A 1,116,772-nucleotide genomic window follows, 5' to 3' on the forward strand; every position below is an offset into this window, starting at 1 on the left:
GGGCAACAATCAGGTCCACTGCAGATGAACTTGTTTTTTGGTATTGTTTCGTATTTCTTTAACCAAGTTTAAAAAGTAGACATTTATTTCCTCAAGACCAAGCAGAGCTGCTTGTGTGCATTTTGATGTGTCCCCATGTTTTGTTGTTTGCCATACTGCCTTACATTTATTAGCAACTCTTTCTACTACTATTTTTTGCTGATAACCTCGACGTTGAGCGCCCTTAAACCAAATACACACAGCATGCTAGTTTTCTTCTTCTTCTTTTTTTGCCGGAAGGCGCTTAGCTTTGTGGAATTTTTTGCATTTAAGATGTGACCTATAAATGTTCTCTCTCTGCTCTGCTCCTTTTGGTACAGCCATGGTTATGCATCTGGTTCAATATGAGCATGGTTTCTTTAATTTCCGCAAGTTCTTCAGAAAGCCAGTGACATGACGTGACGAGCAGCGAGCAGTGAGAATTGGCCTTACTAGCAATCTTGTATTCAGGTCATCGTAGGAAGTGATGTTTCTAAATCCAGAGCATGCAGATGAATGATTTTGACTTAGTCCACATAGATTTCTTTTTTTTTATAATTACAGTTCCCCTGTATGTCATAGGATCAACTGCTCTTGTTGTCTCTGTTAAATAATTGCAAGCAGCTGTCTTATTATCTCGATCGCTGTAATCCTTGGTCTTAACTGTCCACAAACGTGGATGACTCCTACATACTTCAAAAAATTCAGCAATGAATTTCCTAAAACACTGAAGCATATCAACTATAGAATTAACTGTGTACGCAAAATCGAAACACACTATCTGGAATCTGAACAAACAGCTGACTGAAACACTTCTCGCTCGCCAGATTTGCAGTGTTTGGCTGCCCATACACTACGATTTGTCTATGCCGATGCGAGTTGCACCCACAGATGTACGCAGTTTTGCTCAAACCTTCAATTTCCAGGTTTGCGCCCATCCGAATTCTGCCATAATATGTCAACACGCAATGCTCTTCTGCGCAGACGTAAAGCAGCGTAACATTTCGTTGTTGTTACTACTACTACTACTACCACCTCCACCACCACCGAATTTGTGTTATGTTGGCAGTCTCTAAAATACCTAAATATTATAGGTGGTTCCATTCTTGTCATTTGCCTTGAAGACAAAACCGCGAGAATATTAAGTTGGCAACTCCCTATATCAACAAGAGTTAGTGGCAATTTTTTGAAATTGTACTTCGCCCTGAGCGAAAAACAACAGCTTCGTTATCTCTATGAGAATGTCACGTTGAGCTAAAGAGATTATGTAAACGTCTGAGCTTCTTGTAGTACAGTAGCATATCGTCAAAATGTGTTCTGCAATTCTGAATAAAGTGATTCGTAGTTTTATTCGTAAACAGTTTTTTCAAGCTGAACAAGTAAGATGTATCCTTTGTAAATTCAAATGAAGTTCTACGATCGTTAGTTGAAAATTCATGCCAGTAATTCTGCGTTGCGTACTGTTAAGTGTTCGGATTTGAGTACCTTGTAAGTAATCGAAACGTCACGTGCAGAAATCTGTACATCGTTAACATTAACGATGTACAGATTTTCGTTCAATCCTGTGTGTGATCTGGTACTAACCAGGTCGTATCTAATCAATGAATTTGTTCATTTTCTAGATTATGGATTTTCTTCTGTTCTTAATCATATAGCTAGAGTAACAGTTGTAACTGCGTAAGCCAAATTATTATAGCCTGTTTCATTTCGTGCAGTTTAACCGTAATTATCAGTACCCATATGTAATGAGTTGCCCATACAGTAAACAAACGCGGACATACTGGTTGTGTTGGGGTTGAAAGCATCATCACTAAGACCATTGAAGTTATCTTCCACGAACACTAATTAGTGCAATAAAATGAAACCAGGAAACTATCATTCAGTTGTTGCTGATTCTCAAACAATGTGCTTTTGATGTTTTGTTATATTGCGGGTAGATTCAATGTTGAAAATGCAGTAACATTAGTTTTGTGTGTGCCACATGGCAGTAGTGCTCTTCCCGATTCCAGATGCCATTCATGAAATTGTTTTAATCCACCATCAATGTTTTGTACAGTTTTATGCCTATAGGGTAACTTAATGATGTTTGGTAATGGTTAAGGCATTGGACTCATAATGCAGGAATAGTGCTTAACTTCCCTGCTGACCATTCAGATTTAAGTTTTGTATAATTTACCTAAATCACTTAAGGTGAATACCAAAACTGTTCTGTGGACAAATCGAGGGGAGGGGGTTCCATATCATTCTTTCCCAATTTATCACATAATCTGTGTCTAGTTATCTCGGCATTTAAAAGGTGTTAAACAATGTTCCTTCATAATTCCCATGTAATTCGATTTATCCATCTCAAAGATAAACTGACGTTATCAAAATATATCTAAATATTTTCCTTCATTATTTGAAACTTTTATGAATCTATTTTTATATGCAGTGTATTTATATCCATCTTACTCTTATATCAACCACATATTTCCCTTTTCCCCACTTCTCTAAAAATTTTACCTCGCATAGTTCAACACTCCACTGGAGACATAAAATTAGTGCATTGTCTGCAGCAGACATTTTCGTTGGAACAGCCTGATTGCAGATTACATTTATAAAAAGTAAAGCTTTTGACTAAACCAACAGACTGCAAGGAATTCATTTATTCATAATAAACATGATCGAGGTCGCCATTTCAAAGACTGGATTGATTCAGTAGTCTCATCATGTGCAAGCCCCTTGACTTCTGGGTAACTATCACAACCAACCTCAATTGGAACCTACTTACTGTATTCAAGCCTTGGTCTCCTGTAAAATTTTTACTCCCCACACCTCCATCATTGAATTATTACTTGATTACTGAGGGTCTCTCTTATCAACCCGATCCCTTCTTTTAATCAAGTTGTACCATAAACTTCTTTCTTACCCTGATTAGATTTAGATTAAGCACCCCATCATTAGTTATTAGACATACCCGTCTAGTCTTTGCTATTGTTCTATAGCACCACATTTCAAAAGTTTCTATTTTCTTCTTCTTTGAACTGCTTATTGTTGGGGCTTCACATCTATATTATATTACTCTCTACTCTACAGGAACGCCTCCAGAAAAGACATTCTAACATCTAAATTTATATTATATTTTAACAAATTCCTATTTTTTAGATATGCTTTTCTTGCTGTTGCCAGTCCGCATTTTATATCTTCACTACTTCAGCCAGCCTCAGTTAGTTTGCTGCTCAAACAGCTAAACTCATCTATTACTGTTAGTGTCTCATTTCCTATTCCGATTTCTTCAGCACTGCTGCATATACTTCGACTACATTCCATTAGCTTGTTTTAATAATTGTTGATGTTCATCGTATAATTTATTTTCAACGCACTGTCCTTTCCACTCAACTAAGTCCTTAGCCATCCGACAATTGCTATGTCATCAGCAAATGTCAGTTTTTATTTTTAATCCCTGAACTTTTTAAATTCCTTTTCCAAATTTCTCCTTGGTTTCCTTCACAGCTTTCTCAATGTACAGATTGAACAACATTGGGGATACACTACAGGTCAGCTTCCCTTTCATGCCCTTCATCTCTTATAACTGCAGCCTCATTTATGTAGATCACCTTTTGGTGCCTGTATTTCATCTCTGCTACCTTATCAAAAACTTCCTCTAAATCTACGAGTGCAATAAATGTAGGCTTGCCTTTCTTCTGCCTACGCGGTAAGCCAAGCTGCAGGGGCAGTTTTGCCTCACATGTTCCTACATTTCTCTGGAATCCAAACTGATCATCCCCAAAGTTAACCTTTAACAGATTTTCAATTCTTCAATAAGTAATTTTTGTCAACATTTTGGATCTTGCATTTATTAAACTGAGGGTTCAATGGCATACACACCTGTCAGCACCTGCCTTCTTGGGAATTGGAATTATCACAGTTTTCTTGAAGATGTGGTACTTCTGCTGCCTCATGTCTTTTGCACACCAGGTGGAATAGTTTTGTCACGGCTGGCTCTCCCAAGCATCTTAGTAACTCTGAGCGAATGTTGTCCGCTCCACATATTTCAGTGCTCCACAGTATTGTATTTCCCATTTCATCTTCACTTATTTCCACCTTTCAGTTTTCCCTTCTTTGCTTGGTATTGGCCTGCCATGTAAGGTAGCTGTATACCTGCTTCTCTTTTCTCCCATGGTCTCTTTAATTTTCCTATAGGCACCAACTGTCTTTCCCCCAGTAATTCATGTTTCTACAACCTTGCATTTGTCTTATACCCGCTCCTGCTTAACCATTTTGTATTTTTTTGTCAAGCTCATATTTTAGACACCTGTATTTCCTTTCATCTGCTTGCCAATTAAATTCAGTATCTCCTGTAGTATGCAGAAATTTCTACTAGGCTTCTCTCTTTACCTGTGTGACCTGCTGCTGTCTTCATTCCTTCAACTCTAAAAGATTCTTATTTGTCTTCTGTTATATTCTTTTTCCCTGCTTCAGTCAGACATTGCCTCATGCACTCTCTGAAACTCTCAAGAACCTTTGGTTCTTTAAATTTATCCAGATGTCCTCCCCTGAATTTCCTACCTTTTTACAATTAGTTCAGTTATAATAATAAAAATGTGAGTTGCAAATGTTGACAGGTAACTTTAAAAATATATCATAACTTAAATGGCAGCACTTATCAATAAGCATTGCTAGCTGTTGGGCAGTTTAACGGGCCATTACCATTTTCCCTTACTGTAAAATTAGCATCTTGTGTGGTAAATGTGGATGTTACCATAAATGATTCAGTTTGGCAATAATACACTAAGACTGTGAGTCACTTTTCACTCTGGTGACTAGAGGGGCGAGGCTAGTAGAGTGTTTGGTAAGGTTCTCCCACGGATCAGGAGGTTATGGAGGTGTGACAGGATTATTGTGAGACAGGGAAGAAATCTTTATATCCTTAAGGCAGAATTAGAAATTGAATATTTTGAATTAGATAGGTTGATTGGAAAAGATATGGTGTAAACTGACAAAGGGCAGCAAGTAAAAACTGTTAGAAAAATGCAAAATTCACATTTGAAACTTCTGTTAGGAAAAAGCTTCTCCTGTTACATGAAGTAGAAGGGAATTAATATCAGCCACCTTGATAGCAATGTAGGATGCAGCAGATTTATAGGAATGACACTGATGCTTTGGAAGCAAGATAAGGTAATAAGAGAGTCTTGCACTAGGTGAGCAGTTATGGGTGGGGTGTAAGACGGCTGATGCAAGATAAGTTGTTTGGAGAATATGAGGTCACAAATGCTGTGAAAGCTAGTATCAAAGTTAGACAGGTCACAAAGAACCTGGGAATCTTTTGTATGATTTGGATTACAGCTTTTAAGATTAACTGGCTGGAATAGGTGTAGCAACAATATACATAGAGTGAGTTTTGTGAATGTATGACAGTGCTATAACTGGCCTTTAGTAAACACTGCAGTCAGTTGTGTATTGAAAGAGCTGAGTTGGTTGGTGTTGATAACAACAATGTTGCATATCTATGCTATATCTTTTGCCACAGTTGAGAAATGGCGAAGTACTAACCAAGAGAGACAGGGTAGATTACTAGCTAACAAGCAGCAATACAGGAATGCCTGTGATTACTTGAGTCAGAGAAAGATATATTTTTTAGGTTACAGTCAGATTTGTTTGTTTATTTTGTTCATGGCATATACTGTATAATGAAATTAGATAAATCATGTTTACACAGTTAAAAAACTGTTACTTGTTTAGAGGTTCACCATTGATACAGTAAAACACAGAAAAAATATTTCTTTTATTCTTAAAATGACTGTAAACATACAGATAAGCACTCATAATAAGCATCAACAAAACCCAAATCTTGAAGACATTGCCAAGTATATAAAAATCATACAGATATGCTTTACTAAAGAATGTACATAGAAGCACCATTTAAATATACTGAAGCCACTGTGTTAAGGAATTAGCTTTAAATGCCCTGCACCAGAAACACAATTTCCAGCTCAAACTACAAATTCTCTTCTTTTACATTTTCATCGCCACTCTTCTTTTCTATCCAGCTCAGAATGTTGGTTTTTATAAGTGCATGAATCATAAAATACAGAAAAATCCTAAAGAAACAATCTCATACAGAAACAGAAAAACAAGATAGTTGTTCACAGTTAATCACAGGGATTGAAAAGCTAAGTATCAATGTTTTTTTTTCAACTATCATTTTCATGTAAAGCTAATATGGAAAAAGGAGTAGTTTAGAAATATGCAAAAGTTGAAAATAAAGCTGAAATTTTGAATCAGAAATCTTTTGTTTTGATCAGAACCTAGATGTCTTACAATCTGGATGTCTGTGGTTCTGAGTTGATGATGTAAAATATGTTTCTCATGGTGTCAGTATTCTGTAAGCAATTCTGCCACTGTCACTTGCCTCCTGTGACCCATGATATCATCAAAATATGAGCCATAAACCACTCATCAAAATCCAGTTTATGTAAAATATGTAGCACAAAAAAAAATATTATTATTATTGTCATGAGACTGCATTTGTTGGATTTGCCAGCCTGCAAGCAAACTGTCATCTTTCAACCTAACCTTAACATCAGGCTCTGCTACAGATCAACATGTCACCGCAATTAGAATTCTGTATTCATATTAGTCATCTTTGCCAATTCACCCCCAAACGTTTACTTTCCAACATAACTTAGATTTTGGGCTGCACTTGAGAGTAGTCTGTCACCATTACCTACATTCCAAAATATAATGTAGAAGCAAAATAAATGTTGTCAGTATTCTCTTCTGTGTCTGCTTATACATATAGGACATAACATGCCACGTCATCATCACATTACAAATCAATGCCAATGGATTCAATCTACCTGTCCACAGATCCCAACTGGGAAACACCGAGCGAAGTGGCACAGTGGCTAGCTCACTGAACTCGCATTTGGGAAGCTGATGGCTCAAAACCCTGTCCAACCATCCAGATTTAGGTTTTCTGTGATTTCCCTAAGTCATTCCAGGCAAATGCGGGGATGGTTTCTTTGATAAGGAAATGGCTGATCTCTTTCCCCATCATTTCATAATCTGAGCCTGTGCTGCATCTCTAATGACTGCACTGCCAATGGGACATTAAACTCTTATTAATCTCCATTCCTTCCTTTCCCACTGGGAAACTTTCATCTGTGAATTTTAAATTTGTTGTTGAGCTTTCTGTCTCCTCATGGGGCTCACATCTCTTTTGTGAGTGCTTGCTTGGCCCCACGAGGCCCCGCCCCTACAGACCTACTTCCCTTTCTGTGCTGCAAGGGTGTCCTTCTATATTCTTCTTTCCTCTCTGCCTTTCCATTGGATGGTCTTCTTGGTACCAATTGTGGTAGAATCTGGCTTGTGATTTTGGATAGAATACTCGTTTTGTTCCCTTATCACATTCTATAACTTTTCATTCTTACCTATATGGTCCCCTTTCTGGGTTTGACTTGCTAATTCTTTTCCAAATTTTACAGAAGTGTGGTGCAAATTATGCAGGCAAGGTTGCTCAGCACAGCATATATTCCACCTGTTGTGTCATTCTCTCTTTGAACCCTTCCTTTCTTGCAAAGGTACTGCACCCAAAACCCAGCATGGTAGCCATTCTGTTGTGGGGAGAGACATTCTGTTTTGGGGAGTTGTCAAGTACCTGCATGGTGGTAGCTACCTGACCATGGAGGGATCACACTGTTGATGCCTTAGCTGGGAACTCCTGATGCAAACCAAGGAGTTTGTGTCCATCATGGCTGTGGCATGGGGACTCTGGGCAACAGTCTATTGGCCAGGTGGCCATTGCTGTGGCTGTGTGACACATATGAGGTGAGCCCCCAGTTGGGGTGGGTGGTACCAAGACAGAAGATTCACACATGAAGGAAACTAAACTTTCTTATGCTCGTGGCCCGAAGGCCCCAGCAGTCTCTTCAGGTGGGAAAGATTATTATAATGCAGAGAGATATGACCTCATGATGTTTTGCCTGTATACAGACTGATGGGGTACTTTTACTGCAATGAAAGAATTATTTTTTGTCAGAAATGCAAGACAAATTTGGGGAAGTTGAGTCTCTGGGGAAAATGTGGAATAGTTCGTTATTAATTAAAACTTCCTCTGCTGCCTAATCTACAGCTCTTCAGGCATGTGATCGTATAGGTGGCATGTGTGGCCACTGCTGCATACAAAACATTGAACATGGTCCAAGGAATCATTTTCCACAGAGATTTTACAATCCAGACAGATGAGAAACACTGGACTAATGTCCAGTGTCGAGGTGTACATCTTACCAGACATGTTAAAAAAAGGACTCAAGGATAATCTTACAAATACAGATGCCTTCAAGCCTTTGAAGGGAATGCCCTACAAGAGAAGGTTAAGATCATGATGTACAGGTGTGATGTGTAACTGTTTGGCCCACCACCTGTGGGATGCTTCAGATGGTTATCGTCTGGTATACATAATCCTGTTGTACAGCAGACCCATAATGTGGCAACTGTGGCCAATCACTCCACAAAGATAGTCTCTGTGAACATTCACCTTTGTGTGTCAGCTGCACAGAAAATCACCTTTTAAGTTTGCTAGTTTGCCCAGTTTTCAAGAAAGAATAGAAGATCCCAGAATACAAATATATTGACCATCTGTCATATACTGAGGCACAGAAAAAATATGCCTGTCTACATACTGCGGCTATGATGATCAGTTATACTAATACTATGACTATACCCCATCTCAGCCTTCACCAAACCAGATCTCCCGCCACTCTTCTTTCCCATGGTTGCCACATTACCTTCTTTAGGAACCACTTCCACACTTGGCAGAGAAGTATTCTTGTTCTTGGGCATTTACCAGTGACAGGACTCCCTCATGGGATCCCTCTCCTCAGCAACCCCCTGACCTGAGCCCTGACGCCAAACAAGGATACTGTGGATCCCAGGGCTGTTCACTCTTTCTCTGTCCCTGTTCTCAATGTGGATAGTCCCTTGAATGAAGCTTGCCCACCAAAGGTTACAGAGGAAAAGAAAAATAAGAATCAGGATAAGGCTCCTTTGGTCCCTCTGGAGATGCCAAATCCCCTCCCCCCACAGTCCAATTCTGAGCCGGGGCTTATGGATGTAATTCCATCCCACTGGTGACAGGCAGTGACACTGCAGCATGACTGGCCCTCCTGGCCGCTTCATGTGTAACCTGGCCACCAGTCACATGATCAGTCAGTGGAGTTTTTATGGGTACTACTGTCACCTGCCAGAACTGCAACACTTTATTTCCTCTTCTCTTCAAGAAACATATTTCCCTGGTGACCATTCTCCTATGCCCTGTGGTTATTGTGTGTTCTGTCAGAACCATGTTGGTACCAAGAGGTCATCTGGAGGGGTCTGTACTTTGACTTATTCAGATGTTGTTGGTGAATGGCTACCCCTTTGTATCTCGCTGGAGGCAATAGTGGTGCAAGTACAAACAACCTCAGCAATTACCATTTCCAATGTTTACCTACCTCCAGGTAGGCTGCTTTCATATGTTGAACTGACTGCATTAATACAACAATGCACATGACTCCCTGTGGGCCACTTCATCTGGTAGGGCCTTCAAATTGACCAGCTTCTTACAGACCATGGTCTGTGCCTCCTCAGTGATGGTTCTCCTACCCACTTCAGTGCTGCTCGTGACACCATTTTAGCTATCGATCTAATGATTTCTTTTCTTAATGTTGTGACTTTTCTTCTTTGGTGACTGCAGGACAACCTTTGTGACAATGACCACTTTCGGTGATCTGTCATTTCCTTGCCACTGGCTGACAGACCGACTATTACATTGGGCACTTCGCATAGCCAACCAGCCTTTATATGCCTCTGGTGTTATATCCACTGCCTGTCTGTCAGATTGTATTGATGAGGTTGTGCAAGGTGTCTTGGAGTGATCAACCACACCGCTGGACATGCTGCTTCCCTTTCTAAAAGTGTCCCCCCAGCCCCTACCGTCGGCAGGTGGAGTGGGGGACCAAAGGCATTGCAATAGCAATTCAGGACTACTGATGAACCCTGCAATGATTCAAACAACATCCTCCATAGTTGAAGCTCGCCAGCATTGAATGGCTGTTCCAGGTCTTGCCCTACAGGGTGGTCTCTCTAGCGATTCATCAGTTCTCACAGAATACCTTGCAGCCCACTTTGTGACAGCATCAGTGTCGCCTTACTATCTGGCTATCTTTTTACTGCAGAAGCTACAAGTGGAAGAAATATTCTTTATGTTTCACTCCCTACCAAGCTAAATACTATATATGAACCCTTCACTGACTGGGAACTACTTCAGGCTCTTGCCTCAGCCCGTGACTTGAATTTTTCAGCGATTTCTGGCTAACATGTAGGACCTGTTCAAGAACATTTTTCCACACAAGTGACTTGCTGTTTGGTTCCTGCACCCTCCCACCTTTTGCTTCTATGCTTTCAATCATGTCAGTTTTTGCTACTAATTGTGATACCCATTATGTTCAAATCTTGTACCTGTGTGCCCTTAGCTTCGAAGCTTAGTACCCAAGTGGCTGCCACTAATTGCGATATGTCCTTTGTAGATATCTTACAGTTGAGGTGCCTCTGGCACCCATTTCAGCTTGACACCCTATGCAGCGGCTTGGGTCACTTGGTCCTTAAACCAGCGCTGCTAACATGCATAGTTCTTATGTAGCTTCTAGCTATCACCTTGGGTCTGGATGATTCACTGATCTGACATTGTAACTTTAGCTGACATGACCAATGCTGCACTAGTACTGCCAATGGCTGAAAACAAGGGCAAATTACAGCTATTTCTTTTTTTCCCCCCATGGGTATGCAGCACTAAGATATGGTTTAATGATGATGGCATCCTGTTTGGCGAAATATTCGGATGGTAAAATAGAACCCTATTCGGATATTCATGTGGGGATGACTCAGGAGGATGTCGTCATTAGCAAAAACAACACTGGCTATCTATGTACTGGAGTGTTGAATGTTAGGTTCCTTAACCACATGTCAGAGAATTTAAAAAGAGAAATGGGTAGATGGAAGTCACATACGGTGGAAATTAGTGAAGTGTGATGGCAGGAAGAACAGGATTTTTGGTCAGGTCAGTCCAGGCTTAGCAACAAAATTAGAGAGGGGTAATGCAGTAGTAGGACTAATAAAGAGTAAGATAATAGTAACATGGATACTCTACTATGAGCAGCATAGTGAATGTGTTGTTGTAGCCCGGATAGACATGAAGCCAACAGGTGACTCAGTAGTGCAACTTTCTATGCCAACAAGTTCCATGGATGATAAAGATACTGAAGGAATGTATGATGAGGTAAAATTAAAGGAGGAGAAAATTCAATTGTGGTGGGTGATTAGATAGTAGAAAAGGAAGAGAAAGAAAAATAGTTGGAAAATAGGGACTAGGGTAAAGGAATTAAAAAGGAAACTATCTGGTAGAATTTTGCACAGAGAATAATTTATCATTGTCAACACTTGGTTTAAGAATGATATAAGCGGATTGTATATGTGGAAGAGAGTTGGAAACACAGAAAGGTTTCAGAGTGATTTTTATGATGGTAAGAGAGAGAGATTTCGAAATGAGATTTTAAACTGTAAGACATTTCCAGGAGCAGCTAGAGTCTGTGACTATAGTTTATTGGTCGTGAACTGCAGACTAAATCTGAAGAAATATAAAAAAGGTAGAAAATGAAGAAGATGAGGCCTGGATAAATTTAAGGAATCGGAGCCTGTTGAAAGTGTCAGAGGGAGCATTTAACATTATTGTACTGAAATAGGGGAAAGGAATATAGTGGAAAACAGATGGGTAGCTTTGAGAGATCAAATACTGAAGGCAGCACAGGATTACATTGGTAAAAAGACAAGGCCTAGTAGAAATTCTTGGATAACTTGGGAGATATTGAATTTAACTGACAAAAGGAGAAAATATAAAAATGCAACAAATGAATTGGGCAAAAGGAGGAAGTGCAGGCATCTAAAAAATCAGATTGACAGGAAATGCAAAATGACTAAACAAGAATGGCTAGAGGACAAATATAAGGCTGCAGAAACATACTTGACTAAAGGAAAAATTGATGTTACTTATGGAAAAATTAAGAGAGACCTTTGGAGAAAAGAAAAGCAGGTTTATGAATTTTGAGCTCAGGAGGCAAGCCAGTCCAAGCAAATAAGGGAAAGGTGGATGGAATATATAGAGGGTCTATATAAGGAAAACAAGTCTTGAGAACAAGAGAAAGAAAAGAGAACAGGAAGTAGATGAAGATGAGATGGGAGATGTGATACTACAAGAAGAATTTGACAGAGCTCCGAAAGATCTAAGAGGAAATGTGGTCCCCGGAATAGACAACATATGCTCGTAACTATTGAGGCCCTTGGGAAATGATTCCACCTGGTATAGGCCGGCCGGAGTGGCCGAGCAGTTCTAGGCGCTACAGTCTGGAACCGCGTGACCGCTATGGTCGCAGGTTCAAATCCTGCCTCAGGTGTGGCTGTGTGTGATGTCCTTAGGTTAGTTAGGTTTAAGTAGTTCTAAGTTCTAGGGGACTGATGACCTCAGAAGTTAAGTCCCATAGTGCTCAGAGCCATTTGAACGACCTGGTATACAAGATAGATGGGACAGGTAAAATACCCACAGACCTCAAGAAGAATGTAATAATTCTAATTCCAAAGAAGGCAGGCTTTGGTAATTTGGTACTGTGTTGCAATATTTCATATAACATACCCGACACATTACCTATTCCATGTGAGGAAGTACTGTAGCAGTTTCTTAAACTTGAAAAATCGGGATAATTGGTTTGTGTTTCCTGTCAAACCTTCATCTTCACTCTTGGAAGGCTGTTAATACTCAATAAAAATGCCATACAATGAATGATTCATTTTGTCATGTGTTTGGGTTACACTTAAAACCTTCTTTTTAATTTTATATTTAAAGTTACAAATAACAGCTTTAATCACATGCATCACATGACAGAATTTATCCAGGTTTTGTGTGGGTTAATGATAGAAATTTCAGTTGATTTTTTGACCTTATATAATTATATAAGTTTAAAATTATGTGCTGCACATAGTGCTTTCTTCTGCGACACTTTTTTCAGCATCTGTCAGGGAACAGTCCTGTAGAGTATTATTCAAACATACTAGGTTATGGCAAATAGAACTCGTATGTTATGTCCATGAAATTTGTTTTGTTTTTGTAGGTGCTGTTATAAAAGAGAATGTAAATGATGTCCGGTAAGCATTTCCCAAGAACTGATTTTCTAACGTTAAATGTATCTAGTGTGATATTATTTATTCTTATATGACTTTATTTTTCCTTAAGACAAAATTTATTCTGTATCATCAGTCCTCTCATCTGAACGAAGCCAAACTAAAGGTAATGACAAACTTATAATATTTGCTTCTCACAGTGTAACAGTTCTCCAATTTCCTCAATGTACCCCCACATACAGGTCTTGTAGATTTCATATTCATTATATTCAAAAATAAATTATCCATCTGGTATCTAGATGAAGGAGATGAAATTGTTATGGCTGTGTTAAGGTTTACACTTGCAAACACTCTTTATTCTGTATTCACTCGATAGACACATGGTGAGTAAGAAGTACAGAATCACACAGTCCAAGAGTACAGGTAGTCCGGTTATGAGGCAGTAGTTGTCACCACAAGACGACTGGCATAAAATGCATATCTTACATAGCAACAGTGGAAACTGGCATTCCTGGCAGAGCGCCCGCTTATGCCAAGCAGGTCAGCCACTGGATCCTGCCAGGTGATGCAACAGTTGCCTCAAGGCTTCTTTCCAGTGTTCATCTTGTGGCAACCGCTCACAGCAGCATTGGCAATGCAGGCGGCAGGCATCAAGTATGGATTGATTTCAGACAGTTCTGATAACTACATCTCACTGTCCGAGTCGGTTACATCACCCTCTCCCCCCATCCCAAAGGTGGCACATAGGACACAGTGGCAGAAGCGGCCCCTTCAGTGCCAACTGTGATAAGTTGGTGGCAGGGCAATTATTGGTACGGGGGGTGTGAGGGCCCCTTGTGGGGCTGAGTCCGAGGTAGGCTGCATGTCTATGTTGACAATCCCAGGACTGTCAATAGCAGTGGTAGTGCATGGAGCAGCCTGTGGAGATAGACCCATCTCTGCTGGAACTGGAACGGAGACAGACTGTAGTGCCTGAGTGCAGTCTATGAGCGCTTGGGCACTGAGGGGCTAGCTGGTGCAAGGCAGACCTGGTGGATGAAGAAGAGTCAGGAGAAGGTGAGGCGACATGACGTCCATGGCTGAAGACGCCAACTGTGGCAATATGGAGCGTAGTTGATTCTGTTGGCACTGCCAGAGAAGGAACCCAGAATGAACAGCGAACAATCACGCCCAAACCGAGATGCCAAGCTGGAACCGGCGACAGGCGTGAGGCACAGGAGCCAAGATCCTAGAGGAGACAGCAGTGTAAGGAGAGTCCACAGCAGCTGACTATGCAGTAACTTAGCAGGGTTCTTAGGGCCTCATCTGTAGAAGCAAAGTGTACCATGGCCGACATCTTCTCCTTGAAACCTGTACCCTCTGTTCCATCTCACTGTTGGATTGCAGGTTGAATGGGGCAGTGAGCAAGTGTGTGATCCCTTGGTGCTCACAAAAACAGTGAACTATGTAGAGGCAAACTGGGGACCGTTGTCTGGGTCAGTGGTTGATAGGAGACTCTCAGTTGCGAAGATGTGAAACAGGGCCCGAATGACATTTGCTGACGTAGTAGAGGGGATACAAGGAAACTTGGAGAATGAGTTGAGCACAATGGGGCACATCCATCATAAAAGAGCTGGCAAAGTCAATGTGAAGACAATCCCAAGAGCGGAGCCAGGGCAGAAAAACCTTGAAAAAGGGGGGGGGGGGGAGTGAACTAGCTGCTTGCAGGCATACGTGGTACAGGATCAAACTGATATTGGTTTTGGTGGCCATCCACTAGGCATGCCAAAGGGCCAGCTACTTCATACAGGAAACAGCCCAGTGACTGGCACGTAGGAGATCCAGGACCTTTGAGTGCAGGGCTGGCCGAATAATGACTTTAGAGACCAGTCTTGTTCTGTCTGGAGGAGGAGAACACCATTACAGAAGGAGAGCTAGGATGGAGGGCGAAGTATGTCTCCAGCATGCCATGGGTGTCATTGGGCAATCTTTCAGGTCAACCATGCCAGTTCCACTAGACAACAGAGTGTTGGGTTCACCCATGTCTGAGCCGCACATTGAGGGGAACTCCTGAAAGGTCAACAAAGTCTAGTTGAAAAATAATGAACAATGGCTTCCTGAATGTCAAACTCGGGATCCGGGCCATCCGGCAAATGAGGCAGACCCTTGGTATTTGCATGGCAACCAGAAGGTTTGTCGAGAAAGTTGTACGTGGTGGAAACATTGCCCATTACTTAAGCCTTTGTGCAAGTTTGTCCAGGAGTTTCGACTGAGTACCAAACAACCTGAATAATAGCTTGTGGTCCATGATAAATTGAAACTTCACACTGTACAGACAGTTATAAACATTTCACTGTGTAGAAAATATCCATAAGAAGTTGCACTTAGCTTGGCTTAGAGATTTAAAAAGGAAAGCAGTGGGATGTTCAGAGCCATTGGGGTCTGGGCGTGAGAGCACCACGCCAAGTCTATGCTGTGGGGCATCAGTGTCAAAGAGAAGGGCTTTCCCGATGAGTATGGGATGAGGCATGGTGCAAATTGCAGAGCCTGTTTTAGTGCAAGAAATGCTGCCTCACACACAGGTGACCACATAAAGTGAGCGACCATAATAGCAAATCCTCCCCAGAAAGCAGTGTAGTTCTTCCAGAGTTGGGGGTGGGGCATGTTATCGATGGCTGCACATGGTCTCTGGTCATACAGATGTTTTGTTTGCAGAGGAGGAAGCCAAAGTACTCCACTGAGGGCTGGAAAAGCTTACACTTACTGAGGTTACATTTCAGGCCTTTGGACTATAAGTGAGAAAATGAGGAGTGCAAATTCTGGAGGTGCTTGGTGCCTGTCACATTGGTGTCATCTAAATAACTGCCACATGGGGGAATGCTCTGAATCAGTTGTTCCAAATAGCACTGAAAAAGAGCTTGGGCACTAGTGATTTCAAATGGAGGCCAGTTATACCTGTAAAAGTCAATGGTCACAGGAATCTGTACGTAACAGCAGCCGTAAATGTGTGCCTGACAGATCAGTCTTTTTGTTACAGTCTCTGTTCTGTAGTTTGGAGAACAGATCCTCTGGACATGGAATTGGAAAACAATCTAATATCATCTAGTTGTCCATAGCCTTAAAATCACCACACAAACTGAGACAGTCATCTGGTTTTTTGACAATGAAGGGGGGTGAAGCCCACTGACTGGAAGAAACTTTGACAGCCACATCAAGGGTGATCAACCTGTCCAGTTCCATCTTCACTGTGTCCTGGAGGATGTGAGGAATCGGGGGCATCAGTGCGGAACATGGGGCCGAACATGGCTTCAGTTGAAGGCGTACCTCAACAGATACTGCCCGACCCAAACATGGAGCGAACAGTTTCGAAAATGAGGTCATCAAATATTGAATTCCTTAAAACAGAATATCCAGGGAGACTAAACACACATTCTCAGAAATGGAAAACCCAGATTACTTGAAGGCATTAACCCAAAAACGTTTTCCGCTGTGCCAAAACAAACCATCAAAAATGAAAGCATGCTGGACACATTTTTATATGAGACTTCTGTTGAAAACCCACAGCCACAGGCCATGACCTTACTCTGAAATGGTTACAGATGTGCCAGCATCCACCTGGAAAGGTACCACCTGACCCATCACATGCTGCATGAGTAGGAGCTTGAAGGGTTTCCCTGATGCCAGGCTAAGACAGTGCCAATGGTGTTAATGGAGTCAGCTGGAAAAGATGATACTGTGTGCGTGGCCACGTCACTAATCCACTGTGCAGGCATGACATGGCACATGGAAGCAATGTCACCATGAATGACATGGCAAAACTGATAGCCAACTGGTGTAGGCAGCACACGTGCAAATGCCAGTAGAAATACTGAGGGCATGAGCGAAGATGGCACTGCCCCATGTGCCTGCCAGGCATGGAAGGAGACACAACCTCCAAAAAAGAACTATTAGTGGGAACAATTGATGTGTCATTGTGCAACTCAGAATGACTGTGAGGTACAAGTTGTTTACTCAGAATTCCAGGGTGCGCTCCAGTTTTCCTGGTGCGTGCTTACGACATGTGTACTGCTGGCCTGGCCGTCACAGCCAGTGTAGTAAAAAGAGATTCCCCTGTACAGTCCACTCACTACTCCAGTTCGAAAGCTCTATAGCGATTTTAAGAATTTTGTCCAAGGAAGGATCTGCATGGTGCATAGTTTGTGTGCACACTTATAAATATCCAGTTTAAATTGAAATAGAGGCTCCCTAATCATAGAATCAGCATACAATCTTTGACAAGCATTTGCTGAGCAGGTGAAAACATGATGACAATTAAGGCTGTGAAGCTTAATGACCCAATATTGCACGTGCCATTCAAGACTGACTTCCGTAGTGGTCTGACAACAAAGTGCAAATATTGGGAAGTGACAAAGTATCAGGGTTTGCTGTAGGAGACAACTTGTGGAGCAAAGCTAACACAGCTTGGAAGGATCATGGAAGAAAAATAAACTTATCACTTTCGACTGGTGTTGATCATCATTTACACCACAAAATGGTGGTTGAGGTGCTGTAAATATGTGTCCCACAGCTCAACGCCATCCACAAAGGAAGGAAATGGAGGAACAGCTGCAGGTGAGGCATCTCGTGACAGACAACGCTGACAACTGTTGTTGTAAAACCAACTGCTGATGCTGTTGCTCCACTAATTGCTTGTCCAACTGTCGCTGAACCTGTTGTTGTGCCAGTCACTGGTGTAGCAATTTTGGGTCCATATGTTAGTGTAATTGAAGCTCAACAGGTCCGGAAAATACTAGTTGCCACTGTTGAGGTTTACACTCACTAACACTCTATTCCATATTCACTGGACAGACAAGTGGTAAAGAAGTATTACATAATCACATAGTCCATGAGTAGTCTGGGTGTGAGGTGGTAATTGTCATCACACAGCGGCTGGCGTAATAGGCGGATCATATAGCGCCAATGGGAAGTGCGGTACCCAGTGGAGCATCTGCTTATATCAGGCAGGTCAGCCACAGGACTCCACCAGGTGATCCGATGATTGCCCTGAGAGCATGGCTTCTTTCTGCCAGTTGTATTGTGGTGGCCACTCACAGCTCGCAGTGCCATCTCACTGTCCAAGTTGGTTATGACAAGGTGCATGCATGAAAGCTATTTTGATCAGCTGGCGATTAAAATTACAAAACCATGAAAACAGCCTGCGACAAACAACAGATTGGCATGAAATTTACTACTTTCTTGAATACACAAATAATGAGCATATTGGCACAGACACATAAAGTAGGTAGCAAATTAAATATTATACAGCAGTTTTCTCATTGGGAAATCACAGTTTCATGTTTGTTATTTGTAAGAATACTTTGTTAGGACATGTGTAAGGAGAAATGTCTTCCAGAATGTGTCAGATTTCAATAGTGGAACTATTGTGGCCTATGAAGACTGTGGTTCATGGTTCCTCGGTATTGTCACATAATCAGAATTGAGTCCAAATTCAAAAGCAGGACTGCCAATGAAGTGCAACACTCAGCACTGAATGCACGTTTATTACAGACACCAAATTAAATATTTATCAAATGACTTGCCGGCAGCACATACACAAAAATTGTCATTACAATGCAAAGGAATATACATACAGATATATTTAAAATAATGAACTAGTGAATAAAATATTTCTTATACATGCAAGTGGTCAATGTGATATGATACACAGAAATATGACATGTATTATGTGAGACTAGAAGCTATTGGTTACACATCGATGTCCAGGTCTTGGATCCACTTCATAGCTCGAGGTGGGGCTTCTATGAAGTCCTCTTCTGATCCACTGAATTTCCTGGTAGGGCATGTTGTGACAGTGCCACGAGATTTAAAAGTGCCCCTACGTCAGTACGCGAACACGGCGATAGAGGCGCTCCGCAGCTCGGCTGAGTGCGGGAGCACCACCTAGCTATGAACGGCGCCGGCCGCATGTCACGGCACAGCAGTTGAGTGATAGATACGGAGTTGGTAGCATGAAACTCACTATTGTTTCTACGTTTGTATATCCACGCAAATTATTAGTGAATTAAAGGTTATAACACTTTTTGGCGATGAGGATAGGATATTTTTTTTCCTGCGTTGGGGAATTGTGCGTTCGTGTCTGGGCAGACATGGAACAGCTTCTGCAAGCGCTCATTGAACAACAAACACAGCTGACGGCTGCTATTCAGGCGTTGTCAACGTCGCTTACTCATTGTCTGTATTCCTCTTCTCCGCCTCCGTTCCCTCCTTCCGACGAGGCCGCTGAAGACTGGGAGGATTATGAGAAGCGTTTGCGGCAACACTTCTTGGCGTTCGGCGTTGTCGATGCTCCTATGTGTAAGTCGTTATTTCTATCTTGGATTTCCCCACGGATCTATCAGCTGCTATCTCAGTTAGCCCCTCTGCGGGAACCTGCCTCTCTGTCCTTCCAAGAAATGTGTGACTTATTGTCTAACTATTACCGAACAAACACCCACGTCGTTGCCGCCCGCGTGGCGTTCTACCGGTGTCGTAAACAGCCCCATCAATCTTACCGGGCTTGGGCGGTGGAACTACACGGTCTGAGTAGGAAATGTCAGTTTGTCGCGGACACTCATCATGAGTCTTATGCTGATTCAATGGTTAGGGATGCTATTCTACGGCTTGCTCCTGATAAAGAAGTTCGGCAATGTGCCTTACAACTGCCAAACCCATCGTTGTCGGAAGTTCTAAGCATCGCTCAATCTTTTGAAGTGTCTCACGCTGTTGGTGCGCAAATAGACGCGTGGTGTGATGTAGGCGCTATACAGACCACTTTCGACACGGACAATTTGCCTGTTTCCCAGGGGACCGACGATGTGGCGGCGGTTCACTCACGTCAACAATGTAGCGGTGGGCCGCCACGCTTGCAGCGAAAACAGCAGCCACAGAAGCAGGTTCGTTCTGCACTTCCTGCTTGTCCACATTGTTTCGTACAGCATGACAGGGCCGCGTGTCCAAAACGTTGGGTCACGTGTAATTCATGTAGGAAAAAAGGCCACATTGCTTCTGTGTGTCAGTCCCCTCAAGTTCCTGTCGACGAGGATGAGGCTTCGGACATGGATGTTAACTGTGTGCTTTCTCAAACAAATAAGTTGTTTGTTACTGTTCGTGTTCTGGATAAAGACACTCGCATGCAAGTGGACACTGGCTCTGCAGTAACTCTCATTAATTCTCACACGTATTTGGAGTTGGGCTCCCCTCCCTTGTCTCCAGTTACACGATATCTGAGAACTTATAATAAACAGAAAATTCCTATCGTTGGCCAGTTTGATGCTTCCACTGCCTACAAGTCTGTTGTTCGGCCCCTCACGTTTTATGTGGTGGATCATGCGGGCACTGAAAATCTGTTTGGTTATGATGCTTTCCAGTTGTTTGGGTTCTCCATTGATGATGATGTGCACCTCATATCTGAGGATATTCCGTATCAACAGCTGGATGGATTGTGTTCTGAATTCTCATCCGTTATCTATGCTGGTCTGGGTCGTGCCGAGGATTTTGAAGCCCACATTACTCTTAAACCTACAGCTCGCCCTAAGTTTTTTCGGGCACGCCCTATTCCGATGGCGTTGCGTGCACCTGTCAAGGCTGAGATAGACAGGTTAACAGCTTCAGGGATTCTCCTTCCTGTTGCCTCCAGCGAATGGGCATCGCCAATCGTGGTGGTTTCTGAACCAAACGGGAGTCTGCGATTGTGTGGCGATTTTAAAGCCACTGTCAACGCTCAGAGCCTCATTGACACTTATCCTCTTCCCCGTCCTGAGAAGTTATTTACCAAGCCCGCTGGGGGCCAGTTCTTTTCCAAACTTGACTTATCGGAGGTGTACCATCAGTTGCCGTTGGATGCGTCTTCCAAGGAATTTCTCGTCATCAACACTCCTTGTGGGTTGTATCAGTACCAGCGGTTACCATTTGGTGTCGCTAGCGCGCCAGCCATTTTTCAGCGGTTTTTGGAACAGCTCACGGCTGCCGTTCCTGGCTGCATCAACTACCTGGATGACATTGTTGTCAGGGGGGCCTCCACTGAGGAGCACCTTCGCAATTTGCATTCGTTATTTCGGGTTCTGCATTCGGCCAGGTTGAAGTGCAATCTGGACAAGTCACAGTTCTTCCAACCCTCGATTGTGTATCTTGGTTTCCACTTGTCCCGTAAGGGTATACGTCCTCTACGTCAGCACGTTGCGGCCATTACCGCTCTACCCCGGCCGTCTATGGTCAAAGAACTTCAAGCGTTTCTAGGCAAGATTGCTTATTATCACAAATTCATTCCATTCGCGGCGGCGGTGGCTCATCCTCTGCATCAGCTATTACGCAAAAACATTCCTTTCTGTTGGTCCGACGAGTGTGAACAGGCTTTTGTCCGCCTGAAGGCTCATTTGCAGTCGGCGCCTTGTCTTGCCACATTCCGTCCGGGTCAGCACTTGGTTCTGGCGACTGACGTGTCACAGTATGGCCTAGGGGCTGTTCTTGCCCATCGGTATGAGGATGGGTCGGAACGACCCATCGCCTATGCTTCCAAGACCCTCAATGATGCGCAACGGCGTTACTCTCAAATCGAAAAGGAGGCGCTCGCTATCATTTATGCTCTAAAAAAGTTCAGCATTTTTTTGTATGGTTCTAAGTTTCACCTCATCACCGACCACAAACCGCTGGTCTCTCTGTTCAGCCCATCGGCGTCGCTTCCGGATAAGGCAGCTCACCGCCTGCAACGTTGGGCCTTATACTTGTCTCGTTTTCACTATGAGATTCACTATCGCCCCACGGCTCAGCACGCCAACACTGACGCGTTGTCGCGTTTGCCGATGGGCCCCGACCTGGTTTTCGATCGAGATGAACTACTCTGTTTCCATGTTGATGAGGAAGAACGTCTTGCGGTCGAGGGTTTTCCGCTTACAGGTTCGCAGGTCGCGTCGGCTACTGCGCGGGACCCGGTCCTACGTCAGGTGATCGGTTTTGTTCAACGGGGTTGGCCGGACAGGACCAAGGGCCAGGCATCGGATCCCCTTCGCAACTACCATGCCTTGCGCCTTCGTCTGTCTGTTCGTGATTGTGTTGTTGTTCTGGCCACGGATGGCGCATCTCCACAGGTCGTGGTGCCAGTTTCTCTTCGCAAAGATGTTCTCAAACTATTGCATGAAGGCCATTGGGGGATTTCTCGGACTAAGTCCCTGGCCCGCAGGCATGTTTATTGGCCCGGTATCGATTCGGACATCACCCACATGGTCGCTGCGTGTGGTCAGTGTGCTCAACAACTGGCTGCACCCCATACAATGCCCTTTCCGTGGCCTGATCCGGCGCAGCTATGGGAACGGGTGCACGCTGACTTTGCCGGCCCCTTCCTCGGCACTTATTGGCTACTGTTGATTGACGCCTTCTCGAAGTTCCCGTTTGTTGTTCAATGTCCGTCGCCCACCACTGCGGCGATGACGCTGGCTTTGTCTAAAATCTTTGTGCTAGAAGGTCTTCCATCCACGATTGTCACGGACAATGGCCCTCAGTTCTCTTCGCAGGCCTTCCGTGATTTTTGTACTGGACAAGGGATTCATCATGTTACGGCACCGCCCTTCCATCTCCAATCGAATGGGGAGGTTGAGCGCCTTGTCCGCACTTTCAAAAGCCAGATGAAAAAATTCCTTACTGATCTTTCTACCGACAATGCTCTGTTGCAATTTATGAGTTCTTATCGCTTCACGCCTCTGGGTAATCGCAGCCCTGTTGAACTCTTGCATGGCCGCCAACCGCGCACTCTACTGCACTTGCTTCACCCTGTCAGGCCTAGTACTGTGTCCCCTAGTGCGGGAAAATACTCGGTGGGCGCCGACGTGTGGGCACGAGGGTATGGATCTCACCCTAAATGGATTCCAGGGGTGGTCAAGGCTCTTCGCGGCTGCCGGCTTTGTGAAATACGTACGGACGACGGCATGGTTGTTCGCCATTACGACCAGATGCGCCCACGAGTGGTGGTCACGCCGGTGCCACTGCCCCTTCTTTCGCCTCCACCAGCCCGAGAAGCCAGTCCTGTCGCTGCTGTCGATCTCCCGTGCGTGTTGCTGCCGCCAACGTCGCTGCTGCTTCCGAGTACGCCGGAACCGGCCCCAGTCGCGACGCTGCCTTCTCCGGGACCCATCTCGCTGGAGCACAACCCCAGGTCCACGACATCTATGGATGCTGCTCTGGAGTTTTCACCCATCATCTCGTCCAGGAGGCACGTTCCACGCACAAGCTTCCGTCCTGAACATTTTCGACCATATTCTCGTGTTTCTCCGCGGGACCTTCTCGGGGTCTCCCAAGAGGCCATGGATGTCTCCGCACTGTCCGTGTCTCCAAGAAAATGAGTGTCTTTTTTTTTCAAGGGGGGGGGGGGGAAAGTGTTGTGACTGTGCCACAAGATTTAAAAGTGCCGCTACGTCAGTACGCGAACACGGCGATAGAGGCGCTCCGCAGCTCGGCTGAGCGCGGGAGCGCCACCTAGCTATGAACTGCGCCGGCCGCATGTCACGGCACGGCAGTTGAGTGATAGATACGGAGTTGGTAGCATGAAACTCACTATTGTTTCTATGTTTGTATATCCACGCAAATTATTAGTGAATTAAAGGTTATAACAGGGCACACTTTTGTGATGTGGTCCAGAGATTGCTCAGGTGCTCCACAGTCACAGCTTGGGTTATCTACAAATCCCCGTTTATAGAGCGTGGCCTTGCATCTAGTGTAGCCATTTCAGGTACAGTTGAGGTTAAACCATTCTTTCCTAGTAAAGTTGATCCCTTTTAGTGCTTTTGAGGGGTCTGTTATAAGGTAATAATTACTGAATGAGTTCTCCTATTCCTTTTTCCAAGTGTCTGCAAGGTTAAAGCTTTCCTCTCCTCTTATGTTGCTGTTATTGCATATCGGGTTTCATGACTTCAATCGGTGATTTGGTAGATTTCTAATGATGTCTTGAATAGGTAGGCATTTTTCGTCATCTGTTTGTGTCATTTTTTCGCATTCCTTAACAGATGTTTTTTGCCACCTTACTTTTTGCAGCGCTATGTTGGCGATGACGGAGAGCCATTGTATTGGGGTAGATTTTAATGTCACAGCGATAAGATGCATGGTATGGTGTAGCTACACAACTACCATTTTGGTATGGTGACTTCTCTGTCAGACAGGAGCACAGTATTTTGCAGTGGTGTAGACTATTGATGTTGCTGTTGTTCGAAGAATTGATGCATCTGCACCCCAGGAAGTACACGCCAATTTCATAATAATATTATTCTATGTTTTGAGCTTCTGACTGACACTTTTAAGGAGTTCTTTGTAATTTAGGGCCCTGCCCAGTGTTACACCCAAATATTTAGGATGGAAGTTGTGTTTCACCCTCTGCTGGTCAAATAACGTGGTCAGCCTTTCATTGGCGGCTTTATTGTTGAGGTGAAAAGTTCAGACTTCTGTCTTATAAGGGATTGGGCGCAGACACCATCTTCTGTAGTATTTGTTAAGACCTTCAAGGTCATCCGGTAAAGTCTTTGCCCCCTTGTTTGAGAGATTTTCTTTGAACTGATATGGCCAGGTCGTCAGCATATCCGAATTTTTTGCTCACTGTGTCAGGCGTATCGCTGGTGTAGAGGTTGAATAGTAGTGGTGCTAAGACTGAGCCCTGGGGTAGTCCATTCATGACCTTAAAAGAGTTACTGACGCCCATTCCACTTGTCACTTTAAAGTTGCAATTGGTGAGCATGTTCTTCAGGACAGTTGTGAGCCGAAGCCATGGGATCGCTTTCCTCAGTTTCAGCATGAGACCATCCTGCCAAACAGTATCGTAGGCAGCTGTTAAGTCCATGAATGCCACTGATGTTTTCAGTCCTCTGTGGAAGCCAGCTTCTATGTATGATGTCAAAGCCAGTACTTGCTTGCAGCAGCTATGATTATTGCGGAAGTCTGCCTGGAATGGTGGTATTACTTCATCTATAGCCTTATATATATATATATATATATATATATGGTTGTGTATGAGTTTTTCCAGCAATTTGTAGCTTGTGCTCAGTAATGCTATTGGGCAATAGCTTGTTGGATCTTTGGGTGACTTACCTCGTTTGAGTATTGCTATAGTGTGAGCTATTTTAAACAGTTGTGGGATCTTCCTAATGTTAAGAATGTAGTTGTAGAAATTTCTTAGCCAACGTGTGCCGTTCTTTCGTAGGTGTTTGATGAATTTCCAATTTTTGAGGCTCCTAATGGCTTCTTTTATTTCTAGCTCTGTGAAGGTGTTCAAGTAATAGGGGTGAGGTTGCAGATTTTTGGCCATTTCGTCCAACTCTTTCTTTGCTTCAACTGCAGCTGTTCAGTCCAGAGGAACATTTTCAGCTTGTTGTTTAATGTGTTGTGCTATCTGTGAGGCGTGTAAGGTTGGTTCACTAATAGTTTTAGAAGAAGCAGAGCCCAATTACCTTAGTAGGGACCATGCCTTTCTGCTGGAATGGGTAAAGTTAAACTCAGATGTTAATGTTTTCCATCTGTTTCTCCATTTTTGGTTTAATGATTCTAGTATTTGTTTTCCCTTTTTGTTATCAATGCTCTTGCTGTGCTCTTTGTATAGCTCTTCAGTGACTTCGTCCCAGTAAGGTATATATCCCTTACGACAGCCTCGGGGTATGTTTCTCTTAGCAGCACTGATCATCATCCCAATAAATCATTTGTAGTTTTCTACTTTAGGTTTGATCCATTGAATATTGTCTTTGATTTCCTTGGTATACTGTGGCCGATTTGCTTTGTTAAAGTTCCATCATAGTTTCCTGATGGAGGTTACTAGGGGGAATTATATACCCACGGTGATTAGCATAGGCCTGTGTTGACTGTTTGGGAAGTTCTTTAATGTTTTCTTTGTATGGGGTAGAGGGATGTTATTAGTGTTCTTGCTAAGTGTACACAAGTCTGGGTTGGTGTTTGTGTTCCATCTTGCTGATTGGAAAGTTTTCAGGTCCTTGGCATCATAGCTCACATGGAGATCTTCTTTTTCTATCCACTGGGCTAGTTTTTCACCATTTTCATCGGTGTTGCTGTAGCACCAATTAGTATGCCAGCTGTTAAAGTGAGAGCAAAGGTGGGAAGTACAGAATTTACCCAAGTTGTTTTGGATGGTTTGTAAGTAGTAATGATAGTTACACGGTTAACGTCGATGGCAATTGTTTCAACGTCATGTTGCTGTTTTTCTTTAATTATTCTGTAGTGACTGAGAGTGTTCCTGATGTATACAGCTGACCCATGGTTAATAGGTGGTATGTGTGCTATCAGCTTATATCCTGCAATATTAATTCTTACTTCAGGAACTTCTGGTGGCTGGTGAGTTTCTTGAAGAGCTATTATGTCACTGGTATTATCAGTTGCCAATCTGCTTAGGTATTCACATTTGTCTTTGGAGATTCCTTTTACGTTGATTTGCAAATTATTTAATTTGGAGCCAAAGTGCCTTGTCAGTTGGTGTTTAAAAATGCCATTTTTGTTTTGTGGGCACCATTAGAGATCGCTGTGGTCCAGTACGGTCTTTGTTTGTGTAGACTTTTCGATGTCCTTTTCATGAAGGACGTTGCCTGGAGTGCACCATCTTGGATGTCGTCTGCATGTTGCACCCCAGCATGCAGCAAGAATAGAGCAGAGCTGACCTCCTGGATGGCCAATGCTTCTGCATATACAAACATAGAATATTCCAGAATGTACAAACATAAGACATATCTAGAACCTTTCAGAAATGATAAGTACTTTACCTGGTGGTCTTGTTTGAACTGGCAACCCACATGATGTCAGTTAGCTGTTTCAGAAATTCTCACTAGGCCCCTTGCATTCTGGTCATGTTCTCACATCTTCTTCACTGTGGTGACCATTAAAGGTAGCTACTTCCATTGAAGCTTTGTGATCATCAAGTAGGCCTTAAATTTCCTCAAATGGGAAGCCAACAATGTCGATCTGTGCCTCAGGAGCATAAGAGGGCTTTATAAGGAGAAAACAGAAAATTTCTCTGTGCTTTTGTCTTCTTGATGAAGAGACATAATCCTTAACTTTGTATGTGATGTCAGACAAGCAGCGAAGGATGTGGTACAGCCTGAAGTAGCACTTCAGTAACTTTTCCAATAGCCTTGCTTACTGCACAGGCATAAAAATCTATACCAAGTCTCTGGGGCTGTATCTCACTGGGCAGTTCTTGGCATTGCAGCACTCTTGATCTTTCTCCAGGACATCCATTGTTCTTTTCAGCCTTGTGAACATGGAGCAGAAAGAACAGTGTGAAGCCTGCAGTGTCCTGCTCTGCTGAGTTGTATGCAAATGTCACAACAGTCAGTATTGTATCTAGTGTTTGACATCAATTTACGTTGATAGCATATCTGATATACTTCTTATTAAAGCCTTCTGTGAGGCCATTTGCATGTGGATGGTAGGTAATTTTGACCTGTGAATGATGTCTCTATGTGAAATTACCTCCGATACTACTCTTGACTGGAAAACGTTTCCACATTCAGAAATCTTCAGCAAGGGTGCTCTGTGCCTCAAAATGATGTCTTCTACAAAGAATCTAGCAATTTCCAGAGATTTGGCAGTCAGCTTTGGTGACAACATAGCAGGTGAAGTAGTTAGTGCAGACTGTAATCCATTGATTTCTATTTGTTGACTTCAGGAACATCCCCAAGAGGTCAATTCCAGGTTCGTGGAATGTTGCTACTGTGGTGGATTTGGCACAAGATGCCCCAGAGGCAACTGCAGCATATTCTTCTGTTGCTGGTGTTCCTTACAGTAGCTCACATAGTGTCAAATGGATCAGTGGACACCTGGCAAATGATACCTGTGTTGGATTCTGTCTAGATTCTTCACGAACCCTAGATTGGCGCTTTGTGTAATAGCTTCAGGATAACTGTCAACATAGCAGGGATGATAAGCAGCCATTTCCACCCAGTTGGATCATAGTCCCTCTTATACAAGGTTCTGTTTATTAACTGGAATTCTCCTTTGGTCAGTTCTTCAATCTTTAAAACTTCTATGGTTTTCAGCAATGCTGACTCTCTCCACTGTTCAGCAGCTATGCCATTTAATGCAGCAATTACTGAGATTTTGTCCATACTGCTGTGTTCTGCCATGGGATTCCTTGAAAGGAAGTCTGCGTCCTTGTGTTTGCATCCACTTTTGTATACCACTGTGGTGATGTACTCCTGAAGCTACTCAGTGCCCATCTTGCTAGTCGACCCGACAGAGCCTTCAGCCTAGTGAGTTAGCACTGGTCTGTCACAACTGAATGGTTTGTCAAGAATATGCCCAGCACTGAGGAAATATGTGACTGCCCTTATTTTCTCTGGATCAGGATGGACTCCAGTGTCATTAACTAGGTGTCCAAAGATTTGTATTTTTTGTGTGGTGAAGAGGAACATTTTCAGATTCGAGTGGAGGCCTGGAGTCTGAACACATTTCAACACGGTTGTCAGCCATCTTATATGGTCTTCAAATGCCTTTGAAAAAACGACAGTGTCATCCATGTAGCAAAGACACACTGTCCATTTAAGGTGTCAGAGCAGGTTGTGACCATCATATGTTTGCAGGTGGCTGGAACGTTACTCAGTCCAAACGGTATAACTTTCAACTCATAGTGGTCAATGGGAATTATGAATGCATATTTTTCCCGTCAGCTTTGTCTACCATGATTAACCAGTACCATGTCCGCATGTCCATAGTTGAGAAATACTTTGCTCCTTTCAACTACTCTGGGGTGTCATCCATCCATAGCAGTGACTAGACATTTTTTTCTGTGATTTTGTTCAGTCAGTGATAGTTGTCATAGAAACATCCTGTGCCATCCTTCTTTTTAACAAGGATTACAGCAGAGAACAAAGAACTCTGAAGGCTGTATGATGTTATTATGCAGCATCATCTCCGCTTCCTCCAGAATTATGTGCTGTTAAGCTGGCAACAAGCATTAGCTAATTGGTGGATGATCCCCAAGTGCTCACACAGTGTTTAAGCATGGGCTGCTTGACCTGTCTCTTCTCCAGTCCAGATTTAAAAGCATCCAATAATTGGCACAGAACGTCTAACACTCACTCACATTGTTGGTCAGGTGAGATCCTATTGGCGGGTCTACTGTGCTTCCTCCCCTACATTATCAGTAGTGACAGCAGAGCACAATTCTTGGTTGATGGCCCTGAGCTGCACTTCCTGGAGTGGTTTGGCTGTCCCTACACACATCCCTTTTCATTTACACGACTATTCTGCAATTCACAATTAAGTGCCTGGCATGGGATTCAATGAACCACCTTTAGACTATTTTTCTACTGTTCCACTCCTGAACAGCGCATGGGGAAAACAAACAATTAAATCTCTCCGTATGTACTCTGATTTCTCTTAGTATATTTTGATGATAATTTATTCCTGTGTAGGTGTGTGACAAAAAAATATTTTTGCCTTTGGATGAGAAAGTTAGTGATGGTATTTCACGAAACGATCTTGCCTCAACAAAAACACCTTTGTTTTAATGTTTGCCACACAACTTGCATATCATATATGATAATCTCTCCCCTATTTCAAAGTAATACAAAATGAGGTGCCCTTCTTTGAACTGTTTTGCTGTATATTCCACAAGAGGACAGACAAGTGGTGTGCAGGCTCTCTCTTTAGTAGAGCTGTTAAACCACATCTGGTCTACTCTTGTAGTTAGTTTGGAAGGAGTGAATACTGTTTCTTAGGAAGGCACAATTTCTTGGGCTCATGCAGTCCAATCTCGAAGCAGTGATACCACCAAACAAGTTTCCAAGTTTGAACATCTGGCAGCAAGAGAACAACAGCCATAAGAAGAGCAAGCATGAACCATAATCAACCTCATGGGGAAATAGATTAACAGTGTGCAAAATCAGTTCTGAAAAAGGAAATCAACTTCGCACCATCATCAACTACTATACTTGCAGATTTTGTGAGTGTAATTACCACCCTACTTAATGACAATGCGGAAGAGATACACCACGAAATGTGCCATTCCGCCCCCTCCCTCCCCCTCCGGGACAAACATCATGAGAATGGAAAGAGCTGGCATTCGAGAATTATGGAATGATCCTGAAATACTCATTCTATCTGCAGACAAAGGAAATGCCACTGTACTACTACTGCTGTCAGGGTACAGTCGCAAAATGTGTGTCCTACTCAGGGATCCAGCATACAGAAAATTGGAGGGAGACATGACTGGAGAAGGAGAAGAAGAAGAAGAAGAAGAAGACTATTGAGCTTCTGCCCCAGTTCCTGCTGAAGGAAATCGTCAAGAAGCTTCGACCATGAGCTACTGCACCACCAAGGCTTTATGGCTTACCAAAGGTTAACAAATGAGGTGTCACTCTGTGTCCTATTGTAAACAACATAGGCACACCAGTGCACCTGCTGGTCAAACATCTAACAGTAGTATTAAGCTCCTATGTCAATAAATGTCAGCACCACATCAGGAACTCTGTACATTTCATTCAACAAGCACAAGAATTATACTTCAGGGGCCAGGACCTTATGGTGAATATTGGTATGGTATCCCTCTTTCCCAGAGTGCTGATTCCCTCGAGTTGAATAGGGAGAAATTCAACCCGAAAATGACTAACCTCTTTAAATTTGTTCTCACATCAACATTCTGCCTCTTTAGTGGAGACTATTATGAAGAAACGGGTGGTGTCACCCTGGCATGCCCTCTGTCACCAGTTGTGGCAAACTTGTATATGAAGGACTTCAAAGAGAAAGCTCTGGAAACAGCTGTACTGAGGCCTATGTGGTTTTTCAGATATGTTGCTGACATGTTTGTGGTGTGGCCACATATGAGTGAAAGACTTCAGAAGGTTCTCCAACATCTGGACTATCTGACTGAAATTCACCATGGAGATGGAAAAGAATGACGAACTCTCCTGTCTGGGCATCTTAGTCAAGCGCAAAATGGATGGCACTATAGGACACAGTGTGTACAGGGAAGCCACCCACACTGATTTATATCTCCACACTGCCAGCTGCTATCATCCTTCACAGTGTGAGGTTGTGCTACTTACACGGTTACAGAGGACCCATGCAATATCAGACATAGAAAGCCTACCAAGGGAGCTTAACCACCTTAAATGTATTTTCAAGAAGAACAGATATGATGAGAGACAAACCCAACATGCTTTCAGGCAGAAAGTACAAGCGCCGCAGACACAAAATGACAAGGAGGAGAAGACAGTGCCATATCTGCCATATGTCAGCAAAGTATCAAACAAAATTGGCGGAATCCTGGCTCGATGTAAAATTAAATGCATTTTCTGTCCCCTTCCTAAAATACGTGCTCTATTAGGTATGCTTAAAGATGACTTGGAGCTCCACAAACCAGGTGTTTAACACATTTCATGTAAATGCACTAAGGCATGAATCTGGGAGACTGTACGGACAATCAAAGAAAATTGCAAGGAACGCAGAAGACACACTGAAGTTAAGCAACCAACAAAATCTGTGGCTGCAGACTCCTTGAAGTATGAAGTAACAGAAGTACTAAGACAGATCTCATCATGCTTTGATTGCATTCTGAAGGAGGCTATTGAAACACGAGTGGCTGACAGGCTGATCAACTTTGACACTGGATTCACTCTCAGCATAGCTTGGGACACAGCACTCAGCTAACTAAAATCACAGCATCGGCTGAGAGCAACTTCTGCACCCATCGCAAGCCACAGGAGTACTTAAGGACCAGTGTTCATTCCCAGCATTTGACGGTGCCACCCCCCCCCCCCCCCTCCCCTCCACACACACCACCACCACCATCACCACCACCACCACCACCACTCCCAGCCTGCAACCAGCGGTGGAGGAAGGGGTGGGGGTGACAAGATTACAAATGGGGCAGGATGTAGCAAAGACACTTGTACTACTGGTATTGTTTGAAGATGGTGGCAAGGTACACTGTCGAAATATCATGTTACCAGACTGATTGCACCTGGCTTGTCACCTGACAACAGTACAAACTATTGAGGGTAGTTAGAAGTCACCGCCAACTATAAGTGTGTAAGTGGGGTACCTATTTGAAATGAGACAGAAGTTTTCTTTGAACCTTTCAGTAACTGTATCACCTGAGTTGAGGGGTTGTAAAAGGAACCAATTATTAATTTATTTTAGTTGTCAAGCATAACCTCCACCCATCCTATCACACAAAAACTATCTACTTCAGTTTCACTGCAATGTGGACTATGTCTAACAGCAACGAACACTCCACCGGCAACTGTCTGGGGGTGAGGGTTGAGTTATGGCTGCTTGTGGCAGTGATACAAAGTTCTCCTCATCCATTTACAATGCTTATGATCGACATTAGCATGTAGATTTCTTTTGTGAACCTGAGTGGCTTTTTACAATCAGCAAAAGCTTCACAGTTTAACTAAGCATCTAGATTGATGACTGGAACTCATCCTGGTGATGACAGTGGGAATACATCGTCTTCAATGGCGAACAGTCACCCAGAGCAATCTCTGTTGCGTGTGCTTGTTCAAACAGCTTAATCATTCTGGAGTGATGATCTTCCACAGTCTATCATGTTTGTGATGCCTGCAGGAAGTCCCATCTAAGAATAACATTGACAACATTCTCATAAAACAAAAAATTCAAAGTGCTATATTCTGTCATTGATAGTTATTTTTGGAATACGTGTTCCTATTGACTGGACATATTTCCCATTTGCGACTTTCAACACAATTGCTTTTGAGTGACTAAATAGAATTCATTAGCTGGTGATGATAAGCATTTGACATTACAGGCAATAAAGCCCCTGAGTGAACTAGTCCCCAGACTAAGTGGCTGTTGATGCGGCAGCCTCACCTCCATAGGTCACCTTGTTTAGTTTTCCTGAATTTGGCAGCTAGACGAGTGGCCGGTACCTCTGTATTGTGATGGGTCTGGCTATTGCACATTGGGGACTGACCTCATTCTGGGTACAGTGACGGGCATCATCATACAGGTCAACTATGATTATCTGTGGTTGACTGGTTTGAATAGAATTGTTGTGATCATAGAAATCTGGCAGTGTAGTAGTCATCGAAAAATCTTCTTCTTTCTCTCCAGTAGTGTACAATGTGTCCAGGGCATCCATAGTAGAAATACACTGGTGTATTGTCCTCCGTCTTCCAAATGTTTGTTCTTTTGCAGGGTATTTTACTTGGCAGAGGAGTTGGTTGTACCTGGGTGATCCAGGTGCTGCATCATCGTTTGATGGCTGCGGCTTAAGTCTGAGTTGCCAAGTCCATTCTTCCTGGTGCATTCGACTGATGACTGGAATTGGGGCTTATGATTGAAGTGTCTCTTCTTCAACATTCTCTATTACCTCCAGATGTGTGGAGTCAACTTTAATGGCTGCTATGTGTCACTTGGTTTGACAATTCTGGTTTCCATAAAATGCTGAATGTCTTTTCTTACAACCTGACATATGAGAGAGATGAGGTCATGGTGGTATTCCAGAACTCCCCTAAGGAGCACTTTCAGGAGTCAACCTTACCTCTTTCATCTGACTCTTTTCTGTTGGGTTTCCTTAATACACTGGCACTATTTGATGAATTCCTATGTTGATGTGACATCATTTACCAGAAGGGCTTTGTACATGTCTTCTACGACTCCTTTTATCAAGCATGAGATTTTGTTAGCTTCAGATTCACATTGTGGTTACAGAGCCAAAACATAATGTGTGTGGGACTGTCATTTGCTCGTGACACTGTACCCTGTTCTTCAGTTATCCTTCTGCTGCGTTGACTTGCTGCAGATTGTTGCCAAATGATTTCAACAGTTTGGCTTGGAGCTTGTTCCAGTTATTGAGCTTGTGTTTATTGTTTTCAAACCACTGATGGGCTGTGCAATCCAATTAAAAGTAGACATTTGCCAAACTCATCATGTCATCCCTCCGTTTTTGTTTGGTGACTTGGTTGAATCCTTTTGGCCATTTTGTTGGGTTCTAACCAGTGTGTCATGAAAACACCATTGGATATCTGAAGTATTGCTGACTTATTGGTGTTTAGGAATCCATTGGGCACCTGAATAAATGGAGGGAACAATGTACTGCTTGTATTTTGGTTTCTGTCCATGTGGGCGATGGTTGACTGAAACAACATGAACTGATGTAATCATATCTATCATCCATCTCAGTTCGATTCCATGCCAATTTTGTTTAGTGTCATTTGCAGTGAGAGTGGCAGTTCTGAGTACCAAATTTCATACCCTGTACACCTCCAAATCGCTTACCAATTTTATCATGTGTTGTTCCTATTCTACTTTATAAGCACAATAAGTAAAATTTTGTTATTTGCTATATGATAATGTGTTGCAATTTCAATGGCAAAGTGAAAGAGCTATCATCTTCCACTAGTGGAATTTGGTTTCCAGAGTATTTTTTTAAGTAATTAAAACGTTTATAGCCAGAACAGCTAACTTTTTCAATTGAATCAATAATGTGTCTGACCTAGAACAGTTCATTGTTATGTAACTTGTGTTTTCTGTAAATAAAAAGTATGAACTACACTCCTGGAAATGGAAAAAAGAACACATTTACACCGGTGTGTCAGACCCACCATACTTGCTCCGGACACTGCGAGAGGGCTGTACAAGCAATGATCACACGCACGGCACAGCGGACACACCAGGAACCGCGGTGTTGGCCGTCGAATGGCGCTAGCTGCGCAGCATTTGTGCACCGCCGCCGTCAGTGTCAGCCAGTTTGCTGTGGCATACGGAGCTCCATCGCAGTCTTTAACACTGGTAGCATGCCGCGACAGCGTGGACGTGAACCGTATGTGCAGTTGACGGACTTTGAGCGAGGGCGTATAGTGGGCATGCGGGAGGCCGGGTGGACGTACCGCCGAATTGCTCAACACGTGGGGCGTGAGGTCTCCACAGTACATCGATGTTGTCGCCAGTGGTCGGCGGAAGGTGCACATGCCCGTCGACCTGGGACCGGACCGCAGCGATGCACGGATGTACGCCAAGACTGTAGGATCCTACGCAGTGCCGTAGGGGACCGCACCGCCACTTCCCAGCAAATTAGGGACACTGTTGCTCCTGGGGTATCGGCGAGGACCATTCGCAACCGTCTCCATGAAGCTGGGCTACGGTCCCGCACACCGTTAGGCCGTCTTCCGCTCACGCCCCAACATCGTGCAGCCCGCCTCCAGTGGTGTCGCGACAGGCGTGAATGGAGGGACGAATGGAGACGTGTCGTCTTCAGCGATGAGAGTCGCTTCTGCCTTGGTGCCAATGATGGTCGTATGCGTGTTTGGCGCCGTGCAGGTGAGCGCCACAATCAGGACTGCATACGACCGAGGCACACAGGGCCAACACCCGGCATCATGGTGTGGGGAGCGATCTCCTACACTGGCCGTACACCACTGGTGATCGTCGAGGGGACACTGAATAGTGCACGGTACATCCAAACCGTCATCGAACCCATCGTTCTACCATTCCTAGACCGGCAAGGGAACTTGCTGTTCCAACAGGACAATGCACGTCCGCATGTATCCCGTGCCACCCAACGTGCTCTAGAAGGTGTAAGTCAACTACCCTGGCCAGCAAGATCTCCGGATCTGTACCCCACTGAGCATGTTTGGGACTGGATGAAGCGTCGTCTCACGCGGTCTGCACGTCCAGCACGAACGCTGGTCCAACTGAGGCGCCAGGTGGAAATGGCATGGCAAGCCGTTCCACAGGACTACATCCAGCATCTCTACGATCGTCTCCATGGGAGAATAGCAGCCTGCATTGCTGCGAAAGGTGGATATACACTGTACTAGTGCCGACATTGTGCATGCTCTGTTGCCTGTGTCTATGTGCCTGTGGTTCTGTCAGTGTGATCATGTGATGTATCTGACCCCAGGAATGTGTCAATAAAGTTTCCCCTTCCTGGGACAATGAATTCACGGTGTTCTTATTTCAATTTCCAGGAGTGTATTTGTCAGCAGGATGTTTGACAGCTACTCTATATTATCATCCATTTGTAGCAGCAAACTAACTTGCCTAAATATTTATAGATAGTAAGTCCATGATTGTTACAGTATCACCTCAAGTTAAAAATGAACTTTTCCTTGCAATGAATTTCTTCATTATGACTAAAACTGTGTTTAAGATACTGAACTCCTATTCAAAAGGCACACAACACAAATCGCTGTTGCTATCCGGATTTGGATTATCCATGTTATTCCTAAATCTGTCCAGGATTGGGGTAATGCCTTCCAGATGTCTGTTACTGATTTCCTTGTTACTAATAAACTAACTTCTCAACCTTATTTTTCATAAATCACATGGCTCACCACTCATTTCTTCAGCAAACAGATCATGCTAATTATAATATTTTGAATGAATGGTTGTCATATTTTGTATTACTTTTTGGTTTCCTTTTCATGACCACAGCAATTTGTGACCCCTGTAGGGTACACTTGCAACTAACAATAATTACTGAAATGTGTATTATGTCATATATCAAGACATTAACCTTACTATATTTATACGTAAAGAACTTTCAAATATGTGTCTTACATAATTGACACCAAAGCTCCTCTATCTAGATTCTTCAGCTACTGTACACCTAGTAATTATATGGATATACTGACAGCTGTCACAGGATAATGGTGGATTGGCCGTGAAGGGCCAGTCACATGGTGGCCTCGCTCCCCAGACTTGGCACCACTGGGTTTCCTTCTCTGGGACTGAGCAAGGTGGCACAGTGGTTAGCACACTGGACTCGCATTTGGGAGAACGACGTTTCAAACATGTCTCTGGCCATCCTGATTTAGGTTTTGCATGATTTCTCTAAATTGCTTCAGACAAATGGTTTCTTTGAAGGGGTACATCTGATTTCCTTCCCCATTCTTACCTAATCCGAGCTTGTGCTCAATCTCTAATGACCTTGTTGTTGACAGGACATTAAACACTAATCTTCTCCTCTTTCTCTTTCTCTGTGCTTCCATTAACAACCATGTGTATGTTCCTCCCGTACCAGACAACTTAGCCAACCTGAAGAATTGAGTCTACACTGCCATTGGAGAAGCTACACATGATTTTCTGCAACAGATGTGGGAAGGAATTTATTACTGGTGGGATGTTTGTTGCATCACAAATGGTAGTCACATCAAATGAAAATGACACTTGATGCTTTTATGTGAGACTTGAGGTCATTTGCTACAAAGTGACATATCTGCTGATTCTGTAAGTTATCCCAATAATTTTCTATACGATTCCAAAGTTGTGAAATCCTTTTCGACTCATCCTGTATAGACCATCAGTCAGTGTATGTTCCTCAGAGACAGAGAGTCTGTTGACACTTCCAGTGGAACAAATATAATTATCTTATGTTATTAGTATCTGAATATGTGCATGTCTGACAGGTATGCACTCAATTATTCGTTCCAAGAGATAAGAAACCTTCTCAGATAGTTATTCTGAAATTGGAAGTTGTCGTAAGCAAATTGAGTGTCTTGACAAGCATATAAATAATTTCCCCTCTTAAGACATAAAATTAGCTTTAAGGCAAAATGAGGAAATGTATATATTCAGGATTGTGCAGCTTGATGTGATATTGAATACTTATGGTAGGCTCCATCTGAAACACTGTGAACAGGAACAACTACTCGGTGCTTCTACATTAGAATTTATCTCCATGGCTGCTCTTGTTGTAGCATGGTTGGAGTCCACTGGGGATGTTGGAGAAATGTTAGTGAGCTTATCTTACATTACCTAGACATGCTGGTTGAGTTGGTACACCTTCTGGTCATTTTTGCTTGATGACTGCCAAGCTTCTATGTAACAATTGTGAACCATGCCAATAGAGCCAGTTCTGCATAAACTACTGTTTAGTGTCTCTGCTTACAGATACACTGCTATAGATTATGGATTGCTTGTTGTGTAGGGTTTCCAATTAGATTGCTTACTGGCTGTGAAACCATGCTTGCTATCGATGGATTGATCACAAGACAAGCTTGAATTCTTCATGTTTGTAATTGTTTTCCTTGTGCCACGACTACCTAATTATAAACAGACTTTGTGTAGTTAACTTGCATTTAATAAGTGGCATTTGCCACATCTATTACTTGCAGTTTTTTAATCACTGTCTCTAGGTCTTCCATCAGAATTAACCCTTAGTTTTTAAATTAGTTATGGTACTAAGTAATACACAGTAGTGAGTATTTATGACAACAGGGAAGTGCTTTGTGTTTGTGTGCATTCAGCTTTGGATGTTGTGCAACACAAGGGTTGGTGACATTCAAGCAGTCAACAGTCAAAGCAGTTCAGAATTAATTCAATACATCATCAGCAGATAGACTGAAAGTGAAATTAGAATTGGTAACTGATTCATATAGAACTGCAGGTGGTGCACTATTTAACGCGATAGTCAGTTTTGATAAGCTTACTTCAATAATTCTCGTGTGAAACAATAAGGAACTAAGGGAATATTATGTGTCATCTGCAAAACACTGGAAAAAAAGTCAAGTCCAGCTTGTTAAACCCCCTGTTCTTAACCTGAACTTCATTTCTAGTAGTTGTAATTCAGCTCCTTACTGTAGGTGTAGAAATGGGAATAAAACCCAGTGTGATATCCTATTAGTTATTTTTTTCTGTATCCTCACCTCAGTGCTTGGCCATGGCGTCTTCTTTCAGCTGCCAGCTTGGCAATGTGCTCTTTTCAGACCAACACAAGGACCTGACCAGCTATGTAAATGCATTCTTTTTGCTGCTAGTGCAGTTAAGATTTTGCAAAATTGATGGAGACTGTTGAAACCTGTTTGATTGTTCAGCTAATAAGGACCCCCTTCTTATGAGCAGTACTTGAGAATTCAACCTCTAGGACTGTTGTAACTTGCCATTGTCAATGCTCACTTGGTAGTAGTGATGTCGGATGCAAACAATGATTTTAAGAGACAGACAGTTTGTGCAAGTGACTTTTTAGCAGTTTATTTTGGGAAGTGCTCTTCTGCAAATATGAATTAACAAGCATCGCTCCAGTTGCTAAAAAGTCATTTTACTCCACAACCGGGTTTGGCTTTTGTATTGAAACCATTTTCTTGTGGAAACTGAAACTGACATTTTGACTGTATGATATAATGAATATTTAAATATGTTTCATAACAGGAATGTAAAAGTTTCAACATGAAAAAAATGATCTTTGGCAAGTTTATGAATGTACAATGTAAGTACAGAAAAAGAAAAATTAACTTACATTGTCCTATGGTGAAACAAAATCAAATGATTATGAAAGTTAGATAGATTTAAAAGGTGATGTGCCCAATAATATTGTAGGAAAATGTGTGTGTCATGATTATAAGAACTGGACAGTTTGATGCCTTAAAGCTATTGTCATGCTTTAGCATTAAAAGGAATTATATTTGTACATGTTTAAAATTTTAAATTGCTTGCTGTACTAGTTTAAAGCTAAAGGTGGTAGTTTAGATGTACTGAGGTTTTATAGTTTTTGACTCCAAGGATTTTACCTACTGCAGAAGTAAAATTTCATCAACTGAAGATGGTCATGTGATTTGGTTTCAACATATAAAGTAGACAATACAACAATAGATTTTGGTGGTATACAAAAACATTTTGAAAATGTGTTGAAGCTGTGGTATACTGCTCATGCAAAATACTTGAGAATCAGTAGAAGAATGTTATTTTAAACTATGTACTTAGTGGTGAATTGTATGCTGTCCAGTCACATTAATGCACTCTCGTCAGAAGCCTGTTTAACCGCCTTTTGCAGTGCAGACATGCAGGAAGAGTGTCAGTGAGGTTCTGGAAGGTACCAAGAGTCATGTGAAGCCATGCTTACTCCAGTGCCATTGCCATCTGTGCTAGGTTCTTCGGTTGAGGACCCATTGTGTGAACAGCCTGATCGAGATGGTCCCACCGATTGTCAGTTGGGTTTTAACTTTGGGGGTTGGTGGCCAGGGGCATATGGTAAACTCATCCTGATACTTATTGAACCATGCAGATATACAGCAAGCTGTGTGACACATTGCATTGCCATGCTGTGTAGGGGTGGACATGGTCCCCAAGGAGACATGCATACTTGTCGTCGTAACTGCCGTCTGCTTCACATCTGCTGTGCAGCGAGCTACATTAATTTAAGTATTAACTGTATTTTTCTTACTTGTCACTTCTTCTTCCATGTGTTTTTGCTTTTAGGAAGCTTTAATTTTTGAGTACTAGTAATAGTGTTCCATAGATTTTGTGTTTGTTTTGAATACAGTCCAGAGACAGGTAGTGCTTATTTTCATTGTTTTCAACAAGAAGTGTCTAGTAACCACAGTTTAGTCAGCCATTAGCCGCCTTTAGTGAATTAGCAGTCTAGTTAAAAGTTGATTAACTCACTACAGTAAATAGTTGATTCCTCAGGATGGATAGGATGTGTGACTGCTGTGTACGGATGCAGGAGGAGCTGACCACTGTTCGTGAACAGCTGAACATGTTGATGGCCACGGTCAGCCGTCTGCAGGCTGCTGCCTCGGAGTGTAGCGGCAATGAGGAGTCTGGTGGGTCGCATGGTATGCCCCAGGTGTTACATGCTTCACCCACGGACCCTGCTGTCGAGACATCTTCGTGGGTACCGGGCGGTTGGGCCACCCTCTCCCCAAGGGGAGTGGCGGGTTCAGCGTCGTTCGCGGCGCACAAGGCGGAGGGTCAATGTGAAGGCTGGCCATGTGGCATCGCCTGCTCTGCCTGTGAGTGGACATGGGGCTGCTCCTTCAGCAAGGTCCGAGAAGGGGGGAGGGGTTTATTAGTGATTGGGAGCTCCAACGTTAGGTGGGTGATGGAGCCCCTTAGGGAAATAGCGGAAAGGTCGGGGAAGAAGACCAGTGTTCTCTCTGTCTGCTTGCCGGAGTGGTCTCATCCGAGATGTGGAGGTGGCCTTGCCGGTGGCGATAGATAGCACTGGGTGTACCCGACTGCAAATTGTTGCTCATGTTGGCACCAATGACTCCTGCCGTCTGGGTTCAGAGGTCATCCTCAGTTCACACAGGCAGTTGGCGGAGTTGGTGAAGGCGCAAGCCTCGCTCGTGTGGTGGAATCTGAGCTAACTATTTGTAGTATCGTTCCCAGAACCGATTGCGGTCCTCTGGTTTGGAGCCAAGTGGAAGGCTTAAACCAGAGGCTCAGACGATTCTGCGGAGATATGGGGTGATATCAGGTGGAGAAATGTAGGGCCCCCTGAATAGGTCAGGCATGCACTACACGCAGGAAGCGGCTACAAGGGTAGCGGAGTACGTGTGGAGTGCACATGTGGGTTTTTTAGGTTAGAGAATTCCCTCCCTAGGCCCGACAAGATGCCTCCTGAGACGCAACAAGGCAAAAGGGAATAACAATATTAATATGCTAATAGTAAACTGTAGGAGCGTCTATAGAAAGGTCCCAAAACTGCTCTCATTAATAAATGGTCACAATGCCCACATAGTATTAGGTACAGAAAGTTGGCTGAAACCAGATGTAAACAGTAATGAAATTCTAAACTCAGATTGGAATGTATACCGCAGAGACAGGCTGGACAGTGAAGGGAGAGACGTGTTTATAGCGATAAAAAGTGCAATAGTATCGAAGGAAATTGACAGAGATCCGAAATGTGAAATAATTTGGGTGAAGGTCACGTTTAAAGCAGGTTCAAACGTGGTAATTGGATGTCTGTAGGCCCCCTGGCTCAGCAGCTGTTGCGGCAGAGCACCTGAAGGAAAATTTGGAAAATATTTTGTGATTTCCCGACCATGTTATAGTTCTGGGTGGAGATCTTAATTTGCCGGATATAGACTGGGAGACTCAAATGTTATAACAGGTGGCAGGGACAAAGAATCCAGCAAAATTTTTTTAAAGTGCATTATCTGAAAACTACCTTGAGCAGTTAAACAGAGAACCGACTCGTGGTGATAACATATTAGACCTTCTGGTGATAAGCAGACCCAAACTATTTGAAACAGTTCACGCAGAACAGGGAATCAGTGATCATAAAACGGTTACTGCATCGATGATTTCAGCCGTAAATAGAAATATTAAAAAAGGTAGGAAGATTTTTCTGTTTAGCAAAAGTGACAAAAAGCAGATTTCAGAGTACTTGATGGCTCAACACAAAAGTTTTGTCTCAAGTACAGATAGTGTTGAGGATCAGTGGACAAAGTTCGAAACCATCGTGCAATATGCGTTAGATGAGTATGTGCCAAGTAAGATCGTAAGAGATGGAAAAGAGCCACCATGGTACAACAATCAAGTTAGAAAACTGCTGCAGAATCAAAGGGAGCTTCACAGCTAACATATACATAGCCAAAGCCTTGCAGACAAACAAAAATTACGCAAAGCGAAATGTAGTGTGAGGAGGGCTATGTGTGAGGCGTTCAATGAACTCGAAAGTAAAGTTCTATGTACTGACTTGGCAGAAAATCCTAAGAAATTTTCATCTTATGTCAAAGTGGTACGTGGATCAAAACAAAATGTCCAGACACTCTGTGACCAAAATGGTACTGAAACAGAGGATGACAGACTTAAGGCTGAAATACTAAATGTCTTTTTTTCCAAAGCTGTTTCACAGAGGAAGACTGCAATGTAGTTCCTTCTCTAGATTGTCGCACAGATGACAAAATGGTAGATATCGAAATAGCTGACAGAGGGATAGAAAAAAAATTAAAATTGCTCAAAAGAGGAAAGGCCACTGGACCTGATGGGATACCAGTTCGATTTTACACAGAGTACGCGACGGAACTTGCTCCCCTTCTTGCAGCAGTGTAACGTAGGTCTCTAGAAGAGTGTAGCATTCCAAAGGATTGGAAAAGGGCACAGGTCATCTCCGTTTTCAAGAAGGGACGTCGAACAGATGTGCAGAACTATAGACCTATATCTCTAACGTCGATCAGTTGTAGAATTTTGGAACACGTATTATGTTCGAGTATAATGACTTTTGTGGAGACTAGAAATGTACTCTGTAGGAATCAGCATGGGTTTCAAAAAAGACTATTATGTGAAACCCAGCTCGCGCTATTCGTCCACGAGACTTAGAGAGCCATAGGCACAAGTTCCCAGGTAGATGCTGTGTTTCTTGACTTCCGCAAAGCGTTCGATACAGTTCCCCACAGTCGTTTAATGAACAAAGTAAGAGCATATGGACTATCAGACCAATTGTGTGATTGGATTGAAGAGTTCCTAGATAACAGAACGCAGCATGTCATTCTCAATGGAGAGAAGTCTTCTGAAGTAAGAGTGATTTCAGGTGTGCCACAGGGGAGTTTTGTAGTACCGTTGCTATTCAAAATATACATAAATGACCTTGTGGATGACATCGGAAGTTCACTGAAGCTTTTTGCGGATGATGCTGTAGTATATCTAGAGGTTGTAACAATGGAAAATTGTACTGAAATGCAGGAGGATCTGCAACGAATTGACGCATGGTGCAGGAAATGGCAATTGAATCTCAATGTAGACAAGTGTAATGTGCTGCAAATACCTAGAAAGATAGGTCCCTTATCATTTAGCTACAATATAGCAGGTCAGCAACTGGAAGCAGTTACTCCCATAAATTATCTGGGAGTACGCATTAGGAGTGATTTAAAATGGGATGATCATATAAAGTTGATCGTTGGTAAAGCAGATGCCAGACCGAGATTCATTGGAAGAATCCTAAGGAAATGCAATCCGAAAACAAAGGATGTAGGTTACAGTACACTTGTTCGCCCACTGCTTGAATATTGGTCACTATTGTGGAATCTGTACCAGATAGGGTTGAGATGATCCAACAGCGCGCTTCATTACAGGATCATTTAGTAATAGCGAAAGTGTTATGGAGAAGGTAGATAAACTGCAGTGGAAGACTCTGCAGGAGAGACGCTCAGTAGCTTGGTACGGGCTTTTGTTGAAGTTTCGAGAACATACTTTCACTGAGGAGTCAAGCAGTATATTGCTCCCTCCTACGTATATCTTGTGAAGAGACCATGAGGATAAAATCAGAGAGATTAGAGCCCACACAGAGGCATACCGACAATCTATCTTTCCACGAACAATACGAGACTGGAATAGAAGGAAGAACCGATAGAGGTATTCAAAGTAACCCCTGCCACACACCGTGAAGTGGCTTGCGGCGTATGAATGTAGATGTAGATGTAGATGTAGAAGAAGAAGTTTCATATTATTGAAAATATTATTGTAAAGTTTGACAGTATTAACAGCTTAGCATTAATTGTGAAAAGACCACACACAGATTTTCATCAACTGAATAATTAAAGATAGCTAAATTGTGGATGCCATAATAAATGTTAAAAAGTTGGTCTGTGGCAAGTCAATTCAAGAAATTTCCTTGTCAGAATTTTTGCTCAGGTCTGAACTAGTCCACTTGATATGCATGTACTGACTCCGAGACTGCTAACATTATAGTGGCTTTTGACTGTTATAAACTCTTAATTCTTACATAATTGTATTTAAAAGCATTTTTGCATTTGAATTCCTTTCATTGTTGTTGTTCTGGCCCCATTTTTAAACTAACTGGTAATTGAAAAATTACTTTAATCGATATTATTTAATTCAGCTTTCATGTATTGTAATACCAATATTAAGGAAATTAAATTTGCATGTATTTTTGCCTGATAGCAACTGAAAAAAAACAGTCCTCAAAGCAAACACAGAATGACAGATCCCACCACCCACCAGACCTCCCCATTTGGTATAACGACTCCTTCTGCCACTTATTCTCGACCACCGTCCACTCTAGAAGTTATTATTCCCCCTCCAATTTATAGTATTGCCCTCATTTTCCAGAGGGAAGGCTGATATAACTGTTAGTTCAAATACTGTTGAGAAACAGGTAACTTTGTCACTTTAACACACTATGATTGACTACTGTATTCCATAATATGTATTGAATACTTTGTTAATTGGGAGTCAATAGATGCATAATCTCACAACTGTATTTCCGTATTTTCATAATATTCCAAAATACTGCTTATGTGATATACAAGAATGCAGGTAGAAAATCTGTTTTGAGGCCAAAAGTGAGGTGGTACAGGGCTTAGCTCAATGGACTCACATTTGGGAGGACGATGGTTCAAATCTACATCCAACCATCCGAATTTAAGTTTTCTGTGATTTACGTAAATCACTCCATGACTCCAGGTAAAATCTGGGATGGTTCCTTTAAAAAATCATGGGCAATTTCCTTCCCCATCCTTGACACAATCTGAGCTTGTGCTCTGTCTCTAATGACCTCATTGTCAATGAGACGTTAAACACCAATACTCCTTCCTTTGAAGTCAAAAGTGAATAATATCATAGAACATTGTAACATTTTGGGCAGTTGCTTTTTCTTTTATTAAAATCAATTTTCTTCATAAGCTAATAAAGATATGTTTGCAATTAATTTGTTTTCCTCCTTCAGGGTGTTCATGACTCTTTCATGAGCATCTGTGTGCGAGTGCAAGGCCCCAAGCTATTGCAGCACCTGCTTCCTTTCTTGTGCTGCAGTCTCTCATGTCAGACTATCCTTCCTTCTCTTACTTACTTTCTGATGATTGGGGCCTTTGATGTTGACCCAGCTATCTTCTAGGTTTTGCCTTCCCTTCTCGACATTTAATTCATTTACTTTACAAAACCTTTTGGTTAAAGTAATTTTTGGTGCAAGGGTGACATTCATGCTCAAAATAGTGTGTTCTGGCTTGGGAAGAACATCTTAAATAGCATGTACTGCGTGCATTGTACAAGATCACATGCACACCATACCTGTGTAGTCTCATTATGGGCTTAAAAGCCAATGTGGTAGCCAATCCGATGTAGGGGATTCATTATGTACTCTTTCAGTACTGCTCCCTCACACCATAGGGATCATATTGCTGATGCCTGAGCTGTTAGCTCCCCACGCATGCGAAGGAGTAGATGCCTGTCTTCCTGGGGCATCAGGACTCCCAGCAATGGCTGTCACGTGAGAGGACCTCTGCTGCAGGTGGATGGCCCCCATGGCTAGAGCCCTGGATCAGAGTCAGTGGCATCAAGGCAGATGTTTTGCACATGAAACGTATCAAATTAAACTAAAGCAATGATCATTCTGATCTGGTCGATTCATCAGATGGCTATAGAAATTTCAATACGTGCAGTTATAATCCTGTGGCTTTTCCTACGCAGGCTACTCCATGGGAAGAGGAACAGTCCAGATGATTGGCAGGGAAACACTTTATCCAATACTTAGTATGTGCTTGAACAGATGGAGGTACTTTTACTGTGATAAAGCATGTTATTTTTTGTGGAATATATTCAAGATAAATTGGGAGAAGAAGAGTCATTGGAAAAATTGTGCTGTGGTTCATTACTGATTAAAGTCTTCTGTGCTGCACGATCTAGTGCTCTTCAGGTGTGTAAATGACTGGGTGACATATCAGTGACCATTTTTCCACATGAAAGTTTGAATATGGCCCAAGTAGTCATCTTCCAGAGACCTCGCACTCCAAACAGACAAGTAGCCAAGTGCTAATATCGAAAAGTGAGGCATACTTTTGCGCTGGCCCCAAGGATAATCGAACAGATACTGGTGCTTTCATTGTAGTCTTTAAAGAAAGTTCCCCCACCCCTCAGAAATATTTAAGGTCATAGTGTACAGTTGTGATGTGGAACTTCATGTCCTGCTACCCATGAGCTGTTACATATGATTACACTTGGGTCGTATGTCATTTCATTATGCAGCAGACCCATAGTACGGAAACTGCGGACGATCACTCCACAAAGGTAGTCCTTGCAAACAACTGCCTTTCTGTGTCAGTTGTATAGCACACCATACTCCTCATTCACTGATTTGCTTAGTCTGTAAGAAAGAAATTTTTGCAAACCAGATATCCCACCACCCTCCTCTCTTGTTCACATGGCACCAACTTTGGGATCTACATCCCGGACCCACCCAGAAAAGATGAAGGGCCAGTGTTAGGGCTCCCTCTTGGGACTCCTCTCTCTTGAAACCTGCAGATGACAGGCCAGACAGAAGCCAGTGGCTGAAGAAGCCACAGCCAGTGGGTCCCAGTGCTGCCTGCTGTTCATCTGGTCCCATGGTCACTGAGGATAGGCCGTGCAAGAATCTTGGCCACTGAAGGCTGTGAAGGAGAAGAAGAAAAATCAGAACAAGGGTACTCTGGTGACCCCTGAGGGGCCGGATCCCCCACACAGTTGCATTCTGAACCAATGCTGATTGAAGTGGTTCCATCCCCACCAGTGTAAGGCTGTGATCCTGGGGTGTGACTAACCTTCCTGGCCTCTTCACACCTAACCTGGATACCTGTCATGTTATCATTCAGTGGCACTGTAATGGTTATTACCGTCACATGCTTTTATGTATCCTGCAAGTCAGGAACACAATTTGTTGCTGGGTACCTCTAGTGTTTATATGGAAAAGCTGATATTAATTAACAGAGTCTTCCATTTTATTAACAGGCCTTTCTTTACCATGTTTTAATATGTAGTGACTCAATGAGCATTCTTCAGGCAACTAACCAATGTTACTCTTGTCACCCTGTGGTCTCTGCTATTCATGACCTTCTCACTGAACTTAGCTGTACTGCATGCTCAGTTGTCTTTCTCTGGGTCCCAAGTCATGAGGGTACCCCAGGGAGTGAACTGGCTAACCCTTTGGCTAAAGGAGCAATTAACCATTCAAAATTTGCTTTGATGACCCCAAGTGCAGATTTGCAGATGCAAATAAGACCTCACCTCACTCAGAGATGGAACTACATCTGGCGGGCTGCTGCCCCCTCCAATAAATTCTGCACAGTCAAGGAGACTACTGCTGCATGGCCCTCTTCCTCAAGTTCCTTCCCGATGAATCCACCATCTTTTGTCGCCTTCACATCGATCATACCGGGCTAACCTGTAGTTTTATTTTGTGTAAAGAACCATACCGACATTGTGGTTGTGGAGCCTAACAGATATTAGCCCATATCCCGGTGGAATGCCCTGTCCTTCTGGCCCTCCATACTGAGCATGGTTTTCTGAACTCCTTGCCTCTAATATTGGTGAACAATTCATGGATGGTTGAACTAGTTGTCCATTTTCTCCATGAAAGTGGTTTTTATTCTCAGATATCAGATTTAAGCTACAGTCAGAGTAGTGCCGAAGTGGTTGGGTTGGGGCATCTCCCATTGCATGCTAGGTCTGGGGTCCCAACCCTACCTCCTTGACCAGCTCATACTTCCATTTGTGTGTGTGTGTGTGTGTGTGTGTGTGTGTGTGTGTGTCTTGTTTATTGAACTGGGGACGTAGAAACAATGGAGAGGCTTTGTCCCGTCGTAGCCGGCAGTGGTCCACAACCCTACAACAGGCCATAGCAGTCCACCCACCCCACCACCACCCCACACTGAACCAAGGGTTATTGTGCAGTTTGGCCCCTGGTGGACCCCCCAGGAATGTCCCATACCAGACAAGTGTACTGCAAATGTGTACGTGGTAGAGTAATTATGATGTGCGTGTACGTGGAGACTGTTTGCACAGCAATCGCCGACATTGTGTAACTGTGATGGAATAAGGGGAACCAGCCCACATACTCCGAGGCAGATGGAAAACCACATTAAAAACCATCCACAGGCTGGCCGGCACACTGGACCTCGACACAAATTTGTGCCGGGAACTGGTATGCCTCCCCACTTGCGAAGCAGCGCATTAGACCGTGCAGATAGCCAGGCGGGTCTACTTTTATTTACTTTGTTTTAATTGCTTTTAGATGTAGTTTGCCTCCTTTCCTGTCACACCGTATTTTTTGTTTTCGGGGTAGCACTGTTTTGAATCTGGAGTACTCTTTAACGTCTTGACTGTAATGGATCAGGCCTCAATTTTACAGCTCGTACATACTTTAATCAACAGAGCATATTCTGGGTGGATGTTGCTAACTCTAGATGAACTACAACTGGATCAAGGAACTGATAACCTTGTTGTTTAGACCTTTTAACCCTCAATCAACCAACTAACCAACTATTTGTGTATAGAGTAACAGTACACTTTGCTCTTTAATATTCCTCACATGGTACACTCTGGTAGCAGTTGTAGCATGACTGTTTACCATTCGTGTGTAGAAATTTTCTGTCACTGCCAGTAGCAGCCTGTACAAATTGGTTAAAAGACAGTGAAACTACAAGTAGGTGACAAGTTGCTGAACGTCCGCAACTTATCACAGGATGTGGAGGTCGGAGGCTTGCGTGCTCCGTAAAGCAGGGTCTGTGGCAGATATGATGACAAAGTGCAGTTCTGGTAAAGATACAAGTGTTCCGAAACACACCATTCAGTGTGTTTAGTTGAATGTTTGACACCACACCAGATAACCCCTTCCTGTTCCTATGTTGACCCAACAGCATCATCAGTTGTGATTGCAGTGGGCATGGGGTCATTGAGATTGGACTGTAATTCAATGGAAACATTGCGCTTAGTTGGATGGACCACATTTCTTGTTAAACTAGCTCAATGATCAATTCTGGATACTCTTTCATCTAGGCAAATTGCTGCAGGAAATGTGCACCACACCATGAGAGGTTGTTAAACAATGCTCTTGTAACCCCTCCATCCTTAAATCAGCTTATAGGGGCAGAACCATCCTGGCAGGTGCACGAAGGATGAGGCAAGCATGGTATGCTGCATAGGTTGGGGTGTGGCTCCTGATGCTGGTGGTGGTAAAGGAGCCACTCCTGAGTCCAGCACCATAGATGGAGGAGGCAACAGTGGATCAGACCCACAGCTTGCTGCTGGTTCCTGTGTGGGCTGTGGGTCAGACATCAAACCGAGCACGAACTGGAGATCCGTCTGTATATCATGTGGGTCCAGATCTATAAGGGTGGTGGACAACAGCTACAGAAGTGGGAATTCCAAGCATCCACCGGCTGGGATGTTGGCTTGGAACCAGACCCTATGTCTGCTCTTGCCAGTCCTTGGAATGGGCGAGCCAGGCTGACTCCACTGATGTGACAGATCCAGAGGCACAGCTTGTTCTAGACTGTGAAAACAGAGCTGGTTCTGCCGAAGTATGCATATAGGTGTAGCCACCAGGACCAGCTGGCAGACTTACTGGGTGGAGGAGGAGACGTGTACCCAGGCAGAACAAGTGTGAACACGTGTGAGCAGATGTTGAACCCACCTTAGCTGCTTCTTCTTCTTCTTCTTCTTGTGCTAATGGAGAGTGGAAGAAATCTAGAAAGAAATGAAGAGATTGTCCATGCAATGGATCTGCCTTGTTTTACTCATACAACAGTGTTACCCGGTACAAGGATAAAAGGGAGATCAGGTTAGAATCGATAGGAGTAGTTGTCAAGATTTTTTCACAAACTGCTCAGCCATGTCATTAGGTGCAAGGTGAAACGGAGGTGGTGTAACATGCCTAATTCCATTCCAATTGCAAAAAACTGTTGAAAACCTTAGTGTTATTTTCTGTCATGGTCTCTTCCATTTTTATTATGTGTGGGAAATGAGAATACACATCTATCAAAATAAAACACATGGCCCCATGGAATGGACCCACAGAATTCCCTTGCACTTGAATGTGATACCAAATACTGGGTGCAGAAGAGGAAACGTGTTCTCAAACCACTAGTACTCAGTGGGGGCTTGGGATATAGTCCTTAGTGACTTCTTGCGGGCAGCTTAGTCAACACTGTTTCAGTCGCTGTGGAACCTGGAGCATTCTGTGTTTGCTGCTGAGCAGTTTTTTAGGAACAATGATTCTGTTGTCATGATTTAGCATCTTTTCTATCAAAATTTTAATGTTGTAGATCAAAGTGCAATCCCATATTGAAACACACTATTTCAATGAGTTCAGAGATTTAGAAATACTGCACCTGCAATGAAGGAAAAAAGCATCTGGTCTTCCCACTCAGTCAAAGCTCCAGAAGACAGACTGCAGACAGACTGAAAAGGGCAGTTCTTGCTAGTCTGGAAGAATCCATTAGGCAACAGGCCATAGTGCTGGGTATGTTACATCATTCGCTTCATCACATCTTAGATGATGAGCTGAGATTTCTTCCGTGAAAAATAATGATCACCTAGCAGATAATTGAAAGAGATTTTGTGTAACACACAGAATTTTGTAGCATAATATACACTATTTATACAGAAAATGCTGATTTCCTAATAATGATGATGAGTGATGAAGCCCATTTCCATCTATGTCAGTGTACAGAACTGTTGGTACAGGGCCGCGTGGGATTAGCCGAGCGGTCTAAGGTGCTGCAGTCATGTACTCTGCGGCTGATCCCGGCGGAGGTTCGAGTCCTCCCTTGGGCATGGGTGTGTGTGTTTGTCCTTATGATAATTTAGGTTAAATAGTGTGTAAGCTTAGGGACTGATGATCTTAGCAGTTAAGTCCCATAAGATTTCACACACATTTGAACATTTTTTGTTGGTACAGGGCATAAGAGAAGCCACTTGAAGGCTCAAAAGTAACAGTGTGGTGTGGTGTCTCCAAGACAGGGATTGTTGGTTCGTACTTTTTTGAAGAGGGAGAAACTGTAGTTACTGTGTCCTCAGTGCACTACATCATGATGTTAAACAACTTTCTGCATCCAGAACTGGAAAGGCATTGGGTGAACATGAGAGAAATGGGGTTCCAACAGCATGGTGCCATAGCTCACATAGCAAGAGAATCTGTGGAAGTGGTTAGCTAAATGTTTCATCAACACGTCACTTAACAATTTGGAGATTTTTCTTGGCCTGTACACTGTATCATTTATGACTGCTTTTTGTGTGGCTACCTGAAATCCATATTTTACGTGAACAAGCCTTGCACAATTGATGACCTGAAAATTTCCATTCATTGAGAAACTGAAGCTGTATTGAATGAAATATTGGAAGAAGCTGTGCAGAACTTTGAGGAGAGGCTCTGAATCTGCATCCAACAGGAAGGATATCATCTTAATCATGTTATTTTCTGATTCTGATTAATGTATGTAGATTTGAAAACTGCAATAAAAGTGTTATTATTTAATGTAATTTTTTTTTCTATAAATAAAACACTAGAAGTCATTCGCTAGTGAAAAATCTGCATTTCTTCTGCTTCACCCTGGATAATTGCTAATGTTTCTGTCTCTAACTGTGAATAATTTTCTTTTGCCGAGATCAATATGTTCAAGGCAAATACTGAGATAGTACCTTTGAAAGGGTATTGCCATCTTCATTCCCCATCCTTTAAACATTCTGAGTTTCTGCTGCATCTCCAAAGTGCACGTCATTTATGACAACGGCCGAGTTTAGGTTCGTTCTGCGCATCTGACGTCACAAAACACAGTTAGCCAATGAACAGAGAACGATGTTGTGAGAGCTTGACTGCAGTGCAGAGCACGGATGAGTGTCTTCAGTTTTAGAAACGTTCAGTCATAAATAAAGTAATTGAACAAAAGCAGTGTCTCGATAGCATAATTTTTTTTATAGAAAGTTTGGAAAAAGCATTCTTTATACCAATTGCTTCATATTTTATTAATTAATTAAACCAAACAAGCAATAAGCCTCCTAATTCAGGCGATAGCAAGGAAAGGTGTTTGTATCATTCTCACTAACTGCTTTTTCGCAATAAAGAACAGCGGTAATTGTTTATTTCCTATTGTACTTCGACGAAACGTGAGTAATTCATAATCATATCAACAGTGTTTCTTGGTATTTTGCGTGATATATTTAAGTCCTTCGGGATGTATATTTAATGACAAGCTGCGTTAGTGTAATGGTTCAAGTGTGTGGCTGCTATCCGAAAGGTTCCGAGTTCAAACCTTCATTGGTGCTTAATATTTTCTTTATTTTAAAAACAATATTGAAGTGTCTTACTTCATGAATTTTATTCGTTTGAATGTAATTTTTTGAAATTTCTAGTGGCAACTAAAATCAACCATACGGAAAGTATACGCTATGGACTTTTACCTCTGCAAACTCTTCAAAATTCTGTGCAATTTGTTTACTACATCTAATGCTGCACAATAACTGCGTTGAACAGTGAAACAAAATTAAGTCATTTATGGGGGGAAGGTATCAGTCAAGAAGATGTGTAAAAATCAAATTTTTGGGCCAAATAGTTTTTGTGAAATCGAATGGTGAAGTGTGTCAAAGCAGTCGAAACACCATGTGTCTGCACAGGCAAGCAGTGCAATGATGACAAAATCGTGCACAGCGCGAAATGCGGGGAGCATGTCTCTGTAGCAGCGAAAGGGTTAATGAGGCCGTGGTGGCTTTACTTCATAAACTACGCGCTGCCTCCTAAACATAAGTTTGCGAACTATACTATGGCACTGCTTCTCTTGGCGAGTACAACTAGCAACGCAGATCTCCCATGTCTGGGCGGGCATGCGTGAACCGCCAAGATAAAAGAATTGAACTATAACAATCTCAGTTTCAACTGGACATTACACCCTGATTGCCCTTCCTTCCTTCCTTCCTTTCTTCCTTTGAATGCGACAGGCCATTCCGAACCATACAAGTACTTATGCCATAGAATGACCCGATGACGTATGGTAACATGTACGTAGTAACACAGGTGGTAAATGAGGCTGATACAAAGTTAGACATGGAGCAGTTTGGAAACATTGCTTCATTTTGTTTGTACTGTGACAGACACTATCCAGATAATTGATGCACTGTGAAATATTGGTAGTAGTTTGTTCTAGAAATTTCTGAAACATCACAAGCAGTAATGAAAGGTAACCATAAGGAGTATTTATCAGCAGAAGCCTTTAGAAGCCTCATCCAAAGGAGGCTGAAAATAAGTTTCCAAAAGATCAGTATTACAGAAATATTGATCCTCTGCCATTTTTGAAAATAATTCATCAGGACACAGATGTGAGTTCCCTATCAACTGAGCATTTATCATATTTTTTAAGTCCTCACAAAGGTGTAATGCACCAACTGGTTTGTGAACAATGATGAGAGGTGATGCCCATCTGCTATAAGGAATCTGGTACATCACTTGTAACAGTTCTAACCCCTCTAAGTGGTTTAGTTCTACTTAAACTTCAACCTGCAAAGCTAAAGGTATCTGTTGGGCTTCGAAAATTTTGGAACAACGTAGCCTTTTAATGCAATGTCACCAAAAGAAAAGAAAAGAAAAAAAAATAAAATAAATAAGACGACCTCCTCAAATCTTCAGAAAAAAAAAAAAAAAAACGGAGCATATTGGAGACACAAAGAATCTGCACATGGGCTGGTGTTATGAACTTTTTGTACTAAGAGATGGATAGAAATCCAAAATGCTGCATATGCACTGAGGCTGAAAATATTCTTCTTTGAGGGATCTGCCTGTAAAAGGAGAGGAAGGAATTAACTGGCCTAGTATCAGAATTTTTAGGGGTAGAGACCTCAATTGGAGATACAGAGGTTGATTAATAATTAAGACTGAAGCCCCTGTATCAAAAAGGAATAAAATTAGAATACCATGAAACATGAATAATAGTATAGAGTTACATCGTGCTACCCTCGAATCTGTGATGTCATTTATTGGAATTGGCATGCTTGACTGCGATTGGCTTGGTTGGCTGTGACAAATGTCAGCTATATGACCCTGGCAAAAACAATATTCTCAGAGATCATCATAATGTGGGCAACTATGTCTAGTATTTAAAGAGAGAGAATCCAGGCAACTGGGCAGTCTATGAAAATTTCATTGAGACTGAGATGACAATCTGTGATGATGCGGGGTTTTGATGCCATGCAGGTCGGGCAAGCACCACTCCATTTCCATTTGAACTGTGAAATGTTTTTGCAATTTTACCATCAAACAGACTTGGCTGTACCACATTTGCCAGTTGAGGTAACAGTTGGGTGCCTGAGGTGCTTGTAAAATTTCAAAAGCCCTGGCAGTACATAAAACTTCAACTGGATCTGACTGTCTTAATGCTTCAGCACACACTTCACTGTCTGGTGCTAATCTGGTCACTACATCACATGTTAATGATTCTGCATATAATTTTCCATGAGAACATACGAACTTACATTTTCTACTCATGCCCTGCAATATTATGATCCACAGTGCACAATTTTCTGATGTTTCTTTACAGTGTTAAAGGAACTCTAAATGAACGGCCAACACATGTATGTTTGGTGGAAAATGTTCGTTTAAAGCAAGTTAATGGTTCTTGATGCTGGAGTCCATTGGGAACTATGTGCTCAACAACCACAATATTAGTATTGTAATCGAGAAAAATGGCTGCCTCGGTTATAAGAGATATGAAATCAGTTTCAGCCTCTTATGACTGAACATGCCATTTTTATTGTTTACAAGTTAATAGTTGTTAGGGGCAATGCTGATGGTTCAGAAAAAGGAGCCAATTTTTGCACAAGACACTAGAGCTATGGGTTTGCAGATAATAAAAAAGCGACTGTCTCACAGGGCACTTTGTCAATTGCAGGAAATGAAGTGCTTAATGTTTTTAGTCCATTTTTCAGTCCTCTTGAGCTTCATTAAATGGTTCAAAAGCTGCGACTGCAGGAATAAACTATAAACATGCCAGATCCATCAGCTCCTGTATGGGCTTTTGCTGCTGATTGAGCCGTTGTTTCCAGAGCTCAGAAAATTGCTTGCCATCTTGGTTGCAACACTCAGCAAAGTGACCTGGTAAGTCCTATTCTGGCATGGGATGGGTTGTAGTTCCAAACAATCTTTATCATCTCTGTTATAAGTCTGCTTCTTCAACAACATATTTTGTGCCCATACGTGTTTTTGGTCGTTTACGGAAGGCACAACATGCGGTCGAATGGAGAATGGAGACAACACCACATTAGGGAAATTTATATGTTAATGTGCAAGCCACACATCAAAGACAAGGAATAACACAGCTCAAATCAATGTTCAGAAAATAGCTAGGTATCACAAGGCTGTTGTAAATAAATCCACTGGAGAGCACACAGTACATATTAGCGAGCCAAGACAAGTGGGGCTGAGTCCTTAAATCTGCCACTACAGTTCACCCACATGACGTGGGGCCAATGGATGGAATGGATGTATCACTTTGCCCCATGCCTACTGACCCATGGAGGTATAATAAGGTGAGATAGTGCTACAGACTTACACTATACGTAGCTTTGAAAGTAGCGCTGCCATGTTAGATGCCCCAAATCAGTAGCAGGCTATTGTTGATGATTGTTTCTTATTCTTTAGTTCTGTCATGTGCACACAACAGTTTTATTAAATATAAAATGTTATAGTGCTTTCATGAATAAAACACCACCAGAAAGAAATTTCCAAACTTTTTCTGGTCTGAAATGCATATTTGATCCAGCGATACAACGCATTTCACCTCTTGAAAGTAACCTCCTTTTTGTTGTTTGTTTTGAAGATCCAAGAAGAGAAGTACATGATATGAAAAGGCTATTTCTGAATCCACAGTTTTCCTTAATACAGACAGATAAAACTGACATTCAGTGTGTGTTCTGTTCCCAAAACCACCGAGAACACATTTTGTTATGTTTGGTCAGTTTCCAGTCTTTCCTTCTCACAGCATCCATTCTGTGATGTTACCTAATGGATATTATGCCCTGTGTAGATGGTTTTGTAACCAGCATCCTATATGAGCAAATCAGTTGTGACTTTACCTGTGGTTACTCATACCTAAGGTTATTTGGCTATACACAGCTCTGTTTAAAAAGAATAGTTCAATGATATCGTAGGGTCGCGCCACACATCTGCTTTAATGCCCAGCAGCTATAACTTGTAGATGTGATCCTACAGTTGAATAGTCTGTGCATTGGATAGAATTGCAAATTAATGAAACAGAAGTAATAAATTAAAGATAAATGAATAATTAAGAAAAAGGGTTCTGTTCTAATGTATGTAATTGATGTAGTTCGACATCAGAGAATTAGGTGCATAATGTTTATTCAAGAAGGTAAATCTCAAATAAATAGAAATGGTCCTTTAATAACAAAGTACAATAAAGACATAAAATAACCTTATTAAATGCAGTACATTTTTGCGAGCTAAATAGTCATCCAAGACATGAAAACCTAATTCCAGTTTGTGATCACAGTGCACAAAATATTCACCAGCTCAAAATAATTCTAAGTTCAGCATAATTATCTACACATTAATATATGAGGGATAACAAGTAGGAACTCACACTCTGTCTGTTTATTCTCAGCTCCAAAATGCAAGCAGAAAAGTTGAAAGTTCTACACTGGAGTACATTCAGACCTTGTGAAAGTTAGAGTTGCTGCTGAAGTTAGTCTTGTAGTGGCTGTTCACCACCCGCAATCAATCACCAATACAACCGAATATCGCAGTGTACCACAGGCATGTCCGCCTTATTCAAGAACTCACATAAAAGTGTCCTAAATCGCTCCCTTGAGTGCACTACTCAGAAAATGTCTATTCCCACTTGACTCTAGTTGTCTTCTCAACTGTCTTCTTCTCTATTGCCTGAAGGCCATCTCCACCAAGAATAAATCTTTCTTATGTTATACAGACATGATTTTGACTCACCTTGACTACTTTCCACGCTAAACTAATATGTTATAACAATTTTTAAAGAAAGAAATAGTATAAACATTTTGTCGCACATAGACCATTTACAACAAAAATATAAATAAAGGTGGGGAAATAGGAATCATTTCCTGAAACTCATCATGTACAAAAATATAAATAAAGAAAAATCATGACTGGTAGCAGAAAAGCTTTTTATAAACAAACCCAAATAAGGTTTGTTCATAAATAAAGAAGCTAGCATTGTACTCGTGCTAAACACCATAATGATGAATTATACTAACAAAGTTGAAACTTTATGATAAAATATTGTGTGTTGAGTAATACCAATCATATGCAACATTTATTCTATTCTTGTTGTCATTTAAAATTATTGAATATGTTAAATTCATATAATCACCCAAATGTAGTTATTTCAGACTCTGGAGTAACAGATTTATCCTCCAGTGGGACACATTATATAATAATTAGCAAATATGATGAAGATAGTATTAAGTTCAGTAACCTATAATTCCACTACTCTGATCATTACTATCAGAAAGTTGATTACTTAAATATGGAGGCTCCAGGAATTGCAAAAATGCTTCAACAGAAACGAAGCCTAACCACTATGAACATAATCACACTAAAACATATACTAGCTTGATAGAACTGGGACATTGTCTATCAGTTAGAAGGATCAAATAATAAATAAAATGAATTCTGTTCAGTTCTGTTGAGATATTTTAATTCTTGTTGTCGAATTAAAACAAAAACAATTCATAATCAGTGTGAAAAAAGAGAGAGGTTGAAACTACCAAGCAGATTATTCAAGCTCATACAGAATATCCATGACCTCTGTGTACTGTAAAAGTCATCTAGGGCATACATTTTCAAATAAAAATATATGACTGCAAAGGAGAGTTTCAATTCGGAAGTCCTAAACCGTAGGAAACAAGTCCACAGTGAATCTATAGCAAACTACCAAATGTAAGCTGTACTTCCTGGAACCTCATTAACAAATGCCACAAAACACATACTATCACAAATGGGAAGGCAATAAATATCAGACATGAAGGTAAGGCCAAAGCACCGTAAAATTCATAGAAAACATTTTATTTCCACAACTGACACTAAAATTCCAGACACAGACCCACTTACCAACTCAGTACATTGCTACACAGATAAGCGCTTTGAATCTGAGGAAGTAAAAGAACAATATATAAGCAAAATAATACGTCAGGTTAAAACCACTTGAGTGGTTGGAATGACCTTCCCAGCACAGTACGTAAAAATGCAAAAAAGCTTATGGTTAAACAAATTATGTATCATATCGTACCAATTGTAGTATCAAAAACAGTATGTTTCCCATCCCACTGAAAGGAGCATTTTCAGACCACTGCAAAAAAAAGTATCAAAGGAGGAAACATCAAATTAGATACTAGAGTCACTGACACTCAAATTTACAGTGGGAACACACCTGCTCATCACCACCAATTTTATCCAGATTTGTGGTATATCTAGTGCTTGGTCAGATATGAAAGTGACAGAAGCAGAGCCTCCAGGTGGCCAAGCATTTTGGGGGAGGGAGGGAGCGGTTGGGGGGGTGGGCATTTTTGGCACTGGTCAGGCGAGACATGAGCCATTTATGGTAAGGTAGCTTACAGGCAGTGGTTGGCACAGTGGAAATAGTACAGAATGGTGATTTGAGGATTGTGGGGTTGAGTCTCTATTAGAAAACACACACACACACACACACACACACACACACACACACACACACACACACACACAGACACACACACACACAAACAAACAAAAGTTGTTATTAAGTATTATTGATGATCCTGCACCTCTATTCAGTATATGATTCTGGTATCAATATGACATAGTTTGGTGTAACTTCTGGGTTATTCATACCATCAGCACCACTGTGGCTATCAAAAAGCTATCACTTTCATGGTGAGAAACTTGAATGATAACTGGGCATTGCTCCCCCAAGCAAGAGACCAATGAGTACATTAATACTGATGAGCCAGTTACACATAAATTATTTATCTGTGTTTTCCGTATACAGGAGGGCTAGTATGATGTGTCTTACCATTTCATATTCTGACATGGACAGTGGAGCACATTATTGGTTCAGGAACAATGAAGATAAGCTCAAGAGCTGGGAGAAATTTGAAGTTAAATTTAAGAATTCTTTTGATGCAAGTCAGCAGGAAGTCTGCTTGACAGAAAAACATCTGGACCATTGGGAGCATTATCTTCAAATGAATGTACAATTGTATGCAAAAAGTATTTTGGAGCTATTCCACACAATGAATCTGAATATGATGGAAGAAGATTAAGTGTCTTATCTGATGAAAGATAAAGCAGGATGTGAGAGTTAATCACTCCTTGTGGAGGATATTGCCAGAACAGAAAGCTTGATCATTTGGTACCAACATATCGAAGCAAAGCACCAGAAAAGAGTAGGTTGAGAGAAGTTTGACAGATTTATGAATGATGTAGCTGTACCAGTCATGGAAAAACACCACAACCTTGCATCCTTAATACAGCAGATAGTAAACAGAAGCTATGCAAAAGCTCCTGTTTGCTATGAATGTTGAAACCATGAGACAAGAGGCAGCAGTTGTTGAAGAAGAGCTGCAGCATTCTTTAACGTCTGTCTCTGCCATGAGGAAAATCCTCCTTGAATAACCATACTGATCATCTCAGACTTAATAGCCATAAGACAACAGCAAAGATCTTGTTTAGCACGTGAATAAAAAAGGTGCTGAAAAACCAATGCTTCGTGATTAGTCAGTTTTCTGTGAAATTTCCTGCAAGTGTCTCAGGCACTATATACTAAATTTTTTTTATCAAGCATCTTAATTACAGTTAAGTTTCTACACTTTATACTTGTGCACACACTTAAACTTTATCATATACTTAGGTTGCCATTAATAACCAAACACATGCCCCAGAAAGAAACTAGAGAGATTGCAAGACCCAAACAAACTTGCAATGAATATATGTATGCTACATCAGCTTTAAAAGAATTTTTACTAGCCACAGCAGTCAAATGGGTACTCAAGAAGAAGCAATTGTGGCTCAAAATGCATGACTATTGGTGCCCATGGATTCAGTCTTTCTACTTTTGACATTTTGGGAGAATTTCAGAAATGGCATTCAACAATGAGTTTTGGAGTGATAAAATGGAAATAACAGGGAGTTATAAAACATCAATCTTGGTGACTTGGAACTTTTGGTCGGAGAGTAATGCCAGTACCCTTAGCAATTGTCAAGAGATTTTAGGGGTTGCATTCATGAGAAAGCTATGGCACCTAATTCCGGGATCACAATACTGGAAGTTCACTAGCATTTACAGAAGTGCAAAATTTGTGGCAGGATACTATACAACATTGGAAGAGCATCTTTTGGAATGATGAATCACAGTTTGTCTGTGCCATGTACATGTCACGTGAACATTAGTGTGGTAGTGCAATTTTCCCACTGTTAGATTTGATGTAGGAGCAGTTTTGCTAATAACTGGTTTGTCCCTGAGACACACACAAACTAGGAAAACTCTTCTACAGCTACACTTAATTTCTGTAGTCAGAACTAGATTCAGGGATGAAGCCTTATTATCAAGTGCCTCTAGCATATGTAGGAGTCAAATGACATTTAAAATTAAAGTGAATGAATTGAAAAGCATTCCAAAGCACCACTCTCAACCTGGCTAAGCATCTCCTGAGTTACAATGTGATGATGTTTGGTTTGTGGGGCGCTCAACTATGCTGTCATCAGTGCCTGTACAAAGTCCCAATTTTTACACAGTCCAATGTAGCCACTGTCACAAATGATGATGATGAAATGATGATGACAACACAAACACCCAATCCCTAGGTAGAGAAAATCCCCAACCCGCCTGGGAATTGAACCCAGTACCTCATGATCCAGAAGCAGCAATGCTACCCAATAGACCACGAGCTGCGGGTGAGTTACAATATGACTTGGTACGGCGATCAGACCATTCTGAAACAGTTAAAAAAAACTGTTCTTTGTGCTATAGGAAGAATCATAAGAGAATACTGTAGGTGTAGATATATGCAGCAACTTAATGGGAAGTGCAATCTTATGTCCACTAAAGCAAGTCTAGTTCCTAAAAGCCAAGGTGGCTGGCAGAATAATCTTGCGTCTACATCTCTTTGGTGAAAGCAGAAAGTACTGCCTGATGAGAGCACTCTCAGTGATGACTGATATCACTAACAGCAGATGGACCTGATGCTTTGAAGGACCTGTAGTAGAAGTATAAATTAGTTCCAATATGTGAGTGTCAGCTAGGTGGTGACTGCTTGCTGCTTTTGAGGCTCCTGACATGAAATGTGTGTGCTTGGTAGCACCTTTTTGTGATATTGCTATCTGCTGTATGGCTATATACACAGTATCCTTCCCCTTGGGGGGGGGGGGGGGGGGAGTGAGGGGTGAGGAATGATTGATGTGGGGGAGGGGGGAGGAGCTGATGAAGCTGGCTTCATAAGCTTGATGCTTCCTCACTTCCTGACATGTGAATATGGTGGGTGCACAAATGTTGCTCCTGTTCCCATTTTTCTGCAGTACCGGGAAAAACCATACCTGAAACCTCGGTGAGGGGTTGGTCAGCAAAGCTATCCTACCATGTCCATTTCCATACGTTTGTCTGTGAGTTGAAGCAAGATGTCCACATTCAGGGATATGTCATGGGTTAGCTGCAGCTGGCCCCACTGCTGGAGACAAAGCTGGAGGCAGCTGTTGGCTGTATCTGCAAGTCTTCCACATGGCTGGCTGCATGGAAATCATCAGATCCTTAAAAAGAGACCAGCCAAGGAGTTCTTCCTGTACGTATTTGAGCAAATTGTGGTCTTATGTGGTTTTTAAAGCACAATGCAACACCATGCTGACATGAAATTACAACATCAAAGTAATAACAGATAAAATAAAGTACATACAAACCCAAAAAAGAACAAGACATAAGTTTAAGTAAATGCAGTCAACAATATAACATAGGAATCAGCTTAATTTTTCAAGGAACTCCTCGACAGAATAGAAGGAGTGACACATGAGGAAGCTCTTCAGTGTCAATTTGAAAGTGTGTGGATTACTGCTAAGATGTTTGAACTCTTGTGGTAGCTAATTGAAAATGGATGGAGCAGTATACTGCACACCTTTTATGCACAAGTGTCAAGGAAGTTTGATCCAAATGCAGATTGGATTTCTGTCTAGTATTAACTGAGTGAAAGCTTCTAATTCTTGGGAGTAAGGTGATATTGTTAACAAGAAATGACAGTAAAGAATATATATATTGAGAGGCCAATGTCAGAATACCCAGACTAGTGAACAGGGGTCGACAAGGGGTTCATGAATGTACACCACTTATTGACTGAACTGCCCATTTCCGAGCCAAAAATATCCTTTGAGAATGGGAAGAGTTACCCCAAAATGTAATACCATATGACACAAGCGAATGAAAATAAGCAAAGTAGACTACTTTTTGTGTTGAACGATCACTTACTTCAGATACCGTTTGAGTAGTAAAAATGGCAGCATTGACCATTTGTTATGGATTCTATGATACCATTTTGTTCCAGGTGGTCAAGTTCCTTTTTAACTTTATTCTTTTACAAAGGGAAAATTGCGTGCTTTGCAAAATTTGGACACTGTTTGGCTTCAACATGGTGTGTGCCTTGTAATTTTTAATGCTACTTGTTGCTTCTGAAAAAAATATAATGATATTTCTGCAATAGTTTTTGTAACTTTTTTGTCGAAATGTCAGTATAAATGTGATTCACTCTTTCATGAATTGTGAAGCCTAGTGTATTGAAGAGATGAAAGCCCAGCAAATTTGTAGCATTAAGCGAACTGACAACTATGAATCTTGCCTGTTTGGTAAATTGCTTATTTGCAATGTACATTGTAAATTGACCTTTGACCGGGATGTGCTGGTTGCTGTAACTAAACAATGAAGTCCAAAATTTTGTTAATTTTGATGACCCTAATTTCTGGTACACCTGTGCCTTAATTATTGAAATTGATCAGCCTGTCTCAATTTGAAATTTTAGCAGCACTTAATTAACGCTAAGTGTTACAGTTAAAACCTCATCATTCATCATCATCATCATCATCATCATCATCATCATCATCATTTATTGCCCATAAACAGGCCATTTAAGCCCATGGAAGAAGACAAAAATTTACAAATTCATAAACATAAAACATAACGAGATGATCAAAATTTCCAGTTCATGAATCATGACTAAACAGATTTGTGGCAACACAAAAATTGATTGCATGTGTTTGCCCACTTACTTCTGTCTCAGGCATTTTCAGTGCTGGCTCTTCGATTTGCTTCTTGCAGGGTCACTAAAGTTTTGTCTTCCTACCTCACTGGCAGACGACTTCTTGGACACTGATATACTAAGCCATACGGGTTCAGCTGCCAGAGACTGCAGTCTTGTGTGTGTGTGTGTGTGTGTGTGTGTGTGTGTGTGTGTGTGTGTGTGGCGCACAGTAGCAACTATCCTTTCCATAATATTGTTAAATTCCTTTCTGCATTTTCCAGTGTTTGATTAGCAAATCTCTAATTCGAGAATCTGTATAAGGCTTTCCACACATTTTTTTGTAACTTTCAAACTGAAATTTACAATCTCTGGTTAAACCATGTAGTTGTGCTATCGACTTTTTATAGTCTTGATTCAGTTTGTTAAAAATAAAAACACAAATTATACCTGGCTGCAGTAACAAGGAATTGTGACTTGAAATGTGATCCTAATTTATTCTTAATTTCAGAATAGGAAAGAGTGTGGTTCAAGTTCTGGACACCTCTGGATTGATTTAAATATCTCTGGCCCTACATTAGTGTTGAGGAAAGCTTTGCACCCAGCATCACCCGATACTTGATGTGAGCTGAAATGTTGTTCCAGTCTTGCTATAGCTGGACCATGACTAATTTTTGGTCAGACACTGGAAAGGGTAGTGGCAGTATCTTAAATATTTCGTGGTCATTTTCCTTGAGTCGCACATTTCATCACTACCTTATGTGATACATACATAATTATAGATTTCTCTTTTATTTGCAATATGTTGAATAGTCATTTAAAAATGGAAGCATTTCAACATGAAATTGGAGGTGACATGTAGCTGCAATTAACATTTGTAAAACAGTTTATTTAGGCTGTATATTTTTAATTTACAGGTAATTTTTCCTGGGAAGATCCACTGAACCTTGAGTCACAGCTTACAAAAGATGAAATCAGCATACGAGACACTGTCCGAGCTTACTGCAGTGAGAAGCTGGCACCTCGTATTACTCTTGCTCATAGAAATGAAGGTATACTCTCACTTCTTTGATCAAATGTTCATAATAAGTTGTACTCTCTCCTGGGAATTTCCTTTTAAGATGGGACTGTTCATGTGGACAGAGAGGTTAGTATGGTTATGTAAATTGGAAAGCCATGCCAGCACTAGCCATTGCACTGTTTACCAAGCTGAATAGGATACAGGAGATAAACCAGACCAAATGTTGCCCACAAAAATGTCTCTCCCATCTGTTCCTTTCTTTACTCTTCCATATTATATATCCATAGAGTGTTACTCTGAGCTTAAGTCCAGATCTCTTACATGGCAGTGGCAGAAACAGGATCATTTCAAGAACTCTTATGCAATTTCTTATTGATAAACTGTATTCAGGACATGACTAATATGCATTAAGAATATTATAAAATATTTGTAGTAGTAGTAGTAGTAATGCTTGTGGTATTTATTAGACATTTCAGAGTAGACTGGAAGAATACCAAACCCCAGGTGTCTGTTTCATAAATGAAAATTGTGAACTTGGCTTGAGCAACACTGAAAATTGGAAAATACTTGCAAAATATTTTGATGAGCTTCTTAACTGTCTGAAAGCAATCCATAAGCTGGAATTCTCAAACACTCAGAAAAGTCTACATGATTTTCCTCTGAGTATCAAAGAAAATGAAAAATTAATTAGGACCTTAGAAAGCAATAAAACTAGTGGCGAAGACGCTATTACAGATGAATTTTTCAAATTGTCTGTACCAAAAATAAAAAAAATGAGCTGCAATTAATCTTTGAAGAAATCTGAAAAACAAAAAAGGCCAAGATAGTGAAAGATAGCCTCGATAAATTGACAACATAAGAAAGGCAGTAAACAAGATGTTAACAATAGCAGAGGTCCTTTGCTGCTGGTTGATATAAAATATTTTTCAAGATCGTACTAAACAGTTTAGAAATGACACAGGCTAGACTTTTAGTTGAATATCAAGGTGGTTTTAGGAAGGGCAGATCATATTCTGAACGAATATTTAATCTGAAGTCAAGTCATTTGTCACAGATTATGCAATACAAAAAATATTGTGGTAATGCTTCTTGATTTCAGGAAGGCTTTTGATTCTGTTGACAGAGAAGCTATGAATAAAATTATCCAATAATTAGGTGTAAAGTCTAAATTAGCAAATGTAATTTGTGTAACACTTAAAGGCTCAATATCTAAAGTGAAGTTTTGGGAGACATACATAGTTCTGTTAAAATAAACAGAAGTATATAGCTAGATGATGGCCTGTACCCAGTTCTTTTTAATTGTTTTTTAGAAGAAAACAGTGAGAGTTGGAATGAAAAGTTGAATGAAAAGTTGAATTGAATGATTTCACCAGTAAGATTGGGAGACAAAAGAAAAATATTGGAATAAACTGTCTTCCATTTGCAGAAGACTTTGCTATACTCTCTGGTAATGTGACATATGCTGTAAAACAAATTAATCTTTTTGAATAAATAGCCAGTAGAACCAGCTTAAGTTTTTCTGCAGAAAAATCAAATTTATAACAAACATAAAAAATGCAACAAAATTTCTGAAAACAGGTATTGATTAGGAAATGAGACACTTAAAGTAGTAAAGGAGTTTTGCTATTTGGGGAGCAATATAACTGATGATAGTTGAAGTAGAGAGGATATAAAATATAGACTGGCAATGGCAAGGAAAGCGTTTCTGAAGAAGAGAAATTTGTGAACATTGAGTATTGATTTAAGTGTCAGGAAGTCATTTCTGAAAGTATTTGTATGGAGTGTAGCCATGTATGGAAGTGAAACGTAGACAATAAATAGTTTAGACAAGAAGAGAATAGAAGCTTTCGAAATGTAGTGCTACAGAAGAATGCTGAAGATTAGATGGTTAGATCACACAACTAATGAGGAGGTATTGAATATGATTGGGGAGAAGAGGAGTTTGTGGCACAACTTGGCTAGAAGAAGGGATCGGTTGGTAGGACATGTTCTGAGGCATCAAGGGATCACCAATTTGGTACTGGAGGGCAGAGTGGAAGGTAAAAATCGTAGAGGGAGACCAAGAGATGAATACACTAAGCAGATTCAGAAGGATGTAGGCTGCAGTAGGTACTGGGAGATGAAGAATCTTGCACAGGATAGAGTAGCATGGAGAGCTGCATCAAACCAGTCTCAGGACTGAAGACCACAACAACAACATGGAGAATTTCTAGATGCCCTATATACCTACAGAGAAAGTGAATATAAAGCTAGTCTAATAACATGACACAACCACCATCAACGAATGGAACAAGAAATGACCCTAATATATGGGTCAATAAAAAGTACTTTTTCAAATACAATTAATTGTTATTCTCAGAGTATAGGTACAGACGTACAGTGATGCAATTATATTGGACGCAGGACCCCTAATATATGGGTCAATAAAAAGTACTTTTTCAAATACAATTAATTGTTATTCTCAGAGTATAGGTACAGACGTACAGTGATGCAATTATATTGGACGCAGGACCACTTCCATACCAAATCTAATGTCATTCTATTAACAACATAGCTGCAGCATAAAGTGAGAAACACCAGACATTTAATTATTTTACATTTGATTTGGTTGCCTGAGGTATGAATCTTTTCCACTGCAAATGTTGTGCTGTAGAAAAGTACCAAAAGTATTAGATGTGTAGAAGTACAGGAAATACAGGTTTTGTAAAAGTGAAAGAATTTGTGAGTAGGTAAGTACTAGATTAATTTGATTAACTGTATAAATTTATTTAGTTTACAGAAACTGATCCACCTTGTAATGAAAGTCACTACAACAATTTGATCATAATTTCATTCCAGTATTTGACAGAGAGATTATGAAAGAATTTGGTGAACTAGGAATTCTGGGTGCTACCATTCAGGGGTATGGATGTGCTGGTATTTCCAATGTAGCTAGTGGACTGATGTGCCGTGAGGTGGAACGGATTGATAGTGGTTATCGATCTGCCATGAGTGTGCAGTCTTCCCTAGTTATGGGTCCAATTCATGATTTTGGCACACAACAACAAAAGGACAAGTTTCTTCCAAAGTTGGGTAAGCTGTGTTTTGTTTGTTCATTAAGTGTAAATTTTATGTGAGAAAAACATAGTAGAATTGTTGCCAACAGCTTTAAATATGTTTGATCACTTTCCTTATAACTTAAACATTATTAACAGTAAATAGATAGACGAGCACAAAATGCATATTATCAGATTTGCAAGTATATTTATTTATCTACAATATTTATTTGTTTGAATATGTGACAGGAATGCTTATTACATCAATGTTGTGCTTGTACATGATAGTTTACTGAATATTTATCACTTTGCAAAAAAAAAAAAAAAAAAAAAAAAAAAAAAAAAAAAAAAAAAAAAAAAAAAAAAAAAAAAAAAACAGAAATTACACACATTCTTTTAAAATATAAGTCAATAGACAGTAATTATGTGAAAAAGCTGATTTGCAGATAATAGGTCAATGATAAATTCTGAAACGATATAAAACCCATATGTATTAAATTCTATTCATACAGTAATCATTTACTTTCATCTTATAATGTACCCCACATATGGGTCGATTATATTTGCAACTCGTACAGAATGATGTTTGCATGCAACAGGTTTGAGTGCTTCCTGTATCTATCCCAGAATAATTCTCCTCTTTGGTCTTTATATGATGTGATGTGTCATGAATGTGAGTGTGTGTGTGTGTGTGTGTGTGTGTGTGTGTGTGTGTGTGTGTGGGGGGGGGGGTGCTTGAACACACTTGACTCAGTACGTTTCCTTTTATTTTGAATAAGTTGTTCTCTGTCCACCCCCAGTAGCTTAGTGGTCAGTGTGACAGAATGTCAATCCTAAGGGCCCGGGTTCGATTCCTGGCTGGGTCGGAGATTTTCTCCAGTCAGGTACTGGGTGTTGTGTTGTCCTAATCATCACCATTTCATGCCCATCGACAAGCAAGTCGCCGAAGTGGCGTCAAATCGAAAGACTTGCACCCAGCGAACGGTCTACCCGACGGGAGGCCCTAGTAACACGCATTTACATTAACGTGTACCTTTAGAATTCTTCTGACACACTTAACACCCAAGACTGACCATTTAGCTGTAGTGCCAAAGAAGTCTAATATTGACATTAGCCAGAGATGTATTCTTCCAATTCAGTCAAATAACATGGCCAGTTACATATTGTTAATAGTGCAAAACACACCAAAATGTGTTTATATCTGCTGTAAGAGTGTACAGTCATGCACACTTTTGTTACAAAATTCATTAATTCCAAGTCAATTATTGAGTAATGCACATTTATTTTTATATTGTTGTGTTGAAGTTGCCTGTATTATATGTTGCAGTAGTCTATTTATAATTAAGTTATTGTTTGCTATTGCTAGAGTATTCTATGAATGTTGTTAAGGTTGTTGTATATGTCAATGTTGAAGGGTATTTTATTGTCACATGTTATTAGTAATAATAGTATTTATGTAATGAAATGTAGTGGTCACTGATTTAAGATGGACAGTAGACATGTTGTCTTTGAACAGTCAGAGAGTTGGTTTTGTGTGCCAGTTTTTGGCAACATGTGTTTGTTGGGGAGATCAAAGGCATATGTGTTTGGTGGTGAGATCAAAGGCAATAAGTGGACAAATCTGAGAATTATGAATAGAATAGTAGTGTAAAGCACACTTCAGTATTGTGATGCATGTATTAAAGAAATCTTGGCATAGTGCTGTGGGCTTCATTACTTAAAGAGCAGCAAAAAAATTTGATGTTAGAAGTTTTTGCTGGTGGCATTGTAGATCTGTGAATGTTGTGAGATTTTGCCTACTATGGTTACATGTGGTAGCATAACTTTAATAAGGTAATGATGAAATGGGAAGTCTTCAGAAGTGACCTAAAAACTGAGGAGTGGATGCACCAGCCATTTGATGGATGTAGTCATAATATGATCCACTCAGTGGGTCTTTTCTTTAGTGTTCAATCCTGAGGTTAGTTTGCAGCAGTATGCCATACCCCCGTCTGTTTCATTGCCTCTTCATTTCTGCATATGTAGCACATCCCGTCATTCATAATGTGCTGCATTTGTGATGTCCTTGGTCATTCCCAGCAATCCCTCCCCTCAACATCTCCTTCTGTTATTATTTAAATGATGTTATTGTGTCTTGAAATGTGGCCTATGAGTTTGTTTCTTCTTGTTTGCATGCACCTCTAGAGGGATCTGGTTTCCTGTGCTCTTCTCAGCATCCCTTCATTAGTATTTATACCTCTACAGCTGATCTTCATTATCCTTCTGTAGCACTAAGTCTCCTGGTCTTGTAGCCATCTTTTTTCTTGTTTTCCTAGTGTCCAAGTTTCACACCTGTATAGGGCTGCATTCCAAACAAATTGTTCATGATCCATTTATTTGTTTTCAGACTGATGTTCTTTTTCAAATTTAATGCAGTTTTGGCCTGCTGCATTCTGCTCCCAGTTTCTTTCCAGCTTCTACCATCACTGGTGATCCTGCTGCACACCATCACTTTAGTCTTTCTCTTGTTTATTCTCATACTATACAGATTACAGAAAATTATTTCCCTAGTTCAGAGGAACTTGTCTATATATTCTTTCATTTCTGTGAGTACGGCACTGTAATCTGTGTAACATAGCATGTTTATCTTTCTATCTTCTGCCCATTATCTTTGATCCCCACCACAGTAGTTTCATGAACTTGTCTATAGCTTCCTGAATGTAAGTATTGAATATAAGAGGTATTGTGAGTATAAGAATTAGTGTGAGTTTAATGGCACTGCATTATTAGACAAACCTTCTCGAAGTCATATTTGGGTATTACCTGTGGCTTGTGAGAAAACACCTGCTTATTATGATAACCACTACACTATGATGTGACATCTCACAATGCTTTGGACCAGATGAGATGTGTGTTAGCTATAAAATTACTATGATTTCCTCAGTACACTGCAAGCCGTTCAGTGCCGGTACACAGCAGAGAAACCAGTGCAGAATATGCAGAGTGTCCTCGTTTCTTCACAACATCTAGGGGAAGAGATGATATTCTTCCCAGGTACTAGTGAACAGGAGGCAATGAAGTAGTGTGCGCTACATCCAAGGATGCCTGCTTAACATCTGCTGAGACACAATGTAACATTCCCCTATAACCATTGATATTACTGTTGAGTCATAGGAAGAAAAAGTGACTGGACGTGAGGGACAACAAGCTGCAACCTGGCCATTGCGTAAGTCCTCGCAGCCACTGAGGTGGAATAAAATCCTTTTGATGTGCATCTAGATTCAGTACTGTCTCCTAACACATGTATTCCTCCTGTAATGCATGGTGCCTGTGGTGTACAGATTGTAATATGTCACATTTTAACTGGTTGTTTTTTATACATACGCAAAAGGGCAAAACCTAGTTTACCAGTTGATCTGTCATCTACTTTAGCATTTGAGAAAGTGAATGTGGTATGACTTTCAAGATTCATAAAAGGACACAATGTAATTCCATTCTTACAGTCATTTGCTGTACTCTCATGTGGTCTGCATGATGTATGATGTCCCTGTATCATTATTTGTTATTGTTACATTATGGTATTAACTACATAGTCATTTCTGATGCTCTGTGCTGAGCCAACTATCCATCTTCAAAAAATTTGTAATTGTTCAGACATGTGTACCTGCTCCAGTTTCATGATGCAACAGCAATGAGGAGTCCAGTTTTCATGTCCATATTGCAGGAATGAAACAATAAATACTTGCTACTCTATCAGTTTATTGCTTATTCCTAGATCATTATTGAGAAGACCCAATGGCAGATGTGTCCAAAGGCTGCATGGGTAGTACAGATTCTGTTTTCCATGTCCTTTACAGAGGTGCATTGTTCCAAGAGGATTCATCTGACATTGATGTCTCTTGAGAAATTAAAGCCACACTGAGATTCCAGGACTGTTTTCTTCAAGACAGTCTCAAGTGTGTTCAATAATATTGAGCAAAGGTTTTACCTGTGATGAAGACCAGATATGTTGCCTCAATAATTGAGCCAGATGCTGTGATTATCTTTCGTAAACATGGTGACTATCATAGGCCTCTCGCATCAGATAACTCTTGTAGCCCCTTTGCTGCAACATGTATTTTACATCTATTTGAAATGTATCTTTTTAACTTTAATGAGTAGAACCAGGGCTTGAGATAGATTTCTCTTTTGGCATTGAGATTTAAACTTTCAAGTTGTTCTAGTCTTTTTCTTTTCTAGAAACCAGTGGTCTTTTCTTCTAATAATACACAGGCGTTTTAAGTGTTGTCCATCCCAACTCTAATTCTTTTCTGGTGACTGGAGATGATGAGTCAGCTGGTCTAAAATAGTGTGTTGGTAGTTTGTGTTGACAGTTCATTTTAGATATTTTAATGTATCAAATCCTCTCCAAGAGCGGCACGGAGTGAGGTGGTACAGTGTTTAGCATGCTGTACTCAAATTTTGGACAATGACAGTTAAAATCCATGCCCATGCCTCCAAATTTAGGTTTTCTGTGATTCCTCTAAATGACTTCAGGCAAATGCTGAGATGGTTCCTATGAAAAAGGGCGTGGCTGATTTCCTCCCCATCCTTTTGTGATCTGAGCTTGTGCTCAATCTCTACTGACCACACTGTCGATGGGATATTAAACTCTAATCTCTCTTCCTTTCTTCCAAGAGGGTTTGGTGAAATGGCTGTGAGGCTTTCAGTGAGTAGAAAATCTAAGATAATTTAGGTAATCCAATTGTTGAGGATGTTTACTGCCAGTTGATATGTCAGTTATTCACCATGATCTTAGCACTGTAAATCAACGTACTGAACAAGTTTGTTCTGGAAATTGCACAAGTAAGTGGCTGTTGTGCTTTGACTAATACCTTTTTTCAGAGACTGAAACTACCTTTCTTCACCATAGATTTGTTATCCCCATGGAGCTGCACTTGTTACTGCACTATTCAAAGTGTACCAACACATAGCTTTTTGCCCAACCTGTGGTGATGGCAGGATTTCATCTCTTCTGGGATTATCTCTAAGGTCACAAAGAAATTTGTAGACAGTGTATATGACTCTTCATTTGATACTGTGTGTCTTGAAACAAAATGATAAAGCCATGACAACATGAACCAGGAACAGTATGTTTACACAAACCGATGACGGATATCTGTTCAGTATCCTTTGCTTCTTATGATGCTACCTAGCTGGAGATTGTGGTAGAAATGTCATTGTGACAACAGTGTGCATTTAGAATCACATACTATGTGAAATGCTCCCCATTGGCACCTACTGAACAAAAGAAACATGAAGGGTGGGAGAACTAGCTTTGCCTTCCCAGCCACCACTTTGGGTGTTTCCTTGTACAGTAGCCAGAGGACAGCAGCACATCCATTTTTGGACAAGGAATAAAGAACTGAGAGTAAGATGAGCACTGATTCCACTACTGTTCTTCTGGAAGCACTGAAGAAGGTGAGACAGTGGTTAAGAGACTGGAGTAACACTAAGGAGGTTGGGTATAAAATCTCCTCCTAGCCATTCAGATTTTTGGTTTTCATGGTATTTGTAAAGTACTTAAGGCAAATGCCAGATGGTTTGTTTGAAAAAGTTGCAGGCAATTTCCCATCCCATCTTTCTCCTAACTGATCTTGTGCACCATCTCAAAAGACCTTGCAGCTTCTGATGCATTAACCTGTACCTTCATTTTCTTACACTGAAACTGTTTTAATTCAGTCTGACATGTCTGTACTGTGTCCTGTGCCCACCTCCATGCTGTACCCAGTAACGAATGTCAGCTCCAGTTGAGTTTATTGTCACAAGTTTGAATTTATTATGCTTCTTTCTGTTATGGAGATCTAGGCTGAAGTTGTGTTGGCTAGGATCTTGATTTCTCTGAGTTTGAATTGTGATCTGTTCCTGCAGAAGTGTCCATGTACATCTTTTGTATGTCATGTACATTTTCCACTCCATGTTTAACCGTACTTGTGGCAGTCTAATCAATATAGAATCTGAGAAACTGTATGCAACAGCATACCAGCCAGACTATCTAAACAGTTCCATACATGGAATATGTATGCCACTTATAATTAAAAGAAATTTTGTGTGTAGATCAACATGGAAAATGGGCACAAATAAAGATTTTTTTGAACCAAAATTCTGTGTCACAATGTTTTATGCTGGAACTCTGTAGCAGAAGAATTGCCAGAAATTCAAACTTAAAACAGTAACTTCAACTGAAACCCAGGTTATTTGCTTAACACAGTGTGGAAGTGGATACTGCACATTGAGAGGCATGCTGGACTGTGTGAAAACAGTTTTAAAAGATATGGCATATGGACTGGTGCCCAGGTAAGTTTCATTCTTGCATGTTTGGTTTGAGTGGAGATTGATGGTTGGGTGTTACCCCATCTTTCAGCTGTTAGCATTATTTCCATGGACATTCAAACTGCTTGCCTCGTCTTCTGCGTTTCAAAAGCTTTGTATCCTCCACCTTGTTGTAGATGGTGTAATCCGTAAACCTTAACAGTCCATTTTCCTCATGACATTCATTGTTTAGATGGTTGTGAAAAGCTTAGATGCTAGATTTTAGTGACACAACTTGGCTAACAAGAAGACTTTTTCATGACTGTGTCTATTACAGTTAACAACACATGGAGTGAAAAAAAACTAAAAACAAAATATTCAGAATTAATTTACACATTCTAACATACGTGAGTAACTGCCTGTACAAGTCTGTTTCTCCATTCTTTAGCAAAAGGTGAGCTTATTGGTTGCTTTGGCCTGACTGAACCAGACCATGGAAGTGATATAGCTGGATTACAAACGAGAGCAAAGTACTCAGCGGCTACTAAATCATATTTCCTTACTGGAAGCAAGACATGGTAGGTTGGTCACTGCTGTGGGAATTTTTCAGTAATTTGTATTAGTAATTTGAAACGTGTGTTACTAGGTATGTAGCATAGTATTGCTGGTGGTGTTCGTGTTTCTAATGCAAGTTTGTCATTGCATATTGTGTGTGAAATTATCAAAAAATTGCCCTGATTTAACATTTCATTGTCTACCTATTTACGTTGATGTAAAATTTGTTCATGCTTTGCAGAAACCCATACATATTATGAGACCTATATTTTATCTTCTCTGTGAATAAAATGATGTAGCTACTGCAGAGACAGAGAGAGAGAGAGAGAGAGAGTGGGTGGGCACATGTGCAATATACTAGCGAGAATGTACTCTGTTTCAGCCTTTTAATTTTTGCTGTGCTTCATGGCATTTATTACCAGAAGACAATCTACAGCAAATGCAAAAGTTTAATTATCCAGTGGTGAACATCATTGCAGACACAAATAGCTCATCTGATGTTTAATAATCACAAAACAGTGCAACACTACTTATATCACTGAAATATGCATAGTATTATTTCTCAGTGAAGAGAAAGTGTGACAAGTTGAATGATTTACAAGTACAAAACCTCACAAGAAAGGCAAATTTGGACTGTAAAAAGGCACTTGTATTTATGTTAATACATGATTCATTGTTAGTTTTGCACAGCAATATTTGCATGCCTATTTTGATCTGTCACAGGCAACAAATTTCAGGCTTTCATCTACAAGTATCCACTAGATATTCTGACAGTCATCAAGCATAGAATTTACAGTTTGTGCCAAAGAAAAGGAGATTCTGGAATTGAAGATGAATATATGTATGTAATATGCAGAGGTCAAGAAGTCATTGAAGTCCAAGGAATCACCAATTCAGCTTTTTTTTCATATTATCTGTGTGAGGTATTTGACTCTGCGAATCTCTGCTTTTGTGGGGAAAATATGAAATTTTGTATACTTAAAGGTACCGTGCAATAAGCGAATGCTTTACTAAAATATTTTGTTCATCATCTGGCAATCCACAAGGAAAAAAGTTCTCAGAATAAATAACATCATAATATTTATGTTACCAAACAAATAGAAGCATAGAAGTAATACTTCAATTGAATGTCATTCTCTTCACCCCCCCTCACCCCCCTCCCCCGATTCTCTCTCTCTCCCTCTCCCTCCCTACCTACCTCCCTCCCTCCCCCTCCCCCCCCCCCCCTCTCTCTCTCTCTCTCTCTCTCTCTCTCTCTCTCTCTCTCTCACACACACACACACACACACACACACACACACACACACACACAGACACAGACAAATGGTTCAAATGGCTCTGAGCACTATGGGACTTAACAGCTGAGATCATCAGTCCCCTAGAACTTAGAACTACTTAAACCTAACTAACCTAAGAACATCATACACTTCCATGCCCGAGGCAAGATTCGAACCTGCGACTGTTGCGGTTGCGCAGTTCCAGACTGCAGTGCCTAGAAGCGCTCGGCCACCACGGCCAGCCACACACAGACACACACACACTTGTGGTAAGTAGGAGGAGTCATGGGGCAGACAGAACTTCCGGACATTCATCTAAGTGGCCAGCATGTAGCCATACATGAAAGTTATAACAATCTAATTCCCACCAAATTTACATTGACTTTCAGTAACAATCTCAAGGAAAGTATTTATAAAATTAACTTCCCAATGCAGAGACATTTCATTTCATTTTTTATTGGTCATTTTAATCATTTGTTTTACAAAGTATACAATATGATATTGGACAAGTCATTGTGATTTGCAATACACCTTTTTAAATCATACAAGTATATTTACATTGATTTAGACTTAATATTATCACAGCTGAAAATTCGGCTTTCATACGTGATATTTAACACAGGTAATTCAATCAGGTTTTTTTACATAAATATTTTGATTAACATTTCAGTCATTCTTTTTTTAATATTTGGCAACAGATTTTTATGTTTCAAGATATTCATCTATACTATAACAACACTTTTGCAATAAATATTTATGGACAGCAGTTTTAAATTTTGAAGTGTCTTTTATTGTTTTAATATTATTAATTAGCTTATTGTAGAGTCTGTTTTGTGTTTGTTGTGGTCCATTCTGTTTCAGTGTTGTGTATGCATGTTGAACATGTATATCCTACTTTCTCCTTGAGTTATGCAGATGGATAGTCTGGTTAATTGATACAAGGTTGTTGCTGTTTTCTAAGAATTGCCTAACAAATAGTATCACTTTTAAGATATACAGAAACAATAGCGGAAGGGTGTTAAGTTTCCTAAATGAGGGCTTACGTGAGCTTCTTGAAGCAGCATTTTCTGTGGCTCTTACAATTCTCTTTTGGAATATAAAACAACTTCTGCTTGCAGATGTATTTCTCCAAAAGATTATGCTATATCACAATAAGGATTCTGCCTGGGCAAAATGTACATTTTTAGTGTCTCTTTTGATGTGCAACCAGAAAGAATTTTGATAGTATAACAAATCTTATTCAATTTATTTGTAATGTATTTTGCATGTTGAACCCATCTTAGGTCTTCTTGTTCCATATTCGAAGAAATTTTGTAGAGCTTACATTTTCAAGAGTCCTGGTAAACAACTCTATGTCTGGTGTTGGTGGACATTTATTTTGCACTGTGTGTAAGTGTATAGTAACTGTTTTTTTCTGTATTTATTACTAAACTGTTTCAAGAAAACCAGTCTGTATTGTGGGTGGTACACTTTTTAATCTCGTGCAGTAATTCTTCTCTGGTCCTTCCTTTTACACTCCTGGAAATTGAAATAAGAACACCGTGAATTCATTGTCCCAGGAAGGGGAAACTTTATTGACACATTCCTGGGGTCAGATACATCACATGATCACACTGACAGAACCACAGGCACATAGACACAGGCAACAGAGCATGCACAATGTCGGCACTAGTACAGTGTATATCCACCTTTCGCAGCAATTCAGGCTGCTATTCTCCCATGGAGACGATCGTAGAGATGCTGGATGTAGTCCTGTGGAACGGCTTGCCATGCCATTTCCACCTGGCGCCTCAGTTGGACCCGCGTTCGTGCTGGACGTGCAGACCGCGTGAGACGACGCTTCATCCAGTCCCAAACATGCTCAATGGGGGACAGATCCCAGATCCGGAGATCTTGCTGGCCAGGGTAGTTGACTTACACCTTCTAGAGCACGTTGGGTGGCACGGGATACATGCGGACGTGCATTGTCCTGTTGGAACAGCAAGTTCCCTTGCCGGTCTAGGAATGGTAGAACGATGGGTTCGATGACGGTTTGGATGTACCGTGCACTATTCAGTGTCCCCTCGACGATCACCAGTGGTGTACGGCCAGTGTAGGAGATCGCTCCCCACACCATGATGCCGGGTGTTGGCCCTGTGTGCCTCGGTCGTATGCAGTCCTGATTGTGGCGCTCACCTGCACGGCACCAAACACGCATACGACCATCATTGGCACCAAGGCAGAAGCGACTCTCATCGCTGAAGACGACACGTCTCCATTCGTCCCTCCATTCACGCCTGTCGCGACACCACTGGAGGCGGGCTGCACGATGTTGGGGCGTGAGCGGAAGACGGCCTAACGGTGTGCGGGACCGTAGCCCAGCTTCATGGAGACGGTTGCGAATGGTTCTCGCCGATACCCCAGGAGCAACAGTGTCCCTAATTTGCTGGGAAGTGGCGGTGCGGTCCCCTACGGCACTGCGTAGGATCCTACGGTCTTGGCGTCCATCCGTGCATCGCTGCGGTCCGGTCCCAGGTCGACGGGCACGTGCACCTTCCGCCGACCACTGGCGACAACATCGATGTACTGTGGAGACCTCACGCCCCACGTGTTGAGCAATTCGGCGGTACGTCCACCCGGCCTCCCGCATGCCCACTATACGCCCTCGCTCAAAGTCCGTCAACTGCACATACGGTTCACATCCACGCTGTCGCGGCATGCTACCAGTGTTAAAGACTGCGATGGAGCTCCGTATGCCACGGCAAACTGGCTGACACTGACGGCGGTGGTGCACAAATGCTGCGCAGCTAGCGCCATTCGACGGCCAACACCGTGGTTCCTGGTGTGTCCGCTGTGCCGTGCGTGTGATCATTGCTTGTACAGCCCTCTCGCAGTGTCCGGAGCAAGTATGGTGGGTCTGACACACCGGTGTCAATGTGTTCTTTTTTCCATTGCCAGGAGTGTATTATCAAATTTCTGTCATCTGTGAATTTTATGTAGTTATGGCATGGATTGGTTGGTTCCAAGTCATTCACAAAGAGTAGAAACAGAGTTGGTCCTAGAATGGAGCCTTGTGGTACACCGTACCTAATGCTCTGCTTTTCTGAGCAGTCGGACTTTATCTTGTTCCCTTCTTGGATAGCAAGCTCAACTAATTGCTCTCTGTTTTGGAGACATGGTTTTGTCCATTCATAGGCTGGGCCACTAGTACTGACAGATTCACGTTTCTTAAGCAACATGTTGTGATTGATGACATCAAATGATTTAGAGGGGTCTAAAAATATGCTGAAATATGTTCTTTGCTGTCTATTGCGCTTAAGGCTTCATTTAGGAATGCAAAAATAGCCGTCTCAGTAGATTTAGATTTTTGGAATCCATGTTGTGTATTAAGGAATTTCTTCTATGAAATTTATTAGTCTTTTTTCTTTTTCACTTCAAATCACCCATCTTTGGGGTGCATCAGATCAGTCACTTCTTTGATGCTTGTGCTCTCTTTGTCTAACAATAGTTCTTCATTCTATCTGATCTCTTCTTTCTTTCCTCCTCTGATATCTGAATCGGTTTCCTGGTGTTGATCTTAACTTGGAACCTCTTAGTTTTGACTTTGGTCACGGTCTTGGCTGTACCATTCTTTAACATGTCTTCGGTAATCTGGAGTTCTCTCAAATCCTTTTCCACTTCCTTAAACCAATTGAGTTTAATACTCTTTTTTTGTAAAAGAAGTCAAAGATTTGTTTAGTTAGTCTGTTGGGATTCATTCAGAGTATGTGTCCATAGAAATCAATCCTCCTTTTCCTCATTGTTTTTGAGAGTCTATCCGACTTTGCATACAGGGCTTTGTTTCTATAGAAAACTTGTTTGTTATTTCAGAATTTGGGACCCATGGTCTTTCTCAAAATTTTCCTCTCCTTGATTTCCAATTTCTCCATTTGCCCTTTCCTCCCTATGACTAGTCTCTCATGCATAGAGTGCTTCCAGCTTAATTATTGTGCTATAATGCCTTATTTTGATTTTCCAAGAGAGGGCTTTCTTATTGTATGTGTTTTTGGTTTTCGAGAAAGCTAGTTGCATTTTATTCCTTCTTGCTTCTATTGCTTTCCCTTCAAGGTTGTTCCATTTAGTCCATTCCCCTAGGTACTTGAAACTCCTAATCAACTCTATTTTTTGAGCCCCTACTTTAATTCTCTTAGGAGTAACCATTATATTCATCATAATCTTCATTTTTTCGTAAGACATCTTAAGTCCTATCTTCCCTGCCTGCTCTTGTAACTTGGCGATTTGTTCTTTACCTTCCTCCCATGTTTCCGCAAGCAGCGCCATGTCGTCAACAGATGCCAAACACTTAATCGTGATTCGTTTGTTTTTTGTTCCAAGTCTTATTCCCCTCTCATTCTTGCATTCCATTGCCTCACAACCTTTTCGAGTGCACAGTTAAACAACACTGGTGAGAGACCATCCCCTTGTCGGACCTATGTTCACATCTCAAAAGGTTCTGACAGTTCACAGGCAACTGCGCAGAGAACTAAAATGTAATGAAGATATTGCTTTCATGAAATATGTTAGACTCTATAAAACTATATTTAAAAGAGTTGTCAAGGCAGCAAAACAACTGGCAAATAACAGGCTAAGTTTAAATCATAAAAATTATACAAAGGCTGTGTGGTCTGTCATTAAATCTGTGTTAGGTGTTAACGCATGTAACCAAGAAATTTCAAAAGTTGACATTGAAGGAAATACTATTGTAAATCAGAGTACTTTAATGAATTTTTTTATAAATGTAGCAAAGTCTAATGTAGATGTAAGAGATTATCACAACAAAGTAAATCCCTTTGGCCTAGGGAAAAACTCTGAAAACTTTATGAAATTCTCAAAAGTTTCTGTGGAGGATGTAGAAAATGCTATTCTAACATTAAGAAACAAAAAATCTGCAGGTTGGGATGGAATACCCACCAAAGTTATTAAAGTGGTACACAATAGAATTGCAAACCCACTAGCTCAGACAATAAATCAGTGTTTTGAAGAGGGCTGTTTCCCAGAGGTACTGAAATATGCTGAAGTCAAACCACTCTTCAAGAAGGGATCAAGAGAGATCATGGGAAATTATCATCCTATCTCCATTCTCCCAGTCCTATCTAAAATATTTGAAAAACTTGCTGTTGCACAAATCCAAAACTTCATTGCAAAATATTCTGTTATTCTAAAGAATAAATTTGGTTTTCAGCAGGGTAAAAACACCATCAATGCAGTAAACGGTTTCATTGAGAAAATAAGCACATCGTTAGACAAGAGAAATAAGGTGGCAGGAATTTTCTGTGACCTCACAAAGGCATTTGATTCCGTAAACCATGCATTGCTTGTTTACAAACTTGAAAAGTATGGCATTAGCGGCAGTGCCCTACAATGGCTTAACTCCTACTTATCTAACAGAAAGCAAAGAGTTAGCGTTTCTTCAAATGGCACATATTATTTTTCTGACTGGAAAAAAATATCTCAGGGTGTTCCACAAGGATCCATATTAGGCCCAGTCCTATTTCTCTTTTACGTTAATGACTTACCATTAAATATCAGTTCCCCATCAGTTCTGTTTGCAGATGATACTTCTGTCTTAGTTAAAGATCAGGACTCCGAAAAAATTCCCAAATCTGTGATCAGTACCCTCAGTACCTTAGAAACTTGGTTTCAGCTAAATGGGTTGAATCTAAACATATCTAAGACTCACATGATAAAGTTCAGAACCAAACAGTCAAAATGTGAGCAGATTAAGGTTGTACACAACAACCAAGGTATGCAAGAAGTTGACTCAGTCAAATTCTTAGGTTTAAATGTAGATAAAAATTTGAGCTGGCAGGCACACATTGAATACCTGGCAAATAAACTGAGCAGCTTTGCATTATTCAATGCAGCTGACATGGACACACGAAAAGTAGCATATACAAGCTACTTCAAAAACGATTAATAGTTATGGTAATGTTTTTTGGGGTAACTCGACAAACATAGTGTGGATACTAAAAATACAGAAAAAAAATCATACGAAATATGTGCACTGCAAATCACAAAGAATCATGTTGACCATTATTTAGAAAACTTAAAATATTAACTCTGCCATCCTTATACATATATGAGATTATTATATTTTTGTACACCAGGCATGAATTATTTGAGGGAAACCATTTTGTCCATTCACATGATACCAGAAACAAAGAACATTTTATGCTCCCCATCCACCGCCTCAGACTGTATGCCCAGGGACCTCAATACATGGGATTGAAAATTTGTAATAAATTAAAAGGGAACAAGTTGATGCAGGTGAATTTAGGTTCACTTAAAAGAAAACTATATGAGGTACTGACACTGAAGTGTTATTACTCAGTGGATGAATTCATGCAGGACAAATGGGAAATTTGAGCTGGGTACAATGTGTTATCCTTATAGTGCTGTTATTTATTATAGTGCTATTACTTATTAATGTAAAAATCATTGTAATTGTTTTATAAATTTTTGACATGTCTCCTGTACGCAAACCAAATGGATTGCAGATGTACGTCATGAGATGATTAAAACACAATTCACAAAAATTCACAATTCGCCCATGAATCTGACTTTAGAGGACGTATTCGTTAGTGTCTCCTTGATGATATTTAGAGTTTTGTCATCCAAGCTAAACTCCTCCAAAATATTGAACGACGACTCTCTGTCTATGGAATCACAAGCTTTTTGGAAGACTACAAAAGTCAATATATATGGTTTTGCCCTCTGCTTCTGATATGCTAAAATGTTTCTGAGATCTGTTCAGGGCAAGATTTTCCTTTCCTAAACCCTGCTTGATACTCCCCAATCTGGCAATCCAGCTAGGATTCTACTCTTTTAAGTAGAGCTCTGGACAATATCTTGTAGGTCACATCCACCAGGAAAATCCCTCTGTAGTTATTGGGGTCACATATAGGACCTTTTTTGTGAAGAGGGTGTATCAGGGCCATTTTCCATTCCTCTGGAATGATTCCTTTCTTCCATATCTCTTCAAAAAGTTTCTGGAGTAAGACAATTTCATTTTTGCTTGCATATTTCCATAATTGGGCTGTTATCTGATTTTCACCTGATGCCTTGAAATTTTCCATATGATTTAGTATTGCTTGGATCTCACTTACAGGTGGGGGTTTAGAGCCTGGGTTGGGGGATGATTTCGGTCCACCATTGAACACCATCTTTTGGTGTAGTTCCTCACAGTTTAGAAGTTCCTTGAAGTACACTCCTGGAAATTGAAATAAAAACACCGTGAATTCATTGTCCCAGGAAGGGGAAACTTTATTGACACATTCCTGGGGTCAGATACATCACATGATCACACTGACAGAACCACAGGCACATAGACACAGGCAACAGAGCATGCACAATGTCGGCACTAGTACAGTGTATATCCACCTTTCGCAGCATGCAGGCTGCTATTCTCCCATGGAGACGATCGTAGAGATGCTGGATGTAGTCCTGTGGAACGGCTTGCCATGCCATTTCCACCTGGCGCCTCAGTTGGACCAGCGTTCGTGCTGGACGTGCAGACCGTGTGAGACGACGCTTCATCCAGTCCCAAACATGCTCAATGGGGGACAGATCCGGAGATCTTGCTGGCCAGGGTAGTTGACTTACACCTTCTAGAGCACGTTGGGTGGCGCGGGATACATGCGGACGTGCATTGTCCTGTTGGAACAGCAAGTTCCCTTGCCGGTCTAGGAATGGTAGAACGATGGGTTCGATGACGGTTTGGATGTACCGTGCACTATTCAGTGTCCCCTGGACGATCACCAGTGGTGTACGGCCAGTGTAGGAGATCGCTCCCCACACCATGATGCCGGGTGTTGGCCCTGTGTGCCTCGGTCGTATGCAGTCCTGATTGTGGCGCTCACCTGCACGGCGCCAAACACGCATACGACCATCATTGGCACCAAGGCAGAAGCGACTCTCATCGCTGAAGACGACACGTCTCCATTCGTCCCTCCATTCACGCCTGTCGCGACACCACTCGAGGCGGGCTGCACGATGTTGGGGCGTGAGCGGAAGACAGCCTAACGGTGTGCGGGACCGTAGCCCAGCTTCATGGAGACGGTTGCGAATGGTCCTCGCCGATACCCCAGGAGCAACAGTGTCCCTAATTTGCTGGGAAGTGGCGGTGCGGTCCCCTACGGCACTGCGTAGGATCCTACGGTCTTGGCGTGCATCCGTGCGTCGCTGCGGTCCGGTCCCAGGTCGACGGGTACGTGCACCTTCCGCCGACCACTGGCGACAACATCGATGTACTGTGGAGACCTCACGCCCCACGTGTTGAGCAATTCGGCGGTACATCCACCCGGCCTCCCGCATGCCCACTATACGCCCTCGCTCAAAGTCCGTCAACTGCACACTCGGTTCACGTCCACGCTGTCGCGGCATGCTACCAGTGTTAAAGACTGCGATGGAGCTCCGTATGCCACGGCAAACTGGCTGACACTGACGACGGCGGTGGTGCACAAATGCTGCGCAGCTAGCGCCATTCGACGGCCAACACCGCGGTTCCTGGTGTGTCCGCTGTGCCGTGCGTGTGATCATTGCTTGTACAGCCCTCTCGCAGTGTCCGGAGCAAGTATGGTGGGTCTGACACACCGGTGTCAATGTGTTCTTTTTTCCATTTCCAGGAGTGTATTTTGCTAGTATATTACAGTTGACCCTATTACTAGCCTATGTTCCCTTTTTTGTCCTGAGGTGGGGGGTCATATCTGTTTAGCTTCTCCCTGAAGATCCAATAATAGTTTCTCATGTTGTTCTTAGCAAATTCGTCATTTATCTTCCTGAGCAGTTGGTCTTCTTGCTCCTTCTTAACTTTCTTGACCTCCTTGGACACCATCTTTCTAGTTTCCACAAAGTGCTGCCAGGCACTCTCATCCTTTTTGGTTTGCCAGATGTGCCACGTCTTCTTCCTCAGATCAAGTAGTCTATCACACTCATCATTCCACCACCTGTGCTTCTTCATCCTGGTAACATGACCAAGCTGCTCTGCCTTGGTTATAAGACTCTTCTCCATCTGTTTCCAGTCCTGGCCTTCTAGGTCACTGGTTAACTTGCCCCATTCCTCCTTCTTCACCTTTATTTTCTCTGGATCATATCTCCTTCATGCAAGTTTTTTCCTATGAAAGTTATTCTTGGGGATGATCTTCAGTTTCACTTTAGATAGACAGTGGTCAGAATCGAGGTTGGCCCCTTTGAGAACCCTAACATTTTGGATTTCCTTACGAAATTTCTGCTTTATTGCAACATGATCTAACTGGAATTCTCCCAGGAGATGGTTAGGTGAAACCCATGTCTTCTGCTTTCTTGGTAATTTCTTAAAGCTAGTTGGTTTCAGGACCAAATTGTGTGCCTGGCATAATTCGATGAGCCTGATACCATTTTGATTCATCCTGTTATGTGCCAGGTATCTCCCCACTATATTCCTCAACCTTTTCTCTCTCCACATTTGGGCGTTAAAATCCCCTAGAAAGATGATGATATGTTTTTTGGGGATCCTTTTGGATCATGTCATCTAGTTTGTTCCAGAATAGTTCCACCTTCTCCTTATTCTTTTTGTTGTCAATGTTTATAGGGGCGTGAACATTTACAACGGTATATACTTTGTCAGTTGACTTAAACGTGAGTGTGGATAGCCTTTCAGAGGCAGACTCAAAGCTTATAATGGAGCCTATACTTTCTTGTTAATTACGAAACCTGTCCCAAGGTGGGGAACATTTTTCATAACTCTTGTCCCTGTCTTCTCCTTAAGTATCCTGAATCCTCCTGATTCAAAGCTGTCCTCGTCCAAGAACCTGGTCCATTGCCCAGCCATAATGAATATTCTATGTTCATTTAATGTGTACATTAGAGTCTTACGTTTCCCCACATTCAAAAGTGAATTTGCATTAAAAGTTGGTAAGTAGTTTGCTTTCCTGTATTTTATTTTGTTTGAGGTTCCAAGACGTTCCGATTCATCTTTGTGTGACATTGCAGAATCATCAGAATCAAAATGTCTGCTTGTGCACTAATGTGTGGTGGATTGACCACATGGGCTAATTAGTTTCACATCACACTTTTCCATGATTGATAATTCTTTGAGTCCTGATGGTGACTTCTAGAGCCACCATTTTTTACAACCAAGGTTGTTAACCCTGGAGGATTATTCACAGCTGCCCCTTACATGGAGACAGACACTGACCAAAAGGTGCCCAATTTGAGAACAGACGCTTTTGGATTTTGATTTGATTTTTAATTCATGGTTAACTCCACTAGGCTCTTCTGCTCTCTCCGCCATTGGGAATCGGATTCCTCTTCCACCTTCGAGAGCGTTGACCAGGTTTCACCGAGGAACCTTAGGCAGGGGCACTTACAGGGTTCTACCATCTGGAGCCAGATGGACACAGGTTTTTTTTAATGAGGTGTTACTCCTCCCCCTCCTCCTTCCTCATCACTTGCAACATGAGGCCCCCGGGCTTGGGACTGCCAGTGGCATATGGCTTTCATCTTATTGGTGGAATTTTTTATGTATTTGTCATTTGCCATTATTTTTGCTTGTTTGACAACCATTTTGAAGATATTTTTATAGGTTTTGCAATAAGTATCAAATTCTGGTGACGTGAGTTGTTGGGACAACCTGTGTAGTAATATTTTTTGAGGATACCAGAATTCCAGAAGTGATCCATTTATTTTTTGTTTTCTTTGTGTATATTTTGCTCTGTGTTGGACGGAAGCACAATTAAAAATAGTAGGAAAAATTTCTGATTAAGTTTTATATTAAATTTTCCATCCGTGTGTTTGCAGTTGTAAATCTTTTTCCAGTTTTCTTTGCTGAAGTAATGGAGAAAGTGATTTATATTTTCATTACTGTAGTTTCTACTGGTGGTTCTTAGGCAGTGTTTAAATTGCAGCTCAGTTTCCATTCTCAGAAAGAGTTTTTGAGCTGTGTGTGTTAATATATTGGTGAGATTTGACTTCCTAGGAAATCCATTAGCTTTAAATTGGTTCTACTGATTGATTAAGTGACTGATTATTTTTAATTTGGTCTCATTCATGTGGAAATGTTAACTCAGCATATACACATCAATGAATAAAATGACTACTCAGTTTGTAACGGTTCTACCTACTTTATTTCTTTGTTTGTTGTCCTTGGTGTCGACATACTGTGTTGCTACACTGGCTGAAAAATGACGTTTGTAATTTGGACACTGACTATGGTAAATAATGTAGCCGACAGATGCATAGTTACTTTTCACAGTCTTGTACTTTTGCTGTTCACAACCCCCCCCCCTCCCCCCCCAATAAAACACAGTGATATGGCCAGTGCACTATTGTTTAACCTTCGATAAGCCTCATTAATAGGTTGCAGGCAAACATTCACATACTGCTACAATAGTTTCCTGTTGAACATCTACAAGCAGTAAAACCTAACCACAAAGTCCACAGTTCTTGAAGAATAATCAGGTACGTATGGAGCAGACACTGTCATTGGTTTAACACATGGCCTATTGGTGTAGCACTTATTTCATTGTTAAGTTGAAGCATTGTTGTTGTTCTAACCAACATAGGTTTCACGTCTGAAGCTTGGCTGTGGACTGACTGCCTCATGACCAAAAATCGGGTCCTTATCAATAATAGGTACTGAAACTACACATTGTTTGAAGTTAAATTTACAGAGATTACAATTAAAACCTAACACATTAAATTAACTGAATAAATTGAAAAATTCTGTCCTTTTAACAGTTTCTTCTACTACAATGTTTAGGTCGAATTATTTGGTTAAATGATGAAATTAACATATGTAGTTATGTAAACAATACGTTTGACAAAACTGTTAATTACTTTGGAATTAATGAAGGGCAGGTTTTGCCAAATAAATACTTTAAGAATACTAGCAGTTCATCTTCAAAATTATTACAATTATTACAGAATTTATATTTGTTAATATGTCAACAGTAGAATTTAAGTTATGAAACAATTACGGATTTTACCCTATAACAAAAGAACTAACTAGGAATAGTCAAAATAAATGAGAAAATCAATTACATACCTAAAGCTAAGCCCAGAATTAGATCTGGTGTTAAATTCTTTAAAACTGAGGGCCAACTGTTCTCTTATATGAAAATACAGATTATACTCGTGTATGTTAATGGTAATTAGTTTAAGGAGGCAGATGGCAAAACAAGAGGGGAATTGAAACCAGCTTGCTTCCTCACAAGTTAATTTAGTTTATTACACCATCTTAATAGTATAAGGTTATTTCTGCATTAAATAATTTCTAGTGTCTTTGAGATAATCTCCTAATGTTTGATGTCTTATACACTCTTCGGTAGAATGTGAAACAACTAGATTCCTGGGTCCCATCTCTCTTTCTTAAGCATTTTCATTCTGAGCAATTTGAGTCTTGGTTTTTCCATTGGGAACATTTGTATTTATTTCCAATTTATATTCATGGATAAATCAATGTATGACAGTTATCGAAACAGTTTCTACATGAATCTGTCTTCCATTTTCTTACAGTCATCAAAACTAAATCTTGCTCTTTCATATCAAAGTAAAAGCTTTTTTTGTGGTATGAATGTTACAGTTTCCCACCACTGTTATTACATCTCTATATATAGTTTAAAAAATCTGTGGTATCCAGTACACAGCAGTTGTTCATCTGTGTAGGCCTATTGTGAAAGGTGCTTAATTGTAAATATAAATAAGCATAATTTATATGTCATTAGATCACCTGTACATCATCTCTACATAAACTGCAATCTAAATCCTTTCACCCTGCTCACTGTAGTCAAGCATTGGTCTCTTAAAATTTTACACGCCGTGCTTCCCTCCATTACCGAATTGACAATTCCGTGATACTTCAGGATATAATGTATCATCTGATCCCCTCTTTTTGTCAAGTTGTCAAGTTGTGCTACAGATTTCTCCCCCGACTCCCAGTTTGATTCAGTAACTCTTCATTTGTTATTCAGTCTATCCATCTAATTTTCAGTATACTTCTGTTCAGTGCTTGATTTGTGATGGTATGTACCGGTACTCTGTACTGGTACATGCGGCAAAAAGAAAAAAAAAAAAAAAAGGTCAGAACCACAGATTTTGAGACTGCTATGACAGAACTTTTATTGCAGCTGTAGCAAAACTTGTATTCGCACTTTTAAAATGCTCAGAAAAATGTTAAAATAACAATTTTTTTTTTTTTACAAATTAAATATTGCTTCTTTTGCATCACATTTCATAAGCTTCTGTTCTCTTCTTCTGTACAAGGCTACCCTCCAGACAAATATACTTAAAAACGATTTTTGAACATTTATTTATATCTGTTGTTAATAAATTTCTCTTTTCCAGAAACATGTTTCTTGCTTTTCCCAGTCTGCATTTTATATTCTTTCTCTTTCTGCCACTGTCAGTTGCTGATTTTCAGGTTTCAAGACTGTAACTAAAAGTCTAAGAAGCCAACCTTGCCTACGATATTGGACAGGTCACAGGTGGCGGATAGTGAACGTTCCATCAGATATGGTAGACAGCTGTGAATGCAGAATAAGCAGTCCTGGACCAAGGCAAAATAAAACTAAGTCCACTTTGTGTTTGTCCTGTAGCAAGCACAAAGTGGTCAGTGTCTGCTCACCAGTGGTGTGGCTGAAATTTATATTCTGGAACTAACCCTTCCAGTCTTAACACTTTGAGTTCACTCAGTGAGTCTACTCAACCCCATCTGATTCCAGGTTCAGTCATCATGGAGCAGTTTGATAATCACAATATTACACCAGGTCGTCAATCCACTGCCAGTATTTCTAGCATGACTGGTCTTTCAGATTCTGGGGTAGCCAGGTTAAAATGCAGTGTGATTCAACAGAGGAAGTCAGAGTCCTCTCACCAACTTAAAACCAACACAAATACATTTTTTGCAACCAAGTAAACTTCATAAATTGGGAGATACATTAAAAGAACAGAAGATTCAAATTTTGGCACTTCAAGAAACATGAGTGAGAGACAATAACACCATGGATTTTCGCAATTATTGTCTCTTTAAAAGTAAAACTGATAAAAGAATACACCACATCTGGGAGTCACTTTTGCAGTCTCCAAAAATATTTTAATCTCAATGACGGAAGTAAAACCTATTAATAATAGACTAATAACAATTTCTCTTAAGTGTGCAAATAAAGCGTACACTTTAATTAATGGCCATATGCCAGTCAACGGAGATAACTGTAAAAAACGTAAATAAGTTAATGATGCTTGGGAAATGTTAGAAAGCATCATCTCGAAAATTCCCTCAAACCATGCTGAAATTTTAATGGGTGCTTTTAATGCTCAATTAGGTAAAGAGAAGGACATATAAGAAAATGGTGGATGGATTTCCTGCTCATAAGTAGACAAACCAAAATGGTCAAAGACTTGTTGAAACATGCAAAAATTTTAACCTTAAAATCACATCAGCACATTTTAAAAAGAACCCGTCTAAACAAAAGCTTGACAGGAGCTCAATACATTTATTGGGGAATTTAATATCGATCATGTAGCAATTTCATACCCTAACGACAAAGAAATTTTAAATTTCCAAGTTAGGAAAGGGGCTAATCTTGATTCTGACCCTTATTTAACATGAAGAAAAGTAAAACTTCATCCTCAAAAACTCTTCAAAACAAAAAATGTTATCCCAAAATTTGACACTGCTAAAATAACCTCAAACCTAACAAGTGAGCTTAAAAAAAAAAAAAATATCCAACAATTGGCAAAGCCTAAAAGAAAAGTTCATCAAACCAGCACAAAATTTAATTATGCTTCGAAAGAAACAAAAACACCCTTGGTGGGAGGCATTAAAAATTGGAATAGTAACAAAACTGAAAATACGTGCAACACCTTTCTAGCTGTAATAAAAGGAACATCTAAATTAATCCGACAGACTAAAAGAAACTGTGAAAATACCCAACTTTTAGAAATCAAAAAGACTTCCAAAAGAACAATACAAGAAACTTTTATAAGACATTCAAAACAATACTAACTGGTTACCAACCTCAAAGTCTTTGCTTCAAAAATGAAAATGGCAGTTTGCCTCTTAACAACCAGGAAAATTGTAAGGCACTTGCTAATTATTTTTAAAACTTTTAAGCTGTCTAGAACCACCGAATAAATTCCAACCACAACAAAATAACACCAACGCTAATTCTAAAGAACCTGATGAAACTGAAATAATTAAACAAATTAACAGACTTAGAACAATAAAGCTTACAGAAAAGATGGTATAATTGCAGAACTACTAAAAATCAGCTGGCCCTAACACTATAAAATAGATCACTCAACTAATAGGACATATCTGACAATCTGAGGAAATACCTGAGGACTGGAAAATTGCCCTGATTCATCAATTGCATAAAAAAGGGGATAGAGCCAATGTTAATAATTACTGAGGAATCTCTCTGCTTCTGGTCACACACAAAATTCTCTTGCAATGTTTACTTGATTGAGCCCAAGGACAGTTAGAACCTAAAACTGGTGAATACTAATAGACTATAGACCAAACAGATCCTGTCCAGAACAAATTCCTAATTTAAAACTAATCATTAGGCACCAAAGAATTTCTGGTAACAATATTGTAAGTACATTTGTGGATTTTAAAAAGACCTACAACTCAGTTGATCGTGAATCTCTTTTTCCACATTTTATAGGAAGAAGGGCTAGATAATAAAACTCTCACACTTAATGAGGAAACATTAACTGACACTAGCTCTAAAGTTAAATTCATGTGAGAAATTTCTGAAACATTTGATATAACAACTGGTGTTAGACAGGAAGCTGGACTCTCCCAATTACTGTTTAACTGGTAATTACAGAATGGCGATAGCAAACATCAAGTAAAAATATAGATCAATCAAGTTAGGTAGAAGTAATATTAGAGTAGATTTCCTCGCCTTTGCAGATGATCTGGCAATTTTAACTACTGATATTACCACAGGTCAAAAACAAATTTAAATTCTTAACGAAGTTGTAGAAAAAAGTAAGACTACAAATATCATTTGAAGAAACAGAATATATGACATGCAAGAAACTAGCACCAAAATTTGTGACCACAAAAGATGGAAAATTAAAAAGGATTTCTCAGTTCAAATACTTGGGGGGAAACCATAGAAGAAATCAATCTGAAAAAAGCGGCAAATGAAGATCGCTGTCAAAAAATGGCAACTGCATTCAGATTAACAAAAAATATTTATAACAAAAAAATCACTTTCTAAATTCAGTAAACTTAGGCATTACAGCACTGTGTCAAACCTGAATGTTTTTATGGGGCAGAAATGTTAATTTTAAATGGAAAGAGGGACATTGAAGAAATTCAAAAGAAAGAAAGATTATTAGGAAAATATTAGGGCCCAAAATTACTGCTGGAGATATTTATAGGCTGAGAAGTAATAAGGAAATAGAAGAATACACAGACATACATGGTGACATGAGAAAACAAAGACTTAAATTTTATGGACACATTTAAAGAATGGCACCCACTAGGTTGACAAAACAAATAGTAGAACTCTACAAAAACAGAAATAAGGCCATAACTGACCAAATTAAATGGATTTCTGCAATGAAGGAGGATCTTAAAGTAGCTGGTATAACTCAGGCAGACATTACATGTAGAGAAACATTCAGGCAAAAGATATTTGATTGGAAAGTTGGTCAGAGGGAAATTAGAAAATGGACTGCAACATCGTGATCTGCTGAAAGAAAGAGACGTCATTCTGAAAGGATGAAACAAATTTACACACAAAGGGGAGGCCAACCATCAAAAGTGACATTGATGGATTGTACCTTGCATGGTCCTATTGGGCCCATACATGAATAATAATAGTAATAATAATAATAATAATAATAATAATAATAATAATAATAAAACCCGTGGAGGCCCGGGGAAAGAATAGGCCTATGGTATGTTCTGGCAGTCGTAAAAGGCGACGAAAAGAACAAACCACTAATCGGGCTAACCCCCCTTTTAGTGTGATTAGTTGGTTCAGGACAGAACTAATGAAGCCTCAAACAAGGGCTGTCATGGTCAGGGACGACGCTTGAACCCTATACCCGTCCACAATGGTAACGACACTGCTAGCCACACGGAAAATGATTTAAATCCAAATAGAGGTGTTTTGCAGGATATGCTTCCTCCAACCACTCTAGAAGGAAAACAAAGACAGAGGATGAGATGGTCAGTTGAAGTTAACCGACACCTCATGTTCTGTTATTACCAAGCAACAAACTTAGGAACCAACACAACTGGATACAGATCACAAGTATATGCAACATTTATTACCAGATACCCAGAATTAAAATTTTTAACAGAACAATGACTAGCTGATCAGATCCGTGTAATAATGAAAAATAACAGGATACCGCAGTCAGAATTAGAAAACATCAAACAACAAGTACAACAAATACTAGAACAAAATAATGTGGAATCAGAAGAAGAAGAAAATACAGTAATGGACTCAAACATCCCAGAGCAAATAAACAAAGAACAACATGTATCAATTAAACAATCAGAGGAAAACGAAATCTTTAGACAACCACCAGAACAAGCACAAATAGAACACGAAGTGACACACATGTTAGATATAGAAGAAAAATTTCAGCTTAATGCAATTTTGTCATATGATGACATATTGGAGACAGTGGCTGTTGTTTGAAGACAAATGTTGATGGTGTTAGGACAGCAACCAGCCACAAATTTACTTTGAGTTCCTTTATTCAAAGGAAACTGTTACCGGTTTCGAATCGTTGTGACTCATCATCAGACGGTTCACACGATTTCTTTCTGACATTTGGTGTGTTTTTATAGATTAATTGTCCTAAAATATAAATAAAACATAATTATAAACACGCCACACACAGATGGTTGTGTTACAGATTTTTCGTTGCATGTGACTTACGTGAAACGTTGGTTTCGAGTGTTTGTTTTCATAATGTTCGTCCAATCGATGTAAATGCATTCCCACTTATACAGCCTTTTTGTTCTTCATTTATAATTTTGTTCTGTGTTGTATGTGTTATTAATTTCTGTGTAATGACTGAAGTTAATTATAAATGAAGACCAAAAAGGCTGTTGCAAAGGAGCACGAGGATGTAAAGAGCAACTGATAATAGATGCAGAGGTGACATATCAAGCTAAAACTAAACAAAGGTCACTACACTACGCATACATTGATTACCAAAAGCTTTTGATAGTGTACCCCACTCATGGTTACTACAAATACTGGAAATATACAAAGTAGATCCTAAATTGATACAGTTCCTAAACATAGTAATGAAAAATTGGAAAACCACACTTAATATCCAAACAAATTCAAATAATATCACATCACAGCCAATACAGATTAAGCGTGGAATATACCAAGGAGACTCATTAAGTCCTTTCTGGTTCTGCCTTGCTCTGAACCCACTATCCAACATGCTAAATAATACAAATTATGGATACAATATTACTGGAACATACCAACACAAAATCACACATTTGCTATACATGGATGATCTAAAACTACTGGCAGCAACAAATCAACAACTCAACCAATTACTAAAGATAACAGAAGTATTCAGCAATGATATAAATATGGCTTTTGGAACAGACAAATCTAAGAAAAATAGCATAGTCAAGGGAAAACACGCTAAACAAGAAGATTACATATTGGATGACCATAGCGACTGCATAGAAGCGATGGATAAAACAGATGCCTATAAATATCTAGGAATAGATAATACAAATATTAAAGAAGAACTAAAAGAAAAATATAGACAAAGACTAACAAAAATACTGAAAACAGAACTGACAGCAAGAAACAAGATAAAAGCTGTAAATACGTATGCTATACCAATATTGACCTACTCATTTGGAGTATTGAAATGGAGTAACACAGACATAGAAGCACTCAATACACTTACATGATCACAATGCCACAAATATAGAATGCATCACATACATTCAACTACAGAAAGATTCACATTAAGCAGAAAGGAAGGAGGAAGGGGATTTATCGACATAAAAAACCTGCATTATGGACAGGTAGACAATTTAAGAAAATTCTTTCCAGAACGAGCAGAAACTAGCAAAATACACAAAGCAATCACTCATATAAATACATCGGCTACACCACTGCAATTTCATAACAACTTCTGCAACCCTTTAGATCACATAACATCAACAGATACGAAGAAAGTACATTGGAAAAAGAAAACACTACATGGCAAGCACCCGTATCATCTAACACAACCACACATCGGTCAAGACGTATCCAACACATGGCTAAGAAAAGGCAATATATACAGTGAGATGGAAGGGTTCATGATTGCAATTCAGGATCAAACAATAAACACCAGATATTACAGCAAGCATATTATAAGGATCCCAATACCACAACAGATAAATGCAGACTTTGCAAACAACAAATAGAAACAGTAGATCACATCACAAGTGGATGTACAATACTAGCAAATACAGAATACCCCAGAAGACATGACAATGTAGCAAAAATAATACATCAACAACTTGCCATACAACATAAACTAATAAAACAACACGTTCCCACATACAAGTATGCACCACAAAATGTACTGGAGAATGATGAATGCAAATTATACTGGAACAGGACCATTATAACAGATAAAACAACACCACATAACAAACCTGACATCATAATCACCAATAAAAAGAAGAAATTAACACAACTAATCGAAATATCCATACCCAATACAACAAATATACAGAAGAAAAAAAGGAGAAAAAATTGAAAAATACATCCAACTGGCTGAGGAAGTCAAGGACATGTGGCATCAGGATGAAGTTGACATTATAACAATTATACTATCAACTACAGGAGTCATACCACACAATATCCACCAGTACATCGATGCAATACTGCTACATTCAAATGTATATATACAACTACAGAAATCTGTAATTATTGATACATGTTCAATTACCCAAAAGTTCCTAAATGCAATGTAACATATACCGTACAGTTAAAAGGAAGTCACACTTGATCAAGGTCCGCGTCACTTTCCATTTTTAACCAGACAATGTCTGAGAAAGGAAAGAAATAATAATAATAATAATAATAATAATAATAATAATCTGATAGTTCAGTAATATTCACACCTGTCAGCACCGGCCTTTTTTGGAATTGGAATTATTACATTTTTCTTGAAATAAGTTTATATTTCATTTTTCTTACAAATCTTGTACTCAAGGTGGACTAGTTTTTTTCATATCTGGCTCTCCCAAGGCTCTTTGTAATTCTGAGGGATTGTCATCCACCCTATGTGCCTTGTTTCGGCTTAGATCTTTCAGCTGTCTACCAAATTCTTATTGCAGAATCACATGTGTTATCTCATATTCATCTACTTCCTGTTCCCTTTCTATAATATTGTCTTCAACTTTATTTCCCTTCCACATATTCCTTCCAACTTCCAGCCTTCCTTTCTTAACTTGGTAGTAGCTTGCCAACTGGGCTCTTGACATCCATACAGCTGCTTCTGTTTTCTGCAAAGGTCTCTATGAGTTTTCTTTAGGCAGCATATGTCTTTCCCGTAGTCATGCATGCTTTTACAGCTTCATATTCCTCCCCTAGTCATTCCTGCTTTACCATGTTGCAATTCTATTCAGTCAGATGTTTTACACATCTGCATTCCCTTTTGACACCATCATTTACTGCATTTTTGTATTTTCTCTTTTTGGTCAGTTACATTCCATATCTCATGTGTTATCCAAGGATTTCTACTGGGCCTTTCTTCTTGCCTTTATAATTCTATGCTGCTTTCATTATGCTACCCTTTCATTTTTTACTGTATTCCTTCTGTCTGTTTCAGTTAATTCATAATGCTCCAAGTGCAATTCTCAACCACCCCTGGTTCCTTTAACTTAGGCAGCCCCATCTCCTTAATTTCCTGCTTTTCTGCAATTTCTTTAGTTTTAATCTGCAGTCTATAACCACTATATTATGGTCTGAGTCCACATCTGTCCCTTGAAATATTTTTCACTTTGAAACCTGCTTTTGAAATCTCTGCCTTACTATTATATAATCTGTCTGAAACCTTCTTGTGTCTTAAGGTCTTTTCTTTGCATACAAATTTCTTTTCATGATTCTTAAATCAAGTGTGGAAATGATGAAACTATACTCTGTGCAAAATTCTGCCAGGCTGCTTCCCCTTCCATTCCTTTCCTCTAGTCCATATTTTCCCACTATTTTTCCCATTTCCCATTTATTGCTGTCAAATTACTGGCCCTCTAAACAAGGGGATACCAGCACCGTTAAACCATGCAATAGAACTGTGTGTCCTCAGCAAATCTAATAGCTGTAGTTTCCTCTTGATTTCAGCCAGTGGAGTACCAACATAGAAAGGCCATATTGGTTAATATTACAATACCAGATCAATCAATCATCCCAACAACTACTGAACAACCTGCTATCTCTCTTCAGGAGGCCTATGTTAATCTGAGTCAGACACCCCTCACATGTGGTTACACCTATCGTGCAGGTAACTGTATCTTGGAGGCACACAAGCCATCCCACTGCACCAAGGTCCATGGTTGGCTTCATAACTTGTAGCACACCCTGATCCAGGTGAGAAAATCATAGCAAATTAATGGCAGAGGTTTCCGAATACTTAGAAGGGAATTGCATTGGACACTGACTTAACAGCATCCCTAATTATGGGGTCAAATGAAATGAAGTTTCCAAATGGAACATAGTTTTGTGTTTGCAATAATCATTAAAGCTGACTAAGTGACTGCGTTATGTCCACACTGGCTGAGATCACAAATAGCTGAGGATTTTTAAATTTATGTGGCCTACAGATGTCTTCAAGTTAGATTGTCACATCCTATGTACATAAGTGACAAACCAGTTTTGCTGTGTTGTCACTCTGTTGCTTTCTTTGGGAGTAGCCTCTTTTGCTATGGATGATCAACCCACATGGCTTGCCAATGAGGTGTGTACTGTTATAGGCTGTTGATGGTATTGAACGTGAGGGAAGTGATGCAGTTTGAGCTGTACGGCACTTCTACTTTCAAATCTCCTGGCATTGCAATTTTCTGTGTGTGACACTTCCAAATCTGTATGATTGTCTTCTACTGTGTGATCATCTAGTTTTAATTACTCACAACAGAGTTCCTAAAATGGACAGTACCACTGTGCATTAGGAAGTTTGTATAGGACTGTTCAAATTCAGAATTTAAACATATAGAATCTGGTGTTTTTAGTCTTTTTGCTGCTTGAAATTATAGTAAAACATTTTGGTTTTAATGATTACATCCATCAGCTGGTTGCTGTTAGGTACTGTTGATGAAGTCGATTGATATAATCATCAAAATTTTTAGTTTTTACTCTGATTTCACATGGCAAGATAACTGAAAACATTTTATACAAAGATCTTCATTTGTTTCATGCAAATGGCATTTACAGGTCAAACCACAAATATAGTACCTCATAAAGTTGCCCTTGATGCTTCTGGCACTGATATACAACAAAATGGCTTTCTTTGTTGACATATGACTGGAATAGGCCATAGGTAACAAGACTGGGTTCATTAATGGCGTATATTTGTGTCTCTATCCATGACAAGAAATTGTAACGATTCTGTTATATTTTGACCTAATTTTTGTCTCAAAAGTTATCAAATGTGGCAAAATATTGATGAAGAGTATGAAGATGGAAGGGTTTGTGTTACAACCTTTAATCACCAATAATTGCGTGGATATTCAAACACACTCACTTAGAAGCAATAGCTGGTTACATGATAACAACTCAGTATCTCTTATTCGACTGCCGTGCCGTGACATGCGGCTGGCGCCGTTTGTAGCTAGGTGGCGCTCCCGCGCTCAGCCGAGTTGCAGAGCGCCTCTATCGCCGTTTGCGCGTACTTTCGTGGCGGCACTGTTAAATGTCGTGGCACTGTCACAACACTTTTCCCCTCTTGAAAAAAAAAAAAAAAAAAAAAAAAAAAAAAAAAAAAAAAAAACCACTCACTTCCTTGCAGACATGGACAGTGCGGAGACATCCATGGCCTCTTGTGAGGCCCCGAGAAGATCCTGCAGAGAGACACGAGAGTATGGTCGAAAATGTCCAGGACGGAAGCTCGTGCGTGGAACGTGCCTCCTGGATGAGATGATGGGTGAAAACTCCGTAGCAGCATCCATAGGTGTCGTGGACCTGGGGCTGTGCTCCAGCGAGATGGGTCCCGGAGAAGGCGGCGTCGCAACTGGGGCCAGTTCCGGCGTACTCGGCAACGGTAGCGACGGCGGCTGCATCAACACGTACGGTAGATCAGCAGCAGCGACAGGACTGGCTTCTCGGGCTGGTGGAGGCGAAGGAAGGGGCGGTGGCACCGGCGTGGCCACCACTTGTGGGCGCATCTAGTTGTAATGACGAACAACCATTCCATCGTCTGTACGTATTTCACAAAGCCGGCGGCCGCGAAGAGCCTTGACCACCCCTGGAATCCATTTAGGGTGAGATCCATACTCTCGTGCCCACATGTCGGCACCCACCGAGTATTTTCCTGCACTAGGGGACACAGCACAAGGCCTGACAGGGTGAAGCAGGTGCAGTAGAGTGCGCGGTTGGCGGCCATGCAAGAGTTCAGCAGGGCTGCGATCACCCAGAGGCGTGAAGCGATAAGAACTCAGAAATTGCAGCAGAGCGTCATCTGTGGATAAATCACTACGGAATTTTTTCATCTGGCTTTTGAAACCGTGACAAGGTGCTCGACCTCCCCATTCGATTGCGGATGGAAGGGCAGTGCTGTAACATGATGAATCCCTTGTCCAGTGCAAAACTCACGGAAGGCCTGCGAAGAGAACTGAGGGCCATTGTCCGTGACGATCATGGATGGAAGACCTTCTAGCGCAAAGATTTTGGACAAAGCCAGCGTCGTCGCCGCAGTGGTGGACGACGAACATTGAACAACAAACGGAAACTTCGAGAAGGCGTCAATCAACAGTAGCCAATAAGTACCGAGGAAGGGGCTGGGAATATCAGCGTCCACCCGTTCCCATGGCTGCGCCGGATCAGGCCACGGAGAAGGCATTGTACGAGGTGCAGCCAGTTGTTGAGCACACTGACCACACGCAGCAACCATGTGGGCGATGTCCGAATCAAAACCGGGCCAATAAACGTGCCTGCGGGCCAGAGACTTAGTCCGAGAAATACCCCAATGGCCTTCATGCAACAGTTTGAGAACATCTTTGAGAAGAGAGGCTGGCACCACGACCCATGGAGATGCACCATCCGTGGCCAGAAGAACAACACCATCACGAACAGACAGACGAAGGCGCAAGGCATGGTAGTTGCGAAGGGGATCCGATGCCCGGCCCTGGGTCCTGTCCGGCCAACCCCGTTGAACAAAACCGATCACCTGACGCAGGACCGGGTCCCGTGCAGTACCCGACGTGACCTGCGAACCTGTAAGTGGAAAACCCTCTACCGCGCGATGTTCTTCCTCATCAATGTGGAAACAGAGTAGTTCACCACGATCGAAAACTGGGTCGGGGCCCATCGGCAATCGCGACAATGCGTCGGCGTTGGCGTGCTGGGCTGTGGGGCGATAGTGAATCTCATAGGGAAAACGAGACAAGTATAAGGCCCAACGTTGCAGGCGGTGAGCTGCCTTATCCAGAAGCGGCGCTGATGGGCTGAACAGAGAGACCAGCGGCTTGTGGTCAGTGATGAGGTGAGACTTAGAACCATACAAAAAAATGCTTAACTTTTTTAGAGCATAAATGATAGCGAGCGCCTCCTTTTCGATTTGAGAGTAACGCCATTGCACATCGTTGAGGGTCTTGGAAGCATAGGCAATGGGTCGTTCCGACCCATCCTCATACCGATGGGCGAGAACAGCCCCTAGGCTATACTGTGACGCGTCAGTCGCCAGAACCAAGTGCTGATCCGGACGGAATGTGGCAAGACAAGGCGCCGACTGCAAATGAGCCTTCAGGCGGACAAAAGCCTGCTCACACTCGTCGGACCAACAGAAAGGGACGTTTTTTCATAACAACTGATGCAGAGGATGAGCGACCGCCGCCGCGGATGGAATGAATTTGTGATAACAAGCAATCTTGCCTAGAAACGCCTGAAGTTCTTTGACCGTAGACGGCCGGGGTAGAGCGTTAATGGCCGCAACGTGCTGACGTAGAGGACGTATACCCTCACGGGACAAGTGGAAACCAAGACACACAATGGAGGGTTGGAAGAACTGTGACTTGTCCAGATTGCACCTCAACCCAGCCGAATGCAGAACCCGAAACAGTGAACGCAAATTGCGAAGGTGCTCCTCAGTGGAGGCCCCCGTGACGACAATGTCATCCAGATAGTTTATGCAGCCAGGAACGGAAGCCGTGAGCTGTTCCAAAAACTGCTGAAAAATGGCCGGCGCGCTAGTGACGCCAAATGGTAACCGCTGGTACTGATACAACCCACAAGGAGTGTTGATGACGAGAAATTCCTTAGAAGAAGCATCCAATGGCAACTGATGGTACGCCTCAGATAAGTCAAGTTTGGAAAAGAACTGGCCCCCAGTGAGCTTGGTAAATAACTCGTCAGGACGGGGAAGAGGATAAGTGTCAATGAGGCTCTGAGCGTTGACAGTGGCTTTAAAATCACCACACAATCGCAGACTCCCGTTTGGTTTAGAAACCGCCACGATTGGCGATGCCCATTCACTGGAGGTAACAGGAAGGAGAATCTCTGAAGCTGTTAACCTGTCTATCTCAGCCTTGACAGGTGCACGCAATGCTACCGGAATAGGGCGTGCCAGGAAAAACTTAGGGCGAACTGTAGGTTTAAGAGTAATGTGGGTTTCTAAATCCTTGGCACGACCCAGACCAGCAGAGAACACGGACGAAAATTCAGAACACAATCCATCCAGCTGTTGATATGGAATATCCTCAGATATGAGGTGCACATCATCATCAACGGAGAACCCGAACAACTGGAAAGCATCATAACCGAACAGGTTTTCAGTGCCCGCATGATCCACTACATAAAACGTGAGGGGCCTAACAACAGACTTGTAGGGAGTGGAAGCATCAAACTGGCCAATGATAGCAATTTTCTGTTTATTATAAGTTCTCAGATTTCGTGTAACTGGAGACAAGGGAGGGGAGCCCAACTCCAAATACGTGCGAGAATTAATGAGAGTTACTGCAGAGCCAGTGCCCACTTGCATGCGAATGACTTTATCCAGAACACGAACAGTAACAAACAACTTATTTGTTTGAGAAAGCACACAGTTAACATCCATGTCCGATGCCTCGTCCTCGTCGACAGGAACTTGAGGGGACTGACACACAGAAGCAATGTGGCCTTTTTTCCTACATGAATTACACGTGGCCCAACGTTTTGGACACACGGCCCTGTCATGCTGTACGAAACAATGTGGACAAGAAGGAAGTGCGGAACGAACCTTTCTCCGTGGTTGCTGTTGTCGCTGCGAGCGTTGCGGCCCAACGTGACGTTGCTTACGCGAGTGAACCGCCGCCACATCTTCGTTCTCCTGTGAAACAGGCAAATTGTCCGGGTCGAAAGTTGACTGTACAGCGCCTACATCACACCACGCATCTATTTGCGCGCCAGCAGTGTGAGACACTTCAAAGGATTGAGCGATGCTTAGAACTTCCGACAACGACGGGTTTGGCAGTTGTAGGGCACGTTGCCGAACTTCTTTATCAGGAGCAAGCCATAGAATAGCATCCCTAACCATTGAATCAGCATAAGACTCATGATGAGTGTCCGCGACAAACTGACATTTCCTACTCAGACCGTGTAGTTCCGCCGCCCAAGCCCGGTAAGATTGATGGGGCTGTTTATGACACTGGTAGAACGCCACGCGGGTGGCAACAACGTGGGTGTTTTTTCAGTAATAGTTCGACAATAAGTCGCACATTTCTTGGAAGGACAGAGAAGCAGGTTCCCGCAGAGGGGCTAACTGAGATAGCAGCTGATAGATCCGTGGGGAAATCCAAGATAGAAGTAACGACTTACACATAGGAGCATCGACAACGCCGAAAGCCAAGAAGTGTTGCCGCAAACGCTTCTCATAATCCTCCCAGTCTTCAGCGGCCTCGTCGTAAGGAGGGAATGGAGGCGGAGAAGAGGAAGCCAGACGATGAGTAAGCGATGTTGACAACGCCTGAATAGCAGCCGTCAACTGTGTTTGTTGTTCAATGAGCGCTTGCATAAGCTGTTCCATGTCTGCCCCGTCACGAACACACAAATCCGCAACACAGTGAAAATATCCGACCTCGTCGCCAAAAAGAGTTATAACCTTTAATCCCCAATAATTGCGTGGATATTCAAACACACTCACTTAGAAGCAATAGCTGGTTACATGATAACAACTCAGTATCTCTTATTCGACTGCTGTGCCGTGACATGCGGCCGGTGCCGTTCGTAGCTAGGTGGCGCTCCCGCGCTCAGCCGAGTTGCGGAGTGCCTCTATCGTTGTTTGCGCGTACTGTCGTGGCGGCACTGTTAAATGTCGTGGCACTGTCACAACAGTTTGAGTCTTTTACACAGCAGACAAAGAGATAATTAAGATAATATTTACTACAAAATAAGATTGTATGTTTTGTTTTAGACAGAAAATTAGTAGTTATTTTTTTATTATCCTGAGCTGTATGAGAAAAGTTATTAACAATAGAAATGCTAGTTCTACATAGACATGTGCTATACTGTGTTCCCACTACACTGGGTTCATAAATGCCCATACAAAAACCTCTCTGCCCCTGGCAACAGGCTGGCCTCAACCTCCATCACTTTCACTCTCTACAACCTCCCTTGCTCTTCTCACATTTGGTCATAGTAGTTATGAAATTGTTTTCCTGCAAAGGAAAACTTGATACATTCATATCTCTGCTCCACAGTAACCTGAGTTCTGTGGCCAACAGTGCTGACAGGTGACACTCAACTTCATGGAAAAAGTTGAGTCCAAACATATACACGAATAAGATGAAAAATACAAGTTTCTTACCAGTTTTGCTTCTGAGATAGTATTGAGAAAAAATAAGAGTTCAGTATACAGTCCAGTAAAAAGTTAATAGTGAGAGTTAATCAAGTGAAAGGTAAATGAAACAGTAAACTCTATTTTTTTTAAATTATTGTGGTTACAGTTCTATGTAGTTGGAAAGTTCAGTTAGTTGTGATGTCTTCATAGCACTTTTGGCAAGATGATGCCACTAAACTCCATAGCTGCTGTGATATCTTTCCATACTATATTTTTTAGAAGAAATTTTGCAAAAGGGGTTGAGTCACTAATTTACGGTGACTTGGGAGATGATAACTCACAGGTTCAAATATCTTGTGACTTATGTATTCTCAGCAAACATGGTAGCTTACATAAATGAATTTCTGAACCACTGCTACAGCATTAAGTTCAGTTAATAAAATGTCCTTACAGCAAGTCTTTGAAGCAACTGGGATCATTTTACAAAATGGTAGTTGATGCTTCCTTTGTGTAGCATAGCAAATGACAACCATTTTGGCCTTTTGAGACTATTACCCATGTAATCTTGGAGACTAGAGCATAACTTAATCATAGCTAACACTTGGTTCAAGAATCATTAAAGAAGGCTGTATACATGGAAGAATCCTGGAGATACAAGAAGGTATCAGATAGATTATATAATGGCAAGACAGACATTTAGGAACCAGGTTTTAAATTGTAAGACATTTCCAGGGGTAGATGTCGACTCTGACCACAATCTACTGGTTATGAACTGTAGATTAAAACTGATGAAACTGCAAAAAGGTGGGAATTTAAGGAGACGGGACCTGGATAAACTGACTAAACCAGAGGTTGTACAGAGTTTCAGGGAGAGCATAATGGAACAACTGACAGGAATGGGGGAAAGAAATACAGTAGAAGAAGAATGGGTAGCTCTGATGAATGAAGTAGTGAAGGCAGCAGAGGATCAAGTAGGTAAAAAGACGAGTGCTAGTAGAAATCCTTGGGTAACAGAAGAAATACTGAATTTAATTGATGAAAGGAGAAAATATAAAAATGCAGTAAATGAAGCAGGCAAAAAGGAATACAAACGTCTCAAAAATGAGATCAACAGGAAGTGCAAAATGGCTAAGCAGGGATGGCTAGAGGACAAATGTAAGGATGTAGAGGCTTATCTCACTAGGGGTAAGATAGATACTGCCTACAGGAAAATTAAAGAGACCTTTGGAGAAAAGAGAGCCACTTGTATGAATATCAAGAGCTCAGATGGAAACCCAGTTCTAAGCAAAGAAGGGAAAACAGAAAGGTGGAAGGAGAATATAGAGGGTCTATACAAGGGCGATGTACTTGAGGACAATATTATGGAAATGGAAGAGGATGTAGATGAAGATGAAATGGGAGATACAATACTGTGTGAAGAGTTTGACAGAGCACTGAAAGACCTGAGTCGAAACAAGGCCCCGGGAGTAGACAACATTCCATTGGAACTACTGATGGGCTTGGGAGAGCCAGTCCTGACAAAACTCTACCATCTGGTGAGCAAGATGTATGAGACAGGCGAAATACCCTCAGACTTAAAGAAGAATATAATAATTCCAATCCCAAAGAAAGCAGATGTTGACAGATGTGAAAATTACCGAACAATCAGTTTAATAAGTCACAGCTGCAAAATACTAACGTGAATTCTTTACAGACGAATGGAAAAACTGGTAGAAGCCGACCTCGGCGAAGATCAGTTTGGATTCCGCAGAAATGTTGGAACACGTCAGGCAATACTGACCCTACTACTTATCTTAGAAAATAGATTAAGGAAAGGCAAACCTACATTGCTAGCATTTGTAGACTTAGAGAAAGCTTTTGACAATGTTGACTGGAATACTCTCTTTCAAATTCTAAAGGTGGTAGGGGTAAAATACAGGGAGCGAAAGGCTATTTACAATTTGTACAGAAAGTAGATGGCAGTTATAAGAGTCGAGGGGCATGAAAGGGAAGCAGTGGTTGGGAAGGGAGTGAGACGGGGTTGTAGCCCATGTTGAGGTTCGCCGATGACATTGTAATTCTGTCAGAGACAGCAAAGGGCTTGGAAGAGTAGTTGAACGGAATGGACAGTGTCTTGAAAGGAGGATATAAGATGAACATCAACAAAAGCTAAACGAGGATAATGGAATGTAGTCGAATTAAGTCGGGTGATGCTGAGGGAATTAGATTAGAAAATGAGACACTTAAAGTAGTAAAGTAATTTTGCTATTTGGGGAGCAAAATAACTGATGATGGTCGAAGTAGAGAGGATATAAAATGTAGAATGGCAATGGCAAGGAAAGCGTTTCTGAAGAAGAGAAATTTGTTAACATCGAGTATAGATTTAAGTGTCAGGAAGTCGTTTCTGAAAGTATTTGTATGGAGTGTAGCCGTGTATGGAAGTGAAACATGGACGGTAAATAGTTTGGACAAGAAGAGAATAGAAGCTTTCGAAATGTGGTGCTACAGAAGAATGCTGAAGATTAGATGGGTAGATCACATAACTAATGAGGAGGTATTGAATATGATTGGGGAGAAGAGGAGTTTGTGTCACAACTTGACTAGAAGAAGGGATCGGTTGGTAGGACATGTTCTGAGGCATCAAGGGATCACAAATTTAGCATTGGAGGGCAGCGTGGAGTGTAAAAATCGTAGAGGGAGACCAAGAGATGAATACACTAAGCAAATGCAGAAGGATGTAGGTTGCAGTAAGTACTGGGAGATGAAGCAGCTTGCACAGGATAGAGTAGCATGGAGAGCTGCATCAAACCAGTCTCAGGACTGAAGACAACAACAACAACAACAACAACAGGAAACTTGAAACATATACCAGAATAATTGTCAGTTTGTCAGGACATTACAAGAATAATGTAGACCTGAGTTCAAAATTTTTTGAACCTCAATTATTTGCATAGAACAGATGATAGAAATGTACTGAACTTCATTTCAGGTAAGGGAACCTTTAATAGACCACCAATCGTTGAAATACCTGTTTCAATGTGCATGTAGAAGAACATTGCATTGACATAAATAAAGATATTATGTTTTGTGGCTTGGGTACCAAGGAGAATTTTCAGGGCTGTAGAACTAGTCAATAATGTGTTGCTCAATTGAAATTTTGGTATCCCCACCAGCAGACAAATGTATGGACACAAATGAACTGCAGTTGGTTCTGTGGTAGAGTAGAGAAAGCCATCATAGACGTCATGTGTGGAGTGTCATATGGGCAGAACTGCTGACTCAGGTGTTTACTTGCCAGGGACGATAGGTTGGGCCAGTGAGTTCCTATGGAGTGATCGACTAACACTGACCTGACTTCCACATTGCAGCATGCTCTTGTTTCCACATGTTACTTGTTTGGTAATTCATGCTGGTTGCATTTTGTGCTTTTCTCCCTGTGCCTCTACATGGTGTTTGGACTCCCTGTTCCCCCATAGATCAACTTGCACATTGAGTTTATCCTCTTCTGCGGTCCAGCTTCCAGGCTCCCGGGTTGAGTGCCCACAGTTGGCTAGATTAGTGACATTTGTGCTGATGGCTAGGTTTTGCAACATTGTCATGCCTGTGCAGATACAAAAGAAACAATTATGTTGAAGTATGGTTTTTCACTGTATTAAGTGTTGCAAGTATTAATTCTAGATTTGCATAAGGCATTTGGTTCTATAAATTATACAGTACTTTTATCCAAATTAGCGGTATAATAGCAGTATCACTAAAATTCATAAGTTATCTCTGAGATGGGAGACAGTATGCTAAACTATCTTATAAGAATGGAAGTAAGAATGCCCCACAGTAAAATCAGTATACAAGACTCTCAACTTTGGAGTTCCCAGGGAAGTATTCTTAGATCATAAAACTTAAAGCTAGTGAACTATGCTGCTGATACAGCATTTATTATCCTCAGCCGCAATGAGCAGATAGCATTCCAAAACAATAAAGACAACTTTGAACTAATCATGGAACATCTGATCATGAATAAACTTATACTGAATAAGGCCAAGACTGTTGTGATAAAGTTGGTGCTCAATTGCAACCAGTCTCAAGTGTATATAAATATTGAATCACTGTCTACAGTTGAAACATCCAATAAACATACATTTTTAGACATTGTTATTGATGAGTGTCTTACATGAAAAGAGTCTGTCAGCTACATCTGTAAAGAGACTAGCTGAAATATTTGGTTACTAAAACACCTGAAAAATATATTACTCCTCCTATTATTAAACAAATGCTCTATGGATTAATCCCTTCTCATTTACAACACGAGACTGAAATTTTGGGTGGAGCACCCACAGGGTACATGGATAAAATATTCAGGCTTCAGAAGACACTAGTTATGGTTATTACTACTGTAAGCAAACACTAGTAATGTTGGGACTATATTAAGTATAATTTATTGACTATATAATAAAGGTATATGCTTATGACAATTATATTTGTAAAAGAGAATGATGCAATAAGCATAATGAATAGAGATTTTATTAATGCAATACATGAACAAAGTGTATTCAAATAACTTAGGGGAATGCAGCTGGGTGACGACATTCTATACACTGGGAGAAACTAAGGACTCATAAGGTGTTGTTATTATGATACTGAGTAACAAAAGTGCTACAAATGAAAGTCCACTTGCATTTTGTAATAGGTTGCCAAATAATGTAAAGCAGCTCTGTGGAAATTTCTTTAAGAGCAAGTTGAAACAGCTGTTAATTAAATGACTTTTATATCCACTCAGACATTTCTGAACTCTATTATCAGTAGTATTACTTTTGAATGTTGCAGTGTATTAGTGGCATTGAATGTTTATGTAATGGCATCTAATGTGCTTCTATTTTAGCTTATGTATTCCTTATATGTATGACATGATATCATCATTGTAAGTGTGCAGTAATTACAATGTTCAAGGCTGTAAAGGTATCATAGACAAATAAAGGTTAATAATAATAATAATAATAATAATAATAATATCATTTCTTATGTTATAAAAATCCTACACTGGTGCTTTTCTATGTTAATAATCATGCATAATAATGTTGTATTGTATGGAACTGAGGACCTAGAAATGATGGAGAGGCTTCGTCCCTGCCATAGCCCACAGTGGTACACAATCCCACAACAGGTTACAGCAGTCCACTCACCCCACCACCGCCCCACACCGAACCCAGGGTTATTGTGCGGTTCAGCCCCCAGTGGACACCTCCCCTCCCCCAGGAACGTATCACACCAGACGAGTGTAACCCCAATGTTTGCATGGTAGAATAATGATGGTGTATGCGTACGTGGAGAAAGTGTTTGCGAAGCAATCGCTGACATAGTGTAACTAAGGCAGAATAAGTGGAACCAGCCCACATTCGCCAAGGCAGATGGAAAACCGCCTTAAAAACCATCCACAGACTTGCTGGCACACCGGACCTCGACACTAATCCATCGCATGGATTTGTGCCGGGGACCGGCGTGCCTCCTACCTGGAAAGCAGTGCGTTAGACCGCACAGCTAACCGAGTGGGCATGCATAATAGTACATACCTGTAGCTATATTTGGGTATTTCAGACACATCATATTGTCATATGCTTGTTCCTTAATACTATCTATGATGAGTTTCCATTGTGTAGATTTCTTTTGATTTGAAAAGTGTACTTGTAATACTGCATCTATGTTTATGTAACTTATTGTCTGTTCAGGATAAGCAATGCCCCAGTTGCAGATATTTTAATTATTTGGGCAAAATGTGAAGACGGCAAGTTACGAGGATTCATTGTGGAAAGGAATGGAGCTAAAGGATTGGCAACACCCAAAATAGAAGGCAAATTCTCACTTCGGGCATCTGCTACAGGAATGATTTTCTTAGATGAAGTTGAAGTTCCAGAGGAAAACGTTCTTCCTGGTGTGACCAGTTTCAAAGTAAGCTTGACTTTTGTTTTTGTCATGTGTCACCATAACTCACTACCATGATCCCTAATCTTATACCAGAACATACTGAATATGGGCAGAGTAATTCAGTCAAGAATTGCAATGTGTGAGACTGACAACTACGTTGCGACACCAACCAAGAGCAGTATTTAATTCTTTGTTAAATGAGAATTGTGTGTTGGTAGGAACAAGTGACGGCAAAGTGTCACGTTTTGTGTATGTATTAACTCAGAACAGCAAGAAAAATTTCTTTATTCTAGTAGAAGCATCTTTAGGCAACAGATGCAAAAGTTACTTTATTTTCTACAATTTTCTTCTTTATTATGCCTGTAATGTCTAGAACTTCCTTTAGATTCCATAGATGAGTGTATTTTAATTCCCTTAGCTGAAGTTTTACCCAGCAAAGCAATCCAATTATCTGGCCAGGGTGCCGGTGCCCCTGTGTTCATGCCCTATAAGCAAGGAGGGGAGGTAGTAATGGTGTACTTTCCAGTACTGTTACAAGAGGAGTGCTGTCACATGCTAAATGTCTATACTCACATCTAAATGAAATACCCATTTAGAATAAGACCGGAATTGGGACACATAGTATATCTCACCTTGGCTGCTCACAGTGGGCAGCAGTAAGAAGGGCAATATCTGGAAAACTATCTTCCCCAGTGACATCGCTATTTTCTACGTGTGTATCTGTTGATTCTTTGTCTGCTGTTTCACTGAAGGATGACAATGCTGACTTTTTGTTTGAATCTGTGCTGAGTGATTTTATTTATATTTTCAGTTCCTTGGCCATCAAAGTGTGTCTCCTCCACTCATCATCACACACTTTTTTGGCATGATACGTATACTTTCAAGTCTTCTAAGGACACAGCAGTAAAAGATAATGTCACAGCCACATAAGCAAAGTGACATTGTGGTCTAGTGGTTAGCATTTGTGGCTAGTAATGCCAAGGTCCTGTGTTTGATTCCCAGTGACCATCTCAAATTTTTCGTAGGTGGAAAGGTTTGGAAGGAAATCCACTTAGCCTTGTAATGCCAACTATAACCAGAAAAATTGATGCATAAATCACCAAAGTAGTGTTACATCAAAAGGTATGCACCAAGCTAGATGACAAACAACATTCATTTATTAGCAGCAGAAGCATGAGCTGTTAAGTTTTTCAGGTTAGAGAGTAAGATGTGTGATGTATCATGATTATCTTTGCAAGATTTCATAATAGTTCTGTAGGATTTAGGTCTAGATGGCATGACAGCAGTAAGAAGGGACATTTTTTGCAAGAGTTTACCAATTGAATAAAGAGAGAGTGTTTGTTGCTCCGTAATTAATGTGAAAGTTTGGTTTTCTTTGTGTCTACAGATTTGTAGTTTTTTTGCCATTTCTACATGATAGCCTGAAGTTTTCCTGTTGTAGTCACAGAGGAAATGTGAACAAGAAATAAAACTCTGCAGTCACAACAATGAAACACTCTCTGGCACTGTTGTCCGATGACACTGTTCACACATTGCCACTTTGCAATATTTTTCACAGTGTAGTGTGTATGGATCCATGGCTCATCTAAGTAAACCATTGGTCACTTTATGCTAATGCTTCATTTTATAATTTTTTTTAAAAGTCTGATATCATAGGCTTTTTTGCCAGTATGTTCATGACTCATTCATTCTAGCAACTTCTAAAATCAAATCCCATAGATGGAACAGTTTTTCTTAGAGTTTCTTTTCTGGTAGGGAAGGCTAATTCAGTGAAACAACAGCTGTGAAATTTCTGCAAAGATTGTATTTCCTTCCATGGCCATAATATTGCAGCAATTTATTTAGATCACCAATGAAATATTTATTGTATGCATTTCTCTAATTCTGTTTTGGGGCACATACTTGATGTCCTACTCCACTTGGCATCATATCCCTCCTTCTGTAATTTGCATACCATTGCACTGAATGCATCTTTTATCACCTACTGTGTCAGCACTATCACACTTTACTTGTTTTCATTGCCTGTAATATTAACGATGTTAATAGCAAGTAGTCATGGCTTTCCACAAAGGTATTTTCTGCAGTCCCTTTTTGTGCTCACACTCTGAGTTGGACTGGAACGTTACTGTAACGAGTCACATCGCCAAGTAGTTCCCATTACAGCCAGGTAACTGATTCACCTTGCCGAGTAATACAGAGTGCTTATTGTAATTGTTGAATTCATCAGTCTGAAGACTGACTTGTTTTCCTGTATAAGCTTTTTACTACCTGCATAACTACTGCACCCTACATCGATTTAAACCTGCCTACTGTATTTAACATTGATTTCCTCCTGCAATTTTTACCGCTGACACGTTCCTGTAGGCCAAATTAAACTATTCTTTGATGCCTCAGGATGTGTCTAATCAATCTCTTTCTTCTGTTAGGCAAGTTTTGATGTTAAGCTCTTTGATGTCTAATTCCATTCAGTACCTCCTTGTTACTTATCCAATCTATACATTTAATCTTCAGGATTTTTCTGTAGCACCAAATAAGCTTATATTCTCTTTACCATTTATTTTCTTCATTTCACTTCTACATGACGCCACACTCCAAATGAATACATTCATAAAAGGCTCCCTAACACTTAAATTTGTATTTGTTGTTAACATCATCTTGCTTTTCAGGAAAGTTTTTCTTGCTATTGCCAGTCTATGTTTCATGTCATTTGTACGTCTGCTGTCATCAGCTATTTTGCTACCCAAATAGTATGATTTCTCTACTTTCAGCATTTAATTTCATAATCATCACCTGATATAATTCAACTACACTCCATTACTCCTGTTTCACTTTCTTAGATGTTAATTTTATATCCTGTTTTCAAGACAATGTTTACCCCATTCAGCTGATCTTGCAAATACTTTGCGATGCGTTGTATAATTTCAGTGTCATCATCAAACCTTAAAGTTTCTTGTCTGGGAACTTAAATTCTTTTTTCCATGTTTCTCCTTGGTTTCCTTTGATGCTTGCTCAATTTACAGATAAAGTTACTTAGGGTATATGCTACAATCCTGTCTCACTCTTTTCTCAATTATTGCCTTTCTTTCATGTCCTTTGACTCTGGCCTGTACTTGTTTTAGGTAACCTTTCACTCCTTGTGTTTCATCATTGATAAATTTATAATTTTGAGGAGAGTATTCCCGTCAACACTGTCAAATGCTTTTCCTCCGTCTACAGATAGTATAAATGTCTATTTATTAAATACATCAAACTGAGATCAGTGCATATGTTTTTGTCATCCTTTTTAGTTATCATGGAATCACTTCTTTCTTGGGATCTGACATTTTCTTCATACACTGCTGAACATTGCTTCTACAAAGGGTGAACCATAATTCCACCAGTACACTTTCAGAGGTAGTAGCATGAACAAAACAAGAAAGAAATGTCTAGTAAACATAGGCTCTAAAATGCATACCTTAAGAGCTATGAGCACTTGTTCAGTACAAGTGATGTGTTTCACAGTAGCAAAGATGACCATGTGCTCGTAGCTCTTAAGGTACCAGTTTTGGAGCCCATGCTTGCTAGACTTTTTTTCTTGTTTTGATCCATACTACCGCCTGTGAATGTTTTTCTGTGGAGTTGGTTCACCCTGTATAATGCGGCCTCTACATATGAAATAACCTTGACAATTGTTAATTTGAAACCCTTTGGATATGAACCCTAATTTTTTCCTTCTCATATAGAAATACTACTGTACTCACCTGTGTGTGTTCAATATTCACTCTGTATGTTCTAAATATTCATGTCAGTTTTATATTTTCTTTTGAAATATGATGTAACAACTGAACTCTAAAACATACACTATAATCTAATCATCAGATGAACATGTTAACTGTTGCAGAGGATTGGTTTTCATGATCTCGCTAATATCCAAAAGCCACTCATTGTGAGAATGCAATTGCAGCAGTGCTAGACAGGGAGCAGTGCTGTAGGTTTTGTGCCATTTTATTTTGAGACTACAGCTTGCTGTAGTTTGACAGAAAGCATGGCAAATACAGGGTGTTTCAAAAATGACCGGTATATTTGAAACGGCAATAAAAACTAAACGAGCAGCGATAGAAATACACCGTTTGTTGCAATATGCTTGGGACAACAGTACATTTTCAGGCAGACAAACTTTCGAAATTACAGTAGTTACAATTTTCAACAACAGATGGCGCTGCGGTCTGGGAAACTCTATAGTACGATATTTTCCACATACCCACCATGCGTAGCAATAATATGGCGTAGTCTCTGAATGAAATTACCCGAAACCTTTGACAACGTGTCTGGCGGAATGGCTTCACATGCAGATGAGATGTACTGCTTCAGCTCTTCAATTGTTTCTGGATTCTGGCGGTACACCTGGTCTTTCAAGTGTCCCCACAGAAAGAAGTCACAGGGGTTCATGTCTGGTGAATAGGGAGGCCAATCCACACTGCCTCCTGTATGTTTCGGATAGCCCAAAGCAATCACACGATCATCGAAATATTCATTCAGGAAATTAAAGACGTCAGCCGTGCGATGTGGCTGGGCACCATCTTGCATAAACCACGAGGTGTTCGCAGTGTCGTCTAAGGCAGTTTGTACCACCACAAATTCACGAAGAATGTCCAGATAACGTGATGCAGTAATCGTTTCGGATCTGAAAAATGGGCCAATGATTCCTTTGGAAGAAATGGCGGCCCAGACCAGTACTTTTTGAGGATGCAGGGACGATGGGACTGCAACATGGGGCTTTTCGGTTCCCCATATGCGCCAGTTCTGTTTATTGACGAAGCCGTCCAGGTAAAAATAAGCTTCGTCAGTAAACCAAATGCTGCCCACATGCATATCGCCGTCATCAATCCTGTGCACTGTATCGTTAGCGAATGTCTCTCGTGCAGCAATGGTAGTGGCGCTGAGGGGTTGCCGCGTTTGAATTTTGTATGGATAGAGGTGTAAACTCTGGCGCATGAGACGATACGTGGACGTTGGTGTCATTTGGACCGCAGCTGCAACACGGCGAACGGAAACCTGAGGCCGCTGTTGGATCACCTGCTGCACTAGCTGCGCATTGCCCTCTGTGGTTGCCATTTCCAGCACGTTCATCCGTCATGATCCCAGTCCGTTGAAATTTTTCAAACAGATCCTTTATTGTATCGCTTTTTGGTCCTTTGGTTACATTAAACCACTGTTGAAAACTTCGTCTTGTTGCAACAACACTGTGTTCTAGGCGGTGGAATTCCAACACCAGAAAAATCCTCTGTTCTAAGGAATAAACCATGTTGTCTACAGCACACTTGCACGTTGTGAACAGCACACGCTTACAGCAGAAAGACGACGTACAGAATGGCGCACCCACAGACTGCGTTGTCTTCTATATCTTTCACATTACTTGCAGCGCCATCTGTTGTTGAAAATTGTAACTACTGTAATTTCGAAAGTTTGTCCACCTGAAAATGTACTGTTGTCCCAAGCATATTGCAACAAACGGTGTATTTCTATCACTGCTCGCTTAGTTTTTATTGCCATTTCAAATATACCTGTCATTTTTGAAACACCCTGTAGATGGATCAGGCTGAATGCCTTCTGTTTTTGTCCAAAGTTTTTTGTACATTTGGGTACAAAAATCTTCAGTAATTATCAAATTTGTGTGTGCTTCAGAGGAATTAGAAATTCAGAGAAGAAGAAAGTTGCTTAAAATCTACTGCTGTCTTTTGAATGCATGGAAATAAAATATCCAAATTCATAATAGTGATTATGTATACAACTATTTTTGTGTTTAGCAGGATATAAGCAGTGTTTAGTTTCTGAGAGGATGAAACTGGTACAAGGGTATACTCTGCAATGGTTTTAAGATAACGACTGAATCTGATGTACCATAAACTGGGTTAAATTATGCAACCTGGGTTACTTTACACACTTCCCATTAAGTTCTGTGGGGTGCCGCCCATGGCCTGTTTTGGAAATTCTGAGTAAAATGGCTGCCTAGATAAGACATAGTGAACTTTACTGGATTGAAAAATCATGACAGTGTTGTTCATACATCATGATGCAGGATGATAAATGCAGTTAATTGGATGCGAGTATCTTTACGTATTTTTACATTGCTTAGAAACTGTCATTGCCATGTCATAGTTATGTGGAACAGTAGGTGAAACACTCTTTTAGTGGAGACATTTTACTAGCAAGCTGAAAACAAGCAAAGGTGTGTGACTTTTGCTTGGGTGGGGGTAACTTTACGATGACTGCAAACAAAAGCAGAAAATAAGGATACTGAGTAAATTATTGGACAAGTGCTGTCTTATGATGAGATTCAAGTTAAGTTCGTGAAGATGACAGGTGACTCAACATAGACATTTGTATGGCCTGATGTTGGAGATATCTCCAAAATCAATAACTAGGGGCTACTTGATGAACCTGTGGTATTACAAAGATGATCTTTGTAGTTCAAAGAACACCTGCAATCTTTTATGTACATATCCAGTCTTTATTGAAGTGAAATCAAGGTTAGTAGTGCCTCATCGTGCTATAGAAATACTATAAAAGTGAAGGTGAGAAACTCGTGCTCCAGACACAGCAGAAACATTTTCAATTTACATAATAAAAACTTAAAATTTAAATGACTTGCCATATTCCATTTATCCTTGTAATAGGTTCCAACAAGTCAATAAAGCTATGAAAAGTGTCATGTCACTTCAGATTTCTGTTTTCTTTCCATTTAAAATTTCCAGACATGTGTAAAATTATCCATTATAAGGCAATACTGCCAAATATCTTGCAAAGTACACTGAAGAGCCAAAAAACTGATACACCTGCCTAATATTGTGTAGGGCCCCCGCAAGCATGCAGAAGTGCCACAACATGATGTGGCATGAACTCGACTAATGTCAGAAGTAGTGCTGGAGGGAACTGACACCATGAATGCTTCAGGGCTGTCCATAAATCCATAAGAGTATGAGAGGGTGGAATATCTTCTGCACAGCACGTTGCAATGCATCCCAGATATGCTCAATAATGTTCATGTCTGGGGAGTTTGATGGCCAGTGGAAGTGTTTAAAGTCAAAAGAATGTTCCTGGAGCCACTCTATAGCAATTCTGGATGTATGGGGTGTCGAGTTGTCCTGCTGGAATTGCCCTAGTCTGTTGGAATGCACAGTGGACATGAATAATGGATACAGGTGATCAGACAGGATGCTTACGTATGTGTCACCTATCACAGTCATCTCTAGACATATCAAGGGCCCCATAGCACTCCCAACTGCACACGTGCCACACTATTACAGAGCCTCCACCAGCTTGAACAGTCCTCAGCTGACATGAAGGGTCCATGAATTAATGAGGTTGTCTCCATACCCTTACACATCCATCCGCTTGTTTCCAGTCATCAACATTCCAATATCGGTGTTGATGATCACAGGTGAGGTGTAAAGCTTCATGTTGTGCAGTCATTAATGGTACACGAGTGGGCCTTTGGCTCCAAAAGACTATGTTGATGATGTTTCATTGAATGGTTCACACACTGACACTTATTGATGGCCCAGCATTGAAATCTGCAGCAATTTGTGGAAGGGTTGCACTTCTGTCACGCTGCACTATTCTCTTCAGTTGTCGTTGGTCCCGTTCTTGCAGGTCTTTTTCCAGCTGCTGCAATGTCAGAGATTTGAAGTTTTAGTGGATTCCTGATATTCACCGTACACTCGTGAAATGGTCATATGGGAAAATCCCCACTTCATTGCTGCCTCAGAGATGCTGTGTCCCATCCCTTGTGCACCGACTATAACACCACGTGCAAACTCACTTAAATATTGATAACCTGCCATTGTAGCAGCAGTAACTGATCTAACAACTGCACCAGACACTTGTTGTCCTATATAGGCATTGCCGACTGCAGCGCCATATTCTGCCTGTTTACATATCTCTGCATTTGAATATGCATGTACTCTTTGAATGGAGTAACTTTACACACAATGTTGTTAAAACATGTCATAAACATGATTTCCATTCATTTTGAGGCTACAATTGTCCTTAAGAACCTGAATGATACACAGAAACCCATTTATATCAATTATATAACTAACCACCTCCCCCTTTAAACCATAGTCCTTGCCATTGGTGGGGAGGCTTGCGTGCCTCAGCGATACAGATAGCCGTACCGTAGGTGCAACCACAACGGAGGGGTATCTGTTGAGAGGCCAGACAAATGTATGGTTCCTGAAGAAAGGCAGCAGCCTTTTCAGTAGTTGCAGGGGCAACAGTCTGGATGATTGACTGATCTGGCCTTGTAACACTAACCAAAACAGCCTCGCTGTGCTGGTACTGCGAACGGTTGAAAGCAAGGGGAAACTACAGCCACAATTTTTCCTGAGGGCATGCAGCTTTACTGTATGGTTAATGATGATGGCATCCTCTTGGGTAAAATATTCCGGAGGTAAAATAGTCCCCCATTCGGATCTCCGGGCGGGGACTAATCAGGAGGACATTGTTATGAGGAGAAACAAAACTGGCGTTCTACAGATCGGAGTGTGGAATGTCAGATCCCTTAATCAGGCTGGTAGATTAGAAAATTTAAAAAGGGAAATGGATAGGTTAAAGTTAGATATAGCTGGAATTAGTGAAGTTCGGTGGCAGGAGGAACAAGACTTTTGGTGAGGTGAGCAAGCAGTAAAGGAAACAAAAGAAAAATTTGGAATAGGTATTAAAATCCATGGAGAAGAAATAAAAACTTTAAGGTTTCTCTGATGACATTGTGATTCTGTCAGAGACAGCAAAGGACTTGGAAGAGCAGTGGAACGGAATGGACAGTGTCTTGAAGGGAGGATATAAAATGAACATCAACAAAAGAAAAACGAGGATAATGGAATGTCGTCGAATTAAGTCGGGTGATGCTGAGGGTATTAGATTAGGAAATGAGACACTTAAAGTAGTAAAGGAGTTCCGCTATTTGGGGAGCAAAATAACTAATGATGGTCGAAGGACAGAGGATATAAAATGTACACCGTCAATGGCAAGGAAAGCGTTTCTGAAGAAAAGAAATTTGTTAACATCGAGTATAGATTTAAGTGTCAGGAAGTCGTTTCTGAAAGTATTTGTATGGAGTGTAGCCATGTATGGAAGTGAAACATGGACAATAAATAGTTTAGACAAGAAGAGAATAGAAGCTTTCGAAATGTGGTGCTACAGAAGAATGCTGAAGATTAGATGGTTAGATCACACAACTAATGAGGAGGTATTGAATATGATTGGGGAGAAGAGGAGTTTGTGTCACAACTTGACTAGAAGAAGGGATCGGTTGGTAGGACATGTTCTGAGGCATCGAGGGATAACCAATTTAGTATTGGAGGGCAGCGTGGAGGGTAAAAATCGTAGAGGGAGACCAAGAGATGAATACACTAAGCGGATTCAGAAGGACGTAGCCTGCAGTAGGTATTGGGAGATGAAGAATCTTGCACAGGATAGAGTAGCATGGAGAGCTGAATCAAAGCAGTCTCAGGACTGAAGACCACAACAACAACAACATAACTGACCACACTTTATAAAATCAAGAAAACACAAAAAATGTGTTTATAGTATCTCCAGTTGACAGTAACAGGAATATTCTTAGTTTTGATGTGAAACGGAGAAAAATAGATGGAGGAGAATGAAATACTTTTTTTGTGCAATAAGAAAAACTATTGGCTCTGGCCAGTTGTATTAAGACAATACATGTTACTGATATTAAGCTTGCAGTGACTCATAAATGATCATCATTGTGTTGTGTTGTATTGTATTGTATTGTATTGTATTGTATTGTATTGTATGTTAACCGGGGGCCTAGAAACGATGGAGAGGCTCCATCCCCGCCACAGCCAGAGTGGTCCACAACCCTACGATGACTACCGCGGTCCATGTCACCCCTCTACCGCCCCACACCAAACCACTCCTTCAGGGTTATTGTGCGTTTTGACCACAGCTCTGTGGTCTAATGATTTTATCAACCAGACTGACCATCTTCATCTTAATGAGGGTGACAGTATGGTCTTCAGGAACAACGGTTACAACATTCATCAAATAAATGGAGTGCTTTCAAGTGAGAATCACAATAAGACCACCAACAAAAAGTAGGATAAGAAACATGTCTTCTTGCCATGCTGTGGGTCCATGTTGAGCAAGACAAGCCACCTAGTGAAAAGACACAAAATCAAATTGATCTTCAGGTCTCTGGTAAATATTCGGAAGTCCTGAGACCAGTTAGAGATGGAGTAGGTCGCAAAATACCTCGGGTCTACAAGATGGCTTGGGAGTGCGGCCAGTCATATGTTGGAAATCAGTATGAATGGTAGAACAATGCAGACAGAAGAACAAGAGGCTTTATCGCATACACTACCTTGAGAAATCGACTTAAGCTGAACATGCTTTAGAAAACGGTCGCCAGATCAAATTCGATGAAACCACTGTTGTGGCTCACACTAATGGCTTTTGGGACTGTGTAATTAAATAAGCCACTGAAATAAAAATCACCAATAACTCCCTTAATGGAGATGGCCTCCTGCAGCTCAGAATGATGTGGAATCCAGGGATCACATGGTTGAAGTGGGCATATTGAATGCGAAGTCAAATTATGCCCATATATGGCAAGGCTGTGAGCACCAGTGATATCAGCTGGCAGCTAGCATATATAAGGGTGTACCAGCAGCCCACTGGCAGTCATACCTCTTGAAAAAGGCCAATGAGCACTTGGCTGAAAGCTTGTGACGTTCACCTGCTTTGTTTCTTCATTGGTCCTTGGTGTCGACGTACTGCATTGTTATACTGGCAGAAAAATAGGGGAGGGGGGGGGGGGGTGGAGGGTGGAAGTTCAACACTGACTACTGTAATTAATGTAGCTAACAGTTGCACAGTTGTGTTTTACAGTTCTTTAATGTCACTGTCCACAACCCCCAACATTACATAGCTCACTATTGGTAAATTTTGACCTCATTAATAGGTTGCAGGCAAACATCAGCATACTGCTATGATAGTTTGCTGTTGAACATCTATGAGCAGTATAAACCTAACCACACAGTTCACAGTTCTTGCAGAAGAATAAGGTATGTGTGACACTATTTCTCAAATAACTTGAACAGACATTGTCATTGTCTTAACACATGGCCTATTTGTGTTACACTAATTCCACTGTTAAATTTGATGCATTGTTGTTACTTGAAGCAGTACATAATTTCCCTCTGAAAATTGGCCGTGGACGGACTGTCTCAGGACCAAAAATAGGGCCTTTATAAATCCTCACAGTAATAGGCACTGAGACTATACTTTTTTGATGTTTTAAGTTACAGAAATTACAATTAAAACATAACTCATTCAATTATATGAATAGATCGAAAAATTCCTCCTTTTTAACAGTTCTCTCTACCACAAAGATTAGGCCAAATTATTTGTTTAAATAATGAAATTAGCAGATCTAGTTATGCAAACAATTCTTTTGACCAATCTGGCAATTATTTTGGAATTAAATAAGGGCTGGCTTTGCTAACATGTTTTCGAATAGAGCCAAGTAAATACTTAAAGGATTCTAGTAGTTCTTCTTCCAAATGTTTATAATTATTACAGATTTTATTTTTGTTTATAAGTAAACAATAGAATTTAAGTCCTGAAACAATTACTGATTTCACTCTATAACAAAAGATATTAACTAGGAATGGTCAAAATAAATTAGGAAATTAATTACATACACAAAGCTACGCACCAAATTAGACCTGGTGCAGGGAATAGCCTTGATAGGGACAGGGAATGTGATGTAGGTGGTGACCTGATAAAGATAGCTACTCAAACTGATGGCATCAATCTGCATTTCATGCAACTGTTTCAGCATCATGATCAGCCTCATCTTAATGCAGCTGTTAAGCACGTTAACATTGGGCTGGAGAGGGCACTGATGGCAGAGGGCATGGGTCACATTGCAGTGGTGCCAGTTGAGATTATCAGTAGATCCGGTTTCACTAGGCATGGCCTGCACTTCAGCAGGTATGGGAAGGGGAGACTGGCAAAGCTTATAGGTGACAGTGTAGTGGGTGGTGGTAGGACACTCTTGGAAAAATTCCTGTAGTAGTTGGTGTTAGAGCTGCACCGTTTTTGAATGAAGTCAGCTGATGGATATACCTGCTTAAAGGAAGTCCCTCTAAGGGCTCACCTTCAGAGGATGTCATGTTTCCAAGTAGAGAAGGAGTTAGCATATTTCATCAGAATATTAAAGCTATTAGAGATAAAGTTAGTGAACTGGTTATAGATGTTGACTATGAAATTATTCGTATATCGGAGCACCACTTAAATAATTTGACGATTCAGAGGCTTCCTTTACCAGGATACAGGTTAGCTGGCTGTTTTTCAAGGATTTCATTGTGGGGTGGGAGAATGGCCATGTATGTAAAAAACAGTATTCCTTTTCAGTCCATAGAGGTATGTATCGTGGCACTGCACTGAACAGATATTTGAATTTTGTGCAGTTGCAGTTGAATTTAGTGAAACTAAACTTTTAATTGTTTTTGTTTATAGGTCCCCTAATTTTGACTTCAGTGCATTTCTGCCCAAGCTAGAGGGGGTTCTTGTTCACTTTATAGGAAGTATGAGAAATTAGTTGTATGTGGTGACTTCAGTATAAATTTTGTACATGATAGTGCAAGAAAAATGATGTTGGTAGATCTCCTAAATTCATATGATCTGATGCAGACTGTGTTTTTCCAACTAGGGTGCAGGGGAACAGTAGCACAGCCATAAACAACATTTTTATTCATTCTTCATTACTAGATGGGCATTCTGTTAGTAAAAGGGTCAATGCCCTTTCAGACCATGATGCACCAATTTTAACACTAAAAGGATTTTGTACTCAAACAAATGTCACGTATAATTACAAACTATGCAGGAAAGTTAATCCAAAAGCCAGCCGGAGTGGCCGAGCAGTTCTAGGCGCTACAGTCTGGAACCGTGCGACCGCTACGGCCACAGATTCGAATCCTGCCTCGGGGATGGATGTGTGTGTTGTCCTTAGGTTAGTTAGGTTTAAGTAGTTCTACATTCTAGGGGATTGATGACCTCTGAAGTTAAGTCCCATAGTGCTCAGAGCCATTTGAACCATTTAATCCAAAAGCAATTGAGAATTTTTTAAATCTTGTCAAGGAACAAGAGTGGCAGGATGTTTATAGTGCTGGTAACATAGATGACAAATATAGTGCTTTCCTTAACACATTTCTGATGCTCTTTGAGAGCTGCTTTCCATTAGAATGTCCTAAATAGGGTTGTTGTGGTCTTCAGTCCTGAGACTAGTTTGATGCAGCTCTCCATGCTACTCTATCCTGTGCAAGCTTCTTCACCTTCCAGTACCTACTGCAGCCTACATCCTTCTGAATCTGCTTAGTGTATTCATCTCTTGGTCTCCCTCTACGATTTTTACCCTCCACGCTGCCCTCCAATACTAAATTGGTTATCCCTCGATGTCTCAGAACATGTACTACCAACCGATCCCTTCTTCTAGTCAAGTTGTGCCCCAAGTTCCTCTTCTCCCCAATTCTATTCAATACCTCCTCATTAGTTATGTGATCTACCCATCTAATCTTCAGCATTCTTCTGTAGCACCACATTTTGAAATCTTCTATTCTCTTCTTGTCTAAACTATTTATTGTCCACGTTTCACTTCCATACATGGCTACACTCCATACAAATGCTTTCAGAAATGACATCCTGACATTTAAATCTATACTCGATGTTAACAAATCTTTCTTCTTCAGAAACAATTTCCTTGCCATTGCCATTCAACATTTTATATCCTCTCTACTTCCACCATCATCAGTTATTTTGCTCCCCAAATAGCAAAACTCCTTTACTACTTTAAGTGTCTCATTTCCTAATCTAATTCCCTCAACATCACCCAACTTAATTCGACTACATTCCATTATCCTCGTTTTGCTTTTGTTGATCTTCATCTTATACCCTCCTTTCAAGACACTGTCCATTCCGTTCAACTGCCCTTCCAAGTCCTTTGCTGTCTCTGACAGAATTACAATGTCATCGGCAAACCTCAAAGTTTTTATTTCTTCTCCATGGATTTTAATACCTACTCCGAACTTTTCTTTTGTTTCCTTTATTGCTTGCTCAATATACAGATTGAATAACATCGGGGATAAGCTACAACCCTGTCTCACTCCCTTCCCAACCACTGCTTCCCTTTCATACCACTCGACTCTTATAACTGCCATCTGCTTTCCGTACAAATTGTAAATAGCCTTTCGCTCCCTGTATTTTACCCCTGACACCTTCAGAATTTGAAAGAGAGTATTCCAGTCAACATTGTCAAAAGCTTTCTCTAAGTCTACAAATGCTAGAAACGTAGGTTTGCCTTTCCTTAATCTAGCTTCTAAGATAAGTCGTAGGGTCAGTATATCCTCACGTGTTCCAACATTTCTACGGAATCCAAACTTATCTTCACCGAGGTCGGCTTCTATCAGTTTTTCCATTCGTCTGTAAAGAATGCGCGTTAGTATTTTGCAGCTGTGACTTATCAAACTGATAGTTCGGTAATTTTCACATCTGTCAACACCTGCTTTCTTTGGGATTGGAATTGTTATATTCTTCTTGAAGTCTGAGGGTATTTCGCCTGTCTCATATATCTTGCTCACCAGATGGTAGAATTTTGTCAGGGCTGGCTCTCCCAAGGCTGTCAGTAGTTCTAATGGAATGTTGTCGACTCCCGGGGCCTTGCTTCGAATTACGTCTTTCAGTGCTCTGTCAAACACTTCACACAGTATCATATCTCCCATTTCATCTTCATCTACCTCCTCTTCCACTTCCATAAAACTGTCCTCAAGAACATCGCCCCTGTATAGACCCTCTAAATATTCCTTCCACATTTCTGCTTTCCCTTCTTTGCTTAGAACTGGGTTTCCATCTGAGCTCTTGATATTCATGCAAGTGGTTCTCTTTTCTCCAAAGGTCTCTTTAATTTTCTTGTAGGCAGTATCTATCTTATCTCTCATGAGATAAGCCTCTACATCCTTACATTTGTCCTCTAGCCATCCGTGCTTAGCCATTTTGCATTTCCTGTCGATCTCATTTTTGAGACGTTTGTATTCCTTTTCGCCTGCTTCACTTACTGCATTTTTGTATTTTCTGCTTTCATCAATTAAATTCAGTGTCTCCTCTGTTACCCAAGGATTTCTGCAAGCCCTCATCTTTTTACCTACTTGATCCTCTGCTGCCTTCACTATTTCATTCCTCAAAGCCACCCATTCTTCTTCTACTGTATTTCTTTCCCCCATTCCTGTCAGTTGTTCCCTTATGCTCTCCCTGAAACTCTCTACAACCTCTGGTTCTTTCAGTTTTAATCTACAGTTCATAACCAATAGATTGTGGTCAGAGTCCACATCTGCCCCTGGAAATGTCTTAAAATTTAAAACCTGGTTCCTAAATCTCTGTCTTACCATTATATAATCTATCTGAAACCTATGAGTATCTCCAGGCTGCTTACATGTATACAACCTTCTTTTATGGATCTTGAACCAAGTATTAGCTATGGTTAAGTTGTGCTCTGTGCAAAATTCTACCAGGCGGCTTCCACGTTCATTTCTTACCCCCAATCCATATTCTCCTACTACGTTTCCTTCTCTTCCTTTCCCTACTATCGAATTCCAGTCACCCATGACTATTAAATTTTCGTCTCCCTTCACTATCTGAATAATTTCTTTTATCTCATCATACATTTCTTCAATTTCTTCGTCATCTGCAGAGCTAGTTGGCATATAGACTTGTAGTACTGTCGTAGGCACGGGCTTCGTGTCTATCTTGGTCACAATAATGCGTTCACTATGTTGTCTGTAGCAGCTTACCCGAACTCCTATTTTTTTATTCATTATTAAACCTACTCCTGCATTTCCCCTATTTGATTTTGTATTTATAACCCTTTATTCACCTGACCGAGAGTCTTGTTCCTCCTGCCACCACTTCACTAATTGCCACTATATCTAACTTTAACCTATCAATTTCCCTTTTTAAATTTTCTAACCTACCTGCCCGATTAAGGGATCTGTCATTCCACACTTCGATCCATAGAATGCCAGTATTCTTTCTCCTGATAATGACGTCCTCTTCAGTAGTCCCCGCCCGGAGATCCGAATGGGGGACTATTTTACCTCCGGAATATTTTACCCAAGAGGACGCCTTCATCATTTAATCATACAGTAAAGCTGCATACCCTTGGGAAAAATTACGGCTGTAGTTTCCCCTTGCTTTCAGCCGTTCACAGTGCCAGAACAGCAAGGCCATTTTGGTTAGTGTTACAAGGCCAGATCAGTCAATCATCCAGACTGTTGCCCCTGCAACTACTGAAAAGGCTGCTACCCCTCTTCAGGAACCACAGATTTGTCTGGCCTCTCGACAGATACCCCTCCGTTGTGGTTGCACCTATGGTACGGCTATCTGTATCGCTGAGGCACGCAAGCCTCCCCACTTGGGAGGTCCATGGTTCATGGGGGGGGCTAAATAGGGTACTAGCAGTAAAAGGCAGCCTGGGTGGCTAACTAGTGGGGTAAGGATATTATGTAGAACAAAGCGGGAATTATATCAAAACGTTAGAAGTGGTCACAATCAAGCTACAGTAGTGCATTGCAAACAGTACTTCAAGGTGCTTAAAAATGTTATTAGGAAGACAAAGAGTACATGGCATGCAAATAGAATAGCTCATTCACAGGATAAAATTAAAACCATATGGTCAGTTGTGAAGTAAGTGTCCGGTCAGCAGCACAAGGTTGGCAATATAAAGTCAGTTTCTGTTACTTGTATATCAGATATATGTACAGTATTTAACAATCATTTTCTGAGCATTGCTGGTGAATTAAATAAAAATTTAGTTTCTACAGGAAATCATATAACAATCTTAGCAAATGCCTTTCCGAGATTGATGTCTGAAATATTTCTCAGTGATACAGACAAGGGGGAGATTGAGTGAATAATTAAATCACTGAAGACTACGGACTCTCATGGATATGATGGAGTGCCTAGCAGAATATTAAAGTACTTTGCTGCACATGTTAGCCCTGTATTTAGCCATATTTCTAATTTTTCGTTTAGGAATGGTCAGTTTCCTGAATGATTAAAGTACTCAGTAGGAAAGCCGCTTTATAAAAAGGAAGAAAGGGATAATGTAGACAATTTTTGACCTATTTCTATGCCATCAATGTTTACTAAAGTCATTGAAAATGCTCTGTATGTAAGGATAATTGATAATTTTATATCACACATTTTGCTGTCAAATGTACAGTTCGGCTTTAGAAGTCATTTAACAACTCAAAATGCTATATTCTCTTTTCTCTGTGAGGTACTTGATGTGTTAAACAAAAGGTTTCGAGTACTAGGCATATTTTTGATTTAACTAAGGTGTTTGACTGTGTTGGTCACAAAATGTTGCTGCAGAAATTGGACCATTATGGAATGTGGGTAATAGCTCACAATTGGTTCACTTCTTACTTTAGCAACAGACAGCAGAAGGTCATTATTCACAGTGTTGAGAATAGTGGTGATGTGGAGTCTGAGTGGGGTACGGTCAAATGGGAGGTGCCACAGGGATCAGTGTTGGGGCCACTCCTATTCCTTATTTATATAAATGCAATGCCCTCTAGTATTTCAGGTAACTCTAAAACATTTCTGTTTGCTGATGACACTAGCTTGGTAGTAAAGGATGTTATGTGCAACATTGGCTCAGTTTCAAATAGTGCAGTTCATGACATAAGTTCATGGCTTGTAGAAAATAAACTAATGCTGAATCACAGTAAGATGCAGCTTTTATAGTTTCTAACACACAATTCAACAAAACCTGACGTTTTAATTTCACAGAATGGGCGTATGATTAATGAAACTGAACAGTTCAAATTTCTAGGTGTTCAGATAGATAGTAAACTTTCATGGAAAGCCCACATTCAGGATTTTGTCCAAAGACTTAATGATGCCATTTTTACTGTTCGAACGGTATCTGAAGTAAGTGATCGTTCAACATGAAAGTTAGTCTACTTTGCTTATTTTCATTCACTTCTGACATAAGTCTTATGTCATATGGTATTATATTTTGGGGTAACTCTTATCATTCTCAAAAGATATCTGTGCTTCAGGAATGCACTGTTTGGGCAATAAGTTCGCAAACCTCTTGTTGACCCCTGTTCACTAGTCTGGGTATTGACATTGGCCACTCAGTATATTTATTTTTTACTGTCATTTCTTATTAACAATATCAGCTTATCCCCAAGAGTTAGCAGCTTTCACTCAGTTAATACTAGACAGAAATCCAATCTGCATTTGGATTGCACTTCCTTAACCCTTGTGCAGAAAGGTGTGCAGTATACTGCTGCAACCATTTTCAATGAGCTACCACAGGAGTTCAAAAATCTTAGCAGTCATCTAAGCACGCAATTTTCCCTTTGTAAAAGAATAAAGTTAAAAAGGAACTTGACCACCTGGAACAAAATGGTATCATAGAATCCATAACAAATGGTCAATGCTGCCATTTTTACTACTCAAACGGTATCTGAAGTAAGTGATCGTTCAACACAAAAAGTAGTCTACTTTGCTTATTTTCATTCGCTTGTGTCATATGGTATTACATTTTGGGGTAACTCTTCCCATTCTCAAAGGATATTTTTGGCTCGGAAATGGGCAGTTCAGTCAATAAGTGGTGTACATTCATGAACCCCTTGTCGACCCCTGTTCACTAGTCTGGGTATTCTGACATTGGCCTCTCAATATATATATTCTTTACTGTCATTTCTTGTTAACAATATCACCTTACTCCCAAGAATTAGAAGCTTTCACTCAGTTAATACTAGACAGAAATCCAATCTGCATTTGGATCAAACTTCCTTGACACTTGTGCATAAAAGGTGTGCAGTATACTGCTCCATCCATTTTCAATTAGCTACCACAAGAGTTCAAACATCTTAGCAGTAATCCACACGCTTTCAAATTGAAACTGCAGAGTGTTCTCATGTGTTACTCCTTCTATTCTGTTGAGGAGTTCCTTGAAAAATTAAGCTCATTCCTATGTTATATTGTTGATTGTGCTTACTCAAACTTATGGCTTGTCTTTTTTGGGTTCATATACATTTTATTTTATCTGTTATTACTTGTATGTTGTAATTTCATCTTCTTGACATGTTGCATGACCTTGGAGATTTGCTACTCAATTTGGTCCTACGGAACTTGATGTGTAAATAAAAAGAAAAAAAGAGCTGTGTATTTCATAGTCTTGTCATGCAAAGCTAGTACATTGTGATTGTAAATTTTTGAAATGGATTCATTTGTGGGTTTGTAGCTATTTATTGTATTTACAGCACCTTTACTTCAAAGTCAGCCAACCAGGCGTATTTCTTTTCCTTTCTTATGTCTTCTCAGAAACTGGTACATAATTGTATATTTAGCATTATTTAATTCTGGTACATCCACCTTTGGCGAGTCCTTTTCTACCCATCTTTTTGCAATGTGTGTTGGCTTTTTCATGTTTGCCATGTGTATGAGAGAGACAAGCCTATTACAATTGTGGAACTTCCCTCTTCTGTTTAACTATAGCCTATGAAATGTAAATTCTTTTCATTAGTGCAGATGATAGAAATACACAAAGAATATAACAGAATCACTTGTCTGTCATACTGTCAGAAAATAATTTTTGGAGCAAACTTTGTTGCTTCAGTTAGTTATCAATAAGCTACCAATTTAATTGTCTGTTTGGCTACATAGGAACCTTACATGTTGTATGTTCTGAATTTCCAGCACATTTATCTCATTTCAATGACTTACAGTGTCATTCACTATTATAAAATAGTATTAACAAATTTGACATTTTTGTGGCTTGTGTTGTGTAGTAGTAATACTTGATCTGTACAACTATTTTATTGGCAACCATTGCTGCCTGATTATTTACCATAATTGAAAGCCATTAATGAAAAATCACGATAAGAATAGGTCGAGGGTAAAACACTGAAAGAGTCTATACTATCTGATTTCCCATGCTGTATTAATTTTCTAAGTCTAACCTGGAAGAGGTCCTAAAATTCAAAAAGATACTCAGAGGATACTGTTAACAAAGTATTTTATTCCTGTAAATGATTATAGCATCCTCTGTGAAGTATCTTATATGGAAACCAAATTGGGAAGGAATCAGAAAGGAATTGCAACATGCCAATAAATCTGATCATAAATAGTCTTCCAAAATATTTTGAAAAGTAAGTGGCAGGAGATAGGCAGGTTTAAAGTTGAAAGATACAAACTTATGTCTGCTTTTACAGGCTGATATCAAAACAGCATAATTTCATCTGTAGGAAATAATACTAATTATTTTCTATAATTGTATTGCCAGTTAAAGATTTGCAATATGTATGACCATTTCTACTAATTTTAAGAAAATACAATTAGTTTGAGACACTACTCTTTCATCTAAAGTGAGAAAATTTGTACAATTATGTTGCTACTCTTTTTCAAATTATCTTCTTCTTCCCCATTATGAGGCAAATCATCCTGCAGCTGAGCACTGATTTCATGAAGTACTGTAAGCAAATTGTTGACACAATCACTTTGGATGTTCTAAGTTCAATCATGGAATAATCTAGATTCTCATCTCCAGATATGTACATAATTCCCAAATCAACAATCAGATTGTCGCATAGATTAAAGTTGTATCCATTACACTCATGTCTGATGGCTGATCCGATTTATTCTTTAAAAAAAAAAAAAAAAAAAAAAAAAACTCTCATCCCTACGATCTGTTATCTTGTGGATGAATCTTGGTAAACATGGCAAATGTATTCTTAGTTGAGGCACATTGGATTGTATAATCAATACTCATTTGGTTCATACAGTTTACACAATGTGGATATAATGAACTCGAAGAATACTGAGGAATTGATGCATACTGTAACAGGCAAAACTAAAAAAGGCCTGATGTTTGAAGTGAAGATGATAAAATTTTTCTGTGTGTTCTATTTATATTCAAAATAAACTCTTCCATATTTCACATTTTTATTGTAAGTGTTGGATCTGTTGTAACTTAAGGTTCTTTTTTTGTGCCCTTTTTCCCCAGGGACCTTTTACCTGTCTTAGTAATGCTCGTTATGGTATTGGTTGGGGAGCCCTGGGTGCAGCAGAGTTTTGCTTAGCAGAAGCACGTCGATATACCCTAGAGCGTCACCAGTTTGGACGGCCTTTAGCAGCCACCCAGCTCATTCAGAAGAAATTAGCAGATATGCTTACAGAAATATCAATAGGTCTTCAAGCATGTCTTCATGTGGGTCGCCTGAAGGATAAGAATTTGTAAGTGTACTAATTTTTGAGGAATAAGAATTTGTAATATTGCTGATTTTAATCACAAAGAGAAAACAACATATTCAATCAAATCAAAACTTAATTTGAAATATGTTGAAAAAAACTTAGATAATCCAAACTTGTTCATTACTGAAAATAAATTTTTTTAAATAAGTGTAAAATATAAGGTATATAAAAGAAAAATAACATTTTTCACCCTAGAATTCTGTCCTGTGGTATTAACTGCCTCTATAAAGACACATTGACTTGTAACTACTTTTATGTCATAATTTTCAAAGTTACACAAGAAATGCTATGTAATTCATTTGGGAATGAAGATGTTCACTTTCAACTCAGAAATTCCTGGTAACAAAACTCACTCAGGCTTAGTGTGATGCAGAAAGCAATGGGTTATGCAGTCCCAAAAATAATTCACCCCTTATCCAAGTATGTGAAAAATCTAATATACAATATAATTAACTTCAAACGCAAACTGAAATCATGTCTGCTTGACATCTCCATCTCCATAGGAAAAGGATGGAATATTAGAGCTTAACATTGTCAATGATGAGGTCATTAGAAATAGGTTGGAGAGGAAATCAGCTGTGCCCTTTTAAAAGTACCTTTCCAAGGTACTTTCCCAGCAATCGCCTTAAACTGTTTAAACAAATCAGGGAAAACCTAAATCAGGATGTCCAGGTGGGGATTTGAACCGAATGAGTTGAGTGTCTTACACTGTGCTATTTTGCTTGTATACAATTGAAAAATTTCTGAATGTACAAGACTGTAAAGTGTATGTGACATTGCACATATAGTTAAGTATAAATCAATGTATGTTGAAAAATGGAGATTAAAGATAGCTTAATATTAATTAAAGGACGATTATATAAATGGCTAGCATGTTACTATATTTTTCACTGAGTAAGTCCTTTGTAAACTAAATGACTCATTTGATTAGAGTACTGTGAAATCATGTACTTAGTTGCAGTATATTCTGAGGTTCATTATTACGCTGCAAAGTTCCCAAGGAAGAGTACTAATTACAGGAACTGGACACAAATTTGATGGAGGAGAGTTCAGATCCTCTCAAAGTTATTTATGTTTTACTTTACTTCCATAAATTGATGTAGACATCTACATCTACATACATACTCCACAAGCCACTTTATGGTGCTTGGCAGAGGTTACCTTGCACAGCAGCAAGTCATTCTCTTCCTTGTTCCACTCGCAAATGGAGTGAGGGGGAAAAGACTGTCTAATTGCTTGTGTATGAACCCAAATTTACCTTATGTTTACTTCATATTCCTTACACAAGATGTACATTGGGCGCCGTAAAATTCTTCAGCAGACAATTGTAAATGCTGGTTTTCTAAACTTTCTCAATAGTGTTTCACTAAAAATATGTCATCTTTCCTCCAGGGACTCCTATTCAAGTTCTCAGAGGATTTCCATAATACTCATATAATGATTGAACCTATCAATAACAAATCTAACAACATGCCTCTGAATTGCTTCGATGTACTCTAATCCTACCTGGTAGAGTCTCAAAGACTCTAGTGGTATTCAAGAAGTATTCTGTATGTGGCCTCCTTTAGAGATGAGCCATACTAAAAAGACTTCTTGCAATAAAACAAATTTGACCACTTGCCTTCCCTGCAACTGATGTCATGTGCTTGTTACATTTGATATTGCTTTGCAACTTTACACCTAGATATTTAATTGATGTAACTGCGTATTTGGTTCACATGGGGTACCACAGCCATACTTGCACGTCATGTGCTGGCTTTCAGATCGGCTGTATGCACTGTTTAATAACAGGGTAACTGCACAACACATCAACACCTACAATGCTTGAAAATGGCCTGCAAGGCCAAAAATTGGGCAATCATGCAAGATATAATATAGGATGATTCTAATTAAAATTAAACTTTCAAACCACTGTAGAAGTAACACCACTAGTCAGAATGACGTGAAATTGTAACGGAATGTTATTGGAGAAGGGGGAAAACATATGGCAGACGGAAAATAAATAGTTACAAAATGTAGCAATAGATGGCACTGTAAGCATTATAATTTAATAGTGGTCGACTACAAATGACAAATGAATCATACAACAATGCCTAAGGTGTACGTTTGACGTTAAACAAACTTAACTACTCAGTTTGCATGCGTGTACAGGTGTGATACTGTTAGTTACGTAAGCCCATCCACCACGGCAAGTTCATATCACATTGGATGGGAAAAATTGGTTTTTAATTGTCTTGAGGCCAAAAATCACATAAAAAGCATCACTTACATCAGTTTTTAATTGTCCTGAGACCAAAAACCGTACAAAAAGCATAAATCAAAATCAGATCACATTATTAATTTCTGTGTGACTGGTCCAAAAAATGTTCAGTATGCTGTCCACCATTTTCTGCAACAAGTTGAAATTGAGGAACAGAATGTTACACAACTGATGGAAGTGTTTCCGGAGTCACGTTCAGAATGTGTTGCACAGTGCGTGCCTTCAATGCAGCGAAGTTTGCAGTCGGAACACTGAACACATCATCTTTCAGGCTGCCGGACAGCCAGAAGTCATACGGTTATGGTCAGGTGATCAGGATGGCCAGGATGTAAGAAAATGGCGGCTGATAATTCTAGCAATTCTGAAATGGCATTTCAGCAGCTGCTCAACTGGATTTGCAATGTTCAGAGGTGTGCCATCTTGCATAAAAATGATCCCATCCACACATCCAGGCTTTTGGAGAGCTAGAATAACTAGGTTGCGCAAGAGACACTCATAGCACTTACCAGTGATGGTACAGGCAACAGGACCAGAAGCACCTGTCTCTTCGAAAAAATATGGGCCTATGATAAATGATGCCGTAAACCCACACCACTCAGTGACCTTTTCAGGATGAAGTGGAACCGGTTGATTTGCGTGTGGATTTTCTCTTGCCCACATTCGAAAACTCTGTGTATTGACATACCCTGTCAGATGGAAGTGGGCTTCATCTTTCCACAAAATCTTCCCTGGCCAATCATTGTCCACTTCCATGCAAGCAAAGGTCTCTCTTGCTGGCAGGTCAACAGGAAGCAACTCGTGCACATGGGTAATTTTGAATGTGTAGCAAAGAAGAGTGTTTTGTAGGATTTTACGCACAATGTTCATGGGTATGTCCAATGTTCAGGCAATTGTCCATGCACTACACGTTTGCACACCACCACTTGTCTCCTCCTGCACTGCTGTGGCCACTGCTTCCACTGACGTCGAATCAATTTGTTTCCTCTGTCTATCAGGTTGCTCACCAAAAGAACATGTCTTTTCGAATTTATGAATAATTTTCTCCAGATCCACGGCAGTCATTGGACCAACGCCTTTTTTAAAAACCTACAGTGTCCAGTACTTCCACAGAATGATGTGTGCACAGTCATCGTTCTTGTAATACAGCTTTACAAGCAGAGCGTGATTCTGCATTGAGACAGTCATTGCGAACATTGCAGATGCGAAAGGAGGAAAAGCCGTGTACCTGGAGCGTTTATACCAACTTCAATGTGTCGTGCGCATGACAGGTGTTTTCATTTACCTATTCTGTCACATGCAGCACCATCTGTTGATCAATTTTCATACTATATTTTTCATCTGCCATACATTTTTCCCCTTCTCCAATAATTTTCCATTGCAATTTGACATCATTCTGACTAGTGGTGTTATTTCTACAGTGTTTTGAAAGTTTAACTTTAATTATAATCACCCTGTGAAATGAATACTCGTGAAAATCATCTGAGGTTGAAAACTTCAAAATGTCCTTTAATGTGATTGCTGATAAAAAAAAACATGACTTTCGTGTGTCATGTGACACATTTGCAGATGAATAACATGCCCAGAACTTCTAAAATGGATCCTAAAAGTGTGCTTGTCATACTTACTGATAAGAGTAAGAATTTTCCAGAGTTGTATCATGAAACACTTAAAGTTTAATTATTTATCAACAAGAATAATGTGTGGTAGCTTACCCATGATCACCTTGTAGACATTTGTTTAAGGAGTTGGGTGTCCTCACTTCTGCTTCACAGTATATTTATTACCTCATGAAGTTTGTTGTAAATAATCCATTACAGTTCATTACAGTGCATTATGATGTACATAATTACAATACCACAAAGAAAAATGACATCCATTACTCCCCATAAAGGTTGTCTTTAGCAAAAGAAAGGGTGGTGTAATACTGCAACAAAAATTGTTGATCACTTAATGAGGCATATAAAATGTCTGGCAGACAGCAAAGCAGAATTTGAGAACAAACTGAGAAAGTTTCTCCTTGACACCTCCTTCTGTTCTATAGAAGAATTTATGTAATTCTAATGTGTTAAAGGTGATGGGTAAGAATTACCAAATCAGATCCGCATTTTTTTTTTTTTTTAAAAAAACCCTTATAAATTTTGATGCCATAACAATATTCACAAAATAATTTGTGATGGAATGTAAAATGACTCATTCCTACACGATATTGATTTATGTACAACAAACTCAATTTAAATTGTGCAATTTTTACTATTAAAATAAAATTGTTTTAAACATGAGATAAGTTAGTACATTTCACACAGTGACTGTCTCGGAGTATTTCAACAAATTTAAACGGATGACGGGTGGGTATTGGGAAAAACTGAAGACCAAGCTTAAGAAAATTCCTCACACACCGATTGCCTATAATATTAATATTATGAACATCCTTCTGTCAAGATTGAGCTCACCTAGTAACCCAGGGGGGAAGTCATAATACCAGAGGTATTATGGAGTAATGAGGAATATAACCTAATAGCATCTAGCAAAACGTTTTGGCCTTATGACAGCAGTGACATGTCATTGCTCAGGCTGTGTGAAACAGTAGGTGTAGATAGCCACCCTGATCCGTAACTACTCAACTGTTGACCACAACACACAGAAATTGGCCAGAAATGGATCCAAGAAACATACATATGGTGTCCTATATGTGCTCAATATGATTAAGGTCAGGTGACCTGGAGGACCAGAAAACTTTCTAATTTCATGCAGTGTTCCAATTTGAGAGCAACTGGATAAGGGAATGTCTTTCTAAAGGTACAAGTCACCTGGAGAGGGAGGTGAGAGATTTAGTGTGCACCTGATTGGGCTGAAGGTTGTTGTATCATTCACCGGTGAGGAACAATGTTAGTCATACCAGGAACCACATTTCATTCCATGTACATGTCCACCATATGGTTATACCACTGCTACTGGCCTGAATGGTGTTCTTTTGGAAAAACAGCTCACCTGGTTTTTGGTGTAATCGTACCCCGCCATAAGAGTGTACCAGTGTGTTCTGCAGCTCGTCAGTTCAGGTAACTTTCTTTACTGTCAGTGTCCAGTGATGATATGAATATCCATGCTCTTTGATGTTCAATAAGCATGTGAGAGTGGTGACTTCTACACATTATAGTGAGAGGATTATTGTGGGTGCTGACCAATCATCATTGTTGTTCATGGAGGTATGTTCCATCTATGCAACTAAATGAAAGGCAGTGTGTTTATCTCCATATGCCTTTTGCTTCTTTTGTCTGTGAAGCATCTTCAGTGGCATGTTATACATATTTCTTTTTTATACATATAATAAATGTGTGTTCGCCCTGATGGCTGAGAAGTCGGCGTGGCGGTCTGTCATGTCATGGGGCCCGGTTTCAATTCCTGGCTGGGTTGGAGATTTTCTCCGCCCAGGGACTGGGTGTTTTGTTGTCCTCATTATCATTTCATCATCATCTGTGGAAGGCAACAGGAAACCACCACTGGAATCACTTCCCTAGACGCTCATGGGGTGGACCTCTCTGATGAGGCTTCCTCCATGACAAGACCTGCCATAAGGCAGAACACAAAGTTTTAGTTTTTATAAATGTGTTATTTAGTAGTTGCAGAATGTTAGTATGTTACATTTTGTCATGTTTTTCTCTTGTTTTTTAGATTAGAAGCAACGTTTGTATCACAAATTTTGTGATGTTAAATTATCATTTGGTGTTATGATTTCCAGTGTTGTTAGTCCATATGTGGTTCTGGAGATGTATTCATTCAGTCCCCATACTCCAGCTGGCCGATTTCTGGTGTTTGTTCACCCACATTTATCATTTTTCATTTATTGTGTGTGTGTGTGTGTGTGTGTGTGTTTTGTGAATATTGTGTGTGTGTGTGTGTGTGTGTGTGTGTGTGTGTAGAGAGAGAGAGAGAGAGAGAGAGAGAGAGAGAGAGAGAGAGATCCATCAATTATTTACTCTTGTCATGTTTCAGATTTCTGTTTGTTATTGTTTTAGTGGCTAACATGATCAGAGAGTTATTGCTTGTGTTGATTTGGTCATTAATTACTTTCCTTTTCATTGCAAGGGCTCTTTGCATGTGGAAGTTTTCTTGTAATATGAGGAGTTTTGTTGTGATTGTTCACTCTAATAATTTTATGTGAGAAGAGTGAACAGTCACAACAAAAAACTCCTGACATTACGAGAAAACTTTCACATACAAAGAGCCCATGCAATGAAAAAGAAAGTAATTAATGACCTAATTAATGTAATCAATAACTCTCTGATCATGTTAGCCACTAAAACAATAATAAACAGAAATTGGAAACATTAACCAGAGTAAATAATTGATGACTCTTTCTCCTCCCCCCTCCCCATCTCTCTCTCTCTCTCTCTCTCTCTCTCTCTCTCTCTCTCTCTCACACACACACACACACACACACACACACACACTCACTTATTCACTTAAAGGAAAAAAAAGACTGCTCTTACAAATAATGTAACATTTACACATAACAAAATACACACACACAAAACAAATGAAAAATATGAAACCACACATAAAAGACAAAAGATAAACCACATGGTGATAGTTGGCAATACCACATACTGTAAACAAGCACATATTGATCACAAAATGAAAAGTGCAAGTAATGTGTTGTAATAAATGTGGGTGAAAAAACTGCCAGAAATCGGCCAGCTGGAACATGGGGACCGAACGAACACAGCTACAGGACCACACATATGGACTAACAATACTGAAAATTGGAAGTAACATCAAATGATAATTTAACCTCACAAGATCTGTGTAATAAAAGTTGTTTGTAATCGAAAAAACAAGAGAAAAACATGATGAAATGTAACATAGTAACATATTGTAACTATTACATAATACATTTATTTTATGTATAAAAAGAAAAATGTATTACAGGCCACTGAAGATGCTTCATGAATAAAAGAAGTGAAACGTATATGGCATAAACAATCTAACTTTCATTGACTTACATTTTCGAAACGTACCTCCATGAAATTTGAAGCTGCTAAGGAATGACGGAGGAAAAAATGACATTGTTGTTGTTCTGCATTGAACTGGCTGTGGCCCACCACTTAAATCTTACAACCTGCACTAACTAATGGAGCTAGTGGCAATCTCTTTCATCACTGTGTTATTTCTCATGACATATGACATTGGTGGTAGTGATTTTCCCTATAAGCAAGTCCTCAGGAACACCCTTGAAAGAGTGGCATATGAAAAGCCCATCAATTGCATAGCCTCAAATGGAGTGTCTCACGTGCCATATACACATGATCTGATCTTGATGAAATATGCTAATATTGCATATCTTTAACATCCTGCTCTCAACTGTTATGCCAATGACCAGTACAAAATTTGATGACTGCCAGTCATGTGGCATGCCGAAGTGTTCACTATGAAAACAGGACCACTCTCTTTCCTACACAGCAACTATCTCAAATTTATGTACTCGTGGCATGACAGGTGCCAAGAGTGCAATTAAGTCATTCAGTGTACTCCGTATTCTGAGATTACAGAAAACTGCTGATTAACTTCAACAAAGTTCACATTTTGATAATTTAGAAGCTAGAAATGATTACTGCAAAAGCAGCATAGGTTATTGGATGTTCATATTCTGATATCACTAATATTTATCAAAAGCAAACTAATTATATTGTAACCTAGTAGAGATTAGAGTTTGAAATATGATCAGTGAATTTCCTAGTAGCAGAGTGGCAACTCAGATGAAGGTTCGGAAAGGGTGACATGGACCTTGTTGGGACCTGCGGTTGTTATAGAAGGCATTATGAAAGCTGTGGAATATGCCAGTATTTTTATTAGTCACATGTGCTCCTTCATAGTTTATGGTCTCCCTACCAGATGTGGCGTTCCCAGGAAAACACAATCCATACCAACAGGTCAAAATCACGCTACAGTGGTTTGAGGGATATTTGATGTCCTGATTGCACATAATCCCAGTTGAATTGGTCTGGGGTGTCATTAACCATGCATTGGGGACATGGAGACTCCATGTTCTGATAATGTGCACCTGTCTTGTATGTCAAGATGAGGCAGCTATCTATTAGGTGACTAGGTGTAGTATCAGTTTCACCAACAAAAGTTGTCTTACATGAAAAGCCATTTGTTATTGCGTGTTTCACAATAATATAATAAAAATAGCTGTTCTCAAGATTTTACACAAATTCCTCACTTTCTCACTTACATATTAAACCATCTTCATTTTCTCCATATAAGTAAAGTTTCATTTTGTACATATTCTTTTAAGGTGTACTCCAGAAATGATATCAATACTGAAACGTAATTCCTGTGGAAAAGCTTTGGACATTGCACGCACTGCCCGTGACATGTTGGGTGGGAATGGCATTTCTGATGAATATCATATTATTAGACATGTTCTGAATCTGGAATCAGTCAATACATATGAAGGTAAGGTCATATACTTTTTCTGTCTTTTTCCTCTTTGTTTCCTGAATGCAAATAATGGACAACTGCACTTGATCAATCTGTTATAGGTACTCACGATATCCATGCTCTCATTCTTGGGAGAGCTATAACTGGAATACAAGCATTTAGCTAAAAACTGGACTAAATATTGTGTTGCTACTGAATATTTATGCATTGCTGTATTTTCTGAGGTATGTGTGACAATACTTATTCACTGTGATTCTAAAATATGTAAATAATACTGTACATATTTATTTATTTATTGCTGTATTCTGAATGAGAATATCCAGTGTGTTTTACTCAAAGTTTACCTGGAATAGAAAAAGTAAATCAGTCATCAATCCAAAGATTGCACTTTACCACCAAGCCACACTTACCTGCAATATGAAGTGTAAATTTTATGTCAACACTGTAAGTTCTAGTTTTCTGTCCATAAAATTTATTAATAATAACTGACACTGAACTGATGTTTGACTGTGTGTGGAAAATATAATGAGGAAAACAGAACATACAATTTCCTAACTCTGGCTATGATTCCTATACAATGAATAATGTTTGTAGAAGTATGAAGCCACAATTGTTTAGTTTATTGTTTATCCACAGATAAATCATATGTCTAACATCAGTTTGATACAAAGAGAAAACACAAGTAAAAGTTAACTGACAAGAATTAGGAAATAGATCTGCTGTTCACTTGCCCGATGGGTGATGCATCTGTTCATTTAAAAGATTGTAAGATCACACTAACTTTTATTACTGACTTTCAAGTACTACGTAAGAACATGTTATTTCTCATAAATACTTAACATTTACTGGAAACACTGACTTCTGTTTCTGAAATGTTCAATATACTGTCTTCTTTCATAAACAGCACTGCACCCTGTTGCTGATTTTTATAGACTTACTAGCTGACAAACCCAGCATTGTGTGGATATTAATTTTGCCAATTTTCTATTAGAAATGAAACCTTGTATGTATTTGAGCAGTATACTTGGTGTGAGATGTGCAGTTTTGTGAACATCACTATGGCAATGCCTCTCCATATCTCTGTAGGCAGCTATAGTTTTCGTCTAATGCCATTTGTGCTTCACAGTTCAAACATGCCAAAAGCACAAGCAGGTGTAAGGGATTACCTTAAGTTGACTTGACTAGGAGTGTTTTAGTACTTAAGAATAAGTTTATTTAAATGTCATGCATGATGCAAAAGTTTCTCCTGATCTGTATATCATACAATGATATAATTTTATAGTTACATTCAGCAGCTTTTGTGGATAGTGTCTGCAAAATGTGTTGTGAATAGAGTTAGTAGCAAAGGAGTAAAAAATGTAAATGTCATGCACAATGTAGCAGTTTTTCATGCATCTCAGTGTTAATGAAGTCATATGTCCTGAACTGTGGTGGGTAGGTGGTTCTTACCCCTCAGCAATTGTTGCTTGACAGTAATGGATACCGTATTTACTCGAATGTAAGCCGCACTCGAATCTAAGCCGCACCTGAAAAATGAGACTCGAAATAAAGGGAAAAAAAAATTCCCAAATCTATAAGCCGCACCTGAAATTTGAGACTCGAAATTCAAGGGGAGAGAAAAGTTTTAGGCCGCACCTCCAAATCGAAACAAAGTTGGTCCATTGTAATATGAGACACAATTTAGGTCGAATGAATGACGATAGAGCTACAGTAGTTTGGTTCGAGTCGAAAGCTTAGCAGTTAAGCTTTACCAGGTAGCCATTGCTATGCGTCAGGCGCTCCGTCCGTATTTATACGGATACCCCTTCTTTTTCACGTGCTTCGTCTGGTTTGAATCGATTGTTTATTTTGCTTTGATCTGATAAGTGTCGTTTTCTATGTTATAGGTGTTTACGTCAGTCACTCCAAGCTCAAAATGCATTAATATACTGTGTCATGCATTGTTTGTCGCATTCTGATAGTGCGTGTTTACGGCCTGTCGCTGTTCGCGGCATGGCTTGCTTTTGTGCGCGCTACCGCCGCCTACAATTAAAAAAAGAGAGGAATCGTCTCATTAGCGAAACAATGGCAAGAGACTGCTATTTGTTGTTACTTACACTGCTGCTTTCTTTGATAATGATCAACAAGAACCAAATAATAGACTGCGTATGATAGAACACGTTCTGAACGAGAGTTTGGCGAAAATTTTTCTCCGTTTGAAAATCTTTGCGGCCGCTTCTTTAGTACATCAAATTCTGCACAGAAATTAGTCATCTTAGATTTAAAAATCTAGTCAGTTGCCGTGCTTCATTTCTGACTGTATCACTATTAGGCATAAGAGTAATACGAATATAAACATGACACGATACGTATATTCTTCCGCGTTTGCGGTTGTCTCACTCTAGTTTCGTAGTTTATTTGGCAGACAGGATTTAAATGAGATGGAAGCAAACACGAAAGAATACATGGCAAAATGTTTATATTCGTATTATTCTTATGGTAAAGAGAATACTGCATCTGATTCACATTTCATCAGGTTCCTATTAGCAACCATCTCTTCTCACAGGTAGGGAAAAATTCAGAACGTAGAGTTGGCCATATTGACAAAAATCCCAGTATTACCAGTCGGATTTTCGTAGTACATTGAAATTCGAAGATGAACAATACGGAATTTGTATTTACTTCGTTGGATAATGTATGAAAATGCAGTGGTCGAAACTTGGGCGAAGAAAAAAAGCTCGTCTTCCAATTTTTTTTTTAAATTTTATTTACTGACGCAGAGGTTTTGTGCCTACAAAGGATGCTTGTGTAGCGCTACATATATTCGACGGCAGAAGTTAGTTGTGGCGGCTCCTATCAACATTTTTCAGAACTTCAGCTTGCTTTGCACTCGATTCTAAGCCGCAGGCGGTTTTTTGGATTACAAAAACCGGAAAAAAAGTGCGGCTTAGATTCGAGTAAATACGGTATGTATATCATGTTTGGTTGAAATTGGTCCACTGGTTTAGGAGAAGATGTGGAACATACAAAAAACACACACACACACACACACACACACACACACACACACACACACACCAGCAGCAGCAGCAGCAGATAGTTTTGAAAGCTAGGGTATTTTTGTATAATTTTATATGTTTTGGCCATACTAATAGTTTTGCCTCCAGAAAATAGGCACTGGGAAGAAATTCTGTCTCATAATTTTATTGTTTTATCAGGTGAAGTTTTCTTTTGACGCAACAACAACTTTCTCTGACAAAACTACTGCTAGATGCATGTAAACTAACCTGCTTGTAAAGGTGTGTTTACATCTGTGTAACTTTATGTGTGCACTATAGTTCAATTCTTTTATCTTGGCGGCTCGCGCATGCCCGCCCAGATGCGGGAGATTGCTGCGTTGCCAGTTGCACACGACGCACGTGCCAAGAGAAGCAGTGCCATAGTATAGTATAGTATAGTTCGCAAGCTTAGGGGGGAGCGCGCAGTTCATGAAGTAAAGCCACCACGGCCGTATTAACCCTTTCGCTGCTACAAAGACGTGCTCCCTGCATTCCGCGCTGTGCGCGTTTGTCACTGCACTGCTCGCCTGTGCAGACACATGGTGTTCTGACTGCTTTGACACACTTATCATTCAATTTCACAAAAACTATTTGGCCCAAAAATTAGATTTTTACACATCTTCTTGACTGATACCTTCCTCCCCATAAATGATTTAATTTTGTTTTGATGTTCAACGCAGTTATTATGCAGCATTAAATATAGTAAACCATTGCACGAAATTTTTGAAGAGTTTGCAGAGGTAAAAGTCCATAGAGTATACTTTCCGTATGGTCGATTTTAGTTGCCACAATGTTGAGAATGATATGTGGACAAGGTACCCAAATTTCATATAAAATTTACTGTATAACAATATCTCATTTAATTTAAGTACCACATAGATGTCGTATGTAATATTGAGAAATATTCCATCTTTCGCGACTGTAACAAAAGTTTTATTTACACTGGGCACGTTTGGCTTTATTTAAAAGCACTTCAAGCGATCAAAAGGAAGTAGACAAAATACATTAAACAAAACTGTGGACTTACAAAAACATCAGGACTCCATCTATCAGTGAAGTGTTCTGAGCTATGTCAAATATAATTTTTGTGTGTGGCACACACAAACAGCATTTATTTGCTAAAACACTGATCAGCCGACACAAACGTTGAATATTGTGTTACCGCAGCACAAAACTATGAAAGGTGACTTGGCAATGGAGGAGACAAAATACTGTCCTCTGAAGATGCTTCAAAAGAGAGAAACACGTCTGGTCTAAATAAGTCGCTTATTACAGTTGCGGAAGAGGAATATATTTCAATACCATTGGTAAAACTGCAACTGTGGAACAAAAACAAGAAAGAGAACATCAGTACCATTGTGTATGTGCCATACCTTTCGTTGATTGAAGTGCTTTAAAATAAAGCCAAACATGCCCAGTGTAAATAAAACTTTTGTTACAGTCGCGAAAGATGGAATATTTCTCAATATTACATACGACACCTATGTGGTACTTAAATTAAATGAGATATTGTTATACAGTAAATTTTATATGAAATTTAGGTATCTTGTCCACATATCATTCTCAACATTGTGGCAACTAAAATCGACCATACGGAAAGTATACTCTATGGACTTTTACCTCTGCAAACTCTTCAAAATTTCGTGCAATGGTTTACTACATTTAATGCTGCACAATAACTGTGTTGAACATCAAAACAAAATTAAGTCATTTATGGGGGGAAGATATCAGTCAATAAGATGTGTAAAAATCTAATTTTTGGGCCAAATAGTTTTTGTGAAATCGAATGATAAGTGTGTCAAAGCAGTGGGAACACCATGTGTCTGCACAGGCGAGCAGTGCAGTGATGACAAAATAGTGCACAGCGTGGAATGCGGGTTGCACGTGTCTGCAGCAGCGAAAGGGTTAATGCAGAGACAAAGCACTAGAAATTTCAAAAAATTGCATTCAAACGAATAAAATTTTTGAAGTAAGACACTGTGATCTTGTTTTTAAATAAAGAAAATATTAAGCACCGCGCAAGGTTTGAACTCATAATCTTTTGCTTAGTAGCCCAACACCTTAACCGTTACGCTAACGCAGCTCATCTTAATATGTAACTACATGAGGAGTCTAACACGTCATGCAAAATACTGACAAACACTGTTGGTATGACTATGAATCACTGACGCTTCGTCGAAGTACAGTAGGAAATAAACACTTACCGCTGTTCTTTATTGCGAAAAAGCGGTTAGTGAGATTGATACAAACACCTTTCCTTGCTATCGCCTGAACTAGGAGTCTTATTACTTGTTAGGTTTAATTAATTAATAGAATATGAAGCAATTGGTATAAAGAATGCTTTTTCCAAACTTTTTATAAAAGAAAGTCTGCTATCAAGACATTGATTTTGTTCTATTACTTTATTTATGACTGAACGTTTCTAAAACTGAAAACACTCGTCCGTGCTCTGCACTGCAGTCGAGATCTGGCAACGTCGTTCTCTGTTCACTGGCTGACTGTGTTTTGTGACGTCAGATGCACAGAACGAACCTAAACTCGGCCACCAACATAAATGACGCGCACTATAGGTGCATGTAGCCATTGAACGGAGAGGTGAGGCCGTGAATGCAACTTCGCAGAGTCACACGGGCTTCTGATTTGTGCACACAGGCTGCCCCATGTAGGCACAGGAATCTCCCCACTCCAGACAGGGAGACAAATGCAGCAGTCATGTACGTCTATGTAATTTGAAGAATATTATCATGCATTTCTTGTTTGTGGCTGGTATATTCTGCAGATTATAAAGACAGTGTGAAATGAAATGATTGTCTACAGTTTTTCACAACAAAAACAATCTAGAAACAATAAAGACACACCTGAACACAGTAAAGCCATTGTTTGTACTTCTGACAAGTACGTATTGATGAGGAGTGATTCTGGGACTCTTGATGTGCCAGCACTGACCCGTTTCCTTTACATGTCACTTCAGTTCATAGATAGTTTGCGTATAAAAATAGTAGTAGTAGTAGTAGTAGTAGTAGTAGTAGTAATAATAATAATAATAATAATAATAATAATAATAATAATAATAATAATAATAAAGTCCACCTTACTAAGGTACCAATCTGGCAGTGTCACTGCAAGTCCTCAGTGGTGCATGAATAAATTAGTCTCAGATCCTGAAATTGTATTAGTTGGTGTTCTCACAGTTCAGGGACGGATGTAACACCATTGATTTAATTTTGATACTCTTCCTTATTTATTCAGATTAAGTTGCACGCAACTGATGACCAGTTCTCACACTTTTTCGTAGTATCAGCAGTTTATAAAAATAATTTCATTAGTAATACTCATCTAATCAGTCCACTTTCTCTCCAGATAATAACACTAGTTTGCCAAGTTAGTTACCGAATATAATGGACTTTTGACAGTGGCAGGATAACTCATCGATAGCGCTCTAACAGGTTCAGGAATCATGTCTCCCTTATCCATATTTACACCTATCACTGACTGACTACACAAGGAAGTTCATACACGTTTATTTTCACAGCTGAGCACAGATCTTTTCACTGATGTGTTGACAAAATAATTGCTGATTGTGGGACTGATTAAGGTACAGTGCTCGTGGTGCAGGGTGCGGTGGCTAGAAGCCAGGATGCTGCAAACGGGTGGTGGAGCTGAGGTCGAGCCCAGATGGCAGAGGACAGCAGCTGCAAATGTAACAAGTTCTTTTATTGACACATCTGCACTGCTTGATGCATAGGGTCAGTGTCCAGCTGGCTGCCGAATTCTGCTTGGCTGTCTGCCCGCACAACCCTTGTTGCCGGTGCGGTACTACATCGTGCCAGTGACCTTGTTACATAAGCAGGTTGCATGGACCCTGCACCATCATTGTGCAAATTTTATGCTGCTATGGCTTCTGTGGCCCCAAGTACCATCTGCTGACATCACAGCAGGGGTGCCCACCACACTAGGCCCCCTGCCTGGCAGTGGCTGGTGTGCATGGGAAGAAACCTCCTGCCCCCTGGGCAGGAGTTGGCTGTGCTACCGGGGATGTACATGAGTGGCCAGTGGTGTCATGCCTCTATAAGTCTGTGGAGAGATGTAGTGTGCAAAACTGCTGTCCTGCAGTGGCCTCGACTAATAACCTCTGTTGACAAGCCCATGTGGTGTCCTCATTTGGCACAGCTGCATCATCTCGGTTGGGCTGCGAGACTAAGAATAATTCTATTAAAAAAATGACTAGTGCTTGTGGCTGGCAGCAAGATGTGTATGCACCACTACCAGTAACAGATGGCATCTATTCAAGTGTGTGCCAGTTTAAGGTTTTCAGCATTCCTGTGAGTCAAACAAACCTGTGACCATTCATACTGCTTTTACTTGTTTACATTCAATATACATGTCAGTACTAATTGTTATGGGCCCCATACACTTGAAATGGAATGCGGAAGTGTTTTTAAGCAGTTTCCTGTGTAGATTGACTGCATTATCCTACTATGCTACCAATGAACAATGAACAATGTTTTTTTTTTAGTCCTACTGCCCCAACAGTTATCATTCCAGTGGGAGACAGCACCTTAAACGTGTTGGTAAAAGTGATAAGTGTAGAACTTTGAAGTTCTTCCCAGTCCTGGCCTTCCTCTGGACCAACCATTGACTCACCACTCAAAGTCTAGTTGTCGACATCTTGTATTTCCTGGAGAAGGAACAGTACCCTTGGGAGAGGATAGTAGTTCACGCTCCTTTGACAGAAGTCTACCCAACCATCCATTCACACCAGCTTTTAAACGCTTGATAGCAGTCTGGACAATTTCCAATTACTTGCAAACACCAAGTAGTTCACCCAGTGCCTGAGAGCAGCATTCACAGTGGGGCTGCATGTGGGTGGTGCAATGTTTATCTGAACAACAAACAGTAATTTAATTGGCTAGATAAAACATCTACTCACCAAGCAGTGGCAGAACACACACATAAAAGAATGTTGTAATTAGGCAAGCTTTCAGAGTCAGTGGCTCCTTCTTCAGGCAGAAGGGTTGAAGGGGAAGGAAGAGGGGTGAGTGAAAAGGACTGGAGAGGTCTAGGAAAAGGGGTAGACTTTGGGAAAGTCACCCAGAACCGCGGGTTGGGGGAGACTTACCACACAGGACGAGAAGGATAGACTGATTATTGAGGACTGCATTGGATGAGATTTGAAAACCTGAGAGCACACAGAGCGTAGTTACTGTGAAGAGATGCTGAGGTGGAAGAAGTTAACATAAATTAAGGCCAGGTGGGTGGTGAGAACCAAGGACATGTTGTAGTGCTACTTCCCACCTGCGGAGTTCTGAGAAATTAGTGTCCGAGGAAGAATCCAGATGGCATGTTTGGTGAAACAGACACCGAGGTTGTGATAGTCATGTTGTAGAGTGTGCATGTTGCATGTTGCCAGTATACACCCTCTGCCTTTGTCCATTCATCCTAATTGATAATTTGGTGGTCGTCAAGCTGATGTAAAAGGTCAAACAGTGTTTACATAACAGCTGGTACATGATGTGTTGTTTCACAGGTGGCTCTCCCTTTGATAGTATATGTTTGCCAGTTACAAGGCTGCTATAGTTGGTGGTAGGAGGGTGCTTAGGGCAAGTCTTGCAGCAGGGATGGTCACAGGGGTAAGAGCCATTGGGTAGGGAGATGGGTGCAGAAGGAGCATAGGGTCTGACAAGAATATTGTGGAGATTTGCGGTGGGGGGTGGGGAGGGGGGGGGGAGGGGAGGGGGGAGGGTGACGAAAAGCTGTTCTAGACGTGGTGGGAAAAATTTCAGACAGAATGCATCTCATTTCAGGGCATGATTTTAGGAAGTCATTGACCTGTCGAAGTAGCTGATTTATGCATTCCAGTCCAGGACAATACTGAGTCACCAGTGTTGTTTTCTGAAGCTGTTTTTTTGGAGGGATCAGCAGTACCAGGATTGGATTTGATGGCCCGGGAAATCTGCTTTTGAACTAGGCTGGTGAACTAATTACGTGCAGTGAAGGCTGAGGTGAGACTGGTGGTGTATTGCTGTAAAGAGTCTGCATCTGAACAAATACGTTTGCCTTGACATGTCAAATGTTCCCTCCCATACAGCTTTGGCATTTGAGACAAACGTATTTGTTCAGATGCAAACTCTTTAGAGCAATACACCAAGAATTTCACCTCAGCCTTCACTGCACATAATTACCCCACCAGCCAAGTTGAAAAGCAGATTTCCCGGGCCATCCCATCCAATCCTGGTATTGCTGATCACTGTAAAAACAGCTTTGAAGCACACCACTGGTGACTCAGTATTATCCTGGTCTTTAATGTGTAATCAGCTACTTCAACAGGGCCATGACTTCCTAAAAACATACCATGAAATTAGATTCATTCTGTCTGAAATTGTACCCATCACATCTAGAACAGCTTTTCGTTGCCCTCCCAATCTCTGCAATATTCTTGTTGGGTCCTGTGCTCCGTCTGCACCCATCTCCCTACCCTATGGCTCCTAGCCCGGTGACCGTCCTCACTGCAAGACTTGCCATATGCACCCTCCTACCACCACCTATAGCAGCCCTGTAACTGGCAAAAGATATACTATCAAAGGGAGAGCAACCTGTGAAATGACATGTCTTGTACCAGCTGGTATGTAAACACCGTTTGGCCTTTTATATCTGCATGACAACCACCAGATTATCAATTAGGATGAATGGGCATAGGCAGAGGGTGTATATTGGGAGCATGCAATATCCTGTTGCAGAGCATGCTCTACAACATGATAACCATGACCTCGGAGTCTGTTTCACCACACATGCCATCTGTACTCTTTCCCCAGACACCAGTTTCTCAGAACTCTGCAAGTGGGAACTAGCACTACAACATGTCCTTGGTTCTCGCGAACCATCTGGCCTTAATATATGTTAACTTCTTCCATCCCAGCATTTCTTCACAGTAACTACTCTTCTCTTCACTCCACTTTAGTTTTCTACATCTTTCATTGTCTTACCTATCTATTTTTCACCACCCCCTCCCATCTCTGTTACATACAATGTACTTATCTTTTTGCTCTTATTAACTCATGCATGATGTGTAAGCAGTAATCTCTGTCTTGCATATTACCCTGTGTTCCACCTTTAAGCTCTCAGGTTTTCAAATATCATCTGATGCAGTCCCCAACAATCAGTCTTTCCTTCTCATCTTGTGCGGTACGTCTCCCCTGATCTGCGGTTCTGGGTGACTTTCCCAAAATCTACGCCTTTTCCTAGACCTCTCCAGTCCTTTTCCTTCACCCCTCTTTCTTCCCCTTCAATCCTTCTGCTTGAAGAAGGAGCCACTGGTTCTAAAAGCTTGCTTAATTACAATTTTCTTTTATGTGTGTGTTCTGCCACCACTTGGTGAGTAGATTTTTTTTTATTTATCCAATTAAATTTAAATTATTTTTCAAAAACTGATTGTTTTTGTTGAACAATAAACAAGTAACTTTAAACTAATCTTGGATTTTTTAGTTTCGTGATTTATTACCCTACAAGGCCTCCAAGTTCCTTTCTAAGATATGAAGTTTCAACACCCAAGAAAGTGGCTTTTGTTAAATTTCAGTGAATTGTTGAAGATTACTTTGTCTCAAACTTCTGTTGAAATCATCTTCATTAACAGATTCACGTGGAGAAATGATTTTCCAAAAATATATTGCTGCTAAAGTTTGCAGAGTACGCAACTATAGCTCACAGCCATTGATTTATTGTGAAATATGTTACACACAGCACTCAGAGCTTCCAAAAATTCTCAAAAATGTATCATTTAGCACACGTGTACCAACTGAAATCAGGAGGCAGTGGTTGTCTAAATTATGGGTTCTGCTGCCAAAATGTAGTTTGCAATTGACATCGTAGTACAGATCTTTTGCAGCACTCACAGATGTTTGAAGATACACAATATACACTCCTGGAAATTGAAATAAGAACACCGTGAATTCATTGTCCCAGGAAGGGGAAACTTTATTGACACATTCCTGGGGTCAGATACATCACATGATCACACTGACAGAACCACAGGCACATAGACACAGGCAACAGAGCATGCACAATGTCGGCACTAGTACAGTGTATATCCACCTTTCGCAGCAATGCAGGCTGCTATTCTCCCATGGAGACGATCGTACAGATGCTGGATGTAGTCCTGTGGAACGGCTTGCCATGCCATTTCCACCTGGCGCCTCAGTTGGACCAGCGTTCATGCTGGACGTGCAGACCGCGTGAGACGACGCTTCATCCAGTCCCAAACATGCTCAATGGGGGACAGATCCGGAGATCTTGCTGGCCAGGGTAGTTGACTTACACCTTCTAGAGCACGTTGGGTGGCACGGGATACATGCGGACGTGCATTGTCCTGTTGGAACAGCAAGTTCCCTTGCCGGTCTAGGAATGGTAGGACGATGGGTTCGATGACGGTTTGGATGTACCGTGCACTATTCAGTGTCCCCTCGACAATCACCAGTGGTGTACGGCCAGTGTAGGAGATCGCTCCCCACACCATGATGCCGGGTGTTGGCCCTGTGTGCCTCGGTCGTATGCAGTCCTGATTGTGGCGCTCACCTGCACGGCGCCAAACACGCATACGACCATCATTGGCACCAAGGCAGAAGCGACTCTCATCGCTGAAGACGACACGTCTCCATTCGTCCCTCCATTCACGCCTGTCGCGACACCACTGGAGGCGGGCTGCACGATGTTGGGGCGTGAGCGGAAGACGGCCTAACGGTGTGCGGGACCGTAGCCCAGCTTCATGGAGACGGTTGCGAATGGTCCTCGCCAATACCCCAGGAGCAACAGTGTCCCTAATTTGCTGGGAAGTGGCGGTGCGGTCCCCTACGGCACTGCGTAGGATCCTACGGTCTTGGCATGCATCCGTGCGTCGCTGCGGTCCGGTCCCAGGTCGACGGGCACGTGCACCTTCTGCCGACCACTGGCGACAACATCGATGTACTGTGGAGACCTCATGCCCCACGTGTTGAGCAATTCGGCGGTACGTCCACCCGGCCTCCCGCATGCCCACTATACGCCCTCGCTCAAAGTCCGTCAACTGCACATACGGTTCACGTCCACGCTGTCGTGGCATGCTACCAGTGTTAAAGACTGCGATGGAGCTCCGTATGCCACGGCAAACTGGCTGACACTGACGGCGGCGGTGCACAAATGCTGCGCAGCTAGCGCCATTCGACGGCCAACACCGCGGTTCCTGGTATGTCCGCTGTGCCGTGCATGTGATCATTGCTTGTACAGCCCTCTCGCAGTGTCCGGAGCAAGTATGGTGGGTCTGACACACCGGTGTCAATGTGTTCTTTTTTCCATTTCCAGGAGTGTATTATGATACACACAAACCTTAATACAAACAATAAAATATTTCTAGAATTCTGCATCAGTTTTACCTGACACATGACGTGGTCTCACACCATGGAAAAACTGAAAGTTAGTTTACATATTTAAATAAACATGTGCAATGTTTGGGTCTTTTTACTTACCTGAATTTGTCACATATTCTACACTAGCATGCCACAGATGAATACTGTAACATCAATTTAGGTCGTTTATAAGAGTGAAAATTGTGGAATACCAACCATTTAGGGCAGCTAACAGCAGAATGATTAATGTTTCATGTTGTCTGCTCAGATAATCTGAAATCTGTTTCTTGTCACATTTATTAATGAGAAATATCTATCTGCCTTTCTTAACATATCTAATAACACTCATGCTGGTGATGCTATAACTGCTATATCAGCTTTGATTCTCTGCTTTATGTTAACTAAATTAAAATGTTATGACCAATTTGTAACTAGATTTAAGACATTTCCCCTTATAAGTCACTTCCCTTACTAATTGTTCAAGGTAAATTTTAGATAAGGATTCATAACAATATCACACAAATCCCTGTTGTTATTGCTTGCCATAATCATTATAGAGTTTTCCAGCCTATAGTTAGTAAGTTGAAATCTTCCCATACCATAACGTAATAAGGTAACTCACAGTTTATGAATTTCCATTATTGTTCATACTGTATTTGAACAGTAGCTGAGAGGGTGTGGTGCCATGTTTCTCAGTGATAACGATGATGAAAAACTTTGACAATACATACTGTTTAGAGTGACCTGCAATAAACTTAGCTGCATCAGGCCAACACACAACAAATGGAAAATAATATGGATGGACATAAATGTCATGCATGGGACTGATGACTTCACTGTTTGTTCCCTCCCCCAAATCAATCAACCAATCAAACAAATGTCATGCAGGCAGATGAGATACACTTTTCAAGTAATTGAAATGTGTATACATATAGCTTGATTAATTGTGGAAATACCTTTGTATTAGCAGTGAAAAGGTGTGGTGCACATTCAGAGAACGTTTCATTATTGGTTCCTTTTCCTTTTAAGATATATGCAGTGGTAAATTTTAAACAGTTGTTTTTTCTGCAAGTGAGTATTTACTGTGGTTTTAAGAAACACCATTATTTTCTGTGCACAAGAGAGGTAAGTATCCATAGTATAACAGTCACCTAGAGTGCAGCACATTCAGTGACTGCAGCTCCTGCCCCAACAATTGCTAAAATAAAAGTGTCATGGAGTAACATTGTGGATATGCTACAACCCTGTCTCACTCCTTTCTCAATGTCTCACTCCTTTCTCAACCACTGCTTCCCTTTCATGCCCTTGGTCTATTATAACTGATATATCTGTATAAGTTCCATATAATCCTTCACTCCCTTTATTTACTCCTGTCACCTTCAGAATGTCAAAGAGTGTGTTCCAGTCAAAATTGTCAAAAGCCTTCTCTGAATTTACACAAGCTGTAAACATGGGTTTCCGTTTCCTCAACCTATTTACAAGACCTAAGATAGGTTGTTGGGTCAATATTGCCTCACATGTTCCAATGTTTTCCAAAACCCAAACCTATCTTCTCCGAGGTCAGCTTCTACCAGTTTTTTTCATTCTTATGTGAATAATTCATGTTAGTATTTTGCAACCATGACTTATTAAACTGATAGTTCAGTAATATTCACACCTGTCTGCACCTGCTTTCTGTGGAATTAGATTTATTATTTGAAGTCTGAGGGTATTTTGCCTGTCTCATACATCTTGCAAACCAGATGGAAGAGTTTTGTAATGGCTGGTTCTCCCAATGCTATCAGTAGTTATGACAGAATGTTGTCAACTCCTTAGGTCTTTTGGTGCTCTGTCAAATTCTTCTGACAGTGTCATATCTTCCATCTCATCTTCGTCCACGTCTTCTTTGATATCTATAACATTGCCCTCAAGTACATCTCTCGTGGACAGACCCTCTATATACTACTTCTACCTTTCTGTTCTTTGCTTGGTACTGGATTGCTATCTGATCTCTTGATAGCCATACAGCTAGTTTTCTTTTCTCCACATGCCTCTTTAATTTTTCTGTAGGTGGTACCTATCTTCCCCCTAGTTGTACATGCTTCTATAGACTTACGTTTTTCCTCTATCATTCTGCTTAGCCATTTTGCACTTTTGTGAATTGCATGTTTTAGACATTTGTATTCTCTTTTGGCACTTCATTTACTGAATTTTTATATTTTCTTCTTTCATGAGTTAAATTTAGTATCTCCTGTGATGTCCAAGGATTTCTGCAGGCCTGGTCTTTTTACCTATTAGATCCTCTGCTGCCTTCACTATTTCATCTCCCAAGCTATCAATTTGTCTTCTACCGTGTTCATTTCCATCATTCTTGCAATCTATTCTTCTGTTTTATCCACAGTTCATGACCGATAAGTTATGGTCAGAGTCCACAGCTGCTCCGCAAATGTCTTACAGTTTAAAATCTGGTTCCAAAAATCTCTGTCTTGCTGTTATGTAATCATCTGAAACTTCCCATTATCTCAGGTGTCTTCCATGATTGTTGATTCTTGATTAAAATATGCTCTGAGCAAAATTTTACCACACAGATTACTTTTTTGTTCCTTTCCCCCAGTCCATATTTTCCTACTATTTTCCCTTCTCTTCCTCTTCCTACTGCTGAATTCCAGACACCCATCACAATTAAATTTTTCTCTCCCATAAGTGTCTGAATAATTTCTTCTGTCTGATCATACATTGTTTCACCCTCCTCATTATCGGCAGAGCTAGTTCGCATATAAACTTGTACTATTGTTGTGGGTGTTGGCTTTATGCCTATCCTGTGTATAATAATGTGTTCACTGAGCTGCGCATAGTAGCTTACCCACAATGCTATGAGGGTCGCCCAGAAAGTAAAGCACCATTTTTTTTTTGTCAGCCAAAAACAATGCTACAAATGCAGAATATTCCATATGTATTATTTGAAGTCTCCCGAGAGAGAGAGCGCGTCAAGATTCTGTCACTTCTGACAGATAGTATAGCCACAGGACAGTTTCAAAATGGCATCTGTAGGAAATGCATGTTACAACAACATGCCATCATTGAATTTCTCACTGCAGAGAAAGAAACTGTGGTGAATATTCACAAATGCTTGTGCGCAGTCTATGGAGCATATGCTGTCAACAGAAGTACAGTTAGTTGCTGGGCATGGAGGGTGAGGTCGTCAGAAGGCGATTTGGTGGAGCTCCATTATTTGCAGCAGTGTCTGTCACACCTGACACACCTAGCCTAGCCCCCTTGGACTTCCACTTGTTTGGGCCATTAAAGAATGCCATTCGTGAAGACATTTTGCTGATGAGGAGGTGATTCACACAGTGAAGCATTGGCTCCACCACCAGGACCCGGATTGGTACTGACAGAGCATACACGCCCTTGTTTCGCACTTGAGGAAGGCCATAGGATGGGATGGAGATTACGTGGAAAAATAGGGTATGTAGATGAAATACCATTCTTTCATGTGTGTAATTCTTATTATCTTCAATAAAGAATTGTTGAAGAAAAAAATGTGGTGCACTACTTTCTGGGCAACCCTCATATTTTCTTATTCATTATTAGACCTACACCTGCATTATCCCTATTTGATTTTTTATTGATGACCGTGTACTCACCTGACCAGAAGTTCTCTTTATCCTGCTACCAAACTTCACTAATCCCCATCCCATCTAACTTCAACCTAAGCATTTCCTTTTTTTTAAATTTTATAATCTACCTACCCAGTTGAGGGATCTAACACTGCATGCTCCAATCCGTAGAATGCGTTTTGTTTTTCGTAATGATGACATTCTCCTGAGTAGTCCCCACCTGGAGATCCAAATGGGAAATTGTTTTGCCTCCGGAATATTTTACCCAAGAGGATCCCAACATCATTTAACTATATGGTAGAGTTGCATGTCCTTGGGAGAAGTAATGGCTATAGTTTCCCCCTTGCTTTTAGCTATTCACAGTACCAGCACAGCAAGGCCATATTGTCTGACATTATTGTAACAGATCAGTCAATCATGCAGCCTGTTTCCCCTGCAACTACTAAAGAGGCTGCTGCCCCTCTTCTGGAACCACATTTTTCTGGCCTCTCCACAGTATTAATAATATAATATTGTTTCTTATATGGCAGTTACATTGTCTGGAAGAAAGTTTATTATTTGAAAGTCATATTTCTGTTAGAGACACAACTAGGAGGATCAAACTCAATGAAATATCTAATATTTTGAACAAAATTTATTAGTGTCAGTGTACTGCATATAAATGTAAGCAGTTTGGAAACACTCTTGATAAATACTCTTTTATTTTAGGTTGTACCAAAAGTGCCAATTTGTGTCATGAATGGTGAAAGTTTGTGATCGTCCTCCAACATGGAAAAAACTCCAGTGAGAATCCATACTGTCTCAAAATCAGTGTACAGGTATGCAATACACATGGAGCATAGTATCAGAAGATGCAACACAGACATTTGTGCACAAGTTTTGGAATAATGAGTGTCCTGTAGCTTTAAGTAATGAACATCTAGTCTGTAACTATGAATCTAATACTGAAGACTGCAGATTATGATATTTTCTGTACACCAAAGTTGCTGCGGTAATGTATAAACTAAAAATGCTTTCATGATGTATTTGTTAATAAATAATTTTTATTTTTACTCAATAAAGTGCAATACCAAAAACATCATATTAAAAATTTTATTCTATATTATTATATGACTCTGTTGAAATGAAAGTCTGAATATTGTCAAAAAGATGCCACATTTCTGCCAGAGAGCTGGGACCTAGCTTTGTTTTATATTTATCAACATGACACACACACAGTTAATTACATCAATAAGAAATGAAAAGTAACACCAGTTATTACTTTGTGATTGGTGTAAGAGGTAACAGTCAAAATGCTCACACATGCATGTTGACAATATGGTAATATTGCAATAGTTGCCTGAAAGATATGAAGAGGAGAAAAGGAGTGATTTCTAAATATTTACCTCAGTATTATATGCAATAATAGTGTACGCCTGTTTTGCTTTCTAGAGAAACAGTCACAGAGAAAAACTGTTCTGGTAAAATGACTATGATACTAAGAGACTTATATTAACATTGAAAGATCACAGGTTCACGTAAGTGTGAGATAAGCCATTGCAAATGTGAAGTGCTGGTAACCAGTATAACAGCCAGAATGTTGCATGCAAACATGCATGCATTGTGTTGTACAGGTGCCGGATGTCAGTTTGTGGGGTGGTGTTACACGCCTGTTGCACTTGGTTGGTCAATACAGGGATGGTTAATGCTGTTTGTGGATGATGCTGTAAATGATGGTTAATGCTGTTTGTGGATGCTGCTGGAGTTCTCATCCGATCATGTCCTATGTGTGCTCAATTGGAGACAGACCTGGTCATTAAGCAGGCCAAGGCAACATTTTGACACTCTGTAGAACATGTTGTGTAATGACAAGGTATGTAGTTGAGTGTTATCCTTTCAGAAAACACCCCCTGCAATGCTGTTCATGAATGGCAGCACAACAGGTCAAATCACCAGACTGATAAACAAATTTGCAGTCAGGATGCATAATATAACAATGAGAGTGCTCCTGCTGTCATACAAAATTGCACCCCAGGCCCTAACTTCAGGTGTAGGTCCAGTATGTCTAGCACACAGGCAGGTTGGCAGCAGACCCTCAACTGACCACCTCCTAACCAACACATGGCCATCACTGGCACCAAGGCAGAACCAGATCTCCACCATGCCCTCCAATGACCTCTTGCTTAACGGAACTGAAGTCAAAAATGACAGTGATTGGGGTCAGTGGAATGCACGTTACAGGGCGTCTCGCGTGAAGCTGTCCTTGAAGTAAACAATACGTAACAGTTCGTTGTGTCACTGTGGTGCCAACTGCTGCTCAAATTGCAGCTGCAGATGCAGTAAGATGTGCGAAACATGTTCCCTCTTGGAGGGTGACGTGACCGTCTAGAACCCGGTCTTCATGCAACCTTACATTCTTGTGAGCATCACTACCAACAGTCATGCAAAGTGGCTACATTCCTGCCAAGTCTTTCTGCAATATTGCAGAAAGAACATCCAGCTTCTCCTAGCTGTATTACAACTCACGGAGTCTCTGTCACCTTCTACATCTACATCTTTCATCCATACTCCGCAAGCCACCTGACGGTGTGTGGCAGAGGGTACCTTGAGTACCTCTATCGGTTCTCCCTTCTATTCCAGTCTCATATTGTTCGTGGAAAGAAGGATTGTCGGTATGCTTCTGTGTGGGCTCTAATCTCTCTGATTTTATCCTCATGGTCTCTTTGCGAGATATACGTAGGAGGGAGCAATATACTGCTTGACTCTTTGCTGAAGGTATGTTCTCGAAACTTCAACAAAAGCCCATACCGAGCTACTGAGCGTCTCTCCTGCAGCGTCTTCCACTGGAGTTTATCTATCATCTCCATAACGCTTTCGCGATTACTAAATGATCCTGTAACGAAGTGCGCTGCTCTCCGTTGGATCTTCTCTATCTCTTCTATCAACCCTATCTGGTACGGATCCCACACTGCTGAGCAGTATTCAAGCAGTGGGCAAACAAGCGTACTGTAACCTACTTCCTTTGTTTTCAGATTGCATTTCCTTAGGATTCTTCCAATGAATCTCAGTCTGGCATCTGCTTTACCAACGATCAACTTTATATGATCATTCCATTTTAAATCATTCCTAATGCGTACTCCCAGATAATTTATGGAATTAACTGCTTCCAGTTGCTGACCTGCTATTTTGTAGTTAAATGATAAGGGATCTATCTTTCAATATATTCACAGCACATTACACTTGTCTACATTGATATTCAATTGCCATTCCCTGCACCATGCGTCAATTCGCTGCAGATCGTCCTGCATTTCAGTACAATTTTCCATTGTTACAACCTCTCGATATACCACAGCATCATCCGCAAACAGCCCCAGTGAACTTCCGATGTCACCCACAAGGTCATTTATGTATATTGTGAATAGCAACGGTCCTACGACACTCCCCTGCGGCACACCTGAAATCACTCTTACTTCGGAAGACTTCTCTCCATTGAGAATGACATGCTGCGTTCTGTTATCTAGGAACTCTTCAAACCAATCACACAATTGGTCTGATAGTCCATATGCTCTTACTTTGTTCATTAAACGACTGTGGGGGAACTGGATAGAACGCCTTGCGGAAGTCAAGAAACACGGCATCTACCTGTGAACCCGTGTCTATGGCCCTCTGAGTCTCATGGACAAATAGTGTGAGCTGGGTTTCACATGACCGTCTTTTTCGAAACCCATGCTGATTCCTACAGAGTAGATTTCTAGTCTCCAGAAAAGTCATTATACTCGAACACAATACGTGTTCCAAAATTCTACAACTGATCGACATTAGAGATATAGGTCTATAGTTCTGCACATCTGTTCGACATCCCTTCTTGAAAATGGGGATGACCTGTGCCCTTTTCCAATCCTTTGGAACGCTACGCTCTTCTAGAGACCTACGGTACACCGCTGCAATAAGGGGGGCTAGTTCCTTCGCGTACTCTGTCTAAAATCAAACTGGTATTCCATCAGGTCCAGCGGCCTTTCCTCTTTTGAGTGATTTTAATTGTTTCTCTATCCCTCTGTCGTCTATTTCGATATCTACCATTTTGTCATCTTTGCGACAATCTAGAGAAAGAACTTAAAGGCACTCTCGACCAACATCAATTCACCACATACACTGTCGAAGGTAACTAACACTCATGACCATTGGATCCTCATAGTGGCACTCCACACATTATATCTAACGTAAACAAACTTGGGGGTTTCAACAAACAGAATCAGTATTTGAGTGAACTGATTACAATTGTTCCAGTTCAGCAGTGGTGCAACAGAAAGTATGATGCAGTGGCAAGTGATTTTGTGTCTTATTGTTATCAGGCATGTGCACATGTTTATGGTAGTGATATATTGCCAGATGTAACCATTTGCCACAAAGCCTTCTTAGTCTTACACGGTTTTATAAGTTGCCATGTAGAGACTTTAAAGAAACACTTCCCCGAAATCTGTGACTCTCAGATAGATGGTTGAAGTAAATATAAAACCAACTAAAATCAACTGTCTGAGTAAACTAAATCCATTTTTTTTTCCTTCATGAAATCTATGAGAGGAAGGCAATGTCACTATTCTTTAAAGGATACATCAAGAGTGTGCTTACTTGAAGGGCTAGATGAAGCCAAACTACATGTAATAAATACTGAGTCTAACAAAGAGCATACTGGTGGTTCAACAACTTTCCAAGAAATTTTTGATGGAAACTTTAATATTTATTTTTGGATACCCTGAAAAAGACATATACAGTTGTAATTGATTGAAATCATAGGTATCAGTGTCATTACTGATACTACTGACAAAGGATCTGAAGCCTCATTAGCCCAGGACCTACCTTACTTACAAAGATGACTTCCTCTCATAGATTTCATGAAGGAAAAAAAATGGATTTAGTTTATTCACACAGTTGATTTTATTTAGTTTTATATTTACTTCAACCATCTATCTGAGAGCCACAGATTTCAGAGTGTTTCTTTAAAGTCTCTACATGGCAATTTATAATACCGTTTAAGGTTAAGAAGGCTTTGTGGCAAAGGAAAGACAAGATCATATGGTGAGAAGTGCGAAGTTTTATTCAGTCAAAAGAAACTGCGATAAAGAATCCAGAAAACATGAAGAAATTGAGGCAATTATTGTTGATTAAAAAAAGAATCTGCCTACTCTTAATGTAACCACACCTGATGTATACAGTCATCGTCAACTGAATTTCATATCTTTTAATATACACGTATCATCAGACTAAACTTCAGTATTTTGCATGTATGATGAAAGTGCCACCTGGAAGAGGACAGATGATGAGAATAATCTCAGCCCAATAGTAAAACACATCATTCTTTTTTCCCAACTCATATGGAAGTCAGAACAAGAATTTCATGGTTATGCATTTTCTGCACTACACAGCTCATGCACAGAAACAACGTACATCTGTAAAAGTAGTTTTCGCTATAAGAGGCCACTGTTATATGAAAGGTCTTGTCAATGCGAAATCTTACACTGAGACATCCGATGACTGGAGGGATGTCATCAGAAATACCAGAATCAAACCATGACCTTTCACTAACATCATTTGTGCCATAGACATAAAATTTGAAACTTAGACAGACTTTTTATGTGTGTTTTATGTTAAAAAGTGCCTTGTGGCAACACCACCAATTAGAAATTAAAAGTTGACCAAAAGGAGGCAAGATTGGTGCTTCACAAGACAAACTACTTTTAAAACTATTTGAAAGCTGTTTTTGCTGAGAGCATTACGGGCAGGGCCCTCTAACCACTTTGGATTGTGACATTCTAATGCACCAATTGGACACAATTTGACACGATATTCTTCAGGAGGACATCCTTCGGCCCTGTCAATCGATGCCAAGCTGAATAACTGCTTGCATAAGTTCCAGAGGTAGACCAATGCATTATTGACTTGCTCAATTTGTGAAGTTCTTGCCGTTGAATAAATCATCTAGTTTATCTAAAATTGCAATAATTTATTTGTCTGTATCATGTCTACAAATTTCTGTCCCATTCAGATAATTCTTCAGGGTGGGTCTTTTTTTGTTTTATTGTAGAGTGTATTATTATTATTATTATTATTATTACTTTAAAGACATTACTATATTTTATTGTTATTAAAATCACAGACATATGTGGCACATTAAAAGTGGCTTATGCAAGATGAGTTTCGGAAGGGAATGGGGGGGGGGAGTGTCTGCAGAGACAGCAAGCCACGCACTTTGCACTTTTTACCCGCCCCCCCCCCCCCACCAACCCCCCCCCCCCCCCCCCTCCAAGATCAAACCTCAATCTGTGCTTGTGCAGAATTGGCAATTGTAAGAGCAGCAGGCTGTATTTCTCTGGGAGTATCAGTGATTGCACAGTACAGCTTGAAGATATTACCAAAGAACTTTCTTACCATAAAAACCTCTTCGTGGAAACAGCTCTGACTAAAAGCAAGACCAGCCGCCACGATGGCCGCATGAGTCAATTGGTAACTGTCTGAAGCGATAAGGCCGGTAGGCCACTTTGTGCTGCCCATGCGGGGTTGTGCACCATGTACCTCAAGGTGACCCCTGGTTCTTTTGTCAGTAGGAGGAAAATATTTTCCACATAAACATGATTTTTGACATTTTGAGTACATTGTTATCTGCTCGGGTCGTCACAACGCCGTTTTAGTACCTCGTCAATGCTATAAACACAGATAAACTAACAATATAATTACTTCACAGTAAAACCAGTTTTTACATTTCCAGATTTTGCATTTTCCCGTTATGTTCAGTTGGTCCTATCATAGGCCCTATTCTCTCAATTAATAATTTTTTCCTGCAATTAAGAATTTCATATGGATAAATTTCCCTCACTTTACAATTCTGAATCACTACCCCAAACTTCAACATCAGTTTTCAAATTGATTTATGGTGAAACTAAATCGTGTTTGCTCTGACCCACAACAATACCTAAAACTTGCACCACAAATATTGTTGAAATGGAAAGTGCTATTGACGCGCGGTTTTCACAGAATAGGTTGGTAATCAGGGGCTCGTATTGTTAGCCAATGAACAGATTGTAATAATTCTTAGAGATTGTATTTTTTGTGCAAACATACATTTTTAAATGGAACAGTGCCTATTGAGATTAAGGATCTAAAAGAAGGGTAAATTAGAATGTCAGTGGTGTTTCTTTTGCAGGATTCTAGTGAGTCGTTTATGAGATATCGTATTTCGAAAAGTTCCAACTCTGACTCTTGTACAATGCCAGTGGTAGCACACACTAAAGAACAACACAAGTGCATACATTAGGCATGTGGATTATGACCAGTAATGAGACAACTGGCCATCACAGGCTGTGTTCAAAATGACCACTGGCAGCGGCAATACACACTTCCAGTCTGGTATGTAACTACTTCTGCACACATGCTAGCATTTCAGCGGAGATGTCCAAGCAGGCTGTAGTAATATGTTGTTGCATATCATTGTGTGTAACTGGTATGTCCTTTTAGATAGCGTCTTTCAGCTTTCCCCACGGAAAAAAGTCTACAGGCATCAAATCCGGAGAATGGGCCGGCCAAGGCACAAGTCCTCTACGTCCAACCCAGTGACCTGGAAACAATTTGTGAAGACATGCTGTAGTACTTCGTGCACTATGGGCTGGACTGTCATCACATGGTACCACAGGTTCCTTCTAGTCTGCAGTGGAATATCTTCTATCATCCGTGGGACATGGTCTGTTAGGAGGCTGCAATACTTATGTGCTTTCAGTGTTCCATCTATGAAAATCGAGCCAATGTGCTCATGGTTCATTATCCCACACCACACGTTTACGTTCCACCTGACGAAGCTAGTGGGGATTGTCAATAGACCAGTAGTGCAAGTTTCGTCAGTTTACCTTTCCATGATTGGTAACTCTGGGTTCATCACTAAACAAGATACTGATACATCTGGAGTATCCTGTCTTAATGCCCCTTCTCATCATCGTTTCCGCGCACCTCTTGATAGAGAGAACCTATATCAAGGGAGAGTGCGAAGGACACTTGCCTGACTCTTGCCACTTCCTCGCACGATTGAGTGGTAGCTAACGTGAGGATCAACTGCAACAGCAGCAAGAACATTAATTTCCCCCTCTTCTGTCATCACCTGTTTCTTTCTGTTACATTGTCTAGTGGTTATACTACACTACTGGCCATTAAAATTGCTACACCAAGAAGAAATGCAGATGATAAACGGGTATTCATTGGGCAAATATATTATACTAGAACTAACATGTGATTATATTTTCACTCAATTTGGGTGCATAGATCCTGAGAAATCAGTACCCAAAACAACCGCCTCTGGCCGTAATAACGGCCGTGATGCGCCTGGGCATTGAGTGAAACAGAGCTTGAATGGCGTGTACAGGTACAGCTGCCCATGCAGCTTCAACACGATACCACAGTTCATCAAGAGTAGTGACTGGCATATTGTGATGAGCCATTTGCTCGGCCACCATTGACCAGACGTTTTCAATTGGTGAGAGATCTGGAAAATGCGCTGGCCAGGGCAGCAGTCGAACATTTTCTGTATCCAGAAAGGCCCGTACAGGACCTGCAACATGCGGTCGTGCATTATCCTACTGAAATGTAGGGTTTCGCAGGGATCGAATGACGGGTAGAGCCACGGGTCGTAACACATCTGAAATGTAACATCCACTGTTCAAAGTGCCGTCAATGTGAACAACAAGTGACCGAGACGTGTAACCAATGACACCCCATACCGTTACGCCGGGTCATACGCCAGTATGGCGATGACGAATACACGCTTCCAACGTGCGTTCACTGCGATGTCGCCAAACACGGATGCGACCATCATGATGCTGTAAACAGAACCTGGATTCATCTGAAAAAATGACGTTTTACCATTCGTGTACCCAGGTTCGTCGTTGAGTACACCATCGCAGGCACTCCTGTCTGTGATGCAGCGTCAAGGGTAACCGCAGCCATGGTCTCCGATCTGGTAGTCCATGCTGCTGCAAACGTCGTCGAACTGTTCGTGCAGATGGTTGTTGCCTAGCAAACGTCCCCATCTGTTGATTCAGGGATCGAGATGTGGCTGCACGATCCGTTACAGCCATGCGGATAAGATGCCTGTCATTTCGACTGCTAGTGATATGAGGCCATTAGGATCCAGCACGGCGTTCCATAATACCCTCCTGAACCCACCGATTCCAAATTCTGCTAACGGTCATCGGATCTGGACCAACGCGAGCAGCAATGTCGCGATACGATAAACCACAGTCTACAATCCGACCTCTATCAAAGTTGGAAACGTGATGGTAAGCATTTCTCCTCCTTACACAAGGCATCACAACAGCTTTTCACCAGACAACGCCGCTCATCTGCTGTTTGTGTTTGAGAAATCGGTTGAAAACGTTCTTCATGTCAACACGTTGTACGTGTCGCCACCGGCGCCAACCTTGTGTAAATGCTCTGAAAAGCTAATCATTTGCATGTCACAGCATCTTCTTCCTGTCGGTTAAATTTCGCGTCTGTGGCACGTCATCTTCGTGGTGTAGCAATTTTAATGGCCAGTAGTGTACAACTTCCACGTAACTGGTTGAAGAGGTTGATAAATAATTCCAGAGATGATTCTTGCCGCATACACTGTACAAGAACGAACTGCATTCATCCCACACTCCCCATACACCATGAGCATGGCGGCTTTTTCTGCATTGGTAAATACCATCGTCCACTCACACTTGGATTGACACACACTGACTGACTAGCAAGTCGCAGTGCATTCAAGGAACGCACAAATACACTGTAAGGAAACATAACAACATCATACCTAGCAACTATGCAAGCTGAATGGCACAACCAAGTATCAGTGTGGGAATTTTTCAAAATACGATATCTCGTTAAGCGACTCGCACTAGAATCTTGCAACAAACACCACTGACATCCTAGTTTACCCTACTTTTAATATGTTAATGTCCACAGGCATTGTCCCACTTAAAAAAGCCTATGCTTGCACAAAAAATACTCTTTCGAATTATTATTAAGACCTGTTTATTGGCTAACAATACGAACCTCCTATTACCAATCCATTCTGTGAGAACAGCGCATCAGTAGCACTTTCCATTTCCGCAATATTTGCGTTACAGGTTTTAGGTGATCACCCTTTATGCGAGTAGCCCAGTTGCAAAAGCATCGAAAATTGAGTTAGAGGCACTTTCTTGTACAGGTTTTCACGGACTATGTAATAATGTATCGATCAGGCTTCAAAAACGGTCCTAAGTATTTTAAAATGTGCGAAAATCGCGTACGGGTGCAAAGGCGGCTATGTTTTCTACACGTTAGGTTGCAAAAGCGGCCAAATCCTATTCGGTTACATAAGAGGCAGTCTTAATGGGATAATGGCCGCCGACAAAGGGTGCGGTTGGTGACCCGGGTATATTATCTTGTCACACGTAAAATTTTTAAAAAGTTCCGATTTTTAGCTACATGTGACTAAAATGTTTGCCGGCCGGAGTGGCCGAGCGGTTCTAGGCGCTTCAGTCAGGCACCGCGCGACCGCTACGGCCGCAGGTTCGAATACTGCCTCAGGCATGGATGTGTGTGATGTCCTTAGGTTAGTAAGGTTTAAGTAGTTCTAAGTTCTAGGGGACTGATGACCTTAGAAGTTAAGTCCCATAGTGCTGAGAGCCATTTGAACCATTTGTGACTAAAACGTTTGGGTTGGCAGTACTGGGTAGATTCTCATATGTTTTTGCTTCCATTGCTATAAGTGCGAAAAGGCATTGTTATATACGATAAAAATACCTACCAGCACACTCGGTCCACTGTGTATTTTAAAACGACTTTGTAGGCAGTTTCATTGTAGCACAGTTCGAAATGGACAGGGATAATGAAGAGGAAATTTCTACTATTGTAGTACATTTCGACGAACCCAACGACAATAGAGCTGATATTAGCGTTAATGACGAGTGAGGAGATGTCACGAGAAACTCTACTTCTAGAAAGAGAAGACGGAATGTAAACCAATGGAAACGAATCGTCGAGAAAAGAAAGAGGTAAGAAAGACCACTGCTTAGAGTAATATTCAAATATTCCTTACAATTTTAATGCTGTTGAAATTAATGCCCTGGCAACATTACCTAACCTTTTCTGGAACACATTTCTTGTAAATTCAACGTACTTGGAAATAGAAACACCGAACTTCTGATTGCATTGAAATAAAACTACTATCAGTTGGTTTTCAGTTTCATTTTTCATTTATCTGTAGGTACAAACCGAAAGGGTTTCCACAGATGTCAAACTGTAAACATCCTGCTGGAAAGCTGAAATGTAAAGAACTCACTACGCAGGACGTAAGACGGACCTATCAAAACTTTTACGAACAAAATAACCAAGAATGGCAGAACAATTACATTCGACAGCATGTCACTGTGTCATCTCCTCGAACATCTAAGATTCTAAGCCTACAGCAGACAAAGTATCAAGAAAGCAACTAATTACGGAGTTTGTGCTCCCAAAAAAGTGAAGGAGTTTCTATAAACATCAGGGTTTGCAGAGCGGCTTTCATGGGATTTTGCAGATAAAAAAATGAGACTCAACAAAATTTGTCAGAGTATAATGAACACTTCCTCACCTGCAACCGCTGAAAGAAAAGGACGTGACAGAAGAACGAAGCTGTGCGAAGATAGGAAAAATGTAGTTGTCAGATACATTGAACAATTCAAGCCGATCGAAAGTCACTATTCTAGAGGGAAAATGCTACATCGCCAATGTTTGTCCAGTGAATTAAATGTAAAAATAATGTTGGAAATGTTCTGTGACAAATATCCTGGTCTGGACGTAAAGTATGACTACTACCGGACAATATTCTACAATAATTTAAATATTGGCTTCGGAGCACTTTCTATTGATACATGCTCTACATGCTCGTCCTTACAAAGCATGATTTACTTGGAAAATCGGCCAGTGGAAAAGAAAAATTTGGAACATCAGCTTACAGCTCACAAAGTTCGGAGCGATGTTTTTTTATGAAAGGCTGAAGGACGACATCGAAGGTCAACTAATTTTAAGTTACGACTACTAGAAAAATTTAGTCCTTCCAAAAGTCCCAGTTCAGGCGGCTTATTATTCCAGACAGATGTACTTATATAATTTCACGGTTTGCCGAGGTTCCTCTACGAGCAGTCAGACGAAAGACAATGTGACCTCGTATGTTTGGCTGGGGAACTAATTTGTAAAGGGTCGAATCAGATTGCTTCACCTCTTCATCATTAATTGCTTAGCTCCAATTTGCATGGTGTCACCAAATTACACCTCTTTTCGGATGGATGGGGCGGGCAAAACAAGAATACAACAGTGATTGGGATGTTGATGTACTGGTTCCTGTACGCTGCTCCAGTACACGTAGAGAGCGTTAAGTTTGGTTCACGATCGTCGGTTATTATTTTATACACCCTGATAGAGTTTTTGGAAACATGGAGAGAAAATTTTCAAATTTGAGCGTAATCGAAAACCTTGCAGTATACGTCGGCATAATGGAAAAATTCGGCACAGTGGTGCATTTGGGGTTGGACGAGTGCAAAGTGAGAGACTGTAGGAAGATCGCCACTGACGTCATCAAAGCTCCTGAATCCTGGCACTTCCAGTTTCAAAAGTCGAAGAGAATTATCATCACGAAGGCAACAAACAGAAAATTATGTCTTGTGCAAGGAGAAGCATTCTTCAATTCTTAAAAGAGGCAAACGTATCACGAAAGAAATTCTTCCTGAGATTCCAAAAGGCGTCCCATTGAAAAAAGCTAAAATTACAGACGTCGAGCGGCTCTTAAAACTACACTGGGGAGAGACATGGCCCGAGGAGGAAAAGTTAAAATTCTACACTGATGTTTTTGAGCAGCAGCAGATCATGGAAACAGACGAATGTCAAAACGACGAGGACGAATGACTTAATTTTAAGCTCTTACATGACGATTCCCCGAACTTAGCTTAAGCGCTGTATACTTCATTCTACCTTGTGATCGTTTCTTTGCAGTATTTCATTTTTCCAAGATTTGTTTCCAAAGATTTCTCATTTTCATGACAGGTGTTAAGACTGAATTCAGTGATTAAATCTGTGTGATGTTAATATTGTACCTTGTAGTAGTTCGTGTTTAGTTCTTCTTTTTTTTGTAAAGGTTTCAATCTTTTTAAATATCTAAAATAAAACAGTATTTCAGCACTTTGTTCGTTTAATTTTCTTCCTTTCGCATTATTTTAGTAAACTACTGTAGTCTACCATTCTTACCGGCATAGCCAGATAAACACCGGAATTAATATTTTGGCCGGTCTTGCAACCGACTGCATTCCATCATGGCCGCCGATGCAGTTGCAGAAGCGGGCCGGTCTTGCAACCGACTGCATTCCATCATGGCCGCCGATGGTGTTGCAGAAGCAGCTAACTGGCTCATTCCGTTGCAAAAGGGGGTAAGTACAAATTTTTACATAAAAATACTAATAAGGGGTTAATGTAGGAATATAGAGACATTTATGATGTGGTCGCTATGATTCTCTCTTTTTTTTTATTTAGATATTAACCACCGTTGTAGTAGTGCTGTGAGAGCAGGGCTACGTTTTTTTTTTTTTTTTTTTTTTTGCTTTTCCCAAAAATCTTTTAAAGCTGACTTAGCCGCTTTTGCATCTGGGATACTCATATATGTATTATCCGTTCATCATAAGAATAAAACTGATGAAACATAGCACTATGTTTTCTTTCGCGTTTGCTGGAATCTCTTTGGACTTCCGTTTCACGTGGAACTGCAGCCAAGCTGTCTCGAGTACTGTCAAGTGCGATAATGAGGGTACTTTTGTGCTGTACATTACGAGCACATCGACTTACCGGTCAGGTGGTACAGTTAACCTGCAGTGACGTGCTCGGGTGCAGTTCACACGTAAAAAGGGACGAGCAGAGAAGCAATACAGCTTCGAATGTCATTTAATTTTAAGCAGAATGAAATAATATACTGCAAATCTCACACTATACGTTCCTTAGATGACTAGACGGAAACCGCAACAAGTTATCCTTTTTCAGCTAACGTACTGTTGTAATTAAAAACAAGAATGATGAAAATTCCTGACTTAGCCACAGGGCAATTTTTCTGCATAAGTTGTGTGTAACGTCAGAGAGTATTGAAGGATTTCACCGTATAGTTAAATATTGAAGCCACTGAAGGTATTACTTACAGTCAGTCGTCTGGTAATCTCTTAGCATTTCAGTTCTGGAAGTGTCACCTGCTGCGTTGACAACGAGCCTATCGACAACAGAATCCACGAAGCCAACCAGGCGCAGCATTTTCTCTACTTTTATGACGAGCCCTTCTATATCCCGCAAGCGTTCGGCAGTGACGCGAAAAAGCTGCGTGCGTTAGTTCCAGTACGTCTGACAGCTTAGTCTTGTTACTTATCGGGCCAAATCCCGCAACTTGGCCCCAGATCAGTCCTGTTGGGTTCTTATTGTAATGGTACAGTAGCAAATGTAAAAATTCAGCATCTGTATGATTTGCTCGATGCTGTGAAAATAATTGTCTTTTATGTTTCTACGATACTTATTTACCTGCAATACGTGTAACGACATTCCTCTCAACACGGCGGGGTCAGGGATTTTCTCTGCCTCGTGATGACTGGGTGTTGTGTGATGTCCTTAGGTTAGTTAGGTTTAAGTAGTTCTAAGTTCTAGGGGACTGATGACCGTAGATGTAAAGTCCCATAGTGCTCAGAGCCATTTGAACCATTCCTCTCAACAGCGAGTAGTTCGCCTTCCGTAATGTTCGCACATGCATTGACAATGCGCTGACGCATGTTGTCAAGCGTTGTCGGCGGATCACGACAGCAAATATCCTGCAACTTTCTCCACATAAAGAAATCCGGGGACGTCATATCCGGTGAACGTGCAGGCCATGGTATGGTGCTTCGACGCCCAATCCACCTGTCATGAAATATGCTATTCAATACCGCTTCAACCGCACGCGAGCTGTGTGCCGGACATCCATCATATTGGAAGTACATCGCCATTCTGTCATGCAGTGAAACATCTTGTAGTAACATCCTTAGAACATTACGTAGGAAATCAGCATACATTGCACCATTTAGATTGCCATCGAGAAAATGGGGGCCAATTATCCTTCCTCGCATAATGCCGCACTATACATTAACCCGCCAAGGTCGCTGATGTTCCACTTATCGCAGCCATTGTGGATTTTCCGTTGCCCAATAGTGCATATTATGTCGGTTTACGTTATCGCTGTTAGTGAATGACGCTTCGCTAAATAGAACGCGTGCGAAAAATCTGTCATCGTCCCGTAATTTCTCTTGTGCCCAGTGGGAGAACTGTACACGACGTTCAAAGTCGTAACCATGGAATTCCTGGTGCGTAGAAATATGGTACGGGTGCAGTCGATGTTGATGTAGCATTCTCAACACCGACGTTTTTGAGATTCCCGATTCTCGCGCCATTTGTCTGCTACTGATGTGCGGATTAGCCGCGACAGCAGCTAAAACACCTACTTTGGCATCATCATTTGTTGCAGGTCGTGGTTGACGTTTCACATGTGGCTGAACACTTCCTGTTTCCTCAAATAACGTAACTATCCGGCGAACGGTCCGGACACTTGGATGATGTCGTCCAGGATACCGAGCAGCTTACATAGCACACGCCCGTTGGTCATTTTGATCACAATAGCCAGCCATACATACATCAACACGATATCGACCTTTTCCGCAATTGGTAAACGGTCCATTTTAACACGGGTAATGTAACCCGAAGCAAATACCGACCGTACTGGCGGAATATTACGTGATACCACGTACTTATACGTTTGTGACTATTACAGCGCCATCTATCACAAAGCGAAAATAGTGGTCCAACTAAAACATTCGTATTTATTTACGTGCTACACGAATATGTAATAAAAATGGGGGTTCCTATTAAAAAAAAACGCAGTTGATATCCGTTTGGCGTATGACAGCGGCATCTAGCGGGCCAACCATAGCGCCATCTGGTTTCCCCCTTCAAGCTAGACGAGTTTCGTTCTTTGTAGTTTTTTCGTTTGATGCTTATTTCGTGAGATATTTGGCCCGGTCACTATCAATGCACCACCCTGTATATATTTCTGAACTAAACTGGCAAAAATGTAATTGTGAACATATCAAAAATTATAAATTTAAAAGTATTTCATTCTAATCTGAATTTCGTATCTTTTAATTGGCTTAGCAGCTCTTAATCGACAAAATAGGTTTTCATGTTAACAATGATATATATGTGTAGAAGTAAGAAGAAGGATGTGAATGCTACACATTCCAAGGAATTAAAAACCTGTTGGTCTACGACAAAGCACATTTTAGAATTTCTTCGATGTTGTTAATAATAAAAACTGCTTAAAATAGCAGTTTTTGAAGTTTTTTCCATACGCTTTCAGGGGAAGGAACCCTGGATTTTCTTTCTCTTCTAGGAAACCGCTCTCACCAACGAAATTTCATTAATCTGCCACTGCCTGACTTAACTGTAAACTGCAATAAATCTTTAGAAACAGAATTTGAATTTTATTTTCCCTCTTAAAGACAAATCATGTAATGCACAGAATAGTATGCAAGAAACAATTGATTTAATGCTAGCACAATTAGTCTGTACTAATTTTGTAACATTCTCTTTCGTGATTTCTTCTGCACCCTTAGTTTTGTTTGACATGACGTTAACAATTTTTTTTTGAGTTTTCAGCTGCACGTTTATGCCATTTGGAACTGATATGCACTTTTTGCAGATGCGTGAAACCTTTTGATAACTGCCATGCGTTATACGTGGCCGGAAGGACACAACTTTAACTGAGCTAGAATAAACCAACCATGGGTATAATGACAGGCAACCGTACCGAAAAAATCTAGTTATGCTGTCTACATCATTCCTGAAATTATAATTTCGTCAGGTGACAATGGATTCAATATAACGTTATACTTCAGGGAATCATCAACCTTTTCTTTCAACATTATTTCTGACGTCGGAAATATTGACCAGGAGACTACTATCCTGTCCATCAAAGCACCTGAAGCCAGTAGAAGTACTGGCTATGTCTGTATTTCCTTCATAAGTGCAATAACTGGAATTTTTAATAGATATATCTGAGTCTGGCTCGCCCTTGTCTTGTGATATTTCGTCGCAGGTAATATAATTTTCGATTCCCTCACGCTCATTTTCGGCTTTTATTCGTTTATGAGGTACAAAAACTTACGAATATTGGTCATTTTTTCACTGTATTCACTATGCTTTTACGCCTCATAATATTCTAAATAAACCACATTCATGCATCACTGCTCACTTTCAACTATGGTAAACGTTGAGTAATAACGCTGCTGACAACACTCTTGCGCCGTTCCAATCAGCTGAGTTCCCCCCATCCACTTCAGCAATCCCATTAAGTGATATGTTCACCGAATACACAACGGGGATAGGGAACGACAGCAGTTATAGAGAGCTATGATTCTTTCAGTGATCAGTACATCAAAACAAACACACTAAAGGAGGGGTCATATATTATTTTTATTTCTAGGTGAAATGGCATGTAAATCTGAAATATTGCGGAGGAGGAGGAGGAGATTAATGTTTGATGTCCCGTCGACAGCGAGGTCATTAGAGATTAGATTAGATTAGATTAGTTTTTCGTTCCATAGATCCATGCTGAGGAGATCCTCGTGGATGTGGAACATGTCAATTTTTTTTTTGCTGAAATAACAATACTAATAGTATGAATATACACAATACATCATTTGTTTCTATTAAAAAATTCGTCAATGGAGTAGACGGAGTTGGCCACTAGTAAGTCTTTCAGGCTCCTTTTAAATTGATCTTTATTTGTAACTAAATTTTTTATGTTTGCTGGCAAATTATTGAAGATGAGTGTTCCTGAGTAGTGGACCCCTTTTTGAACTAAAGTAAGTGCTTTTAAGTCTTTGTGAAGACGGAGCACGAACTCGTGTTACGGCAAGATGGGGAAGGAAATCGGCCTTGACCTTCCAAAGGAACCATCCCGGCATTTACTTGAAGTGATTTAAGAAAGGGCGGAAAATCTAAATCAGGATGGCCGGACGCAGGCTTGAACCGTCATCCACCTGAATGCAAATCCAGTGTGTTAACCACTGCGCCACCTCGCTCGGTGTGAAATATTGCGTGCGTGACTTTTGTTCAAATGGCTCTGAGCACTATGGGACTTAACTTCTGAGTGACTTTTGTGACCTACTGATACCTAAGTATCTAAGTTTAGTATGTGCTTACTGAAAGATATTCGCTAAAGAAAATAGCACTTCCTTCTTTCGATTCATATTTTTTTATTAGATGTATTTACACTGGTAGCATCTAATTTGGACGAAAAAACGACGAGCGAAGCATTCAACTATTACCACCGTTATACCTTAGCAAAAGATCTTCCTGAGAATCAGAGAAAATTCCGAACCTACGAAAAACCGCGAAGCAGACCGAATCCTTCCATACAGTCACTTATTGAGCAGTCTCGTAGGGCAATAGAAGACAGCAAAAAGAAAGCTCAAGTTTTAAAATTCTCGTTTAAGAAATCAGTCACGAAGGAAGCTCGTACAAACATACCGTCTTTTGACCGTCGCACATACTCCAATATGGAGGGTATAGAAATAGGCATCCCTGGCGTTGAGAAGCAGCTGGAAGTGTTGAAAACCAATAACCACCAGGTCCGATGGAGCCCCAATTCGATTTTACAAAGAGTACTCGACGGCAATTTCCCCTTACTTAGCTTGCATTTATCGCTAATGTGTCGCCCAGCGCAAAGTCCCAAACGACTGGAAGAAACCACAGATGCTTCCTGTATATAAGGAGGGTAAAAGAACAGACCTGCAAAAATTACAGACCAATATCCTTAACCTCGGTCTGCTGCAGAACTATTGAACATAGTCTCAATTCGAATATAATAAATTTTCTTGAGACGGAAAAGCTTCTGGCCACAAACCAGCACGGATTTAGAAAGTATCACTTGTGGGAAACTCAGTTCATGATATCCTGCGAAGCATGAATGAAGGGCAACAGGCAGATTCCATATTCCCAGATTTCCGGAAAGCGTTTGACACGATGCCCCATAGCAGACGGTTGACGAAGGTACGGGCTTACAGAATAGGTTCCCATATACGTGGGTGGCTCGAAGACTTCTTAACTAACAGAATCCAGTACATTGTCCTCGACGGCGAGTGTTCATCAGAGACAACTGTATCAACAAGAGTCTCCCAGGGAAGTGTGATAATACGACCTGGGTGGCCGAGCGGTTCTAGGCGCTACAGTCTGGAACCGCGCGACCGCTACGGTCGCAGGTTCGAATCCTGCATCGGGCATGGGTGTTTGTGATGTCCTTAGGTTAGTTAGATTTAAGTAGTTCTAAGTTCTAGGGGACTGTTGACCTTAGAAGTTAAGTCCCATAGTGCTCAGAGCCATTTTTTATTTTTATTTTTTATTTTTATTCTTATTTTTATTTTTTAAAGTGTGATAGGATCGCTCTTATTCTCTATATACGTAAATGATATGGCGGACAGTGTGAGTAGTAATCTGCGGCTGTTTGTTGATGAGGCTGTGATGTGCGGGAAGGTTGAGTGACTGTAGGAGGGAAAAAGATGATTTAGACAAAATTTCTAGTTGGTGTTATGAATGGCATTTTGCGCTAAATGTAGAAAATTGTAAGCTAATGCAGATGAGTAGGAAAAACAATCCCTTAATGTCCGAATACAGTGTTAGTTGTGTGCTGTCTGACACAGTCGCGTCGATTAAATATCTAGGCGTAACGTTGCAAAGCGACATTGAATGGCACTAGAACGTCATGAGGTAGTAGGGAAGGCGAATGGTCGACTTCGGTTTACTGGGAGAATTTTAAGAATATGTGGTTCACTTGTAAGGGAGACTGCGTATAGAGCTGTACTGTGACCCATAGTTAAGAACTGCTCGAGTGTTCGGGATTTCCACCAGTTCTGATTGAAGGAAGACATCGAAGCAATTCAGGGGTGGGCTGCTAGATTTGTTACTGGTAGGATGGATCAACACGCGAGTCTTACGCAGATGCTTAGTGAACTCAAATGGGAATCCTAGGAGGGAAGATTACGTTCTTTTCGGGAAACACTACTGATAAATATCCAGAACTACATTATGCAATACACAGCTGTACCAAATGCATACAGAGGTTTACAGATCATCACATTTTTTACTAAACCTCCAGACTGCCAATGTATGTCAGCTGTCTTTGTGACATTAACATAATGTCCGCCTGCTTACCTGGGTGGTAACGTGCTCGCATCCCATACAAGCGGGCCCGGGTTCGATTCCCGGCCGAGTTGGAGATTTTCTCCGCCCGGGGACTGGGCATTTCATCCTCATCAACGGCGTGTAAGCCGCCCAATGCGGCGTCGATTGAAATAAGACTTGCACTTGGCGGCCGAACTTCCCCGATTGGGGCCTCCTGGCCAACGATGCCATACGTTCATTTCCATTTCCATTTTCTTAATAGTCTACGTGTTGTTTCTGTATTATATATCATTGTGATTTATAAATAATGACATGTTAATATAGATATAGTTGATACTATGAGCATAAAAGAAAGAATTGGTCAGGGCACCACGTGTTCTCACAATTTTTGTAATGTAGATATCTATGACTATTGGTTACCTCTAACGGGCGCACTGACTGTGTTATTTACGAATCATCCATAGTTACATAACTTTTCATGACAAAGATCAGGAAACAGTAAATGGTATGGTAGCACATAAACGTCCTTTTCTGTAATATACTATACAACTATAAATAAGTATTATGTTAAACAGACAAGGTACCAGAACTGTCAAAACTAATTATTATAATCACTTATAATAAATATTTAACTATGTACCAAATGTTGATACGCATCCACGTGGGAATAAAAAAATAATTTAGATTTTAATTGACACTGCATGTCATGATTATGTTATCTGTAAGATCACTACCTAATAACTTTCAGAGTTGGTTAGACTGAAGTGTGTCTGTCTGTGTTTCCATTAACGTTATACAGTAATCATAAAATGCGACCTGTATCTAATTGAATTATTAATGTTGCATAATGGATGCATCTTGTGTTCGTCGTTATGTGAAATGTTAATATGTAAGTAGTATTAACAAACTAGCTCATCAGTAGTTGGTGTATGTTTGCAATGCCTTAAATGCTTGCCGGCCGGTGTGCCCGTGCGGTTCTAGGCGCTTCAGTCTGGAGCCGCGTGACCGGTACGGTCGCAGATTCGAATCCTGCCTCGGGCATGGATGTGTGTGATGTCCTTAGGTTAGTTAGGTTTAAGTAGTTCTAAGTTCTAGGGGACTGATGACCACAGATGTTAAGTCACATAGTGCTCAGAGCCATTTGAACCATTTTGAACCTTAAATGCTTCATTGAATACTCTTCGACCTACTCTCTTCAGTGCATGAGTATACCACACACAAATCTCTATGAGGTTAAATAAACATAACGTTACGTACACTGAGCTGACAAAAGTCACGGGATACCTCCTAATATCGTGTCGGACCTCCTTTTTCCAGGCATAGTGCAGCAACTCGACGTCACATGGACTGAAGGAGTCGTTGGAAGTCCCTGCAGAAAAATTGAGCCACGCTGTCTCTATATCCGTCCATAATTGCGAAAGTGTTTCCGATGCAGGATTTTGTGCACGAACTGACCTCTTGATTATGTCCCACAAATGTTCGATGGGATTCATGTCGGGTCATCTGGGTGACCAAATCATTCGCTCAAATTGCCCAGAAGTTTCTTCAGACCAATCGTGAACAACTGTGGCCTGGTGACATAGCACGCTGTCATCATAAGAATTCCTTCATTGTTAGGGAACATGAAGTTCCATGAATGGTTGCAAATGGTCTTCAAGTAGCCGAACATAGCCTTTCCAGTCAATGAGCGATTCATTTCAACCTGAGAAACCAGTCCATTCCATGTAAACACACCCCACACCTTTTTGGAACTACCACCAGCTTTCACAGCGCTTGTTGGCCGCTTGGGTCTATGGCTTCGAGGTGTCTTCGCTACTCCCGAACCTTGCCACCAGCTCTTACCAACTGAAATCGGGACTCATCTAACCAGGCCATGGTTTTGCAGTTGTCTAGAGTCCAACAGATGTGATCACGAAGAGGCGCTTGCTTCCGTGTCATTGCCATTTTCTACTACAACCTGCAATCATTATACATTAAGGTGACAAAAATCATGGGATACCTCCTAATATCGTGTCAGAGCTCCTTTTAAGTCGTTGGAAGTCCTCTGCAGAAATACTGTGCCGAGCTGCCACTATAGCCATCCATATTTGCGAAAGTGTTGCCGGCGCTGGATTTTCTGCTCGAACTGACCTCTCACTTATGTCCCATAAATTTTCGATGGGATTCATGTCAGGTGATCTGGGTGGCCAAATCATTCGCTCGAATTGTCCAGAACGTTCTTCAAACCAGTCGCGATCAACTGCGGCCTGGTGGCACGGCGTATTGTCGTTAATAAAGATTCCCTCGCTGTTTAGGAACATGAAGTTCATGAATGGCTGTAAATGGTTGGTTGGTTGTTTTGGGAGAGGGGACCAAACAGTGAGGTCATCGGTCCCATCAGATTAGGGAAGGAAGTCGGCCATGCTCTTTCAAAGGAACCACACCGACATCTGCCTGAAGCGATTTATGGAAATCACGGAAAACCTTAATGAGGATGGCTGGATGCAGGCTGTAAATGGTCTCCCAGTAGCAGAATATAACAATAATCAGTCAATGATCGGTTCAGTTGGACCAGAGGACCCAGTCCATTCCATGAGAACACAGCCCACACCAATATGGGGCCACCACCAGCTTGCACAAAATTTTGCTGCACTGTCATAACGCAGAAGATCGTCGTACTTCCCGCCTGAAATTTTGTATTTTCGCCACACTCTTGACACTGTGGATCTCGGAATATTGAATTCCTTAACGGTTTCCGAAATGGAGTGTCCCATGCGTCTAGCTCCATTTACCATTCCGCGTTGAAAGTCCGTTAATTTATGACATCTGGGCCAATGCACTGCCCTTGTGTACGCTATTCTACCACCATCTGTATATGTACATACCGTATATGTACATACCGTTTTCCCATAACCGTTGTCATCTCAATATTATATGCAGCTCCTATCAGTGATGAAACAATATATATCCGATAACTATTATTACAATTACGCAAACGCTAAGCTGAGATGGTTTTGTAAGTATTTTTTTACAGTGATGTAAGATATGATGTACTTAATGTCGTTTCACGTAACAGCTGCATACTTTAATGTTACACAATTTGGTAAATGTGGTTTTGTTCTTCTCTGGTACAGTGAACCCCATGATGGTCCTATCCTAGACAGACATCTTTCATGTCTAATAAAATATACTGTTACAGCTGTGTATTCATAACGCAGTTCTCAACATTCATGAAAGCTCTACAGCTCCACTCCCATAAAATATTATCAACGAGAAAATTTTGAGACCCGGCCTTTGAAGTTGACTGCAGAAGTAATATACTGGTCACCATATGTACATGTCACGTAAGTACAACGAAGATAAGAGAAATTAAGGCGAGTAGGAGGTATATAGACAGTCGCTTCTCCCTCGCTCTATTTGCGAGTGGAACAGGAAAGGAAATGACTAGTAGTGGAACAAGTTATCCTCTGCCATTCACCACACGGTTGCTTGTGGAGTATGTACTTAGGCGAATGTGTACGTTTGGTTCTTAGTTTTGTATTGATTAGACACGGTATTTCATTTAAATTTCACATACTGGTTTCAGTAATTGGGTCACACAAAAAGATTCAAAGTTTTGTGCTTTAGCGATTTGTTGTTTGTCTAGTTCTACATCTGGGATAATTATTTAGCTTGGTTTGAATCAGATTTTAAGTGATTTTGATGTATGGTGGTATGCCCTCCACATATTTTCGTATTTGCCTTTATTTGTGCCTTTGTGTGTAGTGTGATAAATATTTCAAGAGATAATATATAAGTAAGTCAATTTAATTTTGTTTATTATTGCGTTTTTCGACTCTTGAACAGTTCTACGATTTTATATTCCATTTAACTTTAGATATAAGATATTTTTTGAGTTTTCTCATTTTTATTAATTCGTTAGTAATGTTTTTGGCCATCGAAGCAACAGTACAGTAGAAATGATTTGCAACTGGTTTTCCTTTACTTTTAGAGATGACGCTTTTTATGAGTCATTTTGAATCTAATTTTTCATGTCTCTCATCATTTTTCATTTTTATTGTTTCTCATAAATTGTTAATAATGACATGGTAATTGAATACAGGATTGTCTATCGATAGTAACTGGGCCAAATATCCCACGAAATAACCAACAAACGAAAAAACTACAAAGAACAAACCTCGTCTAGCTTGAAGGGGGAAACCACATGGCGCTATGATTGGCCCACTAGATGGCGCTGCCATAGGTCAAACGAATATCGACTGCGTTTTTTTAAAATAGGAACCCTCATTTTTTATTGTATATTCGTGTAGTACGTAAGGAAATATGAAGGTTTTAGTTGGACCACTTTTTTCGCTTTGTGATAGATGGCGCTGTAATAGTCACAAAAGTGGTATCACGTAACATTCCGCCAGTGCGGACGGTATTTCCTTCGTGATACATTACCCGTGTTAAAATGGACCGTTTACCAGTTGCGGAAAAGGTCGATATTGTGTTAATGTATGGCTATTGTGATCAAAAATCCCAACGGGCGTGTGCTATGTATGTTGCTCGGTATCCTGGACGACATCATCCAAGTGTCTGGACCGTTCGCCGGATAGTTACGTTATTTGAGGAAACAGGAAGTGTTCAGCCACATGTGAAACGTCAACCACGACCTGCAACAAATGATGATGCCCAAGTAGGTGTTTTAGCTGCTTTCGCGGCTAATCCGCACATCAGTAGCAGACAAATTGCGCGAGAATCGGGAATCTCAAAAACGTCGGTGTTGAGAATGCTACATCAACATCGATTGCACCCGTACCATGTTTCTATGCACCAGGAATTGCATGGCGGCGACTTTGAACGTCGTGTACAGTTCTCCCACTGGACACTAGAGAAATTACGGGACGATGACAGATTTTTCGCACTCGTTCTATTTAGTGACGAAGCGTCATTCACCAACAGCGGTAACGTAAACCGGCATAATATGCACTATTGGGCAACGGAAAATCCACGATGGCCTCGACAAGTGGAACATCAGCGACCTTGGCAGGTTAATGTATGGTGCGGCATTATGGGAGGAAGGATAATTGGCCCCCATTTTTTCGATGGCAATCTAAATGGTGCAATGTATGCTGATTTCCTACGTAATGTTCTAAGGATGTTACTACGAGATGTTTCACTGCATGACAGAATGGCGATGTACTTCCAACATGATGGATGTCGGGCACATAGCTCGCGTGCGGTTGAAGCCGTATTGAATAGCGTATTTCATGACAGGTGGATTGGTCGTCGAAGCACCATACCATGGCCCGCACGTTCACCGGATCTGACGTCCCCGGATTTTTTTCTGTGGAGAAAGTTGCAGGATAATTGCTGTCGTGATCCACCGACATCGTCTGACAACGTGCATCAGCTCATTGTCAATGCATGGGCGACCATTACGGAAGGCGAACTACTCGTTGTTGAGAGGAATGTCGTTACACGTATTGCCAAATGCATTGAGGTTGACGGACAACATTTTGAGCATTTATTGCATTAATGTGGTATTTACAGGTAATCACGCTGTAACAGCATGCGTTCTCAGAAATGATAGGTTCACAAAGGTACATGTATCACATTGGAAAAACCGAAATTAAATGTTCAAACGTCCTGTGTTCTGTATTTTAATGTAAAAAACCTACCTGTTACCAACTATTTGTTTAAAATTGTGAGCCGTATGTTTGTGACTATTACAGCGCCATCTATCACGAAGCGAAAAAAGTGGTCCAACTAAAACATTCACATTTCTTTACGTACTACGCGAATATGTAATAAAAATGGGGGTTCCTATTTAAAAAAAAAAAAACGCAGTCGATAACCGTTTGACCTATGGCAGCGCCATCTAGCGGGCCAACCTTAGTGCCATCTGGTTTCCCCCTTTAAGCTAGACAAGTTTCGTTCTTTGTAGTTTTTTCGTTCGTTGGTTATTTCGTGAGATATTTGGCCCGGTCACGATCAATGGACCACCCTGTATATGTATGTGTGATGAATACATGAACTCCAAGTGTTTATTGTCGAACAGTAATTGCGGGAGTTATATGTGACCTCTATAAACATTAACCATCTTTTTCTCAAGCATGTTACATAATTTTTCAGCATCAGTATTTTGATTATCCTCGGAGAATAACTTTATCCATCACCGAAAAATAGGGGCTGTTGAACATATGATTTCCTGGCTGCCAATGCACAGTTTGCTACTGCAGTCATCTCGACCACTTTCGGCCTGCAGGAGGAAGGAGATTTTGTTCAGTTGAAGGTGTTTGGCCGGTTTTTCCTAAGCTTCCTAAGTGGGTCGTGGTTAGAGCTGACTAGTCTGATTTTAAGAGAGACTATTTTCGCTATGATGGACGATATTTCCATCACCTGTGGCAGAGAAAGTTCTGTAAGTCTTGCCAGGAAGCAGCAACCTACAGAAGCGTGAACTGTATCAGGGGTGGGCAAGGTTCCTTTAGTAAAGAAGACGATCTATATCTTTTGATATACTGGAGGATACAGTTTTTCTACATACAAAGCGATACATATGATCACATAAATGTAATATTTGGATTCATTGTGGATTGCAAGTAATAAAAACATTCCATTTGCTGTTTGGTCAAGTACAATACGTAAGTATTATGTATTCCAAAAAGTGTTCGTCATCGTATTGATCATTTTGAAATAAAGAATGATAAACGGAGGTATACGCTTGAAACGACTATTTGCTTATTACTGCACTTTTGTATTACGCTATTCATTGCATTTGCAACGAGCAACAGGAAGAAATGTAAAATTTTAAGAATTTTATTGGGATAGTTTGAATTCAGATTTTTTTACTCAATATGTAGATGCCCGGTACGTGATCAAGAAAATGTAATTAGTTTTATGCAAATCAAATACTTCACTAGATTCCCTCTCCCAGCTAACAGGAACGACTCGATAAACACCCACCCTAGGTAAGTTAAAGTCGACTCCAACTAACAGTGAATGAGCAGGTTACTTCCGCGCTGCTGAAAGTTGACCTTTGAATGATTCTACAACTGTCACAGGGTTATCGGGTGGCTGGTAAAAAATTCGATGACTGAGTTTACCTAGGCTGGTTACCTGCGTCCAGATAACTTAGCAGACACAATTTGATTTGGAGAGACAGAATATTTTTAGCGATTACAGGAAACACTTCTTCTCTCTATCTTTTCGATATACGTTTCATGATACAAAAATCACAAAAAATCGTGACTCACTATTGTGCATCTTTTGATTTCAGACCATTCTCTGAGGGTCTGCTGATGTTGTTACTGATTATGATTTCGCTACTTATCTTCTTGGTCTCAGTCACTTTCTCCGTGTTTTTGCTGATGCTGGTGCTGGTGCTGCTGTTAAATTTGTTTTAGATCTTTTTGACCTTAGTTTGCACTTCTGTGGGTGATGATGGTGATTCTGGATGGATCACGTAGTGATTAGTTGGTAGGTCTTTTTCGCTGTCCTTACTTTATTGCTGGATTCGTGCTTGGGTGGGCCTGCGTTTGGTGTTTATCTCAGAAGGAAAGTATCCTCTTGATAGTGTTGTCATTAGCTGCTTGTTGTAGTTTGCAATGATGGTTTCAGTACGCAGTGTATTGGCTTTCGTAAATGTTTTCGTCGCACTTTTCTTTGTTAATCAGTTTGTAATCAGCAACTACTGAGAAGTTGTTTTAGGAGTGCCTGTAATTTCCAGGCGTCCTAAAACAGAATTTTCGCTGCCAAAAGCTGTTTTCCTTTTTATTTATGGTGTAGTCCATGATTCGCATGAATTCTGAGTCTCAAGTAACTTATATACATAATTCCAGTATTCTTAAAATTCCTGCAAAACAAATATTTATGCTCAGATTCATTGTTGACACACGACTATGACGGTAAGTCATAACGTAGTGGAGTGTTTATGATTATTACATTAGTGTGTGTTAGAGCCGGCCGAAGTGGCCGTGCGGTTGTAGGCGCTGCAGTCTGGAACCGCGAGACAGCTACGGTCGCAGGTTCGAATCCTGCCTCGGGCATGGATGTGTGTGATGTCCTTAGGTTAATTAGGTTTAACTAGTTCTAAGTTCTAGGGGACTAATGACCTCAGAAATTGAGTCCCATAGCGCTCAGAGCCATTTGAACCATTTGTGTGTTAGATTTTCTATACAGTCTTGTAGAGCTTTATCAGTAATTTGCTACTCGTTTCTCTGTATTTGAATGTGCTATCAATAACGGTTGGCTATTTCTAACGCTGACACGGTCCCAGTCTTAATCAAGGTAGAGATTTTTTCTTATGATTTCGTTCGTGCCACTTCCATGACTGGCCCCACAGTTATCACTGTTCCTTCCTTCTCTGTTTTCTCTGTACTGAGCACTGCTGTGCCTTTCGTTTGTGCGTTTCCTACGTTACTGGAAACGTTTGGTTTAGATAACTAAGGCTAAATTCAGTTAACTTCATTTACAGCATTCCTGTTTTGTTCTTTAATTACGGCTTTGTTTCTCAAGGTGTCATTGTTAGTGACAATTTCTTGATCTTCATACATGGCCAGGACATCGAATTTATTTCTCACTGGCGTAGTTTTCTCAGATTTACGTAAAACGCCGTTCTGATTCTTAGAAGCTTGCCGGCCTCTGTGCACGAGCGGTTTTAGGCGCTTCAGTCCGGAACCGCACGACTGCTACGGTCGCAGGTTCGAATCCTGCCTCGAGCATGGATGTGTGTGATGTCCTTAGGTTAGTTAGGTTTAAGTAGTTCGAAGTTCTAGGGGACTGATGGCCTCAGATGTTAAGTCCCATAGTGCTCAGAGCCATTTGAATTTTCTTAGAAGCTTGCTCTGTACACATTAACGATTGTTCCAGTTCACTGCCGGATTTGTTACCCTTCATCAAGGGCTGTTATGCTCATTCAGGTAAATACTCATAAGACCGATCTCATTACATTGTTAATACACTGAAAAACCAAAGAAACTAGTACACTTGGTTAATATCGTGTAGGGCCCCCGCGAGCATGCAGATGTGCCACAACACGACGTGGCATAGACTCGAGTAATGTCTGCAGTACTGCTGGAGGGAACTGACACCATGAATCCTGCGGGGCTGTCCATAAATCCGAAGGGCACAAAGATGTGCAACAGCACGTTGCAACGCATCCTGGATATGCTCAATGATGTTCATGTCTGGGGAGTTTGATGGCCAGCGGAAGTGTTTAAACTCAGAAGAGTGTTCCTGGAGCCGCTCTGTAGCAATTCAAGATGTGTGGGGTGTCGCATAGTCCTGCTGGAATTGCCCAAGTCCTTCGGAATGCACAGTGGATAAGAATGGATGCTGGTGGTCAGGCAGGATGCTTACTTACGTGTTACCTGCCAGAGTCGTATCTAGACGTATCAGGGGTCCCATATCACTCCAACTGCACATGACCCACACCATTACAGAGCCTCCACCAGCTTGAACAGTTCCCTGGCAACGTGCAGGGTCCATGGATTCATGAGGTTGTCTCCATACAAACGTTCATCCGCTCGATACAATTTGAAACGAGACTCGTCCGACCAGGCAACATGTTTACAATCATCAACAGTCCAATGTCGGTGTTCACGGGCACAGGCGAGACGTAAACCTTTGTATCGTGCAATCGTCAAGGGTACACGAGTGGGCCTTCGGCTCCGTAAGCCCATATCGATGATGTTTCGTTGAATGGTTCGCAGGCTGACACCTGTTGATCGCCCAGCATTGAAATTTGCAGCAATTTGCGGAAGGTTTGTTCTTCTGTCACGTTGAACGATTCTCGTAAGTCGTTGCTGGTCCCGTTCTTGCAGGATCTTTCTCCGTCCGCAACGATGTCGTATATTTCATGTTTTACCGGATTCTTGATATTCACAGTATACTGGTGAACTGGTAGCACGGGGAAATCCCCACTTCATCGCTACCTCGGAGGTGCTGTGTCCCATCGCTCGTGCGCCGGCTGTAACACCACGTTCATACTCACTTAAATCTTAATAACCTGCCATTGTAGCAGCGGTAACTGATCTAACAACTGCACCAGATACTTGTTGTCTTATATAGGCGTTGCCGACCGCAGCGCCGTATTCTGTCTGTTTGCATATCTCCGTATTTGAACACGCATGCCTAAACCAGTTTTTTGGCGCTACAGTATAGATGAACTCATTTACTTGAAAAAAAAAAAGAAGATAATGCTGATTTTAAGAGTGACGATCTTGATTCGTTAAAAGAATTCCTTACATAGAGAACACGGCAGGCGCCTCAACCTGATTTCATAGAAACTTCACTCAGTGGAACAGGGGTCAAAATAAGCGAACATTTGTCTCGGCTGATCCGTAGATACTCGACCGTATTTCAGAAACGACGGTCAAATTTTTCGACACAGTTTATGTGCCGTTTAGTGCGTTACAACGTAAACCGAAACGGTGTCATAGCAACTAGCGTCGTGGCTTCTCACTTTTGAGCCGCGTGTTCCAAACATGATCATTGTTTTTTTTTTTTTTCATTGATCTACCCATGTTCGCAGAAGATTGCTACAAGAATCTTTCTTATCCGGTTAGGGAACGTAAGGGCGTTATATTAAATCTAAAATGCAACTGGGTTTTACAATACGCGTCATATATTTATTATATAATATATGTTTGAATCGTTTTTTCAGGGTTTAAAATCTTTTTAAATTCTCCTAGTCTTATAATTCAGTCTCATATCAGTTATTATTTTCATTCTTATATTAATTTTTATATTAATTCTTACATTCATTCTTATATTTTATTGTTACGCTATTCTTCAGGAACATTTCATGCATTCACTTGAATGACACCGATCGTAGAAACATTTGGAACATAGAAATTACGAACACCATGAGCATCGCCTGAAGAAGGTTTGCCACAGTCACAGTTCCTGGTTTGAGTCTCATTCGAGAAAGAAACGTCGTTAACATTGATAAATATTTCGCGTGTTGGCAACAATTTTGCTTCAAACCATGCATGATAGATCACTTTTCCAAAAGTGTAAGTACGCAACATCACCAATATTCCTGGCAAGACACACTAAAGGAATTTCACCGAAAACAATTTCAAATAATTTTCTCATCCATTTATTTTGTGTAATTAGTTGAACGGACAAATAGTTTGTGGACGAATAAGGGCAATATTATTTCAATATACGTAGGAAAAATCACTCGTGTAGTAATATTCTGCAGACAAGGGTAGATAAATGAAAAAAAATCGGCTTTCGAATACAGGGTGGAAAAGCTTGAAGCCACGACAGTAGCGTGTGTGCCACCACTACTGTTGAACTTGACGCGGCTAAATGACATCTAAATTACGTCGAAAACTTTGACCGTCGTTTTCTCATAAACGGACGAGTATCTACAGACAAGCCGAGGCATGTGTTCGCTTATTTTGACTCCTCCTCCACTTAGCAAAGTTTCTAGGAAAACAGGTTATGGCGCTTGTCGTGTTCTCCTCGTAAGTCATTCTTTTAATGAATCCAAGCCGACACTCTAAAAATCAACACTGTTGTGTTTCAAGTAGATCAGTTCATCTGTTCACACTGTGATGAGATCTTCTTCATGAGTTTTTGGCTTAAATAAACATAACGTTCCTTTGTATACAGCCATATTTTCTGTTTTTGTTCAGCATTCACTCAACTATTGTGTTACTTTGTATTTAAAACGCACTATTCCCTCCGTTGCTCGTTTTACACACCAACGAACATTTTCTTCTAGAGCACGGTGAATTTGTGACAAGACGTGGTTGCTGTACACTCGAACTCATCGACGTGTTTGTCTGTTTTCGCTGTGCTTATTTAGATCACTTTTGTCATTATATAACACGAGATGCACATATTTTCACAGTGAATGTTAAGGTTTTTGCAAAATCGCTGTTTCCCATTATATTTCTTACAGAGTTCCGGAATTTGCGATATTCTGTATTCTCGGCACCATTATACCACCTCGAGATACTGGAAACTAACTACCTTTGGTGTCGCACCATTAAGAACGACAAACTTAGTTCTGTCTGCTAGGAAGTATCTATTAACCTAAAGAAAAGTTTCATACAAACCTTTTAAGTTAACCTCGCATAATAATACAGCACACGACCACAGTCGCTTTGATGATGAAACAATGCCTCGCAGGTGGCTTCGCGCTCAAGACAAGCTACAACGTCTCCAGCCATGAGTCAAGGCTGGTCTTCGCAAGAGGGAGGGACATTCAAGGAAATGTGATTCACAATGCAGCTAGACTGAGCACTATAACTACTGCGCGTTCTATTTAACAGGCATTCGCGTGGTACACCTGCGTCTCGCTTCTTGCTTTAAAGGCGTCTTCCTTTCTGCGTCTGCAGTAATGGAATACTGTACTGAAGCTTTTGACGCTTTAATAAAAGGCTTCATCGTGCTAAATTCCAACGGCTGGGTGCTCGAGAAGCAGTCTGCCGACGGTGCCACTGTTCACAGCAAGACACTCGACGGCGGGGACAAAGTGTTCAAGTTGACGGTGAGTCGTGCACGCAGCGCTCGGCACACAAGCGGTGTAGAAACACGGTGTACTAAGGACGAAAATGTCACCGAATACTAGACTTTAAACTTTCCTGCAATGATAGCTACATGACTCAACTTTGTGTTATTTCCTAGTTTTAGTCATTCACATTTGTGGGTCTTTGCCTACATTAATACTCATACATCAGCCAGTCGCAACATTAACCTATTCTAAAGAAATAGTAAGAATGAAGAAGTCCAGTAATCGTGAAAATACCGTGCGCAGAATCACGGTTTGGGGGTGGGGGTGGGAATAGTCTTGGTGCTCGGTTCCTATTTGAGCTAAGAACATGAGGTAAAAAAGTGTTTGGTTTAGCCTGGACCAGCGGCCTTTTGATAGCCATTCGAAAATCTGTCTTACTGTAGCTATGTTACAGTATATTAAGCAAGGTTTGAACGATGAACCGGAACTGGAGCCTAGGCAAATTGTACGAATCGCCTAATTTATTTTTGCAAGAGATATTAATTGGCATGAATTTAACGCTCATCTAAGGTCACCATTTGTATGTGCATCGTTCGGATTTGACGCGCAAAAACATTCTTAAATAACTCCGGACTGGAGCGAGACTCATGGTTCAATTTTGGTCCACCGGCGTATCGGGCGTTTAATATAAGTTTTAACCGTTTGAAAAATCTTGCTTCGTTTGGATTTTACGTGCAAAATACACGTTTTCCTGGAAGATTTTTCAAGCGCACCACGTACATACATTAAACATGTACGAATGGGTTAAAACTCTGCACGAAGGCAGATATATGGATAAAGTAAAAACGATTTTTTCTTTACCCAATAATCTTTATCCGTTGGCGAGATACGATGGTTTAAAGTCGAGCTAAACGCAACACTTGGAACTTGTTCTTGCGTGAACTGAATGCGCAGAAACGGTTTAAAGTGAATCATATAAATAAAAAATGCATCATTACGACAGAATTTAAAGCTCACTTTCAAAAATCTAGCTCCATTCTGCTTTTACGTGACAAAAACAAGTTTTTTGTAAGTTTTTTTACACGCTCCACTTCTATGTCTCAGACTTATGGGAATTGGTCCAGATTTTGTATGAAGGTAGACAAATACATTTAACTAATGGTTTTCCTGTTGTTTTATGAAAGCTTTTGCCCTTCTTAAGATATAAGCAACATGGTTCGAAAGACAGTAAAGAAACCTATACCGGAGCAGTTGTCTTGTGACAGCCAGAGCGAGAGCACCAGCAGCAGCGAGTACTGTTTGTATAAAGCGTTTATTTTGCATTTTGTTTACGACCTTCCACTAAGGAAGGGATTCTATTTGTGTTTATCTGCTCTGCATAGTAACTAACAGTTCTTGATAAAACTTTACGTAGTTTTCGTGTTAGATTTCTTAGTGTTTTCTTGATCGTTTAGAACAGAAAGCGCCCTAAAACCGTCTTTTGTTTGTTTCGCGGCCGTTAGCCACTAGTCACTTGAATCAGCAGTTGTCTTGTGACAGCCAGAGCGAGAGCACCAGCAGCAGCGAGTACTGTTTGTATAAAGCGTTTTTGTACTTATTTGCTGCGCTTAGCTTTTAAATAGTTTTTCTGGGAAAACCTAGCGTAGTTTTCGCGTCTCGTATTTCAGTGAGTGTTTCTTGATTATCAGAGTAGCTCATCAGAAGATTATCTTGGGAATTTGTCACCGTATAGGGTAGGGTAAACATAGTCATGTGTAGGGACTGTGGTTGTTGTGAGAGGACGCAAGGAGAATTGGCCACTCTTCGGGGGCAGGTGGAGGCTTTGTCTGTTAGGCTCATCGAGCTCGAGGCGCAGGCGTCGGCTCGTAGTGGCGTTGGGGCAACTGTGGTGAGACCTATGCCTACTTCGGTGGCCTTGGAATCACATGGAGCCCCTGATGTCGCTGCGTCTTCCGGCAGTGAGCATCTTACCGGTCAGCCATCACTCCAGGGTGAATGGCGGACAGTGGTGGGCTCGCGCGTGCCTGGCCGAAAGGCGAAGGTGGGATCTGGCCGCGTGGCAGCTGCCTTACCCCTTTCCAACAGGTACGGGGTGCTTCCTAGTGGTGATGACATCGTTTCCGAGCCACCACAGGATGCCTCGCCTGTTGGGCCAGTGGCCGATTCTCCGGCAAGGTCCCGACAGTCACAGAGGGCGGGCCTATTAGTTATAGGGAGCTCCAACGTTAGGCGGGTTATGGAGCCCCTCAGGAAAATAGCGGGTAGGTCGGGGAAGAATGCCAGTGTGCACTCGGTGTGCTTGCCGGGGGGTCTCGTCCGTAATGTGGAGGAGGCCCTTCCGGCAGCTATTGAACGCACTGGGTGTGACCGGCTGCAGATAGTAGCACATGTCGGAGCGAATGACGCCTGCCGCTTGGGTTCTGAGGCCATCCTTGGTTCCTTCCGGCGGCTGGCTGATTTGGTGAAGACAACCAGCATCGCACGCGGAGTGCAAGCTGAGCTTAATATCTGCAGCATAGTGCCCAGAGTCGATCGCGGTCCTCTGGTTTGGAGCCGTGTGGAGGGTCTAAACCAGAGGCTCAGACGACTCTGCGACTATAATGGTTGCAAATTCATCGACCTCCGTTATTGGGTGGAGAACTGTAGGGCTCCCCTAGACAGGTCAGGCGTGCACTACACACCGGAAGCAGCTACTAGGGTAGCAGAGTACGTGTGGCGTGCACACGGGGGTTTTTTTAGGTTAGAGGGACCCCCCCTTGGGCGAAACGATAAAATACCTGACGGCTTACCAGAGAGGACATTATCATCGTTGATAAAGAACGTCCGTCCTCAGAGACCAAAAACAGGAAAAGTTAACGTAATATTGGTAAACTGCAGGAGTATCCAGGGCAAGGTTCCTGAATTAGTATCTCTTATTGAAGGAAATAGTGCGCATATAGTATTAGGAACGGAAAGTTGGTTAAAACCGGAAGTGAACAGTAACGAAATCCTAGACACAGAATGGAATATATACCGCAAGGATAGGATAAACGCCAAAGGTGGAGGAGTATTTATAGCAGTAAAGAATTCAATAATATCCAGTGAAGTTATTAGCGAATGCGAATGTGAAATAATCTGGGTTAAGCTAAGTATCAAAGGTGGGTCAGATATGATAGTCGGATGCTTCTATAGACCACCTGCATCAGCAACCGTAGTAGTTGAGCGCCTCAGAGAGAACCTGCAGAACGTCGTGAAGAAGTTTCGTGATCATACTATTGTAATAGGGGGAGACTTCAATCTACCAGGTATAGAATGGGATAGTCACACAATCAGAACTGGAGCCAGGGACAGAGACTCTTGTGACATTATCCTGACTGCCTTGTCCGAGAATTACTTCGAGCAGATAGTTAGAGAACCAACTCGTGAAGCTAACGTTTTAGACCTCATAGCAACAAATAGACCGGAACTTTTCGACTCCGTGAATGTAGAAGAGGGTATCAGTGATCATAAGTCAGTGGTTGCATCAATGACTACAAGTGTAATAAGAAATGCCAAGAAAGGAAGGAAAATATATTTGCTCAACAAGAGTGATAGGGCACAAATCGCAGAATATCTGAGTGACCACCATCAAACGTTCATTTCTGAGGAAGAGGATGTGGAACAAAAATGGAAAAAATTCAGAAACATCGTCCAGTACGCCTTAGATAAGTTCGTACCGACCAAGGTCCAAAGCGAGGGGAAAGATCCACCGTGGTATAACAATCATGTACGAAAGGTACTACGGAAACAAAGAAAGCTTCATCATAAGTTTAAGAGTAGTCGAATCATAGCTGATAAGGAAAAGCTGAACGAAGCGAAAAAGAGCGTAAAGAGAGCAATGAGAGAAGCATTCAACGAATTCGAACATAAAACATTGGCAAACAATCTAAACAAGAACCCTAAAAAGTTTTGGTCATATGTAAAATCGGTAAGCGGATCTAAATCCCCTATTCAGTCACTCGTTGACCACGATGGCACCGAAACAGAGGACGACCGAAGAAAGGCAGAAATACTGAATTCAGTGTTCCGAAACTGTTTCACTGCGGAAAATCGTAACACGGTCCCTGACTTCAGCCGTCGCACGGACGCCAAAATGGAAAATATTGAAATAAACGATATCGGAATTGAAAAACAACTGCTATCACTTAGTAGCGGAAAAGCATCCGGACCAGACGAGATACCCTTAAGATTCTACAGTGATTATGCTAAAGAACTTGCCCCCTTTCTATCAGCAATTTATCGTAGATCGCTGGAAGAACGTAAAGTACCTAGCGACTGGAAGAAAGCGCAGGTCGTTCCCATTTTCAAGAAGGGTCATAAATCAGATGCGAATAATTATAGGCCTATTTCGCTTACGTCAATCTGTTGTAGAATAATGGAACATGTTTTGTGTTCTCGTATTATGACGTTCTTAGATAATACAAATCTCCTTCATCATAACCAACATGGATTCCGCAAACAGAGATCATGTGAAACTCAGCTCGCCCTATTTGCCCAAGAAATTCACAGTGCCGTAGACACTGGCGAGCAGATTGATGCCGTATTCCTGGACTTCAGGAAGGCATTTGATACGGTTCCGCACTTACGTTTAGTGAAAAAAATACGAGCTTACGGAATATCGGACCAGGTTTGTGATTGGATTCAGGATTTCCTAGAAGAAAGAACACAACATGTCATTCTTAACGGTTCAAAATCTGCAGATGTAGAGGTAATTTCGGGAGTACCGCAAGGAAGCGTGATAGGACCTTTATTGTTTACAATATACATAAATGACTTAGTTGACAACATCGGTAGCTCCGTGAGGCTATTTGCAGATGACACGGTTGTCTACAAGAAAGTAGCAACATCAGAAGACTCGTACGTACTCCAGGAAGACCTGCAGAGGATTAATGCATGGTGCGACAGCTGGCAGCTTTCCCTAAACGTAGATAAATGTAATATAATGCGCATACATAGGGGCAGAAATCCATCCCAGTACGATTATGCCATAGGTGGTAAATCATTGGAAGCGGTAACGACCGTAAAATACTTAGGAGTTACTATCCGGAGCGATCTGAAGTGGAATGATCACATAAAACAAATAGTGGGAAAAGCAGGCGCCAGGTTGAGATTCATAGGAAGAATTCTAAGAAAATGTGACTCATCGACGAAAGAAGTAGCTTACAAAACGCTTGTTCGTCCGATTCTTGAGTATTGCTCATCAGTATGGGACCCTTACCAGGTTGGATTAATAGAAGAGATAGACATGATCCAGCGAAAAGCAGCGCGATTCGTCTTGGGGACATTTAGTCAGCGCGAGAGCGTTACGGAGATGCTGAACAAGCTCCAGTGGCGGACACTTCAAGAAAGGCGTTACGCAATACGGAGAGGTTTATTATCGAAATTACGAGAGAGCACATTCCGGGAAGAGATGGGCAACATATTACTACCGCCCACATATATCTCGCGTAATGATCACAACGAAAAGATCCGAGAAATTAGAGCAAATACGGAGACTTACAAGCAGTCGTTCTTCCCACGCACAATTCGTGAATGGAACAGGGAAGGGGGGATCAGATAGTGGTACAATAAGTACCCTCCGCCACACACCGTAAGGTGGCTCGCGGAGTATAGATGTAGATGTAGATACATTTAACTAATGGTTTTCCTGTTGTTTTATGAAAGCTTTTGCCCTTCTTAAGATATAAGCAACATGGTTCGAAAGACAGTAAAGAAACCTATACCGGATCAGTCATCTCCTGAGTCAACAAAATTCTACATCAGTCTAATGTCAAAATTATGTTAGAGTAAAAGTTGGGAAACAGAACGAAAAATGTTCCTGTCAGAGCACAAAAATGGCGAATATGTCCTGGACAGAGTTAGGGAGGTAAAAGGTGAGAACTAGTTTTTCGGCTTGCGTGACAGTTTCAAAGACATTTAAATCAAAATATCTTGACGTATTCGCTCTTTTTTCCGAGTTAACCCTACTTCCCAGCGCAGTGAACTCTCTTAGCTGCAAGGTGGTAGCACATCTCTATCTTGCAATTTATAGGCTAAAGTCCTTGATCCCGTGCCCAAAATCCAGGAGATTCGCTAGCCATAGTAAACGATATACTGTATAATATAATATGGCTGAAGAGCATATATGCAACAGTTAAACATGTTTTCATGGGGGAGGGATGGAATAAAATTTCTAGGGGTGGATTTGTTCCTGTGGGGACTCTAAAACAATTCTTTTATTTGTGCATGTCGGCAGGTTGAAGTTTTTTTCCCGAGGGGACCATTTCTCCCCCAAATTCTCCATCTGTTACATGTATGGTGAGGGGTGTAAGAATATACAGACACAAATGTCTATGCTTCTAGAGAATAGGATGAATCTACAATAGAAAGTATCCGAGAGTAGGGGACATCTATACTAGGAATTATCTCAGAGTGGGGACACATGCATCCTAAACTTTAATGACACATTGTGTCATATTGCACGACGTAACAAATGCCATGTTGAATGACATGATGTTATGTGTCATGTTATGCGACATGATGTGGTATCGATAGCAACGATCCACGGCGTATTAAAGTTATTAGGTTGGCACTACGACAGACACCGACGACAGCGCCCTCTAGTCGGTGCTGTCCAGATCTACGAGCTCCGCTCCAGATTCTGCCCATTTGATCAAGAGCAGACGGTCGGGACACTTCACTTCAGCTTCACTTCATATATTTTGCTCTGCTTACGACGGGTTTAAGGCTTGCTCATCATTACAAAGTTATGTATGCCCTGTATATATTTATGCACCAGTAAACTACTTTTACTTTCTTGCAGTACCGACGTGTATTACCGTTTCCTGCTCCTACCCACGCGCCGCCTTCCAGGCGGGATACAAAACATGGCATCATGTTACTTTACTTGACACGACGCATTACACTACCATGACATGAGTAGTAATACTAATAAGTAAAAGAACGGCCAATATTTCAAGTTATTTTGATTTAAATGTCTTTGAAGCTGGCAGATAAGTCGAAAAGCTAGTTCCCTAACAGTGCCCAGGACATATTCGCCTTTTTTGTGCGATGATGCGAGCACATTTCAGTCTGGTTATCTAAATAAATAATACTCTATGTTTTCTATCCTACTCAGCACACTTAAAACACAGTTTATCATCATTCGCAATGGCGGTGACTCGGAGACCGGTCGAACGAAGAGGCGATTCCTGTGGTCGATGACAACAGAGTTCACAATGTGCACAGCCAGCCAGAAATGAAGACTAAAGAGTAGCGTACGCAATCAGTCGACGAAGCGACGCGAATCGAAAAACGTAAACACAGAAAAGATCAATCACTCTGCTATGAATGGTTGTATCGAAGGCTAGAGAGAATAGCGAGGGCTACCGGACTAATATGGGTCCGCTGTATTTGCGGGAACTGTCGCGTCAGTGGAAGGGGCCGCCGTGACATCTATGCAGCGACGGTGGCGGCCGTGGTATGAAGCCCGAATTTCTGACCTCCTCGGACTGGATAGGGAATCCGAATCACTGTCGAATACTAAACCCTTCCCCCTTTTGTCGGCACACAGAGTCGGAAATGGCTCTGCAGTGGCGACTTCGTTGAGGGAGAGGAGAGAAAGATGTTAGAATACTCGCAAAAGCTTAATCGTACCTGCAGGGGAGTGGGTGACGGCTGTAGTCCAGGTGGGCAAAACAGCTCAGCCTTCATGGGCACCTCAATCCGAGAATGGTCAACCTTTGGCAATTACTTAGCGAGACGGTCTCAGGCGTTGGTAGGAGCTGGAAGTATCTTAGGGAGTTGCCTCACTGGTTATTGTCGATCCTTGCTGGTGCCTAACACGGGGACAGAGGTTGTAGCGTGGCAGGTAGCCTGTAAGGCAGGCTTTTCCCAGCCTGATTGCATGAACCGTGCCCAGTTGGCAGAGTGGGGGAACTGGGGTGTGCTATGTCTCGTTGCAACCGGAACTGATCGTGATGTCTCACTATGTGCTCCTGGAAGGCTGCAAGCTCAAAAATTTGCCACCTCATATAACCAACGACGACACCTTGGATCGACACGGTGTTCCGACCGAAAGTACGAGCCCACACGTGGGAGCCCAGGTGTTGATAAGGCTGTGTGTATGGGCAGTATGACGGCTGAGTCGAGCACTGTAGGTCGAAGAGAGTGCAGAGTCTGCACTCATGTAAAAGTTTTGCCAGACTACGTCCGTTTACAGCAACGAAGCAGTAGGTTGCGAGGAAGCTGGTGAGTGATTCCCCGGAATCGACTGCCATCATTATCTGGCGCATTTGTATTTTGAAGGTCCTAGCCATATACTCGGCTTTCGAATTGGATTCTGGATGGCGAGGGGCCCTGGTCAGTTTCTAATACCGTTGCATTTACAAAAATCCTGAAAAGTGGGTTCTCGGAAATCACAGTGGAATGTGCTCTTCCTATCGTAAATATGATGGAGAGGGCATAGATGGTAGCTGACATGACTGTGGTAGCTATCTGTGCCACATATGAAAATTTAGAGAGGGTGTAAGAAATTAGCAACAACAGTGCTCAAAATGGTCTGGCAAGATCAATATGTACACTTTGTCAGGGATGGTCAGGGCGTGGCCAGGGCTGAATCACTGGGCCAGGGCTGGCTGACTGTGGACAGAGGCCTAGTAGTTCTGGACTTGGCGAGTGCACTTGATTGCTGCGCTATTGCTTTCATTCTGCACATGCTCAACATGCAGTGTGGAGGAACGTCAGTATGCAGGGGTGGAGCATGGCCAGAATTATCACCCCACATACATAATACTAAGCCAGTGTCATAGCGAAAAATATGTGCCCCATGGTGAGTCTGCGCCCTTAGGTAGGCGTTCTGGTCAGGCCCGCTGTGCGACAGATAACACTTTGTGGAGCAGAGGACAAAGGCCTGTATTTGTTGGTATTCGCGTGCCATAATTGGGAATTTGTCGAGGGTGTGTCGCTCATCAGCATCTAACGCAAAATGTAGTGCTTCGTCCCTGTCATACTTTGCATCCGCGTTGTATGGCAAGTGAAAATATGCGTCCGCGTTTGAGTCTTTCGTGGTGAGCCGATAATGGATCTCGGAATTGTAATTACTAAGGAATAAGGCCCAATCTAGCAGCCACTGCGCCACCTTGTCGTGAAATTTTAAGTGGATACAGAATAGAAATAGGGGACTTGTGTTCAGTGACAGGTGAGACTCAGTGCGAGAGATATAGATGAAGCTTCTTGATGTCGTATGTGACAGCCAACGCCTCTTTTTCTATTTGCTAGTAATTTCATTGCAGGACATATAATGTTTTAGACAAAAAATGCAAGTAGCTGTTTTGTGCCATCGGCGTATTTGTGGGAAAGCTCTGCACCAGTGCTACAATCTCACTCATCAGTAGCTAGCATTAAGTTCTTGCCCTGATTGAACCTTGCTAAGCAAAGGGCCAACACAAGTCACTTTGTAAGTTGCAAGAAAGCTTTATGGCGCGCCTCCGATAACTCGAATTTAACTCCTTTTTTATGCAATTGATTAGGACAGAATCTGGCACGATATCTCTCAAGAGAACATTCAACAACTCTTTCAAGCAATGCCAAATCGAAAAACAGCTTGCATAAGGGCCAGACGTGGAGCAATGCATTGTTGACTTGCTCAATTTATGGAACTCTTTCACTTTAATAAATCATGCAAGTTTTCTGAAATTATTGTTTGTCTGTACAACTACATCACATCTACCGATTTCCGTCCCATTTGGATAATTTCTTCATGGTACATTGTTTTTTTTTCTTTTGTCTTAGAGAGTGTATATGTTCATGGTATTTCAGAATTGGCTCAAAGAAACTACATTCACGAAGGCGGCAATGGAGGCCATGGACTTGAAGCCGCTAAAACAAAATTTTAGATTCTGCAGGTTTTTTTCTCATACCTTGAATGAGTTGTGGGAACGCTCGCAACATCAAACGGCTATCTTTCAGGACGATACAAGGCGACTGGCGTATTAGTTATTAAAATTTTTGTCTGAACGGGGTCTGCCTTGGAAAAATAGTGGCTCCAAGCCAACTTTTTCAACAATTCCCCTTGTCTATGAATGGGTACGGATTTACATTAGTTTGAGCGTTAATCGTAGACCTAAAATCGACACACATTCCAAGTGATCCATTTGGCTTCGTAATTATAATCATGGGCGTTTCCCACAGGCTATACGAGACTCGGGATATTACTCTCGTACTTTGCAATCTATCTAGTTCCGCATTGTAACTTGGTAGTACATGGAAAACAGGCACTGGAAGTGCTTTAGAAATCTAAGGTACTGCTGATTACTTTAAGGGTTCATGGACTTTAAACTCTGTTGCTAAATCTAATGCAAACAGTTGCTTATATTGCGCACAGAATGTATCAGGTTCCTTGGAATCACGGTTGAAACTACCTTTACTTGATCTTGAATTTGGAAACCAAAACCCGTAAAAGTGTCTGGGCCAAACATGATGGTTGTCACCCAAGAGTTTCTACTACCAACGTTAGCTGCCAAGCCTTATTTTTATACTGATCTTGGACTACGATCTGATCCTGCAATGGGGTCGATTGTCCATTGTACGTCACAATTCTACGCCAAGAACACGACAGCTGTGAGGATTCAGTGCACTGTTACGTGTCAACATTAATCAGAAACATGGTCATGCTTATGATGATAAAATCTTCTCGGGTTGACAGCCGATTCAATGCGTTGTTCTCCAGCAACGTTTCAGCAAGTTTCTTACTTGCCATCTTCAGGCGAAGTGTCGGGTTCACTCACTCTCATTTGATACTTTTCCCTCTTTGGGGACGTGTTTAGTGGAGTTTGTAGCCTTTCGGCTTTTACTCCACTTGTTTACTTGTGTGTGTGATTATTTCTGTAGTTTTTGGGTGTCTGTGTAATGTGATGAATGTTCTGTGTGTGTCTGGTACTTGCCTGAGGTTGGCGAGATGAATGATATTATGGGGGAGGCAGGAGGATTAGGGATTGGATATAGGGATTTTCTCTTCGACTTAGACGTCGAAGATCGTCAATGGGCGTTTGTGCTTCTCGCGGGACATGTCATACCGACGTAGGGAGTGGATGAGGATGTTTCCTGATCTGGAAGAGCTTTCATGGAAGGCCCTTGCCAGATATTGGAAACGCTCTTTCAGGAGTGGGATTTCAGCTGCGGTGTGCAGATCGTCTGTGGGGAATCCCAGGGGTAGATGCAATGCTCTCCTGAGGGCGCAGTTCTGCAACCTCTGGAGCTTGTCCAGGTGCTGCTTCGCCGCATATCCCCAGACAGGGCATGCATACTCCGTTACTGGCCGTACAAGGGTCTGATAAACATTCACTCCTACAGAGCAGGGAAGGGAGCTGGTAGTGTTGAGGATTGGGTGTAGGATGGACATTCTGGCACAGACCTTCCTGTGGACCTCGTCTATGTGGGGTTTCCACGTAAGACGAGAGTCCAAGGTTACGCCAAGATACTTGGCGGATCTGCGCCAGGGGAGTTGGGTTCCGTTTAGGTGAAGGTGGAGGGGAGGGCGTTGAGAAAGTCCGCGCCTTCCTCGAGCCTCCGGGTGATGGAGTTGCGCCAGTGACAGGCCCAAGTTTCTGTGTCATCTAAAACCCTTTGTAGCCCACGGATGACCAGGTCCTTGTTCGCATTTTGAGTGCAGAAGGCTGTGTCATCTGCGTACTGTGCGGTGTGCACTAGGGGGGCCGTTGGTGTGTCCGCAGTGTACAGATTGTACAAAACGGGCCCCAGGACCGATCCCTGTGGCACCCCAGCACGAATACGCCTTTTGGTGGAGGTGGAAGTTTCTACTTTGAAAGAGAAAATTCTATCCGTGAGATAGCTTTTGATCTGCTTAACTATGCTCCCAGGGAACCCTTGAGTGTACAACTTGTAGAGTAGTGCTCTATGGCATACTGAGTCGAAGGCTTTGGCTACGTCTAGTAGCACTATACCGCAGTAGCCTCTGTGGTTGAAGCCTTCTGTGGCTGCTTCAACCACTCTCATGATCTGTTGTGGGGCAGAGTGGTTCTGCCGGAATCCGAATTGGAAATCCGGCAGAAGTTGCTCTCTGGTAATATGTTCCTGTATGGGCTTTTAGCAGGAGGCGCTCATAGATCTTGCTGAGAGTTGGCTAGACTGTAATCGGCCTGTAGTGCTGCTGGAATAGAGAGTCTTTCCCTGGTTTGTGTATCGCGACCACTTCCTCGTGTTTCCAGCAAGCTGGGAGCTCACAGGAACGAGTAATCTCGTTGAAGAAGTTCGCGAGGTGTTCGATAGCCGAGGGTGGGAGGTTTTTAACTAACTGATTGGTAACACTATCACATCCCAGCGCCTAATTACCTTTGCAGTGTCCTCTGGGTCCTCCTCAGCATTGAGGAAGACAGCCAGTTGACGACGGACTACCTCTTCATGTTCTTCATCCTTGGGTGCTGCTGCCTGGAACTGCTTCTCGAAGGAGTCGGCGAGGGCGTTGGCCATTTCAGCATGGCTGTAGGCTAGACCCCACTCGCCGTGCAGTGGCGGCTTCCTAGCGCGTCTTTTTTGTGAATTGTTTGGCTGCTTGCCATAGAGTGTGATCGTCTACTTTGAGAGCTGTGAGGCGGTTTTGCCATTGCTGGTTTCTATGCTCATTGAGCGCTATCTGCAGCTCTCTCTGCAGACGATTGAGCAGCCTCCTGGTAGCATGATTTCTGGTGATCTTCCACTATTCCGCCACTCTGTTCTTGTGACGGATTTGGGCTAGTAAGTGTTCCGGGAGTTGTACTTGCGGGGTCGGGCCATCCGTTTCTGGGGGAGTGGCATCTTCCGCTGCCTGCGGAATGTTGCCTGTTAGGTCTTGTAGCGCTCGTTCTACTGTTTCGGCAGTAGGTGGCGGAGCACGAACGATATCAGGGGCGACAGTTTCTCAGTATCTCTCCCAGTCTGTGCGTTTGTAAGAAGTCTGGTAACGTGGGAGTGCTACCCATTCTCCCACATCGACCTCTAGAATCACTGGGTTATGGTCGAAGGACATTCTGTTGATTGTCCTTGCGGCCACAAAACCCGCGATCCTCCTAGTGAGGGCTATGTCTAACACGTCGGGTTTACCCCCATTTTTTGTCGTCTATCTCGTCTTGTGGGGGTCGGTAGATTGCAACAATTGTTAGGGGTCCGGTGGCAGTGGTTACTTCCACAGCCACGGTTTCGATTTTATTGGTAGCTGGTAAGAATACTTGGTGGTGGAGGATCCCTCTTTTTATGTATATGGCCGTGCCTCCACCTTGGGTTGGCCTGCCTTTACGGTAGCTAACGCAGTTGGGGACTGTCGCTTTTATTCCCGGTTTTAGGTGGGTTTCTCCCATCATGCATATGTCGATGGAGAACTCCATCATGAGCTCTCTGAACTCGACCTCTTGATTAATAATGCCATCTGCGTTAAAGACGCACATTGTCAGGCCTTGGATGTATGGTCGTCTATCCATGATGGGATTTGAAACCACTGTGGAAGTCGCAGAGGGGAGCGACTGCTGGACTGCTGCCTGAAGGGCAACGAGGATCTGAGTGTTCTCCTTCTGGGCCTCCCTAAATTCCTTCATCATTTCCATTACGAGGTTCATGGTCTGCACCATAATGCCTAACAACTGATCCGAGAGGGTGAACTGAGTGTGGAGTTCCCTAGAGCTTCCTCTGTCTTGGTGGACCTGGTCGTTCTTGTTGTGTGTTTCCCAGTGTTGTTCTTGTGACTGTGTTTGGTGTTGTGGTGATAGGGCTACGTTTTCATGGTTTCTCGAGGGAGAAACCACTTCAGCGTATGTTGCCCTTGGTGTGTCTGGTCTTGGTTTTACCCAAGCCCTGTCTGTGTGTGTTTGTTTCTTTGTGTGTCCGGATGGGGTGGTAGTGTCTTGTTTTCGTGTGTGGGAGGTATCCTTTGCGTCCTTTGCCCGCTGTGAGTGTCTTTTGTGGACCTCACAACCTTGGTAACCCGCTGTGTGGTTTCTGCCACACAGCGCGCACCTTATTTGTGATTCCGAAGGTTTTAGTGTGCATGGCCTCGTGTCATGGGCCTCAGTGCACTTTCTGCACCTTATCGCCATGGTGCAGCGCGCGGCGATATGATTTAGGCCCTGACATCTGAAGCACTGCACCGTCTTGTTTATTCAGCGGAGTGGTTCGGTGTTGACAGGCGCAGCCAGGACCATCTTAATTTCCCTTTTGTTCTGTGGGATGTCTGGCAGTGTGACCTGGAAAAGTGGCCACTTGCTCTCCACTTTGCCCATCTTCTGCACGGCCACGACGACGTACCCCTGGGCAATCAAGTCTGTTCTGATTGCCTGGGGGCACAGTCGTCTTGGGAGGTCTCTGATGACGATATTCTTGTTTCGTGTTTTTTTTGTGGGGCATGTGTAGTGAGGTATGTTTTTATTCGTGAAAAGTGTTTTGACTGTATTGTAGTCATCTAGTGCGTGTAGTGATATTTTTATTTTGTCATCACCGGCAGGTTTCCCTTGAAACTGTCTCCCCCGATTTCTGTTTTTAGCAACTCGAAGAGTTCCTCGTAATTCTGAGAAAACTCTGCTACAATTGGAGGGAGTCGGTGGGTGACTTGGTTCTGTGTTTGTGTTTCTATCGTGTTGTTTTGTGTTGTCTCTGGCTCATCAGCCACCACCTGAAACCTGTTCGGGGTGGGTTCCACTCCCCGGGCCGCTGGAAGCCTCGGCTGGCGAAAGGTTTTCTTCGCCAACACGAAACCGTCCGAGACCTGCGTCAGCAGCGTCAGTACTCATACAAAAACACCAACTGGGAGCAATTCCGTCATGACTTGGCCACGGACATTGCTGACACCCCGCCTCCCACAGCAGAAACCACAGAACAGGCGCTCCACCACCTCACCAGAACGATCCTACATGCAGCTCAGGAAGCCACACCCAGGCCTCCAGAAAGCGACCTCCCCTCTAAACAGCTCCCACCGCACCTGCTTACTCAGCTTAGGAACAAAAATACGATCACGAAGGAATTGAAATTAACAAGAAACCCAGGCACCAGAAGACTGCTTAACAGGCTCCAGAGAGAGCTGAAAGCAGCCCTCATAGAACACAGGAACCAGGAATGGTCCGCACGTCTCTCCACTCTTAAAGTAGAAGACAACAGCCTTTGGCAGGCAACCAAAGAGCTTACCAAAAGACGCGAAAAAATGCCCCCTCTGCAAGGTGAGCGATGCCTCACGTTAAGTGCTGCTGACAAGGCTAACACGCTCGCGGACATCTTCGAAAAACAATTCCAACCGGCAGAGTCGCAGGATAGGGAACACGACACCAGCGGCAGGAGGCAGTTGGCCGCCTTCCTCGATGAAAACGATGAAAATGACGCTCTACCGCTCTTCACCGCAGAAGACGTAGTAGCAGTCATAAAATCGCTACCAACTAGCAAGGCGCCTGGCCACGACAAAGTCACAAACGAGCTGTTGAAACGACTCCCCCAGTAGCGAGTACTTACATCGCGAACATCTTCAATGAGATCACGCGATCACGCAAGTTCCCTAACGAATGGAAACATGCAGAAGTGATTGCAATCGCGAAACCAGGCAAAGATCCAATCTTTCCACAACATTACAGGCCAATAAGTTTGCTACTGTCACTAAGCAAACTATATGAACGTCTCCTGCTTCTCCCCATACAGCAGCACATAGCAGGCGAGCAGATACTCCCCAGGACGCAGTTTGGCTTTCAGAGAGACCATGCTGCCCCACAACAACTAATTAACTTCTGCGGAATGGTCCTAGTAGGCGTAGCCAAAGCTTTTGATACGGTCTGGCACGAGGGACTATTATATAAACTGTACACGCAGGGCTTCCCAGAGCACATAGTCAAACTCATAAAAAGCTACCTGTCAGGCAGAAGTTTCGCAGTAAAAGTTGACAACACACACTCAGCAAAAAGACGCATCCATGCAGGAGTACCACAAGGTCGCGCCATAGGACCCATCCTATACAACCTATACACAGTTGACACCCCACCGAACCGGCGGTAGAAAGAGAGCAGTACGCTGATGACACAGCCCTTTTTGCACAGAGCTCAAACAGGAACCTAGTCACTAGACGATTAAAAAACGTCCTTGACAAAACGGGCAGATGGGCCAAGAAATGGCGCATAACACCGAACAGTGGAAAAACACAAGCAATTATGCTTACGCATTAGAAAGGGAAGAGACCTTCACGCCGCCGCCCACACCCCACCCTCCGTCACCACAGGCGCAACATAGAGTGGCGGCCCGACAAAGTACCTCGGGGTGACTATGTGCCAACGCCTCATATAGCATAGACACATAGAAGCCCTGAGGGCAAAAGAAAGTCAAAGGCTCCACGTACTATACCCCATTCTAAACAGAGAGAGCAGCCAATGCAGACTAGTGCGCCCTATCCTCGAATACACCTGTCCTGTATGGGGCTACACTGCAAAATCCCATATCAAAAGATTGCAAGCAATAAAGAACAGAGCCTAGAAAAGAGCCATACACGTAGACTCCAGTTTCCCCACTGCAGACTTGCACACTGCCGTCAATATAGAACCTCTTCAAACAAGGTTTAAAAATTTCGCCCAAGCATTCTACCTACGATAGAGGTAGGCAATCCCTGAAAGCGCTGATAAGTTCCCTTGGTAACTACAACCCAAGAGAATTCAGAATCGAAAGCCCAGATCCCTATTAACATGAAAATTCATAAAATCCACTACCTAATCCCAGATAAACCCAGGATAATAAAACACTTCTCTCACAAACGACACGACCCACAAAAAATGCCATGACCATTACCCTTCCACTCCAAAAGGAGAAGTAAATGTCGCAAAGACAAAACACCTCACCAATTCAGCTTTCAAGTAAGGCTTATAGTTAGGCCGTGTCGTACGTGAGCGACAGAAGCGAGCGGCAGCATGTGACTTCTGGATATGCGACGCTCAAGAGGCAAGCAGCAGCATCGGGCGAAAAGCTTGGGTGTCCTGCGTGCGAGCGACCATGTCACGCTACAAGATGGCTGCTTAGAGCCAACCAGCTGTTTCTAAAAACGGCGTCCCTAACCTGTAAAATACTGCAGCTGGAGAGTAAGGCTGCAGAATTAGATTTACTTAAGAAAATAAAACGAAAAGGAATGCTGTGCATGAAATTTACGAAGAGAGGAATCTCCATGGAGAATTTCATAAATATCATCAACTACGAAGATCACCAGAAAAATTCTTCGAATACACGTGAATGAGCAGAGGAGCATTCGACTATCTCATCAATAAATTAAATACGAATATATTTTTTTACATGATCAAAAACTTTTAACAGCCAATAAATGCGGAGGAATGACTACTACACGACTAACTACGCTAAATACAAACGTAAGTAAACAAATTGACACCTGTGAACAAATGCTAGCTGTGGTGTAGGGGTAGTGTATATTGTTCGTGATTACGTGTCTGACAGAGGTCTAGGTCTGTCACGCCAGACGAACTCCTACACCCAGATACCACTTTCTTTCCCACTACAAGAACTAACGCCGTCAACTGGCTGAACGGCATGGTGCTGTATTACATTTTGCAAGCCGCTCCCGAAAACGCTCTGGACCTGTGGGTCCACCTGACAACGACTCATGAGGCATTCCGCCACCATGCATTGTACCGCACACGACTATCGAACTATTTATCCACATTATTCGAAGATCCTCTTGCCCATTGGGGCATTCCGAGTACTAGTAGGCTCACTTAAAAATGATTCACGGCATACGATTGATCCTTAGAGCAAACGGTTTAGAGGGAGTCCCCCTTACATTCATTACGCGAAGACGACTCGGAACCTTCTGGTGGCGGTAGTACGATCCCGTTAAGTATATAAAACTAAATAAATACATGGGAAATATATATAGATGTATACTTAGAAATAAGTGAATTTGATCCAATAAAGTTCTCTATATCCTATCGAAAGAAAAGGTTTCGATTCCGGACCGTTCTTATATTTTTACTGACTCAGTTACAATTATGTATACTAAGTTTTATGTATACTGTTTACACTGCATCGCTAAGTATGTTTTTAAGGTCTTGCCAAAGAACTTGATCTTCACACCTATCCCAGTATATCACACACATTTGATTCCTAATAAATTACAATGAATCATGAAATTTTACAGATATTTGATGTTGCGAACGTAATTCATCAGCAATGTTAAGGCCAAGCGTTTCACTTACTCTAAATAGTTTGTAAAAGTAAAGCTTACAATTTTTTGAAAAGAAAATCAAACATTTTGTGTAATGATTCCTCTAAAAGCATGAAATAAAAAGTATTAGGGAAACGTTTGGTGCACCTCATTTTCTGTTCATGGTTTTGAGCATCATTCAAAGGCACTTAGAACGTTTCTCTGATCTACTTATTTCTTTTACACAAATCATTTCATAAAATATTTGACTGATTTATTTCATTTTTTAATTTCAAGTTTTATTCAGAAAACATAATCTTACTGATTCCTCGTTTGTCGCCTTCTTAACGTACTTGATTCGAAGGAAGCCTTTTTGACATTTAAATACCGCACCAATGTATCTTTTCGTGTGCAAAATAATTAGGTCTTGAACAGATGACATTTTTGACACTTCATTTACAGTAGCTATTCGTGAAATATTTCAATTTTTCCTCAGCTTATTAATTAAGTTTTCGTTAATTACCCTGATTACTTTAAAGCAGTTAAATATTTTCATGCTAAACTAGACCTCATGCTGGTCACTTTGATACCCCGTTTACTCGTTTCTCACCCTTTGTTTGGCTGTGAAAATTTGGAGAAAACCTCATGGTGTAAGTTGTAGGGAGTCTTGTTTTCGCTCTACTCACACGTTTTCAAAAACGTATCGAGTGTTAATCATATGATAAAATAGTCCTTTCTGCGTGCTGTCATTTACAAAATTAGTCGTTTCGATATCTTGAATCTTTTATGAGATACGACGAGTTTTACGACCACTTGATTCCTGAACTGCAGGAAGGGTTCTGGTGCGCCGCGAGCGACCCGTCCGTGGATATAACAACCAATATCTCAAGAATGAAAAGAGATTTCATTCCGGTCTCAACTTTAAATACAATTTATATATATATTGTTTACATTTCATACGAAATAATGTATGGCCTTAAATGAACTATACGGAAAGTCTACACAATGTGATTTTACCTCCGGAAATTCTTAAAAAATTTGTGCAGCTATGTACTCAATTTCGTGCAGCACAGTAACTATGGCGAATAAGGAAAATTAATTCAGACCTTTATTGTTTAAAGATATCAAGCTATAGGTTGTGGAAGAATCAAATTTTTTCACCGAATAGTTTTCTTAAAATCAGATGTTAAGTAATTCATAGCTGCCGTCGCGTCCGCTCCACTGCTTTGCTGAGAAGACACGTGGCTGTCGCTGTCGCTCTCACTGTCGCGCGTGCTGCAGCGACAAGATTCAAACACGTCTGAATTCAAACGTCGCCAGTTGCAGTAAGAGAGAGAGAGAGAGAGAGAGAGAGAGAGAGAGAGACCACGCGACGCACACAGTCGCTCGCTTACGCCACTAGCCGTGGCCTAGGTATGACTGGACGCAAGAGAAGCAAGCTTGCAGCCGCGCTGGAGCTTCTCATCGACGCGATGGGGAGTAACCGCCGCGGCAAACGACAGCCGAAGCGTACACAGAAGGAGGTGCAGTGCTACAAGTGCCAGCAAGTAGGGCACACTGAGAGTGTATGCAAGAACGCCGTCGCGTGCATGAAATGCGCGGCAGCGCACGACACTCGTAATTGCCCCAAGACACGAGGGTTGGCTTGCAGATGCGCGAACTGCGGAGGCTCACACGCCGCAAACTCGCGTAGCTGCAGCTATCTCAAAGAGTTCCGCCGCCAGCACGCCGCGACGCGCTCTGCGGCGGTGTCTGGCGTCAAGACGCCCCCCCCCCCAACCGCACTGGCAAGGGGTGCAAGCCGCGCCGCCTCGAAGCCGCCACTGACGACGCCATGGCCGGCTTCCGAGCCGCCTTTGCGGCCGGAAGGGCCGCACTCGAGGATGAGATAGCAGCTGTCCATCGCCGGCTCTAGCAGCTGCGCGAGGAGCTTCAAATGGTTCAAATGGCTCTGAGCACTATGGGACTCAACTGCTGAGGTCGTTAGTCCCCTAGAACTTAGAACTAGTTAAACCTAACTAACCTAAGGACATCACACACATCCATGCCCGAGGCAGGATTCGAACCTGCGACCGTAGCGGTCTCGCGGTTCCAGACTGCAGCGCCTAGAACCGCACGGCCACTTCGGCCGGCGCGCGAGGAGCTGCGGGTTCTGAAGAAGAAGGCGCCTGTCCCCGCCCACGCCTCCCCTGTGAGGCGGCCGGTGGGGGTGGACGCCGCCACGCAGACGACCACCGCCTCACCCGCTGCCCAAAAGCAGGAGGCGGTGCACCTGGAGATGGACGTCGAGACGCCTGCTCTGCCTCCCGATGTGGAGACAGACACAAGAACTGGGGAAGAGACGCCGTCCGCTTCCTCACACGATGAGGAAGAGGCATCAGAAGAGTAAGAGCTGCCCCTGTACCTGCCGCTCCCAGATGAGCGCAGTGTGCAGCCATTTCTCAAGATTGCGGCGTCCATAAGGGATGGGTCGTACCCACACTGGGACAACCCTTATCCCTTTACGCTACCAGACATGCCCAAGCCTCCCCTTCCACACCACCCGGGCTAACTTCGCCACACCCGTGGCCTGTTGCACGAGGCAGTGTCTACATCTACATCTACATGATTACTCTGCAATTCACATTTAAGTGCTTGGCAGAGGGTTCATCGAACCACCATCATACTATCTCCCTACCATTCCACTCCCGAACGGCGGGCGGCAAAAACGAACACCTAAACCTTTCTGTTCGAGCTCTGATTTCTCTTATTTTATTTTGATGATCATTCCTACCTATGTAGGTTGGGCTCAACAAAATATTTTCGCATTCGGAAGAGAAAGTTGGTGACTGAAATTTCGTAAATAGATCTCGCCGCGACGAAAAACGTCTTTGCTTTAATGACTTCCATCCCAACTCGCGTATCATATTTGCCATACTCTCTCCCCTATTACGTGATAATACAAAACGAGCTGCCCTTTTTTGCACCCTTTCGATGTCCTCCGTCAATCCCACCTGGTAAGGATCCCACACCGCGCAGCAATATTGTAACAGAGCACGAACGAGTGTAATGTAAGCTGTCGCTTTAGTGGACTTGTTGCATCTTCTAAGTGTCCTGCCAATGAAACGCAACCTTTGGCTCGCCTTCCCCACAATATTATCTATGTGGTCTTTTCAACTGAAGTTGTTCGTAATTTTTACACCCAGGTACTTAGTTGTATTGACACCTTGAGAATTGTACTATTTATCGAGTAATCGAATTCCAACGGATTTCTTTTGGAACTCATGTGGATCACCTCACACTTTTCGTTATTTAGCGTAAACTGCCACCTGCCACACCATACAGCAATCTTTTCTAAATACTTTCCAACTGATACTGGTCTTCGGATGACCTTACTAGACGTTAAATTACAGCATCATCTGCGAACAACGTAAGAGAACTGCTCAGATTGTCACCCAGGTCATTTATATAGATCAGGAATAGCAGAGGTCCCAGGACGCTTCCCTGGAGAACACCTGATATCACTTCAGTTTTACTCGATGATTTGCCGTCTATTACTACGAACTGCGACCTTCCTGACACGAAATCACGAATCCAGTCGCACAACTGAGACGATACCCCATAGGCCCGCAGCTTGATTAGAAGTCGCTTATGAGGAACGGTGTCAAAAGCTTTCCGGAAATCTAGAAATACGGAATCAACTTGAGATCCCCAGTCGATAGCGGGCATTACTTCGTGCGAATAAAGAGAAGAAGTTACGTCTGCTTAATGTCCACCCTATTTTCAGCCCCTGCGACTGTCTACCGAGTCGCGGAGAAGTGGCTGAAGGAAGAGTGGCGCTCAGGCTGCCGGAAGCCTGCCCCTGAAGATTAAGCAGCAAAAGCCTACTTCAAAAACCTAAGGAAGTAGCCACATGCCGATTCCAACGAGAGGCCACCAATCAACCTGAGAGGTCGACGGAGGAACAGCCGGAGGAACAGCAGCCGTGCTGCTTACCCTCCCACACCACTGGACTCGAGGATAGTCTGTGAATAGAAACTTGCTGAAACGTTGCTGGAGTCCAATGCATTGACTCGGCTGTCAACCCGAGAAGATTTAATCATCGAGATTCGCCGAGAAAGCCTGCATTCTCGTATAATGTTCATGCCTCTGTGCAACTGGAATTCTGCCACTGCTTCATCAACTTTCAGCTGCGCCATGAGCTTCTCCTGCTGTTATTGGCACTGGCAAGATAGCATGCAGCGCACTGGTTGCTGCTGTTGTCTCCCGCCGGAAAAGGTAGACACTTGCTATATTCTCGGTTTGCAGCATGCAAAACAGCTGACGTCACGGACTGGGCAGCGACATCGTTCATTCCTTTGGTCGCAATCTGGATACGATTTGATTGCACAAACGTTTCTGGGACTCTTTGATAACGACGTGGAAAAAACTTTTGTATGAGCTTCTTCTGAATTTGGGGCACCCCGACAGCGAACAATTTGTGCACGTCTACCAACAATGAGGGCAGTGGACCGCTAACTACTGCTGTAAGTACTGAATCCTGCTTCGCCAGACTACCAGACGATCTAGTGCTCAGTAATAAGGATTATGATGATTGGTTGACATCCGCTGATCACAGAATACAACAGCGACTAACACTACTTGTGGTGTCCGTTCAAAATGGTTCAAATGGCTCTGAGCACTATGGGACTTAACATCTATGGTCATCAGTCCCCTACAACTTAGAACTACTTAAACCTAACTAACCTAAGGACAGCACACAACACCCAGTCATCACGAGGTAGAGAAAATCCCTGACCCCGCCGGGTATCGAACCCGGGAACCCGGGCGCGGGAAGCGAGAACGCTACCGCACGACCACGAGCTGCAGACGTGGTGTCCGTACTGTAAGACCTTCAGTACACACACCATCAGATTATTTGACTTGTCGCTCTAACGAAGTAGGCGAGTGTCAGCAATATGTCTCGTGGTCTTACGTGGCGTGTTTATCTTCTGCCGTTAGGTCAGACGATAGAAATGCCACTTGCACGCTTAGAGTAGCAGATTGACGGTGACCAACTTTAAACAGAACTTGATTAATTTTCACACACATTTATTTAAATAATAAAAATCATAGATATTACGTAACTTGATTCTGGATGCTGTTTACAATTGACAATCTGAAGTTCCTTTGGTCTTGGTACGTTAATCTTATTCTCACATATCTCTGATACTTGACAAAGTGTCTATACATTTATCTTCGTGGCTATGTACAGGAATATGATAATCTTATTAGGCGCAGACTGAAACTTGACTACAGACAAATGCAGACTGATGCAGACTGACTAATCGGAGGTCTGTGCACTCGTTATAATACCTCGAGCGTTCAGGTATCACTGCGCGAGTGTGATCCATGAGGAGAAAAGGTTCTACGTTAGCAGCAATCTCATTGGCTGCATTACATATTAATATGCGGATCGGCGGAAGCAGAATTTGGTCCGTCTCTAAGACAGCGCCATCTCGTAGTGCAGAGATGGACGAGCGCTGCGCGTGCTCTGTTGTGCTTAGCGGGGCGCGCTCTATTGGGAAAGTTGTGTACGCGCTGACTACGCGGAACCATGTACACAACACTACTACAACAACTACTACCGCTGCTTATAAGTCCGATAGCAGAAGTACTGTGAAACACAGCTCGCAGTGACGCTGTTACCTTGTGAGATTAGGTAGTTTTTAACACATCGCTCAGTGGTGGAACAGATGACTCTAAAGCTTTCTCTCTAACTTTTCTGTCACGAGCTAGACGTATAATAATATCAAGGATAAATGATACTGCATACGATGTGCCACACCGTTTATTGGAAGAATCACACTTGAGTGCTAAGCCTTGTATTTCAGCAGCCCATGCTGTGTATATTTGCTTGCACTGCTTAGCGTCAGGACTGGCTCTCCCAAGGCTGTCAGTAGTTCCAATGGAATGTTGTCTACTCCGGGGGCCATGTTTCGACTCAGACTTCAAGAAGAATATAATAATTCCAATCCCAAAGAAAGCAGGTGTTGACAGATGTGAAAATTACCGAACAATCAGTTTAATAAGCCACAGCTGCAAAATACTAACACGAATTCTTTATAGACGAATGGAAAAACTAGTAGAAGCCGACCTCGGGGAAGATCAGTTTGGATTCCGTAGAAATACTGGAATACGTGAGGCAATACTGACCTTACGACTTATCTTAGAAGAAAGATTAATGAAAGGCAAACCTACGTTTCTAGCATTTGTAGACTTAGAGAAAGTTTTTGACAATGTTGACTGGAATACTCTCTTTCAAATTCTAAAGTTGGCAGGGGTAAAATACAGGGAGTGAAAGGCTATTTACAATTTGTACAGAAACCAGATGGCAGTTATAAGAGTCGAGGGACATGAAAGGGAAGCAGCGGTTGGGAAGGGAGTAAGACAGGGTTGTAGCCTCTCCCCGATGTTATTCAATCTGTATATTGAGCAAGCAGTAAAGGAAACAAAAGAAAAATTCGGAGTAGGTATTAAAATCCATGGAGAAGAAATAAAAACTTTGAGGTTCGCCGATGACATTGTAATTCTGTCAGAGACAGCAAAGGACTTGGAAGAGCAGTTGAATGGAATGGATGGTATCTTGGAGGGAGGATATAAGATGAACATCAACAAAAGCAAAACGAGGATAATGGAACGTAGTCGAATTAAGTCGGGTGATGCTGAGGGAATTAGATTAGGAAATGAGACACTTAAAGTAGTAAAGGAGTTTTGCTATTTGGGGAGCAAAATAACTGATGATGGTCGAAGTTGACAGGATATAAAATGTAGACTGGCAATGGCAAGGAAAGCGTTTCTGACGAAGAGAAATTTGTTAACATCGAGTATAGATTTAAGTGTCAGGAAGTCATTTCTGAAAGTATTTGTATGGAGTGTAGCCATGTATGGAAGTGAAACATGGACGGTAAATAGTTTGGACAAGAAGAGAATAGAAGCTTTCGAAATGTGGTGCTACAGAAGAATGCTGAAGATTAGATGGGTAGATCACATAACTAATGAGGAAGTATTGAATAGGATTGGGGAGAAGAGAAGTTCGTGGCACAATTTGACCAGAAGAAAGGATCGGTTGGTAGGACATGTTCTGAGGCATCAAGGGATCACCAATTTAGTATTGGAGGGCAGCGTGGAGGGTAAAAATCGTAGGGGGAGACCAAGAGATGAATACACTAAGCAGATTCAGAAGGATGTAGGTTGCAGTAGGTACTGGGAGATGAAGAAGCTTGCACAGGATAGAGTAGCATGGAGAGCTGCATCAAACCAGTCTCAGGACTGAAGACCACAACAACAACAACTGCTTAGCGTATATATTAAATTTGAGCCTAGTTTCAACTACATAGGTTAGGCGAGCGCAGTAGTCAGTCAGCAATCCACAAGCATCAGAAAGATCAAAACATTGTTGTGTGTGTAATTTTTGCACCACTTTAAACAATTCGTCTGCCTCCGTAGCTGAGTGGTCAGTGTGTCTGGCTGCTATGTGGGGGCCCTGTTTCGATTTCCAGTACTTCCAGGGATTTTTCCTTTATGGGAGGACTGGGCCGGGAATAGCTGCCTTGTGAGGTCAACTGGGGAGCTACTTGAATAAGAAGTAACGGCTTCAAGATCAAGAAAGTCAATAACGGCCGAGAGAGTGGTGTACTGACCCCACATCCCTCATTGCTGCAACCGATGACGCCTTTGACAGGGGGTGACAAGGCGATCTGTCAGTCCCAATTGATCCCTCAGGACCAGAATCTATTTGGTTTTGCAGTAGTTGGAGTAGCAACTCCTGTTTTTCGTCTGTGCTGCTGTGGGAATTTCCACTGCTTTTTCCTATCGCTGCAGTTTTTATTCCATTTGCAGCTGCAACTCCGCGTCCACAACTTTAGAAGCTCAGGATCTATGCTTCACAGTGAATAGGTGCTCGGAGAGGAAGCCCACGTCATCACTTTTCTATCCTACTTGGCGCAGGTAGAACACAGTTTAAGAGCGATCACTCGCACTGACAGTGACGCAGAGACCGGTGGAATAAACAGATGGTTCCTGTGGTCAAAGACGATGGTGTTCATGACGTGTACTGCTATCTAGAAGGAAAGTTCAAAGTGTAGCGAAAGTCATAGTAGGAATGCACAGACAGTGCAGGATGCGAACCGAATCGAAAAACATAAACACAGCCAATAATCATTCTGTTGTCAATGGCACATATCGAAGGTTTCATGCAATAGCGAGAACTGCCGGACAAGTCCGGAGTCGCGGTATTTAGGAACACTGTCAAGTCTGGATGGGCCAACCAGGCCTGGGGCCCTATTCTGTATCTTTCCGCCATTTTGCCGTCAGTTCGGTACGCGAGGGGACCAAACGGTCTTGTTTTCGAAGGAGAACCCCAACATTATTCTGTAAGCATTTCGGAAGCGATGCCGAACGGTCCTAGCGAACCGAGACGCTGTTGTCAGTTCTCCTCGCACCAACCCTTCAAAAGCAATCTGCCTCAATTCGGCACATGCCCACTGCAGCGGCACAAACCGAAAGCGGCTAGCAGCCGACACAGGCTCGCTATAGGCTTTTTTTCTCTTTGTCAGAAGGCAAGTGCAGCTTATTGCCTTTGTGGCAAGTCTTATAATGATGTTCCAATGAATATTTTTCCAACGCACAAGAGTGCGATGGAGCATTAAGCACATTATGTGGCCTTCAAACTACAGAAAAATAAAACAGTTGCCACTGAACATTGAGTAATATGGCTTCTCCACTTTTGCTTTTTTGGGCAAGTGCGTGGGCGCCATGGTATTCCTAATGCAGAAAGTGAATCTAATTTAACACAATTTTAATTTTAGCAGACTGTGAGAAACCGACTGCGTCGTCTTAGGATGTGTCCTACGTGAGCGACAGAAGCGACCGACAGCGCGCGACAGCTTCAGGCGACACAAAAAACAACTGCAGGTATGGTTAAGGAAGTGTACGTGGGCGACACCCGTGGCGCTGCCAGTTCTCTGCTGCAACTAGCGACGTTTGAATTCAAGCGTGTTTGAATCTCGTCGTTGCAGGACGCGCGACCACGTGTCATACTCGACAAAGCAGTGGAACGGTCGCACGGCAGCTACGGAATACGCATCATCCGATTGTAAGAAAACTATTCGGTGAAAAAATTTGATTCTTCCGCATCTTATACCTTGATATCTTTGCTCGATCAAGATCTGAATTTATTTTCGTTATTCGTCATAGTTACTGTGCTGCACGTAACTGAATAATGGCTGCGCGAAATTTTTGAGAATTTGCAAAGGTAAAATCACATTGAGAAGACTTTCCGTATATTTCGTTTAAAGCCATGCATTATTGCGTATGAAATGTTACCAATATAACTTAATTATATTTAAAGTTGAGAACGGAATGATACTTCTTTTCATTCTTGAGGCATTGGTTGTTGTATCCGCGGACGGGTCACCCGCTGCGAGTCCGAATCCTTTCCTGCGCTTCGGGAATCAAGTTCAAATGTTCAAATGTGTGTGAATTCCTAAGGGACCAAACTGCTGAGGTTATCGGTCCCTAGACTTACACACTACTTCAACTAACTGAACGCTAAGGACAACACTCACACCCATGCCCGAGGGAGGACTCGAACCTCCGGCGGGAGGGGAATCAAGTGGTCGTAAAAATCGTCGTATCTCATAAACGGTTCAAGATATCGAAACGACGTTTTATGTACATGAAAACACGCGGAAAGGACTATTTTATCGTGTGATTAACACTCGACACCTTTTTTTTTTATAAAAGCGTGAGCAGAGCGAAAACAAGATTCCCTACAAATTACACCTTGAGGTTTTGTCCGAATTTTCGTAGGGAACAAAGAAACAGGCAAACGGGGTATCAAAGCTACCAGCGTGAGAGATATTTTTGCATGCAAATATTTAACTGCTTTAAAGTAATCAGGGTAATTAAGGAAAACTTAATTAATGAGTTAAGGAAAAACTGAAATATTTCACGAAAGGCAGCTGCCAAGCTGTGTAACTGAAGTTTCAAAAAGTTAATTGTTCAAGGCCTAGCTATCTTACACATAAAAAGTTACATTGGTGCGGTATTTAAATGTCAAAAAGGCTTCATTCGCATCAGGTACCATATTTAGGACTTTCGAGAAGTTTCGGAACGCAAACGAGGAGTCAGTAAGATCATGCTTTCTGAATAAAACTTGAAAATAGAAAACGAAAGAAATCGGTCAAATATTTTATGAAATGATTTGTGTAAAAGAAATAAATAGACCAGAGAAACGTTCTACGTGCCTTTGAATGATGCTCGAAATCATGAACAGAAAATGAGGTTCATCAAACGTTTCTCTAATATTTTTTATTTCATACTTTTAGACAAATCATTTCACAAGACGTTTGACTTTCTTTTCAAATATTTTGTATCCTTTACTTTTACAGACTATTAAGATTAACTGAAACACTTGGCCTTTACTTTTAGACAAATCATTTCACAAAATATTTGACCGATTTCTTTCGTTTTGACTTTCTTTTCAAATATTTTGTATCCTTTTGTATCCTTTACTATTAAGAATAACTAGAACGTTTGGCCTTAACACTGGCTGCTGATGAATTACGTTCGCAACATCAAATATCTGTAAAATTTCATGGTTGTTCATTGTAATTTATTAGGAATTTAATGTGTGTGATATATTGGAATAGGTGCGTATACACTTAAAGATCAAGTACTTTGGAACTTTAGGAATTTAATGTGTGTGATATATTGGAATAGGTGCGTATACACTTAAAGATCAAGTACTTTGGAACGACCTTAAAAATATACTTCGCGATGCAGTGTAAACAGTATAACGTATACAAAACTTAGTATACGGTATTGTAGCGCAGTTAGTTAAAATATAGGAAGCGGCAGGACTTTTTTTCTAATAGGCAATTTTCACTAAGTAATGCCTGTATCCTAAAAGAATATAGTACAAATAATGAAGTATACATGGATGCCAGGAAGTGAATGCTGTCTCTTAACAAACACGCGTTTAGAACACACTGGTGGTACTTTTGACTCTGATTTGGATGTGAGCATGACAGATGTTTAGTGGGGAGCACATTGTAGCACTGATTTCATTGAGAACAAACACTTTAGACTACTGCTTGACTATTTGAGACGGGAGGAGGAACACTTTATCTTTTCTGTTGCGGCCGCCCGTTGTGGCCGAGCGGTTCTAGGCCCTTCAGTCCGGAACCGCGCTGCTACTACGGTCGCAGGTTCGAATCCTGCCTCGGGCATGGATGTGTGTGATGTCCTTAGGTTAGTTAGGTTCAAATGGCTCTGAACACTATGGAACTTAACTGCTGAGGTCATCAGTCCCCTAGAACTTAGAACTACTTAAACCTAACTAACCTAAGGACATCACACACATCCATGCCCGAGGCAGGATTCGAACCTGCGACTGTAGCAGTTGCGCGGTTCCAGACTGTCGCGCCTAGAACCGCTCGGCCACTCCGACCGGCTAGGTTAGTTAGGTTTAAGTAGTTCTAAGTCTAGGAGACTGATGATCTCAGATATTAGGCCCCATAGTGCTCAGAGCCATTTGAACCATTTTTTTCTATTGCGTTTATTCACTTTCACTGCACACTTTTTTCTCGAGGTGGGCTGGCTTTTGGCGGTGCTGAGGGTCAACCCACAACCCTTCCACAGTTGTTTTCACAAAACGGGAACGCTACCGTTACACCACAGCTCAGTCTATTTTGTGTACGTTTATTCTTGATATTTAGCCTAGTCAGTCATTCTTCCACATTTATCGGCTGTTAAAAGTTCTTGATCATGTAAAAAACATTCGTGTTTAATTTATTTATGAGATAGTCAAATGCTCCTCTGCTCATTCATGTGTATTCGAAGAATTGTCTGGTGATCTTCGTAGTTGATGGTACAGGGTGTTTCAAAAATGACCGGTATATTTGAAACGGCAATAAATACTAAACGAGCAGCGATAGAAATACACCGTTTGTTGCAATATGCTTGGGACAACAGTACATTTTCAGGCAGACAAACTTTCGAAATTACAGTAGTTACAATTTTCAACAACAGATGGCGCTGCGGTCTGGGAAACTCTATAGTACGATATTTTCCACATATCCACCATGCGTAGCAATAATATGGCGTAGTCTCTGAATGAAATTACCCGAAACCTTTGACAACGTGTCTGGCGGAATGGCTTCACATGCAGATGAGATGTACTGCTTCAGCTGTTCAATTGTTTCTGGATTCTGGCGGTACACCTGGTCTTTCAAGTGTCCCCACAGAAAGAAGTCACAGGGGTTCATGTCTGGCGAATAGGGAGGCCAATCCACGCCGCCTCCTGTATGTTTCGGATAGCCCAAAGCAATCACACGATCATCGAAATATTCATTCAGGAAATTAAAGACGTCGGCCGTGCGATGTGGCCGGGCACCATCTCGCATAAACCACGAGGTGTTCGCAGTGTCGTCTAAGGCAGTTTGTACCGCCACAAATTCACGAAGAATGTCCAGATAGCGTGATGCAGTAATCGTTTCGGATCTGAAAAATGGGCCAATGATTCCTTTGGAAGAAATGGCGGCCCAGACCAGTACTTTTTGAGGATGCAGGGACGATGGGACTGCAACATGGGGCTTTTCGGTTCCCCATATGCGCCAGTTCTGTTTATTGACGAAGCCGTCCAGGTAAAAATAAGCTTCGTCAGTAAACCAAATGCTGCCCACATGCATATCGCCGTCATCAATCCTGTGCACTATATCGTTAGCGAATGTCTCTCGTGCAGCAATGGTAGCGGCGCTGAGGGGTTGCCGCGTTTGAATTTTGTATGGATAGAGGTGTAAACTCTGGCACATGAGACGATACGTGGACGTTGGCGTCATTTGGACCGCAGCTGCAACACGGCGAACGGAAACCCGAGGCCGCTGTTGGATCACCTGCTGTACTAGCTGCGCGTTGCCCTCTGTGGTTGCCGTACGCGGTCGCCCTACCTTTCCAGCACGTTCATCCGTCACGTTCCCAGTCCGTTGAAATTTTTCAAACAGATCCTTTATTGTATCGCTTTTCGGTCCTTTGGTTACATTAAACCTCCGTTGAAAACTTCGTCTTGTTGCAACAACACTGTGTTCTAGGCGGTGGAATTCCAACACCAGAAAAATCCTCTGTTCTAAGGAATAAACCATGTTGTCTACAGCACACTTGCACGTTGTGAACAGCACACGCTTACAGCAGAAAGACGACGTACAGAATGGCGCACCCACAGACTGCATTGTCTTCTATATCGTTCACATCACTTGCAGCGCCATCTGTTGTTGAAAATTGTAACTACTGTAATTTCGAAAGTTTGTCCGCCTGAAAATGTACTGTTGTCCCAAGCATATTGCAACAAACGGTGTATTTCTATCGCTGCTCGTTTAGTTTTTATTGCCGTTTCAAATATACCGGTCATTTTTGAAACACCCTGTATAAATCATGACGCTTCCTCCCTTAGTAAATTTCATGCACAGCATCCCTTTTCGGTTTATTTTCCTAAGCAAAGTTAAGTTTGTAGCTTCACTCTCCAGCTACAGTATTCTAAAGTTTAGGGGAACCGTTTTATAGAAACAGCTGGTCGGAAGCAGCAGTCTTGTAGCGCGACATGGTCGCTCGGACGCAGGACAGCCGACCTTTTGGGCCAATGCTGCTGCTTGTCGCTGGAGCGACGCGTAGCGTGACGTTGCGCGCTGTCGCTCGCTTCTGTCGTTCACGTAGGACAAGCCTTCGCGGGGTTGCAGCCTTTTCTTGCTCATACATCAGCCTCACTCGCCGCTGCGTTCGGATCGCCAGGCAAGAGAGCGGCTGGGGCGCTGTTTGACTACACCTGTATTAAATTATGCTAATCTAAAAACTGTTCGAGTCAGTCATGGTCTTCGACCATAGATACTAGTAGACTGGCCTTGCTGTGCAGAAGCTATAGAGCTGGTGTGGCTCAACATAAACCACGTGACTGTTGGCAAAACGCGGCGGGATTTCAAATCAGCTGTCTGCCATCCTATGTTTGTATCGTATTTTACCCACATTTCTCAATTGACTGCCAAACGCTTCCAACAAAAATTACTTTTTTATTTGCGAAAAATTATGTCAGAACTACATTTGACCTGGATTTGTTCACAGTACCATTTATAAAATCTAACAAATACAGCGGGCAGCGGGACGAAATTACTATAAACTATCAATTAAAGTAAAGTGTCGTTAAAATTCTTTTAAACAGTAAGAGTGGGTTCTTGTCAAAACTTTAAATATTCGATTCGCCGCGTTTTGAGCTGTAGTCACTTATAAAAGAAAATGGGATATGGGAATTATGTCAACTACAGATGCCAAAATTGTCGACTTTAGGAGCAGGTCCATTTTAGAGTATCAATTTTAGGTGCACTTCAAAGGTTCAGTTCCTACTATTTTTACAAAAGTTTAAACTATCAGTTTTAAAAAAAACGATATTTTACATGATAGGTGACCCTTTGAAGTTTCAGAAAATAATTTTGGAGCCGACATTTATTTAATAGTATTAGAAGGTGGAAAAAAAATTCTCTTCATTTGTCGACTATAGGTGCCCTTACCTTATTATAATCTCACTTGTATATACAAAAAGGCGCGTATGTGCAGATGGCTTAAATTTTTTCCGTTTCAGGGCCTGTATCCAAAGCTGCCTTCGGTTTTCATTCTTAGGGAACCTATGAGTAGGAACGAGGAACAGTTATACTTACTTCTGTAATCGAATTATCACAGATACTTTCCAAAATGTAATATGAGTCTGACTTTACAGGCATCACTTTCAACACTTTAATTTACGTGATATTCTATTTCAAGTGTAAAAAACATATAAATGTCACTTTAGCAGATTTCAATAAACTCATCTGCACTATCATAGAAACACACCTGAAATGTAATGCCAGTTCCCCCGACAAAACGCTGAGTACAGCCATAAGCGCAACACGAAACAACCATGTTTTGCCTACATTCACGTGACTTTAGCCCAGAGATGTTGGAGCCACGAAAATGACGTCAGGACCAGTCTATTATATTTACGGTCGAAGGTCATGGTAATATTTAGGATGCTTAGACTCCTAGGCTGAACTCATGCTATGGGCTACACCAGAGCAGATTTTACAGTAACTAACTGCAAAAACAGCACTGTAGAACCATTTTCGCACTGAAAGCCTATAACGCAGCGTTTACATTTCATTATTTGATTGTATAAAATTTTACTACCCGTTTTATGATTTAAATGGTTCAAATAGCTGTAATCATTACGGGACTTAATATCTGAGGTCATCAGTCCCCTAGACTTAGAACTATTTGAACCTAACTAACCTAAGGACATCACACACATCCATGCCCGAGGCAGGATTAGAACCTGCGACAGTAGCAGCAGCGCTGTTCCGGACAGAAGCGCCTAGAACCGCTCGGCCACAGCAGCCGGCTTTATGATTTAGTGAAATACCAAGCTTACAAAGAAATCATACGAATTTTCGTTTGGCACTTATGCTATTCCCTTTAGTTCTATTCGTTCGTCTTTTATGGTAGTCCTTAAAAATAGATTACATAGAAATCTAAAAAAAGTATTATTACAGAGATAGCTTTACTTCGCTAGTACATTTTTGTTATGCACCCACAGTGGCAGATACAGCCGCAACAGAAATTGTGTAGGTTGTTCTGCAATTATATGGGTAAATCCGTTATAGTGTTGTAATAGTGATGTTGAAAAATTTTTGGAATTTTTACAATTGGTGTAATTACTACACTAAAAATATTCAGTTTTTGTAAAAAACACACTATCTGATCAAAACTATCTGGAAATTCCGAAGTAATGCAGAATTGCAAATTACATGTCATGAGAGGCAGAACCAACTGTATAAAAGGAAGTAGACAGTATTGTGTTTTCAGTAGAGGAGCAGGAACAGCATAATGGGTCGCTCAGAGAGTTCAGTGACTTCGGCCATTGACTAGTCAAAATGGTTCAAATGGCTCTGAGCACTATGGGACTTAACATCTGAGGTCATCAGTCGCCGACTTAGAACTGCTTAAACCTAACTAACCTAAGCACAGCGGTGGTCTAGCGGTTCTAGGCGCTCAGTCCGGAACCGCGCGACTGCTACGGTCGCAGGTTCGAATCCTGCCTCGGGCATGGATGTGTGTGATGTCCTTAGGTTAGTTAGGTTTAAGTAGTTCTAAGTTCTAGGGGACTGATGACCACAGATGTTTAGTCCCATAGTGCTCAGAGCCATTTGAACCATTTTTAACCTAAGCACATCACACACATCTATGCCCGAAGCAGGATTCGAACCTGTGACCGCAGCAGCGGCGCGGTTCCGGACTGAAGCGCCTAGAACCGCTCGGCCACAGTGGGCGGCACTGACCAGTCACTGGAAGTAAAACAGTGACATTTCCACCTTTCTAAAACTGTCGAAGTCGACTGTTGATGAAGTGAATTGCGACGTGGAAATTCAGAGGAACTACCAAAGATAAACCAAGACCAGGCAGACCTAATGTACTGATGGACAGGGACCGTCGAGCATTGTGGAAGAAGGTTGTAAAAAAAGCGTATTAACCCAGCGGAAGGAATCACTCATGAGTCGGGAGCGCTACCAGCTAACACAGCAAGTGTGCATAGGGAGTTAAAAACAATGGGGAACAATGTCCGAGCAGATCCTTACGAGCCACAAATTTCTGTATTCGATGCTAAGCAACGCTTGGTATGGTGTAAAGAGCGATGTGAATGGACAGTGTGTGACTAGAAAAGAGTGATCTGGAGTGATTAATCACACTATACTCTATGACAATTCGAGTGAACGGGTGGGTGTGGCGAATGCCCAGAGAACGTCACCTGCGATCATGTGTAGTGCCAACAGTAAAGTTCGGAGGAGATGGTGTTATTGTATGGGCGTGTTTTCCGTGATTAGAATGTGGCCCCCTTATTGCGGTTAAGAAAACAATGAATGCGGGAGGATATGAATAGATTTTACCTGTCACCGCATTGTGTACTGCTTACAGCAGAGGAACAGTTCAGAAGAGATGACTGGTTTATGATAATGACGACGTAGCATCTGTCTAACAATGGTTTGTGGAGAATAACGTTTTTGAAATGTACAGACCTGCCCAGAATCCCGATCTGTAGCCGATGTAATATATTTGAGATGAGTTAGAACGTCGACTTCACTCCATACTCCAGTGTCCAACACAGCTACAGCATCTGATTTCGGCTCTTAAGGAAGAATGGGCTGTCATTCCTCCACAGGTATTCAGACGCCTCATTGAAAGTGTCTCAAGCAGAGTTCAAGCCATCAGGAAGTCCTAGGGTGGACACACCCCATATTAATGTCCATCAATAGATGTCCGGGCGCTTTTGATCAGATAGTGTACTTTTGTGCTTTTGTAACTCATTTTTTACATGACTTTCGAATTTCCCTCTAAAACACTCACAGTGGCCGCGTGACTTTTGCTATGCCGCCACGAGTCAATAAGCTGTCTGTCGGACGCCATGGGTTCCTAAATATCTTGCGCACTTCCTGCACTACGTTGTCTAAGAATGGTTTAGCCCAGCTTCAAGAGGTCAAAAATGTGAGCCTGATGACAAGAAAGGCAAAAAATTTATGGATCCTGATTTGGGTGAAATAAAGCGTTTAAGAAATAGGCCTTTCACGACATCGAATTCACTTCACGCTCACAGAATTCCTTTAACCAGTCTAACCAGTCATCCTGGACCGTACACTATGCTTCAAACAACATCTTCTTAACTTAGCTCAAAAGTTGAGGACTCGAAACAACATAAGCTATGCAGAACTACCTGGTGATCTTCAGCAACCACCCTGCGATCTTCAGCTCTGGGTTTGGTGTACTCAAGTGCTGAGTATTGTGCACCTGTTTGGATGAACAGTCATCATGCAACGCTTGTTGACACCCAGCTGAATACGACAATGCGCATAATATCTGGCGCAATCAGATCTACTCCTGTTTATTGGCTTCCACTGTTAACCGGTATAATGCCTCATGATCTACGCAGATGTACTGCTCTTGCGAGAGAATTTCACAAGATCTCCAGGAATTCTAACCTATCCGTGCATAGCGACCTGCCACTTTTAAATCGTAAGAGACTGAAATCACGCCATCCAACTCTGTGGGATGCTGCTGCCATGGTTGTTAAGGATGTCAAACCTCTTTAAGAATGGAAAGGTCGGTGAGAAGCAGTGACAGATGTGCGCCTGCTTAACATCTTCTCAGGTGCTTAACTTGAAAGTTTCTTGTGTGTTAATATGTACATATGTATACGTAATTTAATTTTATGATATGTCTGTATCAGCCATACGCTAAATAAAAAACCAGTCGTTTAAGTCTTGGCAATATTGACAACTGAAGAACCACGTGTTTGAGCGCTGGGAATTTGACACGAAGGAGCGCAGGGCTACATATTGACTTAGTTCGTGTCAGCTATCCACTGAAAAGTTAAGCAAAATAAACCTATATAAAATCTCGGTATTTTTCAATGCAAAGAGATGTATTGCAACTAGAAAAATTATTTTAAATTCTTGTGGCTCGGGTCCCTATGCTGTAATTGATAGCCTGTTGGTAAATGGAACACTGGTGGTCACTAACTGATGTAACTATACTTAAAAACCAGAATTGGAAATGGTTCAAACGGCTCTGAGCGCTATGGGACTTACTGCTGAGGTCATCAGTCCCCTAGAACTTGTGACTACTTAAACCTAACTAACCTAAGGACACCACACACATCCATGCCCGAGGCAGGATTCGAACCTGCGACCGTAGCGGTCGCGCGGTTCCAGACTGTAGCGCCTAGAACCGCTCGGCCACCCCGGCCGGCGCCACCACCAGAATTGGAGTTGCAGCATCGTTACACACAACCTAGGCTTTTCAGTCAACTCGCTGTTATGCTGCTGTTATTCTATGTTGAGACACATGAGGACACTCCAAGATAGAAAAAAAAAAATAAAATAAAATACCGACGCACCACGAAGGACTCATCTGAACGAGACGGAAATCGGTAAATGTCATGAACATGTAAATACAAGTAAATGCTCATGATTTCACAATATACATAAATGACCTTGTGGATAACATCGGAAGTCACTGAGGCTTTTTGCGGATGATGCTGTGGTATATCGGGAGGTTATAACGATGGAAAATTATACTGAAATGCAGGAGGATCTGCAACGAATTGACGCATGGTGCAGGAAATGGCAATTGAATCTCAATGTAGACAAGTGTAATGTGCTGCGAATACATAGAAAGATAGATCCCTTATCATTTAGCTACAATATAGCAGGTCAGCAACTGGAAGCAGTTACTTCCATAAATTATCTGGGAGTAGGCATTAGGAGTGATTTAAAATGGAATGATCATATAAACTTCATCGTCGGTAAAGCAGATGCCAGACTGAGATTCATTGGAAGAATCCTAAGGAAATGCAACCCGAAAACAAAGGAAGTAGGTTACAGTACTGTGCTGTAAGAGTGTCGCGGCTATCAATCAAAGGGGTCCTGCTATGAAATGAAGTGGCACCTCGGGCCATTACTCCTGTTTGCCGGGCTATATGGTGGGCGACAGTCAGGTTGATGTCCCACCACTGTCCGGGGCGTTTCCAGACACGTCTTCTCTGGTCGTCATAGCTCAGTTCGAAGTGAGACTCATCACTGAAGACAATTCTACGCCAGTCAATGAGATGCCAGGTCGAAGACGTGTCTTGAGACCACGTGGACATCAGTGGGACACAAACATGACCGTTGCCCGCCATACGGCCTGACAGCGGAATCCCTTTTGTCGGCATTGCAAGACCCCCCCCCCGCTCCTAAACTGATACTGTTATTACTCAGCTTAGCCGCGAGTCCGTAGAGGGTGGTATATGTGACGTACAGTATGACAGGTCAGCGTTTTCACCCGGAATTTGCGAGTGTAAGTCGGACCTCCCTTGATACGCCAAGGTGGGTCGTGTCGTCGGATTTCCTCCTACCTGTGCGCGGTGCAGCTCTCGTAAATGTCGTCCCGTGCAGATTCTTCAGTGGCGGTGGAAGCTAATTATCTGAAATTGCTATCGATCAACTTTGGGGTATCTATTTACTCGAAATTAACATTCAGAATGCCGTAATATCACTTTTATTCCTACCAGATCGATAATGAAACACTCTTGTCACAAACTACTCGTAACCGAGAGCATGGCTACCATCGAACAAGACAGGAAGAGCTCTTAACGCCGACTGCCGACTTTGGCGCGCAGTCCGCATCTCTTACTAGTCCCGTCACAGTTCGTGGATTTCCGATCAAGTTCGTACTTACTAAGATATGCATTTGTTAATGAACGGGTGTGAATTTTAACGAGGCAAAATTATGATAAATAGTTTTAAACATCCAGAGGCTCCTCCTAGTATTCATGTTGTCATAAATGACTTTAATTATTAAATATAAATAAACAAACTCGGTGACTTTGGCGCCAAGATGGCGGTACTTCCCGTCATGTATATTTCCCAGGCTGACGCTTGTTGCTACGGTCCAGCGCCGAGCCCCACCCCACTACGGGCGACATATGGTCGCTTCGTCACCTAGCCAGCCAGCGTGCGAAATGCTCTCCGACTCATGGCCGGCTACGGACTACAGCACTTCCTAACTATCGTGAATACATCAATAAGAGACAATAATTTATTAAAACTGGTAAAAATGTCTTCCTCGCGTAAAGACACCTTACAGCATCCATGGCACCCTTACAGCACTGCGGAACGTCGACGATGCTCTACGCCTCGTGTGTTGCCCTTCATCGCAAACCATCCTGGGCTTACATTTCAGCAAGATAATTCCAGCCTGTACACGACGAGAGTTCCTACTGCTTTTCTTCGCGCTTTCCAAACCCTATCTTGGCCAGCAACGTCGCCTGATCTCTCCCAAATATAGAACGTTTCGAGCATTAGGGGTAGGGCCCTCATATCAGCTCGGATTTCACGATGTAATGCGACAGTCGGACACAATTTGGCAAGATATCCCACAGAAGGAAATCCAACAACTCTCTCAATCAATGCCAAGCGAATAACTGCTTGCATAAGGGCCTGAGGTGGACCAACGCGTTATTGACTTGCTCAGTTTGTGAAGCTCTTTCACTTGAGTAAATCGTTCACTTTCTCTGAAATTATAACATCTGTACATGTGCATCACATCTACCGATTTCCGTCCCATTGGGATAATTCCTTCGCGGTGCATCGTTTTCTTTTCTCTTTTTTTCTTCTTTTTGTTCTAAATTGTATTACCATTTGAACATTAACACACTCTGAGGGTGACAACTATTGAGTGAGTCTTCAGCTGTCTCTGGCTTTCTCTGTGTTGGGCGGGCAAATTGGGACCACTGCTACTTTCCATCGCAAATTCTACCGCGGTATCGTTTGCAGAGCAGTGTGCTTGGATCCTGTAGATGCGTCGGTACCGATTTCCCAATGGGACGGAAATCGGTAGGTGTGATGCACATGTACTGTATTGCGAATACATAGAAAGAAGGATCATTTATTGTATGATTATATGATAGCGGAACAAACACTGATAGTAGTTACTTCTGTAAAATATCTGGGAGTATGCGTACGGAACGATTTGAAGTGGAATGATCATATAAAATTAATTGTTGGTAAGGCGGGTGCCAGGTTGAGATTCGTTGGGAGAGTCCTTAGAAAATGTGTCCATCAACAAAGGAGGTGGCTTATAAAACACTCGTTCGACCTATACTTGAGTACTGCTCATCAGTGTGGGATGCGTACCAGGTCGGGTTGACAGAGGAGATAGAAAAGGTCCAAAGAAGAGTGGCACGTTTCGTCACAGGGTTATTTGGTAAGCGTGATAGCGTTACGGAGATGTTTAGCAAACTCAAGTGGCAGACTCTGCAAGAGAGGCGCTCTGCATCGCGGTGTAGCTTGCTGTCCAGGTTTCGAGAGGGTGCGTTTGTGGATGAGGTATCGAACATGTTGCTTCCCCCTACTTATACCTCCCGAGCCGGCCGCTGTGGCCGAGCGGTTCTAGGCGCTTCAGTCTGGAACCGCGCTGCTGCTACGGTCGCAGGTTCGAATCCTGCCTCGGGCATGGATGTGTGTGATGTCCTTAGGTTAGTTAGGTTTAAGTAGTTCTAAGTTCTAGGGGACTGATGACCTCAGATGTTAAGTCCCATAGTGCTCAGAGCCATTTGAATCATATATCTCCCGAGGAGATCACGAATGTAAAATTAGAGAGATTCGAGCGCGCACGGAGGCTTTCCGGCAGTCGTTCTTCCCGCGAACCATACGCTACTGGAACAGGAAAGGGAGGTAATGACAGTGGCACGTAAAGTGCCCTCCGCCACACAACGTTGGGTGGCTTGCGGAGTATAAATGTAGATGTAGATATAGATGTAGGTCGGTGAGCAAGAGACGATATCGGTTTTTTGCCCAATTTACCTGCCCGCATCTCGTGGTCGTGCGGTAGCGTTCTCGCTTCCCACGCCCGGGTTCCCGGATTCGATTCCCGGCGGGGTCAGGGATTTTCTCTGCCTCGTGATGGCTGGGTGTTGTGTGCTGTCCTTAGGTTAGTTAGGTTTAAGTAGTTCTAAGTTCTAGGGGACTGATGACCATAGATGTTAAGTCCCATAGTGCTCAGAGCCATTTGAACCATTTTTTGAAAAGTCCTTGCAAAGTCCGAGAGGTGGCACCACAGACGCGTATCGAGGTCATGTTTAATTAGTAGCATCTTTGGAAAGAACGCACACCAAGTTTCAGCCATATTGGTCTATTTCTTTGTGGCTCGCATTCGTGTGAATCAAGGAACTCAAGTGACTGTCAAAACATGGACGAAAAAGAATTTCGTGTGGCTAAAGAGAAGCTTGATAAACATTACGGTGACTCTGCACCTTCAATTACAACAGTTTATAAGTGGTTTCAAAATTTTCGGAGTGACCATATGGGCACAAGTGATGCTGAACGTTCTGGACGCCCTGCGGAGGTTACGACTCCAGAAATCATTGATAATATTCATGATATGGTGATGGATGACAGAAGAGTTAAGGTGCTTGAGATTGCTAGCTCTGTGGGCATCTCGAATGAACGGGTACATAATATTTTGCATAAACATTTGGACATGAGAAAGCTTTCCGCAAGATGGGTTCCGCGATTGCTCACGCTTGACCAAAAATGGAATCGTGTGAAGTGTTGCAAGAATGGTTTGCAGCTGTTGAAGAAGAGTCCGCAGGACTTTAAGCATCGGTTCGTCACTGTGGATGAAACATGGATACATTACTATACTCCTGAGACCAAACAGCAATCCAAACAGTGGGTTACCAAGGGAGAATCTGCACCAAAAAAGGCGAAGACCATTCCTTCGGCCGGAAAGGTTATGGCGAGTGTCTTTTGGGATTCACAAGGGATAATCCTCATCGACTATCTGGAAAACGGTAAAACTAGTACAGGTGCATATTATTCATCGTTACTGAACCGTTTGAAAACTGAGCCGCAAGAAAAACGCCGGCGATTGGACCGCAAAAAAGTCCTTTTCCATCACCACAATGCACCAGCACACACCTCAGCAGTTGTGGTCGCTAAATGATTGGAAACAGTATTCCAACTCGTTTCACATCCCCCCTATTCTGTAGACTTGGCTCCCTCGGACTGCTATTTGTTCCCCAATTTGAAGAAATGGCTGGCGGGACAAAGATTTTATTCAGACGAGGAGGCAGCAACTAATTGTAGCAACTAATAGCTATTTTGCAGTCTTGGACAATTCCAATCGTTCGTAAGGGATCCACAAATTAAAACAGCGTTGGGCGAAGTGTATAAATCTAAAAGGAGACTTTGTCGAAAAATAAAAAAGGTTTACCCCAAACACGTTTTCAACAGCACTTACCCTAGTTGCTGGATTGGTCGTGGTAGTACAATTAACTGGCCACTAAGATCGCCAGACCTTACGCTATTTTGATTTTGAGGTTGGACGAAGTCTGAGATGAACAAGCAAAAGATGAATACGCGAGATGAACTGCGTGGACGCATCATGGACACTGCTGCCGTCATTAGCGAACATGCTGAGGCACTCAGACAGGCAACACAACGTGTTCTCCCAAGAGTGCACAAATGCATTGAAGTTTGCGCTGGGATACTCGAACATGGATGGTGCACCGTACATCATCTGTGATGTGACGTGTACAATACTTAGAGATGAATGTGCTAAAAATACATTTTTTAAACTGATACTTTGCTAAACGAATATTGTTATATTAACTAACTGTTGTACATGCGTACATGTGTGAAGCTGGCAATTTATTGGCTGCCGGAGTGGCCGAACGGTTCTAGGCGCTACAGTCTGGAACCGCGCGACCGCTACGGTCGCAGGTTCGAATCCTGCCTCGGGCGTGGATGTGTGTGATGTCCTTAGGTTAGTTTGGTTTAATTAGTTCTAAGTTCTAGGGGACTGATGACCTCAGAAGTTAAGTCCCATAGTGCTCGGAGCCATTTGAACCATTTGGCAATTTATTGAAGGATACAGAAAATATATAACGATGTTCATTAAATGTGTTCTGTCTCGACAATCATTCGGAATAGGGCATATGTCTGTATGAAGTTTTTTGCTTCAAACGATCGTTCCTGTAACATCCCTGAATATTGACCATTACTCCTGGGACACCCTGTGCCCCAGGAAAGTGTGATGTGGCCCTTGCTGTTCATGTTGAATATTAATGACAGTGCAGAAAATATTAACGGTAACCTCAGACTTTTCGTAGACAGTGTAGTTATTTACAATTAAGATCTGCCTGAAATACGGTTCACAGATATTCAGTCTAATTTTGATAGAATTTCAGAGTGATGCAACACCTGGACACTCTCTTCAAGTGCTGAGAATCCAAAATTACGCACTCCGCAATAAGGAAACAATGTAGCAATTTATGTCTACAATATCAACGAGTTTTAACTGCAATCAGTCAACATATACAAATACTTGGATGTAACAGGTTTTGAAGGTATGAAACGGGATGATCTCAGAATTTAAGAAAGGAGAGACACACGACAATCATTCGCGACCCATTAGTTTTACTACTCTTGCCTATCTAGATTTCGGCTCTAAATAGCCGTCTTCACCTATGCAAAAGTAATAAAACTAATGGAAATGCGACTGAAAGCTGTGCTTCTCTCCTTCCCTATAGTCTACGGTCGCTGCGCACAACAGTTCCTTGTGGAATCGAAGTTGATCGCAGAACTGGTACTTTTTGCAGATGATACTTGTGTTTTAACAAATGCCATTAAAGGGAAAGCAACAGAAGACATTGTTAATGATGTTTTTCAAAGGCTTATTAAATGGTTCTCTGAAATTGGACTTTCCCTAAATTTTTGGGAAAATGCACCATATTCAGTTCTGTACAATGAATAGAGTAATATCAACAATTGACGCGGCACAAGAACAGGAGTCAGTAAACAGGGTAGAGTACTCCAAATTTTTGGGTCTACATACTTATGAAAACTTGAACTAGAAGAAGCGTATTGCTGAGTTGCTCAAACAGTGAAGTTCAGCTACTTTTGTACTTCGTATAATTGCTAGTCTTGGAAACAACATACTAACATATTTTGCGTATTTACTCTGAATAATGACTCATGAAATAATTTTATTGGAAAGTTACCAGTTTGAAATAAGGTACTGATTGCCCAAAAGCGAGCAGTAAGAATAATATGTGGTGTTCACCCGCGGTCGCCATGTTGGTACCTCTTCAAGGAGCTGTGCATTTTAACTGTAGTGTCACAATACATATATCCGCTAGTAAAATTCGTCATAAATAATCCATCACAATTTGAGAAGAATAGTGATTTACACACCTACGAAACTATAGGAAAAAATGTACTTTATTACCCATTATTAAAGCAGTCAGTGGCTAACAAAGGAGTTCAATACCCTGCAAAAAAAATTTTGATCATTTGTACAATAACGTACTATGTCTGACAGGTAGCGCAGCAAGATTTAAATATAAATTAGAATCATTTTCCCTGGACAACCCAGTTCTACTACATGGGCGAACTTCGCTTTAAAAGCTGGTAGCCTGAGAAAGGAAATATTTTTAAATGTAGTTGAGTGAGTATGACAAAATAAATGTGTTCATTAATGTAAGCAGCCGTCATACACTCCTGGAAATGGAAAAAAGAACACATTGACACCGGTGTGTCAGACCCACCATACTTGCTCCGGACACTGCGAGAGGGCTGTACAAGCAATGATCACACGCACGGCACAGCGGACACACCAGGAACCGCGGTTTTGGCCGTCGAATGGCGCTAGCTGCGCAGCATTTGTGCACCGCCGCCGTCAGTGTCAGCCAGTTTGCCGTGGCATACGGAGCTCTATCGCAGTCTTTAACACTGGTAGCATGCCGCGACAGCGTGGACGTGAACCGTATGTGCAGTTGACGGACTTTGAGCGAGGGCGTATAGTGGGCATACGGGAGGCCGGGTGGACGTACCGCCGAATTGCTCAACACGTGGGGCGTGAGGTCTCCACAGTACATCGATGTTGTCGCCAGTGGTCGGCGGAAGGTGCACGTGCCCGTCGACCTGGGACCGGACCGCAGCGACGCACGGATGCACGCCAAGACCGTAGGATCCTACGCAGTGCCGTAGGGGACCGCACCGCCACTTCCCAGAAAATTAGGGACACTGTAGCTCCTGGGGTATCGGTGAGGACCATTCGCAACCGTCTCCATGAAGCTGGGCTACGGCCCCGCACACCGTTAGGCCGTCTTCCGCTCACGCCCCAACATCGTGCAGCCCGCCTCCAGTGGTGTCGCGACAGGCGTGAATGGAGGGACGAATGGAGACGTGTCGTCTTCAACGATGAGAGTCGCTTCTGCCTTGGTGCCAATGATGGTCGTATGCGTGTTTGGCGCCGTGCAGGTGAGCGCCACAATCAGGACTGCATACGACCGAGGCACACAGGGCCAACACCCGGCATCATGGTGTGGGGAGCGATCTCCTACACTGGCCGTACACCACTGGTGATCGTCGAGGGGACACTGAATAGTGCACGGTACATCCAAACCGTCATCGAACCCATCGTTCTACCATTCCTAGACCGGCAAGGGAACTTGCTGTTCCAACAGGACAATGCACGTCCGCATGTATCCCGTGCCACCCAACGTGCTCTAGAAGGTGTAAGTCAACTACCCTGGCCAGCAAGATCTCCGGATCTGTCCCCCATTGAGCATGTTTGGGACTGGATGAAGCGTCGTCTCACGCGGTCTGCACGTCCGGCACGAACGCTGGTCCAACTGAGGCGCCAGGTGGAAATGGCATGGCAAGCCGTTCCACAGGACTACATCCAGCATCTCTACGATCGTCTCCATGGGAGAATAGCAGCCTGCATTGCTGGGAAAGGTGGATATACACTGTACTAGTACCGACATTGTGCATGCTCTGTTGCCTGTGTCTATGTGCCTGTGGTTCTGTCAGTGTGATCATGTGATGTATCTGACCCCAGGAATGTGTCAATAAAGTTTCCCCTTCCGGGGACAATGAATTCACGGTGTTCTTATTTCAATTTCCAGGAGTGTATATACGTACCCTGCAAACTGAATAATTCCATATCATTTGCTGCGCTGTAGGTAAAGCAGATCGCAGAATTCGTTTCATTGGTAGAATACTAAGATGTACTCAGTCTTCAAAGGAGACTGCTTACACAACACTCATACAACCCTTCCTAGAATATTGCTCTAGTGCCACAGTTCGTAGTGATAGACGGTAAATCACCGAGTAAGAAGTGATACCTGGTGTTCCCCAAGGCAGTGCCATAGGCCCTCTGCTGTTCCTGATTTACATAAATGATGTAGGTGATAATCTGAGCAGCCCCCTTAGATTGTTTGCAGATGACGCTGTAATTTGGCATCTAGTAAAATCATCAGACGGTCAATTCTAATTACAAAATGATCAAGAGAGAATTTCTGCATGGCGCGAAAAGTAGCAGTTGGCACTGAACAGAGAAAAGTGCGAGGTCATCCACATGGGTACTAAAAGAAATACAATAAATTTTGGGTATACGATAAATCGCACAAATCTAAGGGCTGTCAATTCCACTAAATATTACAAGCAACTTAAATTGGAAAGACCACATAGATAATATTGTGGGGAAGGCGAAACAAAGACTGTGCTTTGTTGGCAGAACACGTAGAAGATGTGACAAACCCACTAAAGAGACAGCCTACATTACACTTGTCCGTCCTCTGCTGGAACATTGCTGCGTGGTGTGAGATCCTTACCAGGTGGGATTGACGGAGGACATCGAAAAAGTGCAAAGAAGGGCAGCTCGTCTCGTGTTATCGCGCAATAGCGGTGAGAGTGTAGCTGATACGATACGCGAGTTGGGGTGACAGTCACTGAAACAAAGGCGGTTTTCTTTGCGGCGAAATCTATTTATACGAAATTTCAATCACCAACTTTCTCTTCCGAACGCGAAAATCTCTTTTTTACACCCACCTACGTAGGGAGAAATGATCATTATAATAAAATAAGAGAAATTAGAGCTCGATCGGAAAGATTTAGGTAGTCCTTTTTCTCCGTGCCATTCGAGAGTGGAATGGTAGAGAAGTAGTATGAAAATTGTTCGATGAAACCTCTGCCAGGCACTTAAGTGTGAATTGCAGAGTAACCATGTAGGACAGGTCACGGAAATTCTGGATAAACTGGACTGGCAGACACCTACAGGAACCAGTTTTAGTAGACGAATTATGAAATATACCACAACGCCCCTACAGGAATCGAGAGGACAAGATTAAGTTAACTACAGAGAGTATAAAGGCGTATATACAGTCATTTTTCTTGAAACCTGTACGTGAATGGAAGGAGAAGAAACCCTAATTAGTTCAGTTGGAGCAACCAAATGGTTCAAATGGCTCTGAGCACTATGGGACTCAACTTCTGAGGTTATTAGTCCCCTAGAACTTAGAACTACTTAAACCTAACTAACCTAAGGACATCACACACATCAATGCCCGATGCAGGATTCGAACCTACGACCGTAGCGGTCGCGCGGCTCCAGACTGTAGCGCCTAGAACCTCTCGGCCACACAGGCCGGGTAGAAGTACACTCTATCATACATTTCATAGTGGTTTGCAGAGTATGGATGTAGATATACAGGGCTTCGACAATGGATATAGATATACGGGTGTTGGACAAAAACATGGAAGCACTGCGAGAAATACAAAGCATTCTTGAACGTAACTGCAGATACTACCCAAACCTGCTGGGTGCGCTGTTGTATTTTATCACGAACGGCACCTGTGCAATGCCCTCAATATGTTGCAAGTGTCAGTCGTGGTCAGACGAGTGTTCCGTGCAGCTGTAAGTGTGTTATGTCAGAGGTAAGTGAATTCATAAATGGCCAGATTGTTGGTGATTTTATGTATTTGCTTCTGTTACCAAGTAGCTGAAGTGCTTAGTGTTTCATGAGGCACCATATCAAAGGTTTATACCGAATACAAAGAGAGCGGAAACGAGCCTTCTTAGTCACAATGCGAACAAAAGTGTGTGTTGAGTAACCATCGCAAATGATCACTGAAGAGAACTGTGACGAAAAATAAGAGGACCAAGCTATAATAGTCACTGCAGAACTCAATGTCGCACTCGAGTACCCTGTCAGCACCAAAACAACAGGAAGGGGTCTTCATAAGCAGAGAACTGCAGGCCGATGTGGAATTTCAAACCAAGCATTAGCGACTGCAATGGGTGTAACAGGAAAATGTGGTACTGAAGCCATAAAAACTTAAATATGGAGCAATGGAAGAAAGTCATTTGGTTGGCTGAGCCTTGTTTTACACTGTTTTCAATTTCTGCCCGAGTTAATGTCTGGCATATGCATGTCCCAAGCCTACGATACAGACAGCTTACTGTCAAGAGCGAAATATGGCGAGGGTTCGGTGATGATTAGGTCAGCCATACTCTGGTATTCCTTGGACCCCATGGTTACTCTGCAAGGTCATATTACTGCCAAGGATTGTGTGTCAATTTTGTGTGATAAGATCCATTTCATGGTACAATATTTGTTCTCCAATAGCGACCTGCGGCATCGTCAATAGCACGCAATGTGGTCCTTTGGTGCAGAGCCGAGTGAGGGACTGAATCAGAGGCTCAGGCGGTTCTGTGACGGTGTAGGCTGCAGATTCCTTGGCTTGCGCCCTCGGGTGGTGGGTTTCCGGGTTCCGCTTAATAGGTCAGGAGTCCACTACACACAGGAAGCTCCTACACGGGTAGCGGGAGCTGTGGGGAAGGGACAGGGCGTTTTTTTTTAGATTAGTGGGACTCAGGGAACCTCAGAATGGGCGTCCGTCTAAAAGGGGGCAGGTAAAACACAGTAAGTTAGTTGTAGAAACGATCGGTATTGTGGTTGTAAATTGTCGTAGCTGTGTTGGGAAAGATTGAGAGGTCCAAGCCCTAACACAAACCACTGAAGCTCAAATAGTTAATAGGTACAGAAAGCTGGCTAAAGCTGGAAACAAGTTCAGCAGAATTTTTTTCTAACGATCTAACAGTTTTCAGGAAGAATAGGTTAAATACAATTGGTGGTGGAGTATTTATTGCTGTCAGAAGTAGTTTGCCTTGTAGTGAAATTGAAGTAGATAGTTCCTGCGAAGTAGTGTGGGTAGAGGTTATACTTGACAACTTGACTATACTATCAATTGGGGCCGGCCGCCGTGTCCGAGCGGTTCTAGCCACTTCTGTCTGGAGCCGCGCGACCGCTACGGTAGCAGGTTCGAACCCTGTCTCGGGCATGGATGTGTGTGATGTCCTTAGGTTAGTTAGGTTTAAGTAGTTCTAAGTTCTAGGGGACTGATGACCTCAGTTGTTAAGTGCCACAGTGCTCAGAGTCATTTGAACCATTTTTGACACGTAGTCAGCAGGGATTCAGAAAATATCATTGTTTTGAAACACACTAGCTCTTTATACTCCTGAAGTAATGAGAGCTATCGACTGGGGATGTAAAATTGATTCCATATTTTTAGATTTCCTGAAGGCTTTCGACACCATTCCTCACAATCGTCTTCTGACCTAACTGTGTGGCTATGGAATATCACATCAGTTGTGCAACTGGATTCGTGATTTCCTGTCAGAAAGGTCACAGTTCGTAGTAATAGACGGAAAGACATCAAGTAAAACAGAAACAATGTCCGGCGTTCCCCAAGGAAGTGTTATAGGCCCTCTAAATTTCGTGATCTGTATTAACGACATAGAAGACAATCTCAGTAGCCGTCTTAGATTGTTTTGCAGATGATGCTGTCATTTACCGTCTTGTAAAGTCATCAGATGACCAAAACGAACTACAAAATGATTTAGAAAAGGAAGTTGTATGGTGCGAAAAGTGGCAATTGACCCTGAATAAAGTAAAGTGTGATGTTATTCACATGAGTACTACAAGAAATCCACTGAATATCGTTCCGCGGCAAGTCACACAAATCTGAAGGGTGTAATTTTAACTAAATAATTAAGGATTGCAATTACAAAATCCTAAATTGGAATGATCACATAGATAATGTTGTGGATACAGCCAACGAAAGACTGATATTCAATGGCAGAACACTTACAAGATGTGACAGGTCTACTAAAGAGACTGCTTACACAACGGTTGTCCGCAATATTCTGGAGTATTTCTATGTGGTGTGGGATCCGCATCAGATGGGACTTGCCGATGACATCGAAAAAGTGCCAAGAAGGGTAGCTCGTTATGTATTACCGCGAAGTTGATGAGATAGTGCCACAGACATGATACGTGAATTGGAGTTGCAATCATTAAAACAAAGGCGTTTTTCGTTGCAACGGGATCTGCTCATGGAACTTCAATACCAGTTTTCTACTCCGATTGCGAAAAATTTCTCTTGGCACCCACCGACATAGGAAGAAATGGTCATCACGATAAAATAAGAGAAATCAGGGCTTGCACAGAAGAGTGTAAGGGCTCGGTTTTCCCGCGCACCGTTCGAGGGTGGCATGGTAGAGAGACAGCTTGAAGGTGGTTCATTGAACCCTCTGCCAGGCACTTTCTTGTGAACAGCAGAGTAATGATGTAGATGTAGATGCTGTGTTCCAAGAAGACATGGTTCCTGTTCGCACAGCTCACGTCGTCCAGGACTGGTTTGTGACCAAGAGATTGAGTTGTCGCATCTTCCCTGGCCACCACAGTGACAGATCTCACCATTATTCAGCCTTCATCGTCAATTTGAGAATGGCGTGTACGTGATCGCTACTCACTTCCATCTTCACTACCTGAAGTTCCCAATGTTTTTCAGGAACAATCGTACATGATTCCCCTGAAAACCGCACAGAACCTGTACTTCGCCATTCTGTGATGACCATAAACTGTAACGATTTTCCTTCACGCGTTGGGCGTGGTAAGATGTACTTTACGTTTTTCCATATTAGTGTCGACGCCCTGTAGATGTAGATATAGACTACTGTTGGAAATTACCAAATTACCAAGTTCCTCCTTCTTTCTCTGCTTCTCCAGAGATGGCTGTGTACTCTAAGGGTGTTCAAGCGAACGGGAACGGTAGTAAATCCGTTTTCTGGCTATCCGACACACGAGAAAGCGTCGTAACGTTCCTGGAGGTACGCCTTCGCGCATCCGCTACCGTTGCCCCAGCCCGCCTTCCACCGATCACATGACCACGAGCTCACAGTCACACACACACACACACACACACACACACACACACACAGACACGCGCGCATGCGCAATCGCTTCCACATTTCTGTGTAGGAGAATACTCCTTTCCTTAGACAAAAGCACAAACCCAGCGAGGTGGCGAAGTGGGAAGATCCAGGACTCACAGTCAGGAGGGCAGTGGTTCGAATCTCTGTCAATGCATTTACATGTAGGTTTCTTTCTCATCATTCTCCAGTCTAAGCTTATACTTAGAAGACTGCAGGAATCCTAAATGTGGATGTACTGACTGAGATACAAACCACTGATCTCCTAACTGTGACTTCTGGGTCATCCCACTTCGTCACCCCGCTGGGTTTTATTAATGAAATTTGGTGAATGCGATGGATGCCCTCTGTGTAGTTTATAAGGTTTAAATTTATCAAGACAGCCTTTGCATTGGCCGGTTCACGTGAGGTGTAGCCAACCCAACATGTTCGAGTACTTCAAAACTTGTTCTTTCAGCAAAATCCAACAACAGATAAAAAATAATTGCAGCACATCAGCATTCCACATTGTATTTTATGTAGGATGTGGTGCAGTCATGGAAACACTGGACTCTCGTTCAGCAAGATGAACAATTCCTTATGTTTCTCTAACTCATTTCATGCAAATGATATTACAGCTCCTTGAACAAGGTTATGACTAATTTTCTAAACTGTCCTTTCAAGTAAGATAGTGCCCCTTTGTAATAATTCTGATTCAAGGTTCGTTAAATTCTAACCTTCATTACCACAGAGCACAGAGCAAAAGATAATATTCACGAGTAAAAACATTATTATCAGTGTAACAATGAGCTGGCTAAAAATCCTATGAAATGTTTAAAATGCTCCAACTTTGATGTTCCTTACAATAATTGAATTAACTAGTGTTGACTGAAAACGATAGCATTAAGATTCGTGTAAAGTGCTATTTATCTTCATAACACCGGAGTGTTTTGAGCTGATTTTCTAAGAATTTGATGCCCTGAATTCAAAAAACATTAATATTTGCCAAGAAGTTAAAAATTCTAAAATACAAGATTTTGGTGAAATATATGTTATAGTGTTTAAATATAAGTCCATGGATAAAAAATGAAACAATAATTTTGTTATTGTATTATATAAATATTATTATATCCTAAATAAAGCAGTCATTGATGATAACATCCAGACCCTGAACATTTAGGAAGCTTCTTGTGCATGAAATTCTTGACTGTATTATGGAGCGGTCCATTTTTAAAATCGAGCAGTAAACTGCCATCACGTGCACGTTCATATCAAAAGCCTTTACAAACTGCTTCAAAAGGCCCTACTTGATATGCAGTGGACGACAAATGATTTTCTCTCGTCCAACTAAGGGGTCGTTAATGACATTCTTCCTCCCTCCGTACATGTTTTCTCTCTTTGGCCGTTCTTTTACAACACTGTGGTGTGTTTTGTCTCTGCTATTCCAGAGTCACAAGAAGCACTTTGCAAACCAAGGAGAAAGTTTACCATTCATAAGTCTAGACAAACCATCCATTGATGTTTATGAGACTTCATCTTCTCAAAGATCAAAACCTTGAGGGAGCAGCTGACATTGAACTCAATTTGTTACCGCTGTGAATTAGTAAAAATTTCAAACTTGCCTTGAGCTGTGCCCAAATACACGAAAATCAAGTAGAAAACATTCAGGAAGACAAATATCCTCAGGAGTCCACTAATTTCGTTCAAAACACGACAATAGTCTTCAGTGAATTCAAAAACCGCGGTTAACTTCACCAGAAAATTTCTGCTTGACATAATAATTTTTGTTATCAGCAATCAATTGGAAATGAGCTCCTTCTGTGTAAAAAGAGGTTTTAGTGATGAGACTACGTTTTTTTGTCTTGTCAATGGGTAAAAAGTTGACACTAAGAAAAAACAGTGTATTATGTTTTACTATGGGTGATAAACTAATTGTGAAATAAATCAAGAAGAAATATTAAGAAATAGTATCTTCACTAGCTAGTAAACAATATGAGACCTTATTCATACCCAAATTAGGTGAATGCTGTCGCTTCTCATTGAGACAAAATGAGTATTTAATTTTATTCTACAAATTGTTTAATCATATCTTGAAAGAGTCATTTTCTTGTGACGTTCTGTTGAACTAAAACTATTACATAATTACAGTAGAGATTTATTTCAATTGGAATGGCTCGTCTGGGATAGTTTGCCTCAGCTGAACGATTTCAAGAGCAAGAAGGGTAGCATACTTTTTCTGTTGTATGGTAAAAGGTAACTTTGGTTCCTTGATCCAGTACATTTTTGTTGGAAGCCAGTAATTCAGAAGCTTCTTTTGACAGCTTGAGATCCCTGGTAGGTTATTAATTCATCCCAGGTTAAACATTGAGGAATTAATGCCATACCCACTTAATCACTATCATCGTCATTAGCATCAGAGGGACAACACCAGTCCTCACAAACAACAGGTATTGGCGTCGCCATCGTTTCAGACGTTTTCGTTTCCGGTAGTCCACAATCGTAAATTTTCTGTACAAGTTTTACAGATTTATTGCAAAAGTGTTTACAAACTCAACAATACGTTTTTGGTTTCCTTTCAGCGTTTATTCTCTGCATATGTAGCAAAAACCATCAAAGCGATTTACGCAACTTCTTCTACTTTAACTTATATTATTTCTGTTCAACAGCACTAATGCAAAAAACTACAGCATAGACCAAGCGACGTCATTCTCGCTCAGCCCTGTACGGCCAGAGCTCGCACAGTAACCTCCAACTCCATCTGGTGGATATTCCTGAAACTAATTAGAAAGCAGACCGGCAATAGGGCAAACCTACAGGAACCAATCCTCGTACATGTGATTTAGAAGTGGACAAACCAGAGTTACAAATGCACATTTCATGTAGAAGTGCATGATCAAAAAAAGAAGAGCGGATAGAGGAAGACTGATTTCACTTCTTGATTCAACGCACCAACTGTGGCTAAAATCAATTCTAAAATCCTAGATATAAAAAACAGTTTGTTTTTGGCCTGTGTAATTATTTCATTGCTAATTTGCCTGATTATCTTAAAATGGCGTACCAGTTATTAACGTTGATAATAGGTGAACAAAGCGCCAATAGTGATTTGATTTCAACATTCTGATGCATTACATGAACAATAATTTATTTCTACTAAGATAGTAGATTTGCTTCCAATAGAAACAGAGTTCGAGTAAATGATCTGTCCACTCAGATTAAGGTTGTCTATGGTTCACTTGAATCGATGCAAGCCTTTTCCAGGTCGATTCTTTGAGTGAGACGCAGACGAATGTCTTCCCTATCCTTCTCCCACTGAGGAAGTATTCGGTACATAGTCATACCGTCGTCGTTGAAGATTTGAGCCCCAACGTTCCGTTTTGTCTCCATCGTCTTCGTTGTACGAAGACTAGTTTCGTTGTTTAGTTAATATCTTTGGTGACCACGCTGTGCAAAACAGAATGATGTACTATTGAACTTTCCTTCTTTCTTTCTACTGCTCTTCTCTCAACAAAAATTAGTTTCGTTGTATAATTTATATCTTTGCAAAACCAGAACGCTCCACTTCCACCAGCTAGGAAACAGCTGCAGTGCTAGATGACACGATACGTGCTGAAATGGTAATTCATGGGAAATCATTACTTGCTTCATACTTGCAACACCTGACAGATGTGGAGATATATGCGAACATTGTTTTGGAATAGAAATAAGAATCCGCCAGTGGTAACTGTTGATGACACCCTTGTAGCACATTGTAAGAACAATCGAAAATACATTGCTGGCCGTTGAAACTGCTCACCAGGAAGGATGGAAAATAATGACATTTTACTCATAGTGCTTATAAAGTGTAGTAGAAAGAATACGTGAATAAATCTGTAGGTGATTTGGAAGCATACTGGTTCCGAAATTTTGCACGGACCAGTAACATTAATGTGGCCACCGCCTATGTTCGACGTCAACATGCAATAACCACTCAAAGATTTGAGGTGACAGGTGACACCACTAGCAGTGTCGGGGGGATGCGGAAAACAATGCAGTCGTTATCGTAATGCGGAAATGAAGTGGTTTATATTATGCCTAAAAGGACATGATCATTGACTTTCGGATCAAGGAGGAAGTATTTCCGAACTGGCTATTTCTGTAAACTGTTCATGTGCCACTGTGGTTGCAGTATACTCTGCACTCAAAACCAGCACTGAGGCAACTGTGGTGCACCTCGGGCCATAGAAAGTAGAGGTGAATGACGGCTGCGGAGATGTGTATGGGAGAGTAGACGTGCAACTGTTAAGCAATTGATCACCTAGATGACCCAAGGAGGTATCAACAGTGTCTCCTCTACGATCTCTCAGCGAACTTCGCTGTGTATGAGCCCTGGAGCAGGTCTCTGGTTCATGCACCCATGCTGACTGCTATTCATCGGCGACAAAGGCTGTACTTTGCACGCCAATACTTCAACTGGCGGCCACTGAGTGTCTCGACAGCCCTCCTTTTCAGATGAATGACGTATTATGTTCCATAGTAATGTCTGATGGGAAACACCCTGCAACCAGGAGGGAGCGTTATGATCTAGGCAATGTTTTTAGTGGCATTCCCTGGATAATCTCATCATTCTTGAGGCAGAATATTTCAACAAAGTACTTATATCCATCTGTCCCCTACATGAATTTTGTTTTTCTTGGCATGATGCCACCTGCCGACAGGACAAAGCACTGTGTCAAATAGCTTGAAGTGTATGTGCGTGTTTCGAGTAGCACCGGGAAGAGTATAATGTTCTCCCCTGGTTGCCAAACTCCCTGCATTGAACCTAGTTGAGAATCTGTGATACTGGCTCGATCCCACCAGGGAGCCTCAACCGAGAAACTTAGCACAGCTGGCAATGGCCATGGAGTCGGCTCGACTCCACATCCCTCTCTGTACCCTTAGAACCTCACTGACTCCCCCTGCATATCTCACACTGCATAAGGTGGTTATTGAGGCTTTTGTCAGGTGGTTAGTTCTGGCAGCAACGATGCCTCCAGTTTGTCTGAGCATTGAGTTGAACTGAGCTTGTATGAGAGGTATGGGTGCAGCACACTATGCTGTTTCAGTTACATGACAATCGTAGTGTCAAGTGCAAGGATCCTAGTCTCTTGGCAACCCGTGACCGAATGTATTCAATGGGCGAGAGATCTGGAGAACGTGTTGGCGAGGACTACAGTTGTACACCCTCTGTATATAGATTGGTTTGCACAGTGTGGTTACATGCGGTCTTGCTTCGTGTTGGTGAAACATAACGTTTTGGAGACCTCAAATATATGGCAACATCTTTGGGCTTAAGGAGTCGGAAATGTACCGGCTGCTGACCAAGTTACCGGCTGTGAGAACCAGAAGTAGACATTTCCTGTTCGCATTGGCCCTGAATAGCGTCATGCCATGTATTGGAGCATGTATGATAATGATTGGAAAGCTGAAAAACCATGATGGTATATGCAAAAACAGTGTCACGGCGCCACTCCTGTGTCCAAGGTTGTCACAACATCTCCCTCTGCTGCAGTGTCAAGGGTTGCAGCAGCAATGGTTTCTGCACTCATAGACCGTAGTGCTCGAGACGTCACCTCACTCTCCGCGTGGATACTTGTCGTGTAGTAAGCAAACCCATTTCCTGGTTCTTGGCATGTAACTTTACTTTGTGATCCTGCACAGCTGAATGAATATGCATGTCCCACGGGCTCGGGACATATGTGATTGTTGTAATCCCTCATGTCGCTGAATAAAAATCTACTGAACACATTAATTCCATATCTGCGTGACAATCGTGGGATGCCAACCAACGCAAGTAGTGATATCAGGGAACGATAAACCACAGTTTCGAATGTTCACGATGCTGCCACTGTCGAATTCTGACATGGGCTGGTAGACGTTTCTGTTCGTACGCGAGGCGTAACACGATCATGTCACAAGCACACAACATTCTGAATGAGAAACCGATATATCCAAAATATAGGAGGTATTACTCCTACTACACTGCGTAGTGACACTACCCATAATCCTGGTAAAAGTAATAAATCTTTAATGTAAGCGCTGAAAGTAGGATGGAGGCCTCCACGGAGTATTATAGTGTCAGCGCTGGCTATTAGCCATGCTACGTCGACAAATAAGGCAGAATAATAGATGCGTAAGTGACTTGTGAAGCAAGTATTGCGTAGCGCAATGGTAATTTGCCCCACGCAGCAAAGAATCTACATCTACATCTATATCTACATCTACAAGGATACTCTGCAAATCACATTTAAGTCCCTGGCAGAGGGCTAATCCTACCACCATCACAATTCTCTAGTATTTCAAGCTCTTATAGTGCGCGGAAAATACAAACACCTATATCTGTCCGTACGAGCTCTGATTTCCCTTATTTTATCGTGATGATCGTTTCTGCCTGTGTAGGACGATGTCAACAAAATATTTTCGCATTCGGAGGATAAAGTTTGTGATTGTAATTTCGTGATAAGATTCCGTCGCTACGAAAAACGCTTTTGTTTTAATTATGTCCAGCCAAAATTCTGTATAATTTATGTGACACTCTCTCCAATATTTTGCGATAGTACAAAACGTGTTGCCCTTCTTTGAACTTTTTCGATGTACTCCGTCAGTCCTATCTGGTAAGGATCCCACACCGCGCAGCAGTATTGTAAGAGACGACGGACAAGCGTAGTATAGGCAGTCTCCTTAGTAATTCTGTTACGTTTTCGAAGTGTCCTGCCAATAAGGCGCAGTCTTTTGGTAGCCTTCCCCACAATATTTTCTATTGTTCCTTCCAGTTTAAGTTGTTCGTAATTGTAATACCTAGGCTTTTAGTTGAATTTACGGCTTTTAGATTAGACAGATTTATAGTGTAACCGAAGTTTAACGAATTCCTTTTAGCACTCGTGTGGATGACCTCACACTTTTCGTTATTTAGGGTTAACTGCCAATTTTCGCACCATTCAGATATTTTTTCTAAATCATTTTGCAATTTGTTTTGATCTTCTGACGGTGTCATCTGCAAAGAACTTAAGACGGCTGCTCAGGTTGTCTTCCAAATCGTTTATATAGATAAGGAACGTCAAAGGGCCTATAACACTACGTTGGGGAACGCGAGAAATCACATTTGTTTTACTCGATGACTTGCCGTCAATTACTACGAACTGTGACCTCTCTGACAGGAAGTCACAGATCCAGTCCATTTCACTGCAGGCTACTTGTGCGGAACAGTGTTTAAAACTTTCCTGTAAAACCAGAAGTATGGAATAGATCTGAAATCCCTTATCAGTAGCACTAAGCACTTCATGTGAATAAAGAGCCAGTTGTGTTTCACAGGAACGATGTTTTCTAAACCCATGTTGACTGTGTGTCAATAGACTGTTTTCTTCGAGGTAATTCATAATGATGTTGCCACTGCACTGAAGCAGGTCTCTCTGTTATGGGCAGTGTGACTAGACACCAGGTTTTAGAGCAAGAAATGAGCAGTAATGGAGTATAAACGAGGCTGAATTTGAGGATAGGACGTTATTCGAGTCAAGGACTTGGTAATTGCTGAGTAGGCGCACTACAATGATGGAGCACCACTGGCCAATCAGACGACTGGGCAGCGCCAGCAGCAGCCTATGGTTCGAGACCAGGCTGTGTCTGCCGCCACACTGGGTCCTTTGTGAGACTTGGCGTCATAGTCCTGCTGGCTTGCTGTTCCTGTCTGCTGCCGCAAATGATGAGACCCAGGGAGGGACTCGACGTCACAACGTCAGCCCCCGTCTGTCGCCTGTCTTAGGGGTATGGGTTCAGACCAACGCAAAACCGCCTCTGCAACCGCTGAACAAAGAGCAGCCAGGTCGCCTTCTGGCGTGTCACTCCCCCGGGGAAGCGCCGCTGTCGCAGCTGCCTGTGGCCTCGCCCTCGCTGGTTAGTTTTACCCATTCTACATACTACCTTTTCACAATCTTCATAATACCGACAATAGCATCGTAATTAAATTTGTCACTCGTTACATGACAATCGTCATCTGCTTCCATTAATACTTTTTGCTCATGTTGACACGTTTATATGGAACGTAATCAACAACACACTCAATAATTATCGGTGGCCGCAGGAAAATCTGCACGCTACAGTGGAACCCAATTTTCAAGTTCTTTTTATAATCACTGGTGTCACACGATCGGTAAAATGCTGATAGGTTCAGTCAGTTTAGAAGAGCGAATAACAAGACTGAATGATTTGCGTGTTGAAAGCTTGAGAGCGTTCTCTTGGCCTCAGGAACTGCAATGAACTTCCAGCATTATGGAGACCCCTTCATTTTACCAGTTGTACGAGAAAACTTCTCAGCCGCTCTTCCCTAGTCGCTGGTTTGGTCGTAGTAGTCCAATTAACTGGCCAAGAAGATCGCCAGGTATTACATCATTAGATTTTTGCCTTTTAAGTTGGGTGAAGTCTCAGATGTACAAGCGAATGATATGTACGAGAGATGAACCGCATGGTCGCATCATGGACACTGCTTCCCTCATTAGGGAACATGGGACTTAACATCTGAGGGCATCAGTCCTCTAGAGCTTAGAACTACTTAAACCTTACTAACCTAAGGACATCACACACATCCATGCCCGAGGCAGGATTCGAACCTGCGAACGTAGCAGTCGCGCGGTTCCGGATTGAAGCGTCTAAAACCGCTCGGCCACTGCGGCCGGCTCTTCGCATATGCAAGAGTAAGAAAAGAAATGTCTCCGGTCCTTGTGCACAACAGTTCCTTGTGGAATCAAAGCTGATCGCAAAACTGGTAGGTTTTTGCAGATGATGTTTGCGTTATAAGAAATGCCATTAAAGGGAAAGCATCTGAAGGCATTGTTAATGATGTTTTTCAAAGGGTTATTAACTCATTCTGGGAAACTAGACTCTCCCAAAATTTTTGGGAAAATACAGTATATTCAGTTCTGCACAATAAACAGAGTAATATCAACAATAGACATGGCACAAGAACAGGAGTCAGTAAACAGGGTAGAATGCTTCTGAATTTTGGGTCTACATACTGATGAAAACTTGAACCGGAAGAAGCGTGTTGCAGAGTTTCTCAAACAGTTAAGTTCAGCTAGTCTTGGAAACAATATACTAACATATTTTGCGTATTTACTCTGAATAATGACACATGTAGTAATTTTCTTGGGACATTACCAGTTAGAAATGAGGTACTGAATGCCCAAAAGCGAGCAGTAAGAATAATAAGTAATAATAAGTGATGTTCACACACGGTCGTCATGTAGGTACTTCTTCAAGGAGCTGTGCATTTTAACTGTGATGTTACAAATTCGTCATATATAATCCACCACAATTTGAGAAGAATAGTGATTCACACACCTATAAAACGATAGGAAAAAGTGTACTTTATTACCCATTATTAAAGCAGTCAGTGCGTTACAAAGGAGTTCAATGCGCTGCAAAAAATTTTTTCATCATTTGCACAATAACGTAATATATCTGACAGGTAGCGCAGGAAGATTTAAATAAAAATTATAATCATCTTCCCTATACAATCCAGTTCTACTTCATGGGCGAACTTCTCTTTAAAAGGCGGTAGCCTGAGAAAGGAAATACTTTTAAATGTAGTTGAATGAGTATGACAAAATAAATGTGTTCATTAATGTAAACAGTCGTCACATGTACGTACCCGGTAAACTGAATAATTCCATATCATTTGCTGCGCTGTAGGCAAAGCAAATCGCAGAATTCGTTTCATTGGTAGAATACTAGGAAGTACTCAGTCTTCAAATGAGACTGCTTATACAACACTCATACGACCCTTCCTCGAGTATTGCTCTAGTGTCACAGTTCGAAGTGATAGTTGGTAAATCATGGAGAACAACAGAAGTGATATCTGGCGTTCCCTAAGGCAGTGTCATAGGCCATCTGTTGTTCCTGATTTACATAAATTATCTGGGTGATAATCTGAGCAGCCCCCTTAGATTATTTGCAGATGACGCTGTAATTTGCCGTCTAGTAAAATCATCAGACGATCAATTCTAATTACAAAATGATGTAGAGAGAATTTCTGTATGGCGCGAAAAGTGGCAATTGGCACTAAACAGAGAAAAGTGCGAGGTCATCCACATGGGTACTAAAAGAAATCCAATAAATTTTGGGTATACGATAAATCGCACAAATCTAAGGGCTGTCAATTCCACTAAATATTACAAACTACTTAAATTGGAAAGACCACATAGATAATACTGTGGGGAAGGCGAAACAAAGACTGTGCTTTGTTGGCAGAACACTTAGAAGATGTGACAAACCCACCAAAGGAGACAGCCTACATTACACTTGTCCGTCCTCTGCTGGAATATTCCTGCGTGGTGTGAGATCCTTACCAGGTGGGATTGACGGAGGACATCGAAAAAGTGCAAAGAAGGGCAGCTCGTTTCGTGTTATCGCGCAATAGGGGTGAGAGTGTCACTGATACGATACGCGAGTTGGGGTGGCAGTCACTGAAACAAAGGCGGTTTTCTTTGCGGCGAAATCTATTTACGAAATTTCAATCACCAACTTTCTCTTCCGAACGCGAAAATCTTTTCTTGACACCCACCTACGTAGGGAGAAATGATCATTATAATAAAATAAGAGAAATTAGAGCTCGATCGGAAAGATTTAGGTATTCCTTTTTCTTCGTGCCATTCGAGAGTGGAATGGTAGAGAAGTAGTATGAAAATTGTTCGATGAAACCTCTGCCAGGCACTTAAGTGTGAATTGCAGAGTAACCATGTAGGACAGGTCACGGAAATTCTGGATAAACTGGACTGGCAGACACCTACAGGGACCAGTTTTAGTAGACGAATTATGAAATATACCACAACGCCCCTACAGGAATCGAGAGGACAAGATTAAGTTAACTACAGAGAGTATAAAGGCGTATATACAGTCATTTTTCTTGAAACCTGTACGTGAATGGAAGGAGAAGAAACCCTAATTAGTTCAGTTGGAACAACCAAATGGTTCAAATGGCTCTGAGCACTATGGGACTCAACTTCTGAGGTTATTAGTCCCCTAGAACTTAGAACTACTTAAACCTAACTAACCTAAGGACATCACACACATCAATGCCCGATGCAGGATTCGAACCTACGACCGTAGCGGTCGCGCGGTTCCAGACTGTAGCGCCTAGAACCTCTCGGCCACACAGGCCGGGTAGAAGTACACTCTATCATACATTTCATAGTGGTTTGCAGAGTATGGATGTAGATATACAGGGCTTCGACAATGGATATAGATATACGGGTGTTGGACAAAAACATGGAAGCACTGCGAGAAATACAAAGCATTCTTGAACATAACTGCAGATACTACCCAAACCTGCTGGGTGCGCTGTTGTATTTTATCACGAACGGCACCTGTGCAATCCCCTCAATATGTTGCAAGTGTCAGTCGTGGTCAGACGAGTGTTCCGTGTGTTATGTCAGAGGTAAGTGAATTCATAAATGGCCAGATTGTTGGTGATTTTATGTATTTGCTTCTGTTACCAAGTAGCTGAAGTGCTTAGTGTTTCATGAGGCACCATATCAAAGGTTTATACCGAATACAAAGAGAGCGGAAACGAGCCTTCTTAGTCACAATGCGAACAAAAGTGTGTGTTGAGTAACCATCGCAAATGATCACTGAAGAGAACTGTGACGAAAAATAAGAGGACCAAGCTATAATAGTCACTGCAGAACTCAATGTCGCACTCGAGTACCCTGTCAGCACCAAAACAACAGGAAGGGGTCTTCATAAGCAGAGAACTGCAGGCCGATGTGGAATTTCAAACCAAGCGTTAGCGACTGCAATGGGTGTAACAGGAAAATGTGGTACTGAAGCCATAAAAACTTAAATATGGAGCAATGGAAGAAAGTCATTTGGTTGGCTGAGCCTTGTTTTACACTGTTTTCAATTTCTGCCCGAGTTAATGTCTGGCATATGCATGTCCCAAGCCTACGATACAGACAGCTTACTGTCAAGAGCGAAATATGGCGAGGGTTCGGTGATGATTAGGTCAGCCATACTCTGGTATTCCTTGGACCCCATGGTTACTCTGCAAGGTCATATTACTGCCAAGGATTGTGTGTCAATGTAAATCCTTTCCAAATAGGACGAACAAGAGTACTGAACATATACAGTGAAAGACAAGAGCAATGATCACATGTTTGTTTGATCTGCAGGACAGTGTCACGAAAATTCTGGAGAAACTGGACTGGCAGACATCTACATACAAAGTGTCAGGAACCAGTTTTAGTAGTCGAATTTTGGAATATACTACAAATCCTCTACAGCAATCGAGAGGACTGGATTAGGTTAACTCCAGTGAGTATAAAGGCATACAAATGGCAACGTCTGAGGTCATCAGTCCCCTAGAACATAGAACTACTTAAACCTAACTAACCTAAGGACAACACACACATCCATGCCCGATGCAGGATTCGAACCTGCGACCGTACGGTCGCGCGGTTCCAGACTGTACCGCCTAGAAGCGCTCGGCCACACAGGCCGGGTGGAAGTACACTCTACCATACATTTCATAGTGGTTTGCAGAGTATGGATGTAGATATACAGGGGTTCGACAATGGATGTAGATATACGGGTGTTGGACAAAAACATGGAAGCACTGCGAGAAATACAAAGGATTCTTGAACATAAATGCAGATGCTGGCCAAACCTGCAGGGCGCGCTGTTGTATTTGATCACGAACGGCACTTGTGCAATGCCCTCAATACGTTGCAAGTGTCAGTCGTGGCCAGAAGACTGTTTTGTGTAGCTGTAAATGTGTTATGTCAGAGGTAAGTGAATTCATACAATGCCAGATTGTTGGTGATTTTATGTATTTGCTTCTGTTACCAAGTAGCTGAAGTGGTTCGTGTTTCATGAGGCACCGATCTAAGATTTATACCGAATACCGACAGAGCGGAAACGCGCCCTCTTAGTCAGCATTGCGAAGGAAAGTGTGTGTTGAGTAACCATCGCAGATCATCATTAAATAGGACTGTGACGACAAATAAGAGGACAAAAGCTATAATAATCACTGCAGAACTCAATATCGCACTCGAGTACCCTGTCAGCACCAAAAGCCAGGAATGGCTCTTCATAAGCAGAGAACTGCAGGCCGATGTGGAATTTCAAAACCAAGCATTAGCGACTACAGTGGGTGTAACAGGAAAATGTGGTACTGAAGCCATAGAACCTTAAATATGGAGCAATGGAAGAATGTAATTTGGTTGGCTAAGTCTTGTTTTACACTTTTTTCATTTTCTGCCCGAGTAAATATCTGGCATATGCATGTCCCAAGCCTACAATACAGATAGCTTGCTGCCAAGAGCGAAACATGGCGAGGGTTCGGTGATAATTCGGTCAGCCATACCCTGGTATTCCTTGGACCCCATGGTTACTCTGCAAGGTCATATTACTGCCAAGCATTGTGTGTCAATTTTGTCTGACCAGATCCATTTCATGGTACAATATATAATATTTGTTCTCCATTAGTGATCTGCAGCATCGTCGATGTACCGCACTGTGGTCCTTTGGTGCAGAGCCGAGTGGAGGGTCTCAATCAGAGGCTCAGGCGGTTATGTGACGGTGTAGGCTGCAGATTCCTTGACTTGCGCCATCGGGTGGTGGGTTTCCGGGTTCCGCTTAATAGGTCAGCAGTCCACTACACACAGCAAGCTGCTACACGGGTAGCGGGGGCTGTAAGGAAGGGACTGGCCGGTTTTTTTAGATTAGTGGGACTCAGGGAACCACAGAAAGGGCATCCGTCTAAAAGGGGGCAGGTAAAACACAGTAAGTTAGTTGTAGAAACGATCGGTATTGTGGTTGTAAATTGTCGTAGCTATGTTGGGAAAGAAACAGAGCTCCAAGCCCTAGTGTGCAGCTCGTGGTCGTGTGATAGCGTTCTCGCTTCCCACGCCCGGGTTCGATTCCCGGCAGGGTCAGGGATTTTCTCTGCCTCGTGATGACTGGGTGTTGCGTAATGTCCTTAGGTTAGTTAGGTTTAAGTAGTTCTAAGTTCTAGGGGAGTGATGACCATAGATGTTAAGTCCCATAGTGCTCAGAGCCATTAGAACCATTTATTAATTTGGTCGTTTTGCCGACCCACCGACTCAGAACATACAGTTGCTGAACAGTTCAAAGAAAACTTGAGCCTCATTTAAAATAGGTACCCCATTCATACAGTAATAGTCGGTGGTGACCTTAATCTACCCTCGATGTGCTGGAAAACATTATACGTTAAAACTGGCGGCAGGCATAAAACGTCATCCGAAATTGTACTGGGGCATTCTCAGAAAATTATTTTGAACAATTAGTTCATAAGCCCACTCGAAGCGTAAATGCTTGTGAAAGTATACTTGACCTCTTAGGATTAAATAATCCGGGACAAATAATAAGGCAGAAAACCCAAAGAAATTCGGTCATACATAAAGCACACCAATGGCAAGACGCAGTCAATACCTTCATTGCGCGATAGCAACGGTGAAGTCACTGATGACAGTGCCACTAAAGCACTGTTATTAAACACGATTTTCCGAAACTCCTTCAACAAAGAAGACAAAGTAAATATTCCGGAAATCCAATCAAGAACAACTGCCAAGATGAGAAACATAGAAACAGATATCCTCGCAGTCGCAAAGCAGCTAGAATCACTTAATAAAAGCAAGGCTTCCAGTCCAGATTGTACACCAGTCAGGTTCGTCTCAGAGTATGCTGATACAATAGCTCCATATTTAGCAATTATATACACCCGCTCACTCACAGAAAGATCCGTACCTAAAGACTGGAAAATTACTCAAGTGGCACCAATATCCAAATGAGGAAGCAGGAGTAATCCGTTCAATTACAGGCCCATATAACTAACGTCGATTTGCAGTTGGGTTTTGGAATATATACTGTATTCGAACATTATGAAGTACCGCGAAGAAAACGGTTTATTGACACGAAGACCCCTTCCACTGTGGCCAAGCAGTTCTAGGCCCTTCAGTCTGGAACTGCGCGGCCGCTCCGGACGCAGGTTCGAATCCTGCCTCGGGCTTGGATGTGTGTGATGTCCTTAGATTAGTTAGGTTTTACGAAGTTCTAAGATCTAAGGGACTGATGATCTCAGTGTTAAGTCCCATAGCGCTGAATGCCATTTGAACCATTTTTGACACGTAGTCAGCACGGATTCAGAAAACATCGTCCTTTTGAAACACACTAGCTCTTTATAGTCATGAAGTAATGGGAGCTATCGACAGGGGATTTCAAATTGATTCCATATTGTTAAGTTTCCAGATGGCTTTCGACACCGTTCCTCGCAATCGTCTTCTAACCTAACTGCATGGCTATGGAATATCGCATCTGTCAGAAAGGCCACAGTTCGTAGTAATAGACGAAAAGACATCAAGTAAAACAGAAATAATATCCGGCGTTCCCCAAGGCAGTGTTATAGGCCCTCTATTTATCCTGATCTGTATTAACGACATAGAAGACAATCTCAGTAGCCGTCTTAGATTGTTTGCAGATGATGCTGTCATTTACCGTGTTGTAAAGTCATCAGATGACCAAAACAAATTACAAAATGATTTAGTTAAGGAATCGGTATGGTGCGAAAAATAGCAATTGACCCTGAGCAAAGTAAAATGTGAAGTTATTCACATGAGTACTAAAAGAAATCCGCTGAATTTCGTTTCGCGGAAGTCACACAAATCTGAAGGGTGTAAATTCAACGAAATAATTAAGGATTGCAATTACAAATACCCTAAATTGGAACGATCACATAGATAATGTTGTGGGTAGAGCCAACCAAAGGCTGAGATTCAATGACAGAACACTTAGAAGGTGCGACAGGTCTTCTAAAGAGACTGCTTACACCACGCTTGTCCGCCCTGTTCTGGAATGTTTCTGTGCGGTGTGGGATCCGCATCAGATGGGACTGGCCGATGACATGGAAAAAGTACCAAGAAGGGCAGCTCGTTATGTATTACCGCGAAGTTGGGGAGATAGTGCCACAGACATGATACGTGAATTGGTGTGGCAATCATTAAAACAAAGGCGGTTTTTGTTGCGATGGGATCTTCTCATGATATTTCAATCACCAGTTTGCTACTCCGATCGCGAGAACCCACCTACATAGGGAGAAATGATCATCACGATAAAACCTGGGCTCGCACAGAAAAATTTAAGTGCTCGTTGTCCCGTGCACCGTTTGAGAGTGGAACGGTAGAGAGACAGCTTGAAGATGGTTCATTGAACCCTCTGCCAGGCACTTTCTTATGAACAGCAGAGTAATCATGTAGATGTAGATGCTGTGTTCCAAGAAGACATGGTTCCTGTTCGCACAGCTCACATAGTCCAGGACTGGTTTGTGACCAAGAGATTGAGTTGTCGCATCTCCCCTGACCACCACAGTGACAGATCTCAGCATTTTTGAGTCTTCATCGTCAAATTGGGAATGAAGTCTACGTGATCACTACTCACTTCCATCATCACTACCTGAAGTTACCAATATTTTTCAGGGACAATGGTATAAGATTCCCCTGAAAACCGCACAGTACATGTATTTCGCCGTTCTGTGATGACTAGAAACTGTTTTTCCTTCGCCACGTTAGGCGTGGTACGATGTTGTACTTTACGTTGGTCCATATTTGTGTCCACGCCCTGTAGATGTAGATATAGACTAGTGCTAGAAATAACCAAGTTACGAAGTTCCTCCTTCATTCTCTGCTTCTGCAGAAATGGCTGTGTACTATAAGATTGTTCAAGGGAACAGGAGCGGTAGTAAGTCCGTCATCTGGCTATCGGACACACGAGAAAGCGTCGTAACGTTCCTGGAGGTACGCCTTCGCGTGTCTGCTACCGTCGCCCCAGCCCGCCTTCCACCGAGCACATGACCACGAGCTCACAGTCACACACACACACACACACACACACACACACACACACGCACACACTCACACACAGACACGCGCGCATGCGCAATCACGTCCACATTTCTGTGTAGGAGAATATTCCTTTCCTTAGACAAAAGCACAAACCCAGCGAGGTGGCGAAGTGGGAAGACACAGGACTCACAGTCAGGAGGGCAGTGGTTCGAATCTCTGTCAGGCCATCCACAATTTAGGTTTCTTTCTCAGCAGTCTCCAGTCTAAGCTTATACTTAGAAGACTGCAGGAAACCTAAATGTGGATGGACTGATAGAGATATAAACCACTGATCTCCTAACTGTGACTTCTGAGTCCTCCCACTTCATCACCCCGCTGGGTTTTATTAATGAAATTTGGTGAATGCGATGGATGCCCTCTGTGTAGTTTATAAGGTTTTATTTTATCACAACAGCCTTCGCATTGGCCAGTTCACGTGAGGTAGCTATTTTTGGTGTAGCCAACCCAACATGTTCGAGTACTTCAAAACTTGTTCTTTCAGCAAAATCCAACAACAGTTAATAAAAAATAATTGCAGCACATCAGCAGTCCACATTGTATTTTATGTACGATGTGGTGCAGGCATGGAAACACTGGACTCTAGTTCAGGAAGATTAACGATTCCTCATGTTTCTCTAACTCATTTCACGCCAATGATATTACGGCTCCTTGAACAAGGTTGTGACCAATTTTCTAAATTGCCCTTTCAAGTAAGATAGTGCCCCTTTGTAATAATTCTGATTCAAGGTACATTACATTCTAACCTACATAACCACAGAGCACATAGCAAAAGATAATACGATCAAAAACATAGATTATTATTAGTGTAACAATGAGCTGGCTAAAAATTTTATGAAATGTTTAAAATGCATCAACTTTGATGTTTCTTACTATAATTGCATTAACTAGCCTTGACTGAAAACGATAGCATTAAGATTCGTGTAAAGTGCTATTTATTTGCATAACACCGGAGTGTTTTGCGCTGATTTTCTAAGAATTTCATGCCCCGATTCAAACAATTCATTAATATTTGCCAAGGAGCTCAAAATTCAAAAATACAAGATTTTGGTGAAATATATGTTATAGTGATTTAATATAAGTCCATGGATAAAAAAAGAAACAATAATTTTACTGTTGTATTATATAAATATTATTCTATACTAAATAAAAAGGTCATCCAGTCCCTGAACATTTAGGAAGCTTCTTTTCCATGACATTCTTGAATGTATTATGGAGCGGTCCATTTTTAAATTCGAGCAGTAAACTGCCATCACATGCATATCCGATCTTCCTTGGTAGCGTTCCTCGACAGTTTTCATATGCAGAGTTACCTTATTTGGGATAGTCAAATATTCCTGCTTGAATTTTTACTTCTCAGCTCAGACATTTTTCCCTGTATATGGCAAAGCATGACCCATTCTCATCAAAAGCCTTAGAAATTGCTTCAAAAGGCCCAACTTGATATGCAGTGGACGACAAATGATTTTCTCTTGTCCAACTAAGGGGTCGTTAATGACATTCTTCCACCCTCCATACATGTTTTCTCTCTTTGGCCATTCTTTTCCAACACTGTGATGTGTTTTGTCTCTACTATTCCAGAGTCACAAGAAACACATTGCAAACCAAGGAGAAAGTTTACCGTTAATAAGTCTAGACAAACCATCCATTGATGTTTATGAGACTTAATCTTCTCAAAGATCAAAACTACGGTTTATGTTCTTCTTTCATTTCCGTTGAGGGAGCAGCTGATATTGAACTAAATTTGGTACCATTGTGTATTAGTGCAAATTTCAAACTTGACTTTAGCTGTGCACAGAAACGAGAAAATCGACTAGAAAACATTAAGGACGACCCATTTCCTCAGGAGTCCACTCATTTCACGCAAAACACGAGATTGTCTTCTTGAGAGTAGAAAATATAAAAATGAATGGCTTCCTGGATCAACATGTCGTTACGACACCAGCCTGGGCAAAACCGAAAGATACGATTCCACATGCATTTGTTCAACATTTATTCCGATTTAGATCGTAAAGTATGAGATTTACGACTCTTATATAGGTACACGATACTTTGAAGTATTTACGAAATAGTATTCTTTTCCAAATTACCTCTTTAGCGTGGGTTAAACCATTAAGACATAAAATTATGAAAACTGGTCATCCTACAGATTTAACTTTACAGAAGTCTATATTTAAAAGGTATTGTTAAGCTTAAAGGTTTTTATTGGATTTCATTTCATATATACAGTTTTTCCCGTATATGACATATACTCAACAAAATTCCAAGTGTCATATGATCTGTAGAAAAACGTAATTGCTTGTTTATCAGACAATAGTCTTCAGTGAATTCAAAAACCGCAGTTAACTTCACCAGAAAATTTCTGCTTGACACAATAATTTAATACTGCAGTATGTAAACAAATTTTGGAATGTTGTGGATTTTTATATTTCTATATTTCTTACAGGAATATATAAAATTTCTTTTGCAAATCGCATTTTTGTAATCATAAAAAGGTATAATTTTTACATAAATGTCGTTACATAGATGTCGTTATAATAATTATTTTGACAACGGAAATTCTAGAACAATTTGGACAACAATTTTGTGTTATATAGAACTGTATGCATCCCAAATCAGATTGGGCATAGTTGTTAGCTGAGTTGACTTTTAGGATTTTGTATGTGACACATCGTGTGTAATGTTTTTTGTTATCAGCAATCATGTGAAAATGAGCTCCTTCTGTCTAAAAAGAGGTTTTGGTGATGAGTCTACTTTTTTTTGCCTTGTTGATCGGTAAAAAAGTTGACACTAAGAAAAAACTGTGTATTATGTTTTACTATGGGTGACGAACTGTTTGTGAAATAAATCAAGTAGAAATATTAAGAAATAGTATCTTCACAAGCTAGTTAACAATCTGAGAACCTATTCATACCCAAATTAGGCGAATGCTGCCGCTTCTCATTGAAGCAAGTTTAGTATTTACCTTTATTGTATAAATTGTTTAACCACATCTTGAAAGAGTCATTTTCTCATGGCGTTCTGTTGAACGAAAACTATTACGTAGTTACAGTAGAGATTTATTTCAATTGGAATGGCTCATCAGGGATAATTTGCCTCAGATGTACCATTTTAAGAGCAAGAAGAGTATCATACTTTTTACGTTGTATGATAAAAGGTAACTTTGGTTTCTTGATCCAGTACATTTTTGTTGGAAGGCAGTAATTCAGAAGCTTCTATTGACGGCTTGAGATCTGTGGTGAGTTATTAACTCATCCCAGTTTAAACCCTGAGGAATTAATGCCATACCCGCATAATCACTGTCATCGTCATTAGTATCAGAGGGGCAACACCAGTCCACACAAACAACAGGTATCGGAATGGTTTTCATTTCCCGGTAGTCCACAATTGAAAATGTTCTGTACAGGTTTTACAGATTTATTTTAATTTTGGTTTCCTTTCAGCATTTAATCTCTGAATAAGTAGCAAAAACCATCTACGTGATTTACTTATATTATTTCCGTTCAACTACACTAGTGCAAAAACTTCAGCATAGATGTTTCCTAACTGATTTATCATGCGATGTCATTCTCGCTCAGCCCTGTATGGGCAGAGCTCAAACAGTAACCTCCAACTCCATCTGGTGGATATTCCTGGAACTAATTGGAAAGCAGACCGGCAATAGGGCAAACCTACGGGAACCAATCCTCGTACATGTGATTTAGAAGTGCACAAAACAGAGTTACAAATGCACATTTCATGTAGAAGTGCATGTTAAACAACCACGATCAAAAAATAAGAGTGGACAGAGGAAGACTGATTTCACTTTTTGATTCAACTCCCCAATTTTGGCTAAAATCAGTTCCAAATTCCTAGATATAAGAAAACTGTTTGTTCTTGGCCTCTGGAATTACTTCGTTGCTAGTTTCCCTGAGTATGTTAAAATGGGGTAACGTTGCAGTAGGCTGATGTACGATTATTAATGTTGATAATAGGTGTGCAAAGCGCCAAAATAGATTTGACCTCTTCAGTCTGATGCATTAAATGAATAATAATTTATTTCTGCTAAGATAGTAGATTTGCTTCCAGTGGAAATAGATTTCGAGTGAATGATCTGGTCACAGAGATTAAGGTTGTCTATGGTTCACTTGAATCGATTGAAGCAATTTCCAGGACGATTCTTTGAACGAGATGCAGACGAATTTCTTCCCTATCCTTCTCCCACTGAGGAAGTATTCGGTACATAGTCATACCGTCGTCGTTGAAGATTTGAGCCCCAACGTTCCGTTTTGTCTCCATCGTCTTCGTTGTACGAAGACTAGTTTCGTTGTTTAGTTAATATCTTTGGTGATCACGCTGTGCAAAACAGCATGATGGGCTATTGAACTTTCCTCCTTTCTTTCTACTGCTCTTCTCTCAACGAAAATTAGTTTCGTTGTATAATTAACATCTCATCAAAACCAGAACGTTCCAGTTCCACTACCTAGGTAACAGCTGCAGTGCTAGATGCCACGTTACGTGCTGAAATGCTAATTAGTGGGAAAACATTACTAGCTTCATACTTGCAACACATGACAGCTGTGGAGATATATGCAAACATTGTTTTGGAATAGAAATCAGAATACGCCAGTGGTAATAGTTGATGACAGCCTTGTAGCACCTTGTAAGAACGATCGAAAATACATTGCTGGCCATGAAACTGCTCCCCAGGACGGATAGTACATAATAACACTTAACTTGTAGTGCTGATACAGTGTAGTAGAAAGAATACGTGAATAAAATTGTAAGTGATTTGGAAGCATAGATGTTCCGTATTTTGCACGGTCCAGTAACATTAATGTGGCCATCGCCTATGTTCGACGTCAACATGCAATAACCACTCAAAGATTTGAGGTGACATGTGACACCACCAGCGGTGTGGGGGGGATGCGGAAAACAGTGCAGTTATTATCGCTATATGGAAATGGAGTGATTTATATGATGCCGAAAAGGGTATGATCATTGGCTTTCGGGCTAAGGGAGGAAGTATTTCCGAAACAGCTATTTTTGTAGAGTGTTCATGTGTGACTGTGGTTAAAGTACGACCCAAGGTGGCAGCAAGAGTGTCTCCTCAACTACCGTTCAGCGAACTTCGTTGTGTATGAGCCCTGGAGCAGGTGTTTGGTTCATGCACCCATGCTGACTGCTATTCATCGGAGGCAAAGGCTGTAATTTGCACGCCAATACTTCAACTGACGGCCACTGAGTGTCTCGACAGCTGTCCTTTTCAGATGAATTACGTAGTATGTTCCATAGGAATGTCTGAAAGGAAATACCCTGCAACCAGGAGGGAGCTTTATGATCTGGGGAATGGTTTCAGTGGCATTCCCTGGGTAATCTCATCATTCTGGAAGCACAATATTTCGACAAATTACTTATATCCATCTATCCCCTACATGAATTTGGTTTTCCTTGACATGATGCCACTTACCGGCAGGACAAAGCATCGTGTCACATAGCTTGCAGTGTATGTGCGTGTTTCGAGGAGCACCAGGATGAGTATACTGTTCTCCCCTGGCTACCAACCTCCCTGGATTGAACTTAGTTGAGAATCTGCCGGAGTGTCTCGATCCCACCATGGAGCCACAACCGAGAAACGTAGCTCAGCTGGCAATGGTGTTGCAGTCGGCATGACTCCACATCCCTCTCTGAACCCCTAGAACCACACTGACTACTTCTCCACATCTCACACTGCAAAAGGTGATCTTTCAGACTTTTGTCAGGTGGTCACATTAATAAGAGTGGCCCGAGCAGTACACAGAATTGCCAGTTCTGGCAGCAACGATGGCTCCAATTTGGCTGAGCATTGAGTTGAACTGGGCTCGTATGAGTGGTATGGGTGCAGCACGCTATGCTGCTTCAGTTACATAACAATCGAAGTGTCAAGTGGAAGCATCGTAGTCTCTTGGCAACCCGTGACCAAACGTATTCAATGGGCGAGAAATCTGGAGAACGTGTTGGGGAGGACTACAGTTGTACACCCTCTGTGTAGAGATAGGTTAGGACAGGGTGGGTACATGCAGACTTGCATCGTCTTGGTGAAACATAACGTTTTGGAGACCTCAAATATAAGGCAATATCACTGGCCTTAAGGTGTCTGAAATGTAATGGCTGCTGACCAAGTTACCGGCTGTGAGAACCAGAAGTAGACATTTCCTGTACGCATTGGCCTTGAATAGCATGATACCACGTATTGGAGCATGTATGACAGCGATGGGAAAGCTGAAAAACCATTATGGTATACGCAGAAAGAGTCTACTGAACGCATTAATTCCGTATCACGTGACAATCGTGGGATGCCAACCAAGGCAATAGTGATATCGCGGAACGATAAACCAGTGTTTCGAATGTTCACGATGCTGCCACTGTCGAATTCTGACATGTGCTGGTAGACGTTTCTGTCCGTACATGAGGCGTAACACGATCATCTCACTAGCAAACAACATTCTGAATGAGAAACCCATATATGCAGAATGTAGGTGGTATTCCTCCTACTACACTGCGTAATGGCACTACCCAGAATTCTGGTAAAAGTAATAAATCTTTATTGTAAGCGCTGAAAGTAGCATGGAGGCCTCCATGGAGTATTATAGTGACAGCGCTGGCCATCAGCCATGCTACGTCGACAGATAGGGCAGAATAATAGATGCGTAAGTGAGTTTGAAGCAAGTATAGCCTACGCAATGGTATATTGCCCCACGCAGCAAAGAATCTACATCGACATCTACAAGGATACTCTGCAAATCACATTGAAGTGCCTGGCAGAGGGCTATTCGAACCACCATCACAATTCTCTATTATTCCAATCTCGTAAAGAGTGTGGAAAGAACAAACACCTAAATCTTTCCGTACGAGCTCTGATTTCCCTTATTTTATCGAGGTGATTGTTTCTCCCTATGTAGGTCGGTCTCAACAAAATATTTTCGCATTCGCAGGGGAATGTTGGAGACTGGAATTTCGTGAAAAGATTCCGCCGCTACGAAAAACGCCTTTCTTTTAATTTTGTCCAGCCAAAATTCTTATCATTTCTCATTTCTGTGACACTCTCTCCCATATTTTCCGATGATACAAAACGTGTTGCCCTTCCTTGAACTTTTTCGATGTACTCCGAAAGTCCTATCTGGTAAGGATCCCACACCGCGCAGCAGTATTGTTAACAGACGACGGACAAGCGTAGTATAGGCAGTCTCCTTAGTAGTTCTGTTACGTTTTCTAAGTGTCCTGCCAATAAAACGCAGTCTTTGGGTAGATTTCCCCCCAAAACATATTCCATGTTTTCCTTCCAGTTTAAGGTATTCGTATTTGTAAAACCTGGGCTTTTAGTTGAATTTATAGCTTTTAGACTAGACGGGTTTATTGTAAACCGAAGTTTGACGAATTCCTTTTAGCACTCATGTGGATGACCTCACACTTTTCGTTATTTAGGGTCTTCTGCCTCTTTTCGCACCATTCAAATACCTTTTCTAAGTCGTTTTGCAGTTAGTTTTGGTCTTCTGATGATTTTATTAGTCGTTAAACGACAGCGTCATCTGCAAATAACTTAAGACGGCTGCTCAGGTTGTCGTTATCATATAGATAACGAACAGCAAAGGGCCTATAATACTACCTTGGGGAACACGAGAAATCACATCTGTTTTATTCGACGACTTTAGGTAAATTACTACGAACTGTGACCTCTCGGACAGGAAAACACAAATCCAGTCACATAACTGAGACGATATTCTATAAGCACGCAATTTAACTACAAGTCACTTGTGCGGTACAGTGTCTAAAACTTTCCGGAAATCCAGAAATATGGCATCGATCTGAAGTCCCTTGTCAATAGCACTAAGCACTTCATGTGAATAATGAGCTAGTTGCGTTTCACAGGAAAAATCTTTTCTAAACCCATATTGACTGTGTGTCAATAAGTTTTCCTCGAGGTAATTCATAATGATGTAGCAATTGGGTCGTTGCCACTGCACTGAAGCAGTTATGGGCAGTGTGACTAGACATCAGGATTTATAGGACCAAATGGGCTGTAATTGATTATAAATGAGGCTGAATTGGAGAATAGGACGTTATTCGAGTCAGGGACTTGGTAATTGCTGAGTAGCCGCACTACAATGCTGGAGCACCACTGGCCAATCAGACGGCTGGGCAGCGCCAGGAGCAGCCTATGGTTCGAGTCCAGGCTGTGTCTGCCGCCACACTCGGTCCTTTGTGAGACTTGGCGTCATAGTCCTGCTGGCTTGCTGCTCCTGTCTGCTGCCGCAAATGATGAGACCCTGGAGGGACTCGACATCACACCGTCAGCCGCCGTCTGTCGTCTGTCTGAGGGGCATAGGTTCAGACCCACGCACAACCGCCTCCACAACCGCAGAGCAAAGAGTAGCCAGGTCGCCTTCTGGCGTGTCACTCTCCTGGGAAGCGCCGCTGTCGCAGCTGCCTGTGGCCTCGCCCTCGCTGGTTACTTTTACCCATTCTACATACTACCTTTTCACAATCTTCGTAATAGCGACAATAGCATCGTAATTAAATTTTGTCGCTGGTTACATGACAATCGTCATTTGCTTCCATTAATACTTTTTGCTCATGTAGACACGTTTATATGGAATGTAATCAACAACACATAATTATCCATGGCCGCACAAAAATTTACATACTACAGTGGAAACCAATTTACAAGTCCTTTTTACGATCACTGTTTGGTCTGACACGATCGGTAATATGCTGATAGGTTCACTAATTTTAGAAGAGCAAATAAGAAGGCAGAATGAGTTGCATGTTGAAAGCTTGACAGCATTCTCTTACACACACGGACTGCAATGTACTTCCAGCATTATGGAGACTCTCTACATTTTACCAGACGTAAGAGAAAACTTCTCAGCGGCACTTCCCTAGTCTCTGGTTTGGTCGTAGTACTCCAATTAACTGGCCACTAAGATCGCCAGGTATTACCTCATTAAATTTTTGACTTTGAGTTTTGATGAAGTTTCAGATGTACAAGCGGAAGATATGTACGAGAGATGAACCACATGGTCGCATCATGGACACTGCTGCCCTCATTAGGGAACGTGTTGAGGCACTCAGACAGGCAACACAACATGTTCTTCATGTGTGTACAAGTGCATTGAAGTTGGCACTGGGATACTCGAACACTGATTGTGCACCGTACATCAGCTCTGATGTGACGTGTACGATAATACTTGGAGATGAATGTGCTAAAAAAAATATTTTTGAGCTGATACTTTATTAACCTAATAATGTTATATTTACTAACTGTTGCGCATGAGTGAAGCTGGCAATTTATTGAAGAATACGGAAAATAAAGAACGATGTACATTAAATGTGTTCTGTGTCGAAAATCATTCGGAATAGGGCATATGCCTGTATGAAGTTTTTAGCTTCAAACGATCGTTCCTGTGACATCCCTGAATATTGACCATTTTTCCTGGCACGTCATGTTCCCCAGGAAAGTGTGTTCTGGCCCTTGCTGTTCATGTTGAATATTAATGACAGTGCCGAAAATATTAACGGTAACCTCAGACTTTTTGTAGATGGTATAGTTATTTACAATGAAGAGCTGCCTGAAATACGGTCCCCAGATATTCAGTCTAATCTTGATAGAATTTCAGCGTGATGAAACACCTGGACAATTGCTTCAAATCCTTAGAATGCAAAATTACATACTTCGCAAAAAGAAAACAATGCAGTATTTTATAACTACAATATCAACGAGTCTTAACTGGAATCTGTCAACACATACAAATACTTGGATGTAACAGGTTTTGAAGGTATGAAACGGGATGATCGCAGAATTTAAGGAAGAAATGACACATGGCAATCATTCGCACCCCAATAGTTTTACTACTGTTGCATATCTAGAATTCGGCTCTTAAGTAGTCGTCTTCACATATGGTTCAAATGGCTCTAAGCACTATGGGACTTAACAGCTGAGGTCATCAGTCCCCTAGAACGTAGGACTACGTAAACCTAACTAACCTAAGGACATCACACACATCAATGCCCAAGGCAGGATTCGAACCTGCGACCGTAGCAGTCGCGCGGTTCCGTATTGAAGAGCCTAGAACCGCTCGGTCACCTAGTCCGGCTCTTCGCATATGCAAGAGTAAGAAAAGTAATGGAAATGCGACTGAATGCTATGTTTCTCTCCTTTCTTGACGTCTACAGTCCCTGTAGACAACAGTTCCTTGTGGAATCAGAGTTGATCGCAAAACTTGTACGTTTTTGCAGATGATGCTTGTGTTTTAAGAAATGCCATTAAAGGGAAAGCAACAGAAGACATTGTTAATTACGTTTTTCAAAGGGTTATTAACTGGTTCTCTGAAAATGAACTCTTCTAAAATTGTTTGGAAAATACACTATATTCAGTTCTGTACAATAAACAGAGTAATATCATAAATAGATGTCGCACAAGAACAGGTGTGAGTTAACGGGGTAGAATGCTTCAGATTTTTGGGTCTCCATACTGATGAAAACTTGAACTGGAAGGAGCGTGTTGCTGAGATTTTCAAACAGTTAAGTTCAGCTCCTTTTGTTCTTCGTATAATTGCTAGTCTTGGAAACAACATACTAACATATTTTGCGTATTTACTCTGAATAATGACTCATGTGGTAATTTTCTTTGGACATTACCAGTAAGAAATAAGGTACTGATTGCCCAATGGCGATCAGTAAGAATAATAAGTAATAATAAGTGATGTTCACACGCGGTTGCCATGTAAGTACTTCTTCAAGGAGCTGTGCATTTTAACTGTGATGTCACAAATTCGTCCTAAATAATCCACCACAATTTGAGAAGAATAGTGATTTACTCACTTGTAACACTAGAGGAAAAAGTGAACTTTATTACCCATTATTAAAGTTTTCAGTGACTCACAAAGGAGTTCAATACGCTGCAAAGCATTTTTTGATTATTTGCACAATAACGTACTATGTCTGACAAATAGCGCAGAAAGATTTAAATATAAATTAGAATCATTTTCCCTGGACAACCCACATCTGCTTCATTGGCGAGCTTCTCTTTAAAACCCGGTAGCCTCAGATAGAAAATATTTTTAAATGTAGTTGGGTGAGTAGGACAAAAGATAATGTGTTCAGTAATGTAAACAGTCGTCATATGTACGTACCCTGTAAACTGAATAATTCCGTATCATTTGCTCAGCCATAGGCAAAGAAGATTTTAGAATTCGTTTCATTGGTAGAATACTAGGGAGTACTGCGCATTCAAAGGAGACTGCTTACACAACAATCATACGACACTTCCTAGAATATTGCAATAGTGTGTGTGATCCTTTCCAAATAGGATGAACAAGAGTACTGAACGTATAGAGAGAAATGACACAGCAATGATCACAGGTTCGTCTGATCTGCAGGACAGTTTTAGTAGACGAATTTTGGAATATATTACAAAGCCCCTACAGGAATCGAGAGGACAGGATTAGGTTAACTGCAGCGCGTATAAAGACGTACAAACAGTCATTTTTCACGAAATCCGTACGTGAATGGAAGGAGAAGAAGCGGTATTTAGTTCAGTTGGAAGTACCCTCTGCCGTACATTTCATAGTGGTTTGCAGATATACAGGGTTTGTACATATACAGGGCTTCGACAATGGATGAATTCATACAATTGATTAATATTTGCCAAGGAGCTACAAATTCTAAAATACATGATTTTAGTGAAATATATGTCATACTGTTTTAATATAAGTCCATGGATAAAAAATGAAACAATAGTTTTAGTACTGTATTATATAAATATAATTCTATTCTAAATAAAAAAGTCATTGATGATAACCTCCAGTCCCTGAACATTTAGGAAGCTTCTTTTCCATGACATTCTTGAATGTATAGTGAATCGGTCCATTTTTAATTTCGAGCAGTAAACTGCAATCACGTGCATATCTGATCTTCCTTGGTAGCGTTCCTCGACAGTTTTCATATGCAGAGTTGCCTTATTTGTGGATAGTCAAATATTCCTGCTTGAATTTTTCCGTTCTCAGCTCAGACATTTTTCCCTATATATGCAAAGCGTGACCCATTCTTATCAAAAGCCTTTACAAACTGCTTCAAAAGGCCCAACTTGATATGCAGTGGACGACAAATGATTTTCTCTCGTTCAACTAAGGTGTCGTTAATGACATTCTTCCTCCCTCCGTACATGTTTTCTCTCTTTGACCGTTCTTTTCCAACACTGTGCTGTGTTTTGTCTCTGCTATTCCAGAGTCACAAGAATCACACTGCAAACCAAGGAGAAAGTTTACCGTTCATAAGTCTAGACAAACCATACATTGATGTTTACGAGATTTAATCTTCTCAAAGATCAAAACTACGGTTTTATGTTCTCACTTCATTTCCCTTGAGGGAGCAGCTGACACTGAATTAAATTTGTTACCATTGTGTATTAGTACAAATTTCAGATTTGGCTTGAGCTGTGCACAAATACAAGAAAATCAACTAGAAAACATTCAGGAAGACCCATTGTACAGGTCTCCACTAATTTCGTGCAAAACACGAGATTGTCTTCTTGGGATTATAAAAAATAAAAATGAAGGGCTTCCTGGATCAACAGGTCGTTACGACACCAGCCTAGGCAAGACCGAAAGATACGATTCCACATCCATTTGTTCAACATTTATACCGATTTAATTCGTATAGTATGAGATTTACGATAGGTACACGACACTATGAAGTGTTTATGAAATAGTATTCTTTAAAAATTTACCTTTTTAGTGCGAGTTAAACCATGAAGACATAATATTATGAAAACTGGTCATCCTACAGATTTCACATTACGGAAGTCTATATTTAAAAAGCATTGTTAACCAAGAAGGTTCTTATTGGATTTCATTTCATATATATAGTTTTTCCCGTATATGACATGTACTCACCAAAATTCCAAATGTCAAATGCGCTGTAGAAAAACGTAATTGATTGTTTATCAGACAAGAGTCTTCAGTGTATTCAAAAACCGCAGTTATCTTCACGTGAAAATTTCCTCTTGACATAATAATTTAATACTACAATATGTAAACAAATCATGAGACGTGGTGTGTTTTTATATTTCTAAATTTTATTTCAGGAATATATAAAATTTCTTTTGCAAATCGCATTTCTGTAACCATAAAAAGGTATAATTATTGCATAAATCGCCACTGTTTGTAAAACCAGATGTCGTTATAATAATTATTTTGACAACGGAAATTCTAGAACATTTTGGACAACAGTTTTGTGTTATATGGAACTGTATGCATCCCAAATCAGATTGGACATAGTTGTTAGCTGAGTTGACTTTTAAGCTTTTGTATGTGACACATCGTGTGTAATGTTGTTGTTATCAGCAATCATGTGAAAATGAGCTGCTTCTGTCTAAAAAGAGGTTTTGCTGATGAGACTGCTTTTTTTTTGTCTTGTTGATGGGTAAAAAAGTTGACACTAAGAAAAAACTGTGTATTGTATTTTACTATGGGTGACAAACTAATTGTGAAATAAATCAAGAAGAAATAGTAAGAAATAGTATCTTCACAATCTAGTAACCAACCTAAGAACCTATTCATACCCAAATTAGGCGAATGCTGCCGCTTCTCATTGAAACAAGATGAGTATTTACCTTTAGTCTACAAATTGTTTAATCATATCTTGAAAGAGTCATTTTCTCATGACGTTCTGTTTAACTAAAACTATTACGTAGTTACAGAAGAGATTTATTTCAATTGGAATGGCTCATCAGGGATATTTTGCCTCTGATGTACCATTTCAAGAGCAAGAAGGGTAGCATACTTTTTCTGTTGTATAGCAAAAGGTAACGTTGGATCCTTGATTCAGTACATTTTTGTTGGAAGCCAGTAATTCAGAAGCTTCTATTGACGGCTTGACATCTGTGGTGAGTTATTAACTCATCCCAGTTTAAACCCTGAGGAATTAATGCCATACTCCCATAATCACTCTCATCGTCATTAGTATCAGAGGGAAAACACCAGCCCTCACAAACAACATGTATCGGAGTGGCTTTTGTTTCAGACGTTTTCGTTTCCCGGTAGTCCACACTCGTAAGTGGTCTGTACAGGTTTTACAGATTTATTTCAAAAGTCTGTATCATTTCTGTGACACTATCTCCCATATTTTGCGGTAATACACAACGTGTTGCCCTTCTTTGAACTTTTTAGATGTACTCTGTCAGTCCTATCTGGTAAAGATCCCACACCGCGCAGCAGTGTTCTAATACACAACGGACAAGCTTAGTATAGGCAGTCTCCTTAGTAGTTCTGTTACGTTTTCTAAGTGTCCTGCCAATAAAACGCAGTTTTTGGGTAGCCTCCCCCACAACATTTTCTATGTGTTCCATCCAGTTTAAGTTGTTCATAATTGTAATACCTAGGCTCTAAGTTCAATTTATGGCTTTCAAATTAGACAGATTTATTGTGTAACCGAAGTTTAACGATTTCCTTTTAGCACTCATGTGGATGATCTCACACTTTTCGTTATTTAGGGTCAACTGCCAATTTTCGCACCATTCAGATATATTTTCTAAATTGTTTTGCAATTTGTTTTGAACTTCTGATGACTTTAATAGTCGATAAACGACAGCGTCATCTTCAAACAACCTAAGACGACTGCTCGGGTAGTCTCCCAAATCGTTTATAAAGATAACGAACAGCGAAGGGCCTATAACACTACCTTGGGGAACACGTGAAATCATATCTGTTTTACTCGTTGACTTTCCGTCAATTACTACGAACTGAGACGATATTCCATCAGCACGCAATTTCACTACAAGCCCATTGTGCGGTACTATGTCTAAAATTTTCCAGAAATCCAGAAATATGGAATAGATCTGAAATCCCTTGTCAATAGCACTAAGCACATCATGTGAATAAAGAGCTAGTTGTGTTTCACAGGAACGATCTTTTCTAAAACCATGATGACTGTGTGTCAATAGACAGTTTTCTTTGAGGTAATTCATAATGAAGTAGCAATTGGGTCGTTTCCACTGCACTGATATAGGTCTCTCTGTTATGGGCAGTGTGACTAGACACCAGGTTTTAGAGGAACAAATGGGCAGTAATGGAGTATAAATGAGGCTGAATTTGAGGAAAGGACGTTATTCGTGTCAGGGACTTGGTAATTGCTGAGTAGGCGCACTACAATGATGGAGCACCACTGGCCAATCAGACGACTGGGCAGCGGCAGGAGCAGCCTATGGTTCGAGACCAGGCTGTGTCTGCCGCCACACTGGGTCCTTTGTGAGACTTGGCGTCATAGTCCTGCTGGCTTGCTGTTCCTGTCTGCTGCCGCAAATGATGAGACCCAGGGAGGGACTCGACGTCACAACGTCAGCCCTCGTCTGTCGCCTGTCTGAGGGGTATGGCTTCAGACCAACGCAAAACCGCCTCTGCAACCGCTGAACAAAGAGCAGCCAGGTCGCCTTCTGGCGTGTCACTCCCCTGGGAAGCGCCGCTGTCGCAGCTGCCTGTGGCCTCGCCCTCGCTGGTTATTTTTACCCATTCTACATACTACCTTTTCACAATCTTATCTTCATAATACCGACAATAGCATCGTAATTTAATTTGTCACTGGTTACATGACAATCGTCATTTGCTTCCATTAATACTTTTTGCTCATGTTGACACGTTTATATGGAACGTAATCAACAACACACTCAATAATTATCGGTGGCCGCAGGAAAATCTGCACGCTACAGTGGAACCCAATTTACAAGTTCTTTTTACAATCACTGGTGTGACACGATCGGTATAATGCTGATAGGTTGAATCAGTTTAGAAGAGCGAATAACAAGAGAGAATTATTTGCATCTTGAAAGCTTGAGAACGTTCTCTTGGCCTCAGGAACTGCAATGTACTTCCAGCATTATGGAAACCCTCTACATTTTACCAGACGTATGAGGAAACTTCTCAGCCGCACTTCCCTAGTCGCTGGTTTGGTCGTAGTACTCCAATTAACTAGCCACTAAAATCGCCAGGTATTACGTCATTAGATTTTTGACTTTGAGTTTGATGAAGTCTCAGATGTACTAGCGAAATACGTATATGTACGAGAGATGAACCGCATGGTCGCATCATGGACGCCGCTACCCTCATTAGGGAACTTGCTGAGGCACTGACAGGCAACACAATATGTACTCCAAGAGTGAACAAATGCATTGAAGTTGGCGCTGGGATACTCGAACACTGATTGTGCACCGTACATCAGCTGTGATGTGATGTGTACGATAATACTTGGAGATGACTGTGCTAAAAAACGTATTTTTGACCTGATACTTTGTTAAGCTAATAATGTTATATTTACTAACTGTTGCACATGAGTGAAGCTGGCAATTTATTGTAGAATACAGAAAATAAATAACGATGTACATTAAATGTGTTCTGTGTCGAAAATCATTCCGAATAGGGCATATGCCTGTATGAAGTTTTTTTGCTTCAAACGATCGTTCCTGTGACATTCATCAATATTAACCATTTCTCCTGGGACACCCTGTGCCCCACGGAAGTCCGTTGGGGATCTTGCTGTTCATGTTGAAAATTAATGACAGTGCAGAAAATATTAACGGTAACCTCAGACTTTTTGTAGAAATTATAGTTATTTACAATTATGAGCTGCCCGAAATACGGTCCACAGATATTCAGTCTAATCATGATAGAATTTCAGCGTGATGCAACACCTGGACACTTGCTTCAAGTCCTAAGAATGCAAAATTACATACTTCGCAAAAAGAAAACAATGCAGTATTTTATAACTACAATATCAATGAGTCTTAACTGGAATCTGTCAACACATACAAATACTTGGATGTAACAGGTTTCAAGGTATGAAACGGGATGATCGCAGAATTTAAGGAAGAAATGTCACATGGCAATCATTCGCGACCCAATAGTTTTACTACATTTGCATATCTAGAATTCGGTTCTAAGTAGCCGTCTTTACATATGGTTCAAGTGGCTCTAAGCACTATGGGACTTAACATCTGAGGTCATCAGTCCCCTAAAACTTAGAACTACTTAAACCTAACTAACCTAAGGACATCACACACATCATTGCCCGAGGCAGGATTCGAACCTGCGACCGTAGCAGTCGCGCGGTTCCTGATTGAAGCGCCTAGAACCGCTCCGTCACCTAGGCCAGTTCTTCGCATATGCAAGAGTAAGAAAAGTAATGGAAATGCGACTGAATGCTGTGGTTCTCTCCGTCCTTGTCGTCTACGGTCCCTGTGCACAACAGTTACTTGTGGAATCAAAGTTGATCGCAAAACTGGTACGTATTTGCAGATGATGCTTGTGTTTTAAGAAATGTCATTAAAGGGAAAGCATCAGAAGACATTCAAAGGGTTATTAACTGGTTCTCTGTACCTGGACCTCCTTAAATTTTTGGGAAAATGCACTATATTCAGTTCTGTACAATAAACGGAGTAATATCAACAATAGACGTGGCACAAGAACACGTGTCAGTTAACAGGGTAGAATGCTTGATTTTTGGGTCTACATATTGATGAAAAGTTGAACTGGAAGGAGCGTATTGCTGAGATTTTCAAACAGTTAAGTTCAGCTACTTTTGTAATTCGTATAATTGCTAGTCTTGGAAACAACATGCTAAATATATTGCGTATTTACTCTGAATAATGACTCATGAAATAATTTTATTGGAAAGTTACCAGTTTGAAATAAGGTAGCTGTACATTTTAACTGTAGAAACTCAATACATATATCCGCTAGTAAAATTCGTCATAAATAATCCATCACAATTTGAGAAGAATAGAGATTTACACACCTACAAAACTAAAGGAAAAAAATGTACTTTGTTACCCATTATTAAAGTAGTCGGTGGCTAACAAAGGTGTTCAATGCCCTGCAAAAAAATTTTTGATCATTTGTACAATAACGTACTAGTCTGACAGGTAGCGCAGCAAGTTTTAAATATAAATTAGAATCATTTTCCCTGGACAACCCACATCTGCTTCATTGGAGAGTTTCTCTTTAAAACCCGGTAGCCTCAGATAGAAAATATTTTTAAATGTAGTTGGGTGAGTAGGACTAAAGATAATGTGTTCATTAATGTAAACAGTACCCTGTAAACTGAATAATTCCGTATCATTTGCTCAGCCATAGGCAAAGAAGATTTCAGAATTCGTTTCATTGGTAGAATACTAGGAAGTACTGCGCCTTCAAAGGAGACTGCTTACACAACACTCATACGACACTTCCTAGAATATTGCAATAGTGTGTGTGATCCTTCCCAAATAGGATGAACTAGAGTACTGAACGTATAGAGAGAAATGACACAGCAATGATCACAGGTTCGTCTGATGTGCAGGACAGTTTTAGTAGACGAATTTTGCAATTTACTACAAAGCCCTTACAAGGATCGAGAGGACAGGATTAGGTTAACTGCATCGCATATAAAGGGGTACAAACAGTTATATTTCACGCAATCCGTACGTTTATGGAAGGAGAAGAAACGGTATTTAGCCCAGTTGGAAGTACCCTCTGCTGTACATTTCATAGTGGTTTGCAGATATACAGGGTTTGTAGATATACAGGGCTTCGACAATGGATGAATTCATACAATTGATTAATAAATTGCCAAGGATCTAAAAATTCTAAAATACATGATTTTAGTGAAATATATGTTATACTGTTTTAATATAAGTCCATGGATAAAAAATGAAACAATAGTTTTAGTACTGTATTATATAAATATAATTCTATTCTAAATAAAAAAGTCATTGATGATAACCTCCAGTCCCTGAACATTTAGGAAGCTTCTTTTCCATGACATTCTTGAATGTATAGTGAATCGGTCCATTTTTAATTTCGAGCAGTAAACTGCAATCACGTGCATATCTGATCTTCCTTGGTAGCGTTCCTCGACAGTTTTCATATGCAGAGTTGCCTTATTTGTGGATAGTCAAATATTCCTGCTTGAATTTTTCCGTTCTCAGCTCAGACATTTTTCCCTATATATGCAAAGCGTGACCCATTCTTATCAAAAGCCTTTACAAACTGCTTCAAAAGGCCCAACTTGATATGCAGTGGACGACAAATGATTTTCTCTCATTCAGTTAAGGGGTCGTTAATGACATTCTTCCTCCCTCCGTACATGTTTTCTCTCTTTGGCCGTTCTTTTTCAACACTGTGATGTTTTTTGTCTCTGCTATTCCAGAGTCACAAGAATCACATTGCAAACCAAGGAGAAAGTTTACCGTTCATAAGTCTAGACAAACCATACATTGATGTTTACGAGATTTAATCTTCTCAAAGATCAAAACTACGGTTTTATGTTCTCACTTCATTTCCCTTGAGGGAGCAGCTGATATTGAACTAAATTTGTTACCATTGTGTATTAGTACAAATTTCAAACTTGCCTTGAGCTGTGCACAGAAACAAGAAAATCAACTAGAAAACAATCAGGAAGACCCATTTCCCTAGGAGTCCACTAATTTCGCGCAAACCACGAGATTGACTTCTTGGCAGTATAAAAAATAAAAATGAAGGGCTTCCTGGATCAACATGTCGTTACAACACCAGCCTGGGCAAAACCGAAAGATACGATTCTACATCCATTTGTTTAACATTTATTCCGATTTAGATCGTAAAGTATGAGACTTACGACTCTTATATAGGTACACAATACTTTGAAGTATTTACGAAATAGTAGCCTGCTTTTTCCAAGTTTACCTCTTTAGTGTGGGTTACACCATGAAGACATAACATCATGAAAACTGGTCATCCTACAGATTTCGCTTTACAGAAATCTATGTTTAAAAGGTATTGTTAACCTTAAAGGTTTTTATTGGATTTCATTTCATATATACAGTTTTTCCTGTATATGACATATACTCAACAAAATTCGAAGTGTCATATGAGCTGTAGAAAAACGTAATTGATTGTTTATCAGACAATAGTCTTCAGTGTATTCAAAAACCGCAGTTAACTGCACCAGAAAATTTCTGCTTGACATAATAATTTAATACTGCATTATGTAAACAAATTTTGGAACGTTGTGGATTTTTATATTTCTAAATTTTATTACAGGAATATATAAAATTTCTTTTGCAAATCGCATTTTTGTAACCATAAAAGGGTATAATTATTGCATAAATCGGCACTGTTTGTAAAACCAGATGTCGTTCTAATAATTATTTTGACAAAGGAAATTCTAGAACATTTTGGACAACAATTTTGTGTTATATAGAACTGTATGCATCCCAAATCAGATTGGGCATAGTTGTTAGCTGAGTTGACTTTTAAGATTTTGTATGTGAGACACGTGTGTAACGTTTTTGTTATCAGCAATCAATTGAAAATGAGCTCCTTCTGTGTAAGAAGTGGTTTTGGTGATACGACAACGTTTTTTTTGTCTTGTTGATGGGTAAAAAAGTTGACACTAAGAAAAAATTGTGTGTTATGTTTTACTATGGGTGACAAACTAATTGTGAAACAAATCAAGAGGAAATATTAAGAAATAGTATCTTCACAAGCTAGTAAACAATATGAGAACCTATTCATGACCAAATTAGGTGAATGCTGCCGCTTCTCATTGAAACAAAATGAGTATTTACTTTTATTCTACAAATTGTTTGAATATATCTTGAAATAGTAATTTTCTCATTACGTTCTGTTGAATTAAAACTATTACGTAATTACAGTAGAGATTTATTTCAATTGGAATGGTTCATCTGGGATATTTTGCCTCAGATGAACCATTTCAAGAGCACGAAGGGTGGCATACCTTTTCTGATGTATGGGAAAAGGTAACTTTGGTTCCTTGATCCAGTACATTTTTGTTGGAAGCCAGTAATTCACAAGCTTCTTTTGACAGCTTGAGATCCCTGGTGGGTTATTAACTCATTCCAGGTGAACCTTGAGGAATTAATGCCATACCCGTATAATCACTGTCATCGTCATTAGTATCAGAGGGACAACACCAGTCCTCACAGACAACAGGTATTGGCGTCGCCATTGTTTCAGACGTTTTCGTTTCCCGGTATTCCCCATTCGTAAATTTTCTGGACAAGTTTTACAGATTTATTGTAAAAGCATTTACAAACTCAACAACAGGTTTTCGGTTTCCTTTCAGCGTTTATTCTCTGCATATGTAGCAAAAACCATCAAAGTGATTTACGCAACTTCTTCTACTTTAACTTATATTATTTCTGTTCAACAGCACTAGTGCAAAAAACTACAGCATAGATCATGCGACGCCATTCTCGCTCAGCCCTGTATGGCCAGAGCTCACACAGGAACCTCCAACTCCATCCGGTGGATATTCCTGAAAGTAATTAGAAAGCAGGCCGGCAATAGGGGAAACCTACAAGAACCAATCCTCGTAATTGTGATTTAGAAGTGCACAAACCAGAGTTACAAATGCACATTTCATGTAGAAGTGCATGTAAAACAACAATGATCAAAAAAATTAGAGCGGATAGAGGAAGACTGATTTCACTTTTTGATTCAACGCCCCAACTGTGGCTAGAATCAATTCTAAAATCCTAGATGTAAGAAACAGTTTGTTTTTGGCCTGTGTAAAATATTTCATTGCTAGTTTGCCTGATTATCTTAACATGGCGCAACATTTATTATTGTTGATAATAGGTGTGCAAAGCACCAATATACATTTGACTTCTTCAGTCTGATGCATTAAATGAACAATAATTTATTTCTGCTAAGATAATAGATTTGTTTCCAGTAGAAATAGGGTTCGAGTAAATGATCTGGCCATTCAGGGTAAGGTTGTCTATGGTTCACTTGAGTCGATGCAAGGAATTTCCAGGTCGATTCTTTGAATGAGACGCAGACGAATATCTTCCCCATCCTTCTCCCACTGCGGAAGTATTCGGTACATAATCATACCGCCGTCATTGAGGATTTGAGCCCCAAAGTTCCATTTTGTCTCCATCGTCTTCGTTGTACAAAGACTAGTTTCGTTGTTTAGTTAATATCTTTGTTGACCACGCTGTGCAAAACAGAATGATGGACTATTGAACTTCCCTTCTTTCTTTCTACTGCTCTTCTCTCAACGAAAATTAGTTTCGTTGTATAATTTATATCTTCGTAAAACCAGAATGCTCCAATTCCACTAGCTAGGAAACAGCTGCAGTGCTAGATGACACGTTACGTGCTGAAATGCTAATTCATGGGAAACCATTACTTGCTTCGTACTTGCAACACCTGACAGCTGTGGAGATGTATGCAAACTTTGTTTTGGAATAGAAATCAGAATCCGCCAGTGGTAATAGTTGATGACAGCCTTGTAGCACATTGTAAGAACGATCGAAAATACATTGCTGGCCGTTGAAACTGCTCACCAGGAAGGATAGAAAATAATGACGTTTTACTCATAGTGCTTATAAAGTGTAGTAGAAAGAACACGTGAATAAATCTGTAGGTGATTTGAAAGCATACAGGTTCCGAAATTTTACACGGTCCAGTAACATCAATGTGGCCTCCGAATATGTTCGACGTCAACATGCAATAACCACTCGAAGATTTGAGGTGACAGGTGACACCACCAGCAGTGTCGGGGGGGATGCGGAAAACAATGCAGTCGGTATCGTAATGCGGAAATGGAGTGATTTATATTATGCCCAAAAGGACATGATCATTGACTTTCGGACCAAGGGTGGACGTATTTCCGAAATGGCTATTTTTGTAAACTGATCATGTGCCACTGTGGTTGCAGTATACCGTGGACTCAAAACCTGCACTGAGGCAACTGTGGTGCACCTCGGGCCATAGATAACAGAGGTGAACGACGGCTGCAGAGATATGTATGGGGGAATAGACGTGCAGCTGTTAAGCAATTGAACACCTAGATGACCCAAGGAGGTATCAACAGTGTCTCCTCTACGATCGCTCAGCGAACTTCGCTGTGTATGAGCCATGCTGCAGGTCTATGGTTCATGCACCCATGCTGACTGCTATTCGTCGGCGACAAAGCCTGTAATTTGCACGGCAATACTTCAACTGGCGGCCACTGTGTGTCTCGACAGCTGTCCTATTCAGGTGAATCACGTATTATGTTCCATAGGAATGTCTGAAAGGAAACACCCTGCAACCAGGAGGGAGCGTTATAATCTAGGCAATGTTTTTAGTGACATTCCATGGATAATCTCATCATTCTGGAGGCAGAATGTTTCAACAAAGTACTTATATCCATCTGTCCCCTACACGAATTTTGTTATTCCTGACATGATGCCACCTACCAGGCGGACAAAGCATCATGTCAAATAGCTTGAAGTGTATGTGGTTGTTTCGAGTAGCACCAGGATGAGTATAATTTTCTCCCCTGGCTGCCAACCTCCCTGTATTGAAGCTAGTTGAGAATCTGTGAGACTAGCTCGATCCCACCAGGGAGCCTCAACCGAGAAACGTAGCTCAGCTGGCAATGGCCATGGAGTCGGCATGACTCCACATCCCTGTCTGAACCCCTAGAACCTCACTGACTCCTTCTGCACATCTCACACTGCAAAAGGAGGTCATTCAGGCTTTTGTCAGGTGGTCAGTTCTGGCAGCAACGATGGCTCCAATTTGTCTGAGCATTGAGTTGCACTGAGCTTGTGTGAAAGGTATTGGTGCAGCACGCTATGCTGTTTCAGTTACATGACAATCGTAGTGTCAAGTGCAAGAATCCTAGTCTCTTGGCAACCCGTGACCAAATGTATTCAATGGGCGAAAGATCTGGAGAACGTGTTGGCCAGGACTGCAGTTGTACACCCTCCGTATAGAGATTGGTTTGCACAGTGTGGTTACATGCGGTCTTGCATCGTGTTGCTGAAACATAACGTTTTGGAGACCTCAAATATAAGGCAACATCTTTGGGCTTAAGGAGTCTGAAATGTAACGGCTGCTGACCAAGTTACCGGCTGTAAGAACCAGAAGTGGACATTTCCTGTACGCATTGGCCCTGAAAAGCATGATGCCATGTATTGGAGCATGTATGACAATGATTGTAAAGCTGAAAAACCGTAATGATATACGCGGAAAGCGTGTCATGGCGCCACTCCTGTGTCCAAGGTTGTCACCACACCTCCCTCTGCTGCAGTGTCAAGGGTTGCAGCAGCAATGGTTTCTGCACTGATAGTACGTAGTGGTCGAGACGTCACCTCATTCTCCACGTGGATACTTGTCATGTAGTAAGCAAACTCATTTCCTGGTTCATGGCATGTAACTTTACTTTGTGATCCTGCACAGCTGAATGAATATGCATGTCCCTCGGGCCCCAGACATAGGTGACTGTTGCCATCCTTCAAGTCGCTGAATAGGAATCTACTAAACTCATTAATTCCATATCATGTGACAATCGTGGGATGCCAACCAACGTAAGTAGTGCTATCGCGGAACGATAAACCACAGTTTCGAATGTTCACGATGCTGCCACTGTTGAATTCTGACACGTGCTAGTAAACGTTTCTGTTCGTAAGTAAGGCGTAACACGATCATCTCGCAAGCAAACAACATTCTGAATGAGATACCCATAAATACAAAATGTAGGTCGTATTACTCCTACTATACTGCGTAGTGACACTACCCAGAATTCTGGTAAAAGTATTAAATTTTTATTGTAAGCGCTGAAAGTAGCATGGAGGCCACCACGGAGTATTGCAGTGACAGCGCTGGCCGTCAGCCATGCTACATCGACAAACAGGGCAGATAATAGATGCGTAAAGGAGTTGTGAAGCAAGTATAACTTAGCGCAATGGTAAATTGCCCCACGCAGCAAAGAATCTACATCTATATCTACAAGGATACTCTGCAAATCACATTTAAGTGCCTGGCAGAGGGCTAATCGAACGATCATCACAATTCTCTATTATTCCAATCTCGTATACCGTGCAGAAAAAACGAAAACCTATATCTTTCCGTACGAGCTATGATATATCTTATTTTATCGTGGTGATTGTTTCTCCCTATGTAGGTCGGTCTCAACAAAATATTTTCGCATTCGGAGGAAAAAGTTGGTGTTTGGAATTACGTGAGCAGATTCCGTCGCTACGAAAAACGCCTTTCTTTTAATTTTGTCCAGACAAAATTCTGTATCATTTCTGTTACACTCTCTCCCATATTTTGAGATAATACAAAACGTGCTGCGCTTCTTTGAACTTTTTCGATGTACTCCGTCAGTCCTGTCTGGTAAGGATCACACACCGTGCAGCAGTATTGTAAGAGAGGACGGACAAGCGTAGTATAGGCAGTCTCGTTAGTAGTTCTGTTACATTTTGTAAGTGTCCTGCCAATAAAACGCAGTATTTGGGTGTTCCTTCCAGTTTAAGTTGTTCGTAATTGTAATACCGAAGCTTTTATTCAAATTTATGGCTTTTAGATTAGACAGAAATATTGTGTAACCGAAGTTTAGCGATTTCCTTTTACCACTCATGTGGATGACCTCATACTTTACGTTATTTAGGGTCAACTGCCAATTTTCGCAACATTCAGATATTTTATCTAAATCGTTTTGCAATTTGTTTTGATCTTCTGATGGCTTTATTAGTCGATAAACCACAGCGTCATCTGCAACCAACGTAAGACGGCTACTCAGGTTGTCTGCCAAGGAAAGCAATGGGCCCATAACACTACCTTGGGGAACGCGAGAAATCACATCTGTTGGACTCGATGACTTTCCGTCAGTTACTACGAACTGTGACTTCTCTGACAGGAAATCACAAATTCAGTCACATATCTGAGACGATATTCGATAAGCACGCAATTTCACTTCAAGCCGCTTGTGCGTTACAGTTTCTAAAACTTTCCGGAAATCCAGAAATATGGAATCGATCTGAAATCCCTTGTCAATAGCACTAAGCACTTCATTTGAGTAAAGAGCTAGTTGCCTTTCACAGGAACGATCTTGTCTAAACCCATGTTGGCTGTGTGTCAATAGACATTTTTCTTCGAGGTAATTCATAATGATGTACAATTAGATCGTCGCCACTGCACTGAAGCAGGTCTCTCTGGTATGGGCAGTGTGACTAGATACCAGTTTTTAGAGGAACAAGTGGGCAGTACTGGTGTATAAATGAGGCTGAATTTGAGGAGATTACGTCATTCGAGTCAGGGACTTGGTAATTGCTGCGTAGCCGCACTACAATACTGGAGCACCACTGGCCAATCAGACGACTGGGCAGCGCCAGCAGCAGCCTATGGTCCGAGACCAGGCTGTGTCTGCCGCCACTGAGGGTCCTTTGTGAGACTTGGCGTCATACTCGAACATTGATTGTTCACCGTACATCAGCTGTGATGTGACCTGCACAATACTTAGAGATGAATGTGCTAAAAATACGTTTTTTTAAAACTGATACCTTGCTAAACGAATAGTGTTGTATTAACTAACTATTGTACATGCGTACATGTGCGAAGCTGGCAATTTATTCAAGGGTACAGAAAATAAATAACGATGTACATTAAATGTGTTCTGTGTCGAAAATCATTCGGAATAGGGCATATGCCTGTATGAAGTTTTTTGCTTCAAACGATCGTTCCTGTGATATCCCTTAATATTGACCATTCCTCCTGGGACACCATGTTCCCCAGGAAGTGTGTTGGGGCCCTTGCTGTTCATGTTGAATATTAATGATAGTGCAGAAAATATTAATGGTAACCTCAGATTTTTTGTAGATGCTGTAGTTATTTACAATAAGAGCTGCCTGAAATACGGTCCACAGATATTTAGTCTAATCTTTATAGAATTTCAGAGTGATGCAACACCTGGACACTTCCTTCAAGTGCTAAGAATGCAAAATTACGCACTTCGCAAAATGAAAACAATGTAGCATTTTATGTCTACAATATCAACGAGTCTTAATTGGAATCTGTCAACACATACAAATACTTGGATGTAACAGATTTGAAGGTATGAAACGGGGTGGTCGCAGAATTTAAGGAAGGTAACCATTCGCGACCCATTAGTTTTACTACTCTTGCCTATCTAGATTTCGGCTCTAAATAGCCGTCTTCAGAAATGCAAAAGTAATAAAACTAATGGAAATGCGACTGAATGTTGTGCTTCTCTCCTACCTTATAATCTACGGCCGCTGCACGCAACAGTTCCTGGTGGAATCGAAGTTGATCGCAGAACTGGTACTTTTTGCAGATGGTACTTGTGTTTTAACAAATGTTATTAGGGGGAAAGCAACAGAACACATTGTCAATGACGTTTTTCAAAGGCTTATTAACTGGTTCTCTGAAATGGACTTTCCCTAAATATTTGGGAAAATCCACTATATTCAGCTATGTTCAATGACTAGAGTAATATCAATAATTGACGTGGCACAAGAACAGGAGTCAGTAAACTGGGTAGAATACTCCAAATTTTTGGGTGTACATACTTATGAAAACTTGAAGTAGAAGAAGCGTATTGCTGAGTATCTCAAACAGTCAAGTTCAGCTACTTTTGTTCTTAGTATAATAGCTAGTCTTGGAAACAACATACTAACATATTTTGCGTATTTACTCTGAATAATGACTCATGCAGTAATTTTCTTGGGACGTTACCAGTGAGAAATAAGGTACTGATTGCCCAAAAGCGAGGAGTAAGAATAATAAGCAATAATAAGTGACGTTCACACGCGGTCGTCATGTTCATACTTCTTCAAGGAGCTGTGTATTTTAACCACGATGTCACAAATTCGTCATAAATTATCGAAAACAATTTGAGACGAGTAGTCATTTACTCACCTGCAACACTAGAGGAAAAAGTGAAGTTTATTACCCATTATTAAAGCTTTCAGTGACTCACAAATGAGTTCAATACGCTGCAAACCTTTTTTGATTATTTGCACCATAACGTACTATGTCTGAGAGGTAGCGTAGCAAGATTTATATATATATCTTAGAATCATTTTCCGTGGACAACCCAGTTCTACTTCATGGACGAACTTCTCTTTAAAAGCCGGTAGCCTGACAAAGAAAATATTTTTAAATGTAGTTGAGCGAATAGGACAAAAAAATGTGTTCATTAATGTAAACAGTCGTCATATATACGTACCCTGTAAACTGAATAATTGCATATCATTTGCTCATCCGTAGGCAAAGCAGATCGCAGAATTGGTTTCTTAAGTAGAATACTAGGATGTACTCAGTCTTCAAAGGAGACTGCTTACAAAACACTCATGCGACCCTTCCTAGAATATTGCACTAGTGTGTGTGATCCTTTCCAAATAGGACGAACAAGAGCACTGAACGTATACAGAGAAATGACTCAGCAACGATCACAGGTTTGTCTGATCTACAGGACAGTGTCACGGAAATTCTGGAGAAACTGGACTGGCAGACATCTACATACAAAGTGTCAGGAACCAGTTTTAATAGACGAATTTTAGAATATACTGCAACTCCTCTACAGCAATCGAGAGGACAGGATTAGGTTAACTCCAGCGACTATAAAGGCATACAAATGGCAATTTTTCATGAAATCCGTACGTGAATGAAAGGAGAAGAAACCCTAATTAGTTCAGTTGGATGTACCCTCTACCACACATTTCATAGTGGCTTGCAGAGTCGGTATGTAGATACACAGGGGTTCGACAATGGATGTAGATATACAGATGTTGGACAAAACTTGGAAGCACTGAGAGAAATACAAAGCATGCTTAATCATAAATGCGGATGCTATCCAAACCTGCTGGGTGCGCTGTTGTATTTGATCACGAACGCCACCTGTGCAATGCCCTCAATACGTTGCAAGTGTCAGTCGTGGTCAGAAGAGTGTTCTGTGCAGCTGTAAGTGTGTTATGTCAGAGGTAAGTGAATTCATAAATGGCCAGATTGTTGCTGATTTAATGGTATTTGCTTGTGTTACCAAGTAGCTGAAGTGGTTCGTGTTTCATGAGGCACCGTATCAAAGATTTATACCGAATACAATGAGAGCGGAAACGCGTACTCTGAGTCACAATGCGAACGAAAGTGTGTGTTGAGTAGCCACTGCAGATGATCATTGAAGAGGACTGTGACGAAAAATAAGAGGACAGCAGCTATGATAATCACTGTATAACTCAATTTCGCGCTCGAGTACACTGTCAGCACCAAAACAACAGTAAGGGATCTTCATAAGCAGAGAACTGCAGGCTGTAGTGGTATTTCGAAACCAAGTATTAGCGACTGCAATGGGTGTAACAGGAAAAGGTGGTACTGAAGCCATAAAAACTTAAATGTGGAACAATGGAAGAAAGTGATTTGGTTGTCTGAGTCTTGTTTTACACTGTTTCCAATTGCTGCCCAAGTTAATGTCCGGCATATGCATGTCCCATGCCTACGATACAGACAGTTTGCTGCCAACAGCGAAACATGGCGAGGGTTCGGTGATGATTTATTCAGCCATACCGTGGTATTCCTTGTACCCCATGGTTACTCTGCAAGGATGTAGTTGTTGAACAGTTCAAAGAAAACTTGATTCTCATTTCAAATAGGTATCCCACTCATACAATTATAGTCGGTGGTGACTTTGATCAATCCTCGATTTGCTGGAAAAATTATACGTTTTAAGCTGGGGACAGGCATATAACGTCATCCGAAATTGTACTAAACGCTTTCTCCGAAAATTATTTTGAACAGTTAGTTCATAAGCCAACTCGAAGCGTAAATGGTTGCGAAAGGATACTTGACCTCTTAGCAACAAATAATCGTGGACAAATAGTGACTATCGTGACGAATACAAGGATTAGCGACCACAAGGCAGTAGTTGCTAGTCTGAATACCATAACTCCTACAACTATCAAAAAGAAACGCAATATATCTATTTAAAAAACTGATAAAAATGCTCTTAACGCCTGTTTAAGAGACAGTCTGCACTCCTTCCGATTTGATCATGTAAGTGTAGAAAAGTTGTGGAATGATTTCCAAAAGATAATATCGACAGCAATTGAGAGATACATACCACATAAATTAATAAGTGATGGTACTGATACCCCATGGTACACAAAACGGATCAGATCACTGTTGTAAAAACAGCGAAAAATGCGTACCAAATTTAAAAGGACGCAAATTAACCAAGACTGGCAAAGTTTTGCCGAAGTTCGAAATATAGTGCGTACTTCAATGCGAGATGCTTTCAATAATTTCCACAACGAAACTCTGTCACGAAATCTGGCAGAAAACCCAAAGAGATTCTGGTGATACATAAAGCACAATAGTGGCAAGACGCAATTAATAGAGGAACTCAGGGCGGAACGGGATACTTAACGTTTAAGAATTTCTATAAAATAAGGGAACACAAGGAAACAAATCTTAAAGTGATAAATAACTCCTTGTAATGTAGCCTAATGTACCGTATTTTAAAATCACTTAAAACTGTACATTTTGCATATTTTACAATTTTTCGAAGAAAGCCTTGAATATTGCCCGTTCTGCCCCACCCACGGGGCAGAGTGGGATAAGGGTATTTTTTGTTAAATTATTGCATACACGTTGAATTTGAATTACGAATATCTTACTAAAGTATGACAAAATGTTGTATAACAGGCAATTCAGACTAAGGAATGTGTAATTTAAATAATTAAAAAGTCATTCTTCAAAATAAGAAAATATTTTAATGTCATTCTGAAAAATGTACAATGCTTAATAACCACCAAACCACTAGCCCTTTCGACAATAGTCACAAATCAGTATTTCCTCTTCATCTTCACTGTCTATGCCAGCTCATGAATTGTGTGCCCACTCTGGCATGCGACCCAGCCCTCATTAGAAACGGAGTAAAAGTCCCCACAGTAGAGACACTCAGCATCCTCTCTCTCTGATTCTCTCTTCTCCACCACTTCTTTCTTTTATTTTTCTTAAGGTATTTGATGTCTTCTGTTTCAGTATTTTGGGTGTACAGTCTGATATTTTTGCCCTAAGTTGCACTGCACCTGACGTCTCTGTCCTGACATTGTTTATGTTTGTCCACCCTCCTCCTTTCTGTTGGCCTAGTATACGTGCGACAGCATTCTGCAGTTCCTTCTTATAAGGCGAATCTGTTAATACGACGGTTTTTCCTTTTCGTCTTGTACTCCGCCGAGTATATTGACAGATTAGTGGGATTGGAATGACAGCCTCGGGCGATATCTGGAAAGCTGAGTTGATCGGCGAACGTAGCTGGTTGGGAGAGTCTGGCATCCATGAACATCCAGGCTGGGTTTGCTTTCTACTTGCATCAAAATATGACAGAGCACAATGGGACACTATCCCATTCTGCCCTGTCCCATTCAGTCCCAAGAGAACTTTTGAGGTTAACAACTTTTATGGAGTGTAATAACTAACGTATTTAAATGCATTAAATAACTAAAATATAACAAATACCATGCAATTTAAGGGAATGTGTCTTTTTAGGGTATACAATTAACAACTTACCTGGCGATGAAACTCACCAAATGTTAGAACAACGCAAGCGGTTACGTGACGGAGAACAATTCACTTAGATCTCGCACTTCAAACTAAATCAGAATGGCTGCCGTCACTTTTGCAGTTGCAACACTGTGCAGTCTAGAAAAGAGCAATTTCCCATTGTGCCCCGCTATCCCGTTCTGCCCCGAGCTCCCCTACCTTCACAGCGCGATAACAACGCTAAAGTCACTAATGACACTGCCACTAAAGAACAGATATTAAACATAATTTTCAGAAACTCCTTCAACAAAGAAGACGAAGTTAATATTCCTGAATTTTTATCAAGAACAACTGTCAAGATGTAAACATGGAAATAGATCTCCTTGCTGTCGCAAAGTAGCTAGAATCACTTAATAAAAGCAAGGCTTCCAGTCAAGACTGTATACCAGTAAGGTTCCTCTCAGAGTATGCTGATACAATAGCTCCATATTTAGCAATTTGATACAACCGGTCGTTCCCAGAAAGATCCGTACCTAAAGACTGGAAAATTACTCAAGTGACACCAATACCCAAAACGGGAAGTAGGAGTAATCCATTGAATAACAGACCCATATCACTAACGTCGATTTGCAATAGGATTCTGGAACATACACCGTATTCGGACTTTATGAAGTACCTCGAGGAAAACGATTTATTGACACGTAGTCAGCACGAATTCAGAAAATATCATTCTTTCGAAACACAACTAGCTCTTTATACTAATGAAGTAATGAGTGCTATCGACGGGGGATGTCAAACTGATTCCATATTTTTAGATTTCCAGAAGGATTGTGATACTGTTCCTCACAAGCATCTTCTAACCAACTGTGTGCCTATGGAATATCGCCTCAGTTATGTGGCTGGATTCATGATTCCCTGTCAGAAAGGTCACAGTTCGTAGTAATAGAGGGAAAGTCATCTAGTAAAACAGAAATAATATCCGGCGTTCCCCAAGGCAGTGTTATAGGCCCTCTATTTTTCCTGATCTGTATTAACGACATAAACGACAATATCAGTAGCCGTCTTAGATTGTTTGCAGATGATGCTGTCATTTACCGTGTTGTAAAGTCATCAGATGACCAAAACAAATTACAAAATGATTTAGATAAGGAATCGGTATGGTGCGAAAAGTAGCAATTGACCCTGAGTAAAGTAAAATGTGAAGTTATTCACATGAGTACTAAAAGAAATCCGCTGAATTTCGTTTCGCGGAGGTCACACAAATCTGAAGGATGTAAATTCAACGAAATAATTAAGGACTGCAATTACAAATACCCTAAATTGGAACGATCACATAGATAATGTGGTGGGTAGAGCCAACCAAAGCCTGAGATTCAATGGCAGAACACTTAGAAGGTGCGACAGGCCTTCTAAAGAGACTGCTTACACCACGCTTGTCCGCCCTGTTCTGGAATGTTTCTGTGCGGTGTGGGATCCGCATCAGATGGGACTGGCGGATGACATCGAAAAGGTATAAAGGGGGGCAGCTCGTTTTGCATTACCGCGAAGTTGGGGAGATAGTGCCGCAGACATGATACGTGAATTGGGGTTGCAATCATTAAAACAAAGGCGGTTTTTGTTGCGATGGGATCTTCTCATGATATTTCAATCACCAGTTTGCTACTCCGATCGCGAGAACCCACCTACATAGGGAGAAATGATCATCACGATAAAATATGAGAAACCTGGGCTCCCACACAGAAAAATTTAAGTGCTCGTTTTCCCGTGCACCGTTTGAGAGTGGAACGGTAGAGAGACAGATTGAAGATGGTTCATTGAACCCTCTGCCAGGCACTTTCTTATGAACAGCAGATTAATCATGTAGATGTAGATGCTGTGTTCCAAGAAGTCATGGTTCCTGTTCGCACAGCTCACATAGTCCAGGACTGGTTTGTGACCAAGAGATTGAGTTGTCGCATCTCCCCTGACCACCACAGTGACAGATCTCAGCATTTTTGAGCCTTCATCGTCAATTTGGGAATGAAGTGTACGTGATCACTACTCACTTCCATCATCACTACCTGAAATTCCCAATATTTTTCAGGGACAATGGTATAAGATTCCCCTGAAAACCGCACAGTACATGTATTTCGCAGTTCTGTGATTACTAGAAGCTGCTTTTTCCTTCACCACGTTAGGCGTGGTACGATGTTGTACTTTACGTTGTTCCATATTTGTGTCCACGCCCTGTAGATGTAGATATAGACTAGTGCTAGAAATAACCAAGTTACGAAGTTCCTCCTTCATTCTCTGCTTCTGCAGAAATGGCTGTGTACTATAAGATTGTTCAAGGGAACAGGAACGGTAGTAAATCCGTCATCTGGCTATCCGACACGCGGGAAAGCCTCGTAGCGTTCCTGGAGGTACGCCTTCGCGTGTCTGCTACCGTCGCCCCAGCCCGCCTTCAACCGAGCATATGACCACGAGCTCACAGTCACACTCACACACACACACACACACACACACACACACATACACGCACAAACTCACACACAGACACGCGCGCATGCGCAATCACGTCGACATTTCTGTGTAGGAGAATACTCCTTTCCTTAGACAAAAGCACAAACCCAGCGAGGTGGCGAAGTGGGAAGACACAGGACTCACAGTCAGGAGGGCAGTGGTTCGAATCTCTGTCAAGCCATCCACAATTTAGGTTTCTTTCTCAGCAGTCTCCAGTCTAAGCTTGTACTTAGAAGACTGCAGGAAACCTAAATGTGGATGGAATGATAGAGATACAAACCACTGATCTCCTAACTGTGACTTCTGGGTCATCCCACTTCATCACCCCGCTGGGTTTTATTAATGAAATTTGGTGAATGCGATGGATGACCTCTGTGTAGTTTATAAGGTTTTATTTTATCACGACAGCCTTCGCATTGGCCAGTTCACGTGAGGTAGCTATTTTTGGTGTAGCCAACCCAACATGTTCGAGTACTTCAAAACTTGTTCTTTAAGCAAAATCCAACAACAGTTAATAAAAAATAATTGCAGCACATCAGCAGTCCACATTGTATTTTATGTACGATGTGGTGCAGGCATGGAAACACTGGACTCTAGTTCAGGAAGATTAACAATTCCTCATGTTTCTCTAACTCATTTCACGCAAATGATATTACGGCTCCTTGAACAGGGTTGTGACCAATTTTCTAAATTGCCCTTTCAAGTAAGACAGTGCCCCTTTGTAATAATTCTGATTCAAGGTACGTTACATTCTAACCTACATTACCACAGAGCACATAGCGAAAGATAATACGAGCAAAAACATAGATTATTATTAGTGTAACAATGAGCTGGCTAAAAATCCTATGAAATGTTTAAAATGCTCCAACTTTGTTGTTTTTTACTATAATTGCATTAACAATTCTTGACTGAAAACGATAGCATTAAGATTCGTATAAAGTGCTATTTATTTGCATAACACTGGAGTGTTTTGAGCTGATTTTCTAAGAATTTAATACCCTGAATTCAAACAATTCATTAATATTTGCCAAGGAACTCAAAGTTCTAAAATACAAGATTTTGGTGAAATATATGTTATAGTGTTTTAATATAAGTCCGTGGATAAAAAATGAAACAATAATTTTACTGTTGTATTATATAAATATTATTCTATACTAAATAAAAAGGTCATCCATTCCCTGAACATTTAGGAAGCTTCTTTTCCATGACATTCTTGAATGTATTATGGAGCGGTCCATTTTTAAATTCGAGCAGTAAACTGCCATCACGTGCATATCCGATCTTCCTTGGTAGCGTTCCTCGACAGTTTTCATAGCAGACTTGCCTTATTTGTGGATAGTCAAATATTCCTGCTTGAATTTTTCCATTCTCAGCTCAGACATTTATATGGCAAAGCGTAACCCTTTCTTATCAAAAGCCTTAGAAACTGCTTCAAAAGGCCCAACTTGATATGCAGTGGACGACAAATGATTTTCTCTCGTCCAACTAAGGGGTCGTTAATGACATTCTTCCACCCTCCATACATGTTTTCTCTCTTTGGCCATTCTTTTCCAACACTGTGATGTGTTTTGTCTCTACTATTCCAGAGTCACAAGAAGCACATTGCAAACCAAGGCGAAAGTTTACCGTTAATAAGTCTAGACAAACCATCCATTGATGTTTACGAGACTTAATCTTCTCAAAGATCAAAACTACGGTTTTATGTTCTTCTTTCATTTCCCTTGACGGAGCAGCTGATATTGAACTAAATTTGGTACCATTGTGTATTAGTACAAATTTTAAACTTGAGTTTAGCTGTGCACAGAAACGAGATAATCGACTAGAAAACATTAAGGAAGACCCATTTCCTCAGGAGTCCATTCATTTCATGCAAAACACGATATTGTCTTCTTGAGAGTAGAAAATATAAAAATGAGTGGTTCAACATGTCGTTACGACACAAGCCTGGGCAAAACCGAAAGATACGATTCCACATCCATTTGTTTAACATTTATTCCGATTTAGATCGTAAAGTATGAGACTTACGACTCTTATATAGGTACACGATACTTTGAAGTATTTACGAAATAGTAGCCTGTTCTTTTCCAAATTTACCTCTTCAGTACGAGAAAAAAATAAAATTATGAAAACTGGTCATCCTACAGATTTCACTTTACAGAAGTATATATTTAAGAAGTATTGTTAACCTTAAAGGTTTTTATTGGATTTCATTTCATATATACAGTTTTTCCCGTATATGATAGTTACTCACCAAAATTCCAAATGTCATATGAGCTGTAGAAAAACGTAATTGATCGTTTATCAGACAATAGTTTTCAGTTTATTAAAAAACCGCAGTTAACTTCACAAGAAATTTTCTGCTTGACACAATAAATTTATACTGCAATATGTAAACAAATCTTGGGACATGCTGGATTTTTATATTTCTAAATTTTACTACAGGAATATATAAAATTTCTTTTACAAATCGCATTTTTGTAACCATAAGGAGGTATAATTTTTGCATGAGTCGCCACTGTTTTTAAAAACAAATGTTGTACTAATAATTATTTTGACAAAGGAAATTCTAGAACATTTTGGACAAAAATTTTGTGTTACATAGAACTGTATGCATCCCAAATCAAATTGGGCATAGTTGTTAGCTGAGTTGACTTTCAAGATTTTGTAAGTGACACATGGTGTGTAATGTTTTTGTTATCAGCAATCATCTGAAAATGAGCTCCTTCTGAGTGAAAAGAGGTTTTGGTGATGAGGCTACGTTTTTTATGTCTTGTTGATTGGTAAAAAAGTTGACACTAAGAAAAAACTGTGTATTATGGTTTACTATGGGTGACAAACTAATTGTGAAATAAATCAAGAAGTAATCTTAAGAAATAGTATCTTCACAATCTAGTAAACAATCTGAGAACCTATTCATACCCAAATTAGGCGAATACTGCCTCTTCTCATTGAAACAAGATGAGTATTTACCTTTAATCTACAAATTGTTTAATCATATCTTGAAAGAGTCATTTTTACATGACGTTCCATTGAACTAAACCTGTTACATAGTTACAGCAGAGATTTATTATAATTGGACTGGCTCATCGGGTATATTTTCCGTCAGATGATCTATTTCAATAGCAAGAAGGGTACCAGACTTTTTCTGTCGTATGGTAAAAGGTAACCTTGGTTGCTTGATCCGGTACATTTTTGTTGGAAGCCAGTAATTCAGAAGCTTCTTTTGACGGCTTGAGATCTCTGGTGGGTTATTAACTCATCCCACTTTAAAACCTGAGGAATTCATGCTGTACCCACATAATCACTGTCATTGTCATTAGTATCACAGGGACAAAACCATTCCTCACAAACAACAGGTTTTGGAGTGGTTTTTGTTTCAGACGTTTTCGTTTCCCGGTAGTCCACAATCGTAAATGTTCTGTACAAGTTTTACAGATTTATTGCAAAAGTCTTTACAAAGTCAATAATAGGTTTTTGGTTTCCTTTCATCGTTTATTCTTTGCATATGTAGCAAAAACCATCAAGGTGATTTACGCAACTATCAAGCGACGTCATTCTCGCTCAGCCCTTTATGGCCTAGTTCACACTGTAACCTGCAACTCCATCTGGTGGATATTCCTGGAACTAATTAGAAAGCAGACCGGCAATAGGGCAAACCTACAGGAACCAATCCTCGTACATGTGATTTAGATGTTCACAAACCAGAGTTACAAATGCACATTTCATATAGAAGTGCATGTTAAACAACAATGATCAAAAAAATAAGAGCGGATAGAGGAAGACTAATTTCACTTTTTGATTCAATGCCCCAACTGTGGCTAAAATCAATTCTAAAATCCTAGATATAAAAAAAAAAAAGTTTGTTCTTGGCCTGTGTAATTACTTCACTGCTAGTTTCCCTGAGTATCTTAAAATGTTGTAACAGTTATTATTGTTGATAATAGGTGTGCAAGGCGCCAATATAGATTTACCTCTTCAGACTGATGCATTAAATGAATAATAATTTATTTCTGCTAAGATAGTAGATTTGCTTCCAGTAGAAATAGATTCCGAGTACATGATCTGGCTACTGAGATTAAGGTTGTCTATGGTTCACTTGAATCGATGCAAGGCATTTCCAGGTCGACACGTTAAGTGCTGAAATGGTAATTCATGGGAAACCATTACTTGCTTCATACTTGCAATACCTGACAGCCGTGAAGATATATGTAAACATTGTTTTGGATTAGAAATCAGAATCCGCCAGTGGTAATAGTTGATGACACCCTTGTAGCTCATTGTAGGAACGATCGAAAATACATTGCTGGCCATTGAAACTGCTCACCAGGAAGGATAGAAAGTAATGACATTTTACTCATAGTCCTTATAAAGTTTAGTGGAAAGAATACGTGAATAAATCTGTAGGTGATTTGGAAGCATACAGGTTCCGAAATTTTACACGGTCCCGTAACATTAATGTGGCCACCGCCCATGTTCAACGTCAACATGCAATAATCACTCAAAGACTGGCAGCAGCAATGGTTTCTGCACTGATAGTCCGTAGTGCTCGAGACATCACCCCGCTCTCCGCGTGGATACTTGTCGTGTAGTAAGCAAACCCATTTCCTGGTTCTTGTCATGTAAGTTCACTTTATGATCCTGCACAGCTGAATGAATATGCATGTCCCACGGTCTCCAGACATATGTGATTGTTGCGATCCCTCATGTCGCTGAATAGGAATCTACTAAACGCATTAATTCCATATCACGCGACAATCGAGGGATGCCAGCCAACGCAAGTAGTGATATCGCGGAACGATAAACCACTGTTTCGAATGTTGACGGTGCTGCCACTGTCGAATTCTGGCATGTGCTGGAAGACGTTTCTGTTCGTACTGTGAGGCGTAACACGATCATCTCACAACCAAACAACATTCTGAATGAGAACCCATATATGCAGAATGTAGGTGGTATTACTCCTACTACACTGCGTAGTGATACTACCCAGAATTCTGGTAAAAGTAATAAATCTTTATTGTAAGCGCTGAAAGTAGCATGGAGGCTACCACGGAGTATTTTAGTGACACCGCTGGCCACCAGCCATGCTACGTCGACAAATAAGGCAGAATAATAGATGCGTAAGTGAGTTGTGAAGCAAGTATAGCCTACGCAATGGTAAATTGCCCCACGCAGCAAAGAATCTACATCTACATCTACATCTACATCTACAAGGATACTCTGCAAATCACATTTAAGTGCCTGGCAGAGGGCTAATCAAAACACCATCACAATTCTCTATTATTCCAGTCTCGTATAGCGTGTGTAAAGAACAAACACTTATATCTTTCCGTACGAGCTCGGATTTCCCTTACTTTATAGAGGTGATTGTTTCTTCCTATGTAGGTCGGTGTCAACAAAATATTTTCGCATTAGGAGGGGAAAGTTGGAGACTGGAATTTCGTGAATAGATTCCGCCGTTACGAAAAACGCCTTTCTGTTAATTTTGTCGAGTCAAAATTCTTATCATTTCTGTGACACTCTCTCCCATATTTTGCGATAATACAAAACGTGCTGCCCTTCTTTGAACTTTTTCGATGCACTCCGTCAGTCCTATCTGGTAAGGATCCCACACCGCGCAGCAGTATTCTAAAAGACGACGGACAGGCGTAGTATAGGCAGTCTCCTTAGTAGTTCTGTTACGTTTTCTAAGTGTCCAGCCAATAAAACGCCGTCTTTGCGTACCCTTCCCCACAACATTTTCTGTGTGTTCCTTCCAGTTTAAGTTGTTCGTAATTGTAATACCCATACCTATGCTTTTACGTCCCCCCATGAACCATGGACCTTGCCGTTGGTGGGGAGGCTTGCGTGCCTCAGTGATACAGATGGCCGTACCGTAGGTACAACCACAACGGAGGGGTATCTGTTGAGAGGCCAGACAAACATGTGGTTCCTGAAGAGGGGCAGCAGCCTTTTCAGTAGTTGCAGGGGCAACAGTCTGGATGATTGACTGATCTGGCCTTGTAACATTAACCAAAACGGCCTTGCTGTGCTGGTACTGCGAACGGCTGAAAGCAAGGGGAAACTACGGCCGTAATTTTTCCCGAGGACATGCAGCTCTACTGTATGATTAATGATGATGGCGTCCTCTTGGGTAAAATATTCCGGAGGTAAAATAGTCCCCCATTCGGATCTCCGGGCGGGGACTACTCAGGAGGACGTCGTTATCAGGAGAAAGAAAACTGGCGTTCTACGGATCGGAGCGTGGAATGTCAGATCCCTTAATCGGGCAGGTAGGTTAGAAAATTTAAAAAGGGAAATGGATAGGTTAAAGTTAGATATAGTGGGAATTAGTGAAGTTCGGTGGCAGGAGGAACAAGACTTTTGGTCAGGTGATTACAGGGTTATAAATACAAAATCAAATAGGGGTAATGCAGGAGTAGGTTTAATAATGAATAAAAAAAATAGGAGTGCGGGTTAGCTACTACAAACAGCATAGTGAACGCATTATTGTGGCCAAGATAGACACAAAGCCCATGCCTACTACAGTAGTACAAGTTTATATGCCAACTACCTCTGCAGATGATGAAGAAATAGATGAAATGTATGACGAGATAAAAGAAATTATTCAAGTAGTGAAGGGAGACGAAAATTTAATAGTCATGGGTGACTGGAATTCGTCAGTAGGAAAAGGGAGAGAAGGAAACATAGTAGGTGAATATGGATTGGGGGGAAGGAATGAAAGAGGAAGCCGCCTTGTAGAATTTTGCACAGAGCATAACTTAATCGTAGCCAATACTTGGTTCAAGAATCATAAAAGAAGGTTGTATACCTGGAAGAATCCTGGAGATACTAAAAGGTATCAGATAGATTATATAATGGTAAGACAGAGATTTAGGAACCAGGTTTTAAATTGTAAGACATTTCCTGGGGCAGATGTGGATTCTGACCACAATCTATTGGTTATGAACTGCAGATTGAAACTGAAGAAACTGCAAAAAGGTGGGAATTTAAGGAGATGGGACCTAGATAAACTGAAAGAACCAGAGGTTGTAGAGAGTTTCAGGGAGAGCATAAGGGAACAATTGACAGGAATGGGGGAAAGAAATACAGTAGAAGTAGAATGGGTAGCTCTGAGGGATGAAGTAGTGAAGGCAGCAGAGGATCAAGTAGGTAAAAAGACGAGGGCTAATAGAAATCCTTGGGTAACAGAAGAAATATTGAATTTAATTGATGAAAGGAGAAAATATAAAAATGCAGTAAATGAAGCAGGCAGAAAGAAATACAAACGTCTCAAAAATGATATCGACAGGAAGTGCAAAATGGCTAAGCAGGGATGGCTAGAGGACAAATGTAAGGATGTAGAGGCTTGTCTCACTAGGGGTAAGATAGATACTGCCTACAGGAAAATTAAAGAGACCTTTGGAGAGAAGAGAACCACTTGTATGAATATCAAGAGCTCAGATGGCAACCCAGTTCTAAGCAAAGAAGGGAAGGCAGAAAGGTGGAAGGAGTATATAGAGGGTTTATACAAGGGCGATGTACTTGAGGACAATATTATGGAAATGGAAGAGGATGTAGATGAAGACGAAATGGGAGATAAGATACTGCGTGAAGAGTTTGACAGAGCACTGAAAGACCTCAGTCGAAACAAGGCCCCGGGAGTAGACAACATTCCATTTGAACTACTGATGGCCTCGGGAGAGCCAGTCATGAAAAAACTCTACCATCTGGTGAGCACGATGTATGAGACAGGCGAAATACCCTCAGACTTCAAGAAGAATATAATAATTCCAATCCCAAAGAAAGCAGGTGTTGACAGATGTGAAAATTACCGAACTATCAGTTTAATAAGTCACAGCTGCAAAATACTAACGCGAATTCTTTACAGACGAATGGAAAAACTGGTAGAAGCCGACCTCGGGGAAGATCAGTTTGGATTCCGTAGAAATGTTGGAACACGTGAGGCAATACTGACCTTACGACTTATCTTAGAAGAAAGATTAAGAAAAGGCAAACCTACATTTCTAGCATTTGTAGACTTAGAGAAAGCTTTTGACAATGTTAACTGGAATACTCTCTTTCAAATTCTGAAGGTGGCAGGGGTAAAATACAGGGAGCGAAAGGCTATTTACAGTTTGTACAGAAACCAGATGGCAGTTATAAGAGTCGAGGGGCATGAAAGGGTAGCAGTGGTTGGGAAAGGTGTAAGACAGGGTTGTAGCCTCTCCCCGATGTTATTCAATCTGTATATTGAGCAAGCAGTAAAGGAAACAAAAGAAAAATTCGGAGTAGGTATTAAAATTCATGGAGAAGAAGTAAAAACTTTGAGGTTCGCCGATGACATTGTAATTCTGTCAGAGACAGCAAAGGACTTGGAAGAGCAGTTGAACGGAATGGACAGTGTCTTGAAAGGAGGATATAAGATGAACATCAACAAAAGCAAAACGAGGATAATGGAATGTAGTCAAATTAAGTCGGGTGATGCTGAGGGAATTAGATTAGGAAATGAGACACTTAAAGTAGTAAAGGAGTTTTGCTATTTAGGGAGTAAAATAACCGATGATGGTCGAAGTAGAGAGGATATAAAATGTAGACTGGCAATGGCAAGGAAAGCGTTTCTCAAGAAGAGGAATTTGTTAACATCGAGTATAGATTTAAGTGTCAGGAAGTCGTTTCTGAAAGTATTTGTATGGAGTGTAGCCATGTATGGAAGTGAAACATGGACGATAACTAGTTTGGACAAGAAGAGAATAGAAGCTTTCGAAATGTGGTGCTACAGAAGAATGCTGAAGATAAGGTGGGTAGATCACGTAACTAATGAGGAGGTATTGAATAGGATTGGGGAGAAGAGAAGTTTGTGGCACAACTTGACTAGAAGAAGGGATCGGTTGGTAGGACATGTTTTGAGGCATCAAGGGATCACAAATTTAGCATTGGAGGGCAGTGTGGAGGGTAAAAATCGTAGAGGGAGACCAAGAGATGAATACACTAAGCAGATTCAGAAGGATGTAGGTTGCAGTAGATACTGGGAGATGAAGAAGCTTGCACAGGATAGAGTAGCATGGAGAGCTGCATCAAACCAGTCTCAGGACTGAAGACCACAACAACAACATGCTTTTACGTAGTTCAATTTCCGGCTTGTAGATTAGATAGACTTATTGTAAACCGAAGTTAAACGGATTCCTTTTACCACTCATGTGGATGACCTCACATTTTCGTTATTTAGGGTTAACTGCCTGTTTTCGCACCATTCAGGTATTTTTTTAACATCGTTTTGCAATTTGTTTTGGTCTTCTGATGACTTTATTAGTCGATAAACGACAGCGTCATCTGCAAACAACTTAAGAAGGCTACTCAGGTTGTCTGCCAAATCGTTTATTTAGATAAGGAATGCAAAGGGCCTATAACACTACCTTGGGGAACGCGAGGAATCACATCTGTTTGACTCGATGACTTTCCGTCAGTTACTACGAACTGTGACCTATCTGACAGGAAATCACAAATCCGGTCACATATCTGAGACGATATTCCACAAGCACGCAATTTCACTAGAAGCCGCTTGTGCGGTACAGTGTCTAAAACTTTCCGGAAAACCAGAAATATGGGATCGATCTGAAATGCCTTGTCAGTAGCACTAAGCACTTCATTTGAATAAAGAGCTAGTTGTCTTTCACAGGAATGATCTTGTCTAAACCCATGTTGGCTGTGTGTCAATAGACAGTTTTCTTCGAGGTAATTCATAATGATGTAACAATTGGATCGTCGCCACTGCACTGAAGCAGGTCTCTCTGTTATGGGCAGTGTGACTAGATACCAGGTTTTAGAGGAACAAATGGGCAGTACTGGTGTATAAATGAGGCTGAATTTAAGGAGATTACGTCATTCGAGTCAGGGACTTGGTAATTGCTGCGTAGCCGCACTACAATACTGGAGCACCACTGGCCAATCAGACGACTGGGCAGCGCCAGCTGCAGCCTATGGTTCGAGACCAGGCTGTGTCTGCCGCCACACTCGGTCCTTCGTGAGACTTGGCGTCATAGCCCTGCTGGCTTGCTGTTCCTGTCTGCTGCCGCAAATGATGAGACCCAGGGAGGGACTCGACGTCACACCGTCAGCCGCCGTCTGTCGCCTGTCTGAGGGGCATGGGTTCAGACCAACGCACAACCTCTGAGCAAAGAGCAGCCAAGTCGCCTTCTGGCGTGTCACTCCCCTGGGAATCGCCACTGTCGCAACTGCCTGTGGCGTCGCCCTCGCTGGCTACTTTTACCCATTTTACATACTACCTTTTCACAATCTCGATAATAGCGACAACAGCATCGTATTACATTTTGTGACTGGTTACATGATAATCGTCATTTGCTTCTATTAATACTTTTTGCTCGTGTAGACGCGTTTATATGGAACGTAATCAACACCACACTCAATAATTATCGTTGGCCGCAGGAAAATCTGCACGCTACAGTGGAAACCAATTTCCAAGTTCGTTTTACGATCACTGTTTGGTGTGACACGAGCGGTAGCATGCTGATAGGTTTTGATGAGCGACTAACAAGACAGAATGATTTGCATGTTGAAAGCTTAAGAGCGTTCTCTTGACCTCACAGACTGCAATGTACTTCCAGCATTATGGAGACCCTCTACATTTTACCTGACGTATGAGAAAACTACTCAGCCGCGCTTCCCTAGTCGCTGGTTTGGTCGTGGTAGTGCAATTAACTGGGCACTAAGATAGCCAGACCTTTCGCCATTTTGATTTTGAGGTTGGATGAAGTCTGAGAAGTACAAGCAAAAGATGAATACGCGAGATGAACTGCGTGGACGCATCATGGACTCCGCTGCCCTCATTAGGAAACGTGCTGAGGCATTCAGACAGGCAACACATGTTCCCCCAAAAGAGTGCACAAATGCATTGAAGTTCGCTCTGGGTTACTCGAACATTGATTGTGTACCGTATATCGGCTGTGATGTGACGTGTACAATACTTAGAGATGGATTTTTAAACTGATACCTTGCTAAACGAATATTAACTAACTGTTGTACATGCGTACATGTGTGAAGCTGGCAATTTATTCAAGGATACAGAAAATAAATTACAATGTACATTAAATGTCTTGTGTCTCGAAAATCATTCGGAATAGGGCATATGCCTGTATGAAGTTTTTTGCTTCAAACGATAGTTCCTGTAACATCCCTGAATATTGACCATTACTCCTGGGACACACTGTTCCCCAGGAATGTGTGATGCCCTTGCTGTTAATGTCGAATATTAATGGCAGTGCAGAAAATATTAACGGTAACCTCATACTTTTTGCAGATGGTGTACTCATTTACAATTGAGATCTGCCTGAAATACGGTCCACAGATATTCAGCCTAATCTTGATAGAATTTCGGAGTGATGCAACACCTGGACACTTGCTTCAACTGGTAAAAATGCAAAATTACGCACTTCGCAAAAACAAAACACTGCAGTATTTTATAACTGCAATATCAGCGAGTCGTAATTGGAATCTGTAAACACATAAAAACACTTGGATGTAACAGGTTTTGAAGGTATGAAACGGGATGGTCGCAGAATTTAAGGAAGGCAATCATTCGCGACCCATTACTTTTACTACTCTTGCCTATCTAGATTTCGGCTCTAAGAAGGCATCTCCACATATGCAAGAGTAATAGAAGCAATTCAAATGTGGATGAGTGCTGTGTATCTCTCCTTCCTTGTAGTCTACGGTTCCTGTGCATATCAGTTCGCTTTGGAAACGATGTTAGTCGCAAAAGTGGTACGTTTTTGCAGATGATACTTGTGTTTTAAGAAATGCCATTAAAGGGAAAGCAATAGAAAACATTGTTAATTATGTTTTATAAGACTTATTAACTGGTTCTCTGAAATTGGACTTTCCCTAAATTTTTGGGAAAATGCACCATATTCAGTTCTGTACAATGAATAGAACAATATCAACAATTGACGCGGCACAAGAACAGGAGTCAGTAAACAGGGTAGAATACACCAAATTTTTGGGTCTACATACTTATGAAAACTTGAAGTAGAAGAAGCGTATTGCTGAGTTCCTCAAACAGTCAAGTTCAGCTACTTTTGTTCTTAGTATAATAGCTAGTCTTGGAAACAACATACTAACATATTTTGCGTATTTACTCTGAATAATGACTCATGTAGTAATTTTCTTGGGACATTACCAGTAAGAAATAAGGTACTGATTGCCCAAAAGCGAGCAGTAAGAATAATAAGCAATAATAAGTGACGTTCACACGCGGTCGTCATGTTCATACTTCTTCAAGGAGCTGTGCATTTTAACCACGATGTCACAAATTCGTCATAAATAATCGACAACAATTTGAGAAGAGTAGTCATTTACTCACCTGCAACACTAGAGGAAAAAGTGAAGTTTATTACCCATTATTAAAGCTTTCAGTGACTCACAAATGAGTTCAATACGCTGAAAAAATTTTTGATTATTTGCACCATAACGTACTATGTCTGACAGGTAGCGTAGCAAGATATATATATATATATATATATATATATATATATATATATATATATATATATTAGAATCATTTTTCGTGGACAACCCAGTTCTACTTCATGGACGAACTTCTCTTTAAAAGCCGGTAGCCTGACAAAGAAAATATTTTTAAATGTAGTTGAGCGATAATAGGACAAAAAATGTGTTCATTAACGCAAAGAGTCGTCATATATACGTACCCTGTAAACTGAATAATTGCATATCATTTGCTCATCCGTAGGCAAAGCAGATCACAGAATTCGTTTCATAAGTAGAATACTAGGATGTACTCAGTCTTCAAAGGAGACTGCTTACAAAACACTCATACGACCCTTCCTAGAATATTACACTAGTGTGTGTGATCCTTTCCAAATAGGACGAACAAGAGCACTGAACGTATACAGAGAAATGACTCAGCAACGATCACAGGTTTGTCTGATCTACAGGACAGTGTCACGGAAATTCTGGAGAAACTGGACTGGCAGACATCTACATACAAAGTGTCAGGAACCAGTTTTAATAGACGAATTTTAGAATATACTGCAACTCCTCTACAGCAATCGAGAGGACAGGATTAGGTTAACTCCAGCGACTATAAAGGCATACAAATGGCAATTTTTCATGAAATCCGTACGTGAATGAAAGGAGAAGAAACCCTAATTAGTTCAGTTGGATGTACCCTCTACCACACATTTCATAGTGGTTTGCAGAGTCGGTATGTAGATACACAGGGGTTCGACAATGGATGTAGATATACAGGTGTTGGACAAAAACTTGGAAGCACTGAGAGAAATGCAAAGCATGCTTGAAGATAACTGCAGATGCTATCAAACCTGCTGGGTGCGCTGTTGTATTTGATCACGAACGCCACCTGTGCAATGCCCTCAATACGTTGCAAGTGTCAGTCGTGGTCAGAAGAGCGTTGTGTGCAGCTGTAAGTGTGTTATGTCAGAGGTATGTGAATTCATAAACGGCCACATTGTTGGTGTTTTTATGGTATTTGCTTCTGTTACCAAGTAGCTGAAGTGGTTCGTGTTTCATGAGGCACCGTATCAAAGATTTATACCGAATACAAAGAGAGCAGAAACGCGCCCTCTTAGTCACAATGAGTACGAAAGTCTGTGTTGAGTAACTGTCGCAAATGATCACTGAAGAGGAGTGTGACGAAAAGGAAGCGGACCACAGCTATAATAATCACTGCAGAACTCAATGTCGCACTCGAGTAAACTGTCAGCACCAAAAGCCCGGAAGGGATCTTCATAAGCAGAGAACTGCAGTCCGATGTGGAATTTCAAAACCAAGCATTAGTGACTGCAATGGGTGTAAAAGGAAAATGTGGTGCTGAAGCCATAAAACCTTAAATATGGAGCAATGGAAGAAAGTCCTTTGGTTGGGTGTGTCTTGTTTTACACTGTTTCCAATTGCTGCCCGAGTTAATGTCTGGCATATGGATGTCCCAAGCCTATGTTACAGACTGCTTGCTGCAAAGAGCGAAACATGGCGAGGGTTCGGTGATAATTTGGTCAGCCATACTCTGGTATTCCTGGGACCCCATGGTTATTCTGCAAGGTCATATTACTGCCAAGCATTGTGTGTCAATTTTGTGTGATAAGATCCATTTCATGGTACAATATTTGTTCTCCAATAGTGACCTGCAGCATCGTCGATAGAATGGACTGTGGTCCTTTGGTGCAGAGCCGAGTGGAGGGTCTGAATCAATGGCTCAGGCGGTTCTGTGACGGTGTGGGTTGCAGATTTCTTGACTTGCGCCATCAGGTGCTGGGTTTCCATGTTCCGACTAATAGGTCAGGAGTCCACTACACACAGGAAGCTGCTACACAGGTAGTGGGGACTGTGTGGAAGGGACTGCGAGGTTTTTTAGGTTAGTGGGCCTCAAGGAACCACAGAAAGGGCGTCCGTCTAAAAGGGGGTAGGTAAAACACAGTCAGTTAATTGTAAAAACGATGGGTATTATACTCGTTAATTGGTGTAGCTGTGTTGGGAAAGAACCAGATCTCCAAGCCCAAATTGCCAGCACTGAATATAAAATAGCTGGCTAAAGCCGGAAACAACTTCAGCAGAAAGGAGACAATCTCAGTAGTCGTCTTAGATTGCTTGCAGAAGATGCTGTTATTTACCGTCTTGTAAAGTCATCATATGACCAAAACGAACTGCAAAAAAGTTAGATAAGGTATCTGTATGGTGCAAAAAGTGGCAATTGACCCTGACTAAAGTAAAGTGTGAAGTTATTCACATGAGTACTAAATAAAACCGCAAAATTTCGATTCACGGTAAGTCACACAAATCTGAAGGCTGTAAGTTCAACTAAATGCTTAGGGATTATAATTATAAATACCCTAAATTAGAACGATCACATAGATAATGTTGTTTGTACAGATAACCAAAGACTGAGATTCGATGGCAGAACACTTAGAATGTGTGACAAGTCTACTAAAGAGACTGCTTACACCACGCTTGTCCGCCCTATTCTGGAGTATTGCTGTGCGGCGCGTGATGCGCATCAGATGGGACTGGCGGATGAGATCGAAAAAGTACAATGGAGGGCAATTCGTTTTGCATTATCGCCAAGTAGGTAGGATAGTGCCACAGACATGATATGTGAATTGGAGTGGCAATCATTAAAACAAAGGTGTTCTTCGTTGCGACGGGATCTTCTCATGAAACTTTAATACCAGTTTTCTCCTTCGATTGTGAAGAAATTCTCTTGGCACCCACCTACATAGGTAGAAATGATCATCACGATAAAATAAGAGAAATTAGGGCTTGCACAGATAAAGTAAGTGCTCGTTTTATCCGTGCGCCGTTTGTGAGTGGAACGCTAGAGAGACAGCTTGAAATTGGTTCATTGAACCCACTGCCACGCACTTTATTGTGAATAGCAAAGTAATCATGAAGGTATAGATGCTGTGTTCCAGGAAGACATTGCTCCTGTTCGCAGCTCACATCGTCCAAGACTGGTTTGTGACCAAGAGATTGAGTTGTCGCATCTCCCCTGGCCACCACAGTGACAGATCTCAGCATTATGCAGCCTTCATCGTCAAATTGGGAATGAAGTGTACGTGATCACTACGCGCTTCCATCATCACTATCTGAAGTCCCCAATATTTTTCAGGAACAATGGTATAAGATTCCCCTGAAAACCGCACAGTACCTGTATTTCGCCAGTTTGTGACTACTAGAATCTGTTTAGAATGCCAACGATTTTCCTACACCGCCTTAGGCGTGGTAAGATGTTGTACTTTTGGTTTTTCCATATTTGTGTCCACGCCCAGTAGATGTCATTATAGACTATTGTTGGAGATGTCCAAGTTACGAAGTTCCTCGTTCATGGGGTTCGTCCTACAGGCCGCATGTTGTATTATGCTTCTGCAGAGATGGCTGTGTGCTATAACATTGTTCAAGGGAACAGGAACAGTAGTAAATCCGGCATCTGGCTATCCGACACACGACAAAGCGTCCTACCGTTCCTGGAGGTACGCCTTCGCGTAGTCCGCTACCTTCACCCCAGCCCGCCTTGCGCCGAGCACACACACACACACACACACACACGCGCGCGCGCGCGCGCGCGCGTGCGCACACAAACGGACACGCGCGCATGCGCAATCACTTCCATATTTCTGTGTAGGAGAAAACTCCTCTCCGTAGATAAAAGCTCAAACCCAGCGAGGTGGCGAAGTGGGAAGACTCAGGACTCACAGTCAGGAGGACAGTGGTTCGAATCTCAGTCAGGGCGTTTACATTTAGGTTTCTTTCTCATCATTCTCCAGTCTAAGCTTATGCTTGGAAGACTGCAGGAAACTTAAATGTGGATGGCCTGATTGAGATACAAACCACTGGGCTCCTAACTGTGACTTCTGGTTCATCCCACTTCGTCACCTCGCTGGGTTTTAGTGATGAAGTTTGGTGAAAGCGGTTGATGCCCTCTGTGTAGTTTATAACGTTTTATTTTATCACGAGGGCCTTTGCATTGGCATTTGTGATTCGTCAAATATTTCTGCTTTAATTTTTCCGCTTTCAGCTCAGACATTTTTCCCTATATATGGAAAGCGTGATCCGTTCTTATCAAAAACCTTTACACACTGCCTCAATAGGCCCAACTGGGATGTGTTTTTTCTCTGCTATTCCAGAGTCACAAGAAGCACTTTGCTAACCAAGGAGAAAGTTCATAAGTCTAGACAAACCATCCATTGATGTATGAGACGTAATCTTCTCAAAGATCAAAACTAGGTTTTTATGTTCTTCTTTCACTTCCCTTGAGGGAGCAGGTGATATTGAACTAAATTTGTTACCATCGTGTATTAGTACAAATTTCAAATTTGCCTTGAGCTGTACACAGAAACGAGAAAGTCAACTAGAAAACATTAAGGAAGACCCATTTCCTCAGGAGTCCACTAATTTCGTGCAGAACACGAGATTGTCTACTTGAGAGTATAAAAAATAAAAATGAAGGGCTTCCTGGAACAACAAGTCGTTACGACACCAGCCTAGGCAAAACCAAAAGATACGATACCACATCCATTCGTCTAACATTTATACCGATTTAGATCGTAAAGTATGAGATTTACGACTCTTATATAGGTACGCGATACTTTGAAGTATTTACGAAATAGTAGCCTGTTCTTTTCCAAATTAACCTCTTTAGTGCGAGTTAAACCATGAAAACATAAAATTATGAAAACTGGTCATCCTACAGATTTAATTTTACAGAAGTCTATATTTAAGAAGTATTGTTGACCTTAAAGGTTTTTATTGGATTTCATTTCCTATATATACAGTTTTTCCCATATATGATAGTTACTCACCAAAATTCCAAATGTCATATGAGCTGTAGAAAAATGTAATTGTTTGTTTATCAGACAATAGTCTTCAGTGTATTAAAAAACCGCAGTTAACTTCACAAGAAAATTTCTGCTTGACATAATAATTTAATACTGCAATATGTAAACTAATGTTGGGACATGGTGGATTTTTATATTTCTTAATTTTACTACAGGAATATATAAGATTTCTTTTACAAATCGCATTTTTGTAACCATAAAAAGGTATAATTTTTGCATAAATCGCCACTGTTTGTAAAAACAGATGTCGTACTAATAATTATTTTGACAAAGGAAATTCTAGAACATTTTGGACAAAAATTTTATGTTACATAGAAGTGTATGCATCCCAAATCAGATTTGGCATAGTTGTTAGCTGAGTTGACTTTCAAGATTTTGTATGTGACACATGGTGTGTAATGTTTCTGCTATCAGCAAACATCTAAAAATGATCTCCTTCTGAGTGAAAAGAGGTTTTGGTGATAAGACTACGTTTTTTTTTGTCTTGCTGATTGGTAAAAAAAGTTGACACTAAGAAAAAACTGTGTATAATGTTATACTATGAGTGACAAACAAATTCTGAAATAAATTCCGAAGAAATCTTAAGAAATAGTATCTTCACAAGCTAGTAAACAATCTGAGAACCTATTCATACCCAAATTAGGCGAATGCTGCCTCTTCACATTGAAACAGGATGAGTATTTACCTTTATTCTACAAATTGTTTAATCATGTCTTGTAAGGGTCATTTTCTCTTGACGTTCTATTGAACTAAACATATTACATAGTTACAGCAGAGATTTATTATAAATCAGGGATATTTTGCCTCAGATGGTCCATTTTAATAGCAAGAAGGGTACCAGAATTTTTCAGTTGTATGGTAAAAGGTAACCTTGGTTCCTTGATCCGGTACATTTCTGTTGGAAGCCAGTAATTCAGAAGCTTCTTTTGACGGCTTGAGACATCTGGTGGGTTATTAACTCATCCCAGTTTAAAACCTGAGGAATTAATGCTGTACCCACATAATCACTGTCATTGTCATTAGTATCAGAGGTACAACACCAGTCCTCACAAACAACAGGTTTCGGAGTGGCTTTTGTTTCAGACGTTTTCATTTCCCCATAGTCCACAATCGTAAATGTTCTGTACAAGTTTTACAGATTTATTGTAAAAGTCTTTACAAAGTCAATAATAGGTTTTCGGTTTCCTTTCAGCGTTTATTCTTTGCATATGTAGCAAAATCCATCAAAGTGATTTACGCAACTTCTTCCACTTTAACTTATATTATTTCTGTTCAGCAACACAAGTGCAAAAAACTACAACATAGATGTTTCCTAACTGAATTATCAAGGGACGTCATTCTCGCTCAGCCCTGTACAGCCTAGTTCACACAGTAACCTCCAACTCCATCTGGTGGATATTCCTGGAACTAATTAGAAAGCAGACCGGCAATAGTGCAAACCTACAGGAACCATTCTTCATACATGTGATTTAGAAGTGCACTAACGAGAGTTAAAAATGCATATTTCATGTTGAAGTGCATATTAAACAACAATGATCAAAAAAATAAGAGCGGATAGAGGAAGACTAATTTCACTTTTTGGTTCAATGCCCCAACTGTGGCTAAAAGCAATTGTAAAATACTAGATATAAAAAAAAACAGTTGGTTCTTGGCCTGTGTAACCCGTCCCAGTTTAAACCCTAAGGAATTAATACCATAACCGCATAATCACTGTCATCATCATTAGTATCAGTGGGACAACACCAGTCCTCACAAACGACAGGTTTCAGAGTGGCTTTCGTTTCAGAGGTCTTCGTTTCCCAGTAGTCCACAATCGTAAACGATTTTCTACAAGTTTTACAGATTTATTGCAAAAGTCTTTACAAAGTCAATAATAGGTTTTCGGTTTCTCTTCAGCGTTTATTCTCTGCATATGTAGCTAAAACCATCAAAGTGATTTTCACAACTTCTTCTACTTTAACTTATATTATTTCTGTTCAACAACACAACTGCAAAAAACTGCAACATAGATGTTTCCAAACAGAACAGTCATGTGACATCTTTCTCAGTCAGCCCTGTACGGCCAGACCTCACACAGTAACCTCCAACTCCATCTGGTGGATATTTCTGGAACTAATTAGAAAGCAGCCCGTCAGTAGGGCAAACCTACACGAACCAATATTCGTACGTGTGATTTAGAAGCGCACAGACCAGAGCTACAAATGCACATTTAATATACAAGTGCATGTTAAACAACAATGATCAAGAAAATAAGAGCGGATAGAGGAAGACTGATTTCACTTTTTGATTTAACGCCACTACTGTGGCTAAAATCAATTCTAAAATCCTAGATACGAAAAAACTGTTTGCTATTGGCCTTTGTAATTACTTCATTGCTAGTTTCCCTGGAGATATCTGGTGAGTTTTTAACTCATCCCAGTTCAGTCCCTGAGGAATTAATGCCGTAACTGCATAATCACTGTCATCATCATTAGTGTTAGTGGGACGACACCAGTCATCACAAACAACAGGTTTCGGAATGGCTTTTGTTTCAGACGTTTTCGTTTCCCAGTAGTCCACAATCGTAAAGTTTTACAGATTTATTGCAGAAGTCTTTACAATGTCAATAATAGGTTTTCGGTTTCCTTTCAGCTTTCATTTTCTGCATTCCCTGAGTATCTTAAAATGATGTTATTATTGTTGGTAATAGGTGTGCAAAGCGCCAATATAGATTTGACTTCCACAGTCTGATGCATTAAATGAATAATAATTTATTTCTGCTAAGATAGTAGATTTGCTTCCAGTAGAAATAGATTTCGAGTAAATGATTTGGCCACTGAGATTAAGGTTGTCTATGGTTCACATGAATCGATTGAAGCAATTTCCAGGTCGATTCTTTGAATGAGACGCAGACGAATTTATTCCCCATGCTTCCCCCACTCAGGAAGCATTCGGTACATAATCATACCATCGTCGTTGTGGATTTGAGCCCCAACGTTCCGTTATTCTTCCATCGTCTTCGTTGTACGAAGACTAGTTTCGTTGTTTAGTTAATATCTTTGGTGACCACGCTGTGCAAAATGGAATGATGGGATATTGAACTTTCCTTCCTTCAATCTACTACTCTTCTCTCAACGAAAATTAATTTCTTTGTATAATTAATATATGTGGAAACCCAGAACGCTCCACTTCCTCCAGCTAAGGAAACAGCTGCAGTGCTAGATGACACGTTACATGCTGAAATGCTAATTCGTGAGAAACCATTACTAGCTTCATACTTGCAACACCTGACAGATTTGGAGATATATGCAAACATTGTTTTGGAATAGAAATAAGAATCCGCCAGTGGTAACAGATGATGACACCCTTGTAGCATATTGTAAGAACGATCGAAAATACATTGCTGGCCGTTGAAACTGCTCACCAGGAAGGATAGGAAATAATGACATTTTAGTCATAGTGCGCATACAGTGGTAGTAGAATTTTACACAGTCCTTTAACATTAATGTGACCACCGCCTATACTCGACGTCAACATGAAATAACCACTCACAGACATTTGGTGACAGGTGGCACCACCAGCAGTGTCGTGGGGATGCGGAAAACAGTGCAGTTGTTATCGCAATATGGAAATGGAGTGACTTATGTGATGCCGAAAAGAGTATGATGATTGACTTTCGGGCCAAGGGCGGAAGTATTTCCGAAATCGCTATTTTTGTAAACTGTTCATTTGCCACTGTGGTTAAAGTATACTGCACATCCAGAACCGGCATTGAGGCAATTGTGGTGCTCCACGGGCCATAGACAACAGAGGTGAACGACGGCGGCGGAGATGTATATAGGGGAATAGACGTGCTACTGTTAAGCAATTGACCACCTAGATGACCCAAGGAGGTAGCAACAGTGTCTCCTCAACGACCGTTCAGCGAACTTCGCTGTGTATGAGCCCTGGAAGAGGTCTCTGGTTCATGCACCCATGCTGACTGATATTCATCGGCGGCAAAGGCTGTAATTTGAACGCCAATACTTCAACTGGCGGCCACTGAGTGTCTCGACAGCTGTCCTTTTCAGATGAATCACGTATCATGTTCCATAGGAATGTCTGAAGGGAAACACCCTGCAACCAGGAGAGAGCTTTATGATCTGGGGAATGTTTTCAGTGGCATTCCCTGGGTAATCTAATCATTCTGGAAGCACAATATTTCAACAAAATACTTATATCCATCTGACCCCCACATGAATTTTTTTTTTCTTTTACATGATGCCACTTACCGGCAGGAGAAAGCATCGTGTCACATAGCTTGCAGTGTATGTGCGTGTTTCGAGTAGTACCAGGATGAGTATACTGTTCTCCCCTGGCTACCAACCTCCCTGGATTGAACTTAGTTGAGAATCAGTGGGACTACCTCGATCCCACCATGGAGCCTCAACCGAGAAACCTAGCTCAGCTGGCTATGGTGCTGGAGTCGGCATGACCCCTAGAACCTCACTGACTCCTTCTGCACGTCTCACACTGCAAAAGGTGGTCATTCAGGCTTTTGACAAGTGGTCAGTTCTGGCAGCAACGATGGCTCCAATTTGTCTGAGCATTGAGTTGCACTGAGCTTGTGTGAAAGGTATTGGTGCAGCACGCTATGCTGTTTCAGTTACATGACAATCGTAGTGTCAAGTGCAAGAATCCTAGTCTCTTGGCAACCCGTGACCAAATGTATTCAATGGGCGAAAGATCTGGAGAACATGTTGGCCAGGACTACAGTTGTACACCCTCTGTATAGAGGTAGGTTTGGACAGTGTGGTTACATGCGTTCTTGCCTCGTCTTGCTGAAATATAACGTTTTGGAGACCTCAAATATAAGGCAATATCATTGGGCTAAATGAGTCGGAAATATAACGGCTGCTGACCAAGTTACCGGCTGTGAGAACCGGAAGTAGACATTTCCTGTACGCATTGGCCCTCAATAGCATAATGCCAGGTATTGGTGCATGTATGACAATGATGGGAAAGCTGAAAAACCGTGATGGTATACGCAGAAAGAGTGTCATGGCGCCAGTCCTGTGTCCAGGGTTGTCACCACACCTCCCTCTGCTGCTGTGTCAAGGGTTGCAGCAGCAATGGTTTCTGCACTGATAGTCCGTAGTGCTCGAGACGTCACCTCACTCTCCGCGTGGATACTTGTCGTGTAGTAAGCAATCCCATTTCCTGGTTCTTGTCATGTAAGTTCACTTTATGATCCTGCACAGCTGAATGAATATGCATGTCCCACGGTCTCCAGACATATGTGATTGTTGCGATCCCTCATGTCGCTGAATAGGAATCTACTAAACACATTAATTCCATATCACGTGACAATCGAGGGATGCCAACCAACTCAAGTAGTGATACCGCGGATCGATAAACCACTGTTTCGAATGTTGACGGTGCTGCCTCTGTCGAATTCTGGCATGTGCTGGTAGACGTTCCTGTTCGTACTGTGAGGCGTAACACGATCATCTCACAACCAAACAACATTCTGAATGAGAACCCATATATGCAGAATGTAGGTGGTATTACTCCTACTACACTGCGTAGTGATACTACCCAGAATTCTGGTAAAAGTAATAAATCTTTATTGTAAGCGCTGAATGTAGCATGGAGGCTACCACGGAGTATTTTAGTGACACCGCTGGCCACCAGCCATGCTACGTCGACAAATGAGGCAGAATAATAGATGCGTAAGTGAGTTGTGAAGCAAGTATAGCCTACGCAATGGTAAATTGCCCCACGCAGCAAAGAATCTACATCTACATCTACATCTACATCTACAAGGATACTCTGCAAATCACATTTAAGTGCCTGGCAGAGGGCTAATCAAAACACCATCTCAATTCTCTATTATTCCAATCTCGTATAGCGTGTATAAAGAACAAACACTTATATCTTTCCGTACGAGCTCGGATTTCCCTTACTTTAGAGAGGTGATTGTTTCTTCCTATGTAGGTCGGTGTCAACAAAATATTTTCGCATTAGGAGGGGAAAGTTGGAGACTGGAATTTCGTGAATAGGTTCCGCCGTTACGAAAAACGCCTTTCTGTTAATTTTGTCGAGTCAAAATTCTTATCATTTCTGTGACACTCTCTCCCATATTTTGCGATAATACAAAACGTGCTGCCCTTCTTTGAACTTTTTCGATGCACTCCGTCAGTCCTATCTGGTAAGTATCCCACACCGCGCAGCAGTATTCTAAAAGACGACGGACAGGCGTAGTATAGGCAGTCTCCTTAGTAGTTCTGTTACGTTTTCTAAGTGTCCTGCCAATAAAACGCCGTCTTTGCGTACCCTTCCCCACAACATTTTCTATGTGTTAATTCCAGTTTAAGTTGTTCGTAATTGTAATACCTATGCTTTTAGTTCAATTTCCGGCTTTTAGATTAGACAGATTTATTGTAAACCGAAGTTAAACGGATTCCTTTTACCACTCATGTGGATGACCTCACATTTTCGTTATTTAGGGTTAACTGCCTGTTTTCGCACCATTCAGGTATTTTTTCAACATCGTTGTGCAATTTGTTTTGGTCTTCTGATGACTTTATTAGTCGATAAACGACAGCGTCATCTGCAAACAACTTAAGACGGCTACTCAGGTTGTCTGCCAAATCGTTTATTTAGATAAGGAATGCAAAGGGCCTTTAACACTACCTTGGGGACGCGAGGAATCACATCTGTTTGACTCGATGACTTTCCTTCAGTTACTACGAACTGTGATCTCTCTGACAGGAAATCACAAATCCGGTCACATATCTGAGACGATATTCCACAAGCACGCAATTTCACTAGAAGCCGCTTGTGCGGTACAGTGTCTAAAACTTTCCGGAAAACCAGAAATAAGGGATCGATCTGAAAACCCTTGTCAATAGCACTAAGCACTTCATTTGAATAAAGAGCTAGTTGTCTTTCACAGGAATGATCTTGTCTAAACCCATGTTGGCTGTGCGTCAATAGACAGTTTTCTTCGAGGTAATTCATAATGATGTAACAATTGGATCGTCGCCACTGCACTGAAGCAGGTCTCTCTGTTATGGGCAGTGTGACTAGATACCAGGTTTTAGAGGAACAAATGGGCAGTACTGGTGTATAAATGAGGCTGAATTTGTGGAGATTACGTCATTCGAGTCAGGGACTTGGTAATTGCTGCGTAGCCGCACTACAATACTGGAGCACCACTGGCCAATCAGACGACTGGGCAGCGCCAGCTGCAGCCTATGGTTCGAGACCAGGCTGTGTCTGCCGCCACACTCGGTCCTTTGTGAGACTTGGCGTCACAGTCCTGCTGGCTTGCTGTTCCTGTCTGCTGCCGCAAATGATGAGACCCAGGGAGGGACTCGACGTCACACCGTCAGCCGCCGTCTGTCGCCTGTCTGAGGGGCATGGGTTCAGACCAACGCACAACCTCTGAGCAAAGAGCAGCCAAGTCGCCTTCTGGCGTGTCACTCCCCTGGGAATCGCCACTGTCGCAACTGCCTGTGGCGTCGCCCTCGCTGGCTACTTTTACCCATTTACATACTACCTTTTCACAATCTCGATAATAGTGACAATAGCATCGTATTAAATTTTGTGACTGGTTACATGATAATCGTCATTTGCTTCTATTAATACTTTTTGCTCGTGTAGACACGTTTATATGGAACGTAATCAACACCACACTCAATAATTATCGTTGGCCGCAGGAAAAACTCCACGCTACAGTGGAAACCAATTTCCAAGTTCGTTTTACGATCACTGTTTGGTGTGACACGAACGGTAACATGCTGATAGGTTTTGATGAGCGACTAACAAGACAGAATGATTTGCATGTTGAAAGCTTAAGAGGGTTCTCTTGACCTCACGGACTGCAATGTCCTTCCAGCATTATGGAGATCCTCTACATTTTACCAGACGTATGAGAAAACTACTCAGCCGCACTTCCCTAGTCGCTGGTTTGGTCGTGGTAGTGCAATTAACTGGGCACTAAGATTGCCAGACCTTACGCCATTTTGATTTTGTGGTTGGATGAAGTCTGAGAAGTACAAGCAAAAGATGAATACGCGAGATGAACTGCGTGGACGCATCATGGACACTGCTGCCCTCATTAGGAAACGTGCTGAGGCATTCAGACAGGCAACACATGTACCGTATATCGGCTGTGATGTGACGTGTACAATACTTAGAGATGGATTTTTAAACTGATACCTTGCTAAACGAATATTAACTAACTGTTGTACATGCGTACATGTGTAAAGCTGGCAAATTATTCAAGGATACAGAAATTAAATAACGATGTACATTAAATGTCTTGTGTCTCGAAAATCATTCGGAATAGGGCATATGCCTGTATGAAGTTTTTTGCTTCAAACGATCGTTCCTGTAACATCCCTGAATATTGACCATTACTCCTGGGACACACTGTTCCCCAGGAATGTGTGATGGGGCCCTTGCTGTTCATGTCGAATATTAATGGCAGTGCAGAAAATATTAACGGTAACCTCATACTTTTTGCAGATGGTGTACTCATTTACAATTGAGATCTGCCTGAAATACGGTCCACAGATATTCAGCCTAATCTTGATAGAATTTCGGAGTGATGCAACACCTGGACACTTGCTTCAACTGGTAAAAATGCAAAATTACGCACTTCGCAAAAACAAAACACTGCAGTATTTTATAACTGCAATATCAACGAGTCGTAATTGGAATCTGTAAACACACAAAAACACTTTGATGTAACAGGTTTTGAAGGTATGAAACGGGATGGTCACAGAATTTAAGGAAGGCAATCATTCGCGACCCATTACTTTTACTACTCTTGCCTATCTAGATTTCGGCTCTAAGAAGGCGTCTCCACATATGCAAGAGTAATAGAAGCAATTCAAATGTGGCTGAGTGCTGTGTATCTCTCCTTCCTTGTAGTCTACGGTTCCTGTGCATATCAGTTCGCTTTGGAAACGATGTTAGTCGCAAAAGTGGTACGTTTTTGCAGATGATACTTGTGTTTTAAGAAATGCCATTAAAGGGAAAGCAATAGAAGACATTGTTAATTATGTTTTTATAAGGCTTATTAACTGGTTCTCTGAAATTGGTTTTCCCTAAATTTTTGAGAAAATGCGCCATATTCAGTTCTGCACAATGAATAGAATAATATCAACAATTGACGCGGCACAAGAACAGGAGTCAGTAAACAGGGTAGAATACTCCAAATTTTTGGGTCTACATACTTATGAAAACTTGAACTAGAATAAGTGTATTGCTGAGTTGCTCAAACAGTCAAGTTCAGCTACTTTTGTTCTTAGTATAATAGCTAGTCTTGGAAACAACATACTAACATATTTTGCGTATTTACTCTGAATAATGACTCATGTAGTAATTTTCTTGGGACATTACCAGTAAGAAATAAGGTACTGATTGCCCAAAAGCGAGCAGTAAGAATAATAAGCAATAATAAGTGACGTTCACACGCGGTCGTCATGTTCATACTTCTTCAAGGAGCTGTGCATTTTAACCACGATGTCACAAATTCGTCATAAATAATAGGCAAAATTTACTCACCTGCAACACTAGAGGAAAAAGTGAAGTTTATTACCCATTATTAAAGCTTTCAGTGACTCACAAATGAGTTCAATACGCTGCAAAAAGTTTTTGATTATTTGCACCATAACGTACTATGTCTGACAGGTAGCGTAGCAAGATTTATATATATATATATATATATATATATATATATATATATATATATATATATATATATATATATATATATATATATATTAGAATCATTTTCCTTGGACAACCCAGTTCTACTTCATGGACGAACTTCTCTTTAAAAGCCGGTAGCCTGAGAAAGAAAATATGTTTAAATGTAGTTGAGCGAATAGGACAAAAAAATGTGTTCATTAATGTAAACAGTCGTCATATATACGTACCCTGTAAACTGAATAATTGCATATCATTTGCTCATCCGTAGGCAAAGCAGATCACAGAATTCGTTTCATAAGTAGAATACCAGGATGTACTCAGTCTTCAAAGGAGACTGCTTACAAAACACTCATGCGACCCTTCCTAGAATATTGCACTAGTGTGTGTGATCCTTTCCAAATAGGACGAACAAGAGCACTGAACGTATACAGAGAAATGACTCAGCAACGATCACAGGTTTGTCTGATCTACAGGACAGTGTCACGGAAATTCTGGAGAAACTGGACTGGCAGACATCTACATAAAAAGTCTCAGGAACCAGTTTTAGTAGACGAATTTTAGAATATACTGCAACTCCTCTGCAGCAATCGAGAGGACAGGATTAGGTTAACTCCAGCGACTATGAAGGCATACAAATGGCAATTTTTCATGAAATCCATACGTGAATGGAAGGAGAAGAAACCCTAATTAGTTCAGTGGATGTACCCTCTACCACACATTTCATAGTGCTTTGCAGAGTCGGTATGTAGATACACAGGGGTTCGACAATGGATGTAGATATGCAGGTGTTGGACAAAAACTTGGAAGCACTGAGAGAAATATAAAGCATGCTTAATCATAAATGCGGATGCTATCCAAACCTGCTGGGTGCGCTGTTGTATTTGATCACGAACGCCACCTGTGCAATGCCCTCAATACGTTGCAAGTGTCAGTCGTGGTCGGCAGAGTGTTCTGTGCAGCTGTAAGTGTGTTATGTCAGAGGTAAGTGAATTCATAAATGGCCAGATTGTTGGTGATTTAATGGTATTTGCTTGTGTTACCAAGTAGCTGAAGTGGTTCGTGTTTCATGAGGCACCGTATCAAAGATTTATACCGAATACAATGAGAGCGGAAACGCGTACTCTGAGTCACAGTGCGAACGGGAGTATGTGTTGAGTAACCACTGCAGATGATCATTGAAGAGGACTGTGACGAAAAATAAGAGGACAGCAGCTATGATAATCACTGTAGAACTCAATTTCGCACTCGAGTACACTGTCAGCACCAAAACAACAGGAACGGATCTTCATAAGCAGAGAACTGCAGGCTGAAGTGGGATTTCGAAACCAAGTATTAGCGACTGCAATGGGTGTAACAGGAAAAGGTGGTACTGAAGCCATAAAAACTTAAATGTGAAACAATGGAAGAAAGTGATTTGGTTGTCTGAGTCTTGTTTTACACTGTTTCCAATTGCTGCCCGAGTTAATGTCCGGCATATGCATGTCCCATGCCTACGATACAGACAGCTTGCTGCCAACAGCGAAACATGGCGAGGGTTCGGTGATAATTTATTCAGCCATACCGTGGTATTCCTTGTACCCCATGGTTACTCTGCAAGGATGTAGTTGTTGAACAGTTCAAAGAAAACTTGATTCTCACTTCAAATAGGTACCCCACTCATACAATTATAGTCGGTGGTGACTTTGATCAGTCCTCGATTTGCTGGAAAAATTATACGTTTAAAGCTGGGGACAGGCATATAACGTCATCTGAAATTGTACTAAACGCTTTCTCAGAAAATTATTTTGAAGAGTTAGTTTATAAGCCAACTCGAAGCGTAAATGGTTGCGAAAGCATACTTGACCTCTTAGCAACAAATAATCCTGGACAAATAGTGACTATCGTGACGAATACAAGGATTAGCGACCACAAGGCAGTAGTTGCTAGTCTGAATACCATAACTCCTACAACCATCAAAAAGAAACGCAAAGTATATCTATTTAAAAAACTGATAAAAATACTCTTAACGTCTTTTTAAGAGACAGTCTGCACTCCTTCCGATTTGATCATGTAAGTGTAGAAAAGTTGTGGAATGATTTCCAAAAGATAATATCGACAGCAATTGAGAGATACATACCACATAAATTAATAAGTGATGGTACTGATACCCCATGGTACACAAAACGGATCAGATCACTGTTGTAAAAACAGCGAAAAATGCGTACCAAATTTAAAAGGACGCAAAATAACCAAGACTGGTAAAGTTTTGCCGAAGTTCGAAATATAGTGCGTACTTCAATGCGAGATGCTTTCAATAATTTCCACAACGAAACTCTGTCACGAAATCTGGCAGAAAACCCAAAGAGATTCTGGTGATACATAAAGCACACTAGTGGCAAGACGCAATTAATAGAGGAACTCAGGGCGGAACGGGATATTTAACGTTTAAGAATTTCTATAAAATAAGGGAACACAAGGAAACAAATCTTAAAGTGATAAAAAACTCCTTGTAATGTAGCCTAATGTACCTTATTTTAAAATCACTTAAAACAGTACATTTTGCATTTTTTACAATTTTTCGAAGAAAGTCTTGCATATTGCCCGTTCTGCCCCACCCACGGGGCAGAGTGGGATAAGGGTATTTTTTGTTAAATTATTGCATACACGTTGAATTTGAATTACGAATATCTTATTAAAGTGAGACAAAATGTTGTATAACAGGCAATTCAGACTAAGGAATATGTAATTTAAATAATTAAAAAGTCATTCTTCAAAATAAGAAAATATTTTAATGTCATTCTGAAAAATGTACAATGCTTAATAACCACCAAACCACTAGCCCTTTCGACAATAGTCACAAATCAGTATTTCCTCTTCATCTTCACTGTCTATGCCAGCTCATGAATTGTGTGCCCACTCTGGCATGCGACCCAGCCCTCATTAGAAACGGAGTAAAAGTCCCCACAGTAGAGACACTCAGCATCCTCTCTCTCTGATTCTCTCTTCTCCACCACTTCTTTCTTTTATTTTTCTTAAGGTCTTTGATGTCCTCTGTTTCAGTATATTGGGTGTACAGTCTGATATTTTGCCTTAAGTTGCACTGCACCTGACGTCTCTGTCCTGACATTGTTTATGTTTGTGCACCCTCCTCCTTTCTGTAGGCCTAGTTTACGTGCGACAGCATTCTGCAGTTCCTTCTTATAAGGAGAATCTGTTAATACGACGGTTTTTCCTTTTCGTCTTGTACTCCGCCGAGTATACTGACAGATTAGTGGGATTGGAATGACAGCCTCGGGCGATATCTGGAAAGCTGAGTTGATCGGCGAACGTAGCTGGTTGGGAGAGTCTGGCATCCATGAACATCCAGGTTGGGTTTGCTTTCTACTTGCATCAAAATATGACAGAGCACAATGGGACACTATCCCATTCTGCCCTGTCCCATTCCGCCCCAAGAGCACTTTTGAGGTTAACAACTTAATGCATTAAATAACTAAAATATAACAAATACCATGCACTTTAAGGGAATGTGTCATTTTAGGGTATACAATTAACAACTTACCTGGCGATGAAACTCACCAAACGTTAGAACAACGCAAGCGGTTACGTGACGGAGAACAATTCACTTAGATCTCGCACTTCAAACTAAATCAGAATGGCTGCCCTCACTTCCCTTACAGGTTGTAACACTGTGCAGTCTAGAAAAGAGCAATTTCCCATTGTGCCCCGCTATCCCGTTCTGCCCCGAATTCCCCTACCTTCACAGCGCGATAACAACGCTGAAGTCACTAATGACACTGCCACTAAAGAACAGATTTTAAACATAATTTTCAGAAACTCCTTCAACAAAGAAGACGAAGTTAATATTCCTGAATTCCTATCAAGAACAACTGTCAAGATGAGAAACATAGAAATAATTATCCTTGCTGTCGCAAAGTAGCTAGAATCACTTAATAAAAGCAAGGCTTCCGGTCAAGACTGTATACCAGTAAGGTTCCTCTCAGAGTATGCTGATACAATAGCTCCATATTTAGCAATTTGATACAACCGGTCGTTCCCAGAAAGATCCGTACCTAAAGACTGGAAAATTACTCAAGTGACACCAATACCCAAAACGGGAAGTAAGAGTAATCCATTGAATAACAGACCCATATCACTAACGTCGATTTGCAATAGGATTCTGGAACATACACCGTATTCGGACTTTATAAAGTACCTCGAGGAAAACGATTTATTGACACGTAGTCAGCACGAATTCAGAAAATATCATTCTTTCGAAACACAACTAGCTCTTTATACTAATGAAGTAATGAGTGCTATCGACGGGGGATGTCAAACTGATTCCATATTTTTAGGTTTCCAGAAGGATTGTGATACTGTTCCTCACAAGCATCTTCTAACCAACTGTGTGCCTATAGAATATCGCCTCAGTTATGTGGCTGGATTCATGATTCCCTGTCAGAAAGGTAACACACACACACACACACATACACACGCACACACTCACACATATACACCCAGACCGCAGCGCCATCTGTTGTTGAAAATTGTAACTACTGTAATTTCGAAAGTTTGTCTGCCTGAAAATGTACTGTTGTCCCAAGCATATTGCAACAAACGGTGTATTTCTATCGCTGCTCGTTTAGTTTTTATTGCCGTTTCAAATATACCGGTCATTTTTGAAACACCCTGTATTTACGTTGATGTAAAATTTGTTCATGCTTTGCAGAAACCCATACATATTATGAGACCTATATTTTATCTTCTCTGTGAATAAAATGATGTAGCTACTGCAGAGAGAGAGAAAAGAGAGAGAGAGGAGAGAGAGAGAGAGAGAGAGAGAGAGTGGGTGGGCACATGTGCAATATACTAGCGAGAATGTACTCTGTTTCAGCTTTTTAATTTTTGCTGTGCTTCATGGCATTTATTACCAGAAGACAATCTACAGCAAATGCAAAAGTTTAATTATCCAGTGGTGAACATCATTGCAGACACAAATAGCTCATCTGATGTTTAATAATCACAAAACAGTGCAACACTACTTATATCACTGAAATATGCATAGTATTATTTCTCAGTGAAGAGAAAGTGTGACAAGTTGAATGATTTACAAGTACAAAACCTCACAAGAAAGGCAAATTTGGACTGTAAAAAGGCACTTGTATTTATGTTAATACATGATTCATTGTTAGTTTTGCACAGCAATATTTGCATGCCTATTTTGATCTGTCACAGGCAACAAATTTCAGGCTTTCATCTACAAGTATCCACTAGATATTCTGACAGTCATCAAGCATAGACTTTACAGTTTGTGCCAAAGAAAAGGAGTTTCAGGAATTGAAGATGAATATATGTATGTAATATGCAGAGGTCAAGAAGTCATTGAAGTCCAAGGAATTACCAATTCAGCTTTTTTTTCATATTATCTGTGTGAGGTATTTGACTCTGTGAATCTCTGCTTTTGTGGGGAAAATATGAAATTTTGTATACTTAAAGGTACCGTGCAATAAGCGAATGCTTTACTAAAATATTTTGTTCATCATCTGGCAATCCACAAGAAAAAAAGTTCTCAGAATAAATAACATCATAATATTTATGTTAGCAAACAAATAGAAGCATAGAAGTAATACTTCAATTGAATGTCATTCTCTTCACCCCCCCACCCCCTCCCCCGATTCTCTCTCTCTCCCTCTCCCTCCCTCCCTCCCTCCCTCCCTCCCCCTCCCCCCACACTCCCCCCTCTCTCTCTCTCTCTCTCTCTCTCTCTCTCTCTCTCATACACACACAGACACACACACACACACAGACAAATGGTTCAAATGGCTCTGAGCACTATGGGACTTAACAGCTGAGATCATCAGTCCCCTAGAACTTAGAACTACTTAAACCTAACTAACCTAAGAACATCATACACATCCATGCCCGAGGCAAGATTCGAACCTGCGACTGTAGCGGTCGCGCAGTTCCAGACTGCAGTGCCTAGAAGCGCTCGGTCACCATGGCCAGCCACACACAGACACACACACACACTTGTGGTAAGTAGGAGGAGTCATGGGGCAGACAGAACTCCCGGACATTCATCTAAGTGGCCAGCATGTAGCCATACATGAAAGTTATAACAATCTAATTCCCACCAAATTTACATTGACTTTCAGTAACAATCTCAAGGAAAGCATTTATAAAATTAACTTCCCAACGCAGAGACATTTCATTTCATTTTTTATTGGTCATTTTAATCATTTGTTGTACAAAGTATACAATATGATATTGGACAAGTCATTGTGATTTGCAATACACCTTTTTAAATCATACAAGTATATTTACATTGATTTAGACTTAATATTATCACAGCTGAAAATTCGGCTTTCATACGTGATATTTAACACAGGTAATTCAATCAGGTTTTTTTACATAAATCTTTTGATTAACATTTCAGTTATTCTTTTTTTAATATTTGGCAACAGATTTGTATGTTTCAAGATATTCATCTATACTATAACAACACTTTTGCAATAAATATTTATGGACAGCAGTTTTAAATTTTGAAGTGTCTTTTATTGTTTTAATATTATTAATTAGCTTATTGTAGAGTCTGTTTTGTGTTTGTTGTGGTCCATTCTGTTTCAGTGTTGTGTATGCATGTTGAACATGTATATCCTACTTTCTCCTTGAGTTATGCATATGGATAGTCTGGTTAATTGATACAAGATTGTTGCTGTTTTCTAAGAATTGCCCAACAAATAGTATCACTTTTAAGATATACAGAAACAATAGCGGAAGGGTGTTAAGTTTCCTAAATGAGGGCTTACGTGAGCTTCTTGAAGCAGCATTTTCTGTGGCTCTTACAATTCTCTTTTGGAATATAAAACAACTTCTGCTTGCAGATGTATTTCTCCAAAGGATTATGCTATAGCACAAGAAGGATTCTGCCTGGGCAAAATGTACATTTTTAGTGTCTCTTTTGATGTGCAACCAGAAAGAATTTTGATAGTATAACAAATCTTATTCAATTTATTTGTAATGTATTTTGCATGTTGAACCCATCTTAGATCTTCTTGTTCCATATTCGAAGAAATTTTGTAGAGCTTACATTTCCAAGAGTCCTGGTAAACAACTCTATGTCTGGTGTTGGTGGACATTTATTTTGCACTGTGTGTAAGTGTATAGTAACTGTTTTTTTTCTGTATTTATTGCTAAACTGTTTCAAGAAAACCAGTCTGTATTGTGGGTGGTACACTTTTTAATCTCGTGCAGTAATTCTACTCTGGTCCTTCCTTTTATTATCAAATTTCTGTCATCTGTGAATTTTATGTAATTATGGCATGGATTGGTTGGTTCCAAGTCATTCACAAAGAGTAGAAACAGAGTTGGTCCTAGAATGGAGCCTTGTGGTACACCGTACCTAATGCTCTGCTTTTCTGAGCAGTCGGACTTTATCTTGTTCCCTTCTTGGATAGCAAGCTCAACTAATTGCTCTCTGTTTTGGAGACATGGTTTTGTCCATTCATAGTCTGGGCCACTAGTACTGACAGATTCACGTTTCTTAAGCAACATGTTGTGATTGATGACATCAAATGATTTAGAGGGGTCTAAAAATATGCTGAAATATGTTCTTTGCTGTCTATTGCGCTTAAGGCTTTATTTAGGAATGCAAAAATAGCCGTCTCAGTAGAATTAGATTTTTGGAATCCATGTTGCATATTAAGGAATTTCTTCTATGAAAATTATTAGTCTTTTTTCTTTTTCACTTCAAATCACCCATCTTTGGGGTGCATCAGATCAATCACTTCTTTGATGCTTGTGCTCTGTTTTTCTCCCAATAGTTCTTCATTCTATCTGATCTCTTCTTTCTTTCCTCCTCTCATATCTGAATCGGTTTCCTAGTGTTGATCTTAACTTGGAACCTCTTAGTTTTGACTTTGGTCACGGTCTTGGCTGTACCATTCTTTAACATGTCTTCGGTAATCTGGAGTTCTCTCAAATCCTTTTCCACTTCCTTAAACCAATTGAGTTTAATACTCTTTTTTGTAAAAGAAGTCAAAGGTTTGTTTAGTTAGTCTGTTGGGATTCATTCAGAGTATGTGTCCATAGAAATCAATCCTCCTTTTCCTCATGGTTTTTGAGAGTCTATCCGACTTTGCATACAGGGCTTTGTTTCTATAGAAAACTTGTTTGTTATTTCAGAATTTGGGACCCATGGTCTTTCTCAAAATTTTCCTCTCCTTGATTTCCAATTTCTCCATTTGCCCTTTCCTCCCTATGACTAGTGTCTCTGCTGCATAGAGTGCTTCCAGCTTAATTACTGTGCTATAATGCCTTATTTTGATTTTCCAAGAGAGGGCTTTCTTATTGTATGTGTTTTTGGTTTTCGAGAAAGCTAGTTCCATTTTATTCCTTCTTGCTTCTATTGCTTTCCCTTCAAGGTTGTTCCATTTAGTCCATTCCCCTAGGTACTTGAAACTCCTAATCAACTCTATTTTTGAGCCCCTACTTTAATTCTCTTAGGAGTAACCATTATATTCGTCATAATCTTCATTTTTTCGTAAGACATCTTAAGTCCTATCTTCCCTGCCTGCTCTTATAACTTGGCGATTTGTTCTTTACCTTCCTCCCATGTTTCCGCAAGCAGCGCCATGTCGTCAACAGATGCCAAACACTTAATCGTGATTCCTTTGTTTTTTGTTCCAAGTCTTATTCCCATCTCATTCTTGCATTCCATTGCCTCACAACCTTTTCGAGTGCACAGTGAAACAACACTGGTGAGAGACCATCCCCTTGTCGGACCCCTGTTCTCATCTCAAAAGGTTCTGACAGTTCACAGGCAACTGCGCAGAGAACTTAAATGTAATGAAGATATTGCTTTCATGAAATATGTTAGACTCTATAAAACTATATTTAAAAGAGTTGTCAAGGCAGCAAAACAACTGGCAAATAACAGGCTAAGTTTAAATCATAAAAATTATACAAAGACTGTGTGGTCTGTCATTAAATCTGTGTTAGGTGTTAACGCATGTAACCAAGAAATTTCAAAAGTTGACACTGAAGGAAATACTATTGTAAATCAGAGTACTTTAATGAATTTTTTTATAAATGTAGCAAAGTCTAATGTAGATGTAAGAGATTATCACAACAAAGTAAATCCCTTTGGCCTAGGCAAAATCTCTGAAAACTTTATGAAATTCTCAAAAGTTTCTGTGGAAGATGTAGAAAATGCTGTTCTAACATTAAGAAACAAAAAATCTGCAGGTTGGGATGGAATACCCACCAAAGTTATTAAAGTGGTACACAATAGAATTGCAAACCCACTAGCTCAGACAATAAATCAGTGTTTTGAAGAGGGCTGTTTCCCAGAGGTACTGAAATATGCTGAAGTCAAACCACTCTTCAAGAAGGGATCAAGAGAGATCATGGGAAATTATCATCCTATCTCCATTCTCCCAGTCCTATCTAAAATATTTGAAAAACTTGCTGTTGCACAAATCCAAAACTTCATTGCAAAGTATTCTTTTATTCTAAACAATAAATTTGGTTTTCAGCAGGGTAAAAACACCATCAATGCAGTAAACAGTTTCATTGAGAAAATAAGCACATCGTAGACAAGAGAAATAAGGTGACAGGAATTTTCTGTGACCTCACAAAGGCATTTGATTCCGTAAACCATGCATTGCTTGTTTACAAACTTGAAAAGTATGGCATTAGCGGCAGTGCCCTACAATGGCTTAACTCCTAGTTAGCCAACAGAAAGCAAAGAGTTAGCATTTCTTCAAATGGCACATATTATTTTTCTGACTGGAAAAAAATATCTCAGGGTGTTCCACAAGGATCCATATTAGGCCCAGTCCTATTTCTCTTTTACGTTAATGACTGACCATTAAATATCAGTTCCCCATCAGTTCTGTTCGCAGATGATACTTCTGTCTTAGTTAAAGATCAGGACTCCGAAAAAATTCCCAAATCTGTGATCAGTACCCTCAGTACCTTAGAAACTTGGTTTTAGCTAAATGGGTTGAATCTAAACATATCTAAGACTCACATGATAAAGTCCAGAACCAAACAGTCAAAATGTGAGCAGATTAAGGTTGTACACAACAACCAAGGTATGCAAGAAGTTGACTCAGTCAAATTCTTAGGTTTAAATGTAGATAAAAATTTGAGCTGGCAGGCACACATTGAATACCTGGCAAATAAACTGAGCAGCTTTGCATTTGCAATGCAGCTGACATGGACACACGAAAAGTAGCATATACAAGCTACTTCAAAAACGATTAATAGTTATGGTAATGTTCTTTGGGGTAACTCGACAAACATAGTGTGGATACTAAAAATACAGAAAAAAAACATACGAAATATGTGCACTGCAAATCACAAAGAATCATGTTGACCATTATTTAGAAAACTTAAAATATTAACTCTGCCATCCTTATACGTATATGAGATTATTATATTTTTGTACACCAGACATGAATTATTTGAGGTAAACCATGTTGTCCATTCACATGATACCAGAAACAAAGAACATTTTATGCTCCCCATCCACCGCCTCAGACTGTATGCCCAGGGACCTCAATACATGGGAATGAAAATTTGTAATAAATTAAAAGGGAACAAGTTGATGCAGGTGTATTTAGGTTCACTTAAAAGAAAACTATATGAGGTACTGACACTGAAGTGTTATTACTCAGTGGATGAATTCATGCAGGACAAATGGGAAATTTGAGCTGGGTACAATGTGTTATCCTTATAGTGCTGTTATTTATTATAGTGCTATTACTTATTAATGTAAAAATCATTGTAATTGTTTTATAAATTTTTGACATGTCTCCTGTACGCAAACCAAAGGGATTGCAGATGTACGTCATGAGATGTTAAAACACAATTCACAAAAATTCACAATTCGCCCATGAATCTGACTTTAGAGGACGTATTCGTTAGTGTCTCCTTGATGAAATTTAGAGTTTTGTCATCCAAGCTAAACTCCACCAAAATATTGAACGACGACTCTCTGTCTATATAATCACAAGCTTTTTGGAAGACTACAAAAGTCAATATATATGGTTTTGCCCTCTGCTTCTGATATGCTAAAATGTTTCTGAGATCTGTTCAGGGCAAGATTTTCCTTTCCTAAACCCTGCATGATACTCCCCAATCTGGCAATCCAGCTAGGATTCTACTCTTTTAAGTAGAGCTCTGGACAATATCTTGTAGGTCACATCCACCAGGAAAATCCCTCTGTAGTTATTGGGGTCAGATATAGGCCCTTTTTTGTGAAGAGGGTGTATCAGGGCCATTTTCCATTCCTCTGGAATGATTCCTTTCTTCCATATCTCTTCAAAAAGTTTCTGGAGTAAGACAATTTCATTTTTGCTTGCATACTTCCATAATTGGGCTGTTATCTGATTTTCACCTGATGCCTTGAAATTTTCCGTATGATTTAGTATTGCTTGGATCTCACTTACAGGTGGGGGTTTAGAGCCTGGGTTGGGGGATGATTTCGGTCCACCATTGAACGCCATCTTTTGGTGTAGTTCCTCACAGTTTAGAAGTTCCTTGAAGTATTTTGCTAGTATCTTACAGTTGCCCCTATTACTATCCTATGTTCCCTTCTTTGTCCTGAGGTGGGGGGTCATATCTGTTTAGCTTCTCCCTGAAGATCCAATAATAGTTTCTCATGTTGTTCTTAGCAAATTCGTCATGCCCAGGGACCTCAATACTTGGGAATGAAAATTTGTAATAAATTAAAAGGGAACAAGTTGATGCAGGTGTATTTAGGTCCACTTAAAAGAAAACTATATGAGGTACTGACACTGAAGTGTTATTACTCAGTGGATGAATTCATGCAGGACATATCTAAGACTCACATGATAAAGTTCATAACCAAACAGTCAAAATGTGAGCAGATTAAGGTTGTACACAACAACCAAGGTATGCAAGAAGTTGACTCAGTCAAATTCTTAGGTTTAAATGTAGATAAAAATTTGAGCTGGCAGGCACACATTGAATACCTGGCAAATAAACTGAGCAGCTTTGCATTTGCAATGCAGCTGACATGGACACACGAAAAGTAGCCTATACAAGCTACTTCAAAAACGATTAATAGTTATGGTAATGTTTTTTGGGGTAACTCGACAAACATAATGTGGATACTAAAAATACAGAAAAAAAATCATACGAAATATGTGCACTGCAAATCACAAAGAATCATGTTGACCATTATTTAGAAAACTTAAAATATTAACTCTGCCATCCTTATACATATATGAGATTATTATATTTTTGTACACCAGGCATGAATTATTTGAGGGAAACCATTTTGTCAATTCACATGATACCAGAAACAAAGAACATTTTATGCTCCCCATCCACCGCCTCAGACTGTATGCCCAGGGACCTCAATACATGGGAATGAAAATTTGTAATAAATTAAAAGGGAACAAGTTGATGCAGGTGTATTTAGGTTCACTTAAAAGAAAACTATATGAGGTACTGACACTGAAGTGTTATTACTCAGTGGATGAATTCATGCAGGACAAATGGGAAATTTGAGCTGGGTACAATGTCTTATCCTTATAGTGCTGTTATTTATTATAGTGCTATTACTTATTAATGTAAAAATCATTGTAATTGTTTTATAAATTTTTGACATGTCTCCTGTACGCAAACCAAATGGATTGCAGATGTACGTCATGAGATGATTAAAACACAATTCACAAAAATTCACAATTCGCCCATGAATCTGACTTTAGAGGACGTATTCGGTAGTGTCTCCTTGATGATATTTAGAGTTTTGTCATCCAAGCTAAACTCTTCCAAAATATTGAACGACGACTCTCTGTCTATGGAATCACAAGCTTTTTGGAAGACTACAAAAGTCAATATATATGGTTTTGCCCTCTGCTTCTGATATGCTAAAATGTTTCTGAGATCTGTTCAGGGCAAGATTTTCCTTTCCTAAACCCTGCTTGATACTCCCCAATCTGGCAATCCAGCTAGGATTCTACTCTTTTAAGTAGAGCTCTGGATAATATCTTGTAGATCACATCCACCAGGAAAATCCCTCTGTAGTTATTGGGGTCAGATATAGGACCTTTTTTGTGAAGAGGGTGTATCAGGGCCATTTTCCATTCCTCTGGAATGATTCCTTTCTTCCATATCTCTTCAAAAAGTTTCTGGAGTAAGACAATTTCATTTTTGCTTGCATACTTCCATAATTGGGCTGTTATCTGATTTTCACCTGATGCCTTGAAATTTTCCATATGATTTAGTATTGCTTGGATCTCACTTGCAGGTGGGGGTTTAGAGCCTGGGTTGGGGAATGATTTCGGTCCACCATTGAACGCCATCTTTTGGTGTAGTTCCTCACAGATTAGAAGTTCCTTGAAGTATTTTGCTAGTATCTTACAGTTGCCCCTATTACTATCCTATGTTCCCTTTTTTGTCCTGAGGTGGGGGGTCATATCTGTTTAGCTTCTCCCTGAAGATCCAATAATAGTTTCTCATGTTGTTCTTAGCAAATTCGTCATTTATCTTCCTGAGCAGTTGGTCTTCTTGCTCCTTCTTAACTTTCTTGACCTCCTTGGACACCATCTTTCTAGTTTCCACAAAGTGCTGCCAGGCACTCTCATCCTTTTTGGTTTGCCAGATGTGCCATGTCTTCTTCCTCAGATCAAGTAGTCTATCACACTCATCATTCCACCACCTGTGCTTCTTCATCCTGGTAACAGGACCAATCTGCTCTGCCTTGGTTATAAGACTCTTCTCCATCTGTTTCCAGTCCTGGTCTTATAGGTCACTGGTTAACTTGCCCCATTCCTCCTTCTTCACCTTTATTTTCTCTGGATCATATCTCCTTGATGCAAGTTTTTTCCTATGAAAGTTATTCTTGGGGATGATCTTCAGTTTCACTTTAGATAGATAGTGGTCAGAATCGAGGTTGGCCCCTTTGAGAACTCTAACATTTTGGATTTCCTTACGAAATTAAACCAATTGAGTTTAATACTTTTTTTTGTAAAAGAAGTCAAAGATTTGTTTAGTTAGTCTGTTGGGATTCATTCAGAGTATGTGTCCATAGAAATCAATCCTCCTTTTCCTCATGGTTTTTGAGAGTCTATCCGACTTTGCATACAGGGCTTTGTTACTATAGAAAACTTGTTTGTTATTTCAGAATTTGGGACCCATGGTCTTTCTCAAAATTTTACTCTTCTTGATTTCCAATTTCTCCATTTGCCCTTTCCTCCCTATGACTAGTGTCTCTGCTGCATAGAGTGCTTCCAGCTTAATTACTGTGCTATAATGCCTTATTTTGATTTTCCAAGAGAGGGCTTTCTTATTGTATGTGTTTTTGGTTTTCGAGAAAGCTAGTTCCATTTTATTCCTTCTTGCTTCTATTGCTTTCCCTTCAAGGTTGTTCCATTTAGTCCATTCCCCTAGGTACTTGAAACTGCTAATCAACTCTATTTTTTGAGCCCCTACTTTAATTCTCTTAGGAGTAACCATTATATTCGTCATAATCTTCATTTTTTCGTAAGACATCTTAAGTCCTATCTTCCCTGCCTGCTCTTGTAACTTGGCGATTTGTTCTTTACCTTCCTCCCATGTTTCCGCAAGCAGCGCCATGTCGTCAACAGATGCCAAACACTTAATCGTGATTCCTTTGTTTTTTGTTCCAAGTCTTATTCCCCTCTCATTCTTGCATTCCATTGCCTCACAACCTTTTCGAGTGCACAGTTAAACAACACTGGTGAGAGACCATCCCCTTGTTGGACCCCTGTTCTCATCTCAAAAGGTTCTGACAGTTCACAGGCAACTGCGCAGAGAACTTAAATGTAATGAAGATATTGCTTTCATGAAATATGTTAGACTCTATAAAACTATATTTAAAAGAGTTGTCAAGGCAGCAAAACAACTGGCAAATAACAGGCTAAGTTTAAATCATAAAAATTATACAAAGGCTGTGTGGTCTGTCATTAAATCTGTGTTAGGTGTTAACGCATGTAACCAAGAAATTTCAAAAGTTGACATTGAAGGAAATACTATTGTAAATCAGAGTACTTTAATGAATTTTTTTATAAATGTAGCAAAGTCTAATGTAGATGTAAGAGATTATCACAACAAAGTAAATCCCCTTGGCCTAGGCAAAAACTCTGAAAACTTTATGAAATTCTCAAAAGTTTCTGTGGAGGATGTAGAAAATGCTGTTCTAACATTAAGAAACAAAAAATCTGCAGGTTGGGATGGAATACCCACCAAAGTTATTAAAGTGGTACACAATAGAATTGCAAACCCACTAGCTCAGACAATAAATCAGTGTTTTGAAGAGGGCTGTTTCCCAGAGGTACTGAAATATGCTGAAGTCAAACCACTCTTCAAGAAGGGATCAAGAGAGATCATGGGAAATTATCATCCTATCTCCATTCTCCCAGTCCTATCTAAAATATTTGAAAAACTTGCTGTTGCACAAATCCAAAACTTCATTGCAAAATATTCTGTTATTCTAAACAATAAATTTGGTTTTCAGCAGGGTAAAAACACCATCAATGCAGTAAACAGTTTCATTGAGAAAATAAGCACATCGTTAGACAAGAGAAATAAGGTGACAGGAATTTTCTGTGACCTCACAAAGGCATTTGATTCCGTAAACCATGCATTGCTTGTTTACAAACTTGAAAAGTATGGCATTAGCGGCAGTGCCCTACAATGGCTTAACTCCTACTTATCCAACAGAAAGCAAAGAGTTAGCATTTCTTCAAATGGCACATATTATTTTTCTGACTGGAAAAAAAAATATCTCAGGGTGTTCCACAAGGATCCATATTAGGCCCAGTCCTATTTCTCTTTTACGTTAATGACTTACCATTAAATATCAGTTCCCCATCAGTTCTGTTCGCAGATGATACTTCTGTCTTAGTTAAAGATCAGGACTCCGAAAAAATTCCCAAATCTGTGATCAGTACCCTCAGTACCTTAGAAACTTGGTTTCAGCTAAATGGGTTGAATCTAAACATATCTAAGACTCACATGATAAAGTCCAGAACCAAACAGTCAAAATGTGAGCAGATTAAGGTTGTACACAACAACCAAGGTATGCAAGAAGTTGACTCAGTCAAATTCTTAGGTTTAAATGTAGATAAAAATTTGAGCTGGCAGGCACACATTGAATACCTGGCAAATAAACTGAGCAGCTTTGCATTTGCAATGCAGCTGACATGGACACACGAAAAGTAGCATATACAAGCTACTTCAAAAACGATTAATAGTTATGGTAATGTTTTTTGGGGTAACTCGACAAACATAGTGTGGATACTAAAAATACAGAAAAAAAATCATACGAAATATGTGCACTGCAAATCACAAAGAATCATGTTGACCATTATTTAGAAAACTTAAAATATTAACTCTGCCATCCTTATACATATATGAGATTATTATATTTTTGTACACCAGACATGAATTATTTGAGGTAAACCATGTTGTCCATTCACATGATACCAGAAACAAAGAACATTTTATGCTCCCCATCCACCGCCTCAGACTGTATGCCCAGGGACCTCAATACATGGGAATGAAAATTTGTAATAAATTAAAAGGGAACAAGTTGATGCAGGTGTATTTAGGTTCACTTAAAAGAAAACTATATGAGGTACTGACACTGAAGTGTTATTACTCAGTGGATGAATTCATGCAGGACAAATGGGAAATTTGAGCTGGGTACAATGTGTTATCCTTATAGTGCTGTTATTTATTATAGTGCTATTACTTATTAATGTAAAAATCATTGTAATTGTTTTATAAATTTTTGACATGTCTCCTGTACGCAAACCAAATGGATTGCAGATGTACGTCATGAGATGATTAAAACACAATTCACAAAAATTCACAATTCGCCCATGAATCTGACTTTAGAGGACGTATTCGTTAGTGTCTCCTTGACGATATTTAGAGTTTTGTCATCCAAGCTAAACTCCTCCAAAATATTGAACGACGACTCTCTGTCTATGGAATCACAAGCTTTTTGGAAGACTACAAAAGTCAATATATATGGTTTTGCCCTCTGCTTCTGATATGCTAAAATGTTTCTGAGATCTGTTCAGGGCAAGATTTTCCTTTCCTAAACCCTGCTTGATACTCCCCAATCTGGCAATCCAGCTAGGATTCTACTCTTTTAAGTAGAGCTCTGGACAATATCTTGTAGGTCACATCCACCAGGAAAATCCCTCTGTAGTTATTGGGGTCAGATGTAGGACCTTTTTTGTGAAGAGGGTATATCAGGGCCATTTTCCATTCCTCTGGAATGATTCCTTTCTTCCATATCTCTTCAAAAAGTTTCTGGAGTAAGACAATTTCATTTTTGCTTGCATACTTCCATAATTGGGCTGTTATCTGATTTTCACCTGATGCCTTGAAATTTTCCATATGATTTAGTATTGCTTGGATCTCACTTACAGGTGGGGGTTTAGAGCCTGGGTTGGGGGATGATTTCGGTCCACCATTGAACGCCATCTTTTGGTGTAGTTCCTCACAGTTTAGAAGTTCCTTGAAGTATTTTGCTAGTATCTTACAGTTGCCCCTATTACTATCCTATGTTCCCTTTTTTGTCCTGAGGTGGGGGGTCATATCTGTTTAGCTTCTCCCTGAAGATCCAATAATAGTTTCTCATGTTGTTCTTAGCAAATTCGTCATTTATCTTCCTGAGCAGTTGGTCTTCTTGCTCCTTCTTAACTTTCTTGACCTCCTTGGACTCCATCTTTCTAGTTTCCACAAAGTGCTGCCAGGCACTCTCATCCTTTTTGGTTTGCCAGATGTGCCATGTCTTCTTCCTCAGATCAAGTAGTCTATCACACTCATCATTCCACCACCTGTGCTTCTTCATCCTGGTAACAGGACCAAGCTGCTCTGCCTTGGTTATAAGACTCTTCTCCATCTGTTTCCAGTCCTGGTCTTCTAGGTCACTGGTTAACTTGCCCCATTCCTCCTTCTTCACCTTTATTTTCTCTGGATCATATCTCCTTGATGCAAGTTTTTTCCTATGAAAGTTATTCTTGGGGATGATCTTCAGTTTCACTTTAGATAGATAGTGGTCAGAATTGAGGTTGGCCCCTTTGAGAACTCTAACATTTTGGATTTCCTTACGAAATTAAACCAATTGAGTTTAATACTCTTTTTTGTAAAAGAAGTCAAAGATTTGTTTAGTTAGTCTGTTGGGATTCATTCAGAGTATGTGTCCATAGAAATCAATCCTCCTTTTCCTCATGGTTTTTGAGAGTCTATCCGACTTTGCATACAGGGCTTTGTTTCTATAGAAAACTTGTTTGTTATTTCAGAATTTGGGACCCATGGTCTTTCTCAAAATTTTCCTCTCCTTGATTTCCAATTTCTCCATTTGCCCTTTCCTCCCTATGACTAGTGTCTCTGCTGCATAGAGTGCTTCCAGCTTAATTACTGTGCTATAATGCCTTATTTTGATTTTCCAAGAGAGGGCTTTCTTATTGTATGTGTTTTTGGTTTTCGAGAAAGCTAGTTCCATTTTATTCCTTCTTGCTTCTATTGCTTTCCCTTCAAGGTTGTTCCATTTAGTCCATTCCCCTAGGTACTTGAAACTGCTAATCAACTCTATTTTTTGAGCCCCTACTTTAATTCTCTTAGGAGTAACCATTATATTCGTCATAATCTTCATTTTTTCGTAAGACATCTTAAGTCCTATCTTCCCTGCCTGCTCTTGTAACTTGGCGATTTGTTCTTTACCTTCCTCCCACGTTTCCGCAAGCAGCGCCATGTCGTCAACAGATGCCAAACACTTAATCGTGATTCCTTTGTTTTTTGTTCCAAGTATTATTCCCCTCTCATTCTTGCATTCCATTGCCTCACAACCTTTTCGAGTGCACAGTTAAACAACACTGGTGAGAGACCATCCCCTTGTCGGAGCCCTGTTCTCATCTCAAAAGGTTTTGACAGTTCACAGGCAACTGCGCAGAGAACTAAAATGTAATGAAGATATTGCTTTCATGAAATATGTTAGACTCTATAAAACTATATTTAAAAGAGTTGTCAAGGCAGCAAAACAACTGGCAAATAACAGGCTAAGTTTAAATCATAAAAATTATACAAAGGCTGTGTGGTCTGTCATTAAATCTGTGTTAGGTGTTAACGCATGTAACCAAGAAATTTCAAAAGTTGACATTGAAGGAAATACTATTGTAAATCAGAGTACTTTAATGAATTTTTTTATAAATGTAGCAAAGTCTAATGTAGATGTAAGAGATTATCACAACAAAGTAAATCCCTTTGGCCTAGGCAAAAACTCTGAAAACTTTATGAAATTCTCAAAAGTTTCTGTGGAGGATGTAGAAAATGCTGTTCTAACATTAAGAAACAAAAAATCTGCAGGTTGGGATGGAATACCCACCAAAGTTATTAAAGTGGTACACAATAGAATTGCAAACCCACTAGCTCAGACAATAAATCAGTGTTTTGAAGAGGGCTGTTTCCCAGAGGTACTGAAATATGCTGAAGTCAAACCACTCTTCAAGAAGGGATCAAGAGAGATCATGGGAAATTATCATCCTATCTCCATTCTCCCAGTCCTATCTAAAATATTTGAAAAACTTGCTGTTGCACAAATCCAAAACTTCATTGCAAAATATTCTGTTATTCTAAACAATAAATTTGGTTTTCAGCAGGGTAAAAACACCATCAATGCAGTAAACAGTTTCATTGAGAAAATAAGCACATCGTTAGACAAGAGAAATAAGGTGACAGGAATTTTCTGTGACCTCACAAAGGCATTTGATTCCGTAAACCATGCATTGCTTGTTTACAAACTTGAAAAGTATGGCATTAGCGGCAGTGCCCTACAATGGCTTAACTCCTACTTATCCAACAGAAAGCAAAGAGTTAGCATTTCTTCAAATGGCACATATTATTTTTCTGACTGGAAAAAAATATCTCAGGGTGTTCCACAAGGATCCATATTAGGCCCAGTCCTATTTCTCTTTTACGTTAATGACTTACCATTAAATATCAGTTCCCCATCAGTTCTGTTCGCAGATGATACTTCTGTCTTAGTTAAAGATCAGGACTCCGAAAAAATTCCCAAATCTGTGATCAGTACCCTCAGTACCTTAGAAACTTGGTTTCAGCTAAATGGGTTGAATCTAAACATATCTAAGACTCACATGATAAAGTTCAGAACCAAACAGTCAAAATGTGAGCAGATTAAGGTTGTACACAACAACCAAGGTATGCAAGAAGTTGACTCAGTCAAATTCTTAGGTTTAAATGTAGATAAAAATTTGAGCTGGCAGGCACACATTGAATACCTGGCAAATAAACTGAGCAGCTTTGCATTTGCAATGCAGCTGACATGGACACACGAAAAGTAGCATATACAAGCTACTTCAAAAACGATTAATAGTTATGGTAATGTTTTTTGGGGTAACTCGACAAACATAGTGTGGATACTAAAAATACAGAAAAAAAATCATACGAAATATGTGCACTGCAAATCACAAAGAATCATGTTGACCATTATTTAGAAAACTTAAAATATTAACTCTGCCATCCTTATACATATATGAGATTATTATATTTTTGTACACCAGACATGAATTATTTGAGGTAAACCATGTTGTCCATTCACATGATACCAGAAACAAAGAACATTTTATGCTCCCCATCCACCGCCTCAGACTGTATGCCCAGGGACCTCAATACATGGGAATGAAAATTTGTAATAAATTAAAAGGGAACAAGTTGATTCAGGTGTATTTAGGTTCACTTAAAAGAAAACTATATGAGGTACTGACACTGAAGTGTTATTACTCAGTGGATGAATTCATGCAGGACATATCTAAGACTCACATGATAAAGTTCAGAACCAAACAGTCAAAATGTGAGCAGATTAAGGTTGTACACAACAACCAAGGTATGCAAGAAGTTGACTCAGTCAAATTCTTAGGTTTAAATGTAGATAAAAATTTGAGCTGGCAGGCACACATTGAATACCTGGCAAATAAACTGAGCAGCTTTGCATTTGCAATGCAGCTGACATGGACACACGAAAAGTAGCATATACAAGCTACTTCAAAAACGATTAATAGTTATGGTAATGTTTTTTGGGGTAACTCGACAAACATAGTGTGGATACTAAAAATACAGAAAAAAATCATACGAAATATGTGCACTGCAAATCACAAAGAATCATGTTGACCATTATTTAGAAAACTTAAAATATTAACTCTGCCATCCTTATACATATATGAGATTATTATATTTTTGTACACCAGACATGAATTATTTGAGGTAAACCATGTTGTCCATTCACATGATACCAGAAACAAAGAACATTTTATGCTCCCCATCCACCGCCTCAGACTGTATGCCCAGGGACCTCAATACATGGGAATGAAAATTTGTAATAAATTAAAAGGGAACAAGTTGATGCAGGTGTATTTAGGTTCACTTAAAAGAAAACTATATGAGGTACTGACACTGAAGTGTTATTACTCAGTGGATGAATTCATGCAGGACAAATGGGAAATTTGAGCTGGGTACAATGTGTTATCCTTATAGTGCTGTTATTTATTATAGTGCTATTACTTATTAATGAAAAAATCATTGTAATTGTTTTATAAATTTTTGACATGTCTCCTGTACGCAAACCAAAGGGATTGCAGATGTACGTCATGAGATGATTAAAACACAATTCACAAAAATTCACAATTCGCCCATGAATCTGACTTTAGAGGACGTATTCGTTAGTGTCTCCTTGATGATATTTAGAGTTTTGTCATCCAAGCTAAACTCATCCAAAATATTGAACGGCGACTCTCTGTCTATGGAATCACAAGCTTTTTGGAAGACTACAAAAGTCAATATATATGGTTTTGCCCTCTGCTTCTGATATGCTAAAATGTTTCTGAGATCTGTTCAGGGCAAGATTTTCCTTTCCTAAACCCTGCTTGATACTCCCCAATCTGGCAATCCAGCTAGGATTCTACTCTTTTAAGTAGAGCTCTGGACAATATCTTGTAGGTCACATCCACCAGGAAAATCCCTCTGTAGTTATTGGGGTCAGATGTAGGACCTTTTTTGTGAAGAGGATGTATCAGGGCCATTTTCCATTCCTCTGGAATGATTCCTTTCTTCCATATCTCTTCAAAAAGTTTCTGGAGTAAGACAATTTCATTTTTGCTTGCATACTTCCATAATTGGGCTGTTATCTGATTTTCACCTGATGCCTTGAAATTTTCCATATGATTTAGTATTGCTTGGATCTCACTTACAGGTGGGGGTTTAGAGCCTGGGTTGGGGGATGATTTCGGTCCACCATTGAACGCCATCTTTTGGTGTAGTTCCTCACAGTTTAGAAGTTCCTTGAAGTATTTTGCTAGTATCTTACAGTTGCCCCTATTACTATCCTATGTTCCCTTTTTTGTCCTGAGGAGGGGGGTCATATCTGTTTAGCTTCTCCCTGAAGATCCAATAATAGTTTCTCATGTTGTTCTTAGCAAATTCGTCATTTATCTTCCTGAGCAGTTGGTCTTCTTGCTCCTTCTTAACTTTCTTGACCTCCTTGGACACCATCTTTCTAGTTTCCACAAAGTGCTGCCAGGCACTCTCATCCTTTTTGGTTTGCCAGATGTGCCATGTCTACTTCCTCAGATCAAGTAGTCTATCACACTCATCATTCCACCACCTGTGCTTCTTCATCCTGGTAACAGGACCAAGCTGCTCTGCCTTGGTTATAAGACTCTCCTCCATCTGTTTCCAGTCCTGGTCTTCTAGGTCACTGGTTAACTTGCCCCATTCCTCCTTCTTCACCTTTATTTTCTCTGGATCATATCTCCTTGATGCAAGTTTTTTCCTATGAAAGTTATTCTTGGGGATGATCTTCAGTTTCACTTTAGATAGATAGTGGTCAGAATTGAGGTTGGCCCCTTTGAGAACTCTAACATTTTGGATTTCCTTACGAAATTAAACCAATTGAGTTTAATACTCTTTTTTGTAAAAGAAGTCAAAGATTTGTTTAGTTAGTCTGTTGGGATTCATTCAGAGTATGTGTCCATAGAAATCAATCCTCCTTTTCCTCATGGTTTTTGAGAGTCTATCCGACTTTGCATACAGGGCTTTGTTTCTATAGAAAACTTGTTTGTTATTTCAGAATTTGGGACCCATGGTCTTTCTCAAAATTTTCCTCTCCTTGATTTCCAATTTCTCCATTTGCCCTTTCCTCCCTATGACTAGTGTCTCTGCTGCATAGAGTGCTTCCAGCTTAATTACTGTGCTATAATGCCTTATTTTGATTTTCCAAGAGAGGGCTTTCTTATTGTATGTGTTTTTGGTTTTCGAGAAAGCTAGTTCCATTTTATTCCTTCTTGCTTCTATTGCTTTCCCTTCAAGGTTGTTCCATTTAGTCCATTCCCCTAGGTACTTGAAACTGCTAATCAACTCTATTTTTTGAGCCCCTACTTTAATTCTCTTAGGAGTAACCATTATATTCGTCATAATCTTCATTTTTTCGTAAGACATCTTAAGTCCTATCTTCCCTGCCTGCTCTTGTAACTTGGCGATTTGTTCTTTACCTTCCTCCCACGTTTCCGCAAGCAGCGCCATGTCGTCAACAGATGCCAAACACTTAATCGTGATTCCTTTGTTTTTTGTTCCAAGTCTTATTCCCCTCTCATTCTTGCATTCCATTGCCTCACAACCTTTTCGAGTGCACAGTTAAACAACACTGGTGAGAGACCATCCCCTTGTCGGAGCCCTGTTCTCATCTCAAAAGGTTTTGACAGTTCACAGGCAACTGCGCAGAGAACTAAAATGTAATGAAGATATTGCTTTCATGAAATATGTTAGACTCTATAAAACTATATTTAAAAGAGTTGTCAAGGCAGCAAAACAACTGCCAAATAACAGGCTAAGTTTAAATCATAAAAATTATACAAAGGCTGTGTGGTCTGTCATTAAATCTGTGTTAGGTGTTAACGCATGTAACCAAGAAATTTCAAAAGTTGACATTGAAGGAAATACTATTGTAAATCAGAGTACGTTAATGAATTTTTTTATAAATGTAGCAAAGTCTAATGTAGATGTAAGAGATTATCACAACAAAGTAAATTCCTTTGGCCTAGGCAAAAACTCTGAAAACTTTATGAAATTCTCAAAAGTTTCTGTGGAGGATGTAGAAAATGCTGTTCTAACATTAAGAAACAAAAAATCTGCAGGTTGGGATGGAATACCCACCAAAGTTATTAAAGTGGTACACAATAGAATTGCAAACCCACTAGCTCAGACAATAAATCAGTGTTTTGAAGAGGGCTGTTTCCCAGAGGTACTGAAATATGCTGAAGTCAAACCACTCTTCAAGAAGGGATCAAGAGAGATCATGGGAAATTATCATCCTATCTCCATTCTCCCAGTCCTATCTAAAATATTTGAAAAACTTGCTGTTGCACAAATCCAAAACTTCATTGCGAAATATTCTGTTATTCTAAACAATAAATTTGGTTTTCAGCAGGGTAAAAATACCATCAATGCAGTAAACAGTTTCATTGAGAAAATAAGCACATCGTTAGACAAGAGAAATAAGGTGACAGGAATTTTCTGTGACCTCACAAAGGCATTTGATTCCGTAAACCATGCATTGCTTGTTTACAAACTTGAAAAGTATGGCATTAGCGGCAGTGCCCTACAATGGCTTAACTCCTACTTATCCAACAGAAAGCAAAGAGTTAGCATTTCTTCAAATGGCACATATTATTTTTCTGACTGGAAAAAAATATCTCAGGGTGTTCCACAAGGATCCATATTAGGCCCAGTCCTATTTCTCTTTTACGTTAATGACTTACCATTAAATATCAGTTCCCCATCAGTTCTGTTCGCAGATGATACGTCTGTCTTAGTTAAAGATCAGGACTCCGAAAAAATTCCCAAATCTGTGATCAGTACCCTCAGTACCTTAGAAACTTGGTTTCAGCTAAATGGGTTGAATCTAAACATATCTAAGACTCACATGATAAAGTTCAGAACCAAACAGTCAAAATGTGAGCAGATTAAGGTTGTACACAACAACCAAGGTATGCAAGAAGTTGACTCAGTCAAATTCTTAGGTTTAAATGTAGATAAAAATTTGAGCTGGCAGGCACACATTGAATACCTGGCAAATAAACTGAGCAGCTTTGCATTTGCAATGCAGCTGACATGGACACACGAAAAGTAGCATATACAAGCTACTTCAAAAACGATTAATAGTTATGGTAATGTTTTTTGGGGTAACTCGACAAACATAGTGTGGATACTAAAAATACAGAAAAAAAATCATACGAAATATGTGCACTGCAAATCACAAAGAATCATGTTGACCATTATTTAGAAAACTTAAAATATTAACTCTGCCATCCTTATACATATATGAGATTATTATATTTTTGTACACCAGACATGAATTATTTGAGGGAAACCATTTTGTCCTTCACATGATACCAGAAACAAAGAACATTTTATGCTCCCCATCCACCGCCTCAGACTGTATGCCCAGGGACCTCAATACATGGGAATGAAAATTTGTAATAAATTAAAAGGGAACAAGTTGATGCAGGTGTATTTAGGTTCACTTAAAAGAAAACTATATGAGGTACTGACACTGAAGTGTTATTACTCAGTGGATGAATTCATGCAGGACAAATGGGAAATTTGAGCTGGGTACAATGTGTTATCCTTATAGTGCTGTTATTTATTATAGTGCTATTACTTATTAATGTAAAAATCATTGTAATTGTTTTATAAATTTTTGACATGTCTCCTGTACGCAAACCAAAGGGATTGCAGATGTACATCATGAGATGATTAAAACACAATTCACAAAAATTCACAATTCGCCCATGAATCTGACTTTAGAGGACGTATTCGTTAGTGTCTCCTTGATGATATTTAGAGTTTTGTCATCCAAGCTAAAATCATCCAAAATATTGAACGACGACTCTCTGTCTATGGAATCACAAGCTTTTTGGAAGACTACAAAAGTCAATATATATGGTTTTGCCCTCTGCTTCTGATATGCTAAAATGTTTCTGAGATCTGTTCAGGGCAAGATTTTCCTTTCCTAAACCCTGCTTGATACTCCCCAATCTGGCAATCCAGCTAGGATTCTACTCTTTTAAGTAGAGCTCTGGACAATATCTTGTAGGTCACATCCACCAGGAAAATCCCTCTGTAGTTATTGGGGTCAGATGTAGGACCTTTTTTGTGAAGAGGATGTATCAGGGCCATTTTCCATTCCTCTGGAATGATTCCTTTCTTCCATATCTCTTCAAAAAGTTTCTGGAGTAAGACAATTTCATTTTTGCTTGCATACTTCCATAATTGGGCTGTTATCTGATTTTCAACTGATGCCTTGAAATTTTCCATATGATTTAGTATTGCTTGGATCTCACTTACAGGTGGGGGTTTAGAGCCTGGGTTGGGGGATGATTTCGGTCCACCATTGAACGCCATCTTTTGGTGTAGTTCCTCACAGTTTAGAAGTTCCTTGAAGTATTTTGCTAGTATCTTACAGTTGCCCCTATTACTATCCTATGTTCCCTTTTTTGTCCTGAGGTGGGGGGTTATATCTGTTTAGCTTCTCCCTGAAGATCCAATAATAGTTTCTCATGTTGTTCTTAGCAAATTCGTCATTTATCTTCCTGAGCAGTTGGTCTTCTTGCTCCTTCTTAACTTTCTTGACCTCCTTGGACACCATCTTTCTAGTTTCCACAAAGTGCTGCCAGGCACTCTCATCCTTTTTGGTTTGCCAGATGTGCCATGTCTACTTCCTCAGATCAAGTAGTCTATCACACTCATCATTCCACCACCTGTGCTTCTTCATCCTGGTAACAGGACCAAGCTGCTCTGCCTTGGTTATAAGACTCTCCTCCATCTGTTTCCAGTCCTGGTCTTCTAGGTCACTGGTTAACTTGCCCCATTCCTCCTTCTTCACCTTTATTTTCTCTGGATCATATCTCCTTGATGCAAGTTTTTTCCTATGAAAGTTATTCTTGGGGATGATCTTCAGTTTCACTTTAGATAGATAGTGGTCAGAATTGAGGTTGGCCCCTTTGAGAACTCTAACATTTTGGATTTCCTTACGAAATTAAACCAATTGAGTTTAATACTCTTTTTTGTAAAAGAAGTCAAAGATTTGTTTAGTTAGTCTGTTGGGATTCATTCAGAGTATGTGTCCATAGAAATCAATCCTCCTTTTCCTCATGGTTTTTGAGAGTCTATCCGACTTTGCATACAGGGCTTTGTTTCTATAGAAAACTTGTTTGTTATTTCAGAATTTGGGACCCATGGTCTTTCTCAAAATTTTCCTCTCCTTGATTTCCAATTTCTCCATTTGCCCTTTCCTCCCTATGACTAGTGTCTCTGCTGCATAGAGTGCTTCCAGCTTAATTACTGTGCTATAATGCCTTATTTTGATTTTCCAAGAGAGGGCTTTCTTATTGTATGTGTTTTTGGTTTTCGAGAAAGCTAGTTCCATTTTATTCCTTCTTGCTTCTATTGCTTTCCCTTCAAGGTTGTTCCATTTAGTCCATTCCCCTAGGTACTTGAAACTGCTAATCAACTCTATTTTTTGAGCCCCTACTTTAATTCTCTTAGGAGTAACCATTATATTCGTCATAATCTTCATTTTTTCGTAAGACATCTTAAGTCCTATCTTCCCTGCCTGCTCTTGTAACTTGGCGATTTGTTCTTTACCTTCCTCCCACGTTTCCGCAAGCAGCGCCATGTCGTCAACAGATGCCAAACACTTAATCGTGATTCCTTTGTTTTTTGTTCCAAGTCTTATTCCCCTCTCATTCTTGCATTCCATTGCCTCACAACCTTTTCGAGTGCACAGTTAAACAACACTGGTGAGAGACCATCCCCTTGTCGGAGCCCTGTTCTCATCTCAAAAGGTTTTGACAGTTCACAGGCAACTGCGCAGAGAACTAAAATGTAATGAAGATATTGCTTTCATGAAATATGTTAGACTCTATAAAACTATATTTAAAAGAGTTGTCAAGGCAGCAAAACAACTGGCAAATAACAGGCTAAGTTTAAATCATAAAAATTATACAAAGGCTGTGTGGTCTGTCATTAAATCTGTGTTAGGTGTTAACGCATGTAACCAAGAAATTTCAAAAGTTGACATTGATGGAAATACTATTGTAAATCAGAGTACTTTAATGAATTTTTTTATAAATGTAGCAAAGTCTAATGTAGATGTTAGAGATTATCACAACAAAGTAAATCCCTTTGGCCTAGGCAAAAACTCTGAAAACTTTATGAAATTCTCAAAAGTTTCTGTGGAGGATGTAGAAAATGCTGTTCTAACATTAAGAAACAAAAAATCTGCAGGTTGGGATGGAATACCCACCAAAGTTATTAAAGTGGTACACAATAGAATTGCAAACCCACTAGCTCAGACAATAAATCAGTGTTTTGAAGAGGGCTGTTTCCCAGAGGTACTGAAATATGCTGAAGTCAAACCACTCTTCAAGAAGGGATCAAGAGAGATCATGGGAAATTATCATCCTATCTCCATTCTCCCAGTCCTATCTAAAATATTTGAAAAACTTGCTGTTGCACAAATCCAAAACTTCATTGCGAAATATTCTGTTATTCTAAACAATAAATTTGGTTTTCAGCAGGGTAAAAATACCATCAATGCAGTAAACAGTTTCATTGAGAAAATAAGCACATCGTTAGACAAGAGAAATAAGGTGACAGGAATTTTCTGTGACCTCACAAAGGCATTTGATTCCGTAAACCATGCATTGCTTGTTTACAAACTTGAAAAGTATGGCATTAGCGGCAGTGCCCTACAATGGCTTAACTCCTACTTATCCAACAGAAAGCAAAGAGTTAGCATTTCTTCAAATGGCACATATTATTTTTCTGAGTGGAAAAAAATATCTCAGGGTGTTCCACAAGGATCCATATTAGGCCCAGTCCTATTTCTCTTTTACGTTAATGACTTACCATTAAATATCAGTTCCCCATCAGTTCTGTTCGCAGATGATACGTCTGTCTTAGTTAAAGATCAGGACTCCGAAAAAATTCCCAAATCTGTGATCAGTACCCTCAGTACCTTAGAAACTTGGTTTCAGCTAAATGGGTTGAATCTAAACATATCTAAGACTCACATGATAAAGTTCAGAACCAAACAGTCAAAATGTGAGCAGATCAAGGTTGTACACAACAACCAAGGTATGCAAGAAGTTGACTCAGTCAAATTCTTAGGTTTAAATGTAGATAAAAATTTGAGCTGGCAGGCACACATTGAATACCTGGCAAATAAACTGAGCAGCTTTGCATTTGCAATGCAGCTGACATGGACACACGAAAAGTAGCATATACAAGCTACTTCAAAAACGATTAATAGTTATGGTAATGTTTTTTGGGGTAACTCGACAAACATAGTGTGGATACTAAAAATACAGAAAAAAAATCATACGAAATATGTGCACTGCAAATCACAAAGAATCATGTTGACCATTATTTAGAAAACTTAAAATATTAACTCTGCCATCCTTATACATATATGAGATTATTATATTTTTGTACACCAGACATGAATTATTTGAGGGAAACCATTTTGTCCTTCACATGATACCAGAAACAAAGAACATTTTATGCTCCCCATCCACCGCCTCAGACTGTATGCCCAGGGACCTCAATACATGGGAATGAAAATTTGTAATAAATTAAAAGGGAACAAGTTGATGCAGGTGTATTTAGGTTCACTTAAAAGAAAACTATATGAGGTACTGACACTGAAGTGTTATTACTCAGTGGATGAATTCATGCAGGACAAATGGGAAATTTGAGCTGGGTACAATGTGTTATCCTTATAGTGCTGTTATTTATTATAGTGCTATTACTTATTAATGTAAAAATCATTGTAATTGTTTTATAAATTTTTGACATGTCTCCTGTACGCAAACCAAATGGATTGCAGATGTACGTCATGAGATGATTAAAACACAATTCACAAAAATTCACAATTCGCCCATGAATCTGACTTTAGAGGACGTATTCGTTAGTGTCTCCTTGATGATATTTAGAGTTTTGTCATCCAAGCTAAACTCCTCCAAAATATTGAACGGCGACTCTCTGTCTATGGAATCACAAGCTTTTTGGAAGACTACAAAAGTCAATATATATGGTTTTGCCCTCTGCTTCTGATATGCTAAAATGTTTCTGAGATCTGTTCAGGGCAAGATTTTCCTTTCCTAAACCCTGCTTGATACTCCCCAATCTGGCAATCCAGCTAGGATTCTACTCTTTTAAGTAGAGCTCTGGACAATATCTTGTAGGTCACATCCACCAGGAAAATCCCTCTGTAGTTATTGGGGTCAGATATAGGACCTTTTTTGTGAAGAGGGTGTATCAGGGCCATTTTCCATTCCTCTGGAATGATTCCTTTCTTCCATATCTCTTCAAAATGTTTCTGGAGTAAGACAATTTCATTTTTGCTTGCATACTTCCATAATTGGGCTGTTATCTGATTTTCACCTGATGCCTTGAAATTTTCCATATGATTTAGTATTGCTTGGATCTCACTTACAGGTGGGGGTTTAGAGCCTGGGTTGGGGGATGATTTCGGTCCACCATTGAACGCCATCTTTTGGTGTAGTTCCTCACAGTTTAGAAGTTCCTTGAAGTATTTTGCTAGTATCTTACAGTTGCCCCTATTACTATCCTATGTTCCCTTTTTTGTCCTGAGGTGGGGGGTTATATCTGTTTAGCTTCTCCCTGAAGATCCAATAATAGTTTCTCATGTTGTTCTTAGCAAATTCGTCATTTATCTTCCTGAGCAGTTGGTCTTCTTGCTCCTTCTTAACTTTCTTGACCTCCTTGGACACCATCTTTCTAGTTTCCACAAAGTGCTGCCAGGCACTCTCATCCTTTTTGGTTTGCCAGATGTGCCATGTCTTCTTCCTCAGATCAAGTAGTCTATCACACTCATCATTCCACCACCTGTGCTTCTTCATCCTGGTAACAGGACCAAGCTGCTCTGCCTTGGTTATAAGACTCTTCTCCATCTGTTTCCAGTCCTGGTCTTCTAGGTCACTGGTTAACTTGCCCCATTCCTCCTTCTTCACCTTTATTTTCTCTGGATCATATCTCCTTGATGCAAGTTTTTTCCTATGAAAGTTATTCTTGGGGATGATCTTCAGTTTCACTTTAGATAGATAGTGGTCAGAATTGAGGTTGGCCCCTTTGAGAACCCTAACATTTTGGATTTCCTTACGAAATTAAACCAATTGAGTTTAATACTCTTTTTTGTAAAAGAAGTCAAAGATTTGTTTAGTTAGTCTGTTGGGATTCATTCAGAGTATGTGTCCATAGAAATCAATCCTCCTTTTCCTCATGGTTTTTGAGAGTCTATCCGACTTTGCATACAGGGCTTTGTTTCTATAGAAAACTTGTTTGTTATTTCAGAATTTGGGACCCATGGTCTTTCTCAAAATTTTCCTCTCCTTGATTTCCAATTTCTCCATTTGCCCTTTCCTCCCTATGACTAGTGTCTCTGCTGCATAGAATGCTTCCAGCTTAATTACTGTGCTATAATGCCTTATTTGATTTTCCAAGAGAGGGCTTTCTTATTGTATGTGTTTTTGGTTTTCGAGAAAGCTAGTTCCATTTTATTCCTTCTTGCTTCTATTGCTTTCCCTTCAAGGTTGTTCCATTTAGTCCATTCCCCTAGGTACTTGAAACTCCTAATCAACTCTATTTTTTGAGCCCCTACTTTAATTCTCTTAGGAGTAACCATTATATTCGTCATAATCTTCATTTTTTCGTAAGACATCTTAAGTCCTATCTTCCCTGCCTGCTCTTGTAACTTGGCAAATTTGTTCTTTACCTTCCTCCCATGTTTCCGCAAGCAGCGCCATGTCGTCAACAGATGCCAAACACTTAATCGTGATTCCTTTGTTTTTTGTTCCAAGTCTTATTCCCCTCTCATTCTTGCATTCCATTGCCTCACAACCTTTTCGAGTGCACAGTTAAACAACACTGGTGAGAGACCATCCCCTTGTTGGACCCCTGTTCTCATCTCAAAAGGTTTTGACAGTTCACAGGCAACTGCGCAGAGAACTAAAATGTAATGAAGATATTGCTTTCATGAAATATGTTAGACTCTATAAAACTATATTTAAAAGAGTTGTCAAGGCAGCAAAACAACTGGCAAATAACAGGCTAAGTTTAAATCATAAAAATTATACAAAGGCTGTGTGGTCTGTCATTAAATCTGTGTTAGGTGTTAACGCATGTAACCAAGAAATTTCAAAAGTTGACATTGATGGAAATACTATTGTAAATCAGAGTACTTTAATGAATTTTTTATAAATGTAGCAAAGTCTAATGTAGATGTAAGAGATTATCACAACAAAGTAAATCCCTTTGGCCTAGGCAAAAACTCTGAAAACTTTATGAAATTCTCAAAAGTTTCTGTGGAGGATGTAGAAAATGCTGTTCTAACATTAAGAAACAAAAAATCTGCAGGTTGGGATGGAATACCCACCAAAGTTATTAAAGTGGTACACAATAGAATTGCAAACCCACTAGCTCAGACAATAAATCAGTGTTTTGAAGAGGGCTGTTTCCCAGAGGTACTGAAATATGCTGAAGTCAAACCACTCTTCAAGAAGGGATCAAGAGAGATCATGGGAAATTATCATCCTATCTTCATTCTCCCGGTCCTATCTAAAATATTTGAAAAACTTGCTGTTGCACAAATCCAAAACTTCATTGCGAAAAATTCTGTTATTCTAAACAATAAATTTGGTTTTCAGCAGGGTAAAAATACCATCAATGCAGTAAACAGTTTCATTGAGAAAATAAGCACATCGTTAGACAAGAGAAATAAGGTGACAGGAATTTTCTGTGACCTCACAAAGGCATTTGATTCCGTAAACCATGCATTGCTTGTTTACAAACTTGAAAAGTATGGCATTAGCGGCAGTGCCCTACAATGGCTTAACTCCTACTTATCCAACAGAAAGCAAAGAGTTAGCATTTCTTCAAATGGCACATATTATTTTTCTGAGTGGAAAAAAATATCTCAGGGTGTTCCACAAGGATCCATATTAGGCCCAGTCCTATTTCTCTTTTACGTTAATGACTTACCATTAAATATCAGTTCCCCATCAGTTCTGTTCGCAGATGATACTTCTGTCTTAGTTAAAGATCAGGACTCCAAAAAAATTCCCAAATCTGTGATCAGTACCCTCAGTACCTTAGAAACTTGGTTTCAGCTAAATGGGTTGAATCTAAACATATCTAAGACTCACATGATAAAGTTCAGAACCAAACAGTCAAAATGTGAGCAGATTACGGTTGTACACAACAACCAAGGTATGCAAGAAGTTGACTCAGTCAAATTCTTAGGTTTAAATGTAGATAAAAATTTGAGCTGGCAGGCACACATTGAATACCTGGCAAATAAACTGAGCAGCTTTGCATTTGCAATGCAGCTGACGTGGACACACGAAAAGTAGCATATACAAGCTACTTCAAAAACGATTAATAGTTATGGTAATGTTTTTTGGGGTAACTCGACAAACATAGTGTGGATACTAAAAATACAGAAAAAAAATCATACGAAATATGTGCACTGCAAATCACAAAGAATCATGTTGACCATTATTTAGAAAACTTAAAATATTAACTCTGCCATCCTTATACATATATGAGATTATTATATTTTTGTACACCAGACATGAATTATTTGAGGGAAACCATTTTGTCCATTCACATGATACCAGAAACAAAGAGCATTTTATGCTCCCCATCCACCGCCTCAGGCTGTATGCCCAGGGACCTCAATACATGGGAATGAAAATTTGTAATAAATTAAAAGGGAACAAGTTGATGCAGGTGTATTTAGGTTCACTTAAAAGAAAACTATATGAGGTACTGACACTGAAGTGTTATTACTCAGTGGATGAATTCATGCAGGACAAATGGGAAATTTGAGCTGGGTACAATGTGTTATCCTTATAGTGCTGTTATTTATTATAGTGCTATTACTTATTAATGTAAAAATCATTGTAATTGTTTTATAAATTTTTGACATGTCTCCTGTACGCAAACCAAAGGGATTGCAGATGTACGTCATGAGATGATTAAAACACAATTCACAAAAATTCACAATTCGCCCATGAATCTGACTTTAGAGGACTTATTCGTTAGTGTCTCCTTGATGATATCTAGAGTTTTGTCATCCAAGCTAAACTCCTCCAAAATATTGAACGACGACTCTCTGTCTATGGAATCACAAGCTTTTTGGAAGACTACAAAAGTCAATATATATGGTTTTGCCCTCTGCTTCTGATATGCTAAAATGTTTCTGAGATCTGTTCAGGGCAAGATTTTCCTTTCCTAAACCCTGCTTGATACTCCCCAATCTGGCAATCCAGCTAGGATTCTACTCTTTTAAGTAGAGCTCTGGACAATATCTTGTAGGTCACATCCACCAGGAAAATCCCTCTGTAGTTATTGGGGTCAGATATAGGACCTTTTTTGTGAAGAGGGTGTATCAGGGCCATTTTCCATTCCTCTGGAATGATTCCTTTCTTCCATATCTCTTCAAAAAGTTTCTGGAGTAAGACAATTTCATTTTTGCTTGCATACTTCCATAATTGGGCTGTTATCTGATTTTCACCTGATGCCTTGAAATTTTCCATATGATTTAGTATTGCTTGGATCTCACTTACAGGTGGGGGTTTAGAGCCTGGGTTGGGGGATGATTTCGGTCCACCATTGAACGCCATCTTTTGGTGTAGTTCCTCACAGTTTAGAAGTTCCTTGAAGTATTTTGCTAGTATCTTACAGTTGCCCCTATTACTATCCTATGTTCCCTTTTTTGTCCTGAGGAGGGGGGTCATATCTGTTTAGCTTCTCCCTGAAGATCCAATAATAGTTTCTCATGTTGTTCTTAGCAAATTCGTCATTTATCTTCCTGAGCAGTTGGTCTTCTTGCTCCTTCTTAACTTTCTTGACCTCCTTGGACTCCATCTTTCTAGTTTCCACAAAGTGCTGCCAGGCACTCTCATCCTTTTTGGTTTGCCAGATGTGCCATGTCTTCTTCCTCAGATCAAGTAGTCTATCACACTCATCATTCCACCACCTGTGCCTCTTCATCCTGGTAACAGGACCAAGCTGCTCTGCCTTGGTTATAAGACTCTTCTCCATCTGTTTCCAGTCCTGGTCTTCTAGGTCACTGGTTAACTTGCCCCATTCCTCCTTCTTCACCTTTATTTTCTCTGGATCATATCTCCTTGATGCAAGTTTTTTCCTATGAAAGTTATTCTTGGGGATGATCTTCAGTTTCACTTTAGATAGATAGTGGTCAGAATCGAGGTTGGCCCATTTGAGAACTCTAACATTTTGGATTTCCTTACGAAATTAAACCAATTGAGTTTAATACTCTTTTTTGTAAAAGAAGTCAAAGATTTGTTTAGTTAGTCTGTTGGGATTCATTCAGAGTATGTGTCCATAGAAATCAATCCTCCTTTTCCTCATGGTTTTTGAGAGTCTATCTGACTTTGCATACAGGGCTTTGTTTCTATAGAAAACTTGTTTGTTATTTCAGAATTTGGGACCCATGGTCTTTCTCAAAATTTTCCTCTCCTTGATTTCCAATTTCTCCATTTGCCCTTTCCTCCCTATGACTAGTGTCTCTGCTGCATAGAGTGCTTCCAGCTTAATTACTGTGCTATAATGCCTTATTTTGATTTTCCAAGAGAGGGCTTTCTTATTGTATGTGTTTTTGGTTTTCGAGAAAGCTAGTTCCATTTTATTCCTTCTTGCTTCTATTGCTTTCCCTTCAAGGTTGTTCCATTTAGTCCATTCCCCTAGGTACTTGAAACTGCTAATCAACTCTATTTTTTGAGCCCCTACTTTAATTCTCTTAGGAGTAACCATTATATTCGTCATAATCTTCATTTTTTCGTAAGACATCTTAAGTCCTATCTTCCCTGCCTGCTCTTGTAACTTGGCGATTTGTTCTTTACCTTCCTCCCACGTTTCCGCAAGCAGCGCCATGTCGTCAACAGATGCCAAACACTTAATCGTGATTCCTTTGTTTTTTGTTCCAAGTCTTATTCCCCTCTCATTCTTGCATTCCATTGCCTCACAACCTTTTCGAGTGCACAGTTAAACAACACTGGTGAGAGACCATCCCCTTGTCGGAGCCCTGTTCTCATCTCAAAAGGTTTTGACAGTTCACAGGCAACTGCGCAGAGAACTAAAATGTAATGAAGATATTGCTTTCATGAAATATGTTAGACTCTATAAAACTATATTTAAAAGAGTTGTCAAGGCAGCAAAACAACTGGCAAATAACAGGCTAAGTTTAAATCATAAAAATTATACAAAGGCTGTGTGGTCTGTCATTAAATCTGTGTTAGGTGTTAACGCATGTAACCAAGAAATTTCAAAAGTTGACATTGATGGAAATACTATTGTAAATCAGAGTACTTTAATGAATTTTTTTATAAATGTAGCAAAGTCTAATGTAGATGTTAGAGATTATCACAACAAAGTAAATCCCTTTGGCCTAGGCAAAAACTCTGAAAACTTTATGAAATTCTCAAAAGTTTCTGTGGAGGATGTAGAAAATGCTGTTCTAACATTAAGAAACAAAAAATCTGCAGGTTGGGATGGAATACCCACCAAAGTTATTAAAGTGGTACACAATAGAATTGCAAACCCACTAGCTCAGACAATAAATCAGTGTTTTGAAGAGGGCTGTTTCCCAGAGGTACTGAAATATGCTGAAGTCAAACCACTCTTCAAGAAGGGATCAAGAGAGATCATGGGAAATTATCATCCTATCTCCATTCTCCCAGTCCTATCTAAAATATTTGAAAAACTTGCTGTTGCACAAATCCAAAACTTCATTGCGAAATATTCTGTTATTCTAAACAATAAATTTGGTTTTCAGCAGGGTAAAAATACCATCAATGCAGTAAACAGTTTCATTGAGAAAATAAGCACATCGTTAGACAAGAGAAATAAGGTGACAGGAATTTTCTGTGACCTCACAAAGGCATTTGATTCCGTAAACCATGCATTGCTTGTTTACAAACTTGAAAAGTATGGCATTAGCGGCAGTGCCCTACAATGGCTTAACTCCTACTTATCCAACAGAAAGCAAAGAGTTAGCATTTCTTCAAATGGCACATATTATTTTTCTGAGTGGAAAAAAATATCTCAGGGTGTTCCACAAGGATCCATATTAGGCCCAGTCCTATTTCTCTTTTACGTTAATGACTTACCATTAAATATCAGTTCCCCATCAGTTCTGTTCGCAGATGATACGTCTGTCTTAGTTAAAGATCAGGACTCCGAAAAAATTCCCAAATCTGTGATCAGTACCCTCAGTACCTTAGAAACTTGGTTTCAGCTAAATGGGTTGAATCTAAACATATCTAAGACTCACATGATAAAGTTCAGAACCAAACAGTCAAAATGTGAGCAGATCAAGGTTGTACACAACAACCAAGGTATGCAAGAAGTTGACTCAGTCAAATTCTTAGGTTTAAATGTAGATAAAAATTTGAGCTGGCAGGCACACATTGAATACCTGGCAAATAAACTGAGCAGCTTTGCATTTGCAATGCAGCTGACATGGACACACGAAAAGTAGCATATACAAGCTACTTCAAAAACGATTAATAGTTATGGTAATGTTTTTTGGGGTAACTCGACAAACATAGTGTGGATACTAAAAATACAGAAAAAAAATCATACGAAATATGTGCACTGCAAATCACAAAGAATCATGTTGACCATTATTTAGAAAACTTAAAATATTAACTCTGCCATCCTTATACATATATGAGATTATTATATTTTTGTACACCAGACATGAATTATTTGAGGTAAACCATTTTGTCCTTCACATGATACCAGAAACAAAGAACATTTTATGCTCCCCATCCACCGCCTCAGACTGTATGCCCAGGGACCTCAATACATGGGAATGAAAATTTGTAATAAATTAAAAGGGAACAAGTTGATGCAGGTGTATTTAGGTTCACTTAAAAGAAAACTATATGAGGTACTGACACTGAAGTGTTATTACTCAGTGGATGAATTCATGCAGGACAAATGGGAAATTTGAGCTGGGTACAATGTGTTATCCTTATAGTGCTGTTATTTATTATAGTGCTATTACTTATTAATGTAAAAATCATTGTAATTGTTTTATAAATTTTTGACATGTCTCCTGTACGCAAACCAAATGGATTGCAGATGTACGTCATGAGATGATTAAAACACAATTCACAAAAATTCACAATTCGCCCATGAATCTGACTTTAGAGGACGTATTCGTTAGTGTCTCCTTGATGATATTTAGAGTTTTGTCATCCAAGCTAAACTCCTCCAAAATATTGAACGGCGACTCTCTGTCTATGGAATCACAAGCTTTTTGGAAGACTACAAAAGTCAATATATATGGTTTTGCCCTCTGCTTCTGATATGCTAAAATGTTTCTGAGATCTGTTCAGGGCAAGATTTTCCTTTCCTAAACCCTGCTTGATACTCCCCAATCTGGCAATCCAGCTAGGATTCTACTCTTTTAAGTAGAGCTCTGGACAATATCTTGTAGGTCACATCCACCAGGAAAATCCCTCTGTAGTTATTGGGGTCAGATATAGGACCTTTTTTGTGAAGAGGGTGTATCAGGGCCATTTTCCATTCCTCTGGAATGATTCCTTTCTTCCATATCTCTTCAAAAAGTTTCTGGAGTAAGACAATTTCATTTTTGCTTGCATACTTCCATAATTGGGCTGTTATCTGATTTTCACCTGATGCCTTGAAATTTTCCATATGATTTAGTATTGCTTGGATCTCACTTACAGGTGGGGGTTTAGAGCCTGGGTTGGGGGATGATTTCGGTCCACCATTGAACGCCATCTTTTGGTGTAGTTCCTCACAGTTTAGAAGTTCCTTGAAGTATTTTGCTAGTATCTTACAGTTGCCCCTATTACTATCCTATGTTCCCTTTTTTGTCCTGAGGTGGGGGGTTATATCTGTTTAGCTTCTCCCTGAAGATCCAATAATAGTTTCTCATGTTGTTCTTAGCAAATTCGTCATTTATCTTCCTGAGCAGTTGGTCTTCTTGCTCCTTCTTAACTTTCTTGACCTCCTTGGACACCATCTTTCTAGTTTCCACAAAGTGCTGCCAGGCACTCTCATCCTTTTTGGTTTGCCAGATGTGCCATGTCTTCTTCCTCAGATCAAGTAGTCTATCACACTCATCATTCCACCACCTGTGCTTCTTCATCCTGGTAACAGGACCAAGCTGCTCTGCCTTGGTTATAAGACTCTTCTCCATCTGTTTCCAGTCCTGGTCTTCTAGGTCACTGGTTAACTTGCCCCATTCCTCCTTCTTCACCTTTATTTTCTCTGGATCATATCTCCTTGATGCAAGTTTTTTCCTATGAAAGTTATTCTTGGGGATGATCTTCAGTTTCACTTTAGATAGATAGTGGTCAGAATTGAGGTTGGCCCCTTTGAGAACCCTAACATTTTGGATTTCCTTACGAAATTAAACCAATTGAGTTTAATACTCTTTTTTGTAAAAGAAGTCAAAGATTTGTTTAGTTAGTCTGTTGGGATTCATTCAGAGTATGTGTCCATAGAAATCAATCCTCCTTTTCCTCATGGTTTTTGAGAGTCTATCCGACTTTGCATACAGGGCTTTGTTTCTATAGAAAACTTGTTTGTTATTTCAGAATTTGGGACCCATGGTCTTTCTCAAAATTTTCCTCTCCTTGATTTCCAATTTCTCCATTTGCCCTTTCCTCCCTATGACTAGTGTCTCTGCTGCATAGAATGCTTCCAGCTTAATTACTGTGCTATAATGCCTTATTTGATTTTCCAAGAGAGGGCTTTCTTATTGTATGTGTTTTTGGTTTTCGAGAAAGCTAGTTCCATTTTATTCCTTCTTGCTTCTATTGCTTTCCCTTCAAGGTTGTTCCATTTAGTCCATTCCCCTAGGTACTTGAAACTACTAATCAACTCTATTTTTTGAGCCCCTACTTTAATTCTCTTAGGAGTAACCATTATATTCGTCATAATCTTCATTTTTTCGTAAGACATCTTAAGTCCTATCTTCCCTGCCTGCTCTTGTAACTTGGCAAATTTGTTCTTTACCTTCCTCCCATGTTTCCGCAAGCAGCGCCATGTCGTCAACAGATGCCAAACACTTAATCGTGATTCCTTTGTTTTTTGTTCCAAGTCTTATTCCCCTCTCATTCTTGCATTCCATTGCCTCACAACCTTTTCGAGTGCACAGTTAAACAACACTGGTGAGAGACCATCCCCTTGTTGGACCCCTGTTCTCATCTCAAAAGGTTTTGACAGTTCACAGGCAACTGCGCAGAGAACTAAAATGTAATGAAGATATTGCTTTCATGAAATATGTTAGACCCTATAAAACTATATTTAAAAGAGTTGTCAAGGCAGCAAAACAACTGGCAAATAACAGGCTAAGTTTAAATCATAAAAATTATACAAAGGCTGTGTGGTCTGTCATTAAATCTGTGTTAGGTGTTAACGCATGTAACCAAGAAATTTCAAAAGTTGACATTGATGGAAATACTATTGTAAATCAGAGTACTTTAATGAATTTTTTATAAATGTAGCAAAGTCTAATGTAGATGTAAGAGATTATCACAACAAAGTAAATCCCTTTGGCCTAGGCAAAAACTCTGAAAACTTTATGAAATTCTCAAAAGTTTCTGTGGAGGATGTAGAAAATGCTGTTCTAACATTAAGAAACAAAAAATCTGCAGGTTGGGATGGAATACCCACCAAAGTTATTAAAGTGGTACACAATAGAATTGCAAACCCACTAGCTCAGACAATAAATCAGTGTTTTGAAGAGGGCTGTTTCCCAGAGGTACTGAAATATGCTGAAGTCAAACCACTCTTCAAGAAGGGATCAAGAGAGATCATGGGAAATTATCATCCTATCTTCATTCTCCCGGTCCTATCTAAAATATTTGAAAAACTTGCTGTTGCACAAATCCAAAACTTCATTGCGAAAAATTCTGTTATTCTAAACAATAAATTTGGTTTTCAGCAGGGTAAAAATACCATCAATGCAGTAAACAGTTTCATTGAGAAAATAAGCACATCGTTAGACAAGAGAAATAAGGTGACAGGAATTTTCTGTGACCTCACAAAGGCATTTGATTCCGTAAACCATGCATTGCTTGTTTACAAACTTGAAAAGTATGGCATTAGCGGCAGTGCCCTACAATGGCTTAACTCCTACTTATCCAACAGAAAGCAAAGAGTTAGCATTTCTTCAAATGGCACATATTATTTTTCTGAGTGGAAAAAAATATCTCAGGGTGTTCCACAAGGATCCATATTAGGCCCAGTCCTATTTCTCTTTTACGTTAATGACTTACCATTAAATATCAGTTCCCCATCAGTTCTGTTCGCAGATGATACTTCTGTCTTAGTTAAAGATCAGGACTCCAAAAAAATTCCCAAATCTGTGATCAGTACCCTCAGTACCTTAGAAACTTGGTTTCAGCTAAATGGGTTGAATCTAAACATATCTAAGACTCACATGATAAAGTTCAGAACCAAACAGTCAAAATGTGAGCAGATTACGGTTGTACACAACAACCAAGGTATGCAAGAAGTTGACTCAGTCAAATTCTTAGGTTTAAATGTAGATAAAAATTTGAGCTGGCAGGCACACATTGAATACCTGGCAAATAAACTGAGCAGCTTTGCATTTGCAATGCAGCTGACGTGGACACACGAAAAGTAGCATATACAAGCTACTTCAAAAACGATTAATAGTTATGGTAATGTTTTTTGGGGTAACTCGACAAACATAGTGTGGATACTAAAAATACAGAAAAAAAATCATACGAAATATGTGCACTGCAAATCACAAAGAATCATGTTGACCATTATTTAGAAAACTTAAAATATTAACTCTGCCATCCTTATACATATATGAGATTATTATATTTTTGTACACCAGACATGAATTATTTGAGGGAAACCATTTTGTCCATTCACATGATACCAGAAACAAAGAGCATTTTATGCTCCCCATCCACCGCCTCAGGCTGTATGCCCAGGGACCTCAATACATGGGAATGAAAATTTGTAATAAATTAAAAGGGAACAAGTTGATGCAGGTGTATTTAGGTTCACTTAAAAGAAAACTATATGAGGTACTGACACTGAAGTGTTATTACTCAGTGGATGAATTCATGCAGGACAAATGGGAAATTTGAGCTGGGTACAATGTGTTATCCTTATAGTGCTGTTATTTATTATAGTGCTATTACTTATTAATGTAAAAATCATTGTAATTGTTTTATAAATTTTTGACATGTCTCCTGTACGCAAACCAAAGGGATTGCAGATGTACGTCATGAGATGATTAAAACACAATTCACAAAAATTCACAATTCGCCCATGAATCTGACTTTAGAGGACTTATTCGTTAGTGTCTCCTTGATGATATCTAGAGTTTTGTCATCCAAGCTAAACTCCTCCAAAATATTGAACGACGACTCTCTGTCTATGGAATCACAAGCTTTTTGGAAGACTACAAAAGTCAATATATATGGTTTTGCCCTCTGCTTCTGATATGCTAAAATGTTTCTGAGATCTGTTCAGGGCAAGATTTTCCTTTCCTAAACCCTGCTTGATACTCCCCAATCTGGCAATCCAGCTAGGATTCTACTCTTTTAAGTAGAGCTCTGGACAATATCTTGTAGGTCACATCCACCAGGAAAATCCCTCTGTAGTTATTGGGGTCAGATATAGGACCTTTTTTGTGAAGAGGGTGTATCAGGGCCATTTTCCATTCCTCTGGAATGATTCCTTTCTTCCATATCTCTTCAAAAAGTTTCTGGAGTAAGACAATTTCATTTTTGCTTGCATACTTCCATAATTGGGCTGTTATCTGATTTTCACCTGATGCCTTGAAATTTTCCATATGATTTAGTATTGCTTGGATCTCACTTACAGGTGGGGGTTTAGAGCCTGGGTTGGGGGATGATTTCGGTCCACCATTGAACGCCATCTTTTGGTGTAGTTCCTCACAGTTTAGAAGTTCCTTGAAGTATTTTGCTAGTATCTTACAGTTGCCCCTATTACTATCCTATGTTCCCTTTTTTGTCCTGAGGAGGGGGGTCATATCTGTTTAGCTTCTCCCTGAAGATCCAATAATAGTTTCTCATGTTGTTCTTAGCAAATTCGTCATTTATCTTCCTGAGCAGTTGGTCTTCTTGCTCCTTCTTAACTTTCTTGACCTCCTTGGACTCCATCTTTCTAGTTTCCACAAAGTGCTGCCAGGCACTCTCATCCTTTTTGGTTTGCCAGATGTGCCATGTCTTCTTCCTCAGATCAAGTAGTCTATCACACTCATCATTCCACCACCTGTGCCTCTTCATCCTGGTAACAGGACCAAGCTGCTCTGCCTTGGTTATAAGACTCTTCTCCATCTGTTTCCAGTCCTGGTCTTCTAGGTCACTGGTTAACTTGCCCCATTCCTCCTTCTTCACCTTTATTTTCTCTGGATCATATCTCCTTGATGCAAGTTTTTTCCTATGAAAGTTATTCTTGGGGATGATCTTCAGTTTCACTTTAGATAGATAGTGGTCAGAATCGAGGTTGGCCCATTTGAGAACTCTAACATTTTGGATTTCCTTACGAAATTAAACCAATTGAGTTTAATACTCTTTTTTGTAAAAGAAGTCAAAGATTTGTTTAGTTAGTCTGTTGGGATTCATTCAGAGTATGTGTCCATAGAAATCAATCCTCCTTTTCCTCATGGTTTTTGAGAGTCTATCTGACTTTGCATACAGGGCTTTGTTTCTATAGAAAACTTGTTTGTTATTTCAGAATTTGGGACCCATGGTCTTTCTCAAAATTTTCCTCTCCTTGATTTCCAATTTCTCCATTTGCCCTTTCCTCCCTATGACTAGTGTCTCTGCTGCATAGAGTGCTTCCAGCTTAATTACTGTGCTATAATGCCTTATTTTGATTTTCCAAGAGAGGGCTTTCTTATTGTATGTGTTTTTGGTTTTCGAGAAAGCTAGTTCCATTTTATTCCTTCTTGCTTCTATTGCTTTCCCTTCAAGGTTGTTCCATTTAGTCCATTCCCCTAGGTACTTGAAACTCCTAATCAACTCTATTTTTTGAGCCCCTACTTTAATTCTCTTAGGAGTAACCATTATATTCGTCATAATCTTCATTTTTTCGTAAGACATCTTAAGTCCTATCTTCCCTGCCTGCTCTTGTAACTTGGCGATTTGTTCTTTACCTTCCTCCCATGTTTCCGCAAGCAGCGCCATGCCGTCAACAGATGCCAAACACTTAATCGTGATTCCTTTGTTTTTTGTTCCAAGTCTTATTCCCCTCTCATTCTTGCATTCCATTTCCTTACGAAATTTCTGCTTTATTGCAACATGATCTAACTGGAATTCTCCCAGGAGATGGTTAGGTGAAACCCATGTCTTCTGCTTTCTTGGTAATTTCTTAAAGCTAGTTGGTTTCAGGACCAAATTGTGCGTCTGGCATAATTCGATGAGCCTGATGTTGTCAATGTTTATAGGGGCGTGAACATTTACAACGGTATATACTTTGTCGGTTGACTTAAACGTGAGTGTGGATAGCCTTTCAGAGGCAGACTCAAAGCTTATAATGGAGCCTATACTTTCTTGTTAATTACGAAACCTGTCCCAAGGTGGGGAACATTTTTCATAACTCTTGTCCCTGTCTTCTCCTTAAGTATCCTGAATTCTCCTGATTCAAAGCTGTCCTCGTCCAAGAACCTGGTTCATTGCCCAGCCATAATGGATATTCTATGTTCATTTAATGTGTACATTAGAGTCTTTAGTTTCCCCACATTCAAAAGTGAATTTGCATTAAAAGTTGCTAAGTAGTTTGCTTTCCTGTATTTTATTTTGTTTGAGGTTCCAAGACATTCCGATTCATCTTTGTGTGACATTGCAGAATCATCAGAATCAAAATGTCTGCTTGCGCACTAATGTGTGGTGGATTGACCACATGGGCTAATTAGTTTCAATCACACTTTTCCATGATTGATAATTCTTTGAGTCCTGATGGTGACTTCTAGAGCCACCATTTTTTACAACGAAGGTTGTTAACCCTGGAGGATTATTCACAGCTGCCCCTTACATGGAGACAGACACTGACCAAAAGGTGCCCAATTTGAGAACAGACGCTTTTGGATTTTGATTTGATTTTTAATTCATGGTTAACTCCACTAGGCTCTTCTGCTCTCTCCGCCATTGGGAATCGGATTCCTCTTCCACCTTCGAGAGCGTTGACCAGGTTTCACCGAGGAACCTTAGGCAGGGGCACTTACAGGGTTCTACCATCTGGAGCCAGATGGACACAGGTTTTTTTTAACGAGGTGTTACTCCTCCCCCTCCTCCTTCCTCATCACTTGCAACATGAGGCCCCCGGGCTTGGGACTGCCAGTGGCATATGGCTTTCATCTTATTGGTGGAATTTTTTATGTATTTGTCATTTGCCATTATTTTTGCTTGTTTGACAACCATTTTGAAGATATTTTTATAGGTTTTGCAATAAGTATCAAATTCTGGTGACGTGAGTTGTTGGGACAACCTGTGTAGTAATATTTTTTGAGGATACCAGAATTCCAGAAGTGATCCATTTATTTTTTGTTTTCTTTGTGTATATTTTGCTCTGTGTTGGACGGAAGCACAATTAAAAATAGTAGGAAAAATTTCTGATTAAGTTTTATATTAAATTTTCCATCTGTGTGTTTGCAGTTGTAAATCTTTTTTCAGTTTTCTTTGCTGAAGTAATGGAGAAAGTGATTTATATTTTCATTACTGTAGTTTCTACTGGTGGTTCTTAGGCAGTGTTTAAATTGCAGCTCAGTTTCCATTCTCAGAAAGAGTTTTTGAGCTGTGTGTGTCAATATATTGGTGAGATTTGACTTCCTAGGAAATCCATTAGCTTTAAATTGGTTCTACTGATTGATTAAGTGACTGATTATTTTTAATTTGGTCTCATTCATGTGGAAATGTTAACTCAGTATATACACATTAATGAATAAAATGACTACTCAGTTTGTAACGGTTCTACCTACTTTATTTCTTTGTTTGTTGTCCTTGGTGTCGACATACTGTGTTGCTACACTGGCTGAAAAATGACGTTTGTAATTTGGACACTGACTATGGTAAATAATGTAGCCAACAGATGCATAGTTACTTTTCACAGTCTTGTACTTTTGCTGTTCACAACCCCCCCCCCCCAATAAAACACAGTGATATGGCCAGTGCACTATTGTTTAATTTTCGATAAGCCTCATTAATAGGTTGCAGGCAAACATTCACATACTGCTACAATAGTTTCCTGTTGAATATCTACAAGCAGTAAAACCTAACCACAAAGTCCACAGTTCTTGAAGAATAATCAGGTACGTATGGAGCAGACACTGTCATTGGTTTAACACATGGCCTATTGGTGTAACACTTATTTCATTGTTAAATTGAAGCATTGTTGTTGTTCTAACCAACATAGGTTTCACGTCTGAAGCTTGGCTGTGGACTGACTGCCTCGTGACCAAAAATCGGGACCTTATCAATAATAGGTACTGAAACTACACATTGTTTGAAGTTAAATTTACAGAGATTACAATTGAAACTTAACACATTAAATTAACTGAATAAATTGAAAAATTCTGTCTTTTTAACAGTTTCTTCTACTACAATGTTTAGGTCGAATTATTTGGTTAAATGATGAAATTAAGATATGTAGTTATGTAAACAATACGTTTGACAAAACTGTTAATTACTTTGGAATTAATGAAGGGCAGGTTTTGCCAAATAAATACTTTAAGAATACTAGCAGTTCATCTTCAAAATTATTACAATTATTACAGAATTTATATTTGTTAATATGTCAACAGTAGAATTTAAGTTATGAAACAATTACGGATTTTACCCTATAACGAAAGAACTAACTAGGAATAGTCAAAATAAATGAGAAAATCAATTACATACCTAAAGCTAAGCCCAGAATTGGATCTGGTGTTAAATTCTTTAAAACTGAGGGCCAACTGTTCTCTTATATGAAAATACAGATTATACTCATGTATGTTAATGGTAATTAGTTTAAGGAGGCAGATGGCAAAACAAGAGGGGAATTGAAACCAGCTTGCTTCCTCACAAGTTAATTTAGTTTATTACACCACCTTAATAGTATAAGGTTATTTCTGCATTAAATAATTTCTAGTGTCTTTGAGATAATCTCCTAATGTTTGATGTCTTATACACTCTTCGGTAGAATGTGAAACAACTAGATTCCTGGGTCCCATCTCTCTTTCTTAAGCATTTTCATTCTGAGCAATTTGAGTCTTGGTTTTTCCATTGGGAACATTTGTATTTATTTCCAATTTATATTCATGGATAAATCAATGTATGACAGTTATCGAAACAGTTTCTACATGAATCTGTCTTCCATTTTCTTACAGTCATCAAAACTAAATCTTGCTCTTTCATATCAAAGTAAAAGCTTTTTTTGTGGTATGAATGTTACAGTTTCCCACCACTGTTATTACATCTCTATATATAGTTTAAAAAATCTGTGGTATCCAGTACACAGCAGTTGTTCATCTGTGTAGGCCTATTGTGAAAGGTGCTTCATTGTAAATATAAGTAAGCATAATTTATATGTCATTAGATCACCTGTACATCATCTCTACATAAACTGCAATCTAAATCCTTTCATCCTGCTCACTGTAGTCAAGCATTGGTCTCCTAAAATTTTACACGCCGTGCTTCCCTCCATTACCGAATTGACAATTCCGTGATACCTCAGGATATAATGTATCATCTGATCCCCTCTTTTTGTCAAGTTGTCAAGTTGTGCTACAGATTTCTCCCCTGACCCCCAATTTGATTCAGTACCTCTTCATTTGTTATTCAGTCTATCCATCTAATTTTCAGTATACTTCTGTTCAGTGCTTGATTTGTGATGGTATGTACCAGTACTCTGTACTGGTACATGTGGCAAAAAAAAAAAAAAAAAAAGGTCAGAACCACAGATTTTGAGACTGCTATGACAGAACTTTTATTGCAGCTGTAGCAAAACTTGTATTCGCACTTTTAAAATGCCCAGAAAAATGTTAAAATAACATTTTTTTTTTACAAATTAAATATTGCTTCTTTTGCATCACATTTCATAAGCTTCTGTTCTCTTCTTCTGTACAAGGCTACCCTCCAGACAAATACACTTAAAAACGATTTTGGAACATTTAAATTTGTATCTGTTGTTAATAAATTTCTCTTTTCCAGAAACATGTTTCTTGCTTTTCCCAGTCTGCATTTTATATTCTTTCTCCTTCAGCCACTGTCAGTTGCTGATTTTCAGGTTTCAAGACTGTAACTAAAAGTCTAAGAAGCCAACCTTGCCTACGATATTGGACAGGTCACAGGTGGCGGATAGTGAACGTTCCATCAGATATGGTAGACAGCTGTGAATGCAGAATAAGCAGTCCTGGACCAAGGCAAAATAAAACTAAGTCCACTTTGTGTTTGTCCTGTAGCAAGCACAAAGTGGTCAGTGTCTGCTCACCAGTGGTGGCGCTGATAACCACGCAGTTGAGCGCCCCACAAACCAAACAAACCAGTGGTGTGGCTGAAATTTATATTCTGGAACTAACCCTTCCAGTCTTAACACTTTGAGTTCACTCAGTGAGTCTACTCAACCCCATCTGATTCCAGGTACAATCATCATGGAGCAGTTTGATAATCACAATATTACACCGGGTCGTCAATCCACTGCCAGTATTTCCAGCATGACTGGTCTTTCAGATTCTGGGGTAGCCAGGTTAAAATGCAGTGTGATTCAACAGAGGAAGTCAGAGTCCTCTCACCAACTTAAAACCAACACAAACACATTTTTTGCACCCAAGTAAACTTCATAAATTGGGAGATACATTAAAAGAACAGAAGATTCAAATTTTGGCACTTCAAGAAACATGAATGACAGACAATAACGCCATGAATTTTCGCATTTTTGTCTCTTTAAAAGTAAAACTGATAAAAGAATACACCACATCTGGGAGTCACTTTTGCAGTCTCCAAAAATATTTTAAACTCAATGACGGAAGTAAAACCTATTAATAATAGACTAATAACAATTTCTCTTAAGTGTGCAAATAAAGCGTACACTTTAATTAATGGCCATATGCCAGGCAACGGAGATAACTGTAAAAAACGTAAATAAGTTAATGAAGCTTGGGAAACGTTAGAAAGCATCATCTCGAAAATTCCCTCAAACCATGCTGAAATTTTAATGGGTGCTTTTAATGCTCAATTAGGTAAAGAGAAGGACATATAAGAAAATGGTGGATGGATTTCCTGCTCATAAGTAGACAAACCAAAATGGTCAAAGACTTGTTGAAGCATGCAAAAATTTTAACCTTTAATTCACATCAGCACATTTTAAAAAGAACCCTTCTAAACAAAAGCTTAACAGGAGCTCAATACATTTATTGGGGAACTTCATATCGGTCATGTAGCAATTTCATACCCTAACGACAAAGAAATTTTAAATTTCCAAGTTAGGAAAGGGGCTAATCTTGATTCTGACCATTATTTAACATGAATAAAAGTAAAACTTCATCCTCAAAAACTCTTCAAAACAAAAAATGTTATCCCAAAATTTGACACTGCTAAAATAACCTCAAACCTAACAAGTGAGCTTGACAAAAAACAATCCAACAATTGGCAAAGCCTAAAAGAAAAGTTCATCAAACCAGCACAAAATTTAATTACCCTTCGAAAGAAACAAAAACGCCCTTGGTGGGAGGCATTAAAAATTGGAATAGTAACAAAACTGAAAATATGTGCAACACCTTTCTAACTGTAATAAAAGGAACATCTAAATTAATCCGACAGACGAAAAGAAACTGTGAAAATGCCCAACTTTTAGAAATCAAAAAGACTTCCAAAAGAACAATACAAGAAACTTTTATAAGACATTCAAAACAATACTAACTGGTTACCAACCTCAAAGTCTTTGCTTCAAAAATGAAAATGGCAGTTTGCCTCTTAACAACCAGGAAAATTGTAAGGCACTTGCTAATTATTTTTAAAACTTTTAAGCTGTCTAGAACCACCGAATAAATTCCAACCACAACAAAATAACACCAACGCTAATTCTAAAGAACCTGATGAAACTGAAATAATTAAACAAATTAACAGACTTAGAACAATAAAGCTTACAGAAAAGATGGTATAATTGCAGAACTACTAAAAATCAGCTGGCCCTAACACTATAAAATAGATCACTCAACTAATAGGACATATCTGACAATCTGAGGAAATACCTGAGGACTGGAAAATTGCCCTGATTCATCAATTGCATAAAAAAGGGGATAAAGCCAATATTAATAATTACTGAGGAATCTCTCTGCTTCTGGTCACATACAAAATTCTCTTGCAATCTTTACATGATTGAGCCCAAGGACTGTTAGAACCTAAAACTGGTGAATACTAAGAGACTATAGACCAAACAGATCCTGTCCAGAACAAATTCTTAATTTAAAACTAATCATTAGGCACCAAAGAATTTCTGGTAACAATATTGTAAGTACATTTGTGGATTTTAAAAAGACCTACAACTCAGTTATAGGAAGAAGGGCTAGATAATAAAACTCTCACACTTAATGAGGAAACATTAACTGACACTAGCTCTAAAGTTAAATTCATGTGAGAAATTTCTGAAACATTTGATATAACAACTGGTGTTGGACAGGGAGCTGGACTCTCCCAATTACTGTTTAACTGGTAATTACAGAATGGCGATAGCAAACATCAAGTCAAAATATAGATCAATCAATCAAGTTAGGTAGAAGTAATATTAGAGTAGATTTCCTCGCCTTTGCAGATGATCTGGCAATTTTAACTAGTGATATTACCACAGGTCAAAAACAAATTTAAATTCTTAATGAAGTTGTAGAAAAAAGTAAGACTACAAATATCATTTGAAGAAACAGAATATATGACATGCAAGAAACTAGCACCAAAATTTGTGACCACAAAAGATGGAAAATTAAAAAGGATTTCTCAGTTCAAATACTTGGGGGGAAACCATAGAAGAAATCAATCTGAAAAAAGCGGCAAATGAACATCGCTGTCAAAAAATGGCAGCTGCATTCAGATTAACAAAAAATATTTATAACAAAAAAATCACTTTCTAAATTCAGTAAACTTAGGCATTACAGCACTGTGTCAAATCTGAATGTTTTTATGGGGCAGAAATGTTAATTTTAAATGGAAAGAGGGACATTGAAGAAATTCAAAAGAAAGAAAGATTATTAGGAAAATATTAGGGCCCAAAATTACTGCTGGAGATATTTATAGGCTGAGAAGTAATAAGGAAATAGAAGAATACACAGACATACATGGTGACATGAGAAAACAAAGACTTAAATTTTATGGACACATTTAAAGAATGGCACCCACTAGGTTGACAAAACAAATAGTAGAACTCTACAAAAACAGAAATAAGGCCATAACTGACCAAATTAAATGGATTTCTGCAATGAAGGAGGATCTTAAAGTAGCTGGTATAACTCAGGCAGACATTACATGTAGAGAAACATTCAGGCAAAAGATATTTGATTGGAAAGTTGGTCAGAGGGAAATTAGAAAATGGACTGCAACATCGTGATCTGCTGAAAGAAAGAGACGTCATTCTGAAAGGATGAAACAAATTTACACACAAAGGGGAGGCCAACTATCAAAAGTGACATTGATGGATTGTACCTTGCATGGACCTATTGGGCCCATACATGAATAATAATAGTAATAATAATAATAATAATAATAATAATAATAATAATAAAACCCGTGGAGGCCCGGGGAAAGAATAGGCCTCTGGTATGTTCTGGCAGTCGTAAAAGGCGACAAAAAGAACAAACCACTAATCGGGCTAACCCCCCTTTTAGTGTGATTAGTTGGTTCAGGACAGAACTAATGAAGCCTCAAACAAGCGCTGTCATGGTCAGGGATGACGCTTGAACCCTATGCCCGTCCACAATGGTAACGACACTGCTAGCCACACGGAAAATGATTTAAATCCAAATAGAGGTGTTTTGCAGGATATGCTTCCTCCAACCACTCTAGAAGGAAAACAAAGACAGAGGATGAGATGGTCAGTTGAAGTTAACCGACATCTCATGTTCTGTTATTACCAACCAACAAACTTAGGAACCAACACAACTGGATACAGATCACAAGTATATGCAACATTTATTACCAGATACCCAGAATTAAAATTTTTAACAGAACAATGACTAGCTGAACAGATCCGTGTAATAATGAAAAATAACAGGATACCGCAGTCAGAATTAGAAAACATCAAACAACAAGTACAACAAATACTAGAACAAAATAATGTGGAATCAGAAGAAGAAGAAAATACAGTAATGGACTCAAACATCCCAGAGCAAATAAACAAAGAACAACATGTATCAATTAAACAATCAGAGGAAAACGAAATCTTAAGATAACCACCAGAACAAGCACAAATAGAACACGAAGTGACACACATGTTAGATATAGAAGAAAAATTTCAGCTTAATGCAATTTTGTCATATGATGACATGTTGTAGACCGTGGCTGTTGTTTGAAGACAAATGTTGATGGTGTTAGGACAGCAACCAGCCACAAATTTACTTTGAGTTCCTTTATTCAAAGGAAACCGTTACCGGTTTTGAATCGTTGTGACTCATCATCAGACGGTTTACACGATTTCTTTCTGACATTTGGTGTGTTTTTATACATTAATTGTCCTAAAATATAAATAAAACATAATTATAAACACGCCACACACAGATGGTTGCGTTACAGATTTTTCGTTGCATGTGACTTACGTGAAACGTTGGTTTCGAGTGTTTGTTTTCATAATGTTTGTCCAATCGATGTAAATGCATTCCCACTTATACAGCCTTTTTGTTCTTCATTTATAATTTTGTTCTGTGTTGTATCTGTTATTAATTTCTGTGTAATGACTGAAGTTAATTATAAATGAAGACCAAAAAGGCTGTTGCAAAGGAGCACGAGGATGTAAAGAGCAACTGATAATAGATGCAGAGGTGACATATCAAGCTAAAACTAAACAAAGGTCACTACACTACGCGTACATTGATTACCAAAAGCTTTTGATAGTGTACTCCACTCATGGTTACTACAAATATTGGAAATATACAAAGTAGGTCCTAAATTGATACAGTTACTAAACATAGTAATGAAAAATTGGAAAACCACACTTAATATCCAAACAAATTCAAATAATATTACATCACAGCCAATACAGATAAAGCGTGGAATATACCAAGGAGACTCATTAAGTCCTTTCTGGTTCTGCCTTGCTCTGAACCCACTATCCAACATGCTAAATAATACAAATTATGGATACAATATTACTGGAACATACCAACACAAAATCACACATTTGCTATACATGGATGATCTAAAACTACTGGCAGCAACAAATCAACAACTCAACCAATTACTAAAGATAACAGAAGTATTCAGCAATGATATAAATATGGCTTTTGGAGCCCGCATCTCGTGGTCGTGCGGTGGCGTTCTCGCTTCCCACGCCCGGGTTCCCGGGTTCGATTCCCGGCGGGGTCAGGGATTTTCTCTGCCTCGTGATGGCTGGGTGTTGTGTGCTGTCCTTAGGTTAGTTAGGTTTAAGTAGTTCTAAGTTCTGGGGGACTGCTGACCGTAGATGTTAAGTCCCATAGTGCTCAGAGCCATTTTTTGGCTTTTGGAACAGACAAATGTAAGAAAAGTAGCATAGTCAAGGGAAAACACGCTAAACAAGAAGATTACATATTGGATGACCATAGCGACTGCATAGAAGCGATGGATGAAACAGATGCCTATAAATATCTAGGAATAGATAATACAAATATTAAAGAAAAACTAAAAGAAAAATATAGACAAAGACTAACAAAAATACTGAAAACAGAACTGACAGCAAGAAACAAGATAAAAGCTGTAAATACGTATGCTATACCAATATTGACCTACTCATTTGGAGTATTGAAATGGAGTAACACAGACATAGAAGCACTCAATACACTTACATGATCACAATGCCACAAATATAGAATGCATCACATACATTCAACTACAGAAAGATTCACATTAAGCAGAAAGGAAGGAGGAAGGGGATTTATCGACATAAAAAACCTGCATTATGGACAGGTAGACAATTTAAGAAAATTCTTTCCAGAACGAGCAGAAACTAGCAAAATACACAAAGCAATCACTCATATAAATACATCGGCTACACCACTGCAATTTCATAACCACTTCTGTAACCCTTTAGATCACATAACATCAACAGATACGAAGAAAGTAAATTGGAAAAAGAAAACACTACATGGCAAGCACCCGTATCATCTAACACAACCACACATCGGTCAAGACGTATCCAACACATGGCTAAGAAAAGGCAATATATACAGTGAGATGGAAGGATTCATGATTGCAATTCAGGATCAAACAATAAACACCAGATATTACAGCAAGCATATTATAAAGATCCCAATACCACAACAGATAAATGCAGACTTTGCAAACAACAAATAGAAACAGTAGATCACATCACAAGTGGATGTACAATACTAGCAAATACAGAATACCCCAGAAGACATGACAATGTAGCAAAAATAATACATCAACAACTTGCCATACAACATAAACTAATAAAACAACACGTTCCCACATACAAGTATGCACCACAAAATGTACTGGAGAATGATGAATGCAAATTATACTGAAACAGGACCATTATAACAGATAAAACAACACCACATAACAAACCTGACATCATAATCACCAATAAAAAGAAGAAATTAACACAACTAATCGAAATATCCATACCCAATACAACAAATATACAGAAGAAAAAAAGGAGAAAAAATTGAAAAATACATCCAACTGGCTGAGGAAGTCAAGGACATGTGGAATCAGGATAAAGTTGACATTATAACAATTATACTATCAACTACAGGAGTCATACCACACAATATCCACCAGTACATCGATGCAATACTGCTACATCCAAATGTATATATACAACTACAGAAATCTGTAATTATTGATACATGTTCAATTACCCAAAAGTTCCTAAATGCAATGTAACATATACCGTACAGTTAAAAGGAAGTCACACTTGATCAAGGTCCGCGTCACTTTCCATTTTTAACCAGACAATGTCTGAGAAAGGAAAGAAATAATAATAATAATAATAATAATAATAATAATAATAATAATAATTTTACAAAATTCCAAAATATAACACAGAAACTTTAAAAAATGAAGAAATTAATAAGGAAGCGGGATGGGAGGAGATCAAAAACGAAATAGTTGAAATAGCAAAAGAAAATTGTCTTGTGAAAAGAGTAAGAAGACATCCATGGTGGGACAATGAATGTGATGAGAACCTAGAGAAGAGACAGAAATTGTGGCAGAAATGGAACTCCACAAAAGATCCTCAAGATCTTGACAATTTTAAAATCCAGAGAAGAGAAACAGCTAAGCTTTTCCGTAATAAAAAAAGAAGACAATTTCAGGATAACCTAGAACAGATTGAGGAAGACTTTAAAAGAAATAATTCCAGAGATTTCTACAAAACTTTTAGAAAACAGCTAACCAAATACCAATCCCCAAATTTATGTTTTAAAGATGAAGAGAACAAGCTAGGTTTGACAAACAAGACTAATTGTGAAATATTAGCAAAATATTTCGAGAATCTACTAAATTGTGAACCACCCAAAGATAAAATGAGTTTTGAAAACCACCGAAATACTAATACCGAGTCAAAACCTCCAGACGCTGAAGAAATAAAACACATAATACACAGTCTAAAAAACAATAAAGCCCCAGGTGAAGACTCCATAGTACCAGAAATCCTAAAAATAATGGATACCAACCTCCCACAAGTTTTGGAACATATATTTAAGAAGATCTGGGACGAAGAAAGAATTCCTGAAGACTGGCAGTGTGCCCTGATACACCCACTACACAAAAAGGGGGATAAGATGAATGTTAATAATTATAGAGGGATCTCGCTACTACCAGTAGGATACAAAATTTTGTCAAGGAAATTACTTCAAATCGTGGAGCCAGTTCTGGATAAAAAAATAGGTGAATATCAAGCAGGTTTTAGACAAGGTAGATCCTGTGTTGAACAAATATTTAACCTGAAAACACTAATTCGTTACAGAATCTCAAGAGGCCAGAGATTTGCAATAGTATTTGTAGATTTCAAAAAAGCATACGACTCGGTAGATAGAGAAACATTACTGAAAGTATTGGAAGAATTTGGGGTCGATAAGAAAACAATTCAAATTATCAAACAGACGCTAACAAACAGTAAGGCCAAAGTTAAATTTATGGGTGAAATTTCAAGGAAGTTCGAAATTAAAACAGGTGTTAGACAAGGTGATGGTTTATCCCCAATCCTCTTCAACTGCGTACTGGAAAAGATATTGAGAATATGGAAAGAAGAACTCAAAGGCACCAAGAATGACATCAGAATTGGAACAAAAAAAGAAAAAATAGAAGTGGACTGTTTAGCTTTTGCAGACGATCTGGCAATAATTACAGAAAACGAAGAAATAGCTCAGAACTACTTGGAGAAACTACAAGAAGTTTCGGCCAGAGCTGGACTGCAGATTTCATTTGAAAAAACCGTGTATATGTCTAATCATAGAAATAACAAGAAAAATCTTATTACTAAATACGGCAATATTAAGAGAGTAGAAAAATTTAAGTATTTAGGTGAAACAATTCAAGTGAATGGTTTAGACAAGAGTGCAAACCAGGCGAGAGCAAGGAAAATGGAATTTGCTTTTCAAAAAACCAAAGACATATATAACAAAAAAAACATTTCGATTCAAGCTAAATTAAGACATTATAAAACTGTCATTAGACCAGAATGCCTGTATGCATCGGAGTGCCTAACTCTTAACAAAAAGGGGGAAATAGAAAACATGGAAAAGAAAGAAAGGAAAATTTTGAGAAAAATATTAGGACCGAGAAAGATTGGAGAAGAGTACAAGCTAAAGAGTAATAAGGAAATATACAAAACTATTGAGAAAGTGAGTGAGGCAATGCGTAAACGCAGACTAACGTTTTATGGTCACCTGTCGAGGATGGATGGAAACAGACTAACAAGAAAAGTGTTTGAACATAGTAACAGGAACGAAAAAACCAACAATAAATGGATACAGGTGGTGAAAAAGGATTTGGCCTATTTTAATGTCACCCGTGAGTCAATCAGGGACAGGGAAAAGTTTAGACAAATAGTGAACGAAATTAAGTGTTTTCCAGAAGAAACGAAACTAAAGAATAATAACAGGAAATGGTCGGAAGAGCGGAGGAGGAACCACTCGAAAATGATGAGGAAATATTGGGAAGAGAGAAAAAAAGATCAAAAAGCCGGGCAAGTGAATTGTTGAACGTGGTCCAAAGATGGCCGAAATCGAAAGAAGAAGAATAATAATCTGATAGTTCAGTAATATTCACACCTGTCAGCATCGGCCTTTTTTGGAATTGGAATTATTACATTTTTCTTGAAATAAGTTTATATTTCATTTTTCTTACAAATCTTGCACTCAAGGTGGACTAGTTTTTTTTCATATCTGGCTCTCCCAAGGCTCTTTGTAATTCTGAGGGATTGTCATCCACCCTATGTGCCTTGTTTCAGCTTAGATCTTTGAGCTGTCTACCAAATTCTTATTGCAGAATCACATGTGTTATCTCATATTCATCTACTTCCTGTTCCCTTTCTATAATATTGTCTTCAACTTTATTTCCCTTCCACATATTCCTTCCAACTTCCAGCCTTCCTTTCTTAACTTGGTAGTAGCTTGCCAACTGGGCTCTTGACATCCATACAGCTGCTTCTGTTTTTTGCAAAGGTCTCTATGAGTTTTCTTTAGGCAGCATATGTCTTTCCTGTAGTCATGCATGCTTTTACAGCTTCATATTCCTCCCCTAGTCATTCCTGCTTTACCATGTTGCAATTCTGTCAGTCAGATGTTTTACACATCTGCATTCCCTTTTGACACCATCATTTACTGCATTTTTGTATTTTCTCTTTTTGGTCAGTTACATTCCATATCTCATGTGTTATCCAAGGATTTCTACTGGGCCTTTCTTCTTGCCTTTATAATTCTATGCTGCTTTCATTATGCTACCCTTTCATTTTTTACTGCATTCCTTCTGTCTGTTTCAGTTAATTCGTAATGCTCCAAGTGCAATTCTCAACCATTCCTTTAACTTAGGCAGCCCCATCTCCTTAATTTCCTGCTTTTCTGCAATTTATTTAGTTTTAATCTGCAGTCTATAACCACTATATTATTGTCTGAGTCCACATCTGTCCCTTGAAATATTTTTCACTTTGAAACCTGCTTTTGAAATCTCTGCCTTACTATTATATAATCTGTCTGAAACCTTCTTGTGTCTTAAGGTCTTTTCTTTGCATACAAATTTCTTTTCATGATTCTTAAATCAAGTGTGGAAATGATGAAACTATACTCTGTGCAAAATTCTGCCAGGCTGCTTCCCCTTCCATTCCTTTCCTCTAGTCCATATTTTCCCACTATTTTTCCCATTTCCCATTTATTGCTGTCAAATTACTGGCCCTCTAAACAAGGGGATACCAGCACCGTTAAACCATGCAATAGAACTGTGTGTCCTCAGCAAATCTAATAGCTGTAGTTTCCTCTTGATTTCAGCCAGTGGAGTACCAACATAGAAAGGCCATATTGGTTAATATTACAATACCAGATCAATCAATCATCCCAACAACTACTGAACAACCTGCTATCTCTCTTCAGGAGGCCTATGTTAATCTGAGTCAGACACCCCTCACATGTGGTTACACCTATCGTGCAGGTAACTATATCTTGGAGGCACACAAGCCATCCCACTGCACCAAGGTCCATGGTTGGCTTCATAACTTGTAGCACACCCTGATCCAGGTGAGAAAATCATAGCAAATTAATGGCAGAGGTTTCCGAATACTTAGAAGGGAATTGCATTGGACACTGACTTAACAGCATCCCTAATTATGGGGTCAAATGAAATGAAGTTTCCAAATGGAACATAGTTTTGTGTTTGCAATAATCATTAAAGCTGACTAAGTGACTGTGTTATGTCCACACTGGCTGAGATCACAAATAGCTGAAGATTTTTAAATTTATGTGGCCTACAGATGTCTTCAAGTTAGATTGTCACATCCTATGTACATAAGTGACAAACCAGTTTTGCTGTGTTGTCACTCTGTTGCTTTCTTTGGGAGTAGCCTCTTTTGCTATGGATGATCAACCCACATGGCTTGCCAATGAGGTGTGTACTGTTATAGGCTGTTGATGGTATTGAACGTGAGGGAAGTGATGCAGTTTGAGCTGTACGGCACTTCTACTTTCAAATCTCCTGGCATTGCAATTTTCTGTGTGTGACACTTCCAAATCTGTATGATAGTCTTCTACTGTGTGATCATCTAGTTTTAATTACTCACAACAGAGTTCCTAAAATGGACAGTACCACTGTGCATTAGGAAGTTTGTATAGGACTGTTCAAATTCAGAATTTAAACATATAGAATCTGGTGTTTTTAGTCTTTTTGCTGCTTGAAATTATAGTAAAACATTTTGGTTTTAATGATTACATCCATCAGCTGGTTGCTGTTAGGTACTGTTGATGAAGTCGATTGATATAATCATCAAAATTTTTAGTTTTTACTCTGATTTCACATGGCAAGATAACTGAAAACATTTTACACAAAGATCTTCATTTGTTTCATGCAAATGGCATTTACAGGTCAAACCACAAATATAGTACCTCATAAAGTTGCCCTTGATGCTTCTGGCACTGATATACAACAAAATGGCTTTCCTTGTTGACATATGACTGGAATAGGCCATAGGCAACAAGACTGGGTTCATTAATGGCGTATATTTGTGTCTCTATCCATGACAAGAAATTGTAACGATTCTGTTATATTTTGACCTAATTTTTGTCTCAAAAGTGGCAAAATATTGATGAAGAGTATGAAGATGGAAGGGTTTGTGTTACAACCTTTAATCACCAATAATTGCATGGATATTCAAACACACTCACTTAGAAGCAATAGCTGGTTACATGATAACAACTCAGTATCTCTAATTCGACTGCCGTGCCGTGACATGCGGCTGGCGCCGTTTGTAGCTAGGTGGCGCTCCCGCGCTCAGCCGAGTTGCAGAGCACCTCTATCGCCATTTGCGCGTACTTTCGTGGCGGCACTGTTAAATGTCGTGGCACTGTCACAACACTTCTCCCCTCTTGAAAAAAAAAAAAAAAAAAACACTCACTTCCTTGCAGACATGGACAGTGCGGAGACATCCATGGTGTCTTGTGCGGCCCCGAGAAGATCCTGCAGAGAGACACGAGAGTATGGTCGAAAATGTCCAGGACGGAAGCTCGTGCGTGGAACGTGCCTCCTGGATGAGATGATGGGTGAAAACTCCGTAGCAGCATCCATAGGTGTCGTGGACCTGGGGCTGTGCTCCAGCGAGATGGGTCCTCGGAGAAGGCGGCGTCGCAACTGGGGCCAGTTCCGGCGTACTCGGCAACGGTAGCGATGGCGGCTGCATCAACACGTACGGTAGATCAGCAGCAGCAACAGGACTGGCTTCTCGGGCTGGTGGAGGCGAAGGAAGGGGCGGTGGCACCGGCGTGGCTACCACTCGTGGGCGCATCTAGTCGTAATGACGAACAACCATTCCGTCGTCCGTACGTATTTCACAAAGCCGGCGGCTGCGAAGAGCCTTGACCACCCCTGGAATCCATTTAGGGTGAGATCCATACTCTCGTGCCCACATGTCGGCTTCCACTGAGTATTTTCCCGCACTAGGGGACACAGCATAAGGCCTGACAGGGTGAATCAGGTGCAGTAGAGTGCGCGGTTGGCGGCCATGCAAGAGTTCAGCAGGGCTGCGATCACCCAGAGGCGTGAAGTGATAAGAACTCAGAAATTGCAGCAGAGCATCATCTGTGGATAAATCACTACGGAATTTTTTCATCTGGCTTTTGAAACTGCGGACAAGGCGCTCGACCTCCCCATTCGATTGCGGATGGAAGGGCAGTGCTGTAACATGATGAATCCCTTGTCCAGTACAAAACTCACGGAAGGCCTGCGAAGAGAACTGAGGGCCATTGTCCGTGACGATCGTGGATGGAAGACCTTCTAGCGCAAAGATTTTGGACAAAGCCAGCATCGTCGCCGCAGTGGTGGACGACGAACATTGAACAACAAACGGAAACTTCGAGAAGGCGTCAATCAACAGTAGCCAATAAGTACCGAGGAAGGGGCTGGGAATGTCAGCGTGCACCCATTCCCATGGCTGCGCTGGATCAGGCCATGGAGAGGGCATTGTACGAGGTGCAGCCAGTTGTTGAGCACACAGACCACACGCAGCAACCATGTGGGCGATGTCCGAATCAATACCGGGCCAATAAACGTGCCTGCGGGCCAGAGACTTAGTCCGAGAAATACCCCAATGGCCTTCATGCAACAGTTTGAGAACATCTTTGAGAAGAGAGGCTGGCACCACGACCCATGGAGATGCACCATCCGTGGCCAGAAGAACAACACCATCACGAACAGACAGACGAAGGTGCAAGGCATGGTAGTTGCGAAGGGGATCCGATGCCCGGCCCTGGGTCCTGTCCGGCCAACCCCGTTGAACAAAACTGATTACCTGATGCAGGACCGGGTCCCATGCAGTACCCAACGTGACCTGCGAACCTGTAAGTGGAAAACCCTCGACCGTGCGATGTTCTTCCTCATCAATGTGGAAACAGAGTAGTTCACCACGATCGAAAACTGGGTCGGGGCCCATCGGCAATCGCGACAATGCGTCGGCGTTGGCGTGCTGGGCCGTGGGGCGATAGTGAATCTCATAGGGAAAACGAGACAAGTATAAGGGCCAACGTTGCAGGCGGTGAGCTGCCTTATCCAGAAGCGGCGCCGATGGGCTGAACAGAGAGACCAGCGGCTTGTGGTCAGTGATGAGGTGAAACTTAGAACCATACAAAAAAATGCTGAACTTTTTTAGAGCATAAATGATAGCGAGCGCCTCCTTTTCAATTTGAGAGTAACGCCATTGTGCATCATTGAGGGTCTTGGAAGCATAGGCAATGGGTTGTTCCGACCCATCCTCATACCGATGGGCGAGAACAGCCCCTAGGCTATACTGTGACATGTCAGTCGCCAGAACCAAGTGCTGATCCAGACGGAATGGGGCAAGACAAGGCGCCAACTGCAAATGAGCCTTCAGGCGGACAAAAGCCTGCTCACACTCGTCGGACCAAAAGAAAGGGACGTTTTTTCATAACAACTGATGCAGAGGATGAGCGACCGCCACCGCGGATGGAATGAATTTGTGATAACAAGCAATCTTGCCTAGAAACGCCTGAAGTTCTTTGACCGTAGACGGCCGGGGTAGAGCATTAATGGCCGCAACGTGCTGACGTAGAGGAAGTATACCCTCACGGGACAAGTGGAAACCAAGACACACAATGGAGGGTTGGAAGAACTGTGACTTGTCCAGATTGCACCTCAACCCAGCCAAATGCAAAACTCGAAACAGTGAACGCAAATTGCGAAGGTGCTCCTCAGTGGAGGCCCCCGTGACAACAATGTCATCCAGATAGTTTATGCAGCCAGGAACGGAAGCCGTGAGCTGTTCCGAAAACTGCTGAAAAATGGCCGGCACGTTAGTGACGCCAAATGGTAACCGCTGGTTCTGATACAACCCACAAAGAGTGTTGATGACGAGAAATTCCTTAGAAGAAGCATCCAATGGCAACTGATGGTACGCCTCTGATAAGTCAAGTTTGGAAAAGAACTGGCCCCCAGTGAGCTTGGTAAATGACTCCTCAGGACGGGGAAGAGGATAAGTGTCAATGAGGCTCTGAGTGTTGACAGTGGCTTTAAAATCACCACACAATCGCAGACTCCCGTTTGGTTTAGAAACCACCACGATTGGCGATGCCCATTCACTGGAGGTAACAGGAAGGAGAATCTCCGAAGCTGTTAACCTGTCTATCTCAGCCTTGACAGGTGCACGCAATGCTACCGGAATAGGGCGTGCCAGGAAAAACTTAGGGCGAACTGTAGGTTTAAGAGTAATGTGGGCTTCAAAATCCTTGGCACGACCCAGACCAGCAGAGAACACGGACGAAAATTCAGAACACAATCCATCCAGCTGTTGATATGGAATATCCTCAGATATGAGGTGCACATCATCATCAACGGAGAACCCGAACAACTGGAAAGCATCATAACCGAACAGGTTTTCAGTGCCCGCATGATCCACTACATAAAACGTGAGGGGCCTAACAACAGACTTGTAGGCAGTGGAAGCATCAAACTGGCCAATGATAGGAATTTTCTGTTTATTATAAGTTCTCAGATTTCGCGTAACTGGAGACAAGGGAGGGGAGCCCAACTCCAAATACGTGCGAGAATTAATGAGAGTTACTGCAGAGCCAGTGCCCACTTGCATGCGAATGTCTTTATCCAGAACACGAACAGTAACAAACAACTTATTTGTTTGAGAAAGCACACAGTTAACATCCATGTCCGATGCCTCGTCCTCGTCGACAGGAACTTTAGGGGACTGACACACAGAAGCAATGTGGCCTTTTTTCCTACATGAATTACACGTGGCCCAACGTTTTGGACACACGGCCCTGTCATGCTGTACAAAACAATGTGGACAAGAAGGAAGTGCGGAACGAACCTGCTTCCGTGGTTGCTGTTGTCGCTGCGAGCGTTGCGGCCCAACGTGACGTTGCTTATGCGAGTGAACTGCCGCCACATCTTTGTTCTCCTGTGAAACTGGCAAATTGTCCGGGTCGAAAGTTGACTGTACAGCGCCTACATCACACCACGCATCTATTTGCGCGCCAGCAGTGTGAGACACTTCAAAGGATTGAGCGATGCGTTTTTGTACTTATTTGCTGCGCTTAGCTTTTAAATAGTTTTTCTGGGAAAACCTGGCGTAGTTTTCGCGTCTCGTATTTCAGTGAGTGTTTCTTGATTATCAGAGTAGCTCATCAGAAGATTATCTTGGGAATTTGTCACCGTATAGGGTAGGGTAAACATAGTCATGTGTAGGGACTGTGGTTGTTGTGAGCGGACGCAAGGAGAATTGGCCACTCTTCGGGGGCAGGTGGAGGCTTTGTCTGTTAGGCTCATCGAGCTCGAGGCGCAGGCGTCGGCTCGTAGTGGCGTTGGGGCAACTGTGGTGAGACCTATGCCTACTTCGGTGGCCTTGGAATCACATGGAACCCCTGATGTCGCTGCGTCTTCCGGCAGTGAGCATCTTACCGGTCAGCCATCACTCCAGGGTGAATGGCGGACAGTGGTGGGCTCGCGCGTGCCTGGCCGAAAGGCGAAGGTGGGATCTGGCCGCGTGGCAGCTGCCTTACCCCTTTCCAACAGGTACGGGGTGCTTCCTAGTGGTGATGACATCGTTTCCGAGCCACCACAGGATGCCTCGCCTGTTGGGCCAGTGGCCGATTCTCCGGCAAGGTCCCGACAGTCACAGAGGGCGGGCCTATTAGTTATAGGGAGCTCCAACGTTAGGCGGGTTATGGAGCCCCTCAGGAAAATAGCGGGTAGGTCGGGGAAGAATGCCAGTGTGCACTCAGTGTGCTTGCCGGGGGGTCTCGTCCGTAATGTGGAGGAGGCCCTTCCGGCAGCTATTGAATGCACTGGGTGTGACCGGCTGCAGATAGTAGCACATGTCGGAACGAATGACGCCTGCCGCTTGGGTTCTGAGGCCATCCTTGGTTCCTTCCGGCGGCTGGCTGATTTGGTGAAGACAACCAGCATCGCACGTGGAGTGCAAGCTGAGCTTAATATCTGCAGCATAGTGCCCAGAGTCGATCGCGGTCCTCTGGTTTGGAGCCGTGTGGAGGGTCTAAACCAGAGGCTCAGACGACTCTGCGACTATAATGGTTGCAAATTCATCGACCTCCGTTATTGGGTGGAGAACTGTAGGGCCCCCCTAGACAGGTCAGGCGTGCACTACACACCGGAAGCAGCTACTAGGGTAGCAGAGTACGTGTGGCGTGCACACGGGGGTTTTTTAGGTTAGAGGGACCCCCACTTGGGCGAAACGATAAAATACCTGACGGCTTACCAGAGAGGACATTATCATCTTTGATAAAGAACGTCCGTCCTCAGAGACCAAAAACAGGAAAAGTTAACGTAATATTGGTAAACTGCAGGAGTATCCAGGGCAAGGTTCCTGAATTAGTATCTCTTATTGAAGGAAATAGTGCGCATATAGTATTAGGAACGGAAAGTTGGTTAAAACCGGAAGTGAACAGTAACGAAATCCTAGACACAGAATGGAATATATACCGCAAGGATAGGATAAACGCCAATGGTGGAGGAGTATTTATAGCAGTAAAGAATTCAATAATATCCAGTGAAGTTATTAGCGAATGCGAATGTGAAATAATCTGGGTTAAGCTAAGTATCAAAGGTGGGTCAGATATGATAGTCGGATGCTTCTATAGACCACCTGCATCAGCAACCGTAGTAGTTGAGCGCCTCAGAGAGAACCTGCAGAACGTCGTGAAGAAGTTTCGTGATCATACTATTGTAATAGGGGGAGACTTCAATCTACCAGGTATAGAATGGGATAGTCACACAATCAGAACTGGAGCCAGGGACAGAGACTCTTGTGACATTATCCTGACTGCCTTGTCCGAGAATTACTTCGAGCAGATAGTTAGAGAACCAACTCGTGAAGCTAACGTTTTAGACCTCATAGCAACAAATAGACCGGAACTTTTCGACTCCGTGAATGTAGAAGAGGGTATCAGTGATCATAAGTCAGTGGTTGCATCAATGACTACAAGTGTAATAAGAAATGCCAAGAAAGGAAGGAAAATATATTTGCTTAACAAGAGTGATAGGGCACAAATCGCAGAATATCTGAGTGACCACCATCAAACGTTCATTTCTGAGGAAGAGGATGTGGAACAAAAATGGAAAAAATTCAGAAACATCGTCCAGTACGCCTTAGATAAGTTCGTACCGACTAAGGTCCAAAGCGAGGGGAAAGATCCACCGTGGTATAACAATCATGTACGAAAGGTACTACGGAAACAAAGAAAGCTTCATCATAGGTTTAAGAGTAGTCGAGTCATAGCTGATAAGGAAAAGCTGAACGAAGCGAAAAAGAGCGTAAAGAGAGCAATGAGAGAAGCATTCAACGAATTCGAACATAAAACATTGGCAAACAATCTAAACAAGAACCCTAAAAAGTTTTGGTCATATGTAAAATCGGTAAGCGGATCTAAATCCCCTATTCAGTCACTCGTTGACCACGATGGCACCGAAACAGAGGACGACCGAAGAAAGGCAGAAATACTGAATTCAGTGTTCCGAAACTGTTTCACTGCGGAAAATCGTAACACGGTCCCTGACTTCAGCCGTCGCACGGACGCCAAAATGGAAAATATTGAAATAAACGATATCGGAATTGAAAAACAACTGCTATCACTTAGTAGCGGAAAAGCATCCGGACCAGACGAGATACCCTTAAGATTCTACAGTGATTATGCTAAAGAACTTGCCCCCTTTCTATCAGCAATTTATCGTAGATCGCTGGAAGAACGTAAAGTACCTAGCGACTGGAAGAAAGCGCAGGTCGTTCCCATTTTCAAGAAGGGTCATAAATCAGATGCGAATAATTATAGGCCTATTTCGCTTACGTCAATCTGTTGTAGAATAATGGAACATGTTTTGTGTTCTCGTATTATGACGTTCTTAGATAATACAAATCTCCTTCATCATAACCAACATGGATTCCGCAAACAGAGATCATGTGAAACTCAGCTCGCCCTATTTGCCCAAGAAATTCACAGTGCCGTAGACACTGGCGAGCAGATTGATGCCGTATTCCTGGACTTCAGGAAGGCATTTGATACGGTTCCGCACTTACGTTTAGTGAAAAAAATACGAGCTTACGGAATATCGGACGAGGTTTGTGATTGGATTCAGGATTTCCTAGAAGAAAGAACACAACATGTCATTCTTAACGGTTCAAAATCTGCAGATGTAGAGGTAATTTCGGGAGTACCGCAAGGAAGCGTGATAGGACCTTTATTGTTTACAATATACATAAATGACTTAGTTGACAACATCGGTAGCTCCGTGAGGCTATTTGCAGATGACACGGTTGTCTACAAGAAAGTAGCAACATCAGAAGACTCGTACGTACTCCAGGAAGACCTGCAGAGGATTAATGCATGGTGCGACAGCTGGCAGCTTTCCCTAAACGTAGATAAATGTAATATAATGCGCATACATAGGGGCAGAAATCCATTCCAGTACGATTATGCCATAGGTGGTAAATCATTGGAAGCGGTAACGACCGTAAAATACTTAGGAGTTACTATCCGGAGCGATCTGAAGTGGAATGATCACATAAAACAAATAGTGGGAAAAGCAGGCGCCAGGTTGAGATTCATAGGAAGAATTCTAAGAAAATGTGACTCATCGACGAAAGAAGTAGCTTACAAAACGCTTGTTCGTCCGATTCTTGAGTATTGCTCATCAGTATGGGACCCTTACCAGGTTGGATTAATAGAAGAGATAGACATGATCCAGCGAAAAGCAGCGCGATTCGTCATGGGGACATTTAGTCAGCGCGAGAGCGTTACGGAGATGCTGAACAAGCTCCAGTGGCGGACACTTCAAGAAAGGCGTTACGCAATACGAAGAGGTTTATTATCGAAATTACGAGAGAGCACATTCCGGGAAGAGATGGGCAACATATTACTACCGCCCACATATATCTCGCGTAATGATCACAACGAAAAGATCCGAGAAATTAGAGCAAATACGGAGACTTACAAGCAGTCGTTCTTCCCACGCACAATTCGTGAATGGAACAGGGAAGGGGGGATCAGATAGTGGTACAATAAGTACCCTCCGCCACACACCGTAAGGTGGCTCGCGGAGTATAGATGTAGATGTAGATGCTTAGAACTTCCGACAACGACGGGTTTGGCAGTTGTAGGGCACGTTGCCGAACTTCTTTATCAGGAGCAAGCCGTAGAATAGCATCCCTAACCATTGAATCAGCATAAGACTCATGATGAGTGTCTGTGACAAACTGACATTTCCTACTCAGACCGTGTAGTTCCGCCGCCCAAGCCCGGTAAGATTGATGGGGCTGTTTATGACACTGGTAGAACGCCACGCGGGTGGCAACGATGTGGGTGTTTTTTCAGTAATAGTTCGACAATAAGTCGCACATTTCTTGGAAGGACAGAGAAGCAGGTTCCCGCAGAGGGGCTAACTGAGATAGCAGCTGATAGATCCGTGGGGAAATCCAAGATAGAAGTAACGACTTACACATAGGAGCATCGACAACGCCGAAAGCCAAGAAGTGTTGCCGCAAACGCTTCTCATAATCCTCCCAGTCTTCAGCGGCCTCATCGTAAGGAGGGAATGGAGGCGGAGAAGAGGAAGCCAGACGATGAGTAAGCGATGTTGACAACGCCTGAATAGCAGCCGTCAACTGTGTTTGTTGTTCAATGAGCGCTTGCATAAGCTGTTCCATGTCTGCCCCGTCACGAACACACAAATCCACAACGCAGTGAAAATATCCGACCTCATCGCCAAAAAGTGTTATAACCTTTAATCCCCAATAATTGCGTGGATATTCAAACACACTCACTTAGAAGCAATAGCTGGTTACATGATAACAACTCAGTATCTCTTATTCGAATGCTGTGCCGTGACATGTGGCCGGCGCCGTTCGTAGCTAGGTGGCGCTCCCGCGCTCAGCCGAGTTGCGGAGTGCCTCTATCGCTGTTTGCGCACACTGTCGTGGCGGCACTGTTAAATGTCGTGGCACTGTCACAACAGTTTGAGTCTTTTACACACCAGACAAAGAGATAATTAAGATAATATTTACTACAAAATAAGATTGTATGTTTTATTTTAGACAGAAAATTAGTAGTTATTTTTTTATTATCCTGAGCTGTATGAGAAAAGTAATTAACAATAGAAATGCTAGTTCTACATAGACATGTGCTATACTGTGTTCCCACTACACTGGGTTCATAAATGTCCATACAAAAACCTCTCTGCCCCTGGCAACAGGCTGGCCTCAACCTCCATCACTTTCACTCTCTACAACCTCCCTTGCTCTTCTCACATTTGGTCATAGTAGTTATGAAATTGTTTTCCTGCAAAGGAAAACTTGATACATTCATATCTCTGCTCCACAGTAACCTGAGTTCTGTGGCCAACAGTGCTGACAGGTGACACTCAACTTCATGGAAAAAGTTGAGTCCAAACATATACATGAATAAGATGAAAAATACAAGTTTCTTACCAGTTTTGCTTCTGAGATAGTATTGAGAAAAAATAAGAGTTCAGTATACAGTCCAGTAAAATGTTAATAGTGACAGAGTTAAGCAAGTGAAAGGTAAATGAAACAGTAAACTCTATTTTTTTTTTAAATTATTGTGGTTACAATTCTATGTAGTTGGAAAGTTCAGTTAGTTGTGATGTCTTCATAGCACTTTTGGCAAGATGATGCCACTAAACTCCATAGCTGCTGTGATATCTTTCCATACTATATTTTTTAGAAGAAATTTTGCAAAAGGGGTTGAGTCACTAATTTACGGTGACTTGGGAGATGATAACTCACAGGTTCAAATATCTTGTGACTTATGTATTCTCAGCAAACATGGTAGCTTACATAAATGAATTTCTGAACCACTGCTACAGCATTAAGTTCAGTTAATAAAATGTCCTTACAGCAAGTCTTTGAAGCAACTGGGATCATTTTACAAAATGGTAGTTGATGCTTCCTTTGTGTAGCATAGCAAATGACAGCCATTTTGGCCTTTTGAGACTATTACCCATGTAATCTTGGAGACTAGGACTTAACAATTGAATGAGCTCCTAATTCTGGATGGAGTGTCCATAATGGCAGTGGCTGCATCACCTACAATGGCAGCGTTGTGTGGGATCAGCTGTCATGTCCTTCTTCACCAGTCCATGCTGAAGACCCTCTGCTGGCTGCTACTGCTGTCCTGTATCTTGACCATAAACAGTGGAAAGCTCCCACCTCTGACAGCCTTCTGTTTGTTTCTGTCACAGAGGTCACACTCCCATGTCTTTTCTCCCTTTCTGTTGCCCCCAACATATTCTCATTGGTCCCCATTCTTGCTGCTTTGTTATGACAGTAATTTTATCCTTGTGTGGTTCACAATAGTACAAAAATTTAGTGGTTATTTTTGCTGTCTAAAATAAAATGTTAAAATATTATTTAGCAATTAACATAATAATATAAGAGTTTACCTGGTATAAGAAATGATAAACTTTCAAGTTTTCTGCCAGTGACAGATGTGTGGCAGAACCATTACAAAAGTGAATTACATACATTCACACAATGCACCTGGAATACCTCAAAATGTTGCTTTTGGTATTGCCTGTAAGAATCTCAAGCCCCTGTGTTTCTTGGAATGGCACAAATGACGATGGACATGGTAGTAGGGACACTAAAGCTTGTATCTCCTAAGACTGTTGGCGACTGCATTATTCCAAACTTTTTTATTGGCTCTCCTGTTTGTTTAGTTGTTACTGAAGTAGTTGATGGTGTTGGTGTTGTCCATGCTGAAGTTATTGCTGGTCTATTTCAGTTCTTATTGCTTGCATCTTCTCTGTGGAAGGGAATACATTGTACCTTATGAAAGAATTATGGCTTATTAACAGGAACCATGGACCTTGCCGTTGGTGGGGAGGCTTGTGTGCCTCAACGATACAGATGGCCATACCATAGGTGCAACCACAATGGAGGGGTATCTGTTGAGAGGCCAGACAAATGTGCGGTTCCTGAAGAGGGGCAGCAGCCTTTTCAATAGTTGCAGGGGCAACAGTCTGGATGATTGACTGATCTGGCCTTGCACCACTAACCAAAACGGCCTTGCTGTGCTGGTACTGCGAACGACTGAAAGCAAGGGGAAACTACAGCTGTAATTTTTCCCGAGGGCATGCAGCTTTACTGTATGGTTAAATGATGATGGCGTCCTCTTGGGTAAAATATTCAGGAGGTAAAACAGTCCCCCATTCGGATCTCCGGGCGGGGACTACTCAAGAGGATGTTGTTATCAGGAGAAAGAAAACTGGCATTCTACGGATCGGAGCATGGAATGTCAGATCCCTTAATCGGGCAGGTAGGTTAGAAAATTTAAAAAGGGAAATGGATAGGTTAAAGTTAGATATAGTGGGAATTAGTGAAGTTCGGTGGCAGGAGCAACAAGACTTTTGGTCAGGTGAATACAGGGTTATAAATACAAAATCAAATAGGGGTAATGCAGGAGTAGGTTTAATAATGAATAAAAAAAAATAGGAGTTCAGGTAAGCTACTACAAACAACGTAGTGAATGCATTATTGTGGCCAAGATAGACACGAAGCCCACGCCTACAACAATTGTACAAGTTTATATGCCAACTAGATCTGCAGATGACGAAGAAATTGATGAAACGTGTGATGAGATAAAAGAAATTATTCAGGTAGTGAAGGGAGACGAAAATTTAATACTTATGGGTGACTGGAATTCGAGAATAGGAAAAGGGAGAGAAGGAAACATAGTGGGTGAATACAGATTGGGGGAGAGAAATGAAAGAGGAAGCCGTCTGGTAGAATTTTGCACAGAGCATAACTTAATCATAGCTAACACTTGGTTCAAGAATCATTAAAGAAGGCTGTATACATGGAAGAATCCTGGAGATACTAGAAGGTATCAGATAGATTATATAATGGTAAGACAGACATTTAGGAACCAGGTTTTAAATTGTAAGACATTTCCAGGGGCAGATGTCGACTCTGACCACAATCTACTGGTTATGAACTGTAGATTAAAACTGATGAAACTGCAAAAAGGTGGGAATTTAAGGAGATGGGACCTGGATAAACTGACTAAACCAGAGGTTGTACAGAGTTTCAGGGAGAGCATAATGGAACAATTGACAGGAATGGGGGAAAGAAATACAGTAGAAGAAGAATGGGTAGCTCTGATGAATGAAGTAGTGAAGGCAGCAGAGGATCAAGTAGGTAAAAAGACGAGTGCTAGTAGAAATCCTTGGGTAACAGAAGAAATACTGAATTTAATTGATGAAAGGAGAAAATATAAAAATGCAGTAAATGAAGCAGGCAAAAAGGAATACAAACGTCTCAAAAATGAGATCAACAGGAAGTGCAAAATGGCTAAGCACGGATGGCTAGAGGACAAATGTAAGGATGTAGAGGCTTATCTCACTTGGGGGAAGATAGATACTGCCTACAGGAAAATTAAAGAGACCTTTGGAGAAAAGAGAGCCACTTGTATGAATATCAAGAGCTCAGATGGAAACCCAGTTCTAAGCAAAGAAGGGAAAGCAGAAAGGTGGAAGGAGAATATAGAGGGTCTATACAAGGGCGATGTACTTGAGGACAATATTATGGGAATGGAAGAGGATGTAGATGAAGATGAAATGGGAGATATGATACTGTGTGAAGAGTTTGACAGAGCACTGAAAGACCTGAGTCGAAACAAGGCCCCGGGAGTAGACAACATTCCATTGGAACTACTGATGGGCTTGGGAGAGCCAGTCCTGACAAAACTCTACCATCTGGTGAGCAAGATGTATGAGACAGGCGAAATACCCTCAGACTTAAAGAAGAATATAATAATTCCAATCCCAAAGAAAGCAGGTGTTGACAGATGTGAAAATTACTAAACTATCAGTTTAATAAGTCACAGCTGCAAAATACTAACGTGAATTCTTTACAGACGAATGGAAAAACTGGTAGAAGCCGACCTCGGCGAAGATCAGTTTGGATTCCGCAGAAATGTTGGAACATGTCAGGCAATACTGACCCTACTACTTATCTTAGAAAATAGATTAAGGAAAGGCAAACCTACATTGCTAGCATTTGTAGACTTAGAGAAAGCTTTTGACAATGTTGACTGGAATACTCTCTTTCAAATTCTAAAGGTGGTAGGGGTAAAATACAGGGAGCGAAAGGCTATTTACAATTTGTACAGAAAGTAGATGGCAGTTATAAGAGTTGAGGGGCATGAAAGGGAAGCAGTGGTTGGGAAGGGAGTGAGACGGGGTTGTAGCCCACGTTGAGGTTCGCCGATGACATTGTAATTCTGTCAGAGACAGCAAAGGGCTTGGAAGAGTAGTTGAACGGAATGGACAGTGTCTTGAAAGGAGGATATAAGATGAACATCAACAAAAGCTAAACGAGGATAATGGAATGTAGTCGAATTAAGTCGGGTGATGCTGAGGGAATTAGATTAGAAAATGAGACACTTAAAGTAGTAAAGGAGTTTTGCTATTTGGGGAGCAAAATAACTGATGATGGTCGAAGTAGAGAGGATATAAAATGTAGAATGGTAATGGCAAGGAAAGCGTTTCTGAAGAAGAGAAATTTGTTAACATCGAGTATAGATTTAAGTGTCAGGAAGTCGTTTATGAAAGTATTTGTATGGAGTGTAGCCATGTATGGAAGTGAAACATGGACGGTAAATAGTTTGGACAAGAAGAGAATAGAAGCTTTCAAAATGTGGTGCTACAGAAGAATGCTGAAGATTAGACGGGTAGATCACATAACTAATGAGGAGGTATTGAATATGATTGGGGAGAAGAGGAGTTTGTGTCACAACTTGACTAGAAGAAGGGATCGGTTGGTAGGACATGTTCTGAGGCATCAAGGGATCACAAATTTAGCATTGGAGGGCAGCGTGGAGTGTAAAAATCGTAGAGGGAGACCAAGAGATGAATACGCTAAGCAAATTCAGAAGGATGTAGGTTGCAGTAAGTACTGGGAGATGAAGAAGCTTGCACAGGATAGAGTAGCATGGAGAGCTGCATCAAACCAGTCTCAGGACTGAAGACAACAACAACAACAACAACAACAACAGGAAACTTGAAACATATACCAGAATAATTGTCAGTTTGTCAGGACATTACATGAATAATGTAGACCTGAGTTCAAAATTTTTTGAACCTCAATTATTTGCATAGAACAGATGATAGAAATGTACTGAACTTCATTTCAGGTAAGGGAACCTTTAATAGACCACCAATCATTGAAATACCTGTATCAATGTGCATGTAGAAGAACATTGCATTGGCATAAATAAAGATATTATGTTTTGTGGCATGGGTACCAAGGAGAACTTTCAGGGCTGTAGAACTAGTCAATAATGTGTTGCTCAATTGAAATTTTGGTATCCCCACCAGCAGACAAATGTATGGACACAGATGAACTGCAGTGGGTTCTGCGGTAGAGTAGTGCAGAAAGCCATCATAGACGTCATGTGTGGAGTGTCATATGGGCAGAACTGCTGACTCAGGTGTTTACTTGCCAGGGACGATAGGTTGGGCCAGTGAGTTCCTATGGAGTGATCGACTAACACTGACCTGACTTCCACATTGCAGCATGCTCTTGTTTCCACATGTTACTTGTTTGGTAATTCATGCTGGTTGCATTTTGTGCTTTTCTGCCTGTGTCTCTACATGGTGTTTGGACTCCCTGTTCCCCCATAGATCAACTTGCACATTGAGTTTATCCTCTTCTGTGGTCCAGCTTCCAGGCTCCCGGGTTGAGTGCCCACAGTTGGCTAGATTAGTGACATTTGTGCTGATGGCTAGGTTTTGCAACATTGTTGTGCCTGTGCAGATACAAAAGAAACAATTATGTTGAAGTATGGTTTTTCACTGTATTAAGTGTTGCAAGTATTAATTCTAGATTTGCATAAGGCATTTGGTTCTATAAATCATACAGTACTTTTATCCAAATTAGCGGTATAATAGCAGTATCACTAAAATTCATAAGTTATCTCTGAGATGGGAGACAGTATGCTAAACTATCTTATAAGAATGGAAGTAAGAGTGCCCCACAGTAAAATCAGTATACAAGACTCTCAACTTTGGAGTTCCCAGGGAAGTATTCTTAGATCATAAAACTTAAAGCTAGTGAACTATGCTGCTGATACAGCATTTATTATCCTCAGCCACAATGAGCAGATAGCATTCCAAAACAATAAAGACAACTTTGAACTAATCATGGAACATCTGATCATGAATAAACTTATACTGAATAAGGCCAAGACTGTTGTGATAAAGTTGGTGCTCAATTGCAACCAGTCTCAAGTGTATATAAATATTGAATCACTGTCTACAGTTGAAACATCCAATAAACATACATTTTTAGACATTGTTATTGATGAGTGTCTTACATGAAAAGAGTCTGTCAGCTACATCTGTAAAGAGACTAGCTGAAATATTTGGTTACTAAAACACCTGAAAAATATATAACTCCTCCTATTATTAAACAAATGCTCTATGGATTAATCCCTTCTCATTTACAACACGAGACTGAAATTTGGGGTGGAGCACCCACAGTGTACATGGATAAAATATTCAGGCTTCAGAAGATACTAGTTATGGTTATTACTACTGTAAGCAAACACTAGTAATGTTGGGACTATATTAAGTATAATTTATTGACTATATAATAAAGGTATATGCTTATGACAATTATATTTGTAAAAGAGAATGATGCAATAAGCATAATGAATAGAGATTTTATTAATGCAATACATGAACAAGGTGTATTCAAATAACTTAGGGGAATGCAGCTGGGTGACGACATTCTATACACTGGGAGAAACTAAGGTCTCATAAGGTGTTGTTATTATGATACTGAGTAACAAAAGTGCTACAAATGAAAGTCCACTTGCATTTTATAATAGGTTGCCAAATAATGTAAAGCAGCTCTGTGGAAATTTCTTTAAGAGCAAGTTGAAACAGCTGTTAATTAAAAGACTTTTATATCCACTCAGACATTTCTGAACTCTATTATCAGTAGTATTACTTTTGAATGTTGCAGTGTATTAGTGGCATTGAATGTTTATATAATGGCATCTAATGTGCTTCTATTTTAGCTTATGTATTCCTTATATATATGACATGATATCATCATTGTAAGTGTGCAGTAATTACAATGTTCAAGGCTGTAAAGGTATCATAGACAAATAAAGGTTAATAATAATAATAATAATAATAATATAAATATCATTTCTTATGTTATAAAAATCCTACACTGGTGCTTTTCTATGTTAATAATCATGCATAATAATATTGTATTGTATGGAACTGAGGACCTAGAAATGATGGAGAGGCTTCGTCCCTGCCATAGCCCACAGTGGTACACAATCCCACAACAGGTTACAGCAGTCCACTCACCCCACCGCTGCCCCACACCGAACCCAGGGTTATTGTGCGGTTCAGTCCCCAGTGGACACCTCCCCTCCCCCAGGAACATATCACACCAGACGAGTGTAACCCCAATGTTTGCATGGTAGAATAATGATGGTGTATGCGTACGTGGAGAAAGTGTTTGCGAAGCAATCGCTGACATAGTGTAACTAAGGCAGAATAAGTGGAACCAGCCCACATTCGCCAAGGCAGATGGAAAACCGCCTTAAAAACCATCCACAGACTTGCTGGCACACCGGACCTCGACACTAATCCATCGCATGGATTTGTGCCGGGGACCGGCGTGCCTCCTACCTGGAAAGCAGTGTGTTAGACCGCACAGCTAACCGAGTGGGCATGCATAATAGTACATACCTGTAGCTATATTTGGGTATTTCAGACACATCATATTGTCATATGCTTGTTCCTTAATACTATCTATGATGAGTTTCCATTGTGTTGATTTCTTTTGATTTGAAAAGTGTACTTGTAATACTGCATCTATGTTTACGTAACTTATTGTCTGTTCAGGATAAGCAATGCCCCAGTTGCAGATATTTTAATTATTTGGGCAAAATGTGAAGACGGCAAGTTACGAGGATTCATTGTGGAAAGGAAAGGAGCTAAAGGATTGGCAACACCCAAAATAGAAGGCAAATTCTCACTTCGGGCATCTGCTACAGGAATGATTTTCTTAGATGAAGTTGAAGTTCCAGAGGAAAACGTTCTTCCTGGTGTGACCAGTTTCAAAGTAAGCTTGAATTTTGTTTTTGTCATGTGTCACCATAACTCACTACCATGATCCCTAATCTTATACCAGAACATACTGAATATGGGCAGAGTAATTCAGTCAAGAATTGCAATGTGTGAGACTGACAACTACGTTGCGACACCAACCAAGAGCAGTATTTAATTCTTTGTTAATTGAGAATTGTGTGTTGGTAGGAACAAGTGACGGCAAAGTGTCATGTTTTGTGTATGTATTAACTCAGAACAGCAAGAAAAAATTCTTTATTCTAGTAGAAGCATCTTTAGGCAACAGATGCAAAAGTTACTTTATTTTCTACAATTTTCTTCTTTATTATGCCTGTAAAGTCTAGAACTTCTTTTAGATTCCATAGATGAGTGTATTTTAATTCCCTTAGCTGAAGTTTTACCCAGCAAAGCAATCCAATTATCTGGCCAGGGTGCCGGTGCCCCTGTGTTCATGCCCTATAAGCAAGGAGGGGAGGTAGTAATGGTGTACTTTCCAGTACTGTTACAAGAGGAGTGCTGTCACATGCTAAATGTCTATACTCACATCTAAATGAAGTACCCATTTAGAATAAGACCGGAATTGGGACACATAGTATATCTCACCTTGGCTACTCACAGTGGGCACCAGTAAGAAGGGCAATATCTGGAAAACTATCTTCCCCAATGACATCGCTATTTTCTACGTGTGTATCTGTTGATTCTTTGTCTGCTGTTTCACTGAAGGATGACAATGCTGACTTTTTGTTTGAATCTGTGCTGAGTGATTTTATTTATATTTTCAGTTCCTTGGCCGTCAAAGTGTGTCTCCTCCACTCATCATCACACACTTTTTTGGCATGATACGTATACTTTCAAGTCTTCTAAGGACACAGCAGTAAAAGATAATGTCACAGCCACATAAGCAAAGTGACATTGTGGTCTAGTGATTAGCATTTGTGGCTGGTAATGCCAAGGTCCTGTGTTTGATTCCCAGTGACCATCTCAAATTTTTCGTAGGTGGAAAGGTTTGGAAGGAAATCCACTTAGCCTTGTAATGCCAACTATAACCAGAACAATTGATGCATAAATCACCAAAGTAGTGTTAGATCAAAAGGTATGCACCAAGCTAGATGACAAACAACATTTATTTATTAGCAGCAGAAGCATGAGGTGTTACATTTTTCAGGTTAGAGAGTAAGATGTGTGATGTATCATGATTATCTTTGCAAGATTTCATAATAGTTCTGTAGGATTTAGGTCTAGATGGCAAGACAGCAGTAAGAAGGGACATTTTTTGCAAGAGTTTACCAATTGAATAAAGAGAAAGTGTTTGTTGCTCCGTAATTAATGTGAAAGTTTGGTTTTCTTTGTGTCTACAGATTTGTAGTTTTTTTGCCATTTCTACATGATAGCCTGAAGGTTTCCTGTTGTAGTCACAGAGGAAATGTGAACAAAAAATAAAATTCTGCAGTCACAACAATGAAACACTCTCTGGCACTGTTGTCCGATGACACTGTTCACACATTGCCACTTTGCAATATTTTTCACAGTGTAGTGTGTATGGATCCATGGCTCATCTAAGTAAACCATTGGTCACTTTATGCTAATGCTTCATTTTATAAATTTTTTTTTTAAAGTCTGATATCATAGGCTTTTTTGCCAGTATGTTCATGACTCATTCATTCTAGCAACTTCTAAAATCAAATCCCATAGATGGAACAGTTTTTCTTAGAGTTTCTTTTCTGGCAGGGAAGGCTGATTCAGTGAAACAACAGCTGTGAAATTTCTGCAAAGATTGTATTTCCTTCCATGGCCATAATATTGCAGCAATTTATTTAGATCACCAATGAAATATTTATTGTATGCATTTCTCTAATTCTGTTTTGGGGCACATACTTGATGTCCTACTCCACTTGGCATCATATCCCTCCTTCTGTAATTTGCACACCATTCCCTAACTGAATGCATCTTTTATCACCTACTGTGTGAGCACTATCACACTTTACTTGTTTTCATTGCCTGTAATATTAACTATGTTAATAGCAAGTAGTCATGGCTTGCCACAAAGGTATTTTCTGCAGTCCCTTTTTGTGCTCACACTCTGAGTTGGACTGGAACGTTACTGTAACGAGTCACATCGCCAAGTAGTTCCCATTACAGCCAGGTAACTGATTCACCTTGCCGAGTAATACAGAGTGCTTATTGTAATTGTTGAATTCATCAGTCTGAAGACTGACTTGTTTTCCTGTATAAGCTTTTTACTACCTGCATAACTACTGCACCCTACATCGATTTAAACCTGCCTACTGTATTTAACATTGATTTCCTCCTGCAATTTTTACCGCTGACACGTTCCTCTAGGCCAAATTAAACTATTCTTTGATGCCTCAGGATGTGTCTAATCAATCTCTTTCTTCTGTTAGGCAAGTTTTGATGTTAAGCTCTTTGATGTCTAATTCCATTCAGTACCTCCTTGTTACTTATCCAATCTATACATTTAATCTTCAGGATTTTTCTGTAGCACCAAATAAGCTTATATTCTCTTTACCATTTATTTTCTTCATTTCACTTCTACATGACGCCACACTCCAAATGAATACATTCATAAAAGGCTCCCTAACACTTAAATTTGTATTTGTTGTTAACATCATGTTGCTTTTCAGGGAAGTTTTTCTTGCTATTGCCAGTCTATGTTTCATGTCATTTGTACGTCTGCTGTCATCAGCTATTTTGCTACCCAAATAGTATGATTTCTCTACTTTCAGCATTTAATTTCATAATCATCACCTGATATAATTCAACTACACTCCATTACTCCTGTTTCACTTTCTTAGATGTTAATTTTATATCCTGTTTTCAAGACAATGTTCACCCCATTCAGCTGATCTTGCAAATACTTTGCGATACGTTGTATAATTTCAGTGTCATCATCAAACCTTAAAGTTTCTTGTCTGGGAACTTAAATTCTTTTTTCCATGTTTCTCCTTGGTTTCCTTTGATGCTTGCTCAATTTACAGATAAAGTTACTTAGGGGATATGCTACAATCCTGTCTCACTCTTTTCTCAATTATTGCCTCTCTTTCATGTCCTTTGACTCTGGCCTGTACTTGTTTTAGGTAACCTTTCACTCCTTGTGTTTTATCATTGATAAATTCATAATTTTGAGGAGAGTATTCCCGTCAACACTGTCAAATGCTTTTCCTCCGTCTACAGATAGTATAAATGTCTATTTATTAAATACATCAAACTGAGATCAGTGCATATGTTTTTGTCATCCTTTTTAGTTATCATGGAATCACTTCTTTCTTGGGATCTGACATTTTCTTCATACACTGCTGAACATTGCTTCTACAAAGGGTGAACCATAATTCCACCAGTACACTTTCAGAGGTAGTAGCATGAACAAAACAAGAAAGAAATGTCTAGTAAACATAGGCTCTAAAATGCATACCTTAAGAGCTATGAGCACTTGTTCAGTACAAGTGATGTGTTTCACAGTAGCAAAGATGACCATGTGCTCGTAGCTCTTAAGGTACCAGTTTTGGAGCCCATGCTTGCTAGACTTTTTTTCTTGTTTTGATCCATACTACCGCCTGTGAATGTTTTTCTGTGGAGTTGGTTCACCCTGTATAATGCGGCCTCTACATACGAAATAACCTTGACAATTGTTAATTTGAAACCCTTTGGGTATGAACCCTAATTTTTTCCTTCTCATATAGAAATACTACTGTACTCACCTGTGTGTGTTCGATATTCACTCTGTATGTTCTAAATATTCATGTCAGTTTTATATTTTCTTTTGAAATATGATGTAACAACTGAACTCTAAAACATACACTATAATCTAATCATCAGATGAACATGTTAACTGTTGCAGAGGATTGGTTTTCATGATCTCGCTAATATCCAAAAGCCACTCATTGTGAGAATGCAATTGCAGCAGTGCTAGACAGGGAGCAGTGCTGTAGGTTTTGTGCCATTTTATTTTGAGACTACAGCTTGCTGTAGTTTGACAGAAAGCATGGCAAATACAGGGTGTTTCAAAAATGACTGGTATATTTGAAACGGCAATAAAAACTAAACGAGCAGCGATAGAAATACACCGTTTGTTGCAATATGCTTGGGACAACAGTACATTTTCAGGCAGACAAACTTTCGAAATTACAGTAGTTACAATTTTCAACAACAGATGGCGCTGCTGTCTGGGAAACTCTATAGTACGATATTTTCCACATATCCACCATGCGTAGCAATAATATGGCGTAGTCTCTGAATGAAATTACCCGAAAACTTTGACAACGTGTCTGGCGGAATGGCTTCACATGCAGATGAGATGTACTGCTTCAGCTCTTCAATTGTTTCTGGATTCTGGCGGTACACCTGGTCTTTCAAGTGTCCCCACAGAAAGAAGTCACAGGGGTTAATGTCTGGCGAACAGGGAGGCCAATCCACACTGCCTCCTGTATGTTTTGGATAGCCCAAAGCAATCACATGATCATCGAAATATTCATTCAGGAAATTAAAGACGTCGTCCTTGCGATGTGGCCGGGCACCATCTTGCACAAACCACGAGGTGTTCGCAGTGTCGTCTAAGGCAGTTTGTACCGCCACAAATTCACGAAGAATGTCCAGATAGCATGATGCAGTAATTGTTTCGGATCTGAAAAATGGGCCAATGATTCCTTTGGAAGAAATGGCGGCCCAGACCAGTACTTTTTGAGGATGCAGGGATGATGGGATTGCAACATGGGGCTTTTCGGTTCCCCATATGCGCCAGTTCTGTTTATTGACGAAGCCGTCCAGGTAAAAATAAGCTTCGTCAGTAAACCAAATGCTGCCCACATGCATATCGCCGTCATCAATCCTGTGCACTATATCGTTAGCGAATGTCTCTCGTGCAGCAATGGTAGCGGTGCTGAGGGGTTGCCGCGTTTGAATTTTGTATGGATAGAGGTGTAAACTCTGGCACATGAGACGATACGTGGACATTGGCGTCATTTGGACCGCAGCTGCAACACGGCGAACGAAACCCGAGACCGCTGTTGGATCACCTGCTGCACTAGCTGCGCATTGCCCTCTGTGGTTGCCATTTCCAGCATGTTCATCCGTCACGTTCCCAGTCCGTTGAAATTTTTCAAACAGATCCTTTATTGTATCGCTTTTCGGTCCTTTGGTTACATTAAACCACCGTTGAAAACTTCATCTTGTTGCAACAACACTGTGTTCTAGGCGGTGGAATTCCAACACCAGAAAAATCCTCTGTTCTAAGGAATAAACCATGTTGTCTACAGCACACTTGCACGTTGTGAACAGCACACGCTTACAGCAGAAAGACGACGTACAGAATGGCGCACCCACAGACTGCGTTGTCTTCTATTTCTTTCATATTACTTGCAGCACCATCTGTTGTTGAAAATTGTAACTACTGTAATTTCTAAAGTTTGTCCACCTGAAAATGTACTGTTGTCCCAAGCATATTGCAACAAACGGTGTATTTCTATTGCTGCTCGTTTAGTTTTTATTGCAGTTTCAAATATACTTGTCATTTTTGAAACACCCTGTAGATGGATCAGGCTGAATGCCTTCTGTTTTTGTCCAAAGTTTTTTGTACATTTGGGTACAAAAATCTTCAGTAATTATCAAATTTGTGTGCGCTTCAGAGGAATTAGAAATTCAGAGAAGAAGAAAGTTGCTTAAAATCTACTGCTGTCTTTTGAATGCATGGAAGTAAAATATCCAAATTCATAATAGTGATTATGTATACTACTATTTTTGTGTTTAGCAGGATATAAGCAGAGTTTAGTTTCTGAGAGGATGAAACTGGTACAAGGGTATACTCTGAAATGGTTTTAAGATAACGACTGAATTTGATGTACCATAAACTGGGTTAAATTATGCAACCTGGGTTACTTTACACACTTCCCATTAAGTTCTGTGGGGTGCCGCCCATGGCCTGTTTTGGAAATTCTGAGTAAAATGGCTGCTTAGATAAGACATAGTGAACTTTACTGGATTGAAAAATCATGACAGTGTTGTTCATACATCATGATGCAGGATGATAAATGCAGTTAATTGGATGTGAGTATCTTTACGTATTTTTACATTGCTTAGAAACTGTCATTGCCATGTCATAGTTATGTGGAACAGTAGGTGAAACACTCTTTTAGTGGAGACATTTTACTAGCAAGCTGAAAACAAGCAAAGGTGTGTGACTTTTGCTTGGGTGGGGGTAACTTTACGATGACTGCAAACAAAAGCAGAAAATAAGGATACTGAGGAAATTATTGGACAAGTGCTGTCTTATGATGAGATTCAAGTTAAGTTCGTGAAGATGACAGGTGACTCAACATAGACATTTGTATGGCCTGATGTTGGAGATATCTCCAAAATCAATAACTAGGGGCTACTTGATGAACCTGTGGTATCACAAAGATGATCTTTGTAGTTCAAAGAACACCTGCAATCTTTTATGTACATATCCAGTCTTTATTGAAGTGAAATCAAGGTTAGTAGTGCCTCATCCTGCTATAGAAATACTATAAAAGTAAAGGTGAGAAACTCGTGCTCCAGACACAGCAGAAACATTTTCAATTTACATAATAAAAACTTAAAATTTAAATGACTTTCCATATTCCATTTATCCTTGTAATAGGTTCCAACAAGTCAATAAAGCTATGAAAAGTGTCATGCCACTTCAGATTTCTGTTTTCTTTCCATTTAAAATTTCCAGACATGTGTAAAATTATCCATTATAAGGCAATACTGCCAAATATCTTGCAAAGTACACTGAAGAATCAAAAAACTGATACACCTGCCTAATATTGTGTAGGGCCCCCGCAAGCATGCAGAAGTGCCACAACATGATGTGGCATGAACTCGACTAATGTCAGAAGTAGTGCTGGAGGGAACTGACACCACAAATGCTTCAGGGCTGTCCATAAATCCATAAGAGTATGAGAGGGTGGAATCTCTTCTGCACAGCACGTTGCAAGGCATCCCAGATATGCTCAATAATGCTCATGTCTGGGGAGTTTGATGGCCAGTGGAAGTGTTTAAAGTCAAAAGAATGTTCCTGGAGCCACTCTATAGCAATTTTGGATGTATGTGGTGTCGAGTTGTCCTGCTGGAATTGCCCAAGTCTGTTGGAATGCACAGTGGACATGAATAATGGATACAGGTGATCAGATAGGATGCTTACGTATGTGTCACCTATCACAGTCATCTCTAGACATATCAAGGGCCCCGTAGCACTCCCAACTGCACACGTGCCACACTATTACAGAGCCTCCACCAGCTTGAACAGTCCTCAGCTGACATGAAGGGTCCATGAATTAATGTGGTTGTCTCCATACCCTTACACATCCATCTGCTTGTTTCCAGTCATCAACAGTCCAATGTCGGTGTTGATGATCACAGGTGAGGTGTAAAGCTTCATGTTGTGCAGTCATTAAGGGTACACGAGTGGGCCTTTGGCTCCAAAAGACTATGTTGATGATGTTTCATTGAATGGTTCACACACTGACACTTATTGATGGCCCAGCATTGAAATCTGCAGCAATTTGTGGAAGGGTTGCACTTCTGTCACGCTGCACTATTCTCTTCAGTTGTCGTTGGTCCTGTTCTTGCAGGTCTTTTTCCAGCTGCTGCGATGTCAGAGATTTGAAGTTTTAGTGGATTCCTGATATTCACCATACACTCGTGAAATGGTCATATGGGAAAATCCTCACTTCATTGCTGCCTCGGAGATGCTGTGTCCCATCCCTTGTGCACCGACTATAACACCACGTGCAAACTCACTTAAATCTTGATAACCTGCCATTGTAGCAGCAGTAACTGATGTAACAACTGCACCAGACACTTGTTGTCCTATATAGGCATTGCCGACTGCAGTGCCATATTCTGCCTGTTTACATATCTCTGCATTTGAATATGCATGTACTCTTTGAATGGAGTAACTTTACACACAATGTTGTTAAAACATGTCATAAACATGATTTCCATTCATTTTGAGGCTACAATTGCCCTTAAGAACCTGAATGATATACAGAAACCCATTTATATCAATTATATAACTAACCACCTCCCCCTTTAAACCATAGTCCTTGCCGTTGGTGGGGAGGCTTGCGTGCCTCAGCGATACAGATAGCCGTACCATAGGTGCAACCACAACGGAGGGGTATCTGTTGAGAGGCCAGACAAATGTATGGTTCCTGAAGAAAGGCAGCAGCCTTTTCAGTAGTTGCAGGGGCAACAGTCTGGATGATTGACTGATCTGGCCTTGTAACACTAACCAAAACAGCCTCGCTGTGCTGGTACTGCGAACGGTTGAAAGCAAGGGGAAACTACAGCCACAATTTTTCCTGAGGGCATGCAGCTTTACTGTATGGTTAATGATGATGGCATCCTCTTGGGTAAAATATTCCGGAGGTAAAATAGTCCCCCATTTGGATCTCCGGGCGGGGACTAATCAGGAGGACATTGTTATGAGGAGAAACAAAACTGGCGTTCTACGGATCGGAGTGTGGAATGTCAGATCCCTTAATCAGGCTGGTAGATTAGAAAATTTAAAAAGGGAAATGGATAGGTTAAAGTTAGATATAGTGGGAATTAGTGAAGTTCGGTGGCAGGAGGAACAAGACTTTTGGTGAGGTGAGCAAGCAGTAAAGGAAACAAAAGAAAAATTTGGAATATGTATTAAAATCCATGGAGAAGAAATAAAAACTTGAAGGATTCTCTGATGACATTGTGATTCCATCAGAGACAGCAAAGGACTTGGAAGAGCAGTGGAACGGAATGGACAGTGTCTTGAAGGGAGGATATAAGATGAACATCAACAAAAGAAAAACGAGGATAATGGAATGTCGTCGAATTAAGTCGGGTGATGCTGAGGGTATTAGATTAGGAAATTAGACACTTATAGTAGTAAAGGAGTTTTGCTATTTGGGGAGCAAAATAACTAATGATGTTCGAAGGACAGAGGATATAAAATGTACACCGTCAATGGCAAGGAAAGTGTTTCTGAAGAAAAGAAATTTGTTAACATCGAGTATAGATTTAAGTGTCAGGAAGTCGTTTCTGAAAGTATTTGTATGGAGTGTAGCCATGTATGGAAGTGAAACATGGACAATAAATAGTTTAGACAAGAAGAGAATAGAAGCTTTTGAAATGTGGTGCTACAGAAGAATGCTGAAGATTAGATGGTTAGATCACACAACTAATGAGGAGGTATTGAATATGATTGGGGAGAAGAGGAGTTTGTGTCACAACTTGACTATAAGAAGGGATCGGTTGGTAGGACATGTTCTGAGGCATCGAGGGATAACCAATTTAGTATTGGAGGGCAGCGTGGAGGGTAAAAATCGTAGAGGGAGACCAAGAGATGAATACACTAAGCGGATTCAGAAGGACGTAGCCTGCAGTAGGTACTGGGAGATGAAGAAGCTTGCACAGGATAGAGTAGCATGGAGAGGTGAATCAAAGCAGTCTCAGGACTGAAGACCACAACAACAGCAACATAACTGACCACACTTTATAAAATCAAGAAAACACAAAAAATGTGTTTATAGTATCTCCAGTTGACAGTAACAGGAATATTCTTAGTTTTGATATGAAAAGGAGAAAAATAGATGGAGGAGAATGAAATACTTTTTTTGTGCAATAAGAAAAACTATTGGCTCTGGCCAGTTGTATTAAGACAATACATGTTACTGATATTAAGCTTGCAGTGACTCATAAATGATCATCATTGTGTTGTGTTGTATTGTATTGTATGTTAACCGGGGGCCTAGAAACGATGGAGAGGCTCCGTCCCCGCCGCAGCCAGAGTGGTCCACAACCCTACGATGACTACCGCGGTCCATGTCACCCCTCTACCGCCCCACACCAAACCACTCTTTCAGGGTTATTGTGCGTTTTGACCACAGCTCTGTGGTCTAATGATTTTATCAACCAGACTGACCATCTTCATCTTAATGAGGGCGACAGTATGGTCTTCAGGAACAACGGTTACAACATTCATCAAATAAATGGAGTGCTTTCAAGTGAGAATCACAATAAGACCACCAACAAAAAGTAGGAAAAGAAACATGTCTTCTTGCCATGCTGTGGGTCCATGTTGAGCAAGACAAGCCACCTACTGAAAAGACACAAAATCAAATTGATCTTCAGGTCTCTGATAAATATTCGGAAGTCCTGAGACCAGTTAGAGATGGAGTAGAATACCTCGCAGAATACCTCGGGTCTACAAGATGGCTTGCGAGTGCGGCCAGTCATATGTTGGAAATCAGTATGAATGGTAGAACAATGCAGACAGAAGAACAAGAGGCTTTATCGCATACGCTACCTTGAGAAATCGACTTAAGCTGAACATGCTTTAGAAAACGGTCGCCAGATCAAATTCGATGAAACCACTGTTGTGGCTCACACTAATGGCTTTTGGGACTGTGTAATTAAATAAGCCACTGAAATAAAAATCACCAATAACTCCCTTAATGGAGATGGCCTCCTGCAGCTCAGAATGATGTGGAATCCAGGGATCACATGGTTGAAGTGGGCATATTGAATGCCAAGTCAAATTATGCCCATATATGGCAAGGCTGTGAGCACCAGTGATATCAGCTGGCAGCTAGCATATATAAGGGTGTACCAGCAGCCCACTGGCAGTCATACCTCTTGAAAAAGGCCAATGAGCACTTGGCTGAAAGCTTGTGACGTTCACCTGCTTTGTTTCTTCATTGGTCCTTGGTGTCGACGTACTGCATTGTTATACTGGCTGAAAAATAGGGGGTGGGGGGGGGTGGGGGGGGGAGGGTGGAAGTTCAACACTGACTGCTGTAATTAATGTAGCTAACAGTTGCACAGTTGTGTTTCACAGTTCTTTAATGTCACTGTCCACAACCCCCAACATTACATAGCTCACTATTGGTAAATTTTGATAAGCCTCATTAATAGGTTGCAGGCAAACATCAGCATACTGCTATGATAGTTTGCTGTTGAACATGTATGAGCAGTATAAACCTAACCACACAGTTCACAGTTCTTGCAGAAGAATAAGGTATGTGTGACACTATTTCTCAAATAACTTGAACAGACATTGTCATTGCCTTAACACATGGCCTATTTGTGTTACACTAATTCCACTGTTAAATTTGATGCATTGTTGTTACTTGAAGCAGTACATAATTTCCCTCTGAAAATTGGCCGTGGACGGACTGTCTCAGGACCCAAAATAGGGCCTTTATAAATCCTCACAGTAATAGGCACTGAGACTATACTTTTTTGATGTTTTAAGTTACAGAAATTACAATTAAAACATAACTCATTCAATTATATGAATAGATCGAAAAATTCCTCCTTTTTAACAGTTCTCTCTACCACAAAGATTAGGCCAAATTATTTGTTTAAATAATGAAATTAGCAGATCTAGTTATGCAAACAATGCTTTTGACCAATCTGGCAATTATTTTGGAATTAAATAAGGGCTGGCTTTGCTAGCATGTTTTCGAATAGAGCCAAGTAAATACTTAAAGGATTCTAGTAGTTCTTCTTCCAAATGTTTATAATTATTACAGATTTTATTTTTGTTTATAAGTAAACAATAGAATTTAAGTCCTGAAACAATTACTGATTTCACTCTATAACAAAAGATATTAACTAGGAATGGTCAAAATAAATTAGGAAATTAATTACATACACAAAGCTACGCACCAAATTAGACCTGGTGCAGGGAATAGCCTTGATAGGGACAGGGAATGTGATGTAGGTGGTGACCTGATAAAGATAGCTACTCAAACTGATGGCATCAATCTGCATTTCATGCAACTGTTTCAGCATCATGATCAGCCTCATCTTAATGCAGTTGTTAAGCACGTTAACATTGGGCTGGAGAGGGCACTGCTGGCAGAGGGCATGGGTCACATTGCAGTGGTGCCAGTTGAGTTTATCAGTAGATCGGGTTTCACTAGGCATGGCCTGCACTTCAACAGGTATGGGAAGGGGAGACTGGCAAAGCTTATAGGTGACAGTGTAGTGGGTGGTGGTAGGACACTCTTGGAAAAATTCCTGTAGTAGTTGGTGTTAGAGCTGCACTGTTTTTGAATGAAGTCAACTGATGGATATACCTGCTTAAAGGAAGTCCCTCTAAGGGCTCACCTTCAGAGGATGTCATGTTTCCAAGTAGAGAAGGAGTTAGCATATTTCATCAGAATATTAAAGCTATTAGAGATAAAGTTAGTGAACTGCTTATAGATGTTGACTATGAAATTATTCGTATATCGGAGCACCACTTAAATAATTTGACGATTCAGAGGCTTCCTTTACCAGATACAGGTTAGCTGGCTGTTTTTCAAGGATTTCATTGTGGGGTGGGAGAATGGCCATGTATGTAAAAAACAGTATTCCTTTTCAGTCCATAGTCCATAGTGGCACTGCACTGAACAGATATTTGAATGTTGTGCAGTTGCAGTTGAATTTAGTGAAACTAAACTTTTAATTGTTTTTGTTTATAGGTCCCCTAATTTTGACTTCAGTGCATTTCTGCCCAAGCTAGAGGGGGTTCTTGTTCACTTTATAGGAAGTACGAGAAATTAGTTGTATGTGGTGACTTCAGTATAAATTTTGTACATGATAGTGCAAGAAAAATGATGTTGGTAGATCTCCTAAATTCATATGATCTGATGCAGACTGTGTTTTTCCAACTAGGGTGCAGGGGAACAGTAGCACAGCCATAAACAACATTTTTATTCATTCTTCATTACTAGATGGGCATTCTGTTAGTAAAAGGGTCAATGCCCTTTCAGACCATGATGCACCAATTTTAACACTAAAAGGATTTTGTACTCAAACAAATGTCACGTATAATTACAAACTATGCAGGAAAGTTAATCCAAAAGCCAGCCGGAGTGGCCGAGCGGTTCTAGGCGCTACAGTCTGGAACCGTGCGACTGCTACGGCCAAAGGTTCGAATCCTGCCTCGGGGATGGATGTGTGTGTTGTCCTTAGGTTAGTTAGGTTTAAGTAGTTCTACGTTCTAGGGGACTGATGACCTCTGAAGTTAAGTCCCATAGTGCTCAGAGCCATTTGAACTATTTAATCCAAAAGCAATTGAGAATTTTTTAAATCTTGTCAAGGAACAAGAGTGGCAGGATGTTTATAGTGCTGGTAACATAGATGACAAATATAATGCTTTCCTTAACACATTTCTGATGCTCTTTGAGAGCTGCTTTCCATTAGATTGTCATAAATAGGGTTGTTGTGGTCTTCAGTCCTGAGACTGGTTTGATGCAGCTCTCCATGCTACTCTATCCTGTGCAAGCTTCTTCACCTTCCAGTACCTACTGCAGCCTACATCCTTCTGAATCTGCTTAGTGTATTCATCTCTTGGTCTCCCTCTACGATTTTTACCCTCCACGCTGCCCTCCAATACTAAATTGGTTATCCCTCGATGTCTCAGAACATGTCCTACCAACCGATCCCTTCTTCTAGTCAAGTTGTGCCACAAGTTCCTCTTCTCCCCAATTCTGTTCAATACCTCCTCATTAGTTATGTGATCTACCCATCTAATCTTAAGTATTCTTCTGTAGCACCACATTTCGAAAGCTTCTATTCTCTTCTTGTCTAAACTATTTATCGTCCACGTTTCACTTCCATACATGGCTACACTCCATACAAATGCTTTCAGAAATGACATCCTGATCTATATACTCGATGTTAACAAATCTTTCTTCTTCAGAAACGATTTCCTTGCCATTGCCATTCAACATTTTATATCCTCTCTACTTCGACCATCATCAGTTATTTTGCTCCCCAAATAGCAAAACTCCTTTACTACTTTAAGTGTCTCATTTCCTAATCTAATTCCCTCAACATCACCCAACTTAATTCGACTACATTCCATTATCCTCGTTTTGCTTTTGTTGATCTTCATCTTATACCCTCCTTTCAAGACACTGTCCATTCCGTTCAACTGCCCTTCCAAGTCCTTTGCTGTCTCTGACAGAATTACAATGTCATCGGCAAACCTCAAAGTTTTTATTTCTTCTCCATGGATTTTAATACCTACTCCGAACTTTTCTTTTGTTTCCTTTATTGCTTGCTCAATATACAGATTGAATGACATCGGGGATAAGCTACAACCCTGTCTCACTCCCTTCCCAACCACTGCTTCCCTTTCATACCGCTCGACTCTTATAACTGCCATCTGCTTTCCGTACAAATTGTAAATAGCCTTTCGCTCCCTGTATTTTACCCCTGACACCTTCAGAATTTGAAAGAGAGTATTCCAGTCAACATTGTCAAAAGCTTTCTCTAAGTCTACAAATGCTAGAAACGTAGGTTTGCCTTTCCTTAATCTAGCTTCTAAGATAAGTCGTAGGGTCAGTATATCCTCACATGTTCCAACATTTCTATGGAATCCAAACTTATCTTCACCGAGGTCGGCTTCTATCAGTTTTTCCATTCATCTGTAAAGAATGCGCGTTAGTATTTTGCAGCTGTGACTTATCAAACTGATAGTTCGGTAATTTTCACATCTGTCAACACCTGCTTTCTTTTGGATTGGAATTGTTATATTCTTCTTGAAGTCTGAGGGTATTTCGCCTGTCTCATATATCTTGCTCACCAGATGGTAGAATTTTGTCAGGGCTGGCTCTCCCAAGACTGTCAGTAGTTCTAATGGAACGTTGTCGACTCCCGGGGCCTTGTTTCGACTTAACGTCTTTCAGTGCTCTGTCAAACACTTCACACAGTATCATATCTCCCATTTCATCTTCATCTACCTCCTCTTCCACTTCCATAAAACTGTCCTCAAGAACATCGCCCCTGAATAGACCCTCTAAATATTCCTTCCACATTTCTGCTTTCCCTTCTTTGCTTAGAACTGGGTTTCCATCTGAGCTCTTGATATGCATGCAAGTGGTTCTCTTTTCTCCAAAGGTCTCTTTAATTTTCTTGTAGGCAGTATCTATCTTATCTCTCATGAGATAAGCCTCTACATCCTTACATTTGTCCTCTAGCCATCCGTGCTTAGCCATTTTGCATTTCCTGTCGATCTCATTTTTGAGACGTTTGTATTCCTTTTTGCCTGCTTCACTTACTGCATTTTTGTATTTTCTGCTTTCATCAATTAAATTCAGTGTCTCCTCTGTTACCCAAGGATTTCTGCTAGCCCTCATCTTTTTACCTACTTGATCCTCTGCTGCCTTCACTATTTCATTCCTCAAAGCCACCCATTCTTCTTCTACTGTATTTCTTTCCCCCATTCCTGTCAGTTGTTCCCTTATGCTCTCCCTGAAACTCTGTACAACCTCTGGTTCTTTCAGTTTTAATCTACATTTCATAACCAATAGATTGTGGTCAGAGTCCACATCTGCCCCTGGAAATGTCTTAAAATTTAAAACCTGGTTCCTAAATCTCTGTCTTACCATTATATAATCTATCTGAAACCTATCAGTATCTCCAGGCTTCTTACATGTATACAACCTTCTTTTATGGATTTTGAACCAAGTATTAGCTATGGTTAAGTTGTGCTCTGTGCAAAATTCTACCAGGCGGCTTCCACGTTCAATTCTTACCCCCAATCCATATTCACCTACTACGTTTCCTTCTCTTCCTTTTCCTACTATCGAATTCCAGTCACCTATGACTATTAAATTTTCATCTCCCTTCACTATCTGAATAATTTCTTTTATCTCATCATACATTTCTTCAATTTCTTCGTCATCTGCAGAGCTAGTTGGCATATAGACTTGTAGTACTGTCGTAGGCACGGGCTTCGTGTCTATCTTGGTCACAATAATGCGTTCACTATGTTGTCTGTAGCAGCTTACCCGAACTCCTATTTTTTTATTCATTATTAAACCTACTCCTGCATTTCCCCTATTTGATTTTGTATTTATAACCCTGTATTCACCTGACCGAGAGTCTCATTCCTCCTGCCACCGAACTTCACTAATTGCCACTATATCTAACTTTAACCTATCAATTTCCCTTTTTAAATTTTCTAACCTACCTGCCCGATTAAGGGATCTGTCATTCCACACTCCGATCCATAGAATGCCAGTATTCTTTCTCCTGATAATGATGTCCTCTTCAGTAGTCCCCGCCTGGAGATCCAAATGGGGGACTATTTTACCTCCAGAATATTTTACCCAAGGGGATGCCTTCATCATTTAATCATACAGTAAAGCTGCATACCCTTGGGAAAAATTACGGCTGTAGTTTCCCCTTGCTTTCAGCCGTTCACAGTGCCAGAACAGCAAGGCCATTTTGGTTAGTGTTACAAGGCCAGATCAGTCAATCATCCAGACTGTTGCCCCTGCAACTACTGAAAAGGCTGCTACCCCTCTTCAGGAACCACAGATTTGTCTGGCCTCTCGACAGATACCCCTCCGTTGTGGTTGCACCTACGGTACGGCTATCTGTATCGCTGAGGCACGCAAGCCTCCCCACTTGGGAGGTCCATGGTTCATGGGGGGGGGGGGGGGCTAAATAGGGTACTAGCAGTAAAAGGCAGCCTGGGTGGCTAACTAGTGGGGTAAGGATATTATGTAGAACAAAGCGGGAATTATATCAAAATGTTAGAAGTGGTCACAATCAAGCTACAGTAGTGCATTGTAAACAGTACTTCAAGGTGCTTAAAAATGTTATTAGGAAGACAAAGAGTACATGGCATGCAAATAGAATAGCTCATTCACAGGATAAAATTAAAACCATATGGTCAGTTGTGAAGTAAGTGTCCGGTCAGCAGCACAAGGTTGGCAATATAAAGTCAGTTTCTGTTACTTGTATATCAGATATATGTACAGTATTTAACAATCATTTTCTGACCATTGCTGGTGAATTAAATAAAAATTTAGTTTCTACAGGAAATCATATAACAATCTTAGCAAATGCCTTTCCGAGATTGATGTCTGAAATATTTCTCAGTGATACAGACAAGGGGGAGATTGAGTGAATAATTAAATCACTGAAGACTATGGACTCTCATGGATATGATGGAGTGCCTAGCAGAATATTAAAGTACTTTGCTGCACATGTTAGCCCTGTATTTAGCCATATTTCTAATTTTTCGTTTAGGAATGGTCAGTTTCCTGAATGATTAAAGTACTCAGTAGGAAAGCCGCTTTATAAAAAGGAAGAAAGGGATAATGTAGACAATTTTTGACCTATTTCTATGCCATCAATGTTTACTAAAGTCATTGAAAATGCTCTGTATGTAAGGATAATTGATAATTTTATATCACACATTTTGCTGTCAAATGTACAGTTCGGCTTTAGAAGTCATTTAACAACTCAAAATGCTATATTCTCTTTTCTCTGTGAGGTACTTGATGTGTTAAACAAAAGGTTTCGAGTACTAGGCATATTTTTGATTTAACTAAGGTGTTTGACTGTGTTGGTCACAAAATGTTGCTGCAGAAATTGGACCATTATGGAATGTGGGTAATAGCTCACAATTGGTTCACTTCTTACTTTAGCAACAGACAGCAGAAGGTCATTAATCACAGTGTTGAGAATAGTGGTGATGTGGAGTCTGAGTGGGGTACGGTCAAATGGGAGGTGCCACAGGGATCAGTGTTGGGGCCACTCCTATTCCTTATTTATATAAATGCAATGCCCTCTAGTATTACAGGTAACTCTAAAACATTTCTGTTTGCTGATGACACTAGCTTGGTAGTAAAGGATGTTATGTGCAACATTGGATCAGTTTCAAATAGTGCAGTTCATGACATAAGCTCATGGCTTGTAGAAAATAAACTAATGCTAAATCACAGTAAGATGCAGCTTTTATAGTTTCTAACACACAATTCAACAAAACCTGACGTTTTAATTTCACAGAATGGGCGTATGATTAATGAAACTGAACAGTTCAAATTTCTAGGTGTTCAGATAGATAGTAAACTTTCATGGAAAGCCCACATTCAGGATTTTGTCCAAAGACTTAATGATGCCATTTTTACTGTTCGAACGGTATCTGAAGTAAGTGATCGTTCAACATGAAAGTTAGTCTACTTTGCTTATTTTCATTCACTTCTGACATAAGTCTTATGTCATATGGTATTATATTTTGGGGTAACTCTTATCATTCTCAAAAGATATCTGTGCTTCAGGAATGCACTGTTTGGGCAATAAGTTCGCAAACCTCTTGTTGACCCCTGTTCACTAGTCTGGGTATTGACATTGGCCACTCAGTATATTTATTTTTTACTGTCATTTCTTATTAACAATATCAGCTTATCCCCAAGAGTTAGCAGCTTTCACTCAGTTAATACTAGACAGAAATCCAATCTGCATTTGGATTGCACTTCCTTAACCCTTGTGCAGAAAGGTGTGCAGTATACTGCTGCAACCATTTTCAATGAGCTACCACAGGAGTTCAAAAATCTTAGCAGTCATCTATGCACTTTGAAATTGAAACTGCAGAGTGTCCTCATGTGTTACTCCTTCTATTCTGTCGAGGAGTTCCTTGAAAAATTAAGCTCATTCCTATGTAATATTGTTGATTGTGCTTACTCAAACTTATGGCTTGTCTTTTTTGGGTTCTTATACATTTTATTTTATCTGTTATTACTTGTATGTTGTAATTTCATGTTCTTGACATGTTGCATGACCTTGGAGATTTGCTACTCAATTTGGTCCTACGGAACTTGATGTGTAAATAAAAAGAAAAAAAGAGCTGTGTATTTCATAGTCTTGTCATGCAAAGATAGTACATTGTGATTGTAAATTTTTGAAATGGATTCATTTGTGGGTTTGTAGCTATTTATTGTATTTACAGCATCTTTACTTCAAAGTCAGCCAACCAGGCGTATTTCTTTTCCTTTCTTATGTCTTCTCAGAAACTGGTACATAATTGTATATTTAGCATTATTTAATTCTGGTACATCCACCTTTGGCGAGTCCTTTTCTACCCATCTTTTTGCAATGTGTGTTGGCTTTTTCATGTTTGCCATGTGTATGAGAGAGACAAGCCTATTACAATTGTGGAACTTCCCTCTTCTGTTTAACTATAGCCTGTGAAATGTAAATTCTTTTCATTAATGCAGATGATAGAAATACACAAAGAATATAACAGAATCACTTGTCTGTCATACTGTCAGAAAATAATTTTTGGAGCAAACTTTGTTGCTTCAGTTAGTTATCAATAAGCTACCAATTTAATTGTCTGTTTGGCTACATAGGAACCTTACATGTTGTATGTTCTGAATTTCCAGCACATTTATCTCATTTCAATGACTTACAGTGTCATTCACTATTATAAAATAGTATTAACAAATTTGACATTTTTGTGGCTTGTGTTGTGTAGTAGTAATACTTGATCTGTACAACTATTTTATTGGCAACCATTGCTGCCTGATTATTTAACATCATTGGAAAGCCATTAATGAAAAATCACGATAAGAATAGGTCGAGGGTAAAACACTGAAAGAGTCTATACTATCTGATTTCCCATGCTGTATTAATTTTGTAAGTCTAACCTGGAAGAGGTCCTAAAATTCAAAAAGATACTCAGAGGATACTGTTAACAAAGTATTTTATTCCTGTAAATGATTATAGCATCCTCTGTGAAGTATCTTATATGGAAACCAAATTGGGAAGGAATCAGAAAGGAATTGCAACATGTCAATAAATCTGATCATAAATAGTCTTCCAAAATATTTTGAAAAGTAAGTGGCAGGAGATAGGCAGGTTTAAAGTTGAAAGATACAAACTTATGTCTGCTTTTACAGGCTGATATCAAAACAGCATAATTTCATCTGTAGGAAATAAAACTAATTATTTTCTATAATTGTATTGCCAGTTAAAGATTTGCAATATGTATGACCATTTCTACTAATTTTAAGAAAATACAATTAGTTTGAGACACTACTCTCTCATCTAAAGTGAGAAAATTTGCACAATTATGTTGCTACTCTTTCTCAAATTATCTTCTTCTTCCCCATTATGAGGCAAATCATCCTGCAGCTGAGCACTGATTTCATGAAGTATTGTAAGCAAATTGTTGACACAATCACTTTGGATGTTCTAAGTTCAATCATGGAATAATCTAGATTCTCATCTCCAGATATGTACATAATTCCCAAATCAACAATCAGATTGTCGCATAGATTAAAGTTGTATCCATTACACTCATGTCTGATGGCTGATCCGATTTATTCTTCAATGCCTAAAAGAAAAAAGTAACTCTCATCCCTAGGTTCTCACTGATCTTAATACACATCTCCAGATATGTACATAATTTCCAAATCAACAATCAGATTGTCACGTAGATTAAAGTTGTATTCATTACACTCATTTATGATTGCTGATCCGATTTATTCTAAAAAAAAAAAAAAAAAAAAAAAAAAAAAATACACTCATCCCTACGATCTGTTATCTTGTGGATGAATCTTGGTAAACATGGCAAATGTATTCTTAGTTGAGGCACATTGGATTGTATAATCAATACTCATTTGGTTCATACAGTTTACACAATGTGGATATAATGAACTCGAAGAATACTGAGGAATTGATGCATACTGTAACAGGCAAAACTAAAAAAGGCCTGATGTTTGAAGTGAAGATGATAAAATTTTTCTGTGTGTTCTATTTATATTCAAAATAAACTCTTCCATATTTCACATTTTTATTGTAAGTGTTGGATCTGTTGTAACTTAAGGTTCTTTTTTTGTGCCCTTTTTCCCCAGGGACCTTTTACCTGTCTTAGTAATGCTCGTTATGGTATTGGTTGGGGAGCCCTGGGTGCAGCAGAGTTTTTCTTAGCAGAAGCACATCGATATACACTAGAGCGTCACCAGTTTGGACGGCCTTTAGCAGTCACCCAGCTCATTCAGAAGAAATTAGCAGATATGCTTACAGAAATATCAATAGGTCTTCAAGCATGTCTTCATGTGGGTCGCCTGAAGGATAAGAATTTGTAAGTGTACTAATTTTTGAGGAATAAGAATTTGTAATATTGCTGATTTTAATCACAAAGAGAAAACAACATATTCAATCAAATCAAAACTTAATTTGAAATATGTTGAAAAAAACTTAGATAATCCAAACTTGTTCATTACTGAAAATAAATTTTTTAAATAAGGGTAAAATATAAGGTATATCAAAGAAAAATAACATTTTTCACCCTAGAATTCTGTCCTGTGGTATTAACTGCCTCTATAAAGACACATTGACTTGTAACTACTTTTATGTCATAATTTTCAAAGTTACACAAGAAATGCTATGTAATTCATTTGGGAATGAAGATGTTCACTTTCAACTCAGAAATTCCTGGTAACAAAACTCACTCAGGCTTAGTGTGATGCAGAAAGCAATGGGTTATGCAGTCCCAAAAATAATTCACCCCTTATCCAAGTATGTGAAAAATCTAATATACAATATAATTAACTTCAAACGCAAACTGAAATCATGTCTGCTTGACATCTCCATCTCCATAGGAAAAGGATGGAATATTAGAGCTTAACATTGTCAATGATGAGGTCATTAGAAATAGGCTGGAGAGGAAATCAGCTGTGCCCTTTTAAAAGTACCTTTCCAAGGTACTTTCCCAGCAATTGCCTTAAACTGTTTAAACAAATCAAGGAAAACCTAAATCAGGATGTCCAGGTGGGGATTTGAACCGAATGAGTTGAGTGTCTTACACTGTGCCATTTTGCTTGTATACAATTGAAAAATTTCTGAATGTACAAGACTGTAAAGTGTATGTGACATTGCACATATAGTTAAGTATAAATCAATGTATGTTGAAAAATGGAGATTAAAGATAGCTTAATATTAATTAAAGCACGATTATATAAATGGCTAGCATGTTACTATATTTTTCACTGAGTAAGTCCTTTGTAAACTAAATGACTCATTTGATTAGAGTACTGTGAAATCATGTACTTAGTTACAGTATATTCTGAGGTTCATTATTACGCTGCAAAGTTCCCAAGGAAGAGTACTAATTACAGGAACTGGACACAAATTTGATGGAGGAGATTTCAGATCCTCTCAAAGTTATTTATGTTTTCCTTTACTTCCATAAATTGATGTAGACATCTACATCTACATACATACTCCACAAGCCACTTTATGGTGCTTGGCAGAGGTTACCTTGCACAGCAGCAAGTCATTCTCTTCCTTGTTCCACTCGCAAATGGAGTGAGGGGGAAAAGACTGTCTAATTGCTTGTGTATGAACCCAAATTTACCTTATGTTTACTTCATATTTCTTACACAAGATGTACATTGGGCACCGTAAAACTCTTCAGCAGACAATTGCAAATGCTGGTTTTCTAAACTTTCTCAATAGTGTTTCACTAAAAATATGTCATCTTTCCTCCAGGGACTCCTATTCAAGTTCTCAGAGGATTTCCATAATACTCATATAATGATTGAACCTATCAATAACAAATCTAACAACATGCCTCTGAATTGCTTCGATGTACTCTAATCCTACCTGGTAGAGTCTCAAAGACTCTAGTGGTATTCAAGAAGTATTCTGTATGTGGCCTCCTTTAGAGATGAGCCATACTAAAAAGACTTCTTGCAATGAAACAAATTTGACCACTTGCCTTCCCTGCAACTGATGTCATGTGCTTGTTACATTTGATATTGCTTTGCAACTTTACACCTAGATACTTAATTGATGTAACTGTGTATTTGGTTCACATGGGGTACCACAGCCATACTTGCACGCCATGTGCTGGCTTTCAGATCGGCTGTATGCACTGTTTAATAACAGGGTAACTGCACAACACATCAACACCTACAATGCTTGAAAATGGCCTGCAAGGCCAAAAATTGGGCAATCATGCAAGATATAATATAGGATGATTATAATTAAAATTAAACTTTCAAACCACTGTAGAAGTAACACCACTAGTCAGAATGACGTCAAATTGTAACGGAATGTTATTGGAGAAGGGGGAAAACATATGGCAGACGGAAAATAAATAGTTACAAAATGTAGCAATAGATGGCACTGTAAGCATTATAATTTAATAGTGGTCGACTACAAATGACAAATGAATCATACAACAATGCCTAAGGTGTACATTTGACGTTAAACAAACTTAACTACTCAGTTTGCATGCGTGTACAGGTGTGATACTGTTAGTTACGTAAGCCCATCCACCACGGCAAGTTCATATCACAGTGGATGGGAAAAATTGGTTTTTAATTGTCTTGAGGCCAAAAATCACATAAAAAGCATCACTTACATCAGTTTTTAATTGTCCTGAGACCAAAAACCGTACAAAAAGCATCAATCAAAATCAGATCACATTATTAATTTCTGTGTGACTGGTCCAAAAAATGTTCAGTATGCTGTCCACCATTTTCTGCAACAAGTTGAAATTGAGGAACAGAATGTTACACAACTGATGGAAGTGTTTCCGGAGTCACGTTCAGAATGTGTTGCACAGTGCGTGCCTTCAGTGCAGCGAAGTTTGCAGTCGGAACACTGAACACATCATCTTTCAGGCTGCCGGACAGCCAGAAGTCATACGGTTATGATCAGTTGATCAGGATGGCCAGGATGTAAGAAAATGGCGGCTGATAATTCTAGCAATTCTGAAATGGCATTTCAGCAGCTGCTTAACTGGCTTTGCAATGTTCAGAGGTGTGCCATCTTGCATAAAAATGATCCCATCCACACATCCAGGCTTTTGGAGAGCTAGAATAACTAGGTTGCGCAAGAGACACTCATAGCACTTACCAGTGATGGTACAGGCAACAGGACCAGAAGCACCTGTCTCTTCAAAAAAATATGGCCCTATGATAAATGATGCCGTAAACCCACACCACTCAGTGACCTTTTCAGGATGAAGTGGAACCGGTTGATTTGCGTGTGGATTTTCTCTTGCCCACATTCGAAAACTCTGTGTATTGACATACCCTGTCAGATGGAAGTGGGCTTCATCTTTCCACAAAATCTTCCCTGGCCAATCATTGTCCACTTCCATGCAAGCAAAGGTCTCTCTTGCTGGCAGGTCAACAGGAAGCAACTCGTGCACATGGGTAATTTTGAATGTGTAGCAAAGAAGAGTGTTTTGTAGGATTTTACGCACAATGTTCATGGGTATGTCCAATGTTCAGGCAATTCTCCATGCACTACACGTTTGCACACCACCACTTGTCTCCTCCTGCACTGCTGTGGCCACTGCTTCCACTGACGTCGAATCAATTTGTTTCCTCTGTCTATCAGGTTGCTCACCAAAAGAACACGTCTTTTTGAATTTATGAATAATTTTCTCCAGACCCACGGCAGTCATTGGACCAACGCCTTTTTTAAAACCCTACAGTGTCCAGTACTTCCACAGAATGATGTGTGCACATTCATCGTTCTTGTAATACAGCTTTACAAGCAGAGCGTGATTCTGCATTGAGACAGTCATTGCGAACATCGCATGTGCGAAAGGAGGAAAAGCCGTGTACCTGGAGCATTTATACCAACTTCAATGTGTCTTGTGCATGACAGGTGTTTTCATTTACCTATTCTGTCACATGCAGCACCATCTGTTGATCAATTTTCATACTATATTTTTCATCTGCCATACGTTTTTCCCCTTCTCCAATAATTTTCCATTGCAATTTGACATCATTCTGACTAGTGGTGTTATTTCTACAGTGTTTTTAAAGTTTAACTTTAATTATAATCACCCTGTGAAATGAATACTCGTGAAAATCATTTGAGGTTGAAAACTTCAAAATGTCCTTTAATGTGATTGCTGATAAAAAAAACATGACTTTCGTGTGTCATGTGACACATTTGCAGATGAATAACATTCCCAGAACTTCTAAAATGGATCCTAAAAGTGTGCTTGTCATACTTACTGATAAGAGTAAGAATTTTTCAGAGTTGTATCGTGAAACACTTAAAGTTTAATTATTTATCAACAAGAATAATGTGTGATAGCTTACCCATGATCACCTTGTAGACATTTGTTTAAGGAGTTGGGCGTCCTCATTTCTGCTTCACAGTATATTTATTACCTCATGAAGTTTGTTGTAAATAATCCATTACAGTTCATTACAGTGCATTATGATGTACATAATTACAATACCACAAAGAAAAATGACATCCATTACTCCCCATAAAGGTTATCTTTAGCAAAAGAAAGGGTGGTGTAATACTGCAACAAAAATTGTTGATCACTTAATGAGGCATATAAAATGTCTGGCAGACAGCAAAGCAGAATTTGAGAACAAACTGAGAAAATTTCTCCTTGACACCTCCTCCTGTTCTATAGAAGAATTTATGTAATTCTAATGTGTTAAAGGTGATGGGTAAGAATTACCAAATCAGATCCGCATATTTTTTTTTTTTTTTTAAAAAAAACCTTATAAATTTTGATGCCATAACAATATTCACAAAATAATTTGTGATGGAATGTAAAATGACTCATTCCTACACGATATTGATTTATGTACAACAAACTCAATTTAAATTGTGCAATTTTTACTATTAAAATAAAATTGTTTTAAACATGAGATAAGTTAGTACATTTCACACAGTGACTGTCTCGGAGTATTTCAACAAATTTAAACGGATGACGGGTGGGTATTGGGAAAAACTGAAGACCAAGCTTAAGAAAATTCCTCACACACCGATTGCCTATAATATTAATATTATGAACATCCTTCTGTCAAGATTGAGCTCACCTAGTAACCCAGGGGGGAAGTCATAATACCAGAGGTATTATGGAGTAATGAGGAATATAACCTAATAGCATCTAGCAAAACGTTTTGGCCTTATGACAGCAGTGACATGTCATTGCTCAGGCTGTGTGAAACAGTATGTGTAGATAGCCACCCTGATCCGTAACTACTCAACTGTTGACCACAACACACAGAAATTGGCCAGAAATAGATCAAAGAAACATACATATGGTGTCCTATATGTGCTCAATATGATTAAGGTCAGGTGACCTGGAGGACCAGAAAACTTTCTCATTTCATGCAGTGTTCCAATTTGGGAGCAACTGGATAAGGGAATGTCTTTCTAAAGGTACAAGTCACCTGGAGAGGGAGGTGAGAGATTTAGTGTGCACCTGATTGGGCTGAAGGTTGTTGTATCATTCACCGGTGAGGAACAATGTTAGTCATACCAGGAACCACATTTCATTCCATGTACATGTCCACCATATGGTTATACCACTGCTACTGGCCTGAATGGTGTTCTTTTGGAAAAACAGCTCACCTGGTTTTTGGTGTAATCGTACACCGCCATAAGAGTGTACCAGTGTGTTCTGCAGCTCGTCAGTTCAGGTAACTTTCTTTACTGTCAGTGTCCAGTGATGATATGAATATCCATGCTCTTTGATGTTCAATAAGCATGTGAGAGTGGTGACTTCTACACATTATAGTGAGAGGATTATTGTGGGTGCTGACCAATTATCGTTGTTGTTCATGGAGGTATGTTCCATCTATGCAACTAAATGAAAGGCAGTGTGTTTATCTCCATATGCCTTTTGCTTCTTTTGTCTGTGAAGCATCTTCAGTGGCATGTTATACATATTTCTTTTTTATACATATAATAAATGTGTGTTCGCCCTGATGGCTGAGAAGTCGGCGTGGCGGTCTGTCATGTCATGGGGCCCGGTTTCAATTCCTGGCTGGGTTGGAGATTTTCTCCGCCCAGGGACTGGGTGTTTTGTTGTCCTCATTATCATTTCATCATCATCTGTGGAAGGCAACAGGAAACCACCACTGGAATCACTTCCCTAGACGCTCATGGGGTGGACCTCTCTGATGAGGCTTCCTCCATGACAAGACCTGCCATAAGGCAGAACACAAAGTTTTAGTTTTTATAAATGTGTTATGTAGTAGTTGCAGAATGTTAGTATGTTACATTTTGTCATGTTTTTCTCTTGTTTTTTTTAGATTAGATGCAACGTTTGTATCACAAATTTTGTGATGTTAAATTATCATTTGGTGTTATGATTTCCAGTGTTGTTAGTCCATATGTGGTTCTGGAGATGTATTCATTCAGTCCCCATACTCCAGCTGGCCGATTTCTGGTGTTTGTTCACCCACATTTATCATTTTTCATTTATTGTGTGTGTGTGTGTGTGTGTGTGTGTGTGTGTGTGTGTAGAGAGAGAGAGAGAGAGAGAGAGAGAGAGAGAGAGAGAGAGAGAGAGAGAGATCCATCAATTATTTACTCTTGTCATGTTTCAGATTTCTGTTTGTTATTGTTTTAGTGGCTAACATGATCAGAGAGTTATTGCTTGTGTTGATTTGGTCATTAATTACTTTCCTTTTCATTGCAAGGGCTCTTTGCATGTGGAAGTTTTCTTGTAATATGAGGAGTTTTGTTGTGATCGTTCACTCTAATAATTTTATGTGAGAAGGGTGAACAGTCACGACAAAAAACTCCTGACATTACGAGAAAACTTTCACATACAAAGAGCCCATGCAATGAAAAAGAAAGTAATTAATGACCTAATTAATGTAATCAATAACTCTCTGATCATGTTAGCCACTAAAACAATAATAAACAGAAATTGGAAACATTAACCAGAGTAAATAATTGATGACTCTTTCTCCTCCCCCCTCCCCATCTCTCTCTCTCTCTCTCTCTCTCTCTCTCTCTCTCTCTCTCTCTCACACACACACACACACACACACACACACACACACACTTATTCACTTAAGCAAAAAAAAAAAAAGACTGCTCTCACAAATAATGTAACATTTACACATAACAAAATACACACACACAAAACAAATGAAAAATATGAAACCACACATAAAAGACAAAAGATAAACCACATGGTGATAGTTGGCAATACCACATACTGTAAACAAGCACATATTGATCACAAAATGAAAAGTGCAAGTAATGTGTTGTAATAAATGTGGGTGAAAAAACTGCCAGAAATCGGCCAGCCGGAGCATGGGGACCGAATGAACACAGCTACAGGACCACACATATGGACTAACAATACTGAAAATCGGAAGTAACATCAAATGATAATTTAACCTCACAAGATCTGTGTAATAAAAGTTGTTTGTAATCGGAAAAACAAGAGAAAAACATGATGAAATGTAACATAGTAACATATTGTAACTATTACATAATACATTTATTTTATGTATAAAAAGAAAAATGTATTACAGGCCACTGAAGATGCTTCAGGAATAAAAGAAGTGAAACGTATATGGCATAAACAATCTAACTTTCATTGACTTACATTTTCGAAACGTACCTCCATGAAATTTGAAGCTGCTAAGGAATGACAGAGGAAAAAATGACATTGTTGTTGTTCTGCATTGAACTGGCTGTGGCCCACCACTTAAATCTTACAACCTGCACTAACTAATGGAGCTAGTGGCAATCTCTTTCATCACTGTGTTATTTCTCATGACGTATGACATTGGTGGTAGTGATTTTCCCTATAAGCAAGTCCTCAGGAACACCCTTGGAAGAGTGGCATATGAAAAGCCCATCAATTGCATAGCCTCAAATGGAGTGTCTCACGTGCCATATACACATGATCTGATCTTGATGAAATATGCTAATATTGCATATCTTTAACATCCTGCTCTCAACTGTTATGCCAATGACCAGTACAAAATTTGATGACTGCCAGTCATGTGGCATGCCGAAGTGTTCACTTTGAAAACAGGACCACTCTCTTTCCTACACAGCAACTATCTCAAATTTATGTACTCGTGGCATGACAGGTGCCAAGAGTGCAATTAAGTCATTCAGTGTACTCCGTATTCTGAGATTACAGAAAACTGCTGATTAACTTCAACAAAGTTCACATTTTGATAATTTAGAAGCTAGAAATGATTACTGCAAAAGCAGCATAGGTTATTGGATGTTCATATTCTGATATCACTAATATTTATCAAAAGCAAACTAATTATATTGTAACCTAGTAGAGATTAGAGTTTGAAATATGATCAGTGAATTTCCTAGTAGCAGAGTGGCAACTCAGATGAAGGTTCGGAAAGGGTGATATGGACCTTGTTGGGACCTGCGGTTGTTATAGAAGGCATTATGAAAGCTGCGGAATATGCCAGTATTTTTATTAGTCACATATGCTCCTTCATAGTTTACGGTCTCTCTACCAGATGTGGCGTTCCCAGGAAAACACAATCCATACCAACAGGTCAAAATCACGCTACAGTGGTTTGAGGGATATTTGATGTCCTGATTGCACATAATCCCAGTTGAATTGGTCTGGGGTGTCATTAACCATGCATTGGGGACATGGAGACTCCATGTTCCGATAATGTGCACCTGTCTTGTATGTCAAGATGAGGCAGCTATCTATTAGGTGACTAGGTGTAGTATGAAACTGGATGTTGTGATGCAAGAGTGGTCTCCTAATTATATGCTTCAGTTTCACCAACAAAAGTTGTCTTACATTAAAAGCCATTTGTTATTGCGTGTTTCATAATAATATAATAAAAATAGCTGTTCTCAAGATTTTACACAAATTCCTCACTTTCTCACTTACATATTAAACCATCTTCATTTTCTCCATATAAGTAAAGTTTCATTTTGTACATATTCTTTTAAGGTGTACTCCAGAAATGATATCAATACTGAAACGTAATTCCTGTGGAAAAGCTTTGGACATTGCACGCACTGGTGGGAATGGCATTTCTGATGCATATCATATTATTAGACATGTTTTGAATCTGCAATCAGTCAATACATATGAAGGTAAGGTCATATACTTTTTCTGTCTTTTTCCTCTTTGTTTCCTGAATGCAAATAATGGACAACTGCACTTGATCAATCTGTTATAGGTACTCACGATATCCATGCTCTCATTCTTGGGAGAGCTATAACTGGAATACAAGCATTTAGCAAAAAACTGGACTAAATATTGTGTTGCTACTGAATATTTATGCATTGCTGTATTTTCTGAGGTATGTGTGACAATACTTATTCACTGTGATTCTAAAATATGTAAATAATACTGTACATATTTATTTATTTATTGCTGTATTCTGAATGAGAATATCCAGTGTGTTTTACTCAAAGTTTACCTGGAATAGAAAAAGTAAATCAGTCATCAATCCAAAGATTGTAATCAAACTGATATCATGGAATCAAATGAGTGTTTTGATGTAAACAATGTATCGGTCAACAAAACAGGATCTGGCGTTAATAAAGACGAAAATAGTCTCTACAACTCTGCAGATTCCTCAGAAAATAAACTCTCACCCAATACAGAGTGGCGTGTAGTAAGTTCTAGGAAAAGAAGTTTTCGCCATAGGGACAGGAAAGCCCCAACAACTTCTGCAGAACAACAAACAAATAATACAGATATACCATGCAAACTGCCACAGACAGTGACTATCAGATCAACTCCTCCAACCAATGCCATCTCAGTAGTTGGAAATTCAAGTGTTAGTGATAGGAAAAATAAAATAATAGGCACTGGTGATGACCAAGGAATGCTGTATGGGGAAAAGAGAGCATGGTTTCATTTAGGAAAGGTGAAAAGTGGAACGACAGCAGAAAACGTAATTAACTTTTTGAAGAAAATCCTACCAGGTCATAGCAACTTTTACGTAGAAAAATTGGAATGTAAGGGTGTAAATAGTAGTTTTAAGATTGGTGTAGACTTTCATCTAAAAGACAAGCTAATGGACACTGCTGTATGGCCCAAAAATGTTGTAATTAAGCGTTTTTTGTTCCGGAGACCATCCGTTATGCCAATAAAATAGATTATGAAGTTACAAACAAGGATCAAGGATCACTGCACAAGAATGTTTCTAGTACTGAAAACAATATGCCTATAATCATTGCAAGTGTAAATGTGCAGTGCATAAGAACCAAAATGGATCTCCTATCATTTTTTATAGAAGAAATTAAACCAGATGTTTTATGTATTTGTGAACACTGGCTAGCTGAAGCAGAAGGGGATTTCTATAAATCTGTTGAATACTTAGACATGGCCAGTGCTTGGTTTCGAAGAACTGCAACCCACGGTGGTGTCTCTGTGTATGCCAACAGAGATCATAGCATCAAGGAAATTGATTTAAGCAGTTTTTGTGTGGATTTTGATCTTGAATTAGCTGCACTGTTATTAACAAATATTGATTTAGTTGTTGTTTCTGTGTACCATTCACCAGATGGTGACTTTGAGAATTTTATTGGACATATGGAGAACTGTTTGTGTTACCTAACACGCATGAAGTCAAAAATCGCACTGTGTGGAGATTTTAACATACACATAGGTGATGGAGATGCCAGAGAGAGGGTCTTTATGAGATTAATTACCAGTTATGGGTTGTTTATTGCAAATAAGCTCCCAACAAGGGGTGGTGCATGCCTGGACACCATAATCACCAACCTCAACATCTGGGATTATAAACTCAGTGTAGTTGAACCTATGATAGCAGATCACTGTGCACTAGTAATGGAGACCAGTATGAGGAGCAAACCGCAGATAAGCACATGGCATTCAAATTACACATTCAAAAGAAGATTTGTTAAAGAAGAGAGACTAAATGATCTCAAAGCAGCTCTATCTTGTGTAAACTGGCAGCAGAAAATTGCAGAGTTAGTAGGCAGTGATTCTTTCTTATGTCTGTTCCAAACCTTAAAAGCTATATTTGATGACATGTTTCCGGTAAGACCAGTGAAGAATCCTCTGGACAAATCACAAGGCAGGCAGAAAGTTATCAATGTGAAACAATGGTACACCGCCGAGCTCAATAAATTGAAGTGTATTGTAACAATGTGCAAGGACCGAATGAAATCAGCTTTAGACATTCCAGCTAAAGAATTGCATCACCGCAACTACCTAAAAGCCAAAAAAGCTTATAGGAAGGCAATAGAGGAAGCAAAAAAGAAATATAATGATACATACATTAAAGAGGCCCAAAATTCTTGTAAAGCTGCTTGGAATCTTGTAAATGAGAACAGAAAGAAGACTACCTCCTGCTTAAATTCGTGTAGCCCTGATGACTTCAATGAATATTTTGTCAAAATAGTGGAAAAGACTTTGAGTGAAATTCCACACTCTGACCTAGATCCAACTGCAAACATAAGAAATGCAGACAGTTGCAGTATTCAAAACTGGAAGGAAGTACACCCTGAAGACATGATAAAAATTGTGAACTCCTACAAACACTCAGAAAGTGTAGACATCTATGGCATGTCCTGCACACTGCTAAAGAAAATTATTGCAGAATTGGCTCAGCCACTAGCCATAGCAATAAACAAATGTCTATCTTCTGGTGTCTTCCCAGACTTCCTTAAACTGGCACGCACAGTACCAATATATAAGAAGGGGGATCCTTGTGAGGTGTCCAGCTTCAGACCAATCTCAGTGGTACCAGTACTAGCCAAAGTTACTGAGTCTGTGATGCACCGCCAGGTACTGAATTACTTCGAGGAAAACAACTTATTCCAAAACACACAGCATGGATTCCGCAAAGGGAGATCAACAGTGACAGCCACACTGGACTTATTAAAAACAATTCGACAGAGTTTTGAAGAGAGAGAGAGTGTGGCACTGACACTCTGTGACCTCAGCAAAGCCTTTGACTGCATCTCACACACAACACTAACAGCCAAGTTAAGATGCTATGGTGTAGGAGGTGTTGTTCTATCAACACTCCAATCTTATTTGGAAAACAGAAAGCAGGTAGTATCAGTGCATGGAGCAACTTCTCTTGAACAAAAACTGGAACATGGAGTGCCCCAAGGATCAGTCTTAGGACCTCTCCTATTCCTCATATATGTCAATGATATGAGCTGTAATAGTCAAATGTTGCAGTTTGCAGATGACACTACCCTTTTTGCCAAAGGACATACAGCTGCAGAAGCTCTTGGTGCATCAAATTTGATGTTTGAAGAAATAAAAGAATGGTTCGTAATAAACAAAATGAAGATCAATGAAGAAAAAACCCAACATTTGGTATGCAGTCTAACCAACATTGAAGACCAAGAAAACATGGAGACTGTCAGACTACTGGGCTTCAAGATTGACAGCAAACTCTCCATGAATGATCACACTGCATATGTATGCACCAAACTGTCTCGTGTGATATACCTCCTGAGGAAGCTGAAGAGGGTAATAACTGACCAGTTTCTCACAATAGTCTACCATGCACTCTTCCACAGCCACATTAGCTATGGACTGTTGTTGTGGGGACACTCCTCAGGCAGCAAAGATGTGTTGCTATTACAAAAAAAAGCCATCAGGATCATATCCTCTAGCAAAAGACTGGACCACTGTAAGCCTATTTTCACCAGGCTAGGCATAATGACTATCTTTAGCCAGTATGTGTATTTCTGCCTCATGTATATAAAAGAAAATCAAGGGAATTTTAGCATAAGACAAGAAATACATAATCATGACACTCGCTGTAAGAGGAACATTGAAATGCCAAGGTGTCGCCTATCAAGTACACAAGACAGCTTTCCAACAGTCGCCCTAAAAATGTACAATCAACTGCCTCCAGAAGTGAAATCCCTGCCACCTGAATTATTTCGGAAAAAAATTGCTCAGGACTTGAAACAACATCCACTATATTCATTGGAAGAGTTTTTCAACAGCGGTTCTACTGAATGGACAAAATAATAAATATTGTTATGTTTTATATATAATTTTGCCTAAATATAATCTTCTTCTTATGTTAACCACATATTTAATTTTGTGTTTTACTTAAAGTACATATTTTGCCAAAATGAAACTTTGTGTGTGTGTGAGACATTTTACTTTATGGTATTTTCATTTGCTGCTATGAAGTTTACTTTCCTGTTTAGTTATATTTCATTCCTGCTATGTTCTATGTGTTTTTGTGCACTGCATAAATATTTTCTTTTATTTGTAATATAAATTTTGTATATGGTGTTGTATAAATGTTAGTTGATAAGCATTGTATTTGTGACGCAGTCTGTCCAGCCATGGCTGGTAAATGACGAAGATATAGTAAAGTAAAGTAAAGTAAAGTAAAGTAAAGATTGCACTTTACCACCAAGCCACACTTACCTGCAATATGAAGTGTAAATTTTATGTCAACACTGTAAGTTCTAGTTTTCTGTCCATAAAATTTATTAATAATAACTGACACTGAACTGATGTTTGACTGTGTGTGGAAAATATAATGAGGAAAACAGAACATACAATTTCCTAACTCTGGCTATGATTCCTATACAATGAATAATGTTTGTAGAAGTATGAAGCCACAATTGTTTAGTTTATTGTTTATCCACAGATAAATCATATGTCTAACATCAGTTTGATACAAAGAGAAAACACAAGTAAAAGTTAACTGACAAGAATTAGGAAATAGATCTGCTGTTCACTTGCCCGATGGGTGATGCATCTGTTCATTTAAAAGATTATAAGATCACACTAACTTTTATTACTGACTTTCAAGTACTACGTAAGAACATGTTATTTCTCATAAATACTGAACATTTACTGGAAACACTGACTTCTGTTTCTGAAATGTTCAATATACTGTCTTCTTTCATAAACAGCACTGCACCCTGCTGCTGATTTTTATAGACTTACTAGCTGACAAACCCAGCATTGTGTGGATATTAATTTTGCCAATTTTCTATTAGAAATGAAACCTTGTATGTATTTGAGCAGTATACTTGATGTGAGATGTGCAGTTTTGTGAACATCACTATGGCAATGCCTCTCCATATCTCTGTAGGCAGCTATAGTTTTCGTCTAATGCCATTTGTGCTTCACAGTTCAAACATGCCAAAAGCACAAGCAGGTGTAAGGGATTACCTTAAGTTGACTTGACTAGGAGTGTTTTAGTACTTAAGAATAAGTTTATTTAAATGTCATGCATGATGCAAAAGTTTCTCCTGATCTGTATATCATACAATGATATAATTTTGTAGTTACATTCAGCAGCTTTTGTGGATAGTGCCTGCAAAATGTGTTGTGAATAGAGTTAGTAGCAAAGGAGTAAAAAATGTAAATGTCATGCACAATGTAGCAGTTTTTCATGCATCTCAGTGTTAATGAAGTCATATGTCCTGAACTGTGGTGGGTAGGTGGTTCTTACCCCTCAGCAATTGTTGCTTGACAGTAATGGATATGTATATCATGTTTGGTTGAAATTGGTCCACTGGTTTAGGAGAAGATGTGGAACATACAAAACACACACAAACACACACACACACACACACACACACACACACACACACACACCAGCAGCAGCAGATAGTTTTGAAAGCTAGGGTATTTTTGTATAATTTTATATGTTTTGGCCGTACTAACAGTTTTACCTCCAGAAAATAGGCACTGGGAAGAAATTCTGTCTCATAATTTTATTGTTTTATCAGGTGAAGTTTTCTTTTGACGCAACAACAACTTTCTCTGACAAAACTACTGCTAGATGCATGTAAACTAACCTGCTTGTAAAGGTGTGTTTACATCTGTGTAACTTTATGTGTGCACTATAGTTCAATTCTTATATCTTGGCGGCTCGCGCATGCCCGCCCAGATGCGGGAGATTGCTGCGTTGCCAGTTGCACACGACGCACGTGCCAACAGAAGCAGTGCCATAGTATAGTATAGTTCGCAAGCTTACATTTAGGGGGGAGTGCGCAGTTCATGAAGTAAAGCTACCACGGCCGTATTAACCCTTTCGCTGCTACAAAGACGTGCTCCCTGCATTCCGCGCTGTGCGCGTTTGTCACTGCACTGCTCGCCTGTGCAGACACATGGTGTTCTGACTGCTTTGACACACTTATCATTCGAGTTCACAAAAACTATTTGGCCAAAAAATTAGATTTTTACACATCTTCTTGACTGATACCTTCCCCCCATAAATGATTTAATTTTGTTTTGATGTTCAACGCAGTTATTATGCAGCATTAAATATAGTAAACCATTGCATGAAATTTTTGAAGAGTTTGCAGAGGTAAAAGTCCATAGAGTATACTTTCCGTATGGTCGATTTTAGTTGCCACAATGTTGAGAATGATATGTGGACAAAATACCTAAATTTCATATAAAATTTACTGTATAACAATATCTCATTTAATTTAAGTACCGCATAGATGTCGTATGTAATATTGAGAAATATTCCATCTTTCGCGACTGTGACAAAAATTTTATTTACACTGGGCACATTTGGCTTTATTTAAAAGCACTTCAAGCGATCAAAAGGAAGTAGACAAAATACATTAAACAAAACTGTGGACTTACAAAAATATTAGGACTCCATCTATCAGTGAAGTGTTCTGAGCTATGTCAAATATAATTTTTGTGTGTGGCACACACAAACAGCATTTATTTGCTAAAACACTGATCAGCCGACACAAACGTTGAATATTGTGTTACCGCAGCACAAAACTATGAAAGGTGACTTGGCAATGGAGGAGACAAATACTGTCCTCTGAAGATGCTTCAAAAGAGAGAAACGCATCTGGTCTAAATAAGTCGCTTATTACAGTTGCGGAAGAGGAATATATTTCAATACCATTGGTAAAACTGCAACTGTGGAACAAAAACAAGAAAGAGAACATGAGTACCATTGTGTATGTGCCATACCTTTCGTTGATTGAAGTGTTTTAAAATAAAGCCAAACATGCCCAGTGTAAATAAAACTTTTGTTACAGTCGCGAAAGATGGAATATTTCTCAATATTACATACGACACCTATGTGGTACTTAAATTAAATGAGATATTGTTATACAGTAAATTTTATATGAAATTTAGGTATCTTGTCCACATATCATTCTCAACATTGTGGCAACTAAAATTGACCATACGGAAAGTATACTCTATGGACTTTTACCTCTGCAAACTCTTCAAAATTTCGTGAAATGGTTTACTACATTTAATGCTGCACAATAACTGTGTTGAACATCAAAACAAAATTAAGTCATTTATAGGGGGAAGATATCAGTCAAGAAGATGTGTAAAAATGTAATTTTTGGGCCAAATAGTTTTTGTGAAATCGAATGATAAGTGTGTCAAAGCAGTGGGAACACCATGTGTCTGCACAGGCGAGCAGTGCAGTGATGACAAAATCGCGCACAGCATGGAATGCGGGGAGCACGTGTCTGCAGCAGCGAAAGGGTTAATGCAGAGACAAAGCACTAGAAATTTCAAAAAATTGCATTCAAACGAATAAAATTTTTGAAATAAGACACTGCGATCTTGTTTTTAAATAAAGAAAATATTAAGCACCGTGCAAGGTTTGAACTCATAATCTTTTGCTTAGTAGCCCAACACCTTAACTGTTATAACCTTCTGCTTAGTAGCCCAACACCTTAACCGTTACGCTAACGCAGCTCATCTTACAATGTAACTACATGAGGAGTCTAACACGTCATGCAAAATACTGACAAACACTGTTGGTATGACTATGAATTACTGACGCTTCGTCGAAGTACAGTAGGAAATAAACACTTACCGCTGTTCTTTATTGCGAAAAAGCGGTTAGTGAGATTGATACTAACACCTTTCCTTGCTATCGCCTGAATTAGGAGTCTTATTACTTGTTAGGTTTAATTAATTAATAGAATATGAAGCAATTGGTATAAAGAATGCTTTTTCCAAACTTTTTATAAAAGAAAGTCTGCTATCAAGATATTGTTTTTGTTCTATTACTTTATTTATGACTGAACGTTTCTAAAACTGAAAACACTCGTCCGTGCTCTGCACTGCAGTCGAGATCTGGCAACATCATTCTCTGTTCACTGGCTGACTGTGTTTTGTGACGTCAGATGCACAGAATGAACCTAAACTCGGCCGCCAACATAAATGACGCGCACTATAGGTGCATGTAGCCATTGAACGGAGAGGTGAGGGGGTGAATGCAACTTTGCAGAGTCACACGGGCTTCTGATTTGTGCACACAGGCTGCCCCATGTAGGCACAGGAATCTCCCCACTCCAGACAGGGAGACAAATGCAGCAGTCATGTACGTCTATGTAATTTGAAGAATATTATCATGCATTTCTTGTTTGTGGCTGGTATATTCTGCAGATTATAAAGACAGTGTGAAATGAAATGATTGTCTACAGTTTTTCACAACAAAAACAATCTAGAAACAATAAAGACACACCTGAACACAGTAAAGCCATTGTTTGTACTTCTGACAAGTACGTATTGATGAGGAGTGATTCTGGGACTCTTGATGTGCCAGCACTGACCCGTTTCCTTTACATATCACTTCAGTTCATAGATAGTTTGCGTATAAAAATAGTAGTAGTAGTAGTAGTAGTAGTAGTAGTAGTAGTAGTAGTAGTAGTAGTAATAATAATAATAATAATAATAATAATAAAGTCCACCTTACTAAGGTACCAATCTGGCAGTGTCACTGCAAGTCCTCAGTGGTGCATGAATAAATTAGTCTCAGATCCTGAAATTGTATTAGTTGGTGTTCTCACAGTTCAGGGACGGATGTAACACCATTGATTTAATTTTGATACTCTTCCTTATTTATACAGATTAAGTTGCACGCAACTGATGACCAGTTCTCACACTTTTTCGTAGTATCAGCAGTTTATAAAAATAATTTCATTAGTAATACTCATCTAATCAGTCCACTTTCTCTCCAGATAATAACACTAGTTTGCCAAGTTAGTTACCGAATATAATGGACTTTTGACAGTGGCAGGATAACTCATCGATAGCGCTCTAACAGGTTCAACAATCATGTCTCCCTTATCCATATTTACACCTATCACTGACTGACTACACAAGGAAGTTCATACACGTTTATTTTCACAGCTGAGCACAGATCTTTTCACTGATGTGTTGACAAAATAATTGCTGATTGTGGGACTGATTAAGGTACAGTGCTCGTGGTGCAGGGTGCGGTGGCTAGAAGCCAGGATGCTGCAAACGGGTGGTGGAGCTGAGGTCGAGCCCAGATGGCAGAGGACAGCAGCTGCAAATGTAAGAAGTTCTTTTATTGACACATCTGCACTGCTTGATGCATAGGGTCAGTGTCCAGCTGGCTGCCGAATTCTGCTTGGCTGTCTGCCCGCACAACCCTTGTTGCCGGTGCGGTACTACATCGTGCCAGTGACCTTGTTACATAAGCTGGTTGCATGGACCCTGCACCATCATTGTGCAAATTTTATGCTGCTATGGCTTCTGTGGCCCCAAGTACCATCTGCTGACATCACAGCAGGGGTGCCCACCACACTAGGCCCCCTGTCTGGCAGTGGCTGGTGTGCATGGGAAGAAACCTCCTGCCCCCTGGGCAGGAGTTGGCTGTGCTACCGGGGATGTACATGAGTGGCCAGTGGTGTCATGCCTCTATAAGTCTGTGGAGAGATGTAGTGTGCAAAACTGCTGTCCTGCAGTGGCCTCGACTAATAACCTCTGTTGACAAGCCCATGTGGTGTCCTCATTTGGCACAGCTGCATCATCTCGGGTGGGCTGCGAGACTAAGAATAATTCTATTAAAAAAATGACTAGTGCTTGTGGCTGGCAGCAAGATGTGTATGCACCACTACCAGTAACAGATGGCATCTATATTCAAGTGTGTGCCAGTTTAAGGTTTTCAGCATTCCTGTGAGTCAAACAAACCTGTGATCATTCATACTGCTTTTACTTGTTTACATTCAATATACATGTCAGTACTAATTGTTATGGGCCCCATACACTTGAAATGGAATGCGGAAGTGTTTTTAAGCAGTTTCCTGTGTAGATTGACTGCATTATCCTACTATGCTACCAATGAACAATGAACAATGTTTTTTTTTTAGTCCTACTGCCCCAACAGTTATCATTCCAGTGGGAGACAGCACCTTAAACGTGTTGGTAAAAGTGATAAGTGTAGAACTTTGAAGTTCTTCCCAGTCCTGGCCTTCCTCTGGACCAACCATTGACTCACCACTCAAAGTCTAGATGTCGACATCTTGTATTTCCTGGAGAAGGAACAGTACACTTGGGAGAGGATAGTAGTTCACGCTCCTTTGACAGAAGTCTACCCAACCATCCATTCACACCAGCTTTCAAACGCTTGATAGCAGTCTGGACAATTTCCAATTACTTGCAAACACCAAGTAGTTCACCCAGTGCCTGAGAGCAGCATTCACAGTGGGGCTGCATGTGGGTGGTGCAATGTTTATCTGAACAACAAACAGTAATTTAATTGGCTAGATAAAACATCTACTCACCAAGCAGTGGCAGAACACACACATAAAAGAATGTTGTAATTAGGCAAGCTTTCAGAGTCAGTGGCTCCTTCTTCAGGCAGAAGGGTTGAAGGGGAAGGAAGAGGGGTGAGTGAAAAGGACTGGAGAGGTCTAGGAAAAGGGGTAGACTTTGGGAAAGTCACCCAGAACCGCGGGTTGGGGGAGACTTACCACACAGGACGAGAAGGATAGACTGATTATTGAGGACTGCATCGGATGAGATTTGAAAACCTGAGAGCACACAGAGCGTAGTTACTGTGAAGAGATGCTGAGGTGGAAGAAGTTAACATAAATTAAGGCCAGGTGGGTGGTGAGAACCAAGGACATGTTGTAGTGCTAGTTCCCACCTGCGGAGTTCTGAGAAATTAGTGTCCGAGGAAGAATCCAGATGGCATGTTTGGTGAAACAGACACCGAGGTCGTGATAGTCATGTTGTAGAGCGTGAATGTTGCATGTTGCCAGTATACACCCTCTGCCTTTGTCCATTCATTCTAATTGATAATTTGGTGGTCGTCAAGCTGATGTAAAAGGTCAAACAGTGTTTACATAACAGCTGGTACATGACGTGTTGTTTCACAGGTGGCTCTCCCTTTGATAGTATATGTTTGCCAGTTACAAGGCTGCTATAGTTGGTGGTAGGAGGGTGCTTAGGGCAAGTCTTGCAGCAGGGATGGTCACAGGGGTAAGAGCCATTGGGTAGGGAGATGGGTGCAGAAGGAGCATAGGGTCTGACAAGAATATTGTGGAGATTGGGGGGTGGGGGGTTGGGGAGGGGAGGGGAGGGGAGGGGAGGGGTGGGGTGGGGAGGGGAGGGGAGGGGAGGAGGGGTGACGAAAAGCTGTTCTAGACGTGGTGGGAAAAATTTCAGACAGAATGCATCTCATTTCAGGGCATGATTTTAGGAAGTCATTGACCTGTCGAAGTAGCTGATTTATGCATTCCAGTCCAGGACAATACTGAGTCACCAGTGTTGTTTTCTGAAGCTGTTTTTTTGGAGGGATCAGCAGTACCAGGATTGGATTTGATGGCCCGGGAAATCTGCTTTTGAACTAGGCTGGTGAAGTAATTACGTGCAGTGAAGGCTGAGGTGAGACTGGTGGTGTATTGCTGTAAAGAGTCTGCATCTGAACAAATACGTTTGCCTTGACATGTCAAATGTTCCCTCCCATACAGCTTTGGCATTTGAGACAAACGTATTTGTTCAGATGCAAACTCTTTAGAGCAATACACCAAGAATTTCACCTCAGCCTTCACTGCACATAATTACCCCACCAGCCAAGTTCAAAAGCAGATTTCCCGGGCCATCCCATCCAATCCTGGTATTGCTGATCACTGTAAAAACAGCTTTGAAGCACACCACTGGTGACTCAGTATTATCCTGGTCTTTAATGTGTAATCAGCTACTTCAACAGGGCCATGACTTCCTAAAAACATACCATGAAATTAGATTCATTCTGTCTGAAATTGTACCCATCACATCTAGAACAGCTTTTTGTTGCCCTCCCAATCTCTGCAATATTCTTGTTGGGTCCTGTGCTCTGTCTGCACCCATCTCCCTACCCTATGGCTCCTAGCCCGGTGACCGTCCTCACTGCAAGACTTGCCATATGCACCCTCCTACCACCACCTATAGCAGCCCTGTAACTGGCAAAAGATATACTATCAAAGGGAGAGCCACCTGTGAAATGACATGTCTTGTACCAGCTGGTATGTAAACACCGTTTGGCCTTTTATATCTGCATGACAACCACCAGATTATCAATTAGGATGAATGGGCATAGGCAGAGGGTGTATATTGGGAGCATGCAATATCCTGTTGCAGAGCATGCTCTACAACATGATAACCATGACCTCGGAGTCTGTTTCACCACACATGCCATCTGTACTCATTCCCCAGACACCAGTTTCTCAGAACTCTGCAAGTGGGAACTAGCACTACAACATGTCCTTGGTTCTCGCGAACCATCTGGCCTTAATATATGTTAACTTCTTCCATCCCAGCATTTCTTCACAATAACTACTCTTCTCTTCACTCCACTTTAGTTTTCTACATCTTTCATTGTCTTACCTATCTATTTTTCACCACCCCCTCCCATCTCTGTTACATACAATGTACTTATCTTTTTGCTCTTATTAACTCATGCATGATGTGTAAGCAGTAATCTCTGTCTTGCATATTACCCTGTGTTCCACCTTTAAGCTCTCAGGTTTTCAAATATCATCTGATGCAGTCCCCAACAATCAGTCTTTCCTTCTCATCTTGTGCGGTAAGTCTCCCCTGATCTGCGGTTCTGGGTGACTTTCCCAAAATCTACACCTTTTCCTAGACCTCTCCAGTCCTTTTCCTTCACCCCTCTTTCTTCCCCTTCAATCCCTCTGCTTGAAGAAGGAGCCGCTGGTTCTAAAAGCTTGCTTAATTACAATTTTCTTTTATGTGTGTGCTCTGCCACCACTTGGTGAGTAGATTTTTTTTATTTATCCAATTAAATGTAAATTATTTTTTCAAAAACTGATTGTTTTTGTTGAACAATAAACAAGTAACTTTAAACTAATCTTGGATTTTTTAGTTTCGTGATTTGTTACCCTACAAGGCCTCCAAGTTCCTTTTTAAGATATGAAGTTTCAACACCCAAGAAAGTGGCTTTTATTAAATTTCAGTGAATTGTTGAAGATTACTTTGTCTCAAACTTCTGTTGAAATCATCTTCATTAACAGATTCACGTGGAGAAATGATTTTCCAAAAATATATTGCTGCTAAAGTTTGCAGAGTACACAACTATAGCTCACAGCCATTGATTTATTGTGAAATATGTTACACACAGCACTCAGAGCTTCCAAAAATTCTCAAAAATGTATCATTTAGTACACGTGTACCAACTGAAATCAGGAGGCAGTGGTTGTCTAAATAATGGGTTCTGCTGCCAAAATGTAGTTTGCAATTGACATCGTAGTACAGATCTTTTGCAGCACTCACAGATGTTTGAAGATACACAATATACACTCCTGGAAATTGAAATAAGAACACCGTGAATTCATTGTCCCAGGAAGGGGAAACTTTATTGACACATTCCTGGGGTCAGATACATCACATGATCACACTGACAGAACCACAGGCACATAGACACAGGCAACAGAGCATGCACAATGTCGGCACTAGTACAGTGTATATCCACCTTTCGCAGCAATGCAGGCTGCTATTCTCCCATGGAGACGATCGTAGAGATGCTGGATGTAGTCCTGTGGAACGGCTTGCCATGCCATTTCCACCTGGCGCCTCAGTTGGACCAGCGTTCGTGCTGGACGTGCAGACCGCGTGAGACGATGCTTCATCCAGTCCCAAACATGCTCAATGGGGGACAGATCCAGAGATCTTGCTGGCCAGGGTAGTTGACTTACACCTTCTAGAGCACGTTGGGTGGCACGGGATACATGCGGACGTGCATTGTCCTGTTGGAACAGCAAGTTCCCTTGCCGGTCTAGGAATGGTAGAACGATGGGTTCGATGACGGTTTGGATGTACCGTGCACTATTCAGTGTCCCCTCGACGATCACCAGTGGTGTACGGCCAGTGTAGGAGATCGCTCCCCACACCATGATGCCGGGTGTTGGCCCTGTGTGCCTCGGTCGTATGCAGTCCTGATTGTGGCGCTCACCTGTACGGTGCCAAACACGCATACGACCATCATTGGCACCAAGACAGAAGCGACTCTCATCGCTGAAGACGACACGTCTCCATTCGTCCCTCCATTCATGCCTGTCGCGACACCACTGGAGGCGGGCTGCACGATGTTGGGGCGTGAGCGGAAGATGGCCTAACGGTGTGCGGGACCGTAGCCCAGCTTCATGGAGACGGTTGCGAATGGTCCTCGCCGATACCCCAGGAGCAACAGTGTCCCTAATTTGCTGGGAAGTGGCGGTGCGGTCCCCTACGGCACTGCATAGGATCCTACGGTCTTGGCGTGCATCCGGGCGTCGCTGCGGTCCGGTCCTAGGTCGACGGGCACGTGCACCTTCCGCCGACCACTAGCGACAACATCGATGTACTGTGGAGACCTCACGCCCCACGTGTTGAGCAATTCGGCGGTACGTCCACCCGGCCTCCCGCATGCCCACTATACGCCCTCGCTCAAAGTCCGTCAACTGCACATACGGTTCACGTCCACGCTGTCGCGGCATGCTACCAGTGTTAAAGACTGCGATGGAGCTCCGTATGCCACGGCAAACTGGCTGACATTGACAGCGGCGGTGCGCAAATGCTGCGCAGCTAGCGCCATTCGACGGCCAACACCGCAGTTCCTGGTGTGTCTGCTGTGCCGTGCATGTGATCATTGCTTGTACAGCCCTCTCGCAGTGTCTGGAGCAAGTATGGTGGGTCTGACACACCGGTGTCAATGTGTTCTTTTTTCCATTTCCAGGAGTGTATTATGATACACACAAACCTTAATACAAACAATAAAATATTTCTAGAATTCTGCATCAGTTTTACCTGACACATGATGTGGTCTCACACCATGGAAAAACTGAAAGTTAGTTTACATATTTAAATAAACATGTGCAATGTTTGGGTCTTTTTACTTACCTGAATTTGTCACATATTCTACACTAGCATGCCACAGATGAATACTGTAACATCAATTTAGGTCGTTTATAAGAGTGAAAATTGTGGAATACCAACCATTTAGGGCAGCTAACAGCAGAATGATTAATGTTTCATGTTGTCTGCTCAGATAATCTGAAATCTGTTTCTTGTCACATTTATTAATGAGAAATATCTATCTGCCTTTCTTAACATATCTAATAACACTCATGCTGGTGATGCTATAACTGCTATATCAGCTTTGATTCTCTGCTTTATGTTAACTAAATTAAAATGTTATGACCAATTTGTAACTAGATTTAAGACATTTCCCCTTATAAGTCACTTCCCTTACTAATTGTTCAAGGTAAATTTTAGATAAGGATTCATAACAATATCACACAAATCCCTGTTGTTATTGCTTGCCATAATCATTATAGAGTTTTCCAGCCTATAGTTAGTAAGTTGAAATCTTCCCATACCATAACGTAATAAGGTAACTCACAGTTTATGAATTTCCATTATTGTTCATACTGTATTTGAACAGTAGCTGAGAGGGTGTGGTGCCATGTTTCTCAGTGATAACGATGATGAAAAACTTTGACAATACATACTGTTTAGAGTGACCTGCAATAAACTTAGCTGCATCAGGCCAACACACAACAAATGGAAAATAATATGGATGGACATAAATGTCATGCATGGGACTGATGACTTCACTGTTTGTTCCCTCCCCCAAATCAATCAACCAATCAAACAAATGTCATGCAGGCAGATGAGATACACTTTTCAAGTAATTGAAATGTGTATACATATAGCTTGATTAATTGTGGAAATACCTTTGTATTAGCAGTGAAAAGGTGTGGTGCACATTCAGAGAACGTTTCATTATTGGTTCCTTTTCCTTTTAAGATATATGCAGTGGTAAATTTTAAACAGTTGTTTTTTCTGCAAGTGAGTATTTACTGTGGTTTTAAGAAACACCATTATTTTCTGTGCACAAGAGAGGTAAGTATCCATAGTATAACAGTCACCTAGAGTGCAGCACATTCAGTGACTGCTGCTCCTGCCCCAACAGTTGCTAAAATAAAAGTGTCATTGAGTAACATTGTGGATATGCTACAACCCTGTCTCACTCCTTTCTCAATGTCTCACTCCTTTCTCAACCACTGCTTCCCTTTCATGCCCTTGGTCTATTATAACTGATATATCTGTATAAGTTCCATATAATCCTTCACTCCCTTTATTTACTCCTGTCACCTTCAGAATGTCAAAGAGTGTGTTCCAGTCAAAATTGTCAAAAGCCTTCTCTGAATTTACACAAGCTGTAAACATGGGTTTCCGTTTCCTCAACCTATTGACAAGACCTAAGATAGGTTGTTGGGTCAATATTGCCTCACATGTTCCAATGTTTTCCAAAACCCAAACCTATCTTCTCCGAGGTCAGCTTCTACCAGTTTTTTTCATTCTTATGTAAATAATTCATGTTAGTATTTTGCAACCATGACTTATTAAACTGATAGTTCAGTAATATTCACACCTGTCTGCACCTGCTTTCTGTGGAATTAGATTTATTATTTGAAGTCTGAGGGTATTTTGTCTGTCTCATACATCTTGCAAACCAGATGGAAGAGCTTTGTAATGGCTGGTTCTCCCAATGCTATCAGTAGTTATGACAGAATGTTGTCAACTCCTTAGGTCTTTTGGTGCTCTGTCAAATTCTTCTGACAGTGTCATATCTTCCATCTCATCTTCGTCCACGTCTTCTTTGATATCTATAACATTGCCCTCAAGTACATCTCTCGTGGACAGACTCTCTATATACTACTTCTACCTTTCTGTTCTTTGCTTGGTACTGGATTGCTATCTGATCTCTTGATAGCCATACAGCTAGTTTTCTTTTCTCCACATGCCTCTTTAATTTTTCTGTAGGTGGTACTTATCTTCCCCCTAGTTGTACATGCTTCTATAGACTTACGTTTTTCCTCTATCATTCTGCTTAGCCATTTTGCACTTTTGTGAATTGCATGTTTTAGACATTTGTATTCTCTTTTGGCACTTCATTTATTGAATTTTTATATTTTCTTCTTTCATGAGTTAAATTTAGTATCTCCTGTGATGTCCAAGGATTTCTGCAGGCCTGGTCTTTTTACCTATTAGATCCTCTGCTGCCTTCACTATTTCATCTCTCAAGCTATCAATTTGTCTTCTACCGTGTTCATTTCCATTGTTCTTGCAATCTATTCTTCTGTTTTATCCACAGTTCATGACCGATAAGTTATGGTCAGAGTCCACAGCTGCTCCGCAAATGTCTTACAGTTTAAAATCTGGTTCCAAAAATCTCTGTCTTGCTGTTATGTAATCATCTGAAACTTCCCATTATCTCAGGTGTCTTCCATGATTGTTGATTCTTGATTAAAATATGCTCTGAGCAAAATTTTACCACACAGATTACTTTTTTGTTCCTTTCCCCCAGTCCATATTTTCCTACTATTTTCCCTTCTCTTCCTCTTCCTACTGCTGAATTCCAGACACCCATCACAATTAAATTTTTCTCTCCCATAAGTGTCTGAATAATTTCTTCTGTCTGATCATACATTGTTTCACCCTCCTCATTATCGGCAGAGCTAGTTCGCATATAAACTTGTACTATTGTTGTGGGTGTTGGCTTTATGCCTATCCTGTGTATAATAATGTGTTCACTGAGCTGCGCATAGTAGCTTACCCACATTGCTATGAGGGTCGCCCAGAAAGTAAAGCACCATTTTTTTTTGTCAGCCAAAAACAATGCTACAAATGCAGAATATTCCATATGTATTATTTGAAGTCTCCCGAGAGAGAGAGCGCGTCAAGATTCTGTCACTTCTGACAGATAGTATAGCCGCAGGACAGTTTCAAAATGGCATCTGTAGGAAATGCATGTTACAACAACATGCCATCATTGAATTTCTCACTGCAGAGAAAGAAACTGTGGTGAATATTCACAAATGCTTGTGCGCAGTCTATGGAGCATATGCTGTCAACAGAAGTACAGTTAGTTGCTGGGCATGGAGGGTGAGGTCGTCAGAAGGCGATTTGGTGGAGCTCCATTATTTGCAGCAGTGTCTGTCACACCTGACACACCTAGCCTAGCCCCCTTGGACTTCCACTTGTTTGGGCCATTAAAGAATGCCATTCGTGAAGACATTTTGCTGATGAGGAGGTGATTCACACAGTGAAGCATTGGCTCCACCACCAGGACCCGGATTGGTACTGACAGGGCATACACGCCCTTGTTTCGCACTTGAGGAAGGCCATAGGATGGGATGGAGATTACGTGGAAAAATAGGGTATGTAGATGAAATACCATTCTTTCATGTGTGTAATTCTTGTTATCTTCAATAAAGAATTGTTGAAGAAAAAAATGTGGTGCACTACTTTCTGGGCAACCCTCATATTTTCTTATTCATTATTAGACCTACACCTGCATTATCCCTATTTGATTTTTTATTGATGACAGTGTACTCACCTGACCAGAAGTTCTCTTTATCCTGCTACCAAACTTCACTAATCCCCATCCCATCTAACTTCAACCTAAGCATTTCCTTTTTTTTAAATTTTATAATCTACCTACCCAGTTGAGGGATCTAACACTGCATGCTCCAATCCGTAGAATGCGTTTTGTTTTTCCTAATGATGACATTCTCCTGAGTAGTCCCCACCTGGAGATCCAAATGGGAAATTGTTTTGCCTCCGGAATATTTTACCCAAGAGGATCCCATCATGATTTAACTATATGGTAGAGTTGCATGTCCTTGGGAGAAGTAATGGCTATAGTTTCCCCCTTGCTTTCAGCTATTCACAGTACCAGCACAGCAAGGCCATATTGTCTGACATTATTGTAACAGATCAGTCAATCATGCAGCCTGTTTCCCCTGCAACTACTAAAGAGGCTGCTGCCCCTCTTCTGGAACCACATTTTTCTGGCCTCTCCACAGTATTAATAATATAATATTGTTTCTTATATGGCAGTTACATTGTCTGGAAGAAAGTTTATTATTTGAAAGTCATATTTCTGTTAGAGACACAACTAGGAGGATCAAACTCAATGAAATATCTAATATTTAGAACAAAATTTATTAGTGTCAGTGTACTGCATATAAATGTAAGCAGTTTGGAAACACTCTTGATAAATACTCTTTTATTTTAGGTTGTACCAAAAGTGCCAATTTGTGTCATGAATGGTGAAAGTTTGTGATCGTCCTCCAACATGGAAAAAACTCCAGTGAGAATCCATACTCTCTCAAAATCAGTGTACAGGTATGCAATACACATGGAGCATAGTATCAGAAGATGCAACACAGACATTTGTGCACAAGTTTTGGAATAATGAGTGTCCTGTAGCTTTAAGTAATGAACATCTAGTCTGTAACTATGAATCTAATACTGAAGACTACAGATTATGATATTTTCTGTACACCAAAGTTGCTGCGGTATTGTATAAACTAAAAATGCTTTCATGATGCATTTGTTAATAAATAATTTTTATTTTTACTCAATAAAGTGCAATACCAAAAACATCATATTAAAAATTTTATTCTATATTATTATATGACTCTGTTGAAATGAAAGTCTGAATATTGTCAAAAAGATGCCACGTTTCTGCCAGAGAGCTGGGACCTAGCTTTGTTTTATATTTATCAACATGACACACACACAGTTAATTACATCAATAAGAAATGAAAAGTAACACCAGTTGTTACTTTGTGATTGGTGTAAGAGATAACAGTCAAAATGCTCACACATGCATGTTGACAATATGGTAATATTGCAATAGTTGCCTGAAAGATATGAAGAGGAGAAAAGGAGTGATTTCTAAATATTTACCTCAGTATTATATGCAATAATAGTGTACGCCTGTTTTGCTTTCTAGAGAAACAGTCACAGAGAAAAACTGTTCTGGTAAAATGACTATGATACTAAGAGACTTATATTAACATTGAAAGATCACAGGTTCACGTAAGTGTGAGATAAGCCATTGCAAATGTGAAGTGCTGGTAACCAGTATAACAGCCAGAATGTTGCATGCAAACATGCATGCATTGTGTTGTACAGGTGCCGGATGTCAGTTTGTGGGGTGGTGTTACACGCCTGTTGCACTTGTTTGGTCAATACAGGGATGGTTAATGCTGTTTGTGGATGATGCTGTAAATGATGGTTAATGCTGTTTGTGGATGCTGCTGGAGTTCTCATCCGATCATGTCCTATGTGTGCTCAATTGGAGACAGACCTGGTCATTAAGCAGGCCAAGGCAATATTTTGACACTCTGTAGAACATGTTGTGTAATGACAAGGTATGTAGTTGAGTGTTATCCTTTCAGAAAACACCCCCTGCAATGCTGTTCATGAATGGCAGCACAACAGGTCAAATCACCAGACTGATAAACAAATTTGCAGTCAGGATGCATAATATAACAATGAGAGTGCTCCTGCTGTCATACAAAATTGCACCCCAGGCCCTAACTTCAGGTGTAGGTCCAGTATGTCTAGCACACAGGCAGGTTGGCTGCAGACCCTCAACTGACCACCTCCTAACCAACACATGGCCATCACTGGCACCAAGGCAGAACCAGACCTCCACCATGCCCTCCAATGACCTCTTGCTTAACGGAACTGAAGTCAAAAATGACAGTGATTGGGGTCAGTGGAATGCACGCTACAGGGCGTCTCGCGTGAAGCTGTCCTTGAAGTAAACAATACGTAACAGTTCGTTGTGTCACTGTGGTGCCAACTGCTGCTCAAATTGCAGCTGCAGATGCAGTAAGATGTGCGAAACATGTTCCCTCTTGGAGGGTGACGTGACCGTCTAGAACCCGGTCTTCATGCGACCTTACATTCTTGTGAGCATCACTACCAACAGTCATGCAAAGTGGCTACATTCCTGCCAAGTCTTTCTGCAATATTGCAGAAAGAACATCCAGCTTCTCCTAGCTGTATTACAACTCACGGAGTCTCTGTCACCTTCTACATCTACATCTTTCATCCATACTCCGCAAGCCACTTGACGGTGTGTGGCAGAGGGTACCTTGAGTACCTCTATCGGTTCTCCCTTCTATTCCAGTCTCATATTGTTCGTGGAAAGAAGGATTGTCGGTATGCTTCTGTGTGGGCTCTAATCTCTCTGATTTTATCCTCATGGTCTCTTTGCGAGATATACGTAGGAGGGAGCAATATACTGCTTGACTCTTTGCTGAAGGTATGTTCTCGAAACTTCAACAAAAGCCCGTACTGAGCTACTGAGCGTCTCTCCTGCAGCGTCTTCCACTGGAGTTTATCTGTCATCTCCATAACCCTTTCGCGATTACTAAATGATCCTGTAACGGAGTGCGCTGCTCTTCGTTGGATCTTCTCTATCTCTTCTATCAACCCTATCTGGTACAGATCCCACACTGCTGAGCAGTATTCAAGCAGTGGGCAAACAAGCGTACTGTAACCTACTTCCTTTGTTTTCGGATTGCATTTCCTTAGGATTCTTCCAATGAATCTCAGTCTGGCATCTGCTTTACCAACGATCAACTTTATATGATCATTCCATTTTAAATCATTCCTAATGCGTACTCCCAGATAATTTATGGAATTAACTGCTTCCAGTTGCTGACCTGCTATTTTGTAGTTAAATGATAAGGGATCTATCTTTCTATGTATTCACAGCACATTACACTTGTCTACACTGATATTCAATTGCCATTCCCTGCACCATGCGTCAATTCGCTGCAGATCGTCCTGCATTTCAGTACAATTTTCCATTGTTACAACCTCTCGATATACCACAGCATCATCCGCAAACAGCCCCAGTGAACTTCCGATGTCACCCACAAGGTCATTTATGTATATTGTGAATAGCAACGGTCCTACGACACTCCCCTGCGGCACACCTGAAATCACTCTTACTTCGGAAGACTTCTCTGCATTGAGAATGACGTGCTGCGTTCTGTTATCTAGGATCTCTTCAAACCAATCACACAATTGGTCTGATAGTCCATATGCTCTTACTTTGTTCATTAAACGACTGTGGGGGAACTGTATCGAACGCCTTGCGGAAGTCAAGATACACGGCATCTACCTGTGAACCCGTGTCTATGGCCCTCTGAGTTTCATGGACAAATAGTGTGAGCTGGGTTTCACATGACCGTCTTTTTCGAAACCCATGCTGATTCCTACAGAGTAGATTTCTAGTCTCCAGAAAAGTCATTATACTCGAACACAATACGTGTTCCAAAATTCTACAACTGATCGACATTAGAGATATAGGTCTATAGTTCTGCACATCTGTTCGACATCCCTTCTTGAAAATGGGGATGACCTGTGCCCTTTTCCAATCCTTTGGAACGCTACGCTCTTCTAGAGACCTACGGTACACCGCTGCAATAAGGGGGGCTAGTTCCTTCGCGTACTCTGTGTAAAATCATACTGGTATTCCATCAGGTCCAGCGGCCTTTCCTCTTTTGAGCGATTTTAATTGTTTCTCTATCCCTCTGTCGTCTATTTCGATATCTACCATTTTGTCATCTTTGCGACAATCTAGAGAAAGAACTTAAAGGCACTCTCGACCAACATCAATTCACCACATACACTGTCGAAGGTAACTAACACTCATGACCATTGCATCCTCATAGTGGCACTCCACACATTATATCTAACGTAAACAAACTTGGGGGTTGCAACAAACAGAATCAGTATTTGAGTGAACTGATCACAATTGTTCCAGTTCAGCAGTGGTGCAACAGAAAGTATGATGCAGTGGCAAGTGATTTTGTGTCTTATTGTTATCAGGCATGTGCACATGTTTATGGTAGTGATATATTGCCAGATGTAACCATTTGCCACAAAGCCTTCTTAGCCTTACACGGTTTTATAAGTTGCCATGTAGAGACTTTAAAGAAACACTTCCCCGAAATCTGTGACTCTCAGATAGATGGTTGAAGTAAATATAAAACCAGCTAAAATCAACTGTGTGAGTAAACTAAATCCATTTTTTTTTTCCTTCATGAAATCTATGAGAGGAAGGCAATGTCACTATTCTTTAAAGGATACATCAAGAGTGTGCTTACTTGAAGGGCTAGATGAAGCCAAACTATATGTAATATATACTGAGTCTAACAAAGAGCATACTGGTGGTTCAACAACTTTCCAAGAAATTTTTGATGGAAACTTTAATATTTATTTTTGGATACCCTGAAAAAGACATATACAGTTGTAATTGATTGAAATCATAGGTATCAGTGTCATTACTGATACTACTGACAAAGGATCTGAAGCCTCATTAGCCCAGGACCTACCTTACTTACAAAGATGACTTCCTCTCATAGATTTCATGAAGGAAAAAAAATGGATTTAGTTTATTCACACAGTTGATTGTATTTGGTTTTATATTTACTTCAACCATCTATCTGAGAGCCACAGATTTCAGAGTGTTTCTTTAAAGTCTCTACATGGCAATTTATAATACCGTTTAAGGCTAAGAAGGCTTTGTGGCAAAGGAAAGACAAGATCATATGGTGAGAAGTGCGAAGTTTTATTCAGTCAAAAGAAACTGCGATAAAGAATCCAGAAAACATGAAGAAATTGAGGCAATTATTGTTGATTAAAAAAAAGAATCTGCCTACTCTTAATGTAACCACACCTGATGTATACAGTCATCGTCAACTGAATTTCATATCTTTTAATATACACGTATCATCAGACTAAACTTCAGTATTTTACATGTATGATGAAAGTGCCACCTGGAAGAGGACATATGATGAGAATAATCTCAGCCCAATAGTAAAACACATCATTCTTTTTTCCCAACTCATATGCAAGTCAGAACAAGAATTTCATGGTTATGCATTTTCTGCACTACACAGCTCATGCACAGAAACAACGTACATCTGTAAAAGTAGTTTTCGCTATAAGAGGCCACTGTTATATGAAAGGTCTTGTCAATGCGAAATCTTACACTGAGACATCCGATGACTGGAGGGATGTCATCAGAAATACCAGAATCAAACCATGACCTTTCACTAACATCATTTGTGCCATAGACATCAAATTTGAAACTTAGACAGACTTTTTATGTGTGTTTTATGTTAAAAAGTGCCTTGTGGCAACACCACCAATTAGAAATTAAAAGTTGACCAAAAGGAGGCAAGATTGGTGCTTCACAAGACAAACTACTTTTAAAACTCTTTGAAAGCTGTTTTTGCTGAGAGCATTACGGGCAGGGCCCTCTAACCACTTTGGATTGTGACATTCTAATGCACCAATTGGACACAATTTGACACGATATTCTTCAGGAGGACATCCTTCGGCCCTGTCAATCGATGCCAAGCTGAATAACTGCTTGCATAAGTTCCAGAGGTAGACCAATGCATTATTGACTTGCTCAATTTGTGAAGTTCTTGCCGTTGAATAAATCATCTAGTTTATCTAAAATTGCAATAATTTATTTGTCTGTACGTTATATCATGTCTACAAATTTCTGTCCCATTCAGATAATTCTTCAGGGTGGGTCTTTTTTTGTTTTATTGTAGAGTGTATTATTATTATTATTATTATTATTACTTTAAAGACATTACTATATTTTATTGTTCTTAAAATCACAGACATATGTGGCACATTAAAAGTGGCTTATGCAAGATGAGTTTCGGAAGGGAATGGGGGGGGGGGGGGGGAGTGTCTGCAGAGACAGCAAGCCACGCACTTTGCACTTTTTACCCCCCCCCCCCACCAACCCCCCCCCTCCAAGATCAAACCTCAATCTGTGCTTGTGCAGAATTGCAATTGTAAGAGCAGCAGACTGTATTTCTCTGGGAGTATCAGTGATTGCACAGTACAGCTTGAAGATATTACCAAAGAACTTTCTTACCATAAAAACCTCTTCGTGGAAACAGCTCTGACTAAAAGCAAGACCAGCCGCCATGATGGCCGCATGAGTCAATTGGTAACTGTCTGAAGCGATAAGGCCGGTAGGCCACTTTGTGCTGCCCATGCGTGGTTGTGCACCATGTACCTCAAGGTGACCCCTGGTTCTTTTGTCAGTAGCAGGAAAATATTTTCCACATAAACATGATTTTTGACATTTTGAGTACATTGTTATCTGCTCGGGTCATCACAACGCTGTTTTAGTACCTCGTCAATGCTATAAACACAGATAAACTAACAATATAATTACTTCACAGTAAAACCAGTTTTTACATTTCCAGATTTTGCATTTTCCCGTTATGTTCAGTTGGTCCTATCATAGGCTCTAGTCTCTCAATTAATAATTTTTTCCTGCAATTAAGAATTTCATATGGATAAATTTCCCTCACTTTACAATTCTGAATCACTACCCCAAACTTCAACATCAGTTTTCAAATTGATTTATGGTGAAACTAAATCGTGTTTGCTCTGACCCACAACAATACCTAAAACTTGCACCACAAATATTGTTGAAATGGAAAGTGCTATTGACGCACGGTTTTCACATAATAGGTTGGTAATCAGGGGCTCGTATTGTTAGCCAATGAACAGATTGTAATAATTCTTAGAGATTGTATTTTTTGTGCAAACATACACTTTTAAATGGAACAGTGCCTATTGAGATTAAGGATCTAAAAGAAGGGTAAATTAGAATGTCAGTGGTGTTTCTTTTGCAGGATTCTAGTGAGTCGTTTATGAGATATCGTATTTCGAAAAGTTCCAACTCTGACTCTTGTACAATGCCAGTGGTAGCACACACTAAAGAACAACACAAGTGCATACATTAGGCATGTGGATTATGACCAGTAATGAGACAACTGGCCATCACAGGCTGTGATCAAAATGACCACTGGCAGCGGCAATACACACTTCCAGTCTGGTATGTAACTACTTCTGCACACATGCTAGCATTTCAGCGGAGATGTCCAAGCAGGCTGTAGTAATATGTTGTTGCATATCATTGTGTGTAACTGGTATATCCTTTTAGATAGCGTCTTTCAGCTTTCCCCACGGAAAAAAGTCTACAGGCATCAAATCCGGAGAATGGGCCGGCCAAGGCACAAGTCCTCTACGTCCAACCCAGTGACCTGGAAACAATTTGTGAAGACATGCTGTAGTACTTCGTGCACTATGGGCTGGACTGTCATCACATGGTACCACAGGTTCCTTCTAGTCTGCAGTGGAATATCTTCTATCATCCGTGGGACATGGTCTGTTAGGAGGCTGCAATACTTATGTGCTTTCAGTGTTCCATCTATGAAAATCGAGCCAATGTGCTCATGGTTCATTATCCCACACCACACGTTTACGTTCCACCTGACGAAGCTAGTGGGGATTGTCAATAGACCAGTAGTGCAAGTTTCGTCAGTTTACCTTTCCATGATTGGTAACTCTGGGTTCATCACTAAACAAGATACTGATACATCTGGAGTATCCTGTCTTAATGCCCCTTCTCATCATCGTTTCCGCGCACCTCTTGATAGAGAGAACCTATATCAAGGGAGAGTGCGTAGGACACTTGCCTGACTCTTGCCACTTCCTCGCGCGATTGAGTGGTAGCTAACGTGCGGATCAACCGCAACAGCAGCAAGAACATTAATTTCCCCCTCTTCTGTCATCACCTGTTTCTTTCTGTTACATTGTCTAGTGGTTATACTACACTACTGGCCATTAAAATTGCTACACCAAGAAGAAATGCAGATGATAAACGGGTATTCATTGGGCAAATATATTATACTAGAACTAACATGTGATTACATTTTCACTCAATTTGGGTGCATAGATCCTGAGAAATCAGTACCCAAAACAACCGCCTCTGGCTGTAATAACGGCCGTGATACGCCTGGGCATTGAGTGAAACAGAGCTTGAATGGCGTGTACAGGTACAGCTGCCCATGCAGCTTCAACACGATACCACAGTTCATCAAGAGTAGTGACTGGCATATTGTGATGAGCCATTTGCTCGGCCACCATTGACCAGACGTTTTCAATTGGTGAGAGATCTGGAAAATGCGCTGGCCAGGGCAGCAGACGAACATTTTCTGTATCCAGAAAGGCCCGTACAGGACCTGCAACATGCGGTCGTGCATTATCCTACTGAAATGTAGCGTTTCGCAGGGATCGAATGACGGGTAGAGCCACGGGTCGTAACACATCTGAAATGTAACGTCCACTGTTCAAAGTGCCGTCAATGTGAACAACAGGTGACCGAGACGAGTAACCAATGACACCCCATACGGTTACGCTGGGTCATACGCCAGTATGGCGATGACAAATACACGCTTCCAACGTGCGTTCACTGCGATGTCGCCAAACACGGATGCGACCATCATGATGCTGTAAACAGAACCTGGATTCATCTGAAAAAATGACGTTTCGTGTACCCAGGTTCGTCGTTGAGTACACCATCGCAGGCACTCCTGTCTGTGATGCAGCGTCAAGGGTAACCACAGCCATGGTCTCCGATCTGGTAGTCCATGCTGCTGCAAACGTCGTCGAACTGTTCGTGCAGATGGTTGTTGCCTAGCAAACGTCCCCATCTGTTGATTCAGGGATCGAGATGTGGCTGCACGATCCGTTACAGCGATGCGGATAAGATGCCTGTCATTTCGACTGCTAGTGATATGAGGCCGTTAGGATCCAGCACGGCGTTCCATAATACCCTCCTGAACCCACCGATTCCAAATTCTGCTAACAGTCATCGGATCTGGACCAACGCGAGCAGCAATGTCGCGATACGATAAACCGCAGGCTACAATCCGACCTTTATCAAAGTTGGAAACGTGATGGTAAGCATTTCTCCTCCTTACACAAGGCATCACAACAGCTTTTCACCAGACAACGCCACTCGTCTGCTGTTTGTGTACGAGAAATCGGTTGAAAACGTTCTTCATGTCAACACGTTGTACGTGTCGCCACCGGCGCCAACCTTGTGTAAATGCTCTGAAAAGCTAATCATTTGCATGTCACAGCATCTTCTTCCTGTCGGTTAAATTTCGCGTCTGCGGCACGTCATCTTCGTGGTGTAGCAATTTTAATGGCCAGTAGTGTACAACTTCCACGTAACTGGTTGAAGAGGTTGATAAATAATTCCAGAGATGATTCTTGCCGCATACACTATACAAGAACGAACTGCATTCATCCCACACTCCCCATACACCATGAGCATGGCGGCTTTTTCTGCATTGGTAAATACCATAGTCCACTCACACTTGGATTGACACACACTGACTGACTAGCAAGTCGCAGTGCATTCAAGGAACGCACAAATACACTGTAAGGAAACATAACAACATCATACCTAGCAACTATGCAAGCTGAATGGCACAACCAAGTATCAGTGTGGGAATTTTTCAAAATACGATATCTCGTTAAGCGACTCGCACTAGAATCTTGCAACAAACACCACTGACATCCTAGTTTACCCTACTTTTAATATGTTAATGTCCACAGGCATTGTCCCACTTAAAAAAGCCTATGCTTGCACAAAAAATACTCTTTCGAATTATTATTAAGACCTGTTTATTGGCTAACAATACGAACCTCCTATTACCAATCCATTCTGTGAGAACAGCGCATCAGTAGCACTTTCCATTTCCGCAATATTTGCGTTACAGGTTTTAGGTGATCACCCTTTATGCGAGTAGCCCAGTTGCAAAAGCATCGAAAATTGAGTTAGAGGCACTTTCTTGTACAGGTTTTCACGGACTATGTAATAATGTATCGATCAGGCTTCAAAAACGGTCCTAAGTATTTTAAAATGTGCGAAAATCGCGTACGGGTGCAAAGGCGGCTATGTTTTCTACACGTTAGGTTGCAAAAGCGGCCAAATCCCATTCGGTTACATAAGAGGCAGTCTTAATGGGATAATGGCCGCCGACAAAGGGTGCGGTTGGTGACCCGGGTATATTATCTTGTCACACGTAAAATTTTTAAAAAGTTCCGATTTTTAGCTACATGTGACTAAAATGTTTGCCGGCCGGAGTGGCCGAGCGGTTCTAGGCGCTTCAGTCAGGCACCGCGCGACCGCTACGGCCGCAGGTTCGAATACTGCCTCAGGCATGGATGTGTGTGATGTCCTTAGGTTAGTAAGGTTTAAGTAGTTCTAAGTTCTAGGGGACTGATGACCTTAGAAGTTAAGTCCCATAGTGCTGAGAGCCATTTGAGCCATTTGTGACTAAAACGTTTGGGTTGGCAGTACTGGGTAGATTCTCATATGTTTTTGCTTCCATTGCTATAAGTGCGAAAAGGCATTGTTATATACGATAAAAATACCTACCAGCACACTCGGTCCACTGTGTATTTTAAAACGACTTTGTAGGCAGTTTCATTGTAGCACAGTTCGAAATGGACAGGGATAATGAAGAGGAAATTTCTACTATTGTAGTACATTTCGACGAACCCGACGACAATAGAGCTGATATTAGCGTTAATGATGAGTGAGGAGATGCCACGAGAAACTCTACTTCTAGAAAGAGAAGACGGAATGTAAACCAATGGAAACGAATCGTCGAGAAAAGAAAGAGGTAAGAAAGACCACTGCTTAGAGTAATATTCAAATATTCGTTACAATTTTAATGCTGTTGAAATTAATGCCCTGGCAACATTACCCAACCTTTTCTGGAACACATTTCTTGTAAATTCAACGTACTTGGAAATAGAAACACCGAACTTCTGATTGCATTGAAATAAAACTACTATCAGTTGGTTTTCAGTTTCATTTTTCATTTATCTGTAGGTACCAACCGAAAGGGTTTCCACAGATGTCAAACTGTAAACATCCTGCTGGAAAGCTGAAATGTAAAGAACCCACTACGCAGGACGTAAGACGGACCTATCAAAACTTTTACGAACAAAATAACCAAGAATGGCAGAACAATTACATTCGACAGCATGTCACTGTGTCATCTCCTCGAACATCTAAGATTCTAAGCCTACAGCAGACAAAGTATCAAGAAAGCAACTAATTACGGAGTTTGTGCTCCCAAAAAAGTGAAGGAGTTTCTATAAACATCAGGGTTTGCAGAGCGGCTTTCATGGGATTTTGCAGATAAAAAAATGAGACTCAACAAAATTTGTCAGAGTATAATGAACCCTTCCTCACCTGCAACCGCTGAAAGAAAAGGATGTGACAGAAGAACGAAGCTGTGCGAAGATAGGAAAAATGCAGTTGTCAGACACATTGAACAATTCAAGCCGATCGAAAGTCACTATTCTAGAGGGAAAATGCTACACTCCTGGAAATTGAAATAAGAACACCGTGAATTCATTGTCCCAGGAAGGGGAAACTTTATTGACACATTCCTGGGGTCAGATACATCACATGATCACACTGACAGAACCACAGGCACATAGACACAGGCAACAGAGCATGCACAATGTCGGCACTAGTACAGTGTATATCCACCTTTCGCAGCAATGCAGGCTGCTATTCTCCCATGGAGACGATCGTAGAGATGCTGGATGTAGTCCTGTGGAACGGCTTGCCATGCCATTTCCACCTGGCGCCTCAGTTGGACCAGCGTTCGTGCTGGACGTGCAGAGCGCGTGAGACGACGCTTCATCCAGTCCCAAACATGCTCAATGGGGGACAGATCCGGAGATCTTGCTGGCCAGGGTAGTTGACTTACACCTTCTAGAGCACGTTGGGTGGCACGGGATACATGCGGACGTGCATTGTCCTGTTGGAACAGCAAGTTCCCTTGCCGGTCTAGGAATGGTAGAACGATGGGTTCGATGACGGTTTGGATGTACCGTGCACTATTCAGTGTCCCCTCGACGATCACCAGTGGTGTACGGCCAGTGTAGGAGATCGCTCCCCACACCATGATGCCGGGTGTTGGCCCTGTGTGCCTCGGTCGTATGCAGTCCTGATTGTGGCGCTCACCTGCACTGCGCCAAACACGCATACGACCATCATTGGCACCAAGGCAGAAGCGACTCTCATCGCTGAAGACGACACGTCTCCATTCGTCCCTCCATTCACGCCTGTCGCGACACCACTGGAGGCGGGCTGCACGATGTTGGGGCGTGAGCGGAAGACGGCCTAACGGTGTGCGGGACCGTAGCCCAGCTTCATGGAGACGGTTGCGAATGGTCCTCGCCGATAACCCAGGAGCAACAGTGTCCCTAATTTGCTGGGAAGTGGCGGTGCGGTCCCCTACGGCACTGCGTAGGATCCTACGGTCTTGGCGTGCATCCGTGCGTCGCTGCGGTCCGGTCCCAGGTCGACGGGCACGTGCACCTTCCGCCGACCACTGGCGACAACATCGATGTACTGTGGAGACCTCACGCCCCACGTGTTGAGCAATTCGGCGGTACGTCCACCCGGCCTCCCGCATGCCCACTATACGCCCTCGCTCAAAGTCCGTCAACTGCACATACGGTTCACGTCCATGCTGTCGCGGCATGCTACCAGTGTTAAAGACTGCGATGGAGCTCCGTATGCCACGGCAAACTGGCTGACACTGACGGCGGCGGTGCACAAATGCTGCGCAGCTAGCGCCATTCGACGGCCAACACCGCGGTTCCTGGTGTGTCCGCTGTGCCGTGCGTGTGATCATTGCTTGTACAGCCCTCTAGCAGTGTCCGGAGCAAGTATGGTGGGTCTGACACACCGGTGTCAATGTGTTCTTTTTTCCATTTCCAGGAGTGTACATACCGTTTTCCCATAACCGTTGTTATCTCAATATTATATGCAGCTCCTATCAGTGATGAAACAATATATATCCGATAACTATTATTACAATTACGCAAACGCTAAGCTGAGATGGTTTTGTAAGTATTTTTTTACAGTGATGTAAGATATGATGTATTTATCGTCGTTTCACGTAACAGCTGCATACTTTAATGTTACACAATTTGGTAAATGTGGTTTTGTTCTTCTCTGGTACAGTGAACCCCATGATGGTCCGATCCTAGACAGACATCTTTCATGTCTAATAAAATATACTGTTACAGCTGTGTATTCATAACGCAGTTCTCAACATTCATGAAAGCTCTACAGCTCCACTCCCATAAAATATTATCAACGAGAAAATTTTGGGACCCGGCCTTTGAAGTTGACTGCAGAACTAATCTACTGGTCACCATATGTACATGTCGCGTAAGTACAACGAAGATAAGAGAAATTAAGGCGAGTAGGAGGTATATAGACAGTCGCTTCTCCCTCGCTCTATTTGCGAGTGGAACAGGAAAGGAAATGACTAGTAGTGGAACAAGTTATCCTCTGCCATTCACCACACGGTTGCTTGTGGAGTATGTACTTAGGCGAATGTGTACGTTTGGTTCTTAGTTTTGTATTGATTAGACACGGTATTTCATTTAAATTTCACATACTGGTTTCAGTAATTGGGTCACACAAAAAGATTCAAAGTTTTGTGCTTTAGCGATTTGTTGTTTGTCTAGTTCTACATCTGGGATAATTATTTAGCTTGGTTTGAATCAGATTTTAAGTGATTTTGATGTATGGTGGTATGCCCTCCACATATTTTCGTATTTGCCTATATTTGTGCCTTTGTGTGTAGTGTGATAAATATTTCAAGAGATAATATATAAGTAAGTCAATTTAATTTTGTTTATTATTGCGTTTTTCGACTCTTGAACAGTTCTACGATTTTAAATTCCATTTACCTTTAGATATCAGATATTTTTTGAGTTTTCTCATTTTTATTAATTCGTTAGTAATGTTTTTGGCCATCGAAGCAACAGTACAGTAGAAATGATTTGCAACTGGTTTTCCTTTACTTTTAGAGATGACGCTTTTTATGAGTCATTTTGAATCTAATTTTTCATGTGTCTCATCATTTTTCATTTTTATTGTTTCTCATAAATTGTTAATAATGACATGGTAATTGAATACAGGATTGTCTATTGATAGTGACCGGGCCAAATATCCCACGAAATAACCAACAAACGAAAAAACTACAAAGAACAAACCTCGTCTAGCTTGAAGGGGGAAACCACATGGCGCTATGATTGGCCCGCTAGATGGCGCTGCCATAGGTCAAACGAATATCGACTGCGTTTTTTAAAAATAGGAGCCCTCATTTTTTATTGTATATTCGTGTAGTACGTAAGGAAATATGAAGGTTTTAGTTGGACCACTTTTTTCGCTTTGTGATAGATGGCGCTGTAATAGTCACAAAAGTGGTATCACGTAACATTCCGCCAGTGCGGACGGTATTTCCTTCGTGATACATTACCCGTGTTAAAATGGACCGTTTACCAATTGCGGAAAAGGTCGATATTGTGTTAATGTATGGCTATTGTGATCAAAAATCCCAACGAGCGTGTGCTATGTATGTTGCTCGTTATCCTGGACGACATCATCCAAGTGTCTGGACCGTTCGCAGGATAGTTACGTTATTTAAGGAAACAGGAAGTGTTCAGCCACATGTGAAACGTCAACCACGACCTGCAACAAATGATGATGCCCAAGTAGGTGTTTTAGCTGCTGTCGCGGCTAATCCGCACATCAGTAGCAGACAAATTGCGCGAGAATCGGGAATCTCAAAAACGTCGGTGTTGAGAATGCTACATCAACATCGATTGCACCCGTACCATGTTTCTATGCACCAGGAATTGCATGGCGGCGACTTTGAACGTCGTGTACAGTTCTCCCACTGGACACTAGAGAAATTACGGGACGATGACAGATTTTTCGCACTCGTTCTATTTAGTGACGAAGCGTCATTCACCAACAGCGGTAACGTAAACCGGCATAATATGCACTATTGGGCAACGGAAAATCCACGATGGCCTCGACAAGTGGAACATCAGCGACCTTGGCAGGTTAATGTATAGTGCGGCATTATGGGAGGAAGGATAATTGGCCCCCATTTTCTCGATGGCAATCTAAATGGTGCAATGTATGCTGATTTCCTACGTAATGTTCTAAGGATGTTACTACGAGATGTTTCACTGCATGACAGAATGGCGATGTACTTCCAACATGATGGATGTCGGGCACATAGCTCGCGTGCGGTTGAAGCGGTATTGAATAGCGTATTTCATGACAGGTGGATTGGTCGTCGAAGCACCATACCATGGCCCGCACGTTCACCGGATCTGACGTCCCCGGATTTTTTTCCGTGGAGAATGTTGCAGGATATTTGCTGTCGTGATCCACCGACATCGTCTGACAACGTGCATCAGCTCATTGTCAATGCATAGGCGACCATTACGGAAGGCGAACTACTCGTTGTGGAGAGGAATGTCGTTACACGTATTGCCAAATGCATTGAGGTTGACGGACAACATTTTGAGCATTTATTGCATTAATGTGGTATTTACAGGTAATCACGCTGTAACAGCATGCGTTCTCAGAAATGATAGGTTCACAAAGGTACATGTATCACATTGGAAAAACCGAAATTAAATGTTCAAACGTCCTGTGTTCTGTATTTTAATGTAAAAAACCTACCTGTTACCAACTATTTGTTTAAAATTGTGAGCCGTATGTTTGTGACTATTACAGCGCCATCTATCACGAAGCGAAAAAAGTAGTCCAACTAAAACATTCATATTTCTTTACGTACTACGCGAATATGTAATAAAATGGGGGTTCCTATTTAAAAAAAAAACACAGTCGATAACCGTTTGGCCTATGGCAGCGCCATCTAGCGGGCCAACCTTAGCGCCATCTGGTTTCCCCCTTTAAGCTAGACAAGTTTCGTTCTTTGTAGTTTTTTCGTTTGTTGGTTATTTCGTGAGATATTTGGCCCGGTCACGATCAATGGACCACCCTGTATATGTATGTGTGATGAATACATGAACTCCAAGTGTTTATTGTCGAACAGTAATTGCGGGAGTTATATGTGACCTCTATAAACATTAACCATCTTTTTCTCAAGCATGTTACATAATTTTTCAGCATCAGTATTTTGATTATCCTCGGAGAATAACTTTATCCATCACCGAAAAATAGGGGCTGTTGAACATATGATTTCCTGGCTGCCAATGCACAGTTTGCTACTGCAGTCATCTCGACCACTTTCGGCCTGCAGGAGGAAGGAGATTTTGTTCAGTTGAAGGTGTTTGGCCGGTTTTTCCTAAGCTTCCTAAGTGGTTCGTGGTTAGAGCTGACTAGTCTAATTTTAAGAGAGACTATTTTCGCTATGATGGACGATCTGTGGCAGAGAAATTTCTGTAAGTCTTGCCAGGAAGCAGCAACCTACAGAAGCGTGAACTGTATCAGGGGTGGGCAAGGTTCCTTTAGTAAAGAAGACGATCTATATCTTTTGATATACTGGAGGATACAGTTTTTCTACATACAAAGCGATACATATGATCACATAAATGTAATATTTGGCTTCATTGTGGATTGCAACTAATAAAAACATTCCATTTGCTGTTTGGTCAAGTACAATACGTAAGTATTATGTTTTCCAAAAAGTGTTCGTCATCGTATTGATCATTTTGAAATAAAGAATGATAAACGGAGGTATACGCTTGAAACGACTATTTGCTTATTACTGCACTTTTGTATTACGCTATTCATTGCATTTGCAACGAGCAACAGGAAGAAATGTAAAATTTTAAGAATTTTATTTTTGGGATAGTTTGAATTCAGATTTTTTTACTCAATATGTAGCTGCCCGGTAAATGATCAAGAAAATGTAATTAGTTTTATGCAAATCAAATACTTCACTAGATTCCCTCTCCCAGCTAACGGGAACGACTCGATAAACACCCACCCTAGGTAGGTTAAAGTCGACTCCAACTAACAGTGAATGAGCAGGTTACTTCCGCGCTGCTGAAAGTTGACCTTTGAATGATTCTACAACTGTCACAGGGTTATCGGGTGGCTGGTAAAAAATTCGATGACTGAGTTTACCTAGGCTGGTTACCTGCGTCCAGATAACTTCGCAGACACAATTTGATTTGGAGAGACAGAATATTTTTAGCGATTACAGGAAACACTTCCTCTCTCTATCTTTTCGATATACGTTTCATGATACAAAAATCACAAAAAATCGTGACTCACTATTGTGCATCTTTTGATTTCAGACCATTCTCTGAGGGTCTGCTGCTGTTGTTACTGATTATGATTTCGCTACTTATCTTCTTGGTCTCAGTCACTTTCTCCGTGTTTTTGCTGATGCTGGTGCTGCTGTTAAATTTGTTTTAGATCTTTTTGACCTTAGTTTGCACTTCTGTGGGTGATGATGGTGATTCTGGATGGATCACGTAGTGATTAGTTGGTAGGTCTTTTTCGCTGTCCTTACTTTATTGCTGGATTCGTGCTTGGGTGGGCCTGCGTTTGGTGTTTATCTCAGAAGGAAAGTATCCTCTTGATAGTGTTGTCATTAGCTGCTTGTTGTAGTTTGCAATGATGGTTTCAGTACGCAGTGTATTGGCTTTCGTAAATGTTTTCGTCGCACTTTTCTTTGTTAATCAGTTTGTAATCAGCAACTACTGAGAAGTTGTTTTAGGAGTGCCTGTAATTTCCAGGCGTCCTAAAACAGAATTTTCGCTGCCAAAAGCTGTTTTCCTTTTTATTTATGGTGTAGTCCATGATTCGCATGAATTCTGAGTCTCAAGTAACTTATATACATAATTCCAGTATTCTTAAAATTCCTGCAAAACAAATATTTATGCTCAGATTCATTGTTGACACACGATTATGACGGTAAGTCATAACGTAGTGGAGTGTTTATGATTATTACATTAGTGTGTGTTAGAGCCGGCCGAAGTGGCCGTGCGGTTGTAGGCGCTGCAGTCTGGAACCGCGAGACCGCTACGGTCGCAGGTTCGAATCCTGCCTCGGGCATGGATGTGTGTGATGTCCTTAGGTTAATTAGGTTTAACTAGTTCTAAGTTCTAGGGGACTAATGACCTCAGAAATTGAGTCCCATAGTGCTCAGAGCCATTTGAACCATTTGTGTGTTAGATTTTCTATACAGTCTTGTAGAGCTTTATCAGTAATTTGCTACTCGTTTCTCTGTATTTGAATGTGCTATCAATAACGGTTGGCTATTTCTAACGCTGACACGGTCCCAGTCTTAATGAAGGTAGAGATTTTTTCTTATGATTTCGTTCGTGCCACTTCCATGACAGGCCCCACAGTTATCACTGTTCCTTCCTTCTCTGTTGTCTCTGTACTGAGCACTGCTGTGCCTTTCGTTTGTGCGTTTCCTACGTTACTGGAAACGTTTGGCTTAGATAACTCAGGCTAAATTCAGTTAACTTCATTTACAGCATTCGTGTTTTGTTCTTTAATTACGGCTTTGTTTCTCAAGGTGTCATTGTTAGTGACCATTTCTTGATCTTCATACATGGCCAGGACATCGAATTTATTTCTCACTGGCGTAGTGTTCTCAGATTTACGTAAAACGCCGTTCTGATTCTTGGAAGCTTGCCGGCCGCTGTAACCGAGCGGTTTTAGGCGCTTCAGTCCGGAACCGCACGACTGCTACGGTCGCAGGTTCGAATCCTGCCTCGAGCATGGATGTGTGTGATGTCCTTAGGTTAGTTAGGTTTAAGTAGTTCGAAGTTCTAGGGGACTGATGGCCTCAGATGTTAAGTCCCATAGTGCTCAGAGCCATTTGAATTTTCTTAGAAGCTTGCTCTGTACACATTAACGATTGTTCCAGTTCACTGCCGGATTTGTTACCCTTCATCAAGGGCTGTTATGCTCATTCAGGTAAATACTCATAAGACCGATCTCATTACATTGTTAATACACTGAAAAACCAAAGAAACTAGTACACTTGGTTAATATCGTGTAGGGCCCCCGCGAGCATGCAGACGTGCCACAACACGACGTGGCATAGACTCGAGTAATGTCTGCAGTACTGCTGGAGGGAACTGACACCATGAATCCTGCGGGGCTGTCCATAAGTCCGAAGGGCACAAAGGGGTGCAACAGCACGTTGCAACGCATCCTGGATATGCTCAATGATGTTCATGTCTGGGGAGTTTGATGGCCAGCGGAAGTGTTTAAACTCAGAAGAGTGTTCCTGGAGCCGCTCTGTAGCAATTCAAGATGTGTGGGGTGTCGCATAGTCCTGCTGGAATTGCCCAAGTCCTTCGGAATGCACAGTGGATAAGAATGGATGCTGGTGGTCAGGCAGGATGCTTACTTACGTGTTACCTGCCAGAGTCGTATCTAGACGTATCAGGGGTCCCATATCACTCCAACTGCACATGACCCACACCATTACAGAGCCTCCACCAGCTTGAACAGTTCCCTGGCAACGTGCAGGGTCCATGGATTCATGAGGTTGTCTCCATACAAACGTCCATCCGCTCGATACAATTTGAAACGAGACTCGTCCGACCAGGCAACATGTTTACAATAATCAACAGTCCAATATCGGTGTTCACGGGCACAGGCGAGACGTAAACCTTTGTATCGTGCAATCGTCAAGGGTACACGAGTGGGCCTTCGGCTCCGTAAGCCCATATCGATGATGTTTCGTTGAATGGTTCGCAGGCTGACACCTGTTGATCGCCCAGCATTGAAATTTGCCGCAATTTGCGGAAGGTTTGTTCTTCTGTCACGTTGAACGATTCTCGTAAGTCGTTGCTGGTCCCGTTCTTGCAGGATCTTTCTCCGTCCGCAACGATGTCGTATATTTCATGTTTTACCGGATTCTTGATATTCACAGTATACTGGTGAACTGGTAGCACGGGGAAATCCCCACTTCATCGCTACCTCGGAGGTGCTGTGTCCCATCGCTCGTGCGCCGGCTGTAACACCACGTTCATACTCACTTAAATCTTAATAACCTGCCATTGTAGCAGCGGTAACTGATCTAACAACTGCGCCAGATACTTGTTGTCTTATATAGGCGTTGCCGACCGCAGCGCCGTATTCTGTCTGTTTGCATATCTCCGTATTTGAACACGCATGCCTAAACCAGTTTTTTGGCGCTACAGTATAGATGAACTCATTTTCTTGAAAAAAAAAAAGATAATGCTGATTTTAAGAGTGACAATCTTGATTCGTTAAAAGAATTCCTTCCATAGAGAACACGGCAGGCGCCTCAACCTGATTTCATAGAAACTTCACTCAGTGGAACAGGGGTCAAAATAAGCGAACATTTGTCTCGGCTGATCCGTAGATACTCGACCGTATTTCAGAAACGACGGTCAAATTTTTCGCACAGTTTATGTGCCGTTTAGTGCGTTACAACGTAAACCGAAACGGTGTCATAGCAACTAGCGTCGTGGCTTCTCACTTTTGAGCCGCGTGTTCCAAACATGATCATTTTTTTTTTCCATTGATCTACCCATGTCCGCAGAAGATTGCTACAAGAATCTTTCTTATCCGGTTAGGGAACGCAAGGGCGTTATATTAAATCTAAAATGCAGCTGGGTTTTACAATACGCGTCATATATTTATAATATATGTTTGAATTGTTTTTTCAGGGTTTAAAATCTTTTTAAATTCTCTTAGTCTTATAATTCATTCTCATATCAGTTATTATATTCATTATTATATTAATTTTTATATTAATTCTTACATTCATTCTTATATTTTATTGTTACGCTTATTCTTCAGGAACATTTCATGCATTCCCTTGAATGACACCGATCGTAGAAACATTTGGAACATAGAAATTACGAACACCATGAGCATCGCCTGAAGAAGGTTTGCCACAGTCACAGTTCCCGGTTTGAGTCTCATTCGAGAAAGAAACGTCGTTAACATTGATAAATATTTCGCGTGTTGGCAACAATTTTGCTTCAAACCATGCATGATAGATCACTTTTCCAAAAGTGTAAGTACGCAACATCACCAATATTCCTGGCAAGACACACTAAAGGAATTTCACCGAAAACAATTTCAAATAATTTTCTCATCCATTTATTTTGTGTAATTAGTTGAACGGACAAATAGTTTGTGGACGAATAAGGGCAATATTATTTCAATATACGTAGGAAAAATCACTCGTGTAGTAATATTCTGCAGACAAGGGTAGATAAATGAAAAAAAATCGGCTTTCGAATACAGGGTGGAAAAGCTTGAAGCCACGACAGTAGCGTGTGTGCCACCACTACTGTTGAACTTGACGCGGCTAAATGACATCTAAATTACGTCGAAAACTTTGACCGTCGTTTTCTCATAAACGGACGAGTATCTACAGACAAGCCGAGGCATGTGTTCGCTTATTTTGACTCCTCCTCCACTTAGCAAAGTTTCTAGGAAAACAGGTTATGGCGCTTGTCGTGTTCTCCTCGTAAGTCATTCTTTTAATGAATCCAAGCCGACACTCTAAAAATCAACACTGTTGAAGGCTTAAATAAACATAACGTTCCTTTGTATACAGCCATATTTTCTGTTTTTGTTCAGCATTCACTCAACTATTGTGTTACTTTGTATTTAAGACGCACTATTCCCTCCGTTGCTCGTTTTACACACCAACGAACATTTTCTTCTAGAGCACGGTGAATTTGTGATAAGACGTGGTTGCTGTACACTCGAACTCATCGACGTGTTTGTCTGTTTTCGCTGTGCTTATTTAGATCACTTTTGTCATTATATAACACGAGATGCACATATTTTCACAGTGAATGTTAAGGTTTTTGCAAAATCGCTGTTTCCCATTATATTTCTTACAGAGTTCCGGAATTTGCGATATTCTGTATTCTCAGCACCATTATACCACCTCGAGATACTGGAAACTAACTACCTTTGGTGTCGCACCATTAAGAACGACAAACTTAGTTCTGTCTGCTAGGAAGCATCTATTAACCTAAAGAAAAGTTTCATACAAACCTTTTAAGTTAACCTCGCATAATAATACAGCACACGACCACAGTCGCTTTGATGATGAAACAATGCCTCACAGGTGGCTTCGCGCTCAAGACAAGCTACAACGTCTCCAGCCATGAGTCAAGGCTGGTTTTCGCAAGAGGGAGGGACATTCAAGGAAATGTGATTCACAATGCAGCTAGACTGAGCACTAAAACTACTGCGCGTTCTATTTAACAGGCATTCGCGTGGTACACCTGCGTCTCGCTTCTTGCTTTTAAGGCGTCTTCCTTTCTGCGCCTGCAGTAATGAAATACTGTACTGAAGCTTTTGACGCTTTAATAAAAGGCTTCATCGTGCTAAATTCCAACGGCTGGGTGCTCGAGAAGCAGTCTGCCGACGGTGCCACTGTTCACAGCAAGACACTCGACGGCGGGGACAAAGTGTTCAAGTTGACGGTGAGTCGTGCACGCAGCGCTCGGCACACAAGCGGTGTAGAAACACGGTGTACTAAGGACGAAAATGTCACCGAATACCAGACTTTAAACTTTCCTGCAATGATAGCTACATGACTCAACTTTGTGTTATTTCCTAGTTTTAGTCATTCACATTTGTGGGTCTTTGCCTACATTAATACTCATACATCAGCCAGTCGCAACATTAACCTATTCTAAAGAAATAGTAAGAATGAAGAAGTCCAGTAATCGTGAAAATACCGTGCGCAGAATCACGGTTTGGGGGTGGGGGTGGGAATAGTCTTGGTGCTCGGTTCCTATTTGAGCTAAGAACATGAGGTAAAAAAGTGTTTGGTTTAGCCTGGACCAGCAGCCTTTTGATAGCCATTCGAAAATCTGTCTTACTGTAGCTATGTTACAGTATATTAAGCAAGGTTTGAACGATGAACCGGAACTGGAGCCTAGGCAAATTGTACGAATCGCCTAATTCATTTTTGCAAGAGATATTAATTGGCATGAATTTAACGCTCATCTAAGGTCACCATTTGTATGTGCACCGTTCGGATTTGACGCGCAAAAACATTCTTAAATAACTCCGGACTGGAGCGAGACTCATGGTTCAATTTTGGTCCACCGGCGTATCGGGCGTTTAATATAAGTTTTAACCGTTTGAAAAATCTTGCTTCGTTTGGATTTTACGTGCAAAATACACGTTTTCCTGGAAGATTTTTCAAGCGCACCACTTACATACATTAAACATGTACGAATGGGTTAAAACTCTGCACGAAGGCAGATATATGGATAAAGTCAAAACGATTTTTTCTTTACCCAATAATCTTTATCCGTTGGCGAGATACGATGGTTTAAAGTCGAGCTAAACGCAACACTTGGAACTTGTTCTTGCGTGAACTGAATGCGCAGAAACGGTTTAAAGTGAATCATATAAATAAAAAATGCATCATTACGACAGAATTTAAAGCTCACTTTCAAAAATCTAGCTCCATTCTGTTTTTACGTGACAAAAACTAGTTTTTTGTAAGTTTTTTTATACGTGCCACTTCTATGTCTCAGACTTATGGGAATTGGTCCAGATTTTGTATGAAGGTAGACAAATACATTTAACTAATGGTTTTCCTGTTGTTTTATGAAAGCTTTTGCCCTTCTTAAGATATAAGCAACATGGTTCGAAAGACAGTAAAGAAACCTATACCGGATCAGTCATCTCCTGAGTCAACAAAATTCTACATCAGTCTAATGTCAAAATTATGTTAGAGTAAAAGTTGGGAAACAGAACGAAAAATGTTCCTGTCAGAGCACAAAAATGGCGAATATGTCCTGGACAGAGTTAGGGAGGTAAAAGGTGAGAACTAGTTTTTCGGCTTACGTGACAGTTTCAAAGACATTTAAATCAAAATATCTTGACGTATTCGCTCTTTTTTCCGAGTTAACCCTACTTCCCAGCGCAGTGAACTCTCTTAGCTGCAAGGTGGTAGCACATCTCTATCTTGCAATTTATAGGCTAAAGTCCTTGATCCCGTGCCCAAAATCCAGGAGATTCGCTAGCCATAGTAAACGATATACTGTATAATATAATATGGCTGAAGAGCATATATGCAACAGCTAAACATGTTTTCATGGGGGAGGGATGGAATAAAATTTCTAGGGGTGGATTTGTTCCTGTGGGGACTCTAAAACAATTCTTTTATTTGTGCATGTCGGCAGGTTGAAGTTTTTTTCCCGAGGGGACCATTTCTCCCCCAAATTCTCCATCTGTTACATGTATGGTGAGGGGTGTAAGAATATACAGACACAAATGTCTATGCTTCTAGAGAATAGGATGAATCTACAATAGAAAGTATCCGAGAGTAGGGGACATCTATACTAGGAATTATCTCTGAGTGGGGACACATGCATCCTAAACTTTAATGACACATTGTGTCATATTGCACGACGTAACAAATGCCATGTTGAATGACATGACATTTAAATCAAAATATCTTGACGTATTCGCTCTTTTTTCCGAGTTAACCCTACTTCCCAGCGCAGTGAACTCTCTTAGCTGCAAGGTGGTAGCACATCTCTATCTTGCAATTTATAGGCTAAAGTCCTTGATCCCGTGCCCAAAATCCAGGAGATTCGCTAGCCATAGTAAACGATATATAGCCATGATGTGGTATCGATAGCAACGATCCACGGCGTATTAAAGTTATTAGGTTGGCACTACGACAGACACCGACGACAGCGCCCTCTAGTCGGTGCTGTCCAGATCTACGAGCTCCGCTCCAGATTCTGCCCATTTGATCAAGAGCAGACGGTCGGGACACTTCACTTCAGCGTCACTTCATATATTTTGCTCTGCTTACGACGGGTTTAAGGCTTGCTCATCATTACAAAGTTATGTATGCCCTGTATATATTTATGCACCAGTAAACCACTTTTACTTTCTTGCAGTACCGACGTGTATTACCGTTTCCTGCTCCTACCCACGCGCCGCCTTCCAGGCGGGATACAAAACATGGCATCATGTTACTTTACTTGACACGACGCATTACACTACCATGACATGAGTAGTAATACTAATAAGTAAAAGAATGGCCAATATTTCAAGTTATTTTGATTTAAATGTCTTTGAAGCTGGCAGATAAGTCGAAAAGCTAGTTCCCTAACAGTGCCCAGGACATATTCGCCTTTTTTGTGCGATGATGCGAGCACATTTCAGTCTGGTTATCTAAATAAATAATACTCTATGTTTTCTATCCTACTCAGCACACTTAAAACACAGTTTATCATCATTCGCAATGGCGGTGACTCGGAGACCGGTCGAACGAAGAGGCGATTCCTGTGGTCGATGACAACAGAGTTCACAATGTGCATAGCTAGCCATAAATGAAGACTAAAGAGTAGCGTACGCAATCAATCGACGAAGCGACGCGAATCGAAAAACGTAAACACAGAAAAGATCAATCACTCTGCTATGAATGGTTGTATCGAAGGCTAGAGAGAATAGCGAGGGCTACCGGACTAATATGCGTCCGCTGTATTTGCGGGAACTGTCGCGTCAGTGGAAGCGGCCGCCGTGACATCTATGCAGCGACGGTGGCGGCCGTGGTATGAAGCCCGAAATTCTGACCTCCTCGGACTGGATAGGGAATCCGAATCACTGTCGAATACTAAACCCTTCCCCCTTTTGTCGGCACACAGAGTCGGAAATGGCTCTGCAGTGGCGACTTCGTTGAGGGAGAGGAGAGAAAGATGTTAGAATACTCGCAAAAGGCTACCGCGGTATTTCCTCGTCGCGATCGGTAGGGTCTGATATTGGCGCTGTTAGTGGAATTGCTGGCAGATCCTCTGTTTCTGGGGCACTGCTTAATCGTACCTGCAGGGGAGTGGGTGACGGCTGTAGTCCAGGTGGGCAAAACAGCTCAGCCTTCATGGGCACCTCATTCCGAGAATGGTCAACCTTTGGCAATTACTTAGCGAGACGGTCTCAGGCGTTGGTAGGAGCTGGAAGTATCTCAGGGAGTTGCCCTCACTGGTTATTGTCGATCCTTGCTGGTGCCTAACACGGGGACAGAGGTTGTAGCGTGGCAGGTAGCCTGTAAGGCAGGCTTTTCCCAGCCTGGTTGCATGAACCGTGCCCAGTTGGCAGAGTGGGGGAACTGGGGTGTGCTATGTCTCGTTGCAACCGGAGCTGATCGTGATGTCTCACTATGTGCTCCTGGAAGGCTGCAAGCTCAAACATTTGCCACCTCCTACAACCAACGACGACACCTTGGATCGACACAGTGTTCCGACCGAAAGTACGAGCCCACACGTGGGAGCCCAGGTGTTGATAAGGCTGTGTGTATGGGCAGTATGACGGCTGAGTCGAGCACTGTAGGTCGAAGAGAGTGCAGAGTCTGCACTCATGTAAAAGTTTTGCCAGACTACGTCCGTTTACAGCAACGAAGCAGTAGGTTGCGAGGAAGCTGGTGAGTGATTCCCCGGAGTCGACTGCCATCATTATCTGGCGCATTTGTATTTTGAAGGTCCTAGCCATATACTCGGCTTTCGAATTGGATTCTGGATGGTGTGGGGCCCTGGTCAGTTTCTAATACCGTTGCATTTACAAAAATCCTGAAAAGTGGGTTCTCGGAAATCACAGTGGAATGTGCTCTTCCTATCGTAAATATGATGGAGAGGGCATAGATGGTAGCTGACATGATTGTGGTAGTTATCTGTGCCACATATGAAAATTTAGAGAGGGTGTAAGAATTTAGCAACAACAGTGCTCAGAATGGTCTTGCAAGATCAATATGTACACTTTGTCAGGGATGGTCAGGGCGTGGCCAGGGCTGAATCACTGGGCCAGGGCTGGCTGACTGTGGACAGAGGCCTAGTAGTTCTGGACTTGGCGAGTGCACTTGATTGCTGCGCTATTGCTTTCATTCTGCACATGCTCAACATGCAGTATGGAGGAACTTCAGTATGCAAGGGTGGAGCATGGCCAGAATTATCACCCCACATACATAATAATAAGCCAGTGTCATAGCGAAAAATATGTGCCCCATGGTGAGTCTGCGCCCCCAGGTAGGCGTTCTGGTCAGGCCCGCTGTGCGACAGATAACACTTTGTGGAGCAGAGGACAAAGGCCTGTATTTGTTGGTATTCGCGTGCCATAATTGGGAATTTGTCGAGGGTGTGTCGCTCATCAGCATCTAACGCAAAATGTAGTGCTTCGTCCCTGTCATACTTTGCATCCGGGTTGTATGGCAAGTGAAAATATGCGTCCGCGTTTGAGTCTTTCGTGGTGAGCCGATAATGGATCTCGGAATTGTAATTACTAAGGAATAAGGCCCAATCTAGCAGCCACTGCGCCACCTTGTCGTGAAATTTTAAGTGGATACAGAATAGAAATAGGGGACTTGTGTTCAGTGAGAGGTGAGACTCAGTGCGAGAGATATAGATGAAGCTTCTTGATGTCGTATGTGACAGCCAACGCCTCTTTTTCTATTTGCTAGTAATTTCATTGCAGGACATATAATGTTTTAGACAAAAAATGCAAGTAGCTGTTTTGTGCCATCGGCGTATTTGTGGGAAAGCTCTGCACCAGTGCTACAATCTCACTCATCAGTAGCTAGCATTAAGTTCTTGCCCTGATTGAACCTTGCTAAGCAAAGGGCCAACACAAGTCACTTTGTAAGTTGCAAGAAAGCTTTATGGCGCGCCTCCGATAACTCGAATTTAACTCCTTTTTTATGCAATTGATTAGGACAGAATCTGGCACGATATCTCTCAAGAGAACATTCAACAACTCTTTCAAGCAATGCCAAATCGAAAAACAGCTTGCATAAGGGCCAGACGTGGAGCAATGCATTGTTGACTTGCTCAATTTATGGAACACTTTCACTTTAATAAATCATGCAAGTTTTCTGAAATTATTGTTTGTCTGTACAACTACATCACATCTACCGATTTCCGTCCCATTTGGATAATTTCTTCATGGTACACTGTTTTTTTCTTTTCTTTTGTCTTAGAGAGTGTATATGTTCATGGTATTTCAGAATTGGCTCAAAGAAACTACATTCACGAAGGCGGCAATGGAGGCCATGGACTTGAAGCCGCTAAAACAAAATTTTAGATTCTGCAGGTTTTTTTCTCATACCTTGAATGAGTTGTGGGAACGCTCGCAACATCAAACGGCTATCTTTTAGGACGATACAAGGCGACTGGCGTATTAGTTATTAAAATTTTTGTCTGAACGGGGTCTGCCTTGGAAAAATAGTGGCTCCAAGCCAACTTTTTCAACAATTCCCCTTGCCTATGAATGGGTACGGATTTACATTAGTTTGAGCGTTAATCGTTGACCTAAAATCGACACACATTCCAAGTGATCCATTTGGCTTCGTAATTATAATCATGGGCGTTTCCCACAGGCTATACGAGACTCGGGATATTACTCTCGTACTTTGCAATCTATCTAGTTCCGCATTGTAACTTGGTAGTACATGGAAAACAGGCACTGGAAGTGCTTTAGAAATCTAAGGTACTGCTGATTACTTTAAGGGTTCATGGACTTTAAACTCTGTTGCTAAATCTAATGCAAACAGTTGCTTATATTGCGCACAGAATGTATCAGGTTCCTTGGAATCACGGTTGAAACTAGCTTTACTTGATCTTGAATTTGGAAACCAAAACCCGTAAAAGTGTCTGGGCCAAACATGATGGTTGTCACCCAAGAGTTTCTACTACCAACGTTAGCTGCCAAGCCTTATTTTTATACTGATCTTGGACTACGATCTGATCCTGCAATGGGGTCGATTGTCCATTGTACGTCACAATTCTACGCCAAGAACACGACAGCTGTGAGGATTCAGTGCACTGTTACGTGTCAACATTAATCAGAAACATGGTCATGCTTATGATGATAAAATCTTCTCGGGTTGACAGCCGATTCAATGCGTTGTTCTCCAGCAACGTTTCAGCAAGTTTCTTACTTGCCATCTTCAGGCGAAGTGTCGGGTTCACTCACTCTCATTTGATACTTTTCCCTCTTTGGGGACGTGTTTAGTGGAGTTTGTAGCCTTTCGGCTTTTACTCCACTTGTTTACTTGTGTGTGTGATTATTTCTGTAGTTTTTGGGTGTCTGTGTAATGTGATGAATGTTCTGTGTGTGTCTGGTACTTGCCTGAGGTTGGCGAGATGAATGATATTATGGGGGAGGCAGGAGGATTAGGGATTGGATATAGGGATTTTCTCTTCGACTTAGACGTCGAAGATCGTCAATGGGCGTTTGTGCTTCTCGCGGGACATGTCATACCGACGTAGGGAGTGGATGAGGATGTTTCCTGATCTGGAAGAGCTTTCATGGAAGGCCCTTGCCAGATATTGGAAACGCTCTTTCAGGAGTGGGATTTCAGCTGCGGTGTGCAGATCGTCTGTGGGTAATCCCAGGGGTAGATGCAATGCTCTCCTGAGGGCGCAGTTCTGCAACCTCTGGAGCTTGTCCAGGTGCTGCTTCGCCGCATATCCCCAGACAGGGCATGCATGCTCCGTTACTGGCCGTACAAGGGTCTGATAAACATTCACTCCTACAGAGCAGGGAAGGGAGCTGGTAGTGTTGAGGATTGGGTGTAGGATGGACATTCTGGCACAGACCTTCCTGTGGACCTCGTCTATGTGGGGTTTCCACGTAAGACGAGAGTCCAAGGTTACGCCAAGATACTTGGCGGATCTGCGCCAGGGGAGTTGGGTTCCGTTTAGGTGAAGGTGGAGGGGAGGGCGTTGAGAAAGTCCGCGCCTTCCTCGAGCCTCCGGGTGATGGAGTTGCGCCAGTGACAGGCCCAAGTTTCTGTGTCATCTAAAACCCTTTGTAGCCCACGGATGACCAGGTCCTTGTTCGCATTTTGAGTGCAGAAGGCTGTGTCATCTGCGTACTGTGCGGTGTGCACTAGGGGGGCCGTTGGTGTGTCTGCAGTGTACAGATTGTACAAAACGGGCCCCAGGACCGATCCCTGTGGCACCCCAGCACGAATACGCCTTTTGGTGGAGGTGGAAGTTTCTACTTTGAAAGAGAAAGTTCTATCCGTGAGATAGCTTTTGATCTGCTTAACTATGCTCCCGGGGAACCCTTGAGTGTACAACTTGTAGAGTAGTGCTATATGGCATACTGAGTCGAAGGCTTTGGCTACGTCTAGTAGCACTATACCGCAGTAGCCTCTGTGGTTGAAGCCTTCTGTGGCTGCTTCAACCACTCTCATGATCTGTTGTGGGGCAGAGTGGTTCTGCCGGAATCCGAATTGGAAATCTGGCAGAAGTTGCTCTCTGGTAATACACTCCTGGAAATTGAAACAAGAACACCGTGAATTCATTGTCCCAGGAAGGGGAAACTTTATTGACACATTCCTGGGGTCAGATACATCACATGATCACACTGACAGAACCACAGGCACATAGACACAGGCAACAGAGCATGCACAATGTCGGCACTAGTACAGTGTATATCAACCTTTCGCAGCAATGCAGGCTGCTATTCTCCCATGGAGACGGTCGTAGAGATGCTGGATGTAGTCCTGTGGAACGGCTTGCCATGCCATTTCCACCTGGCGCCTCAGTTGGACCAGCGTTCATGGTGGACGTGCAGAGCGCGTGAGACGACGCTTCATCCAGTCCCAAACATGCTCAATGGGGGACAGATCCGGAGATCTTGCTGGACAGGGTAGTTGACTTACACCTTCTAGAGCACGTTGGGTGGCACGGGATACATGCGGACGTGCATTGTCCTGTTGGAACAGCAAGTTCCCTTGCCGGTCTAGGAATGGTAGAACGATGGGTTCGATGACGGTTTGGATGTACCGTGCACTATTCAGTGTCCCCTCGACGATCACCAGTGGTGTACGGCCAGTGTAGGAGATCGCTCCCCACACCATGATGCCGGGTGTTGGCCCTGTGTGCCTCGGTCGTATGCAGTCCTGATTGTGGCGCTCACCTGCACAGCGCCAAACACGCATACGACCATCATTGGCACCAAGGCAGAAGCGACTCTCATCGCTGAAGACGACACGTCTCCATTCGTCCCTCCATTCACGCCTGTTGCGACACCACTGGAGGCGGACTGCACGATGTTGGGGCGTGAGCGGAAGACGGCCTAACGGTGTGCGGGACCGTAGCCCAGCTTCATGGAGACGGTTGCGAATGGTCCTCGCCGATACCCCAGGAGCAACAGTGTCCCTAATTTGCTGGGAAGTGGCGGTGCGGTCCCCTACGGCACTGCGTAGGATCCTACGGTCTTGGCGTGCATCCGTGCGTCGCTGCGGTCCGGTCCCAGGTCGACGGGCACGTGCACCTTCCGCCGACCACTGGCGACAACATCGATGTACTGTGGAGACCTCACGCCCCACGTGTTGAGCAATTCGGCGGTACGTCCACCCGGCCTCCCGCATGCCCACTATACGCCCTCGCTCAAAGTCCGTCAACTGCACATACGGTTCACGTCCACGCTGTCGCGGCATGCTACCAGTGTTAAAGACTGCGATGGAGCTCCGTATGCCACGGCAAACTGGCTGACACTGACGGCGGCGGTGCACAAATGCTGCGCAGCTAGCGCCATTCGACGGCCAACACCGCGGTTCCTGGTGTGTCCGCTGTGCCGTGCGTGTGATCATTGCTTGTACAGCCCTCTCGCAGTGTCCGGAGCAAGTATGGTGGGTCTGACACACCGGTGTCAATGTGTTCTTTTTTCCATTTCCAGGAGTGTATGTTCCTGTATGGGCTTTTAGCAGGAGGCGCTCATAGATCTTGCTGAGAGTTGGCTAGAGTGTAATCGGCCTGTAGTGCTGCTGGAATAGAGAGTCTTTCCCTGGTTTGTGTATCGCGACCACTTCCTCGTGTTTCCAGCAAGCTGGGAGCTCACAGGAACGAGTAATCTCGTTGAAGAAGTTCGCGAGGTGTTCGATAGCCGAGGGTGGGAGGTTTTTGAATAACTGATTGGTAACACTATCACATCCCAGTGCCTAATTACCTTTGCAGTGTCCTCTGGGTCCTCCTCAGCATTGAGGAAGACAGCCAGTTGACGACGGACTACCTCTTCATGTTCTTCATCCTGGGGTGCTGCTGCCTGGAACTGCTTCTCGAAGGAGTCGGCGAGGGCGTTGGCCATTTCAGCATGGCTGTAGGCTAGACCCCACTCGCCGTGCAGTGGCGGCTTCCTAGCGCGTCTTTTTTGTGAATTGTTTGGCTGCTTGCCATAGAGTGTGATCGTCTACTTTGAGAGCTGTGAGGCGGTTTTGCCATTGCTGGTTTCTGTGCTCATTGAGCGCTATCTGCAGCTCTCTCTGCAGACGATTGAGCAGCCTCATGGTAGCACGTTTTCTGGTGATCTTCCACTATTCCGCCACTCTGTTCTTGTGACGGATTTGGGCTGGTAAGTGTTCCGGGAGTTGTACTTGCGGGTTCGGGCCATCCGTTTGTGGGGGAGTGGCATATTCCGCTGCCTGCGGAATGTTGCCTGTTAGATCTTGTAGCGCTCGTTCTACTGTTTCGACAGTAGGTGGCGGAGCACGAGCGATATCAGGGGCGACAGTTTCTCAGTATCTCTCCCAGTCTGTGCGTTTGTAAGACGTCTGGTAACGTGGGAGTGCTACCCATTCTCCCACATCGACCTCTAGAATCACTGGGTTATGGTCGAAGGACATTCTGTTGATTGTCCTTGCGGCCACAAACCCCGCGATCCTCCTAGTGAGGGCTATGTCTAACACGTCGGGCTTACCCCCATTTTTTGTCGTCTATCTCGTCTTGTGGGGGTCGGTAGATTGCAACAATTGTTAGGGGTCCGGTGGCAGTGGTTACTTCCACAGCCACGGTTTCGATTTTATTGGTAGCTGGTAAGAATACTTGGTGGTGGAGGATCCCTCTTTTTATGTATATGGCCGTGCCTCCACCTTGGGTTGGCCTGCCTTTACGGTAGCTAACGCAGTTGGGGACTGTCGCTTTTATTCCCGGTTTTAGGTGGGTTTCTCCCATCATGCATATGTCGATGGAGAACTGCATCATGAGCTCTCTGAACTCGACCTCTTGATTAATAATGCCATCTGAGTTAAAGACGCACATTGTCAGGCCTTGGATGTATGGTCGTCTATCCATGATGGGATTTGAAACCACTGTGGAAGTCGCAGAGGGGAGCGACTGCTGGACTGCTGCCTGAAGGGCAACGAGGATCTGAGTGTTCTCCTTCTGGGCCTCCCTAAATTCCTTCATCATTTCCATGACGAGGTTCATGGTCTGCACCATAATGCCTAACAACTGATCCGAGAGGGTGAACTGAGTGTGGAGTTCCCTAGAGCTTCCTCTGTCTTGGTGGACCTGGTCGTTCTTGTTGTGTGTTTCCTAGTGTTGTTCTTGTGACTGTGTTTGGTGTTGTGGTGATAGGGCTACGTTTTCATAGTTTCTCGAGGGAGAAACCACTTCAGCGTATGTTGCCCTTGGTGTGTCTGGTCTTGGTTTTACCCAAGCCCTGTCTGTGTGTGTTTGTTTCTTTGTGTGTCCGGATGGGGTGGTAGTGTCTTGTTTTCGTGTGTGGGAGGTATCCTTTGCGTCCTTTGCCCGCTGTGAGTGTCTTTTGTGGACCTCACAACCTTGGTAACCCGCTGTGTGGTTTCTGCCACACAGCGCGCACCTTATTTGTGATTCCGAAGGTTTTAGTGTGCATGGCCTCGTGTCATGGGCCTCAGTGCACTTTCTGCACCTTATCGCCATGGTGCAGCACGCGGCGATATGATTTAGGCCCTGACATCTGAAGCACTGCACCATCTTGTTTATTCAGCAGAGTGGTTCGGTGTTGACAGGCGCAGCCAGGACCATCTTAATTTCCCTTTTGTTCTGTGGGATGTCTGGCAGTGTGACCTGGAAAAGTGGCCACTTGCTCTCCACTTTGCCCATCTTCTGCACGGCCACGACGACGTACCCCTGGGCAGTCAAGTCTGTTCTGATTGCCTGGGGGCACAGTCGTCTTGGGAGGTCTCTGATGACGATATTCTTGTTTCGTGTTTTTTCTTTTTTTGTGGGGCACGTGTAGTGAGGTATGTTTTTATTCGTGAAAAGTGTTTTGACTGTATTGTAGTCATCTAGTGCGTGTAGTGATATTTTTATTTTGTCATCACCGGCAGGTTTCCCTTGAAACTGTCTCCCCCGATTTCTGTTTTTAGCAACTCGAAGAGTTCCTCGTAATTCTGAGAAAACTCTGCTACAATTGGAGGGAGTCGGTGGGTGACTTGTTTCTGTGTTTGTGTTTCTATCGTGTTGTTTTGTGTTGTCTCTGGCTCATCAGCCACCGCCTGAAACCTGTTCGGGGTGGGTTCCACTCCCCGGGCCGCCGGAAGCCTCGGCTGGCGAAAGGTTTTCTTCGCCAACACGAAACCGTCCGAGACCTGCGTCAGCAGCGTCAGTACTCATACAAAAACACCAACTGGGAGCAATTCCGTCATGACTTGGCCACGGACATTGCTGACACCCCGCCTCCCACAGCGGAAACCACAGAACAGGCGCTCCACCACCTCACCGGAACGATCCTACATGCAGCTCAGGAAGCCACACCCAGGCCTCCAGAAAGCGACCTCCCCTCTAAACAGCTCCCACCGCACCTGCTTACTCAGCTTAGGAACAAAAATACGATCACGAATGAATTGAAATTAACAAGAAACCCAGGCACCAGAAGACTGCTTAACAGGCTCCAGAGAGAGCTGAAAGCAGCCCTCATAGAACACAGGAACCAGGAATGGTCCGCACGTCTCTCCACTCTTAAAGTAGAAGACAACAGCCTTTGGCAGGCAACCAAACAGTTTACCAAAAGACGCGAAAAAATGCCCCCTCTGCACGGTGAGCGAAGCCTCACGTTCAGTGCTGCTGACAAGGCTAACACGCTCGCGGACATCTTCGAAAAACAATTCCAACCGGCAGAGTCGCAGGATAGGGAACACGACACCATCGGCAGGAGGCAGTTGGCCGCCTTCCTCGATGAAAACGATGAAAATGACGCTCTACCGCTCTTCACCGCAGAAGACGTAGTAGCAGTCATAAAATCGCTACCAACTAGCAAGGCGCCTGGCCACGACAAAGTCACAAACGAGCTGTTGAAACGACTCCCCCAGTAGCGAGTTCTTACATCGCGAACATCTTCAATGAGATCACGCGATCACGCAAGTTCCCTAACGAATGGAAACATGCAGAAGCGATTGCAATCGCGAAACCAGGCAAAGATCCAATCTTTCCACAACATTACAGGCCAATAAGTTTGCTACTGTCACTAAGCAAACTATATGAACGTCTCCTGCTTCTCCCCATACAGCAGCACATAGCAGGAGAGCAGATACTCCCCAGGACGCAGTTTGGCTTTCAGAGAGGCCATGCTGCTCCACAACAACTAATTAACTTCTGCGGAATAGTCCTAGTAGACGTAGCCAAAGCTTTTGATACGGTCTGGCACGAGGGACTATTATATAAACTGTACACGCAGGGCTTCCCAGAGCACATAGTCAAACTCATAAAAAGCTACCTGTCAGGCAGAAGTTTCGCAGTAAAAGTTGACAACACACACTCAGCAAAAAGACGCATCCATGCAGGAGTACCACAAGGTCGCGCCATAGGACCCATCCTATACAACCTATACACAGTTGACACCCCACCGAACCGGCGGTAGAAAGAGAGCAGTACGCTGATGACACAGCCCTTTTTGCACAGAGCTCAAACAGGAACCTAGTCACTAGACGATTAAAAAACGTCCTTGACAAAACGGGCAGATGGGCCAAGAAATGGCGCATAACACCGAACAGTGGAAAAACACAAGCAATTATGCTTACGCATTAGAAAGGGAAGAGACCTTCACGCCGCCGCCCACACCCCACCCTCCGTCACCACAGGCGCAACATAGAGTGGCGGCCCGACAAAGTACCTCGGGGTGACTATGTGCCAACGCCTCACATAGCATAGACACATAGAAGCCCTGAGGGCAAAAGAAAGTCAAAGGCTCCACGTACTATACCCCATTCTAAACAGAGAGAGCAGCCAATGCAGACTAGTGCGCCCTATCCTCGAATACGCCTGTCCTGTATGGGGCTACACTGCAAAATCCCATATCAAAAGATTGCAAGCAATAAAGAACAGAGCCTAGAAAAGAGCCATACACGTAGACTCCAGTTTCCCCACTGCAGACTTGCACGCTGCCGTCAATATAGAACCTCTTAAAACAAGGTTTAAAAATTTCGCCCAAGCATTCTACCTATGATAGAGGTAGGCAATCCCTGAAAGCGCTGATAAGTTCCCTTGGTAACTACAACCCAAGAGAATTCAGAATCGAAAGCCCAGATCCCTATTAACATGAAAATTCATAAAATCCACTACAAAATCCCAGATAAACCCAGGATAATAAAACACTTCTCTCACAAACGACACCACCCACAAAAAATGCCATGACCATTACCCTTCCACTCCAAAAGGAGAAGTAAATGTCGCAAAGACAAAACACCTCACCAATTCAGCCTTCAAGTAAGGCTTATAGTTAGGCCGTGTCCTACGTGAGCGACAGAAGCGAGCGGCAGCGAGTGACTTCTGGATATGCGACACTCAAGCGGCAAGCAGCAGCATCGGGCGAAAAGCTTGGGTGTCCTGCGTGCGAGCGACCATGTCGCGCTACAAGATGGCTGCTTAGAGCCAACCAGCTGTTTCTAGAAAACGGCGTCCCTAACCTGTAAAATACTGCAGCTGGAGAGTAAGGCTGCAGAATTAGATTTACTTAAGAAAATAAAACGAAAAGGAATGCTGTACATGAAATTTACAAAGAGAGGAATCTCCATGGAGAATTTCATAAATATCATCAACTAAGAAGATCACCAGAAAAATTCTTCGAATACACGTGAATGAGCAGAGGAGCATTCGACTATCTCATCAATAAATTAAATACGAATATATTTTTTTACATGATCAAAAACTTTTAACAGCCAATAAATGCGGAGGAATGACTACTACACGACTAACTACGCTAAATACAAACGTAAGTAAACAAATTGACACCTGTGAACAAATGCTAGCTGTGGTGTAGGGGTAGTGTATATTGTTCGTGATTACGTGTTTGACAGAGGTCTAGGTCTGTCACGCCAGACGAACTCCTACACCCAGATACCACTTTCTTTCCCACTACAAGAACTAAAGCCGTCAACTGGCTGAACGGCATGGTGCTGTATTACATTTTGCAAGCCGCTCCCGAAAACGCTCTGGACCTGTGGGTCCACCTGACAACGACTCATGAGGCATTCCGCCACCATGCATTGTACCGCACACGACTATCGAACTATTTATCCACATTATTCGAAGATCCTCTTGCCCATTGGGGCATTCCGAGTACTAGTAGGCTCACTTGAAAATGATTCACGGCATACGATTGATCCTTAGAGCAAACGGTTTAGAGGGAGTCCCCCTTACATTCATTACGCGAAGACGACTCGGAACCTTCTGGTGGCGGTAGTAGGATCCCGTTAAGTATATAAAACTAAATAAATACGTGGGAAATATATATAGATGTATACTTAGAAATAAGTGAATGTGATCCAATAAAGTTCTCTAGATCCTATCGAAAGAAAAGGTTTCGATTCCGGACCGTTCTTATATTTTTACTGACTCAGTTACAATTATGTATACTAAGTTTTATGTATACTATTTACACTGCATCGCTAAGTATGTTTTTAAGGTCTTGCCAAAGAACTTGATCTTCACACTTATCCCAGTATATCACACACATTTGATTCCTAATAAATTACAATGAATCATGAAATTTTACAGATATTTGATGTTGCGAACGTAATTCATCAGCAGTCACTGTTAAGGCCAAGCGTTTCACTTACTCTAAATAGTCTGTAAAAGTAAAGCTTACAATTTTTTGAAAAGAAAATCAAAAATTTTGTGTAATGATTCGTGTAAAAGTATGAAATAAAAAGTATTAGGGAAACGTTTGGTGCACCTCATTTTCTGTTCATGATTTTGAGCATCATTCAAAGGCACTTAGAACGTTTCTCTGATCTACTTATTTCTTTTACACAAATCATTTCATAAAATATTTGACTGATTTCTTTCATTTTTTAATTTCAAGTTTTATTCAGAAAACATAATCTTACTGACTCCTCGTTTGTCGCCTTCTTAAAGTACTTGATTCGAAGGAAGCCTTTTTGACATTTAAATACCGCACCAATGTATCTTTTCGGGTGCAAAATAATTAGGTCTTGAACAGATGAAATTTTTGACACTTCATTTACAGTAGCTATTCGTGAAATATTTCAATTTTTCCTCAGCTTATTAATTAAGTTTTCGTTAATTGCCCTGATTACTTTAAAGCAGTTAAATATTTTCATGCCAAACTAGACCTCATGCTGGTCACTTTTGATACCCCGTTTACTCGTTTCTCACCCTTTGTTTGGCTATGAAAATTTGGAGAAAACCTCATGATGTAAGTTGTAGGGAGTCTTGTTTTCGCTCTACTCACACGTTTTCAAAAACGTATCGAGTGTTAATCATATAATAAAATAGTCCTTTCTGCGTGCTGTCATTTACAAAATTCGTCGTTTCGATATCTTGAATCTTTTATGAGATACGACGAGTTTTACGACCACTTGATTCCTGAACTGCAGGAAGGGTTCTGGTGCGCTGCGAGCGACCCGTCCGTGGATATAACAACCAATATCTCAAGAATGAAAAGAGATTTCACTCCGGTCTCAACTTTAAATACAATTTATATATATTGTTTACATTTCATACGAAATAATGTATGGCCTTAAATGAACTATACGGAAAGTCTACACAATGTGATTTTACCTCCGGAAATTCTTAAAAAATTTGTGCAGCTATGTACTCAATTTCGTGCAGCACAGTAACTATGGCGAATAAGGAAAATTAATTCAGACCTTTATTGTTTAAAGATATCAAGCTATAGGTTGTGGAAGAATCAAATTTTTTCACCGAATAGTTTTCTTAAAATCAGATGTTAAGTAATTCATAGCTGCCGTCGCGTCCGCTCCACTGCCTTGCTGAGAATACACGTGGCTGTCGCTGTCGCTCTCACTGTCGCGCGTGCTGCAGCGACAAGATTCAAACACGTCTGAATTCAAACGTCGCCAGTTGCAGTAAGAGAGAGAGAGAAAGAGAGAGAGAGAGAGAGAGACCACGCGACGCACACAGTCGCTCGCCTACGCCACTAGCCGTAAGGTATGACTGGACGCAAGAGAAGCAAGCTTGCAGCCGCGCTGGAGCTTCTCATCGACGCGATGGGGAGTAACCGCCGCGGCAAACGACAGCCGAAGCGTACACAGAAGGAGGTGCAGTGCTACAAGTGCCAGCAAGTAGGGCACACTGAGAGTGTATGCAAGAACGCCGTCGCGTGCATGAAATGCGCGGCAGCGCACGACACTCGTAATTGCCCCAAGACACGAGGGTTGGCTTGCGGATGCGCGAACTGCGGAGGCTCACACGCCGCAAACTCGCGTAGCTGCAGCTATCTCAAAGAGTTCCGCCGCCAGCACGCCGCGACGCGCTCTGCGGCGGTGTCTGGCGTCAAGACGCCCCCCCCCCCCCCCAACCGCACTGGCAAGGGGTGCAAGCCGCGCCGCCTCGAAGCCGCCACTGACGACGCCATGGCCGGCTTCCGAGCCGCCTTTGCGGCCGGAAGAGCCGCACTCGAGGATGAGATAGCAGCTGTCCATCGCCAGCTCTAGCAGCTGCGCGAGGAGCTTCAAATGGTTCAAATGGCTCTGAGCACTATGGGACTCAACTGCTGAGGTCATTAGTCCCGTAGAACTTAGAACTAGTTAAACCTAACTAACCTAAGGACATCACACACATCCATGCCCGAGGCAGGATTCGAACCTGCGACCGTAGCGGTCTCGCGGTTCCAGACTGCAGCGCCTAGAACCGCACGGCCACTTCGGCCGGCGCGCGAGGAGCTGCGGGTTCTGAAGAAGAAGGCGCCTGTCCCCGCCCACGCCTCCCCTGTGAGGCGGCCGGTGGGAGTGGACGCCGCCACGCAGACGACCACCGCCTCACCCGCTGCCCAAAAGCAGGAGGCGGTGCACCTGGAGATGGACGTCGAGACGCCTGCTCTGCCTCCCGATGTGGAGACAGACACAAGAACTGGGGAAGAGACGCCGTCCGCTTCCTCACACGATGAGGAAGAGGCATCAGAAGAGTAAGAGCTGCCGCTGTACCTGCCGCTCCCAGATGAGCGCAGTGTGCAGCCATTTCTCAAGATTGCGGCGTCCATAAGGGATGGGTCGTACCCACACTGGGACAACCCTTATCCCTTTACGCTACCAGACGTGCCCAAGCCTCCCCTTCCACACCACCCGGGCTAACTTCGCCACACCCGTGGCCTGTTGCACGAGGCAGTGTCTACATCTACATCTACATGATCACTCCGCAATTCACATTTAAGTGCTTGGCAGAGGGTTCATCGAACCACCATCATACTATCTCCCTACCATTCCACTCCCGAACGGCGGGCGGCAAAAACGAACACCTAAACCTTTCTGTTCGAGCTCTGATTTCTCTTATTTTATTTTGATGATCATTCCTACCTATGTAGGTTGGGCTCAACAAAATATTTTCGCATTCGGAAGAGAAAGTTGGTGACTGAAATTTCGTAAATAGATCTCGCCGCAACGAAAAACGTCTTTGCTTTAATGACTTCCATCCCAACTCGCGTATCATATTTGCCATACTCTCTCCCCTATTACGTGATAATACAAAACGAGCTGCCCTTTTTTGCACCCTTTCGATGTCCTCCGTCAATCCCACCTGGTAAGGATCCCACACCGCGCAGCAATATTGTAACACAGCACGAACGAGTGTAATGTAAGCTGTCGCTTTAGTGGACTTGTTGCATCTTCTAAGTGTCCTGCCAATGAAACGCAACCTTTGGCTCGCCTTCCCCACAATATTATCTATGTGGTCTTTTCAACTGAAGTTGTTCGTAATTTTTACACCCAGGTACTTAGTCGAATTGACAGCCTTGAGAATTGTACTATTTATCGAGTAATCGAATTCCAACGGATTTCTTTTGGAACTCATGTGGATCACCTCACACTTTTCGTTATTTAGCGTAAACTGCCACCTGCCACACCATACAGCAATCTTTTCTAAATCGCTTTCCAACTGATACTGGTCTTCGGATGACCTTACTAGACGTTAAATTACAGCATCATCTGCGAACAACGTAAGAGAACTGCTCAGATTGTCACCCAGGTCATTTATATAGATTAGGAATAGCAGAGGTCCCAGGACGCTTCCCTGGGGAACACCTGATATCACTTCAGTTTTACTCGATGATTTGCCGTCTATTACTACGAACTGCGACCTTCCTGACACGAAATCACGAATCCAGTCGCACAACTGAGACGATACCCCATAGGCCCGCAGCTTGATTAGAAGTCGCTTATGAGGAACAGTGTCAAAAGCTTTCCGGAAATCTAGAAATACGGAATCAACTTGAGATCCCCTGTCGATAGCGGCCATTACTTCGTGCGAATAAAGAGAAGAAGTTACGTCTGCTTAATGTCCACCCTATTTTCAGCCCCTGCGACTGTCTACCGAGTCGCGGAGAAGTGGCTGAAGGAAGAGTGGCGCTCAGGCTGCCGGAAGCCTGCCCCTGAAGATTAAGCAGCAAAAGCCTACTTCAAAAACCTAAGGAAGTAGCCACATGCCGATTCCAACGAGAGGCCACCAATCAACCTGAGAGGTCGACGGAGGAACAGCCGGAGGAACAGCAGCCGTGCTGCTTACCCTCCCACACCACTGGACTCGAGGATAGTCTGTGAATAGAAACTTGCTGAAACGTTGCTGGAGTCCAATGCATTGACTCGGCTGTCAACCCGAGAAGATTTAATCATCGAGATTCGCCGAGAAAGCCTGCATTCTCGTATAATGTTCATGCCTCTGTGCAACTGGAATTCTGCCACTGCTCCATCAACTTCCAGCTGCGCCATGAGCTTCTGCTGCTGTTATTGGCACTGGCAAGATAGCATGCAGCGCACTGGTTGCTGCTGTTGTCTCCCGCCGGAAAAGATAGACACTTGCTATATTCTCGATTTGCAGCATGCAAAACAGCTGACGTCACGGACTGGGCAGCGACATCGTTCATTCCTTTGGTCGCAATCTGGATACGATGTGATTGCACAAACGTTTCTGGGACTCTTTGATAACGACGTGGAAAAAACTTTTGTATGAGCTTCTTCTGAATTTGGGGCACCCTGACAGCGAACAATTTGTGCACGTCTACCAACAATGAGGGCAGTGGACCGCTAACTACTGCTGTAAGTACTGAATCCTGCTTCGCCAGACTACCAGACGATCTAGTGCTCGGTAATAAGGATTATGATGATTGGTTGACATCCGCTGATCACAGAATACAACGGCGACTAACACTAAGGTGGTGTCCGTTCAAAATGGTTCAAATGGCTCTGAGCACTATGGGACTTAACATCTATGGTCATCAGTCCCCTAGAACTTAGAACTACACTCCTGGAAATGGAAAAAAGAACACATTGACACCGGTGTGTCAGACCCACCATACTTGCTCCGGACACTGCGAGAGGGCTGTACAAGCAATGATCACACGCACGGCACAGCGGACACACCAGGAACCGCGGTGTTGGCCGTCGAATGGCGCTAGCTGCGCAGCATTTGTGCACCGCCGCCGTCAGTGTCAGCCAGTTTGCCGTGGCATACGGAGCTCCATCGCAGTCTTTAACACTGGTAGCATGCCGCGACAGCGTGGACGTGAACCGTATGTGCAGTTGACGGACTTTGAGCGAGGGCGTATAGTGGGCATGCGGGAGGCCGGGTGGACGTACCGCCGAATTGCTCAAACACGTGGGGCGTGAGGTCTCCACAGTACATCGATGTTGTCGCCAGTGGTCGGCGGAAGGTGCACGTGCCCGTCGACCTGGGACCGGACCGCAGCGACGCACGGATGCACGCCAAGACCGTAGGATCCTACGCAGTGTCGTAGGGGACCGCACCGCCACTTCCCAGCAAATTAGGGACACTGTTGCTCCTGGGGTATCGGCGAGGACCATTCGCAACCGTCTCCATGAAGCTGGGCTACGGTCCCGCACACCGTTAGGCCGTCTTCCGCTCACGCCCCAACATCGTGCAGCCCGCCTCCAGTGGTGTCGCGACAGGCGTGAATGGAGGGACGAATGGAGACGTGTCGTCTTCAGCGATGAGAGTCGCTTCTGCCTTGGTGCCAATGATGGTCGTATGCGTGTTTGGCGCCGTGCAGGTGAGCGCCACAATCAGGACTGCATACGACCGAGGCACACAGGGCCAACACCCGGCATCATGGTGTGGGGAGCGATCTCCTACACTGGCCGTACACCACTGGTGATCGTCGAGGGGACACTGAATAGTGCACGGTACATCCAAACCGTCATCGAACCCATCGTTCTACCATTCCTAGACCGGCAAGGGAACTTGCTGTTCCAACAGGACAATGCACGTCCGCATGTATCCCGTGCCACCGAACGTGCTCTAGAAGGTGTAAGTCAACTACCCTGGCCAGCAAGATCTCCGGATCTGTCCCCCATTGAGCATGTTTGGGACTGGATGAAGCGTCGTCTCACGCGGTCTGCACGTCCAGCACGAACGCTGGTCCAACTGAGGCGCCAGGTGGAAATGGCATGGCAAGCCTTTCCACAGGACTACATCCAGCATCTCTACGATCGTCTCCATGGGAGAATAGCAGCCTGCATTGCTGCGAAAGGTTGATATACACTGTACTAGTGCCGACATTGTGCATGCTCTGTTGCCTGTGTCTATGTCTATGTGCCTGTGGTTCTGTCAGTGTGATCATGTGATGTATCTGACCCCAGGAATGTGTCAATAAAGTTTCCCCTTCCTGGGACAATGAATTCACGGTGTTCTTATTTCAATTTCCAGGAGTGTACTTAAACCTAACTAACCTAAGGACAGTACACAACACCCAGTCATCACGAGGTAGAGAAAATCCCTGACCCCGCCGGGTATCGAACCCGGGAACCCGGGCGCGGGAAGCGAGAACGCTACCGCACGACCACGAGCTGCGGACGTGGTGTCCGTACTGTAAGACCTTCAGTACACACACCAACAGATTATTTGACTTGTCGCTCTAACGAAGTAGGCGAGTGTCAGCAATATGTCTCGTGGTCTTACGTGGCGTGTTTATCTTCTGCCGTTAGGTCAGATGATAGAAATGCCACGTGCACGCTTAGAGTAGCAGATTGACGGTGACCAACTTTAAACAGAACTTGATTAATTTTCACACACATTTATTAAAATAATAAAAATCATAGATATTACGTAACTTGATTCTGGATGCTGTTTACAATTGACAATCTGAAGTTCCTTTGGTCTTGGTACGTTAATCTTATTCTCACATATCTCCGATACTTGACAAAGTGTCTATACATTTATCTTCTTGGCTATGTACAGGAATATGATAATCTTATTAGGCGCAGACTGAAACTTGACTACAGACAAATGCAGACTGATGCAGACTGACTAATCGGAGGTCTGTGCACTCGTTATAATACCTCGAGCGTTCAGGTATCACTGCGCGAGTGTGATCCATGAGGAGAAAAGGTTCTACGTTAGCAGCAATCTCATTGGCTGCATTACATATTAATATGCGGATCAGCGGAAGCAGAATTTGGTCCGTCTCTAAGACAGCGCCATCTCGTAGTGCAGAGATGGACGAGCGCTGCGCCTGCTCTGTTGTGCTTAGCGGGGCGCGCTCTATTGGGAAAGTTGTGTACGCGCTGACTACGCGGAACCATGTACACAACACTACTACAACAACTACTACCGCTGCTTATAAGTCCGATAGCAGAAGTACTGTGAAACACAGCTCGCAGTGACGCTGTTACCTTGTGAGATTAGGTAGTTTTTAACACATCGCTCAGTGGTGGAACAGATGACTCTAAAGCTTTCTCTCTAACTTTTCTGTCACGAGCTAGACGTATAATAATATCAAGGATAAATGATACTGCATACGATGTGCCACACCGTTTATTGGAAGAATCACACTTGAGTGCTAAGCCTTGTATTTCAGCAGCCCATGCTGTGTATATTTGCTTGCACTGCTTAGCGTCAGGACTGGCTCTCCCAAGGCTGTCAGTAGTTCCAATGGAATGTTGTCTACTCCGGGGGCCATGTTTCGACTCAGACTTCAAGAAGAATATAATAATTCCAATCCCAAAGAAAGCAGGTGTTGACAGATGTGAAAATTACCGAACAATCAGTTTAATAAGCCACAGCTGCAAAATACTAACACGAATTCTTTACAGACGAATGGAAAAACTAGTAGAAGCCGACCTCGGGGAAGATCAGTTTGGATTCCGTAGAAATACTGGAATACGTGAGGCAATACTGACCTTACGACTTATCTTAGAAGAAAGATTAAGGAAAGGCAAACCTACGTTTCTAGCATTTGTAGACTTAGAGAAAGTTTTTGACAATGTTGACTGGAATACTCTCTTTCAAATTCTAAAGTTGGCAGGGGTAAAATACAGGGAGTGAAAGGCTATTTACAATTTGTACAGAAACCAGATGGCAGTTATAAGAGTCGAGGGACATGAAAGGGAAGCAGCGGTTGGGAAGGGAGTAAGACAGGGTTGTAGCCTCTCCCCGATGTTATTCAATCTGTATATTGAGCAAGCAGTAAAGGAAACAAAAGAAAAATTCGGAGTAGGTATTAAAATCCATGGAGAAGAAATAAAAACTTTGAGGTTCGCCGATGACATTGTAATTCTGTCAGAGACAGCAAAGGACTTGGAAGAGCAGTTGAATGGAATGGATGGTATCTTGGAGGGAGGATATAAGATGAACATCAACAAAAGCAAAACGAGGATAATGGAACGTAGTCGAATTAAGTCGGGTGATGCTGAGGGAATTAGATTAGGAAATGAGACACTTAAAGTAGTAAAGGAGTTTTGCTATTTGGGGAGCAAAATAACTGATGATGGTCGAAGTTGACAGGATATAAAATGCAGACTGGCAATGGCAAGGAAAGCGTTTCTGACGAAGAGAAATTTGTTAACATCGAGTATAGATTTAAGTGTCAGGAAGTCATTTCTGAAAGTATTTGTATGGAGTGTAGCCATGTATGGAAGTGAAACATGGACGGTAAATAGTTTGGACAAGAAGAGAATAGAAGCTTTCGAAATGTGGTGCTACAGAAGAATGCTGAAGATTAGATGGGTAGACCACATAACTAATGAGGAAGTATTGAATAGGATTGGGGAGAAGTTCGTGGCACAATTTGACCAGAAGAAAGGATCGGTTGGTAGGACATGTTCTGAGGCATCAAGGGATCACTAATTTAGTATTGGAGGGCAGCGTGGAGGGTAAAAATCGTAGGGGGAGACCAAGATATGAATACACTAAGCAGATTCTGAAGGATGTAGGTTGCAGTAGGTACTGGGAGATGAAGAAGCTTGCACAGGATAGAGTAGCATGGAGAGCTGCATCAAACTAGTCTCAGGACTGAAGACCACAACAACAACAACTGCTTAGCATATATATTAAATTTGAGCCTAGTTTCAACTACATAGGTTAGGCGAGCGCAGTAGTCAGTCAGCAATCCACAAGCATCAGAAAGATCAAAACATTGTTGTCCTAGTGTGTGTGTGTAATTTTTGCACCACTTTAAACAATCCGTCTGCCTCCGTAGCTGAGTGGTCAGTGTGTCTGGCTGCTATGTGGGGGCCCTGTTTCGATTTCCAGTACTTCCAGGGATTTTTCCTTTATGGGAGGACTGGGCCGGGAATAGCTGCCTTGTGAGGTCAACTGGGGAGCTACTTGAATAAGAAGTAACGGCTTCAAGATCAAGAAAGTCAATAACGGCCGAGAGAGTGGTGTACTGACCCCACATCCCTCATTGCTGCAACCGATGACGCCTTTGACAGGGGGTGACAAGGCGATCTGTCAGTCCCAATTGATCCCTCAGGACCAGAATCTATTTGGTTTTGCAGTAGTTGGAGTAGCAACTCCTGTTTTTCGTCTGTGCTGCTGTGGGAATTTCCACTGCTTTTTCCTATCGCTGCAGTTTTTATTCCATTTGCAGCTGCAACTCCGCGTCCACAACTTTAGAAGCTCAGGATCTATGCTTCACAGTGAATAGATGCTCGGAGAGGAAGCCCACGTCATCACTTTTCTATCCTACTTGGCGCAGGTAGAACACAGTTTAAGAGCGATCACTCGCACTGACAGTGACGCAGAGACCGGTGGAATAAACAGATGGTTCCTGTGGTCAAAGACGATGGTGTTCATGACGTGTACTGCTATCTAGAAGGAAAGTTCAAAGTGTAGCGAAAGTCATAGTAGGAATGCACAGACAGTGCAGGATGCGAACCGAATCGAAAAACATAAACACAGCCAATAATCATTCTGTTGTCAATGGCACATATCGAAGGTTTCATGCAATAGCGAGAACTGCCGGACAAGTCCGGAGTCGCGGTATTTAGGAACACTGTCAAGTCTGGATGGGCCAACCAGGCCTGGGGCCCTATTCTGTATCTTTCCGCCATTTTGCCGTCAGTTCGGTACGCGAGGGGACCAAACGGTCTTGTTTTCGAAGGAGAACCCCAACATTATTCTGTAAGCATTTCGGAAGCGATGCCGAACGGTCCTAGCGAACCGAGACGCTGTTGTCAGTTCTCCTCGCACCAACCCTTCAAAAGCAATCTGCCTCAATTCGGCGCATGCCCACTGCAGCGGCACAAACCGAAAGCGGCTAGCAGCCGACACAGGCTCGCTATAGGCTTTTTTTCTCTTTGTCAGAAGGCAAGTGCAGCTTATTGCCTTTGTGGCAAGTCTTATAATGATGTTCCAATGAATGTTTTTCCAACACACAAGAGTGCGATGGAGCATTAAGCACATTATGTGGCCTTCAAACTACAGAAAAATAAAACAGTTGCCACTGAACATTGAGTAATATGGCTTCTCCACTTTTGCTTTTTTGGGCAAGTGCGTGGGCGCCATGGTATTCCTAATGCAGAAAGTGAATCTAATTTAACACAATTTTAATTTTAGCAGACTGTGAGAAACCGACTGCGTCGTCTTAGGATGTGTCCTACGTGAGCGACAGAAGCGACCGACAGCGCGCGACAGCTTCAGGCGACACAAAAAACAACTGCAGGTATGGTTAAGGAAGTGTACGTGGGCGACACCCGTGGCGCTGCCAGTTCTCTGCTGCAACTAGCGACGTTTGAATTCAAGCGTGTTTGAATCTCGTCGTTGCAGGACGCGCGACCACGTGTCATACTCGACAAAGCAGTGGAACGGTCGCACGGCAGCTACGGAATACGCATCATCCGATTGTAAGAAAACTATTCGGTGAAAAAATTTGATTCTTCCGCATCTTATACCTTGATATCTTTGCTCGATCAAGATCTGAATTTATTTTCGTTATTCGTCATAGTTACTGTGCTGCACGTAACTGAATAATGGCTGCGCGAAATTTTTGAGAATTTGCAAAGGTAAAATCACATTGAGAAGACTTTCCGTATATTTCGTTTAAAGCCATGCATTATTGCGTATGAAATGTTACCAATATAACTAAATTATATTTAAAGTTGAGAACGGAATGATACTTCTTTTCATTCTTGAGGCATTGGTTGTTGTATCCGCGGACGGGTCACCCGCTGCGAGTCCGAATCCTTTCCTGCGCTTCGGGAATCAAGTTCAAATGTTCAAATGTGTGTGAATTCCTAAGGGACCAAACTGCTGAGGTTATCGGTCCCTAGACTTACACACTACTTCAACTAACTGAACGCTAAGGACAACACTCACACCCATGCCCGAGGGAGGACTCGAACCTCCGGCGGGAGGGGAATCAAGTGGTCGTAAAAATCGTCGTATCTCATAAACGGTTCAAGATATCGAAACGACGTTTTATGTACATGAAAACACGCGGAAAGGACTATTTTATCGTGTGATTAACACTCGACACCTTTTTTTTTTTATAAAAGCGTGAGCAGAGCGAAAACAAGATTCCCTACAAATTACACCTTGAGGTTTTGTCCGAATTTTCGTAGGGAACAAAGAAACAGGCAAACGGGGTATCAAAGCTACCAGCGTGAGAGATATTTTTGCATGCAAATATTTAACTGCTTTAAAGTAATCAGGGTAATTAAGGAAAACTTAATTAATGAGTTAAGGAAAAACTGAAATATTTCACGAAAGGCAGCTGCCAAGCTGTGTAACTGAAGTTTCAAAAAGTTAATTGTTCAAGGCCTAGCTATCTTACACATAAAAAGTTACATTGGTGCGGTATTTAAATGTCAAAAAGGCTTCATTCGCATCAGGTACCATATTTAGGACTTTCGAGAAGTTTCGGAACGCAAACGAGGAGTCAGTAAGATCATGCTTTCTGAATAAAACTTGAAAATAGAAAACGAAAGAAATCGGTCAAATATTTTATGAAATGATTTGTGTAAAAGAAATAAATAGACCAGAGAAACGTTCTACGTGCCTTTGAATGATGCTCGAAATCATGAACAGAAAATGAGGTTCATCAAACGTTTCTCTAATATTTTTTATTTCATACTTTTAGACAAATCATTTCACAAGACGTTTGACTTTCTTTTCAAATATTTTGTATCCTTTACTTTTACAGACTATTAAGATTAACTGAAACACTTGGCCTTTACTTTTAGACAAATCATTTCACAAAATATTTGACCGATTTCTTTCGTTTTGACTTTCTTTTCAAATATTTTGTATCCTTTTGTATCCTTTACTATTAAGAATAACTAGAACGTTTGGCCTTAACACTGGCTGCTGATGAATTACGTTCGCAACATCAAATATCTGTAAAATTTCATGGTTGTTCATTGTAATTTATTAGGAATTTAATGTGTGTGATATATTGGAATAGGTGCGTATACACTTAAAGATCAAGTACTTTGGAACGACCTTAAAAATATACTTCGCGATGCAGTGTAAACAGTATAACGTATACAAAACTTAGTATACGGTATTGTAGCGCAGTTAGTTAAAATATAGGAAGCGGCAGGACTTTTTTTCTAATAGGCAATTTTCACTAAGTAATGCCTGTATCCTAAAAGAATATAGTACAAATAATGAAGTATGCATGGATGCCAGGAAGTGAATGCTGTCTCTTAACAAACACGCGTTTAGAACACACTGGTGGTACTTTTGACTCTGATTTGGATGTGAGCATGACAGATGTTTAGTGGGGAGCACATTGTAGCACTGATTTCATTGAGAACAAACACTTTAGACTACTGCTTGACTATTTGAGACGGGAGGAGGAACACTTTATCTTTTCTGTTGCGGCCGCCCGTTGTGGCCGAGCGGTTCTAGGCCCTTCAGTCCGGAACCGCGCTGCTACTACGGTCGCAGGTTCGAATCCTGCCTCGGGCATGGATGTGTGTGATGTCCTTAGGTTAGTTAGGTTCAAATGGCTCTGAACACTATGGAACTTAACTGCTGAGGTCATCAGTCCCCTAGAACTTAGAACTACTTAAACCTAACTAACCTAAGGACATCACACACATCCATGCCCGAGGCAGGATTCGAACCTGCGACTGTAGCGGTTGCGCGGTTCCAGACTGTCGCGCCTAGAACCGCACGGCCACTCCGACCGGCTAGGTTAGTTAGGTTTAAGTAGTTCTAAGTCTAGGAGACTGATGATCTCAGATGTTAGGCCCCATAGTGCTCAGAGCCATTTGAACCATTTTTTTCTATTGCGTTTATTCACTTTCACTGCACACTTTTTTCTCGAGGTGGGCTGGCTTTTGGCGGTGCTGAGGGTCAACCCACAACCCTTCCACAGTTGTTTTCACAAAACGGGAACCCTACCGTTACACCACAGCTCAGTCTATTTTGTGTACGTTTATTCTTGATATTTAGCCTAGTCAGTCATTCTTCCACATTTATCGGCTGTTAAAAGTTCTTGATCATGTAAAAAACATTCGTGTTTAATTTATTTATGAGATAGTCAAATGCTCCTCTGCTCATTCACGTGTATTCGAAGAATTGTCTGGTGATCTTCGTAGTTGATGGTATAAATCATGACGCTTCCTCCCTTAGTAAATTTCATGCACAGCATCCCTTTTCGGTTTATTTTCCTAAGCAAAGTTAAGTTTGTAGCTTCACTCTCCAGCTACAGTATTCTAAAGTTTAGGGGAACCGTTTTATAGAAACAGTTGGTCGGAAGCAGCAGTCTTGTAGCGCGACATGGTCGCTCGGACGCAGGACAGCCGACCTTTTGGGCCGATGCTGCTGCTTGTCGCTGGAGCGACGCGTAGCGTGACGTTGCGCGCTGTCGCTCGCTTCTGTCGTTCACGTAGGACAAGCCTTCGCGGCGTTGCAGCCTTTTCTTGCTCATACATCAGCCTCACTCGCCGCTGCGTTCGGATCGCCAGGCAAGAGAGCGGCTGGGGCGCTGTTTGACTACACCTGTATTAAATTATGCTAATCTAAAAACTGTTCGAGTCAGTCATGGTCTTCGACCATAGATACTAGTAGACTGGCCTTGCTGTGCAGAAGCTATAGAGCTGGTGTGGCTCCAACATAAACCACGTGACTGTTGGCAAAACGTGGCGGGATTTCAAATCAGCTGTCTGCCATCCTATGTTTGTATCGTATTTTACCCACATTTCTCAATTGACTGCCAAACGCTTCCAACAAAAATTACTTTTTTATTTGCGAAAAATTATGTCAGAACTACATTTGACCTGGATTTGTTCACAGTACCATTTATAAAATCTAACAAATACAGCGGGCAGCGGGACGAAATTACTATAAACTATCAATTAAAGTAAAGTGTCGTTAAAATTCTTTTAAACAGTAAGAGTGGGTTCTTGTCAAAACTTTAAATATTGGATTCGCCGCGTTTTGAGCTCTAGTCATTTATAAAAGAAAATGGGATATGGGAATTATGTCAACTACAGGTGCCAAAATTGTCGACTTTAGGAGCAGGTCCATTTTAGAGTATCAATTTTAGATGCACTTCAAACGTTCAGTTCCTACTATTTTTACAAAAGTTTAAACTATCAGTTTAAAAAAAAACGATATTTTACATGATAGGTGAGCCTTTGAAGTTTCAGAAAATAATTTTGGAGCCGACATTTATTTAATAGTATTAGAAGGTGGAAAAAAATTCTCTTCATTTGTCGACTATAGGTGCCCTTACCTTATTATAATCTCACTTGTATATACAAAAAGGCGCGTATGTGCAGATGGCTTAAATTTTTTCCGTTTCAGGGCCTGTATCCAAAGCTGCCTTCGGTTTTCATTCTTAGGGAACCTATGAGTAGGAAGGAGGAACAGTTATACTTACTTCTGTAATCGAATTATCACAGATACTTTCCAAAATGTAATATGAGTCTGACTTTACAGGCATCACTTTCAACACTTTAATTTACGTGATATTCTATTTCAAGTGTAAAAAACATATAAAGGTCACTTCAGCAGATTTCAATGAACTCATCTGCACTATCATAGAAACACACCTGAAATGTAATGCCATTTCCCCCGACAAAACGCTGAGTACAGCCATAAGCGCAACACGAAACAACCATGTTTTGCCTACATTCACGTGACTTTAGCCCAGAGATGTTGGAGCCACGAAAATGACGTCAGGGCCAGTCTATTATATTTATGGTCGAAGGTCATGGTAATATTTAGGATGCTTAGACCCCTAGGCTGAACTCATTCTATGGGCTACGCCAGAGCAGATTTTACAGTAACTAACTGCAAAAACAGCACTGTAGAACTATTTTCGCACTGAAAGCCTATAACGCAGCATTTACATTTCATTATTTGATTGTATAAAATTTTACTACCCATTTTATGATTTAAATGGTTCAAATAGCTGTAATCATTATGGGACTTAATATCTGAGGTCATCAGTCCCCTAGACTTAGAACTATTTGAACCTAACTAACCTAAGGACATCACACACATCCATGCCCGAGGCAGGATTAGAACCTGCGACAGTAGCAGCAGCGCTGTTCCGGACAGAAGCGCCTAGAACCACTCGGCCACAGCAGCCGGCTTTATGATTTAGTGAAATACCAAGCTTACAAAGAAATCATACGAATTTTCGTTTGGCACTTATGCTATTCCCTTTAGTTCTATTCGTTCGTCTTTTATGGTAGTCCTTAAAAATAGATTACATAGAAAGCTAAAAAAAGTATTATTACAGAGCTAACTTTACTTCGCTAGTACATTTTTGTTATGCACCCACAGTGGCAAATACAGCCGCAACAGAAGTTGTGTAGGTTGTTCTGCAATTATATGGGTAAATCCGTTATAGTGTTGTAATAGTGATGTTGAAAAATTTTTGGAATTTTTACAATTGGTGTAATTACTACACTAAAAATATTCAGTTTTTGTAAAAAACACACTATCTGATCAAAAGTATCTGGAAATTCCGAAGTAATGAAGAATGGCAAATTACATGTCATGAGAGGCAGAACCAACTGTATAAGAGGAAGTAGACAGTATTGTGTTTTCAGTAGAGGAGCAGGAACAGCATAATGGGTCGCTCAGAGAGTTCAGTGACTTCGGCCATTGACTAGTCAAAATGGTTCAAATGGCTCTGAGCACTATGGGACTTAACATCTGAGGTCATCAGTCGCCGACTTAGAACTGCTTAAACCTAACTAACCTAAGCACAGCGGTGGTCTAGCGGTTCTAGGCGCTCAGTCCGGAACCGCGCGACTGCTACGGTCGCAGGTTCGAATCCTGCCTCGGGCATGGATGTGTGTGATGTCCTTAGGTTAGTTAAGTTTAAGTAGTTCTAAGTTCTAGGGGACTGACGACCACCGATGTTTAGTCCCATAGTGCTCAGAGCCATTTGAACCATTTTTAACCTAAGCACATCACACACATCTATGCCCGAGGCAGGATTCGAACCTGTGACCGCAGCAGCGGCGCGGTTCCGGACTGAAGCGCCTAGAACCGCTCGGCCACAGTGGGCGGCACTGACCAGTCACTGGAAGTAAAACAGTGACATTTCCACCTTTCTAAAACTGTCGAAGTCGACTGTTGATGAAGTGAATTGCGACGTGGAAATTCAGAGGAACTACCAAAGATAAACCAAGACCAGGCAGACCTAATGTACTGATGGACAGGGACCGTCGAGCATTGTGGAAGAAGGTTGTAAAAAAAAACGTATTAAACCAGCGGAAGGAATCACTCATGAGTCGAGAGCGCTACCAGCTAACACAGCAAGTGTGCATAGGGAGTTAAAAACAATGGGGAACAATGTTCGAGCAGATCCTTACGAGCCACAAATTTCTGTATTCGATGCTAAGCAACGCTTGGTATGGTGTAAAGAGCGATGTGAATGGACAGTGTGTGACTAGAAAAGAGTGATCTGGAGTGATTAATCACACTATACTCTATGACAATTCGAGTGAACGGGTGGGTGTGGCGAATGCCCAGAGAACGTCACCTGCGATCATGCGTAGTGCCAACAGTAAAGTTCGGAGGAGATGGTGTTATTGTATGGGCGTGTTTTCCGTGATTAGAATGTGGCCCCCTTATTGCGGTTAAGAAAACAATGAATGCGGGAGGATATGAATAGATTTTACCTGTCACCGCATTGTGTACTGCTTACAGCAGAGGAACAGTTCAGAAGAGATGACTGGTTTATGATAATGACGACGTAGCGTCTGTCTAACAATGGTTTGTGGAGAATAACGTTTTTGAAATGTACAGACCTGCCCAGAATCCCGACCTGTAGCCGATGTAATATATTTGAGATGAGTTAGAACGTCGACTTCACTCCATACTCCAGTGTTCAACACAGCTACAGCATCTGATTTCGGCTCTTAAGGAAGAATGGGCTGTCATTCCTCCACAGATATTCAGACGCCTCATTGAAAGTGTCTCAAGCAGAGTTCAAGCCATCAGGAAGTCCTAGGGTGGACACACCCCATATTAATGTCCATCAATAGATGTCCGGGCGCTTTTGATCAGATAGTGTACTTTTGTGCTTTTGTAACTCATTTTTTTACATGACTTTCGAATTTCCCTCTAAAACACTCACAGTGGCCGCGTGACTTTTGCTATGCCGCCACGAGTCAATAAGCTGTCTGTCGGACGCCATGGGTTCCTAAATATCTTGCGCACTTCCTGCACTACGTTGTCTAAGAATGGTTTAGCCCAGCTTCAAGAGGTCAAAAATGTGAGCCTGATGACAAGAAAGGCAAAAAATTTATGGATCCTGATTTGGGTGAAATAAAGCGTGTAAGAAATAGGCCTTTCACGACATCGAATTCACTTCAAGCTCACAGAATTCCTTTAACCAGTTTAACCAGTCATCCTGGACCGTACACTATGCTTCAAACAACATCTTCTTAACTTAGCTCAAAAGTTGAGGACTCGAAACAACATAAGCTATGCGGAACTACCTGGTGATCTTCAGCAACCACCCTGCGATCTTCAGCTCTGGGCTTGGTGTACTCAAGTGCTGAGTATTGTGCACCTGTTTGGATGAACAGTCATCATGCAACGCTTGTTGACACCTAGCTGAATACGACAATGCGCATAATATCTGGCGCAATCAGATCTACTCCTGTTTATTGGCTTCCACTGTTAACCGGTATAATGCCTCATGATCTACGCAGATGTACTGCTCTTGCGAGAGAATTTCACAAGATCTCCAGGAATTCTAACCTATCCGTGCATAGCAACCTGCCACTTTTAAATCGTAAGAGACTGAAATCACGCCATCCAACTCTGTGGGATGCTGCTGTCATGGTTGTTAAGGATTTCAAACCTCTTGAAGAATGGAAAGGTCGGTGAGAAGCAGTGACAGATGTGCGCCTGCTTAACATCTTCTCAGGTGCTTAACTTGAAAGTTTCTTGTGTGTCAATATGTACATATGCATACGTAATTTAATTTTATGATATGTCTGTATCAGCCATACGCTAAATAAAAAACCAGTCGTTTAAGTCTTGGCAATATTGACAACTGAAGAACCACGTGTTTGAGCGCTGGGAATTTGACACGAAGGAGCGCAGGGCTACATATTGACTTAGTTCGTGTCAGCTATCCACTGAAAAGTTAAGCAAAATAAACTTATATAAAATAATTACGTCTCGGTATTTTTCAATACAAAGAGATGTATTGCAACTAGAAAAATTATTTTAAATTCTTGTGGCTCGGGTCCCTATGCTGTAATTGATAGCCTGTTGGTAAATGGAACACTGGTGGTCTCTAACTACATCTACATCTACATCTACATCCATACTCCGCAAGCCACCTGACGGTGTGTGGCGGAGGGTACCTTCAGTACCTCTATCGGTTCTCCCTTCTATTCCAGTCTCGTATTGTTCGTGGAAAGAAGGATTGTTGGTATGCCTCTGTGTGGGCTCTAATCTCTCTGATTTTATCCTCATGGTCTCTTCGCGAGATATACGTAGGAGGGAGCAATATACTGCTTGACTCTTCGGTGAAGGTATGTTCTCGAAACTTTGATAAAAGCCCGTACCGAGCTACTGAGCGTCTCTCCTGCAGAGTCTTCCACTGGAGTTTATCTATCATCTCCGTAACGCTTTCGCGATTACTAAATGATCCTGTAACGAAGCGCGCTGCTCTCCGTTGGATCTTCTCTATCTCTTCTATCAACCCTATCTGGTACGGATCCCACACTGCTGAGCAGTATTCAAGCAGTGGGCGAACAAGCGTACTGTAACCTACTTTGTTTTCGGATTGCATTTCCTTAGGATTCTTCCAATGAATCTCAGTCTGGCATCTGCTTTACCGACAATCAACATTATATGATCATTCCATTTTAAATCACTCCTGATGCGTACTCCCAGATAATTTATGGTATTAACTGCTTCCAGTTGCTGACCTGCTATTTTGTAGCTAAATGATAAGTAACTATACTTAAAAACCAGAATTGGAAATGGTTCAAACGGCTCTGAGCGCTATGAGACTTAACTGCTGAGGTCATCAGTCCCCTAGAACTTGTAACTACTTAAACCTAACTAACCTAAGGACACCACACACATCCATGCCCGAGGCAGGATTCGAACCTGCGACCGTAGCGGTCGCGCGGTTCCAGACTGTAGCGCCTAGAACCGCTCGGCCACCCCGGCCGGCGCCACCATCAGGATTGGAGTTGCAGCATCGTTACACACAACCTAGGCTTTTCAGTCAACTCGCTGTTATACTGCTGTTATTCTATGTTGAGACACATGAGGACACTCCAAGATAGAAAAAAAAAATACCGACGCACCACGAAGGAATCATCTGAATGAGACGGAAATCGGTAAATGTCATGAACATGTAAATACAAGTAAATGCTCATGATTTCACAATATACATAAATGACCTTGTGGATAACATCGGAAGTCACTGAGGCTTTTTGCGGATGATGCTGTGGTATATCGGGAGGTTATAACGATGGAAAATTATACTGAAATGCATGAGGATCTGCAACGAATTGACGCATGGTGCAGGAAATGGCAATTGAATCTCAATGTAGACAAGTGTAATGTGCTGCGAATACATAGAAAGATAGATCCCTTATCATTTAGCTACAATATAGCAGGTCAGCAACTGGAAGCAGTTACTTCCATAAATTATCTGGGAGTAGGCATTAGGAGTGATTTAAACTGGAATGATCATATAAACTTCATCGTCGGTAAAGCAGATGCCAGACTGAGATTCATTGGAAGAATCCTAAGGAAATGCAACCCGAAAACAAAGGAAGTAGGTTACAGTACTGTGCTGTAAGAGTGTCGCGGATATCAATCAAAGGGGTCCTGCTATGAAATGAAGTGGCACCTCGGGCCATTACTCCTGTTTGCCGGGCTATATGGTGGGCGACAGTCAGGTTGGTGTCCCACCACTGTCCGGGGCGTTTCCAGACACGTCTTCTCTGGTCGTCATAGCTCAGTTCGAAGTGAGACTCATCACTGAAGACAATTCTACGCCAGTCAATGAGATGCCAGGTCGAAGACGTGTCTTGAGACCACGTGGACATCAGTGGGACACAAACATGACCGTTGCCCGCCATACGGCCTGACAGCGGAATCCCTTTTGTCGGCATTGCAAGACCCCCCCCGCTCCTAAACTGATACTGTTATTACTCAGCTTAGCCGCGAGTCCGTAGAGGGTGGTATATGTGACGTACAGTATGACAGGTCAGCATTTTCACCCGGAATTTGCGAGTGTAAGTCGGACCTCCCTTGATACGCCAAGGTGGGTCGTGTCGTCGGATTTCCTCCTACCTGTGCGCGGTGCAGCTCTCGTAAATGTCGTCCCGTGCAGATTCTTCAGTGGCGGTGGAAGCTAATTATCTGAAATTGCTATCGATCAACTTTGGGGTATCTATTTACTCGAAATTAACATTCAGAATGCCGTAATATCACTTTTATTCCTACCAGATCGATAATGAAACACTCATGTCACAAACTACTCGTAACCGAGAGCATGGCTACCATCGAACAAGACAGGAAGAGCTCTTAACGCCGACTACCGACTTTGGCGCGCAGTCCGCATCTCTTACTAGTCCCGTCACAGTTCGTGGATTTCCGATCAAGTTCGTACTTACTAAGATATGCATTTGTTAATGAACGGGTGTGAATTTTAACGAGGCAAAATTATGATAAATAGTTTTAAACATCCAGAGGCTCCTCCTAGTATTCATGTTGTCATAAATGACTTTAATTATTAAATATAAATAAACAAACTCGGTGACTTTGGCGCCAAGATGGCGGTACTTCCCGTCATGTATATTTCCCAGGCTGACGCTTGTTGCTACGGTCCAGCGCCGAGCCCCACCCCACTACGGGCGACATATGGCCGCTTCGTCACCTAGCCAGCCAGCGTGCGAAATGCTCTCCGACTCATGGCCGGCTACGGACTACAGCACTTCCTAACTATCGTGAATACATCAATAAGAGACAATAATTTATTAAAACTGGTAAAAATGTCTTCCTCGCGTAAGAGACACCTTACAGCATCCATGGCACCCTTACAGCACTGCGGAACGTCGACGATGCTCTACGCCTCGTGTGTTGCCCTTCATCGCAAACCATCCTGGGCTTACATTTCAGCAAGATAATTCCAACCTGTACACGACGAGAGTTCCTACTGCTTTTCTTCGCGCTTTCCAAACCCTATCTTGGCCAGCAACGTCGCCTGATCTCTCCCAAATATAGAACGTTTCGAGCATTAGGGGTAGGGCCCTCATATCAGCTCGGATTTCACGATGTAATGCGACAGTCGGACACAATTTGGCAAGATATCCCACAGAAGCAAATCCAACAACTCTCTCAATCAATGCCAAGCGAATAACTGCTTGCATAAGGGCCTGAGGTGGACCAACGCGTTATTGACTTGCTCAGTTTGTGAAGCTCTTTCACTTGAGTAAATCGTTCACTTTCTCTGAAATTATAACATCTGTACATGTGCATCACATCTACCGATTTCCGTCCCATTGGGATAATTCCTTCGCGGTGCATCGTTTTCTTTTCTCTTTTTTTCTTCTTTTTGTTCTAAATTGTATTACCATTTGAACATTAACACACTCTGAGGGTGACAACTATTGAGTGAGTCTTCAGCTGTCTCTGGCTTTCTCTGTGTTGGGCGGGCAAATTGGGACCACTGCTACTTTCCATCGCAAATTCTACCGCGGTATCGTTTGCAGAGCAGTGTGCTTGGATCCTGTAGATGCGTCGGTACCGATTTCCCAATGGGACGGAAATCGGTAGGTGTGATGCACATGTACTGTATTGCGAATACATAGAAAGAAGGATCATTTATTGTATGATTATATGATAGCGGAACAAACACTGATAGTAGTTACTTCTGTAAAATATCTGGGAGTATGCGTACGGAACGATTTGAAGTGGAATGATCATATAAAATTAATTGTTGGTAAGGCGGGTGCCAGGTTGAGATTCGTTGGGAGAGTCCTTAGAAAATGTGTCCATCAACAAAGGAGGTGGCTTATAAAACACTCGTTCGACCTATACTTGAGTACTGCTCATCAGTGTGGGATCCGTACCAGGTCGGGTTGACAGAGGAGATAGAAAAGGTCCAAATAAGAGCGGCACGTTTCGTCACAGGATTATTTGGTAAGCGTGATAGCGTTACGGAGATGTTTAGCAAACTCAAGTGGCAGACTCTGCAAGAGAGGCGCTCTGCATCGCGGTGTAGCTTGCTGTCCAGGTTTCGAGAGGGTGCGTTTGTGGATGAGGTATCGAATATGTTACTTCCCCCTACTTATACCTTCCGAGCCGGCTGCTGTGACCGAGCGGTTCTAGGCGCTTCAGTCCGGAACCGCGCTGCTGCTACGGTCGCAGGTTCGAATCCTGCCTCGGGCATGGATGTGTGTGATGTCCTTAGGTTAGTTAGGTTTAAGTAGTTCTAAGTTCTAGGGGACTGATGACCTCAGATGTTAAGTCCCATAGTGCTCAGAGCCATTTGAATCATATATCTCCCGAGGAGATCACGAATGTAAAATTAGAGAGATTCGAGCGCGCACGGAGGCTTTCCGGCAGTCGTTCTTCCCGCGAACCATACGCTACTGGAACAGGAAAGGGAGGTAATGACAGTGGCACGTAAAGTGCCCTCCGCCACACAGCGTTGGGTGGCTTGCGGAGTATAAATGTAGATGTAGATATAGATGTAGGTCGGTGAGCAAGAGACGATATCGGTTTTTTGCCCAATTTACCTGCCCGCATCTCGTGGTCGTGCGGTAGCGTTCTCGCTTCCCACGCCCGGGTTCCCGGGTTCGATTCCCGGCGGGGTCAGGGATTTTCTCTGCCTCGTGATGGCTGGGTGTTGTGTGCTGTCCTTAGGTTAGTTAGGTTTAAGTAGTTCTAAGTTCTAGGGGACTGATGACCATAGATGTTAAGTCCCATAGTGCTCAGAGCCATTTGAACCATTTTTTGAAAAGTCCTTGCAAAGTCCGAGAGGTGGCACCACAGACGCGTATCGAGGTCATGTTTAATTAGTAGCATCTTTGGAAAGAGCGCACACCAAGTTTCAGCCATATTGGTCTATTTCTTTGTGGCTCGCATTCGTGTGAATCAAGGAACTCATGTGACTGTCAAAACATGGACGAAAAAGAATTTCGTGTGGCTAAAGAGAAGCTTGATAAACATTACGGTGACTCTGCACCTTCAATTACAACAGTTTATAAGTGGTTTCAAAATTTTCGGAGTGACCATATGGGCACAAGTGATGCTGAACGTTCTGGACGCCCTGCGGAGGTTACGACTCCAGAAATCATTGATAATATTCATGATATGGTGATGGATGACAGAAGAGTTAAGGTGCTTGAGATTGCTAGCTCTGTGGGCATCTCGAATGAACGGGTACATAATATTTTGCATAAACATTTGGACATGAGAAAGCTTTCCGCAAGATGGGTTCCGCGATTGCTCACGCTTGACCAAAAATGGAATCGTGTGAAGTGTTGCAAGAATGGTTTGCAGCTGTTGAAGAAGAGTCCGCAGGACTTTAAGCATCGGTTCGTCACTGTGGATGAAACATGGATACATTACTATACTCCTGAGACCAAACAGCAATCCAAACAGTGGGTTACCAAGGGAGAATCTGCACCAAAAAAGGCGAAGACCATTCCTTCGGCCGGAAAGGTTATGGCGAGTGTCTTTTGGGATTCACAAGGGATAATCCTCATCGACTATCTGGAAAACGGTAAAACTAGTACAGGTGCATATTATTCATGGTTACTGAACCGTTTGAAAACTGAGCCGCAAGAAAAACGCCGGCGATTGGACCGCAAAAAAGTCCTTTTCCATCACCACAATGCACCAGCACACACCTCAGCAGTTGTGGTCGCTAAATGATTGGAAACAGTATTCCAACTCGTTTCACATCCCCCCTATTCTGTAGACTTGGCTCCCTCGGACTGTATTTGTTCCCCAATTTGAAGAAATGGCTGGCGGGACAAAGATTTTATTCAGACGAGGAGGCAGCAACTAATTGTAGCAACTAATAGCTATTTTGCAGTCTTGGACAATTCCAATCGTTCGTAAGGGATCCACAAATTAAAACAGCGTTGGGCGAAGTGTATAAATCTAAAAGGAGACTTTGTCGAAAAATAAAAAAGGTTTACCCCAAACACGTTTTCAACAGCACTTACCCTAGTTGCTGGATTGGTCGTGGTAGTACAATTAACTGGCCACTAAGATCGCCAGACCTTACGCTATTTTGATTTTGAGGTTGGACGAAGTCTGAGACGAACAAGCAAAAGATGAATACGCGAGATGAACTGCGTGGACGCATCATGGACACTGCTGCCGTCATTAGCGAACATGCTGAGGCACTCAGACAGGCAACACAACGTGTTCTCCCAAGAGTGCACAAATGCATTGAAGTTTGCGCTGGGATACTCGAACATGGATGGTGCACGGTACATCATCTGTGATGTGACGTGTACAATACTTAGAGATGAATGTGCTAAAAATACATTTTTTAAACTGATACTTTGCTAAACGAATATTGTTATATTAACTAACTGTTGTACATGCGTACATGTGTGAAGCTGGCAATTTATTGGCTGCCGGAGTGGCCGAACGGTTCTAGGCGCTACAGTCTGGAACCGCGCGACCGCTACGGTCGCAGGTTCGAATCCTGCCTCGGGCGTGGATGTGTGTGATGTCCTTAGGTTAGTTTGGTTTAATTAGTTCTAAGTTCTAGGGGACTGATGACCTCAGAAGTTAAGTCCCATAGTGCTCGGAGCCATTTGAACCATTTGGCAATTTATTGAAGGATACAGAAAATATATAACGATGTTCATTAAATGTGTTCTGTCTCGACAATCATTCGGAATAGGGCATATGTCTGTATGAAGTTTTTTGCTTCAAACGATCGTTCCTGTAACATCCCTGAATATTGACCATTACTCCTGGGACACCCTGTGCCCCAGGAAAGTGTGATGTGGCCCTTGCTGTTCATGTTGAATATTAATGACAGTGCAGAAAATATTAACGGTAACCTCAGACTTTTCGTAGACAGTGTAGTTATTTACAATTAAGATCTGCCTGAAATACGGTTCACAGATATTCAGTCTAATTTTGATAGAATTTCAGAGTGATGCAACACCTGGACACTCTCTTCAAGTGCTGAGAATCCAAAATTACGCACTCCGCAATAAGGAAACAATGTAGCAATTTATGTCTACAATATCAACGAGTTTTAACTGCAATCAGTCAACATATACAAATACTTGGATGTAACAGGTTTTGAAGGTATGAAACGGGATGATCTCAGAATTTAAGAAAGGAGAGACACACGACAATCATTCGCGACCCATTAGTTTTACTACTCTTGCCTATCTAGATTTCGGCTCTAAATAGCCGTCTTCACCTATGCAAAAGTAATAAAACTAATGGAAATGCGACTGAAAGCTGTGCTTCTCTCCTTCCCTATAGTCTACGGTCGCTGCGCACAACAGTTCCTTGTGGAATCGAAGTTGATCGCAGAACTGGTACTTTTTGCAGATGATACTTGTGTTTTAACAAATGCCATTAAAGGGAAAGCAACAGAAGACATTGTTAATGATGTTTTTCAAAGGCTTATTAAATGGTTCTCTGAAATTGGACTTTCCCTAAATTTTTGGGAAAATGCACCATATTCAGTTCTGTACAATGAATAGAGTAATATCAACAATTGACGCCGCACAAGAACAGGAGTCAGTAAACAGGGTAGAGTACTCCAAATTTTTGGGTCTACATACTTATGAAAACTTGAACTAGAAGAAGCGTATTGCTGAGTTTCTCAAACAGTGAAGTTCAGCTACTTTTGTACTTCGTATAATTGCTAGTCTTGGAAACAACATACTAACATATTTTGCGTATTTACTCTGAATAATGACTCATGAAATAATTTTATTGGAAAGTTACCAGTTTGAAATAAGGTACTGATTGCCCAAAAGCGAGCAGTAAGAATAATATGTGGTGTTCACCCGCGGTCGTCATGTTGGTACCTCTTCAAGGAGCTGTGCATTTTAACTGTAGTGTCACAATACATATATCCGCTAGTAAAATTCGTCATAAATAATCCATCACAATTTGAGAAGAATAGTGATTTACACACCTACCAAACTATAGGAAAAAATGTACTTTATTACCCATTATTAAAGCAGTCAGTGGCTAACAAAGGAGTTCAATGCCCTGCAAAAAAAATTTTGATCATTTGTACAATAACGTACTATGTCTGACAGGTAGCGCAGCAAGATTTAAATATAAATTAGAATCATTTTCCCTGGACAACTCAGTTCTACTACATGGGCGAACTTCGCTTTAAAAGCTGGTAGCCTGAGAAAGGAAATATTTTTAAATGTAGTTGAGTGAGTATGACAAAATAAATGTGTTCATTAATGTAAGCAGCCGTCATATATACGTACCCTGCAAACTGAATAATTCCATATCATTTGCTGCGCTGTAGGTAAAGCAGATCGCAGAATTCGTTTCATTGGTAGAATACTAAGATGTACTCAGTCTTCAAAGGAGACTGCTTACACAACACTCATACAACCCTTCCTAGAATATTGCTCTAGTGCCACAGTTCGTAGTGATAGACGGTAAATCACCGAGTAAGAAGTGATACCTGGTGTTCCCCAAGGCAGTGCCATAGGCCCTCTGCTGTTCCTGATTTACATAAATGATGTAGGTGATAATCTAAGCAGCCCCCTTAGATTGTTTGCAGATGACGCTGTAATTTGGCATCTAGTAAAATCATCAGACGGTCAATTCTAATTACAAAATGATCAAGAGAGAATTTCTGCATGGCGCGAAAAGTAGCAGTTGGCACTGAACAGAGAAAAGTGCGAGGTCATCCACATGGGTACTAAAAGAAATACAATAAATTTTGGGTATACGATAAATCGCACAAATCTAAGGGCTGTCAATTCCACTAAATATTACAAGCAACTTAAATTGGAAAGACCACATAGATAATATTGTGGGGAAGGCGAAACAAAGACTGTGCTTTGTTGGCAGAACACGTAGAAGATGTGACAAACCCACTAAAGAGACAGCCTACATTACACTTGTCCGTCCTCTGCTGGAACATTGCTGCGTGGTGTGAGATCCTTACCAGGTGGGATTGACGGAGGACATCGAAAAAGTGCAAAGAAGGGCAGCTCGTCTCGTGTTATCGCGCAATAGCGGTGAGAGTGTAGCTGATACGATACGCGAGTTGGGGTGTCAGTCACTGAAACAAAGGCGGTTTTCTTTGCGGCGAAATCTATTTATACGAAATTTCAATCACCAACTTTCTCTTCCGAACGCGAAAATCTCTTTTTTACACCCACCTACGTAGGGAGAAATGATCATTATAATAAAATAAGAGAAATTAGAGCTCGATCGGAAAGATTTAGGTATTCCTTTTTCTCCGTGCCATTCGAGAGTGGAATGGTAGAGAAGTAGTATGAAAATTGTTCGATGAAACCTCTGCCAGGCAGTTAAGTGTGAATTGCAGAGTAACCATGTAGGACAGGTCACGGAAATTCTGGATAAACTGGACTGGCAGACACCTACAGGAACCAGTTTTAGTAGACGAATTATGAAATATACCACAACGCCCCTACAGGAATCGAGAGGACAAGATTAAGTTAACTACAGAGAGTATAAAGGCGTATATACAGTCATTTTTCTTGAAACCTGTACGTGAATGGAAGGAGAAGAAACCCTAATTAGTTCAGTTGGAACAACCAAATGGTTCAAATGGCTCTGAGCACTATGGGACTCAACTTCTGAGGTTATTAGTCCCCTAGAACTTAGAACTACTTAAACCTAACTAACCTAAGGACATCACACACATCAATGCCCGATGCAGGATTCGAACCTACGACCGTAGCGGTCGCGCGGTTCCAGACTGTAGCGCCTAGAACCTCTCGGCCACACAGGCCGGGTAGAAGTACACTCTATCACACATTTCATAGTGGTTTGCAGAGTATGGATGTAGATATACAGGGCTTCGACAATGGATATAGATATACGGGTGTTGGACAAAAACATGGAAGCACTGCGAGAAATACAAAGCATTCTTGAACATAACTGCAGATACTACCCAAACCTGCTGGGTGCGCTGTTGTATTTTATCACGAACGGCACCTGTGCAATGCCCTCAATATGTTGCAAGTGTCAGTCGTGGTCAGACGAGTGTTCCGTGCAGCTGTAAGTGTGTTATGTCAGAGGTAAGTGAATTCATAAATGGCCAGATTGTTGGTGATTTTATGTATTTGCTTCTGTTACCAAGTAGCTGAAGTGCTTAGTGTTTCATGAGGCACCATATCAAAGGTTTATACCGAATACAAAGTGAGCGGAAACGAGCCTTCTTAGTCACAATGCGAACAAAAGTGTGTGTTGAGTAACCATCGCAAATGATCACTGAAGAGAACTGTGACGAAAAATAAGAGGACCAAGCTATAATAGTCACTGCAGAACTCAATGTCGCACTCGAGTACCCTGTCAGCACCAAAACAACAGGAAGGGGTCTTCATAAGCAGAGAACTGCAGGCCGATGTGGAATTTCAAACCAAGCATTAGCGACTGCAATGGGTGTAACAGGAAAATGTGGTACTGAAGCCATAAAAACTTAAATATGGAGCAATGGAAGAAAGTCATTTGGTTGGCTGAGCCTTGTTTTACACTGTTTTCAATTTCTGCCCGAGTTAATGTCTGGCATATGCATGTCCCAAGCCTACGATACAGACAGCTTACTGTCAAGAGCGAAATATGGCGAGGGTTCGGTGATGATTAGGTCAGCCATACTCTGGTATTCCTTGGACACCATGGTTACTCTGCAAGGTCATATTACTGCCAAGGATTGTGTGTCAATTTTGTGTGATAAGATCCATTTCATGGTACAATATTTGTTCTCCAATAGCGACCTGCGGCATCGTCAATAGCACGCAATGTGGTCCTTTGGTGCAGAGCCGAGTGAGGGACTGAATTAGAGGCTCAGGCGGTTCTGTGACGGTGTAGGCTGCAGATTCCTTGGCTTGCGCCCTCGGGTGGTGGGTTTCCGGGTTCCGCTTAATAGGTCAGGAGTCCACTACACACAGGAAGCTCCTACACGGGTAGCGGGAGCTGTGGGGAAGGGACAGGGCGGTTTTTTTTAGATTAGTGGGACTCAGGGAACCTCAGAATGGGCGTCCGTCTAAAAGGGGGCAGGTAAAATACAGTAAGTTAGTTGTAGAAACGATCGGTATTGTGGTTGTAAATTGTCGTAGCTGTGTTGGGAAAGATTCAGAGCTCCAAGCCCTAACACAAACCACTGAAGCTCAAATAGTTAATAGGTACAGAAAGCTGGCTAAAGCTGGAAACAAGTTCAGCAGAATTTTTTTCTAACGATCTAACAGTTTTCAGGAAGAATAGGTTAAATACAATTGGTGGTGGAGTATTTATTGCTGTCAGAAGTAGTTTGCCTTGTAGTGAAATTGAAGTAGATAGTTCCTGCGAAGTAGTGTGGGTAGAGGTTATACTTGACAACTTGACTATACTATCAATTGGGGCCGGCCGCCGTGTCCGAGCGGTTCTAGCCACTTCTGTCTGGAGCCGCGCGACCGCTAAGATAGCAGGTTCGAACCCTGTCTCGGGCATGGATGTGTGTGATGTCCTTAGGTTAGTTAGGTTTAAGTAGTTCTAAGTTCTAGGGGACTGATGACCTCAGTTGTTAAGTGCCACAGTGCTCAGAGTCATTTGAACCATTTTTGACACGTAGTCAGCAGGGATTCAGAAAATATCATTCTTTTGAAACACACTAGCTCTTTATACTCCTGAAGTAATGAGAGCTATCGACTGGGGATGTAAAATTGATTCCATATTTTTAGATTTCCTGAAGGCTTTCGACACCATTCCTCACAATCGTCTTCTGACCTAACTGTGTGGCTATGGACTATCACATCAGTTGTGCAACTGGATTCGTGATTTCCTGTCAGAAAGGTCACAGTTCGTAGTAATAGACGGAAAGACATCAATTAAAACAGAAACAATGTCCGGCGTTCCCCAAGGAAGTGTTATAGGCCCTCTAAATTTCGTGATCTGTATTAACGACATAGAAGACAATCTCAGTAGCCGTCTTAGATTTATTTTGCAGATGATGCTGTCATTTACCGTCTTGTAAAGTCATCAGATGACCAAAACGAACTACAAAATGATTTAGATAAGGAAGTTGTATGGTGCGAAAAGTGGCAATTGACCCTGAATAAAGTAAAGTGTGATGTTATTCACATGAGTACTACAAGAAATCCACTGAATATCGTTCCGCGGCAAGTCACACAAATCTGAAGGGTGTAATTTTAACTAAATAATTAAGGATTGCAATTACAAAATCCTAAATTGGAATGATCACATAGATAATGTTGTGGATACAGCCAACGAAAGACTGATATTCAATGGCAGAACACTTACTAGATGTGACAGGTCTACTAAAGAGACTGCTTACACAACGGTTGTCCGCAATATTCTGGAGTATTTCTATGTGGTGTGGGATCCGCATCAGATGGGACTTGCCGATGACATCGAAAAAGTGCCAAGAAGGGTAGCTCGTTATGTATTACCGCGAAGTTGATGAGATAGTGCCACAGACATGATACGTGAATTGGAGTTGCAATCATTAAAACAAAGGCGTTTTTCGTTGCAACGGGATCTGCTCATGGAACTTCAATACCAGTTTTCTACTCCGATTGCGAAAAATTTCTCTTGGCACCCACCGACATAGGAAGAAATGGTCATCACGATAAAATAAGAGAAATCAGGGCTTGCACAGAAGAGTGGAAGGGCTCGGTTTTCCCGCGCACCGTTCGAGGGTGGCATGGTAGAGAGACAGCTTGAAGGTGGTTCATTGAACCCTCTGCCAGGCACTTTCTTGTGAACAGCAGAGTAATGATGTAGATGTAGATGCTGTGTTCCAAGAAGACATGGTTCCTGTTCGCACAGTTCACGTCGTCCAGGACTGGTTTGTGACCAAGAGATTGAGTTGTCGCATCTTCCCAGGCCACCACAGTGACAGATCTCACCATTATTCAGCCTTCATCGTCAAATTGAGAATGGCGTGTACGTGATCGCTACTCACTTCCATCTTCACTACCTGAAGTTCCCAATATTTTTCAGGAACAATCGTACATGATTCCCCTGAAAACCGCACAGAACCTGTACTTCGCCATTCTGTGATGACCATAAACTGTAACGATTTTCCTTCACGCGTTGGGCGTGGTAAGATGTACTTTACGTTTTTCCATATTAGTGTCGACGCCCTGTAGATGTAGATATAGACTACTGTTGGAAATTACCAAATTACCAAGTTCCTCCTTCTTTCTCTGCTTCTCCAGAGATGGCTGTGTACTCTAAGGGTGTTCAAGCGAACGGGAACGGTAGTAAATCCGTTTTCTGGCTATCCGACACACGAGAAAGCGTCGTAACGTTCCTGGAGGTACGCCTTCGCGCATCCGCTACCGTTGCCCCAGCCCGCCTTCCACCGATCACATGACCACGAGCTCACAGTCACACACACACACACACACACACACACACACACAGACACGCGCGCATGCGCAATCGCTTCCACATTTCTGTGTAGGAGAATACTCCTTTCCTTAGACAAAAGCACAAACCCAGCGAGGTGGCGAAGTGGGAAGATCCAGGACTCACAGTCAGGAGGGCAGTGGTTCGAATCTCTGTTAGTGCATTTACGTGTAGGTTTCTTTCTCATCATTCTCCAGTCTAAGCTTATACTTAGAAGACTGCAGGAATCCTAAATGTGGATGTACTGACTGAGATACAAACCACTGATCTCCTAACTGTGACTTCTGGGTCATCCCACTTCGTCACCCCGCTGGGTTTTATTAATGAAATTTGGTGAATGAGATGGATGCCCTCTGTGTAGTTTATAAGGTTTTATTTTATCAAGACAGCCTTTGCATTGGCCGGTTCACGTGAGGTGTAGCCAACCCAACATGTTCGAGTACTTCAAAACTTGTTCTTTCAGCAAAATCCAACAACAGATAATAAAAAATAATTGCAGCACATCAGCATTCCACATTGTATTTTATGTAGGATGTGGTGCAGCCATGGAAACACTGGACTCTCGTTCAGCAAGATGAACAATTCCTTATGTTTCTCTAACTCATTTCATGCAAATGATATTACAGCTCCTTGAACAAGGTTATGACTAATTTTCTAAACTGTCCTTTCAAGTAAGATAGTGCCCCTTTGTAATAATTCTGATTCAAGGTTCGTTAAATTCTAACCTTCATTACCACAGAGCACAGAGCAAAAGATAATATTCACGAGTAAAAACATTATTATCAGTGTAACAATGAGCTGGCTAAAAATCCTATGAAATGTTTAAAATGCTCCAACTTTGATGTTCCTTACAATAATTGAATTAACTAGTGTTGACTGAAAACGATAGCATTAAGATTCGTGTAAAGTGCTATTTATCTTCATAACACCGGAGTGTTTTGAGCTGATTTTCTAAGAATTTGATGCCCTGAATTCAAAAAACATTAATATTTGCCAAGAAGTTAAAAATTCTAAAATACAAGATTTTGGTGAAATATATGTTATAGTGTTTAAATGTAAGTCCATGGATAAAAAATGAAACAATAATTTTGTTATTGTATTATATAAATATTATTATATCCTAAATAAAGCAGTCATTGATGATAACATCCAGTCCCTGAACATTTAGGAAGCTTCTTGTGCATGAAATTCTTGACTGTATTATGGAGCGGTCCATTTTTAAAATCGAGCAGTAAACTGCCATCACGTGCACGTTCATATCAAAAGCCTTTACAAACTGCTTCAAAAGGCCCTACTTGATATGCAGTGGACGACAAATGATTTTCTCTCGTCCAACTAAGGGGTCGTTAATGACATTCTTCCTCCCTCCGTACATGTTTTCCTCTTTGGCCGTTCTTTTACAACACTGTGGTGTGTTTTGTCTCTGCTATTCCAGAGTCACAAGAAGCACTTTGCAAACCAAGGAGAAAGTTTACCATTCATAAGTCTAGACAAACCATCCATTGATGTTTATGAGACTTCTTTTTCTCAAAGATCAAAACGACAGTTTTATATTCTTCTTTCATTTCCCTTGAGGGAGCAGCTGACATTGAACTCAATTTGTTACCGTTGTGAATTAGTAAAAATTTCAAACTTGCCTTGAGCTGTGCCCAAATACACGAAAATCAAGTAGAAAACATTCAGGAAGACAAATATCCTCAGGAGTCCACTAATTTCGTGCAAAACACGACAATAGTCTTCAGTGAATTCAAAAACCGCGGTTAACTTCACCAGAAAATTTCTGCTTGACATAATAATTTTTGTTATCAGCAATCAATTGGAAATGAGCTCCTTCTGTGTAAAAAGAGGTTTTGGTGATGAGACTACGTTTTTTTGTCTTGTCGATGGGTAAAAAGTTGACACTAAGAAAAAACAGTGTATTATGTTTTACTATGGGTCATAAACTAATTGTGAAATAAATCAAGAAGAAATATTAAGAAATAGTATCTTCACTAGCTAGTAAACTATATGAGACCTTATTCATACCCAAATTAGGTGAATGCTGTCGCTTCTCATTGAGACAAAATGAGTATTTAATTTTATTCTACAAATTGTTTAATCATATCTTGAAAGAGTCATTTTCTTGTGACGTTCTGTTGAACTAAAACTATTACATAATTACAGTAGAGATTTATTTCAATTGGAATGGCTCGTCTGGGATAGTTTGCCTCAGCTGAACGATTTCAAGAGCAGGAAGGGTAGCATACTTTTTCTGTTGTATGGTAAAAGGTAACTTTGGTTCCTTGATCCAGTACATTTTTGTTGGAAGCCAGTAATTCAGAAGCTTCTTTTGACAGCTTGAGATCCCTGGTAGGTTATTAATTCATCCCAGGTTAAACATTGAGGAATTAATGCCATACCCACTTAATCACTATCATCGTCATTAGCATCAGAGGGACAACACCAGTCCTCACAAACAACAGGTATTGGCGTCGCCATCGTTTCAGACGTTTTCGTTTCCGGTAGTCCACAATCGTAAATTTTCTGTACAAGTTTTACAGATTTCTTGCAAAAGTGTTTACAAACTCAACAATACGTTTTTGGTTTCCTTTCAGCGTTTATTCTCTGCATATGTAGCAAAAACCATCAAAGTGATTTACGCAACTTCTTCTACTTTAACTTATATTATTTCTGTTCAACAGCACTAATGCAAAAAACTACAGCATAGACCAAGCGACGTCATTCTCGCTCAGCCCTGTACGGCCAGAGCTCGCACAGTAACCTCCAACTCCATCTGGTGGATATTCCTGAAACTAATTAGAAAGCAGACCGGCAATAGGGCAAACCTACAGGAACCAATCCTCGTACATGTGATTTAGAAGTGGACAAACCAGAGTTACAAATGCACATTTCATGTAGAAGTGCATGATCAAAAAAAGAAGAGCGGATAGAGGAAGACTGATTTCACTTCTTGATTCAACGCACCAACTGTGGCTAAAATCAATTCTAAAACCCTAGATATAAAAAACAGTTTGTTTTTGGCCTGTGTAATTATTTCATTGCTAATTTGCCTGATTATCTTAAAATGGCGTACCAGTTATTAACGTTGATAATAGGTGAACAAAGCGCCAATAGTGATTTGATTTCATCATTCTGATGCATTAAATGAACAATAATTTATTTCTACTAAGATAGTAGATTTGCTTCCAATAGAAACAGAGTTCGAGTAAATGATCTGTCCACTCAGATTAAGGTTGTCTATGGTTCACTTGAATCGATGCAAGCCTTTTCCAGGTCGATTCTTTGAGTGAGACGCAGACGAATGTCTTCCCTATCCTTCTCCCACTGAGGAAGTATTCGGTACATAGTCATACCGTCGTCGTTGAAGATTTGAGCCCCAACGTTCCGTTTTGTCTCCATCGTCTTCCTTGTACGAAGACTAGTTTCGTTGTTTAGTTAATATCTTTGGTGACCACGCTGTGCAAAACAGAATGATGTACTATTGAACTTTCCTTCTTTCTTTCTACTGCTCTTCTCTCAACAAAAATTAGTTTCGTTGTATAATTTATATCTTTGCAAAACCAGAACGCTCCACTTCCACCAGCTAGGAAACAGCTGCAGTGCTAGATGACACGATACGTGCTGAAATGGTAATTCATGGGAAATCATTACTTGCTTCATACTTGCAACACCTGACAGATGTGGAGATATATGCGAACATTGTTTTGGAATAGAAATAAGAATCCGCCAGTGGTAACAGTTGATGACACCCTTGTAGCACATTGTAAGAACAATCGAAAATACATTGCTGGCCGTTGAAACTGCTCACCAGGAAGGATGGAAAATAATGACATTTTACTCATAGTGCTTATAAAGTGTAGTAGAAAGAATACGTGAATAAATCTGTAGGTGATTTGGAAGCATACTGGTTCCGAAATTTTGCACGGACCAGTAACATTAATGTGGCCACCGCCTATGTTCGACGTCAACATGCAATAACCACTCAAAGATTTGAGGTGACAGGTGACACCACTAGCAGTGTCGAGGGGATGCGGAAAACAATGCAGTCGTTATCGTAATGCGGAAATGGAGTGGTTTATATTATGCCTAAAAGGACATGATCATTGACTTTCGGATCAAGGAGGAAGTATTTCCGAACTGGCTATTTCTGTCAACTGTTCATGTGCCACTGTGGTTGCAGTATACTGTGCACTCAAAACCAGCACTGAGGCAACTGTGGTGCACCTCGGGCCATAGAAAGTAGAGGTGAACGACGGCTGCGGAGATGTGTATGGGAGAGTAGACGTGCAACTGTTAAGCAATTGATCACCTTGATGACCCAAGGAGGTATCAACAGTGTCTCCTCTACGATCTCTCAGCGAACTTCGCTGTGTATGAGCCCTGGAGCAGGTCTCTGGTTCATGCACCCATGCTGACTGCTATTCATCGGCGACGAAGGCTGTACTTTGCACGCCAATACTTCAACTGGCGGCCACTGAGTGTCTCGACAGCTCTCCTTTTCAGATGAATGACGTATTATGTTCCATAGTAATGTCTGATGGGAAGCACCCTGCAATCAGGAGGGAGCGTTATGATCTAGGCAATGTTTTTAGTGGCATTCCCTGGATAATCTCATCATTCTTGAGGCAGAATATTTCAACAAAGTACTTATATCCATCTGTCCCCTACATGAATTTTGTTTTTCTTGGCATGATGCCACCTGCCGACAGGACAAAGCACTGTGTCAAATAGCTTGAAGTGTATGTGCGTGTTTCGAGTAGCACCGGGATGAGTATAATGTTCTCCCCTGGTTGCCAAACTCCCTGTATTGAACCTAGTTGAGAATCTGTGATACTGGCTCGATCCCACCAGGGAGCCTCAACCGAGAAACTTAGCACAGCTGGCAATGGCCATGGAGTCGGCTCGACTCCACATCCCTCTCTGTACCCTTAGAACCTCACTGACTCCCCCTGCATATCTCACACTGCATAAGGTGGTTATTGAGGCTTTTGTCAGGTGGTTAGTTCTGGCAGCAACGATGCCTCCAGTTTGTCTGAGCATTGAGTTGAACTGAGCTTGTATGAGAGGTATGGGTGCAGCACACTATGCTGTTTCAGTTACATGACAATCGTAGTGTCAAGTGCAAGGATCCTAGTCTCTTGACCGAATGTATTCAATGGGCGAGAGATCTGGAGAACGTGTTGGCGAGGACTACAGTTGTACACCCTCTGTATATAGATTGGTTTGCACAGTGTGGTTACATGCGGTCTTGCTTCGTGTTGGTGAAACATAACGTTTTGGAGACCTCAAATATATGGCAACATCTTTGGGCTTAAGGAGTCGGAAATGTACCGGCTGCTGACCAAGTTACCGGCTGTGAGAACCAGAAGTAGACATTTCCTGTTCGCATTGGCCCTGAATAGCGTCATGCCATGTATTGGAGCATGTATGATAATGATTGGAAAGCTGAAAAACCATGATGGTATATGCAGAAACAGTGTCACGGCGCCACTCCTGTGTCCAAGGTTGTCACAACATCTCCCTCTGCTGCAGTGTCAAGGGTTGCAGCAGCAATGGTTTCTGCACTCATAGACCGTAGTGCTCGAGACGTCACCTCACTCTCCGCGTGGATACTTGCCGTGTAGTAAGCAAACCCATTTCCTGATTCTTGGCATGTAACTTTACTATGTGATCCTGCACAGCTGAATGAATATGCATGTCCCACGGGCTCGGGACATATGTGATTGTTGTAATCCCTCATGTCGCTGAATAAAAATCTACTGAACACATTAATTCCATATCTGCGTGACAATCGTGGGATGCCAACCAACGCAAGTAGTGATATCAGGGAACGATAAACCACAGTTTCGAATGTTCACGATGCTGCCACTGTCGAATTCTGACATGGGCTGGTAGACGTTTCTGTTCGTACGCGAGGCGTAACACGATCATGTCACAAGCACACAACATTCTGAATGAGAAACCGATATATCCAAAATATAGGAGGTATTACTCCTACTACACTGCGTAGTGACACTACCCATAATTCTGGTAAAAGTAATAAATCTTTAATGTAAGCGCTGAAAGTTGGATGGAGGCCTCCACGGAGTATTATAGTGTCAGCGCTGGCTATTAGCCATGCTACGTCGACAAATAAGGCAGAATAATAGATGCGTAAGTGACTTGTGAAGCAAGTATTGCGTAGCGCAATGGTAATTTGCCCCACGCAGCAAAGAATCTACATCTACATCTATATCTACATCTACAAGGATACTCTGCAAATCACATTTAAGTCCCTGGCAGAGGGCTAATCCTACCACCATCACAATTCTCTAGTATTTCAAGCTCTTATAGTGCGCAGAAAATACAAACACCTATATCTTTCCGTACGAGCTCTGATTTCCCTTATTTTATCGTGATGATCGTTTCTCCCTGTGTAGGACGATGTCAACAAAATATTTTCGCATTCGGAGGATAAAGTTTGTGATTGTAATTTCGTGAGAAGATTCCGTCGCTACGAAAAACGCTTTTGTTTTAATTATGTCCAGCCAAAATTCTGTATAATTTCTGTGACACTCTCTCCCATATTTTGCGATAGTACAAAACGTGTTGCCCTTCTTTGAACTTTTTCGATGTACTCTGTCAGTCCTATCTGGTAAGGATCCCACACCGCGCAGCAGTATTGTAATAGACGACGGACAAGCGTAGTATAGGCAGTCTCCTTAGTAATTCTGTTACGTTTTCGAAGTGTCCTGCCAATAAGGCGCAGTCTTTTTGTAGCCTTCCCCACAATATTTTCTATTGTTCCTTCCAGTTTAAGTTGTTCGTAATTGTAATACCTAGGTTTTTAGTTGAATTTACGGCTTTTAGATTAGACAGATTTATAGTGTAACCGAAGTTTAACGAATTCCTTTTAGCACTCGTGTGGATGACCTCACACTTTTCGTTATTTAGGGTTAACTGCCAATTTTCGCACCATTCAGATATTTTTTGTAAATCGTTTTGCAATTTGTTTTGATCTTCTGACGGTGTCATCTGCAAAGAACTTAAGACGGCTGCTCAGGTTGTCTTCCAAATCGTTTATATAGATAAGGAACGTCAAAGGGCCTATAACACTACGTTGGGGAACGCGAGAAATCACATTTGTTTTACTCGATGACTTGCCGTCAATTACTACGAACTGTGACCTCTCTGACAGAAAATCACAGATCCAGTCCATTTCACTGCAGGCTACTTGTGCGGAACAGTGTTTAAAACTTTCCTGTAAAACCAGAAGTATGGAATAGATCTGAAATCCCTTATCAGTAGCACTAAGCACTTCATGTGAATAAAGAGCCAGTTGTGTTTCACAGGAACGATGTTTTCTAAACCCATGTTGACTGTGTGTCAATAGACAGTTTTCTTCGAGGTAATTCATAATGATGTAGCAATTGGGTCGTTGCCACTGCACTGAAGCAGGTCTCTCTGTTATGGGCAGTGTGACTAGACACCAGGTTTTAGAGCAAGAAATGGGCAGTAATGGAGTATAAACGAGGCTGAATTTGAGGATAGGACGTTATTCGAGTCAAGGACTTGGTAACTGCTGAGTAGGCGCACTACAATGATGGAGCACCACTGGCCAATCAGACGGCTGGGCAGCGCCAGGAGCAGCCTATGGTTCGAGACCAGGCTGTGTCTGCCGCCACACTGGGTCCTTTGTGAGACTTGGCGTCATAGTCCTGCTGGCTTGCTGTTCCTGTCTGCTGCCGCAAATGATGAGACCCAGGGAGGGACTCGACGTCACAACGTCAGCCCCCGTCTGTCGCCTGTCTTAGGGGTATGGGTTCAGACCAACGCAAAACCGCCTCTGCAACCGCTGAACAAAGAGCAGCCAGGTCGCCTTCTGGCGTGTCACTCCCCCGGGGAAGCGCCGCTGTCGCAGCTGCCTGTGGCCTCGCCCTCGCTGGTTAGTTTTACCCATTCTACATACTACCTTTTCACAATCTTCATAATACCGACTATAGCATCGTAATTAAATTTGTCACTGGTTACATGACAATCGTCATTTGCTTCCATTAATACTTTTTGCTCATGTTGACACGTTTATATGGAACGTAATCAACAACACACTCAATAATTATCGGTGGCTGCAGGAAAATCTGCACGCTACAGTGGAACCCAATTTTCAAGTTCTTTTTACAATCACTGGTGTGACACGATCGGTAAAATGCTGATAGGTTCAGTCAGTTTAGAAGAGCGAATAACAAGACTGAATGATTTGCGTGTTGAAAGCTTGAGAGCGTTCTCTTGAACTGCAATGAACTTCCAGCATTATGGAGATCCCTTCATTTTACCAGTTGTACGAGAAAACTTCTCAGCCGCTCTTCCCTAGTCGCTGGTTTGGTCGTAGTAGTCCAATTAACTGGCCAAGAAGATCGCCAGGTATTACATCATTAGATTTTTGCCTTTTAAGTTGGGTGAAGTCTCAGATGTACAAGCGAATGATATGTACGAGAGATGAACCGCATGGTCGCATCATGGACACTGCTTCCCTCATTAGGGAACATGGGACTTAACATCTGAGCTCATCAGTCCTCTAGAGCTTAGAACTACTTAAACCTTACTAACCTAAGGACATTACACACATCCATGCCCGAGGCAGGATTCGAACCTGCGAACGTAGCAGTCGCGCAGTTCCGGATTGAAGCGTCTAAAACCGCTCGGCCACTGCGGCCGGCTCTTCGCATATGTAAGAGTAAGAAAAGAAATGGAAATGCGACTGAACGCTGTGGTTGGCTCCTTCCTTGTAGTCTCCGGTCCTTGTGCACAACAGTTCCTTGTGGAATCAAAGCTGATCGCAAAACTGGTAGGTTTTTGCAGATGATGTTTGCGTTTTAAGAAATGCCATTAAAGGGAAAGCATCTGAAGGCATTGTTAATGATGTTTTTCAAAGGGTTATTAACTCATTCTGGGAAACTAGACTCTCCCAAAATTTTTGGGAAAATACAGTATATTCAGTTCTGCACAATAAACAGAGTAATATCAACAATAGACGCGGCACAAGAACAGGAGTCAGTAAACAGGGTAGAATGCTTCTGAATTTTGGGTCTACATACTGACGAAAACTTGAACTGGAAGAAGCGTGTTGCAGAGTTTCTCAAACAGTTAAGTTCAGCTAGTCTTGGAAACAAAATACTAACATATTTTGCGTATTTAATCTGAATAATGACTCATGTAGTAATTTTCTTGGGACATTACCAGTTAGAAATGAGGTACTGAATGCCCAAAAGCGAGCAGTAAGAATAATAAGTAATAATAAGTGATGTTCACACACGGTCGTCATGTAGGTACTTCTTCAAGGAGCTGTGCATTTTAACTGTGATGTTACAAATTCGTCATATATAATCCACCACAATTTGAGAAGAATAGTGATTCACACACCTATAAAACTATAGGAAAAAGTGTACTTTATTACCCATTATTAAAGCAGTCAGTGCGTTACAAAGAAGTTCAATGCGCTGCAAAAAAATTTTTCATCATTTGCACAATAACGTAATATATCTGACAGGTAGCGCAGGAAGATTTAAATAAAAATTATAATCATCTTCCCTATACAATCCAATTCTACTTCATGGGCGAGCTTCTCTTTAAAAGGCGGTAGCCTGAGAAAGGAAATACTTTTAAATGTAGTTGAATGAGTACGACAAAATAAATGTGTTCATTAATGTAAACAGTCGTCACATGTACGTACCCGGTAAACTGAATAATTCCATATCATTTGCTGCGCTGTAGGCAAAGCAGATCGCAGAATTCGTTTCATTTGTAGAATACTAGGAAGTACTCAGTCTTCAAATGAGACTGCTTATACAACACTCATACGACCCTTCCTCGAGTATTGCTCTAGTGTCACAGTTCGAAGTGATAGTTGGTAAATCATGGAGAACAACAGAAGTGATATCTGGCGTTCCCTAAGGCAGTGTCATAGGCCATCTGTTGTTCCTGATTTACATAAATTATCTGGGTGATAATCTGAGCAGCCCCCTTAGATTATTTGCAGATGACGCTGTAATTTGCCGTCTAGTAAAATCATCAGACGATCAATTCTAATTACAAAATGATGTAGAGAGAATTTCTGTATGGCGCGAAAAGTGGCAATTGGCACTAAACAGAGAAAAGTGCGAGGTCATCCACATGGGTACTAAAAGAAATCCAATAAATTTTGGGTATACGATAAATCGCACAAATCTAAGGGCTGTCAATTCCACTAAATATTACAAACTACTTAAATTGGAAAGACCACATAGCTAATATTGTGGGAAAGGCGAAACAAAGACTGTGCTTTGTTGGCAGAACACTTAGAAGATGTGACAAACCCACTAAAGAGACAGCCTACATTACACTTGTCCGTCCTCTGCTGGAATATTGCTGCGTGGTGTCAGATCCTTACCAGGTGGGATTGACGGAGGACATCGAAAAAGTGCAAAGAAGGGCAGCTCGTTTCGTGTTATCGCGCAATAGGGGTGAGAGTGTCACTGATACGATACGCGAGTTGGGGTGGCAGTCACTGAAACAAAGGCGGTTTTCTTTGCGGCGAAATCTATTTACGAAATTTCAATCACCAACTTTCTCTTCCGAACGCGAAAATCTTTTCTTGACACCCACCTACGTAGGGAGAAATGATCATTATAATCAAATAAGAGAAATTAGAGCTCGATCGAAAGATTTAGGTGTTCCTTTTTCCCACGTGCCATTCGAGAGTGGAATGATAGAGAAGTAGTAGGAAAATGGTTCGATGAAACCTCTGCCAGGCACTTAAGTGTGAATTGCAGAGTAGCCATGTAGATGGTGATGTAAATCCTTTCCAAATAGGACGAACAAGAGTACTGAACATATACAGTGAAAGACAAGAGCAATGATCACATGTTTGTTTGATCTGCAGGACAGTGTCACGAAAATTCTGGAGAAACTGGACTGGCAGACATCTACATACAAAGTGTCAGGAACCAGTTTTAGTAGTCGAATTTTGGAATATACTACAACTCCTCTACAGCAATCGAGAGGACTGGATTAGGTTAACTCCAGTGAGTATAAAGGCATACAAATGGCAACGTCTGAGGTCATCAGTCCCCTAGAACATAGAACTACTTAAACCTAACTAACCTAAGGACAACACACACATCCATGCCCGATGCAGGATTCGAACCTGCGACCGTACGGTCGCGCGGTTCCAGACTGTACCGCCTAGAAGCGCTCGGCCACACAGGCCGGGTGGAAGTACACTCTACCATACATTTCATAGTGGTTTGCAGAGTATGGATGTAGATATACAGGGGTTCGACAATGGATGTAGATATACGGGTGTTGGACAAAAACATGGAAGCACTGCGAGAAATACAAAGGATTCTTGAACATAAATGCAGATGCTGGCCAAACCTGCAGGGCGCGCTGTTGTATTTGATCACGAACAGCACCTGTGCAATGCCCTCAATACGTTGCAAGTGTCAGTCGTGGCCAGAAGACTGTTTTGTGTAGCTGTAAATGTGTTATGTCAGAGGTAAGTGAATTCATACAATGCCAGATTGTTGGTGATTTTATGTATTTGCTTCTGTTACCAAGTAGCTGAAGTGGTTCGTGTTTCATGAGGCACCGTATCTAAGATTTATACCGAATACCGAAAGAGCGGAAACGCGCCCTCTTAGTCAGCATTGCGAAGGAAAGTGTGTGTTGAGTAACCATCGCAGATCATCATTAAATAGGACTGTGACGACAAATAAGAGGACAAAAGCTATAATAATCACTGCAGAACTCAATATCGCACTCGAGTACCCTGTCAGCACCAAAAGCCAGGAATGGCTCTTCATAAGCAGAGAACTGCAGGCCGATGTGGAATTTCAAAACCAAGCATTAGCGACTACAGTGGGTGTAACAGGAAAATGTGGTACTGAAGCCATAGAACCTTAAATATGGAGCAATGGAAGAATGTAATTTGGTTGGCTAAGTCTTGTTTTACACTTTTTTCATTTTCTGCCCGAGTAAATATCTGGCATATGCATGTCCCAAGCCTACAATACAGATAGCTTGCTGCCAAGAGCGAAACATGGCGAGGGTTCGGTGATAATTCGGTCAGCCATACCCTGGTATTCCTTGGACACCATGGTTACTCTGCAAGGTCATATTACTGCCAAGCATTGTGTGTCAATTTTGTCTGACCAGATCCATTTCATGGTACAATATATAATATTTGTTCTCCATTAGTGATCTGCAGCATCGTCGATGTACCGCACTGTGGTCCTTTGGTGCAGAGCCGAGTGGAGGGTCTGAATCAAAGGCTCAGGCGGTTATGTGACGGTGTAGGCTGCAGATTCCTTGACTTGCGCCATCGGGTGGTGGGTTTCCGGGTTCCGCTTAATAGGTCAGCAGTCCACTACACACAGCAAGCTGCTACACGGGTAGCGGGGGCTGTAAGGAAGGGACTGGCCGGTTTTTTTAGATTAGTGGGACTCAGGGAACCACAGAAAGGGCATCCGTCTAAAAGGGGGCAGGTAAAACACAGTAAGTTAGTTGTAGAAACGATCGGTATTGTGGTTGTAAATTGTCGTAGCTATGTTGGGAAAGAAACAGAGCTCAAGGCCTAGTGTGCAGCTCGTGGTCGTGTGATAGCGTTCTCGCTTCCCACGCCCGGGTTCGATTCCCGGCAGGGTCAGGGATTTTCTCTGCCTCGTGATGACTGGGTGTTGCGTAATGTCCTTAGGTTAGTTAGGTTTAAGTAGTTCTAAGTTCTAGGGGAGTGATGACCATAGATGTTAAGTCCCATAGTGCTCAGAGCCATTAGAACCATTTATTAATTTGGTCGTTTTGCCGACCCACCGACTCAGAACATACAGTTGCTGAACAGTTCAAAGAAAACTTGAGCCTCATTTAAAATAGGTACCCCATTCATACAGTAATAGTCGGTGGTGACCTTAATCTACCCTCGATGTGCTGGAAAACATTATACGTTAAAACTGGCGGCAGGCATAAAACGTCATCCGAAATTGTACTGGGGCATTCTCAGAAAATTATTTTGAACAATTAGTTCATAAGCCCACTCGAAGCGTAAATGCTTGTGAAAGTATACTTGACCTCTTAGGATTAAATAATCCGGGACAAATAATAAGGCAGAAAACCCAAAGAAATTCGGTCATACATAAAGCACACCAATGGCAAGACGCAGTCAATACCTTCATTGCGCGATAGCAACGGTGAAGTCACTGATGACAGTGCCACTAAAGCACTGTTATTAAACACGATTTTCCGAAACTCCTTCAACAAAGAAGACAAAGTAAATATTCCGGAAATCCAATCAAGAACAACTGCCAAGATGAGAAACATAGAAACAGATATCCTCGCAGTCGCAAAGCAGCTAGAATCACTTAATAAAAGCAAGGCTTCCAGTCCAGATTGTACACCAGTCAGGTTCGTCTCAGAGTATGCTGATACAATAGCTCCATATTTAGCAATTACATACACCCGCTCACTCACAGAAAGATCCGTACCTAAAGACTGGAAAATTACTCAAGTGGCACCAATATCCAAATGAGGAAGCAGGAGTAATCCGTTCAATTACAGGCCCATATAACTAACGTCGATTTGCAGTAGGGTTTTGGAATATATACTGTATTCGAACATTATGAAGTACCGCGAAGAAAACGGTTTATTGACACGAAGACCCCTTCCACTGTGGCCAAGCAGTTCTAGGCCCTTCAGTCTGGAACTGCGCGGCCGCTCCGGACGCAGGTTCGAATCCTGCCTCGGGCTTGGATGTGTGTGATGTCCTTAGATTAGTTAGGTTTTACGAAGTTCTAAGATCTAAGGGACTGATGATCTCAGTGTTAAGTCCCATAGCGCTGAATGCCATTTGAACCATTTTTGACACGTAGTCAGCACGGATTCAGAAAACATCGTTCTTTTGAAACGCACTAGCTCTTTATAGTCATGAAGTAATGGGAGCTATCGACAGGGGATTTCAAATTGATTCCATATTGTTAAGTTTCCAGATGGCTTTCGACACCGTTCCTCGCAATCGTCTTCTAACCTAACTGCATGGCTATGGAATATCGCATCAGTTGTGCAATTGGATTCGTGATTTCCTGTCAGAAAGGCCACAGTTCGTAGTAATAGACGAAAAGACATCAAGTAAAACAGAAATAATATCCGGCGTTCCCCAAGGCAGTGTTATAGGCCCTCTATTTATCCTGATCTGTATTAACGACATAGAAGACAATCTCAGTAGCCGTCTTAGATTGTTTGCAGATGATGCTGTCATTTACCGTGTTGTAAAGTCATCAGATGACCAAAACAAATTACAAAATGATTTAGTTAAGGAATCGGTATGGTGCGAAAAATAGCAATTGACCCTGAGCAAAGTAAAATGTGAAGTTATTCACATGAGTACTAAAAGAAATCCGCTGAATTTCGTTTCGCGGAAGTCACACAAATCTGAAGGGTGTAAATTCAACGAAATAATTAAGGATTGCAATTACAAATACCCTAAATTGGAACGATCACATAGATAATGTTGTGGGTAGAGCCAACCAAAGGCTGAGATTCAATGACAGAACACTTAGAAGGTGCGACAGGTCTTCTAAAGAGACTGCTTACACCACGCTTGTCCGCCCTGTTCTGGAATGTTTCTGTGCGGTGTGGGATCCGCATCAGATGGGACTGGCCGATGACATGGAAAAAGTACCAAGAAGGGCAGCTCGTTATGTATTACCGCGAAGTTGGGGAGATAGTGCCACAGACATGATACGTGAATTGGTGTGGCAATCATTAAAACAAAGGCGGTTTTTGTTGCGATGGGATCTTCTCATGATATTTCAATCACCAGTTTGCTACTCCGATCGCGAGAACCCACCTACATAGGGAGAAATGATCATCACGATAAAACCTGGGCTCGCACAGAAAAATTTAAGTGCTCGTTGTCCCGTGCACCGTTTGAGAGTGGAACGGTAGAGAGACAGCTTGAAGATGGTTCATTGAACCCTCTGCCAGGCACTTTCTTATGAACAGCAGAGTAATCATGTAGATGTAGATGCTGTGTTCCAAGAAGACATGGTTCCTGTTCGCACAGCTCACATAGTCCAGGACTGGTTTGTGACCAAGAGATTGAGTTGTCGCATCTCCCCTGACCACCACAGTGACAGATCTCAGCATTTTTGAGTCTTCATCGTCAAATTGGGAATGAAGTCTACGTGATCACTACTCACTTCCATCATCACTACCTGAAGTTACCAATATTTTTCAGGGACAATGGTATAAGATTCCCCTGAAAACCGCACAGTACATGTATTTCGCCGTTCTGTGATGACTAGAAGCTGTTTTTCCTTCGCCACGTTAGGCGTGGTACGATGTTGTACTTTACGTTGTTCCATATTTGTGTCCACGTCCTGTAGATGTAGATATAGACTAGTGCTAGAAATAACCAAGTTACGAAGTTCCTCCTTCATTCTCTGCTTCTGCAGAAATGGCTGTGTACTATAAGATTGTTCAAGGGAAAAGGAGCGGTAGTAAGTCCGTCATCTGGCTATCGGACACACGAGAAAGCGTCGTAACGTTCCTGGAGGTACGCCTTCGCGTGTCTGCTACCGTCGCCCCAGCCCGCCTTCCACCGAGCACATGACCACGAGCTCACAGTCACACACACACACACACACACACACACACACGCACACACTCACACACAGACACGCGCGCATGCGCAATCACGTCCACATTTCTGTGTAGGAGAATATTCCTTTCCTTAGACAAAAGCACAAACCCAGCGAGGTGGCGAAGTGGGAAGACACAGGACTCACAGTCAGGAGGGCAGTGGTTCGAATCTCTGTCAGGCCATCCACAATTTAGGTTTCTTTCTCAGCAGTCTCCAGTCTAAGCTTATACTTAGAAGACTGCAGGAAACCTAAATGTGGATGGACTGATAGAGATATAAACCACTGATCTCCTAACTGTGACTTCTGAGTCCTCCCACTTCATCACCCCGCTGGGTTTTATTAATGAAATTTGGTGAATGCGATGGATGCCCTCTGTGTAGTTTATAAGGTTTTATTTTATCACAACAGCCTTCGCATTGGCCAGTTCACGTGAGGTAGCTATTTTTGGTGTAGCCAACCCAACATGTTCGAGTACTTCAAAACTTGTTCTTTCAGCAAAATCCAACAACAGTTAATAAAAAATAATTGCAGCACATCAGCAGTCCACATTGTATTTTATGTACGATGTGGTGCAGGCATGGAAACACTGGACTCTAGTTCAGGAAGATTAACGATTCCTCATGTTTCTCTAACTCATTTCACGCCAATGATATTACGGCTCCTTGAACAAGGTTGTGACCAATTTTCTAAATTGCCCTTTCAAGTAAGATAGTGCCCCTTTGTAATAATTCTGATTCAAGGTACATTACATTCTAACCTACATAACCACAGAGCACATAGCGGAAGATAATACGATCAAAAACATAGATTATTATTAGTGTAACAATGAGCTGGCTAAAAATTTTATGAAATGTTTAAAATGCATCAACTTTGATGTTTCTTACTATAATTGCATTAACTAGCTTTGACTGAAAACGATAGCATTAAGATTCGTGTAAAGTGCTATTTATTTGCATAACACCGGAGTGTTTTGCGCTGATTTTCTAAGAATTTCATGCTCCGATTCAAACAATTCATTAATATTTGCCAAGGAGCTCAAAATTCAAAAATACAAGATTTTGGTGAAATATATGTTATAGTGTTTTAATATAAGTCCATGGATAAAAAAAGAAACAATAATTTTACTGTTGTATTATATAAATATTATTCTATACTAAATAAAAAGGTCATCCAGTCCCTGAACATTTAGGAAGCTTCTTTTCCATGACATTCTTGAATGTATTATGGAGCGGTCCATTTTTAAATTCGAGCAGTAAACTGCCATCACATGCATATCCGATCTTCCTTGGTAGCGTTCCTCGACAGTTTTCATATGCAGAGTTACCTTATTTGTGGATAGTCAAATATTCCTGCTTGAATTTTTACTTCTGAGCTCAGACATTTTTCCCTGTATATGGCAAAGCATGACCCATTCTCATCAAAAGCCTTAGAAATTGCTTCAAAAGGCCCAACTTGATATGCAGTGGACGACAAATGATTTTCTCTCGTCCAACTAAGGGGTCGTTAATGACAATCTTCCACCATCCGTACATGTTTTCTCTCTTTGGCCATTCTTTTCCAACACTGTGATGTGTTTTGTCTCTACTATTCCAGAGTCACAAGAAACACATTGCAAACCAAGGAGAAAGTTTACCGTTTATAAGTCTAGACAAACCATCCATTGATGTTTATGAGACTTAATCTTCTCAAAGATCAAAACTACGGTTTATGTTCTTCTTTCATTTCCGTTGAGGGAGCAGCTGATATTGAACTAAATTTGGTACCATTGTGTATTACTGCAAATTTCAAACTTGACTTTAGCTGTGCACAGAAACGAGAAAATCGACTAGAAAACATTAAGGAAGACCCATTTCCTCAGGAGTCCACTCATTTCACGCAAAACACGAGATTGTCTTCTTGAGAGTAGAAAATATAAAAATGAATGGCTTCCTGGATCAACATGTCGTTACGACACCAGCCTGGGCAAAACCGAAAGATACGATTCCACATCCATTTGTTCAACATTTATTCCGATTTAGATCGTAAAGTATGAGATTTACGACTCTTATATAGGTACACGATACTTTGAAGTATTTACGAAATAGTATTCTTTTCCAAATTACCTCTTTAGCGTGGGTTAAACCATTAAGACATAAAATTATGAAAACTGGTCATCCTACAGATTTAACTTTACAGAAGTCTATATTTAAAAGGTATTGTTAAGCTTAAAGGTTTTTATTGGATTTCATTTCATATATACAGTTTTTCCCGTATATGACATATACTCAACAAAATTCCAAGTGTCATATGATCTGTAGAAAAACGTAATTGCTTGTTTATCAGACAATAGTCTTCAGTGAATTCAAAAACCGCAGTTAACTTCACCAGAAAATTTCTGCTTGACACAATAATTTAATACTGCAGTATGTAAACAAATTTTGGAATGTTGTGGATTTTTATATTTCTATATTTCTTACAGGAATATATAAAATTTCTTTTGCAAATCGCATTTTTGTAATCATAAAAAGGTATAATTTTTACATAAATGTCGTTACATAGATGTCGTTATAATAATTATTTTGACAACGGAAATTCTAGAACATTTTGGACAACAATTTTGTGTTATATAGAACTGTATGCATCCCAAATCAGATTGGGCATAGTTGTTAGCTGAGTTGACTTTTAGGATTTTGTATGTGACACATCGTGTGTAATGTTTTTTGTTATCAGCAATCATGTGAAAATGAGCTCCTTCTGTCTAAAAAGAGGTTTTGGTGATGAGTCTACTTTTTTTTGCCTTGTTGATCGGTAAAAAAGTTGACACTAAGAAAAAACTGTGTATTATCTTTTACTATGGGTGACGAACTGTTTGTGAAATAAATCAAGTAGAAATATTAAGAAATAGTATCTTCACAAGCTAGTTAACAATCTGAGAACCTATTCATACCCAAATTAGGCGAATGCTGCCGCTTCTCATTGAAGCAAGTTTAGTATTTACCTTTATTGTATAAATTGTTTAACCACATCTTGAAAGAGTCATTTTCTCATGGCGTTCTGTTGAACGAAAACTATTACGTAGTTACAGTAGAGATTTATTTCAATTGGAATGGCTCATCAGGGATAATTTGCCTCAGATGTACCATTTTAAGAGCAAGAAGAGTATCATACTTTTTACGTTGTATGATAAAAGGTAACTTTGGTTTCTTGATCCAGTACATTTTTGTTGGAAGGCAGTAATTCAGAAGCTTCTATTGACGGCTTGAGATCTGTGGTGAGTTATTAACTCATCCCAGTTTAAACCCTGAGGAATTAATGCCATACCCGCATAATCACTGTCATCGTCATTAGTATCAGAGGGGCAACACCAGTCCACACAAACAACAGGTATCGGAATGGTTTTCATTTCCAGGTAGTCCACAATTGAAAATGTTCTGTACAGGTTTTACAGATTTATTTTAATTTTGGTTTCCTTTCAGCGTTTAATCTCTGAATAAGTAGCAAAAACCATCTACGTGATTTACTTATATTATTTCCGTTCAACTACACTAGTGCAAAAACTTCAGCATAGATGTTTCCTAACTGATTTATCATGCGATGTCATTCTCGCTCAGCCCTGTATGGGCAGAGCTCAAACAGTAACCTCCAACTCCATCTGGTGGATATTCCTGGAACTAATTGGAAAGCAGACCGGCAATAGGGCAAACCTACGGGAACCAATCCTCGTACATGTGATTTAGAAGTGCACAAAACAGAGTTACAAATGCACATTTCATGTAGAAGTGCATGTTAAACAACCACGATCAAAAAATAAGAGTGGACAGAGGAAGACTGATTTCACTTTTTGATTCAACTCCCCAGTTTTGGCTAAAATCAGTTCCAAATTCCTAGATATAAGAAAACTGTTTGTTCTTGGCCTCTGGAATTACTTCGTTGCTAGTTTCCCTGAGTATGTTAAAATGGGGTAACGTTGCAGTAGGCTGATGTACGATTATTAATGTTGATAATAGGTGTGCAAAGCGCCAAAATAGATTTGACCTCTTCAGTCTGATGCATTAAATGAATAATAATTTATTTCTGCTAAGATAGTAGATTTGCTTCCAGTGGAAATAGATTTCGAGTGAATGATCTGGTCACAGAGATTAAGGTTGTCTATGGTTCACTTGAATCGATTGAAGCAATTTCCAGGACGATTCTTTGAACGAGATGCAGACGAATTTCTTCCCTATCCTTCTCCCACTGAGGAAGTATTCGGTACATAGTCATACCGTCGTCGTTGAAGATTTGAGCCCCAACGTTCCGTTTTGTCTCCATCGTCTTCGTTGTACGAAGACTAGTTTCGTTGTTTAGTTAATATCTTTGGTGATCACGCTGTGCAAAACAGCATGACGGGCTATTGAACTTTCCTCCTTTCTTTCTACTGCTCTTCTCTCAACGAAAATTAGTTTCGTTGTATAATTAACATCTCATCAAAACCAGAACGTTCCAGTTCCACTACCTAGGTAACAGCTGCAGTGCTAGATGCCACGTTACGTGCTGAAATGCTAATTAGTGGGAAAACATTACTAGCTTCATACTTGCAACACATGACAGCTGTGGAGATATATGCAAACATTGTTTTGGAATAGAAATCAGAATACGCCAGTGGTAATAGTTGATGACAGCCTTGTAGCACCTTGTAAGAACGATCGAAAATACATTGCTGGCCATGAAACTGCTCCCCAGGACGGATAGTACATAATAACACTTAACTTGTAGTGCTGATACAGTGTAGTAGAAAGAATACGTGAATAAAATTGTAAGTGATTTGGAAGCATAGATGTTCCGTATTTTGCACGGTCCAGTAACATTAATGTGGCCATCGCCTATGTTCGACGTCAACATGCAATAACCACTCAAAGATTTGAGGTGACATGTGACACCACCAGCGGTGTGGGGGGGATGCGGAAAACAGTGCAGTTATTATCGCTATATGGAAATGGAGTGATTTATATGATGCCGAAAAGGGTATGATCATTGGCTTTCGGGCTAAGGGAGGAAGTATTTCCGAAACAGCTATTTTTGTAGAGTGTTCATGTGCAACTGTGGTTAAAGTACGACCCAAGGTGGCAGCAAGAGTGTCTCCTCAACTACCGTTCAGCGAACTTCGTTGTGTATGAGCCCTGGAGCAGGTGTTTGGTTCATGCACCCATGCTGACTGCTATTCATCGGAGGCAAAGGCTGTAATTTGCACGCCAATACTTCAACTGACGGCCACTGAGTGTCTCGACAGCTGTCCTTTTCAGATGAATTACGTAGTATGTTCCATAGGAATGTCTGAAAGGAAATACCCTGCAACCAGGAGGGAGCTTTATGATCTGGGGAATGGTTTCAGTGGCATTCCCTGGGTAATCTCATCATTCTGGAAGCACAATATTTCGACAAATTACTTATATCCATCTGTCCCCTACATGAATTTGGTTTTCCTTGACATGATGCCACTTACCGGCAGGACAAAGCATCGTGTCACATAGCTTGCAGTGTATGTGCGTGTTTCGAGGAGCACCAGGATGAGTTTACTGTACTGCCCTGGACGCCAACCTCCCTGGATTGAACTTAGTTGAGAATCTGCCGGAGTGTCTCGATCCCACCATGGAGCCACAACCGAGAAACGTAGCTCAGCTGGCAATGGTGTTGCAGTCGGCATGACTCCACATCCCTCTCTGAACCCCTAGAACCACACTGACTACTTCTCCACATCTCACACTGCAAAAGGTGATCTTTCAGACTTTTGTCAGGTGGTCACATTAATAAGAGTGGCCCGAGCAGTACACAGAATTGCCAGTTCTGGCAGCAACGATGGCTCCAATTTGGCTGAGCATTGAGTTGAACTGGGCTCGTATGAGTGGTATGGGTGCAGCACGCTATGCTGCTTCAGTTACATAACAATCGAAGTGTCAAGTGGAAGCATCGTAGTCTCTTGGCAACCCGTGACCAAACGTATTCAATGGGCGAGAAATCTGGAGAACGTGTTGGGGAGGACTACAGTTGTACACCCTCTGTATAGAGATAGGTTAGGACAGTGTGGTAACATGCAGACTTGCATCGTCTTGGTGAAACATAACGTTTTGGAGACCTCAAATATAAGGCAATATCACTGGCCTTAAGGTGTCTGAAATGTAATGGCTGCTGACCAAGTTACCGGCTGTGAGAACCAGAAGTAGACATTTCCTGTACGCATTGGCCCTGAATAGCATGATACCACGTATTGGAGCATGTATGACAGCGATGGGAAAGCTGAAAAACCATGATGGTATACGCAGAAAGAGTCTACTGAACGCATTAATTCCGTATCACGTGACAATCGTGGGATGCCAACCAAGGCAATAGTGATATCGCGGAACGATAAACCAGTGTTTCGAATGTTCACGATGCTGCCACTGTCGAATTCTGACATGTGCTGGTAGACGTTTCTGTCCGTACATGAGGCGTAACACGATCATCTCACTAGCAAACAACATTCTGAATGAGAAACCCATATATGCTGAATGTAGGTGGTATTCCTCCTACTACACTGCGTAATGGCACTACCCAGAATTCTGGTAAAAGTAATAAATCTTTATTGTAAGCGCTGAAAGTAGCATGGAGGCCTCCATGGAGTATTATAGTGACAGCGCTGGCCATCAGCCATGCTACGTCGACAGATAGGGCAGAATAATAGATGCGTAAGTGAGTTGTGAAGCAAGTATAGCCTACGCAATGGTATATTGCCCCACGCAGCAAAGAATCTACATCGACATCTACAAGGATACTCTGCAAATCACATTGAAGTGCCTGGCAGAGGGCTAATCGAACCACCATCACAATTCTCTATTATTCCAATCTCGTAAAGAGTGTGGAAAGAACAAACACCTATATCTTTCCGTACGAGCTCTGATTTCCCTTATTTTATCGAGGTGATTGTTTCTCCCTATGTAGGTCGGTCTCAACAAAATATTTTCGCATTCGCAGGGGAATGTTGGAGACTGGAATTTCGTGAAAAGATTCCGCCGCTACGAAAAACGCCTTTCTTTTAATTTTGTCCAGCCAAAATTCTTATCATTTCTGTGACACTCTCTCCCATATTTTCCGATGATACAAAACGTGTTGCCCTTCCTTGAACTTTTTCGATGTACTCCGAAAGTCCTATCTGGTAAGGATCCCACACCGCGCAGCAGTATTGTTAACAGACGACGGACAAGCGTAGTATAGGCAGTCTCCTTAGTAGTTCTATTACGTTTTCTAAGTGTCCTGCCAATAAAACGCAGTCTTTGGGTAGATTTCCCCCCAAAACATATTCCATGTTTTCCTTCCAGTTTAAGGTATTCGTATTTGTAATACCTAGGCTTTTAGTTGAATTTATAGCTTTTAGACTAGACAGGTTTATTGTAAACCGAAGTTTAACGAATTCCTTTTAGCACTCATGTGGATGACCTCACACTTTTCGTTATTTAGGGTCTTCTGCCTCTTTTCGCACCATTCAAATACCTTTTCTAAGTCGTTTTGCAGTTAGTTTTGGTCTTCTGATGATTTTATTAGTCGTTAAACGACAGCGTCATCTGCAAATAACTTAAGACGGCTGCTCAGGTTGTCGTTATCATATAGATAACGAACAGCAAAGGGCCTATAATACTACCTTGGGGAACACGAGAAATCACATCTGTTTTATTCGACGACTTTAGGTCAATTACTACGAACTGTGACCTCTCGGACAGGAAATCACAAATCCAGTCACATAACTGAGACGATATTCTATAAGCACGCAATTTAACTAAAAGTCACTTGTGCGGTACAGTGTCTAAAACCTTCCGGAAATCCAGAAATATGGCATCGATCTGAAGTCCCTTGTCAATAGCACTAAGCACTTCATGTGAATAATGAGCTAGTTGCGTTTCACAGGAAAAATCTTTTCTAAACCCATATTGACTGTGTGTCAATAAGTTTTCCTCGAGGTAATTCATAATGATGTAGCAATTGGGTCGTTGCCACTGCACTGAAGCAGTTATGGGCAGTGTGACTAGACATCAGGATTTATAGGACCAAATGGGCTGTAATTGATTATAAATGAGGCTGAATTGGAGAATAGGACGTTATTCGAGTCAGGGACTTGGTAATTGCTGAGTAGCCGCACTACAATGCTGGAGCACCACTGGCCAATCAGACGGCTGGGCAGCGCCAGGAGCAGCCTATGGTTCGAGTCCAGGCTGTGTCTGCCGCCACACTCGGTCCTTTGTGAGACTTGGCGTCATAGTCCTGCTGGCTTGCTGCTCCTGTCTGCTGCCGCAAATGATGAGACCCTGGAGGGACTCGACATCACACCGTCAGCCGCCGTCTGTCGTCTGTCTGAGGGGCATAGGTTCAGACCCACGCACAACCGCCTCCACAACCGCAGAGCAAAGAGTAGCCAGGTCGCCTTCTGGCGTGTCACTCTCCTGGGAAGCGCCGCTGTCGCAGCTGCCTGTGGCCTCGCCCTCGCTGGTTACTTTTACCCATTCTACATACTACCTTTTCACAATCTTCATAATAGCGACAATAGCATCGTAATTAAATTTTGTCGCTGGTTAGATGACAATCGTCATTTGCTTCCATTAATACTTTTTGCTCATGTAGACACGTTTATATGGAATGTAATCAACAACACATAATTATCGATGGCCGCACAAAAATTTGCGTAGTACAGTGGAAACCAATTTACAAGTCCTTTTTACGATCACTGTTTGGTCTGACACGATCGGTAATATGCTGATAGGTTCACTAATTTTAGAAGAGCAAATAAGAAGGCAGAATGATTTGCATGTTGAAAGCTTGACAGCATTCTCTTACACACACGGACTGCAATGTACTTCCAGCATTATGGAGACTCTCTACATTTTACCTGACGTATGAGAAAACTTCTCAGTGACACTTCCCTAATCGCTGGTTTGGTCGTAGTACTCCAATTAACTGGCCACTAAGATCGCCAGGTATTACGTCATTAAATTTTTGACTTTGAGTTTTGATGAAGTTTCAGATGTACAAGCGGAAGATATGTACGAGGGATGAACCGCATGGTCCCATCATGGACACTGCTGCCCTCATTAGGGAACGTGTTGAGGCACTCAGAGAGGCAACACAACATGTTCTTCAAGTGTGTACAAATGCATTGAAGTTGGCGCTGGGATACTCGAACACTGGTTGTGCACCGTACATCAGCTCTGATGTTACGTGTACGATAATACTTGGAGATGAATGTGCTAAAAAAAATATTTTTGAGCTGATACTTTATTAACCTAATAATGTTATATTTACTAACTGTTGCGCATGAGTGAAGCTGGCAATTTATTGAAGAATACAGAAAATAAAGAACGATGTACATTAAATGTGTTCTGTGTCGAAAATCATTCGGAATAGGGCATATGCCTGTATGAAGTTTTTTGCTTCAAACGATCGTTCCTGTGACATCCCTGAATATTGACCATTTTTCCTGGGACGTCATGTTCCACAGGAAAGTGTGTTCCGGCCCTTGCTGTTCATGTTGAATATTAATGACAGTGCAGAAAATATTAACGGTAACCTCAGACTTTTTGTAGACGGTATAGTTATTTACAATGAAGAGCTGCCTGAAATACGGTCCCCAGATATTCAGTCTAATCTTGATAGAATTTCAGCGTGATGAAACACCTGGACAATTGCTTCAAATCCTTAGAATGCAAAATTACATACTTCGCAAAAAGAAAACAATGCAGTATTTTATAACTACAATATCAACGAGTCTTAACTGGAATCTGTCAACACATACAAATACTTGGATGTAACAGGTTTTGAAGGTATGAAATGGGATGATCGCAGAATTTAAGGAAGAAATGACACATGGCAATCATTCGCACCCCAATAGTTTTACTACTCTTGCATATCTAGAATTCGGCTCTAAGTAGTCGTCTTCACATATGGTTCAAATGGCTCTGAGCACTATGGGACTTAACATCTGAGGTCATCAGTCCCCTAGAACTTAGGGCTACGTAAACCTAACTAACCTAAGGACATCACACACATCAACGCCCGAGGCAGGATTCGAACCTGCGACGGTAGCAGTCGCGCGGTTCCGTATTGAAGAGCCTAGAACCGCTCGGTCGCCACGTCCGGCTCTTCGCATATGCAACAGTAAGAAAAGTAAGGGAAATGCGACTGAATGCTATGTTTCTCTCCTTTCTTGTCGTCTACAGTCCCTGTAGACAACAGTTCCTTGTGGAATCAAAGTTGATCGCAAAACTTGTACGTTTTTGCAGATGATGCTTGTGTTCTAAGAAATGCCATTAAAGGGAAAGCAACAGAAGACATTGTTAATTATGTTTTTCAAATGCTTATTAACTGGTTCTCTGAAACTGGACTCTCCTAAAATTTTTGGGAAAATACACTATATTCAGTTCTGTACAATAAACAGAGTAATATCAACAATAGATGTCGCACAAGAACAGGTGTGAGTTAACGGGGTAGAATGCTTCAGATTTTTGGGTCTCCATACTGATGAAAACTTGAACTGGAAGGAGCGTGTTGCTGAGATTTTCAAACAGTTAAGTTCAGCTCCTTTTGTTCTTCGTATAATTGCTAGTCTTGGAAACAACATACTAACATATTTTGCGTATTTACTCTGAATAATGACTCATGTAGTAATTTTCTTTGGACATTACCAGTAAGAAATAAGGTACTGATTGCCCAATGGCGAGCAGTAAGAATAATAGGTAATAATAAGTGATGTTCAAATGCGGTTGTCATGTAAGTACTTCTTCAAGGAGCTGTGCATTTTAACTGTGATGTCACAAATTCGTCCTATATAATCCACCACAATTTGAGAAGAATAGTGATTTACTCACTTGTAACACTGGAGGAAATAGTGAACTTTATTACCCATTATTAAAGCTTTCAGTGACTCACAAGGGAGTTCAATACGCTGCAAAGCATTTTTTGATTATTTGCACAATAACGTACTATGTCTGACTGGTAGCGCAGCAAGATTTAAATATAAATTAGAATCATTTTCCCTGGACAACCCACATCTGCTACATTGGCGAGCTTCTCTTTAAAACCCGGTAGCCTCAGATAGAAAATATTTTTAAATGTAGTTGGGTGAGTAGGACAAAAGATAATGTGTTCATTAATGTAAACAGTCGTCATATATACGTACCCTGTTAACTGAATAATTCCATCATTTGCTCAGCCATAGGCAAAGACGATTTCAGAATTCGTTTCATTGGTAGAATACTAGGAAGTACTCCGCCTTCAAAGGAGACTGCTTACACAACACTCATACGACACTTCCTAGAATATTGCAATAGTGTGTGTGATCCTTTCCAAATAGGATGAACTAGAGTACTGAACGTATAGAGAGAAATGACACAGCAATGATCACAGGTTCGTCTGATGAGCAGGACAGTTTTAGTAGACGAATTTTGGAATATACTACAAAGCCCTTACAAGGATCGAGAGGACAGGATTAGGTTAACTGCATCGCGTATAAAGGCGTACAAACAGTTATATTTCACGCAATCCGTACGTTTATGGAAGGAGAAGAAACGGTATTTAGTTCAGTTGGAAGTACCCTCTGCCGTACATTTCATAGTGGTTTGCAGATATACAGGGTTTGTAGATATATAGAGGGCTTCGACAATGGATGAATTCATACAATTGATTAATATTTGCCAAGGAGCTAAAAATTCTAAAATACATGATTTTAGTGAAATATATGTTATACTGTTTTAATATAAGTCCATGGATAAAAAATGGAACAATAGTTTTAGTACTGTATTATATAAATATAATTCTATTCTAAATAAAAAAGTCATTGATGATAACCTCCAGTTCCTGAACATTTAGGAAGCTTCTTTTCCATGACATTATTGAATGTATTATGGAGCGTTCCATTTTATAAATTCGAGCAGTAAACTGCAATCACGGGCATATCCGATCTTCTTTGGTAGCGTTCCTCGACAGTTTTCATATGCAGAGTTGCCTTATTTGTGGATAGTCAAATATTTCTGCTTGAATTTTTCCGTTCTCAGCTCAGACATTTTTCCCTATATATGCAAAGCGTGACCCATTCTTATCAAAAGCCTTTACAAACTGCTTCAAAAGGCCCAACTTGATATGCAGTGGACGACAAATGATTTTCTCTCATTCAGCTAAGGGGTCGTTAATGACATTCTTCCTCCCTCCGTACATGTTTTCTCTCTTTGGCCGTTCTTTTTAAACACTGTGATGTTTTTTGTCTCTGCTATTCCAGAGTCACAAGAATCACATTGCAAACCAAGGAGAAAGTTTACCGTTCATAATTCTAGACAAACCATCCATATATGTTGATGAGACTTAATCTTCTCTAAGATCAAAACTACGGTTATATCTTCTTCTTTCATTTCCCTTGACGGAGCAGCTGATATTGAACTAAATTTGTTACCATTGTGTATTAGTACAAATTTCAAACTTGCCTTGAGCTGTGCACAGAAACAAGAAAATCAACTAGAAAACAATCAGGAAGACCCATTTCCCTAGGAGTCCACTAATTTCGTGCAAACCACGAGATTGTCTTCTTGACAGTATAAAAAATAAAAATGAAGGGCTTCCTGGATCAACAGGTCGTTACAACACCAGCCTAGGGCAAAACCGAAAGATACGATTCCACATCCATTTGTTTAACATTTATTCCGATTTAGATCGTAAAGTATGAGACTTACGACTCTTATATAGGTACACGATACTTTGAAGTATTTACGAAATAGTAGCCTGTTTTTTTCCAAGTTTACGTCGTTAGTGTGGGTTACACCATGAAGACATAACATCATGAAAACTGGTCATCCTACTAATTAAATTTTGTCACTGGTTACATGATAATCGTCATTTGCTTCCATAAATACTTTTTGCTGCTGTAGACACGTTTATATGGAACGTAATCAACAACACACTCAATAATTACCGGTAGCTGCAGGAAAATTTGCAGGCTACAGTGGAAACCAATTTACAAGTTCTTTCTACGATCACTGGTGTGACACGATCGGTAAAATGCTGATAGGTTCAATCAGTTTAGAAGAGCGAATAACAAGACAGAATGATTTGCATGTTGAAAGCTTGAGAACATTCTCTTGGCCTCAGGAACTGCAATGTACTTCCAGCATTATGGAGACCCTGTACATTTTACCAGACGTATGAGAAAACTTCTCAGCCGCACTTCCCTAGTCGCTGGTTTGGTTGTAGTAGTCCAATTAACTGGTTCACTAAGATCGCCAGGTATTATGTTGTTAGATTTTTGACTTTGAGGTTGGATAAAGTCTCAGACATCTGATATGTACGAGACATGAACCGCATGGTTGCATCATGGACACTGCTGCCCTCATTAGGGAAAGTGCTGAGGCACTCAGACAGGCAACACAACATGTTCTCCAAGAGTGTCCAAATGCACTGAAGTTGGCGCTGGGATACTCCAACACTGATTGTACACCGTACATCAGCTGTGATGTGACGTGTACGATAATACTTGGAGATGAATGTGCTAAAATCAAATTTTTTGCTGATACTTTTTTAAACTGATAATGTTATATTTACTAACTGTTGTAAATGAGTGAAGCTGGCAATTTGTTGAAGAATACAGAAAATAAATAACGATGTACATTAAATGTGATCTGTCTCGAAAGTCATTCAGAATAGGTCATATGTCTGTATGAAGTTTTTTGCTTCAAACGATCGTTCCTGTGACCTTCATCAATATTGACCATTCCTCCTGGGACACCCTGTGCCCCAGGGAAGTGTGTTTGGACCCTTGCTGTTCATGTTAAATATTAATGACAGTGCAGAGTATATTAACGGTAACCTCAGACTTTTTGTAGATGGTGTAGTTATTTACAATTAAGAGCTGCCTGAAATACTGTTCACGGATATTCAGTCGTATCTTGATTGAATTTCAGAGTGATTCAACACCTGGCACTTGCTTGAAATGGTAATAATGCAAAATTACATACTTCGCAAAAAGAAAACGATGTAGTATTTTATAACTACAATATCAACGCATCTTAAATGGAATCTGTAAACACATAAAAATACTTCGATATAACAGTTTTTGTAGGTATCAAACTTGATGATGGCAGAATTGAGGGAAGAAGAGACACGCAGCAATCATTCGCGACCCATTGGTTTTACTACTCTTGTCTATCTAGATTTCGGCTGTAAGTAGCCGTCTCCACATATGCAAGAGTTATAAAAGTAATGGAAATGCGACTGAGTGCTGTGATTCTCTCCTTCCTTGTAGTCTACGGTTCCTGTGCACATTAGTTCCTTGTGGAATCAAAGTTGGTCGCAAAACTGGTATGTTTTTGCAGATGATGTTTGTGTTTTAGGAAATGGCATTAAAGGGAAAGGAATAGAAGACATTGTTAATGATGTTTCTATAAGGCTTATTAACTGGTTCTCTGAAACTGGATTCACGTTAAATTTTTGGGGAAATACACTATATTTAGTACTGTACAATAAACAGAGTAATATCAACAATAGACGTGGCACAAGAACAGGAGTCAGTAAACAGGGTAGAATGCTTCAAATTTTTGGGTCTACATGCTGATGAAAACGTGAACTGGAAGAAGCGAATTGCTGAGTTTCTCAAACAGTTAAGTTCACCCACTTTTGTTCTACATCGCGCCATAAACTGTGGTGGCGCGCGTCTCATGGCCTGCATTTAGAGTGAGGGCGCCACTGATCAACACCAACTCAAAGGAAGGCCTCGGCGCTTGTTGGTGACGTCACGTCAACTAGGCACGGCGAACGCCAGGTCTGCTGCAGGCAGAAACGCCTGGGCATGCGTATCACTATAAATCTCTTATTTTTCGACTGTTTGGTATTGTTTTGGATTCTGCAGTTTTATTTAGATGAAAGATTTTCTTACTGTTGTAAAGCTACAAATGAAGATCATAGTTCTGTATTACTGAATCTTGTCGAAACAAACGTAGATCAATATGAGAAGATGCTTTGCCCCACCGCAAGCTTCGGAAATTTTACATTCAAGTAACTATATTTACTTGATCCATTTTGTTATCGAAACCTACCCCAAACCGGTTACAAATACCTCGTTTCTTTTATTTTTTTATTTATTTTCGTTTGACATCGTCACTGGAAATGTGAACTAATTTACATGTGTAAATGTCCAACTGTTGCCAGTCATTAGATTGCAGTCGTTTTCAACTAAAGTAATTCTAAACAGGAAATAAAATAGCTTCATACTTCGAAAATAGTGCTGAGCTTAAACTTTTTTAAACATGCACATTAGAAAAGATAAATATTCCCCTCTTGCAACTGAAAGGAGAAACTTTATAGGATAAAAAAAAATTATTTGATAAAACAAGTATCTCTCTTTTGCCTCTTCTTCTGTCCCCCACCCCCTCTCCCAACGTGTACAATCGCAAGATATTTCATTAACATTCAGTGCTCCTCACCCCATAGTCAACCAAGATACCTAAGAAGAGCACCAACATGTTCACAGTTTGTTGAAAAAGCAACCCAGTACAAACGTAATTTCCTCAGATTTACAAATAAGGTAAAGAAGCACGAATTCTGTTGCTGCTAGACCATGAAGTTTTTTCTGTATGTCAATCCTTAAAACAGGTGAAAGTTTAAGTTCAGTAGTACACTATTTGTTTAGAAATGTAATGAATTACAGAATTAATTGATTGCAGAAATCTCTCAGACCAATGTGTGTTGGTAAGCTACCGCCAATAGTTTCACATTTTCCTGTGTCAGAGAGGGAGACACCACCATTATGAGTATGCCTGCAACAGACCTGGCGTTCGGCGTGCCTAGCTGACGTGACGTCACGAACAAGCGCCGAGGCCTTCCTTTAGAGTCGGTGTTGCCCTGATAGAGTATTTAAGCGCCTGCCTCTCACTCAACTAACGAGACTGATCTTTCGTACGTCTGTGGACACAGCTTAGTTACTTACTTTCATGTTCCATGTACGAGTGGACGTGGTTGTAAGGTTTCCTTGTGACTCCATTGTTTCGATCTTGTTGTTGTTCGTTCTGTCCTTCGTTGGTCGTGTCCGTCCTCTCCCGTTGTACTGTTGTTCGCGGGCTGCTCCGCGGGTCCCGCCGCACTTTCCGTCACTTCAACCCCACGACCTTTCCCGTCGCAGTTACAACAATCATTTGCACAATAACGTAATGTCTGACAGGTAGCGTAGCAAGATTTATATACAGGGCTATTACAAATGATTGAGGCGATTTTATAAATTCACTGTAGCTCCATTCATTGACATATGGTCACGACACACTACAGATACGGGGGGTGGTTAGTGTTTAACGTCCCGTCGACAAAGGAACCATCCCGGCATTTGCCTGAAACGATTTAGGGAAATCACGGAAAACCTAAATCAGGATGGCCGGAGACGGGATTGAACCGTCCTCCTCCCGAATGCGAGTCCAGTGTGCTAACCACTGCGCCACCTCGCTCGGGTAACACTACAGATACGTAGAAAAACTCATAAAGTTTTGTTCGGCTGAAGCCGCACTTCAGGTTTCTGCCGTCAGAGCGCTCGAGAGCGCAGTGAGACAAAATGGCGACAGGAACCGAGAAAGCGTATGTCGTGCTTGAAATGCACTCACATCGGTCAGTCATAACAGTGCAACGACACTTCAGGACGAAGTTCAAAAAAGATCCACCAACTGCTAACTCCATTCGGCGATGGTATGCGCAGTTTAAAGCTTCTGAAAGCCCCTGTAATGGGAAATCAACGGGTCGGCCTGCAGTGAGCGAAGAAAAGGTTGAATGCGTGCGGGCAAGTTTCACGCGTAGCCCGCGGAAAATTGGCTCATGCCAGAACTGGACACCGGCAGCGCCGACTTCATCTTACAACAGGATGGTGCTCCACCGCACTTCCATCATGATATTCGGCATTTCTTAAACAGGAGATTGGAAAACCGATGAATCGGTCGTGGTGGATCATGATCAGCAATTCATGTCATGGCTTCCACGCTCTCCCAATTTAACTCCATGCGATTTCTTTCTGTGGGGTTATGTGAAAGTTTCAGTGTTTAAACCTCCTCTACCAAGAAACGTGCCAGAACTGCGAGCTCGCATGAACGATGCTTTGGAACTCATTGATGGGGACATGCTGCGCCGAGTGTGGGAGGAACTTGATTATCGGCTTGATGTCTGCCGAATGTCTAAAGGGGCACATATCGAACATTTGTGAATGCCTAAAAAAACTTTTTGTATGTGTGTGCAAAGCATTGTGAAAATATCTCAAATAATAAAGTTATTGTAGAGCTGTGAAATCGCTTCAGTCATTTGTAATAACCCTGCATAAATTAAAATCATTTTCCGTGGACAACCCAGTTCTACTTCATGGACGAAATTCTCTTTAAAAGCTGGTAGCCTGAAAAAGAAAATATTTTTAAATGTAGTTGAGCGATAATAGGACAAAAAATGTGTTCATTAATGTAAAGAGTCGTCATATATACGTACCCTGTAAACTGAACAATTGCATATCATTTGCTCATCCGTAGGCAAAGCAGATCGCAGAATTCGTTTCATAAGTAGAATACTAGGATGTAGTCAGTCTTCAAAGGAGACTGCTTACAAAACACTCATACGACCCTTCCTAGAATATTACACTAGTGTGTGTGATCCTTTCCAAATAGGACGAACAAGAGCACTGAACGTATACAGAGAAATGACTCAGCAACGATCACAGGTTTGTCTGATCTACAGGACAGTGTCACGGAAATTCTGGAGAAACTGGACATCTACATACGAAGTGTCAGGAACCAGTTTTAGTAGACGAATTTTAGAATATACTACAACTCCTCTACAGCAATCGAGAGGACAGGATTAGGTTAATTCCAGCGACTATAAAATCATACAAATGGCAATTTTTCATGAAATCCGTACGTGAATGGAAGGAGAAGTAACCCTAATTAGTTCAGTTGGATGTACCCTCTACCACACATTTCATAGTGCTTTGCAGAGTCGGTATGTAGATACACAGGGGTTCGACAATGGATGTAGATACACAGGTTTTGGACAAAAACTTGGAAGCACTGAGAGAAATGCAAAGCATGCTTGAACATAACTGCAGATGCTATGAAACCTGCTGGGTGCGCTGTTGTATTTGATCACGAACGCCACCTGTGAAATGCCCTCAACACGTTGCAAGTGTCAGTCGTGGTCAGAAGAGCGTTGTGTGCAGCTGTAAGTGTGTTATGTCAGAGGTAAGTGAATTCATAAACGGCCACATTGTTGGTGTTTTTATGGTATTTGCTTCTGTTACCAAGTAGCTGAAGTGGTTCGTGTTTCATGAGGCACCGTATCAAAGATTTATACCGAATACAAAGAGAGCAGAAACGCGCCCTCTTAGTCACATTGAGTACGAAAGTCTGTGTTGAGTAACTGTCGCAAATGATCACTGAAGAGGAGTGTGACGAAATGGAAGAGGACCACAGCTATAATAATCACTGCAGAACTCAATGTCGCACTCGAGTACACTGTCAGCACCAAAAGCCCGGAAGGCGTCTTCATAAGCAGAGAACTGCAATCCGATGTGGAATTTCAAAACCAAGCATTAGTGACTGCAATGGGTGTAAAAGGAAAATGTGGTGCTGAAGCCATAAAACCTTAAATATGGAGCAATGGAAGAAAGTCCTTTGGTTGGGTGTGTCTTGTTTTACACTGTTTCCAATTGCTGCCCGAGTTAATGTCTGGCATATGCATGTCCCAAGCCTATGTTACAGACTGCTTGCTGCAAAGAGCGAAACATGGCGAGAGTTCGGTGGTAATTTGGTCAGCCATACTCTGGTATTCCTTGGACACCATGGTTACTCTACAAGGTCAGATCACTGCCAAGGATTGTGTGTCAATTTTGTCTGATCAGATCCATTTCATGGTACATTATTTGTTCTCCAATAGTGACCTGCAGCATCGTCGATAGAATGGACTGTGGTCCTTTGGTGCAGAGCCGAGTGGAGGGTCTGAATCAGAGGCTCAGGCGGTTCTGTGACGGTGTGGGTTGCAGATTTCTTGACTTGCGCCATCAGGTGCTGGGTTTCCGTGTTCCGACTAATAGGTCAGGAGTCCACTACACACAGGAAGCTGCTACACAGGTAGTGGGGACTGTGTGGAAGGGACTGCGAGGTTTTTTAGGTTAGTGGGCCTCAAGGAACCACAGAAAGGGCGTCCGTCTAAAAGGGGGTAGGTAAAACACAGTCAGTTAGTTGTAAAAGCGATGGGTATTATACTTGTTAATTGTTGTAGCTGTGTTGGGAAAGAACCAGATCTCCAAGCCCAAATTGCCAGCACTGAATATCAAATAGCTGGCTAAAGCCGGAAACAACTTCAGCAGAAAGGAGACAATCTCAGTAGTCGTCTTAGATTGCTTGCAGAAGATGCTGTTATTTACCGTCTTGTAAAGTCATCATATGACCAAAACGAACTGCAAAAAAGTTAGATAAGGTATCTGTATGGTGCAAAAAGTGGCAATTGACCCTGAATAAAGTAAAGTGTGAAATTATTCACATGAGTACTAAATAAAACCGCAAAATTTCGATTCACGGTAAGTCACACAAATCTGAAGGCTGTAAATTCAACTAAATGCTTAGGGATTATAATTATAAATACCCTAAATTGGAACGATCACATAGATAATGTTGTTTGTACAGATAACCAAAGACTGAGATTCGATGACAGAACACTTAGAATGTGTGACAAGTCTACTAAAGAGACTGCTTACACCACGCTTGTCCGCCCTATTCTGGAGTATTGCTGTGCGGCGCGTGATGCGCATCAGATGGGACTGGCCGATGAGATCGAAAAAGTACAATGGAGGGCAATTCGTTTTGCATTATCGCCAAGTAGGTAGGATAGTGCCACAGACATGATACGTGAATTGGAGTGGCAATCATTAAAACAAAGGCGTTCTTCGTTGCGACGGGATCTTCTCATGAAACTTTAATACCAGTTTTCTCCTTCGATTGTGAAGAAATTCTCTTGGCACCCACCTACATAGGTAGAAATGATCATTACGATAAAATAAGAGAAATTAGGGCTTGCACAGATAAATTAAGTGCTCGTTTTATGCGTGCGCCGTTTGTGAGTGGAACGCCAGAGAGACAGCTTGAAATTGGTTCATTGAACCCACTGCCACGCACTTGATTGTGAATAGCAAAGTAATCATGAAGATATAGATGCTGTGTTCCAGGAAGACATTGCTCCTGTTCGCAGCTCACATCGTCCAAGACTGGTTTGTGACCAAGAGATTGAGTTGTCGCATCTCCCCTGGCCACCACAGTGACAGATCTCAGCATTATGCAGCCTTCATCGTCAAATTGGGAATGAAGTGTACGTGATCACTACGCGCTTCCATCATCACTACCTGAAGTTCCCAATATTTTTCAGGAACAATGGTATAAGATTCCCCTGAAAACCGCACAGTACCTGTATTTCGCCAGTTTGTGACTTATAGAATCTGTTTAGAATGCCAACGATTTTCCTACACCGCCTTAGGCGTGGTAAGATGTTGTACTTTTGGTTTTTCCGTATTTGTGTCCACGCCCAGTAGATGTCATTATAGACTATTGTTGGAAATGACCAAGTTACGAAGTTCCTCGTTCGTGGGGTTCGTCCTACAGGCCGCATGTTGTATTATGCTTCTGCAGAGATGGCTGTGTGCTATAACATTGTTCAAGGGAACAGGAACAGTAGTAAATCCGGCATCTGGCTATCCGACACACGACAAAGCGTCCTAACGTTCCTGGAGGTACGCCTTCGCGTAGTCCGCTACCTTCACCCCAGCCCGCCTTGCGCTGAGCACACACACACACACACACACACACACACGCACGCGCGCGTGCGCACACAAACGGACACGCGCGCATGCGCAATCACTTCCATATTTCTGTGTGGGAGAAAACTCCTCTCCGTAGACAAAAGCTCAAACCCAGCGAGGTGGCGAAGTGGGAAGACTCAGGAGTCACAGTCAGGAGGACAGTGGTTCGAATCTCAGTCAGGGCATTTACATTTAGGTTTCCTTCTCATCATTCTCCAGTCTAAGCTTATGCTTGGAAGACTGCAGGAAACTTAAATGTGGATGGCCTGATTGAGATACAAACCACTGGGCTCCTAACTGTAACTCCTGGTTCATCCCACTTCGTCACCTCGCTGGGTTTTAGTGATGAAGTTTGGTGAAAGCGGTTGATGCCCTCTGTGTAGTTTATAACGTTTTATTTTATCACGAGGGCCTTTGCATTGGCATTTGTGGATCGTCAAATATTTCTGCTTTAATTTTTCCGCTTTCAGCTCAGACATTTTTCCCTATATATGGAAAGCGTGATCCGTTCTTATCAAAAACCTTTACACACTGCCTCAATAGGCCCAACTGGGATGTGTTTTTTGTCTGCTATTCCAGAGTCACAAGAAGCACTTTGCTAACCAAGGAGGAAGTTCATAAGTCTAGACAAACCATCCATTGATGTATGAGACGTAATCTTCTCAAAGATCAAAACTAGGTTTTTATGTTCTTCTTTCACTTCCCTTGAGGGAGCAGGTGATATTGAACTAAATTTGTTACCATCGTGTATTAGTACAAATTTCAAATTTGCCTTGAGCTGTACACAGAAACGAGAAAGTCAACTAGAAAACATTAAGGAAGACCCATTTCCTCAGGAGTCCACTATTTTCGCGCAAAACACGAGATTGTCTACTTGAGAGTATAAAAAAGAAAAATGAAGGGCTTCCTGGAACAACAAGTCGTTACGACACCAGCCTAGGCAAAACCAAAAGACACGATACCACATCCATTTGTCTAACATTTATACCGATTTAGATCGTAAAGTATGAGATTTACGACTCTTATATAGGTACGCGATACTTTGAAGCATTTACGAAATAGTAGCCTGTTCTTTTCCAAATTAACCTCTTTAGTGCGAGTTAAACCATGAAAACATAAAATTATGAAAACTGGTCATCCTACAGATTTAATTTTACAGAAGTCTATATTTAAGAGGTATTGTTGACCTTAAAGGTTTTTATTGGATTTCATTTCCTATATATACAGTTTTTCCCATATATGACAGTTACTCACCAAAATTCCAAATGTCATATGAGCTGTAGAAAAATGTAATTGTTTGTTTATCAGACAATAGTCTTCAGTGTTTTAAAAAACCGCAGTTAACTTCACAAGAAAATTTCTGCTTGACATAATAATTTAATACTGCAATATGTAAACTAATGTTGGGACATGGTGGATTTTTATATTTCTTAATTTTACTACAGGAATATATAAGATTTCTTTTACAAATCGCATTTTTGTAACCATAAAAAGGTATAATTTTTGCATAAATCGCCACAGTTTGTAAAAACAGATGTCGTACTAATAATTATTTTGACAAAGGAAATTCTAGAACATTTTGGACAAAAATTTTATGTTACATAGAAGTGTGTGCATCCCAAATCAGATTTGGCATAGTTGTTAGCTGAGTTGACTTTCAAGATTTTGTATGTGACACATGGTGTGTAATGTTTTTGCTATCAGCAAACATCTAAAAATGATCTCCTTCTGAGTGAAAAGAGGTTTTGGTGATAAGACTACGTTTTTTTTTGTCTTGTTGATTGGTAAAAAAAGTTGACACTAAGAAAAAACTGTGTATAATGTTTTACTATGAGTGACAAACAAATTCTGAAATAAATTCCGAAGAAATCTTAAGAAATAGTATCTTCACAAGTTAGTAAACAATCTGAGAACCTATTCATACCCAAATTAGGCGAATGCTGCCTCTTCACATTGAAACAGTATGAGTATTTACCTTTATTCTACAAATTGTTTAATCATGTCTTGTAAGGGTCATTTTCTCTTGACGTTCCATTGAACTAAACCTATTACATAGTTACAGCAGAGATTTATTATAAATCAGGGATATTTTGCCTCAGATGGTCCATTTTAATAGCAAGAAGGGTACCAGAATTTTCCAGTTGTATGGTAAAAGGTAACCTTGGTTCCTTGATCCGGTACATTTCTGTTGGAAGCCAGTAATTCAGAAGCTTCTTTTGATGGCTTGAGACATCTGGTGGATTATTAACTCATCCCAGTTTAAAACCTGAGGAATTAATGCCGTACCCACATAACCACTGTCATTGTCATTAGTATCAGAGGTACAACACTAGTCCTCACAAGCAACAGGTTTCAGAGTGGCTTTTGTTTCAGACGTTTTCATTTCCCGGTAGTCCACAATTGTAAATGTTCTGTACAAGTTTTAGAGGTTTATTGTAAAAGTCTTTACAAAGTCAATAATAGGTTTTCGGTTTCCTTTCAGCGTTTATTCTTTGCATATGTAGCAAAATCCATCAAAGTGATTTACGCAACTTCTTCCACTTTAACTTATATTATTTCTGTTCAACAACACAAGTGCAAAAAACTACAACATAGATGTTTCCTAACTGAATTATCAAGCGACGTCATTCTCGCTCAGCCCTGTACAGCCTAGTTCACACAGTAACCTCCATCTCCATCTGGTGGATATTCCTGGAACTAATTAGAAAGCAGACCGGCAATAGTGCAAACCTACAGGAACCAGTCCTCAAACATGTGAATTAGAAGTGCACAAACCAGAGTTAAAAATGTATGTTTCATGTTGAAGTGCATATTAAACAACAATGATCAAAAAAATAAGAGCGGATAGAGGAAGACTAATTTCACTTTTTGATTCAACGCCTCAACTGTGGCTAAAAGCAATTGTAAAATACTAGATATAAAAAAAAGGAGTTGGTTCTTGGCCTGTGTAACCCGTCCCAGTTTAAACCCTAAGGAATTAATACCATAACCGCATAATCACTGTCATCATCATTAGTATCAGTGGGACAACACCAGTCCTCACAAACAACAGGTTTCGGAAAGGCTTTTGTTTCAGAGGAATTCGTTTCCCGGTAGTCCACAATCGTAAACGTTTTGTACAAGTTATAGAGATTTATTGCAAAAGTCTTTACAAAGTCAATAATAGGTTTTCGGTTTCCCTTCAGCGTTTATTCTCTGTATATGTAGCAAAAACCATCAAGCTGATTTCCGCAGCTTCTTCTACTTTAACTTATATTATTTCTGTTCAACAACACAAGTGTAAAAACTACAACATATATGTTTCCTAACAAAACTGTAATGTGACATCTTCCTCAGTCAGCCCTGTACGGTTAGAGCTCACACAGTAACCTGCAACTCCATCTGGTGGATATTCCTGGAACTAATTAGGAAGCAGACCGGCAATATGGCAAACCTGCAGGAACCAATCCTTGTATGTGTGTTTTTGAAGTGCACAAACCGGACTTACAAATGCACATTTCATCTACAAGTTCATGTTAAACAACAATTATCAAAAAAATAAGAGCGGATCGAGTTAGACTGATTTCACTTTTTGATTTAACGCCACTTAACGCCACAACTGTCGCTAAAATCAATTCTAAAATCCTAGATACAAAAAAACAGTTTGCTCTAGGCCTGTGTAATTACTTCATTGCTAGTTTCCCTAGAGATATCTGGTGAGTTTTTAATTCATCTCAGTTCAGTCCCTGAGGAATTAATGCCATAACTGCAGAATCACTGTCATCATCATTAGTATCAGTGGGACAATACCTGTCCTCACAGACAAAAGGTATTTTAATGAGTTTTCTTTCATACATTTTCGTTTCCCAGTAGTTTTACAGATTTATTGCAAAAGTCTTTACAATGTCAATAATAGGTTTTCGGTTTCGTTCCATCCTTCATTCTCTGCATATGTAGTAAAAACTATCAATGTGATTTACACAACTCCTTCTACTTTAATTTATATTATTTCTGTTCAACAACACAAGTGCAAAAAACTACAACATCGATGTTTCCTCACTGAACTATCATGTGACATCATCATTGCTGAGCCCTGTACAGCCAAAGCACACACTCAAATATCGAACTCCATCTGGTGGATATTTCTGGCACTAAATACACAGCTGACCGGCAATAGGGCAAACTTACAGGAACCAACCCACGTACATGTGATTTAGAAGCGCAGAAACCAGAGATAGAAATGCACATTTCATGTAGATGTCCATGTTAAACAAGAATGATTAAAAATAGAAGAGCGGATAGAGGAAGACTGATATAACTTCTTGGTTTAACGCCATAACTGTGGCTAAAATCAATTCTAAAATCCTGGATGGAAAAAACTATTTGCCCTTGGCCTGTGTAATTACTTCACTGCTAGTTTCCCTTGAGATATCTGGTGAATTATTAACTCATCCCAGTTAAAACCCTGAGGAATTAATGTCATAACCGCATAATCACTGTCATCATCATTAGTATCAGTGGGACAACACCAGTCCTCACAAACGACAGGTTTCAGAGTGGCTTTCGTTTCAGAGGTCTTCGTTTCCCAGTAGTCCACAATCGTAAACGATTTTCTACAAGTTTTACAGATTTATTGCAAAAGTCTTTACAAAGTCAATAATAGGTTTTCGGTTTCACTTCAGCGTTTATTCTCTGCATATGTAGCTAAAACCATCAAAGTGATTTTCACAACTTCTTCTACTTTAACTTATATTATTTCTGTTCAACAACACAACTGCAAAAAACTGCAACATAGATGTTTCCAAACAGAACTGTCATGTGACATCTTTCTCAGTCAGCCCTGTACAGCGAGACCTCACACAGTAACCTCCAACTCCATCTGGTGGATATTTCTGGAACTAATTAGAAAGCAGCCCGGCGGTAGGGCAAACCTACACGAACCAATATTCGTACGTGTGATTTAGACGCGTCAAACCAGAGTTACAAATGCACATTTAATGTACAAGTGCATGTTAAACAACAATGATCAAGAAAATAAGAGCGGATAGAGGAAGACTGATTTCACTTTTTGATTTAACGCCACAACTGTGGCTAAAATCAATTCTAAAATCCTAGATACGAAAAAACTGTTTGCTATTGGCCTTTGTAATTACTTCATTGCTAGTTTCCCTTGAGATATCTGGTGAGTTTTTAACTCATCCCAGTTCAGTCCCTGAGGAATTAATGCCGTAACTGCACAATCACTGTCATCATCATTAGTGTTAGTGGGACGACACCAGTCATCACAAACAACTGGTTTCGGAATGGCTTTTGTTTCAGACGTTTTCGTTTCCCAGTAGTCCACAATCGTAAAGTTTTACAGATTTCTTGCAGAAGTCTTTACAATGTCAATAATAGGTTTTCGGTTTCCTTTCAGCTTTCATTCTCTGCATTCCCTGAGTATCTTAAAATGATGCTATTATTGTTGGTAATAGGTGTGCAAAGCGCCAATATAGATTTGACTTCCACAGTCTGATGCATTAAATGAATAATAATTTATTTCTGCTAAGATAGTAGATTTGCTTCCAGTAGAAATAGATTTCGAGTAAATGATCTGGCCACTGAGATTAAGGTTGTCTATGGTTCACATGAATCGATTGAAGCAATTTCCAGGTCGATTCTTTGAATGAGACGCAGACGAATTTCTTCCCCATGCTTCCCCCACTGAGGAAGTATTCGGTACATAATCATACCATCGTCGTTGAGGATTTGAGCCCCAACGTTCCGTTATTCTTCCATCGTCTTCGTTGTACGAAGACTAGTTTCGTTGTTTAGTTAATATCTTTGTTGACCACGCTGTGCAAAATGGAATGATGGGATATTGAACTTTCCTTCTTTCAATCTACTACTCTTCTCTCAACGAAAATTAATTTCTTTGTATAATTAATATATGTGGAAAACCAGAACGCTCCACTTCCTCCAGCTAAGGAAACAGCTGCAGTACTAGATGACACGTTACATGCTGAAATGCTAATTCGTGGGAAACCATTACTAGCTTCATACTTGCAACACCTGACAGATTTGGAGATATATGCAAACATTGTTTTGGAATAGAAATAAGAATGCGCCAGTGGTAACAGATGATGACACCCTTGTAGCATATTGTAAGAACGATCGAAAATACATTGCTGGCCGTTGAAACTGTTCACCAGGAAGGATAGGAAATAATGACATTTTAGTCATAGTGCGCATACAGTGGTAGTAGAATTTTACACAGTCCTTTAACATTAATGTGACCACCGCCTATACTCGACGTCAACATGAAATAACCACTCACAGACATTTGGTGACAGGTGGCACCACCAGCAGTGTCGTGGGGATGCGGAAAACAGTGCAGTTGTTATCGCAATATGGAAATGGAGTGACTTATGTGATGCCGAAAAGAATATGATGATTGACTTTCGGGCCAAGGGGGGAAGTATTTCCGAAATCGCTATTTTTGTAAACTGTTCATTTGCCACTGTGGTTAAAGTATACTGCACATCCAGAACCGGCATTGAGGCAATTGTGGTGCTCCACGGGCCATAGACAACAGAGGTGAACGACGGCGGCGGAGATGTATATGGGGGAATAGACGTGCTACTGTTAAGCAATTGACCACCTAGATGACCCAAGGAGGTAGCAACAGTGTCTCCTCAACGACCGTTCAGCGAACTTCGCTGTGTATGAGCCCTGGAAGAGGTCTCTGGTTCATGCACCCATGCTGACTGATATTCATCGGCGGCACAGGCTGTAATTTGCACGCCAATACTTCAACTGGCGGCCACTGAGTGTCTCGACAGCTGTCCTTTTCAGATGAATCACGTATCATGTTCCATAGGAATGTCTGAAGGGAAACACCCTGCAACCAGGAGGGAGCTTAATGATCTGGGGAATGTTTTCAGTGGCATTCCCTGGGTAATCTCATCATTCTGGAAGCACAATATTTCAACAAAATACTTATATCCATCTGACCCCACATGAATTTTTTTTTTCCTTGACATGATGCCACGTACCGGCAGGAGAAAGCATCGTGTCACATAGCTTGCAGTGTATGTGCGTGTTTCGAGTAGCACCAGGATGAGTATACTGTTCTCCCCTGGCTACCAACCTCCCTGGATTGAACCTAGTTGAGAATCTGCGGGACTAGCTCGGACCCACCATGGAGCTTCAACCGAGAAACCTAGCTCAGCTGGCTATGGTGCTGGAGTCGGCATGACCCCTAGAACCTCACTGACTCCTTCTGCACATCTCACACTGCAAAAGGTGGTCATTCAGGCTTTTGACAAGTGGTCAGTTCTGGCAGCAACGATGGCTCCAATTTGTCTGAGCATTGAGTTGCACTGAGCTTGTATGAGAGGTATTGGTGCAGCACGCTATGCTGTTTCAGTTACATGACAATCGTAGTGTCAAGTGCAAGAATCCTAGTCTGTTGGCAACCCGTGACCAAATGTATTCAATGGGCGAAAGATCTGGAGAACGTGTTGGCCAGGACTACAGTTGTACACCCTCTGTATAGAGGTAGGTTTGGACAGTGTGGTTACATGCGTTCTTGCCTCGTCTTGCTGAAATATATCGTTTTGGAGACCTCAAATATAAGGCAATATCATTGGGCTAAAGGAGTCGGAAATATAACGGCTGCTGACCAAGTTACCGGCTGTGAGAACCGGAAGTAGACATTTCCTGTACGCATTGGCCCTCAATAGCATAATGCCAGGTATTGGTGCATGTATGACAATGATGGGAAAGCTGAAAAACCGTGATGGTATACGCAGAAAGAGTGTCATGGCGCCAGTCCTGTGTCCAGGGGTGTCACCACACCTCCCTCTGCTGCTGTGTCAAGGGTTGCAGCAGCAATGGTTTCTGCACTGATAGTACGTAGTGCTCGAGACGTCACCCCACTCTCCGCGTGGATACTTGTCGTGTAGTAAGCAAACCCATTTCCTGGTTCTTGTCATGTAAGTTCACTTTGTGATCCTGCACAGCTGAATGAATATGCATGTCCCACGGTCTCCAGACATATGTGATTGTTGCGATCCCTCATGTCGCTGAATAGGAATCTACTAAACGCATTAATTCCATATCACGTGACAATCGAGGGATGCCAACCAAGGCAAGTAGTGATACCGCGGATCGATAAACCACTGTTTCGAATGTTCACGGTGCTGCCACTGTCGAATTCTGGCATGTGCTGGTAGACGTTTCTGTTCGTACTGTGAGGCGTAACACGATCATCTCACAACCAAACAACATTCTGAATGAGAACCCATATATGCAGAATGTAGGTGGTATTACTCCTACTACACTGCGTAGTGATACTACCCAGAATTCTGGTAAAAGTAATAAATCTTTATTGTAAGCGCTGAAAGTAGCATGGAGGCTACCACGGAATATTATAGTGACACCGCTGGCCACCAGCCATGCTACGTCGACAAATAAGGCAGAATAATAGATGCGTAAGTGAGTTGTGAAGCAAGTATAGCCTACGCAATGGTAAATTGCCCCACGCAGCAAAGAATCTACATCTACATCTACAAGGATACTCTGCAAATCACATTTAAGTGCCTGGCAGAGGGCTAATCGAAACACCATCACAATTCTCTATTATTCCAATCTCGTATAGCGTGTGTAAAGAACAAACACTTATATCTTTCCGTACGAGCTCGGATTTCCCTTACTTTATAGAGGTGATTGTTTCTTCCTATGTAGGTCGGTGTCAACAAAATATTTTCGCATTAGGAGGGGAAAGTTGGAGACTGGAATTTCGTGAATAGATTCCGCCGTTACGAAAAACGCCTTTCTGTTAATTTTGTCGAGTCAAAATTCTTATCATTTCTGTGACACTCACTCCCATATTTTGCGATAATACAAAACGTGCTGCCCTTCTTTTAACTTTTTCGATGCACTCCGTCAGTCCTATCTGGTAAGGATCCCACACCGCGCAGCAGTATCCTAAAAGACGACGGACAGGCGTAGTATAGGCAGTCTCCTTAGTAGTTCTGTTACGTTTTCTAAGTGTCCTGCCAATAAAACACCGTCTTTGCGTACCCTTCCCCACAACATTTTCTATGTGTTCCTTCCAGTTTAAGTTGTTCGTAATTGTAATACCTATGCTTTTAGTTCAATTTCCGGCTTTTAGATTAGACAGATTTATTGTAAACCGAAGTTAAACGGATTCCTTTTACCACTCATGTGGATGACCTCACATTTTCGTTATTTAGGGTTAACTGCCTGTTTTCCCACCATTCAGGTATTTTTTCAACATCGTTTTGCAATTTGTTTTGGTCTTCTGATGACTTTATTAGTCGATAAACGACAGCGTCATCTGCAAACAACTTAAGACGGCTACTCAGGTTGTCTGCCAAATCGTTTATTTAGATAAGGAATGCAAAGGGCCTATAACACTACCTTGGGGAACGCGAGGAATCACATCTGTTTGACTCGATGACTTTCCGTCAGTTACTACGAACTGTAACCTCTCTGACAGGAAACCACAAATCCGGTCACATATCTGAGACGACATTCCACAAGCACGCAATTTCACTAGAAGCCGCTTGTGCGGTACAGTGTCTAAAACTTTCCGGAAAACCAGAAATATGGGATCGATCTGAAATCCCTTGTCAATAGCACTAAGCACTTCATTTGAATAAACAGCTAGTTGTCTTTCACAGGAATGACCTTGTCTAAACACATATGTTGGCTGTCTGTCAATAGACAGTTTTCTTCGAGGTAATTCATAATGATGTAACAATTGGATTGTCGCCACTGCACTGAAGCAGGTCTCTGTTATGGGCAGTGTGACTAGATACCAGGTTTTAGAGGAACAAATGGGCAGTACTGGTGTATAAATGAGGCTGAATTTGAGGAGATTACGTCATTCGAGTCAGGGACTTGGTAATTGCTGCGTAGCCGCACTACAATACTGGAGCACCACTGGCCAATTAGACGACTGGGCAGCGCCAGCTGCAGCCTATGGTTCGAGACCAGGCTGTGTCTGCCGCCACACTCGGTCCTTCGTGAGACTTGGCGTCATAGCCCTGCTGGCTTGCTGTTCCTGTCTGCTGCCGCAAATGTTGAGACCCAGGGAAGGACTCGACGTCACACCGTCAGCCGCCGTCTGGTGTGACACGAACGGTAACATGCTGATAGGTTTTGATGAGCGACTAACAAGACAGAATGATTTGCATGTTGAAAGCTTAAGAGGGTTCTCTTGACCTCACGGACTGCAATGTCCTTCCAGCATTATGGAGATCCTCTACATTTTACCAGACTTATGAGAAAACTACTCAGCCGCACTTCCCTAGTCGCTGGTTTGGTCGTGGTAGTGCAATTAACTGGGCACTAAGATTGCCAGACCTTACGCCATTTTGATTTTAAGGTTGGATGAAGTCTGAGAAGTACAAGCAAAAGATGAATACGCGAGATTAACTGCGTGGACGCATCATGGACACTGCTGCCCTCATTAGGAAACGTGCTGAGGCATTCAGACAGGCAACACATGTTCCCCCAAAAGAGTGCACAAATGCATTGAAGTTCGCTCTGGGTTACTCGAACATTGATTGTGTACCGTATATCGGCTGTGATGTGACGTGTACAATACTTAGAGATGGATTTTTAAACTGATACCTTGCTAAACGAATATTAACTAACTGTTGTACATGCGTACATGTGTAAAGCTGGCAATTTGTTCAAGGATACAGAAAATAAATAACGATGTACATTAAATGTCTTGTGTCTCGAAAATCATTCGGAATAGGGCATATGCCTGTATGAAGTTTTTTGCTTCAAACGATCGTTCCTGTAACATCCCTGAATATTGACCATTACTCCTGGGACACACTGTTCCCCAGGAATGTGTGATGGGGCCCTTGCTGTTCATGTCGAATATTAATGGCAGTGCAGAAAATATTAACGGTAACCTCAATACTTTTTGCAGATGGTGTACTCATTTACAATTGTGATCTGCCTGAAATACGGTCCACAGATATTCAGCCTAATCTTGATAGAATTTCGGAGTGATGCAACACCTGGACACTTGCTTCAACTGGTAAAAATGCAAAATTACGCACTTCGCAAAAACAAAACACTGCAGTATTTTATAACTACAATATCAACGAGTCGTAATTGGAATCTGTAAACACATAAAAACACTTGGATGTAACAGGTTTTGAAGGTATGAAACGGGATGGTCGCAGAATTTAAGGAAGGCAATCATTCGCGACCCATTACTTTTACTACTCTTGCCTATCTAGATTTCGGCTCTAAGAAGGCGTCTCCACATATGCAAGAGTAATAGAAGCAATTCAAATGTGGCTGAGTGCTGTGTATCTCTCCTTCCTTGTAGTCTACGGTTCCTGTGCATATCAGTTCGCTTTGGAAACGATGTTAGTCGCAAAAGTGGTACGTTTTTTCAGATGATACTTGTGTTTTAAGAAATGCCATTAAAGGGAAAGCAATAGAAGACATTGTTAATTATGTTTATATAAGGCTTATTAACTGGTTCTCTGAAATTTTACTTTCCCTACATTTTTGGGAAAATGCACCATATTCAGTTCTGTACAATGAATAGAATAATATCAACAATTGACGCGGCACAAGAACAGGAGTCAGTAAACAGGGTAGAATACTCCAAATTTTTGGGTCTACATACTTATGAAAAATTGAAGTAGAATAAGCGTATTGCTGAGTTGCTCAAACAGTCAAGTTCAGCTACTTTTGTTCTTAGTATAATAGGTAGTCTTGGAAACAACATACTAACATATTTTGCGTATTTACTCTGAATAATGACTCATGTAGTAATTTTCTTGGGACATTACCAGTAAGAAATAAGGTACTGATTGCCCAAAAGCGAGCAGTAAGAATAATAAGCAATAATAAGTGACGTTCACACGCGGTCGTCATGTTCATACTTCTTCAAGGAGCAGTGCATTTTAACCACGATGTCACAAATTCGTCATAAATAATCGACAAAATTTACTCACCTGCAACTCTAGAGGAAAAAGTGAAGTTTATTACCCATTATTAAAGCTTTCAGTGACTCACAAATGAGTTCAATACGCTGCAAAAGTTTTTGATTATTTGCACCATAACGTACTATGTCTGACAGGTAGCGTAGCAAGATTTATATATATATACATATATCTATATCTATATCTATATATATATATATATATATATATATATATATATCTTAGAATCATTTTCCGTGGACAACCCAGTTCAACTTCATGGACGAACTTCTCTTTAAAAGCCGGTAGCCTGAGAAAGGAAATATGTTTAAATGTAGTTGAGCGAATAGGAAAAAAAAAATGTGTTCATTAATGTAAACAGTCGTCATATTTACGTACCCTGTAAACTGAATAATTGCATATCATTTGCTCATCCGTAGGCAAAGCAGATCACAGAATTCGTTTCATAAGTAGAATACTAGGATGTACTCAGTCTTCAAAGGAGACTGCTTACAAAACACTCATGCGACCCTTCCTAGAGTATTGCACTAGTGTGTGTGATCCTTTCCAAATAGGACGAACAAGAGCACTGAACGTATACAGAGAAATGACTCAGCAACGATCACAGGTTTGTCTGATCTACAGGACAGTGTCACGGAAATTCTGGAGAAACTGGACTGGCAGACATCTACATAAAAAGTCTCAGGAACCAGTTTTAGCAGACGAATTTTAGAATATACTGCAACTCTTCTGCAGCAATCGAGAGGACAGGATTAGGTTAACTCCAGCGACTATGAAGGCATACAAATGGCAATTTTTCATGAAATCCGTACGTGAATGGAAGGAGAAGAAACCCTAATTAGTTCAGTTGGATGTACCCTCTACCACACATTTCATAGCGCTTTGCAGAGTCGGTATGTAGATACACAGGGGTTCGACAATGGATGTAGATATACAGGTGTTGGACAAAAACTTGGAAGCACTGAGAGAAATACAAAGCATGCTTAATCATAAATGCGGATGCTATCCAAACCTGCTGGGTGCGCTGTTGTATTTGATCACGAACGCCACCTGTGCAATGCCCTCAATACGTTGCAAGTGTCAGTCGTGGTCGGCAGAGTGTTCTGTGCAGCTGTAAGTGTGTTATGTCAGAGGTAAGTGAATTCATAAATGGCCAGATTGTTGGTGATTTAATGGTATTTGCTTGTGTTACCAAGTAGCTGAAGTGGTTCGTGTTTCATGAGGCACCGTATCAAAGATTTATACCGAATACAATGAGAGCGGAAACGCGTACTCTGAGTCACAATGCGAACGAGAGTATGTGTTGAGTAACCACTGCAGATGATCATTGAAGAGGACTGTGACGAAAAATAAGAGGACAGCAGCTATGATAATCACTGTAGAACTCAATTTCGCACTCGAGTACACTGTCAGCACCAAAACAACAGGAACGGATCTTCATAAGCAGAGAACTGCAGGCTGAAGTGGGATTTCGAAACCAAGTATTAGCGACTGCAATGGGTGTAACAGGAAAAGGTGGTACTGAAGCCATAAAAACTTAAATGTGGAACAATGGAAGAAAGTGATTTGGTTGTCTGAGTCTTGTTTTACACTGTTTCCAATTGCTGCCCGAGTTAATGTCCGGCATATGCATGTCCCATGCCTACGATACAGACAGCTTGCTGCCAACAGCGAAACATGGCGAGGGTTCGGTGATAATTTATTCAGCCATACCGTGGTATTCCTTGTACCCCATGGTTACTCTGCAAGGATGTAGTTGTTGAACAGTTCAAAGAAAACTTGATCCTCACTTCAAATAGGTACCCCACTCATACAATTATAGTCGGTGGTGACTTTGATCAATCCTCGATTTGCTGGAAAAATTATACGTTTAAAGCTGGGGACAGGCGTATAACGTCATCCGAAATTGTACTAAACGCTTTCTCAGAAAATTATTTTGAAGAGTTAGTTTATAAGCCAACTCGAAGCGTAAATGGTTGCGAAAGCATACTTGACCTCTTAGCAACAAATAATCCTGGACAAATAGTGACTATCGTGACGAATACAAGGATTAGCGACCACAAGGCAGTAGTTGCTAGTCTGAATACCATAACTCCTACAACCATCAAAAAGAAACGCAAAGTATATCTATTTAAAAAACTGATAAAAATACTCTTAACGCCTGTTTAAGAGACAGTCTGCACTCCTTCCGATTTGATCATGTATGTGTAGAAAAGTTGTGGAATGATTTCCAAAAGATAATATCGACAGCAATTGAGAGATACATACCAGTGATGGTACTGATCCCCCATGGTACACAAAACGTATCAGATCATTGTTGTAAAAACAGCGAAAAATGCGTACCAAATTTAAAAGGACGCAAAATAACCAAGACTGGCAAAGTTTTGCAGAAGTTCGAAATATAGTGCGTACTTCAATGCGAGATGCTTTCAATAATTTCCACAACGAAACTCTGTCACGAAATCTGGCAGAAAACCCAAAGAGATTCTGGTGATACATAAAGCACACTAGTGGCAAGACGCAATTAATAGAGGAACTCAGGGCGGAACGGGATAGTTAACGTTTTAGAATTTCTGTAATATAAGGGAACACAAGAAAACAAATCTTAAAGTGATAAAAAACTCCTTGTAATGTAGCCTAATGTACTTGATTTTAAAATCACTTAAAACAGTACATTTTGCATTTTTTACAATTTTTCGAAGAAAGTCTTGCATATTGCCCATTCTGCCCCACCCACGGGGCAGAGTGGGATAGGGTATTTTTTGTTAAATTATTGCATACACGTTGAATTTGAATTACGAATATCGTATTAAACTATGACAAAATGTTGTATAACAGCAATTCAGACTAAGGAATGTGTAATTTAAATAATTAAAAAGTCATTCTTCAAAATAAGAAAATATTTTAATGTCATTCTGAAAAATGTACAATGCTTAATAACCACCAAACCACTAGCCCTTTCGACAATAGTCACAAATCAGTATTTCCTCTTCATCTTCACTGTCTATGCCAGCTCATGAATTGTGTGCCCACTCTGGCATGTGACCCAGCCCTCATTAGAAACGGAGTAGAAGTCCCCACAGTAGAGACACTCAGCATCCTCTCTCTCTGATTCTCTCTTCTCCACCACTTCTTTCTTTTATTTTTCTTAAGGTCTTTGATGTTCTCTGTTTCAGTATATTGGGTGTACAGTCTGATATTTTGCCTTAAGTTGCACTGCACCTTACGTCTCTGTCCTGACATTGTTTATGTTTGTGCACCCTCCTCCTTTCTGTAGGCCTAGTTTACGTGCAACAGCATTCTGCAGTTCCTTCTTATAAGGAGAATCTGTTAATACGACGGTTTTTCCTTTTTGTCTTGTACTCCGACGAGTATACTGACAGATTAGTGGGATTGGAATGACAGCCTCGGGCGATATCTGGAAAGCTGAGTTGATCGGCGAACGTAGCTGGTTGGGAGAGTCTGGCATCCATGAACATCCAGGTTGGGTTTGCTTTCTACTTGCATCAAAATATGACAGAGCACGATGGGACACTATCCCATTCTGCCCTGTCGCATTCCGCCCCAAGAGCACTTTTGAGGTTAACAACTTAATGCATTAAATAACTAAAATATAACAAATACCATGCACTTTAAATGAATGTGTCATTTTAGGGTATACAATTAACAACTTACCTGGCGATGAAACTCACCAAATGTTAGAACAACGCAAGCGGTTACGTGACAGAGAACAATTCACTTAGATCTCGCACTTCAAACTAAATCAGAATGGCTGCCCTCACTTCCCTTACAGGTTGCAACACTGTGCAGTCTAGAAAAGAGCAATTTCCCATTGTGCCCCGCTATCCCGTTCTGCCCCGAATTCCCCTACCTTCACAGTGCGATAACAACGCTGAAGTCACTAATGACACTGCCACTAAAGAACAGATTTTAAACATAATTTTCAGAAACTCCTTCAACAAAGAAGACGAAGTTAATATTCCTGAATTCCTATCAAGAACAACTGTCAAGATGAGAAACATAGAAATAATTATCCTTGCTGTCGCAAAGTAGCTAGAATCACTTAATAAAAGCAAGGCTTCCGGTCAAGACTGTATACCAGTAAGGTTCCTCTCAGAGTATGCTGATACAATAGCTCCATATTTAGCAATTAGATACAACCGGTCATTCCCAGAAAGATCCGTACCTAAAGACTGGAAAATTACTCAAGTGACACCAATACCCAAAACGGTAAGTAGGAGTAATCCATTGAATAACAGACCCATATCACTAACGTCGATTTGCAATTGGATTTTGGAACATACACCGTATTCGGACTTTATGAAGTACCTCGAGGAAAACGATTTATTGACACGTAGTCAGCACGAATTCAGAAAATATCATTCTTTCGGAACACAACTAGCTCTTTATACTAATGAAGTAATGAGTGCTATCGACAGGGGATGTCAAACTGATTCCATATTTTTAGATTTCCAGAAGGATTGCGATACTGTTTCTCACAAGCATCTTCTAACCAACTGTGTGCCTATGGAATATCGCCTCAGTTATGTGGCTGGATTCATGATTCCCTGTCAGAAAGGTCACAGTTCGTAGTAATAGAAGGAAAGTCATCTAGCAAAACAGAAATAATATCCGGCGTTCCCCAAGGCAGTGTTATAGGCCCTCTATTTTTCCTGATCTGTATTAACGACATAAAAGACAATCTCAGTAGCCGTCTTAGATTGTTTGCAGATGATGCTGTCATTTACCGTGTTGTAAAGTCATCAGATGACCAAAACTAATTACAAAATGATTTAGATAAGGAATCGATATGGTGCGAAAAATAGCAATTGACCCTGAACAAGGTAAAATGTGAAGTTATTCACATGAGTACTAAAAGAAATCCGCTGAATTTCGTTTCGCGGAAATCACACAAATATGAAGGGTGTAAATTCAACTAAATAATTAAGGATTGCAATTACAAATACCCTAATTTGGAACGATCACATAGATAATGTTGAGGGTAGAGCCAACCAAAGCCTGAGATTCAATGGCAGAACACTTAGAAGGTGCGACAGGTCTTCTAAAGAGACTGCTTACACCATGCTTGTCGGCCCTGTTCTGGAATGTTTCTGTGCGGTGTGGGGTCCACATCAGATGGGACTGGCGGATGACATCGAAAAGGTATAGGAGGCAGCTCGTTTTGTATTACCGCGAAGTTGGGGAGATAGTGCCGCAGACATGATACGTGAATTGGAGTGGCAATCATTAAAAGAAAGGCGGTTTTTGTTACGATGGGATCTTCTCATGATATTTCAATCACCAGTTTGCTACTCCGATCGCGAGAACCCACCTACATAGGGAGAAATGATCATCACGATAAAATATGAGAAACCTGGGCTCGCACAGAAAAATTTAAGTGATCGTTTTCCCGTGCACCGTTTGAGAGTGGAACGGTAGAGAGACAGATTGAAGATGGTTCATTGAACCCTCTGCCAGGCACATTCTTATGAACAGCAGAGTAATCATGTAGATGTAGATGCTGTGTTCCAAGAAGTCATGGTTCCTGTTTGCACAGCTCACATAGTCCTGGACTGGTTTGTGACCAAGAGATTGAGTTGTCGCATCTCCCCTGACCACCACAGTGACAGATCTCAGCATTTTTGAGCCTTCATCGTCAAATTGGGAATGAAGTGTACGTGAATACTACTCACTTCCATCATCACTACCTGAAGTTTCCAATATTTTTCAGGGACAATGGTATAAGATTCCCCTGAAAACCGCACAGTACATGTATTTCGCCGTTCTGTGATGACTAGAAGCTGTTATTTCCGTCGCCGCGTTAGGCGTGGTACGATGTTGTACTTAAAGTTGTTCCATATTTGTGTCCACGCCCTGTAGATGTTGATATAGACTAGTGCTAGAAATAACCAAGTTACGAAATTGCTCCTTCATTCTCTGCTTCTGCAGAAATGGCTGTGTACTATAAGATTGTTCAAGGGAACAGGGACAGTAGTAAATCCGTCATCTGGCTATCCGACACACGAGAAAGCGTCGTAACGTTCCTGGAGGTACGCCTTCGCGTGTCTGCTACCGTCGCCCCAGCCCGCCTTCCACCGAGCACATGACCACGAGCTCACAGTAACACACACACACACACACACACACACACATACACACGCACACACTCACACACATACACCCAGACCGCAGCGCCATCTGTTGTTGAAAATTGTAACTACTGTAATTTCGAAAGTTTGTCTGCCTGAAAATGTACTGTTGTCCCAAGCATATTGCAACAAACGGTGTATTTCTATCGCTGCTCGTTTAGTTTTTATTGCCGTTTCAAATATACCGGTCATTTTTGAAACACCCTGTATTTACGTTATTGTAAAATTTGTTCATGCTTTGCAGAAACCCATACATATTATGAGACCCATATTTTATCTTCTCTGTGAATAAAATGATGTAGCTACTGCAGAGAGAGAGAAAAGAGAGAGAGAGAGAGAGAGAGAGAGAGAGAGAGAGAGAGTGGGTGGGCACATGTGCAATATACTAGCGAGAATGTACTCTGTTTCAGCCTTTTAATTTTTGCTGTGCTTCATGGCATTTATTACCAGAAGACAATCTACAGCAAAAGTTTAATTATCCAGTGGTGAACATCATTGCAGACACAAATAGCTCATCTGATGTTTAATAATCACAAAACAGTGCAACACTACTTATTTCACTGAAATATGCATAGTATTATTTCTCAGTGAAGAGAAAGTGTGACAAGTTGAATGGTTTACAAGTACAAAACCTCACAAGAAAGGCAAATTTGGACTGTAAAAAGGCACTTGTATTTATGTTAATACATGATTCATTGTTAGTTTTGCACAGCAATATTTGAATGCCTATTTTGATCTGTCACAGGCAACAAATTTCAGGCTTTCATCTACAAGTATCCACTAGATATTCTGACAGTCATCAAGCATAGAATTTACAGTTTGTGCCAAAGAAAAGGAGTTTCAGGAATTGAAGATGAATATATGTATGTAATATGCAGAGGTCAAGAAGTCATTGAAGTCCAAGGAATTACCAATTCAGCTTTTTTTTTCATATTATCTGTGTGAGGTATTTGACTCTGCGAATCTCTGCTTTTGTGGGGAAAATATGAAATTTTGTATACTTAAAGGTACCGTGCAATAAGCGAATGCTTTACTAAAATATTTTGTTCATCATCTGGCAATCCACAAGAAAAAAAGTTCTCAGAATAAATAACATCATAATATTTATGTTACCAAACAAATAGAAGCATAGAAGCAATACTTCAATTGAATGTCATTCTCTTCACCCCCCCCCCCACCCCCCTCCCCCGATTCTCTCTCTCTCCCTCACCCTCCCTCCCTCCCTCCCTCCCCCTCCCCCCCACCCTCCCCTCTCTCTCACTCTCTCTCTCTCTCTCTCTCTCTTCTCTCTCTCTCTCTCTCTCTCTCTCTCACACACACACAGACACACACACACACACACACACACACACACACACACACAGACAAATGGTTCAAATGGCTCTGAGCACTATGGGACTTAACAGCTGAGATCATCAGTCCCCTAGAACTTAGAACTACTTAAACCTAACTAACCTAAGAACATCATACACATCCATGCCCGAGGCAAGATTCGAACCTGCGACTGTAGCGGTCGCGCAGTTCCAGACTGCAGTGCCTAGAAGCGCTCGGCCGCCACGGCCAGCCACACACAGACACACACACACACACTTGTGGTAAGTAGGAGGAGTCATGGGGCAGACAGAACTCCCGGACATTCATCTAAGTGGCCAGCATGTAGCCATACATGAAAGTTATAACAATCTAATTCCCACCAAATTTACATTGACTTTCAGTAACAATCTCAAGGAAAGTATTTATAAAATTAACTTCCCAACGCAGAGACACTTCATTTCATTTTTTATTGGTCATTTTAATCACTTGTTGTACAAAGTATACAATATGATATTGGACAAGTCATTGTGATTTGCAATACACCTTTTTAAATCATACAAGTATATTTACATTGATTTAGACTTAATATTATCACAGCTGAAAATTCGGCTTTCATACGTGATATTTAACACAGGTAATTCAATCAGGTTTTTTTACATAAATCTTTTGATTAACATTTCAGTCATTCTTTTTTTAATATTTGGCAACAGATTTTTATGTTTCAAGATATTCATCTATACTATAACAACACTTTTGCAATAAATATTTATGGACAGCAGTTTTAAATTTTGAAGTGTCTTTTATTGTTTTAATATTATTAATTAGCTTATTGTAGAGTCTGTTTTGTGTTTGTTGTGGTCCATTCTGTTTCAGTGTTGTGTATGCATGTTGAACATGTATATCCTACTTTCTCCTTGAGTTATGCAGATGGATAGTCTGGTTAATTGATACAAGATTGTTGCTGTTTTCTAAGAATTGCCTAACAAATAGTATCACTTTTAAGATATACAGAAACAATAGCAGAAGGGTGTTAAGTTTCCTAAATGAGGGCTTATGTGAGCTTCTTGAAGCAGCATTTTCTGTGGCTCTTACAATTCTCTTTTGGAATATAAAACAACTTCTGCTTGCAGATGTGTTTCTCCAAAAGATTATTCTATATCACAAGAAGGATTCTGCCTGGGCAAAATGTACATTTTTAGTGTCTCTTTTGATGTGCAACCAGAAAGAATTTTGATAGTATAACAAATCTTATTCAATTTATTTGTAATGTATTTTGCATGTTGAACCCATCTTAGATCTTCTTGTTCCATATTCGAAGAAATTTTGTAGAGCTTACATTTTCAAGAGTCCTGGTAAACAACTCTATGTCTGGTGTTGGTGGACATTTATTTTGCACTGTGTGTAAGTGTATAGTAACTGTTTTTTTCTGTATTTATTACTAAACTGTTTCAAGAAAACCAGTCTGTATTGTGGGTGGTACACTTTTTAATCTTGTGCATTAATTCTTCTCTGGTCCTTCCTTTTATTATCAAATTTCTGTCATCTGTGAATTTTATGTAGTTATGGCATGGATTGGTTGGTTCCAAATCATTCACAAAGAGTAGAAACAGAGTTGGTCCTAGAATGGAGCCTTGTGGTACACCGTACCTAATGCTCTGCTTTTCTGAGCAGTCGGACTTTATCTTGTTCCCTTCTTGGATAGCAAGCTCAACTAATTGCTCTCTGTTTTGGAGATATGGTTTTGTCCATTCATAGGCTGGGCCACTAGTACTGACAGATTCACGTTTCTTAAGCAACATGTTGTGATTGATGACATCAAATGATTTAGAGGGGTCTAAAAATACGCTGAAATATGTTCTTTGCTGTCTATTGCGCTTAAGGCTTCATTTAGGAATGCAAAAATAGCCGTCTCAGTAGATTTAGATTTTTGGAATCCATGTTGCGTATTAAGGAATTTCTTCTATGAAATTTATTAGTCTTTTTTCTTTTTCACTTCAAATCACCCATCTTTGGGGTACATCAGATCAATCACTTCTTTGATGCTTGTGCTCTCTTTTTCTCCCAATAGTTCTTCATTCTATCTGATCTCTTCTTTCTTTCCTCCTCTGATATCTGAATCGGTTTCCTGGTGTTGATCTTAACTTGGAACCTCTTAGTTATGACTTTAGTCACGGTCTTGGCTGTACCATTCTTTAACATGTCTTTGGTAATCTGGAGTTCTCTCAAATCCTTTTCTACTTCCTTCAACCAATTGAGTTTAATACTCTTTTTTTGTAAAAGAAGTCAAAGATTTGTTTAGTTAGTCTGTTGGGATTCATTCAGAGTATGTGTCCATAGAAATCAATCCTCCTGTTCCTCATGGTTTTTGAGAGTCTATCCGACTTTGCATACAGGGCTTTGTTTCTATAGAAAACTTGTTTGTTATTTCAGAATTTGGGACCCATGGTCTTCCTCAAAATTTTCCTCTCCTTGATTTCCAATTTCTCCATTTGCCCTTTCCTCCCTATGACTAGTGTCTCTGCTGCATAGAGTGCTTCCAGCTTAATTACTGTGCTATAATGCCTTATTTTGATTTTCCAAGAGAGGGCTTTCCTATTGTATGTGTTTTTGGTTTTCGAGAAAGCTAGTTCCATTTTATTCCTTCTTGCTTCTATTGCTTTCCCTTCAAGGTTGTTCCATTTAGTCCATTCCCCTAGGTACTTGAAACTCCTAATCAACTCTATTTTTTGAGCGCCTACTTTAATACTCTTAGGAGTGGATGAATTCATGCAGGACAAATGGGAAATTTGAGCTGGGTACAATGTGTTATCCTTATAGTGCTGTTATTTATTATAGTGCTATTACTTATTAATGTAAAAATCATTGTAATTGTTTTATAAATTTTTGACTTGTCTCCTGTACGCAAACCAAATGGATTGCAGATGTACGTCATGAGATGATTAAAACACAATTCACAAAAATTCACAATTCGCCCATGAATCTGACTTTAGAGGACGTATTCGTTAGTGTCTCCTTGATGATATTTAGAGTTTTGTCATCCAAGCTAAACTCCTCCAAAATATTGAGCGACGACTCTCTGTCTATGGAATCACAAGCTTTTTGGAAGACTACAAAAGTCAATATATATGGTTTTGCCCTCTGCTTCTGATATGCTAAAATGTTTCTGAGATCTGTTCAGGGCAAGATTTTCCTTTCCTAAACCCTGCTTGATACTCCCCAATCTGGCAATCCAGCTAGGATTCTACTCTTTTAAGTAGAGCTCTGGACAATATCTTGTAGGTCACATCCACCAGGAAAATCCCTCTGTAGTTATTGGGGTCAGATATAGGACCTTTTTTGTGAAGAAGGTGTATCAGGGCCATTTTCCATTCCTCTGGAATGATTCCTTTCTTCCATATCTCTTCAAAAAGTTTCTGGAATAAGACAATTTCATTTTTGCTTGCATACTTCCATAATTGGGCTGTTATCTGATTTTCACCTGATGCCTTGAAATTTTCCATATGATTTAGTATTGCTTGGATCTCACTTACAGGTGGGGGTTTAGAGCCTGGGTTGGGGGATGATTTCGGTCCACCATTGAACGCCATCTTTTGGTGTAGTTCCTCACAGTTTAGAAGTTCCTTGAAGTATTTTGCTAGTATCTTACAGTTGCCCCTATTACTATCCTATGTTCCCTTTTTTGTCCTGAGGTGGGGGGTCATATCTGTTTAGCTTCTCCCTGAAGATCCAATAATAGTTTCTCATGTTGTTCTTAGCAAATTCGTCATTTATCTTCCTGAGCAGTTGGTCTTCTTGCTCCTTCTTAACTTTCTTGACCTCCTTGGACACCATCTTTCTAGTTTCCACAAAGTGCTGCCAGGCACTCTCATCCTTTTTGGTTTGCCAGATGTGCCATGTCTTCTTCCTCAGATCAAGTAGTCTATCACACTCATCATTCCACCACCTGTGCTTCTTCATCCTGGTAACAGGACCAAGCTGCTCTGCCTTGGTTATAAGACTCTTCTCCATCTGTTTCCAGTCCTGGTCTTCTAGGTCACTGGTTAACTTGCCCCATTCCTCCTTCTTCACCTTTATTTTCTCTGGATCATATCTCCTTCATGCAAGTTTTTTCCTATGAAAGTTATTCTTGGGGATGATCTTCAGTTTCACTTTAGATAGATAGTGGTCAGAATCGAGGTTGGCCCCTTTGAGAACCCTAACATTTTGGATTTCCTTACGAAATTAAACCAATTGAGTTTAATACTCTTTTTTGTAAAAGAAGTCAAAGATTTGTTTAGTTAGTCTGTTGGGATTCATTCAGAGTATGTGTCCATAGAAATCAATCCTCCTTTTCCTCTTGGTTTTTGAGAGTCTATCCGACTTTGCATACAGGGCTTTGTTTCTATAGAAAACTTGTTTGTTATTTCAGAATTTGGGACCCATGGTCTTTCTCAAAATTTTCCTCTCCTTGATTTCCAATTTCTCCATTTGCCCTTTCCTCCCTATGACTAGTGTCTCTGCTGCATAGAGTGCTTCCAGCTTAATTACTGTGCTATAATGCCTTATTTTGATTTTCCAAGAGAGGGCTTTCTTATTGTATGTGTTTTTGGTTTTCGAGAAAGCTAGTTCCATTTTATTCCTTCTTGCTTGTATTGCTTTCCCTTCAAGGTTGTTCCATTTAGTCCATTCCCCTAGGTACTTGAAACTCCTAATCAACTCTATTTTTTGAGCCCCTACTTTAATTCTCTTAGGAGTAACCATTATATTCGTCATAATCTTCATTTTTTCGTAAGACATCTTAAGTCCTATCTTCCCTGCCTGCTCTTGTAACTTGGCGATTTTTCTTTACCTTCCTCCCATGTTTCCGCAAGCAGCGCCATGTCGTCAACAGATGCCAAACACTTAATCGTGATTCCTTTGTTTTTTGTTCCAAGTCTTATTCCCCTCTCATTCTTGCATTCCATTGCCTCACAACCTTTTCGAGTGCACAGTTAAACAACACTGGTGAGAGACCATCCCCTTGTCGGACGCCTGTTCTCATCTCAAAAGGTTCTGACAGTTCACAGGCAACTGCGCAGAGAACTAAAATGTAATGAAGATATTGCTTTCATGAAATATGTTAGACTCTATAAAACTATATTTAAAAGAGTTGTCACGGCAGCAAAACAACTGGCAAATAACAGGCTAAGTTTAAATCATAAAAATTATACAAAGGCTGTGTGGTCTGTCATTAAATCTGTGTTAGGTGTTAACGCATGTAACCAAGAAATTTCAAAAGTTGACATTGCAGGAAATACTATTGTAAATCAGAGTACTTTAATGAATTTTTTTATAAATGTAGCAAAGTCTAATGTAGATGTAAGAGATTATCACAACAAAGTAAATCCCTTTGGCGTAGGCAAAAACTCTGAAAACTTTATGAAATTCTCAAAAGTTTCTGTGGAGGATGTAGAAAATGCTGTTCTAACATTAAGAAACAAAAAATCTGCAGGTTGGGATGGAATACCCACCAAAGTTATTAAAGTGGTACACAATAGAATTGCAAACCCACTAGCTCAGACAATAAATCAGTGTTTTGAAGAGGGCTGTTTCCCAGAGGTACTGAAATATGCTGAAGTCAAACCACTCTTCAAGAAGGGATCAGGAGAGATCATGGGAAATTATCATCCTATCTCCATTCTCCCAGTCCTATCTAAAATATTTGAAAAACTTGCTGTTGCACAAATCCAAAACTTCATTGCAAAATATTCTGTTATTCTAAACAATAAATTTGGTTTTCAGCAGGGTAAAAACACCATCAATGCAGTAAACAGTTTCATTGAGAAAATAAGCACATCGTTAGACAAGAGAAATAAGGTGGCAGGAATTTTCTGTGACCTCACAAAGGCATTTGATTCCGTAAACCATGCATTGCTTGTTTACAAACTTGAAAAGTATGGCATTAGCGGCAGTGCCCTACAATGGCTTAACTCCTACTTATCCAACAGAAAGCAAAGAGTTAGCATTTTTTCAAATGGCACATATTATTTTTCTGACTGGAAAAAAATATCTCAGGGTGTTCCACAAGGATCCATATTAGGCCCAGTCCTATTTCTCTTTTACGTTAATGACTTACCATTAAATATCAGTTCCCCATCAGTTCTGTTCGCAGATGATACTTCTGTCTTAGTTAAAGATCACGACTCCGAAAAAATTCCCAAATCTGTGATCAGTACCCTCAGTACCTTAGAAACTTGGTTTCAGCTAAATGGGTTGAATCTAAACATATCTAAGACTCACATGATAAAGTTCAGAACCAAACAGTCAAAATGTGAGCAGATTAAGGTTGTACACAACAACCAATGTATGCAAGAAGTTGACTCAGTCAAATTCTTAGGTTGAAATGTAGATAAAAATTTGAGCTGGCAGGCACACATTGAATACCTGGCAAATAAACTGAGCAGCTTTGCATTTGCAAAGCAGCTGACATGGACACACGAAAAGTAGCATATACAAGCTACTTCAAAAACGATTAATAGTTATGGTAATGTTTTTTGGGGTAACTCGACAAACATAGTGTGGATACTAAAAATACAGAAAAAAAATCATACGAAATATGTGCACTGCAAATCACAAAGAGTCATGTTGACCATTATTTAGAAAACTTAAAATATTAACTGTGCCATCCTTATACATTTATGAGATTATTATATTTTTGTACACCAGACATGAATTATTTGAGGGAAACCATTTTGTCCATTCACATGATACCAGAAACAAAGAACATTTTATGCTCCCCATCCACCGCCTCAGACTGTATGCCCAGGGACCTCAATACATGGGAATGAACATTTGTAATAAATTAAAAGGGAACAAGTTGATCCAGGTGTATTTAGGTTCACTTCAAAGAAAACTATATGAGGTACTGACACTGAAGTGTTATTACTCAGTGGATGAATTCATGCAGGACAAATGGGAAATTTGAGCTGGGTACAATGTGTTATCCTTATAGTGCTGTTATTTATTACAGTGCTATTACTTATTAATGTAAAAATCATTGTAATTGTTTTATAAATTTTTGACATGTCTCCTGTACGCAAACCAAATGGATTGCAGATGTACGTCATGAGATGATTAAAACACAATTCACAAAAATTCACAATTCGCCCATGAATCTGACTTTAGAGGACGTATTCGTTAGTGTCTCCTTGATGATATTTAGAGTTTTGTCATCCAAGCTAAACTCCTCCAAAATACTGAACGACGACTCTCTGTCTATGGAATCACAAGCTTTTTGGAAGACTACAAAAGTCAATATATATGGTTTTGCCCTCTGCTTCTGATATGCTAAAATGATTCTGAGATCTGTTCAGGGCAAGATTTTCCTTTCCTAAACCCTGCTTGATACTCCCCAATCTGGCAATCCAGCTAGGATTCTACTCTTTTAAGTAGAGCTCTGGACAATATCTTGTAGGTCACATCCACCAGGAAAATCCCTCTGTAGTTATTGGGGTCAGATATAGGACCTTTTTTGTGAAGAAGGTGTATCAGGGCCATTTTCCATTCCTCTGGAATGATTCCTTTCTTCCATATCTCTTCAAAAAGTTTCTGGAATAAGACAATTTCATTTTTGCTTGCATACTTCCATAATTGGGCTGTTATCTGATTTTCACCTGATGCCTTGAAATTTTCCATATGATTTAGTATTGCTTGGATCTCACTTACAGGTGGGGGTTTAGAGCCTGGGTTGGGGGATGATTTCGGTCCACCATTGAACGCCATCTTTTGGTGTAGTTCCTCACAGTTTAGAAGTTCCTTGAAGTATTTTGCTAGTATCTTACAGTTGCCCCTATTACTATCCTATGTTCCCTTTTTTGTCCTGAGGTGGGGGGTCATATCTGTTTAGCTTCTCCCTGAAGATCCAATAATAGTTTCTCATGTTGTTCTTAGCAAATTCGTCATTTATCTTCCTGAGCAGTTGGTCTTCTTGCTCCTTCTTAACTTTCTTGACCTCCTTGGACACCATCTTTCTAGTTTCCACAAAGTGCTGCCAGGCACTCTCATCCTTTTTGGTTTGCCAGATGTGCCATGTCTTCTTCCTCAGATCAAGTAGTCTATCACACTCATCATTCCACCACCTGTGCTTCTTCATCCTGGTAACAGGACCAAGCTGCTCTGCCTTGGTTATAAGACTCTTCTCCATCTGTTTCCAGTCCTGGTCTTCTAGGTCACTGGTTAACTTGCCCCATTCCTCCTTCTTCACCTTTATTTTCTCTGGATCATATCTCCTTCATGCAAGTTTTTTCCTATGAAAGTTATTCTTGGGGATGATCTTCAGTTTCACTTTAGATAGATAGTGGTCAGAATCGAGGTTGGCCCCTTTGAGAACCCTAACATTTTGGATTTCCTTACGAAATTAAACCAATTGAGTTTAATACTCTTTTTTGTAAAAGAAGTCAAAGATTTGTTTAGTTAGTCTGTTGGGATTCATTCAGAGTATGTGTCCATAGAAATCAATCCTCCTTTTCCTCATGGTTTTTGAGAGTCTATCTGACTTTGCATACAGGGCTTTGTTTCTATAGAAAACTTGTTTGTTATTTCAGAATTTGGGACCCATGGTCTTTCTCAAAATTTTCCTCTCCTTGATTTCCAATTTCTCCATTTGCCCTTTCCTCCCTATGACTAGTGTCTCTGCTGCATAGAGTGCTTCCAGCTTAATTACTGTGCTATAATGCCTTATTTTGATTTTCCAAGAGAGGGCTTTCTTATTGTATGTGTTTTTGGTTTTCGAGAAAGCTAGTTCCATTTTATTCCTTCTTGCTTGTATTGCTTTCCCTTCAAGGTTGTTCCATTTAGTCCATTCCCCTAGGTACTTGAAACTCCTAATCAACTCTATTTCTTGAGCCCCTACTTTAATTCTCTAAGGAGTAACCATTATATTCGTCATAATCTTCATTTTTTCGTAAGACATCTTAAGTCCTATCTTCCCTGCCTGCTCTTGTAACTTGGCGATTTGTTCTTTACCTTCCTCCTATGTTTCTCCAAGCAGCGCCATGTCGTCAACAGATGCCAAACACTTAATCGTGATTCCTTTGTTTTTTGTTCCAAGTCTTATTCCCCTCTCATTCTTGCATTCCATTGCCTCACAACCTTTTCGAGTGCACAGTTAAACAACACTGGTGAGAGACCATCCCCTTGTCGGACCCCTGTTCTCATCTCAAAAGGTTCTGACAGTTCACAGGCAACTGCGCAGAGAACTAAAATGTAATGAAGATATTGCTTTCATGAAATATGTTAGACTCTATAAAACTATATTTAAAAGAGTTGTCACGGCAGCAAAACAACTGGCAAATAACAGGCTAAGTTTAAATCATAAAAATTATACAAAGGCTGTGTGGTCTGTCATTAAATCTGTGTTAGGTGTTAACGCATGTAACCAAGAAATTTCAAAAGTTGACATTGAAGGAAATACTATTGTAAATCAGAGTACTTTAATGATTTTTTTTATAAATGTAGCAAAGTCTAATGTAGATGTAAGAGATTATCACAACAAAGTAAATCCCTTTGGCGTAGGCAAAAACTCTGAAAACTTTATGAAATTCTCAAAAGTTTCTGTGGAGGATGTAGAAAATGCTGTTCTAACATTAAGAAACAAAAAATCTGCAGGTTGGGATGGAATACCCACCAAAGTTATTAAAGTGGTACACAATAGAATTGCAAACCCACTAGCTCAGACAATAAATCAGTGTTTTGAAGAGGGCTGTTTCCCAGAGGTACTGAAATATGCTGAAGTCAAACCACTCTTCAAGAAGGGATCAGGAGAGATCATGGGAAATTATCATCCTATCTCCATTCTCCCAGTCCTATCTAAAATATTTGAAAAACTTGCTGTTGCACAAATCCAAAACTTCATTGCAAAATATTCTGTTATTCTAAACAATAAATTTGGTTTTCAGCAGGGTAAAAACACCATCAATGCAGTAAACAGTTTCATTGAGAAAATAAGCACATCGTTAGACAAGAGAAATAAGGTGGCAGGAATTTTCTGTGACCTCACAAAGGCATTTGATTCCGTAAACCATGCATTGCTTGTTTACAAACTTGAAAAGTATGGCATTAGCGGCAGTGCCCTACAATGGCTTAACTCCTACTTATCCAACAGAAAGCAAAGAGTTAGCATTTCTTCAAATGGCACATATTATTTTTCTGACTGGAAAAAAAATATCTCAGGGTGTTCCACAAGGATCTATATTAGGCCCAGTCCTATTTCTCTTTTACGTTAATGACTTACCATTAAATATCAGTTCCCCATCAGTTCTGTTCGCAGATGATACTTCTGTCTTAGTTAAAGATCACGACTCCAAAAAAATTCCCAAATCTGTGATCAGTACCCTCAGTACCTTAGAAACTTGGTTTCAGCTAAATGGGTTGAATCTAAACATATCTAAGACTCACATGATAAAGTTCAGAACCAAACAGTCAAAATGTGAGCAGATTAAGGTTGTACACAACAACCAAGGTATGCAAGAAGTTGACTCAGTCAAATTAAATGTAGATAAGAATTTGAGCTGGCAGGCACACATTGAATACCTGGCAAATAAACTGAGCAGCTTTGCATTTGCAATGCAGCTGACATGGACACACGAAAAGTAGCATATACAAGCTACTTCAAAAACGATTAATAGTTATGGTAATGTTTTTTGGGGTAACTCGACAAACATAGTGTGGATACTAAAAATACAGAAAAAAAATTATACGAAATATGTGCACTGCAAATCACAAAGAGTCATGTTGACCATTATTTAGAAAACTTAAAATATTAACTCTGCCAACCTTATGCATATATGAGATTATTATATTTTTGTACACCAGACATGAATTATTTGAGGGAAACCATTTTGTCCATTCACATGATACCAGAAACAAAGAACATTTTATGCTCCCCATCCACCGCCTCAGACTGTATGCCCAGGGACCTCAATACATGGGAATGAAAATTTGTAATAAATTAAAAGGGAACAAGTTGATGCAGGTGTATTTAGGTTCACTTCAAAGAAAACTATATGAGGTACTGACACTGAAGTGTTATTACTCAGTGGATGAATTCATGCAGGACAAATGGGAAATTTGAGCTGGGTACAATGTGTTATCCTTATAGTGCTGTTATTTATTATAGTGCTATTACTTATTAATGTAAAAATCATTGTAATGGTTTTATAAATTTTTGACATGTCTCCTGCACGCAAACCAAATGGATTGCAGATGTACGTCATGAGATGATTAAAACACAATTCACAAAAATTCACAATTCGCCCATGAATCTGACTTTAGAGGACGTATTCGTTAGTGTCTCCTTGATGATATTTAGAGTTTTGTCATCCAAGCTAAACTCCTCCAAAAAAAAAATGGTTCAAATGGCTCTGAGTACTATGGGACTCAACTGCTGTGGTCATAAGTCCCCTAGAACTTAGAACTACTTAAACCTAACTAACCTAAGGACAGCACACAACACCCAGCCATCACGAGGCAGAGAAAATCCCTGACCCCGCCGGGAATCGAACTCGGGAACCCGGGCGTTGGAAGCGAGAACGCTACCGCACGACCACGAGATGCGGGCAAACTCCTCCAAAATATTGAACGACGACTCTCTGTCTATGGAATCACAAGCTTTTTGGAAAACTACAAAAGTCAATATATATGGTTTTGCCCTCTGCTTCTGATATGCTAAAATGTTTCTGAGATCTGTTCAGGGCAAGATTTTCCTTTCCTAAACCCTGCTTGATACTCCCCAATCTGGCAATCCAGCTAGGATTCTACTCTTTTAAGTAGAGCTCTGGACAATATCTTGTAGGTCACATCCACCAGGAAAATCCCTCTGTAGTTATTGAGGTCAGATATAGGACCTTTTTTGTGAAGAGGGTGTATCAGGGCCATTTTCCATTCCTCTGGAATGATTCCTTTCTTCCATATCTCTTCAAAAAGTTTCTGGAGTAAGACAATTTCATTTTTGCTTGCATACTTCCATAATTGGGCTGTTATCTGATTTTCACCTGATGCCTTGAAATTTTCCATATGAATTAGTATTGCTTGGATCTCACTTACAGGTGGGGGTTTAGAGCCTGGGTTGGGGGATGATTTCGGTCCACCATTGAACGCCATCTTTTGGTGTAGTTCCTCACAGTTTAGAAGTTCCTTGAAGTATTTTGCTAGTATCTTACAGTTGCCCCTATTACTATCCTATGTTCCCTTTTTTGTCCTGAGGTGGGGGGTCATATCTGTTTAGCTTCTCCCTGAAGATCCAATAATAGTTTCTCATGTTGTTCTTAGCAAATTCGTCATTTATCTTCCTGAGCAGTTGGTCTTCTTGCTCCTTCTTAACTTTCTATATTCCTCAGATCAAGTAGTCTATCACACTCATCATTCCACCACCTGTGCTTCTTCATCCTGGTAACAGGACCAAGCTCCTCAGCCTTGGTTATAAGACTCTTCTCCATCTGTTTCCAGTCCTGGTCTTCTAGGTCACTGGTTAACTTGCCCCATTCCTCCTTCTTCACCTTTATTTTCTCAGGATCATATCTCCTTCATGCAAGTTTTTTCCTATGAAAGTTATTCTTGGGGATGATCTTCAGTTTCACTTTAGATAGATAGTGGTCAGAATCGAGGTTGGCCCCTTTGAGAACCCTAACATTTTGGATTTCCTTACGAAATTTCTGCTTTATTGCAACATGATCTAACTGGAATTCTCCCAGGAGATGGTTAGGTGAAATCCATGTCTTCTGCTTTCTTGGTAATTTCTTAAAGCTAGTTGGTTTCAGGACCAAATTGTGCGCCTGGCATAATTCGATGAGCCTGATACCATTTTGATTCATCCTGTTATGTGCTAGGTATCTCCCCACTATATTCGTCAACCTTTTCTCTCTCCACATTTGGGCGTTAAAATCCCCTAGAAAGATGATATGTTTTTTGGGGATCCTTTTGGATCATGTCATCTAGTTTGTTCCAGAATAGTTCCACCTTCTCCTTATTCTTTTGTTGTCAATGTTTATAGGGGCGTGAACATTTACAACGGTATACACTTTGTCGGTTGACTTAAACGTGAGTGTGGATAGCCTTTCAGAGGCAGACTCAAAGCTTATAATGGAGCCTATACTTTCTTGTTAATTACGAAACCTGTCCCAAGGTGGGGAACATTTTTCATAACTCTTGTCCCTGTCTTCTCCTTAAGTATCCTGAATTCTCCTGATTCAAAGCTGTCCTCGTCCAAGAACCTGGTCCATTGCCCAGCCATAATGAATATTCTATGTTCATTTAATGTGTACATTAGAGTCTTAAGTTTCCCCACATTCAAAAGTCAATTTGCATTAAAAGTTGCTAAGTAGTTTGCTTTCCTGTATTTTATTTTGTTTGAGGTTCCAAGACGTTCCGATTCATCTTTGTGTGACATTGCAGAATCATCAGAATCAAAATGTCTGCTTGCGCACTAATGTGTGGTGGATTGACCACATGGGCTAATTAGTTTCACATCACACTTTTCCATGATTGATAATTCTTTGAGTCCTGATGGTGACTTCTAGAGCCACCATTTTTTACAACCAAGGTTGTTAACCCTGGAGGATTATTCACAGCTGCCCCTTACATGGAGACAGACACTGACCAAAAGGTGCCCAATTTGAGAACAGACGCTTTTGGATTTTGATTTGATTTTTAATTCATGGATAACTCCACTAGGCTCTTCTACTCTCTCCGCCATTGGGAATCGGATTCCTCTTCCACCTTCGAGAGCGTTGACCAGGTTTCACCGAGGAACCTTAGGCAGGGGCACTTACAGGGTTCTACCATCTGGAGCCAGATGGACACAGGTTTTTTTTAACGAGGTGTTACTCCTCCCCCTCCTCCTTCCTCATCACTTGCAACATGAGGCCCCCGGGCTTGGGACTGCCAGTGGCATATGGCTTTCATCTTATTGGTGGAATTTTTTATGTATTTGTCATTTGCCATTATTTTTGCTCGTTTGACAACCATATTGAAGATATTTTTATAGGTTTTGCAATAAGTATCAAATTCTGGTGACGTGAGTTGTTGGGACAACCTGTGTAGTTTTATGTTTTGAGGATACCAGAATTCCAGAAGTGATCCATTTATTTTTTATTTTCTTTGTGTATATTTTGCTCTGTGTTGGACGGAAGCACAATTAAAAATAGTAGGAAAAATTTCTGATTAAGTTTTATATTAAATTTTCCATCCATGTGTTTGCAGTTGTAAATCTTTTTCCAGTTTTCTTTGCTGAAGTAATGGAGAAAGTGATTTATATTTTCATTACTGTAGTTTCTACTGGTGGTTCTTAGGCAGTGTTTAAATTGCAGCTCAGTTTCCATTCTCAGAAAGAGTTTTTGAGCTGTGTGTGTTAATATATTGGTGAGATTTGACTTCCTAGGAAATCCATTAGCTTTAAATTGGTTCTACTGATTGATTAAGTGACTGATTATTTTTAATTTGGTCTCATTCATGTGGAAATGTTAACTCAGTATATACACATTAATGAATAAAATGACTACTCAGTTTGTAACGGTTCTACCAACTTTATTTCTTTGTTTGTTGTCCTTGGTGTCGACATACTGTGTTGCTACACTGTTCACAACCCCCCCCCCCCCCCCCCCCGATAAAACACAGTGATATGGCCAGTGCACTATTGTTTAACCTTCGATAAGCCTCATTAATAGGTTGCAGGCAAACATTCACATACTGCTACAATAGTTTCCTGTTGAATATCTACAAGCAGTAAAACCTAACCACAAAGTCCACAGTTCTTGAAGAATAATTAGGTACGTATGGAGCAGACACTGTCATTGGTTTAACACATGGCCTATTGGTGTAACACTTATTTCATTGTTAAATTGAAGCATTGTTGTTGTTCTAACCAACATAGGTTTCACGTCTGAAGCTTGGCTGTGGACTGACTGCCTCGTGACCAAAAATCGGGTCCTTATCAATAATAGGTACTGAAACTACACATTGTTTGAAGTTAAATTTACAGAGATTACAGTTAAAACTTAACACATTAAATTAACTGAATAAATTGAAAAATTCTGTCTTTTTAACAGTTTCTTCTACTACTATGTTTAGGTCGAATTATTTGGTTAAATGATGAAATTAACATATGTAGTTATGTAAACAATACGTTTGACAAAACTGTTAATTACTTTGGAATTAATGAAGGGCAGGTTTTGCCAAATAAATACTTTAAGAATACTAGCAGTTCATCTTCAAACAAATTTATATTTGTTAATATGTCAACAGTAGAATTTAAGTTATGAAACAATTACGGATTTTACCCTATAACGAAAGAACTAACTAGGAATAGTCAAAATAAATGAGAAAATCAATTACATACCTAAAGCTAAGCCCAGAATTAGATCTGGTGTTAAATTCTTTAAAACTGAGGGCCAACTGTTCTCTTATATGAAAATACAGATTATACTCGTGTATGTTAATGGTAATTAGTTTAAGGAGGCAGATGGCAAAACAAGAGGGGAATTGAAACCAGCTTGCTTCCTCACAAGTTAATTTAGTTTATTACACCATCTTAATAGTATAAGGTTATTTCTGCATTAAATAATTTCTAGTGTCTTTGAGATAATCTCCTAATGTTTGATGTCTTATACACTCTTCGGTAGAATGTGAAACAACTAGATTCCTGGGTCCCATCTCTCTTTCTTAAGCATTTTCATTCTGAGCAATTTGAGTCTTGGTTTTTCCATTGGGAACATTTGTATTTATTTCCAATTTATATTCATGGATAAATCAATGTATGACAGTTATCGAAACAGTTTCTACATGAATCTGTCTTCCATTTTCTTACAGTCATCAAAACTAAATCTTGCTCTTTCATATCAAAGTAAATGCTTTTTTTGTGGTATGAATGTTACAGTTTCCCACCACTGTTATTACATCTCTATATATAGTTTAAAAAATCTGTGGTATCCAGTACACAGCAGTTGTTCATCTGTGTAGGCCTATTGTGAAAGGTGCTTCATTGTAAATATAAATAAGCATAATTTATATGTCATTAGATCACCTGTACATCATCTCTACATAAACTGCAATCTAAATCCTTTCATCCTGCTCACTGTAGTCAAGCATTGGTCTCCTAAAATTTTACACGCCGTGCTTCCCTCCATTACCGAATTGACAATTCCGTGATACCTCAGGATATAATGTATCATCTGATCCCCTCTTTTTGTCAAGTTGTCAAGTTGTGCTACAGATTTCTCCCCCGACACCCAATTTGATTCAGTACCTCTTCATTTGTTATTCAGTCTATCCATCTAATTTTCAGTATACTTCTGTTCAGTGCTTGATTTGTGATGGTATGTACCGGTACTCTGTACTGGTACATGTGGCAAAAAAAAAAAAAAAAAAAAAAAAAAAAAAGGTCAGACCCACAGATTTTGAGACTGCTATGACAGAACTTTTATTGCAGCTGTAGCAAAACTTGTATTCGCACTTTTAAAATGCTCAGAAAAATGTTAAAATAACATTTTTTTTTACGAATTAAATATTGCTTCTTTTGCATCACATTACATAAGCTTCTGTCCTCTTCTTCTGTACAAGGCTACCCTCCAGACAAATACACTTAAAAACGATTTTTGAACATTTAAATTTGTATCTGTTGTTAATAAATTTCTCTTTTCCAGAAACATGTTTCTTGCTTTTCCCAGTCTGCATTTTATATTCTTTCTCCTTCAGCCACTGTCAGTTGCTGATTTTCAGGTTTCAAGACTGTAACTAAAAGTCTAAGAAGCCAACCTTGCCTACGATATTGGACAGGTCACAGGTGGCGGATAGTGAACGTTCCATCAGATATGGTAGACAGCTGTGAATGCAGAATAAGCAGTCCTGGACCAAGGCAAAATAAAACTAAGTCCACTTTGTGTTTGTCCTGTAGCAAGCACAAAGTGGTCAGTGTCTGCTCACCAGTGGTGTGGCTGAAATTTATATTCTGGAACTAACCCTTCCAGTCTTAACACTTTGAGTTCACTCAGTGAGTCTACTCAACCCCATCTGATTCCAGGTACAATCATCATGGAGCAGTTTGATAATCGCAATATTACACCGGGTTGTCAATCCACTGCCAGTATTTCTAGCATGACTGGTCTTTCAGATTCTGGGGTAGCCAGGTTAAAATGCAGTGTGATTCAACAGAGGAAGTCAGAGTCCTCTCACCAACTTAAAACCAACACAAATACATTTTTTGCAACCAAGTAAACTTCATAAATTGGGAGATACATTAAAAGAACAGAAGATTCAAATTTTGGCACTTCAAGAAACATGAATGACAGACAATAACACCATGGATTTTCGCAATTATTGTCTCTTTAAAAATAAAACTGATAAAAGAATACACCACATCTGGGAGTCACTTTTGCGGTCTCCAAAAATATTTTAAACTCAGTGACGAAAGTAAAATCTATTAATAATAGACTAATAACAATTTCTCTTGAGTGTGCAAATAAAGCGTACACTTTAATTAATGGCCATATACCAGTCAACGGAGATAACTGTAAAAAACGTAAATAAGTTAATGAAGCTTGGGAAACGTTAGAAAGCATCATCTCGAAAATTCCCTCAAACCATGCTGAAATTTTAATGGGTGCTTTTAATGCTCAATTAGGTAAAGAGAAGGACATATAAGAAAATGGTGGATGGATTTCCTGCTCATAAGTAGACAAACCAAAATGGTCAAAGACTTGTTGAAACATGCAATCACATCAGCACATTTTAAAAAGAACCCTTCTAAACAAAAGCTTGACAGGAGCTCAATACATTTATTGGGGAATTTCATATCGATCATGTAGCAATTTCATACCCTAACAACAAAGAAATTTTAAATTTCCAAGTTAGGAAAGGGACTAATCTTGATTCTGACCATTATTTAACATGAATAAAAGTAAAACTTCATCCTCAAAAACTCTTCAAAACAAAAAATGTTATCCCAAAATTTGACACTGCTAAAATAACCTCAAACCTAACAAGTGAGCTTGACAAAAAACAATCCAACAATTGGCAAAGCCTAAAAGAAAAGTTCATCAAACCAGCAGAAAATTTAATTACGCTTCGAAAGAAACAAAAACACCCTTGGTGGGAGGCATTAAAAATTGGAATAGTAACAAAACTGAAAATACGTGCAACACCTTTCTAACTGTAATAAAAGGAACATCTAAATTAATCCGACAGACTAAAAGAAACTGTGAAAATGCCCAACTTTTAGAAATCAAAAAGACTTCCAAAAGAACAATACAAGAAACTTTTATAAGACATTCAAAACAATACTAACTGGTTACCAACCTCAAAGTCTTTGCTTCAAAAATGAAAATGGCAGTTTGCCCCTTAACAACCAGGAAAATTGTAAGGCACTTGCTAATTATTTTTAAAACTTTTAAGCTGTCTAGAACCACCGAATAAATTCCAACCACAACAAAATAACACCAACGCTAATTCTAAAGAACCTGATGAAACTGAAATAATTAAACAAATTAACAGACTTAGAACAATAAAGCTTACAGAAAAGATGGTATAATTGCAGAACTACTAAAAATCAGCTGGCCCTAACACTATAAAATAGATCACTCAACTAATAGGACATATCTGACAATCTGAGTAAATACCTGAGGACTGGAAAATTGCCCTGATTCATCAATTGCATAAAAAAGGGGATAGAGCCAATGTTAATAATTACTGAGGAATCTCTCTGCTTCTGGTCACATACAAAATTCTCTCGCAATGTTTACTTGATTGAGCCCAAGGACAGTTAGAACCTAAAACTGGTGAATACCAAGAGACTATAGACCAAACAGATCCTGTCCAGAACAAATTCCTAATTTAAAACTAATCATTAGGCACCAAAGAATTTCTGGTAACAATATTGTAAGTACATTTGTGGATTTTAAAAAGACCTACAACTCAGTTGATCGTGAATCTCTTTTTCCACATTTTATAGGAAGAAGGGCTAGAGATAATAAAACTCTCACACTTAATGAGGAAACATTAACTGACACTAGCTCTAAAGTTAAATTCATGTGAGAAATTTCTGAAACATTTGATATAACAACTGGTGTTAGACAGGGAGCTGGACTCTCCCAATTACTGTTTAACCGGTAATTACAGAATGGTGATAGCAAACATCAAGTCAAAATATAGATCAATCAATCAAGTTAGGTAGAAGTAATATTAGAGTAGATTTCCTCGCCTTTGCAGATGATCTGGCAATTTTAACTAGTGATATTACCACAGGTCAAAAACAAATTTAAATTCTTAACGAAGTTGTAGAAAAAAGTAAGACTACAAATATCATTTGAAGAAACAGAATATATGACATGCAAGAAACTAGCACCAAAATTTGTGACCACAAAAGATGGAAAATTAAAAAGGATTTCTTAGTTCAAATACTTGGGGGGAAACCATAGAAGAAATCAATCTGAAAAAAGTGGCAAATGAAGATCGCTGTCAAAAAATGGCAACTGCATTCAGATTAACAAAAAATATTTATAACAAAAAAATCACTTTCTAAATTCAGTAAACTTAGGCATTACAGCACTGTGTCAAACCTGAATGTTTTTATGGGGCAGAAATGTTAATTTTAAATGGAAAGAGGGACATTGAAGAAATTCAAAACAAAGAAAGATTATTAGGAAAATATTAGGGCCCAAAATTACTGCTGGAGATATTTATAGGCTGAGAAGTAATAAGGAAATAGAAGAATACACAGACATACATGGTGACATGAGAAAACAAAGACTTAAATTTTATGGACACATTTAAAGAATGGCACCCACTAGGTTGACAAAACAAATAGTAGAACTCTACAAAAACAGAAATAAGGCCATAACTGACCAAATTAAATGGATTTCTGCAATGAAGGAGGATCTTAAAGTAGCTGGTATAACTCAGGCAGACATTACATGTAGAGAAACATTCAGGCAAAAGATATTTGATTGGAAAGTTGGTCAGAGGGAAATTAGAAAATGGACTGCAACATCGTGATCTGCTGAAAGAAAGAGACGTCATTCTGAAAGGATGAAACAAATTTACACACAAAGGGGAGGCCAACCATCAAAAGTGACATTGATGGATTGTACCTTGCATGGTCCTATTGGGCCCATACATGAATAATAATAGTAATAATAATAATAATAATAATAATAATAAAACCCGTGGAGGCCCGGGGAAAGAATAGGCCTCTGGTATGTTCTGGCAGTCGTAAAAGGCGACGAAAAGAACAAACCACTAATCGGGCTAACCCCCCTTTTAGTGTGATTAGTTGGTTCAGGACAGAACTAATGAAGCCTCAAAACAAGTGCTGTCATGGTCAGGGACGACGCTTGAACCCTATGCCTGTCCACAATGGTAACAACACTGCTAGCCACACGGAAAATGATTTAAATCCAAATAGAGGTGTTTTGCAGGATATGCTTCCTCCAACCACTCTAGAAGGAAAACAGAGACAGAGGATGAGATGGTCAGTTGAAGTTAACCGACACCTCATGTTCTGTTATTACTAAGCAACAAACTTAGGAACCAACACAACTGGATACAGATCACAAGTATATGCAACATTTATTACCAGATACCCAGAATTAAAATTTTTAACAGAACAATGACTAGCTGATCAGATCTGTGTAATAATGAAAAATAACAGGATACCGCAGTCAGAATTAGAAAACATCAAACAACAAGTACAACAAATACTAGAACAATATAATGTGGAATCAGAAGAAGAAGAAAATACAGTAATGGACTCAAACATCCCAGAGCAAATAAACAAAGAACAACATGTATCAATTAAACAATCAGAGGAAAACGAAATCTTAAGACAACCACCAGAACAAGCACAAATAGAACACGAAGTGACACACATGTTATATATAGAAGAAAAATTTCAGCTTAATGCAATTTTGTCATATGATGACATGTTGGAGACCGTGGCTGTTGTTTGAAGACAAATGTTGATGGTGTTAGGACAGCAACCAGCCACAAATTTACTTTGAGTTCCTTTATTCAAAGGAAACCGTTACCGGTTTCGAATCGTTGTGACTCATCATCAGACGGTTTACACGATTTCTTTCTGACATTTGGTGTGTTTTTATAGATTAATTGTCCTAAAATATAAATAGAACATAATTATAAACACGCCACACACAGATGGTTGCGTTACAGATTTTTCGTTGCATGTGACTTACGTGAAACGTTGGTTTCGAGTGTTTGTTTTCATAATGTTCGTCCAATTGATGTAAATGCATTCCCACTTATACAGCCTTTTTGTTCTTCATTTATAATTTTGTTCTGTGTTGTATGTGTTATTAATTTCTGTGTAATGACTGAAGTTAATTATAAATGAAGACCAAAAAGGCTGTTGCAAAGGAGCACGAGGATGTAAAGAGCAACTGATAATAGATGCAGAGGTGACATATCAAGCTAAAATTAAACAAAGGTCACTACACTACGCATACATTGATTACCAAAAGCTTTTGATAGTGTACCCCACTCATGGTTACTACAAATATTGGAAATATACAAAGTAGATCCTAAATTGATACAGTTCCTAAACATAGTAATGAAAAATTGGAAAACCACACTTAATATCCAAACAAATTCAAATAATATCACATCACAGCCAATACAGATTAAGCGTGGAATATACCAAGGAGACTCATTAAGTCCTTTCTGGTTCTGCCTTGCTCTGAACCCACTATCCAACATGCTAAATAATACAAATTATGGATACAATATTACTGGAACATACCAACACAAAATCACACATTTGCTATACATGGATGATCTAAAACTACTGGCAGCAACAAATCAACAACTCAACCAATTACTAAAGATAACAGAAGTATTCAGCAATGATATAAATATGGCTTTTGGAACAGACAAATGTAAGAAAAATAGCATAGTCAAGGGAAAACACGCTAAACAAGAAGATTACATATTGGATGACCATAGCGACTGCATAGAAGCGATGGATAAAACAGATGCCTATAAATATCTAGGAATAGATAATACAAATATTAAAGAAGAACTAAAAGAAAAATATAGACAAAGACTAACAAAAATACTGAAAACAGAAGTGACAGCAAGAAACAAGATAAAAGCTGTAAATACGTATGCTACACCAATATTGACCTACTCATTTGGAGTATTGAAATGGAGTAACACAGACATAGAAGCACTCAATACACTTACATGATCACAATGCCACAAATATAGAATGCATCACATACATTCAACTACAGAAAGATTCACATTAAGCAGAAAGGAAGGAGGAAGGGGATTTATCGACATAAAAAACCTGCATTATGGACAGGTAGACAATTTAAGAAAATTCTTTCCAGAACGAGCAGAAACTAGCAAAATATACAAAGCAATCACTCATATAAATACATCGGCTACACCACTGCAATTTCATAACCACTTCTGCAACCCTTTAGATCACATAACATCAACAGATACGAAGAAAGTAAATTGGAAAAAGAAAACACTACATGGCAAGCACCCGTATCATCTAACACAACCACACATCGGTCAAGACGTATCCAACACATGGCTAAGAAAAGGCAATATATACAGTGAGATGGAAGGATTCATGATTGCAATTCAGGACCAAACAATAAACACCAGATATTACAGCAAGCATATTATAAAGATCCCAATACCACAACAGATAAATGCAGACTTTGCAAACAACAAATAGAAACAGTAGATCACATCACAAGTGGATGTACAATACTAGCAAATACAGAATACCTCAGAAGACATGACAATGTAGCAAAAATAATACATCAACAACTTGCCATACAACATAAACTAATAAAACAACACGTTCCCACATACAAGTATGCACCACAAAATGTACTGGAGAATGATGAATGCAAATTATACTGGAACAGGACCATTATAACAGATAAAACAACACCACATAACAAACCTGACATCATAATCACCAATAAAAAGAAGAAATTAACACAACTAATCGAAATATCCATACCCAATACAACAAATATACAGAAGAAAAAAAGGATAAAAAATTGAAAAATACATCCAACTGGCTGAGGAAGTCAAGGACATGTGGCATCAGGATAAAGTTGACATTATAACAATTATACTATCAACTACAGGAGTCATACCACACAATATCCACCAGTACATCGATGCAATACTGCTACATCCAAATGTATATATACAACTACAGAAATCTGTAATTATTGATACATGTTCAATTACCCAAAAGTTCCTAAATGCAATGTAACATATACCGTACAGTTAAAAGGAAGTCACACTTGATAAAGGTCCGCGTCACTTTCCATTTTTAACCAGACAACGTCTGAGAAAGGAAAGAAATAATAATAATAATAATAATAATAATAATAATAATAATAATCTGATAGTTCAGTAATATTCACACCTGTCAGCACCGGCCTTTTTTGGAATTGGAATTATTACATTTTTCTTGAAATAAATTTATATTTCATTTTAATTACAAATCTTGCACTCAAGGTGGACTAGGTTTTTCATATCTGGCTCTCCCAAGGCTCTTTGTAATTCTGAGGGATTGTCATCCACCCTATGTGCCTTGTTTCGGCTTAGATCTTTCAGCTGTCTACCAAATTCTTATTGCAGAATCACATGTGTTATCTCATATTCATCTACTTCCTGTTCCCTTTCTATAATATTGTCTTCAACTTTATTTCCCTTCCACATATTCCTTCCAACTTCCAGTCTTCCTTTCTTAACTTGGTAGTAGCTTGCTAACTGGGCTCTTGACATCCATACAGCTGCTTCTGTTTTCTGCAAAGGTCTCTATGAGTTTTCTTTAGGCAGCATATGTCTTTCCTGTAGTCATGCATGCTTTTACAGCTTCATATTTCTCCCCTAGTCATTCCTGCTTTACCATGTTGCAATTCTGTCAGTCAGATGTTTTACACATCTGCATTCCCTTTTGACACCATCATTTACTGCATTTTTGTATTTTCTCTTTTTGGTCAGTTACATTCCATATCTCATGTGTTATCCAAGGATTTCTATTGGGCCTTTCTTCTTGCCTTTATAATTCTATGCTGCTTTCATTATGCTACCCTTTCATTTTTTACTGTATTCCTTCTGTCTGTTTCAGTTAATTCGTAATGCTCCAAGTGCAATTCTCAACCACCTCTGGTTCCTTTAACTTAGGCAGCCCCATCTCCTTAATTTCCTGCTTTTCTGCAATTTCTTTAGTTTTAATCTGCAGTCTATAACCACTATATTATGGTCTGAGTCCACATCTGTCCCTTGAAATATTTTTCACTTTGAAACCTGCTTTTGAAATCTCTGCCTTACTATTATATAATCTGTCTGAAACCTTCTTGTGTCTTAAGGTCTTTTCTTTGCATACAAATTTCTTTTCATGATTCTTAAATCAAGTGTGGAAATGATGAAACTATACTCTGTGCAAAATTCTGCCAGGCTGTTTCCCCTTCCATTCCTTTCATCTAGTCCATATTTTCCCACTATTTTTCCCATTTCCCATTTATTGCTGTCAAATTACTGGCCCTCTAAACAAGGGGATACCAGCACCGTTAAACCATGCAATAGAACTGTGTGTCCTCAGCAAATCTAATAGCTCTAGTTTCCTCTTGATTTCAGCCAGTGGAGTACCAACATAGAAAGGCCATATTGGTTAATATTACAATACCAGATCTATCAATCATCCCAACAACTACTGAACAACCTGCTATCTCTCTTCAGGAGGCCTATGTTAATCTGAGTCAGACACCCCTCACATGTGGTTACACCTATCGTGCAGGTAACTGTATCTTGGAGGCACTCAAGCCATCCCACTGCACCAAGGTCCATGGTTGGCTTCATAACTTGTAGCACACCCTGATCCAGGTGAGAAAATCATAGCAAACTAATGGCAGAGGTTTCCGAATACTTAGAAGGGAATTGCATTGGACACTGACTTAACAGCATCCCTAATTATGGGGTCAAATGAAATGAAGTTTCCAAATGGAACATAGTTTTCTGTTTGCAATAATCATTAAAGCTGACTAAGTGACTGCGTTATGTCCACACTGGCTGAGATCACAAATAGCTGAGGATTTTTAAATTTATGTGGCCTACAGATGTCTTCAAGTTAGATTGTCACATCCTATGTACATAAGTGACAAACCAGTTTTGCTGTGTTGTCACTCTGTTGCTTTCTTTGGGAGTAGCCTCTTTTGCTATGGATGATCAACCCACATGGCTTGCCAATGAGGTGTGTACTGTTATAGGCTGTTGATGGTATTGAATGTGAGGGAAGTGATGCAGTTTGAGCTGTACAGCACTTCTACTTTCAAATCTCCTGGCATTGCAATTTTCTGTGTGTGACACTTCCAAATCTGTATGATAGTCTTCTACTGTGTGATCATCTAGTTTTAATTACTCACAACAGAGTTCCTAAAATGGACAGTACCACTGTGCATTAGGAAGTTTGTATAGGACTGTTCAAATTCAGAATTTAAACATATAGAATCTGGTGTTTTTAGTCTTTTTGCTGCTTGAAATTATAGTAAAACATTTAGGTTTTAATGATTACATCCATCAGCTGGTTGCTGTTAGGTACTGTTGATGAAGTTGATTGATATAATCATCAAAATTTTTAGTTTTTACTCTGATTTCACATGGCAAGATAACTGAAAACATTTTATACAAAGATCTTCATTTGTTTCATGCAAATGGCATTTACAGGTCAAACCACAAATATAGTACCTCATAAAGTTGCCCTTGATGCTTCTGGCACTGATATACAACAAAATGGCTTTCCTTGTTGACATATGACTGGAATAGGCCATAGGCAACAAGACTGGGTTCATTAATGGCGTATATTTGTGTCTCTATCTATGACAAGAAATTGTAATGGTTCTGTTATATTTTGACCTAATTTTTGTCTCAAAAGTTATGAAATGTGGCAAAATATTGATGAAGAGTATGAAGATGGAAGGGTTTGTGTTACAACCTTTAATCACCAATAATTGCGTGGATATTCAAACACACTCACTTAGAAGCAATAGCTGGTTACATGATAACAAATCAGTATCTCTTATTCGACTGCCATGCCGTGACATGCGGCTGGCGCCGTTTGTAGCTAGGTGGCGCTCCCGCACTCAGCCGAGTTGCAGAGCGCCTCTATCGCCATTTGCGCGTACTTTCGTGGCGGCACTGTTAAATGTCATGGCACTGTCACAACACTTTTCCCCTCTTGAAAAAAACAAAAAAAACACTCACTTCCTTGCAGACATGGACAGTGCGGAGACATCCATGGCCTCTTGTGAGGCCCCGAGAAGATCCTGCAGAGAGACACGAGAGTATGGTCGAAAATGTCCAGGACGGAAGCTCGTGCGTGGAACATGCCTCCTGGATGAGATGATGGGTGAAAAATCCGTAGCAGCATCCATAGGTGTCGTGGACCTGGGGCTGTGCTCCAGCGAGATGGGTCCCGGAGAAGGCGGCGTCGCAACTGGGGCCGGTTCCGGCGTACTCGGCAATGGTAGCGACGGCGGCTGCATCAACACGTACGGTAGATCAGCAGCAGCGACAGGACTGGCTTCTCGGGCTGGTGGAGGTGAAGGAAGGGGCGGTGGCAGCGGCGTGGCCACCACTCGTGGGCGCATCTAGTCGTAATGACGAACAACCATTCCGTCGTCCGTACGTATTTTACAAAGCCGGCGGCCGCGAAGAGCCTAGACCACCCCTGGAATCCATTTAGGGTGAGATCCATACTCTCGTGCCCACCTGTCGGCACCCACCGAGTATTTTCCCGCACTAGGGGACACAGCACAATGCCTGACAGGGTGAAGCAGGTGCAGTAGAGTGCGCGGTTGGCGGCCATGCAAGAGTTCAGCAGGGCTCACCCAGAGGCGTGAAGTGATAAGAACTCAGAAATTGCAGCAGAGCGTCATCTGTGGATAAATCACTACGGAATTTTTTCATCTGGCTTTTGAAACTGCGGACAAGGCGCTCGACCTCCCCATTCGATTGCGGATGGAAGGGCAGTGCTGTAACATGATGAATCCCTTGTCCAGTACAAAACTCACGGAAGGCCTGCGAAGAGAACTGAGGGCCATTGTCCGTGACGATCGTGGATGGAAGACCTTCTAGTGCAAAGATTTTGGACAAAGCCAGCGTCGTCGCCGCAGTGGTGGACGACGAACATTGAACAACAAACGGAAACTTCGAGAAGGCGTCAATCAACAGTAGCCAATAAGTACCGAAGAAGGGGCTGGGAATGTCAGCGTGCACCCGTTCCCATGGCTGCGCTGGATCAGGCCACGGAGAGGGCATTGTACGAGGTGCAGCCAGTTGTTGAGCACACTGACCACACGCAGCAACCATGTGGGCGATGTCCGAATCAATACCGGGCCAATAAACGTGCCTGCGGGCCAGAGACTTAGACCGAGAAATACCCCAATGGCCTTCATGCAACAGTTTGAGAACATCTTTGAGAAGAGAGGCTGGCACCACGACCCATGGAGATGCACCATCCCTGGCCAGAAGAACAACACCATCACGAACAGACAGACGAAGGTGCCAGGCATGGTAGTTGCGAAGGGGATCCGATGCCCGGCCCTGGGTCCTGTCTGGCCAACCCCGTTGAACAAAACCGATCACCTGACGCAGGACCGGGTCCCGTGCAGTACCCGACGTGACCTGCAAACCTGTAAGTGGAAAACCCTCGACCGTGCGATGTTCTTCCTCATCAATGTGGAAACAGAGTAGTTCACCATGATCAAAAACTGGGTCGGGGCCCATCGGCAATCGCGACAATGCGTCGGCGTTGGCGTGCTGGGCCGTGGGGCGATAGTGAATCTCATAGGGAAAACGAGACAAGTATAAGGCCCAACGTTGCAGGTGGTGAGCTGCCTTATCCAGAAGCGGCGCCGATGGGCTGAACAGAGAGACCAGCGGCTTGTAGTCAGTGATGAGGTGAAACTTAGAACCATACAAAAAAATGCTGAATTTTTTAGAGCATAAATGATAGCGAGCACCTCCTTTTCGATTTGAGAGTAACGCCATTGCGCATTGTTGAGGGTCTTGGAAGCATAGGCAATGGGTCGTTCCGACCCATCCTCATACCGATGGGCGAGAACAGCCCCTAGATCTATACTGTGACGCGTCAGTCGCCAGAACCAAGTGCTGATCCGGACGGAATGTGGCAAGACAAGGCGCCGACTGCAAATGAGCCTTCAGGCGGACAAAAGCCTGCTCACACTCGTCGGACCAACAGAAAGGGACGTTTTTTCATAACAACTGATGCAGAGGATGAGCGACCGCCACCGCGGATGGAATGAATTTGTGATAACAAGCAATCTTGCCTAGAAACGCCTGAAGTTCTTTGACCGTAGACGGCCGGGGTAGAGCATTAATGGCCGCAACGTGCTGACGTAGAGGACGTATACCCTCACAGGACAAGTGGAAACCAAGACACACAATGGAGGGTTGGAAGAACTGTGACTTGTCCAGATTGCACCTCAACCCAGCCAAATGCAAAACCAGAAACAGTGAACGCAAATTGCGAAGGTGCTCCTCAGTGGAGGCCCCCGTGACAACAATGTCATCCAGATAGTTTATGCAGCCAGGAACGGAAGCCGTGAGCTGTTCCAAAAACTGCTGAAAAATGGCCGGCGTGCTAGCGACGCCAAATGGTAACTGCTGGTACTGATACAACGCACAAGGAGTGTTGATGACAAGAAATTCCTTAGAAGAAGCATCCAATGGCAACTGGTGGTACGCCTCTGATAAGTCAAGTTTGGAAAAGAACTGGCCCCCAGTGAGCTTGGTAAATAACTCCTCAGGACGGGGAAGAGGATAAGTGTCAATGAGGCTCTGAGCGTTGACAGTGGCTTTAAAATCACCACAGACTCCCATTTTGTTTAGAAACCACCACGATTGGCGATGCCCATTCGCTGGAGGTAACAGGAAGGAGAATCTCCGAAGCTGTTAACCTGTCTATCTCAGCCTTGACAGGTGCTCGCAATGCTACTGGAATAGGGCGTGCCAGGAAAAACTTAGGGCAAACTGTAGGTTTAAGAGTAATGTGGGCTTCAAAATCCTTGGCACGACCCAGACCAGCAGAGAACATGGACGAAAATTCAGAACACAATCCATCCAGCTGTTGATATGGAATATCCTCAGATATGAGGTGCACATCATCATCAACGGAGAACCCGAACAACTGGAAAGCATCATAACCGAACAGGTTTTCAGTGCCCGCATGATCCACTACATAAAACGTGAGGGGCCTAACAACAGACTTGTAGGCAGTGGAAGCATCAAACTGGCCAATGATAGGAATTTTCTGTTTATTATAAGTTCTCAGATTTCGCGTAACTGGAGACAAGAAAGGGGAGCCCAACTCCAAATACGTGCGAGAATTAATGAGAGTTACTGCAGAGCCAGTGCCCACTTGCATGTGAATGTCTTTATCCAGAACACGAACAGTAACAAACAACTTATTTGTTTGAGAAAGCACACAGTTAACATCCATGTCCGATGCCTCATCCTCGTCGACAGGAACTTTAGGGGACTGACACACAGAAGCAATGTGGCCTTTTTTCCTACATGAATTACACGTGGCCCAACGTTTTGGACACACGGCCCTGTCATGCTGTACGAAACAATGTGGACAAGAAGGAAGTGCGGAACGAACCTGCTTCCGTGGTTGCTGTTGTCGCTGCGAGCGTTGCAGCCCAACGTGACGTTGCTTACGCGAGTGAACCGCCACCACATCTTCGTTCTCCTGTGAAACAGGCAAATTGTCCGGGTCGAAAGTTGACTGTACAGCACCTACATCACACCACGCATCTATTTGCGCGCCAGCAGTGTGAGACACTTTAAGGGATTGAGCGATGCTTAGAACTACCGACAATGACGGGTTTGGCAGTTGTAGGGCACGTTGCCGAACTTCTTTATCAGGAGCAAGCCGTAAAATAGCATCCCTAACCATTGAATCAGCATAAGACTCATGATGAGTGTCCGTGACAAACTGACATTTCCTACTCAGACCGTGTAGTTCTGCCGCCCAAGCCCGGTAAGATTGATGGGGCTGTTTATGACACTGGTAGAACGCTACGCGGGTGGCAACAACGTGGGTGTTTTTTCAATAATAGTTCGACAATAAGTCGCACATTTCTTGGAAGGACAGAGAAGCAGGTTCCTGCAGAGGGGCTAACTGAGATAGCAGCTGATAGATCCGTAGGGAAATCCAAGATAGAAGTAACGACTTACACATAGGAGCATCGACAACGCCGAAAGCCAAGAAGTGTTGCCGCAAACGCTTCTCATAACCCTCCCAGTCTTCAGCGGCCTCGTCGTAAGGAGGGAATGGAGGTGGAGAAGAGGAAGCCAGATGATGAGTAAGCGATGTTGGCAATGCCTGAATAGCAGCCGTCAACTGTGTTTGTTGTTCAATGAGCGCTTGCATAAGCTGTTCCATGTCTGCCCCGTCACGAACACACAAATCCACAATGCAGTGAAAATATCCGACCTCGTCGCCAAAAAGTGTTATAACCTTTAATCCCCAATAATTGCGTGGATATTCAAACACACTCACTTAGAAGCAATAGCTGGTTACATGAGAACAACTCAGTATCTCTTATTCGATTGCCGTGCCGTGACATGCGGCCGGTGCCGTTCGTAGCTAGGTGGCGCTCCCGCGCTCAGCCGAGTTGCGGAGTGCCTCTATCGCTGTTTGCGCATACTGTCATGGCGGCACTGTTAAATGTCGTGGCACTGTCACAACAGTTTGAGTCTTTTACACTGCAGACAAAGAGATAATTAAGATAATATTTACTACAAAATAAGATTGTATGTTTTATTTTAGACAGAAAATTAGTAGTTATTTTTTTATTATCCTGAGCTGTATGAGAAAAGTTATTAACAATAGAAATGCTAGTTCTACATAGACATGTGCTATACTGTGTTCCCACTACACTGGGTTCATAAATGCCCATACAAAAACCTCTCTGCCCCTGGCAACAGGCTGGCCTCAACCTCCATCACTTTCACTCCCTACAACCTCCCTTGCTCTTCTCACATTTGGTCATAGTAGTTATGAAATTGTTTTCCTGCAAAGGAAAACTTGATACATTCATATCTCTGCTCCACAGTAACCTGAGTTCTGTGGCCAACAGTGCTGACAGGTGACACTCAACTTCATGGAAAAAGTTGAGTCCAAACATATACATGAATAAGATGAAAAATACAAGTTTCTTACCAGTTTTGCTTCTGAGATAGTATTGAGAAAAAATAAGAGTTCAGTATACAGTCCAGTAAAAAGTTAATAGTGACAGAGTTAATCAAGTGAAAGGTAAATGAAACAGTAAACTCTATTTTTTAAAAATTATTGTGGTTACAGTTCTATGTAGTTGGAAAGTTCAGTTAGTTGTGATGTCTTCATAGCACTTTTGGCAAGATGATGCCACTAAACTCCATAGCTGCTGTGATATCTTTCCATACTATATTTTTAGAAGAAATTTTGCAAAAGGGGTTGAGTCACTAATTTACGGTGACTTGGGAGATGATAACTCACAGGTTCAAATATCTTGTGACTTATGTATTCTCAGCAAACATGGTAGCTTACATAAATGAATTTCTGAATCACTGCTACAGCATTAAGTTCAGTTAATAAAATGTCCTTACAGCAAATCTTTGAAGCAACTGGGATCATTTTACAAAATGGTAGTTGATGCTTCCTTTGTGTAGCATAGCAAATGACAGCCATTTTGGCCTTTTGAGACTATTACCCATGTAATCTTGGAGACTAGGACTTAACAATTGAATGAGCTCCTAATTCTGGATGGAGCGTCCATAATGGCAGTGGCTGCATCACCTACAATGGCAGCGTTATGTGGGATCAGGTGCCATGTCCTTCTTCACCAGTCCATGCTGAAGACCCCCTGCTGGCTGCTACTGCTGTCCTGTATCTTGACCATAAACAGTGGAAAGCTCCCACCTCTGACAGCCTTCTGTTTGTTTCTGTCACAGAGGACACACTCCCATGTCTTTTCTCCCTTTCTGTTGCCCCCAACATATTCTCATTGGTCCCCATTCTTGCTGCTTTGTTATGACAGTAATTTTATCCTTGTGTGGTTCAGAATAGTACAAAAATTTAGTGGTTATTTTCGCTGTCTAAAATAAAATGTTAAAATATTATTTAGCAATTAACATAATAATATAAGAGTTTACCTGGTATAAGAAACGATAGCCTCTCAAGTTTTCTGCCAGTGACAGATGTGTGGCAGAACCATTACAAAAGTGAATTACATACATTCACACAATGCACCTGGAATACCTCAAAATGTTGCTTTTGGTATTGCCTGTAACAGTCTCAAGCCCCTGTGTTTCTTGGAATGGCACAAATGACGATGGACGTGGTAGTAGGGACACTAAAGCTTGTATCTCCTAAGACTGTTGGCGACTGCATTATTCCAAACTTTTTTATTGGCTCTCCTGTTTGTTTAGTTGTTACTGAAGTAGTTGATGGTGTTGATGTTGTCCATGCTGAAGTTATTGCTGGTCTATTTCAGTTCTTATTGCTTGCATCTTCTCTGTGGAAGCGAATACATTGTACCTTATGAAAGAATTATGGCTTATTAACAGGAACCATGGACCTTGCCGTTGGTGGGGAGGCTTGCGTGCCTCAACGATACAGATGGCTGTACCATAGGTGCAACCACAACGGAGGGGTATCTGTTGAGAGGCCAGACAAATGTGTGGTTCCTGAAGAGGGGCAGCAGCCTTTTCAGTAGTTGCAGGGACAACAGTCTGGATGATTGACTGATCTGGCCTTGCACCACTAACCAAAACGGCCTTGCTGTGCTGGTACTGCGAACGACTGAAAGCAAGGGGAAACTACAGCTGTAATTTTTCCCGAGGGCATGCAGCTTTACTGTATGGTTAAATGATGATGGCGTCCTCTTGGGTAAAATATTCCGGAGGTAAAACAGTCCCCCATTCGGATCTCCGGGCGGGGACTACTCAAGAGGATGTTGTTATCAGGAGAAAGAAAACTGGCGTTCTATGGATCGGAGCATGGAATGTCAGATCCCTTAATCGGGCAGGTGGGTTAGAAAATTTAAAAAGGGAAATGGATAGGTTAAAGTTAGATATAGTGGGAATTAGTGAAGTTCGGTGGCAGGAGCAACAAGACTTTTGGTCAGGTGAATACAGGGTTATAAATACTAAATCAAATAGGGGTAATGCAGGAGTAGGTTTAATAATGAATAAAAAAAATAGGAGTTCAGGTAAGCTACTACAAACAACATAGTGAATGCATTATTGTGGCCAAGATAGACACGAAGCCCACGCCTACAACAATTGTACAAGTTTATATGCCAACTAGCTCTGCAGATGACGAAGAAATTGATGAAACGTATGATGAGATAAAAGAAATTATTCAGGTAGTGAAGGGAGACGAAAATTTAATACTTATGGGTGACTGTAATTAGAGAATAGGAAAAGGGAGAGAAGGAAACATAGTGGGTGAATACGGATTGGGGGAGAGAAATGAAAGAGGATGCCGTCTGGTAGAATTTTGCACAGAGCATAACTTAATCATAGCTAACACTTGGTTCAAGAATCATTAAAGAAGGCTGTATACATGGAAGAATCCTGGAGATACTAGAAGGTATCAGATAGATTATATAATGGTAAGACAGACATTTAGGAACCAGGTTTTAAATTGTAAGACATTTCCAGGGGCAGATGTCGACTCTGACCACAATCTACTGGTTATGAACTGTAGATTAAAACTGATGAAACTGCAAAAAGGTGAGAATTTAAGGAGATGGGACCTGGATAAACTGACTAAACGAGAGGTTGTACAGAGTTTCAGGGAGAGCATAATGGAACAATTGACAGGAATGGGGGAAAGAAATACAGTAGAAGAAGAATGGGTAGCTCTGATGAATGAAGTAGTGAAGGCAGCAGAGGATCAAGTAGGTAAAAAGACGAGTGCTAGTAGAAATTCTTGGGTAACAGAAGAAATACTGAATTTAATTGATGAAAGGAGAAAATATAAAAATGCAGTAAATGAAGCAGGCAAAAAGGAATACAAACGTCTCAAAAATGATATCAACAGGAAGTGCAAAATGGCTAAGCAGGGATGGCTAGAGGACAAATGTAAGGATGTAGAGGCTTATCTCACTAGGGGTAAGATAGATACTGCCTGCAGGAAAATTAAAGAGACCTTTGGAGAAAAGAGAGCCACTTGTATGAATATCAAGAGCTCAGATGGAAACCCAGTTCTAAGCAAAGAAGGGAAAGCAGAAAGGTGGAAGGAGAATATAGAGGGTCTATACAAGGGCGATGTACTTGAGGACAATATTATGGAAATGGAAGAGGATGTAGATGAAGATGAAATGGGAAATACGATACTGTGTGAAGAGTTTGACAGAGCACTGAAAGACCTGAGTCGAAACAAGGCCCCGGGAGGAGACAGCATTCCATTGGAACTACTGATGGGCTTGGGAGAGCCAGTCCTGACAAAACTCTACCATCTGGTAAGCAAGATGTATGAGACAGGCGAAATACCCTCAGACTTAAAGAAGAATATAATAATTCCAATTCCAAAGAAAGCAGGTGTTGACAGATGTGAAAATTATCGAACTATCAGTTTAATAAGTCACAGCTGCAAAATACTAACGCGAACTCTTTACAGACGAATGGAAAAACTGGTAGAAGCCGACCTCGGCGAAGATCAGTTTGGATTCCGCAGAAATGTTGGAACACATCAGGCAATACTGACCCTACTACTTATCTTAGAAAATAGATTAAGGAAAGGCAAACCTACATTGCTAACATTTGTAGACTTAGAGAAAGCTTTTGACAATGTTGACTGGAATACTCTCTTTCAAATTCTAAAGGTGGTAGGGGTAAAATACAGGGAGCGAAAGGCTATTTACAATTTGTACAGAAAGTAGATGGCAGTTATAAGAGTCGAGGGGCATGAAAGGGAAGCAGTGGTTGGGAAGGGAGTGAGACGGGGTTGTAGCCCACGTTGAGGTTCGCCGATGACATTGTAATTCTGTCAGAGACAGCAAAGGGCTTGGAAGAGTAGTTGAACGGAATGGACAGTGTCTTGAAAGGAGGATATAAGATGAACATCAACAAAAGCTAAACGAGGATAATGGAATGTAGTCGAATTAAGTCGGGTGATGCTGAGGGAATTAGATTAGAAAATGAGACACTTAAAGTAGTAAAGGAGTTTTGCTATTTGGGGAGCAAAATAACTGATGATGGTCGAAGTAGAGAGGATATAAAATGTAGAATGGTAATGGCAAGGAAAGCGTTTCTGAAGAAGAGAAATTTGTTAACATCGAGTATAGATTTAAGTGTCAGGAAGTCGTTTATGAAAGTATTTGTATGGAGTGTAGCCATGTATGGAAGTGAAACATGGACGGTAAATAGTTTGGACAAGAAAAGAATAGAAGCTTTTGAAATGTGGTGCTACAGAAGAATGCTGAAGATTAGATGGGTAGATCACATAACTAATGAGTAGGTATTGAATATGATTGGGGAGAAGAGGAGTTTGTGTCACAACTTGACTAGAAGAAGGGATCGGTTGGTAGGCCATGTTCTGAGGCATCAAGGGATCACAAATTTAGCATTGGAGGGCAGCATGGAGTGTAAAAATCGTAGAGGGAGACCAAGAGATGAATACACTAAGCAAATTCAGAAGGATGTAGGTTGCAGTAAGTACTGGGAGATGAAGAAGCTTGCACAGGATAGAGTAGCATGGAGAGCTGCATCAAACCAGTCTCAGGACTGAAGACAACAACAACAACAACAACAACAACAACAACAACAACAGGAAACTTGAAACATATACCAGAATAATTGTCAGTTTGTCAGGACATTACATGAATAATGTAGACCTGAGTTCAAAATTTTTTGAACCTCAATTATTTGCATAGAACAGATGATAGAAATGTACTGAACTTCATTTCAGGTAAGGGAACCTTTAATAGACCACCAATCGTTGAAATACCTGTATCAATGTGCATGTAGAAGAACATTGCATTGGCATAAATAAAGATATTATGTTTTGTGGCTTGGGTACCAAGGAGAACTTTCAGGACTGTAGAACTAGTCAATAATGTGTTGCTCAATTGAAATTTTGGTATCCCCACCAGCAGACAAATGTATGGACACAGATGAACTGCAGTGGGTTCTGTGGTAGAGTAGTGCAGAAAGCCATCATAGACGTCATGTGTGGAGTGTCATATGGGCAGAACTGCTGACTCAGGTGTTTACTTGCCAGGGATGATAGGTTGGGCCAGTGAGTTCCTATGGAGTGATCGACTAACACTGACCTGACTTCCACATTGCAGCATGCTCTTGTTTCCACATGTTACTTGTTTGGTAATTCATGCTGGTTGCATTTTGTGCTTTTCTCCCTGTGTGTCTACATGGTGTTTGGACTCCCTGTTCCCCCATAGATCAACTTGCACATTGAGTTTATCCTCTTCTGCGGTCCAGCTTCCAGGCTCCTGGGGTGAGTGTGCACAGTTGGCTAGATTAGTGACATTTGTGCTGATGGCTAGGTTTTGCAACATTGTCGTGCCTGTGCAGATACAAAAGAAACAATTATGTTGAAGTATGGTTTTTCACTGTATTAAGTGTTGCAAGTATTAATCCTAGATTTGCATAAGGCATTTGGATCTATAAATCATACAGTACTTTTATCCAAATTAGCGGTATAATAGCAGTATCACTAAAATTCATAAGTTATCTCTGAGATGGGAGACAGTATGCTAAACTATCTTATAAGAATGGAAGTAAGAATGCCCCACAGTAAAATCAGTATACAAGACTCTCAACTTTGGAGTTCCCAGGGAAGTATTCTTAGATCATAAAACTTAAAGCTAGTGAACTATGCTGCTGATACAGCATTTATTATCCTCAGCCACAATGAGCAGATAGCATTCCAAAACAATAAAGACAACTTTGAACTAATCATGGAACATCTGATCATGAATAAACTTATACCGAATAAGGCCAAGACTGTTGTGATAAAGTTGGTGCTCAATTGCAACCAGTCTCAAGTGTATATAAATATTGAATCACTGTCTACAGTTGAAACATCCAATAAACATACATTTTTAGACATTGTTATTGATGAGTGTCTTACATGAAAAGAGTCTGTCAGCTACATCTGTAAAGAGACTAGCTGAAATATTTGGTTACTAAAACACCTGAAAAATATATAACTCCTCCTATTATTAAACAAATGCTCTATGGATTAATCCCTTATCATTTACAACACGAGACTGAAATTTGGGGTGGAGCACCCACAGTGTACATGGATAAAATTTTCAGGCTTCAGAAGATACTAGTTATGGTTATTACTACTGTAAGCAAACACTAGTAATGTTGGGACTATATTAAGTATAATTTATTGACTATATAATAAAGGTATATGCTTATGACAATTATATTTGTAAAAGAGAATGATGCAATAAGCATAATAAATAGAGATTTTATTAATGCAATACATGAACAAGGTGTATTCAAATAACTTAGGGGAATGCAGCTGGGTGACGACATTCTATACACTGGGAGAAACTAAGGTCTCATAAGGTGTTGTTGTTATTAAGATACTGAGTAACAAAAGTGCTACAAATGAAAGTCCACTTGCATTTTATAATAGGTTGCCAAATAATGTAAAGCAGCTTGTGGTAATTTCTTTAAGAGCAAGTTGAAACAGCTGTTAATTAAAAGACTTTTATATCCACTCAGACATTTCTGAACTCTATTATCAGTAGTATTACTTTTGAATGTTGCAGTGTATTAGTGGCATTGAATGTTTATATAATGGCATCTAATGTGCTTCTATTTTAGCTTATGTATTCCTTATATGTATGGCATGATATCATCATTGTAAGTGTGCAGTAATTACAATGTTCAAGGCTGTAAAGGTATCATAGACAAATAAAGGTTAATAATAATAATAATAATAATAATAATAATATCATTTCTTATGTTATAAAAATCCTACACTGGTGCTTTTCTATGTTAATAATCATGCATAATAATATTGTATTGTATGGAACTGAGGACCTAGAAATGATGGAGAGGCTTCGTCCCTGCCATAGCCCACAGTGGTACACAATCCCACAACAGGTTACAGCAGTCCACTCACCCCACCGCCGCCACACACCGAACCCAGGGTTATTGTGCGGTTCAGCCCCCAGTGGACACCTCCCCTCCCCCAGGAACATATCACACCAGACGAGTGTAACCCCAATGTTTGCATGGTAGAATAATGATGGTGTATGCGTACGTGGAGAAAGTGTTTGCGAAGCAATTGCTGACATAGTGTAACTAAGGCAGAATAAGTGGAACCAGCCCACATTCGCCAAGGCAGATGGAAAACCGCCTTAAAAACCATCCACAGACTTGCTGGCACACCGGACCTCGACACTAATCCATCGCATGGATTTGTGCCGGGGACCGGCGTGCCTCCTACCTGGAAAGCAGTGCATTAGACCGCACAGCTAACCGAGTGGGCATGCATAATAGTACATACCTGTAGCTATATTTGGGTATTTCAGACACATCATATTGTCATACGCTTGTTCCTTAATACTATCTATGATGAGTTTCCATTGTGTTGATTTCTTTTGATTTGAAAAGTGTACTTGTAATACTGCATCTATGTTTATGTAACTTATTGTCTGTTCAGGATAAGCAATACCCCAGTTGTAGATATTTTAATTATTTGGGCAAAATGTGAAGACGGCAAGTTACGAGGATTCATTGTGGAAAGGAATGGAGCTAAAGGATTGGCAACACCCAAAATAGAAGGCAAATTCTCACTTCGGGCATCTGCTACAGGAATGATTTTCTTAGATGAAGTTGAAGTTCCAGAGGAAAACGTTCTTCCTGGTGTGACCAGTTTCAAAGTAAGCTTGAATTTTGTTTTTGTCATGTGTCACCATAACTCACTACCATGATCCCTAATCTTATACCAGAACATACTGAATATGGGCAGAGTAATTCAGTCAAGAATTGCAATGTGTGAGACTGACAACTACGTTGCGACACCAACCAAGAGCAGTATTTAATTCTTTGTTAAATGAGAATTGTGTGTTGATAGGAACAAGTGACGGCAAAGTGTCATGTTTTGTGTATGTATTAACTCAGAACAGCAAGAAAAATTTCTTTATTCTAGTAGAAGCATCTTTAGGCAACAGATGCAAAAGTTACTTTATTTTCTACAATTTTCTTCTTTATTATGCCTGTAATGTCTAGAACTTCCTTTAGATTCCATAGATGAGTGTATTTTAATTCCCTTAGCTGAAGTTTTACCCAGCAAAGCAATCCAATTATCTGGCCAGGGTGCCGGTGCCCCTGTGTTCATGCCCTATAAGCAAGGAGGGGAGGTAGTAATGGTGTACTTTCCAGTACTGTTACAAGAGGAGTGCTGTCACATGCTAAATGTCTATACTCACATCTAAATGAAGTACCCATTTAGAATAAGACCGGAATTGGGACACATAGTATATCTCACCTTGGCTGCTCACAGTGGGCAGCAGTAAGAAGGGCAATATCTGGAAAACTATCTTCCCCAGTGACATCGCTATTTTCTACATGTTTATCTTTTGATTCTTTGTCTGCTGTTTCACTGAAGGATGACAATGCTGACTTTTTGTTTTAATCTGTGCTGAGTGATTTTATTTATATTTTCAGTTCCTTGGCCATCAAAGTGTGTCTCCTCCACTCATCATCACACACTTTTTTGGCATGATACGTATACTTTCAAGTCTTCTAAGGACACAGCAGTAAAAGATAATGTCACAGCCACATAAGCAAAGTGACATTGTGGTCTAGTGGTTAGCATTTGTGACTAGTAATGCCAAGGTCCTGTGTTTGATTCCCAGTGACCATCTCAAATTTTTCGTAGGTGGAAAGGTTTGGAAGGAAATCCACTAAGCCTTGTAATGCCAACTATAACCAGAAAAATTGATGCATAAATCACCAAAGTAGTGTTACATCAAAAGGTATGCACCAAGCTAGATGACAAACAACATTTATTTATTAGCAGCAGAAGCATGAGCTGTTAAGTTTTTCAGGTTAGAGAGTAAGATGTGTGATGTATCATGATTATCTTTGCAAGATTTCATAATAGTTCTGTAGGATTTAGGTCTAGATGGCATGACAGCAGTAAGAAGGGACATTTTTTGCAAGAGTTTACCAATTGAATAAAGAGAAAGTGTTTGTTGCTCCGTAATTAATGTGAAAGTTTGGTTTTCTTTGTGTCTACAGATTTGTAGTTTTTTTGCCATTTCTACATGATAGTCTGAAGTTTTCCTGTTGTAGTCACAGAGGAAATGTGAACAAAAAACAAAACTCTGCAGTCACAACAATGAAACACTCTCTGGCACTGTTGTCCGATGACACTGTTGACACATTGCCACTTTGCAATATTTTTCACAGTGTAGTGTGTATGGATCCATGGCTCATCTAAGTAAACCATTGGTCACTTTATGCTAATGCTTCATTTTATAAATTTTTTTTAAAGTCTGATATCATAGGCTTTTTTGCCAGTATGTTCATGACTCATTCATTCTAGCAACTTCTAAAATCAAATCCCATAGATGGAACAGTTTTTCTTAGAGTTTCTTTTCTGGTAGGGAAGGCTAATTCAGTGAAACAACAGCTGTGAAATTTCTGCAAAGATTGTATTTCCTTCCATGGCCATAATATTGCAGCAATTTATTTAGATCACCAATGAAATATTTATTGTATGCATTTCTCTAATTCTGTTTTGGGGCACATACTTGATGTCCTACTCCACTTGGCATCATATCCCTCCTTCTGTAATTTGCACACCATTCCCTAACTGAATGCATCTTTTATCACCTACTGTGTCAGCACTATCACACTTTACTTGTTTTCATTGCCTGTAATATTAACGATGTTAATAGCAAGTAGTCATGGCTTTCCACAAAGGTATTTTCTGCAGTCCCTTTTTGTGCTCACACTCTGAGTTGGACTGGAACGTTACTGTAACGAGTCACATCGCCAAGTAGTTCCCATTACAGCCAGGTAACTGATTCACCTTGCCGAGTAATACAGAGTGCTTATTGTAATTGTTGAATTCATCAGTCTGAAGACTGACTTGTTTTCCTGTATAAGCTTTTTACTACCTGCATAACTACTGCACCCTACATCGATTTAAACCTGCCTACTGTATTTAACATTGATTTCCTCCTGCAATTTTTACCGCTGACACGTTCCTCTAGGCCAAATTAAACTATTCTTTGATGCCTCAGGATGTGTCTAATCAATCTCTTTCTTCTGTTAGGCAAGTTTTGATGTTAAGCTCTTTGATGTCTAATTCCATTCAGTACCTCCTTGTTACTTATCCAATCTATACATTTAATCTTCAGGATTTTTCTGTAGCACCAAATAAGCTTATATTCTCTTTACCATTTATTTTCTTCATTTCACTTCTACATGACGCCACACTCCAAATGAATACATTCATAAAAGGCTCCCTAACACTTAAATTTGTATTTGTTGTTAACATCATCTTGCTTTTCAGGAAAGTTTTTCTTGCTATTGCCGGTCTATGTTTCATGTCATCAGCTATTTTGCTACCCAAATAGTATGATTTCTCTACTTTCAGCATTTAATTTCATAATCATCACCTGATATAATTCAACTACACTCCATTACTCCTATTTCACTTTTTTAGATGTTAATTTTATATCCTGTTTTCAAGACAATGTTCACCCCATTCAGCTGATCTTGCAAATACTTTGCGATACGTTGTATAATTTCAGTGTCATCATCAAACCTTAAAGTTTCTTGTCTGGGAACTTAAATTCTTTTTTCCATGTTTCTCCTTGGTTTCCTTTGATGCTTGCTCAATTTACAGATAAAGTTACTTAGGGTATATGCTACAATCCTGTCTCACTCTTTTCTCAATTATTGCCTCTCTTTCATGTCCTTTGACTCTGGCCTGTACTTGTTTTAGGTAAACTTTCACTCCTTGTGTTTTATCATTGATAAATTCATAATTTTGAGGAGAGTATTCCCGTCAACACTGGCAAATGCTTTTCCTCCGTCTACAGATAGTATAAATGTCTATTTATTAAATACATCAAACTGAGATCAGTGCATATGTTTTTGTCATCCTTTTTAGTTATCATGGAATCACTTCTTTCTTGGGATCTGACATTTTCTTCATACACTACTGAACATTGCTTCTACAAAGGGTGAATCGTAATTCCACCAGTACACTTTCAGAGGTAGTAGCATGAACAAAACAAGAAAGATATGTCTAGTAAACATAGGCTCTAAAATGCATACCTTAAGAGCTATGAGCACTTGTTCAGTACATGTGATGTGTTTCACAGTAGCAAAGATGACCATGTGCTCGTAGCTCTTAAGGTACCAGTTTTGGAGCCCATGCTTGCTAGACTTTTTTTCTTGTTTTGATCCATACTACCGCCTGTGAATGTTTTTCTGTGGAGTTGGTTCACCCTGTATAATGCGGCCTCTACATATGAAATAACCTTGACAATTGTTAATTTGAAACCCTTTGGGTATGAACCCTAATTTTTTCCTTCTCATATAGAAATACTACTGTACTCACCTGTGTGTGTTCGATATTCACTCTGTATGTTCTAAATATTCATGTCAGTTTTATATTTTCTTTTGAAATATTATGTAACAACTGAACTCTAAAACATACACTATAATCTAATCATCAGATGAACATGTTAACTGTTGCAGAGGATTGGTTTTCATGATCTCGCTAATATCCAAAAGCCACTCATTGTGAGAATGCAATTGCAGCAGTGCTAGACAGGGAGCAGTGCTGTAGGTTTTGTGCCATTTTATTTTGAGACTACAGCTTGCTGTAGTTTGACAGAAAGCATGGCAAATACAGGGTGTTTCAAAAATGACCGGTATATTTGAAACGGCAATAAAAACTAAACGAGCAGCGATAGAAATACACCATTTGTTGCAATATGCTTGGGACAACAGTACATTTTCAGGCAGACAAACTTTCGAAATTACAGTAGTTACACTCTTCAACAACAGATGGTGCTGCAGTCTGGGAAACTCTGTAGTACGATATTTTCCACATTCCACCATGCGTAGCAATAATATGGCGTAGTCTCTGAATGAAATTACCCGAAACCTTTGACAACGTGTCTGGCGGAATGGCTTCACATGCAGATGAGATGTACTGCTTCAGCTCTTCAATTGTTTCTGGATTCTGGCGGTACACCTGGTCTTTCAAGTGTCCCCACAGAAAGAAGTCACAGGGGTTCATGTCTGGCGAATAGGGAGGCCAATCCACACCGCCTCCTGTATGTTTCGGATAGCCCAAAGCAATCACACAATCATCGAAATATTCATTCAGGAAATTAAAGACGTCGGCCGTGCGATGTGGCCGGGCACCATCTTGCATAAACCATGAGGTGTTCGCAGTGTCGTCTAAGGCAGTTTGTACCGCCACAAATTCACGAAGAATGTCCAGATAGCGTGATGCAGTAATCGTTTCGGATCTGAAAAATGGGCCAATGATTCCTTTGGAAGAAATGGCGGCCCAGACCAGTACTTTTTGAGGATGCAGGGACGATGGGACTGCAACATGGGGCTTTTCGGTTCCCCATATGCACCAGTTCTGTTTATTGACGAAGCCGTCCAGGTAAAAATAAGCTTCGTCAGTAAACCAAATGCTGCCCACATGCATATCGCCGTCATCAATCCTGTGCACTATATCGTTAGCGAATGTCTCTCGTGCAGCGATCGTAGCGGCGCTGAGGGGTTGCCGCGTTTGAATTTTGTATGGATAGAGGTGTAAACTCTGGCGCATGAGACGATACGTGGACGTTGGCATCATTTGGACCGCAGCTGCAACACGGCGAACGGAAACCTGAGGCCGCTGTTGGATCACCTGCTGCACTAGCTGCGCATTGCCCTCTGTGGTTGCCATTTCCAGCACGTTCATCCGTCACGTTCCCAGTCCGTTGAAATTTTTCAAACAGATCCTTTATTGTATCGCTTTTCGGTCCTTTGGTTACATTAAACCACCGTTGAAAACTTCGTCTTGTTGCAACAACACTGTGTTCTAGGCGGTGGAATTCCAACACCAGAAACATCCTCTGTTCTAAGGAATAAACCATGTTGTCTACAGCACACTTGCACGTTGTGAACAGCACACGCTTACAGCAGAAAGACGACATACAGAATGGCGCACCCACAGACTGCGTTGTCTTCTATATCTTTCACATTACTTGCAGCGCCATCTGTTGTTGAAAATTGTAACTACTGTAATTTCGAAAGTTTGTCCACCTGAAAATGTACTGTTGTCCCAAGCATATTGCAACAAACGGTGTATTTCTATCACTGCTCGTTTAGTTTTTATTGCTGTTTCAAATATACCTGTCATTTTTGAAACACCCTGTAGATGGATCAGGCTGAATGCCTTCTGTTTTTGTCCAAAGTTTTTTGTACATTTGGGTACAAAAATCTTCAGTAATTATCAAATTTGTGTGTGCTTCAGAGGAATTAGAAATTCAGAGAAGAAGAAAGTTGCTTAAAATCTACTGCTGTCTTTTGAATGCATGGAAATAAAATATCCAAATTCATAATAGTGATTATGTATACAACTATTTTTGTGTTTAGCAGGATATAAGCAGAGTTTAGTTTCTGAGAGGATGAAACTGGTACAAGGGTATACTCTGCAATGGTTTTAAGATAACGACTGAATTTGATGTACCATAAACTGGGTTAAATTATGCAACCTGGGTTACTTTACACACTTCCCATTAAGTTCTGTGGGGTGCCGCCCATGGCCTGTTTTGGAAATTCTGAGTAAAATGGCTGCTTAGATAAGACATAGTGAACTTTACTGGATTGAAAAATCATGACAGTGTTGTTCATACATCATGATGCAGGATGATAAATGCAGTTAATTGGATGTGAGTATCTTTACGTATTTTTACATTGCTTAGAAACTGTCATTGCCATGTCATAGTTATGTGGAACAGTAGGTGAAACACTCTTTTAGTGGAGACATTTTATTAGCAAGCTGAAAACAAGCAAAGGTGTGTGACTTTTGCTTGGGTGGGGGTAACTTTACGATGACTGCAAACAAAAGCAGAAAATAAGGATACTGAGGAAATTATTGGACAAGTGCTGTCTTATCATGAGATTCAAGTTAAGTTCGTGAAGATGACAGGTGACTCAACATAGACATTTGTATGGCCTGATGTTGGAGATATCTCCAAAATCAATAACTAGGGGCTACTTGATGAACCTGTGGTATTACAAAGATGATCTTTGTAGTTCAAAGAACACCTGCAATCTTTTATGTACATATCCAGTCTTTATTGAAGTGAAATCAAGGTTAGTAGTGCCTCATCGTGCTATAGAAATACTATAAAAGTGAAGGTGAGAAACTCGTGCTCCAGACACAGCAGAAACATTTTCAATTTACATAATAAAAACTTAAAATTTAAATGACTTGCCATATTCCATTTATCCTTGTAATAGGTTCCAACAAGTCAATAAAGCTATGAAAAGTGTCATGCCACTTCAGATTTCTGTTTTCTTTCCATTTAAAATTTCCAGACATGTGTAAAATTATCCATTATAAGGCAATACTGCCAAATATCTTGCAAAGTACACTGAAGAGCCAAAAACCTGATACACCTGCCTAATATTGTGTAGGGCCCCCGCAAGCATGCAGAAGTGCCACAACATGATGTGGCATGAACTCGACTAATGTCAGAAGTAGTGCTGGAGGGAACTGACACCATGAATGCTTCAGGGCTGTCCATAAATCCATAAGAGTATGAGAGGGTGGAATCTCTTCTGCACAGCACGTTGCAAGGCATCCCAGATATGCTCAATAATGCTCATGTCTGGGGAGTTTGATGGCCAGTGGAAGTGTTTAAAGTCAAAAGAATGTTCCTGGAGCCACTCTATAGCAATTCTGGATGTATGGGGTGTCGAGTTGTCCTGCTGGAATTGCCCAAGTCTGTTGGAATGCACAGTGGACATGAATAATGGATACAGGTGATCAGACAGGATGCTTACGTATGTGTCACCTATCACAGTCATCTCTAGACATATCAAGGGCCCCATAGCACTCCCAACTGCACACGCGCCACACTATTACAGAGCCTCCACCAGCTTGAACAGTCCTCAGCTGACATGAAGGGTCAATGAATTAATGAGGTTGTCTCCATACCCTTACACATTCATCTGCTTGTTTCCAGTCATCAACAGTCCAATGTCGGTGTTGATGATCACAGGTGAGGTGTAAAGCATCATGTTGTGCAGTCATTAAGGGTACACGAGTGGGCCTTTGGCTCCAAAAGACTATGTTGATGATGTTTCATTGAATGGTTCACACACTGACACTTATTGATGGCCCAGCATTGAAATCTGCAGCAATTTGTGGAAGGGTTGCACTTCTGTCACGCTGCACTATTCTCTTCAGTTGTCGTTGGTCCCGTTCTTGCAGGTCTTTTTCCAGCTGCTGCGATGTCAGAGATTTGAAGTTTTAGTGGATTCCTGATATTCACCGTACACTCTTGAAATGGTCATATGGGAAAATCCCCACTTCATTGCTGCCTCGGAGATGCTGTGTCCCATCCCTTGTGCACCGACTATAACACCACGTGCAATCTCACTTAAATATTGATAACCTGCCATTGTAGCAGCAGTAACTGATCTAACAACTGCACCAGACACTTGTTGTCCTATCTAGGCATTGCCGACTGCAGCGCCATCTTCTGCCTGTTTACATATCTCTGCATTTGAATATGCATGTACTCTTTGAATGGAGTAACTTTACACACAATGTTGATAAAACATGTCATAAACATGATTTACATTCATTTTGAGGCTACAATTGCCCTTAAGAACCTGAATGGTATACAGAAACCCATTTATATCAATTATATAACTAACCACCTCCCCCTTTAAACCATAGTCCTTGCAGTTGGTGGGGAGGCTTGCGTGCCTCAGCGATACAGATAGCCGTACCGTAGGTGCAACCACAACGGAGGGGTATCTGTTGAGAGGCCAGACAAATGTATGGTTCCTGAAGAAAGGCAGCAGCCTTTTCAGTAGTTGCAGGGGCAACAGTCTGGATGATTGACTGATCTGGCCTTGTAACACTAACCAAAACAGCCTCGCTGTGCTGGTACTGTGAACGGTTGAAAGCAAGGGGAAACTACAGCCACAATTTTTCCTGAGGGCATGCAGCTTTACTGTATGGTTAATGATGATGGCATCCTCTTGGGTAAAATATTCCGGAGGTAAAATAGTCCCCCATTTTGATCTCCGGGCGGGGACTAATCAGGAGGACGTTGTTATGAGGAGAAACAAAACTGGCATTCTACGGATCGGAGTGTGGAATGTCAGATCCCTTAATCAGGCTGGTAGATTAGAAAATTTAAAAAGGGAAATGGATAGGTTAAAGTTAGATATAGTGGGAATTAGTGAAGTTTGGTGGCAGGAGGAACAAGACTTTTGGTGAGGTGAGCAAGCAGTAAAGGAAACAAAAGAAAAATTTGGAATAGGTATTAAAATCCATGGAGAAGAAATAAAAACATTAAGGTTTCTCTGATGACATTGTGATTCTGTCAGAGACAGCAAAGGACTTGGAAGAGCAGCTCTAACACCAACTTGGAACGGAATGGACAGTGTCTTGAAAGGAGGATATAAGATGAACATCAACAAAAGAAAAATGAGGATAATGGAATGTCGTCGAATTAAGTTGGGTGATGCTGAGGGTATTAGATTAGGAAATGAGACACTTAAAGTTGCTATTTGGGGAGCAAAATAACTAATGATGGTCGAAGGACAGAGGATATAAAATGTACACCGTCAATGGCAAGGAAAGCGTTTCTGAAGAAAAGAAATTTGTTAACATCGAGTATAGATTTAAGTGTCAGGAAGTCGTTTCTGAAAGTATTTGTATGGAGTGTAGCCATGTATGGAAGTGAAACATGGACAATAAATAGTTTAGACAAGAAGAGAATAGAAGCTTTCGAAATGTGGTGCTACAGAAGAATGCTGAAGATTAGATGGTTAGATCACACAACTAATGAGGAGGTATTGAATATGATTGGGGAGAAGAGGAGTTTGTGTCACAACTTGACTAGAAGAAGGGATCGGTTGGTAGGACATGTTCTGAGGCATCGAGGGATAACCAATTTAGTATTGGAGGGCAGTGTGGAGGGTAAAAATCGTAGAGGGAGACCAAGAGATGAATACACTAAGCGGATTCAGAAGGACGTAGCCTGCAGTAGGTACTGGGAGATGAAGAAGCTTGCACAGGATAGATTAGCATGGAGAGCTGAATCAAAGCAGTCTCAGGACTGAAGACCACAACAACAACAACATAACTGACCACACTTTATAAAATCAAGAAAACACAAAAAATGTGTTTATAGTATCTCCAGTTGACAGTAACAGGAATAATCTTAGTTTTGATGTGAAAAGGAGAAAAATAGATGGAGGAGAATGAAATACTTTTTTTGTGCAATAAGAAAAACTATTGGCTCTGGCCAGTTGTATTAAGACAATACATGTTACTGATATTAAGCTTGCAGTGACTCATAAATGATCATCATTGTGTTGTGTTGTATTGTATTGTATTGTATTGTATGTTAACCGGGGGCCTAGAAACGACAGAGAGGCTCCATCCCCGCCGCAGCCAGAGTGGTCCACAACCCTACGATGACTACCGCGGTCCATGTCACCCCTCTACCGCCCCACACCAAACCACTCCTTCAGGGTTATTGTGCGTTTTGACCACAGCTCTGTGGTCTAATGATTTTATCAACCAGACTGACCATCTTCATCTTAATGAGGGTGACAGTATGGTCTTCAGGAACAACGGTTACAACATTCATCAAATAAATGGAGTGCTTTCAAGTGAGAATCACAATAAGACCACCAACAAAAAGTAGGAAAAGAAACATGTCTTCTTGCCATGCTGTGGGTCCATGTTGAGCAAGACAAGCCACCTACTGAAAAGACACAAAATCAAATTGATCTTCAGGTCTCTGATAAATATTCGGAAGTCCTGAGACCAGTTAGAGATGGAGTAGGTCACAGAATACTTCGGGTCTACAAGATGGCTTGCGAGTGCGGCCAGTCATATGTTGGAAATCAGTATGAATGGTAGAACAATGCAGACAGAAGAACAAGAGGCTTTATCGCATACACTACCTTGAGAAATCGACTTAAGCTGAACATGCTTTAGAAAACGGTCGCCAGATCAAATTCGATGAAACCACTGTTGTGGCTCACACTAATGGCTTTTGGGACTGTGTAATTAAATAAGCCACTGAAATAAAAATCACCAATAACTCCCTTAATGGAGATGGCCTCCTGCAGCTCAGAATGATGTGGAATCCAGGGATCACATGGTTGAAGTGGGCATATTGAATGCCAAGTCAAATTATGCCCATGTATGGCAAGGCTGTGAGCACCAGTGATATCAGCTGGCAGCTAGCATATATAAGGGTGTACCAGCAGCCCACTGGCAGTCATACCTCTTGAAAAAGGCCAATGAGCACTTGGCTGAAAGCTTGTGACGTTCACCTGCTTTGTTTCTTCATTGGTCCTTGGTGTCGATCTACTGCATTGTTATACTGGCTGAAAAATAGGGGGGGGGGGGGTGGAGGGTGGAAGTTCAACACTGACTACTGTAATTAATGTAGCTAACAGTTGCACAGTTGTGTTTCACAGTTCTTTAATGTCACTGTCCACAACCCCCAACATTACATAGCTCACTATTGGTAAATTTTGATAAGCCTCATTAATAGGTTGCAGGCAAACATCAGCATACTGCTATGATAGTTTGCTGTTGAACATCTATGAGCAGTATAAACCTAACCACACAGTTCACAGTTCTTGCAGAAGAATAAGGTATGTGTGACACTATTTCTCAAATAACTTGAACAGACATTGTCATTGCCTTAAAACATGGCCTATTTGTGTTACACTAATTCCACTGTTAAATTTGATGCATTGTTGTTACTTGAAGCAGTACATAATTTCCCTCTGAAAATTGGCTGTGGACGGACTGTCTCAGGACCAAAAATAGGGCCTTTATAAATCCTCACAGTAATAGGCACTGAGACTATACTTTTTTGATGTTTTAAGTTACAGAAATTACAATTAAAACATAACTCATTCAATTATATGAATAGATCGAAAAATTCCTCCTTTTTAACAGTTCTCTCTACCACAAAGATTAGGCCAAATTATTTGTTAAAATAATGAAATTAGCAGATCTAGTTATGCAAACAATGCTTTTGACCAATCTGGCAATTATTTTGGAATTAAATAAGGGCTGGCTTTGCTAACATGTTTTCGAATAGAGCCAAGTAAATACTTAAAGGATTCTAGTAGTTCTTCTTCCAAATGTTTATAATTATTACACATTTTATTTTTGTTTATAAGTAAACAATAGAATTTAAGTCCTGAAACAATTACTGAGTTCACTCTATAACAAAAGATATTAACTAGGAATGGTCAAAATAAATTAGGAAATTAATTACATACACAAAGCTACGCACCAAATTAGACCTGGTGCAGGGAATAGCCTTGATAGGGACAGGGAATGTGATGTAGGTGGTGACCTGATAAAGATAGCTACTCAAACTGATGGCATCAATCTGCATTTCATGCAACTGTTTCAGCATCATGATCAGCCTCATCTTAATGCAGCTGTTAAGCACGTTAACATTGGGCTGGAGAGGGCACTGATGGCAGAGGGCATGGGTCACATTGCAGTGGTGCCAGTTGAGTTTATCAGTAGATCGGGTTTCACTAGGCATGGCCTGCACTTCAACAGGTATGGGAAGGGGAGACTGGCAAAGCTTATATGTGACAGTGTAGTGGGTGGTGGTAGGACACTCTTGGAAAAATTCCTGTAGTAGTTGGTGTTAGAGCTGCACCGTTTTTGAATGAAGTCAGCTGATGGATATACCTGCTTAAAGGAAGTCCCTCTAAGGGCTCACCTTCAGAGGATGTCATGTTTCCAAGTAGAGAAGGAGTTAGCATATTTCATCAGAATATTAAAGCTATTAGAGATAAAGTTAGTGAACTGCTTATAGATGTTGACTATGAAATTATTCGTATATCGGAGCACCACTTAAATAATTTGACGATTCAGAGGCTTCCTTTACCAGGATACAGGTTAGCTGGCTGTTTTTCAAGGATTTCATTGTGGGGTGGGAGAATGGCCATGTATGTAAAAAACAGTATTCCTTTTCAGTCCATAGAGGTATGTATCATGGCACTGCACTGAACAGATATTTGAATGTTGTGCAGTTGCAGTTGAATTTAGAGAAACTAAACTTTTAATTGTTTTTGTTTATAGGTCCCCTAATTTTGACTTCAGTGCATTTCTGCCCAAGCTAGAGGGGGTTCTTGTTCACTTTATAGGAAGTACGAGAAATTAGTTGTATGTGGTGACTTCAGTATAAATTTTGTACATGATAGTGCAAGAAAAATGATGTTGGTAGATCTCCTAAATTCATATGATCTGATGCAGACTGTGTTTTTCCAACTAGGGTGCAGGGGAACAGTAGCACAGCCATAAACAACATTTTTATTCATTCTTCATTACTAGATGGGCATTCTGTTAGTAAAAGGGTCAATGCCCTTTCAGACCATGATGCACCAATTTTAACACTAAAAGGATTTTGTACTCAAACAAATGTCACGTATAATTACAAACTATGCAGGAAAGTTAATCCAAAAGCCAGCCGGAGTGGCCGAGCGGTTCTAGGTGCTACAGTCTGGAACCGTGCGACCGCTACGGCCACAGGTTCGAATCCTGCCTCGGGGATGGATGTGTGTGTTGTCCTTAGGTTGGTTAGGTTTAAGTAGTTCTACATTCTAGGGGACTGATGACCTCTGAAGTTAAGTCCCATAGTGCTCAGAGCCATTTGAACCATTTAATCCAAAAGCAATTGAGAATTTTTTAAATCTTGTCATGGAACAAGAGTGGCAGGATGTTTATAGTGCTGGTAACATAGATGACAAATATAATGCTTTCCTTAACACATTTCTGATGCTCTTTGAGAGCTGCTTTCCATTAGAATGTCCTAAATAGGGTTGTTGTGGTCTTCAGTCCAGAGACTGGTTTGATGCAGCTCTCCATGCTACTCTATCCTGTGCAAGCTTCTTCACCTTCCAGTACCTACTGCAGCCTACATCCTTCTGAATCTGCTTAGTGTATTCATCTCTTGGTCTCCCTCTATGATTTTTACCCTCCACGCTGCCCTCCAATACTAAATTGGTTATCCCTCGATGTCTCAGAACATGTCCTACCAACCGATCCCTTCTTCTAGTCAAGTTGTGCCACAAGTTCCTCTTCTCCCCAATTCTATTCAATACCTCCTCATTAGTTATGTGATCTACCCATCTAATCTTCAGCATTATTCTGTAGCACCACATTTTGAAAGCTTCTATTCTCTTCTTGTCTAAACTATTTATCGTCCACGTTTCACTTCCATACATGGCTACACTCCATACAAATGCTTTCAGAAATGACATCCTGACATTTAAATCTATACTCAATGTTAACAAATCTTTCTTCTTCAGAAACGATTTCCTTGCCATTGCCATTCAACATTTTATATCCTCTGTCCTTCGACCATCATCAGTTATTTTGCTCCCCAAATAGCAAAACTCCTTTACTACTTTAAGTGTCTCATTTCCTAATCTAATTCCCTCAACATCACCCAACTTAATTCGACTACATTCCATTATCCTCGTTTAGCTTTTGTTGATCTTCATCTTATACCCTCCTTTCAAGACACTGTCCATTCCGTTCAACTGCCCTTCCAAGTCCTTTGCTGTCTCTGACAGAATTACAATGTCATCGGCAAACCTCAAAGTTTTTATTTCTTCTCCATGGATTTTAATACCTTCTCCGAAATTTTCTTTTGTTTCCTTTATTGCTTGCTCAATATACAGATTGAATGACATCGGGGATAAGCTACAACCCTGTCTCACTCCCTTCCCAACCACTGCTTCCCTTTCATACCGCTCGACTCTTATAACTGCCATCTGCTTTCCGTACAAATTGTAAATAGCCTTTCGCTCCCTGTATTTTACCCCTGACACCTTCAGAATTTGAAAGAGAATATTCCAGTCAACATTGTCAAAAGCTTTCTCTAAGTCTACAAATGCTAGAAACGTAGGTTTGCCTTTCCTTAATCTAGCTTCTAAGATAAGTCGTAGGGTCAGTATATCCTTACGTGTTCCAACATTTCTACGGAATCCAAACTTATCTTCACCGAGGTCGGCTTCTATCAGTTTTTCCATTCGTCTGTAAAGAATGCGCGTTAGTATTTTGCAGCTGTGACTTATCAAACTGATAGTTCGGTAATTTTCACATCTGTCAACACCTGCTTTGTTTGGGATTGGAATTGTTATATTCTTCTTGAAGTCTGAGGGTATTTCACCTGTCTCATATATCTTGCTCACCAGATGGTAGAATTTTGTCAGGGCTGGCTCTCCCAAGGCTGTCAGTAGTTCTAATGGAATGTTGTCGACTCCCGGGGCCTTGTTTCGACTTACGTCTTTCAGTGCTCTGTCAAACACTTCACACAGTATCATATCTCCCATTTCATCTTCATCTACCTCCTCTTCCACTTCCATAAAACTGTCCTCAAGAACATGGCCCCTGTATAGACGCTCTAAATATTCCTTCCACATTTCTGCTTTCCCTTCTTTGCTTAGAACTGGGTTTCCATCTGAGCTCTTGATATTCATGCAAGTGGTTCTCTTTTCTCCAAAGGTCTCTTTAATTGTCTTGTAGGCAGTATCTATCTTATCTCTCATGAGATAAGCCTCTACATCCTTACATTTGTCCTCTAGCCATCCGTGCTTAGCCATTTTGCATTTCCTGTCGATCTCATTTTTGAGACGTTTGTATTCCTTTTTGCCTGCTTCACTTACTGCATTTTTGTATTTTCTGCTTTCATCAATTAAATTCAGTGTTTCCTCTGTTACCCAAGGATTTCTGCTAGCCCTCATCTTTTTACCTACTTGATCCTCTGCTGCCTTCACTATTTCATTCCTCAAAGCCACCCATTCTTCTTCTACTGTATTTCTTTCCCCCATTCCTGTCAGTTGTTCCCTTATGCTCTCCATGAAACTCTGTACAACCTCTGGTTCTTTCAGTTTTAATCTACAGTTCATAACCAATAGATTGTGGTCAGAGTCCACATCTGCCCCTGGAAATGTCTTAAAATTTAAAACCTGGTTCCTAAATCTCTGTCTTACCATTATATAATCTATCTGAAACCTATCAGTATCTCCAGGCTGCTTACATGTATACAACCTTCTTTTATGGATCTTGAACCAAGTATTAGCTATGGTTAAGTTGTGCTCTGTGCAAAATACTACCAGGCGGCTTCCACGTTCATTTCTTACCCCAATCCATATTCACCTACTACGTTTCCTTCTCTTCCTTTTCCTACTATCGAATTCCAGTCACCCATGACTATTAAATTTTCGTCTCCCTTCACTATCTGAATAATTTCTTTTATCTCATCATACATTTCTTCAATTTCTTCGTCATCTGCAGAGCTAGTTGGCATATAGACTTGTAGTACTGTCGTAGGCACGGGCTTCGTGTCTATCTTGGTCACAATAATGCGTTCACTATGTTGTCTGTAGCAGCTTACCCGAACTCCTATTTTTTTATTCATTATTAAACCTACTCCTGCATTTCCCCTATTTGATTTAGTATTTATAACCCTGTATTCACCTGACCGAGAGTCTTGTTCCTCATGCCACCGAACTTCACTAATTGCCACTATATCTAACTTTAACCTATCAATTTCCCTTTTTAAATTTTCTAACCTACCTGCCCGATTAAGGGATCTGTCATTCCACACTCCGATCCATAGAATGCCAGTATTCTTTCTCCTGATAATGACGTCCTCTTGAGTAGTCCCCGCCTGGAGATCCGAATGGGGGACTATTTTACCTCCGGAATATTTTACCCAAGAGGACGCCTTCATCATTTAATCATACAGTAAAGCCTTGGGAAAAATTACGGCTGTAGTTTCCCCTTGCTTTCAGCCGTTCACAGTGCCAGAACAGCAAGGCCATTTTGGTTAGTGTTACAAGGCCAGATCAGTCAATCATCCAGACTGTTGCCCTTGCAACTACTGAAAAGGCTGCTACCCCTCTTCAGGAACCACAGATTTGTCTGGCCTCTCGACAGATACCCCTCCGTTGTGGTTGCACCTACGGTACGGCTATCTGTATCGCTGAGGCACGCAAGCCTCCCCACTTGGGAGGTCCATGGTTCATGGGGGGGGGGGGGGCTAAGTAGGGTACTAGCAGTAAAAGGCAGCCTGGGTGGCTAACTAGTGGGGTAAGGATATTATGTAGAACAAAGCGGGAATTATATCAAAACGTTAGAAGTGGTCACAATCAAGCTACAGTAGTGCATTGCAAACAGTACTTCAAGGTGCTAAAAAATGTTATTAGGAAGACAAAGAGTACATGGCATGCAAATAGAATAGCTCATTCACAGGATAAAATTAAAACCATATGGTCAGTTGTGAAGTAAGTGTCCGGTCAGCAGCACAAGGTTGGCAATATAAAGTCAGTTTCTGTTACTTGTATATCAGATATATGTACAGTATTTAACAATCATTTTCTGAGCATTGCTGGTGAATTAAATAAAAATTTAGTTTCTACAGGAAATCATATAACAATCTTAGCAAATGCCTTTCCGAGATTGATGTCTGAAATATTTCTCAGTGATACAGACAAGGGGGAGATTGAGTGAATAATTAAATCACTGAAGACTACGGACTCTCGTGGATATGATGGAGTGCCTAGCAGAATATTAAAGTACTTTGCTGCACATGTTAGCCCTGTATTTAGCCATATTTCTAATTTTTTGTTTAGGAATGGTCAGTTTCCTGAATGATTAAAGTACTCAGTAGGAAAGCTGCATTATAAAAAGGAAGAAAGGGATAATGTAGACAATTTTTGACCTATTTCTAAGCCATCATTGTTTGCTAAAGGCATTGAAAATGCTCTGTATGTAAGGATAATTGATAATTTTATATCACACATTTTGCTGTCAAATGTACAGTTCGGCTTTAGAAGTCATTTAACAACTCAAAATGCTATATTCTCTTTTCTCTGTGAGGTACTTGATGTGTTAAACAAAAGGTTTCGAGTACTAGGCATATTTTTGATTTAACTAAGGTGTTTGACTGTGTTGGTCACAAAATGTTGCTGCAGAAATTGGACCATTATGGAATGTGGGTAATAGCTCACAATTGGTTCACTTCTTACTTTAGCAACAGACAGCAGAAGGTCATTATTCACAGTGTTGAGAATAGTGGTGATGTGGAGTCTGAGTGGGGTACGGTCAAATGGGAGGTGCCACAGGGATCAGTGTTGGGGCCACTCCTATTCCTTATTTATATAAATGCAATGCCCTCTAGTATTTCAGGTAACTCTAAAACATTTCTGTTTGCTGATGACACTAGCTTGGTAGTAAAGGATGTTATGTGCAACATTGGATCAGTTTCAAATAGTGCAGTTCATGACATAAGTTCATGGCTTGTAGAAAATAAACTAATGCTAAATCACAGTAAGATGCAGCTTTTATAGTTTCTAACACACAATTCAACAAAACCTGACGTTTTAATTTCACAGAATGGGCATATGATTAATGAAACTGAACAGTTCAAATTTCTAGGTGTTCAGGTAGATAGTAAACTGTCATGGAAAGCCCACATTCAGGATTTTGTCCAAAGACTTAATGATGCCATTTTTACTGTTCGAACAGTATCTGAAGTAAGTTAGTCCACTTTGCTTATTTTCATTCACTTCTGACATAAGTCTTATGTCATATGGTATTATATTTTGGGGCAACTCTTATCATTCTCAAAAGATATCTGTGCTTCAGGAATGCACTGTTTGGGCAATAAGTTCGCAAACCTCTTGTTGACCCCTGTTCAGTAGTCTGGGTATTGACATTGGCCACTCAGTATATTTATTTTTTACTGTCATTTCTTATTAACAATATCAGCTTATCCCCAAGAGTTAGCAGCTTTCACTCAGTTAATACTAGACAGAAATCCAATCTGCATTTGGCTTGCACTTCCTTAACGCTTGTGCAGAAAGGTGTGCAGTATACTGCTGCAACCATTTTCAATGAGCTACCACAGGAGTTCAAAAATCTTAGCAGTCATCTATGCACTTTGAAATTAAAACTGCAGAGTGTCCTCATGTGTTACTCCTTCTATTCTGTTGAGGAGTTCCTTGAAAAATTAAGCTCATTCCTATGTTATATTGTTGATTGTGCCTACTCAAACTTATGGCTTGTCTTTTTTGGGTTCATATACATTTTATTTTATCTGTTATTACTTGTATGTTGTAATTTAATGTTCTTGACATGTTGCATGACCTTGGAGATTTGCTACTCAATTTGGTCCTACGGAACTTGATGTGTAAATAAAAAGAAAAAAAGAGCTGTGTATTTCATAGTCTTGTCATGCAAAGATAGTACATTGTGATTGTAAATTTTTGAAATGGATTCATTTGTGGTTTGTAGCTATTTATTGTATTTACAGCATCTTTACTTCAAAGTCAGCCAACCAGGCGTATTTCTTTTCCTTTCTTATGTCTTCTCAGAAACTGGTACATAATTGTATATTTAGCATTATTTAATTCTGGTACATCCACCTTTGGCGAGTCCTTTTCTACCCATCTTTTTGCAATGTGTGTTGGCTTTTTCATGTTTGCCATGTGTATGAGAGAGACAAGCCTATTACAATTGTGGAACTTCCCTCTTCTGTTTAACTATAGCCTATGAAATGTAAATTCTTTTCATTAGTGCAGGTGATAGAAATACGCAAAGAATATAACAGAATCACTTGTCTGTCATACTGTCAGAAAATAATTTTTGGAGCAAACTTTGTTGCTTCAGTTAGTTATCAATAAGCTACCAATTTAATTGTCTGTTTGGCTACATAGGAACCTTACATGTTGTATGTTCTGAATTTCCAGCACATTTATCTCATTTCAATGACTTACAGTGTCATTCACTATTATAAAATAGTATTAACAAATTTGACATTTTTGTGGCTTGTGTTGTGTAGTAGTAATACTTGATCTGTACAACTATTTTATTGGCAACCATTGCTGCCTGATTATTTACCATCATTGGAAAGCCATTAATGAAAAATCACGATAAGAATAGGTCGAGGGTAAAACACTGAAAGAGTCTATACTATCTGATTTCCTATGCTGTATTAATTTTGTAAGTCTAACCTGGAAGAGGTCCTAAAATTCAAAAAGATACTCAGAGGATACTGTTAACAAAGTATTTTATTCCTGTAAATGATTATAGCATCCTCTGTGAAGTATCTTATATGGAAACCAAATTGGGAAGGAATCAGAAAGGAATTGCAACATGTCAATAAATCTGATCATAAATAGTCTTCCAAAATATTTTGAAAAGTAAGTGGCAGGAGATAGGCAGGTTTAAAGTTGAAAGATACAAACTTATGTCTGCTTTTACAGGCTGATATCAAAACAGCATAATTTCATCTGTAGGAAATAAAACTAATTATTTTCTATAATTGTATTGCCAGTTAAAGATTTGCAATATGTATGACCATTTCTACTAATTTTAAGAAAACACAATTAGTTTGAGACACTACTCTTTCATCTAAAGTGAGAAAATTTGTACAATTATGTTGCTACTCTTTTTCAAATTATCTTCTTCTTCCCCATTATGAGGCAAATCATCCTGCAGCTGAGCACTGATTTCATGAAGTACTGTAAGCAAATTGTTGACACAATCATTTTGGATGTTCTAAGTTCAATCATGGAACAATCTAGATTCTCATCTCCAGATATGTACATAATTCCCAAATCAACAATCAGATTGTCGCATAGATTAAAGTTGTATCCATTACACTCATGTCTGATGGCTGATCCGATTTATTCTTCAATGCCTAAAAGAAAAAAGTAACTCTCATCCCTAGGTTCTCACTGACCTTAATACACATCTCCAGATATGTACATAATTTCCAAATCAACAATCAGATTGTCACGTAGATTAAAGTTGTATTCATTACACTCATTTATGATGGCTGATCCGATTCATTCTTCAAAGCCTAGGGGGGGAGGGGGGGGGGGGAACAACTCTCATCCCTACGATCTGTTATCTTGTGGATGAATCTTGGTAAACATGGCAAATGTATTCTTGGTTGAGGCACATTGGATTGTATAATCAATACTCATTTGGTTCATACAGTTTACACAATGTGGATATAATGAACTCGAAGAATACTGAGGAATTGATGCATACTGTAACAGGCAAAACTAAAAAAGTCCTGATGTTTGAAGTGAAGATGATAAAATTTTTCTGTGTGTTCTATTTATATCCAAAATAAACTCTTCCATATTTCACATTTTTATTGTAAGTGTTGGATCTGTTGTAACTTAAGGTTCTTTTTTTGTGCCCTTTTTCCCCAGGGATCTTTTACCTGTCTTAGTAATGCTCGTTATGGTATTGGTTGGGGAGCCCTGGGTGCAGCAGAGTTTTGCTTAGCAGAAGCACGTCGATATACACTAGAGCGTCACCAGTTTGGACGGCCTTTAGCAGCCACCCAGCTCATTCAGAAGAAATTAGCAGATATGCTTACAGAAATATCAATAGGTCTTCAAGCATGTCTTCATGTGGGTCGCCTGAAGGATAAGAATTTGTAAGTGTACTAATTTTTGAGGAATAAGAATTTGTAATATTACTGATTTTAATCACAAAGAGAAAACAACATATTCAATCAAATCAAAACTTAATTTGAAATATGTTGAAAAAAACTTAGATAATCCAAACTTGTTCATTACTGAAAATAAATTTTTTAAATAAGGGTAAAATATAAGGTATATCAAAGAAAAATAACATTTTTCACCCTAGAATTCTGTCCTGTGGTATTAACTGCCTCTATAAAGACACATTGACTTGTAACTACTTTTATGTCATAATTTTCAAAGTTACACAAGAAATGCTATGTAATTCATTTGGGAATGAAGATGTTCACTTTCAACTCAGAAATTCCTGGTAACAAAACTCACTCAGGCTTAGTGTGATGCAGAAAGCAATGGGTTATGCAGTCCCAAAAATAATTCACCCCTTATCCAAGTATGTGAAAAATCTAATATACAATATAATTAACTTCAAACGCAAACTGAAATCATGTCTGCTTGACATCTCCATCTCCATAGGAAAAGGATGGAATATTAGAGCTTAACATTGTCAATGATGAGATCATTAGAAATAGGTTGGAGAGGAAATCAGCTGTGCCCTTTTAAAAGTACCTTTCCAAGGTATTTTCCCAGCAATTGCCTTAAACTGTTTAAACAAATTAAGGAAAATCTAAATCAGGATGTCCAGGTGGGGATTTGAACCGAATGAGTTGAGTGTCTTACACTGTGCCATTTTGCTTGTATACAATTGAAAAATTTCTGAATGTACAAGACTGTAAAGTGTATGTGACATTGCACATATAGTTAAGTATAAATCAATGTATGTTGAAAAATGGAGATTAAAGATAGCTTAATATTAATTAAAGGACGATTATATAAATGGCTAGCATGTTACTATATTTTTCACTGAGTAAGTCCTTTGTAAACTAAATGACTCATTTGATTAGAGTACTGTGAAATCATGTACTTAGTTACAGTATATTCTGAGGTTCATTATTACGCTGCAAAGTTCCCAAGGAAAAGTACTAATTACAGGAACTGGACACAAATTTGATGGAGGAGAGTTCAGATCCTCTCAAAGTTATTTATGTTTTCCTTTACTTCCATAAATTGATGTAGACATCAACATCTACATACATACTCCACAAGCCACTTTATGGTGCTTGGCAGAGGTTACCTTGCACAGCAGAAAGTCATTCTCTTCCTTGTTCCACTCGCAAATGGAGTGAGGGGGAAAAGACTGTCTAATTGCTTGTGTATGAACCCAAATTTACCTTATGTTTACTTAATATTCCTTACACAAGATGTACATTGGGCGCCGTAAAATTCTTCAGCAGACAATTGTAAATGCTGGTTTTCTAAACTTTCTCAATAGTGTTTCACTAAAAATATGTCATCTTTCCTCCAGGGACTCCTATTCAAGTTCTCAGAGGATTTCCATAATACTCATATAATGATTGAACCTATCAATAACAAATCTAACAACATGCCTCTGAATTGCTTTGATGTACTCTAATCCTACCTGGTAGAGTCTCAAAGACTCTAGTGGTATTCAAGAAGTATTCTGTATGTGGCCTCCTTTAGAGATGAGCCATACTAAAAAGACTTCTTGCAATAAAACAAATTTGACCACTTGCCTTCCCTGCAACTGATGTCATGTGCTTGTTACATTTGATATTGCTTTGCAACTTTACACCTAGATATTTAATTGATGTAACTGCGTATTTGGTTCACATGGGGTACCACAGCCATACTTGCACGTCATGTGCTGGCTTTCAGATCAGCTGTATGCACTGTTTAATAACAGGGTAACTGCACAACACATCAACACCTACAATGCTTGAAAATGGCATGCAAGGCCAAAAATTGGGCAATCATGCAAGATATAATATAGGATGATTATAATTAAAATTAAACTTTCAAACCACTGTAGAAGTAACACCACTAGTCAGAATGACATCAAATTGTAACAGAATGTTATTGGAGAAGGGGGAAAACATATGGCAGACGGAAAATAAATAGTTACAAAATGTAGCAATAGATGGCACTGTAAGCATTATAATTTAATAGTGGTCGACTAAAAATGACAAATGAATCATACAACAATGCCTAAGGTGTACGTTTGACGTTAAACAAACTTAACTACTCAGTTTGCATGCGTGTACAGGTGTGATACTGTTAGTTACGTAAGCCCATCCACCACGGCAAGTTCATATCACATTGGATGGGAAAAATTGGTTTTTAATTGTCTTGAGGCCAAAAATCACATAAAAAGCATCACTTACATCAGTTTTTAATTGTCCTGAGACCAAAAACCGTACAAAAAGCATCAATCAAAATCAGATCACATTATTAATTTCTGTGTGACTGGTCCAAAAAATGTGCAGTATGCTGTCCACCATTTTCTGCAACAAGTTGAAATTGAGGAACAGAATGTTACACAACTGATGGAAGTGTTTCCGGAGTCACGTTCAGAATGTGTTGCACAGTGCGTGCCTTCAGTGCAGCAAAGTTTGCAGTCGGAACACTGAACACATCATCTTTCAGGCTGCTGGACAGCCAGAAGTCATACGGTTATGATCAGGTGATCAGGATGGCCAGGATGTAAGAAAATGGCGGCTGATAATTCTAGCAATTCTGAAATGGCATTTCAGCAGCTGCTTAACTGGATTTGCAATGTTCAGAGGTGTGCCATCTTGCATAAAAATGATCCCATCCACACATCCAGGCTTTTGGAGAGCTAGAATAACTAGGTTGCGCAAGAGACACTCGTAGCACTTACCAGTGATGGTACAGGCAACAGGACCAGAAGCACCTGTCTCTTCGAAAAAATATGGCCCTATGATAAATGATGCCGTAAACCCACACCACTCAGTGACCTTTTCAGGATGAAGTGGAACCGGTTGATTTGCGTGTGAATTTTCTCTTGCCCACATTCGAAAACTCTGTGTATTGACATACCCTGTCAGATGGAAGTGGGCTTCATCTTTCCACAAAATCTTCCCTGGCCAATCATTGTCCACTTCCATGCAAGCAAAGGTCTCTCTTGCTGGCAGGTCAACAGGAAGCAACTCGTGCACATGGGTAATTTTGAATGTGTAGCAAAGAAGAGTGTTTTGTAGGATTTTACGCACAATGTTCATGGGTATGTCCAATGTTCAGGCAATTCTCCATGCACTACACGTTTGCACACCACCACTTGTCTCCTCCTGCACTGCTGTAGCCACTGCTTCCACTGACGTCGAATCAATTTGTTTCCTCTGTCTATCAGGTTGCTCACCAAAAGAACACGTCTTTTCGAATTTATGAATAATTTTCTCCAGACCTACGGCAGTCATTGGACCAACGCCTTTTTTAAAACCCTACAGTGTCCAGTACTTCCACAGAATGATGTGTGCACAGTCATCGTTCTTGTAATACAGCTTTACAAGCAGAGCGTGATTCTGCATTGAGACAGTCATTGCGAACATCGCAGATGCGAAAGGAGGAAATGCCGTGTACCTGGAGCGTTTATACCAACTTCAATGTGTCGTGCGCATGACAGGTGTTTTCATTTACCTATTCTGTCACATGCAGCACCATCTGTTGATCAATTTTCATACTATATTTTTCATCTGCCATACGTTTTTCCCCTTCTCCAATAATTTTCCATTGCAATTTGACATCATTCTGACTAGTGGTGTTATTTCTACAGTGTTTTGAAAGTTTAACTTTAATTATAATCACCCTGTGAAATGAATACTCGTGAAACTCATCTGAGGTTGAAAACTTCAAAATGTCCTTTAATGTGATTGCTGATAAAAAAAACATGACTTTCGTGTGTCATGTGACACATTTGCAGATGAATAACATGCCCAGAACTTCTAAAATGGATCCTAAAAGTGTGCTTGTCATACTTACTGATAAGAGTAAGAATTTTCCAGAGTTGTATCATGAAGCACTTAAAGTTTAATTATTTATCAACAAGAATAATGTGTGGTAGCTTACCCATGATCACCTTGTAGACATTTGTTTAAGGAGTTGGGCGTCCTCACTTCTGCTTCACAGTATATTTATTACCTCATGAAGTTTGTTGTAAATAATCCATTACAGTTCATTACAGTACATTATGATGTACATAATTACAATACCGCAAAGAAAAATGACATCCATTACTCCCCATAAAGGTTGTCTTTAGCAAAAGAAAGGGTGGTGTAATACTGCAACATAAATTGTTGATCACTTAATGAGGCATATAAAATGTCTGGCAGACAGCAAAGCAGAATTTGAGAACAAACTGAGAAAGTTTCTCCTTGACACCTCCTTCTGTTCTATAGAAGAATTTATGTAATTCTAATGTGTTAAAGGTGATGGGTAAGAATTACCAAATCAGATCCGCATACTTTTTTTTAAAAAAAAAAAAAAACCTTATAAATTTTGATGCCATAACAATATTCACAAAATAATTTGTGATGGAATGTAAAATGACTCATTCCTACACGATATTGATTTATGTACAACAAACTCAATTTAAATTGTGCAATTTTTACTATTAAAATAAAATTGTTTTAAACATGAGATAAGTTAGTACATTTCACACAGTGACTGTCTCGGAGTATTTCAACAAATTTAAACGGATGACGGGTGGGTATTGGGAAAAACTGAAGACCAAGCTTAAGAAAATTCCTCACACACTGATTGCCTATAATATTAATATTATGAACATCCTTCTGTCAAGATTGAGCTCACCTAGTAACCCAGGGGGGAAGTCATAATACCAGAGGTATTATGGAGTAATGAGGAATATAACCTAATAGCATCTAGCAAAACGTTTTGGCCTTATGACAGCAGTGACATGTCATTGCTCAGGCTGTGTGAAACAGTATGTGTAGATAGCCACCCTGATCCGTAACTACTCAACTGTTGACCACAACACACAGAAATTGGCCAGAAATGGATCCAAGAAACATACATATGGTGTCCTATATGTGCTCAATATGATTAAGGTCAGGTGACCTGGAGGACCAGAAAACTTTCTCATTTCATGCAGTGTTCCAATTTGGGAGCAACTGGATAAGGGAATGTCTTTCTAAAGGTACAAGTCACCTGAAGAGGGAGGTGAGAGATTTAGTGTGCACCTGATTGGGCTGAAGGTTGTTGTATCATTCACCGGTGAGGAACAATGTTAGTCATACCAGGAACCACATTTCATTCCATGTACATGTCCACCATATGGTTATACCACTGCTACTGGCCTGAATGGTGTTCTTTTGGAAAAACAGCTCACCTGGTTTTTGGTGTAATCATACCCCGCCATAAGAGTGTACCAGTGTGTTCTGCAGCTCGTCAGTTCAGGTAACATTCTTTACTGTCAGTGTCAAGTGATGATATGAATATCCATGCTCTTTGATGTTCAATAAGCATGTGAGAGTGGTGACTTCTACACATTATAGTGAGAGGATGATTGTGGGTGCTGACCAATCATCATTGTTGTTCATGGAGTTATGTTCCATCTATGCAACTAAATGAAAGGCAGTGTGTTTATCTCCATATGCCTTTTGCTTCTTTTGTCTGTGAAGCATCTTCAGTGGCATGTTATACATATTTCTTTTTTATACATATAATAAATGTGTGTTCGCCCTGATGGCTGAGAAGTCGGCGTGGCGGTCTGTCATGTCATGGGGCCCGGTTTCAATTCCTGGCTGGGTTGAAGATTTTCTCCGCCCAGGGACTGGGTGTTTTGTTGTCCTCATTATCATTTCATCATCATCTGTGGAAGGCAACAGGAAACCACCACTGGAATCACTTCCCTAGATGCTCATGGGGTGGACCTCTCTGATGAGGCTTCCTCCATGACAAGACCTGCCATAAGGCAGAACACAAAGTTTTAGTTTTTATAAATGTGTTATGTAGTAGTTGCAGAATGTTAGTATGTTACATTTTGTCATGTTTTTCTCTTGTTTTTTAGATTAGAAGCAACGTTTGTATCACAAATTTTCTGATGTTAAATTATCATTTGGTGTTATGATTTCCAGTGTTGTTAGTCCATATGTGGTTCTGGAGATGTATTCATTCAGTCCCCATACTCCAGCTGGCTGATTTCTGGTGTTTGTTCACCCACATTTATCATTTTTCATTTATTGTGTGTGTGTGTGTTTTGTGAATATTGTGTGTGTGTGTGTGTGTGTGTGTGTGTGTGTGTGTGTGTGTGTGTGTGGAGAGAGAGAGAGAGAGAGAGAGAGAGAGAGAGAGATATCCATCAATTATTTACTCTTGTCATGTTTCAGATTTCTTTTTGTTATTGTGTTAGTGGCTAACATGATCAGAGAGTTATTGCTTGTGTTGATTTGGTCATTAATTACTTTCCTTTTCATTGCAAGGGCTCTTTGCATGTGGAAGTTTTCTTGTAATATGAGGAGTTTTGTTGTGATCGTTCACTCTAATAATTTTATGTGAGAAGAGTGAACAGTCACAACAAAAAAACTCCTGACATTCCGACATAACTTTCACATACAAAGAGCCCATGCAATGAAAAAGAAAGTAATTAATGACCTAATTAATGTAATCAATAACTCTCTGATCATGTTAGCCACTAAAACAATAATAAACAGAAATTGGAAACATTAACCAGAGTAAATAATTGATGACTCTTTCTCCCCCCCCCCCCTCCACATCTCTCTCTTTCTCTCTGTCTCACTCTCTCTCTCTCTCTCTCTCTCTCTCTCTCACACACACACACACACACACACACACACACACACACACACTTATTCACTTAAGGAAAAAAAAGACTGCTCTCACAAATAATGTAACATTTACACATAACAAAATACACACACACAAAACAAATGAAAAATATGAAACCACACATAACAGACAAAAGATAAACCACATGGTGATAGTTGGCAATACCACATACTGTAAACAAGCACATATTGATCACAAAATGAAAAGTGCAAGTAATGTGTTGTAATAAATGTGGGTGAAAAAACTGCCAGAAATCGGCCAGCTGGAGCATGGGCACCGAACGAACACAGCTACAGGACCACACATATGGACTAACAGTACTGAAAATCGGAAGTAACATCAAATGATAATTTAACCTCACAAGATCTGTGTAATAAAAGTTGTTTGTAATCGAAAAAACAAGAGAAAAACATGATGAAATGTAACATAGTAACATATTGTAACTATTACATAATACATTTATTTTATGTATAAAAAGAAAAATGTATTACAGGCCACTGAAGAAGCTTCATGAATAAAAGAAGTGAAACGTATATGGCATAAACAATCTAACTTTCATTGACTTACATTTTCGAAACGTACTTCCATGAAATTTGAAGCTGCTAAGGAATGACAGAGGAAAAAATGACATTGTTGTCATTCTGCATTGAACTGGCTGTGGCCCACCACTTAAATCTTACAACCTGCACTAACTAATGGAGCTAGTGGCAATCTCTTTCATCACTGTGTTATTTCTCATGACATATGACATTGGTGGTAGTGATTTTCCCTATAAGCAAGTCCTCAGGAACACCCTTGAAAGAGTGGCATATGAAAAGCCCATCAATTGCATAGCCTCAAATGGAGTGTCTCACGTGCCATATACACATGATCTGATCTTGATGAAATATGCTAATATTGCATATCTTTAACATCCTGCTCTCAACTGTTATGCCAATGACCAGTACAAAATTTGATGACTGCCAGTCATGTGGCATGCCGAAGTGTTCACTTTGAAAACAGGACCACTCTCTTTCCTACACAGCAACTATCTCAAATTTATGTACTCGTGGCATGACAGGTGCCAAGAGTGCAATTAAGTCATTCAGTGTACTCCGTATTCTGAGATTACAGAAAACTGCTGATTAACTTCAACAAAGTTCACATTTTGATAATTTAGAAGCTAGAAATGATTACTGCAAAAGCAGCATAGGTTATTGGATGTTCATATTCTGATATCACTAATATTTATCAAAAGCAAACTAATTATATTGTAACCTAGTAGAGATTAGAGTTTGAAATATGATCAGTGAATTTCCTAGTAGCAGAGTGGCAACTCAGATGAAGGTTTGGAAAGGGTGACATGGACCTTGTTGGGACCTGCGGTTGTTATAGAAGGCATTATGAAAGCTGTGGAATATGCCAGTATTTTTATTAGTCACATATGCTCCTTCATAGTTTATGGTCTCCCTACCAGATGTGGCGTTCCCAGGAAAACACAATCCATACCAACAGGTCAAAATCACGCTACAGTGGTTTGAGAGATATTTGATGTCCTGATTGCACATAATCCCAGTTGAATTGGTCTGGGGTGTCATTAACCATGCATTGGGGACATGGAGACTCCATGTTCTGATAATGTGCACCTGTCTTGTATGTGAAGATGAGGCAGCTATCTATTAGGTGACTAGGTGTAGTATGAAACTGGATGTTGTGATGCAAGAGTGGTCTCCTAATTATATGCTTCAGTTTCACCAACAAAAGTTTGTCTTACATGAAAAGCCATTTGTTATTGCGTGTTTCATAATAATATAATAAAAATAGCTGTTCTCAAGATTTTACACAAATTCCTCACTTTCTCACTTGCATATTAAACCATCTTCATTTTCTCCATATAAGTAAAGTTTCATTTTGTACATATTCTTTTAAGGTGTACTCCAGAAATGATATCAATACTGAAATGTAATTCCTGTGGAAAAGCTTTGGACATTGCACGCACTGCCCGTGACATGTTGGGTGGGAATGGCATTTCTGATGAATATCATATTATTAGACATGTTCTGAATCTGGAATCAGTCAATACATATGAAGGTAAGGTCATATACTTTTTCTTTTTCCTCTTTGTTTCCTGAATGCAAATAATGGACAACTGCACTTGATCAATCTGTTATAGGTACTCACGATATCCATGCTCTCATTCTTGGGAGAGCTATAACTGGAATACAAGCATTTAGCTAAAAACTGGACTAAATATTGTGTTGCTACTGAATATTTATGCATTGCTGTATTTTCTGAGGTACGTGTGACAATACTTATTCACTGTGATTCTAAAATATGTAAATAATACTGTACATATTTATTTATTTATTGCTGTATTCTGAATGAGAATATCCAGTGTGTTTTACTCAAAGTTTACCTGGAATAGAAAAAGTAAATCAGTCATCAATCCAAAGATTGCACTTTACCACCAAGCCACACTTACCTGCAATATGAAGTGTAAATTTTATGTCAACACTGTAAGTTCTAGTTTTCTGTCCATAAAATTTATTAATAATAACTGACACTGAACTGATGTTTGACTGTGTGTGGAAAATATAATGAGGAAAACAGAACGTACAATTTCCTAACTCTGGCTATGATTCCTATACAATGAATAATGTTTGTAGAAGTATGAAGCCACAATTGTTTAGTTTATTGTTTATCCACAGATAAATCATATGTCTAACATCAGTTTGATACAAAGAGAAAACACAAGTAAAAGTTAACTGACAAGAATTAGGAAATAGATCTGCTGTTCACTTGCCCGATGGGTGATGCATCTGTTCATTTAAAAGATTATAAGATCACACTAACTTTTATTACTGACTTTCAAGTACTACGTAAGAACATGTTATTTCTCATAAATACTGAACATTTACTGGAAACACTGACTTCTGTTTCTGAAATGTTCAATATACTGTCTTCTTTCATAAACAGCACTGCACCCTGCTGCTGATTTTTATAGACTTACTAGCTGACAAACCCAGCATTGTGTGGATATTAATTTTGCCAATTTTCTATTAGAAATGAAACCTTGTATGTATTTGAGCAGTATACTTGGTGTGAGATGTGCAGTTTTGTGAACATCACTATGGCAATGCCTCTCCATATCTCTGTAGGCAGCTGTAGTTTTCGTCTAATGCCATTTGTGCTTCACAGTTCAAACATGCCAAAAGCACAAGCAGGTGTAAGGGATTACCTTAAGTTGACTTGACTAGGAGTGTTTTAGTACTTAAGAATAAGTTTATTTAAATGTCATGCATGATGCAAAAGTTTCTCCTGATCTGTATATCATACAATGATATAATTTTGTAGTTACATTCAGCAGCTTTTGTGGATAGTGTCTGCAAAATGTGTTGTGAATAGAGTTAGTAGCAAAGGAGTAAAAAATGTAAATGTCATGCACAATGTAGCAGTTTTTCATGCATCTCAGTGTTAATGAAGTCATATGTCCTGAACTGTGGTGGGTAGGTGGTTCTTACCCCTCAGCAATTGTTGCTTGACAGTAATGGATATGTATATCATGTTTGGTTGAAATTGGTCCACTGGTTTAGGAGAAGATGTGGAACATACAAAACACACACACACACACACACACACACACACACACACACACACACACCAGCAGCAGCAGCAGCAGCAGCAGCAGCAGATAGTTTTGAAAGCTAGGGTATTTTTGTATAATTTTATATGTTTTGGCCATACTAACAGTTTTGCCTCCAGAAAATAGGCACTGGGAAGAAATTCTGTCTCATAATTTTATTGTTTTATCAGGTGAAGTTTTCTTTTGACGCAACAACAACTTTCGCTGACAAAACTACTGCTAGATGCATGTAAACTAACCTGCTTGTAAAGGTGTGTTTACATCTGTGTAACTTTATGTGTGCACTATAGTTCAATTCTTTTATCTTGGCGGCTCGCGCATGCCCGCCCAGATGCGGGAGATTGCTGCGTTGCCAGTTGCACACGACGCACGTGCCAAGAGAAGCAGTGCCATAGTATAGTATAGTTCGCAAGCTTACATTTAGGGGGGAGCGCGCAGTTCATGAAGTAAAGCCACCACGGCCGTATTAACCCTTTCGCTGCTACAAAGACGTGCTCCCTGCATTCCGCGCTGTGCGCGTTTGTCACTGCACTGCTCGCCTGTGCAGACACATGGTGTTCTGACTGCTTTGACACACTTATCATTCGATTTCACAAAAACTATTTGGCCCAAAAATTAGATTTTTACACATCTTCTTGACTGATACCTTCCCCCCATAAATGATTTAATTTTGTTTTGATGTTCAATGCAGTTATTATGCAGCATTAAATATAGTAAACCATTGCACGAAATTTTTGAAGAGTTTGCAGAGGTAAAAGTCCATAGAGTATACTTTCCGTATGGTCGATTTTAGTTGCCACAATGTTGAGAATGATATGTGGACAAGGTACCCAAATTTCATATAAAATTTACTGTATAACAATATCTCATTTAATTTAAGTACCACATAGAAGTCGTATGTAATATTGAGAAATATTCCATCTTTCGCGACTGTAACAAAAGTTTTATTTACACTGGGCACGTTTGGCTTTATTTAAAAGCACTTCAAGCGATCAAAAGGAAGTAGACAAAATACATTAAACAAAACTGTGGACTTACAAAAACATTAGGACTCCATCTATCAGTGAAGTGTTCTGAGCTATGTCAAATATAATTTTTGTGTGTGGCACACACAAACAGCATTTATTTGCTAAAACACTGATCAGCCGACACAAACGTTGAATATTGTGTTACCGCAGCACAAAACTATGAAAGGTGACTTGGCAATGGAGGAGACAAAATACTGTCCTCTGAAGATGCTTCAAAAGAGAGAAACACGTCTGGTCTAAATAAGTCGCTTATTACAGTTGCGGAAGAGGAATATATTTCAATACCATTGGTAAAACTGCAACTGTGGAACAAAAACAAGAAAGAGAACATGAGTACCATTGTGTATGTGTCATACCTTTCGTTGATTGAAGTGCTTTAAAATAAAGCCAAACATGCCCAGTGTAAATAAAACTTTTGTTACAGTCGCGAAAGATGGAATATTTCTCAATATTACATACGACACCTATGTGGTACTTAAATTAAATGAGATATTGTTATACAGTAAATTTTATATGAAATTTAGGTATCTTGTCCACATATCATTCTCAACATTGTGGCAACTAAAATCGACCATACGGAAAGTATACTCTATGGACTTTTACCTCTGCAAACTCTTCAAAATTTCGTGCAATGGTTTACTACATTTAATGCTGCACAATAACTGTGTTGAACATCAAAACAAAATTAAGTCATTTATGGGGGGAAGATATCAGTCAAGAAGATGTGTAAAAATCTAATTTTTGGGCCAAATAGTTTTTGTGAAATCGAATGATAAGTGTGTCAAAGCAGTGGGAACACCATGTGTCTGCACAGGCGAGCAGTGCAGTGATGACAAAATCGCGCACAGCGTGGAATGCGGGGAGCACGTGTCTGCAGCAGCAAAAGGGTTAATGCAGAGACAAAGCACTAGAAATTTCAAAAAATTGCATTCAAACGAATAAAATTTTTGAAGTAAGACACTGTGATCTTGTTTTTAAATAAAGAAAATATTAAGCACCGCGCAAGGTTTGAACTCATAATCTTTCGCTTAGTAGCCCAACACCTTAACCGTTACGCTAACGCAGCTCATCTTACAATGTAACTACATGAGGAGTCTAACACGTCATGCAAAATACTGACAAACACTGTTGGTATGACTATGAATTACTGACGCTTCGTCGAAGTACAGTAGGAAATAAACACTTACCGCTGTTCTTTATTGCGAAAAAGCGGTTAGTGAGATTGATACAAACACCTATCCTTGCTATCGCCTGAATTAGGAGTTTTATTACTTGTTAGGTTTAATTAATTAATAGAATATGAAGCAATTGGTATAAAGAATGCTTTTTCCAAACTTTTTATAAAAGAAAGTCTGCTATCAAGACATTGATTTTGTTCTATTACTTTATTTATGACTGAACGTTTCTAAAACTGAAAACACTCGTCCGTGCTCTGCACTGCAGTTGAGATCTGGCAACGTCGTTCTCTGTTCACTGGCTGATTGTGTTTTGTGACGTCAGATGCACAGAACGAACCTAAACTCGGCCGCCAACATAAATGATGCGCACTATAGGTGCATGTAGCCATTGAACGGAGAGGTGAGGGGGTGAATGCAACTTCGCAGAGTCACACGGGCTTCTGATTTGTGCACACAGGCTGCCCCATGTAGGCACAGGAATCTCCCCACTCCAGACAGGGAGACAAATGCAGCAGTCATGTACGTCTATGTAATTTGAAGAATATTATCATGCATTTCTTGTTTGTGGCTGGTATATTCTGCAGATTATAAAGACAGTGTGAAATGAAATGATTGTCTACAGTTTTTCACAACAAAAACAATCTAGAAACAATAAAGACACACCTGAACACAGTAAAGCCATTGTTTGTACTTCTGACAAGTACGTTTTGATGAGGAGTGATTCTGGGACTCTTGATGTGCCAGCACTGACCCGTTTCCTTTACATGTCACTTCAGTTCATAGATAGTTTGCGTATAAAAATAGTAGTAGTAGTAGTAGTAGTAGTAGTAGTAATAATAATAATAATAATAATAATAATAAAGTCCACCTTACTAAGGTACCAATCTGGCAGTGTCACTGCAAGTCCTCAGTGGTGCATGAATAAATTAGTCTCAGATCCTGAAATTGTATTAGTTGGTGTTCTCACAGTTCAGGGACGGATGTAACACCATTGATTTAATTTTGATACTCTTCCTTATTTATTCAGATTAAGTTGCACGCAACTGATGACCAGTTCTCACACTTTTTCGTAGTATCAGCAGTTTATAAAAATAATTTCATTAGTAATACTCATCTAATCAGTCCACTTTCTCTCCAGATAATAACACTAGTTTGCCAAGTTAGTTACCGAATATAATGGACTTTTGACAGTGGCAGGATAACTCATCGATAGCGCTCTAACAGGTTCAACAATCATGTCTCCCTTATCCATATTTACACCTATCACTGACTGACTACACAAGGAAGTTCATACACGTTTATTTTCACAGCTGAGCACAGAATTTTCACTGATGTGTTGACAAAATAATTGCTGATTGTGGGACTGATTAAGGTACAGTGCTCGTGGTGCAGGGTGCGGTGGCTAGAAGCCAGGATGCTGCAAACGGGTGGTGGAGCTGAGGTCGAGCCCAGATGGCAGAGGACAGCAGCTGCAAATGTAACAAGTTCTTTTATTGACACATCTGCACTGCTTGATGCATAGGGTCAGTGTCCAGCTGGCTGCCGAATTCTGCTTGGCTGTCTGCCCGCACAACCCTTGTTGCCGGTGCGGTACTACATCGTGCCAGTGACCTTGTTACATAAGCTGGTTGCATGGACCCTGCACCATCATTGTGCAAATTTTATGCTGCTATGGCTTCTGTGGCCCCAAGTACCATCTGCTGACATCACAGCAGGGGTGCCCACCACACTAGGCCCCCTGTCTGGCAGTGGCTGGTGTGCATGGGAAGAAACCTCCTGCCCCCTGGGCAGGAGTTGGCTGTGCTACCGGGGATGTACATGAGTGGCCAGTGGTGTCATGCCTCTATAAGTCTGTGGAGAGATGTAGTGTGCAAAACTGCTGTCCTGCAGTGGCCTCGACTAATAACCTCTGTTGACAAGCCCATGTGGTGTCCTCATTTGGCACAGCTGCATCATCTCGGTTGGGCTGCGAGACTAAGAATAATTCTATTAAAAAAATGACTAGTGCTTGTGGCTGGCAGCAAGATGTGTATGCACCACTACCAGTAACAGATGGCTTCTTTAATCAAGTGTGTGCCAGTTTAAGGTTTTCAGCATTCCTGTGAGTCAAACAAACCTGTGACCATTCATACTGCTTTTACTTGTTTACATTCAATATACATGTCAGTACTAATTGTTATGGGCCCCATACACTTGAAATGGAATGCGGAAGTGTTTTTAAGCAGTTTCCTGTGTAGATTGACTGCATTATTCTACTATGCTACCAATGAACAATGAACAATGTTTTTTTTTAGTCCTACTGCCCCAACAGTTATCATTCCAGTGGGAGACAGCACCTTAAACGTGTTGGTAAAAGTGATAAGTGTAGAACTTTGAAGTTCTTCCCAGTCCTGGCCTTCCTCTGGACCAACCACTGACTCACCACTCGAAGTCTAGTTGTCGACATCTTGTATTTCCTGGAGAAGGAACAGTACCCTTGGGAGAGGATAGTAGTTCACGCTCCTTTGACAGAAGTCTACCCAACCATCCATTCACACCAGCTTTCAAACGCTTGATAGCAGTCTGGACAATTTCCAATTACTTGCAAACACCAAGTAGTTCACCCAGTGCCTGAGAGCAGCATTCACAGTGGGGCTGCATGTGGGTGGTGCAATGTTTATCTGAAACAGTAATTTAATTGGCTAGATAAAACATCTACTTACCAAGCAGTGGCAGAACACACACATAAAAGAATGTTGTAATTAGGCAAGCTTTCAGAGTCAGTGGCTCCTTCTTCAGGCAGAAGGGTTGAAGGGGAAGGAAGAGGGGTGAGTGAAAAGGACTGGAGAGGTCTAGGAAAAGGGGTAGACTTTGGGAAAGTCACCCAGAACCGCGGGTTGGGGGAGACTTACCACACAGGACGAGAAGAATAGACTGATTATTGAGGACTGCATCGGATGAGATTTGAAAACCTGAGAGCACACAGAGCGTAGTTACTGTGAAGAGATGCTGAGGTGGAAGAAGTTAACATAAATTAAGGCCAGGTGGCTGGTGAGAACCAAGGACATGTTGTAGTGCTAGTTCCCACCTGCGGAGTTCTGAGAAATTAGTGTCCGAGGAAGAATCCAGATGGCATGTTTGGTGAAACAGACACCGAGGTTGTGATACTCATGTTGTAGAGCGTGCATGTTGCATGTTGCCAGTATACACCCTCTGCCTTTGTCCATTCATCCTAATTGATAATTTGGTGGTCGTCAAGCTGATGTAAAAGGTCAAACAGTGTTTACATAACAGCTGGTACATGACGCGTTGTTTCACAGGTGGCTCTCCCTTTGATAGTATATGTTTGCCAGTTACATGGCTGCTATAGTTGGTGGTAGGAGGGTGCTTAGGGCAAGTCTTGCAGCAGGGATGGTCACAGGGGTAAGAGCCATTGGGTAGGGAGATGGGTGCAGAAGGAGCATAGGGTCTGACAAGAATATTGTGGAGATTGGGGTGGGGAGGGGTGGGGAGGGGAGGGGAGGGGAGGGGAGGGGGGGTGACGAAAAGCTGTTCTAGACGTGGTGGGAAAAATTTCAGACAGAATGCATCTCATTTCAGGGCATGATTTTAGGAAGTCATTGACCTGTCGAAGTAGCTGATTTATGCATTCCAGTCCAGGACAATACTGAGTCACCAGTGTTGTTTTCTGAAGCTGTTTTTTTGGAGGGATCAGCAGTACCAGGATTGGATTTGATGGCCCGGGAAATCTGCTTTTGAACTGGACTGGTGAAGTAATTACGTGCAGTGAAGGCTGAGGTGAGACTGGTGGTGTATTGCTGTAAAGAGTCTGCATCTGAACAAATACGTTTGCCTTGACATGTCAAATGTTCCCTCCCATACAGCTTTGGCATTTGAGACAAACGTATTTGTTCAGATGCAAACTCTTTAGAGCAATACACCAAGAATTTCACCTCAGCCTTCACTGCACATAATTACCCCACCAGCCAAGTTCAAAAGCAGATTTCCCGGGCCATCCCATCCAATCCTGGTATTGCTGATCACTGTAAAAACAGCTTTGAAGCACACCACTGGTGACTCAGTATTATCCTGGTCTTTAATGTGTAATCAGCTACTTCAACAGGGCCATGACTTCCTAAAAACATACCATGAAATTAGATTCATTCTGTCTGAAATTGTACCCATCACATCTAGAACAGCTTTTCGTTGCCCTCCCAATCTCTGCAATATTCTTGTTGGGTCCTGTGCTCCGTCTGCACCCATCTCCCTACCCTATGGCTCCTAGCCCGGTGACCGTCCTCACTGCAAGACTTGCCATATGCACCCTCCTACCACCACCTATAGCAGCCCTGTAACTGGCAAAAGATATACTATCAAAGGGAGAGCCACCTGTGAAATGACACGTCTTGTACCAGCTGGTATGTAAACACCGTTTGGCCTTTTATATCTGCATGACAACCACCAGATTATCAATTAGGATGAATGGGCATAGGCAGAGGGTGTATATTGGGAGCATGCAATATCCTGTTGCAGAGCATGCTCTACAACATGATAACCATGACCTTGGAGTCTGTTTCACCACACATGCCATCTGTACTCTTTCCCCAGACACCAGTTTCTCAGAACTCTGCAAGTGGGAACTAGCACTACAACATGTCCTTGGTTCTCGCAAACCATCTGGCCTTAATATATGTTAACTTCTTCCATCCCAGCATTTCTTCACAGTAACTACTCTTCTCTTCACTCCACTTTAGTTTTCTACATCTTTCATTGTCTTACCTATCTATTTTTCACCACCCCCTCCCATCTCTGTTACATACAATGTACTTATCTTTTTGCTCTTATTAACTCATGCATGATGTGTAAGCAGTAATCTCTGTCTTGCATATTACCCTGTGTTCCACCTTTAAGCTCTCAGGTTTTCAAATATCATCTGATGCAGTCCCCAACAATCAGTCTTTCCTTCTCATCTGGTGCGGTAAGTCTCCCCTGATCTGCGGTTCTGGGTGACTTTCCCAAAATCTACGCCTTTTCCTAGACCTCTCCAGTCCTTTTCCTTCACCCCTCTTTCTTCCCCTTCAATCCTTCTGCTTGAAGAAGGAGCCACTGGTTCAAAAAGCTTGCTTAATTACAATTTTCTTTTATGTGTGTGTTCTGCCACCACTTGGTGAGTAGATTTTTTTTTATTTATCCAATTAAATTTAAATTATTTTTTCAAAAACTGATTGTTTTTGTTGAACAATAAACAAGTAACTTTAAACTAATCTTGGATTTTTTAGTTTCGTGATTTATTACACTACAAGGCCTCCAAGTTCCTTTTTAAGATATGAAATTTCAACACCCAAGAAAGTGGCTTTTGTTAAATTTCAGTGAATTGTTGAAGATTACTTTGTCTCAAACTTCTGTTGAAATCATCTTCATTAACAGATTCACGTGGAGAAATGATTTTCCAAAAATATATTGCTGCTAAAGTTTGCAGAGTACACAACTATAGCTCACAGCCATTGATTTATTGTGAAATATGTTACACACAGCACTCAGAGCTTCCAAAAATTCTCAAAAATGTATCATTTAGCACACGTGTACCAACTGAAATCAGGAGACAGTGGTTGTCTAAATAATGGGTTCTGCTGCCAAAATGTAGTTTGCAATTGACATCGTAGTACAGATCTTTTGCAGCACTCACAGAAGTTTGAAGATACACAATATACACTCCTGGAAATTGAAATAAGAACACCGTGAATTCATTGTCCCAGGAAGGGGAAACATTATTGACACATTCCTGGGGTCAGATACATCACATGATCACACTGACAGAACCACAGGCACATAGACACAGGCAACAGAGCATGCACAATGTCGGCACTAGTACAGTGTATATCCACCTTTCGCAGCAATGCAGGCTGCTATTCTCCCGTGGAGATGATCGTAGAGATGCTGGATGTAGTCCTGTGGAATGGCTTGCCATGCCATTTCCACCTGGCGCCTCAGTTGGACCAGCGTTCATGCTGGACGTGCAGACCGCGTGAGACGACGCTTCATCCAGTCCCAAACATGCTCAATGGGGGACAGATCCGGAGATCTTGCTGGCCAGGGTAGTTGACTTACACCTTCTAGAGCACGTTGGGTGGCACGGGATACATGCGGACGTGCATTGTCCTGTTGGAACAGCAAGTTCCCTTGCCGGTCTAGGAATGGTAGAACGATGGGTTCGATGACGGTTTGGATGTACCGTGCACTATTCAGTGTCCCCTCGACGATCACCAGTGGTGTACGGCCAGTGTAGGAGATCGCTCCCCACACCATGATGCCGGGTGTTGGCCCTGTGTGCCTCGGTCGTATGCAGTCCTGATTGTGGCGCTCACCTGCATGGTGCCAAACACGCATACGACCATCATTGGCACCAAGGCAGAAGCGACTCTCATCGCTGAAGACGACACGTCTCCATTCGTTCCTCCATTCACGCCTGTCGCGACACCACTGGAGGCGGGCTGCACAATGTTGGGGCGTGAGCGGAAGACGGCCTAACGGTGTGCGGGACCGTAGCCCAGCTTCATGGAGACGGTTGCGAATGGTCCTCGCCGATACCCCAGGAGCAACAGTGTCCCTAATTTGCTGGGAAGTGGTGGTGCGGTCCCCTACGGCACTGCGTAGGATCCTACGGTCTTGGCGTGCATCCGTGCGTCGCTGCGGTCCGGTCCCAGGTCGACGGGCACGTGCACCTTCTGCCGACCACTGGCGACAACATCGATGTACTGTGGAGACCTCACGCCCCACGTGTTGAGCAATTCGGCGGTACATCTACCCGGCCTCCCGCATGCCCACTATACGCCCTCGCTCAAAGTCCGTCAACTGCACATACGGTTCACGTCCACGCTGTCGCGGCATGCTACCAGTGTTAAAGACTGCGATGGAGCTCCGTATGCCACGGCAAACTGGCTGACACTGACGGCGGCGGTGCACAAATGCTGCGCAGCTAGCGCCATTCGACGGCCAACACCGCAGTTCCTGGTGTGTCTGCTGTGCCTTGCATGTGATCATTGCTTGTACAGCCCTCTCGCAGTGTCCGGAGCAAGTATGGTGGGTCTGACACACCGGTGTCAATGTGTTCTTTTTTCCATTTCCAGGAGTGTATTATGATACACACAAACCTTAATACAAACAATAAAATATTTCTAGAATTCTGCATCAGTTTTACCTGACACATGACGTGGTCTCACACCATGGGAAAACTGAAAGTTAGTTTACATATGTAAATAAACATGTGCAATGTTTGGGTCTTTTTACTTACCTGAATTTGTCACATATTCTACACTAGCATGCCACAGATGAATACTGTAACATCAATTTAGGTCGTTTATAAGAGTGAAAATTGTGGAGTACCAACCATTTAGGGCAGCTAACAGCAGAATGATTAATGTTTCATGTTGTCTGCTCAGATAATCTGAAATCTGTTTCTTGTCACATTTATTAATGAGAAATATCTATCTGCCTTTCTTAACATATCTAATAACACTCATGCTGGTGATGCTATAACTGCTATATCAGCTTTTATTCTCTGCTTTATGTTAACTAAATTAAAATGTTATGACCAATTTGTAACTAGATTTAAGACATTTCCCCTTATAAGTCACTTCCCTTACTAATTGTTCAAGGTAAATTTTAGATAAGGATTCATAACAATATCACACAAATCCCTGTTGTTATTGCTTGCCATAATCATTATAGAGTTTTCCAGCCTATAGTTAGTAAGTTGAAATCTTCCCATACCATAACGTAATAAGGTAACTCACAGTTTATGAATTTCCATTATTGTTCATACTGTATTTGAACAGTAGCTGAGAGGGTGTGGTGCCATGTTTCTCAGTGATAACGATGATGAAAAACTTTGACAATACATACTGTTTAGAGTGACCTGCAATAAACTTAGCTGCATCAGGCCAACACACAACAAATGGAAAATAATATGGATGGACATAAATGTCATGCATGGGACTGATGACTTCACTGTTTGTTCCCTCCCCCAAATCAATCAACCAATCAAACAAATGTCATGCAGGCAGATGAGATACACTTTTCAAGTAATTGAAATGTGTATACATATAGCTTGATTAATTGTGGAAATACCTTTGTATTAGCAGTGAAAAGGTGTGGTGCACATTCAGAGAACGTTTCATTATTGGTTCCTTTTCCTTTTAAGATATATGCAGTGGTAAATTTTAAACAGTTGTTTTTTCTGCAAGTGAGTATTTACTGTGGTTTTAAGAAACACCATTATTTTCTGTGCACAAGAGAGGTAAGTATCCATAGTATAACAGTCACCTAGAGTGCAGCACATTCAGTGACTGCAGCTCCTGCCCCAACAATTGCTAAAATAAAAGTGTCATTGAGTAACATTGTGGATATGCTACAACCCTGTCTCACTCCTTTCTCAATGTCTCACTCCTTTCTCAACCACTGCTTCCCTTTCATGCCCTTGGTCTATTATAACTGATATATCTGTATAAGTTCCATATAATCCTTCACTCCCTTTATTTACTCCTGTCACCTTCAGAATGTCAAAGAGTGTGTTCCAGTCAAAATTGTCAAAAGCCTTCTCTGAATTTACACAAGCTGTAAACATGGGTTTCCGTTTCCTCAACCTATTTACAAGACCTAAGATAGGTTGTTGGGTCAATATTGCCTCACATGTTCCAATGTTTTCCAAAACCCAAACCTATCTTCTCCGAGGTCAGCTTCTACCAGTTTTTTTCATTCTTATGTAAATAATTCATGTTAGTATTTTGCAACCATGACTTATTAAACTGATAGTTCAGTAATATTCACACCTGTCTGCACCTGCTTTCTGTGGAATTAGATTTATTATTTGAAGTCTGAGGGTATTTTGCCTGTCTCATACATCTTGCAAACCAGATGGAAGAGCTCTGTAATGGCTGGTTCTCCCAATGCTATCAGTAGTTATGACAGAATGTTGTCAACTCCTTAGGTCTTTTGGTGCTCTGTCAAATTCTTCTGACAGTGTCATATCTTCCATCTCATCTTCGTCCACGTCTTCTTTGATATCTATAACATTGCCCTCAAGTACATCTCTCGTGGACAGACCCTCTATATACTACTTCTACCTTTCTGTTCTTTGCTTGGTACTGGATTGCTATCTGATCTCTTGATAGCCATACAGCTAGTTTTCTTTTCTCCACATGCCTCTTTAATTTTTCTGTAGGTGGTACCTATCTTCCCCCTAGTTGTACATGCTTCTATAGACTTACGTTTTTCCTCTATCATTCTGCTTAGCCATTTTGCACTTTTGTGAATTGCATGTTTTAGACATTTGTATTCTCTTTTGGCACTTCATTTACTGAATTTTTATATTTTCTTCTTTCATGAGTTAAATTTAGTATCTCCTGTGATGTCCAAGGATTTCTGCAGGCCTGGTCTTTTTACCTATTAGATCCTCTGCTGCCTTCACTATTTCATCTCTCAAGCTATCAATTTGTCTTCTACCGTGTTCATTTCCATCATTCTTGCAATCTATTCTTCTGTTTTATCCACAGTTCATGACCGATAAGTTATGGTCAGAGTCCACAGCTGCTCCGCAAATGTCTTACAGTTTAAAATCTGGTTCCAAAAATCTCTGTCTTGCTGTTATGTAATCATCTGAAACTTCCCATTATCTCAGGTGTCTTTCATGATTGTTGATTCTTGATTAAAATATGCTCTGAGCAAAATTTTACCACACAGATTACTTTTTTGTTCCTTTCCCCCAGTCCATATTTTCCTACTATTTTCCCTTCTCTTCCTCTTCCTACTGCTGAATTCCAGACACCCATCACAATTAAATTTTTCTCTCCCATAAGTGTCTGAATAATTTCTTCTGTCTGATCATACATTGTTTCACCCTCCTCATTATCGGCAGAGCTAGTTCGCATATAAACTTGTACTATTGTTGTGGGTGTTGGCTTTATGCCTATCCTGTGTATAATAATGTGTTCACTGAGCTGCGCATAGTAGCTTACCCACATTGCTATGAGGGTCGCCCAGAAAGTAAAGCACCATTTTTTTTTGTCAGCCAAAAACAATGCTACAAATGCAGAATATTCCATATGTATTATTTGAAGTCTCCCGAGAGAGAGAGCGCGTCAAGATTCTGTCACTTCTGACAGATAGTATAGCCGCAGGACAGTTTCAAAATGGCATCTGTAGGAAATGCATGTTACAACAACATGCCATCATTGAATTTCTCACTGCAGAGAAAGAAACTGTGGTGAATATTCACAAATACTTGTGCGCAGTCTATGGAACATATGCTGTCAACAGAAGTACAGTTAGTTGCTGGCCATGGAGGGTGAGGTCGTCAGAAGGCGATTTGGTGGAGCTCCATTATTTGCAGCAGTGTCTGTCACACCTGACACACCTAGCCTAGCCCCCTTGGACTTCCACTTGTTTGGGCCATTAAAGAATGCCATTCGTGAAGACATTTTGCTGATGAGGAGGTGATTCACACAGTGAAGCATTGGCTCCACCACCAGGACCCGGATTGGTACTGACAGGGCATACACGCCCTTGTTTCGCACTTGAGGAAGGCCATAGGATGGGATGGAGATTACGTGGAAAAATAGGGTATGTAGATGAAATACCATTCTTTCATGTGTGTAATTCTTATTATCTTCAATAAAGAATTGTTGAAGAAAAAAATGTGGTGCACTACTTTCTGGGCAACCCTCATATTTTCTTATTCATTATTAGACCTACACCTGCATTATCCCTATTTGATTTTTTATTGATGACAGTGTACTCACCTGACCAGAAGTTCTCTTTATCCTGCTACCAAACTTCACTAATCCCCATCCCATCTAACTTCAACCTAAGCATTTCCTTTTTTTTTAAATTTTATAATCTACCTACCCAGTTGAGGGATCTAACACTGCATGCTCCAATCCGTAGAATGCGTTTTGTTTTTCCTAATGATGACATTCTCCTGAGTAGTCCCCACCTGGAGATCCAAATGGGAAATTGTTTTGCATCCGGAATATTTTACCCAAGAGGATCCCATCATCATTTGACTATATGGTAGAGTTGCATGTCCTTGGGAGAAGTAATGGCTATAGTTTCCCCCTTGCTTTCAGCTATTCACAGTACCAGCACAGCAAGGCCATATTGTCTGACATTATTGTAACAGATCAGTCAATCATGCAGCCTGTTTCCCCTGCAACTACTAAAGAGGCTGCTGCCCCTCTTCTGGAACCACATTTTTCTGGCCTCTCCACAGTATTAATAATATAATATTGTTTCTTATATGGCAGTTACATTGCCTGGAAGAAAGTTTATTATTTGAAAGTCATATTTCTGTTAGAGACACAACTAGGAGGATCAAACTCAATGAAATATCTAATATTTTGAACAAAATTTATTAGTGTCAGTGTACTGCATATAAATGTAAGCAGTTTGGAAACACTCTTGATAAAAACTCTTTTATTTTAGGTTGTACCAAAAGTGCCAATTTGTGTCATGAATGGTGAAAGTTTGTGATCGTCCTCCAACATGGAAAAACTCCAGTGAGAATCCATACTGTCTCAAAATCAGTGTACAGGTATGCAATACACATGGAGCATAGTATCAGAAGATGCAACACAGACATTTGTGCACAAGTTTTGGAATAATGAGTGTCCTGTAGCTTTAAGTAATGAACATCTAGTCTGTAACTATGAATCTAATACTGAAGACTGCAGATTATGATATTTTCTGTACACCAAAGTTGCTGCGGTATTGTATAAACTAAAAATGCTTTCATGATGCATTTGTTAATAAATAATTTTTATTTTTACTCAATAAAGTAAATCTTAATGTAACCACACCTGATGTATACAGTCATCGTCAACTGAATTTCATATCTTTTAATATACACGTATCATCAGACTAAACTTCAGTATTTTACATGTATGATGAAAGTGCCACCTGGAAGAGGACAGATGATGAGAATAATCTCAGCCCAATAGTAAAACACATCATTCTTTTTTCCCAACTCATATGCAAGTCAGAACAAGAATTTCATGGTTATGCATTTTCTGCACTACACAGCTCATGCACAGAAACAACGTACATCTGTAAAAGTAGTTTTCGCTATAAGAGGCCACTGTTATATGGAAGGTCTTGTCAATGCGAAATCATACACTGAGACATCCGATGACTGGAGGGATGTCATCATATTAAAAATTTTATTCTATATTATTATATGACTCTGTTGAAATGAAAGTCTGAATATTGTCAAAACGATGCCACGTTTCTGCCAGAGAGCTGGGACCTAGCTTTGTTTTATATTTATCAACATGACATGCACACAGTTAATTACATCAATAAGAAATGAAAAGTAACACCAGTTGTTACTTTGTGATTGGTGTAAGAGGTAACAGTCAAAATGCTCACACATGCATGTTGACAATATGGTAATATTGCAATAGTTGCCTGAAAGATATGAAGAGGAGAAAAGGAGTGATTTCTAAATATTTACCTCAGTATTATATGCAATAATAGTGTACGCCTGTTTTGCTTTCTAGAGAAACAGTCACAGAGAAAAACTGTTCTGGTAAAATGACTATGATACTAAGAGACTTACATTAACATTGAAAGATCACAGGTTCACGTAAGTGTGAGATAAGCCATTGCAAATGTGAAGTGCTGGTAACCAGTATAACAGCCAGAATGTTGCATGCAAACATGCATGCATTGTGTTGTACAGGTGCCGGATGTCAGTTTGTGGGGTGGTGTTACACGCCTGTTGCACTTGTTTGGTCAATACAGGGATGGTTAATGCTGTTTGTGGATGATGCTGTAAATGATGGTTAATGCTGTTTGTGGATGCTGCTGGAGTTCTCATCTGATCATGTCCTATGTGTGCTCAATTGGAGACAGACCTGGTCATTAAGCAGGCCAAGGCAACATTTTGACACTCTGTAGAACATGTTGTGTAATGACAAGGTATGTAGTTGAGTGTTATCCTTTCAGAAAACACCCCCTGCAATGCTGTTCATGAATGGCAGCACAACAGGTCAAATCACCAGACTGATAAACAAATTTGCAGTCAGGATGCACAATATAACAATGAGAGTGCTCCTGCTGTCATACAAAATTGCACCCCAGGCCCTAACTTCAGGTGTAGGTCCAGTATGTCTAGCACACAGGCAGGTTGGCTGCAGACCCTCAACTGACCACCTCCTAACCAACACATGGCCATCACTGGCACCAAGGCAGAACCAGACCTCCACCATGCCCTCCAATGACCTCTTGCTTAACGGAACTGAAGTCAAAAATGACAGTGATTGGGGTCAGTGGAATGCACGCTACAGGGCGTCTCGCGTGAAGCTGTCCTTGAAGTAAACAATACGTGACAGTTCGTTGTGTCACTGTGGTGCCAACTGCTGCTCAAATTGCAGCTGCAGATGCAGTAAGATGTGTGAAACATGTTCCCTCTTGGAGGGTGACGTGACCGTCTAGAACCCGGTCTTCATGCGACCTTACATTCTTGTGAGCATCACTACCAACAGTCATGCAAAGTGGCTACATTCCTGCCAAGTCTTTCTGCAATATTGCAGAAAGAACATCCAGCTTCTCCTAGCTGTATTACAACTCACGGAGTCTCTGTCACCTTCTACATCTACATCTTTCATCCATACTCTGCAAGCCACCTGACGGTGTGTGGCAGAGGGTACCTTGAGTACCTCTATCGGTTCTCCCTTCTATTCCAGTCTCATATTGTTCGTGGAAAGAAGGATTGTCGGTATGCTTCTGTGTGGGCTCTAATCTCTCTGATTTTATCCTCATGGTCTCTTTGCGAGATATACGTAGGAGGGAGCAATATACTGCTTGACTCTTTGCTGAAGGTATGTTCTCGAAACTTCAACAAAAGCCCGTACCGAGCTACTGAGCGTCTCTCCTGCAGCGTCTTCCACTGGAGTTTATCTATCATCTCTATAACGCTTTCGCAATTACTAAATGATCCTGTAACGAAGTGCGCTGCTCTCTGTTGGATCTTCTCTATCTCTTCTATCAACCCTATCTGGTACGGATCCCACACTGCTGAGCAGTATTCAAGCAGTGGGCAAACAAGCGTACTGTAACCTACTTCCTTTGTTTTCAGATTGCATTTCCTTAGGATTCTTCCAATGAATCTCAGTCTGGCATCTGCTTTACCAACGATCAACTTTATATGATCATTCCATTTTAAATCATTCCTAATGCGTACTCCCAGATAATTTATGGAATTAACTGCTTCCAGTTGCTGACCTGCTATTTTGTAGTTAAATGATAAGGGATCTATCTTTCTATGTATTCACAGCACATTACACTTGTCTACATTGATATTCAATTGCCATTCCCTGCACCATGCGTCAATTCGCTGCAGATCGTCCTGCATTTCAGTACAATTTTCCATTGTTACAACCTCTCGATATACCACAGCATCATCCGCAAACAGCCCCAGTGAACTTCCGATGTCACCCACAAGGTCATTTATGTATATTGTGAATAGCAACAGTCCTACGACACTCCCCTGCGGCACACCTGAAATCACTCTTACTTCGGAAGACTTCTCTCCATTGAGAATGACATGCTGCGTTCTGTTATCTAGGAACTCTTCAAACCAATCACACAATTGGTCTGATAGTCCATATGCTCTTACTTTGTTCATTAAACGACTGTGGGGGAACTGTATCGAACGCCTTGCGGAAGTCAAGAAACATGGCATCTACCTGTGAACCCGTGTCTATGGCCCTCTGAGTCTCATGGACAAATAGTGTGAGCTGGATTTCACATGACCGTCTTTTTCGAAACCCATGCTGATTCCTACAGAGTAGATTTCTAGTCTCCAGAAAAGTCATTATACTTGAACACAATACGTGTTCCAAAATTCTACAACTGATCGACATTAGAGATATAGGTCTATAGTTCTGCACATCTGTTCGACATCCCTTCTTGAAAATGGGGATGACCTGTGCCCTTTTCCAATCCTTTGGAACGCTACGCTCTTCTAGAGACCTACGGTACACCGCTGCAATAAGGGGGGCTAGTTCCTTCGCGTACTCTGTGTAAAATCAAACTGGTATTCCATCAGGTCCAGCGGCCTTTCCTCTTTTGAGAGATTTTAATTGTTTCTCTATCCCTCTGTCGTCTATTTCGATATCTACCATTTTGTCATCTTTGCGACAATCTAGAGAAAGAACTTAAAGGCACTCTCGACCAACATCAATTCACCACATACACTGTCGAAGGTAACTAACACTCATGACCATTGCATCCTCATAGTGGCACTCCACACATTATATCTAATGTAAATAAACTTGGGGGTTGCAACAAACAGAATCAGTATTTGAGTGAACTGATCACAATTGTTCCAGTTCAGCAGTGGTGCAACAGAAATTATGATGGAGTGGCAAGTGATTGTGTGTCTTATTGTTATCAGGCATGTGCACATGTTTATGGTAGTGATATATTGCCAGATGTAACCATTTGCCACAAAGCCTTCTTAGCCTTACATGGTTTTATAAGTTGCCATGTAGAGACTTTAAAGAAACACTTCCCCGAAATCTGTGACTCTCAGATAGATGGTTGAAGTAAATATAAAACCAACTAAAATCAACTGTGTGAGTAAACTAAATCCATTTTTTTTCCTTCATGAAATCTATGAGAGGAAGGCAATGTCACTATTCTTTAAAGGATACATCAAGAGTGTGCTTACTTGAAGGGCTAGATGAAGCCAAACTATATGTAATATATACTGAGTCTAACAAAGAGCATACTGGTGGTTCAACAACTTTCCAAGAAATTTTTGATGGAAACTTTAATATTTATTTTTGGATGCCCTGAAAAAGACATATACAGTTGTAATTGATTGAAATAATAGGTATCAGTGTCATTACTGATACTACTGACAAAGGATCTGAAGCCTCATTAGCCCAGGACCTACCTTACTTACAAAGATGACTTCCTCTCATAGATTTCATGAAGGAAAAAAAATGGATTTAGTTTATTCACACAGTTGATTTTATTTGGTTTTATATTTACTTCAACCATCTATCTGAGAGCCACAGATTTCAGAGTGTTTCTTTAAAGTCTCTACATGGCAATTTATAATACCGTTTAAGGCTAAGAAGGCTTTGTGGCAAAGGAAAGACAAGATCATATGGTGAGAAGTGCGAAGTTTTATTCAGTCAAAAGAAACTGCGATAAAGAATCCAGAAAACATGAAGAAATTGAGGCAATTATTGTTGATTAAAAAAAGAATCTGCTACTCTTAATGTAACCACACCTGATGTATACAGTCATCGTCAACTGAATTTCATATCTTTTAATATACACGTATCATCAGACTAAACTTCAGTATTTTACATGTATGATGAAAGTGCCACCTGGAAGAGGACAGATGATGAGAATAATCTCAGCCCAATAGTAAAACACATCATTCTTTTTTCCCAACTCATATGCAAGTCAGAACAAGAATTTCATGGTTATGCATTTTCTGCACTACACAGCTCATGCACAGAAACAACGTACATCTGTAAAAGTAGTTTTCGCTATAAGAGGCCACTGTTATATGGAAGGTCTTGTCAATGCGAAATCATACACTGAGACATCCGATGACTGGAGGGATGTCATCAGAAATACCAGAATCAAACCATGACCTTTCACTAACATCATTTGTGCCATAGACATCAAATTTGAAACTTAGACAGACTTTTTATGTGTGTTTTATGTTAAAAAGTGCCTTGTGGCAACATCACCAATTAGAAATTAAAAGTTGACCAAAAGGAGGCAAGATTGGTGCTTCACAAGACAAACTACTTTTAAAACTATTTGAAAGCTGTTTTTGCTGAGAGTCAAGGCACAGAAAACAAGAAAGTGTAACAATCAAAGTGATCTAAACATACTGAGAGAACTTTACAATGGCAAACTGCCCCTTAAACCTGCAAAATTCAAGAATCTACTACATTTAAAACCAATCTTGACCAATCCCAATCCTCAAGAATTCTGTGATTCACTGGTTCCTGCCCTAGGTTTGGACGAGGAGATGAAGATGACATTAAGAATGTTGATGACCTGTCAATTAATTATGCTCCACAACTGGCAGAAACAGTCAAAGTCCTGATGTCTTTTTGTTTTGAAATTAACTGTTCATGTTCCATGTGTTAAATGCAATTTTTTATTTCTGAATATGTAATAAATAATGTATTACAATGCACAATGCTTAAGAAGTTTATTTTTATACCTATTTTTAAGTTACTTATTTGACTTGAAACTTAAGGAACATTATTGTTGTGTGCAGGACTATGAACATTCTTACCTTTACCTCTTCAACAGCTTATCACATTTGAGTACTGCTTCTGACATACAAACATTTACCAAAACTAGAGGTAAATTGGTAAAATTCCTTCCATAAACAAAGGCTTGTCTTATTAAAAATACCAAAGAAACAGAACAGGATACTTGAAGATTTCTGCTTTTTTTTATAGACAATTTTTAATGTTGCCAAAGGTATGATCACAAACAAAATGTTCTGGCTTCCTGCAAAGCCAATTATATGAGCATGATTAGCCATGATTTTACCACTGAGATTGAGTGCAGCTGTGACTTCTGTATACTGCAACAAATGACACAATGTTTTTGAATCTGTGTAACACTGGCTGTATGTTCAGTATTGCAGAACAGTACTGTTTGTTCTCGCCAAATTATGTTAACAGAGGTCTTATAAAATAAGAATAAACCTCAAAGTGCTGCAGCGGCCCCCAAATGGTCTGTTCATCAGGGCACCTGATACTAACTTGACTGTCACTTTAAGCCACGTTGAGCCTACATTTCAGCAAGATAATACCTGCCCGCACATGACAAGAGTTTCTACTGCTCATCTTCATGCTTAGCAAAGGCTACCTTGGCTGACAAGATGGTCAAATCTCTCCCCAGTTGAGAACATTTGGAGCATTACGGGCAGGGCCCTCTAACCACTTTGGATTGTGACATTCTAATGCACCAATTGGACACAATTTGACACGATATTCTTCAGGAGGACATCCTTTGGCCCTGTCAATCGATGCCAAGCTGAATAACTGCTTGCATAAGTTCCAGAGGTAGACCAATGCATTATTGACTTGCTCAATTTGTGAAGTTCTTGCCGTTGAATAAATCATCTAGTTTATCTAAAATTGCAATAATTATTTTTTGTCTGTACGTTATATCATGTCTACAAATTTCTGTCCCATTCAGATAATTCTTCAGGGTGGGTCTTTTTTTGTTTTATTGTAGAGTGTATTATTATTATTATTATTATTATTACTATTATTGACATTTTTTTCTCAGACTGTTAAGTCTGGTTAAAAATGGAACGTGACGCGGACCTTGATCAAGCGTGACTTCCTTGTAACTGTATGGTATATGTTATATTGCATTTAGGAACTTTCGGGTAATTGAACATGTATCAATAATTACAGATTTTTGTAGTTGTATATATATGTTTGGATGTAGCTGTATTGCATTGATGTACTGGTGGATATTGTGAGGTATGACTCCTGTAGTTGATAGTATAATTGGTATAATGTCGACTTTATCCTGATGCCACATGTCCTTGACTTCCTCAGCCAGTTGGATGTATTTTTCAATTTTTTCTCCTGTTTTCTTCTGTATATTTGTTGTGTTGGGTATGGATATTTCAATTAGTTGTGTTAATTTCTTCTTTTTATTGGTGAGTATGATGTCAGGTTTGTTATGTGGTGTTGTTTTATCTGTTATAATAGTTCTGTTCCAGTATAATTTGTATTCATCATTCTTCAGTACATTTTGTGGTGTGTACTTGTATGTGGGAACGTGTTGTTTTATTAGTTTATGTTTTATGGCAAGTTGTTGATGTATTATTTTTGCTACATTGTCATGTCTTCTGGGGTATTCTGTATTTGCTAGTATTGTACATCCGCTTGTGATGTGATCTACTGTTTCTATTTGTTGTTTGCAAAGTCTGCATTTATCTGTTGTGGTGTTGGGATCTTTAATAATATGCTTCCTGTAATATCTGGTGTTTATTGTTTGATCCTGTATTGCAATCATGAATCCTTCCGTCTCACTGTATATATTGCCTTTTCTTATCCATGTGTTGGATGCGTCTTGATCTATGTGTGGCTGTGTTAGATGATACGGGTGCTTGCCATGTAGTGTTTTCTTTTTCCAATTTACTTTCTTTGTATATGTTGATGTTATGTGATCTAAAGGGTTGTAGAAGTGGTTATGAAATTGCAATGGTGTAGCTGATGTATTTATATGAGTGATTGCTTTGTGTACTTTGCTAGTTTCTGCTCGTTCTAGAAAGAATTTTCTTAAATTGTCTACCTGTCCATAATGTAGGTTTTTTATATCTATAAATCCCCTTCCACCTTCCTTTCTGCTTAATGTGAATCTTTCTGTTGCTGAATGTATGTGATGTATTCTATATTTGTGGCATTGTGATCGTGTAAGTGTATTGAGTGCTTCTAGGTCTGTGTCACTCCATTTCACTACTCCAAATGAGTAGGTCAATACTGGTATAGCATAAGTATTTATAGCTTTTGTCTTGTTTCTTGCTGTCAATTCTGTTTTCAGTATTTTTGTTAGTCTTTGTCTATATTTTTCTTTTAGTTCTTCTTTAATATTTGTATTATCTATTCCTATTTTTTGTCTGTATCCTAGATATTTATAGGTATCTGTTTTTTCCATCGCTTCTATGCAGTCGCTGTGGTTATCCAATATGTAATCTTCTTGTTTAGTGTGTTTTCCCTTGACTATGCTATTTTTCTTACATTTGTCTGTTCCAAAAGCCATATTTATATCATTGCTGAATACTTCTGTTATCTTCAGTAATTGGTTGAGTTGTTGATTTGTTGCTGCCAGTAGTTTTAGATCATCCATGTATAGCAAATGTGTGATTTTGTGTGGGTATGTTCCAGTAATATTGTATCCATAATTTGTATTATTTAGCATGTTGGATAGTGGGTTCAGAGCAAGACAGAACCAGAAAGGGCTTAATGAGTCTCCTTGGTATATTCCACGCTTAATCTGTATTGGCTGTGATGTGATGTTATCTGAATTTGTTTGGATATTAAGTGTGGTTTTCCAGTTTTTCATTACTATGTTTAGAAACTGTATCAATTTAGGATCTACTTTGTATATTTCCAATATCTGTAGTAACCATGAGTGGGGTACACTATCAAACGCTTTTTGGTAATCAATGTATGCGTAGTGTAGCGACCTTTGTTTAGTTTTAGCTTGATATGTCACTTCTGTATCTACACTCCTGGAAATTGAAATAAGAACACCGTGAATTCATTGTCCCAGGAAGGGGAAACTTTATTGACACATTCCTGGGGTCAGATACATCACATGATCACACTGACAGAACCACAGGCACATAGACACAGGCAACAGAGCATGCACAATGTCGGCACTAGTACAGTGTATATCCACCTTTCACAGCAATGCAGGCTGCTATTCTCCCATGGAGACAATCGTAGAGATGCTGGATGTAGTCCTGTGGAACGGCTTGCCATGCCATTTCCACCTGGCGCCTCAGTTGGACCAGCGTTCGTGCTGGACGTGCAGACCGCGTGAGACGACGCTTCATCCAGTCCCAAACATGCTCAATGGGGGACAGATCCGGAGATCTTGCTGGCCAGGGTAGTTGACTTACACCTTCTAGAGCACGTTGGGTGGCACGGGATACATGCGGACGTGCATTGTCCTGTTGGAACAGCAAGTTCCCTTGCCGGTCTAGGAATGGTAGAACGATGGGTTCGATGACGGTTTGGATGTACCGTGCACTATTCAGTGTCCCCTCGACGATCACCAGTGGTGTACGGCCAGTGTAGGAGATCGCTCCCCACACCATGATGCCAGGTGTTGGCCCTGTGTGCCTCGGTTGTATGCAGTCCTGATTGTGGCGCTCACCTGCACGGCGCCAAACACGCATACGACCATCATTGGCACCAAGGCAGAAGTGACTCTCATCGCTGAAGACGACACGTCTCCATTCGTCCCTCCATTCACGCCTGTCGCGACACCACTGGAGGCGGGCTGCACGATGTTGGGGCGTGAGCGGAAGACGGCCTAACGTTGTGTGGGACCGTAGCCCAGCTTCATGGAGACGGTTGCGAATGGTCCTCGCCGATACCCCAGGAGCAACAGTGTCCCTAATTTGCTGGGAAGTGGCGGTGCAGTCTCCTACGGCACTGCGTAGGATCCTACGGTCTTGGCGTGCATCCGTGCGGTCCCAGGTCGATGGGCACGTGCACCTTCCGCCGACCACTGGCGACAACATCGATGTACTGTGGAGACCTCATGCCCCACGTGTTGAGCAATTCGGCGGTACGTCCACCCGGCCTCCCGCATGCCCACTATACGCCCTCGCTCATAGTCCGTCAACTGCACATACGGTTCACGTCCACGCTGTCGCGGCATGCGACCAGTGTTAAAGACTGCGATGGAGCTCCGTATGCCACGGCAAACTGGCTGACACTGACGGCGGCGGTGCATAAATGCTGCGCAGCTAGCGCCATTCGACGGCCAACACCGCGGTTCCTGGTGTGTCCGCTGTGCCGTGCGTGTGATCATTGCTTGTACAGCCCTCTCGCAGTGTCCGGAGCAAGTATGGTGGGTCTGACACACCGGTGTCAATGTGTTCTTTTTTCCATTTCCAGGAGTGTATTATCAGTTGCTCTTTACATCCTCGTGCTCCTTTGCAGCATCCTTTTTGTTCTTCATTTATAATTTTGTTCTGTGTTGTATGTGTCACTAATTTCTGTGTAATGACTGAAGTTAATATTTTGTAGATTGTTGGTAGGCATGTTATGGGGCGATATTTAGCTGGGTTTGCTGTGTCTGCTTGATCTTTAGGTTTCAGATAGGTTATTCCATGTGCAAGTGTATCAGGGAATGTGTATGGGTCTGCAATGTAACTGTTAAATAATTTAGCGAGATGTGAATGTGTTGAGGTGAACTTCTTTAGCCAGAAATTTGCTATTTTATCATTTCCAATTGTGTGTAGAATTAATTGCTCGGGTGACTTCATGTTGCAAAATTATCACTTCAGGCATTTGTGGTATCATCTTGTATGAGTCTGTTTCTGCTTGTATCCACTGTGCATGCCTGTTATGTTGTACCGGGTTTGACCATATGTTGCTCCAGAAGTGTTCCATGTCTGCTATGTTTGGTGGATTGTCTATTTTAATGTGTGTGTTATCTATTGTTTGGTAAAATCTCTTTTGGTTTGTGCTGAATGTTTGGTTTTGTTTCCTTCTATTTTCACTTTTTTTGTATCTTCTAAGTCGTTTGGCCAATGCTTGTAATTTCTGCTTCTTTTCATCTAATTGCTCTATTGCTTCTTGTTGTGTGATTTTACCTAACCTTTTTCGTTTTTTGTCTGATATTTCATTTCTTATAAATTGTGTTAGCTGTCCGATGTCTTTTCTCAGTTTTTCTATTCTGATCTGTAGCCTGTGTTGCCATGCTGGTTTTGTGGGTTTCTTCTGTGTGTTTGTTTGTTCTGATCTCTGCCTAGTGTGTATATTTAGTGTAGTGAGTGCTCCTATATAAACCAGTAGTTGTAACTCTTCCATAGTTGTGTTTTCATTTATTTTGTTGTGTATGATTGTGTTGACAGTTTTTATTGTTGTTTCGACTTGTGGGTTATTTGGTGGTCTATGCAAGAATGGTCTAATGTCTGTATTTGTGTCTTTGTATTCTATATATGTCAGCTGAAATTTCTCTTCTATATCTAACACGTGTGTCTCTTCGTGTTCTATTTGTGCTTGTTCTGGTGGCTGTCTTAAGATTTCGTTTTCCTCTGATTGTTTAATTGATGCGTGTTGGTCTTTGTTTGTTTGCTCTGGGATGTTTGAGTCCATTACTATATTTTCTTCTTCTTCTGATTGCACATTATTTTGTTTCAGTATTTGTTGTACTTGTTGTTTGATGTTTTCTAATTCTGACTGGGGTATCCTGTTATTTTTTATTATTACACGGATCTGATCAGCTAGTCGTTGTTCTGTTAAAAATTTTAATTCTGGGTATCTGGTAATAAATGTTGTGTATACTTGTGATCTGTATCCAGTTGTGTTGTTCCTAGGTTTGTTGCTTGGTAATAACAGAACATGAGGTGTCGATTAACTTCATCTGACCATCTCATCCTCTGTCTTTGTTTTCCTTCTAGGGTGGTTGCAGGAAGCATATCCTGCAAAACACCTCTATTTGGATTTAAATCATTTTCCAGTTGGCTAGCAGTGTCGTTACCATTGTGGGCGGGCATAGGGTTCAAGCGTCGTCCCCGACCATGATTGCGCTTGTCCGAGGCTTCTTTAGTTCTGTCCTGAACCAAGTAATCACACTGAAAGGGGGGTTAGCCCTATTAGTGGTTTGTTCTTTTCGTCGCCTTTTACGACTGGCAGAACATACCGAAGGCCTATTCTTTTCCCGGGCCTCCACGGGGGGTTATTATTATTATTATTATTATTATTATTATTATTATTATTATTATTACTTTAAAGACATTACTATATTTTATTGTTATTAAAATCACAGACATATGTGGCACATTAAAAGTGGCTTATGCAAGATGAGTTTCGGAAGGGAATGGGGGGGGGGGGGGGGGGGAGTGTCTGCAGAGACAGCAAGCCACGCACTTTGCACTTTTTACCCCCCCCCCCCCCTCCAAGATCAAACCTCAATCTGTGCTTGTGCAGAATTGGCAATTGTAAGAGCAGCAGACTGTATTTCTCTGGGAGTATCAGTGATTGCACAGTACAGCTTGAAGATATTACCAAAGAACTTTCTTACCATAAAAACCTCTTCGTGGAAACAGCTCTGACTAAAAGCAAGACCAGCCGCCACGATGGCCGCATGAGTCAATTGGTAACTGTCTGAAGCGATAAGGCCGGTAGGCCACTTTGTGCTGCCCATGCGTGGTTGTGTACCATGTACCTCAAGGTGACCCCTGGTTCTTTTGTCAGTAGGAGGAAAATATTTTCCACATAAACATGATTTTTGACATTTTGAGTACATTGTTATCTGCTCGGGTCGTCACAACGCCGTTTTAGTACCTCGTCAATGCTATAAACACAGATAAACTAACAATATAATTACTTCACAGTAAAACCAGTTTTTACATTTCCAGATTTTGCATTTTCCCGTTATGTTCAGTTGGTCCTATCATAGGCCCTATTCTCTCAATTAATAATTTTTTCCTGCAATTAAGAATTTCATATGGATAAATTCCCCTCACTTTACAATTCTGAATCACTACCCCAAACTTCAACATCAGTTTTCAAACTGATTTATGGTGAAACTAAATCGTGTTTGCTCTGACCCACAACAATACCTAAAACTTGCACCACAAATATTGTTGAAATGGAAAGTGCTATTGACGCGCGGTTTTCACAGAATAGGTTGGTAATCAGGGGCTCGTATTGTTAGCCAATGAACAGATTGTAATAATTCTTAGAGATTGTATTTTTTGTGCAAACATACACTTTTAAATGGAACAGTGCCTATTGAGATTAAGGATCTAAAAGAAGGGTAAATTAGAATGTCAGTGGTGTTTCTTTTGCAGGATTCTAGTGAGTCGTTTACGAGATATCGTATTTCGAGAAGTTCCAACTCTGACTCTTGTACAATGCCAGTGGTAGCACACACTAAAGAACAACACAAGTGCATACATTAGGCATGTGGATTATGACCAGTAATGAGACAACTGGCCATCACAGGCTGTGTTCAAAATGACCACTGGCAGCGGCAATACACACTTCCAGTCTGGTATGTAACTACTTCTGCACACATGCTAGCATTTCAGCGGAGATGTCCAAGCAGGCTGTAGTAATATGTTGTTGCATATCATTGTGTGTAACTGGTATGTCCTTTTAGATAGCGTCTTTCAGCTTTCCCCACGGAAAAAAGTCTACAGGCATCAAATCCGGAGAATGGGCCGGCCAAGGCACAAGTCCTCTACGTCCAACCCAGTGACCTGGAAACAATTTGTGAAGACATGCTGTAGTACTTCGTGCACTATGGGCTGGACTGTCATCACATGGTACCACAGGTTCCTTCTAGTCTGCAGTGGAATATCTTCTATCATCCGTGGGACATGGTCTGTTAGGAGGCTGCAATACTTATGTGCTTTCAGTGTTCCATCTATGAAAATCGAGCCAATGTGCTCATGGTTCATTATCCCACACCACACGTTTACGTTCCACGTGACGAAGCTAGTGGGGATTGTCAATAGACCAGTAGTGCAAGTTTCGTCAGTTTACCTTTCCATGATTGGTAACTCTGGGTTCATCACTAAACAAGATACTGATACATCTGGAGTATCCTGTCTTAATGCCCCTTCTCATCATCGTTTCCGCGCACCTCTTGATAGAGAGAACCTATATCAAGGGAGAGTGCGTAGGACACTTGCCTGACTCTTGCCACTTCCTCGCGCGATTGAGTGGTAGCTAACGTGCGGATCAACTGCAACAGCAGCAAGAACATTAATTTCCCCCTCTTCTGTCATCGCCTGTTTCTTTCTGTTACATTGTCTAGTGGTTATACTACACTACTGGCCATTAAAATTGCTACACCAAGAAGAAATGCAGATGATAAACGGGTATTCATTGGGCAAATATATTATACTAGAACTAACATGTGATTATATTTTCACTCAATTTGGGTGCATAGATCCTGAGAAATCAGTACCCAAAACAACCGCCTCTGGCCGTAATAACGGCCGTGATGCGCCTGGGCATTGAGTGAAACAGAGCTTGAATGGCGTGTACAGGTACAGCTGCCCATGCAGCTTCAACACGATACCACAGTTCATCAAGAGTAGTGACTGGCATATTGTGATGAGCCATTTGCTCGGCCACCATTGACCAGACGTTTTCAATTGGTGAGAGATCTGGAAAATGCGCTGGCCAGGGCAGCAGTCGAACATTTTCTGTATCCAGAAAGGCCCGTACAGGACCTGCAACATGCGGTCGTGCATTATCCTACTGAAATGTAGGGTTTCGCAGGGATCGAATGACGGGTAGAGCCACGGGTCGTAACACATCTGAAATGTAACATCCACTGTTCAAAGTGCCGTCAATGTGAACAACAAGTGGCCGAGACGTGTAACCAATGACACCCCATACCGTTACGCCGGGTCATACGCCAGTATGGCGATGACGAATACACGCATCCAACGTGCGTTCACTGCGATGTCGCCAAACACGGATGCGACCATCATGATGCTGTAAACAGAACCTGGATTCATCTGAAAAAATGACGTTTTACCATTCGTGTACCCAGGTTCGTCGTTGAGTACACCATCGCAGGCACTCCTGTCTGTGATGCAGCGTCAAGGGTAACCGCAGCCATGGTCTCCGATCTGGTAGTCCATGCTGCTGCAAACGTCGTCGAACTGTTCGTGCAGATGGTTGTTGCCTAGCAAACGTCCCCATCTGTTGATTCAGGGATCGAGATGTGGCTGCACGATCCGTTACAGCCATGCGGATAAGATGCCTGTCATTTCGACTGCTAGTGATATGAGGCCGTTAGGATCCAGCACGGCGTTCCATAATACCCTCCTGAACCCACCGATTCCAAATTCTGCTAACAGTCATCGGATCTGGACCAACGCGAGCAGCAATGTCGCGATACGATAAACCGCAGGCTACAATCCGACCTTTATCAAAGTTGGAAACGTGATGGTAAGCATTTCTCCTCCTTACACAAGGCATCACAACAGCTTTTCACCAGAAAACGCCGCTCATCTGCTGTTTGTGTATGAGAAATCGGTTGAAAACCTTCTACATGTCAACACGTTGTACGTGTCGCCACCGGCGCCAACCTTGTGTAAATGCTCTGAAAAGCTAATCATTTGCATGTCACAGCATCTTCTTCCTGTCGGTTAAATTTCGCGTCTGTGGCACGTCATCTTCGTGGTGTAGCAATTTTAATGGCCAGTAGTGTACAACTTCCACGTAACTGGTTGAAGAGGTTGATAAATAATTCCAGAGATGATTCTTGCCGCATACACTGTACAAGAACGAACTGCATTCATCCCACACTCCCCATACACCATGAGCATGGCGGCTTTTTCTGCATTGGTAAATACCATCGTCCACTCACACTTGGATTGACACACACTGACTGACTAGCAAGTCGCAGTGCATTCAAGGAACGCACAAATACACTGTAAGGAAACATAACAACATCATACCTAGCAACTATGCAAGCTGAATGGCACAACCAAGTATCAGTGTGGGAATTTTTCAAAATACGATATCTCGTTAAGCGACTCGCACTAGAATCTTGCAACAAACACCACTGACATCCTAGTTTACCCTACTTTTAATATGTTAATGTCCACAGGCATTGTCCCACTTAAAAAAGCCTATGCTTGCACAAAAAATACTCTTTCGAATTATTATTAAGACCTGTTTATTGGCTAACAATACGAACCTCCTATTACCAATCCATTCTGTGAGAACAGCGCATCAGTAGCACTTTCCATTTCCGCAATATTTGCGTTGCAGGTTTTAGGTGATCACCCTTTATGCGAGTAGCCCAGTTGCAAAAGCATCGAAAATTGAGTTAGAGGCACTTTCTTGTACAGGTTTTCACGGACTATGTAATAATGTATCGATCAGGCTTCAAAAACGGTCCTAAGTATTTTAAAATGTGCGAAAATCGCGTACGGGTGCAAAGGCGGCTATGTTTTCTACACGTTAGGTTGCAAAAGCGGCCAAATCCTATTCGGTTACATAAGAGGCAGTCTTAATGGGATAATGGCCGCCGACAAAGGGTGCGGTTGGTGACCCGGGTATATTATCTTGTCACACGTAAAATTTTTAAAAAGTTCCGATTTTTAGCTACATGTGACTAAAATGTTTGCCGGCCGGAGTGGCCGAGCGGTTCTAGGCGCTTCAGTCAGGCACCGCGCGACCGCTACGGCCGCAGGTTCGAATACTGCCTCAGGCATGGATGTGTGTGATGTCCTTAGGTTAGTAAGGTTTAAGTAGTTCTAAGTTCTAGGGGACTGATGACCTTAGAAGTTAAGTCCCATAGTGCTGAGAGCCATTTGAACCATTTGTGACTAAAACGTTTGGGTTGGCAGTACTGGGTAGATTCTCATATGTTTTTGCTTCCATTGCTATAAGTGCGAAAAGGCATTGTTATATACGATAAAAATACCTACCAGCACACTCGGTCCACTGTGTATTTTAAAACGACTTTGTAGGCAGTTTCATTGTAGCACAGTTCGAAATGGACAGGGATAATGAAGAGGAAATTTCTACTATTGTAGTACATTTCGACGAACCCAACGACAATAGAGCTGATATTAGCGTTAATGACGAGTGAGGAGATGTCACGAGAAACTCTACTTCTAGAAAGAGAAGACGGAATGTAAACCAATGGAAACGAATCGTCGAGAAAAGAAAAAGGTAAGAAAGACCACTGCTTAGAGTAATATTCAAATATTCCTTACAATTTTAATGCTGTTGAAATTAATGCCCTGGCAACATTACCTAACCTTTTCTGGAACACATTTCTTGTAAATTCAACGTACTTGGAAATAGAAACACCGAACTTCTGATTGCATTGAAATAAAACTACTATCAGTTGGTTTTCAGTTTCATTTTTCATTTATCTGTAGGTACAAACCGAAAGGGTTTCCACAGATGTCAAACTGTAAACATCCTGCTGGAAAGCTGAAATGTAAAGAACTCACTACGCAGGACGTAAGACGGACCTATCAAAACTTTTACGAACAAAATAACCAAGAATGGCAGAACAATTACATTCGACAGCATGTCACTGTGTCATCTCCTCGAACATCTAAGATTCTAAGCCTACAGCAGACAAAGTATCAAGAAAGCAACTAATTACGGAGTTTGTGCTCCCAAAAAAGTGAAGGAGTTTCTATAAACATCAGGGTTTGCAGAGCGGCTTTCATGGGATTTTGCAGATAAAAAAATGAGACTCAACAAAATTTGTCAGAGTATAATGAACACTTCCTCACCTGCAACCGCTGAAAGAAAAGGATGTGACAGAAGAACGAAGCTGTGCGAAGATAGGAAAAATGTAGTTGTCAGACACATTGAACAATTCAAGCCGATCGAAAGTCACTATTCTAGAGGGAAAATGCTACATCGCCAATGTTTGTCCAGTGAATTAAATGTAAAAATAATGTTGGAAATGTTCTGTGACAAATATCCTGGTCTGGACGTAAAGTATGACTACTACCGGACAATATTCTACAATAATTTAAATATTGGCTTCGGAGCACTTTCTATTGATACATGCTCTACATGCTCGTCCTTACAAAGCATGATTTACTTGGAAAATCGGCCAGTGGAAAAGAAAAATTTGGAACATCAGCTTACAGCTCACAAAGTTCGGAGCGATGTTTTTTTATGAAAGGCTGAAGGACGACATCGAAGGTCAACTAATTTTAAGTTACGACTACTAGAAAAATTTAGTCCTTCCAAAAGTCCCAGTTCAGGCGGCTTATTATTCCAGACAGATGTACTTATATAATTTCACGGTTTGCCGAGGTTCCTCCACGAGCAGTCAGACGAAAGACAATGTGACCTCGTATGTTAGGCTGGGGAACTAATTTGTAAAGGGTCGAATCAGATTGCTTCACCTCTTCATCATTAATTGCTTAGCTCCAATTTGCATGGTGTCACCAAATTACACCTCTTTTCGGATGGATGGGGCGGGCAAAACAAGAATACAACAGTGATTGGGATGTTGATGTACTGGTTCCTGTACGCTGCTCCAGTACACGTAGAGAGCGTTAAGTTTGGTTCACGATCGTCGGTTATTATTTTATACACCCTGATAGAGTTTTTGGAAACATGGAGAGAAAATTTTCAAATTTGAGCGTAATCGAAAACCTTGCAGTATACGTCGGCATAATGGACAAATTCGGCACAGTGGTGCATTTGGGGTTGGACGAGTGCAAAGTGAGAGACTGTAGGAAGATCGCCACTGACGTCATCAAAGCTCCTGAATCCTGGCACTTCCAGTTTCAAAAGTCGAAGAGAATTATCATCACGAAGGCAACAAACAGAAAATTATGTCTTGTGCAAGGAGAAGCATTCTTCAATTCTTAAAAGAGGCAAACGTATCACGAAAGAAATTCTTCCTGAGATTCCAAAAGGCGTCCCATTGAAAAAAGCTAAAATTACAGACGTCGAGCGGCTCTTAAAACTACACTGGGGAGAGACATGGCCCGAGGAGGAAAAGTTAAAATTCTACACTGATGTTTTTGAGCAGCAGCAGATCATGGAAACAGACGAATGTCAAAACGACGAGGACGAATGACTTAATTTTAAGCTCTTACATGACGATTCCCCGAACTTAGCTTAAGCGCTGTATACTTCATTCTACCTTGTGATCGTTTCTTTGCAGTATTTCATTTTTCCAAGATTTGTTTCCAAAGATTTCTCATTTTCATGACAGGTGTTAAGACTGAATTCAGTGATTAAATCTGTGTGATGTTAATATTGTACCTTGTAGTAGTTCGTGTTTAGTTCTTCTTTTTTTTTGTAAAGGTTTCAATCTTTTTAAATATCTAAAATAAAACAGTATTTCAGCACTTTGTTCGTTTAATTTTCTTCCTTTCGCATTATTTTAGTAAACTACTGTAGTCTACCATTCTTACCGGCATAGCATTCCATCATGGCCGCCGATGCAGTTGCAGAAGCGGGCCGGTCTTGCAACCGACTGCATTCCATCATGGCCGCCGATGGTGTTGCAGAAGCAGCTAACTGGCCCATTCCGTTGCAAAAGGGGGTAAGTACAAATTTTTACATAAAAATACTAATAAGGGGTTAATGTAGGAATATAGAGACATTTATGATGTGGTCGCTATGATTCTCTCTTTTTTTTATTTAGATATTAACCACCGTTGTAGTAGTGCTGTGAGAGCAGGGCTACGTTTTTTTTTTTGCTTTTCCCAAAAATCTTTTAAAGCTGACTTAGCCGCTTTTGCATCTGGGATACTCATATATGTATTATCCGTTCATCATAAGAATAAAACTGATGAAACATAGCACTATGTTTTCTTTCGCGTTTGCTGGAATCTCTTTGGACTTCCGTTTCACGTGGAACTGCAGCCAAGCTGTCTCGAGTACTGTCAAGTGCGATAATGAGGGTACTTTTGTGCTGTACATTACGAGCACATCGACTTACCGGTCAGGTGGTACGGTTAACCTGCAGTGACGTGCTCGGGTGCAGTTCACACGTAAAAAGGGACGAGCAGAGAAGCAATACAGCTTCGAATGTCATTTAATTTTAAGCAGAATGAAATAATATACTGCAAATCTCACACTATACGTTCCTTAGATGACTAGACGGAAACCGCAACAAGTTATCCTTTTTCAGCTAACGTACTGTTGTAATTAAAAACAAGAATGATGAAAATTCCTGACTTAGCCACAGGGCAATTTTTCTGCATAAGTTGTGTGTAACGTCAGAGAGTATTGAAGGATTTCACCGTATAGTTAAATATTGAAGCCACTGAAGGTATTACTTACAGTCAGTCGTCTGGTAATCTCTTAGCATTTCAGTTCTGGAAGTGTCACCTGCTGCGTTGACAACGAGCCTATCGACAACAGAATCCACGAAGCCAACCAGGCGCAGCATTTTCTCTACTTTTATGACGAGCCCTTCTATATCCCGCAAGCGTTCGGCAGTGACGCGAAAAAGCTGCGTGCGTTAGTTCCAGTACGTCTGACAGCTTAGTCTTGTTACTTCTCGGGCCAAATCCCGCAACTTGGCCCCAGATCAGTCCTGTTGGGTTCTTATTGTAATGGTACAGTAGCAAATGTAAAAATTCAGCATCTGTATGATTTGCTCGATGCTGTGAAAATAATTGTCTTTTATGTTTCTACGATACTTATTTACCTGCAATACGTGTAACGACATTCCTCTCAACACGGCGGGGTCAGGGATTTTCTCTGCCTCGTGATGACTGGGTGTTGTGTGATGTCCTTAGGTTAGTTAGGTTTAAGTAGTTCTAAGTTCTAGGGGACTGATGACCGTAGATGTAAAGTCCCATAGTGCTCAGAGCCATTTGAACCATTCCTCTCAACAGCGAGTAGTTCGCCTTCCGTAATGTTCGCACATGCATTGACAATGCGCTGACGCATGTTGTCAGGCGTTGTCGGCGGATCACGACAGCAAATATCCTGCAACTTTCTCCACATAAAGAAATCCGGGGACGTCAGATCCGGTGAACGTGCAGGCCATGGTATGGTGCTTCGACGCCCAATCCACCTGTCATGAAATATGCTATTCAATACCGCTTCAACCGCACGCGAGCTGTGTGCCGTACATCCATCATATTGGAAGTACATCGCCATTCTGTCATGCAGTGAAACATCTTGTAGTAACATCCTTAGAACATTACGTAGGAAATCAGCATACATTGCACCATTTAGATTGCCATCGAGAAAATGGGGGCCAATTATCCTTCCTCGCATAATGCCGCACTATACATTAACCCGCCAAGGTCGCTGATGTTCCACTTATCGCAGCCATTGTGGATTTTCCGTTGCCCAATAGTGCATATTATGTCGGTTTACGTTATCGCTGTTAGTGAATGACGCTTCGCTAAATAGAACGCGTGCGAAAAATCTGTCATCGTCCCGTAATTTCTCTTGTGCCCAGTGGGAGAACTGTACACGACGTTCAAAGTCGTAACCATGGAATTCCTGGTGCGTAGAAATATGGTACGGGTGCAGTCGATGTTGATGTAGCATTCTCAACACCGACGTTTTTGAGATTCCCGATTCTCGCGCCATTTGTCTGCTACTGATGTGCGGATTAGCCGCGACAGCAGCTAAAACACCTACTTTGGCATCATCATTTGTTGCAGGTCGTGGTTGACGTTTCACATGTGGCTGAACACTTCCTGTTTCCTCAAATAACGTAACTATCCGGCGAACGGTCCGGACACTTGGATGATGTCGTCCAGGATACCGAGCAGCTTACATAGCACACGCCCGTTGGTCATTTTGATCACAATAGCCAGCCATACATACATCAACACGATATCGACCTTTTCCGCAATTGGTAAACGGTCCATTTTAACACAGGTAATGTAACCCGAAGCAAATACCGACCGTACTGGCGGAATATTACGTGATACCACGTACTTATACGTTTGTGACTATTACAGCGCCATCTATCACAAAGCGAAAATAGTGGTCCAACTAAAACATTCGTATTTATTTACGTGCTACACGAATATGTAATAAAAATGGGGGTTCCTATTAAAAAAAAAACGCAGTTGATATCCGTTTGGCGTATGACAGCGGCATCTAGCGGGCCAACCATAGCGCCATCTGGTTTCCCCCTTCAAGCTAGACGAGTTTCGTTCTTTGTAGTTTTTTCGTTTGATGCTTATTTCGTGAGATATTTGGCCCGGTCACTATCAATGCACCACCCTGTATATATTTCTGAACTAAACTGGCAAAAATGTAATTGTGAACATATCAAAAATTATAAATTTAAAAGTATTTCATTCTAATCTGAATTTCGAATCTTTTAATTGGCTTAGCAGCTCTTAATCGACAAAATAGGTTTTCATGTTAACAATGATATATATGTGTAGAAGTAAGAAGAAGGATGTGAATGCTACACATTCCAAGGAATTAAAAACCTGTTGGTCTACGACAAAGCACATTTTAGAATTTCTTCGATGTTGTTAATAATAAAAACTGCTTAAAATAGCAGTTTTTGAAGTTTTTTCCATACGCTTTCAGGGGAAGGAACCCTGGATTTTCTTTCTCTTCTAGGAAACCGCTCTCACCAACGAAATTTCATTAATCTGCCACTGCCTGACTTAACTGTAAACTGCAATAAATCTTTAGAAACAGAATTTGAATTTTATTTTCCCTCTTAAAGACAAATCATGTAATGCACAGAATAGTATGCAAGAAACAATTGATTTAATGCTAGCACAATTAGTCTGTACTAATTTTGTAACATTCTCTTTCGTGATTTCTTCTGCACCCTTAGTTTTGTTTGACATGACGTTAACGATTTTTTTTTGAGTTTTCAGCTGCACGTTTATGCCATTTGGAACTGATATGCACTTTTTGCAGATGCGTGAAACCTTTTGATAACTGCCATGCGTTATACGTGGCCGGAAGGACACAACTTTAACTGAGCTAGAATAAACCAACCATGGGTATAATGACAGGCAGCCGTACCGAAAAAATCTAGTTATGCTGTCTACATCATTCCTGAAATTATAATTTCGTCAGGTGACAATGGATTCAATATAACGTTATACTTCAGGGAATCATCAACCTTTTCTTTCAACATTATTTCTGACGTCGGAAATATTGACCAGGAGACTACTATCCCGTCCATCAAAGCACCTGAAGCCAGTAGAAGTACTGGCTATGTCTGTATTTCTTTCATAAGTGCAATAACTGGAATTTTTAATAGATATATCTGAGTCTGGCTCGCCCTTGTCTTGTGATATTTCGTCGCAGGTAATATAATTTTCGATTCCCTCACGCTCATTTTCGGCTTTTATTCGTTTATGAGGTACAAAAACTTACGAATATTGGTCATTTTTTCACTGTATTCACTATGCTTTTACGCCTCATAATATTCTAAATAAACCACATTCATGCATCACTGCTCACTTTCAACTATGGTAAACGTTGAGTAATAACGCTGCTGACAACACTCTTGCGCCGTTCCAATCAGCTGAGTTCCCCCCATCCACTTCAGCAATCCCATTAAGTGATATGTTCACCGAATACACAACGGGGATAGGGAACGACAGCAGTTATAGAGAGCTATGATTCTTTCAGTGATCAGTACATCAAAACAAACACACTAAAGGAGGGGTCATATATTATTTTTATTTCTAGGTGAAATGGCATGTAAATCTGAAATATTGCGGAGGAGGAGGAGGAGATTAATGTTTGATGTCCCGTCGACAGCGAGGTCATTAGAGATTAGATTAGATTAGATTAGTTTTTCGTTCCATAGATCCATGCTGAGGAGATCCTCGTGGATGTGGAACATGTCAATTTTTTTTTTGCTGAAATAACAATACTAATAGTATGAATATACACAGTACATCATTTGTTTCTATTAAAAAATTCGTCAATGGAGTAGACGGAGTTGGCCACTAGTAAGTCTTTCAGGCTCCTTTTAAATTGATCTTTATTTGTAACTAAATTTTTTATGTTTGCTGGCAAATTATTGAAGATGAGTGTTCCTGAGTAGTGGACCCCTTTTTGAACTAAAGTAAGTGCTTTTAAGTCTTTGTGAAGACGGAGCACGAACTCGTGTTACGGCAAGATGGGGAAGGAAATCGGCCTTGACCTTCCAAAGGAACCATCCCGGCATTTACTTGAAGTGATTTAAGAAAGGGCGGAAAATCTAAATCAGGATGGCCGGACGCAGGCTTGAACCGTCATCCACCTGAATGCAAATCCAGTGTGTTAACCACTGCGCCACCTCGCTCGGTGTGAAATATTGCGTGCGTGACTTTTGTTCAAATGGCTCTGAGCACTATGGGACTTAACTTCTGAATGACTTTTGTGACCTACTGATACCTAAGTATCTAAGTTGAGTATGTGCTTACTGAAAGATATTCGCTAAAGAAAATAGCACTTCCTTCTTTCGATTCATATTTTTTTATTAGATGTATTTACACTGGTAGCATCTAATTTGGACGAAAAAACGACGAGCGAAGCATTCAACTATTACCACCGTTATACCTTAACAAAAGATCTTCCTGAGAATCAGAGAAAATTCCGAACCTACGAAAAACCGCGAAGCAGGCCGAATCCTTCCATACAGTCACTTATTGAGCAGTCTCGTAGGGCAATAGAAGACAGCAAAAAGAAAGCTCAAGTTTTAAAATTCTCGTTTAAGAAATCAGTCACGAAGGAAGCTCGTACAAACATACCGTCTTTTGACCGTCGCACATACTCCAATATGGAGGGTATAGAAATAGGCATCCCTGGCGTTGAGAAGCAGCTGGAAGTGTTGAAAACCAATAACCACCAGGTCCGATGGAGCCCCAATTCGATTTTACAAAGAGTACTCGACGGCAATTTCCCCTTACTTAGCTTGCATTTATCGCTAATGTGTCGCCCAGCGCAAAGTCCCAAACGACTGGAAGAAACCACAGATGCTTCCTGTACATAAGGAGGGTAAAAGAACAGACCTGCAAAAAAGTTACAGACCAATATCCTTAACCTCGGTCTGCTGCAGAACTATTGAACATAGTCTCAATTCGAATATAATAAATTTTCTTGAGACGGAAAAGCTTCTGGCCACAAACCAGCACGGATTTAGAAAGTATCACTTGTGGGAAACTCAGTTCATGATATCCTGCGAAGCATGAATGAAGGGCAACAGGCAGATTCCATATTCCCAGATTTCCGGAAAGCGTTTGACACGATGCCCCATAGCAGACGGTTGACGAAGGTACGGGCTTACAGAATAGGTTCCCAGATACGTGGGTGGCTCGAAGACTTCTTAACTAACAGAATCCAGTACATTGTCCTCGACGGCGAGTGTTCATCAGAGACAACTGTATCAACAAGAGTCTCCCAGGGAAGTGTGATAATACGACCTGGGTGGCCGAGCGGTTCTAGGCGCTACAGTCTGGAACCGCGCGACCGCTACGGTCGCAGGTTCGAATCCTGCATCGGGCATGGGTGTTTGTGATGTTCTTAGCTAAGTTAGGTTTAAGTAGTTCTAAGTTCTAGGGGACTGTTGACCTTAGAAGTTAAGTCCCATAGTGCTCAGAGCCATTTTTTATTTTTATTTTTTATTTTTATTCTTATTTTTATTTTTTTAAAGTGTGGTAGGATCGCTCTTATTCTCTATATACGTAAATGATATGGCGGACAGTGTGAGTAGTAATCTGCGGCTGTTTGTTGATGAGGCTGTGATGTGCGGGAAGGTTGAGTGACTGTAGGAGGGAAAAAGATGATTTAGACAAAATTTCTAGTTGGTGTTATGAATGGCATTTTGCGCTAAATGTAGAAAATTGTAAGCTAATGCAGATGAGTAGGAAAAACAATCCCTTAATGTCCGAATACAGTGTTAGTAGTGTGCTGTCTGACACAGTCGCGTCGATTAAATATCTAGGCGTAACGTTGCAAAGCGACATTGAATGGCACTAGAACGTCATGACGGTAGTAGGGAAGGCGAATGGTCGACTTCGGTTTACTGGGAGAATTTTAAGAATATGTGGTTCACTTGTAAGGGAGACTGCGTATAGAGCTGTACTGTGACCCATAGTTAAGAACTGCTCGAGTGTTCGGGATTTCCACCAGTTCTGATTGAAGGAAGACATCGAAGCAATTCAGGGGTGGGCTGCTAGATTTGTTACTGGTAGGATGGATCAACACGCGAGTCTTACGCAGATGCTTAGTGAACTCAAATGGGAATCCTAGGAGGGAAGATGACGTTCTTTTCGGGAAACACTACTGATAAATATTCAGAACTACATTATGCAATACACAGCTGTACCAAATGCATACAGAGGTTTACAGATCATCACATTTTTTACTAAACCTCCTGACTGCCAATGTATGTCAGCTGTCTTTGTGACATTAACATAATGTCCGCCTGCTTACCTGGGTGGTAACGTGCTCGCATCCCATACAAGCGGGCCCGGGTTCGATTCCCGGCCGAGTTGGAGATTTTCTCCGCCCGGGGACTGGGCATTTCATCCTCATCAACGGCGTGTAAGCCGCCCAATGTGGCGTCGACTGAAATAAGACTTGCACTTGGCGGCCGAACTTCCCCGATTGGGGCCTCCCGGCCAACGATGCCATACGTTCATTTCCATTTCCATTTTCTTAATAGTCTACGTGTTGTTTCTGTACTATATATCATTGTGATTTATAAATAATGACATGTTAATATAGATATAGTTGATACTATGAGCATAAAAGTAAGAATTGGTCAGGGCACCACGTGTTCTCACAATTTTTGTAATGTAGATATCTATGACTATTGGTTACCTCTAACGGGCGCACTGACTGTGTTATTTACGAATCATCCATAGTTACATAACTTTTCATGACAAAGATCAGGAAACAGTAAATGGTATGGTAGCACATAAACGTCCTTTTCTGTAATATACTATACAACTATAAATAAGTATTATGTTAAACAGGCAAGGTACCAGAACTGTCAAAACTAATGATTATAATCACTTATAATAAATATTTAACTATGTACCAAATGTTGATACGCATCCACGTGGGAATAAAAAAATAATTTAGATTTTAATTGACACTGCATGTCATGATTATGTTATCTGTAAGATCACTACCTAATAACTTTCAGAGTTGGTTAGACTGAAGTGTGTCTGTCTGTGTTTCCATTAACGTTATACAGTAATCATAAAATGCGACCTGTATCTAATTGAATTATTAATGTTGCATAATGGATGCATCTTGTGTTCGTCGTTATGTGAAATGTTAATATGTAAGTAGTATTAACAAACTAGCTCATCAGTAGTTGGTGTATGTTTGCAATGCCTTAAATGCTTGCCGGCCGGTGTGGCCGTGCGGTTCTAGGCGCTTCAGTCTGGAACCGCGTGACCGGTACGGTCGCAGATTCGAATCCTGCCTCGGGCATGGATGTGTGTGATGTCCTTAGGTTACTTAGGTTTAAGTAGTTCTAAGTTCTAGGGGACTGATGACCACAGATGTTAAGTCCCATAGTGCTCAGAGCCATTTGAACCATTTTGAACCTTAAATACTTCATTGAATACTCTTCGACCTACTCTCTTCAGTGCATGAGTATACCACACACAAATCTCTATGAGGTTAAATAAACATAACGTTACGTACACTGAGCTGACAAAAGTCACGGGATACCTCCTAATATCGTGTCGGACCTCCTTTTTCCAGGCATAGTGCAGCAACTCGACGTCACATGGACTGAAGGAGTCGTTGGAAGTCCCTGCAGAAAAATTGAGCCACGCTGTCTCTATATCCGTCCATAATTGCGAAAGTGTTTCCGATGCAGGATTTTGTGCACGAACTGACCTCTTGATTATGTCCCACAAATGTTCGATGGGATTCATGTCGGGTCATCTGGGTGACCAAATCATTCGCTCAAATTGCCCAGAAGTTTCTTCAGACCAATCGTGAACAACTGTGGCCTGGTGACATAGCACGCTGTCATCATAAGAATTCCTTCATTGTTAGGGAACATGAAGTTCCATGAATGGTTGCAAATGGTCTTCAAGTAGCCGAACATAGCCTTTCCAGTCAATGAGCGATTCATTTCAACCTGAGAAACCAGTCCATTCCATGTAAACACACCCCACACCTTTTTGGAACTACCACCAGCTTTCACAGCGCTTGTTGGCCGCTTGGGTCTATGGCTTCGAGGTGTCTTCGCTACTCCCGAACCTTGCCACCAGCTCTTACCAACTGAAATCGGGACTCATCTAACCAGGCCATGGTTTTGCAGTTGTCTAGAGTCCAACAGATGTGATCACAAAGAGGCGCTTGCTTCCGTGTCATTGCCATTTTCTACTACAACCTGCAATCATTATACATTAAGGTGACAAAAATCATGGGATACCTCCTAATATCGTGTCAGAGCTCCTTTTAAGTCGTTGGAAGTCCTCTGCAGAAATACTGTGCCGTGCTGCCACTATAGCCATCCATATTTGCGAAAGTGTTGCCGGCGCTGGATTTTCTGCTCGAACTGACCTCTCACTTATGTCCCATAAATGTTCAATGGGATTCATGTCAGGTGATCTGGGTGGCCAAATCATTCGCTCGAATTGTCCAGAACGTTCTTCAAACCAGTCGCGATCAACTGCGGCCTGGTGGCACGGCGTATTGTCGTTAATAAAGATTCCCTCGCTGTTTAGGAACATGAAGTTGATCAATGGCTGTAAATGGTTGGTTGGTTGTTTTGGGAGAGGGGACCAAACAGTGAGGTCATCGGTCCCATCAGATTAGGGAAGGGCAGGGAAGGAAGTCGGCCATGCTCTTTCAAAGGAACCACCCCGACATCTGCCTGAAGCGATTTATGGAAATCACGGAAAACCTTAATCAGGATGGCTGGATGCAGGCTGTGAATGGTCTCCCTGTAGCAGAATATAACAATAATCAGTCAATGATCGGTTCAGTTGGACCAGAGGACCCAGTCCATTCCATGAAAACACAGCCCACACCAATATGGGGCCACCACCAGCTTGCACAAAATTTTGCTGCACTGTCATAACGCAGAAGATCGTTGTACTTCCCGCCTGAAATTTTGTATTTTCGCCACACTCTTGACACTGTGGATCTCGGAATCTTGAATTCCTTAACGGTTTCCGAAATGGAGTGTCCCATGCGTCTAGCTCCATTTACCATTCCGCGTTGAAAGTCCGTTAATTTATGACATCTGGGCCAATGCACTGCCCTTGTGTACGCTATTCTACCACCATCTGTATATGTACATACCGTATATGTACATACCGTTTTCCCATAACCGTTGTCATCTCAATATTATATGCAGCTCCTATCAGTGATGAAACAATATATATCCGATAACTATTATTACAATTACGCAAACGCTAAGCTGAGATGGTTTTGTAAGTATTGTTTTACAGTGATGTAAGATATGATGTACTTAATGTCGTTTCACGTAACAGCTGCATACTTTAATGTTACACAATTTGGTAAATGTGGTTTTGTTCTTCTCTGGTACAGTGAACCCCATGATGGTCCGATCCTAGACAGACATCTTTCATATCTAATAAAATATACTGCTACAGCTGTGTATTCATAACGCAGTTCTCAACATTCATGAAAGCTCTACAGCTCCACTCCCATAAAATATTATCAACGAGAAAATTTTGAGACCTGGCCTTTGAAGTTGACTGCAGAACTAATCTACTGGTCACCATATGTACATGTCGCGTAAGTACAACGAAGATAAGAGAAATTAAGGCGAGTAGGAGGTATATAGACAGTCGCTTCTCCCTCGCTCTATTTGCGAGTGGAACAGGAAAGGAAATGACTAGTAGTGGAACAAGTTATCCTCTGCCATTCACCACACGGTTGCTTGTGGAGTATGTACTTAGGCGAATGTGTACGTTTGGTTCTTAGTTTTGTATTGATTAGACACGGTATTTCATTTAAATTTCACATACTGGTTTCAGTAATTGGGTCACACAAAAAGATTCAAAGTTTTGTGCTTTAGCGATTTGTTGTTTGTCTAGTTCTACATCTGGGATAATTATTTAGCTTGGTTTGAATCAGATTTTAAGTGATTTCGATGTATGGTGGTATGCCCTCCACATATTTTCATATTTGCCTTTATTTGTGCCTTTGTGTGTAGTGTGATAAGTATTTCAAGAGATAATATATAAGTAAGTAAATTTAATTTTGTTTATTATTGCGTTTTTCGACTCTTGAACAGTTCTACGATTTTAAATTCCATTTACCTTTAGATATCAGATATTTTTTGAGTTTTCTCATTTTTATTAATTCGTTAGTAATGTTTTTGGCCATCGAAGCAACAGTACAGTAGAAATGATTTGCAACTGGTTTTCCTTTACTTTTAGAGATGACGCTTTTTATGAGTCATTTTAAATCTAATTTTTCATGTGTCTCATCATTTTTCATTTTTATTGTTTCTCATAAATTGTTAATAATGACATGGTAATTGAATACAGGATTGTCTATTGATAGTGACCGGGCCAAATATCCCACGAAATAAACAACAAACGAAAAAACTACAAAGAACCAACCTCGTCTAGCTTGAAGGGGGAAACCACATGGCGTTATGATTGGCCCGCTAGATGACGCTGCCATAGGTCAAACGAATATCGACTGCGTTTTTTTAAAATAGGAACCCTCATTTTTTACTGTATATTCGTGTAGTACGTAAGGAAATATGAAGGTTTTAGTTGGACCACTTTTTTCGCTTTGTGATAGATGGCGCTGTAATAGTCACAAACTTATAAGTACGTGGTATCACGTAATATTCCGCCAGTACGGTCGGTATTTGCTTCGGGTTACATTACCCGTGTTAAAATGGACCGTTTACCAATTGCGGAAAAGGTCGATATCGTGTTGATGTATGTATGGCTGGCTATTGTGATCAAAATGACCAACGGGCGTGTGCTATGTAAGCTGCTCGGTATCCTGGACGAGATCATCCAAGTGTCCGGACCGTTCGCCGGATAGTTACGTTATTTGAGGAAACAGGAAGTGTTCAGCCACATGTGAAACGTCAACCACGACCTGCAACAAATGATGATGCCAAAGTAGGTGTTTTAGCTGCTGTCGCGGCTAATCCGCACATCAGTAGCAGACAAATTGCGCGAGAATCGGGAATCTCAAAAACGTCGGTGTTGAGAATGCTACATCAACATCGATTGCACCCGTACCATGTTTCTATGCACCAGGAATTGCATGGCGGCGACTTTGAACGTCGTGTACAGTTCTCCCACTGGACACTAGAGAAATTACAGGACGATGACAGATTTTTTGCACTCGTTCTATTTAGTGACGAAGCGTCATTCACCAACAGCGGTAACGTAAACCGGCATAATATGCACTATTGGGCAACGGAAAATCCACGATGGCCTCGACAAGTGGAACATCAGCGACCTTGGCAGGTTAATGTATGGTGCGGCATTATGGGAGGAAGGATAATTGGCCCCCATTTTCTCGATGGCAATCTAAATGGTGCAATGTATGCTGATTTCCTACGTAATGTTCTAAGGATGTTAATACGAGATGTTTCACTGCATGACAGAATGGCGATGTACTTCCAACATGATGGATGTCGGGCACATAGCTCGCGTGCGGTTGAAGCGGTATTGAATAGCGTATTTCATGACAGGTGGATTGGTCGTCGAAGCACCATACCATGGCCCGCACGTTCACCGGATCTGACGTCCCCGGATTTTTTTCTGTGGAGAAAGTTGCAGGATATTTGCTGTCGTGATCCACCGACATCGTCTGACAACGTGCATCAGCTCATTGTCAATGCATGGGCGACCATTACGGAAGGCCAACTACTCGTTGTGGAGGAATGTCATTACACGTATTGCCAAATGCATTGAGGTTGACGGACAACATTTTAAGCATTTATTGCATTAATGTGGTATTTACAGGTAATCACGCTGTAACAGCATGCGTTCTCAGAAATGGTTCACAAAGGTACATGTATCACATTGGAAAAACCGAAATTAAACGTTCAAACGTCCTGTGTTCTGTGTTTTAATGTAAAAAACCTACCTGTTACCAACTATTTGTTTAAAATTGTGAGCCGTATGTTTGTGACTATTACAGCGCCATTTATCACGAAGCGAAAAAAGTGGTCCAACTAAAACATTCATATTTCTTTACGTACTACGCGAATATGTAATAAAAATGGGGGTTTCTATTTAAAAAAAAAACGCAGTCGATAACCGTTTGACCTATGGCAGCGCCATCTAGCGGGCCAACCTTAGCGCCATCTGGTTTCCCCCTTTAAGCTAGACAAGTTTCGTTCTTTGTAGTTTTTTCGTTTGTTTGTTATTTCGTGAGATATTTGGCCCGGTCACGATCAATGGACCACCCTGTATATGTATGTGTGATGAATACATGTTCTCCAAGTGTTTATTGTCGAACAGTAATTGCAGGAGTTATATGTGACCTCTATAAGCATTAACCATCTTTTTCTCAAGCATGTTACATAATTTTTCAGCATCAGTAGTTTGATTATCCTCGGAGAATAACTTTATCCATCACCGAAAAATAGGGGCTGTTGAACATATGATTTCCTGGCTGCCAATGCACAGTTTGCTACTGCAGTCATCTCGACCACTTTCGGCCTGCAGGAGGAAGGAGATTTTGTTCAGTTGAAGGTGTTTGGCCGGTTTTTCCTAAGCTTCCTAAGTGGGTCGTGGTTAGAGCTGACTAGTCTGATTTTAAGAGAGACTATTTTCGCTATGATGGACGATATTTCCATCATCTGTGGCAGAGAAAGTTCTGTAAGTCTTGCCAGGAAGCAGCAACCTACAGAAGCGTGAACTGTATCAGGGGTGGGCAAGGTTCCTTTAGTAAAGAAGACGATCTATATCTTTTGATATACTGGAGGATACAGTTTTTCTACATACAAAGCGATACATATGATCACATAAATGTAATATTTGGATTCATTGTGGATTGCAACTAATAAAAACATTCCATTTGCTGTTTGGTCAAGTACAATACGTAAGTATTATGTTTTCCAAAAAGTGTTCGTCATCGTATTGATCATTTTGAAATAAAGAATGATAAACGGAGGTATACGCTTGAAACGACTATTTGCTTATTACTGCACTTTTGTATTACGCTATTCATTGCATTTGCAACGAGCAACGGGAAGAAATGTAAAAGTTTAAGAATTTTATTGGGATAGTTTGAATTCAGATTTTTTTACTCAATATGTAGATGCCCGGTACATGATCAAGAAAATGTAATTAGTTTTATGCAAATCAAATACTTCACTAGATTCCTTCTCCCAGCTAACGGGAACGACTCGATAAACACCCACCCCAGGTAGGTTAAAGACGACTCCAATTAACAGTGAATGAGCAGGTTACTTCCGCGCTGCTGAAAGTTGACCTTTGAATGATTCTACAACTGTCACAGGGTTATCGGGTGGCTGGTAAAAAATTCGATGACTGAGTTTACCTAGGCTGGTTACCTGCGTCCAGATAACTTCGCAGACACAATTTGATCTGGAGAGACAGAATATTTTTAGCGATTACAGGAAACACTTCCTCTCTCTATCTTTTCGATATACGTTTCATGATACAAAAATCACAAAAAATCGTGACTCACTATTGTGCATCTTTTGATTTCAGACCATTCTCTGAGGGTCTGCTGCTGTTGTTACTGATTATGATTTCGCTACTTATCTTCTTGGTCTCAGTCACTTTCTCCGTGTTTTTGCTGATGCTGGTGCTGCTGTTAAATTTGTTTTAGATCTTTTTGACCTTAGTTTGCACTTCTGTGGGTGATGATGGTGATTCTGGATGGATTAGTTGGTAGGTCTTTTTCGCTGTCCTTACTTTATTGCTGGATTCGTGCTTGGGTGGGCCTGCGTTTGGTGTTTATCTCAGAAGGAAAGTATCCTCTTGATAGTGTTGTCATTAGCTGCTTGTTGTAGTTTGCAATGATGATTTCAGTACGCAGTGTATTGGCTTTCGTAAATGTTTTCGTCGCACTTTTCTTTGTTAATCAGTTTGTAATCAGCAACTACTGAGAAGTTGTTTTAGGAGTGCCTGTAATTTCCAGGCGTCCTAAAACAGAATTTTCGCTGCCAAAAGCTGTTTTCCTTTTTATTTATGGTGTAGTCCATGATTCGCATGAATTCTGAGTCTCAAGTAACTTATATACATGATTCCAGTATTCTTAAAATTCCTGCAAAACAAATATTTATGCTCAGATTCATTGTTGCCACACGACTATGACGGTAAGTCATAACGTAGTGGAGTGTTTATGATTATTACATTAGTGTGTGTTAGAGCCGGCCGAAGTGGCCGTGCGGTTGTAGGCGCTGCAGTCTGGAACCGCGAGACCGCTACGGTCGCAGGTTCGAATCCTGCCTCGGGCATGGATGTGTGTGATGTCCTTAGGTTAATTAGGTTTAACTAGTTCTAAGTTCTAGGGGACTAAAGACCTCAGAAATTGAGTCTCATAGTGCTCAGAGCCATTTGAACCATTTGTGTGTTAAATTTTCTATACAGTCTTGTAGAGCTTTATCAGTAATTTGCTACTCGTTTCTCTGTATTTGAATGTGCTATCAATAACGGTTGGCTATTTCTAACGCTGACACGGTCCCAGTCTTAATGAAGGTAGAGATTTTTTCTTATGATTTCGTTCGTGCCACTTCCATGACTGGCCCCACAGTTATCACTGTTCCTTCCTTCTGTTTTCTCTGTACTAAGCACTGCTGTGCCTTTCGTTTGTGCGTTTCCTACGTTACTGGAAACGTTTGGTTTAGATAACTCAGGCTAAATTCAGTTAACTTCATTTACAGCATTCCTGTTTTGTTCTTTAATTACGGCTTTGTTTCTCAAGGTGTCATTGTTAGTGACCATTTCTTGATCTTCATACATGGCCAGGACATCGAATTTATTTCTCACTGGCGTAGTGTTCTCAGATTTACGTAAAACGCCGTTCTGATTCTTAGAAGCTTGCCGGCCGCTGTGGCCGAGCGGTTCTAGGCGCTTCAGTCCGGAACCGCACGACTGCTGCGGTCGCAGGTTCGAATCCTGCCTCGAGCATGGATGTGTGTGATGTCCTTAGGTTAGTTAGGTTTAAGTAGTTCGAAGTTCTAGGGGACTGATGGCCTCAGATGTTAAGTCCCATAGTGCTCAGAGCCATTTGAATTTTCTTAGAAGCTTGCTCTGTACACATTAACGATTGTTCCAGTTCACTGCCGGATTTGTTATCCTTCATCAAGGGCTGTTATGCTCATTCAGGTAAATACTCATAAGACCGATCTCATTACATTGTTAATACACTGAAAAACCAAAGAAACTAGTACACTTGGTTAATATCGTGTAGGGCCCCCGCGAGCATGCAGATGTGCCACAACACGACGTGGCATAGACTCGAGTAATGTCTACAGTACTGCTGGAGGGAACTAACACCATGAATCCTGCAGGGCTGTCCATAAATCCGAAGGGCACAAAGGGGTGCAACAGCACGTTGCAACGCATCCTGGATATGCTCAATGATGTTCATGTCTGGGGAGTTTGATGGCCAGCGGAAGTGTTTAAACTGAGAAGAGTGTTCCTGGAGCCGCTCTGTAGCAATTCAAGATGTGTGGGGTGTCGCATAGTCCTGCTGGAATTGCCCAAGTCCTTCGGAATGCACAGTGGATAAGAATGGATGCTGGTGGTCAGGCAGGATGCTTACTTACGTGTTACCTGCCAGAGTCGTATCTAGACGTATCAGGGGTCCCATATCACTCCAACTGCACATGACCCACACCATTACAGAGCCTCCACCAGCTTGAACAGTTCCCTGCCAACGTGCAGGGTCCATGGATTCATGAGGTTGTCTCCATACAAACGTCCATCCGCTCGATACAATTTGAAACGAGACTCGTCCGACCAGGCAACATGTTTACAATCATCAACAGTCCAATGTCGGTGTTCACGGGCACAGGCGAGGCGTAAACCTTTTTATCGTGCAATCGTCAAGGGTACACGAGTGGGCCTTCGGCTCCGTAAGCCCATATCGATGATGTTTCGTTGAATGGTTCGCAGGCTGACACCTGTTGATCGCCCAGCATTGAAATTTGCGGCAATTTGCGGAAGGTTTGTTCTTCTGACACGTTGAACGATTCTCTTAAGTCGTTGCTGGTCCCGTTCTTGCAGGATCTTTCTCCGTCCGCAACGATGTCGTATATTTCATGTTTTACCGGATTCTTGATATTCACAGTATACTGGTGAACTGGTAGCACTGGGAAATCCCCACTTCATCGCTACCTCGGAGGTGCTGTGTCCCATCGCTCGTGCGCCGGCTGTAACACCACGTTCATACTCACTTAAATCTTAATAACCTGCCATTGTAGCAGCGGTAACTGATCTAACAACTGCGCCAGATACTTGTTGTCTTATATAGGCGTTGCCGACCACAGCGCCGTATTCTGTCTGTTTGCATATCTCCGTATTTGAACACGCATGCCTACACCAGTTTTTTGGCACTACAGTATAGATGAACTCATTTACTTGAAAAAGAAAAGAAGATAATGCTGATTTTAAGAGTGACGATCTTGATTCGTTAAAAGAATTCCTTACATAGAGAACACGGCAGGCGCCTCAACCTGATTTCATAGAAACTTCACTCAGTGGAACAGGGGTCAAAATAAGCGAACATTTGTCTCGGCTGATCCGTAGATACTCGACCGTATTTCAGAAACGACGGTCAAATTTTTCGACACAGTTTATGTGCCGTTTAGTGCGTTACAACGTAAACCGAAACGGTGTCATAGCAACTAGCGTCGTGGCTTCTCACTTTTGAGCCGCGTGTTCCAAACATGATCATTGTTTTTTTTTTTTCATTGATCTACCCATGTCCGCAGAAGATTGCTACAAGAATCTTTCTTATCCGGTTAGGGAACGTAAGGGCGTTATATTAAATCTAAAATGCAACTGGGTTTTACAATACGCGTCATATATTTATTATATAATATATGTTTGAATTGTTTTTTCAGGGTTTAAAATCTTTTTAAATTCTCCTAGTCTTATAATTCATTCTCATATCAGTTATTATATTCATTCTTATATTAATTTTTATATTAATTCTTACATTCATTCTTATATTTTATTGTTACGCTTATTCTTCAGGAACATTTCATGCATTCCCTTGAATGACACCGATCGTAGAAACATTTGGAACATAGAAATTACGAACACCATGAGCATCGCCTGAAGAAGGTTTGCCACAGTCACAGTTCCTGGTTTGAGTCTCATTCGAGAAAGAAACGTCGTTAACATTGATAAATATTTCGCGTGTTGGCAACGCTTTTGCTTCAAACCATGCATGATAGATCACTTTTCCAAAAGTGTAAGTACGCAACATCACCAATATTCCTGGCAAGACACACTAAAGGAATTTCACCGAAAACAATTTCAAATAATTTTCTCGTCCATTTATTTTGTGTAATTAGTTGAACGGACAAATAGTTTGTGGACGAATAAGGGCAATATTATTTCAATATACGTAGGCAAAATCACTCGTGTAGTAATATTCTGCAGACAAGGGTAGATAAATGAAAAAATAATCGGCTTTCGAATACAGGGTGGAAAAGCTTGAAGCCACGACACTAGCGTGTGTGCCACCACTACTGTTGAACTTGACGCGGCTAAATGACATCTAAATTACTTCGAAAACTTTGACCGTCGTTTTCTCATAAACGGACGAGTATCTACAGACAAGCCGAGGCATGTGTTCGCTTATTTTGGCTCCTCCTCCAATTACCAAAGTTTCTAGGAAAACAGGTTATGGCGCTTGTCGTGTTCTCCTCGTAAGTCATTCTTTTAATGAATCCAAGCCGACACTCTAAAAATCAACACTGTTGTGTTTCAAGTAGATCAGTTCATCTGTTCACACTGTGATGAGATCTTCTTCATGAGTTTTTGGCTTAAATAAACATAACGTTCCTTTGTATACAGCCATATTTTCTGTTTTTGTTCAGCATTCACTCAACTATTGTGTTACTTTGTATTTAAAACGCACTATTCCCTCCGTTGCTCGTTTTACACACCAACGAACATTTTCTTCTAGAGCACGGTGAATTTGTGACAAGACGTGGCTGCTGTACACTCGAACTCATCGACGTGTTTGTCTGTTTTCGCTGTGCTTATTTAGATCACTTTTGTCATTATATAACACGAGATGCACATATTTTCACAGTGAATGTTAAGGTTTTTGCAAAATCGCTGTTTCCCATTATATTTCTTACAGAGTTCCGGAATTTGCGATATTCTGTATTCTCGGCACCATTATACCACCTCGAGATACTGGAAACTAACTACCTTTGGTGTCGTACCATTAAGAACGACAAACTTAGTTCTGTCTGCTAGGAAGTATCTATTAACCTAAAGAAAAGTTTCATACAAACCTTTTAAGTTAACCTCGCATAATAATACAGCACACGACCACAGTCGCTTTGATGATGAAACAATGCCTCACAGGTGGCTTCGCGCTCAAGACAAGCTACAACGTCTCCAGCCATGAGTCAAGGCTGGTCTTCGCAAGAGGGAGGGACATTCAAGGAAATGTGATTCACAATGCAGCTAGACTGAGCACTAAAACTACTGCGCGTTCTATTTAACAGGCATTCGCGTGGTACACCTGCGTCTCGCTTCTTGCTTTAAAGGCGTCTTCCTTTCTGCATCTGCAGTAATGAAATACTGTACTGAAGCTTTTGACGCTTTAATAAAAGGCTTCATCGTGCTAAATTCCAACGGCTGGGTGCTCGAGAAGCAGTCTGCCGACGGTGCCACTGTTCACAGCAAGACTCTCGACGGCGGGGACAAAGTGTTCAAGTTGACGGTGAGTCGTGCACGCAGCGCTCGGCACACAAGCGGTGTAGAAACACGGTGTACTAAGGACGAAAATGTCACCGAATACTAGACTTTAAACTTTCCTGCAATGATAGCTACATGACTCAACTTTGTGTTATTTCCTAGTTTTAGTCATTCACATTTGTGGGTCTTTGCCTACATTAATACTCATACATCAGCCAGTCGCAACATTAACCTATTCTAAAGAAATAGTAAGAATGAAGAAGTCCAGTAATAGTGAAAATACGGTGCGCAGAATCCCGTTTGGGGGTGGGGGTGGGAATAGTGTTGGTGCTCGGTTCCTATTTGAGCTAAGAACATGAGGTAAAAAAGTGTTTGGTTTAGCCTGGACCAGCGGCCTTTTGATAGCCATTCGAAAATCTGTCTTACTGTAGCTATGTTACAGTATATTAAGCAAGGTTTGAACGATGAACCGGAACTGGAGCCTAGGCAAATTGTACGAATCGCCTAATTCATTTTTGCAAGAGATATTAATTGGCATGAATTTAACGCTCATCTAAGGTCACCATTTGTATGTGCACCGTTCGGATTTGACGCGCAACAACATTCTTAAATAACTCCGGACTGGAGCGAGACTCATGGTTCAATTTTGGTGCACCGGCGTATCGGGCGTTTAATATAAGTTTTAACCGTTTGAAAAATCTTGCATTGTTTGGATTTTATGTGCAAAATACACGTTTTCCTGGAAGATTTTTCAAGCGCACCACTTACATACATTAAACATGTACGAATGGGTTAAAACTCTGCACGAAGGCATATATATGGATAAAGTCAAAACGATTTTTTCTTTACCCAATAATCTTTATCCGTTGGCGAGATACGATGGTTTAAAGTCGAGCTAAACGCAACATTTGGAACTTGTTCTTGCGTGAACTGAATGCGCAGAAACGGTTTGAAGTGAATCATATAAATAAAAAATGCGTCATTATGACAGAATTTAAAGCTCACTTTCAAAAATCTAACTCCATTCTGTTTTTACGTGACAAAAACAAGTTTTTTGTAAGTTTTTTTACACGCTCCACTTCTATGTCTCAGACTTATGGGAATTGGTCCAGATTTTGTATGAAGGTAGACAAATACATTTAACTAATGGTTTTCCTGTTGTTTTATGAAAGCTTTTACCCTTATTAAGATATAAGCAACATGGTTCGAAAGACAGTAAGAAAACCTATACCGGATCAGTCATCTCCTGAGTCAACAAAATTCTACATCAGTCTAATGTCAAAATTATGTTAGAGTAAAAGTTGGGAAACAGAACGAAAAATGTTCCTGTCAGAGCACAAAAATGGCGAATATATCCTGGACAGAGTTAGGGAGGTAAAAGATGAGAACTAGTTTTTCAGGTAAAAGATGAGAACTAGTTTTTCGGCTTACGTGACAGTTTCAAAGACATTTAAATCAGAATATCTTGACGTATTCGCGCTTTTTTCCGAGTTAACCCTACTTCCCAGCGCAGTGAACTCTCTTAGCTGCAAGGTGGTAGCACATCTCTATCTTGCAATTTATAGGCTAAAGTCCTTGATCCCGTGCCCAATATCCAGGAGATTCGCTAGCCATAGTAAACGATATACTGTATAATATAATATGGCTGAAGAGCATATATGCAACAGCTAAACATGTTTTCATGGGGGAGGGATGGAATAAAATTTCTAGGGGTGGATTTGTTCCTGTAGGGACTCTAAAACAATTCTTTTATTTGTGCATGTCGGCAGGTTGAAGTTTTTTTCCCGAGGGGACCATTTCTCCCCCAAATTCTCCATCTGTTACATGTATGGTGAGGGGTGTAAGAATATACAGACACAAATGTCTATGCTTCTAGAGAATAGGATGAATCTACAATAGAAAGTATCCGAGAGTAGGGGACATCTATACTAGGAATTATCTCTGAGTGGGGACACATGCATCCTAAACTTTAATGACACATTGTGTCATATTGCACGACGTAACAAATGCCATGTTGAATGACATGATGTTATGTGTCATGTTATGCGACATGATGTGGTATCGATAGCAACGATCCACGGCGTATTAAAGTTATTAGGTTGGCACTACGACAGACACCGACGACAGCGCCCTCTAGTCGGTGCTGTCCAGATCTACGAGGGCAGTTCAATAAGTAATGCAACACATTTTTTTTCTCGGACAATTTTGGTTGAAAAAACCGGAAATTTCTTGTGGAATATTTTCAAACATTCCCGCTTCGTCTCGTATAGTTTCATTGACTTCCGACAGGTGGCAGCGCTGTACGGAGCTGTTAAAATGGCGTCTGTAACGGATGTGCGTTGCAAACAGTGGGCAGTGATCGAGTTTCTTTTGGCGGAAAACCAGGGCATCTCAGATATTCATAGGCGCTTGCAGAATGTCTACGGTGATCTGGCAGTGGACAAAAGCACGGTGAGCCGTTGGGCAAAGCGTGTGTCATCATCGCCGCAAGGTCAAGCAAGACTGTCTGATCTACCGCGTGCGGGCTGGCCGTGCAACGCTGTGACTCCTGCAATGGCGGAGCGTGCGAACACACTCGTTCGAGATGATCGACGGATCACCATCAAACAACTCAGTGCTCAACTTGACATCTCTGTTGGTAGTGCTGTCACAATTGTTCACCAGTTGGGATATTCAAAGGTTTGTTCCCGCTGGGTCCCTCGTTGTCTAACCGAACACCATAAAGCGCAAAGGAGAACCATCTGTGCGGAATTGCTTGCTCGTCGTGTGGCTGAGGGTGACAATTTCTTGTCAAAGATTGTTACAGGCGATGAAACATGGGTTCATCACTTCGAACCTGAAACAAAATGGCAATCAATGGAGTGGCACCACACCCACTCCCCTACCAAGCCATACCCTCAGCCGGTAAAGTCATGGTTACAGTCTTCTGGAACGCTGAAGGGGTTATTCTGTTCGATGTCCTTCCCCATGGTCAAACGATCAACTCTGAAGTGTATTGTGCTACTCTTCAGAAATTGAAGAAACGACTTCAGCGTGTTCGTAGGCACAAAAATCTGAACGAACTTCTCCTTCTTCATGACAACGCAAGGCCTCACACAAGTCTTCGCACCCGAGAGCAGCTCACAAAACTTCAGTGGACTGTTCTTCCTCATGCACCCTACAGCCCCGATCTCGCACCGTCGGATTTCCATATGTTTCGCCCAATGAAGGACGCAATCCGTGGGAGGCACTACGCGGATAATGAAGAAGTTATTGATGCAGTACGACGTTGGCTCCGAAATCGACCAGTGGAATGGTACCGTGCACGCATACAGGCCCTCATTTCAAGGTGGCGTAAGGCCGTAGCATTGAATGGAGATTACGTTGAAAAATAGTGTTGTGTAGCTAAAAGATTGGGGAATAACCTGGTGTATTTCAATGCTGAATAAAACAACCCCTGTTTCAGAAAAAAATGTGTTGCATTACTTATTGAACTGCCCTCGTACGAGCTCCGCTCCAGATTCTGCCCATTTGATAAAGAGCAGACGGTCGGGACACTTCACTTCATATATTTTGCTCTGCTTACGACGGGTTTAAGGCTTGCTCATCATTACAAAGTTATGTATGCCCTGTATATATTTATGCACCAGTAAACCACTTTTACTTTCTTGCAGTACCGACGTGTATTACCGTTTCCTGCTCCTACCCACGCGCCGCCTTCCAGGCGGGATACAAAACATGGCATCATGTTACTTTACTTGACACGACGCATTACACTACCATGACATGAGTAGTAATACTAATAAGTAAAAGAACGGCCAATATTTCAAGTTATTTTGATTTAAATGTCTTTGAAGCTGGCAGATAAGTCGAAAAGCTAGTTCCCTAACAGTGCCCAGGACATATTCGCCTTTTTTGTGCGATGATGGGAGCACATTTCAGTCTGGTTATCTAAATAAATAATACTCTATGTTTTCTATCCTACTCAGCACACTTAAAACACAGTTTATCATCATTCGCAATGGCGGTGACTCGGAGACCGGTCGAACGAACAGGCGATTCCTGTGGTCGATGACAACAGAGTTCACAATGTGCACAGCCAGCCAGAAATGAAGACTAAAGAGTAGCGTACGCAATCAGTCGACGAAGCGACGCAAATCGAAAAACGTAAACACAGAAAAGATCAATCACTCTGCTATGAATGGTTGTATCGAAGGCTAGAGAGAATAGCGAGGGCTACCGGACTAATATGCGTCCGCTGTATTTGCGGGAACTGTCGCGTCAGTGGAAGGGGCCGCCGTGACATCTATGCAGCGACGGTGGCGGCCGTGGTATGAAGCCCGAATTTCTGACCTCCTCGGACTGGATAGGGAATCCGAATCACTGTCGAATACTAAACCCTTCCCCCTTTTGTCGGCACACAGAGTCGGAAATGGCTTTGCATGTGGCGACTTCGTTGAGGGAGAGGAGAGAAAGATGTTAGAATACTCGCAAAAGGCTACCGCGGTATTTCCTCGTCGCGATCGGTAGGGTTTGATATTGGCGCTGTTAGTGGAATTGCTGGCAGATCCTCTGTTTCTGGGGCACTGCTTAATCGTACCTGCAGGGGAGTGGGTGACGGCTGTAGTCCAGGTGGGCAAAACAGCTCAGCCTTCATGGGCACCTCATTCCGAGAATGGTCAACCTTTGGCAATTACTTAGCGAGACGGTCTCAGGCGTTGGTAGGAGCTGGAAGTATCTCAGGGAGTTGCCCTCACTGGTTATTGTCGATCCTTGCTGGTGCCTAACACGGGGACAGAGGTTGTAGCGTGGCAGGTAGCCTGTAAGGCAGGCTTTTCCCAGCCTGATTGCATGAACCGTGCCCAGTTGGCAGAGTGGGGGAACTGGGGTGTGCTATGTCTCGTTGCAACCGGAGCTGATCGTGATGTCTCACTATGTGCTCCTGGAAGGCTGCAAGCTCAAACATTTGCCACCTCCTATAACCAACGACGACACCTTGGATCGACACGGTGTTCCGACCGAAAGTACGAGCCCACACGTGGGAGCCCATGTGTTGATAAGGCTGTGTGTATGGGCAGTATGACGGCTGAGTCGAGCACTGTAGCTCGAAGAGAGTGCAGAGTCTGCACTCATGTAAAAGTTTTGCCAGACTACGTCCGTTTACAGCAACGAAGCAGTAGGTTGCGAGGAAGCTGGTGAGTGATTCTCCGGAGTCGACTGCCATCATTATCTGGCGCATTTGTATTTTGAAGGTCCCAGCCATATACTCGGCTTTCGAATTGGATTCTGGATGGTGAGGGGCCCTGGTCAGTTTCTAATACCGTTGCATTTACAAAAATCCTGAAAAGTGGGTTCTCGGAAATCACAGTGGAATGTGCTCTTCCTATCGTAAATATGATGGAGAGGGCATAGATGGTAGCTGACATGACTGTGGTAGCTATCTGTGCCACATATGAAAATTTAGAGAGGGTGTAAGAAATGAGCAACAACAGTGCTCAAAATGGTCTGGCAAGATCAATATGTACACTTTGTCAGGGATGGTCAGGGCGTGGCCAGGGCTGAATCACTGGGCCAGGGCTGGCTGACTGTGGACAGAGGCCTAGTAGTTCTGGACTTGGCGAGTACACTTGATTGCTGCGCTATTGCTTTCATTCTGCACATGCTCAACATGCAGTGTGGAGGAACTTCAGTATGCAGGGGTGGAGCATGGCCAGAATTATCACCCCACATACATAATACTAAGCCAGTGTCATAGCGAAAAATATGTGCCCCATGGTGAGTCTGCGCCCTTAGGTAGGCGTTCTGGTGAGGCCCGCTGTGCGACAGATAACAGTTTGTGGAGCAGAGGACAAAAGCCTGTATTTGTTGGTATTCGCGTGCCATAACTGGGAATTTGTTGAGGGTGTGTCGCTCATCAGCATCTAACGCAAAATGTAGTGCTTCGTCCCTGTCATACTTTGCATCCGGGTTGTATGGCAAGTGAAAATATGCGTCCGCGTTTGAGTCTTTCGTGGTGAGCCGATAATGGATCTCGGAATTGTAATTACTAAGGAATAAGGCCCAATCTAGCAGCCACTGCGCCACCTTGACGTGAAAGTTTAAGTGGATACAGAATAGAAATAGGGGACTTGTGTTCAGTGAGAGGTGAGACTCAGTGCGAGAGATATAGATGAAGCTTCTTGATGTCGTATGTGACAGCCAACGCCTTTTTTCTATTTGCTAGTAATTTCATTGCACGACATATAATGTTTTAGACAAAAAATGCAAGTAGCTGTTTTGTGCCATCGGCGTATTTGTGGGAAAGCTCTGCACCAGTGCTACAATCTCACTCATCAGTAGCTAGCATTAAGTTCTTGCCCTGATTGAACCTTGCTAAGCAAAGGGCCAACACAAGTCACTTTGTAAGTTGCAAGAAAGCTTTATGGCGCGCCTCCGATAACTCGAATTTAACTCCTTTTTTATGCAATTGATTAGGACAGAATCTGGCACGATATCTCTCAAGAGAACATTCAACAACTCTTTCAAGCAATGCCAAATCGAAAAACAGCTTGCATAAGGGCCAGACGTGGAGCAATGCATTGTTGACTTGCTCAATTTATGGAACTCTTTCACTTTAATAAATCATGCAAGTTTTCTGAAATTATTGTTTGTCTGTACAACTACATCACATCTACCGATTTCCGTCCCATTTGGATAATTTCTTCATGGTACATTGTTTTTTTTTTCTTTTGTCTTAGAGAGTGTATATGTTCATGGTATTTCAGAATTGGCTCAAAGAAACTACATTCACGAAGGCGGCAATGGAGGCCATGGACTTGAAGCCGCTAAAACAAAATTTTAGATTCTGCAGGTTTTTTTCTCATACCTTGAATGAGTTGTGGGAACGCTCGCAACATCAAACGGCTATCTTTCAGGACGATACAAGGCGACTGGCGTATTAGTTATTAAAATTTTTGTCTGAACGGGGTCTGCCTTGGAAAAATAGTGGCTCCAAGCCAACTTTTTCAACAATTCCCCTTGTCTATGAATGGGTACGGATTTACATTAGTTTGAGCGTTAATCGTAGACCTAAAATCGACACACATTCCAAGTGATCCATTTGGCTTCGTAATTATAATCATGGGCGTTTCCCACAGGCTATACGAGACTCGGGATATTACTCTCGTACTTTGCAATCTATCTAGTTCCGCATTGTAACTTGGTAGTACATGGAAAACAGGCACTGGAAGTGCTTTAGAAATCTAAGGTACTGCTGATTACTTTAAGGGTTCATGGACTTTAAACTCTGTTGCTAAATCTAATGCAAACAGTTGCTTATATTGCGCACAGAATGTATCAGGTTCCTTGGAATCACGGTTGAAACTAGCTTTACTTGATCTTGAATTTGGAAACCAAAACCCGTAAAAGTGTCTGGGCCAAACATGATGGTTGTCACCCAAGAGTTTCTACTACCAACGTTAGCTGCCAAGCCTTATTTTTATACTGATCTTGGACTACGATCTGATCCTGCAATGGGGTCGATTGTCCATTGTACGTCACAATTCTACGCCAAGAACACGACAGCTGTGAGGATTCAGTGCACTGTTACGTGTCAACATTAATCAGAAACATGGTCATGCTTATGATGATAAAATCTTCTCGGGTTGACAGCCAATTCAATGCGTTGTTCTCCAGCAACGTTTCAGCAAGTTTCTTACTTGCCATCTTCAGGCGAAGTGTCGGGTTCAGTCACTCTCATTTGATACTTTTTCCTCTTTGGGGACGTGTTTAGTGGAGTTTGTAGCCTTTCGGCTTTTACTCCACTTGTTTACTTGTGTGTGTGATTATTTCTGTAGTTTTTGGGTGTCTGTGTAATGTGATGAATGTTCTGTGTGTGTCTGGTACTTGCCTGAGGTTGGCGAGATGAATGATATTATGGGGGAGGCAGGAGGATTAGGGATTGGATATAGGGATTTTCTCTTCGACTTAGACGTCGAAGATCGTCAATGGGCGTTTGTGCTTCTCGCGGGACATGTCATACCGACGTAGGGAGTGGATGAGGATGTTTCCTGATCTGGAAGAGCTTTCATGGAAGGCCCTTGCCAGATATTGGAAACGCTCTTTCAGGAGTGGGATTTCAGCTGCGGTGTGCAGATCGTCTGTGGGGAATCCCAGGGGTAGATGCAATGCTCTCCTGAGGGCGCAGTTCTGCAACCTCTGGAGCTTGTCCAGGTGCTGCTTCGCCGCATATCCCCAGACAGGGCATGCATACTCGGTTACTGGCCGTACAAGGGTCTGATAAACATTCACTCCTACAGAGCAGGGAAGGGAGCTGGTAGTGTTGAGGATTGGGTGTAGGATGGACATTCTGGCACAGACCTTCCTGTGGACCTCGTCTATGTGGGGTTTCCACGTAAGACGAGAGTCCAAGGTTACCCCAAGATACTTGGCGGATCTGCGCCAGGGGAGTTGGGTTCCGTTTAGGTGAAGGTGGAGGGGAGGGCGTTGAGAAAGTCCGCGCCTTCCTCGAGCCTCCGGGTGATGGAGTTGCACCAGTGACAGGCCCAAGTTTCTGTGTCATCTAAAACCCTTTGTAGCCCACGGATGACCAGGTCCTTGTTCGCATTTTGAGTGCAGAAGGCTGTGTCATCTGCGTACTGTGCGGTGTGCACTAGGGGGGCCGTTGGTGTGTCCGCAGTGTACAGATTGTACAAAACGGGCCCCAGGACCGATCCCTGTGGCACCCCAGCACGAATACGCCTTTTGGTGGAGGTGGAAGTTTCTACTTTGAAAGAGAAAATTCTATCCGTGAGATAGCTTTTGATCTGCTTAACTATGCTCCCGGGGAACCCTTGAGTGTACACCTTGTAGAGTAGTGCTCTATGGCATACTGAGTCGAAGGCTTTGGCTACGTCTAGTAGCACTATACCGCAGTAGCCTCTGTGGTTGAAGCCTTCTGTGGCTGCTTCAACCACTCTCATGATCGGTTGTGGGGCAGAGTGGTTCTGCCGGAATCCGAATTGGAAATCCGGCAGAAGTTGCTCTCTGGTAATATGTTCCTGTATGGGCTTTTAGCAGGAGGCGCTCATAGATCTTGCTGAGAGTTGGCTAGACTGTAATCGGCCTGTAGTGCTGCTGGAATAGAGAGTCTTTCCCTGGTTTGTGTATCGCGACCACTTCCTCGTGTTTCCAGCAAGTTGGGAGCTCACAGGAACGAGTAATCTCGTTGAAGAAGTTCGCGAGGTGTTCGATAGCCGAGGGTGGGAGGTTTTTGACTAACTGATTGGTAACACTATCACATCACAGCGCCTAATTACCTTTGCCGTGTCCTCTGGGTCCTCCTCAGCATTGAGGAAGACAGCCAGTTGACGACGGACTACCTCTTCATGTTCTTCATCCTTGGGTGCTGCTGCCTGGAACTGCTTCTCGAAGGAGTCGGCGAGGGCGTTGGCCATTTCAGCATGGCTGTAGGCTAGACCCCACTCGCCGTGCAGTGGCGGCTTCCTAGCGCGTCTTTTTTGTGAATTGTTTGGCTGCTTGCCATAGAGTGTGATCGTCTACTTTGAGAGCTGTGAGGCGGTTTTGCCATTGCTGTTTTCTGTGCTCATTGAGCGCTACCTGCAGCTCTCTCTGCAGACGATTGAGCAGCCTCCTGGTAGCATGATTTCTGGTGATCTTCCACTATTCCGCCACTCTGTTCTTGTGACGGATTTGGGCTAGTAAGTGTTCCGGGAGTTGTACTTGCGGGGTCGGGCCATCCGTTTGTGGGGGAGTGGCATCTTCCGTTGCCTGCGAAATGTTGCCTGTTAGGTCTTGTAGCGCTCGTTCTACTGTTTCGGCAGTAGGTGGCGGAGCACGAGCGATATCAGGGGCGACAGTTTCTCAGTATCTCTCCCAGTCTGTGCGTTTGTAAGACGTCTGGTAACGTGGGAGTGCTACCCATTCTCCCACATCGACCTCTAGAATCACTGGGTTATGGTCGAAGGACATTCTGTTGATTGTCCTTGCGGCCACAAACCCCGCGATCCTCCTAGTGAGGGCTATGTCTAACACGTCGGGCTTACCCCCATTTTTTGTCGTCTATCTCGTCTTGTGGGGGTCGGTAGATTGCAACAATTGTTAGGGGTCCGGTGGCAGTGGTTACTTCCACAGCCACGGTTTCGAATTTATTGGTAGCTGGTAAGAATACTTGGTGGTGGAGGATCCCTCTTTTTATGTATATGGCCGTGCCTCCGCCTTGGGTTGGCCTGCCTTTACGGTAGCTAACGCAGTTGGGGACTGTCGCTTTTATTCCCGGTTTTAGGTGGGTTTCTCCCATCATGCATATGTCGATGGAGAACTCCATCATGAGCTCTCTGAACTCGACCTCTTGATTAATAATGCCATCTGCGTTAAAGACGCACATTGTCAGGCCTTGGATGTATGGTCGTCTATCCATGATGGGATTTGAAACCACTGTGGAAGTCGCAGAGGGGAGCGATTGCTGGACTGTTGCCTGAAGGGCAACGAGGATCTGAGTGTTCTCCTTCTGGGCCTCCCTAAATTCCTTCATCATTTCCATGACGAGGTTCATGGTCTGCACCATAATGCCTAACAACTGATCCGAGAGGGTGAACTGAGTGTGGAGTTCCCTAGAGCTTCCTCTGTCTTAGTGGACCTGGTCGTTCTTGTTGTGTGTTTCCCAGTGTTGTTCTTGTGACTGTGTTTGGTGTTGTGGTGATAGGGCTACGTTTTCATGGTTTCTCGAGGGAGAAACCACTTCAGCGTATGTTGCCCTTGGTGTGTCTGGTCTTGGTTTTACCCAAGCCCTGTCTGTGTGTGTTTGTTTCTTTGTGTGTCCGGATGGGGTGTTAGTGTCTTGTTTTCGTGTGTGGGAGGTATCCTTTGCGTCCTTTGCCCGCTGTGAGTGTCTTTTGTGGACCTCACAACCTCGGTAACCCGCTGTGTGGTTTCTGCCACACAGCGCGCACCTTATTTGTGATTCCGAAGGTTTTAGTGTGCATGGCCTCGTGTCATGGGCCTCAGTGCACTTTCTGCACCTTATCGCCATGGTGCAGCGCGCGGCGATATGATTTAGGCCCTGACATCTGAAGCACTGCACCGTCTTGTTTATTCAGCGGAGTGGTTCGGTGTTGACAGGCGCAGCCAGGACCATCTTAATTTCCCTTTTGTTCTGTGGGATGTCTGGCAGTGTGACCTGGAAAAGTGGCCACTTGCTCTCCACTTTGCCCATCTTCTGCACGGCCACGACGACGTACCCCTGGGCAATCAAGTCTGTTCTGATTGCCTGGGGGCACAGTCGTCTTGGGAGGTCTCTGATGACGATATTCTTGTTTCGTGTTTTTTTTTTTTTTTTTTTTTGTGGGGCACATGTAGTGAGGTATGTTTTTATTCGTGAAAAGTGTTTTGACTGTATTGTAGTCATCTAGTGTGTTTAGTGATATTTTTATTTTGTCATCACCGGCAGGTTTCCCTTGAAACTGTCTCCCCCGATTTCTGTTTTTAGCAACTCGAAGAGTTCCTCGTAATTCTGAGAAAACTCTGCTACAATTGGAGGGAGTCGGTGGGTGACTTGTTTCTGTGTTTGTGTTTTGTGTTGTCTCTGGCTCATCAGCCACCGCCTGAAACCTGTTCGGGGTGGGTTCCACTTCCCAGGCCGCCGGAAGCCTCGGCTGGCGAAAGGTTTTCTTCGCCAACACGAAACCGTCCGAGACCTGCGTCAGCAGCGTCAGTACTCATACAAAAACACCAACTGGGAGCAATTCCGTCATGACTTGGCCACGGACATTGCTGACACCCCGCCTCCCACAGCGGAAACCACAGAACAGGCGCTCCACCACCTCACCAGAACGATCCTACATGTAGCTCAGGAAGCCACACCCAGGCCTCCAGAAAGCGACCTCCCCTCTAAACAGCTCCCACCGCACCTGCTTACTCAGCTTAGGAACAAAAATACGATCACGAAGGAATTGAAATTAACAAGAAACCCAGGCACCAGAAGACTGCTTAACAGGCTCCAGAGAGAGCTGAAAGCAGCCCTCATAGAACACAGGAACCAGGAATGGTCCGCACGTCTCTCCACTCTTAAAGTAGAAGACAACAGCCTTTGGCAGGCAACCAAACAGTTTACCAAAAGACGCGAAAAAATGCCCCCTCTGCACGGTGAGCGAAGCCTCACGTTCAGTGCTGCTGACAAGGCTAACACGCTCGCGGACATCTTCGAAAAACAATTCCAACCGGCAGAGTCGCAGGATAGGGAACACGACACCATCGGCAGGAGGCAGTTGGCCGCCTTCCTCGATGAAAACGACGCTCTACCGCTCTTCACCGCAGAAGACGTAGTAGCAGTCATAAAATCGCTACCAACTAGCAAGGCGCCTGGCCACGACAAAGTCACAAACGAGCTGTTGAAACGACTTCCCCAGTAGCGAGTACTTACATCGCGAACATGTTCAATGAGATCACGCCATCACGCAAGTTCCCTAACGAATGGAAACATGCAGAAGTGATTGCAATCGCGAAACCAGGCAAAGATCCAATCTTTCCACAACATTACAGGCCAATAAGTTTGCTACTGTCACTAAGCAAACTATATGAACGTCTCCTGCTTCTCCCCATACAGCAGCACATAGCAGGAGAGCAGATACTCCCCAGGACGCAGTTTGGCTTTCAGAGAGGCCATGCTGCCCCACAACAACTAATTAACTTCTGCGGAATAGTCCTAGTAGACGTAGCCAAAGCTTTTGATACGGTCTGGCACGAGGGACTATTATATAAACTGTACACGCAGGGCTTCCCAGAGCACATAGTCAAACTCATAAAAATCTACCTGTCAGGCAGAAGTTTCGCAGTAAAAGTTGACAACACACACTCAGCAAAAAGACGCATCCATGCAGGAGTACCACAAGGTCGCGCCATAGGACCCATCCTATACAACCTATACACAGTTGACACCCCACCGAACCGGCGGTAGAAAGAGAGCAGTACGCTGATGACACAGCCCTTTTTGCACAGAGCTCAAACAGGAATCTAGTCACTAGACGATTAAAAAACGTCCTTGACAAAACGGGCAGATGGGCCAAGAAATGGCGCATAACACCGAACAGTGTAAAAACACAAGCAGTTATGCTTACGCATTAGAAAGGGAAGAGATCTTCACGCCGCCGCCCACACCCCACCCTCCGTCACCACAGGCGCAACATAGAGTGGCGGCCCGACAAAGTACCTCGGGGTGACTATGTGCCAACGCCTCACATAGCATAGACACATAGAAGCCCTGAGGGCAAAAGAAAGTCAAAGGCTCCACGTACTATACCCCATTCTAAACAGAGAGAGCAGCCAATGCAGACTAGTGCGCCCTATCCTCGAATACGCCTGTCCTGTATGGGGCTACACTGCAAAATCCCATATCAAAAGATTGCAAGCAATAAAGAACAGAGCCTAGAAAAGAGCCATACATGTAGACTCCAGTTTCCCCACTGCAGACTTGCACGCTGCCGTCAATATAGAACCTCTTAAAACAAGGTTTAAAAATTTCGCCCAAGCATTCTACCTACGATAGAGGTAGGCAATCCCTGAAAGCGCTGATAAGTTCCCTTGGTAACTACAACCCAAGAGAATTCAGAATCGAAAGCCCAGATCCCTATTAACATGAAAATTCATAAAATCCACTACCAAATCCCAGATAAACCCAGGATAATAAAACACTTCTCTCACAAACGACACCACCCACAAAAAATGCCATGACCATTACCCTTCCACTCCAAAAGGAGAAGTAAATGTCGCAAAGACAAAACACCTCACCAATTCAGCCTTCAAGTAAGGCTTATAGTTAGGCCGTGTCCTACGTGAGCGACAGAAGCGAGCGGCAGCGAGTGACTTCTGGATATGCGACACTCAAGCGGCAAGCAGCAGCATCGGGCGAAAAGCTTGGGTGTCCTGCGTGCGAGCGACCATGTCGCGCTACAAGATGGCTGCTTAGAGCCAACCAGCTGTTTCTAGAAAACGGCGTCCCTAACCTGTAAAATACTGCAGCTGGAGAGTAAGGCTGCAGAATTAGATTTACTTAAGAAAATAAAACGAAAAGGAATGCTGTGCATGAAATTTACAAAGAGAGGAATCTCCATGGAGAATTTCATAAATATCATCAACTACGAAGATCACCAGACAAATTCTTCGAATACACGTGAATGAGCAGACGAACATTCGACTATCTCATCAATAAATTAAATACAAATATATTTTTTTACATGATCAAAAACTTTTAACAGCCAATAAATGCGGAGGAATGACTACTACACGACTAACTACGCTAAATAAAAACGTAAGTAAACAAATTGACACCTGTGAACAAATGCCAGCTGTGGTGTAGGGGTAGTGTATATTGTTCGTGATTATGTGTTTGACAGAGGTCTATGTCTGTCACGCCAGACGAACTCCTACACCCAGATACCGCTTTCTTTCCCACTACAAGAACTAACGCCGTCAACTGGCTGAACGGCATGATGCTGTATTACATTTTGCAAGCCGCTCCCGAAAACGCTCTGGACCTGTGGGTACACCTGACAACGACTCATGAGGCATTCCGCCACCATGCATTGTACCGCACACGACTATCGAACTATTTATCCACATTATTCGAAGATCCTCTTGCCCATTGGGGCATTCCGAGTACTAGTAGGCTCACTTAAAAATGATTCACGGCATACGATTGATCCTTAGAGCAAACGGTTTAGAGGGAGTCCCCCTTACATTCATTACGCGAAGACGACTCGGAACCTTCTGGTGGCGGTAGTAGGATCCCGTTAAGTATATAAAACTAAATAAATACATGGGAAATATATATAGATGTATACTTAGAAATAAGTGAATTTGATCCAATAAAGTTCTCTAGATCCTATCGAAAGAAAAGGTTTCGATTCCGGACCGTTCTTATATTTTTACTGACTCAGTTACAATTATGTATACTAAGTTTTATGTATACTGTTTACACTGCATCGCTAAGTATGTTTTTAAGGTCTTGCCAAAGAACTTGATCTTCACACTTATCCCAGTATATCACACACATTTGATTCCTAATAAATTACAATGAATCATGAAATTTTACAGATATTTGATGTTGCGAACGTAATTCATCAGCAGTCACTGTTAAGGCCAAGCGTTTCACTTACTCTAAATAGTCTGTAAAAGTAAAGCTTACAATTTTTTGAAAAAAAAAATCAAAAATTTTGTGTAATGATTCGTGTAAAAGTATGAAATAAAAAGTATTAGGGAAACGTTTGGTGCACCTCATTTTCTGTTCATGATTTTGAGCATCATTCAAATGCACTTAGAACGTTTCTCTGATCTACTTATTTCTTTTACACAAATCATTTCATAAAATATTTGACTGATTTCTTTCATTTTTTAATTTCAAGTTTTATTCAGAAAACATAATCTTACTGACTCCTCGTTTGTCGCCTTCTTAAAGTACTTGATTCGAAGGAAGCCTTTTTGAAATTTAAATACCGCACCAATGTATCTTTTCGGGTGCAAAATAATTAGGTCTTGAACAGATGAAATTTTTGACACTTCATTTACAGTAGCTATTCGTGAAATATTTCAATTTTTCCTCAGCTTATTAATTAAGTTTTCGTTAATTGCCCTGATTACTTTAAAGCAGTTAAATATTTTCATGCCAAACTAGACCTCATGCTGGTCACTTTTGATACCCCGTTTACTCGTTTCTCACCCTTCATCTACATCTACATTTATACTCCGCAAGCCACCCAACGGTGTGTGGCGGAGGGCACTTTACGTGCCACTGTCATTACCTCCCTTTCCTGTTCCAGTCGCGTATGGTTCGCGGGAAGAACGACTGTCTGAAAGCCTCTGTGCGCGCTCTAATCTCTCTAATTTTACATTCGTGATCTCCTCGGGAGGTATAAGTAGGGGGAAGCAATATATTCGATACCTCATCCAGAAACGCACCCTCTCGAAACCTGGCGAGCAAGCTACACCGCGATGCAGAGCGCCTCTCTTGCAGAGTCTGCCACTTGAGTTTGTTAAACATCTCCGTAACGCTATCACGGTTACCAAATAACCCTGTGACGAAACGCGCCGCTCTTCTTTGGATCTTCTCTATCTCCTCCGTCAACCCGATCTGGTACGGATCCCACACTGATGAGCAATACTCAAGTATAGGTCGAACGAGTGTTTTGTAAGCCACCTCCTTTGTTGATGGACTACATTTTGTTTGGCTATGAAAATTTGGAGAAAACCTCATGGTGTAAGTTGCAGGGAGTCTTGTTTTCGCTCTACTCACACGTTTTCAAAAACGTATCGAGTGTTAATCATATGATAAAATAGTCTTTTCTGCGTGCTGTCATTAAAAAATTCGTCGTTTCGATATCTTGAATCTTTTATGAGATACGACGAGTTTTACGACCACTTGATTCCTGAACTGCAGGAAGGGTTCTGGTGCGCCGCAAGCGACCCGTCCATGGATATAACAACCAATATCTCAAGAATGAAAAGAGATTTCATTCCGGTCTCAACTTTAAATACAATTTATATATATTGTTTACATTTCATACGAAATAATGTATGGCCTTATATGAACTATACAGAAAGTCTACACAATGTGATTTTACCTCCGGAAATTCTTAAAAAATTTGTGCAGCTATGTACTCAATTTCGTGCAGCACAGTAACTATGGCGAATAAGGAAAATTAATTCAGACCTTTATTGTTTAAAGATATCAAGCTATAGGTTGTGGAAGAATCAAATTTTTTCACCGAATAGTTTTCTTAAAATCAGATGTTAAGTAATTCATAGCTGCCGTCACGCCCGCTCCACTGCCTTGCTGAGAATACACGTGGCTGTCGCTGTCGCTCTCACTGTCGCGCGTGCTGCAGCGACAAGATTCAAACACGTCTGAATTCAAACGTCGCCAGTTGCAGTAAGAGAGAGAGAGAGAGAGAGAGAGAGACCAAGCGACGCACACAGTCGCTCGCTTACGCCACTAGCCGTGGCCTAGCTGTGACTGGACGCAAGAGAAGCAAGCTTGCAGCCGCGCTGGAGCTTCTCATCGACGCGATGGGGAGTAACCGCCGCGGCGAACGACAGCCGAAGCGTACACAGAAGGAGGTGCAGTGCTACAAGTGCCAGCAAGTAGGGCACACTGAGAGTGTATGCAAGAACGCCGTCGCGTGCATGAAATGCGCGGCAGCGCACGACACTCGTAATTGCCCCAAGACACGAGGGTTGGCTTGCGGATGCGCGAAGTGCGGAGGCTCACACGCCGCAAACTCGCGTAGCTGCAGCTATCTCAAAGAGTTCCGCCGCCAGCACGCCGCGACGCGCTCTGCGGCGGTGTCTGGCGTCAAGACGCCCCCCCCCCCCCTCCCACAACCGCACTGGCAAGGGGTGCAAGCCGCGCCGCCTCGAAGCCGCCACTGACGACGCCATGGCCGGCTTCCGAGCCGCCTTTGCGGCCGGAAGGGCCGCACTCGAGGATGAGATAGCAGCTGTCCATCGCCAGCTCTAGCAGCTGCGCGAGGAGCTTCAAATGGTTCAAATGGCTCTGAGAACTATGGGACTCAACTGCTGAGGTCATTAGTCCCCTAGAACTTAGAACTAGTTAAACCTAACTAACCTAAGGACATCACACACATCCATGCCCGAGGCAGGATTCGAACCTGCGACCGTAGCGGTCTCGCGGTTCCAGACTGCAGCGCCTAGAACCGCACGGCCACTTCGGCCGGCGCGCGAGGAGCTGCGGGTTCTGAAGAAGAAGGCGCCTGTCCCCGCCCACGCCTCCCTTGTGAGGCGGCCGGTGGGGGTGGACGCCGCCACGCAGACGACCACCGCCTCACCCGCTGCCCAAAAGCAGGAGGCGGTGCACCTGGAGATGGACGTCGAGACGCCTGCTCTGCCTCCCGATGTGGGGACAGGCACAAGAACTGGGGAAGAGACGCCGTCCGCTTCCTCACACGATGAGGAAGAGGCATCAGAAGAGTAAGAGCTGCCCCTGTACCTGCCGCTCCCAGATGAGCGCAGTGTGCAGCCATTTCTCAAGATTGCGGCGTCCATAAGGGATGGGTCGTACCCACACTGGGACAACCCTTATCCCTTTACGCTACCAGACATGCCCAAGCCTCCCCTTCCACACCACCCGGGCTAACTTCGCCACACCCGTGGCCTGTTGCACGAGGCAGTGTCTACATCTACATCTACATGATTACTCTGCAATTCACATTTAAGTGCATGGCAGAGGGTTCATCGAACCACCATCATACTATCTCCCTACCATTCCACTTCCGAACAGCGCGCGGGAAAAACGAACACCTAAACCTTTCTGTTCGAGCTCTGATTTCTCTTATTTTATTTTGATGATCATTCCTACCTATGTAGGTTGGGCTCAACAAAATATTTTCGCATTCGGAAGAGAAACTTGGTGACTGAAATTTCGTAAATAGATCTCGCCGCGACGAAAAACGTCTTTGCTTTAATGACTTCCATCCCAACTCGCGTATCATATCTGCCATACTCTCTCCCCTATTACGTGATAATACGAAACGAACTGCCCTTTTTTGCACCCTTTCGATGTCCTCCGTCAATCCCACCTGGTAAGGATTCCACACCGCGCAGCAATATTGTAACAGAGCACGAACGAGTGTAGTGTAATCTGTCGCTTTAGTGGACTTGTTGCATCTTCTAAGTGTCCTGCCAATGAAACGCAACCTTTGGCTCGCCTTTCCCACAATATTATCTATGTGGTCTTTTCAACTGAAGTTGTTCGTAATTTTTACACCCAGGTACTTAGTTGAATTGACAGCCTTGAGAATTGTACTATTTATCGAGTAATCGAATTCCAACGGATTTCTTTTGGAACTCATGTGGATCACCTCACACTTTTCGTTATTTAGCGTAAACTGCCACATGCCACACCATACAGCAATCTTTTCTAAATCGCTTTCCAACTGATACTGGTCTTCGGATGACCTTACTAGACGTTAAATTACAGCATCATCTGCGAACAACGTAAGAGAACTGCTCAGATTGTCACCCAGGTCATTTATATAGATCAGGAATAGCAGAGGTTCCAGGACGCTTCCCTGGGGAACACCTGATATCACTTCAGTTTTACTCGATGATTTGCCGTCTATTACTACGAACTGCGACCTTCCTGACACGAAATCACGAATACAGTCGCACAACTGAGACGATACCCCATAGGCCCGCAGCTTGATTAGAAGTCGCTTATGAGGAACGGTGTCAAAAGCTTTCCGGAAATCTAGAAATACGGAATCAACTTGAGATCCCCTGTCGGTAGCGGCCATTACTTCGTGCGAATAAAGAGAAGAAGTTACGTCTGCTTAATGTCCACCCTATTTTCAGCCCCTGCGACTGTCTACCGAGTCGCGGAGAAGTGGCTGAAGGAAGAGTGGCGCTCAGGCTGCCGGAAGCCTGCCCCTGAAGATTAAGCAGCAAAAGCCTACTTCAAAAACCTAAGGAAGTAGCCACATGCCGATTCCAACGAGAGGCCACCAATCAACCTGAGAGGTCGACGGAGGAACAGCCGGAGGAACAGCAGCCGTGCTGCTTACCCTTCCACACCACTGGACTCGAGGATAGTCTGTGAATAGAAACTTGCTGAAACGTTGCTGGAGTCCAATGCATTGACTCGGCTGTCAACCCGAGAAGATTTAATCATCGAGATTCGCCGAGAAAGCCTGCATTCTCGTATAAAGTTCATGCCTCTGTGCAACTGGAATTCTGCCACTGCTCCATCAACTTACAGCTGCGCCATGAGCTTCTGCACATCGTCTGCTGCTGTTATTGGCACTGGCAAGATAGCATGCAGCGCACTGGTTGCTGCTCTTGTCTCCCGCCGGAAAAGGTAGACACTTGCTATATTCTCGGTTTGCAGCATGCAAAACAGCTGACGTCACGGACTGGGCAGCGACATCGTTCATTCCTTTGGTCGCAATCTGGATACGATGTGATTGCACAAACGTTTCTGGGACTCTTTGATAACGACGTGGAAAAAACTTTTGTATGAGCTTCTTCTGAATTTGGGGCACCCCGACAGCGAACAATTTGTGCACGTCTACCAACAATGAGGGCAGTGGACCGCTAACTTCTGCTGTAAGTACTGAATCCTGCTTCGCCAGACTACCAGACGATCTAGTGCTCGGTAATAAGGATTATGATGATTGGTTGACATCCGCTGATCACAGAATACAACGGCGACTAACACTACTTGTGGTGTCCGTTCAAAATGGTTCAAATGGCTCTGAGCACTATGGGACTTAACATCTATGGTCATCAGTCCCCTAGAACTTAGAACTACTTAAACCTAACTAACCTAAGGACAGTACACAACACCCAGTCATCACGAGGTAGAGAAAATCCCTGACCCCGCCGGGTATCGAACCCGGGCGCGGGAAGCGAGAACGCTACCGCACGACCACGAGCTGCGGACGTGGTGTCCGTACTGTAAGACCTTCAGTACACACACCATCAGATTATTTGACTTGTCGCTCTAACGAAGTAGGCGAGTGTCAGCAATATGTCTCGTGGTCTTATCGTGGCGTGTTTATCTTCTGCCGTTAGGTCAGACGATATAAATGCCACTTGCACGCTTAGAGTAGCAGATTGACGGTGACCAACTTTAAACACATTTATTAAAATAATAAAAATCATAGATATTACGTAACTTGATTCTGGATGCTGTTTACAATTGACAATCTGAAGTTCCTTTGGTCTTGGTACGTTAATCTTATTCTCGCATATCTCCAATACTTGACAAAGTGTCTATACATTTATCTTCGTGGCTATGTACAGGAATATGATAATCTTATTAGGCGCAGACTGAAACTTGACTACAGACAAATGCAGACTGATGCAGACTGACTAATCGGAGGTCTGTGCACTCGTTATAATACCTCGAGCGTTCAGGTATCACTGTGCGAGTGTGATCCATGAGGAGAAAAGGTTCTACGTTAGCAGCAATCTCATTGGCTGCATTACATATTAATATGCGGATCGGCGGAAGCAGAATTTGGTCCGTCTCTAAGACAGCGCCATCTCGTAGTGCGGAGATGGACGAGCGCTGCGCCTGCTTTGTTGTGCTTAGCGGGGCGCGCTCTATTGGGAAAGTTGTGTACGCGCTGACTACGCGGAACCATGTACACAACACTACTACAGCAACTACTACTGCTGCTTATAAGGCCGATAGCAGAAGTACTGTGAAACACAGCTCGCAGTGACGCTGTTACCTTGTGAGATTAGGTAGTTTTTAACACATCGCTCAGTGGTGGAACAGATGACTCTAAAGCTTTCTCTCTAACTTTTCTGTCACGAGCTAGACGTATAATAATATCAAGGATAAATGATACTGCATACGATGTGCCACACTGTTTACTGGAAGAATCACACTTGAGTGCTAAGCCTTGTATTTCAGCAGCCCATGCTGTGTATATTTGCTTGCACTGCTTAGCGTCAGGACTGGCTCTCCCAAGGCCGTCAGTAGTTCCAATGGAATGTTGTCTACTCCGGGGGCCATGTTTCGACTCAGACTTCAAGAAGAATATAATAAATCCAATCCCAAAGAAAGCAGGTGTTGACAGATGTGAAAATTACCGAACAATCAGTTTAATAAGCCACAACTGCAAAATACTAACACGAATTCTTTACAGACGAATGGAAAAACTAGTAGAAGCCGACCTCGGGGAAGATCAGTTTGGATTCCGTAGAAATACTGGAACACGTGAGGCAATACTGACCTTACGACTTATCTTAGAAGAAAGATTAAGGAAAGGCAAACCTACGTTTCTAGCATTTGTAGACTTAGAGAAAGCTTTTGACAGTGTTGACTGGAATACTCTCTTTCAAATTCTAAAGGTGGCAGGGGTAAAATACAGGGAGCGAAAGGCTATTTACAATTTGTACAGAAACCAGATGGCAGTTATAAGAGTCGAGGGACATGAAAGGGAAGCAGCGGTTGGGAAGGGAGTAAGACAGGGTTGTAGCCTCTCCCCGATGTTATTCAATCTGTATATTGAGCAAGCAGTAAAGGAAACAAAAGAAAAATTCGGAGTAGGTATTAAAATCCATGGAGAAGAAATAAAAACTTTGAGGTTCGCCGATGACATTGTAATTCTGTCAGAGACAGCAAAAGACTTGGAAGAGCAGTTGAATGGAATGGATGGCATCTTGAAGGGAGGATATAAGATGAACATCAACAAAAGCAAAACGAGGATAATGGAATGTAGTCGAATTAAGTCGGGTGATGCTGAGGGAATTAGATTAGGAAATGAGACACTTAAAGTAGTAAAGGAGTTTTGCTATTTGGGGAGCAAAATAACTGATGATGGTCGAAGTAGAGAGGATATAAAATGTAGACTGGCAATGGCAAGGAAAGCGTCTCTGACGAAGAGAAATTTGTTAACATCGAGTATAGATTTAAGTGTCAGGAAGTCATTTCTGAAAGTATTTGTATGGAGTGTAGCCATGTATGGAAGTGAAACATGGAGTAAATAGTTTGGACAAGAAGAGAATAGAAGCTTTCGAAATGTGGTGCTACAGAAGAATGCTGAAGATTAGATGGGTAGATCGCATAACTAATGAGGAAGTATTGAATAGGATTGGGGAGAAGAGAAATTCGTGGCACAATTTGCCCAGAAGAAAGGATCGGTTGGTAGGACATGTTCTGAGGCATCAAGGGATCACCAATTTAGTATTGGAGGGCAGCGTGGAGGGTAAAAATTGTAGGGGGAGACCAAGAGATGAATACACTAAGCAGATTCTGAAGGATGTAGGTTGCAGTAGGTACTGGGAGATGAAGAAGCTTGCACAGGATAGAGTAGCATGGAGAGCTGCATCAAACTAGTCTCAGGACTGAAGACCACAACAACAACAACTGCTTAGCGTATATATTAAATTTGAGCCTAGTTTCAACTACATAGGTTAGGCGAGCGCAGTAGTCAGTCAGCAATCCACAAGCATCAGAAAGATCAAAACATTGTTGTCCTAGTGTGTGTGTGTAATTTTTGCACCACTTTAAACAATTCGTCTGCCTCCGTAGCTGAGTGGTCAGTGTGTCTGGCTGCTATGTGGGGGCCCTGTTTCGATTTCCAGTACTTCCAGGGATTTTTCCTTTATGGGAGGACTGGGCCGGGATATAGCTGCCTTGTGAGGTCAACTGGGGAGCTACTTGAATAAGAAGTAACGGCTCCAAGATCAAGAAAGTCAATAACGGCCGAGAGAGTGGTGTGCTGACCCCACATCCCTCCTTGCTGCAACCGATGACGCCTTTGACAGGGGGTGACAAGGCGATCTGTCAGTCCCAATTGATCCATCAGGACCAGAATCTATTTGGTTTCGCAGTAGTTGGAGTAGCAACTCCTGTTTTTCGTCTGTGCTGCTGTGGGAATTACCACTGCTTTTTCCTATCGCTGCAGTTGTTATTCCATTTGCAGCTGCAACTCCGCGTCCACAACTTTAGAAGCTCAGGATCTATGCTTCACAGTGAATAGGTGCTCGGAGAGGAAGCCCACGTCATCACTTTTCTATCCTACTTGGCGCAGGTAGAACACAGTTTAAGAGCGATCACTCGCACTGACAGTGACGCAGAGACCGGTGGAATAAACAGATGGTTCCTGTGGTCAAAGACGATGGTGTTCATGACGTGTACTGCTATCTAGAAGGAAAGTTCAAAGTGTAGCGAAAGTCATAGTAAGAATGCACAGACAGTGCAGGATGCGAACCGAATCGAAAAACATAAACACAGCCAATAATCATTCTGTTATCAATGGCACATATCGAAGGTTTCATGCAATAGCGAGAACTGCCGGACAAGTCCGGAGTCGCGGTATTTAGGAACACTGTCAAGTCTGGATGGGCCAACCAGGCCTGGGGTCCTATTCTGTATCTTTCCGCCATTTTGCCGTTCAGTTCGGTACGCGAGGGCACCAAACGGTCTTGTTTTCGAAGGAGAACCAACATTATTCTGTAAGCATTTCGGAAGCGATGCCGAACGGTCCTAGCGAACCGAGACGCTGTTGTCAGTTCTCCTCGCTCCAACCCTTCAAAAGCAATCTGCCTCAATTCGGCGCATGCCCACTGCAGCGGCACAAACCGAAAGCGGCTAGCAGCCGACACAGGCTCGCTATTCTTCACAGTACCGAAAAGTGTGGTTAGAGTATGTAATACTGTTCAAATTTCGCTGACCATGGGCTTCCATGAATGCATGATAACGATGGAATATTGACTGTGTTCTGGAAACTGTCATAAATGTCAAATTATTCACATCGATGTCTTGTCTTGTTGCGCCCGCATCTCGTGGTCGTGCGGTAGCGTTCTCGCTTCCCACGCGCGGGTTCCCGGGTTCGATTCCCGGCGGGGTCAGGGATTTTCTCTGCCTCGTGATGGCTGGGTGTTGTGTGCTGTCCTTAGGTTAGTTAGGTTTAAGTAGTTCTAAGTTCTAGGGGACTGATGACCATAGATGTTAAGTCCCATAGTGCTCCGAGCCATTTGAAATCGATGTCTTGTTTTGGATTTTACGTTTCGCAATATGGGTTAGGAATGGAGTGTAGTGCCACATTGTACAAATACATCTATAGAACCCCCCCCCCCCCCCAAATTGTCATTTTTTCTGTTTTCCATCGTTCCTTAGTTGCTTCAAAATTCATGGAGGTACATTCATCTATGCAACTAATTGAAGGCAGTTTGTTTATTGCTATATGCGCTTAGCTTTTTTTATTCGTGAAGATGCTTCATAAATAAAAGAAGAGTATGGCAGTAAACAAACTGCCTTCAATTAGTTGCATAGACGGAACACATTTCCATGAACCCGAAAAATTGTTTAAGAGAGTGACAAAGAATAAGAAGTTGCTTAGAATGTGGTTGTAACTCGCTCCTAGAGATCCAAATGATGAAGTACCTTCTTCTCTACATGTTACATCAATGATTTGGTTCATAAAAACAACATTAAAAAATCGCCTTTTCGTAGCAGGTGGCGAGTTCAGCTATAGAAGTTCGTTGTAGTTCATAACATGCATCTGATGACTCAAAATGTTTCATATGTGGTAGTGTAGTCTAAAAATATTGTGGCGGGAATCTTTCATCTCAGTCTACTGTTGTTAAGGATCCGATCGCAGATAAATACTTGTGAGAAGGTAGCCGCTAGAGTATAACGCCAATGAGATCACCACGTATTTAGAAAAAAAATGGTGAATTATTTGTGACAAGAAAAAGTATAAATGCCATTGTCAGTTGTTTCACACACGGGAATGTCATCTTTCATTTCTTAAACAGATGGAAGTCACGAAGTGTAAGTTACTCATTACTGAGAAAGCGTGCTCTTATGTATAAATTACAACGAATATTTCAGAAAAATGCTTAACTTTGATGATTAATGAAGTCTCAGAATGTGTTACTTGGCTACTACAACTCACATGTATTCAGTACTTTATTCCGCATAATTCGAGTCGAGAAAGATGCAGGCTGACTTCGTTGCCGAATGATGCGGCGTAAGCCGCAAATACATGAAATTTTGGAAGGTTTCCTCTATCAGGTTTCACAAAATTCCATTGCATTGTTACTAAAAAGTTTTAAACGCGTTCCGATAATTAACAGATAAACCATTTGCGGAAAAAGTACGCGAAGTCAGTAGTAATTTCAGCTAACACTCATGTGACATACAGCACAGCCGATCTTTTGACATTTAATGATTTTTTAAACTATTAATTACGTAAAAACAACAGGTATTTTGTGAGAATATTGACCGAAACTGTCTTCTATGTTATAATCATTCACAGTAACAATACAAACCATATTTCTAACAAAGGAAAATAGTCTATTATGAACTAACGTTCCACCCAGACATGCCCAGGTGATTCTTCAGTAACACAATCACTAAATCCGAAGCTAAAACCGCTCAATATATCAAATTCCAAACTCTAGCTGTAAATAAATCCCACCGAACCGAACGATAGGGCCATATTAAAATCTAAAACCTCTCAGTACAGTTGTCGAAAAATCGGCAGGAGGACCAATCGGTAACAGGTCTCAGAAGCTTACTGAATAGGAACTTCGGATAAATAACCGACGTTGGCGGGACTTTTTGGATTTCATAGCAGAAAAAAAACTGTCTGCACACACACGTGCCGGGCGCTGTGGTCGAGCGGTTCTAGGCGCTTCAGTCCAGAACCACGCAGCTGCTACGGTCGCAAGTTCGAATCCTGCCTCGGGCATGGATGTGTGTGATGTCCTTAGGTTAACTAGGTTTAAGTAGTTCTAAGTCTAGGGGACTGATGACCTCAGATGTTAAGTCATTTGAACCATTTGAGCCATTTGAACCATTTGAACCATACACACGTTGAACCAAACACTGACATAACTTTAGCGGCTATCCTGTGCAGTCAATGATATTGCTCTTGAGGAACATTTTATAGGAGTCTTGTAAATACCTGGATTGGACAGACAGGTCATTAAGCCAGGGGCAACACTGCACAGGTATCAACCCAATTTGGAGATAATGACGAGGTACATCAGCAGCCAAAAGCGAAAACGGAATGACAAATAAATCGAAATTAATCATCAAAGTGCTACGTCTTGCAGTATCTTTTGAGAATTCATAATGAACTGTTTGAATTATTGAAACATAGTCGATAATATCTGATGCACAAATGACTGCTCGGAGTTGTGGGAAATGTTCCATGTCATGAACCTGAAGCTGGCTTTTCCATAACATTAACTTTTGTTGCATATCATTAATCTTGAGGGCCATATCTGTTACGAAATGATTGTCCACTTGCATTAAGACACTTAATGAGTTAAAATAATTGATAATGTCGACCATACAAAATTTTTTCACTGTTCTGTATAGCCTTAACTCAGATTTTTCGCTACAGGCTTTTTTTTCTCTTTGTCAGAAGGCAAGTGCAGCTTATTGCCTTTGTGGCCAGTCTTGTAACGATGTTCCAATGAATGTTTTTCCAACACACAAGAGTGCGATGGAGCATTAAGCACATTATGTGGCCTTCAAACTACAGAAAAATAAAACAGTTGCCACTGAACATTGAGTAATATGGCTTCTCCACTTTTGCTTTTTTGGGCAAGTGCGTGGGCGCCATGGTATTCCTAATGCAGAAAGTGAATCTAATTTAACACAATTTTAATTTTAGCAGACTGTGAGAAACCGACTGCGTCGTCTTAGGATGTGTCCTACGTGAGCGACAGAAGCGACCGACAGCGCGCGACAGCTTCAGGCGCCACAAAAAACAACTGCAGGTATGGTTAAGGAAGTGTACGTGGGCGACATCCGTGGCGCTGCCAGTTCTCTGCTGCAACTAGCGACGTTTGAATTCAAGCGTGTTTGAATCTCGTCGTTGCAGGACGCGCGACACAGAGGGACAGCCACGTGTCGTACTCGACAAAGCAGCTATGGCAGCTATGGAATACGCATCATCCGATTGTAAGAAAACTATTCGGTGAAAAAATTTGATTCTTCCGCATCTTATACCTTGATGTCTTTGCTCGATCAAGATCTGAATTTATTTTCGTTATTCGTCATAGTTACTGTGCTGCACGTAACTGAATAATGGCTGCGCGAAATTTTTAAGAATTTGCAAAGGTAAAATCACATTGCGAAGACTTTCCGTATATTTCGTTTAAAGCCATGCATTATTGCGTATGAAATGTTACCAATATAACTAAATTATATTTAAAGTTGAGAACGGAATGATACTTCTTTTCATTCTTGAGGCATTGGTTGTTGTATCCGCGGACGGGTCAACCGCTGCGAGTCCGAATCCTTTCCTGCGCTTCGGGAATCAAGTTCAAATGTTCAAATGTGTGTGAATTCCTAAGGGACCAAACTGCTGAGGTTATCGGTCCCTAGACTTACACACTACTTCAACTAACTGAACGCTAAGGACAACACTCACACCCATGCCCGAGGGAGGACTCGAACCTCCGGCGGGAGGGGAATCAAGTTGTCGTAAAAATCGTCGTATCTCATAAACGGTTCAAGACATCGAAACGACGTTTTATGTACATGACAACACGCGGAAAGGACTATTTTATCGTGTGATTAACACTCGATACTTTTTTTTTTTTATAAAAGCGTGAGCAGAGCGAAAACAAGATTCCCTACAAATTACACCTTGAGGTTTTGTCCGAATTTTCATAGCCAAACAAAGAAACAGGCAAACGGGGTATCAAAGCTACCAGCGTGAGCGCTATTTTTGCATGCAAATATTTAACTGCTTTAAAGTAATCAGGGTAATTAAGGAAAACTTAATTAATGAGCTAAGGAAAAACTGAAATATTTCACGAAAGGCAGCTGCCAAGCTGTGTAACTGAAGTGTCAAAAAGTTAATTGTTCAAGGCCTAGCTATCTTACACATAAAAAGATACATTGGTGCGGTATTTAAATGTCAAAAAGGCTTCATTCGCATCAAGTACCATATTTAGGACTTTCGAGAAAAGAAGACTTTCGGAAGGCAAACGAGGAGTCAGTAAGATCATGCTTTCTGAATAAAACTTGAAAATAGAAAACGAAAGAAATCGGTCAAATATTTTATGAAATGATTTGTGTAAAAGAAATAAATAGACCAGAGAAACGTTCTACGTGCCTTTGAATGATGCTCGAAATCATGAACAGAAAATGAGGTTCATCAAACGTTTCTCTAATATTTTTTATTTCATACTTTTAGACAAATCATTGCACAAGACGTTTGACTTTCTTTTCAAATATTTTGTATCCTTTACTTTTACAGACTATTAAGATTAACTGAAACACTTGGCCTTTACTTTTAGACAAATCATTTCACAAAATATTTGACCGATTTCTTTCGTTTTGACTTTCTTTTCAAATATTTTGTATCCTTTTGTATCCTTTACTATTAAGAATAACTAGAACGCTTGGCCTTAACACTGGCTGCTGCTGAATTACGTTCGCAACATCAAATATCTGTAAAATTTCATGGTTGCTCATTGTAATTTATTAGGAATTTAATGTGTGTGATATATTGGAATAGGTGCGTATACACTTAAAGATCAAGTACTTTGGAACGACCTTAAGAATATACTTCGCGATGCAGTGTAAACAGTATAACTTATACAAAACTTAGTATACGGTATTGTAGCGCAGTCTGTTAAAATATAGGAAGCGGCAGGACTTTTTTTCTAATAGGCAATTTTCACTAAGTAATGCCTGTATCCTAAAAGAATATAATACAAATAATGAAGTATACATGGATGCTATGCAACACTCCATGCCAGGAAGTGAATGCTGTCTCTTAACAAACACGCGTTTAGAACACACTGGTGGTACTTTTGACTCTGATTTGGATGTGAGCATGACAGATGTTTAGTGGGGAGCACATTGTAGCACTGATTTCACTGAGAACAAACACTTTAGACTACTCCAGAATGAGCACTTGCCCGCGAAAGGCAAAGGTCCCGAGTTCGAGTCTCGGTCGGGCACACAGTTTTAATCTGCCAGGAAGTTTCACTTTAGACTACTGCTTGACTCTTTGAGACGGGAGGAGGAACACTTTATCTTTTCTGTTGCGGGCGCCCGTTGTGGCCGAGCGGTTCTAGGCCCTTCAGTCCGGAACCACGCTGCTGCTACGGTCGCAGGTTCGAATCCTGCCTCGGGCATGGATGTGTGTGATGTCCTTAGGTTAGTTAGGTTCAAATGGCTCTGAACACTATGGAACTTAACTGCTGAGGTCATCAGTCCCCTAGAACTTAGAACTACTTAAACCTAACTAACCTAAGGACATCACACACATCCATGCCCGAGGCAGGATTCGAACCTGCGACTGTAGCGGTTGCGCGGTTCCAGACTGTCGCGCCTAGAACCTCTCGGCCACTCCGACCGGCTAGGTTAGTTAGGTTTAAGTAGTTCTAAGTCTAGGAGACTGATGATCTCAGATGTTAGGCCCCATAGTGCTCAGAGCCATTTGAACCATTTTTTCTATTGCGTTTATTCACTTTCACTGCACACTTTTTTTCTCGAGGTGGGCTGGCTTTTGGCGGTGCTGAGGGTCAACCCACAACCCTTCCACAGTTGTTTTCACAAAACGGGAACGCTACCGTTACACCACAGCTCAGTCTATTTTGTGTACGTTTATTCTTGATATTTAGCCTAGACAGTCATTCTTCCGCATTTATCGGCTGTTAAAAGTTCTTGATCATGTAAAAAACATTCGTGTTTAATTTATTTATGAGATAGTCAAATGCTCCTCTGCTCATTCACGTGTATTCGAAGAATTGTCTGGCGATCTTCGTAGTTGATGGTATAAATCATGACGCTTCCTCCCTTAGTAAATTTCATGCACAGCATTCCTTTTCGGTTTATTTTCCTATGCAAAGTTAAGTTTGTAGCTTCACTCTCCAGCTACAGTATTCTAAAGTTTAGGGGAACCGTTTTATAGAAACAGCTGGTCGGAAGCAGTAGTCTTGTAGCGCGACATGGTCGCTCGGACGCAGGACAGCCGACCTTTTGGGCCGATGCTGCTGCTTGTCGCTGGAGCGACGCGTAGCGTGACGTTGCGCGCTGTCGCTCGCTTCTGTCGTTCACGTAGGACAAGCCTTCGCGGCGTTGCAGCCTTTTCTTGCTCATACATCAGCCTCACTCGCCGCTGCTTTCGGATCGCCAGGCAAGAGAGCGGCTGGGGCGCTGTTTGACTACACCTGTATTAAATTATGCTAATCTAAAAACTGTTCGAGTCAGTCATGGTCTTCGACCATAGATACTAGTAGACTGGCCTTGCTGTGCAGAAGCTATAGAGCTGGTGTGGCTCCAACATAAACCGCGTGACTGTTGGCAAAACGTGGCGGGATTTCAAATCAGCTGTCTGCCATCCTATGTTTGTATCGTATTTTACCCACATTTCTCAATTGACTGCCAAACGCTTCCAACAAAAATTACTTTTTTATTTGCGAAAAATTATGTCAGAACTACATTTGACCTGGATTTGTTCACTGTACCATTTATAAAATCTAACAAATACAGCGGGCAGCGGGACAAAATTGCTATAAACTATCAATGAAAGTAAAGTGTCATTAAAATTCTTTTAAACAGTAAGAGTGGGTTCTTGTCAAAACTTTAAATATTCGATTCGCCGCGTTTTGAGCTGTAGTCACTTATAAAAGAAAATGGGATATGGGAATTATGTCAACTACAGATGCCAAAATTGTCGACTTTAGGAGCAGGTCCATTTTAGAGTATCAATTTTAGGTGCACTTCAAAGGTTCAGTTCCTACTATTTTTACAAAAGTTTAAACTATCAGTTTAAAAAAAAAAGATATTTTACATGATAGGTGACCCTTTGAAGTTTCAGAAAATAATTTTGGAGCCGACATTTATTTAATAGTATTAGAAGGTGGAAAAAAATTCTCTTCAGTTGTCGACTATAGGTGCCCTTACCTTATTATAATCTCACTTGTATATACAAAAAGGCGCGTATGTGCAGATGGCTTAAATTTTTTCCGTTTCAGGGCCTGTATCCAAAGCTGCCTTCGGTTTTCATTCTTAGGGAACCTATGAGTAGGAAGGAGGAACAGTTATACTTACTTCTGTAATCGAATTATCACAGATACTTTCCAAAATGTAATATGAGTCTGACTTTACAGGCATCACTTTCAACACTTTAATTTACGTGATACTCTATTTCAAGTGTAAAAAACATATAAAGGTCACTTCAGCAGATTTCAATGAACTCATCTGCACTATCATAGAAACACACCTGAAATGTAATGCCATTTCCCCCGACAAAACGCTGAGTACAGCCATAAGCGCAACACGAAACAACCATGTTTTGCCTACATTCACGTGACTTTAGCCCAGAGATGTTGGAGCCACGAAAATGACGTCAGGGCCAGTCTATTATATTTATGGTCGAAGGTCATGGTAATATTTAGGATGCTTAGACCCCTAGGCTGAACTCACGCTATGGGCTACGCCAGAGCAGATTTTACAGTAACTAACTGCAAAAACAGCACTGTAGAACCATTTTCGCACTGAAAGCCTATAACGCAGCATTTACATTTCATTATTTGATTGTATAAAATTTTACTACCCATTTTATGATTTAAATGGTTCAAATAGCTGTAATCATTATGGGACTTAATATCTGAGGTCATCAGTCCCCTAGACTTAGAACTATTTGAACCTAACTAACCTAAGGACATCACACGCATCCATGCCCGAGGCAGGATTAGAACCTGCGACAGTAGCAGCAGCGCTGTTCCGGACAGAAGCGCCTAGAACCGCTCGGCCACAGCAGCCGGCTTTATGATTTAGTGAAATACCAAGCTTACAAAGAAATCAAACGAATTTTCGTTTGGCACTTATGCTATTCCCTTTAGTTCTATTCGTTCGTCTTTTATGGTAGTCCTTAAAAATAGGTTACATAGAAAGCTAAAAAAAGTATTATTACAGAGCTAGCTTTACTTCGCTAGTACATTTTTATTATGCACCCACAGTGGCAGATACAGCCGCAACAGAAGTTGTGTAGGTTGTTCTGCAATTATATGGGTAAATCCGTTATAGTGTTGTAATAGTGATGTTGAAAAATTTTTGGAATTTTTACAATTGGTGTAATTACTACACTAAAAATATTCAGTTTTTGTAAAAAACACACTATCTGATCAAAAGTATCTGGAAATTCCGAAGTAATGAAGAATTGCAAATTACATGTCATGAGAGGCAGAACCAACTGTATAAGAGGAAGTAGACAGTATTGTGTTTTCAGTAGAGGAGCAGGAACAGAATAATGGGTCGCTCAGAGAGTTCAGTGACTTCGGCCATTGACTAGTCAAAATGGTTCAAATGGCTCTGAGCACTATGGGACTTAACATCTGAGGTCATCAGTCGCCGACTTAGAACTGCTTAAACCTAACTAACCTAAGCACAGCGGTGGTCTAGCGGTTCTAGGCGCTCAGTCCGGAACCGCGCGACTGCTACGGTCGCAGGTTCGAATCCTGCCTCGGGCATGGATGTGTGTGATGTCCTTAGGTTAGTTAGGTTTAAGTAGTTCTAAGTTCTAGGGGACTGACGACCACAGATGTTTAGTCCCATAGTGCTCAGAGCCATTTGAACCATTTTTAACCTAAGCACATCACACACATCTATGCCCGAGGCAGGATTCGAACCTGTGACCGCAGCAGCGGCGCGGTTCCGGACTGAAGCGCCTAGAACCGCTCGGCCACAGTGGGCGGCACTGACCAGTCACTGGAAGTAAAACAGTGACATTTCCACCTTTCTAAAACTGTCGAAGTCGACTGTTGATGAAGTGAATTGCGACGTGGAAATTCAGAGGAACTACCAAAGATAAACCAAGACCAGGCAGACCTAATGTACTGATGGACAGGGACCGTCGAGCATTGTGGAAGAAGGTTGTAAAAAAAACGTATTAAACCAGCAGAAGGAATCACTCATGAGTCGAGAGCGCTACTAGCTATCACAGCAAGTGTGCATAGGGAGTTAAAAACAATGGGGAACAATGTCCGAGCAGATCCTTACGAGCCACAAATTTCTGTATTCGATGCTAAGCAACGCTTGGTATGGTGTAAAGAGCGATGTGAATGGACAGTGTGTGACTAGAAAAGAGTGATCTGGAGTGATTAATCACACTATACTCTATGACAATTCGAGTGAACGGGTGGGTGTGGCGAATGCCCAGAGAACGTCACCTGCGATCATGCGTAGTGCCAACAGTAAAGTTCGGAGGAGATGGTGTTATTGTATGGGCGTGTTTTCCGTGATTAGAATGTGGCCCCCTTATTGCGGTTAAGAAAACAATGAATGCGGGAGGATATGAATAGATTTTACCTGTCACCGCATTGTGTACTGCTTACAGCAGAGGAACAGTTCAGAAGAGATGACTGGTTTATGATAATGACGACGTAGCATCTGTCTAACAATGGTTTGTGGAGAATAACGTTTTTGAAATGTACAGACCTGCCCAGAATCCCGACCTGTAGCCGATGTAATATATTTGAGATGAGTTAGAACGTCGACTTCACTCCATACTCCAGTGTCCAACACAGCTACAGCATCTGATTTCGGCTCTTAAGGAAGAATGGGCTGTCATTCCTCCACAGATATTCAGACGCCTCATTGAAAGTGTCTCAAGCAGAGTTCAAGCCATCAGGAAGTCCTAGGGTGGACACACCCCATATTAATGTCCATCAATAGATGTCCGGGCGCTTTTGATCAGATAGTGTACTTTTGTGCTTTTGTAACTCATTTTTTTACATGACTTTCGAATTTCCCTCTAAAACACTCACAGAGGCCGCGTGACTTTTGCTATGCCGCCACGAGTCAATAAGCTGTCTGTCGGACGCCATGGGTTCCTAAATATCTTGCGCACTTCCTGCACTACGTTGTCTAAGAATGGTTTAGCCCAGCTTCAAGAGGTCAAAAATGTGAGCCTGATGACAAGAAAGGCAAAAAATTCATGGATCCTGATTTGGGTGAAGTAAAGCGTGTAAGAAATAGGCCTTTCACGACATCGAATTCACTTCACGCTCACAGAATTCCTTTAACCAGTTTAACCAGTCATCCTGGACCGTACACTATGCTTCAAACAACATCTTCTTAACTTAGCTCAAAAGTTGAGGACTCGAAACAACATAAGCTATGCAGAACTACCTGGTGATCTTCAGCAACCACCCTGCGATCTTCAGCTCTGGGCTTGGTGTACTCAAGTGCTGAGTATTGTGCACCTGTTTGGATGAACTGTCATCATGCAACGCTTGTTGACACCCAGCTGAATACGACAATGCGCATAATATCTGGCGCAATCAGATCTACTCCTGTTTATTGGCTTCCACTGTTAACCGGTATAATGCCTCATGATCTACGCAGATGTACTGCTCTTGCGAGAGAATTTCACAAGATCTCCAGGAATTCTAACCTATCCGTGCATAGCGACCTGCCACTTTTAAATCGTAAGAGACTCAAATCACGCCATCCAACTCTGTGGGATGCTGCTGTCATGGTTGTTAAGGATTTCAAACCTCTTTAAGAATGGAAAGGTCGGTGAGAAGCAGTGACAGATGTGCGCCTGCTTAACATCTTCTCAGGTGCTTAACTTGAAAGTTTCTTGTGTGTCAATATGTACATATGTATACGTAATTTAATTTTATGATATGTCTGTATCAGCCATACGCTAAATAAAAAACCAGTCGTTTAAGTCTTGGCAATATTGACAACTGAAGAACCACGTGTTTGAGCGCTGGGAATTTGTCACGAAGGAGCGCAGGGCTACATATTGACTTAGTTCGTGTCAGCTATCCACTGAAAAGTTAAGCAAAATAAACCTATATAAAATCTCGGTATTTTTCAATACAAAGAGGTGTATTGCAACTAGAAAAATTATTTTAAATTCTTGTGGCTCGGGTCCCTATGCTGTAATTGATAGCCTGTTGGTAAATGGAACACTGGTGGTCACTAACTGATGTAACTATACTTAAAAACCAGAATTGGAAATGGTTCAAACGGCTCTGAGCGCTATGGGACTTAACTGCTGAGGTCATCAGTCTCCTAGAACTTGTGACTACTTAAACCTAACTAACCTAAGGACACCACACACATCCATGCCCGAGGCAGGATTCGAACCTGCGACCGTAGCGGTCGCGCGGTTCCAGACTGTAGCGCCTAGAACCGCTCGGCCACACCGGCCGGCGCCACCACCAGAATTGGAGTTGCAGCATCGTTACACACAACCTAGGCTTTTCAGTCAACTCGCTGTTATGCTGCTGTTATTCTATGTTGAGACACATGAGGACACTCCAAGATAGAAAAAAATAAAATAAAATACCGACGCACCACGAAGGACTCATCTGAACGAGACGGAAATCGGTAAATGTCATGAACATGTAAATACAAGTAAATGCTCATGATTTCACAATATACATAAATGACCTTGTGGATAACATCGGAAGTCACTGAGGCTTTTTGCGGATGATGCTGTGGTATATCGGGAGGTTATAACGATGGAAAATTATACTGAAATGCAGGAGGATCTGCAACGAATTGACGCATGGTGCAGGAAATGGCAATTGAATCTCAATGTAGACAAGTGTAATGTGCTGCGAATACATAGAAAGATAGATCCCTTATCATTTAGCTACAATATAGCAGGTCAGCAACTGGAAGCAGTTACTTCCATAAATTATCTGGGAGTAGGCATTAGGAGTGATTTAAAATGGAATGATCATATAAATGAGGACACTCCAAGATAGAAAAAAATAAAATAAAATACCGACGCACCACGAAGGACTCATCTGAACGAGACGGAAATCGGTAAATGTCATGAACATGTAAATACAAGTAAATGCTCATGATTTCACAATATACATAAATGACCTTGTGGATAACATCGGAAGTCACTGAGGCTTTTTGCGGATGATGCTGTGGTATATCGGGAGGTTATAACGATGGAAAATTATACTGAAATGCAGGAGGATCTGCAACGAATTGACGCATGGTGCAGGAAATGGCAATTGAATCTCAATGTAGACAAGTGTAATGTGCTGCGAATACATAGAAAGATAGATCCCTTATCATTTAGCTACAATATAGCAGGTCAGCAACTGGAAGCAGTTACTTCCATAAATTATCTGGGAGTAGGCATTAGGAGTGATTTAAAATGGAATGATCATATAAACTTCATCGTCGGTAAAGCAGATGCCAGACTGAGATTCATTGGAAGAATCCTAAGGAAATGCAACCCGAAAACAAAGGAAGTAGGTTACAGTACTGTGCTGTAAGAGTGTCGCGGATATCAATCAAAGGGGTCCTGCTATGAAATGAAGTGGCACCTCGGGCCATTACTCCTGTTTGCCGGGCTATATGGTGGGCGACAGTCAGGTTGGTGTCCCACCACTGTCCGGGGCGTTTCCAGACACGTCCTCTCTGGTCGTCATAGCTCAGTTCGAAGTGAGACTCATCACTGAAGACAATTCTACGCCAGTCAATGAGATGCCAGGTCGAAGACGTGTCTTGAGACCACGTGGACATCAGTGGGACACAAACATGACCGTTGCCCGCCATACGGCCTGATAGCGGAATCCCTTTTGTCGGCATTGCAAGACCCCCCCGCTCCTAAACTGATACTGTTATTACTCAGCTTAGCCGCGAGTCCGTAGAGGGTGGTATATGTGACGTACAGTATGACAGGTCAGCATTTTCACCCGGAATTTGCGAGTGTAAGTCGGACCTCCCTTGATACGCCAAGGTGGGTCGTGTCGTCGGATTTCCTCCTACCTGTGCGCGGTGCAGCTCTCGTAAATGTCGTCCCGTGCAGATTCTTCAGTGGCGGTGGAAGCTAATTATCTGAAATTGCTATCGATCAACTTTGGGGTATCTATTTACTCGAAATTAACATTCAGAATGCCGTAATATCACTTTTATTCCTACCAGATCGATAATGAAACACTCATGTCACAAACTACTCGTAACCGAGAGCATGGCTACCATCGAACAAGACAGGAAGAGCTCTTAACGCCGACTGCCGACTTTGGCGCGCAGTCCGCATATCTTACTGGTCCCGTCACAGTTCGTGGATTTCCGATCAAGTTCGTACTTACTAAGATATGCATTTGTTAATGAACGGGTGTGAATTTTAACGAGGCAAAATTATGATAAATAGTTTTAAACATCCAGAGGCTCCTCCTAGTATTCATGTTGTCATAAATGACTTTAATTATTAAATATAAATAAACAAACTCGGTGACTTTGGCGCCAAGATGGCGGTACTTCCCGTCATGTATATTTCCCAGGCTGACGCTTGTTGCTACGGTCCAGCGCCGAGCCCCACCCCACTACGGGCGACATATGGTCGCTTCGTCACCTAGCCAGCCAGCGTGCGAAATGCTCTCCGACTCATGGCCGGCTACGGACTACAGCACTTCCTAACTATCGTGAATACATCAATAAGAGACAATAATTTATTAAAACTGGTAAAAATGTCTTCCTCGCGTAAGAGACACCTTACAGCATCCATGGCACCCTTACAGCACTGCGGAACGTCGACGATGCTCTACGCCTCGTGTGTTGCCCTTCATCGCAAACCATCCTGGGCTTACATTTCAGCAAGATAATTCCAGCCTGTACACGACGAGAGTTCCCACTGCTTTTCTTCGCGCTTTCCAAACCCTATCTTGGCCAGCAACGTCGCCTGATCTCTCCCAAATATAGAACGTTTCGAGCATTAGGGGTAGGGCCCTCATATCAGCTCGGATTTCACGATCTAATGCGACAGTCGGACACAATTTGGCAAAATATCCCACAGAAGGAAATCCAACAACTCTCTCAATCAATGCCAAGCGAATAACTGCTTGCATAAGGGCCTGAGGTGGACCAACGCGTTATTGACTTGCTCAGTTTGTGAAGCTCTTTCACTTGAGTAAATCGTTCACTTTCTCTGAAATTATAACATCTGTACATGTGCATCACATCTACCGATTTCCATCCCATTGGGATAATTCCTTCGCGGTGCATCGTTTTCTTTTCTCTTTTTTTTCTTCTTTTTGTTCTAAATTCTATTACCATTTGAACATTAACACTCTCTGAGGGTGACAACTATTGAGTGAGTCTTCAGCTGTCTCTGGCTTTCTCTGTGTTGGGCGGGCAAATTGGTACCACTGCTACTTTCCATCGCAAATTCTACCGCGGTATCGTTTGCAGAGCAGTGTGCTTGGATCCTGTAGATGCGTCGGTACCGATTTCCCAATGGGACGGAAATCGGTAGGTGTGATGCACATGTACTGTATTGCGAATACATAGAAAGAAGGATCATTTATTGTATGATTATATGATAGCGGAACAAACACTGATAGTAGTTACTTCTGTAAAATATCTGGGAGTATGCGTACGGAACGATTTGAAGTGGAATGATCATATAAAATTAATTGTTGGTAAGGCGGGTGCCAGGTTGAGATTCGTTGGGAGAGTCCTTAGAAAATGTGTCCATCAACAAAGGAGGTGGCTTATAAAACACTCGTTCGACCTATACTTGAGTACTGCTCATCAGTGTGGGATGCGTACCAGGTCGGGTTGACAGAGGAGATAGAAAAGGTCCAAAGAAGAGTGGCACGTTTCGTCACAGGGTTATTTGGTAAGCGTGATAGCGTTACGGAGATGTTTAGCAAACTCAAGTGGCAGACTCTGCAAGAGAGGCGCTCTGCATCGCGGTGTAGCTTGCTGTCCAGGTTTCGAGAGGGTGCGTTTGTGGATGAGGTATCGAACATGTTGCTTCCCCCTACTTATACCTCCCGAGCCGGCCGCTGTGGCCGAGCGGTTCTAGGCACTTCAGTCTGGAACCGCGCTGCTGCTACGGTCGCAGGTTCGAATCCTGCTTCGGGCATGGATGTGTGTGATGTCCTTAGGTTAGTTAGGTTTAAGTAGTTCTAAGTTCTAGGGGACTGATGACCTCAGATGTTAAGTCCCATAGTGCTCAGAGCCATTTGAATCATATATCTCCCGAGGAGATCACGAATGTAAAATTAGAGAGATTCGAGCGCGCACGGAGGCTTTCCGGCAGTCGTTCTTCCCGCGAACCATACGCTACTGGAACAGGAAAGGGAGGTAATGACAGTGGCACGTAAAGTACCCTCCGCCACACAGCGTTGGGTGGCTTGCGGAGTATAAATGTAGATGTAGATATAGATGTAGGTCGGTGAGCAAGAGACGATATCGGTTTTTTGCCCAATTTACCTGCCCGCATCTCGTGGTCGTGCGGTAGCGTTCTCGCTTCCCACGCCCGGGTTCCCGGGTTCGATTCCCGGCGGGGTCAGGGATTTTCTCTGCCTCGTGATGGCTGGGTGTTGTGTGCTGTCCTTAGGTTAGTTAGGTTTAAGTAGTTCTAAGTTCTAGGGGACTGATGACCATAGATGTTAAGTCCCATAGTGCTCAGAGCCATTTGAACCATTTGAACCCAATTTACCAAAGTACACAACAATGTAGCTCTATATTCGTGGGTGTGACAGAAACACTCAATTAAAGCAGAAAAGTTCAAATGGACATATGCCCCATTGAGACCAGTTTCCGAGATAATACGCATTTAATGTAGTTTTGTTTTTGGGCTGGTGGCGCGCGCTGTGTCTTACCCAGCCAGCATCTTTGACGTTTCATTCTAGGCCAACCTGCCTCGTTGCTTTCAACCTGTTTGCTCAGGATGTCTTTCTGCCATTAAACTAGCCTGTTGAACGTGTAGTTGTCCATGGTGTGTAGTAAGTGAAATAGTGCGATGGACTGAGAGTGTATCAGAGAGAAGTGCTGCTCAACTTTTTTCGTACATACTCTGGCTAAAATACCTCACAAATACACTAATGAAGAAATTGTAGATATAGAGTATGTTTACGGCTATCGAAGAATACCGTCGGCGCTTTGCGACACGTGGAATTCCTAGTCATAGAGTGTTTACCCAAGTTTTCAGCACATTGCATGAAACAGGTATTCTTCGAAATTCCCATTTTTCATCTGAACACGTATTTCAACAACCTGTACAGGAACAGCAACACATTGTTGCAATGGCACGGCCTAGCCCTACGAGGGGCGTTTGAAAAGTCCTCGGGTTCCCGGGTTCGATTCCCGGCGGGGTCAGGGATTTTCTCTGCCTCGTGATGGCTGGGTGTTGTGTGCTGTCCTTAGGTTAGTTAGGTTTAAGTAGTTCTAAGTTCTAGGGGACTGATGACCATAGATGTTAAGTCCCATAGTGCTCAGAGCCATTTGAACCATTTTTTGAAAAGTCCTTGCAAAGTCCGAGAGGTGGCACCACAGACGCGTATCGAGGTCATGTTTAATTAGTAGCATCTTTGGAAAGAACGCACACCAAGTTTCAGCCATATTGGTCTATTTCTTTGTGGCTCGCATTCGTGTGAATCAAGGAACTCAAGTGACTGTCAAAACATGGACGAAAAAGAATTTCGTGTGGCTAAAGAGAAGCTTGATAAACATTACGGTGACTCTGCACCTTCAATTACAACAGTTTATAAGTGGTTTCAAAATTTTCGGAGTGACCATATGGGCACAAGTGATGCTGAACGTTCTGGACGCCCTGCGGAGGTTACGACTCCAGAAATCATTGATAATATCCATGATATGGTGATGGATGACAGAAGAGTTAAGGTGCTTGAGATTGCTAGCTCTGTGGGCATCTCGAATGAACGGGTACATAATATTTTGCATAAACATTTGGACATGAGAAAGCTTTCCGCAAGATGGGTTCCGCGATTGCTCACGCTTGACCAAAAATGGAATCGTGTGAAGTGTTGCAAGAATGGTTTGCAGCTGTTGAAGAAGAGTCCGCAGGACTTTAAGCATCGGTTCGTCACTGTGGATGAAACATGGATACATTACTATACTCCTGAGACCAAACAGCAATTCAAACAGTGGGTTACCAAGGGAGAATCTGCACCAAAAAAGGCGAAGACCATTCCTTCGGCCGGAAAGGTTATGGCGAGTGTCTTTTGGGATTCACAAGGGATAATCCTCATCGACTATCTGGAAAACGGTAAAACTAGTACAGGTGCATATTATTCATCGTTACTGAACCGTTTGAAAACTGAGCCGCAAGAAAAACGCCGGCGATTGGACCGCAAAAAAGTCCTTTTCCATCACCACAATGCATCAGCACACACCTCAGCAGTTGTGGTCGCTAAATGATTGGAAACAGTATTCCAACTCGTTTCACATCCCCCCTATTCTGTAGACTTGGCTCCCTCGGACTGCTATTTGTTCCCCAATTTGAAGAAATGGCTGGCGGGACAAAGATTTTATTCAGACGAGGAGGCAGCAACTAATTGTAGCAACTAATAGCTATTTTGCAGTCTTGGACAATTCCAATCGTTCGTAAGGGATCCACAAATTAGAACAGCGTTGGGCGAAGTGTATAAATCTAAAAGGAGACTTTGTCGAAAAATAAAAAAGGTTTACCCAAAACACGTTTTCAACAGCACTTACCCTAGTTGCTGGATTGGTCGTGGTAGTACAATTAACTGGCCACTAAAATCGCCAGACCTTACGCTATTTTGATTTTGAGGTTGGACGAAGTCTGAGATGAACAAGCAAAAGATGAATACGCGAGATGAACTGCGTGGACGCATCATGGACACTGCTGCCGTCATTAGCGAACATGCTGAGGCACTCAGACAGGCAACACAACGTGTTCTCCCAAGAGTGCACAAATGCATTGAAGTTTGCGCTGGGATACTCGAACATGGATGGTGCACCGTACATCATCTGTGATGTGACGTGTACAATACTTAGAGATGAATGTGCTAAAAATACATTTTTTAAACTGATACTTTGCTAAACGAATATTGTTATATTAACTAACTGTTGTACATGCGTACATGTGGGAAGCTGGCAATTTATTGGCTGCCGGAGTGGCCGAACGGTTCTAGGCGCTACAGTCTGGAACCGCGCGACCGCTACGGTCGCAGGTTCGAATCCTGCCTCGGGCGTGGATGTGTGTGATGTCCTTAGGTTAGTTTGGTTTAATTAGTTCTAAGTTCTAGGGGACTGATGACCTCAGAAGTTAAGTCCCATAGTGCTCGGAGCCATTTGAACCATTTGGCAATTTATTGAAGGATACAGAAAATATATAACGATGTTCATTAAATGTGTTCTGTCTCGACAATCATTCGGAATAGGGCATATGTCTGTAAGAAGTTTTTTGCTTCAAACGATCGTTCCTGTAACATCCCTGAATATTGACCATTACTCCTGGGACACCCTGTGCCCCAGGAAAGTGTGATGTGGCCCTTGCTGTTCATGTTGAATATTAATGACAGTGCAGAAAATATTAACGGTAACCTCAGACTTTTCGTAGACAGTGTAGTTATTTACAATTAAGATCTGCCTGAAATACGGTTCACAGATATTCAGTCTAATTTTGATAGAATTTCAGAGTGATGCAACACCTGGACACTCTCTTCAAGTGCTGAGAATCCAAAATTACGCACTCCGCAATAAGGAAACAATGTAGCAATTTATGTCTACAATATCAACGAGTTTTAACTGCAATCAGTCAACATATACAAATACTTGGATGTAACAGGTTTTGAAGGTATGAAACGGGATGATCTTAGAATTTAAGAAAGGAGAGACACACGACAATCATTCGCGACCCATTAGTTTTACTACTCTTGCCTATCTAGATTTCGGCTATAAATAGCCGTCTTCACCTATGCAAAAGTTATAAAACTAATGGAAATGCGACTGAAAGCTGTGCTTCTCTCCTTCCCTATAGTCTACGGTCGCTGCGCACAACAGTTCCTTGTGGAATCGAAGTTGATCGCAGAACTGGTACTTTTTGCAGATGATACTTGTGTTTTAACAAATGCCATTAAAGGGAAAGCAACAGAAGACATTGTTAATGATGTTTTTCAAAGGCTTATTAACTGGTTCTCTGAAATTGGACTTTCCCTAAATTTTTGGGAAAATGCACCATATTCAGTTCTGTACAATGAATAGAGTAATATCAACAATTGACGCGGCACAAGAACAGGAGTCAGTAAACAGGGTAGAGTACTCCAAATTTTTGGGTCTACATACTTATGAAAACTTGAACTAGAAGAAACGTATTGCTGAGTTTCTCAAACAGTGAAGTTCAGCTACTTTTGTACTTCGTATAATTGCTAGTCTTGGAAACAACATACTAACATATTTTGCGTATTTACTCTGAATAATGACTCATGAAATAATTTTATTGGAAAGTTACCAGTTTGAAATAAGGTACTGATTGCCCAAAAGCGAGCAGTAAGAATAATATGTGGTGTTCACCCGCGGTCGTCATGTTGGTACCTCTTCAAGGAGCTGTGCATTTTAACTGTAGTGTCACAATACATATATCCGCTAGTAAAATTCGTCATAAATAATCCATCACAATTTGAGAAGAATAGTGATTTACACACCTACCAAACTATAGGAAAAAATGTACTTTATTACCCATTATTAAAGCAGTCAGTGGTTAACAAAGGAGTTCAATGCTCTGCAAAAAAAATTTTGATCATTTGTACAATAACGTACTATGTCTGACAGGTAGCGCAGCAAGATTTTAATATAAATTAGAATCATTTTCCCTGGACAACCCAGTTCTACTACATGGGCGAACTTCGCTTTAAAAGCTGGTAGCCTGAGAAAGGAAATATTTTTAAATGTAGTTGAGTGAGTATGACAAAATAAATGTGTTCATTAATGTAAGCGGCCGTCATATATACGTACCCTGCAAACTGAATAATTCCATATCATTTGCTGCGCTGTAGGTAAAGCAGATCGCAGAATTCGTTTCATTGGTAGAATACTAAGATGTACTCAGTCTTCAAAGGAGACTGCTTACACAACACTCATACAACCCTTCCTAGAATATTGCTCTAGTGCCACAGTTCGTAGTGATAGACGGTAAATCACCGAGTAAGAAGTGATACCTGGTGTTCCCCAAGGCAGTGCCATAGGCCCTCTGCTGTTCCTGATTTACATAAATGATGTAGGTGATAATCTGAGCAGCCCCCTTAGATTGTTTGCAGATGACGCTGTAATTTGGCATCTAGTAAAATCAAAAAAATGGCTCTGAGCACTATGGGACTCAACTGCTGTGGTCATAAGTCCCCTAGAACTTAGAACTACTTAAACCTAACGAACCTAAGGACAGCACACAACACCCAGCCATCACGAGGCAGAGAAAATCCCTGACCCCGCCGGGAATCGAACCCGGGAACCCGGGCGTGGGAAGCGAGAACGCTACCGCACGACCACGAGATGCGGGCTTCTAGTAAAATCATCAGACAGTCAATTCTAATTACAAAATGATCAAGAGAGTATTTCTGCATGGCGCGAAAAGTAGCAGTTGGCACTGAACAGAGAAAAGTGCGAGGTCATCCACATGGGTACTAAAAGAAATACAATAAATTTTGGGTATACGATAAATCGCACAAATCTAAGGGCTGTCAATTCCACTAAATATTACAAGCAACTTAAATTGGAAAGACCACATAGATAATATTGTGGGGAAGGCGAAACAAAGACTGTGCTTTGTTGGCAGAACACTTAGAAGATGTGACAAACACACTAAAGAGACAGCCTACATTACACTTGTCCGTCCTCTGCTGGAACATTGCTGCGTGGTGTGAGATCCTTACCAGGTGGGATTGACGGAGGACATCGAAAAAGTGCAAAGAAGGGCAGCTCGTCTCGTGTTATCGCGCAATAGCGGTGAGAGTGTAGCTGATACGATACGCGAGTTGGGGTGGCAGTCACTGAAACAAAGGCGGTTTTCTTTGCGGCGAAATCTATTTATACGAAATTTCAATCACCAACTTTCTCTTCCGAACGCGAAAATCTCTTTTTTACACCCACCTACGTAGGGAGAAATGATCATTATAATAAAATAAGAGAAATTAGAGCTCGATCGGAAAGATTTAGGTATTCCTTTTTCTCCGTGCCATTCGAGAGTGGAATGGTAGAGAAGTAGTATGAAAATTGTTCGATGAAACCTCTGCCAGGCACTTAAGTGTGAATTGCAGAGTAACCATGTAGGACAGGTCACGGAAATTCTTGATAAACTGGACTGGCAGACACCTACAGGAACCAGTTTTAGTAGACGAATTATGAAATATACCACAACGCCCCTACAGGAATCGAGAGGACAAGATTAAGTTAACTACGGAGAGTATAAAGGCGTATATACAGTCATTTTTCTCGAAACCTGTACGTGAATGGAAGGAGAAGAAACCCTAATTAGTTCAGTTGGAACAACCAAATGGTTCAAATGGCTCTGAGCACTATGGGACTCAACTTCTGAGGTTATTAGTCCCCTAGAACTTAGAACTACTTAAACCTAACTAACCTAAGTTCATCACACACATCAATGCCCGATGCAGGATTCGAACCTACGACCGTAGCGGTCGCGCGGTTCCAGACTGTAGCGCCTAGAACCTCTCGGCCACACAGGCCGGGTAGAAGTACACTCTATCATACATTTCATAGTGGTTTGCAGAGTATGGATGTAGATATGCAGGGCTTCGACAATGGATATAGATATACGGGTGTTGGACAAAAACATGGAAGCACTGCGAGAAATACAAAGCATTCTTGAACATAACTGCAGATACTACCCAAACCTGCTGGGTGCGCTGTTGTATTTGATCACGAACGGCACCTGTGCAATGCCCTCAATATGTTGCAAGTGTCTGTCGTGGTCAGACGAGTGTTCCGTGCAGCTATAAGTGTGTTATGTCAGAGGTAAGTGAATTCATAAATGGCCAGATTGTTGGTGATTTTATGTATTTGCTTCTGTTACCAAGTAGCTCAAGTGCTTAGTGTTTCATGAGGCACCATATCAAAGGTTTATACCGAATACAAAGAGAGCGAAAACGAGCCTTCTTAGTCACAATGCGAACAAAAGTGTGTGTTGAGTAACCATCGCAAATGATCACTGAAGAGAACTGTGACGAAAAATAAGAGGACCAAGCTATAATAGTCACTGCAGAACTCAATGTCGCACTCGAGTACCCTGTCAGCACCAAAACAACAGGAAGGGGTCTTCATAAGCAGAGAACTGCAGGCCGATGTGGAATTTCAAACCAAGCATTAGCGACTGCAATGGGTGTAACAGGAAAATGTGGTACTGAAGCCATAAAAACTTAAATATGGAGCAATGGAAGAAAGTCATTTGGTTGGCTGAGCATTGTTTTACACTGTTTTCAATTTCTGCCCGAGTTAATGTCTGGCATATGCATGTCCCAAGCCTACGATACAGACAGCTTACTGTCAAGAGCGAAATATGGCGAGGGTTCGGTGATGATTAGGTCAGCCATACTCTGGTATTCCTTGGACCCCATGGTTACTCTGCAAGGTCATATTACTGCCAAGGATTGTGTGTCAATTTTGTGTGATAAGATACATTTCATGGTACAATATTTGTTCTCCAATAGCGACCTGCGGCATCGTCAATAGAACGCAATGTGGTCCTTTGGTGCAGAGCCGAGTGAGGGACTGAATCAGAGGCTCAGGCGGTTCTGTGACGGTGTAGGCTGCAGATTCCTTGGCTTGCGCCCTCGGGTGGTGGGTTTCCGGGTTCCGCTTAATAGGTCAGGAGTCCACTACACATAGGAAGCTCCTACACGGGTAGCGGGAGCTGTGGGGAAGGGACAGGGCGGTTTTTTTTAGATTAGTGGGACTCAGGGAACCTCAGAATGGGCGTCCGTCTAAAAGGGGGCAGGTAAAACACAGTAAGTTAGTTGTAGAAACGATCGCTATTGTGGTTGTAAATTGTCGTAGCTGTGTTGGGAAAGATTGAGAGCTCCAAGCCCTAACACAAACCACTGAAGCTCAAATAGTTAATAGGTACAGAAAGCTGGCTAAAGCCGGAAACAAGTTCAGCAGAATTTTTTTCTAACGATCTAACAGTTTTCAGGAAGAATAGGTTAAATACAATTGGTGGTGGAGTATTTATTGCTGTCAGAAGTAGTTTGCCTTGTAGTGAAATTGAAGTAGATAGTTCCTGCGAAGTAGTGTGGGTAGAGGTTATACTTGACAACTTGACTATACTATCAATTGGGGCCGGCCGCCGTGTCCGAGCGGTTCTAGCCACTTCTGTCTGGAGCCGCGCGACCGCTACGGTAGCAGGTTCGAACCCTGCCTCGGGCATGGATGTGTGTGATGTCCTTAGGTTAGTTAGGTTTAAGTAGTTCTAAGTTCTAGGGGACTGATGACCTCAGTTGTTAAGTGCCACAGTGCTCAGAGTCATTTGAACCATTTTTGACACGTAGTCAGCAGGGATTCAGAAAATATCATTCTTTTGAAACACACTAGCTCTTTATACTCCTGAAGTAATGAGAGCTATCGACTGGGGATGTAAAATTGATTCCATATTTTTAGATTTCCAGAAGGCTTTCGACACCATTCCTCACAATCGTCTTCTGACCTAACTGTGTGGCTATGGAATATCACATCAGTTGTGCAACTGGATTCGTGATTTCCTGTCAGAAAGGTCACAGTTCGTAGTAATAGACGGAAAGACATCAAGTAAAACAGAAACAATGTCCGGCGTTCCCCAAGGAAGTGTTATAGGCCCTCTAAATTTCGTGATCTGTATTAACGACATAGAAGACAATCTCAGTAGCCGTCTTAGATTGTTTTGCAGATGATGCTGTCATTTACCGTCTTGTAAAGTCATCAGATGACCAAAACGAACTACAAAATGATTTAGATAAGGAAGTTGTATGGTGCGAAAAGTGGCAATTGACCCTGAATAAAGTAAAGTGTGATGTTATTCACATGAGTACTACAAGAAATCCACTGAATATCGTTCCGCGGCAAGTCACACAAATCTGAAGGGTGTAATTTTAACTAAATAATTAAGGATTGCAATTACAAAATCCTAAATTGGAATGATCACATAGATAATGTTGTGGATACAGCCAACGAAAGACTGATATTCAATGGCAGAACACTTACAAGGTGTGACAGGTCTACTAAAGAGACTGCTTACACAACGGTTGTCCGCAATATTCTGGAGTATTTCTATGTGGTGTGGGATCCGCATCAGATGGGACTTGCCGATGACATCGAAAAAGTGCCAAGAAGGGTAGCTCGTTATGTATTACCGCGAAGTTGATGAGATAGTGCCACAGACATGATACGTGAATTGGAGTTGCAATCATTAAAACAAAGGCGTTTTTCGTTGCAACGGGATCTGCTCATGGAACTTCAATACCAGTTTTCTACTCCGATTGCGAAAAATTTCTCTTGGCACCCACCGACATAGGAAGAAATGGTCATCACGATAAAATATGAGAAATCAGGGCTTGCACAGAAGAGTGTAAGGGCTCGGTTTTCCCGCGCACCGTTCGAGGGTGGCATGGTAGAGAGACAGCTTGAAGGTGGTTCATTGAACCCTCTGCCAGGCACTTTCTTGTGAACAGCAGAGTAATGATGTAGATGTAGATGCTGGGTTCCAAGAAGACATGGTTCCTGTTCGCACAGTTCACGTCGTCCAGGACTGGTTTGTGACCAAGAGATTGAGTTGTCGCATCTTCCCTGGCCACCACAGTGACAGATCTCACCATTATTCAGCCTTCATCGTCAAATTGAGAATGGCGTGTACGTGATCGCTACTCACTTCCATCTTCACTACCTGAAGTTCCCAATATTTTTCAGGAACAATCGTACATGATTCCCCTGAAAACCGCACATAACCTGTACTTCGCCATTCTGTGATGACCATAAACTGTAACGATTTTCCTTCACGCGTTGGGCGTGGTAAGATGTACTTTACGTTTTTCCATATTAGTGTCGACGCCCTGTAGATGTAGATATAGACTACTGTTGGAAATTACCAAATTACCAAGTTCCTCCTTCTTTCTCTGCTTCTCCAGAAATGGCTGTGTACTCTAAGGGTGTTCAAGCGAACGGGAACGGTAGTAAATCCGTTTTCTGGCTATCCGACACACGAGAAAGCGTCGTAACGTTCCTGGAGGTACGCCTTCGCGCATCCGCTACCGTTGCCCCAGCCCGCCTTCCACCGATCACATGACCACGAGCTCACAGTCACACACACACACACACACACACACACACACATACACACAGACACGCGCGCATGCGCAATCGCTTCCACATTTCTGTGTAGGAGAATACTCCTTTCCTTAGACAAAAGCACAAACCCAGCGAGGTGGCGAAGTGGGAAGACACAGGACTCACAGTCAGGAGGGCAGTGGTTCGAATCTCTGTCAGTGCATTTACGTGTAGGTTTCTTTCTCATCATTCTCCAGTCTAAGCTTATACTTAGAAGACTGCAGGAATCCTAAATGTGGATGTACTGACTGAGATACAAACCACTGATCTCCTAACTGTGACTTCTGGGTCATCCCACTTCGTCACCCCGCTGGGTTTTATTAATGAAATTTGGTGAATGCGATGGATGCCCTCTGTGTAGTTTATAAGGTTTTATTTTATCAAGACAGCCTTTGCATTGGCCAGTTCACGTGAGGTAGCTATTTTTGGTGTAGCCAACCCAACATGTTCGAGTACTTCAAAACTTGTTCTTTCAGCAAAATCCAACAACAGATAATAAAAAATAATTGCAGCACATCAGCATTCCACATTGTATTTTATGTAGGATGTGGTGCAGCCATGGAAACACTGGACTCTCGTTCAGCAAGATGAACAATTCCTTATGTTTCTCTAACTCATTTCATGCAAATGATATTACAGCTCCTTGAACAAGGTTATGACTAATTTTCTAAACTGTCCTTTCAAGTAAGATAGTGCCCCTTTGTAATAATTCTGATTCAAGGTTCGTTAAATTCTAACCTTCATTACCACAGAGCACAGAGCAAAAGATAATATTCACGAGTAAAAACATTATTATCAGTGTAACAATGAGCTGGCTAAAAATCCTATGAAATGTTTAAAATGCTCCAACTTTGATGTTCCTTACAATAATTGAATTAACTAGTGTTGACTGAAAACGATAGCATTAAGATTCGTGTAAAGTGCTATTTATCTTCATAACACCGGAGTGTTTTGAGCTGATTTTCTAAGAATTTGATGCCCTGAATTCAAAAAACATTAATATTTGCCAAGAAGTTCAAAATTCTAAAATACAAGATTTTGGTGAAATATATGTTATAGTGTTTAAATATAAGTCCATGGATAAAAAATGAAACAATAATTTTGTTATTGTATTATATAAATATTATTATATCCTAAATAAAGCAGTCATTGATGATAACATCCAGTCCCTGAACATTTAGGAAGCTTCTTGTGCATGAAATTCTTGACTGTATTATGGAGCGGTCCATTTTTAAAATCGAGCAGTAAACTGCCATCACGTGCACGTTCATATCAAAAGCCTTTACAAACTGCTTCAAAAGGCCCTACTTGATATGCAGTGGACGACAAATGATTTTCTCTCGTCCAACTAAGGGGTCGTTAATGACATTCTTCCTCCCTCCGTACATGTTTTCTCTCTTTGGCCGTTCTTTTACAACACTGTGGTGTGTTTTGTCTCTGCTATTCCAGAGTCACAAGAAGCACTTTGCAAACCAAGGAGAAAGTTTACCATTCATAAGTCTAGACAAACCATCCATTGATGTTTATGAGACTTCATCTTCTCAAAGATCAAAACGACGGTTTTATGTTCTTCTTTCATTTCCCTTGAGGGAGCAGCTGACATTGAACTCAATTTGTTACCGTTGTGAATTAGTAAAAATTTCAAACTTGCCTTGAGCTGTGCCCAAATACACGAAAATCAAGTAGAAAACATTCAGGAAGACAAATATCCTCAGGAGTCCACTAATTTCGTGCAAAACACGACAATAGTCTTCAGTGAATTCAAAAACCGCGGTTAACTTCACCAGAAAATTTCTGCTTGACATAATAATTTTTGTTATCAGCAATCAATTGGAAATGAGCTCCTTCTGTGTAAAAAGAGGTTTTGGTGATGAGACTACGTTTTTTTGTCTTGTCGATGGGTAAAAAGTTGACACTAAGAAAAAACTGTGTATTATGTTTTACTATGGGTGATAAACTAATTGTGAAATAAATCAAGAAGAAATATTAAGAAATAGTATCTTCACTAGCTAGTAAACAATATGAGACCTTATTCATACCCAAATTAGGTGAATGCTGTCGCTTCTCATTGAGACAAAATGAGTATTTAATTTTATTCTACAAATTGTTTAATCATATCTTGAAAGAGTCATTTTCTTGTGACGTTCTGTTGAACTAAAACTATTACATAATTACAGTAGAGATTTATTTCAATTGGAATGGCTCGTCTGGGATAGTTTGCCTCAGCTGAACGATTTCAAGAGCAGGAAGGGTAGCATACTTTTTCTGTTGTATGGTAAAAGGTAACTTTGGTTCCTTGATCCAGTACATTTTTGTTGGAAGCCAGTAATTCAGAAGCTTCTTTTGACAGCTTGAGATCCCTGGTAGGTTATTAATTCATCCCAGGTTAAACATTGAGGAATTAATGCCATACCCACTTAATCACTATCATCGTCATTAGCATCAGAGGGACAACACCAGTCCTCACAAACAACAGGTATTGGCGTCGCCATCGTTTCAGACGTTTTCGTTTCCGGTAGTCCACAATCGTAAATTTTCTGTACAAGTTTTACAGATTTATTGCAAAAGTGTTTACATACTCAACAATACGTTTTTGGTTTCCTTTCAGCGTTTATTCTCTGCATATGTAGCAAAAACCATCAAAGTGATTTACGCAACTTCTTCTACTTTAACTTATATTATTTCTGTTCAACAGCACTAATGCAAAAAACTACAGCATAGACCAAGCGACGTCATTCTCGCTCAGCCCTGTACGGCCAGAGCTCGCACAGTAACCTCCAACTCCATCTGGTGGATATTCCTGAAACTAATTAGAAAGCAGACCGGCAATAGGGCAAACCTACAGGAACCAATCCTCGTACATGTGATTTAGAAGTGGACAAACCAGAGTTACAAATGCACATTTCATGTAGAAGTGCATGATCAAAAAAAGAAGAGCGGATAGAGGAAGACTGATTTCACTTCTTGATTCAACGCCCCAACTGTGGCTAAAATCAATTCTAAAATCCTAGATATAAAAAACAGTTTGTTTTTGGCCTGTGTAATTATTTCATTGCTAATTTGCCTGATTAAAATGGCGTACCAGTTATTAACGTTGATAATAGGTGAACAAAGCTCCAATAGTGATTTGATTTCATCATTCTGATGCATTAAATGAACAATAATTTATTTCTACTAAGATAGTAGATTTGCTTCCAATAGAAACAGAGTTCGAGTAAATGATCTGTCCACTCAGATTAAGGTTGTCTATGGTTCACTTGAATCGATGCAAGCCTTTTCCAGGTCGATTCTTTGAGTGAGACGCAGACGAATGTCTTCCCTATCCTTCTCCCACTGAGGAAGTATTCGGTACATAGTCATACCGTCGTCGTTGAAGATTTGAGCCCCAACGTTCCGTTTTGTCTCCATCGTCTTCGTTGTACGAAGACTAGTTTCGTTGTTTAGTTAATATCTTTGGTGACCACGCTGTGCAAAACAGAATGATGTACTATTGAACTATCCTTCTTTCTTTCTACTGCTCTTCTCTCAACAAAAATTAGTTTCGTTGTATAATTTATATCTTTGCAAAACCAGAACGCTCCACTTCCACCAGCTAGGAAACAGCTGCAGTGCTAGATGACACGATACGTGCTGAAATGGTAATTCATGGGAAATCATTACTTGCTTCATACTTGCAACACCTGACAGATGTGGAGATATATGCGAACATTGTTTTGGAATAGAAATAAGAATCCGCCAGTGGTAACAGTTGATGACACCCTTGTAGCACATTGTAAGAACAATCGAAAATACATTGCTGGCCGTTGAAACTGCTCACCAGGAAGGATGGAAAATAATGACATTTTACTCATTGTGCTTATAAAGTGTAGTAGAAAGAATACGTGAATAAATCTGTAGGTGATTTGGAAGCATACTGGTTCCGAAATTTTGCACGGACCAGTAACATTAATGTGGCCACCGCCTATGTTCGACGTCAACATGCAATAACCACTCAAAGATTTGAGGTGACAGGTGACACCACTAGCAGTGTCGGGGGGATGCGGAAAACAATGCAGTCGTTATCGTAATGCGGAAATGGAGTGGTTTATATTATGCCTAAAAGGACATGATCATTGACTTTCGGATCAAGGAGGAAGTATTTCCGAACTGGCTATTTCTGTAAACTGTTCATGTGCCACTGTGGTTGCAGTATACTGTGCACTCAAAACCAGCACTGAGGCAACTGTGGTGCACCTCAGGCCATAGAAAATAGAGGTGAACGACGGCTGCGGAGATGTGTATGGGAGAGTAGACGTGCAACTGTTAAGCAATTGATCACCTAGATGACCCAAGGAGGTATCAACAGTGTCTCCTCTACGATCTCTCAGCGAACTTCGCTGTGTATGAGCCCTGGAGCAGGTCTCTGGTTCATGCACCCATGCTGACTGCTATTCATCGGCGACAAAGGCTGTACTTTGCACGCCAATACTTCAACTGGCGGCCACTGAGTGTCTCGACAGCCCTCCTTTTCAGATGAATGACGTATTATGTTCCATAGTAATGTCTGATGGGAAACACCCTGCAACCAGGAGGGAGCGTTATGATCTAGGCAATGTTTTTAGTGGCATTCCCTGGATAATCTCATCATTCTTGAGGCAGAATATTTCAACAAAGTACTTATATCCATCTGTCCCCTACATGAATTTTGTTTTTCTTGGCATGATGCCACCTGCCGACAGGACAAAGCACTGTGTCAAATAGCTTGAAGTGTATGTGCGTGTTTCGAGTAGCACCGGGATGAGTATGTTCTCCCCTGGTTGCCAAACTCCCTGTATTGAACCTAGTGAGAGTCTGTGATACTGGCTCGATCCCACCAGGGAGCCTCAACCGAGAAACTTAGCACAGCTGGCAATGGCCATGGAGTTGGCTCGACTCCACATCCCTCTCTGTACCCTTAGAACCTCACTGACTCCTCCTGCATATCTCACACTGCAAAAGGTGGTTATTGAGGCTTTTGTCAGGTGGTTAGTTCTGGCAGCAACGATGCCTCCAGTTTGTCTGAGCATTGAGTTGAACTGAGCTTGTATGAGAGGTATGGGTGCAGCACACTATGCTGTTTCAGTTACATGACAATCGTAGTGTCAAGTGCAAGGATCCTAGTCTCTTGGCAACCCGTGACCGAATGTATTCAATGGGCGAGAGATCTGGAGAACGTGTTGGCGAGGACTACAGTTGTACACCCTCTGTATATAGATTGGTTTGCACAGTGTGGTTACATGCGGTCTTGCTTCGTGTTGGTGAAACATAACGTTTTGGAGACCTCAAATATATGGCAACATCTTTGGGCTTAAGGAGTCGGAAATGTACCGGCTGCTGACCAAGTTACCGGCTGTGAGGACCAGAAGTAGACATTTCCTGTTCGCATTGGCCCTGAATAGCGTCATGCCATGTATTGGAGCATGTATGATAATGATTGGAAAGCTGAAAAACCATGATGGTATATGCAGAAACAGTGTCACGGCGCCACTCCTGTGTCCAAGGTTGTCACAACATCTCCCTCTGCTGCAGTGTCAAGGGTTGCAGCAGCAGTGGTTTCTGCACTCATAGACCGTAGTGCTCGAGACGTCACCTCACTCTCCGCGTGGATACTTGTCGCGTAGTAAGCAAACCCATTTCCTGGGTCTTGGCATGTAACTTTACTTTGTGATCCTGCACAGCTGAATGAATATGCATGTCCCACGGGCTCGGGACATATGTGATTGTTGTAATCCCTCATGTCGCTGAATAAAAATCTACTGAACACATTAATTCCATATCTGCGTGACAATCGTGGGATGCCAACCAACGCAAGTAGTGATATCAGGGAACGATAAACCACATTTTCGAATGTTCACGATGCTGCCACTGTCGAATTCTGACATGGGCTGGTAGACGTTTCTGTTCGTACGCGAGGCGTAACACGATCATGTCACAAGCACACAACATTCTGAATGAGAAACCGATATATCCAAAATATAGGAGGTATTACTCCTACTACACTGCGTAGTGACACTACCCATAATTCTGGTAAAAGTAATAAATCTTTAATGTAAGCGCTGAAAGTTGGATGGAGGCCTCCACGGAGTATTATAGTGTCAGCGCTGGCTATTAGCCATGCTACGTCGACAAATAAGGCAGAATAATAAATGCGTAAGTGACTTGTGAAGCAAGTATTGCGTAGCGCAATGGTAATTTGCCCCACGCAGCAAAGAATCTACATCTACATCTATATCTACATCTACAAGGATACTCTGCAAATCACATTTAAGTCCCTGGCAGAGGGCTAATCCTACCACCATCACAATTCTCTAGTATTTCAAGCTCTTATAGTGCGCAGAAAATACAAACACCTATATCTTTCCGTACGAGCTCTGATTTCCCTTATTTTATCGTGATGATCGTTTCTCCCTGTGTAGGACGATGTCAACAAAATATTTTCGCATTCGGAGGATAAAGTTTGTGATTGTAATTTCGTGAGAAGATTCCGGCGCTACGAAAAACGCTTTTGTTTTAATTATGTCCAGCCAAAATTCTGTATAATTTCTGTGACACTCTCTCCCATATTTTGCGATAGTACAAAACGTGTTGCCCTTCTTTGAACTTTTTCGATGTACTCCGTCAGTCCTATCTGGTAAGGATCCCACACCGCGCAGCAGTATTGTAAGAGACGACGGACAAGCGTAGTATAGGCAGTCTCCTTAGTAATTCTGTTACGTTTTCGAAGTGTCCTGCCAATAAGGCGCAGTCTTTTGGTAGCCTTCCCCACAATATTTTCTATTGTTCCTTCCAGTTTAAGTTGTTCGTAATTGTAATACCTAGGCTTTTAGTTGAATTTACGGCTTTTAGATTAGACAGATTTATAGTGTAACCGAAGTTTAACGAATTCCTTTTAGCACTCGTGTGGATGACCTCACACTTTTCGTTATTTAGGGTTAACTGCCAATTTTCGCACCATTCAGATATTTTTTCTAAATCGTTTTGCAATTTGTTTTGATCTTCTGACGGTGTCATCTGCAAAGAACTTAAGACGGCTGCTCAGGTTGTCTTCCAAATCGTTTATATAGATAAGGAACGTCAAAGGGCCTATAACACTACGTTGGGGAACGCGAGAAATCACATTTGTTTTACTCGATGACTTGCCGTCAATTACTACGAACTGTGACCTCTCTGACAGGAAATCACAGATCCAGTCCATTTCACTGCAGGCTACTTGTGCGGAACAGTGTTTAAAACTTTCCTGTAAAACCAGAAGTATGGAATAGATCTGAAATCCCTTATCAGTAGCACTAAGCACTTCATGTGAATAAAGAGCCAGTTGTGTTTCACAGGAACGATGTTTTCTAAACCCATGTTGACTGTGTGTCAATAGACAGTTTTCTTCGAGGTAATTCATAATGATGTAGCAATTGGGTCGTTGCCACTGCACTGAAGCAGGTCTCTCTGTTATGGGCAGTGTGACTAGATACCAGGTTTTAGAGCAAGAAATGGGCAGTAATGGAGTATAAACGAGGCTGAATTTGAGGATAGGACGTTATTCGAGTCAAGGACTTGGTAATTGCTGAGTAGGCGCACTACAATGATGGAGCACCACTGGCCAATCAGACGACTGGGCAGCGCCAGCAGCAGCCTATGGTTCGAGACCAGGCTGTGTCTGCCGCCACACTGGGTCCTTTGTGAGACTTGGCGTCATAGTCCTGCTGGCTTGCTGTTCCTGTCTGCTGACGCAAATGATAAGACCCAGGGAGGGACTCGACGTCACAACGTCAGCCCCCGTCTGTCGCCTGTCTTAGGGGTATGGGTTCAGACCAACGCAAAACCGCCTCTGCAACCGCTGAACAAAGAGCAGCCAGGTCGCCTTCTGGCGTGTCACTCCCCCGGGGAAGCGCCGCTGTCGCAGCTGCCTGTGGCCTCGCCCTCGCTGGTTAGTTTTACCCATTCTACATACTACCTTTTCACAATCTTCATAATACCGACAATAGCATCGTAATTAAATTTGTCACTGGTTACATGACAATCGTCATTTGCTTCCATTAATACTTTTTGCTCATGTTGACACGTTTATATGGAACGTAATCAACAACACACTCAATAATTATCGGTGGCTGCAGGAAAATCTGCACGCTACAGTGGAACCCAATTTTCAAGTTCTTTTTACAATCACTGGTGTGACACGATCGGTAAAATGCTGATAGGTTCAGTCAGTTTAGAAGAGCGAATAACAAGACTGAATGATTTGTGTGTTGAAAGCTTGAGAGCGTTCTCTTGGCCTCAGGAACTGCAATGAACTTCCAGCAATATGGAGATCCCTTCATTTTACCAGTTGTACGAGAAAACTTCTCAGCCGCTCTTCCCTAGTCGCTGGTTTGGTCGTAGTAGTCCAATTAACTGGCCAAGAAGATCGCCAGGTATTACATCATTAGATTTTTGCCTTTTAAGTTGGGTGAAGTCTCAGATGTACAAGCGAATGATATGTACGAGAGATGAACCGCATGGTCGCATCATGGACACTGCTTCCCTCATTAGGGAACATGGGACTTAACATCTGAGGTCATCAGTCCTCTAGAGCTTAGAACTACTTAAACCTTACTAACCTAAGGACATCACACACATCCATGCCCGAGGCAGGATTCGAACCTGCGAACGTAGCAGTCGCGCGGTTCCGGATTGAAGCGTCTAAAACCGCTCGGCCACTGCGGCCGGCTCTTCGCATATGCAAGAGTAAGAAAAGAAATGGAAATGCGACTGAACGCTGTGGTTGGCTCCTTCCTTGTAGTCTCCGGTCCTTGTGCACAACAGTTCCTTGTGGAATCAAAGCTGATCGCAAAACTGGTAGGTTTTTGCAGATGATGTTTGCGTTTTAAGAAATGCCATTAAAGGGAAAGCATCTGAAGGCATTGTTAATGATGTTTTTCAAAGGGTAATTAACTCATTCTGGGAAACTAGACTCTCCCAAAATTTTTGGGAAAATACAGTATATTCAGTTCTGCACAATAAACAGAGTAATATCAACAATAGACGTGGCACAAGAACAGGAGTCAGTAAACAGGGTAGAATGCTTCTGAATTTTGGGTCTACATACTGATGAAAACTTGAACTGGAAGAAGCGTGTTGCAGAGTTTCTCAAACAGTTAAGTTCAGCTAGTCTTGGAAACAAAATACTAACATATTTTGCGTATTTAATCTGAATAATGACTCATGTAGTAATTTTCTTGGGACATTACCAGTTAGAAATGAGGTACTGAATGCCCAAAAGCGAGCAGTAAGAATAATAAGTAATAATAAGTGATGTTCACACACGGTCGTCATGTAGGTACTTCTTCAAGGAGCTGTGCATTTTAACTGTGATGTTACAAATTCGTCATATATAATCCACCACAATTTGAGAAGAATAGTGATTCACACACCTATAAAACTATAGGAAAAAGTGTACTTTATTACCCATTATTAAAGCAGTCAGTGCGTTACAAAGGAGTTCAATGCGCTGCAAAAAAATTTTTCATCATTTGCACAAAACGTAATATATCTGACAGGTAGCGCAGGAAGATTTAAATAAAAATTATAATCATCTTCCCTATACAATCCAGTTCTACTTCATGGGCGAACTTCTCTTTAAAAGGCGGTAGCCTGAGAAAGGAAATACTTTTAAATGTAGTTGAATGAGTATGACAAAATAAATGTGTTCATTAATGTAAACAGTCGTCACATGTACGTACCCGGTAAACTGAATAATTCCATATCATTTGCTGCGCTGTAGGCAAAGCAGATCGCAGAATTCGTTTCATTGGTAGAATACTAGGAAGTACTCAGTCTTCAAATGAAACTGCTTATACAACACTCATACGACCCTTCCTCGAGTATTGCTCTAGTGTCACAGTTCGAAGTGGTAGTTGGTAAATCATGGAGAACAACAGAAGTGATATCTGGCGTTCCCTAAGGCAGTGTCATAGGCCATCTGTTGTTCCTGATTTACATAACTTATCTGGGTGATAATCTGAGCAGCCCCCTTAGATTATTTGCAGATGACGCTGTAATTTGCCTTCTAGTAAAATCATCAGACGATCAATTCTAATTACAAAATGATGTAGAGAGAATTTCTGTATGGCGCGAAAAGTGGCAATTGGCACTAAACAGAGAAAAGTGCGAGGTCATCCACATGGGTACTAAAAGAAATCCAATAAATTTTGGGTATACGATAAATCGCACAAATCTAAGCGCTGTCAATTCCACTAAATATTACAAGCTACTTAAATTGGAAAGACCACATAGATAATATTGTGGGGAAGGCGAAACAAAGACTGTGCTTTGTTGGCAGAACACTTAGAAGATGTGACAAACCCACTAAAGAGACAGCCTACATTACACTTGTCCGTCCTCTGCTGGAATATTGCTGCGTGGTGTGAGATCCTTACCAGTAGGGATTGACGGAGGACATCGAAAAAGTGCAAAGAAGGGCAGCTCGTTTCGTGTAATCGCGCAATAGGGGTGAGAGTGTCACTGATACGAAACGCGAGTTGGGGTGGCAGTCACTGAAACAAAGGCGGTTTTCTTTGCGGCGAAATCTATTTACGAAATTTCAATCACCAACTTTCTCTTCCGAACGCGAAAATCTTTTCTTGACACCCACCTACGTAGGGAGAAATGATCATTATAATCAAATAAGAGAAATTAGAGCTCGATAGAAAGATTTAGGTGTTCCTTTTTCCCACGTGCCATTCGAGAGTGGAATGATAGAGAAGTAGTAGGAAAATGGTTCGATGAAACCTGTACCAGGCACTTAAGTGTGAATTGCAGAGTAGCCATGTAGATGGTGATGTAAATCCTTTCCAAATAGGACGAACAAGAGTACTGAACATATACAGTGAAAGACAAGAGCAATGATCACATGTTTGTTTGATCTGCAGGACAGTGTCACGAAAATTCTGGAGAAACTGGACTGGCAGACATCTACATACAAAGTGTCAGGAACCAGTTTTAGTAGTCGAATTTTGGAATATACTACAACTCCTCTACAGCAATCGAGAGGACTGGATTAGGTTAACTCCAGTGAGTATAAAGGCATACAAATGGCAACGTCTGAGGTCATCAGTCCCCGAGAACATAGAACTACTTAAACCTAACTAACCTAAGGACAACACACACATCCATGCCCGATGCAGGATTCGAACCTACGACCGTACGGTCGCGCGGTTCCATACTGTACCGCCTAGAAGCGCTCGGCCACACAGGCCGGGTGGAAGTACACTCTACCATACATTTCATAGTGGTTTGCAGAGTATGGATGTAGATACACAGGGGTTCGACAATGGGTGTAGATATACGGGTGTTGGACAAAAACATGGAAGCACTGCGAGAAATACAAAGGATTCTTGAACATAAATGCAGATGCTGGCCAAACCTGCAGGGCGCGCTGTTGTATTTGATCACGAACGGCACCTGTGCAATGCCCTCAATACGTTGCAAGTGTCAGTCGTGGCCAGAAGACTGTTTTGTGTAGCTGTAAATGTGTTATGTCAGAGGTAAGTGAATTCATACATTGCCAGATTGTTGGTGATTTTATGTATTTGCTTCTGTTACCAAGTAGCTGAAGTGGTTCGTGTTTCATGAGGCACCGTATCTAAGATTTATACCGAATACCGACAGAGCGGAAACGCGCCCTCTTAGTCAGCATTGCGAAGGAAAGTGTGTGTTGAGTAACCATCGCAGATCATCATTAAATAGGACTGTGACGAAAAATAAGAGGACAAAAGCTATAATAATCACTGCAGAACTCAATATCGCACTCGAGTACCCTGTCAGCACCAAAAGCCAGGAATGGCTCTTCATAAGCAGAGAACTGCAGGCTGATGTGGAATTTCAAAACCAAGCATTAGCGACTGCAGTGGGTGTAACAGGAAAATGTGGTACTGAAGCCATAGAACCTTAAATATGGAGCAATGGAAGAATGTAATTTGGTTGGCTAAGTCTTGTTTTACACTTTTTTCATTTTCTGCCCGAGTAAATATCTGGCATATGCATGTCCCAAGCCTACAATACAGATAGCTTGCTGCCAAGAGCGAAACATGGCGAGGGTTCGGTGATAATTCGGTCAGCCATACCCTGGTATTCCTTGGACCCCATGGTTACTCTGCAAGGTCATATTACTGCCAAGCATTGTGTGTCAATTTTGTCTGACCAGATCCATTTCATGGTACAATATATAATATTTGTTCTCCATTAGTGATCTGCAGCATCGTCGATGTACCGCACTGTGGTCCTTTGGTGCAGAGCCGAGTGGAGGGTCTGAATCAGAGGCTCAGGCGGTTATGTGACGGTGTAGGCTGCAGATTCCTTGACTTGGCGCCATCGGGTGGTGGGTTTCCGGGTTCCGCTTAATAGGTCAGCAGTCCACTACACACAGCAAGCTGCTACACGGGTAGCGGGGGCTGTAAGGAAGGGACTGGCCGGTTTTTTTAGATTAGTGGGACTCAGGGAACCACAGAAAGGGCATCCGTCTAAAAGGGGGCAGGTAAAACACAGTAAGTTAGTTGTAGAAACGATCGGTATTGTGGTTGTAAATTGTCGTAGCTATGTTGGGAAAGAAACAGAGCTCCAAGCCCTAGTGTGCAGCTCGTGGTCGTGTGATAGCGTTCTCGCTTCCCACGGCCGGGTTCGATTCCCGGCAGGGTCAGGGATTTTCTCTGCCTCGTGATGACTGGGTGTTGCGTAATGTCCTTGGGTTAGTTAGGTTTAAGTAGTTCTAAGTTCTAGGGGAGTGATGACCATAGATGTTAAGTCCCATAGTGCTCAGAGCCATTATAACCATTTATTAATTTGGTCGTTTTGCCGACCCACCGACTCAGAACATACAGTTGCTGAACAGTTCAAAGAAAACTTGAGCCTCATTTAAAATAGGTACCCCATTCATACAGTAATAGTCGGTGGTGACCTTAATCTACCCTCGATGTGCTGGAAAACATTATACGTTAAAACTGGCGGCAGGCATAAAACGTCATCCGAAATTGTACTGGGGCATTCTCAGAAAATTATTTTGAACAATTAGTTCATAAGCCCACTCGAAGCGTAAATGCTTGTGAAAGTATACTTGACCTCTTAGGATTAAATAATCCGGGACAAATAATAAGGCAGAAAACCCAAAGAAATTCGGTCATACATAAAGCACACCAATGGCAAGACGCAGTCAATACCTTCATTGCGCGATAGCAACGGTGAAGTCACTGATGACAGTGCCACTAAAGCACTGTTATTAAACACGATTTTCCGAAACTCCTTCAACAAAGAAGACAAAGTAAATATTCCGGAAATCCAATCAAGAACAACTGCCAAGATGAGAAACATAGAAACAGATATCCTCGCAGTCGCAAAGCAGCTAGAATCACTTAATAAAAGCAAGGCTTCCAGTCCAGATTGTACACCAGTCAGGTTCGTCTCAGAGTATGCTGATACAATAGCTCCATATTTAGCAATTATATACACCCGCTCACTCACAGAAAGATCCGTACCTAAAGACTGGAAAATTACTCAAGTGGCACCAATATCCAAATGAGGAAGCAGGAGTAATCCGTTCAATTACAGGCCCATATAACTAACGTCGATTTGCAGTTGGGTTTTGGAATATATACTGTATTCGAACATTATGAAGTACCGCGAAGAAAACGGTTTATTGACACGAAGACCCCTTCCACTGTGGCCAAGCAGTTCTAGGCCCTTCAGTCTGGAACTGCGCGGCCGCTCCGGACGCAGGTTCGAATCCTGCCTCGGGCTTGGATGTGTGTGATGTCCTTAGATTAGTTAGGTTTTACGAAGTTCTAAGATCTAAGGGACTGATGATCTCAGTGTTAAGTCCCATAGCGCTGAATGCCATTTGAACCATTTTTGACACGTAGTCAGCACGGATTCAGAAAACATCGTTCTTTTGAAACACACTAGCTCTTTATAGTCATGAAGTAATGGGAGCTATCGACAGGGGATTTCAAATTGATTCCATATTGTTAAGTTTCCAGATGGCTTTCGACACCGTTCCTCGCAATCGTCTTCTAACCTAACTGCATGGCTATGGAATATCGCATCAGTTGTGCAATTGGATTCGTGATTTCCTGTCAGAAAGGCCACAGTTCGTAGTAATAGACGAAAAGACATCAAGTAAAACAGAAATAATATCCGGCGTTCCCCAAGGCAGTGTTATAGGCCCTCTATTTATCCTGATCTGTATTAACGACATAGAAGACAATCTCAGTAGCCGTCTTAGATTGTTTGCAGATGATGCTGTCATTTACCGTGTTGTAAAGTCATCAGATGACCAAAACAAATTACAAAATGATTTAGTTAAGGAATCGGTATGGTGCGAAAAATAGCAATTGACCCTGAGCAAAGTAAAATGTGAAGTTATTCACATGAGTACTAAAAGAAATCCGCTGAATTTCGTTTCGCGGAAGTCACACAAATCTGAAGGGTGTAAATTCAACGAAATAATTAAGGATTGCAATTACAAATACCCTAAATTGGAACGATCACTTAGATAATGTTGTGGGTAGAGCCAACCAAAGGCTGAGATTCAATGACAGAACACTTAGAAGGTGCGACAGGTCTTCTAAAGAGACTGCTTACACCACGCTTGTCCGCCCTGTTCTGGAATGTTTCTGTGCGGTGTGGGATCCGCATCAGATGGGACTGGCCGATGACATGGAAAAAGTACCAAGAAGGGCAGCTCGTTATGTATTACCGCGAAGTTGGGGAGATAGTGCCACAGACATGATACGTGAATTGGTGTGGCAATCATTAAAACAAAGGCGGTTTTTGTTGCGATGGGATCTTCTCATGATATTTCAATCACCAGTTTGCTACTCCGATCGCGAGAACCCACCTACATAGGGAGAAATGATCATCACGATAAAACCTGGGCTCGCACAGAAAAATTTAAGTGCTCGTTGTCCCGTGCACCGTTTGAGAGTGGAACGGTAGAGAGACAGCTTGAAGATGGTTCATTGAACCCTCTGCCAGGCACTTTCTTATGAACAGCAGAGTAATCATGTAGATGTAGATGCTGTGTTCCAAGAAGACATGGTTCCTGTTCGCACAGCTCACATAGTCCAGGACTGGTTTGTGACCAAGAGATTGAGTTGTCGCATCTCCCCTGACCACCACAGTGACAGATCTCAGCATTTTTGAGTCTTCATCGTCAAATTGGGAATGAAGTCTACGTGATCACTACTCACTTCCATCATCACTACCTGAAGTTACCAATATTTTTCAGGGACAATGGTATAAGATTCCCCTGAAAACCGCACAGTACATGTATTTCGCCGTTCTGTGATGACTAGAAGCTGTTTTTCCTTCGCCACGTTAGGCGTGGTACGATGTTGTACTTTACGTTGTTCCATATTTGTGTCCACGCCCTGTAGATGTAGATATAGACTAGTGCTAGAAATAACCAAGTTACGAAGTTCCTCCTTCATTCTCTGCTTCTGCAGAAATGGCTGTGTACTATAAGATTGTTCAAGGGAACAGGAGCGGTAGTAAGTCCGTCATCTGGCTATCGGACACACGAGAAAGCGTCGTAACGTTCCTGGAGGTACGCCTTCGCGTGTCTGCTACCGTCGCCCCAGCCCGCCTTCCACCGAGCACATGACCACGAGCTCACAGTCACACACACACACACACACACACACACACGCACACACTCACACACAGACACGCGCGCATGCGCAATCACGTCCACATTTCTGTGTAGGAGAATATTCCTTTCCTTAGACAAAAGCACAAACCCAGCGAGGTGGCGAAGTGGGAAGACACAGGACTCACAGTCAGGAGGGCAGTGGTTCGAATCTCTGTCAGGCCATCCACAATTTAGGTTTCTTTCTCAGCAGTCTCCAGTCTAAGCTTATACTTAGAAGACTGCAGGAAACCTAAATGTGGATGGACTGATAGAGATATAAACCACTCATCTCCTAACTGTGACTTCTGAGTCCTCCCACTTCATCACCCCGCTGGGTTTTATTAATGAAATTTGGTGAATGCGATGGATGCCCTCTGTGTAGTTTATAAGGTTTTATTTTATCACAACAGCCTTCGCATTGGCCAGTTCACGTGAGGTAGCTATTTTTGGTGTAGCCAACCCAACATGTTCGAGTACTTCAAAACTTGTTCTTTCAGCAAAATCCAACAACAGTTAATAAAAAATAATTGCAGCACATCAGCAGTCCACATTGTATTTTATGTACGATGTGGTGCAGGCATGGAAACACTGGACTCTAGTTCAGGAAGATTAACGATTCCTCATGTTTCTCTAACTCATTTCACGCCAATGATATTACGGCTCCTTGAACAAGGTTGTGACCAATTTTCTAAATTGCCCTTTCAAGTAAGATAGTGCCCCTTTGTAATAATTCTGATTCAAGGTACATTACATTCTAACCTACATAACCACAGAGCACATAGCAAAAGATAATACGATCAAAAACATAGATTATTATTAGTGTAACAATGAGCTGGCTAAAAATTTTATGAAATGTTTAAAATGCATCAACTTTGATGTTTCTTACTATAATTGCATTAGCCTTGACTGAAAACGATAGCATTAAGATTCGTGTAAAGTGCTATTTATTTGCATAACACCGGAGTGTTTTGCGCTGATTTTCTAAGAATTTCATGCCCCGATTCAAACAATTCATTAATATTTGCCAAGGAGCTCAAAATTCAAAAATACAAGATTTTGGTGAAATATATGTTATAGTGTTTTAATATAAGTCCATGGATAAAAAAAGAAACAATAATTTTACTGTTGTATTATATAAATATTATTCTATACTAAATAAAAAGGTCATCCAGTCCCTGAACATTTAGGAAGCTTCTTTTCCATGACATTCTTGAATGTATTATGGAGCGGTCCATTTTTAAATTCGAGCAGTAAACTGCCATCACATGCATATCCGATCTTCCTTGGTAGCGTTCCTCGACAGTTTTCATATGCAGAGTTACCTTATTTGGGATAGTCAAATATTCCTGCTTGAATTTTTACTTCTCAGCTCAGACATTTTTCCCTGTATATGGCAAAGCATGACCCGTTCTCATCAAAAGCCTTAGAAATTGCTTCAAAAGGCCCAACTTGATATGCAGTGGACGACAAATGATTTTCTCTTGTCCAACTAAGGGGTCGTTAATGACATTCTTCCACCCTCCATACATGTTTTCTCTCTTTGGCCATTCTTTTCCAACACTGTGATGTGTTTTGTCTCTACTATTCCAGAGTCACAAGAAACACATTGCAAACCAAGGAGAAAGTTTACCGTTAATAAGTCTAGACAAACCATCCATTGATGTTTATGAGACTTAATCTTCTCAAAGATCAAAACTACGGTCTATGTTCTTCTTTCATTTCCGTTGAGGGAGCAGCTGATATTGAACTAAATTTGGTACCATTGTGTATTAGTGCAAATTTCAAACTTGACTTTAGCTGTGCACAGAAACGAGAAAATCGACTAGAAAACATTAAGGAAGACCCATTTCCTCAGGAGTCCACTCATTTCACGCAAAACACGAGATTGTCTTCTTGAGAGTAGAAAATATAAAAATGAATGGCTTCCTGGATCAACATGTCGTTACGACACCAGCCTGGGCAAAACCGAAAGATACGATTCCACATCCATTTGTTCAACATTTATTCCGATTTAGATCGTAAAGTATGAGATTTACGACTCTTATATAGGTACACGATACTTTGAAGTATTTACGAAATAGTATTCTTTTCCAAATTACCTCTTTAGCGTGGGTTAAACCATTAAGACATAAAATTATGAAAACTGGTCATCCTACAGATTTAACTTTACAGAAGTCTATATTTAAAAGGTATTGTTAAGCTTAAAGGTTTTTATTGGATTTCATTTCATATATACAGTTTTTCCCGTATATGACATATACTCAACAAAATTCCAAGTGTCATATGATCTGTAGAAAAACGTAATTGCTTGTTTATCAGACAATAGTCTTCAGTGAATTCAAAAACCGCAGTTAACTTCACCAGAAAATTTCTGCTTGACACAATAATTTAATACTGCAGTATGTAAACAAATTTTGGAATGTTGTGGATTTTTATATTTCTATATTTCTTACAGGAATATATAAAATTTCTTTTGCAAATCGCATTTTTGTAATCATAAAAAGGTATAATTTTTACATAAATGTCGTTACATAGATGTCGTTATAATAATTATTTTGACAACGGAAATTCTAGAACAATTTGGACAACAATTTTGTGTTATATAGAACTGTATGCATCCCAAATCAGATTGGGCATAGTTGTTAGCTGAGTTGACTTTTAGGATTTTGTATGTGACACATCGTGTGTAATGTTTTTTGTTATCAGCAATCATGTGAAAATGAGCTCCTTCTGTCTAAAAAGAGGTTTTGGTGATGAGTCTACTTTTTTTTGCCTTGTTGATCGGTAAAAAAGTTGACACTAAGAAAAAACTGTGTATTATGTTTTACTATGGGTGACGAACTGTTTGTGAAATAAATCAAGTAGAAATATTAAGAAATAGTATCTTCACAAGCTAGTTAACAATCTGAGAACCTATTCATACCCAAATTAGGCGAATGCTGCCGCTTCTCATTGAAGCAAGTTTAGTATTTACCTTTATTGTATAAATTGTTTAACCACATCTTGAAAGAGTCATTTTCTCATGGCGTTCTGTTGAACGAAAACTATTACGTAGTTACAGTAGAGATTTATTTCAATTCGAATGGCTCATCAGGGATAATTTGCCTCAGATGTACCATTTTAAGAGCAAGAAGAGTATCATACTTTTTACGTTGTATGATAAAAGGTAACTTTGGTTTCTTGATCCAGTACATTTTTGTTGGAAGGCAGTAATTCAGAAGCTTCTATTGACGGCTTGAGATCTGTGGTGAGTTATTAACTCATCCCAGTTTAAACCTTGAGGAATTAATGCCATACCCGCATAATCACTGTCATCGTCATTAGTATCAGAGGGGCAACACCAGTCCACACAAACAACAGGTATCGGAATGGTTTTCATTTCCCGGTAGTCCACAATTGAAAATGTTCTGTACAGGTTTTACAGATTTATTTTAATTTTGGTTTCCTTTCAGCGTTTAATCTCTGAATAAGTAGCAAAAACCATCTACGTGATTTACTTATATTATTTCCGTTCAACTACACTAGTGCAAAAACTTCAGCATAGATGTTTCCTAACTGATTTATCATGCGATGTCATTCTCGCTCAGCCCTGTATGGGCAGAGCTCAAACAGTAACCTCCAACTCCATCTGGTGGATATTCCTGGAACTAATTGGAAAGCAGACCGGCAATAGGGCAAACCTACGGGAACCAATCCTCGTACATGTGATTTAGAAGTGCACAAAACAGAGTTACAAATGCACATTTCATGTAGAAGTGCATGTTAAACAACCACGATCAAAAAATAAGAGTGGACAGAGGAAGACTGATTTCACTTTTTGATTCAACTCCCCAATTTTGGCTAAAATCAGTTCCAAATTCCTAGATATAAGAAAACTGTTTGTTCTTGGCCTCTGGAATTACTTCGTTGCTAGTTTCCCTGAATATGTTAAAATGGGGTAACGTTGCAGTAGGCTGATGTACGATTATTAATGTTGATAATAGGTGTGCAAAGCGCCAAAATAGATTTGACCTCTTCAGTCTGATGCATTAAATGAATAATAATTTATTTCTGCTAAGATAGTAGATTTGCTTCCAGTGGAAATAGATTTCGAGTGAATGATCTGGTCACAGAGATTAAGGTTGTCTATGGTTCACTTGAATCGATTGAAGCAATTTCCAGGACGATTCTTTGAACGAGATGCAGACGAATTTCTTCCCTATCCTTCTCCCACTGAGGAAGTATTCGGTACATAGTCATACCGTCGTCGTTGAAGATTTGAGCCCCAACGTTCCGTTTTGTCTCCATCGTCTTCGTTGTACGAAGACTAGTTTCGTTGTTTAGTTAATATCTTTGGTGATCACGCTGTGCAAAACAGCATGATGGGCTATTGAACTTTCCTCCTTTCTTTCTACTGCTCTTCTCTCAACGAAAATTAGTTTCGTTGTATAATTAACATCTCATCAAAACCAGAACGTTCCAGTTCCACTACCTAGGTAACAGCTGCAGTGCTAGATGCCACGTTACGTGCTGAAATGCTAATTAGTGGGAAAACATTACTAGCTTCATACTTGCAACACATGACAGCTGTGGAGATATATGCAAACATTGTTTTGGAATAGAAATCAGAATACGCCAGTGGTAATAGTTGATGACAGCCTTGTAGCACCTTGTAAGAACGATCGAAAATACATTGCTGGCCATGAAACTGCTCCCCAGGACGGATAGTACATAATAACACTTAACTTGTAGTGCTGATACAGTGTAGTAGAAAGAATACGTGAATAAAATTGTAAGTGATTTGGAAGCATAGATGTTCCGTATTTTGCACGGTCCAGTAACATTAATGTGGCCATCGCCTATGTTCGACGTCAACATGCAATAACCACTCAAAGATTTGAGGTGACATGTGACACCACCAGCGGTGTGGGGGGGATGCGGAAAACAGTGCAGTTATTATCGCTATATGGAAATGGAGTGATTTATATGATGCCGAAAAGGGTATGATCATTGGCTTTCGGGCTAAGGGAGGAAGTATTTCCGAAACAGCTATTTTTGTAGAGTGTTCATGTGCGACTGTGGTTAAAGTACGACCCAAGGTGGCAGCAAGAGTGTCTCCTCAACTACCGTTCAGCGAACTTCGTTGTGTATGAGCCCTGGAGCAGGTGTTTGGTTCATGCACCCATGCTGACTGCTATTCATCGGAGGCAAAGGCTGTAATTTGCACGCCAATACTTCAACTGACGGCCACTGAGTGTCTCGACAGCTGTCCTTTTCAGATGAATTACGTAGTATGTTCCATAGGAATGTCTGAAAGGAAATACCCTGCAACCAGGAGGGAGCTTTATGATCTGGGGAATGGTTTCAGTGGCATTCCCTGGGTAATCTCATCATTCTGGAAGCACAATATTTCGACAAATTACTTATATCCATCTATCCCCTACATGAATTTGGTTTTCCTTGACATGATGCCACTTACCGGCAGGACAAAGCATCGTGTCACATAGCTTGCAGTGTATGTGCGTGTTTCGAGGAGCACCAGGATGAGTATACTGTTCTCCCCTGGCTACCAACCTCCCTGGATTGAACTTAGTTGAGAATCTGCCGGAGTGTCTCGATCCCACCATGGAGCCACAACCGAGAAACGTAGCTCAGCTGGCAATGGTGTTGCAGTCGGCATGACTCCACATCCCTCTCTGAACCCCTAGAACCACACTGACTACTTCTCCACATCTCACACTGCAAAAGGTGATCTTTCAGACTTTTGTCAGGTGGTCACATTAATAAGAGTGGCCCGAGCAATACACAGAATTGCCAGTTCTGGCAGCAACGATGGCTCCAATTTGGCTGAGCATTGAGTTGAACTGGGCTCGTATGAGTGGTATGGGTGCAGCACGCTATGCTGCTTCAGTTACATAACAATCGAAGTGTCAAGTGGAAGCATCGTAGTCTCTTGGCAACCCGTGACCAAACGTATTCAATGGGCGAGAAATCTGGAGAACGTGTTGGGGAGGACTACAGTTGTACACCCTCTGTATAGAGATAGGTTAGGACAGTGTGGTAACATGCAGACTTGCATCGTCTTGGTGAAACATAACGTTTTGGAGACCTCAAATATAAGGCAATATCACTGGCCTTAAGGTGTCTGAAATGTAATGGCTGCTGACCAAGTTACCGGCTGTGAGAACCAGAAGTAGACATTTCCTGTACGCATTGGCCTTGAATAGCATGATACCACGTATTGGAGCATGTATGACAGCGATGGGAAAGCTGAAAAACCATGATGGTATACGCAGAAAGAGTCTACTGAACGCATTAATTCCGTATCACGTGACAATCGTGGGATGCCAACCAAGGCAATAGTGATATCGCGAACGATAAACCAGTGTTTCGAATGTTCACGATGCTGCCACTGTCGAATTCTGACATGTGCTGGTAGACGTTTCTGTCCGTACATGAGGCGTAACACGATCATCTCACTAGCAAACAACATTCTGAATGAGAAACCCATATATGCAGAATGTAGGTGGTATTCCTCCTACTACACTGCGTAATGGCACTACCCAGAATTCTGGTAAAAGTAATAAATCTTTATTGTAAGCGCTGAAAGTAGCATGGAGGCCTCCATGGAGTATTATAGTGACAGCGCTGGCCATCAGCCATGCTACGTCGACAGATAGGGCAGAATAATAGATGCGTAAGTGAGTTGTGAAGCAAGTATAGCCTACGCAATGGTATATTGCCCCACGCAGCAAAGAATCTACATCGACATCTACAAGGATACTCTGCAAATCACATTGAAGTGCCTGGCAGAGGGCTATTCGAACCACCATCACAATTCTCTATTATTCCAATCTCGTAAAGAGTGTGGAAAGAACAAACACCTAAATCTTTCCGTACGAGCTCTGATTTCCCTTATTTTATCGAGGTGATTGTTTCTCCCTATGTAGGTCGGTCTCAACAAAATATTTTCGCATTCGCAGGGGAATGTTGGAGACTGGAATTTCGTGAAAAGATTCCGCCGCTACGAAAAACGCCTTTCTTTTAATTTTGTCCAGCCAAAATTCTTATCATTTCTGTGACACTCTCTCCCATATTTTCCGATGATACAAAACGTGTTGCCCTTCCTTGAACTTTTTCGATGTACTCCGAAAGTCCTCTCTGGTAAGGATCCCACACCGCGCAGCAGTATTGTTAACAGACGACGGACAAGCGTAGTATAGGCAGTCTCCTTAGTAGTTCTGTTACGTTTTCTAAGTGTCCTGCCAATAAAACGCAGTCTTTGGGTAGATTTCCCCCCAAAACATATTCCATGTTTTCCTTCCAGTTTAAGGTATTCGTATTTGTAATACCTAGGCTTTTAGTTGAATTTATAGCTTTTAGACTAGACAGGTTTATTGTAAACCGAAGTTTGACGAATTCCTTTTAGCACTCATGTGGATGACCTCACACTTTTCGTTATTTAGGGTCTTCTGCCTCTTTTCGCACCATTCAAATACCTTTTCTAAGTCGTTTTGCAGTTAGTTTTGGTCTTCTGATGATTTTATTAGTCGTTAAACGACAGCGTCATCTGCAAATAACTTAAGACGGCTGCTCAGGTTGTCGTTATCATATAGATAACGAACAGCAAAGGGCCTATAATACTACCTTGGGGAACACGAGAAATCACATCTGTTTTATTCGACGACTTTAGGTAAATTACTACGAACTGTGACCTCTCGGACAGGAAAACACAAATCCAGTCACATAACTGAGACGATATTCTATAAGCACGCAATTTAACTACAAGTCACTTGTGCGGTACAGTGTCTAAAACTTTCCGGAAATCCAGAATCGATCTGAAGTCCCTTGTCAATAGCACTAAGCACTTCATGTGAATAATGAGCTAGTTGCGTTTCACAGGAAAAATCTTTTCTAAACCCATATTGACTGTGTGTCAATAAGTTTTCCTCGAGGTAATTCATAATGATGTAGCAATTGGGTCGTTGCCACTGCACTGAAGCAGTTATGGGCAGTGTGACTAGACATCAGGATTTATAGGACCAAATGGGCTGTAATTGATTATAAATGAGGCTGAATTGGAGAATAGGACGTTATTCGAGTCAGGGACTTGGTAATTGCTGAGTAGCCGCACTACAATGCTGGAGCACCACTGGCCAATCAGACGGCTGGGCAGCGCCAGGAGCACCCTATGGTTCGAGTCCAGGCTGTGTCTGCCGCCACACTCGGTCCTTTGTGAGACTTGGCGTCATAGTCCTGCTGGCTTGCTGCTCCTGTCTGCTGCCGCAAATGATGAGACCCTGGAGGGACTCGACATCACACCGTCAGCCGCCGTCTGTCGTCTGTCTGAGGGGCATAGGTTCAGACCCACGCACAACCGCCTCCACAACCGCAGAGCAAAGAGTAGCCAGGTCGCCTTCTGGCGTGTCACTCCCCTGGGAAACGCCGCTGTCGCAGCTGCCTGTGGCCTCGCCCTCGCTGCTTACTTTTACCCATTCTACATACTACCTTTTCACAATCTTCGTAATAGCGACAATAGCATCGTAATTAAATTTTGTCGCTGGTTACATGACAATCGTCATTTGCTTCCATTAATACTTTTTGCTCATGTAGACACGTTTATATGGAATGTAATCAACAACACATAATTATCGATGGCCGCACAAAAATTTACATACTACAGTGGAAACCAATTTACAAGTCCTTTTTACGATCACTGTTTGGTCTGACACGATCGGTAATATGCTGATAGGTTCAGTAATTTTAGAAGAGCAAATAAGAAGGCAGAATGAGTTGCATGTTGAAAGCTTGACAGCATTCTCTTACACACACGGACTGCAATGTACTTCCAGCATTATGGAGACTCTCTACATTTTACCAGACGTATGAGAAAACTTCTCAGCGGCACTTCCCTAGTCTCTGGTTTGGTCGTAGTACTCCAATTAACTGGCCACTAAGATCGCCAGGTATTACCTCATTAAATTTTTGACTTTGAGTTTTGATGAAGTTTCAGATGTACAGGCGGAAGATATGTACGAGAGATGAACCACATGGTCGCATCATGGACACTGCTGCCCTCATTAGGAAACGTGTTGAGGCACTCAGACAGGCAACACAACATGTTCTTCAAGTGTGTACAAGTGCATTGAAGTTGGCACTGGGATACTCGAACACTGATTGTGCACCGTACATCAGCTCTGATGTGACGTGTACGATAATACTTGGAGATGAATGTGCTAAAAAAAATATTTTTGAGCTGATACTTTATTAACCTAATAATGTTATATTTACTAACTGTTGCGCATGAGTGAAGCTGGCAATTTATTGAAGAATACGGAAAATAAAGAACGATGTACATTAAATGTGTTCTGTGTCGAAAATCATTCGGAATAGGGCATATGCCTGTATGAAGTTTTTAGCTTCAAACGATCGTTCCTGTGACATCCCTGAATATTGACCATTTTTCCTGGGACGTCATGTTCCCCAGGAAAGTGTGTTCTGGCCCTTGCTGTTCATGTTGAATATTAATGACAGAGCCGAAAATATTAACGGTAACCTCAGACTTTTTGTAGATGGTATAGTTATTTACAATGAAGAGCTGCCTGAAATGCGGTCCCCAGATATTCAGTCTAATCTTGATAGAATTTCAGCGTGATGAAACACCTGGACAATTGCTTCAAATCCTTAGAGTGCAAAATTACATACTTCGCAAAAAGAAAACAATGCAGTATTTTATAACTACAATATCAAAGAGTCTTAACTGGAATCTGTCAACACATACAAATACTTGGATGTAACAGGTTTTGAAGGTATGAAACGGGATGATCGCTGAATTTAAGGAAGAAATGACACATGGCAATCATTCGCACCCCAATAGTTTTACTACTCTTGCATATCTAGAATTCGGCTCTAAGTAGTCGTCTTCACATATGGTTCAAATGGCTCTAAGCACTATGGGACTTAACATCTGAGGTCATCAGTCCCCTAGAACTTAGGGCTACGTAAACCTAACTAACCTAAGGACATCACACACATCAATGCCCGAGGCAGGATTCGAACCTGCGACGGTAGCAGTCGCGCGGTTCCGTATTGAAGAGCCTAGAACCGCTCGGTCGCCAAGTCCGGCTCTTCGCATATGCAAGAGTAAGAAAAGTAAGGGAAATGCGACTGAATGCTATGTTTCTCTCCTTTCTTGTCGTCTACAGTCCCTGTAGACAACAGTTCCTTGTGGAATCAAAGTTGATCGCAAAACTTGTACGTTTTTGCAGATGATGCTTGTGTTCTAAGAAATGCCATGAAAGGGAAAGCAACAGAAGACATTGTTAATTATGTTTTTCAAATGCTTATTAACTGGTTCTCTGAAACTGGACTCTCCTAAAATTTTTGGGAAAATACACTATATTCAGTTCTGTACAATAAACAGAGTAATATCAACAATAGATGTCGCACAAGAACAGGTGTGAGTTAACGGGGTAGAATGCTTCAGATTTTTGGGTCTCCATACTGATGAAAACTTGAATTGGAAGGAGCGTGTTGCTGAGATTTTCAAACAGTTAAGTTCAGCTCCTTTTGTTCTTCGTATAATTGCTAGTCTTGGAAACAACATACTAACATATTTTGCGTATTTACTCTGAATAATGACTCATGTAGTAATTTTCTTTGGACATTACCAGTAAGAAATAAGGTACTGATTGCCCAATGGCGAGCAGTAAGAATAATAGGTAATAATAAGTGATGTTCAAATGCGGTTGTCATGTAAGTACTTCTTCAAGGAGCTGTGCATTTAACTGTGATGTCACAAATTCGTCCTAAATAATCCACCACAATTTGAGAAGAATAGTGATTTACTCACTTGTAACACTAGAGGAAAAAGTGATCTTTATTACCCATTATTAAAGCTTTCAGTGACTCACAAAGGAGTTCAATACGCTGCAAAGCATTTTTTGATTATTTGCACAATAACGTACTATGTCTGACTGGTAGCGCAGCAAGATTTAAATATAAATTAGAATCATTTTCCCTGGACAACCCACATCTGCTACATTGGCGAGCTTCTCTTTAAAACCCGGTAGCCTCAGATAGAAAATATTTTTAAATGTAGTTGGGTGAGTAGGACAAAAGATAATGTGTTCATTAATGTAAACAGTCGTCATATATACGTACCCTGTTAACTGAATAATTCCATATCATTTGCTCAGCCATAGGCATAGAAGATTTCAGAATTCGTTTCATTGGTAGAATACTAGGAAGTACTCCGCCTTCAAAGGAGACTGCTTACACAACACTCATACGACACTTCCTAGAATATTGCAATAGTGTGTGTGATCCTTTCCAAATAGGATGAACTAGAGTACTGAACGTATAGAGAGAAATGACACAGCAATGATCACAGGTTCGTCTGATGAGCAGGACAGTTTTAGTAGACGAATTTTGGAATATACTACAAAGCCCTTACAAGGATCGAGAGGACAGGATTAGGTTAACTGCATCGCGTATAAAGGCGTACAAACAGTTATATTTCACGCAGTCCGTACGTTTATGGAAGGAGAAGAAACGGTATTTAGTTCAGTTGGAAGTACCCTCTGCCGTACATTTCATAGTGGTTTGCAGATATACAGAGTTTGTAGATATACAGGGCTTCGACAATGGATGAATTCATACAATTGATTAATATTTGCCAAGGAGCTAAAAATTCTAAAATACATGATTTTAGTGAAATATATGTTATACTGTTTTAATATAAGTCCATGGATAAAAAATGGAACAATAGTTTTAGTACTGTATTATATAAATATAATTCTATTCTAAATAAAAAAGTCATTGATGATAACCTCCAGTTCCTGAACATTTAGGAAGCTTCTTTTCCATGACATTATTGAATGTACTATGGAGCGTTCCATTTTATAAATTCGAGCAGTAAACTGCAATCACGGGCATATCCGATCTTCTTTGGTAGCGTTCCTCGACAGTTTTCATATTGCAGAGTTGCCTTATTTGTGGATAGTCAAATATTTCTGCTTGAATTTTTCCGTTCTCAGCTCAGACATTTTTCCCTATATATGCAAAGCGTGACCCATTCTTATCAAAAGCCTTTACAAACTGCTTCAAAAGGCCCAACTTGATATGCAGTGGACGACAAATGATTTTCCCTCATTCAGCTAAGGGGTCGTTAATGACATTCTTCCTCCCTCCGTACATGTTTTCTCTCTTTGGCCGATCTTTTTAAACACTGTGATGTTTTTTGTCTCTGCTATTCCAGAGTCACAAGAATCACATTGCAAACCAAGGAGAAAGTTTACCGTTCATAATTCTAGACAAACCACCCATATATGTTGATGAGACTTAATCTTCTCAAAGATCAAAACTACGGTTATATCTTCTTCTTTCATTTCCCTTGACGGAGCAGCTGATATTGAACTAAATTCGTTACCATTGTGTATTAGTACAAATTTCAAACTTGCCTTGAGCTGTGCACAGAAACAAGAAAATCAACTAGAAAACAATCAGGAAGACCCATTTCCCTAGGAGTCCACTAATTTCGTGCAAACCACGAGATTGTCTTCTTGACAGTATAAAAAATAAAAATGAAGGGCTTCCTGGATCAACAGGTCGTTACAACACCAGCCTAGGGCAAAACCGAAAGATACGATTCCACATCCATTTGTTTAACATTTATTCCGATTTAGATCGTAAAGTATGAGACATACGACTCTTATATAGGTACACGATACTTTGAAGTATTTACGAAATAGTAGCCTGTTTTTTTTCAAGTTTACGTCGTTAGTGTGGGTTACACCATGAAGACATAACATCATGAAAACTGGTCATCCTACAGATTTCGCTTTACAGAAATCTATATTTAAAAGGTATTGTTAACCTTAAAGGAAATTCTAGAACATTTTCGACAAAAATTTTGGGTTACATAGAACTGTATGCATCCCAAATCAAATTGGGCATAGTTGTTAGCTGAGTTGACTTTCAAGATTTTGTATGTGACGCATGGTGTGTAATGTTTTTGTTATCAGCAATGATCTGAAAATGAGCTCCTTCTGAGTGAAAAGAGGTTTTGGTGATGAGGCTACGTTTTTTTTGTTTTGTTGATTGGTAAAAAAAAGTTGACACTAATAAAAAGCTGTGTATTATGTTTTACTATGAATGACAAACAAAGTCTGAAATAAATCCCGAAGAAATCTTAAGAAATAGTATCTTCACAAGCTAGTAAACAATCTGAGAACCTATTCATACCAAAATTAGGCGAATGCTGCCTCTTCAATTTGAAACAAGATGAGTATTTACCTTTCCTCTACAAATTGTTTAATCATATCTTGAAAGAGTCATTTTCTCATGACGTTCCGTTGAACTAAACCTGTTACATAGTTACAGCAGAGATTTTTTATAATTGGACTGGCTCATCGGGGATATTTTGCGTCAGATGGTCCATTTCAATAGCAAGAAGGGTACCAGACTTTTTCTGTTGTATGGCAAAAGGTAGCCTTGGTTCCTTGATCCGGTACATTTTTGTTGGAAGCCAGTAAATCAGAAGCTTCTTTAGACGGCTTGAGATCTCTGATGGGTTATTAACTCTTGCCAGTTTAAAACCTGAGGAATTAATGCCGTACCCACATAATCACTGTCATTGTCATTAGTATCAGAGGGACAAAACTAGTCCTCACAAACAACAGGTTTTGGAGTGGCTTTTGTTTCAGACGTTTTCGTTTCCCGGTAGTCCACAATCGTAAATGTTCTGTACAAGTTCTACAGATTTATTGCAAAAGTCTTTACAAAGTCAATAATAGGTTTTCGGTTTCCTTTCGTCATTTGACTTTGCATATGTAGGAAAAACCATCAAGGTGATTTACGCAACTTCTTCTACTTTAACTTATATCATTTCTGTTCAACAACACAAGTGCAAAAACTACAGCATAGATGTTTCCAAACTGATTTATCATGCGACGTCATTCTCGCACAGCCCTGTATGGCCAGAGCTCACACAGTAACCTCCAACCCCATCTGTTGGATACTCCTGGTACTAATTAGAAAGCAGACCTGCAATAGGGCAAACCTACAGGAACCAGTCCTCGTACATGTGATTTATAAGCGCACAAAATAGAGTTACAAATGCACATTTGATGTAGAAGTGCATGTTAAACAACAATGATCAAAAAAATAAGAGTGGATAGTGGAAGACTGATTTCAATTTTTGATTCAACGTCCCAACCGTGGCTAGAATCAATTCTAAAATCCTAGGTATAAAAAAAAAAAACAGTTTGTTCTTGGCCTGTGTGATTACACCATTGCTCGTTTCTGTTGAAATCTGTGGTGAGTTATTAGCTCATACCAGTTTAAACCCTGAGGAATTAATGCCATACCCTCATAATCACTGTCATCATCATTAGTATCAGTGGGACAACACCTGTCCTCACAAACAACACATATCGGAATGGCTTTTGTTTGAGACGTTGTCGTTTCCTGGTAGATCACAATCGTAAATGTCGTGTACAAGTTTTACAGATTTATTGCAAAAGTCTTTACAAAGTCAATAATAGGTTTTCGGTTTCCTATCAGCGTTTATTCTCTGCATATGAAGCAAAAACCATCAAGCCGATTTACGCAACTTCTTCTACTTTAACTTATATTATTTCTGTTCAACAACACACGTGCAAAAAACTACAAGATAGATATTTCGTATCTGAACTATCAAGCGACGTCATTCTCGCTCAGCCCTGTATGGCCTAGTTCACACTGTAACCTGCAACTCCATCTGGTGGATATTCCTGGAACTAATTAGAAAGCAGACCGGCAATAGGGCAAACCTACAGGAACCAATCCTCGTACATGTGATTTAGATGTTCACAAACCAGAGTTACAAATGCACGTTTCATGTAGAAGTTTGTTCTGGGCCTGTGTAATTACTTCACTGCTAGTTTCCCTGAGTATCTTAAACTGTTGTATCAGTTATTATTGTTGATAATAGGTGTGCAAGGCGCCAATATATATTTGACCTCTTCAGACTGATGCATTAAATGAATAATAATTTATTTCTGCTAAGATAGTAGATTTGCTTTCAGTAGAAATAGATTCCGAGTACATGATCTGGCCGCTGAGATTAAGGTTGTCTATGGTTCACTTGAATCGATGAAAGGCATTTACAGGTCGATTCTTTGAGTGAGACGCAGATGAATTTCTTCTCCATCCTTCTCCAACTGAGGAAGTATTCGGTAGATAATCATACTGTCGTCGTTGAGGATTTGAGCCCCAACGTTCCGTTTTGTCTCCATCGTCTTCGTTGTACAAAGACTACTTTCGTTGTTTAGTTAATACCTTTGTTGATAACGCTGTGCAAAACATAATGATGGACTATTGAACTTTCCTTCATTCTTTCTACTGCTCTTCTCTCAACGAAAATTAGTTTCGTTGTATAATTTATATCTTAGCAAAACCAGAACGCTCCACTTGCACTAGCTAGGAAACAGCTGCAGTGCTAGATGACACGTTAAGTGCTGAAAGGGTAATTCATGGGAAACCATTACTTGCTTCATACTTGCAATACCTGACAGCCGTGGAGATATACGCAAACATTGTTTTGGAATAGAAATCAGAATCCGCCAGTGGTAATAGTTGATGACACCCTTGTAGCTCATTGTAGGAACGATCGAAAATACATTGCTGGCCATTGAAACTGCTCACCAGGAAGGATAGTAAATAATGACATTTTACTCATAGTCCTTATAAAGTGTAGTGGAAAGAATACGTGAATAAATCTGTAGGTGATTTGGAAGCATACAGGTTCCGAAATTTGCACGGTCCCGTAACATTAATGTGGCCACCGCCTATGTTCAACGTCAACATGCAATAATCACTCTAAGACTGGCCAATCAGACGACTGGGCAGCGCCAGCAGCAGCCTATGGTTCGAGACCAGGCTGTGTCTGCCGGCACACTGGGTCCTTTGTGAGACTTGGCGTCAGAGCCCTGCTGGCTTGCTGTTCCTGTCTGCTGCCGCAAATGCTGAGAACCAGGGAGGGACTCGACATCACACCGTCAGCCACCGTCTGTCGCCTGTCTGAGAGGCATGGGTTCAGACCCACGCACAACCGCTGAGCAAAGAGCAGCCATGTCGCCTTCTGGCGTGTCACTCCCCTGGGAAGCGCCGCTGTCGCAGCTGCCTGTGGCCTCGCCCTCGCTGGTTACTTTTACCCATTTTACACAATACCTTTTCACAATCTTCATAATAGCAACAATAGCATCGTAATTAAATTTTGTCACTGGTTACATGATATTCGTCATTTGCTTCCATTAATACTTTTTGCTGCTGTAGACACGTTTATATGGAACGTAATCAACAACACACTCAATAATTACCGGTAGCTGCAGGAAAATTTGCTACAGTGGAAACCAATTTACAAGTTCTTTCTACGATCACTGGTGTGACACGATCGGTAAAATGCTGATAGGTTGAATCAGTTTAGAAGAGCGAATAACAAGACAGAATGATTTGCATGTTGAAAGCTTGAGAACATTCTCTTGGCCTCAGGAACTCCAATGTACTTCCAGCATTATGGAGACCCTGTACATTTTACCAGACGTATGAGAAAACTTCTCAGCCGCACTTCCCTAGTCGCTGGTTAGGTTGTAGTAGTCCAATTAACTGGTTCACTAAGATCGCCAGGTATTATGTTGTTAGATTTTTTACTTTGAGTTTGGATGAAGTCTCAGACATCTGATATGGATGAGACATGAACCGCATGGTTGCATCATGGACACTGCTGCCCTCATTAGGGAAAGTGCTGAGGCACTCAGACAGGCAACACAACATGTTCTCCAAGAGTGTCCAAATGCACTGAAGTTGGCGCTGGGATACTCCAACACTGATTGTACACCGTACATCAGCTGTGATGTGACGTGTACGATAATACTTGGAGATGAATGTGCTAAAATCAAATTTTTTGCTGAGACTTTGTTAAACTGATAATGTTATATTTACTAACTGTTGTAAATGAGTGAAGCTGGCAATTTGTTGAAGAATACAGAAAATAAATAACGATGTACATTAAATGTGATCTGTCTCGAAAGTCATTCAGAATAGGGCATATGTCTGTATGAAGTTTTTTGCTTCAAACGATCGTTCCTGTGACCTTCATCAATATTGACCATTCCTCCTGGGACACCCTGTGCCCCAGGGAAGTGTGTTTGGACCCTTGCTGTTCATGTTAAATATTAATGACAGTGCAGAATATATTAACGGTAACCTCAGACTTTTTGTAGATGGTGTAGTTATTTACAATTAAGAGCTGCCTGAAATACTGTTCACGGATATTCAGTCGTATCTTGATTGAATTTCAGAGTGATTCAACACCTGGCACTTGCTTGAAATGGTAATAATGCAAAATTACATACTTCGCAAAAAGAAAACAATGGTGTATTTTATAACTACAATATCAACGCATCTTAAATGGAATCTATAAACACATAAAAATACTTCGATATAACACTTTTTGTAGGTATCAAACTTGATGATGGCAGAATTGAGGGAAGAAGAGACACGCAGCAATCATTCGCGACCCATTGGTTTTACTACTCTTGCATATCTAGATTTCGGCTGTAAGTAGCCGTCTCCACATATGCAAGAGTTATAAAAGTAATGGAAATTCGACTGAGTGCTGTGATTCTCTCCTTCCTTGTAGTCTACGGTTCCTGTGTACATCAGTTCCTTGTGGAATCGAAGTTGGTCGCAAAACTGGTATGTTTTTGCAGATGATGCTTGTGTTTTAACAAATAGCATTAAAGGGAAAGGAATAGAAGACATTGTTAATGATGTTTCTATAAGGCTTATTAACTGGTTCTCTGAAACTGGACTCACGTTAAATTTTTGGGGAAATACACTATATTTAGTACTGTACAATAAACAGAGTAATATCAACAATAGACGTGGCACGAGAACAGGAGTCAGTAAACAGGGTAGAATGCTTCAAATTTTTGGGTCTATATGCTGATGAAAACGTGAACTGGAAGAAGCGAATTGCTGAGTTTCTCAAACAGTTAAGTTCACCCACTTTTGTTCTCCATCGCGCCATAAGCTGTGGTGGCGCGCGTCATGGCCTGCATTTAGAGTGAGGGCGCCACGTGGTTCCAGCGGCCAATAGCGGCGCCCCTGATCAACACCAACTCAAAGGAAGGCCTCGGCGCTTGTTGGTGACGTCACGTCAACTAGGCACGGCGAACGCCAGGTCTGCTGCAGGCAAAAACGCCCGGGCGTGCTTATCACTATAAATCTCTTATTTTTGGACAAAATGTTTGGTATTGTTTTGGATTCTGCAGTTTTATTTAGATGAAAGATTTTCTTACTATTGTAAAGGTACAAATGAAGATCATAGTTCTGTATTACTGAATCTTGTCCAAACAAACGTAGATCAATATGAGAAGATGCTTTGCCCCACCGCAAGCTTCGGAAATTTTACATTCAAGTAACTATATTTACTTGATCCATTTTGTTATCGAACCCTACCCCAAACCGCTTACAAATACCTCGTTTCTTTTATTTTTTTATTTATTTTCGTTTGACATCGTCACTGGAAATGTGAACTAATTTACATGTGTAAATGTCCAACTGTTGCCAGTCATTAGATTACAGTCGTTTTCAACGAAAGGAATTCTAAACAGGAAACAAAATAGCTTCATACATCGAAAATACTGCTGAGCTTAAACTTTTCTAAACATGCACATTAGAAAAGATAAATATTCCCCTCTTGCAACTGAAAGGAGAAACTTTATAGGATAAAAAAAATTATTTGATAAACCAAGTATCTCTCTATTGCCTCTTCTTCTGTCCCCCACCACCTCTCCCAACGTGTACAATCGCAAGATATTTCATTAACATTCAGTGCTCCTCACCCCATAGTCAACCAAGATACCTAAGAAGAGCACCAACATGTTCACAGTTTGTTGTAAAAGCAACCCAGTACAAACGTAATTTCCTCAGATTTACAAATAAGGTAAAGAAGCACGAATTCTGTTGCTGCTAGACCATGAAGTTTTTTCTGTATGTCAATCCTTAAAACAGGTGAAAGTTTAAGTTCAGTAGTACACTATTTGTTAAGAAATGTAATGAATTACAGAATTAATTGATTGCAGAAATCTCTCAGACCAATGTGTGTTGGTAAACTACCGCCAATAGTTTCCTTTAGAGTCGGTGTTGCCCTGATAGATTATTTAAGCGCCTGCCTCTCACTCAGCCAACGAGACTGATCTTTCGTACGTCTGTGGACACAGCTTAGTTACTTACTTTCATGTTCCATGTACGAGTGGACGTGGTTGTAAGGTTTCCTTGTGACTCCGTTGTTTCGATCTTGTTGTTATTCGTTCTGTCCTTCGTTGGTCGTGTCCGTCCTCTCCCGTTGTACTGTTGTTCGCGGGCTGCTCCGCGGGTCCCGCCGCACTTTCCGTCACTTCAACCCCACGACCTTTCCCGTCGCAGTTACAACAATCATTTGCACAATAACGTAATGTCTGACAGGTAGCGTAGCAAGATTTATATACAGGGCTATTACAAATGATTGAAGCGATTTCATAAATTCACTGTAGCTCCATTCATTGACATATGGTCACGATAAACTACAGATACGTAGAAAAACTCATAAAGCCGCACTTCAGGTTTCTGCCGTCAGAGCGCTCGAGAGCGCAGTGAGACAAAATGGCGACAGGAACCGAGAAAGCGTATGTCGTGCTTGAAATGCACTCACATCGGTCAGTCATAACAGTGCAACGACACTTCAGGACGAAGTTCAAAAAAGATCCACCAACTGCTAACTCCATTCGGCGATGGTATGCGCAGTTTAAAGCTTCTGGAAGCCCCTGTAAGGGGAAATCAACGGGTCGGCCTGCAGTGAGCGAAGAAAAGGTTGAACGCGTGCGGACAAGTTTCACGCGTAGCCCGCGGAAAATTGGCTCATGCCAGAACTGGAGACCGACAGCGCCGACTTCATCTTTCAACAGGATGGTGCTCCACCGCACTTCCATCATGATATTCGGCATTTCTTAAACAGGAGATTGGAAAACCGATGAATCGGTCGTGGTGGATCATGATCAGCAATTCATGTCATGGCTTCCACGCTCTCCCGATTTAACTCCATGCGATTTCTTTCTGTGGGGTTATGTGAAAGATTCAGTGTTTAAACCTCCTCTACCAAGAAACGTGCCAGAACTGCGAGCTCGCATGAACGATGCTTTGGAACTCATTGATGGGGACATGCTGCGCCGAGTGTGGGAGGAACTTGATTATCGGCTTGATGTCTGCCGAATCACTAAAGGGGCACATATCGAACATTTGTGAATGCCTAAAAAAACTTTTTGTATGTGTGTGCAAAGCATTATGAAAATATCTCAAATAATAAAGTTATTGTAGAGCTGTGAAATCGCTTCAGTCATTTGTAATAACCCTGCATAAATTAGAATCATTTTCCGTGGACAACCCAGTTCTACTTCATGGACGAACTTCTCTTTAAAAGCCGGTAGCCTGAGAAAGAAAATATTTTTAAATGTAGTTGAGCGATAATAGGACAAAACATGTGTTCATTAATGTAAAGAGTCGTCATATATACGTACCCTGTAAACTGAATAATTGCATATCATTTGCTCATCCGTAGGCAAAGCAGATCGCAGAATTCGTTTCATAAGTAGAATACTAGGATGTACTCAGTCTTCAAAGGAGACTGCTTACAAAACATTCATACGACCCTTCCTAGAATATTACACTAGTGTGTGTGATCCTTTCCAAATAGGACGAACAAGAGCACCTAACGTATACAGAGAAATGACTCAGCAATGATCACTGGTCTGTCTGATCTACAGGACAGTGTCACGGAAATTCTGGAGAAACTGGACATCTACATACAAAGTGTCAGGAACCAGTTTTAGTAGACGAATTTTAGAATATACTTCAACTCCTCTACAGCAATCGAGAGGACAGGATTAGGTTAATTCCAGCGACTATAAAATCATACAAATGGCAATTTTTCATGAAATCCGTACGTGAATGGAAGGAGAAGTAACCCTAATTACACTCCTGGAAATTGAAATAAGAACACCGTGAATTCATTGTCACAGGAAGGGGAAACTTGATTGACACATTCCTGGGGTCAGATACATCACATGATCACACTGACAGAACCACAGGCACATAGACACAGGCAACAGAGCATGCATAATGTCGGCACTAGTACAGTGTATATTCACCTTTCGCAGCAATGCAGGCTGCTATTCTCCCATGGAGACGATCGTAGAGATGCTGGATGTAGTCCTGTGGAACGGCTTGCCACGCCATTTCCACCTGGCGCCTCAGTTGGACCAGCGTTCGTGCTGGACGTGCAGACCGCGTGAGACGACGCTTCATCCAGTCCCAAACATGCTCAGTGGGGGACAGATCCGGAGATCTTGCTGGCCAGGGTAGTTGACTTACACCTTCTAGAGCACGTTGGGTGGCACGGGATACATGCGGACGTGCGTTGTCCTGTTGGAACAGCAAGTTCCCTTGCCGGTCTAGGAATGGTAGAACGATGGGTTAGATGACGGTTTGGATGTACCGTGCACTATTCAGTGTCCCCTCTACGATCACCAGTGGTGTACGGCCAGTGTAGCAGATCGCTCCCCACACCATGATGCCGGGTGTTGGCCCTGTGTGCCTCGGTCGTATGCAGTCCTGATTGTGGCGCTCACCTGCACGGCGCCAAACACGCATACGACCATCATTGGCACCAAGGCAGAAGCGACTCTCATCGCTGAAGACGACACGTCTCCATTCGTCCCTCCATTCACGCCTGTCGCGACACTACTGGAGGCGGGCTGCACGATGTTGGGGCGTGAGCGGAAGACGGCCTAACGGTGTGCCCAGCTTCATGGAGACGGTTGCGAATGGTCCTCGCCGATACCCCAGGAGCAACAGTGTCCCTAATTTGCTGGGAAGTGGCGGTGCGGTCCCCTACGGCACTGCGTAGGATCCTACGGTCTTGGCGTGCATCCGTGCGTCGCTGCGGTCCGGTCCCAGGTCGACGGGCACGTGCACCTTCCGCCGACCACTGGCGACAACATCGATGTACTGTGGAGACCTCACGCCCCACGTGTTGAGCAATTCGGCGGTACGTCCACCCGGCCTCCCGCATGCCCACTATACGCCCTCGCTCAAAGTCCGTCAACTGCACATACGGTTCACGTCCACGCTGTCGCGGCATGCTACCAGTGTTAAAGACTGCGATGGAGCTCCGTATGCCACGGCAAACTGGCTGACACTGACGGCGGCGGTGCACAAATGCTGCGCAGCTAGCGCCATTCGACGGCCAACACCGCGGTTCCTGGTGTGTCCGCTGTGCCGTGCGTGTGATCATTGCTTGTACAGCCCTCTCGCAGTGTCCGGAGCAAGTATGGTGGGTCTGACACACCGGTGTCAATGTGTTCTTTTTTCCATTTCCAGGAGTGTAGTTCAGTTGGATGTACCCTCTACCACACATTTCATAGTGGTTTTCAGAGTCGGTATGTAGATACACAGGGGTTCGACAATGGATGTAGATATACAGGTGTTGGACAAAAACTCGGAAGCACTGAGAGAAATGCAAAGCATGCTTGAACATAACTGCAGATGCTATCAAACCTGCTGGGTGCGCTGTTGTATTTGATCACGAACGCCACCTGTGCAATGCCCTCAATACGTTGCAAGTGTCAGTCGTGGTCAGAAGAGCGTTGTGTGCAGCTGTAAGTGTGTTATGTCAGAGGTAAGTGAATTCATAAACGGCCACATTGTTGGTGTTTTTATGGTATTTGCTTCTGTTACCAAGTAGCTGAAGTGGTTCGTGTTTCATGAGGCACCGGATCAAAGATTTATACCGAATACAAAGAGAGCAGAAACGCGCCCTCTTAGTCACAATGAGTACGAAAGTCTGTGTTGAGTAACTGTCGCAAATGATCACTGAAGAGGAGTGTGACGAAATGGAAGAGGACCACAGTTATAATAATCACTGCAGAACTCAATGTCGCACTCGAGTACACTGTCAGCACCAAAAGCCCGGAAGGGGTCTTCATAAGCAGAGAACTGCAGTCCGATGTGGAATTTCAAAACCAAGCATTAGTGACTGCAAGGATTGTGTGTCAATTTTGTGTGATCACATCCATTTCATGGTACAATATTTGTTCTCCAATAGTGACCTGCAGCATCGTCGATAGAATGGACTGTGGTCCTTTGGTGCAGAGCCGAGTGGAGGGTCTGAATCAGAGGCTCAGGCGGTTCTGTGACGGTGTGGGTTGCAGATTTCTTGACCTGCGCCATCAGGTGCTGGGTTTCCGTGTTCCGACTAATAGGTCAGGAGTCCACTACACACAGGAAGCTGCTACACAGGTAGTGGGGACTGTGTGGAAGGGACTGCGAGGTTTTTTAGGTTAGTGGGCCTCAAGGAACCACAGAAAGGGCGTCCGTCTAAAAGGGGGTAGGTAAAACACAGTCAGTTAGTTGTAAAAACGATGGGTATTATACTTGTTAATTGTTGTAGCTGTGTTGGGAAAGAACCAGATCTCCAAGCCCAAATAGCCAGCACTGAATATCAAATGGCTGGCTAAAGCCGGAAACAACTTCAGCAGAAAGGAAACAATCTCAGTAGTCGTCTTAGATTGCTTGCAGAAGATGCTGTTATTTACCGTCTTGTAAAGTCATCATATGACCAAAACGAACTACAAAAAAGTTAGATAAGGTATCTGTATGGTGCAAAAAGTGGCAATTGACCCTGAATAAAGCAAAGTGTGAAGTTATTCACATGAGTACTAAATAAAACCGCAAAATTTCGATTCACGGTAAGTCACACAAATCTGAAGGCTGTAAATTCAACTAAATGCTTAGGGATTATAATTATAAATACCCTAAATTGGAACGATCACATAGATAATGTTGTTTGTACAGACAACCAAAGACTGAGATTCGATGGCAGAACACGTAGAATGTGTGACAAGTCTACTAAAGAGACTGCTTACACCACGCTTGTCCGCCCTATTCTGGAGTATTGCTGTGCGGCGCGTGATGCGCATCAGATGGGACTGGCCGATAAGATCGAAAAAGTACAATGGAGGGCAATTCGTTTTGCATTATCGCCAAGTAGGTAGTATAGTGCCACACACATGATACGTGAATTGGAGTGGCAATCATTAAAACAAAGGCGTTCTTCGTTGCGACGGGATCTTCTCATGAAACTTTAATACCAGTTTTCTCCTTCGATTGTGAAGAAATTCTCTTGGCACCCACCTACATAGGTAGAAATGATCATCACGATAAAATAAGAGAAATTAGGGCTTGCACAGATAAATTAAGTGCTCGTTTTATCCGTGCGCCGTTTGTGAGTGGAACGCTAGAGAGACAGCTTGAAATTGGTTCATTGAACCCACTGCCACGAACTTTATTGTGAATAGCAAAGTAATCATGAAGATATAGATGCTGTGTTCCAGGAAGACATTGCTCCTGTTCGCAGCTCACATCGTCCATGACTGGTTTGTGACCAAGAGATTGAGTTGTCGCATCTCCCCTGGCCACCACAGTGACAGATCTCAGCATTATGCAGCCTTCATCGTCAAATTGGGAATGAAGTGTACGTGATCACTACGCGCTTCCATCATCACTACCTGAAGTTCCCAATATTTTTCAGGAACAATGGTATAAGATTCCCCTGAAAACCGCACAGTACCTGTATTTCGCCAGTTTGTGACTACTAGAATCTGTTTAGAAAGCCAACGATTTTCCTACACCGCCTTAGGCGTGGTAAGATGTTGTACTTTTGGTTTTTCCATATTTGTGTCCACGCCCAGTAGATGTCATTATAGACTATTGTTGGAAATGACCAAGTTACGAAGTTCCTCGTTCATGGGGTTCGTCCTACAGGCCGCATGTTGTATTATGCTTCTGCAGAGATGGCTGTGTGCTATAACATTGTTCAAGGGAACAGGAACAGTAGTAAATCCGGCATCTGGCTGTCCGACACACGACAAAGCGTCCCAACGTTCCTGGAGGTACGCCTTCGCGTAGTCCGCTACCTTCACCCCAGCCCGCCTTGCGCTGAGCACACACACACACACACACACACACACACGCACGCGCGCGTGCGCACACAAACGGACACGCGCGCATGCGCAATCACTTCCATATTTCTGTGTAGGAGAAAACTCCTCTCCGTAGACAAAAGCTCAAACCCAGCGAGGTGGCGATGTGGGAAGACTCAGGACTCACAGTCAGGAGGACAGTGGTTCAAATCTCAGTCAGGGCATTTACATTTAGGTTTCTTCTCATCATTCTCCAGTCTAAGCTTATGCTTGGAAGAATGCAGGAAACTTAAATGTGGATGGCCTGATTGAGATACAAACCACTGGGCTCCTAACTGTGACTTCTGGTTCATCCCACTTCGTCACCTCGCTGGGTTTTAGTGATGAAGTTTGGTGAAAGCGGTTGATGCCCTCTGTGTAGTTTATAACGTTTTATTTTATCACGAGGGCCTTTGCATTGGCATTTGTGGATCGTCAAATATTTCTGCTGTAATTTTTCCGCTTTCAGCTCAGACATTTTTCCCTATATATGGAAAGCGTGATCCGTTCTTATCAAAAACCTTTACACACGGCCTCAATAGGCCCAACTGGGATGTGTTTTTTCTCTGCTATTCCAGAGTCACAAGAAGCACTTTGCTAACCAAGGAGAAAGTTCATAAGTCTAGACAAACCATCCATTGATGTATGAGACGTAATCTTCTCAAAGATCAAAACTAGGTGTTTATGTTCTTCTTTCACTTCCCTTGAGGGAGCAGGTGATATTGAACTAAATTTGTTACCATCGTGTATTAGTACAAATTTCAAATTTGCCTTGAGCTGTACACAGAAACGAGAAAGTCAACTAGAAAACATTAAGGAAGACCCATTTCCTCAGGAGTCCACTAATTTCGTGCAGAACACGATATTGTCTACTTGAGAGTATAAAAAAGAAAAATGAAGGGCTTCCTGGAACAACAAGTCGTTACGACACCATCCTAGGCAAAACCAAAAGATACGATACCACATCCATTTGTCTAACATTTATACCGATTTAGGTCGTAAAGTATGAGATTTACGACTCTTATATAGGTACGCGATACTTTGAAGTATTTACGAAATAGTAGCCTGTTCTTTTCCAAATTAACCTCTTTAGTGCGAGTTAAACCATGAAAACATAAAATTATGAAAACTGGTCATCCTACAGATTTAATTTTACAGAAGTCTATATTTAAGAAGTATTGTTGACCTTAAAGGTTTTTATTGGATTTCATTTCCTATATATACAGTTTTTCCCATATATGACAGTTACTCACCAAAATTCCAAATGTCATATGAGCTGTAGAAAAATGTAATTGTTTGTTTATCAGACAATAGTCTTCAGTGAATTCAAAAACCGCAGTTAACTTCACAAGAAAATTTCTGCTTGATATAATAATTTAATACTGCAATATGTAAACTAATCTTGGGACATGGTGGATTTTTATATTTCATAATTTTACTACAGGAATATATAAGATTTCTTTTACAAATCGCATTTTTGTAACCATAAAAAAGTATAATTTTTGCATAAATCGCCACTGTTTGTAAAAACAGATGTCGTACTAATAATTATTTTGACAAAGGAAATTCTAGAGTATTTTGGACAAAAATTTTATGTTACACAGAAGTGTATGCATCCCAAATCAGATTTGGCATAGTTGTTAGCTGAGTTGACTTTCAAGATTTTGTATGTGACACATGGTGTGTAATGTTTTTGCTATCAGCAAACATCTAAAAATGATCTCCTTCTGAGTGAAAAGAGGTTTTGGTGATAAGACTACGTTTTTTTTGTCTTGTCGATTGGTAAAAAAAGTTGACACTAAGAAAAAACTGAGTATAATGTTTTACTATGAGTGACAAACAAATTCTGAAATAAATTCCGAAGAAATCTTAAGAAATAGTATCTTCACAAGTTAGTAAACAATCCGAGAACCTATTCATACCCAAATTAGGCGAATGCTGCCTCTTCACATTGAAACAGGATGAGTATTTACCTTTATTCTACAAATTGTTTAATCATGTCTTGTAAGGGTCATTTTCTCTTGACGTTCCATTGAACTAAACCTATTACATAGTTACAGCAGAGATTTATTATAAATCATGGATATTTTGCCTCAGATGGTCCATTTTAATAGCAAGAAGGGTCCCAGAATTTTTCAGTTGTATGGTAAAAGGTAACCTTGGTTCCTTGATCCGGTACATTTCTGTTGGAAGCCAGTAATTCAGAAGCTTCTTTTGACGGCTTGAGACATCTGGTGGGTTATTAACTCATCCCAGTTTAAAACCTGAGGAATTAATGCCATACCCACATAATCACTGTCATTGTCATTAGTATCAGAGGTACAACACCAGTCCTCACAAACAACAGGTCTCGGAGTGGCTTTTGTTTCAGATGTTTTCATTTCCCCGTAGTTCACAATTGTAAATGTTCTGTTCAAGTTTTACAGATTTATTGTAAAAGTCTTTACAAAGTCCATAATAGGTTTTCGGTTTCCTTTCAGCATTTATTCTTTGCATATGTAGCAAAATCCATCAAAGTGATTTACGCAACTTCTTCCACTTTAGCTTATATAATTTCTGTTCAACAACACAAGTGAAAAAAACTACAACATAGATGTTTCCTAACTGAATTATCAAGCGACGTCATTCTCGCTCAGCCCTGTACAGCCTAGTTCACACAGTAACCTGCAACTCCATCTGGTGGATATTCCTGGAACTAATTAGAAAGCAGACCGGCAATAGTGCAAACCTACAGGAACCAGTCCTCATACATGTGAATTAGAAGTGCACAAACCAGAGTTAAAAATGCATATTTCATGTTGAAGTGCGTATTAAACAACAATGATCAAAAAAATAAGAGCGGATAGAGGAAGACTAATTTCACTTTTTGATTCAATGCCCCAACTGTGGCTAAAAGCAATTGTAAAATACTAGATATAAAAAAAAACAGTTGGTTCTTGGCCTGTGTAACCCATCCCAGTTTAAACACTAAGGAATTAATACCATAACCGCATAATCACTGTCATCATCATTAGTATCAGTGGGACAACACCAGTCCTCACAAACAACAGGTTTCGGAATGGCTTTTGTTTCAGAGGAATTCGTTTCCCGGTAGTCCACAATCGTAAACGTTTTGTACAAGTTTTACAGATTTATTGTAAAAGTCTTTACAAAGTCAATAATAGGTTTTCGGTTTCCCTTCAGCGTTTATTCTCTGTATATGTAGCAAAAACCATCAAGCTGATTTCAGCAGCTTCTTCTGCTTTAACTTATATTATTTCTGTTCAACAACACAAGTGTAAAAACTACAACATAGATGTTTCCTAACAGAACTGTAATGTGACATCTTCCTCAGTCAGCCCTGTACGGTTAGAGCTCACACAGTAACCTCCAACTCCATCTGGTGGATATTCCTGGAACTAATTAGGAAGCAGACCGGCAATAGGGCAAACCTGCAGGAACCAATCCTCGTATGTGTCATTTAGAAGCGCACAAACCGGACTTACAAATGCACATTTCATCTACAAGTTCATGTTAAACAACAATTATCAAAAAAATAAGAGTGGATAGAGTTAGACTGATTTCACTTTTTGATTTAACGCCACAACTGTCGCTAAAATCAATTCTAAAATCCTAGATACAAAAAAACAGTTTGCTCTAGGCCTGTGTAATTACTTCATTGCTAGTTTCCCTAGAGATATCTGGTGAGTTTTTAATTCATCTCAGTTCAGTCCCTGAGGAATTAATGCCATAACTGCAGAATCACTGTCATCATCATTAGTATCAGTGGGACAATACCGGTCCTCACAGACAAAATGTATTTTAATGGGTTTTGTTTCATACATTTTCGTTTCCCGGTAGTCCACAATCGTAAAGTTTTACAGATTTATTGCAAAAGTCTTTACAATGTCAATAATAGGTTTTCGGTTTCGTTCCAGCCTTCATTCTCTGCATATGTAGTAAAAACTATCAATGTGATTTACACAACTCCTTCTACTTTAATTTATATTATTTCTGTTCAACAACACAAGTGCAAAAAACTACAACATCGATGTTTCCTCACTGAACTATCATGTGACATCATCATTGCTGAGCCCTGTACTGCCAAAGTGCACACTCAAATATCGAACTCCATCTGGTGGATATTTCTGGAACTAAATACACAGCTGACCGGCAATAGGGCCAACTTACAGGAACCAACCCACGTACATGTGATTTAGAAGCGCAGAAACCAGAGATAGAAATGCACATTTCATGTAGATGTCCATGTTAAACAAGAATGATTAAAAATAGAAGAGCGGATAGAGGAAGACTGATATAACTTCTTGGTTTAGTGCCACAACTGTGGCTAAAATCAATTCTAAAATCCTGGATGGAAAAACTATTTGCGCTTGGCCTGTGTAATTACTTCACTGCTAGTTTCCCTTGAGATATCTGGTGAATTATTAACTCATCCCAGTTAAAACCCTGAGGAATTAATGTCATAACCACATAATCACTGTCATCATCATTAGTATCAGTGGGACAACACCAGTCCTCGCAAACAACAGGTTACGGAATGGCTTTTGTTTCAGATGTTTTCGTTTCCCAGTAGTCCACAATCGTAAATGTTCTGTACAAGTTTTACAGATTTATTGCAAAAGTCTTTACAAAGTCAATAATAGGTTTTCGGTTTCCCTTCAGCGTTTATTCTCTGCATATGTAGCTAAAACCTGCAAAGTGATTTTCACAACTTCTTCTACTTTAACTTATATTATTTCTGTTCAACAACACAACTGCAAAAAACTGCAACATAGATGTTTCCAAACAGAACTGTCATGTGACATCTTTCTCAGTCAGCCCTGTACGGCCAGACCTCACACAGTAACCTCCAACTCCATCCGGTGGATATTTCTGGAACTAATTAGAAAGCAGCCCGGCAGTAGGGCAAACCTACACGAACCAATATTCGTACGTGTGATTTAGAAGCGCACAAACCAGAGCTACAAATGCCCATTTAATGTACAAGTGCATGTTAAACAACAATGATCAAGAAAATAAGAGCGGATAGAGGAAGACTGATTTCACTTTTTGATTTAATGCCACAACTGTGGCTAAAATCAATTCTAAAATCCTAGATACGAAAAAACTGTTTGCTATTGGCCTTTGTAATTACTTCATTGCTAGTTTCCCTGGAGATATCTGGTGAGTTTTTAACTCATCCCAGTTCAGTCCCTGAGGAATTAATGCCGTAACTGCATAATCACTGTCATCATCATTAGTGTTAGTGGGACGACTCCAGTCATCACAAACAACAGGTTTCGGAATGGCTTTTGTTTCAGACGTTTTCGTTTCCCAGTAGTGCACAATCGTAAAGTTTTACAGATTTATTGCAGAAGTCTTTAAAATGTCAATAATAGGTTTTCGGTTTCCTTTCATTTTTCATTCTTGTTGGTAATAGGTGTGCAAAGCGCCAATATAGATTTGACTTCCACAGTCTGATGCATTAAATGAATAATAATTTATTTCTGCTAAGATAGTAGATTTGCTTCCAGGAGAAATAGATTTCGAGTAAATGATCTGGCCACTGAGATTAAGGTTGTCTATGGTTCACATGAATCGATTGAAGCAATTTCCAGGTCGATTCTTTGAATGAGACGCAGACGAATTTCTTCCCCATGCTTCCCCCACTGAGGAAGTATTCGGTACATAATCATACCATCGTCGTTGAGGATTTGAGCCCCAACGTTCCGCTATTCTTCCATCGTCTTCGTTGTACGAAGACTAGTTTCGTTGTTTAGTTAATATCTTTGGTGACCACGCTGTGCAAAATGGAATGATGGGATATTGAACTTTCCTTCTTTCAATCTACTACTCTTCTCCCAACGAAAATTAATTTCTTTGTATAATTAATATATGTGGAAAACCAGAACGCTCCACTTCCTCCAGCTAAGGAAACAGCTGCAGTGGTAGATGACACGTTACATGCTGAAATGCTAATTCGTGGGAAACCATTACTAGCTTCATACTTGCAACACCTGACAGATTTGGAGATATATATTGTTTTGGAATAGAAATAAGAATCCGCCAGTGGTAACAGATGATGACACCCTTGTAGCATATGTAAGAACGAACGAAAATACATTGCTGGCCGTTGAAACTGCTCACCAGGAAGGATAGGAAATAATGACATTTTAGTCATATTGCGCATACAGTGGTAGTAGAATTTTACACAATCCTTTAACATTAATGTGACCACCGCCTATACTCGACGTCAACATGAAATAACCTCTCACAGACATTTGGTGACAGGTGGCACCACCAGCAGTGTTGTGTTGATGCGGAAAACAGTGCAGTTGTTATCGCAATATGGAAATGGAGTGACTTATGTGATGCCGAAAAGAGTATGATGATTGACTTTCGGGCCAAGAGCGGAAGTATTTCCGAAATCGCTATTTTTGTAAACTGTTCATTTGCCACTGTGGTTAAAGTATACTGCACATCCAGAACCGGCATTGAGGCAATTGTGGTGCTCCACGCGCCATAGACAACAGAGGTGAACGACGGCGGCGGAGATGTATATAGGGGAATAGACGTGCTACTGTTAAGCAATTGACCACCTAGATGACCCAAGGAGGTAGCAACAGTGTCTCCTCAACGACCGTTCAGCGAACTTCGCTGTGTATGAGCCCTGGAAGAGGTCTCTGGTTCATGCACCCATACTGACTGATATTCATCGGCGGCAAAGGCTGTAATTTGCACGCCAATACTTCAACTGGCAGCCACTGAGTGTCTCGACAGCTGTCCTCTTCAGATTAATCACGTATCATGTTCCATAGGAATGTCTGAAGGGAAACACCCTGCAACCAGGAGGGAGCTTTATGATATGGGGAATGTTTTCAGTGGCATTCCCTGGGTAATCTCATCATTCTGGAAGCACAATATTTCAACAAAATGCTTATATCCATCTGACCCCCACATGAATTTTTTTTTCTTTGACATGATGCCACTTACCGGCAGGAGAAAGCATCGTGTCACATAGCTTGCAGTGTATGTGCGTGTTTCGAGTAGTACCAGGATGAGTATACTGTTCTCCCCTGGCTACCAACCTCCCTGGATTGAACCTAGTTGAGAATCTGTGGGACTAGCTCGATCCCACCATGGAGCCTCAACCGAGAAACCTAGCTCAGCTGGCTATGGTGCTAGAGTCGGCATGACCCCTAGAACCTCACTGACTCCTTCTGCACATCTCACACTGCAAAAGGTGGTCATTCAGGCTTTTGTCAAGTGGTCAGTTCTGGCAGCAACGATGGCTCCAGTTCGTCTGAGCATTGAGTTGCACTGAGCTTGTATGAGAGGTATTGGTGCAGCACGCTATGCTGTTTCAGTTACATGACAATCGTAGTGTCAAGTGCAAGAATCCTAGTCTGTTGGCAACCCGTGACCAAATGTATTCAATGGGCGAAAGATCTGGAGAACGTGTTGGCCAGGTCTACAGTTGTACACCCTCTGTATAGAGGTAGGTTTGGACAGTGTGGTTACATGCGTTCTTGCCTCGTCTTGCTGAAATATATCGTTTTGGAGACCTCAAATATAAGGCAATATCATAGGGCTAAAGGAGTCGGAAATATAACGGCTGCTGACCAAGTTACCGGCTGTGAGAACCGGAAGTAGACATTTCCTGTACGCATTGGCCCTCAATAGCATAATGCCAGGTATTGGTGCATGTATGACAATGATGGGAAAGCTGAAAAACCATGATGGTATACGCAGAAAGAGTGTCATGGCGCCAGTCCTGTGTCCAGGGTTGTCACCACACCTCCCTCTGCTGCTGTGTCAAGGGTTGCAGCAGCAATGGTTCCTGCACTGATAGTCCGTAGTGCTCGAGACGTCACCTCACTCTCCGCGTGGATACTTGTCGTGTAGTAAGCAAACCCATTTCCTGCTTCTTGGCATGTAAGTTCACTTTATGATCCTGCACAGCTGAATGAATATGCATGTCCCACGGTCTCCAGACATATGTGATTGTTGCGATCCCTCATGTCGCTGAATAGGAATCTACTAAACGCATTAATTCCATATCACGTGACAATCGAGGGATGCCAACCAACGCAAGTAGTGATACCGCGGATCGATAAACCACTGTTTCGAATGTTTACGGTGCTGCCACTGTCGAATTCTGGCATGTGCTCGTAGACGTTTCTGTTCGTACTGTGAGGCGTAACACGATCATCTCACAACCAAACAACATTCTGAATGAGAACCCATATATGCAGAATGTAGGTGGTATTACTCCTACTACACTGCGTAGTGATACTACCCAGAATTCTGGTAAAAGTAATAAATCTTTATTGTAAGCGCTGAAAGTAGCATGGAGGCTACCACGGAGTATTATAGTGACACCGCTGGCCACCAGCCATGCTACGTCGACAAATCAGGCAGAATAATAAATGCGTAAGTGAGTTGTGAAGCAAGTATAGCCTACGCAATGGTAAATTGCCCCACGCAGCAAAGAATCTACATCTACATCTACAAGGATACTCTGCAAATCACATTTAAGTGCCTGGCAGAGGGCTAATCGAAACACCATCACAATTCTCTATTATTCCATCTCGTATAGCGTGTGTAAAGAACAAACACTTATATCTTTCCGTACGAGCTCGGATTTCCCTTACTTTATAGAGGTAATTGTTTCTTCCTATGTAGGTCGGTGTCAACAAAATATTTTCGCCTTAGGAGGGGAAAGTTGGAGACTGGAATTTTGTGAATAGATTCCGCCGTTACGAAAAACGCCTTTCTGTTAATTTTGTCGAGTCAAAATTCTTATCATTTCTGTGACACTCACTCCCATATTTTGCGATAATACAAAACGTGCTGCCCTTCTTTTAACTTTTTCGATGCAATCCGTCAGTCCTATCTGGTAAGGATCCCACACCGCGCAGCAGTATTCTAAAAGACGACGGACAGGCGTAGTATAGGCAGTCTCCTTAGTAGTTCTGTTACATTTCCGAAGTGTCCTGCCAATAAAACGCCGTCTTTGCGTACCCTTCCCCACAACATTTTCTATGTGTTCCTTCCAGTTTAAGTTGTTCGTAATTGTAATACCTATGCTTTTAGTTCAATTTCCGGCTTTTAGATTAGACAGATTTATTGTAAACCGAAGTTAAACGGATTCCTTTTACCACTCATGTGGATGACCTCACATTTTCGTTATTTAGGGTTAACTGCCTGTTTTCGCACCATTCAGGTATTTTTTCAACATCGTTTTGCAATTTGTTTTGGTCTTCTGATGACTTTATTAGTCGATAAACGACAGCGTCATCTGCAAACAACTTAAGACGGCTACTCAGGTTGTCTGCCAAATCGTTTATTTAGATAAGGAATGCAAAGGGCCTATAACACTACCTTGGGGAACGCGAGGAATCACATCTGTTTGACTCGATGACTTTCCGTCAGTTACTACGAACTTTGACCTCTCTGACAGGAAATCACAAATCCGGTCACATATCTGAGACGATATTCCACAAGCACGCAATTTCACTAGAAGCCGCTTGTGCGGTACAGTGTCTAAAACTTTCCGGAAAACCAGAAATATGGGATCGATCTGAAATCCCTTGTCAATAGCACTAAGCACTTCATTTGAATAAACAGCTAGTTGTCTTTCACAGGAATGATCTTGTCTAAACCCATGTTGGCTGTGCGTCAATAGACAGTTTTCTTCGAGGTAATTCATAATGATGTAACAATTGGATCGTCGCCACTGCACTGAAGCAGGTCTCTCTGTTATGGGCTGTGTGACTAGATACCAGGTTTTAGAGGAACAAATGGGCAGTACTGGTGTATAAATGAGGCTGAATTTGAGGAGATTACGTCATTCGAGTCAGGGACTTGGTAATTGCTGCGTAGCCGCACTACAATACTGGAGCACCACTGGCCAATCAGCCGACTGGGCAGCGCCAGCTGCAGCCTATGGTTCGAGACCAGGCTGTGTCTGCCGCCACACTCGGTCCTTTGTGAGACTTGGCGTCATAGCCCTGCTGGCTTGCTGTTCCTGTCTGCTGCCGCAAATGATGAGACCCAGGGAGGGACTCGACGTCACACCGTCAGCCGCCGTCTGTCGCCTGTCTGAGGGGCATGGGTTCAGACCAACGCACAACCTCTGAGCAAAGAGCAGCCAAGTCGCCTTCTGGCGTGTCACTCCCCTGGGAATCGCCACTGTCGCAACTGCCTGTGGCGTCGCCCTCGCTGGCTACTTTTACCCATTTTACATACTACCTTTTCACAATCTCCATAATAGCGACAATAGCATCGTATTAAATTTTGTGACTGGTTACATGATAATCGTCATTTGCTTCTATTAATACTTTTTGCTCGTGTAGACACGTTTATATGGAACGTAATCAACACCACACTCAATAATTATCGTTGGCCGCAGGAAAATCTGCACGCTACAGTGGAAACCAATTTCCAAGTTCGTTTTACGATCACTGTTTGGTGTGACACGAACGGTAACATGCTGATAGGTTTTGATGAGCGACTGACAAGACAGAATGATTTGCATGTTGAAAGCTTAAGAGCGTTCTCTTGACCTCACAGACTGCAATGTACTTCCAGCATTATGGAGACCCTCTACATTTTACCAGACGTATGAGAAAACTACTCAGCCGCACTTCCCTAGTCGCTGGTTTGGTCGTGGTAGTGCAATTAACTGGGCACTAAGAGAGCCAGACCTTTCGCCATTTTGATTTTGAGGTTGGATGAAGTCTGAGAAGTACAAGCAAAAGATGAATACGCGAAATGAACTGCGTGGACGCATCATGGACACTGCTGCCCTCATTAGGAAACGTGCTGAGGCATTCAGACAGGCAACACATGTTCCCCCAAAAGAGTGCACAAATGCATTGAAGTTCGCTCTGGGATACTCGAACATTGATTGTGTACCGTATATCGGCTGTGATGTGACGTGTACAATACTTAGAGATGGATTTTTAAACTGATACCTTGCTAAACGAATATTAACTAACTGTTGCGTACATGTGTGAAGCTGGCAATTTATTCAAGGATACAGAAAATAAATAACGATGTACATTAAATGTCTTGTGTCTCGAAAATCATTCGGAATAGGGCATATGCCTGTATGAAGTTTTTTGCTTCAAACGATAGTTCCTGTAACATCCCTGAATATTGACCATTACTCCTGGGACACACTGTTCCCCAGGAATGTGTGATGGGGCCCTTGCTGTTCATGTCGAATATTAATGGCAGTGCAGAAAATATTAACGGTAACCTCATACTTTTTGCACATTGTGTATTCATTTACAATTGAGATCTGCCTGAAATACGGTCCACAGATATTCAGCCTAATGTTGATAGAATTTCGGAGTGATGCAACACCTGGACACTTGCTTCAACTGGTAAAAATGCAAAATGACGCACTTCGCAAAAACAAACCACTGCAGTATTTTATAACTGCAATATCAACGAGTCGTAATTGGAATCTGTAAACACATAAAAACACTTGGATGTAACAGGTTTTGAAGGTATGAAACGGGATGGTCGCAGAATTTAAGGAAGGCAATCATTCGCGACCCATTACTTTTACTACTCTTGCCTATCTAGATTTCGGCTCTAAGAAGGCGTCTCCACATGTGCAAGAGTAATAGAAGCAATTCAAATGTGGCTGAGTGCTGTGTATCTCTCCTTCCTTGTAGTCTACGGTTCCTGTGCATATCAGTTCGCTTTGGAAACGATGTTAGTCGCAAAAGTGGTACGTTTTTTCAGATGATACTTGTGTTTTAAGAAATGCCATTAAAGGGAAAGCAATAGAAGACATTGTTAATTATGTTTTTATAAGGCTTATTAACTGGTTCTCTGAAATTTGACTTTCCCTAAATTTTTGGGAAAATGCACCATATTCAGTTCTGTACAATGAATAGAATAATATCAACAATTGACGCGGCACAAGAACTGGAGTCAGTAAACAGGGTAGAATACTCCAAATTTTTGGGTCTACATACTTATGAAAACTTGAAGTAGAAGAAGCGTATTGCTGAGTTCCTCAAACAGTCAAGTTCAGCTACTTTTGTCCTTAGTATAATAGCTAGTCTTGGAAACAACATACTAACATATTTTGCGTATTTACTCTGAATAATGACTCATGTAGTAATTTTCTTGGGACATTACCAGTTAGAAATAAGGTACTGATTGCCCAAAAGCGAGCAGTAAGAATAATAAGCAATAATAAGTGACGTTCACGCGCGGTCGTCATGTTCATACTTCTTCAAGGAGCTGTGCATTTTAACCACGATGTCACAAATTCGTCATAAATAATCGACAACAATTTGAGAAGAGTAGTCATTTACTCACCTGCAACACTAGAGGAAAAAGTGAAGTTTATTACCCATTATTAAAGCTTTCAGTGACTCACAAATGAGTTCAATACGCTGCAAAAATTTTGGATTATTTGCACCATAACGTACTATGTCTGACAGGTAGCGTAGCAAGATTTATATATATATATATATATATATATATATATATATATATATATATATATATATATATATATATATATTAGAATCATTTTCCGTGGACAACCCAGTTCTACTTCATGGACGAACTTCTCTTTAAAAGCCGGTTGCCTGAGAAAGAAAATATTTTTAAATGTACTTGAGCGATAATAGGACAAAAAATGTGTTCATTAATGTAAAGAGTCGTCATATATACGTACCCTGTAAACTGAATAATTGCATATCATTTGCTCATCCGTAGGCAAAGCAGATCGCAGAATTCGTTTCATAAGTAGAATACTAGGATGTACTCAATTTTCAAAGGACACTGCTTACAAAACACTCATACGACCCTTCCTAGAATATTACACTAGTGTGTGTGATCCTTCCCAAATAGGACGAACAAGAGCACTGAACGTATACAAAGAAATGACTCAACAACGATCACAGGTTTGTCTGATCTACAGGACAGTGTCACGGAAATTCTGGAGAAACTGGACTGGCAGACATCTACATACAAAGTGTCAGGAACCAATTTTAGTAGACGAATTTTAGAATATACTGCAACTCCTCTGCAGCAATCGAGAGGACAGGATTAGGTTAACTCCAGCGACTATAAAGGCATACAAATGGCAATTTTTCATGAAATCCGTACGTGAATGGAAGGAGAAGAAACACTAATTAGTTCAGTTGGATGTACCCTCTACCCCACATTTCATAGTGGTTTGCAGAGTCGGTATGTAGATACACAGGGGTTCGACAATGGATGTAGATATACAGGTTTTGGACAAAAACTTGGAAGCACTGAGAGAAATACAAAGCATGTTTAATCATAAATGCGGATTCTATCCAAACCTGCTGGGTGCGCTGTTGTATTTGATCACGAACGCCACCTGTGCAATGCCCTCAATACGTTGCAAGTGTCAGTCGTGGTCGGCAGAGTGTTCTGTGCAGCTGTAAGTGTGTTATGTCAGAGGTAAGTGAATTCATAAATGGCCAGATTGTTGGTGATTTAATGGTATTTGCTTGTGTTACCAAGTAGCTGAAGTGGTTCGTGTTTCATGAGGCACCGTATCAAAGATTTATACCGAATACAATGAGAGCGGAAACGCGTACTCTGGGTCACAATGCGAACGAAAGTATGTGTTGAGTAACCACTGCAGATGATCATTGAAGAGGACTGTGACGAAAAATAAGAGGACAGCAGCTATGATAATCACTGTAGAACTCAATTTCGCACTCGAGTACACTGTCAGCACCAAAACAACAGGAAGGGATCTTCATAAGCAGAGAACTGCAGGCTGAAGTGGGATTTCGAAACCAAGTATTAGCGACTGCAATGGGTGTAACAGGAAAAGGTGGTACTGATGCCATAAAAACTTAAATGTGGAACAATGGAAGAAAGTGATTTGGTTGTCTGAGTCTTGTTTTACACTGTTTCCAATTGCTGCCCGAGTTAATGACCGGCATATGCATGTCCCATGCCTACGATACAGACAGTTTGCTGCCAACAGCGAAACATGGCGAGGGTTCGGTGATGATTTATTCAGCCATACCGTGGTATTCCTTGTACCCCTTGGTTACTCTGCAAGGATGTAGTTGTTGAACAATTCAAAAAAAACTTGATTCTCATTTCAAATAGGTACCCCACTCATACAATTATAGTCGGTGGTGACTTTGATCAATCCTCGATTTGCTGGAAAAATTATACGTTTAAAGCTGGGGACAGGCATATAACGTCATCCGAAATTGTACTAAACGCTTTCTCAGAAAATTATTTTGAACAGTTAGTTCATAAGCCAACTCGAAGCGTAAATGGTTGCGAAAGCTTACTTGACCTCTTAGCAACAAATAATCGTGGACAAATAGTGACTATCGTGACGAATACAAGGATTAGCGACCACAAGGCAGTAGTTGCTAGTCTGAATACCATAACTCCTACAACCATCAAAAAGAAACGCAAAGTATATCTATTTAAAAAACTGATAAAAATGCTCTTAACGCCTTTTTAAGAGACAGTCTGCACTCCTTCCGATTTGATCATGTAAGTGTAGAAATGTTGTGTTATGATTTACAGAAGATAATATCGCCAGCAATTGAGAGATACACACCACATAAATTAATAAGTGATGGTACTGATCCCCCATGGTCCACAAAACGGATCAGATCACTGTTGTAAAAACAGCGAAAAATGCATGTTGTTGTTGTGGTCTTCAGTCCTGAGACTGGTTTGATGCAGCTCTCCATGCTATTCTATCCTGTGCAAGCTTCTTCATCTCCCAGTACCTACTGCAACCTACATCCTTCAGAATCTGCTTAGTGTATTCATCTCTTGGTCTCCCCCTACGATTTTTACCCTCCACGCTGCCCTCCAATACTAAATTGGTGATCCCTTGATGCCTCAGAACATGTCCTACCAACCGATCCCTTCTTCTGGTCAAGTTGTGCCACAAACTTCTCTTCTCCCCAATCCTATTCAATACTTCCTCATTAGTTATGTGATCTACCCATCTAATCTTCAGCATTCTTCTGTAGCACCACATTTCGAAAGCTTCTATTCTCTTCTTGTCCAAACTATTTACCGTCCATGTTTCACTTCCATACATGGCTACACTCCATACAAATACTTTCAGAAATGACTTCCTGATACTGAAATCCATACTCGATGTTAACAAATTTTTCTTCTTCAGAAACGCTTTCCTTGCCATTGCCAGTCTACATTTTATATCCTCTCTACTTCGACCATCATCAGTTATTTTGCTCCCCAAATAGCAAAACTCCTTTACTACTTTAAGTGCCTCATTTCCTAATCTAATTCCCTCAGCATCACCCGACTTAATTAGACTACATTCCATTATCCTCGTTTTGCTTTTGTTGATGTTCATCTTATATCCTCCCTTCAAGATACCATCCATTCCGTTCAACTGCTCTTCTAACTCCTTTGCTGTCTCTGACAGAATTACAATGTCATCGGCGAACCTCAAAGTTTTTATTTCTTCTCCATGGATTTTAATACCTACTCCGAATTTTTCTTTTGTTTCCTTTACTGCTTACTCAATATACAGATTGAATAACATCGGGACGGGCTACAACCCTGTCTTACTCCCTTCCCCACCGCTGCTTCCCGTTCATGTTCCTCGACTCTTATAACTGCCATCTGGTTTCTGTACAAATTGTAAATAGCCTTTCGCTCCCTGTATTTTACCCCTGCCACCTTTAGAATTTGAAAGAGAGTATTCCAGTCAACATTGTCAAAAGCTTTCTCTAAGTCTACAAATGCTAGAAACGTAGGTTTGCCTTTCCTTAATCTTTCTTCTAAGATAAGTCGTAAGGTCAGTATATCCTCACGTGTTCCAGTATTTCTACGGAATCCAAACTGATCTTCCCCGAGGTCGGCTTCTACTAGTTTTTCCATTCGTCTGTAAAGAATTCGTGTTAGTATTTTGCAGCTGTGGCTTATTAAACTGATTGTTCGGTAATTTTCACATCTGTCAACACCTGCTTTCTTTGGGATTGGAATTATTATATTCTTCTTGAAGTCTGAGGGTATTTCACCTGTCTCATACATCTTGCTCACCAGATGGTAGAGTTTTGTCAGGACTGGTTCTCCCAAGGCCGTCAGAAGTTCCAATGGAATGTTGTCTACTCCGGGGCCTTGTTTCGACTCAGGTCCTTCAGTGCTCTGTCAAACTCTTCACGCAGTATCGTATCTCTCATTTCATCTTCATCTACATCCTCATCCATTTCCATAATATTGTCCTCAAGTACATCGCCCTTGTATAAACCCTCTATATACTCCTTCCACCTTTCTGCTTTCCCTTCTTTGCTTAGAACTGGGTTTCCATCTGAGCTCTTGATGTTCATACAAGTGGTTCTCTTATCTCCAAAGGTCTCTTTAATTTTCCTGTAGGCAGTATCTATCTTACCCCTAGTGAGATAAGCCTCTAGATCCTTGCATTTGTCCTCTAGCCATGCCTGCTTAGCCATTTTGCACTTCCTGTCGATCTCATTTTTGAGACGTTTGTATTCCTTTTTGCCTGCTTCATTTACTGCATTTTTATATTTTCTCCTTTCATCAATTAAATTCAATATTTCTTCTGTTACCCAAGGATTTCTACTAGCCCTCGTCTTTTTACCTACTTGATCCTCTGCTGCCTTCACTACTTCATCCCTCAAAGCTACCCATTCCTCTTCTACTGTATTTCTTTCCCCCATTCCTGTCAATTGCTCCCTTATGCTCTCCCTGAAACTCTGTACAACCTCTGGTTCTTTCAGTTTATCCAGGTCCCATCTCCTTAAATTCCCACCTTTTTGCAGTTTCTTCAGTTTTAATCTACAGGTCATAACCAATAGATTGTGGTCAGAGTCCACATCTGCCCCTGTAAATGTCTTACAATTTAAAACCTGGTTCCTAAATCTCTGTCTTACCATTATATAATCTATCTGATACCTTTCAGTATCTCCAGGGTTCTTCCATGTATACAACCTTTTATCATGATTCTTAAACCAAGTGTTAGCTATGATTAAGTTGTGCTCTGTGCAAAATTCTACCAGGCGGCTTCCTCTTTCATTTCGTAGCCCCAATCCATATTCACCTACTACATTTCCTTCTCTCCCTTTTCCTACACTCGAATTCCAGTCACCCATGACTATTAAATTTTCGTCTCCCTTCACTATCTGAATAATTTCTTTTATCTCATCATACATTTCATCAATTTCTTCGTCATCTGCAGAGCTAGTTGGCATATAAACTTGTACTACTGTAGTAGGTGTGGGCTTCGTATCTATCTTAGCCACAATAATGCGTTCACTATGCTGTTTGTAGTAGCTTACCCGCATTCCTATTTTCCCACTCATTATTAAACCTACTCCTGCATTACCCCTATTTGACTTTGTGTTTATAACCCTGTAGTCACCTGACCAGAAGTCTTGTTCCTCCTGCCACCGAACTTCACTAATTCCCAATATATCTAACTTTAACCTATCCAGTTCCCTTTTTAAATTTTCTAACCCACCTGCCCGATTAAGGGATCTGACATTCCACGCTCCGATCCATAGAACGCCAGTTTTCTTTCTCCTGATAACGACATCCTCTTGAGTAGTCCCCGCCCGGAGATCCGAATGGGGGACTATTTTACCTCCAGAATATTTTACCCAAGAGGACGCCATCATCGTTTAATCATACAGTAAAGCTGCATGCCCTCGGGAAAAATTACGGCAGTAGTTTCCCCTTGCTTTCAGCCGTTCGCAGTACCTGCACAGCAAGGCCGTTTTGGTTATTATTACAAGGCCAGATCAGTCAATCATCCAGACTGTTGCCCTTGCAACTACTGAAAAGGCTGCTGCCCCTCTTCAGGAACCACAGGTTTGTCTGGCCTCTCAACAGATACCCCTCCGTTGTGGTTGCACCTACGGTACGGCTATCTGTATCGCTGAGGCACGCAAGCCTCCCCACCAACGGCACGGTCCATGGTTCATGGGGGGCATACCAAATTTAAAAGGACGCAAAATAACCAAGACTGGCAAAGTTTTGCAGAAGTTCGAAATATAGTGCGTATTTCAATGCGAGATGCTTTCAATAATTTCCACAACGAAACTCTGTCACGAAATGTGGCAGAAAACCCAGAGAGATTCTGGTGATACATAAAGCACACTAGTGGCAAGACGCCATTAATAAAGGAAGTCAGGGCGGAACGGGATACTTAACGTTTAAGAATTTCTATAAAATAAGGGAACACAAGAAAACAAATCTTAAAGTGATAAAAAACTCCTTGTAATGTAGCCTAATGTACCTTATTTTAAAATCACTTAAAACAGTACATTTTGCATTTTTTACAATTTTTCGAAGAAAGTCTTGCATATTGCCCATTCTGCCCCACCGACGGGGCAGAGTGGGATAAGGGTATTATTTGTTAAATTATTGCATACACGTTGAATTTGAATTACGAATGTCGTATTAAACTATGACAAAATGTTGTATAACAGGCAATTCAGACTAAGGAATGTGTAATTTAAATAATTAAAAAGTCATTCTTCAAAATAAGAAAATATTTAATGTCATTCTGAAAAATGTACAATGCTTAATAACCACCAAACCACTAGCCCTTTCGACAATAGTCACAAATCAGTATTTCCTCTTCATCTTCACTGTCTATGCCAGCTCATGAATTGTGTGCCCACTCTGGCATGCGACCCAGCCCTCATTAGAAACGGAGTAAAAGTCCCCACAGTAGAGACACTCAGCATCCTCTCTCTCTGATTCTCTCTTCTCCACCACTTCTTTCTTTTATTTTTCGTAAGGTCTTTGATGTCCTCTGTTTCAGTATTTTGGGTGTACAGTCTGATATTTTTGCCTTAAGTTGCACTGCACCTGACGTCTCTGTCCTGACATTGTTTATGTTTGTGCACCCTCCTCCTTTCTGTAGGCCTAGTTTATGTGTGACAGCATTCTGCAGTTCCTTCTTATAAGGAGAATCTGTTAATACGACGGTTTTTCCTGTTCGTCTTGTACTCCGCCGAGTATATTGACAGATTAGTGGGATTGGAATGACAGCCTCGGGCGATATCTGGAAAACTGTGTTGTTCGGCGAACGTAGCTGGTTGGGAGAGTCTGGCATCCATGAACATCCAGGCTGGGTTTGCTTTCTATTTGCATCAAAATATGACGGAGCACAACGGGACACTATCCCATTCTGCCCTGTCCCGTTCCGCCCCAAGAGCACTTTTGAGGATAACAACATTTATGGAGTGTAGTAACTAACGTATTTAAATGCATTAAATAACTATAGTATAACAAATACCATGCAATTTAAGGGAATGTGTCATTTTAGGGTATACAATTAACAACTTACCTGGCGTTGAAACTCACCAAACGTTAGAACAACACAAGCAGTAACGTGACGGACAACAATTCACTTAGATCTCGCACTTCAAACTAAATCAGAATGGCTGCCCTCACTTCCCTTACATTCGGAGAAATAGTTACATGGCCATACATCAGGTTGCAACACTGTGCAGTCTAGAAAAGAGCACTTTCCCATTGTGCCCTGCTATCCCGTTCTGCCCCGAGTTCCCCTACCTTCACAGTGCGATAACAACGCTGAAGTCACTAATGACACTGCCACTAAAGAACAGATATTAAACATAATTTTCAGAAACTCCTTCAACGAAGAAGACGAAGTTAATATTCCTGAATTCCTATCAAGAACAACGGTCAAGATAAGAAACATAGAAATAGATATCCTTGCTGTCGCAAAGTAGCTAGAATCACTTAATAAAAGCAAGGCTCCCGGTCCTGATTGTATACCAGTCAAGTTACTCTCAGAGTCTGGTGATACAATAGCTCCATATTTAGCAATTTGATGCAACCGGTCGTTCCCAGAAAGATTCATACCTAAAGACTGGAAAATTACTCAAGTGACACCAATACCCAAAACGGGAAGTAGGAGTAATCCATTGAATAACAGGCCCATATCACTAACGTCGATTTGCAATAGGTTTTTGGAACATACACCGTATTCGGACTTTATGAAGTACCTTGAGGAAAACGATTTATTGACACGTAGTGAGCATGAATACAGAAAATATCATTCTTTCGAAACACAACTAGCTCTTTATACTAATGAAGTAATGAGTGCTATCGACAGGGGATGTCAAACTGATTCCATATTTTTAGATTTCCAGAAGGATTTCGACATTGTTCCTCACAAGCATCTTTTAACCAACTGTGTGCCTATGGAATATCGCCTCAGTTATGCGGCTGGATTCATGATTCCCTGTCAGAAAGGTCACAGTTCGTAGTAATAGACGGAAAGTCATCTAGTAAAACAGAAATAATATCTGGAGTTCCCCAAGGAAGTGTTACAGACCTTCTATTGTTCCTGATCTATGTTAACGACGTAGGAGACAATCTCAGTAGCCGTATTAGATTGTTTGCAGATGATGCTGTTATTTACCATCTTGTAAAGTCATCAGATGACCAAAACGAACGACAAAATGATTTAGATAAGGTATCTGTATGGTGTGAAAAGAGGCAATTGACCCTGAGTAAAGTATAGTGTGAAGTTATTCACATGAGTATTAAAAGAAATCCGCTAAATTTCGATTCACGGTAAGTCACACAAATCTGAACTGTGTAAATTCAACTAAATAATAAACGATTGCAATTACAAATATCCTAAATTGGAACGATCACATAGATACAGCCAACCAAAGACTGAGATTCAATGGCAGAACACTTACAAGGTGTGACAGGTCTACTAAAGAGACTGCTTACACAACGCTTGTCCGCCCTATTCTGGAGTATTTCTGTGTCGTGTGGGATTCGCATCAGATGGGATTGGCCGATGACATCGAAAAAGTACCAAGAAGGGCAGCTCGTTATGTATTACCGCGAAGTTGGGGAGATAGTGCCACAGACATGATACGTGAATTGGAGTGGCTATCATTAAAACAAAGGCGTTTTTAGTTGCAACGGGATCTTCTCATGAAACTTCAATACCAGTTTTCTACTCCGAATGCGAAAACATTCTCTTGACACCCACCTACATAGGAAGAAATGATCATCACGATGAAGTAGGAGAAATCAGGGCTCGCACAGAAAAATTTAAGGGCTCGCTTACCCCGTGCACCGTTCGAGAGTGGAATGGTAGAGAGACAGCTTGAAAGTGGTTTGTTGAACCCTCTGCCAGGCACTTTCTTGTGAACAGCAGAGCAATCATGTAGATATAGATGCTGTGTTCCAAGAAGTCATGGTTCCTGTTCGCACAGCTCACATCGTCCAGGACTGGTTTGTGACCAAGAGATTGATTTGTCGCATCATCCCTGGCCACCACAGTGACAGATCTCAGTATTATTCAGCCTTCATCGTCAAATTGGGAATGGCGTGTACGTGATCACTACTCAGTTCCATCATCACTACCTGAACTTCCCAATATTTTTTAAGAACAATGGTGCAAGATTCCCCTGAAAACCGCACAGAACCTGTACATCGTCATTCTGTGATGACTAGAAGCTGTTTAGAATTGCAACGATTTTCCTTCACCGCGTTAGGCTTGGTAAGATGTTATACTTTACGTTTTTCCTTATTCGTGTCGACGCCCTGTAGATGTAGATATAGACTACTGTTGGAAATGACCAAGTTACGAAGTTCCTCCTTCTTTCTCTGCTTCTCCAGAGATGGCTGTGTACTATAAGATTGTTCAAGCGAACAGGAACGGTAGTAAATACGTTTTCTGGCTGTCGAACACGCGTAAAAGCGTCGTAACGTTTCTGGAGGTACGCCTTCGCGCATCCGCTACCGTTGCCCCAGCCCGCCTTCCACCGAGCACATGACCACGAGCTCACAGACACACACACACACATACACACGCACACGCGCACACACAGACACGCGCGCATGCGCAATCACTTCCACGTTTCTGTGTAGGAGAGTACTCCTTTCCTTAGAGAAAAACACAAACCCAGCGAGGTGGCGAAGTGGGATGATCCTGGACTCACAGTCAGGAGGACAGTGGTTCGAATCTCGGTCAGTGCATTTACGTTTAGGTTTCATTCTCATCATTCTCCAGTCTAAGCTTATGTTTGTAAGACTGCAGGAAACCTAAATGTCGATGGACTGACTGAGATACAAATCACTGGTCTCCTAACTGTGACTTCGGCGTCATCCCACTTCGTCACCCCGCTGGGTTTTATTAATGAAATTTGGTGAATGCGGTGGATGCCCTCTGTGTAGTTTATAACGTTTTATCTTATCACAAGTTCCTTCGCATTTGCTGGTTCACGTGAGGGAGCTATTTTTGGTGTAGTCAATCCAACATGTTCGAGTACTTCACAAAACTTGTTCTTTCAGCAGAATCAAACAACAGATAATAAACAAAATTTGCAGCACATCAGCAGTCCACATTGTATTTTACGTACGATGTGGTGCAGCCATGGAAACGCTGAACTCTCATTTAGGAAGATTAACAATTCCTGATGTTTGTCTAACTCATTTCATGCAAATGATGTTATGGTTTCTTGAATAAGGTTATGGCCAATTTCTTTGTAAACTGCCCTTTCAAGTAAGGCAGTGCCCCTATGTAATAATTCTGATTTAAGGTACGTTAAACTCTAACCTTCATTACCACAGAGCACAGAGCGAAACATAATACTCACGAGTAAAAACATAGATTATTATCAGTGTAACAACGAGTTGGCTAAAAATCCTATGAAATGTTTAAAATCCTCCATATTTGGTGTTTCTTACTATAATTGCATTAACTAGTTTCCTGCTTCAATTTTTCCGTTCTCAGCTCAGACACATTTCCCTATATATGCAAAGCGTGACCCGTTCTTATCAAAAGCCTTTACAAACTGCTTCAAAAGGCCCAACTTGATTTGCAGTGGACGACAAATGATTTTCTCTCGTCCAACTAAGGGGTCGTTAATGACATTCTTCCTCCCTCCGTACATGTTTCCTCACTTTGGTCGTTCTGTTCATTGAAGAGGACTGTGACGAAAAATAAAAGGACCACAGCTATAATAATCACTGCAGAACTCAATGTCGCACTCGAGTACACTGTCAGCACCAAAACAACAGGAAGGGGTCTTCATAAGCAGAGACCTGCAGGCTGATGTGGAATTTCAAAACCAAGTATTAGCGACTGCAATGGGTGTAACAGGAAAACATGGTACTGAAGCCATAAAAACTTCAATGTGGAGCAATGGAACTTTGAATTTTCTTACTATAGTTGCATTAACTAGTCTTGACTGAAAACGATAGCATTAAAATTCGTGTAAAGTGCTATTTATTTGCATAACACCGGAGTGTTTTGAGCTGATTCTCTAACAATTCATTAATATTTGCCAAGGAGCTCAAAATTCTAAAATAGAAGACCTTAGTGAAATATATGTTATACTGTTTTAATATAAGTCCATGGATAAAAATTAAACTATAATTTTACTATTCTGTTATATAAATATTATTATATCCAAAATAAAAAAGTCATTGATGATAAAATCCAGTCCCTGAACATTTAGGAAGCTTCTTTCCCATGACATTCTTGAATGTATTATGGAGCGGTCCATTTTTAAATTCGAGCAGTAAACTGCCATCACGTGCATATCCGATCTTCCTTGGTAGCGTTCCTCGACAGTTTTCATATGCAGAGTAGCCCTATTTGTGGATCGTCAAATATTCCTGCTTGAATTTTTCCATTCTCAGCTCAGACATTTTTCCCTATATATGCAAAGCGTGACCCATTCTTATCAAAAGCCTTTACAAACCGCTTCAAAAGGCCCAACTTGATATGCAGTGGACGACAAATGATTTTCTCTCATTCAACTAAGGGGTCGTTAATGACATTCTTCCTCCCTCCGTACATGTTTTCTCTCTTTGGCCGTTCTTTTTCAACACTGTGATGTTTGTTGTCTCTGCTATTCCAGAGTCACAAGAAGCACTTTGCTAACCAAGGTAAAAGTTTACAATTCATAAGTCTAGACAAATCATCCATTAATGTTTATGAGACTTAATCTTCTCAAAGTTCAAAACTATGGGTTTATGTTCTTCTTTAACTTCCCTTGTGGGAGCAGCTGACATTCAACTAAATTTGTTACCATTGTGTATTAGTACAAATTTCAAACTTGCCTTGAGCTGTGCACAAACACAAGAAAATCAGCTAGTAAACATTCAGGAAGTCCCATTTCCTCAGGTGTCCACTAATTTCGTGCAGAACACGAGATTGTCTTCTTGAGAGTATAAAAAATAAAAATGAAGGTCTTCCTGGATCAACAGGTCGTTACGACACCACCTTGGGCAAAACCGAGAGATACGACTCCACATCCACTTGTTTAACGTATATTCCGATTTAGATCGTATAGTATGAGATTTACGACTCTTATTTAGGTACACGATACTTTGAAGTATTTACGAAATAGTAGCCCGTTCTTTTCCAAATTTACCTCTTTAGTGCGAGTTAAACCATGAAAACATAAAATTATGAAAACTGGTCATCCTACAGATTTAATTTTACAGAAGTCTATATTTAAGAAGTATTGTTGACCTTAAAGGTTTTTATTAGATTTCATTTCCTATATATACAGTTTTTCCCATATATGACAGTTACTCACCAAAATTCCAAATGTCATATGAGCTGTAGAAAAATGTAATCGTTTGTTTATCAGACAATAGTCTTCAGTGAATTCAAAAACCGCAGTTAACTTCACAAGAAAATTTCTGCTTGATATAATAATTTAATACTGCAATATGTAAACTAATCTTGGGACATGGTGGATATTTATGGTTCAAATGGCTCTGAGCACTATGGGACTCAACTGCTGAGGTCATTAGTCCCCTAGAACTTAGAACTAGTTAAACCTAACTAACCTAAGGACATCACAAACATCCATGCCCGCCTTTAACCGCACGGCTACTTCGGCTGGCTGATATTTATATTTCTCAATTTTACTACAGGAATATATAAAATTTCTTTTACAAATCGCATTTTTGTAACCATAAAAAGTAATAATTTTTGCATAAATCGCCACTGTTTGTAAAAACAGATGTCGTATTAATAATTATTTTGACAAAGGAAATTCTAGAACATTTTGGACAAAAATTTTGTTTTACATAGAAGTGTATGCATCCCAAATCAGATTTGGCATAGTTGTTAGCTGAGTTGACTTTCAAGATTTTGTATGTGACACATGGTGTGTAATGTTTTTGCTATCAGAAAACATCTAAAAATGAGATCATTCTGAGTGAAAAGAGGTTTTGGTGATAAGACTACGTTTTTTTTGTTGATTGGTAAAAAAAGTTGACACTAAGAAAAAGCTGTGTATTATGTTTTACTATGAATGACAAACAAATTCTGAAATAAATCCCGAAGAAATCATAAGAAATAGTATCTTCACAAGCTAGTAAACAATCTGAGAACCTATTCATACCAAAATTAGGCGAATGCTGCCTCTTCAATTTGAAACAAGATGAGTATTTACCTTTATTCTACAAATTGTTTAATCATGTCTTGTAAGGGTCATTTTCTCCTGACATTCCATTGAACTAAACCTATTACATAGTTACAGCAGGGATTTATTATAAATCAGGGATATTTAGCCTCAGATGGTCCATTTTAATAGCAAGAAGGGTACCAGAATTTTTCAGTTGTATGGTAAAAGGTAACCTTGGTTCCTTGATCCGGTACATTTCTGTTGGAAGCCAGTAATTCAGAAGCTTCTTTTGACGGCTTGAGACATCTGGTGGGTTATTAATTCATCCCAGTTTAAAACCTGAGGAATTAATGCCGTACCCACATAATCACTGTCATTGTCATTAGTATCAGAGGTACAACACCAGTCCTCACAAACAACAGGTTTTGGAGTGGCTTTTGTTTCAGACGTTGTCATTTCCTGGTAGTCCACAACTGTAAATGTTCTGTACTAGTTTTACAGATGTATTGTAAAAGTCTTTACAAAGTCAATAATAGGTTTTCAGTTTCCTTTCAGAGTTTATTCTTTGCATGTGTAGCAAAATCCATCAAAGTGATTTACGCAACTTCTTCCACTTTAACTTATATTATTTCTGTTCACCAACACAAGTGAAAAAAACTACAACATAGATGTTTCCTAACTGAATTATCAAGCGACGTCATTCTCGCTCAGCCCTGTACGGCCTAGCTCACACAGTAACCTCCAACTCCATCTGGTGGATATTCCTGGAACTAATTAGATAGCAGACCGGCAATAGTGCAAACTTACAGGAACCAGTCCTCATACATGTGAATTAGAAGTGCACAAAGCAGAGTTAAAAATGCACATTTCATGTTGAAGTGCATATTAGACAACAATGATAAAAAAATAAGAGGGGATAGAGGAAGACTGATTTATCTTTTTGATTCAACGCCCCAACTGTGGCTAAAAGCAGTTCTAAATTACGAGATATAAAAAAAAAACAGTTTGTTCTTGGCCTGTTTAACCTATCCCAGTTTAAACCCTAAGGAATTAATGCCGTAACCGCATAATCACTGTCATCATCATTAGTATCAGTGGGACAACACCAGTCCTCACAAACAACAGGTTTTGGAATGGCTTTTGTTTCAGACGAATTCGTTTCCCGGCAGTCCACAATCGTAAACGTTTTGTACAAGTTTTAGAGATTTATTGCAAAAGTCTTTACAAAGTCAATAAAAGGTTTTCGGTTTCCCTTCAGCGTTTATTCTCTTCATATGTAGCAAAAACCATCAAGCTGATTTCCGCAGCTTCTTCTACTTTAACTTATATTATTTCTGTTCAACAACACAAGTGCAAAAAACTACAACATAGATGTTTCCTAACACAACTGTAATGTGACATCTTCCTCAGTCAGCCCTGTACGGTTACAGCTCACACAGTAACCTCCAACTCCATCTGGTGGATATTCCTGGAACTAATTAGGAAGCAGACCGGCAATAGGGCAAACCTACAGGAACCAATCCTCGTATGTGTGATTTAGAAGCGCACAAACCGGAGTTACAAATGCACATTTCATCTACAAGTTCATGTTAAACAACAATTATCAAAAAAATATGAGCAAATAGAGGAAGAATGAGTTCACATTTTGATTTAACGCCACAACTGTCGCTAAAATCAATTCTAAAATCCTAGATACAAAAAAACAGTTTGCTCTAGGCCTGTGTAATTACTTCATTGCTAGTTTCCCTAGAGATATCTGGTGAGCTTTTAATTCATTTCAGTTCAGTCCCTGAGGAATTAATGCCATAACTGCAGAATCACTCTCATCATCATTAGTATCAGTGGGACAATACCTGTCCTCACAGACAAAAGGTATTTTAATGGGTTTTGTTTCATACATTTTCGTGTCCCGGTAGTCCACAATCGTAAATGTTCTGTACAAGTTTTACAGATTTATTGCAAAAGTCTTTACAAAGTTAATAAAATGTTTTCGGTTTCCCTTCAGCGTTTATTCTCTGCATATGTAGCAAACACCATCAAGGTGATTTCCGCAGCTTCTTCTACTTTAACTTATATTATTTCTGTTCAATAACACAAGTGCAAAAAACCACAACATCGATGTTTCCTAACTGAACTATCATGTGACATCATCCTTTCTGAGCCCTGTACGGCCAAAGCGCACACTCAAATATCGAACTCCATCTGGTGGATATTTCTGGAACTAAATACACAGCTGACCGGCAATAGGGCAAACTTACAGGAACCAACCCACGTACATGTGATTTAGAAGCGCAGAAACCAGAGATAGAAACGTCCATGTTAAACAACAATGATTAAAAATAGAAGAGTGGATAGAGGAAGACTGACATAACTTCTTGGTTTAACGCCGCAACTGTGGCTAAAATCAATTCCAAAATCCTGGATGGAAAAAACTATTTGCGCTTGGCCTGTGTAATTACTTCACTGCTAGTTTCCCTTGAGATATCTGGTGAGTTATTAGCTCATCCCAGGTTAAACCCTGAGGAATTAATGCCATACCCTCATAATCACTGTCATCATCATTAGTATCAGTGGGACAACACCAGTCCTCGCAAACAACAGGTTACGGAATGGCTTTTGTTTCAGATGTTTTCGTTTCCCAGTAGTCCACAATCGTAAATGTTCTGTACAAGTTTTACAGATTTATTGCAAAAGTCTTTACAAAGTCAATAATAGGTTTTCGGTTTCCTTTCATCGTTAATTCTCAGCATATGTAGCAAAAACGATCAAGGTGATTTACACAACTTCTTCTACTTTAACTTATATTATTTCTGTTCAACAACAGAAATGCAAAAAACTACTGCATAGATGTGTCCTAACTGATTTATCATGTGATGTCATTCCCGCTCAGCCTTGTTCAGCCTAGCTCACACAGTAACCTCCAACTCCATCTGGTGGATATTCCTGGAACTAATTAGAAAGCAGACCGGTAATAGAGCAAACCTACAGGAACCAATCCTTGTACGTGTGATTTAGAAGCGCACAAACCAGAGTTACAAATGCACATTTCATAGAGAAGTGCATGTCAAACAACAATGATCAAGAAAATAAGAGCGGATAGAGGAAGACTGATTTCACTTTTTAATTTAACGCCACAACTGTGGCTAAAATCAATTCTAAAATCCTAGATACGAAAAAACTGTTTGCTATTGGCCTTTGTAATTACTTCATTGCTAGTTTCCCTTGAGATATCTGGTGAGTTTTTAACTCATCCCAGTTCAGTCCCTGAGGAATTAATGCTGTAACTGCATAATCACTGTCATCATCATTAGTGTTAGTGGGACGACACCAGTCATCACAAACAACAGGTTTCGGAATGGCTTTTGTTTCAGACGTTTTCGTTTCCCAGTAGTCCACAATCGTAAAGTTTTACAGATTTATTGCAGAAGTCTTTACAATGTCAATAATAGGTTTTCGGTTTCCTTTCAGCTTTCATTCTCTGCATTCTTTGAGTATCTTAAAATGTTTTAACAGTCATTATTGTTGATAATAGGTGTGCAAAGCGCCAATATATATTTGACTTCTTCAGTCTGATGCATTAAATGAATAATAATTTATTTCTGTTAAGATAGTAGATATGCTTCCGGTAGAAATAGATTTCGAGTTAATGATCTGGCCACTGAGATTAAGGTTGTCTATGGTTCACATGAATCGATTGAAGCAATTTCCAGGTCGATTCTTTAAATGAGACGCAGACGAATTTCTTCCCCATGCTTCCCCCACTGAGGAAGTATTCGGTACATAATCATACCATCGTCGTTGAGGATTTGAGCCCCAACGTTTCGTTATGTCTACATCGTCTTCGTTGTACGAAGACTAGTTTCGTTGTTTAGTTAATATCTTTGGTGACCACGCTGTGCAAAATAGAATGATGGGATATTGAACTTTCCTACTTTCTTTCTACTACTCTTCTCTCAATGAAAATTAATTTCTTTGTATAATAAATATATGTGGAAAACCAGAACGCTCCACTTCCTCTAGCTAAGGAAACAGCTGCAGTGCTAGATGACACGTTTCATGCTGAAATGCTAATTCGTGGGAAACCATAACTAGCTACATACTAATGTGACCACCGCCTATACTCGACGTCAACATGCAACAACCACTCAAAGACATTTGGTGACAGGTGGCACCACCAGCAGTGTCGTGGGGATGCGGAAAACAGTGCAGTTGTTATCGCAATATCGAAATGGAGTGATTTATGTGGTGCTGAAAAGAGTATGATGATTGGCTTTCGGGCCAAGGGCGGAAGTATTTCTGAAATGGCTATTTTTGTAAACTGTTCATTTGCCACTGTGGTTAAAGTATACTGCACATCCAGAACCGGCATTGAGGCAATTGTGGTGCTCCACGGGCCATAGACAACAGAGGTGAACGACGGCGGCGGAGATGTATATGGGGGAATAGACGTGCTACTGTTAAGCAATTGACCACCTAGATGACCCAAGGAGGTAGCAACAGTGTCTCCTCAACGACCGTTCAGCGAACTTCGCTGTGTATGAGCCCTGGAAGAGGTCTCTGGTTCATGCACCCATGCTGACTGATATTCATCGGCGGCAAAGGCTGTAATTTGCACGCCAATACTTCAACTGGCAGAAACTGAGTGTCTCGACAGCTGTCCTTTTCAGATGAATCACGTATCATGTTCCATAGAAATGTCTGAAGTGAAACACCCTGCAACCAGGAGGGAGCTTTATGATCTGGGGAATGTTTTCAGTGGCATTCCCTGGGTAATCTCATCATTCTGGAAGCACAATATTTCAACAAAATACTTATATCCATCTGACCCCCACGTGAATTTTTTTTTCCTTGACATGATGCCACTTACCGGCACGAGAAAGCATCGTGTCACATAGCTTGCAGTGTATGTGCGTGTTTCGAGTAGCACCAGGATGAGTATACTGTTCTCCCCTGGCTACCAACCTCCCTGGATTGAACCTAGTTGAGAATCTGTGGGACTAGCTCGGTCCCACCATGGAGCCTCAACCGAGAAACCTAGCTCAGCTGGCTATGGTGCTGGAGTCGGCATGACTCCACATCGCTCTCTGTACCCCTAGAACCTCACTGACTCCTTCTGCACGTCTCACACTGCAAAAGGTGGTCATTCAGGCTTTTGTGATGTGGTCAGTTTCGGCAGCAACGATGGCTCCAATTTGGCTGAGCATTGCGTTGCACTGAGCTTGTATGAGAGGTATTGGTGCAGCACGCTATGCTGTTTCAGTTACATGACAATCGTAGTGTCAAGTGCAAGAATCCTAGTCTCTTGCCAACCCGTGACCAAATGTATTCAGTGGGCGAAAGATCTGGAGAACGTGTTGGCCAGGACTACAGTTGTACACCCTCTGTATAGAGGTAGGTTTGGATAGTGTGGTTACATGCGTTCTTGCCTCGTCTTGCTGAAATATAACGTTTTGGAGACCTCAAATATAAGGCAATATCATTGGGCTAAAGGAGTCGGAAATACAACGGCTGCTGACTAAGTTACCGGCTGTGAGAACCGAAAGTAGACATTTCCTGTACGCATTGGCCCTCAATAGCATAATGCCAGGTATTGGTGCATGTATGACAATGATGGGAAAGCTGAAAAACCATGATGGTATACGCAGAAAGAGTGTCATGGCGCCAGTCCTGTGTCCAGGATTGTCACCACACCTCCCTCTGCTGCTGTGTCAAGGGTTGCTGCAGCAATGGTTTCTACACTGATAGTCCGTAGTGCTCGAGACGTCACCTCAGTCTCCGCGTGGATACTTGTCGTGTAGTAAGCAAACCCATTTCCTGCTTCTTGGCATGTAAGTTCACTTTATGATCCTGCACAGCTGAATGAATATGCATGTCCCACGGTCTCCAGACATATGTGATTGTTGCGATCCCTCGTGTCGCTGAATAGGAATCTACTAAACGCATTAATTCCATATCACGTGACAATCGAGGGATGCCAACCAACGCAAGTAGTGATATCGCGGAACGATAAACCACTGTTTCGAATGTTCACGATGCTGCCACTGTCGAATTCTGACATGTGCTGGTAGACGTTTCTGTTCGTACTGTGAGGCGTAACACGATCATCTCACAAGCAAACAACATTCTGAATGAGAAACCCATATATGCAGAATGTAGGTGGTATTACTCCTACTACACTGCGTAGTGATACTACCCAGAATTCTGGTAAAAGTAATAAATCTTTATTGTAAGCGCTAAAAGTAGCATGGAGGCTACCACGGAGTATTATAGTGACACCGCTGGCCACCAGCCATGCTACGTCGACAAATAAGGCAGAATAATAGACGCGTAAGTGAGTTGTGAAGCAAGTATAGCCTACGCAATGGTAAATTGCCCCACGCAGCATTTACATCTACAAGGATACTCTGCAAATCACATTTAAGTGCCTGGCAGAGGGCTAATCGAAACACCATCACAATTCTCTATTATTCCAATCTCGTACAGCGTGTGTAAAGAACAAACACTTATATCTTTCCGTACGAGCTCGGATTTCCCTTACTTTATAGAGGTGATTGTTTCTTCCTATGTAGGTCGGTGTCAACAAAATATTTTCGCCTTAGGAGGGGAAAGTTGGAGACTGGAATTTCGTGAATAGATTCCGCCGTTACGAAAAACGCCTTTCTGTTAATTTTGTCGAGTCAAAATTCTTATCATTTCTGTGACACTCACTCCCATATTTTGCGATAATACAAAACGTGCTGCCCTTCTTTTAACTTTTTCGATGCAATCCATCAGTCCTATCTGGTAAGGATCCCACACCGCGCAGCAGTATTCTAAAAGACGACGGACAGGCGTAGTATAGGCAGTCTCCTTAGTAGTTCTGTTACATTTCCGAAGTGTCCTGCCAATAAAACGCCGTCTTTGCGTACCCTTCCCCACAACATTTTCTATGTGTTCCTTCCAGTTTAAGTTGTTCGTAATTGTAATACCTATGCTTTTAGTTCAATTTCCGCCTTTTAGACTAGACAGATTTATTGTAAACCGAAGTTTAACGAATTCCTTTTACCACTCATGTGGATGACCTCACATATTCGTTATTTAGGGTTAACTGCCTGTTTTCGCACCATTCAGGTATTTTTTTAACATCGTTTTGCAATTTGTTTTGATCTTCTGATGACTTTATTAGTCGATAAACGACAGCGTCATCTGCAAACAACTTAACACGGTTTCTCAGGTTGTCTGCCAAATTGTTCATTTAGATAAGGAATGCAAAGGGCCTATAACACTACCTTGGGGAACGCGAGGTATCACATCGGTTTGACTCGATGACTTTCCGTCAGTTACTACGAACTGTGACCTCTCTGACAGGAAATCACAAATCCGGACACATATCTGAGACGATATTCCACAAGCACGAAATTTCACTAGAAGCCGTTTGTGCGGTACAGTGTCTAAAACTTTCCGGAAAACCAGAAATATGGGATCGATCTGAAATCCCTTGTCAATAATACTAAGCACTTCATTTGAATAAAGAGCTAGTTGTCTTTCACAGGAATGATCTTGTCTAAACACATGTTGGCTGTGTGTCAATAGACAGTTTTCTTCAAGGTAATTCATAATGATGTAACAATTGGATCGTCGCCACTGCACTGAAGCAGGTCTCTCTGTTATGGGCAGTGTGACTAGATACCAGGTTTTAGAGGAACAAATGGGCAGTACTGGTGTATAAATGAGGCTGAATTTGAGGAGATTACGTCATTCGAGTCAGGGACTTGGTAATTGCTGCGTAGCCGCACTACAATGCTGGAGCACCACTGGCCAATCAGACGACTGGGCAGCGCCATCAGCAGCCTATGGTTCGAGACCAGGCTGTGTCTGCCGCCACATTCGGTCCTTTGTGAGACTTGGCGTCATAGCCCTGCTGGCTTGCTGTTCCTGTCTGCTGCCGCAAATGATGAGACCCAGGGAGGGACTCGACGTCACACCGTCAGCCACCGTCTGTCGCCTGTCTGAGGGGCATGGGTTCAGACCAACGCACAACCTCTGAGCAAAGAGCAGCCAAGTCGCCTTCTGGCGTGTCACTCCCCTGGGAATCGCCACTGTCGCAACTGCCTGTGGCGTCGCCCTCGCTGGCTACTTTTACTCATTTTACATACTACCTTTTCACAATCTCCATAATAGCGACAATAGCATCGTATTAAATTTTGTGACTGGTTGCATGATAATCGTCATTTGCTTCTATTAATACTTTTTGCTTGTGTAGACACGTTTATATGGAACGTAATCAACACCACACTCAATAATTATCGTTGGCCGCAGGAAAATGTGCACGCTACAGTGGAAACCAATTTCCAAGTTCGTTTTACGATCACTGTTTGGTGTGACACGAACGGTAACATGCTGATAGGTTTTGATGAGCGACTAACAAGACAGAATGATTTGCATGTTGAAAGCTTAAGAGGATTCTCTTGACCTCACGGACTGCAATGTACTTCCATCATTATGGAGACCCTCTACATTTTACCAGACGTATGAGAAAACTACTCAGCCGCACTTCCCTAGTCGCTGGTTTGGTCGTGGCAGTGCAATTAACTGGGCACTAAGATTGCCAGACCTTACGCCATTTTGATTTTGAGGTTGGATGAAGTCTGAGATGTACAAGCAAAAGATGAATACGCGAGATGAACTGCGTGGACGCATCATGGACACTGCTGCCCTCATTAGGAAACGTGCTGAGGCATTCAGACAGGCAACACATGTTCCCCCAAAAGAGTGCACAAATGCATTGAAGTTCGCTCTGGGATACTCGAACATTGATTGTGTACCGTATATCGGCTGTGATGTGACGTGTACAATACTTAGAGATGGATTTTTAAACTGATACCTTGCTAAACGAATATTAACTAACTGTTGCGTACATGTGTGAAGCTGGCAATTTATTCAAGGATACAGAAAATAAATAACGATGTACATTAAATGTCTTGTGTCTCGAAAATCATTCGGAATAGGGCATATGCCTGTATGAAGTTTTTTGCTTCAAACGATAGTTCCTGTAACATCCCTGAATATTGACCATTACTCCTGGGACACACTGTTCCCCAGGAATGTGTGATGGGGCCCTTGCTGTTCATGTCGAATATTAATGGCAGTGCAGAAAATATTAACGGTAACCTCATACTTTTTGCACATTGTGTATTCATTTACAATTGAGATCTGCCTGAAATACGGTCCACAGATATTCAGCCTAATGTTGATAGAATTTCGGAGTGATGCAACACCTGGACACTTGCTTCAACTGGTAAAAATGCAAAATTACGCACTTCGCAAAAACAAACCACTGCAGTATTTTATAACTGCAATATCAACGAGTCGTAATTGGAATCTGTAAACACACAAAAACACTTGGATGTAACGGGTTTTGAAGGTATGAAACGGGATGGTCGCAGAATTTAAGGAAGGCAATCATTCGCGACCCATTACTTTTACTACTCTTGCCTATCTAGATTTCGGCTCTAAGAAGGCGTCTCCACATATGCAAGAGTAAGAGAAGCAATTCAAAAGTGGCTGAGTGCTGTGTATCTCTCCTTCCTTGTAGTCTACGGTTCCTGTGCATATCAGTTCGCTTTGGAAACGATGTTAGTCGCAAAAGTGGTACGTTTTTTCAGATGATACTTGTGTTTTAAGAAATGCCATTAAAGGGAAAGCAATAGAAGACATTGTTAATTATGTTTTTATAAGGCTTATTAACTGGTTCTCTGAAATTTGACTTTCCCTAAATTTTAGGGAAAATGCACCATATTCAGTTCTGTACAATGAATAGAATAATATCAACAATTGACGCGGCACAAGAACAGGAGGCAGTAAACAGGGTAGAATACTCCAAATTTTTGGGTCTACATACTTATGAAAACTAGAAGTAGAAGAAGCGTATTGCTGAGTTGCTCAAACAGTCAAGTTCAGCTACTTTTGTTCTTAGTATAATAGCTAGTCTTGGAAACAACATACTAACATATTTTGCGTATTTACTCTGAATAATGACTCATGTAGTAATTTTCTTGGGACATTACCAGTAAGAAATAAGGTACTGATTGCCCAAAAGCGAGCAGTAAGAATAATAAGCAATAATAAGTGACGTTCACGCGCGGTCGTCATGTTCATACTTCTTCAAGGAGCTGTGCATTTTAACCACGATGTCACAAATTCGTCATAAATAATCGACAACAATTTGAGAAGAGTAGTCATTTACTCACCTGCAACACTAGAGGAAAAAGTGAAGTTTATTACCCATTATTAAAGCTTTTAGTGACTCACAAATGAGTTCAATACGATGCAAAAAGTTTTTGATTATTTGCACCATAACGTACTATGTCTGACAGGTAGCGTAGCAAGATTTATATATATATATTAGAATCATTTTCCGTGGACAACCCAGTTCTACTTCATGGACGAACTTCTCTTTAAAAGCCTGTAGCCTGAGAAAGAAAATATTTTTAAATGTAGTTGAGCGAATAGGACAAAGAAATGTGTTCATTAATGTAAACAGTCGTCATATATACGTACCCTGTAAACTGAATAATTGCATATCATTTGCTCATCCGTAGGCAAAGCAGATCGCAGAATTCGTTTCATAAGTAGAATACTAGGATGTACTCAGTCTTCAAAGGAGACTGCTTACAAAACACTCATGCGATCCTTCCTAGAATATTGCACTAGTGTGTGTGATCCTTTCCAAATAGGACGAACAAGAGCACTGAACGTTTACAGAGAAATGACTCAGCAACGATCACAGGTTTGTCTGATCTACAGGACAGTGTCACGGAAATTCTGGAGAAACTGGACTGGCAGACATCTACATACAAAGTGTCAGGAACCAATTTTAGTAGACGAATTTTAGAATATACTGCAACTCCTCTGCAGCAATCGAGAGGACAGGATTAGGTTAACTCCAGCGACTATAAAGGCATACAAATGGCAATTTTTCATGAAATCCGTACGTGAATGGAAGGAGAAGAAACCCTAATTAGTTCAGTTGGATGTACCTTCTACCACACATTTCATAGTGGTTTGCAGAGTCGGTATGTAGATACACAGGGGTTCGACAATGGATGTAGATATACAGGTGTTGGACAAAAACTTGGAAGCACTGAGAGAAATACAAAGCATGTTTAATCATAAATGCGGATGCTATCCAAACCTGCTGGGTGCGCTGTTGTATTTGATTACGAACGCCACCTGTGCAATGCCCTCAATACGTTGCAAGTGTCAGTCGTGGTCGGCAGAGTGTTCTGTGCAGCTGTAAGTGTGTTATGTCAGAGGTAAGTGAATTCATAAATGGCCAGATTGTTGGTGATTTAACGGTATTTGCTTGTGTTACCAAGTAGCTGAAGTGGTTCGTGTTTCATGAGGCACCGTATCAAAGATTTATACCGAATACAAAGAGAGCAGAAACGCGTACTTTGAGTCACAATGTGAACGAGAGTATGTGTTGAGTAACCACTGCAGATGATCATTGAAGAGGACTGTGACGAAAAATAAGAGGACAGCAGCTATGATAATCACTGTAGAACTCAATTTCGCACTCGAGTACACTGTCAGCACCAAAACAACAGGAAGGGATCTTCATAAGCTGAGAACTGCAGGCTGAAGTGGGATTTCGAAACCAAGTATTAGCGACTGCAATGGGTGTAACAGGAAAAGGTGGTACTGATGCCATAAAAACTTAAATGTGGAACAATGGAAGAAAGTGATTTGGTTGTCTGAGTCTTGTTTTACACTGTTTCCAATTGCTGCCCGAGTTAATGACCGGCATATGCATGTCCCATGCCTACGATACAGACAGTTTGCTGCCAACAGCGAAACATGGCGAGGGTTCGGTGATGATTTATTCAGCCATACCGTGGTATTCCTTGTACCCCATGGTTACTCTGCAAGGATGTAGTTGTTGAACAGTTCAAAGAAAACTTGATTCTCATTTCAAATAGGTACCCCACTCATACAATTATAGTCGGTGGTGACTTTGATCAATCCTCGATTTGCTGGAAAAATTATACGTTTAAAGCTGGGGACAGGCATATAACGTCATCCGAAATTGTACTAAACGCTTTCTCAGAAAATTATTTTGAACAGTTAGTTCATAAGCCAACTCGAAGCGTAAATGGTTGCGAAAGCTTACTTGACCTCTTAGCAACAAATAATCGTGGACAAATAGTGACTATCGTGACGAATACAAGGATTAGCGACCACAAGGCAGTAGTTGCTAGTCTGAATACCATAACTCCTACAACCATCAAAAAGAAACGCAAAGTATATCTATTTAAAAAACTGATAAAAATACTCTTAACGCCTGTTTAAGAGACAGTCTGCACTCCTTCCGATTTGATCATGTAAGTGTAGAAATGTTGTGTAATGATTTCCAGAAGATAATATCGCCAGCAATTGAGAGATACATACCACATAAATTAATAAGTGATGGTACTGATCCCCCATGGTCCACAAAACGGATCAGATCACTGTTGTAAAAACAGCGAAAAATGCGTACCAAATTTAAAAGGACGCAAAATAACCAAGACTGGCAAAGTTTTGCAGAAGTTTGAAATATAGTGCGTACTTCAATGCGAGATGCTTTCAATAATTTCCACAACGAAACTCTGTCACGAAATCTGGCAGAAAACCCAAAGAGATTCTGGTGATACATAAAGCACACTAGTGGCAAGACGCAATTAATAGAGGAACTCAGGGCGGAACGGGATAGTTAACGTTTAAGAATTTCTATAAAATAAGGGAACACAAGGAAACAAATCTTAAAGTGATAAAAAACTCCTTGTAATGTAGCCTAATGTACCTTATTTTAAAATCACTTAAAACAGTACATTTTGCATTTTTTACAATTTTTCGAAGAAAGTCTTGCATATTGCCCATTCTGCCCCACCGACGGGGCAGAGTGGGATAAGGGTATTTTTTGTTAAATTATTGCATACACGTTGAATTTGAATTACGAATATCGTATTAAACTGTGACAAAATGTTGTATAACAGGCAATTCAGACTAAGGAATGTGTAATTTAAATAATTAAAAAGTCATTCTTCAAAATAAGAAAATATTTTAATGTCATTCTGAAAAATGTACAATGCTTAATAACCACCAAACCACTAGCCCTTTCGACAATAGTCACAAATCAGTATTTCCTCTTCATCTTCACTGTCTATGCCAGCTCATGAATTGTGTGCCCACTCTGGCATGCGACCCAGCCCTCATTAGAAACGGAGTAGAAGTCCCCACAGTAGAGACACTCAGCGCCCTCTCTCTCTGATTCTCTCTTCTCCACCACTTCTTTCTTTTATTTTTCTTAAGGTCTTTGATGTCCTCTGTTTCAGTATTTTGGGTGTACAGTCTGATATTTTTGCCTTAAGTTGCACTGCACCTGACGTCTCTGTCCTGACATTGTTTATATTTGTGCACCCTCCTCCTTTCTGTAGGCCTAGTTTACGTGCGACAGCATTCTGCAGTTCATTCTTATAAGGAGAATCTGTTAATACGACGGTTTTTCCTTTTCGTCTTGTACTCCGCCGAGTATACTGACAGATTAGTGGGATTGGAATGACAGCCTCGGGCGATATCTGGAAAGCTGAGTTGATCGGCGAACGTAGCTGGTTGGGAGAGTCTGGCATCGATGAACATCCAGGCTGGGTTTGCTTTCTACTTGCATCAAAATATGACAGAGCACAATGGGACACTATCCCATTCTGCCCTGTCCCATTCCGCCCCAAGAGCACTTTTGAGGTTAACAACTTTTATGGAATGTAATAACTAACGTATTTAAATGCATTAAATAACTAAAATATAACAAATACCATGCACTTTAAGCGAATGTGTCATTTTAGGGTATACAATTAACAACTTGCATGGCGATGAAACTCACCAAACGTTAGAACAACGCAAGCGGTTACGTGACGGAGAACAATTCACTTAGATCTCGCACTTCAAACTAAATCAGAATGGCTGCCCTCACTTCCCTTACAGGTTGCAACACTGTGCAGTCTAGAAACGAGCAATTTCCCATTGTGCCCCGCTATCCCGTTCTGCCCCGAATTCCCCTACCTTCACAGTGCGATAACAACGCTGAAGTCACTAATGACACTGCCACTAAAGAACAGATATTAAACATAATTTTCAGAAACTCCTTCAACAAAGAAGACGAAGTTAATATTCCTGAATTCCTATCAAGAACAACGGTCAAGATAAGAAACATAGAAATAGATATCCTTGCTGTCGCAAAGTAGCTAGAATCACTTAATAAAAGCAAGGCTCCCGGTCCTGATTGTATACCAGTCAAGTTACTCTCAGAGTCTGGTGATACAATAGCTCCATATTTAGCAATTTGATGCAACCGGTCGTTCCCAGAAAGATTCATACCTAAAGACTGGAAAATTACTCAAGTGACACCAATACCCAAAACGGGAAGTAGGAGTAATCCATTGAATAACAGGCCCATATCACTAACGTCGATTTGCAATAGGTTTTTGGAACATACACCGTATTCGGACTTTATGAAGTACCTTGAGGAAAACGATTTATTGACACGTAGTGAGCATGAATACAGAAAATATCATTCTTTCGAAACACAACTAGCTCTTTATACTAATGAAGTAATGAGTGCTATCGACAGGGGATGTCAAACTGATTCCATATTTTTAGATTTCCAGAAGGATTTCGATACTGTTCCTCACAAGCATCTTCTAAACAACTGTGTGCCTATGGAATATCGCCTCAGTTATGTGGCTGGATTCATGATTCCCTGTCAGAAAGGTCACAGTTCGTAGTAATAGACAGAAAGTCATCTAGTAAAACAGAAATAATATCTGGCGTTCCCCAATGCAGTGTTATAGGCCCTCTATTTTTCCTGGTCTGTATTAACGACATAAAAGACAATCTCAGTAGCCGTCTTAGATTGTTTGCAGATGATGCTGTCATTTACCGTGTTGTAAAGTCATCAGATGACCAAAACAAATTACAAAATGATTTAGATAAGGAATCGATATGGTGCGAAAAATAGCAATTGACCCTGAACAAGGTAAAATGTGAAGTTATTCACATGAGTATTAAAAGAAATCCGCTAAATTTCGATTCACGGTAAGTCACACAAATCTGAACTGTGTAAATTCAACTAAATAATAAACGATTGCAATTACAAATATCCTAAATTGGAACGATCACATAGATACAGCCAACCAAAGACTGAGATTCAATGGCAGAACACTTACAAGGTGTGACAGGTCTTCTAAAGAGACTGCTTACACCGTGCTTGTCCGCCCTGTTCTGGAATGTTTCTGTGCGGTGTGGGATCCGCATCAGATGGGACTGGCGGATGACATCGAAAAGGTATAGGGGGGCAGCTCTTTTTGTATTACCGCGAAGTTGGGGGGATAGTGCCGCAGACATGATACGTGAATTGGAGTGGCAATCATTAAAACAAAGGCGGTTTTTGTTGCGATGCGATCTTCTCATGATATTTCAATCACCAGTTTGCTACTCCGATCGCGAGAACCCACCTACATAGGGAGAAATGATCATCACGATAAAATATGAGAAACCTGGGCTCGCACAGAAAAATTTAAGTGCTCGTTTTCCCGTGCACCGTTTGAGAGTGGAACGGTAGAGAGACAGCTTGAAGATGGTTCATTGAACCCTCTGCCAGGCACATTCTTATGAACAGCAGAGTAATCATGTAGATGTAGATGCTGTGTTCCAAGAAGTCATGGTTCCTGTTTGCACAGCTCACATAGTCCTGGACTGGTTTGTGACCAAGAGATTGAGTTGTCGCATCTCCCCTGACCACCACAGTGACAGATCTCAGCATTTTTGAGCCTTCATCGTCAAATTGGGAATGAAGTGTACGTGAATACTACTCACTTCCATCATCACTACCTGAAGTTTCCAATATTTTTCAGGAACAATGGTGTAAGATTCCCCTGAAAACCGCACAGTACATGTATTTCGCCGTTCTGTGATGACTAGAAGCTGTTATTTCCGTCGCCGCGTTAGGCGTGGTACGATGTTGTACTTAAAGTTGTTCCATATTTGTGTCCACGCCCTGTAGATGTTGATATAGACTAGTGCTAGAAATAACCAAGTTACGAAGTTCCTCCTTCATTCTCTGCTTCTGCAGAAATGGCTGTGTACTATGATTGTTCAAGGGAACAGGGACGGTAGTAAATCCGTCATCTGGCTAGCCGACACACGAGAAAGCGTCGTAACGTTCCTGGAGGTACGCATTCGCGTGTCTGCTACCGTCGCCCCAGCCCGCCATCCACCAAGCACATGACCACGAGCTCACACACATACACACGCACACACTCACACACAGAGACACGCGCATGCGCAATCTCGTCCACATTTCTGTGTAGGAGAATACTCCTTTCCTTAGACAAAAGCACAAACCCAGCGAGGTGGCGAAGTGGGAAGACACAGGACTCACAGTCAGGAGGGCAGTGGTTCGAATCTCTGTCAGGCCATTCACATTTAGCTTTCTTTCTCAGCAGTCTCCTACCCAAGCTTATGCTTGGAAAACTGCAAGAAACCTAAATGTGGATGGACTGATAGAGATACAAACCACTGATCTCCTAACTGTGACTTCTGAGTCCTCCCACTTCATCACCCCGCTGGGTTTTATTAATGAAATTTGGTGAATGCGATGGATGCCCTCTGTGTAGTTTATAACGTTTTATTTTATCACGATAGCCTTCGCATTGGCCAGTTCACGTGAGGTAGCTATTTTTGGTGTAGCCAACCCAACATGTTCGAGTACTTCAAAACTGGCTCTTTCAGCAAAATCCAACAACAGATAATAAAAAATCGTTGCAGCACATCAGCAGTCCACATTGTATTTTATGTACGATGTGGTGCAGGCATGGAACACTGGACTCTCGTTCAGGAAGATTAACAATTCCTCATGTTTCTCTAACTCATTTCATGCAAATGATATTACGGCTCCTTGAACAAGGTTATGACCAATTTTCTAAACTGCCCTTTCAAGTAAGATAGTGCCCCTTTGTAATAATTCTGATTCAAGGCACGTTACATTCTAACCCACATTACCACAGATCACATAGCGAAAGATAATACGAGCAAAAACATAGATTATTATTAGTGTAACAATGAGCTGGCTAAAAATCCTATAAAATGTTTAAAATGCTCCAACTTTGATGTTTCTTACTATAATTGCATTAACTATTCTTGACTGCAAACGATAGCATTAAGATTCGTGAAAAGTGCTATTTATTTGCATAACACTGGAGTGTTTTGAGCTGATTTTCTAAGAATTTCATGCCCTGAATTAAAACAATTCATTAATATTTGCCAAGGAGCTCAAAATTCTAAAATACAAGACTTTGGTGAAATATATGTTATAGTGTTTTAATATAAGTCTGTGGATAAAAAATGAAACAATAATTTTACTGTTGTATTATATAAATATTATTCTATACTAAATAAAAAGGTCATCCAGTCCCTGAACATTTAGGAAGCTTCTTTTCCATGACATTCTTGAATGTATTATGGAGCGGTCCATTTTTAAATTCGAGCAGTAAACTGCCATCACGTGCATATCCGATCTTCCTTGGTAGCGTTCCTCGACAGTTTTCATAGCAGAGTTGCCTTATTTGTGAATAGTCAAATATTCCTGCTTGAATTTTTCCGTTCTCAGCTCAGACATTTATATGGCAAAGCGTGACCCGTTCTTATCAAAAGCCTTAGAAACTGCTTCAAAAGGCCCAACTTGATATGCAGTGGACGACAAATGATTTTCTCTCGTCCAACTAAGGGGTCGTTAATGACATTGTTCCACCCTACGTACATGTTTCTCTCTTTGGCCATTCTTTTCCAACACTGTGAAGTGTTTTGTCTCTACTGTTCCAGAGTCACAAGAAACACATTGCAAACCAAGGAGAAAGTTTACCGTTCATAAGTCTAGACAAACCATCCATTGATGTTTATGAGACTTAATCTTGTCAAAGATCAAAACTACGGTTTTATGTTCTTCTTTCATTTCCCTTAACGGAGCAGCTGATATGGAACTAAATTTGGTACCATTGTGTATTAGTACAAATTTCAAACTTGACTTTAGCTGTGCACAGAAACGAGATAATCGACTAGAAAACATTAAGGAAGACCCATTTCCTCAGGAGTCCATTCATTTCATGCAAAACACGAGATTGTCTTCTTGAGAGTAGAAAATATAAAAATGAATGGCTTCCTGCATCAACATGTCGTTATGACACCAGCCTGGGCAAAACCGAAAGATACAATTCCACATCCATTTGTTTAACATTTATTGCGACTTAGATCGTATAGTATGAGTTTTACGACTCTTATATAGGTACACGATACTTTGAAGTATTTACGAAATAGTAGCCTGTTCTTTTCCAAATTTACCTCTTTAGTGCGAGAAAAAAATAAAATTATGAAAACTGGTCATCCTACAGATTTCACTTTACAGAAGTATATATTTAAGAAGTATTGTTGACCTTAAAGGTTTTTATTGGATTTCATTTCATATATACAGTTTTTCCCGTATATGACAGTTACTCACCAAAATTCCAAATGTCATATGAGCTGTAGAAAAACGAAATTGATTGTTAATCAGACAATAGTCTTCAGTGTTTTAAAAAACGACAGTTAACGTCACAAGAAATTTTCTGCTTGACATAATAATTTAATACTGCAATATGTAAACAAATCTTGGAACATGCTGTATTTTTATATTTCCAAACTTTACTACAGGAATATATAAAATTTCTTTTACAAATCGCATTTTTGTAACCATAAAAAGGTATAATTTTTGCATGAGTCGCCACTGTTTTTAAAAACAAATGTCGTACTAATAATTATTTTGACAAAGGAAATTCTAGAACATTTTGGACAAAAATTTTGTGTTACATAGAACTGTATGCATCCCAAATCAAATTGGGCATAGTTGTTAGCTGAGTTGACTTTCAAAATTTTGTATGTGATGCATGGTGTGTAATGTTTTTGTTATCAGCAATCATCTGAAAATGAGCTCCTTCTGAGTGAAAAGAGGTTTTGGTGATGAGGCTACGTTTTTTATGTCTTGTTGTTTGGTAAAAAAGTTAACACTAAGAAAAAACTGTGTATTATCTTTTACTATGGGTGACAAAGTAATTGTGAAATAAATCAAGAAGTAATCTTAAGAAATAGTATCTTCACAAGCTAGTAAACAATCTGAGAACCTATTCATAACCAAATTAAGCGAATGCGGCCTCTTCTCATTGAAACAAGATGAGTATTTACCTTTACTCTACAAATTGTTTAATCATATCTTGAAAGAGTCATTTTCTCATGAAGTTCTGTTGAACTAAACCTATTACATAGTTACAGCAGAGATTCATTATAATTGGACTGGCTCATCGGGGATATTTTGCGTCAGATGGTCCATTTCAATAGCAAGAAAGGTACCAGACATTTTCTGTTGTATGGTAAAAGGTAATCTTGGTTCCTTGATCCGGTACATTTTTGTTGGAAGCCAGTAATTCAGAAGCTTCTTTTGACGGCTTGAGATCTCTGGTGGGTTTTTAACTCATCCCAGTTTAAAACTTGAGGAATTAATGCTGTACCCACATAATCACTGTCATTGTCATTAGTATCAGAGGTACAACACCAGTCCTCACAAACAACAGGTTTTGGAGTGGCTTTTGTTTCAGACGTTTGCGTTTCCCGGTAGTCCACAATCGTAAATGTTCTGTACAAGTTTTACAGATTTATTGCAAAAATCTTTACAAAGTCAATAATAGGTTTTCGGTTTCCTTTCATCGTTTATTCTTTGCATATGTAGCAAAAACGATCAAGTTGATTTACGCTACTTCTTCTACTTTAACTTATATTATTTCTGTTCAACAACACAAGTGCAAAAAACTACAACATAGATGTTTCCTAACTGAATCATCAAGCGACGTCATTCTCGCTCAGCCCTGTACGGCCTAGCTCACACAGTAACCTGCAACTCCATCTGGTGGATATTCCTGGAACTAATTAGAAAGCAGACCGGCAATAGGGCAAACCTACAGGAACCAATCCTCGTACATGTGATTTAGATGTTCACAAATCAGAGTTACAAATGCACATTTCATATAGAAGTGCATGTTAAACAACAATGATCAAAAAAATAAGAGCGGATAGAGGAAGACTAATTTCACTTTAGGATTCAATGCCCCAACTATGGCTAAAATCAATTATAAAATCCTAGATATAAAAAAAAAACAGTTTGTTCTTGGCCTGTGTAATTACTTCACTGCTAGTTTCCCTGAGTATCTTAAAATGTTGTAACAGTTATTATTGTTGATAATAGGTGTGCAAGGCGCCAATATAGATTTGACCTCTTCAGACTGATGCATTAAATGAATAATAATTTATTTCTGCTAAGATAGTAGATTTGCTTCCAGTAAAAATCGATTTCGAGTACATGATCTGGCCACTGAGATTAAGGTTGTCTATGGTTCACTTGAATCGATGCAAGGCATTTCCAGGTCGATTCTTTGAATGAGACGGAGTTGAATTTCTTCCCCATCCTTCTCCAACTGAGGAAGTATTCGGTAGATAATCATACCGTCGTCGTTGAGGATTTAAGCCCCAACGTTCCGTTTTGTCTCCATCGTCTTCGTTGTACAAATACTACTTTCGTTGTTTAGTTAATATCTTTGTTGACCACGCTGTGAAAAACAAAATGGTGGACTATTGAACTTTCCTACTTTCTTTCTACTGCTCTTCTCTCATCGAAAATTAGTTTTCGTTGTATAATTTATATCTTTGCAAAACCAGAACGCTCCACTTCCACTAGCGAGGAAACAGCTGCAGTGCTAGATGACACGTTACGTGCTGACATGGTAATTCATACTTGCAACACCGTACAGCCGTGGAGATATATGCAAACAATGTTTTGGAATAGAAATCAGAATCCGCCAGTGGTAATAGTTGATGACACCCTTGTAGCACATTGTAGGAACGATCGAAAATACATTGCTGGCCATTGAAACTGCTCACCAGGAAGGATAGAAAATAATGACATTTTACTCATAGTCCTTATAAAGTGTAGTGGAAAAAATACGTGAATAAATCTGTAGGTGATTTGAAAGCATACAGGTTCCGAAATTTGCACGGTCCTGTAACATTAATGTGGCCACCGCCCATGTTCAACGTCAACATGCAATAATCACTCAAAGACTGGCCAATCAGACGACTGGGCAGCGCCAGCAGCAGCCTATGGTTCGAGACCAGGCTGTGTCTGCCGGCACACTGGGTCCTTTGTGAGACTTGGCGTCATAGCCCTGCTGGCTTGCTGTTCCTGTCTGCTGCCGCAAATGCTGAGACCCAGGGAGGGACTCGACATCACACCGTCAGCCACCGTCTGTCGCCTGTCTGAGAGGCATGGGTTCAGACCCACGCACAACCGCACAGCCATGTCGCCTTCTGGCGTGTCACTCCCCTGGGAAGCGCCACTGTCGCAGCTGCCTGTGGCCTCGCCCTCGCTGGTTACTTTTACCCATTTTACACAATACCTTTTCACAATCTTCATAATAGCGACAATAGTATCGTAATTAAATTTTGTCACTGGTTACATGATAATCGTCATTTGCTTCCATTAATACTTTTTGCTGCTGTAGACACGTTTATATGGAACGTAATCAACAACACACTCAATAATTATCGGTAGCTGCAGGAAAATTTGCTACAGTGGAAACCAATTTACAAGTTCTTTGTACGATCACTGGTGTGACACGATCGGTAAAATGCTGATAGGTTGAATCAGTTTAGAAGAGCGAATAACAAGACAGAATGATTTGCATGTTGAAAGCTTATCTTGGCCTCAGGAACTGCAATGTACTTCGAGCATTATGGAGACCCCGTACATTTTACCAGACGTATGAGAAAACTTCTCTAGTCGCTGGTTTGGTTGTAGTAGTCCAATTAACTGGCCACTAAGATCGCTAGGTATTATGTTGTTAGATTTTTGACTTTGTGGTTGGATGAAGTCTCAGACATCTGATATGTACGAGACATGAACCGCATGGTTGCATCATGGACACTGCTGCCCTCATTAGGGAAAGTGCTGAATCACTCAGACAGGCAACACAACATGTTCTCCAAGAGTGCTCAAATGCACTGTAGTTGGCGCTGCGACACTCGAACACTGATTGTGCACCGAACATCAGCTGTGATGTGACGTGTACGATAATACTTGTTGATGAATGGGCTAAAATCAAATTTTTTGCTGATACTTTGTTAAACTGATAATGTTATATTTACTAACTGTTGTAAATGAGTGAAGCTGTCAGTTTGTTGAAGAATACAGAAAATAAATAACGATGTACATTAAATGTGATCTGTCTCGAAAGTCATTCAGAATAGGGCATATGTCTGTATGAAGTTTTTTGCTTCAAACGATCGTTCCTGTGACCTTCATCAATATTGACCATTCCTCCTGGGACACCCTGTGCCCCAGGGAAGTGTGTTTGGGCCCTTGCTGTTCATGTTGAATATTAATGACAGTGCAGAATATATTAACGGTAACCTCAGACTTTTTGTAGATGGTGTAGTTATTTACAATTAAGCGCTGCCTGAAATACTGTTCACGGATATTCAGTCGTATCATAATTGAATTTCAGAGTGATGCAACACCTGGACACTTGCTTGAAATGGTAATAATGCAAAATTACATACTTCACAAAAAGAAAACAATGTAGTATTTTATAACTACAACATCAACGCATCTTAAATGGAATCTGTAAACACATAAAAATACTTCGATGTAACAGTTTTTGTAGGTATCGAACATGATGATGGCAGAAATTAGGGAAGAAGAGACACGCAGCAATCATTCACGACCCATTGGTTTTACTACTCTTGCCTATCTAGATTTCGGCTGTAAGTAGCCGTCTCCACATATGCAAGAGTTATAAAAGTAATGGAAATGCGACTGACAATGAGTGCTGTGTTTGTCTCCTGCCTTGTAGTCTACGGTTCCTGTGCACATCAGTTCCTTGTGGAATCAAAGTTGGTCGCAAAACTGGTATGTTTTTGCAGATGATGTTTGTGTTTTAGGAAATGGCATTAAAGGGAAAGGAATAGAAGACATTGTTAATGATGTTTCAATAAGACTTATTAACTGGTTCTCTGAAATTGGACTCACGTTAAATTTTTGGGGAAATACACTATATTTAGTATTGAACAATAAATAGAGTAATATCAACAATCGACGTGGCACAAGAACAGGAGTCAGTAAACAGGGTAGAATGCTTCAAATTTTTGGGCCTACATACTCATGAAAACTGAACTGGAAGAAGCGAATTGCTGAGTTTCTCAAACAGTTAAGTTCACCCACTTTTGTTCTACATCGCGCCATAAACTGTGGTGGCGCGCGTCTCATGGCCTGCATTTAGAGTGAGGGCGCCACTGATCAACACCAACTCAAAGGAAGGCCTCGGCGCTTGTTGGTGACGTCACGTCAACTAGGCCCGGCGAACGCCAGGTCTGCTGCAGGCAAAAACGCCTGGGCGTGCTTATCACTATAAATCTCTTATTTTTGGACAAAATGTTTGGTATTGTTTTGGATTCTGCAGTTTTATTTAGATGAAAGATTTTCTTACTGTAGTAAAGCTACAAATGAAGATCGACTTCTACTAGTTTTTCCATTCGTCTGTAAAGAATTCGCGTTAGTATTTTGCAGCTGTGACTTATTAAACTGATAGCTCGGTAGTTTTCACATCTGTCAACACCTGCTTTCTTTGGGATTGGAATTATTATATTCTTCTTGAAGTCTGAGGGTATTTCGCCTGTCTCATATATCTTGCTCACCAGATGGTAGAGTTTTGTCAGGACTGGCTCTCCCAAGGCTGTCAGTAGTTCTAATGGAATGTTGTCTACTGCTGGGGCCTTGTTTCGACTCAGGTCTTCCAGTGCTCTGTCAAACTCTTCACGCAGTATCATATCTCCAATTTCATCTTCATCTACATCCTCTTCCATTTCCATAATATTGTCCTCAAGTACTTCGCCCTTGTATAGACCCTCTATATACTCCTTCCACCTTTCTGCTTTCCCATCTTTGCTTATAACTGGGTTTCCATCTGAGTTCTTGATATTCATACAAGTGGTTCTCTTTTCTCTAAAGGTCTCTTTAATTTTTCTGTAGGCTGTATCTATCTTACCCCTGGTGAGACAAGCCTCTACATCCTTACATTTGTCCTTTAGCCATCCCTGCTTAGCCATTTTGCACTTCCTGTCGATCTCATTTTTGAGACGTTTGTATTCCTTTTTGCCTACTTCATTTACTGCATTTTTATATTTTCTCCTTTAATCAATTAAGTTCAATATTTCTTCTGTTACCCAAGGATTTCTAGCAGCCCTCGTCTTTTTACCTACTTTATCCTCTGCTGCTTTCATTACTTCATCCCTCAAAGCTACCCTTTCTTCTTCTACTGTATTTCTTTCCCCCATTCCTGTCAATTGTTCCCTTATGCTCTCCTTGAAACTCTGTACAATCTCTGGTTCTTTCAGTTTATCCAGGTCCCATCCCCTTAAATTCCCAGCTTTTTGCAGTTTCTTCAGTATTAATCTACAGTTCATAACCAATAGATTATGATCAGAGTCCACATCTGCCATTGGAAATGTCTTACAATTTAAAACCTGGTTCCTAAATCTCTGTCTTACCATTATATAATCTATCTGAAACCTGTCAGTACCTCCAGGCTTCTTCCATGTATACAACCTTCTGTTATGATTCTTGAACCAAGTGTTAGCTATGATTAAGTTGTGATCTGTGCAAAATTGTACCAGGCGGCTTCCTCTTTCATTTCTTCCCCCCAATACATATTCACCTACTACGTTTCCTTGTCTCCCTTTTCCTGCTACCGAATTCAATAAATCTCTTATTTTTGGACAAAATGTTTGGTATTGTTTTGGATTCTGCAGTTTTATTTAGATGAAAGATTTTCTTACTATCCTAAAGCTACAAATGAAGACCATTACTGAATCTTGTCGAAACAAACGTAGATCAATATGAGAAGATGCTTTGCCCCACTGCAAGCTTCGGAAATTTTACATTCAAGTAACTATATTTACTTGATCCATTTTGTTATCGAAACTTACCCCAAACCCCTTACAATTACCTCGTTTCTTTTAATTATTTATTTATTTATTTTAGTTTGACATCGTCATTGGAAATGTGAACTAATTTACATGTGTAAATGTCCAACTGTGGCCAGTCATTAGATTACAGTCGTTTTCAACGAAAGGAATTCTAAACAGGAAACAAAATAGCTTCATACATCGAAAATACTGCTGAGCTTAAACTTTTCTAAACATGCACATTAGAAAAGATAAATATTCCTCTCTTGCAACTGAAAGGAGAAACTTTATAGGATAAAAAAAATTATTTGATAAACCAAGTATCTCTCTATTGCCTCTTCTTCTGTCCCCCACCACCTCTCCCAACGTGTACAATCGCAAGATATTTCATTAACATTCAGTGCTCCTCACCCCATAGTCAACCAAGATACCTAAGAAGAGCACCAACATGTTCACAGTTTGTTGTAAAAGCAACCCAGTACAAACGTAACTTCCTCAGATTTACAAATAAGGTAAAGAATCACGAATTCTGTTGCTGCTAGACCATGAAGTTTTTTCTGTATGTCAATCCTTAAAACAGGTGAAAATTAAGTTCAGTAGTACACTATTTGTTAAGAAATGTAATGAATTGCAGAATTAATTGATTGCAGAAATCTCTCAGACCAATGTGTGTTGGTAAACTACCGCCAATAGTTTCACATTTTCCTGTGTCAGAGAGGGAGACACCACCCTTATGAGTATGCCAGCAACAGACCAGGCGTTCGCCGTACCTAGCAGACGTGACGTCACGAACAAGCGCCGAGGCCTTCCTTTAGAGTCGGTGTTGCCCTGATACAGTATTTAAGCGCCTGCCTCTCACTCAGCCAACGAGTCTGATCTTTCGTACGTCTGTGGACACAGCTTAATTACTTACTTTCATGTTCCATGTACGAGTGGACGTGGTTGTAAGGTTTCCTTCTGACTCCGTTGTTTCGATCTTGTTGTTGTTCGTTCTGTCCTTCGTTGGTCGTGTCCGTCCTCTCCCGTTGTACTGTTGTTCGCGGGCTGCTCCGCGGTTCCCGCCGCACTTTCCGTCACTTCAACCCCACGACCTTTCCCGTCGCAGTTACAACAATCATTTGCACAATAACGTAATGTCTGACAGGTAGCGCAGCAAGATTTATATATATATTAGAATCATTTTCCGTGGACAACCCAGTTCTACTTCATGGACGAACTTCTCTTTAAAAGCCGGTAGCCTGAGAAAGAAAATATTTTTAAATGTAGTTGAGCGATAATAGGACAAAAAATGTGTTCATTAATGTAAACAGTCGTCTTATATACGTACCCTGTAAACTGAATAATTGCATATCATTTGCTCATCCGTAGGCAAAGCAGATCGCAGAATTCGTTTCATAAGTAGAATACTAGGATGTACTCAGTCTTCAAAGGAGACTGCTTACAAAACACTCATACGACCCTTCCTAGAATATTGCACTAGTGTGTGTGATCCTTTCCAAATATGACGAACAAGAGCACTGAACGTATACAGAGAAATGACTCAGCAACGATCACAGGTTTGTCTGATCTACAGGACAGTGTCACGGAAATTCTGGAGAAACTGGACTGGCAGACATCTACATACAAAGTGTCAAAAACCAGTTTTAGTAGACGAATTTTAGAATATACTGCAACTCCTCTGCAGCAATCGAGAGGACAGGATTAGGTTAACTCCAGCGACTATAAAGGCATACAAATGGCAATTTTTCATGAAATCCGTACATGAATGGAAGGAGAAGAAACCCTAATTAGTTCAGTTGGATGTACCCTCTACCACACATTTCATAGTGGTTTGCAGAGTCGGTATGTAGATACACAGGGGTTCGACAATGGATGTAGATATACAGGTGTTGGACAAAACCTCGGAAGCACTGAGAGAAATACAAAGCATGCTTAATCATAAATGCGGATGCTATCCAACCTGCTGGGTGCGCTGTTGTATTTGATCACGAACGCCACCTGTGCAATGCCCTCAATACGTTGCAAGTGTCAGTCGTGGTCGGAAGAGCGTTCTGTGCAGCTGTAAGTGTGTTATGTCACAGGTAAGTGAATTCATAAATGGCCAGATTGTTGGTGATTTAATGGTATTTGCTTGTGATACCAAGTAGCTGAAGTGGTTCGTGTTTCATGAGGCACTGTATCAAAGATTTATACCGAATACAAAGAGAGCAGAAACGCGCGCTCTTAGTCACAATGAGTACGAAAGTGTGTGTTGATTAACTGTCGCAAATGATTACTGAAGAGGAGTGTGACGAAAAGGAATAGGACCACAGCTATAATAATCACTGCAGAACTCAAGGTCGCACTCGAGTACCCTGTCAGCACCAAAAGCCAGGAAGGGGTCTTCATAAGCAGAGAACTGCAGTCCGATGTGGAATTTCAAAACCAAGCATTAGTGACTGCAAGGATTGTGTGTCAATTTTGTGTGATCAGATCCATTTCATGGTACAATATTTGTTCTCCAATAGTGACCTGCAGCATCGTCGATAGAATGGACTGTGGCAGAGCCGAGTGGAGGGTCTGAATCAGAGGCTCAGGCGGTTCTGTGACGGTGTGGGTTGCAGATTTCTTGCCTTGCGCCATCAGGTGCTGGGTTTCCGCGTTCCGCTTAATAGATCAGGAGTCCACTACACACAGGAAGCTGCTACACAGGTAGTGGGGACTGTGTGGAAGGGACTGCGAGGTTTTTTTGGTTAGTGGGCCTCAAGGAACCACAGAAAGGGCGTCCGTCTAAAAGGGGGTAGGTAAAACACAGTCAGTTAGTTGTAAAAAACGATGGGTATTATATTTTGTTGTAGCTGTGTTGGGAAAGAACCAGATCTCCAAGCCCAAATAGACACCACTGAATATCAAATAGCTGGCTAAAGCCGGAAACAACTTCAGCAGAAAGGAGACAATCTCAGTAGTCGTCTTAGATTGCTTGCAGAAGATGCTATTATTTACCGTCTTGTAAAGTCATCATATGACCAAAACGAACTGCAAAATAATTTAGATAAGGTATCTGTATGGTGCAAAAAGTGGCAATTGACCCTGAATGAAGTAAAGTGTGAAGTTATTCACATGAGTACTAAATAAAACCGCAAAATTTCGATTCACGGTAAGTCACACAAATTTGAAGGCTGTAAATTCAACTAAATGCTAGGGATTATAATTATAAATACCCTAAATTGGAACGATCACATAGATAATGTTGTTTGTACAGAAAACCAAAGACTGAGATTCGATGGCAGAACACTTAGAATGTGTGACAGGTCTACTAAAGAGACTGCTTACACCACGCTTGTCCGCCCTATTCTGGAGTATTGCTGTGCGGCGCGCGATGCGCATCAGATGGGACTGGCGGATGAGATCGAAAAAGTACAAAGGAGGGCAGTTCGTTTTGCATTATCGCCAAGTAGGTGGGATAGTGCCACAGACATGATACATGAATTGGTGTGTCAATCATTAAAACAAAGGCGTTCTTCGATGCGACGGTATCTTCTCATGAAACTTCAATACCAGTTTTCTCCTTCGATTGTGAAGAAATTCTCTTGGCACCCACCTACATAGGTAGAAATGATCATCACGGGAAAAGAAGAGAAATCAGGGCTTGCACAGAAAAATTAAGTGATCGTGCGCCGTTCGTGAGTGGAACGCTAGAGAGACAGCTTCAAAGTGGTTCATTGAACCCACTGCCAGGCACTTTATTGTAAATAGCAAAGTAATCATGACTCTGTGTTCCAGGAAGACATTGCTCACATCGTCCAAGACTGGTTTGTGACCAAGAGATTGAGTTGTCGCATCTCCCCTGGCCACCACAGTGACAGATCTCAGCATTATGCAGCCTTCATCGTCAAATTGGGAATGAAGTGTACGTGATCACTACATGCTTCCATCATCACCACCTGAAGTTCCCAATATTTTTCAGGAACAATGGTATAAGATTCCCCTGAAAACCGCGCAGTACCTGTATTTCGCCATTTTGTGACTACTAGAATCTGTTTAGAATGCCAACGATTTTCCTACACCGCCTTAGGCGTGGTAAGATGTTATACTTTACGTCCACGCCCAGTAGATGTCATTATAGACTATTGTTGGAAATGACCAAGTTACGAAGTTCCTCGTTCATGGGGTTCGTCCTACAGGCCGCATGTTGTATTATGCTTCTGCAGAGATGGCTGTGTGCTATAACATAGTTCAAGGGAACAGGAACAGTAGTAAATCCGGCATCTGGCTATCCGACACACGACAAAGCTTCCTAACGTTCCTGGAGGTACGCCTTCGCGTAGTCCGCTACCGTCGCGCCGAGCACATACACACACATACACACACACACACACACGTGTGCGCACACAAACAGACACGCGCGCATGCGCAATCACTTCCATATTTCTGTGCAGGAGAAAACTCCTCTCCGTAGACAAAAGCTCAAACCCAGCGAGGTGGCGAAGTGGGAAGACTCAGGACTCACAGTCAGGAGGACAGTGGTTCGAATCTCAGTCAGGGCATTCGTATTTAGGTTTCCTTCTCATCATTCACTAGTCTAAGCTTATGCTTGGAAGACTGCAGGAAACCTAAATGTGGATGACCTGATTGAAATACAAACCACTGGGCTCCTAACTGTGACTTCTGGTTCATCCCACTTCGTCACCTCGCTGGGTTTTAGTGATGAAATTTGGTGAATGCGGTGGATGCCCTCTGTGTGGTTTATAACGTTTTATTTTATCACGAGGGCCTTTGCATTGGCATTTGTGGATCGTCAAATATTTCTGCTTTAATTTTTCCGCTTTCAGCTCAGACATTTTTCCCTATATATGCAAAGCGTGATCCGTTCTTATCAAAAACCTTTACATACTGCCTCAAAAGGCTCAACTGGGGTGTGTTTTTTCTCTGCTATTCCAGAGTCACAAGAAGCACTTTGCTAACCAAGGTGAAAGTTTACCATTCATAGGTCTAGACAAACCATCCATTGATGTTTATGAGACGTGTTCTTCTCAAAGATCAAAACTAGGTTTTTATGTTCTTCTTTCGCTTCCCTTGAGGGAGCAGGTGATATTGAACTAAATTTGTTACCATTGTGTATTAGTACAAATTTCAAATTTGCCTTGAGCTGTGCACAGAAACGAGAAAATCAACTAGAAAACATTCAGGAAGCCCCATTTCCTCAGGAGCCCACTAATTTCGTGCAGAACACGAGATTGTCTTCTTGAGAGTATAAAAAATAAAAATGAAGGGCTTCCTGGATCAACAAGTCGTTACGACACCAGCCTGGGCAAAACCAAAAGATACGATACCACATCCATTTGTCTAACATTTATTCTGATTTAGATCTTAAAGTATGAGATTTGATGACTCGTATGTAGGTACTCGATACATTGAAGTATTTACGAAATAGTATTCTTTTCCAAATTTACCTCTTTAGTGCGAGTTAAACCATGAAGACATAAAATTATAAGAACTTGTCATCCTACAGATTTCACTTTACAGAAGTCTATATTTAAAAAGTATTGTTAACCATAAAGGTTTTTATTGGATTTCATGTCATATATACAGTTTTTCCTGTATATGACATGTACTCAACAAACTTCCAAATGTCATATGATCTGTAGAAAAACGTAATTGATTGTTTATCAAACAATAATCTTCAGTGTATTCAAAAACCGTAACTAACTTTACCAGAAAATTTTCGATTGACATAATAATTTAATCCTGCAATATGTAAACAAATCTTTGGACGTGGTGTATTTTGGTATTTCTAAATTTTATTTCAACAATACATAAAATTTCTTTTGTAAATCGCATTTTTTAATCATAAAAAGGTATGATTTTTGCATCAATCGCCACTGTTTGTAAAACCAGATATCGTTTTAATATTTATTTTCACAAAGGAAATTCTAGAACATTCTGGACAACAATTCTGTGTTATATAGAACTGGATGCATCCCAAATCAGATTGGACATAGTAGTTAGCTGAGTTGACTTTTAACCTTTTGTATGTGACACATCGTGTGTAATGTTTTTGTTGTCAGCAATAATGTGAAAATGAGCTGCTCCTGTGTAAAACGAGGTTTTGATGATGAGACTACCTTTTAGTTGTCTTCTTGACTACTGAAAATGTTGACTCTAAGAAATAACTGTGTATTGTATTTTATTATGGGTGGCAAACTGATTGTGAAGTAAATCAAGACGAAATATAAAGAAATAATATCTTCACTAGCTAGTAAACAATCTGAGAACCTATTCATACGCAAATTAGGCAGATGCTGCAGCTTCTCATTGAAACAAGATGAGTATTTACCTTTATTCTACGAATTGTTTAATCACATCTTGAAAGAGTCTTATTCTCATGACGTTCCGTTCAACTAAAACTATTACTTAGTTACAGTAGACATTTATTACAATTGGAATGGCTCATCAGGGATATTTTGCCTCAGATGGAATATTTCAGTAGCAAGAAGGGTTGCAGATCTTGCATCTGAATGTCAGCTGGTTGGCGTGAACATGAACCTTTCCAAAACAAAAGTAATATCCAACAAATGGGTCTCAGGTGGAGATGCGAAAGTCAAGAACAGTCTACTAGAAGAGGTCAGTGAATATGTATACCTTGGCCAGATTATAAATATGAAGGGAGACATAAGGCCAGAAATCTATCGACGCATCAAGTTTGGCTGGCAAGCATTTGGGAAGAATTCAAAAGTATTCAGATCAAAAATGCCAGTAAATCAGAAGAAAGCAGTATTTGATCAATGCATTCTTCCTGTGATGCCGTATGGCTGTGAGACATGGACACTGAACTCATTCACAAAAGGGAAACTTAGGACAGCACAGAGAGACATGGAGAGATCAATGCTGGGCTATACAAGAAAGGACAGGAAAAGGGCAGATGACACCCAGTCTGTGACGAAGGTTAATGACATCTTAGAGAGAGTAGGTTCCTTGAAATGGCAGTGGACTGGCCACGTTGCAAGAAGAAAAGACAACAGATGGACGAAGCTAGTACTGGAGTGGAGTCCGAGAGAGCACTGGAGGCCTAGAGGAAGGCCACCAGACAGATGGGACAAAGACATCAAGAAGATCGCTGGTAACACCTGGCTAAGAACTGCCCAAGACCGTCCCACTTGGAGAAGACTTCAGAAAGCCTACCTGAATCCACGACTCGCAGAGGCCACATCATCTAATGATTGAATGGCTGATGATGATGATGATGATGATGATGATGGTAAAAGATAACCTTGGTTGCTTGATCGAGTATATTTTTGTTGCAAGCCAGTAATTCAGAAGCTTCTTTTGACAGCTTGAGATATACCACTTCAAACCTTCAGGAATTAATGCCATACATGCGTAATCACTGTCACTGTCATTAGTATCAGAGGGACAACACGATTCCTCACAAACAACGGGTTTCGGAATGGCTTTTGTTTCAGACGTTTTTGTTTCCCAGTAGTCCACCATCGTAAATGTTTTGTACAAGTTTTACAGATTTATTGCAAAAGTCTTTACAAAGTAAATAATAGATTTTCGGTTTCCCTTCAGCGTTTATTCTCTGCATATGTAGCAAAAACCATCAAAGTGATTTACGCAATTTCTTATACTTTAACTTATATTATTTCTGTTCAACAACACAAGTGCAAAAAACTACAATATAATTGTTTCCTAACAGAACTGTCATCTGACATCTTCCTCAGTCAGCCTTGTACGGCCAGAGCTCACACACTAACCTCCAACTCCATCTGGTGGATATTCCTGGAACTAATTAGAAAGCAGACTGGCAATAGGGCAAACCTACAGGAAACAATCCTCGTACGTGTGATTTAGAAGCGCACAACCAGAGTTACAAATGCACATTTCATGTACAAGTGCATGTTAAACAACAATGATCTAAAAGCTAAGAGTGGATAGAGGAACACTGATTTCACTTTTTGATTTAACGCTACAACTGTGGCTAAAATCAATTCTAAAATCCTAGATACAAAAAAACTGTTTGCTCTTGGCCTGTGTAATTACTTCATTGCTAATTTCCCTTGAGATATCTGGTGAATTATTAACTCGGCCCAGTTTAAACCCTAAGGAATTAATGCCATAACTGCATAATTACTGTCGTCATCATTAGTATCAATGGGACAACACCAGTCCTCACAAACAACTGGTTTCGGAATGGCTTTTGTTTCAGAGGTTTTCGTTTCCCGGTAGTCCACAATCGTAAACGTTTTGTAAAAGTTTTACAGATTTATTGCAAAACTCTTTACAAAGTCAATAATAGATTTTCGGTTTACTTTCAGCGTTTATTCTTTGCATATGTAGCAAAAACCATCCATGTGATTTACAAAACTCCTTCTACTTTAATTTATATTATTTCTGTTCAACAACACAAGTGAAAAAAACTACAACACAGATGTTTCCTAACTGGTTTATCATGTGATGTCATTCCCACTCAGCCTTGTTCGGCCTAGCTCACACAGTAACCTCCAACTCCATCTGGCGGATATTCCTGGAAGTAATTAGAAAGCAGACCGGCAATAGCGCAAACCTACAGGAACCAATACTCGTACATGTGATTTAGAAGGGCACAAACCAGAGTTACAAATGAACATTTCATATAGAAGTCCATGTTAAACTACAATGATCAAAAATATAAGGGCGGATAGAGGAAGACTGATTTCACTTTTTGATTTAACGCCACAACTGTGGCTAAAATCAATTCTAAAATCCTAGAAGGAAAAAAACTTTTTCCGCTTGGCCTGTGTAATTACTTCATTGTTAGTTTACCTTGAGATATCTGGTGAATTATTAACTCGTGCCAGTTTAAACCCTAACGAATCAATGCCATAACCGCATAATCACTGTCATCATCATTAGTATCAGTGGGACAACACCAGTCCTCACAAACAACATGTTTCGGAATGGCTTTTGTTTCAGACATTTTCGTTTCCCTGTTGTCCACAATCGTAAATGTTTTGTATAAGGTTTACAGATTTATTGCAAAAGTCTTTACAAAGTCAATAATAGGTTTTCGGTTTCCTTTCAGCTTTTATTCTCTGCATATGTAGCAAAAACTATAAATGTGATTTACACAACTTCTTCTACTTTAATTTACATTATTTCTCTTCGGCTCCCTGCCGCCGTTGGATAAGCAGCTGCAGCAGCAAGTCGTATACTCCTAGCTCACTCTTTTGTTACATAGTTTAATTGTTAATTTCTTTGCGTGTTTTTGGTACTTGCATTGTTTAATTCATAAATTTCGGGCGTATTATAGTATTTGAGAGTTGTTGCATCGCGTTTTAGTACCTGAATAGTGTAGAATCGCGTAGTCTCCTTCCACCGCCGAGCAGTGTGTCAGCAGTGCGCAAGTAGCAGCATTACTGCATTTACTAGGCAATCTTGTATTTTAATAACAGTTTAAATTTTGTGCCGATTTGTTTCCGCTCTCTGTAGATTTGTTCAGACGTTCTTTGCACAACAGTTTTTAGCATGGATAGGGACTGCAACTGCTGTGTTCGGATGCGGGCTGAGTTGGCATCCCTTCGCTCCCAGCTTCAGGCAGTGTTGGCTTCGGTCACACAGCTTGAGGCTGTTGCCAATGGGCATCACTGTGGGGGTCAGGATGGGGGTTTGTCGGGGACGGCCAGCTCGTCCCACGCATCCCTCGATCGGACTACGATTGTAGTTGCCCGGGATACTGCCCGCATTGAGGCTGATCCCTCACCTGTGGTACAGTGGGAGGTCGTCTCAAGGTGTGGCAGGGGGCGAAAGACATTCCAGAGGGCTGAACGGAAGGCCTCTCCAGTTTGTCTGACGAACCGGTTTCATTCTCTGTCTCAGGCTGATACTGATCTTCGGCCTGACATGGCTGCTTGTCCTGTTCCAGAGGTTGCCCCTCAGTCTGCAAGATCCGGGCGGTCGCAGAGGGTGGGCTTACTGGTAGTTGGAAGCTCCAACGTCAGGCGCGTAATGGGGCCTCTTAGGGATATGGCAGCAAGAGAGGGGAAGAAAACCAAAGTGCACTCCGTGTGCATACCGGGGGGAGTCATTCCAGATGTGGAAAGGGTCCTTATGGATGCCATGCATAGTACAGGGTGCACCCATCTGCAGGTGGTCGCTCATGTCGGTACCAATGATGTGTGTCGCTATGGATCGGAGGAAATCCTCTCTGGCTTCCGGCGGCTATCTGATTTGGTGAAGACTGCCAGTCTCGCTAGTGGGATGAAAGCAGAGCTCACCATCTGCAGCATCGTCGACAGGACTGACTGCGGACCTTTGGTACAGAGCCGAGTGGAGGGTCTGAATCAGAGGCTGAGACGGTTCTGCGACCGTGTGGGCTGCAGATTCCTCGACTTGCGCCATAGGGTGGTGGGGTTTCGGGTTCCACTGGATAGGTCAGGAGTCCACTACACGCAACAAGCGGCTACACGGGTAATCACGGGTTGTGTGGCGTGGGCTGGGCGGTTTTTTAGGTTAGATGGCCTCGGGCAAGTACAGAAAGGGCAACAGCCTCAACGGGTGCGGGGCAAAGTCAGGACATGCGGTGACCAAGCAGCAATCGGTATTGTAATTGTAAACTGTCGAAGCTGCGTTGGCAAAGTACCGGAACTTCAAGCGCTGATAGAAAGCACCGAAGCTGAAATCGTTATAGGTACAGAAAGCTGGCTGTAGCCAGAGATAAATTCTGCCGAAATTTTTGCAAAGGTACAGACGGTGTTTAGAAAGGATAGATTGCATGCAACCGGTGGTGGAGTGTTCGTCGCTGTTAGTAGTAGTTTATCCTGTAGTGATGTGGAAGCGGATAGTTCCTGTGAATTATTAAGGGTGGAGGTTACACTCAACAACCGAGCTAGGTTAATAATTGGCTCCTTTTACCGACCTCCCGACTCAGCAGCATTAGTGGCAGAACAACGGAGAGAAAATTTGGAATACATTTCACATAAATTTTCTCAGCATGTTATAGTCTTCGGTGGAGATTTCAATTTACCAGATATAGACTGGGACACTCAGATGTTTAGGATTGGTGGTAGGGACAGAGCATCGAGTGACATTATACTGAGTGCACTATCCGAAAATTACCACGAGCAATTAAACAGAGAACCGACTCGTGGAGATAACATCTTGGACCTACTGATAACAAACAGACCCGAACTTTTCGACTCTGTATGTGCAGAACAGGGAATCAGTGATCATAAGGCCATTGCAGCATCCCTGAATTTGGAAGTTAATAGGAATATAAAAAAAGGGAGGAAGGTTTATCTGTTTAGCAAGAGTAATAGAAGGCAGATTTCAGACTACCTAACAGATCAAAACGAAAATTTCTGTTTCGACACTGACAATGTTGAGTGTTTATGGAAAAAGTTCAAGGCAATCGTAAAATGCGTTTATACAAGTACGTGCCGAGTAAAACTGTGAGGGACGGGAAAAACCCACCGTGGTACAACAACAAAGTTAGGAAACTACTGCGAAAGCAAAGAGAGCTTCACTCCAAGTTTAAACGCAGCCAAAACCTCTCAGAAAAACAGAAACTAAACGATGTCAACGTTAGCGTAAGGAGGGTTATGCGTGAAGCGTTCAGTGAATTCGAAAGTAAAATTCTATGTACCGACTTGACAGAAAATCCTAGGAAGTTCTGGTCTTACGTTAAATCAGTAAGTGGCTCGAAACAGCATATCCAGACACTCTGGGATGATGAAGGCATTGAAACAGAGGATGACACGCCTAAAGCTGAAATACTAAACACCTTTTTCCAAAGCTGTTTCACAGAGGAAGACCGCACTGCAGTTCCTTCTCTAAATCCTCGCACAAACGAAAAAATGGCTGACATCGAAATAAGTGTCCAAGGAATAGAAAAGCAACTGGAATTACTCAACAGAGGAAAGTCCACTGGACCTGACGGGATACCAATTCGATTCTACACAGAGTACGCGAAAGAACTTGCCCCCCTTCTAACAGCCGTGTACCGCAAGTCTCTAGAGGAACGGAAGGTTCCAAATGATTGGAAAAGAGCACAGGTAGTCCCAGTCTTCAAGAAGGGTCGTCGAGCGGATGCGCAAAACTATAGACCTATATCTCTGACGTCGATCTGTTGTAGAATTTTAGAACATGTTTTTTGCTCGAGTATCATGTCGTTTTTGGAAACCCAGAATCTACTATGTAGGAATCAACATGGATTCCGGAAACAGCGATCGTGTGAGACCCAACTCGCTTTATTTGTTCATGAGACCCAGAAAATATTAGATACAAGCTCCCAGGTAGATGCTACTTTTCTTGACTTCCAGAAGGCGTTCGATACAGTTCCGCACTGTCGCCTGATAAACAAAGTAAGAGCCTACGGAATATCAGACCAGCTGTGTGGCTGGATTGAAGAGTTTTTAGCAAACAGAACACAGCATGTTGTTATCAATGGAGAGACGTCTACAGACGTTAAAGTAACCTCTGGCGTGCCACAAGGGAGTGTTATGGAACCATTGCTTTTCACAATATATATAAATGACCTAGTAGATAGTGTCGGAAGTTCCATGCGGCTTTTCGCGGATGATGCTGTAGTATACAGAGAAGTTGCACCATTAGAAAATTGTAGCGAAATGCAGGAAGATCTGCAGCGGATAGGCACTTGGTGCAGGGAATGGCAACTGACCCTTAACATAGACAAATGTAATGTACTGCGAATACATAGAAAGAAGGATCCTTTATTGTATGATTATATGATAATGGAACAAACACTGGTAGCAGTTACTTCTGTAAAATATGTGGGAGTATGCGTGCGGAACGATTTGAAGTGGAATGATCATATAAAATTAATTGTTGGTAAGGCGGGTACCAGGTTGAGATTCATTGGGAGAGTCCTTAGAAAATGTAGTCCATCAACAAAGGAGGTGGCTTACAAAACACTCGTTCGACCTATACTTGAGTATTGCTCATCAGTGTGGGATCCGTACCAGATCGGGTTGATGGAGGAGATAGAGAAGATCCAAAGAAGAGCGGCGCGTTTCGTCACAGGGTTATTTGGTAACCGTGATAGCGTTACGGAGATGTTTAACAAACTCAAGTGGCAGACTCTGCAAGAGAGGCGCTCTGCATCGCGGTGTAGCTTGCTCGCCAGGTTTCGAGAGGGTGCGTTTCTGGATGAGGTATCGAATATATTGCTTCCCCCTACTTATACCTCCCGAGGAGACCACGAATGTAAAATTAGAGAGATTAGAGCGCGCACGGAGGCTTTCAGACAGTCGTTCTTCCCGCGAACTATACGCGACTGGAACAGGAAAGGGAGGTAATGCAGTGGCACGTAAAGTGCCCTCCGCCACACACCGTTGCGTGGCTTGCGCAGTATAAATGTAGATGTAAATGTAGATGTAGAAGTGCAAAAAAACTACAGCATAGATGTACGGCCAGAGCTCACACAGTAACCTCCAACCCCTTCTGGTGGATATTCCTGGAACTAATTACACAGAAGACCGGCAATATGGCAAACTTACAGAAACCAATACTCGTACATGTGATTTAGAAGCGCACAAACCAGAGTAACAAATGCAAATTTCATGTAGAACACCATATTCAACAACAATGATCAAAAATATACGAGCAGATAGAGGAAGACTCATTTCAATTTTTGATTTAACGCCGCAACTGTGGCTAAAATCAATTCTAAAATCCTAGATACAAAAAAACTGTTCGCGCTTGGCCTGTGTAATTACTTCATTGCTAGTTTCCCTTGAGATATCTGGTGAATTATTAACTCGTCCCAGTTTAAACCCTGAGGAATTAATGCCATAACCGCATAATCACTATCATCATCATTAGTGTCAGTGGAACAACACCAGTCCTCACAAACAACATGTTTCGGAATGGCTTTTGTTTCAGACGTTTTCGTTTCCCAGTAGTCCACAATCGTAAATGTTTTTGTTCAAGTTTTATAGATTTATAACAAAAGTCTTTACAAAGTCAATAATAGATTTTGTTTTCCTTCCAGCGTTTATTCTCTGCATATGTAGCAAAAACGATCAAGGTGATTTACGCAACTTCTTCTACTTTAACTTATATTATTTCAGTTCAACAACACAAGTGCAAAAATCTACAGCATAGATGTTTCCTAACTGATTTATCATGTGATGTCATTCCCGCTCAGCCCTGTACGGCCTAGCTCACACAGTAACCTCCAACTCCATCTGGTGGAAATTCCTGGAACTAATTAGAAAGCAGACCGGCAATAGCGCAAACCTACAGGAACCAATACTCGTACGTGTGATTTAGAAGCACACAAACCAGAGTTACAAATGAACATTTCATACGGAAGTCCATGTTAAACTACAATGATCAAAAATATAAGGGCGGATAGAGGAAGACTGATTTCACTTTTTGATTTAACGCCACAACTGTGTCTAAAATCAATTCTAAAATCCTAGAAGGAAAAAACTTTTTCCACTTGGCCTGTGTAATTACTTCATTGTTAGTTTCCCTTGAGATATCTGGTGAGTTATTAACTCATCCCAGTTCAGTCCCTGAGGAATTAATGCCATAACCGCATAATCACTGCCATCATCATTAGTATCAGTAGGACAACACCAGTCCTCACAAACAACAGGTTTCGGAATGGCTTTTGTTTCAGACATTTTCGTTTCTCGGTTGTCCACAATCGTAAATGTTTTGTAAAAGGTTTACAGATTTATTGCAAAAGTCTTTACAAAGTCAATAATAGGTTTTCGGTTTCCTTTCAGCTTTTATTCTCTGCATATGTAGCAAAAACTATAAATGTGATTTACACAACTTCTTCTACCTTAATTTACATTATTTCTGTTCAAGAACACAAGTGCAAAAAACTACAGCATAGATGTTTCCTAACTGAACTATCATGTGACGTCTTCCTTGGTCAGCCCTGTACCGCCAGAGCTCACACAGTAACCTCCAACCCCTTCTGGTGGTTATTCCTGGAACTAATTACACAGCAGACCGGCAATAGGGCAAACTTACAGGAACCAATACTCGTACATGTGATTTAGAAGCGCACAAACCAGTGTTACAAATGCAAATTTCATGTAGAACACCATCTTCAACAACAATGATCAAAAATATAAGAGCGGATAGAGGAAGACTGATTTCACTTTTTGATCTAACGCCGCAACTGTGGCTAAAATCAATTCTAAAATCCTAGATACAAAAAAACTGTTCGCGCTTGGCCTGTGTAAATACTTCATTGCTAGTTTCCCTTGAGATATCTGGTGAATTATTAACTCGTCCCAGTTTAAACCCTGAGGAATTAATGCCATAACCGCATAATCACTGTCATCATCATTAGTGTCAGTGGAACAACACCAGTCCTCACAAACAACATGTTTCGGAATGGCTTTTGTTTCAGACGTTTTCGTTTCCCAGTAGTCCACAATCGTAAATGTTTTTGTTCAAGTTTTATAGATTTATAACAAAAGTCTTTACAAAGTCAATAATAGATTTTGTTTTCCTTTCAGCGTTTATTCTCCGCATATGTAGCAAAAACGATCAAGGTGATTTACGCAACTTCTTCTACTTTAACTTATATTATTTCAGTTCAACAACACAAGTGCAAAAAACTACAGCATAGATGTCTCCTAAATGATTTATCATGTGATGTCATTCCCGCTCAGCCCTGTATGGCCTAGCTCACACAGTAATCTCCAACTCCATCTGGTGGATATTCCTGGAACTAATTAGAAAGCAGACCGGCAATAGCGCAAACCTACACGAACCAATCCTCGTACATGTGATTTTAGAAGTGCACAAAATAAAGTTACAAATGCACATTTCATGTACAAGTCAGGTTAAACCACAATGATCAAAAAAATAAGAGTGGATAGTGGCAGACTGATTTCACTTTTTGATTCAACGCCCCAACTGTAGCTAACATAAATTCTAAAATCTTAGATATATAAAAAAAACTGTTCATAGTCTCTGTAATTACTTCTTTGCAAGTTTTCCTGAGTATCTTAAAATGGCGTAACAGTTATTAACGTTGATAATAGGTGTGCAAAGCGCCAATATGGATTTGACTTCCTCAGTCTGTTGCATTAAATGAACAATAATTTATTTCTGCTAAAGTAGTAGATTTGTTTCCAATAGAAATAGAGTTCGAGTAAATGATCTGGCCACTCAGATTAAGGTAGTCTATGGTTCACTTGAATCGATTCAAGCAATTTCCAGGACAGTTCTTTGAATGAGACGCAGCCGAATTTCTTCCCCATCCTTCTCCCACTGAGGAAGTATTCGGTAATTAATCATACCATCGTAGTGTAGGATTTGAGCCCCAACGTTCTGTTTCGTCTCCATCGTCTTTGTTGTACGAAGACTAGTTTTGTTGTTTAGTTAATATGTTTGGTGACCACGCTGTGCAAAATAGAATGATGGGCTGTTGAACTTTCCTTCTTTCTTTCTACTGCTCTTCTCTCAACGAAAATTAATTTCTTTGTATAATTAATAGCTGTGCAAAACCAGAACGCTCCACTTCCTCTAGCTAGGAAACAGCTGCAGTGCTAGATGACACGTTACGTGCTGAAATGCTAATTCGTGGGAAACCAATACTAGCTTCATACTTGCAACAGCCGACAGATGTGGAGATATATGCAAAATTTGTTTTGGAATAGAAATAAGAATCCGCCAGTGGTAACAGTTGATGATACCCTTGTAACACGTTGTAGGAACGATCGAAAATACATTGCTGTCCGTTGAAACTGCTCACCAGGAAGGATAGGAAATAATGACACTTTACTCATAGTGCGCATCAGTGTAGTAGAAAGAATACGTGAAGAAATCTGTAGGTGATTTGGAAGTATACAGGTTCCGAAATTTGCACGGTCCAGTAACATTAATGTGACCACCGCCTATGTGCAATGTCAACATGCAATAATCACTCAAAGACATGAGGTGGCAGGCTACACCAGCAGCAGTGTCGGGGGGATGCGGAAAACATTGCAGTTGTTATCGCAGTGTGGAAATGGAGTGTTTTATGTGATGCGCAAAAGAGTATGATCATTGGCTTTCGGGCCAAGGGCGGAAGTATTTCCGAAATGGCTATTTTTGTAAACTGTTCATGTGCCACTGTGGTTAAAGTATACTGCACATCCAGAACCGGCATTGAGGCAACTGTGGTACACCACAGGCCATAGGTAACAGAGGTGCATGGCGGCTGCGGTTTAGTGTATGAGGGAATAGACGTGCGACTGTTAAGCAATTGACTACCTAGATGACCCAAGGTAGCAACAGTGTCTCCTCAACGACCGTTCAGAGAACTTCGCTGTGTATGAGCCCTGGAGCAGGTCTCTGGTTCATGAATCCATGCTGACTGCGGAAAAGGCTGTAATTTGCACGTCAATACTTCAACTGGTGGCCACTGAGTGTCTCGAAAGCTGGCCTTTTCAGATGAATTACGTATTATGTTCCATAGGAATGTCTGAAAGGAAACACACTGCTTAAAGGAGGGAGCGTTATGATCTGGGCAATGTTTTCAGTGGCATTGCCTGGGTAATCTCATCATTCTGGAGGCACAATATTTCAACAAAATACTTATATCCATCTGTCTCCTTCATGAATTTTGTTTTTGTTTGACATGATGCCACCTACCGGCAGGACAAACCATCGTGTCACATAGCTTGCAGTGTATGTGCGTCTTTCGAGGAGCTATAGGGTGAGTATATTGTGCTCCCCTGGCCGCCAACCTCCCTGGATTGAACCTAGTTGAGAATCTGTGGGACCAGCTCGATCCCACCATGGAGCCTCAACCGAGAAACCTAGCTCAGCTGGTAATGGCACTGGAGTCTGCATGGTTCCACATCCCTCTCTGTAGCCCCAGAACCTCACTGACTCCTTCTGCACATCTCACGCTGCAAAAGGTGGTCAGTCAGGTTCTTTTCAGGTGGTCACATTAATGTGAGTGGCTCAAGGAGTACGCAGAATTTCCACTTTTGGCAGCATCGGTGGCTCTAATCTGGCTGGGCATTGAGTTGAACTGAGCTTGTATGACAGATATGGGTGCAGCACGCTATGCTGCTTCAATTACATGCCAATCGTTGTGTCAAGTGCAAGCATCCCAGTCTCTTGGCAACCCGTGACCAAATGTATTCAATGGGCGAGAGATCTGGAGAACATGTTGGCCAGGACTATAGTTGTACACCCTCTGTATAGAGGTAGGTTTGGACAGTGTGGTTACATGTGCTCTTCCGTCATCTTGCTGAAAGATAACGTTTTGGAATCTTCAAATATAAGGCAATATTACTGGGCTTAAGGAGTCGGAAATGTAACGACTGCTGTCCAAGTTACCGGCTGTGAGAACCAGAAGTAGACATTTCCTGTACGCATTGGCCCTGAATAGCGTGATGCCATGTATTGGAGCATGTATGATAATGATTGGAAAGCTGAAAAACCATGATGGTATATGCAGAAAGAGTGTCACGGCGCCACTCCTGTGTCCAGGGTTGTCATCACACCTCTCTCTGCTGCTGTGTCAAGGGTTAAAGCAGCAATGGTTTCTGCACTGATAGTCCGTAGTGCCCGAAACGTCACCTCACTCTCCGCGTGGATACTTGTCGTGTAGCAAACAATCCCGTTTATGGTTCTTGGCATGTAACGTTACTTTGTGATCCTGCACAGCTGAGTGAACATGTCTGTCCCTTGGGCTCCAGACATATGTGATTGTTGCGATCGCTGATGTCGCTGAATAGGAATCTACTGAAGGTGGTGGTACTCCTACTACACTGCTTAGTGACACTACGCAGAATTCTGGTAAAAGTATTAAATCTTTAATATAAGTGCTGAAAGTAGCTTGGAGGCCACCACGGAGAATTATAGTGACAGCGCTGGCCATCAGCCATGCTACGTCGACAAGTAGGGCACAATACAGATGCGTAAGTGAGTTATGGAATAAGTAAAGCTGATGGTAAATGAATAATGATCAAAGAATATTGTTATATTTACTAACTGTTGTACATGTGTACATGTGTGAATCTGGCAATTTATTCAAGGATACAGAAAATAAATAAAGACGTACATTAAATGTGTTCTGTCTCGAAAATCATTCGGAATAGGGCATATGTCTGTATGAAGTTTTTTGCTTCAAACGATCGTTCCTGTGACGTTCATGAATGTAGACCATTCCTCCTGGGACACCCTGTTCCCAAGGGAAGTGTGTTGGGGCCCTTGCTGTTCAAGTTGAATATTAATGGCAGTGCAAAATATATTAATGGTAACCTGAGACTTTTTGTAGATGGTGTAGTTATTTTTGCGATTGAAAGCTACCTGAAATACGGTCCACAGATATTCAGCCTAATCGTTGTAGGATTTCAGAATGATGCAAAACCTGGCAACTTGCTTTAAATGTTAAGAACGCAAAATTATGCACTTCGCAAAACGAAAATAATGTAGTGTATCATAACAACAATATTAACGAGTCCTTATTGGTATCTGTCAACACATACAAATACTTGGATGTAACAGTTTTTGAAGGCATGAAACTGGATGATCGCAGAATTTAAGGAAGGAGAAGCACACAGCAATCATTCGCAAACCATTAGTTTTACGACTCTAGCCTATCTAGATTTCCTCTCTAAATAGCCGGCGTCACATATGCAAGAGTAATAAAACTAATGTAATTGCGATTGAATGCTGTGTCTCTCTCCTTCCTTATAGGCTATGGTCGCTGTGTACAACAGTTCCTTGTGGGATCAAAGCTGATCGCAGAACTGGTACGTTTTTACATATGATGCTTTTGTTTTAAGAAATGTTATTAAAGGGAAAGCAACAGAACACATTGTTAATATACTTTTTCAAAGGGTGATTAACTGGTTCTCTGAAACTGGACTCTCCTTAAATTTTTGGGAAAATACAGTATATTTAGTTCTGTACAATAAATAGAATAATATCAATAATTGACGTGCCACAAGAACAGGAGTCAGTAAAAAGGGTAGAATCTCCAAATTTTTGGATTTTCATACTGATGAAAACTTGAACTGGAAGAAGCGTATTGCTGAGTTTCTCAAACAGTTAAATTCAACTAATTTTGTTCTTCGTATAATTCCTAGCCTTGGAAACAAGCGAACAAACATCCTAAAATATTTTGCGCATTTACACTGAATATGACCCATGGAATAAATTTCTTGCGAAGTTACTAGTTAGAAACAGAGTAATGATTGCCAAAAGAGAGCAGTAGGAATAGTATGTGGTGTTCACCCGCAGTCGTCATGTAGGTACTTCTTCACTGAGCTGTTCATTTTAACTGTAGTGTCACAATTCATATATCTGCTAATGAAATTTGTCATAAATAATCCATTACAACTTGAGAAGAATAGTGATTTCCACACCTACAACACTAGACGAAAAAATGAACTTATTGCTCATTATTAGGTTGTGAGTGCCTCAGAAAGGAGTTCAATACGCAGAAAAAAATTGTTTGATTATTTGCCCATTAAAGTACTACGTCTGACAGGTAGCGTATCAAGTTTTAAATATAACTCAACATCACTTTTCCTGAGAAACGCCTCCTACTTCTTGGGCGAATATTATTTTAAAACTGGTAGGCTGAGAAAAGGAATATTTTTAAGTGTAGTTGAGTGAGTAGGACTAAAAAACAATGTGTTCATTAATGTAAAAAGTCTTCATATATACGTACTTTGTAAACTGAATAATTCCACATCATTTAGACAACAGAATCGTTCAAGTGTTCTAGGGAAGATATGCTCAGCCGTAGGTAAAGTAGATGACAGACGTCGTTTCATTGGTAGAATACTAGGGAAGTGCTCATTCTACAAAAGAAATTACTTACGAAACACTTATGGGACCCTACCTAGAATATTGCTCTAGTGTGTGGGACCTTTCCCAAATAGGACAAACAAGAGTATTGAACGTATACAGAGAAGGGCAGCAGGAATGATCACAGGTTAGTTTGATCTGTGGGAGAGTGTCATCGAAATGCTGGAGAATCTGAAGTGGCAGACACCTGAAGAACGACGCAGACTATTCAGGGAAAATCTACATATAAATTGTCAGGAACTAGTTTTGGATGACGAATCTTGGAATACACTGCAACGCCCCCATAGCACAAGATTTGATTAATTACAGTGAGTACAAAATTGTATAAACAGCCATTCTTCTCGCACGATGCCCATGAATGGAAGGAAAAAAGCCTAATTAGTACAGTGGGAAGTATCCTCTACCATACATTTCATAATGGTTTTGCACACAATGGATGTAGATATACAGGGGTTGGACAAAAATATGGGAACACTGCGAGAAATGCATTGATTGCCTGAACATAAATGCAGTTACTAGCAAAACCTGCTGGTTGTGGTGTTGTATTTGATCACGAACAGGAAAAGTACAATATCGTCAATGCGTTCTGTCAGTCGTGGTCAGAACACTGTTCTATGTAGCTGTAAGTGTGTTATGTCAGAGGTAAGTGAATTCATACATGGCCAAATTTTTTGTGTTTTTATGGTATTTGCTTCTGTTACCAAGTAGCTGAAGTGGTTGGTGTTTCATGAGGCACGGGATCAAAGATTTATACCGAATACAATGAGAGCGGAAAAGCGTCCTCTTGAGTCACAAATGCAGACGAAAGTGTGTGTTGAGTAACCATCGCAGATGATTATTGAAGGGGACTGTGACGAAAAATAAGAGGCCAAAAGCTATAAAAGTCACTGCGGACCTCAATTTCGCACTCGAGAACACTGTCAGCATCAAAACAACAGGAAGGGGTCTTCATAAGCAGGGATTGCAGGTCGATTCCAAAACCAAGCATCAGCAATTGAAATAGCCGTAACAGAAAAACGTGGTACTGAAGCCATAAAACCTTAACTATTGAGCAATCAAAGAGAGCCACATTGTCAGATGAGACTTATTTCACAGTGTTTCCAATCTGGCCGAATTTAGGTCTTGCATACCCATGTCGTGAGCCTATGATACAGACAGCTTGCTGCCAAGAGCGAAACATTGCTAGGGTTTGGTGATGATTTGGGCAGCCATACCCTGGTATTCCTTGGACCTCATGGTTACTCTGCACGGTCATATTACTGCCAAAGATTGTGTGACAATTTTGGCTGAGCGGATCCATTTCACGGTACAATATTTGTTCTCCAGTAGTGATGCTGTGTTCCAGGAAGACATGGCTCCCGTTCACACAGCTCGCATCGTCCAGGACTGGTTTGCGATGAGGAGATAAAATTTAAATTGTCGCGACTGCCCTGGCCACCACAGTCACAGATTTCAATATTATTGAGCTTTCACGGTCAAATTTGGAAAGAAGCGTTCGTAATTGGTATCCATTTCCATCATTGGTAGCTGAAGTTGGCATTATTTTGCACGAAGAATGGTATAAGTGAAAACCGTACAGGACCCGTATTTAGCCATTCCAGGATGATCAGGAGCTGTTTAGCACGCCAACGATTTTCCTACACCGCGTTAGGTATGGTAAGGGTTTGTGCTTTTGGTATCTCCATATTTTTTTTCATGCCCTGTACATGTAAAAATATACAGATGTCGGAAAGTGACCTAGTGACGAAGTTCCTCCTTCGTGTGGTTTGCCCTACAGGCTGCATGTTGCACGATACTTTTATAGAGATGGCTGCGAACTACGACATTGCTCAAGCGAACAGGAACTACAGTAAATGCGGAATGTATGTATCTGCCACCTTAGTTTTTCGAGTGGCAAAGCGTTGCAATGTTCCTGGAAGTACGCCTTTGCGTGCCCCTACCGTCGCCCCAACCCGCCTTTCACGGAACACACACACACACACACACACACACACACACACACACACAGATGGGCACTTGCGCATGCGCATACACTTCCATATTTCTGTGTAGGACAAAACTCCTCTCCGTAAACAGAAGCACAAACCCAGCGAGGTGGCGAAGTGGGAAGACACAGGACTCACAGTCAGGAGGGCAGTGGTTCGAATCTCTGTCAGGCCATCCACATTTAGGTTTCTTTCTCAGCAGTCTCCTATCCAAGCTTATGCTTGGAAAACTGCAGGAAACCTAAATGTGGATGGACTGGTAGAGATACAAACCACTGATCTCCTAACTGTGACTTCTGAGTCCTCCCACTTCATCACCCCGCTGGGTTTTATTAATGAAATTTGGTGAATGCGATGGATGCCCTCTGTGTAGTTTATAACGTTTTATTTTATCACGACAGCCTTCGCATTGGCCAGTTCACGTGAGGTAGCTATTTTTGGTGTAGCCAACCCAACATGTTCGAGTACTTCAAAACTGGCTCTTTCAGCAAAATCCAACAACAGATAATAAAAAATCGTTGCAGCACATCAGCAGTCCACATTGTATTTTATGTGCGATGTGGCGCACCCATGGAATCGTTGGGCTCTCGTTGAAAAAGATTAACAATTCCTGGTGTTTCTCTGATTCATTTCATGCAAATTATGTGATGGCTCCTTAAACATGATTATGCCCAGTTCCTTTCCCACTGCCCTTTCACGTGAGATAGTGCTCCTTTGTAATAATTCTGATTCAAAGTACGTTAAACTCTAACCTTCCTTACCACAGAGCACATGATAATACTCACACGGAAAAGCATAGAATTATTATCAGTATAACAATGAGCTGGTCAAAAATCCTATGAAATTTTAATAATGCTCCGACTTTGCTGTTTCTTACTATAATTGCATTAACTAGTCTCGACTGAAAACGATAGCATTAAGATTCGTGTAGATTGCTATTTATTGCATACAGATGAATAGTTGCTTTGGTGCCGAAGTATTTTAAGCTGATTTTCTAAGAATTTGATGCCCTGAATTCAAACATTTCATTAATATTTTCCTAGAATCTCAAAATTCTAAAATACAAGATTTTAGTGTAATATATGTTATACTATTTTAATTTTAGTCCATGGATAAAAGATAGAAACAATAGTTTTACTATTGTATTATAGAAATATTATTTTATACGTAATAAAGGAAAAAAGTCACTCATGAAATCACCTAGTCACTACACACTTCAGAAGATTCAGAAGATTTAGGAGCAGTCCATTTTTAAATTACAGCAGTAGGCTGCCATCACGTGCATATCCGATCTTCCTTGGTAGCGGACCTCCACAGTTTTCATATGCAGAATTGCCTTATTTGTGGATCGTCAGATATTCCTGCTTTGATTATTCCATACTCAACTCCAACGTTTTTCCCTGTAAGTACAAGGCGTGATCCATTCTTATCAAAAGAATTTGCAAACTGTTTCAAAAGGCGCAACTTCATATGCAGTGGAGAAAAGATGATTTTCTTTCGTCCAACTAATGACATTCTTCCTCCTAGCGTCCATGTTTTCTCTCTTAGACCATTCTTTTCTAACCCAGTGGTGTGCTTTGGATCTTCTATTCCAGAGGCACAAGAAGCAAGCTTATTTGGTGACGCCACTTTGATAACCAAGGAGAATGTTTACCTAAGTCTAGACAAACCACCCATTGATGTTTATGATACTTACTCATTTCAAAGATGAAAGCTACGGTTTAATGTTCTTCTTTCATTTTCATTGAGTGAGCAGCTGATATTGAACTATATTTGTTACCACTGTGTATAAGTACAAATTTTAAACTTGCGTCGAGGTGCCCATAGAAAAGAGAAAATCATCTAGAAAACATCCAAGAAGACCCATATTCTCAGCAGTCCTCTAATTTCGGAACAAAACACGAGATTGTCTTCTTGAGAGTATAACAAATCAAAATTAAGGGATTTCTGGCTCGAAAAGACGTTACGACACAAGCCTGGGTAAAACGAAAGATACGATTCCACACCCATTTGAGTAACATTTATTCCGATTTAGATCGTAAAGTATGGGATTTACGACTTTTGTATAGGTATGCAATAGTACGAAGTATTTATGAAATAATATTCTTTTCCAAATTTACCTTTTCATTGTGAGTTAAAACAAGAGAACATAAAATTACGAAAATTGGTCATCCTACAGATTTTGCTTTAAGAAGTCTACGTTTAAAAAAAATTGTTAACTTCAAAGGTTTTTATTAGATTTTGTTTCATATATACAGTTTTTCCCGTAAATCACATCTATCCAATAAAATTCCGAATCTCATATGAGCTGTAGAAAATCGTAATTATCATTCATCAGAAAATAGTCTTCAATATACTGAAAAGTCGTAATTAATTTCAATTTCGGATGACGTAAATTATATAATTTTGCAATATGTAAACAAATCTTGGGATGTGCCGTATCTTGATAGTTCTAAATTTTATTCCAGGTATATAAAATTTCTTTTGTAACTCAGATTTTTGTAACCATACAATATACAATTTTTACATAAATTGACACTGTTTGTAAAACCAGATGTCACTGTAATAATTATTTTGACAAAGAAAATTCTAGAACATTTTCGACAACAATTCTATGTTATATTGAACTGGATGTGTGCCAAATTAGGCTGGACATAATAGTTAGCTGATTTAACTTATAGGCTTTTGTACATGACACATCGTGTGTAATCACTTGAAAATGAGCTCCTTCCATGTAAAAAGAGGTTTTGGTGATGAAACTACGTTTTTGTTGTCTTGTTGATTGGTAAAAATGTTGACACTAATAAATGTGTGTTGTGTTTTACTATGGGCGCCAAACTAATTGTGAAATAAAACAAGAAGAAATATTAAGAAGTAGTATCATCACTAGCTAGTAAACAATCTGAGGACCTATTCATACCCAAATTAGACGAATGCTGCCGCTTCTCATTGAAACAAAATGAGTATTTACCTTTATTATACAAATTGTTAAATCACATCTAGAAAGAACCTTTTTCTCATAAGTTTCGTTGACTAAAATAGCAGAAAAGAACTTTAGCTATAAAGATGCATAACATTTTCGAATAAGTGCGCTATTACGTAGTAACAGTAGAGACTTATTACAACTGGAATGGCTCATCGGGGATTTTTTTTTCGGATGGACAATTTCAAGAGCAAGAAGAGTAGCAGACCTTTTTCTGTTATATGATAAAAGGTAGCTTTGGTTCCTTGATCGAGTACATTTTTGTTGGAAGTCAGTAATTCAGAAGCTTCTTTTGACAGAGATATTTGGTAAGTTATTAACTCATCTCAGTTTAATCTTTAAGCAATTCATTGCAAACCCGCATAATCACTGTCATCTTCATTAGTATCAGAGGGAAAACACTAGTCCTTACAAACAAAAGCTATCGGAGTGGCTTTTGTTTCACACGTTTTCGTTTCCCGGTAGCCCACGATCGTAAATGTTGTGTACAAGTTTTACTGACTTATTGCGAAAGTCTTTACAAAGTCAATTATAGGTCTTCGGTTTCTTTTCAACGTTTATTTTCTGCATATGTAGCAAAAACCATCAAGGTGATTTACGCAACTTCCTTTACTTAAGTTATTTTATATCTATTCGGCAATACAAATGCAAAAATCTACATCGGAGATGCTTCCTAACCAAACTATCATGCGAAGCCCATCCTCGGTCTGTTTGGTACCGCGGGAGCTCCCACAGTAGCCTCCAACTCTATCTGGTGGATATTTCTGGAACTAATTAGGAAGCAGACTGACAATAGGGCAAACATACAGGGACCAATCCTCATTCACGCGATTTAAAAGCGCACAAATCAGAGATGAAACTACACATTTCGTGTAGAAGTGCATGTTAAATAACAATAATCAACAAAATAATAGCGGATAGAGGAAACCTGATTTCACAACTGTTTGTTGTTGGCCTGTGTAGATATTTCTAGTTTACTTTGAGTATTTTAAAACAGGGTAACGTTGCAGTAGGCTGGTGTACAATTATTAATGTTGATAATAGGTGTGCAAAGCGCCAATATAGATTTGCCTTCTTCAGTCTGTAGTCAACAAAATAATAGCGGATAGAGGAAAACTGATTTCACAACTGTTTGTTGTTGGCCTGTGTAGATATTTCTAGTTTACTTTGAGTGTTTTAAAACAGGGTAACGTTGTAGTAGGCTGGTGTACAATTATTAATGTTGATAATAGGTGTGCAAAGCGCCAATATAGATTTGCCTTCTTCAGTCTGATGTGTTAAATGAACAATAATTTATTTCTGCTTAAGATACTAGATTTGCTTTCAGTAGAAGCAGTGTTCAAATATTATGGGTTGTTGAATGTTCCTTCTTTCTTTCTGTCGTTCTTGTTATAACGAAAATTAGTTTCGTTGTCTAATTAATATCTGTGCAAAACCAGAACGCTCCACTTCCACAAGTTAGAAAACAACTGCAGCGTTAGATGACACATTACGTTCTGAAATTCGTGGGAAACCATTACTACATTAAGACTTGCAACTCCTGCAAGATAAGGAGTTATATACAAACATTGTTTTGGAATAGAGATCAGAAGCCGTCAGTGGTAATCGTTGATGATACCCTTGTAGCACATTGCAAGAACGATCGAAAATACATTACTGGCCATTGAAACTGCTCACGATGAACGACAGAAAATAATGACATTTTACTCATAGTGCGCATACGGTGTAGTAGGAAGAATGCGTGAATAAATCTGTAGGTGATTTGGAAGTATACAGGTTCCGAATTTTACACGGTCCAGTAACATTAATGTGACCACCGCCTATGTTAAATGTCAACATGCAATAACGACTCAAAGACATGACGTGACAGCTGACACCACCAGCAGTGACGGGGGGATGCGGAAAACAATGCAGTCGTTATCATAATGCGGAAATGGAGTGATTTATATGATGCCCAAAAGGACATGATAATTGGCTTTTGGACCAAGGGTGGAAGTAATTCCGAAATGGCTATTTTTGTAAACTGTTCATGTGCCATTGTGGTTAAAGTATACCGTGCATTCAAAACCGGCACTGATGCAACTGTGGTGCACCTCGGGCCATAGATAACAGAGGTGAACGACGGCTGCGGAGATGTGTATGGGGGAATAGACGTGCTACTGTTAAGCAATTGACCACCTAGATGACCCAAGGAGGTATCAACAGTGTTTCCTCTACGACCGCTCAGCGAAATTCGCTGTGTATGAGCTCTGCTGCAGGTCTCTGGTTTATGAACCCATGCTGACTGCGGAAAAGGCTGTAATTTGCACGCCAATACTTCAACTGGCGGCCACTGAGTGTCTCGACAGCTGTCCTTTTCAGATGAATCACGTATTATGTTCCATGGGAATGTCTGAAAGGAAACACCCTGCAACCAGGAGGGAGCGTTATGATCTGGGGAATGTATTCGATGACATTCCCTGGGTAATCTCATCATTCTGGAGGCACAATATTTCAACAAAATACTTTATCCATCTGCCTCCAACATGAATTTTGTTTTTCCTTGACACGATGCCATCTACCGGCAGGACAAAGCATCGTGTCACATAGCTTGCAGTGTATGTGCGTGTTTCGAGGAGCACGAGGATGAGTTTACTGTACTGCCCTGGACGCCAACCTCTCCGGTATGAACCCAGTTGAGAATCTGTGGATCCAGCTCGATCCCACCATGGAGCCTCAACCGAGAAACTTAGCTCAGCTGGCAACGGCCCTGGAGTAGGCATGACTCAACATCCCTCTCTGTATCCCTAGAACGTCACTGACTCTTTCTGCACATCTCACATTCCAAAAGGTGGTCTTTCAGGCTTTTGTCAGGTGGTCACATTAATATGAGTGGCCCAAGCAGTACACGGAATTGCCTCTTCTGGCAGCAACGATGGCTCTAATTTGGCTGGGCATTGAGTTGAACTGAGCTTGTATGAGAGGTATGGGTTCAGCACGCTATGCTCCTTCAGTTACATGCCAATCGTAGTGTCAAGTGCAAAAATGCTAGTCTTTCGGCAACCCGTGACCAAATGTATTCATTGGGTGAGAGATCTCGAGAATGTGTTGGGCAGGACTACAGTTGTACACCCTCTGTATAGAGGTAGGTTTGGACTGCGTGGACCATGCGGAGTGGCCGTGCAGTTAGAGGCACCATGTCATGAACTGGGCGGCTACTCCTCCCAGAGGTTCGAGTCCTCCCTCGGGCCAGGGTGTGTGTGTCGTCCTTAGCGTAAGTTAGTTTAAGTAGAGTGTAAGTCTAGGGACCGATGACCTCAGCAGTTTGGTGACATACGCATTCACACGCATTTGAACATTTTGTGCAGTGTGGTTACATGTTGTCTTGCATCATCTTGGGGAAAGATATAGTTTTGGAGACATCAAAGATAAGACAATTCACTGTCCTTAAGGAGTCGGAAATACAACGACTATGAGAGTATTGGAACAAAGGGGACATCACCCTTAAGTACTGTTATCCAAGATGGCGGCGATGAGGTCATCCAAGGTGGCAGCGATGTCGTCTATCAAGATGGCGGATTTTGGCGGGAAGTTTGAGTTTTGGCGGGCGAGAAAGTGCCATGCCCCTGTCGCCCAGAAAAAATGCTGCGAAGTTCAAATTCCACCATGATCATGCATGACACCCCCGCTATCTCTACTAAGCAGAGAAAATGGTGGGGAAAAGGACGTGTCTTTATTATTTAACGAATTTCAGGCAGGTGTGTTCTCCACTGGGTCTGGACTGCAATTGGTTTAGTTCATATCGGTGCCAGCAGAGGGCGCTCTCCTGATGTCAGTTGATGACACAAGTAGCGTTATTCAAGATGGCTGCACCCAGTGTGTTCACCACGACCTCCAGAACCCAACTGGCTTAGTTCATATCGGTGCCACAGGAGGACGCTCACCTGACGTCAGATCACAACGCAAGTACCGGTATTCAAGATGACGGCACCCAGTGTGTTCACCGCGAGCTCCATAGCCCAACTGACTTAGTTCATATCATGCCCACCAGAGGGTGCTACCATGAAGTCGCGTGATGACACAAGATCGTCTGCTCTCTCTCCACACTTTCCCACTATCAGCACGGTGTTCTTTCACGACCTAGCACTCCTATTGGCTACTGCATTAGTCACGTGATTCGGCATCATATAGGTAGGAATAGGTGTTCACTATACTTTCAACTACCTATTTTGAACTACTTTTCAAGGTCCAGACCCCCACCTCTTCCTAGGTAACAGTGCCGAGAAATATGTGAGGGGTTTTCTAGAATGTGTTCGTGTATGCAAAGTCCGCGGTGGTATTGATACGCGTTCCCATGTTAATGGTAGCAATCTTTCAAATGCAGAGGCCTGTTGGATTGTAGGAATGTATCATAGTTAACGTTACCATCTTCTAGACGACCGAATAGCGAACTAAGTATGTGCTGGGCGACTTTCGTGATCAAGTGTAACTTTGAGAAGATGGTGCGTTTGCGGTGGAGTGTTATTCCCTCCCTTGTAAATTGTTCGGTCGACTGCTTCTGCACATTTGGTGCCTTTATTTAGTTGAGGGAATATCGATTGCGGTGTGTTGGACACATGTTTACCTGTTCTCTAGACGTGGGAAAGACCCTAGTTGGTTTGTAAGCAATATTAATCATCTGGAATCTGTTACATCACCGACTTCGGTATTCGAAAGTGCAAATATTATTTTACTCTATTTGTTTGTAGTTAGTCAACGGTTTACAGCATGCTACACCTCGCTAAAATTTGGTGTTTGTGGAGAAATAATGTGTGGTGTATATCTTGTGCATTATGTTGCGTTAGCGATCGTGAGGCTACTGCTGTGTCCTTCATATCGGGTAGTACGGCGAAAATTGTGTAATATTAGGCGAAAATATGGTTGTTCTTTTAATCGAAGAGTCTAGAGATGTCTGTAGAAATGCGAGCAAGAAAGCGGAAATAGTAACGCGTTTGTTCCGGGGGGAACGAGCCTGTCTTTCACATCAGTTCTGAGAGAGTGACTTCGGTTCGCTGATGTAAAGGGGATGATTTGGTATGGTGGGGGATATGAATTGCATGTTTACTAGATCGAGACAGTACTCGGTGAAATATTCCGTGGTTGGAGATCGGTTTGATGCTCCAATATTCTTGCGAGTATCGTATTTATTTGATGCAGACAACTTTGCGATGTTTAGTTGTTGGTGCAAAATGGTGATCAGTATAAAATAGTTTATTACCAATGAGTGTAGCGTCTGTAGAAAGAAAGAACAGGTTGGGCGTGTGTAGATTGAAAGAACTGTCGGTGCAATTTAGCAATCTTTACAAAATAACGACTGAAAGCCCCAGGAAGAAAATGCTCGATTGATTGTGGTGGGATTTAGGAGCGGTCAGAACATTTGCGTATGTTGAGAGCAGGAACGCTATCACTTTATGTCTGGGAGGAATACTGGATTCGGCGATATTTTGGTAAATAGGTTCTGTTAGGGCAGGAATTTTGGCACATACAAGCTGAGACAATAAGAAAGCGAGTGTTAACTATTTCTGGGGGGCCATAGAATTTAGTAGAGTTAGACTTGGTTATTATTTTAGATAGCAATGTGACTTGAGTATAAGATTGATAACGTTGCTAGATGCGTTTGCGATGGTATGCAGCTACACGCGGTGAAGCGTGAGTCAAACGTGATGTATGGTCCATTAGAATTGCTAAGGAGAAAGCAGGTTCTGCTACTGTGGAACGGAATTCTGCAGTTAGAGTGAGGGTAGCAAGGAATGCCGAACGCGCACGGCTCTGCTTGGAGTGCGCGCACTGTAAATGAGACCTCGGTCATTAACAGCGCCTACATACAACTTTGGCCTGCGTTCGGCTGCAGCTCGCGCTTGCGCTTCCGCCCGATCACGTCAGCACGTGTGTGTAGGTGAAGACGCATTTGGATAGGAATTTCTCAGGTGTTACGTATGAATGGGGGTGCCGCTACATGCGGGACGTGGGCATGGGGCCTGTGCGTGGTTTGACAGTTGACAGCCGCGTCGACCGTACGTGCGATCGCGTCATCATCGGTGTCTAGTGGATAGTAATTTCTCATGTGTTACGTATGGGGGTGCTGCCACCTCATGCTTGCGGATGCCGAGTAGGGGCTGTACGCGGTTTCACATCTGACGGATGCATCACTTATCGCTACCTCCTGTGTACTCTATTGAACAGGGGGCAGTGGACTGCGCTTGTGCGCGTTGATTGCATTAATTCGCAAGTGGCTCTGTAGTTCCTGCTATGCGCTATTTGGACAGTTTACGAGTACTGAGCGTGTCTACACATCAGTGTGAAGAATTATTTAGGAGCAATTTGCTATTGTGTACTGAAATTACGAGTTGGTTGCGTGTCTGTGGGCTGTGAACATGACCCCAGGCACATCGGGGTGGATGTTTTGCGTGAGTGTGATAGATATACTGTATCCTTAAATAAGTTGTTTGAAAATAAGTAGAGTGCACTCCATCCTTACTCTGGCCAGCAGCACAGAGCAGGCTGAGTCGTTTTGCCACCATTTTCCCTGACCATCTTGGTTTACGTCAGGAAACGGACGACAGTGTCCTCTGCTGGTGGTACTGAGTACTAGACCTCGTGGAGAACACACTGTTTGCGCTATCATGGATAACTGTACTTGAGTCATCAGTTGGTGTCACGGTGGCGTCCTCTGGCGGCGACGAAATGTACTAAGCCAGCTGGGGTCTGGAGTCGTGGTGAAACCACTAGGTGCAGCCATCTTAGATTATGGTACTTGCGTCATCACCTGACGTCACTACAGCGTCCTCTAGTAGCATCGATATGAGCTAAGTCAGTTGGGCTATGGACTCAGTGGCGAATACACTTCGTGGTGGTGCTGGCTCTAATTGTTTAAATAAAGACTGGTGTATGATTTCGACTGTTGACGATTAGCAAGCAGAGTGTTTTAGATGGATTATTATTTTGACAATTTAGGAGTTGTTTGGCTATCTTGACGTAAATGCATTGCATTGTTTGTGAGTGGTTCGCATGTCTGTAGGTTGTGCAATATGTTATTTTTGACGGTTTACAATTAGCAAGAGTGTGTGTAGAGCGTTATACATGAGTTATGTAGGAGTAGTTTGCAGGTCTGTATGCTGTGGGGCATGTCAGACCGTGTGTTCTGTGATACATATACTCCGTCCCTAAATAAATTGCTCTCAAATAAATAAAGTACACTCCTTCTTCTCTCCATCAGTCTAGTCTGGGTTGAGTCCTTTTACCAGCAACCCCTAGGAAGAGGTTGCGCCCTGGAGGCTTAGGTTAATGGCAGTGAGTTTTGTTTGCAACCATTTTCTCAGGTTGGTAGTGAAAGCCCAAGTGACCTTTCTTTACTGCCAGAATTCAAAATCGGCGCCGGTTCCTAGGAAGAGGTGGCGGTCTGGACTTTGAAAAGTAGTTGAAACTAGGTAATTGAAAGTATAGTGAACACCTATTCCTACCAATATAGTCGAATCACGAGACTAATGCAGTAGCCAGTAGGAGTGCAGCATTCTAGGGGTGGGGGTGCTAGGTCGTGAATGAACACCGTGCTGATAGTGGGAAATTGTGGAACTTCTCATTTGATCATTGAATATTGTAAATTGAATATGATTAAAATTGAAATGGAATTAAGTACTTGGGTAATTGATAGGTTATGTGCGCGATGTGGGTGTTACTTTAGTTAGCATATTTACAGAAGACTATGTCCGGCGTGTGTACGGAGGTGGAGGCCGAGGGAGTGCGACGTAAGCTGTCGGACGCCCGCGGGCCGGTGGCGCGGCGTGTGTTTAGTTATAACGCGCGTGCGCGAGAGAGAGCAGACGATCCTGTGTAATCACGCAACTTCATGGTAGCGCCCTCTGGTGGGCACGATATGAAGTAAGTCAGTTGGGCTATGGAGCTCGCGGTGAACACACTGGGTGCCGTCATCTTGAATGACGGTACTTGCGTCATCAGCTGACGTCAGGAGAGCACCCTCTGCCAGTTGCAGTCCAGACCCAGTGGAGACACACCTGTCTGAAATTTGTTAAATAATAAAAACAAGTCCTTTTTTCCCACCATTTTCTTTGCTTAGTAGAGATAGCGGGGTTGTGATACATTGCCATGGTGGAATTTGAACTTCGTGCCATTTTTTCTGGGTTTGGGGGAGTGGCACTTTCCCGCCAAAATTCAAATTTTCCTCCAAAATCCGCCATCTTGATTGACGTCATCGGAGAACCAGAAATTGACATGTCATGTACCCTATGGCCCTCAATAGCATTATGTCAGGTATTGCGGCACATATGGCGATGACGGGACTGACGGAAACCGTGAATCTATATGCAGAAAGGACGTCATGGTGCCACTCCTGTGTCCAGTGTTGGCACCACCCCTCCCTCAGCTGCTGTGTCGAGGGATGCAGCAGTAATGGTTTCCGCACTGGTAGTCCATAGTGCTCAAGAGGTCACCGCACTCTCCGTGTGGATACTTGTCCTGTAGAAAATAAACCTGTTTCCTGATTCAACGCATGCATAGTTACTTTGTGATCCTGCACAGCTGAGTGAACAAAATGTCTGTATCTTGGGCATCAGATGTATGTGAGTGTTGAGATCCCTCATGTTGCTGAACAGTGATCTACTGAATGCATCAGTTCCATATCTGTTTGACAATCGTGGGATGCCAACCAACGGAAGTAGTGATATCACGGAACGATAAACCACTGTTTCGAATGTTCACGATGCTGTCACTGTCGAATTCTGACACATGCTGGTAGATGTTTCTGTTCGTACATGAGGTATAACACGATCATCTAACAAGCAAACAACATTCTGAGTGAGACACCCACATATACAGACTGTAGATAGTGTTACTCCTACTACAGTGCGTTGTAACACTACCCAGAATTCTGGTAAAAGTATTAAATCTTTATTGTAAGCGCTGAGAGTAGCATGGAGGCCACCACGGAGTATTGCAGTGACAGCGCTGGCTGTCAGCCATGCTACGTCGACAAGTAGGGCACAATAACAGATGCATGAGTTGTGAAGCAAGTGTAGCTGAGCGCAATGGTAAATTGCCCCACGCAGCAAAGAATGATGTAGTAAGTGGGCCATTGCCACTGCACTCAAGCAGGTCTCTCTGTTATGGGAAATGTGACTAGACACCAGGCGTTAGAGAAACAAATGGGCAGTAACGGAGTATAAATGAGGCTGAATTTGAGGACAGGAAGTTATCCGATTCAGGGACTTTGTAATTGCTGAGTAGCCGCACTACGATGCTGGAGCACCACTGGACCAATAGACGACTGGGCATCGCCAGCAGCAGCCTCCGGTTCGAGACCAGGCTGTGTCTGTCGTCTGCTGTTCGTGTCTGCTGCCGCCGATGTTGAAACAGCGAACTCAGGGAGGGACTCGGCGTCACAACGTCAGCCGCCGTCTGCCGCCTGTCTGTGGGGCATGGGGGGAGACCGCAACCGCGCAGCGAAGAGCACCGGGGCCGTCTCCTGGGGCCCTATTCTGTATCGTTCATAGCGATCGGTGTAGTACGTTAGTTTCGGTAGTGACGTCATTTTCGGTTCTTTATCGAAATGTCCTATTCAGTAAGCAACTGAGACTTGTTACCGAACGGTCCTCCCACCGATTTTACGACAATTGTAGCGAAAGGTTTTGGATTTCGGTCTCGCCCTGTCGATCGGTGATCTGTGGTTTATGTACACCTATAATTTGTTGTTTTAAACATATTTAGCGGTTTTAGCTTTGGGTTTAGTGATTGTGTTACTAAAGAATCACGAGAGGACGCATCAGGTTGGAAAGTGAGTTCATAATAGACTATTTTCCTTTGTTAGAAATATGCTTAGGTTAGGTTGTTACTGTGAATGATCACAACAAAAAAAGGTTTCCGGTCAATATTCTCTCAAAATACGTGTTATTTTTATGCAAATAAGAGTTTGAAGATCATTAAATATCAAGACATCGGCTCTGCTAGCGTATATTACATGAGTGTGAACTGACGTTACTAGTGCCTTTGTGTATTTTTTCCCACAAATATATCTACATCCATACTCCGTGAGCCACCTGAAGGTGTGTGGTGGAGAGTACCTCTATCGGTTCTCCCTTCTATTCCAGTCTCGTATTGTTTGTGGAAAGAAGGATTGTCGGTATGCCTCTGTGTGGGCTCCAATCTGTCTGATTTTATCCTCATGGTCTCTTCGCGAGATATACGTAGGAGGGAGCAATATACTGCTTGACTCCTCGGTGAAGGTATGTTCTCGAAACTTTAACAAAAGCCCGTACCGAGTTACTGAGCGTCTCTCCTGCAGAGTCTTCCACTGGAGTTTATCTATCATCTCCGTAACGCTTTCGCGATTACTAAAGGGTCCTGTAACGAAGCGCGCTGCTCTCCGTTGGATCTTCTCTATCTCTTCTATCAACCCTATGTGGTACAGATCCCACACTGCTGAGCAGTATTCAAGCAGTGGGCGAAAAAGCGTACTGTAACCTACTTCGCCACGCGGGATTAGCTGAGCGTTCTGGGGCGCTGCAGTCGTGGACTGTGCGGCTGGTCCCGGCGGAGGTTCGAGTCCTCCCTCGGGCATGGGTGTGTGTGTTTGTCCTTAGGATAATTTACGTTAAGTAGTGTGTAAGCTTAGGGACTGATGACCTTAGCAGTTAAGTCCCATAAGATTTCACACACTTTTTTTTTTTTTGTAACCTACTTCCTTTGTTTTCAGATTGCATTTCCTTAGGATTCTTGCAATGAATCTAAGTCTGACATCTGCTTCATCGACGATCAACTTTATATGACCATTCCATTTTAAATCACTCCTAATGCGTACTCCCAGATAATTTATGGAATTAACTGCTTCCAGTTGCTGACCTGCTATATTGTAGCTAAATGATAAGGGATCTTTCTTTCTATATATTCGCAGCACATTACACTTGTCTACATTGAGATTCAATTGCCATTCCTTGCACCATGCGTCAATTCGCTGCAGATCCTCCTACTTTTCAGTACAATTTTCCATTGTTACAACCTCTCGATATACCACAGCATCATCCGCAAAAAGCCTCAGTGAACTTCCGATGTCATCCACAAGGTCATTTATGTATATTGTGAATAGCAACGGTCCTACAAAAATTCTCCGACCCAGCTGGGAATGGAACCCGGGCCCTTAGGATTGACATTCTGTCACGCTGACCACTCAGCTACCAGGGGCAAAATAGGTTAGTTTGTAACTATCGAAACGTGTTTACAACTTTCAAGTAACAATGGAAAGCAATTATGTGAACCCTGATATTGGAAACCTTCCAAACTATCACGCATTTATGACCTACGCAGCACCGTTTGGCAACGAAGTCAACCTTTGTTCCTCTACGCAATAGTACAAGAATTGAGCGCTATGATTTCGTTGTCTGGCGTGGGCCAGTCGTTAGAGCGCGGGAAAGCACTACGAAAGGACACGGGTTTGCGCATGGGTGGAGGCAAAAAATTTTTTTCCCCTTCACATATGCAACACTTTCTGAGACATTGTTATTCGTGTAAGTTAAGATTTTTCTGTAATATTCGTTATTACTTACATGTAAGAGCGCACTTCCTCAGTAATGATTTCGTGATTTCTGTGTGTTTAAAATACGAAATATGAAATTGTTGGAGATGAAATTTCTGTGACTGAAACAACCGACAGTGACCTTTATATTTTTTCTTGTCAGAAATAATTCACCATTTTTTTCCGAATATGTAGCGATTTCCGAGTATGCGGTTAGACAGGAATCTAAGAGCACAACTTAAATTACTGGGAATGTAACTAGCAGCAGTCAACTTCATAATCTTGCTTGTCACAAGTATTTATCTGCGATCGAATCCTCAGCCACAGTAGACAGAGATGAAAGACCTCTGCCGTAATATTTTTAGACTATAGCACCATATACGAAACATTTTCATTCATGAGATGCATGTTATAAACAGGAGCTCTCGAAAATGCGTTTTTTCAATTTTGTTTTTAAGACCCAAATCGTTGACGTATCATATAGGGAAGTGGGCTACGTAATCATTTGGATCTCTAGGAGCCAGTTATAATCACTTTCTGTTTATCTTCTTATTCTTTGAAACTCTCATAATCAATTTTTCGGGTGTTTTTATAGATGTATTAGTACAATGTGGTACTACACACTATTCCTAACTCATTTTCCGAAACGTAAAACCCAAAACACGATGTCAGTGTGAATGAGAATAAGATGACATAATGCGGCATTTACGACAATCTGCAGAATACAGTCAAATACGCTATCGTTATTATGCATGCACGGAAACATGCGGTCAGAGAAGCTGTAAAAATTCATATGCATTTCAGCTGAGAATCATGGAAATGGATATACTGCAGCTGGTACTGTTAAGGAGGAGGCAAGGACGATGAAGACGGGCACGTCAGCTTGATGGAATGCGGCGCATACGTTATGGCAAGGTAATCACAATTTTCAGTACTTGGAAGAATTGCGCGCCTGTGTCGTCTGCTAGCCGCTTTCTGTTCGTGGCGCTGTGCGCGCTGCAGTGCGCATGGGCGGATCTGCGGTCGCTTGCTTTTGATTGGCTTGCGCGACACGAACCGACAACAGCGCTTTGGTTCTCTAGACCTGAACGGTATCGCTACCGAAATGCATACTGAATAATGCAGGGACTCTAATTCGAGTACTAGACCGTTCGGTGCTCTTGAGTACCGAAACGATCGGCACAATGGGGGAAAGATACAGAACAGGCACCCTGGAGTGTCGCTCAGCCGGGGAGACGCCGCCATAAAAATTGGCCGTGGCCTCGCCTTCGCAACCAGGACAGAGTCCTGACGCAGGATCGCTGTGCGCCGTCCTAGCAGCCGAAGCCAGCTGCACCGTCCGGAGCTCACGAGGAGAGGCGTGCCTGCTTCATGTAGAATTGAAGATGAAATAAAGTTATATTTTTTAATTGTGCACAGCGTTTCCACTGGTGCACTACCACCTACACCATCACCAAACAAATACGCTCCAGCCCCTACAGAGGTGCTACTAGAGAGTGGTCCATACAGTTGTGTGGTTGTGCTGAAATGTTAACCAATTCGGTAGCAAAGTATGTTGTACACATCATTCCAATGTGGTGTTTGTTGCATGCTATGTTTGTGGTGGTGCAGTTTTCACGAGCAGCTGTGTATACCTCTTTGGTTCAAAGTACGATTGTGAGTATGTAGACACAGTGAAAGCTCTAACTATTCTGGTACTGTAGCCAAACATTTCGTACGTCAACCTCCTGTCCCTCATCCACTTTTAGTACTGCCCATCTCCCCCCTCCCCTCCCCCAAAAAAGAAAATAACGTTGCGAATTGGATTATTATGTCAGTTAGATGGATAATACAACAATTACACTATAAGACAAAAAACAACACACCGTGAAAGAATTATTCTAATGGCATGGAAATTGGTAGATGTGATGTAGATATACAGATGAAAAAATGATTGCAATTTCAGAAAAATTGAATAAGCAAGTCAACAACGCGATGGTCTACGTGTGGAACTTATGCAAGCATTTATTTGGCCTGGCACTGATTGACAGAATTGTTGGATGTCTTTCTGAGAGATAATGTGCCAAATTCTGTCCGACTGGAGCGTTGGATCTTCGAAATCCGAGCTGGTTGTATGTCCTTAGCCATAATGCTCCAAACTTGCTCAATTGGAGAGAGATCCGGCGACCTTGCTGCCAATCCATGGTTGGCGCGTACGAAGAAAAGCAGGAGAAACTTTCGCTATGTGCTGGCGCGAATTAGCTTGCTGAAAGGTAAGCACAGGATAGCTTGTCAAACGGGTCACTACATGAAATTACGACATAGAAGTAATATCAGATAAAATAAAATGTTTATGAACCCGAAAAAAGTCAAACCATAAGCTTTGTAAGTAGGCTGTTTAGATTTTTATATTGGTAATGCCACGTAGCGCTCTGTATGAAAATCACTGGCTGTGCTGTGTGCAGTCTGTGGCTAGTTTGCATTGTTGTCTGCCATTGTAGAGGGGCAGCTGGATGTTAACAGCGCGTAGCGTTGGGCAGTTGGAGGTGAGCCGCCAGCAGTGGTGGATGTGGGGAGAGAGATGGCGGAGTTTTGTAATTTGTCATGAACTGCTATATATATATATTATGACTATTAAGGTAAATACATTTTTTGTTCTCTATTAATATCTTTCATTTGCTAACTACCCCTATCAGTAGTTAGTGCCTTCTGTAGTTTGAATCTTTTATTTAGCTGGCAATAGTGGCGCTCGCTGTATTGCAGTAGTTCGAGTAATGAAGATTTTTGTGAGGTAAGTTATTTGTGAAAGGTATAGTTTAATGTTAGTCAGGGCCATTCTTTTGTAGGGATTTTTGAAAGTCAGATTGCGTTGCGCTAAATAATATTGTGTGTCAGGTTAAGCACAGTCGTGTATAAATTGTTGAAAGGGGACGTTTCAGCTTAAATAAACGCAGTCAACAATATAACATAGGAATCGACATAATTTCTCAAGGAACTTCTCAACAGAATAGAAGGAGTGACCCATGAGGAAACTCTTCAGTTTCGATTTGAAAGCACGTGGAGTACTGCTGAAGATTTTTGAACTCCTGTGGTAACTTATCGAAAATGGATGCAGCAGTATACTGCACACCTTTTTGCACAAGACTTAAGGAAGTGCGATCCAAATGCAGACTGGATTTCTGTCTAGTATTAACTGAGTGAAAGCTGCTAACTCTTGGGAAGAAGCTGATATTGTTAATAAGAAACGACAGTAAAGAATATATATATTGAGAGGCCAATGCCAGAATACCCAGACGAGTGAGCAGGGGTCCACAAGAGGTTCGCGAACTTACACCACTTATTGCCCGAACTGCCTGTTTCTGAACCAAAGATATCCTTTGAGAATGGGAAGAACTACCCCAAGATATAATACCTTACGACAAAAGCGAATGTAACTAAGTAAAGCAGACTAATTTTCGTGTCGAACTATCGCTTACTTCAGATACCGTTCGAATAGTTAAAAATAGCAGCATTAAGTCTTAGAACAAGATCCAGAATGTGGGCTTTCCACGACAGTTTACTATCTATCTGAACACCTAGGAATTTGAACTGTTAACTTTCACTAATCACATGCCCATTCTGTGAAATTAAAAAGTCGGTGTTTGTTGATTTGTGTGTTAGAAGCTATAAAAAACTGACTCTTACTGTGATTTAGCGTTAGTTTACTTTCAACAATCCCTGAAGTTATGTCATGAATTGCACTACTTGAAACACAGCCAATGTTGCACACAACATCCTTTACTACCAAGCTAGTGTCATCAGCAAACAGAAATATTTTAGAATTACTTGTAATACTAGAGGGCATATCATTTACATAAATAAGGAACAGGAGTGGCCCCAACACTGATCCCTGGGGCATCCCCCATTTGACTGTACCACACTCAGACCCCATATCACAACCATTCTCATCACTGAGAGTAATGACCTTTTGCTGTCTGTTGTTAAAGTAAGAGGTTAACCAATTGTGAGACACTCCTCGTATTTCATAATGGTCCAACTTCTGGAGCAATATTTTGTGATCAGCACACTCAAACGCCTTAGTTAAATCAAAAATATGCCTAGCGTTCGAAACCTTTTGTTTAATCCATCCAGTACCTCACAGAGAAAAGAGATTGTAGTATTTTTCAGTTGTAAACGACTTCTAAAGCCGAACTCTACATTTGATAGTAAATTATATGATGTAAAATGATCAATTATTCTATCACACACAGCCTTTTCAATAACTTTAGCAAACACTGATGGCATAGAAATAGGTCTAAAATTGTCAGCATTGTCCCTTTCTCCATTTTTATAAAGCGGCTTTACTACTGAGTACTTTAATCGTTCAGAAAACTGGTCATTCCTAAAGGAAAAATTAGAAACATGGCTAAATACAGGGCTAACATGTGCAGCACAGTACTTTAATATCCTGCTAGGCACTCCATCATATCCATGAGAGTACTTAGTCTTCAGTGATTTAATTATTGACTCTGTCTCCCCCGTGTCAGTATCACAGAGGAGTATTTCAGACATCAATCTCGGAAAGGCATTTTCCAAGAGAGTTATATGGTTCCCTGCAGAAACTAAGTTTTTATTTAATTCCCTCAGCACTTCTCCGAAAATAATTTTTAAGTACTGTACGCATATCTGACTTATCAGTAACACAAATGCCGGCGCCGGTGGCCGAGCGGTTCTAGGCGTTTCAATCCGGAACCGCGAGACTGCTACGGTCGCAGGTTCGAATCCTGCCTCAGGCATGGATGTGTGTGATGTCCTTAGGTTAGTTAGGTTTAAGTAGTTCTAAGTTCTAGGGGACTGATGACCTCAGATGTTAAGTCCCATAGTGCTCAGAAACATTTGAACCATTTTGAGTAACACAAATATTTTTATTACGAACTGACTTTATATTGTCGACCTTGTGCTGCTGACCAGAGACTTCCTTCACAACTGACCATATGGTTTTCATTTTATCCTGTGAATTAGCTATTCTATTTGCGCACCACATACTCATTGCCTTCCTAATAACATTTTAAGCACCTTACAAAACTGTTTTTAACGGGCTACTGCAGCTTGATTGTGACTGCTTCTAACATTTTGATATAATTCACACTTTGCTCTACATGATATCCTTATCCCACTAGACAGCCACCCAGGCTACCTTTTACTGCTAGCATCCCGTTTAGAACGTTCTGCTGGAAAGCAACTCTCAAAGAGCATATGAAATGTGTTAAGGAAAGCATTATATTTGTCATATGTGATATCGGCACTATATACATCCTGCCGCTCTTGTTCTTTAATGAGGTTTAAAAACCTCTCTATTGCCGTTGGATTAGCTTTCCTAAATAGTCTGTAATTATATGTGTTTTAGCACAAAAGCCTTTTAGTGTTAAAATTTGTGCATCATGGTCTGAAAGGGCATTCACTTTTTTACTAACAGAATGCCCATCTAGTAATGAAGAATGAATAAAAATATTGTTTATGGCTGTGCTACTGTTCCCTTACACCCTGATTGGAAAAAACACAGGGTGCATCAGATCATATGAGTTTAGGAGATCTACCAACAACCTTTTTCTTGCACAGTCATATACGAAATTAATACTAACTAATTTTTGGTACTTCCTACAAAGTGAACCAAGAACCCTCTCTAGCTTGAGCAGAAATGATCTGAAGTCAGAGTTAGGGGACCTATGAACAACAACAATTAGAAGTAACTAAATTCAACTGCCCCTACATAACATTCAAATATCTGTTCAGTGCAGTGCCACGATACGTCTACGGACTGAAATGGAATACTGTTTTTTACGTACATGACCACTCCCCCACTCCCGAAGGAAGTCCTTGAAAAACAGCCAGTTAATCTGTATCCTGATACAGGAAGCCTCCGAATTGTCAAATTATTTAAGTGGTGCTCCGATATACCAATAATGTCAGAGTCAACATCTATAAGCAGTTCACTAACTTTATCTCTAATACCTCTTATATTTTGATAGAATGTGCTGATTCCTTCTCTAATTAGATACCTGACCTCTTCTGAAGGTGATTCATTTGTTAAAGGGTCTTACTTTAAGCAGGTATACCTACCAGCTGACTGTAATCTAAAAAAGGTGCAGCTCTAACACCAGCTACTACAGGAATTTTTCTATGAGTGATCCCACCACCCCCCACTATACTGTCACCTATAAACTTTGCCAGCCTCCCCTTCCCATACCTATTGACGTGCACGCCATGCCTAGTGAAACCCGATCTATTGATGGATTCAACTGGCACCACTGCAATGTGATGAAGTAGAATCGCCTTCAGTGGTTAGTCCCGCGTCGGTGGGATACCAACGTGACTGCGCTTAGGCATGGTGGAAGAAACAGGGAGCAACATTCCGCATTGCCAATAGTTACAAAGCGTTGCTGACGACAACAGTGAATAAAACTTTACTGCCACTGGAGTATGAACACGGCCCAGTCTAGTGAGCAGTTATCGCCGCCCAACGTTAAGGTGCATTTAGATGGGCTGTATTTGACGGCAATATTTGGCCGGAATAGCGTTGCCGTCAACTTTGCTGTTATTTGCTTGCAACAGACAGCAGTTACGCGCTATGGCTGCGCAGTATTGCTCATGTTGAATGCTGCTGCAGAATGTTGCCGCCGTATTGCCGTTGCGTTGCCGGTATTGTCCACCAAGGGCGGAGAATGTTTTGTATTACGGGACGATATCCATTTCTGTCCTTGGCTGTAAATACTTCCCTCTCTACCTCACGTTCGTTTCCTACTTATTTCACCGCCAGCGCTGTAGTTTTGTGCCTGAACGAAAACGATATCGCTTCGCTTTTTTTTTTTTTTTTTCAAATGTTTTTGTTGTTACATATAGCCGCATATTCTGTAGTTGTTGAAGTCGTAAGAATTTTTGTGTTCAGTAATGGAGTGTAGAAGCATTTCACAAATACGACATAAATTGGTCCCATTACAACTAACGCAAGCGCTATACTTACGCAGAACAGCGCATACAGTTCGCAATAACAATACTAATAGATTTTTACTGCATGTTGTGTTCATAGACAATAACAGATGAATGTTCCCTCATTTGTTAATGCACTTTGTAGGTCTTTCGTAATATCAAAGAGCTTGAAGTAGAAAAAATATATTTCACAGTAGCGAAAATGAACAAGTGCTCATAGCTACACTCCTGGAAATGGAAAAAAGAACACATTGACACCGGTGTGTCAGACCCACCATACTTGCTCCGGACACTGCGAGAGGGCTGTACAAGCAATGATCACACGCACGGCACAGCGGACACACCAGGAACCACGGTGTTGGCCGTCGAATGGCGCTAGCTGCGCAGCATTTGTGCACCGCCGCCGTCAGTGTCAGCCAGTTTGCCATGGCATACGGAGCTCCATCGCAGTCTTTAACACTGATAGCATGCCGCGACAGCGTGGGCGTGAACCGTATGTGCAGTTGACGGACTTTGAGCGAGGGCGTATAGTGGGCATGCGGGAGGCCGGGTGGACGTACCGCCGAATTGCTCAACACGTGGGGCGTGAGGTCTCCACAGTACATCGATGTTGTCGCCAGTGGTCGGCGGAAGGTGCACGTGCCCGTCGACCTGGGACCGGACCGCAGCGACGCACGGATGCACGCCAAGACCGTAGGATCCTACGCAGTGCCGTAGGGGACCGCACCGCCACTTCCCAGCAAATTAGGGACACTGTTGCTCCTGGGGTATCAGCGAGGACCATTCGCAACCGTCTCCATGAAAGCTGGGCTACGGTCCCGCACACCGTTAGGCCGTCTTCCGCTCACGCCCCAACATCGTGCAGCCCGCCTCCAGTGGTGTCGCGACAGGCGTAAATGGAGGGACGAATGGAGACGTGTCGTCTTCAGCGATGAGAGTCGCTTCTGTCTTGGTGCCAATGATGGTCGTATGCGTGTTTGGCGCCGTGCAGGTGAGCGCCACAATCAGGACTGCATACGACCGAGGCACACAGGGCCAACACCCGGCATCATGTTGTGGGCAGCAATCTCCTACACCGGCCGTACACCGCTGGTGATCGTCGAGGGTACACTGAATAGTGCACGGTACATCCAAACCGTCATCGAACCCATCGTTCTACCATTCCTAGACCGGCAAGGGAACTTGCTGTTCCAACAGGACAATGCACATCCGCATGTATCCCGTGCCACCCAACGTGCTCTAGAAGGTGTAAGTCAACTACCCTGGCCAGCAAGATCTCCGGATCTGTCCCCCATTGAGCATGTTTGGGACTGGATGAAGCGTCGTCTCACGCGGTCTGCACGTCCAGCACGAACGCTGGTCAAACTGAGGCGCCAGGTGGAAATGGCATGGCAAGCCGTTCCACAGGACTACATCCAGCATCTCTACGATCGTCTCCATGGGAGAATAGCAGCCTGCATTGCTGCGAAAGGTGGATATACACTGTACTAGTGCCGACATTGTGCATGCTCTGTTGCCTGTGTCTATGCCTGTGGTTCTGTCAGTGTGATCATGTGATGTATCTGACCCCAGGAATGTGTCAATAAAGTTTCCCCTTCCTGGGACAATGAATTCACGGTGTTCTTATTTCAATTTCCAGGAGTGTACTTATGTCGAGCTCTCTGCGCATCTGCAGACAGCAGGCTAATCGGCAACGGAGCAGTTAGATTATGGCATATCTGTGAATCAAAACTGGACAGATGTCAGCATCGGGAGTCATGAGTTTAATAAACGTAATGTTGCGTCTGGGAACATTAAAGCAGTACGTTTTAAATTTCTCGACATCAGTGGCACACCCGCTTGACATTGTCTGCAAGATTAATTTGCTTTTCACCGTAAGCTCTTCATCAATCCCCAAAATCTGTACAATTAATGGCACATCGTCAAAATGCGCTTAACAGTTTTACCATATATTTCACCAATGTACCCAGTCATTGTTTGGGAACGTCAATGAGCCAACCGAAATTGTGTCTGAAACCGCTTTGAATTTTCCCTTCGAGAGCCGCGAGACGCTATTTCCGCTCTACAGACCGAGCCTTCCAAGTTTTCTCCGTTTCGTCATAGCAGTTCTGCAACCTAAGTGTGTAAACCAATCCTTAAACTTTATCCAGACCTGGAGTGAAGACATTCCGAGAGTAAGTTTTGCGGGGTTGATCTACTTATCTACAAGTGAATCAACTTTGTTTGGATGTCGCCTTACAAATATAACAACGATGGGCCAACAGTAAAGTGTCCGTCACAGCAGTTTTCACTGTGCTATCGACCGCAGTCAAAACCAAGTGATATTTATCCACCATATTTCTGTCATTGACAAGAAACTGAATCTGGTTTTTCACATATTGTTTATCAGTACGAATGTCAACAGACTCTTTCAAAACTTGGAATCTTTGCGGTCTGCAAAAACGTATCGATGATGGATTCGGATTTTTCCAAATGAGACTTTTATCTCCTTTGTCAGACACAGCAGTTGGAACCCAGTGTGTTATTCTCGACTGCGAGTGTTCATCAGAGACTAGGGTATCGTCAGGCGTGCCCCAGGGCAGTGCGATAGGACCGCTATTATTCTCTGTATACATAAATGATCGGCGGAATGGCTGGGCAGCAATCTGCGGCTGTTTGCTGATGATGCTGTTGTGTACGGTAAGATGTCCAAGTTGAGCGACTGCAGGAGGATACAAAATTTCTGGTTGGCGTGACGAATGGAAGCTAGCTCTAAATGTAGAAACATGTTAAGTTAATGCGGATGAGTAGGAAAAACAAACCCGCAATATTCGGATACAGCATTAGTAGTGTCCTGCTTGACACAGTCACGTCGTTTTAACGTTACAAAGCAATACGAAATGGAACGAGCATGTGAGGATTGTGGTAGGAAAGGCGAATAGTCGACTTCGATGATTTAATGGGAGAATTCTAGGAAAGTACGGGTCATTTGTAAAGGAGAGCGCATATATGACGCTAGTGCGACCTTTCCTTGAGTACTGCCCGAGTGTTTGGGAAGACATAGAAGCAATTCAAAGGCTGCTAGGTTTGTTACTGGTAGGTTCGAACAACACGCAAGTGCTACGCAGATACTTCGGGAACTCAAATGGGAATCCATGGAGGCAAGGTGATGTTCTTTTCGAGGGGCACTATTGAGAAAATTTTATAGAACCTGCATTTGAAGCTGACTGCAGAACGATTCTGTTGCCTCCAACATACATCGCACGTAAGGATCACGAAGAAAAGATACGAGAAATTAGGGCTCATACGCCGGCCGGTGTGGCCAAGCGGTTAAAGGCGCTACAGTCTGGAATCGCGTGGCCGCTACGGTCGCAGGTTCGAATCCTGCCTCGGGCATGGATGTGTGTGATGTCCTTAGGTTAGTTAGGTTTAAGTAGTTCTAAGTTCTAGGGGCTGATGACCTTAGAAGTTAAGTCCCATAGTGCTCAGAGCCATTTTTTAGGGCTCATACGGAGACACATAGATAGTCGTTTTTCCCTTATTCTTGTTGCCAGTGGAACAGGAAAGAAAACGACTAGTAGTGTCAGGAATACCCTCCGTCACGCTCCGTAAAGTGGACTGCTGATATTGTCGTAGATTTAGATGTAGATGTAGTTCCAAAGGTGCGAACAAAGTGAAGAACACAGTTGCATCACTACTGTTCTCGTTGACAACAGTTTGCTTGTATACTTTACCTACTGGTCTGTTCCAGCCCCACTGCCCCATTTTCAAATCAAGGTACAACTATCAAGAAAGTTGGAATCTGTCGCTTTTTTTTTTTTGCCACGCCAATCAGTTTCACTCAAATATGGTCCGGCAGCGCTTGTAGCTATACTTCTGCTGTGGTCTCAGTTATACTCGTTTTTGGTGGATAACAACGTTTTTTATCTGACAATATTTTGGTATACGATGGATACATGGACGAACGATGGTTCTTATTCGTCACATCTCGTACCGTGAGATATGTTGCCTTATTAATATTATCCGAGACAATGACGTTCAGAGCTAAGTTGCCAGATATCTCGTTCAGCATCGGTGTTGTGCTTCACGCCTTCCGGTATTTGATGTCTCGCTCCGGTGAAATCGTTGTAGCCACTTTCAGTAAACTGGACGCTGCATGGGCACTGTCCGAACGAAGACTCATTTATCTAGCGTATACCAACTCGGCTCTGCTGGTCGATAATCTGAGTTCCTGCATCCTGTGACGCTTCCTTTTTTCCGTAAAGTCATCAGGTAAGGAACGAGTCCGACAAGACGTATTTCTTTCAGTCTTCTGTTTGAGCTGCTGTTCTGTGGCTACGACATTCTATAATGCAAAATTAGTATTATCACACTACTATAAAGCAAAAAGTGTCGAAATGAACGATAGTATGAATGCGGACGGTACCCACAACAAATGTAATTGATCCGTCCAATCACTGTTTATTGGGAATGTCAAAATAGGTTGCGTTTTCGTTGAGCCTGGTACCACCTCGTCCACAGTTTCGACAAAATTAATCGCAATTGCTTTTTATTTTCAGCAGTCAGCTGAAACGGAGTGCCTACGACTTGAGACAATTCTGACTGTACAGCCGCAAGTTGACTGTCAGTGTCTGGCGCTGTACATCTTGCCACAAAGTCAAATATTTGCGTATGTGTGCAGGCCTTAGAACGGGAAGTAGATGCTGAAAAAGAAATCATTCAAAATGTTCATTGCAGAATTATCCACAGCACACAATTTATTGATTACTTTTCAGGTCAGTAGTTAAGAAATTACTTAATTGATTGTTAATTGAAATATTAATTATTGTGCATTATTGCACAAAATTGTACAAAAATTACCGTACACCAAACACGAGAAAATAAGCGCTCGTAAACACATTTGAACTCGTTAACTATACTATTTAGGTAGTAGGAGAGCTATTTACAAAAGTGGATCCACGCAGAGGAAATTTGTAGCCGACGATTTCGGATAAAATTGATACCATTAAACTTTTAAGTCGATATACGTCATAAAATGGAAATGTCGTGTGGCTAGGGCCTCCCGTCGGGTAGACCGTTCGTCTGGTGCAGATCTTTCGCTTTGACGCCACTTCGGCGACCTGCGCGTCGATGGGGATGAAATGATGATGATTAAGACAACACAACACCCAGTCCCTGAGCGGAGAAAATTTCCGACCCAGCCGGGAATCAAACCCGGGCCCTTAGGGTTGACAGTCTGTCACGCTGACCACTTTTTTTTTCATTTTGTTCGTTATTGATCGTTGTGTTTGGTCGTTGCGAACGTCGTAAGACATCCTGTTCAAGTTCGTTGGTTGATCCTTCCACTCAGTTTTTTTATTACAGAGGCCAACCGGGTCTCTGACCGAACACGCTGAGCTACCGTGCCGGCTGACCACTCAGCTACCGGGGCGGACTTATACCGGTTAAAACATAATAAACACACTTTCTGGAGAGCTACCCATCATATTTTATCCTGATAACTGGACTGGGTCGCTGTCATACAGGGTGAAAAGTATTTAAACCGACAAACTCTGGGAGGTCTAGGGGACATCGAAACAAATATTTTTCCATAATGTAATTTTTTCCTATGAGGATTATTTAAACCGGTGGAGGCCGTATTACGATCTTCATTTGTTAGAGGGCGTATTACGCTCTTCAGTTGCAGGCAACTGCTGTCCACCAGTGTAGTAGTGCACTGTCTCTGTTTACTAATGGAGCGATACACCTGGAGTAAGTACACTGATATGGTTGGTGCTACTACGTAGCGCACCACAACGGACGAGCTGCACAGCGGGTTTATCAACAACAATATCCTAATCGCCGTATCCCGCATCATACGACCTTTGCTGCTGTGTACCAACGTCTACGTGAGATAGGGTCATTTAGCAGATTACCTGGACAGGGACGCTGTCGCACGGTAAGAACGCTGCAATTTGAGGAAGCTGTCATGCAGCATGTGGAGCGGGATCCTTCAATCAGCACTCGTGCAATTGCACGTAACATGGGGACGAATCAGACGAATGTAAGAACAGTCCTTCAAGAACAATTGTTACGTCCACTTCACTTACAGCGTGTCCACAATCTGGAACCAGCTGATTATCCACCCAGAGCACAGTTTTCGCAGTGGTACCTGGAACAGTGTGAAACGCATCCTACATTTCCATCCTCTGTGTTGTTTACCGATGAAGCAACGTTCGGGCGTGATGGAGTCTTCAAAATGCACAATTCGCATGTTTGGAGTGAGGATAACCCATATGCCACAGTTACTAGCGCTCATCAAGTGCGTTTCTTCGTTAATGTGTGGGTCTGTGTTGTTGGGGACTGTTTAATTGGGCCGTATCTGCTACCTAAGCCATTAAATGGCAGGCACTATTACAATTTTCTCGGCAGAGCATTTCCAGAATTGCTGGAAGACGTCCGGCTCCCTACAAGACAACGCATGTGGTTCCAACATGATGGGGCGCCAGCACATTTCAGTCGTCGTGTGCGTAGATTCCTGGACCGACGGTTCCCAGAAACGTCGATTGGCAGAGCTGGCCTGTACCATGGCCTGCTCGATCCCCAGATATGTCCCCTCTGGACTTTTTTGTGTGGGGAGAGATGCGCAACCTTGTTTACTCAGCTCCTGTTACATCAGCAGAGGATCTGGTTGCCCGGATAGTAGCAGCAGCAGGAACAATTCAAGATACTCCTGGGGTTTTGCCCTTGTCAGACAGAACTTGATCCGACGGTGTAACCTTTGCTTACGTGTCAATATAGGCATTTTTGAAAATCTACGGTAATTTTAATTGGGTTTTATTAATGTGTTGTCTCTTGGTCATAAAGAAATGGAAAATTGTTTGTTGGTTTAATTAATTTGCCGCCAGAGAAGCCTTCCCCTACCGGTTTAAATACTCCTCACAGGAAAAAATGACGGTAGGGAAAAATATTTGTTTTGATGTCCCCTACAACCTCCCAGAGTTTGTCGGTTTAAATAATTTTCACCCTGTATATTAAACAGGCCACACAAACAACATATGAAAAATGTGAACAAGGTGTCGTCCGATTCACTGTTTATCAGCAGATGCCACACCACGTATTATTTCGTGGCTGGAATCCTACAGCAGCATTGGAGAAGTACGCACCAATACCTACAAAAGATTTCGTGTGACTAAAGTCGGAACGCGCATCTCTTTTTCTATTTCTATCCTGTCCAGGGTTTGAAGCTAGTTGGGCACTGTGTGCTACCCGGAGTACCCGAGTTTGAAATGCATTTTCCACGTTTTCGGGACAACGACTTTAATTTACGGGCTTGAATGTGACCCTACCCTTCAATGGTTCTGGATAAGTTTCTTCGAATGTTTATTTCTTGTTGTAACAGCACGCTGTCCGCCTTCGTGGTCTCGCGGTAGCGTTCTCGCTTCCCGAGCACGGGGTCACGGGTTCGATTCCCGGCGGGTCAGGAATTTTTCCTGCCTCGAGATGACTGGGTGTTGTTGTGTCGTCTTCATCATTCATCCCCATTACGGTCGGAGGAAGGCAACGGCAAACCACCTCCATTAGGACCCAGCCTAGTAATGCGTTGCGGGTCTCCCGCATCGTTCCCCTACGCTCTGTAAAGAAGCATGAGACTTCATTTCCATTTTTTTAACAGAACGCTGCGATTCTATTCTTATTATGACAACTTTTCATTGTTGCGTTTGTAATATTCGGCTAGCACATTATTAAAGGAACACTGGTAATTCGCGGCAACATGTCATATGTCAACGTCTATTTTTTGTATTCATTCGTTTATTGTCATTTATCAGTTTACTATCAGTTCTTGGAAAGCTAGGATAACGCGTGAATAGACTAGCCCTCATAATTCACAACAGTGAGTAATAACAGTGAAATGAAAAGACAATATATAAGTGCGTTCCGTGAAGAATGGTTGCAGGTTTGTGTTAAAAACCATACTTCCGTGCATTTTTTTATGGTTTGTATTAACCAATTACACTAGCCCCTCTCCTTACGTTCGGTCTGTGGAATCGATTCGTCAGTATTTGATGTGGTTTACGAAATATATCCAGCGGTAATGTTAGGTGACTCACCCTGTATACCGACAACATATACAGGGTGTTACAAAAAGGTGCGGCCAAACTTTCAGGAAACATTCCTCACACACAAATAAAGAAAAGATGTTATGTGGACATGTGTCCGGAAACGCTTAATTTCCATGTTAGAGCTCATTTTAGTTTCGTCCTCGATTCACTGCCATGATTTCATACGGGATAATCTACCTGTGCTGCTAGAATATGTGCCTTTACAAGTATGACACAACATGTGGTTCATGCACGATGGAGCTCCTGCACATTTCAGTCCAAGTGTTCGTACGCTTCTCAACAACAGATTCGGTGACCGATGGATTGGTAGAGGCGGACCAATTTCATGGCCTCCACGCTCTCCTGGCCTCAACCCTCTTGACTTTCATTTATGGGGGCATTTGAAAGCTCTTGTCTACGCAACCCCGGTACCAAATGTAGAGACTCTTCGTGCTCGTATTGTGGACGGCTGTGATACAATACGCCATTCGCCAGGGCTGCATCAGCGCATCAGGGATTCCATGCGACGGAGTGTGGATGCATGTATCATCGCTAACGGAGTACATGTTGAACATTTCCTGTAACAAAGTGTTTGAAGTCACGATGGTACGTTCTGTTGCTGTGCGTTTCCATTCCATGATTAATGTGATTTGAAGAGAAGTAATAAAATGAGCTCTAACATGGAAAGTACGCGTTTCCGGACACATGTCCACATAACATATTTTCTTTCTTTGTGTATGAGGAATGTTTCCTGAAAGTTTGGCCGTACCTTTTTGTAACACCCTGTATAGGCAACATATCGAACACACTAAACACAATGTTAAAAAAAACAAACGAACGCCTCGTATACCACACTAAAGAAAAATTAAAAATTAGATCGGGAAAAGTTAAATTACCAATACACTCGAATCCAGGTATATACAAAATTCATTGTAAAGATTGTGATAAGTTCTACATAGGTCAGACAGGCCGGAACTTTAATATCAGATACAGAGAACACACTAGAAAAACTGAACGCAACCCATCAACCTTCTTTCAACACCTACAGATAGAACAACATACCGCAGACAATGTAGAAAAAGCAATCCACAATGAATTCTTCAAACCCCACGTTTTCATCAACGCCTTTGAAGTTTTGTAGGGAACTGCACTGAATTTTTGTCAGAATTTGTCCCTTCTACAATGCGATTTTCCTTTTAAGTGCATACGCATCAAATTAGAAATAAGTTGTTTCTCACCTTGCTGTGTCTTACTATGAGCAGTGTGCAATCAAGTACACTTAAAATGTGAGGTCTCCAATCCATTCCTAATGTTCTAATTCTCGTTTCTACACTTATTTTTCCTTCACAAATTCAACAATAGCGCGTTGCAATTCTTTGTTTCTTTCACTGTCGAATAAGACTTTCAATTCTTTCTGCACGGTGCTGTAATGTCGTTTGATAACGAATTTGCAGGACACGTGAATATGCAACTGTATAATAGATACTGAGAACTCTCATCCCTCTCTTCTGTCATTCCCGTCCATTTTTAAAGGCCTTTGACGATAGATCGCTAGCGTGCTTCTTTTTGTACAAACAGCCATTGTACCTGTGAAAGTCCATCATACCTCGAACAAATAGCGAAGGGTGAAGAGCGCTGACACAACGATTCTGCCGAACTGAAAACAGTCGTACCGGCTGGAAAATGCCGCACGGCAATACTAAATAAAATGTGCTTTACGGGTACTTCCGAGAAGCACCGAGCGAAACCGAGACAGCCCGAACTTGGGTCCACGCGCAGCCCGCACTGTCGTCCCGCGTAGAGTTTGGTGTAATGAGTGCGTTATTGTCGGATTCTGGAAGCAGAATATCCATTGCACTTGTGCAAACCGAGATTTGTGTTTGGAAGAATTTGAAAATGACACGTGAAGATTTCTGCTGTGTGGTTCTTAAAACCAAGGTTCTTCTGAATGCACCGAGATCCTCAACAAAATACGGTTCACGTTTGTAACAGTAATTTTTTTTATTTCGCATCGTATAGGTTCGGTTAGTTGCAATGACAGCATTAGTATGTGACTAGTAGTAGTAGTAGTAGTAGTAGTAGTTAATTTTATTATGTCAACAAAAGTTGTGACTGTAACAACACTCAAAAATCTGTTTAACAAATTCTGTCCCCAATTACTCAAATGTCCGTGGCTCCTTGTTTGGTGTCCGGGCATGTCTCGAGTTCAGTCTGGCAACCCTATTCACAATTCTTAAGGTTTGCATTTCAGAGCCCATGTTTATTGGACATTTTTTCCTGTTTTGTCTCATTTACAACGTCTCATGGAATGCTTTTTTAACACCCTGTATACTGCATGAACGACATTACGGTAGTTGTCTGAGCGTACTTTTCTTATCTTCATAATTTTCCAACTTTACTGTTCCATTCGCAAATAGTGCGACTGTCAGTAAGTCTCCGCATGAGCTCTAATTTCTCAGACTTTCTCGTCCTGGGGCCTAGATGAATGTGGAAGGAAGTAATATGTTGCTTGACTCTCCGTGGTATGTACGTTCTGATAATTTTAACAATAAACCTCTCTGTGATACACCATGCCTCTATTGAAGCGTCTGTCACTTGATTTTGATACCATCTCCATAGTGATCTTGCACCTACTAAAAGAAGCCACGACAAAGCGCGCCACTCTTCTTTGGGTCGTCTTTGTCTTCTGTATTAATATTACCACTTAAGGGTCCCAGAGTCACGAGAAATTCTTAGGCATCGGTAACGACTGTTTAGCAAGTAACTTCTTTTCTAGATTAATAATATTTGCTTAGGATTCTTCCAATGAATCTCTGTCTGGCATCTTTCTGACAGAGCACTCGAAGAAGGTGGGTCTCTACAATCGTGTCTCGTTCGGACGTATCAGTTCTCTCCGTGACCTCATTCTGTCAGGAGCCGTGATTTCTGTATTGACGACGCACTTTGCTCGCATTTATATAGTCTCTCATACATAGCTCAACGTGATGCATAGTACGATAATGGTGTGTCCAGAAACTTTTCGAAGCACACTATGCTCTTCACCATGAGGTGATTAAATAACTTGAGAAATGTCTTGAGCAGAGCTAGAATAGCTGTACCCTCGTTGTCTCCTTTTTCTCCTTCAACGAAAACTTTTGTCAATGGTCTTTGAGGCGGGTATCATAGCAGATAGTAGGCTGGCCTTTTACACTGCACCATTTTGACTGAAAAAGTTGTGTACCAGCAGAAAACTTCATATTAGCTTGCGATATCTACATCTACATCCATACTACGCAAGCCACCTGACGGTGTGTGGCGGAGGGTACTTTGAGTACTTCTATCGATTCTCCCTTCTATTCCAGTCTCGTATTGTTCGTGAAAAGAAAGATTGTCGGTATGCCTCTGTGAGGGCTATAATCTCTCTGATTTTATCCTCATGGTCTCTTCGCTAGATATACGTAGGAGGGAGCAATGTACTACTTGACTCCTCGGTGAAGGTATGTTCTCGAAACTTCAACAAAAGCCCGTACCGAGCTACTCAGCGCCTCTCTTGCAGAGTCTTCCACTGGAGTTTATCTATCATCTCCGTAACGCTTTCGCGATTACTAAATGATCCTGTAACGAAGCGCACTGCTCTCCGTTGGATCTTCTCTATCTCTTGTATCAACCCTATCTGGTACGGATCCCACACCAGTGAGCAGTATTCAAGCAGTGGGTGAACAAGTGTACTGTAACCTACTTCCTTTGTTTTCAGACTGCATTTCCTTAGGATTCTTCCTATGAATCTCAGTCTGGCATCTACCTTACCGACGATTAATTTTATATGGTCATTCAATTTAAAATCACTCCTAATGCCTACGCCCAGATAATTTATGGAATTAACTGCTTCCAGTTGCTGACCTGCTATATTGTAGCTAAACTATAAAGGATCTTTCTTTCTACACTCCTGGAAATGGAAAAAAGAACACATTGACACCGGTGTGTCAGACCCACCATACTTGCTCCGGACACTGCGAGAGGGCTGTACAAGCAATGATCACACGCACGGCACAGCGGACACACCAGGAACCGCGGTGTTGGCCGTCGAATGGCGCTAGCTGCGCAGCATTTGTGCACCGCCGCCGTCAGTGTCAGCCAGTTTGCCGTGGCATACGGAGCTCCATCGCAGTCTTTAACACTGGTAGCATGCCGCGACAGCGTGGACGTGAACCGTATGTGCAGTTGACGGACTTTGAGCGAGGGCGTATAGTGGGCATGCGGGAGGCCGGGTGGACGTACCGCCGAATTGCTCAACACGTGGTGCGTGAGGTCTCCACAGTACATCGATGTTGTCGCCAGTGGTCGGCGGAAGGTGCACGTGCCCGTCGACCTGGGACCGGACCGCAGCGACGCACGGATGCACGCCAAGACCGTAGGATCCTACGCAGTGCCGTAGGGGACCGCACCGCCACTTCCCAGCAAATTAGGGACACTGTTGCTCCTGGGGTATCGGCGAGGACCATTCGCAACCGTCTCCATGAAGCTGGGCTACGGTCCCGCACACCGTTAGGCCGTCTTCCGCTCACGCCCCAACATCGTGCAGCCCGCCTCCAGTGGTGTCGCGACAGGCGTGAATGGAGGGACGAATGGAGACGTGTCGTCTTCAGCGATGAGAGTCGCTTCTGCCTTGGTGCCAATGATGGTCGTATGCGTGTTTGGCGCCGTGCAGGTGAGCGCCACAATCAGGACTGCATACGACCGAGGCACACAGGGCCAACACCCGGCATCATGGTGTGGGGAGCGATCTCCTACACTGGCCGTACACCACTGGTGATCGTCGAGGGGACACTGAATAGTGCACGGTACATCCAAACCGTCATCGAACCCATCGTTCTACCATTCCTAGACCGGCAAGGGAAATTGCTGTTCCAACAGGACAATGCACGTCCGCATGTATCCCGTGCCACCCAACGTGCTCTAGAAGGTGTAAGTCAACTGCCCTGGCCAGCAAGATCTCCGGATCTGTCCCCCATTGAGCATGTTTGGGACTGGATGAAGCGTCGTCTCACGCGGTCTGCACGTCCAGCACGAACGCTGGTCCAACTGAGGCGCCAGGTGGAAATAGCATGGCAAGCCGTTCCACAGGACTACATCCAGCATCTCTACGATGGTCTCCATGGGAGAATAGCAGCCTGCATTGCTGCGAAAGGTGGATATACACTGTACTAGTGCCGACATTGTGCATGCTCTGTTGCCTGTGTCTATGTGCCTGTGGTTCTGTCAGTGTGATCATGTGATGTATCTGACCCCAGGAATGTGTCAATAAAGTTTCCCCTTCCTGGGACAATGAATTCACGGTGTTCTTATTTCAATTTCCAGGAGTGTATGTATTCGCAGCACATTACACTTGTCTACATTGAGATTCAATTGCCATTCCCTGCACCATGCGTCAATTCGTTGCATATTGCATATCCTCTTGCATTTCAGTACAATTTTCCATTGTTACAACCTCTCGATATACTACAGCATCATCCGCAAAAAGCCTCAGTGAACTTCCGATGTTATCCACAAGGTCATTTATATTTATTGTGAATAGAAACGGTCCTACGACACTCCCCTGCGGCACACCTGAAATCACTCTTACTTTGGAAGACTTCTCTCCATTGTGAATGACATGCTGCTTTCTGTTATCTAGGAGCTCTTCAATCTAATCACAGAATTGGTCTGATAGTCCATATGCTCTTACTTTGTTCATTAAACGACTGTGGGGAACTGTATCAAACGCCTAGCGGAAGTCAAGAAACACGGCATCTACCTGTGAACCCGTGTCTATGGCCCTCTGAGTCTCGTGGACGAATAGCGCGAGCTGGGTTTCACACGATCGTCTTTTTCGAAACCCACGTTGATTCCTACAGAGTAGATTTCTAGTCTCCAGAAAAGTCATTATACCCGAATGTAGTAGGTGTTCCAAAATTCTTCAACTGATCGACGTTAGAGATATAGGTCTATAGTTCTGCACATCTGTTCGACGTCCCTTCTTGAAAACGGCGATGACCTGTGCCCTTTTCCAATCCCTGGTTGATAACATACAATTATTTTTAAAAGGAAATAAAAACACACATAGTGAATACTACGTGGGCGTGCTGAAAATTGATGCCTCCGAAATTTATTGTGAAAACTCTTAAAGATTTTTAAATAACACAAATGTCATTAACATTTTACATCTTTATTCTTCATGTCTACATAATTTCCAGCCCTCTGCCGCTAGAAGGATCCGAATTGTAGCGAGCAACATGACTTCATGGTGATGAAGCAGTGTACGCAAAGGTGAGGTTGTGACTCCGTCAACAAAGTCAAACGTTCTACAGTGACGGTATCAACAAACTAGTTGGGAGAAATATGTGCGTCGCCAGGTTGACTATTTTGAGGCATAAATAAGTTGTCATGAAGAATAAAGATGTAGAATGTTAACAACTTTTGTTTCATTTACAAAGCTTCAAGAGTTTTCAAATAAAAGATTCGAAGGTATTACTTTAAGAAACATAAGATAACTCGTTCGACTAAGGGAATCAACTTTTTCTGTCTTCCTAGTATGATGCTTTTACTGTTCTCTTTACTCTCCTTCTCTCGAAACCACGGTATCCCCAGCACCTTTTATAACTCAGCGATTGCGGCTACTTTGTCTCTTTTATTTTTATTCTGGGGACATTCCACATTCCACAAAGGCTCCGATCCTACATAAGCCGTGACCAACTTCACCATTGTATCATCACTGTAACGAATCATGTTACCCATTCCCAAGAAACTGACTGACAAGAGAGAGCGCAACTAGCTACTAATGCAGGTTATTAAATGCACTTCACGGTGGTTTGCAGAGTACGCAGGGTGGTCCATTGATCGTGACCGGGCCAAATATCTCACGAAATAACGTCAAACGAAAAAACTACAAAGAACGAAACTTGTCTAGCTTGAAGGGGGAAACCAGATGGCGCTATGGTTGGCCCGCTAGATGGCGCTGCCATATGTCAAACGGATATCAACTGCGTTTTTTTACATAGGAACCCCCATTTTTATTGCATATTCGTGTAGTACGTACAGAAATATGAATGTTTTAGTTGGACCACTTTTTTCGCTTTGTGATAGATGGCGCTGTAATAGTCACAAACATATGGCTCTCAATTTTAGACGAACAGTTGGTAACAGGCAGATTTTTAAATTAAAATACAGAACGTTGGTACGTTTGAACATTTTATTTCCATCATGTTGGAAGTACATCGCCATTCTGTCATGCAGTGAAACATCTTGTAGTAACATCGGTAGAACATTACGTAGGAAATCAGCATACATTGCACCATTTAGATTGTCATCGATAAAATGGGGCCAAATTATCCTTTCTCTCTTAATGCCACACCATACATTAACCCGCCAAGGTCGCTGATGTTCCACTTGTCGCAGGCATCGTGGATTTTCCGTTGCCCAATAGTGCATATTATGCCGGTTTACGTTACCGCTGTTGGTGAATGACGCTTCGTCGCTAAATAGAACGCGTGCAAAAAATCTGTCATCGTCCCGTAATTTCTTTTGTGCCCAATGGCAGAACTGTACACGACGTTAAAAGTCGTCGTCGCCATGCAATTCCTGGTGCACAGAAATATGGTACGGGTGCAATCGATGTTGATATAGCATTCTCAACACCGACGTTTTTGAGATTCCCGATTTTCGCACAATTTGTCTGCTACTGATGTGCGGATTAGCCGCGACAGCAGCTAAAACACCTACTTGGGCATCATCATTTGTTGCAGGTCGTGGCTGACGTTTCAAATGTGTCTGAACACTTCCTGTTTCCTGAAATAACGTAACTATCCGGCGAACGGTCCGGACACTCGGATGACGTCGTCCAGGATAGCGAGCAGCATACATAGCACACGCCCGTTGGGCATTTTGATCACAATAGCCATACACAACACGATATCGACCTTTTCCGCAATTGGTAAACGGTCCATTTTAACACGGGTAATGTATCACGAAGCAAATGCCGTCCGCACTGGCGGAGTGTTACGTGATACGTTTGTGACTATTACAGCGCCATGCATCACAAAGCAAAAAAAGTGGTCCAACTAAAGCATTCATATTTCTTTACGCACTACACGAATATGTAATAAAAATGGGGGTTCCTATTTAAAAAAAAACGCAGTTGATATCCATTTTACTTATGGCAGCGCCACCTAGCTGCCCAACCATAGCGCAATCTGGTTTCCCCCTTCAAGCTAGACGAGTTTCGTTCTTTGTAGTTTTTTCGTTTAATGCTTATTTCGTGAGATATTTGGCCCGGTCACTATCAATGGACCACCCTGTATACGTATCTGCAGACTTAGCTTACAGGAACGGGCCCATTAAACTGTTTTACTACACCACTTCACTAAACAATGCCGTCCCCAGACGCCTCACTCGCCACTTAGCTAAGTTACTGGCGCAGTATGCAGCAACCTTGCGACACCCAGTTTGACGCAGCTGTTTCTAGGAAGCCGGCGGCCATCAACTGTGCGTGCAACCGCCACAAATTAGGTCGGGAACGCGGTGTCTCACTGCTGTTTTGCAACGTTCAGTCCCAGCTGCATTCTAAGGTGGAAGCATTCGCTGACTTCAGCTTACACTGCAACGCAGAACAAACTTTTTCTGCTAGTTTCTAAATGTACCTAACAAATCTGTGTGATGTACTCTGCGGTGAGATAGCGATGTGCACATATACAGATGGCGGTAGTGTCGCGTTCACAAGGTACAGCGAGTCCAAAAGGTATTCGTGTAGTTGTTTTTTTTTTAACTAAGTATATTTCACGTGAAAGGAAGGGGACATAAAATGCGAACATCCAGTCATATGCAACGAATCTTGGTAAGGCATTTTTATTGATGGACAAAAAAATAAATACCTCTATAGCAATAGCAAATTTCACAAAATGTAGGGCTACTTCAGCTACTCATATGTTTTTTATTTACAATCTGAAAATATGATTTTAATTACAAAAATTAATGTTTAGTGGCGTTTCCCTTAGCAGCTAATACCGCTTGTAGTTGTCTGGGCATCGATTTGACCAAGTTTGCCGTCAGAGAGGCTGGAATTTTGTCCCATTCGTCTTGAAGTGCTTCTTTTAGGTCTCTCTTGTTAGAAATGTGTCTTCTCCTGGTGCTACCTTCCAGTACTTTCCAAAGTTGTTCGATAGGATTAATGTCTGGGCTCTGAGGACGGGTGTTAAGTTGTTTTGGGGTATTGTACAGAAGCCACAGCGTTGTATTTAGCTTTGGGTCGTTATCTTGTTGAGAAATGTAATTTCCTTGCAGACCTAATTTTTCGGCTCTAGGATTCAGAACGTCCTTTAAGATGTTGATATACATATGGTAATCCATTGTACGTTCTATGAAATGTAATTTTCCAACACCTGCAGCACTCATACAGCCCCACACCATCAGGGAGCCACCACTGTGTGACACAAGATTACGTGGCAACATTTCCGCATTCTTCTTACCCCACACCATCCCTTCTCAGAAAATATTACTCTATTCCAGAAGTCTTCCTTTTTGAATCTATGTTCCATCGCAAAATAAAGACGTTTCTTTCGATTCTGTTCACTGACCCAAACTTTCTTGCGCGCTACCCGGCCAGGATACCCATTCGTTTTGAAGATATTTCTGATTATGTTGGCACATACCTTCTTTCCCCTAGACTCTTAACTCCCTAGCCAACTTAGGAACGCTGATTTTATGTTTCTTCTTCATTTCCCTCATGGTAAATCTCACGTCTGCAACAGTCAAAGTGTGAGGGCGTCCGGTACTTGCTTGGTTTCTTAATGATATTGTTGCGCAAAATCGATCTATTACCGACTGAACCGTCGATATAGGTCTACCGACTACTTTAGCAATCTCGTAAGGAGATTTTCACTTATTATGTATGCGCAGAATAAGTTTCCTTTTGGTTAGCGTCGTCTCACTACCCTTACGGCCCATGGCGCTAACTGCACTGTATCGGCGCCGTTCAGAACTTCGACAGACGACAGAGAAGGACCGCACACGGTTGACTCTAGTGTGTGCCGTGGGTCAGCGTTATAGTTTAATCACTGCGCGCAGAATTTCGGCATGTTCAGATGGTGGACGAATACTTTATGAACTAGCTTTTCTATTACATTTTCTATTTTGTTAACCTTGCTGTCGATCTGGATGTGTTTCTTTCCTTGCTTTTCAACAAAAATGACTTACCAAGGTACTTTTTACAGGACTGGTTCTTTAGATTTTGTATACATTTCTTTTCATGTTACATAGACTTTGTTTTCTAAAAGATATGCAGCTAGACGAATACTTTTTGGACTCACTTTATAAAAGGGTAGTGTATTGGCGGAGCTCTCATTTGCCCTCAGGTGATTTATGTGAAAAGGTTTCTAAGTGATTATGTCCTCACTACGGGAAGTAACAGATTCTGAACGCGGAATGATAGTTGGAGCTAGACGCAAAAGACATTCCATTTCGGAAATCATTAGGGAATTGAATATCCCGAGATCTACAGTGTCAAGAGTAGGCCGAGAATACCAAATTTCAAGCATTACCTCCCACCACGGACAACGCAGTGGCCGACGTCCTTCACTTAACAAGTGAGGGCAGTGTAATATTTCTGGCTTAGTCAGTCATGATATTAGGCTCCAAGATGCTGTTCCCAGAGCAGTGGAGATGCAAGAAGTATATAGATGACGAAATGTGGTGTGAGGTACCTGTGACAGATGTTAGATTCGGTACCATTCCCGTGAGAAAGACCGCCTGCATAATGCTACTGCTCTGTGATTGGCTGCTGCGTTCAGAGCAAGGGCGCCAATACGTTAACGTGTAGTTATTATTATTAGTTAAACTACTCATTGGAATGCCTTCACTTTTTAATATAAGTATCTCTCAACAGCTGACTATCAATCAATCATTTTAGAATTATTAAAAACAATTTAAATCAAAAACAAAGGACTGACGAAATCGCAGACGAAGCACTTCGGAAGCGTTCGGGTCACGCCTTTTCTGGTATGGCGCGCGAAGTGTTACGGGCTGTTCGTCACTCTGGATTAGGCAGTCGAGAAGAGCAGACATGTTGTCTACCGTAGGATGTGTTTCCAATTTTTAATTAAGTTCATGTTCGTCACTCTGGATTAAGCAGTCGAGAAGAACAGACATGTTGTCTATCGTAGGATGTGTTTGCCAGTATTCCGTATTGAAAGATTCACTCCGGTAATCATGAGGCACAGACACGTGCCACAAATAGTGTAAAGATACATTTTCGTAAGCATTGTGTTTGATCTTGTACTTTTACTGTATCAGAAGGTGTTATGTTAAGATCATGTAGTCTTCTCGTGATGCTATATTAAAATACGCGAGTGGCATTCCAAAGAAGTGATACATTATTTCAGAACAGAGCCTCGCTAAAAGTCAGTTTCAGCCTCAAGATACAGAACCTACGACCTGCGTGCTGGTTTCTGCGCTGGAGACATCGACATGGCCGAGCGGTTAAAGGCGCTACAGTCTGGAACCGCACGACCGCTACGGTCGCAGGTTCGAATCCTGCCTCGGGCATGGATGTGTGTGATGTCCTTAGGTTAGTTAGGTTTAAGTAGTTCTAAGTTCTAGGGGACTTATGACCACAGCAGTTGAGTCCCATAGTGCTCAGAGCCACATCAACTTGAAGACAACAGGTTAGTGAACTATAACAGAACCTTCGTATCCCACACAGTGCAGTGGAAACAACTAGGCGCCTCACGTGCACTGCATGCACAGAACAAATGTGCTCAGTGACACCTCATCTGCAGTAATGCACAGGAGGTAAAGGAGGATGATCGTTATTAACACCAACAATCAATTCATTCTTACTTTCTTGCCGTAGCAGTGGCGTTTGCGTAAAGTTGTCAGTGCTAACAGATAAGCAACACAGGATGAAATTACCACAGAAACTAATGTGAGACGCACGACGGACGCATCCGTTAGGACAGTGTGGCGAAATTTGGCGTTAATGGGCTGTGGCAACAGACGGCCGACTCGAGTGCCTTTGCTAACGGCACGACATCACCTGCAGCGCCTCTCCTGGGTTCGTGACCATATCAACTCGACGCTAGACGACTGGAAAACCGTGGTCCGGTCAGATGAGTTCCGATTTAGTTTGTAAGAGCTGATGGTACGATCCGTGTGTGGTGCAGACCCCACGAAGCCACGGACCTAAGTTTTCAACAAGCACTGTGCGAGCTGGAGGTAGCTCCATAATGCTGTTTGCTCTGTTTACATGAAATAAACTGGTGCTGTGCTCCAACTGAAACCATCGTTGACTGGAAATAGTTAGATTCGGCTACTTGGAGGCCACTTGCAGCCATTCATGGACATCATGTTCTCAGACAACGATGTCATGTCACGGGGCGACAGTTGCTCGCAGTTGGTTTGAAGATCATTCTGAAAAATTCGAGCGAATGATTTGGCCACCTAGATCGTCCGACATGAATGCCATCGAACATTTATGGGATATAATCGAGAGGTCAGTTCGTGTACAACATACTGCGCCGTCAACATGTTCGCAATTATAGACGATTATAGAGGCAGCATATCTCAATATTTTTGCAGGGGACTTCTAACGACTTGTTGACTGCGTTCTAATAGGCTCGGTAACATGCAGCCACAGTTACAGTTGTTGTTGTTGTTGTTGTTGTTGTTGTGGTCTTCAGTCCTGAGACTGGTTTGATGCAGCTCTCCATGCTACTCTATCCTGTGCAAGCTTCTACATCTTCCAGTACCTACTGCAACCTACATCCTTCTGAATCTGTTTAGTGTATTCATCTCTTGATCTCCCTCTACGATTTTTACCCTCCGCGCTGCCCACCAATACTAAATTGGTGATCCCTCAGAATATGTCCTACTAACCGATCCCTTCTTCTAGTCAAGTTGTGCCACAAATTTCTCTTCTCTCGAATTCTACTCAATACCTCCTCATTATTTATGTGATCTACCCATCTAACCTTCAGCATTCTTGTGTAACACCACATTTCGAATTCTTCTATTCTCTTTTTGTCCAAACTATTTATCGTCCACGTTTCACTTCCATTCATGGCTACACTCCATACAAATACTTTCAGAAACGACTTCCCGACACTTAAATCTATACTCGATGTTAACAAATTTTTCTTCTGCAGAAACGTTTTCCTTGCCATTGCCAGTCTACATTTTATATCCTCTCTACTTCGGCCATCATCAGTTATTTTGCTCCCCAAATAGCAAAACTCCTTTACTACTTTAAGTGTCTCATTTTCTAATCTAATTCCCTCAGCATCACCCGACTTAATTCGATTACATTCCATTATCCTCGTGTTGCTTTTGTTGATGTTCATCATATATCCTCCTTTCAAGACACTATCCATTCCGTTCAGCTGCTCTTCCAGGTCCTTTGCTGTCTCTGACAGAATTACAATGTCATCGGCGAACCTCAAAGTTTTTATTTCTTCTCCATGGATTTTAATTCCTACTCCAAATTTTTCTTTTGTTTCCTTTACTGCTTGCTCAATGTACAGACTAAATAACATCAGGGATAGGCCACAACTCTGTCTCACTCCCTTCCCAAAAACTGCTTCCATTTCATACCCCTCGACTCTTATAAATGCCATATGGTTTCTGTACAAATTGTAAATAGCCTTTCGCTCCCTGTATTTTCCCCCTGCCACCTTCAGAATTTGAAAGAGAGTATTCCAGTCAACATTGTCAAAAGCTTTCTCTAAGTCTACAAATGCTAGAAACGTAGGTTTGCCTTTCCTTAATCTATTTTCTAAGATAAGTCGTAGGGTCAGTATTGCCTCACGTGTTCCAACATTTCTACGGAATCCAAACTGATCTTCCCCGAGGTCTGTTTCTACCAGTTTTACCATTCGTCTGTAAAGAATTCGTGTTAGTATTTTGCAGCCGTGGCTTATTAAACCGATAGTTCGATAATTTTCACATCTGTCAACCCCTGCTTTCTTCGGGATTGGAATTATTATATTCTTTTTGAAGTCTGAGGGCATTTCGCCTGTCTCATACATCTTGCTCACCAGATGGTAGAGTTTTGTCAGGGCTGGCTCTCCCAAGGCTATCAGTAGTTCTAATGGAATGCTGTTTACTCCCAGGGCCTTGTTTCGACATAGAGCTTTCAGTGGTCTGTCAAACTCTTCACGCAGTACCATATCTCCGATTTCATCTTCATCTACATCCTCTTCCATTTCCATAATATTGTCCTCAAGAACATCGCCCTTGTACAGACCCTCTATATACTCCTTCCACCTTTCTGCTTTCCATTCTTTGCTTAGAACTGGGTTTCCATCTGAGCTCTTGATATTCATGCAAGTGGTTCTCATTCCTCCAAAAGTCTCTTTAGTTTTCCTGTAGGCAGTATCTATCTTACCCCTAGTGATATACGCCTCTACATCCTTACATTTGTCCTCTAGCCATCTCTGCTTAGCTATTTTGCACTTCCTGTCGATCTCATTTTTGAGACGTTTGTATTACTTTTTGCCTAATTCATTTACTGCATTTTTGTATTTTCTCCTTTCATCAATTAAATTCAGTATCTCTTCTATTACCCAAGGATTTATATTAGCCCTCGTCTTTTTACCTACTTGATCCTCTGCTACCTTCACTATTTGATCTCTCAAAGCTACCAATTCTTCTTCTACTGTATTTCTTACTACCATTCTTGACAATCGTTCCCTAAAGCTCTCCCTGAAACTCTCTACAACCTCTGGTTCTGTCAGTTTATCCAGGTCCCATCTTCTCAAATTCCCACCTTTTTGCAGTTTCTTTAGTTTTAATCTACAGTTCATAACCAATAGATTGTGGTCAGAGTCCACATCTGCCCCTGGATATGTCTTACAATTTAAAATTTGGTTCCTAAATCTCTGTCTGACCATTATATAACCTGTTTGAAACCTGTGAGTATCTCCAGGCTTCTTCTATGTATACAACCTTCTTTTACGATACTTGAACCAAGTGTTAGCTATGATTAAGTTATGCTCTGTGCAAAATTCTCCCAGGCAGCTTCCTCTTTCATTCCTCACCCCCAATCCATATTCACCTACTACGTTTCCTTCTCTTCCTTTTCCTACTATGGAATTCTAGAATTCTAGTCACCCATGACTATTAAATTTTCGTCTCCCTTCACTATCTGAATAATTTCTTTTATCTCATCATACATTTCATCAATTTCTTCATCATCAGCGGAGCTAGTCGGCATATAAACTTGTACTACTGTGGTAGGCGTGGGTTTCGTATCTATCTTGGCCACAATAATACGTTCACTATGCTGTTTAAAGTAGCTTACCCGCATTCCTATTTTTTATTCATTATTAAACCTACTCCTGCATTACTCCTATTTAACTTTGTATTTATAATCTTGTATTCACCTGACCAGAAGTCTTGTTCCTCCTGCCATCGAACTTCACTAATTCCCACTATATCTAACTTTAACCTATCCATTTCCTTTTTTTAATTTTCTAACCTACTTGCCCGATTATGGGATCTGACATTCCACGCTCTGACCCGTAGAACGCCAGTTGTCTTTCTCCTGATAACAACGTCCTCCTAAGTAGTCCCTGCCCGGAGATCCGAATGGGGGACTATTTTACCTCCGGAATATTTTACCCAAGAGGACGCCATCATCATTTAACCATACAGTAAAGCTGCATGCCCTTGGGAAAAAGTACGTCTGTAGTTTCCCCTTGCTATCAGCAATTCGCAGTACCAGCACAGCAAGGCTGTTTTCGCTGATGTTAAAGGACCAGATCAGTCAATCATCCAGACCGCTGCCCCTGCAACTTCTGAAAAGGCTGCTGCCCCTCTTCAGGAGCCACACGTTTGTCTGGCCTCTCAACAGATACCCCTCTGTTGTGGTTGCACCTACGGTACGGCTATCTGTATCGCACCAACGACAAGGTCCATGGTTCTTGGGGGAGGGGGGGGGTGGCAGTTACAGTATGTGATGGCCCCATAACCAGAAATTTCACGTTTTGAGGTCTGGTGAACGAGCAGGCCATGCAACTGGACCCCCTCGTCGGATCCATCGGCCAGGAAAGAAACGACTGACATGCGTCCGGACGTTAACGAAGTAGGGCTGGAGCGCCATCATGTAGCAGCCACATAACCCTTCTAATCATCAATGGCACTTCTTCCAGCAGGAGAGCCAAAGTCACCCGCAAGAAGCGCCGACAGCTCCGCCCCGTTAGGCGACGTGGATGGAAGACTGGTCCCAATATACGTTCGCCAGTTATCCCGGCCCGGCCGGCCGCGGTGATCTAGCGGTTCTAGGCGCGCAGTCCGGAGCCGCGCGACTGCTACGGTCGCAGGTTTGAATCCTGCCTCGGGCATGGATGTGTGTGATGTCCTTAGGTTAGTTAGGTTTAAGTAGTTCTAAGTTCTAGGGGACTGATGACCACAGATGTTGAGTCCCATAGTGCTCACAGCCAATTATCCCGGCGCATACATTCCAGCTGCATCGACGCTGATGATTCGCTGTCACCATACCATGGGGCTTATGCATACTATCCCATAGATGACTGTTAAGAAAAATGAAGATACCACTCCGCGTAAAGGTAGCCTCATCTGCGAATAACATGGATGACACAAATCCCGGAATCGTTGTAGTCTGGCGCAGAAACCAGCGACAAAGCTGTTCCCGATATGGAAAGTCTGTCGCTAGTAAGCCCTGCACACGCTGTAATTGATGAGGGTTGTATCAACTGTCGGTCGCCCTGTACTGGCGGGCCAACTGCGTGGTACTAACACGGCGGTCGCCTTCCATAAGGTTAATCACATTCTCCTCCAAGTCTGGTGTCCGGACATTTTGGGTACGTGCTTCATAATTTCCTGCTTCCTGAACGGCGAAACACTGTTGCAAACATTGAATGCTGTGGTTGTTGTCGGCGAGGATAGGTCTCCTGATACAACCTGTTGCCCGCCACCCGTTGCCATTTGCCTTTCCGTAAGTAAACACCATGTCGTAAGGCTCTCGACTCGAATACGGAACCACTGTGTACCAACGGTTCAAATGGCTCTGAGCACTCTGGGACTCAACTTCAGAGGTCATCAGTCCCCTAGAACTTAGAACTACTTAAACATAACTAACCTGAGGACATCACACACATCCATGCCCGAGGCAGGATTCGAACCTGCGACCGTAGTGGTCTCGCGGTTCCAGACTGTAGCGCCTAGAACCGCACGGCCACTCCGGCCGGCCATTGTGTACAACGCTGTATTACTTCCACTACGAGGTGAGTCAGCAAGAGGAGGAATCGGGCACAACACTACCAATTACTATGGAAGGAGAGGGCGCTAGGGCACGACGTATGAGGAACAGTACCACCATCTCGGAGGAAACCATGCATACTGTAACAGTGGCTGCATGGTACATTGCGTATTAGACCACAATCCCTGTAACAAAGTATGATTCAATAAATGGTCTCTAGCATGGAAACCATGCATTTCCGGACATAAGTTCATTAGACCTTTTTTTTCTGTATCCTCTCATCGATTAATTCCTAGAGTTTGTACACGGTGGAAAAATCATCTTGCATATGCAGCCACTCAGCTCTGCCTCACGTTTTCCTTACACGAGATATACGATATTCACCAAAATCACTTTACAGGGCATGTCAGCAGGGGACTGTTCAAGCTGGTGAAGGCTCTGTAATTGGGTGGGGGTCGTGTGCAGCTGTAGTGATATGGACCCCTGATACGTCTAGATACGACTCTGACAGGTGACACATACATAAGCATCCAGTCTGATCACCTGCATCCATTCATGTCCCTTGTGCATTCCGACGGACTTGGGCAGTTCCAGCAGGACAATTCGACCCCCCACACGTCCAGAATTGAGACAGAGTGGCTCCAGGAACACTCTTCTGAATTTAAACACTTCCGCTGGCCACCAAACTCCCCAGACATGAACACTGTTGAGCATATCTGGGATGCCTTGCAACGTGCTGTTCAGAAGAGATCTCCAAACCCTCGTACTCTTAGGGATTTATGGACAGCCCTGCACGATTAATGGTGTCAGTTCCCTCCAGCACTACTTCAGACATTAGTCGAGTCCATGCCACGTTGTGTTGCGGTACTTTATCGTGCTCGCGGGGGTCCTACGCGATTTTAGGCGGGTGTACCAGTTTCTTTGGCTCTTCAGTGTAGCCCACTTAGCGACTTGCAGGAAACTTTAAGAATTTTTCAGACCTTTTCTAAATCTTTTCTCGCTTCCAAGTTTAACGTCAAATATGTAACACATAACCCATTTGTATATTAATCAGAAGTATGAAGCTGTTTTATACATGGTTGTTTGACTCTTTAAAAAATCAGAGTGTACTGGTATTAAAGGGAAGGTCATTAGAGTCGTAGTACAAGCTCAGATAGGACAAGGCAATTGGTGGCTGTTGTCTTCGTGTAAGGGAAAACATCCCGGTATTTCCCTTTGACAACTTAGGCTGGACGGAAATTCGAACTCCGCTTCTCCCGAATGTATCTTAACCACGGCGCTATGTACCCTGGCCTCCTACACTGCCAGAATGTACCGGCTACAACTCAAACAGCACATCCTTGAAATCTGTTCAATTCTTCTATTGCTCCAACTTGACGATGATCTCAAACTTTTCAAAAATATCCGCGAATAGTGACAGAAGCCACTCATAGGGAGCCTGTGTTCGAATGCGCTGCATTTTACCTGTGTTCAACCGATAAACCCTGCATTTCCGCCGTCCTTTCTACACTTGACTTCGATGTTACAGTATCGAAAGGACAGTTTTAAAGGAACTTTTCTATCTTTTATTTTATATGGTTGCTAACGGCCTTGCCGCGTTGGTAAGACCTGTTCCCATCAGACACTGAAGTTAAGCGCTGTCGGGCTTGGTTAGCAGTCAGACGGGTCACAGTCCGGGTCTGCCGAGTGCCGTTGGCAAGCGGGGTGCACTCAGCCCTTGTGCGGCCAATTGAGGAGCTGCTTGAGTGAGAAGTAGCGGCACCGAACACGAAGACTGACAACAGCTGGAAAAGAGGTGTGCTGACCACATGCCCCTCTGTATCCGCGTCCCTTGACGTCTGAGGATGACACATCGGCCAGTCAGTACCATCGGTCCTTCAAGGCCTGTTCGGACGGTGATTGTTTGTTTGCTTTATGTGGCTCTGAGTGCTCTGTCAGTTATGATACTTTTCAATAGAAAACACAAACTTAAGCGAAACAATCTAAGCATGTTGGCCACTCAAATTGATTGTATATGTGTACTGAAAATACACTCCTGGAAATTGAAATAAGAACACCGTGAATTCATTGTCCCAGGAAGGGGAAACTTTATTGACACATTCCTGGGGTCAGATACATCACATGATCACACTGACAGAACCACAGGCACATACACACAGGCAACAGAGCATGCACAATGTCGGCACTAGTACAGTGTATATCCACCTTTCGCAGCAATGCAGGCTGCTATTCTCCCATGGAGACGATCGTAGAGATGCTGGATGTAGTCCTGTGGAACGGCTTGCCATGCCATTTCCACCTGGCGCCTCACTTGGACCAGCGTTCGTGCTGGACGTGCAGACCGCGTGAGACGACGCTTCATCCAGTCCCAAACATGCTCAATGGGGGACAGATCCGGAGATCTTGCTGGCCAGGGTAGTTGACTTACACCTTCTAGAGCACGTTGGGTGGCACGGGATACATGCGGACGTGCATTGTCCTCTTGGAACAGCAAGTTCCCTTGCCGGTCTAGGAATGGTAGAACGATGGGTTCGATGACGGTTTGGATGTACCGTGCACTATTCAGTGTCCCCTCGACGATCACCAGTGGTGTACGGCCAGTGTAGGAGATCGCTCTCCACACCATGATGCCGGGTGTTGGCCCTGTGTGCCTCGGTCGTATGCAGTCCTGATTGTGGCGCTCACCTGCACGGCGCCAAACACGCATACGACCATGATTGGCACCAAGGCAGAAGCGACTCTCATCGCTGAAGACGACACGTCTCCATTCGTCCCTCCATTCACGCCTGTCGCGACACCACTGGAGGCGGGCTGCACGATGTTGGGGCGTGAGCGGAAGACGGCCTAACGGTGTGCGGGACCGTAGCCCAGCTTCATGGTGACGGTTGCGAATGGTCCTCGCCGATACCACAGGAGCAACAGTGTCCCTAATTTGCTGGGAAGTGGCGGTGCGGTCCCCTACGGCACTGCGTAGGATCCTACGGTCTTGGCGTGCATCCGTGCGTCGCTGCGGTCCGGTCCCAGGTCGACGGGCACGTGCACCTTCCGCCGACCACTGGCGACAACATCGATGTACTGTGGAGACCTCACGCCCCACGTGTTGAGCAATTCGGCGGTACGTCCACCCGGCCTCCCGCATGCCCACTATACGCCCTCGCTCAAAGTCCGTCAACTGCACATACGGTTCACGTCCACGCTGTCGCGGCATGCTACCAGTGTTAAAGACTGCGATGGAGCTCCGTATGCCACGGCAAACTGGCTGACACTGACGGCGGCGGTGCACAAATGCTGCGCAGCTAGCGCCATTCGACGGCCAACACCGCGGTTCCTGGTGTGTCCGCTGTGCCGTGCGTGTGATCATTGCTTGTACAGCCCTCTCGCAGTGTCCGGAGCAAGTATGGTGGGTCTGACACACCGGTGTCAATGTGTTCTTTTTTCCATTTCCAGGAGTGTAGTAAAGTCCATGGCGTTTATTTGGTGGATACTAGAGGTTACTTTTTTCTGATGAATAATCGCCATTTAGAATAACATCCTGGCTTCTCTTTGTTAACAGTTTTTGAAATAATCACATTCTCTTGTTGTTATAAGTCGAAGAGAGTCGACAGATTCTCAGACAGTGACGGCCGTTGAGGTATTCCATTGGCGGTGCCAAAAAAACTTAGTTGGTAGCATCGAACATATTACGGAATTTTGTTGTATGTTTCATAAGATATTATATCAGACGAAACGTATAGGGAAACAGAAATAAACACTTACTACAGCAGTGCCCTTCCTATGCACAGTAAGAGTTTGATATACTCCTGGAGAGCATGATAGCAAGCGCTTGTATAAGAGAGAGAGGGAGACAGAGAGAGAGAGGGAAAGAGAGAGACAGAGAGAGAGAGAGAGAGAGAGAGAGGGTGGTTGCTTTAGCTATTGCCGAGCGGTCCAGGCGCTGCAGTCATGGACTGTGCGGCTGGTCCCGGCGGAGGTTCGAGTCCTCCCTCGGGCATGGGTGTGTGTGTTTGTCCTTAGGATAATTACGTAAGTAGTGTGTAAGCTTAGGGACTGATGACCTTAGCAGCTGAGTCCCATGAGATTTCACACACATTTGCTTTAGCTATCTTTTTCGTATGTCTGCGTGAGATATAAAATGTAACACTAACTCCGAAAATCTCTCTCGCGCACACAAATGCACGCGCGCACACATATCAACAGCACAATTCTTCACTGCTCACGGGGTATGTGTGGTTACTTTTACGCTCCATGACTTTGGGAAGACAGCTTCACAGTAATTAGTAGGAACGGTATTGGAAATCCATCCATCGCTCCTTCTTGTTGGCAAATAAATCTGTTACTCTCAAATTGGAATCTTCAGTTTTACACACGAATGACTTTTCACAGGATAGCATCCCTAAGGCAGGCATTCGTTCTTCTTTCATGGTGTTTCGTAGGAATGTTTTAATTGTCTTGAGCACTGAAAAGCGCCGCTCAGCTTCTCATGTCGAGACAGGCATAGTGATTAGCCGTTTGAAAACACATGGTCACGAACCCAGGAGAGGCGCTGTAGGCGATGTCGAGCTGTTAGCAAAAGGCACTGGCGTCGGTCGTCCGCATCATAGCCCATTAACGCCAAATTTCGCTGCTCTCTCCTAGCGGATACGTTCGTCGTACGTCCCACATTGATTTCTGAAGTTATGTCATGCAGTGTTGCTTGTCTATGAGTACTGACAACTATACACAAATGCCGCTACTCTTGGTGGGTAAGTGAAGGCCATCGGCCACTGCGATGTCCGTGATGAGATGTGATGCCTGAAATTCGGTATTCTCGGCATACTTTTGACACTGTTCGCCGCAGAATACGGAATTCCCGAACGATTTCCAAAGTGGAATGTCCCATTCGTCTAGCTCCGCGTTGAAAGTCTGTTAATTACAGTTGTGCGGTAATAATCACTTTGGAAACTTTTTCACGTGAATCACCTGAGTACAAATAACAGCTCCGCCATTGCACTAGGCTTTTATATCTTGCGCAGGCTATACGCCCGCCATCTGTGTATGTGTGTGTGTGTGTGTGTGTGTGTGTGTGTGTGTGTGCGCGCGCGCGCGCGCATATCGCTTCCCCATGACTTCTCAATGTATACTGGTTCGACAATATAACACAGAAGCGAGAATAGGACGATGTCATGTAGTTCTGTAATTGTAAAACCTTCATCATCTTCAGGATATTATGGCCTCGAGAAGATCTTGTGTAGATTAAGGTGGTTAACGTAACAGCTCGGTTTATCAATTTGTAGGAGTACGAAATGGAATGATCCCACAGGTTAGCTCGTGGGAAAGGCAGGTACCAGACTTCTGTTCATTAGCAGGCTGCTGGGAAAATTCGTCACTCTACAAAGGAGACTGCTTACAGTTCACTTGGGTATCCAATGCTAGAATAGTGGTCAAATGTATGAGACCCATACTAGCTCCGCAGATGAGGAGGAGACGGAGGAAACGTATGATGAAATAACAGAAATTATTCAGGTAGTCAAGGGGACTGGAATTAGAAAGTAGTAAAAGGAAGAAAGGGAAAAGTACTGGTAGTAGGTGAAAATGGACTGGAGGAAATGAACGAAAGAGGAAGCCGTCTGTTAGAATTTTGCACAGAGCACAATTTAATCATAGCTCACACTTGGTTTGAGAATCATGAAAGAAGGTTGTATACGTGGAAGAGATATGGAGACACGGGAATCTTTTAGATTGATTATATAATGCTAAGACAGAGATTTAGGAACCAGATTTTAAATTGTGAGACATTTCCATGGGCATATGTGGAATCTGACCACAATTTAGCGGTAAACTGTAAAAAAGCCGGCACTTAAGGAGAAGGGACCTGGATAAACTGAAAGAACCAGGGGTTGTTAAGAGTTTCAGAGGGAGCATTAGGGAACGACTGACAGGAACAGGAACAAGGAATACAGTAGAAGCAGAATGGGTAGCTTTGAGAGGCGAAATAGTGAAGGCAGCAGAGGACCAAGTAGGTAAAGAAACGAGGGCTAGTAGAGATCCTTGGGTGACACAAGAGATATTGAATTTAATCGATGAAAGAAGAAAATATAAAAACGCAATAAATGAGGCAGGTGAAAGGGAATACGAACGTCTAAAAAATGAGATCGACAGGAAGCGCAAAATGGCTAAGCAGGAATGGCTAGAGGACAGATGCAAGGATGTAGAGGCATATATCACTAAGGGTAAGATAGATGCTGCCTACAGGAAAATAAGAGAGACCTTTGAATAAAAGAGTATCAAGAGCTCAGATAGAAAACCAGTCTTAACCAAAGAAGGGAAAGCAGAAAGGTGGAAGTGGTATATAGAGGGTCTGTACGAGGGAGATGTACTTTAGGGCAACATAATGTTAATGGAAGAGGATGTAGATGAAACTGAGAAGGGAGATATGATACTGCGAGAAGAATTTGACAAAGCACTGGAAGACTTAAGTCGAAGGTCCTGGGAGCAGACAACATTCCCTTAGAGCTACTGATAACCTGGGAGAGCCTGCCATGGCAAAACTCTTCCATTTGTTGAGCAATATGTATGAGACAGGCGAAATACCCTCAGACTTCAAGAAGGATATAATAATACCAATTCCAAAGAGAGCAGATGCTGACAGGTGTGAAAATAACCGAACTATCAGTTTAACAAGTCACGGCTGCAAAATACTAACACGAATCCTTTACAGGAGAATGGGGAAACATGATAGAAGTCGACCTCAAGGAAGATCAGTTTGGATCCCGCAGAAATGTAGGAGTACGCGAGGCAATACTGACCCTACGACTTCTCATAGAAGATAGGTTAAGGAAAGATAAACGTACGTTCATAGCATTTCACAACATTTGTCAATGTTGCCTGGAATACTCTCTTTCAAATTCTAAAGGTGGCAGGGCTAAAATACAGGGAGAGAAAGGCTTTTTGCAATTCGTACAGAAATCAGATGGCAGTTAATAAGAGTCGAGGGGCACATAAGGGAAGCAGTGGCTGAGATGGGAGTGAGACAGGTTTGTGGCCTGTCCCTGATGTTATTCAATCTGTATATTGAGCAAGGAGTAAGGGAAACAAAAGAAAAATTTTGAATAGGAATGAAAGTCCATGGAGAAGAAATAAAAACTTTGAGGTTTGCCGATGACATTGTAATTCTGTCAGAGACAGCAAAGAACTTGGAAGAGCAGTTGAACGTAATGGACAGTGTCTTGGAAGGAGGATATAAGATGAACATCAACAAAAGCAAAACAAGGATAATGGAATGCAGTCGAATTAAATCAAGTGATGCTGAGAGAATTAGATTATGAAAGGAGACACTTAAAGTACTAGATGAGTTTTGCTTCTTGGGAAGCGAAATAACTGATGATGATCGAAGTAGGGAGGATATAAAATGTAGATTGGCAATGGCAAGAAGTGAAATTTGTTAACATCGAGTATAGATTTAAGTGTCGGGAAATCCTTTCTGAAAGTGTTTGTTTGGAGTGTAGCCATTTATGGATGTGAAACATGGACATTAAACAGTTTAGACAAGAAGAGAATGGAAGCTTTTGAGATGCAGTGTTACAGAAGAATGCTGAAGATTAAAAGGATAGATCACGTAACTAATGAGGAGGTACTGAATAGAACTGGAAATTTGTGATACAACCTGACTAGAACAAGGGATCAGTTGGTAGCACACATTTTGAGGCATCAAGGGATCACCAATTTAGTACTGGAAGGAAGCGGGGGGGGGGGGGGGGTAAAAATCGTAGAGGGAGACCAAGAGATGAATAGAAGCAGATTCAGAAGGATGTAGATTGTAGTAGTTACTCAGAGATGAAGCGGCTTGCACAGGATAGAGTCCATGGAGAGCTGCATCAAACCAGTCTATGGACTGAAGACCACAACAACAATTTATTAGTACAGTGCAGGAAGTTTTCATGTTCAGTCAAATCATGTCTGTAGTACGTAAGAATGATATATTTTTGCTGCTGATGGCCTTAAGCCAATGGAAAAGCAGGCAGTGAAGGATTATCACTGGAGTCAAGTGGAGATGGACACTTTTCGAGTGGTGCACTGACGGGAAAGGTTCGTGGCACTCTTACGTTAGATCTCGAAGAAGGAGGACACTTTTATTTTTATTTTTGTTCTGGAAGAGAGGAGACCTGCCTATGGCTACGTGTGTGATATGGTCGTATGGGTGATTGATTCTGGGTGGTGAATGGCTACTATGAGACTTTAACTCTGAGACACTTTATGTCGAGTTCTGGAAATAGGCAGATCTCCCCAATGTGATGTGAGTTATTCAGTCGTGTAGGTGACTGATTCTGTGCGGTGAATGGCTGCTACGATATTCTAACTTTTTCCGATTACTTTACGGTGCTGAGCATAGACGGACTATGAGTTTCAACTCGTTATCCCGCTTGTGTTGAACTCTAAACTATTTTGAGTTGGTGAAAATTTCGTGTATTGTGATCACGAAATGGACTTAAGTTTCCGCGCGTCTTGGATTACTATTTAGCTTGAGGGTTCTGCTACCATTCTCTTAATGCTCTCAACGTAACTTTGCTGCATTTGATAAGGTTATTTCTATGTGTATTGTAACTGGAAATCATAGGATGACTTTCCGTTCATTTGAAATGCACATTCTTGACTATACATTATTCAGCATAATTCTCTATCGTCTACGTCAATTACAGACCTTATAATAGCACCCATTTTATTAAATTATTCATTTATCATTTATTTTATGTATCTATGTATTTTATTAATTCGCAATTCCAGCCAATGCATAGACTATCGGACTGCAGTATCATAGTTACAGATTATTACTTGCAGCAAGTTAGCCACTGGGCATGAAAGCAGACGTTCGCCTCTCGACCCTATGACTACATCGAGCTATTCCTCTTAAAAAGAGCTGTGCATAGCCCAATCACCTAAGGTGCGTGCATCAGCAGGTAAAGTCGCAACTGGTTTGGTCCAGTGTGATGCTGTTTAGAGAGGAATTACTCAGCAGAAAATCCATTAGGTAACGTCGCAGACTGGTTTGTGAACACAAGGAGAAATCTTAAAAATTACAGCCCAGGGGTGGCCATTAACCGTAACTTTGGGAGTCGCAAACTTATGGTGCTGTTTCGAAGCAAGCTGCATTTTTTAGGGCTTAATAATTAACATCAATGAAGAAACACTATTTTAAAAATAGCATTATTGAACTATTTTATTTCACAACAAGAAACTAAAAGTTACATTTGTGATATGCTTTTTGGAGTGTTTACTTTTGTTGTGAGCTGTTTTAAATCTGGTTGATAATTGGTGAGCACAGTTTGCACAAGTTCACTTAAATGTTCATCAGCCGGCCGCTGTGGCCGAGCGGTTCTAGGCGCTTCAGTCCGGAACCGCGCTGCTGCACCGCTCGCAGGTTCTAATCCTGCCTCGGGAATGGATGTGTGCGATGTCCTTAGGTTAGTGAGGTTTAAGTAGTTTCTAAGTATAGGGGATGACCTCAGATGTTAAGTCCCACAGTGCTTAGAGCCATTTGAACTATTTTATTTGAAATGTTCATCAGACAGAACAGATCGATATTTAGATGTGATAAACTTGAGTGTTGAGTATAGTCCTCCTGAAGTCATAGTAGCTCGAACTGCACAGCTGCTGTATCCTTAATAATCTTACGAAGCATCAAGAAGGAAAGGACTTTCCGTGAATGAAAATGAAGGTTTTAGTGCCCTCAAATCATTAAATATGACATTTATTTCTTCAGCAAGGGCAGACATTCTACTTAAATAATTTTTTATTTGCATCTGAACTAAAGGAAGGCTTTCAGCAATTTTCTTCAAGCGTATGAAATGAACATATGTTTTAGTCTCAAGGTCTTTCCGAAAGAGTCTTTATTTGGAATGAAAGCTGAACACAGACTGCTCTGAATCAGAAATAATTTTATCTCTTGCTTACAATTATGTGTTTAGTGTTTGTAAATGCTGAACAATATCGTTAAAAAAGGCCATGCCTAACAACCACAGTGGCTCGTCAAGCTCAAGGAAAGATTTTCCTTTTCCATGCAGAAATTGCTTGACTGGATTCAGTAATTAGAAAAATCAGCCTAGGACATTACCTACTGGTAGCCATCTCACTAAACAATATGAAGACACATCATCAGGAAGGTCGTCACTGCTGATTTCTTCTGTGAAGGATTTGAACTGTCGGTATGATTTGGCATATGAGCGAATGTAGCTGACAATTTTTAGCACCACCTGCATAACGTGTGGATATATAAAATATTTAGATGTTAAATGTTCTCTATGAATAATACAGTGGACAGATAAGAAGTCAGTGTATGAAGTGTCAGCATTTAAAAGACCCACAAGGCCTTAGTTTTTATCGCAGGTACGAATCCTGCCTCAGGCGTGGATGTGTGTGATGTCCTTAGGTTAGTTGGGTTTAAGTAGTTCTAAGTTCTAGGGGACTGAGGACCTCAGATGTTAAGTCCCATAGTGCTCAGAGCCATTTGAACCATTTTGAACCTTACTTTTTACCTTTCATAGTCGGTGCACCTTCGGTTGAAATACTGACAATCTTCCCAGTAAGCACTGAATCGTTCACTGAAACACCATCCAGGGCTCCTTTCATGTCACAACCTCGTGTAATATCCTTCAATGAACAAGGTCTAAGAGCTCTTACACCGCCTCCAAGATGATACGTATTTCATAAATATTGCAAGTTGCGGTTTATCTTGGATATCTGTAGACCCATCCAAAGTCAGACTCATTGCTAAGCAGTCACTTATATTTTTTGTGATTTACTTACATTTTCATCACTAATAACAAAAACTCGCCTCTCTATTGTATGTCTAGAAGCGGGCATTTGGTTAACCAGTTTTTTTAGTTTCTTATTTTCGGGGTCTGAAGTAGAAACAACTTGTGCAATAATGACCTCTACACACTGCCCCTTGTGTATGGTTTCTTTGATTTTGCTATATTAAAAGCCAAAACTAAGCCAGCGTCGGTTGTTAAATTTGCTTCCCTGGTAAACAGGGTATAATCCTCTTCTGCCCTTCAAATTTTTCCTTTAATGACGAACATTTAGCTTTCCTGAACTGAGAACGAAGAGAAAAAGTCTTTGCTGGAACCACTGTGATTAGTGTAATGACAGCGTTTGTGATTACTAGCATTATACTGTGACAATACAAAAGACACATTGGTGTACCGTTCCTCTCTATAACAAGGAATTACCCCTCCCACTCTTGATTAAACTTTCTCTCCTTTTCTTATGATCCTTAGATAACATTGTAACTGTTAGCACACCAGCAATAATCATAAATTTACTTAAACAACGTCACTGCTCCCAGGAAAGTAACCACATTATTACACTACTGGCCATTAAAATTGCTACACCAAGAAGAAATGCGGATGATAAACGGGTATTCATTGGACAAATATAATATACTACAACTGACATGTGATTACATTTTCACGCAATTTGGGTGCATGGATCCTGAGAAATCAGTACCCAGAACAACCACCTCTGGCCGTAATAACGGCCATGATACGCCTGGTCATTGAGTCAAACAGAGCTTGGATGGCGTGTACAGGTACAGCTGCCCATGCAGCTTCAACACGATACCACAGTTCATCAAGAGTAGTGACTGGCGCATTGCTCGGCTACCGTTGACCACACGTTTTCAATTGGTGAGAGAGCTGGAGAATGTGCTAGCCAGGGCAGCAGTCGAACATTTTCTGTATCCAGAAAGGCCCGTACAGGGCCTGCAACATGCGGTCGTGCATTATCCTGCTGAAATGTAGGGTTTCGCAGGGATCGAATGACGGGTAGAGCCACGGGTCATAACACATCTGAAATGTAACGTCCACTGTTCAAAGTGCCGTCAATGCGAACAAGAGGTGACCGAGACGTGTAACCAGTGGCACCCCATACCATCATGCCGGGTGATACGCCAGTATGACGATGACGAATACACGGTTCCAATGTGCGTTCTCCGCGATGTCGCCAAACACGGATGCGACCATCATGATGCTGTAAACAGAACCTGGATTCATCCGAAAAAATGACGTTTCTGCCATTCATGCACCCAGGTTCGTGGTTGAGTACACCATCGCAGGCGCTCCTGTCTGTAATGCAGCGTCAAGGGTAACCGCAGCCATGGTCTCCGAGCTGATAGTCCATGCTGCTGCAAACGTCGTCGAACTCTTTGTGCAGATGGTTGTTGTTTTGCAAAGGTCCCCATCTGTTGACTCAGGGATCGAGACGTGGCTGCACGATCCGTTACAGCAATGCGTATAAAATGCCTGTCATCTCGAGTGCTAGTGATACGACGCCGTTGGGATCCAGCACGGCGTTCCGTATTATCCTCCTGAACCCACCGATTCCATATTCTGCTAACAGTCATTGGATCTCGACCAACGCGAGCAGCAATGTCGCGATACGATAAACCGCAATCGCGATAGGCTACAGTCCGACCTTTATCAAAGTCGGAAACGTGATGGTACGCATTTCTCCTCCTTACACGAGGCATAACAACAACGTTTCACCAGGCAACGCCGGTTAACTGCTGTTTGTGTATGAGAAATCGGTTGGAAGCTTTCCTCATGTCAGTTCGTTGTAGGTGTCGCCACCGGCGCCAACCTTGTGTGAATGCTCTGAAAAGCTAATAATTTGCATATCACAGCATCTTCTTCCTGTCGGTTAAATTTCGCGTCTGTAGCACGTCATCTTCGTGGTGTAGCAATTTTAATGGCCAGTAGTGTAGTTGCAATGTGACCGGCTATTGACTGCCACACCTCGAGACTGCGCTCCTACATATGTGCGCGGCGCGGCGGGCATTGTCAAATCGACAAGAAGGTTGAAAGTTTGTGAGTTCATGGGAGGAGTTCCTTTTGTAAAGGCCGCGTCAACAGCGGCCGCTCCGTGCTGCGCCAAACCAACAGACGGGGTTTACAGCGCGGTGCTGTGCGGCGCGTCAGGTGTGTGCTGCAAAGCGCGTCTCTTTGGGCAGCAATGAGTCAGTTCCGCACAGTGTCAGTGCATCAAAGCAAATGGTTCATTCGTGTGCGGCGCTAGAAGGGCGACGTTTCGTGTTTTCCATTTTTAATGACACCCACACGCGCACACAGGAACATTCCTGCGTTGCTAGGAACACTCTGCTCTACCTTTGTGCTGTTATGCGCCGTTCAGCGCTGCACTGAATCGTGCGTTTGTACGCGGCGCGGCGCGTCCAGTGTGGACGCAGCCATATACTGGCCATTAAAATTGCTACACCAAGAAGAAATGCAGATGATAAACGGCTATTCATTGGACAAATATATTATACTAGAACTGACATGTCGTTACATTTTCCCGCAATTTGGGTGCATAGATCCCACATGAACCATGGACCTTGTCGTTGGTGGGGAGGCTTCCGTGCCTCAGCGATACAGATAGCCGTACTGTAGGTGCAACCACAACGGAGGGGTATCTGTTGAGAGGCCAGACAAACGCTTGGATCCTGAAGAGGGGCAGCAGCCTTTTCAGTAGTTGCAGGGGCAACAGTCTGGATGATTGACTGATCTGGCCTTGTAACACTAACCAAAACAGCCTCGCTGTGCTGGTACTGCGAACGGCTGAAAGCAAGGGGAAACTACAGCCGTAATTTTTCCCGAGGGCATGCAGCTTTACTGTATGGTTAATGATGATGGCGTCCTCTTGGGTAAAATATTCCGGAGGTAAAATAGTCCCCCATTCGGATCTCAGGAGGACGTCGTTATCAGGAGAAAGAAAACTGGCGTTCTACGGATCGGAGCGTGGAATGTCAGATCCCTTAATCGGGCAGGTAGGTTAGAAAATTTAAAAAGGGAAATGGATAGGTTAAAGTTAGATATAGTGGGAATTAGTGAAGTTCGATGGCAGGAGGAACAAGACTTTTGTCAGGCGAATACAGGGTTATAAATACAAAGTTAAATAGGGGTAATGCAGGAGTAGGTTTAATAATGAATAAAAAAATAGGAGTGCGGGTAAGCTACTACAAACAGCATAGTGAACGCATTATTGTGACCAAGATAGACACGAAGCCCACGCCTACTACAGTAGTACAAGTTTATATGCCAACTAGCTCTGCAGATGACGAAGAAATTAAAGAAATGTATGACGAAATAAAAGAAGTTATTCAGATAGTGAAGGGAGACGAAAATTTAATAGTCATGAGTGAATGGAATTCGATAGTAGGAAAAGGGAGAGAAGGAAACGTAGTAGGTGAATATGGATTGGGGCTAAGAAATGAAAGAGGAAGCCGCCTGGTAGAATTTTGAACAGAGCACAACTGAATCATAGCTAACACTTGGTTCAAGAATCATAAAAGAAGGTTGTATACATGGAAGAAGCCTGGAGATACTAGAAGGTATCAGATAGATTGGATAATGGTAAGACAGATATTTAGGAACCAGGTTTTAAATTGTAAGACATTTCCAGGGGCAGATGCGGACTCTGACCACAATCTATTGGTTATGAACTGTAGATTAAAACTGAAGAAGCTACAAAAAGGTGGGAATTTAAGGAGATGGTACCTGGATAAACTGACTAAACCAGATGTTTTACAGAGTTTCAGGGAGAGCGTAAGGGAACAAATGGCAGGAATGGGGGAAAGAGATACAGTAGAAGAAGAATGGGTAGCTTTGAGGGATGAAGTAGTGAAGGCAGCAGAGGATCAAGTAGGTAAAAAGACGAGGGCTAGTAGAAATCCATGGGTAACAGGAGAAATATTGAATTTAATTGATGAAAAGAGAAAATATGAAAATGCAGTAAATGAAGCAGGCAAAAAGGAATACAAACGTTTCAAAAATGAGTTCGACAGGAAGTGCAAAATGGCTAAGCAGGGATGGCTAGAGGATAAATGTAAGGATGTAGAGGCGTATATCACTAGGGGTAAGATAGATACTGCCTACAGGAAAATTAAAGAGACCTTTGGAGAAAAGAGAACCACTTGTATGAATATTAAGAGCTCAGATGGAAACCCAGTTCTAAGCAAAGAAGGGAAAGCAGAAAGGTGGAAGGAGTATATGGAGGGTCTATAGAAGGGCGATGTACTTGAGGACAATATTATGGAAATGGAAGAGGATGTAGATGAAGATCAAATGGGAGATATGATACTGCGTGAAGAGTTTGACAGAGCACTGAAAGACCTGAGTCGAAACAAGGCCCCGGGAGTAGACAACATTCCATTAGAACTACTGACGGCCTTGGGAGAGCCAGTCCTGACAAAACTCTACCATCTGGTGAGCAAGATGTATGAGACAGGCGAAATGCCCTCAGACTTCAAGAAGAATATAATAATTCCAATCCCAAAGACAGCAGGTGTTGACAGGTGAGAAAATTACCGAACTATCAGTTTAATAAGTCACGGCTGAAAAATACTTACGCGAATTCTTTACAGACAAATGGAAAAACTAGTAGAAGCCGACCTCGGGGAAGATCAATTTGGATTCCGTAGAAACGTTGGAACACGTGAGGCAATACTGACCTTACGACTTATCTTAGAAGCTAGATTAAGGAAAGGCAAACCTACGTTTCTAGCATTTTAGACTTGGAGAAAGCTTTTGACAATGTTGACTGGAATACTCTCTTTCAAATTCTGAAGGTGGCAGGGGTAAAATACAGGGAGCGAAAGGATATTTACAATTTGTATAGAAACCAAATTGCAGTTATAAGAGTTAAGGGGCATGAAAGGGAAGCAGTGGTTGGGAAGGGTTGTAGCCTCTCCCCGATGTTATTCAATCTGTATATTGAGCAAGCAGTGAAGGAAACAAAAGAAAAATTCGGAGTAGGTATTAAAATCCATGGAGAAGAAATAAAAACTTTGAGGTTCGCCGATGACATTGTAATTCTGTCAGAAACAGCAAAGGACTTGGAAGAGCAGTTGAACGAAATGGGTAGTGTCTTGAAAGGAGGATATATGATGAACATCAACAAAAGCAACACGAGGATAATGGAATGTAGTCGAATTAAGTCGGGTGGTGCTGAGGGTATTAGATTAGGAAGTGAGACACTTAAAGTAGTAAAAGAGTTTTGCTATTTGGGGAGCAAAATAACTGATGATGGTCGAAGTAGAGAGGATATAAAATGTATACTGGCAATGGGAAGGTAAGCGTTTCTGAAGAAGAGAAATTTGTTAACATCGAGTATAGATTTAAGTGTCAGGAAGTCGTTTCTGAAAGTATTTGTATGGAGTGTAGCCATGTATGGAAGTGATACGTGGACGATAAATAGTTTAGACAAGAAGAGAGTAGAAGCTTTCGAAATGTGGTGCTACAGAAGAGTGCTGAAGATTAGATGGGTAGTTCACTTACCTAATGAGGAGGTGTTGAATAGGAGTGGGGAGAAGAGAAGTTTGTGGCACAACTTGATTAGAAGAAGGGATCGGTTGGTAGGACATATTCTGAAGCATCAAGGGATCACCAATTTAGTATTGGTGGGCAGCGTAGAGGGTAAAAATCGTAGAAGGAGACCAAGAGATGAATACACCAAGCAGATACAGAAGGATGTAGGTTGCAGTAGGTACTGGGAGATGAAGAAGCTGCACAGGATAGAGTAGCATGGAGAGCTGCATCAAACCAGTCTCAGGACTGAAGACCACAACAACAACAACAACAACAACAACAAGATCCTGAGAAATCAGTACCAAGAACAACCACCTCTTACAGTAATAACGGCCTTGATACGCTTGGGCAATGAGTCAAACAGAGCTTGGATGGCGTGTACAGGGACAGCTGCCCATGCAGCTTCAACACGATACCACAGTCCATCAAGAGTAGTGACTGGCGTATTGAGAAGAGCCAGTTGCTCGGCCACCACTTACCTACGTTTTCAATTGGTGAGAGATCTGGAGAATGTGCTGGCCAGGGCAGCACTCGAACATTTTCTGTATCCAGAAAGGCCCGTACAGGACCTGCAACATGCGGTCGTGCATTATCCTGCTGAAATGTAGGGTTTCGCAGAGATCGAATTAAGGGTAGAGCCACGGGTCATAACACATCTGAAATGTAACGTCCACTGTTCAAAGTACCGTCAATGCGAACAAGAGGTGACCGAGACGTGTAACCAATGGCACCCCATACCATTACGCCAGGTGATACGCCAGTATGTCGATGACGAATACACGCTTCCAATGTGCGTTCACCGCGATGTCGCCAAACACAGAACCGACCATCATGGTGCTGGAAATAGAACCTGGATTCATCCGAAAAAATGACGTTCTGCTATTCGTGCACCCAGGTTCGTCGTTGAGTACACCATCGCAGGCGCTCCTGTCTGTGATGCAGCATCTTGGGCAACCGCAGCCATGGTCTCTGAGCTGATAGTCCATGCTGCTGCAAACGTCGTCGAACTCTTTGTGCAGATGGTTGTTGTCTTGCAAACGTCCCCATCTGTTGACTCAGGGATCGAGACGTGGCTGCACGATCCGTTACAGCCATGCGGATAAGATTCCTGTGGTCTCGACTGCTAGTGATACGAGGCCGTTGGGATCCAGCGCGGCGTTCCGTTTTACCCTGCTGAACTCACCGATTCCATATTCTGCTAACAGTCATTGGGTCTCTACCAACACGAGCAGCAATGTCGCGATACGATAAACCGCAATCGCGATAGACGACAATCCAACCTTTATCAAAGTCGGAAACGTGATGGTACGCATTTCTCCTTCTTACACGAGGCATCACAACTACGTTTTACCTGGCTACGCCAGTCAACTGCTGTTTGTGTATGAGAAATCGGTTGGAAACTTTCCTCATGTCAGCACGTTGTAGGCGTCGCCACCGGCGCCAACCTTGTGTGAATGCTCTGAAAAGCTAATCATTTGCATATCACAGCATCTTCTTCCTGTCGGTTAAATTTCGCGTCTGTAGCTCGTCACCTTCGTGGTGTAGCAATTTTAATGGCCAGTAGTGTACATTGAGATGACAAGTCATGGGATAGCGATATGGCCGGCCGGTGTGACCGAGCGGTTCTAGGCACTTTAGTCCAGAACCTCGCAACTGCTACGGTCGCAGGTTCGAATCCTGCCTCGGGTATGGATGTATGTGATGTCCTTAGGTTAGTTAGGTTTAAGTAATTCTGCATGGATGTATGTGATGTCCTTAGGTTAGTTAGGTTTAAGTAATTCTAAGTTCTAGGGGACTGTTGACCTCAGATGTTAAGTCCCATAGTGCTCAGAGCCATTTCAACCATTTTTGATAGCGATATGCACATATACAGATGGCGGTGGTATCGCGTACACAAGGTATAAAAGGACTGTGGTTTGGCAGTAGATGATGGACGCGAGTGCCTTAGTATCAGCAGGACATCACCTGTAGATCCTCTCCGGGACTCGTGACTGTGTCAGTTGGATCCTAAACGATTGGAAAGGTCGTGGACTAATCAAATGAGTCCTGATTTCAGTTGGTACGAGCTGACGGTAGATTTCGAGTGTGACCCAGACGCCACGAAGACACGACCCCAAGTTGTCAGCAAGGCACTATGCAAGCTGGTGGTGGTTTCATAATGGTGTGGGTTTTGTTTCGATGGAATAGACTGGACCCTCTGGTCCAATTGGACCGATCTTTGGAGGAGGAGATTATGGTTTAACGTCCCGCCGACAACGAGTTCATTAGAGACGGAGCACAAGCTCGGATTAGGGAAGGATTGGGAAGGAAATCGGCCGTGCCCTTTCAAAGGAACCATCCTGGCATTTGCCTGAAACGATTTAGGGAAATCACGGAAAACAAAATGGTTCAAATGGCTCTAAGCATTATGGGACTTAACATCTGAGGTCGTCAGTCCCCTAGACTTAGAACTACTTGTACCTAACTAACCTAAGGACATCACTCACATCCATGCCCGAGGCAGGATTCGAACCTGCGACCGTAGCAGCCGCGTGGTTCCGGACTGAAGCACCTAGAACCGCTCGACCACAGCGGCCGGCCTCACGGAAAACCTAAATCAGGATGGGAGGAGACGGGTTTGAACCGTCGTCCTCCCGAATGCGAGTCTTCCTGTTTTCACGATTGATCTGTGTTCAGTTTTTCAAGGCCTATCCACTGTGCCGACTTATAACTAAATCTGAGGGGGGTGCGGTGGGGAGGTTCCCTTGTTAGATATTTAGCTGAATTTATCGCCTTTAAATTAGTGTCACTTATACTGTAACCGAAATTTAACGGAATTTTTTATTCCTCCTGTAGAGGACCTCACAGTTTTCATTGCTTTTTGCACAACAGCAATGGCACTCCGTCTTCAGGCCACAAGTTGCCCATCGGGACCATCCGACCGCCGTGTCATCATCAGCTGAGGATGCTGACAGGAGGGGCGTGTGGTCAGCATACTGCACTCCCGGTCGTTATGATGGTTTTCTTTGACCGGAGCCGCTACTAGTCGGTCGAGTAGCTCCTCAGTTGGCATGCACAACAGCAATACCTTGTATAAATCTTTTTGCAGTTACTTTCAATCTCATTGCGGCTTTTCCGGACGGTAAACGACTGCGTCATCAGCAAACAATGTACGAGAGCAGCTCGTTTACACAGATTAAGAGCAGCAGAGGGCCTACAACACTTTCTCGGGGGGGGCTCAGATGTCACTTCGTCTTCAGTAGTTGATTTCCCATCAATTACTGCGAACTGTAAGCTTTCTAACATGAAATCTCGAATTCAGGCGCACAACTCAGATTGAAACTGAAGAAACTGCAAAAAGGTGGGAATTTAAGGAGATGGGACCTGGATAAACTGAAAGAACCAGAGGTTGTAGAGAGTTTCAGGGAGAGCATAAGGGAACAATTGACAGGAATGGGGGAAAGAAATACAGTAGAAGAAGAATGGGTAGCTCTGAGGGATGAAGTAGTGAAGGCAGCAGAGGATCAAGTAGGTAAAAAGACGAGGCCTAATAGAAATCCTTGGGTAACAGAAGAAATATTGAATTTAATTGATGAAAGGAGAAAATATAAAAATGCAGTAAATGAAGCAGGCAAAAAGGAATACAAACGTCTCAAAAATGATATCGACAGGAAGTGCAAAATGGCTAATCACGGATGGCTAGAGGACAAATGTAAGGATGTAGAGGCTTGTCTCACTATGGGTAAGATATATACTGCCTACAGGAAAATTAAAGAAACCTTTGGAGAGAAGAGAACCACTTGTATGAATATCAAGAGCTCAGATGGCAACCCAGTTCTAAGCAAAGAAGGGAAGGCAGAAAGGTGGAAGGAGTATATAGAGGGTTTATACAAGGGCGATGTACTTGAGGACAATATTATGGAAATGGAAGATGATGTAGATGAAGACGAAATGGGAGATAAGATACTGCGTGAAGAGTTTGACAGAGCACTGAAAGACCTGAGTCGAAACAAGGCCCCGGGAGTAAACAACATTCCATTTGAACTACTGATGGCCTCGGGAGAGCCAGTCATGACAAAACTCTACCATCTGGTGAGCACGATGTATGAGACAGGCGAAATACCCTCAGACTTCAGGAAGAATATAATAATTCCAATCCCAAAGAAAGCAGGTGTTGACAGATGTGAAAATTACCGAACTATCAGTTTAATAAGTCACAGCTGCAAAATACTAACGCGAATTCTTTACAGACGAATGGAAAAACTGGTAGAAGCCGACCTTGGGAAAGATCAGTTTGGATTCCATAGAAATGTTGGAACACGTGAGGCAATACTGACCTTACGACTTATCTTAGAAGAAAGATTAAGAAAAGGCAAACCTACGTTTCTAGCATTTGTAGACTTAGGGAAAGCTTTTGACAATGTTGACTGGAATACTCTCTTTCAAATTCTGAAGGTGGCAGGGGTAAAATACAGGGAGCGAAAGGCTATTTACAGTTTGTACAGAAACCAGATGGCAGTTATAAGAGTCGAGGGGCATGAAAGGGAAGCAGTGGTTGGGAAAGGAGTAAGACAGGGTTGTAGCCTCTCCCCGATGTTATTCAATCTGTATATTGAGCAAGCAGTAAAGGAAACAAAAGAAAAATTCGGAGTAGGTATTAAAATTCATGGAGGAGAAGTAAAAACTTTGTGGTTCGCCGATGACATTGTAATTCTGTCAGAGACAGCAAAGGACTTGGAAGGGCAGTTGAACGGAATGGACAGTGTCTTGAAAGGAGGATATAAGATGAACATCAACAAAAGCAAAACGAGGATAATGGAATGTAGTCAAATTAAGTCGGGTGATGCTGAGGGAATTAGATTAGTAAATGAGACACTTAAAGTAGTAAAGGAGTTTTGCTATTTAGGGAGTAAAATAACCGATGATGGTCGAAGTAGAGAGGATATAAAATGTAGACTGGCAATGGCAAGGAAAGCGTTTCTCAAGAAGAGGAATTTGTTAACATCGAGTATAGATTTAAGTGTCAGGAAGTCGTTTCTGAAAGTATTTGTATGGAGTGTAGCCATGTATGGAAGTGAAACATGGACGATAACTAGTTTGGACAAGAAGAGAATAGAAGCTTTCGAAATGTGGTGCTACAGAAGAATGCTGAAGATAAGGTGGGTAGATCACGTAACTAATGAGGTGGTATTGAATAGGATTGGGGAGAAGAGAAGTTTGTGGCACAACTTGACTAGAAGAAGGGATCGGTTGGTAGGACATGTTTTGAGGCATCAAGGGATCACAAATTTAGCATTGGAGGGCAGTGTGGAGGGTAAAAATCGTAGAGGGAGACCAAGAGATGAATACACTAAGCAGATTCAGAAGGATGTAGGTTGCAGTAGATACTGGGAGATGAAGAAGCTTGCACAGAATAGAGTAGCATGGAGAGCTGCATCAAACCAGTCTCAGGACTGATGACCACAACAACAACAACTCAGACGATACTCCACAGGAACGCGATTTGATTAGGAACTGTGTCAAAAGCGTTCTGGAAAGGTAGAAATAGGGAATCAGCTAGAAATCTGACGATAACACTCATTACTTCATTCAATAAAGATACAGTTGTGTTTTACAAGATTGATACTTTCTGAACCCGAGGTGATCTTGTGTCAATAGATCGGTTTCTTTGAGATATTCCATGATGTTGGAACGCAGTATACGTTCAAAAATTCTACTACGTATCAATGTCGATGATATGAATTCGTTTATGAATGACGTAATATTTTTCTGGTTTATTAGGTTACAAAAATGCAAGTGTTTATTCACGGTCATCAGTATACACTGAGGTGACAAAAATCATGGGATACAGCTATGCACATATGGCGATGGCGGTAGTACAGCATACATGTGATATAAAAAGGCAGTACATGGACGAAGCTGTCATTTGTACCCCGATGAAAAGGCTTCCGACGTAATTATGGTCGCACGACGGGAATTCGCAGACTTTGAACGCGGAATGGTAGTTGGAGATAGACGCATGTGACATTCCATTTCGGAAATAGTTACAGAAATCGATATTCCGATATCCACAGTGTTAAGACTGTGACGAGAATATCAAACAACACAGTAGCCGATGGACTTCACTTAACGACCAAAAGCAGCGCCATCTGCGTAGAGTTGTCAATGCTAACAGCCAAGCAACACTGCGTGAAATAACCGCAGAAATAAATGTGAGACGTACAACAAAACATATCTGTCAGGATAGTGCGGCGACGTTTGGCGTTAATGGGTTATACTAGCAGACGACCAAAGTGAGTGCCTTTGCTAACAGCACACGACTTCGCCTGCAGCGCCACTCCTGGGCTCGTGAATATATCGTTTGGACGCTAAACGATTGGAAAATCGTGACCTGGTCAGATGTGTCGATTTCAATTGGTAAGAGTTGATGGTAGGGTTCGAGCGCGCCGTAGACCCCACGAATCCATGGACCAAAGTTGTCAACAAGGCACTGTGCAATCTTCTGGTGACTCCATAATAGTGTGTGCTTTGTTTACAAGGAATCGGCAGGGTCCTCTGGTCTAACTGAATCGATCATTGACTGGAAATGGTTATGATCGGGTACTTGGAGACCATTTGCAGCCATTCATGGACTTCATGTTCCCAAACGACGACGGAATATTTATGGGTGACAGTGCGCCATGTCACCTGGCCACGATTATTCGCGATTGGTTTGAAGAACATTCTGGAGAATTCGAGCGAATGATTTAGCCACCCATATCGCCTGACATGAATCCTATCGAACATTTATGGGACAATCGAGAGGTCAGTTTGTGCAGAAAATCCTACACCTTCTTCTTCTTCTTCTTCTTCTTCCTGCGTTACGGCCTCTGTAGGACCAGGAGTAACTCCTTCGTGGACTGCATTTTCCTCTTCTTTTCCCATAACCTCTTCATTCTTTCTCTTCTTCTCTCCCGCTCTTCTTCCGAGATCTTCAGTTTCCGTTTCTCCTGTCGGCTCCACTGGTGACACTCTAATGTTTTCCTGTATTCTTCTCTGTCATTGATCTCCGGCATATTTGTCGGTGTATATTTGTTCCTCCAATTTTCCTTTCCTTCGACCTTGATCCCCTATTCCAACCAGTCCTTCCGAAGTTCAACAACCCACTTGGTTCCTGTCTTTCCTCTTGTCCTCGCTGTTGTTTCCCACACTCTCTTCGTCATTCTGTCCATATTCATCCTAACTACAAGTCCAGCAAACCTTGCCCTTTTGAGTCTGATTTTCCCGGATATTGTTCTCATGTTCCAGTACAATTCTTCCCTAGGTCTTTGCATCCACCTCTCTCCACCTCTTTTGGGACCTAGTATATTTCTCAGTATTTTTCTCTCTTCTTTCTCTAATTGTTCTGCCCCATTTCTTCCTAGTGCCATCGTCTCAGCAGCATATAATACTGCATTCCTCACCGTTGCCTTGTAGTGGCTTATCTTTGCCTCTGTGGATATATTATTTTTATTGTCATGCAGAAGGCTGACCTCATCTTCTTTATCCTCTCTATTATTCCCTCCTTGCTCCTGTTCGTTCCTGTTATAAATTCTCCCTTGCACAGTGCCTTCCAGTGTTTCCCAGTCTGCAGTGGTATTTAATGTCTTTGTCTTGTTATAGGCGATTCTCAGTCCCATATTTCTGGCTACCTTACTTAAGTTGTCGAGTTGTGTCTTTGCGTCTTCTTCCGTCTCATTTACCATGTCATCTGCAAAGGCTAGGCCGTCCACTTGAGCCCTGTTGTCCTTTTTGTCCCCCACATGGATCTTCGGTATTCCCATTTCCTCGACAACACTTTCTCAATTTTCGACGGCTACAGAGGCAGCATGACTCAATATTTCTGCAGGGGACTTCCAACGACTTCTTGAGTCGATTCCTCATCGAGCTGCTTCACTACGACAGGCAAAAGGAGATTCGACACGATATTAGGAGGTATCCCTTGACTTTTGTCACTTTAGTGTATGAATGGATATGTACGAGTATAAAGTACTATTAATGCGTTCTTCTTTTTCTAGTGCCTTTGTTCTGCATCGGCGCAGGGTCAGCATGGTTATTAACGGATTTGACATGGTTAATTTAAGAGTGGCTGGATGCCCCACGCCGCCACCCCGTTACCCCCTACCCCGTAAGGATGGAATATGTGTACCCCAACTGTCTGCTTGTAGTGTTATTCGTGTGAAAGTGAGCGAAACTTTTCTAAACGTTTGTGAATCATATAACTGAGGCAAGACGGGTACCAGCGCGGCATTCACGTAGTGGGATGTGGGAAACAGCCTAAAAATCAAATCCAGGTCGGCACAACGAACCTCATTACTCCACCGGGCGGATTCGATCCGGTACCGGCGCAACACCCTCTCCCGAAATTAGCACTTAGATACACGCTGCAACCCGGGTGGGTTAATTACTATTAATCCATAGGAATTATAAAATATTAAATGCCAGTGAGCAGCAACTTTGTTTTATTATGAGTGTATCGACTCATTAACTGAAACTACATTGTTATGACAATATGTTGTAGTGAATGAGTGGAGATGTTAAAGTTGGTGAATACTGCAGGTGGGTGTGCAGGCGGCACCTCGGCGAGTCCTGGACAGCATTCTGTTTGGCTCGCAGCATTGGGATTCCGACTTGGCGCGCTCGCGGCTGCACCAGGTACGTGTCGCGGTTAATTTGTAGTTTTTAATTAAATGAGCACTCTAGATTTAGGAACTTACAAGATTTTCTCGGCGTAGGCATATTATAGAATTTATTTTATTTACTGTGGGTGAGCCGGCCGCTGTGGAAGAACGGTTCTAGGCGCTTCAGTCTGGAACTGCGCGACCTCTACGGTTGCAGGTTCAAATCCTGCCTCGGGCATGAATGTGTGCGATGTCCTTAGGTTAGTTAGGTTTAAGTAGTTCTAAGTTCTAGGGGACTGATGACCTCAGATGTTAAGTCTTATAGTGCTCAGAGCCATTTGAACCATTTGAACTGTGGGTGACGAACAACAACTAAGATTTATACTGGGGGTTTTTGTAGGAATGATACACAAACAGTCGCTTTTCTTAAGTTTCAAACGATTTATTGCACCACTAACTAGTTATCGAGTCATTGCAGGCTCATCGTCACATGGAGGCGTTACGGGAACTTTATTTTCTGGACTATGTGCAGCTAGACGCCAGGGTCGTACTGACTGCGTTTCTTTCTGATTATCCATGACAAATTCATTCCGACAGTGTGCACTGAGGTGATAAAACTCATAGGATTGCGATGCGCACATATACAGATGGCGGAAGTATCGAGTACACTAGGTATAAAAGGACAGTGTATTGGCGGAACTGTCATTTGTACTTGCTGATCCATGTGAAAAAGTTTCCGAAGTGAGTTTGACTTGGACGCGGAATGGTAGTTCGAGATAGATGCAGTGGAGACTCCGTTTCTGAATCCATTAGGGAATTCAATATTCCTAAATCCACAGTGTCAAGTGTGTGTCGAGAATACCAAATTTCAGGCACTACCTCTCAACACGGACAACACAGTGGCCTACGGACTTCACTTAACGACCGAAACCAGCGGCTCTTGCGTGGAGTTTCCAGTGCTAACAGCCATGCATCTCTGCGTGAAATAACCGCAGAAATCAATGTGTGACGTACAACAAATATATCTGTTAGGACAGTGTGGCGACGTTTGGTGTTAATGGGTTATGCCAGCAGACGACTGACGCGAGTGCCTTTGCTAACAGCCCGACGTCGCCTGCAGCGCCTCTCCTGGGCTATTTCAGTTGGACCTGGACCTGGACCTGGAAAATCGTGCCCTCGTCAGATCAGTCCTGATTTCAGTTAGTAAGAACTGATGGTTGGGTTCGAGTGTGGCGCAGACCCCACGAACCCATGGACCCAAGATGTCAACAAGGCACTGTGCAAGCTTCTGGTGACACCAATTTGGAATACGGTTCAGAGCAATCAAATAATTCCAGTTATTTCTGAACTATGTCGACATCACATAATCATGGAGGAGTTGTCCAATAGCTGCACAAAATGATTCGCAAAACTTTCCTGGGTACATGTGTAATAAGATCGAGAATCAGCACATCTCAGCCAATATTCCCAAGAGAATGTCGGTGTTCTCCACTTCCTTTTGGTAATCGATACACTGTTGAGTTTTACAACACACTTCAAAGTGGAATGCATAGATACAACATGCACCATTATTTAACATATTCACAGATGAAAGAGTGTACCATAGAGCGTTTGAGTAGAAGTATTAGCTGGACAAAGACAAACTGAATGTGATATGAAGGAATATTTTTGATGTAGCAACACTTTTGGTTTTCTAGTAATGTTCCAAGGGGAATACATAGAGTGTATCTATAATATTTTCACGGTGACTGAACGAACGTATGATGTATCAAACAGCTATTTTCTGAATCTTCTCTATCTGCTAATCGAAGTTGGTGAGCCACACGAGGACTCCTGGACCGACGAACAACACTCAAGAATTGATTGTCGTAACTTCTGAAAGTGAACTTTTCGTGAATGTGTTGCAGTTCATTAAGGCTCCTCTAATGAGTCCATGTGCACCTGACGATTATCACTGCTTCGTCTGTGATGTCATGCCAGAATAAATCGCGCCAAGTGGTAGCATTTAAATATTCCGACTCACTGCTCGTTGAGTGTCGAGTCAAACAATATCGGATTTTTTCGTCTGTCTACAAGAGTGTTACTACATTTCCATATGTATATGTGAACTGCCAACACTTGTATTAAGTGTTGGTCAGCTGCAAGATATCTTCCACATTGCTACAGTTTTCTGACGATGGAAGCTCCGCATACAAGGTGGTCGGAAACAGTCTGAAAATCTTGTAAGGTTGTTGCAGGATAGACTGTGCTGGGAAATGATTGTTAAGAAAGAAACTGATACGTTGCGGCCTTTCCGAATTAATTAGCATTGCAGGTAGCCAATCGGCCAGTTGCTTGCACATAGTCGAGCGGCCGCCAGATACAATTAGTGTCAGTTGTTCTCATAGCGTAGATGATAGCAAACGAGACTGCTCAGCCTTTCGCTCGGATTCGGTCCTTACTAAACTCCCATGTTTAGTTTTTGCATCGCTCTCTTGTTCGGTTTAAGGAAACCCAATGAAGAACACGTATGGTGACACAGTCTCTGGTGGTCCGCTTCAGTTTGCACGTGGAACGGCCTAATTGGCTAAATTCATTGCTCATTAGCTCGAAAAATGCGCAACGTACCGAATTTTTTTCTTGACGTTATTTCTCAGCACAACCTACCGTGAAACACCGTTACAATCACCGAGCGAGGTGGCGCAGTCGTTAGACACTGGACTCGCATTCGGGAGGACGACGGTTCAATCCCGCGTCCGGCCATCCTGATTTAGGTTTTCCGTGATTTCCCTAAATCGCTCCAGGCAAATGCCGGGATGGTTCCTTTCAAAGGGCACGGCCGACTTCCTTCCCTAATCCGATGAGACCGATGACCTCGCTGTCTGGTCTCCTTCCCCAAAACGACCGACGACCGTTACAATCTTTTCGGACTGTTTCTGTTCACCCTGTATGTGAGGAGATCCAGGAGGAATGGTCACTACTCACGGATAGTACAGGCACGATCATTCGAAGGAAAAAAGTCCAGTGACATGAGCTCTAAAATTCATACCTTAAGAGCTATAAGCACTTGTTCAGTAGAAGAGATGTGTTTCACAGAAGCGAAGATGAACAAGTTCTCATAGCTCTTAAGGTATGCACTTTAGAGCCCATGTTACTAGACTTTTTTTTCTTTGTTTTGGTCCATACTACCATCTCAAAATATGAAAAGCAAAGAACTTGCAGAAGAAGAGATTTTTTAACAGTATCGAAGATGAAGAAGTGCTCATTGGCACTTAAGGTATGCTTCTTAGAACCGATGTTAATTAGACTTTTTTTGCTTCGAATGATCGTTTCTGTCGTATCCCTGAATATTGACCTTCCTCCTGGACACCCTGTATGTGTTATACCCTGGGAAAACGACACTGACTTTTTTTTCAAAAACAGCATTTTTTAAAAAAATTTCAGTGTGGTAATTGTTATGTTGTAGGTATACACATTCTCCTACCTGGCTACCCCTTGCATATTATCACTATCATCCCCGATACCGTACCTCTAAGCTAAGCTACGTTCGAATGACGTCGCTGTGCCGTACGCCAATTCGGCGAACAACTTGCGGTGCTGGCAATCTTTCTTGCTGTAAAATGACACTGGGCGCTTTGAGCGACGTTGATAGAGTGAACAGGGGAAACAAGCCGAATGGTTCCATTCGTTATTGAAGTATTTTTGTACTTTCAACACTGCAGCCTAGTCAGCAGTCGTGATAATCTAATATATAGAAACTATCAGCCTCGATTGCGGTAATGAAACCAACCTTTACCTAGGTTTCAGCCCAGATAATTGAGCCTTCTTCAGAAGATATACCTGAATCTATAATTTGTCTAAGAGGGCATGGTCTAGAAATAACACTAAAGAGCCTGAATTGGCGTAGTCACATTTATGTACCGTATTTTTAAAAAGTGACTGCGCCTATTCAGGCTGTTTAGTTTTATTTCTAGACCATGCCCTCTTAGACAAATTATAGATTCAGGTATATCTTCTGAAGAAGGCTCAATTATTTGGGCTGAAACCTAGGTAAAGGTTGGTTTCATTACCGCAATCGAGGCTGATAGTTTCTTATATATTGCGTTATTGAAGTCACAGTGCGCCTACTGAGAAAGATGGTTTACATGTACATCAATTAACAGGTAACGATTTTTTGTGATGAAAACTGTTCTGAAATTTTATTTATTTATTTATTTACAGGATCACTATAAATGATTCATTCATTTTCAGAGCTCTACATTTTACAACATATTACATGTTCAAATGTGAATGATGCATGATTAGAACTGTAAACTCACGAAGTTTGAGTTTTGTGCTCTACAAATTTTCTGTGAGTGCCCCTCTAGTCACACGACACACGTTCAAGCGGTAGTCAAGTTCGTTCCTTATGTAGCGACATCCTGTCATTGGTCATCACAGCATCATAGACGCGTTCTCTGAGCTAATCCAGAGTTCTTTGCGGTGTACCTGAAGGGAAAAAAAAACCCAAGGCGTCAGGCGACCTGGGTGGCCACACCATCTTCACCATTACGCCCAATACAGCGATGGGGAAGTTCGTCGTTTAGGTAGCGATGAACATCGATGCTTCAATAAGGGAGTGTCCCGTCTTGTTGAAAGATGAAATTCTCGGAACCAGCAGTCAGTTATGGAAACAACCACGATCGCAACACTGATGTGCCCGTCCCTGTCTTCTCACAGAGGGAAAACGTTCTATACAGCTTCGCCTGTGACACTGTACAGGAAACATAAACATTCGACGAATACCGTTCATGAGCCACAATCTCATGAGGATTTTCATTGTCCCACACTCTCACATTGTGGCGATTAGCCTTTCCAGATAAATGGAAGGTTGCTTCGCTTCTGAATATCAGCTTGGAGGCGAAATATTCATTCACAAATACTTGCCGCATTGTGATGTAAAATTGAAGGAGCCTGCCACAATCTTGCCATTTTAATTGCTCCAAGAGCTGTAGACGGTACTGTATGAAATGTAACCGCGGTCGCAAAATCTTTCACACCGTTTACTGCGGTGTTCCAAGTACGTGGCTTGTGCAAACCATTGATTTTTACTTTGAACTGCTGCGTACGAAACTTTCCCTCTCCCTCTGTACGGTTGCATCTGGCACATTTGGTCGACTGGTACGGTTTTAAGATGTTTTATGAATGATAGGGTTCTATCAAGGGTTACCCCCAAATTCTCTGGTGTTTCATTGTGAGTAAGTGTAGTATTTTCAATCTGTATCTTGAGTTTTCTGCTGCCGAATTTATAACATGTGTGTTTTCTTATCCCGGCACAGGGCGACAGGCATATTGTATGTGATATCTTTTCCTGGCATGGGACAACAGGCATAAAGTGCCTTTTCACTTATAACGCATAATACGACAGCTATTTTATCCTGGTAAGCTGAACGAAGAATAACTTGCCCTTTCGTTATCCCACTGTTTATTCGTGCATTGAGATCTTGTATAAAGATCATGTATAGAGATCTTTCGTTGTCACACTGTTTATTTTCATATAGGAAGCCAATATGCTACCTAGCACAGTCACATCTCGGCAAGTGTAATGTGACTACTATTATCTATCGATTGAATGTTAACATTTATGAACAACGGAGTTATATGTCTGTCTATATTTTTGAATCTGGCTGTATTTACTATTGGAAAGTTACAACACTGTGTTATATGCAAACCACTAACATTTTCAGATCGTCGTCTTCGACTGCCGAAGAGTTTTACATGTTGCAGTATTATTCAGTTCTTTCATAGCTTGCGATGTGGTGACGCTGAGAAATGTTGCATCAATCCTTACCTGCGGCATTTTTATAGGTAAATGATCACCTGAAATAAGAGAGACTTACACCCATTCTGTTTTGTATTATGAACTATTATTTCCGCTGATATTTTGCGACACCAACTGCTATCTTATACTATTTTTGCCTATAGCACTACCTCTCTCACTATGCAGCGTTTTGTCAAAATTAAACTTGTTCAGGCATTTTGTAGTCAGTATTCACCACTATCTTTCCCTTTTGTATTCTATCTCAGCACTGTTTATTATTCTTTCTTGCTTTACATAATTCGACATCACTCATCTCGTCTTACAACTTGTGTGTACATCCACACCTGTCACCCTTCTGTCTCTTTCCCCGTCTATCTGTGCCTGTCTCTCCCGCTATTCTGCACCCATCTACCACCTTGTGTGTTCTGTCTGTCTACCAACGCTTGGCCTCACCTGGAGAGGTCTATCTTTTTGGTTGATATTCTGAGTTAGCGTCCCTATGCCACTGGCACCACTTACCACATTTTAAACTCAGTTGTTTCGCATACTGTCATTTAGTAGGGTGGATGGTTTGCAAGGAATTAACAAGAAGAAGCTTGTACATCATGTCTTCTCTCCACACTGTGTTCTAGGCTGCTGATAGGTCGGTGAATATAGCTGGAATTTCAAGCTTTTTATTTTTTTTTTTAATTTCTTTAAATCCCCCTCAATGTAGGTGGTGAGTGACAGAAACTAATTTATGCAGCTCTGTTTTGCTGGAAGCCTACATTGCTACATTGCCAGTAGCTCTTAAGGTATCAGTTGGTTTTCTAGATTTTTAATGTAGTGTTCCAGCTCTTGATTTGTGAGGAAAGGAGTTCCAGTACTGTGACCTCCTTGGGGTGCTTTCTTTAAAATGTAAACTTCTTTAAAATGTAAACTTCTTAAAACGTTATTTTAACGCTGTTTATTCGTCAGAGGCACTGGTGTGGCGCACCAGGGCATACCGTCACTACTGAGCACTGAGTGCTTATCTTACAGCGTTTACATTCTTGTGGTATACTGCCAGTTTGCTTAATGTCAGCGAAAAAAACTGAGGAAGCCACGACTGTGTGTGATGCAGGTGACAGCCCAGACGGACGTGGCGGAGCAGGAGGTGTACATCGGCGCCATCACGCGTCGCTCAGTGGTGTCTGCCAGGATATGGATGCGCCTGGGTGCCTGCTGGCTAGCTGCTGCCGCCCCTATGTCCACCACCATCGCACCACCAAGCCTCACACCCTCCAGGCTGACCAGGTGACTCATCCAATAAACTTCATGTTAGAATTCAGAATGTAGATTCTCACGACGACATCCCTGTGTACAATGTTTTCGATCTTTTTGCCACGTCAAATTTGAGGAAAACTGGATATTTTGATTATTACCTCTATAGTTAATGTAAGAAGAAACTCACTGTCATAACTACTTCTTTGAGGATCATTCATAACCAGTAGCCCACTTGTGGTTGGTCTACCTGTGCCATCACGTTAGAGGTGGTGTCAGTGTCTGCAGTGGAAGGATGCTAGTTTTACCATTGCTCCCATCAGAATGTTAAAAACTCGGAAAAATGATCTGTAATTTCTCAAATATGAGAGTTCCATTCTATGCACCATTATGATTATAGCCACTTTGTTAGTCACAGATTCGAATCTATATGGCCTTTTCGATGAGCCCCAGTTGCTTGGTGTGTGGGGCAATACTTGTTTATGTATTTTCTTTTGGAGTTATGTGGTCCATATTATGTTGTTGATGCTATCGTAATTTTAGACCCATAACATGGAATTATTGAAGCTGTTCACTGACCGATTTGCTACCTATCATCAGCACTATTAACTTAAAAACTGACTGTTTTGTACGCTAATGTATCACAAAATAACAATGCTGCTAGTTGCTTCTTGCTGTTGGTGGCATTATTTCCATTTATGACAGGTGAAAGTTGATGGGTTTGCTCCAGCAGGTGGCAAGAGTGGACAATGAGATAAAAAAAGAAATAGATAAGCTTGAAACCTACCATAATTAATAATGTAAGATGAAACATATTGCAATTAAGAAATATTATGTCTTGAAGTGGATTTTAAACTATCTGCTTAATGTTGATTGTTGAATAAACTACTGATTCTCACAAAAGAGCACATATTTCCATTTTTAGTGCAATTATTTAAACATAACCTGTCAACTTAAAACGTCTTCCATGCAAGTCTTAATCAGCTCATGCTTCTCGATTGACCTGCACTTACAACTGAGATGCAAACATTGGCTGTAATAAAAGTAGTGGCATGCATGTACTGTAACATGTTAGAAAACATTACAGTTCTATCCTTCAGTAACCCATGCCACAATGTCTAAAATTGAATTTTAAATTCTAATATTTTAAAATTGATATAAACCGGCAAAGCATACAGTCATTTATAATATTTCCAAAAGGACAAATCAGCGGCTGAATAACAAATGAGTCTATCAATAATTACTAATGTGACACCAATTTCCTTATAACAATGGTATATTTAGTCATTGTGTCACATGATCTAAATTTACCACTTTCAAAAGAAGCTTTCCTTTTAGAACAAATCTGAACTGTATTGACATATATTAGTTATGGATACCTAACGCCACCATGATATGGGGGAGGGGGGGGGGGGAGGGGAGCAGGGGCATGTTGTCTCAAACTCCCTCTGATTGACAGACAACATCAAAATCTCTGAACATTCAAGTTTTTTCTTAAATAAACGTACACTTACTTTGAAAAAGCATCAGTGTTATACAAGAATTCATTCCCAACAACTCTCAGACATGAAATATGATTACACAAAGAGTGAGTGAAACTATTCCTAAAGATCATGGAAAACGCAAACTCGGCTTTTACAAAGTCCCTTCACGACAAAAATAATTTAAAACGGGTACTGAAAGCATTTATAAACTTCAGTGACAAAGGCCGCATGAACCTACACGAAGCAACTTGTCAAGAAACTCCAGTTCCAAACATGTGATGCTAATTTACATATCGTTAAGTAATATAAAGCAATGACCAAACAATTGGTAGCGTGGATCTAAATCTGAGAGGACCCAAAATTTAATTATTTATTTGACTGAATGCCATGCAGTTCTCTGGGGTAAAAGATTAACATTTGTACTTGACTTATGCATTTACTATAACAAGATTATTGAAAAAAATAAACCATAGTAGAGGAGATCTATAATTGTGAAAGGTAGGAAACCAAACTTGAAACTCCTTTATGCACAAGCTTAGCTACACTGATGCAGTTTCACTAAACTATTATTATACATACTGACAGCATTCCAACTCCACCAGTGGCAACCCACAAACAACTGTGTCATACCACTGTGTACCAACTAGCCAGAAACCATGTGTCCCTCCACTCTGTCACAGTTCAAAGCTCAACAGCTGGATCAAACCAAAGAGGTTACTTCAGACTCACACAACACTTCAAGTAGATAGCTCGATAATCTAGGGTGTGCACCAGCTTTAATTTCTTATTTGTGCTAATTAGGTGCTTCTCTTGTCAAATAGCCATACAGATTTGATAAAATGACTGCAAGCTAGTTGACAGCCCCTGAATGACCCTTTCAAGCTATTGGACAGAAAATTTCGTAGAAATGACGAGTAAGTGGAGAGAGCATAGGCTATTAATATATATGGTGGAACTGAGTTGTAGTTTATGTTGAACACAGAAGTGATTCTGATATTTATCAAGAGTAGGAGTAGCAATACCTGATATGTAGAAGGCAGATGAGGAAGAGCGAAGGGAGATGACAGAAACTGGATTTAATCAGAGACCTACACGTAAAAGCAAATTTAAGACTCTGGGAGTGTTAGCCTGTTCAAGATGCGTAGTTTTTATATCTGAGGTTGGGAGAATGTGTTGCAATAAATGTACAGTATATAAGGATTATGAATTCAAATACAAACAACACAAGTTGTCAAGATGTCTGAGACATCTGTCAATACAATGAGGGACATTATAATGTCTGTACATCTCAATTGCATAAACAGATTATGGAATGTGCAGTTACTGATTCTGGCGCTGGTTTTCATGGATTGGCCATGGCCATCTGTCTTGACAGAATTAACAAATATCAATATACTGCGCATTGTTGATTGAAGCCATGAGGCATGGACTCATCTAAGCTGGTGATGCATCAATGCAGATTTCCTTTTGACATGAGCTCAAGTTGAACAGAATGCTCCCAGAAAGATTGTTTCAAGTTTGACCCTCAAAATGGTTAATTGGGCGCCTCTGGATAACTAGGACTGTTTCTCCATTAGATAAATTGTACGTAAATAGTCAGTGGGATTATGGGCAGATAATGAGGCCACCTCAACTGGACAGATTTAACACACATTCTCAGTAACAATATTGCAGGTGAAAGTAGTAAGAGTCATTCCTTTTTAACATAGCACATACGTAAATAGTAAAATACTGACACAACCTTCAAGACAGTCCCCTGAAACAAGTCATATCCACCCTGATAGTACCTAAGCTACTGACTCTGTTGAAAGAGGTTTCTACTTTTTTTCATTCTCGTTTTTTAATTTTACTGTCTTTCTGTAAATCATTTACGTGATATAGGAATCATCACAAGTTTAATTAACATGCAAAGTACGTGTAATACAAACATAATAACAGAATATCACTTAAACAGCTATTTTCAATACATTTTTGAGAATACAGCCTTTGTCATGAACATATACACAAATGTTAAGACAATCATTTTACCCACATTCAAAGTACTCAGCTATGTCATGGTAATTTTTGCTTAAAAGGTAATTTTCAAGCCCAGTCTTAAATTTTACTTCTCCTGTTATTTCTTTCGTGAACATTGGCAGGGCATTGTAAAGCTTCATTCCAAAATAACTTACAGGCTTTTGGGTTTCTGTTTTCTACGTGTCAATTTTTACACTTGCGAGTATTATAACTGTGGCAGTCCTCATTGGTATGTAAATTGTTCAGGTGTGCTCCTGCACATAGAATGCTTTTAAATATATACAGTGATGGTAATGTGAGTATATGTAACTGTTTGAAGAGGGGCCTACAGCGAGTTCTTGGATAATTGTGTGTTGTTATTCGAATAGCTCTTTTCTGTAGCTTGAAGGCATCTATTAAGTGTGATTTAGTTTTACCCCAGAATACTATACCATAAGATCTTCCATGTTTGCATTAATCTACTTGGTTAACATTACCAATCAATACTGTGGAACTTGCAGTCATGATAGAGGGAAGAAAGAAAGTTAGGGCTGACAGTCCAGTCAACACCAGGTCATGCTAGAAGGACTATAATTTTGCTCGTCGATGATTGGATCTAAATATTTTATACTCAGTGATTCTCTGCCTGCTATTACATATTGGCAAATCTTTAGCGCTGGCGATACTGATAACTGTATTGCATACAGTATCACTGAAGTGTAAATGTTGATATGACAAGAAGTCCAGTCCGTTACCATAATTTTAGTGAAATCACAGAGTGGAATCACAGGTAATGAAGATGTTGCTAAAGAGGCATAAGTGTAAAGTTATTCACATAAGTAGTAAAAGAAATCCGCTAAATTTCGAGTACGCTATAAGTCACTCAAATATGAAGGCTGTAAATTCAAATAAATACTTACGGATTACAATTACAAATAACCTATATTGGAACGATCACATAGATAATGTTGTAGATAGAGAAAACCAAAGACTGTGATTCATTGCCAGAACACTTAGAAGGTGCAACAGATCTACTAAGAGACTGCTTACACCGTGCTTGTCCGCCCTATTCTGGAGTACTGCTGTGCGGTGTGGGATCCGCATCAGATGGGACTGGCGGATGAAATCGAAATAGTACAAAGAAGGGCAACTCGTTTTGCATTATCGCGAAATAGAGGAGATAGTGCCACAGACATGATATGTGAATTGGAGTGGCAATCATTAAAACAAAGGCGTTTTGCGTTGAGACGGGATCTTCTCATGAAATGTCAATCACCAGCTCTCTCCATTGATTGTGAAAACATTCTGTTGGCACCCGCTACATAGTGAGAAATGATCATCACGATTAAATAAGAGAAATCAGGGCTCGCACAGAAAAATTTAAGTGCTCGTTTTTCCCGCGCACTGTTCAGGAGTGGAATGGTAGAGAGACAGCTTGAAGGTGGTACATTGAACCCTGTACCATGCACTTACTTGTGAATAGCAGAGTAATGACGTAGATAGATGTAGAAGTATAACTTGGACTGAAATTCCAAGCACATAATACATATGTGTACTGTTTAAAGGAGTAACAGAACTTCAGCAAACACTGAATGCGAGCAGACAACAAGACACAAAGGCAAAACTATACATTATGTATTGTGACAGTTCTTCAGTTTGAGGAACTTTGTCTACACCCAATGTTTTGGCACTCCGGTTTTTTTGCCATTTCGCCTGAAATGGAACCATGGACGTTTTGTAATAAATTAGTCAAGTATTATGTATGTTAATAAGATGCTTGTATAGAGCAGACTAGCGCTGGTGTGGATATATTTTTCGGTTCTTTAGGGGGACGGGGTCGTAGTTAGTGTCACTCTTTCACGACCTCTCCCCCTGAAATGTATTTTGTTGTCTCCCCTCACATTTAATGTGCCACAGACGTGTACAGTGTTGATTATAATAACAGTAAAATATATAACATGCATTAAAATTATAATAATACATTTTAACTACCATAAAATATTTTAATGTGATAAACAATAATAATAATAATAATAATAATAAAAAGTGAGTAGCACATAGCTTGCCTCAATGATCCAGATAGCCGTACCATAGGTGCAACCACAATGGAGGGGTATCTGTTGAGAGGTCAGACAAACGTGTGGCTCCTGAAGAGGGGCAGCAGCCTTTTCAGTAGTTGCAGGGGCAGCAGTCTGGATGATTGACTGATCTGGCCTTGTAACACTAACCAAAATGGCCTTGCTGTGCTGGTACTGCGAATGGCTGAAAGCAAGGGGAAACTACAGCTGTACTTTTTCCCGAGGGCATGCAGCTTTACTGTATGGTTACATGATGAGTTATTCAATCTGTATATTGAGCAAGCAGTAAAGGAAACAAAAGAAAAATCCATGGAGAAGAAATAAAAACATTGAGGTTCGCCGATGACATTGTAATTCTGTCAGAGACAGCAAAGGACCTGGAAGAGCAGCTGAACGGAATGGACAGTGTCTGGAAAGGAGGATATAAGATGAACATCAACAAAAGCAAACCGAGGATAATGGAATGTAGTCGAATTAAGTCGGGTGATACTGAGGGAATTAGATTAGCAAATGAGACACTTAAAGTAGTAAAGGAGTTTCGGTATTTGGGGAGCAAACTAACTGATGATGGTCGAAGTAGAGAGGATATAAAATGTAGACTGGCAATGGCAAGGAAAGCGTTTCTGAGGAAGAGAAATTTATTAACATCGAGTATAGATTTACGTGTCATGAAGTCGTTTCTGTAAGTATTTGTATGGTGTGTAGCCATGTATGGAAGTGAAACATGGACGATAAATAGTTTAGACAAAAAGAGAATAGAAGCTTTCGAAATGTGGTGCTACAGAAGAATGCTGAAGGTTAGATGGGTAGATCACATACCTAATGAGAAGGTATTGTTAGAATTGGAGAGAAGAGAAATTTGTGGCACAACTTGACTAGAAGAAGGGATCGGTTGGTAGGACATATTCTGAGGCATGAAGGGATCACCAATTTAGTATTGGAGGGTAAAAATCGTAGAGGGAGACCAAGAGATGAATACACTAAACAGATTCAGAAGGATGTAGGCTGCAGTAGGTACTGGGAGATGAAGAAGCTTGCTCAGAATAGAGTAGCATGGAGAGTTGCATCAAACCAATCTCAGGACTGAAGACCACAACAACAACAACAACAACAACAACAACACATAGCTTTAGCAAAATGTCAAAGAAATTACAATTCAGAAATATGTAGTCCTTGAAAAGCATATGTCTGAAAGTTTGAGCAGTACACATGTGTCACAATATTAACTATAATAGCAACAAACTCTCAAAACTCTGATAACATCATAATTTACAAAGTACAAATTCGAAATATGCAACCATAACTATCAATATTTCATGAAGCACTTCAGATGTGAACAGTGATCTGCCAATTATGTCTATATGAGCTTATAAATCAGGGGAGTAATGCTTCTTTCCAGTTACATTTAGGAAATGTTCTTTAATGTTTTTTTCTTCCTTAGTGGAGGGTCTTTTGACTATATGTCTTCCTTTAATAAGCTTCCTATGGTTTGCCAGTTCTACTTGTACAGTCATGATCCATGACAGATGCTTTGTTGATAGCGGGTAGTGGAGGGTGTTGTTTATAGAGGATAGTGTACCTAGAAACACATGTTTCCTGGTAGGTGTTTCAATCTAATAACACATTTTACAGTCACATGAAGGAATGGAAGGAATGCTTACTAGGAACTGCCATAAGCTGCTTCTGGCATTTTCTACAATTTTTTGGTTGTGAGACATAATATTCTATTTTGTACAGCATTTGTAAATATTAACATATTTAAGTACTATATCATATATTAAAGCTATTTGGAGAAAACTGTTAATTATCCTTCAGTTACAGAGTTTTATGGTGAGTAAACGTCTGTAAATTTTCAAAACTGGTTACATAGTGTGTGGACAGTTAAACTAAATTTCTTCAGTCATGCACTACCTTCCACCTTGAAAGATAAGGCGGTCTTTAACCATGGACCATTTGATACATGCAAATGAACTGATTCTATTTAATGTTTTGAAGTGATAGCGATAGCTTGAGAAATATATATTTTTTTTTAGATAGAGACTGAGAAGCCAAATCAAGAGCATTTTGTTCTTGACTGAACATAACATAAAAACATTCCATAATGTATTTTAAATGGCTGCATTCATATAGGCTATCAACGAAACAGAGTGTCATCAAGGTTTCTCTGCAAGAAAGTTTTGACGTTGTTGTTAGTGGGGAGCAATGACGTCGTTTGCTGACATCGAAAATTTACCAATTCCAGATGTGGTCTGATAGTATAGTTTTAGAGTTTCTGCTTTTGTTTCTTCCTAGTCTTTGTTTTTAGTGTTTGCTTTTTCCCCGTTACATATGATAAAGGTTCCATAATGACTTGGATATTTTTCCTATCAACGTCATTCCAGGAAATAGGCCAGATAACTGTAACCAAATACCTGGAAAAAGAAAAACCCTACACTGTGCATTTATAAAAGGTATGATGTTATGGGGTTATGTCTGGACTGAGGATTTCTTGATAGGGAGGATGCAGCATGCTAGTGAAAAGTTTTTTGTTAGTTGATACTTAGAAAGGAAAATAAAAACAATTCAAAAGTTTGAAAGACTCTGTGGATTACCTTCTACATATCGTTTATGTTTCGACGAAACTTTTCCTATTGTTTCACTTCTCGGTGGTTTACTGTACACACTATGTCAAGAACATCCATTATGAATTTTACTTTCTACCGCTAATGAACTTCATCATTGCTAGTTCCTTAACTCTGTTGCTATCTTCAGACTTTTGTCGTTCAGTACTGAACTAAGTAAAGTTATGTGATGACATTCCATTTAATGCGTTGATGTCTTGTCTGATTTAATCTTATGTCTCCCTGTGTGAATTGTACACCAGAGTTTACATTTACCTTAGGAGAGAACAGTGGGACTGTGTGGCATGAATAGAAAGCAGACTGGTAACACAGCAAAGTATTTTATATCTCTCTTTTGGCACTAATCTGTACAACTCTTAAGCATGAGATGAAAATGCTCAAGAACATGCATGTTGATCTGGATGCCACATAACCATGGTATTATTTTTTGAACATAAGGTTTGAATTGTGTTCATAGATACACCAAGGCAAATAACAGTGGAATGAAGAGATCGTTTAACTCAGTTATCAATGAAAGTTACATGCTATACTTGGAAATTAAAAATTTATATAGACAAGTGATGTAACAACCTTAGCTTGTTAGAGGGATCCAATAGCTGACATATTAAGACATCGATGATACAGATTTCTCAGACATTCCACACGATAACGCCACAATATATCTCAGGGATAGACTTGGTGTAACCTAATGACTCATATAACAAACCGAGTGGGGCAGCGCAGTGGTTAGTACACTGGACTCACATTCGAGAGGACAATAGTTCAAACCTATGTCTCGCCATCCTGAATTAGTTTTGCCATTATTTTCCTAAACTGTTTAAGGCAAATGCCGAGATAATTCCTCCAGAAGAGTATGGCCGCCTTCCTTCTCCATCTTTCCCTAATCCAAATTTGTGTTCCATCTCTAATAAATTCGAAGTCGACAGGACATAAAAACACTAATCGTCGCCTTATATACCAAGAACAGTGATTTATCACTCTGCATGGGGCAACAAGTTCAGAAAAAATTGCCTCCTTTTCATGGTGTTGATGACACTAGGGTAGAAGGAGGGAAAAGCCCCCATTTAAAGAATCGTCAACAATGTTAGATTGTTCTGAACCCCATCTCTGGCAACTGTGACTATTAACACCTCTTCCACTTTCTGAGCCCAACATATCACTCAATATGGAGCGATGTTACTCAGTTTTTCAGGATAGCAAATGGGAAGTTGCGGTACAGTAAATAGCCCAGAGATCACCAGTGTGTGTGTGTGTGTGTGTGTGTGTGTGTGTGTGTGTGTGTGTGTGTATGTGGGTGGGTGGGTGGATGGGTATAGTGTTATGAAACAATTTGCATGTAGTGTGTGCAGTGACTGATAATGAGATATGAGTGAACAGTGTGGCATTACATTATTTAATAAGTTATTTGTAAATAAAGTATTGTATACCAGGAGTAAATATAATGATTGTCTCTAACTGGAAGTCTGTAAATACATGTGTAGCTTATTTTAAATTGGTCTAAACTTGTAAATACTTTGACATGTCCTAATGTCCTATGTCCTTGTAAAAAGAGAGCTACAGATGAATAAAGGTACTACTACTACTACTACTACTACTACTACTACTACCACCATTTGTATGGAATGTTGCTTCGTCTGTAAACAGCACATCTTTAATATAATTTGGATTGTCATCAATTTTATTTAGCTTTAAACTAGCAAAGATTTTACACTTAGAGCGATCTGCCAGTTTTACCTCCTGTCCAATCTGATCATTGTAGGCATGCTGTCTAACCTCTCATGCATGAAAAGTGTTCTCTTAAGTACCTTTAACTGCAGAATTCGTTGGGCAAGACCTTTTTTCAGGCTTCTGACACAAGACTGCCGGATTTCTTCAACTTTGTCGTCACTTGGTCTCAGCGAGCTGGGTGAATGTCCTTTCAGCACGCTTCCTGTATCTCGAAACACATTAACAGCTGGTTTAAACTCAGAGTACCAAAGAATGCACTGTGCCCTCTGTTGCACTGTCAACAGCATATGATAATGGCATGTGAGCCAAAGTGGTGGCACAACAGTGCACAACTCTTTGGCAGATGTCAAAGACAATGTTCGGCCCCATATGACATGATAAACAAAACTCGCTTATTTTATCCTCAGTAGAAAAGCTTTTCATTATCACCTGTTCAAAATCCCGGCACCTTATTTGGAACACCCTGCAGTTAGTATGAGTGCATATGTATGAGTTTCAAAATACTGTACAATGGGGAACACAGAGTAGGCAGCAATATGGCCTAAACTGTACACTTTCATCAAAGTGAAAATGACTCATTGTGGACTGATTATATAGTACCATCACAGTGCTTGTGAACAGAGATTGTGTATGGCTTTTTATGTTAATTTACTCCTACTACCAACTTCAAATATCACGTATTTGCAGATACAAATAATTTTTTGTCCTTCAATATGCAATATATATATATATATATATATATATATATATATATATATATATATATATATATATATATATATATATATATATATATATTGCATACTGAAGGACACATATATATATATATATGTCTAGCTGAAAACAAGTTTCCTGATGTACTAAAAATATCTAGAGTGGTCCCAGTATATAAGAAAGGTGATAGGAACTGTCCTGCTAGTTACAGACCAATATCGTTAACTCCTGTTTTCTCAAACATTCTTGAAACAATTATGTATAATCAAGCTAGCACGTGTATAGATAACTTAAACTTAATAAGTGACAAACAATATGGATTCATGAAAGGTAAATCCACAACAGGTGCTATGTATTCTCTTGTAAAATTTGTTCTGGATGTGTTTGAGACTAGGGGATTTGCTTAGGCTACATCTGAGCAGAGCGTTTGACTGTGTGGACTATGATACTTTACTGAATAAGCTATCCTATTATGGTTTTGCTAATAGCAGCATAAATATGATTAAATCCTTCCTTGAGAACTGCCAACAAGTTGTATGCATGAACAGGGAGAAGTCAGATCTGATTAATGTTAGGTATCGTGTGCCACAGGGCTCAGTACTTGGACCTCTATTGTTTTTACTTATGATTAATGACCTGCCATCTTTTGTAAACTCTCATACAATAATGTATGCTGATGACGTTACAGTGGACAACAAGTTGACATGGGAACCACATGTCAAACATTTATCTGCCAGACTCTCAATAGTTATCTATTTAATTAGAAACTTAAAAAGACATGTCCCTAATAGTTATATAAGATCAGCATATTTTGCTTTCTTTCAAAGTATCATATCATATGGAATCTTATTGTGGGGCAATAGCAGTCACGTAAAGGGCATTCTACTTTTACAAAAAAAATTAGTAAGAATAATAACCGACTCAGATAAGTTAGAACACTGTAAACCCTTGTTTGTTAAATTGCAATGCCTGACGGTAATAAACTTGTACATCTATAATGTTCTATTGTATGTTAGGAACAATATTTCAAATATATCATTAAGAAGGGCTGTATATAGCCATAACACCAGGAACAAATCATGTTTAGATGTACTATATCAAAGACTATCCAAGTCACAGAATTCATATTTAGTTCTTGGACTTAAGTTGTACAATAAGTTAAGCATAGATTTAAAAGAGTTACCTGTCAGTATCTTCAAAGCATGGCCTTATGTAATCCAAACTAAATTGTATTTAGTAATTAATGTTAAAAATGTAAGTTACCTTGATGTTGTCTATTGCTTTATGAGCTGAACGACAATAAAATTTGATTGATTGATTGATTGGCAGTTAGGAACAATTTATGTATTTGTATTTCTGTAATAGAGATACCACCTTTGCGTGGAAAACATGGGTTCAAAGTACACAACTGATGTTATGAACCTTGTGAATTCATTGCAAATGAGACTGGCGTGCTAAAGAAGACTGCCAATAAATAGGATTGAGGGTGTTTACATCACAAAAATGATTGTAATCAGTGTTGTGAAAATGTGAGAGAGTAGAAGGGAATACGTTTCTCAGATCCTAGCCATAGTGCAGAAACTCTTTTCTTTATCGAAATGTTGATGCACCTTTATTTTTTTAAGTTTAACTATATACTTTTTTAACAGTAGTTGATGGCTCTCAAAGAGAGAATACAGGGACACAGCATGTCTTTTTTACCAACTTTAGTGCAGTAATTCCGATTTTCCATACGAATTACATCACTTCCAGTGGTGGTGGAGTCACCTTTACTTTCCCTCAACACTTGACAGGAAAAATCCAAGATGTTGAAAAAATTATACTATGTAAATCATGATGGAAAATTCAAATTAATATGCATTGTGTGAAGCTAAAATTAAGCTTGAGTTGTGTGTTGCGAAGATGGGAAAGAGTGGAAGGAAATACATTCTAAGAATGTGGCCATAGTGAAGTGATTGACAGAAGTGCCATGAAAAAGATGTCTCCTAATGTTTTTGGCAATTTAATGAGTGAGGATAGTTTTGATATTATTATGGTGTGTGCATAAACGAGATTGTCTGAGTTTTCTATCGAATAAAAACTTTAACATCCGCTATAACACATGAAACAATAATAAATCCTGTTGTCTGCAGAGACCACTGTAAAAAATATTATTATAGGCTGATAATGTATGATGTTGTATGTAATTTCTGAAACAAATGGTATGTATGCACTATTTCTGTATTCTTATTCATGAAGAAACCTTGAGCCATATCCCAAATCTTATACCCTATGCCTTATTCATAATTGTCATATTTTAATCGCCTCAACCATTTAATATTTAGAAAATGCTAAAAAAATTGCAGTCTCAGTATAGACCATATCATTAAAGTCTCACGTGCTTTGAAATAAAATATTGTGTCATTGCCAAAAGCCTCACAAAAGTTGAAATGGGGAGTTGGCTAACCATTGCCATTACTGTTCTTGGGACTCAGATCCAGAACAGTACTTAATTACTTGCCCTAGGATCGACATCCACAAAGATGGACTAATCTGATATGTAAAGAGTGTGTAAATTGTGAAATTCTAGAAGTTTGTTAAAAGCAATGTTGTCTCTGGGGTTCAGGCATGTAAGCCATGACGAATGTGATGTGCCGATGTGTAATAAATGTTTGTGTAATACATGAAAATGCAAAAATCACGAAAAGTACGTATTTATGATGAAAAATGTCATAATTGGTATGCAAACCCATGCCCCTCTGGTGGAAAACCCCAAGTGAGGATCATTAGTTCACAGAGGACAGAATGTGCTCAGGGAAATTTTTGCAGAATATCTTCTTCAAGTCTAAAGAGTGTATGATGGTATAAAACAAATTCAAACATCTTGATCCATGGCACAAGAGGGAGAGAACACCTCTCCTTCACAACTAATTCTTAATTTTAGCTTGACACAGTGGATATTAATTTTAATTTCTCACCATGTTTTGCAGAGCACAATATTTTAGATTTTTTCTACCAAGTGTTGGGATGGGGTAGAGGCGACTCCAGCACCACTGAAAGTGATGTAATTGATCGCAAAAATCACAATTACTGCACCAGAGTCGAGAAACAGCTACTGATTTGAATTGTACCAGTTGGTTTTATGTAATAATTGTGTGGAAGATTGTACAGCTACTATTTTATGAAAACTTTCACGCTAACACATTGTATATCACTGTTATTCCCTCTTTGAGAGATATCAACTACTGTTAAAAAAGTATATAGTTCAACTTAAAAAAGTTACTTTTGTATCTTGATAAACAAAAAGGTTTCTGCTATTAACCTTACACTAACATATTAATTGCTTTGAGTGTTTTAATTTGCCTAAATCCCAGCTTGTTATCTTGAACAATTTGATCTAATGACACAGATTAAAAATTGTTATTCATTATTCATGAATATAAAATAAAAATATTTATTCTAAATAATATTCATTATGTAACCAAAAATATTTATTCAGCATCTATGGATAAAAAACTGTGCAAATAATAGATAAATTAAAATGGAGCAACACTTAGTATGCCAGTTGTTGTTTGTTAAACAAATGTACTTTTTTTCTTTTAAATTAGGTTTCAAAACAACTCTTTTTTACATCTCATCAGAATGTCTATTTTATTTGCAAATATCTGCTATTGTGAGACACTAAAGAAAACATATTCCACACATGTGAAGAGTGTCTTCTGAAGTCGCCCTTATTTCAAGATAACAGTACAAGATTTTCAAATTACAGTTTTTTTCAGCAAAATCTGAGAAATCGTCAGTTCTACTGTATTTTTATTTTGTAAATAATTCGTAATAATTCCTCGTTATCTTCACCTTTCAAGTCATATTCAAAATAACATTTTCTTTTTAAGATATAACATGATTTGAAACTCGTGACCCAATTTCTTTGATATTTCTTTGGTTATTATATGTCTATTTTTGTTGTAAGCTCCCTTGATCATAGACATCTATGCAGGTGAACTATTTGTTTTTAAATTGTGCATAAGACAATGCTGTAATAATTGTGGTTGGTGTAGAAAGGCATAAAAAGTCTTCCACTATAAAAAAACGTTCCCACTGTGCTGCTATATTATGAGCTCTTTTGTCTATCCAAACCCAGTGTCCTTTCTGAAATTTTTGAGCCTCAAAGCTGTATGTAACTACATACACACATGTTGCATCGAAAAATTATGCCATCTTCTAACGGAAACTTTCTTTGAGTTCATCCCAAAACATTTTCGAATGACTTCAAAAGGTCAGCAGCATTCCATATACGCTGTAGGGGAGTTTAGGTTAAACGTCTGGTCATGTTAATCGTTAGCAACCACTGAGTTCCTGCTTAGCTCACTCATTTTCTAGCACTATAAACACGCACGAACGAATGCTATTGCGTGTGCATGCGAAGCGAGTAATGGGCATGGTACTCACATGGTTTCAACACATTGATGCAGTGCTCTAGCGAGGGTTATAGATAACTTGATAGCCAGGTCAATGGAGCGATTTGACTCCACATTTTTTTCATTGTTATAGGCAAAAGAAGCCATCAGTAACAGAGAAAATCATAAAACCCAAAGGGGACTGAACCCCAAACCTTTAGTTTGGTAATCTGGAACTTAAACCACTGTGCCACTGAAACAAATTTCTGTATAACTCGTTAATATATCATTTTTCAAATAGCAGCTGCACCAAGTCAAGGAAACAAATACTAGTTATAGAATTCTGCACAAAAAGTAAACAAAGAAATGCAATGGCAGTACATGATATTCATTATTTATTAGCGAATAATTTTTTTGAATGATCCATTTTTTCGAATACAGTAATTATCCAGATAGAAATTTATTAGAATAATGCCCATCTCTTCTTACCACAATATCTTATACTTCCTTTCTCTTTGTGGTCTTTACAGTTAATATTATCAACTGTAACAAGTCCTATTAGTTCATTTGCTCGATTTACTTAAGAGAACTTACAACACAGGTGGACTGAAATTTTTTGTTAATTGTAAACAAAGTACACAATTATAATCAGTTGTCATGTCCATCAACATAAATCCCTTTCATTTGTTCTGTCAAAAATATGTCTCCATATCAGTGCGATTTTAGCTGGAGACTGAATGTGAGAATTATTGCATCACCTTGCATTATCACAAATTTGTACTTCCACAGTTAAATCAATGTCCTGCTATAACACTCTATATTCGATTAGTAAGTTTCATTATACATAATCATACTCAGTCTCTGTGCTACCGTAATACTTGATGAATCTCATATATACAGCAGTCACTTGCTCCATAGAAAACATGGAAAATCGGCACCTAAAATCAATTCTTATCCTAAATGCATTCCACCGCATGCTGGCTCCATTAGTGGCGCTGCGTAGTGATGAGGCTGTGTTAATGATTCCTAGCCGTACAAAAGGGCCATGCAGCTGTCACTCAGCACTCGGTGAGTGAGCGCTGCATGATACCAAGTGAAACAATGTGATGCCGAATGTGGAAACAGTCGGTCGCATGCTATTGCGTGTGCGTGGAAGCGAGTAATTGGCATGCTGCTCACATGATTTCGTCACATAGATGCAGTGCCCTAGCGAGGGTTATGGAGAACTTGATAGCCAGGTCAATAGCCGAACATCCTCTACATCTACATGTACATCTACATCTCCATAGATAATCCACAAGCCACTATAAGGTGCATGGCAGAAGGTCCTCTGTATCAAGGTAAGTAAGGACAACGTGGGTAAAAGCAGATTTGCGTGGCCTTGTTGATAAATAACGAGAAGGAGGCCTCAAAGAGAGGGCAAGTCAGTGGCCTAAACATGTCAGTAATGTAACAGGTGCTATCCACATTACTAGTTTTAAAAACCAGAGGTATTATTGTGTACCCAGTGACACAGCATACCATCATGCCAGGAGCTAAGCTTGTATGACAATGACGAAAGCAATTTGGCAACATTTGTTCTCCTTGAAGCTTCCACGCTCGGCTACGTCGTAAACCGTACACAGAACTGGAACTCGTCTGAAGAGATGATATTATTCCACTCCTGTGTCCAGCATTGTCCTTTGGTGTACCACTGGTGATGTGGCTCACTCTGTGTAACATCAAAGAAAGCCACAATAATGGTTGCCTTGTCGTCAGTCTGTGGTACTATAGGCGTCATCACACTGTCAATGGGGACACACAAGTCTATTTCCTGACTCAAATTACGTGGCATGGCTGTACTTTCGTCCACAGCTAAGGGAGAAATATGTATCCATTCTCTCACATGCTGGTTGCATGAGGCCATTGAGATCCCTCGTGGAATTGAGTGTGGCCTTCTAAAACCATTGATAACGTATTCGCTTGACAGTCGTTGGATCCTGGTCAGTACGAACAGCTGTGTCATGGATAGGCCAAAATGTGCCACTGTCAAATTCCAATACTGATATCTGTCCATCTTACAGGAGGCATAGCACGATCTTCTCACAAACAATCAACATTCAAATGAGGTTTCTTAGTGACACCCCTGCTTCATAATTTTTTCCATACATACAGAATGCATATGGTGATATTCTTACCTACTTGCACAGATTGGGCTGAAATGCTAATCATTAGCTTATCCAAGCATGAAATAAATTTAATGACAATTTTACGTTTTTTGCATCTCAACTTTTATGGTGTTGTAATTTTTATCTATTCTCGTGTAAGTTGCAACAAGCTTAGCAGCTAATTCCAATTTTTTATTTACCTTCCCAGGTGACATACCTGGTGTTTCTCCCTTGTCCACAGTCTGGAGATCTACTAAAATAACTTTGTGATAGACGTCTCAGTGAGTCGAATGGTAGGGCCAATCACCACTTAAAGTCCTTCCTTGAGCGCCACACATACACATGCAGTGTTATCTATTTCTTTGGTGTGTACATGTAGAACCTTGTCAAGCTTGGCTGGCTGCACACTGGCAACACTACTGTACCACTGCAAATGTCAATCACAAAATTATTTTATACACTCTATAGCGTTGGGTGCAATTTGGCTGGGGGAGAGTGAAATCAGGAAGCTGACTTATTGGGCTGGAAGTGAACTTGGGCGGTGGTAGACTGTATTGCTGTGCAACAAGTATGATGTACTTGCATTGACAGTAAACATCTCGTAAGTTAGTCACTATATTGATTACTGTGCTCCACATGAAAAGGAGAATCTTTATATATTAGTCGCCATCAAATACCTTCTTGTGTCGAATACTCTGCAAGTAATTTTCTTCAAATTTTACATCACAAGAGTACCAAACTGATTTTATCCAAGCACATCATAGCAGCATATTTCGAATTTGTGTTTTCTATGAAAGTGCAAACAGAAGAGATTGATACAGAGCTAATGACACTGGATCGTCAAGATGAAGCAGGTCGCAGACCATACCTGGTCAACCTGAACTGCGTTCTAGGAAGTTTCACTTCATGTGAATACTGTAATGGTTTATACAAAAATGCCACATCCATTTCTTGTCCATTCTTGTCCAATGGAGATTGAGTACCATCTGTACTGACATAGATGTCGATGGAACGTTAGATTCTAACCTTTCCTATTCCTTGTAATTGCTACTTTGCGTGTGATTTGATATGTTCTTCCCTCCACATAACATCCAGTCACCATTCCTGCTAATGAACAAACATGAAGCATGGCACAAGTTTAATGGAAAAGTTCTGTTGTTTAGCATATATCCTTGAGGTGCATGCTGTATCAGAAATCACCCACTGCAGTCTCGCTATTGTCCTTTACAAAGCAATGAAAAATCATTTTCTCCTCCCATGACACTGGTTGTGCAGAAATTTACCACGATTATAATATTTGTATTTAACCAAGTTTTCTGATTGGCAAAGTTTTCATAATTCAGTTATCTTTCAGTGTGCCTCGCCTAATCGTTAGTTCGAACCCAAACACAGAGACACATTGTCACGCCTGTACCTAGAACACACTGCAATATTGAGGCAAAGCCCACGTTCTCTCCTCATAGGGCGATCTGTGCCATGTGAACTATTGTAATGAGTCTTTCAGCATGGTGTGTCGTTTTTGTGTTGTTATACATAATTAATGAAATGAAAGTGCACCCTCTAAAGCAGAAGAAATTAATGTATGGTTGTGTGATGGCGTTCGAATTTGAGACTGAATACTGGTGGACAATAAAGGGAAGCAAAGGCATGACATTAAATTTCTTTATCACTGTACTATATGTTAAAGGTCTCGGGTTAAAGCCAAAATCTTTCAATTAGATGTACCTTTGGCATTACTAATGGTATCTGTATAGTAGGTCCGTCAAACCTGATGGCCCCTTAGTGCTATTTGTGAATAGCGAGTTACATACTTGCATCGACCTTCACACTACCTCTTCTCATTGTTGTTTGGGGCATAATCACGCCCTTACAATGCACAAGCACTGATGAAAAAGTGACATTTCAAACCAAAACTCAAGAAAAAATGGAATGCTTCCGATTTAGATGGCAATATCTCGAGTGGACTCTTTAGTCTACACTTCCATACTACATCTGTACTTCCTAAAATTAAAGGAAGGCATTCACAAACTACTCTCTCGAGGAACACTGCAAGGTGAAGTGCAGCGGCCAAGATACTCAACTTGTGTTCGAAAAGTTGGTTTTAAATAACTGTCTGGCCATTATTATTTAGGTTTGCTATGGATTTCATAAATTCCAGCGAAAATCAGAATACTGCCTTGAACAAGCAGTCGAGGTTTCTTTCCTCTTTCTTCCACTCTTTCTTTCCCCTTTCTACTCTTTGTCTGTGATGATGACATAACGTTAAATTCTAATATTTCTAAGTGCGAGTAATGCCAAGGGGGACTCTGATCTTGAAATTCCAGCTACACATGGATTACCATCAATAGCTTTACATTGACTTATTCCATGAGATGGCTGGATAACTACAGGATGAAGTCCAGGTTCTGTGTTTCAGTAATAAAGTGCCCAACAACAGATTCAAAGGTGTGGGTTTTGATCTCCAGCCTGTGCTGGGATTTTTACCTGTCGCTTGTAACGTTTTTCACCTCTAGCAGTTTTTGTTAATATGAAAAATAACAAGTGTCATCGTGGTTTGGAGGCCATATTAAACTGTAGTTCTCCTGTAGCTGGCTGGGTAAGTCAATCTTAGGCCATGAAAAGACAAAGACATACCACCTGCAGGAAGACCTTCCCTAGAAAAGCACTGTTGTGTTCAAATCAAATTTCAGGTTGATGACACGTTTATCTTTTTAAACCAGACTATTGGCGCCAGTACAGTGATCAGAATCCACGTGCCACCAATTCTTCTTCCCATGCAGACTACATATTGATAATGGAAATTAGAGGATTTAAACCAGCTACATCTGAGCTGACTAGCATTGTACATGTATGCATGGGTTACCTCATTGATGGAGGCGAGTACGCATTGAGCATATGTAAGATAATATGGAGTGACATTGGATTTGGTGTGCAGGGCCCTGGTTTGGAGCTGCTGGCTGGTGTGTCCAGCGGATGGCGGATCACAATTGCAGTGGCTTCTGCACACAGACCCAAAAGTGCGAGTGCCCCTCGCCATGGTGCATGCAGCCACACCAGCGGCCATGCTACGATATGCCTACAACCTGCGCTCCTACCTCTGCTAATGGCACACTGCTTGTGCTGCAACACTACTACAATGCTGACAACAGCTGGCCTGAAGGAAAGAAGTGAAATACATTTGTGAGTGTTCTGCATTCGTAACACAGCGCATTGCCTTGAGACTTCAGAGTAAATGGGCAGACAATATTGTAGATATTCTTCTTAAACGTAGAATGGCTAGCGATATTTCTTACATGGAACCATTTCAACATCTATTTGTGTCAGTTACATTTAACATAAATGCATTCATACTTTGTGTTAACTGTTCTGATAGAAACTGCTGTAAAAAAGGGATTGCATCATCTGTGTTTCTGGGAACATGTATGTGCTTAGAGCCCCTTCACACAGTGTCACCAAGAAGTAATTCTTGGTGGTGCTACTACTAGCAAAGTATTGGTAGATGACCTGAGACATGCATTGTGATTGCACTTCTGTGACGCTTAATGGTAGGCTACCACCACCTTAATGCAGATGCGCCACTGTTGAGCATTGCCTATCAGTGGCACTGCTGACAAACCAGTTTTGAAAAGGTGTACTATGTGTCGCTGGGAACCTGTATGAGGTTTCCTCCCAATATTCGCTTAAAATATGATGTCATGCAGATAGAAGAGGTAGACGATATTAAATTCTTCGTTATACAACCTGATATTAAATTCAGTTGGGAGGAGCATATGACAGACTTGATGTTAGGAAGAACTCTGTTCACAGCTGGTAAAACTGTTGTTCCTTAAAGCACGACCGGTTTCACAGTTTTAACCCACATCATCAGGTGAACAATGCTAAAAGATCATAGGCATACCCATCAGTCCTAGTCAAAAGTTACTATATTCTCTGAATAGTATCTTTTGACTGGGATCTTTAACTCGCATCATCAGGTGAACAGTGTTAAAAGATCATATGTATACCCATCGCTCCAAGTCAAAAGATACTATTCGGAGAAAATAGTAACTTTTGACTATTAGTGATGGGTGTACCTATGATCTTTTAACATTATTCGCCTGCTGATGCAGCTTAAAGCCGCGAAACCGATCGTGTTTATATAAACTACCATTTTACCAGCTGAGAGCGGAGTCCTTTCTAACATCACGCCTTTCAGTGGCTGCGGTTGCCCGGAATATAAAATAGTTTGTGATATGACAGACTGCTGAAGTATTAAACAAATTTTGTCACACATAGGTGATATAATTTTTGGTCACATCTGATTTGTTCATAAACTCAAACTTTCACTGATTTCCTCTGTCACCATAGTCAGGATTCATCTTGTACTAAAAAGCCCATAAATATGACATAACTCTGGATGATGATGATGATGATGATGATGATGATAGAGGAAATCGTTGAAAGCTTGATTTTACCAACAAATCTGGCACTCTAGGAACTCTGAGGAAACTTATCATAGAAAGCTGCCATTCAAAACTATGTTCTCGTAGATGATATAAAAGGAAAAAACTAACTTGCTTTGCTAACTTTCATTCGATTATATCATTTGGGATCATTTTTAGCGATAACCCATCAATTGAAGCTGAAGTTTTCTGAGCACATAAGTGTATAATACAGATATTTTGTGGTTTGAACTCAAGAATGTCCTGCAGTTGTCTGTTCAAGAATACGGGGATAATGCTTGCCAGCATGTCAGTTCCTTAATGAAGTCTGTCATAATAAACATATCTCTGTTTAAAACGAACAGTTCAGTTCATGGAATCAATACAAGGCATAACAGAAATGAGCATAAAAGTGTAAAGTTACTTACTTAAGTCCAGGAAAGTGTCCATTATTCACATTCTAATAATTTGCCAGCAGCTATAAAGAGGTTAACTATTAATAAAGTTCAGTTTTAGAAGAGTCTAAATGATACATTCGTGGCCTACACCTGCTGCTCAATTTACAAATTTATTTGTAGAATTGACTGATGTGTATATACTGTTGAAAATATCAAATAACGCGATTATTGTAAAATTTGAAATTTTCCCGGCGAATCAACTGGTCAAAAAGATTTTGGGTTTGCAGCCAGTCATCGTAAACTTCATTGCACGATATTTCGGCTGGACAACTGCCAGCCATGTCCTTGATCGGCTCACCTGAAGATGGCTGGCAGTTGTCCAGCCGAAATATCGTGCAATGAAGTTTACGACGACCAGCTGCAAACCCGAAATCTTTTTGACCAACACGATTATTGTATAAAACAGAGCTCCTACACATCAGTGTCATAATGTGATCAATGTAAGTACAGTAAAGTATTTTATATCCGTTGTTGCGTGGCTGCAATAGCTAAAGAATTATCATATGGGCCTCAGTGCATTGTATAAGTGGCAGTCAAATGAAAATGAGGCAGATGCAAAACAGTAAGTCAGCTGTTTATTATTTAAAAAGTAGTCACCATACCTGTTAATACATTCATCCCCCTGAGACACAAGCCAATTAGTACCTGCATGGAAAAATGTTTGCAGTTGCCTATGGAACCGTGATTGTACCCAGGCGAGCACCTCTTCGTCCAAAGCAAACTGATGGCCACAAATGTCTTTCTTCAGGCCTCCAAGTACATGTAAACTACATGGAAAGATATGGGGACTGTATGTAGGATCTTCTCGGCGAAACTTCTACGGTGTAGGCGAAGCAATCTTGGCAGCATTTAGGTGGGGATTATCTTGCAACAGAATGATGCTGTCTTTCAACATTACTATGTGTTTGTTGCACTTCAATTTCTTTAAGTTTCCTTTACTACTGTATGTTAATTGTGGTGCCATGCTCCTGAAAGTCAATGAACAGCAGGTCCTTGTAGTCAAAGGACATGGGCACCATAACTTTCCAAGAATTGGAATGGCCAGTTTTGGATTTTTTTGGCTGGGGGTGAGTCAATGTACTTCCATTGTTGGCTATGACACTAGCATTCTCGCTGAAAATGAAGACACCATGTTTCATCTCTTGTGACAACATGGGACAGGAAACGATATTTTTCATTGTGATATCATTCCAGGTGCTGCAGTGGTGTTGATATTCTGTTCAACTTCTGCGTGTCAATCAGGCTGTAGGGAACACACAATGCACAGATTTTTTGGAGCTTCAAATACTCTGTCATTATGGCATGAGTGGTACCATGACTCATACCTGTGACGCATTGTCACGGTTTTGCGTGGCTCCTCCTGTCGGAGGAGTCCTCCCTCGGGCATGGGTGTGTGTGTTGCTCTCAGCGTAAATTACTTTAAGTTACCAGAATGAGATTTTCACTCTGCAGCGGAGTGTGCGCTGATATGAAACTTCCTGGCAGATTAAAACTGTGTGCCCGACCGAGACTCGAACTCGGGACCTTTGCCTTTCGCGGGCAAGTGCTCTACCAACTGAGCTACCGAAGCACGACTCACGCCCGGTACTCACAGCTTTACTTCTGCCAGTACCTCGTCTCCTACCTTCCAAACTTTACAGAAGCTCTCCTGCAGGAGAGCTTCTGTAAAGTTTGGAAGGTAGGAGACGAGGTACTGGCAGAAGTAAAGCTGTGAGTACCGGGCGTGAGTCGTGCTTCGGTAGCTCAGTTAGTAGAGCACTTGCCCGCGAAAGGCAAAGGTCCCGAGTTCGAGTCTCGGTCGGGCACACAGTTTTAATCTGCCAGGAAGTTTCTTACTTTAAGTTAGATTAACTAGTGTGTAAGCGTAGCGACCGATGACCTCAGCTGTTTGGTTCCATGGAAACTTACCACAAATTTCAGAATTTCCAACGTAAGCTCAATGTCTTCCACCATCGTCATTGGTCATTTCTGACAGCAACATCCTATGCAGCAATAACAGAAGGGATAACGACATGATGAGCCTGCCCTGACTGACTGCTATCTTTCAATGACACGCGACCTTCTCGAAATAGTTTATTCCATGCAAACATATGTACATGTGACATAGCATGCTTGCCATACGTGGCAGACACTCAAGCATGAATTTTACTTCCTGACACTCCTTCCACAGTCAAGCCGCATTATACCTATGACCGTACGTAACAGTTACTGCTGAGTAATTGTTCTTCCAAAACAGCATCCCATATGACCACACCAGTTGTGTCTTTACTTGTGGCTACTCATACTTCAGGTACTTGGGCTGTTCACGGCTGTGTTTAAAAGGAATGCCTGGATGTAGTCCCAGGGTCGATCCATGCGTATCTGATTTCATGCTCCACAGCTAACTGCAGCAAATAATAACCTGTAGCTGTGTTCCTGCAGCCAAACAGTCTCTGAATTGGCTAAAATTGCGAGTTAATACAATACACAGAAACACAAAATTCAAGTTAAATGAATCATAACAAAGGTTCTGTTCGATCGTCTGTAATTGATGTAGAATTGTATTGAATAATGTATATTCAAGAATGGACATCTCAAATAAACACATCAAAAAAAGTTTTGCATCACCCCGGTTCCGAGAACTCCTGAAGATAGACTTTGACTGTGGGTATTGTATCACAGACACAGTCCCTTTGACTGTTCAGTGATGTCACAAAATGCGCCAAAAGACGTAAACAACCATGCATGAGCAGCGCCTATTAGACGGAGGGGGTCCGACAGCCGATCAGTTCCTGTCATTCCACCAGGAAGGAGGTACATTGCTCGTGTTGTCTGTAGTTCAACCATGCCTAGACGGTCAATACAGCTGTTCGATCGCGTCCGCATTGCTACTTTGTGCCAGGAAGGGCTCTCAACAAGGGAAGTGTCCAGGCGTCTCGGAGTGACCCAAAGCGATGTTTTTCGGACATGGAAGAGACACAGAGAGACAGAAACTGTCGATGACATGCTTCGCTCAGGCCGCCCAAGGGCTACTACTGCAGTGCATGACCGGTACCTCCGGATTATGGCTCGGAGGAACCCTGACAGCAACGCCATCATGTTGAATAATGCTTTTCGTGCAGCCACAGGACGTCGTGTTAAGACTCAAACTGTGCGCAATAGGCTGCATTATGCGCAGCTTCACTCCCGACGTCCATGGCGAGGTCTATCTTCACAACCACGATATCATGCAATGCGGTACAAATGGGCCCCACAACATGCCGAATGGACCACTAAGGATTGGCATTATGTTCTCTTCACTGATGAATGCCGCATATGGCTTCAACAAGACTATCGTTGGAGACGTGTTTGGAGGCAATCCGGTCAGGCATTAGAAACTCTGTTGTCCAGCGAGTGCAGCAAGGTGGAGGTTCCCTGATGTTTTGGGGTGGTATTATGTGGGGCCGACGTGCGCCGATGGTGGTCATAAAAGGCGCCGTAACGGCTGTACGATACGTGAATGCCATCCTCCGGCTGATAGTGCAGCATATTGGCGAGGCATTCGTCTTCATGGACGACAATTCCCGCCCCCACCGTGAACATCTTGTTAATGACTTCCTTCAGGATAACGACATCGGTCGACTAGAGCGGCCAGAACGTTTTCCAGGCATGAACCCTATCGAACATGCCTGGGATTGATTGAAAAGGGCTGTTTATGGACTACGTGACCCACCAACCACTCTGAGGGATCTACGCCGAACCGCCGTTGAGGAGTGAGACAATCTGGACTAACGGTGCTTTGATGAACTTGTGGACAGTATGCCACGGTGAATACAGGCATGCATCAGTGCAAGAGGACGTGCTGCTGGGTATTAGAGGTACCAGTGTGTACAGCAATCTGGACCAACACCTCTGAAAGTCTTGCTGTAGGGTGGTACAATATGCTATGTGTGCTTTTCATGAGCATTAAAATGGCGGAAATGATGTTTATGTTGATCTCTATTCCAGTTTTCTGTACAGGTTCCGAAACTCTCAGAACTTAGATGGTGCAAAACGTTTTTTGATGTTTGTAAATGGGAAGTGATTCTACGGTATTCAATTAAAGTACAGACATAAAACACCCTTATCAAATGCAGTAAAGTTACATTGAAAGAGCTATGATAATGGTCGCAAAATCCCCAAACTAAATAGTCACCGAATATATGTGAAAACTAAGTCCATTTTGTAATTACAATACACGAATGATTCTCCTCCTCAAAATAGTTCAGAGTTCAACATGATGATTCGCAAATTAACACACGCACAATTCCATGAATCAAGCGGTACAATTTACCCATTCAGACCTCTCGAAATGCAAGTCATTTCACTGCCCAGAATGTCAGTTACAAGATCACATCATGCACGTTATTGCAGGCAGGTCTGCCTTCTTCCAAAACTCGACATAAAGTGTCCTCCTTCTTCGACATGTAATGTAAAAGTTAGTTTTATATCGGCCAAAAAATGGTTAAAATGGCTCTGAGCACTATGGGACTCAACTGCTGAGGTCATTAATCCCCTAGAACTTAGAACTAGTTAAACCTAACTAACCTAAGGACATCACACACATCCACGCCCGAGGCAGGATTCGAACCTGCGACCGTAGCGGTCTCGCGGTTCCAGACTGCAGCGCCAGAACCGCGCTATATCGGCCATTCACCACCCAGAATCTACAACCACATGACCAAATGAAGCACTATATCACAGGCAGGTCTGTCTTCTTCGCCGCGCGGGGGAGCCGCGCGGTTTAAGGGGCCTTGTCACGGTTCGTGCGGCTTCCCCCGTCGGAGGTTCGAGTCCGTCCTCGGGCATGAGTGTGTGTTTTGTCCGTAGCGTAGATTAAGTAGTGTGTAGGCCTAGGGACCGATGACCTAAGTAGTTTCATCTCATAAGACCTTACCATAAATTTCCAAATTTTTCTGCCTTCTTCAAGATCAAAAGTAAAAGTGCCAAGACTCGTTCCCTTGAGATCTTCACTCGAAAAGTCCCAGTCTCCACGTGAAGTTTTCTTGTAGTTCCACTACTGTCTGCTCCTCCATTGGTTGAAGGCCACCCCCAACAAAAATACATCCCTCTTACGCACTACAAACATGATTTGACTCATTTTGACCACAACAATATTTAAATAAAAGAAATTCTATAAACAGTCAGTTACATTCAGATCATATATAGTGAGTATAAATAATAGTTGGTTCATGAATAAATAAGCCAGTATTCTTGCGCTAGTGCACCATATTAAATGACTACAGGTCATCGCCATCTTAACAGAAGCGTCTTTTGGTTCTCTTTTCAATCGTGGTGTCTGGTAACACATGAGATTGACTGCTTAAAAGCTAGCAAAGTGTTTTAATAGCACTTGCAATCAACATTTAAATAAAATTACTGGCAAAATAATAAACTGTCCATTAATTAACTACACAAGTATGACACTATGTGAGGTGTTCATACTGTATTCACTAGCTGTGTAAATGTGGAGAATATGATGTTCTGACAAACAAATTTGTAATAAAAAAAGACATAAAAGACGCAATAAATCAATAAATAAAACAGATACAGATATGTAGCTTTCAGAGATGATAGCTATAGTGCAATGATATCATCTGAAATATCATTTGTTGCACTCGCATGAATCGATTAAAAGTTGTTAATTCAAAGGTTCATTGTGTAAATGTTTATTCGCTGTGAAATATTAACGTCTATAGTTTTAAAGATACTGAAATGTTGTTGTGTCATTGGATGTGCCTCATCTTCTGAGATCGTGGATATGTTCAGATTCTCTTCAATATGTAACTGTGATTTATTGCCGAAGTTCAGAGTGCAGTAACGTACCCAACTTTAACACTGTCTGACTCTCCGCCATTTCTTGGAGTATTGTCTGTCCTCCTAAGTGACTGTCTGCCCCCAAAATTCCCTGTACAGGGATTTACCCACATCCGGTCCTTTGCTGCTGGTCTTTGTACTTGGACTCATTCGTATCAGTCACCTAGCCAGAAACTGGAACTACCACAGCACACCCCAAAATCTGTACCTGCTACTGTTCAGCCGTGCAACAAATTCATCTTACCTTGTAACGATACTGGGCTATTGATTAGTTCACCTAAATCAGCGTAGCTTTATACAACTCACTGTTCAAAATGGCTCAAATAGCTCTGAGCACTATGGGACTTAACTTCTGAGGTCATCAGTCCCCTAGATCTTAGAACTAGTTAAACCTAACTAATCTAAGGACGTCACACACATCCATGGCCGAGGCAGGATTCGAACCTGCGACCGTAGTGCACCTCACTGTTCCTCTCACCTGGCCTCCACAGTGATTTTGGACATACACATGAGTAGCTGACTTCAAGTCAAGCATGTCTAACAGACAAAGGGGACAGTGAAATGAAAATTAAAACATCCCCAGCCATCTCTTTTGCCATTTAATTTATTTACACAAGGGGTTTTGGTGCTTTTTTATTTTATTTTATTTTATTTTTTTGTTTTGCACATCTAGTTCTGTTGGGTCAAATTGAGGAACAAATCTCCAGGGTCATGGAATGTGTCAGTACATTAAATTACAACATAAAAGTAATAAAAGATAAAATATCATGCTTATTGTTCTGGCATAACCACAAGCGCCAGAACGAAGATGAAGAACACAACAGAAGAGAAGGCGGTGAAACGACGTCTGCCAATGGTGCGCTGATTAGAACCGCACCACGGCCTTTACAAGAGGAGACTATAAGCGCCGCTCCTGCCAGCCTCGGCCGCTCAGTATCGACTCATTGTTCGGACAGTATTAGCATGGCTTAGCAAAGAGTGCTACGATAGCAGTGACGTGTGATCCATATCAATTGCTTGCATGAACATTGTATATAGCAAAGGACACTTATTTGCATGTCACCAATCTATTGCGACCACTTGTTAATACAAGTTAAGCATTGTCAGTCTTCTTATTTGTAATAAAAACTATAAATGTTATTTGCTTGAATTGTCTATAGCATTACGAGACTGCAGAATCCTTTAGCCACCCTATACGAGACGACTGGGCAGAACCTCACGTGTGGCGACGAGTATCCACCGAACCGAGTGCCTGACAGCCGCGGCATTTTTGTTTATATTGTGCTGGCGCCTTAATTCTCTCTTTGTCTTTACTTTGCAGGGGCGCTTATTTGTTTTAACAGTTTCTTGTCGTTTTTGCTAATCAGTGTTTTCAGGAGGGCGTTGCAGAAATTTTCTTTGATTAGTCTATTTGCTGCATTTGTGTCTTCCGACAAGCCCACCCCACCTGTCCGGCCTCCTGCTACGGCGCCGCATCCGCGAGCGTTAGATGCCACACACCCAACGCAGACGTTTCAGTTCCAGACACATAGCAGATCTCTACGTTACTCAACACGTTGCATTGGCCAACGCTGCGTGCCCGACGGAACAAGCACTGCCTACCGCAGCTGCTATACTACCTTTTCTACAATTTCGTGAACAAGAAGAGGAGAAGCTCGAGTGGTTGTCACAGTTCGAGGCCCATTCCCACGCTCATAATCTATCAGATACTGCGAAACTTCCCTATCTAATATCAAAAGTAGGAAGTGCAGTGTTTAGGCTCCTACAAAAACTTCTCCCTAACTCCACTCCAAGTGAACTTAGTTATGAACAGGTGGTACAGTGGTTAACTGACCATTATAACCAACAAGTGAATGTGGTAGCAGGTATATATCAATTCTTTAATTGCAAGAAACGGTCAGAACAATCTTATCGCAAATGGATAACAGATTTGCAGGGTATGACAAGGAACTGTAAATTCAAATGTGGTTTTGGTGCTTTTTATTCAGATGTTATGTTGCATGATGCGATCGTGTACAATTTATCTGATGTCAAACTCAGAGAACAAATTTTGAAACAGTCTGATCCATCATTTCAGCAGGTAGTGCAAATACTACATCAATACGATTCCTGTGCCTTTTCGGCTCATACATATGAGCAGCTAGCTATTTGTTGGGTTGAGTCCCTTGTTAATGATCGCCCCATTCCTCAACGGCGGCTTGTGCTAGCCACGTCGAGTAAACAACGCTGCACGCTGCGTAAGCAGTTCGCTAAACAGGTGGCTACACAGGCGAACAGAATTAAGTCTTGCCCTTGGTGTTATTTACAGCACAAACGCCAAGACTGCCTCTCCCAACAAGCTCAGTGTTACGCTTGCGATAGGAAGGGACATGTACAGTCCGCATGTTTGCAACGGAAGAATTCGGCCCACTCACAAAAATCTAGTCTTAAAGCCCATGTCATTAATGCAGTATATCCAAAGTCTGCAACAGGCATTAGCAACACTAACAAGCGTGCAGTTTCTTCAGTGATACACCAGTCAGACAAACATTTTGTTCATTTACTTATTTGGGGGAAACATATGAAATATCAGTTGGACACGGGTACCTCTGTCACATTGCTCAATCGTCACACATATGAACTGTTAGGCTTGTGAGCGACGGGGTGCTATTCTGTCATTATGCCCAACGGATTAATCTGAGATGTACCCTTTACCCTGTGGCTCCTGCAAGATGCAATTTCCACCCCCACACTACTACAGACGCTCCTAACGTTCTAAAGAGAAATGCCTGAAAAACTTTCAGCAATAAATACCTTCTGGAGTCGTCCGCTCTAAGGAAATGACACAAAAATTCACAAAATTTCTTACATAACTAGTGGGATACTTGGGTACTGGAGTAGTGCTAGTTAGTGTAAGAAAAACATGAAACTAACAAAAATTATTATTTATTTTGCTAAAATTCTGAGAAATCACAATGGCACTTTTACTTATGAACTGAACAAGTTATTTCCGGGTTCTTTTCGGAATGTGAAGTTACCTCTTAAGGATAGGATTCGCTAATGAAATTTCTATACAAAGTTTAAGATTGTTATTGACTTGGAAGAATGGCTGAGAGCCACACCTACTCAACTTGAATAATTATCCATTAGAATGTTGCTAGGTATGGTCGAGGCTGTCGTGTGTGAAATGCAGTGGAGTGTACTGTTGTGGAGGAAATATGGGGTTCGCAAGAGCTGTAGCGCACAATACCGTAAGCTGCAATGACTGCTGTCAGCGCCATTCGCTGCTGACAAATAAGATAACTCTCGTTCTATCTGGATTGACCTTCGCCAATCAAACTCTCCCTACGCCTTGATGAAGTCAAGGACGCCTATTCCCCTCTAGTCTAACTATTGGCATGGTACACCAGTCAGATAACCAGTCCACTGCGATGCCACTCAAAAATTCGCTCGCAGGCGTTTAACTATAACTCTGTCCGTTCACACCGCACAATAAGTGTGACGGCCAACACAGTGAACAACGCTTAATCTTAAGGACTCAATATAGAGTCGCACTCTCATTCGCTCTTGACAGAGGTGCTCTCCCAGTGAAGTACTGAGGAGAGACTTGTTCCTCGCTGTTTGAGTACATGTGCGAGCGCACACGCTCTCATTACATGTTCTCGCTCCAAGAGCGACAACAGAACGGCCCCTCTCCACACCAGACATGAAGGGGTATATCTTTCAGTCTCTTCCATTACTCATTCAGTTCAAGACGTCACGAATATCGTCTGCCAATCAGCATTGCTCTTCTAAAATGGGAGAGTGACGTTTCGTTTAAGGCGACCAATCCAGAAATCTGTAGATCGGCGTTTGACGTTTGCTGTCTCCCTGTGAAAACCTCTGAAACTGCGTGCTATGTTTGTAAAGAATGCGTAGGCTGGGCGCTCCCACACAATGTAGCGGATTTTGCTTTTAAGCCGAACACGGGGTTATTCTCCCTTTCACTCGGGCAAACGCTGTTTGCTCTACGGGTGGTCGCCGGCCGACGTAGATAGGTTGACTCGTCTTCTGAAGAGACCGGCCCCCCGGCATGCATTTTGCCTCTCCTGAACTAAAAGCCCCTGTGACCGTCGTGTCTTGAATGTGTGTGTGTACGCCAGCCTCGAGTATTTCAATCTTGGTGCGCACTTGCGATTTACTAGTTATCTGAATATCGTTTACATGAATTCATACAACATTTACTTTATCTTATCGAGTTTGGGTTCGAATGAAGCGTCTTGATGTGCGGAATATGATTGTGAGGGCGGAATATGTAAGCAATGAAGGTCAGGAGACTACGACGTCATACAGGCTCCCAACACCTGTCTAAAACTAACATGCAAGTGACGGCTTGTAATGAACAAGACATTACCGTTCTCGAAACATGTGCTTTGCCTGCCATGTATCACTCACATATGCGAACAGTGACTTTCACAGTGCTACAGTCAAAAAAAATGGCTCTGAGCACTATGGGACTCAACATCTTAGGTCATAAGTCCCCTAGAACTTAGAACTACTTAAACCTAACTACCCTAAGGACATCACACACACCCATGCCCGAGGCAGGATTCGAACCTGCGACCGTAGCAGTCCCGCAGTTCCGGACTGCAGCGCCAGAACCACTAGACCACCGCGGCCGGCACAGTGCTACAGTCCCATGAGTGTGAGAACATATTTGGTCTTGATTCTTTTGGTTTGTTTGGCTTTAGCATTCAGGACCATGTGTTGACAGCGTCTACATTCAATGTAAAAGACAGTGTAGCTAGCTAGCTACAAGAATTTCCAGAACTCTTTTCTGAAGGTATAGGCAAAGCTAAAATTTTGTTGCACACATTGTTCTGAAAGACAACGCTCAGCCGAAATTTTGCTGGGCCAGAACTGTTCCCATTGTATAATGGGACAAAGTCGCTGCTGAACTTAAAGAATTGCAAGATAACGGAGTTATTGCGCCCATATCGGCTAGTTAATGGGCAAGTCCACTAGTTTTGCTCCCCAAACCTTCAGGTCGCATTCGCCTCTGTGTTGACTTTTTAAGTCTACAGTCAGCCCACAAACCATCATTGATACTTATCCATTGCGACTCCCAGAGAATCTTAAGGACAAATTAGGCGCTGGACGCTACTTCACAAAAATTGATTTGCACGACGTGTATCTTCAAATACCGCTCGATGAAGAATCTAAAAACTGGCTCTGAGCACTATGGGGCTTAACATCTGAGGTCATCAGTCCCCTAGAACTTAGAATTATTTAAACCTAACTAACCTAAGGACATCACACACATCCATACCCGAGGCAGGGTTCGAACCTGCGACCGTAGCGGTCGCGCGGTTCCAGACTGAAGCGCCTAGAACCGATCGGTTACTGATGATGAATCTCAAAAGGTGTCTGTAGTAAATACTCATTTGGGCTTGTTTAAATATTTGTGTTTGCCTTTTTGCAGTGCTTCCGCACCCGCCATTTTCCAATGGTATTTGGAAAAGCTGACTGCACAAGTGACAAACTGTTCAAACTATTTGGATGATATTGTCGTAGCAGCTCGTACGCCTGAAGAACATATTGCCATTTACGTGCTTTGTTTTGTGTATTATCTGATGCAGGACCAACGTGTAGACCGGAAAAGTGTGATTTTTTTAAAAACTTGAATTGCAGTATCTTGATCATGTCATAAACAGTCAAAGCGTACATCCTCTTTAGTCGCATTTGGTAGCCATACGCGACTTGCCAGTTCCTCACAATAATACAGAATTTCAGTCAGTTTTAGGGAAAATAAACTATTATATTCGGTTCATACCGAACGCTGCATAAATCGCAGCTCCATTGCATTGCAAGAATGTCGCCTTTGTTTGGACAGATGAATGCCAAGTAGCTTTTCAAAAACTTAAAGATGCATAGCTCAGTGATCGATGCTTAGTTCACTTTGATCCTGCCAAACCAGTTTTATTGCAAGTTTACGCTTCCTCTTACGGAATCGGTGCAGTGCTTTCGCACAGAATTGGTGATAAAGACAGGCCTATTGCATTTTCATCAAAAGTGTTGTCCAAAGCTTAGTGTAACTATTCACATATCGACAAAGAGGCTTTGGCTATTGTGTATGGTGTAACCAAATTTCACCACTATTTGCATGGCAGAAAATTCTACTTCGTAACGGTTCACAAGCCTTTGCAGTCCTTGTTTCATCCGACGAAACCAGTTCCGGTACGAACTGTCCAAAAATTGCAAATGCGGACGCACTTTCACGTCGTTTGATTGGCATGATACAGACTTTGACGCTTCTGCTGCATCTTGTTGTCACATCGATGCTCAGAACTCTGAATTGCTTCTGTCTTTTCCGCTGAAATATAAGAAAATTGCACAGCCCATGGAAGTTGATCAAGATTTGAACATTTTGCTAACATACGTTCACACATCTTGGCCTCGTTCCTTGCATAGCATACAGAACCCTGCAGTGCGCCGATAGTTTTGCCGTCGATTTAGCCTCGCTGTACAGAAAGGTGTGATTCTTGTTCAGAATGACAGTGGACAGTCACGTGTGTTGATCCCTAAAGCTTTGCAAGAAAGAAGTGTTGCAGTTACTTCACCAAGGACACTGGGGGATTGTTCGTACAAAACAGTTAGCCCATCGACACTGTACTTGGCATGGTATGGTCACCGAAATAGAAGAGATGACGTCACAGTGTCACGCATGTGCGGAAAATCATTCTGCTCCACCACAAAAATTCTCTGCTTGGCCTAAGTCGCAATCGCCATGGCAACATGTCCACATAGACTTTGCGGGACCTTTTTGGAACAATCGTTGGTTGATTGTGGTTGACTCATATAGCAAGTTTCGTTTTGCTGTGCCCATGAACTTGACAACGTCACGTAGAACAACTCAGGTGTTGTCATCGATTTTTTGCCTCGAAGGTTTACCTGAAGTAATAGAGTCAGACAACGGCCTTCAGTTCACGTCAAATGAATTTGAAACACTCTGTTAACACAATGGCATACATCATCTTAACTAGTGCACCGTTCCATCCACAGTCAAACGGCGAAGCAGTAGATGGACAAACTTCGTTCTGCACACACCAGGTATCAAGCATTGCAATTGTTCTAGCCTCGTATCGTTCGTACCCACGAGATGGACCACCGCCGGTGGAATTGCTTCTCGGCCGCCGCCATTCGACACTGCACTCTGCTCCACCATCCTCAGCATCCGGCGCCGAAGGAAGGCCGCAAGTATCTTCTCGCGCCCCATGGTATTGTCTGTTACAGGTTTTTGGTGGCATCAGACGATGGGCGAGAAGCGATATCGTCTGTAGACTTGGCACTTGCATGTATCTTCTTTCAGGTCCACATGGCTTGCAGTGCCACCATCAAAATCATCTTCGCCTCTGTCATGTAAACGATGATATTTCAGCGTCACTTCCCCCAGATTCGCGGATCCAGAGGACAGCGCGGCCACAGCAGCCGCCAGAGGGTGTCATCACGACACTGCAGGACGACCCCATGGAGACAGAGCCTTCGCCTCGTCCATTTCCTCTCGTCCTACCGATGGAGCTGGACCAGCCCACACCGCAGCAGACGCCGCCTTCTTCATCTTGTTCATGCCAGCAGCAGGTGGACGTGTCCCCTTCTGGTCGTTTGCCAGGGGACGTTTCCATCAGAGCACAGGCCTGATGGCGGGGTACGGCCAGAAGCTTGACGTCCCCTGCAGCCACAGCTTCTGGCCCAGCGATGCGCCCACACTCCTGCCTCCGTGGTCGCACTCCCTTCCCGACGACGGTCTGTTGCTTTTGGGGAGGAGGAATGTTCTGGTGTAACCACAAGCGCCGGAACGAAGATGAAGAACGCAAGAGAATAGAAGGCAATGAAACGACGTTGGCCAATGGTCCTCTGATTACGACCACATCACGACAGGAGCGGCTTCCGCCTTCAATATAGGCTCAGAATTCGGACATTATTAGCACGGCCTATCAGAGAGTGCTATGATAGCAGTGACATGTGATCCATATCAATTGCTTGCATGAACACTTATTTGCATGTCGCCCATCGCTTGCAACCAATTGTTGTAAATACAAGTTAAGTAATGTCAATCTTCTTATTTGTAATAAAAACTGTTAATGTTATTTGCTTGAATTATTTTATATCATTCTGAGAACGCAGCATCCTTTATGCACCCAATACAAGACGAGTGGGCAGGACCTTAAATTTATGAAACCCCTACCCCCCCCACACACACACACACAAATACAAGCCATAAATTTATGTAAATGCAATCAACAATATAACACAGGAATCAGCTTATTTTTCAAGAAACTTCTCGACAGATCAGAAGGAGTTACCCATGAGGAAACTATTCAGATTCGATTTGAAAGCATGCGGATTACTGCAAAGGCCTTTGAATGCCTGTGGTAGCTTATTGAAAACGGATGCAGCAGTATACTGCACACCTTTATGCACAAGTGTCAAGGAAGTGTGATCCAAATGCAGATTGAATTTCTATTTAGTATGAACTGAGTGAAACCTGCCAATTTTTGGGAATAAGGTGATATTGTTAACAAGAAACGATAGTAAAGAATATATATATTGAGAAGCCAATGTGAGAATACCTAGACTAATGAACAGGAGTCAACAAGAGGTCTGCGAACTTACACCACTTATTGCCTGAACCGCCCATTTCCGAGCCAAAAATATCCTCTGAGAATGGGATGAGTTACCCCAAAATATAATACCATATGTCCTCAAGCGAATGAAAATAAGCAAAGTAGACTACTGTCCATGTTGAACTATCACTTCCTTCAGGTACTGTTTGAATAGCAAAAATTCAGCATTAACTCTTTCAACAAGATCCTGAACATGGGCTTTCCACGACAGTTTGCTATCTATCTGAAAACCTAGAAATCTGAACTGTTCAGTTTCACTAATCATACACCCATTCTGTGAAATTAGAACGTCTGATTTTGTTGAATTGTGCGTTAGAAACTGTAAAAACTGAGCCTTACTATGATTTAGCGATAGATTATTTTCTACAAGCCATGAACTGATGTCATGAACTGATATTTGAAATAGTGCCAATGTTGCACACCATATCCTTTACTACCAAGCTAGAGTTATCAGCAAACAGAAATGTTTTAGTATCAGCTGTAATACTGGAGGGCACATCAGGAGTGGCACGAGCACTGATCCCTGGGGCACCCCCATTTGACTGTGCCCCACTCAGACCCCACATCATAGCCATTCTCGACACTGTGGATAATGACATTTTGCTGTCTGTTGTTAAAGCAAAAAGTGTACCAGCTGTGAGCTACTTCCCATACTCCAGAATAGTCCAACTTCTGGAGCAATATTTTGTGATCAACACAATCAAATGCTTTAATTAAATCGAAAAAATATACCTAGTGTTCGAAACCTTATGTTAAATCCTCGCACTGTCTCACTGAGAAAAGAGAATATAGCATTTTCAGTTGTTAAACACTTCTAAAACTGAACTGTACATTTGATAGCAAATTATGTGAAATAAAATGATCAATTAGACTTACATACACAGCCTTTTCAATAACATTCCCAAACACTGATGGCATAGAAATAGGTCTAGAATTGTCTACATTACCCGTTTCTCCCTTTTTATAAAGTGGCTTTACTACTGGGTACCTTAATCGTTCAGGAAACTGATCATTCTTAAAGGAAAAATTACAAATATTACTCAGTACAGGGCTAACATGTGCAGCACAGTACTTTAATATTCTTCAAGGCCTTCATCATATCCATGAGAGTCCTTAGTCTTCAGTGATTTAATTATTGACTCTATCTCCCCTTGTCAGTCTCACAGTGGAGTATTTCAGACATCAGTTTGGGACAGGTATTTTCTAAGAAAGTTGTGTAATTCCCTGTAGAAACTAAGTTTTTATTTAATTCACCAGCAATGCTCAGAAAGTGATTGTTAAATGCTGTACATATGTCTGACGTATCAGTAACAGCAATATTTCTACTGTGAACTGACTTTATATCATCGATCTTGTGCTGCTGACCAGACACTTCCGTCATGACTGATCATATGGTTTTAGCTTTATCCTGTAAATTAGCTATTCTATTTGTGTGCCACATACTCTTTGCCTTCCTAATATTTTTAAGCATCTTACAATACTGTTTGTAATGGGCTATTGTAACTTGATTGCGACTACTTCTAACATTTTGATATAATTCACGCTTTGTTCTACACGATATCCTTATCCCACTAGTCAGCCACCCAGACTGGCTTTTACTGCTAGTAGCTTGTTTAGAATGTTCTTATGGAAAGCACTCTCAAAGAGCATGGGAAATTATTAAGGAAATCATTATATTTGTCATCTATGTTATTGAGACTATAAATATCCTGTCACACTTGTTCCTTAACAACGTTTAAAAAAACTCTCTATTGTCATTGAATTAGCTATTCTCCTTTTAGTGTTAAAATTTGCTCATCATGGTCTGAAAGGCCAGTCACCCTTTTAATAACAGAATGCCACTCTAGTAATGAAGAATGAATAAAAATATTGTCTATGACTGTGCTCCTGTTCCCCTGCACCCTGGTTCCACTACACTATCTTTAGGTTCTTTGACCAACGTAAATTACGAGAAATCCAATCTTGTTTGCAGTCAGAACAAAAATCAACATGAAATAACTGGTGTCCATAGAGCTCTGATTTACAAAACACTATCCCTTTGTTCATCAAGTGACAACTGTGAGGACACTATTCAAACCAGTGTCGTTCTGGTTTGGATGTTGTCCTGACAGCCATTGGGTGATGAATGAAGGCATAGTGTCATGTAAACCAGAGATCGACAGACACCAGTTATTTAACATTGGCTCCTTTGATGACTGCACACCAGACTGGAATCCTCTCAATTTACATTGGTCAAGGGGGCTGAAGATGCTATAATGGAACACAGAATCTGGTTTCATAGATAAATCAAATACAAAAGGGATGACTGCAGGTGTTTTATTTTTCATCTCATATTGAATAGTTGAAGTCCTTGTAACCATCTCTTACAAGTACAGACATACTAGTACAAAGAAATTTCACAGTGGTGAACCTTCATGCTTTTCCTTTCTGATTCCCGACATAGCTCATTTCCATACACACACCTACTTTCGTTAAGACATCCATGCCATGCTTGTTATTTAGTCTGTATCGTTTTCTTTTAACTTCTTCTTACACATATGACTTGTGACAGATATGTTAAATGATATCTTAAATGAAAATATGTTTAAGATTTTTTGACTTACTCCACATCCATTATGACCATTTTGACTTACTCCACATCCTCTAGGACCATTCACTTAAGATCTGTGGAAGGGACAATAGATGCTTCTTTTTTTTAAGAATATGTGTTATGTATTCTTGATTTATGATATGTTCTACATCATTGAGAATCTCCTCACTGTAATCTATAGTACAAAAAATATATGTAATCTAATCTAATATTGTGACTAGGCACTTTCGAAAATTACTCATATAATCGTAATTTATTGGTGTTTCACGATTTCAGTAATTTAACTTGGAAACAAGTTATCATTTGAATGTTTGAATGGAATATTTTAGTCGACAGGTCGAAGGTTCTTGCTCAGTTCTGTATGAGGCAACATGTTGATTGTAACAGAATACACATAGTTAATCAACGATTTATTTATTTATTCATTAATTCAAGTGCAGACAACTTTCAATGCATCGAAGAAGTCAGGACATAAACAGTTTCAATTGTACTTATATACATTACGTAACATAGAAATATCTTAACTAAGCCAAAACTTAATGAAGTAATCCTTGGATAAATACCCAACACTATTCCAAGATCTCCTAACCTTAAGCTGGATACGATAAAAATATAATTAATTACACCATGATGTCTACGTGTTTCACACACTCATCTTCATATTTTCACAATTATAGACTTTCACCATTTCATTTTTGCAATATAAACCATGCACCCACTAATGTTCACTAACTTACATCCTGGTAGCGTGACTTTGTAGCAATATGTGTGTTTAGGACACCTTGAACAAACAAGAAAAAAGAGCAAGCAGCAACAGGATTATTATAATATAATGAGAAAGTAAACACATTATTTATTTATTATTCTTGGTTTGTCAATACACAGATTGTCTTAATAACCTCTTATTTGAAGGTGATCCTCTATACTGTTACATTCTAGCTAATCTTTTGGCTATATAGATATGAAGAGACTAAATAATTTCTTAATTTATTTTTGAATACTGATATCTTTTCCATGCATTTCAATTCTGAGTGATAATTTATTGTATAAAATGTGCCCAGCAGTACTATCGCTATCAGTTCAGTTCAACCACTTCAATGTAGATTATTTGCGGATTCCTCCACCACTTAAAATACAGATAGTAATCATTTCTTAGTTATTGATTCTTCCATCTCTTCTTAATAGACTAATTCCATATTTAGGGTTGAATACCAAGTAAGCATTTTTTGTTCTACTGATTTTTGTTTATTTCTAGCTAGTTTGCGGCTTATTGGGCCACTTTCAAGAAATAACTGACTAGCATCCCCAAGGGGCACTGGTTCTTAGGTAACCAAACCTTATAAGCAGAGAAAGTTGTGAACAAAACTTGTTTTTTAACATCATAAATCACAGTTTATGCAATGGACGCTATGAAATGTAATAAATAGATACACTATACAATATTACAGTATAACAGATTCTATGGTTAAGATGCTGTAGTTTTTGTGGTCATGAATTTGGTTCAGAACTGTCTAGTTCAGTGCTAGTCACTTATCTTGTATGACAACCACGTTTTACATTGTAAATTATAGTGTATGCAATGGACAATGTTAAACACAGTCAAGTAATGTTGCTATAATGTTGAAATTAGTGAGGTAAGTAGGATATGGAATTTGAAATTATTTTGTGTTTGAATTTTATGCAGCAGTATGTGTCATTATGACTGTCTGTGGACAGGTTGCTGGTTGATTGCATCATGTGACGCTTAAAAGAGCGGATGTACACAGCTGTAATTGATTATTTAGATGCAGCTGGAAAATTTTGAGCCAAGTTTTCGTTTATCTCAAGTGCTTCGAACAGGCTTAGTTTTCTTCCTTTGTTGGCTATATGTAGCACTTTTGTGTGGACTTGGTGTCTGTCTCCTTCCTTCAGCTCATGTTCAGCAAAGGTGGATTCTAGTTTATGCGATCTCCAACTGCATTAATGTACAATCCTGCCTGTTTCACCAATATACAGTTTTTAGTAGTAACTGCAAGTGATTTTATAAATACAACTGTTACTTGATAAATCTGTTTTGTCCTTGCTTTTGTATTAGATATGAGCTTTAGTGCCTCTTACATAAAATGAAGTTTTATAATTGCAGGATTTGAGAGTTCTGGCTAATTTGTTGGATAGTTTTTGTAAATATGTGGTAATACACCATTGCTGTAGAGGGGGCATACATGTAGGGCAACATTTTACTGCTTTCTTTCATGTGTAGAATGTTATCAATTACCTCAGGGATATAGCTACTGTTAGATGCAATACATTTAATGACGTCTTATTCTGTCTGAAAATAACATTTGACATTGGTGTGGATGTAAGATGATGTATCATGGAATGGAAGACAGTATTTTTGTCTATAGCTGGATGTTGTCAACATGAGCGTATTACCATGTCTATTGTTATGAATTTTCTATAAATTTTGAAACTATGTATGAAATCTAGGACGTTAATGGTTTTTTCATCAATCTCCATGGTGAACTGTATGTTTTTGTGATGCGAGATTAGATTATAGGAATGTGTTCAACTGTCTTTTGGTAAGAGTCCACACAAACAGTACATCATCTACATACCTACACCAATATTTGATATTAACACTGAGAAATTCGTATGTTGGAACTGTTTATTGAAATGGTCCATCAAGATTTCTGCTAAAAGGGGATTGAGTGGAGATCCCATTGCAAGCCAGCTAGCTGTATGTGTAGAGTACCTTCGAATTGAAAATAATTTTGTTGTTAACATATCTCAGTGGCCAGTCTTATATCTGCTACTTGCACATGATTAACACATGCTGTGTATATTGGTTCTGTCAAACTACTGAGGCATTCTTTGACTGGTATGTTTGTAAATAAGCTGCTAACTTGAGAAAATACTAGTTTTTCACTATGTGGAATAGGGATGTTTCTAATTTTGTTAATGCGGTCCACAGAACTTACGATTCCAAATTTAGATTTAAATTTTGTTTTGGTTTTGAAACAGAAATGTAATTCTTTGATAATTTTGTAGTATGATACGTTGCGGGTTGGTCCAAGAGGTCATAAAGGTTGACCTTCCTTGTGTAGTTTAGGAGCTACTGGTTTCATATTGATTAAATACTTACTTATCTTCATATTCAGGTATTATGCTTTTGCAGGTCTTGGTTAAGCCTTTAATTTCTTCATTAAAGGTTTTGGTGGGATCTTGGGTCAGAATGTGGTAAGAATTTGGTGTGAATTCTTGTTTCACTTTCTCAACATAATCACTTTTTTCCACGAGAACCAAAGCACTACTTTTAGCAGGTTTCATGAGAATGTTGTTAGTTTCAGTAATTTTCTTCTTTAAGTTCTTTAAGTCATTTTTTTGTATCATGACTTACTGTGTGTTTGGTTGCAATATCATTGTTTACACTTTATTCTATATCAATTTTTAATGCAACTAACTGTTTTTGGAAAGTTTATAGGGAGGGGTTTTGAAACCTATTTCACATATTGTAATAAAGCTTCTCTATATTTAACTAAGCCATACTATTTTCTTCTGTGTGCATTATTGTTGCTACTATATATAAAGAGTAAAGTGACTGTCATGATATTAAGTTCTCTAAACTTATTTCTGAACGATTGTCTTGGGGTCAAATTTCCAATGCACAACACATTTCTTCTGAACCTTCACCTAATGTATATATCTGCACACGTGCAGCACTTGCCTTGACTATAAGGCAGTATGATGAGTGGGAGTAGATTGCGAAGTTAGGTTGTTGTCTTTATTTGCTGTTCCAGGCATCTTTCTCAAGAAGAATATGCTAGTGCTTATTTTTGAGCATACTTTGCTGATATGATGCTTCCTTTCCAAGTGTTTATCAATGGTAACACCCAAAAACGTGTGACTCCTTACTTCTTTGAGAACTGAATTACCAAGTTTAAGGCAAATGTTGTTAATCTTTGTAGTTTATTTGTTTGTGATTATATGCATGTTGTATTATTTGCATTTACAAAGAACTTGTATTCACTGAAATATTTGTAAGCCCCCTCAGATTTGCAAAGGTACTTGATACCAGTTTTTCTATTGAGTCACTTTTTACTATGAGTGAAGTGTCATCTGTAAACATTACAAACATTACTACATCATCACCCATTGCTGATGTCGTATCATTTACATACAGAATGAAAAGGCTGGTTCCCAGAACTGATCCTAAAGGTAAACCATAATTTCCTAGCTGATAATTAGAGCATGTATTTACAGTAGTGTCACTTATTTTATGCTTTAATACTATACTCTGCTCTCTGTGTCCCACTAATTCTTTTATGATGTCCGCTGCCTTCCTTCTAATGCTGTAACAGTTTAATGTTTGTATTAATTTGCTGCGAGATACACAATTAAATGCCTTTCAAAGGTAAAGCAAAATTCCACAGACTTTTCTTTGCTCATCTAACGCCCTAATAATATCAGCTACAAAGTTAGGTGTGGCAGTAGACCTACTTTTTCTAAAACGTTATTTTCCTCTATAATATATAATAATCTTTCCTTGAAGGCACTTTTTCATAGTTTTAGATAAGACTAATGTAACTGCAATTGGGCTATAGTTTGTAGGACTTTTCTTACAACATTCCTATAAAGAGACACAATCTTACTGTTCTTGAAGCATCTAGAAAATATACTATTTTCCATAGCTGAGTCTATCAAATCAGTCATAAGTTTTTGTAATCAATAACCACATCATGTTACTACACAAATAGGTATTCCGTCAAAACCTTATTTGTTTATGTGGTTTACAGAATGTATTATTTTTTCTATCTCTGCATTCTGCTACACTGGAGATATTATTCATATTTCGTGATTTTTGGGAGTTATTGGCATCTTTTACGTGTTTTTCCTCTACTTCATCATAACATTCATTAAAATTATTGCTGGCATCATTTGGATTTCTACATACCTTCCCATCTTTCTCTAAATTTATATTACTGTTATCTTTCCTATCAAAACCATTCCCATACCAATTTTAGTGGGTCCATACAGTCCTAGAAATTTCAGTTTAGTAAAAACTAGATTTAGTTTCTGTTATTATCCTCCTGTAAGTTGTCTTTTTGTCCTTGCAAGTGTCAGTGTTGACTGTAGTTTTGTTTATGAACCATGATTTGCCATTTGCAGTCCACCCTTTATTTTATAATGTTTGATGTTATCCATCTCTTAGCATTTCCCATATTCAGATTTATGGATACAACGGGACAAGCAATATTTATGTGGCCACCTAATGTTGAGCAAAAGTATTTCCATTGTACTCTATGTTATTTGATGAATGTATTTTTCCCCGGTGAAATGTGAAATGTCATTTATTCAACTCATTACAGACAATTCAAAAATATTTTGATTTTTCTGTATGGGAGACATGTATTATTAGAAGAAATTCACAGAAGAGAAGCTCACATTACTTTATATACATTTTAGAGATACAGCTGCACAAATACTTATCACAGTTTTCAGCACACAGTAAAATAAAACAAAATAAAAAGAGAGAAATGGGCCTCAATGCATTCTTCAATAGAATAGTGGCACATTCTCACCTGAGAAAGCAAATAGCAATGTTTTTTAGTGAACCAGCTCCACCTCTCATTTATTACTGCCTTTTACTTTACTGTAAATTTTTAACCTCATGTATTCTGGTGTCTGGGCATACAGCTTTAAAAAGTGTATCGGAGGTTAAAAATTTTCTTTGTGATGAGTGCTATAGTTGTGGTGGAAATGAAAAATGTCAGTTGCACATTTTTTTTTGTATAAGAAAATCAACACATCGTTCATGTAAAGAAATGAAATGGATAATATTATTAAATTTTTTAGCAGTGGTCCACATGATACCCACTGTTTTGCAAACACATTTGTTCCTAATTATTTTATTTATTTATTGTTCCGTGGGACCAAATTAAGGAGAAGTCTCCATGGTCATGGAACGAGTCAATACATGAAATTATAACACGATATTAGAAACAGATATAATGAAATATAAAAAAAAACATATTCAGGTGACAAGTCGTAAGTTTAAATGAAGACAATCAACAATGTAACACTGGAATTTGCTTAATTTTTTAGCTCTTCCAGGAGCTCCTCGACAGAATAGAAGGAGTGAGCCATGAGGAAACTCTTCAGTTTAGACTTAAAAGAGTTTGGGCTACTGGTAAGATTTTTGAGTTCTTGTGGTAGCTTATTGAAAATGGATGCAGCAGAATACTGCACTCCTTTCTGCACAAGAGTCAAGGAAGTGCATTCTACATGCAGATTTGATTTCTGCCTAGTATTAACTGAGTGAAAGCTGCTAACTCTTGGGAATAAGCTAATATTACTAACAACAAACGACATTAAAGAAAATATATTCTGTAAAGGCAATGTCAGAATTCCCAGACTATTGAATAGGGGTGGACAAGAGGTTCTCGAACTTACACCACATATAGCTCGAACAGCCCGTTTTTGAGCCAAAAATACCCTTTTTGAATCAGAAGAATTACCCCAAAAAATAATACCATACGACATAAGCGTATGAAAATATGCGAAGTAGACTACTTTTCGTGTTGAAGTGTCACTTATTTCAGATACTGTTCTAATGGTAAATAAAGTGGCATTTAGTTTCTGAACAAGATCCTGGACATGGGCTTTCCACAACAGCTTACTATCTATCCGAACGCCTAGGAATTTGAACTGTTCCGTCTCGCTTATAATATGCCCATTCTGTCTGATCAAAATATCGGTTCTTGTTGAATTGTGAGTTAGAAACTGTAAAAACTAAGTCTTACTGTGATTTAGCATCAAATTATTTTCCACAAGCCACGAACTTATTTCATGAACTACATTATTTGTTACTGTTTCAATATTACACACAAGATCCTTCACTATCAAGCTGGTGTCATCAGCAAACAGAAATATTTTTGAATCACCTATAATACTAGAAGGCATATCATTTATATAAATAAGAAACAGCAGTGGCCCCAGCACCGACCCTTGGGGAACGCCCCACTTAACAGTGCCCCATTGGGACTGAACATCACTACCACTCTCAATATTGCGGAGAATCACCCTCTGCTTTCTGTTCTTAAAGTAAGAGGCGAACCAATTGTAAGCTACTCCCCTTACTCCATAATGGTCCAACTTCTGGAGTAATATTTTGTGGTCAACACGGTCAAAAGCCTTCGTTAAATCAAAGAAAATACCTAGCGTTCGCAACCTTTTATTTAATCCGTCCAAAACCTCACAGAGAAAAGAGAATATAGCATTTTCAGTTGTTAAACCATTTCTAAAACCAAACTGAACATTTGACAGCAAATTATGTGAATTTAAATGCTCCAGTAACCTTGTATATACAACTTTCTCGATAACTTTAGCAAACAATGTATAACTGACTCAAAGTGGCAGTGGTAGACTATCTTTCTGGTGTTTGTGTTTGTGGCACATGACAAAATACATATTTCAAATGCTAAGCTCTTGAATTTATTTGCTATGTAGTCAATGTATACCTTCAAATTCAAATTTTTATCAAGATTTACACCAACGAACTTCACATTATTTGCTTCTGTGATGTCCTGATCATGGCAAGTTACTTTTATTTCACTCTAGCCTAACGATTTACTTTCAAATTGCAACATTTTACTTTTAGTTACCATTAGCTTCAGTCCATTTTGTTGAAATTGAGATTCAGAATTTTCTAGAATATTTTTACACTTTCTGGGATTATTTCAGGTACCTCATTTTCAATTAAAGCTGATCTGTCATCACCAAATACAACTGAATGAACTTCAATTACAAGCAGTAGGTCATTTATGTTGAAGAGCAATAGACAACGACCAAATATCAAACATTGTGGCACTCCTTGGGAAACAGTTTTCCAGTTTTAGGAGTAATTGTTTGAATTTGAAGTTACAGTTACACTAATCTTTATTTTCTATCTGTTAAGTTAGAGTTGAACCATTGAAAGCAATGTTCCTGATTCAATATATCTGTAGTTTGTGTAGGAGTGAGGTGTAGCTCATTGTATCAAATGCTTTTTGTCAGATCATAGAATATGCCTGTGACCTTTCTATCCTTATCTAATGTGGAGCGTATTTCTGAGGACATTTACAATGCTTTTGCCATTTTGGAAACCAAACTGATTTTTGAAAAGTATGTCACTTACAGCAAAAAAAAAGAATATATTTTCCTGCAATCTTTCTAAACACTTTAGAGAAGACTAGCAGAAGAGAAATGAGGCAATAATTTTACATATCTTCTTTCGAACCTTTTTTCAATAATGTTTTTATCTCAGCATTTTCAATAGGTTTGGAAAAAATATGTGCTGGTTTATAATAATCAACAGTAGTATTGAAACGCTACCATGGAACCCTTGATTACAGATACGTGTATTTCATTTCTGTGAAATGAGGTTATTTTTATAAACAATATTTCATTTTCCGCATCCTTTAGTGGGGGGATTTTTTTCAAATTGTTTAAATGATGTGTTCTGATTGTTTTCCAAGATTATTAAATTTACTTTGTCTTAATAGGCTTCCATTCTGCATCTGATCTTGATACATTTAAGATCAATAATTCATTTACATAACTGGACACTGGAACAGGGTTTACTATAATCAGATCCAGTTTTCTAAATTGCTTGATGTTTGACTTTGGCTCCAAATCTGACTTAACAACTGACCACACAGGTTTCCTGAACACAGATTTTAGCATTTAATGTAGATATTAAAATCAGGATTTCTGTTTGATTTTAGCTCATTGTGAAGCTATTTCCTTTTGATAGTAGAGATTTTTATTTCTGGTGTAATCCACTTAAGTTTGCTGCTTACATTCTTTTGCCAAGTTCTGGTAGGAAAAGATTAATTGAATACAGCTAAGAAACAGTTTAAGAACTTGTCATAGTTTCTGATGCTTGACCTATAGTGGTCTACAGGTCAGCTTACAACACTTAGTTTACTGTTGGGAATATCCATATTACTTTTGCTGAAATTCCTTTTTTGTGCATTTCTGGAGTCTATAATTTATTTGGTTTTGGGGATTCAATAGCAGAAATGAATGATTTGAAATACATGGTTTGAGCAGTACTTATTTGTGTTGTCACATTCGTAGATAATAATACCTTTGCACTGCTGATTTTTCTAGTACCTTCAGAAAAATTTAACTGGAAACCAGATGTTTAAATGAAGTCACGGAATTTCGATGATACACTGGTTTCAACTAACACATTTTATTTTAAGTTTATTACCCCGTTTCTGAATTTTTCCATGAGACATTGGACTTTAAATACGAACACCTATGTTACAGTGTATTCAGGAATTCTACAGATTGTTATAAACACAGTATTCAGACCAGTCAACTCTACAGAACAACTCCAAAACAAAGTCTAGTCCAATGATTAAAATTTTGTCTTTCTTTGTAATGTACTGAAGAATCAATAAGAATGCCGGACCAACTGGATAACTTAAAATTATCAATATTATATAAAACTTTTATACAGTATTCTATTAGTTCATTAGGCAAATTATTTCGATATTTACACATTACGAAAGTAGTATTTAAAGTTAATCAGTTTGAGAATATTTGAGGTTTGGTAGTTCTGCTGTTAAGACAGTCTTAATTAATATTCGTTATCTACTTAATTTTTTTGACTTCAGCTGCCTAAATACAAAAATAATTTTTTCGAAGCAAACACTGAGTCTTGATATTTAAGCTGCTTGTCAATGCGGTATTGATTACTTACACTATTACGTATTCTGAGGAATGAGTTACCCTGTCACAATGAATATCTCTGTGAGCGAATGACTTTGAGCGAAAGGAAGTCTTAATATGTTTTCTGCTAGTGAACATCAATAAATGATGTTTTGTGAAATTTTGTGTCGACCGAAGTTTAAGATGTAGAATTGAATCTGATTTACCATTTGGTCACTCCTCCCTGTAGTAATAGGTGGAAGTCCTAAATGTAAGTTGTTGGATAATAAAGTTTAATTAATTTTCCAGTCGATCTATTTCTTTGACGTGTAAATTAGGGAAAATAGCCAAGTAAAGAATATTTCTATCGTCTGGTCGTGGAATCGATGAGTTTATCAACATTCTCTGAGGCATTTGTAATTCATCGTGTCCAAATATTTGTAAAATGATTGACAAATAAGCTGCTGGAACTGATACTGAAAACAACAGTTGGGAAACTTTACCACGAAATTTTACGTTAATTGGTAGTAACTTATCTCCAGAAACTAGGGTTGTTTACAGTAACTTGTCGTGATACGGTAAATATTGATAGTGTAGATAAAGCACCGTCATTAACCTGAAAAGACTAAATACATGGTACATGACGATCAATAAATACATTACGATAATAAATACATGTGTGCAATGAGGATCGTGAAGACAGTATTAGGTACAGGTAGAAGTTGTGAAAAATTTTCAAATGACATTACTACCACTACTTCTTCTACTTCTCGTTCCACTTAGCCCGTTGGTTATCAACAACGATGCCAGTGTTAAGCCGAGTAAAATAGAATTACGCCTATGTGACTCAGTATTAACGTACCAAACTACTGATCTAAAGCTCGTGTTTTCGGTCCCCAGTCAATCTAGAATGTTTATCTGTTTCCTCTCCCACTCACCATAAGTGGCTGGCTAAGTAGTCTCAGTTGTAGGACGAAGGCAACAGCATCCAATAGGATGTTACCTAGCAAAGCACTGTGGTGTTTAAACTGACATATGGGTGTCAGAACAGCTTTACATTTTTAACTTGCCCTCATTAAAACTAATTTCAGCAACAGAAAGCACTGTAACCAAAAGGCATAGGTCTGGAATCTCTCATGAGATGTTCCACAAGGATCATTGCATGGACCACTGCTACTTATAATCGTTTTAAATGGCATGCCCTACAATACAAGTACCTTAATGGTTTGCATGACTCAATCCAGACAATGTTTTTATTTTTGGGAAATGTGTAGCATACTAAAACCACAGAACAAAGTGTTTATTAAGTTACATAATACTTTGTTTGAAGATAATCAGTTGACTATACGGACAAGGGGGGGGGGGGCTAGGGAGGAAACTATGAATGTTATTTTCAACATATGTCCAAACTTGATATTGAGTGATTATGTACCAGAAGATGACCAGAAGATTCTACCCTGAAACAATGTGGCAGGAAGTTACATCCAGCAGTTCTCCAGATATTTCTTAGAACAGTCTAAATTTTTGGAAGTTTTGAATATCAAAATTTGAAAATAGCTCAAAAGATGATGTTATTTATTTAACATTTCAAAATACCAAAATTGTATGTTGTTTCTAAGCTATTTGTATTTTCTACTGTTGTATTCTGTCATGTATGTGAAGTTACCTACTTAACAGCATGCAGCTCAACATTTAACCATTAACCACATTGTACAGAATTGAGAAATAATGTTCACTGAATCTTTGATCTTCCTTTCTCTCCATTTGTCATGTGTACTGTCATTGGCAGGGACTGATACTATTCTGTATGTAGCTAAGCTTTGTAACATGTCAACCCCCATTGTAAAGTATTTTTTAAGTTACTAAGAATGCTATTGATTGCCTTAAAATCCATAAGTGTGCATGAATAAATAAATACACCATGAAAGAGTTTGGTTTCGTGATATTGGTATTCACAAAGTGTAATGTAATACTTCCAATAACTAGGTGTTCTGGATACGTGATGTATGCTTAGTCATAAATCTGACTCTGCTGTTATGTCTTACCAGTTTTATTTCAGATTACTCACTGAATGAAATAGTGCAGTGTTTCAGACATTGGACTCACATTTGGATGAGATACTGTTCATATCCCTGTCTAGTCACTGAGATCTAGATTTTGTATAATTTCCCTGAAATGTTTAAGATGAAATACAGACTGGTTTATTTGAAAAGCTTGATATCTGTCTCTAATGACTGTATCATCAACAAGACATTCCATAAATTATTGTAGTCTATCATATTGGAAGATAGATCATATGAAGGGTAATCATGAGATGGATAATAGACTATGGTAACAGGAGCAGTAAGTTTCCTTACATGTCTTTTGATGAATGTGATGACAGAGCTTTGATAAAGTGAGTTCTGTGCCTCATTTTTAATTTATTGTTAACTCTTACCTTTCATCTTTAATGCATTCACTTCATTTGGCTTTACAGATTTTATAGGTTCACCATGGTGGTTGTACAGTTGTTCACTGCTGACATTTTCTAAAATTTTTGTGAAGGTATCTCACCTGAGGAACAATAATATCCTCAGCAAATTACTGTTTGGATTTAAGAAGAGATTCTCTAATGACAATGTTCACTCACAAAATTTTACATGCATTAAATAGTAAAATAGTGCTTGTTGGTATTTTGTACAACCTATCTAAAACATTTGACTGTGTGAATCACAGTATTCTTTTAGATAAATTGAAGTTTTAGGCATTTGTGGGTATAGCCAACCAGTGGATGTCATATCTATCGAAAAGAATGCAGAAAGTTGTACTTGGTAATCCAGCCAATATAGTCGGCCTGTGTTAATCCAACTGGGAAGAAATCACTTGTGAGATTCTACAAGGCTCAGTCTTAAGTCCAGTATTGTTTCTCATAAAAACAATCTTCCATCTAATATACAATAAGCAGAATTAGTTCTTTTTGCAGATGGCAATAGTATTGTAATTAATCTAGGTATATGTACAGAAACAGAATGAATGGTAAACAATGTTCTCAAAAGTATCATTGACTGATTTTATGCAAATGGTCTCTCTCTCAATTTTAAAAAGGGGTGCAGTGACAAATGTAACACCTGGTGAGGAAATAATAAATTTGGTGGGAACTTCAAAATTTTTGTGTGTGCATATTGATGACAATTTAAACTTGGAAAAGAACATTCTCTACCTCCTAAAACAACTTAGTTCAGCCACATTTGCACTTAGAATCGTTGCAAATCTTAGGGAGAGAGAAATCAGTAAGTTGACATATTTTACATATTTTCATTCAAAAATGTCATATGGAATTATGTTTTAGAGTAAATCAACTTTAAGAAAGAAAGTCTTCATAGCTCAAAAACATGCTGTAAGAAATATATGGTGCTCACCCACGATCATGTAGTAGGCATCTGTTTAAGGAGTTGGGCATTCTGACTACTGTTTCATAGCATATTTATTCCCTCCTGAAGTTTTTTTGTAAATAATTCACTGCAGTTCAAAAGAAACAGTGATATACATAATTACAATACCAGAAGGTAAAAAATGACATTCATTACTCGACATTAAGGTTGTGTTTAGCACAAAAAGGGCTGTATAATGCTGCAGCTAAAAATGTTTGAATACTTAGCTGGAGATATAAAATGTCTGGCAGCAGCAAAGTTAAATTTAAAAACAAACTGAAAAGTTTCTCCATGACAACTCCACTCTGTAGAAAAATTTCTGTTATTGTAACATGTAAAAGGTGGTGGGTAACAATTACTAACTCACATCTGTATTCTTTTTGTTTCTATCTTTATTTTTTCTCTTTTCTTTTTTTTAACAAAAATAAATGTTCAGCATGCAGCCATATTTAAAAATTAATTTGCAATGTGAATGTAAAATGACTTTTTCCACATTGCAATTTATTGTACAAAATGACCTGTAGAACATGAAACTGACTGACTTCGTAATCACCAACGTGTTTGATAGCATTAATGGTCAAACCTGGTGGATTCTAGCATATTCATGAATACTTTTGTTTTTGTATATGTCAGTGTTCATACAAATGAGTTCCAATGGGAGAGACATTGGAATGTTACAATGGGCAAATATAGCTTGAAGATATGCCCTTAGCAGAAATTTTAGTCCACAGTAGCATTTGGAATGTGAAGGTAGATTTCAGTTTGTGTACTAACCAAAAGTGACATTGTGGGTTCAGCCATATCCAATACATTTCTTAGAAATTAGTGAGCAAGCTGTTTTTTGTACTCTAATAATAGTAAATAGACAAGTTTCCCATTTTGTCTGTAATACCACTGCTGCTGCCAGTTATGAGTATTGAAAGTGAGTGAATATCACAGTAATTAAGAGGGGCAGAATAATTATTACAAGCTTTTTAAAGTGTGACAACCAAATGCAAAATTTTGTTGCTTGTAACTTAAATATGAGGTCAAATACATCAGAAAACTTGTAGCAGTGTACTATATTATCTTTTGATAGCAAATAAAATTTCAGCCCTGAGAATTTGCTGTCTTAGGTTGGAATTCTGTAACTTAAACATTGACCTCATGCAAGAAGTAACAGCAGAGCTCTTGAGCAACTGAATTGTGAGATCAGCAGTGGTGTGTGTGTGTGTGTGTGTGTGTGTGTGTGTGTGTGTGTGTGTGTGTGTGTGTGTGTGTATCAGATGCTCGAGGATATGTGAATGTAATTTGGACAGTAAAGGTTGCAAATCATTTTTCACGTGGTATAGTGTGTCAACAAGCTTGTTTCAAAGTTGTTTGTTTACTGCTCTGTAAAACAGTAAAACATTGCACCAGCTCAAATGCAACCCCACGGTGAAGCTGTTCTTGAATGTGGGATGAGTTAACTGATATTTGTAAGCAGTTGGACATTGTCTTAATACTGTCAAATGATTGGAAGCTGCTGTAAATGGGTGTTTTGGGAGGGTTCTCCAGAGTCCTGTAATAGGGGTACCAAAGATAGCTCAAGTATTACCCTCTCCTGTGGATACTGTCTTGTCCAGTAGAGGTGTGGAATCTGTCACTACTTATCCAGTTGTCTGTGAGTGCTTTGTCAGTGTTAGAGCTAGGCACCCTTTACAGGGGAGACAGTGCTCAGGGAAAACCCGAGGCGTTTTGTTACAACTATCAACTATCCCCTTAACCAACAAGTTTGAGGTGCTGTCTTCCACTGAAATAAAAACTGAGCCAGTGAGACTCATCTCACTTGTTGGGAAACCTACTGTGTTCTGTGGCCAAAAAAGGCAAATACAAATGGTTAGGGTGTATTAATCACCAGCAGTTCAAATGTATGGTCTATAATGGTACTCCTTTGGAAAATGATGGCAAGGGATGAGAAGAAACACCAGGAGCACTCAGTGTAAATATCTGGGAGCATCATTCAACATGTTGAAGAGCCTGTTCCAACAGCCATTCAGAGAACAGAGTGGAACCAATTACAGATCGTGGCACACATTGGAACAAATGATCCCTGTTATCTGGGCTCCAAGGTCAGACTTGGATCATTCCAGCAATTGGCAGAGAAGGGTGAGAAGACCAATCTTGATCACAGAGTTTCAGTGAAGCTCACAGTTTGCAGCGTTGCTCCAAGAACTCATTGTGGCCGCCTGATTCTGATTGGAATGGAGAGACTGATTCAGAGACTTTGAAGGTTCTGCGACAAGCTAGACTGTGACTTCCTGGACAAGTGCCACAGGGTTGAGAACAATAGGGTCACCGCTAAACCTTCAGAGACTGCTTTCCAGATAGTTGATTTTTGTGGGGGTGCACACTTTTTTTTAGATTAGATGACATTCCAAAAAGTCTAGATAATGATAGCTGTAGAGGCTTTGAAGTGTCACTATAAGATGATAAAAAAACGAGAACCCCCTATAGGTGATACTATTAAAATTGTAATGATTAACTGCTGGAGTGTTCAGAACAAAGTGTCATAGTTTAAAGCTCCCCCGAAAAACAATGGAGCTCATGTAATACTAATTACAGAAAGGTGGTTAACACCCAAAATTGATAGCAGTGAGATTTTTGAGGAAAATTTAAGTGTGTATTGAGATGATATAGAAATGGAAATAGAAGTGTATTTTTCACAGTAGACAAGAAACTCAAATTCACTGAGACAGAAAATGAAACTGAGCATGAGATTTTCTCTGCAAGATTCATTAATAAAGGTGAGCATAATCTTATAATCAGATCCTTCTATCAACAATCAGACTCATCTCCAGATGTAACTTCACCAATTGCACTGTCATCATCAGAGAAGGCATAAATCATCCAACAGTCATTTGGCAAAAGTTCCAGTTTTGTAAGTGGTGTTTGTGACAGGAGACAAATATCCTGTGACTCATTGTAAAATGCATTCTCTGAAAAATAATGAGAGTAATAGTTCAGAAACCCATTCGTGATGGAAATACGTTAAATCTAGTGCAAGAAAGACACCTGACCCCTTTGAGGAGGTCCAAAGTAAAACTGGTAACAGTGACCGTAAGGCAGATGTAGCAACAATGATCACTGAAGCACAAAAGGCAACTAAAACAAGTAAAATGATCTATATGGTGAGCAAACAAGTGAACAGCAGCAGTGTCGTATCCCAATGAAGAACTCTAAACATTTAGCTTTGGAGGGCAGAACGGAGAGCTGTGGGTTGGGTTTAGAAGAGTAGTTGACCATGCACTTGATAGATATGTACCCAGTAGAACAGTTGATGATGGAACTGTAAGCAAACTTGTAAAGAAACAGTGTGTACTGCATGATAGGTGTAAAGTAAAGCATAGTGTCATGGATAGTGAGGTTCTGGATGAAAAACATTTGGCTGTCGAGAAGGCTATGCTTCAAGCCTTCAGCGAGTGTCATAGCAGAATAATATCAAAGAATCTCTCACCAAACCTGAAGAAGTTCTGGTTGTGTGTGAAGGCTATTAATCATTCCAAGACTAGTTCCAGACCCATGTGGATGACAGGAAATGAAACAGAGGGTAGCAAAGGAAAAACAGAAATGCTGAATTCCATTTACAAATGTTCCTTTACAAAGGAAAATCCAGGAGTATTGCTCCACTTTAATTCTTGACCACTGCATATATGAGTGATATAGATTTAGTCAAGTGGTGTTGAAAAACAGATTAAACTGCTAAAACTGAACACGACACCAGGTCCAGTGGAATTCCTATCAGGTTGTATCAGAGTTAACCCCTCATTGAACCATAATCTACTGTAGACTCCTCAGGCGAAAAACCATCCCCAAAAGCTGGAAGAAAGCACAGATCACAATCTTGTAAGAGGATTAGCCGAAATGATCCATAGAACTACTGCCCAGTATCCTTGGCATCCATTAGTTGTAAAATCTTAACATGTATTCTGAACTAAAACATAATGAGGTATCTTGAACAGAATGTCGTCCTTCATCCCAACCAATATGGATTCCGAAAACACTTATCGTGTGAAACCCAACTTGCACTTTTCTCACTTGACATCCTGAAAGCCATGGATGAAGACAGCCAGTTAGATGCAGTATTTCTTGATTTCCAACAAATAGTTGACTCAGTACCATACCTATGCTTATTATCGAAGGTATGTTCATTTGGGGTTCAAATGGCTCTGAGCACTATGGGACTTAACATCTGTGGTCATCAGTCCCCTAGAACTTAGAACCACTTAAACCTAACTAACCTAAGGACGTCACATACATCCATGCCCGAGGCAGGATTCGAACCTGCGACCGCAGAGGTCACGCGGTTCCAGACTGAAGCGCCTAGACCGCACGGCCACACCGGCCGGCTGTTCATATGGGGTACTGAGTGTAATTTGTGACTAGATTGATGATTTCATGGCAGGGAGACTGCAGCATGTTATCTTGGATGGAGGGTTATTGACAGATGTAGAAGTAGCTTCAAGTGTGCATTAATCCTTGCTGTTCGCATTGTATATTAATGACCTTGCAGATAATGTTAATAGTAACCTCGGACTTTTCACACATCATGCAGTCGTGTATAATCAAATACTGTCTTTTAAGCTGCACAAAAATTCTGTCAGATCGTGATAAGATTTCAAAGTATTGCAAAGATTGGCAACTTGTTTTAAATGTTGAAGATGTTAAATTGTACTTTTCACAAAGTGGAAAAAAAGTAGTATCGTGTGACTAAAATATCAATGACTCATAATTAGAATTGGTCAACTCATACAAATATATGGGTGTAACAGTTTGTTGGATATGAAATGAAACAATCACATAGGCTCAGTCATAGGTAAATCAGGTGGCAGATTTTGGTTCATTGGTAGAGCATTAGGGAAATGCAATCGATCTACAAAGGCTATTGCTTACAAAACACTTACGTGACCTATCCTAGAATATTCCTCAAATATACCTCTACAAAATAGGATTTATGGAGAATTTTGAATGTATGCAGAGGAGGACAGCATGAATGTTCATAGATTTGTTTGATATCTGGGAGAGTTTCACGTAGATGCAGAAGAAACTAAACTGGTAAATACTTTAAGATAGATACAAGCCATCCCAAGAAAGCCTACTAGCAAGAACCAGCTTTAAATGAGTCTAGAAATATACTACATCCCCTTCATGATGCTCCCATAAGGTTGCAAGTATAAAATTAGATTAATTACAGTGTCCATAGAGATGAATAAACAGCCATTCTCCCCATGGTCGATATGTGAATGGAACAGGAAGAAGTGCTAATAACTAATACAATGGGAAGCACACTATGCCATACACTTCATAGTGGTGTGTGGAATATGGATGTAGATGTAGAAAAAATCTTATGTTTGTTAACCTCGTTTTTCCCTAGCAGTTTCTCATGAGAGGCAGAATGACAAAACATGTGCACAATTAAAGGCATGTGCTGTTAGAATCATAAAAATTTTAATTAACAGGCCCCTAATTTTAAATATAAAGTAATAAAATAAAACAATATTTTGTGTGGGGGTGGGACAGTTATAAACAGTGATTTTATATACACACAATTAAAACTGAGTAATATGCCTGCATTTAGAAGAAGCAAGACTCAAACACATGTATGACATCAAGATTTAGGTTTTGGTTCAAATGGCTCTGAGCACTATGCGACTTAACTGCTGAGGTAATCAGTCGCATTTAGGTTTTCCATGGTTGCTTAAGGTGAATGCTGGGGTTGCCCACAGGCACTAAAGGCCAATCTGTTGTGCCCCCACACTGACAACAACACTAATAATAATAATAATAATAATAATAATAATAATAATAAGAAGAATTATCATCATCATCATCATCATCATCATCATCATCATCATCATCATCATCATGTGGGATTATGCTGTTTCAATGGGTGAAATCCTGTGCAGGCTCTTCAACAATGCCATCCTAGAATTCACTTTAAGCAATCTAAGATTGTACATAAAATGCATTATCTATTGTTTATCTTGCACATAAATTGGCTTTGTCATTGGTCCTTAATAATATAGTACATAATAATACATTAATTACTAAAAGTAAAAGAAACATGGTTTTGGTAATGTCATTATCATGCATATACAAAACTTTAAGCAATGAAAACTACAGATTGTAATATCAACAATATAAGGAAAGGTGACATGTTGAATGCAAACAGACACAATAAAAACACTGCTATACATTTAGCTTTCGCCCAAGGCCTTCTTCAGGAAAGGAAAGCACGTGCGCGTGCACACAAACCAAACACACCTCATACACACATAACAGTCATCTCTGCAGCTTGGACTGGCAGCAGTGTGTGAGCATGAGCTGTGATTGCTTGTGTGAATGAATGTGTATCTCTGTTGCCTTTCTGAAGAAGGCTTTGGCCAAAAGCTAAATGTGTGACATTCTTTTCATTGTGCCTGTCTGCATCTCAGGGGGTCATCTTTATTGTGAGTTGCAATCTATACATTTCCTTATATTGTCAATACAATAAAAAAATAAAATAAAATAAAATTTAGTGGCATGGACTCTACAGAGTTCTTTGTAAAGTCTTCATGGATTCACTTGGTGAGAGTTTCTGTACTTAATCTTCAATTTAACTATCATAAGTGCTAAGAGCTGGGTAAAAAAAAGGACAATTTTTCAAAGACTTTCTTTTCATGCAATGGAAATGTTAATGTATAAGGATTGTCTCGAACAAACGTGTCCAATGAAATATAGGATCAGAATAGCACACAATAGGCACCTGAAGAAAGTCATTGTTCACCATGACTGTTTCTGCATGAGATAAGATACCAGAGGTAAGTTATTCCAGGTGTGAATGGTACTTTGCAATTAATGTGAGTACCTAAAAGTTTTACCCAATAAAATTTGTACATCCGTTCATAATTCCAACAGAATATAGCATGGTTTGGTTGGATTATGTGGGAGTAAATAAATGGTAAACCATTTAAAAGCAAATTTAAGACATTTTTGTTATTTGTGGCTGAAATGTTCAAGTGTGTTATAGGTAATTATATTCCAGAATGAATTTTCACATTACAGTGGAGTGTGCTCTAATTACCAACTTACATATCAAACTCATGTGTTGGACTAGGACTCAAACCTGGTCTCTTTGCTTGTTGTGGGCAAGTGCTCTAGTGACTGGGCTACCCAAGCACAGTTTGCGACCTACCTTCATAGCTTTACTTCCAGCAGTACCTCTTCTCATACCTTCCAAACTTCTCAATTATTCTCCTGTACTCTTTGTGAGATTAGCACTCTAGGAAGGATATTGTGGATAAATAGCTTAGCCACAGTCTAGGAATTGTTTCCAGAATTAGCCACTGCTAGAAGGGTATGTTCCAATCCATACCACTCACTTGTCAAGTGTGTTAATATTTAGCAAAAGTAATTGGGCAGTCATGGACACATGGTGGCTTTTATGATAATGTTATGCCAGAATTTTTTTATTGTATAGATTTATAATTACTAATGTAATTATAATTGCTTTGGTCAATACCTCACAGTAACATTGTTTTCAAGGACAAAGCATGACTGCCACAGACAGTTTTTAGGTTCTGCAGTATTTAATGAACTGGATATTAAGCCCATAATGCTTGATTTAACATAGTAAGAGGGTCATATAATAATAGTGAAACATACTGTTCAGCCTATTTCCTTCCCTATCCTTCACCAAGTAGAGCTTGTGATCAATCTCTGATGATGACCTTACTATCAACGGGATGTTTAACACTAGTTATTCCTTCCTTCTATTATCGAGAACTGAATTTAAATTACAATTAATACTGTGCAATCCTACACCATATAATAAAAATGAAAAATGCAATACTGATGTGAACTATTATTATGTAATAAACATTAAAATGACGATGTAAATGAGGTTCAGTCCCTTGACAATCATGGGGGTGGGGAGACAGAGGTAAACATCATCTGTCACTCATATATCTCATCTTTTTAATTTCATTCTTGTATATGGTGTCTATTTGGGATCAACATATGCAGTTTCTTGAAGGCATTTTACTCTTTTTAATTACTGATGGTTCGTTACTCTGATGTGCTATCAGTGTAGTACTTGGAAAACCCTAATATTTTAAATAAATTATTTGGATTGAGAAAATCCAGCTGTAATTCTCTGAAGCCGGTATGAAAAGTAAACATAAATGGAAGCTGCATGCTGAAAATTCTTTTCACTTATAGAATGAAGGTCTTGCCTCTAGGCTAAATGCCTTCCATCATATTGTAGAAAAGCGCCAAGTTGAATTAGCTGTAATGTTGCAGAGAGCATAGGCAGGTAGCAGTTTCTTCGACAAAACCTTCTAAAATACCATAGAAACCATTTATTAATGAAATAACAGTATTGATTCCAGCTATAAGGGTGTTTCTGACAAAGCATTAAATTCATGTGCTACATTTCATGTGACATGCTATCACAAATCTGTGCCCCCAGTTAACAACCCAGTGGCATTTTTTGACAGACTGCAATGCGTATTTGTAATGCCCTTTTGTAAAAGTGTAAACAAGCACAGAATATCTGTTTACAAACATTTCACAGCTTCTAATTTTTGCATTTTTAATTTTTTTATACAGAAGTTTTGAGAAAGTTAGCTGTAATATATTAACAATCTCTCAATTCAGCTTCCACAAGGCTTCTCTCAACAGTAAGCATTTTTTTAAAAATTTCATAACTGAAATTCTGGCAAAATGAAACTTGGAGAAAGTCTTGTTGGTATTTCTATAACCTTGCTGAGGCTTTTTATTGTGTAGAACATAAAATTTTTTTCATGCGCACCTTACAGCAGCTTATGACTGCTTCGGATAACTAAAATTGCTTGTTTATTATCTGTAAATGTTGATCTGTCTATTTATTGTAACATGAACTACAGATTTGAACTAAATCACAAAGATTGAATAGAACTGAGGATACATTCAATCTTTAAACTTGGGCTGACATTTAATATTCTCATTTCATGTCCTCATGTAGTGGTGATGTCAACCACGGCTACTTCCTAATTTTAGACCAACTTTTACTGGCAGGGTTTCTTAAAAGGGCCAGCAAGTCACTGTGACCAGTGTCTCATACAAATTTCATGCAAGAGCCACTGAATGTATGACCACAGAGTTGTAGGGCATCCATTAAAATTCTTAGTGTAGAAGGTTCAGGAGAGTGTCTCTTACTGTAATACTACACCACAGCACAGTGACTCAGTTGGACTTTGATCCATTTATTGGGCCATAGGTTTTACCTCACACTTACACTGACCATGTTTCAGAAGTTAGTTTGGATCTGATGAAGACAGTAGCCAAAACATGTTATGAAGTTATGTAGTAAATAATAATTCATAAGCAGTCTAGACTATTATTCAGCTATAATTTTTGTAATATTTTTACATTCCATCCTGCATTTTCCATTGTTTGATTTTGCCTATTACACTTTTGCATGAGCTGTATTGACCTGTTAAGATTCTAGCAGCTTGTCTGTGAATTTTGTTTGATGAGTAGGCTCTACTGGCATACTTACTTGACAAGCACTTCAAATTCCATCAGAATTACAGTGGTATTTCCTAGACCCCTCCCAACAAATCTGAGTAGTTCTCCATTCACCTTACCACCGATTTACCCCTATTAAATGCCATTTCCGAGTACAGCCCCTGGAGATGAAAACAATGTGTGACAGTCCAGAAGTTACCACTAATATTGTATTGGATGCTACTGGGTTCATTTTCTTATGGCCATTAACTTGCTTGTATCCACATTTTGGAGGGCTGCTATTAATCACATGACATGGAAATTATGTTCTGCATTTCTGTATGATCATCTAGTGGTGATTCTTTTCTGTGGACAACAGCCTTTCATGGGAACAGTCTGAGCGTATCTGATAATTTTTTTCTGTGCATAGAGGACATTAGCAGTGCAACTTGTCTTCCTTTGCAGGAAGCTGATGTTACTTTCATTTCTGTTGAACATTTCCTCTTCCAGTATAACATGCTAAGTCTTATAATCCAAAAATTCTTTAAGCCAATCATATTTATGTGAAGATACATCATATAATCATATTTTGGTTATAAGTTGACACAGCAGTATAGACAATGTTGAGGTTCTGCAAGTTGACAAATGGGAATGAATGCATGATACTGTGCACTAGTGGACAAATGCTGCTATCAGAGCACAAAACATGTAAATATCTTAATTTAAGAGACTCTGACTGAAAAATGGGGTACCGGCTGCCTCATTCTACCTTCCTCAGCACCTTTAAACATTTTCTCAAAAATTTTGGCATGCAAAAATAGTCACACTTTTTTAAACATACAACTCGCCTCAAACTCCCATAAGCTCCCCTAGCTGTAATTTTCTCACACCTGCTAGCCCATTGCTGTAAGTCACTCATTCCCATCCACTTACAATTACCATTTTTCTCTCACTCATTCAGCCCATCTCATTGTCATTAACTCTTTGTGTGTGTCTCCTTTGTTACAGCCCCAGTCTCCTTCCACTGTCACTATCTCCATCTTGCTGTCTATTACTGCTAATATTTCATTTCTTCCTTTCTTCCAACTGCTGCTATCTCTTCTCACTGTCACTATCTCTCTCTTCCTCATGCTAATTGTCATAGTCATATACTCTGTTTCTCATGATCACAGGCTCTCACCCATTTCCACTTTCACTTTATTCTCACCCCCTGGCACTGTCCTCTTCACTCCTTTCCTAGAACTGGTCTGTCACTGTCAGCTATGTTCCACCAGTACTATCTCTCTCTCTCTCTCTCTCTCTCTCTCTCTCTCTCGGCATAAAAAAGCCTGAACGTTTGCACATAAGCCGGAGAAGCACAAGTCTTCTTCAGCTTCTCTCGCTAGGAAGGGGTCCCCTTGGGTCACTCCCTCCCCAGGTTTCTTCTAGTGGGAAAGATGACACCCACCAATGGCTGAAGAGCCCAAAAGCAGCTGATCGTAGGGCTTCACACTCATCCTCAGTCCCGGAGACTGAGCCAGTGAAGTCCTCTCAGCCAGGGAAACCCAAGGAGCAGCAAGAGAAATAAAAAAAGAAAACCCCTAAGACCAAGGAAATTGCAGTGGCACCCATACCACCACTACCTACAAGCTCTGCAGTTGAGGATAGGGTGGAGATTTTGACATCCGCTGAAGACCTAGATCTCGCCAGACCCTCAGGCAATAGATCGGTGGCAGCAGGTGACTCTGAGGCGTAAACTGCCTCATTCAATGTTCCATGTCTTCCCAGTCTCAAGATGTCATCCTCCAGTGGAATTGCGGCGGTTTTTTCCACCACCTGGCTGAGCTATGGCAGCTGTTAAGCTTTACACCTGCTATCTGCATTGCCCTCCAGGAAACCTGGTTCCCAGCAATGCGGACCCCTGCACTCCGCAGCTATAAGGGATATTACAGGAACCGTAGCGACTATAATCAAGTGTCAGGTGGAGTTTGCGTTTATGTCCTAAACTCGGTCTGTAGTGAACATGTGCCCCTTCAAACCCCTCTTGAAGCTGTGGCTGTCAGAATAAGGACGACACAGGAAGTAACTGTTTGCAATGTGTATCTTCCTCCAGATGGTGCAGTACCCCTGAATGTATTAGCTGCACTGATTGAACAACTCCCTAAACCTTCCCTACTTCCGGGAGATTTTAATGCCCATAACCCCTTGTGGGGTGGTACCATGCATACTGGCCTGGGCAGAGATGTCGAAACTTTACTGTCACAATTTGACCTCTGCCTCTTAAATATTGGGGCCGCCACACATTTGAGTGTGGCTCATAATAGTTACTCGGCCATTGATTTGCAGCCCAGGACTTCTTCCATCTATCCACTGGAGAGCACATGACGACCTGTGTGGTAGTGACCACTTCCCCATCTTCTTGTCATTGCCCCAGAGTCAGGCACATGGACGCCTGCCCAGATGGGCTTTGAACAAGGCGGACTGGGGAACTTTCACCTCTGCTGTCACCACTGAATCTCCCCCACACGGTAACATCGATGTGATGGTTGAGCAGGTGACTAGCACAATTGTTTCTGTGGCAGAAAACGTGACCCCTCACTCTTTAGGGTGCCTGAGGCTTTAGGCAGTCCCTTGGTGGTCGTCGGAAGTCACTGAAGCAATTAAGGAGCGTTGGCGAGCTCTACAGCAGCATAAGCGGCACCCTTCCCTGGAGCATCTCATAGCCTTTAAATGGCTCGGTGCCCGTGTTTGCTACCTTATCAAACAACAGGAGGAGTGTTTGGAGAGATACGTCTCCATCATTTGGTGCCACATGTCACCTTCCCAAGTCTGGGCAAAGATCAAACGTCTTTTCGGGTACTAGGTCCCAACAGCTGTCGGTGGTGTTACCATAGATGGCGAGTTATGTACCAACACAAATGCTCCTCAGTGCCCTTGCACATTGCCCCAACATAGCTCCTGGGCCTGATTGGATCCACAGCCAGATGATTAAACATCTCTCATCTGACTACAAGCGACATCTTCTCGTCATCTTCAACCAGATCTGGTGCGATGGTATCTTTCCATCGCAATGGTGGGAGAGCACCATCATTTCGGCGCTCAAACCCAGTAAAAACCTGCTTGATGTGGATAGCTATTGGCCCATCAGCCTCACCAACGTTCTTTGTAAGCTGCTGGAACGTATGGTATGTCAGCAGTTGGGTTGGGTCCTGGAGTCACATGGCTTGCTGGCTCCATGTTGGGGTGGCTTCCACCAGGGTCGATCTATCACTGATAATCTTGTGTCCATCGAGTCTGCCATCCAAACAGCCTTTTCCAGACACCAACACCTGATTGCCATCTTTTTGACTTACATAAAGCATACGACACCGCTTGGCGGCATCATATCCTTGCCACATTATATGAGTGGGGTCTCCGGGGACCACTCCCGATTTTTATCCAAAACTTCCTGTCACTCCATACTTTCCATGTCCAAGTTGGTGACTCCCATAGTTCCATCCATATCCAGGAGAATGGAGTCCCGCAGAGCTCTGTAGTGAGTCTCTCTCTATTTTTAGTGGCCATTAACAGTCTAGCAGCAGCTGTTGGGCCCTCCGTCTCACCTTCTCTGTATGCAGACAACTTCTGCATTTCGTGCTGCTGCTCCAGTACTGTTGTTGCTGAGCAGCGCCTCCAGGGAGCCATCCACAAGGCGCAGTCATGGGCTCTAGCCCACAGCTTCCAGTTTTTAGCCGCAAAGTCGTGTGTCATGCACATATGTCGGCGTCATACTGTTCATCTGTAACCTGCACTTTACCTTAATGATGATCCACTCACTGTAGTGGAGACATATCAATTCCTAGGACTGGTTTTCGATGCTCGATTGACTTGGCTCCCTCATCTTCATCAGCTTAAGCAAAAGTGCTGGCAGCACCTCAATGCCCTCTGTTGCCTGAGCAACACCAATTGGGATGCAGATCGCTGTACACTGCTGCAGCTCTACAGAGCCCTTGTCCAATCCTAAATTGACTGTGGGAGTGTGATTTATGGTTCAGTAGTGCCTTCAGCATTGCATTTACTCAACCCTGTGCACCAATGTGGGATTCGATTAACGACAGGAGCTTTTAGGATGAGTCTAGTGACTGGCATACTGTTGGAGGCTGGTGTCCCTTCACTGCAGATCAGACGTGTGTAAAAATTACCGTCTCCTTTTCCCGCCCGTGGCAGTCCATCTCCCACATTGGTGGCCCAGATCGGGCTAACGATTGTGGTTCGCGTGCAGTCCCTTCTCTCCGAGCTGGAGTCCTTCCCTTTACCACCTCTACTTGTGGTCCGTTCACGTATGCCTCCATGGTGTACGCCTCAGCCGCAGCTTCGTCTGGACTTTTTGCATGGCCCTAAGGACTCCATTAACCCCACCGCTCTCTGCTGTCACTTCCTCTTGATTCTTGGCGTGTTGTGGGGCTCTGAAGTGGTTTACAGCGATGGCTCAATGGCTGATGGTCACGTAGGCTTCGCGTATGTTCATGGTGGACGTATTGAGCAGCACTCCTTGCCAGTTGGATGCAGTGTTTTCACTGCAGAGCTGGTGGCCATATCTCGTGCTCTTGAGTACATCCGCTCATGCCCTGGCGAGTCATTTCTCCTGTGTACTGAGTCATTGAGCAACCTACAAGCTATCTGTCAGTGCTACCCTTGCCACCCTCTGGTAGCATCCATTCAGGAGCCCATCTATGCCCTGGAACAGTCCCACCGTTCCATGGTGTTTGTGGGGACCCTAGGACACGTCGGAATCCCCGGCAATGAACTTGCCGACAGGCTGGCCAAACAAGCGATGCGAAAACCGCTTCTGGAGATAGGCATCTCTGAAGTTGACCTGCGTTCTGTCTTACACCTCAGGGTTTTCCAGCTTTGGGAGATGGAATGGCATAACAGCACGCACAACAAACTGCGTGTCATTAAGGAGACTATGAATGTGTGGAAGTCTTCCATGCAGGTCTCTCGCAGGGAATCAGTTGTTTTCTGCCGGCTCCGCATTGGCCATACCTGGTATGGTTACCTACTCCGTCGCGAGGACCCACCTCAGTGTTGCTGTGACTCCCAAATGACAGTCGTCCACCTCTTGCTGGACTGCCCACTTTTAGCTGCTCTGCGGCAGACTTTTAACTTTCCTAGCACCCTGCCTTTGGTGTTGGGCGACAATTCCTCCACAGCAACTTTAGTTTTAAGTTTTATCTGTGAGAGTGGGTTTTATACTTCTATGTAATTTTTAGCACATGTCCTTTGTCCCTCTGTGTCCTCCACCCTAGTGCTTTTAGGGTGGAGGTTTTAATGTGTTGCAGAGTGGCTGGCTTTCCTTTTTATTCTCATGGTTGGACAGCCACTGTAATCTGCTTTCGTATTTTACTCTCTTCTGTTTCTAGCGTCTCTCTGTTGTTTTCTTTTCCTCTTTTGTTCTTTTTAGTGTTCGTTACCTTCCCTTTGTTCTTGTGGCTTTTCCTTTCTTTCCGTTTTGTATTATATGTTTCGTCCGTTTTATTCTCACACTTGTGGCATTGTTTTATTAGGAACAAGGGACCCATGACCTCATAGTTTGGTCCCTTCTCCCGCCTTTAAACCAACCAACCAATGTTTGCACACCAAAATTTTTGAGAAAATTTTTAAAGGTGCTGAAGCAGGTAGAATAAGGTAGCTGCTAACCCATTTTGCAGGTATTCTTGTAAATAAACGGGAAGATATTCACATTTTAGTGTGCATTTTCTGCTGGTTCCCTTCATTACCCTGCTGCAGGAAGGCATGTAACTCATATGAAAAGAAATGTATTGGTCAGTAAAATTTAAATAATTTACTTATGTGAAACTGAAATAATGCAAAACTAATTTTTCACCTCAGATTGGATTTTATGTGCAAAAAAGTTTGGTATGTGCTTCACTACAACAACATGGGATTCCCAGATGCTAACGGAACACCTTACAGCACATTTCTCTTTGCCACATCACTTTATAAACTACATTTTCGCCTCGCACTGGATTTTATGTGCATATTTTACGTGTACAAGTAGGGTAACTTCGAACATCTGATCTTGGAAAAAGATAAAGATATTAAGAAAATTTTCATGGTTGTTAGACATCAAAATCTCAGGAATACATTGTAAAAATTACAGTGATTTGCTGTGTGTAGCTGTCTCTGAATCTGTGGCCGGGTTTTTGTACTCAGAAATCAAGTTTTTGGGGTATTTATTGATAATGGATAAAGATTTTTAAAGACAGGGAGGTGGCTGTTGTAGATAAATGCCTAGAAAATATACTGTTAAAATTTGAGCAAGTTATCTATTATTTAGATTTTGCCTCATAGTAGATTGTACATGTAGAAGTAGTGCAACTTTGAACCTCTATACCTTGGAAACTGATAAAGCTATCAAGAAAATTTTCAAGGTTATTAAAGAGTGAGATCTGAGGAATATATGGTAAAAATTTCAGCTATTTGCTTTGTATAGTCATCTTAGAGCCTCAACTGAGTTTTGGTCCTCTGATGATGGTGAAAATATAGAAAAAAAATCTTTTTGTGGGGTTTTCCGAGGGACCGCCTGTGAACTAATGGTGCCTCCATAAGTCCCATCAAGCCCACAGTAGACCATATCAAATGCAAAAAGAACCGATTGATTTGCTCCATTTGCTTAAACAGGAGGAAGTATGTAATATTCATACTTCGACCCTGTTCTGTTGGATAGTGACACTAAGACAATCCTGCAGTTGGGTATACAAATGGTCCCTAGTCCAAGGGCTATTCAAAACACTTGACCTTCACCAATAGACCCTGAGGTAGGGCACTGGAAAGTGTCATTTTTATGCATGAAACATACTAGTTGTGCATGCTTTCACATGCATTCTGCTTAACTATCTTACTTGTTATGCTATTGCAAATGCTGTATGGATTGCCCAAGCAGCATGAATCACCAAGTTTCTTACAGAAGTAAAGTACTGAGAACCATTTGTAATCATGTAATATAAAACTGTTTCAGTCAAAAGTAGTGTAAGAGGTGATTCCTTAAAAATATTTTTATTTTCAGGTAAAATTAAATTTATATTTTTAGATTACTAGTTTTGATTTTGTCAAAGGACACATTGCTCTGAAAATGACCACATGTTACACTCAAAATTAGTAATCTGAAAATATAAATGTGACTGTGTCTGGAAATAAAAATTGTAATAAGACAAATTGCAATAAAGCATAAGTGATAACAATGTTGTATTTCATAAAAACAGGTAATTTCATTTTGCAGTATTGCCCCTGGCATGAAAGCTACCTACCATCCACTGACAGATAGCCACTAGGAACATTTTCTAATGTTTTGTCAGAAATTTCAATTGATTGTATATTCTCATCTTGACCAGAAGATATTCAGGATGGTTACATCAAACAAATTATCACGAGAACTGAGTAAACAAGGCAGGTGATAAACATATAGATACACACTTTAATGACCAGGAGTGTTATAATGCCAAATAACAGCCAAAAAGCTACTGATGAGGTGACTTCTTATGAATTTTTTTGCACACTGTTGGAAGATGGACTGTGAGAAAAGTCCTAAAGGATTCCACTGCACTGCTTGTTAGATGTCATTTATGACTTGAAGAAGACAGAAGTAGAATGGTGTCCTGTTACAGTCCTAAGCCACAAATTGATAATGAGAACTTTTGATGTAAAGTTCCAGAAGACCTACTGTCTGACTGATAAGCCTGGGTGAATGGGCTGCCATAGATGTTATGATAATGGTGTGAAAATGTTAGAACACTAGGATGCTATCACATTGCTGTAGCGATTATATTTGACAGAATCCAGAACCATAATTCTGTAGGTGATTCTGAAAAGCATTTGAAAGTCAGGACATTGTTTCCCAGGAGGGGGAATAATGCTGCAGTGGGTGAATTGTTCAGTGCTGTGTAACTCTTGGAGCTGGAATCTGGCAGTGTGCAGGTCCCAGATTCATTTCTGAATTCTTGCTGACATTAACAGTTTCATATATTAAAATTCTACTTACTTAGTATTAGAAGAATGTTTTAATGATCATACAAAATTTGACATCACACTCACTGTTCAAGAAGCAGTAAGATCTTTTTGTGCTTTGTTTTGTGTTCATGTAGTAAACCTGCTTTCAAAATTAAGTTTTGTCTTTCATTGATGAACCTTCTCTTATATTCAGTAAAAGGCTTCAGTGGCTACATGACGATATTTCTTCCATTTGTTGAAACCAGGCTTACTATGAGTTGCATACTTCATCAAAATGGAGCTGATGTTAATGGATAGTGATAATATAATTGTCTACATCTACAGGGTGTCCCAGGAGGAATGGTCAATATACAGCGATTAGACAAAGGAATGATCAATATACGGGGATATGACACGAATGTTCCCTTGAAGCAAAAACCTTCATATGGACATATGCCCTTTTTTTTCATATGTACTCATATGCAATGTGTATTTTACAAGTATCAATTGAAAAATACATGTTTTTAACATATTCGTGTCTAAGCATTATCATATATCTCGGATAACAGCTGCTGTTCAGTTCACAATAAATGTTCAGATATCCTACATTCAAGTTCAAATGCATATATGCTCTCTTGAGAGAATGTGTTGTGTTGGTTGTCTGAGTGCCTCTACACATTCCCTAATGGTGGCAGAAGTGTCCATGTTGCAGCCAAGCACTTCATTTAATGTATTCACCTTTTGTTTGTATACCTCAGACTTCATCCAACCCCATAAACAGAAATCTAATGATGTAAGGTCTGGCCAGTTAAGTGTGCTACTACAACAGATCCAACAATGTGGATAAATGCAGTTGAGATGTTCCTTCTCGTGTCTGGTAAAACGTTAAGGGGTTTTATTGTGCTAGAAATGCATAAAAAAAAAATTACAAGTAAGCTGCCCCTTAATTTAATATTCTAAAATGAACGAACCTATCAACATGCTACTGATCATACTGCACCAAAAGTTGATTGAAAAACAAACTTGGAAGTTGGTTTCCACTGTAGCATGTGGATTTTCCTGCGACTATTGGTGTTTACTTAGTTGTGTTGTTGGTTCCATTCCGTGTTAACATGGTTTCATCAGTGAATAGTGCTAATGGAAGCAAATGATGACCGTCACTTAACCAGTGACAAAATTTAAGTAATGTGGCATCGTCACCAGTGTGAAGATTGTGGACACACTGTATGTGTAATGGGTATTAAGAATTTAATGTTTGGCATACATGTTTTCTGGGATACTGATATGTGCAGAAAGTCGTGGTGTGCTGGTAGTAGGACTATGCTTTGCCATTTCAGCAGTGTGTTGCTGTTTCTGCACAGGTTGTTGAACTGTACTTTCAGAAGAAAAATGGAGACTTAAGAGAATACCTGTTTCATGCAACGTGCTGAAAACTGTGGTAAACACGCTAAAATCTGGAGTTTGACATGTCGGAAAGTGCCGACAGTATTCCTCAACAGCAGCTGAAGCCATAAGCTTAAACTATATTCGCATTTTCTTCATTTGTGCAGATGTGTGGTATTTTAGGTGGTGCATGCACAAACACAGTTAACCAATTCTTCTCTCTGATACACTCTCAATCCCTCGCACTGCTTCATTCACAACAGACCATAGACAACTGTGCATTCAGTGGGTTAGTTTAATAGCAGAAAGACATCCCAAGCAAAGAGGTTGAAATCGGTGAGGTATTTTGGGTTAGAATAAAATCTCAAATGGATTGGGTGGGTAAGACATATACGTGTGTGCCACTAGCCTAAAAACAAATGTACATTAAATGTGTTCTATCTCAAAAGTCATTCAGAGTAGACATATGTCCATATGAAGTTCTTTGGCTTCAAATGAGTGTTCCTGTCACATCCCTGAATATTGAGCATTCCTCCTGGGATACCCTATATATTCCCCAAGTCATGTTATGGTGTATTACACACAGTTTAAAGTGTAAGTAAAATAATGTTGGAATGATCACCACAGTGTTAGATAAAACTCTCTTTAAAATTATAAATTGGATATTCAGTGGAGACCTTTTTTAAATAAATTACTAAAATAGTATGTATGGATAGTAACATACTTTTATTTGAATAAACCATAATTACTTGTTAATAACAGAAATCTACAAACCCATTTTAAGCACTCTCATTCTCAGGTTTTGTGTGCAAGTTATTTTATTACAGCATGTATAGGAACTGTCAGTTATGTGGATCAGAAATCAGAACTACATGGTCATTTAGGTTATGGCTTTTGACTGTGCTAACGTCCTTGGCCACATTGTCTATGGTGCACCCAAATAAAATAATGGAGCAACTGATAAGAATGTGTGTTCACGAATTCCATGTCTACAAATAAATATTCATTTGAAAAGTTTGTATTTTGCCATTTACTTTGATTGTTAATAGCTATTCAGAAAGTTCATTGCATGCAGCCAAAAAATACATTATTCACTACATTTAACACATCCATATCCTGTTGCAGAAGCAAGGAAAAAAAGTCATTCTGTTGGGTAATGTGATGTGTAGAAAGCACTGGAAAGGAATAACACATGTAGTCACAGGAGGTCAGTGTGGGAGAAGAAGAATGGTCTTTTCCATGGGTCCTCAGAGACTTTGTCATTCTATTTCCACAACAACAGGTTAGCTGGTGCTATGCACTGCAACACTCCTGTACTTATCCAAACTGTTGTTCTAATTTTATAGTGAAGTGGAAATGTGATGGAACATCTGCAGCTTCCATTGACACTTTACAGTTTCATCAGAGGAGACTGCTGAACTTGAAAAGAATTATTCTGAAGAATCAACAAGTCTTCCACTACTGCACTACACTGAAGAACTCGACAGTGTACTACTGGCTGCTTGTAGTGTGTGTACTAACACATCACAATGAAAAATACCACATCCTTTTTGTGGTATGTGATATGACAGTTGTGCAGCTGTTGAAAAAATTTGAATGTATGAATGTAATTGTGAATAGTGGGTGTGTCAGACTGAAAGAGCACTTGCCACACTGCAACCAACCCACACTTTGGCTTTCTGTAAATAACTAGCTCCCCGTGTCTGTAATCCCCTTATTTGCATTTTCATAGCTACCCTTTAAAAATTAAGAGTGTTGCAGATGTAATGGCTAGTAGAAACCTATACTGCACATAATTACTTAGGATGGATACATGATCAGGCTTTGACTGCATGTAGAGGTGGGACTCGGGATGTTTTTATTACACACTCCAAGAGATGTCTTCATTGCTACTTAGTGGTTTTTCATAATTTCCACAAGGCCAGGTCCTCTAGCATGTGGCTCCCATCATTGACTACAACTGAACTGGTTCCTTTTTGTAGTGCCTATTAAGTCCCTCTCCTTGTCCTACCTGCTTGTTACATACTACTTCCTTTCCTATCATTTCTTCTTTTGTCTCCTCTCCTTACCATCTCACACCACTGCTGTAACCAGTAGGGCTAATGAATGGTGGGAATGATGGAATTCTACTTATTGTGAGTATACCTGTATAGCGTAGTGGGAGGAATACGTGATTAAATTTGTAAGTAACTTTGAAGTAAACAAGGTATGAAAATAGGTACACAGAGCAGCCACCTGTGACTGCAACAACAGCTGTAACCAGGCTGGGTATTGGGTGACACTGGACTTGGATAACAGATGCGGGTACATAATTCCATGCTGCTTCATCTCTGTACCGGAGCTCATCAATCTTAGTGGCTGGTGAGTGGTGACACGTCAGTCACCTAGCATCCCATAACCAAACTTTTTCAGTGGATGATATATCTGGAGAACATGCTGACCAGGGCAATGGATGGAACACACTCTTTGATGTGGTAGGTCAGGACAGCACTGACAGTCTTGCATTATCTTGTTGAAAGGTAAAATAATGGAAATCATAAATGTAGGGCACAGGCACCAGTCTTAAGACATCCAATGTAATACCTGCCCAAATAACCAGCTATGCTATGTTCATTGCAACTGATAAAAATATTGTGTCTGTTCAACAGCACAGGACTACTCTGATTTCCTAGTATTAGTTGTAGGCGACTTTTCCCTAATGAGTATAGACTGGGACGTCTTGGGATTCAGTGCAGATGTTGCATACAGACAGTTTTGTGAAGTAGTTCTGAAGAGATTTTCTGAATGCTGCCTTGAGAACTTTAGTTCAACAACCCACATAAAATGGAAATATTTTAGACCGTATAGCTACAAACACATCTGATCCTATTGACAGCATCAATGTAGAGACAGGGATTAGTGATCATGTCGTCATAGTGACAATGCTTAATAAATTTAATGAATCAAATTTGAAGTAGATAGCATATTCAACAGTTTCCACAATGTGTATCTGCGTTATTTTCATGTAGGATTTCCAGTGAACAAAAAGATGATGAAGGTGGTTAAAACAAATGTTGGATAACAAAAGGTATTATAGCTTCCAGCAGAAATGTAAAAAAAATTCTCCACACTTTCATCACACACAATGACACTACTCCAGACATTAGAAATTATGTGAAAAAATATATCCAAATATTCAACAAGATGATAAAAGAAAGCAAGTTACAAAATAATAACTACATTTCAACTGCAAAAAATAAAACAAAAGCTGTCTTGAAGGTTATTAGAGCAGAAACTGATAGAGAATGGTCATCATCAAAGAACATCTCCTTGCAAATTGAGAATAACGGACTTTCAGATCCAAAAGAGGTAGCTGATAAGTTTGTGTATTTTACTAATATAGCAAATCAGTTAATCCAAAATCAGTATGAAGACAGATCTGTGTGCCTACCACATTATTTAAATGCTAGCCTTAAGTCTGTGTTCCTTCAAGCAGTCACAGAGATAGAGATGAAGCAAATAATGTCACTCAAAAAAAAAAATAATCATGTGGGCATAATGGTCTGTCAGATTATGTATTTAAAAAGTTCTGCGATTATGTAATGAAACTACTAATGTATTCAGGGTAATTCATAAAGATACACAAATATTTTAATATGTTATTCTACAAGTAAAACTAAAGAAAAAAGTTCATATAAACACAGGTACGCAAATGGTTAGTTACGGAGTTACAGCTAATAAAGATTTTGTCTGAAATTTAGCAACTTTGCTAATATGAAGCCATAGCAAAACTGTACAAGGCTAAAGTAAAGCATGATTTCCATTTATTTTGTTGTTATTGGTCTGGTGTATCTGCAGTTGTTTTCCAGAACATCCAGAGAAGCAAATATTATTCATCATCATCATCATCATCATCATCATCATCATTTAAGACTGATTATGCCTTTCAGCGTTCAGTCCGGAGCATAGTCCCCCTTATAAAATTGCAAAATTATTATAAAAGTAAATTTGTTTACTTTCCATTAAGAATGTAGAAACCTTTGTCATTGTTGGCAACCGTTAGTGAGTTGTTTCAGTCGTTCATTTAGAAGCTCTTTTTAAAGCACTGGATGACAGACAATGCTGCTGGCATTTTTCTAGGTCTCTCAAAAGTGTTTGACATATTTGACCATGACTTCCTTATTCACAGATTAGCCGAAAAAGATGTCAGGGGGATCCCAAATCAATGGATAAGATCTTATTTAGAAGACAGGCAGCAAATGGTGGTTTTAAGAGGAAAATGTCTTTACATCAACAATAACAACACATCTATCCAGTAAATCATCAATAAAAACTTGAGTGCCACCAGGCTCTGTCCTAAGACCTCTATTGTTCCTCTTTTATGCTGATGATTTAAATGGCTTTATTGAAGTGAAAAAATAAATCTTATTTGCTGATGACACCAGCATTTTAATAATAGATGCTGGCAAAATCTCTATGAAAATGTGAATGGATACTTCATTGTCCCTACTTGCTAGCTTGTTTCGAAAATATAAGAATAATAAATAAAGGAAAAAACTGTATAAAATGCATGTTTGAAAATGAGCTGCTTTTATTTTAACCTCAAACATTGACCGGTTTCAGTTACAGACCATCTTCATGGATTAGGATTAAGACAGTTTAAGCCAATCACATCTGTCATTACTTAAATAATGGCCGTGTCTCATCTGTGGAGCATGTCATGAATTCCAGTATACTACACAGGACTTTTAGAAGCAGGCACACTAATAACAAGCATGAACAGAGCAGTACTGAAGAGAAGATCAGAAGTATAAGTATTAAAATTGTACAAAATATTTTGTACAGTTATTATAATTATACTTCTGATCTTTTCTTCAGTACTGCTCTGTTTATGCTTGATATTAGTATGTTTGCTTCTAAAAGTCCTGTGTTGTATACTGAAATTCATGACATGCTCTGCACATGAGAAATGGCCATTATTTAAGTAATGACACATGTGACGTTGTGGATTAAACTGTTTTAACCCAAATCTGAGGAGATGGTCTGGGACTGAAACCGGTTGATATTTGGGTTTAAAATAAAAGCAGCTGATGGTCAAACATGCATTTTATACATTACTCAACAGCTTTTGACAGTCACCTTCCAAAAAAATTTAAAAGAAAAAAACTGTCTTAATGAATTTCCACTCTTCTCCACTTGTACAAGAATTTGATACAGTACCATATCTTTACAACACATTACTGAAATCAGTTACTGTAACTAAAGTTCTAAGGATCTGGGTACAAGACAATTTAAAATAGAAATGTCATGTGGAAGAATGTGGAAAAACGCTTTTGAAAGCATGTCATGCTCTTTGTGTGCTAAACCAAAGTGCAAGTATGTCAACTGTCATTTGGGCATATTATGCATGCTTCCATTCAGGCAAAATAAGCATATCCATAGCGTAATATCCACGTCTCCATGGTGCTCCAGATATTGTTGCATTGTCCATCTGGATACTGGTGTTGTTGGAAACAAGTGCATTTCTTGACTGAAAGTACATAATGTGACTGTATAATCCTGCATACCTGAGTGATATTATGCCTGACTTCTCAGGACTGTATGCACAGAGATGTTGAAATTCTGTGTGGTGTTGAATATGACCCTCTTAACCTCATTGATTCTGTATTTGCCTGACAGTCATGGGATCCCAGCCAATGTGAGCAGCAATATCACGAAGCAACAAACCACAGTCTTGAAAGCTCATGACCCGCCACTGTCAAATTCCGACACATGCTATTAAATGTTTCTCCTTCTTACATGAGGCATCACACAACCTTCTCACAAACATTTAATGTTCAAATGGGATTTTTGAATGAGAAGCCCACTACGTAATAGTTCCTTATATACAAAATGTAGATGGCTTTACTCTTCTCTGCTGTGTGCAGTTGTGCTGGAATGCTAATCATTTATGTACCAAGCATTTAGTAGACTTTATATCAGTTTGACGTTTGTTGCATGTCCTCATCATGTTTCAATTTTAATGGCCTGCATTTATGTCTTTACTTGTTCCCTTCTCCTTTCTTTCCTGTTGCTGAAGTTGGTTATATTCTGTGTACATATGTTGACCACTCACAACATTCTTACAAGGAAAGTTAAAAATTTTCTTCTGTGTCGTATTGCTGAATGTGCTGATGAAAGTATTAGAAACTTGGCTTAGTTGGCATACTCGGTCCAATGACATGTGAAAAATTTTTGGATGCAATCCCAGAACTAGTAAAAAATTATACATTACACAAAAACATGCTGTGAGGATAATATCTGGTGTTCGTCTTCATCTGTTATATAGGCAACTGTTTGAAAAACATGACAAACTAACAGTAACATCACAATACTTTTAGCTCTTGTAAAGAGGGGAGGAAAATTCACAGCCAGACTTCCCTTGCATTGTACTACTACTACTTCTTCTTCTTCTTCTTCTTAGTGGGCACCACAGCCATGAATTTATAAAAAATGCAATATTTTTCCACCTACATTTTATTTATTATTTATAAAATTTCTTTGTTCCAAATTTAGTATCACTTTTTAAGCCATTACTGAGTGTGTCATGTGGATGAAAGTGACAGTGTATTCACATGTGAAGTTTGGTACCTGATTTTGAAATGCTCTCAGTACAGCCATTAAAGTCATGTATAGAAAAAGAGGTAAACAAATTTGATAGTTAGGTCACACCCATATGAACATACAAGGCGTTTCTTTAGACCAATATTCCAAACCAACCTCACAAACACCACAAAAATGTCCTAAGATGAATGTAAAGATTGCAAAGATATAGTACTCATAAAGGCGAAGTTCTGTTGCATGTTGTTGGCTATGAACCCAACACATTATCTCTGCCAAATGTGGAGAAAATTATGAAAAAATGAATTAATATTTGCATGACAGCTGATTGCATCACTAGTATGTACAAAAAGTGAGACTAAATTTACTCAGATTTTTTTAATGTATATTGTCTTTTTTTCTCGTCTTTAGCTCACATTTACTTACTGGTCTCACATTTGGTATTCTTTTGTTGCAGTTACAAGAAATGAATGAAGAAGCCGCTCATGAGTTGGAGTTAAAAAGAGCATCTCCTACATGGTTGACATTTATTAGGATTTTCTTCAGACGAAGAGTTCTAATGCTTGCCTTGAAGATAAGCAGTGCAGCAGGCTTAATGATGCGTTATAAGTGTTTGGGATTCCTGCTAGTGATGTACTTTGTGGCCTTTGGTTGACTCGTTTCTTGTCAACCACCTTTCGTGTGTATGTACACAGTTGTCTTTGGATGAGTTGATATTCCTTACTTGCACAGATATTATGGTTGTGCATTGGTGTCTTTCAGTGACATAAATTGTAAATGCTCAATGAATAAACTTTGTTTTGGCAGGTATATTGTAAAATGGAAATATTAGCTGTAAGTTTTAAGTCTCTGATAAAATCAATGTACCCATGCCACAGCCTAGTTCCACATAATAGACTGGGAAATGTGTCATGGCAATGCTATTACAGAAAGTATAATACTAGTCAGCATTATATCAGACAGTATTACCCAATTCTGAGGAATGGTGGTGTTTTATGTCCACAAGTGAGGCCTCAAAGACAAACATTTGTACATTTCTCTGTGAACAATGCAGGCAACCGATATTTACATACATCATCTCCAAAGTGTGCATTGCCTCCAGCGCTGTTGTTATTTTTGAGGCCCCTGTCTAAATTTGCGGCTATTTTGTTTGGCCGCTCATTACGTATGTGGTGGAAGAAATTACCTGCTGATAAAAGACTGTTCATGTTAGAAGCATTTCGAAGCCATAGATACCTCCTTCTTGGTAAGTACTTCAAAAGAAAACGTTACATTATTACTTATGATGATAAAGTAAGATTTTTGAGAAACTTTCATGGTACATTCAGCATCAGATATCTGTCAGTGTTATTTGGAAATAGATTATTGAAGCAGGTAGCATTCAAGAATCTATTAAACATAAATGTGTATTTATTGCATAATGACAAAGAAAGTTATAAGAACCTCAGTGGAAAATTTTCCCTTCAGGATCATAAATATGTGTTTGTTTCATTTATTGATTAAAAATATATTCACATAAGATGTTTACAAGTAACAGGTAAAGCAGTAGAATCAGTACTGTTAAAGTTATAAACTCGGGAAAGTACAAGGATGATGATGATGGCAGGATAAGTAGGAGTGTGAATAGGAAGGATATGGTGCGAGATATAGAGAGGAATGCTCTGTGTCAAGGAAGTAATCATAAATACAGAGAATGTGATAATATAATATTGTGACACTAAGTAAGTTACTGACTGAATCGCTGAAACTTTGTTATGAAGTTTGCAGAATGTGGAGATTGGTCAGAAGCGATCTGAAGGAGAGGTGTGAGTATGTATAGAAAATTGACTGATAGTTGTGGTGTTGGGCACTTCTGGAAAGTTAGTGATGCTTATAGGAGATAGGATCATCAGGGTTTTCTTTTAGGGGGGAGGAGGAGGAGGAGAGCTTTCTCAATAATGGATGAATTGTTTGCAGTAACAGTACTGTATGAAATTAAGACCTCAGTGAAAATTTTGTACACTAAAAGAATAATGGAAGTGGAGGAGGTTGTACATTTTTTGGTATTCTTGCATTGTAGCATTATTATTTCATGACTTTGGATGAGACATTTTGAATCTTATGCCTTATCTTCAGAAAGCGTAATGGAATTGGCCTTTGAGTGGTTGCCTGGTGTTCTGACAGGTGGTCTTAGATATGACGTGATGATTCAACAGTTTGCAGGGGCACTGGTTTAACTTATGTTGGGTTTAAGTACAACTATGGCCAGTTACGTTGCTTTTTTCTAAATTGAATCTCCTATTCAGGTTAATTATGATGTCTGCAATTCACAGTTCTACAAATTACCATTATCACACTAAAAATTTTACCATGAGTAATCGACTTCAGTCCATCCTAGTTCATTGCTGTAATCTATTCAGCAAAAGAAAATCTCTGGTTCCTAGCAGTTCTGTTTCCAGCTTTTAGAACTGTGGCAAAACTGAAACATAACCATAGAAATGTAAACAAAATTGTGTTGTATGGTTGGTCATAGCAGATCAATGAAGCAACCATACCAATTTTACTTCATCTGTCGTGTGCAGTCTGTCGCCAAATGGACTATATTCTCTAATCACAAGTGTCATTTACATCAGCGCAAATGAGAGTAAACACAAGTAAACAGATATTCACATAAAAACTGGCTGTTCACTACCATTTGTTTGTATCTGCAAACAGATGTTTTCATTGGAGAAAATGAAAGAGGATAGGAGAGAGCAAGTGTCAAAGGATGCAAACTCTTAATATGGCTCCTTTTTCATTTCCCACCAATGGAACTGGCCCTGGAATTTCATTTAGTGCCATGTTTGTTATACTCATAATTGTGAACTGTAATATTTACATAGGATTATTTCATATGATGTGCATGCTGTTGGTGAGTAGTATCAGCTGAAGAACCTGTTCTTAGGTTCCTAGCCTCTGGAGATAGTTATGACAGTTCTTTCAGTACAATTCCTCATTGAAGCTATTTCCTTATTTATGCCCTCTTTACTCCATTCCCATGAGGAAGAAGCAAACATTGAATTTATTTTTTTCCTCACATCTCCAGATGCAACTTTGAGTGCTTTGGAAATTCCCTACCAGTGCAGTATGTGCTGCGGATCTCTTGGATTCTGCAAGCACCTTTGATAGCCATAGTCTTCTGTTTTAACATTAAATTCTCCTCTAACCCCTCCATGAATATGCAACTCTTGTTCAATAACAAAAGTATTTATCACTTTGGAGGAATTTAATCTGGGCTATTTACACTGAGGTAAGCTTTATGATTTACTGAAAGATTAAAAACCAGCAAAAATGAGCCAGTACCTGTGAATACACACAAAATGTAACCAAATACTGTTTATTTGCATGTAGCTATTGTTTCTGCCTGAGGGAATACTCTTTAACTGATGCAAATTGGCATATGTGTACTCTGTTGTGAGTCAGTTTCAGGCATAAACCTTTTGAAACAAAGTATCTCATCACTGATGAAGTTATGCTCACAGTGCAGAGCTTTGAACACTTTATTATCACTTCTTCGGTGCTAAAATCATCAGCACATAGGTTTCATTGGTTGCAAGAGTCGTCATAGTTCCAATACAAAACTGTGAGATTCAAATAGTGTTATTTTGTTTGACAAGAGTGCTGTTGGTGATCAGCAAACATAATTCCATAGGAAAAGAATCCAAATTTTTATGCAAACTTGAACAGTTGGGGGTACTGCACTTCTCACTGAATTGCAGCGTCATCCTTACTTATCCTTATTCCAGAACGTGAGGGGATAGTTGCAAAGCAGATCACAACTATCAAAGAACATCATCAACTGAAGAAAGGAGGCAAGCACTTGTGCCCCAATTCAGGGTCTTTCACTATTCTTAATTTTGGTTTTGGATTTCTAATATTCCAGAGCTCTGCACTCATAATTATGCTCCCAGCTGAAGGAAACAAGTAATTTATCTTTTTCTATACCTCACCTTTTTGAAATGCTGAGTTCTACAACATACATTTCCTACCAGTCTTTTTGAAAGTTTTGTTTGTTCTACACTTTGTGCTGTGGATCTCTTGGATCCCACAAGCACATGTGACATCTATATTTTTGAACTGGCTACTTTATTTTCTGTTCTAACTGCCCTATCTCTGATGCATATTAAATTTAAAAACAAAGGTAGTTTGTGTTTAAAAATAACATATTGTGAAAATGCATGCACTGTGTGCTGTTCGCACCAAGGATGTCACCAGAACAGAGTATGTGAAGTTATTTCCAAGTTCCACCAAAAGACCAACAAACAAAATCACATGAGGATTTGTGAATGAGAATCAAATAAAATCAAATTCTGTTTGCTCATATCCACTTATCATATATACATGAAAGAGAATTATTATTTCCTGATGTTTGATCTTTTGTATCGCTAAGTGTGCACGATACATTACAGAAGCACACCAAGTCTTAAAACACAATAATAAAAGATAATTAGTTTTGTGCTAGATATATACACATCATTTTTAATGGCTATATACAGTTTGCAAGTTTAATTGTGCCACATAATGAAATTCAGTTGCTAAATTGAAGGTAACGCAATCCTTGTTCAGTAGTCAAGTGAGTGTTACATTAAAAAATGCTGGCTGTTTGTTGCAGTTTCTCTTCCAGAGGTCTAATTGAGTGTGGTTTCTTCTATGACTATCATTGGTGAGAGAAAAGTGAAATGATTTTTCATTTGGAGATAAGTTCCAGTGCGATGGACTGACACAAGTGATGTGTTATTAAGATTGAAAGTCAGGGATAAGAATATTTCGAGAAATTAAACTGTCAGGTAGTTTCATAGTTAACAATCCAGAATATTATCAAAATTTCTGGAAGTAGAAAATTTTCTGCAGTGCCCTTTCTGCCAGAACTGCTATTTGAAAAAGGTAGAGAATCAGGAAAAGTAGAGGAGGAGCACTGACAAACTGAAACTTGGATACAGGCTTTGAATTTTTTCTGATGACACAGTTGGCAGAACATTTGTCACCATGAAAATAGTGAATAGGGTTCAAATCCCAGTCTGAATCACAGTTTTATTTTGCTAGTAAGTTTTATCATTGCAGAATGAAGTATCATTTTTCTTCTAAAAGTTAACTTTCCTTAAAAATAATTTGTTTAATGGACTGATGTTTGAAGAGACACTGATCAGACACTTGAAGAGTATAAATCTTCGTTATGTTCAAAAAAACTGTTCAAACACTTATAGGGGTAGAATCAGATACGTTAATTTTAGATTTTAATGAATCATAAGTATGTTGTAGAGACACCTGCCTGGAGTACCTGGTCAGGGGCTCTTCGTGTGAGAAAATTGATGTTGAAGTTTTATGTGTACTTTCTATACTTGTAACTTTTGTGGTTTTTTAACCAGGTGACCATAGTGCAAAATTTAAATTTCATGGGTGCCATCTGACAGTACGTGTTCAAATCCCACTTGTGTGCTTTTGTTTTCTGTTGAACAATATGTCATTAAATAATGTGTGTTATGCAGGTTATTGAAAAATAGTCATTTTGCCATAGAAATTTCATTAATAAATCAGTCAGCAAACATTTTTTGATGTGTATGCAATTTGTTACAGAAAAGATTACAGGGTAATCTTGCTTGGTATTGCTTGCATCCCTTGCTATGCTAGAATGCTAGAACATAATTCCGGGCCATATTTGATGTAGAAGAAATGTGTAGAGCACCACACACATTTGATGAAAGCTACTGCTTTGAGTCACATGGATTTTTCAGAAATCACATTTCATTTAAATACAGAAAGATTGTTCTTTCTGATCAACTTTGATGTGGACCACTCTTATTTGAGTATTTCTGTGAAAGCATGTGCACTACCTTGGTGCAGAATTAAAGAATTTATTTTTATGGCATCTTCCCTTGAAATGGCAATTCAGGTGCATTTTGAATTTTGTCACAAAAATTTTAACTTGCATGTAGAAATAAATATCACAGGTGTGGCAAAAAGGAGTATGTTTGGCTGGGATAATTTTTATGGTACAGTTGCATGCTTTTCTTTCGTGTGCAAAGATTTATCGTAAAATGTCTGATCAATCTGCATTCCCCACCAATCAGTAAGGAAACAAATATTTCTTGTCCCACGTATGGAAGAATGAAAGGTTTTAAAAACTCTTTGTGCTGCATTTTAATGAACTTCCATAATTTTTTAATTTATGAGTCAATTCGTCAACTTTCAGTTGAACAATCTGACTAAATTTCCTAAATGGTTTTTGCATACATAAGAAAAGTAAGGGCATATCTTTCCTGATGAAGCTATACTATACTGTATGGGACGACTAAGCTCAAATCGGTTTTCACCCATTGTTCCACAAGGGATCTATTATGTGTTGATAATAATAATAATAATAATAATAATAATAATAATAATAATAATAATAATAATAATTTTATTGTCATTTGGCTGATTACAGCAATAGACAAAGTCAAGAACATATATTTCTACATAAACTACTATATTGATGTAAATTGGTTTACATAAAATAGGTACATATTAGAATATAGTGTTTTCATCTTCAAAAAATTCATCAGTGATGTAAAATGGATTGTTCACTAGTAGCTTGTATAATTTAGTCTTAAAAATATTTACAGGCAGTTCTTTAAAGTCAGCACTTCGTCTATTAAACATCCTTAATCCAAGAACTAGGTAGGAGTTCTGCGATTTTGATAATCTATGATATGGCACGTCTACAGATGTTCTGTTTCTAGTATTATGGCTATGAATATCACTTCTCAACACAGAATTAGAGACATTGTTTCTAATGTACAGTAAAACATTGTAGATGAATAAGTTTACTACTGTAAGACACTGCAATTTAATAAACAGAGGTTTACAATGTTCTGTTTTATCAGAATCCATTATTGTTCTTATTACTTTCTTCTGTAAAAGTAAAATGTCATTTACATGACAGCTACTACCCAACCGTAAGATTCCATAAGAGATGTTGCTTTGGAAGAAGGCAAAATATGCTGATCTCACATAGTCATTGGGAACATGTCTTTTTAAATTTCTAATTAGATAAATAACTCTTGAAAGCCTAACCAATATATTTTTAATGTGTGGTTCCTATGTCAATTTATTGTCAATAGTAACACCTAAAAATTTAAGTTTCTAATCCTTGGTAGTTAGGAATGTCTTTGAGGCTAAAGTAAAGTGTCTGGGTTTTGTTTTCATTTAGTAAGAAGCCATTAGCTTTGAACCATAATGAGGACTGAGCAAGGGTATTTTCGGTCAGTGTTTCAGTGTACCTTGATCAGAGCTTTTATGTAGAAAAGTTGTGTCATCAGCATACAATATTGCGTGAGAATTTATGAATAAGGGCAGGTCATTGATCATTAGTATAAACAGTCAAGGTCCAAGCACCGACCCTTGAGGCACTCTCTACCTAACATTAACCAGATTTGATTTCTCCCTACCAATGCACACAACTTGTTGATGGTTCTCTAGAAAAGACCTTAACATATTTATACTGTTGTCATCAAAACCATAGTAAAAGTAGCTTATTCAGCACAGTGCCATGCTCTACACAGTCAAAGGCTCTGCTCAGGTCACAAAATTTAGCCTGGACATAGTCCCTAGCCTAGAACACATCTAGGACTAATTTTACGAGGAAGTTCATTGCATCCATTGTGGATTTATCTTTCCTAAATCCAAACTGTTTATCACTAATTATATTTAGTTTACCCAAGTAGACACTAACTTGCTCATACATAATTGTTCCTAAATTTTTGAAAAAACTGGTGTTATGGATATAGGTCTGTAACTAGTGGGACAGTTCTTTTCCCCTTTTTTATATATGGGCACAACTCTAGAAAATTTTAGTATGTCGGAGAACTTACTTTCAACTATGCATTTGTTAATACAAAAAGTGAAAGGATAAATCACACAATCAATAACATCTTACAACAAACTACATGACATATCATAGTAATCAACAGTAACTGAAGGTTTGGAATTTTTCACTATTTTTAGGATATTATTTGGGCTCACTTCTGTGAAAGTCAAGTGCTTGGGGGAAGCTTTTCAAAGCAGCTGTCCATAATACTGTGCTCAGGTCACAAAATTTAGCCTGGACATTTTCAGGGAGTTTGTTTATTGAGCTACTAATTTCCTCATTGGACTGAATGCAATATTTATTAAATTCTTCTGGGGTAATGTTGATTTCCTCTTTGTGTTAAGTGTGTGCAATGGAGTTTATTACACTCCAGGCCTTTTTGCATTTATTGTTAGATTTTTCAATGTTTACTATGTTATGCAGTTTCTTTGCTTCATGTATTGCCTTCCTATACGTGTATTTAGCTTTAGCATACAGTTCTTTATCCAGTTCTGATATACTGGTTTTGTACAGACTAGAATACAGCATAACAGTATTTTTCAGTTGTCCTGACTGTGGAGTGTACCATTCCTTCATTTTCCTTTTCTTGTAATTACTACTAATATTCACTGTAAATTTTTTCAGAGGGATCTTATTTTCAAATATACTTAAAAATGTGGAGAAAAACTTGGTGAAAACAATATCAGCTGAACAGTGTTGAATCCTAATAAAACGTGTGTCCCAACTGAAATAAGTGAGGGCATATCTAAACCTATCCATTCTATCTCTGCTCACTGGTCTAGTAATCAAAATTTTAGATTCTGGTTTGGTGCAGTCTGGAGTTAAATTATTAAGACTAAGATATACTGCATCATGGTCTTTGAAAGGGAAACTGATTACATCAGTGGACATACAAGTTCTCTTAATATTTGTAAATATGTTGTCCAGATAGGATGAGCCTCTGGTAGGTTTGCAGTTAACATAATCAAAACTTGAATTGATATCCCCTCCAATGACAATATTGTATTTTTTCCATTTCGGTATACATATGTACATTAAGAGTTCCTCAAGTTTCTGCAGAAAGATATGGAGGTCACCACTAGGTGACCTGTACACTACTACTACCATTAGCTTAAGGCTCTCAATTACTAGACCTGATATTTCAAAATGCATTTCATCACAAAGGGTATTGAGATCTATCCTGCCACAACTTGGTGCAAGAGGTGTTTTTGCATATATTGCTACCCCACCACTTAAGTGCAGATTTCTGCAATAGCAACTAAGTAGTGTGTAATCGTCCAATACTTTGTATCCAAGCTCATCCTCTTTATACCAATGTTCACTAAAACATAGAATATCTACCACATTTTCATTAACTTTTTATCTGCCATACCCTGAACGTTGAGGCAGCATATTTTAAACTCTACTTTAGGCATTTCTTTTTTTGCATATTCTCTTAGTTGACACGACCTAATGTTACTGCATGAAAGTTGATCAGGCTGGTAGCAGGCTCGATTAGTATCAGCTACATAATCAAGGTCAAAATGAGGAGTGAGTACTTTCGTTTGTATCTGGGATCCTTCCGCAGCTGCTAATACTTCGTATATTGTTGAAAACTCTTGAGAGCTGTCCAAACATTGAGAATTTTAAATGTGAACCACAAACCTAATACACATTGGCAAAAGTTTGCTGTAATGATTGATTTATTAATCAAATTACCTCATCAAAAAATGACTATTTTTCAGTAATTTTGCATGACATATATTTTTTAATGATATTTTGTACAATGAAATAAGGGGGCAAAACATGCAAGCAGGGTTTAAACACATACCACCAGTGTGGTAACCATGAATCTTAGCCATTGCACTACACTCACTGGGTCAAAACATGACTAATGTTAAGGGTAGAGGAAGTATGCGTAAAACTTTCACATCGATTTTCTTGGAAACTAGGGGCCTTCACATGAAAAGCCACTAGCAAAATACTCAGAAGAGGTCCCTCTACAAAATAGCTAAGACTCATCAAAATCATGATCAACAGTTCTGATGGTCCTTTTGTCAGACGTTGGGGGAATCCTTGGAGATAGGTGGTGATACGGATAGCCGTTATGGTAATTGCTTCTATGGTCTTATTGGTTTTGAACAAAATTACTCTTATTCTACACCTTTAAAAGAGTGTATCTGCAAAATTAAAGTTGTTTATATTGTTTCTTACAATCAGTAATGTCAGAGGTTTTATGTTTCTTGACATGTCCTGTATTACACTTACATTTACCATACCTTTTACAATAGCCATTGTAATCCTACAGGATCAAGTAAAATTCAATTCAGTTCAACTAAACACAATTCAGTTCAAACAAATGCAATGGTTTTGAATCATGTGAAATCAGGAATACTGATGTCCTTTTTTTCCTATTGAAAGTGGAACATTAAGTCTGCTGTCTTGCTTCTTTTAAATACAGATAATTTTACAGCAGGAAAATCAGGAAACTCTGCACAGGAATCACTCATTAAACAACCACCTTGAATGTGATCATCAGAGTTGTCAGCTGCATCCTTGGAGCTGCACCTTGAAGATTAGAAAAGGTTCCTTGGCATGAATCAATATAGTGAATTTTTTGTAGGTGTTCTTGTGCCATCATTCTGTATGTTGAACAGCAACAACAAATAACAAATGAACTCTTCCTTGTATAAAACTACCCATAACTCTCAACTTGAGCTATCCCTGGTTGATAATTAGCGTTTTTACATGGTACTAGTCAGAATGTATTTTTATTAGTTAAAAGGAAAGAGGGAAGCTGTGTCAAAGGCTGATGTTTTTACATTCATTAGGGTTTAGAGGGCATTGTGTGTACATTAAAATCTGTTAAGCAGTTGTGAAATGGGACGCTATTGGTGGGAACCTGAAGTTCCCAATAAGTGAGAAACTTGCAGAAATCTGCAAAAGCCTTAGAGAGTATGCCATTGAGACTGAGCTCCATACCCCATTAAACTACAGTAAAGGTATTGTGACATGGAGGGACTTGGTGGCCATCTCCAAAGAAGACCTGAAAGTTGAGTGGGCCCAGGAAGACATTGTAGACATGCAGAACATTATGAAAAGATGAGAGGGATCTGATTAAATCTGACTCTTTCATCCTCACTTTTAATAGCACAAAATTCCCAGAACATGTTAGGGCGGGTTTTATTTGATTAACCGAGCAGCCCTACATACCCAACCCAATGCACCCTTTTTAATGCCAGCCCTGTCTGGAGTACCCTGTCTGGAGTAGGGACTGCTGTGTCTTCCTTGAAGAACAGGAGATACGGGGGTCAAGTACAAGACAGATTCCCTCTGGTAAGGCCAAGAAGATATATAAGGCCATGCAGCAATGTTCACTACCTCCTTTGCTTCAGTTGTTAAACAGCCTATTCAGAAGGCTGATGATACTATACAAATGGAGGTTGCTAGTGTCAGCACTGGTACTTAGTTTTGTCAGTGCACTTGTGCTGCTTCAGTTACTTAAAAGCTTACACTTCCTCCCAGTACATTATACAAGGCTGTAGTAGCCAGCATTGTGGAGCTCTCTGCTCCGCCAAAGGTTTAGTCTGGTTGACTGTCTAGTGCTGCTGCCACCATGGCCATAGTTGTGGCTCCAAAGTCTACACAGGTAAAGAATTGATGACAAAGGCAAAGACCGAGCCACTGATGGAGACTGAGGGTAAGCAGTCTGACAGTTTTGATGTTGCTCTCTCTTACATTTCCCATGATTCGTCTTTGGAGTTGATGGAGCGTGATGTTGGCCTAGGGCACTCATCTCAACCAAACACCCCCTATGCACTCCCCTCCCTGACAGAAAGACAGAGTGAAAGTGCTAACCCCTTGATAAATGGCGCCCATACTAAAAAAAAAAGAAAAAAAACCACCTCCCGAACAGGCCATGAAGGCCCAACAGTAACCAACTGGCCGCCGTGTTATCCTCAGCCCAGAGGCGTCACTGGATGCAGATATGGAGGGCCATGTGGTCAGCACACTGCTCTCCTGGCCATATGTCAGTTTCTGAGTTCCGAGACCGGAGCCGCTACTTCTCAATCAAGTAGTTCCTCAGTTTGCCTCACAAGGGCAGAGTGCACCCCGCTTGCCAACAGCGCTCGGCAGGCTGGATGGTCACCCATCTAAGTGCTAGCCCAGCCCGACAGCACTTAACTTCGGTGATCTGATGTGAACCGGTGTTACCACTGCAGCAAGGCCGTTGGCCTCCCATACTACAGTGGAACGTAAATGGGTTCATGTCTCATGTGGAGAAACTGAAATTCCTGGCACAGGTACATTTACGGGAGATACATTTTACAACCACTAATACCCTGTGCTGTGGGGCTATACCATCCATCGAAAGGATGACATGACTGGGGAAAGAATCAAGGGAGAGGTTGCTGTGTTTATCAATAACACACACTACTCATCTGCTCTCTTCTTGGTTCCTGACCTACAAGCAGTAACTGCTGCTGTTTATATGTGTCAGAAGATCACTATCTAGTCCCCGTTGTACCTCCACAGGATGTGATTGATCTGAGGCTCTTGCAGGTGTTATTGCACAACTCCCTTGCGATTTCAGTGCCCATAATGTATTATGGGGTCAAACTATACTAACCCCAGGGGTCGAACTTTGGAGAACCTCTCAATGTCTTGGGAGCTGTGAATCCTCAACACAGGGATTCCCACTCATTTCTTGGTTGCTACTGTATCGTCCTCAGCCATTGACCTCTCTTTCTGCCCTCCAGACATTGAAGACACAGCACAATGGGGAAGCAAGCGATCACCTTCATTCCAGTGACCATTTCCCACTGTGGATCCACATACTGAGTGGATGATTGCTTGCACAGAGCCACCAAAACAGATTGTCAGCAGGGCTCACTGGATGCTGTTTCACCACCCGGCTGTGTTTGACCAATGTGGCAGCTTCCAGGAATGGATGTAACCATATTAAACAAGGGATCCATCATGTCGCTGACTTGTCCATCCCAAGCTCTTCAGGTCATCTTTGGAGGCAACCTATAGTATTATAGAGTGTCATTCAGCAATCCCGGACAGGGATGCCGCTCTTTGACTGTTTATTAAGACAAACTCACTGTCTTTTAAGTCATGAGAGTCAAGGCTTGATGTGTAGTTAACTCTCAACTATCACGCTTGCTCTATGAAATTCTAGCAAACCATCTGGTGGATTTCTGGTGAACACAGTCATTTACCAAAAGCAGTGTGCTGAAAGAAGGGTGTCTCCAAACAGCGCCCAGAGACATCGCTCATGCACAGACTACAGACCAGTGCCAGCCAGGATCCAGCACTTCATCACTACCATTCAGCTATGGAGAGGCACAAGTTGGATTTCAGCTCCAACAATTCTGAGTCTTACAACTACCATTTCTCCATGTGGGAGCTGGAATTGACACCGCCTGAGAGCCGTGATACTGCACCCAGTCACAACCATATCTGGTACTGCATGCTTCGACATTTACCTACAGCATCAAAGGCAATCCTCCTTGATTGCTTGAATTTGATGTGGCAGACAGTTAACATCCAACATGTGGAGAGAGGCAATTTTGATCCCTCTCTTCAAACCAGAAAAGGGCCGCACGTGTCCAAGTAGTTACTGGAATATTGCCTTAAGGAGCTGTGTCAGAAAGGCCCTGGAGTGAATGGTTAACTGTCAACTGGTCTGGTTGTTAGAGACAAGGCAAGTCCTTAACCGCTCTCGGTGTGGATTCCAGAGATTACGGTCCACTGTCAACAAACTCATGCTCCCAGAGGTGGCTGTTCAATAGGCTTTGCTAAGTCTTGGTGTATTCTTTGACATCAGAAAGGCTTATGACGCTACTTGGAGACTCAGTATTCTAGAGAAACTTCATCAATGGGCATTTCATGGTCCCCCCCCCCCCCCCCCCTCCCACCTTGATATGGCCCTTGAAGCAGTTTCTTAGGTCCCACATTGGTGACACGCTGTCAGATCATTTTGAGCAGGAGAATGGTGTACCTCAGGGCAATATTTTAAGTCTGAACCTCTTTGCCGTAGCTGTAAACGGTATTACATCTGCGGTATGGAGTCCCGTACATTGCTCCATATTTGTGGATTATTTTGCTTTTCCTGTTGCAACAGTGACTCTTCAGTTGCAAATTACTGAGTGGTGGTTAGAGGAGTGGGTTGCAAAGACTGGTTTTCAGTTTTCTGCGGATAAGTGTGTGTGTTTACCACACCTGTGTAATATGAAAGCCAGAACCCAGAAGGCACTGAATATAATAAGGTGTCCTAGCCACAGGTCTTGGAGAGCAGACAGAGTGAATCTGCTCCAGTTTTATAGGGTTTTCGTGTGTTCACAGCTAGACTATGGGTGCACATTGTATGGTATATAGAGGCCTTCCTACCTGAAGGCTATTGGCTCTATCCACCATGAGGGGATTAAGCTGGCCACTGGTGCTGATAGGGACAGCCCCATACCCAGTCTTTGTGTTAAGGATGGGGAACTACCACTCACCATCCTGTGGAAGGTCCTCATGATGTGTCAGACATGTAAGTTTCTTGCTGCTGCAACTTCACCTGCATGCCATACTGTTGCTCGTCCACCTCTGGAATGCATTTACTACAGTTGTCCATGAGCAACAATGCTGTTCGGGATCTGAATGCAGTGTGTGCTGGAGTCACCTGGTGTGGAGCACACACAACTCTAAATCCAGCTTTTTAATAACCTTGTACCATGGGTAGTGCAGAGGTGCAGAGTAATTTCAGATTTGGTGCCATAAGGAGAGATTGCACACCTGCATATGTTTTTAATACATCATTTTATAGCATTATAAATGAGCACCACAGCTCCACAGCTGTCTTTATGGAAGGGTCGAAGCAGTGGAACTCCGTTGGTTGCTCTGTTGTTTTCCCTGATCATGTCCTCGAGTTATGACTGACTCGAGACTTCACTGTCTTCGATGCAGAATTATATGTGATCTTGTGGGCACAGGAGCATGTGCCTTGAATGCTAAATTCCTTGTCTGTTCTGATTATCTGAGTGTCCTTCATTCTATGCAATGCTTATATCTGGCAGATAAAGTAGTCCAGAATATCCAGGACACCCTCCTCCAACTGCAACAGCTGGGGAAGGTGGTGTCTTTCTGCTGGGTACCAGGGCACATGGGTATTGTGGGGAATAAAACAGAGGCTGTAGCAGCCAAGGGAGCATGTCATGATCCTCTTTTATTTCAGTGTACCATTTCTCTGCGTGCTACCATCTCACTGTTGAGGTATAATGTCATGTATCATTGGGAAGACGAGTGGCTGGATGTGGCTGTGATGTATCTCCTCTCAACCACGATGCGTGACTTTTTGCTCTTACAAGAGGACCGTCCAATATGTGGTGCGTGTGGCATACAGATCACTGTGTGCCAAATTTTTGTAGGCTGTGTTTTGTTTTCGGCCCAGAGGGCAGTGGTAGATTTTCCCCTCTGTTTTAAGTGATACTGAAATAAATGTGGTTAACATTTTAACGTTTTGTGGTCTGTCTATCTTGTTTCTGAAATTTGTAGGGAGATGTTCTTAATGTGCTAGTAACAAGGTGATTGTCTCACCCATGTTTTTTTGTAATTTGTCAGCCAGTCACATTTCCCTGTGCCATTGTTTTATCTCCTCTGTCATTTTACTTCTTTTTTCAGGTGAAGCACCTTTCAGTATATCTACTGTGTGTTGCGGCATGTGATATGCAGTGATTGTGTCGGTCAATGCATGTGAAGTGTAAGTGGGTGGATGGATGGGTGGGTGGCTGCTGAGGGAACACGCGAGTGTGTGATTGTGCCAAACTTTTTAGCTCTTTTCCCCATTTTTGTTCGTTTTACTATTTATAAGGGTGCTGGTAACCTTGCTATTAAGTGCCCATACACCCCAAACAACACCACCACCACCACCACCACCACCACCACCACCAACAACAACAACAACAACAACAACAACAACATTAACTCCTACTACTTTTACTACTGTTAGTACTACTTGTTTACTGTTATATTATATAATGGATAAGTACTGAATCAGCTGTTACATAATTCTGTCCATAGGTCTTGGGGCATCCATTGGAGGTGGAATTTGTTATTTTTATATAACACACCTAGAAGTTGATCCACTGACAAAACGAGAGAGGTTTATTGCCTTCTCTGATGACCAAATGAAAGCAATGGCAAAGATAGAACAAGAGACGGTAAGATACATCTTTGTCAGTCTTCTGCAACTAGTTGTTATGTATTACAATGATTTGTGATATTATATTATCATTGTGCAAAGTGACTTAGTCTCAAGGAATTCAGTTACAGACATATTTCTAAATACTGCATAAGTATATAGTGATTATGGTTATGTGTAAGAAGCCCCTGCAAAGTTTAGATTCATTGCACCAAAATTAATCTATATATTGTACAAACATTGCATTAAGATTGAATTGCCAAACTTTTCAATGCAGCTGTTACAGTTATTAGAGCTCTGTGCTGTGCAAAAAATTCCCTCTCAACTAGTTTTTTTATGCACAGTTGACACTCATTTTGACAGTGGTAGTGGTAATAAGAATAAATTCTCCACTCTCCTCAGGAAGGTCACAGGATCACTTGAGTACTGGGATAAGCTTGTATACTAGTTGTGCTGTCATGGTTGCTGCAATGTCTCAGTTCTTCACCCAGTTAGAGCTGCGTTATGTATAATAATAGTTGTGTGGCATACCAGTTTCCAGCATGGATGGTGCTAATAAATATTCACATGGAGATTGTTTTCGAAATGACATCAAGTGTGGTGTACAAATGTTGAAAATGCAAATTACATTGGATGCTGAAGCAAAAAGTGGCACATGGAAAAATATCCTGCTGATTATGGTATAGTTATGTACAGGATTTGTACAGAGTTTGATAGAAGTCATCTTGACTATAAGCCTAGTATCACAGTAACAATATGGTGTTATTACTGTTGAAATGGATGAGGAAGCACTTGATAAATAATAATACTCTGTCTTTGAAAAGAACTGGCATCATGGAATACATTCAAAATATTTGATTGCCTGTGTAAAAAGTACTTTCAAGTGTATTTGTGAGAGCTTAGTGACATTGAAAAGAAAAAGAAAAACCTTCATCAGTGTTGAGACATATCAGAGAAAACTGCTCTCATTACACAGACTAAAATGACAGCCATGAAAGACAAGAGGTGAATCTTAATGCACATTTCTTGTTCAGTTGTCATAATTTAGTACACCGTTAATTAAGTTGGTAAATTGAGATGTACGTTTTCATTACATCGTCATTTACAGCAACTATAAAACTGAACAAATTATTCATTAGGATATTGAAAAGCAATTGCTAAAAATGGCAATCGAAATGGACTACATATTTTGCAGGTTTGTTATCAGTCAGGGAGGAAACATGAAGTAGTCATTGAAAAAGTGTAAGTGACTTCCTCATTTTGATCATCCTGCTGTACGAGAGAGAATTAGGAAATTCACACATCTCAGGAAGAAATTCGTTGACCATCAAGAGCAATAAGACAAGTGAAATTTGATGAAGTTTGATTCATCAGTTAAAGTGATTACCTGTTTATTTCACCAAAACTGAATGTTTGGATATGAAGTTCATGTCCATTGACCATCAGGAGGACAGCAACCACACTTCATAGTTTTAAAACACTGAAAACCCACCAAGCACTATAACTGTGTTCCAGTTAGTGAAATAGCATAGTAGTTTAGACAGTGGTATTGTGTTTGGTAGGACAAGATATCAGAAACTTCAGTTGGCCTCCCAGACTGGCAGTTTCTGTGACTACACTAAATTGATTAAGACAAATGTCAGGATGCTTCCTTTGAAAATGATATGACAGACATAAAGAATGTAGGTATGATTTCTGATTAATTCTGTTGTGACAATTGAAAATTTGTGAATATGCTCCCAGGGACTCTTTGGGGTAGGCCACAGGGAAAGAGAGGCCCATGGTGGTGCTTGACAAGTGGCGCATTGCGGGCAGGCTGTCATAACGCACATGATCTTATTGTCAAGACCCAGCCAAAATGTGTGGTGGTGGGCCAGCAATTTTGTACGAGAAACACCACAATGGTTCAGGTTGAGAAGCAGCATAATGGCCAGCCACGATGCGGACGGGATCACAACATTGGGTACTGACTCTTCAGTAACCAGTTGAGAGGTGTTTTAGAGCATAATAAATATACAAAGAGTCTGACACTTGGTTCGGTGATTTATCTGGCCAGCCATGGTGAACAAATTCAACAACCTGACGTAAAACGGGATTGGCTGTGACAGGCACTGAAATCTGAGAACTGGTAATGGGAAGACCATCTGCGGTGTTTTGGGCTTTAACTTCTAAATGGAAACACAACAGTTCATCCTGAACAAATGCTGTATCAGAGGTAACTGGCAATCAAGAGAGAGCATTTGCATTTGTGTTTTGCATTGTGGGTTGGAATTGAATTTCATACTTACAGCATGAAAAAAACAGAGCCAACAAAAACAGAGCCCAGCATTGTGAGTGATGGGCTGCATTGTCTGGTAAAGATGCCAAATGAGTGAAAAGAGAAACCAGAGGTTTATGGTCAGGAACCAAATGAAACTTAGAACTATATAGGAAAACATGAAATTTTTGGAATGCAGATGCAATAGCAAGGTCCTGATTTGCTATCTGTGAGTAGTGCTGTTGCACCTGATTCAGAGTTTTGGAAGTATTTGCTATTGGGCATTCAGAACCGGCCACATATTTGTGTGCAAGAATGGCCCCGAGGCCATACCGGGATATGTCTGTGCCCAGAATGAGATGTTGATCTGGTTGGAAGGTAACCAAGCAAGATGCTGACTGTAATTTGGACCTTAATAGGGTAAAAGCAGGCATGCAGGCAGGCAGGTGAATAGTGGAAAGGAACATCTTTATGTAAGAGAGCATGAAGTGGCTGGGCCAATGTGGTCACACCAGGAAGAAATTTATGGTAGTATATAGTATTCCCGACAAAAGCTTGCAACTCTTTGACATTTGTAGGATACGTGAAAGCAATAATGACACTGACATGCTGGCATAAAGGCTTGACTCCAGCACAAGATACTTCAAAACTGAGATAGATGATAGAGGGTGAAAAAATTATGATTTGTCCAAGTTACTTTTCAAACTGGCTGCCTGTCGTACCGTGAACAACACATGAAGTTTCCACAAATGTTCATCTAGTGAGGCACCAGGGACCACAATATCTTCGAGGTAGTTAATGCACCCTAGAATGGAGGCTGTGAGTTGCTCCAAAAATTGTTGGAAAATGGCAACTGTGGTAGCCATTTTGAATGGGGTATTCACAGCACATACATGTTTGGAATCGACATCCACAGACGGGTGTTAGTAGACTTGTGACAAGTTTATTTTGGAAAAATATTGGCCTTCGGAAATATGTGCTAGTTCATCCAGATGGGGTAATGTATAAGTATGAATAGTAGACTGTGAATTTACAGAAACTTTAAAATCACCACAGAGCCGAAGGTTGCGAGTAGGTTTTTGACAATTACCAATGGAGTAGACTGTTCACTAGAGGACACAGGTGTGATAATGCCCAGAGACATAAATCAATGTAGTTCAAGTTTGACTTGCTCCTGTGAAGCTGCTGGGACTGAGTAAGCATGAAAAAAAGGGTGAGGACATGCTGTTGGTTTTGTTGTGATGTGAGCCTTGAAATCAGTGGCACATCTTCAACTTTCTGAGAACAGGGAGGAATATTTTGAGCAGAGCATGTCCAATTGTGGGTACCAAACTTTATCTGATACCAGATGCACTTTGCCAGTAATAGAGAACCCAAAAATTTTGATGGTGTCTAACCAAAATAAGTTTTCAGTGTAGGTATCAGCCATTATTAGAAAGGTCAAAGGCCAAACAACTGCTTTGTACACCATTGAAGTAGAAAACTGTCCCAATAGGGGCATTTTTTGTAGTAACTCACCAACCAGAGACAGGCGACAATGCTGGTCATCCAAGATCCACATAGGTTTGAGAATTTAACAAAGTCACTACTGCACCCGTGTCCACTTCCATTTTTAACATCTTGTCCATTATATGTACTTCAATATAGTGTTTGTTTGGGGCTACCATCACTTGGCAAATACTGTTCATAACAATGTTTATGTTTGGTGAAGAAGGTTGAGAGTTGCCCCTTTTTTATACAGTGGTTGCATATCGCCCAACACCTTGGGCATGTGGCCTGGTCATGTTGAACTGAATAATAAGGGCACGACAGAAGAGAATCATGCGGCCACTGTTGTGATGCTGCTGCTTCTTCCACTGCTTAGCACAGCACTGCCCCATGCGGCATGGAGGCTGCGGGTGCATGGCCATCACATAGTTGTCTCTGTCGACCCCGCCCTCCCCGCTCCCCCCCTCCTGTGAACTAAACAACAACAGCCGAAGAGGAGAGAAAGCAATGATAGCTACTTAACACCATGCTTCTGTCTGATTTCCTGCTGTCCTAGATACTTCAAAAGAATTAGCAACATTCAGAACCTCTGTGAGAGAGGGATTTTCACATTGTAAAACACGTTCACAAGCTTCCCTATCAGGGGCCAGGTGTATTACAGCATCATGAACCACTGAATCAGCATATGAGTGCCGATGGGCCACAGTAATAAACTGGCAATGACACCTAAGCCCATGAAGTTCTGCTGCCAAAACTCTGTACAACTGTTGTGGCTGCTTTTGGCAATGGTAGAACTCAATGCAAGCAACAATAATATGAGAACATTTGGAATGATGATTAGAGAGCAACTGACACATTTCATGCCGACCGGAGTGGCTGAGTGGTTCTAGGCACTGGTCTGGAACTGCGTGACCGCTACGGTCGCAGGTTCGAATCCTGCCTCGGGCATGGATGTGTGTGATGTCCTTAGGTTAGTTAGGTTTAAGTAGTTCTAAGTTCTAGGGGACTGATGACCACAGCAGTTAAGTCCCATAGTGCTCAGAGCCATTTGAACCATTTCATCAAAAGAGAGACTGGCAGGTTCCTGAAGAGGAGCTAACAAACACAGAAGGTGCCTTACAAAAGTTGAGCTCGGTGACTCCAAAAGCTTGAAAGTGTTGCTGAAGGCATTGTTCATATTTGTCCCAGTCTTCCACAGATCCATGATATGTCGGAAATGGTGGAGGTTGCATCAACAGCGCTGGACTCTGGCGTATCAACAAGGCTGCCACATTGTTTATTGGCATGGTGAGGACCTGCTGCTGGTTGGTGAGAGTTCATTGTTGTTCAACAAGAGGTTGAAGAACTTCTCCCACTGACATATTGGCTGTATATCGAACCAAAGAAGTGAAACACATGGAGTAGAAAACCGCACTCGTTGCCAAGTATGCTGCAATGTTGTACAGACGCAATATCAGAAGAAACACCAACTAAGTTTTATGAGGCTTCCACATGAAGAGATCCACGAGAACACTAATGATATATAGAACAGTGCAAAGTCTCATAACTACAGAACACATCAGTATACAGTCTTTTAGATGAGCATACAATAATCAAGTAAACATAAGTGAGGTTGAGGGCCAGTGCCCTGGGCTTATATTAGCCTGTTGTGCACACGGCACAGCACTCACTGCGGTGTCTGTCTAAGTTGTGAGGTGATCTGGCTGGGCCAACTGTGGAGGCACTTGTATCTATAGGGTTACGACACAAACCTAGATTCCCCATTTATCACAAGGAGTTGCCTTAACCAATGGGACTCTGAGCACACATCCAGTGTTGAGAAATTGTAGACGGAAAGATTAGTGACAATGAAGGTTTGAGTCAGGCTTGGAGGTGTACTTTGATAGCTAAATGATTAAGCTGATCTAACAATAAGTAGTAAATTTGGATCTGAATTCCAGTCTGTTCCAAGTTTTCAGTTGTTACTATAGGTTTACTACAGTTCTGGTTCACCATATCTACACAGTTTCCACTGATACTACTTCATGCCGTCACATCTTTACTGATTTCATCCCCATTAATCTATTCATTTCATTTCAGTGCCTTTAATTAGTTTCTTTTATGAGTAAGGGTTGCTGTCACTATAAATAACTGCAGATAAATAACGAAAGCCCTTTACTGTTTCTGAATGGATATGACTGTGTTTCCTTAGCCTATAAATTACTGTAATTGAAAACAAAATACACAAACAAAAAAGAAACGAGATTTGCTATTGAGTCCATGGACATGGTTTCTTGTCCTTCTGTAAGAGTTCTTGCTTTACTCGTAAGGTTTGTTTGATCACGTAAGTGCTTAATTAGGCAAGACCCTGTTTGTTTTGATAATTACTCCATGTTTTCCTATTTGCGACATTGCTGTTTAGATACTAAGTTGGTCTGGTCAGTTTTAGGTGAAAGCTGAGGCACAGAGCAGTTTGGCCATTTTCCTGTATTGTATCTTGAGGGGTGAAAATAAAGCTAGTTGATACGGAAAACTTGTAGTTGTAACCAATAATAGGAACTTAAATTACTAATCTGACATTTAATAAATTCAGCTGCTGAACACACAATGAAGAAATATTTGTGTAAAAATGTGGGAGAAAGCAGCAACAAATGTTAGTTAAAGATAACTGAACCATTAATGAGTTAGGAGATGCCACAGCAAACAAATTTCACATTTAAAGCATATTTAGTTTAAGTGTAAAGACTTTGTCATTTTATTGTTGTGGTGTTCTAGTTGTATGAGCTAATTTTCTTCATTTTACTATACAGTGTTATTGTGTATTGTACACTGAAGCATCAAAGAAACTGGTGTAGGCATGCATATTCAAATACAGAGATATGTAAACAGGCAGAATACGGCAGTGCATTGGCGACATCTATATAAGACAACAAGTGTCTGGCACAGTTGTTAAATCGGTTAGTGCTGCTATAGTGGCAGGTTATCAAAATTTATGTGAGTTTGAACATGGTGTTATAGTTGGCATACGAGCAATGGGACACATCATCTCCAAGGTAGCAATGAAGTGGGAATTTTGCCATACAACCATTTCACGAGTGTACCGTGAATATCAGGAATCCGGTAAAACATCAAATCTCTGACATAGCCGTGTTCGGAAAAAGATGCTGCAAGAAGAGGACCAATGATGACTGAAGAGAAGCTTTCAACATGACAGATGTGCAACCTTTATGCAAATTGCTGCAGATTTCAATGCTGGGCCATCAACAATTGTCAGCATGCAAACCATTCAGTGAAACATCATCACTATGGGTTTTTCGGAGCCAAATGCCCACTCATATACCCTTGATGACTACACCACACAAAGCTTTACACCTCACATGGGCCTGTCAACACCGATATTGGACTGTTGATGACTGCAAACATGTTACCTGGTCGGACAAGTCTAGCTTTAAATGGTATAGAGCGGATGGACATGTACGGATGTGGAGACTACCTCATGAATCCATGGACCCTGCATGTCAGCAAGGGATTGTTCAAGCTGGTGGAGGCTCTGTGAATTGTATGGGGTATGTGCAGTTGGAGTGATATGGGACCCCTGATACATCTAGATACAACTCTGACAGGTGACACATACGTAAGCATTCTGTCTGATCACCTGCATTCATTCATGTCAGTTGTGCATTCCAACAGAGTTGGACAATTCCAGCAGGACGATATGACACCCCACACGTCCAGAATTGCTACAAAGTGGCTTCAGGAACTCGTGAGTTTAAACGTTTCCGCTGTCCACCTAACTCCCCAGACATGAAAATTATTGAGCATATCTGGGATGCCTTGCAACATGCTGTTCAGAAGAGATCTCCACCCCCTTATACTCTTACAGATTTATGGACAGCACTGCAGGATTCATGGTGTCAGTTCCCTCCAGCACTACTTCAGACATTTGTCTGCTCCATACCACCACATCATATTGTGGCACTTCTGCATGTCCACGGGGGTCCTGCATGATATTGGGCAGGTGTACCAGTTTCTTTAGCTCTTCAGTATATGTGAATTCAGGTTTACTCTGATGAATTTTTCTCAGGAAAGCCGGTGAGTAGTATGTTTGTTTTATAGCAACATTTTAACTAGTTCCTTACTTCTCATCTTGTAGTGAACTTACTTCACTTGACAAGTAAGAAGTTTGTCAAAATGTTGCTCTTAAATTATATGTAACTTTCCAGATTTCTAGAGAAGAATCATCACTCAAAAATGTTGTGGGATGGTTTTGGGGGGGGGGGGGGGATGTAAAAGGTGTATATTATATTATGGTTTTTAGGGCGCAAAACAGCTGTGGTCATAAGTGAAAGTTTATATATGTGATGAAAGAGAGTTAACTGTTAAAATAAAGTTAAAAATGAAGTAGCAAGAAACTAACACAGAAGGAAAAGAAGCAGAAGCAGAAATTGAAAAAAATGTGGGCAGAATGCTGTAATTATCGAGGTATACACCACTCGGAATGGGAATATCAAAGCATAGGTCATCAATACTCTTTAGACTTTTAAATTCTGTAGTCACAGGAAGCAGATTGACCTTTCTGTTCTTTTACAGAGCCTTTGTGTGCAACTGTTATTGCGGTATTGATTATAGGTACATAATCTACAGTTTTGTTGGACCGTTCAGTCTGTGGGTTGGTTGGCCTATTTCGATTAAAGAATAGTAGATGTGGTGTACCATGAGAGAGTATGACTGGTCAGTTGGGCTTTTAGGATGAGCCCTGTTCCTTTCTACTCCTCTGAAATCAATGAGCCAGCACATGAGGTGGTGACTTGTCATGATGTACTGGACCTATATAATTTCATCCAAGCCACAGACACCAGTGAAATGCTTTTTTAATAAACATCAGTGAGCAATCAGGACTTTTCGGACTGCCTATTTCAAATCAATGTCTCATATTGGCATTTTACACCAGTATTGGATCATGTCGCCTTGATTTCTTGTAAGAGACAGAATTATTGTAGATTTAACAGAGCCTGGAAAAGACCATGCTTTTAATGTAATTTTTGTCTTTATTTTATAATATTTCAGATAAATGTCACAGGTCGACAGTAATATGAACTGGTGATTCAAAGCAAGGCTGTTCAATTGTTTACCCTGACCATATCTCCTTATTCAGAATGAAAATACAGTCTTCAGTGCAAAACTTGGTGTGATACTAGGTATTAGAGCAAATGTGGGGTTATCAAAGTAAGAAGTTCCTCATCTACTCCATATCCACTTGTGCCCTGCATCCAATACAACAGATTTAATCAAAAGAGAGAATGACACAAATTATGTGAGGCTTTTTCCTCATTTTTTAGCAATAGTGAAAGTATGTATCATTCTACTCATAATAGGTTGTATGGTTATCAGGGGAAATGAATGAGAAGATGTGGTGGCAAAGGAGGCTTGCAGGAAACTGTGTAGCATAATGTGCTGTTTCCCTGCAGGTTACCGTTTCACTGATGATTCAAAGAGCGATGTTGCTTTGGGAGGTGAAGTTGTAGGAGATGAGGAGCAATTACAGTGATTGCTGGAATGTACTATCTAGGCATGGTGTACATCATTCCAGTCACTGCAGCCATATGAATCACTGTGACATGCCTCTAAATTGGACTTTTGAGTTTTTAAGTGTACACTCATAATTTGCTAGAGGATACTCCAGGCTCTTGGGTTTGTGGTATGGAAAGAGCCCGGGAGTAAAATTAGTTGGGGACCTGTCCTCCAATTTAATGGATGAAAAGATGGTTCGGGTACAGCTTTTTAAAATTTTGTGTGCTGTCTGGACTCCAGCCTAAATGTACAGATGGAAGGTTTAAGTGTAATGCTGAGTGGTTGACCATATCAATTTTTAATCTAGTGATCAATGAACCATATTTATCTGCTACAATATTATATTTATTTTCATTCGGATTTTCTCCTGTATTAATGTAAATATGAGCTGTGATGTTACATGTGCATACATACAATTTTTTTCACAGAATTTTAATTCTTATTTCAATCAAAGTTTTAAGCATTTTATTATTTTTAACTAAACTAATAACATTTTAGTTTGGGTGTTGTAGACCTAAGTGTTGGGTGCCCAAACAAATATGTCATCATAGAAGAGTGAATTGTGTTATGTTCTAGATACTGTAATTTTTATGTGGCAGTTATTATTATAAACATAGTTAACTCAAGTTTTGAAGTAATGGGTTTATATTGAATCTGTAAAATACACACCACATATGGATCACTACAGTAAAAATAAGGAGCTTTGGACATTCATAGGCATTTAACTAGTCAATTCTGCCACACAGCAACTGTGAATTGAATAGGATGGGAAAATAATATGGATGTATGGTGCCTTGTGTCATACAACATATAATGACTTGTGGAGTGTGAATGTAGATAGACACAAATGCAAATGCAGGTATGGGACTTCCCCCATATGCCAGGTATTGCATAGTTACATATTACAAAATATAGTCAGTGTGTAGCCTAAAAGATTAAATGGAGTTGCAGTATCACTGTTAACTTGACATGCCATAACAACACAAATATTTTCTCTGAGTCTTGGAATTATTTTGAACATAAGCATGTTCCTTCATGTGGAAGTGAATTTTGTGATCACAAACAATTTGCAGCAAAATTGAAATATTTCAAAGTATACTTCCATTTATTTTGACCTTTCACTGGCATATTTACAAGGGAACTAAACTGAGAAATTCGTACTTAGTTGAACTACCTGACAGATTAAAACATAACACCTTGTGTGAGATATATAATTAACCATGAAAAGCAAAGATCTGAGTTTGTCTCTGTCTGCCTTGCTTTAATGTGTCAGTCTGCTTGTCACACTGAATTGACGCACCCTGATTACAGTCCCTTTATCTGCTGCTTACAGAAATGATTTCCAGAATTTCAGTGTGGTAATCAAAAGCCTTAGTGAAACTTTTATGATATTTGAATGCTAACCATGCTTCAAGTGTGGGAAAGAGTATACATACTTACGGCATCCAAACCATTGGTTCTGAAAGGTAATGCTAGTAGAGACTTACTACTGAAGAAAAGAAAAACTGGAGGAATTGAAATTAGTGTCACTTATGTGTAATCTTGCTGGTTTATGCACTGAATCCTGTTTTTAGACATTAGGTTAAGAAAGGTATCTTTTGTGTTTTGGACAAATATGTACAAAATATTTTAGAACATGAATTCATTTGTTTATTTCTTCTCTTTTATTTTAATTATTGTTCTAACAAAAATTCTCTACAATCACAGATGCTAAGTAAGTTTCAAGGATGTGTCTTACCAGCCTCCCATCCAGTTTACAGAGAGGTGGCTAAAGTGGCAATGCATATTTTGGAAAGCAATATGGATATTGACAAAGTTAAACACACAAACTGGTCTCTCATTGTCATCAACAGCATTGATGATAAAAATGCATTTGTTCTTCCGGTGAGTTTATGTCAACTTTGAACTTTGAATTTAATTTATAGTGTGTTCAGTCTTTGGTCTTCTTAGTGTTGTTAGTTTCACAACAGTCTATTGTTGTTTTTGCATAACTTCTCATGTAACTATATGGCTGCAACAAATGCAGATGACCTAGGCCAGTGATGTAAAAGATAAAAAAGCTATTTCCTCTTATTCAGTTCTGGAAGGGAACTCTATACATACAGAAACATTTGTACTGTCAGAGATACACACATATAGCACTTGCATGCTTTTCTCGTTATTGTTTTCCCACAGTCATAGAACCCTAGATGTCATTGCTCTCTTCCTAGATGTGCTCTGCCAAAAAAATTTATTACCTTTTTTTCCCCTTCATACAGTACTTCTGCTGTGTGGTTAATACCATTTGATTTTCCATAGAACTCTCGAGATTTGATCATTATATTCAGCACTATTTTCAGTCTAACATTGTCCTGCAACAATTTTGCTTCCATCACTAATTTGATTGTGTTTTGAAAATGTAGGGAGATCATACAGTAATGTTGTATGTTGGCAGACCTGCCCATATTGCACTACAGTATATCAAATAGTAACTCAGGGATCAGGTGATATTATGGTTCGTTTTTTATGAGAATATGTCTGTTTATATAAATGGTCATTGGAACTTTACCATTAGATACATAATTCTCACTTTTTATTCATGGGTGTTTAGAATTGTAACTATAAGAAAAAACACTTCAATCAGTCACAATTTTGCAGAATGAGTGATGTACACTCCTGGAAATGGAAAAAAGAACACATTGACACCGGTGTGTCAGACCCACCATACTTGCTCCGGACACTGCGAGAGGGCTGTACAAGCAGTGATCACACGCACGGCACAGCGGACACACCAGGAACCGCGGTGTTGGCCGTCGAATGGCGCTAGCTGCGCAGCATTTGTGCACCGCCGCCGTCAGTGTCAGCCAGTTTGCCGTGGCATACGGAGCTCCATCGCAGTCTTTAACACTGGTAGCATGCCGCGACAGCGTGGACGTGAACCGTATGTGCAGTTGACGGACTTTGAGCGAGGGCGTATAGTGGGCATGCGGGAGGCCGGGTGGACGTACCGCCGAATTGCTCAACACGTGAGGCGTGAGGTCTCCACAGTACATCGATGTTGTCGCCAGTGCTCGGCGGAAGGTGCACGTGCCCGTCGACCTGGGACCGGACCGCAGCGACGCACGGATGCACGCCAAGACCGTAGGATCCTACGCAGTGCCGTAGGGGACCGCACCGCCACTTCCCAGCAAATTAGGGACACTGTTGCTCCTGGGGTATTGGCGAGGACCATTCGCAACCGTCTCCATGAAGCTGGGCTACGGTCCCGCACACCGTTAGGCCGTCTTCCGCTCACGCCCCAACATCGTGCAACCCGCCTCCAGTGGTGTCGCGACAGGCGTGAATGGAGGGACGAATGGAGACGTGTCGTCTTCAGCGATGAGAGTCGCTTCTGCCTTGGTGCCAATGATGGTCGTATGCGTGTTTGGCGCCGTGCAGGTGAGCGCCACAATCAGGACTGCATACGACCGAGGCACACAGGGCCAACACCCGGCATCATGGTGTGGGGAGCGATCTCCTACACTGGCCGTACACCACTGGTGATCGTCGAGGGGACACTGAATAGTGCACGGTACATCCAAATCGTCATCGAACCCATCGTTCTACCATTCCTAGACCGGCAAGGGAACTTGCTGTTCCAACAGGACAATGCACGTCCGCATGTATCCCGTGCCACCCAACGTGCTCTAGAAGGTGTAAGTCAACTACCCTGGCCAGCAAGATCTCCGGATCTGTCCCCCATTGAGCATGTTTGGGACTGGATGAAGCGTCGTCTCACGCGGTCTGCACGTCCAGCACGAACGCTGGTCCAACTGAGGCGCCAGGTGGAAATGGCATGGCAAGCCGTTCCACAGGACTACATCCAGCATCTCTACGATCGTCTCCATGGGAGAATAGCAGTCTGCATTGCTGCGAAAGGTGGATATACACTGTACTAGTGCCGACATTGTGCATGCTCTGTTGCCTGTGTCTATGTGCCTGTGGTTCTGTCAGTGTGATCATGTGATGTATCTGACCGCAGGAATGTGTCAATAAAGTTTCCCCTTCCTGGGACAATGAATTCACGGTGTTCTTATTTCAATTTCCAGGAGTGTATTTATGCATGAGAAGTAATACACTTAAGTCAGTTCCCAGTTGGTGATGCACATATTTTGTGCCCCTTTCATTAAAATAACATAGTCAGTGCAAGGGAGTGCAGCGGTCTGTTAAGCCTCAAGTGAGTACACGTATGTATAAAGTGCACCAACCACAAACAACGTTGTCTTGTACCAGTCCACCGTTGTTTTAAACTTGTGAGCCCGTACATATTCTTTCATTATTGCATCAGCTAAGACAGTGCTAAACTGTGTTGTTGTACATACAAATGAGCAGCAGCAACATAAAATAAATAGTGAGTTATGTGAGAAAAAAATTACAACCTGTGCAAAAAAACGACCTAGATTACAAGCTAGCAGCACATCCCATAATTAGGAAATTGTCTTAGGGATAATTAGTAATAGAATAAGTGGTTGGCTGGGATCTGAAGCAACTGTGCTGTTTAATGCTTTGACTGAGTCATTACTGTGAGCTAACACTCGCACGTGGCAGAAGAGTGATATAATGTATGTTTATTTTATTATTGTCTAATTAAACATAACTTTAGCTTATATAGTGTAAGTTTTTTATTGTTGTTGAATTAAACTAAGATTAAACTGTGAGTCTGCTCATACATGTTTACCTTGGTAAAATAAAGGTGACTATTGTTTACATGTGTACAAAGTGTGACGCTCGCCTGCTCCTGTCATGAAAAACAATATGCTGAGTCGAGGGTTAATAAATTTAATCTATACTATTATTAACATTTATTTGTTTGTAATACAGTAAAAACTTGTATTTTTCACAAGAATCGTTTTCAGTAACCTGAAGACAGGATAAGTCCATAAACTAATTACAGATAAATAAATGATTTGACAAAATTGTGACTGGTTGTACTGTTTCTCTCATTGGTGTAATTCTCATTTGAGTTGGTGAATGATGGATGAAATTAGTTCTATAACTTAACCCCCTCCTTTTTATCCTCCCCCTCCCCCTCCCTGTTTCCTTATGTAGTGTTTTTAACAAACATCAGTCTTGTAGTTTCAGTGATGTTCAGATTCCATATTAAAATTAAATGCATCAAACAACGATTGTGTTGTGTGAATTTGTTTATTGTGCCTATAGATATGCTGGCGAATCACAAAATTTTGACACCAATTATTGAAGAAAAAGTTTGTTGACACCAAAAAGTATAGTGCATTAGGAAATGATTGATTTACTACCCTACTTAACAGGCAGTTATATTAAAAGCATAATGGTACAGAATTAAAGTAATGCAACTAAACATTTTTTTCTGTGGAGTATTCTGAGACAGATGTGAATTACATGTGTAGTCAGTTCCATACATTCAATTCATCTGAGGAAATTGGAGGAGCTTTCCATGAGTTTAAATATATAATTCAGCACATGGGAATATGCAGTGAGCATGGAAATTTGGAATTGCCAAGACCAATTGTGTTTAATAATAGCTCCAGAAAGTTGCATTGAAAGCAGACCAGAGGTTCTGAACAATTTGGAATATTTAAAATATGAAAAAGTTAAATGAAATACAGAATGTGCATATTCCTGTCTACATAGGTATAAATGAAAGTAGCTGATGAAAAGGAAATATTCTATCATTTTACTTACTGTTCATGCAGGCACTTAAATGGATGACAGGAAATTGTTCACTGAAAATATGAATCCTGTTTTTTCAAATTTCTTTGATCAAAGGAAACCATTCTGCGCTTCCCTCGTTTACCTGTCACTAAAATGCAAAGATGTGAAAATATTGTGACTGAGTCCATCAGTTGATGTCTACTTTCACTGGCCATGCGTTTTCTGTAATTGAAGATCATTATGAAACATTAAATAGTGGTTTAAGTAATGCAGTTTTGGATACTAATATTTTATAACACACATTAAATTGATGAATGGCAAATTGAAGCTGACTGTATAAGCATGAATCTGGGACCTATAACCTTATGAGTCAGTTGATCGTCTATTGCTGCCTAATATGGCAGTGGATCCTATAATGGCACTCCATACTAGTGTATGGATGAGGAAAGCTCTTTTGTTCAGGTCATTAATTGACTTAACATTACCTCATATTCATAGATTGCAGGTCTTGTCGCTTTGCAAGTTTCAAAACTGATGATTAGAAAGAATCGAACGTATAATACAGATTATACACTGACTGATCAAAAGCCCACCCTTCACCTTTGTGACAGCTTTAACTTTACGGTATATTGATAATTTTGACTTCATGAACTGTCTGGCTACAACTGAATGAAACACAATTTTCGTGCCAATCGCATTTTGCCTTTATTTTCTGCAAGGCATTGTCAGTGGCCTGGAATATGTACATATTTTTGCTATTTAGTTTACATTTTGGTCAATGTACCTATAGGTTATAAACAGTTCTGGTGGATGGTTTTTGCTACTATGTAGTAATATTTTGAAATGTACTTACAGGTTGCGTGGACGATTTTCTACGTATTATTTAATATGTAGAAAATGCATATGACATGAAAATTGTGTTTCATTCGGTTGTAGTCAGACGGTTCATAAAGTAAAAATTATCAATATACCATAATATTACACACAACTGAGGAAAAAAGGACTGCAAAAGTTGAAGCAGCTTTAACTTTACTGGTAACACTTTCAATGAGGTGTCTGAATGTCTGTGGAGGAGTGGCAGTCCATTCTTCCTTAAGGGACAAAACTAGAGAATATAGTGATGTTGCAGGCTGCAGTCTGGTGCAAAGTGAACATTCTTACTCATCTCGAAGGTGTTCTGTTGGGTTCATGTCAGGACACTGGGCAGGCCAATCCATTTCAAAAAAGTTATTGTGTGCAAACCATTGTGTCACAGTTGCTGATTTATGATAGGTTGCATTATTATGATCGTAACGTCACCTCCTCCATATTTCACTGTTGGCTCTACACATGGTGGCTGTTGTGTTGGCAGAAGAGCCAACACTGTGTTACTAGTGGAGGCCGAAATGCACGCGTTTTAGCTCACGCAGGCTGGTGTGAAGAGGGAAGGACTATACTGATGTGAGGTCTGGAATATGACAAGGAATTAGAATTCAGAAAGCAGACATAATTAGTTTGATACTTAACTCTAATCCATTACTGAAGAATGTCGCTCTTGATGGTACATGAGTCACAATATTATCTGTTCAGAAGACATAGTAACTGAATATGGTGCCTTGCTAGGTCGTAGCAAATGACGTAGCTGAAGGCTATGGTAAACTGTCATCTCTGCTAATGAGAGCATCTGTATACAGTGAACCATCGCTAGCAAAGTCGGCTGTACAACTGGGGCAAGTGCTAAGGAGTCTCTCTAGAGTAGACCTGCCATGTGGCGGCGCTCGGTCTGCAATCACTGATAGTGGTGACACGCAGGTCCGACGTATACTAACGGACCATGGCCGATTTAAAGGCTACCACCTAGCAAGTGTGGTGTCTGGCAGTGACACCACAGTGGCAGGTAACGTTCTTCAGGCATTTGCCAAAACCAAACCATTCCATTGAATTGCCACAAGTTACAGCATGATTCATCATTCCAAATCACTTATTTCCAGTCATCCACTGTCCAGTGATGTTGCTCTTTACACCACTCAAGCATTGCTTAGCACTGACTACAGAAGTCTGTGGCTTATAAGGAGCTCCTCAACCATTGCACTCCATTTTTTTTTTTAGATCTCTACACACAGACATTGTGTAAGCTGGACTGTGGTAGCATGTCAGAACTCACAAGTGATTTCTTCTGCTGATTTTGTGATATTTTCTACAACCATCCGCCACAACGCTCATTGGACCCTGCCTGTCAGTATGTGAGGTTTTCTTGGTGGTTGTTCTTTTGCGCTTTCATTTCATAATCACACCACCGACAGTCAATTTGGGCAGATTTAAATGGGCTGAAATATCCCTGATGGATTTGTTACTCAGGTGACATCCAATGACTAGTCCATGTTCGAAGTCACTGAGTGACCCATTTTGTTGTTACTGTTTCTCTACTGACAACACAGTACTCCTCACCTCGTTTTATAGTGGCAGGTGTGCCTCTCATGACATTTAGTGCTTATTTCTCCAGTACGTATGTGTGTTAACTAACCTGGTCGATGACAGTAGTTCCTCATTAACACAGTACTCTTGACACACCTCCCTGAAAATTGTTAAATTTGTAACCAGGTTGTTCAGTAACTAATACAATACACTTGGATTAAACTTTAATTATTTGAACATGTATTGCTTCCCGAACAGATTACTTTGATCAGCTTTTGTATTAGCTGTGCATATTGTTTACATAACTGAGGCTAGTAAACACCATTGATGAACATACACACACCAAAAAAAGTTTTGCATCACCCTGGTTCCGAGAACTCATGAAGATAGATGTTGACTATAGGTATTGTATCACAGACACAGTCCCTTTGACTGTTCAGAGATGTCACAAAACCCGCCGAAAGATGTAAACAACCATGCATGAGAGGCACCTATTTGACGGAGGGGTTCCGACAGCTGATCAGTTCCAGTCATTCCACCAGGAAGGAGGTACACAGCTCATGTTGGCTATAGTTAAACCATGCCTAGACAGTCAATAATGTGGTTCAGTCATGTCCGCATTGTTCCTTTGTCCCAGGAAGGGCCATCAACAAGGGAAGTGTCCAGGCGCCTCGCAGTGAGCCAAAGCGATGTTCTTCGGACATGGAGGAGATACAGAGAGACAGGAACTGTCAATGATATGCCTTGCTCAGGCTGCCCAAGGGCTACTACTACAGTAGATGACTGCTACCTATGGATTATGGCTCGGAGGAACCCTGACAGCAACGCCACCATGTTGAATAATGCTTTTCGTGCAGCCACAGGACGTTGTATTACGACTCAAACTGTGCGCAATAGGCTGCATAATGCACAACTTCACTACCACCATCCATGACGAGGTCCATCTTTGCAGCCACAGCATGCAGCATGGTACAGATGGGTCCAACAACATGCTGAATGGACCTCTCAGGACAGGCATCACGTTCTCTTCACCAATGTGTGTCGCATATGCCTTCAACCAAACAATTGTCGGAGATGTGTTTGGAAGCAACCCAGTCAAGCTAGCTGAACAACTTAGACACTCTGTCCAGTGAGTGCAAGAAGGTGGAGGTTCCCTGATGTTTTGGGGTGGCATTATGTGGGGCTGACATATGCCGCTGGTGGTCATGGAAGGCGCCATAACGGCTCTATGATACATGAATGCCATCCTTCGACCAATAGTGCAACCATATTGGCACTATATTGGCGAAGCATTCGTTTTTATGGACGACAATTCACACCACCATCGTGCACATCTTGTAAATGACTTCCTTCAGGATAACGATATCATTCGACTAGAGTGGCCAGCATGATCTCCAAACATGAACCCTATTGAACATGCCTTGGGATAGATTGAAAAGGACTGATACGGATGGTGTGACCCACCAACCACTCTGAGGGATCTACACTGAATTACCATTGAGGAGTAGGACAATCTGGACCAACAGTGCCTTGATGAACTTGTGGATAGTATGCCACGGTGAATACAGGCATGCACCAGTGCAAGAGGATGTGCTACTGGTGCATACAGCAATCTGGGACACGGCCTCTGAAGGTCTTTCTGTTTGGTGGTGCAACATGCAATGTGTGGTTTTCATGAGCAATAAAAAGGGCAGAAATGATGTTTACGTTGATCTCTATTCCAATTTTCTGTACAGTTTCCTTAACTCTCGGAACTGAGGTGATGCAAAACTTTTTTCGATATGTGTAGATGTGGGAATATACACTCCTGGAAATGGAAAAAAGAACACATTGACACCGGTGTGTCAGACCCACCATACTTGCTCCGGACACTGCGAGAGGGCTATACAAGCAATGATCACACGCACGGCACAGCGGACACACCAGGAACCGCGGTGTTGGCCGTCGAATGGCGCTAGCTGCGCAGCATTTGTGCACCGCCGCCGTCAGTGTCAGCCAGTTTGCCGTGGCATACGGAGCTCCATCACAGTCTTTAACACTGGTAGCATGCCGCGATAGCGTGGACGTGAACCGTATGTGCAGTTGACGGACTTTGAGCGAGGGCGTATAGTGGGCATGCGGGAGGCCGGGTGGACGTACCGCCGAATTACTCAACACGTGGGGCGTGAGGTCTCCACAGTACACCGATGTTGTCGCCAGTGGTCGGCGGAAGGTGCACGTGCCCGTCGACCTGGGACCGGACCGCAGCGACGCACGGATGCACGCCAAGACCGTAGGATCCTACGCAGTGCCGTAGGGGACCGCACCGCCACTTCCCAGCAAATTAGGGACACTGTTGCTCCTGGGGTATGGGCGAGGACCATTCGCAACCGTCTCCATGAAGCTGGGCTACGGTCCCGCACACCGTTAGGCCGTCTTCTGCTCACGCCCCAACATCGTGCAGCCCGCCTCCAGTGGTGTCGCGACAGGCGTGAATGGAGGAACGAATGGAGACGTGTCGTCTTCAGCGATGAGAGTCGCTTCTGCCTTGGTGCCAATGATGGTCGTATGCGTGTTTGGCGCCGTGCAGGTGAGCGCCACAATCAGGACTGCATACGACCGAGGCACACAGGGCCAACACCCGGCATCATGGTGTGGGGAGCGATCTCCTACACTGGCCGTACACCACTGGTGATCGTCGAGGGGACACTGAATAGTGCACGGTACATCCAAACCGTCATCGAACCCATCGTTCTACCATTCCTAGACCGGCAAGGGAACTTGCTGTTCCAACAGGACAATGCACGTCCGCATGTATCCCGTGCCACCCAACGTGCTCTAGAAGGTGTAAGTCAACTACCCTGGCCAGCAAGATCTCCGGATCTGTCCCCCATTGAGCATGTTTGGGACTGGATGAAGCGTCGTCTCACGCGGTCTGCACGTCCAGCACGAACGCTGGTCCAACTGAGGCGCCAGGTGGAAATGGCATGGCAAGCCGTTCCACAGGACTACATCCAGCATCTCTACGATCGTCTCCATGGGAGAATAGCAGCCTGCATTGCTGCGAAAGGTGGATATACACTGTACTAGTGCCGACATTGTGCATGCTCTGTTGCCTGTGTCTATGTGCCTGTGGTTCTGTCAGTGTGATCATGTGATGTATCTGACCCCAGGAATGTGTCAATAAAGTTTCCCCTTCCTGGGACAATGAATTCATGGTGTTCTTATTTCAATTTCCAGGAGTGTACTTAAATATCAATCTGTAACCTCCTCAGCTCTCATGATTTTACAAACACTGGCACTCCACCAATCATAATTTAAAAGAAAACTGTCAGCCATTGACAGTTCTCAGACTGAGTCACAAACATTTAACACAACGACAATATCAACATCAATATCAAATGCAGACTGGTGTACACTGTTCATATGTGTATGTAACTTCATGAAGGTGAACAAAGAAAACTAGTTGCAGCACAAATCAATTATGTATTTGGACTCATAATAACCATGAGATGTTAACTTTAACATTTAGATCTTTTCATATTGGTGACTAAAGGTAGACTCTGATACAGACATGTTACTGGAGTAGTTACTAGGTGCAGACTGTCTGAAGCAGTGTATAGTAGTACTATTTCCAAATATGTTAAGAACAAATCATATTTAGCACTTACATTTTGCTTTATAATGAGATATAAAGGTCATAATTAGGCACTATGGAATCACAATGAATCAAGTCACAGTTTGGTTTTAACTTTGTTAGATAACTATAAAATTAACAAAGTTAGATGGATATTTCGTTAATACCATGCATACCTTTGCAGGGATGTACCAAGCTTTATGTAAATTTCACACATTTGCAAATTTCCCGACTTGCTTAATTTCTCAATTAATACCTTATTCTGGTAAACAAATGTATTTTCTAGGTCAGAAAAATTGGAGGAACAAAATTATGGCTTTAGTTCTTGGAATTAAACATGATTAAGGGTAGAAATTACAAAAGTATTTTCTGGAAGATAGAAACTTTAGGTACAGATACCTTTTTTTAATTAATGACTTTGCAGAAAAAGTAAAACATTTACTCAAGGAAAGGGAAATTAGGACTTTTAAATGCTCTATATCATTTAAAAACAAAGAGTTATTTGTTCAATACATTTTTATGAGTACATGATGTCTAAACATAATTAATTACAGGTTTGTCTTAAAAGAAGTTTGCTGATAAACTATGTATACCATTAGACTCAGCTCAGTTAAACTGGTGAATAATAAATGTTAATGAAATATTACCTGCATAATAAGTTTGATGTTTTAAGTAAATGTTGTATAATTACTGCCAGTATAACAGAGAAAAGAAAAAAATAGTTATCTAAGGAGTAGAATTATAGCAAATGGAGCTACTCCACTTGCTGCATCTCCCATAGGGGTGTCTGCATACTTTTGATCAGATAGAGTACATCGTCTCCATTTAGATCTTCACTAATGAGAGTCTTCCACGTTCTCTTACATGCAAATTGCTACATGGTGCACTGCTTAAAGTGCTGTAGTTACATGTGGGGGGGGAGTGGAATTTACACTCCTGGAAATTGAAATAAGAACACCGTGAATTCATTGTCCCAGGAAGGGGAAACTTGATTGACACATTCCTGGGGTCAGATACATCACATGATCACACTGACAGAACCACAGGCACATAGACACAGGCAACAGAGCATGCACAATGTCGGCACTAGTACAGTGTATATCCACCTTTCGCAGCAATGCAGGCTGCTATTCTCCCATGGAGACGATCGTAGAGATGCTGGATGTAGTCCTGTGGAACGGCTTGCCATGCCATTTCCACCTGGCGCCTCAGTTGGACCAGCATTCGTGCTGGACGTGCAGACCGCGTGAGACGACGCTTCATCCAGTCCCAAACATGCTCAATGGGGGACAGATCTGGAGATCTTGCTGGCCAGGGTAGTTGACTTACACCTTCTAGAGCACGTTGGGTGGCACGGGATACATGCGGACGTGCATTGTCCTGTTGGAACAGCAAGTTCCCTTGCCGGTCTAGGAATGGTAGAACGATGGGTTCGATGACGGTTTGGATGTACCGTGCACTATTCAGTGTCCCCTCGACGATCACCAGTGGTGTACGGCCAGTGTAGGAGATCGCTCCCCACACCATGATGCCGGGTGTTGGCCCTGTGTGCCTCGGTCGTATGCAGTCCTGATTGTGGCGCTCACCTGCACGGCGCCAAACACGCATACGACCATCATTGGCACCAAGGCAGAAGCGACTCTCATCGCTGAAGACGACACGTCTCCATTCGTCCCTCCATTCACGCCTGTCGCGACACCACTGGAGGCGGGCTGCACGATGTTGGGGCGTGGGCGGAAGACGGCCTAACGGTGTGCGGGACCGTAGCCCAGCTTCATGGAGACGGTTGCGAATGGTCCTCGCCGATACCCCAGGAGCAACAGTGTCCCTAATTTGCTGGGAAGTGGCGGTGTGGTCCCCTACGGTACTGCGTAGGATCCTACGGTCTTGGCGTGCATCCGTGCGTCGCTGCGGTCCGGTCCCAAGTCGACGGGCACGTGCACCTTCCGCCGACCACTGGCGACAACATCGATGTACTGTGGAGACCTCACGCCCCACGTGTTGAGCAATTCGGCGGTACGTCCACCCGGCCTCCCGCATGCCCACTATACGCCCTCGCTCAAAGTCCGTCAACTGCACATACGGTTCACGTCCACGCTGTCGCGGCATGCTACCAGTGTTAAAGACTGCGATGGAGCTCCGTATGCCACGGCAAACTGGCTGACACTGACGGCGGCAGTGCACAAATGCTGCGCAGCTAGCGCCATTCGACGGCCAACACCGCGGTTCCTGGTGTGTCCGCTGTGCCGTGCGTGTGATCATTGCTTGTACAGCCCTCTCGCAGTGTCCGGAGCAAGTATGGTGGGTCTGACACTCCGGTGTCAATGTGTTCTTTTTTCCATTTCCAGGAGTGTATAACCCAGCTAACCAGTGAGAATAAAAATTTTGTGTGGTTAACCAAATTCATTTCAAATGTCTGGATTGTTCCCAGAAGCATGTTACAGGTACTTTCCTTTCCACCCTTGTGCAGCTGAGCTAATGCTTTGTTTTTAATGATCTCTCCTCCCCCCTCCCCCCCTCCCAAGTGAGAGAATGATGTGATTAAATAATTCATGATTCTTAAGAAAGCACTCTTATCATGGCATATTTAGTTCATTGCTTCTGTAACATTTCTATAGCGTAATTACAAACCATTTTATTGGATGCAGACTTACTGGTAGTCAATAGTAGTAGAATGTGCCCAACTCATCATCCAGAATATCTTAATTTATTTTTGAGTCAATGGAGGCATGGCACACTTTTTATTCTAGCATAGACATGTGGTTTAAGAATCAGTTGCATTATTGGACTACATTTTTTTTTTTTTGGGGGGGGGGGGGGGGAGGGGGGGCAGACAGATTAATGCTAGGAAAAGTAATTCTCCACTGTGTGTCCATGGTATAAAAATGATAGACACTTAGATGTCCTCTGATGTATGCAAAGAAAGAATCCACAACAGCTCTGTAATATTTTATTAATTTTCTTTTGGTGGTCATTTTTATTTTTACAGAATGTTGCCGTATGTATCTGTAGGAGTAAACTGTACATATACTGGCTTTTTACCTACATATTTCTTTCACTTTCAGAATGGCACAATATTTATATTTACGGGAATGCTGACAGTGTGCAATAGCATAGACCAGCTGGGGATTATTATATCTCACGAAGTAGCACATGTACTTCTGTCACATATGGTAAGTTTTTACGTCTTCAAAAGAAATCCTCATCTGTGAAGTTCCCTGCCAAAATATGTAGTATATGATCATAAACCCCAATACATTTGAGTTTCTTGCTCCTATATCCTTAATTAGCCATCTGTCTGCAATTATCAAAGTTTCTATAAACTTTCAATTACTGCCTTGCCCAATCCACTCGAACCTTTGCTGGTATCGGGATGCTGTTTCTGGATAGTGTGTATGTCATGTGATGGAGTCAGCATTTGAACATCACAGTATGACAGTTATGTGCTAATTTAAGTCATTTAAGGAGGATCTTGACTAGCAAAAGTGATCTCATGAATTCTGACCGTCAAATGAGTATGAAAATGATAGCAGAAACTCTCAGTATTCCAATAGGTTAAGAAAAAGGCTCACCTAAATGGGAAGGGAGATTGTCAAAACCTGCAGTTACACCACGATAGTGCTCCCATCTCTGCATTTTTTTGGTAGTTTCTGGCCAACGTGCAGTCCCGACCTGGCCCTGACAGAATTTTTTATGTTCCGGAGCACCAAGACCAACCTCAAAGTAGTCAGTTCTGTGACCACTGTAGCAATGCAGACTTCTATGGTAAGAACTCTAAATGAGAGTCTTTCCATTGCCTTCCAGGCTATTCACAGTGCATGGCATATTCACTGGAAAAAATGTGTAGATGCCAGAGGGGACTACTTGAAAGATTTGAAATGTTTGCAACAATATCTTGGATAACATGCTTTTTACATATATAATTGCATTCCTTTCTGGGTGTGCCTTGTAATCTTGAGGATTTCTACTAGATATTTGAATTCAGATTTTTCAGCTTCTTTGCATAACTGAGTTGCTAAAGGTTGACTAGATATAATGGAGACCCTTCTGCAAATTGTGTATTTACATGCTAGATTTGGAATTCAGTTTTGAGTGCAATTTCATATAGGTTTTAAGAGTGGGTTGCTTGTTGTCTATGGTTGGCCAAGACACCTGGATCATTTACAGAGTGAAGGAATTTTCATTAGCAGTATTTACCCAGTACAGGAAGAGTCATAGTGTGTAATTTTTGCATCTGAGCAACAGATGTTGGATTAATGTGCTGGGGTAGATGAACAGTGTGTCTGCAATGTTACATGGAGTAATAGCATAACATACTTTATCAGAGATATTTATACTATAGATCTGAATCACTTTTACTAAAGATCCTCTCTCTTCTGATTTTAACAAGTATACCAGTGTGACATTGTGAAACTTTGGCTTCATGAAACTGTCTGTTCTCATTGTTATTATATTTAGCATAATACTTGTCAAAATTTCAGTTTTTTCACTGCTTAAGACTGTTATGATGGCAAGGATTCTGCATTGGTAACTGTGGTTAGGCCTATGGCTGCTTGTGGTATTTACCCTTCTTTGTGACAATATATTTGAGCAAGCTGCATAGTCAGGGTCTTGTAATTAATTCAATATCACAATCCAGAAACCCCCCCAGGGGGTCCACAACTCTGTTGTGGATGCGAGCATGGCAAGCACGGGGCCCCGAGCTAGTGCCGTTCTCCTTTCTTTCCGGGCTGCCCTACCCCCCTTCCCCATCCCTCCTCGTCCCCAATCCTCCCCCCCCCCCCCTTACCTCTCCTTCACACTCCCTCTTCTTGGGAGTAATATATCGAGCCTTCGTACGGAGACGGACGTTTGAAAACTCCAGGGTCCTGTTTCCTTTGTTTTTCTCCTTCCTCACGCTTTCTTCCTCTATTGGTCTTTCCCTACATTCACTCTTCTCCTTGCTTTCATTCCCTTACTTCTATCTCTGCCTTATTCTCGTTGCCCTATTCTCCTTGTCTTCTTTTCCGTGTCTTATTCTCCGCTTCAGTGTTTGAGATTCTTTCTTTTATCCCTCTCTCTCTTTCCTCTCTTCTTTCCTCCCTGTGCATGTCTGAAGACCGACCCATGCGTACGCACGCGTAGCCGGTGACGGGGTAACGCGTAATTCCCCGCCCTGGGTAGACAAGTGAGGCACGCACGTACCCCATGGTAGAGGCCAGGCCCAGGGAGGGGTGATTGCCTGAGCTGTTACCTTCCAAACGTTCCAATTGGTCCCTCCGTTCGTTTCTCGGGAGTTGTGACCTGAGGTGTGGACAATCACCTAAGGCAGGAGTGCCCTCTGAGAGGGCCCCCACAAGGAAGGAGCACCCCATCGGAGACGTTGACAATCATAGGGTATTCATCCACAATGGATTTCTCTTCTTCTTCTTCCCTGTTGTCTGCCCAAAAAAGAAAGGTAGATGCAACTCCTGTTCCGAAAATTCTACCACCATCACCGAAGTTTCTTGCTGTCACAAGATCTGACAGTCACAATTTCTCAACAGTCAACCCTTTTGTCATTCAGAAGGGTGTAGATATGAGTGCAGGACCAGTGAAATCTTGTACTTGGTTGCGCAACGGTACCTTGCTGTTGGAGATAGAGAGCGCCTTCCAGGCCCAAAAATTACTTCGAGTCACTCTCTTACACACATTTCCTGTATGGGTGGAGGCCCACCGCACCTTCAATTCATCGCATGGTGTGGTGTATACCAGATCACTCGAAAGACTAACTGATGAGGAGAGTCTGTCTTTTCTCTCTGATCAGGGAGTGATGGCCGTCCATCAGGTCATGAAAAGGGTCAACAAGGACCTCATACTGACCCAAACCATATTCCTGACATTCGACAATGTGCAATTGCCTTCACGAATTAAAGTGGGTTATGAGATGATTTCTGTTTGGCCGTATGTACTGAGCCCTACAAGGTGTTACCAATGTCAGCAGTTTAACCATACATGGTTGTCTTGTTCAAGTGCGGCTAAATGCATTACCTGTGGCAGGGACACCCATGAGGGTGACTGTCCACCTCTGTCCCCTCGTTGCATTAATTGTATGGGCGACCATGCTGCCTCCTCTCATGACTGCCCCATCTACAAAGATGAGAAAAGTATACAGGAAATTTGAGTGAAAGAGAAGGTGTCGACCGCGGCTGCTCGCAAGTTATTCAATAGCAGAAAGCCCACTGTGCTCCCGGCAGGCCAATACAGTACTGTTCTTGCCTCTCCTTCGCCTACCAGGGAGGTCACTACACAGATATGCGATCTAACATTTAGCAATTTGGTCGTCAGTTTGACCAGTGCTAAGATCGCCTGATCAACGTCTCCTCTTCCTCCCACCAACCCTAAGGCTCAAACATCATCATCTGCTACTGCTAAGACGAGGACCTCTAAATCAGATGCTCAGACCTTCAAAAAAGAACCAACACATGAAGATTTCTTGTGTACACAAACTTCACAGCCATCAATTGTTCTTTCGACAAAACGTAATTCTTCAAAGAAGGCTCGTAGAAAAAAAAGAGTTCTCCGTCTCCGTGGAGGCGCGTTTCTTCTCCTGCACCACCCAGCGGTTGTCGTCCCTGGCCATCCTCTGTTTCGCCAGGCCACACTGCTGGTAGCCGCTCATCTGGCCTTTCACCAGCGGAGGAAGCTGCCCCTCCTGACCAGTTCAGGAAGGTGGCAGACGCAACTCTTGAGTTGATGGACCATGACTCACCACCTATCGATTGCAGCAGCAGTGCTCCCTCGAAGCCAGGCCCTCAGCAGCCATCAAGGTGACCCTTTTGTGTTTCTTCTTTATTTTCGTTTTCCCAATGGCACTTCTTCAATGGAATATTCGCGACATTCGGTCCAACCGAGAGGAACTAAAATTGCTCCTTCGAATGCTCTGCCCGCTTGTCGTACGTCTCCAAGAAATGAAGTTACGCCATGTGATAATATTGACCTGACACACTATACCTCCATGCATTTTGACCTACCCCCTGTGGCAGGTATCCCGGCTCACGGAGGGGTCATGTTGCTGGTTCGGGATGATGTCTACTATGATCCAATCACATTGCATACAAATCTGGCGGCAGTTGCCATCCGAATTACTCTCCCCACTTCCACATTTTCCATTTTTACTGTTTACACTCCATTGTCTGCCTTTACTAGGGCAGGCGTGATACAACTGATTGCTCAGCTTACTACACCATTTTTGTTGATTGGAGACTTTAATGCCCACCATCCCCTTTGGGGCTCTCCAGCATCCTGCCCAAGAGGCTCCCTCTTGGCAGACCTTTTCAACCACCTCCATCTAGTCTGCTTAAATACTGGTGCACCTACCTTCCTTTCAGACACAATGCATACCTATTCCCACTTGGACCTCTCAATATCCACTAGCCAACTTGCACGTCGGTTCGAGTGGTTTGCTCCGTCTGACACATACTCGAGCAACCATTTTCCGTGCATAATCCATTTCCTGCATCACACCCCTTCTCCACATTCCACTAGCTGGAACATCTCCAAAGCCAACTGGGGGCTTTTCACCTCCCTGGCGACCTTCCATGATCAAACCTTCTCCGGCTGCGATAGTCAGGTCACATACCTCACAGACGTTATTCTCACTGCTGCTGAATATTCCATCCCTCGTACTTCCTCTTCTCCACGTCGAGTTCCAGTCCCCTGGTGGACTACAGCATGCAGCGACGCTATTCGTGCTCGGCGATGTGCTTTACACACCTTCCAACGCCACCCTATGATAGCGAACTGTATCAGTTACAAATGACTCTGTGCAGAATGTCGTCATCGTTATCAAAGAAAGCAAAAAGGCTTGCTGGGTGGCTTTCACCAGCTCATTCAACAGTTTTACTCCTTCTTCGGTTGTCTGGGTGGCCTGCGCCAGCTATCTAGCATCAAGGTCCACTCCCCAATTTCTGGCCTGAGTGTAGCAAATGAACTCCTTGTGGATCCTGAGGATGTCTCAAATGCCTTCGGCCGCTTTTTTGCAGAGGTCTTGAGCTCTGCCCATTACCACCCTGCCTTCCTCCCCCGAAAACAAGCAGAGGAGGCACGGCCACGTTCTTTCCAGTCTTTGAATCGTGAAAGTTACAATGCCACCTTCACCGTGTGGGAACTCGAAAGTGCACTCGCCCGGTCCCGATCCTCTGTTCCGGGGCCCGATGGTATCCATATTCAGATGCTGAAGAACCTTTCTCCTGCAGGTAAAGGCTTTCTTCTTTGCGCCTATAATCGCATCTGGACTGAAGGTCATGTTCCCACACGCTGGCGTGAAGCAATTGTTGTTCCCGTACCCAAAACAGGAAAGGACAAACACCTTCCTTCCAGTTATCACCCCATCTCCCTTACAAGCTGCGTCTGCAAGGTGATGGAGCGCATGGTAAATTCTTGATTGGTTTGGCTCCTTGAATCTCGACGCCTTCTTACCAATGTCCAATGTGGCTTTCGTAGGCGCCGCTCTGCTGTTGACCACTTAGTTACCTTGTCGACCTTCATTATGAACAACTTTTTGCATAAGCGCCATACGGTGGCTGTGTTCTTTGATTTGGAGAAGGCTTATGACACCTGTTGGAGGGCGAGCATTCTCCGCACCATGCACACTTGGGTCCTTCGCGGTCGCCTCCCTCTTTTCATTAATGCATTTTTAATGGATCGAATGTTCAGGGTACATGTGGGTTCTGTTTTGTCAGATGCCTTTCGCCAGGAGAATGGGGTGCCCCAGGGCTCCGGTTTGAGCATGGCCCTTTTTGCCATAGCTATCAATCCAATAATGGATTGCCTTCCAGCTGACGTTTCAGGCTCCCTTTTTGTGGACGACTTTACGATCTACTGCAGCACTCAGAAGACATGTCTCTTGGAGCACTGTCTTCAACGTTGTCTAGACCGTCTATATTCCTGGAGTGTCCCTAACGGTTTCTGTTTTTCTGGTGAGAAAACGGTCTGTATGAACTTCTGGCGTTACAAACAGTTTCTTCCACCATACTTACATCTTGGTCCCGTTGCTCTCCCATTCGTGGAGACAACAAAATTTTTAGGTCTTACATTTGACAGGAAAATTTGCTGGTCTCCACATGTGTTGTACTTGGCTGCTCGTTGTACCCGTTCCCTAAATGTCCTCCATGTTCTCAGCAGTACATCATGGGGAGCAGATCGAATGGTCCTCCTTCACTTATATCGGTCCATTGTCCAATCAAAGCTGGATTATGAGAGCTTTGTCTACTCTTCTGCCCGGCCGTCCATCTTAGGCCGTCTAAACTCTATCCACCATCGGGGGTTACGTTTGGTGACTGGAGCATTCTACACCAGCCCTGTTGAAAGTCAGTATGCCAAAGCTGCCGCATTACCGCTAAACTACCGGCGCAATATGTTGCTTTGTTGGTACGCCTGCTGACTGATGTCATTGCCCGACCACTCGTCATATTTCTCCTTCTTTGACGACTCTCTCGACTGCCAATACGGGCTATATGTCTCTGCCCTGTTACCTCCTGGAGTTTGCTTTCGTCGCCTGCTTCAGCAACTTGATTTTACCCTCCCTACGACTTTTCAAGTAGGTGAGAGCCCAACACCACCTTGGCTTCAGGCTCAGGTTTACGTTCACCTTGAACTCAGCTCACTCCCAAAGGAGAGGACCACAGATTCGATATACCGCTCGAGGTTTGTCGAACTTGGTTCGAGGCTTGCTAATAACATCTTTATTTACACAGATGGTTCCAAGACTACTGCTGGTGTCGGATGTGCATTTGTCGTTGGAGATGATACCTTTCAATACCAGCTCCTTGACCAGTGTTAAAGCTTTAAAGCTGAGCTTTTTGCTCTCTATCAGGCTGTTCAGTATATCCGCCTGCCATCATCATTATCGCTATGCCATCTGCTCTGATTCTTTGAGCACCATTCAGAGTCTCCGTGACCCATATTCGGACCACACTCTCGTGCAACGAATTCAGCGGTCCCTTCAGTCGCTAGCTGATACCGGCACTCGTGTGGTGTTTTTTTTTTTATTCCTGGCCACATTGGTGTGCCGGGGAACGAAACTGCTGATGTTGCGACCAAGGCTGCTGTCCTACTGCCTCGGACAGCTTCCTTTTGTGTCCCATCAACTGATGTTAGTGAGGTTCTTTGTCGGTGCGTTTCATCATTGTGGCATGACGCTTGGTCCTCTCTCCATGAAAATAAGCTTAGGGCCATCAAACCGATCCCGACGGCTTGGACGACGTCCTCATGCTCTTTCCGGCAAGAGGAGGTCATTTTGGCCAGGTTCCGGATTGGACATTGCCGATTTAGCCACCGCTACCTGTTGTCCGGTGACCCCGCCCCACAGTGCCCCTGTGGTCATCCGTTGACAGTGCACCATGTTTTATTGTCCTGTCCCCATTTTATTCACTCTCGTGTTGTCCTGTGTTTGCCGTCTACCTTACAGGAACTTTTAACTGATGATGCTCGAGCAGCTGCTCATGTCCTTCGTTTTATTACTTTGAATGACTTGTCCAAAGAGATCTAACTCTTTTATTTTGTTAGTAGTTGAGCGCCCCCCCCCCCTAAAAAATTGGGGGGGGGGGGCAATCCCAGATTATTGACCAAATAATAATAATAATAATAATAATAATTACTATTATTATTATTATTCAGCTTCAAGTAATCAAATATAATACCTAGAAATAATACAGTTTCAGAACATCACACAGACTATTCTTCTGAATATGTCAGTTTATGAATTATAAATTAAGAATTTCTGTTTAGCAATAAATTTACATTTTAATAGATTTTAAATTTGTTAATACACAAATAAGTGTTGGAAAAATATTAGTATGATTAGATTACTTGTGAATTACCTAAAACTATGAGCTTTGACATACTTAAAAAGTGTATTTCATAAAGATAAAAAATTCATTTAGGGAATAAAATGGATTTTCAATTAAAATCCTTTTTAATTGCTCTTTTAATTTGCTTGTAGGAAGATTGTGAGACTTCTTGGTAAGGTATTGTCTAGTGCCAGCCCAGCATGGAGTTCATTTTTTTTTCATGTAGTGCTGTTCAGTGGCTATTTACATGGTATCTTAATTTTTTGTTTGGTATTATGCTGGTGCAGGTCAGTGTTTAAGGTTGGATTAATTATGTTCATAAGCAGAGCTATGTTTAGTTTAACACACCTAATTTTGAAACAAGTTTTGACATGATTGTCTGGGTTTGGTACCACAAATAATTCTGATAGTTTTTTTTCTTCTTCTTCAGTGTTAATAATGTGCTGATGTTGGTTTGTGTTGTTGCACCCTACATTTCTACTGCTTTGTTTAAATTTGATAAGACTAATGAACCATAAGCTGCTTTTAGACAGTTTACAGGCTAAGGAATCTGTATGCATGTCCCACTTCAGGTTGTCTTGGATTGTGATTCCTAAGAATTTTGTCCATTTTCCTTTTTTTACAGTGTCATGTCCTATGGATAGTTTCATATCAAATTTTTTTTGTTTCCTGGTGTTAAATTCCATTATTACAGTCCCTGGAGCACTTTCATATAGGTGCCTTCATTGAAATACTTGGCTGGTTCATTGGTAACACTGTTGCACAGCACCTCCAGGCTGTTATGGGATTTGTGTTTGCACACAATTGATGTATCATCTGCATACAATATTTTTTTCTTAGAATTAGGAGAACAGTACTTTATATTGTTAACATAAATCAAGAAAAGAAGGGGTCCCAACATGGAACCTTGAGGCACTCCTTATACAATATCAGTAATTTTGGATTTGAAGGACCCAATGTTTGTTTTAAGCATCAAAAATTGTTTCCTCCAATATTGAGGATATTCATACCAGTTGTCAATCATGTGATCATTGCCACAGCATGTTTTGGAACAACTCTACCCCATTTTCAAGTGCTAAAAATGAGGAAACCTGATAAAACAATCCTCCTTGCCACAACATGTTTCGGGATGATATTATCCCATTTGCAAGTGTAAAAAATAAGGAAATCCGATAAAACAATCCTCAATATTGCTTGAATAACAGTTTTATGATGGCTTCACATCAATTAAATTGTTTCCCGTTGCTAATATACGATTTTGTTAACTCATGGCCAGTTCTTTCTCTAATATACAGGTTCTTGTAAATGGAGTCTACTTGTGTTGTCTTTAGATTGTCTGAGAAACTACCTGATGCCATTACATCTTTTACTGTTGTGGCCATGGCGTCAAATATGTTGTCCATTCACTTCTGTCAACTTGTCCTTAGTTTCCACACTCTCTCTGTTAACAGTTTATTCAATACATCTCTTTAATAGTGTGGACATTCAGTGACTGAACTATAGGAAGCAAACATAGAATGTATGTATTTCTGCAAAAGCCAGTCATGGAATTAATTACAATGTACTAATGTGTATTTTTTTCTTTTGTTTCCAGGCAGAGCAGATGAGCAGATTGCATTTACATGAATTATTGATGATTGTGCCAATTATTATATTATGGGCATTGTTTCCTGATGGTGTTGCCATGTTTTCTCAATGGTTGTCCAATTTGTTTGTAAATACTCTTGTTCACTTACCGTTTAGTCGCAGTGTTGAGTCTGAAGCTGATGAAGTAGGTTTGCAGTTGGCTGCCAAGGTAATGTCTTAGACTGTATTAAGCATATGATATATTTGTAATGTTGCGTGCTCCTGTACATGGAAATTTCTCTATCCTTCATCTTTTGTGTATAAAAACTATTGAACATAAACTACTGCTAGTAATTGAAAAATGACTGAAGTTACATTGAAGAAACTGCCTGACACATGATAATCATGTCATTTGTTATTGTGAATAAAAGTCAGTTGTTTTTTTTATTATAAAGTTATGTTTGCTGCTGCCAGTCACAATTTTCCTTATTTATTTTCTGCAAGCTGTGTTTCAGGAAATAATTCCTATTATTAAACAGAATTTTTGTGTACTGTGGTAATATTAGATATGATGTTTACAATTTGTGAGCTGTTGCATTATTCTGGTGATTTCACTGTACATAAATCTCTCCCTTGTCCATTTTTCTTGTGAGATATTAAAAAATCAGGACATGACACACTAGTGTTTCCCATTCACCAGTGTTAAATAGGATGCTACTGCTGAAATAAGAACAAGTGGATGCATAAACTCAATATTTTGTTTCTGATCAAACTAAACGCATCATAATAACTACAGTAAAAACTATTCCTGAACACTACATGTGCTTTGCAATAGCCAAGAGCCCTATCTGACAATGAAGTGAGGAAAAAAAAAAAAAAACACTGAAAGCTAACCCTACATGCAAAACCTTAAAAGAGTGCTGTTACATGCAGCCTTCTAGCAAAGTGTCTGAATCACCATCTTGTGTATTGTGCTGCCTCTCCTCTGACTTACTGTCTTATTCTGATTCTCAGAAGCTACTGTAATAAAATTATTTTTTTATCTTCTTAAATATTAACAGAACCAGAATGAAAAATGCTCTTATCATAGCACAAAAAGGCGATTATCTCATGGACAGAATTAGGCATTTAAAGAAAGGGAACTAGCTTTTCAACTTATTTGACAGCTTCAAAGACATTTAAATCAAAACATATTGCATATTTGTGCTTTTTCACTTGTTAGTATTAGTACCCATGTCACGTAATATAATGCATCATATCAAGTAAAGTAATATGATACATGATGTCACTGGCTAAACCCAGAATTAATCCAGAATACGAAAATAAACAAATTTGTTTTGGCTGATTACTACTGCAGGAAAAACAGCAAGCAGGGTGGGGTAGCAATTTACACAAAGGATAATGTAGATTTTATTACACTACCTGACTTAACTAGGGCAAATGTCAAAAAGAATTATGAAATTGCAGCTATAAAAATTACTCAGTTCAACCTGGTTATTGCTACAGTTTACTGATCACCATCCGGGAATCTTGAACTTTTCTTAAACAAAATGGAGTCATTGCTAAATAAAGTAAATAAAATGAATTGTGAATTGATAATCTGTGGTGACTTCAATATTGACTTCCTCATGAATAGTGGAAATAGGGAGACCATTTTGAACCTTGCAACGTCCTACAAGTTAAAGGCTGAAGTAAAAGCAGCTACCCGAGTAACAGAAACTTGCCAAACAGCTCTTGATCAGTTTCTAGTCAAGAAGAGTTTACAAAACACCTCACTAAAAATTTTCAATGCAGGTTTTAGTGATCATCTTGCTCAAATATTAAGCATAAAAGTACAAGGCAGTGATATTAACAACATGTCTTTCAGAACAGCATATCGAAGTTATAATCAGCATAATGTAAACTACTTCAACAACTTATTACAGAAAGAAAAATGGCTAGGAGTGTACAAAATGAACGATATAAATGAAAAATTCAACACTTTCATTGATGTATTAACCCATTTCTTTGAACTTGCATTTCCACTGAAAACATTAACCATACGGGGGAACTCTAGAACAAATGGCTGGATCACAAAGGGAATAAGGGTTTCATGCCAGAAGAAAAGACTCCTTCATGAAATATGTAACTCAAAAAATTCCTCACCTGTAGTACACGCATACTATAAAAAATACTCCAAAATATTGAGAAAAGTAATAAAAACAGCAAAAATAATGCATAATGATGAAATCATTTATAATTCAGCTAATAAATCAAAGGCTATGTGGAGTGTTATAAAAAAAGAATGTGGAGAATACAGACAACCTTGCAAAAATATAACACTATCACATAAAAATAAAAAAGTAACAAACCCCTTAGAAGTAGCCAACACATTTAACAACTTTTTCACAGGTGTTGCTGATAATATGTTACAATCAAACTTTAAGAGCACCCAGGCAAATGAATATGAAGTAAGTGCATATAGAGGATCAACGTACATCAGTTCTGTTTCACAAGATGAAGTAGCTAAAGCAATAAAAGGACTAAAAAATTCCAAATCGGCAGGTATTGATGGTATACCCGCAACAATGTTAAAGAAGAGCGCATCAAACCTAATTGAAGTACTCACACACTTATGCGACTGCTCACTTCAGGCAGGCACTTTCCCCGATGTGTTGAAAACATCAAAAGTTATTCCTGTATATAAAAAAGGGGATAAAGACAATGTAAATAACTACAGACCCATCACAGTTTCCTCCTGCATCTCTAATGTACTGGAAAAAGTTATGTGTGAGAAACTTATGAAATTTATAAATAAAAACAGCATCCTATGTAATGAACAACATGGATTCAGAAGTAAGAGGTCAACGACAACTGCTGTCTATGAGTGCATCAATTCCATCCTAAACCTGATGGACAAAAAACAGGAAACAATAGCAGTGGTTATTGACTTGTCAAAAGCTTTTGACATGGTGGACCATAAAATTCTGCTATCAAACTAGAAAGATATGGTATTCGAGGTCTGTCCAACAAGTGGATCAGTTCCTTCCTGACTAATTGTATGCAGGCAGTGTGCAGCAAGCACACAAATATTGAACTAAAACTGTATCTAATCACTTATCTGACTATAAACAAATTAAATGTGGTGTACCCCAAGGATCAATGTTGGGACCCCTTCTGTTTCTTCTGTACATGAATGATCCAATCTTAAATGTTGATGCACACAAAAAAATCATATTTGCAGATGACACCATGCTTCTACTAAAAGGAGACGACGATGAACAGTTACAGCAGACAGTAAACATGGTCACGAAACAACTTAGCAGCTGGGCACAGAGTAATCAGCTTGTAATAAACAGTAAGAAAACCATTGCTCTAAAATTCCACAATGTTCATAACAAGGACATGTTTATCCCATCAGTCTCTATCAATGACGAACCAGTTGGTAACAATAATGAAACCGAATTCTTAGGACTTTGGCTGCAGAGTAACATCAGATGGAATAAGCATATTGAATATCTCAATGCAGAACTAAGCAAAACATGTCACCTTCTTTGTTCATTAAAATCATGCTATAGTGAGAAAACAGTATTGAATGCATATCATGCATACTTCCATTCTCGTCTTCTGGGGAAACTCTAAAACAGCCAATAGCACTTTTAAACTACAAAAAAGGGCCATTAGAATCTTGTTTGGGTTCAAGCCTAGAGACTCTTGTAAACCCCTGTTTAAGAAATTTGGTATTCCTCCATTACCATGTGTATACGTTATGGAAACCCTTTTGTTCTTTAAATTAAATGTAATAGGCAAGGACTGGAGATTGCAAAAAAAACTGTGATATACATGATCACTTTACCAGACAAAACAGAAACTTACATATGACTCAAATCAGTACAGCACTGTGCCAAAAATGCGCTTTTCACATGGGAGTTAAGCTTTATAACAAACTTCCTGAAAACATAAAAGCTATCACTGAGGTCAATACATTTGGAAAATCTCTAAAGTCATATTTACAGCATCACTGCTTTTACTCCATTGAAGAATATTTAAATTCATGAATGTATTATTGTAACCTTAAATATGTGTGCCTTGAAATGACTTTCAGCCTGTATATTTATAACTCGACTTGTCCAATGTCTTATGCATAAGCTGCTATGTAGACAACAGGACCCATAAAAAATACAATACAATACAATACAATGTTGTATAACATGATTCATGCCATTGTGTCATCCAACAAGGCATTTGTCATGTCTTGCAATATGACACAATGTGTCATAAAAGTTTAAGATGCTTGCATCCCCACTCTGGGATACTTCCTATAATAGATGGATGCCCACCCTCTTGGATACTTCCTATTGTAGATGATTTGATTTAAATGTCTCTGAAGCTGCTAAATAAGTCAAAAGCTCGTTCCCTAGGACATATTTGCCTTCTTTTGTGCTATGATAGGAAAATTTTTCATTCTGGGCCCCAACTTTTACTCTACCATAATCTGACATTAGAGCACAATAGCATAGCAACCAATGTAGATTTTTGCTGACTCAGGTGACTAGTAGTCTGGTATAGGTTTTTTATTTTTGCTGACTCAGGTGACTAGTAGTCTGGTATAGGTTTTTTTAATTGACTTTTGAACCATGTTGCTTGAGTTGGGCATCAATAGTCTGGCCTTTCTACGGCTATCTGCCTGGTAGAGTTGAGCATGTCCACACACACACACACACACACACACACACACACACACACACACACACACACACACAATCTTCTTACACACATTTTATTCATTTACACATGAGATTGTATATGCAAAAAGCAAACATATGAAAAATATCCTTATATACTTAATACAATGCACCAAATAACAACAAACGTAATATGATACTGAATGAAATATTAAATAAGTTTTACTTCATTGGTTTTATACAGTTGGTGTCTACTGAATCGTATAATATATTCTACATGCTGTTATCTGGCCTGGCTCATTCAGCAGTCCTGCTTTGTACACTTTTACAAGCATCTTTTGGGTGTACTCAATTTTATTATGACAACCCACCATTATGATGGTTTCACTTCTAATGTGGGTAACTTCCCAAAAGCCAGGGCTCCATAATTGTCCATCTACATTATGGAAATATAAACTTGAACTTGCATCTATACTGACGTGAAACATAGTTCGGAATAAAGCACCTTAATGCAGCTATGTGGCTTTTGGAAACACCTCGTCATTCTTGACTTTTTAAGTGTTGTAATTTTTATGATAAGCTGAATGGTTATTGAGTGTTGCTACTGTTATGGATAATAAAACTGAAAATTAAGTAACTGATGCTAAGAAAACTCACATGAACAATTTTGATGCAAAATATTGCAACAACCAATGTAAATTACTTACAAGTATTACTGTCTGAAATAAGCAAAATAACTGTGAAACATTGTGGGCACAACAAAATACTATCAACTTTTCAGTCCTGTTATTAAAATTGACAAATTTAAGCTTGTTTTGTCTGAAAATAAATATTCTGTGAGATAGCATATAAGTTTTTGAAAAATAATTAAAAAAACTGTAAATCATTTGATTCTGGTTAGAAATAAGGTGACCTTTTTTTCTTTTATACCCTGTTTCGGTTAGTTTAATTTTCTGGTGGTCATTGATACAGCTGAAAGTGCTTGATAAAACAGTATATCGTTTTGTACAGAGTTGGGCATAATTGTGGTTTGCTATGTGCATTGTTTTGCACAACCGAAGATTTTTCAATGATTTTAAGCCATTGGTGAATAAAATCTTTAACATATAAATAATGCAATGATGATAGATTGTAATAACCATATTTTAAATTATATCCAAATGCTGCATTTAAAATGCAGTGCATTTCTACAAAACACAGTTTCATGTGCAAATGTGTGATTTTCTTTTTGCACAAAAAAACCGTCAATGAGATTTTTGCATATGCTTCTTATAATTACCATAAGAATGTATTTTTATCACAATCTGTGTCACTTTCTCATGTATGATTTGTGTAAAACTGGATTTTACATTCATTTTATGTGCAACTTTAGATTGCTATATGATGGCAATGGATAAGCTTTCACAAAACATGATCATTAATTACATATATTTGTCCATATTATTACAAAATTTGAACCGATTCACATTAGTTTGAAACATAAAAGTCGTGCATGTAAAAAAAAAAAGCCTGCACACAAAAAATGTGTTTCTTGTGCATAAAATCTGAATCAAGTCAGATTTTTGAGAGTGAGTATTCAATTTTATCACGAGAATGCATTTTTTATTTATTTAATTCACATAAAACCATTTCGGCATACTCAATTCATGTAAACATGAATTTCACATGCTACATGTACCTTGTCTTTAAACCGTTGTATCTCAACAATGGATAGAGATTATTGGATTAAAAAAAATTGTTTGTACTTCATCCGCTTATCCATCTTTGTGAAAAGTTTGAACCAACTCCTGCAAGTTTAAAGTATAGAAGTGGCATGTTTCAAAAAGTCTCAGAAAAACGTGTTTTCTCGCAAGTAAAATTCAAATGAAACAAGATTTTTTTTCATATGATTAAGAGTTGTCTTAAACCAAGGTTTGATACACTGGTGGACCAAATTTGAACCATCAGTCTCACACCAGTCTGGAGTTATTTAAGGGTGACTGCTTTTGCACATAAAATCTGAACAGTGCACATACAAGTGGTGCCATTAGGTGATCGTTAATTTCATGCCAATTAAAATCATTTGCAAAAGGAAATAATCAATTCACACAGTTTGCATGAACCTCAGCTCCAGTTCATTTTTCAAACCTTTCTCAATATACTGTAACAAAGCTCCAGTAAGACAGATGTTTGAATGGCTAGACAAACGGCCACTGGTCTGAGCTAAACCTCCCACGCTGTAGCAATTAAAATAATCTTGATAGACCAGTAACTGTTTAGATAGTAAATCTACAGTTTCACTTGGTAAAGAGAAGAAATTTGCATTTGTACATATCATAGTATTTACCTGACAACAGTTGCTGATTTGACCATCTTGCATCCAGGTAATTGTTAGTTGGTAGAAAAGCAGATAGAAATAGAGCACATCAGCTGTGAAGTGGAACAAAGAAATGTTAGATAGGTATAAGAAAAATGCAGCAGACTGTAGGTTGACCATGTTTAGGAAACCTAGGGTGGTGGGGAGTGTTAGAAAGAAGAAAGTTCTCCAGCTAGATGGTGGACACGGATATGGTGTAAGAAGTCAGTTGCAGGAAATACTAGGAAAGTCAGTTGCAGGAAATACTAGGACAAGAGTATAAAGTCATTAACATATTCATATCAGATGCTAGTATCATTCAGGGAACAGATGATACAGGATCTCTGTTGAAGGACTTCTTACAGGAGGATCATGTAGTGATAGGGGATTGTGTGGGTAGCATCCTAGATATGAATGAGACATGTAATATCAGTGGTTGACATGACAAAACATAACTTCTGAAACTCATGTCAGCAGTGTGTATTTTATCTAGTTGTATTGGCATCATAACTGGCCATGTTTCAACAGTCCTGTGAATCGAGTTTATTGGTTGTTGGAAATGACTGTGATGATGACTGACATTGCATGCATTTGGGCTTGCACCAATCTTAACTATCTGTAATTGGCCCATTACAGGACATGACATGTGCTTAAATAGGTCTGTGAAGGGAAGGCTGGTTCAGCTCATTACAGTTGGAGTCATGAACAATGGCAGTTGAGTTTAAGCTTGTGCTGTGCATTTATGTCTCCCATTCTCCCACAGCCAGTTACCATTCAGTAATGGTCTAAGTGCTGTGCTGTGAATATCATAGCCGATGTGAGCATGTGAGCATTAAACATAATTGTAGTGAGTTATTTAGTGAAATTTTGTTCCCTTTGTTGCAAGCTGTCACCGATGACAGTTGTTCTAAGAAAAAAATTCTACATAAGCAAGTGAGAGACATGATTTGTTGGCTACACACTTTCTTCAAATCTAAAGCAAATGTATGCACATATCTGTGAATCAGACAATAGCCAGTTTGTAGATGGTGGGAATGTGGTCACACATGTTCAGAGTCCTACTGTGATGGGTAGGAGAGAGAGGCCTAATTAATGTGAATCTGAGTTACAGAAATGCCTGCTTAAGTGATGCATCTGTAGGTGTGTTGATAAAATATTGGGGAACTTCAGGGAAAAGTCAGTAAATTAGTAGATATTATGTTCCTTAGAACAACTTCTTTGAAGTGAAGAGGTAGAGATACATCCTCTGTGGAGGTGTAAGTGACCCAATTCCTCCTCCAGGTATTCCTTGTAGTTGGGCAGTGTTGCCAAAGATGCCTAAGAACACATTTTATCTGCTCAGATTGATACTTCACATTTTTGCAGTAAACGGGTGTTAATCCTGCGCAGCAGTGTTTTAATGTACTGTAAACATATATTTAGTTATTTTAACTTACAGATACCCTATATCTAATCTCAGGACATTTCTAAGCCCATTTGAGACTATTAATTTCTACTGAGAACAATAACACTAGTATAATACATTGCAGATGCTTCAGTATTGACTTAATGGGGCTTTGTACGTAGGAAAAAGAAGTAGAACATCTACTTCCTACATTTAATTAACTTCCAGCTGTGTCTCTTCCAATTAGAATATACAAGCGTTGGAGAAAAATATGGAAACACGTGCTTGCAGTAAACCTACACAGCTACATTTTTCCAAGGCAAGAGGGACATAACAGGCAAAGGGGTGGAGTAAGGGTGTACATATGCACTGGTTTCTGACCTACTGTGCTCCACTCATCCATAATTGAAAGTGGCTAACATGCATCCTTTATGAATCTCCTAAAGTAGGCAGGTTTACCTGCTTTGAAACTGCCCTTTCAAGTGTCAAATCAACATACAAGCTTAGAGTTATAGCTGTGGACTTGAACATAAACTTTCTATACAGCAGTCCTTCCAGTTTCAAGTTTAAGCAGATGCTGTATTCTTCAAAATGTCACTATGTTAGCTTGCCCCTACCCATCGTACAAACAGTAGTCACACTCTCAGATATATTTGCAATGAAATCCCCAAAAAGAGTAATTCGTACCTCTCAAATATCTGCACCTGGCAAGTCTGTCCAGACAGAATTTTCATGATGTACTCACTAGAATGTCCCAGAAAGAAACTACAACTGACTACCTGCCAAGACTTCAAATGCATTAACTTATCTGAACTTGCAACTGAGGCACAAGAAATACTTTTGAGGGACATCTTCTATTCCCTTCTTGGACATAAACAAAAAACTTAATGGATTTACTAACAAACATACTCAACTCTATGACAAATACATTCCTCCTAAAGACTGGAAAAGTAAGAAGGAAACATGCACCTTGACTAACTGGAGAAATAAAATGACTTACGAATCTAAAAGACGCTGCATATTGGCCATACAAACTGCACTCCTCACCTGAAAATCATATTGCTTACAAGCAGAAGTGGAACACATTCAGTCCAGCTGTGATAAATGCAAAACTCAAACATGCCCATATGTTAACTGACAACAGAAATAGATCAGATGTCCTATAAGAAAACCTGTGTGCTCTAGGTATAAGAAAAGTAAAAGTTGCAGCTGATCTGACTGTCCCAGCAGCAGAACTGATCTAGTACTGCACATTATCTACAATCACAGGTGAATACCAATAAGGTTTCTGTGAACATCGCAGCACATCATAGGAGTTAATAAAGGTAGCATATCATGAAACTTGCCCTGGATGCATAAGACACAGCTATCATGTGTGTCTTAGACTTCATGAAAACCTTTGACACTGCCAACTTCAACATTTCACTTGCCAAACTCAGCAACATAAATTTCACGCCAAGTGCAGTGCAATGGTTTTGCTCATACATTATGTCTCACCAGCAGTGCATCATGTCCAGCACCATAAGGTCACAATGGAGGCATGTAGTTTCAGGCATCCCTCAGGGTTTGGTACTAGGTTTTAAACTCTTCTTGCTGTATGTCAGTGATGTGTCATTGGTTTGTCTTACTCCAAGTACCACGTGTATTTTGGTAACCTCCAATTATACCTAAGTGAAAAAAATAATACATCTGAAGACAGGTGTTGAGAATCTATATACTGTGTGCACTGTCAAAAGTGGTGCAAGATATAGGGTTCAAGTCCAACCCAACCAAAACCAAACTGGTACAAGTTGGTAATTCTACGCTCATTAGCCTGAATTATTGGGAATCCTTGCCATCTTGAACTCTAAATGGGACAGATGCCAACTTCTTTCCTGAGCAAAGAATGTAGGAGCAATAATAGCTGAAAATTTAAATTGGACTGAGCATGAAACTGCAGTGTGCAAGAAGGAATCAACAACTCTCCATACTGTAAAAAAATATAAAAATCTCTTCCCTCTTGAGCTGAAGAGAAACTTGTACAAACACTTACATTTCCAACTATTGATTATAGTGATGTTATCCTGCTAGGCCTTCCTCAGGAAAGCCCGCAGCACCTGGAACTAGGTATGAAAGCATGTGTTCATTATATCTGTGATGTTTGGCTCTTTGACCGTATTTCTCCATCATATGCACAGCTATCCTGGCTGCGTGCAGACAAGCCCACAGATTTTCATACTCACTGTCCTCTCTACTGTCTTATGAGCATACACTATCCCCTATAACTCTCTTTGTCCTTGTCTGAACAACATGGCAGAAACACCCGTTTTCATCAGAACAAAATCCTTTTGTCCCGTTCTATCATTCAGTCACTTTCTCAAAGTTCTTCTCAGTAGCAGGGACCCGATTATGGAATAACCTCTCGCACAGTGGCAGCTGCTGTGTAAGAGCACATGAACACCCTAACTTTTGACACCTTCTGGAATTATTGGTTATTTTTCTTTGAATGCTGTTAAGCGTAACATAGATGCTGCAATCTGAAAGATACAACACTTAAATCTTCCACACTACTGCTCCTCTAGACTCCATGAAACTTGGCATCAGGGTCATGAGCACACCTTAAGTTGTGCACATTTCGAGGACCTTTTACTCATGCGCAGCTCGTTTGATTTAATTGCCTTGTGGGCCAAATACATATAGATTTAATAAACAATGTGCATGGTTCATGATGTGCACAACTAGTCCTTGCCACTCAACTAGAAGTCTACATCAGTGCCACCAGGTGGTAGCACACTACAGCAGACTTTTACCTCCGTTCGCTTGGCATAAATCCTGCTAGATGATAGTCCACTCCTCAGATACGTTGATTCTCTCACTATACACTGTAGTACAATTAGATTGGATATCAGTAAATGTTAAAGTTTTACTGACAGTAAACCTATTATGTGAGTTTCTGAATGATTTATAGTATATCAAACTGTAAGGTTTATCGTACAGTAATCCATTTGAGGTGCTGACAAGGGAAACTCCCCATTGCACGTTCCTCAGAACTAGTGATAAGATGGTCCAGTGGATAGCCAATAAAAAACTGAAAACAGATCAAGCATGAAAAGAGGAAGGAGGTGTAGTGAACTGTGAAGAAAAAAAAGAAGCAAAATAGAAACAGCGAACAGTCTAAGCTTAACAAGTACAACATCAAGCGTGTTTCAACAGCCATAGTGTCATGGTTCAGTGGTCACGGTGTTGGACTTCGAAATGGATAAGGAGTGTTCAAAACTCCCTAGTACTAAATTTTTTAATTTACTTTTTTCAAAAAATTTTAACTGTCCATCTGGTCATTGGAATGTTTGTTCTTTTTCTGTAGGCTTGGCAATTCTCATTCTATATATTGAAGATAGAATATGAGAGTTGTGTGGTAAGAATACGTAACTTCACAAGTAAATGTGGTGAATAGTGAGAGCAGGTGAGATACCACATTGACATCTCGCAGAAATGAAAACAACAAATAAACATGTGTGAACAATGTTACAACAAAGGAATGCGACAGTCAAAACTTCCAAAACAGAACACAACTTCAAAAATGCTATAAATGTATGTTTTTTATAGATCTCAGAGAAAACTGTGTGATTGTGGAATTGTTGCATTCATTTGTTACAGCTTGTATGACAGATTATTGTATTTTCATCATTTCTTTGGGAATGATCACATTCACACAAACACCTAAATAGGGCAATGATGTATATCTCACTCATTCATCAGGCTTACAAGTTAGGTGTGTCAATAAGAGATTTCTATTATATGACACACATACTGTCACTAATGCTGTGTATGACACACCAAACATGTTTTCTGTTGGAGGATCAATTAAATTGTTGCCTTGTCATCAAACGTTTGTGGTTCCCATGTGAAAGCCACTTTCTTTTGGCTGCTAATAGAGTTCACCACTTAACCACGACACCCTGGCTCTTTGTTTGTGCTCTATGTTGTACTTCTTGACCCTGGACTTTCACTGTTTCTGTTTTGCCTTTTTCCCCAGTTCAGTACATCTTCTTCCTGTTTTCATGCATAATCTGTGTTCAATTCTTGACAGGCTGTCCACTGGGCCCTCTTACCACTAAATCTAAGGTGGTTGCAAGGGGGAAGTTTCCCTTGTGGGAATCATAAGGACCTAAAGCACATCACCGTCAATTGTGAAATTGTAGCATTTACTTATGGTCCTCAAATCCATTGACCTTATGGTGAGTTAGGTTTATCTGTGCTGTAGGCCCACATTGTACATATGAAAATTCACAAAATGCTCTATCACTGGTTTTTCTGATATTCACTTAAATGTGGGATTGACAGCGGTGTGCTTTAGGCTCTTACGGATCGCAGTGCCTCATTTTTATTCTAGTCAAGTGACCATGCTGGTAGATATTACTAGTTTAGTGTACTCATTTCCACAAATGGCACTTTGTGTTTGGAGTTGGTTGTATACTGTCCAGGAATCGGCTTTCATGTGTAGTGTAAACATAAACTATGTTGAATCTATTTTAAATGCTAATGGAAAAGTAAAGCTGTGAGGACAGGTCGTGAGTCGTGCTTGGGTAGCTCAGTTAGTAGACCCATTGCCTGCGAAAGGAAAGGTCCTGAGTTTGAGTCTCGGACTGGTACACAGCTTTAATCTGACAGGAAGTTTCATATCAGTGCACACTCCACTGCAGAGTGAAAATTTCATTCTGGGAACAAAAAATTAAATTACCAGGAAAAGTTAGCCGCAAAGTAACTAGGGCGTCTGAGAGCAGATCCTGTGATCGAGAGAGTGACGAAATCAAATACATCTACGTGATTACTCTGCTATTCACAATAAAGCGCCTGGCAGAGGGTTCAATGAACCACCTTCATGCTGTCTCTCTACCGTTCCACTCTCAAATGGCACGCAGGAAAGACGAGCACTTAAATTTTTCTGTGCGAGCCCTGATTTCTCTCATTTTATCATGATGATCATTTCTCCCTATGTAGGTGGGTGCCAACAGACTGTTTTCGCAATCAGAGATCAGGTGATTGAAATTTCATGAGACGACCCCTTTGCAACGAAAAACGCCTTTGTTTTAATGATTGCCACTCCAATTCACGTATCATGTCTGTGACACTATTTCCCCTATTTCACGATAATACAAAACGAGCTGCCCTTCTTTGTACTTTTTCAATGTCATCCATCAGTCCCACCTGAAGCGGATCCCACACCACACAGCAGTACTCCAGAATAGGGTGGACAAGTGTAGTGTAAACAGTCTCTTTGGTAAACCTTTTGCACCTTCTAAGTGTTCTGCCAATGAATCACAGTCTTTGGTTTGCTCTACCCACAACACTATCTATGAGATCGTTCCAATTTAGGTTATTTGTAATTGTAATCCCTAAGTATTTAGTGTGACTACAAGTGAACACTTAACAAGGAAGTGTACAGTTAGCACAAGTTGTTGTGTGGGTGCAGTGAAAGATTATCTGATTTTCAGCCTGGAAGTAAATTCGTGAACTAATACATCTGTTAGAGATCTTGTACATTTATCCGAAAAAATGGGAAAGCATGAAACCTCCCACTTACACAAAAATTCTAAATGGAGAGGTGCAAAAGCTTACATATTATTTTGTTATTGCCCTAAACTGTTCTTAATGATGTACAAAACAACAAAATTCCACAAAAAGTGTTCTTTCTTTGCCGGTCGGAGTGGCTGAGCAGTTCTAGGCGGTACAGTCTGGAACTGCGCAGCCGCTACGGTCACAGGTTCAAATTCTGCCTCGGGTATGAATGTGTGTGATGTTCTTAGGTTAGTTAGGTGTAAGTAGTTCTAAGTTCTAGGGGACTGATGACTTTAGATGTTAAGTCCCATAGTGCTCAGAGCCATTAGAACCATTTGTTCTTTCTTTTGTCAGATAAAATAATAATGATAAATGTCAGATAAATAATAAATATTATTCTTATTCTTATTATTATTATTATTATTATTATTATTATTTTCTTTCTCAGACGTTATGTCTGGTTAAAAATGGAAAGTGACGCGGACCTTGATCAAGCATGACTTCCTTTTAACTGTACAGTATATGTTACATTGCATTTAGGAACTTTCGGGTAATTGAACAAGTATCAATAATTACAGATTTCTGTAGTTGTATATATAAGTTTGGATGTAGCTGTATTGCGTTGATGTACTGGTGGATATTGCGTGGTATGGCTCCTGTAGTTGATAGTATAATTGGTATAATGTCAACTTTATCCTGATGCCACATGTCCTTGATTTCCTCAGCCAGTTGGATGTATTTTTCAATTTTTTCTCCTGTTTTCTTCTGGATATTTGTTGTATTGGGTATGGATATTTCGATTACTTGTGTTAATTTCTTCTTTTTATTGGTGAGTATGTCAGGTTTGTTATGTGGTGATTTATCTGTTATAATGGTTCTGTTCCAGTATAATTTGTATTCAACATTCTCCAGTACATTTTGCAGTGCATACTTGTATGTGGGAACGTGTTGTTTTATTAGTTTATGTTGTATGGCAAGTTGTTGATGTATTATTTTTGCTACATTGTCATGTCTTGTGGGGTATTCTGTATTTGTTAGTATTGTACATCCGATTGTGATATGATCTACTGTTTCTATTTGTTGTTTGCAAAGTCGGCATTTATCTGTTGTGGTATTGGGTTCTTTAATAATATGCTTGCTGTAATATATGATGTTTATTGTTTGATCCTGTATTGCAATCATAAATCCTTCTGTCTCACTGTATATATTGCCTTTTCTTAGCCATGTGTTGGATGTGTCTTGATCGATGTGTGGCTGTGTTAGATGATACGGGTCCTTGCCATGTAGTGTTTTCTTTTTCCAATTTACTTTCTTCATATCTGTTGATGTTATGTGACCTAAAGGGTTGTAGAAGTGGTTATGAAATTGCAATGGTGTAGCTGATGTATTTATATGAGTGACTGCTTTGTGTATTTTGCTAGTTTCTGCTAGTTCTATAAAGAATTTTCTTAAATTGTCTACCTGCCAACAATGTAAGTTTTTTATGTCGATAAATCCCCTTCCTCCTTCCTTTCTGCTTAATGTGAATCTTCCTGTTGCTGAATGTATGTGATGTATTCTATATTTGTGGCATTGTGATCGTGTAAGTGTATTGAGTGCTTCTACGTCTGTGTTACTCCATTTCACTACTCCAAATGAGTAGGTCAATATTGGTATAGAATAAGTGTTTATAGCTTTTGTCTTGTTTCTTGCTGTCAATTCTGTTTTCAGTATTTTTGTTAGTCTTTGTCTATATTTTTCTTTTAGTTCTTCTTTAATATTTGCATTATCTATTCCTATTTTTTGTCTGTATCCTAGACATTTATAGGCATCTGTTTTTTCCATCGCTTCTATGCAGTCACTGTGGTTATCCACTATGTAATCTTCTTGTTTAGTGTGTTTTCCCTTGACTATGCTATTTTTCTTACATTTGTCTGTTCCGAAAGCCATATTTATATCGTTGCTGAAAACTTCTGTTATCTTTAGTAATTGGTTGAGTTGTTGATTTGTTGCTGCCAGTAATTTTAGATCATCCATGTATAGCAAATGTGTGATTTTGTGTTGGTATGTTCCAGTAATATTGTATCCATAATTTGTATTATTTAGCATGTTGGATAGTGGGTTCAGAGCAAGGCAGAACCAGAAAGGACTTAATGAGCCTCCTTGGTATATTCCATGCTTAATCTGTATTGGCTGTGATGTGATGTTATCTGAATTTGTTTGGATATTAAGTGTGGTTTTTCAATTTTTCATTACTATGTTTAGGAACTGTATCAATTTAGGATCTACTTTGTATATTTCCAATATTTGTAGTAACCATGAGTGGGGTACACTATCAAAAGCTTTTCGGTAATCAATGTATGCGTAGTGTAGCGACCTTTGTTTAGTTTTAGCTTGATATGTCACCTCTGCATCTATTATCAGTTGCTCTTTACATCCTCGTGCTCCTTTGCAACAGCCTTTTTGTTCTTCATTTATAATTTTGTTCTGTGTTGTATGTGTCATTAATTTCTGTGCAATGACTGAAGTTAATATTTTGTATATTGTTGGTAGGCATGTTATGGGGCGATATTTAGCTGGGTTTGCTGTGTCTGCTTGATCTTTAGGTTTCAGATAAGTTATTCCATGTGTAAGTGTATCAGGGAATGTGTATGGGTCTGCAATGTAACTGTTAAATAATTTAGTTAGATGTGAATGTGTTGAGGTGAACTTCTTTAACCAGAAATTTGCTATTTTATCTTTTCCACGGGCTTTCCAATTGTGAGTAGAATAATTGCTTGGGTGACTTCATGTTGCAAAATTATCACTCAGGCATTTGTGGTATCATCTTGTATGTGTCTGTTTCTGCTTATAAACCACCGTGCATGCCTGTTATGTTGTACCGGGTGTGACCATAAGTTGCTCCAGAAGTGTTCCATGTCTGTTATGTTTGGTGGATTGCCTATTTTAATGTGCGTGTCACCTATTGTCTGGTAAAATTTCTTTTGATTTGTGTTGAATGTTTGGTTTTGTTTCCTTCTATTTTCACTTTTTTTTTTATCTTCTAAGTCGTTTGGCCAATGCTTGTAATTTCTGCTTCTTTTCATCTAATTGCTCTATTGCTTCTTGTTGTGAGATTTTACCTAACCTTTTTCATTTTTTGTCTGATATTTCATTTCTTATAAATTGTGTTAGCTGTCCGATGTCTTTTCTCAGTTTTTCTATTCTGATCTGTAGCCTGTGTTGCCATGCTGGTTTTGTGGGTTTCTTCTGTGTGTTGGTTGGTTCTGATCTCTGCCTAGTGTGTATATTTAGTGTAGTGAGTGCTCCTATATAAATCAGTAGTTGTAACTCTTCCATAGTTGTATTTTCATTTATTTTGTTGTGTATGATTGTGTTGATAGTTGTTATTGTTGTTTCGACTTGTGAGTTATTTGGTGGTCTATGCAAGAATGGTATAATGTCTGTTGTGTATGATTGTGTTGATAGTTGTTATTGTTGTTTCGACTTGTGAGTTATTTGGTGGTCTATGCAAGAATGGTATAATGTCTGTATTTGTGTCTTTGTATTCTATATATCCCAGCTGAAATTTTTCTTCTATATCTCGCATGTGTGTCACTTCGTGTTCTATTTGTGCTTGTTCTGGTGGCTGTCTTAAGATTTCGTTTTCCTCTGATTGTTTAATTGATGCGTGTTGTTCTTTGTTTGTTTGCTCTGGGATGTTTGAGTCCATTACTGTATTTTGTTCTTCTTCTGATTGCACATTATTTTGTTCCAGTATTTGTTGTTCTTGTTGTTTGATGTTTTCTAATTCTGACTGGGGTATCCTGTTATTTTTCATTATTACACGGATCTGATCAGCTAGTCATTGTTCTGTTAAAAATTTTAATTCTGGGTATCTGGTAATAAATGTTGCATATACTTGTGATCTGTATCCAGTTGTGTTTGTTCCTAAGTTTGTTGCTTGGTAATAACAGAACATGAGGTGTCAGTTAACTTCATCTGACCATCTCATCCTCTGTCTTTGTTTTCCTTCTAGAGTGGTTGCAGGAAGCATATCCTGCAAAACACCTCTATTTGGATTTAAATCATTTTCTGTGTGGCTAGCAGTGTCGTTACCATTGTTGACGGGCATAGGGTTCAAGCGTCGTCCCCGACCATGACAGCGCTTGTCCGAGGCGTCATTAGTTCTGTCGTGAACCAACTAATCACACTAAAAGGGGGGTTAGGCCTATTAGTGGTTTGTTCTTTTCGTCGCCTTTTATGACTGGCAGAACATACCGGAGGCCTATTCTTTTCCCGAGCCTCCACGGGTATTATTATTATTATTATTATTATTATTATTATTATTATTATTATTATTATTGGCAGTGGCTGTAGTTGTGAAAACTTGTTGATAATCATAACCGTTATACACCAGATGCTCTTGATTTCACATTCTCAAATTTTTCTGAATCTAAAAATTTGTGAACACCCAGAATGTATACTTCCAAATAGCCACTGCTCCTGCATTATATTAGAGAACTGAATAACATCTCCAGACAGTTGATGACGTACCTGCTAAAGCAACAATAATGATTGCCATTGTCCCTGTGTGTATACATTACCCTTGTACATCCTTCCTTCTGACTAAATCTTCCTCATTTCCCAGTGTTGTTAGCTGGTGCAGTCTCCTTATATTTCCTTTCCCCAGAACTATATCATAAAATATCTATTTCGTACACCTATTGCCACTATTATTATTATTACTACAATAATAATAGTAATAACTATAATTATAATTATTGTTATTATTACTGGTACTTGTACTACTACTACTACTACTACTACTACTACTACTCCTGCTGCTGCTGACGCCACTAGTGGTTCAAATGGCTCTGAGCACTATGGAACTTAGCATCTGAGGTCATCAGTCCCCTAGAACCTAGAACTACATAAACCTAACTAACCTAAGGACATCACACACATCCATGCCCGAGGCAGGGTTTGAACCTGCGACCGCAGCGGTCGCACGGTTCCATACTCTAGTGCCTAGAACCGCTCATCCACCCCAACCGGTGACGCCACTAATAATGATAACACTAATAATAATAATAATAATAATAATAATAATAATAATATTGACCTACTCATTTGGAGTAGTGAAATGGAGTAACACAGACCTAGAAGCACTCAATACACTTACACGATCACAATGCCACAAATATAGAATACATCACATACATTCAGCAACAGGAAGATTCACATTAAGCAGAAAGGAAGGAGGAAGGGGATTTATCGACATAAAAAATTTACATTATGTACAGGTAGACAATTTAAGAAAATTCTTTATAGATCGAGCAGAAACTAGCAAAATACACAAAGCAATCACTCATATAAATACATCAGCTACACCACTGCAATTTCATAACCATTTCTGCAACCCTTAAGATCACATAACATCAACAGATACAAAGAAAGTAAATTGGAAAAAGAAAACACTACATGGCAAGCACCCGTGTCATCTAACACAGCCACACATCGATCAAGACGCATCCAACACTAGGCTAAGAAAAGGCAATATATACAGTGAGACGGAAGGATTCATGATTGCAATACAGGTTCAAACAATAAACACCAGATATTACAGCAAGCATATTATTAAAGATCCCAATACCACAACAGATAAATGCCGACTTTGCAAACAACAAATAGAAACAGTAGATCACATCACAAGCGGATGTACAATACTAGCAAATACAGAATACCCCAGAAGACATGACAATGTAGCAAAAATAATACATTGACATCTTGCCATACAACATAAACTAATAAAACAACATGTTTCCACATACAAGTATGCACCACAAAATGTACTGGAGAACGATGAATACAAATTATACTGGAACAGAACCATTATAACAGATAAAACACCACCATATAACAAACCTGACATCATACTCACCAATAAAAAGAAGAAATTAACACAAGTAATCGAAATATCCATACCCAATACAACAAATATCCAGAAGAAAACAGGAGAAAAAATTGAAAAATACATCCAACTGGCTGAGGAAATCAATGACATGTGGCATCAGGATAAAGTTGACATTATACCAATTATACTATCAACTACAGGAGTCATACCACACAATATCCACCAGTACATCAATGCAATACAGCTACATCCAAACTTATATATACAACTACAGAAATCTGTAATTATTGACACTTGTTCAATTACCCGAAAGTTCCAAAATGCAATGTAACATATACTGTACAGTTAAAAGGAAGTCACACTTGATCAAGGTCCGCGTCACTTTCCATTTTTAACCAGACCTAATGTCTGAGAAAGGAAAGAAATAATAATAATAATAATAATAATAATAATAATAATAATAATATAGGAGCACTCCCTACACTAAATATACACACTAGGCAGAGATCAGAACCAACCAACACACGGAAGAAACCCACAAAACCAGCATGGCATCACAGGCTACAGATCAGAATAGAAAAACTGAGAAAAGACATCGGACAGCTAACTCAATTTATAAGAAATGAAATATCAGAAAAAAACGAAAAAGGTTAGGTAAAATCTCACAACAAGAAGCGATAGAGCAATTAAATGAAAAGAAGCAGAAATTACAAGCATTGGCCAAACAACTTAGAAGATAAAAAAAAAGTGAAAATAGAAGGAAACAAAACCAAACATTCAACACAAACCAAAAGAAATTTTACCAGACAAAAGGTAACACACACATTAAAATAGACAATCCACCAAACATAACAGACACGGAACACTTCTGGAGCAACATATGGTCCAACCCGGTACAACATAACAGGCATGCACGGTGGATACAAGCAGAAACAGACACATACAAGATGATACCACAAATGCCTGAAGTGATAATTTTCCAACATGAAGTCACCCGAGCAATTAATTCTACGCACAATTGGAAAGCCCCTGGAAAAGTTAAATAGCAAATTTCTGGTTAAAGAAGTTCACCTCAACACATTCACATCTAACTAAATTATTTACCAGTTACATTGCAGACCCATACACATTCCCTGATACACTTACACATGGAATAATTTATCTGAAACCTAAAGATCAAGCAGACACAGCAAACCCAGCTAAATATCGCCCCATAACATGCCTACCAACAATATACAAAATATTAACTTCAGTCATTACACAGAAATTAATGACACATACAACACAGAACAAAATTATAAATGAATAACAAAAAGGCTGTTGCAAAGGAGCACGAGGATGTAAAGAGCAACTGATAATAGATGCAGAGGTGACATATCAAGCTAAAACTAAACAAAGGTTGCTACACTACGCATACATTGATTACCGAAAAGCTTTTGATAGTGTACCCCACTCATGGTTACTACAAATATTGGAAATATACAAAGTAGATCCTAAATTGATACAGTTCCTAAACATAGTAATGAAAAATTGAAAAATCACACTTAATATCCAAACAAATTCAAATAATATCACATCACAGCCAATACAGATTAAGCATGGAATATACCAAGGAGGCTCATTAAGTCCTTTCTGGTTCTGCCTTGCTCTGAACCCACTATCCAACATGCTAAATAATACAAATTATGGATACAATATTACTGGAACATACCAACACAAAATCACACATTTGCTATACATGGATGATCTAAAACTACTGGCAGCAACAAATCAACAACTCAACCAATTACTAAAGATAACAGAAGTATTCAGCAATGATATAAATATGGCTTTTGGAACAGACAAATGTAAGAAAAATAGCATAGTCAAGGGAAAACACGCTAAACAAGAAGATTACATAGTGGATAACCACAGTGACTGCATAGAAGTGATGGAAAAAACAGATGCCTATAAATGTCTAGGATACAGACAAAAAATAGGAATAGATAATGCAAATATTAAAGAAGAACTAAAAGAAAAATATAGACAAAGACTAACAAAAATACTGAAAACAGAATTGACAGCAAGAAACAAGACAAAAGCTATAAACACTTATTCTATACCAATATTGACCTACTCATTTGGAGTAGTGAAATGGAGTAACACAGACGTAGAAGCACTCAATACACTTACACGATCACAATGCCACAAATATAGAATACATCACATACATTCAGCAACAGGAAGATTCACATTAAGCAGAAAGGAAGGAGGAAGGGGATTTATCGACATAAAAAACTTACATTGTTGGCAGGTAGACAATTTAAGAAAATTCTTTATAGAACTAGCAGAAACTAGCAAAATACACAAAGCAGTCACTCATATAAATACATCAGCTACACCATTGCAATTTCATAACCACTTCTACAACCCTTTAGGTCACATAACATCAACAGATATGAAGAAAGTAAATTGGAAAAAGAAAACACTACATGGCAAGGACCCGTATCATCTAACACAGCCACACATCGATCAAGACACATCCAACACATGGCTAAGAAAAGGCAATATATACAGTGAGACAGAAGGATTTATGATTGCAATACAGGATCAAACAATAAACATCATATATTACAGCAAGCATATTATTAAAGAACCCAATACCACAACAGATAAATGCCGACTTTGCAAACAACAAATAGAAACAGTAGATCATATCACAATCGGATGTACAATACTAACAAATACAGAATACCCCACAAGACATGACAATGTAGCAAAAATAATACATCAACAACTTGCCATACAACATAAACTAATAAAACAACACGTTCCCACATACAAGTATGCACTGCAAAATGTACTGGAGAATGTTGAATACAAATTATACTGGAACAGAACCATTATAACAGATAAATCACCACATAACAAACCTGACATACTCACCAATAAAAAGAAGAAATTAACACAAGTAATCGAAATATCCATACCCAATACAACAAATATCCAGAAGAAAACAGGAGAAAAAATTGAAAAATACATCCAACTGGCTGAGGAAATCAAGGACATGTGGCATCAGGATAAAGTTGACATTATACCATTTATACTATCAACTACAGGAGTCATACCACACAATATCCACCAGTACATCAACGCAATACAGCTACATCCCAACATATATATACAACTACAGAAATGTGTAATTATTGATACATGTTCAATTACCCATAATTTCCTAAATGCAATGTAACATATACTGTACAGTTGAAAGGAAGTCACGCTTGATCAAGGTCCGCGGCACTTTCCATTTTTAACCAGACATAACGTCTGAGACAGGAAAGAATAATAATAATAATTATTATTTTTGTTATTATTATTATTATTATTATTAGTGTTATCACTATGGTTAGTGGCAGAAGTAGTAGTAGTAGTAGTAGTAGTAGTAGTAGTAGTAATGGTGGTAGTACAAGTACTGCAAATATTAACTTAATTAGTTGATTGTCAGTATTACTTTCTCACATTGTCACTATATACACGCAAATCATTTTAATACTATTTGTGACATTGAAATTGTTATTTCTTAGGTAACTACGCTGTATAAAAGGTACTGTGTGTGTGAAACCCTGGCCCTAATCATATCAAGTTAAGTAAACAAAGAAATAAGTAATCAAATAAAAGCAGATGGTAGCCTAGCCTGCAGGTGGTGCTGTTACATTTTATCACAAATGGCACCTGTTAATGCCCCCAAATATGTTGCAAGTGTCAGCCATGGTCAGGTCAATGTTCTGCATCATGAGTGCATTATGTTGAAGCTAAGTGAATTCGAATGTAGGCAAATTGTTGGTGCTCGTATGGTGGGTGCTTCCATAGTCAAGGTAGCCACAGTGTTTGGTGTTTTAAGAGACACTGTATTGAACATTTATACTGCATTCAGGGAAAGCAGAAAAAACACCATGTGCTAAGTCACATAACAGATGAAAGTGTGTGTTGAGTATTGTTGCCAGTTTTTTTTACCCAGTAAGGGACAAATGTTCAGTTGAGCAAAAAAAATGGATTTCCCTTGTTTGCCTGGGACAGTTTTTGTGATTTATTGGTCTTTATTATATTTTAACGAATAATGTGTAAGTTTTAACATTCTCTTGTTTGATTTGACAATTTAAAAAAAAAAAAAAACAATGCAGTTATAATCATAGTTGAAAATGGTCATTAATTCACTTTTTACCAAATTCGGGTACATTTATTTCATACACCAGATCATTTTAATGCCATCTGTAAAAAAAATCCTTTTTCTGAAGCAGCTGGAACTAGGGATGTGAAAAATGTTAGGGATTTCATTCTTGAAAAACCCTTCCATGATTTTCTAGCATTTATCCATTGCACTCTTATTTTTGTCATCGAAAGACTGTGCCTTGTCCAGGCTTCTTTTAATTATTTAAAATTCTTTGTATAAGGAGTCTATACTCAGTTGATTGATCCTTAAAAGTTACACAGCTTTTTGAAAATGGTCGTAATTTATTGGTGATTTTAAGTTTAAAAACAGCATATTGGAAAAGATGTTGTTTTCTAAGAAATCATATCATGGTAACAAATATCCTACAAAATTGGTGTAGAACTGCAGAAAATCATTCCGAATAGATTCTTTTGCATTAGTGCCTTACTTCCAAGAAAAGCTGTATTTTATTCTTTGTTAAGCTTTTTGCAAATCCCATGCATTTCAGCAATTGACAGAGAATGTGAATTAGTCTTTTTCATTATCAAAATGTTATATTATGCAGAAATGACGAATACACCAAAGTTTTTTTCCTCCTCTTCTTACATGTGATTATCTTTCATAATAGATGAGGACATGCTTTGCAGAATTCCAGAAAATGAGATTTTAGTGCAGACCACATTTGTAATTCTCTTTTGACAGCAGGACCAAGGGAGAAAAATCTCATGGCAACATGTTTTGTTATTTCTTCCCATTGAACCTCATTCACTTCAAATTGGAGTTGCTAGTCTGCTCTTCATTTCACAGATCTATTGAGGTGACTGCATATTTTCAGTATCAAACTTTCTACATCCACTTTCAGTTTATCAGTTCTGTATTTTGTGTCGTTGTGGAGAATATAGACTATGGACATGGCCGCCAGCTTTGAGAATTCATCATTTTTAGCTAAAGGAAGTGTATAAATGGAATGGTTTCCTCTGAAGTTTACATTTATGTTGTCAGCAGTGAATGCTGAAATTTTATTTAAAAACAATCCATTTGTCTCCAGTGTGTATATTAATAACCTCAAAACCTAATATATACTTGCATTGTTATATTGTACAAATTCCAGTGGTTGGTTTACAACCCCAGTATCATAATCAAAGAATCGTAAGCAAATCGGAAACATTTATTTTTTAATTACTTGCATCTGTCACTATAGAAAAGTGTAGATTTTTTCCTTGGGTGCCCTATAAAATATTTTTAACAGATTCTTTGGCCAGTACTTCATATATAATAGCTTCTACTTTTGTTCTTCCACAGCTAAAACAGTGGCAATTTTTGAATCACTGCAGCTATATGGTAATAATTTGTGTGAACAATCCATATTATTGTAGCTAAGAGAATACTTTACCATGTGATAAACAAATGCAAGTCCTCCAGCAATAATCTTGTCTGTCTCCAAGGCAGATGGTTCACACTTCGCAGAATGTTTGCATAAGATACTTGATGCTCTATTGCTAACAACAGTCATGTGAGATTTAGTAGATACATATTGTTTTACACCAGCAATGCCTCCATGAGCACATGAGAAATCTGTATTGCACAGGCAACAGTACACATTGTACAAGCTTTCTTTTACTTGTCTTAACTAGGAACAACTATTGTTCCAGTTCTGATTATACTTAGTCAGCCTTTTATCTTTCTTAGAAGGTATTCCACCATTACTGGATGAATTGTCTGTGTCACTATCGCTTAAATCACTCATTTTGTCCATAGTTTTAGAAATAATTCACAAGCCTAACGTGTTCAACATGTAGCAGTTCTAGGAAAACAATAAACTAGAATGACAACCAAAAATGGAATTAAAAAATCCTTCCAGTGTTGTTAACATGAATTGACATAGAATTTAAACTAGTTAGCAAACAAATGGAAATGTTAAACACAAAATTGTGCAATGAAAGTGAGATGGATAATAAACAAATAGAAGAATATAAAACAAGCAGACAGAGGCAAATAGAGAGACATGGCGCCACGCGAGTGGATGGGAATCAGTGAATATTGGCCCTGCCCGGCACTATTATAGACTGATAGCCACGCTAGTTGTATCTTCATGTGGTACATGCGTAGATAATACATACTTGCCAGCTGTAGTGTGAAAGATTTCACAGTAATAATTGAACAAGGTTGAAATATGGGCCAGAGCCTGTCCCAGTGGCACATTCAAAACTATGTCAGAAATACGGAATACCCCGGGAAATACGGGACGTCTGGTAGCACTAGTGTTGAGTGATAGTGACAGACAGTATTAAAGGGAGAACTCTGTAACATGGGAACTTAGGGGCGATCTGGAATTCCAAAACCACTCATCTGTGATGCAAAAGCCTGTCATGTAAAAGCATGGTGTTGAACCCATAAAACCTGGACTATGGAAGTAACTCATTTGGTCTGATGAGTGTTGTGTCACACTGTTTCCAACTTCCAGCTGAGTGTACATCTGGCGTACGTCATCCCAAGCCTGTGATGCAGACTGCTTGCTGCTAAGAGTGAAACATGACAGGAGTTTGGTAATGATTTGGGCAGCAATATCATGGTATTCCATGGGCCCAGTGGTTATTCTGCAAGGTCGCGTTGCTGCCAAGCATTATCTGACCTGTTTGGCTGATCACGTCCTTCCCATGCACAATATTTGTTCGCCTGTGATGGTGCTGTGTTCCAAGATGACAGGGCCCCTCTTCACTCAGCTCCCATCATCTAGGATTAGTTTTGTGAGCATGAGGATGAACTGAGAATCTCCCCTGGCTGCCACATTCACCAGACCTCAATATTATTGAGTCTTTGTGGTCTATTTTAGAGAGAGAGAGAGAGAGAGAGAGAGAGAGAGAGAGAGATATGGACAATCACTATCCACCCACATCATCGTTGCCTGAACATACCATATATTGCAGGAAGAATGGTATATAAGATTCTGTTGAAAACCATACAGGACTTATGTTTATCCATTCCAAGATGATTGGAAGCTGTTTTGAATGCCAACAGTTTTCCTGTACCGTATAGGGCAAGATAATGTGTCATGCTTTTGGTGTTGCCATATTTTTGTCTACCCCCCGTAGGAAACTCTAGTTAGTTTTAGTCAATTTGTAACTGTTGTGATAGATACAGAAACTAAGCAGTCAGCAATAGTTTGTCCTTGTTGGCAGTAATGGGGTCTGGTATCACAGTATATCAGTACAGTACCAATATGATCGAACATACTGACAGCTCAGAACACTTCAACAGATATTATACTAAAAATTGAAAACATAAAATAGTATAGTACTTTGCAGAGAAGTTGGAAGATTTGGACGTGATAATCATATTATTTTTTCTAACACCTGAATGAACCAATCCATTCTCTCTCTCTGCTGCTTCCTTATTACTATTTATGTGGCCACAATGATGTAATGCCTACCATCGGTTACTTCGTAAATTGTTTCCCCATTTTGCATAATTTAGCTAAATAATACTCTTTTCACAGGCATGTCTGGATGTAAGGGAGGCCAGTGCATTTTGGGAGAAGATGAAATCACTCAGTGATAGTGAATCTGAGGAAGTAATTGAATTCTTGTCTACCCATCCTGCATATGATACAAGGAAGAAGTTTTTGGATTCGAAAGTTCCAGAAGCCATGAAACTCCGAGAAAAATGCAATGTGAGTCTGCTGTTTATTTGTCGTTGTTTCTGTATGCCTCACTGTAAAAGAGTGTGCTAAGGAAATTAATCATAATAGGTGATGTATATAACTACAGTGAATCCATATGGAATACAAAAAGGAAAATGATGCATGCTCTAAGTTTAAAAAAACATGTAATAATCTGCTTTAGAATTTGAAAATGCAGTAATGTATGTTAAAGGGTCCAAAAAGATAGACTATTTTATATCTTCTGTTGGGGGATTGAATTAGGGAGGATAGTGAGGTGAACCAGAGCTCGTCGTATAGTGTGAGAATGTCATTGAGGGTATTGTGGAGTTAAAGGTCATAGAATAATAAATGACAGTTGTATAATTTGAGTGATCTGGTTGTTTCAGTAATATGGAGAGAACTAGTGTAGATAAAAAAAAATAAATAAATAAATAAAATAAATAAAAAAAACAGAGATAGAAGCTTGTGACTGCAGATGCAGAAAATTTTGGAAGAATATGTGAAAGGATAGCGCGAATGTCATGTGTGGAAGGCTTCATACACAGTAAGTTTTGTGACCATAGGAACATGAATCCAAACTTCCTGTTAAACCTTGAAAGTGAGCGAGACAGCTCACAGGTAACAAAAGATCTGAAGTGTTTACACGAGGGTTGGAACTTAAATAGTGGCAACTATTTATTCACAACAGATACAAAAGAGTTACATGTTTGCACCTGTTACTGTCCTTCAAAATAGTCACCAGTGTTGTGTAGAACCTGTTGCAGCAATGTGGAAGGCGTAGTATACCGTTAGCAGAGCCTGTTCTGTTGATGGTGCAAATGGAGCAGTCTACTGCCTGTCGAATCTCTGGAACAGTTCTGGAGTGAATGCCACAAAGTGGTTCCTTCATCTTCGTAATCAAATCAAAGTCATGAGGACTTAAGTCCAGGTAGTATGGTGGATGGTACAGTACTTTCCAGTCCCATCGACTGAACAGAGCAGCCACACCTTGCACTGTATGTGCCCTCACATTGTCGTACAAAATGATGGGTGGGTTGCGCAGAAAGTGTTGCCGCTCGTTTCGCATAGCTGGTCACAGGTGACGCTCCAAAAATGAACAGTAATACTGTGCATTGATGGTCTGCCATGGAGGAACGTAATGTGTTAGGATAACACCATCACAGTCGTACATGAGAATCACCATAACTTTCACCATACAAATGGGGCTCTGACGCACTTTTGAATTTCGCAGTGAGCCATAATTACGCCATTCATGGGATTGGTGTTTCAGTTTTGGCTTTTACGATGTGGCCCATGGGTCATACAGTGTTATGATACGGTGTAAGAAAGCCTCTCCTTCGCACTCATAGTGCTTCAAGTGCGTCTGAGCAGTGTCGTAACACATCCATTTCTGCATTTCCGTCAAGTCCTGCAGAACCCATCTTGATGCAATTTTTTGCATGCCCAGGCGTTCCTTCAGGGTGCGAAGCACAGTTGTATTCACTTATACAGTTTCGTGGGCGGGCTCACTAATCATATGGCGTCGATCACTGTCCACTAACGTGGCAACAGCATGCACTTCTTCTTCAGAAATGTGAGGGCTACCTGCTCGATGCATGTCTGCCACAGTTTGCTGACCTTCGTTGAAGGCTTTTACCCAATGTGCCACTGTTCTGTACGGCAATGCTGATTCCCTGCACACCTCTTGAAGACCTTGATGACACTGTTGTGCTGTACGAGCTCTGGAACATTCAGTCTTTATCCAACTCTGGTGTTCCTGTTTCGAAAACATAGTGACACCATTACGTTAGGCCGCTCACTCACAAGTGACTGTGTTGGCCTCGATTGTATGCACACTGGTGACGTGGGATGGGTGAGTCCATTTGCTCGCAGGTAAGGTAGGTATGTCAACAATGTGTGCTATCAGCGACAATAGTAGATTCCATTGCATAGTGTCTCCACAGCAGTGTTGCCACTATTTAACTTCCAACCTACATATGTAGTGTATAAAGATGTCTGAATGGATTTAATGTTTAAAGTACATTACTTGTATATTGTAAAATAATTTTGTTGTTGTTCTGGATTTTGTTATGGGGTCATTCCATGTCAAGTGACGCAGTTTAGATGATGATCCCAGCTCAACCATCTCCAGTTTTGATGAAATTTGTACAGGATGTACCTGAGGGCCCTACATCAACTTATGCAAAGTTTCAGGCTCACCTGTAACTTGGTTGAGATGAGAGAGCCATTTTCGTGAAGACCACTTTTACAGAGATCGAAAAGTCGTGAAGAAATCGTCAAGTTTGGCACTCCACTGTTCCTAATGTAAAAGAGCTAGACTCTTGCTTGTGGGTATAATGGTACAATTTTGTGTACTCTTCACACAGATGTTGCAAGTAAGAGTTCAGAAAGCAATGCATTTGGCATAATCTCAGTTCAAAGTGGGCAACAAATCATATCGTGAGAAATTTGCCCTATAGTTTAACGAGGCATAAGTAGTGGAGAAAGTGCGCTATGGACCTGGTCTTGTGCCAAACTACTGTCTGTCTGGGTGTTTAGTATATCACAAATTTTGGCCTGACTTGTGTGTTTAATTACTGTTCTACCATCCGGTAAATTTGCTAAAAAAACATGAATGTATCAAAATATACCCGTGTTCAAAGTCATGTATCTCAAAATGGACACCTAGCACATTCATTAACACCATTCAACAGAGTACATTTCGTTCTATTAGAAAAACATATTTTTGTTTTGGTGCCTCTTTGGGTAAGGTGCAAAAAATTTGCCTAAACTATTGACTTTTTTGGTAATTCGGAAAATCCTTCTGCTGGTCCATGGTGGCTATGCCACTATCAATCTGAAGACTGGTAACCCTATCGCCACGGGGCCATACCCAATAGCCATGCAAGGTCAGCCACGGGTGGGTTTCTTTACTGCAGGTTCCCAAGCCTGAAAGTGGGTGTCTAGCAGGTTCCCAAGCCACAATGCTAATATCTAGCAGGTTCCCAAGTCTGAATGTGGGTATCTTTCAGGTTTCCAAGCCTTTTTTGGGTTTCTCTGTGGTTCCAAAGCTGTAATACAGAATTATTCAATTGTTAAATGTTTTAAATTTTTTACTGATGTCCAAAACTATTGCTTCCGGCAAACTGTATTGCCGCCCCATCATTGAAGCAGCTGGGACTGGTATGACTGCAGTTATCTGTTGTTCTGGGATCCAGCATATGTCTTTTCTAGTAGGCCAATGAAATGATTGAGCAGCTCCAGGAGGATGCATGAAATTAATCAAGGCATCTTTTTCTTCACATGAAACTTCACAGATATTTCCTATCCACCATTTCCCATCATAAACGCAAGAAACATACTGGCCAGGCTGTAGTTCATCAATGGCAACATGTTTAGTAGCAACTTTAGCATGTCGGTTAACATTTGCTGTAAAGGACAATGTATCATTTGATACTCTGTGAATCTTAAGTCGCTTTTCATCAATTGGCACAAAATGGTGATGGTCTCTTGTACCAGACACTGTATATCCATCCTCCAAACGTTTCTCTTGATCAATTTTTGCATCTTCAATAATTTCTTTTTTAATATAAATAAATTCAGTGCTATGAACATTTTTTGCAGTATTCAAACAGATCAGTTGGTGTTAAGATTTGGTTGTCAATTGGGCATTGAAGGCTAGCTCTTGATGCTAAATGCTTAACTGTGCCCCCAATTCCATCACATGGTGATTTCCCATGGCTTGTTCTGAAAAAATTACATTCTGCAGTAATGCCAAAATCTTTTTATGATGGCAAAGATTTAGGAAGCTCTTAAAAGTTTTGTACTGATCTGCAGAACCATCGCTAAAATAATGGCTATGCTTAATTTCTTTAAAAATGCACTTAATGGATTTGATCAAGTACGTTAAAAACACGTGCACTGCAATTGTGTCATGTCGGAGGCAATCACTGATTATGCAGAAGCTGACACTCTTTGGGTCTTCATTACCTTTGTAGTAAATACAAATGGATGTATTGTAGCTTGACTATTTTCCCAATGGCATCCCTGCACTGCATCTTGAACAATAAAGGAGTAATTTTCCGTGAAATCCATTAATATAATCAATTCTCCTGGTTTGAGACCTCCTTTAGTGAACTGCAAATGCTTGCTCTGATGCTTTGCAATGTAGTGGTGAGTAGAAAGGGCCAATAATTTTGTAACTAATAGTTCAATGAATTCTTCAACTGTCATTTCTCTGGTTACAAGTGTATCTCTATCACTGTTAGTCCATTGTTTGAACTGAATTGTATCCTCAGGATCAATATCTGCAAAAGTGCTTTCTAAATATTCATTTAGAGCTTCTGTTCCTGGACATACTTCACAGCGATGAGGTATACAGTCCTTTGTTTCTAAATTACAGACAATTTTGCTCAGTAAAATTTTGTAATCTTCTTTTTTTGGGCTATGTGTCAACATTAATTGCACATTTTGATGTATTGTGCAGACACAAACTGAATGTGAACTAGCTGTGCCTCCAGTCACACACCATTTTGGCCTTAATTCACAAAATATGGAAAATCCAATTTCCAGTCCATTTTTATTGCAGTACGCAACAAACATTTCTTTTAAGTTGCTCAGTAATAAGTATTTCTGTTTTTTTAAATTTTCTTCATCTATCCAAACAGTAATACAGTCCTTTTTTACTGGACAAATCTGACTAAACTCTTCTTCATAAAAATGTTCTGTGACTCTTGCCTTCAGATTCTCAGAAAGGTTTTCCCACATTTACCTCTGAGCTGTGCCAATATTCCCTGTTCAGCTTTCCGTAGCCTTCCTTACCATTCTTTCTGAAACACAAAATTATTCCATAGTCTTTTTGATAGACCAACTTTGGGGAACTAAGGTAAAAATTTGAATTTTCTTGTTATTATTTGATATATGTAATTTTTCTTTCAATTCTTGGATCAGCTCAATGTAATCTGAACAGGTCAAGCATTGCTTGCTTGTGGATGGTTGCTCCAATTCACTGGGATCAAGTCCTCCCACTTCTGAAATTTTCTTAATTTTCTTTTTAGTAGGTCAGCTGTTTCTATGTTGATTGAGTGCAAGCTTTCCTGTGCTGTGTGGTTTTTCTTGCCAAATGGGCTGCAGCATGATCTTTGCAAAAAGTCAAATCTTGTTAGGAGTAAAGCTTCATGATGGAAGCATTGTTCTTCTAAGGAAAGTTGCTTTACAGCTTTCAGTCGTTAAATGGCATGGGGAATCAGTATTTCCAAAACCGCATACATTATCTTGATCTTGTTCTTCCATTTTAGCAACAACTTGATATGCTTCAGACACTAAAATCAAATTGTCAAGTCTTAAATAAAGAAAAGAAATATAATTAATAAGCATTCAGCGTCCCAAAAATTTTGTTGCAGTCTCTAGTACAGTTAAATGGTTAAATTTAGTAATGAACCTGTCACAAACAGGTTTAAAAATCACCGAATAAACAGCAAAATGAATATTTAAACAATGTTGACATAATCAACAAAATTCCAAATTTTAGGTGACATTTTTGCATCTTACCCAAAGAGATATCAAATTGAAAATAAGTTTTTCTAACTGTATGAAATGTGCTCTGTTGACTGGTGTTAATGAATGTAATGTGCTAGGTGTCCATTTTGAGATACACGACTTTGAACATGGGTATATTTTGATACATTCATGTTTTTTAGCAAATTTATAGGATGGTAGCACAGTAATTAAACACACAAGTCAGGCCAAAATTTGTGATATACTTAACATCCAGACAGACAGTAGTTTGGCAAAAGACCAGGTCCATAGCACACTTTCTCCAATACTTATGCCTCGTTAAACTATAGGGCAAATTTCTCGTGACATGATTTTTTGCCCACTTTGAACTGAGGTTATGCCAAATGCATTGCTTTCTGAACTCTGCTTGCAACATTTGTGTGTAGAGCACACAAAGTTGTACTACTATACCCAGAAGCAAGAGTTTAGCTCTTTTACATTAGGACCAATGGAATGGCAAACTTGACGATTTCTTCACGACTTTTCGGTCTCTGTAAAAGTGGTCTTCACGAAAATTGCTCTAGCACCTCAACCAAGTTACAGGTGAGCCTGACACTTTGCATATGTTCATGTAAGGCCCTCAGGTGCATCCTGTACAAATTTCATCAAAATTGAAGATGGCCGAGCTGGGAACCCTAGGGCACTTAACGTGGAATGATCCTATGCAGAATGTTGTTCCCACTCAGTATTAGATATAACAACATAATAGCTATTTGCATTTCAGATAATGTGCTATACTTCTTTATGTACTTGTTTTATCTAATGTTTAGCTACCTTCACTTACCTCATTTACTTGCTACACCCTTATTGATCTTTCTTATTGTATTCGCCTCACATTATCGCACTGACTATTGTTCCTCAGTGTGTTGGAATTATTGTACAGGGTGATTCAAAAAGAATACCACAACTTTAAAAATGTGTATTTAATGAAAGAAACATAATATAACCTTCTGTTATACAACATTACAAAGAGTATTTAAAAAGGTTTTTTTTTTTCACTCAAAAACAAGTTCAGAGATGTTCAATATGGCCCCCTCCAGACACTCGAGCAATATCAACCCGATACTCCAACTCGTTCCACACTCTCTGTAGCATATCAGGCGTAACAGTTTGGATAGCTGCTGTTATTTCTCGTTTCAAATCATCAATGGTGGCTGGGAGAGGTGGCCGAAACACCATATCCTTAACACACCCCCATAAGAAAAAATCGCAGGGGGTAAGATCAGGGCTTCTTGGAGGCCAGTGATGAAGTGCTCTGTCACGGGCTGCCTGGCGGCCGATCCATCGCCTCGGGTAGTTGACGTTCAGGTTTCATAAGTAACCTTTTTCGTAGGACTCTCCATACAGTTGATTGTGGAATTTGCAGCTCTCTGCTAGCTCTGCGAGTCAATTTTCCTGGGCTGCGAACAAATGCTTGCTGGATGCGTGATACATTTTCATCACTCGTTCTCGGCCATCCAGAACTTTTCCCTTTGCACAAACACCCATTCTCTGTAAACTGTTTATACCAACGTTTAATACACCACCTATCAGGAGGTTTAACACCATACTTCGTTCGAAATGCACGCTGAACAACTGTCGTCGATTCACTTCTGCCGTACTCAATAACACAAAAAGCTTTCTGTTGAGCGGTCGCCATCTTAGCATCAACTGACGCTGACGCCTAGTCAACAGCGCCTCAAGCGAACAAATGTACAACTAAATGAAACTTTATAGCTCTCTTAATTCGCCGACAGATAGTGCTTAGCTCTGCCTTTTATCGTTGCAGAGTTTTAAATTCCTAAAGTTGTGGTATTCTTTTTGAATCACCCTGTATATTGTGCCAGTGTAATTATGAACTTGGAATCTATATTCTATTTATACCAAAAACCATAAAATCCTTTCTCTTGGGAGTGCTAATCCAGTAAGATATACAGGAAAACTGATGTGGAATCTACTGAGGAATGTGGCTCAGTCGTTAGCACACTGGACTTGTATTGGGGAAGATGAAGGTGTAAACCCACGTCTGGTCATCCAGATTTAGGTGTTGCATGACTTCCCTAAATTGCTGCAGGCAAATGTTGGGATGGTTCCTTTGAAAGTGAATGGCTGTCTCCCTTCCCCATACTTCCCTTATCCTTGCTTGTGCTCTGTCTCTAATGACCTTGTTTTTGACAGGACATCAAACACTAATCTCCTCCTCATGCAGAATTTGTACCACAGGAGAAAGATATTAGCAAATGTAAGCTGTTAAGCATGTTGAGAATCTGCCTGCATAGCTTTAGCCAATAAGAACTTTGCTGAAATAGGGCAAAGGTATTCTGATCCAGCACACAGTTTTAATGTCAAGAAGTTCCAGAATAGTGTGCACTGTACTGCAGAGATGAATACTCATACTGGAAACACACGTGTGCTGTTTCTAACTATGGCTGACCTTTATAGTCTTGCACCAGCACAAACATTGCAGAAACAGTAAATATTGTATGTACTGCTTTCTCAGCTGTCTCCTTTTTGTCACCATTTTTATGCAATTCTTAAATAATCTGATCCTCATTTCTTAATCTGCCTTTACATACCATCAAGTACTTTGCAGGTCTTGGACAAAGAATTTTCGTGCCTTTCACATGTACACAGTATGAGAGCAGTTTTATTCATTTGCTGTGGTTTTGTTTGTTGACAATGTGAGAACATATTTCTTTATTATAGTTACTAGTATACGGGGATGAAAATAAAACTGACCAGAAAAGCTATTTTTACATTTCATGCCAACATAATCTAAACAACAGAGAGATAATTAGAGACTGCAAGAGTCCCAGTTGGTGTGAGAGCAGCTGTGCTTCGTAGCCTTGCACCAGCAACAATCTCTTCTTGAGATGACATTGCAGAAACAGTGAATATTACACTTACTGCTTTCTCAGCTATCTCCTTTTGGGAATTTAATGATCATGTAGAAGTGTCATAAATAACTATATTTATTCCAGTAGTTCAGACGTGACAGCAAGTTATTTCTGTCAGTGTTACTGTGCCTATTTTTATTTTGGCCACCCTGTATATTTTAATGTTTTTCACTATTTATTATTATTGTTGTTGTTGGTATTGTTATTATTTTGCGTAATTATTTTTAAATGTTGTATTTTTAATTCTTTTCAGTGTCCAGCTCTTTCACCTCTTGACCCAAGAACTATTATTAAGACTGAAATTTCACGGAAAATACTCTAATAACGTTGCAAGATTCAACAGCGCAAACTCCTTGGTGACAGGAGTTTCGTCATATATGGACATGTAACACTTGAGATCAGGACCATATGAGGTAGCATAGTGGTAAGACGCTGGAACTGTGTGGGAGGACAGTGGTTCAAATCCCCATCCAGTCATGTAGACTTAAATATTCCATGGTTTACCCAAATAGGATAAGCCAAGGTAGTTCCTTTGTAAAGGTTACACTCCTGATTTCCTTCACTCCATCTTTCTACAATCGGAGCTTGTGCTCCACCTCTAAAGATGACCTTGTCGACTGAATGTTAAAACCTATCTTATTCTTTTATACTTGATATCAGGATGTGTGTGTTTTCTCAGAAAATAAATAAAATTGATCTTGTCTTTTGTTGGTTGTTAGTGCATCTTGCAAAGGAGTGTTTAACATATGCTTTGTAATAGTAGTCTGTAACACATTCATGTCTATACTAAACAGAATTTCCTGAATCCCAACAGTTTAAATTTATATTGCATTTTTGTGTGCATTTGTAATTTGAAATTATAAAACAACAAAATAATGATGCTTCCATTATTTTATAGTGATAGCCACTAGTTTTTAGTGACTTGTTGGCTGTCAATTTTCCCTTAGTGTACTTGCATGAATATGTAACCTATGTGGTCCAACTCCTGCTATGGATTTTCTTGTGTGGAAATTTAATAGCATAATGTTGTCAAAGCATTCTGTATTTTTTCCTGATTGCATGTCTGCAAGCAGTCCGTTTCTCTTTTTCAGTCTATTCTTGACTGAAAGACAGAATTTACATTTTTAAATTTAACACTTTGGGTACAGGGTGTTTAAAATGTGTACCATGTTCATACTGGAGATAATATTTGTCAAAATCTAACAAAAGTCCTGCAAGCATATTTGTGAAAACAAAGACTTGTTAATGTATGGGCCATTCTGTCAGGACAGCCATTACTTTCTCATCACTCCAGTAGGTGTGTGTGATCATCCTTTCTTTAATATCCTTTAGCACTTATTAAAGAATCATGATCTCATGCAAACACACCTGAAAGCACTCAGATTTGGTAGGCATCAATGGCCTCAATGTCATGCACCCAGACAGTCTTAAAATCATCACCATAATCAGATTTAATTACATGTACAAGAAACAGGCTCCTGTAAATTGTGCATGTTGTTGAAATGTGTGTCATACACAATGATTTTAAATGTTCACTTTGCCATAACATTCAAGTAAACAGGGACACCACACTGCTAGACCATTTTGATGAATCCATCACTCATTAAATGTTTTGATTAAAGATAGAAAATGGGATGGTGCCCCATTGTGCATGAACCACATCTGTTGTTTTTCTGCAAGAGTAACATTGTCCGGTAACATGGATAATTTGTCATGCAGAAGTTGTTGATGAACAGTGTTCGTTAGTGTGACAGTGAAGGGTTCAGCATTGTGAATATGATACTATCATTTCTGCCCATTCATAGATACGAAAGTGGACATGTTGTCTTATTTCAATGATCACTCTCTGTTTTGAAAGTGCTCACATTGTGAGTGTTGTGAGAGTCTCTTTCATGGGAACTTCAGCAGCTTCATATAGGCACTTTACTGCAGCCCTGAAACTGTATTGTATTTGGGAATTTAATGATCATGTAGAATGCATAAATAACTATACTTCTAGAATGAGTTTGGAAGGTAGGAGACGAGGTACTGGCAGAAGTAAAGCTGTGAGTACCGGGCGTGAGTCGTGCTTCGGTAGCTCAGTTGGTAGAGCACTTGCCCGCGAAAGGCAAAGGTCCCGAGTTCGAGTCTCGGTCGGGCACACAGTTTTAATCTGCCAGCAAGTTTCAACTATACTTCTTCCAATCATTCATGAACTGAACACTGAGTATTGGTTCTTAAGATTTTTTTTTAGTCTTTCACATTTGATGGTCTGAAAAAAAAAATGCTTCTCAAAAATGCATTACTGATTTAATTTGGTCATCATGCCTTCTCTTGGATGTATCTGTCAAGCTGATATCCCATTTCCCAATTCACTGCAATGTTTGTTTTATTAAATATGTAACTCATTCTGGTGGTTTAGCTGTGTCTGTAATGATATTACCTATTGGATTATTTTTATGTACTGTAGTAGTTCCACTAGGAGTGTGGAAATTGAAATGAAATTTGTAATGTCACTATTTCCACTGTTACTTATATGTTTCTTCTACACCTGCATTTATTATATCTTTTCTCTCGTGATCTGTGTTGACATTTCTTTAACTGCCTCCATTTTGTTACAAATGGATACTGACACAATGTAGTTAGCTGTTAGCTGTATGTAGTGCACCCAAGTTGTAATTTCTCATTGTGAAAAACTTGAGTTGGATTCTGAGTGTAATAGGGAGTCCAACAGAAAAATAGAGCATGGCATTGGGGCCAGTACATGTGTCAGAACTTAAAATTAATATCTGGAAGTTCTCTTTTGATTTGGAATATAAATGGGGCTATTTGAAGTAAACTTGCTTGTGGTTTCTGAGATTTTCTCAGGTTGAGTGATTAATAGTGAGCTTTCTTCTGTTCATATGAACTGTTATTTCCATTTTTGTGCAATATTTAAGTGACCATCTCAGCCTTTATGCTGGGTCTGTCATCAAAATATTGTGCATAAAATGGAAACGATGTGGCTGAATGCCCAGAAGCCCAATATTAAATTCACTTGCATCAGATCAAATCAGAGAAAAACTTTTTTCTCTCCAGTGATCCTGCAACTATCCCATAACCTATCCACTCTTATAAAACTAAAACATGAGTGCATTTGAAAAAGTTCATGTTTGTTACTCGTGAAGGGACTGTTGCCTAATTTGTATTTATGGGTCCATCCTGTGATACCTGCTTATATTTGTGTGCGTGGGTTGGAGAAGTAAAGTAATATTTGATACTTGTTCCGTTTTGTTAACAATGCTTGAGGTGTAACCTGAAATGAGATGTACAGAGTTACAGAAGACTGGTTAAAAAACTACACCCTTAATGACTAATATGTCAAATTTCAACCTCATGTTGGTACTAATTTTGAGTTTGGCTTTCCATGCCTTTGTAGTATCAGAATGTGTCTATATTATGAAAATAAATGTGAAAATATTAGCTTTTACCATCAAACTGGTAGTACTTACAGTAAAACTGTGTGAAAAATATTCAGTTCCTTTCTTTCACACTCTTTGATGTTTCATTCTTCTCTTATTAGAAGGTGTTTCTGCTGTATAAATGCCACTTTTATATACACAAATGTCCCCAAACATTGAAATGCATTTTTGCATTCTGTCAGAAATAATCAGTGTGAAGTAATTTGTTAACTGTCATGTTTAGTATGTTACCTTATGTGGTTGGCCTTTTTTGGGAAATTTTTATAGTTCTATATAAGTGTGTTTTTGTGAACTATTTATCACATAGTTTTGTATATTCAGTGCTTAAAATTATGTATCAGAAATGGCTTAATCTGTGATAAAGTTTTTGTGATTATCATTAACAAACATGTTCAGTCCTAAACTAAATGTTTTTAAAATGTGTATTAAATGTATTGAGAATGTGAAAGTCATGATAAAATTATATACTTATGACTATACCATTGGCCACAATGTAGAAAAATGGGGTAGCAATAAAATACATTGTTCTAAAAAATATAGTCCTCTAATTTTTTGTGTACAGTTCCTTCATTGAGTGTTGATATATTCCCCCAGAAATTGTTGTGTATTTAATAATTTTACAACCAAATGTAATACATAAACTGTCTGTTGGAATCTCAACAGAACTACAAGGGGGCTTAGCAGGGGGAGCCCAAACTCTCCCAACAAAATTTCGTAGTTGTTCAGGGATTTTTGAGTCTCTGGTGGTTTGGTACTGAGTAATAATGTAATTATAATTTATTTCATTTTTTACTCTAAGTATCTTTGTTTCTGTGGAAATATCTTCACAGCAGTGAAGGATCTGATTTCTTGTAGGTGCCTATGTATAGAGACAAAACTACTGTAATATGATTCCTGTCACTGTGGGAACAGCACAGCATATTATCATTGTGCTTCTCTTCTGCTGCACTCAATGAACCCAGGCATGAGGTGCATGTTGGCCAACTCTTCATCAGTAAACCTATCTGTTGCTATGTGGCACTGTTAACATACAACTAACACTGCCAGGAAGCAAACTTGACCCAGAACCGAGCAAACGATTTAGGGTGGATAGTAAAGTGGATGTTACTCTTATTAACATCAGTTACTGTGGGCGTATAGAGCAAGTTTGTTTCCAATCAAGCTACGGAGTCCATACTGTCAGCATTTGAACTGTTTGGCAGATATTTTCAATGCAATACAGATACAACAACAAGCAAGAGCAAGAAGTTAAATGGGACACAATTATTTATTCTGTAACAAGCCACTGGAGAGCATGGGTCCCTTATACCAAAAGACTGTTTATCATCATTGGTGTATGGTTCTTTTAAAACCCATACATTGACAGAATGATCTTGAAGAATCTTCAGTAAATAATGGCTCTTAGCTCTTCTTATGCCTTTAATGTTGGCAGACACTTGGTTGAGAGCCAAGTGTACCTATATGAAATTGATAGCCCTGACAAGGACTATTTGAAGAACAGTGATTGTCAAGACCATGAAGTCCAGGAAAGCAATATAGCTCCATCTGATCACTGTCTTAAGTTTACTCCAAAAACATGTACAACAAATTCCACAAACAGAAAAATGAGGTGCCGCATGGCTGTTCTCTCCTCTGTAGTTGTTCTCTCCCCTACAGTGTTCAGTCCCTATACCGCAACCTACCAGGAACTGTCTCTTACATATTTGTATGTGCTGATGACATCTGTCTAGTGATCCAACTAACCCATCTCCCAGAAGTAGAAGACATAGTGACAAAGGACACGTGTTGTTATATGAGTATTTCAGAAGGTGGAAGATAAACCCTAACTGATTGAAGGCGGAAGTTGCAGGATTTCATCTGAGCAACAAGTATGCAAACTGTCTGCAGCTAATATTCAGTGACAGTGTATTACAATACAAAAACAATCCAAAGTACGTGGGTGTCACATTGAATAGATGACCGAGCGAGGTGGCGCAGTGGTTAGCACACTGGACTCGCATTCGGGAGGACGACGGTTCAATCCCGTCTCCGGCCATCCTGATTTAGGTTTTCCGTGATTTCCCTAAATCGCTTCAGGCAAATGCCGGGATGGTTCCTTTGAAAGGGCACGGCCGATTTCCTTCCCCATCCTTCCCTCACCTGAGCTTGCGCTCCGTCTCTAATGACCTCGTTGTCGACGGGACGTTAAACACTAATATCCTCCTCCTCCTCCTCCTTGAATAGATGGAAAACAAAAATATCAGAAATAGAGTCCGCCTTGATGTAAAACACCTTGTTATTAATTTACTTGTTTATTTCCCAAACTAGTTTCGGCGACAAATAACACTATCATCAGCATTTTTTTAAAATCTAAACATGTCGAAAATAGCATAGTTATACAAACACAGTGACACATTGTCACATTTTATTACTGTTTGGTTTTTGAAATATAATTTTCTATGGCTACTTTCATACTACCTTATTTATTGTATGTTATGGCATGTTTTTGAGAATTATTGTTGCTGTTTCTGACATTTTTCTGTGCTTTTTTCTGTTGCCATTTTTTCTCAGCGAACATCATTTCATCTGCAACTTTGTGAGTGGCTGTTAGTAACCAGAACACAAAATGTGAACTTAGTATGTAAGCAAAATACACTTGGGGTTGCAGTAGTGTTGTGGAATCCAGTTTTTTGGTTGTACTGGGCTGTTACTTACTTATTTGTGTACTCATGTTCATTGGACAGCATGTAGCTGATTCTATACACAGAAAAACAAAACTTTTGCACTTTGTTCATGGTCAGGAACATTACGCCATTTTGCTGTTCACGAGTGTCAGAAGAGGTGTATTGCATGTTGCAAGAAATCTGTGAAAACTGTAGTGGGAATTGCGATGACTTCTGTTCCTTATTTATGTCTCTGTTTGTGATGGGGAAGTAGTTCTTTTGCGTGTGTGTGCTTTCTGATCTGTGTCCTTGGTCATTTCTCTCAGAGCGGTAAAGAGTGTGTTGTTGCAAAGTATTGTGTTTTTGTTTATTACATTTTTCCCTTCCACTATAGCCTTCTGTGTGTAGTAATTTTCTTCTATTGTTAGTTGTCGGTATAGACTGTTGCTGTTTTACAGAATGTGTAGATCATTTTTGATATTAGTGGGATCTTCATGTTGTCATATGATTTATTCAGTCTCAACATCCCAGGCCTAACAAGAGAACTAGTGATGGAGGAAATGAAACAAATCATCAGAAAGAACAAATCATCCATAACACAAAACACATTTGATGAGAAAACCATAAACAATATACACACAAAACTAAAACAACACAATGCTCTCAACCCAAGGCAGGCCAAGAGAATGCTTTGGTATTAATAACAGATGCAGAATACACTGAGAAAACAGAAGAATTTCTGGCAGAGAATGAAATAAGCAAGCTAACCAGTGACCTAACACAAAGATACCAAACAAATGTAAAGACACTCTTAAAAAGCATCAAACACACCTTGACACAGAACCAGAGAAAAAGAATGACACAAAAGAACCCTAAAGCTCCACTCTTAACAAGCCTGCCAAAGGTCCATAAACTTCTCATCCTGGGCAGGCCAGTTGTAGGGAAGCAGCCTACTCACGCTGTAGTAAATTCACATCAATTTCCATTGTGTGCCAGCCAGTCTGCTGTAACTAGCTCTGACGTCATAAATGTTGCGCAATACCTTAAAAATCAAGCAAATGACCTAAAACTTTTCTAGCATGTCAGGAATAATACTAAATTAATGTGTGTTAAATATCAGTTCGATAACTTCAGCCATTTTTGAAATTTGGACGGTTTTCTGAAAAAATCATTGGCACAACAGAAAAGAGCTAGAGACTTCAAAATTTATATTTAGATTCATCTTTCATAATGATTTAATAAAAACAGTACTTTGGATTTCACAGATTAAGACTTTAGTGGAAATTCATGATTTTCTGGTTTTCGTCTCAAAACTGAAGGAAGCAAGATAGATTAAGTAGGCTAATAAATAAGGCTAGGGTGTTTAGATTTAAATAGGTTGGAGGTCCGCTATGACTGTGAAGGTGTGAAAAGTTTCTTTTGAATACCTATAAAATTATAGCGATAGCGGATCTCAAAAGGGCCAATTCAGAGCTCATCTACTGCGTGCAGTGTAATTTAATTAATTCTCTCGCCCAAAGTATTTAACTTAGCCACGTCAAAATTTTATTATCAATACTTACCTGCGTGCTGAATGCACGTTTAAATTAAGAGCTTCATCGGCCATCAGCAAAAGAAGCTATAAATTATTATGTAACTTGAGGTGGTGCGTTACTAGCCCAGCGGCTAGTCGGGAGAGCCGATTTGATCAGGCATTCCCTTAGCCGTCCGCACCGCGGCTATATATATATAAGAGCGCTGCGCGAGGAAGGCAGGCCCCAGTTCTCTCCAGACGCTAAATAACATGCCATCTGTGTCGGGAGTCGCGTCGCTTCGGTATCACTGCTACAAACAGCCTCGGGTGCCGTATTAAGTTACTAGAGATACGCGGAACCATGAAATCATTTCAAGTGAAGGGTTAATTCTGGGATGATTTTCATTATCTAGCTTCAGTTTGCGTATTGTCGTATTTTCACGTGCCGTCGCGGGACAGACATTCTACCAATTATTTAGCGTGGCGTTTGATGAAATATTCTCATCAAATTTTGGCGAGCATTTTTTTTAACATTTAATTCGGACATTTATAGTTGCATCAGCGCATTAGACTCTGAACTGCTCTGTTAGTTAGGTTGTAGGGATACTTGTGTTTGTTATCAGTGAATTTCAGAATATACTCAACTATTTTGGAAAATCGTTTTTGATTAGAAATCCCGGACAATCTCCTAATTCCTCAGAGCTATAAGCTGCAGCTATAATGGTATTCTCAGATGAAGTGGGCACTAGGAACTCTAATTACAGGCTCCACGTTTTGTTAAATCACTTTCTGGGTGCTAAAAAGTAAATAGAGAACCAGTGTTGAGAACGGCGAAAGACAGCATTAACAACATTCTAAAAGCCTGAAACCGATTCAACATTCAAACATTTGTATTGCAAGCATTTATACAGTAAAAATTTATTTTACAAGTTACTCGCCGCCCCACACAGTGATGGACTTTAGAAAAGCCCCATCTTACTTACTAGGGAGACACATGTGCACATTTCTATGGAAAACATACACATACACAAACAACAGAAGCCAAAAAAACATAGGAGACATAACAGAGAAAATTAAGAATGTCAGCATCCCCCCCCCCCCCCCCCCAGCAAAACTGGTACCTGTTGATATTGATTGATTGATTGATTGATTTTTTATTGTTGTAGAGACCTCAGAGATTATCTGAGGCATTACAAAAGTCAATATTACCTAGTATAAATGTTACACAAATAATTACAAAAACAAGAAAAATATTACACAATATAAATATTACACAAATAATTATGGTACCTTCACACAAAAACAAAACAGAGAAACTTCTGGTACAAATTGATATTGCCTAGTAAATTTAGCAAATTACAGACTTACTCATATATATATGTAAGCATATAAAAACTGATCACAAAGGGTAGTCATACCATATTCTTTGCCTCCCTTAAAAATTCATCAGTTTCATAAATGCTGAGCTCAAGAAGAAATTCTTTTACTTTTTTTTCAGTTGGAAGATCCCTGATATGTTGGGGTATGGCATTAAAAAATTTTATGGACTTGTACAAGAAGCACTTCTGTGTTTTTTTTTTTTTATTTATAGTTACATCAGAAAGAAACTAGGTCCTGCTTGTTTCTTGTGTTATAATTATGTCACATGTCATACTGTTGATAACTTGGACAGTTTTCCTTAATATGCATTGCACACACTGTAGTATAAATATTGACGACAGGGTCATAATCTGTAATTTTTTAAAGCTTGGCCTACAGTGAGCTCTGGGTGCCAAGCTACATATCAATCTTATAGCCTTCTTTTGTAGTTTGAAGACATTAGCTGCCTTGCTTTGATGTCCCCACAGTATTGTACCATAGGAAATGTGACACTGTATTAAAGCAAAATAAACCACTTTAAGTACTGGCACATTTAGACAAAGATGCAGCTTCCTTAGAGCAAATATCCCTTTGCTAATGCTGCTTCCCACTTTTTTTATATGGCTACCCCAGGATAATTTTGAATCAATTGAGATTCCAAGGAAATTAACAGCATTTGAGCTCTGCTCAAGTTCAGTGTTATTATTCCATGATACATACAGGTCTTGTATTTTTTTTTTTTTTTTCGGTTGAAACAAAGGGAATTAGCTTTACACCAATTTTCAACTTTGACAGTGCACTGGTCTGCTTCATATTTCACCTTCTGTGCTGTTTCTGCAGTCATACAGACTGCAAGATCATCTGCAAATAAGTAAGTCCTAGTTGACAGCCCAACTATGTTACATGATAAGTCATTTATATAAATAATAAATAGAATTGGGCCAAGTACAGAACCTTGTGGTACACCCATGCCAACAGGTGAGTAATCTGATTCTGCACCATTAAAAACCACCTTCTGCACTCTATTACTTACATAAGATTTTATCAATTCCAGAGCACTTGCTGTAAAGCCATAGAATTTCAGTTTGTTCAATAAGATTTCATGAGACACAGTGTCGAAAGCTTTTGATAAACCAAAGAGTTTATTCTGAACCAATAGCTTGCTTTCTAGTTGCTTCACACACTGTGTTAAAAGTGATAAGGCAGATTTAACAGTTCCTAACCCTGATCTGAAGCCAAATTGACTATCAGTGAAGATTTTGTTTTCTTCAAAGTATTTTACTATTTGATTATTTAATATAGCTTCTATCACTTTAGACAAGATTGGCACAATTGAAACAGGCCTAAAATTATCACTACTTGAGTGGCTGCCTTTTTTGTGTATTGGAGTGACTTTAACAAACTTTAGTGCCTTTGGGAACAGCCTCCAAAATACATGTATTTACTACATGTGTTATCAATTCTGGCAGTTGAACTGAATCACACTTTAACATGTCTGAACTTAAACCATAAAGGTCATTACTTAAACTGTTCTTCATTTTCCTCAGTATATTAGTAACATCCTGTACCTTGACCAGTTTAAAGCTAAATGTACTTTCAGGCTTTGTGGTGTTTCTCAGGTAGTATTTATGGTCAGTGACTATATTGGAAGTGCCAGTCACCTTTATTATTTCTTGCACCTACTCAGTTAAGAATGTACTTAACTGTGCAGCATTCAGATTACTGCTTTCAGCCTGTGAAGTCATTTTCCTGTTGCACTGACTGTCAATGATATTTCACATTGCACGTGTCTTCTTTTCAGATGTTAGTATTATATCTTCATTTTTTTTTTTTACACCTAGCTTCCTTTAAGGCCCGTCTTAAATTTTCGTTTTCACTGTGAGCATATCTTTAAATACTTGAGAACCTATACTTCTGTACCAGTCATAATATTGATCAAACTCCCTCTTGATCTTCAACACCTTTTCATCCTTGACCTTATTTACTCTAAGTGCCTTTTTATTATTTATTAACTTAATGGGAAAGGACATCTTAGCATATACAGAAAGAGTAGATATGAGTTCTTCCACCTTTCTATTTATTGCATGTTCTCGATAAACCTGCAACCAATTACTTTTATCAATATGAGACTTAAACATATTTAGATTATCATAATTGACAACACATACTTTCGTTCCTGCCATGTGCACTGAGTCAGTGTTACAATTTCGTGTTATATCTGTTCTAAGAAGTAGCGGCCAGTGGTCAGATACCCAGCTTTTAATTACCTCTGACTTGAGATGCATTAACTCATTTGATACAACTATATTGTCAATACAGGTAACAGTACCTTTATAATGTGGCCTTGTTATTTCAGTGGTTGTAATATAAAGACCAAAAGAATTTAATAAATTATTTAAATATGAGTTATAGATAGTGGACAACTGAAAATTCAAATTGAAATCTCTACAGATTAGTATCCTACACTTATACTTACAGGCTGTCTCACATAAAGGCACTAACTTGTTAACAAAATCATCTGTTGAATTGCCTCCAGTCTTAGTTGAGTACAAAGCTACAACTATTAAATTTTAATCTGTTAACCTAACAGCTGCAATTTCACATAACATTTCTAGAGATAATGCTTTAACTTTTACATATGTGTACACAAACATACCCATAGAACAACAGCTAAAATTCAAGAATTCCAGACATACAAATAAATAAAGTCTCATGTATTCTTAGGCTAATCATAGAACAAAACTATTTCACTTTCAATAACAACATCTATTTGCAACAAGAGGGGCTACCCATTTGATCCCCCATCAGTGGAACCTTAGCCAACATTTTCTTGGACCATATAGAGAACACAATATTCAATAACATTGTAAAACAATGGGGGTACAAAATAATCTACTGGTACCGATATGTGGATGACATAATCTGTCTTGTAGATGAAACACATAACAGGATAGAAGAGCTACATAGCAACATCAAAACAGTACACCGACAAATCCACTTCACAATGGAAATAGAAAAAAAAACAAGGAACTAAATTTCTTGGACAAGCAACAACCACCAACATAAATTCTCCATCCACAGAAAACCCACATCCACAAGCACTGTTATCCACAGTGCCAGTGTCACACATGTGCTCCACAGTATAAACAGAACACCTCTTAAACCAGAAAACTACACACAGGAACTTAATATAATCCAACAAATTGCTGTTGAAAATGACTACAAAACAGACATAATAAACAAACTCAACAACAAGGTAAAAATGAAACACAAAAATAGCGGCCAGCTACTCAAGAGCACTACCAAAGAATCTGAAAAGCCAGAGGCAGTACACACAGATAACACAGCAGACCACATCACACCAGGAAAAAGAGACAGATGGTACACATTAAATTACAATAACAATATATCACATAGAATTGGAAACATCTTGAAAAAGCAAGGGATCCCAATAACATCCAGAACAAACAATATAGTTAAGAAAAGGCTAAGACCAGTCAGAAAAACCTCAGACAAATATATCAACTCACATGCAACTCTTGTTAGGCCCAATTCATAGGACAAACGAGCAGAAGCTTCTGAACGAGGTACACAGAGTACATGAGAGCTCTAAAGAGTGAGAGCACACATTCAACTTTTGCAGACAAAAACCATAACCTAATATCCAAAATGATCTACACATTCTGTAAAACAGCAACAGTCTATACTGACAACTGACAATAGAAGAAAATTACTACACACAGAAGGCTATAGTGGAAGGGAAAAATGTAATTACCAAAAACACAACACTTTGCAACAACACACTCTTTACCGCTCTGAGAGAACTGACCAAGGACACACATCAGAAAGCACACACACGTAAAAGAACCACTTCCCCATCACACACAGAGACATAAATAAGGAACAGAAGTCATCGCAATTCCCACTACAGTTTTCATAGACTTCTCGCAACATGCAATACACCTCTCGTAACACTCGTGAACAGCAAGATGGCGTAATGTTCCTGATCATAAGCAAAGTGCAAAAGTTTTGTTTTTCTGTGTATAGAATCAGCTTTATGCCGTCCAACAAACGTGAGTACACAAATAACTAAATAACAGCCCAGTACACACCAAAAACTGGATTCCACAACATTACTGTAATCCCAAGTGTATGTTGCTGACATACTAAGTTAACCTATTAGTTTCTGTTTACTAACAGCCATTCACACAGTTGCAGATGACATGTTGTTTGCTGAGAAAAAATGGCAACAGAAAAAGAGCACAGAAAATATGTTGGAAACTGAGACAATAATTCTCAAAAACATGCCATAACATACAATAAATAATGTAATATGAAAGTATCCATAGATAACCATATTTCAAAAAACGAGCAGTAAAAAAAGTAATAATGTGGCACTGTATTGGTATAATATGCTATTTTCTGCATGTTTTAGATTTAATAAAAGCCACTGACTAGTTGAGAAATTAACAAGTAAACAAATAATAAGGTGTTTTGTGTCAAGGTGGACTCAATTTCTGATACTGTTGTTTTTCTATGCAGTCATGGACCAAATGGAAGAGTTCTAAGATAAATTTGTTAGATGGGAAACAGCTGCAAAACTGAAGAGCTGCAATAATTTATTGGAAAAGCTAACTTTATCTTCATGGGGAACTGATGCAAACACTTTGAGACCAGTGGTACTGCCATTAGTTTATTCATCGGCAGAGTACTGTTCAGCTGTATGGCTCAACTGTTCCCATAGCCATCTAGTCAATGCTAAGCTATGACAGGTTATGTGTGTGGTATCTGGTATGCCTATGCTTACTACTGTTCAGTGATAAGCAGCATCACCCTGCCTCATGTAAAAAGACGGCTTGCTCTTTCTTGGTTATGGACAAGAATACATAAGATGATATATTTTCTCATATACTGTATATATCATTCAACAAGGTTCTAAAAACTGGAGCAAGGTGGCGCAGTGGTTAGCACATTAGACTCTCATTCAGGACAATGGTGGTCCAAACCCGCATTCGGCCATCCAGATTTAGGTTTTCTGTGGTTCCCCTAAATCACTCCAAGTAAATGCCAGGATGATTCCTTTTAAAGGGCACAGCCAATTTCCTTCTCCATTGTTTACACAATCCGAGCTTGTGTTCCATCTCTAACAACCTCGAGTTTGACAGGACGTTAAGCCCAATCTTCCTTTCTTTATGTTCTAAAATCTTATTGAAATGCCACCAACCAGCCAGGAGAACTGTTATGTTTAGCCAGTGGTTTCAATCCTGTGACTATTTGGAAACTGGAGTAATCTTCACCCCTGGTTGACATCTTGTGTGTTGAAAATGCAACTCCAGGGTTTCAATCTTCCTCATGCTACCTGGCGCAAACTGAGTCAAATCAGATATGGGACAGCTGCTACACTCTATAGCTGGGAATAGCAAGACTCCTGTGAAAGCAATGAGATGGTGCAGATAGTGCCACATATTGTTTTGGACTGCCCAATATGTGCTTTTGCCAGATCTCTCTACAAACTACACCAAGCTGGTTCCCAAGCAGTTGAGTGGTTGAGAAACCTGGCCATTGATATTTGATTTTTTCCTTTTGTTTATTTAACTGATTGTGTATAATTTCTTTGCTTACAACAGTGTAATTGGGATTATCTAAGAGCACAAAATGCTAAATAAATAAATACCAAAATACTCAGAAAATATTCCGAAAATACTCCAAAAACAGCCCTAAAAAACTCTGAAATTTTATCCCATGAATTCAGGTTCCCCATGTATGTGAAGTGATTCCATATCCTGTATTTTATATAAATTACAGAAATACTTTAATCCTGTCCTCGTGTGTGTGTGTGTGTGTGTGTGTGTGTGTGTGTGTGTGTGTGTGTGTGGTGTATAAAAATTTTTAGTTGCATATGTTACTATTCTGTGTTTCTTTTTGTGAGTGGTACTATACATTTGATGAATGTGGCCTTATTGTTAGGTGGCTGTAATTGTAATAAATCTTGCCTGATAATTATTAAGTGTGTTTCCTTTCATGTTTTTCAGCTATCTTTGATTGTGTAATGTTATTTGATGGTGTAATATTTCAGAAAGACAGCCTAAGTGATACCCCCTACGCTGATTACTGTTAAAGATAAGGGAACAGGCTTATATGAATTATTTTTATGCATAGAAATGACACTCTGTGGCCCATACATACATGAAACATTGATTTACATCACACAAAAACAGAGGTATTTATATTGAAAGCACTTAAACTTAAAATCTGTAGAATTAGGTATGCATCATTATGTATTTAGTATAGATAATACTACTTATATTAATGTACACTTATTGTAGGTAGACACACTGTTCATGGAAATATGTAAAATTTTAAGAAGTTGGTAATTCAACTTCAATATTTTCTTTGAGAAGTCTTGCAACAGGCTCATTATGGGTTACCAGATTTATAAATTTTTGTTTATGCTATGTGTTGTTAGTAATTATTTTAAGTTGTGCACAAAGGTAGCTAACTTTTGCATGGAATGAAAATCTGGTTCTCTAGTCCCTCAACAAATTTGCAATTTTTAGTGAGGTGTGCGATATATGCAGCTCCGTTGTTATTTGTACTACTTTTTATTGGTAGTGTCATATTTTTATTTATTTTCTTGGAGAAGGTAACTGTGAGATTTACTGCGGTGTACATTTTTTTGTTTCAACATCTTAATATTTGTTTCTTGCATATTTTACTTGGTAGCAGTTAGTTTCTTTGAGTTCAGACTCTATGCAGACTGTTAAATTTTGTTATAAAAAGATTAATGATATTTATGATGCCATTGGTTTCATACTACACAGTGAATGTATTGTCTTTGTGTAGATTATTAAATTAAATTCACTTTCATTGCTTATTTGTCCTTAGATCTTATAATGCTTGTATGTCTGGGAGTAAACAATCTGACCATACTTGATATAATTAACAAACTCCTTCCCTCCTGTAGGTCAGTAATTAGCAATGATAGTGCTTTTACATTTTTTGTAGAGACATATGACAATGACTTGCTACGTTTAATGGAGCAGGATATATTCTGTTATCAAATTAGACATTGATAATATCAGACAGAAGCTCACTAATAAAATGAACATTTGAGGGAAAAGAATAGGGAAAAATTCTGAACACAGTAACTGGCAAGTTTCATTTTCTTAGTTCATTTACATATCAATTTTTATACTAATAACTATATCATCAAGGCATACTGTAGGTATACTCTCATTTTTTCACTTGAGTTTATTTGCATTAACCGATTTTTTAAAAAAATTAATAGCAACATCATAGACATTGTTAGTATTTTCATTTTCAGAATCTAGAGAGATTTATTCTCTGAAGCTTAGTGTTTTTTTTTTTTTTTTTTTTAAGGTGTTTGAAATATTCTCCACAGGTTCACATTTATTGTATTATATTGAATTAGCATGTTGTAGTCAGCTTTCTTGGGTAATTTCATGACTTTTTTTTATAAATTTGGTGTTCTAGCACTATTTGAAATTTGAACAGTTTTAGTTTTGTGTTTGGCTCTTTCCTGTGAAATGCAGTGTAGGCAAATAGGTCTTGGGAGGTCTATATGAAAATGTCAAATATTTTATCTACAGACTAATGTTTAAACCAATTATTCAATTTTTCTCTTTTTACAAAAATACAAATGAAATCAAAAATATTGTTGTAATTATACTGTCTGCATTCTGGAGTTAAGTTTGCTGATGACAGTTCAGACTGAGGATATTGTAGGTATAATAAGGAACATATTTTCCAACATACCTACATTAATTACATTCAGAGAGCAGTTAAATTTTCTCTTTTGTTGAGACTGCTGGTGGTATGAGAATATACTTGAGACCAACATTAGTAAATATCAAGTTTACATGTGATATTATTTTGGTGAAAAACATTATGCTTAAGTTCAGATTAAATGAGTGCATTAGGTATACAGACTATTTTTTCAAGTATCATAGATGTGTTGTCATGAAGGTTGCAACTGAAGTCTTAGGATATATGTTATAGGTCTAACAAATGTTACTGCTGAAGGAATTGCAACAACCAGTCACTATTTATGTTAAAAAATGTATTTTATTGACCTTTATCAGTTTTGGGTGTTTGCACACACATACATGGAAGGTGCACAGTAATAGGTATAATCTTTGTTCTTTACATTTGTCTTTTGTGCTGCAAACTCATATTTAAAAGACATGAAGTCTGTGTTAACAGTCCATTGTGCCCATATTTCTGTTTTTACACTTAGAAAAGGAAGAAGAAAATGTGTGTGGTAATAACAAATATTAGACCTAGTATTTGATTTATGTTAGGTGGGTCTGAGAACACCCAAAACTGGTAAAGGATAATAAAATAAATTTGTTATGAGAAATAGTGATTGGGTGCTGCAATTCCTTCCACAGGAATACATGACAGTCCAGGTGTTCCTTCATCCATTACGGAAAAATAAATATATTACAAAGATGATGAAATAGAGTAGTTCAGCCCATAATAATTCTATGTATTCCTCTGTACAAAACGTTTATACAAAATATGAGGAATTCCTTCAATATCTTTCATGTATATATAAGTTCCTCCATTTGCCTTTAGTTTCTGCTTGGAAACTGTTTGATTAATTTGAAATCTGGTATAACAAGGCATGACAGTTATGTTTCTTTTACCAGTGTTTATTCACTAATGTACCACACGTGATGAGGATATCATAGCTATGATCTGTATTTCATTCACCTTATTGTTGAAGAAATGAACATAATAACACTGAATTGTTAAATATTGCTATTTTATGCACTTAATGGTGGTGTTAATGGAGAAACACAAATTTCTACTTACCTTGGAATCTTCTTATTTTTGTAGCCTGGCTGTAAGAAATCATTATCATGAACACCAGATGTTTGTCCTGGAAGATTTCTTTTCTGTATTGTCCGATCATTTGTTAGGGCTGAAGGAGATTTGATGACAGATGTCTCCACTTCTTTTGTGATTGTTTTGGTCCTTTTTCGGTACCTTTCTCTCCTTCCTTCTTACTAAGAAAAGTATTCTAATTTACCACTCCATTGGAGCTAGTTGTAGCTAAATAAGGATTAGTTTTGGGAGCAGTTGAAACTGTAGTGACTTGTGTTGACATTAAACATTTGACGTTAAAACATTAGACAGTGTTATGTATAATGACTCTGTCTAAGGAAGCAGATATCTATATAAAGTAATTGTGCTATAAAATAAAACGTTTCTCATCCAAGGTTATATAATGCTCTGAATAACAGGTGATTATGTATACAGAGGGCAAAAAACCCTGACACTGCGACTGGAAGATCAGTGTGCCAGGGGGCAGTGTTACCCTCAAGCAGCAAGCACTGTTTGACAGTGCTCTGTATGTACCTTCAAAAGAGGCAACACAACAAGCATGTTGTGCCTGAGAAAGAACAGCTGGATGGTGACTGGCCCCTACCATTCGACTCATTGAAACATCAATAGCAAAGCTATTGTAACTGAAATATAGTCTTGATGATTATGTGCTTAAAGTCCCTGTTAATGTGGCAAGTGTCATTTGTACATGCCTAAACTGCATCACAGTTACTGTTGCCAAAACTTTCAATTTTGATTTGTGTATGGCTGAAATCATCTTTAAAAGCCACTTTATAGGTTATTGATGTACTAGTGTTTGTACATGATGTTCATTTTCTGTGCATTGATCCTATTATGGCTGTCAGTGAAAGCATTCTTTTCTTTAATTTTAAATTCGTGGATATGTTGTAGGTTTCTGCATTCACAGGGCTCACTTACGCTGATGAGCCAAATAGTTACAACCACTTGGTTAACAGCTTGTTGGTCCACTTTTGGAATGCAGTACAGCAGTAATTTTGCATGGAAAGTATTTTGTATGTTTCTGGAGGTATGTGGCACCAAATGCCTATGCACTGTAAACTACGGGCTAGTGGTTTGTCGGCGTGGAGCACCCAATAGTATCCCAGATGCGTTCCATCAGATCGCCAAGATATCGATGTCAGTTGACCATCATGCTTCTCAAACCACTGTAGCATGGTTCTGGCCTTGTGATTCAGAAAGTTATCCTGCTGGAAGATGCCACTGCCATCGGGGAAGACATCAAGCATGAAATGATGCAGATGATCCACAACAGCATTTACCTAGTCCACAGCTGTCGTGCCTTGGATTGCTACCACAGGTCTTGTGAAAGCCCAGTAAATGTCTCCCATAGTATAATACTGCCCCCACTGGCCTGCATCCAGGCAACAAGTTTCCATCAATCCACAGTCTGACACGGGTGATACCATATCCACTACAGTTGTAATTGACAATGTTGATGGGTCAGCAAGGCATGGGTAACCATAGGAGTCATCAGCTGTTGAGTCCCGTGTTCAGCATGTGTGCCAAATAGTGTGTACCAAAATACTTCTGTCTGCAACAAAACTGTATAGTTTCATCAGATGTGGCACTTCTTCAACCACTTTCCATAGATGCCTGTGCCAGTAGCAAGTGAACAGCCAACCAGCTTCAATATTTCTGAGGCGCTTGTACCGAGGTGCCAGACTGTAACAATTGGCCCTTTGTCAAAGTTGCTTATGTCAGTGGATTTCCCCATTTGCATCCCTTATCCTCACTAGATTGGTTTCCCATTCTTCTCTGCTCCATCTATATAGTTCCCTTACCATGTCACATGCCTCCAATGCCACCCGGTGATGAACAATCTTGCTGTGATCAGTGGTCAAAATATTTTGGTTCATCAGTGTATTTATTTTTCAGTGTGTGTCATACATGCATATTTTTTAAAGTGGACTATTTAATTTCACTAATGTATGTTCATTTATCAGAGTAACTGTTGTAGGGCACATGTAATTGACTTTAATTAACTTTCATTCATTTTAACACCAATTTGCTAATAACATCTTGTGTAATAATTATAGTATAAAAGTTCCAGTTTATCGATCATTTAATATTTTGACATCTGTGCAGCCCTGGTTATCAGATTTGCACAGTGTGCACATCAGTTGTACATATAGCATTTTATTTGTGGCAAATATACCAATTTGTGCTTTGTAACTATGAAAGACTTTTCCATTCAAATATTGGTAGATAAATTAAACTTATGAAGCAGAGCGACTTGTTTATTTTGGGATACTGATATATTAAATTTAATCTATTTGTCTGTAGATATTCTTCAGTGAATAGTTTCCTTTAAACTAAGATTGAGGTCAGTTTTCGATTAATTCTACAGCCTAGGTGCTCTCCGCTATGTGCTGTTGACATACATGTGGAACCTGCTGTTTGTATTTTAAATTGCAGGTACTGGATGATTGGAGCCATGTAGTCAAATTTTGTAGTGCCAACCAAAAAACTAAAAATTAAATAGTGACTGACACAGTTAATCATTTTTATTCACGTAAAGAAACTCTTGATTTCTGTAGGCTGAGAGGAACCTGGTAACGGCTGTGTGTCTTCCTTTTTGCTCAAATGCTGATCTTTCATGTTAAAGATGTTAGAAAACCAAGAAATATATCTGTATAATAAAAATCATAATATGTGATATGAGATACCAGTTGACAAGAAAGAAAAGAAGGAAGGGAAAGGGGGGGAGAGGGAGAGAGAGAGAGAGAGAGAGAGAGAGAGAGAGAGAGTTTTCATGGAGTGCAGTTCATGCCTCAACTTGTAATTAAAAAAAAAAAAAAAATCATGTCAGTGTATTTATTTAACCTTAACTGTAACACTTTACTGCAGACATATGACTGGTTTGTCTAATATTTTGTAAAAACTGCTCTGTGTTGACACATGTGATACACACGGTAGGAAACCATGAGTACAGGTTTAAATCTAGTACTTTTTACTGTTGTGAAATAATGATTGCCCATATTTTCCATAGCAATTACATCTTTTATACTCACATATAGCAACTACTATTGATCATTGAACATACTTTCAACAGGATCTTGCTGTGTGTGTAACATGTAAAATAAAAGAAAATGTTCCACTAAAGTTGTTGTTGTAA

At 40.9% G+C, this 1,116,772-nt stretch overlaps 4 protein-coding genes and 1 pseudogene across 6 annotated transcripts; 4 read left to right on the forward strand and 1 right to left on the reverse strand.

Moving 5' to 3' along the window:
- The first annotated feature begins 1,125 nt into the window (after positions 1 to 1,125).
- On the forward strand, positions 1,126 to 443,644 carry LOC126183754 (glutaryl-CoA dehydrogenase, mitochondrial-like). 3 transcript variants are annotated; one of them, XM_049925980.1, is made up of 10 exons: positions 1,126 to 1,404; positions 13,343 to 13,372; positions 64,800 to 64,934; positions 67,742 to 67,975; positions 74,657 to 74,786; positions 109,706 to 109,925; positions 130,984 to 131,213; positions 139,787 to 139,947; positions 140,034 to 140,156; positions 443,272 to 443,644. In XM_049925980.1, exons 1-9 carry the CDS (start codon positions 1,329 to 1,331, stop codon positions 140,096 to 140,098), a joined length of 1,281 nt encoding a protein of 426 aa, XP_049781937.1. In that variant the 5' UTR covers positions 1,126 to 1,328; the 3' UTR covers positions 140,099 to 140,156; positions 443,272 to 443,644. The 3 variants fall into 3 exon arrangements, with proteins under 3 accessions (XP_049781937.1, XP_049781936.1, XP_049781938.1); XM_049925979.1 differs by lacking the exon at positions 443,272 to 443,644 and adding an exon at positions 156,652 to 156,994 and having other exon boundaries at positions 1,127 to 1,404; XM_049925981.1 differs by lacking the exons at positions 1,126 to 1,404; positions 443,272 to 443,644 and adding exons at positions 13,197 to 13,230; positions 156,652 to 156,996 and having other exon boundaries at positions 13,319 to 13,372.
- Positions 443,645 to 465,074: 21,430 nt separating this feature from the next.
- On the forward strand, positions 465,075 to 652,322 carry LOC126184404 (glutaryl-CoA dehydrogenase, mitochondrial-like). The gene is made up of 7 exons (XM_049926788.1): positions 465,075 to 465,224; positions 468,864 to 469,192; positions 606,884 to 607,103; positions 627,733 to 627,962; positions 636,599 to 636,759; positions 636,842 to 636,964; positions 651,975 to 652,322. Exons 1-6 carry the CDS (start codon positions 465,075 to 465,077, stop codon positions 636,904 to 636,906), a joined length of 1,155 nt encoding a protein of 384 aa, XP_049782745.1. The 3' UTR covers positions 636,907 to 636,964; positions 651,975 to 652,322.
- An 18,879-nt stretch (positions 652,323 to 671,201) lies between these two features.
- LOC126184405 (uncharacterized) lies at positions 671,202 to 953,085 on the forward strand. The gene is made up of 4 exons (XM_049926789.1): positions 671,202 to 671,315; positions 925,756 to 925,851; positions 932,699 to 932,871; positions 952,917 to 953,085. The coding sequence occupies exons 1-4, from the start codon at positions 671,202 to 671,204 to the stop codon at positions 953,083 to 953,085; spliced, it is 552 nt and encodes a 183-aa protein (XP_049782746.1).
- A 28,600-nt stretch (positions 953,086 to 981,685) lies between these two features.
- On the forward strand, positions 981,686 to 1,099,770 carry LOC126183755 (metalloendopeptidase OMA1, mitochondrial-like). The gene is made up of 8 exons (XM_049925982.1): positions 981,686 to 981,852; positions 1,010,844 to 1,011,632; positions 1,026,300 to 1,026,439; positions 1,037,423 to 1,037,599; positions 1,050,443 to 1,050,550; positions 1,059,783 to 1,059,983; positions 1,087,236 to 1,087,409; positions 1,096,065 to 1,099,770. Exons 2-8 carry the CDS (start codon positions 1,011,206 to 1,011,208, stop codon positions 1,096,131 to 1,096,133), a joined length of 1,296 nt encoding a protein of 431 aa, XP_049781939.1. The 5' UTR covers positions 981,686 to 981,852; positions 1,010,844 to 1,011,205; the 3' UTR covers positions 1,096,134 to 1,099,770.
- On the reverse strand, positions 1,022,348 to 1,022,465 carry LOC126185910 (5S ribosomal RNA; annotated as a pseudogene).
- Positions 1,099,771 to 1,116,772: the final 17,002 nt, after the last annotated feature.

Source organism: Schistocerca cancellata, chromosome 4 (genome assembly GCF_023864275.1).
Source record: "Schistocerca cancellata isolate TAMUIC-IGC-003103 chromosome 4, iqSchCanc2.1, whole genome shotgun sequence".
Lineage (NCBI taxonomy): Eukaryota > Metazoa > Arthropoda > Insecta > Orthoptera > Acrididae > Schistocerca > Schistocerca cancellata.

What these genes read in the sequence shown, in the direction of transcription:
- LOC126183754 (XM_049925980.1), top strand. Translation starts at nt 1,329, where the DNA reads ATGTGTTCTGCAATTCTGAATAAAGTGATTCGTAGTTTTATTCGTAAA. An exon ending in TCTTGCTCATAGAAATGAAG is followed by an intron (nt 64,935 to 67,741) that starts GTATACTCTCAC and finishes ATTTCATTCCAG; the next exon opens with TATTTGACAGAGAGATTATG. An exon ending in CTTACTGGAAGCAAGACATG is followed by an intron (nt 74,787 to 109,705) that starts GTAGGTTGGTCA and finishes TTGTCTGTTCAG; the next exon opens with GATAAGCAATGCCCCAGTTG.
- LOC126184404 (XM_049926788.1), top strand. Translation starts at nt 465,075, where the DNA reads ATGAAATACTGTACTGAAGCTTTTGACGCTTTAATAAAAGGCTTCATC. An exon ending in CTGGTGTGACCAGTTTCAAA is followed by an intron (nt 607,104 to 627,732) that starts GTAAGCTTGAAT and finishes CTTTTTCCCCAG; the next exon opens with GGATCTTTTACCTGTCTTAG. An exon ending in ATCAGTCAATACATATGAAG is followed by an intron (nt 636,760 to 636,841) that starts GTAAGGTCATAT and finishes AATCTGTTATAG; the next exon opens with GTACTCACGATATCCATGCT.
- LOC126184405 (XM_049926789.1), top strand. Translation starts at nt 671,202, where the DNA reads ATGGCCGCCGATGCAGTTGCAGAAGCGGGCCGGTCTTGCAACCGACTG. An exon ending in CCATTCCGTTGCAAAAGGGG is followed by an intron (nt 671,316 to 925,755) that starts GTAAGTACAAAT and finishes TGAATACTGCAG; the next exon opens with GTGGGTGTGCAGGCGGCACC. An exon ending in ACACCCTCCAGGCTGACCAG is followed by an intron (nt 932,872 to 952,916) that starts GTGACTCATCCA and finishes TTTGGTGTGCAG; the next exon opens with GGCCCTGGTTTGGAGCTGCT.
- LOC126183755 (XM_049925982.1), top strand. Translation starts at nt 1,011,206, where the DNA reads ATGGAAATATTAGCTGTAAGTTTTAAGTCTCTGATAAAATCAATGTAC. An exon ending in CCATAGATACCTCCTTCTTG is followed by an intron (nt 1,011,633 to 1,026,299) that starts GTAAGTACTTCA and finishes TTCTGTCCATAG; the next exon opens with GTCTTGGGGCATCCATTGGA. An exon ending in GTTTGCAGTTGGCTGCCAAG is followed by an intron (nt 1,059,984 to 1,087,235) that starts GTAATGTCTTAG and finishes CTCTTTTCACAG; the next exon opens with GCATGTCTGGATGTAAGGGA.